At 42.6% G+C, this 1,153,433-nt stretch overlaps 9 protein-coding genes and 3 long non-coding RNA genes across 39 annotated transcripts; 5 read left to right on the top strand and 7 right to left on the bottom strand.

The window, feature by feature from the left end:
- The first annotated feature begins 49,925 nt into the window (after positions 1-49,925).
- On the top strand, positions 49,926-187,865 carry TRPM1 (transient receptor potential cation channel subfamily M member 1). Of its 11 annotated transcripts, none has more exons than XM_045448877.1 (28): positions 91,024-91,230; positions 94,805-94,857; positions 117,687-117,766; positions 122,184-122,379; positions 123,641-123,854; positions 124,504-124,628; positions 125,501-125,672; positions 127,523-127,697; positions 128,133-128,256; positions 129,259-129,331; positions 130,228-130,328; positions 138,651-138,824; positions 140,084-140,218; positions 140,434-140,484; positions 143,558-143,698; positions 144,622-144,651; positions 146,381-146,673; positions 149,197-149,425; positions 154,267-154,389; positions 154,589-154,720; positions 156,996-157,124; positions 158,811-159,062; positions 160,196-160,388; positions 161,894-161,914; positions 162,657-162,801; positions 164,086-164,288; positions 164,915-165,047; positions 185,922-187,865. In XM_045448877.1, the coding sequence occupies exons 1-28, from the start codon at positions 91,086-91,088 to the stop codon at positions 187,186-187,188; spliced, it is 5,109 nt and encodes a 1,702-aa protein (XP_045304833.1). In that variant the 5' UTR covers positions 91,024-91,085; the 3' UTR covers positions 187,189-187,865. The 11 variants fall into 11 exon arrangements, with proteins under 11 accessions (XP_045304839.1, XP_045304838.1, XP_045304833.1 ...); XM_045448878.1 differs by having other exon boundaries at positions 91,025-91,230; positions 160,196-160,370; XM_045448883.1 differs by lacking the exons at positions 91,024-91,230; positions 94,805-94,857 and adding an exon at positions 49,926-50,171 and having other exon boundaries at positions 160,196-160,370.
- A 9,226-nt stretch (positions 187,866-197,091) lies between these two features.
- Positions 197,092-199,140, bottom strand: LOC123582603. The gene is made up of 2 exons (XR_006704477.1): positions 198,943-199,140; positions 197,092-198,194 (listed from the first exon to the last, which is right to left on the bottom strand). It is a non-coding gene; the product is annotated as an uncharacterized LOC123582603 (long non-coding RNA).
- MTMR10 (myotubularin related protein 10) lies at positions 198,318-254,298 on the top strand. Of its 2 annotated transcripts, none has more exons than XM_045448875.1 (16): positions 198,318-198,803; positions 199,383-199,443; positions 219,433-219,569; positions 221,366-221,438; positions 222,110-222,252; positions 229,112-229,202; positions 235,597-235,768; positions 236,778-236,865; positions 236,947-237,035; positions 239,369-239,499; positions 240,964-241,033; positions 241,689-241,759; positions 244,018-244,187; positions 245,941-246,111; positions 250,341-250,523; positions 251,126-254,298. In XM_045448875.1, exons 1-16 carry the CDS (start codon positions 198,744-198,746, stop codon positions 251,717-251,719), a joined length of 2,304 nt encoding a protein of 767 aa, XP_045304831.1. In that variant the 5' UTR covers positions 198,318-198,743; the 3' UTR covers positions 251,720-254,298. The 2 variants fall into 2 exon arrangements, with proteins under 2 accessions (XP_045304831.1, XP_045304832.1); XM_045448876.1 differs by lacking the exon at positions 198,318-198,803 and adding an exon at positions 218,891-218,933.
- Positions 254,299-255,617: 1,319 nt separating this feature from the next.
- FAN1 (FANCD2 and FANCI associated nuclease 1) lies at positions 255,618-289,757 on the bottom strand. 8 transcript variants are annotated; one of them, XM_045448867.1, is made up of 15 exons: positions 289,555-289,736; positions 287,685-289,100; positions 285,600-285,740; positions 283,356-283,557; positions 277,179-277,412; positions 271,929-272,060; positions 269,159-269,267; positions 267,903-268,022; positions 264,731-264,895; positions 264,067-264,217; positions 260,397-260,500; positions 259,628-259,822; positions 258,894-259,022; positions 257,099-257,179; positions 255,764-255,876 (listed from the first exon to the last, which is right to left on the bottom strand). In XM_045448867.1, the coding sequence occupies exons 2-14, from the start codon at positions 288,946-288,948 to the stop codon at positions 257,114-257,116; spliced, it is 3,012 nt and encodes a 1,003-aa protein (XP_045304823.1). In that variant the 5' UTR covers positions 288,949-289,100; positions 289,555-289,736; the 3' UTR covers positions 255,764-255,876; positions 257,099-257,113. The 8 variants fall into 8 exon arrangements, 7 of the variants coding, with proteins under 7 accessions (XP_045304825.1, XP_045304827.1, XP_045304828.1 ...); XM_045448868.1 differs by having other exon boundaries at positions 255,774-255,876; positions 257,107-257,179; XM_045448869.1 differs by lacking the exon at positions 257,099-257,179 and having other exon boundaries at positions 255,618-255,876; positions 289,555-289,757.
- Positions 289,758-298,845: 9,088 nt separating this feature from the next.
- Positions 298,846-300,277, bottom strand: LOC123582599 (40S ribosomal protein S29-like). Its single transcript, XM_045448866.1, has one exon. It carries the CDS (start codon positions 299,163-299,165, stop codon positions 298,989-298,991), a length of 177 nt encoding a protein of 58 aa, XP_045304822.1. The 5' UTR covers positions 299,166-300,277; the 3' UTR covers positions 298,846-298,988.
- A 120-nt stretch (positions 300,278-300,397) lies between these two features.
- MPHOSPH10 (M-phase phosphoprotein 10) lies at positions 300,398-320,166 on the bottom strand. 2 transcript variants are annotated; one of them, XM_045448863.1, is made up of 11 exons: positions 319,745-320,166; positions 317,438-318,110; positions 316,406-316,566; positions 315,528-315,699; positions 312,417-312,558; positions 311,488-311,555; positions 310,427-310,564; positions 308,027-308,137; positions 302,277-302,384; positions 301,055-301,285; positions 300,398-300,642 (listed from the first exon to the last, which is right to left on the bottom strand). In XM_045448863.1, exons 1-11 carry the CDS (start codon positions 320,074-320,076, stop codon positions 300,493-300,495), a joined length of 2,286 nt encoding a protein of 761 aa, XP_045304819.1. In that variant the 5' UTR covers positions 320,077-320,166; the 3' UTR covers positions 300,398-300,492. The 2 variants fall into 2 exon arrangements, with proteins under 2 accessions (XP_045304819.1, XP_045304820.1); XM_045448864.1 differs by lacking the exon at positions 300,398-300,642 and having other exon boundaries at positions 301,179-301,283; positions 302,276-302,384; positions 319,745-320,115.
- Positions 320,167-320,192: 26 nt separating this feature from the next.
- Positions 320,193-349,975, top strand: MCEE (methylmalonyl-CoA epimerase). Its single transcript, XM_045448865.1, has 3 exons — positions 320,193-320,324; positions 329,987-330,324; positions 349,676-349,975. Exons 1-3 carry the CDS (start codon positions 320,279-320,281, stop codon positions 349,826-349,828), a joined length of 537 nt encoding a protein of 178 aa, XP_045304821.1. The 5' UTR covers positions 320,193-320,278; the 3' UTR covers positions 349,829-349,975.
- Positions 349,976-406,215: 56,240 nt separating this feature from the next.
- On the top strand, positions 406,216-678,396 carry APBA2 (amyloid beta precursor protein binding family A member 2). 5 transcript variants are annotated; one of them, XM_045448855.1, is made up of 14 exons: positions 406,216-406,302; positions 453,597-453,703; positions 609,268-610,273; positions 632,060-632,140; positions 633,255-633,291; positions 652,740-652,885; positions 653,857-653,901; positions 656,953-657,039; positions 659,733-659,918; positions 664,035-664,214; positions 665,262-665,474; positions 667,046-667,165; positions 674,559-674,699; positions 677,106-678,396. In XM_045448855.1, exons 3-14 carry the CDS (start codon positions 609,308-609,310, stop codon positions 677,175-677,177), a joined length of 2,274 nt encoding a protein of 757 aa, XP_045304811.1. In that variant the 5' UTR covers positions 406,216-406,302; positions 453,597-453,703; positions 609,268-609,307; the 3' UTR covers positions 677,178-678,396. The 5 variants fall into 5 exon arrangements, with proteins under 5 accessions (XP_045304811.1, XP_045304810.1, XP_045304809.1 ...); XM_045448854.1 differs by lacking the exon at positions 453,597-453,703 and adding an exon at positions 550,526-550,579 and having other exon boundaries at positions 406,284-406,302; XM_045448853.1 differs by lacking the exons at positions 406,216-406,302; positions 453,597-453,703 and adding exons at positions 406,812-406,897; positions 550,526-550,579.
- LOC123582595 lies at positions 664,487-665,339 on the bottom strand. Its single transcript, XR_006704475.1, has 2 exons — positions 665,238-665,339; positions 664,487-664,555 (listed from the first exon to the last, which is right to left on the bottom strand). It is a non-coding gene; the product is annotated as an uncharacterized LOC123582595 (long non-coding RNA).
- Positions 678,397-679,432: 1,036 nt separating the features above from the next.
- On the bottom strand, positions 679,433-1,146,371 carry FAM189A1 (family with sequence similarity 189 member A1). Of its 4 annotated transcripts, none has more exons than XM_045448858.1 (12): positions 1,145,944-1,146,371; positions 953,563-953,619; positions 813,523-813,633; positions 759,188-759,322; positions 735,533-735,619; positions 710,494-710,601; positions 701,020-701,180; positions 700,276-700,411; positions 691,755-691,830; positions 685,735-685,941; positions 683,912-683,986; positions 679,433-682,808 (listed from the first exon to the last, which is right to left on the bottom strand). In XM_045448858.1, the coding sequence occupies exons 1-12, from the start codon at positions 1,146,160-1,146,162 to the stop codon at positions 682,486-682,488; spliced, it is 1,695 nt and encodes a 564-aa protein (XP_045304814.1). In that variant the 5' UTR covers positions 1,146,163-1,146,371; the 3' UTR covers positions 679,433-682,485. The 4 variants fall into 4 exon arrangements, with proteins under 4 accessions (XP_045304814.1, XP_045304815.1, XP_045304816.1 ...); XM_045448861.1 differs by having other exon boundaries at positions 682,691-682,834; XM_045448859.1 differs by lacking the exon at positions 735,533-735,619.
- On the bottom strand, positions 831,305-834,003 carry NSMCE3 (NSE3 homolog, SMC5-SMC6 complex component). Its single transcript, XM_045448862.1, has one exon. It carries the CDS (start codon positions 833,889-833,891, stop codon positions 833,031-833,033), a length of 861 nt encoding a protein of 286 aa, XP_045304818.1. The 5' UTR covers positions 833,892-834,003; the 3' UTR covers positions 831,305-833,030.
- Positions 834,012-845,256, top strand: LOC123582594. 2 transcript variants are annotated; one of them, XR_006704473.1, is made up of 6 exons: positions 834,012-834,376; positions 837,446-837,529; positions 837,608-837,677; positions 838,887-839,020; positions 843,138-843,297; positions 843,643-845,256. It is a non-coding gene; the product is annotated as an uncharacterized LOC123582594 (long non-coding RNA). The 2 variants fall into 2 exon arrangements; XR_006704472.1 differs by lacking the exon at positions 837,608-837,677 and having other exon boundaries at positions 834,017-834,376.
- Positions 1,146,372-1,153,433: the final 7,062 nt, after the last annotated feature.

Below are 1,153,433 nucleotides of genomic sequence, written 5' to 3'. Positions count from 1 at the left end.
CAAGCTGTAGCTTTAATATTGACAGCAGGGGCCCTGGGGTGGCTCAGTCAGTTAAGTGGTTAAGCATCCAACTCTTGATCTCAGCTCAGGTCATGATCTCATGGTTTGTGAGTTCGAGCCCCTCGTCAGGCTCCTGGCCTGCTTGGGATTCTTTCTCTCTCCCTTTCTCTCTCTGTCCCTCCCTTACTTGTGCTCTGCCTCTCTCTCTCAAAATAAAATTAAAATAATAAAATAAAATAAAATAAAATAAACTTTAAAAATTAAGGCAGATTGTTGCAAGGGGCGCCTCCAGAGAGAGAAGCAGGACCCTGCCCAGGTAACTGCAGCCACAGTGAGAGAGTGTCCCCTATGAAGGCACTTTGTCCTTGCATTCCCCTGCCTGCCTCCATGACCCCAAGTGCCCAGGGGTGCCAGGGTTGCTGTGACCAGAGTGGACAGTCCCTTACAGGAGGGAGGTTTTCTTGTGTTCAAGATATATTCCACACAGCAAGAATGATACATCAAGACCAGCAGTTCCCACACAGGCTGCACTTAGGATCCTTTACCCTCTTAAAAATGCTTGAGAGGGGTGCCTAGGTGGCTCAGTCGGTTAAGCGTCTGACTTCAGCTCAGGTCATGATCTCGCGGTCCGTGAGTTCAAGCCCTGCGTAGGGCTCTGTGCTGACTGCTCAGAGCCTGGAGCCTGTTTCGGATTCTGTGTCTCCCTCTCTCTCTGACCCTTCCCCATTCATGCTCTGTCTCTCTCTGTCTCAAAAATAAATAAATGTTAAAAAAAAATGCTTGAGGGCCCCAGAGAGGACTACTCTATGAGGAAAACCTACTGATACCTACTGTAAGAAATCAGAATGCAGAAAATTTTTAAATCTTTATTTTTAAATGATAAAGCCAATACATGTTAGCACAAATAACATAACATTTATGAAAATAGATATATTTGTCTAAAAATAATTTATTTAGTAAGATGAGTGACATTATTTTATATTTTTGAAAATCTCACCAATGTCTGGCTTAATAGACAGCTAGATTTTCACACCTGCTTCTGACTTCAATCTGTTATGATATCACACATTATCTAGACTCTGAAAAACGCCACTGAACACTCATGAGAGAAGAAAATGTCTTGGTATTCCTATTAGGTTTTTGCTTTGTGGACCCCCTGAAAGATTCCCAGGAACCCCCATGGGTCCACAGACCACACTTTAAGAACCATCATCCTGGCACTCATTTACAAATGAGACCAGACAACCAGGAATCCCCATATATTTGAAGGAAAACCACAACTCTCCAAGGAAGAACCAGACAGAACCCTGGAGAAAACAGGGTAACACAGGAATCAGAAAAGAACATTAAAATAAGTATAACTACTATCATCAGTAATAGGTTCAATAAGACATAAGAACCGGTCAGATGGCAAGTGGGCACAGAGTAAACACGTAAAATCAGTGCTTTTCCTATAAACCATTAATAACCAGATAGGAGATAGCATTTGCAATAGCACCAAAAATATCTAGGCACATATCTAAGCACCACAAATAATCTAGGAACAGATCTAATCAAAACTTTGGAGGACGTGCATGAAGGAGATTTTAAATCATATAAAAGAACATAAATTGAGAGGTGTACAGTTTCGTGTGGGAATCCTCAGTATTAAAAGGTGGCAGATATAGGAGCAGCTCAACAAGCACCCCTCTGTATTATACTGGATTGAGTTGGATTTCTATCACAAGTATCAAGAGGCGTAACCAATATATTCTCTAAGATGAAAGCCACCCCAAACAAAATGATGAGACAAGTGATTGAGACAATATTTGCAGGGCACCTGAGTGTCTCAGTCAGTTTATTACAGAACCAGGCTGGAACACTGGTGGAAAAACCAAGAGGCACTCGGAGATCTTGGTGGATCAGAGATTTATTTAACACCGGAGGGCTCAGAGGAGACTGTTTCCCCAAAGGTCTGAGCCCCGAATGCAAGTAGGGAGGGTAATTTATAGCCCTCAGCTTCCATATACATGGGGGTTTTCACGTATCCGCAGCAAAGGAAGAAGAACCCAGAGGAGGGGTCTCTAAGCTAGAAACCAGAGTCTGTTTTAGCCCCGCCGGCCATCTTTGGCATACTTTACTTCTCCAACATTCCCCCTTTGATGCCTTTTAAAAAAACTTTTAGTAGGCATCACCTTTCAGTTTTACAGGTTGATGCTCTCGGAGGGCTAAGATACATGCAGTAGTTTGGCGAGCAACAGTGTTTTCAATAAAATGTACCACGGCATTCAGTATACAGGGGCCGATGGTTACACGTAAAATTATGGAGAGGAGGGGCCGCACCAGGGCAGGAAGCCAGGATGCCCAATCTGTGAGATCCCATCCTCTCCATTGATTGATAATTTCCTGTTGTCTATGTTGAATTCCTTCCTTGAGTTCCTTAACCTTAGTTGTAATTATTCCCGACTGGTTTACGAAATAGCAACTTTCCTCCCCCAGAAAGATGCAAGTCCCTCCTTTTTCTGAAGTGAGGAGGTCGAGGGCTCACCTATTTTGGGGGGTCACTGCTGTCAGAGAGTTTATTTGGTTTTGTAAGGTTACCAGAGAATCTGCCACCAGTTCCATGTCTTCACTTAGCTCTTGAGATAGTCAATGATATAGTCCTACGGATGAACCTATGCCCCCTATTCTGGTTCCTATTCTTGTGACAATTCCTGCGCCTATCAGAACAGGTAGCAGGACTGCCCGTTTAGCCTGAGACTTGGGGCTAAAGGCTGTTAGGAGCTGATCTTCATTGTATACAGATATCTCTGGGTTAGGAAGATGGAATAACATATCTGAGTCCAGTTGGCCTCTAAGCATCGGTAGGCCGAATTAGAACACAGATAGAACACCCCAGGGATTGAACATAGGATTGTATTCCTCTTTTAAGGTTATATTTCTTCCGCATAGAGAGGTACTGTTCATACCTTCAGGGACTGTACAGATTAGATTGTTGTCATTTGTGAGATGCCATTGTGAGATGCCATTTGTGAGACGCCATTGTGAGATGTCCATTGTGAGATGGACCCCAGTGGCCAGGAGTCCAATTAAGACAGATGTGTTGGTTTTGAGATTTTCAGGAGCTTCCCAGGTCAAAGGGATGGGAGTGGCTAAGTAAGCCCTCCAGCTTAGGGACAAAGCACACCCAGCAGGTTTGGGTGTGATTATCTATTTTATGGAGGACTTGTAGAGTAGTGTTGGCCCAACGCTGGAGTGGGGAATTGGTAAACATCTGATTGAGGGCTGAAAGTTTCAAACCTTGGTAGGCTGCCGGGGGAGTGGTTGCCTTTATGGCTTGTATTACCCTATCCTGGGTATCCTTTATAACTTTTGGAAGGACCCTGTCTTGCACCTCTCCCCCATCAGAGATCCCCCATTGAGGGAGGTAAGTGTAGCAAGCTTGCTTCCCTCTCTGGAGGCCCTTGTTGTCACATGGGTTTCTGACATTTTGGGTTATCTCTATGGTCCAATACTTAGCCTTTGGGGCACCGGGTGACTGACAGAGAGTGGGTGTTTTTCCCTTGTAGCAGTCTTTGTGGAGGGAGGTGAAGGCGCTGAATGCACTTAACACCCTTATTGTCATCTAACAATGCTGGGGGCAAAGTGGGTAAGCGGCCTTTGTGAGGGTGAGAGAGGTTATCATAATATACAGGCAATACTTAATAATCCTCCCACCCAGAGGAGGTATGTATAGAGACCTAGCATACATCTTTTGTCCCATGTCCAGCTTCTTGGTGCAGTCTCTATCAGCCCAACAGTAAGAAGTAAGATCAGGGCTATGACACCAGTAAGGGGCGAGGGCTGGCAGAGTTGCATCCAAACCCCTGGGCTAGGTTCATGCGTTGATTCCTCAGGCTTCTGCCATGCACAGGTCAGCCAGCTTCCAGGGTGTGGCTGGAGCAGGGCTGGAGGTCTCAGGGGCCAGTTTCCCTTTTGAGGATTAGTTTAAGCAGGTTGACTGGATCTGGATCACTTCGCCAGGTTGTGGGTTCTTCCGAGTTGGCCTTCTTAACTCTGGAGTGATGGACCCATGGGGTGATACCTGAAACTTTAAGGGCTGTAGGAGTTGTTAGAATAACAGTATGAGGCCCAGTCCACCGTGGCCTAAGAGGTTCCCTCTTCTGATCCTTCACCCACACAGAGTTTCCTGGCTGAAAGGAGTGAACAGGGGTCCCTAAGGAAATTGGGGTCCTCTCTATGTATCTCTGTAACTTATTTAGGACTGCCCCCAAGGTCTGCAGCTGTTCTCTTATTCCCTTGTCTCCAATCTGGTGTAGGTCTCCTGGGAGTTTTCCTAAACATGGGGGGGGGGGCGATTATAACTCAAAAGAGGAGAATCCCAGTGCCCAGGCATCCATCGAGCATGCAGGAGGGCCAGTGGTAGTAAATCTGGCCATGGGAGATTAGTTTCTTGGTGGAACTTAGCCAGGGTTTCCTTGAGGGTATGATTCATCCACTCTACTTTCCCTGAGCTCTGGGGTCAGTAAGCAGTGTGCAGTTTCCAGGTAATATTGAGGGACTTTGTCAGGGTTTGTGTAATGTCTGCCACAAATGCAGGTCCGCTATCACTGTGTATGGTTAAGGGTAGACCAAACCGAGGCACAATCTCCCATAGAAGGGCTTTGGCCACCTCGTGACTTCGTTTCGTTCTGGTTAGGAATGCTTCGACCCATCCCAAATATGTGCAGATTATTACAAGAAGGTACCTGAGCCCTTTATTTGGTTGTATGTCAGTGAAGTCCACCTCTAAGTCTTCGAAAAAGGCAGCCCCCATCCTTTGCATGCCAGGTGGGGGCCGTGGGGCAGACCAAGCATTGTTTTTGGCATATGTTATACATGGTTCACTGACAGCTCGGTATAATGCCAGCAGCTGGCTGATATAGTAGTTCTTTTTGAGGAGGGCCTCCAGTGCAGTTTTCCCTAGGTGCAGGAGTTGGTGATACTCCTTCACTAGGTGTTTTCCTATAGAGGATGGGACAAAGATGTGTCCATTTGGCATCACCCACCATCCCTCTTTGCTTAGTGTTCCCCCTTCTGTCAAGGCCCAACTTCTTTCTTCTATTGTATATAGGGGCGGGGAGACTTCCCTCTGGGGTGCAAGAGACATCGTGTAGGTAGGAGCTTCGTCTGGGTCACCACAGGTGGCCACTCTGGCTGTTTTGTCAGCCAGGCAATTTCCTTGAGTTGTGGGGTCATCTCCTTTCTGATGTCCCTTACAGGGTAGGATAGCTACCTTGTCTGGCAGCCATACAGCCTCAAGAAGCTTTAGTATTTCTTCCTTGTTTTTGATAGTTTTCCCTGTAGCAGTACTGAGGCCTCTTTCTTTATAGATGGCCCCGTGTACTTGCACAGTAGTGAAGACATACCGGGAATCAGTGTAGATGTTAACTCGTTTACCTTTGCTAAGGATGAGGGCTCGGGTTAAGGCATACAGTTCAGCCCATTGTGCCGACCATCCTTTCGGCAAGGCCTTGGCTTCCAGAACTTTGGTGGTTGTGGTTGCTGCATATCCTGCTCTTTGGCTGCCCTCTTGTAAATAGCTGCTCCCATCGCTGAACGGGGTGATCTCCGGGCTTGTTATAGCCTGGTCTTGGAGGTCCAGGCAGCTGGTGTAGACTTCATCCTCTCGGGTGCTCATGAAGGACATAACCATGTGTGGGACCTTAACATTAAGTGTTTGTCCCAAGGTGAGTTTGTCTGCCTCCTTGACGAGCAAGACTGTGGCTGTCAGCACTCTAAGGCACAGTGGCCATCCTGCAGCCACAGGATCAAGTTTTTTTGACAGGTAGACCACTGGTTGTTGCCAAGGCCCCATGTTCTGAGTGAGCACACCAAGGGCTATTTTGTCCTTTTCATGTATGAAGAGGTTAAAGGGCCTTTCTATGTCAGGCAAATCCAGGGCCGGGGCTCATCCCAGAGCCAACTTTATTTCTGTGAAAGTGTCCTTTGCCTCCTCAGTCCATGCGAAGGGCTCCTGGTCTGGCCCTCCCAACAGGTCATAGAAGGGCCTCGCTATGGCTGAGAATCCGGGAATCCAAATGCAACAGAACCCTGTAGCCCCTAAAAATTCATGCAAGTCTCATTTTGTTTGGGGCTTGGTGATAACTTTCTTCCTTTCCGGTCCTAGTTCTCTTTTTCTTTTTGTGAGGAGTATTGGACCTGCTGCTAACAAATCTGTGCCTTTTTCCAAGAGGCCTGGTACCCCGAATAGGATAGGAGCTGCAGGAGTAGGAGGAGCTGCAGCTTGGTACCTTTCATACAGTCTTCTTGGGTGTCACTGGCAAGGAGGAGGTCATCTACATATTGGAGGAGGACACACCTTGTGGTTTCCTTCAGAAAGTCGGCGAGGTCTGCAGAAAGTACTTCCCCAAAAAGAGTGGGTGAGTTCTTGAAACCTTGGGGAAGTGGTGTCCAGGTCAGCTGCATCTGGCGCCCTGTAACGGGCTCAGTCCATTCAAAGGCAAACAGAGGTTGACTTTGAGGAGCCAGGCAGAGGCAGAAGAAAGCATCCTTTAGGTTGAGGCATGTACACCATCTGGCTGACCCCAGAATTTGGCTGAGGAGAGTATATGGGTTCGGAACCATTGGGTTTAAGGAAAAAGTCACTTTGTTAATGGCCCTCAAATCCTGTACTGGTCGGTATCCTCCTCCTGGCTTCTTGACTGGCAAGAGCAGGGTATTCCAAGCCAATTGGCACTCAATTAGAATACCTGCTTCTCTAAGCCTGGTCAGGTGGTCTTGTATACCCATTCTAGCCTCGAGTGGAAGGGGGTACTGCTTTTGTCTCTGAAGTTGGGCTCCAGGGATCAGGTCAACAATGATGGGGGCCTGACTCCAAGCTAGTCCAGGTGGGTTATCTTCAGCCCATACGGAGGGGAATGTAAGCCTGAATTCTGAGGGGCTACAGGTAAGGCCTGGGTGCAAAATAGTCTCCATTCTTCTTCTCTTGGCAGGGTAATCGCCAAGACCAGGGTTTCTTTCTGCCTTGGGTTTAATTGGAGGCTAATGTGTCCAGTGGGTTCAAAAGTTTTCTGGGCCCCAAGTTTGGAGAGCAGATCCTGGCCCAGGAGAGGAATCAGGCAGTCAGGTAAGTAGAGGAACTCATGCCGGACCTTGTGACCCCCCAAGTTCACATTGTTGAGCTTGACAGAAGGGCTGTTGCATCGCCCGTGTCCCAGTAGCCCCAAGTATGGTTGCTGTCTTTTGGCTTAAGGGTGCCACCGGGGGAGTAACAGCAGAGTATTCAGCCACAGTGTCAACCATGAAAGTTATTGTTTGGCCCCCTACCTTCATTTTGACTGTGGACTCATGGGGGCCAAGAGAGAAAGAGCCTGGTCCTCCTCAGTCCGATTCTACCCCAGCCAGACCAACGAGATTCTTGCCTTGAGGTTCCTCCCCATATCGGCTGGGTTTTGAGGGCCCCTTCAGATTTGGACATTCATTCTTCCAGTGTCCCCTCTCTGCAGTAGGCACATTGACACCTTGCTAAGGAGGCTCTGGACTTCCCCCCTTCTGATGGTTGGGGTCATCCTGTCTTCACAGTGTCTGTTTCTTTTAGTGCTGCTGAGAGAAGGGTGGCCTTCTTTTTTTAGTCTTCTCTCCCCTTCTCTTTCTGTTGCGACTTCTCTGTTCATGAAAACTTTATTGGCAACCTCTATCAGCTGAGTGATATTCATCCCGGCAAAGCCTCCAACTTCTGGAGTTTTCTTCTGATATCTGGGGCAGCCTGTGCCACAAAAGAGGTATTTACCATCTGTCGACTTTCTGGTGCCTCAGGGTCAAACGGGGTATATACACAGTATGCTTCACATAATCTTTCATAGTAGTCTCTGGGAGACTCCCCAGGGTGCTGTGTGACTGATGATATTTTAGTCATGTTCATAGGCTTTTTGGCTCCAGCTCGGACTCCCCGGAGGAGAGTTTCCTGGTATCATCAGGTGTGGGCCTGTCCTTCTTCTGTGGTGAAATCCTATGTTAGGCATTCTTCAGGTGGGGCAGCTTGAGCCTAGATAGCAGGGTCATTAATCCCCGGAGGTGAGTGATCTTCTAGGTACTGTTGTGTTACTCTCATTCTTCTTCTTCTTTCTTCTGTATTAAACAGAGTCAGTTGGTGGGTCTGGAAGAGGGACTCCATCAAGTCGACCATTGCTTGTGGCTTTTCAGAGTATGTGGAGTGTTGTTTCCAATTGAGAAGGTCAGTTGTAGAGAAAGGTTGGGCTGGACTGTTCCGTCCTCATTCTGTCTTTCAGGCTCTCTTGTCTCCCTTACAGGGATTTGGAGAGCATTAGGTTTGGGTCTGGGGCACAGTCTGGCTGCTGGCCCCCATGGGGGAGGGTTCTCCAGGTCCAAGAGGGGCAGGGAGATGGGCAGCGCCCCCTGCTGTGGCGGCAGGCAGCGTTGTCCCAGCGACTGAGGCTATGGCAAAGAGACAGATGGGGGGAGAGTTTCAAGCTCAGGGCGAGAGGGGAGGGAGCTTGGCGAGTCATAAGGAGGTGGAAATACAATATCTTCCTCCCCATCTCCTTTAAATATTAGGGGAGTGGTGGGTCGCTTCTTTGGCTCCCTGGTAAGCCTCCGGATAAAGTGGCTAAAACCTTTGCCTGGGATCTGCTTGCTAGTGATGAATCGCACACAAGGCAGGGGATTTGGGGCAATTTCAAGCCAGGAGTCGAGATATGGAAATTGATCAGGGTGGCCTGGGTTCCCAATGACTATCAGCCAAACCCAATGCACTATTTGAGCATCTAATGTCCCTTCTGGAAGCCATCCTACATTGAATATGGGCCACTCTAGTTCACAAAAGGTCCTTAACTTCCTGGGTGTCATGTTCACCCTGTAATCGCCTGAAAATCCCTTTTTAAAATTTTTAAGCGTGACCTCTAAAATCATAGGCTTACTCTGTTTTGATCCCATTATTAATTTCTTTCTTGTGTTCGGTGTCGCAAAGAAATACAAAAGAAGGGTATCCCCTCGGATGAGAGGACCAATCAGATACTCCTCCTGTCACGTTCCCAAGGGAAACTTTAGGTAAGGTTTGGCCGTAACAGACTCAGCTTTGTGACTTGCGATCAGAACCTGATCCAATACTGCCCTAGACCTTATATACTCACCACGACACAGGAGAGCCCATTCAGACTCCATAGACTTTTGGGAACCTTCAGGGTGCCCGTCCATGGAGCCACAAACTTGAATTCAACTGGCAAGCCTGGCCGAGCCGCAGATTCTCTCTCTCTCTCTCTCTCTCACACACACATACACACACACACACACACACACACACACACTCCAGGGTCTATTACATTCCCTCCCGCAAAATTCTCCACCTGTGAGACCTATTAAGGCCTCTGGGGATTGATCAGGTCCCCCTTTTGGGTGGGCCTGATTTCTTTGGGGCCCCGGCCTTACTAGTTCCAATGTCGGGTTCAGGTCCTCACCAGGTTCAGGTCTGAGTCCGGCAGGAACAACAGAGCAGGGCCAGCCCGAGACAACCGAGAAGGAGACTGCCAAAATTCAGGCAGGGCGTGCCTTCTCCCTTGCAATCCCTCCATCACTGCCTCACTGTTCTCCCAAACCGGTGGCAACAATGGGCCACCGAGGTTGGGTTTCCCGGTCAGGGAACCAAGTATGTTATGGAACCAGGCTGGAACGCTGGCGGAAAAACCAAGCGGTGCTCGGAGATCTTGGTGGATTGGAGATTTATTTAACACCGGCAGGCTCAGAGGAGACTGTTTCTCCAAAGGTCTGAGCCCCGGATGCAAGTAATTTACAGCCATCAGCTTCCCTATCTGTGGGGATTTTCGCACATGCAGCAAAGGAAGAAGAACCCGGAGGAGGTCTCTAAGCTAGAGACCAGAGTCTGTTTTAGCCCTGTAGGCCTTCTTTGGCGTACTTTATTTACTTCTCCAACAGGTCAAGTGCTTGACTCTTGATTTCGGTTCAGGTCATGATCTCACAGTTGTGAGATGGAACCCCGAGACTGGCTCTACACTGGCTGCTTGAGATTCTCTCACTCCCTCTCCCTCTGCCCCTCCTCTGCTTGCATGTGCATGCTCTCTCTCTCAAATAAAAAAAAATTAAATTAAATTTTTAAAAAGGCTTTTTTTGTTAAAAAAAAATATTTGCAACATGAATAACAGTCTAAAGGCTAAAATTCTTGAGAAGTCATATTAAGAAGTCAAAGAACCTGAAGGTATAGGGGTGTGTGTGTGTGTGTGTGTGTGTGTGTGTTTTCAGGGAGAGATTTTAAAGAATTGACTCATGTGATTGTAGAGGTTGGCAATCCAATCCTCAGGGAAGGCTGCCAGGGATCCCAGGGAAGGGTGGATGTTGCCATTTGAGTCTGAAGGCAGTCCACTGGCAGAGCTCCTTCTGCTCAGAAGATGTCTTGCCTTTTTTTCCCTGGAGGCCTTCAGTTGAAAAGATATGGCCCACTCACATTATCTTGGATAATCTGCTTTACTCAAAGACTACTAACTTAAATGTTAATCAATCTTACAAAATGCCTTCACCCACAACATCTAGAATAATGTTTAACCAAATATCCGGGCTTCAGTGGCCCCGCTAAGTTGACATAAAAAAACTGACATCTCAGTTTCTTTCTCAGATTACAGTTCTGAGCTGAATAGCAGCTCTGCTCCTCAGGGTCCCCCAGGGCCCCAGGCTCCTTTCCTCAAGTTGTCACCCTCCCGTTGGGCACTGCTCTGTCATAGCTGAGCTGTTGCACAGCCAGATTCTAGGCAGCTTGAAGAGGACACATCCACTCTTTGCAGAGCTCAGCAGATGCAGAAGACCTTCTATCCCAGGTCTATTGATGGGAATTACATCATAAGGACATACCTAACTGCAAGGCAGCCTGGGAAATGTAGTCCAGCTCAGCACCTGGCCCAGCTACATCCAGGAGAGAATGGATTTTAATTGAAGTGAGCAGTTTCCACTACTACCTCCCTATAATAAGGAAATACAGGGTGCTTGCTTGGGGGCTCATTCAGTTAAGCATCCGACTCTTGATTTCAGCTCAGGTCATGAACCAGGGTCATGGGATCAAGCCCTATGTTGGGCTCCACATTGGGTGTGGAGCCTGCTGAAGATTCTCTCTCTCACTCCTTCTATCCTTGCAGTTCCTATACTCATGCTCGCTACTTCTCTCTTTCTCTGTCTCTAAAATTTAAAAAAAAAAATTTTTTTTTTAATGAAATATCAATCAAGCCCATGAAACACTTTTCCTTATTTTCTTTTTCCTATCAGATTGGCAAAAATGTTTAAGTTTACCAATAGCCAGTTGTATGTATCAATCAAGAGGGTTCTCACTGTACAGCAACAGCCACTTTAAATAAAAATGGATTTTTAAAGATTCTTTTTCCTTTTTTAAAAAAATGTTTATTTACTTATTTTTGAGAGAAAGCAAAGGGGGGCTGAGAAAGAGGGAGCAGGGAACATGAAGTATGATCTGCACTGTTAGTGCAAAGCCCAATGTGGAGCTTGAATTCATGAACTGAGAGATCATGACCTGAGCCAAAGTCAGTCACTTAACCAACTGAGCCACCCAGGTGCCCCTAAATAAAAATGGATTTTATTTTGAAGAGCACTCCTAGAATCTTAAGGATGCTAGAGGAACAGGCTGGGAAAATGGCAGGGGTCAAGAGGCCTCTGCAGACTAGTGGTAATAGAGGCAGGCTTATTCAGACACTACAGCCACCATGGGACACTGGTCCATAGGACACTGATGCCACAACTGGACCAGGCCACAGCCAGGCAATGCCACCAGCACCATCACGGCATACCCTCTTCTAGACCTGGCTTTGGATACCCACCCTGGAATGCTCTGCCCAAGTGTCACCACACCCACTTCCAGGGCCTGTGTGAACCTGTCCCCTGATCTGGGGGCATCCCTCTTCCCTGCCCACTGGCCCGAGGGGGACCAAGTGTGCTTGTTTGTGTGCTGGGGTTGGGGAGGTTAAGTGTGGACCTTGGACCTGCAGGCTGGGTATACGGCAGCCTGCATTTCAGAGCATTTTGCTAGTTTCTATCAAAATTTCAAATGCACAGAGCCAGCAGTTCCTCTGCTAGGAATCTTCCATTTGTTGCAGAAAAGAACATAGTCTTAGTGGAAAAACAACTGGTGAAACTGTATGCATAGGAAAGTAGGAAAGCCTAGTTGTTAACATGCAGGTGCTGGAGGTAGGCTTAAACCCTGACTCTGTCATTAGCAGCTGTGTGATTCTGGGCAAGCGACTTAACCTCTGTGCCTCAGACTCCTCACCTGAAAAATGGAGATGGTAGCAATAAACCTCACAGAGTTTCAGGAGGACGAAATTGAGTTCATATATGTAAAGTGCTGAGCCCAGTGTTCGGTATTTGGTAAACATTCATCATCCATTAGCTTTTCTTATGATATCCTGACCTCGAATCTGTAAAGAGCAAATTACTATGCACCCATGCATGTTGGTGTGTGTTCAACCACTACCAGTGGTTACTTAGAAGTGGGGGGGTATGTAGGGAGGACGGGGGTCAACACAGATGTTCTCCTGTGTTGGGTCCATTCATGGATTCTTTTCCTTTTCTCTAACAAGTATTAACACACATCAGTAGGTAAGTTATAGGTAGCAGGTATACAGATGGTCAACAAGAACTAAGAAGGCAGAGGTGGCCCTGGGACAGGAGGACTCTGGGCGGGGGGGGGGGGGGGGGGGGGGGGGGGGGAGGGGGGGGGGAAGCACCCAGCAAGGGGCACCCAGGAGTAGGGCCAGGCATGGTCTAGGGGTGCCTCCCAGCGCAGACCACCACAGCTAGTATTCGCCACTCTCCTTCTTTCCCTCTGCTTGAAGTTGGAGGCCAGAAGTCCCCCAAGTAGATAGAATCATTCAGCGAACAGTGGTCTCATCCAAAAATGCACGGCCTTGGGCAAGGGCCAGGGTCCATTAACCCGGCTCGGTGTGAACTGAAGCCCAGGAGCTGTGCAGGCACCGTGGGAATGTGAAAAGAAGACAAGGGATGGAAGTTAGGCACAGGGACACAGGAAACCGGGGTGGGGGTGGGGGTGGGGGTGGGGGTGGGGGTGGGGGTGGGGGTGGGGAGGGCTGGTGGAGCCTACGCCCCAGACCCCTTAGGCCTGGGAGGCAGATGCACGCTTCACATTTCAACATTTCCTCTGGGGCTAGGCTGGGCCCAGGAAACACGCAGGGACGCGATCCTCCTTCCCCCCCCCCCCCCCCACGTCCTCTTGCCCCTCCGGCTCCCTCTTCTTCCCCTTCACCCTCCTTGCTTGCTCTTCTTGCCTCCCCCCTCCCCTTTCTTCCTTTCCTCTCCCCCAACCCGAGCTCCGCACTTTCCCTCTCTCCTCTCTCGCTCTGCCTTGTTCCCCCTCCCTTCCCTGGGCGCCCCGCTCCCCTGCCCCGGAAGCCCGGTCCGCGGCCGAGGGCAGAGCGGGGTGGGGCTGCGGCGCGCACCTGCCCCGCGGCGGCCTCCTGGGTCCGGGAAAGGGCGGGCGGGCGGGTAAGCGGGCCGCCGGCTGGCTGCTGTCGTGCCGGGAAAGGGGCCTGAGCTCCCGCGGCGGGAGGCGCCCTGCGCGGGCCACGCCGGGGACCTGGGGGCCAGGTCCTCCCGCCTGCCTGGCTGGAGGGGTGGGGCACCACGGGGTGCAGGCGTGCGTCTCTTCCTGCCCCGAGTCTCCGCGAAGGGGTTCCGCAGCCGGCCGATGCGGGGGGCGGGGGGGGGGGGGAGGAGGCGGCGGAGCCGGGACCGCCTTGCCTCGGAGGCCGAGCGCTCGGCGCCCTCCAAGTCCGCACTTCTTCAGATTGGGCAGCTCCCTGCTCCGGGACGTCGTCCTCGCCACCCCTCCCTGCCCCCTAGTGTCAGCCGCCTGCCTCCGCATCCTGGAGTCCCCGCCTTTGAGTCTGCCTTCTGGCCTGACATTTCTTTGACACCTGGCCCATCCCGACCCCCAGACCCCTGCCAAGACCAGCTGCCTTGGTGTGGGATCCCTGGCTCAGCTCGGGGGGAGCCTTGAGGGACTGATGCCCGGACGCCCCTTAGCCTCTCTGCTTCTGTGGCAGTCTGCCTGCCAGTGGCCCTGCCGAGGGCTACCCTGCTGCCCACCTTGCACCCTAGCAGTCCCTGCATGGCCGCTTCTGTGGGCTGCGCACAGGTCACTGGCAAGGGAGCATGGAGATGACAGGGCCTTCCAGATGTCAGCCCTTAGGTCTCCCCACAGCAGTCTCCCCACACATGGGCAGATAATGTCAGGGGGCCCTGCTTGCATTCTTGCACTACCAGGCCTTGTCCTGTGCACTCCACTAGCGACACAGGTGGGCATCACACTCTGCTGTCCCCTAACACTGTGAACTCTCTTGCTTTGGAGCTCCTGCTGGTGCTGGCTACCCCTTGGTCACCTAACCAAGTGTTTCACCTTATCCCAGAAGCTTTCGGAGTTGCTCACTGAAACACTTGGTTCCCATTGCACAGTGTGCATCCTTCAGTGACCATGTTGGGCCCTGGCCTGTCTGCTGCCCTTGGGAGGCCGGCCTCTGTGAACGCTGGGGCTAAGGGGAGCTTCTCATCTGGGAAACAGGGGGCTTGGAGGTGGCTCAGAGACTGTAGCACCAGCTGCCACCAGGTTTGAGATTTTACAGTGGGAAGCTGCATTAACTACATCATTGCTCATGCACGGCTGCGTGTGTGTCCAGCAGCAGCACACCAGCACAGTGAGGTCTGGGGCCACCCCATCCATTAGGCTGAATCCAGATCCGTGGGGCTCAACTGACCAGCCAGAGTTTGCTTCTCACCCCAGGCTTGTAGAAGGACTGCCATTAGCTCATGAGCCCTCCACACTGAAAAGGACAGTTAGTGGCTTGGAAGCCTCTCACAGTGGGAGGACATGGTGGCAGGTCATGGGCAAGAAGGGAGAGCTAGGGGAGGTCACTGGTTTAAAAGCAACATTTTTCAGCACCTGGGGAGGAAGAAGCTCTGGGCACTGCTCTCGGGCATCCAGGTTTCAGGTCAGCCAGAGTTACAGACAAGGGGGCCATCCTTCCTCTGTCATAGCTCTCTCCAGAGCAGGTAGGAACAAGAGGGTCCCACCAGGCGACTCAGCCAATCAGCACGCAGGTCAATCAAGCATTGGTGCTCCAGAGTAAAACGAACCTTTTTTTTTTTTTTTTTTTTTTTTTTTAAGTAGGCTTCATGCCCAGCACAGAACCTAACACAGGGCTTGAGCTCACAACCCTGAGATCAAGACCTGAGCTGAGATCAAGAGTCAGATGCTTAACCGACTGACCCAGCTGGGTGTCCCCCAGAGTGAAAAGAATCTTAAACCCGTTTGGCACAGGACTCCCGCTCTCCTCACTATCCCACCTGCAGACCCCTTGTTTTGAAAACTTTTACATATTAAATGAATGGCAATTAAATAGGAAAAATCAACTTGACTTCTGAGTATGACCTTTACGGAGTTGAGTAGGAAGTTCTAGAGGCCCCTCGGAGAAGGGAGAACTGGGCCCCCTTCCGTTGCCCTCCAGGATACTTCCCATATATTGTGCACCTGCCAGGGTGCATTCTGACATCCTGTTTGCCAATAAACAAAGGGCTGCTAGTTCCTGCCAATTCTTACCCTCAGTGACAATGCAGGCCACACAAAGGTCTACCAGCTGGCTCTAAGTCTCAAGGACTTCAGACAACTTCTCAAACACAAAACCCTGTGCCTCTCTCAGTACACTCAAGGTATCAAGGAAAGCAGGGTGGACAGAGGCCCTGCTCGTTTGGTTATGAGAAAGATTTCAACTTAGTTTCACTTGGTTTTTATTTGACTCTTTGGTCCCAGGCCATGTTATCGTCTTTTAGAATCTTCCTTCCTCCCTGTACACTCCAGCTGAGGTTCAGAAGTTCTCAGAGAAACCGACATTGGATAATAAGACCTGGAAGGGCCTTTTTCAAGAAGAAATTTTTCTTTAATGTCTGTTTATGGCTGGGCGCTGTCTGTGGGTTTATGTAGCAACATCTGATTAAAAGATGCCCCAGCATATCCTGGGGCAATAGACAAATAATTGCAGTGCTTAATTTTCCCATGTGATGATTAATGAAAGAATTGCTCATTTTGTATGTGTGGGAAAGAGGCAACGTTAATATACTTGGACTCGAAAACTTTTCAATATTGCTGTCCTGACAATGTGACACAGCGCTGGTTGTCCTCGCCATGGTTACTCCAGGCGTTTGAAAACAGAACAAGCTTTTGGTGCCAAACAGCTCCATGGGGCGTGGAGGCAGGTATTGCCGGCCTGTTATGTAACCTAACACACATACATGGCAGAACAAATATTTCTTCCCCAAACATTAGATAAACAATACACCCCATAGTTGAAGATCATTTGTCATTAAAGCTATCACCTTAACTAATGCCTTAGACCTGCCGCAAGGCTTTTCTCAAATAAGAGAAGAAAATATTCCTAACTCTACTGGTTCTCATGTGGAACTTTTCCTGCCTCTGACCATGTGGGGGGATCAAAAGGGCCTAACCCAGGAGACAGGAGAATGTTTAGTAGTGAATTTGGCTATGACTTGGCTATGTTACATTGCAGAACTCACTGTCCGTCTCTGAGTCTCAGTTGCTTTATATGTTAATAGGGAGAAGAATAATTTTCCTTCCTTCCCTCTTTCCTTCCCTCCTTTCTTCCTTCCTTTCTTCCTTCTTCCCCTTCTCTGTCTTTCTTTTCCTTTTCCTTCCCTTTCTTCTTTTTCCTTTCATTTTTTATTATGAAAAACATTGACTCCAGACATAAATGTAGAGAAAATAGGAAAATAAGCCTTCATATACTCCTCTCCAGCTTCAACAATGATCACCTCCACCCACTCCACTCTCAGCTTATTTTGAAGCTAGTCCCTAAACATCAGTGATTTCATCTGTAAATATTTAAGAATTACATTGCTTATCTATTGCCGTTGTCTAGTTGCTGAAGCAGCAAGAATCTATCAGATTATGATTCTGTGGGTTGTCGATTTGGGCTGGGACCAGCCAAATGGTTCTTCTGTTGGACTTGTTTGGGTCTCTTGTGCAGATGAAGTTAGCTTGTGACTTGGTTGGGCTTGGACAGCCTTTGATGCGCTCACTCACATGTCTGGCAGTTGGCCAAGGTTCCTCAGTTGTCTGCATGGCCTCTCCAGCAGACTAGCTTGGGCTTGCCCCCGTGGTGGCAGCATTCCGAGAGTTTCCAATGGCAAAAGAGAGCAAGCCCCAATGTGCAAGTACTTTTCAAGCCTCTGCTTGTGTCATGTTTGCTAATGTCCTATTTTCCAAAACAAGTCATGTAGCCAAGCCTGCAATCAAAGTGGGAGAGGGGGTAGAAATGTACAAGGACATAGAAATGAGAGGAGTAACTCACTGGGGACCATCATACAACAGGAATATATTCCTAAAACAGAAACCCCCCTTTTTAACATAGACACAATCCCATTGTCACACCCTACAAAATCAACTACCTGTTTTAATATTGACAATATCCACTCAATTTCTCAAGTTCTCCAATTGTCAAATAATTATTTCTGTTTTTGTTGTTGTTACTTGTTTACAGTTGGTTTGTTTGAATCCAGATCCAAATAAGCCCATGCTCTGCATTTAGAAAAGTTTAAGTCTGTTTAAATCTGTAGATTCTCTGTTTTCTCTCTCTCTCTCTCTCTCTCTCTCTCTCTCTCTCTTTTTAATGTTACCATACTTTATTGAAGAACTTGGTTTGATTTTCCTTTTTCTGAAGAATTTCACATATTCTGGATTATGTTGTTTGCTTCCCCTGGTGCCATTTAACATGTTCTTCTGTCCCCTGTACTTCCTGTTAGATCCAGGTAGTTAGATCAAGAGAACCCATCAGACTCAAACGTAAGTTGTTTTAGCAATGTGTCATAGGTGATGTGATGCATTTCCACCAGCAGATACACAATGTCTGGCTATATCTCTCTTAGTGATGTTAAGATTAACTAGGGGATTCAACATGTGTTTTCAACATGACCCATCAGATTTCATTCAATGATTGTAGTCTGTGATAGTCATGGCCTTCATCCATTATTTCATTGGGGATTACAATGTGAGATATTCTAATTCTATCATTATATTATACCTCTGCATGTATGAATAAGGATGATAACAGTTCCATTTGTGAGGGGTTTTTTTTCCAGTAGTGTTGACATACAATATAAATTTAAGGTATATGCATTAATGACTTGACTTACACATATCATTAAATTATTACCACTGTAAATTTAGTTATCCATCATCTCATATCAATACAAAAAAAATTTTTTAGAAATGTTTTTCTTGTGATAAGAACTCTTAGGATCTACTGTCTTCACAAATTTTATATACATCATTTAGCAGTGTTTGTTATAGTTGTATAGTACATTACATCTCTCTTTCATGAGTTTTAAAATCATTTTAGTAGGGCTTAAAAAACCAAAATGTGACACCAAAAGCATAGGAAACAAATGAAAAAGTAGATAAATTGAACTTAAAATTAAAACTTAAAATTTTTTTTAAAAATTAAAAAAAAATTTTTTTTAATTTTTTAAAAACTTAAAATTAAAACAAACTTAAAATTTTTCATGCATCAAAAGACACAATCAACAGAGTGAAAAAGTAACCCACAGAATGGAAAAAAAATATTTGCAAATCACATATCTGATAAAGGGGTAATATCCAGAATACATAAAGCGCTCCTATAATTCAACAACAAAAAACCAAACAACCTGATTAAAAAATGGGCAGAAGACTTGAATACACATTTCTTCAAAGCAGATTAACAAATGGCCCATAAGCATGTGAAAGGTGCTCAGTATCACTAAACCTTAGGGAAATGCAAATGAAAGCCAATTGAGATGCCACCTCACACCCCTTGAGATGGTTACTCTCAACAAAACAGAATATAACAAGTGTTAACAAGAATGTGCAGAAACTGGGACCTTTATACAGTGTTGGGGGGAGTGCAAAGTGGTGCAGCTTCTGTAGAAAACAGAATAAAAAAGTAAGTGTTGTTTGTAACCATTGTTTAGCTTGATGTGTGTAAATGTACTCTTTTACAGTGTGAAATATATTTATCATCAAAAAAGTTTGACAAGCCCCGGATTGATTAATACCAACTGTTCCTTTGAGCACCAAATTCTGTAATCCTGTGTGCTGTTTAGAGAAACATGCCTTTGGCTTTGAGGTCAAGCCCACCTCTTCCAATGGTGAAGTTCTCAGGCATCAGTGGCTCACCTTCCTTGATATTCATCTGTCTCTAAGGCAGGTGACAGTGGAAGCAACAAGACCTAAAAAGCCTCACTCTCTGGCAGGCCCTTTCTGGTCAGTGGTTTTATGTTAGTATCTACGTTTATCTGCTTCCAGAAGCTCCCTCACCTCTGCTGGTTCATAAATACTGCTGGAGCTACATTCTAAGCATACCCAGAGAGCCCTGGATGGCCAGCAGTGTTCACCCTCCGAAACCCCACTCAGAGCTCAGTTGGTGGCCACAATGTCCTACTGACTAATCTGAAGTATTTTCAAGATTCTTCAGGGTTATACTGGCTTCACCAAGCCTTTTATGGAGGCTTAGTCACCCCCATGGAAATAGTTTCCATGTGGAGCCTGCAAAATTCTTATAACACTGAGGGTTGCCTGTCCCCACATGATTGCCTTTCTGGCACCAGATCCATTGGGAGAGCAGGGCTCCCAAGGAGGACTCAAAAGGGGCTCAGTTGTGCTTTCCTGTGATTGGTTCAGGGTAGACACTTTACCCCAAGACCCAGAAAAGTAGCATTTCAGGGAAGTGTTTCCCTTAGTAATGAGAAAAGTATACCATTTCCTTCCCATGAGGGTCCTGTGGAGTGTGACATGTTGAGGGTACAGCCCCCAGGATCCCCAGAGGAGAATTTGGAATGTGCTGAGGGGGCCTAGCAGATGATGGGAGAGACCTGCTCTCAGATGGCAGATTGCATGGCTGAGCCCTGGCAATCACCTGCAGCTGCTCCCTCAAGTTTCTCATGGAGGGGTGTCCCTTCACCAACACCACCCATAACCAGATGTTCTGAGGCTTACAGCCAAAGGCATCTGGCTGAGAGTGTCCTTCTCTTTGTTTGTAGAAGGACACAGGCAGGGACCAAGTTGGAGACCTCTGGTAGCCCCCACACTGTTCCCACTTTGGGAGCTCCGAAGTGGGATTTGGTGACTGTCAGACACATGTGGGGAGGGAGGATGCCCCATCCATTGCAGTGTCCATAACAGTGGGGATGAGAGACAGTGGTGTGGGCTGCTTATTTTGTAATTACCAAAGGGGAAGAGGCTCTCCAAAAACTAGGGAAGTTGTAATACTTCCAGCCAATCCGTTGCTTTGGCCTGAGCACCCACACTCCATCATGATTTTGTTGACATTCATGCTGTCACCTGATCAGCTCCATTAAGGCTTCACTGACTTTCATTCTCTCAGGTGCATCATTCATGCAGTAGTAAAATTCTGAAGTCCTTGCAAGTAAATTCAGTTGAAGTACACAATTTTCCTGTACACAATGTAGGAATTATTCTCTAGAATATAACTGCACCATCTTGGGTCTTAATGATCATTTAGCTAGGGTGGTTCCAGGTTTTGTAAGGTCTGAAGTTTATACAGTTGTAAGATCCTTTTAAGAATTAAATGTAGGGGCACCTAGGTGGCTCAGTCGGTGAAGCGTCCAAGTTTGGTTTAGGTCATGATCTCGTGGTGTGTGAGTTTGAGCCCCGCGTAGGGCTCTGTGCTGACAACTCGGAGCCTGAAGCCTGCTTCAGATTCTGTGTCTCCCTCTCTCTCTGCCCCTCCCCCCACTCGTACTCTGTTTCTCTTTCTCTCTAAAAAATAAATAAACATTAAAAAATTAGAAAAAAAGAATTAAATGTAAATACAAAATTAGGTAAATAGTGAATATTTAGAATGAGAAAATAAATCACAACAAATTACAAACTTTAAAGTGTTGAGAAATACCATAAACATCATAAATCCAGAAATATAACATAGAGTTTTTTACTAATTAACTGCCTGACATAATTACATATACTTGTTTTCTTACCTTTTTGGTTGGACTCTTTGATCATTTTTTTATGCGGCAGGTTTTTTTGTCATAGTTTACACAAAATGTGTAAAAAGGCAATTCAATCTTTTTTTTATGTTTATTTTGAGAAAGAGTGTGTGTACACAAGTGGGGGAGGGACAGAGAAAAGGAGAGACAGAATCCCAAGCATGCTTCACCCTGTCAGCACACAGCCATCATGGGGCTCATTCTCACAAACTATGAGATCATGACCTGAGCCCAAATCAGGAGTTGGATGCTTAACTGACTGAGGAACCCAGGCACTCCGACAATTCAATCTTTTATCTGGCACTGACGTCAGCAACTTTTTCTGAAAGAACCAAACAGTAAATGTATCAGACTTTATGGGTGGAAGGATCTTTGTCACAACTACTCAACTCTGCCATTGTATCATGAAAGCAACTCTAGATGATATGTAAACCAATGAGCATGGTTGGATTTTAATAAGACTTTCTTTACAAAAATGAGCACCAACCTGGAGAGTGACATTAGCAAGATGGTGAAATAAGAAACCCTAGACTTGGTTCTCCTACAGACACAATGTCTTAGTAACAATATATAGCCCAAGAAGTCTTTATTAGAACTCTAGAAACCAGCTAGGAAGTCATGTGCCTAGCACTCTAGGCAAGCTGAAAGTTAAGAACAGTTGCACTGAAACAGGCAAGAAAAGCCACTTCACTTAAACCACATCAACTCCTCCCCCAAACCAACACAGCTCGCTATCAAGAGAAAGTTCCCAACTTGAAGGTTCTTCCCTGAGAGGGAAAAAGAATGGGACATATATCCAATATTCTGGCTTTTCAGAGGGTTTATGTTTCACCTGACATGGAGAACTGAGATACCTTGAGTGCCTGGGGGCTCCTGAGAACAAAAAAGAACTCAGTGGCTTGTGGCAGTGCCAGAGTACCTCTCCTACCACAGATGGATACAGACACAGCTTGTTGTGATCAGGAAAAAATGCCTAGCATGTGGCTTCTCCCTTGGAAGGGAAAGAAAAAAGTGAAACAACATTTCAGTTATGGCAGGAGGAAGGGAGGAGGCTTTCCAAGGAACTAGTTTCTGTCTTGCCTGACTCAGAACACTGATGGAACCAGCATATTTTAGATGTCTGGGGGTCACAGAGAACAAAACAAAGATGAGCAACTTGGTGCAACTCCAGAAAACCTGCAGTGCTATAGCCAGACACCAGAGGGAGCAAAAGACAACAAGCTTCTGAAAAAGAAACCAGTAAACCAGAAAATTACACACACAAACCTAGAGAAGGCACATCCCCACAAAATGTTTAAGAGGTTCTCAAAATGTCTAGCCAGGCTGATTAGCAAAGATCTTCCCCTCTACAAAGCCAGTCCATAAAGACTAGGAGAGGTGACTGTTCTTTCAACTGCACAAAACACAACAAAATATGCTAAGGCACATGAAGAAACTGGGAAGCATGATCTAATCAAAGGGGAAAACAAATCTCCAGAAACCAACCCTAAAGAAACAGAGATCCATGAATTATCTAACAAAATCAAAGTAATTATCTTTTTAAAACCTCGATACAATGCAAGATAATACAGATAGGCAACTAAAAAAAATCAGGAAAATAATGCATGAATGAAATGAGAATATCAACAAAGAGAAGTTATTAAAAGGAACCAACAGGGGCACCTGGGTGGCTCAGTCATAGCTGGTGGCTCAGTTTCTGTCTTGCCTGACAGGGGCACCTGGGTGGCTCAGTTGTAGCTGGGTTAAGCATCCAGCTTCAGCTCAGGTTATGATCACAGTTTATGAGTTCAAGCCCCACCAGGCTCTGTGCTGACAGTTCAGAGCCTGGAACCTGCCTCCCACTCTCTCTGCCTCTCTCCCGCTTGTGCTCTGGCTCTCTCCCTCTCAAAAATAAACATTAAAAAAAAGGAACCAACAGAAATTCTAGCACTAGTGGACATCAACAGCAGACTTGATCAAATAGAAGGAAGAGTCAGCAAACTTGAAGACAAGTCGTTTGAAATGATCAAGTCAGAGGAACAAAAAGAAAAAAAAGAATGAAAAAAGTGAGCAAAACCTAAGGGACACATGGGACACCATCAAGTGGCCCAATATTCATATTATGGAAATTCTAAAAGGAGAAGAGGAAGAGAAAGCGTCAGAAAGCTTATTTGAAAAAATAATGGTTGAACACTTCCCAGATCTGAGGAACGGAATGAACGTCCAAATTCAAGAATTTTAAGACTCCAACCAAGATAAATCCAGAGAAGTATACACCATGACACAATATAATCAAACTGTCAAAAGTCAAATCCAAAGAAAGAGTCAATAGAAAAGAGACTCATCACAAACAAGGGAGCTCCCAAAAAATTATCAGCAGATTTCTTAGCATAAATATTACAAGCCAGAAAAGAGATAGATGACATATTCAAAGTGTTGGAAGAAAAAAAACTGCTAACCAAAAAGCTACTGATCAAAAATCCTAATGATATTTTTTTTTCAGAAATAGAAAAAAAAAACACTCTGAAATTCACATGGAATCTCAAAATACTCCAAAAATCTTGAGAAAAAATGAATAAAGATAGAGTCCTCACTCTTCCAAGTTTCAAAATATATTAGAAAGCAGTAGTAATCAAAACAGAATGGTACTGGCATAAAAACAGACCTATAGATCAATGGAAGAGAATAAACAGCCCATAGCTAAATCCTTACACATATGGTCAAATAATATTTTAAAAGGACACCAAGACTACAAAATGGGGAAAGGATAGTGTCCTCAACAAATTCTGTTCAGAAAACTGGACATCCAAAGGAATGAAGTTGGTCTTTATCTTACACCATATACAAAAATCAACTCAAAATGGATTAAAGACCTAAATGTAAGACCTCTAACTGTAGAAACACTAGAATAAAACATATCAGAGAAGCCTCATGACTTTGGATTTGGTAATGATTTCTTGGATATGATACCAAAAGCATCAACAACAAAAGCAAAGTGAACAAATGTGACTGGAGCAAGCTTAAAAACTTCTGCAGAGCTAAAAAAAAACAATCACCAGAGTTAAAAAATGACCCATTTAATGGGAGAAAATATTTGCAAACTCATATGTCTGATAAAGGCTTAATACCCAGAATATATAAGGAAATCCTACAGTTCAACAACAACAAAGCCAAATAACCCAGTTTAAAAATGGGCAAAGGACTTGAATAAATATGTCTCCAAAGAAGACATACAAATGGCCAAGAAGATTATGAAAAGATACTCAACGTCACTAAGCAGAGAAAAGCAAATGAAAACCACAATGAGATTGTGAACCTCATGCTCATTAGAATGGCCACCATCAAAATAAATAAATAAATAAATAAATAAATAACCAAAAAAAAAAAAAAAAAAAAAAAAGACAGAACATAACAATTGCTGGTGAGGATGTGGAGAAATTGGAACCTTTATGTACTGTTGGTGGGAATATATAATGGTGGACCTGCTACAGAAAACAGAATAACATTTCCTCAAAAAATTAAAAATAGAATTACCATATGGTCCAATAATCCCAATTTGATATACAGCCAAAATATTTAAAAACAAGATCTTGAAGAGATATGTGCACTCTCATGTTCATTGCTATTCACGATAGCAAAGAGGTAAAAGCAGCCTAAATACCCACTGATGGAAGAATAGCTAAAGAAAATGAGGTCTATACATACAATGGAAAACTACTCAGCCTTGAAAAGGAAGAAAATCCTGCCATATGCTGCAACATGGATGAAACTTGAGGACATTGTGCTCAGAGAAGGAAGCCAGTCACAAAAGGACAACTATTGCATGATTTCACCTAGAGGAAGGATCTAAAGCAGTCAGCCTTATAGAAACAGAAAGTATGTGGTTACCAGGGGTTCAGGGTAGGTGGGAATGGAGGGTTCTTGTTCAATGGGTATAGAGTTTCAGTTCTGCAATGTGTAAAAGTTCTCAAAATTTGTTGCACAACAATATGCACATAGTTAACCCTAGCAGACTGTACAGTTAAAAATGGTTATGATGGTAAATTTTATCTTATGGATTTTACCACAATAAAAAAAAAATAGGTGATAGTCTGCAGGCCACAGTTTGCTAGATAGTCTAAGCATCAAAAATAGTTCGGTGTTTTTTGTTTTTTTTTTTTTAAGTAGGCTTCACGCCCAGTGCAGAGCCCAACGCTGCGCTTGAACTTATGACCCTGAGATCAAGACCTGAGCTGAGATCAAGAGTCAGATGTTTAAATGACTGAGCCACCCAAGCACCTCAAAAAAATGTTTTTTTTTTCTTATTGAAAGTTTAAAATCTTCATCTTCATAATCCGTTGTTATTAATACGTACATTTTCATTAAAATCTTTTTTAATGTTTATTTATTTTTGAAAGAGAAAGAGAGTGAGAATGGGGAAGGGGCAGAGAGGGAGAGAGACACAGATTCCAAAGCAGGCTCCAGGCTCTGAGCTGTCAGCAGAGAGCCCCAAGCAGGGCTGGAACTCACCAACCACAAGATCATGACCTAAGCCAAAGTCAGACGCTTAACCGACTGAGCCACCCAGGCACCCCAATATGTACATTTTTTAGACTCAACTTTGACAACTCCTGGACAGCTTTCTTCCCTATATAAACTGTAAGATTTCTGGGCATTTCAAGTTTTCTTGTGCAGAGATTCATCTTAAACACTCTTTGAAATGTGAACTCCTATTTATCAATTTGTCACTATTATTGGCATTTCACTGCCTTGGTGGCAATTTTACATGCTGTTTCAACTGGAGCTATCCAACATTGTCAGGACAAGATCCATGTAAGACACTAAAACATATTCTGATGTGATGTGATGTAAAAATAATGTAACTGAACACACAGATGTCCCCATAGTTTGTAGTTATGCTACAAGGGTGCCCTATGAACACAGCCATTCCAATAAATGCAGTTCTTTCAACTCCTGATGATAAGCCCAGCTTTCAGAGAGGCGGTGTCTCGGTGGATACTACCCAGCGTGACTGTGATTCCTTGCCTTTTCCATGAGCCTGGGACCTCACTAGAGGCCCAGAGGGCCACTGCTTCAACCCAATGATCCAGCCCTGAGCCTCCTACGTGCCTGAAGGTAGTCTTTCCCTGGGCCAGACTGGGCAGCCCTTCCCCCCTGCTCATGAGGAAAGAGCCACTGAGGCTCATCAGGGGTTGGAAGAGCCTAGGTTAACAACAGCGGGAGGAAAACCAGATAGTGCCAAGCCCCAGCATGAACAGCACAGCTCATGCCACCGTTTTGGCTTGACAACGAACCCCCGGAGTGAACTAGCAATCCCTTTCAACAAGTCTGGTTCCCACGAACACCTTTCTGATCCATACATTAGGATGATTTACCCTTCTTAATGGACTCACAGAGAGGAGACAGGATCAAGGGCAAGCCTCCAGGGCACTGACTGTAGATGAGCCACTTGACCTCACAGAGCTTTGGTTCTCTGGAGATAGTGAGTGCCTGCTCTGTGGTGTTAGATAATGGACAGGGAAGTCTGTGCCCTTCCCTGGGCTCTGGCCCAGGTTTGCACAGCACCTTATAGGTGGGCTTCGTGCCCCCTGCTCCCTGGATCCAAGTCTCCTGCATCCTTGCAGAAACCTACCAGCTCTCTACAGAAATCCACCCACGGAAAAGAGCCCTGGGCCTTTGGCCCATGATGTTCCATCCCTTTGGTGGAGTGGAGGGCTGGAGTTTCCCCCACTTATGCCCAGCGCATCTTTTGGGGTACCACACAAGAGGAAGGTGGGGCCATGTGTTCCTGCTGTCCATGTCAGCATTCAAAGCACAGGGTTCCCAGCATGTGGCCTTAGTCTGCAATGGCCCCTGACAATTGCAGGGCTTTCTGTCTCTCACTCCCTCTGACTGCCCTGCTGCAGGGAGCTGGAGAACACATATTCAGCAAGCCTCACCTGGTGCAAAGGGAGCACAGATTTCATCACACCAGCGTGGTTATTTTTGAAAAGGAGGCTTGGTGACAGCAGCAGGGTCAGCAGGGAGAATATTGCACTTTATATTTTTATTCAGTAATAAACCACGCCATTTATGAATAATGGCCATGGTTCTGTGATACAAGGAGGCCATGGTGGTGCTGGCTGAAAAGCCATTGGGAGATTCCAGGCACCCCCAAGCAGGGTCTGATGTGCTTCTTGCTTACCTTTGTTTCTCCAGTGCCCTGAGAGCTGGTAAGAAGCATGTGTTGACTAACAATATGTTGTTCTGGACATGATAGAATTTGTTGCATGTGATAGACTAAGTTCAGGGGCATCTGGATGGCTCAGTCGGTTACGCCTCTGACTCTTGATTTTGGCTTAGGTCATGATCTCATGGTCCTGAGATCTAGTCCCACATCAGGCTCCACTCAGAGCAGGGAGCCTGCTTGGGATTTTCTCTCTTTTTCTCCCTCTGCCCCTGTCGCCCACTTGTGTTCTCACTCTCTTAAAAAAAATTTTTTAAATAAAATTTAAAAAGATTAGATTAAGTTCAAACATTTGATTCCAACATGGCCAGGCTCAACATAATTTTGTGTGTGCAGTTGAAAAGAAAAATCTAAGCCTTGTAACCCACAGTTTTTAGGTGGCCAGCTCCTCCTGAGGGTCAAAATGTCTCAAGGGACATCTCCATCCTTGGCCAGGTGACATGTCTTCCAGGCTACCTCCCTTCTCCTGTCCCAAAGGAGAAGCCAGGCAAGGTGTTGACCAGGTGCCCAGGGAGTAAGCGTTCCCAGGGGATGCTGGGTATAATGGAAGGTCCAAGAGCCGAGCAGGGTCTCCATGGGTGGACCTATGACAAACAGGCTGACAAATGTCCCTTTCCAGGTTTTTGTGAAAGTTGTATGGTTGGGGCTCAGTGGCCATCCTGAGAGGCAGAGAGGAGAAAAGATTCAGGTCAGGATCTCTGGCCACCCAGCTCTGCTGCTCTCTGGATAGGTAACCCTGGGAAGCGAGCCAGTTGCCCTGGGCATTTGTTTCCTCACCTATAGAATGGGGGTAATAATAGCATCTACTTCCCAGCATTATGGCATGGTTTGAATGAATCAGTACATGTAAAGCACTTACATGTATTAATTTCATGTTAGTATCATGCATGCTTTATGCGTAGTAAGCACGATGTTACTGCTAGCGCTGATATCTGGGGGGAAAGAGGCTGTCAGCTAGAAGCCCTACATCTTTCATGGACAGCAGTAGCCCCTGTCACACTGCTCATGGCCGGGAGCCTGGAGTAACTTGGAGGGACGGATGGGTGGGAACCAGACACCTACTCCCAGACTGACATGGCCAATACTTTGGGGTATCATCTCTGACTTTAGGGTGAGTCCCAGAGACCTTGGAGTGTTGGGGGAAGTGGGAGAGACCAAGAGAGGCAGCAGGCACATCTCCTAGCCAGCCTTCCAGAAGGTTCCACTGTGCCCTAGTGAAGAGGTCACACTACAGCATCAGCTGCCATTATTTCTAAGTCCGTATATTCATGCTCCAGTAAACTGTGCAGAGAGTGAACAAAGTTTACTACTAAGTGGATTTGGTTCTTCTCAATGATTCTTGATTGGATAACCTGTCTCCTCTGATGTTGAAAGACCAAGTGGGGCTCTGGTTAAGAGATGGCTGTCTGGGGGTTCCAGCCAGCACTCAGCCTGTGCATGTGAGGGAGTGTGGGGGGTGAGGGGTGGGAGGAGAGCTGAGAGTAAGGGAAGCCCAAGCTGGACTGGGGTGCAAGCCAGAAGAAATGGGGGTGGGGCAGGAATGACATCAGTGGGCCTTGCTGCTAGTCCGGAACCCCTCCACCCCCGCTCCAGTTCACCACATCCACTTCTCAGACCCTCACAGAGACGCGGCAGCACTGGTCCTGAAGGACATGAGGTCTCAGGTGGCCAGGAGAGCACTGCCGAGTTGAGCCCATCTGAGACATGCCTGGGGAAATGCACTCAGGCAGCACAGGCGTGGTGACGGGCCAGCCAGATCTGAGACCTGGGCTCTTGCCTGGTTCTGAAATGTTCGCGTCATATGACACAGAGCAAGCCATCTAATCCCGTCAGATCAAGGCTGACTAATTTATGAAGTGAGAAGGCCCAACCCGGGGCTCCAGTCAACAGAAGCAGAGATCCAAGCGAAAGCCCGGCCTGGATGGCATCTCCTGGCTGAGTATGAGGTCTCTTCTGTGCTGTGTAAAGTTGATTTCTAGGCTCTTTGCTCCCCCAGCAAGCTCTGGATTAACTGTTTCCACTTGAAATGCTGGCTGATTCCCTCAGGCTTCCTTCCAGCGCTGACTTGCCAAGAGACTTTTGTCAGAAAGTGGCTGACAGGCCCCACCTGCTGGTGATGGGGTGTGGGGATGGGAGGCCATGGCAATGTGGGAGCACCAGCAGGGTGGACTCCTCATGAACAAGACACCGCACATTGCGGGGGCCTCTTCATCCAGAGCTCCAGTGTGCTCATACTTTTTGCCCTTTGAATTCTTTTATTTAACTGATTACAAAAGTCACACACACACACACACACACACACACCTTAAAAAGAAACCAAGGCCAATTTTTGTTCAGTTTTTACTGCTGGTAAGTTATGAGTTTCCTTAATGGAAAGAAAATTCTGAGAAGCCATGACCTTATGTTTTGCTTCTGAATGTTTCTAGGTGAGCATGACATGGTGGAAGAGGCCCAGAGGGCAGGGTGACCTGCTCTGTGTCTCAGCCACAGGCAAGAGGCAAGGAGTAGCTGCCTTGCCTCATCCTCAGGGTCTTGGCCAGCAAAATAAGGAGGCTGCTGGCAGTGGATGATATACCCTCCGCACCGTTTCTCCCCTGGGACCCTCCACCCACCTCCTGAGGGACAGGAGCCCAATGAGGCCATGAGTTCTGTGGCTTCTGTCTGCACCCAGGACAGGGCATCCAAGGATTGAGACTAGGATGTCACAGGTGTAGATCTGGAGTGGGTGGAGAGGAGACAGGATGGAGAAGGCATTGGAATGAATGTCCCCTAGTAGACCTACCTCAGGGGAGGCTGAGTCCCGGGCTCACTCTCCCACCCCCCCAGCTCCAAACCCACTTCACTCAGAGATGCTTTGTAAAGAAGCTTCTGGGGCCACCTGGGTGGCTCAGTCAGTTGAGTGTCTGACTTCGGCTCAGGTCATGATCTCACAGCTTGTGGGTTTAGGCCCCGCATTGGGCTCTGTGCTGACAGCTCAGAGCCAGGAGCCTGCTTTGGATTCTGTGTCTCCCTCTCTCTCTCTACCCCACCCCTGCTCATTCTCTCTCTCTCTCTCTCTCTCTCTCTCTCTCTCCCTCTCTGTCTCTCTCTCTCAAAAATAAATAAACACTTTAAAATTTAAAGAAAAAAAAGGAGCTTCTGAGCAAGGCCCTCAGAGCACAGATCCCCAGGTTCTCTCCTCTTGTGACCTTAAGAAAGTCAGAGCAGGAACTGGAGAGAATCTCCCATCCAGGGAAAGTAGGTGTGCAGTGGGGTTTCCCCCAGCTACTTCCTGAGGATGTCAGTCAGACTCGGTCTTCACTTTGCAGAAGGAGATTTTATACCTGAGAGCCAGAGTTAATGGCCTGGCCCAAGGAATTGAGTTATAGAGGAAAAGATGAAAGAAAGGTGTAAGGAAATTGGAAGGCAGAGATCTTTGAGAGTCACATCTAATGGGGTCTTCATTACGGGTTTCTGTGAGATGTGATACCAGCTTCACCCACCATCCATGAAGAAGTCAGGAAAATCTGCCCACCTGCACTTTTCCCAGTATCAGCATGTAGCTGGATGTTGGGGAGATGTGATAAGGTGCCGAGAAAAATTCAAAGGATGCAGAGTGAGCTCGGAGGTCACCCATCAGTGGCTCCTCACATCAAGATTGTTTTATAAAAAGTTCATGATAAGTGTGTAAATTCCTGAATGCCACTTTCGTGCATACCAGAAGCAGGTGCACCCTTCCAGGCTAACAAGAAGTGAGTTCAATGTGGGGATATGTATAGCAACAGTGAGTCTTGAGGGTGCCACTTGGTACACAGTTGGTGACATAGGAACATGTAAAGGATCCCAAGGACCGTGTTCATCTAGATGGGGTAGGCTCGCTGCAGGAACAAATAACTGACATCTGGGGCCAGGGTTCAGTACGGTTGGTGGTTGGGTGAGTGACAGGGGGTAAGAAGCTTCCTTGAGCCCACAGTGGAGACTACCCCTCCCATTAGACTTCCCTCCTTCATCTCCATTTTCAGAGTCACACCTCTTGGATTTGGCCCCTTTAATTTTTACAAAGAGCTCTCTCTGGGGAGAGATGAACTTAGAATTTTTGGTGAATATTTTTAATCAATATGAACTGCTCCACAAACTCAAAATGCACAATGGTTTTTAAACATCATTTGCTCTGGGGCACCTAGGTGGCTCAGTTGGGTAAGCATCCGACTCTTGATTTTGGCTGAGGTTATGATTTCAAGATTCATGAGTTTGAGCCCCTTGTTGGGCTCCACACTGACATTGTGGAGCCTGCTTGAGATTCTCTGCCCCCTTTCTGCCCCTTTTCTGCTCTCTCTCTCTCTCTCTCTCAAAATAAATAAACTTAAAAAAATTGATTGCTCTTGTATCCACTTTAGAGAGCCTCACATCTTCCCCTGGAAGTTCCCTCTCCCCTTCAGTTCTCAAAAAACATCTCTGGCTTATTGTAGAACTGTTTATTTCTCCCTTCAATTCTTCCAATGTTTGCTTCATTTATTTGGTGGCTCTAACAGTTGATCCATATATGTTTACAATTATTATATCCTCTTACTGAATTGACTTTTACTATTGTATAATGTCCTTTGTTTCTTTTTTTTAAAGTTGTATTTATCTATTTATTTTGAAAGGGGAAGGAGAGGGAGAGAGAAAGAGAGAGAGAGAGAGAGAGAGAATCCCAAGAAAGCTCCATTCTGTCAACATGGAACCTTACATGATGCTTGATCTCACAAACTATGAGATCATAACTTGAACTAAAACCAAGAGTCAGACACTTAACCAACTGAGCCACCCAGGTGCCCCTGTTTCTTATAATTAAAAAAAATATTTTTTAACTTGGGGCACCTGAGTGGCTCAGTAAGTTAAGCATCTGACCCATTATTTTAGCTCAAGTGATGATCTCATGGTTAGTGAGTTCAAGCCCCACATCAGGCTCTGCACTAATAGTGCAGAGACTGCTTGGGATTCTCTCTCTCTCTCTCTCTCTCTCTCTCTTTCTCTGCCCCTCCCCTGCTTGTGCTCTCTCTCTCTCTCTCTCTCAAAGTTAACAAATATTTAAAAATTTTAAAAAATTGTTTATTTCTCTTTATTATTTTTTTAATAATAATTTTTTGAGAGAGAAAGAGACAGAATGCAAGTGAGTTGGGGAAGAGAGAGAGGGAGACACAGAAGCAGAAGCAGGCTCCAGGCTCTGAGCTGTCAGCACAGAGCCCGACGCAGGGCTTGGACTCACAAGCTGTGAGATCATGACCTGGGCCAAAGTCGGACACTCAATTGACTGAGGCACCCAGGTGCCCCTAAAAAAATTGTTTAAATTTTTTTAAATTTAATCTCTATTTTTTTGGATAGTAGCATAGCAACCCAACTCTCTTTTTGTTACTATTTGCATGGGATATCTTTTTCCATTTTTTCATTTCCAACCTGTTTGTGTCTTTGGATATAAAGTCAGTCTCTTGTAGCCAGTGTATAGTTGGATGATGTTTCTGTTTTAAATCTATTCTGCCTATTCATTGGATATTTTATCCATTTACATTTAAAGTGATTACTGACAAGACTTACTTCTGCTATTTTGCTATTTGTTTTTTAGATGTCTTATAGCTTTTGTTGCCCTCATTCCCTCCAATATTGACTTCCTTTTTTGTTTAGTTGATTTTTTGTAGTGAAAATTTTTTATTCCTTCTCCCTTCCCTTTGTGTGCATGCCATAGATATTTTCTTTGTAGTTACCAAAGGAATGACATTTAACATGCTATAGTTATAACAACCTAATTTAAATATATACCAACTTCAATAGCATATAAAAACTTTACTTCTCTACTCTTTTGTCACCTCTTTGTGTTATTGATATCACAAATTACATATTTATACATTGTGTATCAAGAATAATTAATAATTATTTTTATGCATTTTGCTTTAAAGCATATAAAAATAGTGAGTATAAATCAAAAATTATAATAATACTATGTTTCATAACTGCCTATATATTTACTTCTATCAAAATCTTATTTCTTCATGGGGCGCCTGGGTGGCGCAGTCGGTTAAGCGTCCGACTTCAGCCAGGTCACGATCTCGCGGTCCGTGAGTTCGAGCCCCGCGTCAGGCTCTGGGCTGTTGGCTCAGAGCCTGGAGCCTGTTTCCGATTCTGTGTCCCCCTCTCTCTCTGCCCCTCCCCCGTTCATGCTCTGTCTCTCTCTGTCCCAAAAATAAATAAACGTTGAAAAAAAATTTTTTTTAATCTTATTTCTTCATAAGGCTTCAACTGATTTACTGATTAAGTTCACTTTACTCTCTTTAACTCCCTTTAACATTCTTGAAGGTCTACTGGTAACAAATTCTGTCAGTTTCTGTTTACCTGGGAATGTCTTAATTTCTCCCTCATTTCTTTTTTTTTTTTTTTTAACATTTATTCCTTTTTTGAGAAACAGAGAGAGACAGAGCATGACTGGGAGAAGGCAGAGAGAGAGACACAGAATCTGAAGCAGGATTCAGGCTCTGAGTTGTCAGCACAGAGCCCGATGCAGGGCTCAAACCACAAACCATGAGATCATGATCTGAGCCAAAGTCATCCACTTACCCGACTGAGCCACCGAAGCACCCTGATTTCTCCCTCATTTCTAAAGGGAAGTTTTGGTGGGTTTAGAATTCTCAGTTGACATATTTTTTTTTTTCTTTTTAAGCACTTGAATGTATCAACTATTGCCTTCTGATCTCCCAGGTTTCTGGTGAGAAACTGGCTGATGATCTTACTGGGCATCACTTGTATGTGTCAAGACATTTCTTGCTTATTTCAGGATTCTCTCTTCGTCTTTGTCTTTTGAAAGTTTGATTGTAATGTGTCTTGGGGTGTGGGTTTCCTTGAGTTTATCCTCTTGGAGTTTGCTGAGTTTCTTGAATTTATAGATTCATATCTTTCATCAAATTTGGGACGTTTTCAGCCATTATTTTCTCAAATATTCTCTCTCTCTCTCCTTCTGGGACTCCAACAATGTGTGCATTGGTCCTCTTGAAGATACCCAATAGGTGCTTTATGTTTTATTAATTTTTATTCATTCTTTCTTCTTTCTCTTCCTCAGACCTGAGCATTTCAGTTGTCCCATCTTCTTGTTTGCTGATACTTTCTTCTGCTTGCTCAAAAACTGATTTTGTACCCCCCTAGTGAATTTTCATTTCAGTTATTGTATTTTTCAGCTCTTGGAATTTCTTTTTGGTTCTTTTTTTATAATTTCTATCTCTTGGTTGATATTCTCATTTTGTTCATATTTTTTCCCTGTCTTTGTGCCTTTCTTCTTTTAGTTCTTTGAGCAATTTTAAGATAGTTGTTTTAAAGTCTTTGTGTAATAAACTCCACCATCTGGGCTTCTTCAGGGGCAATCTTTGTCAATTTGTTTTGTTCTTTTGGATTCACCATACTTTCTTGCTTCTTCATATGCCTTTTTTTTAATTAATATTATTTTTTCTGCTCAGTGGGCCCCTGAGTGGCTCAGTTGGTTACACATCTGACTCTTTATTTGGGCTCAGGTCATGATCTCACAGTTCTTGGGATTGAACCCTGCCTTGGGCTCTGCATTGACAGCATGGAGTCGGCTTGAGATTCTCTTCTCTCTCTCTCTCTCTCAAAATAAATAAATAAACTTTAAAAAGATATGATTTTTCTTCTCAAAACTAGACATTTGAATCTTATAATATGATAAATTCTAGAAATCAGATTCTCTCCCTTCTCCAGGGCTTTCTGTTTGTGTGTCTGCACTTTATGTTGTAGGGTATCTCTTTGCTGGGTATCAACCTTAGATGAAAGCTTAAGATTTTCTCAGGTCTTTTCTGAGCCTGTGCCTTTTCTTGAGCATGCAAAGTGACTTTCTAACCCCCACTCCCCATATAGTGATTGCTTTTAAATGTTCTGAGCCTTAAATGTCTGGATCTTCAATGGGAGAAAAAGAGGAAAAAAATCAAGTTCTTTTCCTTTAAATCCCCTGAAACCCACATCTGGTGGGTATTGAAACAATCTTGGTCAGCCTCTGTGCCCACACTTCAGCGATCAAATGCATTAGCAATCAGAACACACAAGTCTAATATATGGAGGACAAAATCCTTATTGTCCACCTTGGCTCTAGCAGGCCACACTAGGAATGCAGGCTGGGGTGAGGAATGGGTAACTGATATGCATACTAAATGCTGCAATTGACCCAAGTTGACCACAATTTACCAGCCAAGATTCCCCCTGGAAGCTATACATTTTCAAATAGTCTCCAGAATTCCAGAAAAGTTATTTCATAAGGCTGCTGCTAGTATAATTACTGGGTAGGTGAATAAATGGGTTATTGGTATCTGTTACTCCAGCATCTTCCCTTAATCTTTTTAATTCTTTTTTGTAACTTTTATATCTTTGCTGACATATTTTACTTTCTCATTTGTTTCAAGAAATTTGTAATTAATTATTGAGTCATTTTTATGATGGCTGTTTTAAAATCTTTGTCAAATAAATCCAATATCTGATGCATCTCAGCATGGATATCGGTTGACTGGTTATTCTTATGTTAGATGCAATTTTTCTGGCTTTTAACATGATAGATATTTTCTATATTCTGGTGTTTTCAACATTTTGGCTATTATGTTAGGAAGCCCTGGGTCTTATTTCCAATTTTCATTTTAGTAGGCAGTCACCCTGTTTGGCAATGTAAGTGTGACCTACTTTTGTGGGCTGTGGTTCCCATGACAATCTAATTTTCAGAGCCTTTGTCATGCTTTTCTAGTCTTCTTGGTTTATCTCATATGACTGGGGCTCTTACTGGTTCCCACTGGTGCTACTGGAGAAGGCAGAAGGAATTTCCTCAGACCAGACCATCTGGTGCCTCTAGGTGAGGGAAGGGAGTCTCCAGTGGTATGGCAAAGAGTGTTACTTGGTTACCTGGTTTAGACATTTGTGGTGACAGGACAGCACTTTCCTTATGGCTGGATTCCCCTTCAATAATGCTGCCTACTGCCAAATACATATACACATCTCAGTTTGGGGAGACTCAGAGGCTTCCCTAGCTGAGTACTTGTTATGGTAACATCCTCTTTGATAATCCTCTAGGTTGCGTGATCTCTAGGTGTGGGAGGAGAGTCTTAGATCTAGTTAGAAAAAAGAGTGTTTCTCCTGACTGCTTACTATCAGCCAAGCTTCTGATCAGCTCCCTTCCAGTTTTGCTAGACTTGCCTTGTATTGGCTACTGGAACTCCTGTTCAGACCAGGAAGGAAGGAACCTACCTGGGCCACTTTCTGCTGTTGTTAGATTGGTGGTCAGAAAACACTGGGCATATGTCATCGTTTTTTGTTGAGAGAAGGGGTCATAAGATGCTTCACCCCTATGTTATTTGTCCAATCCTGGAGCCTCTGACCAGTTTGCTTTCATCTCACAGCCATTGAGAATTCTTCTTTTGTTTTTGTTTGTTTGTTTGTTTGTTTTTAGTGTTACTTCCAGGGTTTATGATTGTACTTGGTAGGGAGAAGGAAAGAGACACAAGTATAAAGCATCTTGTCTAGACAGGAAGTCTGGGTCTGATTATTGTTTTAAGCCACTAAGTTTTGAGGCAATTTGTTGCATAGCCTAGTAACTGGAATGCTCTTTAAGAAAAAAAGTTCAAAATATCTCACTTAAGTAGATTTAGTAAGCAAACCATATGAACATGTGGCTAGAGCCCTTCCCAGGGCCTTGGGAGGGTCATGGGCAGGTGAAGGCCCATGAAGCAGAAGATCCATCTGCTTGGCAACTTACTGCCCTCTCTTTTGCTCCAAGCAGTTTTTTTAGGTTACATTTGTAATTAGGTATTTTATCCATGAAGCAGAAGATCCATCATGCTTGGCAACTTACTGCCCTCTCTTTTGCTCCAAGCAGTTTTTTTAGGTTACATTTGTAATTAGGTATTTTATCCATGAAGTACCTTTTACAACTTTCACGTAATTCTCCATTTTCGTTAAGTCTCATTTTAAGCTGAGATCATTATCTCTAAGTAAGAAAGATCAGGGCCTCATTACAGTCAATGTTATGTGCTTCTAGTACACTTTATGTCCCTATTGGGGTAAGCTCTTTTGTGAAGAAATTTTCCTCATATTTGGTCAAGCAAATCTCAGAGAGGGATTACTGGCTAGAATTACATTTAATAGCATGCATATAAAAAAAACTGCAACATAATAGTGACATGGAAAGTTGGGGGTACTTTTTTGAGGTAAGCAGAATCCTAGAGGTACGTGGTCCAGGATGGAAATAGTGGCTCTGTGACACCCTCAGGAACCCACTGGCTCCCACTGACTCTTTGCTCCCACCATGTTCAGTGAGTGGCTTTCATCCTCACACTTGAAAATTAACTTTCCTACCTGTAGGTATCAGTTTGAGTGTGTGCTCTAGTCAGACAAAAGGGGAGAAGAAGAGGAAGAATAGAATCTTATCAGAAAGGCAAGAGTCCCTGCCTTCCCCCATCCCCACCAGACTTCTCTTTACTTTATATCTCATTGCCCAGAAAGGATTCTCCCACATAAAACCCAGCATGGGAAGTGGGCACATGCTGTTTCAAACATTAACTCCATTCTGTGATAACAATAAAAAGGGGAGCAATGCCGGAGAGGTAATTAGCAGTGCTTGTGTAGCTGGCATTGACAGTTTCCCTTAAGGCCTATTGATTCGGCCAGTCCTGAATCCTCCAGGCCAAAGAGTCATGTATCTCCTTGCCACTCAAATCTGGTCCAAGGACCAGCAGCACTGACATCCCCAGGAGTTTATTAGAAACTGAATGTGGGGCTGCCTGGCTGGCTCAGTCAGAAAGCATGTGACTCTTGATCTCAGGGTCTTGAATTTGAGCCCAACATTGGGTGTAGAGAGTACTAAAAATACATGAACTTAAAAAAAATGAAAAGAGGCTGAATATGAAGATCCCCAGGAGACTCATATGCACAGTACTGATTGGCATGCACTGATTGGTCCACCTTACTTCTTCTCTTGCAAAGGATATTATGGTGACATTGGGGGCAGGGGGGGTCCCTGAAATCACAGATCAGAAGCCTCCTGCTCTGGCTGCCCTGACCTCCTGGAGTCCACACTGGTTCTACTGATCCCTATCTGAATCCTCCTTGTTGAAGCAATAGAATATAGATGTAATGGTGTAGGCAGTAGGTGTAGACAGTAAGGTGTAGAAGGAAGAGCCATGGTAGGTGTAGATGGCATAATACAGGAAGTAGGTACAGGTGTAGGATATAGATGGTGGGATACAGGCAGTCAGTGTAGATAGTAGGGAATAGATGTTAAGGTACAGGCAGTAGGTATAGATAATAGGGTATGTGTGATGGGACACAGGCAGTCAGTGTAGACAGTAGAGTGTTGATGGTAGAGTGCAGGCAGTGGATATAAATAGTAGGTGTAGATAGTGAGTGCAGGCAGTAGGTGTAAAGAGTGGGGTGTCATTGTAGGTGTCACTGTGGGAGCCAATAAGAATGGAATGAATGCTGAGAACAAGATAAGGTGCCAAAACTGGGCTGTATGTTTTACTGCCATTTTATTTATTTATTTATTTATTTATTTTAAAGTTTACTTATTTATTTTGAGAGAGAGAGCAAGAGAAGAGGAGGAACAGAGAAAGAGGGAGAGAGAGAATTCCAAGCAGGCTCTGCACTGCCAGCACAAAGCCCAAGGGAGGCTCAATCTCATGAATTGTGAGTCCATGACCTGAGCCAAAACCAAGTGTCATTTGCTTAACCAACTGAGCCACCCAGGCACCCCTGCCATTACATTTTAAATTCATAATTATCAATATGATTAACAAATTGAGTCTACATACTCTTATATTTGCCTTCATTCCCTTTTATGTAACCAGCTGGAATGCTATGTAATTGGATAGCTGGTTAATTATCTGTGCTAAGATCACAACCAAATACTGCTTCCTGGAATTGTACAAGGACCTTCTTTTTGTTCTCAATGCTATCTGGTCAAATCTGTGGGTCTAACTGATGAACATAAAGATTTCAGACCCACATCTCCCTCTTCCTTTTCCTCAAAGTCACCCCCGATAGCACCCAGGTACCCTGAAGTTGGGACCCAGCTTGGGAACAGAAACCCATCAACATTTCTGCTAGCTGTGATTCAGGGACCCACTGAAGAGCCTAGGTTGATTGTGAACAAGACCAGTCCAGAGCATCAGATTTGACTCTACTGCCAATACCTACAGCTGTGTCCCTGGACTTCAAGCCTCTCCACATGGGGGATATTACCTCACTGGCTACCTCGAGCCAGGAGGCATCAGTGGGGCAAGGGAGGCGGGGTTCTCAGGACCAGTCCATGATGGATGCCCCCAGTTTAAGGCTCACTTGCTGCTGCTGTGGAGGGGAGATTATGGTTCCTCTTAGGTCATTTGCTCAGGAAACAACCACCTTGATCACTCCCTGCAATAGATACCCAAGAAGCAGCCCTGCCCCTGTCACACTTGGAGTTGGGTTTCTGTCCACTCCTTTCTGGGTTTCTATGCTTTCAAAAACATGATGCTACTTCTAAAGTTCCAAGTTTTGGAGGTTTGGAATATTCATGCAGGAGTTCTTCATTGCATTCGAAGAAGAGTTTGTTGGTATGGTTTCTTCTGTAAAATGCCCACTTCAAGAAACTTCCAGGCTTTTATTTTCTCAGCTGATGAAGAACAATGGGCAACGTGTCAACAATCAGATTTCACTTCAATTCTGCCGTGTCTTTAAAATGAGCTTTAGGGGCACCTGGGTGGCTCAGTGGGTTAAGAGTCTGTTGGTTTCGGCTCAAGTCATGATCTCGTGGTTTTGTGAGTTCAAGCCCTAAGTGGGGCTCTGCACTGACAGCACAGAGCCTGCTTGGGATTCTCTGTCTCCGCCTCTCTCTCTGACCCTCCCCCACTTGTGCTGTCTCTGTTTCTCTCAAAATAAATAAATAAGCTTAAAAAAATTTAATAAATAAAATAAAACAAAATGAGCTTTCTCACTTCTTAACTGACAGAACATAATTACTAGGATCTGTCAAACTCAAAAGGAGGGTGTTTTTCATGGATTTAGCATAGAAAAAATGTGTTTTTAACCATGTAAACCTCAGGAAGGAACAGGTGCAGGGAGAGATAACTGAGCCACTCTTACTTGCTGCAAGTGTCACCAGGCAGCTTGATGACCCTGTACTTCCTAATTTGGTGGGACCCCCCCAGCTCCCTCTTGCCAGGCAACAGAGAAGCCCTTCAGGGACATAGACCACCTCTCAGATTCTTGGGTCCATTTCCCAGCACTAAGTGTGTAGGCATACAGCAGGCGCTCACTGAATGCTCACTGATGGGTGGAGATAAACAGAGAGGTTGCTTGCTATTTGCCAAAACAAATTCAGGCGGAAGTACATCCACTGTGGCAAATTCATCTTGCACTAGGAGCCATGCCCACAAAGGTGGGTTTTCTCTGGGACAAATGAAGTTCTAACTTGGGCCCCTCTGTGGTATGGCCCCTACTAAGGCCCTGCACTTAATTATGCCTTTGTAAGTTTATAGTAGTTTCTTTCCTTCAAGAGAGTTCACCCAATGTACAAGACTTGGGCCCCTCTAAACCTGGATCCGTCCTTATAGACGCACCTAGAAACACAGGGAAGGGAGGCTGAGTGGTTATCCTGCTAGCGTCCAATCCATTGCAGACCTGGATTTCATTGAAAGTGTCCTTGGGACTGCATTGGCCCTGGCACTCTCAGAATGGGCAGGAAGGAGGGCACACTGACAGGTAGAGGACTATGACAAATGTGCCTTGCAGAATTCCCAGCTGTGGGCGAGAAAGTAAGAAGAGAGAGTGAGGGGGGTGGCTTGGAATGACTGCACTGCAGCAAACCAAATACCAAAGCCCCTGCCCAGGGCTTTTCCACGGCACCACACATCCACCTGAGTGGCAGCCAAAGGGTCCTGGCAGAGGGCCTAGAAGGGACATCTCAGTGGCAGCTGGTCTTATTTTATTGTTGCCTATGAGAATAAGGAGAGGTTTGTCCACAATCCTTTCTGTGCTCCATGGCAACAGATGATAAAGTAAAACAGCAGCCTTGTGGGTTATTATGAGCAGGAAAATATTATATGTTATGATATGATATGATTTGGTATATGATATGATATATATGATATGATGTGATGTGATACATGATACAACATATGGTATGATGTGATATGATACATGATATGATGTGATGTAATATGATATGTGGTATGATATATATGATGTGATATGACACAATATGATATGCTATTCTTGAACCAAATATGTTTAGGACAATGGCAATGTCAGTCCCACACGGCTCTTTCCTTTGGGATTACCTCTGGTGCTAATCAACCCACAAACAGACCTGAATCCAGGGTGAAAGGGGGGCTTGCCTACACTCCCTACTGTGTACCTGGGTCTTCTGTTAGATCGTGTGATGGGTTGAATGGTGTCCCCTCCAAAATTCCTATATGGAAGTCCTAACCTCCAGTGTCTCAAAATGTAACCTTATTTGGTGATAGCGCTTACAGAAGTAATCAAGTTAAAATGAGGTCACTGGAGTGGGCCCCAATCCAATATGACCAGAGTCCTTACAAGAAGGGGAAATTTGAACACACACACACACACACACACACACATACACACACACAGAGAGAGAGAGAGAGAGAGAGAGAGAGAGAGAGAGAGAATGCTGTGTGAACATGAGGCACAGACTGGGGTAATGCTCCTACAAGTTAAGGAATAACAAAGATGTCCAGCAAACCACAGAAGCTAGGAGAGGCCCAGAACAGATTCTCCCTCCCAGTCCCCAGGAGAAATTAATCCAGCTGGCACCTTGGTCTCGGACTTCAGCCTCCAGAACTGTTGCAACAACATATTTGTTGTTTAAGCTGCTGAGATTGTGGTGCTTTGTTATGGTTGCCCAGGAAACTGCACAAGATGGGAACAAGGTATACCAGGTGTCGGCCCTGTTGTCTCTGGTGAGGAGAACATGGGGTCTAGTGCCCCTGCTGGCCCTGCCGCCCACCCTGCTGAATCCATGAGCAGTTATGAGTCATGTAAATACCTTCCATCCCATCCACACCTGCATGGGGCCAGGAGCAGCCTCTAGGATGCACTAATTTCTCCTGACATCTGTTGAATGCTTCTTCCTCTCCAAGCCCCTGGATTGCAAGTTGCAGGTACAAGGTCCATCTCCTCTTGGGGGCAGGGAGAGAGGTTAATGCCTGGATCGGTGGATGCCAGGCATGGCCTGGGGAGTGCGTATTACGTGTGGGACTGCGAATGAGGACCACACAGACAACAACTTGGAGCCAGAGCACATGCTGCTGAGCCAGGGCAGCCTTTGAGCCAATGGAGCCTCGGCCCCCACCCCCACCATGGGTGACTACACGACAGAGCAGGCCCAGACTTTGTGCCTGGTGTGTTCGGGCACAGGCCTGCGGGCATGGGGTAATAAAACATCCCTGATTACACTTGGCCGGCTGGAAACAGACTGGGGGCAGGGCCTGCCCTGCGTTTTGAACACCCACTTTCATTTTGTTGCTCTCCTTTGCAAAAGAAGGACCATCAACACCAAACTACACATTCTCTGCTTTCAAAGCTACACGGAGTGGCCTTGTTCCTATTCATTTTCCACGTTCGTGCATCCTAGAGGCCAGCATTTCCATTTTCCTCCTCACATTTTAAAAGCTCAACTACAACATGGAATTGCATGTGTACCATTTTGCCCACAAAGGAGGTGGTCTTCCCAAAGCTGGGGTGACCGGCAGGCAGGCCTCCTCGCCTGCCACTGTGCTGGCCAGCCAGCCTTCACTTGTGACTTCCCAGCCACTAACGCATTCACCTGCTCACTCTTAAGCCAACACTGGTTCTGAGATCCCCTTGACCAGACTACAGCCCCCCGGAGCTGACTACATGGGGCCAGTGCACATCCCTCTAAGAACATGGGGGACAGAGTGTCATGTGGGGAGCATGACAAACCTGGGGTGGGGGGATTGCAGGACACTGTGGAGACAAGGAAACACACACAGGTGGCTAAGGAGTGAGGAAGGATCTCCTTCGGGGTGTTATGGATTGAACTGTGTCCCCTTAAAATTCATATGTTGAAGCCCTAATATCCAGTGTCTCAGAATTCGACTGTATTTGGAGACTAGGCCTTTAAAGAAGGGATTGAGTTAAGATGAGACCCATAAGGTGGGCCCTGATCCAATCTGACAAGTGTCCTTGTAAGAAGAGGAGATTCAAACACACAAAAGACACGGGGGGGCACATGCACAGAAGGACAACCATGTGAGGACACAGCAATGAGAAGGCAACTGTTCACAAGCCAGGGAAAGAGGCCTCAGGAGAAGCCAGCCCCGCCGACCCCCTGATCTGGGATGTCTGGCCTCCTGGACTATGAGAACCACATTTCTGTTGTTTAAGCCCCTTGGTCTGTGGTATCTGTTATGGTAGCCCAAGCTGATGGACACCGGGGGTGATTCTGGAAGGGTCTTGTGCTTCCAGGGAAGGCATGTTTGGGGGCATGTTCTGGTGGAAGGAAAAGGTGTGGGAGTGAAGCTAACCCCCACCTCCATGTCCACATGGACAGATACAACACCCACCCCCTCTTGATGCCGAATGAACCAATGTTCCCTAAGAACTGACCGCCTCTCCTCACTCTGGACTTGGTAACCAGCCTCTGTGCCCTCAGGAGCCAGCAATGCCATCTGAAGCCCCCTCTTGGTCACCCCCTGCTCATGCCACCCTGGACACTCCCTGGAGGTCGCTGGGAAAAAAGACTATTTAAATATTTGCAGGTGTTTGGCATGGTTACAGTTACTTAGTGGATGTCTCCATCTAAACACGACCCGCCAGCACTGCACACTGAAACCCATCTTGCCCTTGCCCTTTGCTTTGAGGGAGCCGTGCCTCTCTGGGGCAATTCCATACACTCTTAGGAATGAGACTCGGTCACATGGGGGCTCTGTCGGTGCACCAGGAGCTTGGCCATCCTCAGACAGCACCCCGAAGGGTGGGTTGGTGGAAGCCCCCCAAAACATCCCGCTTGGGTCTGGGGTAAGATGGCTAGATCAGGATGCTAGCCCCAGAAAATATGCACGTGGCATGCTGTCGACCAAAGCTCGAGAAGGTGGTCCCAGTCTCTGGGCCGTCCCTGGGCTGTCCCTGGGGCTGGGGCCCAGGAGGGACAGTGACCCAGGGCAAGAGATACCAGACATTACCCAGAGCTACCAGACTCTGGAGGAAGCTTGAGGACAGAAGCTTCTTCAAGCTTTACTAAATACAACAGGGTACTTATGTGTTTAGAAAAGAATACTCCTTCACTGTCATATGAACTAGTAAAATCTTTTGAAGAGCAATGTGGAAATATCTATCAAAATGCTAAATGACACGCCCTTTAATCCAGCAACTATAGTGCATATCCTGCAAAAATATCATCATGCATATAATCAAAGAGTTGTACGCTTACATTGATTAACAGTAGAAAGATGTCAGAGATATATGATTAAGTGGGAAAAGCTGGTTTCATCTAGTAGTTCACAATCCTATTTGGGTGAATCTATGAATAAAAACCATGAAGATGCAGAAAACATTCCTTGAAGGATTCACAGAAAACTAGTCAATGCCTGATATATCTCTGGGAAGGGGTCCTTTCTATTTGAAATTCTTTCTTGCTGTTGGATTGTTTTTTATTTTTTTATTTTTATTTTTTTGATGTTTATTTTTGAGAGAGAGAGAGAGACAGAGTCAGAGTGCAAGTGGGTGAGGGGCAAAGAGAGAGGGGGACACAGAATCCAAAGCAGGCTCCAGGCTCTGTGAGCACAGAGCCTGACGTGGGGCTTGAACTCACAAACCTCAAGATCATGACCTGAGCTGAAGTTGGATGCTTAACTGACTGAGCCACCCAGGCACCTCTGTTTGTTTGTGGGTTTTTTTTAATGTTTATTTATTTTTGAGAGAGAGAAAGAGAGCACAAGCTGGGAAGGGACAGAGAGAGAGGGAGAGAGAGAGAATCCCAAGCAGGCTCGGGGCTGTTAGCACAGAACCCAACATGGAGTTCAATCTCACGAGTCGCGAGATCATGACCTGAGCCCAAATCAAGAGTCAGACGCTTAGCCAACCCTGTTGGATTGTTTACTGTGTTCATGAGTCACTTTCATTTTTTAAAAAACTCCACATTTATTGTAAAAATTCAGAAACAGAAAGATACAAAAGAAAAAGTGCCACCAGCAACTCCACCACCCATAGATTACCACTGTCATTTTGGAATTTATCAATTAATTAATTGACAAATTAATATATGTTAATTAACTAATTAACCAGTTTTTAAAAGTTAGAAACCTGAACCTTGACCACTCCCCAGGCCAATAACTCATGTGCAGCCACAGCAGAGTGCTCTTATTCATGACCTCGATCAATGAGCCTGCCCTTCCATTACTGAGGTACAGGGGCCTTGTCTATTTTGAATAGACCTGCTGTCAGGCCTCAGCTTGGCTCTGTACCACCTACCCCACAGGCCCAGGAGTGGACAAGGGGGTCGTTCTGCTCAAGCTTTGCCTCTGCTGCTCCCACAGTACACTCCCACCCACCAGGTCCCTCTGCTTTCTCATCTCATCTTATTCATAAAAGTCAGCACTGCCCACAGTATATTGTCTGTCTTTGGCTCCAGGGACACAGTTACATTCACTTTGCCTTTCTCCATTCCTTTCCCCTTCATGTACCCACCAACACACCCTGTTCTTCACAAATATCACACTCAACAAACTGTCGAAAACATTAGGATAAAGTGGCTGTGTCTTTCTGTAGATAAGTGTCCAAATTTGTCACAACAGAAACAGCCACCTGCCAGCTTCAAAGCCTTGATTGTAGCAGTGATACTTAGGCCTTAAGCTATGGAGTTGCCCACAGTTTACAAGAGACTTCCACACATATTTTTAGGACCTTTTACCCAAACTGGGGGCTACATAGGCTTTTCCAGCTATGGGAAATACACATGCCCAGAGTCCCCCAGCTACCACATGGCAGGGCCTGCATGGGGCCCAGGTCAGCTGGCACAGAGCAGGCAGGCTCCTAGAGTAGGGGCACCTGTCTCTTGTCCTGTGACAGGGGCAGGTGGGAGGCCAGATGGGCCAGTGGGATGACAATAGTCCCTCCTGCCCCCTCAGGCCACTCTCCTGATACAGGTGATGATCCCCAGCTTCCATTTAGGGGCTCAGCTCTGACCTGGTCCCACACGCTTGCCTCTAATCCTGATTTAGGACGCTCCGAAATGCAGGACGCTTAAGCCTGGGGAATGGGGCAGAAGTAATAACATTTGGGCTTAGTGTGAAGTTAAGTCTTTCCACTCTTTGGGGTCTGGAGATCCTCAGTGAATGCAGGTTTCTAATGGCACATTTAATGGCATGATCCCTTGTGCTGTCTGTACTTGCACTATGTTCCCAGACCATGCACTTTCACATGCAGCCTGCTCTTGGCCCCAGGAAGAACCTTCCTGCCAAATTCTCCCAGCCTCGATCTTTCTCTGGGTGATTCTGCAATGACACCTTTTCCTCATCGGTCCCAAGCCAGCAAAGACTTTCTGCAACCTGAAAAACCAATGTGCATGCTTTTAAGGAGCAAACTAAAAACCTGTGGAAGGAGGGAGGAAGAAGGAAAGGCAGAGAAGCCTAGAAAACAATACAGGGAGAGACAGAGAGAGAGGGATTTAGGCACACGCATCAGCTGGCAAAAATGAGGTCATTAGTGAAAATGAGGGGCTCATGCTCACACCAGACACCCAGGCATGATGAACAGGTGATATGTGGCAGACATTACCAATCAATTTCACAGTTCCTTACCCCAGTCCCTGGTTTCAGGTGTCTTTCCAACATAGAGAACAGGTGCTCATGACCATCTATTTGGCAGAGAACTCCATCAGAGCAGTGATTTTATTCCGCCTGGTAACCCTTTATGTCTACCTCCCTGCTGGCAAAAGGCAAGCCCCTTGAGGGCAGGGATCATGTCTTTAGGAATGAAATTGAGCTAGCCATTTCTAAAATTGGAAGACATCGATCCTGAAGGCTCTTTCTTTATGAACCAACTCCTCCTGCCCCCATTCCAACCCAGGTTTAGAAGCTCAACCCACAGATTCCTGGAGCCGAAAGGTGAGAACTGGGGCCGAGAGTGAACAGGGGGGCAGGCAGAGGCAGCCCCTTACAGGCCTGTGAGGATTTGGATCAGTCCTAAGCCCTAAGGGGCTTTAAGCAGAAATAGTACATCACCAGATCTGCGATTTTTAAAAAATTACTCTTTTTTGCATAGGTGTAGATAGAAGTGGGGCCAGGAGTGTTCTGAGAGACCCCACAGGAGCTGTTCACCCAGTTATTCCAGTGAGACTTCATGGAGTTTGGACCTGGTGTGGGGTGGAGGTGAGTGGAAGGCCATGTGAGTCCAGGACACCATAGATCCCAGGACTCTGGCTTTGTATCTTGCTGATGAGGTACCATTGCAGAGACTGGGAACCTGGAGGAAGAGAGAGACCTGAGAGCCATGGGAGAAATGCTGGGCTGAGGTGCATGTCCTGGAGCTATGCTGATGGGGAGTCATCCAGGAAGCTGGACACAGGTGCAGAGACCAGAGGAGTGGTCTGCGCCTGAGGGTGCCCTTTGGGGATTATCAGACACGTAAGGGAGCCGAGGGCCAGGATGAGCCTTCCTAGGGTGGGAGTGAGACTGGAGGAGGGCTCAGCACAGCTCTGAGGAATGTAACGACTTGGTTGCAAGAGCCTAGACCACCAGGGCATTGAGGATTTGCTTAAAGACGAGCACGAAGTAGGACAGTGTGGTGACGCAGCATCCAATCCTTCCATGAGGACTGAAACCGCCATTACGTTTAGCAGCACGGAGGCCTAGATGCTCTCCCCCAGTCAGCTCCACCTTCGGCTTTTCCACCTCACTGGCCGCAGCTCTATTCTTCCAGTGGCCCTGGCCCAAAGCCTTGCACAGCCCTGACTTCTCTCTCCTTTCCCCACGTCCAGACATTCAGCATATCCTGTTGGTTTTACCTTCATGGTCTCTTCATGGTCGGCACATCCACCTCTCTGCTGCTGCCCCCCTGTTCCGAGTTGCTATGGTCCCTCTGGCTGGGCTCCTGCTTCTGCCCCAGCACCCCAGGCTAGTGCACCCCAAGGGCCACAGTGGTCCTTCAAAACTGCATATCAGATCATGCGCTGTATAAAATCTTAGATTCTCAGAATGGCTTCCAAGGCCTGCTCCCACCTCCCCCCATCTCCTGACTCATGTGTGACCTTCCTTCCAGCCACCTGTGCCGTCCTGCTTTTCCTCAAACATTCAGGCACACTCCCACATCAAGGCCCACAAGGCCCACATCAAGACCTGGCCCATGCCTCTGCCTGGAGCCTCCTCTCAAATTCCTACATGCTTATTCCTTCACCTCCTCCAGGTCTCTGTTCAAATCTCATCTTCTCAGAGATCTTTCCTATTCAAAAGTGTAGTCCTCCACCCCACCCCACCACCTCTCCCTGCTTTATTTTGCTCCCTGACATTTGAGGTGTCTGCCTCCCCTACCTTAAGGACAGCTCCAGGAAGGAAAGGACTCTCCCCTGCTTATTCACTGCTGTGTCCCCAGCATCTGATGTACACAACACATAGCCCACACAAGAGGCTCATAAAACAGCAGTTGAGTGATAGAAAGGGGGGCCTAAGAGGGGGAGGGTGGGAGCAGAGGGCTGGTCTGGCTGTGCAAGGAGCAAGGGATATGTCCCCAAGCTCCCCAAGCCATACCTCAAGAGGTGGAGGTGGTGCCTCTGGGGTCAACCGGCCTCGTGGGGGCAAGAAGCCAGAAGGCTGTGAGGACTCCAGTTGCTTGTCTTTTATTTTATCGATTGGGAGCCTGTGTGTCCTTAAAACAATTCCCACGTGACCTTAGGAATGCATCACTCTCCTCTCCGAGACGCCATCTTTGGATGCAAGGGGCCAGACCACCCAGGGGTGCAGGTTGCTGGTGACGCATGCCCAACGAAGGAGAGGGGTGGGTTGGTGACAACAATGACATGCTTAGGGCCAGGCTCAGCATAGACTTGTGGGAACGAGACCACAGCAGCACAGAGCAGCTCTTCAGGGAGCTCCCGTCCTGTGCCCACAACAGAGCAGGATGCGGAGACCTATGACCCCGCCTCCCTTAAGGAACCAAATCTTTCTGTAGTGGGGGAGAGGTAGACATTCCTGAAATAGAAATGACAGTGCTGTACACGCAGAACAATCAGAGAATGCCAGCACAGAATGGACAGGATGCACATGAAAAGCAAATTCACAGGGGAGAAAGCATACACCGATGGCCTGGAGGAAGGAGCCATGTGACCCAAGGGGCTGAGGCTTTGGTTCCAATTTTGCTCCCAGACTCAGGCAAGTGCCAAGTGGACACACGGTCTCTGAGAGTCTAGATCCTGTTCTCCCGGGGGGCTCAGACACCAGCTGTGAGGCTCTCTGCTCTCGAGAGGTATCTTTTTGGACACCCAAATCCTTCCCATTTGACCACCCTTTACAGCCGCCACTTTCTCAAAGGAGATTTACTTTCAATCGCCATTTGCTAAATCTGCCCCCTGTAAACCTGTGGGGGATGGAGGGATTAAGCCTGATTACAGATGTTATAGAAGGGCCTGTGAGTGCCCAGTGGTGTGAGTAGAGCAAGGAGAGGAGGCTGGAACCAGCAAGTGCTCCTCCTCGTCTGGCCCAGCCAACAGCCGGCCGTGCCCCAGACTCAGATCCCCTTGCCGGGGCCCGTGGGGCTGCCGCTGTGGGGGCTTTGCCTCTGCCCATTCAGGGACACAGGAGGCAGGCTCATGGGCTCCCTGAGGAAGATGAGCAGCTCCTTCAAGAGGGGCTCCCTCAAGAGCTCCACATCGGGGTCACAGAAGGTGAGTGAGTTTTGCCTGGCAGCTTGCGGGCAGATGGACAGAAGGACAGAGGGACACTGGTCTCCAGCTCTACCGACTGGAAGGCTGGACAGTGGGCTCCTATTCTCTGCAGACTGTGGCAGGGATGGGGTGTTAGGTGTTCGGAACTCCTGTATCAGGACTGCTTCTGGGGAGGTGACTTTCCTTTCCTGCTAATGTACTCGATGTCTGTCCCCTCCTGGCTGTTCCCTCCCATGGATGTAGCCAGAGGCACACATGAGGCCTGTGGGGGTGTGAGCTGTGCCCCAGCAGCTGTGCAGTTTCAAAATCACTTCCCCCACGATGATGCCACCCACTTTTAGCTCTCTGCATCTGGACTCTAAGCTCATCTCTTGTTCTTCATCATGTTTGTGGGAGCACCGGTGGCCTGTGGGGGACCCTGAGTAGGGATCAGAAGCACCTCGGAAGACCTAGGGAGCACCAGGTGGTTCCCAAGACTCTTGGCAGACTTCGAGGAAGGTGTTGTGAGGCCTGACCCCACCCTAACCCCTTCTCCCCACTCCTGTTGATGGCCCCCTTCGAAGCCTTGCAAAGTATGTGCTGATTTGAACATGTGTTTTTTCCAGATGGGTAGAATGGTGGCTCTGAACACCCAGGACTGCCTTAGTTGACCCTCTGAGCACAGGTATCTTGGACAGGTCACAACCTCACCCCTCTGCCCTGACTGCCACTCAGAGGGCTGGGGAAGGCCAGCCAGGAGCCTAGCCTGGGCCACACTGGAGTCCTCTGGACAGCCCCTTGCTGAGCTCACAGGAGTCAGAGGAGACCTCTGCTTTTCCCGGGTTTGTCCACTGGGCACAGGCTGGAGGAGAAGCAGGAGCAGGCCCTGAGTGGGAAGAGAGGACGAATTTCTCCCTCAAGCACTCACTGAGCACCTGCTAAGTGCCAGGCAGTGCTCCAGGAGCTGGGGATGGAGGCAGGTGAACGCCCCCAGAAAGATCATTGACCTGGGCTAGAAACAGAGGGGATACCATGCGGCAACTGCTTGCCACCTGCCGGCACACAGCTCACCAGGCTTGGTCTCCCCGTCTATAAACTGTGGCGGGGGTTGGGGTGGAGCTGTTGGGCCACATACTCTGCAAGTCTCCTGACATCCCAGAGCCTGAAAATGCAAATGGAAAAAATAAAAGTCTTTCTTTTTTAATAAAGAGTTAAAACTCATCTCTGTTTCAAGAGGAAAGACTCACCCTTTGGGGGCTCAGTAGGGTATCTATCTATTTGCTCATCTATGTGCACATGTGAGAGTCAGCATTGTTTTAAGAGAAAGGACACACTCCAGTCTTGTGTAAATTAACATTTGCAAATCCTCTGCAGCTCTTGGCAGGAACCAGAGACTCAAATGCAGCCTGGGGCCACAGGGCTCCACGTGACCCCTCCTCCCCAAACAAAGCCAGCCCACACAGTTCTTGCTGCTAAACTCTGAAAACGAACAGGCTTTTGTTGTTCTTGAACTTAAAGTCTCCTATTGACCCGTGCCTGGTATCCTGCCTTATATGTAGGGGTGGGGGAGCAGAGTTTGCAATTGGCAGGGTCTGGGAGCAGAGAATTCACCCAGAGAGGAGGGCAGAAGCACTTAAACTTTGGGCAAGACTGAAAAATAGCACCCCAGGGACACCTGGATGGCTCAGTCAGTTGAGCCTCCTCCTCTTGATTTAGGCTCAGGTCATGATTCTAGGGTCGTGGGATGGAGCCCTGAGTTGGTCTCCGCACTGAGCATGGAACCTGCTTAAGATTCTCTCTCTTTCTTCCTCTGCCTCACCTGGACCCACTCCCAGTCTCCCTCCCCCGCCCCCCCCCCCCAAAGAAAAACAGCACCTTATTTATACACACACTCACAACTATTCCTTCAGGACTGCTTGCTGTAAATGACTTTGAGTCTAAAAACAAGGATGATGCCTGACCCACTGACCATGCCAAATTCCTACAAAAGCTTCACATAGTTAAAACTCTTAATGACATAGTTTGCCCTGAGGTCTATTTATAATAGCCCTCAAGCTAAGAAGTAAACTGCTAATGCAAGAAGGAAAGACAATAACCATGGCTTTTAAGGAAGTTATGCCTTAAGGAGATGCTAGGAAGTGTCCACAAAATCACAGGGGCAGAAAGCAGACTGTTTTCATTCTGTTTTCTCACATACTTGACTCTCCTTTGACACCACTGACTTGGTGCCAGTTCCCTGTTTCCTAACCAAAAGCCACATCTCTCTGCCTAGTGCTTGCTGAAACACACCAGCTGCCCCCGTGGGGAAAAAAAAAACAACACAAGCTACCTTTTATATAAGCCTTCCAAGGGTCATCTTCTCTGGACCTTTAGTTGTCAAAGGTAGATTTGGCCCTTCTCCACCATTGGTTGGCTCTTTCCACCTCCAACGGTCTTCCTTTGGTCTTAGACGGAAATGCCCAGCATGGAGTCCTGAACCAATGAAGCCAGTGGACTTTGAGTATTGTCCTCAGCCTGCTGGCAAAAATAGTCCCTTTCAGGAAAAGCCTCAAGTATCCTCGCAGGAGGTGGAAAATGTGATTGTGATTCTTTGTATAGCACTTTCATCCCTGTCGACATCTTATTTTGCTATAAGATACAGATAAAGTTTGGAGTCTGTGATCAAGTTCCTAAGCAAAATGAAATTATAGTACAGCCCAGCAATTATACCCTAAAGTCTACCTTGAAAAATTCTCGTGCATGTACACAATGAAATGTACACAAATGCTCATGTCAACATTGTGTGTGATAGAAAACCAGAAAGAATCAAATAGTTCATGTATGAAGATATAGACAAGCTTTTGTTTATTCAAGCAATGGAATACAACACAGCACTAAACCATGAATGAACCAAGCCATTTGTATCAACATGGATGCCTTGTTGAAGAAAAACACAAGCCCACAAAATGCACTATTTATAGAAAATTTAAAACACACAAGAAAATCCAACATAAATGCATATATATTCCTTCAGAGTGGAGGTATTTAACCATATGTGCAATATGTTTGCACTCTCTCTTGCTCTCTTTGTCTCCCTCCCTCACTGCCTTCCTTCTTTCCTTTCAAAGAGAAAAAATATGAAGCACATATGGAAAGTTATAACATCTGTAACAACAGAATTGTGGGTCTTCACTTCCCCATCATATAGTCTTGTTTCTGATTGTGAAATCAAGAGAATGTTTTCATAACTTAAAAATGTTTTAATACTCTTAAAGTAAGCCACTGGGAGAGTGAGGGCAAACCCAAGTGTCCTGATGTGGGGGCTGCCTCAGCTGCTCCTACAGAGGGTGAATTCTTACTAAGCTAAAAGCATATTATAAAGTCATGCAGGGGCACCTGAGTGGCTCAGTCAGTTAAGCTTCTGACTCTTGACCTCAGCTCAGATCATGATCTCATGGTTCATGAGTTCAAGCCCCATGTTGGGCTCTGTGCTGACAGTGTGGAGGCTGCTTGGGATACTCTCTCCCTCCCCCTCTCTCAAAATAAATAAATAAACAGAAAAAAATCAAAGTCATGCAGAGAAACACCTTGGTGAGCTCACCTTGGGTTATCTGAGTTTCCATCTCTCAGTTCATCTGCTTGCCCTAGACCTGTAGATGGGGGTCAGTCCACCAAGCTCACCCTCTGCAGCCCTGCTGCCCTTCAGAGCAGGGGCCTACCTCAGGGGTCGGGGCTGGGGGGAGGGGAGGGCATCTCACTTCAGTAACCTTCCTCATTAGGACCAGATCCAGCTCTCCATGAGGCAGAGGTAGTGTCATCCTCACTTCTCAGAGGGTGTTGCCCGCAGCCAGGGCAGTTCTGTGTTACTCATGTAGCCTGTATATGGAAGCCACTGGAATGCGGGATTCCACCTGTAAACCCAAGACAGTCTTCATTCCGAAGAAGGAGTGGAACCAGGCAGCCTCATCATTTGCCTGTTCTTTAGGAAATGTCCCAAAGGTAACAGATCCCACTACATCCTCACCTGTCTGGCTTTGCTGTCACACATGAAATAGTCTCAGCTCTGCTTGTGGTGCCAAGCCAGTTGTCTTGTTAAACTGTTAGTCGATCAAAGACCAATACTTTTCTTTTCTTTTTATTTTTTTTTAATGTTTATTTATTTTTTGAGAAAGAGAGAGACAGAGCGCAAGTGGGGGAGGGCAGAGAGAGAGGGAGACACAGAAATTGAAGCAGGCTCCAGGCTCTGAGCTGTCATTACAGAGCCCGACATGGGGCTCAGACTCATGAACCACGGGATCATAACCTGAGCCAAGGTCAGACGCTTAACCAACTGGGCCACCCAAGAGCCCCAAAGACCAATACTTTTCATGGAATGCAATAAAAAGGATTTTTATTGCAAGAAATTTTCAAACATGAAATTTTCAAAAGACCTGCAAAATCCAAGCTCTAGTCTTGTCTTTTTATTTATTAAATTCAACAGATATCCCTTGATGCCTTCAAATTACTACAGTCGTGTCTGAACATGTGCCTGTGCTTTCTGCACTCTCTGGTTACAGACCTAGAGACCTGCAGCCTCTGTACTCAGAACACGCTTTGAGTACAGGAGTGTAGGAGATCCTGAATGTCCCATTTAACCCTCCTCCCAACCCCATAGGACAGGGGCTCTGGTCCACTTACAAGCTGAGGAAGATTCTCGGGGGGAAAGGCTTGCCTGAAGAGCCCCAGTCTGGGCTCCACTTTCCCCAAGGTGCTGTAGTTGGCCTCTTGGAAAGGAGCCTCTTCCAGAGAAGCTGCAGAGAACTCTGTACCAAGTCCTGGGAGAGTTCCTGCAGCCAGGTGGGGCCTGCCCACCAACTGTGTGAATACAGGGCTCTAGGGGGCACCCAGGCCCAGGAACTGGCCACAGATTCCATACTCATATCTTAGAAGAGTTCTCTAGGCAACTACCCTTGAGTGATGTAGTCAAGGAACCTTGAGTTGAGTTGGGGGTGTGCCACAGTGGGTCCCCAGCTTAAGGACAGTCCACTGGCCAGCAAATACTCCTTTCACCCACATGACAACTGGTCTTCCTTGGGCCTGTGCATCTAGCCCCATTCTGGGGCTCAGTGTGCCTTCCTCACCTATGAATAGGCACCAGCATCTCATTCTTCCTGGGTTCCTTGCTGTGTCCAAATCCACCACTTTTAGCCCACTGACAGAAAGTGTATTTGCCTGGTTCCTTTGCTCTGAGGAGTAAAGGCCTCAGACTAGGCCAGCAGGTGGAAATGAGGACAGGAAATGGGTCAGTGTTATTTGCCCAAAGACCCTGCCCCTTGAAGCACTAGGGAAGAGGGCAAGGGAAAAACAGCAAGGAAGGTGTGAGGTCAGATGTGAGGGGCTGCCTGTGGGGTCTGTATGAGGAAGTTGGATGTGGGAAAGGGCAGCCAACTGGGAAGAGTGAGCAGGTTGAAGGAGCTTGCCAGCAGTAGGGGCCCACAGGCTGATGGTTGGGTCTGGCCAGAGCTGAGGCACCACTGGGATGGTCTGTGCTGGTTGCTGGCCCAGGCAAAGAGCTGGCTGGAGCTCCCATGCCTCTGAAATGCCAACACAGCCTGCAGATCTTCCTTAGGGTAAATGTTCAGGAGAAGGGCTGTATTAAGGAGCTGCATGACCTTGGACAGGCCATCCACCAGGCTGAAGGATGCAAGGGGAAACTCTTAGAAAGAGACCATGCTGGACAGAAAGCAGCCCTGTGAATTCTGGGGAGGACTCTGGCCAAGAGAGTTGTGAAACATTTGGTTGCTTTGTTCAGTCAGCCTGAGAGTGAGGGAGAGGGGTCATAGGCTTGAGTAGAAATCTCTAACTAGTTGGGTGGGAGTAGCTGTAAACAACTGAGATATCCTCCTGCTTCTGGACCTCCAAAACCTGACCCCAAGTGCATCCTGGAAACACCAGCATCACCCTCCTCCCCACCCCAGGCATGCTGAGTCTCAAACCAGGGGGACCACAGAGTCCTCTTTCAGAGATTCACAACAGACATCGGCCTATTAAAGAATCTGATAAGTCCTTCAGGAAAGAAACCTCCATTTAACCCAGAGTTCCCTACAGAAACCCTTTCCAGGTAAAAATGGGTCACCATTTCTGGAGCCCAGGCCTGAAATGCCACATTAGGCAACAGGAAAATCAGTGTTGTGAGCTAGCGCCTAGGGATGACACGGAAAATCTACCTCATTCCTGACTTTCTGTATAACCTTCAGCCACCCAGGCCCTGGCGATGCTGCCATCATGGAATATTGAAATGTTTATTAAAGAAAGAAGGAAATGTAAAGATTTTGCTGCTTAAAGTCACTATAGTATCATTGACATCCACCAACAGAATATTTTCAAGTTTCAGAATTTGATGAACTTGACAGAACCTTGTCAGGAGGGAAGAGAGATTTTAAAGATGCACATGACCAGGGGCACGTGGGTGGCTCAGTCGGTTGAGCAACTGACTTCGGCTCAGGTCATGATCTCACAGTTTGTGAGTTCAAGCCCTGCGTCAGGCTCTGTGCTGACAGCTCAGAGCCTGGAGCCTGCTTTGGATTCTGTGTCTCCCTCTCTCTCTGCTCCACCCCTGCTCACACTCTGTCTCTCTCTCTCTCAAAAATAAACATTAAATTTTGTTTTTAAAAATACACATGACCAGCCATAGTGGCCAGTGGACCCAGAGGGCTCCTTGCAGCTCCCAATTTATTCTTAAAGGCTCACCAGTATGGTGTTTGGTTCTTATGTATGCATGCATGCTACAGTACACAGAACCAGGGAGTGATTGCTGAAATGCTTACAAGAATGTGGAATACCTCTCCACTTAATCTGAGCTGAGATGCTATTTTCTTGGGAATATACATGATATAGCTTGGGAATATAGCTAGACGTGGCTCTTTGGAGACCAAGATATACTTTCATGGTTGGTAGAGATTTCTAAAAGCCACCTTCTCGCCCCACCCGTCTCCACCCTAAAATGAGCAGGGACCTCTGTGTCCCTCTGTCCATTTATGCACTTTCCAATGCAGCCCAGAGGTCCTTGAGGGGTACAGTTGCACCCCAGGCAGCCAGCAACCTGGAAGCTTTTGTGTCCCCCAAGGTGGACCAGAGCCCGTGGGGGGAGGGTCTTTCCTCTAGCCTCTCTCTGGCCCCTCCCTTTGCTCTCCTCTTCCCTCTTCTTGCTCCTTTCAGGAGCAAACATAGCAAATTTGGGGATTTGCTTCCTGCCTGGTTTCTCCAGCTCTCACCCAGGTGCTGGCCCCATCCTACTTCTATGGTAATTCCCTCCCAGAACTTTGATGTTGGCCTAACTCAGTGCTTTCCCAGCATCCCCAAATACATACCATTTTCACATAAAGGGTCTATATCTCAGCCCCCGGGAGTTGCCCTCCCACTCAGGGGATAAGTGTGATAGGGGGACTTGTGTCATTTCTAGGTGTGGTATGTAGGGTGCCTGCAGGTTGTCCCCAGGGCTGCAAGGAGGGAAAGCCAGAGACCTTGGGGTGCTTGTCCTGGGTGCCCAGCTCAGAAAGCTTCGGGTATCATCAGGCTACCCAGCTATTTTATAGCTGAGGACCGAGACCACGCCGGGGCAGTGTGTGCATACTGATGACCCATACAGCCACCTCCCTGCTCCTCAGAGGTTTCTGGGGAGGATTATTACCTTTGCTCCTAGGGGTGACATGATTAGCATCCTGTAGCAGCATCAAGCTGGGGAGGACTCTCCTCCCCTGGGCTGGATGACAGATGATGGCTTCTGAAATTTACGCAAGGACAGCACTCACTAGCTGCTCTTTTGTCTTTTTCTTCTCTTGTGGGGGGCCTAGGAGCCTTCTATGAGAATTTACTTACCCCTCCTTCACAGAAAAAAACCCAACCCTCCATGGCAAAGGCCCAGAAGCACCTAAAAGCCTCCTTCTCACAGAAATCCACACCCTTACGGCTGAGTTTGTTTCTTGCAGGATTTGGATTTCTATCATGGAGAAAGAAGAGCCTTCTCTCCTACACCACACAGGGTGCAGCCCAGTCAGAGAGGCCTCGCCCAGGTCCACAGCTGCTGGCTACAGCTGGAGGGTTAGCCTAGGACCCCTTGCTCACTAGGGCTTATTAACAGGGTTTCATTCTTTTTTTTTTTTTTATTTTTTTTAACGTTTATTTATTTTTGAGACAGAGAGAGACAGAGCATGAACGGGGGAGGGGCAGAGAGAGAGGGAGACACAGAATCGGAAGCAGGCTCCAGGCTCTGAGCCATCAGCCCAGAGCTCGACGCGGGGCTCGAACTCACGGACCGTGAGATCATGACCTGAGCTGAAGTCGGAGGCTTAACCGACTGAGCCACCCAGGCGCCCCTAACAGGGTTTCATTCTTTAACCTGCATTTTGCAAGATCCAGAGGCCAGGGCCCCGCTGTCCTTGCAAGTACTGTCAGACCCATTTCATTTGACAATCTTTACATGGAAAGTATCTTGTGGCTTTATACTTTGTTAGACCCTTGGCTTGACCTGGGCTGTCCCCCTTCCACCCGAGGACATGCTGTAAAGCTCTTGGGGAAAAGACAACACAATATACAGCCTTAGTGATGTCTGACCCTCCTCTCGTTTCTGGCCACTGCTGATATTTCGTTCATGTGTCCTAGCCAGTCTGCCAGCACCCTAGCCCAGAGCAAGCCTCCAGCACCCAGCAGACCAGACACCATAAACCTAGGCCATTAACCAAGCCCTGTATCCCTAGAAGGCAGTTCAGCAGTCAGTCACCTCCTGGGATCTCGGCCCCTCTCCCCTGCCCCTTTTCAAAGAAGCTCCCTCCCCAGGAGTATTTCAGCGTCTAAGGAAAGTTATCCCTGTTTTCTATATCAGTCCCTTGGTGTCCTCAGAGCGTGAATGCAGGTAAGTATCTAGCGAAGGTCTGTGTGACACTGGGCAGCATCAGACAGTCTGATGGTGGACTACATGCCACCATGCGTGGGCCTCGCTGGCACCCTTGATTCTCAGCACACCAGCAGCTAATCTGAGAGCAGATTAGAAAAAAGTCGAGAAGGAATCTTCAATCCAAATCCCGGCTCAGCTGTGTGGCCACAGGGAAGCCATTCAACCTCTCTTGGCCTCAGTTTCCTCATCAGTAAAATGAGTTGGCTTTGCATGTGCCTTACTTTCTATATACTTTATGCCATAAAAATAAAAACCTTGTAATAGGTCACAGTTTTAGTTTTTAGAACACTGACTAAAAGGCAAACAAAATCCTGTCATCGGCTAGTAAGTTGTTGGCGGGAAATGCGGCATGGCTCTGTGTTGTTTTTCTCTACGAACTCACCGTGGTGTTTTAGTAAAAACAAATGCATACCATCATTCACCTGACAAGCACATTGAGTGCTGCTGTGTACTGGGCAGTGTTCTTGGAGCTGGGGATCTGGGTGATAACAAATCAGAAAACAACACTGTCCTCACAGGTTGACATCACAGCAGAGTCAATCAGACAGTGGGCCACTGCTAAGGAGAATAACAGAGCAGCAGAGGGGCCAAAACATCAAGGAGGGGGTTGTGATTGGACTTTGGTCCCAGGGAAGGAGGCATTGACAAAGACCTGAAGGAGGAGGGGTAGGGAGCCACCCAGGTGCCTGTGGATGAACATGGAGGCTGAGGGAACAGCCAACACAGCAGGAGCATTTCCTGTGAGTAGGAGGAGAATTGAGAGGGACAGAAGCAGAGTGGAGGGAGGGGAGAATAGAGATGCGTGGGCAGGGCCAGTTGGAAAAGGAGAAAGTACCACAGACCCTCAACTCTGTAGGCCACTGTGCAAACTTTTACTGCAATTGGCTTTGACCTATTATGAAGTTTATTGATTCAAACATAAAAGGGAGATTGTCCAGGAAGGCCAAGATTTGAGATTTGGAGGAGGAGGTTGAGCTAATTGTTACTGGATTCAACTGGGTTTAGTATTCCATGGGCCTGTTTGAACAGTACAGTGCTTCAAATGCCTTGTTATTTTATTTTATTTTATTTTATTTTATTTATTTTTAAGTTTATTTATTTATTTTGAGAGAGAGAGAGAGAGAGAGAGAGAGAGAGAGAGAGAGAGAGAACATGAGCAGGGTAGGGACACAGAGAGAGGGAGAGAGAGGATCCCAAGCAGCATGGAGCCCCAATATGGGGCTCGAACTCACAAACAGTGAGATCATGACCTGAGCCGAGATCAAGAGTCAGATGCTTAACCGACTGAGCCACCCAGGTGCCCCAGCCTTGTAATTTTAAATAGTGCTGTAACATGTATTCCATAGTGGAAGACAGTCCCTGTGTTCAGATGGCAAGCATGACAGGGGTTGGAAGGAAAGGAAATGCACATGGAAACACAGTCAATGCTGCAGACGCTTGGCATCTATCTCCTGCTGCCTTAGACAGCCCACGGAGTCCATGCCAGTGCTCCTCTTCTGGCTCCCTGCTGCCCCTCCCCTCTCAGTCCACATCCAGAGGAAGTGCCACAAGCCTCTGGTCCCCTCCTGCCCTCCCTGAGATAACTGGGAGATGGCCAATGCCCCGCCAGGTCACACTTTGCTTATGGCTGCTGCACACAGACTGGAGAGTATGTACACAGAGGGGGGTGGAGAAGGGTGTGGTGGCGGAATTGTCTTTACTAAAATAGAATTACATAATTCTCATCACTCTGCACCTTAAGTGTCTCACTCTTTCAGGGGGATCCCTAAAAATCAGAAGATTTAGAGCTAACCCTATCTTGCATTTCTGGGTATTTCATCCATAAGTATGTATGTATAATGGGCTTTTTCCTTTTCCTCCCTGCCCCTCCTCTCCCCCGCCCATTTAGCTATGTGCTGTGTAACCTGCCATCATTCTCTCTATGCTCAAGTGAATGTGTACTGATGTGTGTGTACATAGGATATGTATGCATATTTAGGGCATTTGTCAGTGTTTGCTTCTAAAGATGGGATCATAAGTAACGTGCTTCTCTGTGTTCTTGGACATGAATGATTTTAAGATTCTCAGAACCAGCCCAATCTCTTCATTTGAGGAAACCAAAGTCCAAAAGGGTTGACCTGCTGAACTTGGCTGGGCTCACCCTGTCCAGCAAGGCCCTGCCCCATTCCTCCACACGCCCGCCCAACCCCCACACCCCCTTTCCACCTCCCACACCCCCCCACATGGCTGCATTCCAGCCACATAACAGGCCTGCTCCTAGCCACTTGTTCTGCTACCTGAGGGCCTTTGCACTAGCCTCTCTTTCTCTCCTGGGCATGCCCTGACCAGATAGCCACAGGGCTCACTGGCGCCCTTACTGGGAACCACTCACATTTGAGTCTGCCCCAACCACCAGCCCCCTTTCCCCCTTTACTTTTACTCACAGCCCTTCTCAGCACTTACTATGATGGATGTGTGTGTTTGTCCATTCTCAGTCTAGGGCATCAGCCCTAGGGAGCAGGGTTTTTCCCACCTTGTGTTCCAGCTCAGCAAACACTACAGAATGAGGGAGACGGTTTCCCTGGTCATCCAGGGCCCTTCTAACGGAAATGAAGCCCTCTGCGGGGTCGGCCTTTGCGTGGTACTCATTGGTGTTCTTTTCCTTCAGTTTCCCGATTGCAGCCCAATCATCAGCTTTCTAAATCTCTCCTGGTTAAGGAGACTGGGTAGCACTGAAAAGCAAAACGAGCAAAATGCACCTGCACTTGAACTCACTGGCGCACTGCAAGAATCTGGGAGTCAGTCAAAGTAAAGATGGCGGCAGTCTCCACCTGGAAAGAGATTCTGTAGACAGCAGCCACCCCACACCCCCTGGGCCCTCTGAAGCAAACTGCTTTATAATAGCGGTAGTCGGGTTCATAGCAAAAGGAGCATGGGCTGCAGGTGTAGAGGTATGAATTTGGCTGGGAAGCCAGTGGCCACTCCATTACAAAATTAGTTAGGGCTTACTGGATAGTAAGTCAAAGAAATCATGCCTGGCTATTTACCAACTGGGACTTGGCCGGACCCACCCGCTACAGATGTGCTGAATCAGCTAGTCCAGTCCGCAAGATGCCATCGGGAGTCGCCAGAGGCTGGGCTGAGAAGCCCCCCGCCCCTCCCCCGCCAAGGCTGCTTAGAGCCCAGGGTCGCCCTGCGGAGTAGGGCCTGGGGCTGAGCTCGCTGCCTGCGGCCCTGCCCGCTTTGCCCACGGAGCAGCCACCTGCTCACGTTCCTCCTCTGGGCTTGCGAAGTGTGAAGTGCGCCTTTCTGCTCAAGAGGCGGCCGGTGCGCCTGCTTGTTTGGCCCTGCCCGCAGAGCCCCTGGCACACTTCCCCTGTGGTTGCCAGACTGGTTCCAGTAACTCACTGGAGTGAGCCTGAAGGTCAGGGGGGCCCAGAGAGGGCAGGGGAGGAAGAGCGTGTGTGTAGCCAGGGGGCTCAGGCCGACTTGCGGGTCTTGGATTTGCCTGCACCCCTCCCCCAACCTCCTGCACCCCATCTCCGCTTTGGGGCTGCTCGATGTCCTGCAACCCAGGCATGGGGGGCGGGGAGAGGGCGCTGTCCAAGGGTAATCCCTGTAATGGCCCAGGAGGTGGTGCGGCAGCTGGCCTGGCTAATGCTCCTTTAATATCTGCTTTCATGTGATTAATGGCTGTGGATAAAACCTTGAACCCTGGAAAGCAGGCCTGGCTGCTAAGCCTGGCCAAGAGCATCGCTTTGGGTTCTGTTGATAACAGGGAGTCATTTCAGCGATTTACATTTTAACACAACTGTTTGAGGCCAGCTGCCAAGCCATCGTTTTAGAATGTAAGGAAAATTATAAAAGAAATAGGAACTAAACTCATAGAAAGCCCAGACAGGAGGGCAAGAGGGAGTTGGGCTGAGCCTGTTGTGGGGGTATGACAGCAGCTGGGGGACCCAAATGTCTTCTCACTGCCCCCACCACCTGCCCATTCTCACCTTCCCTGGGCTCACAGTATCTCCCTGGCCCCCTCCTCGACCCCTCCAGGCTACACTAGTAATGATACAATGAATATTCTGCCAAACTGTATAGTCTCCACATCTTTTCTCTGCATTTGGTCTCATTTGCTTCTCAGCAGAGCCCTGTAAAGAGCAGTGTTAGTGCAGAAAGGCCAGATACCAGGCAGGGCACTGGGGGGAGGTTCTAGAGGCCCCAGACGTGTCCAGCATTAACTCTTCAGTTGCCAGGTCATGGTGATGTGCCCAGGATCCCAGGGAGAGGGCTGGGACACTCAGTGGCTACTTCCTGACCTACATGGAAGCATCCTGATATCTGGAAATGCATCCCTGCTACCTGTGATGTAGGAAGAGGTAGATGTTTTGGTGCCCAAGTCACAGATGGGAAAACCAAGGCTCAGAAAGCTATAGAACCTGCAAATGTCTGGGGCCACTGGCTGAATTGCACATGTTTTCCCTCCTGCCAGGTTGGCCCGCCAGAATCTAGGGCATTGCCCCATGGCAGGGTCTGTCCCACAGCAGGCTTCCACTCCTTCTCCAATATTCTGTGACCCCTGGGCTCCCCACACAGGTATCAGATGCCTCTGCTCAACTATCCTCACAGGAGGAGATGGCCTCTCTCTCACAAGAACAGTAGGCTGCATGGGGATGACAGAGATCTCCCCTCCCTTCCCTGGACCACCTAGCCTGTCTCTGCCCAGGGCCTGGTCCTGCTGCCTGCCCTCCCTGAGTGTACTCTGTGCACACCTCTAGTACTAGGTTGAACCATTTAAAAACTGCCATTTGTGTAGGTCAAAAACAGCCAAATACCAACAATTTCATACATATTTTTTTAGGAAGTTGGCAAGCTAGAGCAAACTCTAAGAGGGCAGGTTGGTTCTGGAGGTGGCCAGGTGGGGGCAGCAGAGAGCTGCCAGGATCATAGGTGAGGCTGTGGACAGAGCCAGGTCCAGAAAATGGCAGGATCTTGACAGATAAGCCAAAGTGGAGAGAGCCACCCAAACTGGGATCTCTTAGCTGGACAGAGCTGAAGGGTGAGCAGAAATATAGGCACTGTGACAGTGGCACCAATAGCTCTTGGGATAGGCTCTCCTGCCCAGTCCAGTCTGACTACCCTCAAGGCCGAGCCTCTGGTCAGGGGACCTGCCAAGTCCCTGGGGCTTTCCCTGACGGCAGTCCACGGTGGAGAGATGACCCGGCCAAAAGCAACAGCACACAAAGCTGGAACGGCTGATCTACACACCCTTCTCTGTGACTGAAGTGCACCTCAGCTTGGTGTTGACCCATGTACCTCTTGCAGCATTGCTTCCCACTCCTGCAATCTGCCGAAGAGGCCACCACACAAGCAGCGTGGGGCCATCGGCTGGCATTAGATGCAGACTCTCTTGATCTGAAGCTGGGTGGGGGGCTTTTGTCAGGATTGCTATTGAGATTTGCTGGGTCCCAGTGCACAATTAAAATGGCTAGCTGGCCCTTTGCTCAAACATTATTAAGAATTTTAAATTGTCAGTGCTCCTGCGGCTCAGTCAATTGAGCACTTGACTCAGGTCATGATCTCGCGGTTCATGGGATCCAGCCCCATGTTGGGCTCTGTACTGACAGCCCAGAGCCTGCTTGGAATTCTCTCTCCCTCTCTCTCTGCCCCTCCCCTACTTGTTCATGTGCACACATACACTCTCTCTCTCTCTCCCAAAATAAATAAGTAAACTTAAAAAAAAAAAAAGAATTTTAAGTCAGCAAAGCAGAGCATAAGATCAAGCACAGAGCCCCTTTGAGAGCAGGGCCCATTTGTCAGCATGGATTGCATGCCTGTGAAGACAGCCCTGGCTTTCTTCTTGAGCCTAGATCCTGTCTGGAGTGCAGTGCAGGGAGAGAGAGATTGCCTTCTGCACATCTACCTGTGCCTGTAATGTTCAGATTCCATGGCTCAGGAAGCAGGGAAACCCTGGAACAGGCCACTCGTCATTGTCTAGCACTGCCCTGCCCCAGCTGTGAGCAGGAAGGGAGCTGAGGCACCTGCAATAAGAATGACACCAAACTCCTGAGGCTCCAAGGTGGTATAGTACACCTTCCTGGTGAAATGGGGGTGTGCTGCAGGTATCCACGTGTGCAGTCCAGCCAGCATCCTTTACAGTTCATCCCCAAGGAGCAAGGCTCAGACAGAAGAATTTAGAACAAAGACAAGCCATGCAGTTCCACAAGAGAAAGAGGAGAGGGGTAGAGGAGGAGAGAGGCCAGATTCTATAGCAGCCGCCGGGGGCAGCCCAGGACAATGAGATGGTGATACTGTTAGCCATTTCAGTGCCACAACTGTTGCACTGTTGAGTATTGGTTAATGTTGATGTGGATTGTTGAATACTGTAAACATCACCCCTGGATGGTGACAGGCTTAGTCCCTCCAATGATGGATTCCATTCCCAATGGACACATTCTGGAGTTCATGGGGAAGAAGGAAGCCCTCCATTCTGACAGCCTTGGATGAAACAATGATCAGCAGAATAGAGAGGGGAGGCACAGGTCAGGGAGTCTACAGAGCAAACGCCTGGCTGATCAAGATCCTGTTTGTTTCAGTCCTGGCTCTGTCATGGACCAGCTGTGTGATGTGGGCCAAGCCACCACCTCCCTGGGCTTGAGGTCCTTATTTGCAAGACAGAGGAAAGAATGCCACTTTTCCTTCCTCACAGGATAGAGACAGATGCCAGGCATAGACTATGCTAGCCAAGGGGCCCCAACCTCCAGCCCTCCAGGCATTACTTTAACACAGACCACATTGCTTCATTTCCCATATCCAGGGAGGACAGTGTCTACCCCCAGATGTCTGAGAATCCCTGGCAATGTTGAGATCCCATTCCACAGCCACTGCTGATTCCTGTAAATTCCCAATGCCTACCTCTTCCCCCAGAAGTTCCTGCATTTCTTCTTGTCACCATCCTATCCCAAGCATGGATCTGAACCCTTTGTGACACATCCCCCCTCTCCAAACAATCACTTAGCCGAGGCAGTTATATGAGGTCAAGTTGTAGTAAAGGTTTGGGAACCACTGTGAGACCAAAATGGAATGGTAATATTGCCATCTCCCTGTCCTGGGCTGCCCTAGCTGGCTGCTATAGAGGTCTGGCCTCTCTCCCACCTTCCTTTCCTGATTCCTATTCATCTCCTTTCTTTTGTGGAACTGTATTGTTTGTCTTTGCTCCAAATTCTTCTACATGAGCCCTCCTCTTCAGAATTCTACCTTATACAGAAAATCAGCCAGTACGATGATTTTCTGGTAAACTAAATGCCATCTGACTCCCAGGACTGGTAGGCCTTTGGCAAACCTAAATTGCATCCAGATGCCATTTGCCCACAGGAGGCCTGGAGTAGCAGAGACTCAGAAACATATCTAACTGACTGGTCATCTAAGGGGAATCTGTGAAATATGCTTATAAATGGCCGCTTCTCCACTGTCTAAGTCAGGAATCACCTAGAAACCCAGGAGAGGTTCCCAGGAGTGGGAAAACCCAGGGATTTAGCCTTGCAGCCTCACACATCTGTTAAGTGGGCAAATCACTTAACACCTTAATTCAAGATTAATGCATTTGTAAAGTGCCTTGAAAATCAAACCATTTCTTCTCTGGTCAGCACTTGATAAAAACCTTCCAACAATTCATCTTGCCCACACAGCCAGCATCAGCTCCCTCCTCCCAACTCCTGGCCCCCACTGCCTGGAACCTAGACCTACAGTAGAGGACCGTAGGTATGTGTAATTCTTCCAATGGTAGGAGAGTTCTAAAGGCAAAATGGGTAAGGAGAGGGAGAAGGGAACATTTACTGAAACCTGGGGCCTAAGTGCACATGTGCTGATCACAGGAGTTATCTCTAAGAGAGAGCCACCCACTCATACATGCATTTTGCAATAGCCTCCTATTATTGTTAAATGAAACATATGAATGTCTCTTCAATCATTTTTTAAAATTGTGTTGTTCAAATTTGTATCATTCTTGATTTTGGTTTGTTTTATTACCAATCATTAAGAAAAATGTGTTTAAATCTCTATTTCTTCTTCTTGTGATTCTGCCAATTTTTGCTTTGTGAATTTTGAAGCTATGTTATTAGATATATATATATATATATATATATATATATATATATATATATATTTAGAATTCTTTTAATCCCTAGTGAACTGAACCTTTTCTCATTCTCTCTCTCTGTATCTTGGTCATTCTTTTTGACTTGACATCTGCTTTGCCTGAGATTATGTTGTTTTCTATCCTTTTGATTTCAAGCTTGTTATATCCTTATATTTTAGGTGAGTCTCCTGCAAATAGAATATGATAGGGTTTTTAAATATATAATATATATAATATATAAAATATATTTATTTATATACAAAATTTATAAAATATAAATATAGAATATATATATATATATATATACATAAAACATGAAAATTTTGGCCTTTTGTCTATAGCACTTATTCCATTTATATATAATATAGAGTCTGACATGGTTATTTAAACCTACCATCTTACTATGTGCTTTCTATTTCTCACCTGTTGTATGTCCCTTTTCTCTCTCATTTTCTGCCTTCTTTTAGATTGATTGATTCTTTTTATTGTTATCTTTTTCTCCCTACTGGAATGGAAATCACATTCTTTTTCTACACTTTTATTTTTTGCCTGGGATTACAGCATGCATCCTTGATTTGTCAAAGTGTGGTGTTAATTAGTCAATGCAAAGTCCTCAGAATTCTAACTCCATTTAATACCCTCAACTTACTTGCTATTAATGTCATGTTTTTTAAATTACTAGCATGTATTTTTTAGAGCAGTTTTAGGTTTATAGAAAATTGAGCATGAAGTACAGAGACTTCTCATATACTTCCTCTCTCCCCCTCACAATTTTCCAAATTACTAACATCTTGCAATACATGGTACATTTGTTATAATTGATGAACCAATATTGATACATTATTTTTTGATAAATGATTAGTAACCAAAATCCATAGATTACATTAAGTTTCATTCTTTGTGTTGCACATTCTGTGAGTATTGGCAAATACGTAATGTCATGTATCCACCACCACAGTATCATACAAAATAGTTTTCCTGCTCTACAAATCCCCTGTGCTCCGTGTATATATCCCTCTTATGCCACTGAACCTCTGGTGTCAACTGTTCTTTTTAATGTCTTCATACTCTTGCCTTTTCCAGAATGCCATATAGATAATGGAATCATACAGTGTGTAGCCTTTTCAAATTGGCTTCTTTCATTTAGCAATATACATTTAAGTTTCCTCCTTGTCTTTTTGTGGAGTGATAGTTTGTTTTTAGTGCTGAATAATATTCCATTGTTTGGCTGTACCACAGTTTGTTTATTCATTTATCAATTGAAAGACAGATTGTTTGCTTCAAGTTTCATCAATTGTGAATAAAGTTGCTATAAATATTTGTGTGCAGATTTTTGTGTGAATATAAGTTTAAATTCATTTGGATACAATTGCTGGATCACATAAAACAATGTTTAGCTCTGTAAGAAAGGCCAAACTGTATTCCAAAGTGACATTCTGACCAGCAGTAATTAAAGGTTTCTGTTGTTTCACATCCTTCCTAACATTTGATATTGTCATTTTTAAAGTTTTAACCATTCTAATATATATGTGTGTTGGTATTCTTTGTTGTTTTAATTTGCAGTTCTTGCTATTTCTGATAACAAATGATGTTGAACATCTTTTCATATGTTTATTTGCCATCTGTATATCTTCTTTAGTGAGGTTCCCAGATCTTTTGTCCCATTTTTAGTTGGATTGTTGTATTCTTATTGGTGAGTTTTAAAAGTTCTATGTATGTTTCTGATATAAGTCATTTATCAAAAATTTTTTGCAAATATTTTCTCCCAGGCTCTGGTTTGTTTTTCATTCTCTTAGTGTCTTTCACAGAGTAGATATTTTTTATTTTAATAAAGTTTGACTTAGCAAATTTTTCTTTCATGGAACATTCTTTTGGTACTATATCTGTAGTCATCTTCAAACCCAAGGTCACCTCTCTTTGATTTCTTTCATTAGAATTTTGTAGTTTTTCTAATGTTGATTATGTACATATTTTGTTAGATTTACTACTAAGTACTTCTATTTCTCCTCCTCCTCTTCCTCCTCCTCCTCCTGCTCCTCCTCCTCCTCCCCCCCACCCCTTCTTCTTCTTCTCCTTCTTCTTCTTCTTTTTCTTCTTCTTCTTCTTCTTTTTGGTGCTAACATAAATGGTATTGTATTTTTAATTCCAAGTTCTAATGGTTCATTGCTGGTATATAGGAAAGTAATAGGTTTTTATCTATTAACCTTATATTCTATAGCTTTGCTGTTATTGTGTATTAGTTCCTTTTAAAAAAAAAAATTATGGGATTTTCTACATAGACCATCAATGTCATTTGGGAACAAAGGCAGTTTTATTTCTTCATTTCAAATCTGCATGCCTTTTATTTCATTTTATTATCTATGGCATAAGCTATAATTTCTGTATGATTTTGAAAAGCATAGTGAGAGGAGGTATACTGGCTTTATGCCTGATCTTAGTGGAAAAACTTCAAGTTTCCCACCCTTAAGTATGATACTAGCTCTAGGGTTTTTGTATATGTTTTTTATCAAGTTGAGGAATTTCTTATCTATTCCTGGTTTGTTAAGAGTTTTTATGATTTATGGATATTGAACTTTGTCAAATATTTTTTTCTGCATCTATTGATATGATTACATGATTTTTCTTCTTTAGTTTATCAATATCATGGATTACATTAGTTGATTTTTGAATGTTGGACAAGCCTTGCATACTTGGAATAAATCCCACTTAGCCATAATATAGAACTTTTTAAATACATTATTGGATTTGATTTGTTAATATTTTGTTGAGGAACTTTTGCATCTATGTTCATGAGATATAGTGGTCTGTAGTTTTCTATAGTTTGTAGTTTGTAATGCCTTTGTCTGGTTTTGGTATTATAATAATGCTGGACTTGTACAATAAGTTAGGAAGTGCTCCTCCTGCTTCTATTTTCTGGAAGAGACTGTACAGAACTGACATATTTTCATCCTTTAAAAAAAATATTTAATTATTTTGAGAGAGAGAGCAGGAGCAGGGGAGGGGCGGAGAGAAAGGGAGAGAAAGAATCCTAAGCAGGCGCCATGACTGTTAGTGCAGAGCCCAATGTGGGGCTTGATCCCACAAACTGTGAGATCATGCCCTGAACTGAAACCAAGAGTTGGATACCCAACCGACTGAGCCACTCAGGTGCCCCAGCATATTTTCTTCCTTACATGTATTGTATAATTCACCAGGGAACACATCTAGTTTCCTGATGCTTTCGGTTTTGTTGGTTTATTAATTATTAACTCAGTTTTTTTTAATAGATACGAGACTATTCAGACTATCTATTTCTCCTGTGTGAGTTTTGGTAGAATGTCTTTCAAGAATTGGTTAATTTCGGGGCGCCTGGGTGGCGCAGTCGGTTAAGCGTCCGACTTCAGCCAGGTCACGATCTCGCGGTCCGTGAGTTCGAGCCCCGCTCGGGCTCTGGGCTGATGGCTCAGAGCCTGGAGCCTGCTTCCGATTCTGTGTCTCCCTCTCTCTCTGACCCTCCCCCGTTCATGCTCTGTCTCTCTCTGTCTCAAAAATAAATAAAAACATTAAAAAAAAATAAAAAAAAAAGAATTGGTTAATTTCATCTAAGTCATCAAATCTGTGGTCATAGAGTTGTTCATAATATTTCTTTGCTACCCTTTTAATGTCCATGGGGTCAGTAGTGATGGCTTCTCTTTGATAACTGATATTAGTAACTGTGTCTTCTCTCTTTTTTCCTGGTTAGCCTGATTAGAGATTTTTCAATTTTATTAATCTTTCCAAAGAACAAGTTTTTGGGTTAACTTATATTCTCTACTGATTCTGTTTTTTAATTTCATTGATTTCTTCTCTAATGTTTATTTTCTTTTCTTGTACTTGCATTAGACTTGATTTGTTCTTTTTCTCTAGTTTCCTAAGGTGAAAGTTTAGATATTAATTTTAGATATTCTTTTTGTAAATATATGCATCAAGGCTATAAATTTCCCTTAAACACTGCTTTTACTGCATCCCACAAATTTTGATTAAATGTATTTTCATTTTTTCTTAGCTCAAAATATTTTTAAGTTTCTCGAGATTTCTTCTTTGACCCATGTGTTATTTAGAAATATGTTGTTTAATCTCCACATATGGGGGATTTTTCAGCTATGTTTCCATTATTGATTTTAGTTTAATTGCGTTGTGATCTGAAAAATATATTTTGTCTGATTTCCATTTTTTAAAAATTAATTGCAGTGTGTTTTATGTTCTGAAATGTGACCTGTCTTGACCACATTTGAAAATAATGTATATCCTGATGTTGTTGGGTGAAATATTCTATACTATAAAGGATGATTAGATCCAGTTTATTGATGATGCTGTTCAGCTTATTGATTTTCTGACTGTTGGAACTATAAATTACTTACAGTTTTTTTTAAGTCTCCAGCTCAGTAGTGGATTTGTCTATTTCTCCTTGAAGTTTTGTCAGTTTTGCCTCACATATTTTGATGCTCTATTCTTAGGTGTGTACATACTGTTGCAGGATTTTTATACCTCAATACCTGGGGTTCGTTGTCCCAGCGCTTTGAGGAATAAAGAGGTGAGGGGCACTTGGGTGGCTCAGTCAGTTAAGTGTCCAACTATTGGTTTCAGCTCAGGTCATGATCTCACAGTTTTGTAGGTTGGAGCCTTGCATCAGGTTCTCTGCTGTCAATGTGGAGCCTGGTTGGGATTCTCTGTCTCCCTCTGTCTCTACCCCTCCCTCATTTGCACTGTCTCTGTCTCTCTCAAAATAAATAAATAAACTTAGAAAAACATTTTTAAAGGAATGAAGAGGTAGACACAAAATAAAACGAGCAGCAGGCAAAAGTTTATTAGAGTATAAGATCAGAAAGTAAGAATAGTATGAAAGCTCTCTTTACAGAGAGGGGGCATTCAAAAGTGAATGCCTGCGACAACAGGCAAGAGTCTTTGTTTTATAACGTTCTGGTTAGCCCTCCCTTCCCTTGCCCCTTGTTCTTTCTCAGGTCCTATCCTTATTGACTTGATAACTCTAGGTGCTGTGTTGTCCATTCCTGATTGGCTCATTTCCATTGTATAGGGGGTGGTCTATGGCCATATCATTCCTTGTGGGTCATCCATTTTATGGTCTACTACTTATTTTTAGTTAGATCTTTTGTCAAATTCCTGAGGGAAACGTAGGTTGTGTCTGTTACATTCGTAAGAGGAACCTTACATCCAAGGGGTTTGCTGTGGTCAATCACTCCCACCATTGTTCCAAAATATGTGTTTTTTCCCCACCTCAGGTCCTATCTTTTTCCTCTCTCCCTATTTTATCCTATCTTTTCCCTATCATAATTCTTAGAATTATGTCTTCTTGGAGGATTATTCTCTTTACATTATTTCATTCTCTTCTTTACCCTTTTTAGTTTCCTTTCCCTGAAATCTCCTTTGTCAGGATTAAAAACATAGCTACTCCACCTTTGTTCTGATTAGTGTTAGTATAATTTTCTTCATATTTTTACTTTTAATCTGTACCTTTATATTTAAAATGGGTCTCTGGTAAACAGAAATGGGTATATGTAGACATGTAGTTGGGTCCTATTTTTATTATCCACTCTGACAATCTCTATTTTTTAATTGGTGTATTTAGACCATCCACATTTAAAGGGATTATATAATTGGGTTAATCTACCATATTACTATTTTCTATACATTGTATTTTTTCTTTGTTTCTTTCCTTTCCCTAGTTTTCTGCCTTCTCTGGTTATAATTGAGCATCTTATACATTTTTTATCTCCTCTTAGCTTATCGATTATACTTTTTAAAAAAATTGTTGGTTGCCCTAAAATTTACAGTATATATTTACAACTTACCTAAGTCCACTTTTATTAACACTATACCACTTCATGGGTAGGACAGATATCTTATAATGAAGTATTCCCACTTTCTTCTTCCCATTTCTTGTAGCATTCTGTCATTGATTTCACTTATCTGTAAGCTATAATCACCCAATACATTGCTGCTATTATTATTTTAAACAGTTTTAAATATCTATTAGATTGATTGATAATAAAAATAAAAGGTTTGTTTTACTTTTATTTTTACCCTCTCTAACACTCTTTCTTTATGTAGATCTGAACTTCTGACCTATATCTTTTCCTCTCTTGAGGAACTTCTTTTAGCATTTTTTTGCAAGGCAAATCTACCAGTGACAAATTCCTTTGAATTTGTACTTCATTCTTCTTATTTGCATGATTTCTGATAATAATTCCAATGTAATTTTTGTCCTTGTTCCTCTATGGATAAGGCGACGTGTATTCTATTGCCTCTTTCAAGATTTTTTTTCTTTGGTTTTCTGCAGTTTGAATATGATATGTGTTGTTGCTGATATGGGGGTATTCATCCTGCTTGGCATTCTCCAAGCTTCCTGGATCTGTGGTTTGATGTATGCCATTAATTTTGGAAAATACTCAGCCATTACTACTTCAAATATTTCTTCTGTCCCTTTCTTTCTTCTCCCTCTGGTATTCTTATTACACATATGTTATAATTTCCCCACGGTTCCTGGGCATTATGCTCCTTTTTTTCCACTCCTTTTTCACTTTGCATTTCAGTTTTGGAAATTTCTATTGACATCATCAAACTCAGAATCTTTTGTCAGCTATTTCAAGTCTACTGGTAAGCCCATTAAAGGCACTGTTCATTGCAGTTACGGTGCTTTTTATTTGATTTGATTTTGATTTTTTTCTAGAGTTTCCATCTCCATTTACATTACCCATCTAATTTTGCATGTTGCCCATTTTTTCCATTAGATATCTTAGTATTTCAATTGTAATTATTTTAATTATTTTTTTTTTAAATATTTTTTTTTCAACGTTTATTTTATTTTTGGGACAGAGAGAGACAGAGCATGAACGGGGGAGGGGCAGAGAGAGAGGGAGACACAGAATCGGAAACAGGCTCCAGGCTCTGAGCCATCAGCCCAGAGCCTGACGCGGGGCTCGAACTCACGGACCGCGAGATCGTGACCTGGCTGAAGTCGGACGCTTAACCGACTGCGCCACCCAGGCGCCCCTCAATTGTAATTATTTTAAATTTCTTGTCTAATGATTCCAGAATCATTCCTGTATCTCAGTCTGGTCCTGTTGCTTGCTTTGTCTCTTCTGGTTTGTTTGTTTTTAATTTTTTAATTTTTTTTTTTGTTTTTTTTTTTGGCTTTGGGGTTTTGGGTTTAGGGTTTATTTTTGTTTTACATTTAGCATTACTGGTAATTGTTTGGTGAAAGCCAGGCATAATGTGTTGGATAATAAGAACTGAAGTAAATAGGATTTTATTTGAGGGTTTATATTTACCTGGCTAGGAGTTACACTGTGTTTACGGTTTACTGTACTGTAGATGTCTGAAGTTTTACTCTCCTCTAGTAACTTTTTTTTTTGTTTGTTTCCTCCTTATCTTTGAGATCCCTTGAAACTCCTTAAATAGAGTCTGAGGCTTACAGTTCTTTCAGCTGTATTCCCATTATTATATAGGAGCAGTGGCAGTGATAAGGTACTAGGGAGTAGAGAAACATTCTATACTACTATCAGGGTGCAGTATTCTAGTGAGTGTCTGCCCCTGGGCTCTGACCTTCACAAATGCTTATCAGCTTTTCCCCCCACTTACCTGAGAAAGGGAAACTAGGGGGAGAAGAATTGCATAGTTCCCTACTCCAACATTCATTAGGCTTTGATAGTTTCCCTTGAGGGCAGATGGAGAACAGAAGCCTCTAGGCATATTTCAAAATGGATACTTTACGCCTCCTCCTTCCAGAAGCATGAGGGGACTTTTCTCTGACCTTCACTGTGAGAACCTGGTTGAGCTCTTGGAAGTAATACTCAAAAAAATGAGGTGGCCTCTATAAGACTGGGCCCCCTGAAGTTTTTACTCTCAACCTAGTCTACAGTCAGCGTCCAGCAATTTGTCGATTACAGTTTAGCTTTTCCTACCCATTCCTGGTTCTTGGGAACTGTGGATCTCTGTATTTGCCTCTCTCTCCAGTTTTCTGGGTGTCAGTTCCCATGACCTTGATCTTCTGACAGATTTAAGAAGATTTCTCTTGTTGTAAGAATGGAGTTGATGAATTCCAAAATCTTCACCTGTTCAAGCAGAAACCACAAGTTATTGTCAAGTATTTAAATTTTGCATCTGCTTTAAATCCCACAAGGTATTATTGCTATTACTTTATATATTTGGTAACCATGTATATGTACACACACATTTACTATATTCATTTTTCTTTATTTCTTTCTGTTCCATACTTCTATGTGTGATATTTTTATTTCCATCTGAAGGAAGCCCTTTGTAATTCTTTTAACATGTGCCTATTATAAATGAATTCTTTGTTATTGTTTGTCTGAAAATGTCTCTTTTTTCCTTTTGTTAGTGACAAATATTTTTGCTTGGCATAAAATTCTAGGTTGGCACTTGTTTCCCTTCAGCACTCTGAATACATCATTTTATTATCTACTAACTTTAATTATTTCTGTTGAGAAATCAGCTGCTTTTTTGTAGTCATCTGGTCTATTCAAGGTAATCTGGGTTTTTCTCTTCAAGCTCTTAAGTTTTTCTTTTGTCTTTGTTTTCCGCAACTTCACTATTGTATTTTGAGATGTGTACTTTTTTTAGAACTTTTTTTTAATGTTTATTCATTTTTTGAGAGACAGAGAGAGACACAGTGTGAGTGGGGGAGGAGAAGAGAGAGAGGGAGACACAGAATCTGAAGCAGGCTCCAGGCTCTGAACTGACAGCACAGAGCCTGACACAAGGCTTGAACTCACAAACCGTGAGATCATGACCCGAGCCAAAGTAGATGCTCAACTGACTGAGCCACCCAGGCGCCCCTCAAGATGTGTACTTTTTAAATTTATTCTGCCTGGAATTGATTGGAATTTGTAAATTGTGGGCTAATATCTTTCATCAGTTTGGGAAATTCTCAGGCACTATCTTTTTAGTTGTTGTTTCTACTCTATTTTCTCTCTACTCCTTCTGGGATTCCATGTAAACAATTAGACCTTTTCCCTGAATGCTCTTTTATCCTCTCTTCTATGTTTTCTTTACTTTTCTCACTCCTACTCCATTCTGAATAATTTCTTCTAATTTGGCTTCCAATTCATCAATTCTCTTTTTAATTGGTCTAGTATATTATTAACCTAATCCATTGGATTCTTAACTTTAGTTACCAGATTTTTCAGTTCTACAGTTCCTAGTTGGCTGTTTGTAAAAAATGTTAAGATACTTTTTAAAGCTTCTTGCAAATGTTTTCAACATTGTCTTCTATCTTCTTGGTCACATAAGTATTATTGCATTAAAGTCTCTGTCTTATAACTCCAATATATGGAAGCCCTGAAGGTCTTTTTCTATTGTCTGTTGTTTCTGTTGGTTCTTTTTCATATTGTTTTATATCTCAAAGTGTCTGGTTATCTTTAATTGTTTGCATAAATTGCATGTAAAATAAATTTTTTGTAGAAATACATTGAGGCTTAGGATGATATTATCTTCCTTCAAAGAAGATTATTACTCTTTTTCTCTCAAGTACCTTGAAGCATTAACAATCTAGGATCACCTTAATTCAGTTGTAAGAATTGAGATTTTTTTACATATAAGCCTAAGCTGAGTTACAGTTCTTGTATAAGCTTTTTCCCCAGAGAGTAGCTCTTCAAGAACCCAAGCCAAAGCAACACAGGGAATTTACCAAGGTCTCAGAGTCTGGATCTGAAGATTCTGCTTAGCATTAAGGAGAAAAAAAAAAAGAATCTATCCAGTCCTCTTTCTCTGAAATTTTAATACTCAAATAATAATAATAATAATAAAATTTTAATACCAACAGGAAAATTAAGTCTAAGTATCTACCAAGGAAGCTATGAAGGGACAGAGCAAGAGTAAATCCCGGAAGGATGCTGGTATGCCCAGCAGAGAGGCAGTGTGGCAGATTGGCTGACAGCATAGCTCTAGAGACTGACTGCTCTGGTATCTATTCTGTATCTCCCATTTACTAGCTGTGTGATGCTGTAAACAAATTATTTAATCTCACAATGACTCATTGTCTATGTGTAAAATGGAGATACTTATATCTCCCTCATAATGTTGTTGTATTATGAGTTAATTTCCTCTTCACATCCATTAGTATGGCTATTACTTAAAAACAACAAAAAAATAGAAAACAACAAATGTTGGCATGAATGTGGAGAAATTAGAACATTTATGCATTGTTGGTGTAATTATAAAATTGTGCAGCTGCTATGGAAAATAGTATGGTTGTTCCTCAAAAAATTTAACATAGTATCACCATTTCACTCATCAATTCTACTTACTTCTGGGTACATATGCAAAAGAATTGAAAGCAGAGACTCAGATTATTTGCATACATATATTGATAGCAGTATATTCACTGTAACAAAAAGGTGGAAACAACCCAAATGCCCATTAACAGATGAGTGGATAAAGGTGATCTACATATACAATGGAATATTACTCACCCTTAAAAAGTGTTGTGACACTTGTCACAACATGGATGAACCTTGGAGATACTATGCTCAGGGAAAGAAACCAATCACAAAAGGAAAAATATATGATTCTGTCTATATGAGGTCCCTAGAGCAATTTCATACAGACAGAAAGTATAATGGTGGCTTCCAGGGACTTGGGTTAGGGGAGGGCATAAGTAGAGTCTCAGACTGAGATGATAAAAAAGTTCTAGAGATAGATGGTGGTGATGGTCACACAACAATATGAATGTGCTTAATGCCACTGAACTGTACACTTTAAAATGGGTAAAATTATAAATTTTATGTCACATATAGTTTTCCATAATAAAAAAATTTTAAGCTATTTAATTTATACTGTTTTATAGGAGTGTAAAAAATGTGGTTCTTATTAGGTATTTTGAGATGGGGATAAACAGGAGGGGATTTCGATTATTATAAAGGAGTCTTGGGGCTATTCGAACATATTATGGAGAAAGCCACTTGCTTCTCTTCATCCTTCCTCTTTTCTGTTTCCAGTTTAGAGTGTAGCTCATCCCCAACTTTTTCCAAAATCACGGGGTTGGGCAACTTCATGCTTCACTGTGCTCAAGAATGACCTGATACTAGGGCAGTGGTTTCCAGAGTGGCAGCGTAGACCCGTTCAGAAACATTTCCATTTCTGATCCTGTGCTCATATTTGTCTGCGCACACTATCTTCAGATGGGAACAAAATAAACCAAAACAAATGTTATCAATTTGGAGATGTGGAAAATATAGATAGCTGCCAGGTGTGGGTGGGAGACTTCCCCATAAACCTGCCTATGCTTTTAAAACACTTGGACCATATGGATATATAAACTATTGAAAAGTTAAATTAATTAAAAATAAAAATGACTCATACTTGCATTCCTTACAAACAAAAGAAAGACATTAATTTGATGACATTGAATCTGCAGATTGGGGCTGGTGTCTTCACATGGTCTGTGTGTCTTAGGTTACCCTGCGAGAAGAATGAAGCACAGGCAGGGGAAAGGTATTGACTTTCCAACAGTGAGTGGGGAAAACTCCAGTCCTTCTGAAGTTCCCAGAAGGGGCAGAGCTGGGGACCTGGAGGCAAGTGAGGGTGGCCAAGAGAGCCAAGTGGTTCACCATGGAGCAGAGGCAAGGCAGCCAGGTGGGGGTGGAAACCCCACAAGTACAGCCAGAGAAGAGCTTCCTGGGGCCCTCCAAGATGGGCTGCAACAAATGCAGAGCCTCCAGCACACAAGATAGAAAGTCTGGAGCTATCTAGCAAAGCACAGAATGTTCGCCCATGGAGAGCTGTGCACATCATTTAACATAGGCACATGGGGTCTCCTGCATTATGATGATGCCTTTGGCAGAGGGGTCTATATGGCAGGGAACACAGAGCTGTGCACAATTGCTCCCATGCACAGCAGCAGTTGCTAGGACAGAAGATGCTATGATAACCAAAGAAGGTGACAGTCCCCAAGCTGGGCCAACTGGGAAGGGCTCCTGTTGGAAATGCTGCCTCCGTGTGGAGCATGAGTTGGGCACAGAAAGAAAGGCCCAAGTTTAGCAAATTTGCTGGATAAAATGTCAAAGACCAAGAAAGAGAAAGGGAGAAGAAAGGCATGTTTAAAAACCTCTGCATGGGAAAGGCAGTCAGCTGGTTTGGTGGATGTTGTAGAACCACAGAACCAGGAGAACCAGTAGAACCACAGAAGCCAGGTTTGCACAGAAGGCTGAGCACAATCAGCCCTTCAGAGAGCTCTCCCCTCTGTCCAGTGGCCACAGTACAGTCTTGCCTAGTGAGCTCAGGAGGAAGATGCTCTCCCTGGAGTCTGAAAAGAAAGGGGCAGGGGCAGGGCTACTGTTGTCCCCCTCCTCTTCCTGCTGATTTATCTGGGAGATTCACTCCTGTCAGGTACCATTCCCCAACCAGAACAGTTGGGCCACAGTGAGTCACAGTGGGAGCTATTTAGATAGAATCCATATCGGGACATGATCCCATCTCACCAAAGCCAAGGGAGGCCTCAATAGTGACCACCAAGAACCATTCTCCAGACATTTGAGTGGAAACCTGGGGAGGCAGTTTCCTCCAACGCAGAACAGTTATGGGCCCCTCAGATGGTTAAGTTCATGGTTACCTGAGTTTGGGGCTTCCCAAATCCTTCTTTAGGCTCTGAGATATTTAGAGGTATTTTAGAAGAAAAGGAGGATTTCAGGGTCAATGAGTTTAGGAAATGCTGGGCTCTGTAAAAGTTAAGAGGTTTCTTAACTGCATAACTTTTCAGAGCCTTTAATATCCTAAAATGCACTGTGACTCTAAGAGGAAAATAGAGTATGCAGAGCTGCCCCAATTTAATTCACCTGGGGTCGTTTTTGTTTTTCAGAATGTCCAAGCTCCTAAGAGCTCAGTTTGAAAGTTTAAAGAATGTTTCTCCAGGGCAGATGCAATACTGTAAGAGGCAGCATCTCTGAGGTGGTGACTTCTTAGACACCACTCCTCTTCATCCCAGTGGCTTAAAAAAAAAAGTTTAATTGCCCCCTTGAGAGGAAGGAACTGGGTATGATGAGAAGGGAAAACCTCAGCCAAGCAGTTTCCCAGGACAATGGAAAATTTGGGACTAATTACTAACGATCTCTTTAACCAAAGTGTTTGTTGTTTGCTTGCTTTCTGAGTCAACTGAGAAAGAAGTACTTATATTTAAAATATAGAATGATTCAGCCATGAGACAAAAGGAAATCCTGCCATTTGCAACAACACGGTTGGATCCTGAGGGCATTATATTAGGTGAGATAAGTCAGAGACAAATACAATACGATCTCACTTACATGTGGGATCTAAAAAAGTTAAACTTATTTAGATTTTCAGAGAAACAGAGCATAGAGTGATGGTTAGCAGGGGCTCTGGGGTAGGGGGAAATGGGGAGATGTTGGTCACTACGTACAAACTTCCAGTTATAAGATTAACAAGTTTGAGGATCTAATGTACAACATGGTGATGATAGTAATAACTCTATATCATATACTTGAATGTTGCCAAAAGAATGGATCTTAAATGTTCTCACCATAAAAAAGAAATGGTAACTACGTGCAAAGACGGGATGGTAGCTAACACTATGGCAGTGATCATTTTGCAATCAACACGCTGTATACCTTAAACTTACAAATGTTATGTGACAATTATATCTCAATAAAACTGAAAACAACACAAATGTAGTTAATCTGTGGCCCTTTAGTTAATCTGGATATAGTCTTTAGTTAATGATACTATATTGGGATGCCTGGGTAGCTCAGTCGGTTGAGTGTCCAACTCTTGATTTGAGTTCAGGTCATGATCCCAGGGTTGTGGGATCGAGCCCTGCATCGGGTTCCACTCTGAGTGTGGAGCCTACTTGGGATTCCCTCTCACTTTCTTTTTCTCTCTCTATCTCTGTCTTCTGCCCCTCTCCCCTGAACTCTCTCTCTCTCTCTCTCTAAAAGTAAAAAAATATATATCAATATTAGCTCATTAATTACAATATACCACAGTATATATGCTACTGTAGTAATATATACCTCATACATGTATCTATTTCATAGTATGAATGTGCCATAATAACATAAGATGTTAATAATAGAAGAATACAGGGTATATGAGAACTCTCTATACTATCTCTCCAATTTGTCTGTAAAGGCTAAAACTGTTTTAAAAAATAAAGTCTATTAAAATTAAAAAAAATAGAATGCCAGAATCTCTCCTGATGTTTCCACACTCTGTAGAACTCCTTAGCAGCCTGCCTTGGTCTATTTTTCAGAGTCTTTTCAAAGGATTTTTATTAAAAGATTAAAATTCAGTCTTTCTGCTATTTGAAACAAAGATTCATGTAACAAGGGCACTCTATTCCCAGAACTTTTGGCTTAAAGCTTTACTGAGATTTACTGGATGCACCTAAATTTTTGTTTTGAGTGCATTTTTTTGCTTTATGGGTTATTGAAACCAGATTGGGTAAAATCCAAATTTTAGTAGCTATGAAGCATTACTCAAAAGAGATGAGACTTGTCAGAGATTATGTTGAAGACCATTAAGAGCTCTCCCTTTCCAGTGAGGCATGATGCATGAAATAATAAATAACTTCTGTGCCAGGTGTCAGGGGAGGGGAGCGCAGCCTATAGGACCTTTACACATTCCAAGGGAGCTTTCAGGACTGATCTGTGAGAAGGCTCATGCACATCCTTGTATCTCCCAGAGATCTGCTCTTCTCATGCAGTCAGCTGCTATAAACCAAGTCAGACAGAGGTGAAATAACTTCTTGCCATGGTTGCTGCCCAAGTTTCTTCTCAGGAACACAGATGTCTTAAAGAAAGAAAAGGTCAGAGTGACTTTCATATAACTGGACTCACATTTTGGGAGATTTGCCATTGCTCCACAGGGAAGATTGAAGAAGCATCAGCCACAATGTATGTTTGGAATTTGGAAGTGCACCGTGAAGTCCCACCAGAGGGCAGAACATTACATTCAGACTTATAGAGACTCCAGCACTGTGATCCACTGGGCCTCCTTGCATGTGGTTGGTGGACCGGTGGATGAACAAGATGTCAGGAATTTTGTGAGAAGGAAAACCAGCTCAGATAATGCTTGTGTGTGTGTGTGTGTGTGTGTGTGTGTGTGTGTAACTTCCAGAAGTTCCAGCCGTGACCAGGCCACCCCGCAGCAACTCCAAGCAGACTGCCTTTCTGTGTCCAGACTGGCCATACCAGTTCTTGACATTTATGCCATTTTAAGACTTCTACAAAGCTTTGACAGAATTGGTTATTTCCACTGCAAAGTCACTAGTTTTATTTTCATTGTGGAGATTATTCTGGAAACTAAAAACTAACGTTTGGCAGGTTTTTCACCCATGTGCTTGGTATCTTACCTCACGTCATCTGCCAACATTGGGATATAATCTACTGCCAAAAATAAATAAATAAATAAATAAATAAGAAGGGAAAAGAGAAAAAAAATAAAAGAAAGCTGTCATGATCAGACAGGAAGCCATTGTCCAGTTGGGATACTCCAATTGATACCTCCATGGTAGGCTCTCCAGAGCCTGTGTTCTCCATTGCAGAATGACCAGCAATGAAGGCATGTTAAGAACTCCAGCTCCCACAAGCCTGGAGCCGTGTGGAATGGAGAAGGGTTGTGTGAAAAGGCTGCTGCCAATATTCAACTGCCAATAGGGCCAGGAATCCTTTGGAGAGTGACCAGCATATTTTGGCCAACTCAGCTCCTGAGACGCACCAGGAAGGACCTCTCTGCCTTTCAGGAAGTGGAGCTTCCACAGCCCGTGTTACAAATGTTTGAGGATCTTAGCTCCCCTAAGTGGAAAAAAACTACTTTGTTTATCTGTCAGTCAGTGGAGAACTGACAGAGAAGTGGAGGCAGAGTTTATGGTGATAAAAGGCATTGATAGACTTATAGGTCTCAGACTAATCTAGTTATTCATTGATTTATTTTTGTGATTATCTTTGATAACAACATCAAAGATTTAAAATACCTCTCTAGTGCTCACTTTGGCAGCACATATACTAAAATTAAATTCCTCTCTAACCTTCTTCATTTGCAGAGGCATTGTTCGATGAAATACGAGTTTCATTTACAAAGCAAATGTATCTTTTTAATCTACCACCTCAGCTTCTTTATGTCAGAGATTTTGCCAATTAAGTCATTCAAAAGTCAGCACTCTCTTGTTTTAAAATGTAGGTAAATAATCCAGAAGTATGGAAAGTGGAAACTCAGCTGTGCAGCCAATCCCAGCAGCAATATATTTTGTTACATGGATATAAGTCCTACCTCAAATAAAACTTTGATAAGCAAGGTATCTGGAACAAGACTTCCAGGTCAGGATTTATAAATCTTCTGTTTGGCCGGTACTAGCCTGAGCCTTTAGAATCCCCAGGTATCTCCCACTTTGCCTTCTATTCCCAGCCTGGTCAGTCATCCCTCTTCTCCTCCTATCACTCGTCCTTGTCTGGGAACTATGCTCCAATTCACAGGGTCTGCCAGCCTGCCTGAGGTTCTGCTTATCCCTCCTCCAGCTCTTTGCCTAAAGTGCCTCCTTTCCTCAAATTTTCCACCTAAACTTCCGCTCAAACATGTCTAGTTGAAGCACTCCTCCTTCTCCTAATAAGTCCTCTCCCTTTATATTTTCTTACCACTTGGCAAATCTGATTAGAATGCTTCCTATAATCTGCCTTGTATTTCAAATGTGTTTGTACAGACACCATCTCCCTCACTAGTCCGTGAACCTTGGAAGTCATATCTGTCATTCTCACACCTCTGCACAGTATAAAAATGGTGATATCATACTTGATAAAGGGTTAGTATCCAAAATATATAAAGAACTTACACAAATCAACACCAAAAAAAACAAATAATCCAATTTAAAAATGGGCAGAAGACATGAACAGACATTTCTCAAAATAAGACATCCAGGTGGCCAACAGACACATGAAAAGATGTTCATCATCACTTACCATCAGGAAAATGCAAATCAAAATTACAGTGAGATATCACCTCACAATCAACAACACAAGAAACAGGTGTTAGCAAGGATGTGGAGAAAACGTAACCCCCTTATACTGTTGGTGAGAATGCAAACTGGTGCAGCCACTGTAGAATACACTATGGAGTTTCCTCAAAAATTTAAAAATAGAACTACCTGATGATCCAGCAATCACACTGCTGGATGTTTATCCAAAGAATTATCCACTAATTCAAAGGGATATGTGTACATCTATTTAATAGCAGCATTATTTACAATAATAGCCAAGACATGGAAGCAGCCCAAGTGTCCACCAATTGATGAATGGGTAAAGAAGATTTGGTATATATATGCAATGGAATATTATTTAGCCATAAAAAAAGAATGAAATCTTGCCATTTGCAATGATGTGGATAGAGCTAGAGAAAATAGTGCTAAGCAAAATAAGTCAATCAGAGAAAGACAAATACCACATAATTTCATTCATATGTGGAATTTAAGAAACAAAACAAACAAGCAAAAAGAATAAAAGAGAGCATGAAATCAAGAAACAGACTCTTTTTTTGAGAGAGAGAGAGAAAGAGCACACATGCAAGGAGGGGAGAAGGGGAGAAGGGCAGAGAGAGAGAGAGAGAGAGAATCTTAAGCAGCCTCCATGCCAGGTGTGGAACCTGACTCAGGGCTTGATCTCAAGAGCCTGACACTCAACCCAGTGAGCCACCCAGGTGCCCCCAGACTCTTAATTATAGAGAAAAAACTGATGGATGCCAGAGGGGAGGTGGGAAATAAGTGATGAGGAATAAGGAATGTACTTGTTGTGTTGAGCACTGGGTGAGGTATGGAATGGTTGAATCACTATATTGTACACTTGAAACTAATACAACACTGTATCCTAACTAACTAAAATTAAAATAAAAACTTTAAAAAAAGAGAGAGAGAGAAGAGGTCAGGGTGCCTGTGTGGCTCACTCAGTTAAGCATCTGACTCTTGATTTTGGCTCAGGTCATGATCTCACATTTTGTGAGTTCAAGCCCCATGTTGGGCTCTGTGCTGACAGCATGGAGCTAGCTTGGGATTCTCTCTCTCTCTCTCTCTCTCTCTGCCCCTCCCCTGCTCGCAATGTCTTTCTCTCTCAAAATAAATAAATAAACTTTATAAAAAGAAAAGAAAAGATGATGTCAGTGGTGAAGTAAATTGATGAACTGTGACTAGCAAGGAAGCAAGAGGCCAAGACATGTAAGTAAAATTGAATGACAAATAACAAATGACAAACTGGGGGAAAAGATTTGCCACTTTATTACAGTCACAAGTTCACCATCTTTAATTTACATGACCAAGCTTTAAATATGAAGAAAAAGACTCTATTAAAAAATGAGTAGGAGATGTGGAAAGTTCACAGAAGTAAAAATTCAGAAAGCACTTAGATGCCCAAGAAAAGATGCCCAACTTCACTCATAGTAACATAAATGCAAATTAAAACTACATTGACTTCTAGACATGGAATAGAACACTCCACCCAATAGCAGAATACATATTTCTATCAAGTTTACATGGAACATTGTCCAGGATAGACTATATGCTAGTCCATGAAACAAGACTAAATAAGTTTAAAAGGATTTAAATCATACTAAATATATCCTCCAATCACAGTGGAATTGAATTTGAAATCAACAATAGAAAGAAATTTGAGAAATTCACAACTATACACAGGCTTAAACAAACAATGGGTTAAAGAAGTCACACCAAAATATTTGAAATTACTTTCAGATGAACAAAAATGAAAACACAACATACCACAACTTATAGAATTCAGCTAAAGCAGTGCACAGAGGTAAACTGATAGCTTTAGATGCCTACATTAATAATGAAAGACTTCAAATCAATAATCTAACCTTCAACTACAGAAAACTAAAAAAAGAAGAGCAAACTAAACTTGGACCAAGCAGAAGGAAATAAATAAGACTAGAAAGGAATGAAATAAAAAAGAGAATAGAAAAACAACAGAAGAAATCAATGCAACCAAAGTTTGGTTCTCTAAAAAGATCAACAAACTTGACAGATCCTTAACTAGATTGACAGTGAGAGAAAGAGAAAGAGAGAACTCAAGCTACCAAAATCAAGAATGAAACAAGGATGCTACTACTGATCTCTAGAAATAAAAACAATTATAATTGAAGACCATGCCAACAAATAGAAAACCCAGATGTAACGGACAAATTCCTGGAAAGACACAAATTATTAAAACTGACTCAAGAAGAAATAGAAAAATCTGAATAAATCTATAAAAAAAAGTAAAGAGATTGAACTATTAATTTTAAAAATTCTCACAAAGAATTCCCTAGGCCAAGATGGTTTCTATGGTAAATTCTATGAAACTTGTAAAGAAGAATGAGTTCCAATCCTTCACCAACTCTTACAGGAAACAGAAGAGGGCGAACATTTCCCAAATCATTTTATGAGGCCAGTGTTACCCTGATCCAAAACCCATACAAAGGCATCCCAAGAAAAGAAACCTACAGACCAAAACTATATTGAGACACCATTTCTTAATAAGATGGGCAAACATCCAAAGTTTAACAATATATTCTATAGATGAGGCTGTGGGAAAACCAGAACTCTCTTAAAATCATGGTGGAAACGCATAATGGTAACCTGCATGGAGGGGAATTTTGCAATATTTGCAAAATTACGTGTGCATTTACCATTAATTACAGCAATCTCTCTTCTAGGAATCTAGACTCAAGATTACTGGCAAAACGCAAAAGAATGTGTTGCATGGCTTTTTGTTGCTGTGAGACCTGTAAAGACTGAAAAACACCCACATGTCCATCCAGTTGAATCAACTTACATGTATTCACCCAAAGATTTGGGCTATACAGCTACAAAAAGAAATGAGGAGTGGCTAATTCCCAGAAAAAGTGAAGACAGAAAGTACTCTTCCATTTATGTGAAAAAAAGAAGGAAGGATATATATATATGGAATTAATATCATACACTAATATTTAAAAGTGGAAAGATTAAAAAAATTTTTTTTCAGTTTACTTGTCCGGAGGGAAAGATAAGGGGAAGAGATAGATAAAGTAGCCAGATACTTCTGGATAAATCTTGTTTGCAGTTTTTGTTTTGCAATAATATAAATGTTTCATATAATTATAAAACAAAATTAAATTGCAAACCAATTTGTAAAAATCCAAAGGAAAATTAAAGAAGTGAATCCAACCATGTATCAAGTTTGCAGAATAACCACCCTGAGAAGAATCATTTTAAGAGATTTAAAAACTCTAATAGTATATACCTACAGTCAAAAAGAACAACAAACAGTGTTTTAAACTGCATTTAGTAATTGTGTCATTAACATTAATATTGGCATTATAGGTCTGAAACTATATCTAGGATAAAACAAATGTCATTAGGAATAAGATTCAGCATAAGCACAAAGAGACACATATAAGTAAATTAGTAATTAGTATTAGGGCAAAGTAAGTAAATTAGCTGTGTTTCTAAATTGGAATTAGAACTATCAGTATGAACTCATGATGCATATCTTACATATAAATATAATCTATGTGTTGTATACAATATGTATATTATACGAATGTGCACATACAAATATCACCATTCTGCCACTGCAAGGACTACAAACAATTCAATTCGGAAGGAGGATACTGATTTCTAAGTACCATTTCCCACTAAAATGGCATTTAGAAATAGTCTTTGGAAAAATGGCCACATCCAGGTCTAGGGTAAGAAATGCACAAGGTAAGCCTGAAACACCTTTTCATCCCAGACAGCAACAGCACTCTCAGAGACTCCTGGTGTTGTGCCAGAAGGACTCAAGAGCCAATGTGACATTGGGACCATTTGAGCAACAATAAGGAAAGTTACTGCTGTGAACTGAAATGCATCAAATATGTTTCCATCCATGAATTCATACTGACACTCTGAGAAAAGAAACACATTAGTCACCTTGAGATGATGCCAGGGAACTAACTCATTACTCTGAAAACCAAAACCTTTTGCCTTTCCTGTGTGAACCACAATAACCAATTTGGTCAGGGGAAGTTTCTCTTTCTAAGTGAATTCCAGCGAATAAATGAAGAAGGAATGGTAGAATTAAAGATCACCATTTTGCAAGTTCTAGTGATATAAAGGCTCTAGGTGATCATCACCATGATCCCCTAACCTGACAAAAAATGGACAAGCAGACAAACAGGTGCCTCCTGATGGAAAGACACGTGGCACCAGTGAGTCTTGTCCAAAACCTCTTTCTGAATCTGAACAGCTCTTGAGATCTTACTACTTACTCATCAGGAAATGCAGGGCACAGAGCAGCACGAGAAACATCATGGGCTTGTCTCAGAGTCTCCTTTGAGGGGAACCCAAACCAAGACCCCAGAGACAGAGTGCAATTGCTGGCTCCACGCCGTGCTCCCCCTGCCTGATTGCTGCTGCCTTCTCAGGGGTCCACACAGGTCACCACACAGGTCACTGTCCCAGATCCTCTCCCCAACTGTGATCACAGGCAAGCTGCTTGTTCCCTAGGAGCTTCAGTGTCCTTATTCTTTACCCGAGATAAGAAATGCGCCACCTCTGAGGCTGGGTGACCAATTGGGTAGGTCACTACACAAACAGACAGCCCTGGCACCAGTTAACTGGCCTGTGTGTCTTCCTCGTCACTAGTATCAGTACGATTATCATTGGTTCAGACTGCTCTCTGGACGAGTAACAATCCTCACATGCTAATGGCATGTCTACAGTTCTCGTGCATGGTTTCCTAGTGCTGGATCCTTCCAGATGCCGTGCACAGAGGACGAGACCTTCTGGAAAGGAGAATTCTGCTTGGGATCCCCTCCCTCCCTCAGCTCTGGCTCAGCGCCAGCCAACAAAAATATAATGTGAGCCACATATATCATTTTAAAGTTTGTAGTAGTCACTTTGGGGTGCCGGGGTGGCTCAGTCAGTTAAGCATCTGACTCTTGGTTTCAGCTCATGATCTAAGGGTTTGTGAGTTCAAGCCCCCTTCAGGCTCTGCACTGACACATGGAGCCTACTTGAGATACTCTCCCTCCCTCTCTCTCTGTCCCTCCCCTGCTCTTTCTCTTTCTCTAAGTAAATAAAAACATTCAAAAGTATTTTAAATAAGTAAAAATAAAGTTTCTAGCAGTCACTTAAAAAATAAATAGAAGTGGGTGAAAAAAATTAATACTACATTTCATTCAACCCAAAACATCCAAACTTTCATTTCAATGTGCGATTAGTATGAAATCATTATCACCGGTCTTGTCTTGGCCACCTTATGTGTTGTGTGCTCTGAGCACACTGCATTTTGAACTGGGTGAATTTCAGGTTGTCGATGGGCAGCCACATGTGGCTCAGGCCACCACATTGCATATGGCAATTCCAGGTTGCTTGCCTCACTGTGCCAGCTCTGGGGAGGAGGCATGTTCACTTTGGGAAGGCTCGAATCTCATTCTCTCCATGTTATCTGACCCCAGAAAGGGCCCATTTGGCCCATTGTCTGGAGAGGCACTAACTGGCCGGCTGGGATGGGGGTGCTCACTGGCACTGAACACCAAGTTTCTCTACCTTGTAGCCACGATGGGGCATGAGTATGCCGCTAGGGAAGGCGAGACCCTCACCTGCCATGGGGGGCCTCCCAGCTCCTCCCAGTTTGATTCTTGACACCCCAGGAACACCCTGCCTCCATAATTCTGTCTTAATCTGTGCCATCCGAAATACCGCCATTGCAGAGCCCCTCTGGCCCCTGGAGGAACTCCGGCTAAAAGCCCATTGAGTCTATCTAGAGCCAACCACAAGTTTACAAGGAAAACAACCCTGCCGCTGGGTGAGCACTGCCCTGCCCCCAGGCTGCATGCATCAGCAATACATGGGCGAAGTCATGCTTCACCCCCACTCTCATGGGACACAGTTGTCCACCTCTGGTAGGCACATACCTGAGGGAAGCTGATGGAAAGCAAAGGACAGACCCCCTCCGCAGAAAATGGCCTCATCCACCTTCACAATCCAGCATCACCTCTGGAAGTCAGAGGCTCCTTGAGCCCCTGGGTGTCTTCCAGGTGTGGGAGTGGGCTCCTGCAGCTTAAGGGTGGGTACATGGCCCCAGGCTCAGGCTGCACCCCAGCCAGGGCTCTGGGGGGCTAACTTACGTTCCTGCTCCACCTCACACACTCACTCGGAGGCCTCAGTGTCCTCATCTACGAAATGGAAACCGCCCTAACTGCCGCTGCATCCAGTCTGTCTGCACTTCTGTGCACTCTTCTTGGAAATGAGAGAGGCGCCCCGGGAGACCCACAAGTGTGTAGGGAGACCCAAGCCCCTGCCTAGGGGGTTGAATGGAGGAGAATTTCAGGGTTTGGCTGATCTCTTTTCCTGCTAGGCTGAGAAAGCTCACTGAAAGCTGGAATAACCATGCCCATTCTTACAGTACACCCCCCGTGGTGGTTTTAGGGTGACTGTGGATACGGGTCATGCAGGCTGCTGGTAGGATGGGGACAGTGGGGGTTAGGAACGCCCGGATGGGGACGGGAGTCATGTGGGACTCACACTGCATGCATACTGGAATTCACCTCGAGCTCTGGCTCAGCCTCAGATGATTTGAGAAAGGATTACGGATGATTAGTGCCATGTGCTGCCTTCTCCCAGCTCCTCAGGGCCCGGGCACTGCCCGCCTGATGAGGGGCTTCTGAAAGAACGATTATGTCCAATTGTCTCAATTATGCAAACCATGCTGACATTTCTAGCAGGGGAAGGACTGGCGGGGGGGAGGAGGGTCACTTCAAAGGGAAAGTTCTGGCTCCCCCCACCTCTCTCAGATCCCAAGGCTGTTTTCATGGGATCCCACACTGAGCAGCCTGGCAACATGGGGCCCTGGTTTCCTTTTCTGGCCTGGGAGCGAGGTCATGGGGCCATTGCCTCACCAGGATCATGAGGGGCCCGGCACGGGCACTCACATGCTCCTCATGTGGACTTCTCCTCTTAAAGCGTGGGCCCTCCTCAGCCAGCTTCCTGTCTGGCCAGAGGAGGAAGCTGGAGGCCAGGCTGGGCCCTCCCCGCTCTGCCACTGTAGCAGGTAAGCTCAGGTGGGGCTAAGCGCGGGTGCAGGGAAGCTCAGGTTGGGGGCTTTGCTTCCTGGGGCCTGTTGCTCCTCTGCTGCTGAGACTGGCTGGATAAGGGTGTATCTGTTCTCAGCTGACAAGGCCGCCAGGATGATTCCCTGAGGGAACGAGCCCTGTGTCAGCCGGCCAACACCAGGCTCCAGTGTGATGAGGCTTCCTCAGAGCTGGCTTCTAAATGTAGGTGCCAGGGATCCGCAGAGAAGCCCCAGCTCCAGGGCTCAGCCTCCTTGCTGCTTACTGTTACTTCTTAGCATCTTACCTCTGTCCCTGTGCTTCCTGGAGAGCGTGCCTCTTCCCGTGAGCCCTTGCTATCGCTAAAGTTCTTCCGGGGCAGGGGGCAGGGGTTATATCTATAAGCCTTCATCAGCTGATATTTCATCTACTAGTTAAAACCTCAGGGTCAGGGGAAGCTCAGGGAAAAGATAGGTTCTACTACACAGGACTGTGAAGGGAGGTGGGAATTCCCTCTCACTACCAGTGGGAAGTAAGAACCAGTTTCTGAAAGGCAGTTGACTAGTATGCACCCAAGTACAATTCTACGTCTAGGGATCCATTCTGAGGAAAGAATCCTGAAGGTAGGCCAGGATTTACATAGCATTGTTTACTACAGTGAGACACATGACAACCCAAATGTCCAAAACTGAGGATTGGGCACGTAAACCATGGTCTATCCACAGGATGAAATATAATGTGGCTACTTGCAAAAGGACAGAGAAGAATGTATAATGATAATGTGCAGAATGAACATGCTTTTCATGACAGACGCGCACACACACGTCTAATCTGTTCCCAGAAAAAAAAAAAACAAAAACCTAGAAATATACTGAAAGTCTATCTGTTGTTATTCTAGGATGAAAGCCATATGGGTGATGTTTATTTATTCCTCGGTAGATTTGTATATTTCCTCTTCTTCTTTTACTTTAATCATTTTCTATAACAAATACATTTTCCTTTTGTTACCAGAAATTATACCTTTTTTTTTTTTTAAGTTTAGCAAAAAGTAGCAGAAATAATGAGGAGCAGGCAGGGGCAGAGGTGGGGAAGAATGGAAATGTTTACAAGAGTCATTCCTGGGTTGATGAGGAATAGGAACTGAAAATGAAGGAGGGCAGAGAGGTAGGGAGGAAAAATATATGATATATTTGCTCTGTCTGAATTAAATATTTAGGGAGGAATTAAAAAGGACACCAGCCTCTCTAGGAGCGGACTTCAGACAGGTTTGAATTTCGCAAAGGATTGTCTTTGGCAATTTTCGCCAAATATCTTTCTGCACGCTACCCAGCAGCAGTTTTAATTCATGGCATTTGCGATGGTATTTATAGCATAAATTGGCCACTGTCTGCAGTGTATTTCAGGCTCCAGAAAATGTAATTGGAAACGTCAACTAATGTTGAAAGCGTTTGCTGTAATTGTTTGTGTTTTATTGGTTATTTTCTAGGAGAAGTCTGGAATTTTGTTTGGTTTGGCTCTCTGCAACCCCACTTATTTGCTTTGCAAAGTTGATAAGTACAAGAAACAGAATGATATTCAGGCATTTTAAGTGGCTAGTCATCTTCGTAGTGAACTAAGTGAAAACAAAACACACTTTCCATTAACTTAAAATCCTCTTACTTGGAGCATTTGATATTTTTAGAAATCTCCCTTTTGCTTTGATTGGAAATGTTTTCAAGATGTCCTCTAATTTGTGTGTGTGTGTGTGTGTGTGTGTGTGCACGTGTGTGCGCACATCACGCACACAAAACCTGGGCCTGGGAAAATAGAGGCGGCCATCCAGGGGAATAATGGGATCCAATCCCGGATCCTCTTCCACAACCTAGAAGTTAATGAGGTTCAACATCTTAATGCCTCCATTAAAAAGGTAGTAGCCAGAGACACACTGATATGCAAAGGGACCCGGGCAGTCGGTGGCTGCTATGCCCCTCATTTTCTAGCTCTATTAGACTCTGCAATCGGTGAATGAATTACAGAATCCACTGGGAGCAACCAGGGTCCAGGAAATGGTTGGTTCATTGCCCCAGACACACATCACAAACAGGAGCAATTTTCCCAGGCTCCCACAGAAAACACCACAATTTATCTTGCTATTTTCCAGAAACTGTGCCTTCAATTGCTATCTATGTCAGGGGGAAGAATACATTTCCAATGCTAGAGATAGCTTAAAGAAAACAAGCTAATGACAGCCCACAGCTCTCCCCTTCCCAGCTGCCAGGTCTTCTTGTTGCTATGTGCCTGCCCATTCCCCCCACTGCTTCTGGCTCTCACCCCATCTGGTCTGCTCTCCCCGTAAACGTGGCAGGGAGACAGGAAGTCCTGTGTTCATTCCTTAAGGGTTGGTCACACTTGCTATGACCCAAGGTAAAATTAATGCTGAATTGGCAGGTGGCCTCTCTCCATGGGCCATGGGCCCTCCCTAGAGATTGGGTATTAGGGAGGGCAAATGTGTCAGGCATGATGAGGTGGAAAGCATGTTGGCCAGGAGTCACAGCAACAGCGTCTTTTTTCTGTTAATCATTGGAGAGGTAATACACAAATATATAAAGTTGTACAACAGTGCAGAAGAGCCAGATGAAGGTCCTAACACCCCTAGCCCCACTGCTGAGCACGCTTGATGGTTTGATGTGTATTGTTCTAAACTAGTGCCTCCCAGTCAACTGTGCCACAGACATAACTTTAAATTGTACAGTAGCCGTGTTAAAAAAGGAAAGCCATGTTAAAATAAGTGAAACTAATTTTAGAATTTATTTAACTCAACATATCCCAACTATTATCATTTCAACATGTAGTTATTACTAAAAAAAAAAAACTTATTAATGATATGTCATTTGTTTTGTACTTCAAAATTTGGCCAAATACTACTCCCCCACTTTTTTTGAGCTCTAATATCAGACATAAAAAATGGTAGTTTGCTGTCTTATACTTGAACTCACAGCATATCTCAGTTAAGATGGGCCAAATTTCAGGTGCTTAATAGCTGCATATAACCAGTGGCTACTATGTTGAGCAACATAGCTCTAGACCTTTGCATATCAAGGTTTGTTCTTGTACAACTGGATCATACCAGAAAGATCTTAGTACAACTTTTTTTTTCCAATTAATAAAGACATTTACACTTTAGAACTTAAAGTTCTACTTTAGAGTATCTGATACTTGCACAGCCCATGGTTGGATCTATCATCAATGGTTTAACAATTTCCTAATTGAGATAAAAAAAAAATTGGAGGCTTCTAATTTTTCACTTGGTTCAAAATATATTGGAATAAACATCCATATATTGCCTCTGTATGTGTAAAAATGTTTCCAGATAATAAACCCCTAGAAGTGGATGTGCTGGGTCAAAGTGTATGTTCGCTTGACCCCGTGACAGGTACTGCCCAGATCCCCTCCAAAAACATGCTGCCAGGAGTCTGTGAGAGAGAAGCAGATCCTTAGCCACCAGGCAGCCTTGGGGTTTGGACCTGAGTTCTCTTAGATGTAAAAACAAGGAGTTGTGCTAACCCTTCCTTGTCTCTTAAATGTCCACTTTTACAGCTCAAATGTTGACGGTTCCAGCCCATGTCTCCGGTGAGCGGGGCTGTGCATGGGTGAGAGCTCCCTGTTCCTCAGTTGGCAGGGCAGGACCAGAAAGGCCAATGAGCAAACAAACTCCTCATGCATCTTGCCTGAGGTCAGCAGAAAACTCTCAATGAAGACCCGAACTCCTATTTTTTGTACAATTACTATTACACTGTCTTTTATTAATATGGTGTTGTCTACTAAGTGCTGTCACAGCAAATGAGCAGAGGAGCAAGGACCAGCCCCAGCAGCCTGGCTCTTGAGCTGGCTGCCACAGGCATCATGTTGAGCTACATCAACTTCACTCCCACTGGTGTGCCACCCAGGGTCCCTCCCCACCCCTGTGGCCTCAGCAACATCACAGCCCCTGAAGGACACAGTCCTTGTTCACACACACCGCCAATAGTGTGGCGCACCCTCCCAGGTCCTGGGAGTCCTAGGAGAGGAAGTCCACCTAAAGAGTGGCAAAAGACCACTGAAAAGGAGAGGGTGCTCCCCATGGAAGCTAGGTGGGTACTGGGAGGTCAGCCTTGGTCTTCCAATCCTCTCTCCCATGGGTGCTGGTCTGAGCCCTCCCAGCCAGGGAAGACCAGACTGAGCTCTCAGGTAACGTCAAGGAGGCCCTATACACACTGGCTTTCCAACTAGTTTGCCCTCCTGAGCAAGCCAGTCAGGAGGGGGAGCTGCAGAGGGGGCCCCTGAGACCCTTGTGGCAATTCCCAGGTTCCCAATCAGGGAGGAGCTGGTGATGGGGGCAAGGGAAGTTTCATCCATCCATCCCTATCCATCCCCAGCTGTGTGGGATTGAGTCTTCCAACCAGGGGCATGGGGTGTCTTTGCATTTGTTCAGACCCTCTTTCCTTTCTTCAGCAAAAGGTCTTCTAGTTTTCAGTGTGTTGGTCTTTCACCTCCTTGTTTAAGCGTTTTCCCAGATATTTTATTCTTTTTGATGTTATCATCAACGAGATTGTTTTCTTAATTTCCTTTTTGGATTCTTCACTGCTGGTGTTTGGAAACACAACTGATTTTGGGTTAATGATCTTGCACCCCACGACTTTGTTAACTTTGCTTATTAGCTGTAGCAGGGTTTTTTGTGTTTTTTTTTTTTTTTTTTTTTTTTTTTTGTGGATTCTTTCAGAGTTTTGCTTTGTTTTATTTTGGGCTTCATCTGTATTCCTAAGCAATATATTGTTTAGCTTTTTCTGCTTTTGAACTTTATATAAACAGACTCACACTGTGTGTCCCCTCGGGGATTTGCTTCTTTTGCTCTGGGTTATGTTTTGAGAGCCATTCATATGATGTGGTTTGTCTGTTTCTGTTGCCATGTAATATTCCCTCATGTGAATATGTGGGGATGGACTTACAGGTCCTACTGCAACTGGGCATCTGGGTTGCTATTTGTTGGGGATCTCATGAATGGGAACATGCATGTGGGGTCTCCTGGTACACACGAGCATGAGCATATTTTGGGAGTAAACCCCAGTATAGAATTGATAGACTCAAGCATGTGGCTGCTCTGCTTCTCCAGATGATGCCAAAAGGCCTTCTATCCTCCTTAAAAGGAGGAGCTCAGAAGCATCTGCCCATTTTGGAGAAAGCATTTGGAATCAGCCAGAGGAGACAGATGTGTGATGAGGGACAGGGCTGTGCACAGGAGTCAAGTACAGCTGCCTGGCATGAGGCCAGCCAGGACTGGTGGCTTCACCATGACCCAGTCTCTTCTCCTAGTGCCCATTCACCTCCCAGAGTCCCTACCAAAGCCCTAACCCCTCCACTGCCTCAGTTTCCTCATATTTAAAACCACAGTGAGGGGAGCACGTGTTCTCTGTAGACCTCTGCCCCCCAACAGCCACTGCATCTCAATTCAGTGTGGCAGTCATCGTGACCACAGTGAGAAATGGGATCAGGGGCTCTGCCTTTTTTCTGCTGTTCCCTCTTCTGAGAGCGCCTTTCCCCTTTGCTCCTGCACCCAGCTGAATTCTCCTCAGGCTTCAAGGATGAGCTCCCTCCCTGTTTTCCCCACCTGGCAAGTCCCTCCCCAGGGAGAAGCCCTGTCCCCCCACACCATGCACAACTTTACAATGCCAGTGTATCCGCCTGGGAGCTCCCGAGGGCCGAGTGCACTCAGTACACCTGGAACCAGCAGAGCCTACCAGGTGAGGGGGCTTCATAAGCTACTAGTGTGAAATACACAAATGCTGGCTTTCTCTCATGTCACACAAGGTGGTCTGGGGCTACAGAGGTCCCAGTGAACTTCTGAAGACATATTTCCTCTGATGTAACCCTCCCAAGTTTTCAATGCTGAGCTGTGCTGTAGGAACACTTATCTATAAATACATGATCAGCCCAGACACTGGCCATGAGTCACAGGTCACTACAGACCACAATGGTCACATAGATCTAGAAGAACACAGCAAATGAGAACCCCATTTGGGATGCTCAGCCATGCCCCCTCCTTCACACCCAGCCCCCCACCCAAATCTACACAGCTGCTCCCACCCCAGTCCTCACCTCCCAGAGTGGCCCCTGCAGGAGCGCCTATCATTGCCAGACCCCTCGCCCCTTCCTCAAATTGTAACAGGACTCAAGGGGTTTGCCACTTGGGGTGCAGCATATTGAACACAAGCCAAGGAACCGTTGAAAGCAAAGAACTTTTTATTATTTGTTGCAGGTGAGAAGACAGGGAGATGGCTCTCAAAGCACCATCTCCCTGTGGAGTTAGTATAGAAACCTTTTTTTCAGTGTATCAGGGGGAGGGTAGGGGAGCTTGCATATACGTTAAGGAATGTATACATATCCTATTACTTAGGCACTTTGGTTCAATTCTGCAAGACTGTCAATTCCTAGACTGTCAACATGCTAGTGTATACATTGTATGTTTGAAAAATGGTGGAAAACTCCACCCACAAGAGGAGATCTTAGTATTATAATGAGCTAAAGGTAACTTCAGGACAACTCAGGGGTGAGGAGGAAGGGTGAGGTACTTCTATGCAGTCCTCAACTCCAATCTGGCTCAAACTGTCTCATGTAAGGGGCTGTCAGGGGAGACCCATCTAGCAAGGGGCTCTCAGGTGAGTGAAACACCTTGGCTGGTGTTTCCTTGGTGTCTCCTTGGCTGTAACTGTTGGTTCTGCCAAACAAAACCCATGTTTTCTCTGCTTATGCCCCTTCCCCACCTCCCTTCTGCTAGTAGCGCTTAGGCCTCTTATTTGAGTAACTTCCCTTTGCATTTTAGCTAACAAAATCTGTCCCATCCTGGCTCTCAGTCTCTGGGAGTTGACTATTGCAAACTAGCCAATCTGCTGCACAGGCACTACTGAAATATGAGAGGTGCTTGCCGATTAATGCGTGCACACTGGTCCCCAGGAGCCGCAGGAAACCGACTTAGCATGACTTAGATAATATTGTCGGCACAGAGCTGCTATGAGGCCAGGGAGGAAGAACACTGGTAAAAGAAAACCTTGGAAAAACACAAACCAAGATTTGTGTCTGACATTCTTAAGGGCTGGTGAGTGAGCCGTGAGTTTGGAAGGGAATGATCCCTGTCTCATCAAAGTGTCCCTGACATTGGGGACAGCTGGCCAGGCCTGGGCTTGACTCTTAGTCCTGCCTTCCCACAGGCTTCCTGCTTCCTCTGCCATTGACAGGGGAATTAAGAACAATGTATTCCAACGCCCACCGACCCTACCTGAAAGACCCTGGGCATTTAAACGGAAGCTAAAATCTTACCCTTGTTATACTTCATTCAGTTTATGCTTACTTAAGACACTCAAAAACTATTTACTGAATACCAATCTCTGCCAGACAATGGGCTTGAGGTTTTTCACACTAAACTGTGTTTAATCTTTACAACAATCCCACTTAACAGGCAAGATAATCGAGGCTTAGGAAAGTTAAATAAATTGGCCATGGTCATAAAGATAGGAAACAGTGAGTCCAGGGGTGCCTGGGTGGCTCAGTTGGTTAAGCGTCCCACTCTTGATTTTGGTTCAGGTCATGATCTCATGGTTCACAGGTTTAAAGCTCTGCATCGGGTTCTGTGCTGACAGTGCAGAACCTGCTTGGAGGTCTCTCTCTTTCCCTCTCTCTCTGCTCCTCCTGCGCTCGCTCTCTCTCTCTCTGTGTGTCTCTCTCTCAAAATAAATAAATAAACTTAAAAAAAAAAAGGAAAAGGGACAGTGAATCTGGGAGCTGACTCAAGTATGACAGAATCCAGAGTCGTTTTCTCACCACCACACCTTTTATTGTATTTTTACTTTAGGGACCACCTTCAAAGCCTTAACCCAAAGAAAAGACTTTAATAGTAAAGCCCACTGGGAAGATTCTTTCCAGGGTGTGACTCCACGAGGAATATGCCAGGGAGGCGTTGCCTCCTAGTGGTGCCACAGGGTAGAATCCCATGCACCTGGGTAAAGCCTGAGGAAGCTCTCTGTACAACTGATGCAGGCTGGCCGGGTCCAAGGACCAGCCAAGAGGGCCCGTGGCTTCCCACAGGAGAGAAATCAAGCGCAAGCCTAGAGGAAGTGAGAGCAGAGTTTACTGAAAACATAGAGCAAATACAGACAGAGTGTCTGGAAGACTCAGGAAAGGAGAGTAAGTCTTGTCTTTGCTTGGGGTCTGGGGTATTTATTAAGGATGGTGATGGTGTATGTGTTCTCTCAGGCATCCAGGAACTGGTCAAAGCAGGGACAAGTGCTCAGGAGCCAGGAGTCTTGGTGTCATGGTGTCTGGAGTCAGTGGTCTTGGAAAATGTACAGGACAACCTCACCGGTCACTCCTTAGATGTTATCCATCATGCTGGAAGTCTCCAAAGAAATCATTAACTCCTTGACTTTACGAGGAGGACTTACATTAAGTCATGTGTAGGGTGGGGGTGCAGGTCCTAACATGAATAGAAGAGCAGGCCTTCCCAGAATCCCTTCAATTTCCCTAGTTCACAAGGGCTCAAGAAGATGCCCACAAATATCACTGAACTGTCATTTTTAAAAAGTTCTTTACAAGAGTATGTGTGTTGGAATAAACAAGAGAGAATGTCCGAAGGGCACACAGCAACCGTTAGTGGGGGTCACTGCTGGAGGCTAGGGGTTAGAGGGAGAAGGAGGGAGAATCACTTTCAATTTAGACACTCCTTTTTTTAAATGTTTATTTATTTTTGAGAGAGAGAGAGAGAGAGAGAAGAGGGGAGGTGCAGAGAGAGGGAGACACAGAATCTGAAACAGGCTCCAGGCTCGGAGCTGTCAGCACAGAGCCGAACACGGGGCTCAAACTCAAGAACCATGAGATCATGACCTGACCCAAAGTCGGATGCTTAACCAACTGAGCCACCCAGGCGCCCCTCAATTTAGACACTTCTAAATCTTTGTCATTGTTCCATTGAGCATATATTAGTTGAGGGATGCTTGTGGGGTTTGTTGTTTTTTTAAGTTCTAAGCAAAGGAAAAAACCCCACATCATCCCCCCATGCCATCAGCCCATCCCCACCCTGTGCCCCAGGCATGAAGCTTTTGAGGCCATCTCTAAAAGGAAAAGAATAGGAAAATGTGAGCTCCAAATCAAGATTCAGGTCTTAGAGAGGTGGGTGTGGGGCCCTATAGCTGAAGCTTCTCTGTCCTTGTGGTGGATCATCGCCCAGGCCAGTGGCCTCTGCACCTCTTCATGTTATAGGGTGACCATGTTACAGGGTGACTCCCAGGGCTGCTCCCACCCATATCCACCGGGCCCCCTACAGTGTGTTTTCTCATTTTGATGCCAGGTCCACTTGTAACCAGGGCACTGGGGTGCAAGAGCACCTGGTCCAAATAGACCAGTTTTGGCCATTTCCCGTTGGCAAAATCCAAAGGCAGAGAGGCAGGTGGTGGGTGAAACAAGAAAGGAATTTATTTCAGCAAGGCCAACCCCAGGAAGACAGCGGACTAGAGTCTCCAAGACTGTCTCCTAAGTGCGGAAAATACTTCCAGGTATTAGAGAACGTGGACATATAAGGAGAATAGGGAGAATGTGGGACAAAAGCCAGTGGGAATGTGTAAGTGGGCAGTGAACGTCAATTCATCATTGTCTTGGGGTCAAATACACGGGGGCTCGTTGGCATCAGAACAGAACTTACTTCTCTTCCCATCACGGGATGATTTGCCCAGCAGGTCTTTTGCCTGAGTTAAGAGACAAGCTGGAAAGGAGAACTTAATCAGTTAGAAAGTACCAGCTAAGGTCAAAATGGAGGTAGTTGAAGTCCTCTGTCACACTCTTCACGGGCCTCCCCACTGTCCTCCAGCCACTGTGTGGGCCAGCGAGGGCCAACCTGCCATGGTTACCAGTGACCTGTTGTGGGCACCATGCTGAGCCATATTGGAGTCTGTGGGAGAAAGAACAATGAGTGTCCTATATACACTTACCAAAATATCCCCTCATGTTTAAACCGTGTGGGAAAAGTAAGAACTCTACAGTCAAAAAACATGACTATATAAAAAGCCTCACGCTGCCCAACGTGCTGGCCTGTCACACAGTAAACCCTCGTACACTGCCCAGTGGGGACATGCTGGCTGCACAGCCCAAGAGCTGTGAGCTGATCGGAAACAACCCTCGCACAACAAGGCAAGATCATAAAGTGAGCAACAACCTGTCCTTAAAATGTTGATATCGTGATCACAAGGGATTCTTGGCATTGAATTTATCTTTTTTAAATTTTGTATAAAATGGGGCACCTGGGTGGCTCAGGAGGTTGAGCGTCCGACTCTTGACTTCGGCTCAGGTCATGATCTCATGGTTCAAGGGTTTGAGCCCTGCATCAGGCTCTGCGCTGATAGTGTGGAGCCTGCTTGGGATTCTCCCTCTCTTTCTTTCTTTTTTTCTTTCTTTCTCTCTCTCTCTCAAAACAAACTTTAAAAAAACGAATCAAAAAATAAAATTTTGTATGAGATGCTATTTATCTTAGGTACTGAATTTTTGACACCCTGCCCATCACCCAAGAAAGGCACAGCAGGCCCAATAGTGCTATGCCTTCTGAGCACTGATTCCTTCCCTGGATGTCCAGATGCCAGCACTGACATCAGAGACATCTCCTCTGACTTATCTCCCTTACAGCATGAACTTGCAGTTCCTTGAGAGGACTGGCTTGGGAGGACCCAAATAGAGCAGTGGGAAGCTGAGGACCACATGGGCAATGGATCTCAAAAGCTTGTTAAAATACAGGTTCTCACACCCTGATTCTGATTCCAGGGCCTGGAGTGAAACCTAGATATCTTTTTTTTTTTTTTAATTTATATTTAGTTGTGGTAAGATACGCACGATGTAAAATTTACCATCTGAATCATTTTTAAGAGTATGGTTCACTGGCATTGAGTCCATTGACACTGCTGTCCAGCCATCATCACCATCTACTCCAGAACGTTTTCATCCTCCCAAACTGAAACGCTACCAATTGAACACTAAGTCCTCATTTCCCCTCCTCAGCCCTTGGCACCCACCACTCTTAGTGCCTGTCTCAACAAATTTATTTTAGGCACCTCATATAAGTATTTGTCCTTTGTGACTGGCATATTTCACTTAGTGTACTGTCCTCAAGGTTCATCCACATTGTAGCAGGTGTCAGGATTTCCTTCCTTTTGAATACTGATAATATTGCTTCATATAGGTAAACCACATTTTATTTTGAATAATGCTGCTATGAACACAGGTGTATAAATATCTCCCTGAGACTCTGTTTTCAATTCTTTGGGGCATATGCTCCACAGTGGAATTACTGGATCATATGGTAATTCTAAGTTTCATTTTTGAGGAGGTACCATAACTGTTTTCCATAGCATCTGCTTCATTTTATTTTTTTATTCTTAATTTAAAAAATCTTTTTAATGTTTATTTTTGAGAGAGAGAGAGAGAGAGAGAGAGAGAGACTGGGGGAGGTGCAGAGAGAGAGGGAGACACAGAGCCTGTAACAGGCTCCAGGCTCTGAGCTGTCAGCACAGAGCCTGACGTGGGGCTCGAACCACCAACTGTGGGATCATGACCTGAGCCAAAGTCGGACGCTTAACCAACTGAGCCGCACAGGCGCTCCAACATCTGCTTCATTTTAAAAGGATTATTAATTTATTTATTTTGAGAGAGAGAGAGTGGGGGAGAGGCAGAGAGAGAGGAGGAGAGCGAGAATTCCAAGCAGGCTCCATGTTGTCAGTGCAGAGCCCGATGTGGGGCTCGAACTCATGAACCATGGGATCATGACCTGAGCTGAAATTAAGAATCAGACGCTTAACCGACTGGGCCACCCAGGTGCCCCTGCTCCATTTTAAAATTCCACCCATAGTGCACAACTGTTCCAATATCTCCACGTCCTCACCAACACTTGTTATTTTCTGTTATGTGTGTGTGCTTTCAATCGTAGCCATCCTAATGGTGTGAGCTGATATCTCTCTGGTTTTGACTTACCTTCCCTAATGATTAGTGACACCGAGCATCTTTTCATGTGTTTGTTGGCCATCTGTATGTCTTTTTTGGAAAATGGCTAGTCCAGTCCTCTGCCCATCTTGAATCGGGATGTTTACTGTTGTTGTTATTGTTAAGTTGTAGGTTTGTGTGTGTGTGTGTGTGTGTGTGTGTGTGTTTTACATATTCTGGATGTTGATTCTCTATCAGATATATGATTTGCAAATATTTCCTCCTGTTCCAGAATTGCCAGATACTTACATTTTTAACCACTTCCCCTGCACCATCTTTGAAGAACACAGGCACAGACCCTGTGGACCCCTTTCTAGAAGCAAGTTTCTGGGCCAGGTTCTATCAAAGAGCAGGGATAGAGGGGAAAAGATAGGGAGGAGACCTGGCTCCACTCAGGACCCAGTGGCCCATTCTAGGACAGGTAGCAACCCTCACCTGAACACCTACCAGGCATAGGTCTCCAGCACCTGAAAGAGAAGAGGCAAGGAGAGTGGTGCAGGCCCTGGCACCCATAAACTGTGGCTTCCCCCATCCACAGAGTAAGGCAACCTCCTTCAAAAGTATGATCCAAAAAAAAGCACGGCCCACCCCTGAGTCCTGTCCTCTCACATCTGTGAGGCCACTCACATCTGTGAAGCGCACCTTGTGTTTAGAAGTGCCCATCTGGCTTACCTGTATGTGATCCTGAAAATGGGGAGCAGAGAGAGCTGACATCATATGGACATGTGACTTTCAGGAGCTCTCCCCTCAAATGGTTCTGCCTGGGGCTGGGGCTAGAAGCTGACCTTGGCCACCTTCCCTTCTCTCCCTTCATTTCCCCCTGCCAACCCATCATCTTACCTGAGGTCCTGATCACCCCTTTTTTTCTAGGCTCAGCGGAGAGCCCTCAGCTGGAATACAAACTGCCCATGTACCTTGTGCATTAGTCCTCATTGGTGACCAGCACAGCTGTCTGGAGGGTGGGAGAATTCGATATCCCAACAAAGGGCCCATTTTTATTTCCTCTCCTCCTTCAAATGGTCCAAGATAAGTGGATGTGGGAGTGGGTCCCACAGGCCTTCATTCCAGGACATTGAAATATCCTTCTGCACCTGGGGTCTTTTGTTGCATCTGTATGACCTGAAGGTCTTTCCTGTCAATGGTAAAAATGAGGAGCCCATATCAGTCTCAGTACCCTAAGCCCAGCTGCTGCCTGTGTGGCTGGCCTAGCTGCATAATTAAGTATCTGGATTGCTGGTTTTTCCTCCTAATTGACTATTTGCACTTTGAATTAAGGCCTTGTCTTACGTGGTTTGACTGCATCAAAAATGATCATTCCAAAAGCAAATGGGTGTCTGCTCACATTTTAACAGGAAAACCCAATTTTGATGAAATCCATACACCAAATTCTGGCAAGGCTTTTGTCTTTGTCCATTCAGGTTACTATAATAGAATGTCATAGACTAGGTGGCTCATAAACTTACTTTCTCACAGGAACGCTGGCAAGTCCAAGATCAAGGCACCTGCAGATTTGATGTCAGGCGACCCCTTCCTGGTTCACAGATAGCTGTCTCACATGGTGGAAGGAGCAAGGGAACACTCTGGGGTCTATTCTGTAAAGGCACTAATCCAAGTCATTAGGGCTCCAACCTCCTGACCTAATCACCTCCCAGAGGCCTCACCTCCTAATACCCTCACACTGGGGTTAGTATTTCAGCATGTGAATTTGGGGGGAACACCAACATTCAGTCAGTCCATTGCAACTTTTTCTACAAGTGTAGAAAAACAGATAACCTTTTTAAATTCTGAATTAAACTACTAGTTACCATTCAAGATATGTCCTAGATCTCCATTATTTGCAATCACAGCTTAAAATGTGCATAAATCCAAGATGATGGAATGGGAATCTGCTGCGTTATTGGAAGATTACAAAATTAGTGATGCCGCTGAAATATCAAAGGTGTTACCATGAGGCTGACCCCTTGGAGCCCACTACAGTTGGGAGACCCTGGGCTCAGAGACTCTGAACACCGGCCAGGTACCATGGGCACAGTCTCATTTTCTTTTTTTCTTTTTGTTTTTAATTTCTTTTAATGTTTACTCATTTTTGAGAGAGAGAGAGAGAGAGAGAGAGAGCGAGCAGGGAAGGGGAAGAGAGAAAGGAAGACACAGAATCTGAAGCAGGGTCTCAGCTGTGAGCTGTGAGCACAGAGCCTTCATGTGGGGCTTGAACCCACGAATCATGAGATCATGACTTGAGCCAAAGTCAGACACTGAACCAACCTTGCCACCCAGGTGCCACTTTTCTTATTTTCTTTTTAAAATCAGTTATATTTTTCCTTAGAAAATTAAAAACCTGATGGGGCGCCTGGGTGGCGCAGTCGGTTAAGCGTCCGACTTCAGCCAGGTCACGATCTCGCGGTCCGTGAGTTCGAGCCCCGCGTCGGGCTCTGGGCTGATGGCTCAGAGCCTGGAGCCTGTTTCCAATTCTGTGTCTCCCTCTCTCTCTGCCCCTCCCCCGTTCATGCTCTGTCTCTCTCTGTCCCAAAAATAAATAAACGTTGAAAAAAAAATTAAAAAAAAAAAAGAAAATTAAAAACATGATATAAATGATGAAGCAATTAGAGGAAAAAATTCTGATTCCCCTACCACAAACACAAGCTGACAAGTTAATACATTTGCTTCTTTTTTTCCTGGCTTTATTTAGTATTCCCTCTAAAAAGAGAAATGTCTTTAGAGCAGTGCTCTTTCCGATAGCCAGGGAGTGACAACAACCCAAATGTCCATAAATTGATGAATTCCTGCAATGGAATATTACTGAGGCATAAAAAGGAATGAAGCCCAGACACCTGCTACAACATGATGAACCTTGCAAACATTCTGCTAAATGAAAGAAACCAGCCATAAAAGGCTCCGTATTGTATGATTCCATTTATATAAAATGCCCAGAAGAGGCAAATCCATAGAGACAAAAAGCAGATTCGTGGTTGTCAGGAACTGAGGGGCTGTGGGGGCTGGAGAATGACTGCTAATAAGTAAAGGACTTTTCTTTAGGGATGGCAGATGCTCTGGTGTTAGTGCAGTTTCACAACCTTGGGGATATACAAAAAAACAAAAACAAAAACAAAAACAAAAACAAAACAAAAAAACCCTGCACATTTTTAAAATTTATTTGTTTATTGAAGTTTATTTATTCGTCATGAGAGAGAGATGGAGAGAGTGCGCAAGTGAGGAAGGAGCGGGGGGGGGGGGGTCTGAAGCAGGCTCTGTGCTGACAGCAGAAAGCCTGATGTGGGGCTCGAACTCATGAACCGTGAGATCATGACCTAAGCCGAAGTCAGATGCTTAACCGACTGAGCCATGCACTGCACATTTTAAAAGATGAATTTTAGGGTATGTGAATTATAGTAAAAAGGGGGGGTGCCTGGGTGGCTCAGTCGGTTGAACATCCGACTTCGGCTCAGGTCATGATCTTGAGGTTCATGAGTTCAAGCCCAACATCAGGCTCTGTGCTGACAGCTCAGAGCCTGGAGCCTGCCTCAGATTCTGTGTCTCCCTCCCTCTCTCTCTCTCTCTCTCTCTCTGTCCCTCCCCCGCTTGTGCTTTCTCTCTCTCTCTCTCTCTCTCTCTCTCTCTCAAAAATAATTTTAAAAAAACTTAAAAAAAAAAAAAAAAGAAAGGAAAGGAAAAGGGAAAAGGTCACTTCCTATGGCCTAAAGACCCAGCTCTGCTCCCGGGCTCCAGTCTGGAGGATCGCATTACATTGTCCCAGGAAGGGCCCCTGGATAGAAGAGGGTTGGAGGTCTGGGGAAGAGGGAACACTGGCCAAGGAGAGGCGGGGGCTCTGATGAACCCCGCCCCCCAGCGTTTCCTCCAGGCCAGCCTTGTCACCTCCAAGGGATGGTGATGATAAAGCACAGGAAATCAGATCTTGAGGTTCTCCCAAGCACTATCACTCAAGTCTCATGTTATCATCCCCACTCTACAGATGTGAAAACTGAGGCCCAGCACCTGAGGGGCAGCCTCAGCATGGGCCCTTACCTGGGGCTCCTACTGGTTCTCTTTGTTGTAAGGGGCCATGAGGCGCGGTCTGTCCGGCTCAAGAGTCTCTCCTTGTCTGGCCAAAGCAGGAGCATCAGCCAAACCACACAGAAATGGCCTGTGGGTTGGAGCCCAAGGCCTCCTTCTTGCTGGGGTGAATGGGTGGCAGGTGGAGTAGGAACAATTGTGGAGTTTTAATCTTTGTGCGCCTGAAGATGGGTGGCCTGTGCCAGTGTTTGGCGGGGAAGTTGTCTGGTTCTCTGGGATGGAGTTTCCAGGCATGCAGGTGCTGCCCCAGGTGAGGCCCACAGGTGCTCCTGGCAGCCAGGCAAGGGCAGGTCGGGGCCCTGTGTGGGGACCCACAGCCACCTACCACTGTGCGAGAACATCCACCAGCATTCCTACACACAACAGCATTCCAGAGAAGCCAGAAATCCAGATTTTCACATGTAATCCCCCTCTGGGTTAATAATAGCAGAGAATTCTCTTTATACAAGGGTCAAATCAAGTCCACGTGTGGGTCACATGCAGCTCTGGGATGAGCATTTTGAGGCGTTGGCTCTAAATACATACAGGAGATAGGCAGTTTCCTTTGGCTAAATGGGTCCACAAATCAGTCATTTCACTGTAGGGTTTGCTGTTAATTTTGGCCCAAGAAACAGGGCCATTGAGTAAACAGAGACTCGCCTAACAGTAAACCAGCTCTTATGTTTGGAAGCCACTTCCCAGGATCAGTTGCAGCTGGCCCAGGCCAAACGCCACTCCCTGCGGTCCTGGCCCTGTCTCCTGCCTCCCTCTCCTCCCACAGGCCCCACTCCCCCACCCCTCAGCCCTCTCACCCTTCCCAGCCCCCACCCCATCACCCCACCCCAGCCTCAGTCTTCTCAAAGGTGTCCCCCTGCAGACTCCTCCTTCCTCTTGCATATCTCCTAGAGGGTCATCCCCCTGGTGTGGGCCACACTCCAGTCTTCCTACTGGTATCCTGGCTCCCCTTTGCTCCCCTATAACCCAGCCCCATAAGTTCATGCTGCCCCTCTGCCCACCACTTATTGTGACCTAAAGTCTGTGCAGAACACGCCCCACCTGCATCTTCGGTTCCAAAGTCTGCCACATATCCAATCCATGCTCCTCAGCAAGCACCTGCAGCTCTGTCTGCCACAGGGCCTTTGCACATGCTGTTCCAGCACCCTAGAATTCCCTTCTGGTCTTTCACTTCACAGTTTAAATGTATAGCCTGTTCAGCCAAGACTTCCCAACCTAACAAGCCTCCTACCCCACCCCACGTGCACACCACCATACTCTACAACACCCTCTTCTTTATTCCCTTCATGTTCTTATCACAATCAGCAATGCTCTGGTTTATCTGCTGCCTTGTTTGCTATTCTTTGCTACTTGACCACAATGGAAGCCCCCTGAGGGTAGGGCCATGACTACCTGGCTCACCTCCACCCCCAGCTCAGAGCCCTGAACCCAGCCAGCCCCACACTGGCCACATGATGGCACTCACAAAACACCTGGAACATGAAGACGTGGAAGCCTAGTTTCTGCCTTCACTTCACTACTACGAGAAACACCCACTAAACACTCATCTCCTGGGGGGGCCTCCCCCTGCCCCTCCATGGCCCATCCCCATCTCACTGAGGTGGGAAACCCACCCCCTTCCCTCCATGTCCTCACCCACCTACTGCTCAGCACCACCTCTTGCCCTCAGTCACCCTGTTCCCGTCCCTCCCCCTATTCTCCACATGCATCCTCACTCCCTCTGCTGTACACATGCTGTTCCACCCACCCCACCATTCCCTGTCCCCAAATGTCTTCAGCCCACCTGTCCAAATCTTGCCCATACTATGAAGTTTCCTCCCCATACTTACCCACTCTGAACTCCTGGCACCTGGTGGTTTTTGAACCACCAGGTGAAGGCTTGACTGCATACCGCCTCTATTTCCATCATGCAACTGACTATCCTGTGATAAAACTAATGACCAGGATTTCCATTTATATCTAGTACCTCCCAGATACTGTACAGGTGTTATCCCAGCTGAGGCTGAAAGTATGCAAAGCAGTTCCCATTTCAGAGATGAAATGGGGGCGGGGGGGGGGGCTGCATGTGACCCACACATGGACTCGGGCAGCTCAAGGGGGCTTGGGGAGCATGATGGTGGTACCACCTCTGTGTCTCCTCACTGGGCCTCACAGACAGACTTTCCAGTAAGTGAGCACTCCTGCAGGTGGGATTTTAATCTTCAGTGCTAGTGTTCCTCTTATCTGGCCCTAAAGCACTTAAATAACCATTTGAGGGGCACCTGTGTGGCTCAGTCGATTAAGTGTCTGGCTTCAGCTCAGGTCATGATCCCTTGATTTTGTGAGTTCAAGCCCCACGTTGGGCTCCATGCTGACAGCTCAGAGCCTGGAGCCTGCTCAGATTCTGTCTCCCTCTCTCTACACCCCTCCCCCACTTGCACTCTCTCTTTCTCTCAAAAATAAATCTTAAAAAAATAATAATAACCATTTGTGATGGGCAGGAATATTTTGGATGAGTGGGCACCATCTCTGACCCAACAGGGGGATCTGAAGGGTCTATAAATGAACCACAGGAGGCTCTGCTCTTCTTTCATTTCACAAGGATGCCCTTTGTAAGATTCCATGGCTCTTTGTTGTTATCTTGGCGGTACTCAGCCCTGGTAGCAGAGGCGGGAGGGGAAGGAGGAATGTTTGACTCAGGGGTCCTCCACCCATTGCCTTTCACCTGCATCAGTGACTCCCAGCCATTCAGGAGGCTGAACCCCTCCCCACCATGAGCAGAGAGTCTCCTCAGGTGACCTGAGTTACCTCCCTTCTGCTCTGTGTGCACCCCACTGGGGTGTGTGGGCCCAGGGGGCCAGACTGGGGTAGGCCAGGTTGATAAGAGTTGGGCCGCCCTGGAAATGCTCCACCCGAGAGATTTATTGATTTATTTAGTCATTACAGGGTAATGAGCAACTCCTCTTTGCCAGGCACTCCTGGAGGCACTGGGGATAAAGCAGAGAACTGAACAGGGCTTCGCCTTCCATGGCTTTTGTAGGAGGAGAGAGGGAAGGGAAGAGAGGGAGGAGGTTAGTGGGATGGAATGTATGAAGGACAGAGAGCAGGGGGTGGGGGTGTGATGGGGAGCCAGAGAGCCTCCCTGAAGAGGGGACATTTGAGTACAGGCCAAAACACTGTGAGAGATTGCAGGCAAAGAGTGGCTATTGTATCTTTTGTTTATCCTCAGAAGATTCTAGAATATTTCTGGAGACTCAACAGTAACTTGGAATTTTGAACTGAGGATGCTCTTCAGGACTAAACTTTTTTTTTAAAAAATCAGTAGTTGATATTTAAAGTAAAGCACTTTTTTCCCCAAGGGAAAGTATGTTAGTCACATGCTAGCATATTCATTAGGAAAAAAAAGAAAAGATTTTTGGTGAAGCAGAGAGAAATGGGGCCATTTTGTGGATGCCAGCTGCTGTTCTTGCCCAGGGCTCCAAGGACTGGGGTTTGGCACTCTGAAAAGGCCCCCTCCCAAGTTTGGGGGTAAGGTGTGGGCCAATACTCCCTCAGGGCAACAGATGCCCTGCACCTGCATGTAAAGGAGATGGGGGAGGGGGGCACTCCTTGATGGAGGCATTTAAATGCTGCCTGAGACAGAACAGACATTAATAAAAACAAGAAGCACATTGCTGCTTTCCAAGTTCTTCATCCACCTCAGCATATTAAATCCTGTAGGGCAGGTGGTATTTCCCCCTTTTGATGATGTGGGACCTAAGCCTAGTTGCTCAGGAGCTGGACCTTGGTTTTCTGATTGCCCACACTGCATTGCCCCTGGGTTTCCTAGGAAGTGCCCACTGACTGGTTTGTTGTGCTAGGGGGCGCTGAGAGGGAGGGCCTAGGGGACAGGCAGAGGGGGCGGGGCCTAGCAGGGGCAGGGGCGGGGCCTAAAGACGGGGCAGGGGGAGGAGCTGAGAGGGAGTGAGGTCTAGAGGGCAGGGCACAGAGGTGGAAGGGCATTTCACCGTCGTGTCTTTCCATAACGGCTAGAACCATTCCCCAGTCTTTCCTGGTCACCTTGACATTTTTGCAGAGTATGGGTCAGTTATTTTGTAGGATGCCCCTCAGTTTGGGTTATCTGAGGTTGCTCCTGCTTAGATTCAAGTTACGCATTTTTGGCATTTTTATCTCTCATGCATTTTATTGGGAGGCTCATGGTGAATCTTTGTTCCATTACTGGTGATGTTCACTTGGCTTTAGGTGGTGTTCCCCAAATTTCTCCACTGTCAAGCCACTAATTTCCTCTTTATGATTAGTAAATACCTGTGGGAGATACTATGAGATTATGTAAGTGTACTGTTACTCTTCAAACTTTTACCCACTACTTTTAGCATTCATAAAACATGCATGATAGTTGCCACATGGAGATTTTCTACGTCCATCGTTCCTTCTGTATTTATTAAATGACTTACTACTGGAGGAAAGAGCGTTCCCGTCACCCCTATGTATTGAATTATGTATGGATTTATACCAGTGTGGGTCCATGGGCTCTTATTTCAGTCAAAAGGTTGTACTTCATTATTGTAAGTACTTATTTTCATGCTCAATTATCCCAGATAAAGCCAGTGAGAGTCCCTTCAAAGTGGCTTCAGTGTTCTTTTGGCAAGTTCCCACGTCAGAAGTAAACACTTACTGGCTAAACAAGATGTTCCAGGTCCTTCTTGTACTCTCCCTGCTCCAGTCTTGGATACAGTCATTTCTCCAAGAAGCCCCAGTTCGCTTCAGTGGAGGACAATATTTAGAAGCCAATATTTGAGCACTAAATATACTCATTGGTGGTACGCCCTTTCAGTGGATAGAGCCAGGAAATACATGAATGTGTACACATACAGACATACGTGTACATATGTGGTAGGCATATGACCCCAAAGACCCTAGCCTCCTGGTATCTATGCCTTTGTAGTTGTTGTGTTGGTCCCAGCCTACTGTTAGTGATGCTCTTGGCTAGGAATGACCGAGGCATTCACCAGAACCTGTGTTATTCACAGTGAACCTCCACAGAGACTCCCCCTGTGGAACTAATGTTGTGTCTGGACCAGCCCTGTAATTCTTATTATGACTGCAAGATGCACTTCAGCAAAAACTAGCAGGAAACTCTGAGGAACAAGATTTATTACTCACAAGCCTTGAGTGTACGTGGCATACCCAATGGGCCACATAGCAAGGACACAAGTAGAGATAGAGATAGCAGATCCAGAACTCTGCCTTTATTAGTGTCCAAGGGTGGGATGTCTAGGGTTTAGAGGGTTCACTCTTTATGGTGAATTTCAGACATGAGAGCAGGTATTAGGGCACAGGAAGGGCAAGGGTCAGTTCTCTAGGTTAACCAGCACTTTCTGAAAGAGGGAGCTTGGTGAGCGGGGGCAGCCTAGTTCTTTATTTGGCTGTTTTGTTAGTAGCTGTGTTGTATATCTGGCAGTATATTTACTCGAGATGGATGTCTTTGACATGAATGCCTCAACAGTCAAAAGCTGAATGTCAGGCACTCACATTACAAGAGAAAAAGCTTAATGTTCACTTACACTATAGTAGTCCTCTCCACCTGATTGTGGGCAGCCAGAATGGGAGACTCTTCTAATGCATGAATACAGCTAAAGAGATATCACTTCAGATACATGGTTGTAAAGAGACCATGGCTTCTCTTGTGTGACTCTTGCACTCCGCACTCTGATGGAGGTCACCCACCATGTTGTGAGGTTCCTTGTGGAGAGGCTCACATGACAAGGAACTGACTGAGGTGCTGGGCCCAAAACCCTTGAGAGGACCTAGATCTTGGCAACAGCCACATAAGGGAGCTAGGACTGGGTGCTCCCCAGTGGATTCCCTTTGGATGAGACCATGGCCCCACCCACAGCTTGGCTGAATCCCTGGGAGAGACAGAGTCAGAAGTACCCAGATATGCTACATTCAATTTCTGGTCCACAGAAACTGTGAGGTAATAAATTTTATTGTTTTAAGCACCGAGTTTGGGGACATTTGTTATATTAAGCAATAGATAACTAATACAATATGTTATGTATACTTGTGTGTGTGTGTGTGTGTGTGTGTGTGTGTGTGTGTGTGTAGAGAGAGAGGGAGAGAAGGAGGACCACACCTGCCTCTATCTGGTCTTATATCTATCTCTCTACATGTTACAAATCATGGGTACACACTGATCATTTCAATTTCAGTCCACTGCTCCAGGGATTTGTTCTAATCTTCCCCACTCTCCATGCTTGTAACCCTTCTCCAACAATGAGAAACCTAGCCCCCATTATCCACAATATATTGATTTCTTTGTTCTGTCCTAGAATACACAGAAAGTAATTTCAGAATCGCTATCCTATGTCTCTGTGAAAACCTAGCCTACTCATGGGAGTTCAGTATTTGTTAGAGCTCTTATTGTCTTTAATTGAAGGCATATAGTTCAAACAATATGAACTCTATTTTAAAAAAGGGGGGCGAGTATGCTCTCCCAGCTTCTCTGGGAAGTGAGGAGTGATGTGCAAGAGGGGAAACATATTTTCTTTCCAGACAGCAAATGCTCTGCTTGGCCATTTTGCCCTGGATTGTTCTAACACTCCACAGGATAAGGGCTGGGACCTGGGCTTCAAGGGCTCACCACTCTGAGGTTTTTCCTCTGAGTGGATGCAGCCACTTTCCTCTCATTAGTGATGTGGTTTTCAAGCAGTCATTAAATTACTTGGAGACAAAGGTGTAGTGTTGCTTTCTGAAGGTCCTTCGGGAAGGTTTTGAATTATAATCATTCCTGTTATTCAAAAAGAAGCCAAGTAACCAGCTGACTCTTAAGACCTTCCCAGAAAGGCTCGGGGAACCATAGGTCCTTCCAGAAGGATGAAAACCCTGATCAGACTGTCTCAGCATGACTAAGACCGGGGCCAGGACTATCTGTGGAGCAACGAAAGTGGCATTGGGGCCTTGACATGACCTTATCAAGAAGGGCGTGTGTGACATGTGGTCATTGCCGGCACGCTCTGAGGAGACAGCATCCATGGACACAAGGGAACCCCTAAATTGGAATTGCTGCCCAGATGGGTGAGGGCCACAACACCCTCAGGTCACAGGTCACACTGTGACGCTCACTCTAGAGACTGTGGGAGAGTGGCCACGAGCATGAGGCTCTGTCCTCTGCAGTTTCTCCAAGATCTGATTCAGGATTCTCCAGGTTTCACAAGCTAGGCCGCTCCATTTCCCTGCGTCTGCCCCCCTCCCTCAGAGATACACACATTATATACACACCACATTTTACATAGCACACATGCCACATGCATAGCACACACCACACATATTACACACATCACACACATAATCATACCCACTCACATGCACACCATCACACATGTGCACACATCAGACCACACACACACACACACACACACACACACACACACCATACACTCTACACCCACACACCACACATACATTGCACACACGCACAAATACATCACACAAGCACACACATCACACGTACACAAATATCACAATACATATTGAGCCAGGCCTCAAGGAGACACAGGGAAGGATGTTGGCACCCTGGTAAGGTGGACAGGTTTCCTTCCTGCCTCGCTCAGCTCCACAAAGCCACCCCGTACTGCCAACCTCCTTCAGCACATGTGCGGGCATCACATCCTCTGACACTTCCAGGGAGTGGTGACCCAGCTTGCCCTGGAAGTCCCCAAGCACCCCAAATGCTTCTCCTCTGAAGTCCCCAAGCACTCAGCACAGCACCTTGCACAAAAAAAAATCTTCAACAAATGGATGTAGGTGAATGAGAGGTCAGGAAATGAAAAATGACAACAGCTAATTATTAGAGTGGCAGAGGTTTTTTTTCCCTTTTTAAAAACTTGTTTTATTTTAGATTTTCATTTCAGGCAAACTTTTTATATTTTTAAATAGGTAATACCTTTATATAATTCAAAATTTTAAAGGAAGAAAAACCCAAAGTTTTAATTTTTTTAATATTTATTTATTTTTGAGAGAGAGCGAGCATATGAGCAGGGACAGACAGAGAGAGGGAGACACAGAATCCAAAGTAGGCTCCAGACTCTGAGCTGTCAGCACAGAATCTGACATGGGTCCGGAACTCATGAACCATGAGATCATGACCTGAGCTGAAGTCAGACGCTTAACCAACTGAGCCACCCAGGCACTCCAAAAAACCCAAAATTTTAAAGAGAAAAATATAAGTTCCTGCACGTGGGCATTTATTGCATCTTTATTCATGTTTGCCAAAACTTGGAAGCCACCAACTTCAGTGGGTAAGTGGATAAATAAACTGTGGCTCATCCAGACAATGAAATATTACTCAGCACTAAAAAGAAATGAGCTGTCAGGCCATGGAAAGGCATAGAGCAATCTTAAGTGCATATTAGTAAGGGAAAGAGGCCAGTCTGAAAAGGCTGCATATGTATGATTCCAACTATAGGACATTCTGGAGAGGGCAAAACTATGGAGACAATAAAAAGATGAGTGGTTGCCAGGAGGTGGGGTAAGATAGGGGTAAATAGGCAGAACACAGAGGATTTTTAGGGCAATAAAACTATTCTGCATGATACTATAGTGGTGAACACATGTCATTATACATTTGTCAAATCCGTAAAATATTCAACATTAAGAGTGAACCCTAAGTAAACTGTGGACTTTAGGTGATTATGAAGAGTCAATATAGGTTCAACTTTGGTAACAAGGGTACCACTTTGGTAGACAATGCTGATAATTATGGAGTCTGGGCATGTGTATATGGGAACTCTCTCTACCTCCGTTTCAGTTTTGTTATAAACTAAAACTGCTCTTAAAAAATAAAGTCTTTTTCGGGGTACCTGGGTGGCTCAGTCGATTGGGTGTCTGCCTCCAGCTCAGGTCATGATCTCACAGCTCGTGAGTTTGAGACCCACATCAAGCTCTGTGCTGACAGCTCAGAACCTGGAGCCTGCTTCAGATTCTGTGTCTCCCTCTTCCTCCCCCTGTGTTTGCCCCTCCCCTGCTTGTGCTCTGTCTCTTTGTCAAAAATAGATAAACACCAAAAAATTTTAAAAATAATAAAGTCTTTCTCAAGAATTTAAAAGGTGTGTCCTCTTCACCCATCACCCATGTTCCCCAGGCCTCCAGATCCCATCTCTTGGAGGGAACCATGTTAGCTGCTCCTTGTGAGCCCTTCCCAGTATATTATGTCTATTGTCAAGCAAGTGTGTTTTCATATTAATATTTCTTCTCTGTAACTTTAATGACAATACCCGAGAGATTATTCCATGTCTTACTTTTTTACTTACTATAGCTTGGTGATCATTCCCTATTGATACAGAGAGAAAGTCTTATTTTTTTAATAGCCACAGAGAATTCTATTGATGATTGTTCCATAACACAGGTACAATCCCCTACTGATAAACAGTAGGTGATGTCCAGTCTTTTTTTTTTTTTTAATTTTTTTTTCAACGTTTTTATTTATTTTTGGGACAGAGAGAGACACAGCATGAACGGGGGAGGGGCAGAGAGAGAGGGAGACACAGAATCGGAAACAGGCTCCAGGCTCCGAGCCATCAGCCCAGAGCCTGACGCGGGGCTCGAACTCACAGACCGCGAGATCGTGACCTGGCTGAAGTCGGACGCTTAACCGACTGCGCCACCCAGGCGCCCCTGTCCAGTCTTTTGATATCATGAACAGTGGTTGCAATAAATAAATGAATATGTGTCATTTTGCATGTATGTGTCATTTTGCAGGGATACTGATAGAGTAAAATACTAAATGGTCAAAAGGTATATGCTTTGTAATTTTGATATTATTGCCAAATTGCCCTTGTTAGAGGTTGTACCAACTTCTAGCTCCAGCAGCCATGTTATATAAGTACCCATTTCTTCACAACCTTCAATATTTTTAAAGATAAAAATAACATTCAGTGAATCTGAGCACCAGTTAGAGTCCACTTGTAAAATTACTATGGTGTATGGGTGCCTGGAAGTCCAAAGAAGATGAGGTTCTTGATAGCAGACAAAGTCCTAATCGGACGCTTGCAGACTTTGTTGGCTTTTCCAGTAACTCACATTTATACCAGGGCTTGTCTGGGCACTGGCTTGCTCCAGGACAGCATAATGCCCCCTTTGCAGACTTTGACTTGCATGCAAAGCCTACGTTTTGTAGCCCTATGGAAACCATGAATACCTACTTCCAAGCCATTTCTCTGAAAAAGATTCTTAAAGAGTTGCATCCACCATTATTGAAGGTGTGCATCCACCATTATTGAATACAGATGTTTTGGTCAGACTTCCTGTTAATGATTTTTTTTTAAGTAAAATAATGAACTCTGGTGATTGTGTGGGACTATATTGATCTAGTTTTCACTTCTTTCTCTTCCAGGGACAGAAAGCTTGGATAGAAAAAACCTTCTGTAAGAGAGAATGTGTCTTTGTAATTCCCAGCACTAAAGACCCTAACAGGTAAATTGGAAGTCACACCTAAGACATTATCCAAACCAGCACTTGTTCACCAGTTGCCAGCAACTATTCTTGTACTTGCAGGAGGGGGAAGAGGAGGGAAGAAGAATGGCTAGAATCCATTCCCTATGGGAGGCATTAATCAGGGAATACTTCAGCTAAGAAGCTTCTCTGTCAAGATGCAGGAAAGATTGTTGTCTGACACTCATCCTAATCTAATGTGAACTCTCATAACTAGATGGGCCCTCAGTGTTCTTCCTAGTCTTAGGGAGATCAAGATTTCCAGGGTAGCTTCATGGCTTCCTGTTAGAGTTTCATAATGCTATTTAGGTAAATAGGTACCTCCAACACAGTTAAGATCTGAATGGTTAAGTGAACTAGATGTAACTCTATGAAAAGGTGTAGTTTGTACACAAAATGTCAATTTCATTCACCTAAATAAAAATGAATCTGTTGGGGCATGTGAGTGGCTCAGTCAGTTGAGCGTCTGACTCTTAATTTCAGCTCAGGTCATGATCCCTGGGTCATGGGATGGGGCCCCATGATGGTCTCAATGCTGAGCTGAGCATGGAGCCTGCTTAAGATTCTCTCTCTCTCTCTCTCTCTCTCTCTCTGACCCTCCCCTGCTTCTGTGCCCTCTATTTCTCTCTGTATCTCTCTCTCTTAAAGTAAAAAAAAAAAATTAAGGGCAGCTGGGTGGCTCAGTTGGTTGAGAGTCTGACTTCCGCTCAGGTCATGATCTCACAGTTGGTGAGTTCAAGCCCTGTGTCGGGCTCTGTGCTAACAGCTCAGAGCCTGAAGCCTGCTTCAGATTCTGTGTCTCCCTCTCTCTGTGTTCTGTCTTTCTCTCTCTCTCAAAAATAAATAAACATTAAAAAGATTATTTTAAAAAATTAAAATAAAAAAATTTTTAAAGAAAATGAATGTTATAAACTAAACAGAAGGTCTTCTAAATCCATGAAAGTGATCAGAAATGAATTTAGCTAAACCTTACCATCTCTGAGGACAACAGCTATGGGCTGAGTTTGGAGAGCCACTGAGAGGATTCACCCAATATGAAATCCATGCAGATAGGATCACTGACATTGAGCACACAGACTCTCAGACATCACCTAGGTCAGATATGACACATGCAACGTCAGCCCCACCATGTCCCCATGTTCGCCCCCTCCACTACCCCCCTGTAGATTCCTCTCCCTGCTTAAATGCCAGTGATTATCCCCCAAGTCAAGAAATATGCATTAGGGATAATGTCAAAGATCACGAAAGTCTTTCTTATGTTGAACCTAAATGTCCCTCCTTATTTCAGTGGCACCCAGACCCTCCTTGATGGAAACTACCTATGCCAGCCCTCCTTAGCATCTGCTGTACTGCAGTGCCCCACATAGCCAAGTGGCTGGGCAGCAGAAGGAGCAGAAAAAGCTTCAGGGACTCACACATGAGACTCTTCTGTGAGCTGCATGGATTCTCTAGCATGGGGTTAAAAAAAATCCTGGAATGAAAAAATAACCATTTAAAGTCCCTGAAAATGATCCCAAGGGCCAATAGGAAATAGAGAAATATCTATACAAAAACACCTACAAAAATTCAATAGAAAGGCTAGAGTTTGTGGTATTTGAAGCATGAGAGCTCTGTCCCTTCCCCTTCCTGGCTCAGTAACATCAAACTACATCTAAAGGAAGCAGAAGGAAATATTAAATAAAATGGAATAAAATAGAAAATTTTGAAACAATAGAGAAAAATCAATGTAACCAAAAGCTATTTCTTGGAAAAGATCAACAAAATTGACAAACCTTTAGGTAGACTGGTGAAGAATTCAAATTACTAGAATCAGAAATGAAAAGATATTACTACCAATCTTACAGAAACAGAAAGGAATACTAATTTATACACTAATCACAATAAATTAAATAACTTAGGTGAAATGGACAAATTCCTAGGAAGGCACAAATTACTAGACCAATTCAAGAAGAAATATGCAATCTAAATAGACCTATATGAAATTAAGACATAGGATTAGTATCAAAAATGACCCACAAAGAAAAGCTTAGGTCCAGATGACTTCACTGCTGAATTGTACTAAATATTTTTCAAAGAATTACACAAATAATCACAAAAATGTCAAAAAAATAGAAGATGAGAAAACATTCCTTAACTCAGTTCCTGGTTTCATGAGGCCAGTACTACCTGTATATTAAAACCAAAGACACCACAAAAAAGGAAAACTACATAACAATATCTTTTGTGAGTATGGATGCAGAAATCCTGAACAAATACTATCAAACCAAATATAGCAACATATAAAAACATAATCAACTGGGATTTATCCCAGGGATGCAAACTTGGTTTCACATCAGAAAATCAACTAATGCAATACATCACATAAATAGAATAAAAACAAAAATAACATAATCATCTCAACTGACAAAAAAGCATTTGGTAAAATTCAACACCTTTTATGATTAAAAATTGAGGAATTTCTTCAATCTAATAAAGGACATCTATGAAAATCCACAGTTATCATCATACTTAATGGTGAATGATTGGATGCTTTGCCTCTAATATCAGAGATAAGGATGTCCACTCTCACCACTTCTATCCAAAACTGTACTAGAGGTCTTAGCCAAGGAAATTAGGATAAAGAAATAAAAGGCACCCATAGTGGAAAAGAAAAAGTAGCTATCTTTATTAGCAGATGGCATAATGTTGTATATGGAAAATCCTAAGGATTCACTAAAAAAAACTCTTGTAACTAGTAAGCAAGTTCAGCAAGGTTGAAGTGTAAAATAAAAATCAGTAAACAAAAATTATGTTTATATCTATCTACTTGCAATGAACAATGAAATAAAATGAAACTAACAAAACAATTCCATGTACAATATCATCAAAAAGAAAAAGATACTGTGGAATAAACTTAGAAAAGAAGTGCAAAACCTATACTCTGAAAAGTGCAAAACACTGTTGAAAGAAATTAACAAAGATCCAAATAATCGGAAAAACAGCCCATGTTCATGGATCAGAAGAGTTAACATTGTTAACAATATTCACAAATTGATCTACAGATTCAATGCAGTCCATATCAGAATCCCAGCTTGCTTCTTTGCAAAAATTGACAAGCAGACTGATATGGAATTGCAAGGGATACAGAATAGCCAAAGCAATATCATTTAAAAAAAAAAAAAAAAAGAACAAAGTAGGAAGACTCACACACTACTTGATTTCAAAACTTACTACAAAGCTACAGTAATCAAAGTGGTATGGTACTCGCATAAGGATAGACATACAGACCAATGGAATAGAATCAGGAGTCCATAAATAACCATACATTTGTAGACAATTGATGTTTCAGCAAGGTTACCAAAACAGAGGAAGAATAGTCTCTTCATCAAATGGTGTGGAAACAACTGCGTATCATGATGCAAAGAATGTATTTAGAACCCCACCTCACACCATATATAAAAATTAGCTCAAAGTGTATCAAAAACCTAGGGGCGCCAGGTTGGCTCAGTCTCTTAAGCATCTGACTCCTGATTTCAGCTCAGGTCATGATTTCACAGTCGGGATGGAGGCTCACTTTGGGCTCTGCTCTGGGAATGGAGCCTGCTTAAGATTCTCTCCCTCACCGTCTGTCCCTCCCCAGCTCAGGCTCTCTCTAAAATTTAAAAAAAAACTGGGGCACCTGTGTGGCTCAGTCGGTTGGGAATTCAACTTCAGCACAGGTCATGATCTCACAGTGAGTTCAAGCCCTACATCGGGCCCTGTGCTGACAGCTCAGAGCCTGGAGCCTGCTTCGGATTCTGTGTCTCCCTCTCTCTCTGCTCCTCCCCTGCTAGCACTCTGTCTCTCAAAAATGAATAAAATGTAAAAAAAAAAAACTATCAAAAACATAAATGTAGGGGCTTAAACTATAAAACTCTTAGACAAAAACATAGGAGCAAATCTTCATGACTTTGGATTTAGCAAGAGATTCTTAAATTTGACAATAAAAGTATAAGCAGAAAAAGGACTATATTTTCAAGGTTACTAATGTAGAGAAATGTTTTATTAAGCAACAGAAGAATTCAACAATTTGAAAATTCCTGGAAGATCAATTCTGTCTGTATCAGGAGGGCATGATTACACTTTGTCACAGCATGTTTGATAATTGATGCCCATGTTGATGTTTTCAAGACATCAAAAAAGAGTTAAAATATATGCAGTACAGAAGGGCAACTATCCAATGTGTTTTAAATGGACTGGTATGTAAATAGATATAAGTTGATTATCTGGAAAAGGCCATCATAAGGGACATTTCTATCCTTAACAGAGCCATATAAGGAAAGTGTTAGTCTGCCCCTGTTCAGGTGCTACCCTCCTGTTGAGTTTAACTCCTCTTAAGGAGGAAAATGTTATAGAAAGACTGTTTCGTCCTTGTTTTCAGGTGTTGTTGTGGCCAGCTTACCAACCAGCATATCCCCCCTCTGCCAAGTGTAACATCCAGCAAAAATGAAGAGGAAAATAAACAGGTGGAGACTCAGCCTGAAAAATGGTCTGTCAGCAAACACACCCAGACCTACCCAACAGATTCCTATGGAACTCTTGAATTCCAGGGTGGTGGATACTCCAATAAAGCCATGGTAAGACAGGCTTTAAAAAGGGATGCCACTATGTAAGCTCACAGTCTCTGTCAGAGGCCCAGTCTCCCAGCTCCCCAGACTGCAGACACCTGGGTCTTCTTTCAGGGTGTGACTCAGTCTTCCTAGATATTTCATTGCAAAGGGAAGAAATATAACTGCACACTCAACTTTTTAGCCATGAGATTTGGAAACTGAGCAATCTTATAAAGAGCACGTAGTGTCACTAAGTTCATACCAGAATTGTGAATCTACAAATCATGCAACCATACTCATCACTGAGTGATGAGTGAGAAATTACGCTATTTGTTTTTTGAGGTTGTTTGGGGTTTGCTTTTGTTTTTTATAACTGTGAACCTTCCACTCCCCCTTGAATGGGTTAGGAGTGTCTGGAAATATTTCCCTCTGAAGTTCATCCACAGCCTCCCTGGGCCTGCATTCAGCTGGCCCAAGAAGACTAAGGTCTTTCACATTTTCACGTAAACAGGGAGTGTCCTCTGCCTTTCAGATGAGCCCTGCCAGAGAGGGGAGGCGTCAGCACTGTGATCCCTTTCAGCTAATTCTGAATAATACTCCCACATGTCCAGTCAGATCGTTTTTGCAATTTCATTTTATTCCACTGGCCCAATGTCATTGTACAAATAAAATTCAGTTGCGTTCCAAATAGTACAACAGAGTCTTCTGGAATGGCACTCTACATATCGGCATGGACACAAAGAGGCTGTTCATAGGGGCAAAGGCATCTGACCATTCATTTCTTCTTCACCTTGGGGGGTGGTCAAATCCAGAGATTAACCCAGGATCCCCATTGTCAGCACCAACACAATGTGGCCAGTGAGCACTCCCTCAACAATGCCCTGTCTAACCTCTGGAGACATAGTTCTAGCTGGGCCCCTTTGGAATTGATTTTTTTCAAGATTGAGGGTTGCCAGGTAAAACACAGGACACCCAGCTGTATTTGGATTTCAGATAAACAAGAGATAATTTTTTAGTATAAGCATGTGCCAAATATTGCATAGGTCATACTTACGATAAAACATTTTTCAATGTTCACATAAAATTCAAATTTAACTGGGTGTCCTATATTTTTATTTGCTAAATCTGGCAACTCTTCCAAAGTTCCTTTCCCTCACTTAGCCACAGACTCACACAGAAGGACAGAAAGCCAAAACCAAAAGTGGTTGGACACGAACAGTAACCCTGTTCCCCTGTGATACAAGAGGAAAACCAAGAACAGGTACAAGCAACACATACTCTTTTGCAGTATATCCGTGTATCCTATGACACCAAGCCAGATTCGCTGCTTCATCTCATGGTTAAAGACTGGCAGCTGGAACTCCCCAAGCTCTTAATATCTGTGCACGGAGGCCTCCAGAACTTTGAGATGCAACCCAAGCTGAAACAGGTCTTTGGAAAAGGTCTGATCAAAGCCGCCATGACCACTGGGGCCTGGATTTTCACTGGGGGCGTCAGTACCGGTAAGTGCAGGCCCCTCCCCTTCCTGTAAACATACAAACCCAGAGCTCAGTATAGTTCCCAAAGAGTTGTTGAATAATTAAGATCAAAAAAACAAAACATATTGCAACCTGACAATATTTATGACAGAAGTGAAATCTTTGTCCAGTAGCTTATTTTTTTATTTTTATATTTTAGTGACAATGGTCAACATTTCCAGCACCCATGATGTGCCATTCCTCGAACTGAGTCCTGTACAAGCCTTGTTCTCACTGAGGCCCTTGACAATCCTTTTTGCCCTCCTATGGGAGAGGAAACAGAGGAAGGGAAGGGTTAGGGCCATGCCAAGCAGTCTGACTCTTGACTTTGGCTGAATGTAGCCAAGGAGCCCCACTCACTTCCATCTTTAGGTCTTAGAAATTTGTAAAGGAAATCCCTGTATCATTGCTTTGGTTTTTGGTTTTTGTTTTCCCTTTTCTAGGAGCTAATGCAGGGTGACCAGTTATCATGAGCTCAGACTTCCGGTGTACTTTCTTTTAATGATGAAGATCATTATGCTTCAACCCTATTCCATAGGGAATGGACTGGTTCAGAGAAGGGGTCCCTAAAGTTCATAAGTAATGGTATGATGGGAGGAAAGGGCCTAAAAATATGATCCATGGCTATTTGTAGGTGTTATCAGCCACGTAGGGGATGCCTTAAAAGACCACTCCTCCAAATCCAGAGGTCGGGTTTGTGCTATAGGAATTGCTCCGTGGGGCATCGTGGAAAACAAGGAAGACCTGGTTGGAAAGGATGTAAGTGTTTTCTCCCCAGATATTGGCAATTTTTCAAATCAAAGTCTTTATATTGAGATAACTGTGAATTTCCTTGCAGTTGTAAGAATAATAAAGAGAGGTCCCATATGTCCTTCCTCCTTTTCCCAATGATAACATGTTGCCAAATGTGGAATAGTATCACAACCAGGATATTCATATCAATATAGTCAAGATACAGAGTATTTCCATCACCATTAGCATCACTCATGTTGTCCTTTAATATCCATGCCTAATTCTCTCTGACCTCTACCATCTCTTTAACCTCTGGCAGCCACTAATCTTCCCCTTATCTCTATAATTTTATTATTTCAAGAATGTTCTATAAATGGGATCATGCACTATGTAACCTTGAAGACTGCTGTTTTGTGATTTTTTTTTTATTGTTGTTGCTTTATTCCACATTCCTAGAGATCCATCCAGGTTGTCGTGTGTATCAATGGTTCGTTCCCTCTTATTTCTGAGTGGTTTTCCACGGTATGGGTGTATACCACAGTTAGTTTACCTGTGTATCTGTTGAAGCGCATCTGGTTTGGCTATCACAAATGAAGTAACCATTAATGTTCATGCACAGGATATTGTGTTACTGTCAGTTTTCATTTCTCTGCAGTAAATGCCCAGAAGTGTGATTGCTGGGTTGTCATTATCTAAAATGATTTATTTGTTTTTTTCTAATTTAATATAGAAATTTGCAAACAGAAATTTTCAACAGAGAGAGGACAGGGAAGCAAGAGTAGGTTTAAGTGCACAGTTAGATGAAGTTGCCACTACATACGTATGTATACTGCCTGCTTTCCCTGATAGTCTTAATGTCTACATTCTGCAGCGCTGATCTATGTTGTGCATTTTGCCAGGTAACGAGAGTGTACCAGACTATGTCCAACCCCCTAAGCAAGCTCTCTTTGCTCAACAACTCACACACTCACTTCATCCTGGCAGACAATGGCACCCTGGGCAAATACGGTGCCGAGGTGAAGCTGCGGAGGCAGCTGGAGAAGCACATCTCTCTGCAGAAAATTAACACAAGTAAGTTCTGGCAAAGCCAATGGGTGCTGGGCTGCCACCCCTGCCATGAAACCCAGGCTTAAATGGAAACTTCTCAAGTGTGTTTAGAGTTTCCACTTTGATTCTCATCAGATCCATAGAACAACAGATCAACAGACTTGTCTAGAGCCCTTAGGCTGGCCAGGTACCAAATCACACTTGCTGAGCTGTGTGGTGATACTCTGCCCCAGGTTTACAGGGAGGGGCCATGTGAGAAACAGCCCTACAGCAGTTGTCATGGTGACAGCATTGCCCACCATGTTGCCCAGTGTAATTACTGTAGTTATTTTTGTAATGTTTGAACAAGAAGAAAGTTCCTCACTCAAAGACATAGTAGGATTTCTCCTGTCAACTAAGTGTTAGTTGATCAGTAAATTAAATATCTCTGTAGCTCTGGGTCTCTCACCCAGACTAAGGTGGGCTGGATGGGGAGACTTGTGGAGACAGCCACAGGAAACATCTGCTCCCCATGGCCCCACCTGTCCTGGTTCAGGTGGCACAGCCCTACAGCAGGGCTGTCTCCAGGGGGTGGGTGGTGAGGTCAAGCTCAAGAGAAAGGAACAAACCACAACCAGATGAAATGATAATGACTGGTTAGGATGAAAATAACTGTTGTTATCTCTTGAAATGTGCTCCCACTCTGGCAATACTTATTGCCAAAATATTATTAAAAGATTTTAAAGACTATTTTGTTTTCACCATCCCTGATAAGGTTTTTGTGAAAGCCAGTCTAAGGCCTGGAAATGGCCATTGTCAAGCCCAATTAAGGACCTGTGAGCACAAGTGGTTAGAATGGTTGCCTGCAAAGGGGACTGTGGATAAACTACTTGGTGACTGACTTTTTTGTTCTCACATTTTTAATTGTCTTGGACTCATAACTTTTCACACTGCCCAACTTCATCTGGCCATGTGACTTGTGGGCTTCCCTTTGTCATCCTTTGCCTAGGGCTCTGAGTGAGGCAGGGACAGCAAAGGGGTGCTCAGTCGTCACCTCTCACAGCTTGGAGCTTCGGGGGATCCAGCCTATACCAAGAAGAACCAATTTTGCCCTGTTTCTAGAAAATGAAGCGATTTGGCCACCATATTCCTGAAGATTTAGAATGTCAAGCCTTGCTTGGCTTGGAAATCTCAAAGGCAGGGTCCGCCTCATCTTTACCTGTTTTTCCGGTATCTGTTGGCTGGGACCTGGCACAAAGCAGACCCTCCATGCATATTCGCTGAAATGAACTTCACTGAGATAATCTTGGTAGGAGAAGAGAAAGTTGTTCAAAATTTTTTAGAGTTCCTGACTATAGAAATGCATCATGGAAGCAAACCAGAAACTCTGAATTTGGCCACTTGAAATGTTTAGATTTCCTCCTAATGTATGCTAGCAGATTTTATCTGAAGGCCTTCAGAACTATGAGACCAAGGACATTTCTCCTACTTGCCATTTGTTAATGTTGATCAAGTAACTCCCATCACAACTAATGGACGCCTGGGGAAACACGCTTAGAATATAACTTGTCCTGGCCAATCTGGGGTAAAATTGTCAAGTAGACAAATTTGTCTCTGTGGCTCTTCCACTCCCACTGTCCTCCCTCTCCAGAATCTCAGATTCTTGGACTCCTCCTGCTTCCTCCTGCTTCTCAGAGTTCACCCTGCTTGTTCTGCCTCCAGAAGTTAGCCTGTCCCTACCACATTCCCAAAGATTCCTACTATCTGATGGAGACAGGGGAGGACTCAGGGAATAAGTTACTAACTGATGGGTTAATAATGGTGGTCCAAGTTGCCCTTTCAGGTAATTTGTGCCATGTCGTTGGTGTGTATGATAAATGTGTTTTATGTTGCAGGGCTGGGACAGGGTGTGCCTGTCGTGGGCCTGGTGGTGGAAGGAGGCCCTAATGTGGTTTCCATTGTCTTGGAATATCTCCGAGAAGACCCTCCAGTCCCCGTGGTGATTTGTGATGGCAGTGGGCGAGCCTCGGACATTCTGTCTTTTGCACACAAGTACTGTGAAGAAGGAGGGTAGGATTTCTGACATGTTACAAAGGGTGGGTTTTTAACTGCCTTCTTGTTAGGCCAAGAAGAAAACCCTAAGTGATACATTTAGCCATTCCAAAAATGCTAAATAATGAAGATTTACTAGATCTCTCCCATTTTCTGAGGTCAGCATGTGAGGGCGCTGTCAAGAGCATGATGTTTCTTACAGAATTCTTTCTCTGGGGGAATATACTCTCTTCCAACTTCATTTTCCCTTATAAGGTTTTCAACCAGCCTGGAATTTAGGACACGTGTGAATGCAGTTTTTGACTGTGGTCCCTTTTTGTCTCCTAGCCTGGGATACCCTCCAATGGTAAAGTTTCAAATCAAAGACACCAGACGGACATAGAGTTGTCTGATTTATTCATGTACAGATTTAACTCATATTGTTTCCTTCTCTTTTGCATTTCCTTTGAACAGGATAATAAATGAATCCCTCAAGGATCAGCTTCTAGTTACCATTCAGAAAACATTTAATTACAACAAGACACAATCTCATCAGCTGTTTGCAATTATAATGGAGTGCATGAAAAAGAAAGAACTCGTAAGTGTCTTGAGTTTATTTCCAAACCAGCTCCACAGAGAGAATTATGTTTCCTTTCTAATTCTGCCCATATGTGCATGATGGACTTGTTCATATTTTAATTTCAGACTTTTCCAAGGGGCAGTTTACAAATCCCTACCAAATTGGCTGTTATGCCCACGTGATAGAAACAGACTAAGCATGCACAGGGAAGGGACCCAAGTGCTTTCAGAGCTTAGCACACATTAGGTGACACCATGCTACTTTGTACCAGTTCTGAGGTTTATGATATTAATCATATGTAAAGCCATGAGGAGCGACAGACACACCCTTTTAGGTGCACTTACAAAATTCTATCACTTCACTCTCCAAATACAGTAATTATTTCCCACTCCTTGCCTCCCTAATTATGCTTGTAAGGAATACACACAAGGTAGCCCCTTCAAAATTTTAAATCTAGAGGGATGCCTGGTTGGCTCAGTTGGTTGAGCATCCAACTTCAGCTGAGGTCATGGTGTCATGGTTCATAGGTTCAAGCCCTGCATCGGGCTCTGTGCTGACAGCTCAGAGCCTGGAGCCTGCTTCAGATTCTGTGTCTCCCTCTCTCTCTCTGCCCCTCCCCCACTCATGCTCTGTCTCTCAAAAATGAGTAAATATTTAAAAAAATTTTTTTAATTCTAAATCTACAAATTTCCTACAACTGTAGCAGTTTTCTGAGTAGAAATTATTTTGTCAACTTGGTAGCAATTTAGATATTGGAGTATGTAGATACTGAATGGGCTCTTTCCTCTTGAGAGTAGTGGAGTAGATTGGGTAAATAATAAAATAGGTATCCAGGCAAAGACTCAGAGTCAGGACGATCAAAGTTATCACTTGTGGAAATGAAAGACACCTGGCTTAAAATCATTCCACTTCCAGAATCATTGAATCGCATATCAGTCTCTATGGTCCTTTAAAAAAAAAATCCAATTCTCCCTTTCAACTTTGCTTTACTTGGTCTTTTCATGATTAACTTGTTTTCAGGTCACCGTGTTTAGAATGGGTTCCGAGGGTCAGCAAGACATCGAGATGGCAATTTTAACGGCCTTGTTGAAAGGTGAGCTCTCAGGAAACAGTGACTCCTGGCCTCTCAGTGCTGGCCTAGGCCAGGGCTTTGCTCATGGCCAAGAAACCACACTCCCTCTTCTCCTGCCAGGAACAATGTCTACTGGTGATCGAATCCAGAGCCAGTCAGGCTGCCTGGAGTTATCTCACTGTGAAGCTATGGCAGAACAACAAAGCTCACGATGGGTGTCTTGGGAAGGGGTATTTTCTGCGGGTGCCAATGGACCATGTGGGCGGAAGTCAGACCAGTTTCTATTCATAACTAGTTCATTAAGGGTTTCCTCATAGAGGGGGAACATGGGTGGTTTTTCATTTGCCATCACTGCAATGATTTGTTCAATTTCCCCATCCTGCTCCTAATGATAGGCTATGACCTGGCCACTCACAGGGTCACTCTAGGACACACATTTCTTCTCTGCCTCTTGGCTACTCTAGGACAATGAGAGGGCAGGGATGAGAGAGGAGAGTGTCACCATCGGACCAGGTGCCTGGCAGTGCTGTGCTGGTCTCCCCACGGCTGGGGGCTGGTGCTCTTGGCCTGTGCCCACCTTTGGCCTGAAAGGGCTGATGTCAAGGCAGTTCCAGGGCTTCTGCCCTCCTGCAGATGAGGGTCCTGGAATCACCAGGTTCCTCCTCTGTCCCTTCAGGGACACCAAGCCAAGCAGACATGGAAAGAGGTGGCCTCCAACCTCCTCCCAGGCAGCTCTTTGGGAATATGGAGTTCTTAGCTTTGGGGCCTGAGTAGTCACTCAGGAACAAGAGAAAAAGCAGGAGTGCTTAGTTCCAGGCTGGCGTGAGCCAGCCCAGGGAAGCCCGTGCTCACCTCCCAGCACCTGCTGGGGCAATCCAGGCATGGAGTGAGAAAAGCTTTGTTTCTTGCCTTTCCAGGGACAAATGCATCAGCCCCGGACCAGCTGAGCTTGGCACTGGCTTGGAACCGCGTCGACATAGCACGAAGCCAGATCTTTGTCTTTGGGCCCCACTGGCCGGTGAAACTAAGTGTTTTTCATCTCATACTAGCATGACCTTGTATAGATGATATATTAGTATGTTCTCCCTCATTACACAGATCTCAAGAAATTATCTGGGGTTTCTGATGATCCAACGTTAAATGCATTAGGGTCATTAGATGTTGCTATTTAACTTCCAAGAACCAGAAAGAAGAGCCACTAGCACTAATTATAGATTCAAAACAGTACTCTTGAAGAAATAACCACTAAATATTTTATCTTTGCTGGTGAAGTGGGTTTTACCCTTTTAAAGAAAAAGAAGAAAGAAAATAGCCCATTAAAATTAAATACAACAGTTGCATTGAGAGCATCGTCTTTTTAAATTATGTTCCATGGTACCCTGGAGGCCTAGAGAATTCTAGGGTGGGGGGGTCTTTGGGGTGTGGTATGTATGTGTCTGTGTGTAGCATGTGTGTGGTGTGTGTTATGTGTGTGGTGTGGTGTGTGATGCCTGTGTATGGTTTAGTGTGTGTGTGGTATATATCTGTGGTATCTGTGTGTGTATAATAATGATTAATGTGTGACAGGATGTTTGTGGGTGTGATACAGCTAGGTGTGTGTGTGTGTGCAGAATGAGCATGTGTGGTAATCACCTCTAGGCTTTCTTATTTCCTGATGGTTTCATTTTCACGCCAGCCTGTTTTCATCTCATGAATGCCATACCTGAGGATACAAATTGGATGTTTTAAAGTCCTCTTCTGTTCCCTAAATTATCTCTATTTTTCTCCCTGGTCAGCTGCTCCCATTTGTCCACTTTGTCTTTTTCTGTTGCAGATCCTGACTTGTCCATCCCCATTTCCAGGATGGGACCAATTAATTATAGGAATCTTACTTTGCCATTAAACAGCTCTGCTTTGCCATGTGCAGATTGGAACAGACTAGTGAGGCTCTGGACCTCTCTATACAGGTCCTTCCAATGATTTAGCGACCATTCTTCCAGTTTCTGCCTGGGGGTGAAGCCCAGGAATGCAGTTACTCTTCACCTGCCCAAGGGGGTGTTGGCAGGGCACACAAGAGGGGATGGGGGATGAATGGCCTCCTGTCCTGTAGACAGTCCTGCCACTGATCACCATGCTTTCTACCCATCATTAGCTCTCATTCTCTGAAAATCTGGTCCTACCTCTACTGCTACCTTCACATTACTCCTGGTTTACTCCTTCATGGTTTTAACTACCCATTAGTATTTCCGCAAATTTGTTAATAGCTCTTGTCTGCCTCTTCTCCTTGAAATAGATTTTTCTTTATCATAGTCTTCTGTTATCATTTCCATGAGGAGGAAGGGCAAGCAGGAGACATGTGATCAAGACTGCAACCTGGAACCAAAATCCTTCTCAGTCTCGCCATAATGCAGTATATGGTCTCCAAAAGCTTCCTTTAATGGTTGAAGCACATGATTAACTATGTGCTGTGAATCTATAGTCTTTCTAGAATTCTTGACATAATAGAGAACTTGTGGTAGGGAGTATTTGATAATTACTACACAATAAATCAATCCTAGGTCTGATTGGTTATATTTTATTAGTCAATATTCTTCTATTTTTTTTTATTAAGTACAAAAATAAAAACTGTCCCCAAAAAACTCTTTGTTAAGGGTTTTGTTAAAAACATAACAAAAACTGAGGCACGTGGGTGGCTCAGTTGGTTAAGTGTCTGACTCTTGGTTTTGGCTCAGGTCATGATCTTGCTGTTCGAGCCCCACGTAGGTGTCTGAGCTGACAGTGTGGAGCCTTCTTGGGATTCTCTCTCACTCTCTCCTGCCTTTCCTAGCTCTCTCTCTCAAAATAAATAAACTTTAAACCAATAATAACAACACAGAGAGAGGTAGTAGTGTTTGATATATACATATAACAAAGTAATTGATTTATATTGAGTCATAAAAACTTGGACTAACAATTTTTTAAGGGAATAGGCTAAACTCCACCTGAGCATGTAGGAGCAAGGTTTAGGGACATCTAGACCACTGCCCATTTTAAAGGCCAAAATCTATAAACCTTGGCCAGCTTCACTGAGATTTCTGAAACAGAAAGAAATATCTGCATATTTTTTATGATGAGAACCATTTATTTGGCTTCCATCTGTGGACAAGGGCTTATCCTTTGGCAAAACCATGAACTAGAACCTTAAATTCAAAGAAATTGGTAACAATACCTGATATTTGGGTCACACACCCATGTTTTACCCCATGTGTTCACATATATGAGCATTACTGGACCAGCCTTCACAACTCTGAAATAGATCTGATTGCCCTCATTTTATAGTTTGGAAAAATAAATTGATATCCCAAGAGGTTAAACAATTTTTCCCAAGTTTATTCATGACACTTCTAAACAGCATGTAGATCAAAGAAGTCTCAACAGAAATTTTAAAATATTTTCAACCAAATGAAAATGAAAATACAACTTAAAATTTGTGGGATACAGCAAAAGCTGTAGGGAAATTTCTAGCATTGAATGCATATATTACAATATATTAGAATAAAAATTAAAGCACAAATCAATAACATTGAAAACAGGGGTTCCTGGGTGGTTCAGTCAGTTAAGCGCCAGACTTTGGCTCAGGTCATGATCTCACGGTTCATGGGTTTGAGCCCCGTGTTGGGCTCTGTGCTGACAGCTCAGAGCCTGGAGCCTGTTTCAGATTCTGTGTCTCCCTCTCTTTTTCTGCCCCTTCTTGGTTCACACTCTGTCTCTCTCTCTCAAAAATAAACATTTTTAAAAAATTTAAAAAAAAATAATAATGAAAACAGGAAATCAATGGAGAAAATCAACAGAAACCAAAATCTAAATCTTTGGAAAGATCAATGAAATTAATAAGCCTCTAACTAGGCTAAGAATACTAATATCAGGAACGAAAGAGAAAACATCACTACAGACTCCATGGACATTATAAGGATAATAAAGGAGTATTATGAACATTATCCCCAGCAAGTGATTGTTTAATCCATATTTGAGGTTGCAAATAGGAATTTCCTCTCTCCAGATGTGGTCCATGCCATCCCTTATCCTTCTAAAAGAGCAGTGCCCACAAGTTAACATCTTGTGCAGCCCCAAACGGGACTGTCATCTGCCTTAAGCTGGATCTACATGTCTAGCAATACAACAAATATAATCTTTCACTCATATTAAGTTTTCATCTGCAGCAATTCCCAAGGGTTTTGTCATGCTTACACCTGATAAACCACATCTTTCTGTTCTGAGGTTAGCTGTTCTGGGGCCCAGATGGACCCAGGTGGAAGATATCTTCCTTGTTACACGTCACCTTGCTAGATTCAGTCCATTATGTCAGCTTATCAAAATTTTTAAATTTCAATTATGTCACCCAATCTACTTACCATCTCGTTTTCCTTTCAGCCGACTCAAATGCTAAAGTACCCAACCCTCTCTCCAGCCTGTCACACCTCTCTTATTATTTGTGATTCTTCCAGAATAGTTGTCTCTAAGGTATTTTAATCGAAAGAGCCCTTTCTACACATGGCATCTTGAGTAGAGCAGCAACATATAAAGCAAATAAGAGCTGAGCCCACCCCATTGGCCACCTTTCCCCAGGCAGCCCCTGAAGCCCCTCTTCAGAGTAAAGGGCTCTAGTGGCCCTGGCTAAAAGCTACCACTGTAACATTACCAACCACCCTCTTAGAATCCTAAAGTGTGACCCTTGAAGGAAGAATGGGTGAGTTGTTTGACCATCTAGGAATATTCTTATGATGCCTGACCATATCTACTCCATCTTTAATTCTCTTCAATGACAAAGACAGACGTTAAAAAAGAAGAGGAAGGATTCTACTCCTTCTCATTCACTCAGCAGCAGCAAATGGTGGAAATAATCTCTTCTTTGGCTTTCTTGAACCAAACCATTTTTTTAAAAATCCCTATTTTTACTCATTCATTCACTTAACAAATGTTGGTCAACCACTTCCTATGATAGGTTCTAAGGACAGAGGGGTGAATAAAACAGACCTTTCACAGCCCTTCTAGAACTCTCTGTGTAGTGTTGGTGTGGACATGGTGTGACGGGGTGGGCAGGGAAAACGAGGCAGACAAGAAACAGATAATCAGATGAATAAATATTGAATTGTAAATTGTAATAATTGTTAAGAAGGAAAAACGCACATTTCCATGAGACAGAATGTGGGGAATGGGAGGGCTACTTTTTATTGAGACACCAGGGAAGACCTTGCTGAAAAAGTGGAATTAATGCTGAGACCAAATAGGTGAATAGATGCTGGCTGGTGAAGACTGAAGGGAAAGCACCTTCCATCCAGAGAGAAGAGCATGTAAGGAGCCTGAAGCAAGAAAGAACTGGACATTTTCAAATAACTTACCGAAGAAGAAAAAAAGGCCAGTGTGGCTAGAATGCTGAGAAGGGAGTGACTCAGGAGGAGGTTGCAAGCCAACCAGGAGCTGTGCATTATGAGCACTGCAGACCTGGTATAGGAGAGAAGGCTGGGTCCGAGAGCTTGGGGAACCACTTAAGGACTTTTCTTTTCCTGAACAACAATAAATATTATCTCACACAGTGTCTGTGGGTCAGGAATTTGGGTGTGGTTCAGCTGCGCAGTTCAGGCTCAGGCACTCCCATGAGATTATCCTTAAGCCATATGCTTGGGCTGCAGTCATTTGAAGGCTTGACTGGGGCCGGATGATCCACTTCAGGATGGCTCACTAAATAGTTGGCAAGTTGGTTGTTGGCCTCAGTTTCTCCCCACATGAATGCTCCATAGGACTGCTTGAAGCTCCTCATAATAAGATGGCTGGCAACTTTTGCTCTTCCATCAGGTCTTTCCCCTTTTGTTTCCTCAACTGCTGTATCATCTTGTTTTTGCTTTTTTCCCCCCAATTTTTTAAAAGTCTTATTTATTTATTTTGAGAGAGACAGAGCATGAGTGGGAGAAGGACAGAGAGAAAGGGACACAGAGAATCCCAAGCAGGATGGAGCCCAACGTGGGGACTGAACTCACGAAACCATGAAATCATGACCTAAGTCACAACCAAGAGTTGGACACTTAACCAACTGAACCACCCAGGTGCCCCACCCCCGATTTTTTTGTTGTTGTTGTGGTAAAAGTCATTTAAGGAAAATTTACGAGGATGCCTGGGTGGGTCAGTCGGTTAAGCAATTGACTCTTGATTTTGGCCCAGGTCATGATTTCGTGAATTAGAGCCCCGCAGCTGGCTCCGAGCTGACAGTGCAGAACCTCCTTGGGATTCTCTCTCTCCTTCTCTCTCTGCCTCTCTCTCTCAAAATAAATAAACTTTAAAAATATAAATGAATAAATAAATAAATTTACCATCTTAAACATTTTTAAGAGTATAGTTCAATTGAACTAAGTACATTCACATTGTAGTGCAACCATCACCATCACCCATCCATAAGACTCTTCATCTTATAAAACTAAAATTCCATATCCATGAAACAATAACTCCCCATTTCCTACTTCCCCCAGCCCCTGGCACTCCCATGTTACTTTCTGTCACTATGAATTTGACCACTTTAAATACGTCATACAAGTGAAACCATACAGTATTTATCCTTTGATTGGCTTATTTCACTTTGCATAATGTACTCAAGGTTCATTTCTGTGTGGCATATGTTAGAATTTCCTTCCTTTTTAAGGCTTAATCTATTCTGTTGTATGCATAGACCACATTTTCTTATCTGTTTATCCATCAATGGACACTTGGGTTGCTTCCACCTTTTGGCTATTTTGAGTAATGCTGCTATGAATATGGGTATACAAATACCTACTTGAGACCATGTTTTCAATTCTTTTGGATATATACCCAAAAATAGAATTGCTGGATCATAAGGTAAATCTATTTTTAATTTTTTGAGGGGCTGCCAAACATTTCCATGGCAGCGCACCATTTTACATTTCCTCCAACGGTGCATGAGGGTTCCAATTTGTCCACATTCCTGCCAACACTTGGTTTTGATATGGGTCACCTCATTGTGGTTTTGATTTGCATTTCTTTAATGATTAATGATGTTGAGCATCTTTGCATGTACTTGGACATTTGCAGATCTTATTCTGAGAAATGCTTATTCAAGTTCTTTGCTTGTTTTTGAATCAGTTTGGTTTTTGTTGTTGTTGAGCTTGAGCTTTAGGAATACTCGATAAATTCTGGATATTAATCTCATCAGATATGTGATTTGCAAATATTTTCTTCATTAAGTGTGTTGCCTTTACTCTGTTGATACTGTCTTTTGATGCACAAGTTTTTAATTTTTGACGAAGTCCCATTTGCCTATTTTTTCTTTTGTTGCCTGTGCTTTGGTGACATATCCAAGAAGTCATTGCCAAATCCAATGTCATGCCTTGAATCTGTTGATACTCTTTTGATGCACAAGTTTTTAATCTTTGATGAAGTCCCAATTGCCTATTTTTTCCTTTGTTGCTTATGATTTTTGGTGACATGTTCAAAAAGTCATTGCCAAATCCAATGTCATGAATTTGACCTAGGTTTTCTTCCACAAGTTTTATTGTTTTAGCTTTTACATTTAGGTTTTTGATCCATTTTGGGTTAAATTTTGTACATGATGTTAGATGAGGGTCCAACTTCCTTCTTTTTCAGGTGAATATCCAGTTTTCCCAGCACCAGTTGTTGAATGCTGTGTCAAGTTTTCACTGAGGATTATAATTGTCTTGTCTACATGAGGAGTCAGCCAGGACACTCTTTCATCCATATCTCTGCGTTGACCAGGGACCACACAAACTCTCATGGTGCCCTCAATGAAATCTCTACCCTGTCCCACTTAAGTGTTTTAAGCAGGAGAGTTACATGGTTTTATTTACATATTTAGGATCATTCTGGATTTAACATAGAAAATGTGTTGGGTGGGTACAATGGCAGGTAGGAGGAATCCTGTTAAAAGGTTATTGAAGTAATTCAGGGAAGAGACATCACCTGGGGCTAGAGCAGAGGCAGAGGAGAAATAAGAATTGGACATAGTAAAGCAATATTTAGCATTAAACATGATGTGCCTCAAGACAGATTAATCGTGGAAGAGGACAGTGCAGGCAGCAAGATGTCAGCAATCTCCCCCCGTTCTCTGGCTTGCTACTGAGTTCAGGGACACTGGAAGAGGAAAGGTTGGAGGGAGTGGTTTTGAGTGTGGTTTTGGACATCATGAGCTGTAAAAGCCTTTGAGATATCCAAATGGAGGTGCCAAGTTGGGAATAGGAACTCTAGGGAGAGACATGGACCGAAGCTAGAAACGACAAGTCAATTGCAAACACATGGGGACTGGCAGTATGGGCCTCAATACAGTTGCTGAAGGAGAGTAAAGAAGGAAGGAAGGGGCTGTGGATAGAGCCCCAAAGAGCCTCAACATTTATAGCCAGTGCTGAGAAGCAGTGGCCAGATAGGAAAACCAGATTGTACATTACCAGAGAAGCAGGAAGAGGCTTGAGGGGGAAGCAGGCAGCAGAGTCAGATGCGTTAAGAGCCCAGCATGAGAAGGACTGGGAAATGCCCATGAGGTGGTACCAGAACACTCAGCCCCTGCCACAGCCAGAACCATGGACAGATGGGAAGAAGCAGCATGGAATACATGGAGCAGGGCGCGGGAAGGGAGGGATGGACACTGTGCATGCAGACAGTTCACCAGAAGAGTTTGGCCAGAGGACAGGGCAAGTCCGGCAAGATAGGACTTGGCAAGATAGTAACTGAAGGGGTCAACTTTGTCTCAACGTTGGTATCACTGTGTCTGCACCAGGACCATATACCCCCAGGCCCTCCATGTGACTGGAAGACAGGCCCAGCAGCCAGGTCCCACTTCTGCACTGCCTCCTGTTCTCTGAGTGGAACGCATTCTTCCCTCAATACATTCAGTCTGTCACCCCATGGGTGCATCTCGGTAACACCCAGCAGGCCTTCTCAAGCCACCAATAAGCTCAGTCATGATTCTATCCAAACAGGCATCCTCAGGTTTACAGGGTGTACTTTGTCTCTGACCCCTTCACGATCATTTTCTCCTTTCTGCATTAGCAACTATCGGCACCTCCCCTTTGGTGCCTCTCAGCATCCCTTCCTTTGGGCAAAAACACATCAATCAAAATATCAGCCACTTTAAGCACACAAGTAGAAGTGGTTCGTAGCATCAGGGCCTCCTCCAATAGGCAGTAGGCCTGCAATGATTGTGTGAGCATGTGTGTGTATGTGTGTGCATGTTTGTGCGTGGGTGTGCTTACATGTGCATGTACACACACATGTGCACGCAGAGATGAGGGGGATCCGTGCACCTGTCTTGGGACAAGGGACAGCTTTAACACTGTTCCCCAACTCTGTTTGCTGTGGACTGCAGCCCCTGGGAAGCCTGGCGCCCCCCACCGATAACAAAGTGACGGAGAAGGAAAAGAAGCCACCTACAGCAACCACCAAGGGGGGAAGAGGGAAAGGAAAAGGCAAGAAGAAGGGGAAAGTGAAAGAGGAAGTGGAGGAAGAAACTGACCCCCGGAAGATCGAGCTGCTGAACTGGGTATGTCTTCACCCCTCTTTCCCAAGATCACGAGTCGGTCACCCTCTTTCTCCAGGGGAAGGGGCAGTTGTCTTTGCTTCAGCCCCACCTGGGCCCTGAGTCCCGGGAGGCAGTGGCAGAGCATCCACAGGATAGTGCCAATATTTCAAAAGGCAACAGCAGGCTTCACAAACACCAGACATTCCGGCTTTGTGGGAGAATGAAGCTACTCAGAGAGGTTGCCCAACAGTGGCTCTTTCTGCCTGATGCACACATAGATGCTTCATGCCTGAAAATATGGGAAACAAACCAATTATCATGAAATAAACACAGTTCAGGGAACAGAAGAAGGAGCCTGTGGTTGAGATGTGCAGGTAACAGCACTTGTCTGGGCTGGGAGTCTGAGCCACACGCCGCACAGTATTCCTGGCCTTGCTGCTCTGAGGACACAGGCAAGGAGGGCGCTGAGCCTCTGCAGCGACGTGTGACTGGCATTATCACAGCCACTAACCCTGGTGGCATGCTGTGAGTCCACAAGTTCCACCCAGCTACCACATGGTCATCCTCAGTCAAGAACACAAACTCTCCCCCACTGCTGTCTCCGGAAGTCTTCGCATTATACTGAGTGCTGAAGGACAGAGGAACAAACAATAGATAATACCATATAAAATATTACAACCGACCGCCTCAAAACATTGTTTACCAAGTCCGGAGCTTGGAGATTCAAGTACTGATTATAGTACTTATAAGAAAGAATGCTACAGCTTATGTGGTGTTTCTTTCCCATCTTTATATTAAAAGAAAAGAGAATAGGGGCACCTCGGTGGCTCAGTGATTTAAGTGGCGGACTTCAGCTCAGGTCATGATCTCACAGTTCATGAGTTCAAGCTCCATGTCAGGCTCTGTGCTGACAGCTCAGAGCCTGGTGCCTGCTTCAGATTCTGTGTCTCCCTCTCTCTGCCTCTCCCCCATTTGCACTCTGTCTCTCTCTCTTTCAAGAATAAATTTAAAAAAAAAAACATTTTTTTAAAGGAGAGAAGCATCTACTTTTCTCCTTTTATCAAGCTTTGATACATTGACAGGACAGGAAGGGGCCAAATTGAGAAAAACGATGGGAAGTGGGGTGTGTTTACTCAAGACAAAGAGCAAAGAGAACCAGGTTCAACTTGCTCGAGGGTCTGGGGGGTCAGAATGCACTTTCCCAGATGCTTCCCGTCTGCCTCTCACCTGGCACCCCTCTGAGAGGCCACTCACAGGGTCCCTGGTGTTGGTTTGCACAGGTGAATGCTCTGGAGCAAGCCATGCTGGACGCTTTAGTCTTAGATCGGGTCGACTTCGTGAAGCTCTTGATTGAAAACGGAGTGAACATGCAGCACTTTCTCACCATTCCGAGGCTGGAAGAGCTTTACAACACAGTAAGTGTTCTAGAAGGGGGGAGGGCAGAGAGGAGCTAGCTGTTTGAATAGGTTTATCACCGGTGCATATTTTGCATAAATGCTCTTAGATGAACACGGGATCACTGGAACACTGGTTTCAGCTGGGACATTAATTCTATGGAGTAGGGTAGGATTTAGCCCTGAGAGTTCAAGAGAAAAACGTACTTAATATGACTGAATGCTTCTCTTTTCAGAGGCTGGGTCCACCAAACACGCTTCATTTGCTGGTGAGGGATGTAAAAAAGGTCAGTCTGTCATTTTATAATTCTTACCTATTGGCATCTTTCCATAAGACATTTTATAAAGCAATTTTTTAAATTTCTAAAATGTGTTGTCATATTATTAGAGGCATAAGAAAGAATGAATTCCTTTCTCCATAAAAGAGTTTACTAGAGTGTATTATGGTAAGCGAAATAAATCAGAGAAAGACAAATATCATATGATTTCATGCATATGTGGAATTTAAGAAACACAACAGATGAACACAGGGGGAGGGAAGGAAAAATAAGATAAAAACTGAGAGGGAGGCAAACCATGAGACACTCTTAAATACAGAGAACAAACTGAGGGCCGCTGGAGGGGAGGTGGGGGGATGGGCATTAAGGAGGGTACTTGTTGGGAAGAGCACCAGGTGTTGTATGGAAGTGATGAATAACTGGGCTCTGCTCCTGAAACAGATACTACACTGTATGCCAACTAACTTGAATTTAAATAAATAAAATTTTTAAAAAAGAGTTAAAACTAAAAAAAAAAAATTATCATTTTCACATTCATCCCTACACATGCCAGGCTCATGTTGAATGACTGATTATGGCACCCTGGCACCATTACCAAGGCCCTGGCCAACAGCCAGGGAGGTGCCATCTTACCACTGGCCTGAGCCTCCATCTTCCAGTGGAACTCCATGTTCTGTATCTACTTTTAAGATCTGGGGCTCACTCCTTCACTGAGCCAGTCTCCAGAAGGAACATGCCTCATGTCATTGTATGTGTTCCGTGGACTATTCCCTCATTAGTGAGTGATAGATGTTTTCACCCCTTTCCACTGCTGCTGACTACTTACAGTCTGTGTTCTTGTAGGAGCTCGTTCGTTCATTGTTGTGCCATGTCGCCACAGGCTAGAGGATTAGATTGGGTTAATGTGTGAGTGATTCATTTTGCTAGGATGCAGTCCCTGGCTTGCCAAGTGTGGAACATGTATTCATACTCTGAGCAAGAAAAAATAACTCAAATGAGAGAATAGAGTTTTCAGTCAGAGTCCCAGATAGTCTGGCCATCCTTTGCACAAATGTCTCCTAATAATATAGTAATTCAGCTTCTATAGACACTCATTGGATCAGCACAGGATCAATGTATCCAGGAACCAAGAGGGACCAGCGCCCTTACTTAGCCCATAAGGAATCTGATTTCCTGGAATTCTTAGATTAGGATATAAACATTCAAAAGCCACAGCTACCCAAGTTCGGACCCAACCATTTCTCACCTAAATGGCTTCAATAGTCCTCTTCCCACCTCTAGCCCCACGCCCCCTGATCATCCCAGTCACAGGACTCCCCAACTTAAAATCCTCCAAAGTCTCATGAAGTTTAAGGTCCTTCTAAGAAACTTATACTCCACTGGGCCTAGTTCCATCAACATCCCCTACTCTCTCCCCTCACATCCCCACCACAGGGTACACATGCCAGGCTCTCTTGCTCATGTGTATTGTGCCCTTCCTCTTGTCCCCCAAAGTTTCTTCTCCACCTGCTCCTAGCTACCTGGGGTGTGCCTTCTGCAGGAAGACATTGCCTACCCTCTCACCCTCCCATCCAGGCAGAGTTCAAGAGTTCAGGGCCAAACTCACTGTCTGTACCTTTGCCACCTCCTCCAAAACATCGAACTCCCCAAGGGCAGGGCTATATCTCTTTATCTCTGCATATGGAGTCCTGAATGAGGTGAAGGATCAGGATAGGGGCTGAACAAACTCATTAATGCCCGAGTGAAGTATTTGGTAAGTGTGGCTAGTTCTAATGTAAAGTGAGGACATTTGGGGGGCACTTGGGTGGCTCAGTCGGTTAAGCATCCAACTCTTGATTTCGGCTCAGGTCAGGATCTCACAGTTCATGTGATTGAGCCCCACATCAGTCTCCTCACTGGACATGGAGACTGCTTGGGATTATCTCTCTCCCTCTCTTTCTGCCCCTCCTCCACTCACTCTCTGTCTCCAAATAAGTAAATAAATAAATAAATATATTTTTTTTAAATAAATAAAGGGAGGACATTTGGGATGTGTAATTTCCATGCAATGAACCCAGGTTCCCACCATAACTTCAGTCATGTGAAATTAAACAAGCAGCATATGGTACATAGCAAAAAAAAAAAAAAAAAAAAAAAAAGTCCTTATAATTGACTGGTCATCTCTGCCTCCTAGATGAGTCAGCTGTCCAAGGATATGAATGACTGGCCAAGCTGGTCTCAACATACCCCGTTGTATTTTGTTGCAACAGTCTGCCCCTTCCCCGACTCCCACACACACCAGATGCTTTTGTAGTGCTTATGTTCTTTTTTTTTAAGTTTATTTATTTATTTTGAGAGAGAAAGGGAGTGAGCAGAAGAGGGGCAGAAAGAGAAGGAGAAAGAGTATCCCAAACAGGTTCCTCACTGTCAGCACAGAGCCCCAAGTGGGGCTTGAAGTCCCGGAACCGTGAGATCATGACCTGATCCAAAATCAAGAGTTGGACATTTAACTAAGAGAGCCATCCAAGCCCCAATGGGGCATGTGTTCTTACCGAAATGTGAGGAGTCCCCCAGAAAGTCACAAGGCACTGTGTGGAGCTTTCTCCAAGAAGTTTCCAGCCCCAGGGATACTCTGTCTTTCTGCTGCCTCCCCACGAGGCCTCCTTCGGGTCATGTGGGCCACTTCCTCCTTCACCATGAAATCTGGATTCCAGGCCCCTGAAGCCAGCTGCTCCCCTGCAAGCAGCTAGCAAAGCTCTTCAACACAGTTCATCTGCTCTCACAAAGGAGGTCCCACACCAGCTGCACCGTATCTCCCCTATGTCTGCACGTGCGCACTGCAGGCCATTTTGAACCAGCCCATGGACAAGCCTAGGGCTCTACCCTGCAGCCTCATGGCTTTCTAATTCTTCTCACTGGGAAAGCTTTATCCTTTTTCTCCCTCAGTCATATGGTAATAGACTGAATATTGTTTAATGCCCCATTCCTCACATCAACACCCAAGTTTGGGCCAGAGAAGGCCACTTAAGCCACGGGTATGTGATGCAGACCACACATGGAGTGCATCCTTGCAGGGCCTGACACACAGCTTCTTTTCTTCCAGGGCAACCTGCCACCAGATTACCACATCAGCCTCATTGACATAGGTCTTGTGCTGGAGTACCTCATGGGCGGGGCTTACCGCTGCAACTACACTCGGAAGAGCTTTCGGACCCTTTACAACAACTTATTTGGACCTAAGAGGGTAGAACTAAGTGAACGTGTGGTGTTCTGTGGTTCCTAGAGTCACATGTGGTCCCTTGCTGTCCTTTGCAATAGAACAGCCTGTTCAAAGACAAGTTCATTACCTCATCCCCAAGCACACCTGCCCCTCTTCCTTTAGCAATTCAGGTGGGTGTATGCACAGTCCCTAGAGATGCCCCAGTTTCACCTGGAGCCTTTTTACCCCCTTAGCAAGGCAGGCCCTCGGCCCATCAATTACGTCTGCCCTCTGTCCTTTATCTACAATAGCCTTCTTCCCGGGACCCCTTGTCTCTGCCCTCTCCAATCCATCCTACCCCTATAGCAACCTTCATCTTCCAAAGCAAGGGGCATGGCCGTGCACTCCCTGCTCAAATATTTCCAGTGTTCCCCACCACCTGAGAAATCACCACCAAGCTCATTATCATAGCATCCAAGGCTCTCTGACCGTCTGAGAGCTGTCCCACGCTGTCATGGGGGTTGGCGGGGGTCCACAAACCTCCACCAAAATCAAATTGTACTACTGTACTGGCCATGTCTTTCCTCTAATCAAAATTCCACACATTCACAAGCCCAACTCAAATGTCAGATCTTCCATGAAGCCCTCCCCTCGCCTCACCCTGCCGCCCCCCATGTAGAGCTTTTAAGCTCTATGTCTGCATTTCTATTAGTGAAATTCTCTGGTTCTACCTGGAATAAGGGTCATGTATTGTCTGCACATCTTTCTCCTTAACTGACTTTGGCTGTCAGAAGCAGTTTCCATACTAAAGGGTTTCTTTTCCTTGAGTATTATTCTTAATTGTTAATGATACAAAGTACTTTTTAACCTAGGATTATGTCCCCTTCTAACCACACTGCTAACGTACTACTAATGTTACTGCTACTAATATTAGTTATCTGATTAAATTTTCCTCTTCTATTATGCAGCCTAAAGCTCTTAAACTTCTAGGAATGGAAGTAAGTAAGATTTGTTTTCATCGATTTTATATCTTTCTCAAATATATATAGGCTTCTTTGTGTTGCATTTGTTTAAAATAAAATTGAGGTTTTTTTTCAATGGATCAGTCTACCACCCTACACACCAACATTTATTTAGATGGTGTAGTCAAATCATAAAATAGGATAATAGACATTCCCCCCAAAAAGGTTAAAAACTACTTAATTCATTTTATAGAGTTAATGAAACCATAATTTCAAAAGGAAACAGAGAGTAAACAAACAAAAGAGCCCCACACAATCATAAATAATAGCTCAAGAAATTCAGTGGCATATTTTAAAAATTCTAAACAAGTCATTAAAATCTTCTAAGAATGCAAGTATAATTTAATGTTAGTGAATTTTTTAGTATATTACATCACATCAAGAAGTCAAAGAAGGAAAACAGTATAATAGCATTTTTATTTTTTTAATTTTTTTATTATTTTTTATTTTTAAAAAACTTTGTGTTTTATTATTTATATTTGAGAGACAGACAGACAGAGTGTGAGCACAGATGGGGCAGAGAAATGGAGACAGAATCTGAAACAGGCTCCAGGCTCCTAGCTGTCAGTACAGAGCCCAACATGGGGCTTGAACTCACGTGCAGTGAGATCATGACCTAAGCTGAAGTCGGATGCCTAACTGACTAAGCCACACAGGAACCCCTGATTTTTTTTTTTATTTATATCTTCTTTCTTTTTTTCTTAACCAAACTGACCTACATATTTGATCTTTCTGCTTTATCAAGCAACTTTCTTTTTTCTGCTTTTGTTCTTATTAATATCTGCTTCATTTTTATTCATTCCCTCCATATACTTTCTATAGAGTACTGTTTTGTTCTATTAACTCCATTTGAAAGTGAAGTTCACTCATTTTCAATCTTCCCTTTATTCTAAAAAATGCATGAAAGGTATAAATTTTTCTCTGCACATTGTTTGCATGGTATCTCAAGGTTTGAGTAAATAGAAACTTGATTACCATTTATTTCTAATCATTTATAATTTCCTCTTTAATCCAACAGCATTTAAAATCCATAAGTATATTTAAATTTTTACAGATGCAGTCTTTGTTGTTGTTATCCTACTGTTGTTTATTTCTAGTTTTATTCCTTGATATGTAGACTACATGATTTCTGATACCTGAAATCTGTTGAAATAGAAAATCTCAAAGGAATTGGGGAATAATGTCTAGTGGAGTTTTGTTAATGATCTATGAGTGCTGAAATAAACGTGTATTCTCAGTTTATTGGAAACAGTTCTTAACATTTAGCTGTCAGATCAAACTTGACAATTAGGTAATTTAATTTTAATTTTTAATTTAATTAATTTTCATTTAAAATTTTTTTTAATGTTTATTTATTTATTTTAAGAGAGAGAGATCTAGGGAGGGGCAGAGAGAGAGAGGGAGAGAGAGAATCCCAAGCAGGCTTCTTGCTGTCAGCACAGAGCCTGATGTGGGCCTCGAACCCATGAACTGTGAGATCATGACCTGAGCTGAAATCAAGAGTCAGATGCTTAACTAACTAAGCCACCCTGGCACCACTGCACATCTTTTCAGAAGAATTAATATACTGAGTGAGAACCACAGATGTACTTATGAAATCTCTTTATTACCACAGACAAAGGGGTTTTCCTTTTTCCAGTAATCTTGAAATCCATTGTTGCACACTTAAGGCAGAACCAGGAAAAATGTGCTTGTCTCCCCTCAGGATGATGAGCCTCCAGCCAAAGGGAAGAAAAAGAAAAAGAAGAAGAAGGAGGAAGAGATCGACATTGATGTGGATGACCCTGCTGTGAGTCGGTTCCAGTACCCCTTCCACGAGCTGATGGTGTGGGCCGTGCTGATGAAACGCCAGAAAATGGCGGTCTTCCTCTGGCAGCGAGGCGAGGAGAGCATGGCCAAGGCCCTGGTAGCCTGTAAGCTCTACAAGTCCATGGCCCACGAGTCCTCTGAGAGCGAGCTGGTAGATGACATCTCCCAGGATTTGGACAACAATTCAAAGTTAGTGTCTGAAGGGAGTTTAAGAACCAGGAAAAACTATTGTCCTGAGTACTTGTCCCTTTGGGGGAGGGTTGGCAAATGTATTTTTCACTTGGGTACAATTATCTTTTTTTTTTTTTTTTTCATTTTCTTTAATGTTTATTTTTGAGAGAGAGAGATAGAGCGCAAGTGGGGGAGGGACAAAGAGAGGGAGAGACACAGAATCCGAAGCAGTCTCCAGGCTCTGAGCTGCCAGCCAGAGCCTGATAAGGGGCTCAAACCCATGAACCACAAGATCATGACCTGAGCTGACGTCAGACGCTTAACCAACTGAGCCACCCAGGCACCCCAAGTACAATTATCCTTAAAGCTTGTTCATAAATCATTTTGTCTATCATTTCATATTTTTTCTTCTCTCTGTGGTATTTCTAGACTGTCATTGTTTTTTTATTTATACTTTCCAAGTGCTTCTCAGTTTTTCTCCAACTTAGATGGGACAGGACAGCCTGAGGGGCCTGCAGTTGGGCACCTCCCTTCCCACAGGCCATTAGGCTCTAATAATACCCCAATAGGGTAGGCTCTGGCTAACTCGTTTCTCCTTCAGGCAGGCCTAGTTAAGGAGACCAGAGTACGCCAACATATTTCAGAATGGTTCCTTTTCCCCTCCCTGTGCTGGCAGCATGAGGGGATTTCTCTCTCATCTCTGTGAGAACTTGGTGGAGCTCTTGGAGGTAAAACTCACAAAAATGGGGGCACCTGGGTGGCTCAGTCAGTCGGGCGTCCGACTTTGGCTCAGGTCACGATCTCACAGTCCATGAGTTCGAGCCCAGCATCCGGCTCTGTGCTGACTGCTCAGAGCCTGGAGCCTGTTTCAGATTCTGTGTCTTCCTCTCTCTCTGACCCTCCCCCATTCATGCTCTGTCTCTCTCTGTCTCAAAAATAAATAAACGTTAAAAAAAAATTAAAAAAAAAAAACTCACAAAAATGTGAGCACACTTCCCTAAGACTGGGCCCCTCCCCTGGAGTTATTAAGTCTCAGACTTGTCCTCACAGAGCCTCCAACAATTTATCAGTTACAGTTTTAGTTTTCCTGCCCCAGCTCTGGTTCCAGAGGTTTCTGCTCTGGTATGTCATGAGTCTCTATATCTGCTGGTCTATCTCTACAGTTATGGGAGCAGCAGTTTGCCCTGTGACCTCAATTCTCTGATGAATTTAGAAGAGTTGTTGATTTTCAGTTTGTCTAACTTTGTGCTTAATGTTAGCACAGAATGGTGACTTCCAAGCCCCTACCATGCAGAACTAAAAAACCAGAAGTCCCAGCACAACTTTATAGACTCATGAGCTTGGGGCGTAACCAAGCAATTCTGCCAACATCCAGCATCTTTGTTTTCTGAAGCACACTGCTTTTATTTTGGACTCAATGATTTCTAAAGTCACTAGTTGACTTCTAAACATTGGGAATTCAAGCCTATCTAAAAAATGGGAGATGTTCCCATCTCAGTGGGTTGGTAAATACCATCCCTCTGCTTCTTGGAGGATTGTCATGGTAATGTGTCACCTCACAGCCTGTGGGACCTGAGGCCAGAGAGCATTCCTCTTCAGGTAACATACAAGGCCATTCCTCCACACAGAATTCCTCCTTTCTACATCCCTCAGCTCATAGCTGGAATAAAATATTACAGAAAATGGAGAAACAAAAACAGAGAGGGGCAATCACTCTGGGACTTCATCTTAACCACATTCCATGAAAAATGTTGAAGGTACAGGGAATGTTTACAACAGTCATTGAATGTTTGAATGAGGGCCATGTAGAAAATGGAATAAAGTTTATGTTTATAATTCAACTTGCCATCCTCTCCTCCTCTCCCCCAACTTGGCTCCCATTACTTCCCCTTCCTCCACCTCCAACCACTAGGCCCTCACTGCTCTAGGCCCCCATGACAACTAGAACTTGTCTCTATCATAGCCCTAGGAACGTTGAATTTTCTTGTGACCATTGTGTTATTGAAGTATTGCACACAGGCAGGGAAAGGCACACGTACAAATATATGGCTTGATGACCGTTCACAAACAGAACACACCAGGATGACCAGAACCTAGATGAAGAAACAGGACCTTACCCAGACCTGCCAGTATTCCTGGTGTGCCTTTCCTGTACCCTCCACAAAGGGTAGTCCTTATTCTGACCTCTATTGCCATAGAGCTTTGCTGTCCTTTCTGTCTGCATCCCTGTTCTGTGAAGACTTGAGGGAAGAGAACTTTGTCTTCTCATCTCTGAGTGCCTGAGGCCTGAGAGGCAGATTTGGGGTCAATCTAAACTCCATTTGCAGCAAGAGCAGTCAGCCCCCCAACACAACTGAGCACAGAGCCCCGGCCCCAGCCATTCCCACCTGGCAACATACCCTGGGAGCTTCTGGGGTATGCAGAGGATTGGAAATCAAGGATTCTGTGTCCCGGGCTCCATGATGTGTCTGTGGATATGTCTCTCTCACAGTGTGTGTAGCCACTGCAGCGTCAGCTCTGACTGTGCTCCCTTCCCTTCAGAGACTTCGGCCAGCTTGCCGTGGAGTTGTTAGACCAGTCCTATAAGCACGATGAGCAGATCGCCATGAAACTGCTGACCTATGAGCTGAAGAACTGGAGCAACTCCACCTGCCTCAAGCTGGCAGTGGCGGCCAAACACCGGGACTTCATCGCTCACACCTGCAGCCAGATGCTGCTGACAGACATGTGGATGGGAAGGCTGCGAATGAGGAAAAACCCCGGCCTAAAAGTACGTATGGCTTATTGTCATAATGGTAACAAGTGACACCTGTGTGAGCTCTTACTCTGCGCCTTGCAGAGCCAGGCATTCCTGTGGATTATTTCATTTATTCCTCTGAACAGCCCCATGAGGGAGATGCTTGCCTTACAGATGAAAAACCTGAAGCTTCAAGGTTGACTTGCCTAGGATCTGAACTGGTAAGGTGTGGGTCCAGGCCCTGAACCCAGGTGGCCTAATGCCAGACCTAACTGGTGTGCCTGGCTCACAGAGATTGGAGTTCACCCTAACTAACCACATCCCAGGACAGGCCATCTTCCTGCCATTAAATCAGGCACCTGAACTCTGTTTCTATAGATCCTGTTACAACTCTGAAACTGTGTGATTATATATATATTTTAATGTTTATTTTTATTTTTGAGAGAGACAGAACATTAGAAGGGGAGGGGCAGAGAGAGAGGGAGACACAGAATCTTAAGCAGGCTCCAGACTCTGAGCTATCAGCACAGAGCCCGATGTGGGGCTCAAACTCACGAACCGTGAGATCATGACCTGAGCCAAAATCGGACACTTAACTAACTAAGCCACCCAGGCGCCCCTGAAATTATGTGATATTATTTTAATTGGCAACATTTCATTATATGGGGTTTATAAGAGAATATGAAGTTATAGTAGGGTTTGAAAGGCTGTAGTCAGTACAAATTGTATTGTGATCAAATCTTAGCTCTGCTGTTTAGTACTGTTAACTAGTAGGTAAGAAAAGATTCTAATCTTCAAATAATCCAGCTCCCTCACGGCAATATTATGCCAATCTCATGGGATTGCCATGAGAGTAAAGAAAAGACATCTTATGTTATATTGTGTAGTGTGGTTCTGGCAAATAGAAGGCATTTCATTTCTTAATAATATGAATGTTATGCCTTGCCCTCATATGAAAACTGAGCAGTGGGATTAAAAGTCTGTCAGATTAAATGAGTATAAGGAGACAGTGAGATCCAAGAAGGAAGGAATCAAGAAGAACAGAAATGAGTCCAATAAATAGATGGAATGACCAAGAGGCTACAAGTGTCAGGGATAAAGGTCAAGGAAACAAGAACAGTTTCTTAACAAGAAAATCTTTAACGAGAACATAGAAGGGGGATCAGATTTCAAGTAAAACAAAAATGCACACAAAAGTTAAGGCTCAGTTACGATTCAAATTAAAACTCAGAATGATTTTGAGCAACTGGTAGTGTGTAAAAAAAGACCATTTGACCTCTGATATCAAGAGCATGATCCTTTAGTGGTACCAGAATTCTGCATTAAAATTGCCATATGGCCACACAATAAACAATATTTATATAGTAATAAAAATGGAAATGCTTTTTATTGGTTTTTCAGTTTTTGGAATAGTCCCATAGACAAAGCACTGAAGACTCGAATATGATTCCTTAAATAGAATACAAATGCCACCAAGTATAAAATACAAAAAGCAGACACCTACCTAGGTGGCTCAGTCAGTTGAGCGTCTAACTCTTGGTTTCAGTTCAGGTCATGATCTCGTGGTTTGTGGGATCAAGCCCAGCATCAGGCTCTGGGCTGACAGTGCAGAGCCTGCTGGGGATTCTCTCTCTCCCCCTCTCTTTGCCCCTTCCCCACTCGCTCTCTCTCAGAATAAATAAACATTTTTTAAAAAAGAAAATACAGGGGCACCTGGGTGGTTCGGTCAGTTAGGCATCTGACTTCGGTTCAGGTCATGATCTCGCAGTCTATGACCCCACATGGGGCTCTGTGCTGACAGCTTGGAGCCTGGAGCCTGCTTCAGATTCTGTGTCTCCCCTCTCTCTCTGCCCCTCCCCCACTTGTGCTGTGTCTCGCTCTCTCAAAAATAAATGTTAAAAAATTTTTTTAAAAAAGAAAATACAAGAATCAAAGGCACAGCTGGGAAAAACTGGGTGGTAGAAGGAGGAAGGGAGGGTGGTGAGAAGGATAATATCCCATATTATAATGTGGGGAATCGAGACTATCAAAAGTTGTTGAAACAAGAGAAAAAGATTTCAGTTCATGATATAAAGTTACAAAGGTAACCTTGTAGGAACTGAAAACATTCATGTGGCTATTAAAAATGGGAGCAGAGGAATAGATGAAACAAGATCAAGTCTTGTCTAAAATAATAGGATGTCAGGGCACCTAAGTGGCTCAGTTAGTTAAGCATCCAACTTGGGCTCAAGTTACGATCTTGCAGTTCCCAAGTTCAAGCCCCGCATTGGGATTTCTGCTGTCAGTGCGGAACCCACTTCAGATCTTCTGTCCCCCTCTCTTTCTGCCCCTCCCCTGCTTGTGCACTCTCTCTCTCTCTCTCAGAAATAAATAAACATTAAAAAAAACAGGATGTTAATAGGTAGTACTTAAACTACCAAAGAAATAGCAATATAAAACGTCACTCATGTTGTTAAAAATATGAAGTTATTAAAAAAACTAAAATCACAAATAGTTAAAAGTGATTATCTCAAAATATGATTCAAAAATACTTCTTGAAGACAAATGATATGAAATTACATATTGAAAAAAAACACTTTCTAGACACATATATCAACCCAGAACAACCAACATCAACACACATTTTTAAATTATTGGATCTTAATGAAAAAGAAAAAACTCCTTGGGCATCCAGGCAAACACAACAATAACCAAAGTGAAAGTTACTTATAAGGGAAAGAAAATTAGATTATAATCAGACTTCCAGCAGCAACCACTTGTGTTAGAGAAAAAATTGGAGTGTGTCATATAAAGATACTCCCAGAAGGAAAATGACAGACCAGGATTTTATATCCAACAAAAGTGACTGTTAAATATATAAGGTATACACAAACCATTACCAACAGGCAAGGACCCCAGGAAATATTGTTCTCATGAGCCCTTTCTAAAGACTCTATTAGGTAATGAGCTTCCAAGAACCACAGTAACCAAAGAGGCATCAGTATAAGGACTAATGGTAAGCCTCAGATATATATTTACATATAGTGCTGAGACTAGGGGAGGGTTAAGAGGGAAAGAGTATAGTATGCAATGGCTATGTGTTCTGATAATATAGATATAATACAACCTTTTTAAAAAAGAGGAGAGAATTGAAACACCTATGCAAAAAAAAAAAGTAACTCTTCAGTAATCATAATCAATAGCAGTAGTATTAACATTGTTATTCTGAAACTATAAAGCAACTGAATAACGAGGGGTATTTTAATTCTATCATGTCTGTCCTTTAAAACTAGGATTCAGTGTGTAGCAAAAGGAAACACAGCTATGGTCTAGAAAGGGGTAAATGAAAAGCCTATAGTGTTTAAATGGAAGCATCAGTACAAACTCATTCCATCTCTGAACAATGAAAAGCCTGGACACAATGACCTACTGAAAAGCAATGAACATCTCCAATGCCCAGATTGTGGTCTTGCAATACCATTTCCCACTAACTGGGGCCAGAACTTCTTGGAGAAATGATTCGTTCCAGATCTGGAGCAAGAAAATTCCAAGATAAGCCTAGAACATCTTGACATACCAGATGGCAAAGAAGCTATCAAAAATCAGTAGGGTAAGAACGGGGGACAGAGGAGCCCACTCGAAGAGGCTTCCACTGGCCAAAAGATGCATTCTATTCTATTTCTTTGTTTGGTCTATTCATGCACCTACACCCTACTATCTTAATTACTGATTTTTTATAATATAACTTTTAATGTACGGTAGACGTAGCCCTTTTGTGGTATCCTTAACAATGTATCACTGAGGGGGCACCTGGGTGGCTCAGTTGGTTAAGTATTCGACTTCAGCTGAGGTCATGATCTCGCGGTTAATGAGTTTGAGACCCACATTGGGCTCTGTGCTGACAGGCTCAGAGCCTGGAGCCTGCTTCAGATTCTGTGTCTCCCTCTCTCTCTCACTCTCTGTCTCTCTCTCTCTCTAAAATAAACATTTTTTAAAATTAAAAAATGTATTATTTAATATAACATTAATTTTCATATATAAATATATATTTAATAAATATATAATATATAAATATAAATAATAGTTATTGTTTAATATTACAATATTATAATAGTTAATTGTTTAATGATATACTATAATATTTTATTATTTAATCATATAATAGTTTATTTAATAATATAATGATAATATACTATTATAATAATTTTTATTATTTAAAAATAATATTGGAGATACACATCATTTATTTCTACATAAAATATTTTTTATCTACTTCACTATCAGTATTACTATATTTTGTTTATTTGTTCTCATTTATTATATTTTAATTTAAAGATTTACCCGCTTTGAAACTCAATATAAGCTCTTTGCTTTTAAGACACAATTCCAGGGGCGCCTGGGTGACGCAGTCGGTTAAGTGTCCGACTTCAGCCAGGTCACGATCTCTCGGTCCGTGAGTTGGAGCCCCGCGTCAGGCTCTGGGCTGATGGCTCAGAGCCTGGAGCCTGTTTCCGGTTCTGGTCTCCCTCCCTCTCTGCCCCTCCCCCGTTCATGCTCTGTCTCTCTCTGTCCCAAAAATAAATAAACGTTGAAAAAAAAAAAAAGTTTTTAAGACACAATTCCACACAATACTGCTTGCTGTCTATCTAAAATAATGTGATGAAAGTACTTACAGTTTTCAGTTGCAACTCTACCAACTCTTATTCAGTGTATCAAACAGAATAAGCCACAGAACATCAGAGCAGAGATAAACCTGTTTTAGGACAAATCAATTTGTTGCGTGGTGCTGAAGGTCATAATTTAAAATTTTTATGTATACTAGGAAAATGTTCTAGAATTGCCATAGCTTAGAAATCTAAAAATTAAAAAAAAATCTTTTTTATCATCCTATATAGGTTATAATGGGGATTCTTCTTCCCCCTACCATCTTGTTTTTGGAATTTCGCACATATGATGACTTCTCATATCAGACATCCAAGGAAAATGAAGATGGCAAAGAAAAAGAAGAGGAAAATGTGGTCAGTGATACCCTTGACCATAACAGTATCAATAGACTTTCATTCTCAAAATTGTTGAGATTTCTCTTACCATGAATTTAGAAACCATAGTAATTGGGGAAATTTGTATACTTCTTTATTTTTTTAAAAAATATCTGTTAAATACTGTGCATTTCCCATTTAGCAACCTGCTTGCTGTGTGCTGTTCTCTGTTTTCCAGGATGCCAATGCAGACGCTGGTTCAAGAAAGGGCGATGAGGAGAATGAGCACAAAAAGCAAAGAAGCATTCCCATTGGAACAAAAATCTGTGAATTCTATAACGCTCCCATTGTCAAGTTCTGGTTTTACACAGTAAGGCTTCCTCTTTCGCATTGGCCATCTAACATGTTTTGAATATGCAGGATTGTTAGAATCAAGAAACACGTCAAAGGCTTTTAAAAATGTTTTAAAATTCACCAAATTAAAATGAATTATGAAAACAAAACTGGGACTAATTCAGATCTTCATCTAAAATTGTATCTGGATATCTTGTTCTATATTTTACATGCATGTAGGAATGTGGCCATTGTAGCCCCAAATACACCATTTCATAAAGCAAAATAGTCTTATTTGCTTAAGATGAAGGATTTTTTTTAATGCTCTCAGTAATACAAACTTAGGGAACTATAGCTTTATTTTTAAACGGACACAGATGACTGGTGATTTAAAGAGCAAACTCACAGTTAACCATTTTTTTTCATAAAACTAGAGGGGCCACTAAAGGAATGTTGTTGAACCCAGGTCATAAACTCCTAGACCAGGGGAACAAATCAAGGCCTCTACACTCTGAAATGCACACCAAATTGACCAGTCTGGCTTCACACTCTCCTCCAGCTGCCTTTGGTGGCCACTGTCTTGGCATCTCCAATAGTGTGGCCATCTATAACCAGAGAAGACTCAGTCTTACACATTCATGCTGGGACATCCGCAGATGGGCAGATGGGAAGGCTCTGGGGGAATCTGCCCCAGCTGCGGGAGGTCCCAGGAGGCACACAAAGGCTTCCACAACCTTGCAGTCTGGGGAGGTTGGGACAAGACTACTCATGAAACCCTAAGCACCAAGCTTCAGCCTCTGCCAGGCAGGCCCTGGCACTGTGGCTCCATTTGAGACTAGGCAGGGACAGGCGATGGGAGGTGAGGAGCTGGGTCCAAAGCTATGAATGAGGCAATCGGCAGGGGGGTAAGCAGTGGGCAAGAGGAAGGCTGCATGTGGATCCAGATCAACTATGCACCTGGACACCCAACCTTTTGGTAGCCACACCTGGTGTGGTGGCAGAGCCACTGCTGCCCATCTGCTCTGGTAAGAACCAGCTGAGCACTGGCCTGGACTTCAGGGGAGCTCAGCATAGAGTGGGGCCACACCCTATGTAGAAGACCCCCAGTGTCACCCTGCCCCTCGGACTGCTAGCTCTGGCCCGGTGGGAGGGTGTGACATGTTTTATAGCTTCCCAGGGGATTCCGACATGGCCCAATTTGGAGAATTCTGATTCCTCTGCAAGGAATAAATCATGAATTCGAGGGATTTTACTGTATTACTGGTAAAGCTTATGCAATTGGGAGGGGTGGGGGGTGAATCTTAAAAAATAAAAACTGCTGGGGCGCCTGGGTGGCGCAGTCGGTTAAGCGTCCGACTTCAGCCAGGTCACGATCTCGCGGTCCGTGAGTTCGAGCCCCGCTTCGGGCTCTGGGCTGATGGCTCAGAGCCTGGAGCCTGCTTCCGATTCTGTGTCTCCCTCTCTCTCTGACCCTCCCCCGTTCATGCTCTGTCTCTCTCTGTCCCAAAAATAAATAAACATTGAAAAAAAAATTAAAAAAAAAATAAAAATAAAAATAAAAAAAAATAAAAAATAAAAACTGCCGAATCACAGATACACAATTGCTAGAACACTCCCCCCTTACCCCCATAACTCCTGAAGAGGCCTGTGCCAATGAGGCTCCAGAGGTGAAGATTCATCAGCTCCACAGTGAATCAACCTCAGACCACCTCCTTCCCACCTGATACCTCACTCTCATATACCTCCAAACTCGGCATCTTTTCTTGCCACAAAGATAGGAAGCTTGCCGTGGCCACAGCAAACCACAGATATGTGAGTCCTAATTGTGGGGACTCGAGGCAGCTCTGTGCATCAGGGCAGACAGCTCTCACCCCCTCCCTTCTAACCTCCCACATCCACTAACAGTGAAAAGATTCAAGAGGGAAATTTGCAAGGCAGGGAGAGAAAGTAACATTTTCCAATTTCCAGGAATGTAGAAGTCACATGAGTGAAATATTAAAATTTTCCTGTTTCTCATAATTTTGAGCACCTCCGGAATTCTCCCATGAGGGTGATAGTAGCCACAAATACATCTTCATTTAGAAGATGAAATGCCAGTGCCCATACGATCCTAAAGTATAAAATGCCTCCCGACCTGCCTCAAAGTTTATCTGCACTGGTGATGTGAACAGAAAGTTCCTCTAGGTGAGTCAGTCCAGCTGGAAACGAAAATTTGTTCTTGAAGACCTGTCAACCTGAAAACAGGATTTCAAAGTGTGTTTCCAGCATGTATTATCTCCCCAAACACAGCTAACTGTTGTTCTGCCCTTCAGATATCGTACTTGGGTTACCTCCTGCTATTCAACTATGTCATCCTGGTGCGGATGGACCGCTGGCCTTGTCTCCAGGAGTGGATTGTCATCTCCTACATCGTGAGCCTGGCATTAGAGAAAATACGAGAGGTGATTACTCCAAAGGCCCGTCCCAGCCCCACTAACCACTGACTTTAATTCCGATATAGCTTCTTATTGCAAAAGCACTTCATGAAAATCACAAGTGCCATGGGACCTTTTTCCTCTCTTGAGGTATCACAATCCCAAATGTATTCTATTCTTTTGCTTAAGATTTTTATGTCTTCTGCTTCCAACTGAATCTGAATTTGCAAATCAAAACACAAGGCAAAATAAATGTTTAGTAGCAAAAAACATAGTCTCAGTGCCTATAAAAGCAACAGTAAATGCTGCCAGATACCTGAGATAAACCAATTTCCATAACTGATGTTTTCTGGGAACTGAACCTAGAAACAGAGAGAGACACAAGATGACATTTTTCCTACAATTTAGGACTCAGAATCATGCCCGGGCTCCCTCTACCACCTCCAATGGGAATTCTTCCTTCTTATTAAGGAAGGGGTCTCAGGAGGGGAAATAGGGCCAGGTAATTTTCTAACATCATCCACAAGTTTTAACTCACTACATTAGCTTGTAAAGGGAAAGCTAATATCCAAGAAAATATGAATTTGAACTGAAAAAGCACAAAGAAGGATTCACATTCTTTTTCCACCTGATGTAAAACCAGTACTATTGTTTTGCAATTATTACTAACCCTTTCTCACTGAAAACAATATTACTGGCAACTTCACCCCAACAGAGAGAGTTTGATGCTATCAGTCTAACAAGAGCCTGAGAAAGAAAAAAGTGCCAAATCCAACATTTTACAGCCCATCTCCTTTGCTACTGCGCTTTCTTTTCTAGCTGGGCTTCATCAAACTCTGAAGATGTTACAAGTGGGATTTCCCAAGTGGCCTGCGATACCATCCCTAGTGCCACCATGATCTTGCTGAGTATCAGCCATGTGCTAAGATTTCCTCCAGTTACAGAAAGAGGGTAGCCCTCAGCCAGTATGGATGAGCTGTTAAATTAGTGAATCCCTTCTGTGTTGGCCAAAAAATAGCCACCACCCCATCCCACTCATGGGGTCCCCAGGACCTACCCAGTCTCCATAACTAAAGGGGTACCACATGGCACAGCACCCCACCTCCCACTGCAGGGTCCATGGGGCTCACTGTGTGTGCACCTGTGCATACTGGTTTTTCAATATTTTCAGTTTTACTCTGAGGAAATAGTGATTTTTTAATCAGTGGTGATTTTTAAAGGGTAATATCTGAAGCAGGAAAATCATTTAATTTCCTCCCGACTTCTCTTATCTACATTGCAAAGGAATTGTGGCAAACATCTCCTAGCCCGATTCTGCCATCTCCACCAGGTGGATTACCCTTTTGTGAGCCCACACGGGTGTGTCTCCCCTCTAGACTTTTCCTCCTGGACTAACTCAGGAACGTGGGCTGATGGGCACATATCCAGGGTATTAAAAAAAATCAAGAGGCAGCTGTTTTAATTACAGCCAGAAGAACATAATTTAGAAGGCATTTCCTGAGAGTTTGTGAAACACTGCATCTAGGAATATAGAGGATTCCATGGAATTTCCCTTTCGAGATATCTTTCAATGCCTGAGAAGATTAGTGTGTAGAGGTCTTCACCAGGAAATGGGACCAGATGCCCTGGAATGTTCCACCAGTCCTATCTTTCCAAGATTCTGAGATGTGGCTTCCAACACAGCATTCCTTGTTCATTGTTCTTTGTTTTCAGATCCTCATGTCAGAACCAGGAAAACTCAGCCAGAAAATAAAAGTTTGGCTTCAAGAGTACTGGAACATCACGGATCTTGTGGCCATTTCCATGTTCATGATTGGAGCAATCCTTCGCCTACAAAAGCAGCCATACATGGGCTATGGTCGAGTGATCTACTGTGTGGATATCATCTTCTGGTACATCCGTGTCCTGGACATCTTTGGTGTCAACAAGTATCTGGGGCCTTATGTGATGATGATTGGAAAGATGGTTAGTACTGACATCCCGTTAGTAACTAGAGATGCTGTGGTTGTGGTTAGAACCTGAGACCAAGCCTTGGGTGTGGCTTTGTCAGATTTCATTTGGTCTTTCCTTTGCAATTAGTTTCTTACAGGAAATGTTTTTTGCTTTAAGATACATAGTTTTCCTACACATTAATATGGTATATACATACAGTACATACTGCTTTATACAGAGGTATATATATATATATATATATATATATATATATACTGTATCTATGTACATACTAATACTGCATGTGTGTGTGTATATATATATATATATATATATGTTTATATATATAGCAATAATCCAGTTGATAACATGTGGTAAAAGCCAGAGACAAATAGGGCCCAGGGTCACTCCACAACCTGTATTCCAATCTTCAGCCCATGTACTCTGGCCTGAGGTAATTCATGTGATTAGGCCAAGTCCATGGCAACATTTCTTCCAGAATAGGCCATACTATATGGAAAAAAAATGAGTCAGCATATCATCCTTACATCACCTAAAACAGCTTCAGTGTTAGGACCGGACCCAGAAGAAAGGAAGTATCTTAAATTTACAAATAACACTTTATAGCGCACGTGGCTTTGAGTAAAAGGATATATGATTTAGCTTATCCTGGCAAGGGCCCTCATCTTCAGAGATGTCCAAAATTAGGAATTATACCAGTTCAGTATCCACAGTAAACAGAGCACTGCTCACTGTAACCACTCAGCATTTGTGTAATGAATGAATAAATATCATTCTGTATTCTCAATTCATTATCTTGTTTTCTTAGATATCTTCTCCTCTGACTCCTTAGTTTCCCTTACAAATTCCCATGTTTCCCCCATAATTCTTCCCTTTCTTCTTTTGCACTCGTAGTTATGAGAGGACTATTTGTTTATGGGCAACAGTAGAGGAGAAGAAAGAGAACAAATGAGGGAGTCAATGTTCTAGAATAAGATGTATGTATTGCATGGTGTATAAAAACTAGGAGCCCATGGCTCAGATGGAGAGAAGAGAAAGAGACTCTCTTCTTCCTAATTAAGCACTCATGAAGTCTTTGGGGAGAGCATTACAATGAACCAGGTGAACCCGGCCCATGAGTCAAGACACATGTTTTCTCTACTCAGATGATTGACATGCTGTATTTTGTGGTCATCATGCTGGTTGTGCTGATGAGTTTTGGAGTAGCCCGTCAAGCCATTTTGCACCCAGATGAGGAGCCTTCTTGGAGACTGGCCCGAAACATCTTCTACATGCCCTACTGGATGATCTATGGAGAGGTGTTTGCAGACCAGATAGACCGTAAGAATAGAATTCATAGTAAGATTCTCTTCCCTGCTTCTGAGGCAGATGATCAGTTCCAAATTAATGGAAGAGCATGTGTTAATTTGGAAATAAATTACTTTTTATTCTGCCATGAGCATCAAATCATTTTATGAAGGAGTAAGTGCAGAATATGAAATGTAGATTTTTGAGACATTAGTCATTTCTTCTCTTCTAAAAACCGTTAACCAGAATTTTGAGTCCGATCACTTTAGCTGGACCTGGTGAATATCTTATCACATGAATGCAGCACCAGTGCCAATATCCTAATATTTCTTCAACGTAAATTTTTTTCTACTCCAAGGCAGAGCTAGTAGTGTTGTTCCAAGAGAATGAGATAGCGAGCATGACAAGGTGACTGGTGTCTTGGGTCATCCTCTTCTTCAAGCCTCTTCTCCAAAGGCCATTTTCCATGTGGCTATCAATTTCCTCTTCACTTATGCAGTTCAAATTTTGTTGTTAATTGTTATTGTTATTATTATGATTAAAAATAATCAGGATGTTAGCAGAGGAAATAAGCCATAATCCTGTATGGATTTCTGGTGGTGCAGGCCCCAGCCCCTCCCCAGGCTGAGTTGATAGGTCATGGTGTCTCTTGTGTGGTAGGTTCTTCAGATCTGTTCTTGTGTTTGCCCCCATATTTTCATTTGCATGTTGTACTCTGTCACAAAGCATCAGACTGCTATTTCCAGTGTTTTGCTTCTTGGGGATAGGTTTTGAATATCCTCCACTTGTATGAAACACACAGTTGTCAAAGCATTGTCTGCCACTGGGTTAGACTGATAACTAGTTCATACAATGCCTTCTACCTAGCTTTCAGAACATAACTCCAAACACATTATCATGACAAGTATCTCAAAGTGAATGCGAGATATTGAATGTGTCTGTACCTTGGTAAACCAGAATGTAAAAATCTAATTTGGTTTCCAAAGAATATTTACTTAGGTAAACATATGATCCAGACATAAATTGTAATATTTTTAATTTTTTATTATTAAATTTGCTAATGAGAAGATAAAGAGGCAAATGAGTATATTTTCATTAAATGTAGGTTTTTGACTCTTGATCTGATTATTGCATAATAATTTTGCATTTCTTTGTGCTTATGAGGTATGTGAATTGGGATATAGAGAACGCCTGATTGGTTAACCAGTTGATTAAAATGATCATCTGCCAGTAGCCTCATATCTTTTTCACAGTATTTTTTAACTAGTGAGCTTCTTATCGCTTTATAGCATATGGTAAAATCAATGTTCATGAAATATATATATATATATTTCCTAGTATTAATAATGTGTATAATTTCCTCTAAATAGACCACTGTTTCCAAGCATGAATCTATAATTCCCAAGCTTGAATACTTTGCATTTGTTGACACCAAAACCATTCTTAAGTTGCTAATCATGTGTTTTACTTTTCTCTCAATTGCCGTCTCATTTTCTTTCCTCCCTTCCTGTCACAACTAAAAAATAAATAAAATCCTGCTTCCAATCGCTATATAGTCTACGCCATGGAAATTAATCGTAAGTTTACACAGAATTGATGACTCTAGTTCATGAAATGTGTGTATTCATCAGTCTCTTCCTAAGCTAATTACTGATAGCCTTACGCTGGTCTTAAATATTCCTCTTGTTTTCTGATGTTAATACTCTTTTAAACTGTAAGTAAGTAAAAAGTAGGTAGATGATATATTTATGGCAATTACTTCACTGATCACTTTTGCAATCATTCTATTTTTTAGTTCAGGACATAGGTCCCATAGGATCAAAGTGGCATTTTGAATGAGCAGAGAAAGGATGATTTTCCAAAATGATACCAGAACTGTTGATTAACAAATTTGAGGGTAGAGGGCATCATACCTCCTTCCTCATAACAAAATTATTTCCAAAGTTCATGTACAAGTGAAATTAAGGAGACAACATAAGCTGATCTTAAGTAATCAGAAGACACAATAACTTTCTAATGGATAACAGTACAGAAAAAAAGATCTATCTGCTTAGAAATTAAGAACTTCTGTATATGAAAAACACAAAGAAAGAAATGGGAAAACGTTTACAAATATAAGTCAAGAATGACTATCTCTGAGTGCAGAAATGAGTTTCTTATTTTCTTTGTAGGAGATATTTTCACATGAAAAATTATTGCTTATGAAATCAGGGGAAAATCGTGTTAAAAAAGAAATAGGTCATTTAACGGCATAAGTAAGTTATTTATTCCATTCATTCTATGTAAAAAGCAAGTACAACAAGACAAATTTTGTTGCAGCTCCTTGTGGTGACAACCAGTATGATGAGGAAGGCAAGCGGCTCCCTCCCTGTATCCCAGGCGCCTGGCTCACACCGGCCATCATGGCGTGCTACCTACTGGTAGCCAACATCCTGCTGGTGAACTTGCTCATTGCAGTTTTCAAGTATGTGTCATGGCTGGGTGCCTATTAGTAATTACAGTACAAATTTCCAATCTGGGGCCACGGATTTACACAGAATTTCAGGAGGGCTTTTAAAGGTGTAAAATCTTTACAACCTCTTTTGTTCAAATTTAAGCAGCCTTAGTGTATTCATGAGTCAAAAGTTGACACTTAAACACACTAAATTTTTCTCAATGGTTCAATATTTTTTGTTGTTGAAATATAATTAATATACAGTGTTGTATCAGTTTCAGGTGTACAATATAATGATTCAACAATTCTAAACATTACTTAGTGCTCATCATGATAAGTGTACTCTTAATCCCCTTCACCAATTTCACCCATCCCCCCCCCCCCACCTCCACTCTGGCAACCACTAGTTCTTTGCATTTAATAGTCTGTTTCTTGTTTTGTCTCATTTTTCTTCACTTGTTTTGTTTCTTAAATTCCACAAATGAATGAAATCATATGGTATTTGTCTTTCTCTTAAATACATTTTAATTTTAATTTTGTTTAGTATTTTAACACTTTGATGTGTATTTTAATCTAATGAAATATTTCCTTAGATAAAAGTCTCCGGAGGTAGGGAAGATCTGAGCATTATCAGAGGCTCAGAAAGCAATGTCGATTTCATAAGCTATGACAATTACTGCAATATTATATAAAATACTTTCCTTATCATTTACAGAATAGAAGACAAAATGGCCTAGGAAAGAAATGGCTTACAGTATCAAGTTTCTTATAAAACTTACCCATTTTGGCAAATGGGCAAATGTGTTGTGTGTGTGACCATACTTAACACATGTTGAAAAAAATATTTTCTAGCTTCTAAGATGAAAAATATGAGGGAAAAAAATCCTTCACAGAAATATAGAATCTTAGAACTGACCAAGGCTTTGGAAAGAATCTGGTTCAAACTCTTTTTCAACTGTATTAAAGGTTTAAATACTTCAAAATTCTTAGTTGAATAGCTCCTACCTTTAAAAATATGAAATAAAAATTTCCTGAGTGTATGAGTCAATAGACTGCAGTGTGATGTTTTAAGAGGGCAGTAGGTGGCAGTTACAATACACTTGATTCTTAATTATTTATATGAGAAAAATGTCCTTGAGTGTAGATAATCCACATTGATAGTTAAACCAAAAAACAGGGTAGTCTAGGAGTCAGTACTAGCAGGCATTAAACGGTCATTTCAATGTTTATTTTCATTTCAATGTGAGCAACTGATTGCCCTGGGAAATCAAAATGAAAAGGAAAATACTAATTAAACATTTACTCTTTTTAAAGCAATACCTTCTTTGAGGTAAAGTCAATATCCAACCAGGTGTGGAAATTCCAACGATATCAGCTGATAATGACATTTCATGACCGACCAGTCCTACCTCCACCAATGATCATTTTAAGCCACATCTATATAATCATTATGCGTCTTAGCGGTCGCTGTAGGAAGAAAAGAGAAGGGGACCAAGATGAACAGGATCGTGGATTGAGTATGTACAGGACTCTCTCATTTCTATCTTGGGCTAATTCAAGGGTGTTCCAACTGGACACTACATACTACTTTAAATTGTGTGAAAACAGAACACCCTAGTCCAACTGTTGTTCTTTGTAGAATGCTTCCCATTTTATGTTGGTTTTATTCCAGTTCTGTTAGTTTATGAGTAATTAGTGTTACCAAAAGCCTGCTCGTGAAAGAAATCAGAAATTGACAGAGTTCTTGAAAATGACTCTTCTATGTGGATTCAGAGTTCCTTTCAGAATGTTGTAATTTGTGGCATCTAAAGAGGATGGGAAAATTATGCTGTCCACCTGACTCTATCCATAAAACACACACAAAATTTCTCCAGAAAATAATACTTGGTTTCACTCTGCGAATAGCTTTAATAGTGGTGTTTTGTGTTTAAAAAGTGAGCCATTTTGCTCCAGGATAAGAATGATTGCTGCATATGACAACCTATTTGTGTAACAAACAATTGGAATAGTCAGAGAACTGCCTACAAGTGAAGGACAAGGGCGCTTAATTCAGGTTGGGCTGGGAAATTCCTAATGATGCAACGAAATTGATTCTTCACGCACCGGGTTCGTTTCTCACTCAGCAAACATTTCTTTCCCGCAGAACTATTTCTCAGTGACGAGGAGCTGAAGAGGCTGCATGAGTTCGAGGAACAGTGTGTTCAGGAGCACTTCCAGGAGAAGGAAGACGAGCAGCAGTCATCCAGCGACGAGCGCATCCGTGTCACGTGCGAGAGGTGTGCCCAGCGCGGGGCCAGCAATGGGTCCTCGGGCCAAGGGTTTGCGGGCTCCTCCACCCTATTTTAAGGGCAATGGAGACGTTCATTTAAACCTTCACTCGGAGTTCTCTTGTTTGTTCAGACTAGCTTTTTTACGTGTTTGCCTCCAAAATAGTGTGAAAATCTCTAGTTGTGAAACGGTGATTGTAAATTCTTTATAGAAGTGAATGATGACAGGGGCGCCTAGGTGGTTCAGTAGGTTGAGCTTCTGACTTCAGTTCAGGTCATGATTTCATGGTTTGTGTGTTCAAGCCAGCGTGGGGCTCTATGCTGACAGCTCATAGCCTGGAGCCTGCTTGGGATTCTGTGTCTCCCTTTCTCTGCCCCTCCACCACTCGTGTTCTCTCTCAAAAACAAATAAACATTAAAAAAAATTTTTTAAAGAAGTGAATGATGACAGGTATTGCAAATATTCCAGGCCCAAACTAAACCAAACCGAACAAAAAAGCCCTGACGGTTCTTGCCCACTCCTGAAGTGGGAGCTTTTACTCTGATACCCTGCATCAATGGAGAGAACAGGTGCAGAGCTGTGTAAATGCTAGGGAGGCCATTGTTCTCCCTGCCCTTGACTTGTCCTTGACTTTATCAAGGATGGTATTCCCTAGGAACTGACCTCCTCATCCTGCCTTAATGCTTTGGTTGCTCCTTGCCCAACCTGGCAGAGCAGAGGTAGACTCCCTCCTCTGTTCTCTGAGACTGGGAACTAAGGGAGGGGCAGCAGTGTCTGTCCCCCACAAAGGTGGAAGTGTCTAAACTAGGGCAGGGTGTGTTTCACACCTGGGTCCCAACAATATCAGCATCATCCATATGGTAGTGCTTAATAAATGCAGAATGAATGAGCAAATGAAGTCAGGTCAGGGAGAGCCAGAAAGAATGACATTTTCCAAATTTTATAGTATTGCTTTTCCTGAAGCTGGAAAGAGTAACCAGCAAAGGGTAGACAGGAACCATAAAACTTCACTACCTATATTTTTTTAATCGTATAATTTTAAGAACATTTATCACTTAATAAAAGCAATTTAAGATTTTTTATTATTATTTAAAGATTGTGATAATTGACAAAACATTGGTGCAAAGTGTTTAACCACCAATGAAGGTAGAAGGATGATGCCTAGGGTGATTCTAGCTTATCATTCTGTCCTTCAATACTCAGAATTAAAGTTCCCTGGTACAGTTACGTGTGTATATCAGCAGACCATCCAGTGGAAGGCCTCAACAATTAGGACAGAATTCATAATACACTTTGAAGTCTTGCTGGTGCACATTCAAGGCCAGTGACTCTGCCTCAGCCCACAGAAAAGACAATGCCCCTGGCAGCTGCAGGTCTCTGACCGCTCTCCCCTCGTAGACCTAGTCACCTTGTAATCCAACCTGCCAAATTCAAGGGTTATCTGCACCAACTTTTGGCCTTAATAAGGTACATTTTCAATCCAACTTTTAAATACTCCTTTGCTGTTTTAATAGTAATGACTAAGTATTCAAAATATAACAATTATTTCTTCCTGAGAAAGATAAGTTACCCCAATCTTAATAATCTAAAATTTCCACTTTCTAGTTAGACATTAACTTGGATTTAATCACAGCCTGTAATTTACAATGGAAATTGTGTTTTGTTTCACTCCCTTTCTTCCTCTTCTCCCCTCCCCCAACATTGTTTGGATTGTTACCATTCTTGGAGCAACCTTCCAAGAATGTGGTTATCAGGTCACTACCAAACTGCATTTTCCTCTTGGGGCTCTGTGCACACGTAATAGGAATGAAAGTGTGTTGGGCAGTAAAAACATCTACTTCCCGTTTCCCTTGGCTGAGATCTGCAAGGGTGATGGGAGTGCATTCCTGCCCCTCCGGTTCCCTTATTGACCCTTTCTAAGCTGAACCACAGGTGAATATCAGAGACAAAAGGAGGAGGAGGTTTGGGGAGAAGATACCTTTCCTTCACTCTTAACCAGGACAGCTGAGGAGCAATTTGAGCAATTTGACACCAGTGATTACTTTTAAAATCACATTTTTGAGCACTCAGATGTCTCTGCCATTTTAAAAAATCTTCTTCACATTTCAGATTGTTTTTATTTTCTGCATCACTGTTTGCCATTTGATGATTCTCCAGGTCTTCTCTCAGCTGTCATCCCCCAGCTCCATTCGCTCTGCAAGGTCCAGTTAGGAGTGAACCTCTGTGGAAGGTGCTGTTGGCATCAGTCCCTTCCGGACCTCCCTGTTGTCTGGTATCTTTCACAACCTGGGCCAGCAATTTGCATGACTCAGTCTTACAAACGTGTGCACACAGGAAGTTTAGACACTTGTGCTCCTCCCTCCATGCAGGGTGTTTTGAGGGCTCATGTGCAAGAACCAAATGCATGGCGTTCCCTTACTGTTGGAAAGTTATATATAAAGTTCTAGCAAGTTCATCATTTTGTAAGATAAAACATTTAGTCCCTCAATCAGAGATTTACGATATGATTCAGTTTTTAGTTAGGACAACACTGCCGCAGGATATTTAACCCAAAGCCCCATCCAGCGTGTCCACTTTGCTGACTTAGGGCACTGTGCTCATGGTTTTTCTCCCAAACTTGGACATCCTCTTCTGTGCTCTGGGCTCTGACAGTGGCACCACTAGCCATCTCATTCAGCAAGACAGACACTATCAAATCATCCAATTGTGTTTTCTTCCCCTTCTGAACAAATCATGCCCCCCTCCTACTTCTTTCCTTCTCTGCCACCAGCAGTCTAGCACAAGCTACCATCATCTTTTTTTCACTTGAATTTCTGCACTCTGAAACCATTGGAGCTCTGAGAGCATCTGAGCTCTCTATAATCATTTCTCCTCTTCCAATTCACTCTGCACTCACTACACTCTAATCTGGTTGCACCCCTCCCCATCAGCTCTTTTTTTTTTTTTTTTTTTTTTTTTTTTTTTTTTTTAATTTTTTTTTCAATGTTTATTTATTTTTGGGACAGAGAGAGACAGGGCATGAACGGGGGAGGGGCAGAGAGAGAGGGAGACACAGAATCGGAAACAGGCTCCAGGCTCTGGAGCCATCAGCCCAGAGCCCGACGCGGGGCTCGAACTCACGGACCGCGAGATCGTGACCTGGCTGAAGTCGGACGCTTAACCGACTGCGCCACCCAGGCGCCCCACCCCATCAGCTCTTTAAAAGCCTTTCAGTGGTTTCTATTGCTCCCAGGTCCAGCCTCACCCTGGACTGTTGGCCCTTCATGCTTGGTATTCCAGTCTCGCTGGCCTTCCTTCATCTCCTCAAAGCCACCACTCCCTTCCTGCCACAGGGGCTTTGCACATGTTGTTCCCTCTGCCTACTCACCTTTTAGATCTCTGCTCAAATGCCAATTACTTATGGAAAACTTCCCTGACCATCTCATACCTTAGACTAGGCCAAGAAGCCTGCATGTCTCTGCATAGCAGGAGCTTGATATTTTTTAATGAATCGATGACTAAAAATTTTGTCTCCTTACTTGAATGCAAGTTTCCATCCTATTCTCAATGAATGTCAAACAGGGTATCAACTGTTCTCCCTCTATGTTCAAAACTTTGATTTTACTATTGGCAACTAGGAAGTCTAAATACACAAATGTTTCTGCTACCCATAATTGTCAGGAAGGATCTCTAATATCAGTAACACCAAAACTGTCGATGCTATCAGGTGTTGTTTCTTTGCTTGAAGGTATGGACAATGTCAGATAACCAAGAGGGCTGCTGGAAGAATATTTTATAAATAACTTCTATCAGTACAACCACGGTGGAATTTGTCAACCAAAATGTTCTATCTCATCATACTGGGTTAATACCAAGTAACATGTATCTTTATCAACTGGAACTTGAAGGCCATCTCTGTGTTTCTTGGAAATCCGCTGTTGAACACATCATTCCTTTTGTGGTTTGGCATCCCTTGGTGGACAGGTTCCAGAGCAATTGAGTAGGAAAGCATCTTTCCTGAAAAAACTTTGTCAGAGATTCAGCTTCCTTTTCTCGAACAATGAGAATCATGTAAGCCAGTATCTCTCCCTTTTTCCCATAGCTTCAGGGAAACTTAGCACCAAACTTAATATTTAATTATAACGAGTATATTATTATAGGTTTGGGAATACGTGGTGTACAATGCCTCCTTATTATCTCTTCTTTACTCTTTCATATCTTCTATTTATATAAATTTTATTTTGCATGTCTGATATGTTCAAATATGCAGGCTGTAATTCACAAATTATACATTTTAATAGTTACTGGTCTTGTACTTAAGCATCTATGGGTCTTAAACTAGACAAAACTATAATAGAAGGTTTGGATTCCCCCAAAATCTCTGGGTCAAGTGGGTTTCTTGTCATATTTGTGGATCTGGGTTAAGGTGTTGGGTTTCCTCTAAGCTTGATTAGGAAAGGAGCAATTTGTGGACTTGAGATTTTATTTAGCATCCTCTTCCCAAGTGATCAGAAAGAGAAAATGCTGATAACAGAGACCCTAACAAGAAAGACAAGAAGGAGAGAAATGAGATCGTAAGTAGAAGATGGCATGAAAGAGAGAGGAGTCTTAGAAGGGAGGTGGGTGATTCTTCTGACATAGACAAGATAATAGAAAGACAAACATGTAGTGATGGGGGAGAAGTTTGGGGAAGATTTGATCCAAATGTCTTAATCTTATAAATTAATAGGAGTCAAAGTTGCTTGGATTATGGGGAAAAGGTGGGATTAAATGTTGGAGTTTTAATGTGTCTAGTAAATGACAATTTTGTTCCTTACCTGACTTTGAGAGCCAGTTCAGGGAGACATGGAGATAAAGATAAAAATAGTATCAGCTTTATCAGTAATACAAGTTGTGCTAGAGGATGTGGTTCGGTTCTTGCCAAATACACAGAATTAGTCAGAATTAGCCACACCCGCTCAGTCACAGGCACCTGCAAGCTTCCCTTCTCACAAGCAGAATCAGCTTTCCCCACTAAGCTTAACATATTAACAAAAACAAACAAACAAACAAACAAACAAAAAAGCAAAGAAAAAAGTGAGAACCAATGCTCTTTGCAAGCAGGTGGCTCCCAAAGAGAGAGAAAAAAAAGCAAGCTGGTGTCCTGATCCCCTAACACCAATCAGAAAATCAGTCCTCCTTGAGAATAAATAGAAGACTGGAGAGAGGCCAAGAGTTTTACACTAATGGCAAGTTCAGATACATAGGAAGGAATGATAGGAATGGGGAAAGAGTATCCCCTAGCCACATTACAGACTTGAAGCCACTAGGGAGGACTCGAGTTCACCTTTAGGGGAAATATGATAGGAAAGGAGCTAGCCAAGCAATTTCTCAGCAGGAGTATTGAGGACCTAAATGAAACTAGCCAATATGACTTTATTGGACCACATCCAAGGTGACTCCCATGACCTTCATCAGTGACTCTCTACAGCCCAAAGACAAGGATGCAGTTAGTGAATGAAGCATGGGGCATAGCTAAAGGGAGGCTAAAAGGGACCTAGAACTAGTCAGTGGGGACACCACAATGATGTTAGTGTTTGCAAATGGTAGCATAAACGTGCTACAATGCCTCCATTTCTCTCTGCCCAGCTGTGGAGTCCTAGTGGCAATAGAGGAAGGGTTAGAGCTGACACTATTATGTTGGAAGTAAGGGAGAGATAACCTAGGATATTAGTAAGGGCTTCAGTGAGTGACCAGAGTCTTACTTCAACAGAAAGTGGAATATAGACAGGAAAGGCTAATGATTTAGATGGCTTGAATTCTAGAAATCAAGGAGGTCTGAAGTGTGCCCATATATATAAATGATGTGACCTAGAGCTAAAATCCTAGAGAGCTTAATAGTCTTTTGGTAAGTCTTCACTATTTTGCTTATTAAAAAGTAATGAGAAAGCCAGAAGACTTAAGACTTAAGTCTTGTTCTTTGTTTAGTCTTTCACATAAAATAAAAACTCTGTAAGTAAAGCGTAACGAACCAGGTTCTACCCTGGGTGTTCTCACTATAATTACGAAACTTAAAAGACAGCCTCATATGAAGAAGTAGATGGAAATTAAAATAGCTGGATATAAATTTTGGACTGGATTAGACAAGTTTATGATCTGTAGACTGGGAATAAAATTACAGGGTAAGAATCATCTTAGAACTCAATATAGAATACCATGGAACCTTGAAACACGGGTTTCTTCAAGTATAAACTGGACCTTGTTGTTCCACTAACATTATGTTTTTAGGTTAACATTGAACTCTATCATTAAGTAAATGTTTCCGTATAATTTATAAGCTGCCTTGCAGGTGAAGGTTGCACACACAAAAAAGATGAATGCACATAAAACAAGTTCTAGTAACTAGCTTCCTACAGAATTCCAAATGTCTAAGTTCTTTCCTTAGGAAACACACACAACTGTTACTATGAGAACATAAGTTTGGACCTTATATTTATTAGGTAAGAGTCAATGACACTCCAAGAAAGTTATGCCATCTATGGGTATTCTCTCAGAGGTTACTACAAAAGTGCCACAAATTCGTGTATTGTTGTACCTATTATTTGAATGAAATTGAAAACATTATTTACAAGACCTTAACAACAACCAAAAAAATGTGTTTTAATTAAGCTGCTTTCAGGTTTAGTAGTATAATGTCCAAACCAAATATCCTAAATAATAGATATAGTAAGACACAGATGAAAGCATCTGGAGATTTATAATCATACCTACTTCACATAGTCACATTATTTTACACTTGCATAGCATTTATAGCTCACAGAGTACTTTCATCTACACAATTTCTCTTAATTCTCACAACATTATCATGCTACTACTGTTGTTCTTATTGCTGTTCTTGTTGATGTTGTTTATTGTCACTTGTGACGGATGCATAATAAAGACAGAGCTGATGGAGCCCTTCATCCCTAACATAAATATGGGCACATCTCAAGGAGAATACTGAAGTTGACAAAATGTTAATCATAAAGAGCCTTTTATTTTTCTTGAAAACAAACTAAAACAAGAAGAGCCATGATATGCAATGCCAGTTGCTAATCTGGTAACATTATCTCTCATTTTATTAATTTACAGAACAAGTAGAATTATATTTTTATATATAAATAAATATAAATATAAATATATATAAATAATATAAAATATACATATATTTATATATATATATAAACAAATAGAATTGGAGACTGATTAGGGCATTAGGATGTGGCCTTTTAACAGACAACCCTGTAGAACAATCTATAGTAATCTCTGAAATGTGAGAGGGACAAACACAGCTATAATTAACTAGGACTGATAAAACAAATTAGGTTCTGAACTCCCAGCAATTTTAGTAGGAGATACACATAAAGTAGTAAAAGGAAGGGCATATATTGTCATAAATCAAGTACAGCTTAAATTCTATTCAAAGACAGGAGAATGATTACTTTGGGCCCAGCCAGTTTATAGGTTTCACTTGGTTCTAGTTTCCTCTGATATAAAAGGCTAGCCCTCAGGAATTGTTCTTCTGGCCCGCCAGTTGAAACTCATATATTAGAAAAATGGTCTCAGTGCTCTTTTCAAAAGCGTCCTAAATTGGAAGAATTTTTGCTCTGAAGTAAATACTACCACAATGTGTGAAATAAAAACCTAGTTAAGCCACTTATGTGATCTGTAAGTAAATCCAAACACAGAAATAATTACAGAAGCCATGAATTCAAATTGGTGAAAATGGATAGCAGTAGAGCTAGGAAATCAGTATTTCAGTCTAAGAAAGTGCATTTGTATCACAAAAGTACTTATCATCCAAAGAAATAATCCCTTTGAGCCAAATACTAGGTATACTAGAATAACAGTAATAAGTGGTTTGACCCAATGATTTGAAATACTTGAAAGAGAATATTGACATATTTTATAAAATGAATATTGTTTTGAAAAATAATAAACAGTAGCAACATATTGGTATATACAATGGCTGGGGCCCCTGGCATCAACAAAGCAGCTTTCATTCATCTGGTTCTACAAATATCCATGGTAGAAAGTTTCTAGAACAAACTTTCTCAAACTGAGGTCATCAGATGCTCTGGCACTTAAGGGTTTGTCAAGTTCTAGGAGATTTTATTTTTCCATTTTGATGTTGATGGAATGATTATGAAGTAAATTTGAGGTTGAAGAAGAAAATGAGGCAGGAAGGGAAGATGGGGGCCAGATTCTGAAAAGGTTTGAATGTATATAAGTAACAGAAATCCTTGAGGAGGAGGTTAAGGGCTGCTGTCGAATTAGAAGGGAAAACCTGAAGCTGCATTTACGTGGCTCTTTACATAATACTGAGAAAGCACCAACTGTTTGTATCATAGAAACATTACCAATGGAGATTATAAGGTTTCCTTTTAACACACTCCTTGGTACCTAACATTGCAATAAACTTTGGCTTTTAAGTGTTATGACAAGCTAGTACCATTTTTAAGCAAGGAGTGACATGATTGTGTACTGTGTTATTGTCTTATTGTTTTGGATTGGAAGGAGAGGACATTGGAGGCAAAGAGGGTATTCCCAACAACTAACATTTTTTGCTTTTTCAGCGTGGGGTATAAAATGAGGTCGTATATCTTTCAATATTAAAGGAAATTATTCTGAGACCTTATCCTGCTTATTCCAAGAGTGCCTTCTTTCCCTTCCTATTGTTCCCCTCAGTCATTCGTAGGAGATCCAGTGGTCCAGTGAAATCCCTACCTATTGCATCAAGAACCAAGAAGGTGGGGCCAATTATTGCATTTTGCTCTCTCTGTATCCTCCTGCCACTTGGCCCTGGAAGTAGGTATAGTTGTGAAAGTGCAGGGCAGAGTGGATTAATTAAACCCCAGGTTTCTGATTGGAGGTTGGAAAGGGGGAGCTTCAGAGTACTGGAAACACCAAGGAGACTGTAGAGAGGGATGGACTTGGGAAAGTAATCCCATGAAGTTGCTAATGAACTTTGGAGCTCGCTACCAAACTGTGTGTCTTTGTATGTGTGTGTATGTGTGTCTGTGTGTCTGTGTGTGGTTCTGCGCCTTATTAGCATACCAAAAGTATTGAGGGAGACAAAGTTCACCAAAAAAAAGGTAGAGTAAGGAACTCTTGGAATCCATCTGTCCATAAAAGTAACAACAAAACTGGCAAAACTTTCAGAATCAACCTTTTTAGAAAGATGAAAATGAACAAATGGCTTGCAACAATTTGTGGAGTGCTTATTCAAGAAACATTACTGAATCCTTTTTTTTTTAGTGAGCTTTGTGGCATTTCAATTACCTAGTTCCATCCCCCACTCCTCAGTTCAGTGGCAGTCATGAAAATAACAGCCTGAATTCCTGGTACCAGTGGAAGCAGAAAGGACCTCATCCACAAAGAATTGTAATTACCTGTTTTAACCTGTCTGGTGGCTTCCTGAAAGACTGGCTCAAAAGACTTGTCTTAATTTCCCCTGACTTGGAACTACCTCAGGGCTAAAACTAGTAGCCAGGGGTGAGGATGGGGAGAGGGCATTTGTCAAAAATATTTACAGACAAGTATTTTAGTCCCTATTCCCCAAAGGTGATAAATAACAGAATTGAGACAAATGAGCCTAACCAAAAATCTCCAGAGAAAAGGCTGAGAAATGAGATGTCCATAGGGCTTTCAAAAGCTCTGACATATTCCTGGGAATCTAGAAAGCCATATGCATGCATAGGGCTATGCACATGCTCAGAGAATACCTGACAAGGGAGAAAGATTCCAATTCTAGCTGACCTAAAGTCTCTGTGAAAACCAGAAGCTAAGAGAAAGATGTAAATCTGGCTGGGTGTTGAAGATGTGCATGCATAGAGCCCCTAAGCAAAGACTAGGAGGTCTTTTTAGCCCAGAATCTAAGGAGATCTCTGTTCAGTCATTAGCTGACCACTGAGCTAACAGGGGAGGATTTCAGTGGCCACACACAACAAAGAATATAGGCTTTGCAGAATCATTTCAGAAAAATCACTAAATAAGCAACAACTACTACAATACGAAGCAATAATAACAAACTCTGTGGGGAAGAGAATCTGACTTCCAGAGCTGCTACACTATATTACTCAAAATTCCCAGTTTTAAATAGACATGCAACGAAACAAGAAAGCATGGTCCACCTAGGTCCACCTAGGGAAAAGACAATCAAAGAAACTGGCCTCAAGGAATCCCAGATGTTGGACTTTCTAACAAAGACTTTAAATCAGTTATTGTAAACACATTCAAAGAGCTGAAGAAAAACATTTCTAAAGATCTACAGGAAACTATGAGAATGCTGTCTCACCATATACAGAATAGGAATAAAGTGATAGAAATTATATTTTAAAAAGAAGAAGAAAAACCAAACAGAAATTCTGGACTTATAAAGTACAACTTAAATGAAAATTTTACTTTAGGGGCTCAAAATCAGATTTGAACAGGCAGAAGAAAGAATCAGTAAACTTGAAGATAAGTCAATTGAGACTATCCATTCCAAGGAACAGAAATATATAAGAATGAACAGTCTTGGAGATCTGTGAAAGGCCATCAGCACAACAGCATACACACAATGAGAGCTGCAGGAGACAAAAGGGAAAGTAGCAGAAAATATCTGAAGAAATAAAGGGCAAAAACTTCCCAAATTTAATGAAAAATCTGAATCTACACCTCCATGAAGTTCAATGAACTCCAAGTAAAATTAACTCAAAAACATTTACATTTATTCAAATCATAGTTAAATTGTCATAAGCCAAAGGAAAAAAAATCCTGAAATTAGCAAGAGGGAAGCAACTCATCATGCACAAAGCATGCTCAATAAAATAAAAGGCTGACCTCTCATCAGAAATCAGGGAGCCAGTAGGCAGTGGGGTGACATATTCAAAATGCTGAAAGAAAGACTATCAACTGAGAATACTGTATCCAACACAACAGTCTTTCAAAAACTGAAGGAGAAATTAAGATATTCCAAGATAGCAAAAACTGAAAGAATCTGTTACTACTAGACTTTCCCTGAGTGAGATACTAAAGAAGTCCTTTGGGCAGAAATGAAAGGACAACAGACAGTAACTAAAATCTACATGAAGAAATAAAGAGCACCAGGAGAGGTAACTACATACATGAGTATAAAAGACATTATAAATGTATTTTTTGTTTGTAACTACTTTTTGTTTTCTTTATAATTTAAAAGATAGCTGCATAAAGCAATAATTATAAGTCTTTGTTGATGGACACACAACATATAAAGATATAAATCTGTGACAACAACATAAAGTAGAGGAGGAAGGAATGAACTTTGAAAGAGCAAATTTTTATATACTATTGAAATTAAATTGATCTTCATCTGAATTAGATTGACATGTAATCTCTAGGACAACCACTAAGAAAACTGAAAAATATATAATAAAAGAAATGACAAGGGAATTGAAATGGTACACTAGAAAAGTCTATTTAATACAGACGAAGATAGTAATGGAGGAATTGAGGAACAAAAAAAAAAAGACAAAAGACATGTAGAAAACAAATAGTAAAATGGTAGAAGTAAATTCTTCCTTATCAATAACCATATTAAATATAAATGGATTAAACTCTCCAATTAAAACACAAAGGCTGTCAGACTGTATATTTCCAAAAATATAATCTAACCACATTCTCTCTACAGAGATTCACTCCAGATTCAAAGACACAAAGAGTTTGGAAATAAAAAGATGGGAAAAGATACTTCACATGAACAGTAATCAAAAGAGAACTGTGGTTGCTATACCTGTGGTTAATATCAGAGAAAATAGATTTTAGGACAAAAATTATTAGAGGAGAGCCTGTCAGGCGGTTAAGCGTCCAACTCTTGATTTTTGTCTCAGGTCAGGATCCCAGGGTTGTGGATCTCAGCTCAGGATCCCATGCCGGGCTCTGTGCTGAGAGTATGGAGCCTGCTTGTGATTCTCTCTTTCCCTCTCTCTCTCTCTGCCCCTCCCCTATTTACACTCTCTCTCAAAATAAACAAACATTTTTAAAAATTGTTATTAGAGAAAAAGAAGGACATTGTAGTATGATAAAATAGTCCATCTATCAAGATATAATTATAAACATTTATGCATGTAATAGCACAGCCTCATAATATATGAAGCAAAAACTTACAGAATTGAAGGGAGAAATAAGCAGTTCTACAATAATAGTTGGGGACTCTAATATCTCACTTACATTAATAATAGAACAAGTAGATAGAAAGTATCAAAAAATAAAAGACTTGAATAATACTACATGCCAACTCAACCCAGCAGAACACTTAACAATAGCAGGATACACATTCTTCTCAAGAGCACATGGAACATTGTGCAGGAGAGACCATATGTTAGGCCATATAACAAATCTCAACAAATCTTTAAAAAATTGAAATTATACAAAGTGTGTACTCTGACCACAATGAAATAAAATGATAATAACAAAAGGAAATTTTGAAATATGTGAAATTTTTGAAAATTAAACAATACACTTTTAAAGAACTGGTAAGTCAGAGAAGAAATTACGAGAGAAATTAGAAAGTACTTTGAGGATGCACAACAGTCTGAGTGTACTAAATGCCACTGAACTATACACCTAAAAATCATTAAGATGGTAAATTTTACATTATGCATTTTACCACAATTCGAAAATTTTTTTTTTAATGTTTATTTATTTTTGAGACAGAGAGAGACAGAACGTGAGCAGGGGAAGAACAGAGAGAGAGAGGGAGACACAGAATCCCAAGCAGGCTCCAGGCTCCAAGCTGTCAGCACACAGCCCAATAAGGGGCTTGAACTCATGAACCATGAGATCATGATCCGAGCCGAAGTCGGATGCCTAACTGACTGAGCCACCCAGGTGCCCCCAAAAATGTTTTAAAGAGAAAGAAAATACTTCAAAGTGAATTAAAATGAAAGCACAAAATGAATTAAAATGAAAGCATAACCAAAACATATAGGATGCAGCAAAAGTGGTGCTCAGAACAGTGAATAACAGCGAATGCCTATATTAAAAAAGAAGAAAGATCTCAAAGGCATTGAGTACTGAACTAATAATGAATAGACCACTACAAAGGTCCCAAACTGATCACTGGGCTGCACACACACAGTACAGATGCCAAAAGCACTGCAAAAGCTTTGCAAATCGAACTGAAATTGGAATCACAGTCCACAAAAATCATGTTGGAACTTGCAGCTTAAGCCTAATGAGGTCACTCATTTACTAAAAGAAAAATATCAACACTCTCCATGGGATTTAAACAAGACTGTCACATGATGTAGTATTCAAAATGTCCACTGGGGGTGCCTGGGTGGCCCAGTTGGTTAAGTGTCCGACCTCAGCTCAGGTCATGATCTCACCATTTAGTTTGAGCCCCACGTCTGGCTCTCTGCTATCAGTGCAGAGCCCTCTTCAGATCCTCTGTCTCTCATTCTCTCTGCCCCCCCCCACCCCTCAAAAAAATATATTAAAATTTAAAAATGTTCACAATATCAACTAAAATAATTTAGAGTATGAAGAAATATGAGGGAAAAATCAGTAAATGTCGGGACATTTGACATACTTTAAAGCAACTATTATAAAAATGCTTGAAGAAAATTGCAAAGAAAGTTGAAACTAATGGAAAAATAGAAAGTCTTAGAAAATAGAAGATATAAAGAAAAACCAATGAAAGATTTAGAACTGAAAACTGTAATAAATGATATTAAAATTTCACTGGATAGGCTCAATAGCATAACAGAGATACAGAGGAAGGAATCTGTAAACATGAAGATATATATAGGTAGTAATTACCTAATTTGAGCAACAGCTCAAAAGTGTAACACTGTGCCATCAGAACCTGAGTAGGAGAAGAGAAAAAATGTAATGCAGAAAACAATATTTAAAGAAATATTAACTGAAAAATTCCCAAATTGAGCAAAGGACATAAACCTACAGATTAAAGAAATTTAGCAAACACCAAACAGGAATAACTGAAAGAAATCCACACCCAGGTACATATGTTGAAGACAAAAGACAAAAAAAAAAAAAATTTATAGCAGTCAGAGAAAAACAACACATTACTTATAGGGGAACAGGTATTTAAATAACAGCAGATTTCTCACAAGAAACCAAGAAGGCCAGGAGAAAGTAGTATCGTGTTTTTAAAGCTGACAAGAAGAATAGTCAACCTCCAAATTCTATATCCAACAAAAATTCTTCAGGAATGAATATGTAACAAAGACCTTCTTAGAAAATTCATTGTTAGCAGTTGGGCTCTAAAAAAATTACTGCAAGAAACTCTTCAGAGTGGTGCCTGGGTGACCCAGTCAGTTAAGTGTCCAACTTCGGCCTAGGTCATGATCTCGCAGTTCATGAGTCCAAGCCCCATATCGGGTTCTCTGCTGACAGCCTGTTTCAGATTCCGTGTCTCCCTCTCTCTCTGCCCCTCTCCCACTCACACTCTGCCTCTCTCTCTCAAAAATAACTAAACATTTAAAAAATTTAATAAAAAAATAAAATAATAACAATTTTTAAAGAACCCCTTCAGACAGAAGAACATATACCAGAAGTAAACTTGGAACATCAGGAATGAAGGAATGTTGGGGTTTTCAATATATGTCTGTGTAATATCTAAGACAACCAAAGCATAAAAGGGTAGGCAGAAAATGGACCTATACTGTGGTAATGTTTTTAAGTCCAATTGAAGTGGTAAAATATTGATGCTAAGTAGACTGTGAAATGTTACTATCTACTTTGTAGTCCCTAGAACAACCAATATAACATCTATAGTAAATGATATAGTCATTTCCCAACTTATTTCTGAGGCCAGCATGACCCTGATACAAAAATCAAAGACAGAACCAAAGAAGAAAACTATAGGTCAATAGCCCTTATGATTATAGATACAAAACTTCACAACAAATATTAGCAAGTTGAGTCTAGTCACAACCAAGTAGAGTTTGTCCTAGGAATGAAAGGCTGTTCAACACTTGGAAATCCATGTAATCCACTGTACTAACAGTTTAAAGAAAACCTATGATAATATCAACTGGTGAAGAAAAAAACATTTCCACAAATTTCAACATCCATTCATGATTTTAAAAAAAAAGAAAGAATAAAAGTTTAAAAAATGAAAAACTCTCAGCAAACTAGGAACAGGGAGGAACTTCCTCAATCTAATAAATGGCATTTATCAAAAACAAAACAAAAAAAAAAACCCACAGCTGACATGGTGGAAGACTGAATGGTTTCTCCTTAAAATTGAGAACAAAGGATGTCCACTCTACCACTGTTATTGAACAACATACTTAGAAGTCTTAAACTTCTGGAACTTCAACTTCTATAACTCTTCTAAACTTCAAAACTCAGTAATATGGGAGAAAGCGACCCAATTATTAAAATGGACAAAATATGAGAATAGGTATACCAGAGAGGACTTAAGTTTGGCAAATAAGTGCATAAAAAGATGCTCAATATTATTATCTATTAGTGAAATGCAAATTAAATGAGGAGTGATGGTGATGAGGGGTGCCTGGGTGGCTCAGTCAGTTGAGCATACGACTCCTGATTTCGGCTCAGGTCATGATCCCAGGGTCATGGGATCAAGCCCCAAGTTGGGCTTTGCACAGAGAGGGGAGCCTGTTTAAGATTCTCTCTCTCTCTGCCTCTCTCCCCAACTCTATCTCTCTCCCTCTCAAATAAAAAAAAATTTTTTTAATTTTTAAAAAAACATGATGAGATAATTGTACACACATATTACAATAGTTAAAACAGAAACATACTGACAATACCAAGTTCTAGCAAAGACACCGAGCTTCTGGAACTCTCCTACATGGCTGCTGGGATTATAAAATGGTGCAGCCACTCTAAACAATGGTTTGGCAGCTTCTTATAAAGTTAAACATGCATTCACTGTATGAACCAGAAATTCCACTCCTATTTATCCTAGAGAGACGAAAACTTATTGGTATAGCCACTATGAAATACAATATGCAGGCTCCTCAAAAATTTAAAAATAAAACAACCAGATGGTCTGGGAATTCTATTCCTGGATATATATCTGAAAGAAATGAAAACAGAATATCCAAGAGATATATGCACTTCCGTGTTTATTGCAGCATGATTTGAAATACCCAAGATATGGAAACAACCCAAGTGTCTACCAACAGATGAATGGATAAAGAAGACATGGTTTACACACACAACGGATATTATGTAACCATGAGAAAGAAGGAAACCCTGACATTTGTGACAACATGGATGGACCTTGAGGGCATTATGCCTAAGTGCAATAAGTCAGACAGAGAAAGAGAAATTCTGTATGATTGCATATATGTGGGATCTGAAAAAGCCAAACTCATAAAAACAGAAAGTAGAAAAGTGGCTACCAGGGGTTACCACGGGAATTGAGGACGTGTTGTTTAAGGGCACAAACTTGTAACCAGTAAGTCCCGGAGATCTAAAGTACCACACAGTGGTTATAGTCAACGATACTGTATTATAAATTTAAGCATTGCAAAAACAACTAGATCTTGATTGTTCCCACCACAAAAAATAAATGATAATTATGTGACATTAGAAAGGTGTCAGATAACACTACAGTGGCAATCACGTTGTCATATGTAAATGTATCAAATCAACACATTTTACATCCTAAAGTCACACAACGGGTGATTCATACAACTGAATACCAGAAGAAAAAAATAGTTTATTGCCTGAAAATTTCTAAAAGAAAAAAATTTTTAGATATGAAATTAGAAATATGTCAGGTGAGAAATATGTCTTTAAGAGCAAATCATGGGTGCCTGGGTGGCTTAAATGGTTTGGTTTCATGTCAGGTCAAGATCTTGGAGTTTCATTAAGTTCGAGCCCCACATCGGGCTCTGCATTGGAAGCACCAAGCCTGTTTAGGAGTCTCTCTCTCTCTCTCTCTCTCTCTCACTCGCTCACTCGCTCGCTCCTCCTCTACCTCTCCCCCATTCACACTGTCTCTGTCTCTCTCAAAATAAATAAACTTAAAAAAAAAAAAAGATCAGAGAAATACAAATATCATATGACTTCACTCATATGAGGACTTTAAGATACAAAACAGATGAACATTAAGGGAAGCAAAAATGTAAAAACAGGGAAGGGGACAAAACATAAGAGACTCTGAAATATGGAGAACAAACAGGGTTACTGGAGGGGTTGTGGGAGGGGAGATGGGCTAAATGGGTAAGGGGCATTAAGGAATCTACTCCTGAAATCATTATTGCACTATATGCTAACTAACTTGGATGTAAATTAAAAAAATAAATTAAAAAAAAAAAAGCAAATCACTTAGCCTCAGAATACCTTTGTATTCTGTGCTGTGCTGAAAAATATTTCGCTCTGCGCAGAAAGGAAAGCAAAATTAAGACTTAAGACAGTAAGAAAGTTCATATCTTGCTACGAGCTCTATCAGAAATGACAGACTTCTCTCGTTTGTTTTTCTGCTACTCAGCGTGTCAACAGATATGGGACTCTTATCAAAGTGTTTCCTAGCTAGCCTGTCTTTCCCCATCTGAAATGGAAATCACTCTTTATAGGGATGCTAAGGTCTGGAAAAGTCTTAAGTAACTGTGGGAAGTCACAAAGTATAGCTAACACAGGAGATAGTTTATTATCCGCCCTTTTTGTTTATCATTTCAGATACAAGTGAACTTAAACTCATTTCTTTTCTTTCTCCTTTTCAGACATACTATAAAAACTCAATACAGCACACCTTGATTTGGTATAGCTGCCCCTTGATGTGGGATAGCTGTTTAAACTGTTGTCTCCAAAACCCTGCAGTTGTTTACAAGCCTGAAATAAGTATCTGTTAATTTTTCCTTAATCGGAGCCACATCGTGAAACGTTGTTTCTTCCACAGTTTGAACTAAGGGAATGGCAGTAGGGATGCCAGGATATTTAAAGACACCTACAGGGGAGTCCTACCCCAGAGCTTGGTAATTTATTCAGTACAGGGGGCAAGGGGTTAGAGAAGTAGGAACACAGAGTTACTGTAAGGGAGACTAAATACTCAGAGGCCTCCTTTATATTTTTTTGTTGAAGTGTAGTTGACACACAATGTTACATTAGTGGTAGGTGCACAACGGTGATTTGACAACTCTGTAGCTCACCACAGTGTAGTTACCATCTGTCATTACACAACACTAGTATACTACCACTGACTATATTCCTATGCGGTACCTTTCATCTCCTTGACTTATTCACTCTTTACCTCCTCCTGTCCTTCACCCATTTTGCCCATCCTCCTTCCTCCTCCCCTCTGGTAACACCACAGTTTGTTCTCTCTATGTAGGGGTCTGTTTCTGCTTTATTGTTTGTTCACATGTTTTGTTTTTAGATTCTATATATAAGTGAAATCATATGATATTTATCTTTCTCCGTCCGACTTACTTCATTTAGCATAACACCCTCTAGGTCCATCCATGTTGTCTCAAACAGCAAGTTTCCCTTTTATGTATGAGTGGCTGGCAATGGTGTTATCTGAATTAGGTAATACAAGCAAAACATAGGCAGAGAATTAAAAAGATTTGAGAGGAAAGATACGTGTCTATATTTTGCCAGTGCGTATTTTTCAAAGTTTGCGCAGCTGTATTAGCTCTTAATGTAGTATTTGTTAAAGGATCTCAAGTTTGACTTTACAGAGGAGATTGTGGATTTTAACACAAAAGCATTCATCAATGGTAACAGATTTGAAGTGAGCAAGGAGACATACATTTAACAGAGAAAACCAAGTCTTACTTGAAGTAACGTAAATAGCAAAAGTTCTGTCAGTGGCCAAAATGCAAGAGGAGTGAGAACCTTTAGAACCTGCAGTGTCTGTGGTACGAGAGTCAGGACTTCTCACACACAGTGAATTTGGTCCTCCTAGTGGCAAATTTCCAGGAAGCCAGACCCTTCCTGCTCAAATGATGTGGTTTCCTAGGGGACATATAAATAGTCTTTTCCCCACCAAAAGAAGTCCAGAATAGCCAAGGACCCTCCCACACATCAGAGCGCAGCTGTCAAAGTGGCCAACGGAAGTACAGCGTTAACAAAAGCAGTTCTGGCAGAATGTAGGGAGGGTAACTGCAGAGGTAGCTGGGAGTGAGGAAAGCACAGGAGATGTAGTCAGAGAGCAGAAACTCAGTGCAGAGAAGAGCAGCAGGCACTCAGCAAGTGGGTAAGAGCAAAGTAAGGAGAACAGTGAGAGGATTTATGAGGATATGTACAGAAGGTAGCAAGGACCTGCTAGAAACAGACTCGGTGCAAACTCAGTGACCCTGGAGACTGCCTGTGTGTTTCTAAGAAAAGATCAGAGGGTGGGAAAAATCCAAAGCATGACAGAATCAGACCAAAGTGTTGATCTCCACCCAGGGATGAACTTGCTGGAACAGATCACCATATTGCTGGTTCAGAGGGCCCAGAGGCTTCCAACTGGGAGCCACAATCCCTACTGCCCACCCTCACCATGTCCTGGGGGCAAATTCAACTTTTAGAAGACAGTGCTAGGTCCTGGGCATGACCCACTGCCCTTAGAATTAATTTCATGAACCAGTTGAAAAAATTCATACTGTACATATTATTTTTTTAAGTTTTTATTTTAAGAGAGAGAGAGAGAGCAAGCACACAAGTGGGGGAGGGGCAGACAGAGAGGGAGAGAGAATCTTAAGCAGGCTCCAACCTGTCAGCACAGAGCCTAATGTGGGGCTCGAACTCACGAACTGTCAGATCATGACCTGAGCGAAATCAAAAGTCAAACACTTAACTGACTGAGCCACCCAGGCACCCCCATGCTGTACATATTCTTGAAATATAAAACATAGTCTATACCAGCAGGTTTTATGATTTCATAAGTTGTTGCCTGATCTTCTACGAGTTAAAAATCTGGCAGCAGGTATTTGTAATCTACCACAATCTTTTTTAAAAAACCCATTAAGGGAACACTAACTGTTAAATATAATAAGCAATTTAAAGTTAGTGGTATTCTTCAGATAATTAAATGACCTCTTGTCCCTTGAATAAACTATCTGATAATCTGTACCTAATTATGAACAATTCATCTTCTGAATCCCCTGAACTTCAAATAAGGATTTCAATTAATTTTGTCAACATAACCATTAATTGCTGACAGCTATAATCAAACCTCAAAAACCTAAGTGCTAGTATCTTCTTTTATTCTCGGAGGCAATGTGATATGCCCACTAAGAGACCAAAGCTGAAGCAGATGCTAGAGATACACCGTGTGCAGCTCCACAGCTCACCTTGGACAAATTATTTACACTATGACTCGATTTCCTCATTTGTACAATGGGGATGCTGATAATAGTGCCTATCTCCAGGCTGTTGTGAGGATTAAACCAGCCTAGAATAGTACCTCAGTAAGCACTTACTAATGAAGACACAACCATGAATGCTAAGTAGTATATACACTATGTGTTAACTGTATTTCTATTACTTTCTGAGGCTCTCACAGTCATTTTTATTTTTATTCTTTTTAATATAATTTATTGTCAAATTGGCTTCCATATAACACCCAGCGCTCTCTCAGCAAGTGCCCTTCTCAATGCCCATCACCCATTTGCCCCTCTCCCCCACCCACATCAACCCTCAGTTTGTTCTCTGTATTTAAGAGTCTCGTATGGTTTACCTCCCTCCCTCTGTGTAACTTTTTTTCCCCCCATTCTTTCCCCCATGGTCTTCTGTTAAGTTTCTCAAGATCCATATATGAGCTCACAGTCATTTTTAGTAGTTTGAAGTATGAAGCAGTATGAAGTTTGAAAATATGCCCAGGGAGCTCCATGATTCTTAAAAGCCTGGAAAATCATACGACACTAATCACATTGTATTTTTCTTTTTAATTTTTAGTTAATCTCAGCTTAACTTTTATGTTCCTTTATGTTCACCAGAGTTGAAAATATGTCAATGAGATTGGAAGAAATCAACGAAAGAGAAAATTTTATGAAAACTTCCCTACAGACTGTGGACCTTCGCCTTTCTCAACTGGAAGAACTGTCGAACAGGATGGTGAATGCTCTTGAAAATCTCGCAGGAATTGACAAGTCTGACCTGATCCAGACGCGGTCCCGAGCTTCTTCTGAATGTGATGCAACTTACCTTCTAAGACAAAGCAGTATCAATAGCGCCGATGGTTATAGCATGTATAGATATCATTTTAACGGAGAGGAGTTGCTGTACGAGGATCTCTCAATGCCACCAGGGACAGGATTCAGGAGGAAAGCCTGCTCCTTCCGGATGAAGGAAGACAAGGAGTCAAAAATGCATCTAGTACCAGAGCGTCAAGATAGCCTTCACCTTTTATCCAGCACAAGCCCACCAGCAACACCTGACTGCAGTCAACTTGCAGTAGACAACATAAAGAACTCTTCAGAGCTGAAATTAGGTCCAGATATTGGGATCTCAGTCGAAGATGATGGAAAGCAGGCAGACTCTAAAAGGGAAGAAACCATTCCCCTAAGTGTAAATCAAACAGATGTTATGCATGGACAGAACAAATCAGATTTTCAGAACCGTCAGCTAACAGTGGAGACAACACAGATAGAGGGCACAATTTCCTATCCCCTACAAGAAGCAAAATTGACACGCTATCGCCCTGATGAAACGTTCAGTGCTTATAAAACAATGAAGTCCAGAAGCTTTGTATATTCCCGTGGACGAAAACTGGTCAGTGGGGTTAACAACAGGAGTACAGAATACAGTTCAATCATGGACCCAGCAGGACCCTCTACAGTTCAACACTGGACGACAGAATGGAAATATCAAGTTCAAAAGATCACACGTTCTCGAAGTACAGATATCCCTTACATTGTGTCAGAAGCTGCAATGCAAGCCGAGCATAAAGAGCAACTTACAGACACTGAAGATGAAAACTGTGTTTCTGAAATAGTCCCTCAAATCTCTCATTTATCTCTAACTGTAACTGACAGAACTGAAAAGGAAAATTTACTGTCTGTGAAGCCAGACCAAACTATGGGATTTCCATCCTTAAGGTCAAAAAGTTTACATGGCCATCCTAGGAAAGCTAAAGCCATTCAGGGCACACTAGACACATCTGGACACGCCAGCAGTGTAAGTAACTTAGTGGTTGTGTCTGGAATTACAACAGAAGAGCAGAAGGCTAACCAAGAGAAAACTTCCACAGAAACTCAATGCTAACATGTTTTGTCTCTTTGATTTTTAAATCAAAACCACTGATGAATACCACCTTGGTCATCTAACATTATCAATTTCTGAAAACGTTTTCATCATAAATGTTTGGCAGTTTGGACTTAAGATTTAAAATTTAATTCAGTAAACGTAAAGTATTATTTTGCTAGCATATGTTAGTAAACTTAAGTTGTTTTTAGTTGGAGTAGCATCAGATGAAAGTGACAATATTCCAGTCAAGATAAATGGCTTAATCAGTAAAAGTTTCTCCAATCTCTTTTATTTCTGAGGGTCACTAAGTAGCCTAAGAAATGCCTTTGGGTGCCACCAATAGGTGACTAAAGCAGTGAGCCACTAGGTAAGAAAGAAAAATGAAACGAGAAAGCAAATATGAAAAAAGAAAAAAAGGAGTGGGAGAGAAGAAAAAATTGTGAGGTACAAGAACTGGAAATGAGTCATTAGCATCATTTTTTTATGGGTTTTTGTTTTCTGTATTAACGTTTTATGTTTTACAATAACACAGTGAAGACAAAAAGTACACAATTATATCAAATACCACATTGTAATAGTTTAGGGTGACCAAGAGTTTTGTTAATGTGTAAAAATAAAGTATCCAATGTGCATTTTCCTGTTGTCATGGAGTCCTTGAGAGCAAAAACAAATAAACTGTACCTCTGTCTATTCAATGGTTTGTGCAAAGCTATGTCTAAAATCTAAAAGATACATTATCAAGGTGGGAATTGTTGAGAACCACAGAGACCATTCATGGCTGAGAATATAAGGTGTTGTGCTTCAACTTGTTAAGTTCAAAGACCTACCATACTCCTGTGCTCCCCATGGTGTCAGGTCAGGGGCCACTCTCTAGGAACCCTCAAGGCTACCCTATCACCACCACTTTTCTTTTTTTTTTTTTTTTTATTTTATTTTATTTTATTTTATTTTATTTTATTTTATTTTTGATTTAACTTTATTTTTTATTTTTTAAAATTTACATGCCAATTAGTTAGTATCTAGTGAAGCAATGATTTCAGTAGATTCCTTAATGCCCCTTACACATTTAGCCCATCCCCCCTCCCACAACCCCTCCAGCAACCCTCAGTTTGTTCTCCATATTTATGAGTCTCCTTTGTTTTGTCCCCCTCCCTGTTTTTATATTATTTTTGTTTCCCTTCCCTTATGTTCAACGGTTTTATCTCTTAAAGTCCTCATATGAGTGAAGTCGTATGATTTTTGTCTTTCTCTGACCGACTAATTTCACTTAGCATAATGCACTCCAGTTCCATCCATGTAGTTGCAAATGGCAAGATTTCATTCTTTTTGATTGCTGAGTAATACTCCATTGTATATATATATATATACCACATTTTCTTTATCCACTCATCCATCAATGGACATTTGGGCTCTTTCCATATTTTGGCTATTGTCTATCACCACCACTCTTGATTAAACAAACAGGGGCAGAGAGAAACAGAAAAGGATCTTCTCTGGCTAGTGCAGAGGCCAGTAACATTCACAGAAGTTAAGAGTTGGATCCTGGGCCGTCACCATCTTGCAACAGCATCTCTTGGGAGGTCTCAGGGAGTCTCTGGAGCACACATATCAGGCCAGCCTCATGCCTGGAGTTACATGCCTACTGTTACTTTAGTGAAGTGCCTCATGGGAGTAGGCGGATCAGACAGAAATGGGGATAATCACAAAATTACCACTATATCCATTCTCATATGAGACTCAGACTGTCACATGGTCATAAACCAGCAAGGGAAGAGAGAAAGAGAGAGAGAGATTCACTGTAGTTACGCAAAGGTAGGGATCAGAGATAATTAACACCTAAATGAGACTGAAATTGTAATCATCAGATCAGAATCCCTGAACTGGGCTGAATTTGTCAAAAAGTACTGGTATACCATTGCATGGGTGATGGGGCTTTGAAATCTAAGAAATGATAACAATTATTTAATAAATAAAGCCACTGCTACATCAAGACTATTTAATCCATCCTACTGCATGTGTTACTTAACCCAGTGCTTAACCCATTACAATTTACTTCATTCCTTAACCGTGTGTGTGTGTGTGTGTGTGTGTGTGTGTGTGTGTGTCTATGCCAAGAAAACTTTCAGCCCTTTGCCACATTCTAGAAAAAAAAAAGTCTTCTCACAGTAAGCTGGAGAACCTATGACAGCTCAACAGAGTGGGTCTGAAGAAGGCAAAGCTTATGTTTGGAATTCTCCACCTCTCCATTCGTTACAAATCCCCCACCCCTGCCTTTCTGAGGTCTCTCCTACCTTGCCTCAGGTATGGGGCCAAATCCAGGCCCATAAATCTCATGATATTTGTGACTCTGACTCCTGTAGAGGTGTTGGCTGAAAGGGATGTGATATTTGTCTTTAAATATTTGTCTTACAGACACATGGAAGTACATTCTTCTTTTTTTATTATTAACATTTATTTATTTTTTGAGAGACAGAGAAGGACAGAGCATGAGCAGGGGAGGTGCAGAATCGGAAGAAGGCTCCAGGCTCTGAGCTGTCAGCACAGAGCCCGATGTAGGGCTCAAACCCACGAACCGTGAGATCGTGACCCAAGCTGAACTCGGTTGCTTAATCGACTGAGCCATCGAGGCGCCCCCAAGGAAGTACATTTTAATGGTGAAATCTCACTACCTGTGTCAGGCACCTTTCTCAAACACCTGAAATCAAACCATATTGCTATTTACATGTTCTACCAACTCAGTACAGCTCAAATATTGAGGGCCCCTTATGTAGGGCACTTTATTATTACACAGTCATTCTAATTTTGCTAAATACAGGGAACTGGATGTTAGGAACTAATTTCCAATCTGATCAAATCTAGCAATATCTGTGGGTGATGGGCATTGAGGACGGCATCTGTTGGGATGAGCACTGGGTGTTGTATGGAAACCAATTTGACAATAAATTATATTTAATAAAAAATCTAGCAATATCTAAGGCAATTAAAATAGGAACATGTGTATGTTCAAAACATTTAGTATAAAACTGTCTTAGTAAATAAATTAGGAGTGTATTTCTGCTCTATGTAAAACACAGTAAGAAACGTACTAAGGAGGCTTTATTTCTATATCCTGTAAATTCTGGCACACTCATAAAAGTTATATTTGTATAAGCTTAAAGTAAGCTCATTTTTTACTTTGATCAAGAGGAGTAAAGAATTGAACTCATATAAGGGGTTCTCTCCTTTGAGACTGTACAATTGCTTATTTTCTGAATATATATATTTATTACCAGGAAGCTCCTATAGGTTTACACAATTTAGATTTCAAAATTTTTAAATTTAACTCTTAGCATTGTCTTAGAGTTATTCCATATCAAAAATGCATTTTAGGGTTGCCTGGCTGGCTTAGTCAATAGAGCATGTAACTCTTGACCCCAGGATCATGAATTCAAGCCCCATGTCGGGCATAGAGCTTACACACACACAGAGAGAGCTAGAAAAATGCATTTTGCTGAATATATATTGGAAATAAAGACAAATGAAGTCATCACCCTACTATCTCCAACATAAAAAGGACTATTTTATAGAAATTTTTATTATAAAATAAAAGACACAGGAAATCACACATAACAAATATATGACTTAATTATTTTAAATGAGCATCTTTATTTTTTTAATTTTTTAATGTTTATTTATTTTTGAGAGAGACAGAGTGTGAGCGGGGTGGGGCAGAGAGAGAGAGAGGGAAACACAGAATCTGAAGCAGGATCCAGGCTCCAAGCTGCCAACACAGAGCCCGACGCAGGTCTTGAACTCATGAGCTGCAAGATCAGGACCTGAGCCGAAGTCGGATGCTCAACCAACTGAGCCACCTAGGCGCCCCAAGATGAGCATTTTTATAATCACACCCATATTAATAGAATTTCCAGCTGCTCCAAAGTTTCACAAGTTGCAATCTCAACCACCTTCTTCCCCACAAAAGTGACTACTCTCTATTTACAGTAGCCTCTTCCTTGTAAAAAAACAAACAAACAAACAAACAAAAGATGATTCTGAAACTAGGTGGCTTAAAACACCTGTTTTGTTATGCTCACAGATGTTGTAGGTCAGGAATTCAGATAAGGCATAGATGAATGCCCCGATTTGTAGAATTTGCTCCTTCTGTGGGGCAAATATTCCTACCATGACTAACTTCAAGCTACCCATGTGACATCACTGAATGTGGAGTTGGGAAAAGATACTAACAATTGGCTCTGCAAACTAGTGCAAACGGGCTACAGCATTCCGGTTTCTATTTCACAGTGTTTGAGCTGGGAAGACTCAGTGCCTGGAGGTGATTCAACCTCTTAAGGCTGACGTCATCTAGAAGCATCCTCCCTCATGTGTCTGGGGGTGGATCCTGTTTGTCAGCTGGGATCTGAAGCTCAGCTTGAACTGTCCACCAGAGGACCTATGTATGGCCTCTCCATGTGGCCTGGGCTTTCTCACAGCATGGCAGCCTCATAAAAATCATGTTTCTTACAAAGTAGTTCAGGGCTCCCAAAGTGAGTGTCCCCATGAGCAAGGAGGAAATGTCATTGTTTTTTATAACCTAGCCTCAGAAGTCATGCAGAGTCACTTCCATTGCCTTTTTTTTTTTTTTTTTTTGGTTACAGGTGAGTCACTAAGGCCAGTCCAGATTCAAAGGGAGGGCTCCCAAATGGGAGGAGTGTTTAAAATTTTGTAGGCATGCTTTAAAATCACCACACTTGCATTTCATTATAGCTTCATCACCTGAATGTCCTTTAGCGCTATAGTTGAGTCTTGCTCTCTTTTTTTTTTTTTTCACTTGCCAAATCTCCCCCATCCCTTTCTCTTCTTTACAATCTACCTGTTGAAGAACATGGGCCATTTGTCTTGCAAAGTTTCCTGCAATCTGAATTTTACTGGTTGAATATTCATATGCAGTTTGACACGTTTCATTGCTTCTGCAAGTTGGCAGAATTCAGAGGCTTACTCAGGTTCAGGTTCAATTCTTTTAGCAAGGCTATTTGGGCGGTGTCGCTTCCTTCCTCATGAAGCACGTAAGTCTATTTGCCTCTCTTTTGGAGATGTCTGTGGCTGTTGATGCTGCCTAGATCCCTAATTCATAGCAAGCTGAAAATCATAATAATCTACCCTATATCTTTTTCTTTTATTAGTTAGAATACTTCATGAAGAAATGATTCCTTTCACCTGCTATTTGGTCTCACGGTAGTATGGTCCATACCATACAGCAAGGACAATGATTAATTTTTCCCATTTATATGTCAGTTATTAGGATATTGAATTGATTCCCTATCATCCTCTAATGGTGACCAGTAGATTGAAATATGTGTATATACATATATATATATATATATATATATATATGTGTGTGTGTGTGTGTGTGTGTGTGTGTATAACCACATCATTACCTCATGGATTTTAACATGTCTATGTGTTTCAATCCCTTGCAATTATCATATTCTCACATTTTCTTTCCTTGAGTACATTAAATACGTTGCTCCATTTTCTTCTGGAATAAAGCATTGCTGCCAAGAAGTCTAAGGATTATCTAATTCTTTTTCATTTAAAAATCACTTGCTCTTTTTGTCCAGACACCCAAGGAAATTTGCATTGTTTTTCCTTTAAAGTCCACTAGTTTTACAAGAACGTGTCTTAGTTTTGATAATTCTAAGTCAGTTTTCTCAGGTGCAGTGTGTTCTCTCAGTGCATAGTTTCAAATACATATATTTTTTTTAATTTCAAGGAGGTTTTCTTAAAGCCTAGTTTGTAGTATTTGTTCTGTTTCCTAATCCCTGACTCCTTTCCCCCAACCCCCCCAGGTACTCCTATTACCTGTATGCTGGATCTCCTTTGCTTATCTTCAATGTTTGCCACCTTATCTCTGATCTTTTTAAATTCCATCTTCATTGATTTTTAAAATCTTCCTCCTGGGGCGCCTGGGTGGCTCAGTCGGTTAAGCGTCCAACTCTTGATTTTGGCTCAGGTCATGATCTCACAGTTCATGAGATCAGGCCACCACATGGGGCTCTGTGCTGACAGTGCAGAGCCTGCTTGGGATTCCCTCTCTCCCACTCTCTCTGCCCCTCCCCTGCTCACATGCATACATGCTATCATTGTCTCTTTCTCTCAAAATAAACACTTAAAAAATAAAATAAAATGTTCCTCCATTTCATCTTCCACTTCTCTTAATGTACTTACTCCTTTGTACTTACTCTCTTAATGTACTTACTGTAATCAAATGTACTTACTCTTTATTTTTTTAATTTTTTTTCAATATATGAAATGTATTGTCAAATTGGTTTCCATACAACACCCAGTGCTCATCCCAAAAGGTGCCCTCCTCAATACCCATCACCCACCCTCCCCTCCCTCCCACCTCCCACCAACCCTCAGTTTGTTCTCAGTTTGTACTTACTAACTCTTGAGTGTATTTTAGTTTAGTCTTCATTTCCAAAGTAAGTTTTTTATTTCTAATTCATTCTGAGTTTGTTCATTTCATTTTGATTGTTTCTAACTCCAATTTATATGGTTCGTTCATGTCTCATATCATTTTCTTAGCATCTTTTAAGGGGGGTGCTTAAAAGTTGATCTTTCCAGTGGGTATATCTTTCTGGTCTGCTTTTATTGTGTATAGAAGTGCTATTCTGTTCTTATTCTCTTTTTCACTACAGTAGTCTTCTATAGGATTTGACTTCCTTACTTTCCTATTGCTTATTTTTACGTGAAATGGGTTTTCTTGAACTTTTTGAACAAAGCAGTTTCCAGGATAGCTTGTCTTGCTTCACAGAGAATCTTTTCTGTTTTCACAGTGTGGTGTTAAAATTTTTAAAGTCAGCTTACTTTTGGAGACTTTCTGGTCCTCCATTTTTTTCAGACCTTCTCTTCTCTTTGTCTCTATCTGGTTCACTTTTGTTTCCATGCCCAGCAGTTTGTCCTCAGTGTGGGTCCTTCCCTAAGGAAGTGCTGGTAGGTCAGTTTCAAGAGTTCCTACAGCTATATTGTTCCAATCTCTTCAGACCTTACCATGAGACCCCTGCACTCTCATGATGTTGGAGAGAACAAACACCCCTTCATTCTCAACTTGACTGGCTGGGCCTTCCAGTGAATACCTTTTAGCTATTTTGGAATTCTCCAGATGCCTCACTGATTCCCTTTGCTGATACCATAAAGATCTTGTGACTGCTATTGCTTTGTTCTCACTTACCTGCATACTGGAGATCATGAGAATATTGTTTCATTTAGATTGGTTGTAGATGTCATCCATGGGTTTGTTTTTGTTTTAGAGTTTCTTTGTCTTTTTTTATGTGGAGACCAAGCAATAATGCCGCTATCATTTCCCCCAGAATCTCCCCTCAAGAAACGGATTGTTTAAACCACTTAATAGTCATCTTAAAGGCCCACGTACCCAGGCAATGGGAGAGTTTTGTAGACATTATGCATAACCATGTCTTCCCTTTTTCCACTGCTACCACCATCACCTTCTTTTATCTGAACTATTCTAATAGTTGCCAACTAGTCTCTCAGTTTCTACCATGCTGTACTCCCACAGCAATGGGAGTGATTATTTTTAAAATGTCAGCCAGAATTATGTCATTCTTAGCTTAAAATATTGCAAAAGGTTTTCTCAGCTTTCAGAGATCTGGCCTGTTCTTTTTCTCTGCCTTTCCTCTCCCAGTGGAGTAGGGCTGCCTCAGCTGCTCTGGCCTCAAACATACCAGGCACCCTCTCACCTCAGGACATTTGCGCTGCTCTCCCCTCTGTCCCCCCAAGCTCTTCCTCCTGATTTCTACCTGGCTTACTCCTTCACTTCTTTGGTCACTCTCTGCTCAAGTGTCATCTTGCCCATGACCACACCTCACCTACCATCACAAACTAGAATTCTCGTCCTCTTCCCATGTTTTATGGCTCTTATTACCACCAAACATACTATATATCCATTTTTGTATATATCTTTCTACTCATAATGCCATGAAAGTAGGAACTTTGTCTTCTTGGTGACCTGAATAGTTATTTTGTTTTGTTTTAGCACAAAGGTAGCACTCATACAAATTTGGTAACTGAATATATAAAATTCCTAGCACCTAATAGGTATTCAAGAAATGTTAGCTTTCTTTTTTTTTTTTTTTCCTCTCTTCATAGGGGAAAGGAAATGATCTGTAGGGAATACCACTATCCCCCATGATAGGACCAATCATGGAAACAGAGTCATAAAAATAGGACAAAAGAGTGGCATTAGAGTCAAAAGAAGGTTGTAGTCAAAGTATCAAGGAGGTCACGGCTGAATAGAAGCCTTAAGACTAGTGCTATGGACTGCACTGTATCCTCCCCAAATTCATATGTTGAAGCCCTGACCCCTAAATGTGACTACATTTGGAGATAGGGCCTGTAGGAAGTAATTAAGCTTAATGAGATCATAAAGGGTGGAATTCTGATCCAACAGGATTAGTGCCCTTAAAAGAAGAGACACCAGAGTGCACATCCTCTCTCTCTTTCTTTCTTTTCTCCACCTTGGGCATATGAAAACACAACCACTGTTGGCAAACAAGTCAAAGAACTCTTAGGAGAAACCTATCTTGTCTATGCCTTGATCTTGGACTTTCCACCCTCTAGAACCGTGAGAAATAAAATTCTGTTGTTTCAGCATACAGTCTGTAATATTTTATTATGGTGGCGCAAGCAGAACAATATAATTAGGTATCTGAAAATGACATAAAATTTAGGGTTAGGTCAATAAAAAAATCTGGAAACCAAAAGTTTTTCTATTTTTCTATTGTAGGGTCACATATTAGAGTTGTAGTTTCTAAGAAAACCAATATGGCAAAACCCAAATCACAGAGTAAGTCACTGAACTTTAAAGAAAAAGTCACATATTACTTGGGAGAATATTCATTGGAAAAAAAAAATCCACTCCCCCCCACCTTTTTTTCCTTCCAAGATTTTGTTTAAATTTAAGTTAGTTAACATATGGCATAGTATTGGTTTCAGGGGCAGAATTTAGTGATTCATCACTTACATATAACACCTGGTGCTTATCACAAGTGCTCTCCTTAATACCCATCAATTATTTAGCTCATTTCTCTACCCACCTCCCCTCCAGCAACCCTGTTTGTTCTCTATATTTAAGAGTCTCTTATGGTTTGCCTCCCTCTCTGCTTTTATCTTATTTTGTTTTCCCTTTCCTTCCCATAAGTTCATCATTTGTTTCTTAAATTCCACATGAGTGAAATCATATGATATTTGTCTTTCTCTTACTGATTTATTTCGCTTAGCATAATACACTTTAGTTCCATCCACATCACGGCAAATAGCAAGATTTCATTCTTTTGATGGCTGAGTAATATTCCGTATTTTCATAATTTGGTTATTGTTGATAGTGCTGCTATAAAATTGGGGTGCATGTGCCCCCTTTGAATCAGTAATCTTGTATCTTTTGGATGAATGCCTGATAGTACAATTGCTGGGTCACAGGGCAGTGATATTTTCAACTTTTTGAGGAACCTCCATACTGTTTTCCAGAATGGCTGTACCAGTTTGCTCTGGTTTTGAGATATAACTGACCTACGAGTTTAAAGCATATAGCATAATGTTTGACTTACATATATTGTGAAGTGATTACTGCATTAAGTTTAGGAGTATTTCATCATCTCATACAGACACAGTAAAGAGAAAGCAAAGAAAAATTTTTTTTCTTGTGATGAGAACTCATAGAATTTACTGTCTTAACAGCTTTCTTATATATCATACAGTTGTATTAACTATAGGCATCATGCTATACATTACATCCTTAGTACTTATTTATCTTGTAACTGGAAGTGTGCACCTTTTGACCACCTTTCTTCAATTCCCCTCCCCTATCCCTTGCCTCTGGTAACCCCAAATCTGATCTTTATTGCATGAGTTTGGTTTTTTTTTTTAAATCCATTTATGGTAGAAAAATCAGACTATTCATAAAGATTTTTAAATGTGTATGCACAGTGTTAACACCCATAATAACTCAAAGAACTTAACATTTTAAAGTACAATTGTGGTTCCTGAGCAAATGAAATCATGTGTTACCCAAACAAACTAACAGGAAAAATCAGTAGTGTTCTAAATCCAGGATAAATTATTTTCAGAGAAAAAGCAAACTTTTGAATCTCAATTTTTTTTTAATGTTTCAATTAGCAACACTTGTCAGTATGATTATGATTCATATGGTCATACTGGAGCTTCCTTGTGACATTAGTTATAAAATGCTGGATTAGGGGTTTACTCTTCAGAGCAAAAGAAGGATCAACTCTCAACTAACAGATTCACCAAAGTGATACATCACTAGCCCCCCTCCACCAAAGGCTGCTTCAGTTCGGAAATATGTTTCGAGTTAGGAAATGCCCTGTGCTCGATATGCTTAAATTCATCTGCTAATTGTTAACTGCAAAATTAACAGGCGGATTTTTTGTTCCTTTGCCTAATGAAGGCCCCACACTGCTAGTGCCTCACTCTTGCTGGGTTTTTGATCATTTATCTGCTCACTAGGTATCTTTACCTGTGAGGATGGGTGAGAAAAGAAAGGACGTTAACTTGTTTAATATCTTTTATCCACATTAAATTTTAATGAGGAGGGTCAAAGTTAATAAACTAAGTTGAGGAGTCTGAGTTGCCTGCCAATGTCATGTCAGTCCCTAGGCCCACGCTGGTCTCAACATCCCATGGAAATCAGCAGTCAGCTCAGCTTGGTAGGATATCCCAGTCTCAAAGCTTTGCGCAAAGACAACAGACGGGATGATGGAAGACAATCTTCCCAAACTGTAGGACCTTTAAGGGAGCTTTATCCAGACTGCGCTAGACGTTTAATCCTGGTCGCTGCTGGCACCACTGGTCCACTTTTCCAGTGCGGTTCCTTCACATGCCGGACGCACAGTGTGACTGGCTGAGTCCGGGGCACCAGAATCCCTTTCCCCATGCCTGGGCTCCTCCCGACAACTTAAAACCACAATGCTCGCGCGAGCTGGGTGTCTAATGAGCCGCCGTCAAGGGAGCTGTGCCGGGAAACGAGACAGCCCTGAGCCAAGGTCGCCGGCCCCTCCGGCTACAGCCATGACCCCCGCGGGCCGCCGTAGGTCCCTGTGGGCCCCAGTGAGCCCTGCGGGCCGCCGTAGGAGCGCCCTCCCCAGCTGTCCTCTCAAGATGGCTGCCGAGCCTCGCTCCCCCCGGCGCGCTCCCTGAAGGTCCCGGCAGCAGGCGGGCGGCGCGAGTCTTGCGTTCCGGGACCAGCGCTGCCTAGAGGCCGGGAGCGGCCGGCCGCCGACCCCGCGCGCACCGTCTCTCGGGGCGGGGCGCCGGGCCCCTTCCGGGGATGGGCCCAGGCGCCCGAGTCGACCCAACTCTGCCCCGGCTCCTCCCCGCTCGGGCGGGCGCTCCGCCGTGTCCCCGCCCGTCAGTCCGCCCGGGCCGGCTGGCCGCAGACGGGGCCTGGGCGGCCGCACGGGGAGCTCTGAGCCCGCGGGCGTCGGGAGGCGTCGGCGCTACCGCTGGCCCGCGGCGGGTCCCGGGTTGCGACCCGGCGGGGGCGAAAAGGCGGCGGCACCATGTTCTCCCTCAAGCCGCCTAGACCCACCTTCAGGTCCTACCTCCTGCCGCCGCCCCAGGTAAACAACCCCCTCCTCGAGAGCGCTCCTCTCCTTGGCGCTTCCGGGGAGCCGCTGGGGCCGACCCCCCCGGGAGGCTCCCCGTGTCTCCCTATCCCCAGCCGTGCGATTGCCAGAGCCCCGGCGCGGGGAAACGCACCTTCTCCGGAGCCCCCACTGGATCGGTGGAAACTTGTAAAACTTCGCCACAGCCTTTCTCTGCCCGGAGACCTGTGATCCGTAGTTTTGCCGTGTGTGGGGAGTGTTTGGAGTCGGACTTATTTAGCTCTTCGCCTGGCGATTGTCCGCGCGGTGGCCGCCAGCATGAGTGCATCGTTTGTGGGCACCTGGTGAAGAGGTTACCTGTTATAAATGTGAACACCTGGAAACGGCATCGGCCGTTTTCATATTTTTGTCAGGCTCCCCAATCGATAATGAACAGATCTTGAAAAGATCTGGTAGAACATGTGAAAGATTTTAAGGGGGCGGGAGCAATATGTGTCTGTTGCATGTGTCATCACTTAGAAAACAAAATTTGCTTTGGTATCTCACGGGGGAGGAAAAGTTTTGATCTTGATTTATTTTGCTAATGTATTTCAGACTGACGATAAGATTAATTCGGAACCGAAGATTAAAAAACTGGAACCAGTCCTTTTGCCAGGTAAACATCAGAGTTTCAGCGGACACTTTAGTAATGTGTTTTGGTCCAGGATTATTCTACCAACTAGTACCATGTGGTTAACTTGTTTCTTCTATTTCATTTTAAACTTTATCCGGTTAAAAATCTAACGACGGAGGGCAGAAAAACTTGATGTTTGTCTTTGAAAATATAAGCACCCTAGGAAACTGTCAAGAATATCACTGTCTTCTTTCTTCCTTTCTTTGTCTCCTGAAATGGTCATTTTTTAAGCAATCATTAATTGCTTAGGTAGGGAAAGTACTCTTTGCCCTTCTTGCCTGCAACTTCATGCATTAATGATTAATAGATCATCATTTTAATGGTATGAAAAGCAATTTTTATTATGTCTGGATCTCTATACCAATAACAAAGCTTAGTGAACTTTGAATTACTTACTTGACAATTGTTTTTTTGAAGGTGTCAGCTGTGTTTGCAAATTTACTTGTTTCAGTTTAGAATGGGGTTTCCCAACAGAGGCACTGTTGACATTTTGGGCCTGAGTATTCTTTGTTATAGGGGCTGCCCTGTGCATTGTAGGGTGTGTATAACAGCATCCCTGGCCTTTGCCCACCAGATGCCAGCAGCACCCCCGCTCCTCCACCTCCTAGTTACAACAACCAAAACGTCTCCAGACGTTGCCAAAACTTATTGTTTTTTTTGTTTTTTGCCTGTGGGAGCAAAATTTCCTCCCAGTGAAGAAGCACTGGTTTAAAGCAAAATTTACCTTAGAAGACCCTAAGAGGTAGAGGTAGGAATTGTGGTAGATAGGAGCTTAGTTTTAAAACATATAAAATATTTAATTGGTATTTTGAATTGTATAACAAGGTACAATAATTAGGAAAGTCAGTTGTTTAATGTGACTATTGAGGGAAGTACCCAGATACTTAGGGAAGCCTGTTTTAAGCCTGAAATCTAATCACATACCAATTTGTGTGGCTACCATCAGCATTTAAGAATCTTACTCGTTACTTAATGCTAAATCTAATAAAATGATTGGAACTTTATGGGTAGTAATTGAGCAAATATGGAAACTTTAAATTTTGTGCTTTAAAATTTTAAGTGTTAGGTAGGAACAAACACATTAAAAACGTCAACCTCTTAAAAATTATAGATGCAAACTCTTAAAAACTGTTTTTAACTTTATTATGGGAGTTAGTTATAAATATTTTGCCTTTATTTTGTTAATGCTTTTTATCCTACCAGGGCGTACTAAATAATCCTTTGTACTTTTCCTTAGTATTAACAATAGAATTAATAAGTAACCTTTGCTCCCTGTGCATGCTCTGTTTTGGCCTTAGTCACTCCAGGCGTTTCAAAGTCAGCTGTGGGAAACAGTACTCATCTTGAATGAGTGCCTGTGAGCTATTGAACTTTGGCTTCCTTTACTTTGTCTGAATAGGCCCTGTTCTTCGGCCTTGATGTCCCTCTTCCGACATTATGATTTGACTCTAATAAACAACACGTCTTACATACAAATGATAGTGCTTGATTTTTTTTAAGATTGAGTTTTATATTTAAAATAATGCTTATGAAAGTGTTACTAAGTATCAATGAGCTTGAAGGACTTCACACTGAAGGATTATGGTTCTGTAGAATTAGCTAAAACCTTACCTCTCTACTAAAAAGTCACAGTTTTCTGGGGAAGACATAAACTTATTTCCTGTCTGTAAGTGGTTTACTTGTCCCAGAAAGGGCAGTTAAATCTGGATAGTCTGATTCGTGTTACATTTTCTTGCATTGGCTCTGGGTACACATATGTGATGGCTCTGGTACCCTGGGTTCTGTTTGCAGCTAACTTATTTCTTACAAAACATTTAGCCAATCCTAGATTAGTGTGTCTTTTGCCTGCCTTCCTCGCCCCTTCTGTTCTTACTTTCTCCTCTTGGACTTCCCACACACTTCCAGTTTCTATCTGACCACCCTGTTGTGGTCTCTCTTTCTTGCTTTTCCTCTTGAGTGACATGTCTGACCACCACTAGAACCTCTGTTGCTCCTTCTTTGGCCTGCATCCTACTACTCCACCTGTGAAATCTGGGAAGGCAGTTGAAAAGTAACTGAGGCATTGGTGATCTAAAGACATGGGCTAGGTTAAGGCTTTTACTATAAGGGCTTAATAATATAGTTCTTGCCTTCATTACAGTCAGCAACCAAGGGAAAACTTGGCCACGTCACCTGTGGCTTTACATAGGCACACAGAACAAGAAGGAATTGTTCAGATACAGTATTGCATGTTATGCTTGGGCATAGTGCCTTGGATTCAAGGATATCCTACTTTAGATGCCTGAAGTTTGAACTTTTATAAGCAGATGAAAATTAGACACAAAATCAGCTGTTTGTGTGCAGTTACTGTGTGCTCTGTTGGAACTTAAGGCTAAATTTAAAACGATCTTCATCTTTTGTTAAATGAAGAAAAGAGAAGACACTGGTCACTTAATTTAGATTGTGCTTTATGCTTTATGTTAGTAATTTTCAGTTTGCCTGGTTCATGAACTTCCTTGAGATGGAGGTTGTACTTAATTCAACTTTGTGGCTGTGTTGCCTATTGTAGTGCATTGAGATGTTGATTGAGTGAATGACTAAATGAAAGAACCCCTCAGGGGCACCTGGCTGGCTCAGTTGGTTCTGCCTGTGACTCTTGAATTCAGCTAGGGTTATGATCTCACGGTTCCTGAGATCAAGCCCTGCATGGGGCTCTGTGCTGACAATGAGGAGCCTGGTTGGGATTCTGTCTCTCTCCCTCTCTCTCCGCCCCTCTGCTGCTCACATGCCACTCTTTCTCTCTCAAAATGAGTAAACTTTAGAAAAGAAAAAAAGAACCCCTTAGAACACCATCTTGAATGGTTACCATAGACATGCACACCCGCAGACAGACCAACTCTCAGATTCAGCAGTCAGAGGAAGACTTATTTTATGTCATGTGTCTCTGCTGTCTCCCAGAGCCACACTTCTTAAGAGAATTATTATCTAAGCCTGGAATTGAAATACAGTCCCTTATCAAAGCAGCTGGCTTTGTCTAGGCTTTCTCTTCATCTTCCAAGCATTATGGGAATCTTGGTCTTTTAATGATTGTATATGTATAAAATCACCGCAATCCTTTTGAAAATAGAGAGAGTTTGAATTTTTAAATGAATGTGTGTGTATCTATGTTCCTGCATATATTTGTTAAGACCAAGTACTGTCAGACTATGCTCATATCTTTGGATAGCTGCTGGACTGGTGAGGCAGTTCACTGAGCATCTGAGTGTAGCTCAGTGCTAGATGGGGAAAGTGCTGGGAGTAGTGCGCCTGGATCACAGCAAGACCTGTGGACAAGGTGGAAGAGTGTGACCCATATCACTGTCTTCCAAGGTCTGGCTGGCATCAGACCTGGATGAAGTTTTTACCAGCCCTTGGTCAAATTAAGAAAATGCAGCTTTTTTCCATAGAACTAAATTGATTTTTTTTTTTAAGTTTATTTTTGAGAGAGAGAGAACACAAGTGGGAGAGGGGCAGAGAGAGAGGAGACAGAGAATCCCAAGCAGGCTCTGCACTGCCACTGCAGAACCCAAAGCTGGACTCAAACTCACCAACCGTGAGATCATGACCTGAGCCAGTCAAGAGTTAGTCACTTAACCCACTGAGCCACCCAAGCGCCGCTGAGCTAAATTGATTTAAAGAATTGTCCTATGTTCTGGGATTTTGTCCTTCCAGCTTCTGGTGTAGATATATTCTGTTAAAGGATGGTGACAATAGCTGTGTTTTTAAAGGAGTTTTTAAATTAACAAAATAAAGAAGGTTAGGAATTCTGTGTTGGTTGCCTGAATTGTTTTCGTAGTATACCTAATTTGTGGAATCTGCATTTGATGAGGTTTTCATAATATCAGAGGTGAAATTAATGAGCACTTACACAGAGATCATCATTAATCTTGTCTGCCTGGGAGTCTTTTCACTGTCTTCTGAAAACTTCACCCTCTCTCTTTTGACACATTGGTCTTCCAAATCCCCACACAGCCTTGGGTTCTAGTGTCCCCAGCAAGGATAACAACCCATCCCAGACTGCAAGAATGGGCACAGTTCTGCCTCTGGGTATTTTCAGATTGGTACTAAGCAAAGAGATACTTTTTGGTAATTCTTCCAGTGATCGTAGTTCAGAAAACCTGCCCCGAAGAGTGAAATCACATGTTGGAGAGAGGCAGAGTCACACCACTGGGGGAGACTTCCAAAGGTGTTAAAGCTCCTCGGCTTCGTTTTCCTTGAAGTCCAGCTAACACAAAAGCCACAGAATTCTTTTTGCTTAGCTAGCTCCAGGCACATTTCTGACACTTCAGCTAAGATCCTTAACTAATATATAGTTTCCAGGTTATTCCTCATAAAAGCTATTATCCAGGAAGCACCAGTTTATTGTCTTCATGTGACAGATGAGAAGACTATAGTTGCACATGTTGTTACATATAAGTAACTTGCCCAGTATTGCACAGCTAGCAAGGGCAGAGCCAGAATTCTGAGCCCAACTCCCAGCCTGAGCCTTTAACCACTACGCAGCAGGGCCTGCCTGACCTCCCTGGTGACATTAGGGTAGATTTATGCTTTGGAACTGGAGGGAGGGCGGATTGGATGTCCACCTAGAAGTTCTCTAGTAAGGTGAAAAGAGCTCTGTCCTTGGCTGTGCCCTTTCCACAACAGTGACAGATTTTGACCTAACTTGAGCAACTTTGCGACTCAGCTGCCAGAAAATGGACCGTCTTGGGAGGCAGTGGACTTCCTGTCGCAGCTGTGCCAAAGCAGAGGCTGATGGAATGCCAGCAGCTTTGTCATGAAGTTGTGAGATTTGTAATAAGTAGGCTTAATGGCCTTTTGTCTCTTCTAACTCTGCAACAGGATCTTTTTAAGGATCTGTGATGTGGGAGGGAAGATTTGAGGCTTGGAACACTATGGCTAAGAGTAATGAGTTAATTGTTCAGGTATTGGATGCATGTTCCACACTGTTTGGCAGAGGAGTAAAAAGCTAAAAAAGTTGGGGTCCTGTCGTGAGACAGTTTCTGTTTATTGGGGGAAATGCTTCAGGAGAGCAGAGGTTAAGAGAGCTCAGAGGAGGGTCACCTAAGTGAGATTTTTGGGGGGAGGGTGTCAGGAAATGACTTCTGCTCTGCATCTTGAGTGCCTGCTAAGCCTCAGCCACTGTGCTAAGGCTGTGTCTGCTCAGCTCTTTCCCCTTCCCATCTATAATGCCAACAGGGCTTTTCAGCATTGAGATTAACTGTTAGATCGATAATGAATGCACTCATTGTCTGAGTCTTTTGTAATCGGATCAGAAAAGCATACGACCATGGGCCATCTGGAAAATGAAAATAGCCTTTGTTGAGTAGATGTCTTGTTTATATATTTTTTTTACGCATTCACTGTTTAGACCTGTTTTATCTACTGCTTTTGTTTTCTGCCTCACTGTAGTTCTTATGTCTTCACTTGCATTGTAAATCCCTTAATGGTCCCCTTTCTCTTTCAAGTGTTTTATGTTTTGTGTTGTTTTTATTTTTATTTTTTAGTTTGTTTATTTTGAGAGAGAGAGCGAGAGAGAGAGAGAGAGAGAGAGAGCATGTGTATGAGCTAGCACGAGCTGGGGAGGGGTAGAGAGAGAGAGAAAGAGAGAGAATCCCAAGCAGGCTCCACACTGCCAGCGCAGAGCCCGACTTAGAGCTCAGTCCCACAAACTGAGATCATGACCTGAGCCGGTATCAAGAGTCAGATGCTTATCCAGCTGAGCCACCCAGGTGCCCCTTTGTGTTGTTTTTTAATACCCTTTTGTAGATAGGCTTTAGAGATGATTGTAGGCTGATTTTCTGTAGTATTTTAATTCATACCTACGTTACTTTTGAAAGCCCCGAAGGACTTATAACTCCATTTGGTGCAGTGTACCGTGTAACCATTGTGTTTGTCCCTCACCTATAGAGCCTTCAGGGCTGTTGTCCTTAGGCTGCTGCTGCGGTACCATAAGCCAGCATTTTGTTACTCATTTCCTCACTTCTGACCACCAGTCTCTTTGTACCTTAGCTCCTGCTCAGAAACTCTTCGTGAACCTGCAGAGGTAAAATCCTGCTTACCCAGGATAAAAATCCAAATTCTGTAACCTCTATAATTTGCTAACACTCCACCTTGCTGACCTCTGCACCGTTTCCCAGTGTTGATACTTGCTTCAGTCAGGCTGCTTCCTTTCTCCCTTCCAAATGCCTGTTTGTGTAGGCCTTTGTTACTATTTTATCACATGTTCTCTCTGTCTCAGTCCTCTTCTGCCTGCAAGATTTCCTTCTGGTTTCTTCCCAGAGTCTGCACTTCTAACCGTCCTTCAGCCCACATTGTGGGTGGCACCTGCTGGAGGTGCTGCTTGATTACATGCTTTTTTGTATTGTGTGACCTGCAAAATTGGACTCTTTAGTATCCACGAGGGCATCAGAGTTGCACATGTTGTTACATATAAGTAACAATGTGTTTGTCTTCTGTATAGTTTCAACCTCCATTAGTAATTTTTAGGCCACTTAAATTCCTGAATTTATCTATAGCTAAGGTTAACAACTGGTCCCACTTTGCTCATGACTGTCCTGTATTAGTCCTGAAAGTGCCGTATGCCGAGCCTCCCCTCAGTTCCAGACAGCCAGTCACCATATGTAAAGCCATATATTGAATTCTGCTTTGGGCCTAAATACATTCTATAGGTTAATTAGCCACTCTACACAGTAAAGTTTTGTCTTAAACTATTTTCCAAGATAAAATGTATGAGAAAATTAAATTTTATTCATCAAAAATGGATTGATTTTCTAAATGTGTAAGGTATCATGAAAGAAAATATGAAATTCTTTGGTTCTCCAGAAGTTAAAAACTTAGCTATACCATTTTTGGAGATTTATTAATTTTATTTCCTTTCTTATTTATTTTTACACATGGAAGGGTCTTAAGAAAGCAAATTTTTTGATGATTTCTTGATTCCTTCCCAGGTGGTAGTAGAAACTCTTGACCTATCATCTTCTGATTTAGATAGCTTTTTCTGTGGTGCCTTCTGCTTACCCCACAGTGAAGCCAGTTTCCTACTTTGTCTTCTATGAGGCCTCCCTGTGGCTTCCCTTCAGTGGTGTGCTGGAAAGTGCTTGGTGGTGAACACCCTCCCACCAGAGCTGATTGCAGGCTGTCAACTTGGGAGCACAGAGCTGGGGGTGGAGGGTGTGGGGGGAGGAGGAACTCGATGGTTCTCATGAGCCAGTGCAAGCCTTCCAGCACAGCACTGCTCTGCCGCCTGAGAAGCGCAGGAGTGCGGTCTCTGGGAAAACTTCATGGTCTCCTGGAGTTTTGAAGCTTTTGTTAGGTGTTTTTTTTCCTCATGGGTCACTAATTCAAGACACACCAAGGACAGTCCAGGACTCTTCTATTTATTTATCTGTGCTCTCTAGGAAAGGGCCATTTTGTATCTTTTTCTTTCTTGTTTGTAAGCTAGTGTTGTGGCCCACAGGACTGCAGTACATAGTAGCTTTAACAACTCCTACCCAGTGTTTCTTCTTTCTTACTAAGTATAAGCAGAAAATTATTGTGAGAGCAGACAGCCGTGTTACATGACCCAACCATTTTAAAGACTGATTCCATGTGAATGAACATAATTTAGCGTCATCAAGTAAAACTCAAGCCAGGTTAACTTGACACTTAATTATACGTTTATAATAATAAGACCCAAATAGAGCATCTCCCCAGAAGTGCCCTCCTTTTCTTCCCCTGCCCCATCCCGCCCTACTGCTCTTTCTCTCCCAAGGGCTTATTCCCATTTTCTGCTCTCAGAGCTGTGTGACACTTAAGTTTCCTTAAGAGACCATAGCATAGAGTCCCCCTGTTCCACTTTTGTTGTCGCTACTTTTCTATTTCTTGTCCAGTTTTTTCTCAGTTTTACTCTTAAATAAACTGGGATTTATAAAAGAGTTGTATAAGAGTGCAGATAGTTAACATATACTGTTCACCTAACTTTTCCTAATGTTAACATCTTACATAACCTTGTTAAATTGAGCTAAATTAAAAAATGAGTATTGTTATTAACTAAATCGCAAGTTTTATTCACATTTCCATAGTCTTTCCACTGATGTCTGTTACTTGTTCCAAGATGACGTCTGGGATACTGTATTGCATTTAGTCATTATGTCTCCTTAGTGTCTTTAGTCTGACAGTTTCTCCATTTTTACTGATAGTTTGATGAATTCTTTTGTGTTGGTGTATCGTTTTGAAATGTCTTCCCTCACCCCCTATTCTCCTTCCTTACTTTCTGGCATTCTGGAACTACCAAAGACTCCCAACTCCTCTTTTTGTTTTCTCTGCCCTGGCCCTGGAATTAGCTGTTTTTGCAAGGAGCTCTAGTTCCTTCTGTTGGAGAATGGTCTTAAATACCAAGATCTGTGTGCTGAATGTGCTTTTAGGCCTGAAGGGGACAGAGTAGAAAATATGCAAGTGTACTAGTAACCCAAGTATATACCCATCTCTTTATGTCTGCATCCATCTGTGTATATGTGAAAGTTCTCACTTAAGTAACCATGTCTAGCACAGGGGAAGGCGGACTTTCTGTAAAGTATCAGACAATAAATGCTTTTAACTTTGCAGGCCATAAATTCTCTTTTGCAAGCACCCAGTGCTGCCTTTGTCCAATGAAAGGAGTCATAGATAATACACAAACAAATAAGCATGGATATGTTTCAGTAAAGTGTTACTTACAAAAACCAGGTCTGGACACATTAAGTGTATTCTCTTTTTATCTTTGTCTCATTCTCAACTGCATTCATGGACTTGACATTTTACATTTGTGCCATCAGTAAGAGAATCATGTTGCTAGAGAAGAAGGGCTGTTCTAGAACGTGTACATCATAAATACAATTGACTGATAGTACTAATGAAGTTGCTATGTCCTGTCCAACAAGACCTCCCATCTCTTTCTGTCCAATATTACATTCTCTTCCCTTCTCAGAAACCTAAAATCTTGTGGCATAGCTATTTTTTAAGTAAACTTTTGAATATAACATTCATAAGAAATATATATGAATCTTTAGCGTTACAAATGAATGGGTTTTTGTAGCACTGTTTGAAGTCTTTGGGCAAGTGAGTTGGCTAGTTAAGAAGAGTGGCACAGGGGTGCCTGGGTGGCTCAGTTGGTTGAGTGTCTGACTTCGGCTCAAGTCATGACCTTGCAGTTCGTGAGTTCAAGCCCCGCGTCGGGCTCTGTGCTGACAGCTCAGAACCTGGAGCCTGCTTCCGATTCTGTGTCTCCCTCTCTCACTACCCCTCTCCCACTCTCTCTGTCTCTTTCAAAAATAAATAAACATTAAAAAATTAAAAAAAAAAAAAAGAGTGGCACAGCATGAAGTGATTGATGTAGGTTATACTTTGTGAGCCACTAGTCTTACTTTGAAGAAGTCAGTGTTGTAGGAGTAACATCTAACTCTGAGAACTGAGAACTGTGAATAATTAATGCAGGGTTGTTTTTTGTTTTGTTTTGTTTTTCAAGTTAAGGGTTCTCTATAATTGGTAACAAAGATTTCTTGGTGGGAAGAAAGGTTGAGTATTCACTAGTTCACATTCTGTTATTGGAAAGCATTGGGTTCAAGGAGCTATGGAAGATTTAAATTTTATGTATTTGAACTATTTAATGAGTTTCAGTGTATATTTTTGTCTTTTCAAATTTTTTTTCTCGTTAGAATCCAGTTAAGAGTAGTACTTTGAATCTTCAGTTCTGTTTTTATGCTTCCTGTATTTAGATACAGTACATTTCATTTTATGTAAGCATAGTGAAATAAGTACTGAAAATTTTCTTACTAGTTTAGAAAAAAAATTTTTTTTTAGAGAGAGCACAAGTGAGCAGCAAGAGGGACACACACGCACACACAGAGGGGAGAGAGAGAGAGAGAGAATGAGAATATCTTAAGTAGGCTCCATGCTCAATGCAGAGCCCAACCCGGGGCTGGATCTCATGACTGAGATCATGCCTTGTCCTAGGCATTTGTCTAGGAACTGAAATTTCAGCATTGAAGAAAAATCAGTCCATCTTCTACTCTCATGAAGTATATGATCCTGAGGGTGGGACAGGCAGTGATTTTAATATATATATATACACACACACACACACACACACATATATAAACAGTGGCTGTGTAAATGCTAGGAATTACAAGTGTATGATGCTAGGATAGAAGGATTTAATCTAGTCAGGGAGATTAAAACAAGGCGTGGGGGGGGGGGGCATTCCTGAGAAAGTGATTAGGCTAAAGGAGAAGAAAAGAATATTCCAGGAAATGGGAACAAGACGTGCAAAGACTCCATGTGATGGAAGAAGTAGGATCCCTAGAAGGATTAAAAGGGCACTGTCGCATGATAGTGAGGAGGACAGTGGTAGAGGGCGAGAGGCACAGGGCCTCACAGGCTATGTGAAGGAGGCTTGGTTTCAGGATGGACAACTACTCAAATGGTATAAGCTGAGAACTTGACATGAGTAAATTTCAATTAAATCCTCAAGTGAATGTTAGGTTGCTGTTCTTATAATAGGCTTATACTATGCATTTTTAAGTATAAAAGTTATTGCAATTCAAATTTACTATAACATTAGTTTTGTTGAGAGAAAGATCGTTTTGAGACTATAGTTGCATTCTTGAATTGGTAAGTATTTGGGGCCTGTCCGCAAACAGGTTCTACCACCACTGTTAAGGTTTTCATAATGATAGTGTAGATGAAGTAGATCAGTACCCTCACTTGTCTACCATTGACTCTGGAGGTGAATTGCTTAAAGGTGTCCTTGGGTCTATTTATTAGATCTTGAAATTAAGGTTTATTTTAATGATGACCACACTTTAAATTCCTGTCAAAGCACATTATAAATTTTGTTTTGACCTCTTATGTTTCTTTCTTTAATCTTCGCTTTTAACTCTAAAACTATATTTTAAAGTTTTATTGCCGGGTAAGTTCAAATTTGGGTGCAGAGAGAAACTCACTTTAGCTTTGTGGAATATACCTTATTTAAAAAAAATTTTTTTTAATTCAATTTATTTAAAAAACGAAAAACTGTTCTCACCCATTTCTCCCATCCTCCACCTCTGGCAAACTAATTCCCTGTACCTAAGACCTTGGATTGTTCTTGTTTGTTTGTTTGTTTGTTTGTTTTCTAGATTCCATATATAAGACAGATTATGCAATATTTGTCTTTGACTTATTTCTCTTAGCATAATGCCCCCAAGGTGCAAGCATGTTGTTGCAAATGGCAAGATTTCATTTTCTTTTTTGACTGAATAATAATCCTGTGTGTGTATGTGTCTGTGTGTGTGTGTATCACATCTTCTGTATCCATTCGTCCATTGATGGACACTTAACATTGTTTCCATATTTTGGCTATTGTAAATAATGCTGCAGCTACATGTGGGTGCAAATATCTTTTCAAGTTATGTTTTCATTTTCTCTGGATGAATACACAAAGGTGGAACTGCTGGATCATAGGGTAGTTCTATTTTTAGTTTTTGAGGAACCTTTATACTGTTTTCCACAGTATCTGCACCAGTTTACATTCTCACCAGTAGTGTACAAGGATTACCTTTTCTCTACATCCTCGCCAACACTTGTTATTTTTAATCTCTTTGATAATAGCCATTTCAACAGGTGCAAGGTGATACCTCATTGTTCTTTTGATTTGCACTTCCCTGATGATTAATGATGTAGAGCATCTTTTCATTTTCCTGTTGGCTATCTGTATGTCTTTGGAGAAATATTTATTCAGATCTTCTGCCCATTTTTTAAATCAGGTTTGGTTTTGTTTTGCTGTTGAATTATATGAGTTCTTTATATATTTTGGGTGTTAGCCTCATATATATAATTTGAAGGTATTTTCTTTCATTCATTAGGCTGCCTTTTATTCTATTGATAGTTTCTTTTGCTGTGCAGAAGCTTTTTAGTTTGATGTAGTCCTACTTGTTTGTTTTTGCTTTTTGTTGCCCTTTTGGTGTCAGATTAAAAAAAATTATCACCAAGGCCTATGTTAAAGAGATTACAGCCTATGTTTTCTTCTAGGAGTTTTATGGTTTCAGGTCTTATATTCAAGTCTTTTTTTTTTTTTTTAATTTATTGTCAAATTGGCTTCCATACAACATCCAGTGCTCATCCCAACAAGTGCCCTCCTCAATGCCCATCACCCACTTTTCCCTCTCCCCCACCTCCCATCAACCCTCAGTTTGTTCTCTGTATTTAAGAGTCTCTTAGAGTTTGCCTCCCTCCCTCCCTCTGTGTAACTTTTTATTCCCCTTCCCTCCCCCCATGGTTTTCTGTTAAGTTTCTCAAGATCCACATATGAGTGAAAACATATGATATCTGTCTTTCTCTGTCAAGTCTTTAATCCATTTTAGGTTAATTTTTGTGTATGATGTAAGATAGTGGTTCAGTTTCATTCCCTTGCATGTCACTATCTAATTTTTTTTTTTTAATTTTTAATGTTTATTTATTTTTGAGAGACAGAGACAGCATGAGTGGGGGAGGGGCAGAGAGAGAGGGAGACATAGAACATGAAGCAGGCTCCAGGCTCTGAGCTGTGAGCACAGAGCCCAACATGGGGCTTGAACTCACGAACTGTGAGATCATGACCTGAGCCGAAGTCGGACCCTTAACCAACTGAGCCACCCAGGCGCCCCTAATTTTCTTCCTTTTTAAAATTTTTTTGTTTTACAACAGGTGAGTGTGGAAGAGGGGCAGAGGGAGTGAGTATCTTAAGCAGCTTCACACTCAGTGTGGAGCCCGATGTGGGGCTTCATCCCACGACCCTGGGATTGTGACCTGAGCCAAAATCAAGAGTCAGACGCTCAACTGACTGAGCCATCCAGGTGACCTGGCTATCTAATTTTCTAAACACCATTTACGAAAGAGACTGTGCTTTCCCCAGTATATATTCTTGGCTCCTTTGTTATAAATTAATTGATCACGTATGCGTGGGTTTATTTCTGGGTTGTCTATTCTGTTCCACTGATTTATGTGTCTGTTTACCAGTGCCGTATTACTTTAATTACTATAGCTTTGTTATATAGGTTGACATCAGGGAGCATCACACCTTCAGCTTTGTGCTTTTACAGGATTGCTTTGGCTTTTTGGGGTCTTTAATGGCTCCATACAGATTTTAAGATTGCTTGTTCTGTTTCCATGATAAATGCCACTGGAATTTTGATAGAGATTGCATTGAATTTGTATATTTCTTTGGGTAGACTGGACCTTTTAAAAATATTAATTCTTCCAATTGTGGACATGAGATATCTTTCCATTTATTTGTGTCATTTTCAGTTTTTTTCCATTAATATCTTATAGTCTTCAATATACAAATTTTTTACTTCTTTGGTTACATTTATTCCTGGGTATTTTATTCTTTATGATGTAATTGTAAATAAGATTGTTTCCTTAATTTCTCTTTCTGATAGTTCATTATTAATATATGGAAATATAACAGGTTTTTGTGTATTGATTTTGGATCCCACAACCTTACTGAATTCATTTATTACAGTTAGCAGTTTTCTGATGAAATCTTTAAGGTGTTCTTCTGTATATATGTATATATATCATGTCATCTGCAAATAGTGACACTTTTACTTCATTTTCAGTTTAGATGACTTTTTTTTTTCTTACCTAGTTTCTGTGGCTTGGAGTTCCAGTACTACATTGAATAAAAATGGCAAGAGTGTGCATCCTTGTTTTGTTACTGATTTTAGAGGAAAAGCTTTCAGTTTTTCACTATTGAGTATGATGTTAGCTGTGGGCTTGTCATATATGGCCTTTATTATGTAAAGGTATGTTTGCCTCTGTATCTGCTTTGTTGAGAGTTTTTATTGTAAATGGATGTTGAACTTCGTCAGATTCTTTTCCTGCATCTATTGAGATAATTACACGATTTTTATCCTTCGGTTTGTTAATGTGTATCACATTGACTGATTTGCAGGTGTTGAACCATCCTTGGATCCCTAGAATAAATCCCACTTGATCATGGTATATGGTTCTTTTAATGTATTATTGTTGAATTTTTCAGTTTGCAAGTATTTTGTTGAGGATTTTTACATATGTGCTCATCAGGGATATTGACCTATAATTTTCTTTTCTTGTGGCATTCTCGTCTCATTTTGGTAATTGATCCAATTTATTGGCAATAATAGAGTCCCCAGCTATTACTATATTGCTGTCTTATTTTTCCCCTATAGGTCTGTTAATATTTTCTTTATATATTTCGGTGCTCCTATGTTGGATGCATAAGTATTTATAAATATTATATCTTCTGGTTGATCTTTGTATCATTGTGTAAAACTCTTATTTGTCTGTTATCACAGTCTGTTTTAAAGTCTGTTTTGCCTAAGATAAGTAGAGCTACCCCACCTTTGGTTTACATTTGTATGGAAAATCCCTTGTTCCATCCTTCTTTTTCAGTCTGTGAGTCTATGATAGTTAGTGTATAGATGGTTCTTGTTTTTTTTAATCCATTCATCCACTCTATATCTTTTGATTGGAGCATTTAGCCCATTTACATTTAAAGTAATTACAGAGAGGTATATGTTTATTGCCATTTTGTTAAATTGTTTTCTGGCAGTTTTTATAAGTTCCTCTCTGTTCCTTTCTTCTCTTGCTCTTTTCCTTTGTGGTTTGATGACTTTCTTTAATGGTAAGCTTATATTCCTTTCTCTGTATCTTTTGTGTATTTAGTATAGGTTTTTGATTAGTGGTTACCATGAGGCTTGCATATAATAACTTCTGTCTATAAACAGTCTGTTTTAAGTTGATAACAACTTAAGTCTGATCCCATTGTAGAGCTCAACATTATTACTGTTCCCACCCACATTTTGTTTTCGAAGTCACGTTTTACATTTCTTTATCTTCTGTATCCCATAACTAAATATTGCAGTTTTAGTTCCTTTTATTACTTTTGTCTTTTAACCTTCTTAGTAGCTTTAGAAGTAATTAATCCACTACCAAAAAAGAAGTAACTAATCCCCTACCTTTACTATGTGTTTATTTTTTCAGTGAGATGTATTCTTTCATATGTGTTCTTGTTATTAATTAGTGCCCTTTTCAGCTTAAAGAAGCCCCTTTAACATTTCTTGTAAAGCCAGTTTAGTGATTATAAACTTCTTTAGCTTTTGTTTGTCTGGAAAATTTTTTATCCACTTCTAAACAGTAACTTTGCTGTGTGGAGTATTCTAAGTCAAAAGAATTTTTCAGCACTTTGAATATGTGGTGTCCTCTCTTCTGGCCTGTGCAGTTTCTGCTGAAAGGTCTGATGGCCTTATGGGGTTTCCCTTGTAATAGCAAATTGTTTTCTCTTGTCAGAGAGAGAGAGTCAGAGACAGAGAGGGAGACAGAGGATGCAAAGCACGCTCCACGCTGACAGCTTAGAGCCTGATGCAGGGCTTGAACTCAGGAACTGTGAGATCATGACCTGAGCCAAAGTCAGATGCTCAACCAACTGAGCCACCCCTTCCCTTGTTGCTTTTAATATTCTATACTTGTTTTTATCTTTTGACATTGTAATTGTAATTGGCATGGGTCTCTTTGGGTTTCTCTCTCTTTTTTTTTTTAAATATAATTTATTGTCAAATTGGCTAACATACAGTGTGTAAAGTGTGCTCTTGGTGTTGGGGGTAGATTTCCGTGGTTCATTGCTTACATACAACACCCAGTGCTCATCCCAACAAGTGCCCTCCTCGATGCCCATCACCCATTTACCCCTTTCCCCACCCCCCATCCACCCTCAGTTTGTTCTCTGTATTTAAGAGTCTCTTATGGTTTTCCTCCCTCTCTCTCTGTTTGTAACTATTTTTTTCCCCTTCCCTTCCCCCATGGTCTTCTGTTAAGTTTCTCAAGATCTGCATGAGTGAAAACATATGATATCTCTCCTTCTCTGACTGACTTATTTCACTCAGCATGCCTTTCAGTTCCATCCACATTACTGCAAATGGCATGATTTCATTCTTTCTCATTGCCAAGTAGTATTCCATCATATATATATATGTGTGATATATATATATATATATATAAACCACATCTTTCAGCACAGAGCCCTTTGCAGGGCTTGAACTCCTGAACTGTAGGAGCATGACCTGAGCCTAAGAGCCACTCAGGCACCTTATAAACCACATCTTCTTTATCCATTCATCAGTTCATGGGCATTTAGGCTCTTTCCATAATTTGGCTATTGTTGAAAGCACTGCTGTAAACATTGGGGTACATGTGCCCCTATGAATCAGCACTCCTGTATTCCTTGGATAAATTACTGGTGCAATTGCTGGGTCGTAGGATAGTTTTATTTTTAATTTTTTGAGGAACCTCCACACTGTTTTCCAGAGTGGCTGCACCAGTTTGCATTCCCACCAACAGTGCACAAGGGTTCCCATTTCTCCACATCCTCTTCAGCATCTGTTGTTTCCTGAGTTGTTGATATTAGCCACTCTGACGGTGTGAGGTGGTATCTCAGTATGGTTTTGATTTCTGTTTCCCTGACGATAAGTGACATTGAGCATCTTTTCATGTGTCTGTTGGCCATCTGGATGTCTTCTTTGGAAAAGTGTCTATTCATGTCTTCTGCCGGTTTCTTCATTGGATTGTTTGTTTTTCAGGTATTAAGTTTGGTAAGTTCCTTATAGATTTTGGATACTAACCCTTTATCTGAAATGTCATTTGCAAATATCTTTTCCCATTATGCCGGTTGCCTTTTGGTTTTGTTGATCGTTTCCTTTGCAGTGCAGAAGATTTTTATCTTGATGAGGTCCCAGTAGTTCATTTTTGCTTTTAATTATTTGGGTTCCTCTTATTGGGAACTTTCTGAGCTTCCTGGATGTGGATGTTCATTTTCTTTTCCGAGTTAGGGAAATTTTCAGCCATTATTTCTTCCAATAAAATTTCTGCCCCCTTTCTCTTCTTCTAGGAGCCCTGTGATGTAAATGCTAGCTATTTGATGTTATCCAGTGAGTCCTTTAAGCTGTCCTCACTTTTTCCATTCTTTTTTCTTTTTGCTATTCTGATTTGGGTGGGTTCTACTGCCTTGCCTTTGAGTTGACTGATTTGTTCTTCTTTTTTATCTAGTCTCTTGTTGAACCCCTGGGGGTATTTTTGGTTCAGTTATTGTGTTCAACAGTTCTGTGACTTCTATTTGGTACTTATAACTTCCATCTTTTTGTTGAAGTTCTCATTGTGTTCGTGTGTTCTTCTCCCCAGTTTGGTGAGCATCTTTATGACCATTACTTTGAACTCTTTATCAGGTAAATTACTTACCTCTATTTAACTAAGTTTTTTCTCTGAGATTTTATCTCGTTCTTTCATTTGGAATATTCCCCCGTTTCTTCATTTTTCCTCGACTCTCTGTGTTGGTTTCTATACAGTAGATGAAACAACTACGTCTCCCAGTCTTGAAGGAGGGTCCTTGTATAGGAGGTGAACCTTATTGTTCTCCCCTACCCCAGTTCTTTGTTGTCTCTCAAACTGTCATGCTTGTCCAAACGGCCTATTATATTTTTAATAGCTTCCAGTAGTTTAGGATGTGCCAAATCTGTCAGTGTTCCAAAGGGGGATTCTCAGCACCTAGATTCTGGCTGACTGGAAGCCAACCCTCTGGCATCAACTTTTTAAGATACGCAAATGTATATAGTCTTGTGGGACCACAAGTGTAAGCCCTGCTGGCCACCAGAGTCGGAAGATCTGCAGATGTTCCCTGAGTAGCAGTCACAAAAATCAGGGCTCTAGACAAGTGAATAAACACTTTTCTGGATGACACTGGCAGGCTGAAGAAAGGCAGAGGGAGAACATCAAGATGGCCCCCACAAGGCTGCTTTCTTCGAGGGCAGTTCTATAGACCACTAACTGTATGCCAACCTGAAACCTGCCCCTCAGGCCAAGGCTCTAGCACAAGCAGAGAGGTCTCCTTCATAGAAAGACTGAGGGTTTGTGCCTGTCTCCTGGCTGCACAGCGTCCTAGGGCTGGTAGCCTGCCAAAAGCCGTCTCCAATTGCCACAGTTTCATGGGACCCAGGAATGTAAGCCCTCCCTGGCCACCAGAGCCAGGTGATCAAGGGATGTCCTCGGGCAGCAGCTGCAAAACCTGGGGCTCCAGACATAAAAACCAGGGCACCAGAGACATGTAAAGCTCCCCACTAGGAGACACTGATGCTGTGGAGTGCTGCAGAGGATGACCACAAAGACAGCGCCCACCCTCCGCAGTCGCTGGAAAGAATTACAGTCAGATCCTGGATGTGTCTGTAATTAGAAACCTGCCTCTCAGGCCGTAGTTGTGATGATTAGCTAACAGTCCTCCTTCACAGAAAGACTGTGCTTCTGGGTCTGTTGCCTCTTGCTATGCTCTGAAGGTGGCAGCTGTTCAAGAACTCTTTCTCTTGGTTACAGTCCTGTGACTGTAAAAGACCCAAAAGTGCAAATCCCACTGGCTGCCAGAGCCACATGATGGAGACATGTCCACTGGCAGCAGTCACAAAAATCAGGGCTCCAGGCAGGGGCATGTGCTCCTTTCTGGGTAACATTGATCATTATAGTCCTGCGGGACCAAGAATGCAAGCTCCCCTGGCCTCCAGAGCCAGGCAGTCAAGAGGCATTCCCTAGTTGGCAGCCACAAAAATTGCGGCACCAGATGCATGTAAAAAGCTCCCTTCTTGGAGATACTGGTGATATGGAGCACAGCAAAGGGAGTGTACAAAAATGGTGCCCACCAGTCTGTGTTTTGGGAGAATGTTCCAGCAGGCTCCTAGATAAGCATGTTAGAGTAGATGCCTGCCCTTCGGGCCAACGCTTTAATATAAGCAGGTGATCCTCCTTTACTTTAAGTCTGGGTACCATTGGCTGCCTCTGACCTGGGCCCTCGGGTGGGTGAGTCTTAAGTGTCTGAGCCTTTTAAGGGCAGTTTCTCAGATCTCTATGGTCTTATGGGTCTTATTGGGGCACAAGCCTCATTGGTTTTCAGAGTTTCTTGTTTTGGGGTCTTGTCTCTTTAAGGATTGCCTTAAAACTTGGGATGCCTGATGTGTAACATTTGAACTCTTTACTCTTCAGAGAGAGCCTCTGGGTTTTGAGTTCCATCCTCATCATGGGTCACCATGCAGGGATGCCCCACCCTCTCTTACCTGCTTCGATACGGTTTCGTTCTCATTTGCCCAATGTATAGCCATCACTCAGCCTTCAGGTGTTGTTGGGTTTTTAAAAAATATTTTAAAATGTTTATTAATTTTTGAGAGTGTGTGCATGTGCGCAGGGGTAGGGCAGAGAGAAAGGAAGACAGAGGATACCAAGCAGGCTCTGCACTGACAGCAGAGAACCCATTGTGGGCTTGAACTCATGAACCATGAGATGGTGACCTGAGCCAAAGTTGGACGTTTAACCACCTGAACCACCCAGGTGCCCTCTCTTTACTTTTTTGTTTTTTTGTTTTTAACAGGAAATTATCTACATGTAGCTATAAACTCTGTTCGTGAGAGGAGGTGAGTTCAGGATCTTCCTACCTTGCCATCCTGAACCCTATTTACCAATAATAGATTACATTATTAATTTTTGGATTAAACCCAAAGGAGTCAAAGACATTGGTTTGGGATGTAACATCACATGTTAATAAAACACAAATATTCCATCCAGTAATACTCTGAAGGAGTATAGTTTATTTCTTCTCCAGAATGCCTTTCAGTAAATGATAGTGGAAGGCAGTATCACATAGTATTAAAGAATGCAGGCTCAGTTTCAGCTTTTCTGGTTGAACCATCTCAGACCCCTAAGCTCTTTGTGCCTCAATTTCTGTACTTATAAATGGGGGGCAGTCTCTTGCTGTTACTGGTACTGTTGTGAGGATGGAAACACCCATGGTGCCTGGCACCTGTAAGCGTCCCTTCTTACTGTCATCATCTGGAAGTAGTCCTTGTAGACCACACAGTGACTAGACATTTTATGGTATAGTTGTAGCTCACACAATATTTTTTTTTTTTAAAGGAGAAATTGTCGTAAATGAAGTCAACTTTGTGAGAAAATGTATTGCAACAGACACAAGTCAGTACGATCTGTGGGGAAAGCTGATCTGCAGTAACTTCAAAATTTCCTTTATTACGGATGACCCAATGCCATTACAGGTGTGTTTCATTTGTGTGTTAATTGTATCAAGGATTTGACTCTAAGGAGTACATACAATTCCATAAAACACAGGTGTGGAAAACTATAATAAAATCATTAAGGGATTAACAGTGTTGAGAATTTATTATATTAAAATTCAAAATAAAGTTTAAGAGGAATGTTGGGACTTGAGGAACAGAATTAGTGAGATGTGAGTCACCTTGGTTTTTATCCCCTGTGATTATTGCTTATGTATCCCTTTCAATAAGGGAGTTCTTATTTTCTTTCTTCCACATCTTAAACTGCTTTTAAAAATAAGATGTCCATTTTTTACTAGTCATAAAGAAAAAAGTTTATTTAGCAAAAAATTGTGTAAGTGCAACACATTTTATAGATTTCATAGTATTTTTAACTAATTCCTTTTCTGAAACATCAATTCTAGTTTGAAATTTCAAAATTTCTAGTACAGTTAGAATGAAGAAAAATATGAGTAAATTTTTTCCTTAATCACCCTCTTGCCATTTTATGGTCTCACTGGAAAACAGTAGTTCCATGTAATTTCGGTTTTTAAAAGTTCAGATGTTCATTTGATTAACTTTAAAATTCTGGACTTTTCCTCAGCTTTTCTATTTTGATGTGTAAAGTGTTAAATACTTTTAACCCCTGGATTTTTATTTATAATAGTAATTATTCTCTACTCAAATATTTGGATTATTAATTATAAACTTTTGACTGAAGTCTTACTCGAGGTAAGTATATGTCATACAGTCATTCATTAATTTATCAAAATATTTACTATATATTTGTGTGTTTATTGCAAGATTTTATAGGTATATTTAGACTAAAGGCATTTACAGATACCTAGTATGTAGATACACTTGCTTATTTGGCTGTAGACTAGGTTTTCCCCTTTGTTTTTAGCTTCATTTTTATCTCTGGCCCAGACTTCACTGTAAATGAGATGCATATACTTGAAATAGCATACATCTGATACCACTAATAGGCAAATAAGCCAGTGCTCTACTGACAGCAGGTTAATAGTGTCAACTATGTTCAGAATTTTAAAATGAGTATAAAACATTTGTTCACAGGTTTAAAAAAAAAAAAAAAAAAGGCTATAATTTGCCTAAAGATTATTTCCAGTAGAATTACTGCTCTCAAAAGAGTTACTTTCTTTTTTTTTTTTAATGTTTATTATTTTTGAGAGAGAGAGAGAGAGAGAGACAGAGTGTAAGCAGGGGAGGGGCAGAGAGAGAGAGGGAGAGCGGTCAGCACAGAGCCCAATGCGGGGCTTGAACTCACAAACCATGAAATCATGACCTGAGCTGAAGTTGGACACTTAGCTGATTGAGCCATCCAGGCACCCCAAAAAGAGTTACTTTCTAAAGAGTGATTTTCTGAAATCTCCTTTGTAAAATCAAAATCTGATGACTTAAGAGTCCCTTTTTCTTTAATATTTAATGACAGTTTAACCAGAACTAGACATGTAAATGGTTGCCTATGAAGTGATTGACAATATTATATATCTGAGGTATTATAATGATATTGTAGTGTACAGTTTAACCTCATATATAAAAGTTTGAAGAGAAAGGTGGAGACAACATGAACACAGCATGCGTTTCTTTCTTTTTACGACTGAAGTGTGTTCTAAGATACTCTATCGATAATTAGAATTGTCATAGTGCTGCAAGCAAAAACTTTTTATTCTTTTTAGGGATAGACATCACAGTTTCTCATCACATTTGAAAGTATGGCTCTTACTACTATTTGAGGTTATTGGGAAAAGACTTAACATGAACATAATTTTTTATTTCAGAAATTCCATTACAGAAATCTTCTTCTTGGTGAGCATGATGTCCCTTTAACATGTATTGAGCAAATTGTCACAGGTATGTAGTCTTTACTCAGTCCATGAAAACTGATTCTTCTTAGAAAGTATTGCTTAAAGAATCAGATACTTGGGTTGGAATTTATTTCTATAGGTTTACTTCCCCCTCCCCTTTTTCTTCAGTCCTAAGAACATTAATGAAAGAGAAGTCAATAAATTATTATATATTTTTTAACATTTATTTATTTTTGAGAGAGCACTAGCAGGGGAGGGGCAGAGAGAGAGAGAGGGAGACACAGTATCTGAAGCGGGCTCCAGTCTCTGAGCTGTCAGCACAGCTGACACACTCACGAACTGTGAGATCATGACCTGAGCCAAGGTCAGACACTTAACCCACTGAGCCACCCAGGCACCCCATATTTTTAAGTGGAAATATAGCATATATAGCTTTTTATGTTTTCTGAATATTTGTCCTCTCTTAATTAAAATTTTAAGCATTAAATGTGTCTTAAGTGGTTTGTGCAAAGATCATTTAAAATCTAGTCAAAAGCAAAGTTAACACCAATCTCCCAAAGCTCTAGAAGTTGTAGACAGATATGACAGATTCCAGAGAAGCCGTGCTCAAATGGTGGGTAACTTAATTATTTTCAGTAATAATTTGTTCAAGTGTATGAAAGACCGGGTAACAAGAAAGAATTTTTACACATTTTTTCTTTATTTTTTCATTTTTAGTAAATGACCACAAGAGGAAGCAGAAAGTCCTAGGTCCCAACCAGAAACTGAAATTTAATCCAACAGAGTTAATTATTTACTGTAAAGATTTCAGAATTGTCAGATTTCGCTTTGATGAATCGGGTCCTGAAAGTGCCAAAAAGGTAATATTATTAAGCTTTATCAAGTTCTGTGTTTCACACTGTATTTACCAATATCAGTTCTGTATGGAAATTCTCTTAGTTGCTCAGACTTTTTTTTAGGGGAAGTTATCAGATATCTCCTTAAGTAAAGTCAAAACCAAGAATGTCAATAGAACTATTTCCTTGAACTAATTTATGACTGTTTTAAAGTATTCTGTATAGTTGTGGGGTTTTTTTGTCATCAGCTCCTAATATACCAAAAACTATGATGTGAAAATTAGTGTATCTTTTGCATTAAGACCAGTACCAGCTGGTTTCTTTCTTGGTTAGAACTTTAGAAAATACCTCAGAACTTTATCAATGAACTAAAGGCTAGACTTAAGTTACCTAAGGGTTAAGTAAATATATAGTTATGGGAGAGACCTAATAATTATTAGTGCTGTAAAGAAATCATAGTGAATTAATTTGAGTGCTATTCACAGGAACAGCTAAAAACTAGGAACTTTTTCATTGGCTTTGTTTTTCTCTTGCCTTCTGGGGAATGTTTATTGCCTACTCATGGAATAAGGTTCATGACAGAAATTCCTACTTCCTTCATCCCACATTTGGCTTTGGCCAACAAGTGAAGCTGGTGGACCTAATGCCCTACCAGCCCATCTATATGGTGCAGCAAATGCAGAGAATAATAGAATTTTCAGGAGAACCTGCTCCTACACATTGGGAATAAAGGAACAGTTTTCTTAGTGAAGTGGAACCTTCTTGCAGAAATGAGACAGCTTTTACACCACCAAAAAATGGGTGCATTTGTTTTCCATGGTTAGTAGACTTACTGCAGTGAATTTTCTGATGATTTCAAAATGAGGCTGTCAAAAATTCTCAAGGCAGCTGTCTTCATACACTTTGGTAGTTTCTTCACAGGAAGGCAAGCATAATAAGATAAATGTCTGAAAGTGCTGGACCACTGGGACTAGATAATCGAGCAGGGTGATGGTGGACTCTGTGGCTAAAAGTTTTCAGAGGGAGTCTGTGAAACCATCTTCCAGCATGCTGCATTTTTGAAAAGTCAACTAGATTGCCTTTTTTTTTTTTTTAAATGTTTGTTTTATTTTTGAGAGAGCGTGAGCAGGGGAAGGGCAGCCAGACGGAGAGAGAGAATCCTAAGCAGGCTCTGTGCTGACTGCGCAGAGCCTAATGCAAGGCCCAATCCCACAAACCATGAGATCATGACCTGTGCCGAAATCAAGGGTCGGATGCACAACTGACTGAGCCACCCAGGTGCCCCTAGATAGCTTTTTTTTTGTTGTTGTTTAATTTTTTTAATGTTTATTTCTGAGACAGAGACAGATCATGGATGGGGGAGGGGCAGAGAAAGAGGGAGACACAGAAACAGAAGCAGGCTCTGAGTTGTCAGCACAGAGCCCAACGAGGGGCTCGAACTCACAAACCGTGAAATCATGACCTGAGCCGAAGTCAGTCGCTCAACTGACTGAGCCACCCAGGTTCCCCAGCCCCTAGATAGCTTTTAAAACCCCTTTCAGCTGTTCATTTCTGCAGGTTGTGATTTTGGCATTTTACTAATTTGAGATGCCCATTCATATATAGAAAGATTTCAGGCGTAATTAGGCAATAGACTGTATATAAAACATTTTAGCTGAGTTACTTTCTTGAGCTTAAATATATATGTGTAATTTAATCAAAGCATCAAGAATCTGCTTATGCAAACCTTAACTTCAGGATGTATAGCATTTCAAGAATAGGGACACCATAGAACTTAGGAGATTTAGTTAGGACAGGATTTTTTTTTTTTTAAGAAATTGATACAGTGGCCCAATATTCTTTCAGAAAGTTTCCTTTTCTCCCACTCTCAACTGTATTTTTCAGTTGACTCTATTTCAGTAATTGGAAATCATAATTATTTGGCTTTATTCTTGAGCCTTCTAGTATATACTTGCTGGTCATTTTTGATGTGTGAGGCAGAGTGCTTAGTTGAGAAGATAGAGTGTGAACAGCTGAAAATTAAATAGTGGTACAAAGTAGTGACATAAAAGATGTTTCCACATAAGTGAGTAGTTGCCAAATGAATGAAACAGATGGGTGTTCTGGAAATTCAGGATATCCCTTGTGCTGCTGGTAAGTGATGGAGGGGGCCGCATTGAACAGTCTACAAAAACAGCCTAGTCCAACTGTTTATGCCTTTTCCCAAGACCAAGTTTCTGGCAAAAATCCTTTTCCCCACTATCTTAAAATATTAAAAGGATGTAACCTCAGGCCTGAAGGAAATGCTCTTTTTGTCTTTTGTACAGTCGTGTTGGGGGGAAGGGAGGCACAGGAAAAAAATTAGAGGCAGTAGGAATATAAATAAAGAATTTTTTCCCTAATTTACACATTTTCAAACACAGAGAGGTTAAGGCTTGTGCTGTTAAAGCTTACTGGCTTCATGAGTTAAAAATGAGAATTCTAGCATAATTCTTTTATTTGAAGTGAACAAGTTTTCATCTAAAATTAGGTAACAGTTGGAAAGTTACAGCTTGACTATATCTCCCAGAAACTTTGCTAAATTTTCTCTGGAAATGCTCTGATTTTTTAAGTTGTTTTAGGATGCACGTTTTAAAATGCACTGTTTCAAGATGCATGTTCAGAGTTCTTTGGTGGGTAAACCACTGATTAGCTTTGAAATACTAAAAGCATTTATATTTCTGTTTGAAATACAAGATCTCAGAATGCTAAATTGGTTCACATTTTGTTAAATGTTGCTCTATAGCCTTCTGGTAGTCTAGTTACTGTTGCCTAAATTATGTTATGACAAAATTAGATGACATTGTGCTACTGCATCCATTAGCATTCTTCATTATCCTTGGTCTGTCACAGGTAAATAAGGATATTTGGGACAGATCTGTATAAAGAGAAAAGGAATTTGATAATGCAGAATTTGGACACCTAGCCTCAAAGCAACTTGAAATCACCATTTCCTTTTGTAGAACCTCTGCTCAAAACTGAGGGACAAAAAATATATATCTTTTTCAATGATTTATCACTTATAAAAAAAATATATATATATATATAAAGATGGCAAGTGAAATATTTGTCCTTTGTCTCCACTTTATTCTCAGAATACTTGGTGGTGAACTACTTGTTCAGGCATACTTTCTAGAAGTGAAAATTCAACCCATCTATAGATTTAAACAATAAGTTGGCCTTTCCTGAACTTTTTTTTTTTTTTTTTTTTGCCTTGAATATGAGACTTAACTTCTTGGTGGCTTTTAGACCACAAAAATATAGGAAACCAGTTTTGTGTGCCAGTGTGCTAGAACTTGATAAGGTTTGAGCTTCCCTAGGGCTGCACCCCCGGCTGGTCTAAGAGGAGAAGCCAGCTGTGGGGACTTCTGGCTTCTGTCCACAAGAATCAGTCTTGGTCCAAAAATCACTTTAGAAGTAGTTTACTTTTTTCCTCCAATAAAATATTTACCATAATTCACTGTCTTTAATACCAAGATACTCTCATTCTTTATAATAACCAGTGCAAATGAACTATTTTCAGGAGCAGTTTTTAAAGATGTAGAGATTTTCTAAAAATTTGTAATGCTTATGGAGTACATTACAAAATTAGAATAATTTTACATGAAAATGAGACCTACTTTTTTAAGTCTTTGAAACTCTCAGTGGCAGAAGCTAGGAATGTGGACATAAGCTTTTTAAAGAGCGTGTATGAAAACGCTTGAGGGAGAGCAATGTTGGCTTTATTTCTCTTCTCAAAGTGTCCTACATAACAGCATGAATGTAACCCAGATAACGCAGGTGGTATGTGCCTATATCTGGGTTCTCAAAGATGACCCTCACTTAGGTTACATAGAAATACATTTTGCATCTTTTAATGACACTGCTGAGCACAAGCTTTAGTTCAAGTTGTGCCCCCTCCCTGCCAAAATCCAGCATTGTGCAGGTGATTAAACAATATTAGTTTCACAAGATTGTTCATAGTCTTCTTTAAGTGAAGATGCTATTACACATACCCATTTGCTTTCCTAACCTTAAAAATGTGATGTTTTGTTATTCTTAAGGGCTTTTTAGAATTGGGCTATGTTGGGTTTTGCCTAGCAGATAGGCTTTGTTTGTTTTTGCTTTGTGGCCATAAACAGCGTATTCCATAATCAGTGATCTGTGAATTTCTTTTGTGTAAACAAGGCCTGTGGCTGCTTTCTAAATGTCTTAGAGAACATGATATGATCGTTTCATTGGCTTAGAGCACTTTTCCTTACTATGTTGTAAGTAATTTTGTCCACTAGTATTTTTAGTGCAGCTACTGTTATGCTCAAAGCAACCTCAGAAAGCTACTAAAGAGAGCAAAAATGCTTAGAAGTCTTTAGGTCTTCGCTCAGCTCTGTGCAGAGAGGTCTTTCCTGGTCTCCTCTAAATTATTAACCTATTTCCTTCTCGCCTCACCATAACATTTCATATCCCTTCCCTGCTGGACTTTTTTTTTTTCCTTTAGCACTTAAAATTATCTCACTTACTATAGTTTTTGTTTATCTTGTTTCGTGTCTGTTTTCCCCCCTAGAATGTAAGCTTAGTGAGGCCAGGGATCTGTGTCTCTGTTGTTCGCTGCTGCTGCCCCAGGGCTTTGGACATGGTGGATGTGCAGGAAGTATCTGTTGAATGAATGAGAGACGCAGCATCTACCCTTGAGGAATGGAATTTAAAACAAAGAACGCCTGTGCCCTTTTTATCTATACTTAAGTAAAACGATTTCATGAATACTTTGTATTTTATCTATACTTAAAACTATTTCATGAATACTTTATACAAAAGCATAGCTAACTGAAGAGACACTTTATATCACAGTGGCTGTTATTCAGAGAGAACAGAAGCATTTCTGCAGTTAATACTGGGAAATCAGCTCTGTCATGGGAAGGCCTGTGAAGAGATTCGAGTTGAACAGAGATGGTAGTTTCAGAGACAGTGTGGTTGGCTGAGCTGTGGAGAAGGATTTCCCTAGCAGTGTGTGGCAGAGGAGGTGACTGTGAGTGAGGCAGACACAGTATTGTGCAGGCACGTCATTCTCTGACAGGAGACCACTGAAGAAATATTGGGATGGGAAGGGATGTCTGGTGGAGGAGAACCAGTTTGGGGAAGAGTCAAGAATGAGAAGATTGCATTTATTAGGCAGGTATCTGGGCACTGTGGCAGGTTATCCCGGGAGCAAAGTTGTTGGTCAGAATTTTATCTTCAGAAGAGAAATGTTAGGCATTGTGGATTTTTTTCAGAATGTGGGGAAGCCCACAGACATGCTGAAAGGTGAGTATGGCTTAAGAACATGGCTGTGATCGTGCAGAGAAATGGAACAAAAATGAAAGATAATCTTGAAAAAAGTGCTATAAAACTCATAAAGTCGATATGGTGCCCGGAGGAATAGGAAGTGGTGATTCGAGGTACGGATTGCAGTAGTCTTGCTGCTAGAAGAGGCTCTTTCAGGAAGACTGTTGTACAGATCAGGGATGGAAATGTAGCTTACTCTCTCTAATTGCATTAAATGGGACTGTCATAGAAAGCTCTCCTTGTAGCCATTGAGAATATCGAGCTATTATATAAAGGTTTCAGGAACCTTTGGTAATTGTTGTTTTTAGTCAGAACTAAAACTAATGATAAACTCTGTCCTCTTATTTGTATATATATTCTAATTTAGTAAGACAGGAAACATTTATTCTATAGAAGACTTTTAAAATGTATTTTAAACTAGAACTGGTTACAGTTAGAACCTGCATCAACACATCCAAACACTGCTAATGGACATGGACTAACAACTGAACTTTTCCTGCTTGCTCACTGTTGGACATATGTCATGTGGCTTAACGCTTTTCCTTCTAAATGATATGTAATCTTTTCAAATAAGATCTCCTCTTCTCTCCTTGCATATGTCTTATAGTTCTTCTTTCCGCTCTGTTCATTTAAGAGTGTTTTCTTCTACAAATTAGTTTAGGGCCTTGCAAACATAGAGCACTGTCTGTCTTTCCTTCTATCCAGCAGCAGTTGGGAATAATACCAACCATATTTCCATGTATGGAGCTTCTCCAGAAGCCAGGCATGCATTAAGATTGTTAATCCTTATTTCAGCCATAGGTATTGTCTTCATTTCACAGATGCACAAACCGAAGCTCAGAGAGGTGAACTGATTTTGCATCACTTACATGGCAGGTGTTTGGTAGACCTATGATGTAAGCCCTGATCTGTTTGATTCCAAAGCCCACACTTTCTCCACCATAGGCATAGTCTCAAACCATTTCCTTAAACACATGTTTTTGTTTGTTTTTTTGTTTTTTTTTTTGATGTACCTCTTTGAGCCATCCTGTACGTTAGGGTTTCTTGCTAATTTTTATTTTTTTGTCATTGTAGCTTTTCTGTTAAGTTTAGGTTTTTTTTTTTTAATCCATGGGGTATGAACATTAAAATTTCATACCTTACATTAAACCTTCCAGATTGCTGGTATTAAGTCATTATAGTCCACCAAAAATGAAACTATTTCAATCCTTTCCTTAGGACTGTATATATATGTCACTGCCTTTTTAGAGAATGCTTCTCTAGGTTTTGAGTTTCATTTATTTGAATAAAATTACTTTCCTGTTAAAATTCAACTCCGTAAACACTTCATACTTAACCATGTACTCACTAAAGATTATAAACAGTGTCCTGGGGGCACAACAGTGAATGAGATACCTGGCCTTAAGGAGCTCTTTCACATTCTAGGTCAACAGAAAAAAACATGTAAATAAATATCTGTAATCACTGCCCCATCCAAGATGATGCTCCCAGTAATCAAGGCCTTATTGTACATTTTCATTTAAATAAGTGTGTTAAAATCAAATTCTAAATGTAGAATTTTTCCTAGGTATGCCTTGCAATAGCTCATTATTCCCAGCCAACAGACCTCCAGCTACTCTTTGCATTTGAATATGTTGGGAAAAAATACCACAATTCAGGTAAATATGAAAATATTAAATATTGTGACTAACTTTACTTTGTGTAAGTTTTATTCTTATGTTTGTCAGAGGCTTCCAATTACATGGGCTTTAATGACTGTAGAATTATGAACTTCATAACTTAGAGAAGTGAGCACTATATACTAAAAGAGACAATATTTGTTAGATTATTTCTTAAAAAGTGAGCAGGGAGAATCTGCAAGCAGCTATAAACATAGGCTTATAAAAATCATGTCAGGTATTTTATCTACAGTCCCTGGCTTGTATTTTATGGTGAAGAAAGATGTCCCTCCTCCCCACTTTTAATTGGTAGCTTGAGTTAAAGTAATCTTATCGTTTAAGAAAACTGGCAGAAAAGTAAAAGATATTTGAAATGCATGATCTTTTCTGGCATGGTGTGGTTTCATGCAAAAGCTAGAGTGGTTAGACTTTTCAGTGGACTTCATTAAGATCATCAAAATACTGACTTTATATTTCTGAGTAAGATTGATGAAAGGAAGAGGAGCATCTGTCCAAAGGACAAGTCTATTCTAGGCAGTTTCTGTACAAGTAAAATAGTACTCTTCGTATGCTGAACTTGTAATTACATCACTCAATGTGATGGCATTGCCAGGGAGAATTCCAGTTGACCATGTAATTCTGTACATTTTTAATATGCAAAGATAATTTTAATCAACCATTTTTTAAAAATCTCATAAAAGGATAGAGGAAGAACAAAGAGGTCACATCTCATATCAGCCCTTTGTGGATTAGTGACCTGCTGAGGCACATGCTCTCCTACCATTAAGGAAGAAAAAGAAATCAGTTACATATTTGTAATGAAAGATCAATTCACCCCAGCATGGTCTGGAGAGGGATCTTACAAATTAGTAGTTGTACTGGTCTTTCATTTTGTTACCTCAAAACATGGTAGTAATTTAAATCTATATAATAAAAGCATATTCCAGTATCACTAGACTGTAAATACATTAAGATGTAGGAACAGTACACAGTATCTGCAGATGCATATGGTAAAACTGTATTTTCACTCTTTTAAAAGATACTTGTAAGCACCATAGAAATGGTAGCTTTTATCATATGGTGCTATATTTATAGAAATTGGATGAAAAACTATTTGTTGCTTAATTTTTCTTATCAAAATGTAACTAATCATAACTTAGGTTTTAGCAGTACAATTGACTTTTTAAGTGTATCTCTTAACATAAACTATAAAATTCACTTACAACCTAAACATAAAGTGTCGTAGACCCTGCACTACTTGTTAGGTGACTGTTTCTTTGGATCATCATCAAGCTACAGACCATCACCATCAAGGTTATTTTCAATAAGATCCTCACCCAAAGTTGCAAGAAAGTAACTGAAATGCAGGTTTCAAGAAGTCCAAGAATTGTAGGAGAGAGCCTTTGATTCCCACTTAAATTTGTTTATGATATAGATCAATTCTTGATGCTATTTTTTTTCTAGTAGAAATGATTCAGTCCAGGGTTTTATTTTTTTTTTTTTTAATTTTTTTTTTCAACGTTTATTTATTTTTGGGACAGAGAGAGACAGAGCATGAACGGGGGAGGGGCAGAGAGAGAGAGGGAGACGCAGAATCGGAAACAGGCTCCAGGCTCCGAGCCATCAGCCCAGAGCCTGACGCAGGGCTCGAACTCCCGGACCGCGAGATCGTGACCTGGCTGAAGTCGGACGCTCAACCGACTGCGCCACCCAGGCGCCCCAAAGTCCAGGGTTTTAGATGCATGACTTCTGCAGTAAAATGTAATGACTTGAGCTCAGCAAATACAGTGAACTTCATTATGGGTTTGGGAACCTGATGCCTGCTTCAGTTACTTTTCAGTTTTCTTCATCCATTCCTTGTGGGCATCTCTGGGTTAATTATACTTTAAATAGTTACTCAACCCCTAGCTCTTCTTCTACTGGGTTTTCTTATTTACATCAATCAGATCTATAGGTCTTCTTACATATAGTCTGTTGATAAAATTTGATAATTCATACTTAAAATATTCAGGACCACTTTTCATATTACATCCTTCAGTCACCTCCTCCTTTGACAGGTACTTCATAAACATAACACTTGACCAGAGTTTTGTTAAGATTCCTCATAGGGTAACATCCTTTAATATCCTTCCGTGCTGTTGCAGAAGCATAAACTGCATCTTTAAGATCAAAAGAAGCCTGAAATTTCCACACACTGCAGTCAGAATTCATTAATTTGTGAGTGAAAGATGCCCACTAATCCACTCTTGAACTTCTGGATGCCACCTTGATTCATTGGCTGGATTAAAGAATAAAGAAGTCCTTTTTGCAGGCAGGTAGGTGACAAAGCTGTTTCCACAAATAAGATCTGAAGTTAGAGGATGTCCCCTGCAGTTACCTAAAGACAGAATCTTGTGGAGGAACTTAGGCACTCTGAGGTTTTCTTTCACATTGGGCATCACTTGCATAAAAAAAAAAAAAAAAAAAAACACATCTCTGAAAAGCTTAGCAGTCACCCAAGTACTTCTGAGAGGATCCCAAAGGGATGATGCATAGCACCCACAGGCCTGGAACATTCCTGCACGATGACGCCACAGGACGCGCTGGCACAAACAAAAACAGTGGCTCTATTTTTTTCTTTTTTAACTTGAAAGCACCCTGCTTTCATCAGTCAGATTATTATTGGGCAAATAATGTCCTCGAAGTACAGATTCATCTTTGTGATAAAATTGATAAGATGTCAGATTATGCTTCTGGTCTGAAGAAGTGCAAACCTCATGAAGTTATCTGTAGCCTCAGTGTTGGCAGCTCTACTCCGTGGCAGAGCTTGCAAATGCTGGGATGTAACCTCAAGCTGTGATTAGACTCACGGCAGAAAGTAAACGTTTTCAGTGAGGTTGATTTTATTTTGTAATTTTGTCCTTTTTATGAACTTAGGTCTTAGTGTTAGATTTTCCATAACATGCTTATTTGAAAACCACTTACAGAGTACGTAGTCCATTTGAAACAGTGTAGGAATTTTTAAAGTTTGTTGCTTGTCAGTTCTTTTAAGATTCTTAGTGTAGCTATACAGGGCTGTGACTGATCTTCCTGTCTCTTGATTACTAGTGGTTCCGGGCCAGCCTCCTACATCTTTTAGAAATGCAGCCATCCTGGCCATACCCCAGGCCCAAAGTCCAAATCTCGCTACCCACTTCATTGACTCACTCTGTTGAACTTAACATCACAGCTCTGTTTTTACCCTTTTCACCCTATGGCTTCTAATTCCTGTAGTATCATCAGAGTGATAGTCTTTCTTCTCATATGGTGACCACTTTTATTGTCTTTGCTGTTGCTTGGGACCATTCTAAATATGGATGAGGCTAATTTAGTGGAAACTGTTGTCGATAATTTCAACACAGCCTGGGATTAGAGTTCTGAGTTTCACAGAAGATAGCCAAGGTCAGGAATGCCCACTATATAGTTTCACTTTTAGTTGGCTAATGAGCTATCCTCAAACCTCACTCAGGTAACTCTCAGGGGAGCTGGATCTCCCTAAGATGACTGATTTTTGCCAGTCTGTTGCTGCACCCCTATTAGTAATCCACTGGTAGAGCAGGCTGCAGGCATCAGGCCTTTGGGATTTCTGGAAAGCATTCAAATTTCCTGACTCTTTAATACCAGATTGAGTATCTGCTACACATTCTCTAATAAGCTCTCCTTGAAGAAGATGCAGAGCATACAGCCTAGTGCTGGTTGTTAAGAAACAGGCAGGTTTTCAGCAACTCAAGCCTATAAAATAGTGAACAATGCATTGTCTTACAGTTTCTGTCATTTGATGTTCAGAAAATTGGTCTTAGTTAGATCTTGAGACTAAATCTTGCCAGAGAAACAATCTCATTATGTTTCTCAGCCTGGCTTACTAAAGTCTGTAACTTCAAAACACTCCAAAGTATTTGGTCCTAGACTCCTAGGTGAGGGTATCCTGCCAAACTATTTATGTCACTCTTTGAAAATTGTGAGTGTGTTCTTTATACTTCTTTTTCCGTGGCGGTTATCTCATTGTGTGGCGAGGACCTCTGGTACAGTGTTGAATGGTAATCATGATAGCGGGCATCATTTCTGTTCTGGTTTTGATGAAGATGATGTTTACTGTGTGTTTGCTGGTAATTACCCTTTATCAAGTAAGGAAATTCCTTTTTATTCCCAATTTGCCAAAGTTTGTTTTTGTTTTTTTAAATTATGAGTAGGTGTTGAACTCTATCAAATATTCTCCTGCACTTTGAACTGATCATATGGGTTTTTTTTTCCCCTTTAATTTGATCATATGATGAATTACTTAGATTTTCTAATATTGTATAGCTTTCTGTGGTTATTAGTGTTCTGGAACAGTGTGTAAAGTGAGAATTGCCTGGAAATTCCATGAAGGTTCTGTGTCCTGCAGAGGTTACAACTCCCAAGTTCTTCCGCATACATTCTTGTACCTACCCCAGAGAAGGCTCTAGATGGGGTGGCTCCAGGCTGTGCGCTTAGCTTTAGCATTTGGATTTTAAACAAGCCCTGCTAAAATCAGAATCACTGGGTAATCACACAGGATCCTTTCTAATCTAGAGTAGTACTGTCCAGGGATGGAAATATTCTCTCCTCTGCATTGACCAGTATAGGAGCCACTAGCCACATGTGGCTCTTGAGCACTAGAAATGTGGCTGGTACAACCGAGGAATTGCATTTTTAATTTAATTTTGTTTCAACTTAAATAGCACATGTGGCTAGTGGCTAGTGGCTACTGTTTGGGGCAGCACAGACCAAGAGTCTTGGCCCCATCTAATTTTCCAGCCTCTCTTCCCCCATCCTTTGCATCCCTAAAGCTCTAGCTGTATTTCATTACTTGATGTTTTACAATTACACCATGTGTTTTGTGTTCTGCTCTGCCCAGCATGCCTGCCTCCTTCTCACTAGCCACCTGGCAATGTTTGGCTCATTCCTTAGGACTCTGTTCAGTTGTGGTCAAGTCCTGAGGCCTCTCCTGTCCCGGCCTTTGTCTCCAGCGAGCACTAGGGTCATTTTCCTCTGTGCTGTCACTGCACTCATGCATTTGCCTCACTGTGACTAGTGCTGAGCTCACCCTCCTCTGTCTCGTTAGCGCTTTCAAGACAGAGAGACAACCTTACTTTTAAATTTTCGGGCCTTAGTACATGGTAGGTTCTCAGAAAATACCTGTCTCACACCAGGTGTTAAATAGTCAACAGGAATGGGCATGGCGTGTTCATGGGATGATGGAAGGGTTTCTTTGGCTACAAGAGAGAATGGGGTTAGGCAGTAATGAGACATAAAGATCAGGTCAATTAAGGGCTTTTTAAGCAAAACCATGTAGGTTTGCTTAAGGAAGTTGGAAAATGAGCATGAGGGAAAGTCGAGGCAAGAGTATAGCATCATGAAAGCATGGTTTTGGGGGGAATGTGTCTCGTGGCAGGCTGCAGGCCAATTTGAGTGCATCACATGCCAGGGATGTCAGCAGCCTTCAGGGGTGAGACACAGGACCAGTAAAGATCATGCCGTCTGTCACCCTGGATCGCCAGGGTAGATGAGGCTGATTGCTGAGATGTCCTCTTTCTCTCTGGTCATTCTGCAGGCTCCTGAGGCTGTGGGCTTCTCCCAGAGGGTAGCAGCTCTCCTTGATGACAGAGGGCTCCTTGCTAAGGAAGTTCAAGTACACTTGCGCTCAGCTGAGATCCCCAGATGGGAGTAGCCCTCTGGTGGAGAACAAGGAGCACTTGTGAGCTTATCAAAGGAAAACTGAGTAGATCTAGAAGACCCAAAAATTTTATAGTGAGCCATAGAAAGGATTGAGACATCGGTATCAGAAGGATGAAAGATCTAGACCAGAACAAAGATGATTGGATGCATTCATTGTTCCAGGCAAAATGTAGAGAAAATGAGCAGTTGAGGGCAGGGGACTGAGGGAGGCTCGTGAGTGGTTTCTGTGGAACGGTAGGGATGGAAGACCATTGAAAAGGAGAAAATAAATGGGGAGGAAATGTGCGCAGCAGGCATTGTTCATCATTTGGGAAGGTGGTCAGTAACAGGGAGGAGGGAAAATGTATAGCCTGGGCAGCTGGAGTGGTGCAGTGTGGTCAGATGAAAGTCTTTTCAAAGTCAAGGTGACTTGTGTTTGAAGGCAAAAGGGATGGAGCCAGTAGAAGGACAGAAAAACCAGCGGTGCTAAAGGAGTCAGGAGGGAGCTGGATAAGCAAAATGAGTTCTTTTGACAAGAGGAGGGCTGCCTCTTTCTCAGGACTGCTGGGAGCAGTAGGAACATCTAGGAGAGGTGCCCCATCCGCGCGTGTTTCTGATAGGAGGCGCCCAGAGAGGAGAGGAAATGTGGGATGAAATGTGACCATTGAAACAAAATTAATAGTATTGCTTTTTCTTGTAGCCAATAATATTAATGGAATACCCTCAGGAGGCGGCAGCGGGGCCGGTGGTGGCAGCAGCCAAAAGACTCCACTCTTCGAGACGTACTCAGACTGGGACCGAGAAATCAAGAGGACGGGGGCTTCCGCATGGAGAGTTTGTTCTATTAATGAGGGTTACATGATATCCACTTGGTAAGTCCCATTTTTACAGCCTTATTTATAGCTGGAGGTGACTTCTTCTGAATAATAATCACTCTGCTCTCTGATAACTTACAAGTTATGGTGAATGGAATATTTGTTTTTAATAATGCTTTCATGAGGGGCACCTGGGTGGCTCAGTTAGTTAATCATCCAACTCTTGATTTTGGCTCCCCTACTTGCTCTCTAATCTCTCTCTTTCAAAAATAAATAAATAAGCTTTAAAAAAAAAAACAATAAACTGCTTTCATGGATATTTTATCTTAAAGATGAGAAAAGAGAGAAAGGAGGATGTCTTACGGTGCAGTGAGCACTAGTAATTGCTGCCCAGTCAGTGAGTCTGCATGTCTTTGGAAACAGGAAAGGTTAGAAGGGGGAGATAAGGAGCTGAAGCTTTTTTTTTTTTTTTTTAAGTTTCTTTATTTATTTTTAGAGAGAAAGAGTGTGAGTAGAGGAGAGGCAGAGAGAGAGGGAGAGAGAATCCCAATCCCTCTGCCACTGTCAGTTCAGAGCTGAACACAGGGCTTGATTTCATGAACCATGAGATCATGACCTGAGCTGAAACCAAGAGTCAGATGCTTAACTGACTGAGCCACCCAGGCACCCCAGAAGCTAAAGCTTCTTGGTAGATTTGTGGGTTTGGTTTGGTCTTGTGTTATGTGCCTTGGATTCTTACCCATAGAGAACAAAGGTGGGCATGTTTTTCAGAAACCGAATACATGTTTGATTAATAATCATTTTGGAGAATATTTTAGACATCTCCTTTGGATGTTTCCCCCTGCTTTAAATATAAGTTTTGTGATAATTGACAACATCACACATGTTTTAGACAAGAGATGTCTAGGGTCAGCCTTGTCTTCCATGGTACCTACCATGTGGGCACCAAGTGCAATGGTGCACATTAAATGGGGATACGTGTTTAATTATATATGGAGTCTTCAGAGCACACTTACCTGCCTAGAGCACAGGATTCTTATGTTATGGTTTGCTTTTTCCTCTCCAGCCTTCCAGAATACTTTGTAGTGCCAAGTTCTTTAGCCGACCAAGATCTAAAGATCTTTTCCCATTCTTTTGTTGGAAGAAGGATGCCCGTAAGTGCTGTCTGTTGGATTTCATTCATACCGATGTCTTTTTCTCTACCCAGTTACATAAAGGCTCTGCTTCTCTCCTAGTTCTGGTGCTGGAGCCACTCAAATGGCAGTGCCCTCGTGCGAATGGCCCTCATAAAAGATGTGCTGCAGCAGAGGAAAATCGACCAGAGGTATCAAGAATTGGTCATTGTTGCTGTAGACATTTTTAGTTGTCAGAAATAATATATTAAACTCCTGACTACTTGAAAATAGTTAGAAAGTGGCATAGTTTTATTAATTAGTTAGCAACATATAGTCTATACAAGAATCACCATTTTGGAAAAAAATGTGAATATATTAAAATTAACATTTAAGTTATACTAAATAGAATTAATTCTTTGGCTTATAAGACACTGGGGAATCTTTCCTTGCTGACGTCTTGGTATAACAGTGTTGCCTTTAACGTATTTGCAACGTGTGGTGATTTCCAGCTGAGATACTTCAGGGTAAATCAGACCTTTCTTGTAGTTTGGTGTGTCTTAGGTCTACAGAGTCACAGTAGCTTAAATGGTGGTTTTAATTAGCTACCACAAACAAGTTTGGCATCATCTGCTATAAAGTCGCCAGTAATCTCCATGTCATTAAAGCAGAAGGCATTTCTCAGTCAGTGAGCATCACTATTGTTTAGTCTCTCCCTAAAGCCCTCTGAGTCCTGCTTCTTTCCACTCTCCTGAAGCCCCTCTTCCTCACCAGTACTCTGCCCTCTGCAGACATTACCTAGAATCTGTTTCGGGCCACTGCTTCTTCCCATTCTGCGTTTCTTTTCCTAAACAAGTTTACCTATGGCTGTGGCTTTAGTGACCATCAGATTTTATCTCTAATGGGACATCTTCCACGTGCAAGTCTCAGAGGCCCTTTAAACTCAATATGGTCCAAAACCAGCCTCCAGCATACAAGCACCGTGCACTCTCCCAGCCTGCCCTCAGAAATCCAGGAGTCATCCTGGATGTGTTTTCTTTCACTTCCTTCCCCATGTTGAGCCCATCATCAAATCTGTCACTTCACTTTTTAGAAACCTTACAAACTGTGTCCACCCCAGCTACACCCCTAGCATGAGTGCCCTCATTTCTTCCCTCCACGTCTCATCCACTATCACACCCGTGGCTCCTGGCCCTGGCCACCATGGACTTTGCCTTTGCCTGTGCTTTCCCATCTCCCAATATTCACCAGTGCTGTTCCCTTCTGGGCTGTCTTTCTTGATGCTTATCCTCCAGCACTCTCCACCCCACCCACTCAGTACTCCCTCGTTCTTTATCTCTCATGGCAAATACCACTTCCTGAAGATAAGCTTTCCCTCACCTCCTAAATTAGATCAGGCCTCAAGTTATACATTCTCTATGGCTCTCTAAATTTTCTTCGTAACACTTACTTCAGTCTTTAATTGCATGTATGTGTTACAGTTTGATTACTGCCTATATTTGCTACTAGGCTATAAGCTTCTTGAGCTGAAGGGACTATGTTTTGCATACCATTGTACGTTCAGCACCCAGGAAACACCTGTGATGTTGAATATTTATTCAATACTTGTTAAATAAATGAGGAACAAAGGAACAGATCTTAGAAAACCGGCTCAGAGAGCCTCAAATTGTATATCACAGTCTGTGACTGTTACAGCCAGATCTTAGTTTTTTTTCCCCAGGGCCATACCGAAGAAAGGCACCTTTGCTGAAGCAAATAACTGACAAGTGACCCTCAAATGATCCTTCAGGAAAGGAAAAGGAGTATTATTCAAATAATCCCTGATGGGTGTTTTTTACCTTGGTCACATTTGAAATGACCTGTCATGTCACAGTCCAAGCCCAGTATTCACTGCCATGTCTGCTGGTTAGATGCACAGGAAGGGTGGGGGCTGGGGGAAGGCTGCTATTAGAGGGAAGCCAGCAGCACTGCTGGGTGGGAGTTCGTCCTGAACCCTCACAGCCAGTGGCACTTGTAATGTTTTAATTTTATTAAGCTGAGAATTGTTTTGATTCTTTCTATTTTTTCAGCTATCCTGTTCTTCATAAGTAGGACAGGCTCTCTTTGTTGTCAAATCTCTCTCTGCCCCTTTCTCCTTAGACATACCATCTCAGGCCCTCTCTGTGTTTCTCCACAGCCAAGCTTGTGTCCACCACAGGACCTTTGCCCTTACCTTCCCTCTGCCTAGAACACTTTCTCTCAGATCTTTCATGCCTTCTAGTTATTTGGGTTTTGGCTTCAGTATTACCTTCACAGAAGAGCCTTTCTGACCACATGACTTGAACTAGCCTGCATTCACTCGATTATGCCACCCACGGCATTCACCACAGCCTGTTACTTTATCATTTACCCAACCACCACCAGAAATAGAAGCCCTGTGAGAGCAGAGGCCCAGCCTGTCTTGTTTATCTATCTCCAGCTCTGAGAATAGTGCCTTGGCTCATAATAGGTCTTCAAAAAATATGTGTGGCATGAATGAATGACTCAAGGATTTTGTCTTTATTAGGATTTGTAATGCAATAACTAAAAGTCATCCACAGAGAAGTGATGTTTACAAATCAGACTTGGATAAGACCTTGCCCAATATCCAAGAAATACAGGCGGCTTTTGTAAAACTTAAACACCTATGCGTTGATGGTAATTTCATTTTTATTATATATGTATATATATATGTATACAGTGAATGGGTGATAACACCATTGCATGAGGCATGTCAGAAAAAATGATAGCCCTTGAAAATATAGAAATAGATATATTTAAGTAGAGGCACATTGAAATACTTTTGCATGACAGTTTCAGAAGCTCTTAGAAAATGGAGTTTAAACTGCTTTTTTGTTTTGGAGGGAAAAAAAAAACAATTATACCACTTTGAAATAAATAATAAATGGTGTGGTAGGATACTTCTGTAAAGTGCCAAGGAGAACAGTGAGCTACCCATACAAACTTCCTAAGATTTTTTTTTTTTTTTCAACGTTTATTTATTTTTGGGACAGAGAGAGACAGAGCATGAATGGGGGAGGGGCAGAGAGAGAGGGAGACACGGAAACAGGCTCCAGGCTCTGAGCCATCAGCCCAGAGCCTGAAGCGGGGTTTGAACTCCCGGACCGCGAGATCGTGACCTGGCTGAAGTCAGACGCTTAACCGACTGCGCCACCCAGGCGCCCCAAACTTCCTAAGATTTTAATGCACACAGTTATGTTTTAAGATAAGGGACTTGACATGAATTTCAAACAGAGCCATGTTGTAATCTGCGTGGCCTCAGATTTCTAATACATGTATTAGAACAAGTGCTTCTCAGGCACTTTCATTGTGCCCCAGGGGGATGACTCCCGTGAAAGCATCTCTGGCATAAGTGAGGCCTCCTTGAAGTATACACAGAGTCCTACTTACCTGGGAGCCAGGAGAGGCAGCCATTGTGGCAGTTCTGCAGGGATGAGCGGGTGCTTGCCTGGAAGGAGAACTGGGGCGGGACATGGTGTGTTAAAAAAGCACAGTGACATGAATTCTTATCAACCATCTGGTAATTGGAACATTACTAAAGCCTGGAGTTTGTGAGGTGAGCGACATCTTGAGACAGGCCACGCAGGACTGAGTCAGGACAGTGCAAGCCCTGCCAGGAAGATGCCCTCATTCCTGCTGTCACAGAAACCGTGCACTGAGAGGCAGCGCTGGCAGCAGGAGCAGGGGAGAGAAGCAAGGAGGGTGAGGTTTGCAGTCAGGAAGCTGTGAGTAGGGGGCATCAGAATCCAGGGGTGGGCTGACCAGGAAGGTGGGAACCACTGGCTCTTAGGAGGCAGAGGTGGTTAGACTCTCCAGGACTTCCCTGAAAGCCTCCAGGGGAGTGCTTTTTTGTTTTTTATAGAATTGTAACATGTCTTCTTAAATGACTGTATTATTAAGTGAAAATGCATACTTCCTTAAAGCCAAATAATATTAAAAACTGTGACATATCACTTAACTCTGATATTGATCATGTAAAATTAAGTTTAAAAAGCCTAAAAAAGGTGTGTTGCATACATTTTATATATATATACAAAATATATGCATCCTATATATTACATATATATGTTTTTTAGATAAATATTACCATATTTATTGCAGAGCCTTTTGAAGAAACTGAAGAGAAATGGTTGTCTTCACTGGAAAATACTCGGTGGTTAGAATATGTAAGGTTTGTACAACCACTTTCCTTTTTCTTCTTTAACTTTTTATTTTGAAATAATTATAGACTCATAGGAGATGCAAGCAGTCCAGCGCTCCACATACTCCTCACCTCGCTTCCCCCGGTGGTTACGTCTTCCATAACTAGAATGTGGTATCAAAACCAAGAAACTGACAGTGGTATAATATATAAGCCTTATTCAGATTTCACCAATTTATATGTGTTTTCATGTGTGTGTGCGCATGTGCATGTGTGTGGTATTATGTGCATTTTTATTGCATGTGTGGATCCGTGCAGCCCCCACCACAGTCACTATACAGAACTGCTCCATCACTGCAAGGCCCTTCATGCTGCCCCTGCAGAGTTGCATCCCCATCGCTGTGCCCTGGCAACCACTCCTCTCTTCTCCGTCTCTGTGTTTTGAGATTTCAAGAATGTCCTGTACATCAGCCCCCTTTTTATAAAAGGATTAATGAATTTCCCTGATAGAAAAATCGAAACATACTCTGTTGAAGAGTCACTTAAATGCTGATGAAATTTGCAAAGGTTATTGAGAACACAGTACAGTGCGAGATTAGATGTGCTCGATTTCAAGTACTTTTAAAGAAATATTTATAGTGGAAATTTTATTTTCTTAACAGTATTTTTCCCTTTCTCTTTTCAGGGCATTCCTTAAACATGCAGCAGAACTCGTGTATGTGCTAGAAAGCAAGCGTCTCTCTGTAGTCCTGCAAGGTAATTCATTACTGAAAACAATGGTCACCATGCCAGCCAGCGTGGTGACTGCCCGCATTCAAGTAGATGACACTACTGCTAACCCATCAGGGACACTACAGATTCTGCCACAAAGACCGCAGGTAGAAAGGAGTCCGGTTTTCTGCCCTGTGTTAAACCTTCTTCCCGTATTATGGGAAGGGTTGGGTTGCAGCTCCTGACAGAGTCAGACAGAGTGTTAGTCTTGGCAGAGCATCCTTTCTGTCTAATCTTGCTACGTTTCGAATTCATAAAAATTTCAACTTAAATGCCTCTGGATCACGCTAGATTGGACTCTACAGAAATAGATGGGTATCAAGAAATTGACTGAATTGACACTATGTGTTAACTAACTTGGATTTAAATAAAGTTTAAAAATTAAAAAAAAAAAAAGAATAGCCAATATTCTGAATTTTGTCTAATGTTTAGTAGGAGTAAAGTACAATATAATAATGTTTCAGTTAAGTGAAGGATGATTGTATGTTAGGTAAATTTAACAGCTAACAGAATTTCTAAGCTTACTGATGTAGTTTAATAAACCATGAACTTCCTACCTTATCCTATAGTATATTTCACATTACATAGTTTGTGAATATGCTACACTACTGAAGCTTACAAAAGTATTTTTACCAACTGTCAAATTTAACAGACTTTAGCAAAGTAAAGATATTTAAAACCTTTAAAGGGGAAAAAAGAATAGTAATGCACTATTTCAAGTAATCCCTAACTGTGATGCCATCAGAGTTATTTAATTCACACATAAATGCAGACTATCACAATCCAGTAATCTCTCCTCTCAACCAGTGGGTATTCTAATCCTATTGCAAAAATCCTACTTAGCACATGTCTTGATGGATTTGTATAATACAAAAAGGTTAGAAGAGATACTGAGCCTACATCTTAGTAACACTTTTTTTTAGAACGTGGTTTTGAAATCGTTTATTGAGGTATAACTTGCATATTATAAAATACACCCATTCTGAATGTGTATTTTTAGTACACATACAGAGTGTAGAGTTCAGAGTCCAGTTTTAGAAATTATTTATCTCACCAAAAAGATTACTTGTGTCCCAGCCCCAGACAACCACTAATGTGCTTTCTGTTTCTCCACATTTGCTCTTTCTGAGATGTCCTGTGTAAACGAAATCATACAAAATGTGATCTGTTGCCTCTTGCTTTTTTTATTTTACCTACATGCTTTTGAGGTTCATTCACGTAGCATGTATTAGCAGTTTGTTCCTTTTTATTTCTGAATAGTATTCCTTTGTAAATACCACATTTTATTTATACATTTGCCCACTGGCAGACATTGAGTTGTTTCCATTTTATGGCTATTATGAATATGCTGCTGTGAACATTTATATAAAAGTCACCATGGGGACATATTTTTTTTATTTCTTGTGGGTAGGTAGTTAGAAGTGAGGAATTGCTCAGTTATAGGAGTTGCTATCGTTAAAAATTGATGTTGGTGACAGGTTTTCATGGACTCTTATCAGGTTGAAGTACCCTTCTGTTCCTAGTTTGCTGAGAGTTTATCCAGAATGAACTTTGGATTTTTATCACATAAATGCTTTTTATGCATCTAATGAGATGATTATGTTATTTTTATCACTTATGTCTATGAAGTGTTACTTTTTGTCAGATGTTAAGCCAACCTTGTTTTCCTGGAATAAATTCTTGAATTCATGAGATAATATGATTTGCTTGTATTTTGTTGATGACTTCTACAATCTAATCATAAGGGATACTTGGTATAGTTTTTGTCTGATTTCTTTGGCTGGCTTTCATATCCGGTATTACTGGCATTACTGAAAAAGACACCAGCTATAAAAGATAGGAGGAAAATGTTTGCCACCTTTTCACATGGTGGTGGACAATCCCATTCCCCTTGTTCACTTCTGAGTCACCATGTGGAATTGCCAGTAGTAAAATTAATGTTCTTAGGAAGCAGAATGGACTCTTGAAAGATTTCCACCCCAAACTACTGAAATGTAAAAAGTGTGAGGAATATGCTCTGTTATTTGGAAAATATTCATATATAAAAGATTATTTCCCATTAAACACTGATTGAGCTAAAGTCTATAATATTTTAGAGTTGCTGGAATCCATTGAACCCTCCTAACATGGATTATTTTGAAGGTAGCTCGGGCAGAGAATAATGTAGTATCCACTTGACCTTCCCTTTCTCGCTCAGCATTTTTCTATGTAGTAGTTATTTTCTTTTCCATTTTTCTTAACAGAGGAGGAGGGAAGAGACTTGAGCTGTATGGTAGCTTCTCTTGTTCAGGTGATGCTGGATCCCCATTTTAGGACAATTACTGGATTTCAGAGTCTCATCCAGAAGGAGTGGGTCATGGCCGGATATCAGTTCCTGGACAGATGCAACCACTTAAAGCGATCGGAGAAAGAGGTAACAGAATCTCGGTGCTTGTTGTGAGTCTGTAAGTGTACACAAGGCAAAATTCACGTTGTCATGTGAAGAGCTATTCTGTCTGTAAAGAGACCAGGAGGCTTTTTAAATATTGCATTTAGCAACTCTTTGCTTCCTTAGTCTAAGACTACCAATGGATTAGCATCCAAATTGATGTACTTACAAAGATTATTGTAATTATATAGGTAAAATTCCAAAAAAAATTGTTAAATTTCTCCACGTTGAGAACTACTTGATAAAATGCTGTATTATCTCTGAAAAGCAAATAATGAGCACATCAGGTATTTTGAAAAATCAGTTTTGGAGTATCACATTTTCTTAAAATGGGGCACATGTGTTAAGAATGGGATGTTTGTGGGGCGCCTGGGTGGCGCAGTCGGTTAAGCGTCCGACTTCAGCCAGGTCACGATCTCGCGGTCCGTGAGTTCGAGCCCCGTGTCGGGCTCTGGGCTGATGGCTCAGAGCCTGGAGCCTGTTTCCGATTCTGTGTCTCCCTCTCTCTCTGCCCCTCCCCCGTTCATGCTCTGTCTCTCTCTGTCCCAAAAATAAATAAAGGTTGAAAAAAAAAATTAAAAAAAAAAAAAAAAAAAGAATGGGATGTTTGAGAGGGACATCTTTGTAACAGCTCTGGGCACAGGGGCTGCCATGGGTGCAAAGGTAGGAGAGCCTGTGAAAGGCCCTGCAGGCATCTCACAGAATGGTGGTTTCAGAAGCATAGGCTGACTGAGCAGTACAAACTACCATCTGAGGAAATCTCGACAGCGAATACTTCACTTAAAAGATGCTGGGGGCGTGGGACACCTGGGTGGCTCAGTCGGTTGAGTGTCTGACTTCGGCTCCGGTCATGATCTCACGGTTCTTGAGTTTGAGCCCCACATTGGGGTCTGTGCTGACAGCTCAGAGCCTGGAGCCTGCTTCGGATTCTGTGCCCCACTCTCCCTCCGCCCCACCCCTGCTTGTGCTCTGTCTCTGTCTTTCAAAAATGAATAAACATAAAAAAAAAAGATGCTAGGGGCGCCTGGGTGACGTCCAACTCTTGATTTCTGCTCAGGTCATGATCTCAGTGGTTGGTGAGTTTGGGCCCCACAGTGGGCTCTGTACTGCCAGGGCGGAGCCTACTTGGGATTCTCTCTCTCTCTGCCCCTCCCCTGCCTGCTTTCACACACTCTCTCTTTCTCATAAATAAATAAACTTAAAAAAATAAAAAGATGCTGGGACTCCAGGATACAATAGCTGTCATCAGCTGTTACACTTGGGGCTCCACCATGTGACCTAGAGGCTAATGCCAACTGTTTTCTGAAACTCTGGGAAGTTTTCCGGATGCTGAGCCTACACGGTGCACCAAAAGCTAATTACAGAAGTTGTTTTTTGGTTTGGAGTTGTTGGTTTTTTGTTTTTATTTTTCAGCATTCTAAAGAATTATTTCCAGATAAGCTTAATCACATATTTTAGTATCCCCCATTCATACAGTGACACTTGCCTGTTTACTTTGCCATTTCAATGATACTACACAAGTAAGGGCTGTGATGTTTATCACAGTTGAACTTCTTAAATTTGACATAAGCTGGTTTCACCTATTTGCATATCCTTGGCTTAGCTTTGGAGCCAAGTGTTTTAGGCTTAGCTGTTCTCTTATTAATCTCTTCCTTACTGTAAGCAGTAAGTTTGGAAATAAATGTGAACAAGTGAAGGACAACATTAAATCATCCCATTTTCTGTTTGTATATGCCAGTCTCCCTTATTTTTGCTGTTCTTGGATGCCACGTGGCAGCTGTTAGAACAATACCCAGCGGCCTTCGAGTTCTCAGAGACCTACTTGGCTATACTGTACGACAGCACCCACATCTCCCTGTTTGGCACCTTCCTGTTCAACTCTCCTCACCAGCGGGTGAAACAAAGCACGGTAAGAGATACTGTGGCGATAGCTACTTCTCTTTTTTGCTTTTACAACTTTATTGATATAGAATTGAAGTACAGTTAGCCACATATTAAATTATGTAAATTAAAACAGTCTTAAGCTACCATTTTAAGCTGTAATTTCTGAATGAATTCTATAAAAGCCTACAAAAATCTAGGAAACTGTTTCATTTTTATGACTGAGCATTTTAGGTATTTTTCTCTGATGTACATTGTTCATAATAAAGCAGTTTTTAGGGCTCCTGGATGGCTTACTCTGTAGAGCATGCGACTCTTAATCTCAAGGTTGTGAGTTCAAGCCCCACTTTGGTCATGGAGCCTACTTAGAAGAAAAGAGGGGCACCTAGGTGGCTCAGTCGGTGAAGCATCTGACTTTGGCTCAGGTCATGATCTCACAGTTCATGAGTTCGAGCCCCGAGTCAGGCTCTTGCTGACAGCTCAGAGCCTGGAACCTGCTTCAGGTTCTGTCTCCCTCTCTCTCCACCCCTCCCTGGTTGGTTTCTCTCCCTCTCTCTCTCTCTCTCTCCCTCTCTCTCTCTCTCTCTCTCAAATAAATTTAAAAAAAAAATTTTAATGTGATATGTAACAATTAAAAAAAACAGATTTCAAAGATGTAAATTATTACACCCACCTTAAATGTTGTGCTTTTATATTTATATTTTGACATTCAGTCTCTCCAGATGAGTAATTTAAAAGGTCCTCTTTGAGGACTTTTGTTTCCTAGAATAAAAGATGTACAAAGCAAGATCATTTTCTTCAAGAGTTCTGTGGAGAAGGAATTTCAGAGATGAAGCATAGGCATGGTGCTAGACTCAAATTCTTGGCAGGCGCTGGCTGACCAAGTAGCCTCAGAACCAGTCCCATATGCCACACAGCAGTCCTGTTGGGTAGGATGTTCAGTTTCTAGTAACAGTTCATTGACCTAGAGGAAGAATCATGACTAAGGAGGGTCTCAAGCCAAACTTGAAACTAACTTCTGATTGCCGCTGGTAGAACCTTCTAGAACCCTGGGTTCTGACTCACCCACATTGGAACTGACATTGGGAATAGCTGATAAATGTTGCAGTAACCATTGAGAGAAACAGAAAGGAGAGTTCTTGCAGTCCTCAGCCTCAGCACTAAGGCCCTGGTCCAGGTGATGTGGCCTGGTATAATGTGAGTCCCTCCTAGGGTCAGAAAACCTGAATCCTGGCCCTGGTCTGGGAGAATGGTGAGCCCAGGTTCCTCATCTGTAAACTGTGAAGCATAATGCTTCACTATTTGCTAAAGAAATGAATTAGTCTAGATTGCGGATGTGAAAGACAAAGTGCACTAGACATTTAAGGAGATGATTTTTATTCAGGCTATTGTAATAGAGAGACCTTTATTAATGAGGAACATCCCAAAGAAAAGGAAGGGGCCTGGGGCTTGTTACAAGAGGAGGGAGATGGGAGGGAGGGGGAGCTGGTCTTACCTCAGAGTAGGGGAGCCGTGTCTCAGTGGGGCTGTTGTCCGGGGGCTCAGGGTCAGAGAAACTTAGCACTGCCATAGGGTATTTATTTTAGATCGGGGAGTTTGTGAAGGAAGTTTTTATAAACTATATTCTGTGCTTCCCTAATAGAATGTAACCTCTCCCAGTACTGCGCTCAGACCGGTGGTAGGCTGGGGCCCTGAGGTGTGGGAGACTATTTGTTCCTAAACTAAATGGTCTCCGATGCGCTCCTTTTCATTCCTCGTTCACTGGGCATCATCCAGTTTGTGCCCCTTGAGCTTCGCTGTGGGCTGTGCATCTGGTGGTGTTGCCTGCCCATCATACTCCTCTCCCTTCACTGCCCCGTGTACACGCCCATGCACGCCCCTAGTACATGCATGCATGCATGCACACACACACCTTGTGGGCCTTCAAAATGTACACAAAGCTAGGAAATCAGCCTTGTTAGACGTAGAACATTCGATGTAAAATGCCAGTACATCGGCCCTAAGGTCCCAGTGACTGCAGTGCCTCCAGCAGGCACTGAGCAGAGGACTCTACAGAGCTCAGGTTGGACCCCAGAGACACTCACTCCTCACCCTGCTACTAGGCTGGATTCTGGATGTGCCCAGATAAGTTTACAAATAGCTTTCGATGTGGAAATAAATATTTTTTAAAAGTATATCATCTGAGGGTGCCTGGGTGGCTCAGTCAGTTAAGCAGCTGACTCTTGATTTGGCTTAGGTCATGATCTCATGGTTCATGAGTTCAAGCCCCGAATCATCGAGGAGCCTGCTTGTGGTTCTTTTTCTCCCTCTCTGCACCTTGCCCCTCCCATCTACACTGTCTTTCTTGCTCGCTCTCTCAAAATAAATAAATAAACTTAAAAAAAAGTAGATCATCTACTTTCCCTGGTCCATGCTCTAATACTGTATTGTTTTTTTAGCCTGGCCTTTTTCAAAAGCTTTTCCTGGCGAGTACTAGCATGGATCCCTCCTTGTCTCAGCACTTCATACTGATGATTTGATGTAACAGCCAGATTGAAGGCCGTCAGTGCCACCTCTGCCCTCCCTGGGAAAATGGCTTTTGATGTAAGGTCCTGATTAGCACAACCGCTGTTCTCAGCTTAGTCTCTTCCATAAAGACGTTTCCTTCTTTTCTGAGGCCACCTTAGATGCTCATGGTCAGGTACTCTTTGTGGAAAATCTGATCTTTGGAGATAAACATTTTTAGTTTTCACATAAAAAAAGATGACTGTTTTCTGTTTATTTTTCTAGAAGGGCCATTAAAACAGCTCTTAATACTATCTTTTTAAAGGAAATGGGTTGTTTCTACATGCATATATATTTTGAAATTTCAAGTAACTAAAAAGGTTTTTTTTGTTTTTTTTTTTCCAACGTTTATTTATTTTTGGGACAGAGAGAGACAGAGCATGAATGGGGGAGGGGCAGAGAGAGAGGGAGACACAGAATCGGAAACAGGCTCCAGGCTCTGAGCCATCAGCCCAGAGCCCGACACGGGGCTCGAACTCATGAACCGCGAGATCATGACCTGGCTGAAGTCGGACGCTTAACCGACTGCGCCACCCAGGCGCCCCAAAGGTTTTTTTTTTTAATATATTTGGTACTTAATGAGTTAAGTTTTACTCGTTTGCAATAGGACATTTTGTAAAATGCCCTATACTGTTAGATAGCTTATCTGTTTCCTGCTGGCCCTGAGTCAACACTACGACATGGGTCACACCTGGTCATACCTGTGGTGTGGAGCTGGTGTCCTGACCACAGTGCTTATTTAGTAATAACAATGAGTTTTTGCCTTTTTCCTAATTTCCAAACAAGTTCTTGGTTGTTTGGAGAATACTGAAAAGTACGGAGCAGAAAATAAGAATCAGTCCTCTCCCACCATCCAGGGACTCGGTATCTTGAGAAATTTCCTCCAGAGAACTAACCTACATAAACCGATGTGCCAGCCTGCTTTGGCCCTCAGCCAGGATGACGGCCCCTTTCTCCATGCCACTAAGTGCAGCTGCATGGTTTGGTGCTCCTCACCTTCTCCACACAGAGGCAGTGGGCTGTCTCCCTGCAGCATTGTGCCCTGCATCAGTAGGCCGCGTGAGCTACAGTGGGCTGGAGGCAGGCTCCTGGGAGCAAGAGGCCCGGCCTCAGTGCGTGGTCTTCGTGGTCATGGCCAGATGCCGGGACTGTGTGCACAGGGTCTGGATTCCCTCCTCCCTGCTCCTGGGGTGTGGTTCAGAAACTGAAGGTCACTGGATAAGTGACGTGTGAGCGTGGACTTAGAAAATGGGATAAAATAGATGGCAGTGATCACCATGCACAGACTGTCTTACACATCCACTCACCAAGTTCTGTGCCTAGCTGGTAGTTGCGTAAATGTATCACGTACTCAGAAAGTAAAGTGCTACAATTACAAAAGTAACTGGGACACCTTGAAGACTTTATAGTATGGCTTTCCTGAAATTTTACTTGTTGTAATAATATATTCCTTGCTCAGAGGGTCCAGCTTCATTGATGGCTTCCAGAAGAAAAGGTGCTCTCCTTGCTCATATAGGGTGTGAGGTGTCCCTCTGATCCAAGGTGCCAAGAATGTCTCTTCTCTCAGAGCAAAACATGCTGCTCCCGGGGAGCTAGAGTTGCTCTAGTCCAGAAAATTCCCCATAGTGAGGGAATGATTTTGGCTCATCAAAAAAAATATATGAGAAAATCATTTGGCATCTTCTCATAAATGTTCAAATATTTATCTTGCAGGAATTTGCTATAAGCAAAAATATCCAGCTGGGTGACGAAAAGGGTTTAAAATTCCCCTCAGTTTGGGACTGGTCTCTTCAGTTTACAGCAAAGGATCGTACCCTATTCCATAACCCCTTGTACATCGGAAAGAGCACACCCTGTGTACAGAACGGTTCTGTGAAGGCTTTCAAACGGACAAAGGTAAATTACAAAAACGCACCAACAATAAAAACACAGTGTTTGCTTACACCTAACAAAGGTCATATTTTCAGAACACAGAGTATTAAGATCCAGATCACTTCCCTTGACACTGCCAATGCAGATTTTGAGGAATCATTTGGTTTGTAACTGAAATGACCATGCCCTGACTTTTCTTCTTGGTGACTGAGGCCCACAGAGCTTGCTCAGCATGTAGGATTCAGCGGATAGCAGCTCTGAGCCTGAGAGGCCCCATTCCTGAAGCCTATCCACTTGCCTTTTTTTCTAGAATCAGCCAGATCCTAGATTTCTCCCTAACCCAGAGGTCTTAGAAATTTGCGCTTTAGCAGAATGATGAACAGGAGGTATCCCCTCCCCGCCAGGTCGCAGGCCAGTGCTAATGCCCTAGGCAGAGCCCATTGCTAGCTAATGGGACTCAGGTTGAAGAGGATCAGGAGGAGGGTTGCAAGGGAAGGGACAGAATGTTATGACCGTCATTCCCCCATTTTGTCCCCACACCCAGTGAATATTTGCCACTGGGCCTTTCCTGTCTATGCAAAGGGGGAGGCTCCAGGGAGGTAATGCTGAGGTCGCTCTCCTTCCAGAAAGGCTACAGCTCCACACTGAGGGGAATGCCAGCTTCCTTGAAGAACGGGATCGTCACCGACCAGGACCTGGTCCCGAGGCGAAACTCCCTGATCCTGAAAGGAAAGCCGGAGCCGCTTCCGCAGCCCGGCGGCCAGGCCCGCAGCGCGGAGCAGTATCTCCGAGAGTGGTTCTCCCGGCCGGTGGACCTGCACGGCGCCCTTCTGCCGCACGTCTCCGGGACGCACGTCAAACTCTGGAAGCTGTGCTACTTCCGCTGGGTCCCCGAAGCCCAGATCAGCCTCGGGGGCTTCATCACCGCCTTCCACAGGCTGTCCTTGCTGGCCGACGAGGTGGATGTGCTCCGCAGGACGCTGCGGCAGCACCGGGCCGGCCCTCCGGAGGCCCGCTGCCCGGAGCCTGACCAGAGCCGGATGTACTTCCGGGTGGGCGGCCCACAGGCGGCGGGGACGCCGGAGTTCCTGTCTTCATCGTTCCCCTTCTCTCCCGTGGGCAACCTTTGCCGGCGGAGCATTTCGGGAACGCCGCTGAGCAAGTTCTTGAGTGGGGCCAAAATCTGGTTGTCTACCGAGACGCTAGCAAACGAAGACTAACACGCCCGTTTTCTGAACGTTTTGAGGGGAGCCATAAACCGGCTTTCTCTGAATCAGAATTGCTAACCTAGGCATCAGAGGCTCTAAAAATTTTACGTGTCAGAATAATAGTTTAAATTTGCACTAATATTTAAAAACAAGTCGAGTTAACACTTCCTCACAATTCTTTTTTAAAAGACCTTTTCTGTTTTATGTCCTCTTTCTGTCATTTTCAGTCTGGCCCAGTTTCGGGTGATCTGTAGGCAGACATTCTCCTATTTTTACTACTGTGAGCAAACAAATCAGGTTTTGTCTGTGACGTTTATTTTGTCTGCATCCACTTTCTCCCACCAGCCACTAAAGGTTGCCTGATCCTCAGCCTGGCACCCCAAAGAAACAGAGGTCAGGAAAGTTAAGAAATTAACATTTAGTCTATTTTCAAGAGCATCCGGTCAGCTCTAATAGGTATTAATGTATTTTTCTGGTCACTTTCTATTCTAATTGAACTCACCTGAGGGTTCAGTGTTCCAAGGCTATTATTTATTTTAGATCACCTTGTTTGGGACCGTAGATCACTGTGTTTTAAAATCATGAGTTTGCTGTTAAATTCCCAGGACTAACTTTAAAATGATATGCACTGCTGACTTTAAAAGCATTTGCTGTAGATAATATAAACTTAGAAGTGCCTTTGACATTGAGGTATGCATAACACAAAGTAAAACACAGTTTTCAGTTTTTAAAATCAGGGTGTTAACCTACATATTGGAAATGGGCTTGTCACTGCTGAGCTTCATACCAATAGCCAGGAGTCCCCCAAACCACATTTCCTTCCCTCTGAAAGTCAGCGAGGACACAGCGGGCCTGTGGGGTGGTCGGTGTGGGTGTGACAGCGGCAAGAGCCGGTGCTGTCGGCCCCGAAGCCCACCCTCCAAAACAGAGGGCTGTTGAGAGGGATTTGGGCGTTTGCTGCCTGTATTTCCAGTCTGGTAAACTGTTGTTGGCACTTTACCTTGGAAATAACTAATGAGTCAGGTCACCTGCACAGAGGTCCCTCCTCCCGCCCACACAGTTCTTAGTGGTTAGGTTTAGCCAACAGGAGAAATAAAGTGTACTACTCTCAAAATACTGCCATTTTAATATTGAGGGAAGACCCCCCCCTCCTCCCTGCACCCCCGACCTCTGACAGCGGAGAAGCACGCAAAGGTGTGTTCTGCGTCAGACTGTGGCGGGAACCCAGCCAAAGCTGTGGGGTCAGAGCTGAAGCTTGTTAGGGGGACTGGCGGTCAGCACCATCCCCCTCCTCCCCACCCCCCCACTCCTCTGCCCACCCTGTTCCCTGTTTACAGGATGGATGTTTTCAAATTGGGCTGTTAGTTTCTTAAACTGCCATCTTAAGCTTTAGAAAAGTTTTATAGTGAAGTGGCTAGCTTCTAAAACAAGTTTTTTCAAAGCGTGTTTTACCTTTATGTGTAATGAATAGCTGTTTCAAAATGTCTGAATTATTTTCCTTTTTAAAGTTGATGTCTCTGGACCTAAAGGGACAGAAGTTCTTACACAGTGTCTTAGGAAATTTGTCTTCTGGATCAACCCAGTTTTTTCAGCTTGTTGCCTAGAAAATAAGGGCTTTTTTCACCTTACATAAATAAATAGCACTATTGCCATTAAACATTTTATACTACTTGATTGGAAACCAGTCTCAATCCCCTTAAAGTCCCACAGCATATCCTGCCATTGAAAGTGTGATAATTCTCCCTTTTTGATTAAACTGCCTTTTTATTACAAATAATTCTAAATTGGCGGGGGGGGGGGGGGGTCTGGGAGTGGTTGTTGAGCATTTATTTCTAATTCTCTTCCCTCACACATTTATTTTGACTCCTTTAGTGATTTTTTTTTTTTAATTTACAAGTTTAAAAAAGATTAGGTACTATTAACATACTGTCTTAAAATAGAAAATGTGCATATTTTTGTATGATAATCAAATGTAGTAAAATATGGTTTTTAGTTTTATTTTTGCTGGATGGTTGTTCTATCATGATTATTGTGCCACAACTTATGCATAATATGAAAAACAACTATAACAGCTTTAAGTCCTGGCCATTCTAAAGCTGCCTGGCACCTCTGCTAGCAAAAAGGATGTGGTGGTGACCGAAGTCCTCCGTGTGGTTACGGACGCTGCACCAAAGAGCGCTTCACACTCTCCAGCCCCACAGCCCCGCGAGCGAAGTCTGTGCTGATGGAGCACCGCACGGGCTCCAGACAGCTTGGGACTTTCTAGTACTGAACTTAAAGATGTACAATGTCTTACTGTTATTTTATGATGGAAACCAGTTTTAAAACCAAAAATGTCTTAACTTTATTTAAGAAAAGTATATTAATGTGTGCTAACAGAGGGTGAAAACTAGTCAACATACCTTCAACAAAATCTGCTTGCTATAGCAGTAACCTCAAGTAGAACTTGATTTTGAGAGAAAACTAAAACCTTTGTGCCTAAAATTACGACCTGAGTTAAAGTAGGATGAGCAGGAAGATGAGAGCTCTTGTTCAACAGTGATGAATGTGAAGGAAATTTTGACTGCTAAATAAAATTTCCACAGAAATTGCTTGTTGTAGTTATCGATGTGAAATCTACAAGAACATAGTGATTGAAGAAGCGAAGGCATTTTCTTCCAGCCACACTTGTGGGGGTGTCATCCAACCTCTTTGCTCTCAAGCAAGGTTGTGATCAGTTAACATTTTCAGCATTGATTAGAACTGGCTGTGGTTAAGGTCATCTGGGTATTAATGGACTATGCCCTAACTTGTCCTTCCGCTCAATAAATTACCAAGCTTGGGGCATCTGGGTGGCTCAGCCTAAGTGTCTCTTAATATTGGCTCAGGTCATGATCTCAGGTTCATGAGTTACAGCCCTGTGTCAAGCTCTGTGCTGACCGTGGGGAGCCTGCTTGAGATTCTCTCTCCCTCTCTCCCTGCCCCTCCCCTGCTTGCGCTGCCTCTCAAATAAAAGTTTTAAAAAATTGCCAAACTCGAGGAGGTAACATTTCCCTAAGAAGATCTCAAAATTAATCTGTGGGGAGACTGGGATCTCCGTCCCTGACTCCTGGTCTTACTGTTCTGGTAAGCTGTCTTCCTACCATACACTTTCCTCCACCTAAGGCTCTCCCAACAGTGATAAACAGCCCTGTTCCAATGATACTGTATATAGAAAATTGCCCCTCACCTAGTCATTAGGGATGTTTCCAAGGAGAAAGATGAAAAAGGACAACTGTCTTTGATAGACTGTTAATACCTTTGGTGATCTAGGCCCAATTAGTAAGAGTAGGCCTTGACAGATGTTTTAAGTTAAGGAATTTAATGAGAATTTTTTTTTAATTCCCAGAGAAATCAGAATTTCAATTGTTTGTACCCTTTTTAGATAATCCTAAAACAAGAATGTTAAATAGCTGTGTCTGGGCATTATAGGAAACCTTAAATTCAGTTTGCCCACATACTTACTAGGAACACTATAGTCTACTTTTATAAAAGACCAAAAGCTGTGAAACATCCCATTGTTTGAATCTTTTCCAGCATTTTTGCAAGTCTAGTGTAACGACATAAATGCATCTATTTCCTGAAATGGCCACCACGAAGGTTCTGTATTTTTCCTATTTTTTTATTTTATTTTTTATTTTTTTATCATTTATTTTTTATTTTGAGAGGGGAGGGGTAGAAGGAGTGAGAGAAAGAGCCCTGTGGAGCCTGAGGGAAGGCTAAAATCCCACGACCCTGGGATCATGACCTGAAATGGAATCAAGAGTCAGACGCTCAATCAACTGAGCCACCAGGCATGCTGGTTCTGACCTTTTAGAAAGTTCATTACCTGCTATGTGTAATCAGTGAGTACATTCAGACCAAGACCAAATACACAGATACTGTACAATGATGAGTCTTAAACTCTCAGGTTTATTATTGACAAAATCAAAGTTAAATAAAATGTAAGAATGCTTTACGCTTTTGAAAATCTTCAATCCAGGTATAACCAGATATTCCCAATTCCATAGCTCTTAGTTCAGGCCTTTGCTCTTAGCTCCAACTGCAACCACGTGGCAGACTTCTACTTCAGCCCCCAACTTCTGCAGTTCGTGCAACCAGACCATTTGCTTATGTGAAAGACGATCGTTGGGGCCTTTAACTTCCACCAGCTGGAAGATAAGATTTAAAAAAATTATTAGTATCTTACTGAAACGGAAGAGCCAAGTAAGCTATAATAGTTTTCACTAACAACTACTTCAATGGCTTCTACTATATTACTGTACTTACATATATAAAACAAATATACATATGTGAATTTCACTGAGAATTATTCAGTACAAAGTAGGCAGTTCCCGATAGAGAATTAGTAAGTTGATTCTGAATACATAGTTGAAAATTTTTAATGTTTATTTTTGAGACAGAGAGAGAGAGAGAGAGAGAGAACATGAGTGGGGGAAGGGCAGAGAGAGAGGGAGACATGGTCTGAAGCAGACTCCAGGCTCTCAGCTGTCAGCACAAAGCCCGACATGGGGCCCAAACTCCTGAAACGTGAGCTCATGACCTGAGCCAAAGTTGTATGCTTAACCCACTGAGCCACCCAGGCGCCCCCAAAAACAATTTTTAAAGCATGTACTAGACTGTTGCTCCCCTGCTTAAAACCCTTCAATTACTTCTTGTTATGTCTGCAATTAAGTCCACTTTTGCCATGACCCACAAAACCGTATGAGCTGGCCCCCGCCAACCACTCCAAGGGCGCTTCAGTTTCCAAGAAAAGACCAGCCTCTTACCAACTGAAGGGCCCTTCCATACGCTTGCTGTTCTGCTGCCTAGGACATTTCTTCTGGTTTTTCACATGTCTGACATGTTACCCTTCAATGCTCAGCCTAATTCATCTCAAAGAGGTCAGTACATCTCTATGCAGGGTCCTTCCTATGCACTTCTTTCATGGCATTTATCAGAAGATAAAACTGTTCATTATATATCCACTCCATGAAGCCAGGAACTGTGTCAGTTTTATTCACTCAACTTCAAAACAGTGATAAAAACTATCCAGATTTTTCAAATTTGATGGAAATAATAAACTCAAAGATCCAAGCAGCTCAATGAGCCCCAAGTACAGAAACATTAAGAATACTACATACAGAAACATAATTAAGTTGCATAATCAGTGATAAAGGGAATATTTTAAAAGCAGCTAGAATTTTTTGAAGCCTAAAGGAAAGGATTACAGATTGATCATTATATAGGACAGTGGAGTGGACCAATATTTTAAAGTACTGGAAGAAAAAAAAAAAAACTATTACCATAGAATTCTTGCCTCAGAAAAAATATCTTTCAAAAACAAAGATGAAATAAAGACTTAAGACATATAAAACCTAAAACATCCGTTACCAGCTGACCTCCAGTTCAAGAAGGGTTAAAGTTCTTTAAGCAGAGGTGAGGTGGAATGATAGCACATGGAAGTCTGGATCTCTATAAAGGGAATAACAAGCATTAAGAAATTGTATCTATGTGAATAAATATAAAGATTCTTTTTTTTTTTTAATGTTTATTTTTGAGAGAGAGACAGAGCGGAAGTGAGGGAGGGACAGAGAGAATGGGAGACACAGAATCCGAAGCAGACTCCAGGCCCTGAGCTATCAGCCCAGAGCCTGATGCAGGGCTTGAACCCATGAACTGCAAAATCACGACCTAAGCCAAAGTCAGACGCTTAACTGACTGAGCCACCCAGGCACCCCTAAAGGTTCTTAACAATCAACTGTAGAAAGCAAAAAAAATGCAGAGTTTATAACATGTAGAAATATAATGTATGAACATCACAAAGGCTGGGAGAGGAGATACAAAAATGTACTCTTGTAAGTTTCTCTATACTATATATGGGATGATAAGATCACTTGAAAGTAGATAATAAGTTTAAGATGTACACTGTTAACACTGGAACAACCACTTATATGTACAACAAGGTTACAGTTAATAAGCCAATAAAGGGTTAAAACGCAATCTGTAAAAAAAAAAGGGGGAGGTAGAAAAAGGAGAGGAAAGGAGAACAAGAGAGCTGAGACAAAAAACAAATATCAAAATGGCAGCTTTAAAGCCAAATGTCAATAATCACATCAAATGTAAATGGTCCAAACACCCAATTAAAAGGCAAAGGAAATCCACCTATAAGAAATTTATTAACTATAAAGACAAAATAAGTTAAAAATAAAAGACTAGAAAAAGATACGTTAATACTAATCCAAAGAAAGCTGGAGTGGCTGTATATTAATAGTCAATTTCTGAGTGAAAAACGTGACCAGGAATAGAGAAGGGTCATTTCACAATGATGAAGGGATCAGTTCACCAAGAGGACATGAGAGTCCTTCAAGTTTGTACATCTGATCACAGAGCTTGAGGATATATGAAGCAAACTGGACAGAACTGCAAGGAGAGACACACGAATCCTCAGTTCCAGTCAGAGATGTCCTAGGACCCCAAAAGCACAATCCGTTAAAGAACAGAGAAGTGGGACTTGGCCAAAATGTAAAGTTTCTGCTCTTCAAATGACACTATTACAAGAATGAAAAGACAAGGCACAGACTGGGATGAACTATAGCTGATAAAGGACTTGATTCCAGAATTTTAAATCTCAAAACTCAATAATAAGAAAAACAACCTGGGATAGGCAGCAGGATAAGACCAAGGTGAGACAAGGGGAGGTGGGGGCGGAAATGAGCCTACAACACGTGATGAGGCGCTCGCCCTAAGCTCACTTAGAAGACAGTTCCCAGTCATCTCATCCTCATGGTGTTCACACCCTGTGGAACCCCCTCCCTTTGAGCATGGGCTGGACCCTGGAACTTGCTTCTAAAGGAAGAATACAGCACAAGGGAGGGATTGTCCCTTGCACAATCAGGTTACAAGAGACAGACTTCCATCTTGCCCACACTGGCTCTTCCCGCTCGCCTGCTCTGATGACCAGAGCTGCCAAGGTGAGCACTGCATGGTGGACAGGGGAGGCCCACATGTGAGGGGCTGAGGAGGCCCTGGCCGACCGCCACTGAGGTACCATGGCCCTCAGTCCAAGAGCTTTTGAGGGATTCAATCTTGCCAACAACCATGCAAGGAATGCCTACATTGTAGCCTCTCTTTAAATTGCTAATAAAATTATCACAGAAATAGGACTTTCCATTCTGGCCCAACTGACCTTAAAGCGATGACTCTGGGAGTCCCACACCACCAGGTCAGGGAGGCCCCCTCGGCAGTGCCGGAAGTCCACAGCCAGCCGCCTGCACACACCACTGAGGACAGGGCCGCCCAAGCAGGAAACAAGATCCTGCACACAAAATATGTGGACGGTTAGCCGTTCCCTGTGACAGGGATCCTGAAATACTTTCACTGATCACAAGATAGGAGAAAACTGTGTAATTCGACACAGGTGAATTCCAAGGCCTTCAGGTGGTGTTCTGCTTGTGCCAGGGCTCCAGAGCCACTGGCTGAAATGCCCACTGGCACAGTCTGGGGAGTCAGTTACACTTCTGTCCAGCCGGGAAAACCCTGGGGAACAGGTGAGGAAGAGGGAATGTGGTGTAAATACTCAGGAATAGGACAGTGATGGCTTGCAAAGGCCAGCAGTTGCAGGGACAGCAACGGTGCCCTCCCTGCTGAGGGTCACAGGAGGCTGTCAACTAAGGGGAAGAAGGCATAACGGGGCTTATTTTGTGCCCTGCCACGTTCCCATCAAGAACAGTGGCATCTGGACTAGGGTATTATCATATACATAAATGTATGCACGGGCACAGTCACATACACACACACACACACGTGCATATAAACATACATACACACGCACACGTATGCATATACATGTGTACACACACGTATACACACAGGTACATGTATATACAGGATTTCTGACCAAATCCCGCTGCAGATTCTCACCTGAGCTTGCTGAAGAGAAGCAAAGCGATCCCAGCTGACAATGGAAGCCACTCGGCCTTCCTGGGCCTGCCACGCGGCTGCCACCCAGGCCCGCAGGCTCTCTGCGGGGGCGCTGTGAATCAGCTGCAGCCTGGCCTCGATGGCCGGCCCCCTGCTCGTGAAGAAGCTGTCTGTACACAAGTCCAGTGGGCATGCCTATGTCGCAGGGAAAAGAAGCTCTCATACTGTGCCTGGAGAGACCCTGATTCATCAGAACCTTCAGTACCTGTAAAATTTGGAAGCTGGCCAATCTGATTAAATGGACACATTCTTTTTTTTAAAAGATAGGCAAAAAACAATCTAAGTAATCTAACATAAAAGCAACTTATTGTACTGGTTTGCTATCACAACAATCTGTGAAAAGAGCTTTTAGTTGACGTTGGTGGCACTCTTAGCAGGTGCGTGTAATGGAGCACGTGATGGTGCAGGCCCGGACAGGAGCCCAGTGAGGGCCGAAGCCGAAGAAACACAGGAATGGTCTCAAGGGGAATGAAGAAGGTAAATAAAGCAGGTTAAAGTTTAAAACGTAGCAGACTTAACATTTTAAATTCTAGGAGCCTGACTTTAAAATAAAAACTCTTACAGAGAATCAGCACCATCCAGAAGATTGTACTTGACAGATTTCTGATGGCAGCAGGCACATGGCACACGGGTGGGCAGGAACCACAAGGGGCAGGATCGTCTGCTAGCCTACAAAGCACATGCGCCTGGCGCTGCCTAACCTGAGTACCTGGTAGGCATTTCTGAAGACGTCTGGTATCCCGTCCATGAAGATTACATCCCACAGGAGGAGGCCATACAACGTGCTAAAGGTGGACCCTTCCCCATGAATCCCTAAGACAAAGTCATACACACACAGAGGAAGGTCAGTTTTTTCTGTTTTTTAAAAACTACCACCTTAACCTACTGCTTACTCAATCTGAAGGAAATAATAGATTTTAGGTTCAAAATCAAATGCTGTTTTCTTGCCATTCCTAGCTCATTTGTTTACATCACATTGCTTTTCTACAGAAGGCTCATAGGAGAGCAAAAATCTGAGAAATCATGGAAAAATTCAAATACACATTTCAGAGCCATAAAGTAGCTGGCAGTTCTCAAACTTTAATGAGAAACCCAGGGAAAGTTCTTAAAGCTAAATAAAAACAAATTTCCGCCTCAGGCTGCAGGGATTCAATACAGTAAGTGTGGGTGGGCCAAGAACCCCACAGAGGGCTCTGGTGTAGGGACCCTTGGCCACACTTGCAGAAAGGCCCCCCAAAAGAGATCGGAGAAAGATGAGGACCCAGGAGTCCGTGCCCTCTGACCTAGCAGGTGCCATCTCCATTCACCTCACTGGACCTACCATTCCACTGCTCTGGCCTGGACAAGCATGCCCAGTGTTTCTGAGATTCAGAGCTCTTATGGAAACTTTCTACCTCAGAGACCACCTAGCTCAGACCCCTTCCTCACACCACATACAAACTGTACTGATTGGGTGACGACCTCAGACGATCTACCATGTGCCTAGGCCATGTACGTGTCATAGCAAAGTCAGGGGGACCAGGGGCTCAGCCTTGGCACAGCACGCAGACCTGTCTCCCAGGGCGAGTCCTCTACACTTTGCCACACCTGACCAGGGACAGTGGCTGGGCGGGCCCCTCTCTCCCCCCACATTACAACCTTGACCAAAGCGGGTGCTGCCCGCCCCCCCCCCCCCCCCAACCGACCCTGTCCCAATATGCAGGCAGAAGGGCACTTCTGGCTGGCAGGCCCTGCTCTGTCATGTGCCAGGTCACGGTGCAGCACAAGACACAGAGAGCAGAGACCAGGCCGTGCCTGCACGTGCGTCCTGTGTGGAAGTGCAGAGACCAGAACTTCTGCCGGAAGTGGCATGGCCAGGCCCCCTCTGTCCCGCCTTGCTGAGGCTGCGCTGTGCCTTCTGTCCCTCTCTCAGTTCTAGCCCCTGGGCCATGCAGCCTGTCTCGGAGACGCGAAAGGACAGCCACAGGAACAACATGAAGTGTCTCAGGCCTCCGGGCTGGAGCTGAGCCCTTTTCTTCAGCAAGCTGCACACTGGGATCCTGGGCTCCTGCCCGGCCGAGACTGAAACTGTGTGAAACTTGATTTCCAGCCTGCTTTCTGTCTGGGAGTATGCACTATCCGCCGGCCAGGCAGGAATGCTGGAGGTCAGGATCCCTGAACTCCTAAGCCGTCTATGCCATGCATTTGTATTGTAAGTGAAATCATTTTTGGTGAGCTCCTTCTGAGTTAAGTCAGAAATAAATTTCCCTGAAGAGAGCCTGACATTGCCCTTACCCTCTAATCTTCTCTCGAACAGACTGACAGCAAGGGTTTGCTCATTTTCACTGCATCAATTTTAATAAATGAAGAAAATATTTTATATTCTGGAATTGGAATCATCCGTCCGTTTTTCAGGCTCGTGGCTAAACGGAAAGCATTTCACTGGGTCTGGCTCACAGCCCACCCACCACAGGCCCTGATATACATGCCCTCCTCCCCCAACTGCCCAGTTCATGCATCTCCTACAGTTCATCTGGGGACGGCTGCTCATTCTATTCTTTCATTTCTAACCTTTCAGGTCTGTTTATCTCTGTCTTCACTGGGGTTCACACTTCTTCTCTATAGCGTCTCTCTTCCCTGTAAGCAATAAAGATGCCACACAGATATTCTTAACTTCCAACACTCAGTGTCGCTTCATGATCCTCATTAATCCATGAATCCTCATCCTTATTATGTAAATGCTTACATAATACTCAAGAGAAATAATGTCCCGATTTTCACATATTTGAAGGTATCAGAGTATTTTTAAGCCTCATGCATGGGCACAGGGGAGTCCTGTCTGGACAGAGGAAGGGCTTGGTGGGTACCCCGGGAGTGTCTGGGGTCAGCCTCCACCATCCGAGGGCAGGGGCATGGACAGAAGACTGGAAGAAGCTGGCAGTACCTGGGGCTCACTGCACCACTCCACTTTTGTACAAAGGCATGTTCAACACCTTCCATAATAAAAAGTTTAAAAAAGAAAACAAGACGGGAGCGGGCCTCTCCGGGAGAGCTGTGCTGCCTCCCCCTTGTCCCTGGTGGGGCAGATGGGTGCCTTCTCTGCAATCCTGTCTCACAGTTTGACTTGACGTATTCTAGTCACTACCACCTTTCACTAAGGACAGAGTGACAAGCGCACTGTACCAATCAGAAGGGAAATTCTCAGTGTCTCCTCTTACACCGGGCGTCAGATAAAGCACTAATTCTCTGAGACCAGAATCAAAAAAGAGAATAAGAGGGAAGAGGGGCTGATGTGGATAAATACACAAACACAAGCAATTCCAGAAAACACAAGAGATAAGTAAATTAGTTAAAAACAAAACAAAACACTTGGCTGCTGCTATGTAACAAGGCTCACCACAGGGTGACGAGAGACACCCAGAGCAGCTCCCACTAACAAGTGCAGGGTCGCCCCATGGCACGTTGGACACAGACCGGGGGGGGCACCCCAAAGGCTAACGGACCCTCCCAGAGAGGGAGGGGCTCACTCTCCACCGTTCTGTGCATAGGGAGTACCTAAGAAGCGTGCTAACACCTCCAGTCAAAGATGGCTCCTGACTGGGCACAAAGGCCCCGTGACAAACTGTGCCACCAAGATACTGGAGGCTCACCTCTGTATTTTACTCTGTCTTTTCTTGCTCACACCAGTCCCAACTCCCAAACAGGGACTTCCCACTTTCACTGTGCATTTCCTCTTGAGCCCCATTTGGTCACGCATAGCATGGTGATGAGCTGTCAGCAGGTACAGGTGCCCTTCTACAGAGGAGAAGCCAGACCTCAGGAGCCTGTGTGTGTGTGTATTGTACTCTGACTTACAGACTTTTATTCTCCTCCCTCACGTGATCAAGAGAGCTCATTCTACAAGAAATTCAAAGCACTGCTCTTTCAGCAACTTCTCTGGTTTCCCGGGAGCTATGCCATTTCAGGACTTGGTCCTTCAATCCCCTTAAAGTCATTAGCTAACTATGAGGCCTGCTCACTCTTTCCAGAAGCTCACTCTTTCGTGGCCCAGCTCCACAGCTCCTACATCCTCTAAAGGGCTCTGTTACCACGCAGCACTCCTGGTAGTCCTCTGCCCTTTCTTATCCTCTGCTGCCCAACACAAGCTCTCTGAGAGCAAAACAGGCCCCACTTGCTTCTAACGTCCTACCAGAAAGCGCTATTCCTCACAGGCCTTGGGTGGTGGATGCTGGTTACGTGGAAGATGGCCTTTAACAACTATAGTTAGTAAAATTCTTTTCCACATCCTCCCTGGTCAGCAGCATCTTCCACCGGGGACAGGACAGAGAGACGGTAGCCACCCACTGCTGACAAACCATCACCCAGCAACAGGGCAGGCTGGGAGAAGGGCCGTGCATTACCCTGGTCGAAGCCGCTGCGTCTATAATAGGCCAATGCCACCTCCTCCACAGAGCACAGGACCGTGGCAGGGGCGGTGGGCCCCCCAGCCTCCATCACGAACACAGACTTGCCCATCCCACGCTGCGGGCACAGCCGGCCCGTGATGGTCACCTGAGACAGCAGCAGGAGAACACCCATTAGCCTCACTTGAGCTCCAGTCCCCACAAACCTGACTTCCGTGTCCTAAGGACGCACCTTCCTATACTCCCCTCAAGCCACGGATTCTCAGCAGAGTGTGAGGCCATGTGACCCACACTCTGGTGCCTGTGAGGGTGTAGACAGGTCACCGCCCCAGCCTCGGGGAAGTCATGGACCCCAAAGCTACTCTCCAGGCACCCTGACCAAGCAGGAGACACTGGAAAAGGCTGTGAGCTTCTGACTCAGGGGTTTTACAGAAAGTCACTCAACCCCAGGCATGAGCAAACCAACCCACCAGGCTGGGCTGAGCCTTCCAATGTAGGAGGCACAGGTATGAAAACAAGGAGTCACTGTCTAAAACGAGCATTAGAATTTTCTAAGTCTAAAAGAAAATGCACATTGAAACCAGTCCTTAGGCTGTTTCCATTCAGGAAAAAACCCAGTACATGCTTTTAAGTCCAAAGCACCCAAAGGATATTTACTTACATGTTTAACATCTTCCACAGTTATTTCTGGTAGCCGATGGAAGAGGTGCCTGTACTTCTGACAGCTCGGAGACTCTCTCAGGCGCACGGCTCTCTGATACAGTGAAAGACGATGCCCTGTTCTTACTTCTGGATCTGCCAGCCCTTCTGCGATGCACTTAATAGCCTAACAAAGAACACAGTCCCACATTAGGATCCTGAAAGACCTCATGGCAGCATCTGCTAATTCAACGTGACAGGAAACCCCACTGTTAATTAATTATTCAATTTTGCTAATTAGCAAGTGGCCAAAGCAATAGTTCCAGAGATAAAGGTTATTATTTCCTTAGATCTCATTCTGCTTTTAATGCACAGATGAATCATAATCCCTGACTATAAATGTCTGAGACTATTTCCCAGTTGTATCTGCAGACAGGGCAAATCTCAGCTACCACACCCTCAGGGAGACTGAGAAAGTTAGAGATGCCCGTGGGTAACGGGCTGGAGAAGACTGACAGAAAGACTTGACTCAGTGGTTCTCAGAGCACCACCTGGGGAGCTCTGAAAACATACATGTGTTCTCCACCTCTGATCTGCATAAATTGGCATCTCTGAGCAGGAGTGGGAGTGGGGGACAGGCATCTGACCACTTCAGAGCTGCCAGTTAAGTTTCATGTGCACTCAGGAACCACAGAGCTGGTCTAGACCCCTCATTTACAGGGAGAAGAATCTTGGGTTTGGAGGACTTAAATGCATTTCCTAAGGTTATTCAGAGTTGCACAAATAAACAAAAATACTGAAAACCACAACAGGATACCACTTCACACCTAACAGGATGACTAAATCATAAAAAAGGAAAATAGTAAGTGTTGACAAGGATGTGGGAGAAACTAGAACCCGCATGCATTGCTGGCAGGAACGTAAAAATGACTCAATACTGAAAATCGGTAAGCAGTTCCTCAAAAAGCTAAACACAGAATTACCACATGACCCAGCAATTCCACTGCTGGGTTTTAGCCAAAAGAACTGAAAGCAGAGTTTTGAACAGATATTTATACACCCGTAATCACAGCAGTGTTATTCTTAACAACCAAAAGGTGGAAACAACCCCAATGTCCATCAACAGAAGAATAAATGAACACAATGTGGTCTCCATGTACAATGCAGTATTATTCAGCCTTAAAAAGGAAGGAAATTCTGACACCTGCTACAACATGGATGAACCTGGAGGACAGGCTGCTCAGTGAAATAAGCTGAGCCACGAAAGATCAAATTTTATACTATTTCACTTCCATGAAATATCTAGAAGAGGCAAATTCATAGAAACAGACAGAAGACTGGAGATCAGTGGGGGCTGTGGGGGAAGAGGGAACAAGGAGCCACTACTCAATGGCCACACAGTTTCTATTTGGAGTGATGACAAGTTTTGGAAATAGTGGTGATGTTTGCACAAACACTACGATTATAATTAATGCAGCTGAATGTACCCCAATTAATGCCACTAATGTACCCCAAAGATTATTCAAATGGCAAGTTTTATGTGTTATATTATTTAGTACAATAAGAATAAAAAGTAAAAACAGGGGTGCCTGGATGGCTCAGTAGGTTGAGCATCCATCCGACTTTGGCTCAGGTCATGATCTCGTGACCCATGAGTTCGAGCCCCATGTCGGGCTCTGTGCTGACAGCTTGGAGCCTGGATCCTGCTTCAGATTCTGTGTCTTCCTCTCTCTCCGCCCCTCCCCTGTTCATGCTCTGTCTCTTTTTCTCTCTCTCAAAAATAATTAAACATTAAAAAAATTAAATAGAAAAGAATAAATGTCTTATCGCTTAAAAAAAAAAAAAAAAGTAAAAAACAATACTACAACAACAAAAACAGCCACCCTGAACATTAGTGAAAGATCAGGCCATCAGGAGTGGAGCGGTCAAAGGAATCAAGAAGAGTGAAGGAGACACTGACTTGGCTCCACCACAGGGAGGGGATGGCCAGCTACCCCCCTCGGCCCAGCCCAGCTTCTGAGCACTTTGCAAGAATAAGAACTCTGCCGATGAATTCCTTCACTGGAAACTGGGGTAAAGAAATGAGCAACATGGTAACAAAATGATGAAGACTGTGAGTGTGGCCAGTACGATCTCTGAGAAAGGGCTAAAAGGAACTAGGATTTTCTAGAGGTCTCAAAAGTAAGCTCAACTCGTCTCCCTCTGTGCACCTAAGTGAATGCTCCTCTTGGTGGAGCTGTGAACAGGGGGGAGATCCAAGCCCTTTCAGCGAAAGAAAGAGGCAACAGAAACAGCCTTTTTCTGCCTTTGGCTGTGGGCTAACGGATACAGTCTCTTGCTATTTCAGCCTGAGCAAACAGCGAGAGGTAAGGAAGCACACCCGCCTCCGAGGAAGAAAACAGGCTTCATGGGCTTGAAGCACTTTAGGTAACAAGGCACTTTTTCAGTTTAAGGCAGTAAAAATAGTATGTCCTACTTCCACACCCTTGGTCAACTTTTCCACCCCCACATCACCCTGATTCACTTAAAGTTGCTGCAGAAAAAAACAAAAGCTTCTCAAGGCACAGTCCCCTCCATTCAACACAAATGCAGGGCTGCCAGGCAGGAACCTCAGGCGGCCACACAAAGAGCCACTGTCGCCACTGGGCTCGGCAGAAGCTGCCTGTGGAGGCTCCACCCCGCTCAGCCCTGGCAGTAACCGGGATCCTGGACTCCCAAGGTCCCTGCCACAGAGAATACCAGCACCCAGAAGAGAAGGTGGCCTGCTGCATTAGTCAGACAATACATTTCCCCATGGAAAGAAACCTCTTTCGTCAGACTTTCTACCTGGAGGCCCCATGCAACAAATGAGTGACATCACCATTTCCAAAATGAGGACGGGGACCTCTAAGTCTCCTGCTCCCTTAATTCCTAGATCTCGAATTCCTAAATCCCAACACACAGCCCCACTACCAACCCACATTCCAAATCAGTGAAGACAACAAGAAAGTGTCCGGTCTTCATTGTAACACTTCTGTTAGCATCCCTTTTAGTTTTGGGGGAAGGGGGTTGGAAGAACACAGACAAAAGAAGAAATGTTAAAAAAAATACATATTCTAATTACACTTAGAATTCTAAGGTATTAACAGTTTGCTATGTATTTTAATTTATGCAAAAGTTTAAAAAGGCTCAGGGTGTATCTAGTTACTGAATACCGGTTCAAGGCGTTTCAAGTGCTGGTGTAAGTTGAGAGCCAATCTATCCCACCACCGGCCTCTGCTGTCAGGACAATACACTTTCTGCGACAAGAGGTTTTCAAGTTCCTTGACTGCTTCCTGTTGCAACAACAAAGGAAGTTTATTAGGCTCATACATATCCGAGAAAGTAACTACAGTTAGTGGCCAAGAAGATTGGCAAAGTATATTTATAACACACGTGTTCCACTCTAAAAGGCCGAGGACCCCGGAATGCGAAGACTGAGACGTCCCCTCTGGAGCAGGCCCGAGCCCCTGAGGCATCCCCACTTTTCACCCAGGTCTCCTGCCAACTGATGAGTGAGCAAACAGAGTTCTGTCAACACTGCTTGATATTCTCTACAAACCAAGTCAACTGGTGCAGGGCTGCACACAGTCAAGTTCCAGCGGCCGAGCACTGGTCAGGGGCTATACGGCCGCATGCTTCTGGGAATACAGTAGGTCACAGGGCCAAGGGTGTGAGGAATGAATGGGGGGCAGGACTGGAATGAGCAGGCTTCATCCAAACACCCCAAACACCCCACCCCACCTCAACAGGGACACTTTCCGGTCTAGATCTATACACACACTGTTCAGTTTTTGTGGTTCATGGATCTCTTAGAAACATCTAATGATTCCCTTTAGAAAAGTACGCACAAACCCCCAGATAACTCACTTGTGGGGTTCACATACTTCCCACAGCCAACCCCATGATCCTCTTGGGTTTCATGGACCCGTGACAAGAGCCCTGGGTTCTGTGTATCCTCTTTGTAAAATAGCATTTTCCATACAGAAATGTTAACATAACAATAGTTAACTCTAGCCATTTCGTTCAGTTTCGTACAGGGAAGGATATGACTGATTTTCCGATTTGTGACTTTAAATTATTTCCCAGTGGTCCATGCTGGTCATCAGGGCAAGCAGATAGGAGGTTTCCACCTCAGAGATTTCTGGAGACCTCGCAAGTCACACATGGAATTGTGACAGAGACTCAGGTTGAGGCTTCCTGCACAGCTCCGTCCATGATCCCCAGGCCGTCCTGGTGCACACGCAGCCAGTCACAAGCAGATGAAGCGATTGGTCCTCCTCGGCCCTCTTCCTATTAACCCTGAAGACAGCAGGCTGGCCACATCACGTCTGCTTTCATGACATTACTGTGTGCGGACTAAGCAGGCTCCCCCGCACAGCTCATCACTGGCACAGCAGTAAAAGCCAGGGGTCGGGGCTTGTGCTCTAACCTCATACAAGTGAAGTCGCTGCAATATTTCAACAGTACGGGACAGAATCCTTGTGTAAATCCACCCGACAGTAAAGCAGCGCAGAAAGAGTGGTAAACTCTCATGGTATCTAAAATGAAGATGGACACCAACAGTTCAGCCATCTGATTTATTTGTTGCAAGACAGTCATGAGAAATGACAAAGATAGATTCTAAATACTGGCAGCTGTACACAAAGTTCTACACCACAAACCTACATTCTTATAGCCAGCCACCATCTCCTTGGTCACTCAGCGGAGTAAAATAAGAACAAGCGGAAATATCCTAAGCTGGAGGTCAGCAAAATGAAGGCCAAGTCCTGCGCCCGCTAGCTGATTTTGTATGTCCTGCAAACTTAGAATGCTTTTCGCATTTTTAAATGAGTAAAATAAATCAAAAGGACAATAACAGTCTGTGGCATGTGAAAATTATATGAAACTCAAATCTCAGTCCCTAAATAGTGTTGGCACACCGCCCCGCTCATTCATTCACAGCCCGCCCGTGGCCGCTTCAGTGCTGCAGCAGCAGAGGTCAGCAGCAGTAGCAGCTGCCGCCCGGCCTGCAGAGCCCTAAACACCAGCCGACGCTTCACAAGTCATCCATCAACCTCTGCTCTACAGTAATCTAACACCTTGGCTATGATTTTTCTTTTTTTAATGAAGAAAATCATCTACTAATTTGTTTTAATGGTTTGTCTTGCTGTCTGGTGTGAGAAATGTTACCAAATTTACCTAACTTGTCCTAAGAAAATCTTCCAATGTATATGCACATCACAGGAGTAACAACTCTACACTGGTTACCTCATTTCTAGAAACTAGAAAGGCCATTAAGTGAATGGCTCAACTTTGTGTCTGAAGTACAGAATACTTCCAAATGAAATATGGGCAAAATATTCAGTTCTTCTTTTTAGCTTTAAAGGCCATTTTCCTGGCAATGGTTTTTAAGTCATTAGTATTTCTGTATGAAGTTTATTGTCGTAGACTCTGGGTCTAGAGTTCTCTCTTATCGAGCAAGAAAGCGGGACACAGGATTAAAATGTGAGAGAGAGCTAATGGGAAGCCATTAGGGTCCTTGCTCCGTTTTTATTAGGATCAGAAGGCTTACAAACATGGTGATGGATGTGCACAAAGGGACAATGAAACTGTGAACATTAACTCATGGACGTGAGGGAAAGGGGGTTTTCAAGATATACGGGGTTAGGCGTTTGGGTTAATATAAAACAAAATCCTGGTGCCTAGTGGAAGGTTGTTTACAGCAGATGTGAGTCACCACCTCTGTTTACCTAAACTGGTCTAGGGGACAAGAAAGACAGAGTATGTAACCTCTGAGTCTTTCGTTAGCACCTCTCTGGGCAACTTTATAGCCCTATTTACCTGTTAACCTAATTTGGTCCTTCCTTCCTGCGAAAGCAGCTTTCTGCTATAGTACTAAATTGGGGGGCATTTCAGCCCTGAATACCTAATCTTGTTTATCTCATAGATCTTTGTTCTATACTGGGGCCTTTGCCCCGCCCCCTCTATACCACTTACCTAATCTTGTTTACCCAGACTTGGGTGTGAGCATCCTATGGCTTTGTAATTCTTTATGCCTTGTTAACTCATCAGTGCAGGCTCAGGGAATTCCTAAGCTTATTCCCCACAGTTAATGTCCTAGATGTTTTTTTGAAAGAGGTATTTAATAATATAAATTTGTCTCACCCCTATGTAAAAATAAAGGAATAAAATCTCCTTTTTTAAAAAAATGTTTGAGAGAGAGAGAGAGAGAGAGAGAGAGAGAGAGAATGTGTGTGGGGGAGGGGCAGCCAGAGGGGGACAGAGGATCTGAAGCAGGCTCTGTGCTGACAGCAGAAAGCCTAATGTGGGGCCCGAACTCATGAACCTGACCCGAGCTGAAGTCGGTTAAGTGACTGAGCCACCCAGGTGCCCCAAAGGAATAAAATTTCTTAACAAATACAGAGTATGCTTAACAGTTATCAAGGGAAAAAAATAATCATGTGCTATATACTTGAACTTTTGAAGAAAATATGCAATTCAGTTTTCCTTTTCAGATTAACATCTACTTGAATTTCTATTGGAAGAACACATCTAGCATGGCTCACTCCACCTCTGTCCTGCTGCTGGGTTTCCCCCACATCTCAGTTCAGCTGACCAATACTCAGAGAAGCCAACATGCCAAAAGATGGTTAAGTTACGGGGGTGGGAGAGTGCACAAAAAGGGTGAAGGTAATTAAAAGGTATGAACTTTCAGTTGTAAAGTAAGTAAGCCATTGGGATGTAATGTACAGCATGGGGACTATAGTTAATGAGACTGTACTACATAATTCAAAGTTGTTAAGAGAGTAGAAAAAAACTTTTGTAACTATGGTGATGGATGTTAACTAGACTTACTGTGATGATCATTTTGCAATATTTATCTAAATATCAAATCATCATACTGTACACCTGAAACAAATACTATGTTATATGTCAATTATATCTCAATTTAAAAAAAAGATGGCAAATGGAAAGCCGTTTGTTCACTCCAATGCCTGGTGCAAGCGATCTGAGTTATCTAAAATTCACTTCAGACTTTCAGACATTTCCTTCTATTTCACACAACACTGTGGGTATGCAAAGCAAGAGGGGAATTCAACTGCACAGCTGCTTTGACCACAGAACAAAAGGAGTAAGTTCTTCCTGAAGAGAATTACCTCAAGTGGTTGAAACAACTTGATCCTAAGTAAATTTTGACAGGCACCTAGAAAAGATCTCACCTCAGGGAAGGGTGGTTTTTCAGTTTGTTCCAATCACTTTTTGCACATTGAGAGAGCTCTTTAGCTTCTTTCCAGTTCCCATTGGCCATTGCAGTAGAAATGTCACTCAGCATGTGCGCGGCCGCTGCGTATCTGGGGGAAAAGCCCCACACCATCCAAGTTTCAAATGTGAATGAACATTTACATAAAAAATACCACATCCTATCCCCAGGATCTAATTCTGAAGGGTAAGAGTGTGTTTCTGAAAATATAGGGGTTATTTAAATTTGATTCTAGGGGCACCTGGGTGGCTCAGTCAGTTGAGCGTCTGACTTTGGCTCAGGTCATGATCTCGCAGTTCGTGGGTTCGAGCCCCGTGTCGGGCTCTGTGCTGACAGCTCAGAGCCTGGCACCTGCTTCGGATTCTGTGTCTTCCTCTCTCTCTGTTCCTCCCCTGCTCACACTCTGTCTCCCTCTCTCTCTCAAAAATAAATAAAGATTAATTTAAATAAATAAATAAATAAATAAATAAATAAATTTGATTCTAATAACAGCATATTACTGCCCTAAAGTAACCTAAAAGAATACAGGCTACCCAGCTAGGAGGAGAAAAACAGTCACACTGTATTATACGTTAACATGTTCCATAGATAAATGTAATATTCATCAGCTCATCATTTCTGATTCTTGGTACTCATTCATTCAGCAATCTGGCAGCAACCATGTAAACAGTAAGTGACTTCAAAGTCACATTAAAGTGTGGATCTGGTAACCTAATCATTTAGGCAGATGTAGCCAGACTTTGGGTGATACCACCCAAAGATGCATTCTTTGGGAGACAGCAATGCTGACAGGTTATAAAACCACTTAGCTGAAGAAAGACAACTTCTCATTGCATCTTTAGATACACCCAAAACAGAGACATTTCCCCAAGTGACACTGTGCATACATGGTCACTGTATTTTGGGCTCACACCTAAAAGAAAAGCACGCACTATCATTGTGTGCAAATGCACTCACCTAAAAATAAAAACAAATTGGCTCTAAATGGAAAAATTTGCTCACAAATTTGTAGATCTAATTCTCTTATAAAATGCTATGGGACATTCCCGAGGTCTATAAGAAAGGAGAACACAACAGAGAGAACTGTCTGGAGGCTGGCCCAGCCTGGCAGGAGCACCTCCATGGCCAGGAGTGTCAGGAGCAGGCCCCATACTCCCAGCCTCGTGGCCTCAACAAGCCCCACATTCGAGAGGCCACAGAGGCCAACCAACCCCCTCATGCCTCATCCCCCTCACTGCCACTGGAAAGGGTCATCAGCCCTCCTCTCGTCCACACCTCCCTGGTGCTGCCGGAACCACCCACTGGCAGCACCTCTCCCATCTCAACCCCTCCCCCCCACCCAGGTGTCTCCTGCCACCTCAGGAGAACAAGGCTCCTTCCCAGCTCCCCCTGCAGCCCTCTCCAGCAGGGGAGGGCTCTTCTCTCAGCCCTCCCCACCCAGAGACAAATGGAGGAGTCCACCTTTCTTCCCAGCTGCTTCCCAATCACTCTCCCCTCCTTGAAAGCCCCCCATTCCTTGGAAGCCCGTGCTTCTCCTCGAGGGCACCTGCTGGCCTCCTGTCTTCTGTCTTGCTCTGCCTCAGGTCTCCAGCCACAATGGCATGTGACTTCAATGTCTGTGAGGATACACAGCACGCTCAGTTTCGAGACCTCCTGGCCAATAACCCTTTACTCACCTCCCTTCTGCTACCCACACACCACAGCTGTTCTGAACCTCTGTCTCTGATGCACTCTGATGCATCACCTTCAATATCTTCATTTTGAGCATCTCATTCACTGACCTCCACCTCCAATCCTTCCAGCTCTTATGATGGCAACAATTCCCCAACTTTGCCAAGACCCACCATGACCCCTTCCCCAGCCATAACCGTGTCCTGTCCTGCAGGCCTCCATGCCCCACCTGGAGTCAACCAGCCACCACTCACTGGTGAATTCACATTGTTCATCAGGCCCACCCTCATCACAGTGTCCAGGCTGACCACTCTGAGCCTGTGCCCAGGTCCCTGAATGGTGCTGAAGAAAACCACAGAGCCAGGCTCATTGGCCCCTGCCCACCCTGCAGGACTGCTCCTTCCTACCTTTGCCTTCCCAGCCACATTCGCCATGCAAGCTTCCCCATCAGACCTCTCCAGCAGGGACAGAGGCCACTCGAGGGGCCCTCTTGGGTTCTCATCACTGCAGCCTCACCCCTGCCCACACATCTACCCTCCCTCCGGCCCTCTGGACCCCAGACCGTCCCATCTCCCCACAGCTTTCTGCCCTCTGGCTATCCCCTCTTTCCTTCTGGCCAGCCTCTCCTTTTCCATCGGTTATCAGAGCTTGAGTGCACAGGCACCCTTGTATCTGCCACCCTTAAAACGGCAGAACAAAACTGCTTGCCCTCATACCCCACTGCAGCAGTGGCTGTTTCAGAGCCATCCTCTGCCTCCCCTTCTTCCCAGAATGGCTGCTGGCATCCCCATCACCCTCCACACATTCCGCTAAAGCGGCTCTTGCGCGGGCCACCAACTACGCACATCTCGCCAAATCCGACAGTTCTACCTCCGGCTCCACATCTACTCAGTCCCCTAGTGACTGCAGACACAAGACGGCCCCTCCTTGACACACTCTTCTCTAGGCTTCCATGCCACACGTGCTCCTGATCTTCCCCCCACTTTCCTGGACACTCCTCCACTCCACCTGACAAACGCTGGCTGCCACGGCCCCTTCCTTCTCTTCCCCCTGAGGGGTCTATCCAGCTCCATGGCTTCCAACACCGTCCACATGTGGTGACTCCAAATGCTCACAGCCTCACCTGAACGGCTAGCGGGCATCCCGAACACCGCTCCCCTCCCAGCACTGCCATCCTTCCCACCGCCTCTCTCCCAATCCCCGGCTCATCGAGGGTACCACCAGCAGAGTCAGAACACTAGAGCCCTCCGTGATTCTCCCACCGTATCTAGTCATAACCATTATCAAGGCTTGTCTTTTATCCTTCCAAAATATCTCACCCATTCACCTCACTGCCGCTGCCACCAGTCAAGACCTTTGCCTAGGCCACCAAGTTAGTCAGCCTTCTCGTGGCTTCCCTGGCTTCCTTCCACCCGCTACTCCACAGGATGCTTTCAGAAAATATGAAACAGATCACTCCCCTGCCATAACCTCTTCAATGGCTGCCCACTGCTCAGAGAGCATGACTGAGTCTGTCCAAAGGCCTTTGAGGCTGAGCATCCCCAGCTCTGGGGCTTGCACTACTGCCCCTGAGGCTGTGGCCACAGACGTCTTCTGAGTTTCTCTGACTCAGCAAGTTGGCTCCTGCCTCAGGGCCTGTTGCACATGCTCCCTGCATGGCTGGCTCCCCCTCAATCTTGAGTCTCAATCCAAATGTTACCTCTCCAGGGGCACTTTCTCTGCAAAGCAGAACTTCCCCGGCCAACCCCTCAATCATCAAAGCACTTTTCACATGCTACAATTATTCTTATTTTCTATCTCCCCTAGGAAAACATAACCCCATGGAGGCAAAACCCCATCTGATCATGTTGTAACCCCACCACCGAGGCACATAATAGGTACTCAACAATCAACTCATATATGTTGAATAAAAGAGAAAAAAGAAAAGACAGGATAAATTATTTTAAGTACCAAGGTGGCCAAAAAGATTTCTCAGACTAGGTATCATATCACCAGGTATTATATAATTACCATTCCTGAAGTCAGTTAAATCCAATTTCATTAACATGCTAATGTCCTCTGCATAACAAAAGAAGTTTTAATTATTTTTTTTATTTACAGGATACCTACTTTCTCACAAGAATCTAGGATGGTTTAGTTTTTCACCCTAGCTCCCCCACTTTTGAACTTGTCAACCATGGTTATGTCAATCACAGAACTAAAAAGTAATCTCCCTTAGATATACCAGTAATAAGGACAATAATAATACTAGGACATACTAAGCAATCCCCAGGGACCAAGGACTAAGCACTTTACATGTATTAACACAGATCTGGAGGAATACACTATTATTCTCCCTGTTCACAGATGAAGAAACTGAGGCAAAGAATGGTCTTATAGGTCATTAGTACAGAGAGACTGGAACTTAGTTTCAGCATACACAGTCTCATGAAAGAGAACAGCAGCAAGTCACTAAAAATGAAAAGGTAAAAGACATGGGACAACTCAAACCAGAGTAAGGAAATACTCTTATTAGAAGATTTTATTCCAATCAAACACCAACAAGACAGTGAGCTTCCTGAGAGCTAAGCAAACTGGGCTGGAATCAGTTTACACTGATGCTGCTTTGATTCAATAATTTCAGTAAATTATTTTTTTAATTTTTTTTAAATGTTTATTTGAGAGAGAGAAAGCACAAGCAGGGGAGGGGCAGAGAAAGAGGCAGAAAGAGTACCAAGTAGGCTTCGCATTGTCTGCGCAGACCGTGAGATCATGACCTGAGCATAAATCAAGAGTCAGATGCTAAACCAACTGAACCACCCAGCTGCCCCCTCAATAAGTTATCTTTTAAAGCACACATTAGACAACACATAACCAACTCTCCTGCAATCAGAGATCAGAATCTATTTCAGTTACATTTGAGTCATAAATCTTAAGTCAAGAATCAAAAGTGCCATTTTAGGAATTCGAATTAATTTTTCTTATTAAGTGATGGTTTTTTTTTTTAAGGAAATCTAAGTATTTTTTTTTCCTCTAAGACCTATACCACTCTTTACCAAAACCTTCTATGGCCAGTCAAACCAAACATTCACTGAGTCCATGTACCAAAATACATCAGTGATAATTTCTAAACTATCATGTGTGTGATTCAAGTATACAGCACACAAGTTAGTATTCACTTTATCTAAGTCATTATTACATGAAAACATTCATCTTCAGCCTTGTTCGAACCAACAAGATATTCACAAGGCAGGTTTGTTCAAATATCTGTATTTACAAAATGTGTCCGCCAAAGCTATTTGGGAATATAAGCCAGGGAAAAGTTTCTAACTCAAAGCTCATTGGTTTTGGCAACCTTAATCTAGGTATGTTTTTACATTCTTCTTATAGTCTTAGAAACGTATACAAGTGGGACAGAAGGATAGCAAAAAACAAAAAAACTTCAAAAACTGTTTTGGCTATTGACTTCTGTTTCTATTGTAACTGGTAAATAATAATAATAAAATCTTTTACATACATTCAGTCACACAGCTATTATAATGAATTAATATCATCTTACCTGATGAGATCATCTCTATCTTGGAAGATTTGGGTTTTCCGATTGATGGTGTACCTAGGAAACTCCATTCGGCCAAGATTGACCAAAAGCACAGTAGAAAGCTGTCCCTGACCACCACAGGCAGCTTCCTCGTCTTCCATGGAGTCCGTCAATGAAAATAGCAGCAAGACCCGGGAAAACACAGCCCGAGGGCCTTTACAGACTCTCAGTGACTCTCCTGCCAAATCTTTAGCTCTGAAAAAGGTACAACATAGAAATAAATTTCTGGTATTTTTAAAAGCATTTGGATGTTAGATTTTACAAATTATTCTCATCTATTAACATTCATTTTTTATACTTTTTTTTTTTAAGTTTATTTATTTTGTGAGAGAGGGAGCACGCATGTGTGGGACGGGCAGAGAGAGAGAATCACAGAGAGAGGATCCACACTGACAGTATGGAGCCTGACACATGGCTCAAACTCATGAACATTGAGATCATGACCTGAACTGAAATCCAGAGTCGGATGCCTAACCAATTGAGCCACCAAGGCGCCCCTACAAATTACTTTTAGATAAAATAAAGATAAGTTGCATTCATTATTCTAAGCTAAAACAAATCTACCACTCCCAGCTGTGTGACTTTGGAGCATAACTTAACCTCTCTTGGCTCAGAGCCTACCTAGGGACATGGTGAAGATTAAATGAAATGTTATCTCCAAATAGTTTCACACATGGTTTGGCTCAATAAAAGGGCAAGACAGGGTTTTTACACTGGTCATCAATGTGTGAAATACCAGGAAAACTCATAAAAGTATTACCTATCTGACATGAGCAATTTTCACTTCTTGACAAGTGACAATTCAGACTAAATAATATTTTTTTAAAATGTCATTATTGGAGTACTTGGCTAGCTTAGTTAGTAGAGCATGCAACTCTTGATTTTGGGGTTGTGAGCTTGAGCCCCATGTTAGACACAAAGATTACTTTTTTAAAAATTTGAAAAAATAAAACAAAATGTCATTATCAAAGGCTATTGGTTAGGCAGCATATTTTCATGCACCAAGAAGTGGTACCAAGATTTGGTGCTGTTCTGTGTGTGCAAAGTGGTCCAGAGGCATCTCCACTCCAGGGTAACCTCTGTAAATCCTGGTTTGATTCTGGATGCCTTCAAGGTAGGTTTGGAGGTCTGAATTAAATTCAGGGCCACATGGACCCTCTAGCTCTCACAACTTGGATACCATCTAAAACAGTGTTTCTCAGGGCACCTGGGTGGCTCAGTTGGCTCAGTTGGTTGAGCATCTGACTTTTGATTTCAGCTCAGATCATGATCTCATGGTTCATGGAATCGAGCCTTACATCAGGCTCTGTGCTGATAGTACTGAACCTGCTTGGGATTCTCTCTCTCCTTTCTCTCTGCCCCTCCCACATGCACACTCACGCTCTCTCTCACAATAAATAAATAAACATTTTTTTTTTTTAATTTTTTTTTTTTCAACGTTTATTTATTTTTGGAACAGAGAGAGACAGAGCATGAACGGGGGAGGGGCAGAGAGAGAGGGAGACACAGAATCGGAAACAGGCTCCAGGCTCTGAGCCATCAGCCCAGAGCCCGACGCGGGGCTCGAACTCACGGACGGCGAGATCGTGACCTGGCTGAAGTCGGACGCTTAACCGACTGCGCCACCCAGGCGCCCCTAAATAAATAAACATTAAAAAAAATAGATCAACGTTTCTCAAACTTGGCACTATCGAGATCTGGGCACAGCAATTCTTTGCTGGGGAGGAGGGCGCTGTTACAGGAGGAGGGTATTCATTACAGGATACTCAGCAGCATCACTGGCCTCACTAAATGCTAGCAGCACCCACTTCCCTCTTCATCACGACAATCAAAAATACCTCCAGATGTTCCCTGGAGAGCAAAGTCACCCCCCAGAAGCTATTAACCTAAAAGAAGTGCTGCATCTCTAGGGGTGTTGTAGGAATCAATGCCACCACCAGAGGCATGAGGGGACAGGGGTGAGATTCTTATCACACCACCATTTAATTGAGAACCACTCATCCACAGAGACTGATAAAAAGAGTCCAATTCCTCCATCTTCATTCAGAGCCCCAGCAATGCAGTCAGCCAAGTCTCCGAGTTCAGAAGGAACCATAAAACATGGTAAAATGAACAGTGATTATCTACTGGGATGAAGAAAGTGTAAATGATGCGCCTTTTTCTGTTTCTTCATGATAACAGCAGAGTAAGATAACAAGACACTGCCCTCACATGGGGCTGTGTCAGAGACAGATCCCAGTGCAAGGCTCTAAAACAAAATGAAGAAATAAAGTACAGTCTTGAAGGACAGTGATTTTAGTACAACTAAAATAGCCTTGAGAATCTTATGCTCCTTCCTACAAGTCCAAAGTTAGGAATAAAAAAAAAAAAGTTAACCTTATTTCTTTTATTTCTGTTCATATGCTTAGTGCTTATACTGAGAGTGTTGCTTGCTAATTTTAATGTTCACTTACTTATAAAATGTTATATAAGGTTAACAAAAAATATGTAATGAATGCAATTATAGAAAGGATTTAGAATGCAGGATACAAAATCAATGTACAGAAATCTGCTGCATTTCTATATAACAATTATGAAGCAACAGAAAGAAATTAAGAAAACAACCTCATTTACAATGGCACCAAAAATAATAAGGTACCTAGGAATAAACCTAACCAAAGAGGTGAAAGACCTGTACTCTGAAAACTATAAAACACTGATAAAAGAAACTGAAGAGACAGTCCATGCCCATGGATTGGAAGAACAAATATTGTTAAAAGTCTGTAGAACCCGGGGCGCCTGGGTGGCTCAGTCAGTTGAGCATCTGACTTCGGCTCGGGTCATGATCTCACAGCTTGTGAGTTCCAGCCCCGCATTGGGCTCTGTGCTGACAGCTTGGAGCCTGGAGCCTGCTACAGATTCTGTGTCTCCTTGTCTCTCTCTGCCCCTCCCCTGCTCACACTCTGTCTCTCTCCCTCTCAAAAAATAAACGTTAAAAAAATAAAAAAAATAAAAAAAATAAAAGTCTGTAGAACCCAAAGCAATCTACACATTAAATGCCATTCCTGTCAAAGTACCAACAGCATTTTTCACAGAACTAGAACAAACAAGCTTAAAATTTGTATGGAACCACAGAAAACCCAAATAGCCAAAGCAATCTTGAAAAAGAAAAGCAAAGCTGGAGGCATCACAAGTGCAGAGCTCAAGTTATACTACAAAGCTGTAGTAATCCATAATCCTTACACCCAATGTGGGTCTTGAACTCACAGCCCCGAGATCAAGAGTCCCATGCTCTACCAACTGAGCCAGCCAGGCACCGACAAAGTCGTAGTAATCCAAACAGTATGGTACTGGCACAAAAATAGACACGTAGATCAATAGAACAGAAAATCCAGAAATAAACCTACAGTGATATGGTCAATTAATCTTGACAAAGCAGGAAAGAATATCCAATGGAAAACAGTCTCTTCAACAAATGGTGTTGGGAAAACTGGACAGCAACACGCAGAAGAATAAAAAATGAAACCACTTCCTTACACCATATATGAAAATAAATTCAAAATGGATTAAAGACCTAAATGTGAGTCAGGAAATCATAAAAACCTTAGAGGAGACAGGCAGTAACCCCTTTGACATTGGCTGTAGCAACTTCTTACTAGTTATGTCTCCTGAGGCAAGGAAAACAAAAGCAAAAATAAACTACTGGGACTACATCAAAATAAAAAACTTCTGCACAGCAAAAGAAATAATCAACAAAACTAAAAGACAATCTATGGGATGGGAGAAGATATTTGCAAATGTCATATCAAATAGTATCCAAAATCCATAAATAACATACAAAACTCAATACCCAAAAAATAAATAATCCAATTTAAAAATGAACAGAAGATATGAACAGACATTTCTCCAAAGAAAACATTCAGATGGCCAACAGACACATGAAAAGATGCTCATCATCACTTACCATCAGGGAAATGCAAATCAAAACTACAAGGAGAGGGCACTGGGGTGGCTTAGTCAGTTAAGCGTCTGACTCTTGGTTTCAGCTCAGGTCATGATACCATGGTTTTGTGAGTTCAAGCCCTACATCGGGCTCTGCGCGGGCAGTGCGGAGCCTGCTTGGTATTCTTTCTCTCTCCCTCTCTCTGCCCCTTTCCTACTTGCTCTCTTCTCTAAGTAAGTAAATAAACTTAAAAAAAAAGAAAACTACAATGAGCTATCACCTCACACCTGTCAGAACAGCTGAACTCAACAACACAAGAAACAACAGGTGTTGGCGAGGATGTGGAGAAAGGTAAATTCTCCTGCACTGCTGGTGGGAATGCAAAGTAGTGCAGCCACTCTGGAACAGAGTATGGAAGTTTCTCAAAAAGTTAAAAATAGAACTAGAGGAGGATCCAGCAACTGCACTACTAGGTATCTACCCAAAGAATACAAAAATACTAATTTGAAGGGACATATGTGCCCCAGTGATTATTGAAGCATCATTTACAACAGCCAACTTATGGAAGCAGTCCAAGTGTCCATCAACTAATGAATGAATAAAGATGTGGTATATGTATACAATGGAATATTATTCAGCCATAAAAAAGAATGAAATTGTGCCATTTGCAACAATGTGGATACAGCCAGAGAGTATAATGATAAGTGAAATAATTCAGCCAGAAAAGACAAATACCATGTCATTTCACACATACATGAAATTTAAGAAATAAAAGCAACAGCGAGCAAAGGGAAAAAAATAAGAGGGAGGAGAAATCAAGAAACAGACTCTTAATTACAGAGAACAAACTGATGGTTACCAGAGAGAAGGGAAGTGTGGGGATAGGTTAAATATGTGATGGGGATTAAACAGGGCACTTGTGATGAGCACCAGAGGGTGTTGTATAGAAGTACTGAATCACTCTATTGTACACCTGAAACTTATATAATACTGTGTTAACTAGAAGTAAAATAAAAACTTTAAAAACAACTTAAAAAGAAAGGACTTTGAAGAGATTTAACATACTACAACCATGTGGATCTTAAAGCCAATTAACTCTAAATACATAATTAAAATATTTTTTTAAAAAGATACAGTATAAACTTTTTGAAGTGTTAGTAGTGACAATTTTCTTAATAATTTTTTATACCTATGTTTTATAAAAGAGTAGTATTTATAATATCTTCCCAACAAAGATGGGCTCTTGGCAAGTAACAGCTGAAAGTTACCTGTGCACAAGCACATGTATATCTTTGTGTGTATTCAGATACACACAACATATATATTATACAAAACAAATAACACTGACACTGTTTTAAAGTATTTTCAAAAGCATCACTCACTTCATCCTCAACAATTCCAGAACAGTGGACTCCCAGACTAAAGTTATTATAGTTGTATTTTATAGATCATGTGAGCAGAAGAAATAAATTCTTAAAGTTTTCACATTTTTCCCAAACTGAAACAGTTCAAGGTTGTCACAAAAGCTAAAGAGGGGTGTCTGGGTGGCTCAGTCAGTTAAGCATCAAACCCTTGATTTCAGCTCAGGTCATAGACTCATAGTTCATGACATCAAGCCTCACGTTGAGTTCTGTGCTGGTAGTACGGAGCCTGCTTGGGATTCTCTCTCCCTTTCTCTCTGTCTCTGCCCCTCTGTAACTCATGCCCACCCATGCTCTCCTTTTCTCTCTCTCTCTCTCAAAATAAAAAAAAATTAAAAAAAAAAAAAGCAAAAGAAACAAACCACAGTTTTTAGTAAATTTTATGTCTAAACTCAAAAATAGTTGCATATTAAGACTGACAGATTACACTTCAATAAAAAGTTGACTAAAATAAATATTTGACTGAATAGTTTACCCTTAAATCCTGTAGAACAGTAGCCAAAACTGCATTTTTCTTGAATAATAAAATACTAGAATTTACTAAAGGCCTATTGCCTCCTAATTTTTCTTGGTCCTAGAAATTTCTTGTTCCAAATATAGTACTACAAGAATTATAAATAATAAACCAAGAAAGAATCCAGGCTATTGTAATAAGCCTTGTAATACTCTTTTGACTTCTTAATCTAACTGCAACTGAAACAAGTAATTATATTTTGAAAAAATGTACTGTTATAATAAGTTAATATGTGCTATCAACATTTTAAATGCTTTTATTGTTATGACGGTCAACAAAACCTTTTTAAAATCACGGCACCGATTCCAGACTGATTTTTTCCCCAAGTGCAGACTGAAGGCTGTTTGGCCAATTTGAGAAAGGTGTCCACGAGTTGCTGTTTCTGTCCATTGGGATTCACCAAGTGGAAGGTCTTGGCCAGGGTTTTCAGTTCAGGAGCAGAAAGCAGTTCAAGCACTTCAGAGAGTTCTTGCAACTCAGACTCTGAAATGGATTTTAAAAAAAGAAAAAAAGTTAAACATAGTTTTAAGGAATTTTACTATTTTTATTTTCTAGCTCTATTTACTTTAAGAAGAACGAAGCTTAGTTATATGCAAATATAATGGAATTCTACTGCAGAAATTGTAATTAGTTTGCCAAAGCAATTATTAAAGAATATAGAGGGGCACTTGGGTGGCTCAGTTGGTTAAGCGTCTGGCTCTTGATTTCAGCTCAGGTCATGATCTCATGGTTTGTGAGGTTCTGTGCTGACAGCCTGGAGCCTGCTTGGGATTCTCTCTCCCTACCTCTCAGCCCCTCCTCCTGCCACCCCTTGCACGTATGCACACATGCTCTCTCTCAAAATAAATAAACACACAAAAAAAGAATATGGAAAATAGATACCTCATAACAGTTATAAACTAATAGAATTTCTCACTAAAAAAACAAAGGAAAATAAAATAAAGACACATATGGATAGCCATTATAGCTGACCATCAGCTCTCCTCCCTCCCCACAGGCCTCTTCATGGATTCACTCACTCAACATACATGGATATGTCTGCTATTATAGGCCCCAGACATCACCCTAGACCCAGGATGCAGCTGAATCAGACTTGGCTGGTATCTGCCTTCTAGGCATTTACAGCTTAGGGCAGTGCCTTTTTCCTCCACTCAGCAAGTACTTAGTGGGTGCACACTGCATGCCAAGTAATCTTCTATGGCCCAGGGCACACTACAATGACCAAAACAAGTCCTGGTCCACAAGAAGCTCAGCTCCTAGCATAACAAGCAAGTATGTATGTCAGGTGGGGATAACGGTTATAATGAAAATAAAACTGGCTATGGCAAAGCAAACATGGCAGGGAGCAAGTGGTCAGGCAAATGTCTGATGACGTGACACAGAGCACAGCTGGATGAAATGAGCTGTGTGGCAGCAAGTACAAGGCTCTGAAAGAGGAGTGCATTCAGCATGCTGAAGAACACCGAGGAGCGCTCTGTGGCCATGACAGAGCAGGAGGGGCAGTCAGAGCCAGGTTCCACAGGGTTGTGCAGATCGAGGGCAAAACTCGGACTTGACTGTGTGCAACAGTGAGCCACGGGGGTTCTGGTTTTGTTGCCTAAAGGTCATTTAAAGGTAAGTCAAGGCTCACCTGCAGCGGTCACCTGGCATGCCTGTTAAACTTGTGGATTTATGAATCTGCATCAAATCCTCCAGGTGGGGACAGGAGCTCCCAGGTGACACTATGGCACTGACGGGTGGGAAGCAGTGCTCCAAGCAGGGGTCCGAGTCCCACTGCCTAATCCTTCACGTTCAAGCCTCTTCACTGAGCATCTATGCCTTCCCCCAGGCCCGCCACATCACCTAACCTCACTTTACTAACTGCTCTCCACTACAAACCACCACACAGAAACCACCTGGCTTTGGCTTGATTTGCTTATTTCAGTCTACACTGTCAGCAACTACAGAAGACTCACATTCTTCCTCCACCTACGTTTCCAGTACAACACTGCATTCAGTACAGGTAGGTGCTTAATGAATCTACTGACAAGACTATAGTTATCTAATAGTCTCATAGGCCTAAGTCAATGAACTTCTGAGGCAATCAACTTATAAACTATAAGAGCTGTATATGCGTGCGTGTAGGAGTAGATGAAGCTTTTAGAGGCAATATTAACTTCAAGCAAACCAGCTTTATTCTATCACAAAGATAAGGCATCTGAATGAGTCAGATTCTTGCTGGAAGGTGAGAGCTGAGAAGGGATGAGTTTCTTCAGCGGCCCACGGACACCTATCTATCCAGAGAGGACTTTATCGTCCTAAATACGAAACAGTTGTGAAGAAAACAACAGTGGTCTTCACACAGGCTAAGAATGGCTTTAACATGAATAATCTGTTGTCCTAAGGTTAAAAATTCAATAAAAAAAAAATTACTATTTACCAGGCACCAACCAGGAGATGACACCATCCTGGTATCACCATCATTCTGCAGAAACTTAGTTATTCGTGTCATATTTTCATTTTACATTTCCTTTGACTAATCATACCTGTCTGCAGAAAGCCTGCTTGCTGCAATTCTCCAATCACAGGTGTTAAGTCAGGAGCAATCTCTTCATATTCCAATTTATTCATCTTAATCCAGCCAAATTTACGTTGAAAAAGTCTTACGTATAACTTCTGACCACTAGCTGCAAGAAAAGTCGTGAAAATTATCTCTCTTCTCAAAACAACATACAAACATTCACTTTTAAAACTGAATACAACATATTCTATTAGAAATACACTTATGCTTACTCAACTGATCACCCAAGAACATCTTTTTCTTCCTTTGGAAGATACAATTTATTTCATATAGAAGTCCCCATGGAGATGTCTCCTTGTCCTGTGTGCCTGCCACCATAGGACAATAAGAATATCCAGGATGGGACCAGCCCTGCCACTTCTGAATTATACAAATCTATGAACCTTACCAAGACTCCATTTTCTCTTCTGTTAAAAAAGTGGGGGTGGGATGGGGCAATAACACCATCTTCCCAATGTTGCTGAAAAGATTAAACAAGATGAGGCATTCGATGATTGGTGTATAAACAACAAAAAATCTCCAAAGTTGGTCATAGTTATTGGCCATTTTAAAACTTCTAAGTACCAGGTTTCCCATTGTCTAGCCACCAACATTTTTACTCCATCAGAGAAGCCCTACCCAGAATTCCAGTTATTTTATTCTCCGCTTTCAGCTTAATATGAACGATTCTATCATTGGCTGAAAATAATCTGAAAAGATTTTCAAAATTCGTCTAGCATTGGTAGGGCAGCCATCTCTAACTTGGTGATCTTGGCCAAGTTATTTAATTAACCTGGTCAGTTTTCCTGTTATCTGGATTATCTTCAAATTTCTGCCAATTCTAAAATGGTGTAACTGTATTTCTTAAATCTTCAACTCCCCACCCCCTTTTTTTCTTTAAAGAGGAAAATTCAATTAGCAGTACTTATTTTCACACAGAGACACTGCAGATTATTCTCTGTGGGGAGCCATACACAAGAATCTGCAGAAATTCCATTCAGGGAACTATTCATACTTCTCAGTTATACAGAAGCACAGAGCCATGGACTACTCAAATGCTCACATGAATACAACCAGCACCCAACTAAAGATCTGTAACTTCCATGGACAGAAGAGTCAATGTGGTGTCATTTATGTCCATGTTCTGGTGAGGACAGCATAAGTAGAGACGGAGGCTGTGAGGATAATTAATGCCAACTGTGCCTAGAGAAGTATTACTCGCATGTCAAAGCAATACTAAGAATACCGTAATTCCATTGTGTGCATTTAAAACAAAAACCCTTCTCTTGAACATTCCTGGCAATGTTTAAGATTTTTTTTTTTAACTCTACTGAAGAGTCAAACCTGACTACAAATTATGGGAGGTCAGTGTAGCTCCCAAGTAAGCGTTTCCTACCTCAGAAGGGACTCAGTTCCATAAAGCCATCATGGCCCTTTGGATTAGCAATGCAACAAGGGTGGCTTTTGCTCCAAATGTGCACTATCGGCTCAGAGCCACCACTGGCTGCCAAGGAACTGAGGCATAGACCATTATTTTTAAATGCACCAATTTAGCCTGAAAGTTTCCAATTCCTCCACACCCTGACCTTAAAAGGCAGAGTCAAAAAACCTAAAATTGAAGGAAAAAATAAGCCTTAATATACTTTGGTTTGTTCTTTCCTGTATTTTACTTCAGTTTTGAGAAAATGGTGTGTAAAAATAATAAAACAACCTAAATTAAGCTTGATTACATGCTCAAAAGCAAAGTATACTTTTCTGAGTCACAAAGGTATTTTTTTTAACCTGGAAAAGGCTGTTTTATTACCATCAAATATACATATAAAGGAAAAACAGATGCTTCCATTATAACCAAATTACAGCTTGTAAGGATGATACTGCAGAAGCAGACATCACCGGACACAAAATCTCTTTTTCATGCATGTTCTTCTCAAACCTTGTGGCTGACTGATTCCCAGGAGCATTCCCAGAGGACTCACAGAACCACACTGACTCCTTGTGGTCATTAGGTTACTGCCCAAATCAGGCCAGCAAATGGAAAACAAAAACTTGAAAGCACACGAGCTTGAGATACCTGATAATTGATAAAATTTAGTTACAATTCCCCTCTCATGTTCATCAAAGAGCATCCTATCTTCTTCATTCTCAAATACAGCTCTCAGCACCACGAGGAAACTCCGAAGGTAGTAAGGATGACTTGGTGGTACTGTAATTGTTTTACCAGGAACATCACAGCTTGACCCCAGCTCCAAAGGAATTCCGCAAGTGATTTCATTCTTTAAGTCACTGTCACCTTCCGGAGAAAGGTCCTGGATGTTATGCCCTTTAGAATCATCATGTGTAGAACTATCAGACTTTGCCTCCCAATTTGACAACTGTGTTTTAGTTTCTGAAGCAACAGTCACTTTCACTTCTTCACAACTACCTGCCTCACATTTTTCAACACCTTGATTATCTACTCCTTTGATGCTCTCCCACTTTGCAAGACTGTGCTCTGAAGTAGACTTCAATGTATTCCCAAGAGTTAAATCTGGTGAAAATAACATAGCAGCATTATCTGAGAAGGCAGGGCCAAGGGGTGATCTCTCATATTCCTGGGTAGCCTTTTGGCTTTCAGCTTCCATTATTTTTGTGCATTCTACAGCACGTTCAGGTGTACTCTGCTCCTTAAGAGAATCACAGGCAAACACATTTTCCTTTTGAGAACTGTTCTCCAAAATTTGATCCTTGTCCTCAGTCTCTGAACAGTTATCAACCAGGGTCCTAACCATTGTGGATGAGGAACTCTGTGGACTCTTATTGGCAAATTCCTCATTCTTATCTATTGCTCTTTTAGCCTCTGTGTATCTTCTGGACAATTTAGATGACAGGCTTCCCAAAGTAATGACTTTCACATTATGATGTCTCAGCTTATCTTGATTTTTGCACCCCAAATCATCATTATTTTTAAAGTAGGGGCTGGTCTGCTGTTTTATGCCCATTTTTGCTGAATCACTTTGGTCAGGGGTTAAACTTATCTTTGATGGTGACAACTTTCCTGGCGTTACATCTTCTAAGACAATATTGGTTAAATCTACTGTAGGCACATGTGAATTTGTTAAGTCAACATGCCTCTGATCAACTGGAGTGATGTCATCATTGTTAGCACACTTTTCATCAAGATGCCGGTTTAAGTCATATCTCTGCACCATTTTACTACAAACAGGGCAGGCAAGCTTAGCAGGTGGTGCATTGTTAAAAAATGAAATAATAGAGTTACATTCTTTTGTTTTAGTTTTACTGGCTGATAAACTTCTACGAGGTCTTTTCTTCGCAGGAGCTTTCCCTTCTGACATCATGAGTATTAGAAAAACTGGGTGTGTCCAGTAATAAAACCCAGGATATCACTGGAAAAAGACAACAATGGTTTACTTTTACTTCCCTGTCGTGAAACAAAACAAAGGGGGATTCTATATGGCTTCATGTTTTTCATTTAGTCAATTTCTTCTTCCTACAAAATAAAACACATGTGGATTAAAAACACTTTAATGATTCAACAACAGAGTGGAAAACAGTAAAACGTGCAATGGCAGTATCCCTTGAGATAAGGAAAATCCTGGGCTTGGGACAGAAGACCCAAGGCTCTACTCCCAGCTCTACACGCAATCTCCGTGTGACCCTTACCCATAAAATGACGGCAGTAGGCTCCGCAGGGATATTTTCTCAGACTTAAGATCTAAAATTACCCATTTTTTAAAAGGGAAAATTTGACTATTCCAGATCCCCCTTTGAAAACTACAGCATCAGTGGCTTTTTCCGGGCCAGAGAATGCCTGTCTGCCCGATCCCCGGAGTCATTCCGGCCTCACTGCCCTACACGGAGAAACTCCACCCCCCCCCCCCACCTCCAAGTCACAGACATCTGTCAACACGCATGGGTCCCCCGTGCAGCTATGGCCACCGCACCTCTGAGGCTCGGGGGAGGACGATCCCACAGGGGCCACGTGCGCGCACGTGGGACGCGCACCTGGGCTCCGCCAAGGTGCCCGCCCTGTCGCCCTCTTTCGCCCTCCCTCCCCGCCACCCCTAGCCACCTCCCGCGCGCCGGCCTGCCGGCGACCCCGGCCGGCCACCCCACTCCTCCCACCGGGCTCCGCGCGCCCAGGCATTCCCAGCCGATCCCCGCATCTCGGTTCGCCATAGGCTCGGCAAGTGGAGGACCGAGTGATCGATCCCTCTTTCCTTCCAGGTTAAAGGCTCCTTCCATCCAGAGTGACCGAGTCTAGCCGAGCGGTGCAGGGAGGTCCGGGAACCTCCACTCTCCACGCCTGGAGACCCCTGCACGTGCACTCGGAGGGAGCCCCTGGCCTCAGTCGTTGGGAAGGTTGCCCGTGGGGGCCGCGCTCAGCGTCAGAAGGGGCTTGCTGGGAGCAGATGCACACGGGGGCTCCACCGACCGGGCGCCCGCGAGTTCGCGCTGTGGGCTCAGTAGCTGGGCATTCCCAGAGATGAGCTGCTCGCCGCCTTGCTAGATGTGAATAACCTCCAGAGCAAAGGAACAATAAAACGAAGTCAAGTCGTTAGGGAGCAGTGAATTGGGGGTGTTCATTACTTCCGTTTTTCATATGGTTTAATTGTGAAGCCATGCAGTTAAATGTATAATAACAGATATTTAACGGGGCGCCTGAGTGGCTCAGTCGGTTAAGCATCCGACTTCGGCTCAGGCCATGATCTCGAGGCTCGTGGGTTTGAGCCCCGTGTTGGACTCTGTGCTGACAGCTCTGAGCCTGGAGCCTGCTTCGGATTCTGTGTCTCCCCCTCTCTTTGCCCCTCCCATGCTCATGCTCTGTCTCTATCTCTTAATAATAAATAAATGTTAAAATTTTTTGAAAAAAAATTAGATATTTAACAACAGAAATTGGTAACTGAAAGATAAAGTGTATCACTCAGCTCTTCAGCACGGTTACCAGCTGGTTCCAGCATCCCCATGAATGACCCAGAATGTAAGCAGAAATTTCTGAGTACAGGGGCCACTTTACCAGTGTGGTCCTTTACCAGTGCTCTCCACAGTGGTCAGCACTGTGTAATTACTCTGTAAATACATATCGAATGAATATGGATAAATGAACAAGTCAAAGAGAAAAGGAACATGAATAGGGAATTCACCAACAAATATGTATTAAGTGCCTACCTCATGTTCTTGATGCTCAAAATATGGCAGCGAACAGAAATGAGGAATAGGGGGTGGGGGGAATCCCCTGCCTTCATGGAGAATATATTCTGGTGAAGAAAGACAAAACAATAAATAATGTAGAGAATTAAGGAGGAGAACTTCGAAGAAAAAACTGGGAACATCAGGGTGAGGACGGAGATGAGAATTACAGTATGAAAGAGTGGTAAGGAAAGGCTCCACAGAAAAGGTAATCTTTGAGCAGACTTGAAGGAAGTAAGGCAGTGAATACTTGAGAGAAGAGAATTGTAGGCAGATGAAACAGCAACAGCCTCTCCCTGAGGTAGAAGCTTGCCTAACAAAAACACCAAGAAGGCCAAGACAACTCACTGGAGCAGAAGTGAAGTGAGATAGGTAGCAGAGAGAGGGCAGATCATGTAGGGTAACAAACATTTTCTGTAAAGGGCCAGGTAGTAAATATTTTAGGCTTTGTTGGCCATAGGATCACTGCTGTTGTAGTGTGAAAGCAGGCATAGACAATATGTAACATAAGAGTGTGTGGCTGTGTTCCAATAAAACTTTATTTATAAGTAGCTGACCAGATTTGGCCTCTGGCTATAGTCTGCTGACCTTTAATAAAAGGGCTTGCTGGACATATGGATATTAGCATTTACTTTGAGTAATATAGAGGAACCATTCTGCATGTTGTGTTAAGCAAAGATGTTGGGGAGCAGGGACTGAAAGCAGGAGTAGAAGCAGGGAACACAGAAAGCTAATGAAGTAATCCCAGGAGAGATGATAGTGGCTTGGGTCAGAGTGCTAGTGTTGCAGTTGATAAGAAATAGCAAGATTCTGGATACATTTAGTAGGTATAACCAATGAACAATTTGTTCATGGTACAGGATGTGAAGGTATGAGGGAAGGAAAAAACTGTTCTATCAACTAGAAGGATGGAAGGGAATAAATCAAGAGTTTAGATTCAGACATGTGTCTTAGTCCATTCAGGCCACTTACAGACTGGATGGCTTATAAATAATAGAAATTTATTATTCACATTTCTATTGGCTAGAAGTCCAAGATCACGGTGCCAACACAATCAAGTGCTTCTTCTGGATCCCAGGCTTCTTGTTTTATCCTCACATGGTGTAAGGGGCTAGGGAGCCCTGTAGAGCCTGTTTTATAAGATCACTAATCCCATACATGAGGTTTCTACTCTCATGACACAATCACTTCCCAAAGGCCCCATATCTTAACACCATTACACTGGGGTTTGGCATTTCAACATGAATTTGGGGTAGAAGAGGCTTCCTCTTCACCCCAGGCAGGGGTGCCTGGGTGGCTCAATCAGTTAAGTGTCTGACTTCGGCTTGGGTCGTGATCTCATGGTTCGTGGGTTTGAGCCCCGCATCCAGCTCTGTGCTGACAGCTCAGATCCTGGAGCCTGCTTCGGATTCTGTGTCTGTCTCTCTCTTTGCCCCTCCCCCGCTCACGTTCTCTGTCTCTCTCAAAAATAAACATTAAAAAAAAAAAAAAAAAGAGGAAGGGCAGACACAAATGTTCAGACCATGGCAACATGTAAATTTGAAATGCCAGTTAGACATTGTTGTGGATGAAAAGACACATGAATTTATTAATGAAATAAGATCAGGAAATAAAAATTTGGGAGTCATCAGGATTTATACAGTATTAATATATGGCACCAAGGAGTGACTACAAATAGAGAATTAAAAGGTCAGGAAGACTTGGGGCGCCTGGATGACGCAGTTGGTTAAGCTGTTGACTCTTTGTTTCTGCTCAGGTCATGATCTCACAGTTCGTGAGTTTGAGCCCTGCATTGGGCTCCTCAATGACAGCACGGAGCCTGCTTGGGAGTCTCTCTCTCTCCCTCTCTCTCTCTCTACCCCTCCCTCTCTCTCACAAAATAAATAAATAAGCTTTTTTTAAAAATCTATAAAAGTTCAGGAAGACATAACACTACAATAAAAAGAGGGGAGATTAGAGTGAGCCAGCAAAGGAGTCTGATAAGTTACCAGTGAGGAAGAAGGAAAACACTTGGCATCCAGAAAACCAAGTGAATCATGTGTGTTGAGGATTGGGGGATATCAGATGCACCTAGAGTGGAAGTAAGATGAATGTTGAGAACAACCATTACATCTAGCAATGTGGAAGTCATTTGGTAACTTTGACAAAAGCTATTGTGGAACAGTGAAATGACTGAATAGGATTCAGGAAAGAAAGGGGAGACAGGAATTGGAGACAATGCAGGAACCCATTCAGAACCCCAGAGCTGGTATGAAGATTATTTTAAGCTGAAGGCATCAGCAGATACAGAAAGAAGCCTTCTTGGAGCTTCCCTTATCTGACTACAAGAGACTTCTAGGAAGTAAGGCTGCCATAAATTCCCTCTTTGAGGGGTAGACGAGGGTGGACTTTCATTACCAAGAAGGAGACCTAGAATATATTTACCATAAATTCTCTCTCCAGGGGAATCTTATGGCCATGGAGATGGAAAAAACCCCACACCTGCATGAACAAGCATTATCACAAACTTTCTTATCTCCCATTTGTTCTTCTAGAAACCCAGGTGCTCTTCCCCCAAAGGCTTTTTCTACCCCTCTTTTTTTCCCCTACTAACTTTAACCATTTATCAAGCTACTTCTTTTGTAAGCTCCCATAATTTCTCTTTCCAATCTTCTTCTGTCAGGTGAATTCACAGGCCCCCAGACAATAAACCTAAGAGGGCAGAGGAAACGTTTTTCCTCTCCAACAACAGTAAATGTAGAGGTTTCATACCGAAGGAGAGCAGCGAGGTATAGCCAAAGCTAAGGGGGGAAGTGAGGTTGAGTTTTGTTTATTTAATTTGGAAAAATAACAATGTGCTTATATGCTGATAGGAATACTCAGGTAGAGTAAAATATGAAGCAGGAGAGAGAAGACTTGCTGGAGGAATATTCTTAGGTAAGTGAGGGGATAGGATACAGGCTGCAAGTGAAGGGGTTGGCCAAGTAATGAAATAGCACAGCACAACAAAATCCCAAAGTATTTATGGGAATGCAATAAATCCAGTACTCAACACAGTAAGTGTTGTAGGGTACTGAGGAAAATCTGACTAGTCAATAAATGGTTTTTGAGAACAGGTTACCTACATGGAAAAATGAAATTGGATCCCTACCTCACACCAAATAAATACACAGATTAAGGTTAAATAGATTAAAGTAACAATTGTGAAAAGCAAAGCTTCAAAACTTTTGGAATACAGGCATTTTTCAGAGATATGGGTTGGGTTCCAGACCACCAAAATAAAGTGAATATCACAATAAAGCAAATGAAATGAATTTTTTGGTTCCTTGATGCATATAAAAATTATGTTTACACTACACTGCAGTCCATTAACTGTGAAAGAACATTATGTATTAAAAAAAAAAACATGTAATACCTTAATTTAAAAATACTTTACTGCTGGGGCATGGGTGGCTCAGTCGGTTAAGCATCTGATTCTTCATTTCGGGTTCAGGTCATGATCTCACGGTTCATGAGATCGAGCCCTGTGTCAGGCTTTGTGTTGACAGTGTGGAGTCTGTTCAGATTCTCTCTGTCCCTCTCTCTGCCTCTTCCTCACTTGCACTCTCTCTCTCTCAAAATAAATAAACATTAAAAAATATTTTTAAAAAATGCTAACCATCATCTGATCTTTCAGGGAGTCATAATCACTGATCAGAGATCACCATAACAAATACAATAATGAAAAAGTTTGAAATATTGTGAAAGTTACCAAAATGTGATCCAGAGACGAGAAATGAGCAAATGCTATAGACTTGCTCGACACAAGGCTGCCACAAACCTTGAATTTGTAAAAAAAAAAAACACAGTATCTGCGAAGTACAATAAAGTGAAGGGCAGTTAACATGAGATATGCCTGAAGAGGAGATCATTTTATTATCTTGAAGGTATTATAGGATTCCTTAAATAAGAGAAAAACTGCTCCTGTAAAGTAAGAGATTGATAAATATGGCTATAGTTAAATTAAGAACTTTCTAATAATGGCCATTTCTATTTCTAGCAATGGCTGTGTAGCTTATATTTTACTGGGCTAAAATATTGCATATCACAAGTATGAACAATGTAAAAATTATAAACAATACAAAAATTACAGAAACACATGTTTGGTGACAATTTTAAACAAATTATAGGCAATTGCAAAGTGTAAAACACCAAAGCCTATTTGAAAACATTGGAGAATGACCAAAAGTAGTCTGAAATTGGAGGGCCAGTAGCAAAAACAATAACAATCCATTGTAGGATTTTGACATACCTAGATGAATTATAGATTACAACAATAGCAAAAAGGATGAGAGTGCAAATGTAACTATATTGCTGCAATAGTCTTACATTTTATATGAAGCGGTAAAATATTAACTCTAAGTAGACTGTTTCTAAACTTTTTTAAATTTTTATTTATTTTTGAGAGACAGAGAGAGATGGAGTGCAAGTAGGGGAGGGGCAGAGAGAGAGGGAGACGCAGAATCTGAAGCAGGCTCCAGGCTCCAAGCTGTCAGCACAGAGTTCGACTCAGGGCTCGAACTTACTAGCTGTAAGATTATAACCTGAGCCAAAGTCGGCTCCCCAATCAAAGGAGCCCCTCTAAGTAGACTGTTTAAAGTCAAGGATGCATACTGTAATTCCTAAACAACTGAAATTAATGCAATGTAGAGTTAATACATTAAGGGAGAAATTCAAATAGAATATTAACATATTTGATTTAAAAAGTAGAAAAAGAGGAAGAGACAATAAAATTAGAAGAGACAAAGAGAGGGGTGCCTAGGTGGTTCAGCCGGTGAAGAGTCCAACTTTGGCTCAGGTCACGATCTTGTGGTTCCTGAGTTCAAGCCCCATTTCAGGTTCTGTGCTGACAGCTCAGAGCCTGGAGCCTGCTTCAGATTCTGTGTCTCCCTCTCTCTGCCCTTCCCCTGCTCATGCTCTCTCTCTTTCTCACTCTCTCAAAAATAAATAAACATTAAAAAAAAAGTTTAAAAAAAACCTTAAAAAAAAAAAAAAAAAAGACAGGAGTATTACCAGAAAAAAAGAGGTCATTTTATAGTCAAAAGGGTCAACTCATGGGGTGCCTCAGCTGACGTCATGATCCCACGGTTTGTGAGTTTGAACCCGATGATGGGCTCTGTACTGACAGCTCAGAACCTGAAGCCTGCTTTGGATTCTGTGTCTCACTCTCTCTCTCTCTGCTCCTCCCCCACTTATACTCTGTCTCTCTCTCTTTCAAAAATAAGTAAACATAAAAAAAAAAAAAAAAAAAAAAAAAAAAAAAGATGGGGCACCTGGGTGGCTCAGTCAGTAAAGCAGCCGACTTCGGCTCAGGTCATGATCTTGTGGTTTGTGGGTTCAAGCCCTGCTTCGGGCTGTGTGCTGACAGCTCAGAGCCTGGAGCCTGCTTTGGATTCTGTGTCTCTCTCTCACTCTGCCCCTCCCCTGCTTGTACTCTGTCTCCTTCTCTCAAAAATAAACATTAAAAACAAAATTTTTTTTAATAAAAAAAGAAAAGTTGCTTTAAAAAAAAAAAGGTCAACACTCATGAGAAAGACATAAAAATCATAAATGAGTATGTACCTGATGATAGGGCTTCAAAATACATGAAGCAAAAAATGACACAATTAAAGGAAGAAATAGAAAATCCACAATCATAGAGATTTTATATGCTTTTTAAAAATGTTTCTCTAATTTTATAACTAGACAAAAAAAATCGGTAAGGATAACTGAACAAAAATATTAAAGCTTTGGACTAATTGAAATACAGAACACTATAGTTAACGACTGTAGAACACATGTTTTTTCCTCTTCTCGGTGGTATAAATTCACTAATTCTGAAACCACTTGCATATTCTAGCCTTGAGTAAATGAATACATATAATGAAGACAATGGGAGCAAGATTTCTCACTGTTGGAAAAGGCATTACAGATGTGGAAAGAGTGAACACTAGAATATAATCTGCAGGGGCATTCTATTAGAATGAGAGGTTTGGGCATGCATTCATGTGCGGAATCCACACACACACAACCATAATTTCCTAGCTCTGGTGAGTGGGCCTAGTAGCAATAGTAGCAATGAGCACGCTTATTTTGCTCATCTTTGTTTTAAAATACCAGTCTCCACTAAAAGGAACCAGCATTCTGTGGGAAAATGACCAATTCCAGGGAAAAGACAGGATATGCCTGGAGCATTCAGTAGCACCAGAAAATGAGGAAGTGCTCAGAGAATAATGGGAACCTATCAGAACTCAGAACCTGGTGGCCCTCACTGTAACAAAGTCAAAATGTTTTCATCTCCGGCTTCAAAGCGACAAACCGATTATCTCGAACCTCTGTATATGAGGTACTAAAGACACACCTCTGCTATGGCCTTCCTGCCAAAAGTGCATAACCTGAAATCTAATCCTGAGAAAACAGACAAATTCAATTTTGAGGGACAGTCTATATAACTGGCTTGTATACCTCAAAAACGTCATTCAAGAAGGGCAAAGAAAGCTCAGGAACTGGAAACTAAACAGACATGACAGCTACATGCAGTGAGGAATCTTGGTTACCTGATCCTGGACCGGGGGGAAAGAGTTAGAATGTACATTATTGGGACAAGTGATAAAATCTGAATATGGACTGTGGATTACTAGCATTGTATTGATGTTAAATTTCCCGACTTTGATAATTATAGTGTGGTTATACATTAGTGAATATTCTTTTTAATTATTATTTAAAATGTTTATTTTTGAGAGAGAGCACATGTGCACGTGCATGAGCTAGAGACGGTCAGAGAGAAAGGGGGCAGAGGATCCTAAGCAGACTCCACGCTGATGCAGCGAGCCCAGTGCAGGGCTCTAACTCACATACTGTGAGATCATGACCTGAGCCAAAGTCGGATGTTCAACTGACTGAGCCACCCACGATCCCCTAAATTATGATCTTTAAGTATGCTCTGTGCCCATTGTTGGGCCTGATCTCATGACCATGAGATTGAGTCACGAGTTCTACTGACTGACCCAGCCAGGCACCCCGGTTATTGAATATTCTTAGGAAATGCATACTGAGGCATTTAGGTGAAAGGGCCATGATGTCTCTAACTTCCTCTCAAACTGTTCAGAAAAAAACAAAATAGTAAAGCAAATGAAACTAAATTTACTAGAATTTTGCTGTAACTTTAAAACATAAAAATAAACAAGTTAAAAATGATACAGAGAACAACAAAAATGCTCCCTCTCATTAGCAGGAAAACATAAATGAAGACCAGGGAGGTGTACACAGCAGAAAGGCAAAATATTTTTTAAACTCTGCCTATACAACCTCTGACAAAGATACAAGTAAGTCCAAGTTTGTACAACTACTTTCAAAAGCAACTTTCAAAAGCAAATCTTTTGCACTTTCTACCCTGCGATTCTATTCTAAAAGACACTAGAGGCTAGAGCATAAGAGTAACATTGTGTGGGAACAGAAGGTTCAAAACAGCATTGTTCCTAACAGCATAAAATGAAACAATGTCTTCATGTGACTGGGTAAATAAAATTGTGGTAGATGCATATACTGTGCAGTGCTGTAAATGAATGGATGAATGAGGGAAATCAACAGTGAAAAAGCAAGCCATAGATAAGTACATAGTGTCTTATTTTCATAAAATTCAAGTACTAGTGAAGTAAACAATGCATGAAGAGATATATGGTCAAACACATACAAATGTAAAGGAACAATGAACACAACTCAGAACCATGGTTTAACTTTCATTTTAGAGAGAGTAGAAGGGAAAGAGAATCTTCAGCAGGCTCCACACTCAGCACAGAGCCCAACACAGGGTTCAATTCCATGACCCTGGGATCATGTCCTGAGCCAAAATCGAGTTGGATGCTCAATGGACTGAGCCACCAGGCACCCTGGTTTTCTCACTTCTTTAACATACGTGAAGTAGATGAAGAGCACCACTGAGTACTGTTTTGTGTTTTTAAAGAATTTATTTTTTTAAAGTAATCTACACCCAATATGGGGCTCAAATTTACAAACTTGAGATCAAGAGTCCCAGGCTCTGAGCCAGCCAGTGCCCCCGTTTTGTGTTTTTAGAGAAAGAGTGGTTTCTCCAACGTGTTGTTTTTCATAATTGAAGTATTTTTATTTTATGTACAATGAGTTGGCATTAAGGTAGGTAGGTAACTTGGATGACCCATTCAAGGAGATTCACTTAGTCCAACTTAATGTAGCCTATATCCTTTGAGAACTGATGGAAACACTGGCGGCACATACTGAGGCCATATTGCCAGATCACACAGTACTGGTGTGAGCAGATGTGGCAAGGTGAGAACCCTGGCCAAATTTCCTCTTTCCTCAGATGGCTCTGGTAGAGCTGTCGGTGACCCATCTTGCTCTCTCAGATGCAACAAGGCAAAAAAAAAAAAAAAAAAAAAAGTTTACGTTATATTATGTTTCTAATTTATATAGAAAAAGTACGTAAATATTCCACCAGAATGTACACTTCATAGGTGTAAGAATCCTTTTGTTCAGTTATCTCGCTGGTACCTAGGATATTGCCTGGCACAAAGTAGGTATATAAAATGAACATAATCTTTAGAATGTGTCAAATATTGCATAAAAAAAGCAAATGAACAGATATGCCTCACCTAGAGGAAGGGTGAGAAATGAAGATAAAAATGATTCTAACTATGCAAAACATCAAACTGCCCTTGGACAGGTAAGGTGAACCATTTTGGGATCAAACATTCTTGACTAATCATTATGAAAGAAAGACTCAAGGGAAAGAGAACTAAGCCAGCAGTTGGATGGGGACTGGCAAACTGAATTTAAAAAGAAAGCAGGAACTCTTAGAGCCATAGAATACTCCAATTACCACTAAAACCAAATGACACTTTCACTAAGGCTGGACTGAGACCTGGAGACCTAAAGACACAACCCTCCACAGGCTCTTCCTGCCCATTGTTCCCTGTGGATGAAAAACCGAAACAGCTTCGGGAAAAGCTGCTCTCATTTTCTTCCCGTCGGAGGTAAAGCTTACAGCATTTCCATCAAAGCATAATATGAGGTCCTGTCGGACAAAAGGCAGTTTTCCCTGGATGGGGAGGTGAGCGCCTGGTGGTAACGGAAGATTCGCCACACCTGCCAGTCTACCTTCCTTGCGTGTTCACCTTCTATCACATCTAGGTTGCATCTGCCCTCTCTGCATCTGACTGTGGACACTACTCTATAGGCTACATGAAGTCTTTGTCCGTGTGACGTGAGATCACCTCCCAAAGGGAAAGATGTAAGACACGAGCATGGCAATGTCACTGTGTTGTAAAAGGATGACCAAGCAGTGGGAGAAGAAAGTCAGGACCCCAAAGAGTGAGGACCCCTGCTGTAGACAGCTGCCTGTGACAGGGGTGGCTGGCTCCTGTGCCCTTGTCAGCCTGCAGATCAGCTCCTGCTCACCAGCTGGTGGGCCCATGTTGGCCTTCACCTGGGCCACAGCAAGGACACAGTGTGTAAAGGGGCTTGGCAGCTACATCCAGCTTCACGCCCAGAAGAAGCAATTCAGGGTTTTCCAATGACAGTTGGGAGTTTGTCTTTTCAAACTGTGGAATTCTCAAATATCTGCCATTCATGAAAAGAAAAGTTCTCAAATTTTATTATAAAACAGAACAATGACAGAATATAAGCTTACACATTAATATTTACATCATATTCAAAATATATTACAGCTTTAATTTATGAACAGAAATATCCTGCTTTTTCTTCTTTTTCTTTTCTGTTTTCTTTGCATCACTGATTTGCATTTTTACTTGATCTTGTAATTTAGAAAAGAATGCTTGAGATGACTTCAAGGCTTTGTCTTTACCTTCATCCTGCAATTAAAGACAGTAACACACTCACACTATAAAATGCGCTTGTAAGTTAAAAAAAAAAAAAGCCAAATGATTACAACAATGTATATGGAAATATAAATATCCATAAATGGACAAGGAATTATGAAAACTCACATCAGTTTGCACAGAGGTTTTATATACATTTTATGCTGCTGTGATATTCTTGTGACTTAAAGGAGGAGTGAGTAGGAAGAAAAACTCCTGCCAGGCCCCACGTCTGGGAGGGCCATGTGCTTTGGGCTGTTATTCCAGCCAGGCACCCACGGCCTCTCACTAGGCAGGTGGGTAGCGTCAGCTGGGTCTGACCCTCCGTGGATCGATGTCACCTACCACTTGCCACCAGTTTCCTCACACAGGCCCCGTTCTGCGGTTTTCCTTCCTGCATCCTTACCTTTAATAGCGAAGCTTTGCCCGCTTTGGTCAGCTGTTTTAATTTCTCTGAAGCTGCTGCCTTCGTGTATTTCCCGGCTTGATCTGGGTTGTTCTTTTCAAGCAGTTTTCTCCGCTTTTCCTTCTCCTTTAGTTTCATACGCTTCTGATACTTCTTTTTCCTCCGTTCTCGTTTCTTGTCTGTAGCTGTTTTCTCAGCAGCTGTTTTTACATCTCCAGCTTTATTTTTTTCCTATTAAAATAATCACCAGTTGATCTAACTTAACACAACTCAGGAAATTAGAAGGGAAGCAAGTCCACAGAACGTGGCCAATAGGCTGTGTATCTACAGTCAAGAGTGAGTACGCAGTACCTATCTGCACCCCAAAGAGCTTTGGTAGCTCAGTTCTTTAGGCCTGGAACTCATTCTTTGATGAAGCAGACTCTCACAGTGACAGTTTGGCTACATCAGCACATCACAAAGGCAGCCTGGAGAGCTAGGTTAGCAAGCTGACAGTCCCAGAAGCAAGCCCCCTTACAGCACTTAAGACTCCAGGGACAACCTCAGCGCCAAGCTGCTGATGACAGCCACTGGCGGCAGGAGGGGCTCCCCAAAATGGAAGGGAAATATCTATATACTGACAATCGATTTCCTCTCTTTTCTCCCCAGCTGCCAGCCTATCCTGCCAGGGCTGTCAACTGTAGAGGTGGCAAAGGTGCTAAAAGGGATGGGTGTGGGTGCAGCAAAGTGAGGAGGGACAAAGAGCCATGTGCCAGGCCAGCTGGGAAGATGAGACCTGTTAGAAACCATCATTTCTTTTTATTGCATGAGCTTCAGTGTTCATGAGGCAGGGACTGCCTACACTTGGTATGTCCCACGTCTTCTAATAACTCAAATGTTCTATTCTAGAAACTGATTCTATTATTGATAAGCATTAAATGGACAAAATAATGGGGGAAATGCTGATATTAAAGGACTACTAGTATATGAGCAACATTAACAATTTATTTTAAACCTAGTATCACTGATAGTATTCAAATTGGATTATAACAAGATATAGATATGGGATATTTACAAACAGCTTTTCTAATAATTCTATCTGTACCTCATAATATCTGATTACAGAAAACTGAACACTATTATTTGATTATACTTAAAACTCTAGGAAAATGACATTGAGTAGAGATCTAGCTATATACCAACTTATAAAAAAAACCTTAATGTTTCCACACTGGCTTTTTACCTTGACTTCCTCTGGGGCCAGGAGAGCTGCGTCACTAACGCTCACTGGGGCTACCTCCTCCATGGTTATGGCTGGCAGATTTGACACAACCTTAATCTCTGGAACAGGCTAGAAAAGAGACAACACGTTTAATAGGAAGTCAGAAATGGTCCTAACACAAAATATTTGTATCGTGAACCTATTAAAGCATACTATACAAAATACCCTATGGAGATTATTTAAAATATGAGATGTGTTGACAGCAAAAATCTTAAGATAACTGGAATGACAGCAGTGTCAGTGGGCAACATGGGCTACCTGAGGAATTAATAATCTGCATATTTTAGGAACTATTCTTTCTCATTACTACACCAAGAACCCTTATTTCTACACTTTTGCGGAACATTTCTGCCATATTCCACACCAGTTCTTTCACCTAATTTTACTAAATTATTCCCATCAGTAACAGATGTGGACATTTTCAAACATTCCTATCTAGTGTTAAATAAATCTATTGATATTTGTGAATATTACCTTGCCTTCAGTTATGGAAAAAAGGCCAGCAATAAGAAATATATACAAAAAGATGCAAGGAAAAATGCTTATAGGAATGAGTCAAAATAGACTACCTGATAAACAAATTTTGTCATCTTCCAGCTACTGAAAACATAACTTTATAAACAGAAATATGAAATGATACAGAACTCCTTTGGAAAACTAAAACAGTATCAAAATAAATCAAACCTATTAATTATAAAAAGGAGAAATGAATGCAATGTTCACTAGTCTTTTTTTTTTTTTAATGTTTATTTTTCAGAGAGAGAGCGAGCGAGAGTGAGCACATGCGCACACTAGCAAGGGAGGGGCAGAGAGAGGGAGACACAGAATCCGAAGCAGGCTCCAGGCTCTGAGCTGTCAGCACAGAGCCCGACGCGGGGCTCGAACTCACACACCGTGAGATCACGACCTGAGTTTAACCAACTGAGGAACCCAGGTGCCTTTTTTTTTTTTTTGAAAGAACTTCCCAGGAAATTCAGAAATTACAACAGGTTTCATACTGATCAGAACACTACTGATTATTTACCTAATGCTTACACTAATGCTCTTTATATCTAATTCTTGCACATCTCTGAGGGGCACCAGGGCACAGGGACAGGGACTCTGTTGGCTACAAGAGAGTAAGAGATGGAAGTGTGGGGCACAGCAGGTGCCCTGGAGAGAACATGGCACTGAGACTCAGGAGAAAGGGGGCTCTACTGCAGAGTGTGTCACTGATCCCTTTGCACACTCCTTTTTCTTACCACAGTCCTGTCCCTACCCCAGTTAACTGGACAGATGTGTGTCCCGGGAAATTTCAGAAAGAATAAAAAGGACATTTCATACAATGTCAGAGTGTTAAAGAAAAAATTTCTTCCACTGGACTGACTGTTCACTTACTTATTAGTAACGTTGTGTTCCATTCTGTAATTTAAAGAGAAACAGAGAAAACGGAGACAGCCCAGAAAAGAAAAAAAAATGATGACTGGTCAATAGGGTTTATGGAGATTGTGAAATACCAAACTGAGTATGAAAAAAAGTTCTTATTAAAAGGAACCTGTACCAAAAATTCTACATTTCTGAAGAGGAAAAAAGAAAGGCTTCTATATTGGGGCACGTAGCCCCAAATACATTCTCTCCTTTTTCAATTCCCAAGATTCCACGGAATGTCTAATTCCCCATATCAGGCTCTGTGTTAGTGTGATGAACACAGCAGGGAAACAGCAGTGAACAAAACACATTTGTGCTGGCTTGGAAACGAGTAGGGAACAATTAGCCATCAAGCAACGACGGTGATGGTGCTATGAGGGAAATGCGCAGAGCAGTGACGAATGCGGGAAGGAGATGGCACTCAGCCTGAGACCCCAGAGACAGGAAGGAGCCAACCATGGAAAGAAAGAAGTGCAGCCTAACAGGCGGAGGAAAGTCCAGCAGGAAGATGTGAGGAAGGAGGCACTCTGCTCACTGAAGGCACTGGAAGACTAGTGTGGCTGGGGGATAGCAAGCTATGGAGACTAGAGGGGTGAGAGGGAGCCAGATCACGTAGGGTCTTGTAAGGCACAGGAAGGGATCATGTTCTTCATATTAGTAACTTTTTCACAGTAAGACCTGCTGGCCAAGAGGGGATGAAAATTCCTCTCTTCATTTATTCCACAGCTATACTTGGCACTTTGGTATCCAAAAATGGCTCCTGCCACTACAAAGTTACTGTCATACAAATTATACCTTGATTAACCCAAAACAAAAAAGCCAGGTGATAAAAGCAGACTGTCTTAAAAGACAAGATACTCATACAGGAAAAATCTCCTAACCATCAAAGAATCCGAAGGATTTTAGCGATTACCTCTTCTATACAGAGGAAAGGTGAAGCAATTTGTCTAATTCACAAAGCTAGTCAGGGGCAGATTCAGACTCAGGTTTCTGACTTCTAGACTAGTCTCTGAGATTCATGACATCTCATTTCTAGGCAACACAAAGGGGCAATAGGTTGGCAAGTACTAAAAGGAAGGCATAGAACATTTTATGGGTTCACAGAGTGTAGTGAGTGGGAGAGGCAGCTCCAAAGAGTAAAGAGGCACTGAGTCAAGTGTGGTGAGAATCAGACAGACAGAGGTCGCTGGATGTCTGGGCCTGGCACAGGGGGGCATGAGGCAATGGGGACAGCATGGACCCAGAGTTAGATCCAACCCTTCCAACCCTTTTTTTTTTTTTTTTAAATGTTTACTTTTGAAACAGAGAAAGAGAGAATGGGCGAGGAGCAGAGAGAGGGAGACACAGAATCCAAAGCTGGCTCCAGGCTCTGAGCTGTTGCCACAGAGCTGGATACAGGGCTTGAACCCACTAACCATAATATCATGACCTGAAGTGAAATCAGATGCATAACCGACTGAGCCCCCAGGCACCACCCCCCCCACCCCAACCTCTTGAGCCTTGGTTTCCTGATCTGCAAAACAGAAAGAATAGCATCTACCTTAATGTTGTGTGGATTGAGTTAATGTGCAGAGACACTGACATCATCAAGATGGCAACACAAGTTGATCCCAACCTTAGTTGTCCTCACAAGACCAACTAGCAACTATCCATGGATGAGATAGCATTGTGAAAATCCCAGAACCCAAGGGTGAGGCTGAAGCAACCCCCTGGACCACACAGACTGAGAAGGACCGCATTAGAAAGGTAGGACAGGCTACACTCTGACCATATCCCTCCCCCCAGCCGGCACAGCACCCCATTGTGAGAGACCATCTGGACCTAGGGTTTCTCCAGTGGGAAGAGAGCCTAAGTAGACCTGTAACTCCCCAGCATCGTAGGACACTTCTAGACAGGCCCAATCATGTCGGTGTCATAGGGATCACCAAAGTCTGTGGGGATTGACCACTGGGGATCAGACTAGGATGCAGAACAAGGGCAGGGCTTATAGCAATTAGTGCTTGGATCTTGGCAGACCAGGTTCCTCCTTGCAGCAGTGTCCAAGTAGAGATCCCAGCCAGCGTCCTTGACCATTTGTAGAGCCAAGCTAGTGCCCCTGTCTGGCTCCACGAAGTATCTGCACCCCCGTGTTCACTGCAGCATTATTTACAATAGCAGGCCATGAAAACAACAGAAATGTTCATCAACAGATGAATGAATAAAGACAACATGGTATACACACACACACGCACCCACAACACACACACACACTGGAATACTATTTAGACATAAAGAGAAGGAAATACTGCCATTTGTGACAACACTGACGGACCCTGAGGGCATTATGCCAAGTGAGATAAGTCAAATGGAGAAAAGACAAATACTGTATGATCTTGTTAGGCAGGAAACTAGGCATAAGCAGCAGGAGGATGGACCTTCGACATCCAGATGGAGAGCTCTACTGGAGACCACCCAGGGACCACCACAACCCACCCCTCTAGCAGTGGGTCTGTGGTTACAACGTCCTGGCAGAGGAAGAGTTAAGTGTGTTGTGCATGTGGCACTTGTGCACAGAGCAGCCCCTTGTCCTTATTTGACCTATGTCTCCAGAATAGAAATAATGTTGTGGCTTCCTACCCTTGCAGGCATTTCAAATACATCTTGGGAAAAGACATGAGAATTTGGGTAATTATTATATAATCCTGGTCTGTCATTCAAATGTTGTGACCCTAGGGCCCACCCAAAAGAAAAAAAAGATCAAAGTCCACACTCACGAGTTTCTGGGCCCTGTGTCTCTCTTGACTGGCAGGCTCCTCCTGTGGAGTATACTTGAATACAATTTTTCTATGCTTTACTTTTGTTTCACTGTAATTATTTACCATGGCAGCCAAGAGAACTGAGGCTTCTTCTTTCCTTTCCCATTTAACTTTGGGTAACAATCTCACTTAGATTTCTCTAAAAAAATCCCCCAACTGATAGAGAACAGATTAGTGGCCACCAGGTGGTGGGGGAAATGGGTGTAGGTAGTCAAAAGGTACAAACTTCCAGTTATAAGAGAAGTTCTAGACAGAGTTAACAGTATTGTATATTTGAAAGTTGCTATGAAAGTACATTATAAAAGCTCTCATCGTAAGAAATAAAACTGCCACTACACTGGGTGATGGATAACTAAACTTACCATGGCAATCATTTCACAATACACATATGCGGGTATCCTGTGCCCTTCCAAAGTTCGTTAGGCCACTCTGTTTTTACAAAAGACCTAGATTAGTACCTGTTTTTGCTAACTGAAAGAAATCTGAAAAGAATTTTTACTTTTGTGAAAGCAAAAGTAGTGTTCAGCATCTGTTTTGCAGTGAGCTCCCCTGCCCAGCTCCTTCTGCAGGAACCACACTCGGCATCTCAGCATCAGGCCACCAGAGCTTTAAACTGTGTCTGTGAGCATTTGTGTGCATCTCCACGTGTTTGTGCATCCGTTACAAGACTGGTTCTGAAGTAACAGAAAAGCCTAGGAGAGGTTCTTTTTTGGGGTCTGAAAAGCTCAAAAACTTTTCCATTTAGTTAATGGTAATTGCTTCTTTGGTTTATCCATTTAGGCTTACGAAACGGAACATTCTACTTTCTGATGATGGGGGAACCTCTATATCAAACCACTGTTGTACATCTTAAATGTATACAATGTTATTTTATCTTTTAAGTTCATCTTTTTTTTTTTTTTTTTTCTTTTTGAGAGAGAGTGCAAGCAGGGTAGGGGCAGAGAGAGGGGGTGACAGAATCCCAAGCAGGCTTCTCGATGTCACTGCAGAGCCCGACATGGGGGCTCACGAACTGTGAAATTATGACCTGGGCTGAGATAAAGAGTTGGACATTCAACCGACTGAGCCACCCAGGTACCACTATGTCTATTTTATCTTAATAAAATTGGGGAAAAGGGGTTCACATACATAAAGAACCTAATATGGTACATAGCAGGTATTCAGAAAATATTCAGCAGGTACAGACATCACAGGTCTCCAGACACACCACAGGATGAAAATACAACCCAAGACTGAACAAGAAGAAAGAGTGAGTAATGAAGAGATCCTGTGGCTAAGATTTTAGGTCTGGCAAAGGCCCATCTGGTGATGAGGCTGGATCAGCAGAAGAAGCCAGAACTGTCCAGGACTAGATGTAAGCCTTCCTCAAGACAGGCCCTGCCTGTAATTTACAGGGAATGCCTATAGATTTGTATCTAAAACCAAATAAAGTGCTAGCCTCACAAAAGCTCAAAGAGGAATTAAAGGCACATCTGTTCTGACTGCACACTGAAATGTTAACACACTTACTGGTTTAGGGATGAAGTGAAAGTTCGAGAGGGCATCCAATTTTAAGAAGAGGGAATCCATCATCTTCTGAATTTCTTTGTGCTCTGGATTTTCTTCTTCTGCTGTTTTATGCTTAGGAAATGAATTCAACAACATCAGATTAAGCAGCCTAATACACATCACAGGGCAAAACCCTGAAGGTCAATAAGGGTGCTCCCCATTTCTCATCATCAAGGCTCCAAAAAAAACCATTACAAGGCAGAATTCAAGTTCTCAACACCATGACGGTGCCAGCACTAGCCAAAGAAGAATGTGCTCTGCACTTCAGGAGCCGCAGCAATCACTACCTCTAAGATTCAGAACATACAATTTAATTCCCTTGGTATTTATTTGTCAAGAACTAAGCCATTCCCACTAGGATGGCTATCATTAGGAAAAGGGAGGAGCAGATAACAAGTGGTGGTGAGGATGTCGAGCAACTGGAACCCTTGTGTGTGGCTGGTGACAATGTAAAATGGTGCCATCACAATGGAAACGAATCAGGCAGTTCCTCAAGAAGTTAAACAGAGAATTACCGTATGACCTAGCAACTCCCCACTTAAGTAAATACCCCAGAGAATTAAAAAAGAGGTTCTCAGGGGCACCTGGGTGGCTCAGTCCGTTAAGCGTCCGACTTCAGCTCAGGTCATGATCTCATGGTTTGTGAGTTCAAGCCCCATGTCGGGCTCTGTGCTGACAGCTGGGAGCCTGCAGCCTGCTTTAGATTCTGTGTCTCCCTCTCTTTTTCTGCCCCTCCTCTGCTTGCACTCTGACTCTCTCTCTCTCAAAAATAAATAAACATTAAAAAAAAAAGGAATTAAAAAAAAAAAGACGTTCTCAAACAAATACATGTAGCCATATGTTCAGAGCAGCACTATTCCCAACAGCCAAAAGGTAGAAACAGCACAAATGCTCACAATCCCCTTTTCCTTCTGCCCATAATGCTTACTCTAAAAGGCTAAGACTCTTTATTTTTTTATTAAAGCATAACAGAACAAAACAAAACCACACACACCAGAACAGGGAAGCCACTGGCTCTTTGCCTGCACCACCTTGATACCAGAGATGCATCCAGGTCTGTTTCTAATTCTGTCACTAGAGCCCACTTTCCAGCCACGTCCAGGCATTTGTCACTGCTTTAGTTTAACTTAACTCATTTTTTATCCTCCACGTGTCATTTGCCTTATCCCAGATAATAATGGCTGTGAAATCATCTTTAAAAAAAAAATTTTTTTAAACATTTATTCATTATTGAGACCCAGAGAGAGACAGCACGAGCATGGGAGGGGCAGAGAGAGGGGGAGACACAGAATCCGAAGCAGGCTCCAGGCTCTGAGCAGTCAGCACAGAGCCCGACGTGGGGCTGGCTGTGAAATCATCTATATACAACTAGAAGTTCATTCATGTGCTATTTATTATCACGTTGCCTATTACCTCTAGGACAGATACCAAACTTCAGGAAATATTTATCATCATCCCCAGACTAACTCTTAATTGAATGGGTCTAGAATTAGCCTAAATTAAATCCATACTCAAAAACTTATGATTGACTACTGACTTCTGAGACCTCAATAAAACTGGTATTTACAGAGCTGGTACAGCTGTCCCATTACATATTTAATTTTTAACTCTCATGGTTACAAAATACTTTCTGTATTTACTGAATCCTCTCAAAGTAGCCAGGCAATGTTTAATAATATGTTCCTTCAACTACCACTTTGGGTTGCAAAGCAGCCAGGAAGAATTTTAATTCAAATCTTTCTAGATCTTCAACTTAACAGCAGCATCAAGGGCACGGTTTGCTATTGCTGCGAAAGTGGCATTAATTAATCAAATGGCTTTTGCAAATAAAAAATGCCATTTTACCCCCAAGTACATACTGCCCACATTCTGAATAAATCGAATGTGGAAAAATAATCCAATCAATAACTGGTAATATAATATTACTGGAAATTACTGTGTCCTACTTAACCAGATAGTTTAAGAATCTAAGTGAAAACAAAACCAAAACCACATAACCCACCAGACCTAAACACGTGAATGAATTCACAGATAATGTTATACTGGTAACTTCTAAAGAATGAAAGAGAAGTGATTTTAAAATTGTGGGACTACTATAATAATTTCTAGTAAGTTAATAATTACCTTTGGAACAATCGGGTGAACAATGACTGACTACAAAACAAGTTCCCCTACCCCCTCACATTCAGGGGCCATATTGTAACCTCTCTATTTCTAACACACTGTCTCACACTTCAATGAGGTGAACCAAGAGCATAAGATTTATTTCCTGACTTTCAGCCATCACAGTAGAACCAGAAGAGCCAGCTGTCTGCTTCTCTTACTTTAATAACAATGCCTTTGCCTTTGGGGAGTCCTCACCTGGTTGAGTTTGATGTATTCCTGTTCATAAATTTCAGCAAGACTCAATTTGCTCTTCTCATGGTCTAACGTTAAACGTTTTTTATATTCATATGCATCCTCCTTAGGTTTTTCTTTACGTACTACATCATCCCAAGCCTGAAATATGAAAGGCACAAGGACGATAAATTAACAAAATCTATCATTTCTTTCTAAGCTCACTTAAGACTCTTCCTCTGGAATATTTATTATCATTCCAGAGTAAGCAAATTGTAGCAAAAAGTAATTAATTTCAACCTGTAAAATGACTATTCAAGTCACCAAACATAGGTATTATGAAAAATAAAGAGGGCATTACTTAAGTATTCTTTTTTGTTCTTGTTTTAAATGCACCTTTCTCCTCGTTACCACCTTTAATTCCACATTTCCCCATCAACGTTTGTTTACAAGTCAATACTTGAGTTTCTCATTTCATTTCAAATTTAAGGATACTCTGCATACAGTACCCACCCTTCAAACTCTTCGTATTTTGAGCAAACACTATACACATTTTAAAGCCGTCTCTTATTGTACGTGTCATATGCCCAATTTTATTCTAAGTTTACAAAATAAAATCAATTCTTAAACAAAAACTTTGCTAGGTTTTTAACATTTGAAAAAAATAAACCCTTTGTCACACTGTGCCCAGATACTGTGTGCCAGATGAAAGGTCCCAAGTATGACCCTATCAAGTCAGAATCAGTCACCACGCCTGTCATCCTCTACCAGTTTCACCGGGCGCCACCAGGCAGATGAGCAAGGCACAGGAAAGACTGGCAGTGGCTCTGGCTCCCCCTTCTCCTCAAGCACAAGGCTTTCCAGAGCTCTAGTGAAAGGCAGTGCCTCACACAACAAAAGAAAGATAGTGCAGACTTAAGCAGTAGTAGCCTTCAGTGTAGATTTAAGCTTTAAATAAGGAACTGATATAAACAAAATTTCTACGAAAACAATGAAGAGTGTTGGTCCTGCTCCCAAAATACTCATATATTATTCCTAAAAATTCCAGTGAATTTTAAGTTCAGTTAAATTTCATTCTTACTGACCTGATCTCTTATCCTCTGCTTAATGATATCTTCCAGTTGAAGAGTGGTTTCCTCTGTAATCACAGGAGCTAAAGGAAACAGAACATGTACTCACGAGGTAGGTATACACTAGACCAGAGGTTCTCAAAGGGTAGTCCTTGAACCAGCAGCATCAACACCTGGGAACTTGTTAGAAATGTGAATTCTTAGGCTCTACTCCACACCACCTGAATCAGAAGGTGGGGGGAAAGGACCACCTATCTGTGTTTAACTAGCCCTCTCATGCTCCCTCTAGTTTGAGAACCACAAAAGTAGAGTATATCCAGTAATCAGTGCTAACACTTTTAGTCCATGCACCTGGGTACTCACCCTCTTTTCCAATCTCTCTAGAACTGAATAAAATGGAAATTCATTTTGATTTCACAGGTACAGGAAAGAGTTTGATGAGATGACCAGGGTTCCTGGCTAGAGTTCACAATTTCGTCAGTAGAAAATGATACCAGTCATTGTATACAGATCACTAGCAGAAATGATTATGGATTTAGGCATGAATTAGCATAACAGTAATTCCTGGGTAAATTAATAGTACTGTGACTGTATAAGAGAATGTCTTATTTCTTAGAAGATACATGTAAACGTACTTAGACATGAAGTGTCATAATATTGGTAAATTACTTTTAGATAATTCAGGGGAAAAAAGTACACACAGATAATCACATACATACATAGGGGAAGGAAAACAAATATGGCAAAATGTTAACGATTGGTGAATCCAGCTGAATAGCATATATGTGTTTGTTGTACTATTTTGTCAACTTTTCTATATGTTTGCAACTTTTTAAAATAAAAAGTTGGGGGAAAAGAAATATCATTTCAAATCTTCCTATGAAATAAAGTCATAGAAAACACATGGAAACGAACATCTGCAGGAGCCCCATGGGCTCACGTACCCATGCGGACTGCATGGTCAAAGTGCAGAGTCTCTTCTAGAAGGCTGTTCTCTGGTCGCTTTTGAGCTGTCACTTCCCCTTGAAGCTGCCAAGGTTTTTTTTCCAACAGCTCTTTTTCTAAAGATGCAATTTTTTCATTCATCTAAGAAAGAAACAAAAAGTTATTACACATTTAGGAAATAAATCAGGCTTATAGCTGAATAAAAGCAACTACTTTAAAAGCACAAAAGCGGGGCGCCTGGGTGGCTCAGTCGGTTAAGCATCCGACTTCGGCTCAGGTCATGATCTCGTGGTCCATGAGTTCGAGCCCCGTGTCGGACTCTGTGCTGACAGCTTAGAGCCTGGAGCCTGTTTCGGATTCTGTGTCTCCCTCTCTCTCTGACCCTCCCCCGTTCATGCTGTCTCTCCCTGTCTCAAAAATAAATAAACGTTATAAAAAAAAAAAAAGCACAAAAGCAAGAAATGTATTATTTCTCAATACATTTTTGTTTTTTCTTGCCACCATTTTATTATTAAGCCAACAGTAACTTCCTATTCTTAACACCTGAGGTGGGGTGACGCACTGCAGATGACTTCTTTCCCTCATTGATTTGAAATGCCATGTTTATAACATACTAAATTCCCCCAGAAGATTCTGGACAGATTTCTGGGCTCTGTTCTAGTCAAATGATCTATCCATTCCCAAGCCACTATCAATTTTAACTATTAGAGCATTCCAAAATTAATTTTTATTTGAACATTAGACTTCACACCCCCAATCCAAATTATTTCTAACTTTTAGAAGACATCTATAACTTTTTATCTTTTTAATTTTCATTTCTTAAAAAATTTTTTTTCTGTTTTATTTTTTATATTTGAGAGAGACAGTAGGGGAAGGGTAGAGAGAGAGACAGAATCTGAAGTAGGCTCCAGGCTCTAAGCCGCCAGAACAGAGACCAATGCGGGGCTTGAACTCACGAACCATAAGATCATGACCTGAGCTGAAGTCAGACACTCAACTGACTGAGCCACCCAGGCGCCCCTGTTTTTTTTAAGTTTATTTGAAAAAGAAGAGCATGTGCAAGCACGAATGGGGGAGGGGCAGAGAGAGGGAGGGAGAGAATCCCAAGCAGACTCCGTGCTGTCAGGGCAGAGCCCAACACAGGGAACAATCTCACAAACCATGAGATCATTACCTGAGCCAAATGCTCAACCGACTAAGCCACCCAGGCAGCCCTATAATGACTTTACAGTGTAGAAAATGCCAGCCTGAAAGCTACCTTACTGAATTCCCTTGTTTTTTCTAATAGCTTTCAGTTTATCTACTTAGGTTTTTCTAGTATCCTTTGCAAACATTAATGCTCATTTCAGTTTTCCTTACCTCCTATCTCTTTCTACTGTAGTTGCACTAACACTTCCACAACGATGTTAAATAACAGTGGTAAAGGTAATAGTGGACATTTTGTCTTACTCTTCATTTTAAAGGGCTATTTCTAGAATTTTACCACGGAGCATGATGGCACCTTTTGGTTAAATGCATTTGTATTTCACTGCAGGTGAAAAAAAAATTAAGGATGGATACTAAATTTCATCAAATGTCTTTTTTTAAGTTTATGTATTTTTGAGAGACAGAGAAAGAGCACATGTATGTGGGGGAGGGGGAGGGAGAGAATCCCAAGCAGGCTCCACAATGACCAATGACAGTGTAGAACTGGACGTGGGGCTCAATCCCATGAACCTGGAGATCATGACCTGAGCTGAAATCAAGTCAGATGCTTAACTGACTGAGCCAGCCAGGTGCCCACATCAAATGTCTTTTTGACATATATGGAGAGAACCATACAGTTTTCTCCTTATCCTGTTACAACCTAGAATTACATTAATAGATTTCTTATTCCTAAATCAAGAAAATGAGGCCCATGTGGCTGTGGTGTTGTCAGTCTTTCATTATGCTATTTGGAATATTCACATCACTATTCATAAATGAAACTGTGTGTGTGCATGTGTTTTAATGTCAGGTTTGGGTATCACGTTATTAATAGCTTCACAAGAAAAAAAGTCTGGAAGCTTTACTTTTTATACATGGAAATTGATTAAACAACATTACTTCTACTTCTTGAAAGTTTGATATAATTCCCCAATAAAACTAAACCTGCTTGTCTTTATCTTAGGGAGGATATAGGGAGGGAAAGACACTAACTCAATGAAATTTCTTATTTTGTTTCCTAGTGCTTCCCCACCTCCTCCTTTTTTTTTTAAAAAAATATTTATTTATTTTTGGGAGAGTGTAAGTGGGGGAGGGGCAGAGAGAGGGGGACAGAGGATCCAAAGCAGGCTCTACGCTGACAAGCTGACAGCACCAAGCCCAACGTGGGGTGTGAACCCATGAACAGCGAGATCATGATCATGATCTGAGCTAAAGTCAAACGCTCAACCAACTGAGCCACGAGGTACCGGGCCCCACCCCCTCCTTTAAATCTATCTCTTTGGGGACAATCTGACAATCATAGATTTAACTCAGATTCTCTTTTGCTAATAATTCTTTTGATATCCTTGGTATATTTATTTGCCTATTCTCATTTCTAATTGCGTGATATAATTTTAAGGTGGTTAAATGACACAAATAACTGGAGCCAGGCTGTTATCTATTATTTGCAAATGATACTTCATTTGCCTGAAATCATGTCACAAGGAGATAATTTTTATCAACTTTAGAAAATGTATTTGAGATGGCATTAATTAAAATTCAGGTATGTGGAGCCATCCACAGAGCATCTGAAAGAAGCAGTATCCTTAAGAGCAGCTGAAAGAGCTACAAAGAGAGGTTCACAAGACAGCTAATTAGGAAAAACATGCCACTAGGTATAAAGAAACCAGGGACAAAGGGGAAAAAAACAGCTTCTAACACAAACTGAAAGTCAAAGGGTGGAAAATGCACTGATTTTTACAAATTAGCTACCTTCTACGTGGGCATCTGGATATGGTGTGCTGTAGGGAATAGCAGCAAGATTTTTGTTTTGTTTTTAAAAGATAATTAAGCATTCAGCCAAGAAAAACAGTGTACATTAGTTATCTGGGAGTCCCATAGTCCTGGTAAGTATATACAAAATTCCTTCAATTCTTAATCATTACCTTTTCCTGTCTTTTCTCAAAAGAGGATTTAACTTCATCAGAATCCTTCTGTACATTTAAGATATTTGTATCCTTATTTTCCTCATCATCTGGCAAAGCAAAGGTCACTCTTTTTGAGGTTTCTTTATGTTGTTTACTGTCTTCACTTTCTTCAAAGTCATCATCTTCATCCCTATAAATACCAAAACACTTATGAAAAACAATAATATACCACTTTTCATTAGGAAAACAAAACTTATTTTCTAGTAATTTAAATTCTTTTGTATACCTAATGCAAATAAATATTCAGAATTCCAAAGTCATTCAGTTATTAAGGACCAGAAGGTATTATTTCAGTGAAATAGAAAAAGTGTACAATATATAGAAAATATTCCTCAATCTATAGTACAAACTTATCTCACAAAAGTAACAATAAGGTATTTTTTTTTTTTTTCAACGTTTATTTATTTTTGGGACAGAGAGAGACAGAGCATGAACGGGGGAGGGGCAGAGAGAGAGGGAGACACAGAATCGGAAACAGGCTCCAGGCTCTGAGCCATCAGCCTAGAGCCTGACGCGGGGCTCGAACTCCCGGACCGGGAGATCGTGACCTGGCTGAAGTCGGACACCTAACCGACTGCGCCACCCAGGCGCCCCAACAATAAGGTATTTTTATTGGCACAAAAAGCAAATAAAGAAAGATCTGATTGCTAGTGATATTTATCTTCATTAGATGATCTCTAATGACTCTTTAAATTCAGAGACTTTCTTCTGGCTACCCTGAGACTATCTGACGTTAGAGAATATAGCTTCTTAGGATAAACATATTTGACAACTATGAGTACACACATATAATTGGACAGTTCTAGTTTACAATGTAAGGGACTCAAACTACTCACATTTCAGAAATGCTTTCTTCTTCTTCTTCTTCTTCTTCAGCAATTTCTTCGTCTTCTTCCTTTGGATCCAGTTCATCATCATGAACACTTGCTAGATCTTCATCACTTTCAACTGGATCAAAGAAGTCTTTGTATTTCAGGTTTCTGGAACTTTTACCTGACTAAAATGAAAAGACTTTTCAAACTTCTGACTAAGAAGAGAAAAACACATTAAATCACGCAAATATGTGTATGCATATTTTTTTTAAAGACTTTTTTTTTTTAACGTTTATTTTCGAGACTGGGGGGGGAGGGAGGGAGGGAGGGAGAGAGAGGGAGGGAGGGGGAGAGAGAGTGGGAGAGAGAGGGAGAGGGAGAGGGAGGGAGGGGGGGGAGAGAGAGAGAGAGAGAGAGAGAGAGAGAGAGAGAGAGGGAAGGGGGGTGGGGGGAGACACAGAATCCAAAGCAGACTCCAGGCTCTGAGCTGTCAGCACAGAGCCTGATGTGGGGCTCAAACTCACAAACCGTGAGATCGTGACCTGAGCCGAAGTCGGATGCTTAACCGACTGAGCTACCCAAGGGCCCCTGTGTATGCATGTTTTATAAGGAAAACTGGCAACTACAACACTACTATAAAACTGTAAGAACTACTAGACTGTAACAAACTGGAAGGAAGTATTGATTCATTGTAACTGAAGACAGAGCACAATATTCCTATCTCTAAATCTTCTAACTATAATTATTTCCAAGATATCTCAGCTTAAAGTAAACAGATGCCTTCCTTTCACTTATTATCATTTTTAGTGTTTGGTGAAAATATGTTTAAGGGAAATTCTGAATACCTCTAACATGTGTGGTTATGGTTGTTAAGCTACATAAGAAATATTTTGTGATAAGCTTTGGTTTAATTTTTCCAGTCCAGTTTTCAACAGATCTAAATACTTCACTCGTGCCCTGATGAATTTTGAGGTATTTGAAACCTCTTCTCAAGAAACAGAACAAAATCTCATATGAGGTAGAAAGTCCTCTTTCTCTCCTCTCCTAAGACTTTACCTTAGGTTTTTGACTTCCAAGCAGTTCTCCTTCATCTTCATCAGAATTGACGTCTTCAAAAAAATCAATATCTTCCTCCTCATCACCTTTTTGTTCCTCTTCTTTTTCCATGTTTTCTAAAAAGGTCTCCATTTCAGATAGTTTGAAAAATTTATCATCTACTATGGACTTCTCTCTTGGTTTCCTAGGCACTTTGTCCTGCACCTTGCTTTGCTCCTCCAATTTGCTGATATCAAAATCAAGATCAGAATCTTCATCACTGAAAACTGGACTTTTCCTCAGATCAATTGTGCTTGAGTTTTTCATTTTCTCATCCCCTGTAGGATCATCACCACTCAGGTCGGCCACTTCCTCCTCCTCCAAATCTTGTTCGAGGGCCTCCTGGCCATCAGCCTCCACCTCTGAGCCATCCTCTTCACACTCCTGCTCTTCATTCTCTGGAAAAAGACTGATGTCTTCGTCTTCAATGGTTTTACTAACTGCATCCTGGAAGTATTGTAAAATTGGTTCATTTTGCAATTCTAGTTGTTGCCAAATCTGCTCATCATCAAAATTCTCTATCACCAGTTTTTTTAAAGGACTTCCGTGGATTCTGCCATTCTCTAGTGTTTTGTTAAAATCATAAAGTACTTTTGTTAATGAAGTGAACTTTGATGCCAATTCATCTTGAATCCTATTAAGGGGGCATGGGGAGGAAGTTTAAAGAGATTTATAATTATAGATAATAATTTCACAGCACTGTGAATTAGACAAAAAAAGCCCAACTCTTGTGCAAAACCAAACTTGAATGAAATATCAATTTTAAGTATAGATCCTGGCTCCCAAGAGTGTATTATCTTGCAGATGAGCCACATTAACATACAAAAAAGAGTCAGCTAAGTGTCTGTGAATCTGCTGTATGGATTTTAGACAGGGAAACTACTACACACCTCTTTGCCTCAAGATATATAGCGAATCTTAGTCTTAAAAAGCTCAACTCTGCTGTTATATGCCACTCCATCATTCAGTCAGCCAATGGTCAAAACTTGCTTTGGCAAGAGTGTCAGAGACTACCTCTCTGAAGATGTGACGTCTGAGATGACACCTGTACATAAGGAGATAGTCTTTCAAAGCTCTGGAAACATTATCTTCTAAGTAGAGGAAAAAGTGAGAATAAATTTCCTAAGATGGAAATGAGCGTGGTGAGTCTGAGGAACAAAAATGCCAGCATAGCTGGAGTGTGATGAAGGAGGCAGAAGGTTAGGGAGGTAGATGGGAGGTGAATCGGAGGTGAATCGTTCAGGGCTTAGAGGTAAGAGTTTGCCATTTTAAGTATAAAGAGAAGCCATCAGAAGATTTTTAAGCAGAGGAGCAAAATGATAGAATTTACACTCTGGAAAGATGGCCAGTAGAGGAAACGTTACAAAAGTACAGTGATTAGGTTGATGAAGAACTGTGCAGGGGTTAGGGGAGCAGATTCTGTGAGAAGCAGTCGAATTCAGAATACAGTCTGGAGACAGCACCGACAGAATTGGCTGATGAACTATATGTAGAAATGAGAAAAAAGGAAGATATCAAAGAAGTAGCTTAGTTATATGTCTGAACAACAGAAAAAATAGAGCTGCCGTTTGCTGAGATAGGGGAGGCAGGGGTGGAGCATGGGGAAAAAGTATCACGGAGGGCACTGTACAGGAAATTAAATAGAAACAACAGCTCATTTTGCACATATTAAATTTGAAATGCTGAAAGAATATGTGGCTGTGAGTTGCTGTGAGCCTGAAGCTGAAGGGAAAGGTGGGTTTGAAATACAAATCTGAGCCATACTTTCATACAACGCATTTTAAGTCCTTCAACACAATACAAAGAGCTTATGCTGGCAAGAGATATGAAAGACAGTCCTAATTCTCAAGAAGCTCATCGTGGAGGTGGACAGCCAAGCGACAAACTTAATACTTCCAATGAAGGATATGGATAAGTAAGCACTGGGTGGACTGAGAGCATATTGGAGAAAAGAGCAACCAACCTAGGGTGCACGCGCCTGTGTGTAAAGAGTCGGGGGGGGGGGGTGCGTTAAGACTCAATGGAAGCCTCTGGGTATTAATAACTGAGCTTAGTTTGGTTAGCACACGACTCGGAAATCTGCACTGTACAGCTTTCAACAACTTTAAAATTTTTGATAGGCTAAGGGTGCGTCAAGTAAATGAAATTTGGGAAAAAGAGGTGTACGCTTCCCTTTATCTTCCCCCTACTCCAGAATTCGCTGGGGGCCATGGTCCGCACCCACGCTGAGACCCGGGCTTCACCCAGAGTCCGGCTCTGCTCACTTACGTGAGGAAGCACTCTGGCCGGCCGGTGGCTTTACCAACCTCCTGCAGACACCGCTCCAGGGTTCGCCGACGCCAGACCCGCGGGGCCATTGCCGTCTGCAACTCCCCACACAGCGCCGCATGTAAAGGAAAAGCGCTGCCCGGAAACCGCGCCACAAAGACGCGCCTCGCGCAGCCTAGACCCTGGAGGCAAAGGTTCCGTCGCTCAGAAGTTCCGGACCCACTCCCTGCCAGAGTCAATGGCAGTGCAAGAACTTTCACTGGGCCATTGATCAGTTCTAGCGCTTTTGAACTTTCTCCAAACTTTCTGTTTCGTAGTCCTGAGGGGCTCATAGGGGTGACGCCTCCTCCGTTTAAGTTTCCTCTTTAGATGCACTGGGGAGCTCGTCCGCCGCACCACAAGAACACAGCGACGCTTGCCACGCCCCGCCCCCCCATCATCGTATGCCCCGCCCCCGGTCGGGTTGCCCTGCCCCTCGCCCGAGCTCCTCTCCCACTCTGACGCACCTCGGGAAAGAGTGGGTAGCTTCCCAAGATGGCGAGCCTACTGAAGGCGGTGGCGGTTGCTTCGGGCGCAGTAGGTGAATACCTCGTGCAGCCGGGGTTCGCCGGGGGGTGGGGCGCGCGGGACGCGAGGCCGGGGGCTGGAGGAGGCGGCGGGTAGCCAGAGCAAACACATCCTCTGCACTCTGTCTCCCCCACCCCCCCAGGAGGCGCGTTCCGTGGTCTCTGTCTGCACCTGTGGGCAGGAGGTATATCCAAGGAACGTCTTCGGTTAGCGTGGGGTTTCCATATAGTATTTGATTCTCACCGCCACCCTGGGAAGTGTGTGCAGTTGACGTTGCCCCTCTTTATAGGTGGCTCCCAAAGAGGCGAGGGAACCTGCCCAAGGGGACTGACAGCAAGGCCGGGACAGAAGTAGATGCAGTAAATGCAATAGGGACAGTGAGTTTTAGCTTTACAGTGCACCATAAGAGATTGGGGAGAAACTAGAAAGAAGGGCAAGTAGTTTAAAAAAACGTAAACTGAACTCCCACGTACTTCCAGTATCCTGCTGGGAACACTTGGAGGTCAGTTGTGTAAATACCAAAGGAGTGTTTTTCCTTTCGTGAAGTAATATATTTACCATCTTGTATGTAAACAGGAAAGATAAAGGCAGACGGATCTGGAAGGTTGCTTGAGTCCTCTACACCTCCATTAAAAAAAAAAAAAAGCTGGATAGAATCAGTAATGACAGAAACTCAAGTTTTCTGACTCCCAGGCCACCCACTTTCTTCTCTTTCTCTCTTTTTCTTTTTTCTCCTTCATCAGAGGGCCACTATTTCCCTTAATCTGAAATTCCCTGTTAGGAAGAATGCCAAGTGGTAATGTTTCAGAGTTACTCCTGGACATTTGTCCTGAAGCCTTCAGCTTAGCAACCTTCAAAAAGTGTTCAAGGGGACGAATCTTTAATAATGTTAGGCCTCTCTGCTAGATAGTGCTCTCTGTGTCCAAACTTACAGTTCTAGTCTTCCTTTGAAGTCCCGTCTCAAACTGAAGCAGTTATTTATCGATCACTGTAGTCTTTCTTACCAGTCACAACGTTTCTTTTGCATTTATCATGGCAAGTCACCAGGGCTAAGTGATGAGCCACATACAAAGAAGTGCACCTTAATAGTTTTAATTGTCTCAGCACTTAGCAGTTTAAAGAGGTGATGTGTATACATGAAAAAATATTGTAACAGGCTGAGCCCACGTTGTTGAAATGAATCTAATTAATAGGTGATTCTCAGGTTCTTACAATAACACTCCTTCCTAGCCTGTCCTTCCTCTCCTTGGTAAAATACAAACAGTATCTTAGCTCACACACAATTGCAAGTAACCCTTTGCAAAAAAAAAATTCATAAGACAAAGAGTCATCTCTCATTATCTCTGAGAAAGCCATCTGGGGGCACTTGGGTGGCTGGATCAGTTGGTTGGGCGTCATAGTCTTGATTTCAGCTGAGGTCATGATCCAGGCTTGTGAGATCCAGCTCCCACACCCTGGACTCTGTCATGGTCTGGAGGGTTGTGTACTGCACTGTCATCCCCTCTGCACGCCCTGCACACTCTCAAGGCTTTCTGCCCCTGCCAGTGCCTGAATTCCCACTGCACACCATCAGTTGCCAATCGCCTGCTCCCTGCCTGCACTCTGGAGGGTAACAACCCTCAACCAGCTCTGGCCTGCCTAAACCCACCAACTTCTCTGCTATTTGCTGGCTGAATCATACCTTCTCCCATAAAGTCTGAACCCCTTCCAAGATTGTCCCTCAAGTATTCTTGCTCAGCTCTAAGGTATCACACAGAGTTTCCTTATATCTCACAGTTACTATTTTGTCATAGTTAGTCATTCCTTTTACCAGATTTTCCTTGTTTAACAATGTGTCATTTCTACCTCTTGATTAAACCTAGACTATGACAGAATTGGTCTTGGGAGTGGTCCTAGGAGGTAGACCCCTAAAGACCGGATTTGGGGATTGGTTTGCTCATGCTCTTAACCTTGAGTGCAGTGCTGAACTTGCCAAAGGTGGGTGGTAGGATGCTAGTAACCCATGGAATACAGTTGCATCACAATTAATCAAGGTATGAACTATGGTTGACAGATGAAGTGGCAACAGAAACATGTAATTTGTGAACCCAAGTAGCTGCCATGCTTGACTCTTATGGCAGTAGTGACAACTGTAAGGCCTGTGATGTGGCCTGGATCCTTCTGAGTGCACTTGAGTGCTTACAGGCAGGAAATGACAAACTGATGGGGCGCCTGGGTGGCTCAGTCAATTAAGTGTCCGACTTCAGCTCAGGTCATGATATGGTTTGTGAGTTCGAGCCCCGCATTAGGCCCTGTGCTGACAGCTCAGAGCCTGGAGCCTGCTTTAGATTCTGTGTTTTCCTCTCTCTGCGCCTCCCCTACTCATACTCTGTCTCTCTTTCTCTCAAAAGTAAAGAAACATTAAAAAAAATTTTTTTTTAAAAAGAGGAAGGGAATGTAACTTCCAACAAGTCATACATTTATTGCAAGAACTGAGTACTAATATACATTTTTTTAAAAAAAAAATTATATAGACATCTTGTCATAGAGAAAAGTAAAATGAAAACAGTGTTCTGCAAAGGCTGGCTTTGATTTATCCTCCTATTTCAGATGCTTCAGCCGTAAATAACCCCACTTTTTCATTTATCATAGTTAAATATACATAACAAAATTTGCCATCTTAACCATATTTAGGTGTACAGTTCAGTGACATTAAATACAGTTGACCCTTGAACAACACAGGTTTGAACTGCATGGTCCAATTACACTCACAATTTTACAATATAGTACTGTAAGTATATTTTCTCTCCCTTGGTTTTCTTAATAACATTTTCTTTTTTTCTAGCTTACTTTATTGTAAGAATATATAGATATACATTACATACAATGTACAAAACATGTGTTAATCAACTGTTTATGTTATCAGTAAGACTTCCAGTCAACAGTTACGTTTTGGGGTAGTCGAAAGTTACATGTGGATTTTCAACTGTGTTGGGGTTGGCACTCTTAACCCCCCCATTTTGTTCAAGAGTCAACTGTATTTCCGTATTGTGCAACCATCACCACTATCCGTCTCCAGAACTTTTTCATCATCCCAAACTGAACCTCTATACCCATTCAACAATAACTCCCCCATTATCCTCTTCCCCTAGCCCTGGCAGCCACTGTAAAACTTTCTCTCTATGAATTTGACTACTCCAGATGCTGTATATACAGTATTACACCTTTGCATATCTTGTTTGAGGAAACGTAACACATTTAGAAAGCCAGTCGTCAGAAGTGCCTTCAAGATGGTTGGTAAGAAGACCATATATTTTGAGCATTCAACAAGTGGATTTCACAGCATCGTATAATATTTTTGAATTATACAATATTCATCCTTTTGTGACTGGCTTATTTCACTTAGCGTGTTTTTAAAGCATGACACTTATGTGTCAGAACTTCATTCCTTTTTAAGGTTGACAAATATTCCATTGTAAGTGTACACCACATTTTATAATTTTCATCTGTCAGTGGACATGGGTTATTTCCATTATTCTGGCCATTGTGAATAATACATATATGAACATGGATATATAAATATCTCTTCAAAAGCCGGTTTTTAGTAGTGGGATTGCTGGATCATGTGGTAATTTTATGTTATGACTCCATCTTTAAGGAACATAATACTTCACAGAAAAATAGGAGAAGCTCAGAAAAATGAATGCTGTTAAGCACACACAGTAAATTCCAGTTTGGCTTGCAAAGGATTGGCTTCGTGAAAAGGTTAGTTTTAAAAATGGAAGTTGAATCAATTAGACAACAGTGGGCAAGTTATAGGACTGTGAGGAGACATTTACTTTTATTATGGAGTCATGTGTAAGTGGGGTAACAGAAACATGGTCTGTTTGCTGACTGTGATGAATAAAAAGTTATTCCTGACCATAGTTTTAAATAGGTCGAAAATATTATATGATGCTGTGAAATCCACTTGTTGAATGCTCAAAATATGTGGTCTTCTTACCAACCATCTTGAAGGCACTTCTGATGATTGGCTTTCTAAGTGTGTTACATTTCCTTGAACAAGATATGCAAAGGTTCAGACTTAACAACTTATTACATGTTCTAAATTAGATTATGTAAAGTTTGTACAACTTTGAAAATATGTAAGAAGACATTGAATTGTACACTTCAAATGGGTGATCCTTATAGTGTATAAATTATATCTCAATAAGATGTTAGTAAGACCTTATTACAAGTGATTGTCACAATTCTGTGAAACTTTATGTACAAATTTAACATACAGTGTCTTTAAACAGTAAGAACCATTAATGCATTTGAGTATAGACAAACTAAACCTTTACTTATTTGGAGCCAATGTTTGGAAAGCCTGGTGTCTGAAATAAATGGATGGAAGGAAATGCAATGTTATTTTTAAGTCACGGCACTAACAGTATTTAGCAAGAGCCAGTATTGAGGGACAGATAGGAATCAGAGTTAACACACACACCAGATTTGGTAACATATCTATTTCTTGCATATCAGATTTCTTGATATGTGGACGTCATTTGTTTTATAAATCTGTAGATACTCATCTTTGCAATCCTATTGGATTTTAACGCTCCTGTTTTTAAATATCTGATGTATTTATTCATATATTTGTACATTGTAGTTTATTGTGAAACTATGTGGAATAGTCACAAATTACATATTATAGAGTTCAAGGTAATGCAGTTGTACCTTTCTGAGATGGAAGACAGAAAAACGTAAAGCTACACTTGTAAATTCCAACCAGTCAGAGGTCAACCTTAAATAAAAATATCTTTTCAAAGTTGCCAAGGACTTGGGGCACCTGGGTGGCTTAATCAGTTAAGCGTCCAACTTCAGCTCAGGTCTTAATCTTGTAGTTCATGAGTTTGAGCCCTGTGTCAGGCTCTGTGCTGACCGCTTGGAGCCTGGAGCCTGCTTCAGAGTCTCTCTCTCTCTCTCTCTCTCTCTCTCTCTCTCTCTCTCTTTCTCTCTCTCTCTCTTTCTCTCTCCCTCTCCCTCTCCCTCTCTCTCTCTCTCTCTCTCTTTCTCTGTCCCTCCCCTGCTTGTTCTCTGTCTCTCTCAAAAATAAACAGTAAATATTTTTTTAAAAGGAAACCTTTTAAAATAAAATAAAAGTTGCCAAAGGCAAAGGAGAAAGTAAAACTTTTTAAAGGTTCACAGACTTTTCAGAAATCATTTTTTATTAAGTGTCTACAAGGGTCTATATCACGGTACCCCTTTATTCCATGTTTCCTGCTCCAGTTTGCTTGTTCTACAAGATTTCACATTTTGCCCATAGCATCATCCCGTTGTTGTTGTTTTAAGGTAATTCACATAACACAAAATTCTTGAATGTACAATTTAGCAGCATTTATTACATTTATCATGTTGTGCAACCTTCACCTTTATTTATTCCAAGACATTTTGCCCACCCCAAAAGGAAATCTCATGCCAGTTCAGCCAATCCCCATTCCCTTCTCCCTCTAGCCCTTGACAACCACTATCCTGCTTCTTGTCTCTGTGGACTTCCCCATTCTGGATATTTTATATAAATGGAGTCATACAGTGTATGACCTTTTATGTCTGACTCTGTCACTTCACATAATGTTTTCAGGGTTCATCCATGTTGTATCATTGCTTCATATCCATTGTATGGATAATATTTCGTTGTATGGCTATGAATCATCTCCCATTGCTTGGCTGTTGGGGAATAGTGCTGTTGTGAACATTTGTGTCCAAGTTTCTGTTTAAGTCGTGTTTTCAATTATTTTAGGTACCTAGGAGTGGAATTTCTGAGTCATATACTAATTGTATATTTAACTTTTTGAGTTTTCCAAACTGTTCCATGGCAGCTCTGTCATTTTACATTCTTACCAGCAATGTAAAAAGCAGATTCCAATTTCTCCATATCCTCATCAACAGGTTTTATTATGGGTATGAAATGGTATCCTGTTGTGTTTTTGATTTGCTTTTCCCTAATGGCTATGATATTGAGGATCTTATGTGCTTTTTTGGCTATTTTTATGTTTTTAACCCTTCATTTTTAAAAAATTTACTTAAGTAATCTCTATGCCAATGTGGCATAGAATTATTGAATTCTTACCAGCATCCCTGTGTTTATTTTTACTCTATTCCTAAGGCTCAAATAAAACCAATATAGTGATATTTCTTTTTTCAAACTAGTTTACATTTCTAGAGATAAGATAAGCCTGTAGAGCCACAAAGTCTTGACTGTTACATTATATAAAGATGTTGTTATCTATTTTTCCTAACATAGAGTGAAGATTCATTTTATGTTCTGTTAAAAAGAAACAGAACCAGTCATTCCAATAAACTTTTTCCTTTTCTCCCATTTTCAAATGGTAAGGTGGTTATGGAGAAAGACAGGCTATACTGAGGCTTCTAATGACATGACTTGCTTGGACTTCCTTTTCAGTGCCAGAGGTTTAGAAATGTCCCCCAAAAAACTGGTACAGTATGTAAAACTTTACCTTTGCTTGGACATTTTGTTTGTTCCTTTGATATTTCTTTATGTCCCATTGCTAAGTAATAGGATGCCTGCCAAGGAAATACCAGTTGCCCCATCTCTTGTAGAGATAATACTGGTAAGGACAATTCAGAAATACCTAGACTCCGTATTTGACATACTCTTAAAATTTCACAGAGCAAAGGACTTATCCATTTTATTCTAAAGCTCATTGGCCCTACCTACTGTGTTTTTTTTTTTTTATAATACAAATACATTCTGTATCGAACTTTTGTTGTAAAATGCACAGATAGTAGAGATGCAAAGAAAGAAGGAAAGAGCAGTTTGACCAATGATTTTTTAATTCTCATTTTTTTAATTTTAATTTTATATAGAACACAAGCAGGGGAGAGGGGCAGAGGCAGAGAGAGAGAGAATCCCAAGCAGGCTCCATGCCCAATGCAGTGCCTAGTGTGAGGCTCAAGTCCACGACCCGGGGATCATGACCTGAGCCAAAATCAAGAGTCAGCCACTCAACTGACTGAATCACCCAGGTGTCCCGGTTGTTAGCATTTTAAAAATTCACTACCACTGTGCCCTTGAGATAGTTTCTGCATGCCACTCAGCAAACAATTACTGTATGTCAGTAACAATAAGAATGGCTGAATTTGTTGTGTACCTGTTATATATGTATGGCACTGTATTATATTTTTTACATCAAATATCTATACAACAAACTTAACAAGGTAGATGTTTGGTAGGTAGTACCAGAATTTTTTAAAAACTGAAATAAAATACAACAGAGTAGAAAATATCAGAGCACATCACATCTATTGAGGATTAGGTATGCCTTTCATGAAATTTACTTTCAATTGTACATTTATGTATGTGCTTACTAAGTTGGCATATGCTTGAATTTCATAATACAATGAGTCCATAGAACTGGGCTGTGTCAACCTATTGATAATGACAACCTTTGGATATTTCAGTAACCAATAATACAGGCTTGAGCATACCAGAAGACTATCTTAGGTGGAATTTTGCCTTCTGCTGACCTATGATGCATCACATTTGTCAAGCAGAGTACCATGCACTGGTTACCAGTCCCAGAGGAGGAATCTAAACACTTCGGCCCATTGCATCTTGGTATCAGAGTCGCCAAAGAAAACACAAGCACTGGATGGAACAATGCTTTACTTACATAGAAATGAGATAGGGCAAGATTATCTTTAATGGTGGGTTTGGTCCACCATCACCAATGGGTCTCTCCCAGTGGTCAGTGCAGGACAGTTTGCTCACGCCCCTCTTGTGTCACAGTACAAAGAACCCTGTTCTCTCTCTGCAGAGGACCGCTATAACAGGTTTGCCGTATGATGCACACACGTTAAGCTGAGACAAAAGAGCACTCACTGAGTCTGGAGGAAGGAAAGATATTCCCAGCACAGTGTGATACACAGGCTGTGTGGGCTCTTTATCTCTTGCCAAAGAACTTTTCATCCTTCTGTGGTTAAGCGGGGGTTAACATATGAGACTGCCTTTCCCCACAAGGTCTATGGTCTATAGTAGTGTTACTTTAATTTCCTTGTTATCAAAAATTTCAGTAAAAAGGAATTAACTATTTTTTAGTTCTGTGATACTAAGTACTATTTAAAGTATTTTCCATTAAGAGCTAAACCTAATTGTTTAGAATATGTGTTCTTCAATATGCTATTTTGTACTTTTTTTTAATTAAGTGATGTAGTTTTACAAGATTATTCTTAGACCTCATATATGTATACAGTTTTCATCTTGGGGAGAATCCGGCTCTTAAAGTCCAGTGTTTTGGGAACTGGGGAAACAGTAATCCACAGGGAGGACACATTATAGGTCTCTTCAGTTTCTTTTTTTTTTTTTTTTTTATTATATGAAATTTATTGTCAAATTGGTTTCCATACAACACCCAGTGCTCATCCCAAAATGTGCCCTCCTCAATACCCATCACCCACCCTCCCCTCCCTCCCACCCCCCATCAACCCTCAGTTTGTTCTCAGTTTTTAACAGTCTCTTATGCTTTGGCTCTCTCCCACTCTAACCTCTTTTTTTTTCTTTTTCTTTTTTTTTTTTTTTTTCTTTTTTCCTCCCCCTCCCCCATGGGTTCCTGTTAAGTTTCTCAGGATCCACATAAGAGTGAAACTATATGGTATCTGTCTTTCTCTGTATGGCTTATTTCACTTAGCATCACACTCTCCAGTTCCATCCACGTTGCTACAAAAGGCCATATTTCATTTTTTCTCATTGCCACGTAGTATTCCATTGTGTATATAAACCACAATTTCTTTATCCATTCATCAGTTGATGGACATCTCTTCAGTTTCTTAATGAAAGAAGTTTCTTCACATTCAGAAGCAATTCTTCTCGTCTTCAAAATTATAAAAAGAAACCATAAGAAAAAACTGGTCTCAGAGGGAATTCTCATAAGTTTAAGGATCCTCTTAATGTTTGCTTGTCTTTCTTTTCTTTAGTAATCATTAAAATAAAATCTTATTAAAGAGCACTGTAATAGGCATGGCTTTAATACATATTGCAGAATATAAGACAAAAAACTGGTTATAGGTAGAGGAGAAAATTGCTTGTTCTCATCATTAAATGAGTATTGTGTCCCTGTCAACTTCAAACTTACCCCTTGTGAAATACAGAGAATAGCAAGTTACTCTTTTTTTAAAAAATTTTAATGCTTATTTTTGAGAGAGAGAGAGAGAGAGAGAGAGAACGAACGTGAGTGGGGGAGGGGCAGAGAGAGAGGGAGACACAGAATCCAAAGCAGGCTACAGGCTCTGAGCTGTCAGCACAGCCCAACAAGGGGCTCAAACTCAAGAACGTGAGATCATGACCTGAGTTGAAATCACACACTTAACCCACGGAGCCACTGCAAGTCATTCTTAATGCTGTGTAGCTGTCCTTGAAGTATTATCAATAAATAGAAATTGTTATGAAAAATGCCATCTTTGTTTTATATCTAAAAAGCTCACAATTAGTTTTTTAATTCCAGACAGTTGTTTCATGGCAGAGTAATTTTGACGTCTTTTTTCCGTTAAACTCCCCAATTTAATTTCAGTAATTAAAACCAGAATATGTATATAAATAATGTTTATATGTATTAGTCATTTAGTTTTTTTTTTTTAATTAATTTTATAAATCCATCAATTCTCAAGAAGGCTATCAATGGCTGTTCAATTTTTCAGGGTTTTTTTCCAGACTTCAGACTTCACCTCCAAAAGTAAAAGCTCTTTCCACATCACAGTCCTTGCATCAAGTGGCAGGTCCTGTGTGGAACCTGGGTCGACTCAATCATGTAGCAATTGCAGTGCCAGACTTGGAAAAAGCCAAGGTATTTTATGAGAATGTTCTGGGGGCCCAGGTAAGCGAGGTGGTCCCTGTTCCTGAGCATGGTGTATCTGTTGTTTTTGTCAACCTGGGAAATACCAAGATGGAACTGCTTCATCCACTGGGAAATGACAGCCCAATTGCAGGTTTTCTGCAGAGAAACAAGGCTGGAGGAATGCATCATGTCTGCATTGAGGTATTTTATTTTAATGTTTGGTGTTTCCAATTTCTCTTACAAAGTGTCTTTTACTTTTTAAGACCATGTATTGTCACTGTCATCAGAAACTGGTAGTAAGTTATTTAAAGGGAATGGTAATTCTGGTCTTACTCAAAGGTAGATCTATCAGTATATTCTCTTGCCCTATAGAAAATTATAAACAATAATAATAACATCTTTTATTGAAGTCTGGATTTAATGGCCACAATAAAGGCCACCAAAGCTGCCAAAACAGATTTACATCTTTGCTGTAGTGTTTATTGATTATACATGACCTTCCATATAATAGGAATACAGCTGCTTTCACTATCACAAGGTGATTAGAAGAAGCAGGTGAAAAGACTTTATACAGTAAGAATTTCCGTATATATGCTAAATATTCTTATGATTATTTTCTATCCTTAAAATTCTTATACCTTGTTCCTTATTACAAAAGCAGTGCATTTTCAATTACTGACCGTGATTTTTAAGACCTTTCAATCGCATCTGCTTACAATTCCCAAGAAAAACTTGAAATGTTAGATAAGAATATTCTCATTAGAGAGCCTGTATCTGTAGATATTCATGTTCAGATAACTGCCTTTTGTAATATCATCAATACTAATTATGCTTTGGTTTAAATTATTTTGATAGGACAATTCTTTTGATAAAAAAGAATGGCATAATTAATAAGTAGGCCTCGTTCCTAATGTAGAAAACAAAGGGGTTGACTGTAGAGGGAACTCAAAGGTTTATTCAGTTCATATTACAAACATATTTGAGAACCTACAATGTGTACTGTACTGAGAGTGGGATTTAGCGAAGAAGAAATGGACTGTGCTCACAGTGAGGAGGGGCAGCTGTTTAAACAAGCAATTACAGTATCCTTTGATAAGGAGAATTAACATACATGTCTTCTCAGTAACACAAATGAGGGAAAGGTTGATTGCCCCTGACAGGTGGAAGAGGTGAGAACACACCACAGGGCATGAGTTATAATGAATGTGAAGGAATTCCCGAGGTCCACAAGAGGAGGAGGTATTCCAGGCAGAGGGAATAGCATATGGAAAGGAATAGAGTTACCGTAACAACTGGCATTGAATCCTTTGGCTGTGTACGAAGTACTCAATGTGTATTATTTTCTTTAATTTTCATCGCTATTCTGTGAGCTACTCTACTCACCTTCCTCAGGTGAGGAAACAGAGACTTGAGCAGTTAACTTTTTTATTTTTTATTTTTTATTTTTTAAAATGAAAACATTTTTTAAATGTTTATTTTTGAGAGAGAGAGAGAGCCAGCGAGCACAAGTGGGGGGAGGGGCAGAGAGAGAGGGAGACACAGAATCTGAAGCAGGCTCCAAGCTCTGAGCTGTCAGCACAGAGCCCAGCGCGGGGCTCGAACCCACCAACCATGAGATCATGACCTGAGCTGAAGTCAGACACTTAACTGACTTAGCCACCCAGGCACCCCTGAGCAGTTAACTTACCATAGACAAGTTAGTAGTAAGTGGCAAGGCTGAGGTTCAAACCCAGATTTGTTCTGATTCCAGGATCTGCACTGTTGGCCATGGTGCCAGATTGCCTTCATTGTATTGGTTGAGTTTAAAATTTGAGGTAAGGGAGCCATAAAATGGTATTATTTATTGTTAATATTTAACCTTTACCCCCTTTTTTAGGAGTTTAATTTTGGCTGCCGGTCTTTATTTTAGTAGATATGAGGGTTTGTTTAAGACCTCTCCAGGATGAGGGGCGCCTGGGTGGCTCGGTCGGTTAAGTGTCCGACTTCGGCTCGGGTCGTGATCACACAGTCAGTGAGTTTGAGCCCCACGTTGGGCTCTGTGCTGACAGCTCAGAGCCTGGAGCCTGCTTTGGATTCTCTGTCTCTCTCTCTCTGCTCCTCCCCCACTCATGCGTGCTCTCTCTCTCTCTCTCTCACTCTTTCTCAAAAATAAATAAAGCATGAAAAAAATTAAAAGAAAAAGACCTCTCCAGGATGAGAGGCAGGATCATAAACCTTTGAATTCACTCTTCCCTCTCCCACACTACAGTGTCTGTGTCCTACATCAGAGAGCCCATGTCTTCAAAGGAAGCTGCTATGTGAGTTAGTTCAGTTTAAGTAAGAATAGTGGAAGTTCAGTAATGTAACGGCAAATTCAAAAGTACAGATTAAAAGGGGGAAATAAAAATGTATAGCAGTATAAAATGAAGGTGTGTAATAGGAGAAGGTGTAAAAAGTTAGTTGTTGCTATGTTAGCATGACACCCCTCCCCCTGCCATTGCTCTCTGTTCTTTGTAAAAATTAAAGTGGCTTAACTAGATCGATCGATCAATCAATAGATAGATAGGAAATAGGTAGATAGGTAGGTAAGTAGATAGAATGATTTTATTTTTTCTGTTCTCAGTCTAAAAGCTAAGTGTCCTAGAGGCGAGTCCTGTAAGGAAAGGATCTGGAAATTACACATATCACTCCTGTTCGTGTCCTGTTGGCCCAAGCTTAGTCACATGGTATGGTTGGCTGAAAGTGCAGTCTGAGTCAAGCAGTTATGTGCCCTGCTAAAACTTGGGCTGTTGCTATAATTAAAAGGAGGAAAAGGTGGGGCACCTGGGTGGCTCAGTCAGTTAAGCATCGGACTTCGGCTCAGGTCTGATCTCACCGTTTGTGAGCTCGAGCCCCATATCAAGCTCTATATTGACAGCTCAGAGCCTAGAGCCCGCTTCAAATTCTGTGTCTCCCTCTCTCTCTGCCCCTCCCCTATTCACACTCTGTGTGTGTGTCTCTCTCTCAAAAATAAATACACATTAAAAAAATTTTTTAAAAAGGAGCAAGAGGAGAATGCATGTTGGAGACCACCAATCTATGCTGCACTTGGTAATTTTAAAAAAATGGTATTGCCGAGATAGCATGACCCTTTTTCCGAATGAAGATATGCTATAGGATGTTAACATTAGAGAGTTAGTGTTACCTGCTGCAGCAGTATGTGAGATCAAGTTGTCATCACATGCAGGGGTTTGATTCCCTGACTCACCAAATGGAACAAAATTCCCTGCCTATACTTGAACAGGACACATTTTTGCTGAATAAAGCCACTGAGATTTCAGGGTAAATTATTTTAGCACAGTGTAACCTAGTCTATTCTGGCTAATACAACTTGGGTCTGAAATTGCCTTCTACTGAAAGTACAAAAAGGGATCGAATTGGTCAGAAAATACTTCCTTGGTCATTAGAGTTACTGTTGCCATTGATACGCATTATCCCACAACTTTGGGGTGGCAAACAGCAACTATTTGATTTTGGTTAGGATTTTGTGGGTTAGGAGTTTGGGGGAAGGCTCTGCCTGGCAGTTCTAACTTGGGCTCTCTCATGTGCTTGCAGTCAAATACTGGCTGGGGCTGCAGTCATATGAAGGCTCAACTGGGCTGGGCATCCCACATGCCTCACTTGAGGTGGCGGTTGATTCCAGCCAGCAGCTGGTTGCTCAGCCCAGCTTTCCAGTAGGAGCACCTGCGTGTAACCTATTCATCTTCACCTGCTGACAGTAGTTTAAGGATAGTCGGACTTCTTTTTGTTTAAGATTTATTTATTTTTGAGAGAGGGAGAGCATGAGTGCAGGAGGGGCAGAGAGAGAGGGAGACAGGATCTAAAGCACGCTCTGTGCTGACAGCAGAGAGCCTGATGCAGGACTCAAACTCACGAACCGTGTGATTATTACCTGAGTCCAAATAGGATGCTTAACCAACTGAGCCACCCAGGCACCCTGGGATCATTGGACTTCTTACTGCACAGTTGGTTTCCCCCAGAGTGAGTGTCCCAGGAGAGCCAGGCAGGACCATATGGCCATTTCTGTCCTAGTCTCAAAAGGCCCACAGCAGTCTTGGTCATAAACAAACTTTTCAGGCAGATCAACTATGTGGGAAGAGGACAAAGACCCTACCTCTTGATGGGAGGAGCAGCAAAGAGTCCATGGACAAGTTTTAAAAGTGTATAGCCATCAACATACTAATGTGCTCTAAACAAAAGGACAATGTGGAAAACTTTTAAATGCTGTAGAATGATTTTATTTTCAACTAGCCAGAGGTGGGAACCAACAACATTCTCATATGCATGAGGAAGTGACCTATTTAGCCTTTGTAAATGTAAAGAGACTTGAGCTTGGTGCTTGATAAGGTAGAAGATGATAAATATCACATAAACAAAAACCAGAGACTTCAGCTTTTCCTGTTTTGGGAATAGACAGCATTCAGAAATGTGTCTTCTGAAAATGCTCGTAATCTTCTATTTTATGGCCCATAGCCATTTATTTCTTAACGCCATTCCTTCTTTTAAAATGTTAAATCTACCCCTTCAGAGAAGTGACTTTCTTTGTAATTATCACAAGGATACTTTATGTTCTTTTTCACTGAGACCTCACATAAAACCTCTGGTTTAGCAGGTTGTCTCTTATGGGTGTGCATCATAGCTCTTAGTTGACTTAACAGAGACTTTATTTTTTCATTTTTTTTTTTAAATATAATTTATTGTCAAGATGGCTAACATACAGTGTATACAGTGTGCTCTTGGTTTTGGGGGTAGATTCCCGTGAGACTTAACAGATTTTAGACAAAAATGTACTTTTTCTCGTACGTAGATTAGTATCTCACCCACTACCAACATTTTTCTGGCAAAGTTGGCTTTTGGTTTCCATTTTTTCTTGTAAGGTTTGCCCACATTTCTTACACTTGTGTGGTTTGTCTTTCACTAGAGGAAGTTTGGAAGTCTTCTCTTGCTTATGTGTGGACCAGGTAGCCAGCTGTTTCCTGGCACAACTTGTATTGATGGTGCCCATGTGCACTTCCTGCCTTCTGCAGGCCCCTCCCTGAGGAGATGGCTCTGGTATTGAGGAGAATAGGCTGTGCTTTCACTAAAGAACTTCACTAAAGAACTTGCCCAGACAGCAAGATGTATCACGGCGCAAGCCTTTCTTGTTCAGCAAATTTGTATTAAGGTTTCAAAATGTTTTTTAATGCTTCCATGCTAGTTGGTTAAACAGCTCCTGCTCTAAACCTCCTGAGTAACATCCCTCTTCCAGAAGGACCCTTCCCTGAGACCCCTACACTCCACACACACACACACACACACACACACACACACGCACGCACAGACACACACGCACAATTCATCTCCTAAAGGGTTAACACGTTCAGCAGGGGTCTTCCAGGACTCCCATCCTCAGTGAGGTCCCCCCATTCTATTTGGTTGGTGTCTTTGTCTATATTATATTGCTGGTTGTTGAGTATTTTCGGTTTCACTCTGATCTTCACTGTATTAGCTGCTGGGGACGCGTAGCTGAGTGGCCCACTTGCTTCAGGTGTTCACAACATGCCCTGCATTTTCCACAGAGGATTAGTGGTGACTGACCAAAATGCAGCTTATAAGAAATAAAAAAAGGACAGTAGTAATAGTGCAAGTTAGAACAAAAAGGAAATGTAAGGCAAGATAAAACTAAAGGTAAGATTAGTGTACCTATTTGCTTTGCCAAATAATGCTTTGTAGTGGCCAAAACAAATGAGAAAATGAACAGTATTCAAAATAATTATGGCTCCTTCTCCCTTCCTTCCCTTCCTGTACAATTCAATCTTGAAAACGTTAGGTAGGGCACTCCCTTGTTTGGGGGGAGAGCTGAAGTAGCCCAAATCAAGGTGTGTTGTGGCCAGAGTAGGGTAAATAGAGCATCTTTAGGTGGGAGATGCCTGCCATGGGAAAGCCAGAGACCAAGTAGGATGCCCATGCCTGGGGAGATCCAGCTCAGGGTGCAGTATTTGAGCAGAGTGGGGTGGGGGTCGTACCTGCAGGGAGGCAGCTCAGCTTCAGGTGTCAGAGTGAGAAGGTCATCAGCATGGAAGGCTAACCTAGTGTAGGCCTGTGGAGGATGACATTCATGGGAGTGGGGGGAGCATCATGGAGTGTAAGAGCCTGAATAGGGTGAAGGAGGCATTAACACCGTGTGTGTGTGTGTGTGTGTGCGCGCGTGCGCGTGTGTGTAGGGGGTACCCAGCATGGGGAATCAGGGCCTGGCTCCTATGAGGAGTGCATCAGTACAGGGGGAAATGGTGACTCAGTGTGGGGAGCTGAAGCCAAGTGGGATAGTGCATGTTGTCACATGGGGTGGCCTGATATGGGGAGCAAGGGCCTGACCAGGGTGAGGTAGACATCCACATGGGTTGGCAGCAGATATAGGGAGTCAGAGCTCAAACAAGGAGTGAAGGGTATGCATACATCGGGACAGTTCTGTGCAGGAAGTTGGGGCCCAGGCATGGTGAGGAGGGCTTAAAGTAGGAGTGCCCGAACCCAAGTGGGTCAGGAGGCTTCCACATGGGGCCTGGTAACATGGCATGGTAACTGGGAGCTCAGGGGGAGTGGGAGGTGCAGCCAGGTGAGGAGTCAGGGGACACACCTGCGGTGAAGAGTGCATTGCTGAGGGAGGTACAGCAGCAGGGATAGGGGCTGATTTCTTAGAGGGTTTAATGAAATAAGTAAGTACAGTGAAAATCATGGGAGTCAGGTTTCCCAGTCAAGAAATGACATTACAAGCACAGAAAGGATATTGAATTTCATCTGGAGATAATCCTCACTGCACCAGACTGATGGGGAAAAGCACATGATAAAAATGTTACTTAAAAAATAAGACAGGGGGCGCCTGGGTGGCGCAGTCGGTTAAGCGTCCGACTTCAGCCAGGTCACGATCTCGCGGTCCGTGGGCTCGAGCCCCGCGTCGGGCTCTGGGCTGATGGCTCAGAGCCTGGAGCCTGTTTCCGATTCTGTGTCTCCCTCTCTCTCTGCCCCTCCCCCGTTCATGCTCTGTCTCTCTCCCAAAAATAAATAAACGTTGAAAAAAAAAATTAAAAAAATAAGACAGGATTAGGGTGCCTGAGTGGCTCAGTTGGTTAAGCATCCAACTTCAGTTCAAGTCATGCTTTCACGGTTCATGAGTTCGAGCCCCACATCAGGCACTGTGCTGGCAGCTCAGAGCCTGGAGCCTGCTTTAGATTCTGTGTCTCCCTCTCTCTGTACCCCTCCCCTGCTCATGCTCTGTCTTTCTCTTAAAATAAATAAACATTAAAAAATTTTGGGGGGGTGGTGCCTAGGTGGCTCAGTTGGTTAAGTGCCTGACTTCGGCTCAGGTTATGATTTTACAGTTTAATATTTAATAAACATTAAAAAAAAATTTTTTTTTAATTTTTTAAATAAGACAGGGGCACCTGGGTGGCTTAGTCAGTTAAGTGTCTGACTCTTTTTATTTTTTCATTTTTTTTAATGTTTATTTATTTTTGAGAGAGAGAAAGAGCAGGAGCAGGGGAGGGGTAGAGAGAGAGGGAGTCACAGAATCTAAAGCAGGCTCCAGGCCTTGAGCTGTCAGCACAGAGCCTGACATGGGGCTTGAACTCACGAACCACAAGACCATGACCTGAACTGAAGTTGGTCACTTAACCAACTGAGCCACCCAGGAGCCCCAGTGTCTGACTCTTAATTTCAGCTCAGGTCATGATCCTCATGGTTTGTGAGATCGAGCACTGACCTTGCAGGGCCTGCTTGTGATTCTCTCCCTCTTTCTCTGTTCGTCTCCTGTGGGTTTTCTCTCTCTCTCTCTCTCTCTCTCTCTCTCTCTCTCTCTCAATAAACATTAAAAAAAAAAAAATAAGATACAGGGGTGCCTGGTTGACTCAGTTGGTTAAGTGTCTGAATTTGGCTCAGGTCGTGATCTCGCCGTTCCTGAGTTCCAGACCCATGTCAAGCTCTATGCTGACAGCTCAGAGCCTGGAGCCTGTTTCAGATTCTGTGTCTCCCTCTCTCTCTCTGCCCCTCCCCTACTTGTGCTCTGTCTCTCTCTCAAAAATAAATAAACATTTAAAAAAATAATAAAAAAAAGATACAGCGTAAAGAAATGTAGCAGTTTTATTTTCTGAGTGGTCCCATAATGGATGACTTATTTTTTTATTTGTTTTTATAGATCTTTTGCCATTGAGCATATATTATTTATGAAAGAAAAATTGTAAGGCTAGTAAGACAACTTATTTTTTGCATGCTGAGGAGTGTCTGTTCTTCAACCAAGAAGGCAGAAAATTCTGTTTTTTAAAAATTTCCATTCTCTTTTTGGCTTTATGATAAGCCCTAGGGAATAGCTAAGCTCCGCCAGTGAATTGTATGTCGCCAGTTCCCAGATGTGGGAGTTTCATTTGAAGATAACATTTCCAGAGACCAAACAAAAAAAGGGGGCGGTGTGATGAGGTTTTAAACTTTCTGTGTTATTAAGTAAGGAAAAAATTTTAAATTCCAACTACAGCTAAAATCATTTTGTAAAACTAAGAGCAATATATTACCAAGAAAAATAAAGAAGGAAAAGGAGAGATCCTCTTGAAATAAGAGAGTCCTATCAATTAAACAAATGTGAAAGCCGAGGTGACATATGCGCTTCTAAAATAATTCTCAAGAATACACAGGAACCCTCTGAACTCCATGCGAAGTGAGAACATTGTGAAGTTTGCATAATTTAGTTAGTTAGTTTTTAATTTGGGGGGAAAAGACAGTTGAAACAAATATTTTATCCAGGCTTTTAATTTTAACTGTCATGGATTTATATCAATTTGAAGATTAAATTTCATTCATTATTGATATCATTTAGCATCATAATTTTATATAAAATAAAAAGCCTATATTTTTGAAATTAGTCAAAACATGCATCCTTGGGGGCGCCTGGGTGGCGCAGTCGGTTAAGCGTCTGACTTCAGCCAGGTCACGATCTCGCGGTCCGTGAGTTCGAGCCCCGCGTCGGGCTCTGGGCTGATGGCTCAGAGCCTGGAGCCTGTTTCTGATTCTATGTCTCCCTCTCTCTCTGCCCCTCCCCCGTTCATGCTCTGTCTCTCTCTGTCCCAAAAATAAATAAACGTTGAAAAAAAAATTAAAAAAAAAAAAACATGCATCCTTGAAAGTAGCACATTACTCTGTGCATTACTCAAAGTAGAATTATTGAATTAGTATTGTTGTATACCTGACTTTAATGTGACATTGTATGTTAATTATACTTCAATAAACACTTTTTTTTAAGCAGAACATTATTGTTCATAAAATTTGGTCACTGAGAATTATAGACCTTAAGATTTTTTTTAAATTTCTTTTTGTCTTTTTTTAAGTAGGCCCATGCCCAACATGAGATTTGAACTCCCACCCCTGAGATCAAGGGTTGCATGCTCTACCAACTGAGCCAGTCAGGGACCCCCCATATCTTAAGATTAAAAAAAAAATGTCATTTAGTTCAACTCCTTGCCTTCAAGCAAGTAAGATTGCATTGACATTTTCAGATGAGGCAGTTAAGGACCAGAGTATAAGATTTACGTAGAGATTCTGAATTCTAATTGTGACAGTCTGAACATCTTTTATTTGGAGTATTGTCACTCTTAATTTACAAATGACAGGAGAAAATCAAAATAAATTTCCAGATACCAGGTACAATCCCATGACCACTACCACTAAAAGGAAAAGAAAAGAAAAGAAAAGAAAAGGGAGGGGGGAGGAAAGGAAGGAAGGAAGAAGGAAAGAAAAGGAAAGAAAGAAGAAAGAAAGAAAAGAAAAAAGCCAATAAGTTGAAATCAATAGCCCAGATTTTCACCAGTGGTATTTAAGGTCTTATGGAATTATAAGATGCACAACTGTAATTGTACAAAGGACTGTAAAAGGAAAAATTTGTAGATGGCTTATTATTGACTGTCATTTTTATTACTTAGGGGGAAAGACTTAATTTCCCAATTCAAGTTGCTTTGCATTTATTATAACCTTAAAGTAGATAATGCATCTACTTTCAATTCAGAAAATTAAAACATTTTCATTTCATTCTTTTTATAACTGCCAAGCAAAACATTAGGAGTACTTCTAAAGAATTGTAAAGTTTATAGCAACACTGTAGCAGAAGGATAAAGGTGGTAGAGGTCTTTAAAATCAAAATCAGTAATAGAAACAGTAACAGAAATAGAAATTGATGCTAGTGCAATGTTAATTCGGCATTTTTCAAAACATAAATCTAACTTATTAAATCTTTTATACACACACACACACACACACACACTGTCAATTTGGTTTCCATACAACACCCAGTGCTCATCCCAACAGGTGCCCTCCTCAATGCCCATCACCCACTTTCCCCTCTCCCCCACCCCCCATCAACCCTCAATTTGTTCCCAGTATTTGAGAGTCTCTTATGGTTTGCCTCCTTCCCTCTCTGTAACTTTTTCCCCCCTTCCCCTCCCCCCTGGTCTTCTGTTAAGTTTCTTAGGATCCACATAGGAGTGAAAACATAGTATCTGTCTTTCTCTGCCTGACTTATTTCACTTAGCATAATACTCTCCAGTTCCATCCATGTTGCTACAAATGGCCAGATTTCATTCTTTCTCATTGCCAAGTAGTATTCCATTATATATGTAAACCACATCTTTTTTTATTTATTTGTCAGTTGATGGACATTAACTTATTAAATCTTAGACGTATTTATTGGATTAAGGGATATTGAAGAAGCAGTATACTAAAAACTGAGATGCAATATCAGAATTGTAGATATTTGTACTTGGGTAGAATGTTCTTTAATGAAAATATCCATGATCATATTTAGCGTAGAAGTTATCAAAAGGACACTGAAAAAAGTCATGATTCTGTTATGAAATATTTCAAACATACAAGAAGTAGAAAAAAAATGTAATGCACTCCCATATTCCCATCACCCAGATTCAACAGTTTTCAATATCTTGGCACATTTGCTTTATTATTTTTTTCCTTAAACTAAAAGTCCTTCACAACATGTCATTTCACCTTTATGTAGTTTGTGTCTCTAAAAAATTAACCATGATGACATTATCATATTGATCAAAATTAAAAATAAGTCTTTTGTCACCATCATAAATAATAGTCCATAAATCAGATTTATCAGATTAATTCACAGATGTCTCTAGAGTTGACTTGTTCTAATCAAGACTTAAACAGTGTCCATTTATTACAAATGGTTGTTAATCACTTTAGGTCCTTTTTTAAAAAAAATTATTAACATCTTACTAGTATAGTACATTTGTCATTATTAATGAACCAAATTGATAACATTATTATTACCTAAAATCTATGCTTAGATTTTCTTAGTTTTTACCCAGTGTCCTTTTTCTGTTCTGGGATCCCATCCAGGATCTCACAGTACATTTAATTATCATGTCTCCTCATGCTCCTCTTGCCCGTGACAGTTTCTCAGAGTTTCCTTGTTTTTGATGACCTTGATATTTTTGAGGATTACCAGTTACTTTGTAGAGTCCCTCAACTCTCATGAGATTTTTTTCTCATGATTAGATAGACTTGGGTTATTGATTTTTGGGAGGAAGACCACAGAGATAAAGTGTCATTCTCATCACATCACATCAAGGGTATATATTATCAACATGACTTACTACTGTTGATACTGCCCTTCATCCCCTACCTGAGGCGATGTCATCATGTTTCTCTACTGTAAAGTTACTCCCCCCCCCCCATTCTCCATAATATAAACTTTGGGAGGAAGTTACTATGTGAGGCCAGTGCTGAAGGCATGGAGAATTATGCTCCATCTTTTTGATAATTCCATAAATTACTTGAAATTTTTGTGAATGGAAGATTTGTCTGTTCTTCCCCATTTATTTACTCAATTATTCATTATTCAGCAATTTACTTAGTGATTCAGACATTTATTTGCATCAGTGAGGATGTATAGGTATTTATACTTCAGATTATAATCCAAAACTACTTTGTTTTGTTGCTCAAATTGTTCCAGTTTATCAGAGGGGCACTTTGGGTTGGCTCCTGTGTCTCTGATATACCCCGTCTTTTTTGTTTGTTTTCCTCCCACACCTGCTTACTTTCTGGTACTATAAGATGTTCCAGACTCATCATCTGTATTCCCTGCCCTAGCCTAGAACTAGACATTTCTCCAAGGAGCCCTGCTTCATTTTACTAGAGAATGGTATTAGAAACCAAGATCTGAGCTCTGTTTGTGCTTGTTGCTACTAGAGTGTCACTGTTTCTTGGCCTTGTGAGCTAACAGCAAGGGTATATATGTGTATATATACATATATCTATAGATATTTCTCTATATAACCAGATAGAACTTACAAGATTTATATATAGCATACTCATGAACTCATGAGTTTATACTGATGTTTCCAACTCTAACCCATTACTACATGGATCACTGTAGCCTTCTTTGTTCATAACTGCCCATTCCAACAGTGAGAAACTTGGCTCCCACCATCTGCTATCCATTTATTTAATTGTTCAATTTCAGTATGGATATATAATGGCTGCATTTGTTTCCTAGGGATGCTATAATAAATCACCATAAACTTGGTGGCTTAGAACCGCAGAAATTTATCTTCTTAGAAAGTTCTAGAGCCTAGAGTCCAAAATCAATAGGAAGAAATATGGAAGAAGAAAAAGAAGAAAACAGTGTAGATCATAAGAGAGAGATGTAGAACATGGTCAAAGGTTTTATCAGAGTATAGTTGGAATCCCGGAAAAAGAGGAGAAGAAAACATAAGTAATAATTGAAGAAATAGTCTACAAGTGCATTACCAATCTGAAGTAAGACATCAACCCACAAATTCAGGAAGCTCAGCAACCCCAAGTAGGGCAAATTCAAAAAACAGTACCTAAGCACACTATGATCAAGCTGAAAGCCAAAATGAAGAGAAAAATCTTAAAAGCAATCAGAGGGGAAAAAAAAAAAGACAACAGAAATGATGAAATAACATAATATGTAATGACATTTTTTTAACATACAAAACCCCCTGCCAATGTAGAATTCTAATTGTAGCTGAGTTAACAGAGGCCAGGTTTATCCCTTTGCCTCAAACAAACAAAAAATCTGACATTAGACAGCACAACTCATTGATTCATGAAAGAAGGGAAACAAGATGAGCCCTGCAGTTTTCCAGCTTACTGGCTGGAGAGAGTTTCCAGGCTGCAGTATACGAAGGGGGAATCCAAGTGAAGGTTAGCAGTCTCCCTGAGTTGAGGAGATAGAAGTTGAAGTCTGGGGAGGCCACGGGGATTGAGTTTGCAGTATAAAGTACAGGAAGAGAGAGCTCCAGAGAGTTTTCCAGAGATCTGCAGTACTTCTCAAGTCTTCATCTGAGTATTGAACAGTGCATGATACATGTGAGGAAGCTACCTGAGCCTGGGAGTAGAACCCTTTGAAAGCATCAGAATAATCCTTATGCCAGTTGGACCAGTTTGTGTTCTTACCCACCATAGTGGAAGTTCTTGTAATTTACGGGGTAAATTACACTTACTGAAGGAGTGAATGGGTAAATAAGTTGGTACATCCAAACAGTGGATTATTTTCAACACTGAAAAAAAGTAAGCTATCAAGCCATGAAAAGTCATGGAGGAATCTTAAGTACATATTACTAGTGAAAGAAACCAGTCTGAGAAGGCTACGTACTGTGTGTGACATTCTGGAAAAGGCAAAACTGGAGACAGTAAAAAGATCAGCGGTTCAAAGCGCGGGTTGGGGGGAGAGGAGAGAAAGGATGAATAAGCAGAGCACAGAGGATTTTTAGGGCAGTGAAAGTACCTTGTGTGATACCGCAATGATGGGTACATGTCATACATTTGTCCAAACCTGTAGAATGTACAATACCAAAAGTGACCCTATGGTGAACTGCACTTTGGGTGATAATGCTGTCAGTATAGGTTCATCAGTTGTAACAAATGTACCACTCTGGTGGGGTGTGTTGATAATGATGGGAGCTATGCATGCATGTGGTCAGAGGTTATATGAATAGGAAATCTCTGTACCTTTGCTCACTTTCGTGAACGTAAAACTGCTTTTAAAAAGATAGTTTAAGACAAAACAAAAACACTGTCATTCTAGAATTCTGAACTTGATGAAAATATCCTTCAACAATGAAAGTGAAATGGAAACATCTTAAACGAAAATGAGAGGATTCCTGTCCAGTAGACCTGCGCTATAAGAAATACTAAGGAAGTATTCAGGATGTATATTTAGTATTCATCCCTTCAGGATGAAGGGAAATAATACCAGATGAAAATTCAGATCTTTACAAGGATCGAAGAGTACTAGACATGGTAAATTTGTAGGTTAAAATAACAACTTTTTTCTTACCTTAAATTATTTAAGAGACAATTGACTTGAAGTTTTTTAAATGTAGAGTTTATAACAGAATAAATAAGTGTAAAGGACGGGAACTGGGCAAATGGAAGTATCCTGTTGTAAGTTTCTTATATGTGCATTGGTGGACTAATAAGATTAAGATATGAATTATAAACTCTAGAACAATCATTAAGAAAATTAAACAAGGGAAAACTAAAATATAACATAAAATAAAAAGTACGAAAATACATGTTTTTTTTCCAAGTTTTATTTAAATTACAGTTAACATACAGTGTAATCTTACTTTCAGGTGTAGAATTTAGTGATGTAGCACTTAGAACACCCAGTGCTCATCACAACAAGGGCCCTCCTAATCCCCATCACCTATTTAACCCATCCCCCTCCCCTATTTAACCCATCCCCCTCCCCCTCCCCTTTGGTAGCCATCAGTTTGTGTTCTGTAGCTATGAATTTGTTTCTTGGGGTCGCCTGGGTGGCTCATTCCATTGAGTGACTGACTCTTGATTTCTGCTTAGGTCATGATCCCAGGGTTGTGGGATTGAGCCCAGCGTCTGGCTCCGTACTGAATGTGGAACCTGTTTAAGATTCTTTCTCCCTCTTTCCTCTCCCCCACATGCACTCTCTCTCTCTCTCTCTCTCTCTCTCTCTCTGTCTCAAATAAAATTTTTTTAAAAATTGGGGGGACGGCACTTGGATGGCTCAGTTGATTGAGCGTCATGATCTCACACGGCTCAGGTCATGATTTCACACGGTTCATGATTTCTAGCCCCGTGCTGGGCTGTCTGCTGTCAATGAAGAGCCCGCTCTGCCCCCCTCTCTCTCTGCACTTCCCCCACTCATGCTCTCTCTGTCAAAAAATAAATAAACATTAAAAAAATTTTTTTGTAAGAGTCTGTTTCTTGGTTTTCCTCCCCCGCCCCAAAATGCATGTTCAACCAATAGAAGTCAAGAAAGAGAGAATGAAGTATTAATGAGACAAAAAAATAAGATGGTAAACAAATTCAACTGTATGAATGTTAATTAAATGTAAATGGATTAAACATTAATTAAAATGCAAAGTTTATATATCTGGATTTTTAAAAACCCCATACATTTAAAAAAAATCTATACATCTGCAGGTGAAATTAAGAAAACCGTTCCATTTATAATAGCATCAAAAGAGGAAAATACTTAGGAATCAATTGAACAAGGGAACTGCAGAAATTGTACTGGAGCCTGTTTCAGATTCTGTGTCTCCCTCGCTCTCTACCCCTCCCCCACTCACTCTCTGTCTCTTTCTTCTTCAAAAATAAATAAACATTAAAAATTTTTTTTTAATCTTAAAAAAAGTATTGTCATGCATCAGATGACTATTGTTAGGGAGGCAACATTCTCTAAATTGATACATGGAGTTAATGTAAGCCCTATCAGATTCTGGCTGGCATTTTTGCAGAAATGAACAAACTAATCTTAAAATTCACATGGAAACGCAAGGGATCCCAAATAGCCAAAGCATCTTGAAAGAGAAGAACAAAGTTGGAGGATTCACACTTGCTGATTTCAAAACTTTATACAATGCTATAGTAATCAAAATGGTGTGGTACAAGGATAAGGATAGACATACAGATCAATAGAATAGAATTGAGAGTCAGACATAAATCCTCATATTTACAGTAAGTTTTCAACAAAGGTACAAAGACCATCCAATGGGGAAAGACCAGTCTTTTCAACAGATGGCATTTAGGACAGCTGGATAGCCACATGGTCACACCATATGTTTGATAAGATTTATAAGATTCTTTTGATGGTGGGGACACAATCATTGACACTCCGGTAGATGAAAGGCAAAACTGTTCTTTAGAGCTCCAAATGACAACGCTGCCATGTAGGCCACATGGGATTGCACCTGGAACAGAGTAACAGCAAGCTGCAGTTGTAGGGGGCAGCTTAATGAAGCAAATGTGTTGGGGTTAGCTTTCATAGGCTCCCTTCAGCCTGGTTAATTTGAATAATTCTGTGGGCTCTGGGGCATATGGACTGTACCTGGTTGTTTGGTACTGTCTCTGGAGCAATTAAAGTGGCCACATAATGGCCCTAGAGTGTGAGAGCCTGATAAGGGAGATGGTTGAGAGGTGGCCTTTTATCAGTTGCTCAAGAACTGACCAGCCTCTAGCCAGGGACTCAGAACTGGGTCAAGACAGCATTTCAAAAAAGCTTAAAGCTATATTACACCATATATACAACTTAACTCCAAATGAGTCAAAGACCTAAATGTAAAAGCTAAAAGTATAAAGGTCTTAGAAAAAAAAAAATAGGCATAAGTTTTCATGACCTTAGCTCGGCGATGGTTTCTTAGATATAACACCAAAAACATAACCAATAACATTGGCTTCATCAAAATTAAAACGTTTTGTGTAAAGACAATTCACAGAATGGGAGAGAATATTTGCAAATCACATATCTGATAAGGGACTTATATCCAGACTTATATTCAAAGAACTTATGACTTGTCTTTATCCTTAATCTTTTGTCTGTTTGATAGATATATCAGATACTGAGAGCTGTGGATGTTTGTTTACTTTTTATTTTTCAAGGTAGTATCATTAGGTACACACAGAGTTGATATTGTTTTGTCATCTTGGTGGATTGTTCATTTTATTTATAAGTTTTATCTGTCTTTAGTGTATTTCACTTTAAATTTTGTTTAGCTGATACTAATATTGTATCAACTTTCTTTTGGTTAATATTTGCCTGGTATATCTTTTTTCCATCCTTTTACTCATCTTTTATGGTTTTGTGTAGGTAAGTCTCTTCTAGGGAGCGTATAATTGCAGTTTTTTATTGTTGGGTGCATATATCTCTTTCAGTAAACATTTTTTAAATTTTATATTCATTCTGACAATCTCATAATTCATTTAATTTTATAATTCATTTAATCTGTTTTCCATATTGGAACTTATTTTCTACTGTATCATATAGTATTTTCTTTTTACCTTTTTTTGGTTTTTGTTATTTTTCCCTTCTGCCTTTCTTTGGATTGACTAGCTTTTTTTCTTTTTTACATTCCTTCTGCTATTTTATGTAAAAAAATTTTTTTAATGTTTATATATTTAATGTTTATTTTAATGTTTAAATTTTTTTTAATTTTATTTATTTGACAGAGAGACTGAGCATGAGTGGGAGAGGAGCAGAGACAGAGGGAGACACAGAATCCAAAGCAGGTTCCAGGCTCTGAGCTGTCAGCACAGAGCCGGACATGGGGCTTGAACTCATGGACTGTGAGATCATGGCCTGAGCCGAAGTCAGATGCTTAACCAACTGAGCCACCTAAGCACCCTTTCTCTTTTTGATTTAGCTCAGTTTTGGTAGAATATGTCAATCTGTTCTCTTAATTTTGTTTTAATTTTTCTTAAATATCTCCACCAGTTCCTGCCATGTGCTTATATCTTCAAATGTCAATGGAATCTTGCCCATAAACTCAATCACCAAGCTCTCTTGTGTTCTATTGGCAATTTAGCATCTAACCATTGAAAAGGGTCTAGGTTTCCCTTCTAGCCTAAATGTTTATTAGTAGGGGAATGATTAGGTAACGTTTTTATTTTTATAAAGTAGTTATTTTTTTTTAAGTTCATTTATTCCCATTGGGGCGCCTGGGTGGCTCAGTTGGTTAAGCATTTGACTTCAGCTCAGGTCATGATCTCACAGTTCGTTAGTTCAAGTCCTGCATCAGGCTTTCTGCTGTCAGTGCAGAGCTTGCTTCAGATCCTGTCTCTCTCTCTCTCTCTCTCTCTCTCTCTCTCTCTCTCTGCCTCTGCTCACTCTGTCTCTCAAAATAAATAAATAAACTTTAAAAGTTGTTTTTTTTTTTCAACGTTTATTTATTTTTGGGACAGAGAGAGACAGAGCATGAACGGGGGAGGGGCAGAGAGAGAGGGAGACACAGAATCGGAAACAGGCTCCAGGCTCTGAGCCATCAGCCCAGAGCCCGACGCGGGGCTCGAACTCACGGACCGCAAGATCGTGACCTGGCTGAAGTTGGACGCTTAACCGACTGCGCCACCCAGGCGCCCCAAACTTTAAAAGTTTTTTAAAAAATCTATATTTTGAAAGAGACAGAGTGTGAGTGGGGGAGGGGTGGAGAGAGAGGATCCCAAGCAGGCTCCACACTCTCAGCCCAGAGCCAGATGCGGGGCTCAAACTCACAAACGGTGAGATCATGACCTGAGCTGAAATCAAGAGTTGGACACTTAACCAACTGAGCCAGTCTAAGGAGGATGACTTTCCAAAATAGAGGAGAATCATTCTTTCATGAAGTATATAGAAACACATTTGCTCCTTTCTTAGCCTGCCAGTATATATGAAGAAAATAGAAATGATTGAGAAGAGAGTTATACAACTATAAATGTTTGGATTTTTCAGAATGGAGAAAAACATTTTGGTGGCAATTTAATAGTCATTTTCATATGTATGAAGTTTTATTTTTTTTAATTTAATGTTTATTTTTAAGAGAGAGAGTGTGTGCAGGAGAGGGGCAGAGAGAGAGAGAGAGGGAGACACAGAATCCGAAGTGGGCTCCAGGCTCTGAGCTGTTAGCACAAAGCCAGACGTGGGGCTAGAACCCATAAGCCGTGAGATCATGACCTGGGCTGAAGTCAGACATTTAACCGACTGAGCCACCCAGGCACCCCATGTATACCAAGTTTTAATCTCAAAAGTCATAACCTGGTGGTTTTTCAGGTGGGAGGTTTGGGGATCCAGGGAAGCACTCCTACCTTTTGAGTACCTACCACAATCTGTCATAAACTCTTATCTGTTAACATTTTAATCTCTTGCTCATTTATATGGTAGGCCTCTTCTCTCTATTAAGAACCCAGGGCTCTTAAGAAAAAACAATATGTGCAGTATCACCAAGAGTACTTCTAGAAGAAAATATTATAAATTATAACATACATTTTTTAGGTTACAAGGAGAAATGGTTAATAATGGTGAAAATTCTTAAGCATTGTGGTTGCTCACCTATGGAAATCTAGCAACTTTTACTTTTCTGGAAGCATTAAGCTGAAATTTTTTGAAAGTTTAAGGATGATTCTGCCTAAAGCTACTGGAGGAGATATTTTCTTCTTCAAAGTCTTGAGATACGTAAGATGCTATAATTTGGTATTTTTGTGATCTCAAATGTGTTATTTATTTCCTTTTCTCAAGGTGGATGATATAAATGCAGCTGTGATGGATTTGAAAGAGAAGAAGATTCGTATTCTAAGTGAAGATCCCAAAATAGGAGCACATGGAAAACCAGTGATTTTTCTCCATCCTAAAGACTGTGGTGGTGTTCTTGTGGAATTGGAGCAAGCTTGATTTATATTTGCAAGAAACTTAAAAAATTCCCATCAACATATACTGAAAAACCCCATCAAATTATACTCCAGCATTGAATTCTTCACTCCTTCTATCAATGAAAAGTTCAAAATTAAAAGCCAAATTAAAGAGATTTTTTAAATTATATATACACATAATATATATTTGACATATTTGTTAATTTGGGTTTTTTCTGATTTGGAGGAATCCTTGGTTATTAAGTACTTAGGGAATATTATTAAAATCATATTCATAGAAAAATTTTTCCTGTTCAAAATGGGGTAACTGATTACGATATGTTACTGTATGACTGTGTGTGTGCATGCGTGTGTGTGTGCATGCACATGCACATGTGTGTGAGGTGGGATGGAGTTATGAAATGATGCCTGACAGTTGCATAGCTACATATTTGGGACAAAGTGCTTTCTGAGGATGTTATGGAGAGTTTTTTTAATTTAATTTAATTTAATTTTTTTAAATTTGTTTAATTTATTTTTGAGAGAAAAAGAGAGCATCAGAGGAGGAGGGGCAGAGAGAGGGGGAGACAGAATCTGAAGCAGGCTCCAGGCTCCCAGCTATCAGCACAGAGCCGGATGCAGGGCTTGAATTCACAGACCACAAGATCATGACCTGAGCCAAGGTTGGATGCTTAACTAACTGAGCCACCCAGGTGCCCCAGGGAAAGTTTTTTAGAGCAAACTTTTCAACTTACGGAATTTTGACAAAATTTGTGCTCCTCTGGAATAATTCATGTTCACAGGTTCCGTATGGGCAGGTATTTTGGGTGCTAGTGATAGGTATATGAATAAGTTTTGCAGAAAACTTCATGCATGATCTAGTGAGTGCATAGGTAGCTGATTTTTTTTTTTTTTCTAATCAGTAGGCCTGCAGAGGGCAGTGAATTTGTAGGGTTATCTATCACTTCAGGTGATGGAATACCCCACGTCCTAGAGGAAAATATAAAATAAATAGAAACCCATTGCCAAGAAACTTATGGTCCAGTTGGGAAAACTACTTCATGAAGTAAATGTAAATACGCACAAAGCAATATGAAGGAGTTGAAAAGAAAAGGAAAGGGAAAGGAATATCAATCTCAGAGGATGAACTTAGGGGTATATCAGATTATAATATAGTAGAAGTATCAAGATGAATTTCAAGAATCTTGGATGGATGGATAAAATGCATAATGTATGGGAAAGTGGTTAATGTCTCAGATTCATGGATGATTGGATGTTGAGTAAATGAGTAGTGGGGTACACACTGAACTTGTTATAAAAGACAAGTACACATCTAGTTATACTTGTCACTTAAAAGTTAAAAGCAAAAATAGCATCTGATGTGGTTCTCAATGTATGTAGAGGTAATACTCAAGACAACTGTAACATAAGGGAGGGGGAAGGATAATGGAACCTAAATGGTGATTAAGTATCTACATTCCACTTGAAGAGGTAACTTGATACTAGTAGACTGTGATAAACTGTGTATGTATATTATAATCCCTAGAGTAACCACTGAAAATACTATACAGAGTTAACACTAAAATATGTAGACAAATAAAAATGGAATAGTAGATAATGTATTAAAATATTATAAATATTTTATATGTAAAATATAAAAACAAGTATATATAAATATAAAAATATTTAATATAAAAAATTCACTTGAATTTCTCTTCAAGCCCACTTGAAGACAGATAAGGGGAAACGGAAAAAAACCAGAAAACAATAAAATGACCTACATCCTAATGCATCAATGATTACATTAAATGTAAATGGTCTAAACACAACAATTTAGAGATATTCAGTGAATGGATAAAAAACAAGCCCCAGCCACATGCTATGTACAAGAAATTCACTTCAGGTTCTCCTGGATGGCTCAATTTGTTGAACATTTAACTGTTGATTTTGGCTCAGGTCATGATCCAGGGTGTGCAATTGAGCCCTGCATTAGGTTCCACACTGAACACGGAGCCTGCTTAAGATTCTCTCTCTCCCTATCTCCCATTCATTTGCTCTCTCTCCCACTCTAAAAATAAAAGTAAAAAATAAATTCACTTCAAATATAATGGTATTAGTAGATAAAAGAGTGAAAAAATATATATATACTTTGCAAACACTAAAGAAAACTAGGGTGGTTGTAGGCTTTAGAACTAAAGAAAATTGCCAGGAACAAAGAGGTACATTGCATCTGATAAAAGTACCACGTCATGAAAAAACATAACAATATATGTACATTCACCAAACAACAGAGCTACAAAATAGTACAAAGTGAGAATTGACAGAATTGAAAGAAAAATAGGTCAATTCACAGTTAAAATTGGGGACTTTAACACCTCTTTTGGCATTGTATAGAACTGCTAAACAAAAGTCAACAACCATACAGAAGAACTGAACAGTACCATTAACTAATACAGGATACACATTTTTTCCAAAATTTATGGGGACCTTCACCAAGATAGACCATATCTTAGGTCATAACGCAAGCATTAGCATATTTTTAAAAGGTAAAGCCATAAAAAAGTGCCTTGTGGTCATAACTGAATTAAACTAGAAACCACAAATAATAGGAAAAGTCTCCAGAATCTTCTAAATTACACAGCAAACTTCTAAATAATGTGTCAAAGACAAAAGAAATCTCAGGGAAATAAAAAACATTTAAACTAAATGAAAATCCATAATCTTTTAAATAAAATTAACTGTGAATTTAATTCATCAATTAATAATACAATTCTGTTTTCATAAGCAGAATAAAATTTGGTAGCAATATATACACAATAGTATGTGTTATAGTGTTGATAGCCTCTTAGCATCCATTCATTTTCTCCCTAATAAAATTCTGACTTTGTTAGGTATCGATACTTATTCATGCTCCCTCCCTACCTTCCCCCCAACAACACACACACATAAACCTCAGGTAAAGTCTCACATTTGGCCTTAAATTCCATCTACCTTGCCAATGATGGATTCATAACATGTAATCTATATTTCTATTTTCATTGGTATTTTAAAAGTGTTCATTATTGAATAACAAGTTGAGTTCATTTTATCAGTGGTTTTTTTTAATTAAAAGAAAACTATTTTCACTGAAAAATTATTTCTAAAAAATAAAAATAATTATCTAGTACATCTACATAATTATTTTAAAAGCTTGATGTGGCTTTATGAACATTAAAAAACAAGCAAAATAATTATTCTTGTTACTCATATACTTTAATAACTGCCTTAGTCATATGTATCTGTAATACCTCATTAACATTTTTTCAAAAAAATTTTTCTATTATGATAATATTTTAAAATACAAAATGCTTATATTTTCATCAAAATTATAATTGAGAATTTATATATTGGAAATTATGGATATGTCCAATTATTCTGTGTGGAACATATATGTTTTTTTCTTTTAAATAAGCTTAATTTTTTAGAGCAGTTTTAGGTTCACAGCAGTATTGAACAGAAAGCACAGAGTACTCATATAACCCCTTCCCCATAAATGCACAGCCTCCCCCAGTATCAACTTCTACATAAGAATGGTACATTTGTTAAAATTAACCTAGATTAACACATCATTATTACTCAAAGCTCATAGATTACCTTGGGCTTCACTCTTGGTGTTAAACCTTATATGGGTTTTGATAAATGTATAACAACATGTATCCACCATTATGGTATTATACAGATTAGTTTCACTGCCCTAAAACACCTCTGCTCTCTATTCATCCCACCCTCCCGTCTTTCCCTTGGCAACCACCGGATATTTTTAGCCTCTACATAGTTTTGCATTTTTCAGAATGTCCTATAATTGGAATCATACAGTACTCAGTCTTTTTTTATTGTCTTTTTTATTTGACAGCTCATTTCTTTACAGTGCTGAATAATATTCCATCATCTAGATATAATACAGTGTATTTATCCATTCATCTAGTGAAGGACATCTTGGGTGCTTCCACATTTTGGCAGTTATGAATAAAACTGCAATAAACATCTATGTTTTGGTGTGGATGTATTTTTCAGCTTATTTGAGTAAATACAACGAACATAAATACAGGATCTTACAGTAAGAGTACACTTACTTGAGTTGCCTGGGTGTCTCAGTCAGTTAAGCATATGACTCAATTTCAGATCAGGTCATGATCTCACAGTTGTGAGATTGAGCCCCACATCAGGCTCCACACTGGTCATGGAGCCTGCTTAAAATTCTCCCTCTCTTTCTGCTCCCCACCAAAAAAGAGGATGTTTACTTTTAAGAAACACCAAAATGTCTTCTAAAGTAGCTGTACCATTCTAAATTCCCATCAGGAATGAAGGAGAGTTCCTATCCTTGCCAGCGTTTGTTGTTGCCAATGTTCTGGATTTTGGCTATTCTAATAGATATGTCATGACATCTTGTTGTTTTAATTTCCATTGCCCTGAGAACATATAACGTGGAGTACCTTTTCATATGCTTATTTCTCATTTAGATATTCTTTTATTTTTAATGTTTATTTATATACTTTTGAGTGAAAGAGAAAGAGAGCACAAGCAGGGGAGGGACAGAGAGAAAGGAGACACAGAATCTAAAGCAGGCTCCAGGTTCTGAGCCATCAGCACAGAGCCTGATGTGGCACTCAAACCCATGAACTGCCAGATCATGACCTGAGCTGAAGTTGGATAGTCAACCAACTGAGGCACCCAGGCATCCCTATCTTTCCATTTATTCACATTTTCTTTAATTTCTATTATCTATTCTGTTTCATTAATTTGTTTATTCTTTTACCAATACCACACTGCTTGAGTACTACAGGTTTACAGTACATATTAAAATCAGGTAATATCAGTCTCTGATTTTGTTCTTCAATATTGAGTTCTCTGTACTTACTCTTTTGTCTTGTCATATAAACTTTAGAATATCTTTGTTGACTTCTACAAAATAACCTGCTTGAATTTTGATTGGCATTGTATTTAATCTGTAGATCAAGTTGGGAAGAATTGACATCGTGACAATACTGAGTTTCCCAACCATTAATATGGACTATCTCTCCATTTATTTAAGTCATCTTTAATTTCTTTCATCAGAGCTTTATGGTTCCTTCATATAGATCTTGTACATTTTGCTAGATTTTTACCAAAGTATTTCATTTTTTGTGAAGTGCTAATGGAAATGATAGTGTGTTTTTAATTTCAAATTCCACTTTTTCATTGTTGCTATATAGTAAGGCAATTGATTTTTGCATATTAACCTTGTATCTTGCAACCTTGCTGTAATTACTTAGTATTTCCTGGAGGGATTCTTTGGATTTTCTACTTGGATGATGACATCATCTGTGAACAAAGAGTTTTATTTCTTCCTTCTCAATCTGTATACATTTCTTTTTCTTATCTAATTGCATTAGCTAGAATTTCCAATACAATATTGAAAAGGAGTGGTGAGAGAGGACATTTTTGCCATGTGCCTGATCTTAGCAGGAAAGCTTCAAGTTTCTAATCACTAAGTATGATGTTAGTGGTAGGGTTTTTGTAAATTTTTAAAAATCAATCAATTCTGCTCTATTCCTAGTTTACTGAGATTGTTTTTCTATCATGGATAGGTGTATTAGGGTTATGCAGAGAAACAGAACTAATAGAATATATATACATTTAGATAGATAGGCAGATAGATAGATGATAGATAGATAGATAGATAGATAGATAGATACATTTTATTGCAGGAATTAATTCACATGGTTATAGAAGCCAACAAGTACCAAGATATGCTACCTGCGTGGTGGAGAAGCTGGAAAGACTGGTGTAGTTCAGTCCAAGTCCAAGGCCTGAGAATCAGGAAGTTAATGGTGTAAATTCCAATCTGATTCTGAAAGTCTGAAACCCAAGAGAGCTAATGTCTGAGGGTATGAGAAGATGGATGCCTCATCTGAAGCAGAGAGTGAATTTGTTCTTCCTACACTTTTTTGTTCTATTTGGGTCCTCAGAGGATTGAATAATGTCCACTTACATTGGGGAGAGCCATCCATCTGCTTTATTCAGTTTACCAACCAACACAAATGCTAATCTCTTTCAAAAACACCCTCACAGACACACCCAGAAATAATGTTTACCAGCTATCTCAGCTGCCCTTAGTCCATTCAATTGACACATAAAACTAACCATCATAATGGGTGTTGGATTTTGTCAAATGGTTTTTTCTACATCTATTGATAGGATCATCTGATTTTTCTTCTTTTGCGTGTTGGTGTGATGGAATACATTAATTGATGTTTGAAGGTTGAATCAGCCTTGAATACTTGGGATAAATCCCACTTGGCCTTAGTGTATAATTGTTTTTATGCATTGTTAGAGTAGATTTGCTAATATATTAATGTTTTTTACATATATGTTCATGAACTATATCAGTCTGTAGTTTTCTTGTAATGCCTTTGGTTTTGGGATTAAGGTAATCCTCCCCTCATAGCATGAGTTAGGAGGTATTCTCTCTGCTTTATCTTCTGAAAGATTGTAGAGAATTGGTATAAGTTTTTCCTTAAATGTTTGGTAGAATGTACCAGTGAACCTATCTAGGTCTGGTACATTCTGGTTTTTTTTTTTTTTTAATATTTGTTTATTTTTGAGTGACAGAGAGACAGAGAACTAGCAAAGGAAGAGCAGAGAGAGAGAGGGAGACACAGAATCCAAAGCAGGCTCCAGGCTCTGAGCTATCAGCACAGAGCCCAATGCAGGGCTCGAACACAGGAACCGTGAGATCATGACCTGAGCTGATGTCAGACACTCAACCGACTGAGCCACCCAGGCACCCCATGGTACATTCTATTTTGTAAAGTTATTAATTATTGATTCAATTTATTTAATAGATATAGGCTTATTCAGATTGACTTATTTCTTTTATGAGTTTTGGTAGATTGTGTTTTCAAGAAGTTGGTCCATTACATCTAGGGTATCAATTTTGTGGGCATACATTTGTTCATAGCATTCCTTTACTATGCTTTTAATGTCCATGTGATCTGTAGTGATGTCTCCTCTTTGATTTCTAATATTAGTAATTTCTAAATTAGTAATTTTTCTTAGTTAGCCTGGCTAGTGGCTTATCAATTCTACTGATCTTTTTTAAAAAACACATTTTGGTTTTATTTTCTCTGTTGATTTGCTATTTTCAATTGCATTGATTTCTGCTCTAATTTTTATTATTTATTTTCTTGTGTTATTTTTTTATTTAATTGCACTTTTTCTAGTTTCCTAAGGTTGAAGCTTAGATTATTGATTTTAGGTATTTTCTAATGTATTAATTCCTTGCTATAAATTTCCTTTTAATCACTGATTTTGCTACATCCCACAAATTTTGATAAGTTATATTTTCATTTTCATTTAGTTCAGAATATTTTTACATTTATCCTGAGGTTTCTTCTTTAACCCATGTTTAAAAAGTGCATTGTTTAATCTCTATATGGTTTCTATTTTAATTCCATTGTGGTCAGAATGAATGCACTGTATTATTTTTATTTTTTAAATTTGTTAAGATGCGTTTTATAGCTCAGAATGTGATCTTTCTTGGTGTATGTTCTTTGCGAGTTTATGACGGATGTTTTCTGCTGCTGTTGGATAAAGTTGCCTATATATTTCAATGATACCTCGTTGATTGGTGGTGCTGTTAAGCTCAGCTGTGTCCTCACAAATTTTTTTGTCCATATCTGATAGGGGGATGTTGAAGTCTCTAACTATAGTAATGGATTCATCTATTTCTCCTTATAGTTCTATCAGTTTTTGCCTTGTGTATTTTGATCGTCTTTTGTTAGGCATACACACATTATGGATTGCTATATCTTCTTGGAGTATTGACCTCTTTATCAGTATGTAATATTCCTACTTATCCCTGTAATTTTCCTTGCTCTGAAGTCTACCCTGTCTGAAATTAATATAGCAACTCCAGCTTTCTTTTGACTGAGTTTGCATGGTACATCTATCACTTTACTTTTCATCTATATGTGTCCTTATATTTAAAGCAGATTTCCTGTAGACAACATATACTTAGGTCTTGTTTTCTTTTTTATTCATTGTGACTTTTAAAATATGTCTTAAATTTTTAAATCTGTCTTGGCATATTTAGACCATTAACATTTAAAGTTATTATTTATACGGTTAAGTTAATATCTACCATGTCAGTTACTTTTTTCTATTTATTGCCTTTTTTTCTCCCTATTTTTCTCTTCTATAATTTTCTGCCACTTTTAGTTTTCATTAAGCATTTTATATAATTCCATTTTCTCTCCTTTCTTAGCACATAAATTATACTTCCATTTTTTAAAACTTTTTCTTAGTGATTGCTTTAGAGTTTACCATATACATTTACAACCAATCCAAGTCCACTTTCAAATAACGGTATTCCATTTAGCAGGTAGTGCGGTTATCTTATAGTCACAAAATATTTTTAATTCCTTCCTCCCATCCCTTGTAACATTGCTGCCATTTGTTTCACTTATGTATAAGCTATAATCATCAAATATATCATTGTTATTATTTTGAATAAACTGTTGTCTTGTTAGATCAATTGATAATAAGAAAAATAAATGTCTTTATTCTTACTTCTTTTATTCCTTCTGGAATACTCTTTCTTTCTTTATGTGGGTCTGAGTTTCGACCTATACCATTTTCCTTCTCTCTAAAGAACTTGTTTTATTGTTTCTTGCAAAGCAGGTCTACTGGCTACCAGTTCCCTCAATTTTTGTTTGTCTGAGGAAGTCTTTATTTCTCCTTCACTTTTGCAGGATAATTTTGCAAGTTACAGGATTCTAGATTGGTAGTTTTTATTTCCTCTCAACAGTAAATATTTTATTTCACTCTCTTCTTGCTTGCATGGTTTCTGAGGAGAAGTCAGATGTAATTTTTGTCTTTGGTCCTCTATAGCTGTTTTTCCCTCTGGCTTCTTTCAAGATTTTTTTTAATTTTTAATTTTCTGTAGTTTGAAAATGATATGCCTTGGTGTAGTTTTTGTTGTTGTTTTTAATGTATTTTACCTATTGTTCTCTGAGTTTCTTGGATCTGTGGTTTGGTGTTTGACATTAATTTAGGGAAATTCTTATTATTATCACTTCCAGTATTGCTTCTATTCCTTTCTATCTTTCTTTCTGTTATTCCAATTACATTCATATTCTGTTCTTTTTTTTTTCAGACTTTTCCTTTGCTTTTCAGTTTTAAAAGTTTATACTGACACATCCTCAGAGATTATTTCCTCTGCCATGTGCAGTCTACTAGTGAGCCCATCAAAGGCATTCTTTATTTCTGTTACAGTGTCTCTTTTTTATATCAAACATTTCTTTTTGATTCTTACAATTTCCATCTCTCTTCTTACATTGCCCATCTGTTCTTTCATGCTGTCTACTTTATCCATTAGAGCTCTTAGCATATCAACCGCAGTTGTTTTAAATTCTCAGTCTGATAATTCCCATATCCCTGTTGTACCTGAGTCTGGTTCTCATGCTCGCAGTTTCTTCAAACTGTGCTTTAACTTCTAGTATGCCTTGTAATTTGTTTTTGTGGTTGTTGAAAGCCATTTATGATGCAGTGGGTAAAAGAAATTCCAATAAACAGGACTTGTATTAATGTGGTGGTAATGTCTGGAAGGAGGGGAAACATTTGGTAGTCCTATGATTATGTCTTTTAGTGAACCTGTACCCTGGGCTGTGAATTTCACTAGTGCCTCTGAATTCCTCCCTCTTCCCCCTTAAGTGAGACAGAATGGCTGGAGTTGGATATTTTCTTTCCCCCATGTTGGTTAGACTTTAATAAAATACCAATAAGTTAGGATCTGGAAAAATTGTTTTTCTTGTTAAAAAGAATAAAATGCTCTGGCACATTTCAAAATGGGTGCTTTCACCCTACCCAGGGGAAATTTTCTTTTTCTTATATTCACTGAGGGAACATGGTAAAATTTCTGGGGGTAAAACTCACAAAAGCGTGGGGTCCCCACTGGAATTTTTAACTCATAGACATGTCCACAATGAATCTCCAGCAATTCATCACTTATAATATACATTTTCCACTATGGCACTGGTCCCCACAGTGTTTTCTGCCTGTGAGTTCTGCTCTGGTAAGGTGTGGTTCTCTGTATCTGCCTTTCTGTGTCTCCAATCTTGGGGGCTGCAGTTTGCTCTGTGACCTCACTTCTCTGATGGCTATAAAATGAGTTATTAATTTTTTAGTTTGCTTAGCTTTTCACTTGTTGTTAGGATGGAATGATGAGGTCCACCATCCTTATATTCCAGATCAGAAACTGGAAGTCTACAGTTTTCAATGATATTTTTAATTGCTGGATTGTTCAGTTCTGAAATCACTCTCCCTCTGAACTGCCTTTTATATGAGCTAATTAATAGCCTTAGTTTTTAAGCCACTTTGATTAGAGTTTTTTGCTATCTCTATGTAGCTGAAAGCATCCTAGTAAAGTACAATTAACCACAAAAATGAAACAAACAAAAATCCCCACAACTACATGGAAAAGTTCTAATTAGTTTCAAGTACAGAAAAAAAAAATAATGAAGTGTTCATAATTCATGTCAAGAATAACTCAATAGTATATCATTGAGAAAAAAGCTAATGGCCACTTGTAGTTTTTTTTCAAATAGATTTTAAAATATTACATTTTAAATTGTTTAACTATTTTATCAAGTTAGTAATGGTTGTAGTTGACATGTGAGAATGACTTAGGGTGTAAGCTGTTTTGTTCACTGCTATATTCCAGTGCTCATACAACACTTTGCATTTAGTCAATGCTCAGTAAATTGTTGAATACATTACTTTTGTTGGTTTAACCTTTTTAGAAATCAGTTTAATAAAATGTAAAATTGTGGATTCTTAATCCTGATAAGTTTCCTTACAGCAGATAGGGGCAACTAAACCATATCTTTGACCTGTTCGAGCTTTGAATTAGCATGTTGCAGGTGCACACCTTATTGCTGTAAATGAGGTTGATGACACTAATCTCAGGGTGTTAGGGCTGCTGAATTTAGATCAAATAAGGTCCCCAGAAAAGACAAATACTTGTAAGCCATTCCATTTGACACTTGCTTGATGGCTAGCAGACACTTCACTCTCTAGGGAATACATAAAGGCATCAGCTTTTTAATACTGGTTTTTTTCAAAGCAGTTTCAAAATATCTTCTTCCAGAATTTCTAAAACTATTACCTTGTGTTTCTTGTCTTTCTATGTTGAGACTTCAGAGAAAGTCAGCTAAATTAAAGATTCTAAAAACCAAAATTAAGGACAAATTAATTAACTAAAGTGGCTCAGGAATAGTGGCATGTGAAGAAACACAAGGTGGGGAATGCCTTCACATTGCTTTCATAATGGATATAAACCAATACCTATTGGTTTTACCAAATCTAGATACTCATATATTGGAGCTTTCTAATTATACAAAAATTTGATCACCAACATCTAAAGAATCTGTGGTGAAGCTGGAGAAACATTTTTTCCCTGAATATTTTAGTTTTTAAGTAATCTCTGCATCCAACGTGGGTCTTGAACCTACAATTCTGAGATCAAGGGTTGCTCACTCCACCAACTGAACCAGCCAGGCACCCCCGGAGAAGCATTTTAAAAACATGTAGAATGGCTCTTTGGTGGAAAGACTAGACTTGAGTTTCAAAGCCCAATTCAGGTTTTCTTAAAATTCCCATTACTGTGACTTTTTCTTAATCTGTAGTTAGTCGGGCAGGGGATAGGGAATCCCCATGGTTTTAAATTGTGCATGAGACAATCTATTGGAATACAGAAAGAAAATACTAAAATTTCCATTTCCATTTCTCTTTTATGTCATTGCAAATTTTGCTTTTATGTTCCATAATGTACATAATAATATTTATATATATTTATAATAATTAAGTACACCTATATAGGGAGACATACACAATATGTTTTTACTGAAAATGTTATTAGGAAAGTCTAAAGACCATTATACTTGCTCCTCTCTGTGTCTCTTGAGGACAAAAGGGAAAGGTGAAGGAACAAGGGTTGCTTGCAGTTGGCCCACTTACCATTGGTCTCCTTAGTATTGGCAAAGGAAGGAGACCACTAGGATCATAGAGATCCAGGAAGCTTCATGCCACTGGGCAGTTAAGCCAACAAATTGAGGTTTTTCTTACTGAACTCTGAGGAGAACACCATCCTGAAATCTGCTCCACCTTGCAGTGGCTTGCTGAGTGTTCTCTACTCTATTTAGTATAGGCATTATTACAGGTGTCAGTCCCAGCTGTCAGAACCTTCAGTCTGTGGGAGTTTGGGGGGGAATTTTATCCCTCCTGTGTCCCAAGGGTTTGTCCCACCTACCTTCTCTCTGAGTCACCTCCCTAGGTAGATAATTCTCACCTCAGCTTAAAGATAATTTTTACATGGGCACAATCACCATCCCTCAACTTATGCTAAATGCTTTAAATTCACAACAGTTCTATCAGATTGAGCTCTAATATTAACCCCCATTTACAAATGAGAAAAGAGCTGGGGTAAAAACCCACTTCTGCCTGATGTCTCTAAATCATGCTACTTCCAGTATTTCTGTCTCTAAGAAATAAACAACTAAATGTCTTAGGGGAATATATACCTGTTTGGAGGCCTGAATATGGACCTGCATATCTCTAGATATTCCATCTAAATCCACTGTTCCTTGCTCTCTTTACATTGACAATGGGCACAGAGTGGATGTGGGTACTTGTGCAATAAGCACGCTTCTAGAAAAGAACAGGACCAGAGTGATGATCTAGTGAATGAGAAGATCTAGTCTTGAAAATTATTCTTGGAGTCTGGGGTAGGAGAGTAAACTTTTTTTTCTGTATCTCTCAACCAAAATATTTTAATTTACTTTTCTCAGAGCTGTTGAATGGACTGAGAGTATTGTGGGCTTGTATGTACCTTTTGGTCAGACAACCATGTTCAGCTTGCAGCTACAAAAACAGTATCCTATATCTCAGGGTGACTTACAAAGAGTTCCCCAGCATCCACAGGGTGTGGGTGTGGATGGTGTGACCCTGCTGAGTTTAAAGCAATAGTAGGTGTTATTTCTGTTTCTTTCACCAGTAAGACAAGTAATTTATTTTTGAATGCTTATTGTATATAGAAAGCTACCTCTGTTTGCATCCAAATCTTAGTTGTTTAAAAGAAAAAATAAAGTCTTTGCTTTTATAAATCAAAAGAATTGTTTTTTGTAAGTGAAGAAGGCTGCCGTGTTTTTACTAAGAGAAGTGTCAAGTAACTCCTCCTGAGAATGCAGAGATGAGAAAAAAGGGGTTGCCCTTCACCAGGCACACAAGTAAAATCCACAAGTAGTGGATATGATTAGCAATTTTTTCCAGAAAACAAACTAAGATATTGTTTTCAAATGCATAACTAAGCAGTTATCCCCAAAACTCCTATCAAGGTGATCAGAATACAAATTTAAGTTCAGAGTGGAAAACAGGAATGCAAACATAATTTACTAACTAAAATATTAATTTTTTGCAACAAGACTATGGACATAGCAAGGAAGATTGAGAACAGGGAAAAGGGATGGCCAATGAGCTGAAGATTAGCAGAACCTTTCTAATCACCATCCCAGAGCACACCATCCCCGCTGATGCTAGATGTTCGGGTTTGTTTATTATTATTTTGGGGCATAAAATTAACTCTCTTGGTTGGCATTCCAAGTTCATCAAACAAGTCAATGCAACATCCAAGGACTACATGATGAATTTATTTTTCATCCAAAATTAATAATATGAAATTCTGCCTCGTATATCAGTCTCTGTTGGTTTGGTTAATGCATGTCTGCCCCTATAAGACAGGCTCACTTGGGTTATGCCCAAATCAATCTTTTGATCTGGGCAGGCTGGGAGATAGACCAAAGTAAATGTCACTTCTAGGCCTCTTGGGAAACAGCTGGGTTTTTTGAAATTAGTCTCCATTGTTGCAAGATAGCCTGATATAAACTGCAGCAAAAGACAATGGAAAAGTCAACATTTTACTTATTTTTGGCTTTGAATTCGTTTTATGCAATACTGCCTCATGTGAGGGCAATGTACACATATATACATGTTACAAAGGTATATATAATACAACAGAATTAAATAGATTTTAAAAGTCACAGTAATTGGAATTAGATATTAGTGAAATAGTGAAGTAATTGCACTCCTGTGCAATTTCCAGAGGTCAACCACACATTTGTCTCTGATCTTTTTTTTTTTTAATTTTTTTTTCAACGTTTATTTATTTTTGGGACAGAGAGAGACAGAGCATGAACGGGGGAGGGGCAGAGAGAGAGGGAGACACAGAATCGGAAACAGGCTCCAGGCTCTGAGCCATCAGCCCAGAGCCCGACGCGGGGCTCGAACTCACGGACCGCGAGATCGTGACCTGGCTGAAGTCGGGCGCTTAACCTACTGCGCCACCCAGGCGCCCCAATGTCTCTGCTCTTCTTAATAGTCAGACAACATAAGAAAACAATTGGTTGTAAATTGCAGAGGTTCCAGAAGATAAAACTTTGCCCATAACCTAAAACAATCAGGATTTTCTAGTAGTGACACCTGAGAGAATTTTTTCTCATAGAGAAGACACTTTGAGCTTATGGAAAATGTTCCATCACATCCCTGTGATAAATAAGGAGAAAATTTCAAACAGCTATTTCCCATAGGGTCTCTCTATGAAGGTTAATGCCAATCACCCATTTAGCCCATCCCCCCACCCAACACCCCTCCAGCAAACTTCAGTTTGTTCCCTGTATTTAAACCTTATGGTTTGCCTCCTTCTCTGTTTTTCTTATTTTTCTTTCCCTTCCCCTATGTTCATCTGTTGTGTTTCTTAAATTCTACACATAAGTAAAAACATATGATATTTGTCTTTCTCTGCCTGGCTTATTTCGTTTAGCATATTAACTCTAGTTACATCCATTTTGTTGCAAATGGCAAGGTTTCATTCTTTTTGGTCATTAAGTAATATTCCATTATATAAAATATATTATATATATTATAATATATATTATTATATAATAATAAATTGTATAATAATAATATAATAATAAAGTGTATTTATTATATATAATACATTATATACATATTCCATTGTATAATATATACAATAAAGTATATGTATTATATATAATACATTATATACATATTCCATTGTATAATATATACATATATATAATGGAATATTACTCAATGGAATATATATATATATACCACATTTTCTTTATTCATTCATCAGTTGATGGACATTTGGGGTCTTTCCATAATTTGGCTATTGCTAATAGCGCTAATATAAACATTGGGGTGCACATGCCCCTTTGAATCAACATTTTTGTATCATTTGGATAGATACCTAATAGTGCAATTCCTTGGTCACAGGATAGCTCTATTTTTAACTTTTTGAGGAACTTCCATACTGTTTTCCAGAGTGGCTGCACCAATTTGCATTCCCAACAGTGCAAATAGGTTCCTCTTTGAATACATCCTCGCCAACATCTGTTGTTTCCTGAGTTGTTCATTTTAGCTATTCTGACATGTGTGAGGTGTTATTTCATTGTGGTTTTAATTTGTATTTCCCTGATGATTAGTGATGCTGAGCATTTTTTCATGTGTCTGTTAGCCATCTGGATGTCTTCTTTGGAAAAGTGTCTGTTCATATGTTTTGCCCATTTCTTCACTGGATTATTTGTTTTCTCTTTTCTTTCTTCCTTCCTTTCTTTCTTTCTTTCTTTCTCTCTCTCTCTCTCTCTCTCTCTCTCTCTCTCTTTCTTTCTTTCTTTTTTTTTTGGTGTTGAGTTTGGTAAGTTCTTTATAGATTTTGGATACTAGCTTCTTATCCAATATGTCATTTGCAAATATCTACTCCCATTACGCCAGTTGCTTTTGAACTTTGTTGATTGTTTCCTTCATTGTGCAGAAGGTTTTTATTGTGATGAGGTCCCAATAGTTCATTTTTGCTTTTGTTTCCCTTGCCTCCGGAGACATATCTAGTAAGCAGTTGCTGCAGCCAAGGTCAAAGAGGTTGTTTCCTGTTTTCTCCTCTACAATTTTTATGGTTTCCTGTCTCACATCTAGGTCTTTCATCCATTTTTAGTTTATTTTTGTGTATGGTATAATAAAGTTGTCCACATTCAGTCTTCTGCATGTTGGTGTCCAGTGTTTCCAATAGCATTTGTTGAAGAGACTGTCCTTTCCCTTGGATATTTATTCCTGCTTTGTCGAAGATTATTTGGCCACACATTTGTGTGTTCATTTCGGGGTTCTCTATTCTGTTCTGATGATCTACGTGTTTGTTTTTGTGTCAGTACCATACTGTCTTGATGATTACACCTTTGCAATACAGCTTGAAATCCAGAATTGTGATGCCTCCAGCTTTTTGTTTTGTTTTGTTTGTTTTCAAAATTACTTTGGCTATTCAGGGTATTTTCTGATTCTATACAAATTGTAGAATTATTTGTTCTAGCTCTGTGAAGAATCCTGGTGTTATTTTCATAGAGATTGCATTGTATAGATTGCTTTGGGTTGTGTAGACATTTTAACAATATTGAGCATGAATGTTTTTTCCATGAGCATGGAATGTTTTTTCATTTCTTTGTGTCTTCTTCAATTTCTTTCATAAGCTTTCTATAATTTTCAGTGTACTTAACCTTTGGTTAGGTTTTTTCCAAGGTATTTTATGATTTTTGGTGTAAATGAGATTGTAAACGGGATTGAGTCCTTGATTTGTCTTTCTGCTGCTTCATTATTGGTGTATAGAAATACAACCAATTTCTGCACATCTATTTTATATCTTGTGACTTTGCTTAATTCATGTATCAGTTCTGCAGTTTTTTGGTGGAGTCTTGGGTTTTTCACATAGAGTATCATGTCATCTGTAAAGAGTGAATATTTGACTTCTTACTTGCTGATTTGAATGTTTTTATTTCTTTTTGTTGTCTGATTGCTCCAACACTATGTTGAACAACAGTGGTGAGAGTGGACATTCATCTAGTGTTCCGGATCTCGGGGGGGAAACTTTCTGTTTTTCCCCATTGAGAATGATATTAGCTGTGGGTCTTTCATATACAGCCTTTACGATGTTGAGGTAAGTTTCTTTTATCCATACTTTCTTGAGGGGTTTTATCAAGAAAGGATGGCTTTATTTTGTCAAATGCTTTTCCTGCATCTATTCAGAGGATCATGTGGTTCATACCCTTTCTTTTATTAATGTGATGTATCATTTTGATTGATTTGTAGATATTGAGCCACCCCTGCAGCCCAGGAATAAATCCCACTTGATCATGGTGAATAATTCTTTTAATGTATTGTTGGATTCAATTTGCTAGTATCTTGTTAAGAATTTTCATATTCATGATGGTCATCAGGGAAATTTGTCTGTAATTCTTTTTAGTGGGGTCTTTGTCTGGTTTTGGAATCAAGGTAATGCTGGCCTCATAGAATGAGTTTGGAAATTTCTCTTCCATTTCTATTTTTTCAAACAGCTTCAAAAGAATGCGTATTAACTCTTCTTTAAATGTTTGGTAGAATTCCTTACCAAAAAAAAAAAAAAAAAAAAAAAAAAAAAGGTTTGGTAGAATTCCTTTGGGAAGCCATCTGGCCCTGGACTTGTTTGTTGGGAGATTTTTATTACTGATTCAATTTATTTACTCTTTATGGGTCTGTTTCAATTTTCTATTTCTTCCTGTTTGAGTTTTGGTACAGTGTGGGTGTCTAGGAATTTGTTCATTTCTTCCAGGTTGTCCAGTTTGTTGGCATATAATTGCTCATAATATTCTCTTATCATTGTTTATATTTCTGTGGTGTTGGTTGTGATCTCTCCTCTTTCATTTGTAATTTTATTTATTTGAGTACTTTCCTTTTTCTTTTTGATAAATATGGGTAGGGGGTTATCAGTTTTGTTAATTCTTTCAAAGAACCCCATCCTAGTTTCATAGATCTGTTCTACTGTGTGTGTGTGTGTGTTGTGTGTGTGTGTGTGTGTGTGTGTTGATATCATTGATTTCTGCTCTAATTTTTATTATTTCCCTTCTCCTGGTTTTGGGCTTTTTTTGCTGTTCTTTTTTTCTAGCTCCTTTAAATGTAAGGTTAGGTTGTATATTTGACATCTTTATTCCTTCTTTAGGAAGGCCTGGATTGCTATATACTTTCCTCTTATGACCACCTTGGCTGCATCCCAGAATGGGATGTTTTGGACTGTTGTATTTTCATTTTCACTGGCTTCCATGTACTTTTTAATTTTCTCTGTAATTTTTTGGTTAACCATTTCATTCTTTACTAGGATGTTCTTTAAGCTCCAAGTATTTGTGGTCTTTCCAAATTTTTTCTTGTGATTGATTTCAAATTTCATAGCATTATGTTCTGAAAACATGCATGGTACAATACCAATCTTTTTGTACTTGTTAAGGTCTGATCTGTGGACCAGTATGTGATCTATTCTGGAGAATTTTCCATGTGCACTTGAGAAGAATGTGCATTCTGCTGCTTTAGAATGAAATGTTGTGTACATTTCTGTTAAGGCTATCTGGTCCAGTGTATCATTCAAAGCCATTGTTTCCTTGATGATTTTCTGCTTGGATGATCTGCCCATTGTTGTAAGTGGGGTATTAGAGTCCCCTACTATTAAGGTATTATTATCAATGAGCTTCTTCATGTTTGTGATTAACTGATTTATATATTTGGGTGTTTCAAGTTGGGGGCATAAATATTTACAATTGTTAAATCTTCTTAACGGATAGAATCCTTAATTATGATATCATGTCCTTCTTCATCTCTTGTTGTAGTTTTTCTTTTAAAATCTATTTTGCCTGAAAAAAAAAAATAAAATCTATTTTGCCTGATATGAATGTGGCTACTCTGGCTTTCTTTTACCTCCATTAACATGATAGATGATTCTCCATCCCCTCACTTTCTTTTTTTTTTAATTTTTTTTAACGTTTATTTATTTTTGAGACAGAGAGAGACAGAGCATGAATGGGGGAGGGGTAGAGAGAGAGGGAGACACAGAATCGGAAGCAGGCTCCAGGTTCTGAGCTGTCAGCCCAGAGCCCGACGCGAGGCTCGAACTCACGGACTGCGAGATCATGACCTGAGCTGAAGTCGGACGCTTAACCGACTGAGCCACCCAGGCGTCCCTCCATCCCCTCACTTTCAATCTGCAGGTGTCTTCAGGCCTAAAATGTGTCTCTTGTAGGCAGCATTTAGATGGATCTTTGTTGTTTTGTTGTTGTTGTTGTTGTTTTACCTATTCTGATACCCCATGTCTTTTGATTGAGGCATTTAGTCCATTTACATTTAGAGTATGAATTTTGTGCCATTGTGTTGCCTGTTTCTGGTGATGTTCTTGTTTTTTCTCCACTCAAAGTGCTCCCCTTAAAATTTCTTGCAAGGCTGGTTTAGTGGTAATGAACTCCTTTAGTTTTTGTTTTTCTGGTAAATGCTTTTATCTCTCCTATTTTAATTTTTTTTTTCAACATTTATTTATTTTTGGGACAGAGAGAGACAGAGCATGAACAGGGGAGGGGCAGAGAGAGAGGGAGACACAGAATCGGAAACAGGCTCCAGGCTCTGAGCCATCAGCCCATAGCCCGACGCGGGGCTCGAACTCACGGACCGCAAGATCGTGACCTGGCTGAAGTCGGATGCTTAATCGACTGCACCACCCAGGCGCCCCTATCTCTCCTATTTTAATGACAGCCGTGCTAGATAAAGAATTTGTGGTTGCATATTTTTCTAATTTGACACGTTGATTATATCCTGCCACTCCTTTCTGGCTTGCCGAGTTTCTGTGGACAGATCGTCTGTGAACCTGATCTGTCTTCCCTGAGAGGTTAAGGACTTTTTTCCCCTTGCTACTTTCATGATTCTTTCCTTGTCTGTGTACTTTGTGAATTTGACTATGATAAACGTTGGTGATTGCCAGCTTTTGTTGAATCTAATGGGAGTTCTCTGTGCCTCTTGGATTTTGATGTCTGTGTCCTCCCCCAAATTAGGAAAGTTTTCAGCTATAATTTACTCACATAAACATTGTCCCCCCTTTTAACTCTCTTCCTCTTCTGGAACTCCTATTATATGAATGTTCTTCCTCTTTAATAAGTCACTGAGTTATCTAAACCTTGTATTGTCATCTTTTGCCTTTGTTTGCCTCTTTTTTTTCTGCTTTATTATTTTCCATAATTTTATCTTCTATGTCACTGGTTCACTGCTCTGCTTCATCCATCCTTGGCATCATGGCAGTATTCAAGATTGCATATCAACTATAGCATCTTTAATTTTGACCTGACTAGATTTTAGTTCTTTTACCTCTGCAGAAAAGAATTCTCTGGTGTCTTCTTTGCTTTTTTCAACCCCAGCTCATATTCTTATAATTGTGGTTTTAAATCCTAGTTCAGACATTTTACTTATATCTGTGTTGATTAAATCCCTGGCCATCATTTCTTCCCGTTCTTTCTTTTGGGGTGAATTCCTTTATCTCATTTTGGAGGAAGAAAAAAATTCAATAAAATAAAAAATTTTAAATTTAAAAATTAAAAACAGAACAAAACAAAATCAAATAAATGAAGCTAGATCCTAGGTGTGTTTTGGTCTGCTTGTTGAAAGAAGCTTGATGGAAGAGAGAGAGAGAGAGAGAGAGAGAATGAGAGAGAAAAAAAAAAGTTAAAAAATTTTAAATTAAAAACAAAATTATATAATAAAATAGAATAAAATAAAGAAAATAGAATAGAATAAAAACGTAACAAAACTTTTAAAAATTGCCCTTTCTGTATCCAAGAAAGAGAAAGAAAAGAGAAGAAAAAAGAAAACAACATAAGCAAAAACAGAAACAAAGAAAATGAACAAACAAACAAACAAACAAACAAGCAAACAGAATGGGACCTGAATGAATTTACATGCAGTTTCACCTAGAATTGAAACTGCAGCACACCAAAGTCCATACTAAGCAGGTGGAAGGGATTTGTGCTGGTCTTCTGGGGGATGTGACTTGAGGACTTGAGGACTTGAGTGGGTGGGGTTTGGTGTATCAACTTCACTCTCCACTTGGTGGTGCTGCTTAGCACCACTTGGGTGGATCAGTGTGTGAGCACACACAATAGGAGTGAAAATGGCTTCACCCAGCTCTCTAATCTCTGGTACAGGAATTTTGTGCCCTCACAGACATGAAATAAGTACCCCTCCTTAGTCTCAAGCTTCCATCCACTTCCGCCTTTACTCTGTCTGTGTTTGAGCTATCTGCCTGCCAGGTGGTGCCTCCCTCCAGAGTTTTGTCTCAGATGGGGCTGTGTTTCAAAACCGCACATTTCAGAGACCTTCACAGCTTGGACCCATGCTGATTCTCTGGGGGAAGTTCTCACCAAGCAATGCCGGGTGCCAGCTTGTCCTAAAAAATGTTTGCACAATTGTGCAGTGGCAGAGGCTCAGAGTTAATGTTAAATCACAAGACACAGACAGCACCAGGTTTTGCTGTACTCTGGTGTCTTTGTTCACATATTGGTAAATGTGGCTGGTCTCCAGGGTTGGCCAGAACTTTCGCCCACAGGGATGCCATATAGCTTCTACCAAATGCACTCCCATCAAGGAAACCTCTTCTCCCCGTGTGGCATATGGACCCCTCAGACCCTCCTGCCTGTTCCTGCGGATTAGCCTACTTCCTCACCAGAGCACTGCCAGGCACTGAGCTCCCAGCCTTCAGACTCTGTGATCCACTGTTTGTAGAATCCTGGTGGTACCGAAACCCTCTCCTTTCTCCCTGTCAATGGTTTTGGGGAGCAGATTTCTTGTTCAGTGACCTGCAAGTGTTTTCACTCTTTCTCTCTTTTTTCTCTCCAGCTACTTTTGGGGGGAATGCCTTTCTTGTACGATCCTGATGCACTCCAGTCTCACCCTTTCTCTTTCTCTCTCTGTCCTCTCTCTGTGAAAACAGCTCCCTGACCTCCATGGCCCTGCAGCTTTTCTGTCCCCCAATTCACTTCTCCACACCGCATTCTTGCCAAGTTCTCTGGCTCCAATTATACAGATTGTTGTGTTAATCCCCAGATCAATTTCTAGGTGTTCAAAATTGTGTGATGCTGATCTAACTGCCTTTCAGGGACGAGACAAGCTAAGGGTCCCCACACTATTCTGCCACCTTAACTCTACTCCATATGTCTTTTGATTTTCTTAATAGCGTTTTCCACTTCCAGAACAGAAGTTTAAAATTTTATGAAGTCAAATTTATCAGTTCTTTCATTTATGACTTATGATTTTGTGTCTTACCAAAAATATTTGCCTAACCAAAGGTCACAAAGATTTTCTCATATGATTTAGAATTTCTATAGTTTTAAGTTTTATACTTAGATCTTTGACTCACTTGAGTCAGTTTTTGTATATGGTAAAGATATGAAGTTCATTTTTTTAAATATTGATTTGTGTTTATTCCAGTATCCTATCCTTTCTTCACTGAATTACCTTTGTGCCTTTTTGAAAATTAATTATCCATATATATGTGGGTCTATTTTTGCATCCTGTATTCAGTTCTATTATGTTTTTGTCTACTTTTATGTCTATATGTTTAAATGTCTTTATGTCTATCTTTTGTCTATAAAACCTCTCTTGATTGTTGCTTTGTACTAAGTCTTCAAATGAGGTAATATAAGCCTCCAACTTTGTTTTTCTTTTTAAAAGTTGTATTGGCTCTTGTAATACCTTTCCCTAAAATTTTAGAATCAGTTTATTAATTCCTCCAAAAAGCAGGGCTTTGATTAGGTTCACACTGACTCTATATATTAATTTGGGGAGAATTAATATGTCAACAATGTCAAATCTTTTGGTCCATGAATGCAGTATATCTCTCTGTTTAGGTCTTCTTTAATCTTTCTCAGCAATGTTTGGTTTGTTAGTGTACATATCTTGCATATCTTTTATTTGATTTATCCCTAAATATTTAATATTTTTGATGTTATGGTAGAGGTTTACTTTATTTCAATTTCTCATTTGTAACAGGGTAATGTTTGCCTCACAGAGTGTGTTGGTAACCATTATCTCCTCTTCCACTTTCTAGAAGAGTTCATGCTGACTAGGAATTATTTCTTCCTTAAATTTTGAAAGTATTCCTTAGTAAATCTATATGGTTCTGGAGTTTTCTTTGTGGAAAGGTTTTTAATTAAGATTCAGTACCTTTAATAGATAGAGGGTCATTTACATTGTTTGTCTTTCTTCAGTGAGCTTTGGCAATTTATGTCTTTCAGGATTTTGTTTATTTCATCAAAGTTGTTGAATTTATTGAATAATATTGTTCATAATATTTCCTTATTATCATTTTAATATCTGTAGGACCTGTAATGATGTCACCTCTATCATCCTTGATATTTGTAAGATGTGTTTTCTGTCTTTGTTCCTCATCAGTCTAATGGTTTATCAATTTTATTGATCTTCTCAAAGAACCATCTTTAGATTTTATTGATTATATTCTTTTTCTGTTTTCTATTTCACTGATTTTCACTCAGATCTTTATTATTTCCTTGCCTCTTCTTACTTTGAGCTTAATTTGGTCTCCTTTTTCTAATTTCTTAAGGCGGACACTGAATTCATTGATTTGACTTTTCTTTTCTAATATAGGCATTTAGTAAGGTACTGCTTTAGTTGTATCTCACGAGGGAAAATTATAAGCTATCTAGAAACAATGAAGAGTCAGACATTCCATGCCCAAACATATGGGACACAGTGAAAGGTTTATGTAAAAGAAATATTATAAACTTAAATGCCTTAATACTTAAAGATGTTTAAAAATAAAGTATGTATTCTCCTTTAAAATGGAGGAGAGAGAGGACATAATAAAAATCCAGGGAGAATTATTTTTGGCCTAGCAAAGTATGAATTACCATAACTAAGAAGAAGTGGAAAACATTAATAGACCAATTTCAAATACAAGAGATTTAAATTGTGATTAAAATTCTACCATTGAAAAGTCACTAGGAACAGATGGGTTTATAACTGAATTTTATGTAAACTTTAAAGAACAGCTAATTAGCTGGAAAAGTCCAGGAGAAAGAAAATGATGTAAGGCTCTTCTAGCTCATTATACAATATCCTATAACTTTAATTCAAAACCTAAGAACACTGACAAAGGAAAACTATAAATGCATGAATTCTAAATACAAGATTAACACATAAAATTCAGGAATACATCAAAGAAAAACCAGGTGCTCTGTCCCCCAAAGCATACTGTGAGACAGAGTTGTTAAAACTCTAGTGTGATCATTGAGGAGTGAAATTCTTTTGTTTTATGATTTTATCATTCTAGAAAACAGAAACCCAAATTCTCCTTATCGTTACTGGTTCCCTGATCTTACTTTAGTGCGAATTGTCAAAAATATGTGTCCCCAAATTAGAAATGGTCAGTTTGACCCTCCAACTTTATTAGTAGCATGTGTATTCACTGTGCAGTCAGCTCTCCTCCATGATCTGTTTCTAACAGATGGGACACAGTGAAAGGTTTATGTAAAATAAATATTATAAACTTAAATGCTTTTCTGTTAAATGGGCCATCTGGGAGGCAAACCTTTCTTATTCACTTAATGACCACAGATGTTCCCTTATCATCTGTTCTTTTTTTCTTAGGCTTTCTGTTCCTGATTTTGTTTCTCAGAAATGATACAAATATGGTGTTTCTATGACCATGTGACATAAAACTGCACTATTTACTTAAGGAGTTGGTTTTTAAAAATGTATTTATTTCTTTTGAGAGATAGTGAGAGAGAGCAGAGAAAGAGGGAGAGAGAGAGAGAATCCCAAGCAGGCTCTGCACTAATAGTGCAGATCCTGATGCAAGGCTTGAGCTCACAGTCTGTGAGATCATGACCTGAGCTGAAATCAAGAGTCAGATGCTTAACTGACTGAGCCAGCCAGATGCCCCACTTAATTAGATGTTTATTTTTTAAAACTAGCTGTTTATGTATGCATTCTGTCCATAACCTCTTGGGCCTGGCACCAGGGTCTCTTTCACCCCCTGACTGATTCCCTTGTTAGCAAGTTAATGAACTTTGCCATGTGCTCAAGATCAATTTCTCTAAGAAAGTTTGTGGCAGAAGATGTGGTAAAAATGGATAAAAAATAATTAGACCACAAAATCCAGTCTGGATGCAACTCAGTCTCAGGATATGAATGACAGTTTTCTGTCTTACAAGTTTTAAAATTTAAAAAAAATTGTTAAACATTTTTAAGCACATAGTTTAAATCAAACACTTCTCAAGAGTTTTAATGAAAAACATAAGTCCTCCAATATTAACACACCATTATACCATTTCTCTCTCTCCAGACACAATCCCTTGAAAATATTTAGCTGATTCTTTTAATATTTACCTTCATATCACTAAATAACATACTTTCATTACTATTTTGTAATTTTTCTTAACATTTTTTATGGAAGATTAAAAATTAATCTCTTAAATATCTCCCTTGGCATCTAGTGTGCTTTCACACATACATACCCCATTCTCTTCCCATGATGCAAACATAATAATTTTGGTTAGATTAGTATTAGGTAATTATATTATTACACTTCATTATTATGGTCATGTATGATTATGGCAGAGTTATGTAGTGTCTGGAATTTCCTTCCTTGCAGAATGCTTTCCTTTTTTCTTGAGTAAATGATTGAATTTTGTCTCTTTGCCTGATCAGTTATAAATGACCCAAACCCTTCAATTGCCTTCTCCTATATCAACATGTTGAAACAGCTTTAAAATGTTTCTTAAAGGGTGGTGTAATTTTCATCTTATTTAATAGGCCTTTCCTAAAACTCTTTGACCTGCTCCAGTAAGGTTGAGTTGTCCTCTGCACTCAGCTGGAAGAACTCAGCCAAAATTCTTTCCTATCCCAGTACTAAACATTACTGGGACATGGCAAAATAAGTTATTACTTACTTCAGGAAACACTTGCTCTAAGGAGTGAATCAACTAAAATACTTTACTTATCAGGACTCAAAACATACTCATCAAGGCTCTCCAAGAACCCTGCTTCATTGTGCCCAATGATCCAAAACCATCAGGTCATAAACATTATCCATCCAACCACTTTCCCATCTTGTGAGACCCTCCTGAAAATCACCCAGCTTGGACCCTAAAACCTGATAAATAACTTTCACTGATTCCCCACTGTTGAGACATTACTAAGATCTGTCAACATGATTTTCTTCCCTACTGCAGTTGGCCTAATAGATTTAGGTATGTTTAATCAAAAGGATCTTCTGGTGGTAGTTTGGGAGGCCAACAGTCAACAGCTTTACTATGAGATTTTCATCATCATTTTCAGGGCTTCTTTTGGCTCTCTTTTGTGATAGTCATACTTGAAAAATATGCTAAATCAGGGGTACCTGCCTGGCTCAGTTGGTAGAGCATATGACTTGTAATCTCAGGGTCTTGAGTTCAAGCTCCACATTGGGTGTGGAGCCGACAATAAAAAAATTTTTTTAATTAAAAAAATGTAAATCAATTGGAAATTATTTGAGCTGCAAGTAAGAGAAAACCTAACTACAGTGGCTTAAATAAATGGAGTTAATTTTTCTTATGTAATTTGAGGTAGGCATTTGCAGGCTCCATATTGTCAGGGTCAACCATCTCTGATTCTTTCAACCTATCCTTCATGATTAGAAGATGTCTGTGTAGCCATTATATCTGCATTTAGAACAGGAAGACAGAAAAAGAGGACACATAAGCAATGTCTTTCTGTTTATCAGGAAAGCAGCTGCACACCCCCTGGAGCAGACCTCCTCTTTTGTCTCATTGACCACATCTGCATCCCATGTGTCCCCCTAGAAGGAAGAAAGTCTTGGAAAGGGTGAATTCAGCTATTCAGTCTCTATTATGGTGACTCATAGTGTTATGTATTTCCTGAACATTGTTCTAAACCTTTATGTCTTACACACTTGTTTTCTCTTCCTAGAATACCCTTCATCCCATTTTCCTGCCCATAGGCATCTCCAACTGTCTTCAAGTATTTGCTCAAATTGTGTCTCTTCATGAAGCCTCTCCTGACTACTCATAGTTAGACTTCATTTCTCCTTCCAATGTGCTCACAGCTTACCTCATAAACAAAAGCACTTGGCACACTATGCTTACTGGTCCACCATGTCTTAGGAGTTTCCCTACTAAGCAGTTATGTGATTGCCAGTGTTTCACTATTACATATAATGCTGCAGAAAACATTTACAAATCTCCTTAGCGACATGTGTCTTTTTCTAGACACTTAGAGATGGAATTGTTGGTCATAGTATTTCACATTAAAAACATTTTGGTGGGGAGGGCGGGGCACCTGAGTGGCTCAGTTGGTTAAGTGTCTGACTTCAGCTCAGGTCATGAACTCATGGTTCATGAGTTCAAGCCCCACAGTGGGCTCTGCACAGAAAGTGTGGATCCTATTTGGGATTCTCTCTCTCCCTCCCTCTCTCTGCCCCTCCCCTTGTGCTCTCTTTCCCTCTCAAAATAAATAAATAAAAGTTTATTTATTTTGAGAGAGAGAGGGAGTGTGTGTGAGAGAGTGGGCAAGGGGCAGAGAGAGAAAGGGAGAGAAACCCAAGCAGGCTCTGCACTGTCAGCCCACAGCCTGATGGGGGCTTTACCCCACAAATCCTGAGATCATGACCAGAGCTGAAATCAAGAGTTGGATGCTTAACTGACTGAGCCAGCCAGGCACACCTAATTTTTTTTTAATTGAGTATAATTGACACACAATGTTACATTATTTTTAGGTGTACAAGATACTGATTCAACTACTCTATGCATTATACTATGCTCACCACAAGTGTAGCTACCATCTATCACCATACAATGCTATTACAATATTGTTGACTATATTCCCTATGCTGTGCCTTTTATTCTTGTGACTTACTCTTCCCATGACGGGAAGCCTGTATCTCCCACTCCTCTTCACCCATTTTGTCCATTCCCACACCTTCATCCTCTCTGGCGATCATCAGTTTGTTCTCTGTATTTATAGGTCTGATTCTGCTTTTTGTTTGTTTGTTTTTTAGATTCTATTCATAAGTGGTACTTGTCTTGCTTGGTCTGACTTATTTCACTTAGCATAATGCCCTCTAGATCCATCCATGTTGTCTCAAATGGCACAATCTCATTCTTTTTTATGGCTGCATAGTAAATATATATTTTTTCTTTTTCTTCTTTAAAGTTTATTTATTTTGAGAGAGAAAGAGAGAGAGGCAGAGAGAGGGGGAGAGAGGGAATCCCAAGAAGGCTCCACACTCAGCAGGGAGTCCCATGTGGGGCTCAATCCCACGACTGTGAGATCATGACCTGAGCCAAAGTCAAGAGTCAGGCACTCAACTGACTGAAACACCCAGGCACCCTTACACCACATTTTTCTTATCCATTTGTCTTTTGATGGATACTTAGGTTGCTTCCATGTCTTGGCTATTATAAATAATGCTCCAATAAACATAAGGGTGAACATATCATTTCAAATTAGTGTTTTCATTTTCTTTGGATAAATACCCAATAGTGGAATTATTGGATCATATGGTATTTTTATTTTTAATTTTTTGAGGAACCTCCATACTGTAGCTGTACCATTTACATTCCCACCAAAAATGCATGAGAGTTTCTTTTTCTCCACGTCCTTGCCATGACTTGTTATTTCTTGCCATTTTGAATTCAGATATTCTAACTGCTGTAAGGTGATATCTCATTGTAGTTTTGATTTGCATTTCTCTGATGACTAGTAATGTTGAACATTTTTTTCGTGTGTCTATTGGCCATCTGTATGTCTTCTTTGGAAAAATGTCTATTCAGATGTACTTTGGATATTAACCCCTTATCAGCTATATCATTGGCAAATAACTTTTCCCATTCAGTAGGTTTTATTTTTGTTTTGTTGGTAGTTTCCTTTACTGTACAAGGGCTTTTTATTTTGATGTAGTCCCAATAGTTTATTTTTGCTTTTGTTTTCTTTGTCTTAGTAGACATATCTAGAAAAACGTTTCTATGGCCAATGTCAGAGAAATTACTGCCTGTACTCTACTCTAGGACTTTTATGGTTTCATGTGTCAAATTTAGGTCTTTCATTCAATTTGAGTTTATTTTTGTGTATGGTATTAGACAGTGGTCTACATTCTTTTTTTACATGGAGCTGTGCAGTTTTTCCAGCACCATTTATTGAAGTCTTTTCTCCATTATATATTCTTGCCTTCTTTGTCATAATTTAATTGACCATGTAAATGTGGTTTATTTCTGGGGTCTCTGTTCTGTTCTATAGATCTATGTGTCTATTTTTTGTGCCAGTACCATACAGTTTTCATTACTACAAATTTGTAGTATATCTTGAAGTCTAGTATTGTGATACCTCCAGCTTTGTTCTTATTTCTCAGGATTGCTTTGTCTATTCAGTCTTTCTTTTATGTCCTTCAATTAAATTTTACGTTCTATTATTTATATCACCATCTTTCTTTTTAAATTTTTTGATTAATTATAGATGAAGTATATGAGAACTTTTGAATTTTATATGTTTGGTATTGTATCTCATCACCTTGCTGAATTATTTTAATAGGTTAATAGATTATTAGTTGGTTTTCCTAGGATTGCCAGGGAGGCAATCATATGGTCTGCAAATAATAATTGTTATTCAACTGCCTTTCTAATATTTATATATTAGGTATTTTTCTTGTCTGATCTTATCAGAGAGAACAGTTATACAATGTTACTTAGCAGTAGTGAAAAGAGGCATCATTGTATTATTTTTAAATTTAATGCTTTTATTATTTGTTTATTAAGCATGGTGCTTGCTGTAGATTTTTGGTAGATATATCAGTTAGGACTGCATTTAGCTGCATAAAAAAGAAACCTGATTCAATGACTTAAAGAAATATAGGTTTAATTTTTGTCACCTAAAATATGCAGAGGAAGGCAGGCCAGGTCTCTTTCCAACTTCCTGATATCATCTTTACTGTGTGGTTTTTGTTCTTATAGTCACAATATGGCTGCTATTCCTCCAGGCTTGGGTTGCTTTCCAGGTAGAAGGAGTGGGTAGAGTAAAAGGCCAAGTCTATCTCCTTTTATCTGAAAAACATAGATTTTTCCAAAGTTTAAGGATTAGACTTCCATTTTCATCTTTTTTGGCTGCAACTAGGCTATGTCACAATCCTCAACTGTAAGCAGTAAGTATTTATAACTGGGCATGTTGCCACCTCTTCCATTAATAAGAAGGGGATAACAAGTAAGCAACAAGTAGTATCTTTCATGTTGTCCTCACCAGGTTATAAATTTCACTTATTCTTATTGGATTAACACATGTGAAATCCTACTTGATATTATTTAAGAGGGGCATCAACTGAATAGCTCATGTTGTGTTCATCTTTTACTATAATTTTAGATTATCCTTAAATATATGGAATAAAATCTATTCTGTCATCTTATAGTAGTTTTACTTTTAATAAACATTTTATTGAAATAAAATGAAAGAAACATGCATAAATCATAAGTTTACACTTTGAGGAACTTGACAAAGTGAACTTGCCTTGTAACCATTATCCAAATTTCAAAAAAGAACTTTATATAAACACCCAGCAGTCCCTCTCATATTCTCTTTAAAATTTTTTAAAAGTTTATTTATTTATTTTGAGAGAGAGAGAGAGAGAGAGCTCAAGTGGGGGCAGAGCAGAGAGAGAAAGAGAATTCCAAGCAGTGTCTGCACTGTCGGCATGAAGCCTGATGCAGGGCTTGAACTCACAAACCACAAATACACGACCAAAGCTGAAATCAAGAGTCAGATGCTCGACTGAACCACCCCGGCACCCCCTTCCCATATTCTCTCCCAATCCTTTTCCTCTTTCTCCATGGCAGAGGTAACCAATACCTTAGTTTCTGATATGGATAGACTTCCTAATTTTGAACATTATATGACTAAAATTATACGAGATGTATTAGTTTGGGTCTGGCTTCTTTTGGTCATAAATATATTCACGGGTTTTACCTATATTGTATGAAGCTATAGTTTGTTTCTTTTCATGGTTTAATTGCTTTCACTGTATACATATATCAAAATTTATTTCTGCATGCTTTGCATGTTCAATGTGTACCACAGATTTTAATTAGATCAAGTTTGCTAAGTGTGTTGCTCAAAGATTCTATTACTGATATTTTTGTCAGTTTTATCAAGTACTGAGAGAGATATATTAAAATTCCCCGCAATGATTGTTAATTTCTTTTAGGTTTGTGAATGTTTGCTCTCTGTGTTTTAAGGCCATGTAATTAAGTATAAACAAATTTAAAATTCCTGTTTCTTACTAGTGGCTTCTGTTTTATCATTATGAAATACCCTCTTTATCTCAGATACTGCTCTTTCATTAATGACTATTTTGATAATTTAGCTACACCTGTTTTCATTAGTTAGTCTTTGCTTGGTCAGTCCAGTTTTTCTGTATCTGCATTCTAAAATAGGCTTTGTTTTTTTTTTTAAGTTTATTTATTTTTTCGAGAGAGAGAGAGCACACACGGAGGAGGGGCAGAGAGAGAAGAAAGAGGGAATCCTAAGCAAGCTCTGCACTGTCAGCACAGAGCTCAATGTGGGGCTTGATCTCATGAACCATGAAATCATGACTGAGCTGAAATCAAGAGTTGGATGCTTAACTGACTGAGTCACCCAGGTGCCCCAATATCTGCATTTTTTAAATACATGTCTTTCATAAGCAAGAAATAACTAAATTTGCTTTTTTTTTCTTGAAGTCCAATCTGACAATAATTTTTTAATTTGGAATATTAAATATATATATTCAGATATATATCACATTTATTATTAAATTATCATTTATATATGATATGTGATATATTTATTCATATATATTCCTATACTGTGACTGAAGATTAGAGATGTCTACTTTAGTTGAAATAGATTTCATACATCTGTTTCATAATGTTTTAACTTTTCAGAGTGATTTATAATAGGAGAAGGAGGCACATAAATCTTAACTCTGTCCTCTTAAAACCAGCAATATGCCTTTTATGTATTATGATTTTGAAAAGTAACTCTGCAGCCATGATCTCTCATCTCTTTTTGGCCCTAATGTTGATTTTTCTTATCACACTTGTGAAAGGTTTTGTTTTATTGTTTCTTTAAAGTGACTAGTATTAATAAACTCTTTTCAAATTACCCAGTTTGAGTGGGTCATCAAGCTCCTGTCAAATATATAATAATTATATAAATGAATTCTATTGTTAAATTATTTTTGAAAACATTCAGTATGGGAGTCTCTGTCTTGTAATAGGTGAATTTAACTCACTTATATTTATTGTGATTAAAGAAATATTTGGACTCTTTTCTGATATCTTATTTTGTGTTTTTTATTTATTATGCTTTATCTATGTTTCTCTTTTTTAAAATTCTCTTTTCTTGCTCATAGCAGAAAATTGTCATGCTTTTGGGGGCTACTCAACCTCTTCATAAATTTCTAAGTTTGGAGGAATTTCTTATCTTTTGAGCTTATGTCTCCCCAAGGCAGGAACCAGAAACTGACATCTCAGCCTCCATAGCATACAGGGTGCAAACATGCCATTAGTGAGGCTCCATAAGATTTTATTCAAGAGAGAAAGAATAAGAAGTAAGTATTATGCAGAATCCATTCTGGCCTCAGTAGTGGTAGACATCTAGCCTCCCAGGGCTGCAGTGGTAGTAGCATGAACTATGGAGAGACAACTTACCTGTGACTCGTAGAGGTGTCAATAGGAACAGCAGGAATTCACCTGTAGTGTCCTGCAGTGTAATCTGAGCACCATTTCTACCATCTAGCTCCTGCCAAGAGTCTCTGGCCCACCTACAGATTCATTAATTTATCTAATTTCGTTTAATAGGTTCCTTTTCTACTTCAAGTAGCCAAGAGAGGTTCTTTTGTTCCCATCCAATGAATTTTACTCCCAGCCTGCTGTTCAAAAGCACTCTCCCAATTCCACCAAATCAAAATTCACTTAAATTTACTAAAGTGTTTTACTGACTTATATGCTCATTAATGTTTCTGGAATTTTATTACTTCCTCCTGGGTTCACTTTTCTTCATGCATTATCCTTTAGTAGTTCTTTGTGCAAAGATACCTGGGTGGAAATTTTTCTAAATGTGCCTGAAAGTTTGTTTCATTCTCACTCTTGAAAGATAATTTTCCTAGGTATGGTACTCTGGGCTCCAAGTTATGCCAGTATTTTCCCTCAGCATGTTGAAACTCTTATTCATCATCTTTGTGCTTCAAAGTTTGCTAATAAGAAATCTGATTAGTCCAATTTTTATTTCTCTGTAACTAGCTTATAATCTATTTTTTTCTCTCTAGAAGCTTATCTCTTTTTTCATTATCCTTGATGTGTTGAAGTTTCATGGTGTGTGTCTGTGCGTGTGTGTGTGTGTGTGTGTGTGTGCGTGCATGCACGTGGCCACACATTCACATGATTCTTTGCAAGTTCTGTTCAGCACCTTGCCTGCCCAGCCCCTGTATTGAATTGTTAATTTTAGTAATTGCTTTTTTTTTTAATTTTGAAAGATCAAAATTGCTTCTAGTATGAGTTCTTCCTTTATTTCTCTAAGGTATATGTATTTTAAAGATTTTTTTTTCAGATGCTCTACTATCACTATACCCTTGGTTCTTCCATCAATTGTATTGTTTTGCATTTATAGTATAAAACTTCCTTGGGTATTTGTTAATATTTGGTTCTGCACTTATCTTCTAGGAGAAAACTCTCCCCAGTGTGTTCTGAACTGTGAACTGCTCCTTGTAGGCAGCCAGCTGGAGGCATCTCTGCACAGCCAGTATCAGTTTTGGCCTCCAGGCTACATACAGATGGCTACAGCCTCTCTTATTTCCCATATGCATTTTCCTCTCTCTCTCTCTCTCTCTCTCTTTTTTTTTTTTTAAAGAAAAGCTTTACCATTTCAAATCCAAAGAAGTTCCCTTTCTTGACTTCAGTCTTAGCTATGAATTTATTATTCTGCTTTTACATGTGTTTTCTACCACATCTAAAGATGTTATGTAGAAGGAAGAAATTTTAGCATGTGGTCAAGCTGCTGTCTTGACAGTAGATGTTTATATCTAGCCAAATCTGGCACCAGACTGGAGTGGCAGAGCAATATCTGGGCCTCATCAGGGGTCCTCTGTCTCCTGCTGGCAATGGTGTATGGTCTTCTCTTGTGCCTACTCAGTGCTCCTGCTGGTGTTGGCTGAAGTGTCTGTGATTCCCTTTTGGGCTGGGGACTTCTGGTCAGGTTCCACATCTCAGCTCAATTTGTCATGGGTCAGGGCACCAAGTGGGGTGTGGACCATCTACATCCAACAAGCCTCCAGGCCTCATGGCGAAGCATTTGGCTGTTCTCCAGGGAGTTCTGTGCGGCTGATGCTTCAGTTCCCACTGCTCAGCTAGCACTTCAACTGTTTTTACTGTTCCACATTGGGACCTGGTAACTCTCTCAGCTTGTGGTCCCCAAACTTCACTGTGCATCAGAATCACCCCAAGGGTGTTAAAAATATAGATTTCTGGGGCGCCTGGGTGGCGCAGTCGGTTAAGCGTCCGACTTCAGCCAGGTCATGATCTCACGGTCCGTGAGTTCGAGCCCCGCGTCAGAGCCTGGAGCCTGTTTCCGATTCTGTGTCTCCCTCTCTCTCTGCCCCTCCCCCGTTCATGCTCTGTCTCTCTCTGTCCCAAAAATAAACGTTGAAAAAAAAATTAAAAAAAAATATAGATTTCTGGGCCCTACACATGAGAGCTTCTGATTTTGTAGGTCTGGGGCGAAACCTGAGAATTTTCATTTCTAACTAGGTGCCAGATGATGCTAATCCTTCTGATTAGGAGACCACAATTTGAAAATCACTGTCCTGGACAGAGGAGCAGGAACTGTTCTTTCTTTCTTATCCCCAGACCTTAGCTTCAGAAGTAGAAGAGCCAGGAATTTGACTGACATAGTCTCTGATTTTGGTGGCTTGGGGACAATATTTACAGGTAGGAGCTTGAGCTGGAAGGTTAGGAGAAGGGTGGTAAAAAAATAACATGGATTATCACAGTATCATCTGTCCAGTTTAGTTGGTATTTTAAGGTGATAGTCTTTTTTTTCCCTCCAAGAAGATATATACACGTCACTGTAAACAATACTTTCTTTTTTTTTTTTTTTTTTTGGTAGTTACTTCCTCCTCCACCTGGAATGACAGACTCTAGGAACTGAATGGGATCCAGCACAGCCACCGGGAGAACATTAATGTTATACACTCTGAATCAGAAGGCTCCTGGGAAGTGAAAAGTTGAAGAGCTTCAGATGCCTCAAGTGGCTTCACAGGCCACAGGCGGGAGAAAACCAATTTCAGGGAAGCCTGTTCACCTGCATCATTTGCTTGAGTTTATATTTGAGCCGCCACGTCCTGCTCTGAACACAGCTCCAGGCGACTCCCAGCCTCCGCCACTTTCTCCCGCACCCGATTCCCCAGCACATTGCAGAAGACCAGGGAAAGAATTAACATTTTATAGATGGACTGACATACCTCTTTGCACATGTGATTTACTAGCTTGGTATTTTAAATCCAAGATACGTGTTGCTGTTTAAAACTTCACTAAGGTGTAGGAGTAATGCGCAGCATTCAATAAAGGCAAGAAGTTAGTGGTTCTCATAGCAACAGTGGAAAACATATTCGATCTTCCCCAACAAACCTGGCCCTTCTTCAGCATTGCCTGTCTCAGGGAAGGGTACCATCTTTGTTCAAGTTGCGCAAGCCAGAGACTGAAAATAAATCCTGGCACAGCCTCTCCCCAACCAATGGCTCCCAAAGTGCGCATGCGCGCCTGCACACACACAGCGCTCACAAAGTCCTCTTTATTTAGTCTTTGAAAGACCCCAGGGTCCATCTGCTGCAGTCCCTCCTCCTTTGTCTGGGCTCCTTGCATCAGCTCTGGTCCCCATAGTCTTTCTACACTCTGGCAGCAAGAGTGTTTTTTGTTTGATTCTATTATTATCATTAATGATATTTATTGTTACTATTATTTACAAAACACCCGTAATCGTGCAGCAGCTATTAAACATGTCAAAGAGGTCAACTTCACACATAATACAGAAAGGATAACTTCAGGCCTCACTAAGATACCATTTCCTACTGATCAGATGGGCAAAGATGAAAACGTTTGATAACACTGTTGACAATCGTGGGGAAGCAGAAACTCTTACTGTTGCTGATGGCCGCGTACCTTAGGAAGCTTCTATCCAGCTGTACCACGGCCATGGTACTTTGGCAATATTTATCAAAGTTATGCTTTTGCATAGTTTTGGATACATTTTTACAAATTTATCCTATAGGGAAAAATGTTGTATGGTGATGATTATTTGTTGCACCATTGTTTGTAATAGCAAATGATTGGAAACTAGCAAAGGGTTTATCAATAGGGGACAGGCTAAGGGGTTACATTCATATAATGGAATTCTATATGGCTATGAAAAACAATGAGGCAACTCCCCATGTATAGTCATAGAATGTTCCTTTTAATTTTTTAAGTTTATTTATCTTGAGACAGAGAGAGAGAGAGAGAGAGTGTGCGTTGTGTGTGCAGGTGGGGGAGGGACAGAAAGAGACAGAGAATCACAAGAAGGCTCTAAGCTGTCAGTGCAGAGCCTGGGTTCAATCCCATGAACCATGAGATGGCAACCTGAGCCCAAATCAAGAGTCTGATGCTTAACCAACTGAACCACCCAAATGCCCCTGTGTCTAACTTTTGACTCCCCAAAAACTTAATTGCTAGTAGCCTACTATTGACCAGAAGCCTCACCAATAATGCAAATAGTTGATTAACACATATTTTGTATGTTGTATGTATTATATACTGTATTCTGACAATAGAGTAAGCTAGAGAAAAGAAAATGTTATTGAGAAAATCATAAGAGAAAATACATTTACAGTACTGTACTAGAAAAATCCACACATAAGTGGATACACTCGGGGCGCCTGGGTGGCTCAGTTGGTTAAGCATCTGACTTCAGCTCAGGTCATGATCTCACAGTTCGTGAGTTCGAGTCCCGCGTAGGTCTCTGGGCTGACAGCTCAGAGCCTGGAGCCCTCTTCAGATTCTGTGTCTCCCTCTGTCTGTCCCTCCACTGCTTGCACTCTGTCTCTGGCATTGTCTCAAAAATAAATAAACATTAAAAAAATTAAAAAAAAATAAGTGGATACACTCAATTCAAACCCATGTTGTACAAGAGTTAACTGTATATTTGTTTGTATGTGCATAAAATCTTTCTAGAAGAGTATACTAGAAGTATCCAGAAGACACTAGTATTCTAGAAGAGTACCAGTATTCTAGAAGAGTTTTAGAAGTATCCAGAAATGGATAACATTAAGTAAGCCATGGCAAAGGAGATGAGTGCCTGTAGGGAGAGATTTTTCCTTCTGTCCCCTATCATTACTTTGGAATTTTAAACCGTGTTAACAATGTTGTTACCCACTCCAAAAAGTGCATAGAAATTTATAAAATGTATCATGTCAGCGCTTAAAACAGGCCTGGCACATGGTAGCTCCCCAGTATTTGTTAAATGATGGAAATATGCCAGCCCCTTAAGGAATATGCTCTGTATAAATGATCTTTTGCTATGTAACAAATTACCCCAAAACTTGCTGGCATAAAACAACCAACATTTATTATTCCCTGGTTTCTGTAAGTCAGGAATCTGGGCATGGCTTAGCTGGGTGACCCTGGTCGCTGCCTCTTGTGAAGCTATGGTTGAGCTACAGTTACCTGAAGGCTTAGCTGGAGCTGGGGAATCTGCTTGCCGGCTCACGTATGTGTATGTTGACAATGACCACACCACATGGGTCACCCATAAGCTGCCTGAGTGTCCTCACAACATGGCAGCTGGTAAACCAAGAGAGAGAGAAAAAGAGAAAGCATCCAAAATAGAAGCCCCAGTCTTTTTATAATTTAGTCCCAGAAGTGATCTCCCATCACTTCTGCGTTCTGTTCATTAGAAACAAGCCAATGCGTCAAGCCCACACTCAAAGGGAGAGGAATCTTAAGGGCGTGAATCTCAGGAGGTGTGGATCATTGAGCCTGTCTAAAAGGCCACATATCACATGTTCTGATGGTTTTACTTGTTCTTGATTAAGACAAAGACTTTGATAAGGCCTAGTAAGCCTGGCCTGCCATCTGCATGCCGCCCCCCCACCCCCAAACCCCTTCAGTCTCCTATACATAAAGCTTTCTTAAATTCCTCAAACATGCTGTGCTCCTGCCAGTCCTGAGGCCTTCGCACATGCTGTTTTCACTACCTGAAATGTTGACTCAAATATAAGGGGAAAACACTACCCTCTCTCACTATGAGCTTTTGTAGGACCATGTGCCCATCCTTTCCTCTGTTTAATTTACCTTCCCCTTTGTGTCTGTTGGATTAATGCCTGTCTCTCTCAGAAAGCTCTGGAAGGGCAGAGAATGTGTCTGGTTTTGTTTCAATGGTTTCCCCAAGGCCTACCCCTAAATCACATGGTAACTACTCAATAAATATTAGGTGAATGAATTAAGTCTTTTCCTTGAATTGGTCAGTGTCCTAGTAGGAAATAGATGGTATCTTCATAAGAAATAAATGAGGAGAGTTTAGGGAAAGAACTGTCTCAAAGATGGGGCAGGGTTAAGAGAAATCAATAATCTAGTACTCTGGGGCTGGCAACACTGGGGAGCCGTTAGTACCCCAGGAGCAAGTTGAGGGAGCAATTATGGCAATCCAGTGAGACATGCAGTTGTGGGAAAGGGTTGTGAGGTAGGAGCTGTAGTCTTTGCTAGAAGAACATGGCCAGTTCATGGTGCTCTGGAAGGAAGAGAGCTGGGGGAAATCCACCAACATCACCCTTTTTACTCTCTCCAATTTCCTGCCAGTATCTCCCATCAGAGGTAAGCCCAACTAGAAGCTAGAGGGCCAGGGACCCCATGGACACAGTTTACAGAGGTCAGCTTCCTAGGCACAGAGCAGGGCAGGAAGGGTACAGAGTGAGTCTGGAGGGGCAGGCAAGGAGATATCCCTTGCAGCCCGCTGTTTTACCCTCCTGTTCTTTGCCTGGATGAAGATGTCTCATTGGCCACAATATTATTGTAGGATCATGTCAGCTTAGGCAAATTCTCAGTTGGAACCTAAAACGTTAACCAGTTTGTTCATTTGGGGAAGTGGGAGCGGGGGAGGGGAAAAGAAACAGCCAGTTAACTTAAAGCATACCAGGTGCCAGGCACTCTGTTTTGCTCCAGTCTAGATGTACATCTGGAATATTTCCAAACCCCATCTAGAATAGCAGCAGTGGTTGGAGTCATTGCCAGATTAAGTTTTATGACAATCCATTGTCATTTTCCAAGATCCATATGCCATCTACACAGACAAAAAGGCAAATCAAATGGGGCTGTGAGAGACATCTGCCCCCCCACCCCTTCCAGTCTCTGATTATGACTGTGATATTTTCAGCTTCCCAGGATGCAGTGCTGCTTCTGGTTTGCTATCCCAGGAGGGAAGAGCAGTTTCTTACCATTTCTTCCTACAATGGCCCTCATCCCATGGGTCAGGGGAGCCGATCTGGGGACTCCGCAATGTCTCTTCTAATGATACATTCTGGAAGTGGGAAAATAACTACATAGTAGGTCTGCAGGCTGTTAGGCCCATTATGAGTCAGATTTGGGCCCAAGCTCCATTTACTCAAGCCTCCACAAGCCTCCACTTTGACTGGTAGAGTGTGTGGCATTCTGATTTCTGAAAAACTTTCATAGCAGTACCTAAGAATTAATGTCACTTTGGGGCCAATGTCCAGAAATCTCCAAAAGGTCTTGGCCATTTCCAATTTTCCACCCTATACATGACCATAAGTCCGAACAGGGAAGAATTGGAGGAAGATTTACAGCCCATATTTGTGGCAATTGCAGGGTCTTTTCTCAGGATGCTAGGTCTCCCCTTTAATCAAAGAACTCTGGGTCTGGGAACTGGCTTCAGTCTGAAAATGTGGCTGCTATTAACTTCATTCTCAAGGGTCCATTAGCCATTGCCAAAGGTCATGTGGGTCGAAGCATTCTGCTGACTTCTGTCTTACTGCTCATTACAACAAATATACTCCCTTGTCTTTGGTTATTAAGCACGTGCCACTTGGTTTTGGCTGTTGTGCAGTCCCACCAACACAAAGGAGAACAGTAGTGACATTTCCCACCATCAGACCTGGTCTACAGGAGACCAAGCCCAGAGTCTTTAAGCCAGAGAAGGCTAGTATCCTTAGACACAGTAGAGCAGGCCATTTCCACTAGTTGGACCCAGACTCAGATTCAGACAGACTCATGGTTCAAGATTCTCACCTTCATCTGAGTCTCCTAACATGTTGCATTCCAAACCTCAAGGCCATGTTCCTTTCCATGTTCACTTAGATATCTGTCAAGTCTTTGAATTCAACCGACATTGTAATTCTGCAATATTCACAAAGTTAGGCAAAGTTAACCCTATGGCTATAACACAGAGGATGACAGAACTTCTCTGGTTTCCTGACTGTGATTTGAGCTCTAAGTTTAAACTCCAAATTTGTCATTTTCTTTCTGTAGGATCTCTGGTATAGTTAGAAAACCCAGCCAGTTCCATAGCCCTTGAAGTCACCATTACTGTATGTAAGGGTGGCAGTTACTTAGTCCCCCAGGGCTCTGGCTTTAGTAAGGACTTCACCCAAAGCAACCACGGGCAATAATTTGACGAATTGTAATGCCCAGCATGGCATGGATTACCAGCACCATGTTTCCCACTGTCAAGGAGCTGTGCTCCTTCCCACTGTGCTCAAGCCTTGGGACATGACCAGACCAATTCCAGAATCTGTCTTAGAGGGTCTGTTTCTAGGGAACATGACAAGTGTTGCCACTGTGTTTGTCAGGGTCTAGGCTTGGAAACAAAACCCACTCTGGCTATTTTAAAAGAGAGATTTTAACATAGAATTGCTTAAACAGGTATTGGAGGACTCAGCCAACTCAGCTGACTATTATGTCACTTGAAGCTACTATTGCCAAATCTCGGATGAGTGCATCAATGCCAGCACATCCTGCATGGCCAAACCTCCTGATCCATCTTTCTCAGTCTGAGCATCCATGCCCAAGGAGGCCACCCTGCTGTCTGCTCCCAGTCAGGCCTTTATTATCAGTGTGCCAGTGACAGGGCTCAAGCCAGTTTGCTATTGCTACATTCCAGGCCTCAGGTCACATTCCAGGTCAGTGTGTGGCGCAGGAATATTTTTTTTTAATGTTTTATTTTATTTTTGAGAGAGAGAGAGACAGAGAGTGAGCAGGGGACATACAGAGAGAGAGAGAGAGAGAGAGAGAGAGAGACAGAATCTGAAGCAGGGCTCCAGGCTCCAAGCTGTTGGCACAGAGCCCGATGCAGGGCTTGAACCCGTGAACTGTAAGATCATGACCTGAGCCAAAGTCGGACGCTTAACCAATTGAGCCACCCAGGTGCCCCACAGGAGTATTTTTAACACATACGATTAATGATGAAATAAATTCTTACAACTACTTTCTAAAGAAGAAACGACGATCCCATTTTGCATTTGAGGAATCCCAGCCCTACCTGGAACCCCATGGACCTGAAGTTTCAGGTGGAGGTTAAAAAAATGTCAAGAAGGCAACAAGCCATCATAGATGGACATGTGCATTTTACAGCAATGATGATTAAAATAATTGACCAACCTGAATTGACTCTTTTTATATGCTCGGCTCTGGGTTAAGAGACATGTGCTACCTAATTCAACTCTTACGACAAACCTCTAAGGCAGGTAATGATATTCCCCCCATTCTACAGCTGAGAAAACTGAGGCTGTGTAGAGGAGGACCACTTACCTGGGGTCATAGCCCAGAATTTTGGCTTGACTGTCTGGTTGCTTCATCATGATGCACACTGCTTCCTTTGAACAGACATTTCTAAGCAGCTGTGTGCCATGGTAGGCAGAACAATAGCCCCCCAAAGATGCCCACATCCTAATCTCTGAAACCTGTGAATAATTACCCTCCAGGAAAAAGAGAGTTTGCAGATGTTGTTAAGGACCCTGAGATGGGGAGATTATCTGGGTGGGCAGAATCTAATCACTTCAGTCCTTGAAGACAGAGAACCTCTCCCACCTGTGGTCAGAGAGAGACATGCAAAGACAGAAGCAAGGCCAGAGAAATACAATTTTCTTGGCTGTGAAGATGGAGGAAGGATGTGATGAGTCAAGGTGTGTGAGTGGTCTCTAGAAGCTGCAAGAAGCAAGGCATAGATTTTCCTCTGGAACCTCCAGGAGGAACCAGCCCTGTGAACACCTTGAACGTTAGCCTAGTGAGATCACTGTAGGACTTCTAACCTACAGATATGTTAAAATTAACAACTGTGGGGGCGCCTGGATGGCTCAGTCGGTTAAGCGTCCGACTTCAGCTCAGGTCATGAACTCGAAGTTCTTGAGTTCAAGCCCTGTGTCAGGCTCTGTGCTGACAGCTCAGAGCCTAGAGCCTGCTCCGGATTCTGTGTCTCCCTCTCTCTCTGTTCCTCCCCTACTTGCACTCTCTCTCTCTCTCTCTCTCTCTCTCTCTCTCTCAAAAATAAATAAAGATTAAAAAAAATCAACGTGTTGTTTTAAGCTACTACTTTTGTGGTGATTTGTTATGGCAGCAATACCAACTAATACATGCACCCTCCCCTGAAGCCAAGTAGATGGCTCCTTGCTTCAACTGCTGGATAGGAATCTGCCTCATACCCAGAAACAGCACACTGGGTATGAGCCTTTGAGCAGCCTTTCTCTAGAAATGGCTCAGTCATTTTGCCAAATTAGCTCAGACGTTCAGTGACATACATAGATGTCCAGTGATTAAGCAGAGAAGACACCCATCCTTACCAATGTTTACTGTTGCAATTATCATTTTTCTACCATTATACACAATAGTCATTGTCTTCAGGCTGCTCTGAGGGTCTACAAAGTGACAGACATGTCCAGCTCTCAACCCACAGCAACTTCAGTCACCCAATGTCAGGTCTCTAGAGAGAAGTGTGTTGCAAGCTGTAGCCAGGAGCACACAATGATGAAAAGAATACTAGTGATCCGACAGGAACTCCCACAGTGTCTGCTAAGCCCAGCCCTTATACCTCTCTGGCGCTGCTTCCTTCTCCTAGTAAATTTACTAATCCTGTCCTGGCTTCTTGGGGATCCTGCTTGGTCATATTATCTGAGGGAGATCTTGCCAGGGAGAGTCAGGGGATGAGCTTCAGACCCACAGCTGCAGTTGGTCCTGAGGCCATAAATGATATTCAGTATCTTCCTCTGTGTTATGGGCTGTATTGTGTCCCCCACCAAATTCCCCCTCATCCCCCACTTCAAATTCATATATTATATCATAGCCCTCAATATCTCTGAATGTGGCTGTTTGGAGAGAAGGTCTTTACAGAGGTGATTGAGTTAAAATGAGGCTGTCAGGGTGGCCCTAATCCACTAGGGGTGGTGTCCTTGTGAAAAAGGGGCAACTTGGACAGAGAGACAGATGTGAACATGTGGAAGACAATGTGAGGACACAGGGAGAAGATGGCTACGTACGAGCCAAGAAGGGAGAGGCCTGGCATGGATTCTCCTTCACGGCCCTACTGACACCTTGATTTTGGGATTTTGGCCTCCAGGGCTGTGAGGCATTTCTGTTGTTTATGTAAGTGTCTATGATAGTTTGCTATGAGCTCCCCAGGAAACTAATACACACTGCTACCATCTGTCCTAAACTCTTGTCATGCTTGGCCAGCACTACTGTCTGGGTGGTATGCCCAGCGGGATCACCTCCATCTCTGGGGATCTGAGCCCCTGGTTACCATGCACTTACCAGGTCATGGCTGCAGTGCTGTCTGGTCAGGGTTAAAACTGGACTTGAGAGCATCCAGAGATGCCACAACGGAGCCCTGATTCGAGGACAGTTCTCCTGTTCCTCTCTCTACATGATGAATAGGGCTATCCCCTTACAGGATGGCAACTCTTTTCTTTACCCACTTGTCTCCTGGCACAGGGAACCCTGAATTACCAGGTAGTAACTGTACATGTAAGTCCAGTGTGACTCCTACTGGATCTCCAGTGGAAGATCCCTCCCCCTCTGGCAACGAGGACACCTAGACCCTCAGTCGACCAACAGAACTTACAATTGTGGTGGTGGGAAGCACCAGTTCCCTGTGTGGGTTGCTTGGAACGATAATGAGCAGGATGATTCCCACAAGGGACCCCTGCTTTTTCCTCGTCTTGTGCATCCAGTCATCATAAACCTCTAGTTGAAGGCATGTGCCAGCCTGAGGAGCAGTGCCCAACCTTGCAGGATGTATCTCTATGTTGGCAACTTAGCTGCAACTTTAGGAGGCTAAACTTTAGGAGGCTGTTCCCATGCCCCACTAGGCCAAAACCTTCTGGCTGGTGTAGAATCTTGTAGGAACCTGGATCTTAGGACCATGTGCTCATTGCTACCTATGCCTCCTTTTCCATAAAGTAAGTCTCTTGGTCCAAGGTAATGTGCAGGACCTCGTATCAGACAATATAAGTACTCAAATAGTGGTTCTTACAGGAAATGCTAATCCATCCCTGGAATATGCAACATTCCCAATCAGGATGAATTGTTGGAATTTGCAGAACAGAAGGGGTAATTCATTGGCCACCAAGTGGCTGTTTGGTCTCTGTTAGGGGTGGTGGCATATCTGGGGGGGAGTCAGCATGGTCTCTGTTGCTGACAGGTGGGACATTCAGCAGTGGCTGTAGCTAGAGATCAGTCTTGCTGAGAGGAAGTCCATGCTGTTGGGACATGCATAGCCTTCTCTGCCACCATGGTTACTTTTCACAGGCCCCTCGTGCAAACCCTGGGCTGGCTGAGGACAGACATTGGTGGACTTCTCTCAGATGAGTCCCTTTGTTTACCTGGTTATGTCATACTTCCTTTGCACTGGGTGTTGTCAGGTGGGCATTAATGTGCAATGCCAAGATCCCTCCACGGGGTGCTTACTCCCATAGGTCCATCCACATGTGGTCACCATGACATAGAGCTTCCAGTCTTGCTCCTTAGGTACTCACCAACCAGCCAAGACATTTACTACTACTCATAAGTATGTTCAATTTATGTAAATATGGGTCATTTCTCTCACCATTCAGAGTGGCTGACCAGGTACACTGCTTGAAGTCTGACTATGCGAGGATTCCCCCTCAGCACTGTCTTTCAGGGACCTCCTTGAGTGGGGCTTCACTCCTTTGCTAATAGGGCCTTGCCTCTGCTCCAGGAGAATTGCTGAGGCCCTGAATGCAGCCATCTCCCCTAAGGTGACCTGACCAATTCTTCTCTGATGCAGGAGAGGAGGGTTTGCTCAAATGCTGCCATGTGCCTTGAAATGGTAATTGATCAGCCTGAGCCGGTGGTTTCTTGTCATTTCCCACTTACTTGGGTCACCAGGAACCACACAATCAGTGCATCCCCTTCCTCTTGGTTTCTAGTCTTATTCAACACAGGTGAGAGTCTTAGAACTGCAGTGCTCTAGAAGGGGAGCCTGTGGGCTTCTTGGCATTCCACTCACCTCTGCCTGGTAAGGCATCTGTCTCCAGAGTCCCAGCCCCAGGGGCGGCACCCTAGGGCTACTCTGCACCCTTGTTCTTAGGTCTGGGGGCCTGAGATGGATGTGCCTGTGGAAGTGGCTTCTAGGAAACCGCTCCCAGGAGAGCCCGGCAAGGGGGTTGGGAGAAGCAGGACAAGGCCCTGGAAGAAGCTGAGGAAGGGTGAATTTTCAGGTGAATTCTCAGATCAGGTCCATCCCATGTGGGGCTGGGAAGGGTCAATATACCCCTCTGGGTTTGTTCCACTCCATGGTAAGAGAACTTCCAACTTCTGTACCACTTGCTGTCCTGGGGGATGTTTACTCCCAGAAAGTTCCAGCCCTCCAGTGGTGTGAAGGTGGTTCTCCAAGGACAGCAGAGGAGGGACCAGCCTAGACGGAAAGCCCATCAAAGCTGGCGGAAGGGTGCTCATGGGATCAGGTGGGCACAGTTGGTGTCAGTTGCAATGTGTCGCTGAAGCATCCTAATTTCAAAGATGTATTAGTTCTCTGGGGCTGCTGTAACAAAGTACCACGACCTGGGTGGCTTACATACCCGAAATGTATTATCTCCAGGCTAGAAGTCTGAAATGAAGGTGTTGGTAGGGCTGGTTACCTTTGAGGGCCATGAGGGAGAATCTTTTCCAGGCCCCTGTTCTTGCTACTGGTGGCCTCAGGCATTCCTTGGTTTATAGATGGTCGTCTCTCTGTGTCTTCACATTATCTTCCCTCTGTGCATGTCTGTCTCTGTCCAAATATCCCCGTTCTTTTTTTGGTAAAGATTTTATTTTTTAAAGTAATTTCTACACCCAATGTGGGGCTGAAACTCACAACCCTGAAATCAGGAGTCACATGCTCTGTGGGCTGAGCCAGCCAGGCACCCCCAAATACCTCCCCCCCTTTCTTAAAGATTTTATTTATTTAAAGTTTATTTATTTGAGAGAGAAAGAGAGAGAGCATGAGCAGAGGAGGGGCAGAGAGAGAGAGAGAGAGAGAGAGAGAATCCCAAGCAGGCTCTGTACTTTCAGTGCAGAGCCCAATGAGGGGCCTGAACTGTGACATCATGACCTGAGCTGAAGTCAGACACTTAGCCAACTGAGCCACCCAGACGCCCCAAGATTTTATTAAGTAATCTCTACACCAATGTGGGGCTCGAACTCGCAACCCGGAGATCAAGAGTCACATGCTTTGCTGGCTGAGCCAGCCAGGCACCCCCAAATACGCTCTTTCTATATGGACATCAGTCATATTGGATTAGGGTCCACCCTAATGATCTCATCTTAACTTGGTCATCTGCCAAGACCTTATTTCCAGATAAGTCACATTCACAGGTGATGAGGGAGTATGGGGCAGGCTGAGGACAAAGTGCAAGCTAGCCACCCTCCCCCATCCCCCCCCCCCCCCCAAGTGGGATATGTGTGATATTCCCCAGGCACTCCTGGCTGCCCAAGGACAAAGGAAAGGAAAGAAAACAAATGGTTAACTAATAGAGAGCACAGTCATACAGGACATGAATCTCCATCAGTTTGCAAATGTCTTGGTAAATTACAAGAAAAAGGCAATCTTATCAATAGCCTAATCTCCAAAAACCTAAAGCCTCAGTTTCCTGGAGCCCCTAATATTACCCCTCCATAGTGATGTGAGGAACAAAGGCAAGAAGGAAATTGCAGGTAAAATTAAATTTCCTTACAACCTGCAGCCCATTGACAAATACTTGAGGTAAATACAGACTATAACATTTCTCCAGGAACCCCCTACCGTCCTAATGCTTTAATAGAGGGAAAACAACCTTAGCTTGACAATAGCAAGGCCTTAGGTGTGTTAGGACTCCTCTTTAGCATATCAAAGTCCTTCTGGTGGTCTCCCTTTTGACTACTTCTCCAACTTCATAGTAAAGAAGGAGCCACTCTTCACAACCCCAGTGCAGCTCTTCCTGTCCGCAGGTCCCATCCCATGCTTTAGTAAAATCACCTTTTTGCTCCAAAGACATCTTCAAGAATGCTTTCTTGGCCATCGGCTCCAGACCCCATGAACCCCACCATCACTCCAAAACTTCATCAATAGGTACTAAACGTTAAGACCTTAACATTGTTGGGGGTCACAACTCAGCCCATCACGGATGCTAAAATATGAAATGCTTAAGTTGATGCAATGTGGCATGCTCTGGGCTCTCTTGAGCTGGATAGCTGTGGGCATGTATCTTTATCTGCCTTACTGGCCAAGACGTGGCCTCCTAAACCCACGAAATACTCCCAAATAGGATAGAGCCCCATGATTATCCATTAGATAGAGATGGCAACAATTCAAGTGCAAAAGCTGATCTGAGCGGCCTCATTGCATCAGTAGCATGTACAGCCTCCAGTATCAGCGATCATACAAAGAAATGGCGAGAGCAGACTCTCCTGGAGAGCGAAGGGGCCCTGTAAGAAGGGCCCTCAAGGGGGGCACCCACATTGCCAAGGCCCCTGTGGGGAGAGAAGGCAGCTGAGAAAATGGAACAGTTGTCAGGCAGGGGTGTGGGGGAAGCTGCCAGTCCGCTGGAGCCCTGCACTGCCAGGAAGGCTGGGCTTTCTGCCTGGGGTGTCTTTAACAAGAGCTTCTCTGAGAAAGCATCAAAGAGCCCACTCCAGAGAGAAAGGAACCCTGCTGCAAAGGAACAATATCTCAAAGTCCTTTCTGGAAGTTATGAGGAGGCTTCTTGGGGTCACTGCATTCTGTGTAAAGGGTTCTAAGACTGACCCAAAGAAACAAAGGGGATCTAGCCCAGTGATTGGGGCAGGGTACCGGTGGGGAAATGGGGAATTAGAGGGCTGTGGCAGGGAGGGAACCAAGGTACAAGGCAGCCCCTTGTGGGCTTGATGCACTCCTTCCAGGAAGCCCTCCCCACAGCCCTTCTCCTCACCAGGGAACCATCTATCTGTTACCTTGCCCCTAATGTAGGGGTCAAGGTTGTCATCAGGCCTTGCCAGACCGAGGCCCCGGGACCTCCACCAGCAGAGCAGGAGCTCAATCATGCTTGTGGAAGAGGAGCCAATGAACATGCCAGGAACCAGTCCCTTCCTCTGGTGCTGGGCCTACATTTTTTAAAAAAAAAATGTTTATTTTGAGAGGTGAGGGAGGAGCAGAGAGAGAGAGGGAGAGAAAGAGAGAATCCCAAGCAGGCTCTGTGCTGTCAGCGCAAAGCCCGATGTGAAGCTCAAACCCATAAACTGTGAGATCATGACCTGAGCTGAAGCCAAGAGTCAGACGCTCAATTGACTGAGCCATCGAGGTGCCCCATGCATTCATTTGTACCTAGATGTGGGATGGTGGGCTCTAGCCCTCTGTCTGGGTGTGGGGGCAGCTCTTCACAAGGGTCACTGTTCAGGTCTGGAGCGGCCAGTCACGACGACTCAACAGGCTATGAAGAGGACCCTGCCCTAACCATGGGTCAGGCTTCTTTCAGACCAGGACTTAAGTCTGGGGCCACAGCCCTGCCACTGTCTGGTTCTGCATCTTCCCATGCCATGGAAATATAGTAATGGCTTTTTGTTATTTTAAGTAATTCCCTGCATGTGATTAACTTTTAGGTATTCATAAGATTTTCTTCATGTAGATAAATGGGCACATTAGAAGATAATATGGCAGGGTTTCTCAGTCTCAGCACTACTGACATCTGGGCTTGGACCAAATTGCTTTTTGTGTGAGGAGCTGTCCTGAGCATTGTGGCTGTTTAGCTGCACTCCTGGCCTCTAGCCACTGGATGCCAGTAACTTTGGCCCCATCTGTGACAACTCAGAATGTCTCCAGACACTGCCAGGGTTAGGCTCCAAGTTCTGATGTGTGACTGGGAAATGTGGTTCATCTTGTGTAAACCAAGGACAGCAGGTTTGGAGACAAGGTGGACTCTGAACCTGGAGTGAAGTCATTCAGCTGGGGGTCCTGCCCCTGGAAAAGCCACATTGTACAGCTGTGCTTGGAGCCCTCATTTGAGCACCACGTGAGCCCATGCAAATGTTGAAGGTCCCTGCAGAGCCCAGCACCAGTGACTGCAAAGCTGCTCTGTACAGCAACACCCCCACCGTGGACCCCATTGTGATCCAGCATGGGTCTGTGCTTCCCCGTACGATAACTGGTCCAGCTACAGAAGTGGTTCTCTGAAGACCTCCCTGAAGCTCTCCTTCTGCAAGCTTTATGCACCCAGTTTTCAAAGTTCCTTTTAAGACATGGTTCCAAGGTTCTCCGGGTGCTCAAGTGAGACTGTTTTTGGAACTGAAATAAGGGGGCGCCTGGGTGGCGCAGTCGGTTAAGCGTCCGACTTCAGCCAGGTCACGATCTCACGGTCCGTGAGTTCGAGCCCCGCGTCGGGCTCTGGGCTGATGGCTCAGAGCCTGGAGCCTGTTTCCGATTCTGTGTCTCCCTCTCTCTCTGCCCCTCCCCCGTTCATGCTCTGTCTCTCTCTGTCCCAAAAATAAATAAACGTTGGAACTGAAATAGGCCCTGTGACAGTAAATGCTGCTGCTTTTTCTGGAATCTCTTGGTTCTCTTTCTTCCTAGTACTTGGTGGAAGCTACCATGAATAACCCTCATGATTCTCATTGTATCAGACAAGACGATTAAAGTCACAGGAGACAGAAACTCAGCTTAAACTGACTTACATAACTGAAAAGTCTAGCAACAGGGAGATCAGGCATGGCTGGATCCAGAGCTTCAAATGAGGTCATCATGGCCTACTCCTCCCTTCAGCCCTGCTTTCCTCTGTCTTAGCTTTAGTCTGTAGCAGGCCCCATTCACGTGGGGGCCCTGACAGCTCTAGGCTTGCATTATCCTTACTGTGTACAATCTCAGTGGAAAGTGTGTCTCTTTCACAGTACTTTCAGCAAAAGTCCTCAGACTAAATCTTTCTGTTTTTTATTTAAAAAAATTTTTTAAAGTTTATTTATTTACTTTGAAAGAGACAGAGACAGCATGAGTGGGGGAAGGGGTAGAGAGAGAGGGAAAGAGAGAGACAGAGAAAGAGAGAGGGAGAATTCCAAGCAGGCTCCACACTGCACAGAGCCTGATGTGGGGCCGAAACTCACGAAACCGAGAGATCATGACCTGAGCCAAAATAAGAGTTGGACTCTTAACTGACTGAGCCACCCAGGTGCCCCAGGACTAAATCTTAAGGGACTTACTTGGGTCACATACCTACCCCTGAGCAAAGCCCTGAAGTCAGGGGGAAAGAACATACAGATTTGGGTTGACCCAACTCATGTGCCCGTTCCAGGTACCCATTCCATGGGAGGGGTGAGTGGGCCGGAGGGGCCCCTTCTCCTAAACTACAGGGACTGAGGATAAGGGAAGTGCAGTTCCTCAGAGGAACATCTGTGTGGCCATTACCAGAAGAAGGGCAACTCATTGCTACACAAACTATCTGATGGTCTTGGTGCTTAGGGAAAAGCAAAAAGATGAACCCCATAGCCCAGAGCCAAGGATGTGTTACCCTATCATACCACCCGCCTCACAAATACCAGTTACAAAATTTACCTTTTCTTGTTAATTGTTAATGCTCAGTCTGTGATCAGCATCTTGTTTGAAACTGTTCTTGCTGAAGGGGTGCAGATCCCTTCCAAATGCTTAGCAGATCCAGAACAGGTGCAGTCAGACCTTGAAGGCAGAAGCTTCTCGATACCAACAAGAGCCCTCAAGATGGGCCCTGCCGGTCCTCTTGGCCCTGCTTGGTCCCCCTCTGATGAAGTTGCGCAGTGGGCTCTGCCCCCAGTCTATGGCCATGCCTGGCCACTGATCCCCAAACACATGCCCTCTGGACACGCCCAAAGCAGACCTCTCTAGAACTGTCAGGGTGGGTCCTGGAGTCCTGTCGCAGATGCCCCTCCAGGTTTCAATCTGGGTTATCCTGTCCCCCTGAGGCTTCCTTCCTGTTGCATCTTAGAAAACAGCAGTTGGAGTCACAGTCCTTTCCAACCAAGAGGCCCCACCTCCTTGGGAAGACTGACCTACCTCCAACAACCTTCCCCCTTGATCAAGATCACGTAATAAAGGGTTTCAGAGAAGCCTCGTGCCTGTCATGATCTGGCCCATCCTCTGTACCCCACTGAGATTGTTGGTGGTGACATGTCCCATTCCTTGTAAGTAGGCATGCTCAAGTGACTGTCCAGACTGTATCACACTTGGTCCACTCTGCTCTCTCTGCTGCACGATCCACCTCCCATCTGCACCAACATACTACCCACATTCATACCTCACGGTCTCTACTATCTCCCCTCCATTATCTACACTAGAGAGTCTGTACGATAAAGAAGGTCTGCACTGTGGTGATTTCTTGCCCTGTGCTGTTATCAAAACGCAATGGGCATCTTCTCTCATAGAAACAACAGACCTCTGCTTTTCCCAGACTCATGCCAGCACCCACACGATGGGTCCCTCTTCAAAGGTCCAATGCAAGGGTAAGCGCTGTGCTCCAATGTTCCCGGATCCTTTTCTCTGTAGCTCCCAAGGCCAGGATCTGGATGGTCAGGAGGCAGAGGTTTCATTGTTTATAATAATCCATTTATTGCTATAAAAGTCTGGAATTTGGTGCAGAATCTGTGTCCTGAAATCGGTAAAAAAAAAAAATCAATGGTATTTCCTTTTTAGGAAGATATTTTGCTTCCACGGTTGTCAAGGCATTTTCATGCTGTGTGTCTCTGTGTCTTCTAAATTTTTGTTTAATGTTTATTTATTTTTGAGAGAGAAAGAGACAGAGTGCAAGTGGGGGAGGGGCAGACACAGAATCTGAAATAGGCTCCAGGCTCCGAGCTGTCAGCACAGAGTCTGATGAGGGGCTTGAGCTCACCAATGGTGAGATCTTGACCTGAGCTGAAGCTGACGCTTAACTGACTGAGCCACCCAGGCAACTCTATCTCTGTGTTTTCTAAAGTAAAGCACTGGGTCTTGGAAGAACCAGAGTGTGTTGTGGTTGGTGAATTTTCCCAGTGACTTAAATCCTGAAAAAAAAAGAATGAAGAGATTCTCCAGGGGTAGTTTAGATGACATTTCTTCTGATACATCAGGAACCTTGGGGATTTGGGGGGCCAACTTCCTCACCTGAACAGAGGAGGAAACTATACCACTGAGGCTCCAGGCGATCTACCTGAGGCCTTGTCCTGGCTGGTGCCTTAGCTGGTGTCAGAACTGAGGACCCTTGGCTGCCAGTGCAAGGTATTTTGACCACACGAGGATGAAGAGTTGAAAGGGTAAGGAAGAAAAGCTCAAGTGTGCAGAATTACAAGAGAGGGGAGACCCAACGTGGCCTAGTGGTAGCTTTATGGAAGATGAATTGTTCTACCCTCCCCAAAGACAGAGGACATGTCTTTATCAGTCTACCCTCCCCACAGACAGAGGACATGTCTTTATCAGTCAAACCCATTTATACACTCAGCTTAGGAAGAAAAATTAATATTCTGTCATGCAGGAGTTTTATAAGGGAAGGTCCTCCCCAGCCAACAAGGCAGAGCATTAATCTTCTGCCCTATATAAGGAAGGCGTGTGTTGTTTTTTACAACTAAGTTATGGTGAGTGCTGAGGAATTGACAAGTTTTTGGCTCCACTTTATAAATGCCCTGTAGGAAATCTGTCCTGGCGAGGAGATCCTCTCGTCTGAATGGTATTGGCACCAAGCTTGCAATTCATGAATGGTGCCACCAAGTGGCGGTAGGTGGCATGGCCCTGTGGTCCAATCTTGGAGTCATGGCAGTGTATGTACTTTAGTTTCTGGATCAGAGTGTCTTATTTTTTTTCCCCCCCTTTGGGAAAGGACCAGAGATTTCAAAAATCTGTTACCCTTTAAAGGGTTAAGAATCAGGGCACCTGGGTGGCTTAGCTGGTTGAGTGTCAGACTTCAGCTCAGGTCATGATCTCCAGCCCTGCAAGGGGCTCTGTGCTGACAGCTCAGAACCTGGAGGCTGCTTCGGATTCTGTGTCTTCCTCTCTCTCTGCCCTCCCCAGCTCATGCTCTGTCTCTCCCCCTCTCTTTCGAAAATAAAGCATTAAAAAAACAAAGGGTTAAGAATCATGGTTATGAGAGATAATTTAAATTTTTGTTTTAAGATAAATAATATTATATACTTCAAAAAATATAATCAGTAAAAGGTCATTCTGTCATTTCTGCTCTAGCTACCAGTTTCCTTTCCATAGATGACCAACATTTATTAGTTTCTTATGATCCTTCAACAGAGGCTTTATGATTGCTTACACACATGCATATGCTCTCTTTTTTCTTGTCTGTTTTACACACACGGGCATGTCACATACACCTTCTTCTCTTTGTTCTTTTTTTCTCAAACAATATATCTTGAATGTTCCATGTTAATTCATCATATTTCCTTGTTCCCTCCTTTTATGGCTGCATATAATTTGAGTAGATGTGCCCTCACGGTTTGAAGAGTCCCCTATTCATGGGTATCAAGGCTATTTGCAGGCATTTACCACACAAACAACACAACTCTGCTCATGGCTATCTTCCATGTGTGTAGTATATGTGTATAAAAATTCCTAGGAACCGAATTTTTAGGTCAAAGGGTTTGTGCACTTGTAATTTCAATAGAAATTTTCCTCTATTGAAGTTGTACCAATTTTTACTCCCAGGAGCAGTGCAGGCTTCCAAAATTTCCCCTCGCCCTCAGGATATATTGTGTTGATGCACTCCTGGGTCTCTGATAGGTAAAAATTATGGTGTTTAGGTGTATGTGTGTGTGTGTGTGTGTGTGTGTGTGTGTGTGTGTGTTTAATGTTTATTTTTGAGAGAGAGAGGGGGTGGGGGAGACTCAGAATCTGAAGCAGACTCCAGGCTCTGAGCTGTTAGCACAGAGCCCGACGCAGGGCTCGAACTCACAAGCCTTGAGGTCACGACCTGAGCCAACTCTGATGCTCAACCCACTGAGACACCCAGGTGCCCCAGGTGTATTTTTAAATTCACATTTCTAATTATGAATAAGAAGGATACCTTTTCAGATGTTTAAAAGTCATTTGTATTTCTTTTCCTGTGAACTGTTTGCTCCATATCTTTGTCTGTTTCTTTTCTATTGAATTGTTCTTTTTTCTTATCTATTTTTGATGCTATGTATATATTAGGGAAATGAACTGTTAGCGATCTGAGTTGCAAATACAGTATTTTGTTCCTTATTTGTGTTGACTTTGCTTACGGTGATGATTGCTATGTAGGAAGTTTTCTGAAGTCAAATTTAGCATCTTTTATGTTATGGCTTTTTAGTTTTGTGGAAGACACAGAGGCCTTTTCTCCTCCAAAATTCTTTCAAAATTCTCTCAATAGTGACGGTTGGCTACGGCTCACCAGATTTAGGAGTCCTGAGTTAGGTGGAGGCAGGCCTGTGCCTTTGACCCTGTGGAATGTGGACATCAGCCACTACTGCTCCTGCGTGAAGGGATGGGGTCCAACACCAGGGTTAGCCCAGAGGCTGCCCATGGGAAGAGTTTCAGGAGAGTTGTTGAAGGGAACAGGTCAGAATTAGCCACCCACCCCTATCCACAGATGCACAAGGCTGTGCAGATCATCTCTAGGCATAGGTGTCTGGTTTCCTACAGGATTTGACCACATGGGAGAAAGGCAAGAAGATGAAAGCATTTGTATTCCATACTTGACATTTAAGGCTATGGAATCATTTCTTCCCAGATTTGACCACATGGGAGAAAGGCAAGAAGATGAAAGCATTTGTATTCCATACTTGACATTTAAGGCTATGGAATCATTTCTTCCCAATTGTTGCTATCCAGTGATTGACATTCAGGGTGGGGGGTGGGGTGGGAAGCTGGGCCCCTAGAAGGCTAGATGAAGCTGAACTTTTTGTTGGCTAGATGAACAGCATATTTAAGTAGGTGGAACACAAACAGTGGAGACAAGCCCACCTCAAGCGGCAAGGGGTGGTAGGTCAGGAATCTGCCCCTGGCCTGCTTTTGGGCTCTGCCGTTTCTGCTTTTGTTTGGCACTTGGGCTACAAAGCTGCCCTGCCAGGACCAGCTTCTCCTCTAAGGGGAGGCTCTGGCCCTCTGGGTCATTGTGAGTGTTTATTGGGCTGGGAGAGAGGTTTGGGGAGTGGAAGGTTGCCCAAGGCTACAGGAAGACCACACCAAGTCTGCTGTTAGTGCCAGTCAGGCTCAGGATTTAGCTTTACCCAGCTCTTTCTCCTCAGGGTCTCAGCTCTGGCCCTCAGAGCTGCAGGAGCCCCTCCCCCCACCCAGGCCTCCTCTTCCTTTTGCGGCCCTCCTCGTTTTCACCCTAATCAAGCCAAAGGAGAAAAGAAAACAGAAGGCAAATAAGCAGGATATGGGGGAGGAGGTACCTGAGCCTCTGCCCTGAGCATACAAGGCACCCTGTGCACAAGGCATCCAGGTATAGCCCACAGCTTACATCTGCCCCAGGACTGAATGAAAAGGCCAGAGGGGTCAAAGGTGACACTAGCGTCTCCAGCACAACCTTCAAGGACTTCAGGGGGGATTATTCACATTCTGGGCGGGGGGCGGGGGGGGGCATCACCGACGCTGTTTGGGATGTGTGTGGGTATCTGGAAATGGACGAGGTTAGGGCCCTTTGCATTCAGGACAGCGAGGAGAGAGGAGGCTCCGCGAGGCTCCAGGTAGGGGAGGTCAGCAGTGGAGGGCTCAGGTCGCACTGGGCATTAGAAACAAGGGTGATGGGTGGTTACAAGAGAGTGGACACCTGGAATGCAGCCCACGACTGGGGGGTCTGCGGTGGGGGAGCCTCCCCTCCCAGATGGGGCTTTCCCGAGAGGCTGTGACCCCCGAGGACTTCTCGCCTGGGGCCTCCCCACGCGGCCGCGCGGGGCTGAGCAGGGCGCGGTCGCCTCGGCCCCACCACGCTGCACGAGCTCCCGAGCCCGCCAGGGGGCAGCGCGGCGCCGGGGGCAGAGTGCGGGCGCGGTGGAGCTCGCCGTCACCTGTTCGACCTGCCAGAGGACCAGACCACTACGGCTCCCGATCCGGCAGGTCCGGGGCGCTCCCGGGAATCTGTGTGCTCCCCAGGGTCCCGTGGGGGGGGGGGTGTCGGGGCGCCGCGGCTTCCAGAGCCCGGGCTCCGGTCCCGGTCCCCGAGCTCAGCCCCGAAGAGCCCGGGGCCCCAGGTGCGCCCGCCCGCCCCGCCGACTGTCCCGGCGCCGGGCTCGGGGAGGGGGCTGGGCATCAACGCATCTTTGTCCTCCCTTTCTTCCCGCCGCACGGTCTCGCCCGCGGGCGTTTTCCGACTCGCGCGGCTCGCCGGCGCTGTGGGTGGGGGGCGGCGGGCGAGGCCGGGTGGGGCGGTGGTGCGGGCGCCGGACGGCCGCCGCAGGCCGGTGCGGGGAGCGCCGGGCGGCCGCGCCGCGTGCGCCCGGCAGAGGCGGCCCTGCGTGCCGTACGCCGCGTCCGGGGCGCGCCCGCTGCTATTCAGCTTCCCGGGCTCATTAGCAGTCTCGGTGTGCGGCTCGGCGCGGGCTCACAAAGAGCTGCGGCGGCGGCCGGGCGCTCGGCCTCGCGGACGGAGCCGGAGCCGGAGGCGGCGGGGCGGGGGCTGCCGTGGACCCGCGCAGCCCGGCGCCCGGCCCAGGTAAGCTGGGGGCCGCGGCCGCAGCCTGGGGGCTCCCGGGTCGGAGCGGCGCGGGGGTGGGGGGACCCGGGACGCGGGGCGGGGCGCGGATGCCGCGGCCCGAGCGCTGCCCCCCGGACCTGGCGGCACTGCGGCGCCGCCGGGCGCCGCTGGAGTCTGGGGGTGCGGACCGGCGCCCCTTCCGACCGGCGGGCGGGCGCGGCGAGGCCGAGCCGGAGGCTAGCGCATGCCCGGCGGGGGGCGCCGCGGCGAGGGGCGACCCTGCGCGGACAAGGGGCGCTGGCCGGCGGTGGCTGCCCGTTCCGGTCCCGCCGGGCTGGCCGGGCCGCTGGTGCGTACCGTGGCCCCGCTTGGCGCTGGCACCAAGTCCCCGTGCAGAGCAAGTCCTGAGTTTGGGGCTGCTTATGGGTTCCCTGCCTCCCGGGAAGGCCAGCCCCGATCTTCGCCCCCCTCCCCCCCCCCCCACTTTCCCTTTATAATGAGGCCCAGAGGGAAAAACTCCTCAATTAAAAATTCCACCCCCTGGTTCCCCTGGGCCACCGGCACGGGGCTGGGGGTGCGGCGCAACCCGCCACTCGCGTCGGCCCCTGCCTCACGGAGGGCACAGCCTGGCCAGGTTGCTGTTGGGGCATCGGGCCACCGACGATCCGGGCGGACATCGAGCCCCCGGCCCCCAAGCCGGGCTTTGCGCGGCGCGGGTCGGGTCGGGCGGCGGGCCTTGGTGTGCCGAGGCTGGAGGGGAACTTGCCCGGGGCCGGGCGCCGAGGAAAGGTCCGGAGGGCGCCCGCGAGGGGCCCGCCCTATCTGAGCCTCCCGGTGCTCGGAGGCTGAGATTGAGCCTGCTGGTCTTAACTTCGTATTTACTTGCAGGAGGAGGACTTAATTCTTTCAGATCAGTTCGTTCACTGCCTGACAGGGACCGGACTCAAATCTGCGGTTAAAACAAACTCACAAATGGCCATGCAGACAGTGAAGTACCCCCAATCAGGAATCCCATCCCAGCACTTCTTCCTGTGGGTGGGGTGGTCCCTGGCCTCTTCAGCCTCTGCCCTCTTTTCTGGGACTGCCCCCTCACCCAATGTCGGTTTAAGAAACAACAGTGGTTTTAGAAATGATGACCCGCAAGCTTCCGGAGAAGAAGCGGGACTTTTCCTGAAGTACACATATGAGGTGCTCCGTGGGTACCCGGCCTCCGGGTTAGACCTCCTCCTGCTGAGGTGATAGTGGGGGCTTCTCCTCCTGTGGGCAGCCGCCACCATGCAAGGCACACAGTCCTGTTTCTTAGTCCAGAGCTGCCAGGATGTCCTGCCCTGTGTCCTCACTCCAGGGTGGCGATCTCCACTGCTTGCGTCTACAGCCTGGGCTGGAGTGGGTCTCCTGGATGAAGGACCACATCAGCTTGGGAGCTGCTGGGACTCTGGGCGGCGTCCAGGGAGTTAGTGGACCAGTTGGAGCTTGCTGGAGGTCAGCTCCCTGAGCTGGCAGCCTCTCCAGGGGGTGCCCCCAGCACTGGCCAGGAGACCCTTGGAGTGGTGTCCAGAGCGGGGCTTGCGTCTGGTGATGGCAGTAGTGATGGGGCACTGCCAGGGTCTTCTGTGGGTGGCTCTCTCTCCAGACCTCTTGTCGTTTGTTAGGGGGCACTGTGGTGCCCCTCCCCCCACTGCCTGCCTTTCCACCTCCAGCCAGTACTGGGCTTCTGCGCCTGGGAGATGTGCAGGCTGAACCAGATGGGGTGTGTGTGTGTGTGTGTGTGTATGTGTGTGTGTGTGAGAGAGAGAGAGAGAGAGGTGGGGTAGGCCTGTCAGGAGAGTGAAGCTTGTGGTGGTCAACTTCTTACTCTCTTCCCCGGTATGTGCTTCCTCGGACACCCAAGGCCGAGTGTGGCTCGTTAACTTGTTTGCATGATCATCCTCTGAGTGGTTGTCTCCCTCCCTGCCGCCTTTTTAAATATAAAATATTAGTTTCACAGGAATAATTGGTGGGGATGGATTGTGAAATGGAGGTGCATAAATAATTCAATTTGCCAACTGAGCTAAGAAATGCTGGATAAAAATAAAAGATAATTGTAAAAGACACCAGTCGCACCCCTGGAAGCTGAGAGGGAGCGCTAAAACACCTTGATGTTTCCTAGACACAACTGAGGAATTCAGAGGAAAGACACATTGGATGGGGAGGTTGGCATCAGGCTGGACTTTGTTTGGATTGGGTGACTGTGTGGCTTGTGTCGGGGGAGAGATACACGGGGGACCCCCTAGGCCTCGGCTTCTCCCTATCTTGGCTCGGCTTGCTTGACCTGGTGACTCAACAGGTGAGGGCCTCTGGTGACACCACAGTTGGAACTCTTGGAGAAACCTTTGTTGTCAGGGGAGGGCAGGTGGGCACAGAGGCCCTGAACACATCAGCTGCTGACCTTAAGGGCTTTCTGGAACAAGTGGCAGAAACGAGCATGCCTGCCTTGCAACTCGGCCTTAGAGAAATGGAGAGAGGCAGAGCCCAGGTGCCAATACTTCTGACCTTGCCAGGTGGCCGTGATGAATGGGCAGGTGTAGGCATGGACTGTCATGCAGCTCAGTCCCTAACGTAAGTCCCATCTGATGATTGCTCACCAAAAGGCGGCCCAGGTGCCTGTTGGTGGTTGGACCATGTGCCCACAGGGAGGATTCTGTGGCTCCATCCCCCTCTCTGTGTCCCCCGCCCACCACCTGGGTTGGGTCCAGTTTGTGTCTCTGAGGAGCCTGCTGGCATAGGCTGAGTCAGCTGGCGTGGGCTGTCTTCCCTCGCCTTTCCTGAAGTCAGTTCATTCTCTCCCTGTCCTCTCTCGGACACACGAGGGAGCCCAGGGAGGACAGTAACCTCAAGGTCACAAAGCCAGGCTGTCTCCATGGGGCTTATGGTTCCCCAGTCTGCTTGGGAGCCCTCCATATTGGTGGGGTGCCATTGCTCTGTGAATTAGGATTTCTTGGCTGGCTCTGGGGTTTTTAAGTTGGGCTGCAGGGTTGCCTCTCAGCAGATGGGGCCTAGGCCAGGTCTGGTGTTTCTTGCTCAAGTCCTCAGTGGCTTCCCAGTGCCTACTCCACATGCACCTCCCTTGGTCTGGTTCCTCTAGGCAGACAGGATCATTGCCCAGGCTTGTCCTGGGTTGTTCCCACCCTGTCCTTGCCTGCCACCTTGGCCTGGGGCCCTTGTGTCCATCCTTGATGATCCCAGCTAAATGTGGACTGCTTTCCTCTTATCCCCTGGTTCTCAAATTTGCCAAGATCATACTTGCCTCAGGGCATTTGCACCTGCTTTTCCCCCTCCTTGGCATGGCCTCCAGGTGTCCACTTTGCTTTCTCCCTCACAGATCTCTGTCTCTGTGCCAGTTCCCTCCATCACCTCCCCCTTTCTTCTTAACCTTGCTTTGTGTTTCTTCTTAGTACTTAACCTTTGATTTGTTATTTCCATACTGTTTTTTTTAAAGTTTATTTATTTATTTATTTTTGAGAGAGAGAAAGAGAGAGGGAGAGAGAGAGAGAGAGAAAGCATGAGTGGGGGAGGGGCAGACAGGGAGAGAGAATCCCAAGCAGGCTCCCCCCTGTCAGCATGGAGCCTGATGTGGGGCTCGAACTCACAATGACCTGAGCTGAAGTCAGACACTTAACTGACTGAACCACCCAGGCACCCCTTGCTGCTGCTTTTTTTTTTTAATTGCTTCTTACCACTCCAATGTAAAGACCTTGTTCTCCTCTGTATTCCTGGCAGCTAGAACAGTACCAGGCACCTCATAGACCCTCAGTGCTACGTGGTGGATGAATGAATGAGTGAGACCCCCGGGAATGGGGTCTTCTTCCCTTCAGCCTGGCTCCCTGCTCATCCTTTTTCTAAGACCCAGGGCTGGAACTGAGCTGTAGTCACATTAGTCACATTTGTATTCACGGTTGGTGGATCCTTCCTAGAGCTCTGCACAGAACCTTGTGCTCAGTGGGCAGACAGGAAAGAGCTGGGGAATTATACAGTGCAGGCGTGTTTTCACATAGGCCAGGAGACAACACGGTTGGAAAGGCAAGCCGGCCCAAGGAGTGGGTGTTCTGATTCTTCACAGAAACTCCTTTTTGGATTCTTGGTTGTTTGGTGTGCACTAGGGCTGTTCCTACTGCCAGAGCCAGCCCTGCGTTATCCCTACAGTCACCTGGGAGATAGAGGCGCTGGGAATGAGGCATCCTCTTGCCCAGGTTCCCTTCTTCCTCCATCTGGATATTTCTAAGCTTGTCTTGTACCTTACGTCAGACCCGACATCTCAGGGCTCCCAGCAGCCCTGCCTGCCCGTTTGCCAGCCTTCCATTCCAGAAGCCTCCCCCAACCTGATTCTATGTGCCTGTGCCGTGGCCTTGCCTGGGAAGGTGCGTTGGTTTTATAAGGAGGAAGGCAGCATGAGATTGGGAAAGAGGATGGGGTTTGGAGTACTGAGAACTGGATTCAGAGAACCTGCCTCTGCCACTAACCCTTGGGGCCTTGCACAGGTCACCGGCCTTGGGAGTCTTTCTCCTCATCTGTCATACTTACATTATAGCTCTTGCCTGTGGTTGTTTTGGGGGCATAGGTGAGCCCCAGGATTGAACTGATGCGAGGTATCTTTACCACGGCTAGGGCTTCGTGGAGTCCCTATGTGGCCTGCAGGCCTGTTGTGGTTTTTCCTATTTTACTGGGGAGTTTGAAGGGTCAGGTTTTGGTAGTTTCAACTACAGCCTTGTAAGAGAATGTAGCGTAGGTGTTTTGTAAACTCCAAAGTGCTGTTCTCAGGTTAAGTGCTACATCTGTTGTTTTGTGTCTGAAAGATCAAAATGAAGAAGGAAAAAAACATGCGGTTGAGTTTCCTGCATCTACCGACTGAGAAAATGTTTTCGTCTGGTGGGGTTCTGAAAACTGAAGCAGTCCATCTGAAGATGGTTTTTGATGGAGAAACCAACCCAATTAAACACCCAGTTGGTGGGCACTTCTGTGTGTTGAGTTCTGTTCCTCGGTGTTTGCTATTTTTAATAATTTCCCATTTAATCCCAAATCTGCCTGAGAGGCAGATCTGTTGTCTCATCTTGGCAGCAAGAAGGCTGAAGACCAGGCGACTGTGACTGGCCCGAGAGCACCTTCAGGGCAGTTAGAGCTGGGATTCTGGCCTCAGTTGGAGAGAGCACAAGGCCCGTGTTCTCCCCCAAACTTCCCATCCCACTGCAGCTTAGTTCTTATCATACTAAGTTTTTAAACTGGGTGGGTGTGAGTAGGGTTTATGACCACTCATGTGATACATACAAGGGTTAATTTTCAACATGTGCTTAGAGACTCTGATAGCTTGTGACCAGTGGGACGTGAGTGCTGGTTGGTGTTTGGAGAGTCATGGACATGTCACAGATGCCCGGGGGCCCTTCATGGGGACAGAGAGAGGGTTGGGAGCTTGCCACCCAGCAAAATAGCTAACACTGTTGGCGGGTCTGTAAGGTGTTTTCCTTTTTGCACTTGGAGCTAACATGGATTCTTTGCACTTCCTGCCCCAAGAATTAACTGTGCGGAGAGTCACTTGGCTCTGAAATGCTCAGGCCCTTGTTCTGAAAATTCTAATAAGTGAATAGTGAGGAGAACGATATTTGCATTTAGAATTCTCGGTTGCGATATATCTATATATAATACACGTTTATATATATATATATATATATATATTATATATATGTATGTATACATTGTATCTATCTATTTTAAAATTGATTTAAAATTTATATTCCTGGAATTGATTCCCCAGAAAGCAGCCCTAAATATGAATTTCTCTGAATTGTTGTATGCGTCGTTAATTTAATAAAAAATATATAATGTATTGTTTTTCCCTGTTGGCTTGATTATCACTTGTCTTGGAAAAATCCATTGTTTCAATAACAGGAGCCCCATTAACTGAGTGAGTGCATGCATTTAGTGATGATGGATTTCTCAGGTCCTCCGGCAGCAAGTGTGTGCATTGTTCAAATAAAACACACTTTACGTTTCTCGGTCTTTTGGTGCAATAAGTGAGCCATGTGCTCTAACATCTGTCCGTATTATCCAGAGCTGGTGACAGCTGTCATGGGTGGGGTAGAGTAGGAGCGGGGCCTGTGTTAGGAATTGGAAGCTCTAGAAAGCCCTGGTCTGCCTCCCAACAGCCAGCGATCGCCGCTCCTCAGACTTAAATCCTTCTTAAAAGGGCACACGTAGGTCTGCGCTTCCTTCCGCACCAGCCGTTGAGTTACACTGAGTTATGCAGATGAAGTGAGGTAAGATGTGGGCGAGCGTTTTGTTACAGTAAAGTGCTTGCTTGATCAGTGCCAGTCATCAGGGTTAGAGAGAGAGAGAGAGAGAGAGAGAGAGAGAGAGAGTGTGTGTGTGTGTGTTTCTCCCCAGCCTGCCCGATGGGCCTCAGACACCAGGAACTCCTTGGGTCCCTAACTGGTGCTGGCTGGTAACAGTGAAAGCGGGCAGCTGACCAGTGGATGGGAAATTGATGCTGCCCACCCGGCCTGTTAGATCGCACCCCTGAGGCAGCCTGCTCGTGTGGATGGCTGTTTCTCCAGGGAGCGGTGGTGGGCTAAGCCTGACCCACAGCCCCTACCAGCTGCGCCTTTCTTTGTGTATGTACTGTGAAGATTCTGCTTGTGGCCTTTCTCTGCCCTTTGGGTGCTGGAGAGGAGCATGCCAACGTATGGCAGCATGGATGTGCCATCTGCGTTTGGTTCTTGTGGGGACGTCTCTGAGGTGTTTCTTGGGTCGGAAACTCTGAGAGCAGAAGCCCCTCCAGACCCAGAACTCCTGACTGTGTCTGTCCTTTGGGCTTTAACAGATTTCGGCTTCTAAGTTAATTGCATTTCATTAAGTAATGGTTTTCTTCTTGATCACAGGCTGGTCTGTGCTTAATCAGCGATGAGCTGGTGCCTCTAGACTTGATGTGATGCCTGCAGAGGCACCTCTGACTTGCATCGGCTTCGTGTCGGTGCCTGCCTTGGGGGGACCCCTGGATGTGGCAGTGTTCTCCCCCTGCTAGCTATGGGAACCCTGTCTTAACTCTCTGTATGTGTTATTCTTTTTATCCATTCTTTTTATCCAGCCTGTATCCATGGTTTACTACTGATGGAAACAGTGGGGTGCTGGGCACTTGAATGGCAGCCCCTCACCCTGCCCTGCCATTCACCTGTCTTTCACCCCCCTTTGATAAGTGGGGCCTCTGCAGTGCAGGCATTGGGGACAGGTGCCTCCATGTTAGATACCTCTGAACTCTTTGCTGGGAGCTCTATCCATCCATCCATCCATCCATCCATCAATCCACTCAACAGGTATTTTCTGAACAACTGCTCTGTCCTGTCTTTCCCAAGTCCTGTCTAGAGCTAGGTGAAGTCAGGAGAGAAGGATCAAAGAGGGGTTGCTGGAGAATGTGGGATGGCATCAGAGGCCTCAATTCTGGCTCTGGGTCCAAAGCACAGATTGGAGGGTGAGAGCCCCAGTATGGGTAGGAGTGGTCACGGACCCCATCCTGGAAGACTGTGTGGGATTGCCTCTCCAGAGTTCAGGCCAGAAGAACCCTCCAGACAGAAGGGGGGCAGCCTGGAGTGGGGCATACGGCGGGCGGGATGGGGGGAGGGATGGACTGTGTAGTTGGCACCAGGCATTTGTGGTTTGTGCCAATCAGAGCTGGAGATGGGGGAAGGGATGTCCTGACCACCAGGGCCTCGAGCTGCCCTTTGAGGCCCTGGGGTGTCCTTGCTGTGGGTTGGGGGCAGAGGAGGTGGGATAAAAATGACATGCACTTTGCCGAGAGATCTTTAGGACAGTGTTTTCTATCAGCAGACTTCACAACTAGTTGGAACATGGGAGAGGGGCTCATTGAGAGCATGTGGAGGGCCCATGCAGGGGTTTCAGAAGGGGCGCCAAGAGGATGCTGGGAGGGGCGCGTGGGGAGGCATGTGCGGAGGGTTTGGGAGCCCATGCGTGGCTGAAGAAGGCCGAGGCTGCATCCTGGCACCTCTCAGAGCCATGTGGCTCCAGGGCCTTCACTCCCTACCGTCTTATGTAGGAGGAGGCCGCTGCTGCTGCCAAGTCCCAGCCTTGCTGGCGCGGATGTTTAATTTTACCCTTTAGAGATTTACAGGCTTTCTAGATTAAATTGCCACTGTTCTTCTACAAAAACGACAAAATCCATGACAAACCATAAATCACATTATTAATTTGCTCACATAGAGTTAACCTCTGCAGCTCTGCTGACTTACTGGAAGGATGGTCGTGAAAACAGAGGATCCTAGTTTCCAGGTGTCAGCGAGCACTGAAAGACCAGAGGGACACAGGTCACGGTGGCAGGTGCTGCCTCAGCCTGATCGCAGTGGCCGCCCTGCCCGCCACATGGCCATCTTTGCCCTGTCCGGGCAGCCTGGTGGTCATTGCAAGAGCTTCTGGTGGCTTTCTTGCCTTCTGTAGGGAGGGGGACTGACCCCTGTTGCAGAGGGCAGAGGGAATGGGGAAGGAAGGAGGAGGTGCAGTTGCTGGACAGATGTGCTGAGGCACACAGGGGGCTGGCTTCCAGACGCCTCCTGTCAGTGGTCCTGACTCCCCAGGGCACCCACACCCCGTGCCCTTGATTCCCTTTTCAGGCTCTAATAGGCTGCAGTGGCTCTTCTTCCTCTGGGTTGTGATGGCTCCAAAACATCTGTTACAGTTGCTTTCCTCTTTGGAGAGTGGTCAGCCTGTTTTCTGCTTTGGCACAGCATGGGGGTGAGCGCCGTTCTCCCCGCTGAGGCCTGTAGCATGGCCCTTGTCACTGCCTGCCAGACCAGGCTTGGGCGCTAGCTGACGTCTTCTCCTTTACTTACTGTCAAACAGTGTCTGGAAGTGGCTTGCTGGTTGTTGGGCTATTTAGGAATTGTGATTTGTTGAGAGAAAGCTTTGTTTGATGGGGGGGTGGTACCTGTGTGTTGACCTTTATCCTGCCCATGGGCCACGAGGTTGCACTAGGCAAGGAAGAGTGTGGTGCAGCACTGAGCATTGTGCTGGAGAGGGGGTCTCAGGGCTCACTCTCCTGACGATTTTATCAAGCACCTGATACCACACTGCAGTTCACTTTGACTGATTCCCAAAGCTGCTTTCTTCCTTTACCGTGGTAGAGAAACCAACCCATGGCATATTTAATGTCTGCTGTTACACAGCAGAAATCAAATAATTATGTTGGTGGCATGGCAGCCTGTCCATGCTTATGCATGACATCCACAGCAGGGAACCAATGAATGTCTTTGTTGAGGGACTGGCCATCACTGTCTCCTGAGCCAGAAGAGTCCTGTAAAATCCACACATATTTGTAGAAGTACAAATAGAGTTTACTTTCTTTTTTTTTTTTTTTAATAAAGTATATTTATTTATTTTGAGAGAGCGAGAGGAGGGGGCGCAGAAGCAGGGGGCAGGGGAAGAATCCCAAGCAGGCTCCACACCAACAGTGCTGAACCCCATGTGGGGCCTGAACTTATGAACTGCAAGATCATGACCTGAGCCGAAATCAAGATTTGGAAGCTTAACCAACTGAGCCACCCAGGTACCCTAGAGTTTACTTTCTTAATGACCATCCTTGCAGTGAAAATAGCTTTTGTTTCAGGAGGTAAATAGAGAAGTCATGAATTCGGGGCTGATTATTTTTAACTCACCCACCCCAGTTCCCAGGCTCTCCTGCATATTCCTTCTAGAAACTGCAAGCTCACAGAGGCCTGGAGTCCATGATGGGTGTTCGTTTGTCCAGAATTCATGTCAGCTAATCATGTGGACACAGGTGGACCTCACATCTCAGGCCCTGACACCAAAAATGTTTTTTTCCCTTCAGACACATGTGCTTCGTGGAATGTAGTCTAACAAATTACTCACCTTAAAGTAATGCACTACATAATTAATAAGAAAAAGGCAGACAACTGAGTAGAAACAGGGGATAAAAGACACTTCACCTGAAAAAGATCCCAGTAAGCATATGGCAAGATACTTGACTCCATTAGTCATCAGGGAGATGCAAAATAAATTATAAACATGTGCATTAGTCAGGGTTCTCCAAAGAAACAGAATCAATAGGATACGGGTGTGTGTGTGTGTGTGTGTGTGTGTGTGTGTGTGTGTGTGTGTGTGTGTGTGTTTATTATAAGGACTGGGTTCATGTGATTGTGGAGGCAGAGAAGCCCCATGCATTAGTCAGGGTTCTCCAAAGAAACAGAATCAATAGGATACGGGTGTGTGTGTGTGTGTGTGTGTGTGTGTGTGTGTGTGTGTTTATTATAAGGACTGGGTTCATGTGATTGTGGAGGCAGAGAAGCCCCATGATCTGGAAGCTGGAGCCCCAGCAAAGCTGGTAGTGTAGTTTAGTCTGAGTCTGAAAGCCTGAGAACCAGGAGAGCCAGGGGTATAAACCCCAATCCAAGGGCAGGAGAAGAAATGAGATCTACCAGGAGGCAGGACAAAGGGGTGAATTCTACCTCCCTCTACCTTTTGTTTTTGTTCAGTTCCTCAGTGGATTGGATGGTGCCCACCCACATTGGGGAGGACCATCTACTATATTGAGTCCACTGATTCAGATGCTGATCTCATCCAGCAACACCCTCACAGACACTCCCAGAGACACTACACTGATCAATCTGGGCACCCTGTGGCCTAGTCAATTTGATGCATCAAATTAACCATCACAATGTGATATCATTATATACCCACCAGAGTGGCTAAAGTTAAAAGAAAATAGGTGTTGGGCAGCAACGGGAACTCTCGCTGTTGACTGGGGTATATATTTCTACAACTAGTTTGGGAGGCTGTTTTATAGTACCTACTAAAGTTAAAAATACATAATCTCTCTGATCAGCAACCCCCCTCTGAATGAAGCTGCATGAAATATGCGTATGGCCCCTGGGCTGTTTGCTGGCCCCTAAAGATAATCAGGTTCTAATCCCAGGAGCCCATAAACATTAACTTATATGGTAAAGCTTTTGCAGTTGTGTTAAGGATTTTGAGATGAGATAATTTTGGATCTTTTTGGTGGGCCCTAAATGCAGACATAGGGGTCCTTCTAAGAGGCAGGGGGAGATTTGAGGAGAGAAGGAGCCTATGTAACCACAGAGGCAGGGATTGGAGTGATGTGGCCACACGTCAAAGAATGCTGATGGCCCCCAGAAAGTGGAAGAAGAGAGGAATGAGTTCTCCCCTTGAGCCCCTGGAGAGAGCATGGCCCTGCTGAGGCCTTGGTTTTTGCCCAGTGGAACTGCTTTCAGCCTTCTAGTTTCTACAGCTGTGAGAGAATACATGTGTGTTGTTCTAAGCCACTCAGTTTTGTGGTGATTTGTTATGGCAGCCATCAAGAGGCATGCGCGAGAGTGTTCACTGCAGCATGGCTGTCATTGCCAAACTGCACACAATCCAGATGCCATTGGCAGCAGACTCACCCAGCACACCGAGACTCACCCAACACACCGAGGTTTACTCACAGGTGGAACGCCATCAAGCAAGCTGAGAGTGCATATTCTATAAGTGTGTGCAACAGTATGGATGAGTCTTACCACCTACTGTTGAGTGAAAAAAACCCACAGCTCGGAGTCCCTTACTGCATGTTTCCATTGATAGGCAGGTCAACAGACAACTCCCATCTGTGGGGCTGGAAGTCAGGTTGCCCTTGGGAGATGGTGATCAGAGAAGGAAGGCATGGTGAGGCCAGGCAGAGCTTCTGGAGGTACTGGAAACATGCCATGTGGTGGTTTGCATGGGTGAGTTCCAATTTATGATACGAAACTTTTCAGTACATATTCTTCAATAAAAGCTGGAAAAAAAAAAGAGCAGTGCATCATCTTGAGATTTTCAAGAAGAACTTTCAATTGACTGACTCATGGCTTATTTCACTGCTGGAACAATAATATCAAAATCAAGATTACATTTAATGTGAGATAATGAAGTTTTGCTATTCCAACAAGTGCTTATTAATATTTAGATTCCAACTGTACTTTCTAAATGAAATCAGAGAAAAACCCAAGTAAGATGTTAAGATCTATATGCATGTAATTATCATGGGTAAATTATCTAGATGGAATGAGTTTTAATCCCTGCATGTGAAGGCAGCTGTGCTCTTAAAACCAGACACAAACAATCCAGGTGTTGGGGCGTCTGGGTGGCTCAGTTGGTTATGCGTCTGACTCTTGGTTTCAGCACAGGTCACAATCCCACGGTTTATGGGATTGAGCCCTGTGTTGGGCTACATGCTGTCAATTTGGGATTCTCTTTCTCCCTCTCTCTGCCCCTCTCCTGCTTGCGCACACGCTCTCTCTCAAAATAAATGAAGTTTAAGAAACAAGCAAATACACAACCCAGGTTTGTGAGCGTCAGATGCTGTGTGCTTTCAGGTGGGCATGAAGGAAATCCAAGAGTGTTAAGAAGACAGAGTAGAAGGAAATGGTGTGTATGAGCTCTGGGTTAGCCCAGAAATCCAGGTAGAGGTTCCCATCATGCACCCCATGCACCCTTCAGGCCACCTTGCCCATCACACAGAGGTCCCCAGAGGTCCCTGCTCTCTTTGCCTGTGTGTCTCCCTGGTCTGTTTTTCCTACCCCTTCTGCCTGTGAATTCCTTCTCATCCCTCTCTGCCTTGTATGGGTGGTACCCCTGCTGTGCTGGGAAACTCTGTCCCTGAGACTGCATTACATAACCAGCCTGCTCCAGTGGTCTTTTCCACGGTTTCTCTCCAGAGATGGCAAAGGAGGAGGCAGAGTGGTGACATGTGACAGAGTCACTGTGCAGGCTTGGAGGTTCCTTGTGTGTCCCTGGCTTCACTCTGGTGAACTGTCAGCCTTGACTTGGCACAGGGACATCATGGTGGCTTCTTCCACATGGCCAGAGGGCCGGAAGGGATGCCTGAGGGGTGTTCCCAGGCAGGCAGAGGCTGGGGGATCTGTGGGGCCTGGGCCCATCAGGAGCCAGCCTGGTGCAGTGGGGCCCTGCGGCCCTGGTTCTGGCTGGTATTTGTGATGTGGGGAGCACTTCTGCTTGTTGTGGGGGGCGTCACTGTGATTTTAGGAACGTGTTTAGTGTGTATGGTGGTGTACATCAGACATCTAGAAGCGTGGATTCTCCGAGTCCCTGACGGGTGCTCTCTAGCTGTATCTCCATCCCAGCGTGTGTGTGGAAGCTTTGTTTATGAGGCTGGGGAGAGAGTTGGGTGGCCCAGAACCCAGCTCCTCCTCACCTCCCTCACCTCCTCATGCCCCCTGTCCCCTTTCTCCTGGACCAGACATAGCTTCCTAACTCTTCCCTCCTTTCTCTCGGTGCTGCATCTGAGACCTGTTCCCAGTGAAGACACGTCCCTGGTATCCCTGTCTGAAATGCATTTCCCCTTCCCTCCTCTTACTTGATGTTGTTTTCCCTCTTGGCACTTACCATTCACCTGGCATCATACTATGAGTTTCTCATCCTACTGCATGGAGAGCCCGCTGAGGATGGGGGTGCTCCATTGTGGGGGGAGGGTGGGAGGAGTTGGGGGCGGGCCTGGGCCGGTAGCAGTTTTGGCCCTGGACGATTAGCTATGGAGCTGGACTCTTGCCAGAAGCATGCCCTGCCTGTGTTGGCCCAAGGACTACTCCTGGTGGCCTGGCCACCCTGGGGACATTGGCACAGCTCAGGGGCGAGTATTTCCATGTGTGTGGTATGCAAAGCATCATGCTGGGTTCTGATACACACAGGAAACAGTGTGGTGAGGACTGGATGCTGCCCTTGGGGCTTTTGATTTGGTGAGTTTGTTGTTGAGGGGGGGATGTCATCATCAATGGATATAAGAATAAAGGGTCAGGGGCGCCTGGGTGGCTCAGTCATTTGAGCATCCGACTTTGGCTAAGGTCATGATCTCATGGTTTGTGAGTTTGAACCCACATTGATCTTGCTGCTGACAATGTGGAGGCCACTTTGGATCCTCTGTCTCCTTCTCTCTCTCTGCCCCTCCCCTCGCTTGTGCTCTCCCTCTCTCTCAAAAATAAATAAACATTAAAAAAATAAAGGGTCAAAAGGGGTCCTGCAAGGAGGCATCAGGGAGGAAGATGCATACTTGAATGAGGTAGTCATTCTGATGGTGGCTAATAAAAATCAGAAGGTGATAAGGGGGTGTGTATACCAAGACGAGACTGTACTGGGTTATATCCTTCCAGAGAGCACAGATGGAAAGGGAAACAGTAACTTGGCAGTGGAGAAACCTGACAATCACTGCCTTGGCTAGGTGGTTGAGGTCAACACCAGTGGTGATGAGTCATGTTGACAGTATGCACCCTTGATAGGATGCGATGGAAATGGCACTTTACCTCTGTGGTCTGTCTCCCCCAAACCCATAACTTCCATCTGATTGTAAGGAAAATGGCAGTTGAATTTCAACAGAGGAGCAGTCTGTAAAATACCTGCCTGGGACTCCTTAACACTGATGAATCAAAAACGGAGACTCTGTCACAGCCAGGAGGAGCCTAAGGAAGCATGATGATGAACTGTGATGTGTCCTCGTTAGGAACCTGGAACGGAACAAGGACAATGGGTAAAGACTAAGGAAATATCAATAAAGTGTGAACTTTAGTTAACAGCAATGCATTGATACTGGTTCCTTAACTGTAACAAATGTAGAACATTAATGTAGGGTGTTAGTGATCTTACATTAATGGGAAATGGGATGTTGGGGTATCTGGAAACTCTGCTCCCCGCTCAGTTTTCCTGGAGGCCTCACACTGTTCTAAAAAGTAAAGTCTGAGCCTCGCTGTTGCTCCTTATCCAGCTCAGACCCTCTTGGCTTTGTCGTCCTTGCTGGTCCTCTTTCTTTACTTTCTGCAGGAAAACTGGGGGGAAAGTTCAGTGTAGAACTTGGAATATATATTTTTGTATGCCCCTGCATTTCTGGGTGCTTGAAAATAACAGTGTCTCAGATGTGGTCTGCCTGGGTGCTGGGGACCTCCCCCATGTGAGCCAAGCCCAGCCAGGAAACTCACGAGCACGTGGGCCAGCTTCCCTCGGTCCGATGACTGGACGGCAGAGTTTCCTTCTGGTTCCTTCTTATGTGTGCTGGAAAAGGAAAGCATTCCAAGTGTAAATTTCCTGAGCTGCCACCCTCCCCTGATGTGTCCCTGGGTCACCTACAGTTAGTGACCAGAGGCCATTTTTCAGGGGTAACATTGGTCACAGAAGGCAATGTGGACCAAAGCTGATGTATGTGTGGTTGATGGTCCAGTAAGGAGGCAAAAGGAGCCGGGTGTCTCTGGGCTGGGCTGGTGCTGAGGATTCATGGCCAACACCAAGTAGGTGGTAGGAATGGCTTTTTTCCCATAGGAAGGGCTGGCCGGCAGGGATGCTGGAGAACAGGTCTGCCTTGCAGCTGATCCCCTGGTTTTGGGTAATTTCATCTTCTCTAATGTACTTAAGCATCACTTCCTATATGTTTGGAGGAGGCATAGGAGACAGGGAAAGGAGGAGTCCCCAGGGGGAGGGAAAAGCCTGGTTAGGATCCCTGCTGTCCTGTAAATGGGCACAGCCAGCCAGGATGGCTGTGGTTTATGGAGAATTGTAAGGGCCTCCCTGGGGCTTAGTCTGCTCTCTGAAGCCCAGCTGGGCAGTGGTGGGTGCATCTTCCAGCTCCTCCACTTGTAGCCAGAGGCAAAGCCAGCCTGCTTTGCAAGATGGCACGAGTCATGAGAGAGATGATGTGTGCAGCACGTCACTGTGGGATCTGGCACACGGGAGGTGCTTGGGGTGGGGTGGGTGAGGCTGTGTGCTGTGGCTTGTGGAAAGGGTACCTACACCTCTGAGGACCTTGTGCAAGTCAGGTCCCCTCACGTGTCCCGGAGCCAGAGGAAATGATTCCCAAGTGAGTCTTACAACTCACCTGGATTTTATGACAACATCAAGTTGAACTGTGTGAACCTGCTATTTTTGTTAAGTCAGAAGTGGTCAAATATAAACAATTTCCTATGGTTCAATTCAATAGTTTAGTGTTAAAGCAGTTTTTGGCAAGAGAGAATACTTTTATCTTAAAAAGTTTATTTTTAGTTATTCCATACCTGCAAATTCATTGTGTTAGAAAGTAGAGATAAGCTGGGGTGCCTGGTGGCTCAGTTGGTTAAGCGTCTGGCTCTGAATTTCGGCTCAGGTCATGATCTTGCAGTTTGTGGGATCGAGCACCCGTGTGGGGCTTTGTGCTAGGAGCCTGGAGCCTGCTTGGGATTCTCTCTATCTCTCTCTCTGTCCCTCCCCCTGCCAAAATAAATACATAAACTTAAAGAAAATAGAGGTAAGCAAGCAGAAGAAACTTTGTAACACCCAGGTCTCCCTGCCAGAGGACTGTTGTTCACACTAGGTTCCTCCCGTCGAGTTGGGCACTTGCCTGGCTGCTGACTTGATTCTCCCTGTCAGGATCCCTGGCTATGGTGTTTCTTTCTACACCTGGCTGTGATAGCTGTTGCACATCATTCACTGACCCAGCCCCCAGGCTTGGACGTCGGAGCTATTTTGAATGTTCTTCTTCTATGAATGATGCTGTTTATAAATATTCGTGCAGTTCCTTTTTTCTTTTTTTTTGCAGATAACTCTGTTTCTTTCCTGGTGATAAATTTCTAGTACAATTTCTGGACCAAATGTGAAAGCTTCAGACTGATCTCAAGAAAGGTTCTTTGCTCGCTGATGGTGTGAGAGGGAGGGGGCTGCCTTCCCTCCCTCTCTCTTCCTTCTCCTCCATCCCTTCTCCCCCATCTCTCCTTTCCCCTCCTCCACATTGGATGGGACCCCATTGAACAGCAGTCCAGTGGATAGCACTCCAGCCACCCCCTGGTGCCTCATGGCACACTGGCTCCCTGTGGCCCGTCTTCCAGGATTTCCTTGTGGTGCTTCAAGAGGAAACCAATAACTTGTGGGGGAGCCTCTGGAGAGTTGCAGAGACTTCCCAATGACACACAGGTGGCCAGTCAGCGTGGGGCTGATGACTCAGGTGTGGTACCATTTCTTCCAGGGAGACATTCCTTTCCTGATTGCCCCCACCCCCCACCGTGTGGGGGGCACTGGGTGTTGGCCTCGTGGGCTAGACCCAAACCCTGAGCTCACGAGCCATTATTATTTAAAAAAAACATCTTATTTTTTCTGGTAATTTGGCAAGTGGAGTGATGCCAAGCCTTCTCCTCCTGAACTGCCTGAGACTGCTCAGACTACATGTGAGTCAGGTGGCTGGTTGCCATTGTGGGACACTTGGCCTGGTGTCCTGTCCTGGAGCCATTGGCTGCCCTGAGAATCCAAGGAAAATCTGCTGAATTCTGCGGCCCCAGGAGGATCTTTGTCCTCCTTTTGCAGAAGCAATAGACTCATGGATTCTCTCTGCTGAGCTGGAAGGAAGAATTTTGAAATTTCCTCTGGTTGAAGAACCTCATATGGGACAATCTGTATCAATTCCCCAAAATTGGACTTTTAAGCATGTTATTGGAAAAATGAGCTGTTTTCTATGTGTGGAAGCACATTTGGTGGGAGCCTTCTGGTAACGAATTTTAAAGTGCTTGTCTATTAGTCCCATTCTCAAATACTGGGAGTCTTGAATACCAGAAGCTGCCCCATCAAGGCCTGCAAGGCAGTACTCCCCCACCCTGAGTAGGGGACAGCTGGGGAAACCTACCTTCCTCTGCCCTAGTTCCCCTCTCCCCAGGTCAGCAGCATTGTTTGTAACCAGGGGTAAATATTCCTTCCACCCCCTCCTAAAGATCTTGGAAGAAGTCAGAAGGGTGAGATGCAACACTGGAGTGACCCTGAACTTGTTTTGGGTATATACTGCCTGGCGATACTCAGAGATTGCGTGCAGTGGCATTAGCTAATGGTGAAAGAGCTAATAATTAAAATGAATAGATACCTCTCTGTTTTTAAAACAGTGCCTTCTAACAAGTATCTTGTATCTCTAGAGGATGAAAGAGCCATTTTTCTGGCAGCAGAGTTTGAAATTGAGAAGGACCCTGGCCTTATTGACGAGGAAGATGTCTGACATACTGTAGATCTGGGATTCTTTTGGTCTCGGTTTTGCAGAAACAGGTGTATATATATGTGTGTATATAGGTATGTATATACTTGTATGTATATACCTATATATGTATGTATATACCTATATAGGTACATGTACCTATAGGTACATACATATAATATATATTATATAGGTGTATATATATATATATATTTTTTAACTTAATTTTATTTCTGGTTATAAAGCTAATATCCATTCATTATAAAGATTCAAACTTTACAGGGATCCATAATGTAGAAAATGAAAGCCCTGTAAAGACAACCATTGTCGAGGTTTGGTACAGATTCCTCCTTTTTGTTTGTTTGTCTGTTTATAGAAATGTTTTTATTTAGATTTTACACAAATACATATTTGTTTATTATTTTTAATATTTTTCAAAGAACTGAGATTAGATTATCAATGTGATTTGTATCTAGACTTCCCCCCACCCCCTAGCAATGTGTCTTAGATGTTCCTTGTCAGCTGTGCATAATAATGTTATCCTTCCTAAAACATTGCACGATACTTGACTGTTTCCTTACTGATGGACTTTTGGGTCATTCCCATTGTCCACACATTGGTCATGCTGAAATGTGGCGTCTCACACGTATATCCTTGCACATGCCTTGGGACGTCTTTGTAGCAAGGGTTACGGGGGCAAACTTGTGGGGCCGAATGGTTTGAGCATTTCCAGCACGAATAGATCTCACCAAAGTTCTGACCATTTTAAAGTATGTTGATTGTGTAGGACAGCTGTTTCTCCATGTCCTCCCCAACAGATGATGACGATCTTTGTAGTTTCACTCAGTTGTATTGGTATAAAGTTATCACTTATTTAAAATTATGAATTTTAACAATAAGCTTCCCTTCAGGTGCTTAATAGGAATCTAAATTGCTTCATACCCTTGCCTGTTTTTCTGTTGACCTGTTCATCTTTTCCTTGTTGATTAAAAGGCGTTCTTCGTACCTGAATAATGAGCATTATTTCTCCTTTGCTATATACATTGTAGATTATTTTTCCCCATTGTCTTCTATTCTTCAACTTCATTTTAAAGTCATCTTTGATGGTAGAAAAATGTGGAAGTTTTATGTTGTCAGATCTATGAAGCTAAGTTAGAGCTCCTGAATTTTGTATTTTACTTAGAGAAAGGAATTTTCTGCCCTAAGTCTATATAAGTATCTTCCGTACAGGTGTATTTTCTTTTAATATTGACAGTTCAGATTTTTTGACATTTACATCTTTTATTCATCTGGAATTTAGTTTTAGGTATGGTGTAAGCTGGAGATGGAGGTTTTTCACACAGTTTTCTTGCATTATTTATTAATAGCCCATCTCTGTCTCTGTTTTGTGATGCATGTTTGTCATGTGTGAAGTTGTTGTTGTGTCCCGGGCTGTGGGACTGTCCTGTGTGTCTGGACTGTCTGTTTAAAAAAAATTTTTTTTTAATGTATATTTATTTTTGAAAGAGGTAGAGCATGAGTGGGGGAGGGGCTGAGAGAGAGGGAGACACAGAATCTGAAACAGGCTCCAGGCTCTGAGCTGTCAGCCCAGAGCCTGACACGGGGCTTGAACTTGGGAATGGTGAGATCATGAACTAGGCTGAAGTCGGATGCTTAACTGACTGAGCCACCCAGGTGCCCCTGGTGTATTTTTCTGCCAACATCTCCTGTTTAAGTTACTGTGGCTTTTGTTATACTCTGTGACCTTAAAGGGCCACTGCCTCTTCATTATTTTCCTTTTCCCGTGTTTTTCTAACCTTTCTCGTACATTTCCTTGACCAGACAAACTTTAGAATAAACTAAATTCATCCCAAAATCTGATTGGGATTTCAGTTGGGATTGCATTAGAGGTTTATTTGAGGGAGAAGAGACATCTGTATATTTTCTTATCTGGATATTTTGACTTATTCAGAAGGCCTTTTATATCTGTTGCTAGTGTTTCATTTCTTTGTTAGTGTACATTTGAAGCATTTCCTGTTGCATTTATTCATAGGCATTTTGTGGCTCCTGTTGCTGCTGTCTGCGGGGCCATCCCCTCCTCCGGCCTCCTTTCCTAACTGATTGTGGCTGGTATACAGGAAAGCTGTTGACTTCTGAAGAGCTGGCCTCTTTGCCCACCTGGCTTAAATCTCTCCTTTGGCTTACCTGGTTGGTTAGTTGTTCCTCTTGGATTTCTAATTGGGGGATCATTTGCCAATGTTGACCTTTCCTTCCTGATCTGTGCCTTTTTGTTACTGGCTCATTGTTGTAGGCAGTGTTGATTACTCAGCTCTGTGAGCACCTGGGCTGTCATGGCCCCTTCAGGATGCCTGTCTGCTTCACGTCACTGGGGTTGGCCCTTTCATGGGACCCGAGTGGGTTCACAGCCCCTCAGGCCACATGCTCGGTCCTGAAGTAGGGGCAGGCTAATGGGGGATGTTGTGGGCTCCCATGCCAGCCTGGCATCTGCTCCTCCCCTGAATTGGTAAGGCCCTCCCGGTCAATAGTGGTGGCCCTGCGGGTGCACAAGTTGGGGGTGAGGTGGGGTGAAGAGTGTAGGATATAGCCCGGGTTCTTGAAGCTCCCCTTTTCAGATGGTGGGCCAGCATATGGAAGTCAGAGGCTGGGGGAGCCCAGTGAGGTGGCTCCCAGCAGGGGAGTGTGGGCCTTGGCCAAGACTGCCCAAAGAATGCCCCGTCACAACTTCGCCAAGAGTGTGTTGCTAAGGTTACAAAACTCCTACCTGGATCCTTGGGGCAGGCCCTAGAATCTGTGGTGATAGTCACTCAGGGTCACCCTTAGGAAGTGAGTCCAGGCAGCAGTGGCGGGGGGGAGGGGTCGGGGTTGGAGGGGGAGGAGGAGATGAGTTGAATATGGGATCCCCTTTCTCGAATCCCTTTGTTCAATCCATTAACAAAAACATTGATTCCTCTCGTTTATGCTGTAGCCTTGGCCCTGGTGCATCACTTTGTCCAGTTCTTGGTGCTTCTTTCTGACAAATGGCAGAGAACTGCTCTTGCAAGTTAGGTCTCCTAATTTTTTTTGCACGCCATGGAATTTTTGCATTATTTTTCACCAGTTTCATGTAGAATGTTTGTTGAGCATATTATAGCTATCAATACTTGTTAATAACATGTTTGGGATAATGGACACTATTTCCTCCTTTTACGAGGTTAACCAGCCACCTAGTGCCTTTAGGAGGTGGTGTTGATGCTTGGCACTTTGGGGTATGATGGGCACTGACTGCAGGTTAAGCCTCCAGAGGGGACTGAGCTGTGCCGTGGCATGACCCACGCCTTCCTTTGGTGGCAGGCCGGGGTGGGGGGTCTGGGACTTCCCGGATGGGAGATCCAGGCCCAGGAGGGTGGAAGTCTGATGGAGAGGAGAGGCAGCCTGCCTGGAAGTGTGGCCTCGAGACCTGGTGTTTTTGTTTTTTAGCATCCCGTCAGGCAGGAAGTCATTTCTCCTTCAGGCCCCTTGACACCCCATTTCCAGCCTCATTCAGGCTCATTTCCTCTGCTCACAGGAGGGTGCACAGCGGGAGGAGGCTGCATGGTTTTCTATGCTGTCTTCAGAGCTGATGGAGGCAAAACTAGGCCAGCCATGTCACAACCCACTGGAAGAGAAACTAGCAAGAAAATCCACTCTGCCTGTGGCTCAAGAAACTCTGGTGAGAGGAATGGCCGGGAGTAAGGACAGGAAGTCCCCTGTGGAGAGCAGGTAGCCCCCAGGACGTGGGATATGGAGACAGGAAGGTAGATGGCAAATCTGAGGGTCTTGGGTCAGTGGGTCTCCATTATTTGAGAAGGACGGATATGGAGACAGGAAGATAGAGGGTCTTGGGTCAGTGGGTCTCCATTATTTGAGAAGGACTTATTCCCTGGTTAGCTAGACACGGTTTCTCTTTTGTTTGAGTCCTTCCCTGCAGTTTGGGATGGGTTCTGGAATTCTAAGTGATGAAAAAGGCACAGGCAGCCTTTCATGATAGTGGGATTAGCTTTGTCAGGTGCTCCTGAACTGGAGAGGTGGTGTTGTTAAAATCCAGTAACTCAGCTTGTGCACCATTAGTAAGGACTTACATACCTAATTATGTCTTGCTTGAAAGTTGGAAATCTGTAAGGTAACTTTTAGGAACCTTGGTCAGGGGCTGCTGTGTGTGGGGACAGGTTTAATATCTGCTCATGTGCACCTCATTTCCTGGGAACCACTGAGGAATAGCTCTTTGATATGCAGTTTTAAACCTGATCTTCCGACAGTCGGCCTCATAGAGCAGAATGTGGAAATGGGCTGTAATTACGGTGTTCCCAATCGGGTGGGTTTTATTTCAAATGAGTGGACTGTGACAGAATTTCATTGCATTCATATGCCTGCTCACAATAGCCCATTTTTCTTTCTTTTAATGGGAAATGTGTAGCCAAATCCTGCTTCACAGTTCTGTTCCCCACAGTGGCCTGGGCAGATCCCAGCTCATCTCTGAGGCCACCTGCGTGTGTGGTCACACAGGCCAGCCACAGCCAGAAGGGGAGGGGAAGGCAGCGGAAGAGGGGCCCCAGATCCAACTCAGGGACCCATGTGGCTTTTATTTCACTGTGTTTTGCCTAGAAACATTTGTATTCAGGGCAGAGTTGTGCTGCTGTCAGCCCTCAGCAGGAGCAAGGCAGAGCAGTAGTACACGGGCTTGCGTGAAGACCAGAGACAGTGGCCCGATGAGGAGGCGGGCATGCACCCAGGTGGGATGGAAGCTCAGGTCCCTAAGAGCTTGGCAGGGCCTGGCCATTCTCTGCACCAAAACTGTTTGCTGTTGTAGACATCGGGTCATGCTCTAAGTCCCCCTGCCCTGTCATTCACATGACTGCCTACTACCTCTCCCTGTAGCTGTCCCTTGACATGTTCTGGAGAGAGTGAGTGTCTTTGGGCCACAAAGTCTGCCTTATCCCAGATGCCGAAGGTGTGTTTTCACTTTGAACCGACCCTGACGAGGCCTGCTGAAGTGTCAGAAAGAAAATGTCATTCTTGACACATGCAGAGGGGAGCCCTTTCATTTCGAAAGTCTGTTAAAAACTCTTAGGGTTCTTAACAAAAATTAACTTTACCTTCGGTAAAAAAAAAAAAAAAAAATACCTCTTATGTAGTTTGCAAATTACACCTCCGGCCTCTCTCTGGTCCCCCCTGAGCACATGATGGTGCCCGTGCGTGGCCAGACCCCCTGGATTTTCCATATTTTCACTGGCCTGGTGACTTGCTGTGAACTGCTTGTACTGTAGAAAAGGCACTTCTCCCTGATTTTGAGAAGGTCCTCTGAGTTCCTCATGGGAGTAGAGTATCTTCTGTAGCCCCTGCCTCCCCTCCTGTGCTGTCTTGCTGCTGTGTGCTTCCTGCCCAGAGCCACTCCACCAAGGCTTTTATTGTTTCTTAGACTGAGGCATCCCTTTGGGTGACCTCAGACCTGGGGCTACTCTGTGGGCAGAGGAAATGCTCTGGGAGCATCACCCCTCTTCTGTCTTCCAATATCTAGGATATTATAATTATTTTTTTTAGTTTTCTAAATTGTGGCAAAATATATGTAACCTAATATACCATTTTAACCATTTTTAATTGTAGACTTCATTGCCATTAAATACATCCACATTGCTGTGCACCCATCACCACCATCCACCTCTAGAATATTTTCAACCTCCCACAATGAAACTTGGCCCCCATCAGACTCTGTTTTCTCCTCTTCCCAGTCCCCCTGGCAACCCCCATTCTACTTTCTGTCTCTATGAATTTGACAGCACTAGGAACCTCATAGAAGTGGAATCATACAGTGTTTGTCCTTTCGGGACTGGTTTTTTCACACTGCATAATGTCCTCAAGGTTCATCCATGCTGTAGCAGGTGTCAGGATTTCCTTCCCTTTTTTCCCCAGGTTTATCAAAATAATATTAATATATAAAAATTCTCTATATTTGGGTTGTACAGTGTGATGTGTTTTCATGAAGTGTACAACATGATGATAGTGTGTAGGTATGCACTGTGAAATGATCGCCTCAGTCAAAATAGCACTTCTATCACCTTATATAGTAGCTTTCTTAAGATCTACTTTCTTAGCAAATTTCAAGTATTTAATACAGTGTTATTAACTATAGTCACTATGAGGTCCCCAGAATTTATTCATCTTGTAACTAAAAGTCTGTATCATTTGACCACCATCTTCCCATTTCCTCACCGCCCACCCCAGTAACCACCATTCTGTTCTCTGGTTCTGTTTCAACTTTTTAAGATTCTTTGTGTGAGATCACATAGTATTTGTCTTTATCTGTGTGGCTTATTTCACTTAGGATAGTGTCCTCAAGATTTGTCGAGGTTGTTGCAAATGGCAGGATTTCCTTTTTTTGTATGGCTGAATATTTCATTTGTATGTGTGTGTGTGTGTGTATGTCTCTGTGTGTTCAGTCATCCATTGATGGACATGTAGGTTGTTTCTATACCTTAGTTACTGTGAATAGTGCTGTAATGGACATGTGAGTGCAGATATCTCCTTGAGTTACTGATTTCATTTCCTTTGGATATTTGCCCAGAAGTGGGACTGTTGGATCATATGGTAGTCCTATTTTAAATACTTTGAGGAACTTCTATACAGTTTTCCATAGTGGTTGCACCAATTTACATCCCCACCAATAGTGCACACGAGTTCTCTTTTCTCCATACCATTGCCAACACTTACCTCTCATCTTTTTGGCAGTAGCCATTCTGACACTGTAATATCTGTACAGTGTAATATCACACTGTAGTTTTGATTTGCATTTCCCTGATGATAAGTGATGTTGAGCACCTTTTCTTGTGTCTGTTGGTCATCTGTAGGTCTTCATTGGAAAAATGTCTGTTCAGGTCCTCTGCCCATTTTTAAATCAGTTTATTATTTTTTTTTGCTGAGTTGTGTGAGTTCCTTATATGCTTAGGATTTCATTCCTTTTTAAGGCTGAGTGATATTCCTTTGTAAGTATACATCGCATTTTGTTTATCCATTTTTCCATCAGCCATCAACGGTATCTCACATAGTAGAAAGAATGAAGCAACAAGCGAGGACTAGGTAATTGGTCTCAGCTACTCACACCCTCTGCTGTCAAAGAGTCAGGAGGCACTGGCTTGGCTGAAGTGGTATTTGCTCACTTCTGCCCCCTAGCAGACAAACACGGTATCCCTGTAGGCATCTGAGCCTGGTTCTGAGTGCAGGCAATGCACATGTGATAGGAGTCCGTTCCTGTTCACAATGATCAGCAGGGACATACCAACTAATGCCAGCTCCTATCTAGGGCTTTTAAAGGTTTTGGGGTTTTTTGTTTGTTTGTTGGTTTGTTTGTTTGTTTTGGTTTTTGAAAAGAGCCTGTATTCATCCTGAAGGCTGCAGGATGCTTATCTGTTCCCAGAATTGGGTGGGAGCTTCTTGGAAGGATGTGTTTCTCCCAGAGCTCCCACCACAGATGGGAACTCCCATTGTGTGTTCTATAGTAGGTACTATGATCATGGTCAGTTGCACCAGAGTGTGGGAGGTCCTTCAAATGTCAGCTCTCATATAAGGATGTCAATACATCTTATCTAAAGTCAATAATATATTCAGAATATATATTATTGTATCTATTTTATTTCATTTTTAAAAAGTATTTATTTTGTGAGAGAGAGAGTGAGTAGGGGAAGGGCAGAGAGAGAGGGAGACAGAGAATCCCAAGCAGGCTCCACACTGTCAGTGCAGAGCCTGTGAGATCATGACCTGAGCTGAAATCAGGAGTTGGATGCTCGACCAGCTGAACCACCCAGGGGCCCCTTATTGTGTCTGTTTTATTTTTTTAATGTTTATTTATTTAGTTTTTGAGAGGGAAGGACACTGGAAGAGAGAGAGAGAGAGAGAGAGAGAGAGAGAGAGAGAGAGAGAGAGAGAGAGAATCTTAAGCAGGCTCCATGTTCAGCACAGAGCCAAATGTGGGGCTCAATCCCACAAACTGTGAGATTGTGACCTGAGCCAAAATCAAGAGTCAGATGCTCAACCTATTAAGCCACCCACGTGCCTCTTGTGTCTATTTTAAAACAGAGTTTAAAACCATTATCTGGAGGGGTGGAAACAGCAACCAGGAGAATTAGAATCAGAAATGATGAAAAAGATTGGCCATGGAGTGGGGAAGTCTGGGTCAGGGAATGTGGCTTTTCTTTATAAGCCCTTTCCTCATTTGATTATTTAGTCCGAGTGAAAGAATCATGTCATTTCTTTAGAGCCTTGCAGCAGCCTGCGACTGACGGATCTGCCTGCTTACCTGGTAAGGCTGAGACAGAGGTGTCTGTCTGCAGGTGGGTAGGGCGGGGACGGCGGCCATGGCATAACGTGCCCAACAGCAGAAGGCAGGAAATGAGAAGTGCTCAGTGATTGGTGGGGTAATAGTATCTGGCACAGTAATTCCTGATGAAGTTAATGGTGAGCAATAAATTAACGTCCTGCCCTAGCTGGATGTTACTTGCATCTTGACAGCAACCTTTATTGTCCTGTGTCAGAGGAATGAGGATTGGAGCATTTCTAGTCCATGAAGGGGGTTGGTGAAGGAGTTTTCAATCTGTGGCACCTAGACTGTGCTTAAAGCCTCCATGTCATGCCCAACAGGGTTAGTTGGGAAAGAAAGTTTCTACTGTCTTCTTTTTTTAGTAGACTATTTTTAGAGAAGTTGTAAGTTCACAGCAAAATTGAGGGCAAAGTAAAGAGATTTCCCATATCCCTTCTGTCCCCACATATGCACAGCCTCCCCATTATCAACATCCCCACCGAAGTGGTACATTAGTTATAATTGGTGAACCTACACTGTCACATCATTATCACCCACAGCCCATAGATCACATTAGGAGTCACTTGGTTGTATATTCTGTGGGTTTGGATAAATGTATAATGATGTGTGTCTGCCATTAGAGTATCGTACAGCCCAACAGACTTAGTTTCATCACCCTAAAAGTCTCCTGTGTTCTTATTCATTCATCCTCATACCCCAGAGACTCGTGGCGACCCCTGATCTTTCTACTGTCTCTATAGTTTTGCCTTTTACGCAATGTCACGTAATTGGAATCATCCAGTAAGTAGCCTTTTCAGCTTGGCTTCTTTCACTTAGTAGTATGCATTTAAAGTTCCTCCATGTCTGTGCATGGCTTGATCACTCATTTCTTTTTAGTGCTGAATAATATTCCATAGCCTGGGTGTACCACAGTTTCTCTGTTCATGTACCAAAGGACATCAGGTTGCTTCCAAATTTAGCAGTTATGAAGAAAACTTCTATAAATATTCATGTGTAGGTTTTTGTGTGGTCATGCATTTTCAACTCTTTTGGGTTAAAATACCAAAGATTGCAATTGCTGGACCGTATGGTAAGAGTAGTATGCTTATTTTTGTTAAGAAACTGTCACACACACAAAAAAAGAAACTGTCAAACTGTCTTCCAAATTGGCTGTCCCATTTTGCGGTCCCATTTTGTGGTCCCACCAGCAACGAATGAGAGTTCCATTCTTGCCAGCATTTGGTGTTGTCAGTGTTCCACATTTTGGCTATTCTAATAGTTGTATAGTGGTGTCTCACTGTTTTTTTGTTTTTTGTTTTTAATGTTGATTTATTTTTGAGAGAGAAAGAGAGACAGAGCATGAGCGGGAGAGGAGCAGAGAGAGAGGGAGACACAGAATCCAAAGCAGGCTCCAGGCTCTAAGCTGTCAGCACAGAGCCCAACACGGGACTCGAACTCATGAGCTGTGAGATGATGACCTGAGCCAAAGTCAGACGCCTAACCAACTGAGCCCCCCAGGTGCCCCTCACTGTTGTTTTAATATATTTCTCTGATGACATATGATGTGGAGGATTTTTTAATATGCATATTGACCATCTTTATATCTCCTTTGGTGAGGTGTCTGTTCACACGTTTGGCCCATTTTATAGTTGGAGTGTTTGTTTTCTTATTGTTTAATTTTAAGTGTTCTTTTATATTTTGGATAAGAGGCTTTTATCAGATATGTCTTTTGTAAATATTTTTTCTCAGTCTTTGGCTGGTCTTTCATTCTTTTGACAGTGTCTTTCACGGAGCAGAAACTTTCAATTTGAATGGAGTTCAGCTTATTAATTCTTTCTTTTATGGCTTTTGCCTTTGGTGTTGTATGTAAAAGAAGTCATTGCCAAACACAAGGTCATCTAGATCTAGATTTTCTCCTATGTTCTCTTCTTAGAGTCTTGTAGTTTTGTGTTTGTCATTTAGGGCTGTGACCCATTTTGAATTAATTTTTATGAAAGATCTGAAGTCTGTGTTTGGATTCATATTTTTGCAAGTGGATGTCCAGTTCTAGTGCCATTTGTAGAAATGACTCTATTGTATTTGCCTTTGACTTTTTTGTCGAAAATCAATTGATAATTATTATGTAGACCTACTTCTGGTCTTCCTAGTCTATTCTATTGATCTTTTTGTCTATTCTTTTCACCAATACTATACTGCCTTGATTACTGTAGCTTTATAGTAAGTCATGAAGTCTGGAAATATCAGCCCTCCAACTTTGTTCTTTTTAATAATGTGTGTGCCCACCATTTTCTCTTAGAACACTTGTCCCATCGCACTGCAGTGATTTGCTTTTATAGATGTCAAAACCATGGCTGGTTTCAAGAACATCAAAACCATGACTGGTTTCAATAACATCATCTTTGGAAATCCTACATAGCAATGAACCGGTTTTTATCTTTTCATTTTTGTTATGTAGCTGTATCTATTTGAAATTTTAGTTTTGTATCAGTTCTGTTTAGTAGTGTATCTGCTTTAGAGATAGTTTGCATTCTATTCCCTGGGCTTGATATGAAATTATTTAAAAATTAGGATATTTTGAGTTTCTAGGATCATAAAGTCGTGATTTTTGGGGCATGTCCCAATTTCTTAAATGTGATTCTTTTCCAAAAACAAGGATCACTATATGAATAACTTACATTGTCTGGTTTTCCGATAACAATGCTTCTGGTTATAAATGTTAAATTTCTTCTAGGCTTTGCAGTAAGAAACGTTGATTAATTGTATTAAAAGAAAAAACAACCATAGGAAGATGTGATTTTGATTTTGACTTCATATAAATACCTTCTGGAACAGAAGGTTCTCTGTTCATGGGTTCTGCATTTTTGATTTGGAAACTATGGTGCGCTGAGGTCTGGTTACGAGGGAAGAGCCTGTGAGTGAATGGTTTGAATTCTGCTGGCTGCTTTCCTGCTCTTTATCTAGGGAGACTGGATCCCAGAGAAGGACAATAGCAATTAGGCCTTGTCGGGAAAAAAGAACACAGCCACCAGCGCTGGACCATTTTGCTTCCCCTGAACAAATAAGATAGTGTTATGCTGGCGTTTGGGGCTTTCACAGGACTGTGTGGCTGTGGCTTGTCTGCTGGCCTGCTTGGTGGAGATAAGATGCCCGGACCTATGCTGGGGTCAGGGAGGGGGTTTCATTCAGTGCACTTCCCTGCATTTCATTTACAGTTTTGGGGCTGATGATATTCACTCATTCTGTCAGGGGCTGTGTATGGGTTCTCTCTCTTCAATTTAGTAGAGCTTTTAAATCAAAATACATTGTGCTTAAGCTATCCAGAAACGTTTCACATTAAAAAACAAACAAAAGGTAGCTGTCGTGGTGACCCCCTCACCCACCCCCACACCGTAGCCCTGTGGACAGTCCCCTGGACTCTTCCCAGCCCAGCTGAAAGTGTTTCTGATTCTCCTCAGAAAGGGAGCTGTAACAGTGCAGATTATAGATGCATGTTAGCTTTAGTGATGGCAGGATGGAAATAGATGCTTCCTTGTTATTGCCATTCCAAGTACAATAATGAAGCTGCATATTTGCAGCTAGCGCTGAAGCCAGACGTCACTAGAGTAATTTGGATTAGTAGGAAGTTGGAACATATTGTTTTAAAAGAGATTTCAAGAGCGTCATCTTTGGAAATCCTATATAGCTATGAAGTGATTTTTTTTTCTTTTTTCAATCCTACTTTACATAGCTGTATCTGTTGGAATTTGTCATTCCATATCCGTTCTAATAGTGTATTTGCTGAAGCTATTTTGAATTCTGTTAAATGGGCTTGTTATTAAATTATGTTAAATACTTTTTTTGCCACTCGGAAGACATGGGGGTATTTCTAGCATTTGTATTTGGGTCATGGAGATGCCACTTTGCATCATTTTGTCACATGTAAGAGCCAGGCTATTTCAAGGAAAGGCCAGAAGAGAGACTTTTTATTTCTGAGGATATACTATGGACTAGGAAGCATGGGTTATTCAAAGATTTGTCCTCTTATGCTTTGAAATCTGAAATGGAGAAACTGGGGCCTCAGTGACATGGAGATTTAGAATATGTGATTAGGCTTTTGCCTTCATTCAGGACTGGCTTTTTTTTTTTTTTTTTTTCCGGGAACCACATGGAGCTCTAGACAGGCTGTTAAGATGATGCATGCCCTGAATGCAAAGCCCCGAATTCCAGGCTGCTGGTCACTTAACTGGGCAGGAGCGGAGTGAGGAGGCTGGATGGCTGGTTGGTGGGAGGCTAAAACTCGGCACCCTCCGGGGCTGTCCCTCTTTACTCTTCAGATTCTCTGGAAACAAAAGAAGAGCTGGCCTCATTTCTTCTAGGCACTCTTATGCAGTTATCGGGAAATCCTTTCAAGCTGCAAGGATGTCAGAGGGCAGGCCCCTGGCCCTAATGCTTCCTGATTTTTATCCTTTGTTCCCTGGGCCTTTTACTTGAAGATATCTTGTGTGTGTATTTACTTTAAAAATACACCTTTAAAAACTTGCAAGGAAAAGATTTCAAAGACGCATCACATCCATCCATTTATCCACTCATTCATCATTCGGCAAATACTTATTGAACATCTACTGCCAAGCACCGCGGTGGGCCAGCCAAGGGCTTCCTTGTTGCATGGAGCCTTGCATTTTAATATTTCCCACATCAGCACTGTCTGGGGCAAGGACTTTTGAGTTTTTTCACATATAAAGCAGAGCACCTCCGCACCACAGTGTGCGTGTGTTAACATACAAGGCCTGAGTGCAAGAACTTCTGGACAGTTGGAGGCGGGCTTGGGGCAGCCTGCTCAGTGACTGACTTTAAAACAGGTGGGTCCACCCCTCCTAATACTGCCATCCCTGCCATTTGTGTGTGAAACCAACACCTTCACATCTGTTAGTTGCTTTGTCTTCACAGTAGCCCACGGGGTTGGCAGGAGAGCAGGTTGAGGCTGGGGTCTCAGCAGTGGCCCTTGCCCAGTGTGCGCTGGGTCAGGTGACGGAGTTACAGAAGCAGATGGGAGAGGGCATCTCCCACCACGTGTGGCTCGCGGTCTTTACAACTTTAGCAGTTATCAAAAGTTTGGAAGAAGTTCCATTAGTTGTGGCATAAAATCACTTTGTCTTGGATAACTATGCTAGCTAGCCACGTGGTATTCCTTTCGCCTTTGTGGAAGTCCTTGAGGAGAGAAACTTTATTTATTTATTTTTAAAGTTTATTTATTTATTTTGAGAGAGAGAGAGGCGGGGGGGAGAGAGAGAGAGAGAGAGAGAGAGAGAGAGAGAGAGAGCAAGAGCAGGGGGGAGGGGCAGAGAGAGAGAAGCCCAAGCAGGCTCAATTCTGTCCGAGTAGAGCCCGATGTGGGGCTCCATCCCATGAACCGTGAGATCATGACCTGAACCAAAATCCAGAGTCAGATGCTTCACTGACTGAGCCACCCAAGTGCCCTGAGGAGAGAAACTTTAGAAGAAACTTGGTTTTTAGAAAATATTCTAGGTTTCCATTGTGTCTGGTCTGAGAATTACTTCTTGGCTTTTTAATGATGTGAGAGTACCTCCTAACAGCGGGGTTGGAAGAGAGTCTCCTTGCTGCCCTTCTGGGTATCAGTGCCTGGGATGGTGCAGATGAGATGGGGTGAATCTGGCAGTCTGCCCACAGCATCCAGGGCCTCCGCACCCTGGGAAATTGGCTCTCTTCCACTCATGGTCTGTATGAGAATTTAATTAAAAAAAATTTTTTTTAACATTTATTTATTTTTGAGACAGAGAGAGACAGAGCATGAACGGGGGAGGGTCAGAGAGAGGGAGACACAGAATCTGAAACAGGCTCCAGGCTCTGAGCGGTCAGCACAGAGCCCGACGCGGGGCTCGAACTCACGGACCGCGAGATCATGCCCTGAGCCGAAGTCGGACGCTCAACCGACTGAGCCACCCAGGCGCCCCGAGAATTTAATTTTTATTAGGTGGCTTTAAAAGGGAAGATCTGTACACAGGAAGATATGTATGTTTGCTTTTGAGCCTAGGAAGGATTCGACATTGCAGCAGAAGTTTGAAGCAGGTTGGGGTTTTGGGGCCATCTTGCAGCAAAGTCTCTTTTTTGGATGCTTTTGTTGTGCCGTGGACGCCCGCGAGGCCCGCACTGCACCGTGGGAGCAGATATGCTGCCCAGATTTCAGAAGGGTGGCTGTTTTGACAAGCTGCTCGTGTTCCCCGGGGCACTTTCAGGGACTCTGCGTGTCTGCCACCTGCTCCTCCTCGTGGCGCAGTCCCCCTCACGGGGCTCTCCCTTTGAGCTTATCCCCGACCTCGCCCTTCCCAGAGAAGGTTAAAGAAAACAAGCATCCAGAGCACTTGGGGTCTGCCCTTCGTGAGTGCTGTTTTGGGAGAAGGAGATGCTTCTCGTTCTCTCCACCTAGAGGCTCAGCACCACAACCTAAGCCCGAGCTGTTGGGGTTGTCACGGTGTGGGGTAGGGGAGGGGCTGCTGCTCTGCACCCCCTGGCCCTGAACCCTGCCCAGGCACAGCAGGTCACTGTGGTGTGTCCCAGGCTGCCGGCCTGCCTGTCTTCCCCAGTCCTCCACACACAGCAGCTGCACCACCCAGCACATATGTATAAGCCCACACCATCCGTGCACACCACAGACACCACACATACACATTGCACACACACCTGGCACACACAACATACACATTCCTAGACACACACACACCACCCATGCTTGTGCACACTCCCATGTCCACCCCCTCATACGCACACGCACCACCCACCACACACATGCACACACCCCTGACACACTTGTGCCTAAACCGCTCAGTGAATGGAACTGAATTCCTTACCTTTCCGCACCCAGATTAATACTCCAGCATCACCCACTGTTCTGGCCTAGAACATCTTAGTCCCCAGGGTCCCCCAGCCCTTGTTTTATTTCTCTCTTGGGCCATGGCCTCCTCGTGTGTTTTTGTCATCTCTGGGCTCACCCTGTGGTGTGTGTGGATGTTCTGATCAATTGGGAGGGTTGCATCTCTGTGCCAGGGGTTGCCTTCCTGAAGAGACTCCAACTCCCCTCCACCCTTTCCTGATGTTCAGGAGCAGTGGCTCCTGCGTGGGAAACTCCACTTGCTCTCTTCCCGTCGATCCTTCCCCTTCCCCTTGGGCATTTTTCTTACTGCAGACAGCTCCCCGACTATAATATGAAATCCTGGAAGGCGTGGGCTGTGGGTGTCATTACAGTGCTGGGGAATAATACATGTATTTGGGCAAAAGACCCAACAAGTACACACATATTTAATAAATTAAAAGTGAACACCCCCTTAGCCTCCCTCCCGTACTTCTACTCCCTTCCCCAGAGGAAACTGCTGACAAGCGTTCTGCCCTTTCTGGTCTGTTCTGGATGCCATTGCACCCATACATGAACTTGCAAATACGTATACATTTTCTAGCTGGTTTGATGGATCTCTAACTGGGATCTGTACACAGACGCTCAGCCTCCAGCTATCTTTCCGCTTTTCACTCAACAGTAGGCCTTAAGATTTCTCCCTGTCAGTACGTACTGGTCTGTACTCTTGTAGAAAAGTGCCTCAGAGTATTCCAGTGTGTGGACTCTGCCATAATTTATTTAACTGCTCTCCTATTTATGGGCACTTAGGTTGTTTCCTAAGTTTTTTAAAAAGATGCCTGCAATGAAAAACCCTCATACAGACATCATTTCAGATCTGTGTGAGTCCTCCTGGAAATGGCATTGTTGCATGAAAGGATGTGCATATTTAAGTTTCTGAAAAGAGAGTGATGAAATGCTTTTCTGAAAGACTTCATTGGGACTCCTAAAGAAATAATTTTTTTTTTAAAAAGAGAAAGCCCGCAAAAAAGGTCATTCACCACCAACAGCCAAATAAAGAGAGAATACTCCCTCAGGCCATGAACTCCGAAATGCAGCAGCTTGGGAGAGGCCAAGGACGCAGGCTAAGGTTTTGCGTGTTTTCTAAGGCTCCTTTGCTGTCTCCACACTTGCTGCCCACCACCCCTCCCCCCACCCTACAAAAACCAGTCTGGGGGTGGGGAAGAAGGTGAATAACTGAAACCCTGAGAACTTACTAACATTCCTCAATTTGGGGAGCAGGAGGCTGTGGTGGCTGGCTTTGGGGAGGATGTTCCTGGAGCCTAATGGCTCTCAGCAAAGTCAGGGGAAACCTGGCCTCCTGTAGGGCTGCTTCCTAGGGTCTGTTTGCATTGCATTCTGGGAGAATCCCTAAACCTCATTTTCCAGTTTACCCATTAGCTCCTCAGTGGTATCTATTCTTACATTTAGCTCTCAATCAGCCATTATATTTAAAAAAGTTAGCAGGATTAATGCTTTTCAGCAGTTTTAGGCTTTACAGAAAAACTGAGCAGAAAGTTCACAGTTTCCTTTTGCCTCCTCACTCTCAAATGCCTGCTTTCCCCTATTATTCACATACAGTCTTAATATGGCATATTAATTAACAATAGATGAGCCAATACTGATATATTATTGTTACTATAAATTAGGGGAAGGCTCACTCTTTGTGTTGTGCATTCATGGGTTTTGACAAATGTTTTGACTCAACTAGTTGTGTACTTGTTTTGGGACTAGCCTTTTGTGATAGCCTTTTTAAATTTTTTAAGTTTATTTATTTTGAGAAAGAGACTGAGAGAATGTGTGTGAGTTGAGGGAAGGGCAGAGAGAGAATCTTAAGCAGGTTCTGTGTTGTCAGCATGGAGCCTGAAGTGGGGCTTGAACTCATGAACTGTCAGTTCATGACCTGAGCTGAAATCAAGAGTCAGAAGCTTACCCGACTGAGCCAACCAGGCGCCCCTTGTGATAACCCATTGAGTATTTGCTTTCTGTGGTGTGGGGGAGGGCCGGGGTGCTGCGGGGCTGGCTTGTGTCTGAGGACTGGTGCTCCTGTGGTGGCCTGGTCCCCTGACTCCTCAGTTCTTATCCTATGTCCACTTGCATCCACCTGTCCCAGCACAGCTGCCCGCCGCTTATGGGCCATTGTGGGGCAAAGAGGGGCTGGCGACTTGGCTGCTCTAATTGGTCCCCAACTACTCAGCCTAAATAACAATAATAATCACTGGGAGCCTCTGTGAGATTCTGAACTGGCAGCAAGGTGAGGCAAGGTGGCCTTGCAAGGAAGCACTCCTCCCGCCCCCCCCCCCCCTCCCCCCCCCGCAATGCTCCTCTTCATCAGTTTTTGTTCCTTATTCCCTCTTGGATTCTGTATTCCCTCTTGGATTCTGTGTTGTTTGTCTTGTAATGTTCTGGCAAGATGTAGGATTTTAAAGGAATATCGGGGTGGGGATGGGTGTGCGTGGGGGCTGGGGATGCGGGGCCTGTGCAGGAGCCAGGCTTTGGAGGCAGGAATCAGGGTGGCTGCTGCCCGGCCTTGTTGTCCCTATAGTGGGTGGAGAGTGGGCAGCAGTGTGGTGTACTGTGGGGGCTGATGCCATGGCACAGCCAGGAGACACACAGGCCACTGTTCTGCTGCTGTGGCCTCATGTGTGCCCAGGGAAGTCCGTGTTCCTGTCCCCGCTGGTTCATGGGGAGGATGTGAATATAGAGGGAGGTGGGATGGGATTTGAGGTCTCTTCCATATGAGAACTGATACCTTTCTTTGTTAGAACAGGAAATAGCCTGGATGTGGGTGTCTCAATTGGAACAGGCTGTTTTCCCACAGTCCTACAGGGGAGGTTTCCCTAACGGCATCCTTCCAACTGTGACCATTCATAAGGCAGAGCCTGTGTCCCCCTCTGTGTGCTTGGTGGGGATGTGGCCCTCCTCCCCAGCAGGCCTGGCTCTATAGGCCTCACAAGCCCTTGTAGCTGGAGGCTTGAGTGGGGAATGCAGTTTCCCCTCAAGTCACAGATGGGAGCTGTGTTTCCAGGTCCTACCTCTGGGGCCTTTGCTCACCCCCAGCCTGTGCCTGGCACATAGGAAGTATTGATGAGTGAGCTGGTCCCAAACGTGTGGGGCTGGTAGGCAAGCTATAGCTGAAGTCCTCAGACCCTGGTTGAAGTAGCCACTCTGCCCACCTGGCCATGGGTCTCCCTGAGCATCAGTCTGTGTGTCCTGGGGACAGTCCTGTCATTGAATCAAAATCCAAGGGGCTGCCATTGAGCACTTCTGTAGGTGCTGTAGGTAGGGGAGTATTTCATAGACCACAGCAGGTGGGAATTGAGGGGTGTCCACCCCAGCAGATGAGGTGGATCAGGATGGGTGCAGGACAGGACAAGGGATGCAGCCTCGGGGTGAGTGGGACACCATGGAGGTCAGGCCGGATGTGTCTGAGGAACAGCAGACAGCCTGTGAGGCAGGGGCAGAGCAAGTGACTGGGTGGAAAGCCAGAGGGTGTGGATGCGGGAGAGGAAGTTTTCTCTGCCATCGTGAGAGCTTTTACTCTGAGTGGCAGTGGGCTGTTGGAGGAAGAAAGAGGTTGAGAAGAGGAACATGTGATTTGACTTATGATTTAAAAAGCTTTATAACAGCTTTATTGAGATATAATTCCCATACTGTAAAATTCACTCCTTTAAAACAGTGCAGAGTTTTTTTAATATGCTCACAGCGTTATGCAACCACCACCACCCTGTAATCCTGGAACATTCCCATCACCCATACCCTTCAGGCACCCCCCATTTCCCCTTCCCTATTACAATGCCTTTGATTTCTTTTTGTTTTAATTTTTATTTAAAAACATTTTTTTAATGTTTATTTTTGAGAGAGACAGAGACAGTGTGAGTGGCGGGAGGGCAGAGAGAGAGCAAGACATAGAATCTGAAGCAGGCTCCAGGCTCTGAGCTGTCAACACAGAGCCCGATGAGGGGCTCAAACTCACAAACTGTGAGATCGTGACCTGAGCCAAAGTTGGACGCTTAACTGCCTGAGCTACCCAGGCACCCCTCTACCCCCCCTTTTTTGATTTCTTTAAGTGAACATTTTATTGAGGTGTACCCACCATAAGGGCATGCGCACACATCCTGGATTGAATGTTTGTGTCCCCCCAAATTCATTATGGAAATAAATACCCAGTCCCCATATCAGGAGGGAGGCCTTTGTGGGTGATTCGGTCACGAGGGTGGGGTCCTCATGATGGGATTGGTGCCCTTATAAGAAGAGGCCAGACAGCTCTGTAAGGATATCCACTATGTGAGGACATAGCAAAAACTTGGTGCCCTACAGCCCAGAAGGGGACTCTCACTAGAATCTGACCATGCTGGCACCTTGATCTTAGGCTTCCAGCCTCCAAAACTGTGAGAAATAAATTTGTGTGGCTAAGCCACCCAGTCCGTAGTACTTTGTTTTAGCAGCCCAAGCTTAACTGAGACACTATGTAGTTCCTCTGTGTTGTGTTTCAGGACCACCCTGGCCGCTAAGGTAGGGTGCTATATAGAGTGAGGGTTGCAGCAGGCAGCCCTGTTAGGAGGCACAAGATCATGGAGGCCATGGCTGGGGAGGGTGGTGGGGAGGACCAGAGGAGGTAGCGCTCTGGAGGCACCTGAAGCTCAAGCCAGTACTGGGCACTGGTGAGAGAGGAGTCAAGGGTGTCCCCAACTGGGCAATGAGTTGTAATCACCTGGGAGTGGGGGAGGCTGTGGGTGGAGCTGGATCTTTTGCAGGGGAAGTTTGGCCCACCTTGGACATGCTGAGGTCAAGATGCCTGTTAGACACGCATTGGAGGTCCTGAGAGGTGGATGGCCGGTGTGGACTTCCAGAGAACTCAGCTGGAGTTACACACGAGGGAGTGCTTAGCTTAGATGGGTCTCAGTCCATGGTCCTGTACTTGGTGTCTGCACATCCATCAAAGGACAGCCCACCCAGCCACAGCTGTAGACTATTGAAGTCATGGCAGGCCTGGGGTGCAGTTCAGGGGCATCAGCTTCCTGTGGCAGGTGTGGTGGCCCAACCAGAAGTCGAGGGAGCTGTTTGGGGGCTTAGCACCTATTTCTAGTTTTTGCTTATCTGGGGATCCAGTCAGGTGCCAGATTCCCCTCAAATTTCCTCCCAGTTCAGATCCATCAAATTAAGAATACCTCATATAGTAGGCAAAAAATTTAGTCCATTTGGAGAATTTTTACACAATTAGTGGGATTTCCATCATCTTACTTACCCTGTTTGATCATATTGAGATTTTTGTGACAGTCAAAGAGAAGTGTCCTTTTGGCATAAAACAAAATGATAACACTCTCAAAAGTTGGCAAAGTACAACAGTATACCAACAAGTGCTTCAGTGCGGCCACATCATCATGTCTTGCATTGGATGCTACGTGTCTGATGCCCAGATGGAAGGCAGCACAGTGGGCATAAGAAAAGAGAGGGTTTCAGAATGTGGTCACCCCAGGGTTGGGCCCCGAGAAGTCAGTGGGCCCCGACTTCTCCTGGAACTTAGCCCTACCACCCTGAGCAAGTGACTTACTTGCCCTTCCTTAGCTTCTGCTGGCCTGGTCGTGCTGGATAAGAATAGAATTCCCTCAGGGCTATTGTGCTGACTCCCTGGGGGTGAGGCTCCAGACTCACTGGCTTCCTTCCTGCTGGGCAGATGGACCTGGAGTCTTTCCTGGAAGGCGGGCCTTCCCTGGTGTATTTTGCAGGACAAGGGGCTCCCTGACAAGGACCAGGACCCTCCACTCTGGGCCAGTGGGTTGGATTTGTGTTGATCCTTCTGCCCTAAACCACTGTGTGCCCCTCTGCTCTCTCTGCTGGGGCCTGTGTCTTGCTATCCCTCTCACCCCCGGCACCACTCTGTGAGATACATGGAGCCTGTGGTCACTGCTTTGCAAAGTCACCATTTTAGGGGCACCTGGGTGGCTCAGTCGGTTAAGCGTCTGACTTCGGCTCAGGTCATGATCTCATGGTTTGTGGGTTCGAGCCCCGTGTCGAACTCTGTGCTGACAGCTCGGAGCCTGGAGCCTGCTTTGGATTCTGTGTCTCCCTCTCTTTCCCTCTCCTGCTCATGCTTTCTCTCTCTCTCTCAAAATAAATAAACATTAAAAACAAAAACAAAGTCACCATTTTGGGTCTTTCACAGTCGATCCTGATTTTTTTTTTTTTTTTTTTTGATCCCACTCACTTGACCGGGTGGCCCTGCTGCCTTAGGAGTCTGCATATGGGAGACCTATATGGCCTTATATGGCCATTGTCACATGTAACAGAGCAGAGACCTTTCCAGGCACAGATGTTTTTAGAACACACCTTGACTCCTAGTGTGGCACCATTGAGGTGGGGTGTACCTGTGGGTTTGAAATTTTGTGAAGGGGAGTGGACCCCCTTTACCTTTGTCCTGGGCCTGGACTCCACCTGAGAGCACAGCCCTACGCCCCCATGGCTAGTCTTGCAGAAGTGGCCACCCTAGACTTTCCCTGAAGCCAGTGCCCAGCATGGTCCCCCAAAGCTAGGGAGCACCCCTCTGCCTGCCAGCTGTTGGCTGGGGTGGACTCAAGTCCCGTTTACTTATCTGTGCTCTGGGAGACCAGGGCTCTGCAGAGGATTGGAGCATGAGGGCACAGGGTGGTGTCATTTCTCTACCCAGCTTGCCCTTCCTGGGAAAGCAGGATATGGAGGTGCCTGTCTTTGTCTGGGTTTATCTGTTGTGGGTTGTGTCTGGGAGCCCAGCAACAGGGAGTAGGCTCTTGTCATCCAGCCATGGACTCGTGCCAGGACTACTGTTCCAGACCCCCTACTCCACACCATCATAGGAAGAACTTTTTTTTTTTTCAGGAAAATTATGGTGAATCTTGGTGTTTCCTGTCTGCAAAGTGTTCTCTAGAAGACCTTGTGGAGCATGCTCACGTTAGATCAGTAAGGAGAATTCTGGGAGGGTATTGAGGACAGAGCCATTAGATATGTGGACCATTTAATTCTATTTCCTCTCATTATTTTGCTTAAAGTTCTAGTTCCTCTCCATCTTTTCAGGGTGCTTTTCTCGTTTCTCATTTCCCCATGCCCCAGGGCAGCCTCATATTGAAGGTGTTGCTTTAGAGTGTCACAGTGCTTACTTATCCCTGGCTGATCTTGCTCTGGGCAGTTTGGTGCATGTTAATGTTCTTTCTGAGTTGTCTGAGGTCCCCCATGTTCTAGATGGGACAGGAGGGGCCAGGGGAGTTAAATAGTTTGCTGGGATTCTCAGGAAGTAAGCCCAGGGAGTCTGGCTCCAGATGGGCTCTTCACCACTCTGCAACTGCCTCTGGGGGTGCTTGTGGCCAGCCTTGGGTCTGGGCCCTGTGCTCACTGCTACCGGGGTCAAGGCGCAGACTACAGCAAAGCTTGGGATGGGGTGCGGAGGGTCTGTGTTGGCCTCTGAGCCTCGGCTCCTCACCTGCAAAAGGAAAGGGCGGAGCTGGTGCTTCCAGCTCTAGGCTCTAGGTAGCATCCTTTTGGGGCTTATCTGGACCCAAGAAGGGCTTTCTCTTCTTCCTTTTGGGCCGCTTGGCGGTGCTGGAGTCATGTCATTGTCACTGAAGTGGGCAGCAGTGCTGTGTCCCCATCAGCTCCCTGGGCCACTTGGTGCTGGCTGTGGCATATGCATGTCCTGCTTTCTTCCTAGGTGGAGGATGTACTCATTCATTCATTCCATGTGTTTTTATTGAATGTTGGTTAAAAAAATCTGCTTTCATAGAGCTGGCTTTCCAGGGAGGGCAGGCAGGCAATAACCAAGATAAATAAAAGACACATATCAGGTATTAGATGGTGGCAATAGCTATGGAGAAACATAGAGCAGGGGAGGAGGCCGGGGAAGGCTGGTGGATGGTATCGTGGTTTTAAGTAGGGTGGTTAGGGAGAGTAAGGTATGAGCAGTGGCATGGAGGGAGCCATGTGGATAGCCAGGGGCATGGCCCCTGTAAAGGCCCTGGGGTACCATCTGTCTGTTATCTTCGAGGGAAGAGCAAGGAGGCCAGGTGGCTGGTGCTGAATGAATGAGGGCACAGGTATAGAGGGAGAGGTCACAAGGGGTGGTGGAAGGGATGCATGCCAGATTGTGTAAGGTCTCAGAGACTGTGGTGAGGACTTACCACTGGGGATGATCATTTGGTCTGGTGCACCAGGGCTAGATTTGCAGGGGCCAGCATAGAGGCAATGAGATGTTAGGTGCCATACAGCCATACAGGGCATGGGGGCTCAGCCCAGGCATCAGTGGTCATGGGGGAGCAGTGCTGGGAGTCTGTGTTGACTTCAGAGGTAGAGCCAGCATGATTTCCCTGATTACTGTGAGGGCGAGGGAAGGTGAAGGGCCCAGGATGGCTCTGAGGCTTCAGCCTAAGCAATTTGAAGGAAGTAGCCATCAGCTGAGATGGGAAGGCTTTGGGAGATGTTGAGAACAAGTTCTCCATGTTCTGTCTATCAGCGGGCCCATGTTTGGCTTCCCAGACAGACACCTACAGCAGCCCCTGATTTTCTGGTTCTTGGAGGTAGAGGAAATATGAAGGGCTTCTTGGACACTGACTGGGCTGTGTCAGGATACCTGCCAGGGCTGTGTGCCATTTGCTTGAGGGCTGTGAGGAGGATATGGCTGCCCCGGCTGCTGTTTGCCACCTGGAGGCTGGGCCCTGTCTGTGCAGGGCAGAGCCTCAGGGCAGAACCTTCTGGCTTGCATATCTGGGTCCCTGTCCCTGGTCTGTACATTCTCATTTCTGTCTTCTCAGACCTAGGTTTGATCTTTTTTCCTTCTCAGATTTTTTTTTTTGAAGTTGAGGTATAATTAACATATAACATTATATTAGTTTCAGGTATACAGAGCAATGATTTGATGTTTGTATATATTGTGGAATGATCAGCACATTAAGTCTAGTTAACAGCCATCACCACACATGATTACAAAATTATTTTCCTTGTGATGGGAGCTTTTAAGGTTTACTCTCTAAGCAACTTTCAAATATGCAATACAATATTATTAACTACGGTCATCATGGTCTCTATCATATTCCCAGGACTTATTTTATAGCTGGGGGTTTGTATCTTTTGACCCACTTCACGCATTTCACCAACCCCCATCCCTCGCTTCTGGCATTCTGTTCTCTGCCAATCTGTTCTCTGCATCTATGAATTCAGGGTTTTTGTTTGTTAGTTTCTGTTTTTTTTAGATTCCACATATAAGCGAGATCATATGGTGTTTGTTTTTCTCTGTCTGACTTATTTCACTTAGCATAATGCTGGTAAGGTCCATCCATATTGTTGCAAATGTCAGGATTTCCTGTTTTTAAATGCTTAATTTAATTTAATTTTAATTTTAATTTTTTTGAGACAGAGGGGAGCGAGGGGAAGGGGGGGGAGGGAGAGAATCTTAAGCATGCTCCATGAGCAGCATGGAGCCCAACATGGGACTCAATCTCACAACAGTGAGATCATGACCTGAGCCAAAATCAAGAGTCGGATGCTCAACCATCTGAGTCACCCAGGCACCCCCTTTTTAATGGCTCAATAATATTCTACTGTGTGTATATATACACTTTTTTTACTATGTTTTCTTTATCCATTCATCTGTCAGTGGGCACTTAGGTTGCTTCCATATCTTGGCTATTGTAAATAATGTTGCAATGAACATAAGAGTGCAGGGGCGCCTGGGTGGCGCAGTCGGTTAAGCGTCCGACTTCAGCCAGGTCACGATCTCGCGGTCCGTGAGTTCGAGCCCCGCGTCGGGCTCTGGGCCGATGGCTCAGAGCCTGGAGCCTGTTTCCGATTCTGTGTCTCCCTCTCTCTCTGCCCCTCCCCCGTTCATGCTCTGTCTCTCTCTGTCCCAAAAATAAATAAATGTTGAAAAAAAAAATTAAAAAAAAAAAAAAAAAAGAGTGCAGATATCTTTTGGGGTTAGTCTTTCATTTTCATCAGATAAATACCCGCCGGTGGAATTGCTGGGTCAAATGGGAGTTTTATTTTTAATTTTTTGAAGAACTTTCACACTGTTTTTCACAGTGGCTCCACCAACAGTGCACAAGGGTTCTCTTTTCTCCACATTTTCATCAACACTTGTTATTTCCTGTCTTTTTGATACTAGCCATTTTGACAGGTGTCAGGTGATATCTCATTCTAGTTTCGAGTTACATTTCTCTGATGATCAGCAATGTGAAGCATTTCATGTACCTCTTGGTCATCTGGGTGTTTTCAGTCTCAGATTCTTTAGGGACTGGGTGGAGAAAGGCCTCACCAAGCTCACTTGTGCTGTTGGCCTGGGGGAGGGGACATGGTGGGACCTTCCTCTGACTGAGAGAAGACAATATGCTCTATGCACAGTGGTCTGTTGAAGTGTGAGCAGGGGCGGGCCAGGAATGGGCAGTCCAGCCACTGCACATAGAGGGCCATAGGCAAGAAGTGACTCTAGCAGGCTACAAAGGTTAGGGCTGCCCTTGACCCTGGGGACAGGTCTGACCCTGTGAGCTCTGCCTTCCTGAGTTTGGTCATTTTTCTGCTGTCCAGGGGCCCAGTGTCAGGGTGGACCTGGTGGAGCTGGGTGTGACATTGCCAGCATCGTGTCCCTCCCAACAGGCCAGGCAGCTTCCCTGTGCCGGCCCAGCCCTAGCTTGTCTGTTCACAGCAGGGTCACTTCATCCCACCAGTCACCATTCGTTGTGAGGTGGACCAGGCTGGCTGGTTGTTAGGAGCAGAGCACTAGCATTGGCCTGGCATGCCTGTCTACCCCCGTGTCTTCCCATATTCTTTCTGGGGTTGAAGAGGAGTCATGGAGGGCACCGCTGAACTTTACTCCCAGTCAGTTCGCGACTGGGGGGATATATGAGTTTCTGGAGTGTTTACCATTTCCTTGTGAACCTTTTTTCTGGGTGAGCCTTGTGAGCCGCTGAGTGTAGGGCAGGGGGGAGTGGGGAGGGGCACAGTGTCACCAGCTTCTTACCAGGGAGGGTCGTCTGCCAGACATTGCAGAAGGCAGAGAGCTGAGGACCCAACCTGGGCACATAGTAGGTTGGCTCCACAGTTGGCTTTTGAATGGAGGGAGATAAGCAACCAAGAAAGACTCTTTGGTTCCCAGGCAGCCTCACCTCCACCTCTGTGGATGGCCTCTGGAGGAGGAGTGTCCCTGAGAAGGTCGTTGTATTTTTAGCCTCAGGGACATGCTGCACATGGCAGCCTATGGCTCATGGCGGTTAGCAGGTTGGTGAAAGGCAGTTTTGTGCAGCGTGGTAATTATGCAGCTCTGGGGGCTGGCAGGAGGCTTTCCATACAGAATGCAGGGCCTGGAGTCATGGAGAGCAGGGGGAAGTCATGAAGGAGCTTTTCTGTGCAGCCTCTTCTGAATGGCTCCATAAACATACCCTTTGGGGGACTTCTCTCCAAGGGACTTTGCAAGTCTGACCCCTACAGGGACTTCTGCATTTCTTCCGGGGACTCGTGGATGAGCCCTTTTCTTCCCAGGTCATCCTGCACCAAACTGACCTGATAACCCCCTCCACAGTCAGAAACTTCTGGTGGCCTCAGAGCTTGGTGTTGAGTGCTCAGTATGGTTTCAGTGGCATGTTTCACCGCTTCTGCTGTGGCTGGTGTCTGTGACCCCAACCCAGTGCTCCCGTTCAGAGCCCTTTCCCGGTCTTTGTAGCTCCTTGCATTGACCCTCCCCTTTCTTGAAGGCTATGTTTGAGGCCCATGTCCTTGGTTTGCTGGCTGCTGTGGCATCTGTAGTCTGGAGTGCTGCCTTCATGAGGCCAGGTAGGCTCCTAGAGGGAGCAGGGGATATGGTTGAGAATGAAAACTGCAGAAACCGGACAGACTGAGAAGAGTGTGCTTACTACTGAAGTTCAGGGATGCCTTTCCCAGTTGGGTTTTGAAGAGTGAATAGGAGTTTGTCAATAAGATTCTGGAGGAACAAAAAAAGGAATGACTCGAACACTGGCAGGAAAGGGGTGAAGCCCCAGTGGCATGGGGCCTTGGGGAATGATGAGGGGAGACTGAAGCAGTGATCAAGGCTGAGGCCTGGGAGTTGGCTGCTTTGCATGCTGTGGTCAAGTCAATGACCATGTCATGTAGTATCATGCCTCCATGCACCCCATTAGTGTCCCTGGCTTTGGTTGGGGCAGGCACAGGTGTGGTTTGGCCTGGTTGTTACCTGCATGGACAGTGATGCCCTCGTCCATCGGTATTAGAGTGGGCCCATGGTTGGGGGTGGGCTCCATGTTTGGATTAGGAGGCCTTCAGCTGGATGGCCTGTTCTGTGGACAGGGAACATGGCACCAGCCATCGACATTGAAGCTCAAGGAACCTAGGGTGCCTGAGTTGGTTGAGTGTCCAACTCTTGATTTCAGCTCAGGTCATGATCTCACGGTTCGTGAGTTCGAGCCCTGCATCTGACTCTGTGCTGACAGTGCAGAGCCTAATTAGCATCCTCTCTCCCTCTCTTTCTGCCCCTTTCCTGCTCTCTCTTTCTCTCTCTCAAATAACGGATAAACTAAAAAAAAAATAAAAATAAAAAAAAAAAAGCTTAAGGAACCTTGTAAGTCATGGGGGTTGGTGCCTTCATTTGACATGATAGGGAGACCAAGGTCTTGGAGCTGGAGGTGAGGCCTGATCCCCAATATCTTAGTGCTCCCATCCTCCTCTGAAGTAGGGAAACTGAGGGAAACTGAGGCATGGGTAGGTTCCTTAGTCCTCCCAGGCTGTAAGAGGCAGAGTTAGGATGTCAACCAAGGTGCCTCCGTAGTCCAGCTCCTTGCACAGATCCAGGCAATGGCCCATGCCAGGGTGGCCCTGGTCTGCAGGCTGGACGCTGCGCCCCCATGTGTCAGGGAGGAAATGATGTCACTTGCACAGGGGATGACTCGCACTGTGCCCCTACATGTGCATATATGATCACTCTGTCTTTGAAAAGGCTTTGTTCAGTGTATTTTGTAGAACTCCTAGCCATGTATGTCACATACGATTTTAAGATAATGCAGGTGACACGAAGCTCTGTATTCTGTGTAGTGTTTTGCTTCTTTGGAAAACAAATTGGGAACAGAACTTTGAAGAATGTGCTTCATTTCCTATTAGAGCAAGTGAAACCTGAAATATTAATGCTATAGGGTTTCCTGTGTCTTCTTCCAAAAGGGTTAGAGAAATACATTCCCCACTCTTTCCTACCAAGGCCCGGCCGCTGGTGGCCTCAAAATCGTTAGCTGTCTGTGTGTGCTGACCTTTGGGAATGAGCAGGAGGGCTCACTTGAAAACTTGGAGAGACTCACGATCTATTTGCAGCTCTTTGATTTTCAAAATGTTCAGCTGTTCTGCAGAACCTTGGAGTTCTGATCCCGCAGTTCCGAGCCGCCTTTGACGTTTCGGTGCAGGGAGCTGTTAGCCTCTTTTTTTTAAACGTGTGGTCCGTCGCTCAGATAAGAGAGTTGCCATTTGTTCATACATAAGCAGCTTGCTTGCAGCCCATTGATACCCTATTTGTGTTCTCTTGTTTCAGTCTCTGGAAGATTTAAGCTTTGCTGAATCCTGTGTGGGCAAACCAGCCTCTGAGGCCAGGACCGTCCTGCGGATGGCTGAGAGTCCTCTTGGGCCTGGCGACTGCGAGTGAGTAGGACCTCACCACTCACTGGGTGATAGTCACCACTGTGCTGGGCCCCACCTGCCGTTTCGTATACACCTCGGCTCCCGTGCTGAATGGGAGCTGAGAGAAAAGCGTTGTGTCCTGTGGCCCCCACCTCTCTCTAAGAAAAGCTTAAATGCACCTATACTAAAATTTTTCATTGCTTTCTGTTTTTACAAATTTACCTTTATTTTGCAGAAAAAGGCAAGAAGGAGTGCAGGGTGTCCCTAGAGAACCAATGGCCACACAGTAGACTGTTTCCTATGACCCCGCCTGTGTCCCCTATCAGACTCACCAGAGTGCTTTCTGCTGCACTGTGTTCTGCATGGCACTGTGTTGCCTCCCCAGGCAGCCCCCCTTCCAGTTAGGTGCACATGGGCCAGGGACATCCAAGTGAGTGGCTCTCCCTGGGAGTGCAACAGAGCCAGCAGGATGTGGGTAGGGTCTCCCCGCCCAACCCTGCCCAACTCCAGGCTACTCATCGACCCAGGTGGTTGACCTGAGGTCCTGCCATTAGGGGCTCTCTCCAGGGTCGCCAGGTGGGGGCAGGGCAGCTTGGGGACTGGGGGCCACTGTGGAAAGTCTCCCCAAGTGGATGGAGCCGGGCACTCAGGCTGTGACTGAGGCATTAGATAAGGCTGTGTCTGAGGGTGTCACCTGTTGGCAGTGAGAGCCGCAAGCCTGTGTTAGCTATCTAGGGCTGCTGTGACAAAGTACCACAGACTGGGTGGCTTAAACAAAAGAAGCTTATTTTCTCACGGTTCTGGAGTCCAAAATCAAGGTGTTGGCAGGGATGGCTCCTTCTGGGGACTGCGAGGGGGAATCTGTTGCAGGCCTCTCTCCAGCTCTCGTAGTTTGCTGACAGTCTCTGGCCTTCCTTGACTTGTGCTGCTATAATTGTAACCCCCACATAGCTTTCTCCTTGCATCGTTATCACTGTGTCCAAAATTCCCCTTTTTATTATTTTTTTAGTTTATTTATTTATTTTGAGAGAGAGTGAGCAAGTGGGGGAAGGGAAGAGAGAGAGAGAAAGGGAGACGGAGGGAGAGAATACCAAGCAGGCTCCACACTGTCAGTGCAGAGCCTGACGCAGGACTCGACCTCACGAACCGTGGGATCATGACCTGAGCTGAGACCACAAGTCAGACACTTAACCCACCGAGCACCTAAGTGCCCCCCAATTTCCCCCTTTTAAAAGGACACCACTCAAAATGGATTAGGGCCCACTCCAATGACCTCATCTTCGTGATCACCTGCAGAGACCTTGTTTCCAATTAGGGTTACATGCACAGCTACTGAGGGTTAGGACTTGAATATTGCCTCAGGGGCCATAATTCAACCCATAGCAAGTCCCCTCCCAGGACAGGACCCATCTTCCAGGTGTCTGTGGGGTCTGGTCAGTGGAGCGGCCCAGCTTGTCCTGCAAAGGGGAGGGGACATCAACAGCTGTGTAATCATCCCACATGAGACCTTTTCCTAGCAGGGTCCCCAAGTGCAGCATACAGCCAGCCACAGCTTCCAGCCCACGTTCCGTCCTTCAGTGGCCAGTCAGCCTGGCCTTCCGGCTCCCTGTTTTTATACAGCCCCTTCGTTGGCTCCCATTCTGCCCTCCCCCCAAAGCCTTGCTGTGCTTCACTCTCCACCATCTGGTCCCTAATCCAGACCCCACTGAGCAGCTCAGTGCCAACCCCACTTTATACTGTCTTTCGGGAAACATCCTGACCCACCCCATTATGTCTCCCTCCTGCCTCTCAACCTGGCAGCATGGCAGCTCCTTCAAGTATACGTTGAGAACTTAAAAGCAGTAAGAGCGCTATTTGTTCTGTACATAGTGGGCCAGGCACTGTGCTGGGGGAGCCACACAGAGTGACTCCCTGAATGCTCGCTGAAGGCCAGGGAGGAAAGTGAGGTTCTTGCTCACATGCACAGACCTGGAAAGTGCCAGAGCTGGGATTTAAAATCACGGCTGCAGTTCCAAAGCCTCAGCCACACCTCCAACACTATGCTGGGTCCTGTTCTGGGTGCTGTGGAAACTGAGGCAGCTAGGACCCAGCCCTGTGCACAGGTGTGCTTACACAGCATTCTTGGCCAGGTCCTTTCAGGCTGTGACATGACATGCCCCACCTGCCCTTAGCCCCCCTGACAGCCCTGGGTTCGCTTTTTCAAATATTATTTTTATTTTATCGATATCCTATACATATACATGTTTTAAGAAGTCAGGAGTTCTGTAAGGTTTGTGAAAAAACAGCAGATTCTTGGCTATCGCTCCTACTATCCCCATGCGACCCCTGCCCTATCCTGCTCCCTGTGGACCACCATTTCCAGCTTTCAGCTGTTTCTTCTGCGATTTATCACACATTTGTAAAGATTATGCATGCACTCTTATTTCTGAACTCCCTATGGTGGTGAAAATGATTTTAACTCACAGTTTTCATTTCGTAGGGATGTTCTATTTAACCAGTATAGTTATTTCATAATTTTGGGTTAAATCCCTATAAAACATGTATCAGTCAGGATAGACTAAATCAGGAGACAGTTAACACACATCCCCTAGATCTGAAAAAATTCAGTTTCTGATTAGCAGGTATAGTGTTTATTTACGTTTCTGGCTCTCCTTTTGTTTTTGAGCAGTTTCAAGAGAAGATGAAGAAAGGTTTCTAACCCTGTTTCCTAAACACCAGAAGTCAGTCCAATTGTTCTTTAGCTTACTCTGGTTGGCTTCCCACTCTCTCATCCCACTGAGAATTCTCATCCAGGTCACCAACACCCAGTGTTGACAAATCCAACACATGATTTTCTGTCAACATCCTGAGTGCCCTGCAGTGTTTGGATGTTGTTGTTGTTGTTGTTGTTGTTGTTGTTGTTGTTGTTGTTTTTTCCTCTCTCTCTTTCTGCCTTGGTCTCCATCTTAGGGGGAAAGTCTCTGGTTTCTCACCATTAAATATGATGTTATCTACATTGTTAAAAAACTGAGGTAAAATTCACATAACAGAAATTAACCAGTAACCAGCTTCACGTGTGTGGTTTAGTAACATTTAATGCCTCTCCTGTGTCGTGGGGGATCCATCCCTTCGATTGTGTTCCAAGACATTTTCATCATCTCAGAAGGAAATGCTCATGTTTGTTAAGTGTTCTGTCCCCATTCCCTCTCCCCCACCCCCCAACCTCATCACTCAGCTTTCAGTCTCTGTGGATTTACCTATAATGGATGTTTCCTATACAGTTAGAAATAATACAGTATGTGACCTTTTGTGTCACAGCCTCTAGAACTGTGAGAATTATTGTTATAAGCCACATAATCTCTGGTACTTTGTTACAGCAGCCCAAATGGACTTTGATTTGGCATAATGTTTATGCGGTTCATCCAAGTTGTAGCAGGTATCAGAACTTCATTCCTTTTACGACTGAGTACTGTTCCATTGTATATTTATATACCACGTCCTGTTTATCCGTTCATCTGTTGATGGACATTTGGGTGGTTTCAACCTTTTGCCTGTTATGAATAATGCTATTATGAACGTGTGTGTACAGGTATTTGAATACATGTTTTCAGTTCTTTTGTGTATATACCTAGGAGTGGAATTGCTCCATCACATGGTAATTTTTGAGGAACCACCAATGTGTTTTCCACTACTGCTTTATTACATTCTCACCAGCGGGATGTGAGGGTTCCTGTTTTCCTCAACCTTACCTACTCTTATTGTTTTCTTTTTTTTTTTTTTAAAGTGATGGCCAACCATCCGGGTGTAAAGTGGTATCTTGTTGTGGTTTTGATTTGTATTTCCTCTTGTCAAGCTAAGGATGGTCTCCTCAATGACTAATTTGGTGAATTTTTTTTTTTTTAAACCAGGAATTGGTGTTGTCTTTTGTCTAATGCTTTTTCTGCATCAATTAATATGATCATATATTTTTTCTTCTTTTGTCTTTGTGGTGATGGCTTATATCAGTTTATTTTCTCATGTTGATCCAACATTGCATCCCTGGAATACATCTCACTTGGTTGTGATATATAATTCTTCTCAGATATTGTTGGATTCTATTTGCTAATATTTTGTTGAAGATTTTTAGGTGTGTATTCATGAGAGATACTGGTCTCTAGTTTTCTTTCTTGTAATTATCTTGTAATTATCTGTTTTTGATATTAGGGTCATACTGGATTTATGATATAAGTCAGGAAGGGTTCCTTCCTTTTCTAATTACTGAAGTAGATTGTAGAGAATTGGTATCCTATCTAACTTAAACATTTGGTAGAATTCCTAAGAGGAGTCATCTGGGCCTCGTGATTTTGGGGGGAAGATTATTAATTATTGATTCAATTTCCTTAACACAGATAGCTGGTTTGTCTTTCTCCTTGCATGAGTCTGGTAGTGTGTATCATTTAAGAAATTGGCCCATTTTATCTAAATTATCAAATTTGGGGGTATAGAGTTCTTTGTAGTATTCTTTTATTATGCCTTTAATGTCTGTGGGATCAGTATTTCTTTCATTTCTGATGTTAGTAATTTGTGTCTTCTCTCCTTTTTCTTGGTTAGCTTGGTCAAAAAACCTGATTTTTAGTGTGTTGATTTTTTTCCTATCATATTCCTGATTTCATTGATTTATACTCTTTCACTATATTTCTTTTGCTTGATTTAGACTTACAATTGTTCTTTATCTTGGGGTGCATGGGTGACTGAGTTGGTAAAGTGTCCAACTCTTGAGTTTGGCTCAGGTCATGATCTCGCTGTCATGAGACATGAGATCGAGCTCTGTGTTGGGCTCTGCACTAAGCATGGAGCCTGCTTGGGATTCTCTTTCTCCCCCTCTCTCCGCCCCTTCCCTGCACATGTGCATGCATGCTCTCTTTCTCAAAATAAATAAACATTAAAAAAATTGTCATCTTATTTCCTGAGGTAGAAGCTTAGGTTATTGATTTTAGATCTTTCTTCTTTTCTAATGTATACATTTAGTGCTATAAATTTTTCTCTAAATACGCTTTTGCTGCCTTCTGCAAATTCTGACAACTGGTATTTTCATTTTCGTTTAGTTAAAAATTTGTAATTCCTCATTGACCCATGTGTTATTTAGAATTGTGTTGTTAAATTGTCAGGTATTTGGAGATTTCACCTGTCTTCCTGTTAATTGCTTTTTGGTTTAATTCCATTCTAGTCTAAGAAAATACTTTGTATGATACCTGTTTTGTAAAAAACTTGTTAAGGTGTGTCTTATGGTCCCAAATGTGGTCTTTTTTTGTGCTATGATCATAATATTGGTATCTCCCCAGCCCCTACAAGTTCTTATGTTGAAGTCATACCCCCCCAAAGTGATTGTATTAGAAGATGGCATCTTTGGGAGGTGATCAGGTGATTAGGCAGCGCCCTTGGGATGGGGTTACTATTCTTATGAAGAAGGCTCCACAGAGCTCCCTATCCCCTTCTGCCGTATGAGGACACAGTGAGAAGTCTGAAACCCAGAAGGGGACCCACACCTGACCATGCTAGCATCCTGATCTCGGACTTCTAGTCCCTAGAACTATGAGAAATAAATGTTTGTTGTTTATAAGCCACCCAGTCTGTTGTATTTTGTTATAGCAGTCCAGTGGGCTAAGACACTTAGGTGAATGTTCCATGCAAGCTTGAGAAGAATGTGTGTTTTGCTGTTGTTGGATAGAATATTCTATAAATGTCATTTAGAAGCAGTTGATTGATAGGGCTGTTTGAGTGAACTATGTTTGTTGATTTTCTGCCTGCTTGTTATATCGGTTACTGACAGAGGATGGTGAAGCCTCCAATTATAATAATGAATTTGTCTCTCTTTTCAATTCTATCAATTTTTGCCTCATATATTTTAATACTCTGATGTTAGGTGCATAGCTGTTTAGGATTGTAATATCTTCTTGAATAATTGAATAGAATTACATATCATTATGTAATGCTCCCTCTTTATCCATGATGATTTTCCTTGTTCTAAAGTCTGCTGTGTCTGAAATTAATATTGGTACTCTAATTTTCTTTTGATTGGAGTTAGCATGGTTTATCTTTCTCCATTCCTTTTAACCTATCAGAGTCTTTATATTTATTTTTTTTTAATTCCTTTTTTAAATGTTTATTTATTTTGGGGAGAGAGAGCATGAGCAGGGGAGGGGCAGAGAGAGGGAGACAGATAATTTGAAGTAGGCTCCATGCTGACAGTAGAGACCCGATGTGGGCTCAAACTCAAGAACTGTGAGATCATGACCTGAGCCAAAGTTGGATGTTTAACTGACTGAACTACCCAGGTACCCCAGAATCTTTATAGTTAAAATGGATTTCTTGTAGCCCAACTATGGAAAGAGCCCAGATGTCTATTTACTGATGAATGGATAAAGAAGATGTGATATATATATATATATATATATATATATATATATATATATATATATCTGTGTGTGTGTATGTTTGTGTATGTGATATATGTATACGTGATATATACACACATGTATACATATATACATATACGTATATGATGTATATGATATATATATCATGTATATGCACACACACATATACACACAATGGAATATTACTCAGCCATCGAAAAGAATGAAATTTTGCCATTTGCAACAATGTGGATGGAGCTAGAGTGAATTATGCTAAGGGAAATAAGTCAGAGAAAGACAAATACCGTATGATTTCACTCATGTGGAATTTAAGAAACAAAACAGATGAACATATGGGAGGTGGAAAAAAAAGAAAAAAAGACCGGGAAACAAACCATAAGAGACTCTTAAAGATAGAGAACAAACTGAGGGTTGAAGGAGAGAGGTGGGTGGGGGATGGGATGGGTGATGGGTATTAAGGAGGGCACTTGTGATGAGCACTGGGTGTTGTATGTAGGGGATGAATTTCTGAATTCTACTCCTGAAACCAATATTGCACTGTATGTTAACGAACTGGAATTTAAATAAAAATTTGAAAAGAAAAAAATGGGTTTCTTATAGACAGCATATGGTTGGATCTTGTGTTTTTATTTACTCTGATAACCTCTGTCTTTTACTTGATGTATTTTTAAACCGTTCACATTTAAAGTTATTGTTGGAGTATTTAGATTAATATCGAACTTTTTAATAGCTTTTATTTTTGCAACAGGCTCTTTTTTCTTCTTTGGTTTTCATGGACCATTTTATATGATTCCATAATGTTCTCTTAGTTTATCATTTATATTTCTTTTTAAAAATTTTTAGTTCTGACCTCAGAGTTTACGATATACATTCTAAAATAATTGAAGTCTATCTTCAAATAATACTAAGAATACTTTTTCATATCAGTGCAAGTAACAGAGTAAAAACAGAGTATTAGTAATTCCCATTCCTCATGACATTGCTATTATTCATTCCACTTACCCATAAGCTATAATTACACAACATGTTGTAACTATTATTGCTTTAAATAAAAAATTATTTTTTTAGATCAAATAACAGTAACAAAAATAAGAGATTTTATTTTACCTTCATTCATTTCTTCTCAGATATTCTTCTTTCTTTATGTAGATTCAAGTTTCCAACTATATATTTTTCCTTCTGTGTGAAGAGTTTTTGAACATTTCTCTCGATCTGGCTGCTGGTGACAAATTCCCTTGGTTTTTGTTTGTCTGAGATAATATTTATTTCTTCTTCACTTTTGAAAGATAACTGTGCTTGGACATAGACTTGTAGGTTGGTGGTTTTATCTTTTAAAACTTTTAAAGATTTTCCTTTACTCTTTTCTTGCTGACATGGTTTCTGAGGAGAAATCTGCTGTTAACTCTTTTCTTTGTTCTTCTCTAGATAAAATGTTTCCACACCTCCTTCTGGCTTCTTTCATGATTTTCTCTGTTTGGTTTTCTGCAGTTTGAGTAGGTATTTTTGTTTTTGTTTTTGTTCGTTTTCTTTTTTTTAAAGTATTTATTCTGTTTGGTGTTTTTTGAGCCTCGTGTGGAAAATTTTTGGCCATTGTTACCGCAAATATTTTTCCTTCTCCATTATTTCTTTTGTTTCCTTTTGATGTTCCAGTTACATGTATGTTACATCTCTTGATATTGTCCCACCGTTCTTGGATACTCGTTTGGCCCACCCTGAACCCATTCTTTTTTCTGTTTGTGTTTCAGTTGGGGAAATTTCTGTTGACTTGTCTTTAAGCTCACTGATTTGTTCCTCAGCCATCTCAAATCTACTGATGGGTATTCTTCATTTTCAAAGGTAGTCTTCATTTCTATTATAGATTATTTTTAAAAAAATTTTTCTAGCATTTCTTTTTGATTCTCAGACTTTCTATCCTTGTGTTTATATTACCAATCTGTTCTTCTGTGTTGTCTACTTTTCCCATTAGAACCCTTAGCACATTAGTCATAGTTACTTTAATTTCCCAGTATGATAATTCCAAAAACTATCATATGAATCTGGTTATAATGCTTGCTTTACTTCTTTTAAACATGGGTTTAAAAATTTATTTATTTATTTATTTACTTATTTTGCCTTTGATATGCCTTATATTTTGTTAAAAGCCAGGCATATTATGTTGGAAACCTTTAGTGTGAGTGTTTGTAAATCTCATTAGGGATTGGGCTATATGTCATTTCTTCCTTGGTTTTGTCTGTCCCACCTCGACTGTGGCCTTCCCTTGGCGCTCCTGGTTAGAGAATCTGGGGTAGCTCTTTTAGCTTAATCCACTGGTGTCATACTGGAGCCCTGTAGTGTGGTGGAAGCTGTGGGGGAGCAGAAGTATTCTGTAATCTTATGATGAAATCTCCATCTTTAGGTGGGCCTGTGCTCCCAGTCTGTGACTTTCGCCAGAGTTTCTTCTCACATGGCTCTTCCAGCCCCCTTAGAGTGCCTGGCACACTCTAGAGAGAGAGGCTAGAGTGGCTTCAGTGAGCAAAATGCCCTCTCCACCCTTCCCTGGTGGCTTTGAGACAAGATTCTGGCTAAGTCTTTCCCCCTGGGCAGCAGACCTTTGTTACGGAGAAGTTTCTGGGTGTTTCACAATGGTTATTTCCTCCTCCCTCTTCCAGAATCAAGAGATGTTTCTTGGTTCTTCAGATTTCAGGGGGCCATCTGCAAACTTAGTTCATTGATGGGTCCAAGAAAAGTCACTGACGTTCGCTTTGTCCAGCTCTTTCTTATTGTAAGGGCTCAAGTGGCAACTTCAAGCTCTTTTCGTGTTCGAGCTGAAACAGAGTACTTCCCCGGGCTTCAGTTTTCCTCATGACTCTTGTCACCACCTAGAATTACATACAGTAAAACCTTGGTTTGCGAGCATAATTCATTCTGGAAACATGCTTGTAATCCAAAACACTTGTATATCAAAGCGAATTTCAAGAACCTTTGGCTCAGTTGTGATCATGTGACATTTGGTGTCATGTACTACTTGTATTGCAAGACATCACTCCTTTATCAAGTTAAAATTAAAATTTATTAGAAATGTTTGCTCGTCTTGTGGAGCACTCACAGAACAAGTTACTTGCAATCCAGGGTTTTACTGTACTTTATTTGATGGTTCAGTCATTTTTTGCCTGGCTTCCTCCTTAGAACATAAAACCCAGAAGACTGGAACATCGTCCGTCTATTCCCTGCCATCCCCACACCCAAAAGAGTGCCTGGCACATTCTGAATGAATAAAAGTGATAAAGTATGTTGCCAGGCCACCTGGGCATGGGTGGCTGCTAATTTGTACATTTTCTCCTGTGCATTGTGGTTTTGGTAGATTTGAAGCAGAGATGAATGTGACTACGTAGAGGAGGTGTCCAGTTGTCCTCACCAGACAGAGGAAAAAGCCTAGGAGGCTATTGTTTGCCTCTCACAGGTTCTGATGGTCTATCAGGGTGGCTCTGGAAGCTGAGCTCCCTGGGAGGCAGGGTCGGCCCAGCCAGTGCAGAAGCAGGTGACTTTTCTGTGGTCGATTCTAAATGGCCCAGCTGTTTTGCCCTCTTATTGTGGATGAATCTTGCATCCCACCCTTTCCCCTCCATTCCCAGGACCTTGTTTTTGGGATTACAGTGGTAGGCCTTCTGCACATCAAGAAAAACAAAATCGCCCCCGTGCTCCCCATCTTGCTGATGATCCTGCTGCCAGCATCACTTCTCATGAACAGATTTTTCAACCATTGCCATCTGTTCTGCTCTTAATTACGAGTGTAAGAAATATTGTTATCCCGATTTCATCAGGGGAATGGGGAAGGGGGAGGGATATGTATTCTTAAAGACCACAGTTCTCGTGGAGGAAGTGTGGATCTGGCACCCACTCACTAAAGATAAGGTTGCCTCTGCCCCAAATTGAGGCATTCACAACAGTTATTTTACTGAAAGGACAATATTGGCCCACTTACTTCTGTATAAAATGAACTTTTGGAGAAAGGTAGAAGTAGCCAAGTTGATGCCGTTAAAGAACAAAAATCCAACTGAGGATATTTGAAAATCTTATTGGCTTCATTAAATGATTCTTGAATCAGGCAGCACCCCATCTAGCAAGTAGAGGGGAGCTCTGAGGAGTTGTACAAAATTGATGGTTTTTATAGGAAGGAGGGTGAAGCAAGGAAGTTGTTAGCAAAAGAAAAGAAAGGATTGTCTCAGGCAGGGTCACTTTCCCTTTGGGGTAAGAGTTAGGTGGCCCATATCATGGAGATTATATAATTTTCTTTTGGGGAATGGAGAGGGCCCTGTGACAGATGACCTCACTGATGCTGATCAGAAAATTCTACACCAACTGAGCAAGACTACATTTCTGGGGGAGGCTGAAACTGTAATTGGGTTAGATATTAAGCCCCTGTTTGGTGACTTTGCCTAAGTGACGCCATTTTGGGCCTGGGGTTTTCTTTTTAACAATGCAAAGGCCCAAAGACCATGTCTCTTCACCTCTCTGAGGCCTCAGCCCTCTAGGATACAGGGTGAGAATGGGCTGGCAGTGATACATGGCGCCAGCTGCTGCTGGGGATGTTTCTGGAAGAAGGCCAAGTTTGGGGGCTGTTTTCTGCCCTCAGAAGCTCTTGTGAGTTTGTGCCAGGCCCGTGCCCAGCTGGTAGTGCTAACCACCAAGCTGTGGCACTGGGTGGGGAGCCCCTGTGTCAGTGGCAGACCTGTGCCTCCCATTCTGTTGCATGACTTTTTACCTCAATACCCAGGGTTCGTTGTCTTGTGGCTTCGAAGACTGAAGAGGTAGATACAAAGCAAAATGGGCAGCAGGCAAAAGTTTAGTAGAGCGTGAGATCAGAAAGTAAGAATAGTTTGAAAGCTCTCTTTACAGAGAGGGGGCATTTGAAAGTGAATGCCCGCAACTATAGGCAAGGGACTTTGATTTACAGGTTCCTTCACAGGTCCTACCCTTATTGTCTAGGGAACTCTAAATGCCTAGTCGTGCCTTTTTGATTGGCTTGTTTCTGTTGTACGAGGGGTGTTCTATGGCCATACTGTTCCTTGTGGGTCATACATTTTATGGTCTACTTGTTTTTAGTCAGGTCTTTTGTGAAATTCCTGGGGGAAGCCTGAGGGAGAGTAGGTAGTGTCTGTCACATTCTCAGGAGGAACTTTCCACCTGAGGGAGTTTGCTCAAGGTCAGACATTCCCAGAAGAAATGTTTTATTTTATTTTTTTTTCAATATATGAAGTTTATTGTCAAATTGGTTTCCATACAACACCCAGTGCTCATCCCAAAAGGTGCCCTCCTCAATACCCATCACCCACCCTCCCCTCCCTTCCACCCCCCATCAACCCTCAGTTTGTTCTTAGTTTTTTTTTTTTTTTTTCAACGTTTATTTATTTATTTTTTGGGACAGAGAGAGAGAGACAGAGCATGAACGGGGGAGGGGCAGAGAGAGAGGGAGACACAGAATCGGAAACAGGCTCCAGGCTCCGAGCCATCAGCCCAGAGCCTGACGCGGGGCTCGAACTCCCGGACCGCGAGATCGTGACCTGGCTGAAGTCGGACGCTTAACCGACTGCGCCACCCAGGCACCCCTGTTCTTAGTTTTTAAGAGTCTTTTCTGCTTTGGCTCTCTTCCACTCTAACCTCCTTTTTTTTTTTCCTTCCCCTCCCCCATGGGTTTCTGTTAAGTTTCTCAGGATCCACATAAGAGTGAAACCATATGGTGTCTGTCTTTCTCTGTATGGCTTATTTCACTTAGCATCACACTCTCCAGTTCCATCCATGTTGCTACAAAGGGCCATATTTCATTCTTTCTCATTGCCACGTAGTACTCCATTGTGTATATAAACCACAATTTCTTTATCCATTCATCAGTTGATGGACATTTAGGCTCTTTCCATAATTTGGCTATTGTTGAGAGTGCTGCTATAAACATTGGGGTACAAGTGCCCCTATGCATCAGTACTCCTGTATCCCTTGGGTAAATTCCTAGCAGTGCTATTGCTGGGTCATAGGGTAGGTCTATTTTTAATTTTTTGAGGAACCTCCACACTGTTTTCCAGAGCGGCTGTACCAATTTGCATTCCCACCAACAGTGCAAGAGGGTTCCCGTTTCTCCACATCCTCTCCAGCATCTATAGTCTCCTGATTGGTTCATTTTGGCCACTCTGACTGGCGTGAGGTGATATCTGAGTGTGATTTTGATTTGTATTTCCCTGATGAGGAGCGACGTTGAGGATCTTTTCATGTGCCTGTTGGCCATCCGGATGTCTTCTTTAGAGAAGTGTCTATTCATGTTTTCTGCCCATTTCTTCACTGGGTTATTTGTTTTTCGGGTGTGGAGTTTGGTGAGCTCTTTATAGATTTTGGATACTAGCCCTTTGTCCGATATGTCATTTGCAAATATCTTTTCCCATTCCGTTGGTTGCCTTTTAGTTTTGTTGGTTGTTTCCTTTGCTGTGCCGAAGCTTTTTATCTTCATAAGGTCCCAGTAGTTCATTTTTGCTTTTAATTCCCTTGCCTTTGGGGATGTGTCGAGTAAGAGATTGCTATGGCTGAGGTCAGAGAGGTCTTTTCCTGCTTTCTCCTCTAGGGTTTTGATGGTTTTCTGTTTCACATTCAGGTCCTTTATCCATTTTGAGTTTATTTTTGTGAATGGTGTGAGAAAGTGGTCTAGTTTCAACCTTCTGCATGTTGCTGTCCAGTTCTCCCAGCACCATTTGTTAAAGAGACTGTCTTTTTTCCATTGGATGTTCTTTCCTGCTTTGTCAAAGATTAGTTGGCCATACGTTTGTGGGTCTAGTTCTGGGGTTTCTATTCTATTCCATTGGTCTATGTGTCTGTTTTTGTGCCAATACCATGCTGTCGTGATGGTTACAGCTTTGTAGTAGAGGCTAAAGTCTGGGATTGTGATGCCTCCTGCTTTGGTCTTCTTCTTCAAAATTACTTTGGCTATTTGGGGCCTTTTGTGGTTCCATATGAATTTTAGAATTGCTTGTTCTAGTTTCAAGAAGAATGCTGGTGCAATTTTGATTGGGATTGCATTGAATGTGTAGATAGCTTTGGGTAGTATTGACATTTTGACAATATTTATTCTTCCAATCCATGAGCACGGAATGTTTTTCCATTTCTTTATATCTTCTTCAATTTCCTTCATAAGCTTTCTATAGTTTTCAGCATACAGATCTTTTACATCTTTGGTTAGATTTATTCCTAGGTATTTTATGCTTCTTGGTGCAATTGTGAATGGGATCAGTTTCTTTATTTGCCTTTCTGTTGCTTCATTATTAGTGTATAAGAATGCAACTGATTTCTGTACATTGATTTTGTATCCTGCAACTTTGCTGAATTCATGTATCAGTTCTAGCAGACTTTTGGTGGAGTTTATCGGATTTTCCATGTATAATATCATGTCATCTGCAAAAAGTGAAAGCTTAATTTCATCTTTGCCAATTTTGATGCCTTTGATTTCCTTTTGTTGTCTGATTGCTGATGCTAGCACTTTCAACACTATGTTAAACAACAGCGGTGAGAGTGGACATCCCTGTCGTGTTCCTACAGTTTTTCCCCATTGAGGATGATGTTAGCTGTGGGCTTTGCATAAATGGCTTTTATGATGTTTAAGTATGTTCCTTCTGTCCTGACTTTCTTGAGGGTTTTTATTAAGAAAGGTTCCTGAATTTTGTCAAATGCCTTTTCTGCATTGATTGACAGGATCATATGGTTCTTATCTTTTCTTTTACTAATGTGATGTATCACGTTGATTGATTTGCGAATGTTGAACCAGCCCTGCATCCCAGGAATGAATCCCACTTGATCATGGTGAATAATTCTTTTTATATGCTGTTGAATTTGATTTGCTAGTATCTTATTGAGAATTTTTGCATCCATATTCATCAGGGATATTGGCCTGTAGTTCTCTTTTTTTACTGGGTCTCTGTCTGGTTTAGGAATCAAAGTAATACTGGCTTCATAAAATGAGTCTGGGAGTTTTCCTTCCCTTTCTATTTTTTGGAATAGCTTGAGAAGGATAGGTATTATCTCTGCTTTAAATGTCTGGTAGAACTCCCCTGGGAAGCCATCTGGTCCTGGACTCTTATTTGTTGGGAGATTTTTGATGACTGATTCAATTTCTTTGCTGGTTATGGGTCTGTTCAAGCTTTCTATTTCCTCCTGATTGAGTTTTGGAAGAGTGTGGGTGTTTAGGAATTTGTCCATTTCTTCCAGGTTGTCCAGTTTGTTGCCATATGATTTTTCATAGTATTCCCTGATAATTGCTTGTATCTCTGAGGGATTGGTTGTAATAATTCCATTTTCATTCATGATTTTATCTATTTGGGTCATCTCCCTTTTCTTTTTGAGAAGCCTGGCTAGAGGTTTATCAATTTTGTTTATTTTTTCAAAAAACCAACTCTTGGTTTCGTTGATCTGCTCTACAGTTTTTTTAGATTCTATATTGTTTATTTCTGCTCTGATCTTTATTATTTCTCTTCTTCTGCTGGATTTAGGCTGTCTTTGCTGTTCTGCTTCTATTTCCTTTAGGTGTGCTGTTAGATTTTGTATTTGGGATTTTTCTTGTTTCTTGAGATAGGCCTGGATTGCAATGTATTTTCCTCTCAGGACTGCCTTCGCTGCATCCCAAAGCGTTTGGATTGTTGTATCTTCATTTTCATTTGTTTGCATATATTTTTTAATTTCTTCTCTAATTGCCTGGTTGACCCATTCATTCTTTAGTAGGGCGTTCTTTAACCTCCATGCTTTTGGGGGTTTTCCAGACATTTTCCTGTGGTTGATTTCAAGCTTCATAGCATTGTGGTCTGAAAGTATGCATGGTATGGTTTCAATTCTTGTATACTTATGAAGGGCTGTTTTGTGACCCAGTATGTGATCTATCTTGGAGAATGTTCCATGTGCACTCGAGAAGAAAGTATATTCTGTTGCTTTGGGATGCAGAGTTCTAAATATATCTGTCAAGTCCATCTGATCCAATGTATCATTCAGGGCCCTTGTTTCTTTATTGACCATGTGTCTAGATGATCTATCCATTTCTGTAAGTGGAGTGTTAAAGTCCTCTGCAATTACCACATTCTTATCAATAAGGTTGCTTATGTTTGTGAGTAATTGTTTTATATATTTGGGGGCTCCCGTATTCGGTACATAGACATTTATAATTGTTAGCTCTTCCTGATGGATAGACCCTGTGATTATTATATAATGCCCTTCTTCATCTCTTGTTACAGCCTTTAATTTAAAGTCTAGTTTGTCTGATATAAGTATGGCTACTCCAGCTTTTTTTTGGCTTCCAGTAGCATGATAAATAGTTCTCCATCCCCTCAATCTGAATGTGTCCTCAGGTCTAAAATGAGTCTCTTGTAGACAGCAAATAGATGGGTCTTGTTTTTTTATCCATTCTGATACCCTATGTCTTTTGGTTGGCGCATTTAGTCCGTTTACATTCAGTGTTACTATAGAAAGATACGGGTTTAGAGTCATTGTGATGTCTGTAGGTTTCATGCTTGTAGCAATGTCTCTGGTACTTTGTCTCACAGGATCCCCCTTAGGATCTCTTGTAGGGCTGGTTTAGTGGTGACGAATTCCTTCAGTTTTTGTTTGTTTGGGAAGACCTTTATCTCTCCTTCTATTCTAAATGACAGACTTGCTGGATAAAGGATTCTCGGCTGCATAATTTTTCTGTTCATCACATTGAAGATCTCCTGCCATTCCTTTCTGGCCTGCCAAGTTTCAGTAGAGAGATCGGTCACGAGTCTTATAGGTCTCCCTTTATTTGTTAGAGCACGTTTATCCCTAGCTGCTTTCAGAATTTTCTCTTTATGCTTGTATTTTGCCAGTTTCACTATGGTATGTCGTGCAGAAGATCGATTCAAGTTCCGTCTGAAGGGAGTTCTCTGTGCCTCTTGGATTTTAATGCCTTTTTCGTTCCCCAGTTCAGGGAAGTTCTCAGCTATTATTTCTTCAAGTACACCTTCAGCATCTTTCCCTCTCTCTTCCTCCTGTGGAATACCAGTTATGCGTAGATTATTTCTCTTTAGTGCATCACTTAGTTCTCTAATTTTCCCCTCATACTCCTGGATTTTTTTAATCTTTTTCTCAGCTTCTTCTTTTTCCATAATTTTATCTTCTAGTTCACCTATTCTCTTCTCTGCATCTTTAATCAGAGCTGTAGTTGTCTCCATTTTATTTTGCAACTTGTTGATAGCATTTTTTTTTTTTAATTTTTTTTTTCAACGTTTTTATTTATTTTTGGGACAGAGAGAGACAGAGCATGAACGGGGGAGGGGCAGAGAGAGAGGGAGACACAGAATCGGAAACAGGCTCCAGGCTCTGAGCCATCAGCCCAGAGCCCGACGCGGGGCTCGAACTCACAGACCGCGAGATCGTGACCTGGCTGAAGTCGGACGCTTAACCGACTGCGCCACCCAGGCGCCCCTTGATAGCATTTTTTTAGCTCCTCCTGGCTGTTCCTTAGTCCCTTGATCTCTCTAGGAAGAGATTCTTTGCTGTCCTTTATACTGTTTTCAAGCCCAGCGATTAATTTTATGACTATTACTCTAAATTCACTTTCTGTTATATTGTTTAAATCATTTTTGATCAGTTGATTAGCTGTTGTTATTTCCTGGACGTTTTTCTGAGGGGAATTCTTCCATTTTGTCATTTTGGATAGTCCCTGGAGTGGTGCGGGACTGCAGGGCACTTCTCCTGTGCTGTCTTGAATAACTTGCGTTGGTGGGCGGGGCCACAGTCAGACCTGATGTCTGCCCCCAGCCCACCGCTGGGGCCACGGTCAGACTGGTATGTGCCTTCTCTTCCCCTCTCCTAGGGGCAGGATTCACTGTGGGGTGGCGTGGCCCGTCTGGGCTACTTGCACACTGCCAGGCTTGTGGTGCTGGGGATCTGGGGTATTACCTGGGGTGAATCCGGAAGGGGCACAGGGCAGGAGGGGCAGGCTCAGCTCGCTTTTCCTTCGGAGAACCACTTCGGGAGGGGCCCTGCGGCACCGGGAGGGAGTCAGACCCGCCGCCGGAGGGAGGGATGGATCCGCAGAAGCACAGCGTTGGGTGTTTGTGCGTTGCCAGCAAGTTCCCTGGCAGGAACCGGTTCCCTTTGGGATTTTGGCTAGGGGATGGGTGAGGGAGATGGCGCTGGTGAGTGCCTTTGTTCCCCGCCAAGCTGAGCTCAACAACTCTCTTTCCCGTTGTCCTCCGGCCCTCCCATTCTCCGAGCAGAGCTGTTAACTTATAACCTCCCAGATGTCAAATCCCGCTTGCTGTCGGAACACACTCTGTCCGGCCTCTCCGCTTTTGCCAGCCAGACTCGAGGGCTCTGCTTGGCCAGCGGGCCGCCCCTCTGCCCCGGCTCCCTCCCGCTAGTCCGTGGAGCGCGCACTGCCTCTCTGCCCTTCCTACCCTCTTCCGTGGGCCTCTCGTCTGTGCTTGGCTCTGGAGACTCCATTCTGCTAGTCTTCTGGCGGTTTTCTGGGTTATTTAGGCAGGTGTAGGTGGAATCTAAGTGATCAGCAGGACGCGCGGTGAGCCCAGCGTCCTCCTACACCACCATCTTCCCCAGAAGAAATATTTTAAAATATGTGTCCCCCCCGCCCCTCCAGGGAGGGACCTTCAAATCCCAGCCTCTCCCTTTCTGTCTACAGAATCCTGTCTTTCCCTATCATAACCCCACATGTGGATGTGGGCAACATATTCTGTGGTTCTGAATCAGGTTTGGGCCAAACACTTGGAACAAAATGCACATACATACAGCACATGTGGAGTTTTGCAGCTGGAGGACACCAGGAGAATGTTATTGGAGAAGTGTGTCCAGTCTCATACCCAACGTGTGGTAATGCTGCTGTCCACCGAGATATCAGAGCCTGATGCTACTATATCCACTACGTTGAATGACTTGGGGTGTGGAAGAAATGAGTGAAAGATAGCTTTTTCTTTTTTTTTCTTTCTACCACTGCTGTCACTTCGAACCTGCCCAACTGAACATTCAGAGAAGTCTTGGAACTTTCCGTTGGTTTAAGGCAATAGAATGTTCCTCTGGTTACTTTCAGTCCTAGGAATCTCATTTCAGTAACAAAATGAGTAATCATAGAATCTTTGGAGCTTCTTCCAGGTGGTTGGAGCCTGACCTGTCTTGGAAGGGGCGGTGGAAAGAGGGCTGTGTGTGTCCCCTGCTCTCTTCTCTCACCTCTGTCCCTGCTGGCCAGGGTTGGCCTCTGCCTTTCTCCTGGTCTCCTGTGGGCCAGAACACTGGGAAAACTGGCTTGGGGATGTGATCAGGGGGCCTCTGTCAATGCAGGACATGGGCATGATTGCCACCTCTGCCGGTGCCCAGGGGCAGCTGGACTGCTCTCACAGTGTGTTGTCCCACAGCTGGTAGCCTCCCAAGAGAGACAGCCCAGAGTCAGTCACTCTGGAGCTCCTGGACTTTCAAGGGGGCCCCCAAAGTTTAAGTTACAGTGAGGACAGAGAGCTAAAGGGCACTGTGATTCAGAGGGAGTTCTGTGCCTCCACCCAGTAAATGAGGATTGGCGAGGAGTACTCTTGCGTCCTTGTCCCCTGCCTGCAGAGACCTGGTGCTGGAGACCTGAGATCAAGCCATTGCCACCTTTTCAACAGGGCAGTGCTTCTCCTCTAGTTGCTGGCTGGAGACACACTCTCATTTTGCAAAGCTGAAAAAAATGACTATTTCCAGGGTTTGTAGGGATGGGGGTCCACATGGTTTAGGAGTGGTTTCTCCCTGGGAGGGTTCCAGAGTGGTTGTTTTCGGGAGTTTGGTTGTGTCTAAGGGTTAATTGGGATGTTGTTGTCTGCATTTGGTTTGGAGATGGGAAAGCTTTATGTTTATTCAAATTAGCAGTTAATTTAAAATTACAATTTTAGTCTTAATTGTATGTATTTGGGGATCCCATTTAAGTCCCTGGAAATAATTGCAGAGTAATATTTTGGGAAGTTATATTAAAATGCACAGATGTTCGAGGAAAGAAAGGTCCCTGTGGGTGAGCCTCAGCCCTGGCGGGGAGAGGGTGTGCAAGACGGCTTCCGCGGCAGGGAAACAGGTGACTTCCACCTCCGCCTTGGTCTGCCTCTGGGCAAGGCTGCAGGTGAAGCCCCTTTAAACACAGCATTGGCTGGATCCAGCCCTCCTTTTGGCTGCTGTCAGGTGCCAGGAATTGTCACTGTGGCACGGCCTGAACTTGGGTCAGTCGATGTCTCTGCTTCTGGTGAGGCATCTGTGAGAAGGGAGGGGAGAAACCAAGGTGGGGAGAGCATGAGGGGTAAAAGGGTGAGGTATACCCTTAAAACTCTGAGGTAGTATATGAGGGCAGGCGTCAGAGGTGGTGCTGGTAGAGGGGCTTCGGGTTCACCAGGACCTTGTTTCTGGAGTCCCCAGGTGGGCCTGCACCCTGCACTGTGTGGGGTTATTGGCTCCTGTGCCCAGGAGTCATGGGCATGGTGAATAGCTGATCCAGCATAGAGGGGTTTAAAATCTGAGGACAGCTCACCCCACAGGATGTCCCCGAGGAGCTCCGAGGGTCTCTCCCCTGCTCGTGTATAGGATGTGGGTGCTTGCTGGCCACTGGGCAGTCATGAGAGGGAGCTGCTCCTGTGACCAGAGCGCTGGGGGCTGCTGACCTAGGGGGAGTGTCTCAGGAGGCCTTGGCAGCCACCCAGTGGTCCTCTTCCCTTTGTCTTTGTTGACTTCTAAGTGTCGGTCCTGGGACAGTCCCCGAATGCCCCCTTCCTTCCTGCTGTCCTACAGAGCAGCTGGGCAGGGGTAGATGAGGGACAAGAGAGCCCCTCACCATGCTCTCCAGGCAGGACCTGCTGGGTACTTCCACCATGTCTTCCATGCCCCAGAGGCATCTTGTATGAGAGCTCTGGGCATGACTCACAGTGACACTTGCAAATGCGTTTGTGGCACTTCCTGGCACAGAGGATTTTACTCAGCACCTTAATACACCTTACCCCTGAGGTCCCATTCAGAGCACTCCGTTCGGGGCACACAAGTTTCTCCAGCCCCTCAGGAATTTCTAGGCCCCAGGTTAGGCTGGGTTAGGCCCTGGCACAGAGGTGTTGTCCAGACAATGGAGCCCAGTGAGCCTAGCAGGATGTGCGGATGAGCAGTGACGGCATCTGGACAGGAGGCCACACTTTGTGCAGGGATGGGCGTGGAGAGACCCTACCTCCCTGCCTCAGGCAGTTTTAAGAGCAGGAAACCTCTTGAACAGCAGAGAGCCAGTCTGTGAGGTGAGACCAGTGGGTGGACCGTGCAACCATGAGGGAAGCGTGCCCACACGCAATGTTGAGGGTCTTTGGGCCAGCGTGTGCTCTCTGCAGTTCACCTGCCTTCGCGGCCACGAAGGTGCACGTGAGTTTTACCACACTCTCATTATCCCCCTGGACAGTAAAAGAAATGCCTCAGCTTCTTGCAGGGGCCGTTAGCCGGATGACTATCGCTTTCTAATGGTCGGTGGATGGCCCCCCCCCCCCTCCCCGAAGCAGGTTAGTCCTGTCTCGCCAGCAGAAGGGACCACAACCTCAATGGCCAGCCTATGAATTTCAGCACTGGGCAGATTAAAGCCAGCTCTGTCTCAACCTGCAGTGGGAATGAACATCAAGGCCCTTCAGACAAGTGTACTATGTCCTGCTCCTTGAAAGAGACGTGGGGAATGCCAGGTGAGGCCCTGTCTGGTGGTTAGCAGTCACTAAAGCCAAGTGCAAGCCCTGAATGCAACCTCAGGTGTTAAGATCTTACCTTTGAGTTGGAAGCAGAGTCTGTGAGCCCACAGCTTGCTGGCCTGAAGTGAGGGGCCATTGCGGGTGCTGACAGGCTACACAGTCAGCCTGTGGAGACATTTTCTCAGGTGCACCCTGTCCTCTGTGCTGTGTGCCAGTTTGGCTCTCTGTGGAAGGGGGAAGCGTGACAGACACACTTCCTGCCCCAAGGAGCCCATGGTCTGGGGTATGATGCTGGAGCTCAAGGAGGGTCAGCCCATGGTGAGCTGGAGCAAAGGGCACTGGGGAAGTTTCCAGGAAGATGTGATTACTAGCTGAGGTTGGTAGGAGACGATCAGCCCAGGAGAAAGGGAGATGGGGGGTGGCTTCCAGGCAGAGAGAGTTGCCCGTGTGTGGGGACAAGGTGGGGAGTGCAGGGCTATTTACTACTGGCCTATAAATTGAAGGAAAGGAAGTTCTGGGTAGAAGAGACTGGAGCAGAGGTGAGTTGAGCAGGCGGGTGGCCAGACCCCTGCAGCCTCGAGAACAAAGTTAAAGAGCTTGGACTATGTCCTGGGGCAGTGGGACCTTTGTAGGGTTTTGAGCAGGGGTTGGGGGAGACCGGACAGAACTTGCTGTTTGTGATTCTGAATGTGGGAATGGATGTGGGGGATGGCAGATGCCTCTAATGACTGTGCACACCTTTCCACAGGGGAGGACCAGGGATCAGTAATTGGCCCCAATTTTGCAAAAGCAGGTGCCTGTCTGCTTGGGGTTCAGTCATCTTTGTCTGCTGTGTAGACCTTGTTGAGACCTGGCAGCTAAAATGCTTGTCTTTGTGAGATAACAAAGAGGGAAACACATTGGAGGCAGAGTGCAGGTCGTGCAGCGACCAGTGAGATTCCCGGGGCCCAGGCAGGCGTGGTTTCTTGGGCGCTTGTGTGAGCTCTGCCTTGGCTGTGGGTTTTTGGGGCTCGTGGTGGCTCTGGGCTGTCGCTTGTTAGCCTCAGTGCTTTATCCTCAGGGGCATCCCCAGAGCCAGAGAGGATTTTCATAGTCCTAGAAAGAAAGATTCCCCATGCTGCTCCTGGTAGCTTGGCTGTCTAGGGCTGTTGGGTCGTAGCTTTACTGTCAGAGAGTGAGGTCAGGAAAAGGAAAAAAAATGTTTAAGCAAAGGACCTGCTCTATGAAGTAGTAGCTTCATCCTGTAATGTCAGCTAGGACTAAGTTTGGCTACATAAAGCAGAAATGGCAAAGTAACAGTATCTTTAACAAGAAAGAGGTTAATGTTTTTTTCACTTGAAAGAAGCCTAGATGTAGGCAGCTCCATGGGATCTTCAGAGACAAGGACCCTTAGGCCTTTTTGCTCCACTGTCTTAACACATGGCTTGCATTGCACAGCATCTTATGGTCCTACGTGGTTGCTGGAGCTCCAGCCATCAGGTTTGCATTCCAAGCAGCAGAAGGAGGAAGGGTGAGGAAATGGGGCCTGCCTCCGTGCTGAGTAAGCTGCCTTTAAGGATCTTTCCTGGGAGTCCCTGTTGCATTTTTTAAAAAGTCTTTTTGGCCAGAAGCTAGTTACATGGCCCCAATTAGCTAAATGGGGGAGGCTGTACAGTTCAGATTAAAGTATGAGTTTTATTTTCCAGAGTACCAGCCCTCCTGGAAACATCTGCCCAGTGGCATTGTTCTGCTCCAAAGCAAGCCAGCCTATTCGCCTGCCTTCTTTCTGCCTCTCCTTTCTCTGCCACCTCTTTCCCAAGCATTTGCTGGTGCTCACCATGTGCTAGGCACTGGTGGTCAAAGATGAATAAGATGAAGAGGAGTCATGGACCTCACAGGCTCAGCTGTTGCCCGCTCTGCTGCTTGGATACTGCTGTGGTTGGTTCTGCAACGTGTCCTTAAAAGACAAGCGGGTGGCAGGGGAGGCAGGCTGCTGAACTGGACAGAGTCTGAAGATCTAGACTGTAATCCAGTCTGTAGAACTGACTAGCCGTGTGCTCATAAAGTGAGGGTTTCTTGGTCCTCCCAGGGCATGGTGAGCATTGAGTGGATAACAGTAAACTGTGCCCCACATAGGTCCCGGTACACTTGGTATAGCCACTATTGTTCTCATAAAAGATAAAAGCAGGGATTTTCCATTTGTTCCCCCTGCAGGGAACTGGGAGTGGGAGAGGCAGTTCTCCTATACCATATTTCTTTGAATTTTTGTGTTGGTTGAAACTTCCCTAAATCACAGGTCTCCCAGAACAGAGCAAGAGCCCTGCACAGTGGCCTGAGCCCTCAGGACCCCTTGCCATCTGACACGCCTTCCTTTAGCTTCCTGCTCTGCTGTGAGGATGGTGTAGAGCATGAGGATGGAGTGGAGGCAGCAGCCAGAGAGCGTGTCCCTGGTTAGCGTGACCCCTACTTATCCAAGAGAAGAAAACAGTTAATTTCTCTTTAGCTTAGTGTCATGCTGTGTCCCATTCCTTAACCATCAGTTATAGAGGCAGGGCACATCGCTATGAACCAGGATACATGACCAGGCAGAGCTGCCATTCCCAAACCAGAATGTGAAATGGACAATGTGCATTTGGATGAGTTTTTGAGACCCTCGTTTTGTCTTGTTGCCTGTTGATTCGATTGCCTGTGGAGGAAGGAAGGCTTTTGGCTTGCTGGAATTTCTCTCCCCTCCCCCCCGCCCTCCCACCCCCCAGAGGTATTTCAATCTAGTTGAAAGTAGATACTGAATTTGGTTCTGCAGTGATCCTGGCATCTCCAATAACTGCAGCAGTGGGTCTGTTGGAGGTGTTGGGAGCCTCCCATGTGTGTGATGTTTGGTGGTTTTGCATTTGCTCCTCCAGCTTTGAGATGTGGCTCCCTTTCTGCCAGCCCTCTTGCACATTTTCGTTTTTGAGGAAGATGTTTTGGTGGAAGCTGTGGGCTGTCAGTCTCCCGTCTGCTGCCCTGTGACCTTCCAGACCAGCTCTATGCTGGGAGTTGTGGGCCCCTTGCTCCCCAGGATGCAAAGCCGTTGGCAGGAAAAGCATCCTTGGAGAGCTGGGAGTGGAGCATCCTGGCAGAGCGTGTGTGGACATGGTGAGTGGCCAGCTCACCCCCCAGGAGTCACTGATGGCTCCAGCTGAAAGATGATACCCATGCATGAGATGAGAACTTGGGTGCCTGATGTCTATGTGTTCCTCTCTGTGGCTGAGCTCCCCACAGAGGAGAGAGGGGGCTCAGAGAGTGGGCTGGCAATGGCCAGAGTTCACCTGGCCATTTCCAGCCCATCAAATGGAGGTCCTGGGCTCTCCCAGCAGACTGTGCCACCCAAGGACGGGCAGATGGACCCTAAGGAAAGCAAAAGGGAAGCAGCAGGGCCTGGACAGGGTGCACATTGGGGGATTTGGTGAAGATGGGTGAGAGCATGTGGGGTGGGGAGGCAAGAGTCCCCAAGAGAGCAGAGAGAGGACAATGGGACCAGAGGCAGAAACGGGCCCTGACTCATCCTCTCGCTGACTGGGGTGCCCAGTGGGAGCCCCAGGCCTCTTTGAGACTCTTTGAGTTTCTCCTCCTCCCAGGCTCTGAAATGAGCGTAATGGAAATCTGTTTATGCAGAAAGAGAAAGCAGTTGACAGACAGCAAAGCACTATTCAGGTCTTCCTGGCTCTACCTCCATGAGAGTTACCCCTGTTGTTGCAGAAGATGCATGCCTGCCTTGGCCATAGAGGCAGAGTATGGCCAGCAGGTCCAGCAGAGGCATTGTTGCAGTGAAGGTGTGTGGGGCTGGGCTGGGAGGCAGGGCATTTCCCATCTCGTCTCCTTCCCCATCTGTGCGGGCTTGGCCATGACCAAGGATATGTTGAGAAGGTCATTCTTAGGTGGGAAGTCATGCTCTCCTCCATGGGAGAGAAGCCCCTCCTGGCGATTTTTTGCCGTGGCTGAATTCACACATCACTGAATGTGTTTGGTGTGTGGCCATGACCACAGTTGGCGGGGTCAGATGGAGCATGGCTGCTATGAGAGGGCAGGGCTGGGGGTCAGAGGCCGGGGGAGAAATGGCCTCGTATGGGCTGCTTACTCTCTGACCCTGCTTTGTCTTGGCAGTGTGAAATATCCCATCATTGAATCCCTTTTGCCCCTTCCTACAGCACAGGCAGCTGACTGCTGTCATTTCTAGTATTTTGTATCTCAGATCTTTTATTGTAAACTTACCGTTAAATCTGTTTGTTGTCTTTTTTTTATAACTTTAAAAAAAATTATTTATTTTTGGCAGAGAGAGAGAGAGAGCATGAGTGGGGGAGGAGCAGAGAGAGGGAGACACAGAATCCAAAGCAGGCTCCAGGGTCCAAGCTGTCAGCACAGAGCCCGATGCGGGGCTCAAACTCACAGAGTGTGAGATCATGACCTGAGCTGCAGTTGGACGCTTAACCGACTGAGCCACCCAGGCGTCCCTGTTTGTTGTCTTTGGTTCTGTGCTTTACAAAGGGTGTTTTGGATGTTGTTTCTGTGATTTTTATTCCATTTTATTTCTTGTAAGGAGCTGTGTTAGGGGCCGGCCCTCTGCGAAGCGGACACCAAGGCAGGATTAGATATGTATGGGTTTTATTGGGAGAACTGCCTGAGGGTGGGCAGGGGGAGCCATCAGACATGAAGGAGAGGTGGGTGGGTGGAAGCTTCCAGGCATCAGTCCGAGGAAGGCACAGATACCTATATACCCTTTGGACCAGAAGTGCTGATGGGGGAGTCCTGTGTTTCCTAGGGAGGGGTCTGCATTAGTGTCCCCTCTGTGCTCAGTCCCTGGGATGTGGGGCCTGTGCAGACACTGCTGTGTGGCATCTGCTGTGTGGCATCTCAAGGTGACTGAGTGAATCACTGAAACCCGGATTCTGGCAGATTGCCATTTGGCTTCGCCTCGGGACTTTACAAGAATTCCCTGTGGATGGCAGTGTGGTGTGGTGGTTAGGAGCAGGGCTTTGAAGCCACATGGCCAGGGTTCAAATGCTGGCGGCGCCCCCTACTGGTGTATGACCCCCCCCCCCCCTCCGCCAAGTTATGTGACCGTGCGGTGCCTCAGTTTCCTTATCTGTGGAATAGAGGTGGTGGTGGGAGCTGCCCCACAGGACAGGAGGAATGCATGACTGATTGCACAGAGCTACAGCGATGTGAGTTCCAGAGCTGGGCCCAGCCAGCCAGCTTCCTGGAGAGCTCAGGAGACATTCATCTGATGATTTGGTTACAGTGCCTCTTGGCCTTCCTTATGAGGATTTGTGGGAGGAGCATGTGTAAGCTTTTGCTGTTACTTTTGGTATTTCCTGGGGGTTCCTTGGTGCAGTGTTTTGCCAGCAAACCCAGCCTTGAAGTTGGACACTCTGGCGCCAGTCCAGGATTTCCCCGCTGTCTTTGTCTCTTTCCCACCAGCACCCTGACATATGGGCGGCTCCCCCTGCAATAGGTGACCCATGAGGTGCCCTCACCCCCAGGACCGGAGTGACCTGCTGTTGAACAGACCCAGGTGTGCAGACCAGAAGGACACATCCACATGGGTGGCTGCTTCGTCTTACCCCTTGGATTTCCCTCTGAGGAGAGAGTGAATGTCAGGCTAGGGTCCTCCTCGGCCCAGCCTTCCCCATCGCACGGCCGTGGAGCTGTGGGGCAGCCCGTGAGTGTGCTCACTGCCAAGTGGGGCTTCTGTTGGAGCATCTCTGTGATGGTTTCAACTGTCTAATTTGTAAATACCGTGACTCACTCAAGATTATAGAGCCAAGCTAATATGGAATTGAGAATTTATAGGTTTCCTTTTCCTCATGCGGTTCCTTGAGTTTGGGGAAAATCCAGTTCAGAATGAGACAGTCCTCTAACCAAGGCCTCGGATGTGTCTGGAGCCTTGCTGATGTCTGCCTGGTTGTGTGGGTGAACTCTTGAGGCCTTGCACTGAACACCTGTTTCCTGCCCCTGTGCCTAGGTTCTGGGCCAGGCAGCCCTTCCGTCTCCTAGGTGGACCCATGGAAGCTTCTGGAGCTTACTTGCCTTGGTCTGGGAGTGACACAGGCCCCCTCTGCTTATCCTCATGGGCCAGAACTGGCCCAACCCCAGGAGGCTGGGAAACACCTGTGGGGGACGCACAGCCTATTTGATGAGCAGCAGCTGTCCATGCCAGCCCCGGTGTGTGCACAGCACCTTCAGGCTTCCAGAGAGCACTGGTCATGTGGGCCCTCACAACAAGGCCTTCTTGGCTCAGGTGGCCTAATTTGATGGGCTGGGAAACCGAGGCTCAGAGGTGGGTGTGCTTTCGGTGCTACCTTTGGGAGGTAAGAGCTCAGAGCTGTAGACATCCCAAGAATGTCCATCTGGACGGAGGTAAACTTGTCCCTTGGCACTCGTGTGAGACCTTCTCCCACCTGAGTCTGAGTCAAGGGCTCCTGCTCTGCAGGGCTCTCATTTACTGCCTTGCCTCCTTCATCCCCACCTTGGGTGGTAGCTGCACCTGAGCTCCAGCCACCCCTCACTTCTCATTCTAGACCCAAACGCCCATAGGTTCTTTATGGATCCCAGAGAGCCCCCTTCTGCCGGCCTCACATGCCTGCTTGGGGAGGCTGGAGTGGCCCCTCATGGTGCTCTGCTGGCCCCAATGCACACTCCCTCAGCTGCCTCCATCTGCAGCCAGGGCTCCCCCTCTTCCTAACCCCCACTGCTTCTCCCGGATGTCCAGACCAGCCTCCTATCCTTTTTTTTTTTTTTTCCATTTAGTTTCCTTTATTTTTTATTGTGGTAAGAACACTTAACATGAGCTCTAGCTCTCCAACAATTTTATTTATTTATTTTAAAAGAGAGAGACAGAGAGAGAGAGAGAGAGAGAGAGAGAGAGGGAGAGAGAGAATGAATCCCAAGCAGGCTCCATGCTGTCAGCACAGAGCCCGAAGCAGGGCTTGAGCCCATGAACCTTGAGATCATGACCTGAGCCAAAATCAAGAATTGGACCCTTAACTGACTGAGCCACCCAGGTGCCCCCCCAACACATTTTTAAGCACGTAATTCGGTATTGTTGACTGTATTCTTTTTTTTTTTTTTTTTTTTTAATTTTTTTTTTTCAACATTTATTTATTTTGGGGACAGAGAGAGACAGAGCATGAACAGGGGAGGGGCAGAGAGAGAGGGAGACACAGAATCGGAAACAGGCTCCAGGCTCTGAGCCATCAGCCCAGAGCCTGACGCGGGGCTCGAACTCACGGACCGCGAGATCGTGACCTGGCTGAAGTCGGACGCTTAACCGACTGCGCCACCCAGGCGCCCCTTGTTGACTGTATTCTTAACTGTAGGCACAGTATTGCATAGCAGATATCTAGAACTTGTTCATCTTGCATAATTAAAACTATATGCCTGTAGATATATAGTTATATACCACATTCATAGCAATACCCCAATTCCCCCTCCCCCAGCCCCTGGCAACTACCATTCTACCAACTACCAACATGGGGCTTGAACTCATGAACCATGAGAGATCATGACTTGAGCCAAAGTTGGGCGCTTAACCAACTGAACCGCCCACGCACCGTGGCCTGTGCCTTTGGCCTTGGAAGCCTCCCCATGTCCTCCTCTTCCAAGTGGTCTTTCTCTTCTGCATGTGGCAGCTACTCTTCTTCCCAGGAGGCCTTCCCAGGCTGGGTGAGGGACCACCCTGTGTACCACTGTTCACGCTACTGATCACACACCTTCCAGCCTGTCTGTTCCCTGGATTTGATGTCCCCCGGGGGGTGAAAGCTCCTGGCAGGAACGACCTGTGCCTTTTGTAACCTAATGTAGTACTTAGCATGCAGAAGGCGCTTAGTGGATATTTGAGGAATGAATGCCAAAGCTCTAAGGTATGTAGACATGTGCAGAGATGGGGCAGGAAAGAGCCACTGCTTCATGCCTCAGTTGTGAATATGGGGAAGAATGTGAGAGGTGGTCATCAGGAGCCCCTTCCTGCTTTGGGATGGTGCCACGGAGAAAAGTAGACAGAGGCTGCCGTCCTGCCAGGCTACTTGCCTTGTGGAGGTTCTGGAGTTTTGTGGACTCTGGAAGAGCAGCCCGGAGGCCGGCAGGAAGGTTGGAGTGTGAGGCCCCTGGGCTGGGGCGGAGAACCCCTCCCACCTCTTGTAGGGAAGCATCTTTCTTTCACACTTTGCCCTGAAGGATACAGCGTTGTTCTTAGAGGCATCTTGGGGAGCATCATGCTTTCCAAGCACACCACAGCCACGCAGGCAGGGAACGTACGGGCCCATGTGGTACCTTGTTGTCTTGCCATGGTATGATTGTCGGGACTTCATGAAAAATGAAGTTTTCGGGCTCCTGGGGGTCTCAGTCGGTTAGGCGTCCAGCTTTGGCTCAGGTCATGATCTTGCAGCTCAGGAATTCGAGCCCCTCATCAGGCTCTATGCTGATAGCTCAGAGCCTGGAGCCTGCTTCGGGTTCTGTGTCTCCCTCTTTCTCTGCTCCTCCCCTGCTCATGCTGTGTGTGTGTGTGTCTCTCTCAAAAATAAATAAACATATATAAAAAATGAAGTTTTGTTTGGGGTGGGGAGGGCCTGAGGCAAGGAGACTAGCAGAGCATAAGTACTTATCTCAATAATTAAAAAGTTAACGTGGGAAGCAACATAAGTAATAATGCAGAAGGTGATCTCGGGGTGGTTTTGGCCTCTGACCGTTAATGTTTATGAGCGTGTCGATTCTGGCATCTTCCCAAGGTGCCTGAAACAGCCACGCCAGGTGGTGCTGTTAGGGTTGTTTTGTCAGCGTTGAGGATTTGGGGGTTTGATAATGAAAATTTCACATTGCAAAATAAAGGGGGAAGTGAGATTCTCAGTGTGTGTTTAGTGTTGCCAGTGGCTAGCTGTCTTAAAGTAATGATCCATACTCATTGATTTTTGTTGTGTTGCTTTCCCAAGAAGGCAAGACGGTTGGAGGCAGAAAGTGTGGTCAAGAGGGTGGCACTTTATTTACAGGCCATCTTGAATAGAGTCATGATAGAGAGGGATTCTGGGCCTGCGGTATAAAAGGTTTTCACCGAACAAGGCTGTTTGGCTGTTTTGGCCACACCTGCTGTGAAGTAGATGGGTAATGAGCTTATTACCATTATGCAGATGAGGAGAAGCCGAGCACACCCTTGTCATGTGTTTCTGCCTCATGAGCCTAGCTTGTTTAAAAAAAGCCACTTATGATCTTGGTTTTGTTGTAGATAGGATTCCTATTTATTTACTTATTTATTCGTTCACTCATTCATTCATTTATTTATTTTAAAGTTTATATATTTTGAGAGAGAGAGAGGAAGGGGTAGAGAAAGAGGGAGAGAGAGAATCCCAGGGAATCTCTGCACTGTCGGTGTAGAGCCAGACATGGGGCTCGAACGCACAAACTGTGAGATCATGACCTGAGCCGAAATCAAGTCAGACACTTAATTGACTGAGCCGCCCGGGTGGCCCGATAGGATTCCAGTTTAAGGAGATGGTCCCCCAAAGATGTCTACACCCTAGTCCCTGGATCCTGTCTGTTACTTTGCAGATGTGACTGAGTGAATGGAACGAAGATGGAGAGATATCCTGGGTTATCTAGGGATAACCATGCAATCATCGGGTCCTTCTAAGAGAGGCTGGAAGAGTCAGAGGAGAGGTGGTGGGATGATGGGAGTATGGGAACAGAGGTTGGGGTGATGTGCTGTGGAGATGGAGGAAGGGGCCACAAGCCAAGGAAAGTGGATGGCTTCTAGTAGCTGGAAAAGTCAAGGAAACAGATTCTCCCCTAGAGCTTTTAGAAGGAACCAGCTCAGTCAACAACTGGGCTTTCACCTGGTGAGACCCATGTGAGGCAGTAGATTTGTGTTGCTTTCAGTCACTAACTTTGTGATACTTTGTTACAAGAGCCATAGGAAACTAAGACAGACACACGGGCTGAGTTTTGAAGGGGGTGGCAAGGTTGACCAGTTGTCCTGGTCATTTTGCTAAGTCCTTGCAGCACTGGCCTGCCTTTCGTAAGTAATGGGAGCTTATTTTGGGCACCAAACCTTCTTTGCCCTGCCTGGATGTACTTGTACCTTTTGGGAGGTGGATGTTCTGCCTGCTGCTCTTCTGGAATGATATACGCTGGGCCATTAGTGGGAAACATCTGGTGAAATGAAAGTCAGCTCCCTGGGGTGGGGGGATGATGAACAGAGACCTGCAGGGTGTCCCTGAGAGCTAGCACCTGAGCTGTGCTCCCCTCTGGGTATTTTAGGCTTATGTGTTGGCTGCATGCCAACTGCACCAACTGTCCATCCTCGTGGCATGGCCAGGTGTGTGTGCAGGTGGACAAAGAGAACCAAGTTATTTTTGTTAACGTTTATTTTATTTTTGAGAGAGAGACAGAGTGTGAATGGGGGAGGGGCAGAGAGAGAGAGAGGGAGACACAGAATCCGAAACAGGCTCCAGACTCTTAAGTTGTCAGCACAGAGGCAGACATGGGGCTCGAACCCATGAACCTCGAGATTATGACCTGAGCCGCATTCGGATGCTCACCTGACTGAGCCACCTAGACGCCCCAAGAACTGAGATGCTCTTGAGGGACAGTGCCTTCTCCCTGCTTATTCCAGAGCCAGAGCTGTCAGGAAGTGGTCCTCACGGTCCTGTCCTGTCCTGCTACCAGCACTGGGTCCCTTGAGCTGCCTGCCTCTCAGTCTTGGGGATGAGATGGCTGCCCTCAGCCTGGGCTTTGTAGGCTTCTTCATTTCTTCTGACCAACTCCACAACTGCGGCTGGGAGCTCGGAGCCTGGCAGCCTGGCCCCTGCCATGAAGGATAGAAAGGCTTGTCTGTGTAGCTGCTGTGGGACCAGACCTCCCCGTCCTGTGTCATCATAAAATGAGCCTTAAAATCAGAGCTGCTTTAGCCTCAAAAATGCGCCTCCCGAGATTAAGAAAGCTCAATCGTAAATAGTGCTCAGAGCTAATGATGGATTTATTATTCAGTACTCGGATTATACTCTAGTCTGTTTATGGGTTTTTCCTCTAAATTGCTGATGTTTGAAGTGGAAACGTTCGATGCTGATTAATGCTTCTGGTTCAAGATTTGCTTTCAGGCAACTTATTTGTAAATAACATAGCTTTTCAAGGAACACCGCAAATTTCAACAATAATTAGTACGATGAGATGCAGAGACACCCCAGGGTTCTAGAGAGCCCAGTTCTCCATGTGGGGGCATGGAAATCTGGGTCCTTACACCATTGGGAAAATGGGACATTTGCATATGTGGATTCATTTGCTTTTCAGAACAGCCCAGTGGGGATTAATTTGTACAGAGGAGGACCCCAAGACTCAAAACAGTTCAGGGTTTTGCCGGGGGACCCCACTCCTAAGAGGGGGTGCTGGCATTTGTGCCGAGGCTGGTGCCCCCTCTGTGTTGCCGGCTCTTCCAGGGTGTACGTTTTGTTTCTTTGCCATCATGGCTATTTATCCTTCCTCTTTCTCCCCAATATTCTTGTTCCCTTTGACCCGAGGGGACCCTGATTAGTTTTGGAAAAAAGCATTAAAATTTTTGGACCCTGAGATTGAAGAAAAGTCTGCTATTGATTGATTGATTGATTGATTGTTTTGGTTTGACTTTTGAGCTTCCTGCCCTGTGTACCTTCAGAATTGGGCAGGTGAGGGGGGAAGCTGTGAGTCTGAGGGCAAGGGCGGCCCCAGTTTTCTCCTTCCAGCCTCATAATGGTCAGCAGCCCTGCTTAATTCTGTTTACCAGCAGTGGTGCCTGCCTACACCTGTGCCCAGTGAAAGTTAATAAGGATGTTTCTGTTCTTGTCTTTGTCCTGTGTCCCTGTGTTGTGGGCTTACTGCACCTGTTCTCTTGTAAGAGGTGGGACGTTGTAAACGTGGATACAAACTGTGGCGTGTGATCTTTGTTCTTAAGGGGGCTCACGGCACGTTTGGTGATGCTCACTTCAAACTGGCAGAGGATGGAACTATAGGGGAATGACCCAAATTATGGGGAAAATCTCGAGTCCCTTATGTGTTGTGCAGTGCCAGGCACACAGTAGGTGCTTAGTGAATACTGCTGGAGGAGAGGCTGGGTGGTCTGTGAGGTTGGCATGGGCAGGGGGGTGATAGGGTTCCAGGCGGCAGAGAGCAAGCATCACCTGGGGGTAGTCAGCAAGTCCACTTTTTAATACGGTTGCCCAAAGGCTCTGCCTGAGAAACAGCACTGATTTGGCTGTTGTCTGTCTTACCTGTTTGGTTTCTTGTTCAAGTGCGGAGAAGGGAGGGAGAAGGGCGGAGAGGGATTGGAGGCTCAGCAGCATGCGGTAGTGGTAAAGCTGCTGTCTTTGCATGTCTGTGTACAGACTGCTGTGCCCTGGAACCCTCAGTAAGACTGCCACACCCACAGAGTAGCGTGTGTGTGTGTGTGTGTGCGCGTGCAAGTGTGTACATCAGGCAGAGAAGAGAGGAAGGAATGCTTACAAGGAGTAGAACTTTTAGAAGACTGGGATTTGGTGGAGGCAGCAAGTCGCGGCAGCTTCAGGAATGGAAGCCGCCTGAGTTTCTGCAGAAGTCTTGGGGGCTTTGCGCGGTTTGTGGAAAGGTGTGTAAACCAGAAGTTTCTCTGGATTGTTCAGGAGTGGTGCCTGCCGTCATTGAGGAGGGATGCCTTTCCTGTTGGCTTTTTGTGGTGGTTGTTGTTTTAGTTTGTTTTATTTATTTATTTTTAAAGAATTTAATGTTTATTTTTGAGAGAGACAGAGTGTGGGTGGGGGAGGGGCAGAGAGAGGGAGACACAGAACTCAAAGTAGACTCCAGGCTCTGTGCCTACAGCACAGAGCCTGATGCACGGCTCGAACTTACAAACTGTGAGATCATGACCCGAGCTGAAGTCAGACTCTTAATCAACTGAGCCACCCAGGTGCCCCAAGTTTATTTATTTATTTATTTTGAGAGAGAGAGGGAGAGAGAGCGAGAGAGAGAGAGAGAGCGTGTGTGCATGAGCAGGGGAGGGGCAGAGAGAGAGGAAGAGAGAGAATCCCAAGCAGGCTCTGCATTGTCAGTACGGAGCCCAATGCGGGGCTCAAACTCACAAACTGTGAGATCATGACCTGAGCTAAAACAAAGAGTCAAACGGTTAACTGACTGAGCCACCCAGGCGCCCCTGTTGTTGTTGTTAACAAGCTTTGAGTTTTAGAACTGTTTTCAGTTTTAGTTTTATAGAAAAGTTGTGCAGATAGTATAGAGAGTACCTAAGTACCCCTTGCCCAGCTTTCTTTTTAAAAAAAAATTTCTTTCTTCTTTCTTTCTTTCTTTCTTTCTTTTCTTTCTTTCTTTCTTTCTTTCTTTCTCTCTTTCTTTCTCTTTCTTTTCCTTTCCTTTCCTTTCCTTTCCTTTCCTTTCCTTTCCTTTCCTTTCCTTTCCTTTCCTTTCCTTTCCTTTCCTTTCCTTTCCTTTCCTTTCTTTCCTTTTCTTTTCTTTTCTTTTCTTTTCTTTTCTTTTCTTTTCTTTTCTTTTTCTTTTCTTTTCTTTTCTTTTCTTTCGTGAGCTCCATGCCCAACTGGGGCTTAAACTCACCACCTGAGATCAACAGTCACACGCTCTAGTGACTGAACCAACCAGGCACCCCACAGCTTCCCTTCTTGTTAACATCTTGCATCCACATGATACATTTGGTACATCATTACTAACTAAACTCCACAGTGTTTTCTGATTTCCTTAGTTCTTATCCAGTGTCCTCTTTTTATTCCAGGAGCCCATGCAGGATACCACACTATATTTAGTTATCATGTTTCCTTAGCCTTTTCTGGTCTGTGGCAGTTTTTGGACAGTTTTGAGATGTACTGGTCTGGTGTTTTGTAGAATGTCTCAATTTGTGTTTATCTGATCATTTTTCTCATGGTTAGACTATGTTATAGGTCTTTGGAAGGAGGACCACAGAGGTCAGGTACCATTCTCAACATATCATCTCAGATGTGCATCCGTCAACATGATTTATCGCCATCGCCATTGGTTGACCTTGTTCACCCAGCTGAGGTGGTCTTTGCTGGGTTTCTCCACTGTAAAGTTACCCTAACCCCCTTTCTGTATTCCACTTTGGAAGGAAGTCACAATGCATAGTTCACATTTATGGAGTGGGGAGTTATGTTCCACTTCCTTGATGGGAGAGTATCTACATAAATTATTTGCAATTTTTCTGTATCAGAGACTTGTCTATTCTTTCCCATTTATTTAAACCTTTCTTTATATCAGTATGGACTCACGGGTATTTATAATATCGTCCTACACTATTTTTTTGTTCAGATTATTCCAGCTTTGACCAATGGAAGCTTTTCCAGGTTGGCACCTGTCTCTTTGACATGCCCCTATTTTTTTTAATTTTATTTTTTAAGTACTTCCTTACTGTCCCAGAAAGATGCTCCAGGCTTGTCTTGCATTTTCCATACCCCAGCCTTAGAATCAGCTGTTTCTCTAAGGGTCCCTGGTTCCTTTTATTAATTCCTTTTATTGGAGAATGGTATTTAGGGACCAAGGTCTGAGTGTTGAGAGGGCTTGTTGCTACTGAGGTGACATTGTTTCTAGCTCCTCTCATTGGACAGAGATAGGAAATTGAGTGTGTATACTGACCTGCGTACATCCAACATACCTCCCCTTGCTTTTTGAATGCATGGCCCTATCTAATAGCCAAGCCCTGGACCCAGTGTCCTGATCACTCATGGGTGCCATGCCGACACATCCCAGAGTGGAAAGGAAATGTTAGACAGGTGGCTGAATACAGCAGGAAAAAACAAAAGATCATTTTCAAGGTATAGAAAAAATATAGAGAATGATAAGGTGAACATCTGGGTACTTACTATGCAGTTTAAGAAATAAAGTATGTGCAGTTCAAGCTGCTGTGAATGCCTCTCCACAATCACCCTTTTGAAGCCTACTAAAACGAAGCTACTGTTTAGTATTTTGGGGCACATTTTTATTTTTTTACTCTGTGCATATACATAAATGATATCTCTTATTATGTAGGTCATAAAACTATAATGATGTTTTATTGTGTTCCTGCAACTTGAATTTTCATTAACTGAGAACTTTTATTTATCTTCTTGTATTTATCTTCTCAGCAATCCTGAGAAACATGAGAGTAACTGTCTCCATGGTTCTGACAGAGAAGCAGAACTTCCAGTAATGATACGATTTTTTGCCAACCTCAAGCGGCTAATAAAAATGGGCTCAAATGTGTATCTTCAGAAACCAAGTCTGTGCTCGTTGTACTACATATATGTTGAAGTTCATCAGGGAAGGGAAGATGAAACTAGTCTCCATGGTCCCTTCATGACCTGGTTGCGCCCTGTGGCCTAGAGGACCTAACATCTCCCTTCACCTGGAATCCCAGCCTCCCTTGGGGTTTTGCAGGCTCCAGAAGTTTTGGTGAAACAAGGACTTGTATGGTTGGTTCAGACCCCCACCCCCTCATCACATCCTTCCCTGCCAGCATCTGTGCCCATATCCTTTGCACTCCTCCTGAGACTGGAAATAATGTATCCGGCTCGAAGCCACCCCCTCTTTATGTTAGCGCCAGATGCCGCGCCTGGAACTTCTCTCTGCACCCCCCCCCCCCCCCCAGCACCATTCCCTTGTCTCTGTTGGATCCTTTTCTGCACATTCACACATGCCGCTTTTCTCTCCCATCTGAGAAAGGAGAAAAAAGTCTCTTGCTCCCACCTCCTCCTCCTGCTACTGTCCTATTTTTCTGCTTTGTTTTGCTATAGAACTTCTGGAAAGAGTTGTCTCTACTGGCTTTCTGCAGTTCCTCCCCTCCCATTCTCTGTTAAACCCGCGCTGGTCAGCTGTTTGCCCCTTCTGCTGACACATGTACCAACCCTGCCCACACTGTGCCCATCAAGCTCACTAAGCACCTCCAAGACTCCACATCCAGCGGTCACTTCTCTGTCCTCTTCTTACTTGACCTGTCGTGGCATTTATCCTCTCCCTTCCCCAGGAGATGCTTCTTGCCTTGCCTTTCAGGCAGCCATATGCCTGGGATTTTCTTCTCACTTCTCTCAGTGCCCTTACTGACCTCTGGGTGTTGGAGTGTCCTCGGGATCAACCCGTGTACCTCTTCCCTGCTTGATCCATACTCACACCCTGGTTAGTCTCATCCAGTTTTGTCACACTAAGTCCATCCATATGCTGAAGAACTTCGAATTTATATCTTAGCTCAGACTTTTCTCCTGAGCACCAGACTCGTGTACCCAAGCCCACACAACGCTTCCCCCTGGAGGTCTAGCGGACATCCTGCAGAAACAGGTGCCATCTGTCCCCCATTGTCCCTCCCAACACGAGTTTTGCATTGCAGTAGATGGCACTTCCATCCTTCCAGATGTCTGGACCATAGACTCTGAGTCAGCCTTGACTCTCATCTTTCTCTCAAGTCCTACATCTAAGCTGTTCCAGAATTCCATCCCTGGTCACCACCTGCACTGCCCCAGTTATCTCCCTGCCAGATTATTGTACTAGTCTCCAGTTTCCTATTTCTACCCTGGCCACATATCTGCCTAGCTAGGTCTGTCTCTCCTGCAGCTTTAAGACCTAAATCAGGGTTATTGGCTTTACATCTGAAATCAGATCATGGCACTCCTCAATCCAAAACCCTCACTCACAGTAATTGCTGGTGGCTCCCCTCAACTGTTTTCTCTCTGACTTATTTACTAAAACTCTTCCCTGCAAAAATCTAGCTGGTTAAGTTTATCGCCTTCTTTACATGCTGGGTCAACATTTTCTTCTCCTTGAGGCCTCTGCAGACCACCCTATTTAATCCTGGTATCCCCCTCACCAGGCATGAGCACCTTTCATGTCAACTCTGTAACATATTGATTATTGCCTGCACCCCCTCCAGAGTGGAAGCCTAGAAGCTCAGGGGCTTGGCTGGCTTCATTCAGCCCTGGGTCCCCAGGGCCTGACACATGACATAAGGAGGCACTTGCTGGCAGGCCGGTATGGTGACAGTCTTCACTCAGCAGCAAGGGCCTCCTTAAATTTTGTAGTCTGGGCCCCTCACTTGGCTCACCCTAGTCCTGATCCTACTTGGAGCAAAGTCAGGTAACTTCTTGCCCCAGTCTGCCCCCAATGTCCTCAGAACCCCAGAACCAACCTTTCTTGGTGGCTTGGCCTCTGTGGGTGTCCATCTGGGGGGAGGGGTCCCTCACTCTGGGCACCATGGTGGCATACAAGTAGACACTGACTGCTGGGCTTGGTTTCCTCCAGAGAGGGCTGGGCCAGAGGCACAACCACCCCACCCTTCATGCCTGTCACCCACAGGGTGACTCAGTCCCTGGGCCTTCCCAACAATACTTCTCTGTGAGTATTTGTTGCATTGAACAGAGCTAGGATTGTAGGTCTTTTTCAGACATTTTTATTTTAAATCACAATAAAAAACACCTTATTTCACCGTGTAGGACATCCATACATTATAGATCTCAAACAGAAATTTCAGGAAACAATTTTTTGCACTCATGAGAGGTGATGCATTCTATGTAGTGTTCTTTGTTTTGAAAATTCTGGTTGCTTCCCAGTAAATGGACTTTATGATCTGCCTGTGGGTTCCCAGCAGTCTATAAGCCATGGCTCTTTCCACCAAGCTTATCATCTTATAGATGAGACTTCTGAGCCCTAAAGAGCTATGAGTCTAGCTAAGGTCACATCAGTTAATTTGCCAAAGAACCAAGACTAGAACCCCATCCTTAGATTCCCATCCTGTGGCTTTTTTAGACCCTTATAATTAATTTTAATGATTGTGCCATTGTGGCTTATTTAAATTACTCCAGGAGGAACATCAGCTCTATTAAAGAAATTTTATTGTAGCTGCCCACCTGCTCTATTCAGGGAAATGGCATCTATTGTGGGATTTCTTCTTGGTAATTAAGAGAGTTTAAGAAGCTGGTTTTATAGTCATTGATTTAACTGTAGACAACAATGAAGTTAAGTAAGAAAGTTGGTTTCATCTATATCAACATATGAGTGATTTGAATTAGAAAGGTGTTCACTTTGGGAGGTATGCCAGCCCTTGTAGGACTCTGGACCAGCTCCCACATAGTGCCCCAGGTGCAGGGCTGTGGGTAGGGATCACAACCCCATATTGCTAGGTGTCCTTGGGACAAAAACTGGGCCCTGGGTGTAAGTGTTACTTTTGACTTTTGGCTGTTTTTGGCTGTTGGGCCCAGCCAGGAGCTACGAGAAATACAATCTTAGGCCCCACTCCAGCTTTGCTGACTCAGAATCTCCATGTTAACAAGGCCCAGGATTTATATGCACATCATGGTTGGAGCAAATCTGAGGATTTGGGTTTTTGGTTTGTAGATTTTAATCATCTAATTGGTCATCCTCAAAAAATCAGCATTATTATTATTATTATTATTATTATTTATTAAAAATTTTTTTTAATGTGTATTTTTGAGAGAGAGAGACAGAGCATGAGCAGGGGAGGGGCAGAGAGAGAGGGAGACACAGAATCCAAAGTAGGCTCCAGGCTCTGAGCTGTCAGCACAGAGTCTGATGCAGGGCTTGAACCCACCTATGCTGAAGTCAGACATTCAACCGACTGAGCCTCCCAGGTGCCTCCAAAACTCAGAGTTATTAGGGTTTGGCTACCTGTTTGGGACACCATGCTAGGTGCTAGGATAAGAAGGAGTTTGGCAGGGGCACCTGGGTGACTCAATTGGTTGACTGTTAGACTTTGGCTTAGGTCACGATCTCGTGGTTCATGAGTTTGAGCCCCACATCAGGCTTGCTGCTGTCAGTGCAAAGCCTGCTTGGGATCCTCTATCCCACTTTCCCTGCCCCTCCCCGACTTGTGCTCTCTCAAAAATAAACATTTAAAAAAAAAGAAAGAGTTATGGCAGAGCTCTCCCTGCATTGCTGTTTAGTGGGAATGAAGGGCGAGCTACACAGTCATAAATCATGGTGTTTTAGAAAGCAGGAGTGCTGTGGGCGCCCAGAGGCAGGCAGGATGTGGATGCATGAGGGAGAACAGGAGGGGAGGGTGTCCCCAGCAGGGGGAGCTGCATGAAGAATGATAGGCAGGACTGCTCCGGGTGCAGAGGAGACAGGTGATAGCCAGATTTTGGAAGGCTTTAAATCTATGTTTATGTTTATTTATTTATTTTTTCCTCTCTTTTGTTTTATTGTGTGTGTGTGTGTGTGTGTGTGTGTATTTATTTATTTATATTTATATAATTAATTGATTGTCAAGTTGGCTAACATGCAGTGTATACAGTGTGCTCTTGGTTTTGGGGGTAGATTCCCGTGATTCATCACTTACATACAACACTCAGTGCTCATCCCAACAAGTGCCTTCCTCAGTACCCATCACCCATTTCCTCCCTCCCCTGCCCTCCCTTCAACCCTCAGTTTGTTTGTATTTAAGAGTCTCTTATGGTTTGCCGCCCCCTCTGTTTGAAACTATATTTTCCCCTTTCCTTCCCCCATGGTCTTCTGTTAAGCTTCTCAAGTGAAAACATATATCAGTCTTTCTTTGATTTATTTCACTTAGGACATTACCCTCCAGTTCCATCCATGTTGTCGCAAATGGCAGAATTTCATTCTTTCTCATTGCTAAGTAATATTCCATTGTATATATAAACCACATCTTCTTTATCCATTCATCAGTTGATGGACATTTGGGCTCTTTCCATAATTTGGCTATTGTTGAAAGAACTGCTATAATATGTTTATTTTTTTAATTTAAATTCAAGTTAGTTAACATACAGTGTAGTCTTGGCTTCAGGAGTAGAACCCTGTGATTCATCTCTTACATATGACACCCAGTGCTCATCCCAACAAGTGCCTTCCTCAATGCCCATCACCCATTTAGCCCATCCTTCCATGTACCTCTCCTCCAGCAACTCTCAGATTTTTGTTTGTATTTAAGAGTCTTATGGTTTGCCTCCCTGTTATTTTTCCTTCCTTTCCCCTGTGTTCATCTGTTGTGTTTCTCAAATTCCACATATAAGTGAAATCATAAGATATTTGTCTTTCTCTGACTTATTTTGCTTAGTGTAATACACTCTAGTTCTGTCCATGTTGTTGCAAATGGCAAGATTTCATTCTTTTTCATTGCCAAGTAGCATTCCATTGTGTGTGTGTGTGTGTGTGTGTGTGTGTGTGTGTGTATGTATATATACGTATATATATATATATATATATATATGTATATATACCACATGTTCTTTAAATCTTAATTCAAGATATTTGGACTTTATCCAATAGGTCATGGGAGCCACTGTAAAAATTTTTTTTAATTTAAAAAAAATTCAAATTTTTAAAAATTATGGTGTATCTTAGTCATTTGGGCTGCTGTAACAAAATAACGCAGATTGAGTGACTTAGGAAAAACAAACATTTATTTCTTATGCTTGTGGAGGTTAGAAATCAGGATGAGAAATGAGGAATTAGGATCATGGTACCAGAAGATTTGGAGTTTAGTGAAGGCTTCCTGGTTCATAGACACTGCCTTCTCCCTGTGTCCTCATATCATGGAATGGGTGAGGGAACTCCCTGGGGTCTCTTTTATCAGGACTCAAATCCTATTCATGAGAGCTCTACACTCATGACCTAATCGCCTCTCAAAAGTTCCCTACTTCCTGTTACTATCCCATTGAAGATTAGATTTTCAACTTATAAAGTTTGCGGGACACAAACCTTCAGACCATATCATATAGTAAACTATACAAAACATAAAATTTACCGTTTTCATCACTTTCAAGCATATCGTTAGTTCAGCAGCATTAAGCATGGTCACGTTGTTGTGCTATCATCCCCACCATCCATCTCCAGAATTCTTTTCCTCTTGCAAAACTGAAACTCTGTACCCATTACAAAATAACTCCCCATTCCCCTCCTCCCCCAGTGGCAGCCTCTATTGTTCCCCTTGTCTCTATGAATTTCACTATTTTAGGTATTTCATTTAAGTGGAATCACATAACTATGTTTTGTGACTTTATTTGGTATGATGTCCTCAAAGTTCATCCATGTTGTAGCAGGTGTCAGATTTTTCCTCCTTTTTAAGGCTGAATAATATGAATACACCACATTTTGTTTATCTGTTCAACTGTCAGTGGAAACTTGGGTTATTTCCACCTTTTGGCTATTGTGAATAATCCTACTGCGAATGTGAGTGAACAAACATCCAAATTCCTGCTTTAAAAAAATTTTTTTAATGTTTATTATTTTTTTTTGAGAGAGAGAATCAGAGTGTGAGTGGGGGAGGGTCAGAGAGAGAGGGGATCACAGAATCCGAAGCAGGCTCCAGGTCTGAGCTGCCAGCACAGATCCCGATGCAGGGCTCAAACTCATGACCTGTGAGATCATGACCTGAGCCAAAGTCAGAGGTTTAACTGACTGAGCCACCCAGGCACCCCAAGTTCTTGCTTTTAATTCCTTTGGGCGAATACCTAGAAGTGGACTTGTTGGATCATATGCTAATTCTAGTTTTAGTTTTTTGAGGAATTTTCATACTGTTTTCCATTGGTTGTACTTTTATATTTCCAAAATGCATAAGGGTTCCAGTGTCTCCACGTTCTTTCCAACACTTGTTGTTTTCTGTTGTTTGTTTTTTGATAGTATCCATTCTAATGGGAGTGAAGTGGTATTTCATTGTGGCTTTGATCACATTTCCCTGATGGTCAGTGGTGCGGGGCGTCTTCCCTCATGTGGGAGCACCGTGGGAACTTTGAGCAGTTCTGTGGTGGGGGGTGTAGAGTGGAGGTGATACTGCTTCCTTGCACCTGCAGATCAAGCCTCCTACATGCTGCTTTGGTGGCTTCTGTGGGAACATGGTGTGTCCAGGATACTGCCCCCAAACCGGGAAGGAGCATTGTTTATTTTGACAGGTGGCCTGTCCGCACTCAACCCACTACGATTGCTCCAAGACTCTGTTCCTGCTATTACTGGAGGAGGAGCTGAGACAGTTGGGAGAGCATTTGAAGGCCATGGCTGTTGCTGTGGGTGCCTTTGTGAGAGTGGTGGGCATTAGTGCTGCCATCTGGTATTTTCACTGTTCCTCATCCTGGGTACATGGGAGGATTTTGCTTCTCCATTTCCTCAGAGTTAGAGATGGCTATGTGACTTGTTTTGGCCAATGAAATTGGAGCAGAAGTGGTGGGCAGGTAGGAGCTTTAAGAGCCTTTCCATGCTTTGTCTTCCTCAGTCACATCAATCCTAGAAGCATATAGTAAGTTCTTGCCATAATATCCAAGTGGCTGGTGTCTGCCCTCGAGAGTAAACCAGACCCACAGTAGACGTTGAGTGAGCAAGACAGAAACGATTACTAAGCTATGGCACTGTGATTTAGGAGTTGTTTCTTACTGCAGCACAACCTAGCCTATCCTGACTGATCTAGGAGGAACCTGCAAAGTGTTTTACATACAGAGAGGTAGGTTAAGATGAAGATGTAGCATTGGGGGTAACTCCATATCTTTCTGCATACCTGGAGGTAATGAACCCCTCAGATGTAGCAGAACATCTAGTGGGCTGCGGTTTCCTGTAGGTAAGTCTCTGGCTAAAGCATTAATTATCGGATGTTAATGGTTTCGTTTTGCCAGCAGCACACAGCCCTGGCTTGCCGTGGCCCGCAGCCCGCCCCAGGTGGGGCTGGGAGCTGATGGGGGCTCACACGGGAGCAGCTCCACCTGCGTTTAATGACTTCTGTGTTTTCTGGGGCTTGGCAAATCCAGAGCCAATTTAGATTTTTGGGAGACAACCCCAAACTCTGTGGACCTCCTTATACTTCCAAAGCAGGAGGGTCATTCTTTTTAGTAATTATTGCCAGCTTGTTTTGAAAGTGGAAATGCCTTTTTAACATCAAAACATTTCCCAGACCTTCCTTACTTGACTGTAGTCACATTTTTAATACTGTTTTGGTCATTCAGTAACTATTCATTGAACAAATCTTGTAAAGTTTAACTTTCCATGATAGAATTTTCCATATACCCACAAAAGCAGAGAGAATTACATCATTAGTTCCTGTTATGGGATGAATTGTGTCTTCCCACTCCATCATCCCACCCCACCTCCAAATTCATATGCTGAAGTCCCAGGACCTCAGAATGTGACTATATTTGGAGACCGGGTATTTTATTTATTTATTTATTTATTAAAAATGTTTATTCATTTTTGAGAGAGAGAGTATGAGCAGGAGAGGGGCAGAGAGAGAGAGAGAGAGAGAGAGAGAGAGAGAGAGAGACCGAGCATCTGAAGCAGGCTCTGTACTGACAGCAGCAAGCCTGATGTGGGGCTCTAACTCATGAACTGTGAGATCATGACCTGAGCTAAAGTTGGATGCTGAACTGACTGAGCTGCCCAATCATCCCTTTTATTTATTTTTTTTTAAGTTGATGTATTTATTTTGAGAAAGAGAGAGCGAGTGAGAGAGGGAAGGGCAGAGAGAGAGAGAGAGAGAGAGAGAGAGAGAGAGAGAGAGGGAGAGAGAGAGGGAGAATCCCAAGCAGACTCCGTGCTGTCAGTGCAGAGCCTGATGTGGGGCTCAATCCCAAGAACTGTGAGATCATAATCGTGATCCAAAATCAAGAGTCATGGATGCTCAACCAACCGAGCCCCCCAGGTACCCCTGGAGATAGGGTCTTTAAAGAGGTAAGTTAGTTAATATGAGTTTATTATAATGGGTCCCAATCCAGTTTGACTGATATCTTTATCAGAAGAGGAGATAAGGGCACAGACACACACAGAGGAAAGATGATGTCAGGACACAGAGAGAAGGTGGCCATCCACAAGCTAAGGAGAAAGGCCTCAGAAGAGACAAGACTTGCTGACACCTTGGTCTTGGAGTTCTAGCCTCCAGAATTGTGAGAAAATAAATTGCTGTTGTCTAAACCATCCAGACTTTTACTTTGTTATGCCAGCCTTAGCAGATTCATAAGTTCCCTATATAATATCCTCCAACTTCTGCATTTTCAATATTTAAATAATTTTCATGGGCTGCCTCTGATGTGCCAGGAGCATGGGGCATACAGCAGAGAGTTAGAGATAGCACCTGCTCTTGTGAAGCTTGCCATCTATAGGAACTGGAAAAATTCATGAGGCAAAGTTGTAATTAATAGCACTTAGAATTTTTGTAATTCCACAACATCTGTATACCTCAGAAACCATTGCCAAAACACAGAATGCAGTCTGTCTTCCAGCAGTGCTGGGGATACAGATGAATTCTCAGAGCCCTTCAACACTTAATGCTCTCCTGGCATCAATGTTTAGGGACCAAGGCTTCAGATATTAGATGGGTTTATGGTGTAAATTGGATGAAAATGGAGTAAGTATGGCCCAAGCAGCTTTGCCTCTGTCAAGCCAAACCTGTCATGTGGATGGGGACTCAGGCTACCTCTGGGAGCCAGCTGACCTCAAGAGGAGCCAGGATGCAAACACCATTCTTATACAATAAAGACGGGGATGAGGAGTCACACTGAGAAGTGATTCATTTGCTTACAGATGGATTCATCCAGCATTCCTTTAAATACCAAAGTCCCATGTTACATTTAAAAATACCCAAGTTCACTCAAAAACATTATGCTGAGTGAAAGATGCCAGACACAAAAGTCTACGTATTGCATGGTTCCATTTATATGATGCCTCTAGAAGAGGCCTAATTATAGGTAGAGAAAGAAGATTAGTGGTTGCTTAAGCCTGGGGATGTAGGTGGGGATTGGCTGCAATCAGACATGGAGGTGATGGGAACATTCTAAAACTGCATTGTGGTAATTGTTGAGCAACTGAATACATTCACTAAAATTGTCACCACTTACAATAGGTGGATTGTATGGTGTATAAATTATACCTCCATGAAGCTGTAAAAAACACTCAGTTCAGCTCCATGGAAAATCAAGGGAGTCTTCTTGGAGGAAGTAGGCTCCCTTCCTCCAAGGAGGAAGTAGGCTGGATGTGAAGGACTGAGTGTCTTTGGGTAAGGAAGGATGGCTAGAGGGGATTCCAGATGGAGGAACACCATCCTAGGGGAGATTATGGGTAGATGATTGAGGTGAAAGGAAGAAGCTTGTCGCAGGTGAGAGCATCAGGGAATTGAAGGGATACTCTGAAATCTCAACCCTGGTTGCACATTCCGGCCACATTCCAGCCACCTGGAAAGCACAGATGCCTGGGCCCTCTTCCTGGGGATTTGGATTTCATTGGTCTGGGATAGATATTAGACACTGGTTTTTTGTTTTTGTCTTTTTTTTTTCAGACGTTAGTATTAAAAATTTTTTTTTGAATGAAATAATATCCTAATTATATTTCTTTTTCACATATCAGCCAGAATGATTCTGTAGATACCTTTCTCCCACCTCTGTGTTTACCCAGGGGGACAATTCATGGAGACAAGGCAGGGTGCACACATGATTCTTTCAGTTCATTCACCAGTTTCAAAAATGATGATTGTGTTTCCCATAATCTTCCAAAGTTGATCAGTTAGTTTTTTTAAACTATCATTATGAACTCATGGACTTGAACATATTTGTAGGTTTCAAACCATTGCTCTCATTAAACCTTATTGAAATTTAAATTGTTCTACCTTTGGCCAACGGAGTGTCTTCAACTTGGCCCTTGAGACCTTTTGATATAATCCTAGTTCTCTTTGATAGCTTCCTTGCCTTTTTTTTAAATGAAGTAATTTTATTTTTCCATCCCTTCCCACCAGCTTCTTAGTTACACATTCCTTTATCATTCTTTTAGTGGTTATCCTAGACATTATGACTTGCAGCCTTACTTCTAAGCTCTAGTGATTATTGAGTCTTCTATAAATCACTTCCTGGTCAATACAAAGAATTTACATGAGTATTTTTTTGAGAGTTGTGCAGGAGAGTTTTGTGGCATCCAGGGTTGAATGGGTGGGGTTTACCAAAAGTCTTCAGTGAATAAGGACCAGTGTGAATTTCTTAGTTGGTTATCAAGTTCATATATTAAGAATTTTTGTTTTGTTTTGTTTGTTTGGTGTGATCTGATATAATGATGTGGCATTTTCAGTGTATAGATCCTTTAAGGGTTGGGAAAGAGGAATGCCCTTTTGTCAGAGATGCTCCTGTCATTCAGGTGCAATGGAATTGAAATGAAAATTATACAACCCCGGGCTGGCAGGGGGATTCATTTAAGAATCTCAGCATGAGAGTTTGAATGCTCATAGGCACCAACTTTTCCCTAGGTGGGAGGCCTTCCCCTGCATCTGACCTTTTATTGAGGGTCTTACCTGTGTGGTGAGTTAGTTCTTCAAGTATCTGAGAGATGAGAAAGTGGAGGCTTCACGAGAGCCTTCTGGACACATTCTCAAAGCCACACAGCTGGCAGGTAGTAGAGTTGGGATTTGAACTTAAGTCTGTCTGACTTCTGTTTCCAGCCAAAAGAAAGGGTCTGGCTGAGATCAGTTCTCATTGACAACATATTCTGACCAAATAGGCTTGTTTTATTTTGTAATTTTATTTTATTTTTTTAAAGCTTATTTATTTATTTTGAGAGAGAGAGAGAGAGGGAGGGAGGGAGAGAGAGAGACAGATTGTAAGTGGGGCAGGGACAGAGAGAGAGAGGGAGAGAGAGAATCTCAAGCAGGCTTTGGGCTGTCAGCACAGAGCCTGATGCTGGGCTCAAACCCACCAACTGTGAGATCATGACCCGAGCTGAAATCAAGAATCGGATGCTTAACGAACTGAGCCAACCAGTGCCCCCCCTTTTAAGTTTATTTATTAAACTGGGCTTCTAATTGATTTAGAATATAAATTAGAAGGAAGCATTGTCTTAACTGTTATCATATTTTTGGGGTGAATTGATATACTCTTTTCAATTTACTTTTTTATTTTGAAATAACTTTAGATTTACAGGAAGGTGTAAAGAAATGTTCAGGGAGATCCCATACACCCTTCACCTAATCTTCCACAGTGTTAGCATCTTGCATAACTATAGCACAATAATAGCAAAGCCAGGAAATTGACATTGTTGTAAACAATAGAACTTATTCAGATTTCACTAGTTATACATGTACAAATGTATGTGTGAATGTGTGTGTACGTGTGGAGTTTGATGCGATCACATGTGTAGCTAGCTTCTGGGTTCAACACCACAATCAGGATATTTAATTGTGTCATCATACAAAAACTTAATCCTGCTACTCCTTTGTAGCCACACACACACACACACACACACATACACACACACACACGTATACCCCTCTTGCATCATTCCTAACCTCTTGCAACCACTAATCTGTTTTGTCCTTCATATCTGTATTATTTCATCAAGGTCGTGTAAAAGGAGTCTTAAGAGTCTTAAGGAGTCTTTTTGAGATTTGGTTTTAGCCCTCAGCATAATTTCTTTGAGGTTTATCCATGTTGTTGGATGTGTCAATAGTTCATTCCTTTTTATTGCTGAATAATATTCTGTGGTGTGCATGTACCCTATTTTAACCTATCATCCATCAAAGGACATTTGGGTAGTTTCTAGTGTTGGGGTATTATGAATAAGGCAGCTATGAGCATTCATGTACAAGTTTCTATGTGAAAATAAGTTTTCTTTCTGAGACAGATGCCCAAGTATCTGCAGTTTCTAAGTCATATGGTAAATCTACTTTTATTTTTAAAGGAGCGGCCAACCTATTTCCCAGAGTGATTGCATCACTTTGTATTTCCAACAGCAATGTATGAGTGGTCCAATTTCTCAGCGTCCTTGCCAGGTGTTGTTACTGTTTTTTAGTTTAGCCATTCGGATAGGTGTGTAGTGATATCTCATTGTGTTTTACTTTACATTTTTCTAATGGCTAATAATATTGGACAGTTTTTCATGTGATTCTTTTGACACCTGTGTATCTTCTTAGGTGAAATGTCTTTTGTGTCATTTGCCCATTTTCTAATTATATTTTTTTCTGTTGAGTTCTGAGGGTTCTTTATATATTCTAGATTCAAGTCCTTTGTTGGATAGATGATTTGCATATATTTTCTCCCAGTCTGTAATTTGTCTTTTCATTCACTTAACATGACCTTTGGCAGGGAAAAGTTTTAAATTTTGATGAGGCCCAATTGTTCAACTTTCCTTTTATGGATACTGTCTTTAGTGTCAAATCTAAGAACTCTGCCAAATCCTAGGTCTCACAGTTGTCTCCTATGGTATTCTTTCTAGAGGTTTTATGTTTTTTTGTTTTACATTTAAGTCCATGACATACTTTGAGTTGAATTTTGTATAATCTATGAGATATAGGACAAAAAAATTTTTTTTGGCCTATATATGTCCAAATGTTCCAGTGCCATCTATTGAAAAGGCTATCTCTCATCTATTGAATTGCTTTTGCTCTTTTTTTCAAAAATTAAATGGGCATATTTGAGTAGATCATTTTTTTCTGGGTTCTGTATTTAGTTCCATTGATCTGTCTATCCCTCTGCCAATACCAAACAGTCTTGATTGCTATAGCTCTACCATAAGCCTTAATATAGAGTAGAGTGATTTCTCTCACTTTATTCTTCTTTTTCAAAAATATTTAGCTATTCAAGGGCTCTTTTTTTTTTTCTAAATAAGGTGTAGAATAAGTTTATCTGTGTCAACAACAAAAAAAAAACATGCTGAGATTTTGATAGGACTTTTGTTAAACCTGTAGATCTCTTTAGGGCAGAGTTGACATTTTTTTATGTTGAGTTTTCCAATTCATGAACATAGTATATCTCTCCACGTATTTGATCTTCCTTGATTTATTTCACCAGCACTTTATAACTTTCATCATACATATCCTGTACATTTAAAAATATTCATAGATACCTCATTATCTTTGAAGCAATTGTAAATGGTATTTCTTTTTAAAATCATGATTTCTATTATTGTCATCATATAGAAATGCATTTGAGGGCATCTGGGTGGCTCAGTTCGTTGAGAATGGCTCAGGTTATGATCTCATGATTTGTGAAATTGAGCCCTCCATTCCAGGTCCGTGCTGACAGCACAGAGGCATGGAGGCTGCTTAGGATTCTCTCCACTGCCACCCCACCCCCACCCCCTACCCCTCCCCAGCCCCAGCTCATATTCTCTGTCTCTCTCTCTCAAAATAAATAAATAAACATTTAAAAAAGAAAAAAAAGAAATACAATTGATTTTTGTGTATTGATCTTATATCTTGAAGCCTTGTTCTGAACTATATATTTTCCTCTAAGCACTAGGGGCAGTATCCCACAAATTTGGTAGGTTGTGGTTTTTGATTTTTTATTTACTTTTATTATTTTTAATTTTTTAAAGTTTATTTGTTGAGAGAGAGAGAGAGAGAGAGAGAGAGAGAGAGAGAGAGAGAGAGAAAGGGAAGGAAGGGAAGGGCAGAGAGAGGGAGAGGGAGAATCTTCAGAGTCCAATGTGGTGCTCAAACTCACGGACCATGAGACCATGACCTGAGCCTAAATCAAGAGTCGGCCACTTAGCCTAGTGAGCCACCCAGGCGTCCCTGTTGTGGTTTTTAAAAATCCATTTCTGTGTATTTAAAATTTTCCTCTGAGAAGTCCACTTTGGCCCATGGATTATTTAGAACTGTGTCATTTAGTTTTCATGTATTTGGAAATTTTTCTGTAGTCTTTCTGCTACCGATTTCTAATTTGATTCCATTTTGGTCAAAGAAGTTATTCTGCTTAATTTCAATTCTTTTGAATTGATTAAGGTTTATTTTGTGACTAGGATATGATCTGTCTTACTGCATGTTTCATGATTCTTGAAAAGAATGTGTCTTACTGCATGTTTCATGATTCTTGAAAAGAATGTGTCTTACTGCATGTTTCATGATTCTTGAAAAGAATGTGTACCATGCTGTTGTTGGGGGGAGTGCTCTATACATGTCAATTAATTGTAATGGTTGATGGTGTTGTTCAGTTCTTCAGCATCCTTGATTTTCTGCCTAGTAGTTCCTTCTGTTTCTGAGAGCTAGGATACTGAAGTTCCCAAATATTATTGTGAGTTTGTCTTTTTTTCCCTTTTGGCTAGATCAGTTTTTTCTTAATGTATTTTGATGCTCTGCTGTTTGGTAAGTATACATTTAGGATTGCTTTATGTTCTTGATAGGTTGATAATTTTATAATTATGTAATATACTGTTTTGTCTTTATTAATTTTCTTTACTCTGAAGTCTAATTTTATCTGATATTACTGTAGCCACTTTGCTTTCTCTTTTTTATTTTTATTTTTTGACAGAGAGAGAGTGCAAGTGCAAGCAGGGGGAGGGGCAGAGAAAGAGGGGGAGAGAGAGAATCCCAAGCAGAATCTGCACTTTCAGCACAGAGCCCAATGCAGGGTTCAAATTCATGAACCATGAGATCATAACCTGAGCCAAAGTCAAGAATCCGATGCTTAAATGACTGAGCCACCCAGGTGCCCCATTTTTGCTTTCTCATGATTAATGTTTGCATGGCAAAACTTTTTTTCCATCTCTTTACTTTCAGTCTATCAATGTCATATGTTTGAAGTGAATTTCTTATTGATAGCGTATAAGTGGGTTATAGTTTTTTAAGTGACCCTGCCAATGACTTTCTTATGTTGGAAGTAACTATTGATATGTTACAGCTTATGTCTGCATTTTATAATTTGTTTTTTTTTTTGTTCCCTCTTTTTACTACTGTTTAATTTTCCTTACATTCCTGTGGGTTACTTAAACATATTTTAGCATCCCATTTTCCATATTTATGACATGTCTGAGCATACCACTATGTATGGTTTTCTTTGTGACTACTGTAGATATTGTCACAGAATTCTGGTATCAGAGTTTTACAATTTTGAGCACAGTAGTCCCTTTACCCTCACCATTTTCTAATATAACTGTCTTAAGTATTTCCTCCACATTCACTGTGTATCATACCAGATGAAGCTGTGACTTTTGCTTCAGCTTTAAAATAAGATTAAAGTGGGGCATCTGTGTGGTCAGTCGGTGAAGCATCTGACTTCGGCTCAGGTCATGATCTCATGGTCAGCGAGTTCAAGCCCTGTGTTGGTCTCCATGCTGAGAGCTTAGAGCTTGGAGCCTGCTTTGGATTCTGTCTCTTTCTCTCTGTGCCCCTCCCTCACTCACACTCTGTCTCTGTCTCTCAAAAATGAATAAACGTTAAAAAAAAATTAAAAATAAGATTAAAGTAACTCATGAGGGCTTAGGATATTTTTAGTCTTCTTCTGTTATTATTTTCTATTTGGAGAGTTTCCTTTAACCATTCTCTAAAGGTAGGTCTGCTAATAACAAATTCTCATAGTTTTATTTTTTTGAGTATGTCTGTTTTTTCCCCTTCCTTTCCTCGGGTAATGGCTTTATGGAGATATAAATCACATACCATGTAATTCATCCTTTTAAAATGTACAACTCAATGGTTTTCAGTATATTCACAGAATTGTGATCCATCACCACAATCTAATTTTAGAACATGTAATAAATTTTTAAGTTTGAATTTTTGCATATCATGGAAAGGAGGAGAAGGAAAGTAATTTACATGATCTTGTTTCTTTCTTTAAAAAATTTTTTTTAATGCTTGTTTATTTTTGAGAGAGAGAGAAAATGAGACAGAACGTGAGTGGGGGAGGGGCAGAGAGAGAGGGAGACACAGAATCTGAAGCAGGCTTCAGGCTCTGAGCTGTGAGCACAGAGCTCGAACTCATGAGCCATGAGATCATGACCTGAGCTGAAGTTGGACTCTTAACCAACTGAGCCACCTAGGCACCCCCTTTTTTAAAAAATCTTTCTTTTATTTATTTTGAGAGAGAGAGAGAGAGAGAGAGAGAGAGAGGTAGGGAGGGAGAGAGAACTCCAAGCAGGCTTTGTGCTGACATGGGGCTCGATCTTAGTAACCACGTGATCGTATCCTGAGTGGAAATTAAGAGTTGGACGCTCAACCAACTGAGCCACCCAGTTGTCCCTATGTGATCTTGTTTCTGAGCCAGAAGTTAATGTATCTTTTCACATCTTTTGTAAAAAGAGGTTCTTCGTCTTTTTATTTTTTTCTTTAATTAAAAATTGAAAAATTGTTATAAAATATTTATAACTTAGACGTTATTATCTTAACCATTAAGTGTACAGTCGAGTAGTGCCAAGTACACTTACACTGTTATGCAACCAATTTCCAGAACTCTTTTCTCCTGCAAGACGAAACTCTCTACCTATTAGCAACTCTGCATTCCCTGCCTCCACAGTCTTTGGCAACCACTAGTCTACTTTATGACTGTGAATTTGACTACTCCAGGTACCTCATATAAGTAGAATCATTAGACTATTTGTTCTTTTGTAACTGGCTTATTTTACTTAGCTTAATGTCTTTATAATGTTACAGCATATGTCAGAATTTCCTTCCTTTTTAAAGCTGAATAATATTTCATCATATGGATACATCACTGCCATTAATGGCTTTGTTAATGGACATGTGGTTATTTCCATCTTCTGGCTATTGCCCATAATGCTGCTATGAACATGCTATGGACAAATATCTCTTTGAGACTCTCTGCTTTCAGTTCTTTTAGATATGTACTCAGAAGTGAGCTTGCTGGATCATGTGGTAATTCTATTTTTAACATTTTGAGGAATTGCCATGCTTCTTTTCCTTAGAAAATATCTATTGAAGATTCTGGGATATTTGACCTGTAGAATGTCCTACAGTCTTATTTTGGATGGTTATACCTATGAGGCAATTCACTATGTGCCTTCATCTTCTGTCTTGTGCACATTGGCAGCTGGATCCAGTACCTTTGTCAGACTTAGATTTTATCTCTCTCTCTTTTCTTAAAGTTTATTTATTTACTTTGAGAGAGAGGGAAAGTGCAAGTGGGGGAGGGTCAGAGAGAGAGGACAGAGCAAGAATCCCAAGCAGGCTCTGCACCGACAGCACGGAACCTGACGAGGGACTCAAACTCACCGACTGTGAGCTGAAGTCAGACGCTCAACTGACTGAGCCACCCAGGTGCTCCAGATTTTTGACAAGTTTAGAGGAAGCACATCATCTCTGTGAGTGTAGCAATTGTTAGTGCTCAGCACCACTGCTATAGGTTGATTTATGTCCTCCTCAAGTCCATATTTTGAAGTCCTAGGCCCCGGTCTCTCGGAATGTTGCCTTACTTGGATAGGCAGTCTTTACAGAGGTAATCAAGGTAAAATGAGGTCAGTAGGGTGGGCCCAAATCCAATACAACCGTGTCCTTAGGAGAAGACGAAATATGGATACAGACATATGTAGAAGGAAGATGATGTAAACAAGAATGCCATATGAAGATGAGGATGGTTGTCTTCAAGCCAAGGACAGAGGCCTGGGCTAGATCCTTCCCTCATGGCCTTCAGAAGGAACCAGAGCTGCCAGCACCTTGATCTCAGACTTTTAGCCTCCAGAACTGTGAGACAATACATTTCTGTTGTTTAAGCCACCTAGTTTTTGGAACTTTGTTATGGCAGCTCTAGCAAACTCATATGGTCACTAGTTCTTACGTTGGTGGCTTGCTGGTCATTTCGGTTTTCTGATGCTTGCCTCCCAATAGGTCAGGAAGACCTCATGGGATGGAAATCCTCATGTCCTTGCATCTTGGTATCAGTCTGCTTATGCCCTTCATACTTGAAAATCAGTTTTTCTGGATAGTAGATCCTTGAGTGTCTTAAATATGCTACTCTATTTTATTCTGGAGGTAATCATAGTTATCAAAGAGTCTGATGATTATCTAATTTTCTTTCTGTTATGTGTGATGGTGTCCTCTTTTATTTTATATGCTTAGTGGATATTGTTTCCATGTGTGTGTGCACACGTGTATAGTAATTTTACTGGAGTATGTCTTGATGTTGATCATGTTGGGTCAGCATTCTCATGTATATGGTGACCCTTTGCTTTTTCAATATGTAATGACACTTTTATGTTTTAAATTTTAAGAAAATTTCTTGAAGTTTTCAGTATTTGTTTTTTCCCCTTATTTTGGTTTTTCTCTTTATGAACTCTGGTTACGGATGTGCTGCATCTTCTTGGCCCATCCTCAGTAGCTGTCACTTTCTCTTGAATTCATTTTTAAATCTTATTTATTATTTGAGAAAGAGAGCAAGAGAGAATCCCAAGCAGGCTCTGTATCTGTGCTGTCAGAGAAGACCCCAGCTTGGGGCTTGATCTCAAGACTGTGAGATCATGACCTGAGCTGAAATCAAGAGTTGGATGCTTAACTGATTGAGCCACTCAGGTGCTCCTCTAGGATTCATTTTTACCTTCCTTTTGGCTTTTAACACTTTCCTCCTCTTCATCTTCTATTTTTTTTTTAACGTTTATTTATTTTTGAGACAGAGAGAGACAGAGCATGAATGGGGGAGGGTCAGAGAGAGAGGGAGACACAGAATCTGAAACAGGCTCCAGGCTCTGAGCAGTCAGCACAGAACCCGACACGGGGCTCGAACTCCCGGACCGCGAGATCGTGACCTGAGCTGAAGTCGGACGCTTAACCGACTGAGCCACCCAGGCGCCCCTCATCTTCTATTTTTTAATGGAATTTTCTATTCTGTTTATTTGCTCTTGCATTCTTTCTAGTTTAGTCTTAATTTATGAAATAATTATTTTCTTTTTTTTTTTTTTTTTTTTTAAATTTTTTTTTTTTTTTCAACGTTTATTTATTTTTGGGACAGAGAGAGACAGAGCATGAACGGGGGAGGGGCAGAGAGAGAGGGAGACACAGAATCGGAAACAGGCTCCAGGCTCTGAGCCATCAGCCCAGAGCCCGACGCGGGGCTCGAACTCACAGACCGCGAGATCGTGACCTGGCTGAAGTCGGACGCTTAACCAACTGCGCCACCCAGGCGCCCCAATAATTATTTTCTTTTAATGAAAACACTTCTGATTCTCTCCTGAGTCCTGTCATCTGATTTCTAAGTATTTTTAAAAAAATGTCTGCTTATTTATTTTGAGGGAGAGAGAGAGAGTGGGAGGAGGGGAGGGGCAGAGAGAGGGAAAGAGAGAATCCCAAGCAGGCTCTGCACTGTCTGCCCAGAGCCTGACGCAGGGCTCAGTCTTGTGAACTGTGAGGTCATGACTTGAGCTGAAATCAGGAGTCAGACGCTTAACCAACTGAGCCACCCAGGTGCCCCTGAGTATTTCTAAATTTGATTCATGTTGTTTCATGTTTTTTAAAGATTTCTTTTAGCTCAATTTGGAACAAAGTTGATGTTGTTGATCTGCGTGGGCATATATTGTTGGCATGCTTTTATTTTCTGGAAGGGTGTTATTTTGCTCCTTATTCTCTGACCCCCCCTCGTTTTTTTTCCTTTTCATGGTCTCATGTCATGGCATTTGATCTTGATTTGTTGTTGTTATTCTTTTTTAATGTGAAATTAGTTTTCCTGAACTTTTGGAGGGTACATGGTTTAGCAGAGCTTTTCTGTGCGATACAGTTTTGTTATTTCTTCTGTTATTTATATGCAGTGCTACATAATGAGAGTCAATATCTCTCTTCCCCACTTGTACCTGGACCTTCTCATTCCTTCATCTCTGTAGTCTCCATCCTGTTTAACTTTTTTTTTCAATGTTTATTTTTGAGAGAGAGAGACAGACTGTGAGCAGGGGACGGGTAGAGAGAGTGGGAGACGCAGAATCTGAAGCAGGCTCCAGGCCCTGAGCTGTCAGCACAGAGTCTGATGTAGGGCTCGAACCCACAAACCATGAGATCATGACCTGAGCCAAAGTTGGATGCTTAACTGACTGAGCCACTCAGGTGCCCCAGTCCTATTTAACTTTGATGCCACTCCCAGTGGGTGTCCTCCGTGTGGGCCCTGAGTTGAAAGGGAGCTCTGGTTTCCTTTTGGAGCACTCAGAACACCTTGTTATCTACTATGCACTCTTTATCCCACTACTGTTGTGGACAGCATTCTTCCCAGATTATCTGTTGGGTTTTTCTGTTAATGTCTACTGGCTATTCTGGGGCTTCCCCGTTGTCAGGTTTCTTAGACACCCTGCTGCTTTCCCAGTTTCTTCTGCAGATGTCAAGACCACACAGGTCTTGAGGCTGTTGGAAGTCTCTTCCCACCTGCTTGTATTTTTGGGTTTGTGGGAAAACACTGACACCTAGTTTTGTTATAAATGTTGTCTGTGGTTTTTGGGTTTGAATCTACAGTTGCTATATTTGTTTTATGTGGGCATTTCAGGAGATTTCAAAACCATACCACTAACAACACTGAAATCTCCCCACACCCTGCCTCTAGGTTTTGCTTATTGCCTGTGCTGTCAATATGATACTGCTGAATATCAGCATTGGAGCACACATGTTCTTTTTTGTGGTTCTGCGAAGTCACTAGTTCATATCCAGATGGCACTAGAAGGTAGATTTGGAAGGGAAGAGATGCCTCTGTGCATTGCTGGTGGGAGAACACCTTGTGGAGGGCAAGATCCTGCAACTTTCCCTTATTTGTATCACAGAGAAATATGATTTAGGCAAAAAGAACAAAGTAAGCAACATTTACGTCTACGTGGAATGTACTCTACAGATGCCAAGTGGCAGGTTTAGAAACCATAACAAAGGAGAGGCTGTGATGGGCTGCTGGGGTGCACAGACCCTGGGAATTTGGTCTACCGTTGTTCTAGCCAATTCCATGACTTGGTGAGTGGTGGTATGGATTCCCCTGTCACCAGGCAGTGCCATGTGGCTTTGGGCTGAGTGTCTTCTTCAGCAGGTTGGTTAGAATGACCCACCTAAGACCTTACCCACTCTTCTGGTGGCGGCCATCCTAAGGACTGTTACTGGCTGGTTGGCCTTTTCATTAGGTCTTTTTCTCCAACAGACTTTCACATATGAGACAAACACAGAGAGCTGCAGAATGGCACCGTGTTAGTCTGCCAGGGCTGCTGTAATAGACTGGGGGCTTAAACAACAGAAATGTCTTGTTGCACAGTTCTGGAGGCTGGAAGTCTAAGAACTTCACACAGGAATGGAGCATAGGATATGCAGAAGGTCTGCATGGGAAGGGGTTTTGTCAACATGGCTGCTGTGGGGTGAAATCCTGACAGTTCCTCATAGACCTAGGGGGTAATTATAGTCCGTCATGAGTCACAAATTAGACTGGATCTGAAGCATGAACGGAGAGTCATCAGTGGGACCAAGGAGTGTCTGCTGGTAGAGGACATGGGCAGCTGTCACCTGTGTGGGTCTGAGCCAAGCTGTTGGTGACTCCATGTTGGCCATGGAACACTGATGGCCTAGTATGGCAGTGACCAAGGATGAGTGTGTGTGTGTGCGCGCATGCATGTGGACACATGTATTCACACACATGTGTAATGATGAGAGGCAAAAGAAGTAAGAGAAGGTCATTTAAGTTTGGGTTCTGTCCTTGTAGGGAATGAGAAAAGTTGGAAGGTTTGTGTACCTGGGCCTAGCATGGAAAGATTGATTTTAGGACAGTATCTGGACAGCTGTGGTATTCATATTGAATCTACTTATGTTCTGATTAGTTATGACAAGGTCTGACTGTATAGATAGACACGTGATGCTCCCTTAGATGGTTCTGATTTTACCAAGTCAGTTCTGACTAGCAAACTGGACCAGACAGAACTGAAGCAGATTTTTAGGTAATAAAGCAATTTTGACTTCATGTATTATATTTTATTAAAAGTTTATTATTATTGTTGTTATTTTTTATTTTGAGAGAGAGAGGATAGGGGGAAGGGAAGAGAGAGAGGGAGACACAGAATCCGAAGCAGGCTCCAGGCTCTGAACTGTCAGCACAGAGGTCGACATGGGGCTTGAACTCATGGACCACAGGATCATGACCTGAAGTTGGATTTTAACTGTTTGAGTCACCCAGGTGCCCCTTGACTTTATTAAAATAAATAAAAACGAAACAACTGAATATTCTGTCTGGGCCCTGAGTGTAGAGATAGAAGGAAACAGAGAGGATGGTTTGAAAACATTTACCTCCCAAATCAACCTGCATTCTGGCAAGTAAAGTACCAGTCATTAGTTTTCTGACCCCTGGGTTGTCCAGGAGAGGGTTTGTGGGGGAGAAGTCCAGAGAAGGAAGGTGACATCATCCAGTGTGTAGATTTCCCATGTGATGGAAATGAAGAGGCTAAAAATGGAGAGGAATGAAGGGGCCAAAGCTTACAAAATTCCAGATGGGGATGGTGACAAACTTGTCTGAATCATTTTGTAGTTCCTGGAATGTTCCCACTTAGGTATCTAAGCCAGACCTGGAGAGAGTACAGCACTTCCTCACGAAGCCTGTCTGAGGTGTTGCGTCTGCCAAGGAAACACCAGCATCTCTCAAGTGAGGCAAGAGTTGAGGAACGTCCTAAAGGCCTGCCTGGCTTTGTAAATTTATGTGTCTCAGAAACGCGCTAGAGCTTTTCACTGCTTGTTCAAGTTGAAATGTGATTTTTGAGGCCGGGTGACTTTGCATCTTTTCTCTTCTCATGTTTTCCTTTATGCAGCAGAGTAATATTAAACCCTTCTCATTATTCTGCAGAACCAAAATCATACAGTGTACACAACACAGCCTAGTATGCAGCAACCACAAACATACATGCCACTGGTTTTGAAAGTAATACACAGAGACATATATTTTCTGATCTCTATTAGCATCAGTACTACTTACTATTTTTAAAGGAACATTTCGGACATGTACTTCACTGTCTCGGTGTAGCAAAGTCCAGGTTTACCGCTTGTCATATTTAAAGTGTCCTGTAAAATCCATCCTAATGTCTTGTAATTCTAAGTCATCAGGAAGCCTACTTTCAGAAAACTTCCTATAGTATGAGGGAGAGAGAGAAGGCCTGCCATCAGTGGGGAAATGCCAAGAGTAGGTCTGAGATGTGATAACTGTTGAGGGAGTGAAAAAGAGGGGCTTGGAAAGTGCATGGAATCAGAGGTTCTGCTTCTGGGAGAGGGATGCAGCTTGGGAAGCAGAGTGCATCCTGGAGGCAAGGTGTAAAAGAAGGAATGAATCAGCTGGAGGTAAGGAATTTAGTGAAACAACAAAGCATCAAGGAATGAGAATGAGAAAAACCAAAAAGTGGGGGAAGGAGGAGGAAGTGGAGGGGGAGAGGATCCAGGAAGGGGGAGAAGGAGGAGGAAAAGGGTAAGGGGGAGAAGAGTAAGAGGGACGATGGGAAGGAGAGGAGGGGGAGGGGAGGAGGAGAAGAAGGAGGAAGAAGGGGAGGGAGGAGAGAAGGAAAATCCTATTATTTATTAAAGAAACTATACTTGAGAGTTGTAAGAAAGGAGGCTATAACTGAGCCAAGTGCCTAAGCAAGCCACACAGATGTCTCTTACTGGACCTTCCCCCCAACTCCTCCCCCCACCCCCATCTCCTGCTATTGCTGGTCCAGGCAAACTGGAGAGGCTAACTAAAATAAATATAAATTTAAACAAACATAGAGTCCATACAATGTTACTGTAAGAGAAAAAAAAGAACTGAGTCACAAAATAGGCATATGAAGAGTCAAGAAGTAAAGAGACATGTATAATTAACAAGCAATTGCAAATGGAAAAAAACATGATGAGTGTAGAAATTAAAAAAATTAGACTGAAAATGGATAAACACCAGGGGATACAAAATGGGAGTTTATTAGTTTTATTATTTTTTAAATTTATCTATTTAAATTCAAGTTAGTCAACATACAGGTTGGTTTGGTTTGGGTTTCAGGAGTAGAACCCAGTGATTCATCAGTTACATATATAACACCCAGTGCTCATCCCAATAAGTGTCCTCCTTAATGCCCATCACCACTTAGCCCATCCCCCACTGACCTCCCCTCCAGAGACCCTCAGTTTATTCTCTGTATTTAATAGTCTCTTATGGTTTGCCTCCCTCTCTGTTTTTATCTTGATTTTCCTTCTCTTCCCATATGTTCGTCTGTTGTGTTTCTTAAATTCCACATATGAGTGAAATCATATCATATTTGTCTTTCTCTGCCTGACTTATTTTGCTTAGCATAATACAATCTAGTTCTATCCATGTTGTTCCAAATGGCAAGATTTCATTCTTTTTGATTGCAGGGTAGTATTACATTGTATGTATATACCACTTCTTCTTTGTCCATCATCAGTCGGTGGACATTTGGGCTCTTTCCATAATTTGGCTATTGTTGATAGCACTGCTATAAACATTGGGGTGCTTGTGTCCCTTTGGATCAGCATTTTTGTATCCTTGGGATAAATACCTGTACAGTATTGCAGTTGCTGGGTCGTAGGGTAGTTCTATCTGTAACATTTGGAGGAAACTCCATACTGTTTTCCAGAGTGGCTGCACCAGTTTGCTTTCCCACCAGTAGTGCAAAGTGTTCCAAGTTCTCTGCATCCTCACCAACATCTGTTGTTTTCTGAGTTGTTCATTTTAGCCATTCTAACAGGTGTGAGGTTGTATCTCATTGTGGTTTTTACATGCATTTCCCTGATGGTGAGTGATATTGAGCGACTTTTCGTGTGTCTGTTGGCCATATGGATGTCTTCTTTGGAAAAGTGTCTATTCATGCCTTGTGCCCATTTCTTCACTTGATTATTTGTTTTTTGAGTGTTGAGTTTGATAAATTCTTTTTTTAAAAAATATATACAGGGTTTTTTAAAGTTTATTTATTTTGAGACAGAGAGAGACAGCACGAGTGCAGGAGGGGCAAAGAGAGGAAGGGAGAGAGAATCCCAAGCAGGCTCCGCATTGTCGGCATAGAGCATGATATGGGGCTCAAACTCACAAACTGTGAGATCATGACCTGAGCTGAAGTCAAGAGTCAGATGCTTAGCCAACTGAGCCACCTGGGTGCCCCAATAAGTTCTTTATAGATTTTGGATACTAACCCTGTATCCAATATGTCATTGGCAAATATCTTTTCCCATTCCATCGGTTGCCTTTTGGTTTTGTTGATTGTTTCCTCTGTGCAGAAGCTATTTATCTTGATGAAGTTCTGATAGTTCATTTTTGCTTTAATTTCCCTTGCCTCTGGAGACATGTCAAATAAGAAGTTGCTGTGGTCGAGGTCACAGAGGTTGCTGCTTGTTTTCTCCTGTAGAATTTTGATGGTTTCCTGTTTCATTTAGGTCTTTCATCCAATTCGAATTTATTTTTGTGTATGGTATAAGAAAGTGGTCCAGTTTCCTTCTTCTGCATGTCACTGTGCAGTTTTCCCAGCACCATTTGCTAAAGATACTGTCTTTATTCCATTGGATACTCTGTCGAAGATTACTTGGCTATATATTTGTGGGTCCATTTCTGGGTTCTCTATTCTGTTCTGTTGTTCTGTTCTGTTTTTTTTTGTACCATACTGTCTTGATGATTATAGCTTTGACTCCAGCTTTGGTTTACTTTTTCAACATTACTCTGACTATTCAGGGTCTTTTGTAGTTCCATACAAATTTTAGGATTGTTTGTTCTAGCTCTGTGAAAAATGCTGTTGTTATTCTGATAGAGGTTGCATTGAATGTGTAGGTTGCTTTGGGTAGTATCACTATGTTAACAATATTTGTTCTTCCAATCCATGATCATGGAATATTTTTCCATTTTTTGTGTGTTTTCTTCAATTTATTTCATAAGTTTTCTATAGTTTTCAGCATACAGATCTTTTGCCTCTTTAGTTAGGTTTATTCCTAGGTATTTTATGGTTTTTGCTTCAGTTGTAAATTGGATTGATTCCTTAATTTCTCTTTCTGCTGCTTCATTATTGGTGTATAGAAATGCAACTGGGGCGCCTGGGTGGCGCAGTCGGTTAAGCGTCCGACTTCAGCCAGGTCACGATCTCGCGGTCCATGAGTTCGAGCCCCGCGTCAGGCTCTGGGCTGATGGCTCAGAGCCTGGAGCCTGTTTCCGATTCTGTGTCTCCCTCTCTCTCTGCCCCTCCCCCGTTCATGCTCTGTCTCTCTCTGTCCCAAAAATAAATAAACGTTGAAAAAAAAAAGAAATGCAACTGATTTCTGTATGTTGATTTTATATCCTGTGACTTTGTTGAATTCATGTATCTATTCCAGCAGTGTTTTGGTGGAGTCTTTCGAGTTTTCCATATAGAGTATCATGTCACCTGTGAAGAATGAAAGTTTGACTTCTTCTTTGCCAATTTGTATGTCATTTATTTCTTTTTGTTGTCGGATTGCTGATGCTAGGATTTCCAGTATTATGTTAATAACAGTGGTGAGAATGGACATTCCTGTTGTGTTCCTGACCTTAGCAGGAAAGCTCTCAGTTTTTCCCCATTGAGGATGATATCAGCTGTGGGCCTTTCATATATGGCTTTTATGATGTTGAGGAATGTTCCTGTTATCCCTATACTTGAGAGTTTTTATTAAGAAAAAAATGCTGTATTTCATCAAATGCTTTTTCCGCATCTATTGAAAAGATCATATGGTTCTTATCCTTTCTTTTATTAATGTGGTGCATCAAATTGATTGATTTGTGAATATTGAACTAGCCCTGCAGCCCAGGCATAAATCCCACTTGACCATAGTGAATAATTCTTTTAGTGTACTGTTTAATTTGGTTTGCTAGTATCTTGTTGAGAATTTTTGCATCCATGTTCATCAGAGATATTGGCCTATAATTCTCCTTTTTAGTGGGGTCTTTGTCTGGTTTTTGAATGAAGGTAATGCTGGTTTCATAGAATGAGTTTGGAAGCTTTCCTTCCATTTCTATTAAAAAAAATTTTTTTAATGTTTATTTATATTTGAGCGAGAGAGAGAGAGAGAGAGAGACAGACAGACAAAGGATGAGCAGGGGAGAGGCAGAGGGAGAGAGAGACAGAGACAGAATCTGAAGCAGGTTCCAGGCTCTGAGCTGTCAGCACAGAGCCTGACATGGGGCTTGAACCTGCAAGCCATGAGATCATGACCTGAGCCGAAGTCAGACGCTCAACCGATTGAGCCACCCAGGCGCCCCATCCTTCCATTTCTATTTTGGAACAGTTTGAGAAGAATAGGTATTCATTCTTCTTTAAAATTGGTAGAATTCCCCTGGGAAGCTGTCTGGCTTACGACTCTTATTTGATGGGAGGTTTTTGGTAACTGATACAGTTTCTTTGTTGGTTATGGGCCTATTCAAATTTTCTATTTCTTTCTGTTTAAGTTTTGGTAGCGTGTGGGTGTCTAGGATTTTGTCTATTTCTTCCAGATTGTCCTGTTTGTTGGCATATCATTTTTCATAGTATTCTCTTATAATTTGTTTGTATTTCCGTGGTGTTGGTTGTGATCTCTCCTCTTTTCATTTGTGATTTTATGTAGTTGGGCCCTTTCTCTTCTTTTTGAGAAGTCTGGCTAGGCATTTATCAATTTTGTGTATTCTTTAAAAAAAAAACACAGCTTTTAGTTTTATTGATCTTTTCTACTGTTTTTTGTTTGTTTCTATATCATTTATTTCTGCTCTAATCTTTATTATTTCCCTTCTTCTGCTGGCTTTTGCCTTTGTTTGCTGCTCCCTTGCTAGCTCCTTTAGGTGTAAGGTTACGTAGTGTATTTGGGACCTTTTTTCCTTCTTGAGATAGGTGTGAATTGCAACGTAATTTCCTCCTAGGTCTGCCTTTGCTGCATCCCAAAAGGTTTGGATGGTCGTGTTTTCATTTTCATTGCCTTCCATGTATTTTTTCATTTCTTTAATTTTCTGGTTAATCCATTCATTCTTTAATAGGATGTTTTTTAACCTCCATGTATTTGAGGACTTTCCAAATTTTTTCTTGTGGTTGATTTCAAGTTTTATAATGTGATCTGAAAATATGCATGGTGTGATCTCAATTTTTTTGTACCCGTAGAGGGCTGATCTGTGACCCAGTATGTGATCTCTTCTGGAGAGTGTTGCAAGTGTGCTCAAGAAGAATGTGTATTCTGCTGCTTTATAAAGGATGAAATATTCTGAATATATGTTGTCTATCCAGTCCGGTGTGTCCTTCAATGCCATTGTTTCCTTATTGATTTTCTGCTTAGATGATCTATCCGTTGTTGTAAGTGGGGTATTAAAGTCTCTATTATTATGGTATTATCAATAAGTTTCTTTATGTTCGTGATTAATTGATTTATATATTTGGCTGTTCCAAGTTCGGGGTATAAATATTTACAATTGTTAGATCTTCTTGATGGATAGACCCTTTGATTATGATATGATGCCATTCTTCATCTCATGTTACAGTCTTTATTTTAAAATATAGTCTGATATAAGTATGGCTACTCTGGCTTTCTTCTGACCTCCATTAGCATGATAGATGGTTCTCCATCCCCGACTTTCAATCTGCAGGTGTCCTTAGGTCTAAAATGAGTCTCTTGTAGGTAGTATATAGATGGATCTTGTTCTTTTATCCATTCTGATGCCCTGTGTCTTTTGATTGGAGCATTTAGTCCATTTATGTTCAGAGTGATTATGGAAAGATATGAATTTAGTGCCATTGTGTCATCTGTAGATTTGATGTTTCTTCTGATGTTCTCTGATCCTTTGTAGTCTATGCTGTTTTTTTTTTTTTCCTTCACTCAGTCCCCCCTTAAAATTTCTTGCAGGGCTGTTTTAGTGATCATGAACTCTTTTAGTTTTTGTTTGTCTGGGAAAGCCTTTATCTCCCCTTCTATTCTGAATGCAGCCTTGCTGGATAAAGGATCCTTGGCTGCATATTTTTCCTGTTCAGCAAAATGAATATTTCCTGCCACTCCGTTCTGGCCTGCCAAATTTCAGCGGACAGGTCTGTCACTAACCTTATGTGTCTACCCTTGTAGGTTGAGGACCTTTTGTCCCTAGCTGCTTTCAGAATTCTCTCTTTAACCTTGTATTTTGGAAGTTTCACTATATGTCATGGTGTTGATCTGTTTTTGTTGATTTTAAAGGGAGTCACCTGTGCCTCTTCGTCTTGGGTGCCTGTTTCCTTCTCCAGACTAGAGTAGTTCTCAGCTATAATTTGTTCAAATAAACCTTCAGCTCCTTTTTTTCATTCTTCTTCTGGGACTCCTACGATACCGATCTTGTTTTGCTTCATAGAATCACTTAGTTCTCTGAGTCTGCCCTCATGAACTAGTAACTTCCTTTCCCTCTTTTTTTCAGCTTCATTATTTTCCATAACTTTATCTTATATTTCACCGATTCTCTCCTCTACTTCTTTAATCTTCGCTGTTACTGTATCTAGTTTATTTTGCATCTCTGTTATAGCATTTTTAAATTCATCCTGACTAGTTCTTAGGTCTGTGATTTCTGCAGCAAGGGTTTCTATGGTGTCTTCTATGCTTTTTTCAAGCCCAGCTAGTAGTCTTACGATTCTTGTTCAGATATATTGTTCTATTGTTTTGAGCAAGTCCCTGGCTGTGATTTCTTCCTGACCTTTGTTTTAGGGAGAATTTCTCCATCTTGTCATTTTAGCTAAGTTTCTGTCTTCTGTGTGTTAAAAACACATTTTTTTTAATGTTTACTTTTTTTGAGAGAGAGAGAGAGAGACAGAGTGTGAGCAGGGAAGGGGCAGAGATTGAGAGAGAGAAAGAGAGAGAGAGAGAGACAGAATCTGAAGCAGGCTCAAGGCTCTGAGCTGTCAGCACAGAGCCCAATGTGGGGCTCGAATTCACAGACTGCGAGATCATGACCTGAGATGAAGTCAGACACTTAACCAACCGAGCCACCCAGGAGCCCCATATCTTTTGCATGTTTTAAAAGCTTATTATGTGTCCTGACCTAAGAGTACTACTTTATTAAAAATGGTCATACACTGTCTATGGGCTGGTACTCCAGGAAGTGTTTCTGGTGTATGCTGTGTGCACTCTGCTGTTGCATTTTAGCTGCCCTTAGCCTAAGGTCAGTCCTCTGCAGGGCTCCCCCTTCCTTGCAGTGATGGAGTGTTTGAACCTTTAACTGGGTGTGCTTTGATTTGTCTGTTGACGTAATCCTGGAAAAAATGGGGGGAGTGGCTGATCCCATAAAAAGAGAAAAGGAAAGGGAACACACAAAAAACAAAACAGAGAATCAAAAAACTATAAGGCTGATTCTAAGGACAAAGGAAGAAAAAAGAAAAATTAGAAGAAAAGAGAAAAGAAGGAAAAGAAATGAATAAAAAGAAAGCCTGATCCAAGGGGAAAAAAAGATAAAATTACAAAAACCCCCAAACCAGTCAGAAACTATGAGCCTGATTACAAAAGAAAAGAAAGAGGAAGAAAAAAAAAACAGTTGTTCATTGGTGCCTGGGGGGTGGTGTCTATGCTGGTGTGGAACAGAGGCTGGCTGCATTGGCTCAGAGTCCTTTGTGCCCCAGTAAATAAGCAGTTGCAGGGCACGGAGGGGCGGGGTTTGGTGTAAGTGTGTCTTGCCTCCACTGGGGGTCACTGTGCTGCTCTCTGAAGTACCACCCTGAGTGGTGTTGGGAGAAAAAATGTTGCTACCCCAATCTCTCATCCCTGTATTAAGGATCTCAGCCCCTGCTGTTCAGGCAGCCCTCAAAGAATAGTGAGGGCAGTCAGGTGGCCCTGTGCCACAACTATCCTGCGACTTCTCCTTGGCTTGTGGCTAGGATTCAAAACCCAAAGTCTTGGGGCATTTGGGTGGCTCAGTTGGTTAAGTATCCAACTTTGGCTCAGGCCGTGATCTCGCAGTTTGTGGGTTTAAGCCCCACGCTGGGCTCTGTGCTGACAGCTCAGAGCCTGGAGCCTGCTTCAGATTCTGTGTCTCCTTCTCTTTCTGCCTCTCTCTCTCTCTCTCTCTCTCTCTCTCTCTCTTAAAAATAAACATTAAAAAAACCCAAAATCTTAAAGGACTGGCATGGTGCAGATCCACTCCCCTCCTCTGTGGTAGAGCCTCTCCAACCTCTGATGAAAAGCCTTTGGGTGGCACCTGCAGGGTCTTTTGTCCTTGGAGAGCTAATAAACCTTCTTCCAAAAGTACTCCAGGAAGGGGACTGTTCTCTCCCAGTGTACCCTGGTGATTGCTACACCATGCTATGCACTCTGGGGACAGCTCCCTCCTTCCCAGGAGCACATGCTGCAACTCTACTCAGGAGAAAGTTGGACATTTCCAAAACCTCAGGGTTTGAGCTCTACACGCTGATTGCAAAAAAGAACTGGTGCACTCATTGCTTCTCACTCCCCAGTTCGTGGTCCAGAGAGGTTTTCCTCTTGTGCTAACTCGATGCCGCACTATCTCAGCCCCTTTCTATTTCTCTCTTTTGTCTCTCCACAGAAGGGGTTATCTCCCCTTCATGGCTCCACCATTTTTCTCTCCCCCAACTCACATCCATGTACCTTGCACCTGCTAAGCTGTCTCCTTCCAGCTGTGGGGATCTTTCTGCCTCTCTGCACATTGATTTCCTGAGTGTTCCAAGGAATCTGACCTCAATACAGCCGTGTTTGAGGGATGTGGGAAGCCCAGCGTCCCCCTAAATCTCCACCATCTTAACTCCTCCAAACAAATGAAGATGAGGCTAGCATTGGATCTTGCTGAGCACATAGGCTCTGAAGTAAGACTACCTGGCTTATAATCTTGGTGTCAACCTGGGCAAATTACTTAACTTCTTTGTGCTTCCCAACCCCCTGCACAGAGCCTGGCCCAGCGCTGCTGATCACTAGACGGGGACAAGCTGGGTCCAAGATGCCTTCCAAAATGGGAGTTTATTAAACTAAGGGAAGGAATTGAAGTATCTCTGAAAAAAAAAGTATTTCTGAAATTACTAGAATATTATAAGGTGTCCAGGGGGACAGTAATTGCAACTCAAAGTACAGTCAGTTAAGCGTCTGACTCTGGATTTTGGCTCAGATCATGATCCCAGGGTTCTGCGATTGAGCCCCACGTTGGGCTCTGCACTGAGCCTAGAGCCTCCTTGGCATTCATCCTCTCTCTCTCTCTCTCTCTCTCTCTCTCTCCCTCTCCCTCTCCCCCCCTCTCTCTCTTTCTCTCTCCCCCTTCTCTCTTCCTCTGCCCCTCTCCCCCAGTCATGTGTGCTCTTCTCTTTCTCAAAACAAAAATACAGTAAGGTTAGAAGTGGACAGCTGCAAGAAAATGAAACAGAAATAAAGAGATAGAAAGGCCTCAAACATACTGATAGAAGAAGATCCAACATACCTATAGCTGGAGACCTTGATGTAGAAAAGAGAAGCAATGAACAGAACTAAAATTTAAAAAGAATTCAAGAGCAAATTCCTGAAACAAAATATCTGAATCTACATGGAAATACTGTTGGCCCTGAACAATGTGGGTTTGAACTGAGTGGGTCCACTTCTGTGTGGATTTTTAAAAGAATAATACAGTACTATATAACTATGTTTTTTCTTTCATAGGATTTTCTTAATAAGATTTTCTTTTCTCTAGCTTGCTTTACTGTAAGAATACAGTATATAATTGATATACAGAATATGTGTTAATTGAAACTGTTTATGTTATCAGTAAGGCTTCTGGTCAGCGGCAGGCTATTGGTAGTTTAATTTTGGGGGAGTCAGAAGTTAGATGTGGATTTTCAACTGTGTGGGGATGGGCCCCCCTAATCTTCACATTGTTCAAGGGCCAACTGTAATCTACTGTCATTCTGGGAATGATCCACTCAAACTTCTGCTCTATAGCTATTGGACATTAAAGGTAAATGTACCATCAGCTGGGCCTCCAGGCAAAATGACCAAGTTATTTACAAAGGAAAGAAAGCCAAGTAACGATCAGACTTTGTGACCATGACATCCAAAGAAAGGTAGCAGTGGCACAACATTTTCAAGAAACTCAAGAAAAGAAAATGTAAACTAAGGATTTTATATTCAGCCAACTGGCCTTTCAGTATCAAGGTTTTAGTAAAATAGTAAAAAAAAAATGCAAGAAGTGAAAGAATATTGTACCCACCAGTCCTATTTTAAGAATCTACCAGAATCTGTTGTAGGCTGGGGTGGCAGAAGTGGTCTGCCCTGGATGCAGGCAATTAGAAGTTGCTTCATCTGCAGATAATTTAAAAACAATAGTAAAAATTACTAAAAAGTTGCTTTATATTATCACTGTGCTCCAGCACTGTTAAAGAATATCAGTTGTGAAAATGAAAATCTCCTGGAAAAAAAAAATCTCTTTTTGGTCTACTTTCTAAGCAATTTTTCCTTTTAGTACCATGCATCAGCTTCAAATTAGCACAACTGTAAATAAACATTGCATTCTGCATGGCACTTAATTTGAAGAATTCCCCATTAGTCATCCTCTGACATACATAGGCTCAGGTACACATGGATTATTTTGAGAGTTAAGTTCGTAACTGTTCAGAATCACCCAAGCTCCCTTCATGTAGAGGCTTCTTCTGTGGGACTACATATTTCTGCACTTAAATAGTAGACTTAGAAATAAATAATGCTAGCACAGTAACTGTGAAGACAAAGAAACAGAATTTTCATTTCTTTAATTCCATCATTTTGTGTGACTGCTTGGCAGTTTCATTTGTGTTTAAAATTGAAACAGTAGAACAGCGTAAACTATAAAGTGTAGTATTTTTGTTTGATAACAAAATAATCAACATAGGAAATACTGTGTTGAATTGGAATTGTATCTTTAAAATGGAAATTTCTTTGTGTGTGTGTGTGTATCTTTTTTAGAAAGAGCACGAATGGGGAGGGGCAAAATTGGGGGCGGGGAGAGAGAGAGAGAGAGGGAGAGAATCTTAAGCAGACTCTATACCCAGTGCAGAGCCTGATGCGGGGCTTGATCTCACAACTGTGAGATCATGACCTGAGCTGAAATCAAGAGTTGGATGCTTAACTGAGTAAGCCACCCAGATGCCCCAAAAATGTAAATGTCATTTTTAAAAATATTTATTTATTTTGAGAGAGAGATCACGAGTAGCGGAGGGGCAGAGAAAGGGAGAGAGAGTTAGAGAATCCCAGGTAGGCTCCACACTGTCAGTGCAGAATCCAATGTGGGGTTCGAACCTGTGAACCGTGAGATCATGACCTGAGCCAAAACCAAGAGTTGGATGCTTAACCAACTGAGCTACCTGGGTACCCCAGAGATTTTTCTTTTAAATTGTTTTTTAAGTTACAGATCATGTTAAGGAAATAATGACAATTGCTGGTTATTATTATGATGACTACTGAAAATATTTTTGTCATATAGATGGTGGAGGTATTAAAATGATCCACTATGGGTGTTGAATATATACATATGCCATGTGGTAGAGGACAGATTTCATTCAGTTAAAAGATAGTTGGGGAAACGTTGGGAAAGGGACTGGTAGTGAGTATTATATATGTAGGAACTAAAATAAAGGTAGGGGTAGATGTGGGAGAATAGATATAAATGTATGTAAACTGAAAAAAATGGAAATAATCAATAACAATAATAGGTGGTATAAGGAGAAAGAAAGAGGAAAGTAGAAAAAGCTCATTGATTGTCCTGCAGGTAGGAAAGCGAGGTGAAGGATAACACTGAAAGCTGACAGATGGAATAGTAAGAAGTGTTGGTAGAAAAAATAATGCCCAAAACAAATAATGACCTTCCTAAATACTCAAAGGGGGGAAAAATAAATAAGGGAATGAAGAAAACAGACTACATATTTTTTTATGGTTTTTGGTACAGTTGTAAATGGGATTGATTCCTTGATATCTCTTTCTGTTGCTTCATTATTGGTGTATAGAAATGTAACTGATTTCTGTACATTGATTTACCTAACCAAAGAGATAAAAGATATGTATGCTGAAAACTATAGAAAACTTATGAAAGAATTGAAGACGACACAAAGAAATGGAAAAACATTCCATGCTAATGGATTGGAAGAACAAATATTGTTAAAACGTTGATACTACCCAAAGCATTCTACACATTCAATGCAATCGCAATCAAAATAGCACCAGTATTTTTCTCAGAGCTAGAAAAAACAATCCTAAAACTTGTATGGAACTGCAAAAGAGGCCAAATGGCCAAAGTAATGTTGAAATAGAAAACCAAAGCAGGAGGCATCATAAACCCGGATTTTAGCCTGTACTACAAAGCTGTAATCATCAAGACAATATGGTATTGGCACAAAAACAGACATATAGATCAGTGGAATAGAATAGAGAACCCAGAATTGGATCCATAGATGTATGACCAACTGATCTTTGACAAAGCTGGAAAGAGTATCCAATGGAAAAAAGACAGTCTCTTTAGCAAATGCTGCTAGGAGAACTGGGCAGCAACATGCAGAAGAATGAAACTGGGCTACTTTCTCACATATACACCAAAATAAAATGGAGAAATACCTAAACCATTAAAATTCTAGAGGAGAAAACAGGCAACAACCTCTTTGACCTCAGCTGCATCAGTTTCTCACTTGACACATCTCTGAAGGCAAGGGGACTAAAAGAAAAAATGAACTATTGGGACCTCATGAAGATAAAAAGCTTCTGCACTGCAGAGGAAACAGTCAACAAAACTAAAAGGCAGCCAAAGGAATGGGAGAAGATATTTGCAAATGACATATTGGATAAAGGGTTAGTATCCAAAATCTATAAAGAACTTACCAAACTCAACACTCAAAAAAAAAAAAAAAATCCAGTGAAGAAATGGGCAGAAGACATGAATAGACACTTTATCAAAGAAGGCATCCAGATGGTCAACAGACAAAGATGCTCAACATCGCTCATCATCAGGGAAATACAAATCAAAACCACATTGAGATACCACCTCACACTGGTCAGAGTGGCTAAAATTAACTCAGGAGACAATAGAAAGTGAAGAAAGGGGAACCTCTTGTGCTGTTGGTGGGAATGCAAACTGGTGCAGCCACTCAGGAAAACAGTATGGAGGTTCCTCAAAAAATTAAAAACAGAATTACCCTATGACCCAGCAAAAGCAATACTAGAAATGTATCCAAAGTTTATAGGAGTGCTGATTCATAGGGGCACATGTACCCCAATGTTTATAGCAGCACTATCAACAATAGCCAAGTTGTGGAAAGAGCCCAAATGTCTATCAACTGATGAATGGATTAAGAAAATGTGGTATACAAGGGATACAGGAGTGCTGATGCATAGGGGCACTTGTACCCCAATGTTTATAGCAGCACTTTCAACAATAGCCAAATTATGGAAAGAGCCTAAATGTCCATCAACTGATGAATGGATAAAGCAATTGTGGTTTATATACACAATGGAGTACTACGTGGCAATGAGAAAGAATGACATATGGCCCTTTGTAGCAGCATGGATGGAACTGGAGAGTGTTATGCTAAGTGAAACAAGCCATACAGAGAAAGACAGATACCATATGGTTTCACTCTTATGTGGATCCTGAGAAACTTAACAGAAACCCATGGGGGAGGGGAAGGAAAAAAAAAAGAGGTTAGAGTGGAAGAGAGCCAAAGCAGAAGAGACTCTTAAAAACTGAGAACAGGGGCGCCTGGGTGGCGCAGTCGGTTAAGCGTCCGACTTCAGCCAGGTCACGATCTCGCGATCCGTGAGTTCGAGCCCCGCATCAGGCTCTGGGCTGATGGCTCAGGGCCTGGAGCCTGTTTCTGGTTCTGTGTCTCCCTCTCTCTCTCTGCCCCTCCCCCGTTCATGCTCTGTCTCTCTCTGTCCCAAAAATAAATAAAATGTCGAAAAAAAAAAAATTAAAAAAAAAAAAAAACAAAAAAAAAAACTGAGAACAAATTGAGGGTTGATGGGGGGTGGGAGGGAGGGGAGGGTGGGTGATGGGTATTGAGGAGGGCACCTTTTGGGATGAACACTGGGTGTTATATGGAAACCAATCTGACAATAAACTTCATATATTGAAAAAATAAATAAATAAATAAAATGCCATTCCCTGCCAAAAAAAAAAAAAAAAAAGGAAAAGTGGTATATATATTCAATGGAATACTACTTGGCAATGAAAGAGAATGAAATTTTGTCATTTGCAACAATGTGGATCAAACTGGAGGGTATTAATGCTAAGTGAAATAAGTAAGAGAAAGACAGATATCATATGTTTTCACTCATGTGGTTTGAGAAGCTTAACAAAAGATCATTGGGGAAGGGAAGGGGAAAAATAGTTACAAACAGAGAGGGAGACAAACCATAAGAGACTCTTAAATACAGAGAACAAACTTCGGGTTGAGGAGGGGAAAACGGGTGATGGGCATTGAGGAGGGCACTTGTTGGGATGAGCACTGGGTGTGGTGTGTAAGTGATGAATCATGGGAATCTACTCCCAAAGCCAAGAGCACACTGTATACACTATATGTTAGCGAATAAATTATATTTAAGCAAAAGAAAATAGACTACAGTGTGAAATACAGTAGCTACAACACAAAATAATGTGACAGCTGAAATCAAACACACCAGCCAACACTGATAAAATTTAAGTGGATTTATTTCTTTTAATTCTCTTTATTTTTAAATTCTATTTAAAGAGTATGTATTTATTTTTCCTTCTACTTATGAGTTGATTAATACATCTTTTTTATTTTTTATATCTAATTTAAATTACAGTTAATGTACAGTCTAGTATTAGTTTCAGGTGTAAAACACTTCCATACTACACCTGATGCTCATCACAAGTGCACTCTTTAACTCCCATCATCTGTTTAACTCACTGTCCCATCCACCTCTCCTCTGGTAACCATCGATTTGTTCTCTATTGTTAAGAGTCTCTTATGGTTTGCTTCCCTCTCTGTGTTTCTTTCTCCCCCTTCCCCTATGTTCATCTCTTTTGTTTCTTAAATGCCACATATGAGTGAAGTCATATAGTATTTGTCTTTCTCTGACTTCTTTTGCTTAGCATAATACTCTCTAGCTCCATCCACATCATTGCAAATGGTAAGATTTCATTCCTTTTTATGTTTGAGTAATATTCCATTGTGTGTGTATGTATGTGTGTGTATATATACATATATACCACCTCTTATTTATCCATTCATGAGTTGATGGACATTTGGGCCCTTTTCGTAATTTGGCTATTGTTAATAATACTGCTATAAACATCAGGGTGCATATATCCCTTTGAATTAGTATTTTTGCATCCTTTGGGTAAATACCTTGTAGTGCAATTGCTGGATCATAGGGTAGTTCTATTTTTAACTTTTTGAGGAACCTCCATACTGTTCCCATAGTGGCTGCACCATGTTGCATTCCCACCAACAGTGCAGGAGGATTCCCCTTTCTTCACATCCTCACCAACACCTGTTGTTTCCTGTGTTGTTAATTTTAACCTTTCTGATTGGTGTGAAGTGATAGTTCATTGTTGTTTTGATTTGTGTTTCTCTGATGGTGAGTGATGTTGAGTATCTTTTCATGTATCTGTTGGCCATCTGGATGTCTTCTTTGGAAAAAAAAATTTCTATTCATGTCTTCTGCCCATTTCTTCACTGGATTGTTTTTTGGTTGTTGAGTTTTATAAGTTCTTTGTTTATTTTGGATACAAACTCTTTATCAGATATGTCATTTGCAAATATCTTTTCCCATTCCATTGCTTGCCTTTTAGTTTTGCTGATTTTTTCCTTCTCTGTGTACATGTATTTAATCCACTGATTAAATGACTTTCAGATTGGTTCATGCAATGGCACCCAGCTCTACTGTTTAAGAGAGTCATACCTAAAACAAAGTAATTAGAAAAGCTGGAAAGGATGGGAGGGTGTATAGAAATGAAGCCAGTGGGAAGAGAAAGAAATTAGGGGTTTTAATCCTGATTTCAACTGTGAAAATAAAGGAAACCTCATTAAAAACAAAGTCAGGAAGTCCTGAAGAGGAACTCTCAAATACTGCTGTCCATATCCCTGCAGGAGGAGGCTTACTTTCCACACAGGAAGAATGAAGAATTTCTCCCTTGCCCAGCAACAGCCCTGCCAATGAGAAACTGCCACATGTAGCCAATGAGAAACCAGTTACCACCCTCGACTTTATGAAACAGCCCCTCCCACCTTCCTCCTTTCCTCCTAAATGCAAGCCCTGCTCTGCTAGTCTCTGGACTTGCCTATGGTTTGCCCTGGTTTGCTTCTTCTGCACTGTAATTCCTCTGCTGTTCCCGAATAAACTCATTTTGCAGGTAAAATGGCTGGCTCTTTTTTTGGTTTTTGTTTTTAAGGTCAACATCCCCAAGGTAGAATTCAGACCAAAAACATGCAATGAAACAAAAAGGGATACTGTATAACACAAAAGGCTGCAATTTGCAGAGGAAGTATGATAATTGTGGTTATGAATGCTACACTGAACATTGATAGAACCTCCATCAAGCAGAGACCACGTGTGAGGCAGGAGATGTGGAAAGAAGTGTACTAATTCTGGAGACCATGATAGCCACTCTGTATCCAAGACATGTGAAGTAGACAAAGAAGTATGCCCCGACATACCAGACTTTGTACCATGATAATAGACAATACAACTTTGCTTCCAGAATACATGGAACATTTATGAAAGTTGACATCTATTAGGTTACAAAGAAAACTTCAATAAGTTCTTGCAACATAGAAATGATATAAACAATGTTATGTCATCACAATGCAATAAAACTAGAAGTTAATCATAAGATAAAAAACAAAAAGGCCTTTCAACTTGGAAAATCACAAGATTAAACTCTATAAATACATCAATCTATGGGATGCACATAAAACTGTCTCAAAAAAATGAATTAAACATCCAACTGAAAATCTTAGATAAAACAACCAAATAAACTGAGTGAGCAGAATGGCAAATAAGAGTCAGTTGGAAACCAATGAATTAGAACAGAGAAAAACAAAGAAGTAATAACAAAATGCTGACTCTTAGGAAAAAAATTCAAATGAATAAACCACTATCTAACCTAATTATGAGAGAGATAGGGTACAAATACACACAATAAGAAATTATAATAGGAAAATAATCAACAAAATGCAGCATGTTAAAAAAATCATTAGAAGTTACTTTTTACTATGCTGTGCAAATAAATGTGAAGACCTGGATAAAAAGCGTACTTCTCTAGGAAAATGGAATTACCCAAATGGACCCCAGTAGATACATAACGTTTAAACAACCCAATTTCCACTGGAAAAAAAACCAGAAAAGTCTCCAGACCTATATAGCTTCTCACAGGAGAGTTCTGTCAAATCTTCAAATAATGGATAATCTCGATGCTACTTATTCTACTGCCTAGAAAAAAAATGGAAGCCTCAAGATTATTTGATAAAAGAAGCTTCCACACCAATCTCATTTAGGAATATTGATGTAAAATTCCTAAATAAAATGTCAGCAGAGAGAACCTTTTAAAAATTGGTTTTGGGACGACTGGATCACCAAATGGGAGAAACGCAATCTTTCCTCCTGAGTAGGAAAACACCCAGCCCGCATCCCTGTCCTCCTCCCTGTGTTTCTCCTTTACACACACTGCTACCACATTCACAACACTTCTGACACCGGATGTGTGAGGTTTTTCCTACACCAAGCAGTTCTTTAGCACGCCAGCTGTGTATCCTGCACTTTAACTCAGTTCTGACACTGTCTTCCTGGAGGTAGCGTCACATCCCACATCAAGTCCAGGTTGTTACCTGTCCTTCTGACAGATTGGCTATAAATCTGAGGTTTCCCTGATCTCCTCCTAGAATTAATCAATTAATTTGCTAGAGCAGCTCACAGAACTCAGGAGAATAGTCACTTATATTTATCAGTTTATTACAAAGTATGATAAAGAATACAGATGAATAGCCAGATGAAGAAATACATAGGACGAGGTCTGCCAGGGTCCCAATCCCAGGAACCTCTGTCCTCGCAGAGTTGGGGCACGCCACCCTACCAGTATAGATGTGTTTACTAACATGGGTGCTCTTTGAACCCCATACTTTTGGGATTTTAAAGCTTCCTCATGTGGCCATGATGAATCGTGAATTCTATTTCTAGCCCCTCTCCCTTTTCAAGAGAATGAGAATTACACTTTGTACTTTTTGATGACCAGCCTCCCATCTAACAGCTATCTGGGAGCCCACCACGAGTTCCCCCATTAGAACAAAGACACTCTTGGGGCGCCTGGGTGGCTCGGTCGGTTAAGCGTCCGACTTCGGCTCAGGTCATGATCTCACAGTCCGTGGGTTTGAGCCCCGCGTTGGGCTCTGTGCTGACAGCTCAGAGCCTGGAGCCTGTTTCGGATTCTGTGTCTCCCTCTCTCTGTGACCCTCCCCCGTTCATGCTCTGTCTCTCTCTGTCTCAAAAATAAACGTTAAAAAAAAAAATTAAAAAAGAACAAAGACACTTTTTTAATGTTTATTTATTTTTGAGAGAGAGAGAGAGCATGAGAGCCAGGGAGGGGAAGAGAGAGAAGGAGACACAGAATCTGAAGCAGGCTTCGGGTTCTGAGCTGTCAGCACAGAGCCTGATGCGGGGCTCAAACCTGCGAACCATGACATCATGACCTGAGACAAAGTCAGAAGCTTAACTACCTGAGCCACTCAGGCACTCTCAGAACAAAGACACTCCAATCACTCAGGGAATTCCAAGGTTTTCAGGAGCCCTGTGTCAGGAATAGAGGTCAGAGATCAAATTAGCAAAAGAGGTCCCTAGTGCTCCTATCATTTAAGAAATTATAAGGGGTTTTGGAGCCCTGTGCCAGGAATCTGGGCAGAGGCTAACATATAGTTTCATTATCTCAGAATAGCTATTTGGATAAAGATAAAATTTATCTACAGGCATGTATTTCAAATGGCTCTAGGTGCTAGTTACCACAAGTAGTGGAAGAAAATGCACATGAATTCTTTTATACATGCAGGTAAGGGAAATTATGATTCACAATCCAAAAACATCATTGAAAAAGATTGATAAATTCAAGTGCATTAGGAAAAAAAATCCCTTTTAGATGGGGGGTGGGGAACACCATAAGCAAAGGGAAAAACCAAATAATTAGCCAGGAAAAAGTAATTGCAACTTACATCATGAACAAAGCTTATTTTTCCTAAAATATAAGGAATTAATAAAAATTGAAAGGAATAATAGGCACAAAATCTAAATAGAAAATAGGTAAAAGATGTGAACAGAGGGTTTACAGAGAAATACATGCAAATGGTCTTTTAAGTGTATGAAAAGATGTAAAAGATATGTAAATTAAAACTAGCCTGAGATACCATTTCTCACTGCCAAGAATGGCATAAATCCAAGGTTGACAGCACTCTTTGTTGGTGAGGTTGTGGAGAACAACAACATGCTCCAAGCCCCTGAGGGGATGGACAGCCTGGACCCCAGTGGATCTGCCTTGACCCTGCCCCAGCCATCTACTTCCCTGAATTTACTTGGAAGACAGCACCTAAACACACACACACACACACACACACACACACACACACACATTTTTTTTTTTTCATAGCATATAGAGACCTGATTTTAATAGGTTTTCTTTTATATCCTTCAATAAGTTAATAGGTCTTTTTCAGGGGCGCCTGGGTGGCTCAGTCGGTTAAGCGGCCGACTTCGGCTCAGGTCATGATCTTGCGGTCTGTGAGTTCGAGCCCCGCTCAGAGCCTGGAGCCCGTTTCAGATTCTGTGTCTCCCTCTCTCTGACCCTCCCCTGCTCTGTCTCTCCCTGTCTCAAAAATAAATAAAACGTTAAAAAAATTAAAAAAAAAGTTAATAGGTCTTTTTCTATAAAGGTCTTGTATTTTTACATTAGGTTGATTCCTAGGTATCTAGTTTTGGCGACTGTCCAAGTGGCATTTCTTTGGAAATGACCTTTTGTGATAGTTGTTGAGTTGGTGTATTGCTGTTCAGCAACCTTCCTGAGTCGTTTATAGACTCTTAGATTTTCCCCATGGACAGCATGTCCCCTGTAAATAATTCCAGGTGGATCTCATCCAATTCAATCCTCACTCTTTGATTTGTTGTGTTTTCTTATTTCTTTGGTTAGGAGTGACAGGACGGTGTTAGGCAGAAGCAGTGAGGCTGTGAATTCTTGTCTTGTTCCTTCCTGTGGGGCCATATCTAATGATCCAACATTATGATATTTTCTGTGGACACACTCTTCTGTTCACTAACACCTTTTCTGCTCATTTCCTTAGAGTTTTCCCCCCTCTTTAATTATGAATGAGTACTGAATTTTCTGAAATGTTTTTTCTGCACAATTGAGATGATCTTTTCATGTGGTGACTTATGTGATAGCATTAACAGCTTTTCTCATAGTAACCAATTTGACATTGTTGGGATGAATCAGTATTTCATCATGAGGTGTTTGCTTGGAAATTACTGGGTGCACTCAGCTACTGTTTCATTTAGGATTTTTGCATCTATGTTTATAAGTGAGTTTGGCCAAAATTTACCATTCTCATTCTTATTTTTTATTTTTTATTTTTTGGCTTTAGTAGAGAGGTTATTTTGGACCCGTAATATTCAGTTTTTTGGACACATGAGACAGATGATCTGTTCCTTGATGGTCTCGTTAAAGCTCACCTGTAACACCTTGGAGCCCTGGTGGGTTACTTGGTGGGCAGTTTCTGACTTTAATAAAGTCTATTCAGAATGCAGAAATAAACCTTGCCTCACTGGTGGGTTTCCTTCAACACTACCATTTTTCTTATTTGTGACTGTGTGAGCCCCACCCCAGGATTCTCCTAAGTGAATAAATAATAAATAGCCCTCTGGCCTTGCTCCCTGTGTTGGATGCTCAAAGTGGGAGCATGATTCCATCCCCTGGGATTCAGCCTTTCCACTATCCTGTGAAGGTGGTGAATGCCGTGTGTGAGAGACACTGGTTCATTAAGAAAACAAGCATAGGGCATGCTTAGCTTCCAGGATGCTGGGAGCTACCTCCAGGTTCTGTCCAGCACATCAAGTCCCTGGAACATTCTGGAATTGGGGAAAGTGAGCTATCTTCCAGACATGGGCATGTTTTGCCTTCCTTTCTGTTCTTGTGCATGTCAGGCACATACCTTTTCTAGAAAATGCCTTGATGCCTAGCACAGAAATGCTGAGAAGCACACAGAAAGGAGAATGTTACTGACTGGCTGCCATGTATCTCTTAAACAGTGGAAAGTTGGGGTGGTTGGACCCACTTACCAGTCTGCCCCATCCTCAGTCTGCCACATCCATAGCTTGGGCTGTGGTCTCAGGCAGACCTCAGTTCAGTTGCCAGCTCTGACACTTAAGGGCTATGTGACTGCTCTGAGCCACATCATCTGAAGCTGACAAACTAGGAAAACGAAACAAAATAGATCTGTCTCAAAGGGTCTGGTGAGGCCAAGCTGTGGAGGCTTTTGTGAAAGGCTGCTGTGCCCTGGCTTGGTGGGTTAGCATCTTTCTCCCTTCTTTGGCCCCCTTTCCATCTCACTCAAAGGTGAGAGCCTTGTCCCTCTTGAATGTTTGCCAAGGGAAGGTTCAGGTATGCCACCAGCTTGGTCATGTCGCTTACCCAGCTTATCTTTGCCTTGCTGCAGGGTGGGAGTTGTAAGCATCATTCACCCTCACCATCACAGAGAGCAAGAAGATACCTGTGGCCACCTTTATTCAGGGTGGCCTACCATTCTGAGCTCTGGAGTTTTCTGAAACACAGCTGAGTGTTGTGAACTGTTGGGAAGGGAATGCCACCCAAAGTTCATGGGGCCAGGGACAGCTACAGGGCTTCCTACACCCTCTGGGCACATGGTACACCCTGGAAGGGTGCTTGGAGTATTTTAATGATGGGACCCTCAAGTCCAGCTGTTGGGCCATGAAGCCCATTCTGAGCCCACACAGTGAGCCATGACTGCTAATGTTCTGTAACATTCTAAGATTCTTTCTTCCCACCTTCCTTTAAATCACGAAAGCTATTTTGGCAGCTTGTGAGATGTAACAGCATCAACTGTGAGGATCTTTGTGGTCTGGATGTGAGGTTCGTGTCCCTTTGTGATAACCAGCAGGTCTGTCCTGTGGAATGGAGCAGCATGTGGTGTCCTTTTCTACAACCTGAAATGTAGCAGGCGGTCGAGAGGCTTCTGCTCCCACCGGGAGTTTGGGATACATCTTCCCAAACACTTGAACTGCTTAATGGTGCAAAGCATTTGATCAGGGCAAAGGCTCTTCACTTGCCAAATCAGGGGATGTTAAGATCTTAAAATCCTGTGGCCCTGACCCCCTCCAGCCACTGTGGCTTCACTGTGCCTGGGGTTGAGCAAGAGCTGTAGTCTGCTCAACTTTCCAGAAATTCGAGAGGAGAGCTCTGAGCGCCTGCCAGGGTGCACTGCCCATATCTCCTTATCCATACTTCCCGCCTGGCCCTGGGACTTCTGGCCTCTTACTCCTCTAACCCATCCCCTCTCCTCTCCTGATCTCTCCTTAGCTCTTCTTTTGTGGGTCCTGCCTGTGCCCCAGTTTTCCTTTCACTAGCCCTCTTCTGTCATTGGCCATTCTGCTCTGCCCCCCACCCCCTGTCCCTCAGCATCAAGTGGCCCTCCTGAGCCCTGGTCCATTTCTCTCAACGTTGAGAACGTCTAATGGAATTTCCTTTGGGCCTTTGTCTGTTTTGAGTCAGACAGCCCCTACCTGGCCAGGCGTGTATCATTTGATTTTCCCGCCAAGTGTTTTTGACACCTGCCTGTGGCAGGGGTTACAGGGCCCTTCAGCTTTGCAGGACCACCGGCCGTTGTCAGGGTAGCATGGCTTCTCTGGGAGTGCAGGGTGGGGAAGTTGGGGGGAACTCTTCTCCTGAGGGGGAGCCCTGTGTTTCTTCTTGTCAAATCCTCCTGATACCCCCTCCCATCTCTGTGGGCAGATGGCTGTGTGGGTCCAGTGTGGGTCCTCACTTGGCGGTCTTGGGCTCACTCCTGCCTTACCATGCGAGCCCTCCCCAGATGTCAGTTCCTGGAGCAAGTCTTGTGCTGGTTGGTCTATCCATTTGTCCATCAAGCTCTAGTGGGTGAGCATATGCTGTCTGTGTCAGGAGGGCCGACCCCACCCTCAGTACCTGCTGCCCAGCCCCCACAGCTGTGCCACCTGAGGGTCACACTTGAACAAAAGTGGCTGCTAATAGTGTCAGTGTGTGGGAGGCCTGGGCTGGGCTCAGGTGCTGGCACAAAGTGGGGGAGGTCTTGGCAGGGCCCACCTTCTCTCCTCGGGGGTGAGATGTTTGCTCTTCATTTTGGGGAGACCACCTTCAGCATCACTTTCCAATGCAGCTAAGAAGGATGGAAAGTGAGTTGCCTGTTTGTATCAGAAACAGGACGAGCATCTCCCCAAGGCCTCACCAGGGAAGAGCTGGGACATGGAAGGGGGAGACATACCGTCTCCTTGTGTTACCCACCCCAGGGTTTGGGGGGGCTACACACAGCTCTATCATATGCTACAGAGCTGTGGGAGGAGTAGGTGTCAGTCCTGGGTGGCTCAGGAGAGGTGAGGCTAAGGTGGCAGGGTGGGCAGGGATGTGGCCAGGAGTGGGCCAGACTCAAACCAGCCAGTTTGAGCCCGTGGAAAGGCTAGTGAGGTACTGGATGGGGGAGAGAGCAGGACGGACACTCTGTGATGGAGGACAGGCAGACTCAAGAGACTTCAGGGCACAGTTGCCCAAGGTTGCTTATGACTCCTTGTGGGTTTCCAGAACCTTCATCATTGCTGCTTGTGGACTTTTCCTGTGGGGCCATTGTGAAGCAGAAAACTCTTCTGGAACCTTCCTCCTCTCCTGCATGTGTCCCAAGTGTGGTGGGCTCCTCTCAGTGTGGATGACTGCTCTGTGGAGACCTGGAGAGGCCATGGGCAACTGGGAGCTCCTGCTTCCCTGACGTCACCCAGGTCCTGGGCAGAGGCCAGACTTGCGTCTGGTCACCAGGCTTGGGTGAGCAGATGGTGTTCTCTGTGGCACGGTTTCTTGGGAGGGAGGCTCAGTGTAGGGTGAAATGAACCAGGGTTCTCTGACTTTGTAGGCTTGGCTCAGGCTGTGACTCTGAGAAAGTCACCTACCTATGGATTGTCAGGTCTAAAGCAGACAGGGGTGTTAAGACATGGTTTTGCTAATACTTCCTTGGGCCTTTGCATCAGAAAAAGAAAAAAGAGAGAGAGAGAAAAGAAGATGGAGGAGGAGGAGGTGGAGAGAGAGGGAAAGAAGAAAGGAAAGACAGGAAAGAGAAAGAAAAGGCAAGCCAACACAACCATAGCCAGCCGATCACCAGAGCAGTGCCTATTAATGAGGTCAATTAAGAGAACACTTCTGTCTGAGAGCTGCCTTGAGGTTTTCTGTAAGCACAAAAGTGTGAGCCATGGTCAGAGCTGTCTGAGAGAGGGAGGTGGTACAGAAATGTTAGATGTAAATTATGCTATTTATCTTGCATGCTTGGTAGAATCCCACTGACCATTTAGGCCTGCCCTGTTGGTTTTGGAAAAGTAAAAAAGATCTGGTTGAGTTAAATGTAGTTTCTGCTAGATTTGGATTATGTAAGGCTTGACTAGCTGACCTGTCTTCACACTTGTAAAGAATTAAGGATTTTGTGTAAATCACAATGAACACAGTCTAGGATTTTGACACAAGGCAAGACTTACTGCAACATACCTGAGTTTTCATTCTGTTGCTCTGTGGGCTGGGCAAAGTCATGTTACCCCCCTGGGCCTCAGTTTCCTTATCCGTTAAGACACTTGATGTAACAGAAAACCCATCTCATGGTAACATAAACTTTTGTTGTGTAATTGGAAAGTCTGGACGCATGGTTTTAGGCAAGGCTTGATCTAGCAGCTTGACCTTGGTATCCTGGGTCCAGTTTCCTTCTCTCAGCCCTCTCTTCTTTTACATCAGCTTCATCCCAAGGCTGGTGTAGTAAGACTATTCTGATTGTGTCTATTTCTGCTTTGACAATAGAGGACTTATATTAGGTTCCCGTAGTACTCCTGTCTTATTTACAGACTAGCCTTTGGAAAATAAATTGATAAGGTGGGACCAAAACAAAACAGCAAATTACTATGATAAAGTGAGAATAGCAAGAGGTGTTTGACAACCACCACCATCTGAAGGACACTTTGCTGATGTATTGAGAGCAAGCTTTCTCACCAGGCTGTCTGGGAACATTTCATGCCCACCTGTAGGGCCAGCATCCAGTCTGCTCCATAGAAGCACAATTAGAGACCTCAGTAATCGATCAGCCTTGATGATGAGTCCAGGTTGTAGTGTTCTTTAGGTAAGAATGAAAATGATAATGAAAGACATCATTAAACCAAAGGCAGCCTTGCATGTGGGTTAAAGTCCTGGCACCTAAAGGGCATGGGTTTATCAGGGTCGGGGAGAAGTTTATGAAACTGAAGTCATTGCCCATTGCCTACTCGTGTCCTCACTCTGCAAGCTGGTTGTGGGATTCCCTTGTACAGACCCTGTAGTGACCACACTGTTCCCGTCTTTTGGTGGGCTTGGATTACCTGCCAGAAGTCTGAGGTTTGGTAGAACATGTCTGCAGACAGCTCCAGCCCAGCGCCCATCTCCCTGTGTGTTTTGCTCAGCTGTTGTGTGGGGAGGGAAACGCAGGATGATCCTTGCTTGAGTAGAGCCCTATTTTGAAATTGAAATTCATTTCTTTGCGTTTGTTTTCTAGATGAGAGGCTGGTTGTTGGTGGTGTATGTGTGGTGAGTCATTGGTTTTAGTGTTGACATTGCTAAGGATCCTGTTCTGATGTGCAGTTTGGGGGCCAGTTTTGTTTCCTTTCAGCTTCTGTTGATATATTATTTTCTAGAATCTCTTCTAGCATACTTAAAAACCCAGACTCGACTTTAACTTTTCTCATAGAGGCTGCTGTGGGGTGCGGAAGCCCCCAGGGTATGTGGTACAGAGAACAGGTGACCTCCATGAGGACTCAGTCCTCACCAGTAGCATGTGAGGGAGCAACCCAGGGTGGGTTGGAGGGGCCTGGTCTGGGGACAGCTCTGAGGCAGCTGAGCTCCTTCACTCACGAGGTGGAGGACCTCTCTCCAGTGCCACCACAACAGAATCCTGTCTTTTGGGAAACCCATGACTGGGGAGGGATGTGCACAAGGGAGTTTCAGAGTAGTAATGTGGGACTCTGTGACCCAGAGCACCCAGGCCACTCTGCAGCCTCTACCCCTGGGCCAGGGTCCTGCTGAGGTATAAGGGGTCCTGGGAGCCCCCTGACCTGCCCCAGGAACTTGCCTCTCTCTGAGTTACTGAGCTTTCTCTCTGAAAAATGCCACATCCTGGGAGAGCACCCTGACTTTGGTGCTCTGCTGTGAGGCATGCTGCCAGCTCATTAGAGAAGGGCCTCCAAGGGCTGCAGAGGAGGCATGGGTGGGGGTTCTGGAACCTTTCCTACATACTGGAACCTTTCCTACGTACCCAGGTGCTGTGCTGGGTGCCGTGAAGGCAGACCTGGGTCTGGGGTCCTCCCTCTAAGGGGCTCACAGTGGGTGGTAAACACGTACCTGATACATTCCTTCTGGGGGCACTGGGGGATGGGTGAGAGAGGGAGTGGGGCTGGCTCCAGGGCAGCAGGGCTCTAATGGCTTTATAACAAGAGCCAGCATGAATTTCTCACTGAGTACCTGCTGGCACCTCCTGTAAGCCACACAGCAATCCCACCATGCAGGTTTACAAGCAGTTCTTATTATCCCTATTTCATGGCCGAGGACACTGAGGCTTAAGATTACAGAGCTACTGAGTCCTGCTCCAGCACGCACCCCCGGGCCCCGAGTTGGCCTCTGTCTTGATTTCCTCCCAGGGAGGGCTGCTTTCTGTCCTGAAGGCTGAGGAGGGACTGAGGGAGCTATAGGATCCTGTGTGGCCTTTTCTGTTTCTCATGTGGCCTCTGAGGCTCAGAGCAGTGGGGGGGAAACACTGTGGTCACAGCTCGTAAGCAGAGGCAGGATCTGAAGTTGGGCCTCAGACTCAGAAGCCTGGCCGTCTCACTGTCCCCTGCCATCTCTGGGGCATGGGAGAATGGCTGGGGATGCTGTGTAGCTCGGTGCTCTGATACCTCTTTAGTGGGGTTCAGGGCCGAGCTTGAGGTGGCCATGGCAGGGAAACCTGGGGGGTATCACGCCATGTGGGCTCCTGTCTGAGCCAGGCCTTAACTGGCTGGGGGAAGATGGAGGCCCTGGGGTGTCCTGGTCCTGAGTGGCCGAGCCTGGCCTGTCCATTCTGCCCGCCCTGCAAGGTGACAGCTGACACACGGGGGCGTCTGCCTGTCCTGCACCATCTCTGATGCTTTCACCGGCACCTCCAACACCACGCACGTTTCCCTCGTTCCTTCCAGTTCTCACCACGTCGTCTCCCTCCCTTTGTCCACAAGGGCCAGGCAGAGAGTGGTGAGTATTGAGGCCAAGCGCAGCAGACCCAGATTCCCAGTGGCCATTTTCCCAACAAGTCAAGGTCGAAAGGAGAGCGCTACCCCCTTCTGTCATCTTGACAGTGGTTTTTGTTGTTGTTGTTGTTGCTTTTTTTAAGAAGGAAAGCAAGCGTGGAATATATATTAAGCATTATTGTTGCTTCAGCTGTCACTTCATAGCAAGAAAAGTGGTTGTTTCAATTAGAATGGATTTTGGACAGACTTCTTTGAATGAGTAAATTGCAGAAAACAGCACAAGTTGTGAGATGGGGGATTTAGGCTCTTAAAGAGGATTGAAAATAAGTGGTCTGAAGTACTTATGGTGGTTCCTGGGGATTGATATGCTTTGGTTCTGCCAGATGTAACTGGTTCTGACTGCTTTTACTGGATCAGTTGACTCTGACCAGCCCAACTGCTTGTAAGGAATGCACGTTTGTTTTTTCTGGAAGCTGAAGTCAGAGAGAGGAAGAGAGACGTGATGGGGCCCAGATCCTGGCTTCTGGGCAACCCTGCCCTTCTCTGGTGGCATCAAGACCTGGGAGGAGCAGTTGAGGAGGTGGACCACCCTGGGTGTTGCTCCCACATCCCCCTTATCCCTGCTGGCCTGCCTCTCAGGCTCAGGCATATTTTTAAAAATTATTTTAAAAATTTTTCTTTTTAATGTTCATTCATTTCTGAGAGAGAGAGAGAGAGAGAGAGAGAGAGAGCACGAGCGAGGGCGAGGGGCCAGAGAGAGGGAGACACAGAATCTGAAGCAGGCTCCAGGCTCTGAGCTGTCAGCACAGAGCCTGACACAGGGCTTGAACCCACAAACCGTGAGATCATGACCTGAGCTAAAGTTGGGTGCCTAACCCAGGCCTGAGCCACCCAAGGGCCCCAGGGCATATTCTCCCTTAACCTAACAAGACTCCCTATTTTAATGTGAATAGAGCAAATCCTGCCTCCTCTCCCTACCTCTGACAACGTCCCATTACTTTCCACCTTAGATGGCACTTTTCTATGTTCCTTATGCTCCTGAGGAGAGAAGCTATTCCTTGGTCACCCAGGAGGGTGATGTGCCTTCCTATCATCTTCCCTGTCTTTTACCATCCACTGTTTCTGCCTGTTAGCCAGTGTTGACCTAACTCAGCAATTTGGGATTAAATTTTCATTATAAAATATTTGACATACAGAAAGGTAAAAAGAATTATGTACCTGAACACCTGTGTATCCACAACCCAGTTAAAGTAAAGAATATTGTTATATTGGTTGTACTTCTGTGTAACCAATTATACCAAAACTTACGGCGTAAAACAGTGAGCATTTGATTACCTCACACATAGAGTCCATCTGGGAGCAACTTGGCTGGATGATTCTGTCTCAGGGTCAAGGTGTGGGCCAGGGCCATAGTCATCTTGAGGTATGAGATGACTTTTTTTTTTTATTTTATTTAAAGATTTTTTTAACGTTTATTTATTTTTGAGGGGTGAGGGACAGAGGGAGAGGGAGACACAGAATCCAAAGCAGGCTCCAGGCCCTGAGCTGTTGGCACAGAGCCCAGTGCGGGGCTCGAACTCACAAACCATGAGATCACGACCTGAGCTGAAGTTGGAAGCTTAACTGACTGAGCCACCCAGGCGCTCGTGGAGGATCCACTTTTGAGATTACTTCACATGGCTGTGGGCGGGAGGCTTCTGTTCTTTTCCATGGGGTCTCTCCACAGTGCTCTCTCGCAACATGGCGGGCAGCTTGCCTCAGAGCGAGTGATCCAAGAGTCTCGAGAACCCTGCCGTACCTTTATGACCTAGACTCCTTAGCCACACATCATCATCTCTGCCTTGTTCTGTTCTCTAGACCCAAGTTATTAAGCCCGGTCCACACTCAAAGAGAGGGGAATTAGGCTCCACCTTTTGAAGGGAGTGAAAAAGAATTAATGGACATACTTTAAACCGTCATAATTACCAGTATACCTGGAGCCCCTTCCTGATTGCGTTTCTTTGTCTCCCATGCAGAGGTATTAGAGTTATTAGAGTTTTGGTGCATGTTTTATCTTACTGCATTAGTCAGTGTCACTATGCAAATTATTTTTGCATGTTTTTAAGCATTGTGTAAATCATATCAAATTGTGTGTGTGTGTGTGTGTGTGTGTGTGTGTGTGTTTGTAGCTTGCCTTTTTTTTTTTTTTTTTTTTTTGCCTCACATTATATCTGTGAGTTTCATCCACGTGAAAATGTAGCTGGACCTTATCCCTTTTCACTGCTGTGTGGCATTTCATTGTAGGAACATAATACACTCTATTCTTTCTCCATTGGTGGATGTTCAGATGGTTTCCAGTTTCTTGCTGCTGCAAACAAGGCTGCTAGGAATACTCATGTGTGTGTCTCTATGTGGCCATGAGCTGGATTTGTCTAGAATATGTAGCAAGGATTGGAATTGCCACAGGATAGAACGTATGAATCTTTACATTTTCTGGAAGTGGCCACGTTGTTTTCCCAAGTGGGCCTACTAATGAATGTTCCCACCAGTGGTGTGTGGGCTCCCCTTTCCCTCGTCCTTGATACCTCTTGGTATTATCAGATGTTTTTTAAATTTTTGTCAGTCTGATGGGTGAAAGTGGCCTCTGCAGGGGGTCTTAATTTGCATTTCTCTGCCTATCAGTGAGGTTGCACCTCTTTTCATGGATTTATTTTCTTATATTGATGTATATTTATTTCATGTATTTTTTATTCTGTGAATTACTGGTTCATACCTTTTGTCCCTTTTTTGAATTTTCTTATCCATCATTTCATCCTTCACCTGATTTATGTATTGTAAACATCTTTTCCCATTTCTTCCTACCAACAAAATGTGGGAGCTAAGAGCATGGGTTCTTGGGCCACGCTGCCAGGATGAAGTCCCAGCTGCAGAATTTCTTGTGTGGCCTTAGGCACACCACTTAATAACTTTTGTGTGCCTTTTGTGTACAGATGAGTTTCCTCATCTGTAAAATGGGGGTGATTAAAAGATTCACATCTGTGAAACACTTAGTGCCTGTTTCAGTAAGCATGGTATGGGCCAAATAAACCCGGATGTGCCCTGCATGATCATGCCAGACCACGTACATGCATCATCACCTTGCCCAGAGCTTTCTCAAGCACTGTGTCCTCATTTGATAAGATTGGCAGGCAGTGCTTCTCTCTGGCTCTCAGCCTTCTGGATGACCCTCCCTTCAGCATCCCTGAGCTGCTTGAATAGAACACGAAATCCCAGCCTCCCTCCAGGGGACGTGGGGGAATTGGAAGGCAGCAGACTCCTTGCAGCAAAAATAGAAGCCTCATTTGCCTAGGAGAGAATAATAATGAGGAGAGCCCGGCAGATGCAGGCTTGGAAGGCGCCTCTGAACCCTCCCCTGCATCTCTTGGGTCTGTGCAGACCTGCCTGAACCCTCCCTGCCAGCCCTCCCTTTGCCCTTCACCCTTGTCTCTTACGGCACCACTTTTGGCTGTCACATGGACAGCCTTGGCACTGCGTTCTGGTTTTCATACCTCAGTGTTGCACTTTTCTCTCATTCCACAAAGCCAGACAAGAACTCCAAACACAGGACTCTGTTTAATACCAAGAATCATCAGAGAAACAGGTCAGATGTTACAGGGTAAATCTGGGAGCCCTGGGAGCTATGTGTCTGTCCACGGAATGCCGTCAGCTGCTCAAGGGCAGATCTATTGAGATTAAAACACGGTTGGATCTGGTCACCTTTAGTTTCAACCCCAACATGAATAAATTAGATCAATACTGATGTAAGGAACTCTCAGGTTTATTTGGTAGAGCCTCAGAGGATTTTACATAAAAGCAAATGTGGGAAAATTAAGTTAGCGATATTGGATGTTAGAGCCAGTTTTAGTTTAGAGCAAATTTCTAGTTTTGAAATGGATCGAAATAATCCATGTCTGTACCCCCAACTCTACCGTTGGGGTGGCCTCACGGGCCCCATGGAGAGGAAACAAATAATCACCTTGAAAGAACAGTCCCTATTGTGGAAACTAATCACGTATAGAGAGTCTCTGTGTTGGAATCGAGCAGGGAATGAGGATCTTCCCAAACCAAGGAATCTGGTGGTAGAATGTGGCTCATTCTCCATAGCCTGTCACCTCCAGACTGAAAGATAAGCTTACATGAATGGAGAGTTTTGGCCATTTCGTTGGCAGCAATTTGTAGGTGACTCCTTATAATTAATTCTTTTTAATAGCATTTTTAGAAGCCACCTTCTCAGATGAAACCATTGTTGTTTAAAACTTCAAGACCTTTGAAGACAGAGTTTTAAATCCAGTTTGTTCCCAAAACATTTGCTCAAACGAGAATCTCAAGGTTTGAGCTCTTTATTCTAAAGATGCAGCTTCCTGCCCAGGAGAAAAATAATACATGCTGGTGTTTATAAATGGAGTTAGTAGCATTTGAAGACTTTACCTTGCAGCTAGTAGGGGGCTCAGTTATTCAGAATTTTGAGATTTTTATTTGTAAACAGTCTATTCATGTCCACTCAAGCTGGAAAATCCTCCAACCTTACCATCACTGCCCTCCCCTTCCCCGGCCCATACCCTCCCCTTCCCCGGCCCCCTTCCCACCATAACCTGGGCTACATCCTTTTGTTATCTGGCTCTGAGGACCTGGAGCCCCTCTCTGAGCCCAGCTCCTGTTTTCTCACTGTAATTGGTCTGGGGCCAGTACTTGAAATGGTTCCTTAGGGACCTCTTGCTTTCCCTTGGAAGGACTCTGCTGTGCCCAACTGAGCACTGTCCCTGTGTGTCCTTCTCATCAGGAAGTGGCAGACCCCCCTTGCCCCAGCCTCACATTAAACCTGGGGAGCATCCTCACCCCCACAAAGTCCTATCCTGTGGTTCCAGCCATACCTGTGGGGATGCTGGGCTGTCTCATGCTGCATCCCCCTCAGGGCAGCTTGGGGGAGCTACAGTCCCAGGTCCCAGGAGGCCTCCTCACTCAGCAGCTTATCTCCCAGATGCTGACCTCTGCCAGCTGCCTGTTCCGCTCTGTGAGACAGCCCAGTGCAGATGAGCCCCATGGTCACCTGGGCTGGCCCATGAAGGCCACGTGCTCTCTGTTATGCAGAGATGTTGACAGTCCCATAGAATACCTGGCTTTGCAGCCACTGGGCTGGCACTAGAAAGAGCTACACTCAAGCTGGCTACAGTGTGCAGCTGGTGCACTCTGCCTGTGATACACCCTGACCCTTCCCCTATCATTCTGGCCACTGTGCTCTGTGCAGACCCTTCCCAGCCCTCTCCCAGGTCCTCTGCTCACTGTGACCACAGTCTTCCATCAGCATGTATTTCGTTGAATCTGGGTTATTATTGCTCATCAAATTCTACTTGTTCTACAACCCAACCCCAACATACCATAAGATCCCCAAACCCGCGTACCCAGGGCCCAGCCTCTTGCAAAGCGCTGGGTTGCCTCTTTGGTTCAAGGAACTGTAGGTGTAGCTCTCAGGTCTGCTGGAGGAAGAAATGCTAGTATGACAGTGGGGTGGTGATACTGCTGTGCAGGTCCCTGGCCAGTTTGTAAGACTCTAAGATCAGCCTTCCTGCCTCTGTGCTGGACACATCCACCTCTGTCCGCCTCTGAGCCAGGCATCCTCCCAGGACACCTTCCAAGTCTGAGAGTCCACGAAACTGTGAGTGTTGCCTTAACTTTGCCAAGAAAGTGCTTATACAGATTGGTTGTGACACCTGCTTCCCCCATCACAGCATCAGCCTGTGTGTTCCAGGGCTCGCATCTCCTGCTTTGGGTGGAGGCTAGCACGTGCTGCTCCATCCAGGCTCATCGAGGTTCTCTTAAGTAGCTTCCTGTCTCGGGCCTCCTTCCCAACCACCTGAGTCACTAAGGAGCCCTGAGGATGGTTTGTGGATTTGGGGCCTCCCATCGCCTCCCCTGACATAATATCAAAGGCAATCATCAAATTTATGAACCGTCCACTCTAGGCAATATTTAGGATTTCTGTTTACCTCCTGAGTGTCTGAAAACGTGGCATTTCAAAGGCTCTGTTTGATCAGAGATCCAATTGATTGCCAGGAATGTGCATGCTGCATAATAGAGAACCCACAATGGCAGGTTGCAGTGGGCATCCTGGGAGAAAGTTAATTAATCCTGAAACCAAATACCAACTGCCTCAGCAACAGCAGTCATAAGAGAGCCGAGCCTTGTGGTATTTGAAGTCAGGCTGCTGGAGGGCTCTTTATTGGAAGTATTCTCTGTGCCTGAATTCTGCTGTGGATTCAGTGCTTCAGGCCAGGGCCTGCCTTTCCTTCTGTACTTGGTTCCAAGGTCTGGGGTCTCTGGACCCTGGAGAATCCAGTTGTCAGCATGCAGACAGAAAGAGCCTTCATGGCATCTCCCAGGCTCCTGTGGCTTTGTATTTCACATCTCCCCTGGGAAGCTGGAATACATGATAACCTCCCCCTCTCCTACTCCCCCCACCCACCCGAAATAACTTGTGGGTGGGCCAACAACTTGGAAAGTGGAGTGTTTAAATCTTACAGGGAGACCTGTGTACTTCATTTCCACCCTGAGGCTTGCTAAGAAGTAGGAGATGATTCCAAAAATGATTGTGCATTGCCTGAAGAAGAGCAGACTCTCAGATTTCTGTCTAATCACAAACGGCCAAGATGAACAGGGGAAGTAACCTGGCCCTCAATGCCTCCAGAGAGGCTAGAAAAGAGGATGGGATGTGTGTTTGGCCAAACATGGCTGAGAAGAAAAGCGTGGGTGTTCCGAACTTGTAGGTGACCCTTTGTGTTCATTCCAGCTGCTGGAATGGAGCAGGCCCTCCCTGGATGTGCCTGGCCAGGTGAGGGAGTCAGAGCCAGCAGGGACCAGCTGACCCCCAAGGACCTTCCCAGGTCTTGGTGCTCGTGACTTTGTTGGTTTTTTTAAGGTAAACTGTCTGTCCAGAGACACAGTTCACCAAAATAACACAACCCTGCTTCAGCCAATGCAGGCAAGGGGCCCTGAGAGGACAGGGAGAGGGCACTGCTGCACGGAAGAGAAAATTCATATTTTTCTTCGGAAAAAATGGAAAGTGGTGCTGGGTCCAAGTGGTAGGTGACCTTGCTATTGAGTTAAAAAGCTGCTGGGGAAATTAGAGAAGACAGACATGAAAAGAATGCTAATGAATAGTGGTGGACCAGAGCCCGGAGCCCTGATTCCTCCACCATCCACAAGGGGTACTTGTGTGATGCCTATAAATAGACATTTAAAAACCGATTCTAAATTGAATTAAGATGTGGGCCTGTTTCCTCCTATGGAAAAGCATTATGTAAAGTGCAGAGCTCTGCCTTTTTTCCAAGGCAGTTTGGTGATTCTGTGCCTCTGTTGGGAATCTGTGTGGAGCATGTGGGGGATGCTTGGGCTACCTATGAATGAGACTCTGTCCTCTTGGGAGACTTGCAGACTGAGGGCAGGCAGAGAGAGAGAAAAAGAGCGAGCGAGCGAGCAAGTGAGCTGGGGCTCCTTCCTCCAGGTGGAGCAGGGAAGCCCAGCTGAGCCTGAAGGCAGGCTCCGAGTTTCCCTGAGCTGCTTCTGGGCTGGGAGTGGCAGAAGCTGGACTTGTGGGCAGAAGGACACTTCCATAGGCCCACGGTGGCTCTGGACAATGCAGGTAGCTGTAGACCTCTGAGAGGGGAGGGGAGGACACCGTGGACATGTGGGGAGAATTCCAGCCTGTGCTAGTAGACCAAGGCTTCTAGGCTCTTCCATGCAGCCCTCTTGATCAAAACTGCTAGAGTGGGGGATTCTAGGAGAGGACCAAGGTCTTTCTCACTGACCTGCTTGAGTTCACAGAGCCAACTTGTAGCAGAGTGCAGAATGGAGGCCCTGTCTTACGGCCACCAGTGAAGTGTTCTTGCCTCTGGACATAGCATTTAGTATGTGCTCTGACCCTGAAATCACCTCTTTTTGGAAGTCCTGGGATGGTGGGATTTGGGGGTAAAAAAGGAAATACTGTTTGATGGTAATATGTTCCTAGGCAGCGTTTTGGGGGCTTTGTTGTGCTTTCCCAGCCACGTTTAAGATCGAACTTATTGTCTACTTTTGCACATGATGAAGCTGAGGCTGACAATGTAAGGGGATTTGAAAGGCGACCAAAGAGGCGCCTGGGTGGCTCCGTCAGTTGAGCATCTGACTCTTGGTTTCTCCTCAGGTCATGGTCTCACACTTCTTGGGATGCAGCCATGCTGTCAGCGCAGAGCCTGCTTGGGATTCTCTCTGCCTTTCTCTCTGTCCCTTCCCTGCTTTCACTCATGCTCTCTCTCTCTCTGTCAAAAGAAATAAATAAACTTAAAAAAAAAAAAAAAGGCAGCAGAAAGCACCATACCCTTTGGAAGAATTTGAACAACTGTGTGAATGTCAAGTTCCCTCTGAGCAGAGACCAGCAGATTACAGATATACAAATGGCTTGGCCAAAAGGGAGGTACCTGCAGCCTTCTAAGGGATAGCTAGTCATTTTTAAAAATGTCTGAACTAGAGGCATCTGCAGTGGGCCAGTTTGGGGTGGCAGGGAACTCCCCCAAATTCCCTAATTAAAACCCACTTCTAGAAATGTCTGTCTAGGGAAATGAGAATGACTGTCAGTTTTCATTAAAAAAGTGTCAACCCTGGTTCCAGGTTAGACCTTTGTGATAAAGTAGAAGCCAGTGTCTGCCTGTGCCAATAGCAAGACGATATTACCTTCCCCCCTAGGAATGATGTCATCCCCTGTGACTTCAGGACCAGACTGAAGGTGAACTGTCCAGCCAGCACAGCTATTCATGAAATGCTATGCTCTTAGACCTTCTGTTCCCAGCAGACAAGGACCTGGGGAAGAGGCTGCCATTGCTGTGGTTTTGAAAGGAACAAAGACGTTCCTTTATAACGCATTCTGTCTTTAGCCAAATTGGAGGGAGAAGAGGAATTAAAAAAAAAATTAATTCCAGTATGGTTAACATACAGTATTGGGAAAAGAGGAATTTTGATTGGATATATAAGACCAATAAATCCCCCTCCTCTTGCACCATCCTGGGCTTCCAGCTTCTCTGGGTTGTCTGCTGCCCCTACCTTGAATTCCTGATCTAACCCAGGACCTTGCCTTGAGCCCTTGAACCTATTAGACTTTCTCTTCAGCTTTCATTTGCAAAGCTGTCTCTCTGTCCAAGAGGAGTGTGAAACCTGATGGCCTGTTTTCTGTTCTCTTTTTGACACCCCGTTGCCCATGAGGAGGGGTGGGCTGTGAATCTGGGCAGAGGAAATGAGCAGTGGCCCGCTTTCCTTTCTCTTTCTTTTAATCTGTCTTCATCTCCCCAGCCCCCACAGGCACACCTACCTCCCTCTGAAAGTGTCCCAGAATACCGGTTCTGCACACTAGTGGGGTCAAGCTTTGTTGTGGGGAAATGCATATTCATGAGGGCTTTGAGGAGCTTCATTAAAATGCAGAGGCCTCTTCTTCCAGAGTGATACACAAGCCATTGCTTTATTTGCCCAACATGATGTTCTTAAGGCAATAATTATGTGAGGAATGGCTAAAGAAACATTTTAATTATTTGTTTCTGGTCATTTGTGATGGTCTCATTAGAATGAGAACCGGTTCACTTTTACAGGTAATTCAAAACCTCTCACTCGTTCAGATGTCTATACTTGCAGGAGCGCTATGTGATCACCCGTATCTTTTCTGAAACCCAAGTAATTTCCTCTATTTCCTTCTGTTTTATTCCAGAAAGATTTCATCACCAGGAGGTTTTGGGGGACATTACCAACCCACTTGTTTTCGGTAAGAAATATGAGGTCGCCTTGCATGGAGTGCGGTTTTGCTTCTGACATGTGTGAAATGGAATTATTTTCCTCGAGGGATGCCACACTTCAGGTGGATCTGGGCATCTGCCACGGTTCTTTATTTCCTGGGATGCTGGGATGTGTAATTCAGTGCGAGCCTCCACACAGGGAGTCTGAGGCTGGGGCTTGATTCACAGCCAAGGAGCCCGTGAGCACTGGGCTCACTGCAGAGTGCTTATATTGCCTAGAATGGACGTCTTTCCCTGTCACCCCTGAGACAGCAGTATCACAACCGCCCCCCCCCCCATCCTCTCCTCACTATACTAGTGCTTCTGAAAACTGTAGTCCAAACCAGCTTCAGTCATTTATTTGTGAAACTCTTATCTAGATTCCTATTTATGTCAAAAATCAATGTATATCACCAACAATAAACGCCATTTGCAACCTTTCACTATCAAACTTGGGCGACATTGTGTCTAATTAGAAGTGCACCACTGTGAAATATCAGGACGCCGAGAGGAAGACTCTAACTTTGATCCGAAAGAGCCCTCCTAATCTTCTCAGGGATGAGGGATGGCTCCGTGTTGCTGTTGCCCTGTGGGTGAAGCTATTCTGCGGCCCTGATCCCCCTGACCCACGGTCAGCCCTTGGCTTGCTCTTGTCCTGTAGGACCTGTAGCACCAGATTTGCATAGGTCTTTGTAGCCCCAGTGCCAGCTGGCTGCCTGGTAGAGGGGACACTTGTAGGAGATTTGTTCTGACTAAAGATGAGTAGGTGTTCTTTTTCCTGGACCAAAGATACCCTAGTGGCTGGGTTGTGGAGAAGCTGGTGTATGGGTTGGGGTATGTTTGGAGAGCAGGGTGGAGAGGAGACTGTTGTTGGAGGTTAGGCAGCTGGGGACCAGGAATTGTCTCTGTGTCTTGATGCCAGAGGAGGTCTGAGCTTCTGATGGATTCCGTGGGTTCTTATGCATCCATAGGCTTGGATAGGGCAGCACTGGTCAGCAGTCCAGAGTGTCATATGGAGGGAAGTAGTGGCTTGGGGACTTCCAAATGAGAGAAGTAATTTGGGATTTCCCAGTGGGGAAGTTCTGTGCCAATCTGAGGATAAAGACGAAGATCAGAGGGGGCAGAGTTGGGATACCAGAGCCTCAAGACCGGGTCCCAAACCACCGTTTTGCCTCTGGGGCAGTAGGAAGACATAAGGCCTGCTGTTTGGAGCTACTGAAAGAGCCTTCTTTTGTAAGTCAAGGCAGCTGCCTTTATTTTACTTGCTAATCCAGCCTCTATCCTACATTAGGTAACTCCCCATAAGCACTGTGCTGTTCATGGGCAGGAATTCACCTCACATTGTATTGGGGATTTTTCTTGTCACGCATGTCCTGGCTGGATTGTGTGGTCACTTTGGGGGTAGGGAGGGTGGCACATTCATAAGGCATTTAAGAGTTAGAATAATCAGCCCCTCTCCAGGGAAGTAGAGGGGGAAATGTTGCAGGAACTGCATGACTTGTAACGCATTTGGGCATAAGAATAAATGAGTATTTTTCTAACTTTTCCTTAATTGTCAGTCTTTAATGTTTATGAATTTACTTCTGTGCTCTCAACGAGGCCTTGTAGATCTCGTTTGCTTTTTTTAAAAATGTTTATTTGTTTTATTTTGAGAGGGAGGGAGGGAGGGAGGGAGGGAGGGAGAGAGAGAGAGAGAGAGAGAGAATGTGAGCAGGGGAGGGGTAGAGAGAGGGAGGGAGAGAGAGGGAGTCCTAAGCAGGCCCTGCCACTAGCACAGAGTCTGATGAAGGGCTCGAACTAATGAACCACAAGATCATGACCTGATCCAAAATCAAGAGTCAGATGCTTAACCGACTAAGCCACCCAGGCACCCCCTGTTTGATTTTCTGTTTAGACTCATTTTTTTGGTTATTTATTTATTTTTGAGAGAGAGGGAGGGGGAGAGAGAACGAGCAGGGGAGGGACGGAGAGAGGAGAGAATCCCAAGCAGGCTCCACACTGCCAGCACAGAGCCAGATGCAGGGCTCTAACCCACAAACCGTCAGATCATGACCTGAGCCCAAATCAAGAGTCAGCCCAAATCAAGAGTCAGATGCTTAACTGACTGAGCCATCCCATATAGTAGATTTCTCAGCTACCCTTAGCTATGAAAATACTGAAGAATTTTAGGGGATACTGGGAAGGGAGGAGATTTTTTTGCAATTGGCAGCAAGGGTAGCTTGTGAAGAGAGATGTTCTTATGGGGAATGGGTCTCACAAATTGTGGTGACATTCCAATCTTCTGGGAGCCCAGGGTCAACCAGCCAGTGCAGTCCATCCAGCCTCTCAGAACTGTCCAGTGTGAAATTGGCCTCTTGAAGTTTTATCTAAATGAAACTGGGGCTGTCGTTGCTTTTTGATGGAACCGCAGGGCAATTCTGTTTGTGCCTCTAAGGTATAAGGTATTTTTTTCTTTTGAGCCCAGAAAAGACCTAGTGGGATTTTTACGTATCCTGAAAGACTATTAGAGTATCAAAGTCAGCTGCAATAGACAAGACGTCTCGCTCTCTTTCTGATTGTGCTCGCTCATCTGCAGTGTAATGGGACTGCCATTTAAGTGAATACACTCGTCATGATTCTCTGCAGCTTCCCTGCAGAAAAGCGTATTTCTTCTGTGAGAGAAAAGTGGCAATGAGATGGATATTTTTAAATGTCAATTATTGCTGGAATGAATCTCTGTGAGGAGAGCTGCAGAGAGAAGAGACTGGGGTTTATTTATTTTTCTACTGCAAATGAACCACTCTGTAGCATCAGAATACTAATACCCAGAGTCTATGCCTGACATCTCCTTCTAAAATAATTTGGTGAATATGCTTCCGCTTATGGTAAAAGTTGGGGGCTGTGTTCCATTTTTTTTCCCCTGGAGGGGATTAAATCCTAGGCCTCAGTATTCTATGATATCAATCCTACGGGCTGTTGATCTCTATAGTGTTTGGATTGTAATTACAGTTGACCCTTGAACAACATGGGTTAGGGATGCTGACCCTCATATAGTTGAAAATCTGCATATAACTCTTGACTCCCCAGAAACAACCACTAATCACCTATTGTTGATTGAAAGTCTTACCGGTAACTTAAACATTCAATTAACACGTATGTAAAAATTTTTTATGTTGTATGTATTATATACTGTATTCTTATAATAAGCTAGATAAAAGAAAATGTTAAGAAAATCATGAGAGAAAGTACACTTACAGTACTGTCGTATTTATGAAAAAAATAATCTGCCTAAAAGTAGAACTGTGCAGTTCAAACTCATGTTGTTCAAGGGCCAATTGTATATAAATTTAGTGATTTCCTGAAGGAATGGTGGAAAGATTAATAAGGTGTGTTTAAATCATGGGCAGTCTCAGAAAATAAGTTAGAAGATGTTGCATTCGCAAAAATTTTTACGATTTTTGGTAATGTCAGCATGCTCTTGCCCAAGTGTAAACACATAAAATGCTGTGAAAAAGCTGACCAAGAATTATTTTAAAATACAAGATCCAGGGGGGAGCCTGGATGGCTCAATCGATTAAGGATCTGACTCTTGATCTTGGCTCAGATCATGATCTTATTGTTTGTGGGTTCGAGCCCTGCATCAGGCACTGCACTGACAGTGCAGAGCCTACTTGGGATTCTCTCTCCCTCTCTCTCTCTGCCCCTCTCCTGCTTGTGCTTGCTTGCTTGCTTGCTATGTCTTTCTCTTAAATAAACAAACACACATTAAAAAAAATTATAAGATCCCAAGAAAGGCAGTGAAATTCCCAGCTACTAGACATTAAAAGAAAACACAAAACTGGAATGTTAAGGGGAAGCTGGCATAAAGGTGGGGCAGTGAGGTTCCTGATAGAAGGTTGCAGTTAAGATTGTGTGATATTTGTGGGATGAGTGGGACCGGATGGTGAGCCTAATAACAAACTCTCACATGTACAGGAACACAGGAGGTGGCAGAGATATATTATTGACAAGGTGGGAAGTGATGCAGGACAACTGGTTGTCCACATGGGAGAAGCTAAAATGGTATCCCTACCTCACAGCATACACACAAATAAATGCCAGTAGAATTAAGGGCAAGATGTTAAATTGTATACAAGAGATTTTTTATATGTCCCTGAGGTAGGAAAAGGTAAGACATACACACAGGCACAGAAAAGATCAGTTAATTAAACAGCAATGTTAGCAGCTTCTTTAAGAGCAGGGACACCATATAAAGGTTTAGGGGGGACTGGGTGGCTCAGTCAGTTGAGTGTCTGACTTTGGCTCAGGTCATGATCTTGTGGTTCGTGGGTTTGAGCCCTGTATCGAGCTCTATGCTGACAGCTCGGAGCCTGAAGCCTGCTTCGGATTCTGTTTCTCCCTCTCTCTCTGCCCCTCCCCTGCTCTTTGTCTGTCTCTCTCTCTCAAGAATAAAAAACATTAATTTTTTTTTTAAAGGCTTAAAACAAACTATCACCTGGAATAAATATCTGAGATGTATTTACTGTAAGGGATTAGCATTCTGTCTGTATAATAAGGAACTCTTCCAAATCAATTAGAAAAAGACAATGTAATTGAAAAAAATGAGCAACTGATATGAAGAAGAAGGAGGTGGGATGATAACGTTGGGGATGCCTAAATGGTGTGTTCATGGATGTTTGTCACGTTACTCTGTGCACTCACTTTTGTGTATTTGAGAAAGTTGATAAAAGAATAGGTTCTAGTGCACAACTCACTGTAGACCCACACAAACCTCTCTGCTCTTGTGTCTGTCTGGCAGGGCAATCTTGCTCCTATGTACTAGCTAATCACTCTGACTCGACTGGAACTGCTGACTTCTTAGGCTCCCCTTCTTATGGGTAGTTCTGCATCCATCTTGTCATTGAAATGGTTAGGGTTTCTTTCTTTCTTTTTTTTTCTTCCCAGCTTTATTGAAGTGTAACTGGTAAACAAAGTGCACATATTTCATGCATACAGTTTAGGGAGTTTGGACATATACATACATTCATGTGGTGATTGGACATATACATACATTCATGTTACTATCACCACGACTTATCATTACCTCCAAAAATTTCCTTGTGTCCCTTTGTGTTTTGTTTGTTTTATAGGAAGAACACCTAACATGAGATGTACCTTCTTAAAAAATTTTTTTTGAGTACATAATACCTCGCTTAACTATAGGCATTATGTTGCATGGCAGTTCTCTAGAACTTACTCGTCTTGCGTAACTGAAACTTTCTACCCATTGAACAACTTCCCATTTCTCCCTCCCCTCTGCCCCTGGCAACCACCCTTCTAGTGTCTACTTCTATACCTTTGAGGACTTTACATGTAAGAGGAATCACGCAATATTTGTTCTTCCGTGACTGCCTTATTTCACTTAGCATAATGTCCTCCAGGTCCACCTGCGTTGTTGCAAATGGCAGGATTTCCTTTGTTTTAAAACCTGGATAATATTCCACTGTACGTATATACCTCACTTTCTTTATCTGTTCATCTGTTGATGAACATTTGGTTTGTTTCTATGTCTTGGCTGAATGAGCCAGGCTTTGCACACTGATCTGCCCTGTTGTTTCAACAGCAATGTCCCCATAGGTTTTTTGTTTTTGTTTTTCTCTGTGTGGCTGATCCCTCTTCCATGGGCTTCTCCCCATCTTGATAGACAAGGCTCAAGGGCCTCCTTTTTGGGGTCATTGGACACTTAAGCCCCAGGTGAGCCTGTTCTGTGCTCTCCTGCCTCACTGCCGATCTCTCCATGGACTTGCATGCCTGCTTCTTCTGCATCCTTCAAATGTCCGTCCCAGTTACCTCATGGATAGTAGATGCTCCAGAAGGCTGTGCTCACTGTGTAGCTCTAGTTTCTTAAACTTCCAGAGGCTCATTGGCCTCATCTGTAAGTGGGGACTTGTGGTTTTTGGGACTACTTGTGAGAATGAACCACATCGTGGATGGAGAGTGCATGGCATGTAATTGCTGCCCAATATTATTGGTGTCCTTCCCCGGAGGAAGCAAGGAGAGCATCTGAGGCTGGCCATTATGATTTGCTTTCAGGCTTGGTATGTGTGTTTTCAAATACTTGAAAATATCTGCTCTGACACCTAACTTTCTTTTTCTTAAAGTTGCAACGTGTTAAGAGAGAAAACATTTCATCAACACCTTTTATAAAGGATGAAAAACGTGTTAAGAAAATAGCAGTATGAGCTGCTACTAGGTTGAGCTCCACATAATTAGTGTGATTAAATTGAAGGAAGTTAGCCATTACTGTGTGTAACTTTTTATTCATGATATTCAGATCTAATTAATTATACCAAGTTCTAATTAATTACATGAGTGTGTAAGCTGGCATTCTCAAACTGTGTTCTGTGGAGTCCCAGGAGATGTTCCTGAAAATAGTAATCCGCATTCAGATTAGGCTGGGACACGCTGTCTGTACTGCCCCCTCTTGGAGAGTCCCAGAGCACCATATTAAAGACCTTTTGAAGTCCTGCAAGAAAGCTGCTTATTTAATTCTATTTAACTCCTCATTTTCCAAACTGATTTTGACCACAGGTGCTTCTAGATATATAAGAAAATGCTAACTGAAGTCAGAACAGTTCTTATGCCACAGCTTGTGCTCGGACTGGTTGATAAGCAACATATATGTTGATGGGGACATTCATTAAGTATTCCAGGGTAGCACTGCTGGGGTCTGTATTGTGGCAGACCATACTGCCAAGAGTTTTTCTTTCAGAGTCCAGGGCTGGTACAGATTAATCTCTTTTCATGGGTGTATCACTTAATCTCCTTTGGTCAATCTGCAGGGGAAAATGGTGGTGACTTGCTGGCCCTTCAGGGTGGCTGTCAAGGTGAGAGTACTTAGAAGTGGCCTCCTTCACTCCTGGCCTGTGAAGGGCTCCTGTAGTGGTTCCAGTTTTGGCAGAGACCCTCATTTACAAAGGAGGTCATGTTACTGAGCATGTCCTGGCCTCAGGGGTCAGAGAGAGAGAACCACTCACCTCCTGGCAAGGTCTTTGTCGGAGGTTTGAAAGGGGACAACTGCCCTCCATTTTGTTTCCCAGCCACTTCAGGGAAGTGTAGAATGTTGTGATGTAGAATGTAGAGTGTTAGAGGAGATGATTTTGGGGAGAGGTGACTCATCAGTCCTGTAGGTTATGCAGGAGGAGTGAGGTTTAACCTTTCATCTTGAGGGGGGAGTATACATTTCTCCAGGGTGGGGGGTGGGGAGAGACAGACAGACAGACAGACAGACACAGAGAAAGGTGGAGCATTCCAGGCAAACAGAAGTATGTGTATGATTCAACCATGGAGACATGAAGTGGCATGACAGGCCCTAGGGGATGTAGTTGACCTTGAACAACGTGGGGGTTAGGGGCACTGACCCCCCACTCCCCCCACACCATGCAGTCAAAAATCTGTGTATAGCTTTTGACTCACCAAAAACTTAACTACTAATAAATAGCCTACTGTTGACGGGAAGCCTTACTAATAACATACACAGCTGATGAACACATTCTGTATGTTATATGTATTGTGTACGGCACTCTTACAGTAAAGTAAGCTAGAGAAAAGAAACTGTTATTAAGAAAAGCATAAGGAAGAAGTACATTTATAGTATTGCACTGCATTTGCTGAAGTAATCTAACACCTCAGTGGACCCTAGCAGTTCAAACCCATGTTGTTCAATGGCCAGCCGCAGTTGGCTTGACAGAATAGACAGAAGATGCAGTAGCAGGGGCCAGACTGTCCTGTTCACATGGCCACAGAGAAGCCTGACAGGGCTGATGCCGTAGGTGACTGTGGAAGGCAGGCAGAGGGGGCGAAGGCCCAGGTGCTGGAGGCTCCTCACATGGTTCCTGGGGAAAGATGCTGTGTCCTGAGTAAAGGCTGGTAGAGTGTGGAGGCAAGGACTGAGGTGACAGACACCAAGGAGGAAGAGGTAGCAGAGCCATGTGGAGGGAGCAGGAGTTGGGAACTCGGAGAGAAGACCATATTTGAGGTGGAAATAGAATTATTGAATTCCTACTTCCTGAAGGGCCAAGGAGCTTTTGACGGGGTGGGGGTGGGGCTGGGGAGTCAGTCTCTTAGGCCAGGCTGGCTGAGGCTGTGGGTGGGGGTGACCTCCACAGGGAGTGAAGGAGCCTGAGGAGAATGGCCAGAAAGTGGGTGGAAACCAGGAAGGAAGGGGGCTGAGGATTTTCATAGGCTGGGTGGGGGTTGCTGGAAGACCAAATAGGATTTTTAAAAGGCAGAGAATGTGGCTGTGGGATTTTTCTTTTTCATGAGCACAGACTAAGAAGGGGAGAAGAGAAGGGGGTGGGAACAGAAGGGAACAAGGTATTTTTCTGTGGAGGTGGAAAATTGATTGTTCAGTGTAGTTTACGGACGAGGAAAGAAGCGGTGCGTGTAACACACGCAGCGAGGAGGGAGGATGGAGTGGGGCCTGGGTGCCAATGAAGAGAGCTTCTTGTTTCCTGGAGGGAGTGTTGGAGGAGAAGACTCTGGGGCCTTTCTAGCTGTGACCTCTGTTCTCTCTGGGAGGCGGGAGTCAAGTCTGTGAAGAGCAGAAAGGAGTCACCAGGATGGAAATACATTCAGCACCTGCATTAATCTTTTGAGCAAATATCTCCAGTAGTGGCAAGTGTACTTCGGGAGGGTGGATTTGACTCATCCTGATTTTGAAAGTCATTCCCAAAGACAACCGGCCTCCACTGTTATTTTTAGCCATGAGAACACTGGAGTATCTGTGTGGTCTCCCCAGGTCCTGAGGAAAATGACACTCATTGGAGTGTTTGGCTTTTTGTCTATACGCAGTTTTGACAGTCCTGTTTACGGTCCTGCAGCAAAGACAGGAGAGCGAGGGTGTTGTTCCAGGCTGAGACCTGTCAGTTGCCAAAGAAAATTAGCTCCTGTGTGTGATAACTTGAGACTTCATATCAGAAAATCCCATCAGCTTTGGGGAGCAATTAGCTTTGAGATAAATCATAACTTCCTCTCCTTTCTCAGGGATCTGGGGGGATGGGGTCGGGTGCAAGCCGGAGTTCACAGCACCCTAGCTGCGCCCACATTCATTGCTCCCTGGGTGACTTCTTTTAGTCACCAAGTCATGAAGCCAAGGATTCCTTTAGGCTCTGAGAGGCCCTGGTTGCCTCCGTTTCTTGGTGAGGTCCTATACTTGTGCAGGGGCAGTCCCTGGATGGAAGGCACCTTGCAGATGATTTCACTTCTACCAGTGCACTCCTTTTCCCTACGCCTCAGATCCAGAGGTATGAAACAGTAGCATTCTTTTATTGAGCACAGTTGTGCACCAGACAAAGGTAGAATCGGGCTTAATCAGAGCTCCTTAAACTCTGTAAGTGGATGTCATGATTTCTGTTTTACAGAGAAGATAGGTTTAAAACAGGATATCTTAGGCATGGCCAGACAGTATACAACTGAGCTGGGTGCTGTGGGGCACAACATTGTGAATGAAGCATGTAGCACACCTCTCCCCACCTCCCCTGCAGACTTAGAGACGCCTGCTTACCTCCTGCAGTTACTGCCTCTGGGCAGGGGGAGAACCCCCAGTGGCCCTGAGCCCAGCCCTGCTCTGAGGGGAAAGTTGCTTTGTGACCTGATGCCTCTTTGTTTTCTCATCCAACAAAGGACTTGGGGAGGAGGAATGGGGAGTTTAATGGGTAGAGAGTTCGGTTTTGTCAAAGAAAAGAGTTCTGGGGATGGATGGGCATACAACAGTGTGAATGTGCTTAATGCCACTGAATTGTACACCTAAAAATGGTCTAGATGGTAAATTTTGTTATGTTTATTTTAGCACATTTTAATTTTTTTATGTTTATTTTTGAGGGGGGGGAGGGGCAGAGACAGATGGAGATACAGAATCTGAAGCAGGCTCCAGGCTCTGAGCTGTCAGCACAGAGCCCGACGTGGGGCTTGAACCCGCCAACTATGAGATCATCACCTGAGCTGAGGTCAGACGCTTAACCAACTGAGCCACCCTATATTTTAGCACATTGTGAAAAACAGAAGGAACACAGCACCATATTCTTTTTTTAAAAAAAAAAATTTTTTTTTTTCCAACGTTTATTTATTTCTGGGACAGAGAGAGACAGAGCATGAACGGGGGAGGGGCAGAGAGAGAGGGAGACACAGAATCGGAAACAAGCTCCAGGCTCCGAGCCATCAGCCCAGAGCCTGACGCGGGGCTCGAACTCAGGGACCGCGAGATCGTGACCTGGCTGAAGTCGGACGCTTAACCGACTGCGCCACCCAGGCGCCCCAGCACCATATTCTTGAATGGTGTTATTAAAAGCACAGGGCCCATCACCGAGACACTTAACATATATAGATTCTACCTGCAATCATTCTTCACACCCCTGAGTTTGTGCCTTCCCATCATTCAGGGACTTGGTTTCCAGTCTCTCCTCTCTCCTGTTACTCTGTTCCAGATGTCATCGTGATCACGTCTCTGTCCTTCTTCTAGTCTGGCTCAGATGGGAAGCTGTTCTCTACGGTGGTTTTGTCAGGACAAAGCGTGTGAATGTGTGTGAGAGAGTGTGAGTGAGTGGATATGAGTCTATGTGTGAGTGTCTGTGAGTGTGTATGAGTGTGTGTGTATGTGTCTATGTGTTTGAGATGTGCGAATCTGTGTGTATGTATAAGTCTGTGTCTATGTCTGTGTGTGTGTGTGTGTGTGTGTGTGTATGAGTCTTTGTGTTTGAAGAGTGTGTGAATCTGTGAGTGTGAGTGTCTCAGTCTATGTGAGTGTGTCTGTATCAGTCTGTGTGTCTGTGGGTGAGAGTGATGTGAGTGAGTCTCTGAGTGTGTGGGGGGGTGTAGGTGTATGTGTAGGGGAAGCAGGCTGGATCCTCCTTTTAGATGCTGGACTAGTTAAAGAGAACCTAGCCTGGGGATCGTCCCCAGGTGCCCTTAACTCCGTAGCGCACCAGGGCATCATAGAGGAGGCTCCAGGAAGCCTGACTCACAGAAATGAGGGCAGTGTTTACAGTGCCATGACAGCAGGCGGAGCCCCTGGCTCAGAATAAAATCTGAAAGAAAACTTTAAAAAGTGAGCCTTTGCCCACGATATAGTGGCTTCTCTAGTCTCATCTGAGTTGTGTTCTCCTTCCTTCCCTGTCACAGTCCACACCGCATAACAACCACTTGGACTTACAAAGTGATAGAAAGCAGAAGGAGGCTCTGGAGACTCACCTTTTCAAGGCCTCTGTTGTTAATTGCATAGTGTGCAAGATCAGCAATATAGACCATACTATGTTTTTTTCAAATAAGCTTTTTATTTTTTGATTCTTTTAAATTAAAAAATTTTTTAATGTTTATTTTTGAGAGAGAGAGACAGAGCACGAGCTGGAGAGGGGCAGAGAGGGAGGGAGACACTGAATCTGAAGCAGGCTTCAGGCTCTGAGCTATTAGCACAGAGTCTGACCCGAGGCTCGATCCCACGGACCCTGAGATCATGACCTAAGCTGAAGTCAGATGCTTAACCAACTGAGTCACCCAGGAAACCCTTAAATTGTTTTTTTTTTTTTTTTTGAGAGGGAGAAAGGGAGAGCGTGAGCAGGGGGTGGGGAGGAGAGGGAGAAGGAGAGAGAATCTTAAGCAGGCTCCACGCCAAGTGCAGAGCCTGATGCAGGGCTCGATCCCATGACCCTGGCATTATGACCTGAGATGAAATCAAAAGTTGGACACTCAACCCCTCTGAGCTACCCAGGTGCCCCCAGATAAGCTTTTTAAATTGAGGTGTACTTTTCTGCTTGTGCAAATTATTGCCATGAATTTTCTCAAAGTGAGCACATCCATGTAAACTATTACCCAGATGAAGAAATAAAGCATCACTAGAACCCAAGAATGCCATCAATACCACAATATCTTAATTAGTGTGATTTTATAGTAAGTATTTACTTCTGCTAGTTTTAAGTCCTTCAGCTTTGCTCTTCAATATTATCTTGCTATATTTGGCCTTTTGCATTTTCATATAAAACTTAGAATCATTCTGTCAATTTCTGTATAAACACTTGCTTGTGAAATACTACTGAGGTTTTGATGAGAGTCCTTCAAATTATAGCTCCAGTAAGAGGGAGACTTTATGCTATTGTCTTCTAACCCATGAACATGTAATTTCTTTCTCTTTGAACTTAATGCAAGTTTTCTTGATATATTTTATAGTTTTGTATGTATAACATCTTCTGTTAGATTTCTTCCAAGGTATTTGGGTATTGTTTTGTTTTCTATTGTTATTGCTATCATAAGTGTTTTTCTTTAATTCTATATTATAATTCCTTTTCATGGGTATTTATAAATGTGATTGTTTCTTAAATGTTTCCCTTATATTTAGCAACCTTGTTAAATTCATTTATTAGTTGTGGTAGTTTATTTGTAAGATCTTTTAGATTTTCTACATGCATAATCATGCTGTCTATGAATACTGAGAGTTGTTTTTTTCCTTTTTGTGCTGATTGCAAACCCCAGTTCAATAATTTCCCTCTTGGGGGAAAATCTTTCAGTATTTCACTTTGAATTAAGCTGGTTGCTCTCATTTTTTTGTGTGTGTGCATACTATTATAAGAACAAAAAATTTCCTTTTATTCTAGTTAGCTACAGCTTTATCATGAGTGGGGGTTGAATTTTATCAAATACTTTTTCTGCCTCTAATTAATCAAAGACTATTTTCCCTTTAATTAATGTGAATTATATGATTGATTTCCGAATATTAAACCAACCTTGCATTTCTGGACTACAACTGATTTGAGATATGATATAGTTTTTATGTTGATTTAATAATTTTTTTTTTTAATTTTTTTTTTTCAACGTTTATTTATTTTTGGGACAGAGAGAGACAGAGCATGAACGGGGGAGGGGCAGAGAGAGAGGGAAACACAGAATCAGAAACAGGCTCCAGGCTCTGAGCCATCAGCCCAGAGCCCGACACGGGGCTCGAACTCACGGGCCGCGAGATCGTGACCTGGCTGAAGTCAGACGCTTAACCGACTGTGCCACCCAGGCGCCCCAGATTTAATAATTTTTAATAGCTCTTTTTACAGCTGTCTTTAACAGTGATTTGCCTATACTTTTATTTTCATATAATGTCAAGGTCAGGTTTTGGCATCAAAGTAGTGATGATTTTATAAAGTGTACCTCTTTTTATGTTCCCTGGAAGATTTTGGGCAATATTGGTGTTTCCCTTTCCCTCTCTTCCTCTCTCCTTCCTTCCTCCCTCCCTCCCTCCCTCCCTGCCTCCCTCCCTTTCTTCCCTGCCTCCCTCTCTTCCTTCCTTCCTTCCTTCCTTCCTTCCTTCCTTCCTTCCTTCCTTCCTTCCTTCCTTCATGTTTGGAAGAGTTGGGAAGCCACTGAGGTTGGAAATTATTTGAGAAGTTTAGGTACAGATTCAGTGTCTTTAATAGATACAGGACCATTGGATGTTTTTTCTTCTGGTGTCAGTTTCACTAAGTTGTGTTTCAGGAAGCTGTGCATTTCATAAAAACTGTGACAGTTATTTGTGTTAAGTCATTTATTATGTCTATTATTATCTTTTACAAATGATATCTACCTGTTCATTTCTGATGTTGTAATTTGTGCATGCTCCCCCTTCCTACCTCCTACTCCCACTTTTATCATGCTAGGGATTTACAAATTTAATATTCTTCCTAAGAACCAACATTGGGTTTATTGCTTTTCCCCTATTATACATTTGTTTCCTCTTTCAATTTTTTCCTGCCCCCATATTGACATTTCCTTCAACTTTATTTGGGTTTAATTTGCTGTTATTTTCAAAATAATTGAAAATAAATAGATATCTAGGTTATTTTTGTAGCCTTTTTAAATTTTCTAATAAAGAAATTTAAAGTTATAAATTTCCCCGTAAGCCTGCTTTAGCTGTAATCTACTACTTTTAATTATTATGGTTAGAAACACATAAAATATGCCCTTTTTAAGTGTATAGCTCAGTGGTGTTAACTATATTCACATTGTTGTGAAACTTATCCCCAGGACCTTTTCATCCTGCAAATGTGAAACTCTGTACCCATTAAACAGTAACTTCTCTTTTTCCCCTACCCCCAGCCCCTGGCAACTGCTGTTCTTTCTGTCTCCATGAATGTGACTACTCTAGGTGCCTTATATAAATGGAATCATATAGTATTTGTCTTTACAACTGGCTTTTTTAGGTTAGTGTATTGTCTTCAAGTTTCATCCATGCTGTAGCATATGTTTGAATTTCCTTCCACTTCTATAATATTCCATTGTATGTTTATATCATGTTTTCTTTATCCATTCATCCATTGATGGACATTTGGGTTGCTTTCACCTTTGGGCTGTTGTGAATAGTGCAGCTATGAATATGAGTATGCAACACTATTTTTAAAAAGTATTTTTATTTTTATTTATTCATTTTTTATTTTTTATTTTTTTGAAAGAGTACACATGCATGAGAGTGGGGGAGGGGCAGGGAAATCTTCAGCAGGTTCCATGCCTCCCTTGGAGCTGGATGTGGCGCTCCATCTCACGACTGTGAGATCATGACCTGAGCCGGAATCAAGAGTCAGACACTTAACCGACTGAGTCACCCAGGGCACCCCACTATTTTTTGATATGTTGTAGTTTCATTATTAATCTCTTCAAATGTTTTTAAATTTTATGATTATTTTCTTCTTTGATATGCGAGTTATTTCAAAGTGGTCAATTTCCAAATGTCTGCATATTTTCTAGTCATATTTTTGTTGTTTATTTCTTGCTTAATTATACTATAGTCAGAAATACATCCTTTATGGTTTTTAACATTTCAAAATTTTTTAGACTCATTTTAGATTTGCCTACCATATGATTAATTTTGATAAATTTTCTGTGTGCATTTGTATGTGGTTTCTTGGTACAGTAATTTACATATATCAATGAGGAAAATTTTGGTAATTATGGTGTTCATGTCTATTTCCATTCTGATTCTTTTCTGCTTGTTATATCATTTACTGGGAGAAGTATGTTAAAATATTCCACCGTGATGTTAGATTTGTCTTTTTATAGTTCTGTCAGTTTTCCCCTTTATACATTCTGAGAGCATATAACTAAATACATATAAATTTAGAATTTAAATTTAGACTTTAAATTTGGAATTTAAATTTAGACTTTATTCCTAGCAGATTGCCCTATGTTTTATTATGAATTATTTCTTTTTCTCTTTTAGAAATGCCTCTTTTCCTAAAGTGTACTTTGTCTGACTATCAATGTAACTACACCAACAACTTTCTTTAAAATATTTTTTACTGTTTAGATTTACAGGGAAGTCAAATAGATAGTAGAAGAGTTCTCATGTATCCTACACCCATTTTTCCCTATTAACATCTTACATTAGCATGGTACATTTCTTGCATGTAATAAACCAGTCTGAATACTTCATAATTAACTACAGTGCATCCTTCATTTTTTTTATTTTTTATTTTTTACTTCACATCCTTTTTCTGTTCCAGGCATCCACATTACATTCAACCTTCATGTCTCTTTAGACACTTTTAGATTGTGATAGCTTCTTAGGCTTTCCTTGTTTCTGATGACCTTGACAGCTTTGAGGAATATTGCTCAGGTATTTTATAGAATATGCTACAGTTGGGGCGCCTGGGTGGCGCAGTCGGTTAAGCGGCCGACTTCAGCCAGGTCACGATCTCGCGGTCATGGAGTTCGAGCCCCGCGTCAGGCCCTGGGCTGATGGCTCAGAGCCTGGAGCCTGTTTCCAATTCTGTGTCTCCCTCTCTCTCTGCCCCTCCCCCGTTCATGCTCTGTCTCTCTCTGTCCCAAAAATAAATAAACGTTGAAAAAAAAAATTAAAAAAAAAAAAAAAAAAGAATATGCTACAGTTTAGGTTTGTCCGATTTTTTTCTGATGGTTATACAGGAGTTACAGGCTCTGGGTCAAAAGACTGCATAGGGAAGAGCACCGTTCCCATCATATCAAATCAAGGGTACATAACACATCCCTTGATACTCACCTACATCACCTGTAAGTTATCTTTCATCTCCATGAGGGGGCGGTAGCTTACAGATTATATGGAATTCTTAACCCACAGATTTGTCCCTTCTCTTTCATTTATTGATACACTCATTCATTTATTTACATCCATGTGGATTTGTGGATCTTTTTTTTGTACTTTTGGCTGTAACTCAGTACTGTGTTATTTATGCTGTCGTTCAAATTGTTTCACCTTTCACTGTTTCTTAACATATCCGAATATCAGCCTCACTTTTCTGTTCCCTTTTCTCTCCAGGAGTTTGGCTTCTCAGGTTCTCACTGCGTTAGGAGCTTGAAACTACAATTTCTTATATCCCTTATAAAACTGCCAAGAGTTCTGCTTAGCCCTGTTGTTTCTTGACCACCACTTTCTGCTTGTTTTTTTTTTTTTTTTTAATTTTTTTAAACGTTTATTTTTTATTTTATTTTTTTTTTAATTTTTTTTTTCAACGTTTTATTTTTTATTTTTGGGACAGAGAGAGACAGAGCATCAACGGGGGAGGGGCAGAGAGAGAGGGAGACACAGAATCGGAAACAGGCTCCAGGCTCTGAGCCATCAGCCCAGAGCCCGACGCGGGGCTCGAACTCATGGACCGTGAGATCGTGACCTGGCTGAAGTCGGACGCTTAACCGACTGCGCCACCCAGGTGCCCCTAAACGTTTATTTTTGAGACAGAGAGAGATAGAGCATGAACGGGAGAGGGTCAGAGAGAGGGAGACACAGAATCTGAAACAGGTTCCAGGTTCTGAGCTGTCAGCACAGAGCCCGTGGCAGGGCTCGAACTCACGGACCGCGAGATCACGACCTGAGCCGAAGTCGGACGCTTAACCGACTGAGCTACCCAGAAGCCCCTCTTTTTTTTTTTTTTTTTTTTTTTAATTTTTTTTAACTTTTATTTTCTGCTTGGTTTTTAAACCTCTTGGCTCCTACCAGTTATGGATCCACTAATGCCTTAGAGAAGCCACACAAAATGCTCGGCTTATTTCAGTTATAGTTTCTTGGTTGTCAGGATCTCAGCCCCTCAAGTCCTAGTTGCCTTGGCAGATCTCTGATGCTTCCATAGAGATTTTTCAAAAAGTCATCAAGAGCTGCTGGTTGTTCTTGGTGGAAGGCTTAGTCTGCCACAAGCTGGTGTGTCATAGCCTAAAGTAGGATTCATCGGGCATAATAACATTGTTTGTTTTCTCCATCCACTATGTCATGGTTAATGGTGCCTCATATTATTTGAAGACCTAATACTTTGCTCCCAGTCATCCAGTATCCTCTGTAATACATATTTTATATGTTATGTAGGAGAATGAATCATTCTTTACATATCCTTATCTATACCCTTAGCCACAGGGCTATGAAAAAGGATTCTCTGCTGACTTCTTTTCAAGGTAAGGGAAAAAATAATGATCTTGGAAGAAGATAGCCTTCATCATAAAGCTTCTGATGAAAGGAACAGATGGAGAGGGCTCTGTGGAATAGGCTCTTTGATCTTGGGGACCTAGCAACAGTACAATTACTGATGCAATTTTTTGGTTAGACCTTAAAGAAATTAAGTCTCTCTATATGGTTAAGGATGGATTTGTGTACGAACATCACTCAGAGGTGAAGTCTGTGACTCACATTAGGGTGTCTGGCAGTGAAAGCGTCCCTTTAACTAGATTGAACAGGGTATATAACAGGTCTTCCAAGCATGCTCTGGCTAAGCTTGCCTCTGCCATCCCTACACTTGGGGAAAACACATTTGTATTTCCCTACCTCTCCAGTTTTGTGTATTCTGCAGTTCTGAAGAGCAGCTGTCTTCCTTGTTCATCACCCATGATGGAACACAGCCAAATCATTGGGAAAGTCCCCACAGATTGAGTTATCCACAAATTGATGCCATTTTAGTATGATCATTCAATTAGGCACAAATCCATCTCATTGTATCACATCCATTTCAACATAATTCACAAGAATGTTGGGAAGGACCTGGCATGTATCTTGTTGAAATCCAGGTGCATTCTTATTTCAGGATCTCTTTCGTGTACCTCTCTGTACATACTCTATCAGAGAGAGAATGGGAGTAATTTTGCAAACTCATGGTTAGCTCTTGCAGTGGCTACTTTTCTTAAAGGTGATCATAACCCAACCCATTAAAAAGTGCATTTTAGAACTTCGCTGTCCAGTATGGCCGCCACTAGCCACACATGGCGATTTATATTTAATTTAAATTAATTAAAATTAAGCAAGTTAAAACTTCAGCTTCTCAGCCAAACTAGCCATATTTCAAGTGCTCTAAGCCTACTGTCTTGGGCAGGGCAGATAAAACACTTCTAACATTGCAGAAAGTTTTATTGAACAGCTGTCCTAAAATCTTGATTCTAGAATCAGATTTGAGCCCACTGGTGTGCAGATTGCCCTGTCATCATTTGACTCTTACACACATTGACATGGTGTTTTCCTGTAGTCAATCTTTCTCACTTGTCTTTTTTCCCACATTTCCTCCAAAATCAGCATCAAAAGGAACTCCGTTCCTCTGTTGCCCAGCTCAGTCTATAAGGAGGATCTTGGATAGGGACTACCTTTTTGGCTTTCAAGGAGGTTGCATAAGAAATGAAACTAAGTCACATCTGCTACTGAGGATTTATACCTGAGGAAGAGCACCGTCCATCTTGCTGGTGTTCATGTGACTGCTATGGTTGCTAAGGGAAAAGAATGTGATCTGTATTGCTTGGCCAGAATGTCTGTTTCTAATCAGAGAGAGAATAGAGGCATGCACTCGGAGAATCAGCCAGGTTGTCTTATTCCTTCAGTAGATGCCATTGAGGGCAATTATGGTGTATGCGGACCCTGTAAAATGAGTGTCTGGGGTCCTTCATTTATGCCTTGTACAACATCTTTAATAGAAGAATTTTTCCTGTTTTGTTTAAACGTTTACTTATTTTTGAGAGAGAGAGAGCACGAGCATGAGCTGGAGAAGGGCAGGGAGAGGGGGACAGAGGATCCAGAGTGGTCTCTGTGCTGACAGCACAGAGCCTGATGCAGGGCTTGAACTCATGAACTGTGAGATCGTGACCTAAGCTGAAGTTGAACGCTTAACCAACTGAACATCGAGGGGCCCCAGAAGAAATTTTCCTGTTTTTTAAAAGATAGAAGATGCCCCCAGCTGTCCTGGGGTGACAGTGTCAACTGCTAGTGGGTAGCACCTCTGTCCTGTGCCTGGCTGCCACCCCAGGATCTACACCCACCAGTTTGGTTTGCTGGTGGATGGTAAGGAGGAGACGGGCAGATGGAAATCTCTCAGGACCCAGGTCCTGCACAGCATTGTTAGTGGTGGAGTTTATTGTCATGTCAGGAAGAAGAAAATCCTTTCTTAGTTGAGAGAATACCTTTTTTTTTTTTTTTTTTTTTTTTTTTTAAAAAAGGAGTCATCAGGCAAGCTTAGGAAGATCCACCCACTGTTTGGAATACTTGCTTGCTCTGTTATGTCTGCACCCAAGGAGCAGATCGTGAGTCAGGTATGTGAGGGGACAAGGGTGTAGCAAGAATGGAAGGAGGAGCTGTGGGCTGGGAGACAGGGACACCAGCGGTGTGACTTTAGGGCAGGTTATTTGCAGAGTCTCGATTTCCTCCCTTGCCCCTTCTACTTGCACAGACTTATTGTGATGACCAGAAGCATTTATGTGCCAGGAGCTGTATACAGAGTTTTTGAGGAAGGAGGGTTGGGTCCTGGGGCAAACTGTTTCAGTGATGTGTTTGCGCAGCACGGTGCCTTGCTGTGTACAAATGAGAAACTTCAGAGTCTGATGCTTTGCTCCCCAAGCTGGTGCATCTCAGTGGTTGTGCTGGAGAGAGAATCAGAACCCAGAGCAGATTCACCCAGCACTCTGTTCTGCTCTGAGAAACTTCCTTTTATTTTCTCACTGATAATTTCCTTCTCTCTTTTTCTTTTTCTGGGATTCCCACTTATCTGACATTGGACCTCTGGATTTCATCCTATATGCTTCTCTTGTCTTGTGTATTTTTGTATTTTTCCAACTCCTTTCTATTGTGCTTTTTAGAATATTTCTGACTTTATCTTTGAGTTCCCATAATAAATGTTTATACTTTCTTCTACTTTTAATTTCCAAGAGCTCTTTTTAGTCTGTCATCTTTTTTTTTTTTTTTTTTTGGTAGCTCTGCTTTCCTGTTTGGGGAGCAGTAACTTCTTACATTTGTTGAAGGTATTAATTACTACTTTTTTTGTTTTTGACAGTGTCTCCTGTCTCCTTTGGTTTCCTTGCACTCATTTAATCTGGATTTTCCTTTTCCTGTGTGAGGCTTTCCTCCCCAGTCTATGATCCTTGATTGTTTAGTCACATTTAGGAGGAAAGCCCCAAAAGTGGATTGGAGTCTGTGTTTGCAACTGTCACTGCCCATTCGTCACCTGGGGAGTGTTAAAAAGTATCAGTCCTGGGGGTCAGTTCCAGGCCAGTTGGACCAAGATCTTTCAGAGTGTGGTCTGGGTATTGACCAGATTGATAGATAGAGATATAGAGATGGAGACATAGATTTAAATTCACCAGTAATTCTATTGTTCAGCCAGAGGCAGGATCCACTCCTTAGCCGGATGCCATCTGGGTGATGATGCTGGTTCTTTCTAGAGTTGGCATAATAACCACGTGTTGAAACCACTTTAGGGCCTTTTAATGCACTGGGTACCTAGGAGACTCTGATTACCTCCATATGATATTCTGTCTTTCTACACCTTTGGCAGATTGCAGAGTGGGACTTTTCAGTGCCTTAAGTTTCAGGAACCCATGGGGAAGGATAAGCTCATATCTGCCAAAGGCGTCTGTCTATGCAGCTACAATAAGAAATGTGGGAAGAAAGCAGATCAGCCCAGCTGTGAAGAGTGGGATCCAGGAGGGGCCAATCTGAGGCAGACATGGCCAGGGAGCAGCCCTGGCTGGGGGATGGGATGGGACCTGTGAGGGAAGCTTCAACTGAGTCCAGAGAGTTTGGCCCTTGGGCTCTGGTGAGGTCAGTCCTCCCTCTCCTTACCACTGGGAGAACAGTAGAGGCCAGGTGTGGCAGGTTATGGTATATCAGTGTCAATACATCTACATCAGTAATAACAAGAAGCTAGGTGCCTGGGTGGCTCATTTGGTTGAGCGTCTGACTCTTGATTTTGGCTCAGGTCATGATGTCATGGTTTGTGGGATTGAGCCCCATGTTGGGCTCTGCACTGACAGTGTGGAGCCTGTTTGGGATTCTCTCTCTCTCTCTCTCTCTCTCTCTCTCTCTCTCTCTCTTTCTCTCTCTCTCTCTCTCTCTCTCTCTCTCTCTCTCATCTTCTCTCTCTCTCTCTCTCTCTGAAAATAAATAAAAATAAACTTTACAAAATAATAAAAAGAAGCTGTGGTTTGAGAGTGAAGAGGCAGCATGGGAAGGACTGGACAGCACAGGAGTGTTGAGACAGGTGGTCAGGCCTGGGCCACGATCCCTCATTGCCTTGTGACCTCACCTTAGCCATACCTCCTCTTGGAGCCTTGGCTTGTCCCACTGGGAAGGAAGGAAGGATCATGATGGTCCCTGCCTAGCAAGAGAGTAAATGTGCTGGTGTGTGTTGGGGGATGGGCTACGGAGGCTGCAGCACAAGAGGCCAGTTTGGTGTTTATGGTATAACCTTCTCCCATGCAGCAGAGATCAAGTTTGCTCTTGAACTTTTAGACTGGATATGGCATGAAGATGGAGGGGAGAAGGAATAAGCAGAAGACCAGGACACTCCCTAGGCTGTCCTCTTACTTGCAGTGCATTGGGCAGAGAGGTGCTGGCCTCTGGGTGGGAGGGCCCCAGGGAACCCCGTTCCTTAGCCTCATGTCTCCCATTTACCCGTCCTGTTCCCCTGGGGTGGGGCTGTGTCTAACACTGCCCTTCTCCAAGGAGGAAGGTGGCCTTCTGCATTCTCTGTTGGCTCGGGACAATTTATTTTTGATTAAGGATATTTTAGAAAGGCCAAAATTGTATTTTCTTTGTAAAACATTTGACGATCTGTGCAACACAGATGTACATTCTTTTTTTTATTACTTAAAATTTTTTTTTTAATGTTCATTTATTTTTGAGAGAGAGAGAGAGACTGCGAGCAGGGGAGTGGCAGAGAGAGAGGGAAACACAGAATCCAGAGCAGGCTCCAGGCTCTGAGGTGTCAGCACAGAGCCTGATGCGGGGCTCAAAAGAGATCATGACCTGAACCGAAGTCGGACGCACAACTGACTGAGCCACCCAGGTGCCCCACAGATGTGCATTCTTTAACAAAACTGAGAGATCACAGATAAAGCTAGATGCTCCCTTGACCACCTAGAGTATTCTTCTTCTCCCTGGAGAGAACTATGCTAAGGGGTTTAGAATGTGTCCCTCTGGATCTGTTATCACACACTTACACAAGTGTATATGTATTTGTACAAGCATGTGGTTACACTTTGTTTCTACACAAATGGAGCGTATCTCAGAGTCTGTGCATCGTTCTGCCCCTTGAGTGTCTCATGGCACATTTCAGAGAACTTACATACAGTACTTACTGCCTAGGAGAGCTACCACCTCCGTTTTAACCGCTACGTAGGCTTCCAGTGACTGCGTGTACTATGTATTGTATGAACACTCTCCTGTGATGAACTTTTGGGTCGTTCCTGACATTTGGTGTATAAACAATGATGTTTGTGGGCTCATGTTTCTCTAGAGTGCATAGCAAGGAGTGGGATTACTATAGTAATAGTATATTCTACTGTTCTTTCCTGAGTGGCTACAGAGTGGTTTTGTCCCTACAGTGTAATCAGTTCTGGATATTATAATTTTGCTGATATAATGGAAGGAAGATTACGGTATTACTTTGTCATTTTCCCTGATTATTTGTGAGGTTAAGAACATCTGTGTTTTCTCTTGGCTCAGTTCCCCTTTGTTATTTTTGCTCTTTGTTTCCCACTGGAAAATTTGTCTTTTTCCTATCGATATATAGGACGTGTTTTGGCGTTGGTGTGAATGTTTGGGTCTGTGGTGCATAGGCAAACAATGCAACACATCCTATATATGAATCGTTTATCTCATATACTCCCATTATTTTCTTCCGGTCTGTAAATTTGTCTTTTTTGTTTTAGGTGGATTTTTTCTTCTCTCATGCAGGTTTAAAATTTTAATGTGGGAAATTTATAAGTCTTAATGATTTTTCATTACGTCTTATTTAAGAAGGCCTTCTTCCCTACCTGGACTCTTTAATATTGAAGAGTCATCTCTTTTTTACTGAGATCACCAGTCCATCTAGAATTTACTTTCATGAGTAGTATGAAGCAGGCATATCTTTTTTCCTCAGTGGGTTGCAATGATTATACCCATTCCCCCCCTCAACCCAGTGTTTTGCGATGTTACCTTCATTGTGTGTGTGTGTGTGTGTGTGTGTGTGTGTGTGTTTGTGTTTTAATGTTTATTTATATTTTGAGAGAGAAAGACAGAATGTGAGTTGGGGGTGGACAGAGAGAGAGGGAGACACAGAATCTGAAGCAGGCTTCAGCCTCTGAGATTTCAGCCCAGAGCCCAACACAGGGCTTGAACTCACGAGCTATGAAATCATGACCTGAGCCGAAGTTGGATGCTCAACTGACTGAGCCGCCCAAGCTCAGTCCTGCCTTCATTGTGTTTTAAGTTATCATAGATGTTGGGCTGTTCTGGACACTCATCACTCCTACTGGTTCATTTGTGTATTCCTATTCTGGTAAAAAATTGCTATTTTTAAATTTTTATATCTTTCATTGTTCTGCAGTGTCTCCACAGTTGATTTCTCTGCCTTCTGTGTTTTATTATTTGTACTCATGTTCTGTTGGAGTTGTGTAGATTTTATAAATTGATTTGGACCAAATCAAAATATTTGTAACATTGGTATAATAATTATATAATAACTATATTATAATATATCTTGTGCATATATGTATGTATATTTATACATTTATATTACATATATATAAATATATATTGTTATCTTATTATTACATTTACAATATTATCTGTTGTCTCCATCCAGGAATATGATTTATGTTTTTCATAAAAGCTTTGTACATTTTTGTTATGCTCTTTTCCTAGATGCTTCATAGTTTTGTTGATGTTGTATCTGAAATCTTTTTCTTATTACATTTTCTCAGTGGTTATTGCTAATGTTTAGGAAAGCCGTTGAGTTTTAGATGTTGAACTTGCACACAGTCACCTCACTAATCTTCTTAGTTCTAGTAATTGGTCAGTAGATTCTCTTGCTTTTCTCCAAAGATAGCCATACTGTTGGCAAAAATGCCCCTTCTCAGCTTCCCCCCTCTCAAGACTTTTCCTTGTGTTTGCAGCCCTGTCTGGGGTTACCAGCACACAATCGAATCATGCTAGCCATAGCAGGCATCCTAACCTTGTTCCTCAGGTGAAAGGGAGGACTCTTGTTGTTCTGTCTTAAAATATTTGCTGCATTTTGCTGCAAATAAGATACTAGATATCTTTTATCAAGTTAAGAAATTTGCTTCTTGATCTACTTCTTAAGGTTGATTTTCAATCAAGAATGATTCATGGATGTCATTAAGCTCCTTTTTATTTTTTTTGTCATGATCAAATGGCATTGTCTGGCATTGATAGCTTTGGGGAGGAGGTGATGGTAGTGGTGATAAGTTTTAACTGTCATAATACTTTTTTTTTTCACTGAACTAAAGATTTTCTAATTTATAGGAAAAGAGAGAAAGCCATAATACACAGGCATATCCATTGCCATATTCACTTGGTTTTTGTTGCTGATTATTTCTCACATTTGTTCCCTCTGCCTTTTCTGCTGAAGTTTTTAAAGTAAATTAAAGCTGTCATTGTTTGCCCATGAAAAGTCAGTATGCACTTTATTTATTTATTTTTTTTCAACGTTTATTTTATTTTTGGGACAGAGAGAGACAGAGCATGAATGGGGGAGGGGCAGAGAGACAGGGAGACACAGAATCGGAAACAGGCTCCAGGCTCTGAGCCATCAGCCCAGAGCCTGACGCGGGGCTCGAACTCACGGACAGCGAGATCGTGACCTGGCTGAAGTCGGACGCTTAACCGACTGCGCCACCCAGGCGCCCCCAGTATGCACTTTAAAAAGAAGCACATCTTCCTAACTTATCTGATACCGTTATCATACTAACAAAGTCAACATTAATTCCTTAATATGACTTAATACCCTGTCTGTATTAAATATTCAGTCATCCCCAGAATGTCTTCTATCGCTGATCTCTTTACCAGGACCCAGTCAAGGACCAGATAGCCCTTTGGGTTGTAAAGTCTCTTAAGTCTTCTCTTTTAACTAGGATGCTTCCCTGCTTTTTAAGTTTTTTTTTTTCATTTTAATTAAAATTTTTTTAATGTTTATTTTTGAGAGAGAGAGAGACAGAGCACAAGCAGGGGAGGAGCAGAGAGAGAGGGAAACACAGAATCTGAAACAGGTTCCAGTCTCTGAGGTGTCAGCACAGAGCCCGACGTGGGGCTCGAACTCACAAACTGTGAGATCATAACTTGAGCCGAAGCTGGATCCTCAACCGACTGAGCCACCCAGGTGCCCCTTTAATTTTCATTTTTTAAAATTTACACCCAAGTTAGTTAGCATATAGTGCAACAATGATTTCAAGAGTAGATTCCTTAGTGCCTCTTACTCATTTAGCCCATCCCCCCCCCACAACCCCTCCAGTAACCCTCAGTTTGTTCTCCGTATTTATGAGTCTCTTATGTTTTGCCCCCTGTATGTTTTTATATTATTTTTGTTTCCCTTCCCTTATATTCATCTGTTTTGTCTCTTAAAGTCCTCATATGAGTGAAGTCATATGATATTTGTCTTTCTCTGACTAATTTCACTTAGCATAATACCCTCCAGTACCATCCACGTAGTTGTAAATGGCAAGATTTCATTGTTTTTGATTTCAGAGTAATACTCCATTTTGTGGGTGTGTGTACATTCATCGATGGACATTTGGGCTCTTTCCATACTTTGACTAATGTTGATAGTGCTGCTATAAACATTGGGGTGCATGTGTCCCTTCGAAACAGCACACCTGTATCCCTTGGATAAATACCTAGTAGTGCAATTGCTGGGTTGTAGGGTAGTTCTATTTTAGTTTTTTGAGGAACCTCCATACTGTTTCCCAGAGTGGCTGCACCAGTTTGCATTCCACCAGCAGTGCAAAAGAGATCCTCTTCCTCAGCATCCTTGCCAACATCTGTTGTTGCCTGATTTGTTAATGTTAGCCATTCTGACAGGTGTCAGGTGGTATCTCATTGTGGTTTTGATTTGTATTTCCCTGATGATGAGTGATGTGGGGCATTTTTTCATGTGTCAGTTGGCCATCTGGATGTCTTCTTTGGAGAAGTGTCTATTCATGTCTTTTGCCCATTTCTTCACTGGATTATTTGTTTTTTGGGTGTTGAGTTTGATAAGTTCTTTATAGATTTTGGATACTAACCCTTTATCTGATATGTCATTTGCAAATGTATTCTCCCATTCTTTGGTTGCCTTTTAGTTTTGCTGATTATTCCCCTCTCTGTGTAGAACCTTTTTATTTTGATGAGGTCCCAGTAGTTCATTTTTACTTTTGTTTCCCTTGCCTCCGGAGATGTGTTGAGTAAGAAGTTGCTGCAGCCAAGATCAAAGTCTGCTTTCTCCTCAAGGATTTTGATGGCTTCCCATCTTACAGTTAGGTCTTTCATCCATTTTGAGTTTATTTTTGTGTATGGTGTAAGAAAGTGGCCCAGGTTCATTCTTCTGCATGTTGCTGTCCAGTTTTCCCAGCACCACTTGCAGAAGAGACTGCCTTTATTCCATTGGATATTGTTTCCTGCTTTGTCAAAGATTAGTTGGCTATACGTTTGTGGGTCCATGTCTGGGTTCTCTATTATGTTGCATTGATCTGAGTGTCTGTTCTTGTGCCAGCACCATAATGTCTTGATGATAACAGCTTTGTAGTATAGCTTGAAGTCCAGGGTTGTGATGCCTCCTGCTTTGGTTTTCTTTTTCAAGATTGCTTGGCTATTTGGGGTCCTTTCTGATTCCATACAAATTTGAGAATTATTTGTTCTAGCTCTATGAAGAATGCTGGTGCTATTTTGATAGGGATTGCATTGAATATGTAGATTGCTTTGGGTAGTATCGACATTTTAACAATATTTGTTCTTCCTATCCAGGAGCATGGAATCTTTTTCCATTTTTTTTTTTTTTTTTTGTGTGTGTGTCTTCTTCAATTTCTTTCATAAGCTTTCTTTAGTTTTCAGTGTGTAGATTTTTCACCTCCTTGGTTAGATTTATTCCTAGGTATTTTATGGTTTTTTGTGTAACTGTAAATGGGATTGATTCCTTGATTTCTCTTTCTGTCGCTTCATTGTTGGTGTATAGGAATGCAACCGATTTCTGTGCATTGATTTTATATCCTGCAATTTTGCTGAATTCATGAATCAATTCTAGCAGTTTTTTGGTGGAATCTTTTGGGTTTTCCATATAGAGTATCATGTCATCTGTGAAGAGTGCAAGTTTGACCTCCTCCTGGCTGATTTGGATGCTTTTTATTTCTTTGTGTTGTCTGATTGCAGAAGCTAAGACTTCCAATGCTATGTTGAATAACAGTGGCGAGAGTGGACATCCCTGTCTTGTTCCTAACCTTAGTGGGAAAGCTCTCAGTTTTTTTCCCGTTGAGGATGATATTAGTGTTGGGTCGTTCATATATGGCTTTTATGATCTCGAGGTATGCTCCTTCTATCCCTACTATCTTGAGGGTTTTTATCAAGAAATGATGCTGTATTTTGTCAAATGCTTTCTCTGAATCTATTGAGAGGATCATATGGTTCTTGTCCTTTCTTTTACTGATGTGATGAACCACGTTAATTGTTTTGCAGATGTTGAACCAGCCCTGCATCCCAGCTATAAATCCCACTTGGTCGTGGTGAATAATTTTTTTAATGTATTGTTGGATCCGGTTGGCTAATATCTTGTTGAGGATTTTTGCATCCGTGTTCATCAGGGAAATTGGTCTATAGTTCTCCTTTTTAGTGGGGTCTCTGTCTGGTTTTGGAATCAAGGTAATGCTGGCTTCATAGAAAGAGTTTGGAAGTTTTCCTTTCATTTCTATTTTTTGGAACAGCTTCAAGAGAATAGGTGTTAACTCTTCCTTAAATGTTTGGTAGAATTCCCCTGGAAAGCCATCTGGCCCTGGACTCTTGTTTTTTGGGAGATTTTTGATTACTACTTTGATTTCCTTACTGGTTATGGGTCTATTCATATTTTCTATTTCTTCCTGTTTCAGTTTTGGTAGTGTATATGTTTTAGGAATTTGTCCATTTCTTCCATATTGCCCGTTTTATTGGTGTATAATTGCTGATAATATTCTCTTATTATTGTTTTTATTTCTGCTGTGTTGGTTGTGATCTCTCCTCTTTCATTCTTGATTTTACTTATTTGGGCCCTTTCCTTTTTCTTTTTGATCAAACTGGCTAGTGGTTTATCAATTTTGTTAATTATTTCAAAGAACCAGCTTCTGGTTTCACTGATCTGTTATACTGTTTTTTGTTTTTTTTTTTTTTTGTTGTTTTTTTTGTTTTTTTTTGGTTTCAATAGCATTAATTTCTGCTCTAATCTTTATTATTTCCTGTCTCCTGCTGGTTCGGGGTTTTATTTGCTGTTATTTTTCCAGCTCTTTAAGGCGTAAAGTTAGGCTATGTATCTGAGAGCTTTCTTCCTTCTTTAGGAAGGCCTGGATTGCTATATACTTCTTCTTATGACTGCCTTTGCTGCGTCCCAGAGGTTTGGGTTGTGGTGTTATCATTTTCATTGGCTTCCATATACTTTTTAATTTCCTCTTTAAGTTCTTGGTTAGCGCATTCTTTGTTTAGTAGGATGTTCTTCAGTCTCCAAGTATTTGTTACCTTTCCAATTTTTTTCTTGTGGTTGATTTTGAGTTTCATAGCATTGTGGTCTGAAAATATGCACGGTATGATCTTGATCTTTTTGTACTTGCTTAGATTTGGTTTGTGTCCTTGTACATGGCCTATTCTGGAGTACGTTCCATGTGTACTGGAGAAGAATGTATATTCTGCTGCTTTTGGATGAAATGTTCTGAATATATCTGTTAAGTCCATCTGGTTCAGTGTGTCATTCAAAGCCATTGTTTCCTTGTTGATTTTTTGATTAGATGATCTGTCCATTGGTGTGAGTGCGGTGTTGAAGTCTCCTACTATTATGGTATTACTATTGATGAGTTACTTTCTTTATGCTTGTGATTAATTGATTTATATATTTGGGTGCCTGCACATTTGGCACATAAATGTTTACAATTGTTAGGTCTTCTTGGTGGACAGACCCCTTGATTATGATATAATGCCCTTCTTCATCTCTTGTTACAGTCTTCATTTTAAAGTCTACATTGTCTGATATAAGTATGGCTACTCCGGCTTTCTTTTGTTGACCATTAGCATGATAGATGGTTCTCCATCCCCATATTTTCAACCTGAAGGTGTCTTTAGGGCTAATGTGTGTCTCTTGTAAACAGCATATAGATGGATCTTGTTTTCTTATCCATTATGTTACTGTATGTTTTTTGTTTGGAGCATTGAGTCCATTGATGTTTAGAGTGAGTACTGAAAGATATGAATTTATTGCCATTATGATGCTTGTAGAGTTGGAGTTTCTGGTGGTGTTCTCTGGTCCTTTCTAATATTTGTTGCTTTTGTTATGTATGCATGTATATATTTATGTATGTATGTATGTATGTATGTATGTATGTATGTATGTATATTTTCATCTTTTCTCCCCTCAGAGAGTCCCCCTTAAAATTTCTTGAAGGGCTGGTTTAATGGTTTGTTCGTCTGGGAAACTTTTAATCTCTCCTCATATTTTGAATGACAGCCTTGCTAGATAAAGAATTCTTGGTTGCATATTTTTCTGATTCAGCACATTGAATATATCCTGCCACTCCTTTCTGGCCTGCCAAGTTTCTGTGGTAGGTCTGCTGCAAACCAGATCTGTCTTCCCTTGTAGGTTAAGGACTTTTTTTCCCTTGCTGCTTTCATGATTCTCTCCTTGCCTGAGTATTTTGTGAATTTGACTATGATATGGCTTGTTGATGGTTGTTTTTTGTTGAATCTAATGGGGTCTTCTGTGCTTCCTGGAATTTGATGTCTGTGTCTTTCCCCAGGTTAGGAAAGTTTTCCACTATGATTTGCTCACATAACCCTTCTACCCCTATCTCTCTCTCTTTCTCTTCTGGGACCCCTATGATTCTGATGTTGTTTCTTTTTAATGAGTCACTGATTTCTCTAATTCTTAAATCATGCTCTTTTGCCTTAATCTCCCTCTTTTTTTCTGCTTCATTCTCCATAAGTTTGTCCTCTATATCACTGATTCTCTGTTCTGCCTCATCCATCCTTGCTGCCACTGCATCCATCCGTGATTGCAGCTCCGTTGTAGCATTTTTTATTCCATCCTGACCAGTTTTTACTTCTTTTATCTCCACAGAAAGGGATTGTAATCTGTTTTTGACTCCAGATAGTATTCTTACTATCGTGATTCTAAATTCTGGTTCAGACATCTTGCTTGTTTCTGTGATGGTTAAGTCCCTGGCTGTCGTTTTTTTCCTACTTTTTCTTTTGGGTTGAATTCCTGCTGAATTCTGTGGTTCAGGTTGTGCAGATTGTTGTGTTAATCCTCCAATCAGGTTTCTAGGTGTGCAGGATGGTTTAGTGTTCGTCTGGCTGTATTTCATGGATGTGTGACACACAAAAAATTTCCATGCTGTTCTGCCATCTTGGCTCTTCCAGTTTTGTTTTTTTTTTTAAGTTTTTAAGTTTACTTATTTTTAGAGAGAGCAAGAGTGAGTGCAAGTGAGGGAGGGGAGAGAGAGAGGGAGAGAATGAATCCTGATGTGGGGCTCCATCCCATGAACCACCAGATCATAACCTGAGCAGAAATCAATAGTCGGACACTCAACCAACTGAGCAACGTAGGCGCACCACCCCTGACCCCTGCTTTCTTTTCCATTATATTTACTGATTGTAAAGACTGAACCAGACCAATTGTTGTGTATCAAGTCCCATCTTTGATTGTTTTCTTGTGGTATCGTTTAACTTTCTCTTCATCTCTTGTGGTTCTTGTAAACTGGAATTTAGATCCATACACTTGTGTGTTAGTTTTTGCTGCATCACAACAACAGAATCTAACTGACATGTAACAATGAGGATTTTTCTTTATATTCACAGTCTATGGGGCAGTTACTGCAGGTTTGTTCAGATTGCAGATGTGCCGAAGTGGCCCTGCCTTACACATGTTTAATCTGAGACCCAGGCTGGTCTGAGACAGCCTGGTTATTCTGAGACTCAGCCCCAGGGACTGCCTAGGGCATTCACGGCTCATGGCGGATCCTAGGAAAACGAGAGCAGTGAGTGGAAATACGAGATGGCCCCCCACGGCATAATCTTGGAACTTGCATATTGTCACTTTGTCCACATTCCATTGGCAAGTCACATTGCCAAGCTCAATATCAATGGAGTGGGTGGGGGTGGGGGGTTGGGATCCTTCTCCCATGGAAGAAGGGGTATGTATTCAGTGATAAATCTAATCTACTAAATCATGTTTGGATTCAGATGAAAATTTCTTGGCAAGAATATTTTATAAGTGATGCTGTGTGTTTCATATTGTAACATATCACAACTCACACATGGTGTATGGTTGTCTCACTTTTACTATTTGATCTGACCGGTTATGATTAACCACTGGCTTAAGATGATGACAGCTTGGTCATCTGTTGTAAAGTTGTTTATTCCTCTTGAGATTCGTTGGTACCATATATATTGGGTGTTCATTTAGCCTTGCATTATCCATTGATGATCCTGGCCTGAACCAATTAACTTGTTAATGGTTATAAATTGTATTTAATAATTCTCTCATACCACTTGCATTTATGGCATTTATGGCATTCTTCATTAAAAAGTAGATTTCTCCCATCAACTGGACCATACTGAAATATAATTTCTGTTGTTAAAACAGAATAAATGCTTGGCTGTTTTCCTTCAATTATTAATTTTCAAAATATGAAGTTGGTATAATAGCCAATTTTAATGGCATGGTAGATTTTCTGAGGTCAAACCATGTTCCCGTTTATGATATAACCATTTTTTGTCATAGTGTATTAATCTTTTAATAGTTACACTGAGTATTCAACCTATTTGTTGAAGTTTTATTTAGAGTTTTTGCACCTGTGTCCACATAGGAGACTGGATTGGTCTTGTTTTCATAAAACAAGTTGCTTTAGTTTTCCATCTTTTTCTGGGATCTGACATGATGATGTTCCTTGAAAATTTGATGAATCTCACTTTATAAATTTATCTGGATCTGGTGCCTTTATGAAGTTACACCTGTTATTTATTTTAAAATATCTTCTATGGTTATTCATGTGTTCTACTTATTGAGCAAGTTGTGGTAATTTTTATTTTTAAGAAAATATTTCTTTTTCTTCAGTTAGATTTGTAAGTTTATGAGTATAAAGTTTTAAAAAGCATACACTTATAATTTTAAAACTTTTGTTCACTTATAATTATGGCCACTTTTCCAAATACATTTGTTCATTTTTTTTCTTGATCATGTTTGCCTTAGTGTATGTTCTTTTCACATTAAGCCAACTTTTGATGGACTTTGTCTTTTAAAATTTTTTACCTAACATTCTTCTGATTTCTGCTTTTTATCTTAAATATTCACTTTTCCTTTCTTTAAGCTCGTTTTATACCTTTGACCATCTTTTCTACTTAAAAAAAAAAACAAAAAAACTCTCTAGTAAATGTGTGTATTTCCTACTGAGTGCTAATTTGGCCATATCCCATAGCTGTGATATCCAACATTTTGTTCATTTCTAAAAATTTATAATTTACATTTTGCATACTTTTTAAACCTAAGGTATGTAGTAGTTGTTGTTTTTTACTATCCATGTAGCATTTTGAGTCCATCCAGGTGACAGAAATCATGCAGTAGGTTAAATGGGGAGAGCTTTCTTTAAAGAATTAATAAGGGGCACTTGGGTGGCTCAGTCAGTTAAGTGTCCAACTCTTAGTTTCGGCTCAGGTCATGATCTCACAGTCTGTGTGTTTGAGCCCCACATAGGGCTCTTGTGCTGACAGCAAAGAGCCTGTCTGTTGTTCTCTCTCTCCCTCTCTCTCTCTGCCCTTCCCCTGCTTGCTCACTCTCTCTTTCAAAATAAATAAACTTGAAAAAAAAGAATTATTAAATGTTTTTTTCAAGTTTATTTATTTTAAGAGAGAGAGAGAGATAGGCAGGGAGGAGCAGAGAAAGAGGGAGAGAGAATCCCAAGGAGGCTCTGCACTGTCAGCACAGGGCCCGATGCAGGGCTTGAACCCCATGAACTGTGAGATCATCACCTAAGCAGAAACCAGGGGTCAGGCGCTTAACCAACTGAGCCACCCAGGTACCGCAAGAATTATTAAATCTTTTAGAAGAATAATTAGAAGATATAGGAAATCCTCTATGGTACCCTAGGAATGATGGAGAGTACCCAAAGAAGGATAAACCTGGGAGAGATCTAAGGAAGGACATGCTCTCCTTGGAGAAGGTATAGATTAGTCACCTGGGAGCAGGGAAGTTTGTGTTGTAACAGTAGGCCACCCTGAGGGTGCAGGTAGGGGCAGGTGATCAGCAGTTGGTGGTTTGGGCTCTCTGGGAGCTCAGATGCTGGCCAGGGCAGAAGACACATGGGGGCATGCGGAAGTAATGACTGCTTGGTGTGTGACTATCCTTGCTGCATGCAGGCTGTCAGGGGCTTGCCAGCCAAGCCCAGACAGGTAGCTGTGTGTAGACTCTGCAGGGGTGCTTGCTGAGGGACACACATAGGCAGGCAGTTGTATGCACCAGACTGCACCCTGCACTAGGACTTGCTGGGGTTGTCAGCAGGCTGTGTGGGGTTCTGGGTTCTGCATTGAAAGAATGGCCAGACCAAGGAAGGTTTATAGCACATGGAGTTCCTCATCACGAGGGTTCAGCCTCTTCTTCAGTCAAGGGGCCCTGGGTGTGTGAATTGACTTACTCTGGAAACTTGAATGAGAAATTATGATTTTCTACTTTGGCAACTCAAGTCATGTATTTTGAGATTTTCCTATCATGGAGATGAAGCCATACTCTAGAAGGCTGCCCATTTATTTCATTCCTTAGGGATACCATGACCAGTCAACCACCACCAAAGATCTTTGAAGGCCAAAGCGTTTGGATTACTGACACACTCCTGCTTTTCTCTATGGCTAACATGCCCACCATTTGGCCTTTGATATTCTGGGATCCTATCTTTCCCTTTGCATCATGGATTTCATCTTGGTGGTGGCATCCCCTACTGTCATGCTGGCCTAGAAAAGTGAGCAACCACATTACTTTTCAGGGGTACAAGTGCTCCTTTCACTAATGTATTTATCAAAACCATGGTGAATAGAGTATTTTTTGGGCTTTCTCTTGGAGCATAGTGGAAGAATCATTGAATATGTAGGTCACACATGATAAATTCAGTCCAACATTCGTGTCCCTCTGAGGCTTTGGATTACCTCCTCCAGGTCATGCTAGGGAAGCTCTGATATTTCAAGTTCAGTAAATACAGGCCACCTGTATTTACACACACCAAGACCAGGGGAGGAGCCACACATGGTGTGTGTGTGTGTGTGTGTGTGTGTGTGTGTGTGTGTGTGTGTACATATATATATTTAACTCTGCTTTCTTTGTTGGGTACAAAATTGTAAGTAAATCTCTTTGTCATACTTGTTAATTTTGATTTAAATCTTTATATACTTAATTTCATCTAGTTATATTTACTTCTGTTACAGACTTCCAATATGATCATGAGTACTAATTTTACCTTTTATTGTAATTATTCACTTTGTTTATATTTTGAAGGAATGCTGTTAAACTGATACAGGAGCATGATGTTTTTGGTGTAGTATTCCTTTTTTTTTAATTTATTTATTTATTTTGAGAGAGACAGAGACAGTGCAAGAGGGGGAGGGGCGTGGGGGGTGGAGAGAGAGAACCCTGAGCAGGCTCTGCACTGTCAGCACAGAGCATGGTGTGAGGCTGGAACTCATGAAACCTTGAGATCATGACCTGAGCTGAAATCAAGAGTTGGATGCTTAACCGACTGAACCACCAGACGCCCCTATTTCCTCATATTAATAGAAATTTTTCTTTTTGTCCCTTTCCATACTTGGCTGTTCATATTTATTTTGTCTGATTAATATTGCCATACCTACTTTATTCTTGTTGACATTTGTCTGGTATATCTTTTTAACCACTTTTATCTTTAGAAGTCTCATATCATTTTGTTTTAGGTGTAATGATGCAAGAGACCATAAATAACTCGATGCTACGGTCTGAATGTTTGTTCTCCCCAGAGATTCAGATGTTGAAATCCCCCAATGTGATGGTATGAGGAGCTGGGGCATTGGCAGGTGGTTAGGTCCTGAGGGTGGAGCCCTCATGAGTGGGATTAGTGCCCTTGTAAGAGACCCCAGAGAGCTCCCTCACCCCTTCTGTCATGTGAGGACACAGTGAGAAGGTACAGCCGTCTGTGAATCAGGTAGAGGGTTCTCATCAGACACCAGATCTGCAGGTGTCTTGATCTTTGACTTTCCAGCCTCCAGAACTGTTAGAAATTAGTGTTTGTCATTTATAAGCCACCTACGTTATTGTATTTATGTTATAGCAGGCTGGATGGACTAAGACAGCATGGTTGGATTTTCTAAAACAATCTGAAAATCTATCTTTTTCAAAGAGACAGACTAAAAGAGAGTGTAAAGAACAGTGTATTAATTTCCTAGGGCTGTCATAATAAAACATCACAGACTTGGGGGCTTAAAAAACAGGAATTTATTTTCTCACAGTTTGGAGCCTGAAAGGCCCACTGCATTGGTTTCTTCTGAGAGCTCTTTCTGTGGTTTTCAGGTGGCTACTCCCTTCTGCCTCATCACGTGGCTGTCCCTCTGTGCCTGTGCACCCCTGGTGTCTCTCTGTATGTCCAGAGAGATATACAGTTAAGCGTCTGACTCTTGATCTCAACTCGGGTCTTGATCTCAGGGTTGTGAGTTCAAGCCCCATATCAGGCTCCACATCCATCTTAAGTGGGCATGAAGCCTACTTAAAAAAATACAAAAATGAGATCATGCCATTTGAAACATGGATTGACCTAGAGGGTATTATGCTAAGTGAAGTAAGTCAGACTGAGAAAGTCAAATACCATGTGATAGTTTCACTAATATGTGGAATCTATAAAAACAGAACACCAAATGAATAAAACAAAAAGCAGAATCAGACCTATAAATAAAAAGAATAAACTGGTAGTTGCTTCTTATGAGGACAACACCAGTCACATTGGATTAGGCCTCATTTTGACCTAATTTCCTTTTTTTTTTTTAAGGTAACTTTTTAAAAAAATTTTTTAATGTTTATTTATTTTGTGAGAGAGAGACTGGGGGAGGGGTAGAGAGAGAGAGAGAGGAGAGAGAGAATCCCAAGTACGCTCCAGGCTGTCAGTGCAGAGCCTGATGAGAGGGCCTTGAACTCACAAACTGTGAGATCATGACCTGAGTTGAAATCAAGGGTCAGATGCTTAACTGACTGAGCCACCCAGGTGCCCTGAGTTAATTACCTCTTTAAAGGTAATTATCTCCAAATAAAATCATATTCTGAGGTGCCAAGGGTTGGAACTTTAATATAGGAATTTGGGGGGCACATGATTCAGCCCAACCAAGCACATAACTGAATTTTGTGTTGCTTTTTCAGACTAATCTGAAAATCTCTTTTATTAAGTGAATTTAATCAGATGATGCTGACATGTTCAGACTATTTTTGACACTGTAGTTTGTTGATACTTTCTTATTGTTTCTGTTTTGACTCTCTTCTACCTTTTGTTGAGTGGATTGAGTTTTCTGAGTTCCATTTGTTTTAGAAATTCTGCATTCAGTCTTTCTTCCAGAGATCAAAGAGAAACTTGCAATCTTGTGTTGCCATTCAGAGAAAAGGAATATGTCCTCCTCTCTTACAAAACAAAAATATTGGCATACTCCTACTTCCCTCCACTTTCCCCCTGCCCTTTCCTCCGTGTTGATATAATTTCTGATCTTCCTTTTAGAATGCCAGATTACTGAACCATTTCATGCTCATCAGTTATTTATGATTAGTAATGTTTCACCTTCCCTCTCCCCATCATTGTTGTTCCTCTTGTATTTGTGCTTCCTCTTAGTGACAGGACTGTCATTATGAATTCATATTCTGTTTACATGGCTGGAAACGTCTGCATCTTAACCTCTCACGTGAATGATAGTTTGGCCGGATATAAATTCTGACCAATTTTCTTTTGCTCTTATTTTCTTTTAAGTTTATTTATTTATTTTGAGAGAGACAGAGACAGTACATATGGGGGAAGGGCAGAGAGAGGGAGAGAGAGAAAATCCCAAACAGGCTCCATACTGCCAGTGTGGAGCCCGATGTAGGGCTCAATCCAGGAAACCATGAGATCATGACAAAAATCAAGGGTTGAAATGCTTAACTCACTGAGCCACCCAGGTGCCCCTACTCATACCTTTAGAGCTATGTTCCCATTGTCTTCTTGCATTCAGTGTTGCTGATGAAAAGTCTGCTATCAATCCAATACTCTGGTTTTTGCTTCTTTGTAATCCCCACTGCTGCCTTTCAAAGCTTTTAGGATTTTTTCTCGTCCTTGCCACCCGGAAAATTCACCATGAATGTGTGCAGCACAACTGTTGGTCAGTCTCTTAACATTCATTCTCTTCACTCTTTTTCTTCCTTGCTGACAAAACCCCAATACTATATGGCGGTCTGGCACGGGTAGAGTTGATTGCCTCTACCTGTAAGGGGTAAGGATTGGTGATTCTTACTCTAGTAACTCTACCTAGTCACCCTTGTTTGCTCAAGGCCCCTGCTGCCCTTCAATCTGCTATATTAGAGCAACCTTGGAGTCTTGTTCACTTTCCCCAAAACTCCCTCTGTTATGCATACATTTTGGCACACATTTCTATCTACTAATGAGTTATTTTAAGAAAAAGTAGCTTTAGTTGCTGTGAGAAGGTGGGGAATTCCAAAGGTCTTGGGATAAGTGGAAAAGACTCTGAGATATGTGTGAAAGTCAATATATGATACATATTACCATTTTATAATGGTACATTACATAGAAATTACATAGAAGGTGGTCCTTTGGAGTTTCTGGTGAATGAGTCATAGTGTCTGGATGGCAAAAATTTCTGAATATACTTGAATATAGGATGAGAAAATTGATTTCTGATAAAGTCCTCTAGTTTGGTGGAGGGAAGGTCTGATACCTCCAAAAAATCTCTGAAGGAAGGACCCTGTTCCTCAGTTAGCAGGTGAGCCTGACAACTGAGCTTGGAATTGTAAAGATCTCATTTCCACAGCATAGCTGCCTAGGACTCTGCCAGCCAGGCCACATTATACCTAAGTTCTGAATCCCAGGGTGTCCACAGCTACCCCAGGGAGGTTGTGGGTAGAGAGGAAGCCATGGACAGGATGCTGTCTTGATACTGAGAAAAAGAAGTGGTGTTAACAGGAGAAGATCATGGGTAGGAACCATAAGTATGTGGCAAAGAGGACTGTCCTTGGAAGGGCCATAGAGAGGAAGAATGTCCAACTGTTGACAGAACAGGAAGAGGTGACACCTCCGTGAGAAAAAAGACATTGTCTTGTTTGCCTCTGTTTCCCCGGTACTGGTGGCTGGTGTGTGTTGAAGGAACAGAATAATACTTGTGTAGTTGTGATGGTTAATTTTATGTGTCATCTTGGCTAGGCTATGGTACCCAGTTGCTTAGTCAAGTGCCAATCTAGATGTTGCTGTGAAAGTTTTTTTTTTTTTTTTTTTTTTTTTTTTTTAGCTTGTGATTAACATTTAAATCAGTAGAATTTGAAAACAGATTACTCTCCATAATGTGGGTGGGCCACATCCAATCAGTGGAAAGCCTTAAGGGAAAAAACTGACATCCCCTGAAGAGGATATAATTCTGCCTCCAAATCACCTTCAGACCCAGGACTGCAACATCAGCTCTTGTCAGAATTTCTAGTCTGCTGGCCTGCCCTATAAATTTCAGACTTGCCAGAATTCTCTGAGCCAATTACTTGAAATAAATCTGCCTCTCTCTATATATCCTATTGGTTCTTTCTTTCTGGAGAACCCTGACTGATGCAGCAGGTTTTTTGTTTTTGTTTGTTTGTTTGTTTTTAATCTTTAGGTGATCCATCTGGCTATCTTACTAACTTCTGACATGGGACAGCCTTAGATTCAGAGATAAGCCATCTGTCTCTTAGACTCTTCATCCCCAGTATCAGTGCTATATCACCCATCCCCAAATTCTGCCTTCTGTTTAGTAGCACTGAGTAGCCCTGTTCTGTTCTTTGTGCCCAGTTCACACAAGACTAGAGTTTCACACTTGGCCTCATGTGGTGCTGGGCGGTGTTCTGTTTCATTTCTGTTAATCTTCCCTCTGACACCACATCCCGAGCCCTGAGGTCAGGGAGCCTTTCTTTCCAGCCTGCTCCACCCTGCAGTGGGAATCACACAGGGGGTGGACAATACATGCAGACCAGTCAGAAAGACAAATGCACTGAATGTCCAGTCACAGCGTGGACAGTGTCACTCCATGGGCTGTTCTGATACGATGGGTCAACAAGGAGGCTGGCTTTCCTGTCCACTGTGTATTGGGGGCATCTTCTGTCTTTATCCAAGCAGTGCTGCTTGGGGCCGGCCCCTCCGAGATTGTGCCGTGGGTCCACTCCAATCTCTCCGAGTTGGCATAGCAGCATGGTGCCCAGGTAGTTGGTGCACTTGACACATTGAGAGGCTGTGTGCCGGAAAGGCTGCAGAAGGGTGATCTGTGACCCAGGGCTTGACAAGACCTGCATCCGCTGCTTGGGGCCTGCTCCTATTTTATAGCTTTCCTGGCCTGATGTTGCCTCTTGATGTCCTCTTTCCTTGGTTTATGTGGTAACACCTCTCTCCTGGCAGCAGGAATGGTCTTACAGTCTTCTTCACCAATCACATCTTTCCCTGTCCCTAAATCCATGGTTCTCAACCTGGATGAGCTTTGGGTAATTGGGAATGCTGAAATTTTCTAATGAATCAGAGTGTTTAGGGCCAGTGATATAGAGCCCAACTGGATATATGATCTCAGTGCCTAGCCCCGATGCAGAACCACCCTTTCCATTGTTGGTGTCACTGGTGATCCATCCCGGCCTTCTTTCCTCTTGCTGTCTGCACTCCCCTGCAAAGTCTTATGCACTCTCCTTCAAGTTCCATTTCTGTTGGGAGGGCCCCCACATCTGTAGTGCTGTGTGGCTGGGACACCCGCCTTTCTAGGAACCCCAGTGCCAGTGGGGTTTGTTTCAGACCCTTATTGCCCACGCACCCCTCACAGTGGGTATTTTGAAGGGCAAGGACTCCATCCCCAGAGCAGTTGACCTGGGTGCCTGGTACAGGAAGTGCTAAATCTGAATTAGCAAAAGAATCAATGAATGGTTCAAGACACCCTTTCTTTTTTTTTTTTCAATATACAAAATTTATTGTCAAATTGGTTTCCATACAACACCCAGTGCTCATCCCAAAAGGTGCCCTCCTCAATACCCATCACCCACCCTCCCCTCCCTCCCACCCCCCATCAACCCTCAGTTTGTTCTCAGTTTTTAAGAGTCTCTTATGCTTTGGCTCTTTCCCACTCTAACCTCTTTTTTTTTTTTTTCCTTCCCCTCCCCCATGGGATTCTGTTAAGTTTCTCAGGATCCACATAAGAGTGAAAACATATGGTATCTGTCTTTCTCTGTATGGCTTATTTCACTTAGCATCACACTCTCCAGTTCCATCCACGTTGCTACAAAGGGCCATATTTCATTCTTTCTCATTGCCATGTTGTACTCCATTGTGTATATAAACCACAATTTCTTTATCCATTCATCAGTTGATAGACATTTAGGCTCTTTCCATAATTTGGCTATTGTTGAGAGTGCTGCTATAAACATAGGGGTACAAGTGCCCCTATGCATCAGTACTCCTGTATCCCTTGGGTAAATTCCTAGCAGTGCTATTGCTGGGTCATAGGGTAGGTCTATTTTTAATTTTCTGAGGAAACTCCACACTGTTTTCCAGAGTGGCTGCACCAGTTTGCATTCCCACCAACAGTGCAAGAGGGTTCCCGTTTCTCCACATCCTCTCCAGCATCTATAGTCTCCTGATTGGTTCATTTTGGCCACTCTGACTGGCGTGAGGTGATATCTGAGTGTGGTTTTGATTTGTATTTCCCTGATAAGGAGTGACGTTGAGCATCTTTTCATGTGCCTGTTGGCCATCCGGATGTCTTCTTTAGAGAAGTGTCTATTCATGTTTTCTGCCCATTTCTTCACTGGGTTATTTGTTTTTCGGGTGTGGAGTTTGGTGAGCTCTTTATAGATTTTGGATACTAGCCCTTTGTCTGATATGTCATTTGCAAATATCTTTTCCCATTCCATTGGTTGCCTTTTAGTTTTGTTGGTTGTTTCATTTGCTGTGCAGAAGCATTTTATCTTCATAAGGTCCCAGTAGTTCATTTTTGCTCTTAATTCCCTTGCCTTTGGGGATGTGTCGAGTAAGAGATTGCTATGGCTGAGGTCAGAGAGGTCTTTTCCTGCTTTCTCCTCTAGGGTTTTGATGGTTTCCTGTCTCACATTCAGGTCCTTTATCCATTTTGAGTTTATTTTTGTGAATGGTGTGAGAAAGTGGTCTAGTTTCAACCTTCTGCATGTTGCTGTCCAGTTCTCCCAGCACCATTTGTTAAAGAGACTGTCTTTTTTCCATTGGATGTTCTTTCCTGCTTTGTCAAAGATTAGTTGGCCATACATTTGTGGGTCTAGTTCTAGGGTTTCTATTCTATTCCATTGGTCTATGTGTCTGTTTTTGTGCCAATTCCATGCTGTCTTGATGATGACAGCTTTGTAGTAGAGGCTAAAGTCTGGGATTGTGATGCCTCCTGCTTTGGTCTTCTTCTTCAAAATTACTTTGGCTATTCGGGGCCTTTTGTGGTTCCATATGAATTTTAGGATTGCTTGTTCTAGTTTCGAGAAGAATGCTGGTGCAATTTTGATTGGGATTGCATTGAATGTGTAGATAGCTTTGGGTAGTATTGACATTTTGACAATATTTATTCTTCCAATCCATGAGCAGGGAATGTCTTTCCATTTCTTTATATCTTCTTCAATTTCCTTCATAAGCTTTCTATAGTTTTCAGCATACAGGTCTTTTACATCTTTGGTTAGATTTATTCCTAGGTATTTAATGCTTCTTGGTGCAATTGTGAATGGGATCAGTTTCTTTATTTGTCTTTCTGTTGCTTCATTGTTAGTGTATAAGAATGCAACTGATTTCTGTACATTGATTTTGTATCCTGCAACTTTGCTGAATTCATGTATCAGTTCTAGCAGACTTTTGGTGGAGTCTATCGGATTTTCCATGTATAATATCATGTCATCTGCAAAAAGTGAAAGCTTGACTTCATCTCTGCCAATTTTGATGCCTTTGATTTCTCTTTGTTGTCTGATTGCTGATGTTAGAACTTCCAACACTATGTTAAACAACAGCGGTGAGAGTGGGCATCCCTGTCGTGTTCCTGATCTCAGGGAAAAAGCTCTCAGTTTTTCCCCATTGAGGATGATGTTAGCTGTGGGCTTTTCATAAATGGCTTTTATGATGTTTAAGTATGTTCCTTCTATCCCAATTTTCTCAAGGGTTTTTATTAAGAAAGGGTGCTGAATTTTGGCAAAACACCCTTTCTATCACTGCCTTAGGAGATTCATTTTGTTCTGATTACATAAGTATGAGTCAGGGTTCTCCAGAGAAACAGGACATACACACATGCTGAGAAGTTCTGTGATCCTCCGTCTGTAAGCTAGAGACCCAGGAAAGCCAGTAAGTAGAGTAACTTAAAGATCTAAGAGCCAGAGACACAATGGTAGAGATTCTATCCCAAGTCTGAAGGTGTGGAGGCTTGAGGGTCAGGAGCACTGAAGGCAGAAAAAGATCACTCAGGCAGAAAGCCAGTCCATCCTTCCTCTGCTTTTTTGTTCTATTCAGACCGTCAACGAGTTGAATGATGCCCACCCATGTTGGGGCACCAGTTCACCAGTTCAGATGCTAATCTCTTCTGGAAACATCCTCATAGACACACTCAGAGATAATGCTTAACCATATATCTGGGTGTCCCATGGCCCAGTCAAGTTGACACTTATAAAATTAACCATCACAGGGGCGCCTGGGTGGCTCAGTCAGTTAAGCGTCCGACTTCGGCTCAGGTCATGATCTCACGGTCCGTGAGTTCCAGCCCCGCGTCAGGCTCTGTGCTGACCGCTCAGAGCCTGCAGCCTGTTTCAGATTCTGTGTCTCCCTCTCTCTCTGCCCCTCCCCTGTTCATGCTCTGTCTCTCTCTGTCTCAAAAATAAATAAACATTAAAAAAAAATTTTTTTTAAAAATAAAAATAAAATTAACCATCACAGCGTGTTTATCGCCAAATATGTGGAAGATGCAGAAAAACACGAAGAAGAGAATAGACTCAGTGAGCATCTGAAACTTCTTTGGAGGAAGGCGGAATAGTAAGAGAGAGAGAGAGAGATATCATATATAGTGTTCCTCCCCCTTCCCACCCTTTTTTTTTCCTTGTTGACAATTAAATCAGATGCTTTGACTGTGGGGCATTGGCATTTTAAAAACACTGTCCAGAGAACGCTAATGTGCACATGGGTCTGAGACCTTCTACCACCTTAAATGGCTGCAAGTGATCCATTGTATGGGTGTAACTGTTTACTTAACCATTTTGCAAATGTTTAGCATTTTGGGATGTTGTTTTGTTTTTTTGTTTGTTTTGCCTCCTACTCATGTCCTATCACCCCCAGCTAGGCTGGAAGCTCCTTGGGGGCCATGGCCTTTCCTAAAGGTTGTTTTTGTTTCTGCACATGCTTTGTACATAGGGAGCTGTTTAAGCAGCCACCCAAGGTTAGCCACATTCTATTGTCCTCAGGTCCCCAGGACTATCTCACTTCTTACCAGCTGACTACAATTTTGGGGGATTCCCAAGACCACTCTTAGGTTTGGTAAGTTGCTAGAATGACTCATATAACTCAGGAAGCACTATACTTCGCAATGACAGTTTTATTATAGCAAAAGGATACAAGTCCAAACCAGCCAAGAGACACACAGGACAAAGACTGGGAGGGTTCCAAAACAGGAAGCTTCTGTAGTCCTCAGGGATATGTTCTCCTCCCAGCATGGAAGTGTGACAGGAATCAGATAAAGGGAAGCTCACCTGATAAGACATTCCTACCACTCAGGAATCCCAAGTGTTTGGAGGCTCCTTCCCAGGAACCAGGGATGTGGGCCAGCCAAGTTCTTTATTACACACCCACGGATTGCTATCATGTTTAGTAGCTAACAAAGAATGGCTTGGAGTTCCTTTAAGTTTCAGGCCAGATTCCAACCACTCTGATGAAGGCTATACGAAAAAAGAAGTGTTAAGAAGGATGTATGTATGTCATTTGTTTGCCTTGAAGAGCGAAGCATGATTAGAACTAGTGCACATTTTCTTCGGCTGCCCTATAAATTCTTGGGGCACAGCTGCTCTAAATCCAAATTCACAGTAATGAGGGGTAGTGGCTCTCAGACCTGAGCGTGCATCAGAAAACACAGATTGCTGGGCCACACCCTGAGTTTCAGTCTGTCTGGGGCCAAGAGTTTTCATCTGTGACAAGCTCCCCAGGTGATGCCGACAATGCTGGTCCAGGAGCCACGATTCGAGAACCACCAAAGTGGATCCTCTTGCTGTGTTGTCACTTTGGATTCTTGGCCATCGTTTTTCAACTGCAGTGACAGGATGGAAAACTTGGCTGGAACAGAGATCACTTTATACACACAGGCTCCCAAGGAGGTTCTTCCTGCCGTGGTGCCTCTGCCCGGCTGCCAGCTGCATTCAGACACTGGATCTTATGACTGGGTTGACTTTCATGGAAATTGCTGGACTCATGTAGAAGTTCCTGTATGGACTGTAGCCTCAGATAGCTGAGGGTTGCAGTGAGTGTTCAGCTCTGGATAGAGGTGTCAGTAAAGCTTGGTTCTGGAGCCCCGACTTCCAGGAGGGCATGCGATCTCCATTCTGCTCTTGAAGCTTGTTATGAGGCCATAGGCTGACTCCGCGTTGGTTGTTGGACCTTGTCACCTGGGGACACTGACCTTCCCTCACTGCTAGGAGCCCATGAGCCAGAGGAGCTGAGCAGTGAGGATTTGCCAGTGAAGTAGTGAATGAACATTTAATGGATTACAGTTGAGGGATAATTAGAATAATTGTAATAAATAGCCATCAGGTGTTGAAAAATAGGTTCATCAACAGCCTGAGAGAGCAATTAGGTGTATTTACTCAGATTTTGGCAGGAAAGGGTGAATCGGCTGTTATCTCCAGCAGGGGCTCCTGTGAGCTCAGGAATCCGCAGGCCTGTTAAATGGGTGAGTGTGGCCTTGAAATCCTGTTTTCTCTTTCATGCTTAGGGTGCTGGGACTGGGGGCCGTACCTTGAGAAGAGAGGCCTCAGGGGCATACTGTGATGATGGCATTTTAGCCCCTCTCAGATCTGGAACCTGCTACGCTACTTTTCCTGGGGTTTTTATTATAGATTCCAGAGATGCAGGTGCTGAAGGCGAGACAGGGGGGCCTGGCGTCTCACCAAATGTGGTGCCTCACATTTGGCCCCAGACCAGCAGCATCACCCTTACCTGGCACCTGCTAAAAATGCACATTCTCAGTCCTACCCCAGACCTCCTGTATCAGAAGCACTGAGAGTGAGGTGTGGCACTCTGGATTTTACTAATCTCTCCATTAACCCCAGTGACTTAAAGTGTGAGGGCCACTTTGTGAAGGGGCTGTCAGGAAGCAAAGCAGCCCAGAGATGCCATGTGGGGACAAAGGAGGCAGGGCTCTGGAGCCCCCAAACCCAGGGCAGCTCTGGGGTATTTGTCCCCAGTTGGAGGCCAAGGCCCAGAAGCTTCTGGGGGCCCCTGCCAGCTTGCCCTGGCTACACCATCTGGGACACCCCAGGGGCCCTAGGAGGCTGGAGAAGTGCTCGGGGCCATTGCCAGGGGCCATGCTGCCACTTACTCAGGAGTCCTGACAGCTGTGAGCCTCTGCCCCCAGACTTCTCCATTACCTGCCAGCCACACTTGGCTGCTTTGCTTCAGACTCGCGACGACCAGATACTGTTTTTTATTTTTGTCTTTAAAAGCTACAGCCAGGGCCCTAATTTGAAAATACCCACCATCTCTCTGTTTACCACACTTTTCTAGGGAAAGAAAATGTTACTTAGGAGAAAAAGGTATCCTGGGTATCTTGTGGAAAGGATCAAAATGTTCGCTAGGAGGGTGGATTAACAGCTCAACCCAGGAGGTGGCTGGGAGCAGCTCTGGAGAAATCTGGTGAGCTGCTTGTCAGCAGACCCCCAAAACTGGGGAATGGGGTGGAGCTGGCTTTTCCCCAGCAAAGGATGAGGGGCTTTCTCACTCCGAGCTCCGGAACCTGTGTGGGGGGCTCGGGGACATGGAGACCACGGTGCACCCCTGAGGAGGGGTGGCCACAGGCCCACAGGCGACTGTGCATCTTCTCTTTTGCAACACCTCCCTAGCTTCTGCTAAGTACCCAAGTTCCCTGCTTCCCACAGTGGAAACATTTGTAAAAGAGTTATACATAAATAAAGTTAAGTCATTTTAAATGAGCCAGGAGAAGCTGGCTATTTAAAGAAATTCCTGTGGGAGATCTTTTATTCAGAAGATAATCATTTGACAAAGTGATTGAGTAGCCGACAATTTATATCCATTTCTGGAGCTTCATCTCCGCATCGAGTTTCGTTTACACCCTTTCAGCCGCTCTCATTGAGCCCCTTTTCCTAGGCACTGGAGGACCCCCAAATACAAGACCCAGCCCCTGCCTCCATTGACTTATGAACGAGGTGGGTGTGTCGGCACCATCTGCAGAGAGTTAAAGAATGTTCCAGAAGGCCAACCAGATGGCTTGGGGGGGCTTGCCAGAAGGGTGAAGTGAATGAAAAATTGTGTGAGATCACAGGTGGGCCATCACTAGTGAGCTGGTGCCTCACTAGTTTTCTGGAACTGGGGTGGGAGCCTCACAGGAGAGGAGGGTCTATAGGCACCCCTTGTGGGTGAGGGCCCAAGGCAGGCAGGGATGGTACCTCTCTGGCCTGGTTATTTCCTGTTTGAATGAGCTAGGACTGGGGAGAAATCAGTGCCAGAGTGAGTGGGACTTTTGTCTCTCCCTGTTGGAATGGCTGTCCTTCCCCATGGATCCTGGGCTCCTACGTCTTGCGCTGGATCTGTGCTCCAACTACCGTCTCTGGGCCAGCTGCTGGCACTCTGCTCTGGCCAGGGCTGCTGGCACTGTGATGGCTGGCCCTGTGCTTTGACAGCCTCTGCCCAGTACTTTCTGAATTCTAAGACCCCCTTGGTTTTGGTAGTAGTGAAATGTGGCTTCCCACAGAGCTGTTCTCCAGGCACTGCCCTCTCCAACAGCCCTGGGGAACCCCCTTTTCCAGCTCCAAGTGACCAAAGCTTCAGAGGGATACTTGAGAACTAAGAGGACCCCAGCTGGGGAGGAGGTCAGAGGTACAGAAATCTAAATTGCAGGTTATCCTTGGATGGTTAGCTTTGGAAACTGACATCTTTCCATGATAGAGGTTGGTTTCATATCCTGTTTATACAATGCTGAGCCAAATCAGCAAAGCTTTACTTTGAAAATTTGACAGTCCAGCATCTCAGTCCTGTAATTGGAGCCCCCAGGCCAGTGCTAAAGCATTGTGTTAAGGGAAGGAAGCCCTAGACGCCTGTCTGCTTTGGGGACCCTAGGGGCCTCATGCACACTTCCCTCCTAGCCCCTTTCCTGCCTGTGTGCATTTTCTAGAAGGAGTTGGAGCTGATTGAACCTTATTGGCAAAAGTAGGAGGTAGAAGCAGGGAGATCCCCAGTCTTAAAAATGTCCTCTAAACATATCACTTTATTTCCGCTTCATGCCAGGGCGTAAAAGAGAAAGCCACTTTGTGTGTGTCAGGGCCTGTGCTGAAGAGCAGCATTGCTTCCCTGAGGACCAAGGGGAAGATGGCTATGAAGGGCCAGGGTCAGGAGAGCCCTAGAGATTGTATGTGTTATTATACAAAGGCCCCAAAGACTCAGATGCCTGCAGCAGTGGGTGGTAGAGGAGAGGCTATGGCCAACCCTTCAGCAACATGAAGCTCCCTTTCCCTACACGGTTGCCCCTTATTCTCCTGGCCCAGAGCTTCTTATCTGGAGACTGTGAACCTTGAGGATTATAGGGTCTTCCTGGAAGGGCCATCCACCATACTTTCAATATTTCCAATTCAGTTCTCTCAGCCTTGGCCATATTTCAGTCACTGGGATAGTCAAAATACTGATATCAGGGCCTCACCCCAAAATTCTGACTTCATGGGACTGGGACAGGTCCAGGAATGATGGTTTTTAATTTTTATTTATTCTTGAGAGAGTGCAAGTGGGGGAGGGGTGCGGGGGGGGGGGGACACAGAATCTGAAGCACAGTCCAGGCTCCAAGGTGTCAGCACAGAGCCTGATGTGGGCTTGAACTCATGAACCATGAGATCATTATTGTCCTGATATTATATGAGGATATATGAGATGAGATATTATATGTCCTGAGCGGAAGTCAGATGCTTAACCGACTGAGCCACCCAGGCGCCCCCAGGAATGATAGTTTTTAAAAGCTCCCCAGGGTGATTCTAACATGCAGCTGGGACTGAGGACCCTGGGACTGGTACAAGTTGTCTGTTTGCCTCCAGCCTGGCTTCTCTGCTGCTGATGGTGCTGATGATAGCAGGCTGAGCCAGTATCATTGATTGCAGTTGTACGTTTGATGAATTGAACAAAATAAAAATAAGTAGGTTTTTACTTAATGTACCTTTCAAAATCTATGAGCAGATCAATGGAGGAAATATGGTGCTGGCCAAGATTAAGCCCACTGAAGCCTGTCTCTCTCATTCGTTAGAACTAAAAACTCTGGACAGAATAAAAAGCAACACCATTGGCATGGAGGTCAAAGCTTGAATGCACAGTAATTTGACATAATTCTGAATGTAGAGGTAGAAAAAGCTTCAATAATATATGAGCAAGGTAAATCCAGCAATACTTAACAATAATACATTATGGCCAAGTGGGGTTAGCTCAGGAATGCAAGACTGCTTCGAAAGTCAAACCTAAGCCAGTGTGTTATGCAGAATAGAGAATAAAAACCACAAGGGCATCTCAGTAGGGGTAGAAAAAAACATTTAACAAAATTCAACATTCATTAATGATTTAAAAAACACTCAGCACATAGGAATGGAGACCTCTTCAATCTGAAAGAGGACATCTACAGAATATTTACAGCTAAGATCATACAAGTGGTGAAAGATCGAATGTTTTCCACCAAGATCAGGGACAAGGCAAGGTCTGGTGGCTGTCATCTCTCCTATTTAGTGTCATACTGGATGTCCTCACCAGTGTGGTAAGGCAAAGAAAAGAAATAAAAGGGAGGTAGATTGCAAAAGAATACATAAAACCAATTCTTACTTGCAGACTTCATCATTGTCTGCAAAGTCCAATGGCATCTACAGAAAGCTAAAATAAATAGATGAATTGAGCAAGTTCACTATATAACAGTTAAATTTCTATACTATATAAATAAAGCAATTGTGAGTAAAAAAGGACATTTACAATGCACCAAAAAAAACCCAAAAGAAATGTATATAATTCCAACAAAGCATGTACAAAAACTATAGGCCAAAAGCTATAAATACTGATAAGAGAAATCAAAGAGGACCTAAATAACGGAAAGATATATTTATGCATTGGAAAGTTCAGTATAGTTTAGATATTAATTGTACCCAAGCTGATCTATAGATTTAATGCACTCCCAATTAAATTCTCAGCAAGATTTTTAAAAATACAGGTATTGGGGCGCCTGGCTGGCTCAGTCGGTTGAGCGTCCGACTTCGGCTCAGGTCACGATCTCACGGTCCGTGAGTTCGAGCCCTGCGTCAGGCTCTGGGCTGATGGCTCAGAGCCTGGAGCCTGCTTCCGATTCTGTGTCTCCCTCTCTCTCTGCCCCTCCCCCATTCATGCTCTGTCTCTCTCTGTCCCAAAAATAAATAAATGTTAAAAAAAAAAAAAATTTAAAAATACAGGTATTAGAGGCACCTGGGTGGCTCAGTTGGTTAAACGTCCAACTTTGGCTCAGCTCATGATCTCACAGTTTATGGGTTCGAGCCCTGAATCGGGCTACACACTGAGAGTGCTGAACCTGCTTGGGATTCTCTCTCTGCCCGTCCCCCGCCCCGACTTGTGCACACATGCACATTCTCTCTCTCTCTCTTAAAATAAATAAATAAACTTAAAGGTATTGATAAGATGATTCTAAAATGCATATGGTGGAAAGGCAAGGAAGGACACTTGAATAATTGACACAATGGTCGGACTCAAGGTGGAAACACATCCCTGATTACATGCTGGAGAATTCTCCAGAAGATAAAAAAACAAAGGAGTTCCTTTGAGTAATGTACACATAATCTTTATGGATCATATTGGTTTGCTAGGGCTGTTGTAACAAAGTAGCCCAAACTGGGTGGCATTAAACAACAGGAATTTATTATTCCACAGTTTCAGAGGCCAGGAGCCTGAGATGGAGGTGCTTGTGGTATTGGTTCCTGTGAGGGAGAATCTGTTCCCTGCTTCTCTCAGAGCTTCTGGTGGTGTTCACATGATGTAGGTCTGTGTAGGTCTGTCTCCAAATTTCCTCTTTATATAAGGACATCAGTCATATTGGATTAGGACCCACCCTAATGACCTCCTTTTAATTAATTACATCTGCAATGACCATTTCCAAACAAGGCCACATTCTGAGCCACTGGGAGTTAGGACATGAAGGTATAAATTTGGAGGTGGAGGGGACACAGTTCAGCCCATAATGGCTTATTTTAAATCTGCACAGTGAGTGATGCATGTGTTTGGAAGTGATTAGGAAAATACAAAAATAGCTGGACAGCCAGCACAAACGACTCTGGTTTTCTCTCTGGTCTTGTGGCTGCTTTCTCTGGGGGTACTGAGTCCTTTGTCTCTGAGGATGGATTTGGTAAAGGATGTGTTTAGAATGTCCTTCCTGGCACAAGGCCTTGGCCAATGCAGACATTATGTGTTTTTCTCAACATTCTCAAGCATATTGCCGATAATTTTCGTGTTGTTTCATTGCCTTTTTATCCAGACCCTTGATTTCCTCCTGAATGCAAATAAGAACAGGCGCTGACTTGGGTAAGCCAAACACTTCCGGGAGTTCTTGTGGGAGCAAGTTCACTTCTTACAATTAGGGGTAACTAACAAGAGCGGTGTCTGCTGGCCCACACATACACATGGGTACCATACTGCCATGCATTATGGTGTGAAGGCTGGTTTCAGGTGTAGATTACATTGTGGGATACAAATACCAGCTCCTGGGGACTTGCCATTGGTGAAGGGCATGACAGCATTTTTAAATTGTATTTCAGGGTTAGATCATCCCCTTTTGCTCATTCTGAGCTGAAGGACGCAGTGGGGCAGATATCCTGGCATACTGAAAGGCCCAGATGGAACAAATCAGTCCTCACCCACATCCCAGGATTCTTTCAAGGGATGCTGAGACCTACGCCCTTCCTATGCAGAAGTATCACTTGGCAGCTGTGGCTGTAGAGGGCTGTACTCCATGGTACTTGTCTTTTTATATGTTACTAGTCTATAGAAGTACCATACTCAGAAATGAAGAAGGAAAGGAAGTAAATACAATTTTTGTACCATTGCTCAAAGGAAACCCTTGCTGGTGTTTGAATGTATTTCTTCACAGTTTATTCTATGTTTATTTGGTTGTGAATAAATTATAATAACGCATTTTATATGATAAACTCTTTGTAAATACTCTAATCGCTGCATAATTGTCTTGTGGATGTGCTAACATTGGCTTAACTAAGAGCCTATTATTGAAGGTTCGACATTTTTGCCCTTTATTTCCTGCCAGTTTTCAAAGAGAAGCATATCCCTGTGTGAGCTGACCTAGGTTGCAGTGTCTTGTGTGACAGTGTTAGAACTCAGCCTGGTTTTGGGGAAATTATTGATGACTTTTGCCTGGGTTGCTTGAACTGATTATACAGGTGTACTCTAGGGCTGTGTAAACTCAGATTGTGTGTGGTCAAAACAACTAAATTCTTGAAAGGGAAGAAAAGGCTATTATGTTTACAACCTGTGAGACCGAACTGAGGAACAAGATTGTGGGCAGTAGCCATTTGGTTGAGTAAATATCTCATTTGTATGATAACATTTTTACCTGGTCTGTAGTGTGACCACCGAATCACTCTTTTTCATCTTGGTCTGCTGTATTAGTGCTTCTAAGAACTGGCTAATGTTGTTTTCCCATGCACAAGAAAAATGTGGTTTAGAATAAGGACACTGGGGCTCTTGATTGTTGACAATAAGCCTTTATTTCCCACATCTCATTAGCATGTTTCAGAAGGAGAGTGGTAAGCACTGAATCAGGGTCTGCATTTTCTACTGATTTATGTGCTTGCTGTTCTAGAATTAATTGAGTCTGGATACAGGGCCTCATTTTCATTTTCTTGGATGCATAGCAGGTAATCGTGTTTCTTCTGTACATTTGAATTGCTTTCCAGATGGTCTGTTGTGAAGGATTTATCTTTAATATGATTAATCAGAAGCAGAGGACCTCAATATGTTTGTTCACATGTTCCCATGCGAAACCACCCAGCCCCTGGTAGGGGTGGTTAACTCTCTCCTGGCCACAGTCCTCCTGGAGCTTTTCTGAGAACCTGGACCTCGGATTGGAGGAAAGTTTAAAGGATTCTGGATAAAAGGGGGTAAAAGGCCTAGAGTATATCCTCGGGGGACCATCAGGACATTATTTATCATATAAAAATAGGACACCATCCATGTATCAATAGAGAATAGTTAGATTCTGTCTATTCAGCCAGGAAATACTATGTAGCCATTAAAATCATAATTATAGAGAGTTCCCACTGCTTATATATTATCTTAGGAGAGGAGAACATGGCAGTGTTTACAGCAAGTCTTCAGCCACACAAAAGAGATGTATAGAAAAGAGAATGGAAGGCAATACAGGACAAAATCAACGGTGGCTGTCTGTGGATGGAACAGCTATGAGAGAGTATCTCTTCTCTATATTCCCTATTTAAATACGCCACAGAACAAATTGTGATCCTTATCTCTGGGAAGTATCATGCCCCAAGAAGCTGTCACCTCTGGGTACAAAAATCTGCCCGTGTTCGTTTAACAAATGATGTGCTAAGATTAGTCACGTGTCCTCCCCTCTCCCAAGGGGAGTGAAGCTCCTCATAGCCTCCTACAGGGCAGCTGTCCCCTTGAAACAGTTGCACCCCCAGAAGGAGAATGCACTGAAGTGACTGCAGATCTTTCCATGAGATGTTGCCTATGAGCTTGGGGCCCAGGAAGGTGAGGTTTGGCAGCTGTGTGGGACCTCCCTGTAGACATGAAGGGTGCTGAAAAAGCTGCTTGTCACTGAGGTGTTATAACTGGAATCCTTTGTCATCAAGCTGCAAGCCCTCCCATGCAAAGGCAGTGTGTTAGTGCCTTGTGCTTTCAAACACACCTTTATTGGACTACACTGGATATTATAAACTCAGAACTCCTTTTTTTTTAGGAACCACTTTGCTTCACGGATATTTTCACCCCACCTTTCCTACTCCCATCCCTTTGACTTTACCACACCTTCCTGGTCTGGGAGGTGTCTGCTGTTCTCTGAATAGCCCTTGTGGAACCAGGCCGCCCACCTTTGTCATACTGGCAGGGAGTATAGGTGACCCAGGAGTTGGATCTTGAAAAGGAATAGAGAATGCATGGAGCATGATGGCCTGGGCATCTAGGGAAGGGCCTTGTATTTTATTGGCAAGGAGGTCATATCCATTCTGGAAAGTCCCCGGGGTGCAGTCCTAGAGCCCCAGACATCAGAACCACCTGCAGCTCTAGGCCTGGCTTTTGGCTCACCGGCTCAGAATCTCGAACCCATGAACCTGCATACTCCCCAGGTGGGCCTTCTACCCAACAAAGTGACTGAACCACTGCTTTGGGGAGCAGCTCTTGGCTTTCCCCAATACCTCCTCCTTTCCTGCAGTCCTGCCTTTATGTACCCATATCCTGTTGCAGACATGCACATTATGTCCTTGGCCAGGGTAACTGTCACTTGACAACAGCCATTTCCAGCTAGCTGTGTCGGCAGAGTTCCCATCACCCACCCAAGACACACACCTTGTCAGGCATTCTCTCCGTTCACATTTCATTTAAAATTTTCCTTAGTTCCCTGTATATAGTAGGAAAAAACAAACGTTAAGGAGTTGAGGCCTCCGCTGGTTATTTTCCTATTTAACCCGCTTCAAGCCCTGAAGGCAGGTGCTATCATTTCCAATTTACCAAGGGCAGAAGACCATCGCTCTGTTAAATATCTTGCCCAAGGCCTGACAGCAAATGGAGGTCTGAATTTAAACACAGACCTTCTGTCTTCATCTTTAATAGGAGGGTTCTTTGTCTTATACCAAAAGTGCCCCGGTAGGTTAAGTGTAATTCTGCAGACCTTCAAAGACGCGGCTGCTGCCATCCAGGATTCTGTTGTGGGTCCCTTTCCATTTGTATCCATGGAAAAGAGAACCGGATCAGAAGGTCCACTCTATCAAACTCTAGAGAAGCCAACAACTAGCATGGTATTTCACGGTGAAAACTTTTGAAAAACTGGATCATTCACAGTGTCCAGCCAGAGCCCTATGGGAACCTGAGGCAAAGAGAAAAATCAATACTGATCTTGTCTTTATTTAACATGTTGGTATTTTTTATCATCTATTTTTGCATAGTTTTTTTTTAAAGTATTGTATTAAACTAGTCTCTTTTTTGTTGCCCTGTTAAATTTTGTTCTTTTTTTTTAAAGTTTATTTATTTATTTGAGAGAAAGAGAAACATGGGGTAGGGGGGCAGAGAGCCTGACATGGGGCTTGAACTCACAAACTGGGAGATCATGACCTGAGCTGAAACCAAGAGTCGTACACTTAACTGACTGAGACACCCAGGGGCCCCTTCCCTGTTAAATTTCATGACTGAGGTGAGTGCCATATGTGCTTTATCCTGGACTGGCCCTGGTAAGAAGTAAAGAAAGACATTTTCATTGCAATTAAGAATAAGTCAAGGCTGTCTTTTAGTAGCTCCGCCATTTAACTGTGTAGTAGCACTCCAGGGCAGTGCATCCAGACAAGGTGATAAAATTCTGGAAATGAGAGAAACAAAATTACCAACTAAAAATTATTAGAATTTGAACATGGACTTTTGCAAGATCAATTTAGATATTTTTCTATGTACCAACAATAGCCAGGTAAATATATAATGGCAGACACTACAGCCACCAGAAAATAATAAAATCTAAGAACAAACTTGCTATGAAGAATCCTGTAATGCTGTTGAAAGACCTTTTAAGTCTTGAATAAATGGGGGTGCCCGCGTGGCTCAGTTGGTTAAGCATCTGACTCTTGATCTCGACTCAGGTCTTGATCTCAGGGTCATGGGTTCAGGCCCCAAACTTCAGAGTATATTTACATACTTGATAAGGCAAGTTCTTAATTACTCTCATTTTTAGAACTTGCTGAGCTATTTTCATGAATTTATTCTTCCAAATGAACCTAAGAATTATTGGGTCACAGTTTCCCCAATATTCTGTTGAAATTTTGGCTGAAGTAGCCTCACATTGTAGATTGCTTGGGTAAATTATTTATGGGATTAGGGACTGTCCCACATTACTGTAATATATGTACTTTCATCTTTGAGTCTTATATTGGCCTAGATGGTGTCATATGTAGATGTGGGCATACACACGTCTGTATTTGCATACAGATTTTATCCCTCAAATGACATACAATTTGAGGTTAAGATGGAATCTGAAGTTAAGAGGTACGGTGTACCTTAGTTTGTTTGTTAACAAGGATGTGGATGTGTATGACCTGGGGAGATATAGAGATAGAGTTACTCCCAAGGAATAGGAACTGAGTGTTCAGGGGCAACTGACCACCAGCTCCATTTGCCTTTGACCATCCTGACTCTCAAAGTGTAGGAATCTGGCCATCTCTTAGCCACTGCATTCACTGCATGCTTTAGGAACCATTTTGGGGGTTGTTTCTAGAGATTGTGTCCACAAAAAGGTGGTTGCCAAGTTCCTTCTGTCAGTCCTACAGCATATGCATGTCCCTGGTGGTTAGCTATCCTTTGTGCAGGTAAGAGGTCTGTTGTAAAATGATAAATGGCTGTGAGGCAGGTCAGTGCTTTTGATGCATCCTCTGGTCACCTGTATTTTAGTGAACACCGAGCACCTCGATCCCTACCTGGGAATAAATATCTGGGATTATCCTGTCAGTTTTGGGGCTTGGGGATGGGGTAACTTGTGAGGACATTCATACCCTACAGCGTCCATCTCAGTGATAATATTCCTGGTGGGGTATCTTTCTAGTCCGTGGGCTGCTCTGGAGAAGGCTCTGTGAATCTTTCAGTATCTAGTGATGCTACCAAGACATTCATGAACCTCTTGTAATAGGAAATTTTCTTGGAGTGAATTCACATGTCAGAAGCATGTGGCTCAATCAGTAATGATGCTCGGACTCTGAGTGTCTGGACAGATGAAATAATTACCTCTTCTGTTCTTTGGGGAATATTCATAATGCTGTGACTGTGGCCATCTGGTAAACCCAGTCTCATAGAAAAATGTGTTTTAGGCACCACTATAAGCAAAATGCTCTATGGGTGCTCTGGGGAATACAGAATGCAAAGGGTCTTTAGTTTAGGACTTTTAGGGGGAGATAAGGTAGAAGAAAGAAGATGTATAGCCAGGGAAGCTCAGAGCCTGGGCAAGAACTGGCATGAGAGTCTCTGTCTCTCCTCTCTAATCCTGCTGAGCCCATTGCTTCCACAGATCCTCTCTCATTTCCACTGCCTTAAGCTCTCACTTACTTAAAAATAATTTTTTTAATTGTGGTAAAATATACATAACATGAAATTTACCATTGTAACTATTTTCGTGTGTACAGGCTCTCATTTCTTCTCTGGACACTGGAAGAAGTTTCTAAAAATAAATGAACTATGATGCAAACAAAAACAAGGCATAAGTAATGTCAAAGTACCATTTAAAGAATAAAGCAAACATCTGGGTCACCACTCAGCTGAAGAGATAAAACATTAATGATCCCTTTGAATATCCCCTATGGCTTTTCCCTGATGCTGGCCCCTCACATTCCCTAGAGCTGGAATAGACTTTTCACTGGTCTCCCTCCCTGCAGCTCTCTGTCCTCCAGCATCTCTTCCACCCTGGGCTCAGAGAGATGAGACTAAAACAGGAATCCTGCGTGTCATGCACCTGCTGAAAGTTGCCTGATGACTCTGCGTGGTTTGTGGGATAAAATGCAGAGTCCTGGGGGATGGGGTAAGGTCCTTCTCCATTTTTAAAAAGTTTATTTATTTCTTTTGAGAGAGAGACAGAGCGAGTGGGGTAGGGGCAGAGAGAGAGAGAGAGGGAGAGAGAGAGAGAGCAGGATGTACACAGTGCGAAGCCCGTTGGGGGAGTTGAACTCACAAACCTTGAGATCATGACCCGAGCTGAAATCAAGAGTCGGTCGCTTAACAGACTGAGCTACCCAGGCACCCCAGGACCTCCCCCATTTGGACTTACAGGATCTTCGCAGTGCCCCGTGATGCCATGATCCACATCCTGCAAGCTGTGGCCACACCCTCTGCCCTCTCTCCATGGCCAGGCAGTGCTGTCCTCCCCCTGGCGTCCCCCTCTCCTGTACCCTCACCCTGCTAAGCCTGTGAGGCTAGGGCTCAGGTTCAGCTTCTCTGTATGGGGCTCAGCCTGGACAGTTCCTGGCAAGTCTGGTCACTTGGGGAATCCTCTTGGTTTGGAGCGAGGAGGAAGGAGAGGCTTCTATGCACTGGGGAGGGCGAGACAGCTGGTAGGGGAGGGGACTTGAGGCCTTTGAGGAGCAGTGGATTTAGACTTGGAAGGTAGTGTTACCTCCTCATTAGACCTCCTCATGTCTTCTGAATAAAAGCTTCTCTTTTGCTTTTTGAGACAAAATAACATGATCTGATGACTCCTTGTCTTGTCACCTTGGCTACCCAAACGGGGTGAGCATTCTTAAGAAGTCATGAATGAGCCGGTGAGGTTCTGGGAAAGAGGCAGTCATCCTGGTGAATGGCAGGTGCCTCGCCTCACCCCTGCCTCCTTTCCCCTCAGCTCTGCGTGTCCCCCTTCTCTGTGGCATGGGCATGCGTTGCTCTCCACAAATGAGTCAGCTGCAGTGGGGACATCACATTATTTGAACAGATGTGCATTAACTTTGCTCTGAGACAACATGGTGGTGGAACACTCCCGTGGGTCCTGCTGCTGGCAGCCTGGCGGGAGCCTTGGGTCGGCCATGTTTTGTGGGGTTCTGACTGTCCTCTTCAACGTTCCTCCCCACAGTGGCTGCCTGCAGGTGATGATGGCTGCGTGAGCATCCGTCATGGCCAACCGGAAGCGTCAGAGCACGGCGAGCAGCATGCTGGACCACAGGGCGAGGCCTGGCCCCGTCCCCCATGGCCAGGAGCCTGAGAGCGAGGACGCAGAGCTGCCCCTGGCAGAGTATGTGCCCAAGGGCCTGGAGCTGTCCACCTTGCAACCCGAGAGCCCCACACCCCCAGACCAGGGGTGCCACGACCACAGCCCCGATGGGGACTCCAGCTCCGACTATGTGAACAACACCTCTGAGGAGGAGGATTATGATGAGGGCCTCCCCGAGGAGGAGGAGGGCATCACCTACTATATCCGCTACTGCCCCGAGGATGACAGCTACCTGGAGGGCATGGACTGCAACGGGGAGGGGTACCTGGCCCATGGCACACGCCACCTGGAGACGGATGAGTGCCAGGAGGCCGTGGAGGAGTGGACGGACTCGGCAGGCCCCCATCCGCATGGCCACGGGGACGAAGGCAGCCCGGACTACCGGGACGGCCACCTCCCCATCCCGGAGGACGAGGCCTCCGTCCTGGAGGCCCAGGACCAGGAAGAAGGTGTCCACTACTGTCCCAGTGAAGAGGGCTACCAGGACTACTACCCCGCGGAGACCAATGGGAACACGGGCACTGCCTCCCCCTATCACCCGAGGCGTGGGGACGGGGACCTGGAGGACCAGGAGGAGGACATCGACCAGATCGTGGCTGAGATCAAGATGAGTCTGAGCATGACCAGCATCACCAGCGCCGGTGAGGCCAGCCCTGAACACGCGCTGGTGCGGGGACCCGAGCCGGGGCCCGGGGACTCCACAGAGGCCTGCCCACCCAGTGAGGCCAGCCACGGCCCTAGCAGACATGAGGGAAGGCCCAAATCGCTGAACCTCCCTCCTGAGGCCAAGCACTCCGGAGACCCCCAGAGAGGCTTCAAGACCAAGTCCAGGACTCCAGAGGAGAGGCCAAAGTGGCCCCAAGAGCAGGTAGGACTCTGGCTGTCCCCAGAGGGAAGGGGGTGGAGGGGCCCAGAGAGCAAAGGATACTCTGGTATTGCCCACACAGGTGCCAAAGCCCATAGTTCAAGGGCATGTTTAGTTCTGCATTAATTCAGTTATGTAGCAGGTATGTGGACATTCTAGTGCCTTCCAGAAGGTACCGCCCTCCCACCTAAAAGAGATTGAGTCTCTAGCCTCTTTGTGCTGGATTTGTTCATGGTTGGGGGTGGCCCCGTGTGACTACCATCCCCCTACCAGGTTTTTTTCCTCAGGCTGATGGGACATTGACAAGGCTGTGAGGTTGCTGGGGAGTGCATACTGTGGCAGGCAGTGGTTGGATGCCCCAGTGACAAGGGGTAGTGACCTGCGTACATTTCACAGGGACCATTGTATCCCAGTGACACTTTTCTGAAAGCTCAGGGGCTTGGCATTATGGGCCATTAGCTGTAAATAACTATTTTGAAAATAATTATTTGAAGGTTTGACGAAGTCTTGGAGAAGAAATGCATATTAATGAGGCCAATGGATTTAAGCATAACTTTATTTTCTTTTAACTGTATCAAAGTGAGCATATATTTTGATAGCTACATCTGAAAAGCTGCTTTTCAAAAACAAAAGAAAAACAACACTCCTCTGTGAATATATAAAGAAGATGTGACTATTACACTTGTGTAAAGGAACTTCTGTTTGGCCAATTCTGTGGGCAAATGACAATGAAATGCTTTTATATTTTTTAAAGCCTTAATTAGTATTTTTTTCCCCCAGAGGAGTCCATGAGTTTATACACTAAGGACGTGTGTTTGGGATATAAGTCATATGACTTGCTGCTGGTTTCTGTTACTGGCATGTTGATGTCTTTTGTTCTTTTTAAAGATCATTAAATATAGGTTGACTTCACTTTTGGGGTGTTCTTGTCATTCACAGCAGTTGTGCCTGCACCGAGGGCTCTGGGATGTAGAGAAACTGCTGTTGCACGAGTGGATGTGGGGAGCTCCCCCCAAAGGCAGGTGGCTCGGGGCCCAAGGTCTGGGCTTTAAGCCCAAGCACTGCCGGCCTTCTTCACTTTGGCAGAGTTGGACTCATTGCCAAACAGTGGCTATGGCGCCACAGGGACTAACGTGGGCTACACAGGGCATACTGCGCCTTGTAACAAATGACTTCCCTGACAAAGTTCTCGTAAAGAGAACATTATCTTTAGAGTATGACGGGGAGTGGGCAAGACCTGACGTTTTGCTGTTTTTGTGCTGTACCAGATGCTAATTTGAGCAAAAATGCAGACTTTGGGTTGGAGAGCCTGAGGGATGGATGAATAGGATGGAACGAATGGGGGTGGTGGTGGTGGTTTCAAAGGGCAGGTGGAGGTGGGAGACATCCTGAGCCATTGTTGGAGACCCAGTAGGAGCTCTGTTCCTCAGAGTCATGGCATTGAGTGAAAGAGCAGGTAACTTCTCTCCCTAAATAGAGTGTCTCCTCAAAGCGAATCTGAGACACTCTAGAGAAGCTCATTTAAAGGGTTATTTATTTGCATAGCTTTTTTGGTTTACTCACTCATTCATTCACAAATTAACTCCATCAAAGAGAGTACCTGATGATGCCAAGCTCAGTGCTGACAAGGGTTCCTGATGAAAATGGGGCCTAAGTATTCCTTTGGGGGACTCTGCCATGCCTGGGTGAATGTGACCTGGGTCTTCCCATCCTGTAGACACAGGTGACCCATTCTCCAGATGAGGACCCTTTTGAAATTGGACCAAAAAGAGCCACTGTGATAGAATCATCTTGAAAGCAAGAGTGTGTGAAGGAGGTCCAGTGGGAAATGTGGTGACTCCTTGCTTCAGATCACAGCCTGCTTCCTAAAAGGAATCCCTTACTCCCCGCAGGACAGCCAGACTGTGTGGCAGGAGCCAACAAAAGAGTAGCCTCAAATAGGTGGACAGGGTGCCTGAGTCCCATGCTGGCCTTTCCCTGGGCCTTCTACAGTTAGTGTGTCATAGCCTGGGATTAAGGCTATAGTAAAACAAAACAAAGCAAAACAAAATAGCTAACGGCCAAAGGGCAATGGTGGCTACCTGGAGTCTGCTTTCTGAAGTGTGATCCATGGCCCAGCAGTGTTGCCCCACTGGAGGGCCCCACCGCAGAACCACTGAATCCACATGTGACAAGAGGCCACATTCAAGTTCGAGAGGCAATACTGTGGAAGGCTTCTGCTGGAGGAAGAATTGCATAGCATCCCTCACCTCTCTGATCCTCATTTTAAAGCTTGAAAAGTTACATCATGGACACTTTGAAGAGTATTGCATAGCCTTTTATTTCGTCCTTGTGTGGACAACAGTATTACAATGGAATTAGAAATGGGAAGACAGAAAAAATATCCTCTATGATTCCCGCTGCCTTAGCAGATGAGCTCTTTTGGTTTTTCTGTGTTACTTTTCAGACTCTAGCATTGAATCTGAATAATGCATGTGGTTGTCTTTGCAGTCCAGATGTAATTTTGCCATCCACCTTTTAAAATCTGACATGTTACAAGTGTTTCTCTGTGTTGCCTTATAATTTTCATGATCATTTTTACTGACCTTTGAATGTTCCATTTAGGCCACATGCCATCTAATTCATTCATCTGCACATACCCTGCCACCAAGCATACAGGTTACAGATGGGATTGTTTCTTACACATTGGACTGGCACAGACATCTATGTACAAGTTTTCTTTTGGTTTATTGCCTGAAAATAAATTCCCATACTGGGTATGAACTTTAATCATCTCCTCATGTTATCTTGCTACTTCTCTTTTTCTTTTTTTTTTTTTTTTTTTTTTGATGTTTATTTTTCAGAGAGAGAGAACAGAGCATGAGCAGGGGGAGGTGCAGAGAGAGAGGGAGACACAGAATCCGAAGCAGGCTCCAGGCTCTGAGCTGTCAGCACAGAGCCTGGTGTGGGGCTTGAACCCACAAACTGAGAGATCATGACCTGAGCTGAAGTCAGATGCTTAACGGACTGAGCCACCCAGGCACCCTTTGCTACTCTTTTTCTATGAATGTTTGATTTGTGCTCTTTATCATGTGGAGTCTGAGTGCTTTTCTATATCTTAGGAGAACTTTATATGCTCTAGATGTTGCTTGTTGTTACAGATGTTTCCTTCAGTGTGTTTGCTTTTGAAAAGGCTCCACTTTGCAGGTAGACCTCTCTCCTGTGTAATGCTGATGAGACCAAGAGTTCTGCGATGGGGGTGGGGGAGGGAGGGCAGGATGTGAGAGAAACCAAAGGAAATAAACTCAAATTGCAGGAAGACACATATGATTGGGGGAACAGAGATCTGTGCATGAGTATTTCTAGAGAAGAAAGAGCTATTTCAAAGCAATCCATGTTTATTGAGGAAGATTTGGAAAATATAAGCAAAAAACATATTTTGTCACATGGCATGGCCAAATTCTGTTGCTCAGTGTTTCAAATCAAAGAGGCAAACTAGCATCCTGTTAGATGTGTAAACAAAGCATGGGTGATCCTTGTTCTTTTTTTTTTTTAAGTTGATTTATTTATTTTGAGAGAGAGAGAGAGAGAGACAGGCAGAGAGAATTCCAAGCAGGTTCTGCACTGCCAGTGTAGAGCCCAAGATCATGACCTGAGCCGAAATCAAAAGTCGGTTGCTTAACCGACTGAGCCACCCAGGTAATCCTGACTGATCCTTATTGTTCATGTATTCCATATTTGTGAATTGGCCTACTTCCTAAAATTTATGTGTAAGCTTAAAATCAGTACTCATGGTGCTTTTGCAAGCATTTGTGGACACTCACAGAGAGGCAGAGGCACGTGAGTCAGTCAGCGTGCATGATCCCAGCTGAGTTTGAACAAGGAGACACTCTGCCTTCTTGTTTCAGCTCTCATACTACAAACAGGTGTCCTTTTCATGGGCCTTTTAGCGCCATGTTTTTTGCATTTTTGCGCTTTCTGTTTGGTGATAAAATGACCCCCACTTGCAGTGCTGGAGTGCAGTCTGATGTTTCTAAGTCTGAGAAGGCTATGATGTGCCTTATGGAGAAAAATACGTTGTGGTAGATATTTCATGTAGGTGTGAATGATAGAGCTGTTGGCCATGAGTCAACAATATGGTACAGCCAGAAAGAGGGAGAGGAAATTCGCCAATCTGTACATGAGGTTGATCTGGAAAGTGCTAAAGTAACATCTATAGTGTGTGAGGAAGCATTGGAAAAGGGGGTTACTTTGTGGATTCATGAGGTGACCATTAATAAAAAGAGCATGGTGAAGGCACTGTGATGAGGCTGGGAGCCAAAGAAATTTACGGTCTTCTTATCCAGAGTCAGGAAAATGTTAGACTCTTCTTAGCTAGTTTTATTATAAGGAAATACAGGATGTAATCATCTGTGAGGAATACACATTAAATAAGGTGTCTTTAGGGAGAAACACACATAAGACAAAAATAAAAAAGAAACAGATGGAAAACAAGGTTATGTATTGATTAGTTGACAAAAATGGTGAGCAGAGGCTTTGCAGGAACCTCATCCTGTATTTCTCCTAGGAGGTAAGAGGGTCAGTATTCATACATGCAGAGTTCACAGCAGGTTTAGAGAATGTAACTGCCCTGAACAAGGAGAACTGACTGTATCTGATTGGCAGATGAGCTTGAGAAACTTTACGGCAAAGATTTCCCATCTCAGAGATTCACTCCTTTGGTTGTACATGTGCTGTGTGAAGTCCCAGACTTAACTGCAACAAAGATACCCCTGGCCCTGCTTGGCCAATGTTTCCCCCAAAATCTTGGTTATTAGTCCCTTTTCTCCCCAGGCAGGGCCTATCAGGAAGCTACTGACCACAGTTGCATATCCTAGGGGACAGAAAGCTGGATCACACAACTTCCCGAGGTCTCCCTGCTTCATGTCTCAATCCCAGGATGATTCAACATCAACCCAGAAAGTTGATGGGGGACAAGTAGTCATCTGTTTCACCACTGGGACCCTTGGCTTCTGAGGAGTTAATGTTTCTTGTTTTGCTGTTTGTGGGGAGTCCCTGGGTGATGGTGGAACTGACCCTGGTGTTGGTGGTCATGGCCAACATTATGTGAAGGACTTCATGTGTATGATCTAAGTGAATCCTAGAATGATTAGAAGAGATAGGGACTAGGCTTGCTCCTGTTTTACAGATGAGGCAGTTAAGACCTACATTGGATAACTACCACACCCATGGTCACACAGCTCAAGGGGTAAGCAGTCTGTGTTGCACCAAAATTCATGCCTTTGACTGCTGCACTGTGCAATTCTTTTTTTTTTTTAATTTTTAAAAATTTTATTTATTTATTTTGAGAGAGAGAGAGCATACGCATGAGCAGGGTAGGGGCACAAAGAGAGGGAAGAGAGAGAGAACCCAACCAGGTTTGGGGCTGCCAGCGCAGAGCCAGATGCGGGGCTCGGACTCATGAACCATGAGATCATGACCTGAGCCAAAATCAAGAGTTGGACAGTTAACGAACGGAGCCACCTAGGTGCCCTTGCACTGTGCAGTTCTAGAAGGGCCTCTAGAAGAGGTAAAGCTGACTTCTGTGGCAGGATGTGTTTGAACCTGCCTGCTGGTGAGTGAGTCCACGTAGGTGAATTGGGCAGTATTCCTCCCAGAGAGTGGCCATCTCTTCTATTTTGTCCTTATTTAGTTGGTATTATGAGGGCTTGATGTGGTCCGTTGTTCGTAGCCCATGTGTCATGACACCAGTGGGGTGACCAGTGGACACAAAACCTCCAGTCTGTAAAATCATCCCAACATCCTGAGTTCATGAGGGCTCAGGCCCTAGAGTAGTCAAGTAGAGATCATTCATGCACCACTTCCCTTACTTTTTTTTTTTTAATTTTTTTTTTTAACATTTATTTATTTTTGAGACAGAGAGAGAGCATGAACAGGGGGAGGGCCAGAGAGAGAGGGAGACACAGAATCTGAAGCAGGCTCCAGGCTCTGAGCTGTCAGCACAGAGCCTGATGCGGAGCTCGAACCCACGGACCGTGAGATGGTGACCTGAGCGAAGTCGGACGCTCAACCGACTGAGCCACCCAGGCGCCCCCACTTTCCTTACTTTTATGGAGCTTTGTTGATATGTTTTGTTGTTTACATACAGTGACTGAAGACTATGTGAGTTGCGTCCAGCCTAGTTTGTATTGAATATCCAGATTGAATCGCCATTTCTGCACCTACTTCTGCTGTGTGTGTAGAGAGAGGACCTCAGTGGGACTCTGGTCTCACAGCTCAGGAGTGAGCTTTGGGGACTTGGCGGGTCATCAGTATACCTCCTAGGAGCAGGGACTTGCTGATCAGTGCTCCCCTGGGGGCTGCTTCTCCATGCTTCTGTAAGAACATGTTTGTTTAGCACCAAAGATCATAGTTCCATAGGTCTGGCGGCGGCCTGGGATAGCAGGTTCTTGTAGTCTCTGTGCATCTGGGTTCAGCAAGGACTGGATTTGGTTTGGACTGACTCTTTTGGAATCCCCCTCTTTCTCATGTGTTAGCCTGTGACATATATCTTGAGAAAGAGTACTCTGAAAATATCTTCTCTGTGCCTGAAATTCTTCCTTAGTAGATTTATTCCTTTCCTTTGGGCTCTGGAGATTTCTCAAGCGGCCAGGCATGCCTTGTCCTGTTCCATGCACTCTGTGGGCTGGGCGCACGTCAGCACTTCAACGGCCATCTAGTTCAAGGTGTTTGATTTATGCGGCAACTGCACGGAATAGTGCTGTGTGCTAGGATGGCACACCAAATGCATTTTTTGATTATTGGGGGTTTTCATGATTTCCGTTTATCATCGGTCCAGCCAGCACTTTCTAAAAAGGGCCCTCTGACAATAGAAAAAAAGGAAAGTCAATACATCACAGTCAACTTAATACAACAGTTAAATGGAGGCATGATACAGGGCCCTGAGACCACATCAAACATACAAGTGTTTATCCTTGCTCCTTGTGGAGATGGCTTTGCTGTGATTTCGCATTCAGTCGAGGCTTGCTTTGTGAAGGACCTTTTGAGATTGTGATAGGAATGCTGGCACCAGATGAGGAGGGACGATGCTAAGTGTATGGGTGACCTCGGCCTTCCCGGGGGGTGGGGTGGGCAGTGGCATTGTGAGTGCTTCCTATGGGCTGGTGCCTCTCCTACATGCCCTGTTCAGTGTCATAGGAAGTAAATATGGGCACCTGCTTTACAGTAAAGGGTACCATGTCTTAAGAGGCCCCGAGGGGCTGAGAGAGGAGTACCCTGGGATCATTGGCACTCAGGTAAGCTCCATTGGCATGTCATAGGGCAGCAGGTATGCAAAGGTATCTGGTGCTCGCACTGTGCCCAGGAGGGAGCGGTCTATCCAAACCTGGCTATAGGTAGGGCAGGGCTGGAGAAAGACCTCATGGGTAGGCGCTGAGGACAGGAGTTTCTGGGAGACACAGAGCATGGCCCAGTCGGGGGAAGAGGAAGGTCCTCACCCCCCACCCCCATGCCTCTCTTGAGTGTAGGTGGCCTCTTTCTTCCCACAGCCCTGACCCTGATTCTGCAGGTGCTCCGGCTCTTCTGGCATCAGGTCCTGCCTTTTTTTTGTGCACATGAGGAGGTAGCACAGGAGAGTTCCCAGGGGTCCTGTGCTCTTCCCCAGCTTCCTCTGCTCCCAGTGCTGAGTAGCTGTAGCACCTGCCATAACTAATTCCTGGGGCCACCCTGAGAAACAAAATCCAGGAGGGTACTGCCTTGGCATTGTCAGCCCCTCACTTGATGTGTTCAGGCTTCCAAACTTGATTTCTCTGGGCCTATTTGTCAAGTCAGCACAATGGCCTTATTTGATTTTTATGAGGCCTCTTGAAGACCTGTGACCAGAGGTGGCTGTTGCTGTCACAGAGCAGCTTATTTAGCAGGAATCTGGGATGGGTTCAGTGCTTTTAAAATCTAGTTAAAGCCAGGGTCTCTAAAACACTGTTTTATTGTCCAAGAAAATCACGGAGAGCCCTTCCACTAACAATAATCTAGAAAGAAACTTCCCCACCTCTAGCCCTTGAAGAGAGAGCAAGGTGCAGTGGTTAGGAAAGCAAATGGCAGTGGCAAGAAGCCTGCACCCCATCTGGCTCCCAGTTCTGGAACATTCTGGACACATTATCTGCGCCAACAACTGTCTATCTCCTGGCGTGGCAGGGAGCAGAGTTGATATGGATCTGAGTCTGCAGTGGATGTAAGGGGTGTGGAGCCCTTGCCCTGATGGTGACAATGATGATTTCAAATCCATAGGAGCCTCTTTCAGGATATGGGGGAGGCAGCTGGCTGAGGCTCTGCAAACAGTTTAGGTCCAGGGCCACACTGTGCAGGGCTGAGGACACCAATGAGCAAGTTGTTATCACTGCCTTCTGGAGTGCCATTAAGGGAGGGACAAAGCCACCACTATAAGGCAGGTTGGGAGGAGGACCAACTGGCCAGGGACGCACTGGAGACAGAGGAAGTGTGTGTGCAGCCTGAAACCTGAGGGAGCAGAGGTGACAAGTGAGGTGGGGGCAGCTCCCACATGTCCTCAGTCTCTCCTCTCTCTGCAGGCCTTCCTCAGGTGGGCTCTTGCTCCTGCAGGGACTTCCAGGAGGGATAGTTCTCACATGCCCTCCTGGGGACATCCTTAGTCCCTTTCTTCACTGGGGTCTCTAATTTTGGGCAACAAGGTGATACCTATGCACCTCCAAGGGCTGCCCTGATTTTCTCACACTCTGTTCCCAATAGGAAATTAACCGAGAACCCCACCCAGATGAGCTGGGCTCTGGCGCACTGATCTCTCACTAATACCAAATCACCGTCCTAGGGTCTCTCCTTAACCTCGAGTTTCTGCACATAACTCCCACTCTCCTTCAAAGCCAACTGGCCCCAGCCAGGCTTCTCAGATTCCCGGGGCTGCTGGCCCCTGTGTTCCTTTCTGCACAGCCCATGCGATGTACCAGGCACCAGAGGTGCAAAGATTAAAAATGGCATAAGTCTGTATTGCGAACCTCCTTCTAGAGGGAGATAGACCACAGATGCTTCCCAGTCCAGATGGGGCTGGGTGCTCAGGAGAGGGGCTGGCTGCAGCAAGGATGATAAGCCGAGAGGCTCTGGGACTTTGAGGGCAGCTTCGGGAAGTGAGCCAACCAGGTGAGGCTGAACGTGGAGGTGCGTGGGGGCTGGGATTGTGATGGGGGCTGAGAGCCCTGAGAGAGGTCACGTGGGATTCTGATGGTAATAGGAGAGGAGAGAGGGAGAAAGGCCCTTGGTTGGGAGGGGGAAGCCAGGAGGGAGCTTAGGGGCAGGGACATCTGGAAGGCCAGCCCCAGCAGGGCAGTTCGGGGAGATGTTTCTGGGGAGCCCCTGAGCAGCTTGGATGGATTGCGAGGGCAGAGGTTCACATGTGGGAACTGAAGGAGTGTTTATAAGGATGAGAGGCAAGGGGCCTGACGAGGTGCCCAGTACACATGGAGCTTGAACTGAATTGCACTAATCTGAGTAGTACCAGTTTGCCAGTGACGTGTCTAGGGCAGATTTTGGGAATGGGAAGGGTGGGCATGGGACTGAGGCAGGGGGTTGGCCCACATGCAGTTCCCGACCTCAGGCCCCTGCAGTACCTCCCATGGTCCTTCACATGTTCCAGGGGCTGGAGACGCATCCAGCTGACAAAACTGTCACGTGACAACCCCGAGGAAGCACAAGACTCCATGGAAGAATTTTTAGAAACATCTGCTGTTCAGGAAGAAAGACCACATTGCTGAACATGAGACTCAGAGATGTGTAATGTAATACATGGTGCCCGCTCCTGAGATGTGACAGCATGGCAATGGAGGGCATGGGGTTTTCAACCCAAAGCATTCAGATTGCGACCAATGCTAATCAGTTACTAAAAATGTCGTGGGACTATGATCACAGGAGGCAAACAAAGAATGCCCCCTAACTCTGTATCAATAAGACCATGGGCAACTGGAGAAGACTAAGCACATCTCAGGAACTTTGAGAAAGGAGGTATGGGACAGAATGGTGCCCCCAGGGCTGCTGGTGCATTCTAGAACCTGCCAGGTCTGGGTCTGTTAGCCGATTCCACAGCCAGCCTTTACACTAGAGAAGCTGGTCTCTTTCCACCTGAGACCAAGCCAAGGCCCAAACTGTTGGAGCTGAAGGATTTATAGAACTGGACTTACAGAATCTATTTGTTTGGCTCCTCTGGTTTTAGCAGGGGGCACATGGTCCAGACCTGCATCTGGTTCCTGTCTCCATTTAAGAGACATTTCCAGAGATGGCCTTATGCTGTCTTCAGTGCCATTGTGCTGCTGGGTCTGCCCCCATGGTTGGCCATTGTGTCCTGCTGTGGGTGCAGTCAGGTGTTATAGGTCAGGTGCCTGAACTAGACTCTGGATGTGGCGTTGCTGCCCAGGAGAGCAACTTGGGCATGACATAAGGTTGGAGGGATGTTGCTGTTTAGGGAAGTTTCCCATTCACCCTCTTTGGTCAGTCTCCCTCTCCATTGGCCCATACCATTTGCAGGTGGCCTCTGATTCTGCCTCTGAGATCTGTTTGCCCACTCTGATTTCCGATGCAGCCCCCTCACTACCCCAACACTTCCCACCCAGCCTTGGGTCTCTTGCTTCCCCTCACACCAGCTCTTGGTGCCAGCTGGGAGACATCTGTTCCTTTCACTCCCACTGCCTCTGAGTCTGCTGGCTTTGACCATGATGCACCATGATGCAGACTCACCTGTCCACGTGTCTTCTTCAAACAGGCTTAGGCCTGGACCATACCACACCCACGCCAGGTATCTCAGAGGTTTTTGGGTTCTTTTGACCACTGCTGCTGCTGTTTCCTTTGTTTCTAGTCATGAAAATAGAAGCTCTTCCTCACTGTGATCTATCCTCTGCTTTGTTCATTCATTCATTTATTCACTCATTCGGGCCCAAGTATGTAAAAATAGCACATTAGTCACTTTGAGAAATATGAATGTTAATCTTCAAGAGAGAAGGGATAATCTAGCCACCACCAGTCCTCAAAACCTGCTCCAGAAACCAGACCAATGGCAGGTCAGGGCTCTTTTTGCTGCATCGAATTTGCTAATTATGAGAGATGTTAGGAAGTGAAATTGCTGTCCCAGGTTTTTCTTGCCTAATATTTCATTAATATTTAATCTCCAACCCTCTTTTAAATGCCAAGAAGAATGAAACATAATGAATTAACCCAAAGAATCCCAAGTCATCTAAACTATGGGCATTTCGGCCTATATTCAGAAATCATGGCATGGTACTTTTTTCAGTATTTATGGGAGGACTGTGCCACAGTCATAGTGATAAAGTACAAAAGAAAAGATGTTGGCATGCAGTGGAATATTATTAAGCCTGTAAAAGGAAGGAAATCCTGACACTTGCCACAATATGCATGCACCCCAAGGACACTACAGTTAGTGAAGTAAGCCAGTGCCAAAAAGACAAATCCTGTATGATTCCACTTCTGTGAGATTCCTAGAGTAATAAGATTCATAGAGACAGAAAGTAGAATGGGGACTGCCAGGGGCTGGGAGAAGGGGGAATGGGGAGTTAGTATTTAATGGGGACAGAGTTTCTGTTGGGGAGGATGAGAAGGTCTGTGGGTGGATGGTGGTAACAGTTGCCCAACTATGTGGATGCATTTCATGCCACTGAATTGTCCACTTAAAAATGGTTAAAATGATAAATTTTATATTATGTGTATTTACCACAGTAAAAAGAAGGAAGGGAGGGAGGGAGGAAGGAAGGAAGGAAGGAAGGAAGGAAGGAAGGAAGGAAGGAAGGAAGGAAGGAAAGAAGGAAGGGTGAGAGAGAAAGAGAGAAAGGAAGTAAGGAAGAAAGAAAAGAAACAAAAGAAGGAAGGAAAAGCCTCTTGGCCCATTTACTCACCTGAGCCAGCTTGAATCATCTAAAACCAAGTTGAGCCAATCTGAACCTGCGTAACCAGTATCAGATGAACACAGACACACGTTTTGGCCAATCACCACCTGTTTGGTGTTGTCACAGTAGAGGTGAGCTGACCACACTCATTTGAGCCTGCGGACACTGGTGCATGTGGTCACAAGGCAGTGGGTCTGCACATCATTAAGTAGAATAGTTGAAGTCCTACATTGTTGGTATCATTCAAATAAAAATGTATTGTCAAATATATTACTAAAACAACAGCTAATTCTACTCTCTCTCCTTATTCTCAGTGTTAGGAAAACCAAATATTCTACATTGTATAATCATAGAAATTGAACAGGTGGATTTAATAAAAGCTAACTGGGTCGCTGGTATCTTCATTATGTATTATTAGCTGGTTAAACTTAGTTTTAAAATTATGAATCATAGCACTTTGTATTAGTGTTTGCCGCCTTAGGCAGTTCCATTGAGTTGTTTATTACTTCGGACTAATAATATTGACTGAAACAGAGAAGTCCTTATGTTAGGAGAACAGAAAGCGGGTCATAGCAGTTCCATGCTGGGAACGGTGGCCTGTATAGATGTGTAGAAGTCAAATCTAGAAAATGCCCCTGGAAAACAGCAGATGTTAGTGAAGATATGGAGAAAGGGGAGCCCTCTTACTCTGTTGGTGGGAATGCAGACTGGTGCAGCCACTCTGGAAAACAGTATGGAGGTTCCTCAAAAAGTTAAAAATAGAACTACCCCATGATCCAATAATTGCACTACTGAATATTTACCAAGGATACAAAAAACACTGATTCAAAGGGGTATGTGTACCCTGATGTTTATAGCAGCATTATCAACAACAGCCAACTATGGAGAGAGCCCAAATGTCCATTGACTGATGAATAAAGGAGATGTGGCACATACACACACACACACACACACACTGGATTATTACTCAGCCATCAAAAAGAATGAAATCTTGCCATATGCAACAATGTGGATGGAGCTAGAGTGTATTATGCTAAGCAAAATAAGTCAGAGAAAGACAAATACCATATGATTTCATTCATATGTGGAATTTAAGAAACAAAACGGATGAGCATAGGGGAAGAGGGAAAGAAAAGAAAGGGAAGCGAACCATAAGAGATTCTTAACAAAAAGAACAAACTGAGGGCTGATGGCAGGAGGTGGGTGGGGGATGGGCCGATGGGTGATGGGCATTAAGGAGGGCATTTGTTGTGGTGAGCACTGGGTTTGGTATGTAAGTGCTGAATCACTAAATTCTACTCCTGAAGCCAATTTTACCATACGTGTTAACTAACTAAAATTTAAATAAAAACTTGAAATAAAAGAAAGAAATGCCCTGGGAATGGGTTTCTAACATTGACTTAGTATTGGTCATTTGATTTCCTTTCAATTTATGGACCTTCATTTTCTTCATTTTTCAGCTGTCAAGCTAGCTTTCTCAGAATGTGAGTGCAGGACTCTAGGCTGGGTGTAGGAGAGGCCTCAGGTCTCCTGAGCAAATGCAGGAGCCTGCCAGAAATCCAAGAGACTGTTCTTCTGCCTTGGAGGGCTGCTGCCATGAAACTCTGCTCACACAGGGCTTCTCATCTCTAAAGCAGAAGGATGGGAAAATGTGCCAATGTCTGCAGCAAACTTATAGACCCTATGGGAGAAGCAACCATGATGGTGGCCAGCCACAGTTTTAGAAAGGGGTGGTTGTAGGTTTTCTCCTTTGATAATTGATCACAACCAAATGGAAGACTCCCTAGTCTTCCACACTCTGCTTTAAGAGGTAGATTTACCTCCTTTTCCAGAAATGAATCCAAGGGTGACATCCTGGTGCGTGAGGCAGGCAACTGGGAGAGAAGAACGTCTGTGCCATCTGGATCGCCCACCTTCTTCCCTGGGCCCACCCTCCTTTCTCTTGGCTTTTGTGCCCAAGGAGAGGGTTAGTCCTGCACAAGCTGGCAGGTGACCTTCAGGTTATTCTTTCCACATTATTTTTATTTTTGTTTTTATTTATTTATTTTTTTAATGTTTTCAATGTTTATTTATTCTTGAGAGACAGAGACAGAGTGTGAGTCGGGGAGGGACAGAGAGATTGGGAGACACAGAATCAGAAGCAGGCTCCAGGGTCCGAGCTGTCAGCACATAGCCTGATGTGGGGCTTGAACTCATGAACCGTGATATCATGACCTGAGCTGAAGTTGGATGCTTAACCGACTGAGCCACCCAGGCGCCCCTCCACATTGTTTTCAAATTGTAGTGGTATACCCATGAAATAAAATATACTGTTTTGACTATCTTAAAATGTACAGTTTGGTGGCATTTAGTACAGCATTGTACAACCATCACTATTTAGCCCCAGAACATTTTCATCACCCTAAAAGGAGAGCCCATACTTACTAATCAGTCACTCCCCATCCTCCCCTCCCCCCAGCCCCTGCCAATGCGAAGTCTGCTTTCTCTGTGTACAGATGTGCCTGTTTCTGGACATTTTCATCCGAATGGAATCATACAGTATGTGACCTTTTGTGTCTGGCTTCTTTCACTTAGCATAATATTTTCAGGGTTCACCTGTGTTATGGCACGCATCAGGACTTCGTTCCTTTTCATGGCTGAGTGATATTCTGTTCAAGGGATATACCATACTTTATCCATTCACCAGTTGATAGACATGTGGGTTGTTTCTGCCTTTTGACTATTGTCCGTAATACTGCCGTGAGCATTTGGGTACAAGGCTTTGTGCAGATAGCTGTTCTCGCTCCTTTTTTGGGGTGCAATTCCTGGATCACATGGGTGGTGTTTAACTTTTTCAGGATTCACAAACTGTTTTTCACCTTGGTGAGCATTTTATGTTTCCACCAGCAATGCCCTGGGTTCTCGGCTGCTCTCAAATGGCAGAGATTTAATAGCCCCCAAACCTTAATGGCTCAGCCCTTGGGCTCACCTCTTGAGCCCCTCAGGCCTGGTCATGCAGGAACTGCCCTTGATTGCCCGTGTGTTTTCTCATTCTCTGGCTTGCAGAGGTACCCCAGGCACCACCTACCCTTTATGAAGCTTCAGTGAAGAGAGTGAATGATAAAGTCAGAGACGTGCCAGGTGGTCCTGTGGTCAGCGGTAGGGGATGTTTTAGCAGACCAGACACAGAGAACATGACCAGGCCCTGAGTGTGCAACGTAGGGCTCGGTGGAAATGGCAGCTCATCAGCCTACCCCTAGGTAGGGCTGCCAGATTTAGTAAATAACAAGAGGATACCCAGTTAAGCTTGAACTTCAGACAAATGGTGAATAATTTTTTAGTATTGGTATGTTCCATGAAATATGGATGGGGGCAGGGTGGAGGGAGTGTAAGGAGGGAACTCTCCTTCCCCCTCCCATTCACAGGCCCAGCCAGGAGATGTTAAAAGATAGACCTACTGGCTGGTTTCCCTAATGGATCTTGTCATGATTCTTTTAAGCCACAGATTGGCTTTAGAAAGATATGATCACCCTCATGGGGATGACCATTGTAAGAATAAATACTTCATCCAAGCTTTCATTCTCCTCCAGACAAATACCATGGGAGTGATCGGAATTGTAAGAGGAGCAGAAGAAGAACAATATTGTCATTTTTCTGAGTCACCTGAATGTCAGGGGACAGATAAAGGGGCTTGTGAGGTATGTTTAGTGTGCTAAGTCAGATCTTCAGTTGGACCATGGTGGCTTATGCTCTCAGCCCGGCCATGGAGCACCCAACATGCAGCAAATTCTGGCTGACCCCTGTTGAGTGGGGACAGAGGAACATCGGACCAGTAGGGGTGACTGATGCCTTTGGAAACAGGGAGCATGAGGTGCTGTCACCAGAGAAGGCTGTCACCTAATTTATTTTTGAGGGGGTGGGGGAGGGGCAGAGAGAGAGGGAGACACAGAATCTGAAGCAGGCTCCAGGTTCTGAGCTGTCAGCATAGAGCCCGATGCAGGGCTTGAACTCACGAACCGTGAGATCATAACCTGAGCTGAAGTCAGAAGCTTAATTGACTGAGCCACCCAGGTACCCCCTGAGTTATTTGCAAGCCTGGAATTTCTCTGACAAGAAGTCATGTGTAAGGGGAGATAGGACAGGTCAGTGGGAATGTTGTGGCTTGCCTGGCTTTGAGCTGATGTTGTGTCCCTCCACGTGTCACTAACATGCTTGTCACTGAGGAGAATGCTTGTATTTGATTTTTATTACAGATGGCATGAGTGTGTGTGCACTTGTTTGCTATTGTTTCATCTCAAGTAATGTGGGTTATATTGCTTATTTTCCATTTAATCAAGCAGACGAAATCAGAATTGACACTTTTAAAAAATCCTAGCTTTAGTTTCACCAACTGGAGCCAAGATACTTATTAGAGCAATTTATTCAAATTAGTATACTTTTATTGCAGACAAATCATCTCTGCCCTGAGCAGCAGTCTCTCGTCCTGACATGTTAGGACCAGTCTGTGCCACAGGTCCGTGTTCTGTTCTCAGGACTCTGGGGAGGGTGTCCCACCACCTATGCCAGATTTCATTTAACTTGTCTCACTCACCATCTTCTCTTAGTGGATGGTTGATGTGGCTTCCAGCCCATGGCAGCGGGAACACTCCATGGCAATTACTTGGTGAGGGACATGGCCCTCATGTCCCTGTTGGCTGGAAAGAACTGAGGTAACCCTGGCTGGCATCTTTTTTTGAGGTGTGGCTGGCTGCTGTACCTTGGGGAGTTCACAAAAGGATTTAAATAGCATCTTCATCTAAGATGCTGGGAGCCCCAAATCCACCTGGGCCTCTATGATGTTAATTTCAGATGCTGCTCCCCATGCTGCCAAGCACGCCCCCGCCTTGCCCTCAAGATGGAAATTAGAGCACCAGATGGCCTTTCCCAAGCCCACCTCTCTGAAAACAACCCCAGCTGTTTATTATGAACTGTGGTTGTCATGGTGATGAGTGGAGAGAATGTTGACATGGAGGATAGGGTCGAGCCTGTAGAAGCTTTGGGGAGAAGTTGCCTCTATGAGTGGATCTGAGACCCTGTATTGCCTGTTGTCACCACATGCCGTGGCTCTGTGCCAGGTGTCCCCTGGACAGGTGTAGGCAGCCAGCTTATGCCCACCTGGCCAAGCTGTAACCCCATGGGGGCTGCATCCCCCAGAGGGGCACCTCTTCCATTTGCCAAAGGCACCCAGTATAAGACAAGACAAGCAGCAGTCTTTTCTTCACAATGGATTTGGCACTGGGACGAGAGACTGTCGCCCTACATCTGTGGCAGAAAACTTAGATTCCACCCCAAGCTGTAACATTTGTAGATGTGGTGTTATCTTAGTCCGTTTGGGCTGCTATCACAAAAACACCATAGACTGGGTGGCTTATAAACAACAGACATTCATTTCTCGCAGTTGTGGAAGCAGGAAGTCCAAGATCAAGGCGGCAGCAGATCTGGTGTCTGGTGAGGGGCCACTTCCTGGTTCATAGCCAGCGCCTTCCCACTGTGTCTGCACATGGTGGAAGAGGCGAGGGAGCTCTCTGGAGTCTCTTTTATAAGGACAGTGATCCTACTCATGAGGGTGGCATCCTTATGAGCTCGTCTAATCCTAATTATATCCCAAAGGCCCCATCTCCTTGGGGGTTAGGTTTCAATATATGAAATTGGTGGGGGCACAGACATTCAGTCTACAATAGGTGTGGTTGACCCATTTTCATTTGCCAGTGGTTGGTTTGTTTCTTTAGGGATTTTGGAGATGACTAGTGTCCATTCAGCTCCTAGTAAGGTAGTGCGGGCCTTCAGGAAATGAAGTCGGTGAACTCAGCCTAGGGAAAGTCACCAGGTTAGAGACCTTACAAACAAGAGGGAAAACACAGATATGCTCTAAGTGGACCTTGAAATAACCACGCGTGAAAGACGACAGAAGGTTTTCTGGGAGGATGTCGCAAATTTGAGTTTTACATAAAGCGGATGGGAATAGCATTTCCAGTGAGAGTTCCCATTATCCCCTTTGGGAGATTTTGCCTGGCATACCTTGGCCACAGTGGGTGGTGTAGAGCCAGTAGGGCAGAGGGAAGACCTAAACTAGGAGTTTGGGAAACAAGCCTGACTCCAGTAGGACCCTGGTGGCAGTGGTCCCCAAGCCAGGGTCAGCCCTACAAGAAGGAACATTGTCAGCTTGGCTTGGTCAGCATAGGGTCCACTCATCACAGCCCTCTCATCTGGGGAAGGATGGGTTCAGGTCCCAGAAGGAGGGCAGAGGAGCATGCCAGTGGTCCCAGGCAGGCCTGAGCCCCAGAGCCCCCCAACTTGGGGACATACTAGGGCAGCAGAGGGAGGCCAGCACCCATGTGCATGGTCTGATTGTTCACAGGGCTTGGGATAGGGACAGTGTTTTGGGCTTCCAGCCAAGGATGCAGGGACCTACCAGACATCTGACCCTCCTGGCCCTAGTTGCACCTCTGCATCCCCTCTATTCCAGGAAAGTCTCATTTCTTCCTGTAGCTTGAGTTCTGATTTCTCTCAGGATATGGCAACACCTTCCTTTTCCCCTTTGTGTGCAATCTTCCCAATGCTTAAGGCCCAGTCCCACTTTTTCCACCTCCCATCTGAACCATCCCTGTCCTCCCCACCTCCCAATGCCTCTGAAACGCGGTGGTGTTTGTAGTCACAGAGGGGATGCTCAGCTAGGAATCTTTGGTCTGCTTGGTGCCATCAGTGCCAGGATGGTGGGCCCATGTCTCTTGAGCTTTCTCTAACCCTCCCAGAGAGATTGAATGACATCAAAGAACACAGCAGTGACAATCTAGATAGAGAAGACTGGCAACAGCCTCTTACTGTGCCACCTGGACCTGTGGGAACTAGCCATTTGTGCCAACACCTGGAGCCTCAGTCGTCTCAGCTGTAAACAAGGAGAGGGAATAATGTCAGTTATAAATAACTTTATAAATAAAGTGAAAATAAATTTATAAATAAACACAAGTGTAGTGTATATTTATAATATAATATAAACTTATTTCCTTATAACTTATTAATGTCATCGTTATCATCATCCTCATCCTTATATTGTTACTGCTTGAATCTTTATTTCTAGAAAGTTCTGAAACTTCACATGATGGCTTACACCTCCTTTGGGATTTGGACAGTGATTTTAGTGCTGTGGATCTGGCCTTTATCTTCTGGATGGTACAAGGCACTAAATAGAGATACCTAGACTTTAAATTTTCTTAATTGAAGTAAAAGAAATTTTGGTTTGATGTCCTCTTTAAGAGAATACCTGTGACTTGTCCTTGGGGCATTTTGTTTTTTCTAGTAGTAGATTGACCAATTTGCATTAACTAAAGAATTTAGATCCTAGAGTTTAGAATTTGCATTAAACTAATAATTTATATTTTTTAGAAATATGGTGTCAACTCTTGGACACTGTTGTTGGGAATGCAAAATGGTACAGTTGCTATGGAAAAAAGTATGGTGGTTCATCAAAAATTAAAAATAAAATTATAGTGTAATCCTGCAATTCCACGTAAGGGTATATACCCAAAGAATTGAAAGCAGGAACTTTAAGAGATATTTGTACCCATGTTCAGAGCAGTGTTATTCACAGTAGCCCAAAGGAGGAAGCAACCCAAGTGTCCATTGACAGATGAATGGATAAATAAAATGTAATATATACAAACAGTGAAATATTATTCAGCCTCAAAAAGTCAGGAAATTATGACACATGTTACAACATAGATGAACCTTGAGGACATTATGCTGAGTGAAATAAGCCAGTCACAAAAAGACAAATCCTGTAAGATTCCACTTATATGAGGTACCTAGAGTAGTTAAATTGATAGAGATGACCAGTGACTGGAGTGAGACAGTAATGGGAAATTAATGTTTAATGCATGCATATTTTCAGTTGTGCAAGATGAAAAGAATTCTGGAGATGGATGGTGGTGATAGTTGCACAATGTTAATGTACTTCATGACTCTGAACTACACAGTTAAAAGTGGCAAATTTTATGTATGTTTTACCACAATTAAAAAATGATAATAAAATTAGAAAATTGGATTCAAAACATGAAGATGACACAAATAAGTGGAAAGATATATCATGCTCATAGAATGATAATTCATATTTTTAAAATGCCCATCCTACACAAGGCAGTCTACAGATTCAGTGCAATCCCTATCAAAATACCAATAACATTTTTCATAGAACTAGAACAGATAATCATAAAACTTGTAAGTAAACACAAAGACCCCAAATAGCCAAAGCAATCTTGAGGAAGAAGAACAAAGCTGAAGGTATCACAATCCCAGGTTTCAAGATACACTACAAAGCAGTAGTAATCAAAACAGTATGGTACTGGCACAAAAATAGACATAGTGATCAATGAAACACAATAGAGTCCAGAAATAAATCCATGCTTACATGGTCAAATAATCTACAACGTGGAAGCCAAGAATATATGATTGAGAGAAAATCTCTTCAGTAATGGTGCTGGGAAAACTGGACCACTTTCTTATACCACACACAAAAATAAACTCAAAATGAATTAAAGACCTGAATGTGAGATCTGAAACCAAAAAAATCCTAGAAGAGAACACAGGCAGTAATTTCTCTCTGACATTGGTCATAGCAACATTTTTTCTAGCTATGTCTCCTGAGGCAAGGGCAACAAAAGCAAAAATAAATGATTGGGGCTATACCAAACTAAAAAGCTTTTGCACAGCAAAGGAAGACACCAACAAAGCAAAGAGACAACCTACGTAATGGGAGAAGATATTTGCAAATGATATATCCAATAAGAAGTTAATATCCAAAATATATTAAAAACTTATGCAACTCAACACCAAAAAAACGGATTAAAAAATGGGCAGAAGACATGAACAGACATTTTTCCAAAGATGACATACAGATGGCCAACAGACACATGAAAAGATGTTCAACATCACTTATCATCAAGGAAATGCAAATCAAAAGCACAATGAGATATCACCTTATACCTGCCAGAATGGCTAGAATCAAAAAAACAAGAAATAAGCATTGGTGAGGATGTGGAGAAAAAGGAATTCTTGTGCACTCTTGGTGGGAATGTAAATTGGTGCAACCACTGTGGAAAACAATATGGAGGTTCCTCAAAAAATTAAAAATAGAACTACCATACAATTCAGTAATTCCATTGCTGGGTCTTTACCCAAAGAAAACAAAAACACTAATTTGAAAAGATATGTACATCCACTGTTTATTACAGCATTATTTACAATAGCCAAGATATGGAAGTAACCCAAGTATCCATCAAGAGATAAATGGATAAAGAAGGTGTGGTATATGTATGCAATGAAATATTGCTCAACCATAAAATGAATGAGATCTTGCCATTTACAACATGGGTGGACCTAGAGAGTATTATTCTAAGTGAAATAAGCCAGACAGACAAATACTATATGGTTTCACTTATATGTGGAATCTAAAAGAACAAATGAGCAAACAAAAAATAGAAATAGGCTTATAAATACAGGGAACAAACTGGTGGTTTTGAGAGTAATGAGGAGGGGGAAATGGGCAAAATAAATTAAGAGGATTAAAGGGTACAAACATCCAGTTATAAAATAAGTCACAGAGATGAAAAGTACAGCGTAGGAATATAGTCAATAATATTGTAATAAAGGTGACAGTTGGTAAAAAAAAAAAAGAGAAAATATGATTCAAAAACATTTTATAAATATAAAAGAATACATGTTAATTGCGGAAGAGTTTAAATTTTGTCCATATGTGTACACACACATACATGTACACACACATGCCTACCTACGCATTTCCCAAAATTGTATCATACTGTATCTTGGTTTATTTCTCTAATGTGTAAAAGCACCATCTCATCTTTCGCTTCCCGGTTTCCAGGTTTGCAATGGCTTGGAGCAGCCAAGGAAGCAGCAGCGTTCTGATCTCAATGGACCCGTGGACAATAACAACATCCCAGAGGTGATTTTCTCTAAGGATAAGAGTTGTGGCTTAGGATTCTGATGTTGGACCTGCATACCCCCTCATGGTCTTCTCGGCCTCTCCATGATGTTCTCATCCCACCCAGTGCCTGGGAAGGTGGGGGGTTCAAGTCAAACAAAGTTGGGTGTCTCTGTAGGAGGAGGAAGGAAAGGTTCTTTCCTGTTGAGGCTCATACCACTGTGTGTTCATGTGTTGCTAATGGTGTATTTGTTGGCGGGGGGTGGGGGGTCATTTTTGCTCCCTGGTTTGACAGAAACTCATTATACTCCACTATCAGACAGTTATGTTCTAAGCCAGCGTTACTCAACTGTGGCACCATTGTCATTTGGACCAGAACATTCTTTGTTGTGAAGGGCTGTCCTTTTCACTGTAGGATGGTTAGAAGTATCTCTGGCTTCTACTCACTATATGCCAGTAGCTCACAACCCCCTCCCCAAGCTGTGACAACCAAAAATGTCTACAGACATTGCCAAATGTCCCCTTGGGGACAAAAATCATCCCAGTTGAGAGCCACAGTTCTAAACCAACAACATGATTTTGAAAAACAATCCTGTATAAACAAACACTGCCTTGATGGAGGTTTTTAAAATGAGGCCTTAATAAATAATTTATTTCCCTTTTCTGTAGAACATAGTTTGGATGGGATTTTCCAGCTTTGGTGAAATAACTGTGGCCACCCCATAGAGTGGTGTCCAATCTCCTTTATCTTACTTTTAAAGACAAGCTCTGGTAATTCTCATGCCTACCAGTTGGAGAACCATTGGTTGTATGGTCTCTAGGCTCTCTTTTAGCAGTGGCAGGCTAATCTGGGGGTCCCTAAGTTTTAGATGATGGCCTTTGTACCCCATGTTTTCTCATGGGAATTGATTCCATATGTCCTGCCTAAACACCATGGTGCCTAAATGACATTGGTTTGCTTTATGGAGCAAGGACCATTAGTTTTAAGGAACATCAGTTACTCAGTGGGGTTTAACTTTTCACATATGGTACTCAGCCTAGATCTTATGGGCCATCTATTTAAAACTGTCATGTGTTTGTTTTCTTTTTTGTTTTTCTTTTCTTCTTTTTTTTTTTTTTTCATATTTCCTAACAGACAAAGAAGGTGGCATCATTTCCAAGTTTTGTGGCTGGTAAGTGACTTTGAATTTAATGTTTGGAAACAGTTGCATTTTTTTCTCCAAGCAAACGGTATTTTTACTTTTGTTTTCTCCTGCAAAGCTTGTTTAAAAAGCACACCTTCAAGATGAAAACAATATTATAATAAGAAAAGGTGCTTAGGCATTTTGTTTGAGCACTTTGTAAGCCCATATTGTTATAGAGGGAGGGGGATTCAGTTGATTAGGGAATGGTAGACCATCCCATTTAATTACACCCTCAGTAATGGCCTCACACATGACACTGATGATTGAATTAATAGATTGAAATGTGTCTGTATAAGCAGCTAATTATGATCTAACACTTTTGATTACAGTGGATATAATTGCATCCAAATTCAGGCTGTTACTCCTTTTTTAGACTCTTCATTCCCCTCCGCTCTCCTGTCTTTTTTTTGAGGGGGTTAATACTGCATTTCGGCATTCGATCAAAAAACCAGAACCAATCTGTTCTGTACCACTTGTTGGTGTGGGGAGAATGCCTGCTTGCCTTTTGGCATAACCAACTTTGCATTGTCTGAAGGGCTTCAGGAAACCTTGGGCCCTCCCTTTCAAAGGTCCTCCAACACCACTATAAGGAGTCTTTTATTTTTTAAAAAATTTTTTAATGTTTATTTTTGAAGGAGAGAGAGATAGTGTGAGCGAGGGAGGAGCAGAGAGAGAGAGAGACAGAATCGGAAGCAGGCTCCAGGCTCTGAGCTGTCAGCACAGAGGCCGACGTGGGGCTCGAACTCACAGACCGCGAGATCATGACCTGAGCCAAAGTCAGACATTCAACCGACTGAGCCACCCAGGCACCCCTTTAAGGAGCCTTTTAAATAGGATCTTTCTTCAGCCAGGAGGGTGTTTCCTGCTCTTGCTAGTGTTACAATAAACAGTGTGAATTTTATTAATTCTTTCAATAAACTGGTAATTAATTTTTATGAAAATTTAAAAGTGCAAGGTAAATCAATCTCCAGAGATAAGTAACTTTAAAACCTTTCCTACCCTGGTTTTCTTTTTTAGTAAAGAAGTGACACCTGGGAAACTGAGGCCCCTCCAGTTCCCTTTCAAGGGACTAATTTGAACCAGGCTAACACAATTCAAACTGGCTGAAAACGAATTTATTGGCTCAACCCAATTCCAACTGGTTCAACATTGTATTGGCTCAGTGTGGCTCAAACTGGATATTAAAAACAGTTTTGAACTGTTGGAATCAATGTTATACTGTTCAAATAGACTTGGTTCCATTTCGACCAATTGAGGTAGGCTCAAATGGGTTTTGCCCAGCTGTTTACATGTGGTTCTAGGTAAGTTTTAGCAAGTTAAAACTGGATCAAACTGGTTTTCTTCAGGGCACAATAGGTTATGATAATTCTGGTCCAGCTGGCTAGTTGTGGTTTTTTCAGGACCCAATGACTGGCACGAAGAGACAACACCCATTCCATGCCCCCACTGTAGGGTTGATTGGGTTCCTGATTCAGAGGACTCGACATCTCATAAATAGGGAAAGATGTACACTTTCCTCGGTGGTCAGAATGCCGCAACGGGGTGTACCAGTCACAGTGTTTCAGTGAGGTGGGCTCTTGTGGGTCCAAGAAGCTCGCTTTTCAAAGTATCATGGTGTCATCTGGGCAGAGCTCCCTCAAACTGCTTAGGGGAATGATTCGGATGTTAGATTCCCCTGGCTCTTGAGTCAGCCCCCTAGGTACAGAGGAGGCAGATGGAGAAGGATCAGGAAGCAGTATCAATGCCCAGGTGCTCTGAGAAGTACCTCTCACTTCTAGCATTCCAGAAAACTCACTTCTCTGTACCAGCTTATATATAAAATCAAAACAATGTTGGATGCCCCAAACCAATTCAGTGTGGCTAAAGCTGCTTGTGACCAGCTCAAACCAGTGTGGATAGCCTTAATTTAGAATTTCCTGTTAGCTATGCCCATGCAATGGTTGTCAGAGATATTGGCCCATGAGAATATGAGGGTCTGAATTCAACTGGGAAGGCTCCCCACATCTTCCTTGATGGGTGTTTCACACCCTTGGGCTCCTGCCTAGCTCCTATACAGCTGTGTGTACACTCACAGAAGAATGCCACTGGCAAACTGTGGCTCCTGCCTTATTCTTTTTGAGGAAGAAGCCCCATGTCTACTTGTACTTAGGAGACCTTGTGAATCTGTATGTTTAGTTGAACCTTAAAAGACCTTGAAGACCTACTCAACAGACTCCTCCTTGTCTCTCATTGGCCAGAGCTGTACCATATGACCAGTGCCCTGGTCAACTTCAGTGTTGACTGGAGGGTCAAGTATTTGGCTTTCCAGGAGGGCAGGGGAGAAGGTCTAGAAATGAGTATTGGGGTAACAAGCCCCCAGTGCCTACCCCAGTGCTACACCCAATCCAGCCCACAAGCATTTCAAGTGTGGGGGAACCTCCAGGGCTTGTTCAGTCTTCTGGTTGAAAGTCTGATTAGCTGAGAGGACCCAGTATAACTATGACAGGAAAACAGATCTCCCACCTCCTCTGGGTCTGAGAAATCACACTGGAAGAAAAGCTTCTTGGAGTTTTTATGAGGGATGGCCTTCAGTCCTACCTTATTTCACACCTAGTAATTGTTAATAGTAATGAAAAATAATAACAGTTACTATACAACGACAACAGACACCATCTTAACATCGACTGGGGGCTTAGTGTGCACCAGTGCCAGGGATGTGTGCTGTGCACCTGCTTCAGGTCAGCCACCACAGGAAGGGCAGATGCTTCCCCTCATTCTATAGGGTAGGAAAAATGAGGTTCAAGTAACTCATTTGAGGTCATTTGGTTGCTGATATTAGACCCATATCTGGGTACTTAGCAGCATAAATTCCTCACCAGGCTGGTTTCCTGCCTTCTTGACATGCCTTCATATACCACTACCATCAATAATGAGGCCGGGGAATTCTTTTTTTTTAATGTTTATTTATTTATTTTGAGACAGAGAGCAAGTGGGAAAGGGGCAGAGAGAGAGGGAGAGAGGGAATCTCAAGCAGGCTCCATACTGTCAAAGCAGAGCCAATGTGGGACTTGATATCACGGACCACGAATCATGACCTGAGCTGCTATCAAGAGTTGGATGCTTAACCAGCTGAGCTACCCAGGTGCTCTTGAGGCCAGGGAATTCTTATTGGGGGCTTACTTTGAGCCAGGCACAGCTCTTAAATATACTGACTCAGTAGTCCTCCTGATAACACTAAGAGGTAGGTGCTGTCACTGATGAGTAAACTGAGGCTCAGAGGGGGTAAGTCATTCACTCAAGATCACCAGGTAGTATGTGGCAGAGCAGGATTGGAACCCAGGTGGGAGTCTGAGCTCATTGTCCCCAAACTGTACTGCTTGAGCAACCCTTAGCATGCAGCAGGTGAGGAAAAAGAATAGAAAAAGAATGGAGAAGACACGTGGTTCATACTCCAGGGAGTCCACAGGAGAACCTTCCAGAGGTCAGAGCCATTGGCCCCGCTCAGGCTCAGAGTCACAGCCCTCTCTCATCAGAGGCACCTGAGTGAAGAGGCCCCCATGACCACCATCTGCAGGAAAATACCCCAGGATCTGTTGATCCTCTTGGCTCCTCTCAGACCAGAAAGGTTGATGCTGCAGGGTGAATCTTGTGCAAGGGCCCATTGGACGGAAGACCCACTGCCTTCCCTGTGGGAGGAATCCTGGAGTGGCGAGGAATGGCGGGACCCCCAGGATATCCCCTTCTGAGGGACATGGAGGCTGGCAGTGGCATAAGTCCAAGTGGATTAGGTGGTTGCCCACCTCTAAATGAGTATACATAAAAGGCTTTTCCATAAAACCAAAAAGTTGGTGCTGGCCCCAAAGCAATGGAGTCTGACAGTGGTAGCTTCAGGACAAAACAACAGAGGCTGATAGATTGTATTCTGTTCCTTACACTGTTCTCCTAATCCAACAGCCAAAGCTTATGCAAGATGTCCTAAGACACACCCCACCCCACCCCACCAACAGCTCTAGGCTTATGCTAGAACGTTGCTTGTCCTCAGGTGCCAGGGCCCTGGGGTCCCTTACAACCTGTCTCTACCATGTCAACTTCCCCCTTGTGCACTGGTCACTCATAGAACATGGGGGCCCCTGGCCCTGCTGAGCTTGCCCCTCACACCTTTTAGGGGTCCTCACCATGATAACGCCCCTTGGTTATTTTCATGTAGTGGGAACTTATGATCTGACCTTTTAAAATGAGCACTTGCGGTGAACCTGTTCAGATTAAGACTCCTAAAATGAAGACAGCTCACATCTCTTCTTCTCCAGACTGTCAGAGGGGCCAGGCTCCTGAATCACAGAGCGGGCAGGCCTGGGGGACTGGTGGGCATGTGTCTGGGATGCTGTTGGTGGGAGGATGGGAGTAAGGTAAACCTGGGCTGTAGGGGCCCAGAGCATTCCAAAGGGAAGTTGTGAAAGCCAAAAATACTTTCCTTTTTGGGGGGCATCTGGGTGGCTTGGTCAGTTGAGTGTCTGACTCTTGATGTCAGCTCAGGTCACGATCTCACAGTCCATGAGATGGACAGTGAGGAGCCTTCTTAGAATTCTCTTTCTCCCTTTCTCTTTACCTCTCTCTCTCTCTCAAAATAAATAAAGTTAAAAAAAAAATGACTTTCCTTTTTTACAAACATTATTTGATCTTGTCTCCAGTTTTCCAAATGGAGTCGTGAATAGGGATTAGACAGATTTTAAAATAGGAACTTCTATTCACTGGAGGTTTGTTAAGATATTTCTGAGTAGTGCTTAGATCAAGCCAAAATCCCTAAGAATTAAAAATGCATTCTACCCTGGAAATCCTTATTTCCCTTCTCTATCTGCACATCCCTGTACTTTTCCCTTTTCCATCTGCCCATCCCAGACCCTCGATCCCTTTCTGGAATAGAAGTTACTGTTAAGTCTCTTGTGAATCCTTCCAGAAATTTCTTGGACATATATAAAACTATAGACCCTTTTCTTAAAAATAGATATTACACTGGGACAAATGGGTCTGTACTTTGCTTTTTCATTTCTTGCTATATCTTGGAGATAACAGCTCTAGAACCACCTAATTGTTAAGTGACTGCCCAGGATTCAGGTTCATGGACATATGATGGGTATTAATGAGTCCCCCGTGGATTGTTTGGTTGTATTTAGTCAGTGCAGCAGTGAGCAGCTTCATGGATATGTCTCTGTGTCCATGTATGAGTTCTCTTACAGAAGCCATTCCTAGATAGAGCAGGGTTACAGCCTGCCACATGCCAATTTGGGTAGAAATGGCCCAAGAGGAAGACAGGGTTGTGTGTGAGAATGCTGGTTTACCAACACTGCATGCCATCCAACCGTTTGGTCTTAGCCAGGCCAACGGATGAAAAGTGATATATTCTTGATGTTATGTGCACGTCTTCCATTGGAAGTGAAGCCAAATGCCGTTTCATGTGTTTACAAGCTGTTTGTGTTGATTTTCCTGCGTGATGTCTGTTTGTCTCCTTTGCCCACTCCTCTGTTGGATTTTTGGTGTTTATTATTGATTTGCACTGTTCTTTACATATAAAGGATATTTGCCCTTTGATTTATATTGTAAAAGTTTTCATTAAGCTACTGTCATCTTTTGCTTTTTTGCATTTTTTAAAGTTTTTATTTGGGGCACTTGGGTGGCTCAGTTGGTTAAGCATCCAACTTTGGCTCAGGCCATGATCTCACGGTTGGTGGGTTCAAGTCCTGCGTTGGTCTCTGTGCTGACAGCTCAGAGCCTGGAGCCTGCTTCAGATTCTGTGTCTCCCTCTCTCTCTCTGCCCCTCTCCTGTTCACACTCTCTTTGTCTCCTTCAAAAATAAACATTAAAAAATATTTTTAAAAGTAGAGTTTTTATTTACATTCCAGTTAGTTAACACACAGTGTTAGCTTCGGGTGTACATTATAGTGATTCAGAACTTGCGTACAACACTCAGTGTTCATCACAAATGTACTCCTGATCCCCGTCACCTTTTAACCCATCCTCCCCACCTCCCCTCTGGTAACCATCAGTTTGTTCCCTGTAGTTAAGAGTCTTTTCTTGATTTAATTCTCTCTTTTTTTCCCTTTGCTCCTTTTTTTCCCTTAAATTCCACATATGAGTGAAATCATATGGTATTTGTCTTTGTTTGTCTTATTTCACTTAGCATAATACCCTCTAGCTTATCCATCTATATCACTGCAAATGGCAAGATTTCATTCTTTTTATGGTTAAGTAATATTCCTTACACACACACACACACACACCACATCTTCTTAATCTGTTCATCAAGTCAGTAGACACTTGGGCTCTTTCCATAATTTGGCCATGGTAGATAATACTGCCATAAACATTTGGGTGCCAGCAGGTACCCCCTTTCAATTTGTACTTTTGTATTTTGGGGGTAAATACCTAGTAGAGCAATTGCTGGATCATAGGGTAGTTCTATTTTTAACTTTTTGAGGAACCTCCATATTTTTACTTTGTTGAACATTTTATTAGGCAACTGTATGCATCTTTTTCCTTTGAAGTTACCAGGTTTTTGGGATTAGTATGACCTTTACACTCTTACCATTATTTTTTTTCCTTATAGAACTTTTATGATTTTAATGAATTACATATTTGATTTGTCCAGAATTTATTTTGGTATATGGATCCAGAAGGAGTTACATTTTAAGCATTTTCTTCCCAACAGCTATTTGGGAAAAACTATTTGTGCCAAAACTATTTGTGCCAAAACTATTCCATGAATTTCATTCCTCACTGAAACGAAATGCTGCCTTTGTCATATAATAAATTGTCATATACATCTAGGTCTGTTTCTGGATCTCCACTGAGGTCCCAGAACCAGGCTGCTTTATTTGACTGGGGATTTACCTACCATGCATTTTATTACCTGGAAGGCTGATGTCTGTCTTCTGTCACTGTCATCCCCGTTCAGAACTTCCCTAGATCCTCTTGCGTATTTATTTTTCCATAGAAACTTTAGAATTAGCTTATATAGTTACAAAAATTCCCATTGGCATTTTTATTTGGCACGTATTACATTTATATTAGTATATGAAATGGCAGAAGCCTCCCTTTGAAACACTGGTTGGGAAATCTAGATCCTGCTGATGTCTCTCTCTGGCTAACAGCCTCATCAGTGAACTTGGAAGTGGAGCCTTCTCTGTTCTAAACAGCTGTAGTCTTGGGGGAGCCCCTGAGTCAGAAGTGCTCAGCTGCCCCTCGATTCCCCACCCTCAGAAACTAAGATAATAAATATTTGTTGTTTTCAGGCTAAGTTTTGGGATCATTTGTTACATGTATATAGATAACTAATATACTGTATGTTTTAAAATAAAGTGCATCATGATTCTTACTGATTTTCAGATAAAATGCATCATGATTCATATTATCAGGACTGTAGTGTTTTTACATTTGCACCTTCTTTTTCCTATGCCCCAAATCCCTGTTCTAAAGGACATCAACATAATTCTGCATCTGTTTTATTTCTTCAATCATACAATAGTCTCAGAATAACAAGACCAACATTGCCAAGGACATGTGATTATAGATACAATTCAAGATCATTTGCATTGACTTTGGTCTTTAGAGGATAGCCCAAGAGGGATGTGCCATCAATTTACTGTGTTTTAAAATCATTCAGAATAGTTCTTCTTTCCATTATTATGTCACAAATGCATACTGCATACATATTTAGATTCATTTTTCATTTAATTCTTAGGAGTTTGCTTTTTTTCACTGAATTTTGTTTTATAATTATATAAAATAATTACATGGTTCTAAAGTCAAGTATGCAAAACAGGGTGTGTGCAAAGATGTCTAGTTTCTTACTCTTTTATCGTACACCCCAAATCTTTTCCTTCCAGTAGAGATAACCAGTTTTTTTTTTAAATTTTTTTTTCAACGTTTATTTATTTTTGGGACAGAGAGAGACAGAGCATGAACGGGGGAGGGGCAGAGAGAGAGGGAGACACAGAATCGGAAACAGGCTCCAGGCTCTGAGCCATCAGCCCAGAGCCTGATGCGGGGCTCGAACTCACGGACCGCGAGATCGTGACCTGGCTGAAGTCGGACGCTTAACCGACTGCGCCACCCAGGCGCCCCAGATAACCAGTTTTAACATTCCAAGATTTATCTTAGGTAAATCTTCCCCTTTCTTAGGTAAAAGGTAATGAGTTAGAGATACCCTTTTCTCCATCTTGTTCTTTATGCTTAACACTAAACCCTGGGGATTTTGCCAAAGTTCCACACAGTGCAGACCAGTAAGTAGAGGTATTCTGTGCTGTTCTGTAGACCTGTACTGTGTGGATGGATATCCCCTATGTGGGAATGTTAGGATGGTTTCCAGGGCTTTGCTCTTATAAATACTGCTGCAGAGAGCTGCTTTGTCTATGCCTTTCCCCATTTTTGCCAGTTTTTGTATTCACTTTCCTTTTCCTGCGCTATAATTCTCCTCAGGTACAAGCTTATGCTTAGGACCTGCCTTGGGCAGATCTGTGTACTATTTTGAGCTTGGCTTTGGCCTTCCTTGACTCTTTCTCTTCCTCCTGGCAGCCAGTGACTTCATCTCGCTTATTGGGTGTCCAATGTTCCACACTGTGGAACTTTCAAATCCTTTCCTTCAGTGATGACCCAACCTGTCCTGCAGCCCCAGGCATGTCGTCTCCCCATTGAATGTTCCAGGGCTCTGGTTTCTCAGCGTCTTCTTGTTTATATCAGCCTTCTTACAGGGTCACCTTTAACAGAGGCTTCATAGAGGCACAGCTCAGCCCATGGCAGTGCAGGGGTGTCTGGCTCTGGGACACGCTGGTGTGGTGGCGGGGCTGGGGGTGGTATTCAGGGCAGGAAGAACCCTTCCGGAGCCTGGAGACCATGCCCCAGGTCTGCGGGGAGAAGGTCTAACCTGAGGTTCAATTTCACAGCTCTGAGGTTCATCCCCTCTTGCCTCCTCTCCTATTCTTGACACCTTCCCTGGGCCAGCTCTTGTGCTTATCTCCCTGGCTTGCCTGGCATGTGGCTTTGGCACTCTGCCTACTCCTAGCCTCTCCTCAGAGGGCTGTGGCCCCTCACCCCAGCTGAGACTGTTGAACATCCTGTATGTGCTGTTGAAACTCACTGAATCTGACGTGTTTTCTCTCCTGTGTCTTCCATTCTCCCCTCTGCTGGCTTCTGAGTGCATCTGTCCCAACCTGCATGTGTCTGTAGCCAGCAATCCGCCTTCCTCTTCTTCTACACCAGACTTTGGGAATGGTTGTCTCATTCTGCACACCTCTCCTACACTCCACAACCCCCTGGCTGGCTCCTGCCCTGCCCTGGTGTTCTCCAAAGCAGCTCTCTAAGGTCACCGCTGGCTTCCTGGTCACTATGCACCAGAAGCATGAGGGATCCTTTCTCCTCCTGCCAGCTTGGGCACAGCTGGGGATGCCCCTCTGGGCACAGAGTGCCAGAGCTTGATAGAGCTGGGTCCTGGGCCCTTTCCCCACCCACCCCACCCCTTCTCCCAAGGATTCTTCTGTGTCTGCAGCTTCACCTGCCACCAGGAGTTCAGTAGGACTCCTGAGTCCAGCTGTCTCCTGAGCTTCTTTGGAAGAAGCTCAGGTTCCTGCATCTAGACATGCCCAGAATCCCCAAGCCCAGCCCCCTCCCAGGGTCCCCTCCTCAGTGAGATGAGCTTTGTCCATCTAGTCACACAACCTGCTTTCCAGAACTCCTCATCTTCACCTCATATTCCAGACTGTGAATTGAACCTCCAGAATGGACTCAGTCTATCACTGTCTCTCTGCACCATCACTACCCTCATCCACACCATCATCACCACTATCATCATCATCACCATCATCATCATCATCATCACCATCATCACCACCATCATCATCACCATCACCATCATCTCCACCGTAATCATCACCACCACCATCATCATCATCACCATCATCACCACCATCATCATCACCACCACCATCATCATCATCACCATCATCACCACCATCATCATCACCACCACCGTCACCATCACTCACTTGCTAGGACAGCTATAGTAGCCTCCCAGCTGCTCTCCCTTCTTCCCTTCTGTGGTTTGCCTCTATGCAGCCAGAGTTGCTTTCTAAAAACAGTGGTCAGGCCACTGACCAATACTCTTTAGTGACAGTCCTTGGTGTAGCTCCAGGACCCTCAGGCCTGGCTGGCACTCTCTATGCAGCCTCAACTTGTTTTGACTGCTGGCCTACCCCATGTACCTGGGCAGTTTGAACATTTTGTAGTTCTTGTAAGATGCTGTACTTGGCCACCCCAGGGGTTTTGCACTGCTCTTGCCTGAGCCTGGAAAGCTCTCTTCTCCTTTCTGTCTCTGGCTTTTTTGATTGCTTTGCATCCTTCAGACCTGAGTGCAAAGAGCAGCTGCCCCAAATTCCTCTAGAGGGCAGGCTTCCCTGTTGTTTCTTCCCTGGCACAGTGTCCTTCCTCCATGGCGTTCATCATGGGTCATCCTGATGCATTTATTTGCTGACTGTGGGAGTGATGTCAGCCTGTGAGCTCCATGTTTTCTATCCTCACGCTCAAAAATGCGTAGTACCTGAATCAATGGCAGTGGTCTTGTGCAAAGCCATTTGACCCTGTGCGTACTGTCCTTATTTGTAAAATTGGGACATTGAGATCTGCTTCATGAGTTGTTGAGCACCGAATGGATCTATACCTTTGTGACACACAGAGGTGCGATGTATCAGGGGTTGGGGGCTCTACTCGGTGACCTTTCAGATGCACACCCACACTCCCATCCTTGGCTGTGCTCTGGCTCTACCCAGCTGCCCCCTGGATCCAAGACAGAAAAAGGCACAGGCCTTGGAGTTCATGTGATCACCTGGGCCAGGCTACTGGTTCGAAGCCTCTGTCCACCACCCGCCTCATGATCATTTCCCCCAAAGGTGTCAGGGACAGGGGCCTCCAAGGCCTGACTCTATGGGACCCCCCCCCCCTTCCCTGTTTAGAGAGGTTGGCAGAGCTTAGGTTTTCCAACAGATGTTTTCATATGGAGGCTTCCCCCAGCAGGAAGGAGCCTGCTGCCCCCTATTCTTCTTTGTCTAAACTTGGCAGATACATTCTACATACACTTATGTTTGTATAATATATGTCATAATAAGAAAATTAAAAAGGAGAAATCACTCTCTGGGGAGATGGGATCTCCTTTAAACCTCTCTTTATTCTTTTGTTGTTCTGTCTCCCTCTGGTGGTCTTGGCATAGAGTTAGTTCAAGAGTTAGGCCAAATTAGAGCAATTTGTGCTCAAACATGTAGGGCCAGCTGCTTTAGTATTGTAATGAAGCTGTTTGATTTTTGGTTCTGCATTTCATGATTGGAGTTGAGAGCAGTGTCTGTGAACTGAAATACACCCCCTCCCCACACCGGCTGCTCTTCTCGGCTTCCTAATAAATAAATTCCACATTTATTAGGAGTGGGTCTGACAGTCAGGATGCTGGAGGCACCGTTTTGTTTTGTATTGTTTCCTTTTTAAAAAAAAAAAGAACAGGCAGGAATGACAAGAGCCTCCCGCAGAGGGAGGCAGCGGAGGTGGGCATCTGTCGGAGTTGTAACAAAGACCTGAATTTTTCACTGGCTTCTTCCCAGGGAGCAGGCGTCCATAGGTGCTGGTGGTAGACCCCATTGCCCGGATGGGGTGTCCTCACAACACAGGAGTCTGTGCCCCCTGATCCAGCAGGGCTTATTCGAGTGGTGGGAGAGACGGGGCCAGCTTTTAATATATCTATTTAGGGACATAGATTTAAACAGGAAATGAGCTTCAGAAAGGTCTGGCGAGCTGCCCATGTTCACCCCGGGAACTGGTAAAAGTGGCCTCAGAGGGTGGGAGTCAATTCAAAAGGCAAGGCCTACCTCCCTGCCCCAGGGATGGGCTCCACAGAGTGCCATTCGACTCCCACCCCACAGATAGGGCATGAAGACCCTTGCCCAGGCCCAGATCCCTCCCTGAGTGCTGGCTGAGGGTGTGGGTGGGTGGTTACCCCAGGCTGCAAGGACCACTCAGACTTTCCCACAGAACGCAGAGGCACCATCTAGTGGTCAGTAATGGTCATTGCAGGGAGGACGGGTGGCTTGGGCCCAGCTATGGGGTGACCTTGGGCAAACGATGGGCACTTGGAACCACACTCACTGGAGAGAATGAGGCCTGAAGGGAAGATAGGGTGAGATAGTAGAAATGCACATACTTCAGTCAGAAGCCCTGACGGTCAGGGTGGAAGGTGCTGCCATGTGATTGGCAGTCCCCTTGCCCTCTGTGGGGGTGACATCTGTCTTCCCCTAGCTGGTGACAGGTGCCTGTGTGCCTGCAGTGCACACCAGGGCTGCTGATGGATGGACAGGGAGGGGTTCCTCCCTCCATGCCCCTCCCCATTCGGCAGCCACCCCTCTCCTGTCCCCTCTTCCCCTCCCTTGGTGCCCCCAGCCCTGGCCAGCTGGAGAAAATTTGTCATATCCAGAGTGAGGACCAAGGCACCTGAGATGGAAGGAGCAGGTGGGAGTCTCGCCCTTGGGACCTGGGGCTGCGTGAGAAAGCTGACACTGGCCTGGCCTCCCAGAGGGCTTTGCTTCTAAGATGGCGGGGAGGGTGAGTTCTTGTGTGCTGGAGGTCAGGTATCCCCACACTGACTGCTCTTCAGTGTGACCTGGGGGGCAGGGGTGTAGTGCAGATTCCCAGGCCCCACTCCGGGTCCACCGAGGCAGAATTTCTCAGATGGGGCTGGGGACTCTGCAGGCCCCTTGGTCTCTGAGCATGATTCCAGACACAGAAGGAGCTGCTTGGGATCTTCTTCTCTCCCTCTTTCTGTCCTCATGTGCTGCAGCTTCAGGTGTTTTAAATGACCTGCCACATCCCCCTACCCCATCCGGTACAGGGTTTGGAAAAGGTTTGCACCACTTTGTATCTGCAGCTGGGAGGTTCCTCATGTTGATGATGGTGGAGGCCACCGTTTGGGATGTGGCTGCCTTTGGGTCTGGTCCCCACTTTGTCACTTAATATCAGCCTGGTCACAGCATCCCTTTGTCCTGTGAGCCTCGGTGCACTGTCCTGCAGCCTGCCCACAAGGCCATGTGAGCGCGTTAGCTGGCCTTGAACACTGCCTGCTGTCATCACTGCTGCCTCCCTCGTCTGGTGCTCGAGGCCCTGCCTCAGCTAAGTGCCATCTATGACTTGTGTTTTGAGTTAGGTGCAAATAAAAGCTATGAATTCAGCAATTAATGTGTTGTACTTTATATGCTTTTAGTGTTTATGAAGCTTATCCTATTAATCTTAATTTTGTGAAAACCCTAAGGAGATAGAAATCAGGAATTCCCCCTCAGCCCATTTTGCTGGTGAGAAAATAGAGGCAAACAAAAAGAGAGGAAGTGAGAGAGAGGAGAGAGGGAGAGGAAGAGGACTGTCCAAAGGGCACAAAGGAGGGTGTCAGTTTCCCAGAACACCCCAGAAAACACTCCTTTTCAAGTATCTCCCTTCCCATCATTCGGGTCCTGTGCCCCTTAGCTTCTGCGAGCAGCCTTTCCCCTTCTCATCAGATCCGGACTGAGTCCCTGTCACCTCACACCAGGTTTTGCTTCCTGCCTTCTACTTCTTGTCTGAAAAAAACCTTACTTTTTCCTTTGCTTTGTTTACCCAACCATCTGAGAGAGGGCACCTCCCAGCCTTGTCCCAGTCATTGCCATGGCTATCCCAGCCCTGGCGACGCAGCCTGGCCCTCAACACTGACAGGCAGGAGGGGGAGAGGCAGGTGCCTTCCCTCTCTGCCGAATCAGGAGGACCAGCCAGTTCCCCGCCCCACCCAGCACAGATCCCCCAGGCCTTGTTGCAATATTAAAACAGTCATGACGGTGACGTAACTTGGTGAGCCCTTCTCTGTGCCTGGTGGGTTGCTAAGCCCTGGCTGGCGCTGCCTCACTGCACCATGCATGGGCCCTGGAGTGAGTGGTCCTGGGGTCACAGGCCTGGGGAGTTGCGGGTTCAGAGGTGTGGCCCTCTCCTGGGTGGCCCTTCTGGTCTTCAGTTCTCTGAGAGGCCTCAGCCATGGGTCTCCCCGTCACTCTCCGCACAAGAGTGAAGACGCTGGTCATGGAGCAGGGCCACGCTCCAGGGGATGCGGGGTGCCAGGCCCCTTGCTGCCAGGATTACCTTCCTCTCGGGTCTCGACTCCTCTTTCTCTTGTGTTTGGGCTTGTGGTAATATAGGTGCTTTATTACCTTGATAACTTAAAGTGCCTGCCCACAGAAAGCACCGCATTGTATCTGCAGGCCCAGGTGCTGTGGTGGCCACTTCATCTCGACTCCCCACTGGGTGCACAGGCCCAGTTATGAGGTGTGGCCCTGGGGGGTCAGAGCCGCAAGTGCTGCTTGTGTGGCGTTCATGTGTGTGTGTGTGTGTGTGTGTGTGTGTGTGTGTACGTGCGTGGGTGGGTGTGTGCATACCTGTGTGTTGTGTGTGTGTGTGGGGGGGGGGTGAGGGCTTGTTGATCTGTGCTGGACTTTCGGTGAGGAGAGTCTGGGAGGAGCCCTCAGAGGTCCTACCACCCAGGTACCTGTGATGGGCTGGTTCTCTCCCACCAGAGCCAGTGCCGACTGGACTGAAGGCCAGAGTGGGTGGCCTGGGAGGAATGTGGGTCAGCTGGGCTGGAGGAGAAGTCACCATCCCACAACAGAGGACCGCCACTGGCACTGACCTTTGGGGAAGGTGGTGGTAACAGTGGCATGAAAAACGTTTGATCTATACATGCATCAGGGGTCGGTATGCTTTTCTTCGGTGTCTTTTAAGCACTAAAAGAGGGAGCTTATAGACCTACCAGAAGCTAGGATAACCCCCGGACCCTCCCACCCATCTTCCCTCAGCTCCCAGCCTCCACCCCAGTTCCTCCTACCAACAGGCCCTCATGCCCCCCCACCCCATCAAGACCCCCTGCACCCATTCCCATTCTGCCCTCACTGACCCCCTGAACGCTTTGGCTACCCACCTTCGCTGTCACAGGCAGCCTCCTCCAGACCCAGCAATGTCACCTGTGTGGAAAGAACTTTTCCAGATACACGGATGTGGTGGGGAGGCCATCCCAAAGGGCCCAGACCCACAGTGTGGACATTGGAGGAAAGGGGACCCCCTTTGTCATGTCTCCCCCTACCCAGCCCCCAGACCAAGTCTCCTGAAGGGACCCCTTCTCTTGGTTCTGTAGCAGGCGATGCTTCTTTCCTCCAGACATGGACGACAGAGCTGGGGCCGGGTGAGGGGCTTCAGGCTTGCTGAGAGGTGTTGCCAGCAGCCTGTGGAAGTTTCCAGAGTGTCATCTATGGGGAGAGCCAGGGAGGTCCTGAGGCATCAGTGGCTTCTGCAGATAGTGCTGGGGGGCTGAGAGCTGGAGCCTTGGGATTGGTTCCCTGAGGGTTTGCTAGAGGCTTCCACAAGTGTTATCAAAGATCCCTGGAGTAAACCACTGAGCACCCAAGAGGAAGGGGTACATCATCTGGGGGCTCTGCGGAGGCTGTCAAGGTCAGTGGGGAGAAGGGGCGGGGTCCCCAGGACAGTGGGGTCAGGATGGGAGGGCCCCCACCGTTCCATGGGGCATGACCTGGGGCATTCCTAAGTTGGAACCTGCCAGGGCCTGGTATTACTAATAGGTTTCTTTCAAACTTCAGAACACTTCACCTTGTTCTAAAGCACTTTATAAGGGGCATCTGGGTGGCTCAGTCGGTTAAGCATCTGACTTCAGCTCAGGTCATGATCTCACAGTTCATGGGTTTGAGCTCTGCATTGGGCTCTGTGCTGACAGATCAGAGCCTGGAGCGTGCTTCGGATTCTGTGTCTCCTTCTCTCTCTGCCGCTCCCCCGCTCATGCTCTGTCTCTCTCTGTCTCTGTCTGTCTCTCAGACAGACAGACGTTAAAAAAATAATAGACGTTAAAAAAAAATAAAGCATCTTATAAAATTGGCTTTAGTGCAGGAGCCGTGGCACTGCTGTGGAAGAGATGACAGCGGTTCTGTATCTGTGGTTTTCCCACATGTGTGTGAGTCTGATGTGTGTGCCCCTGGGTATGGATCTTCAGGCAGACAGTGTAGACTAATGCACACATGCTATGACCCGCTTTGGAGCTTTAATTTCATGTCCACAGAACTGAGGTTTGTTCCAGTGAAAGCATGATGTACGCTCCCCCTCCTGGGGCATCTCAGCTTTGTGTGCCCTTTTCTCCTGTGGATTAAAGAGAACTAAAGTTTCAGAATCATTTAGAAAACTTGCCCTGAACCCACGGTGGGCCTGGTTTCAGGGAAGTTGCACGATCACTTCTCAGGGTGAAAGCCTGCTCACTACAGGCCACACACTGGGCTCCTGGCACCTGAGCGGCCTGGTGGGCGTGTGGGCTGGAGCCGGGGCCCCAGACTCTGGGGTCTGCTGACGTCGGGATGAGGCCAGTGAAATTCTCCTTGTCCCCTCACGGGCACGTACCTCTGAATGGGAACACTGTGTTTTGGGGGCTCAGGGACTTCTGTCTGTATCCTGAGAGCAATCAGAGGCCCCGTGAAGTTTATAGCAGGGGAGGATAAAAGATCAGATCTCCCATCTAGAAGGACCTCTGGTGGCAGCATGGTCTGTGTGGAAGATTCATGTTTTAGTCCTGCCACTGTAACAAAACACCAGAGGCTGTGGCGGTTTATAAACAACAGACATTGATTTCTCACAGTTGTGGAGGATGGAACTCCAAGGTCAGGGTGCCTGCATGGTCGAGTTCTTGTGGGAGCCCCCTTCCAGGCTGCAGATGGTATTTTTCTATGTCCTCCTGTGGCCGAAAGAGGGCAAGGTGTTCTCTGGGGTCCCTCTTATAAGGGCATGGACCCCATTCATGAGGGCTCTACTCTCCTGACCTAATCACCTCCCAGACGTCATATTTCTAATAGCATCACATTGGGGCTTAGGGCTTCAACACAGGAAATGAAGGGACACAAATGGGCAACTGGAGAAAGACTCAGGATAGGTGTGGTGGCAAAGTGGACAGCACTCAGGGGATGGGTTGGATATGGATGTAAAGGCCATGCAGCTGGGAGGGTGGTGGTGTCCAAGAGGAAGAACCAGGCTCAGTGCCCGGATGGCGGTGGGATATTGGGACTTTGCTTTGGACGTGTTGAGATGGGGCCATCCCAGGAGAGCCAGCAAGCAGGCTGCTGAGTACATGGGGTTGGGGTTTGGAGAACTACAGTACCCCTCATCAGCAAGCAAGTGGTCATGGAAGCCCGAGGCACTAAGTCCCCAGGATGTCAGCATTCTGTGGCCTCGTGGAGGAAGGGGTACCTGCAGAGAGCCAAGAAAGAACAGCCAGAGACGGAGGAGGATACTGAGTGACAGGCAAGTGAGGAAGACATGTCTCAAGAAAGAGGCAGGTGACACAATGACCAGAAGGCCCACTGAATGTGAGGGCACTGAGGTCGTGTGCAGCTTTAGTGTGGGGGACATTGGAGCAGGGACACAGCGGCTAGGTTGGGATGTGCTGAGGCAGTTCTTTCCAGATATTTGCCTTCGAGAGGGAGGAGGGAGGGGGCCCACTGGAGGCGGGGATGGGTGAAGGAGGCTTTGGAACCCGCCAGGGGACACTGGAGGGTGTTTAAAAGCCCTGAGAAGACCCAACTCATAGGACTTGACTCTGAGAGGGATGGGGTCACAGGTGATCCTCAGCCCCCAGTGGGACCCACTGCCTCACAGAACCCTGGGAAGGAAGACTGCTTAGATTGCCTGTCCCTCAGGGAGCACAGGTGACACTCTGTCAGGTACAGTGAAGGGGGAGGGGCAACTGGAAGTTCCAGAACATGGGGGAAGCTATGAAATGGTGCTTGCACAGTGGGAGAGGAGGCACTTCTCAGAGGAACCTCTCAGGGTTGCCAACAACTTTTGAGGGCATTTTGGTCCATGAATTTGTAATGGAACCAACTTGCCTTGTTGGGCGGCTCTCTTTCCAGCTTCAGGCCTCCCAGAGAATGGGTGTTTGGAGTTCTGTTGAGTCCTTGGGGCAGGGGCAGAGGTTCAAGGGCATGGGCAGATGTTATGGGACTGGTGAACGGTGGCATCTGGGCTAGGCGAGTGGATGCTTTGAGAAGCAGAGTGGGTCAGAGGTGAGAACATGAAACAGCTGGCGGAGGGGACTGCTGGCCCTGGGGCCTGGGGAGCCACAGCATAGCCAGCCCTGGGGACACTGGAGCGAGGGGGAGCCTGAGAACCAGAGCCAAGGGCCCTCACAAGGAGGGATCTGGCCAGAGGCAGGCAGGGAGAGGGAAGAAGGCCGTGTGACCTGGAAAGGAAGGTGGGTGGGTCTCAGAGGCAAGCTGAGTGATGGTTACAGACTACGGACTCAGGACTGTGCTTACTCATTAGACATATTGCCTGTGCCTGCTTTTGTCCTACAGGAGCAGAGGTGACTAGGACAGACAGACCTCAAAGCCCAAGATATTTTGCATCTAGCCCCTTAGAAGAGGTTTGCTGATCTTACCTTCAGCTGCCTGTCCAGGACAGGAGCCACTAGCCATATGTGGCTATTTCTATGTAAATTAGTTGGGTTGTATAAAATTAAAAAATTCAGTTCCTCTGGGGCTCCTGAATGGCTCAGTTGGCTAAGCGTTCAACTCTTGGTTTTGACTCAGGTCATGATCTCACAGTTTGTGGGTTCGAGCCCCGCATCAGGCTCTGTGCTGACAGTGTGGAGTATGCTTGGGATTCTCTCTCTCTTCCTCTCTGTCTCTGCTTCTCCCCTGCTCACACTCTCTGTCTCTAAATAAATAAATAAAGTTAAAAAAATACTCAGTTCCTCTTGCAGTAGCCACAGTTCAAGTGCCCCAAAGCCATACATGGCTAGCAGTTCCTGTACTGAACCGCACGAAGATGGAACATTCAATATCATGGCAGGAAATTCTGTTGACAGCGCTGGCCTAGAGGCAGCAGGTGGAGCAGGCACCATGTCACCCAGCCTGGACCTGAGGTGTATGGGATGGGGGTGCCCACCCAGGCATGTGACAGGGCCAGAATCCTACAGTGCAGAAGTGGAGGAGAAAGCCCCAGAAGAACTGTAGGGTAGCAGGCAGTGTCTGCTCACTGTCCTGAGTTCCAGAGGGCTCTGGGGCAGGCATGGAAATGCTGCCCACTTGGGGACAGGGCATCTCTGGGATTGTAGCAAGTGGCTGTCACCATGGAGGCTGAGGTGCCTTGAGTGACCTGGAATTGTCCTCCTGTATCATGCATGCAGAGTTTTCTGACCGGGGTGTTGATTTTGTGAAACTACTTATACCATGCACTGTGTAGTGAGGAGGGAAGCAGACTGGCCTCCCTCTGCTGGCTGCAGATGGGCAATGGTTCAGCCCTTCTCCTTTGTCCCCTGTCCCTGCTGCCTTGTTCTTTGTCCTCTGGGAAGATGCTAACTGTGCCCTCTTCAGTTCCAGGGCCCTGCGAACCAGAAGACCTCATTGATGGGATCATCTTTGCTGCCAACTACCTGGGGTCCACCCAGCTGCTCTCAGAACGTAACCCTTCCAAAAACATCAGAATGATGCAGGCACAGGAGGCCGTCAGCCGGGTCAAGGTACTGGTGGGCTCAGCAGAGCCCTGGTTCACTGTGGGGAGGCACTGGAGTTGGGAAGGGGGACGCAACCACCCTCAGCAGGGAGAGCGGGAATGCCTGAGGCACCTGGAGAGGCCAAGGGAGACTTTGGCCTGTCTAGAAGAATGCTGGGCTAGGGACAGAGGCTGCTGGCTCCTTAATGAGGAGCCACCACCGGGCCACTGGAGACACAATTTTTAAAGGTTCCACCACATTCCATTCATAAAACACATTTGTGTGGAGGCTCAAATCCCATTTTGATGGTCTGTATATCTTTGGCACCAAAGTGCTTGCAGAAGGGGAAACAAAGGAATCACATTTTTTGTTTAAATAGAAATTTCTGACGTATTTGCTGCTCTGGGTACCCATTGAATCGCCTGGTTTTGAACAGTGGGTGCAGACGGGCAGGAGAAAGATGAGGCCAAGTCAGCAAAACTAAGGGGGTCAGGAGAGAAGGGCGTGGTGGCTTGAGGAGGTGCCCCTCTGGGCAGTTCAGGGTCTGTGGATGCTGCTGGCCTCTATGGGGTGAGAAATCGTGTCAGACCCCTCCCCACCTCTTTTATAGAGGCAAAGGGGTCTGTGGTGTGAGCCCATGGTGGTCAGGGGAGGAGATGCACAGAGCCCCGGGCCCTCCTGCCCAGACCCCAGTCCTGCTCCCCTGCCTAGAGCCTGACGCTTTTCTGCCAGTTCTGCATCTCTCTGTCCTTAGTCTTACCCTCGTAGATCTGGGTGGCTGTTGGTAATTTCCAGCGCTTGGGGGACATGTGTGGGCTTTTCTTGGTCAGTGTGTATGCTCCCCGAAGTGATGGCTATGCACCCATCCTGCCCCTGCCCCTTTCCTCTGAGCACAAGGTCTGAGTCCCAGGGTGTTAACCATAAGTCTAAAATAACTTTGCTGCCCTTCCTTCTCTTCCTTTCTTTCTTCCTTTGTCTGTTTTTCTTTTCTCTTACATGCTGCTCAGAGGATGCAAAAGGCTGCTAAAATCAAGAAAAAAGCGGTGTGTAGGACCAAGGGGTTTGCTGGTGTTTCTGGGCTTTGTCCTATGCAGTTTGGGGGGCGGTCCTATTTGTAGGAACACAAATCATGTGGCAAACAGCTTTTTCCTCCTCTTCCCTTGGTAGATAAATAGATTTTTGAACAAAACCACAGTCACTTTTTTTTTTAACCACCCACTTATAGAAGAACCTCATCATTGCCCTTGTTACGTTTTTGTTCAGTCTCTCATGCCAGAACATGGTTAATGCTGTGACGTTACTGTTTCCCATCAACGGCTTTCACATGTAGCATTTCACATGACCATGTGACGCATTGAGTGCTTCGGCCTCCTGTACAGAATTAATTAAATTGTTCTGATATTTAAAGACTCATTAAGTTTAATTTACTAAATCAGGATGATGAGAAGGTCAGCTTGTCCATGAGTTGCGTTCTCCACTGGTAAGAGTTTCTGGAGCATGAGAAAACTTTAAAAAAAAAAATTGAGGTGACCCCCTGGTCATTTGTTTGTAAAACTGGTCATTTAGTAAATGCTGGGTCCTCCCGATACAGGAAATCTCAAATGCTTGGCATCGGAAGACGCTCATTTGGTGCAGGTGCAGGCTTGGTGCTTTGACAGCAAGAGATTTAGTCCTCCACCCTCACCTAGAACACCTGTTTTCTGTCTGTGTGGCCAGAGGAGCCTGTCTGGTGGCTCCCTTCCTCCTGCGGTGAGACTTCTCTCCCCGTGACATTTGCTCTTTGTCCCTCAGTGTTTCCTTGGATTCCCTGATCTGTAGGAGAGGAAGGAACTCAGCCATCTCCCTCTGCCCAAGCCGGCTTTCTGCTGGGAGCCTCCAGGCGGTGCAGATGGGTTGGCTTTGCAGACCTGTAATTGGGGTGTGCTCTCCCGCCCCACCAAGGAGGAGGTGTCCCTTGCCTGCAGTTGCCCAGTGCACCCCTACACCCCTGTGCCCAAATACCAGGCAGCTGGAACAGGGCTCTGTTGTGCCTGGTCCTCAGATCTGTAGTCCAGAGAGCCCGAATGGGTGGGAGCAGGCAGACCCAGCTCAGAAGAGCCTCTGCGGCTGGCTCACCTGATTATATCCATGGAGAGTTGTTCTTCCCTTCGGGCAAGGGGATGTTCAGGATCGTGGCTGAGGGCTCCTTTTCTGGTGTGCTCACATCTAGCCAGGCAAGTGCTGATAGGAGCCCAGGACCAGGAGTAAGCAGCATCCCCACACAGCTGACGTGCTGCTGACTGTGGGGTCATGGTGCCCCTATCCACAGACATGCCCACCTGATTGCTGGCTCTCTGTTGGATGCACGGTGCACTCCCCCTTTCTTCCAGCAGAGAGTACAATGGGGCGAGCTTTGCTGTTCACCATTAGTGATCAAGTTTTGGCTTAATCCATTCACCCCCCCCCCCCCCCGATCCCGTCTGAGCTCATTCAGCTCTATGTGTGTGTCCCTGTTCTCTGATCAAGTACATCATAGCGCTCAAACTTCCTGCAAACTTTTTTTTTTTTTTTTTTTTTGCTTCTGGCCCAACCTGTTTGTTTGTTTTTTTTTTTTTTTTTTTTTAGCAAAAAGATTTTGAGGAACAGCCCCACACTATAATGTTTAGAAGCATGTGGATGTAGGATATAACCCGGTTTTTCAAATCAGAGAAAAAGTAGTTCTTCTACATTCCTGCAAAGTATTTTCACCTGGATTATTTTGAACTGTGTTTTTTTTTATTATTATTTTTTTAATGTTTTTATTTATTTTTGAGACAGAGAGAGACCAAGCATGAGCAGGGGAGGGGCAGAGAGAGAGAGAGGGAGACACAGAATCCAAAGCAGGCCCCAGGCCCCGAGCTGTCAGCACAGAGCCCGACGTGGGGCTCGAACCCACATACTGTGAGATCATGACCTGAGCTGAAGTTGGACGCCCAACCGACTGAGCCACCCAGGCGCCCCAGAACTGTGTTCTCTTTAAAATCAGTTAAAAGCAGTGTCATTTCGTGGTGGGCTGAAAGCCCCAAAGACTGCTTCCCTTGAAAACAGAGCTAAAATACGAATTTATCAATATTATACAGGGCCCCTCTGTGACTCTGAATTCTTGAGGAATCGTCAGCAGGGGGTTTCTGATTTCAGATTTTTTAGTGAGGAATTAAATCACACTTTCTGCTCATTTGAAGTGGAAGATATGCCACTGTGGGCTCCTAGTGATCACAAAGAATTACTTACCTCAGTGGGTACACCGGAAGAATTTGTATTTCATTGCCACTGTGCAGCAGCAGTTAGGATTCCCATGGATGTAAAACCCAATGACAAGCTATCTTGGTTGAGGGCAGACCCTAAATAAATAGTGCACTCAGCTTCTAGAACATTCCATGTACACATAAGAATTGACCATATGATGAAGGTATTCCAGGAGCTGACAAAGCAGGGGCATTTGTGTGACAGATTCTTCTGGTTTCTCTGATGTTGCTGGGAGGGCAGCACTGAGTCCGGCTGGAGTCTTAGTTCCCTTAGGGTTTTTGGAAGACCAGCATTAAGCCTGCTGGGGCGATTGACATGACTAGGATTATTTAAATCAGAAGAAGATGCTGACAATCTAATCCAACTTCTTTGAAAATTTCTTCCCCATTTCCTGGGGATATTTGGAATCTCAAATCCAGGAAACGCATGTAGCCTGAGTACAGAGACCCTGTACCTTCACCGGGCTTGATAAGGGTCGGCAGGCAGGCCTACTTTTTAGGGAGTGGAAGGGCTGCGCTTTGGATGCTGGGACATAAGACCCCAGGCGTCCAGCCCCCCTCCATGCTCAGGCTTCCGGAAGCTGTCTCCTCCCTCCTCCTTCACGCCCTGTGCAAACTGCCTTTAGAACTCACTTCGCTACAGATTGCGCTGGAAGGCGGTGTGCAATTTAGATTTCCCATGGCTGCTCCAAGCTGGGGCAGCATTTCCCTCTAGGGGCGCTCAGGGTCATTAGTAAAATTGTCAGGCTTTTGTTCAAGTTAGTTGTTTCTTTTTTCTTTCTTTCTTTCTTTTTTTTTAAATTTGTAACAGTATCCACTGTCCTTTCTTAGAATTCGGAGGGGGATGCCCAGACTCTGACCGAAGTGGATCTCTTCATCTCCACCCAGAGGATCAAGGTGTTAAATGCGGACACACAGGTAAGGTTTTAAAGACCATTGTTTAAAATCCTGTCATTAAACCCCTAACGTCCCACCTCTAATCGCAGGAGAACTTTCCCTCTGGGATGAGCTGAATGGCTGTCCCCAAGGACCATTGCTCCTCCGGACCTTGGGTCTTGAATGGGTTGTGGATTCTAGAGTAAGCTGCAGGGGACCGAGGAGCATCAGGCCGGGAAGATAAAGACGCCGGGGATGTAGGTGTGCTGGCTGCAGCTGAATTAAATAGACAAAATGAAGGGGAAGGAAAGCGGGATTCGGAAGCTGTGTGTGCTGACCGTCAGGATTCTAGAATGGCCTTCCTGAAACCTCCGTATGCCGGGTCCGGGGAATGGAGCTGGAGGGTGGAAATCCTGTGGCAGCCCTCTGCCCTCTGAATGGGTGGTCCTCCATCAGGGAGCCAGAGTCGGGGGCGGGGGGCGCTGTCTTAAGATTTTCTACCTGTAAACCATGTGTTGTGGCCAGCGTCTTCTCATTTTTCCTGTGCTTTACACTGCTGTTGGTGGAAAAGACAGATCCATGAGGAGGAAGTGAGCCATGCAGGATATAAACGCCTATGAGCTGAGAAGGAGAAAGAGGGAAGGAGGCCAAGGGCAAGGGGTAGATGGAGGGAGGGGTCGGGAAGGCCTCAGGCAATGCTGTGTGCTTGAGGTTTGCTGAGAGGGAGGCCCCATTCACTCTGGGGCCAGATCTCCATTACTGGGCCTTTTTGAGGACGGCCAGATGCCGGGGTAATGACCCCTTTGCTTCTTTGTCATCAGCGAGTAATCTGTGTGGTGTCACTGGATGTGTGGGTACCCCGTTCCCTCACACCCTTTTTCGCCTAAAGGTTTTAGCATCCAGTGATCATCTTGCTTGTGTTGGTTCGAACATTGGAAGTGCAAAATGGTGATTTTCTAATCATGTCACGCTCTCCACTTGTATTATCAGACCTCTCTCTATCTGTGCAGAAGACCTTTTGTTTCTTTCTCTCTCTCTTCACTGTGGACTGATGTTTATTTTTTAACTTGTGTTACCTCTGTTAACTTCCTTATTCTTTTTGGTGCTCCAGTGATCCCAAATTCAGCCGGCCAGAGACCTTTAAACTGGGTCCTGTGTGGTTTTAACATCTTCCCTCTAGTCTTTGCTCATGTCGTTGCTTTCTGAGACAGTGAGGTATTCTGAGCTCCCCTTACACTTGCCCTGCGCCAGACCTGGAATCAGCCATTTCTTCAGGGAGCCACACACAGTTCTTTTTAGTGTGGGGAATGACATACAGCAACAAAGACCTGCGTGCTGGCCGTGCTCAGCATTGTGGGCGCGTCGTTGCTCCTGGGCCCTTGCAGCGAGCAGAGCTAGACAATACATGTGTTTTAGAAGGCTGTGAGTTCCTAGGTGCCCCTCCGTCTGGGAGGACAATGGCTCTACCCTGGACATGCGGGCAGAAATCAGGAAATGCTGAGGAGCCACCACCACTGTCCCCTCTCCAGTCCCCCTTTCTGAAAAGTGGCCCTTGTGGTTTTAAACCTAGCCTTGGCCAGAAAACAGCTCAGCTCCCAGAAGACAGACGTGGGGCAATACCTGCTGTAAAATGGATTCGTGAGGAAGAAAAGGGGCTTCAGAGGCTGCCGAAGCACCCAGTTTTCTTTTGTGCAAAAAGCACAAATGCATAAAAGAACAACTGATTAGTTTCTCCGAGCCTTCCTGTGCAGCCTGTTAGGCAGGGGTCACGAGCAAGACGCTCAGTGGAGAGTCCTGTCAGACAACAAAAGCCATCAAGAGTAATGGACCTGCCAGGAGCCCAGGGAATTGAATGGCTACTGAGACCCATCCATCAGTCAGGGGAGCTGCCTCAGTGTCCCCTGACCGGGGCCTGGGCTCTCTGGGAAGAACTTATCTGTGGAAAATGTTGGCCTTGGAGCCTTCCTTATCTGCTAGGGAGAAACACATGTCTTCCAGGGAAGGAACCCTTCTCCAGAGCCACAGACTACCTGTGAGCAGGTGGGGACAGGCTTCACTGCCGGCAGCCTCCCTGCTCTCCCTCCAGCAGGGACCATGAGCTCCACCCCAACATCGTGCCTCCAAGAAGCAGTGGAAGAGTGCTGTAGGCTGAAGGTGAAGGCAGATTCACCTTGACTGTGAATCGCTCACCTGAAATTCTGTGTTCACTGGAGCAGTGTATTCTCAACCAGGGGATACTTGGCAAAGGCTGGAAATATCTTTGGTTGTCACAGCTTAGGAAGGGGGAGATGCTACTGGCATCTAGTGGGTAGAGGCCAGGGATGCTGCTGAACATCCTACAGTGTATGGGACAGCCCTTCACAATGAATGACCCACCCCAAACATCATCAGTGTCAAGTTTGAGAAGTTCTGAACCTGAGTGTTTTTTATTTTTATTTTTATTTATTATTATTATTATTAACATTTATTCATTTTTGAGAGTGAGAGAGAGAGAGACAGAGCATGAGTCAGGGAGGGGCAGAGAGAGGGACAGTATCCGAAGCAGGCTTCAGGCTCCAAGTTGTCAGCACAGAGCCTGACGCGGGGCTCAAACTCACAAACTGCGAGATCATGACCTGAGCCAAAGTTGGACACTTAACCGACTGAGCCACCCAGATGTTTCATTTGAGTGTTTTTTAATGGCTTGTTCTCCCTGACGTTTCCTGACATGGACCCCTTCCTCTCTCTCCTGACAGGAAACCATGATGGACCATGCCTTGCGCACCATCTCCTATATCGCAGACATTGGGAACATCGTGGTGCTGATGGCCAGGCGCCGCATGCCCCGGTCGGCCTCTCAGGACTGCATTGAGACCACCCCCGGGGCCCAGGAGGGGAAGAAGCAGTACAAGATGATTTGCCACGTGTTCGAGTCTGAGGATGTAAGTAACCGCACAGGCGTGCCGCACCCCTCTCCCAACAGCCCAGACTTCACCAGGGCTCCGGCATCCCAGGCTCTTTGGAAGCCAAGTCTCAGGTAGAAATCCCATGCACTGTCATTGATGTATTTTCTAACACTCAGAGTTTGCAGAGATGGTGAACACAGTTCTACTTCACTTCAGGGCTGTTTATAAATTGAACCATAGTTAAATAGGCTGGGGGCGGGGGGATTGGTGGCTAGCTATCTGAAGATATCCTTTAACAAAACCTTATCCTCCTAAAAGAGAATACTCCTTGACTTTTTTCTGTTGTTAAGATGCACATTTTCACATGTGGGGCTTGCACACAAGGAAGGCAGCATCCGCGTCTGGGGAGTAGCTCTGCTTTCACTCGTGACCACTTCACATCATGATAAGTTGAAAAATAATTCTGAAGCTTAAATACTGCAGGCTCGCTAGGAGACCATGAACCCTTTCACTCTTTCCTTCAATGGGATGAGAGCATCTTTCTGAGCCTGGAATTGGATAATAGGGATGGGAGAAGGGAGCCCAGGGCCAGGAGGTGAGAACAGGAGAGAATGGGCCCGGGTCTCTCTGCTGCCCCCTGGCGGGAAGATCTTGTTGTGGCTGTTGCCAAAGTAGAATTTTTGTTTTTTTTTAACTTTTTTTTAATGTTTATTTATGAGAGATGGGGGGCGGGGGGGGGGGCTTGAGTGGGGGAGGGGCAGAGAGAGACATACACACAGAATCCGAAGTAGGTTCCAGGCTCTGAGCGGTCAGCACAGAACCCGATGCGGGACTTGAACTTGTGAACTGTGAGATCATAATCTGAGCCGAAGTCAGACGCTTAACCAACGGAACCACCCAGGCACCCCCAAAGTAGAATTTTTAAAAAGCAATCTCTTCTCCGTGGACACTTGGCAAGGATCATTCTTGTTCACATATGGACTTGCAGGTCAGAAACCTGAAGCAGAGGGGAACGCCCCCCCCAGTTTTTACATTTGGAGACTGTAGGGATGGAGGCAGCCATCTTTATTAAGAAGTTGAAGACAGCTAGAAGTGCTTTGCAGTAATGGCATACTGATTGGAGAAGAAATTTAAACACACCCACTGGTGCACACACATATTCTTTTCGCCACAATACAGGTATCCGTGGACACCTAATTGGGCACTTCTGTGTGACTCAGGGCTTGAGGATGTCATAGAGACTTGGGGGGGTGGTTGGTGAAGATGGGCCCTTGGGAAGGGCTATGAGTGAAAGGAAGGGTAAGACAAGGAACAGGCCAGCAGTGGAGGGTGAATGGTCTGCTGCCACAGAAGTCATGAGGAGCAGGCACAAAGGGGAGGTGGCCACCCCTGTGGATGGCTGTGGGCTAAGGGGTAGAGAAGGGATACTGCTGTCGGGGGGTGCTGCTGTGGCCCAGTGTTTTCAGTGCAAGGAGAGAAGGCTGAGGGCCAATAAAGGTGGGCATGAATAGGATTCCCAAGTGGTCCTTGAAGGAGGGAGGGGAAGGACCCACCCCCTGGGGTGTGTCCAGGGACGCTGAGCAGCTGCCCAGAGCATATGACCTGGATGGTGGCTCCGTCCAGGGGGGCTGCTGGGGATGAGTAAGGGATCTCTGAGGGTCTGGTGACAGTGGTGTGGGACACCTGCAGAAAACAGGAGTGGTAGTAAGGATACCAGGGCTCTTTCTGAGCCTCAGTTTCCCTCTAGAAACAGTTGCTCCTGGGCTGAGGCCAGTGTAGATGAGCCACACAAAGGAGTGCTGGGGGTATGGCAGCTCCCTTTTCCCTTCCTCACCTCCTGCAGGAGGTCGGTCACCTCTGGGCACCACCCTGCCAATGCCAGCCCCTGGCTGAGGCCCCCTGCACTCCCCACCTTCCTGGGTGGGACTCCTGGCCTCATAGCATTGAGCACCCACAGGCCCAGGCTGTGAACTGGGGGGCAGGTGAGCCCCTTGTCTGAAGGGCTCCAAGCATGTCCCCCAGTCCAGCTGGGAGAGAGACACCAGGACACAGGGTGGATGGGGAAATAGGAGACTGCCACCAGCAGCTGGCGGGGAGATGCCAAGGGCTCCTGGATGGCACCCCAGGGAACCCACTGTCCCTAGGAGCTCCTATGGGTTGGGCTGGGGCACCCAGGAAGAACCCTAGGTGGATCCCAGGGCACTGGGCAGCCCTGCCAGACTATAAGTGCAGCTGTGAAGGGAGTGTTGCTCTCAGACTCCCACCCTGTCAGGACCTCAGTCAGCTGGGGACAGACCTGGAGGCCTCAGGGCAACCAGCAGCAAGTCCTGAGACCCCAGGGGGGGCAGGACAGTTCCCAGGCTCCCTGTCCCCCCTACCCTCACCTTCTACCCTCTGGCCTTGGCTGCTGCTCTGCTGTTCTCGGATGTGCCTCTCCTGGGCTCCCCACCCTCCGATCCACGCATGTCCAGGCTGGGGTGTCACTTAGTGGTCCCCAGGACACAGCATCTCTGCCTGGTCCACCCAAACAGCACTGCCAAAATACCAAAATACTGATCTTGGGAGTGGGCAGGGCTTACTCCAGTGAACACTGGCTTGTCCTTCCTGTAAACTGTTGAGGGCCCAGTGTAGGAGGGCAGTTCAATCTAGAATCTGCACCTATTTCAGGAAAGCCTTCCACGCTCTGCCATTATTACCTAGACCAGCCCACTTCGTTACAGAGACATAGTCATTTGTGGCACTTAAATCATGCAGTGTGTAGAAGGAGGAAGGGATTTAGGCATTTAGGTAAAATCCTTTGTTTCCCAGTCCTGAGGTTTGCTGAGGGCATCCATGCAGAAGGCCCCCTTGATGGCTGTTGGGGAGGCAGGTGGTGGCAGGGGGTAGACCAGCACTGGGGTCCCCTCACTCCAGGGCTGGGGGGAGGAGGCCCTGTGGTGGGCCAAGCCGCTGGGAGCCCTGTTGCTCTCCAGGGCCACACAGCTGTTAGTGTGCTTGGCATCCTTCTGGGAGCTCGGGGTTTAGCTCTTGCCACCCACCTGTCCCCCATCTGCACACTGGCTGGTGACAGGGAATGCCTGACAATGACTTTTCAATGTCCAGGGCTCTGCAGTGTCAGAGATTCAGTAATGTCCACACAAGTGGTTCTCTGAAGTGGAAAGAAGTGATTTTCTCTGTGGGGTCTGTGCTGGTGTCCCTAGGTCTGGTGCTTCTTATCGACCTCAGCCTGGAACAGCCACACCCCCCACCAGAACAGCTGAACACACACCTGCCTCCCCAGTTGCCATTGGGTTCAGTTGTTGAGGAGACATAAATGTTGGGGAGACAACTGACAGTCTCTGTGACACTCCCTAAAGAACACACCTCTGGTCTATTTTGGAAATAAGAGGGGTGGAAAGAAAATATAGGACAGTCACCAATGGAAGCAACAAAAATATGATATTTAGCAAACAATTCATAATTTTCTCAGACTTTTTGAAATTGTGCTTTGTTCTGGATGGTCTGGGACTTTAACAGCTCAGGTGGGAGCAGTCAGGATTGGTCCCTGATGGCAGATAGTCAGCTGACCAGGGGGCGTTAGTGGGAAGACAGCTATCACCAGAAGAGAGCCTACAATTTAAAAAAATTCTTTTTAATGTTTAGTTTTGCGAGAGAGACAGAGTGCAAGTCGGGGAAGGGCAGAGAGAGAGGGTGAGACACAGAATCTGAAGCAGGCTCCAGGCTCTGACCTGTCAGCACAGAGCCCAGCGCAGGGCTTAAATCCTCGAACCATGAGATCATGACCTGAGCCAAACCAACTGAGCCACGAGGCACCCCTCTTTTTGTTGTTGTTGTTTATTTATTTATTCTGAGAGAAAAAGCAAGGGAGGAGCTGAGAGAGAGAGTCCCAAGCAGGCTTCACACTGTCAACACAGCTCAATGCGGGGCTCTAACTCCAGAAGAGCAAGATTATGACTTGAGCTGAAACTGAGAGTCGGATGCCTTACCCACGGGGACGCTCGGACGCCACCCCCCACTTGTTCCTTTAAGCCCGGACAGGGGTCCTTTGTAGGCTTCTGTGTACACTCTGCCCCCAGCCCTGCCGCGGCCACTCTGCTCCAGGCAGCATGGAGCCTGTGCTGGTGTCTCCAGTGGGCTTCTCCCTGCCCACAGGCCCAGCTGATCGCACAGTCCATTGGCCAGGCCTTTAGCGTGGCCTACCAGGAGTTCCTGCGGGCTAACGGCATCAACCCAGAAGACCTGAGCCAGAAAGAGTACAGCGACATCATCAATACCCAGGAGATGTACAACGATGATCTCATCCACTTCTCAAACTCAGAGAACCGCAAGGAGGTGAGCCGCATGCACCCTTGGCAGGCCCCGGGCACCACGCTGCACTGGCCTCTGCCACCCATGTTGGGTCCCTGAAGAGCTGGGGCCAGCCGGCACTGCCCCACACCAGCTCACTGCCAGAGGACTGGAGCCCTAAAAGGGCTCCTCAAATCTCTGTCCTCACTGCAGAATGAAGTGTTGCCCAGAATGCTTGCTTCTGCCTTCAGAGCTGAGTGCTTGTGTGTGAAATGAGGTGTTGTTGTAACAAAGGAGCTGATTACAATCAGTCTTAATGACCTTGAAAATGTGCCTTTTAATGCTGCTATTATCATCTACTGGAGCTCAGCACCCAGGAGGTGTTTCTGAAAAGCATATGAGAAGCATCTTTAAAACAGGGAACTTGGGTGCTTTGCCCAGGGGAGTTTCAAAGCTGCCAGGAGTGGAGGCCTCAGCAGGTTCCTGTGTGTGCTGTTGGGGGGCAGGGGCGGAGGGGGGGGCAGGGGGAGGGCCTTAGAAAGTTATCCTAAGACACAAGAGCAAATACCCTGGGGATGACCCATACCCTGACTGCTTGCAAATGAGTGGATGAATGACCCTTACTGTTTGTTGAATGAATAAATGACCCTGGCTGCTTGTTGAATGAGTGAATGAATGAATAATCAGACTGCTTATTGAATGATTGAATGAATGAATGATCCTGGCTTCTTGCGGAATGCATGACGGGCAGCTTTCTGAGAAAGTGACCCTTGGGATGGATGGGACGTAGGACTTTTCTAGACAAGAGCAAAAGCCAGGGCAGATATGAGGCCTGGAGTCTGAGAACATTCTTCTTGCCTCCTCCATGGGTATGTGGGAGGTGAGGAGAATGGGAGGCAGGACACTGGAGCCATGCTTGGGCCTGGGGGAGTCCATGCTGGGCATGGGCGGGAGGGAGTCTGCTCCTGGTTTCCAGGATTGTTGGGGGCACCCCAGGAGGGCTTGGGAGCCAGAGCTGGGTGAGGCTGGAGGGTAGGCGGGCAGGTCCCCGGCCCCCATCACGGGCACCTCTCACTGCTGATTTCCTTGCAGCTGCAGCTGGAGAAGCACAAGGGGGAGATCCTGGGCGTGGTGGTGGTGGAGTCAGGCTGGGGCTCCATCCTGCCTACAGTGATCCTGGCGAACATGATGAATGGCGGCCCAGCTGCCCGCTCAGGGAAGCTGAGCATCGGGGACCAGATCATGTCCATCAACGGCACCAGTCTGGTGGGGCTGCCCCTCGCCACCTGCCAGGGCATCATCAAGGTGCGCACACAGGGCCCCTGCCTTGTTTTATTCTCACTGCATTGTAATCCCCCCTTGACACATGAGGAGACAGGTGCAGACAGACCCACCCAGTGATGTTGACCCCAAGACTACACCATATCACTGAAATCAGAGAAGGACCTGGGCTGCCCTTGGGGGTGAAAAGGGGATGTTTGGTTTCACTTATGCCAGTTCTGAGGGACACGGACCCCCGGCAAGGGCCAAGGACCCACAGATGCAAGGTGACCTGGTTTGCATGGGACTTTCTCAGGTTAACTCCAAGAGTCCCGTTTCCGGGGCATACTGAGAGGGATGGTCACCCTGCATGGGTGTGAGAGCCGGGAGGCTGCTCCTACCGTCTGACCCGTGAAGATGGGTCTGACCCGTGAAGATGCTGAGCTGCTGGCCCCTGCAGGGACTGAGGGGGGGGTCTTCACACCTAAACCAGGTCTCCAAGAGCCCCAGGACAGAAAGAACAGAGAGACCAGGAGGTCTGGCACAGCATTGCCTTTGCTCTGTCCAGGGTCTCCAGATGGTTCTGCCTGCTTGGGGGCCATCCTGTGGCCTTCTGTTTGTGGTCTGCCCCCAGCCCCTGTGGCTTGTTCCCTCCTCATCTGCTATGCTCTTGGTGCTGGAGGACACCCCTCTGCCCTCCCTTGTCAACCTGGGAGATAAAGGGCATTCTCAAGGCCCGAGCATCCCATGAGCCGGCTCTCAAAGCCAGCCCAGCAGAGCATGTGCCTGATGAGTGACCACCTAGGAAGACAGATGATAGACACAGGAAAGGCTTCAGTCTGCAGTACCAGAGGTTTTGTCTGCCTGGAGCTTCTCTCTGAGGGCTGCAGTTCCTGGGGTACCTGGTCACCCAGGCTCTGATGGGGCTGTGCAGGGAGCAGGGTGCCCACTATATCCAGGCAGCTCTGAGCAGCATCCAAGGCTCATGACTGGCCAGAGGAACAAGCTAAAACTGCAGCCACATTGAGGCCTGCCCCCCCCATCCTCACCTCACCCCCGCATTTAACCTCACAATAGGGGCCTGGGGTGCATCCTCTCTGGGGCCTGAGGTCACCCTTGGCTGCAGCTGGCCCAGTCTCTGTGTGGATGCTAGATCCCCCGGCTTACAGATTTTCACTGAGCTTGTCACTTCCTGACCCATCAGCAGTTTTGTCTGGAGGAAGGCTTCCCCATGGTCCTTCCAGACAGAAAATGCTCCTCTGCATGCAGTGTGGGGAGGGCCCCTCCCGCGATCCTCGGAGGGTGACCCTGGTGCTGTCTCTTCGGTTGTGTTCAGTGGTTCTCAGGGCCTAGCCTCCGGCTCCAGGAGCAGCTTGTCTTCACATGGGTCAGAGGGCACAGCAGAACACGGTGGGCCACAGCACCCATTGCCACGTGGGAAAGCCAGTGGCCCTGTGTACAGGTAGCACAGAGGGACGTAGAGGCTGAGAGGTGACTGACCCACCGGATCCAGGGGCCACCCCCCTGCCAGCCGACTCCTCCTCGGTCTAGGCCTGTGAGAGTGTGCTGGTAGGTGGCATCTAAGGCTCCCTCATGACCCCTTCCCCGCTCTGCAGGGTCTAAAGAACCAGACGCAGGTGAAACTCAACATCGTCAGCTGTCCGCCGGTCACCACGGTCCTCATCAAGCGGCCTGACCTCAAGTACCAGCTGGGCTTCAGTGTGCAGAACGGGATCGTGAGTCTGCCCTCTCCACCTTGGCCACCTCCGTTGTGCACATGTGGGCCCAGATTCAGGGGGTTGGGGGGTGGCTGCTCTCTACCCATTCTGTCCCTGGGACTGCTCCCATCTGATGGGATGGGCCCCGGCTGGTGGGCACAGTGGCCAGCAGCCAGGCCACACAGGGCAGGAGTTTTCAGCAGCTCCCAGGGCAGGCCTGAGCCGGGAGGGAGGGCTGGCGTGTGGCCTAGGAATGGGTCCTCAAGCCCTACGTGAAGCATCCTTGTCGCTGTCATGGCCATTCTCGGCAAACACCTGCTTTGGAGGAGAGGCAGGAGTTTTTTCCCCAGTGCAGTCTGGACACATACAGCCAATGGCAACATCTGACTCCCTGTGTTCAACAAACAGATATTCAATCGTTTGCTCATTCATTCACCCACCCAGAGCCATTTGTGAGGTGTCTGCACCATGTCAGGCACTGAGGAAGCAGGAGGGTTTCCAGGAGGAGGTGATTCTGGGCTTGAGTGAGTGTTGGTCTGCCCAAACATTGCGTGTTCCTTAGGCCAAAGCTCTGGATTCAGAGTTCCCGCCTTTTGTTCAACCTGCGTTTGGCTGGTGTGAATCCATTTCCTTGGATATTCTTCCTGCAAAGGTCCTGGTGGGCAAAGACATGGCTGCAGATGGAGGATAGAAGAGGGGAGGCCAGTCATTTCCAGATTGCTTAAGGCAGCCCTGGTATTAAAGACCTGAGGAAGAGATTGTGCAGTAGGTGGTAGCAGTGTCAGGTGGTGGGGAGGATGTGTGTGCCCACCCGTGGTCACAGAGGAAACACCATGGGAGAACATTCTAGAAAGGCAACTGTAAATGAGTCACAGTTTTCCCTGTTGCTGTCTGGTGCAGAAATGTGGAGAGGTGCACAGGGCTGGGGAGAGTTACAGGGGTTGGGCGTAAGGCCCATTTCTGTCCCTTCCATGTTAGCACACACTTGCCACTATAACAAAGAGTCCCCAAATCTCGACACACTAAGAGCCAATTTCTCATTCAGCACATAGTCCACTGTGGGAGGGGTCTTCGTTCGACAGAGCCACTCAGGGGCCCAGGCTTTCCCTCACCTGGGTTTCGGTGGCCCCCACTAGCTGCTGTGCGTCTGCTTGGCACCTGCAGGAAGACAGGGACATGGGTGTGGACCTTGCCATTTCTGACCACCCTCCCCGGCCAGACAGAACTCAGTCACTCACACCACAAAACACAGGGCAGGCTGGGAAGGTGGCCAACAGTGCCTATGACAAAGAAGGGAAGGGTGTGGGGCCATCTGGCCAATGTTGGCTGCACCTTCCTAGCTGTGTGGCCCCGGGTGAGTCACTTAACTTCTCTGGGCTTTCCTCAAAATGTGGTTGTGAAAGTAACTAAGAAAACCTATAAAGCACACTGAGACATTTTTTCTGCAGAGAAGGGCCCCTTGGCACTTGCACCCAGGCATAGGTGCCCATATCTGCATCCCCTTTGAGACTTCTGTCCAGGACAGTGTGTCTGCCCCAGAAGCAGGCCAGTTGGTGGTCTGGCCTGGCCCTTCCCTGCCAACACCCTGCATACATAGGTGCCCTGGGCACAAATGGCTACCCCAGAGCCTCTGCAAAAAGTTGACTGGGGTCTCTGCCTGTGGCTGCTGTGAACATTATGTGGGTGGCATGGGCTCTGTGCTCAGGGAGGGGCTGAGAGTGGCCTTCTAGGGCCTACCTGAGTACCATTCTCCTGAGGAGCCTCCCTTCTGGGTTCCTGTCTGGTGGCTGAGGGAGCTGCCCGTTCTTGGGGACTATGAGCCCAGAACAAGCCTGATGCCCCTCCTCCCCACAAACACTTTTCCTTTCTTCAGCTTGTTTAATCAACAGCCTGGGGCACCTGGGTGGCTCAGTTGGTTGAGCCTCCGACTTCAGCTCAGGTTGTGATCTCACAGTTCATGGGTTTGAGCCCCGCATCAGCCTCTGTGCTGACAGCTCGGAGTCTGGAGCCTGCTTTGGATTCTGTGTCTCCCTCTCTCTCTGCCCCTCTCCTCCTTGTGCTCTCTCTCTCTCTCTCTCTCTCTCTCTCAAAAATAAATAAACATTTAAAAAATCACAACAGCCCGAGGAGGAGCATGGGTATTGGTGAGGAGGTGGCTGCCTCACAGAGAGGTTTAGTAACTTGCCCTGGTCACACAGCTAGTGAGGCCATCTGGGACCATAGTGGAGGAGGCTGGGGATAGGGGGTTGGAAGGGGAGGGCCTCTTGTTTGCATTTGGTCAGTGGTGAATTAAGGCAAGCAGGAAAGTAAAGGGACACGTCCTTGGGGAAGTAGTGGTGAGGACAGATACGGGGGTTTGAGGTGAAGCATGAGCCTTCTTTCTCAGAGACAGGGGAGAGGAGTAGCTGGGAAGAAGGCAGGTGACTGAGGAGGGATGAAGGGGGGTCTCTGCAGGTGGGGTTGGCCATGCCAGCTCCACATAAGTGGCTGGGAGGCTGAGGGCAGTGAGGAGAGCAGGGGGGCTTCTTGGAAGGTTTGGGAGGTGTGAGGCCCATCTACCAGGCAGCTGCCACCACAGCCACGGCTCAGCCACGTCAGTCATCTGTGGGGGCTGATGAGTGCCACAGGCTCCATCGCTCAGCAGGGGCCTTGTGGGAGGAGAGTGTTTGGGAGAACATTCTGGAGGCCTGAGGGTGCTGGCTATTCCTGACCAACGGCCTCCTCTGAGGACAGGAGAACTATCCTTTACCCCTCACAGCATGCTCAGGTTGGAGTGGCTTCACCCAGCCTCCCCACAGGGGCCTGGCCTGGTAACTTTTCCCTCCATGTAGTGTCCTGCTGCCTTGCAGTGCTGGAGCTCTCCCCTGGGTGGCGCCTCTCTCATGACCACCAGCCTCCTGTCCCCAGGGCCAGTGAGGCTCTCAGATGTGCCCTTCTCCCCTCACTAAGCCCCACCAGGAGACCTGGCTCCAGCTGGCCTGGGGCAGCCACAAGGCAGCCGGTGTCCTCCAAGCAGGCCAGCTGTGACCAGGGAGGCCCTCAGCCTCCACAGCACCTGACCACAGCTGGGTGGATGGTGGCAGGATGCCTGGCTTGGGACCGGCATCAGTCAGCTCCTGCGCAGACCCATTGTGGTTTCCTGCCTTGATCACTACAGAAGTACTTCCTGCACCAGGTGGCAGTGGTTAATGTCAGGGTAAGCAGTTAGCTGAAGGATGCCCCAGCACTGGGGCGTTTCAGTAAATCTCGGTGCTGTCCCATGAGAGGTGAGAGGGAGGGGTCCTCTGCATGGCTGTCAGTGTGAATGTGCACATATGTGTATGTGCATATGTGTGTGCTTGTACATGTGTGCACACGTGTGTTTGGGGGACGTGCTATCCTGGGCTCTGGCCTCCTCCTGGAGCTTAGTGACCCTGTCTTTCTTCCAGAACGAGAGGCCCCATGTGGCTAAGAAGCTACATTATGTTGTAGAATCGGCCTCTCTCACCCCCTTTTCTTTAGCCCCAGCTGTCTCCTAGGACATCCGTTTTTTGTTTTAATTGTGATAAAACTGATTATCACCTTTTAAAACACTGTTTATTTATTTTGAGAGAGAAAGAGAGAGGGAGGGAGAGAATCCCAAGCACACTCTGCCCTGTTAGCGCAGAGCCTAGAGGGGTTCGATCCCATCATGACGTGAGCTGAAATCAAGAGTTGGACACTTAAGCAACTGAGCCCCCCAGGAGCCCCTCGATTATAATCTTACCCATTTTCAAGTGCTCAGTACATTCACACTGTTGGGCAGCCAATCTCAAGAACTCTTCATCATGCAAAAGTGGAACTCTGCACCCACCAAACACTGACTTCTCATTCCTGCGCCCCACCCCCGCGCCCCTGGCTTCTGGCAGCCACCATTTTATCTTCTGCTTCTGTGAACTTGACTACTCCAGGTGCTTTATGGAAATAAGTGGGATCAGACAGCACTTGCCCTTTTGCAACTGGCCTATTTGACCCCCAGCATAATGTCCTCAGGGTTCATCCACCTCGTAGCATGTGTCAGAATTTCATTCCTTTTTAGGACTGAATGATACTCCATTGTAGGAATAGACCCCATGTGGTCTTCCACTCATCCATCAATGGACATTGATGGGTTTGGGTTGCCTCCACCTTTTGACTGTAGTGACTCATGCTGCTCTAAACATGGGTGTGCAGGACTTCCATTTTTCCAGTCTGTCTAGTTTCATTGTTGCCAGTACTCGGAGGCCCCCTGATCCATCTGTCTGGGGTGTCAGTCCATCTGTCTGTCAGTTCTAGGAACCAGGAAATGGAGCCACAACCACAGGGCATCCCTGTGGAGCTGGTGTCTGCAAGGCTGGTCCAGTTAGGGAATGGCATTTTCTGTCACCATTTCACAGAGGACTAAGGGACAGGGAGGTGAAGTAACTTGCCCTCCACACTCCCAGCTGGAGCAGAGCAGGGATTGGGCCTGAGGCCAGCTGTTGGGAAGAGCAGACCCACACTCCCACTGCCCACCTTCAGATGCTTGTATGCAGTGGGAGGGTGTCAGGGGGAGCGTGTGCATGGATTTGACACCATTTACGAGCAGTGCAGGGGCCAATAAGTTTGTATCTAGGGCCCAGGGCATTAGTAACCAATGTAAGTGCTCCTGAAGCCTTGATTAGGGCTTCGGTGGTGGGCCAGCCAGTCTCTCCTCTGACTAGGACTGCAGGGACCATTGTGCCCGCTGACAGTGGTGTGCCACGCAGCCAAGTTCCCCTGAATCCTCTGGAAAAGTTTGCTGACATCTGAGTTAGTCTTGCACAAGTGCTTTTTCCATTTTCAGCTTCATTACACCCAGAGTACAGTGCATTAGTTTGCAGACAGGCCACGGATGACCCACTTAGCACTGTTTCTAAACGGATCCTTCCTCTCTCTTTCCACACCACCATTCAAGAAATCAAGATGTCTCCCGCTGGGAGACACCAGCCTTCTCCCCCACGGAAGTGCACCCCGTGAAGTTGGAATGCCCCACACCCTGGTTCCTGTGGGCACCTCGTTTGGGAAGGCTGGGACCAGTGTGTGTGTGTGTGTGCATGTGTGTGCTTGTGTGTGCACACGGCCTTCTCCTCAACACTTCCTGCTCCCCTTCTGTCCTCTCCATCTGCCTGACCCCCAGATTCCAGCCGGGGTCACCTGCCAGGGTGGGGATCCATCCTCCCGGCAACTCCCTCTGAGGGTGCAGAGCTGTTTTCTCCTCCCTCTTCACCTTCTGTCCTGAATCTTCGTGACTATGGAGGAAGCTGCCACCAGGGATTGAAGATTGCACCTTCTCTGGTGTGTCTCCTTCCCTGCTGTGGCCGGGAGCAAACTGGGTTCTTCTTGGTAAGGCTGGGAAGTGAACCAGGTCACCCCGAAGCACCTTCTTCAGGATCTTCAGAGAAACAGTTACAGTGGGGACAAAATGCCCTTAAATCATTTGGGAGGGGGGAGGAAAAGAATAGAAGTTACTCCTTAATTCTTGTATGGAGAATTTGGGCAGTCAGGCAGGCAAGGAGCTCCCCGTTTCTGCAAAATGGGTGGCCACGGCTCACCCTGCTTCTCTCCTTCTGCCTACCCCCTGGTTGAGCTTGGACTATACCGAGTGCTTAGGTTCCAGTACTGTGACCAGCTCTGGGCAGGAGTCCAGTTGCCTGGGCAGTGGTGGCCTGGGACTGTGACATCAGTCTGTATATATGTCCTCTACCAGAAAGACAGGGACCCTGAAGGTTGGGAGGGACCCACTTTTTAAGTTGGTTTAGAAAGGCCTGTGGCATTAGTGACAAGACAGGATCCACAAAACAAATGACAGATGGGAATCCTGCATGTGGTGCCAGGGCCAGCCTGTGGTCAGTGGCCTTGTAAGCCTATGGTGGCCTTAAAAAGTTGCCATGCCAGGTCCTAAGGGAGGGAAGGGGAGGCAGGCAAGTGGGGGAGAGCTGTCCTGTTTAAGGGGATGGTCATCCCCCCAGCAACCTTGGAAATCAGAGGCCTCAGCTGAATGAGCAGGACTGGCAAGGGATTGGATGAGGAGTTGGCCTAACAAAGGCAGGGGTCCTTGGGATGAGGGCAGTGGGTGTGTACCACAAGGCATGGAGGAGAGTCTTGGGTCATGTAGAGCCTTGCTATGGAATGAAAAGAACAGTGAGTCAGGAAGAAGGGCTTGGCTGTCCCCCTGCATCTTCCACCACCTGTGGTTATGCCTCCTGCTGGCAGGTTGGCCCTTGACCTCTTAGGGTGCTGACCAGAATGACCCTTCCTGACTCTGGGTTGGGGTTCCCTGCCTTTTCAAGTCTAAAGATGCCCAAAAATGTCACAAAATCTTCAATGAGATGAAAGCTGTTTTGGTAGTGTTTCCTGATTAAGGAAAGCAGACCGTGAGGATAAAGGGCCACCGTGAATTCCATGAGGCCTTTAGATGACATGGGTGGCCCCTGGGCACTCTGGGGACAGGGTCCTGGCAGCCTAGGCCTCTGCTGCCTGGCTCATTCTCCAGCACGGGTGGTGGGGTGCAGCCTTCCAGGGCTTCTGAGATAATGCTGAGGAAGGGGCAGCCGGGGTCTAGGCAGTGCCAGCCGCAGTGCCTGTGGTCAGGTGCCAGGGTGGGGCAGGCAGGAGAGACCTCCAATGGCCAGCAGACTCTCAGGAAGCCTCAGCTCCAGGGTCCCTGCTGTTGGACCCCTGCGTTGGGTCCTTGGAAAGTGTGGTAGAGAGGCATCTGGAGTCCTCTCTGCCCCCGCCTGCCTCCGCATCTCCAGGACTTGGGCACTGCTCCTGTGGAGCCATCAGGGTGCAGCTGGCCCCCCTCCTCTCCCTGAGCCAGCAGCTCCCATCTGGGACCTGCTGCCCTCTCTGTGTTGTCTGGGCGGGCGTCCGCCTTTCTGATGCCACCATCTTTAGTGAATCCCCAAGTGGGTGGATTTCACAAAACTTAGGGCCCTCATCATTTCCCCCAGCTCTTTCTGTTTGTTGGCTCGTGAATTCATCACCTCCTCTTGAGGTGGGAACAGTGATTTCTTCAGTTCAAAGAGGAGCAGAGTGTGGCTGGTGGAGAATCTTGTAGGATGTGCTTCAACTGCACACACTACCAGTACTCTACACTCCCCTGACCCAGGAACAGAGGCTCTGGGATGGCTGAGGGGGCAGAGTCACTGTAGGGAATCTGAGGGCCTGCAAGGGTCTCCCACAGGCCAAGCTGTTGACTTTATTGTTTTTAGCCTATTCCAAATCATAAATGTGCCCATTGGTGAGTCAGCAGATTGCATACATAAGCAGTTGTCCTGTGGGTTTCTCTTTCTATGTGATTAATTTCCCTGCTTCCGTGTTTGGGGACAGCAGTGAGCTCCTTGTGGGCATGGTGAGGACTTGCATGCTGACCTGATGCGTGTCTGCTTAGATCTGCAGCCTCATGAGAGGGGGCATCGCAGAGCGAGGAGGCGTCCGAGTCGGCCACCGCATCATTGAGATCAACGGGCAGAGTGTGGTGGCCACAGCCCATGAGAAGATAGTCCAGGCTCTTTCTAACTCAGTTGGAGAGGTAAGGCCATGCCTGTCACTTTGCTGGAGTCAGAACCTGAGTCCAAGGCCATCTGGGCCCTACATTTCCATGACTGACATCTGTGCCCCGAGTGGGGTATGTGAGGTGCTCAGGAAAGCCACTGGTTCCCCCCGCCCACCCCCTCCCGCCCAGGAATACCTGCCTTCTTAGGAGAGCCATCCTTGCTGGAATCTTGGAGCGTGTCTGTGCTAGTCATGTGCTTCCACCTTGACCTGTGTGACCCACCCCCTTTCTAGGGAGCCCTGGGCACCCACTGAGCTGCTGGGCTGGGCCTCTCACCCAGGGAGTACCTGTGACGAGGCTGAACGGCTGCATTTGGCTGTTCACTCTGGCTCTGTTTGTGCAGCCAACAGGAGGGCAAAGGTGGCTGACGCCTTTTCTAGAACTGGATGTGCATGCTCAGTCTGGGAGCTCTTCCTTCTGCAGGACCCCTGCCATTCCAGGGCACGAGGCTCTGGCCACCCCGGAAGTGGGGTCACTGCTCCGCCTGCTTCCTGCCATCTTCCCATCCACAGAGCAGGCCAGCCGTGGCTGATGCACCCTTTCCTGCTTCTCTGGCTTTAACCTTCCTCCTCTTCTACTTCTTTCTGGCATCGGAGCAATGCCAGCCTGAGGTGGACGGGGGTAGGAGGAGAGGGGCACAGTTTTCCTCAAGGAGTTCACAGGTGAACAGGGTAATTTGGGGTGAGAAGTAAGGTGCTCAGAGTATGTGAAATGGAAGGAGGCCTCACCCAGCACGAGTGTGTCTGGTGGGTCAGAAGAGGGGTCTGTTGCAAAGGGGCCCGTGCTGGGTGGGAGTTTGCATTTAATTCTGAGGGCTGTTGGGCCTCTCAGGCTCTGTGGCCATGTGGGTAAGAGTGTGGCTTCCATTTTGGTAGCCACTGGGGGTAAAGCTTAGTCCCTGGGTGGATGCTGTTTCTGAGGGGGTTTCTGACCACAATTCCTGAGGTCTACTCTGTTTTTTGTGAAACTACCAGGCTGGGGGAGGAATCCTATTTTCCCATAGATTGATGGTGGCTGATGGCTGGCTCTCAAAAGGGCGAGGGGGCCAGGTTGGCACCATTAGTGTCCTTTTTTACAAAGGGCTTCCCAGGAAGGAAAATCTGATGTTTGAAATGGCCACCCCACTGGGGCGATCAGCCTCAACACCTATGAAGAAGCCAGTGGAGTGAAGGAGACATGTTTTCAGCTCTTCAGACCTGAGATGAATTGATACTCAAAGAGGCACAAAAGCGGCCAAGGGTGTGGCTAGGAGACTGAAGTATCGGCCTGTGTTTTCCACCATCCCTGAGCACATTTGGAAAATTAGTTCCTCGATAACAAGACTTGAGGTTTGGGGTGGGTTTCAGATTGAGGAATTACACAGAATATTCTTCTGGTGGAAAAAGCCATGCTGGGGGTGGTGGGTGCACTAAAATCTAAATTGATCAAACATATCCTGGGGGCAGGGACAGGCAGGGGGCAGGTGACATTGTAAAAGCCATCTGCACAACTGGCTTCTTTGGGTTGGTCACCCAAGGGCCTGAGACCTGGTTGCTTGAGGAAGGGTGGCCCCCAGGAAGGCCACACCATGCGCCGTCCCCCCCTGCCCTAGGTCACCTCTTGCTGGGCACCCAGGAGGGTGAAGCCAGTGGCACCCGTGCCAGCCACACCTCCCAGAGCCCCAAGGCCTGAGCCTGGCACAGCCCTGGGCTGGCCCTGCTGGAGCAGAAACCACCTTTTCTGTGCATCCACTGGTCTCATTCTTCTTCCCAGTGCCCTCACAGGATTTGGGGGGATGTGCCCCACAAGGGCAGTCTCCCTGGGGGGCCATCTTGTGCCTTGCTTGTGCCCCCCGGACCCCCTTGGATCCAGGGAGGGAGGCCAGGCCCCCAAAGGCTCATTTGCTAACTGAACCCCAAAGGATGGAGGGGCCCGAGGTCCCTGGCCCTCCATATATTCTCAGACCCCGGAACCCTCACTTTTCCCTGGCTGCATGGGAAGGGCTTCAGAGGCCTGGGAACCCCCCAGCCTGCCTCCAGCTGAGTGGGCAAATCATAGTCACAATTAAAAATCTGATTTTTTGCCCCTCTGCTGTCAGCTTGAGCTGCAGAAAAAACTAGCACTTGAGCTTGTGTGAAACCCTCTGAAGACCCGGATGGGGAGGTCCAGTAAGAGTATACAGTGTCAGGAAATGCTTTCTAAACCTTCATTGACGATGTCATTTTGCCTGCACTCTGAAAGCTGGTACTTTGCACAGAAAACCCTCAGGGGGTTTCTGCAGCCAGCCAGTTGCTGGAGTGTTTGTTCTCACTTGATTGCATCAGGGGGAGGAGAGAGGCCTTCAAGGGGAGGGGAGAGCTGGGAGCAGGGAGAGTCTGTTCAGCCCCTGTCTCTCATTGACAGATCCACATGAAGACCATGCCTGCGGCCATGTTCAGGCTCCTCACGGGCCAGGAGACCCCGTTGTACATCTAGGCCCACCCAGCCTGCGCTGCCCAGTCCACCTGGGTTCAGAGGAGCTGGAAGGCTGGACCCAGGACTTGACCCCTGACCCCACAGCCCACCCAAGGACACTGGCTTCTCTGAAGGGTGTGCCCTCACGACCCACTGTTTTTTTTTTTTGTTTTTTTTTTTGGACAAAAAGGGGTATCTTTTCATCCGAGGAGAGTCACAGGAACCAATCTGTGTAGAACAGTCAAGTGTTTTGCCGCATTCTGACCCGTTTCCTCACTGCGACGGACAAGGGTGTTTGTAGCTCTGTGTGGTGTGGAGTGTGTCTTTCCTCCCTGAAGCTGTGGAGAGTGGACGTGGGCGCTTGCGGACACGGCCCTGGAGGGGCCCCGCGAGGACAGCAAGCTCTGGGGGGCCAGTGGCCGTCCCTTCTGCCCCCCCCCCCATCTGGGGGCCCGGGGTGCCTCGGGGGAGGGCACCCTGACAGTCCCAAACAGCCCCGAATGGGCCGATTCTGCCACTGCGGCCGGCTCTTGGGGGTGTGACTTGTGACGTCTGGGAACATGTGATTGTATTTAAAGAGGAGGGAGACGTTCCTGAGTTAAATAAAAGATGATGGCTACAACACAGAAACTCCATATTTATTTAGATAATCTCACGGTTTTGACTTTTACTTTGACAAGCCATTCTTCAGACTCCAGGGTTTTCAGATGACCTGTCGCCATGCCTGCCGCTCCTGTCCTCCCCTCGAGGCCACCCCTTCCCCCCCAGACCCCACCTGCCGGGACACACTGGCTCCTTCTCCCAGGGATGGGGGGCACAGCTTCTGCCCTCTATTTAAAAATCTCTGTCTACACACACGCATTCACACACGAGCTCCCTCCCCCACCCCCCAAAACCAAAACCACCCTGGGAATCTCGGCCATTCCAGGGGCAGCCAGCGGTGAGCGCAGATCACTGGGCGAGCCAGGCGTCACCGCGAGAAGTATTACAGCGTGTGTAAATACGGTGAAACGTAGTCTAGTTCAGTTCCTTCGAGGTCAATGTTAACCGACGTCATTTTGTCTGGAAGTCTCTTTTTTTGGCCCAGGCCTTGAAGAATACACTGTGACTTAAGAAGCCTTACCATGCAGTAACTAAAGCTTTAGGATTACTGTATTCAAGGAGTGACCTGTGTGTTGCATGCAGCCGACCTTAGGAAGACTCGCTAATATCACTAATAAACTGAAGTCATAATAAAAAAGCTGTGTGCGTGGCTGGTTTGTCAACTGAGAAATGGATGCCCAGCTTCCCTCAACCTCAACACCTCACAGCACGGCTCTACAACGGTGCCGTGTGCTGACGGCATCCCCTTCCAGTCCGGGGCCTCCGGGGGCCCTTTCCAGTGAGGTTGGAGAGGTAGGTGCTCCAGGCACCAGGTGTCAGGCCGGGCTGGCCGTGCAGTGGCTACAGGGTCAGTGACAGAGACAGGTCACCAGGTCTGCCGGCCCATCCCATCCCAGGGAGGACACGGGCTGCTAATTTAATAAGGGAGAGAAACCTTTTGCTTCTCTTGGTTTAAATTTCAGTGATCTCCAGAAGAGGTGAGTTGTGAGTCCATGTGTGTATGGACCACACATCCCAGTGGTGTCTGCTTACCTCTAGGCTCTTTTGTGGCCTGTCCCCTGGCATGGGGAGGCAGGGGTCAACATAGGCTTTGGTCAGAAGGCCTGGTGATGGGTGTTCCCCTGTTGATCTGGGGAACCTGGCCTGGTAGGACCCACCTCTCTCTGCTGACAAGTGATCTGCTCTCCATGCTGTGAGCTACTGATGAGGCTCTTCACATCTAGCCAGAAATGGCCCATGCCCTTGGAGCTGGAGGGAAAGGGCGTCAGCTCAGGAGAGCCAGGGGTATGTGGTTGTGTTGTCCAAGACAAGGCAGGGGAACAGACTCTGGAGAGGAAATCTGTGGGCAGATGACACGGGGGGTGGGGGTCCCACCAAATGATACACATAAAAAGTTAAGATTGAAAGAGATCTCTGAGCCAGTGGCATGCATTCCTCCTGGAACCCTCGGATGTCACATGCACAGACAGAGGGGCAGCTCTGGGCCAGCACTGGCGGTACCTACATGTGTGCAGTCACCTGCCCTCTGCCCCCTCACCCCTGCCCTTCTCTGGAAGGATATTGGGAGACACGGGCGGCCACGGATGCCTCACGCTCCCTGCTGCCTCCTCAAGATCCTTCAGAGGCACACATGGGCTCTCTGCCTCTGTCCCAATTAGATCCAGAGACACAGAGGCCAGAAATAGTTTTTATTAAAACACTGATCATTATGAAAACACCTTGAGGTACATTAAATAAATACAACCTTCAAGTTGTACAAACAGGTCTCCTGTGGCTTGAAAACAATTTCCTATAAATTCTGCCTAATAGCAGCATCTGTGAATCAATACAGCTGAGGGGGGGAGGGGAAACACATCCATCTGAAATAAGCTTTCTGTTACACGGTTTGTTACAAGCATTTAATTTGCATTGTCACCAGCTGAAGGAGACTAAGTCCTTGTGAAGGATGAGTCCCCGCTTGTTTGCCACAGAGATGGGGTCCAGAGCTTCCCCCACCTCGGTGTTCTTTTGGCCCCCAGGCAAATGGCAGTGTCTGGACAGGCTGTGGCCCCACGCCAAGCTGACCTCCTTTGGGTGGTGGGGAAAAGGCAAGGAGAGTGCCCAGGACCCAGGCCTTTGCAGGTGGGGGTCCCATGCCTTAGCTTTCTGGCACAGCCCGTCAAGCTCTTCCCTGGCCTGCTGATGCTTTAACAAGAGGGGTAGGAGAGGGTGCACCAGTGAGGGAAGGAAAACAGCTTTCCCCCTGGCCATGCACCCACATGGTCTGGGCTTGGGGCACTTGCTGCTGGGGCTCTTGGCTCCCACATGCTGCTGAGCAGAGCAGGGTCTTGGGTACTGGAACTGGCGAGTAGGGTCCCTGGCTCATTCCTGGTGGCTCTGGTACTCCTCTCTTCCCGGGACCTTTGCTGGAAGCCAGGACCCAGGGCCCCGCCAGAGCCCATGTGGGCCAGCTGGGGCCCTGAACGAATGGGCAGAAGGTTCTAGCTGAGTGGTATAAAATTGGGTACAGTTTCCTCAATCGCAAGATAGAGTTACTATGAGAGCAAATGCAAAACTGAGCATGAAAGGATGAGAGAAGGGCAGAGCCCTTGAGAATGTCCAGGCCTCTGGACTTCGGGCCAGAGCGCCCACATGTACCCACATGGAGACAGAGGCTGCAGCAAGAGACCCAGATGGCAGGGAAAGTGTCCTGCCGCAGGGAGGAGAAGCAAAAGCCACAGAACAGCAGGGCAGGCTCCCAGTGGCCGCTCACAATGGCTGCATAATACTAATGCCCCAGCTCCAGCCCAGAGGTGGGAGCGGGAAGGAAAGGGGCTGGCCTCAGACTGCAGGCTTAGGACTCAGTCCAGGGACACTGCTGTGTGCAGGCCCCCAGGCTCAAGTGTGGGCCCCCCACATGCAGGTGGAAACCCCTGCAGCTTGCTAGGCTCTGGCTCCCCACCCCAGAGACACTGAAAATGCCCTGAATTCAGAGGCCAGGGCATCGACAGCCATGGACGCTTTGCTGGCAGGCTCAGGGGAGACTATTTGGAAAAACCATCAATTAACTGTACCTGTGAAGGGATTTGCTTTGAGGGACTTCAAGAGCCCTCAGCTGAGAAAAATTAGAGAAGGGATTTCCCATTTTATAGTCTGAATAAAGTGCTCATAATTCATCTCTGGGGTTTTCCGATGGAAACGTTCCGGTTGGCATCAAAAGGCCTTGATGGGTATTTTTTCAGCTCTCTCGCCTCACCCAGAGGTGAGGGAGGCAATGGCCAAGACCATCACTGAAGCAGAATGTTCGAAGATGACTGTCCCTGCAGGCTTCCTGCACCTCAGTTCCTGGGGGCTCCAGGCGTCTGGGCTGCAGACCCTCCCTGCCCCTCCCTCCCCAGCTTCCAATCACAAGGACGTGCCCTCCGCACATTGGCTACAGTGGGGTGCAAGGCAGAGGACAGCACGCAGACCCCAGACTGCTGAACACCAAGCAGCAGTGGCAGTTGTCAGGTCCTCCCCCTGTGCTCCACATGCCAGGCCCTTGGGCTCTTGGTTCAGACATGTCAGCTCTGGGCTGCCTTGTTCAATGCAGGCCACAGCTCAGGTGCTAGTGGCCACTGTTGTAGACGGCACAGATACAGGCATTCCCACTGCCGCAGAAAGTTCTTGAAGACAGTGCTGCTCCAGGGCCATTTTTGAGAAGTGGCAGCTGGTAATGTTGCCAGAACATGAGGGGCAGGGGGACCAAGAAAGTCAGAGATGCCCAAGCTGCCATTGCAGAGAGGCTGGGCCTGCCTGCCCCACGTCCCCAGCTCAGTGTGTGTTTTATAGAAAGACATGACTTACAACCCGCAAGCTCCAATAAAGATGTGGCCACTGCCTGGCTGGGAAGGGACTGCTCTGGGTCATCAGAGACTTGCTTTCTCAAGAGGTGCACAGATCCTGGGACACAGGCCTCTTTCCCCAGACCTTCACCCATCCAGGCCATCCTGGGGAGGGCAGACACAGGGAAAACCCCCAAAGGGGGTCCCCAAAAGTATCTACAGAATAGGAGACCATGGACAGAGAGCCAAAGTGGGGAGGGCACCCCATGGAGGGAGGGTAGAGAGGGGAGGCCCAGGAGACTAGATGATGGTGGGGCAGAGGTGGCGGGGGGCAGGGGGGAACGCGTCCAGGAAAGCTTCCTGTCATACCGGCTTGCTGCCTGGAGGTGGCCCGAGGCCCCCTATAATGATTTGTTCCCACAACAGCCCTGCTTCCTGCGGGCAGAGAGCTGGGCCTGGGCTGCCATCCGTGCTAGAATTACCCATTTTCTTTCCAGTCAGCACATGATAAAGGGTTGACTAGTGAGTGATACAAACCATAGAAGAAAATGGTCTCATTACTTGTCCTCCTCTATCCACTAAACACTCAACTAAATCAGAAGTGAGGGAGAATTTTGCTTTTTGATGGCCATGATTTTGAAGATGCTTAGTGTCTCCAGTTCCAGGTGCTACATGCCTGATAAAAACCCAAAGAGTTCACAATGGCCACGAGAGTCATTTTTCTGCATCACTGGAATAGGTAGGAAGTGTCATCCCCAAGAAAACAATGGACTGGATCCTCTGCAAGAGAGGGACAGCAGTTCCCCATCTGAGCCACCCAGAGATACTCCTGGGCTTCAGCCCCTCCCTGCACGCACAGTGGCCTCCAGCAAGGACACTCTGGCCCAGGCCTGTCTGTGTCCATGTCAAGACCTGTGACTGGTTCACACCTGGTCCAGAACATTGGCACTGAAGATGGCCTCATCCACGTGGTGCTCATCGGACGTGACAGCTGGGCGAAAGGTGCCCACCACATGCCGTACCTCGGGAGGGAGGGCACAGTTCGAGTGTTCCAAAAATTTAGCCACCAAAACCCTGGTGTCTGCATGGGCCTTGCCGTCCATTAATGAGTGTGGCTGCTCTTTGAAGACCGTCTGTAAGGCCTCTGGCTTTAACCGGTGGTCCATTTTCCGGGGATCTAGCTGCCCAGGTGGCAAGAGCCGGTGCTGACAAGCACAGGAGGCCGTGGAGGAGTGAGATAGGGAAACTAAAAATCAAGGGAAAAGATAAAATCTGAAAACAACCAAAACAAAATAGAAGGCAGCTGTTAAATGAATTTTTTACAAAGCAAACACAAGGCTATTTGAGACAAGCTTTTTGGTGGGATTTCCATGGTCCTGGGCTGGCGCCCTGGGAGTGTCCTGTGTCCCTTCATCCCTGGTGTGGCCTGGCCCTTCTCAGCCCTGAGTTGAGCTGCTGTCAACCTAGAAGGCCCACAGCCCCCCTGGAGCTGAAGGACTGGGGATGGGACAGCAAAATGGGAAGTGGGTGGGGAGAGAAGGACAGGTGCAGGGTAGGGATTCCCCTTCCTTTTGTCTCTGCCAGAATTCCTGAGCTCACAGGGCACTGACCCTTTTCAGCCTTCCCTCCCTCAATGACCTTTGCCCCTGTGGGTCCAATGGCATTAGAGACAGGTCTGCCTCAAGATCAGAGCTGGGGGTGCCAGAGGGGCAATGAGAGCACCCCCCACCAGGTCAAGGGTGGACAGGAGCCACTTCAGATGCATCAGGGCCCTGCTCCTACTACCCACAGGCCCAAGGCCAGGGGACCTGGAAGTAGCTCCCAACAGGGCCCATGGCTGCTCTGGATAACCCAAGGAGCAGGCCCTGGTCTGATGGTGCCTCCAGAGAAAGCCAGCCCTGGCCTGTCTCCTGTGACCAACTCACCAAGGACCAGATTAAGGCCTGACTTGCCCACAGCATGTGTCTGGTCACACAGAGGAAACACATTCTGGGTGGTCTGGCCTATTTTTGATAGCAATGGAGCAAGCCTGATAATTAAGCATGAGAAACTGTAAAAAAAAAACAAAAACAAAAAAACCCCTCACATGTGAGGCCAATTTCCCCTCAAAATAGCATCTCATAAATACAGTGAAACAAATGGCTGCATGCATGTTAAGTCAGTTATAGGCTCTAACATGTCCTCTTGAGAGAGAAGGGAGGGGAAGGCCGTCCTTTCAAAGCCCACAGGGCTGCAGAGCCTGTGCTCACGGGTGACAACGGGAGGGCTGGGCTCAGACAAAGCCCACCAGTCACTCCCCAGCCCCCCATCTCGCAGCAGGTGTCAAAGCGTTTTAGAAGAGTATCTCACCGGTCCCCAGAGCAGCCCTGGCCAGTCCTGCTTCAAGGTCCTGGCTGCAGGAGGGCGGATGCGAAGAGGTGTTGCCTTAATCAGAGAGAGAACTCTGGTAACACATGAAACGGAAAAAGGCATTCCCGGTAACACTATAATCACCCTCCCTCAGGTAAGAGATAGATTTTAGATGCTGGATAAGCAGAGGAAAACTCGTGAACTTACACAAACCCGTGCATGGATCACACAGGAGCAGCCCCACAGCCGGCATCTGCCACAGGGCAGGCGGTGTCCCCCGGCTGGGTACAGCACAGCAGCCAATGCCACAAGCAAACCCAGTGTATTTCATCAGAATGCCTCCCCTCCGCCCCATCCCAAGTCTGAAGGTCCCCAGAGACCCTGGGAAGGCACATGCTTTTGACACGTAGAACAGTAACTGTCCTGTGCAGCTGCAAAGAGGCTGTGCCAACAGGGTGGTGTGGGGACGCAGAGAAGGCACTGTGACTCGTCTTCTCTCCATCCTCACCCCTAAAATGTAATGGTTTGTGGAGTCCAAATTTCCCTGAGGGGAGGATAGGCCAAAGGAAGCCATCAGGGGGCCACAGAGTAGACACTCCCCTAAACATGCACGTGTAATAGCCCTAGCAGGGAGAAGGCTGAGCCTGGGTTCAGAGGAGCCCAGCACAGGGGAAGGAGGTGTCTGTGTGTGTGTGTGGGGGGGGGGGGCTTCAGGAGAAGAGTCTTATGGGATCTTGTCTAGTGAGCTGGTAACTGAATGTGGGAGGGGAGGTAGCGAGATAGAGGACTGCAGGCCAAAGAGCTTCCAGGTGCAAACTCTGACGTCTCCACCAGCAGGGCCCTGGTAGGCAATGACCTCCGTGGGTTCCTGGTTCCTTCCAGGGATACACTTCTCCTGGGGCATGGGTCTTGTCTATTTGGAGGTCAGCTGGCCCAAAACCACTGAGTCCAGGCAGCCAGGGGGCCTCTTCAGGGTTCTTACAGTTTCACTGGACGAAGTGTGCAGTCCAATGGCCCTGCAGCCATGATACCCACTAGTCTCTACTGGCAAAGACACATCTGTCCTCCCCCCTCAAAACCTAGCATCATGGGAGGAAGCGCGGGTTCTCCAACCTCAGGATGCACAAGACCACCTGGGGAGCTGGTGTGAAGTGCAAATCCAGGAACTCTGATGCCATGTCCTGCAGCCCAGGGAAGGCACCGCCCAACTCAAGAGTCATGTGGGTGATTCTGACCCCAGCTCCAAGCCACACACATGGAGTGCTGCCAAGGGTGCCCAGGAAATGCTACTGGAGACACACCCCTTCTGCTGGGGGCAGCTCCAGTTAGAGGGCACCCCACCCACCTAGAGCCATCACTGAGACACAGACATACCTTATGTGGTCCTGGGTCCCACCAGACCACTCAGCAGGCACTGGGACTTCCAAAAGGGTGGAGCCCAGGCTAGTCCTGGCTGATGGATGGATACAGCCTGTGGTCATCTGCCTGACCTGAGTGCCCACCTGGGTCCCAGAGCTGGGGTACAACCAGCAGGCTAATATCAGGGGCTGGCTGACCCCGAGTGGGCTCTCATCACCCCAAGCCTTCCATCCTTTCTCTCCTTACTCCCCAGCCAGAAAGTGGAAAGCCTGGTGGGTATACAACAGGGGCCCCTGACTGTCTCTCCCTCCCTAGAGCCCTAGGGCATTAAGACCACATTCCCAAAGTGGCCCCTAAGCCGAGGTCCCAAGGCCTGGCCTTGACTCTCAGCTCACTGAGGCCTGCAGTGTCCAGGGCAGAGTAGGGCACATGCTGGGGGCACAAGGGGGCTGGGCCAGTCGTACCTGCCACACTGGATGCACACGAAGTGGGGTCGCTGGTGGAGCGGGCCACACGCCCGGGACCTGGCAGTGCCTGCGTGCCCTGGTCAGGGCCCTCAGGGGACTCGAGGTCAGGTGGCAGGGGCTGCGAGGCACCCACAGGGCCCTCAGGGCTTAGGCCTGGTGCGGTGGCACCCTCGGATACCAGGAGGCTCGAGCTATCTGCAGGCTCTGCAAGGCAAGGGACCTAGTGTTAGAACTGGCAATGGGCCACCACAGAGCCACCCGAGACAGGCACAGTGACTGCTCACACCCTTGATGGAGCTGAGAGTGAAAATCTCAGCCTCCTGGATCTCCCCCACAGGGGGCCTGAGCAGTCTGCCCTTCAATGCCAAATCTAGACAAACCTGTAATCCTGGGGGCATGTGAACACCGAACAGGTCTACAGATGCTCTGTGGTGTTAGAAAGGTTTTGGGGGACACCAGATGATCTCTCAAGAATCATTCCCAGGAGGGATATAGGGTGGGGGCATGTACACCCTTCACACTCCACAAGAGACTAAAAGTTGGAAACCAGCCCCATCTCCTATCCAGGGTATCCCTCGGGGGATCTGAAGTACAGGAAGGTGGAGGTCAGAGGGTGCTCGATGAACAGGGTCCACGTAGAGAAGGGCAGGGCTCAGAGGGACATCAGGGCATCCTAGCCAGGTCCTCATGGGCCTGAGAACCTGCTTGCCCCACACAGAAGGGTACAGCCTGGGGCCTCAAGTGCAAGCCGTGCACTGGTCAGGCAGGTGCAGGAACCAGCCCGGTGATGCCCACCTGATTCTCAAAGTGTGGGCTAGGCCAGCAGCATCAGCATTGCCTGGGGATATGGCAGAATTCTGACCCAATGAATGAGAAACTCGGGGGTGGGCCCAGCCATGGGGGTTCAAACAAGCCTCTAGGGGATTCTGATGCCCCTTAAGTGTGCGACCCACTGTTATATCCCTGTGATGCTGGTCAGATCGGGCTCTAGCCCCTCACTACTCCAAGGGCCTTCCTTACCCGGGGGTACTGGATCAAAATCTGTCTTAAAATCTCAGGGGACCTGTGTGCACATTTTTTAAAGCTTGAGAAGCATTGCTCCCTCTGCTCTTTGATCCCATCACCAGGCAACGTCACAGCTGCTTGCTGTGAGGCAAATCACTCCACAGGGGTAGATTTTTGAGGTGAGCAGCTCACCTGGGGGATGCTTTGTAAGACTCACAGGAGCCTGAACAACTCCAGGGTGGGAAGCTTTGGGGTCTGTCCCATCCATCCCTTTCTGTGGGTCCTGTGGGAGGCCTCTCTGTTTCTAGTGCACTCTGTTTCTGGGAGCTTCCCCACTGCCACGAGGTTTACAGGTGACTTCCCACGTAATCCTCATGGCCCACCAGCTAACCACTCTGGAAACACGGTCAAGCGACCTCAGGGGAAGAGGGTTGTGAGGCCGCCAAGTGGTGGAGCCAGTTGGAAGCAGCCCACTTCTAGAGTGCTCTTGCTTCCCCAGCCCTGCACTGTCTACCCTTGCCCTCTCAATAGATGCTGTTTCTGGAAAACAGAAAGATGAACCGAACCTCACAAATCATATGCAAAAAAAAAAAAAAAAAATCTTCAGGGGTGCCTGGGTGGCTCAGTCAGTTAAGAGTCCGACTCTTGATTTCCGCTCAGGTGTTGATCTCACGGTTCATGGGTTCGATCCCTGCATTGGGCTCTGCACTGATGGTGTGAGGCCTGCTTGAGATTCTCTCTTGCTCGCCCTCTCTCTGCCCTTCCCCTGCACATGCTCTCTCTCTCAAAATAAACTTTAAATAAACATTCTTCAGAATGATTAATCCTTTTCTTTTTTAAAATACTAGAAGTATAGTAGTAGAAAATAGGAGAATAAGTCTACACTTAGGGTGGAGAAAGACGTTGTCACCATGATGGAAACCAGAATGGAAAAGTTTGATAAATGTGGCAAGAAAAATTCTAAAACTGTGTATAGCAACAGGCATCATTAACAGGGAAAGCATCCCTACAGTGAATAGGAAAAGTGAGAAAATGTCTCTATTTAAGTGATAGTTTTCTTATAAATCTACCAAAAAAGAAAGAAAGAAATAACCCCACAAAACACTGCAAAAAAGTGGACCCTAAACTGACCTACACTTAGGTACTAAATGTGTAAAAAGCTGTTCACACTCAATCTTGTGTGTGTCCTACAGTCACCTGCAAGAGTGACAAAGATCACCAGGAATGACGATGTTTGGGGTGTCATAAACATTGCTGGTGGGTGTGCAAAACAGCAAGAAAACCTTCCCAGAATGCAATGTGGCCAACACATCAAAACCTAAAATACACATTTCCTTGGCCTCAGCAATTTCACTTTTAGGAATTTATTCTAAGGAATTGATTGGGCAAACACTCAAAGGTGAATGTATAAATGTAGAGAAGAAATACTCCCCTGTATCATTAGAACACTTCAAACCAGAAAGCATAATTATTAATTCTATCAACATTACGCAGAAGTATATTAAAACTATTTTGAAGAATATTTATTTCCTGCTGATCCTCCTTGAACTCAGCTTTCATGCTTTTTTACAGCTTTATTGAGGTATAATTGACATACAAAAACCTGTATGTATTTAATATATACCATTTGATGAGACTGGACATAATAATATACCCTTGGTCCCAATTTTTTTTCAATAATGTTTGTTTGTTTGTTTAGAGAGAAAGGGGCAGAGGGAGAAAGAGAATCCCAAGCAGGCTCCTTAGTCAACGTGGAGTCTAACACGGGGTTTGATCCCATGACTGTGAGATCATGACCTGAGCCAATATCAAAAGTTAGACATTCAGTCAATTGACTGAGCCACCCAGGTGCCTCAGTCCCAATTTTCTTAAAGTCTGTGATAATCCAATGGCTGAGTTCATCAGGAAAACAGAGTCACAGAGAGAGAAATGTGACTTAGCTCTGAATATCTATAAGAAATGGAAAGATAAGATTAGGGTAACATTACAGGGAAAGCTCATAGGCCAAGGCTTGTGCTATGAGACTGTATGGTAGTAATAATCCCAGTGGACTTGCAGTTTTTCACCTAAATAGATCACAATTTCTCCTAATTAATGTATGATGATATATTTAGCATACGTAACATATTTTCCTTAACTCTTACCAATGGACTTCATTGTCCCTGTAAGTTTTTATTCTTATGAAAAACAAAAGTTATCTTCATGCTTATGGTTTTCTTCTTCTTTTTTTTTTTTTTTTTTTTTTTTTTTTGCATTATTCCCCTCGGGCAGTTCTAGAAGTGTGATCACCACATCTAATGGCATAAACATTTTATGGCTCTTTATCAAGATGCTCTGTCAAAAGGGTTGAGTTCCAAGCTGCCAGTCAGGGCTGGGTAAAGCACCTGCCTGTGGCCTTGCCAGCATCCATATCCCCATTACTATTTTATTTCAATAGGTGAAAAATAATACTAGAATTTATCTCCCTCCCACCCCCCCTCAAAAAATTTTAGAGCTAAATTTGTGAGTCCGACAAGGTTGTAGGATGCAAGAGAAATCACACAAGAATGAATCACATCTGTCCCATGGTTGGGCACATGTACTAACAATGAGCAGGCAGAAACCAAAAGTAAAAACAGAATATCATTTACAGCTGCTCCACAGAAAATGAAATTCCTAAGTTTGCCCTTAACAAAACATACTCAGGATCTGTATTCTGAAAATGATAAAATACTGATGAAAGAAATCAAAGAAGATCCAGATAAACAGAGAGACATATGTACTATGTTCCTACACAAGAATGTTCAGCTTTGCAGGGATAGCAATTCTACCCAAATTGCTCTACAGGTTGAATGCAATTCCAGGGCACCTGGGTGGCTCACTCTGTTGAGCGTTCAACTTCAGCTCAGGTCATGATCTCATGATTGGTGAGTTCAAGCCACCTGTTGGGCTCTGTGGTGACAGCTGGGAGCCTGGAGCCTGCTTTGGATTCTGTGTTTCCTCCTCTTTCTATCCCTCCCCTGCTCATGCTCTGTCGTCTGTCTCTCTCTCAAACAATAAATACCGCCCCCCCCAATTGAATGAAATTCCTATTAAATTCCCAGCTAGAGTTTTTTTTTTTTTTTAATTTTTTTTTTCAACGTTTATTTATTTTTGGGACAGAGAGAGACAGAGCATGAACGGGGGAGGGGCAGAGAGAGAGGGAGACACAGAATCGGAAACAGGCTCCAGGCTCTGAGCCATCAGCCCAGAGCCTGATGCGGGGCTCGAACTCACGGACCGCGAGATCGTGACCTGGCTGAAGTCGGACGCTTAACCGACTGCGCCACCCAGGCGCCCCCCAGCTAGAGTTTTTATAGACACAGACAAGTGGATTCTAAAATTGACATGGAAATACATAGACCCTAGAGTACCTAGAACAATCCTGACAAAGAAAAGCAAAGCAGAGGTCGGGCTTGCCTGATATTAAGGCTCACCACAGAGCAACAGTCATCAGGAGAGGGTTCTAGTGGCAGAGGGACAGACACACAGATTAATGGAACAGGATAAGAGGGCCCAGAAATAGACCCATGCTATTATGTCCAGCTGGGTTTTGACAAAGATACAAAAGCAATAAATGATCTGGGACAGTTGGATATACACAGCCCCAAACATGACACTGACCTCAACCTCAGCCCATACAGAAATTACCCAGTCGGGGGGGGGGGGGGCATCTTTTCTACAGTGAATCCTGCTTGGCCTGCCATCCCTTGAGCCTCTGTCAGTACTTCTCCATATATTCCTGCCCACTTCTAGGCCTGGCCCCTCTGCCAGGAGTGGGTGCTGGAAGCAGCCCCGAGCTTCTCAGTCAAGCCCAGTTAACTGTCTGGAGCCTGAGCAGTGAGGAAGGCCTAGCCCGGATGAATTCCTGAGTCCTCTGTCCATCACTATCTGCCCTGGACTCCAGGAGCCACCAGGCTGCTCGGCCTTTCCAACCATGCTTTCCTCCAGAACTTGTGTTTTCAGGAGTGATGGGGCTGGAATGGAGAAGGGGGAGCCCCCTCAGGCCAAAGTCTAGAATGCACTGGGGGACTGAGACACACTGTGCCCTGAAGTAGTCTCTAGGAAGGTCACAGGACACCACCTCTTAGACACAGCTTTTGATAACTACTTGGAGCCACCAGGTAAAGGGCAAGGTCACTTCCAAATCCCACAACTGCAGAGACCAGGCTTCCTACAACCCAGAGGCGTCCTCACAGAAGGATGGCCCCTTCATATTTCTCAGATGTTAACTAAGAGTTGGGGTCAAGGGCAGACAGCCCCGGGACTATAATGGGTGTCCTTTCTGAGACTCTTAGTCCTCTCACGAATTAGCTGAGTTCTGTCTCTGAACAAATCTGCCCCCATGAGCCCACCTGGGGACCCAAAGAAGATGGAAACACCCAACCCTCATCCATGTGTCCCTCTGCTACTCAGGCTTGTCTGCTCTCCTGACACCTCAACTACCTCCTCACCTCTGGCTTTGCCTTGTGGCTCCCACCCCACATCTGAGATCGGACCTTCCACATTTTTCCTTCAATGCCTTCCAGGACACAACTGGTAGTGTCCTTTCCCCAGTGTCCTCAAAGCCAATGGGCCCAGAGGCCCAGGGGCCCAGGCCTGGCCCCTTCCTGAGGGAGGAGCCCAGTGGATGTGAGCTTGGTACAGTTTTTGCTCAGGGAAGGGTCCATCCCAGACTGAGTCAAGCGCTCCTTCAAACCCATATCCCTCAAGTCGAGGAGAAAGGCGCTGGAGTAGAGGGGGGCAAATCCCGCCAGAGAAAGCATGAGATCCCCCAGGTGTACTGACTTACTACCGCTGCCGGTAAGGGAGGAACTGTGGAGAACTAATATGGTACTAAACAGCACAAGCTGTAGCAAATTCTATCCCCTTAAAGAGTAAGAAATGGTGGGAAGGCAGTCGCAGGAAGGAGGAGAGAAGGAAGTAGGAGGAGGGAAGGAAACATGCTTTGAGAAGTATAAACTTATTTCAAATGATCAAAAGGGTAAGATTACCTTGTGTGCTGAAGCCAGCAGTGGCATCTGGGTCCCCGGGGCTGGGCTCAGTCGCCGGCTGATCTACACTGGTAAGCTACAGCAAGAAACAGGTCATCAGGTAGTTTGAAGGGCACAGCACAACATACTCCAGAAATTAAGGCTGACTTCAGAGCTCATCTTCTAGAAAGAAGTACTAAGTGACATGTACTTACACGTCTGCCATTCTCCCCTAAATTTATGCAGTCAGGCTGTGAGGATGCCAAGGCCAGAGGGTTGCTGCCAAGGCCAAAGCCTGTTTCTCTTTCTGAAATCAGAGTGCCAAGCAGTCCCCACGAGCCCACCAGGGCCAGGTACCAGCCACCCTCAGCCCACTCACCTTCCACTTCTAGGGAGCACTCTTTGGGACTGAAAGAGGCCACATAGGATCCTCCAGAGTCACTGCAGGAGGTAGGAGAGCCCCTGGCCTCACTTCTAAGCCCTTCCTCCCAACAACTCTTTTCCCTGCTTCCACACCAGGAAGAATAAAGCCATAGGGGGACAGTCAAGAGACCTGTAATGCTCTGGGCCAGCACGGCTTGGGCACAGGGTGGGCATTTAGTAGACAGTTTTGGCCTCGGTGAGCTCTCACACTCCCCCATAGCGTGTACTTGCCCCATTTCCCTCCTGCCTTCTGCAGATGGAATCAAGAGGTTACTCAGAAGGCTTTCCTCCCTGTCCAAGCTTGGGTTCAAGGTCCAGATCCACTCAGGCCATGTGCCGGGTTGAGCGCAGACCCCGTGGCCCTGGGCACACTGTCCTGTCCTGTCGTGTTGAGTGGCTGTGAAGCTTGCATCATGTTGGAAGTTATCATGCTCTTGCAGATTTCTTCTCAAATAGATCATTCAGCCCAGAGAGGCCATCGGGAGGACAAGCAGGGGAAGACCAGGCCTCCTTGGCTGGGTGAGGGTAGGGCACATCTGCCCTCTTGCCCTGTCTTCACTTGCCCATCTTCTGCTCACACACTCGGTTCCCACTGTGACCACATCTGTTTCACCCCTACTGTTGGGCACAATGGTCCCACATGGCCATGTGTCTGGGTGTCACAAATACCACATACATGTGCCCCTGTGCTATCTCAGAAAATGATTTCTGAATCCTTGTATTATTTCACAATTGCTTTGGGGACTTGCTTGCAAATAATGAGCTCAGGGGGAGGCCTGGGAAGTTCAGGGGTCCCCTGCGGCTTGGTCCCATTCCAGCTCAGGTAATTACGTCTCTGCCTCCCTTGTCTCCTGCTACTTCAATCAGATAGCTGATCACCTTCGGCTCTTTCAACCAGGCTGCAGGCCTCTCACCAACACAAAACAGGTGAACCGTGCCCCCGGGGGCGGGGAATGTGAGACAGGGTTTGGGGGGCAAGAACCGCACTTGCGGGGAAGAACCAGAGCTGCCTAAATGTTCCCTTTGGTCCCACCTATGTGTAATACTGCATGCACTATTTTCCTTCCTCAGCAAAATCCTGTTCTGCTGGGGAGGGAATCAGGGGAGGGAGACTCACACGGCCACCAACACTCACCTTCCTTTTCACTGAAATCACTCTATGCCTACAACCAATGTTGGAAATCTCTGTTGAGAATATTCTGCGAAATCACACAAAAAGGAACAATATCCTCAAGGTGCGTTTCCTTCCATACTCCTCCTGACCCTTAACATTTTTTTTTTTTTAATTTTGCAGGGATGGGTGGCAACTTGGAGGCCTGATGCCTGAAGAAAAGCTTCTGGTAATAAAGAAATATAAATAAAACAAGAGGAATAAAATGCGCCGTGGGACAAGGTCAGGAGGAAATTGGATTCATTTCATATTTCATAGAAGCATCACTGGCTTCCCTCTGGCTCCCGGTCAAATCTGGTTTTGAGAGGAGACAGCTCCTGGCAGTGTATCTATCACATCTGGTAAGCAGGGTGTCAAGGGTTTAATTTGAATTTGGCCTTCCCTCATGGCCAACGCCACCTTGCCACACGAAAGCTGTGGAGGAAATAGCTGTGAGGTTCACACGGCATTTTCGATTAAATATAAGGACGGCGGAAAAGGGTGGAGAAGAAACATACTTGTGGCACAGAATTTAAAGTGAAACTCTAGTTTAGCAATAAAAGTTTATAACACAGCTCTTGCAGGAGAGGGCCACTGAGAGGAGATGCTGTGTGTATGGCCTCACATGGGACACTCAGAGGCTGCATTTATTTGTTCCCAGACACGTTATATTGACCAGTTGTTATTAAAAAGTCAGTTGGCATTTATGCAAATAAGCCGCATCTCTTCATCTCCCTTTCTTTTGGGAAGCTCTGTGGCTAAGACACACCACGTGAAAACTCTCCCCTATTTCTGGTAGCAAATTTCCCACTCCTGGGTCAGGTCAACCAGCTAGTATCAGAACTATAAAAGAGCTGTTCTTTGGGGGCAATTGGCTGTAATCACAGAAAATGTGAATTAAGATTTTAGCCTAGTGTCCCAAGGCAATCTTTGAAGCTACTTTGCTTACAGATTTTTAAATGCAAAGGTGATTTTGTTTGAAAATATAAATACTGACTTTTAGGACTTGTGGTTGGCTGCGCTTCTCCTGTGTCCATTGCCTCACCATTTCTAGCCTCGTACCTCAGGCTGCCCTCCTATTCGCCAGACTGCCACCAAATTCAAATTCCCAAGGTGCCGCTGGATCGCGTCAACTCCAAATGTCAAACTCGTCAAAGGCACTGCTATAGTTTGACACGCAGGGTCATGAAATCTGTACCCAAATGATGTCAATGAACCTCCTTCATTACCCTAAGCTCCCCAGCCGGGTCCCAGGCTGTCGCAGCACTGTTTGTCTACACTGCACCTTGGAGACCTTTTCCATTGTTCACACGCCAATCCCACTCTACCTTTTTCCCCTGAAGTCCCAGCAAAGTTCATTGGAGGCCGTCCTGTTACCATGCCAGCCTGTGAGTCCCACAAGGAAGGGATTCTGTTCAGTTCATGGCTCTGTGTTCTATAGAATACAGCACAGTTTTCCATGGTCCTTGGAAATGTAAGCTTGTCATCCACAGGAATAGCACACTGGCAAATTCTCAGTAACTTTCTGGCTATAGAAAGAAATGCACTCCTTCTGATCTTGCCCTCGAGGTACAGTCTTAAGCCATGGGAAAGAGAAGGACATTGCAAACAGAGAACAGAACGTACCTGTGGCCGATCCAGGAGAGTGAATGGGTCAGAATGAATGTGCTCAGTCAAGGGAGCTTTTCCTTCCCGCATCAAAAAGTTCTCCCAAAGGAGCGGCCTCCTGCCGCCTGTCCAGAGCCCACACAATGCCTGCTTTGCTCCTCTGTCAGTCTGTCTTCCTCTCTTTATCCAAACGAGTACTGATAGACAATTTACGTGCTGTTTGTCCATAAGGGGAAGTAATTAACCTCTGCCTTGCCCTGTGACAAAGGATTGTGCCGTAAAGGGGGGGGCAGCTCCTTGCTGTCCTCAGGTGGGGGGACTGCCCCAGGGGAGGGGGGCAGCTGGCTGGCACAGCCTTCCCTCTGTGGATGGGAACGAGTTTCATTGGCTTCTAGACTCCTAGAGGTGTCTGTGGAATTGAAAAGTGCTGCCAGACCACGGGGTCAAAGGGAATGGGCCCAGCAAGGCGCAGGCTTCCCCTTGAGGGGGGCATTGCAGTGGCCCCGTAATCACCAGATGCTGCCCGCCTCCCCGAAGAGCCAGCGCAGAGAAAGGCCATTCAGACACGTACTTCTTGCACACATAATGTTTGTGCAGGCACTTGTAAGCTGGTGGGTTCTGAGCCAACGCAATAGGAGACAGGCCTTCCTTTGCCCTTAAGGATTTTCTCACCAAAATCATGTGAAAGAAATCTCCATTTAGAGAATTCTCAATAGTTTCGGAGAATGGTGTCATATTAGAACCAGTATTATCCTCCCCCATACAAACGGTCTCCAATTTATGATGGTTTGACTTAGGATTTTTTGGCTTTACGATGGTACAGAAGTGATACACGTTCAGTTAGAAAGAAATTGTACTTTGAGTTTTGACTTTGGATTTTTTTCCCCCAGGTTAGTGACATGCAGTATGGTACTCTCTCATGATGCTGGGCAGAGGTGGGTGGCCACAGCTCCCAGGCAGCCACTCGACTGGGTAAACAACGGACACCCTCACAAAACAATTCTGCACCCACAAAACCATTCTGTTCTTTGCTTTCAGTACAGTGTTCCATAAATTACACGAGATAGTCAACACTTTATTATAATATAGGCTTTGTGGGGTGCCTGGTTGGCTCAGTCAGTTAAGCATCCAACTCTTGGTTTTGGCTCAAGTCATGATCTCATGGTTCATGGGTTCAAGCCCCATGTTGGGCTCTGTGCTAACAGTGCAGATTCTCTCTCTGGGATTCTCTCTCTCCCTCTCTCTGTGCCCCTCCTTGCTCTAAATAAATGAATAAATAAATAAATAAATAAATAAATAAATAAATAAATATTTTTAAAAATACAGGCTTTGTATTAGATGCTTTTGCCCCACTGCAGGCTAATGGAAGTGTTGTGAGCACACTTAAGTTGGGCTGGGCTCAGCTACGATGTTCGGTAGGTTAGGGGTATTAAGGATATTTTCAAAGCACTTGGGTTTCTTGGATTGAAAATCCCACTGTAAGTCAAGGAAGATCTGTATTCTATATGCTTCAGAAAAAAGAGTAAATCAGCCATAAAACACTCCTCAGTAGCCTTCTGGTATGCCAGTATGGTGTGCATTGAATGTCACACCCAAATGCAGAGGCCACTTTCCAGCATCCAGGGTCCCTGACAGATTTGGACGTGGGCATTCCACACTCATCATGAGGAGTGTTGTTGGGGGTGGGTGTTCCCTGTCATCAGGATTGAGAAGCAAAGGGCTCTGAGAAGTCCTGCTGCTCTCTACAGGGCAGTGTGCACAGTCACTCACCCTTCTGTGGCATTTTCTCTTCTAGAAATGGGAGTAACCGTTCACAAATGGGAGGACAGATGGGCAGGCCAAAGTTCGGCCCCAGGACGGAGCTCAAATTCTGTGATGGCAACTGGCAGCAGCTGGGGGGTGGTGGCAGAGTAACTCCTTCTCCCCAAGGCAGCCATGGAGAAATCACACACCCCTGTGGGCTTGCTGGGGTTTCCAGGCCCATCTGCTGCCCTGCCTGGTGCCCCTGCTGGTTACAGGGCAGAGCAGACCATCTGAGGCTGGCTCAGCATCCCCCTTCCGCCTTTGAGGGACTTCCCTCCCCAACCCCGGCTCAGGTGCTCCCACTGTCTGGACCCTTCCACGTCCCTTTGGTAACATCCTCATGCCCTATGCCCACAGTCTCCCTAACTATCTCCTATCTTCTCTCCTCTTTGCCAAGCATCTCACAAGAGTGATCCACTCCAGTTACCAAAGCATGTCCCTAGAGGAATACAGCAGCAGGAGCTGGAACTTAGGGAATTCAGATTCTTTTTTTTTTTTTTTTAAGTTTATTGATTTACTTTGAGAGAGGGAGAGAGTGAGAGCAGGGGAGGAGCAGAGAGAGAGACAGAGACAGAGACAGAGACAGAGACAGACAGAGAGAGAGAAAGACAGAGAGAGAGACAGAGACAGAGACAGAGAATCCCAACCAGGCTCTGTGTTATCAGCACAGAGCCCAACATGGGGCTTGAGCTCACAACCCTGAGATCCTGACCTGAGCTGAAATCAAGAGTCAGACGCTTAACCGACTGAGCCACCCAGAAACCCCTGGAATGCAAATTCTTGGCAGGTTCCCCTTCCCCAACTATGGACTCAGAAACTCTGGGGTGGGCTCAGCCATCTGTATTTGATCGACAAGCCTGGGATGCCCACTGGAATCCAAAAACCACGGGGACAGACCACTGCTACACCTCCCCACGTCCCATCCCTGCCTCTAGCCAATGCTGGCACCTGCCCCACTGCCCCATTGCAGCTGCTCCTGCCACAGTCACCAGTAATCTCTGGATGGTGAGCCAGCGGGGGACCAGGGTCAGCCCTTCACTGCCTCTGGGCAGCACTTGGCCCCTCTCTCCCTTCCTGAACCATGTGTCTGTGAGTCCAGGCCCTCTTTCTACTCTGCAGCCTGTGCTGGGGGAGCCTCTTTCTCTAGCACCCCAAAGTATTGTTATTCCATAGAGCTCTCCCCACTTGGTTCCCTGACTTGGTGACCACCTCTGTGGCTAACTCTGATCTCTCCAAGGCTCCAAGCCATAGACCCTATCATCTCGTGGACACTTGCTTGGATGTCCTGATGGCCCCAGAATCCAACCAGCCTCGCTGAGGTCACCCTCCACCCATGTTGCACTCATTTCAGACTCATCCTGAGTGGCTTTGTGTTTTGAGGATACGCATGCTGCGTGGTCCCTCCTTGTGAGCCTAGCCACCTGCCACCCCACTCAGCCTGAGCCTTCAGCTCACAGAGGCTCCCCGGGTCCCCCAAAAATGGATTGGATGCCCCTTTTCAGCACCCTCCAGCAGTGCACGGGGGCTCCCCTCAGAGTACTTCTGACTCTCTTCACAGGACACAGTTGCCACTGATAACATTGATTTGAGTTATTTTTATCATCAAGAAGAAAAGAAATCATTTCAGAAAGGTAGAATTCTCCACTCAGATTTTTAAAAAATTCAAGAGGATTTCAATCATTGTAAGTTTAGAAATGAGATTTCAGTCACACTTTGCCCCCTCACTAATGAATCCCCTCCCCTCCGCCTCTGCACCCGGACCTCAGGCGGTTCCTACACATCTGTGGACAGAAAAAAGGCCAAGAGTCCTTGGCCGAGTCCCTGTTTGCTGTCTGCAGCCTGGTGAGCTGGGCCAGGACATTTCAGGGCGAGAGTAGGCAGAGATGGGAGACTCAGAGGCTCAGCTGGCCAGGCTGTCACCTCTGCAAGGGTGGGCTGGGGATGGGCTAAGCAGACCCGCGCAAGTGACCCTCGCGGAGAATCCTTCTTGCAAAAACTGTGTAGCCGAGGTCCCGCTGGACACAGAGGTAGACAGGTCTTACCTTCCCTTTCTGTCCCACAACACCCAGCCTGCAGAATGTGGTCTCCCCTGTGGGTGCAATTATCTCTGGAAGCTTGTGGAAGCTGAGTCTGAACAGCCATTTTAGGTTTGCACCCCCAGAGGTCCCTGAGGGCCAGAAGCTCCCCAGGGGGTGGCCCAGAAGAGAACAGGCACTGCCTCCTGGCCTTCTCACCATGTGGGCTCCAGATCTCAAAGGGGCTGTGGGGACACAGAAGATCTGGGCCAGGTCTGAGGCTGGCACCACTTCCTGGCAGGTGACTTGGGATGCCAGGGGAGAAGCCCAAAGGTGCGTGCATCTGGACGGGCCCAGGACTGTGTCTTGATGCCCTGTGGTTGCTCCTGGTCATGGTTTTGCCCACTCTCCTCTGCCTGGGGCTCGGGGCCCAGAACAGGCTGCAGCCCCCATTCTTGGCAGGATTTCTCAGCTCCCCTGCATGTGCCCGTTCTCTGCTGGACTGCTGTGCTCCCCATGTGCACCCCTAAACCTGTGGCCTCCCCACAGCCTGTCCCACACACGGGTGCTGTGTGAGCTTCTGAGTGTTCACATCTCTCCTCCCTGGCTAGGGGCCTTGGATATTCAGGAGCGACACATGTGATGATAACCATGATGAGGATGATGCCATTGAAAAGGGCAACTGGCTTTTGCGAATCAGAGCCCACTCTGTGTCAAACGCTGTGCTGGGTCCATTACAAGCATCCCGTTCCACCCCATGTGCTTGGTACTGTTATGATCTCCATTTTACAGATGAAGCAACTGAGGCTCCACCAACACATCCCCAGTGTGTGCCTGTTGTGGGTCAGACACCGGGAGGTTGTGGGAGCACCTGGCTTGCCCAGCTCAGAGAAAGCCAGCTACTCCTACCTGCGGCTCTGGCACTTCCCTGGCCTGTAGCTGCCAGGCCTCAGACAGGACCAGGGATCCAGCACGGCTTTCTCACCTCTCAGGAGACAGCGACAGAGGCATGCAGCTGGAACAGGCCAGAGTCCCCTGGGTTCTCGGTTCACGGCCTGAGCTCTGTCCCTGCTCATGCGTTTGAATCTCTACCAGCTCCTTCGCCACTGTGTCCCCAGACACGCTAGCTCGCATGCATCTGACAAGAGCCAAGGGGGCAATACATAAATATTGGGGTGGCATCTCCAGGCCTGGGGTGGGGCCTCTGCAGGTTCTACTCCCTGAGGCTGCTGCCTGCTCTTCACGAGTGTTGATAAGACTACAGGTTTGCTCTAAGGCTTAGAGAGAAATACAAATGCAAGAAGCAGGGGTACCTGGGTGGCTCGGTCAGTTGAGTGTCTGACCTCGGCTTGTGGTTCATGAGTTTGAGCCCCACATCGGGCCCGCTGCTGTCAGTGCCAGAACCCGCTTCAGATCCTCTATCCCCCTCTCTCTGCCCCTCCTCGACTTGTGCCCTCTTAAAAATAAATAGAACATTAGAAAACCAAATGCAAGGAGCAGGCCTTAGTACAGGAAACTGGCTTGTCTGGGGCCTGGGCCTCACCTGGCTGGTGGCAGTCGGGCCTACCACGGCCTCGTAGGGTGGGGGGAGCTCGGCGGGGTACAGCATGCCGGGGCTGTTGATGGCAACATCATACAAAGTGCTGAATGGAGAGGGAGCAAAGTCCAAGTGGAGGCCCCTGAAAAGACAGAACCATTGCACTGTCACTCCTGGGGGAAGGAGCCTGGATGGCTGACATTTTCCTCAAGGCAATCAGCACGTCACTTGTCAGGGTTTCCTCTGGTCAATTACCCATCGTGCTTGTGAAATAAAAGTCTAATTTGCTAGGCAGTTTTAACTCTTGTGTTTTCTTTCTTTCTTTTTTTTTTTTTTTTCTGGAAAGATATCGACATTTTCAATAAACTCTATGGCCCTGTCCATTAAAATGAAAATAATCACAGAGCCGATTAAATCTTTAATTACATTTTACATGTTATGTTAATGGCCACTACTCAATAGCAGTTTTGCGTTTCATGAGAACATAATAGAGCCGCTCACGTCGGGCTAGGTTCTCTTTCGTTGCACGGCAGCGATACCCAGTAGACATGTTCTATCTAAGCCAGGGTTCCAGCTCTTTCCCTGCTCGCGCTCTGCCCTCTAATCAAACATGCTTTCGTACGGTTGCTCTCCTTGGCTCAACTGCCCCACTGAAAATGAGCGTGGCTCCTGCCAGTCCCACCTCCCAGACTGCCTCCTATCTCCCTGGTGTCAAAACAAGTCACCACCACCATCTCCGGAAAGACCCACCTGTGGGCCTCGGCTGTGGGAGTACAGGTGTACTCTGGAGGGTAATAAGGTGGAGGTGGGAGAGGGGGGATGAACTCATCGAAGTCCAGGGTCTGGTGGAGAACGGTGCCATGGGGGGTCACGCAGGCAGGGCTGGCGGAATGCGCCCTTTGTGGAAAGAACTGGAAAACAGAGAGATTCACAGTTATTTGGGACATCTTGTGTGGCTTGTGTCTAATTAAGCTAATTACACATAAGCTTTAATGATCCGTTTGGAATTTATGTAATTTAAACCGTCGGGCTGTGACGGCGAAACACACACTTTAAAATGATGGCTCCGTGAGGAACGCCTCGCCTCCAAAGCTTCATTAGGCTTTGTTTCTTACACTGCTATGCAGAATGCCTCTGTTCTAAGGAAAAACACAGTCTGGGAAGTCTTTTTTTTTTTAACATTTATTTATTTTTGAGAGACAGAGAGAGAGAGAGGGAAAGAGAATGTGAACAGGGGAGGGGCAGAAAGAGAGGGAGACACAGAATCTGAAGCAGTCTCTAGGCTCTGAGTTGTCAGCACAAAGCCCAATGCAGGGCTGGAACCCAGGAACCTCAAGACTATGACCTCAGGTGAAGTCAGATGCTCAACCAACTGAACCACCCAGATGTCCCCAGGGGAGTCTTTTTGTTTTGTTTTGTTTTTTGTTTTTCTCTTACATATGTTTATTTATTTATTTTAAGAGAGAGGAAGAGAGAGAATCCCAAGCAGTCTCTGTGTTATCAGTGCAGAGACTGACACAGGGCTCAAACCTACACACTGAGATTATGGCCTGAGCTAAAATTAAGAATCAGACACTTAACTGACTGAGCCACCCTGGCACCTCCAATCTAGGAAGTCTTTAATTCTATCCCCACCACTAACTCTTCCTCTTCAGATTATACTAACTAAAACCTGTAGTCAAAAATGGTGCCTAAGGTCCACGATTTAAGACAGTACTTCCCGAAGTTCATTCATGAGAAAACACCAAACTCTCAAGACGTTCTTCTCCACCCCCTCCCAAATTCCTGCAGCAAAAAAAAAGTACTGGGAAATGCCACATATTGTACTCCCTTCTTGGGCCCTATAATGTATATTACAGTGTTAAAGGCCCTGAGAAGGTCTGCACCAGTGTGCCCCCTCCCCTTTAAAGTTTATTTATTTTGAGAGAGAGACAGTGCAAGTGCAGGGAGGGCCAGAAAAAGAGAGAGAGAGAGAGAGAGAGAGAATCCCAAACATGCTCTGTGCCATCAGTGCAGAGCCTGACATGGGGCTTGAACTCATGAAACTGTGAGATCATGACCTGAGCCAAAACCAAGAGTTGGACACTTAACTGACTGAGCCACACAGGCGCCCCCAAATCATTAGTGGAACATTTCTCAAATATTTCATTATGGATCCCTTTGGACACAGAGTATCGATGAGTGTTTTGCAGTCCTAGGGAACTCATAAACTTTGTAAAAACACTGCTTTGAGGGAAAATAATCCTTGATGAGCTCCAGAACATTCTGTGAGGCAACCTTAAAACTGAGATGCTGCTTGAGCAAACTGAGGTAAAATCTCTTAAACAAAAAGAACTCTGCCTCTGCCTAGCTTTCCATTTATGCCCATGGGAAGCAATGGCCAATAACATCCCACCCTCTGGTCACTGCTCCCAAGAGGTTACCTGTGGCATGGAGATGCCTGGGCCATTGCTGCAGTGCCAGTCAACACCTCACTGTGAGCTCCTGTAGGGCCAATAAGACTCTGTGTTATGTGAATGATAGGCTCTGGGACCTCCCACTGCATAGGGGGTGAGGGACACGTGAGACAGTCAAGTGTACACGGCCAAGCAAGGACAGTTCCACTAGTCAGTGAGCTCTCCAAGCACTGTGTGGAGACCTGGAGTCTACAAAGGGTTAATGAAGATGACATTTGAATGGGTCTGCAGATTGGTAGGATGTCAACCAGGTAGGCCTGCAAGAAGGTAACAGGTGAGCTAGTGAAAGATGTGTATAAGAAAAGCAAACTTATATAAGGCTCTAGAAATTAATTCTTAATTCTTGGCGCACTGGGGAGCCAGTGATGGTGCTAGAGCTAGGGAGCAGTGCTATTAAAGCTGTGTGGTAGGAAGTGCCTTCTGGCAGCCGTGGGTAGGGTGGTCTGGACTTGAAAAAAAGGCTGGGATGATAGGACATTTTTGCCCAAGTGTGGGTCAGGTCACAATTTTGAATATGGTCAAATTCCATGAAACTAGCCTGCTCCAGACTAACAGCAGAAGCATAGTGACCATGTCTACACATGCAACATCACAGACTGAAATTGTCTCGTGTGGGTTTTCTTAACACACAGAGCACGTTCCTTGCCTTTCCAAGGGGTCTGAGCCGTGGCTTTAGTTGTCTGAAATAGAGATGAGTCATTGGCTATGAGCAGGTCGAATGTGTGTCTGTCATCCTCCACCTTGGACAGCTGTCAGCCCTGATGCTTCTAGCACAAAGCCGAGCAGTTAGGATAAGGCCAAATGTCCTTGAGGTCTAATTGAGACATACTCTGATTTGGTGTGTATCAGAAATTAGAAAAATCAATAAAACACTGAAGCAGGAAATGCAAAAGCCAAAATGCTTTCCTGCTGAAGGTACAAATCCCCCAGGAATGAGGACAAGGAGCATTTTCAATGAGAGGCAAGGCACCCCAGATGACCCTATTAGGAGGTTTAAATGCTGCCATACACCCGAGGCTTTTTAAAGGTTAAACAACAGGTTTAACCACTTCTGCTCTAAACTCTACGTTGCCTTTCCAGTAGTGTGTTGGCTCCACCTTTATGGAACCAACTCAGACTGAGTCCATTGCAAACTGAGCTTGTTCCCCTAGGTTTCTCAGCCTCCCCAAGGGGAGGCTGCAAGTGACATTTGACATATTCCCCCTGCCCCCACCAGTATCCGTTTAATGAGGCAGGGGCTGTCTCCAAGGCCAAGGTCACCTGCTCTGGACTCTGCTCTGAGATGCTGGGGCTAGACCTCTGCAAACCACATTTCCCAGACTCCCTTGCCAGCTGGCTAACTGTTGTGTTCTGCCAACAGGGGGTGCTGGGGGGGGGGAGTCTGGAAGAAGGGAACTACATTATCCTGCTCCTTTCCCACTCCTACCCTTGTGTTCCTCTAGCCCAAGGGGTTCACACACCTGATGGGAGTTTCATTATTGCCCAGCCTTCATCATTCACAAAAGAGGAGTGTGTATTTTAGACCCTGTTGGAGGGAAGTCTCTTCTCATATGTCTGCTCTGGAGAGGGAATGCCAACTTAGGCATGTGCTGTCCTTACACGTGCCTGGGAACCAGGGTGGAGGGCTGGGCTTCCCGAGGCCCACTTAGCAGAGACCCTAAAATTTGGCTCCGTGAGAACAGCGCATAGTCTGTTGTCTGAGATGAAGGGTGAAGAGGTCGGCAGGCCTCAGGTGATCCTGCTTGACCACTGAGGGCCCACAAGACTATAAGCATATTACTGACTCCTTTGAGTTTTGGTCTCCTTTCCTCATCCCAACTGGCCTGACAGGGTCACACTGGGAAACACCATTTCTAGGTCACAGACCCAGACAGTAGTGTTGTGGGGCTTAAACAAGACCACATCACAAATATTAGCTCTTCAGTCCCTATGCCTCTATCTCTGGCCACGGGGGGAGGGGGAGAAGTAAGGAATGGACCCCCTGCAGGGGTCTGGAGACAAGGGGCTGGAATTTCCACAAACTCCTCTGAGTTCTGAGCAGACTCGTCTCCTCCAGGCCCCAGGACAAGCCTACCAGCCTCCTTTTACACCCTCCCCAGGCTCCTGACCAGCAGCTGCCTCTCTAGTTCGCTGGAAACAGCACCCTTTCCCAGTTTCCCTGCCACATTCTGGCTCCTGAATGGGTCACACACACCTTTGAGACTTCCCTCAGGGACTAAGAAATACAGAGGAATAGGCCTCTTCCTCTACCCTTCCTGAGACTTGGTACAAATACTCTAGTATTACTATGATAGAAGTTTTCTTAATCCACCTCTCCTGGCCAACCGATCTGATGAGCTGGGGTTTCCCTCCATGCTCCAGACCCTGGAGTGACGCCTGCCTGAGGCACCTTGCTGCTCTCCAGTCCTGCCACCATGCCAGGTGTACCATGTGTGTTTCCTGCCTACCCAGGACACAAGGGCGCATTCCCGAACAGCTAAAGGCCAGTTTTAGTTACTACTGTAATTCATAATGAAATATGAATGTAGGCAGGAAAACACGCTCATTCTATGAGAACCAAGTTGAACGCTTTGGAAAGACTTGACAAAGGAGAGCAGCTGAGCAGAAACCACTGCCAAAATGGGAACTGGCAAGACAGCTAGCTGTAAGGGAGGGAGAGGAGTCAGAAGATATCCAGGGGAGTTCGTGCATCTCATTTTGCCTGGCTCATGCCAACTTCAAGGATCTGGAAATTACAGATAGTGATATTTTTATGAAGTTTATACAGGATATGCAATTTGGGGGCACCTGGGCAGCTCACTTGGTTGAGTGTCCTACTTCAGCTCAGGTCATGATCTTGCAGTTCGTGAGTTTGAGGCCCACATCAGGCTTGCTGCTGTCAGCCTGTCAACATAGAGCCCGCTTTGGATCCTCTGTCCCCCTCTCTCTGCCCCTTCCCCACTCACGTTCTCTCAAAAATAAATCAATATTCAGAAAAAAAAAAAAAAAGAAATGCAACTCAGTACAGCAATGTGTAGACCCATAATTGAACAGAAGATCTTGGCCCCAAATCAAAACCCTGATGGATAAATGCTCATCTGCATATTTAAAGTCAAAATAAAATGTTTGTAGCTTGTATGTATCACTTTTAGGATTGTCTGCTGTAACTAGATTTTAAGATTAACCAGACACCCTTTGGTCCTAGTCCCCTAGTCCTACATAAGTAGCACCTACTACCTAGAGACGTTTCTGGTAAACCCAAACCTCAAGGAAGGCCACTGTGGGTCCAAAGAGGGCCAGCCTCCGTGGGGTGCTGAACCAGCAGTGGAGTGAGCCAGAGAGGTGAAGATACTGGTGAACTTGAGCGATTCTGGGGCTTCCAGGAGGTGGTGTCCCAACCGTCACTGGCTGCGACACCCCTTGCTAGCTCTGTGGGCAACGATGCTCTGTCTGCACTTTCTGGAGGTGTTCTGCTTTACAGGGCACATGACTAGTGTTGAGAACATAAATGACAATAATAAAAGATGAAGTTCACAGGCAAGTTCCTAATGGAGATGCATGCAATAGCAGATGATGTCTCTTGGGCTAAAGTGGCTGGCAATAAAGTACGTGGGGAGGAAAAGAACTGAATGGAAAAATGGAAAAATGAGATTATGCTCAAGAAATAAAACTAAAAATGTGAGATTAGAGACACTTTGGAGGTAAAAGCTTTCTCCATAAAACCATATCTATAAACTGAATTTTATACTCAGATCGCCTTTTGCCACTATTTCCAAACATATTAGAGTACTTCAGCTTTCTAAATTCTGACGCTAGGCATCTCATGTATACATGCATTCATTATATGAGTTCCCCAAATGGTTATTTATCCCAAAATGCTGATCCCCAGAAATAAGAAAGGAACTGCGGGTTCCTTCCATGCCAGGCTAAGGCTCTTGCTGTTAGTCTCAGTCTGTTGTCTAGAGCGCCCCGTGGTCTTCTTTGTTGTATAAACTACACCTATGAGAATTAACTCACTTCCCATTTTTGTGCTTTTGGAGCAGGGCTGGAGCTTAAAGGTACTTGTGAAACAGTGTGTGTGCAGATGCCTCCTAGATTTTTAAAATTCTGTATCTCAACCTCTTATAATTATCTCACCCACACCAAAAATTGAGAGCAGTATATCCAGGGACCCCTTTTTTTTTCTGAATCTTCCCAAAGAACTCCATCCTTTTTTGTAAAATAAACAATTCTCTTTTTTGCACTCATATTTCATCGGCTTATATAGCACTAGAACATGCACTTAACAATCCAAATACCACTGACATAGACTGGTTTGGGGACAGATACAACTGTCCCTTGGAAAGCTTGTGACCCAACTACTGGGAGCAGAGGAGGCACATGGGTGAACCACAGAGGCTGCTGGTGAACAAATGTGTTGTGGGGAGCAGGCAGTGCATCATCGGTGGGATGGAGACCATGGCTACCCGGCCAGTGGGGTCAGCACAGGTGGGCTAAGGGAGCTATGACTCTATGTGCTTACTGAAGCACCATCTGCACAGGCATAAACAAAACCACAACGCAGAGTACTAACCACTATATGATCACAGTGACATAAACAAAACCAAAATCAAAAATAAGAAAGGGGCGCCATGGAGCACCTGGGTGGCTCAGTCAGTTAAGTGTCCAATTTCAGCTCCTGTCATGATCTCACAGTTCGTGAGTTTGAGCCCTGCATTGGACTCTGTGCTGACAGCTCAGAGCCTGTAGCCTGCTTCGGATTCTGTGTCTTCCTCTCTCTGCCCCTCCTCCGCTTGTGCTCTGTCCCTCTCTTTTTCCCTCTCAAAAATAAATAAACATTAATAAAAATTTTTTTTTTGAAAAGAAAAGGGCGCTTGGGTGGCTCAGTCAGTTAAGCATCTGACTTAGGCTCAGTTCATGATCTCGTAGTTCTATCCCCACTTTGGGTGAGCATGAGCCCTGCTTCTCTCTCTCTCTCCCTCTCTCTCTTTTTCCCTCTCTCTGCCCCTTGCTCACTCATGCCCTCTCTCAAAAAAAGAAAGAAAGAACTCAAGCATTCATGGATCGAATAGATAAATAGCCAACTGACTGACATTACATCCATATTATGGATCAATGTAGACAGGAATACATTTCTGTATAGATTAACCTAGAGGGATGTCCATGAGAGTTTCAGGCTATTAAAATCACACTGCAGAGTGATAATGAATGGTACGATCCTATTTGGCTAAAAGGAAGAAATAATGGAAGGAAGAAGAGAGGGAAGGATGGAGGGAAGAAGGGAAGGAGGAACAAGGAAAATAGATTATATATATGTTAATATAAACACTAAGAAGTCAATAAAGAAATGGAAGGATTTAATGCAAAGTTTCCTCAAGAGAATAAGATGGGAGAAGGTAGATTATTAACTATGCCTTTATCTATCTCTATGTTTTACTTGTTTCAGTGATCATACATTACTTCTTTAATTAAACAGTCTAATGAAATGAAGTAAGAAAATTAAAGTCAATTGCAATGGAGTAGAGCTGGAGAAAAAGGAGAAGACTTTTCTAAAAAAGTAAAAAGAGCCTGAGGCATTTTCATGAATAAATAGTACCAGGTTCCATCCTGCAGGGCGTACCCATGAGCCCCTGGGCTTCCCACTTCTCCTTTCTCACGGGTGCAGCCTATGTGGCCAGCTTCACCCAGCTTCTGACCCATGTGGTAAAAGCCCACCTCCTTCACATGGCCACCAGGGTTTTTCAAAGTCCACACACATGCATTATGTGATTCCTCTGTCAGCGGACCCAAGAGGAAGCAGAACATGAACAGTCTTACATAGAGCAGAGGAAACTGGGACCAATAGGCAGGGATGTGCCCAAGATCATGCACTGGTTCCACAATGCACCATGGTCATATACCACCTGTTCCCCTTGAGCCTTGTCTGGTCCCATAGCCCATAGACACAAAGGGAAAAGGACTCACCTGCAGGAATTTAACTGATTTCTACTTCTAAGCCAGGGGTAAGAAGCAAACTTACCCGCAAACAGCTATGAAACAACCAGAGGTTGTGATGGTGGCTGTGGTAATTGTAAAAACACCTTATTTCCCTTTGGTGTTTTACAGTTGGCAAAGTACATCAAGGGCCATGGCATTCATAGTCGTGGCTGAGATAGCCCAGTAACTAATATTCTGCCCACATTTATGGATCGACTAGGTCATGTTTCTTGAATGTTCACCAGGTATACCATTAGGTTCATTTGAGTTGAGGAAATTGAGGCTCTGGCGGGTTCAGTGACATGTCCGGAGTCCCCAGCCTCATATGCAGAAGAGGTGGGACTCCGACCCAGTCATGGCTGTCGTCAGGCCCAGGATTCCAGGCCCGCTCAGGTTCCCTGTGGCAGAATGATAGAATGACCCTGCTCTTGGTGTTACAGTTGTATATCTATCACAGCTTCCATAGGCCTGATGCTTGTTTAGTTGGTGGGTTTCATTCTAACACTTCAAACCAGGAAATGCAAATGTTTACATTTATAGCCCTTTGGTTCTGTTAGTTTGGTCAAATTGGTGTGATATTTACAGATCAATAGTAAAATATGCAGAGGTGAGTAGAACCCCATGGTACTTAACCTTTCCTTTACACAACATGCTGGAGAAAATCACCAACATGAGGCCTCGGTGAGCAGGGCCAAAAGTTCATCGCTGCTGAATAACTGCTTAATTAGATACCTTTCGGAGAACTGCCACTTCTCAGAAAGGTCAGCCCTGGCTGTGACAGCTGTGTAGATATACACTGGGACAAAGAGGCGGATGTTGCATATGATTAGAACCAATGAATTTTTAACATCTTGGTAATGATGCTCTCTGGCCCTGTATCTTGATGAACTGATGTATTGCCATGGGGTGGATAAGAAAGAGCAAATAAAACAGCCTACTACAAGAATAACTTGCTTTTCTTTTCGTGAGATGCATAAAACACTGAGGGGGAGGCAGATGGATCTTGAAGAAGCAACACAAGAGACAGAGACACAGAGACAGACAGATGCACGCACACACAGATGATTCCTACCCTGAGCACTAGAGAACAGTATCTTCCCATTAGTTTCTCTTTATCGTACTGACTTTAGTGGTGACACAGCAAACAGTGGGCTGTGTTTCATTTACACTGAATAATAAAGAGCCTTCATTATTTATTAAGCATGTACTTATAAACGTGTATTAATATGTGTATGACCCTTGCTCCTGTTCTTATCTCTCTCCCTTAGGAGCAGCAGTTCTTCGACTGTAAGACCCTGGCCAGGGTGGTCATGAGGGCCAGCCAGTGACCTGCCAGTAGATTATGAGCTCAGGGTTAATTAGGAAGTCTAAAAAGCACAGATGAGCAGTTTTTCAATTTGAAAAGAACTCATCTTCTAAAACCTCCCTTTATTAAAAGAGAACATTAAAGCTTGAAGAAGCCACCTCGCTCTGGAGGTGCTGGGCCCAGAGGATGTCTAGGGCTACAGGATTGTCACTAAAATTATTCAGGGGACACAGTAGAGGCCATCTAGAGGGGCATGAGGGTGGCCGGACTCTGTTAACATGCATTCAATGCCTAAAATAAATATGTTAGTGGCACCAAATGTACAGGTTCTCTGTCTTCCAGAGGGCAGCACGAGGTGGCCTCCATGGACCCTCAGGGCCTATCATCCTTGGGGTTTCTGGTTGGAAGCTAGAAGTGTCCACTCTATGTTGGTTTCAAACTGGCTGGAGGAGAAGGGGGTCAGGCTAGCCATCTTGAGCATGCATGGGAAGGAAGGGGGCCACTCACCATCTGCAGGACATCAGAAGAGACCATCTGCATGCAGCACATGGCTGTGGCCAACGCACACACGATGGTGGAGAGGACATTGAGGGCACACACGCTGAAGAGGAGATCCTGTGAGAGAGAAAAAGGCAGAAGAAAGTCAGTCTCATCCTGACAACCCAGAAGGCAGATCCTTAGCATTTCCATCAAGGTCCAGAAAAAGTGTGGCCAATTATCCACTTCATGGAGGTTTTGTTTTGTAGCTTTTTGTTTGCTTCATAATCAAAACTGGACTTTAATAGAGACACATCTGTTTATTCTCCTACAATGCTGATAGAATTATTAGATACTAAGTGATATATTTCACAATTTTGATCATGATTAGGCAGTCACTGTCTAAGAAAATCTTGGAATCACCAGCATTTAAGTGGGTGGGCAATCTTTATTAATTATAAAATGTATCTCAAAATTTTTAAGTATTTAATAAAATGCCAAGCTTGCTTGCTTGCTTTCTTCCTTCCTTTCTTTCTTTCTTCCTTTCTTCTTTTTTACTGTTTATTCATTTTTGAGAGACAGAGAGAGACAGAGCATGAAGAGGGGAGGGGCAGAGAGGGAGAGACACAGAATCTGAAGCAGGCTCCAGGGTCTGAGCTGCCAGCACAGAACCCTACGTGGGGCTCGAACTCATGAACCATGAGATCATGATCTGAGCCGAAGTCAGACACTTAACTGAGGAAGCCACCCAGGCACCCCTAAAATGCCAAGTTTTTAAATTAAGCTTTTTACCTTGGGGTAATGATAGAATCACATGCAGGTATATAAGAAATAATACAGAGACATCCTGCATACTCTTTACTCAGTTTCCCCCATGGTAGCATCTTACAAAACTATAGTGAAATATCATAGCCAGGATTGATGTGGATGCAGTCAAGAAGAACATTTCCATCATCACAGGGCTCCCTGCCCCATGTTGCCCTTTCATTGACCAACATACGTCCTTCCCCCTGTTCCAGCTCAACCCTTGTCAACCATTAATCTGATCTCAATTTTTATAATTTTGTCCTTTCAAGAACCATATACAAGTGGAATCATATAGCATGTAACCTTACTTTTTTCACTCAGCATAATCCCCTGAAGAGTCATCCACGCTGTTGCACGTATTGTAGTTCATTCCTTTTTACTGTTGAACAGTATTCCATGGCTTGGATGTACCCAGTTTGCTCAATCAGGCACCAGATGAGAAATATCTGGGTTGTTTTCAGTTTGTTGGCTTATACAAATAAAGTTGCCATTAACATTTGTGTACAGGTCTTTGTGTGACCATAGGTTTTTATTTCTCTGGGAAAAATGTCCAAGAGTACAGTTGTTGAGTCACATGGTAATTGAATGTTTAGTTTTATGAGAAACTGCCAAATTGTTTTCCACAGTGGATGAACCATTTTATGTTCCTACCAGCAGTGTATGAATGATCCAGCTTCTCTGTTTCCTTGCCCACACTTGGTATCACCATTTTTATTTTAGCCATTCTGATAGGGAGTGTAGTGATATACCAATATGGTTTTAATTTGTATTTCCTTGATGGCTAATGCTGCTAAACATCTTCATGTGTGCTCAGTTTTTTAAGTTTATTTATTTGAGAGAGAGAGAGAGAGAGAGAGAGAGAGAGAGAGAGAACGACACGGGAGGGGCAGAGAGATAGAGGGAGAAAGAATCCCACACGGGCTCTGCACTGTCAGCTCAGACCCCATGTGGGGTACAAACTCATGAACCGTGAGATCATGACCTGAGCTAAGTGAAAACAAGAGTCAGACGCTTAACCAGCTGAGCCACCCAGGCAACCCTATGTGTGCTCATTGGATATCTATGCCCTCTTAGGTAAAGTGTCTGTTCATACCTTTTGCCCATTCCCCAACTGCACTGGATGCATTTTTATTGAGTTTTGAGACTTCTTTTTGCATTTAAGATCCTGCTCTTTTGTCAGATATGTGGTTTGCAAACATTTTTTCCTAGTCAATAGTTTTTCTTTTAATCCTCTTCACACAAGTTTTCACTGAACACAAGTTTTGTAAGTTTCATGTTCACAAGATCCAGCTTACCAATTTTACTTTATGGATCATGCTTTTGGTGTCAAGTTTAAGAACTTATGTCTAATCCAAGATTGTGAAGATTTCTGGGTTTTCTATTCTGTTCCATTGATATATATGTATGTTTTTGTGCCAGTACCATAATGTTTTGATGACTATAGCTTTGTAACACAGCTTGAAGTCTGAAATTGTGATGCCCCCAGCTTTGCTTTGCTTTGTCAAGATTGCTTTGGCTATTCAGGGTCTTTTGTCCTTCAATGCAAAATTTAGGATTGTTTTTTAAGTGCTGGTGGCATTTTGATAGGGATTGCACTGAATGTGTAGATTGCTTTGGGTGGTATAGACATTTTAACAGTATCTGTTATTCCAATCCATAAGCATGGAATGTTTTTCCATTTCTTTGTGTCCTCTTCACTTTCTTTCATAAGTGTCCTATAGTTTTCAGAGTATAGATCTTTTACCTCTTTGGTTAGGTTTATTCCTAGGTATCTTAGGGTTTTTGGTATAATTGTAAAATGGGATTGACTCCTTGATTTCTTTTTCTGATGCTTCATTATTGGTGTATAGAAATGCAACAGATTTCTGTACCTTGATTTTATATCCTGTGAGTTTGCTGAATTCATGTATTAGTTCTAGCAAATTTTTTGGTGGAGTCTTTCGGGTTTTCTACATAGAGTATCATGTCATCTTTGAATAGTGAAATTTTGACTTTTTCCTTCCCAGTTTGGATGTCTTTTATTTCTTTTTGTTGTCTGATTGCTGAGGCTAAGACTTCCAGTACTATGTTAAATAGTAATGGTGAGAGTGGACATCCCTGTCTTGTTCCTGACCATTGAGTAAAAGCTCTCATTTTTTCCCAATTGGGTATATTAGTTGTGGATATTTCATATATGGCCTTTATGATGTTGGGGTTCATTCCATCTATCCCTACTTAAGAATTTTTATCAAGAAAGGATGCTGTATTTTGTCAAATGCTTTTTCTGCATCTATTGAGAGAATCATGTGGTTCTTAGCCTTTCTTTTATCAATGTGGTATATCACATTGATTGATTTGTGAGTATTGAACCATCAATGAAGCCCAGGAATAAATACCACTTGTGGTGACTAATTATTTTAATACTGATGAATTAAATTTGCTGGTACCTTGTTGAGAATTTTTGCATCCATGTTCAGGGATACTGGCCTATACTTCTGCTTTTTAGTGGGGTCTTTTTCTGGTTTTGGAGTCAATGTAATCGTGGCCTCCTAGAAGAAATTTGGGAGTTTTCCTTCCATTTTTTGGGGGGGGGGAGGACAGTGTGAGAAGAACACGTATTAATTCTTCTTTAAATGTCTTGTAGAATTCCCCTGGGAAGCCATCTGGCGACTTTTGTTTGTTGGGAAATTTTTGATTGCTTATTCAATTTCTTTTCTGGTTATGGGTCTATTCAAACTTTCTATTTCTTCCTGTGTCAATTTTGGTAGTTTGTATGTTTCTAGGAATTTGTCTATTTCTTCCAGCTTGTGCAGTTTATTGGCATATATTTTTTCATAATCTCTTATAATTTTTGGTATTTCTGTGGTGTTAGTTGTGATCTCTCCTCTCTGATTAATGACTTTATTTATTTGAGTTCTTTCTCTTTTCTTTCTGACAAGTCTGGCTAGGGGTTTATCAATTAATTTTATTAATCTTTTCAAGGAATCAGCTCTTGGTTTCATTGATCTGTTCTGTTTTTGTTTGTTTCTCTTTCGTTTATTTCTGCTCTAGCTTTTATTAGTTCCCTTCTGCTAGATTTAGGTTTTTATACTGCTCCTTTTCTAGCTCCTTTAGGCATATAGTTAGGTTGTGTATTTGAGACTATTCTTGCTTCTTGATACAGGCCTGTATTGCAATATACTTCTCTCTTGGACTGCCTTTGCTGCATCCAAAGGGCTTGGACTTTTATGTTTTAATTTTCCTTTGCTTCCATATATTTTCTAATTTCTTCTTTAATTTCCAGGTTAACCCATTCATTCTGTAGTAGGATGTTTTAAACCTTCCATGTATTTGTGGGATTTCCAAATTTTTTCCTGTGGTTGATTTCCAGTTTCATAGTGTTGTGGTCTGCAAATATGCATGGTATGATCTCCATCATTTTGTACTTGCTGAGGACTGATTTATAACCCAATATGTGATCTATTCCAAAGAATGTTCCATGTGCACTTGAAAAGAATGTGTATTCTGCTGCTTTAGGATGGCATGTTCTGAATATAAATGGTAAGTCCAACTGGTCCAGTGTGTCATTCAAAGCCATTGTTTCCTTGTTGATTTTCTGCTTAGATGATATGTCCATTGTTGTAAGTGGGGTATTAAGGTCTCCTACTATTATCTATTATTAATTATCTATTATTATCAATGAGTTTATGTTTGTTATTAATTGATTTATATACTTGGGTTCTCTCAAGGTGGGGGCATAAATGTTTACAATTGTTAGATCTTCTTGATGGACAGACCCCTTAATTGTGGTATAATGCTCTTCTTCGTCTCTTGTTACAGATTTTGGTTTAAAATCCAGTTTTCTGGATATAAGTATGGCTACTCTGGCTTTTTTTTTTTTTTACATCCATTAGAATGATAGATGGTTCTCCATCCCTTCACTTTCAATCTGCAGGTATCATTAGGTCTTTATAAAATAAGTCTCTTGTAGGCAGCATATAAATGTGTCTTGTTTTTATTTTTATATATTCTGATACCCTATGTCTTTTGATTGGAGCATTTAGCCCATTTACATTCAGGGTGATTATTGATAGATATGAATTTAGTGCCATTGTGTTACCTCTAAAGTAAGTGTTTCTGGTGATGTTCTGTATTCCTTTCTAGTCTTTGTTGGTTTTGTTCCCCTTTTCCCCAAAGAGTTCCCTTTAATATTTCTTGCAGGGCTGGCTTAGTGGTTACAAACTCTTTAGTTTTTGATTCTCTGGGGAACTCTTCATCTCTCCTTCTATTCTGAGTGACAGGCTTGCTGGATAAAGCATTCTTGGCTGCATATTTCATATTTTCCCATTCAGCACATTGAATATATCATGCCACTCCCTTCTGGCCTGCCAAGTTTCTGTGGACAGATCTGCTGTGAATCTGATCTGTCTTCCCTTGTAGTTTAAGGACTTTTTCCCCTTGCTGCTTTGAGGATTTTTTCCTTGTCTGTGTATTTTGTGAATTTGACTATGATATGTCTTGGTGATGGCCAGCTTTTATTGAATTTATTGGGAGTTCTCTTGCTCCCATGTGCTTCTTGGATTTTCACATCTGTTTCCCTCCTCAGATTAGGGAAGTTTTCAGCTATAATTTGCTGAAATAAACCTTCTGCCCCTCTTTTTCTCTCTTCATCTTCTGAGACTCCTATGATATGAATGTTATTATGCCTTAAGGAGTAACTGAGTTCCCTAAGTCTACATTCATGATATAATACCTTTATTTTCCTCCTCTTTTCAGCTTCATTATTTTCTATAATTTTATCTTCTATATCACTGATTTGTTCCTCTGATTCGTCCATCCTCCTTGTCTTGGCATCATTCAGGCTTGCATCTTGGTTAGTGCATTTTTAACGTTTATTTATTTTGGGGACAGAGAGAGACAGAGCATGAACGGGGGAGGGGCAGAGAGAGAGGGAGACACAGAATCGGAAACAGGCTCCAGGCTCTGAGCCATCAGCCCAGAGCCTGACGCGGGGCTCGAACTCACGGACCGCGAGATTGTGACCTGGCTGAAGTCGGACGCTTAACCGACTGTGCCACCCAGGCGCCCCGGTTAGTGCATTTTTAAACCATGCTGCCTGCTCCCGGGATTCTGCTCTCCTTCCCCACCAGAGCACTGCTAAACCAACCAGGCACAACCCCAGCAGCAGTGTGGATCTCTAAAACTTTAGTCTGTTGCGTATGAAGACTTGAAGTATTCAGCACCTCTCCTTTTCCCATCAATGGTTTTTGGGAAGGGTTTTCTTGTGCAGTACCCTCTGCATTTTCACTCTTTTTTCACTCCTTCTCTCTCACTCTTCTCGCAATGATCAGGGTTTCCTCCCCTCCACAGCACCCACAGTTCTTTTCTCCTTCATATCAACTTCCACAGTTCCTACCTTCCATGAGGTGGTCATTTTTCTACCTGTAGACATTCAGCCTTGTTTTCTCAGTCCTCAGATCAATTCCTTGGGTGTTAAGAATGATTTGATATTTATCTAGCTGTGTTTGAGGGATGAGGCAAGCTTAGGGTCACCTTACTCCTCCACCATCTTAACCACTCTCCCCTGGATTACTGTTATGGTAATTTTGGGGTAAATATCCAGTAATGTGATTACTGGATCATAGGGTAGTTCTACTTTTAATTTTTTGAGGAACCTCCATACTGTTTTCCAGAGTGGCTTCACAACGTTGCAATCTCACCAAAAGTGCAAGAGGGTTCCTTTTTCTCCACATCCTTGCCAACACTTGTCATTTCTTGTGCTTTTGATTTTAGCCATTCTTACAGGTGTGAGGTGATATCTCACTTCAGTTTTGGCTTGAATGAAATGTATTTCTTACATAAGAAGACTTGAAAGTTGAAAATTACTCCTTGATCGTTAGGCTGCAAAACAGATGTTGTATTAGCAGGCATGAAAACGACATTACTTCCATTGTGCATCTTCATCAGAGTCGATCTGTCTTTTGAATCTTTGAGGCCAGGCATTGACTTTTCCTCTCTAGCTATAAAAGTCCTAAATTGCATCTTCTTCCTATAGGCAACTGTTTCTTCTCCATTGAAATTCTACTATTGAATGTAGCCACCTTCATCAATGATCTTACCTAGATCTTCTGAATAACTTAGTGCAACTTCTACATCCACACTTGTTGCTTCACCTTGTACTTTTATGCTATAGAGACAGCTTCTTTCCCTAAACCTCATGAAGCAACCTCTTCTAGCTTCAAACTTTCTGCGTCTTCCTCACCTCTCTCAGTCCTTGTAGAACTGAAGAGAGTGAGGGCCTTGCTCTGGATTAGGCTTTTGCTTAAAGGAATGTGTGGCTGTTTGATCATCTATCCAGCCCACTAAAACTTTCTCCACGTCAGCATTAAGGCTGTTTTTCTTTCTTAACATTCATGTGTTCACTGGAGTAGCACTTCCAATTTCCTTCAAGAACGTTTTCTTTGTATTCACTAATTGGATGACTGGTACCAGAGCTCTAGCTTTTAGCCTATCTCAGCTTTCAACATGCCTTTTTCACTAAGCCTAATCATTTCTAGCCTTTGGTTTAAAGGGAGAGACATTCAACTCTTCCTTTCACTTGAACACTTAGAGGCTGTTGTAGGGTTATTAATTATCCTACTTTCAATATTGTTATGTCTCCGGAAACAGGTAGACCCAAAGAGAGAGAGAGAGAGAGAGAGAGAAAGAGAGACAGCACACACCAGAGAATGGCTGGTCAGTGGAGCAGTCAGAACACATACATTTATCAATTCAGTCTGCCATTTTATATATGGGCATGGTTTATGGTGCCCCAAAACAATCTTAACAGTAAAACATCAGAGATCGCTGCTCACAGCTCACCATAAAAAATATAATAATGAAAGTCAAAATATTGTGAGAATTGCCAAAAGGTGACAAAGACATGAAGTGAACAAGTTCTGTGGGAAAAATGTTGCCAGTAGACTTGCTTGATGCAAACAAACCTTCAATACAGTATCTAAGAAGTGCAGTAAAATGAAGCACAATAAAACAAGGTCTACCTGTAAGGATATGGCCTCAAATTCAATTTTACTCATTCAAAAATGTACAAAATACTGTACATACTCAAAAAGCTATCAGGAAAATTGGATCTTTCACCTGAAAGACCATGGCACTAATGAGGTTAGTTTCAATGATCTAATCAAGGGATTGACAAATCCTCAAGAGGAGGTGGGAAGTATTGCATTTCCTGACATGCATCATACATGCATGAGGTATGTGTCCACATGACTTTCTATTCTGGGAGCATTCCCAGAATGTAATTCCCATTACACATGAACCCACGTGTTATCTATCTCATCCTTTAAGAAAGTTCCCCACTCTCCTGTAAGTCATTATGATCACAAAGTCTTTCTGCAATCCCTTTCCCACTCATTTGTTCTCAAAGCTGACTTGTAAAATAGCCAAAAAGGAGGGTGATTATGATAGTATAGGGGACAAAGTTAACATACCATGTTTAAACAAATCCCCAAGGTTAAACTGTTCAATGACAATGTGAAGACAGAGAACTGAGTCTCGTTTTTCAGATTTGTTAGGCAGAAATGAGCAGGGCTCAGGCTAGGGCTAATTATTCCTCACTCCTGAGGGAAAGCTGTGCTGATTACTCTGTAATGTGGGAACAAGTGTTACTCTCAGACCTGTGTGAGCACATCTGAGAATAGACACTGTTCTCTAAACCTTTTCTGTGGTTCTTTCCCTAGACTCCAATAGTTTCTTTATGTGCATGGGCTAATCATTATCCAACTGAATACTCCAGAGGGAACCTCTAAAGACTCCAGAGTTCTCTCCCCTCCACTATCCTGTCCTGGGAACTCTAGTCCCTAGGCTTTAGTCTCCCTAAGACTTTCAGCTTTGTGTCCCCAACTCAGGGAGTCTGTAGAGATCCTCCTGAGTCCCCCTTCCCTGATCTGTGACCTGGAGTCTTTTGAGGCTGTAAGCTGGGACATTTACTGACCATATCGCAGGGATCACTGTCCTTCACTGCCTGATGTTCAATGTCTTCATATTTTGTCTGTTTTTTTTTTTGTGGGTGGGGGGCGGGGAGTGGGTGTGGGGAATTGTTTCAGGTGGGAGACTAAATCCAGTTCCTGTAATTCTGTCTTGGCCAAAAGCTCTTGGTGGCTTTTTTTTTTGTTTGTTTCAGTTTTCTCAGCAGCTGTAGCAGGGCTTAGACATCTGCCTTAAGTCTTCTGTGCAACATTACTATGGCTATCTCAAGTGTCCTCCCTGCTCCTGCAGCCACTAAGGATGGAGCAGGATGGGAGCTCAGTTGTGGAAAAGAGCACACAACGATGTGGTTGGAAAAAGGCTAAGGAGGTTTTTTTTAATTTCCTAAGTGATGAGATACCTCTGAAAACGTGTGATGTTGGGAAAAAGATAATGTAAGCTATTTTCACAAACAATGGAGAGAAACACCTTTTGCAGGGCCTACTACCATAGAAACTGGGATGTAGCAGGTGCTCAATAAATATGTGTTGAAATGAGAGACTGGAAACATGGGGGTAACCATTTTGTCACTGCTGCAGAGGAATGAAACCAAAGTGCATGGAGGAAGCACGGAGACCGGGAGTCTGAGAGTGACTCTGAAGCTAAAACCAACAGGGCATGGCCATTGGTTGGGGGCAGACTGGAATGTGGGAGAAGAATGGGTAGGAGATGATTCTGAGGCATACATTGTGAGTGGGAGCATGAGATGCCAGCAGTTGTGCCAGGGACCTGTGAGAAAGCAGCAATCTTCAAAGGAGAATAACCAATGTGGTCTGGGACATGTAAAGCTGAGCTACCAGGAGCCTGCCCACAGAGACGTTAGTGATCAGTTGGAAAGGCGGGTCTGGAGCACATGATGGAGGTCAGGACTGAAGATGTGGACTAGGTGTCATCCCTACAGAATCAAGATGCGCCTTCACCTGTGGGTGCCCTTGATGTATCTGATGGCCTGGGGTTCACTCTTTCCCATCTCCAGACCTACCAGACCACAGGGGATTAGGTTGCTCCAGACTCCCTGGAGAAGAGGGCATTCTTGGATGAAATTACCATCCTCCCCTTAAAGACACACCAGAGAATAACCTCAGATAGTATGTATAAATCTTTTTTTTTTAATTTTTTTTCAACGTTTTTTTATTTATTTTTGGGACAGAGAGAGACAGAGCATGAACGGGGGAGGGGCAGAGAGAGAGGGAGACACAGAATCGGAAACAGGCTCCAGGCCCTGAGCCATCAGCCCAGAGCCCGACGCGGGGCTCGAACTCACAGACCGCGAGATCGTGACCTGGCTGGAGTCGGACGCTTAACCGACTGCGCCACCCAGGCGCCCCTATAAATCTTAATTATATATTTTTTTATCTCTCAGGGGGAAATTCAAAATTAGAACCAATATAGTGACATCTCTTAATGTACCATAACCAAAAATATAAACAGTACCTGAATTTTGTCCTCAATCTAAAAATTTCAACTTTATTGACCACATATTCCACTGTCATTAAAATGAATGCCCTTTTAAAAAGAACACTAATTTTGTATATACTCTCATTTGCAACCAAATAAATATATTTGGTTAAATATAAATATAAATAAATATATTTATTTGCAACCAAATAAAACCACTCACACACACACACAAAAAAACACAAATCACAACCTTTTTTGAATATTCATCAGGAGGCAAATGCCACTTTATGTCTCATGGCGTATATTCATTTGAAACACACACCAGAAAGACGTCGTCGTCTTCTTCTTCTTCTTCTTCTTCTTCTTCTTCTTCTTCCAGCTGTTAAAATGTTTGGCTTTTTTTTCTTTTTTCTTTTTTTTTAGATAACTGTACATCACCTGGAATTACGTTTATGTGTTTCTTTGGAATTCTCTCTCTGGCTTAAGTAATGCCTTTACTTCTGCTCTTTGACAGCTTTATCAAGAATCCTCTATAAGTACTGAAAGCTGTGCTCTATAAAATATTTTTATAAGGTCATTCAAAATGGCAAGTGTTAAAACAGGGTGCGTCTTTCACTGTGGATACTAAGTTTGCTGTCAGCCATTGTGCATACTTCCTCTAATAAAACTAGGAAATCATGTATATAACAAATCATGTATAAAACAAAACAAAGAGGAAATACTTAGGTAAACTTACATGTGATGAAGTCTTTTAAAATTCTCTCCAATCCAAGTAAATTCTGAATATTAATAACATGATTAACAGAGGAAGGTGACAGACATGATAAATTATGCATTAAAAAACATTAAAAATCCAGGAGTTCGATTCCTTTGGTTGTTTGAAATACCATTGTCCAGAGGTCAAATGATCTTACATTCATTTCTATTAGCTCCTTGACCAGTTGTTTTCAACATTTTTTAAATTTGAATAAAGAAAGAGATCCCATTATCAGCCAAAGTGTAATGACAAAAGGTAAGGAAAGGCTCATGGTATAAAAACTATACCACAGCCAATGAGACCACAGCCAATAGTAACTGTAAGTGTGTTATAATTGGGAGTTGGGTTTTATCAGAATTATCCTATTGAAGCTTCCTAATTACTCGATGCAGGGATAACTATATCAGCGGGTCTTTCATGGAAGGAAAGGGATTCAAATGGGAAAAAAAGGATGTTAGAAAAGCTGGGTGGGAGTGATGGAGAGCATGACCAGAAACTACACGTGTTGCCATCCCGTTCTGTGTTCCAGGTGGGGACGGCTAAGCTCAGTGTCTTCCAGAGCTTAGAACCTCCTGCATTAAAGCACAAGGTACACTCATTACTGGGCTGCTCTGCTCTGAGAACAAAGCAAATATGTGAAGATTTCAAAACTCTCAACACCATTCTCACGTCACCAGCTTGAACTTACGTATCCTCCGTAGGTCCTTCCCATCTGTCCCTCCCCTCCCAAATCCAGTGCCTATCCAGTTCAGACCTTCATTAACACCTATGTCCCTGGACAACTTACCCCATTTTGACAACCACTCTCTTCCTCTTCTGACCCACCTTGCCCAGGAGGAGTATTTAAAGGGCTTCTCTCATTACAGTTCTTTCTTATGTTTCTTTGTCTCTTGGATCCAAATGTGATTCTGTTTTCAAGGGCCAGGTTGAATCTCATTTCCTTCAGTATCTTCTTCTCCAACAGCTGATATCACAGAAAATCTTTCCTCTTTTGAACCCACAGGGCAACCTGCACCATATATTTTCTATTGCACTGTGATGTTAGACACTGGCCACAGACTGTTACCTGACATGTAATGTGATCTGTGTTGGAAGAGCCAGTCTGCTCTGGGTCCTGAGCATGCCTGCAAGTTCCTGCTGGGCATGCCAAGAAGATAAACCTTGACAGCTCTTTACCCTGCCTATTTCCCAGGGTTGTGTTTGCAACAAGCAAGCTTGAGGAAGGAGGTAACACTGCCCCTAGACAAAGGATGGGTTTATTACAAATGCATCAAATTCCCCAGGCTGAGTGCTTCTCTGCCTAATGTAGCTCACTGCATGTGCAGGCATCCATGATGGATCCTTTGTATCATCCCTGAAGACTTGGGCACAGGGAACTCACACAAACCAACATGAAGCTCAGGCTACTGCTTTCACCATGAATAGAAAGTCCTTTGTCTCTGAACCATGAGTCTCATGTCTTCTGCCAGAGAAGTAACAGTTAACTCTAACAGGCTACTTTGTTAGCTTGAAAGCAAGTAAAATCTCAGACTCTGCACAGTTCCTGACAGTATATTTCCATCTTCATTTTGAGAGGGCATCATGAACAGAGAACAGGTCTTCTGCTGTTCTCTATAGTAGAATATCTCATTCAAAACAAATGACTGGTAAACATTGTTTGATAATGTATGGGATATTTCATTATTCTATTCTGAATTTAAAGTTCAGACTGGAAGGAAATGTTATGCTTAATTTCCAAATTTCCAACCGCACAAAGAGAAAAATTCATCATCACCAAAATAAATTAATGGATGTGCAAGACTCTATCTGTACAAACACTTTTGTTGGTAGTATGATCCTTGTGTGTGTGTGTGTGTGTGTGTGTAAAATTTGTGACTTCTATTTTCCATAAAATTTCTCAAGTGACGAGTTACATCCTGGAACAGATCCCAGGCCATTTAATTTGTCTCTGTAGAAAGCAGTTCTTGCAGACAGAGGTTTTCGTGGCTGGCTTGAATACTGGTCTTAGAAAAGGAGCTAAAATTAGGCTGTCATATGGAGAAGGTAAGTGATTCATGGAGGAATCTGCAAAACTTGTAATTTCAAGATGCAAACATTCTACTTAGGATCCCTACAAATTTAAGTGAATTTTGGCCTTGCTTTAGTCTCTCAGGCACCATCAATAACACAAATGCTACCAGGAGAGGACAGGTTTGCTTCTCATACAATATATGCTGTTTGTTCAATGACACTTTTAACTTTGAGCAAGGACTCATGAGGAGATTTACACTCTCCACAATGGTGCAGAACTGCACCTTATTTGGCAATTCAAAACCTGTTCTCTGCCCTCTGAAGCAATAGCTTTTAGTTTTTAGTTGGTGGGTGTAAATTGCCTACATAACTATATAAATAATTGTAATTTATAGACTAATTATTTTCTTATAATTCTATCAAGTTTTAAGATCAAGAAAACTGTTTGCCATGTTTCTGAAATTAAGGAAGGATAATCAGGTAAAAAATAAATTTCTCTCTTTGTGTGTGTTGCATGCACCATATGTGTATCTCTCTCTCTCTCTCTCTCTCTCTCTCTCTCTCTCTCTCTATATATATATATATATATATAATGAATTTTCCTGTTTTCTTGCTGTTATTGATTTCTAGTTTCATTTTATTGTGGTCAGAAAAGATACCTTGCATGATTTCAATCTTCTTAAGACTTGTTTTGACTTAAGACTTGTTTTATGACCTAACTTGTAATCTATCCTGGAGAATGTTCCATGTATTCTTGTACTGTTGGATGCAAAGCTCTGTATGTATCTGTTAGGTCTATTTTGTTCAAGTCCACTTCTTCTTTATTGATTTTCTGTCTGGATGTTCTATTATTGAAAGTAGCATATTGAAGTCTGCTATTATTGTTTTGCTGATTTCTCCTTTCAAAGCTGTCAATATCAATTTATATACATAGGTGCTCTGATGTTGAGTGCATATATATTTACAACTGCTTTATCTTTCGTTGAATTGACTTTTTACTGATGACGTTCATTGTCTATAAACAGTTTTGGACTTAAAGTCTACTTTGTCTGATATAAGTATAGCCACACTGCTTTCTTTTGGTTACCGTTTGCATGGAATACCTTTTGCATCCCTTAACTTTTAGCCTATGTGTGTTCTTGAATCTAAAGTGAGTTTCTTGTAGGCAGCTTACAGTTAGATACTGCTTTTTTTTTTTTTTTTTTGTACATCCAGCCATTCTGTATTTTTTTTAACTGGGGATTTAGTCTATTTAGTAATTATTGATAGGGAAAGATTTACTATTGCCATTTTGTTAACTGTGTTCTGTTTGTCTTGAAGGTCTCTGGTCCTTTTTCCCTCTCTCACCACTGTCTTCTTTTGTGTTCCAGTTTGTTTGTTTCTTTTGTAGTGATAGGTCTTGAATCCTTTCTCTTTTACTTTTGTTTAACTTTTATAGGTATTTTCTTTGTGGTTACCAAGAGGCTTACATAAAATATAGTTATTAACAGTCTATATATTTTATAAAATATAACTTTCTTTATATTCCTTTATAACATATATTTTTCCTATAAATTCTGAATTTCTAAAAACTCACTGTGATTCTAATTAGCCTTTAGCTCTAAAACAATGTCAAACAAAACATTACCATATATTTATATTAAAGAAAAAATAAACAAGTGTTGTCAAGAAATCTTTGGACAAGAAGAAGGTCTTTGCACACATCAAAATGTACCATACATCTACGTTCACAGAATAATGTGACACTGACAAGGAACAGAAGAGTACAGATGCAGATCCTTGTAATAATGATGGTGCATTATATAACCCATGTTGGAATAATTGGCTATTTAAAAAAACAAATAATACAAATCTAGATATGAAAAGGACGAGAGAGGAAAATTCATTCTTGTGAACATAAAGGCAAAAATGCTAAGCAAATTACTGGAAACTTAAATCCAATGGCATATTAAAAAATGCATTATGACCCAGTTTGGTATATTCCTGTATTTTTAAATTATTTTTTATTTTGTAGAGAGAGAATGAGAGACCACATGAGTGGGAGAGAGGGGCAGAGGGGGAGAGAGAGAGAAAGACAGACAGACAGAGGGAGAGAGAGAGAGAGAGAGAGAGAGAATCTCAAGTTGACTCCATGCTCAGTGTGGAGCCCAAAATGGGGCTTGATTCCATGTTGTGATCCCATGACCCTGGGATCATGACATGAGCTGAAATCAAGAGTTGCATGCCCAATCAACTGAGCCACCCAGGCACCCTATTCCTGTATTATAAGGATGTTTTAACATAAGATAATATATTAATGGAATTTACCACATTAAATGAGAAAATCATATTTAATCTCAATAGATGCAGAATAGCAGTTGCTATTTTATTTACTTCAACACAAGTTTAAAAGCTCCTAATAAACTAGAAATAGATGAATGCTCCTTTAGGTTAAGAAGCCCTATAGCAAATATCAGGAAGGAGATGGGGATGGCTAGCATTATCACTTCTATTCAACACCATATAGCAGATCTCAACCATTAGAATAAGTCATTAAAAAGAAGTAAACTGTATACAATAAGAAGAAAAATTTCCATTATTCCCAAATGATTATTTACATATAAAACCCAAGAACATGTTCAAATATTTAAATTAAATAAGACTATTGAGAAATATTGCTGGATAGAAGAGCAAAGTGCAAAATTAATTGCATTCTCATACACCAGCAACAAACAGCAAGTATGATTTTTAAAAAATATATGACTGGGGTGCCTGGGTGGCTCAGTCAGTTAAGCGTCCGACTTTGGCTCAGGTCACGATCTCACGGTCGGTGGGTTCGAGCCCCGCATCTGGCTCTGGGCTGATGGCTCAGAACCTGGAGCCTGCTTCCGATTCTGTGTCTCCCTCGCTCTCTGCCCCTCCCCCATTCATGCTCTGTCTCTCTCTGTCTCAAAAATAAATAAACCTTAAAAAAATATATATATATATGACTTATAATAGCAACAAAATATACTCAAGAATATAGAAAAAAGGAATAAATGATAAATAGCATATTGATAACTAAAAAACAATGAGATACAGCTTGAGAAGGATAGGTATTAACACTGCTTTAAATGTCTGATAGACTTCTTCAGGGAAGTCATCTGGTCCAGGACTCTTATTTGTTGGGAGATTTTTGGTAACTGATTCAATTTCTTCACTACTTATGGGTCTGTTCAAATTTTCTATTTCTTCCCATTTGAGTTTTGGTAATGTGTGGGTGTTTAGGAATTTGTCCATTTCTTCCAGGTTGTTCAATTTGTTGGCATATAATTTTTCATAGTATTCCCTGATAATTGCTTGTATTTCTGGGGGATTGGTTGTAATAAATCCATTTTCATTCATGATTTTATCTATTTGGGTCCTCTCTCTTTTCTTTTTGAGAAGCCTGGCTAGAGGTTTATCAATTTTGTTTATTTTTTTCAAAAAATCAACTCTTAGTTTCATTGATCTGTTCTACTGTTTGAGTTGAGGTGCTGTGGGGGAGAGGGAAAGTGGGTGATGGGCATTGAGGAGTGCACTTGTTGGGATGAGCACTGGGTGTTGTATGGAAGCCAATCTGACAATAAATTATATTTAATATAAAAAATAAACATTCTGTCTGATCACAAAAAAAGCAAAACAAAAAAGACTCACTTTCAGTAATATGTTAATTCTATGCAAATTAATTTATATATCTAATGGAATCCCAATAAAGATCACAACAAGGTTCTGTGTATGTGTGTGCAGACTAAGAAGATGATACTAAAATCTAGATAGCAGAGCATAAGACCAAGAATCGCCATGGCAGACTTCCACTTCAGGTAGTACTGCTGGAAGATTTCCTGAGATGGTCCCTCCTGCTACAGAACAGATTCTGAACAATGCATTGTTCTTGATACATTGCTGACCTTGAAGAAAACAGAGGCGATCTCCAAAGGTCTCCTCATTTTCACTCCTCCTTGCAAATTAAAGGACCAACTTGTGAACCAAACCTGGAGCTACAAAATGTGAGCAGAGAGCAAGTGTAGAAACAAGATTGTCCTAAGAGTAACTGCTAACAGCAACATCGAGATTTGGTTCCTTGGGCTAGCAGTAAGAAGTGTCAGTTGAATAGAGACTTCAGAATGAAGTTCAGACATTCAAAAGAAACTAAAGTGCTCAGCAGTTCCTGGCCTCCAAGAGAGGAAAGATGAAATTCTTAATCAGAAATCATCCTGTATATGAGGGTATGAGCCATCTACCAGTGGGAGGCATAGAAAGAATAAATTACAGATTTAGATTCTAAAGGACTTCAAATACCAGGATTATTAGACATGGAGTACATGGAATAGCTATGTATAAAATGTTTAAGAAAATATTAACAAATGGAACCACAATGATGAATAATGAATAGAGATGATCTAGAATGGACAGGTAGATTTTTTTCAGCTGGAGGTCATGAGTACCAACTCTTATCCAGATACAACTGAAATAAATTTGGACTTTATTTCTTTTATCTCCACTTGCATGGAATAATAGTTCTATCATTGATTGGAGTATGCTGATACTTTATTAGTTTATTAAGAGTCATTATCCAGTATGCTATTGGCTTGTGAAATTCACGAAGCAAACCTGTGTTAAATAAATTATGAAAAAACAAAAAAATGAACAGGTAGATTTAAAAACTATTTTAAAAGTTTCAACAGAGGGTCACCCGGGTGGCTCAGTTGGTTAATCGTCTGGCTTTTGGTATCGGCTCAAGTCATGATCTCACGGTGGTAAGATGGAGCCCCACGTCAGGCTCCAAGCTGAGTGTGGAGCCTGCTCAGGATTCTCTCTCTGCTCCTCCCCTGCCCACTCCTCTCTTTCTCTCCTCAAAATAAACATTTTTTTTAAGTTTCAACAGATTTGCTTAGTTTTGATGGCTAAGGGCAGAAGTAAGATTTCAAAGATTTAACCTCTGGTACAGCTTGAGCACCAGCCAACCAGACAGAGCCCAGCACTAACACCAGTGGCCCCAGGGTGCCAGCCATAATGCCCTAGTGGTCCTGGGATTCAGGGAAAGGCTCAGGGCAGAGGGAGTGATAAATATCAAATGTAAGGACTACATATTAACAATCAAGGGAGGAAACAACAGCTTCACTTTGGGGTAAGTTTATAAGCCTAAATTCTTACCACCTATCAAGACTTATCATGAAACTATAGCCACTAAGACAGTGTGGTACCAAAAGAGGAAAAATAAAAGATTTGTTTAACTAAACAGAGTAGAAAGCCTAGAAAAAGATGCAAATAAATATTAAAATGAAGCATAACAGATGAAGCAAAGATTTTTGTGAAAAGAATGGACTATTCAATAGCCAATGCTAAAATAATTGGCTATTCGTACATCATACTCAAAAATCATTGCCATATGGATGAAGGACATAAATGTGAAAGGGAAAATTAAGTAAAATACATATATGAGAATAGCTTTATGGCCTCAAAATAGGGATGGGTTTCTATGATGAAACAAAAAAACAAATCTCATACAAATCAATTAGAGACAAATAACCATAAAAATACAGGCGATAGACATGAAACTCAATTCTTAGAAGAGGAAACATAAATGATAACTATCTAAAAAGATTATCTATTTCAGTAATAACTGAGAAATCCAAATTGAGGTCATAAAGTACCTTTCCTACAACTGCTAGACTGACAAAATATATTTAAAAATGCTAAATGCTGGAGATGTGGATTGATAAGGACTCAAATTTCTGATGGTAAACAAATTTCTGATGAGGAAACAAATTTCTGATGTGAGTAAAAATTTCTACAATCACTTTGGCAAATAACTGGGCATCATCTTCTTAAGTTGAATATTTGCAACAATCATATTCCTGAGACTGTTGCCATCAGAAGCTCTTGCCATATGTACCATGAGACATATGCACAGGTGTTCATTCAGACAAGTATGGTTACTAAGAATAAACAACTAGACCCACCCAATGTCATTCCACAGGGGAAGTGAGGAATACATGGACATTCACAGACAGAATGTTCCACAGCCATGAAAATGAATGAAGTACAACTATATACAACAACATGGATAAATAAGTAGTAAATGCTTATACAACATTATGTCACTTATAAAGCAAAGCACAGAACTATAAACAGTATTATATGTAGGCATATGTACCTATGTGATTATAAAAAAATCAACAAAGGAGTAAAAAGCACAAAATTCAAGATGGTAGTTCCCTTTGCTGGAGAAGCACACAGGTAGATGCCAAGGATTGGTGACATTCTAGTGAGTCCCAGATGTTTATTATTATGCATTATAATCTACATAATACTCTATTGTTGTATCCATTATTGCATTAAAAGATATTAAATGGAAATTAAAGAAAACAAGGTGAAAGGATATGCCCTCATAAGATATCAAGATCTATTATAAAAGCAGAGTGATAAAATGCCGAAAAACAAACTAAGGGAACAGAGGAGTTAACAAAAAGAACTACGTGTATATAGAAAATTTACATATGGCAAATCAGTAGAAAAAGGATAGAGCGATAAATGGTACTAGGATATTTGTTTATCCATACAGAATCATCATTAATTTCACAACCATTCACAAATGGGAATTAAAAAAAATCTAAATCTGAAAAACAGAACTCTACAACTATTAGAAGAAAAAATAAGAGATTATTGTTATATCTTTGGGAAAGGAAAGTGTAGTCAATACTCATTTTTTAAAGTTTATTTATTTATTTTGAGAGAGAGTGACAGTGTGAAAGTGGAGTAGGGGCAGAGAGAGAGGAAGAAAGAATCCCAAGCAGGCTCTGAACTTGAACTCATGAACCTTGAGATCATGACCTGAGCTGAAACCAAGAGCCAAACGCTTAACTGACTGAGCCACCCAGGTGCCCCGGTCAATTCTCATTATTTGCAAATTCCATATTTACAAATTCATGTACTTACTAAAATTTATTTATAACCCCAAAAATCATCTGCAGGGCTTTTCTGGTCATTTGAGGACATGCACAAAATTTGAGTTGCCTGCCATGCATATTTCTCAGCTGAAGTTGACCAAGGAGACATTCCATCTTCTTGTTTCAGTTATCACACTGTAAACAAGTATTCTTTTTGTGGCCTAAATAGTGCCACATTTTTTTGTTTCTGCTTCATGTTGGTGATTTTGCTATTTAAAATGTACCCCCAAGCAAGGTGCTAAAGTGCTGTCTGGTATTCCTAAAGTGCGGGAAGGCTGTGATGTGCCTTATGGAGAAAATATGAGTGCTGGATGAGCTTTATTCAGGCATGAGTTATAGTGCTGTTAGCCTTGAGTTCAATGTTAGTGAATCCACAGTATGTATTAAATAAGATGTCTTTAAACAGAAACACACATGAAACAAGGATCTGTACTGATGGGTTGATCAAAATGTCTTGACCAGAGGCTCATGGGAACTCCATATTTCCTCTAGGAACAATGGTTCGGTATTCACTCATTCAGTGTTTGCAATGACTTTATAGAACATCAGCACTATGAATAGCGAGAATCAAGTGTATTTGCTAAACAAGACATAAAAGGCACAATCCATAAGGAAAAGATTGATAAATTCAGCTACATTGAAATGTTAAAACTTCTCTATGACAAATGACATCATAAAAAGGTTAAAAAAAATCTGTCTACCTACCTACCTACCTATCTCTATAGAATGAGAATACATGCATACTTACAAACACACAAATAAGAAAGGATCAGTGTTCAAGATGTTTAAAAAACTTTTAAAAATGAAAAGACAACCCAATATAAAAACAACAAAAGATATGAACACATATGAGGCAACACAATGGCCCTTAGCATGTGAATGTTTCACTTCTCTGTGGTCAGAAAAATGCACATGACATACTTAATGAGATACTCTGTTCCTCTTCGTGATGGCAAAAATAGAAGGCTTGGCAAGGACATAGAGAAATGGGGATCCTGAAAGAGCACTGGCGGGAGTGCACATTAGCACAACCACTCTGGAGAATGACTCAGCAATACCTAGCAAAGTGGAAGATGCCCGAAGCCCAGGACCCAGCAATGCCACCCCTAGGAACATTTTCTAGAGAAATGCTCATACAGGAGCCCAGGGACACATGTTCAAGGGTGTGTAGAGCAATACTGTCTGTAATGAAAACATCTCTGAAAGAGTCCAGATTTCCTTCAACAAGAGGAAAGGTAAATAAGTGTTGGTATATCCACACAATAGAAGACTGAACAGTAGCAAAATAGAGCCCTACGCAACGACATAGATGACTTCCACAAACCATATTCCACATAAGTTAAAGGTGACTACAGATATATTAAACACCATGTATGGAAATCTCAAAACATGCAAAAACTGAAACCATCATTTAGGGATACAAATACATGCAGAAAAACTGTGATGAACAAAAGGATGGGGGACACAAGATGTAATTGTGGAGAGGTGCTTTTACTGAACTGAGAGTCCCTTCTTTTCTAATACATATGACTGCCACATGGGAATTAACTGTATCATTTTCTAAACCATTCTGTGTATCTTAAGCATTGCCTAGTAAATAAAAATGTCAGTAAGGAGCCCATACAGTGGAACCCTCTACAGCACTATAAGAATGAGGCCCACCTGCACACATTATATATGCAGGCATCCATCCATCTCTGTCGGTCTGGGTCCTGGCAGTACACAGCTGGCATACTTGAGTACTAAGTATTGAGACTGACTGGAGAAAATTTAATGAATAATCTCTGTGGACAGGATTGATTAAATTGATGAAGAAAGGCACATCATCCAGCAATGAGCAACAATAGGGAGCTGTTAGTACCCCAGGCTACGAAGGAAGGAAGCCATGTTAGCTGGACCCAGCAAAAGTGTAGCCAAGAGAGGGAGCCCCTGAACAAGACCTGGGGCTACAGGTAAAAGCCCACAGTTTCTCTCTGAGCAGGGGAGGATGGAAATAGATGTCCTGACTTCTCTTCCCACCTTCCAATATCTTGCTGGTGCTTCTCACTGGGCAAACCCAACCAGATGTCAGAGGAACGGAGTCTGAAGGACATAGGGGGTCATCCTTGAGGGGCCAATGCAAGGCTGAGGGAGAGCGGATAATGGATGAAGGGGCTGGGGTAAAGAGAAATAACCAATAATCAGTAACTAGCATATCTGTTATCTATTTATGTGATATATTAATTGAAAAAAGCCAAGTTGCTAATATACTATTAATACAGCTCCTGCTATGTGTTAAAATATTTACATATATAAACGAGTGTTGTGCAGAATAAAGTCTAGAAGACAATGTATCCATTGTAGTATTATCTATCATCTATCAATCACCTATCTGTCTAGTTTTTAAAACTCTCACAATGGTGAGGTATTGCTTTTACAATGAAAAACATTCAGTGAAGTTCTTTTTTAAATCAACGGAAGATTGAGGAAAAGCCCTAAAATTTACTGTATAAAATTCCTCTTGGAATAATTTTGGGAACTGTCATAACTCTCTACATTCTGGAGACTACATTCAGTCAGTCCTAATGCTATAAGTTTTCTTGAATAAATGCCAAGATAATATAAAAATAGTTGACGTGGAAAAGAAAAACCAATGGATTACAAATTATTTAAACCAGCCTTCCAGGCAAGAGAAGTTTTATTGGCAATGATCCGTTTTAGATGTTTTGTCCACCAATAATAACTTCACAACAAATGCTTTGAGAAGAAAAGCACTGATAACTGATGGTTTGTCACTGGCTACTCAAGGCGAAGCTGGGACAAGAAAGCCAATGCAGAGCAAAGCTGCCTTCCTCAGACACAGGGCTTCAGGCTGAGCTGAAGTTCAAAGAATGAGCGTCTGTCAAATCTATTTGGTGGTGGTAGAAGTTTGGCATCTTCCTGACACCATGTCCAGTTCTGAAAACAATTCCACTGGTAACATGAGGGTGCTAAGCCAGTGTCCAGAGGCTGGCAAATTCTTCCTCACCAGTAAAGGACACAGCCACTCTGGGGTCACATCCTGGCTATTGGAACTTAGCGTCCTCATGGCTCCTGAGCCACAGAGCCACAGAGCAATGGGGGGGGGGTGATGAATTTAGGGGCATGGACTGCTGTCAAGATGAGAGGAAGCATGGATGACCCTCCGAATAAGGGAGAGGACAGGGTAACACTGATGCCATGGGAAACCAACCCCACCATGTACACAGAGGTGACCACAAAAGCTGAGGAATCAGCCTCGTCAAGGCCAGGCAGAGCAGGCCCAGCCCTGACAGAAGAAGAAGAACAAGGCTACTTCCCTCATCCCTTCACCTGCCAATACCCGAGAGAGACCAGCTCCCAGAAGGAGGGGACGGAGCCGGTCTCGCTCCACAGCTGCTAGGGTGGAGAGAGTCGAGAGGGACCATGGAGAAGGGGGCACTAAATTGTATGTGAAGATTTGAAGGGGACCAAACTCAATGTCAAAAGCTGAAAGTGACCAGAGGTTAGAGAAACTGCCCAAGCAGTGTCATTTAAGAAAGGAGAGTCCACAAGGCACTGCTGGAGGCAGTGATGGACACCCAAACACTCAAGTCACATGAAAGAGCTCTGTAAGTCATGTGACCCAATGCCTAAGGAGGCAGCGTGAGGGGTAGCTCAGAGGGGGTGATTAGGTTCTTACAAAACGTCTCAAGGACTCCAACTCAATCAGTCATTTCTTGAAACAATGCCCCATGAGGTGTTTTCATGTAAAGTGATTTGCAAGTGAAAGTTTTTTAAGTTTACTTATTTAATTTTTTAAATGTTTATTATTTATTTTTGAGAGAGAGACAGTGTGAGCAGGGGAGGGGAGTAGAGAGAGGGAGACACAGAATCTGAAGCAGGCTCCAGGCTCAGAGTGTGATGCAGGGCTTGAACTCACCAACGGCGAGATCATGACCTGAGCTGAAGTCGGACGCTTAAGCAACTGAGCCACCCAGGTGGCCCAAGTTTATTTATTTATTTTGAGTGGAGGAGGGGCAGAGAGAGAGGGAGAGAGAGAATCCCAAGCAGGCTCTGCACTGACAGTGCAGAGCCCAACATGGGGCTCAGTCTCACAAAACCGTGAGATCATGACCTGAGCCGAAATGAAGAGTCAGATGCTCAAATGACTGAGCCACTCAGGCGCCCCTGGAGGAAAATTTTAAAAAAGAAAAAGACACTGGGTCCAGGGCTTGGCTATTAGATGGGGCCATGTATTCAAAAAGCAAGGGGAGGTATGTTGGGTGCACACAGGTTAGTATACACACTCGATTTCCTATCTCTGTCCAATGAGAGGAGCTAGAAACAATGTCACCTCAGTAGCAACAAGCCCTCTCAACACTCAGACTTTGGTTTCTAAATACCATTCTCCAATAAAAGGAATTAGTAAAAGGAACCAGCAGGGGTGCCTGGGTGGCTCGGTCGGTTAAGCATCTGACTTTGGCTCAGGTCATGATCTCAGGTTTGTGAGTTTGAGCCCAGCATTGGGCTCTGTGCTGACAGCTTGGAGCCTGGAGCCTGCTTTGGATTCTGTGTCTCCCTCTCTCTCTGCTCCTCCCCTGTTCATGGTCTGTCCCTCTCTCTCCTTCAAAAATAAATAAAAACATTTTTAAAACAATTTTAAAAAAATAAAAGAAAGAAAAAAGAACAGAAAAAGACTAACAACATAGTAGCTTTAGACACTCCATTGTGCACTTCTTGGAAAGCCATTTAGAATCTTGTGTTGAACCACTCTTGTCATATAACCCTGATTGTGAAGGTCTAGAAACCAATGCTGACCAAGTGTACAAAAGGCCCCTCATGCGGTGCTGCCGGGCACATTTTGGTTAACTTTATTTGGCTTCAATTAGTGTGGTTCATCTCCTCCCACAAAACAATTCTCCAAGGAGACCAAGAGCAGTGGAGTGTTTTCAACTCATGAAAGTACTCTTAATGTACCTCTTTTGCTTAGGAATTGAAGACCAATTAGATTCGAGCCTGCTTAAAAGGAAATCTTTTAGGAATCAATTAGTTGGCCCTATAAATCTACACAGTCATGAGGCCTGGACTATGGGGATCAGATCAAAGCAGTAAATTGTTACTCCATCATTATTTATTGAATTCATTTTGATTATGAAGGACAGTAACCGATTGAGTCATTTACCTGGGTAGGCACCATATTAATCCACTTGGTGCCTCTCTTGTTATATTCCATGGAGAGTGGCTGCAGAGCCATCTGGAGGGGGTCCAGCTGAAGAGGGAGGTCAGAAGATGAGGGGCTCTGGACACATAAGGTCTTACATCACGGTAAGTACACAGAGGGCCACATCCCCAGGGAAGGGCAGTGAGGTCTCAACAGGTGCAGGGCAGTGGGGAGGAGAGAGGAAACAAGTAGGCACCCCATTACCAAGGCACCACAGAGTCTGTGGGGGGAGAAGGAATAGGGGGAGTGGAGAGGATAAGAGGAACACAGGCCCCCTTGCCTTTCTACAACGTCCCTTATTCTCGCTTAACCAAAATGCTATCTGTGCTGTTGGTGGAGCTAAAATCCTAGAGTCATCCTTGATTCCACTTGTCCTGCACCCCCACGTCCAAATCTTCCATGGTGTCTAGCAAGGTCCCCAGAATCTGTCCTCTGCCTGTCCCTCAGCAGAGCCTTTATCCTGTCCTCAGACTGTTGGGGGCCTCCCAATTACCCAGGGTCCTCTCCCACCATCTGCAGTGCCCCCTCTGAGAGCCTCCTTGGCACCAGTTCCTGTCCCTCCAAGAGCCTCCTGGGTACCTTTTCCTGTCCCTCCCAGCTTAAAGTCTGCAAAGGATGCCTGCAGGCAGCTGAACAAAATCTATGCTGCTTCCCTGTCCTGCTGCTCTCTCCATCCTCCTCTCTGCCTCATCGCCATGGGGACATCCTTGGAGAGACCAAAATCTCCACAGGCCAACTCTTAGGTAGCTGTGAACTCACCTATGAACATTATGAAGCATTTCCAGGTATTTAACACTTATAATAATGATTCACATTTGCATTACTTTCTAATGCTAATTAAATTTTTAGTTGCTTTAAAATGTCTTGGAATCTCTTATCAAGTACAAAAAAAATTGATTACAAGTATTTATAAATGAAAGCTCTATAGTTAAAGTTAATCTCTTGATAGCCAGGGTGCCTGGGTGGCTTAGTCAGTTAAGTGTCTGACCACTTCAGGTCGTGATCTCACAGTTTCTGAATTCAAGCCCCACATTGGGCTCCATGCTGGTAGGATTGGATTCTCTCTCTGCCCCTCCCCCACTCATGCTCACTGTCTCTCTCAAAATAAATACAGAAACTATAAAAAAATATTTTAATCTCTTGACAGCCGAAGGAAGGAAGGAAGGAAGGAAGGAAAAGAAGGAAAGAAAGAAAGAAAGAAAGAAAGAAAGAAAGAAAGAAAGAAGAAAAGAAAGGAAGAAAATGCCACTCATTTAGATGAATGGGGAAATATTCAGGATTCAGAAAATGTAGCAGACCTTATTTCAGGCATTATTTTCAATGGAAAAATAAGACAGTCATAACCCTTTAAGAAAAATCTGCAAATGAGAACTTGTTAACATTGCGATTTCCTGAATGAAGACATCTGCAGATACGACTTGGTTATAGGCACTGGCCCTGAGATCTGGGATGTGTCCTCACTCCCTAGGAGATCCCCATGAGTCATTCATCACTTGCGTGTCACTGTTGATTTCGTGGAGGATCATTTTTTCCCCGTGTACCAAAATGACAGTTTATTCCTTGCATGACAGGAGAATGGAACTGCAGGGTAACTTCACTGACATGTTACTCAGCTGGCAAGGAAGGGATACACTGACTTCACCAGGAGTCTGTCAAAACTAGAGACACCTTATACTGGGAGCCCTAATGCTTTGCTTTGTAAAGCAAGAACTTCTCTTCACAGAGTAGTTCAGAGGCAGAATATACAACATGCTAAGGCCTTTCACCTGGCCTGCTTGGGAGAGGGAACTTATGCATCACAAAAAATTCTGTTCCAAGAGTATTATCACTCATGTAGTACATGAATTTGTGGTTTATCAATTTTCAAAGGATTTTTTTAAGGCACTGACCATAAAGCAGAGTGAGCATAATTTAATTTTTTGGTAATTTACAAAGCAATTGTTTTTTTTTTTTTTCCCACTGGGCCTCAGCTTGTTCTGAGCATGTGTGCTCACTGTCCCATGGCCATGGTCCTGGGTAGCAGGTCTACTTGTCCCCTGCAGATGGCAGTGAGAGCTGGGTGTCCAGAGCTGACTGCCTGGCCAGGAATCCTGGCTCCACCTTTATGATCTGCATGACCTTGGGAAGTTGTTTCATTTCACTGTGCCTCAGTGTCCTCATCTGTAAAATGGGAATAACGATATCTACACCTCACAGGGCTGTTGTGAAGGTTAAATTAGCTCATAAATGTGAAGTGCTTGGAGCAATGCCTGCCACACGGCAAGGTTCAATCAACTCTGGTTGTGATTATTTTACATGGCTGGCCATGTGAGTGCCTCCATCTGACTGAAAACACAGGTCCGAGACATAATTTCAGCAGAGGACCTTTACGCCTCATCCATGAAAGCTTCAGGAAAAAATAGCACCAAAAATTATTGGGTGCCCACCCAATACCACACTTCGGTATTCTAAACTGCTCCTATATTGTTGCACTTTTTGTTCGACTGATGGGAAAAAAAATTTTATGTCTGTCCACTTTTCATTGTTCTGCAAGTTTTCTGTGTCCCTAAAGCTCTGCCCCATGGCTGCTTCTTTGCCGCCCTTTCCCCAACCCTCAACTTCAAGGTTAAGGGTGAGAGAATGTAGTTTGATTAGAGGCCCAGGGAGATCAAGATGAAGTTAAAAGGAATGGAGGGACTCGTGGGAAATACAAATCATATGCAAAAGTAATTGAAATGATCTCATTAACCTTTGCCTCTTGTGTACTTGGAACTATTTATAACCAGAAGTAACATTTCTGATCTGTACTTCACTGATCTTCTAGCATTTCTTTTTTTTTTTTTTTTTTTTTTTTAAATTTTTTTTTTAGCCTTTATTTATTGCTTTGGCACAGGCAACGGACGGGAGAGAGTCAGACAGAGCAGTAGGCGAAACAGGCTCCGAGTGATGGGCACGGAGCCTGACGTGGGGCTTGAACTCACAGATCGCGAGATTCGACCTGAGATACAGTCAGACGCGCAACCAACTGAGCCACCCAGGGGCCCCTTCTAGCATTTCTTTAAACGTATAGGCATGTCTCTTTTCCTATCTGGCCAGAGGAGACACTTCTCCTTAAATGCCAGAAGCACATTTGTATTAGAACCCAGAATCAGGTCATGATTCTGGAGGGAGAAGAGGAGCCTCTCAAGATGCGAACGAGCAGAGAGAAGACAGAAACCAAGAGCAGCTGGGAGTAGACGTGGACAAATCCACCACTGCTGTGGAGGTTTTAACACCACCTGTGTCAACATGTCCAACAGACAATTAGTAAGGACGAAGAGCTGAACATGCCAGATCTAATACACACATACCAGAACCTGTACCCGACATGATATGTGGGGCTTTTACAAAGACTTGACACAAACTTGGGCACAAAGTGAAGTTCAGCAAACTAACATCAAAAACATAGGCACATTAGTTACCTGACTGCAGAGCAATTACATTTGCTATTAATAACAGAAGCAAGAAAACCCTCCATATATCTGCACAATTCAGAATATATTGCTAAGAAACTCAAGGATTGAAAAATAAATCATAATGAAAATTAGAGAATCCTTGGAACTGAAAAAAAAAAAAAATGACAAGACAGCAAATTTTGGAGTATGCAGGTAGGACACTAAAATCTTACATACTTATATGAGAAATGAAGAAGGATTGAAATTTATTAACAAAACACACAATACAAGAAGGGAAAAAAAGGAAAAGGAATTTAGAAGGAAGGAATCAATGGAGATGGGAGCAGAAATTATGGAAATTTGAAGAAAGTAACAGTAGACAGGATCAATAAACCTAAAGTTTGTTCTCTGAGGAAAAAAAAAATAATAAAATGGGTTAGTCTCTGGCAAGGCTGAATAACAAAAGAAAGAGAATGAATAAATTACAAAGATGAGAAATTAATAGAGACATAATTATAAGCACAGTACTCACATATCAGTGAATTTAAAATCTAATCAAAATGGACAATTCTTCCAGAAAAATAAAATATATTAAGATTATCTCAAGAAGGAGGAATATGACATGAGTAATAATGAAAAATCCTTAATAAAATGTAAGCAAAGTGGATTTTCATAATCATATGAAAACAGTGTGACTGAGTTTTACCCCAGAAATGCAAGAATGGTTCCACTTTAGAAATTCATTAATGTGATTAACTATATCAACAGAATCAAGTTATATATATATGAGTGATATACATTCACATTTATTTATGTAATATATTAAATACATATTAGAGTTTTAAGTCTTAGCAAATGCTGTGTCTGAGCATTGTATCTTATTGAGATCAGTATATATATATATGTGTGTGTGTGCTTGTATATTCAAATGTATATGTATATGTATGTATATGAAAACACATGCATACATACTCATCTCAAGAGATGTAGCATTTGCTAAATTTTTTAAAACTCTTTTTTTAATAAATCTTTTAAAATTTATTCTGAGAGAAAGAGAGGCAAAGAAAGAGGGAGAGAGAGAGAATCCCAAGCTCAAACTCATGAACTGTAGAATCATGACCTGAGCCAAAACGAAGAGTCAGATACTTAACCAACTGAAACACCCAGGTGCCCTGAAACTCTATAGTGGTAAACTCTTAGCAAACTGATAATAAACTTAACCTGGCAAATACTATTTAGTACCAGAAATTTTCAACAAATGTTATTGAATATATTATTCTTAATTATTGGGTTCATTTCCTTTAAAATCAGGAAGAAGACAAGGATGCCTGCTGCCTCAATCTCCACTCAACAACATGCAAGAATACATCACATTAATAAGAGGAAGTTTAAGAACCACACAATCATTTCAACAGATGCAGAAAAAAACATCTGACAAAGTACAACATCCATTCATGATAAAAAGCCCTCAACAAAGCAGGTCAAGAGAGAACATACTTCAACATAATTAAGCCCATATATGAAAAACTCACAGCTAACATCATACTCAATGGGGAAAAACTAAGAGCCTTTCCCCTAAGGTCAGGAACAAGGCAAGGATGTCCAATCTTACCACTTTTATTCAGCACAGTACTGGAAGTCTTAGTCTCAACAAGCAGACAACAAAAAGAAAGAATAGGCATCCAAATTGGTAAGGAAGAAGTTAAATTTTCACTATTTGCAGATTACATGATATTATAAATAGAAAACCTGACAGATTCCACGAAAAAACTGCTAGAACTGATAAATAAATTCAGTAAAGTCACAGGATACAACATCACTGTACAGAAATCTATTGCATTTCTATACACCAATAATGAAGCATCAGAAAAAGAAATTAAGAAAACAATCCCATTTACCATTGCACCAAAAATAATAAGATACCTAGGAATAAACCTAATGAAAGAGGTGTGTACTCTGAAAACTATAAAACACTGATGAAAGAAATTAAAGACGACATAAAGAAATGGAAAGACATACCATGCTCATGGACTGAAAGAACAAATATTGTTAAAATGTCTATACTACCCAAAGCAATCTATCCGTTTAATGGAATCCTTATCAAAACACCAATAGCATTTTTCACAGAACTAGAAAAAAATTATAAAATTTGTATGGAAGCATAAGACTGCAAATAGCTAAAGCAATCTTTAAAAAGCAAAGATGGAGGCATCACAATTTCAGACTTCTTCAAGTTATATTACAAAGCTGTAGTAATCAAAACAGTATGGTACTGGCGCAAAAATAGACACATAGATAAAGAGAATAAAATAGAAAACCCAGAAATAAACCCATAATTAAATGGTCAATTAATCTTCAACAAAGCAGGAAAGGATATCCAATGGAAAAGAGACAGTCTCTTCAACACACAGTGTTGGGAAAACTAGACAGCAACACGCAAAAGAATGAAACTGGACCGCTTGCTTACACCATACACAAAAATAAATTCAAAATGAAGTAAAGACCTAAATGTGACACAGAAAACCATCAAAATCCTAGAGGAGAACACAGGCAGCAACCTATTTGACATGGGCCATAGTAACTTCTTACTAGACATTTTTCCAGAGGCAAGGGAAACAAAAGCAAAAATAAACTACTGGGACTACATCAAAGTAAAAAGCTTCTGCACAATGAAGGAAACAGTCAACAAAACTAAAAGACAACCTATAGGATAGGAGAAAAATTTTGCAAATGACATAGCTGATAAAGGGTTATTATCCAAAATAAATAAAGAACTTACAAAACTCAATACCCAATAAACAAATAATCCAATTAAGAAATGGGCAGAAGACATGAATAGACATTTTTCCAAAGAAGACACACAGATGGCCAACAGACACATGAAAAGATGCTCTACATCATTCATCATCAGGGAAATGCAAATCAAAACTACAATGATATATCATCTTACACCTGTCAGAATAGCTAAAATCAACAACACAGGAAACAACAGGTGTTGGTGAGGGTGTGGAGAAAGGGGAACCCTCTTGCATTGTTGGTAGGAATGCCATGTGGTGCAGCCACTCTGGAAAACTATAGAGGTTCCTCAAAAAGTGAAAAATAGAACTAACTACCCTATAAACCAGCAATTGCACCACTGAATATTTGCCCAAAGAATACAAAAACACTAATTCAAAGGGATAAATACACCTCATTTACAGAAGCATTATTTACAATAGCCAAAATATGGAAGCAGCCACATGTCCATCAGCTGATGAATGGATATAGAAGACATAGTATATACATACAATGGAATATTATTCAGCCATAAAAAATGAAATATTGCCATTTGCAATGACATGGATGGAGCTACAGCGTATAATGCTAAGTGAAATAAGTCAGTGAGAGAAAGACAAATACCATTTGATTTCACCCACATGTGGAATTTAAGAAACAAAACAAATTAGCAAAGGGGAAAAAAGAGAGAGAGGCAAACCAAGAAACAGACTCAATTCTAGAGACCAAACTGATAATTACCAGAGGAGGTATCAGTGAAACAAGGGATGGAGATTAAGGAGTGCACATGTCAGGATGAGCACCAGGTGATTAAAATAAAAACTTTAAAACAATGTACCAGAAGTCCTTGCCAGTTCAGGAAGACAAGAAAAAATAAGAAAAATCAGTAATAAATGTAAAGATTGGAAAGGAAGAAGCAAAGTTATTCCCAAACAATATAACCTTCTAAATAGAAAATACCAAACAATACCAAACAGGCAAACTTCTGGAGCAAATGGAGTGAGAAGTAACTGGATGTGAGATCAATGAACAAAAGCACATGGATTTCTCTATATAAAAATCTAAAAATCAGAGGGGCTCATGGGTGGCTCAGTCAGTTAAGCGAACGACTTTGGCTCGGGCCATGATCTTGCAGCTGGTGAGCTGGAGCCTTGAGTGTGGCTCTTTGCTGACAGCTCAGAGCCTGGATGTGTTTCAGATTCTGTCTCCGTTTCTTTCTGCCCCACCCCTGCTTGCATATGTCTCTCTCTCTCTCAAATATAAATAAGCATTACATTTTTTAATCTAAAAATCAGAAAATGTAATTTAAAAATTTTCTCCTTTTCCAACAGCAACAAAACTATATGACATCTAGGAACATATGTAACAATAGATGATCAAGACTGTATACTGAAATTTATATAATTTTTATTGAAAAACATAACAGAAAGCTAAATAAATGGAGAAATATGTAAAAATGACCATTCTGACCTAATTAACCTAAAAATGCAATGCAGTTATGAACCTTTTTTTTTTTTTTTTTTTGTATCGGGGGGTGGTGAGAGGAAAGGGAAGGCAGACAAAGGACCAAAAATAGCCCAGACAATTTTGAAAAACAAAGTGGGGGCTTATTCTACCAGATATAAGACTAATAAAGAGCACTTAATACGATGTGGTATTGACAAAGAGGCAAGCCATACACCAATGAAAAAGAAAAGAAACCTCAGAAATAGATGTCTTTGAATATAGAAATTTGACATATGACCATACAAATAAATGGCACAGGCTGGTGCTGTAGTAACCGATGATTATATGTAAAAAATAAAATTAGATCCATATCTTATAACAAATGCATCATTAAACCCCAGTGGATTAATAAATTAAATAAATGTGAAAAGCCAAGTTTCAAATCTTACAGGAAAAAAAAATAGGATATTTATATGACCTCCAGAGGGGAAAATAATTCTATTTTTTAAAGTTTGTTTATTTATTTATTTATTTATTTATTTATTGCATTTATTTATTTTTGAGAGACACAGAGAGAGACAGGGAGCAAGGTGGGGGGGGGGGGGCAGAGAGAATGAGACAGAATCCGAAGCAGGCCCCAGGCTCTGAGCCATCAACACAGAGCCTGACACGGGCCTCAAACCCACAAACCATGAGATCATGGCCTGAGTCAAAGTCGCACGTTTAACCAACTGAGCCACCCAGGCACCCCAAGTTTATTTATTTTGAGAGAGAGAAAGAGGAGAGACAGTGCGAATGGGGGAGGGGCAGAGAGAGAGGATGAGAGAGAGAATCCCAAGGAGGTTTCGCACCATCTGACAGGAGCCTAAAGCAGGGCTCGAACACCCTAATCATGAGATCATGACCTGAGCCAAGATCAGGAGTTGGATGCTTAGCCAACTAAGCCACCAGGGCACCCAAGTTTCATTGATTTTATTTATTTATTTATTTATTTATTTATTTATTTATTTATTTATAATGTTTATTTGTTTTTGAGAGACAGAGAGAGCACAAGTAAGGGAGGGGTAGAGAGGGAGGGAGACACAGAATCTGAAGCAGGCTCTAGGCTGTCAGCACAGAGTGCAACATAGGGCTTGAACTCACAAACCGTGAGATCATGACCTGAGCCGAAGTCAGATGCTTAACCCACTGAGCCACCCAGGCACCCCCAAATTTCACTGATTTTAAACTGATACTTTAAATATTCAAATAAGTACTTACAATGACACAATATATACAATATATAATACAGTTGTATTATACATTTTTAAAAATTTTTAATATTTATTTAGTTTTGAGAGAAAGACTCAGTGCAAACAGGGAGGAATGGAGAGAGAGAGGGACAGATGATCCAAAGCAGGCTCTGCAGTGAGAGAAGCAAACGCCAATGTGGGGCCCAAATTCATGAACCGCAAGATCATGACCGGAGCCGAAGTCAGACGCTCAACCGACTCAGTCACCCAGGCATCCCTGAACTGTATTATATTTTATCCTGGGAGAATCAGAGTTTTTCTGTGCCAGAGGGGAAAATAATTCTTAAATGCAACACAAAAAGGACACATCATTTAGAAAAGAATTTGACTGCATTCAAACTGAAAACTTCTGACAAATGCCATCCAAAACATAACGAAATGCCAAGTCACAGACTGCATGCAAGGTTTTTATGACTAAGGGTATCATTTGGAACAAAAGACAAATAACCCAACAGGCAAACAGACAAAACAGGCAGTTCACTGGTGAAAAATACAAATAGGAAATGATCATATAAAAAGTCTGAATGTCAAGAATTCTTGGCAAGGACATGGACCGAGCAAAGACATCTCCTCCGTCGGACGTAAGAGCAGGCAGGTGCAATTTCTTTGCAAGGAAATAGGAAATGTCCTGTAAAAGCGCAGGTGCACATCACTGCACCCTTACAGTATGCATGCTAGAGGAAATCTAGCCCATGAGTGCACGTTGATGAGTGCGTGACTTCCATTCTATTACTGTTGTGACAGCGAAAACCTGAAAACATATTAATGTCCGTTAACATGAACTGGATAAGTGAGTTGCAGAATATTAGGGTTTTACAAACCTATGCAGAAGTTGACAAGACAGAATTAAAGCTACATATATCCACATGGATAAACATCATGATGGTGGGTGAAGACAGAAAACTGCTTATGGTACTGATTATGTCACATTTTGGCTACAATGTTTGTGAAGTATGGAACGTGTATGGGAATGGCAAAACTAACCCTGGACACCTTCTAATTTCAGACAGAGAGAGCGGGGAGCCATAGCTGGGGTGGGGTCACTCAGCTGGGTTTGTAATAATATATAATAACATATGTCTTATTTTTAGAAATATTAGAAGCAAATTTTGTAAATCTAATAAGATTGGGCCCGTCTGAATGGTATTCGCTACATTATTCTCAGATGTTCCAATATGTTGAACTTGCTCCTAATGTTTGCATGGCAGAGGGGTCAGTTCCTGTGCCTGCAGAAGAACAGTGCAGGGTCTGCCTAGGGCATCTCTGTTTGAACAGAAATGACCCTGTGCCTGTTGCTGCTCTGTGTCCGCCTCCTCCTGAGCAGATCATGGTGGTGGGGGGGGGGGGGGAGGAAGCACCAGACTGGGCATGAAAGACAGAAATCTGGATCCACCACCAGTTAGGAGACCACAGCTCAGTCCCTGCATACTCTGGAGCCATTTTCTCGTCTCTGAAATGTAAATGATAAAGTCTGCCTTTTAAGACCTCACTGGAGCTGGGACAATGTGTAGAAAAAAAAACAACAGTGTGGTAGATCTAAACAGACTGGCAAACTAGTTCACAGAGGATGACCACCCAGAAAAGCCCTACTGGGGCCCAATGTAAACTATTATACATTATTCCTCTGCTAAGCGGTTTCCTTCTCCTCCCTTCTGCTCCTAAGTCAAATGCACTCTGTCCTGTGACCTCTGTCAACTCGCCCATTTCCACTGTGGCTCAAAAACATTTTTGTTCAGCCCTGCCAGGATTATGTCATTTCTTCCCCAAGTTTCGGCAACCAGTTGCTTATTGATTTCTGGATCAAGTCAAATGCCCTGAACTCATCTTTGAATTCCTGCATCATCCCGTCTCTACCTTCCTTGTCTTTGCTTTAATCCTTTTCGTCTCCCCCTACTCGCTTAACCTGTCACAAAGACATTTAACAGATGCATTAAGGTGTAACTGACATACGATAAAGTGCACATATTTTTAAATGGACAATGTGATGAGTTTCGACATACACATACACCTGTGTAGCCAGAACCACAATTGAGACAGTGAACTTACGTCCTGAACTCAAAAGTTGCATCTGGTTCCTTCCTTCGTTATAAGTACTTTTGTGCATTCATGTTCCCTTTTGCCATTTTTGTGCATTCCTTCAAATGGCCTCATCATTGAATTATATTGAAAAATTTCCCATACTGCTTATTTTCCTCTTCACACCCTCCTCCTCCGAGCATCCCTATATTAATTTAGAGCCCTGGAAATAACTAAAGGCGTTAGAAATAGCCTCTCATCTCCAACAGTGGTCCCCACGCTGTCTCCTCCCGTTCATTTATATCAATCCTTAGCATTTCCACCAGTCTGTTTGCCCCCAGACAAAGCAATAGTGCTCCTCCTGTAGTCCTTGATTTTGTTTGGACACCAGAGTGACTGGGACACTCTTGCGAGTGAAAAGGTTGTCTATTATTACTTGTGCTGCGACTGTCCCAGACAGTGTGTTGCTCGCCCTTGTCAGAATGCTCCCCTCAGATCTTTAAATCCAGGCTGTGCTGGCACTGAAGCAATCCTGTAGCAGACAGAGGAAGGAATTGGGCCAATAACTCTTTGTGGTTCCTTATCTGAATGTGCCAAGGACTCTGGGTCCCAGTGTGGGGGGTGGAGAGGTATCCACCTGTGTGGCATAGGACCCCAGTCCTGGTGTCTCCCTAAGAAGCTGCCTGTAATCCTGCTTTCACCACAACAGCCAAAGGACTCCAAAGGCAGCACATCCCTTGGTGGTGACTCCAGAATGTCTACATGATGGAGGCTCAAGGGCAGTAATCTAGGTGGAATTGGGTGGTGGTGGGATCCTGAAGCTGTGTTTACAAAGCACATTGCATCAGACCTTAAAAATGTCTGTTGTCCATTTCAAACAATGGGAGTGCAGCCTATGGAGATGGTGAGGGTCTAAAATACCCCTTGTCACCACTGTTGCTTCCACATCTGCCCCACCAACCACCTCACCTATCAGTCCTGGCTCTTCAAAATTAGGGCACATTCTGGGGCTCCTGGGTGTTCAGTTGGTTAAGCATCTGACTCTTGGTTTTGGCTTAGGTTATGATCTCATGGTTCGTGAGTTTGAGCCCCACATTTGGCTCCATGCTGAAAGTGCAAAGCCTGCTTGGGATTCTCTCCCTCTCTCTCTCTGCCCCTCCCCTGCTCTCTCTCTCTCTCTCTCTCTCTCTCTCTCTCTCTCTCTCAAAATAAATAAATAAATAAATATTAAAAAAAAATTAGGGCACATTCCTAAAGTGTGGAAGATGGCTTCCAGTGACCTCCAGGAAGATCACACAGAGATGAGTTTGTAAGCTCAGTTGTGAGCTGTGCCCCCCTATCTGTCTTTGTTTTGGTCTTGCACGCAATATACCTGGCAAAAAATTCTGGAACTCTCTAAAAAGGATGGGTTGATACCCTTAATGTCCACTGTGATGCAGGCTTTTCCCTATTGTGATGGTAAATTTTATGTGCCCACTTGACTGGGTTAAGGGATGCCCAGAAAGCTGGTAAAACATTATTTCTGGTGTCTGTGAGGGTGTCTCCAGAAGACAGAAGCATTTGAATCAGTAGACTCAGTAGAGAAGATAATCCTTACCTATGTGGATGGGCATCATCGAATCCACTGATGGCCCGCATAGAACAAATATGGGGAGAAAGGAGGAATTCTCTCTCTCCATTCCTCCTGCTCTTGGATTCTGGTGCACCTGCTTCTTGAGCTTTCAGACTCAGCCCACAGCTTACACCATTGCCATCCCCCCTCCCCACTGATTCTTAGGCCGTTGGACTTGGACTGAATTTTACCAGGGGCTTTCCTGGTATTTCAACTGGCAGATGACAGACCATGGGACATCTTGGTCTCCATTTCTTATAATAAATCTCCATATATCTGTATTTATGTCTATACCTATAACTGTAGCTATCCTGCTGGTTCTGTCTTTCTGGAGAACGAATACATCTATTTTTATAGACATTCAGTTATTTCAGTTAGGGTTAGGTGGGGCCTGTGGTCACATTATCACTGCACCTAGAGCTGGGTGTGCTTGGGATCATTCAGTGACAGAATCCAAAATATTTTTCCTATCTTCCTACTCCCTCAGTTTCCCAGGTGCCACCAATTCTGTCCTTATAGCTAACCCACCTCCATCTCCTGTGTATACCTAACACTTTATCCATCAGTCCACTCAGCAAAATAATGGCCCTCCCTTAGGACAGAGTGGAGGATTGAAAATTCTTTTATAATTTAATATTTTTATTTCCTCTCACAGTGGAAATAAGATAGTGCACTGAAATTGCTATTGTGCTTGTGACTTTTTCCCCATTAGACCTGGTGGGAAGAGTCTGCCTTTTATTTATTTCTGCACATCTGATGTCCAACTCAGGCATGAAAAAAATGATGCTTAAAAAACTCCCTGAATGAGGGGGTGCCTGGGTGGCTCAGTTGGTTAAGCCATGGCATGATCTCAGGGCAGTTGGTTCAGCTCAGGGCATGATCTCACGGTTCGTGGGTTTGAGCCCTGTATCAATCAGGCTCTCTGCTGTCAGCACAGAGCCCACTTTGGATCCTCTGTTCCCCTCTCCCTCCAAAATAAATAAATGTCAAAAAAAAAAAACCACTTCGGGGCACCTGGGTGGCTCAGTTGGTTGGGTGTCTGACTTTGGCTCAGGTCATGATCTCGCTGTTCCCGAGTTCAAGCCCCATGTTGGGCTCTGTGCTCATAGCTTGGAGCCTGAAGCCTGCTCAGATTCTCTGTCTCCCTCTCTTTCTGCCCCTCCCCCACCTCTCTCTCTCTCAAAAAAAAAATTAAAAAAATAAAATATTTAAACACACCTTCCTGAATGAATGAATGAAAAACTCATAGATTTCAGAAACATTTACAGAGTGCTGGTCATGCCATGTCCTTCTCTGGAAGCCACAGTAAGGCAAAGATACCATTCTGCCTTCACTGAGCTTATAGTCTGGAGAGGGGGCAGGTATTAATAAAGAAATTACACAAATGCATAGCTACAATCTGTGATAGCTTCATGGGAAAATAAAGTACAAGGAATTATGAGAATTTAGCACAAGGATGGCCAGGGCTAGTCTGAGGGGGAAGGTGAAAGATGAAGGGTGGGGAGGAATAAGCTCACCAAAATGAGGAGAAGGAATGTTCTGGACCAGAGAGCATTGTGTGCCAAGACTATGGTGCAGAGACCCCTGAGGGGTGTCCTGGAGGCTAAAGGAAGCCAGTGTGACTGCAGGGAAGGGGAGAGGCAAGAATGTCACAAAAACTGAAGCCAGAGAGGAGATAATGACTCTGTAAGACACGCTCAAGATTTAGAGCTTTGCCCTAAAAGCAAGTGGTGACGCAATCAGTTGTGCAATTTTAACATCGATGTATGATGGTGTGATGCAGGGGACAGAAAATGTACTTGGACCAGGGTGGAGGAGGATGTGATAGTTAATTTTATGTGTGAACTTGGTTGGAGTGGTGTTTGGATACGAGATCAAACCTTCTGGATTTTTTTACGAGGGTGTTCTTAGAGGAAAGTAACATTTACATCAGCGGACTCAGAGTAGAGCAGACTGCCTTCCAATATGTTGGTGGGCCTCATCTAATTGGTTGAAGGCATAAAGAGAATGAAAGACTGACCTCTCCAGAGCAAGAAGAAATTCCACAGACTGATGGCCTACAGACCTGAACTGCAGTGATGGCCCTTCCCTGGGTCTCCAGGCTGCTGGCTCACCCTGCAATTTTGGACTTGTCAGCCTCCATAATCACATGAGCCAATTCCTTAAGGTATCTCTCTGTCTCTGTGTTTATATATGTGTGTCTATATATACATATATAAATATACATATAGTGTGTATATGTGTGTCTGTGTGTATAGTATATGTGTGCATGCGTGCGTGCATGTGTGTGTACTGCTTCACACATCTCACTGGTTCTGTTACTTTGGCGAACCCTGACTAATACTGAGGAGATTTCAGAGCTGAGCAATGAGATGGCCAGAGGAGGAAGGCGGGAGAAGTGCTGAGCAGCACAGACTGCTGGATGAGGCTGGTGACCATGAGTTTAAGGCATAAGGCACAGGGTTCGTGGCAAGGTCTGCGGGTCTTGCTGGTCAGGGTGCAGTCAGGGAGAGAGCACACACCATCCAGGGAGTATGGGCCAACCAGCCAGAGAGGAGCTAGGAAAAGTGAGTGCAGGAGGCCTGAGCACTGGTCCCTGTGTCCTTGAGATGGTGAATATGTCTCAAGGACAGGGAGAAGGGTGGTGTTGCACAGTGGAGTCCAACTGAGGCCATACAGCAGGCTTGGTGGCAGTAGAAGCTGGACAAGCAAGCCCAAGGTGACAATGCCTGGGCTGGAGAACTGGGGTGCCCTGCCAAGCCTCCCTGAGGGGTGGCTGGGTTCAGGGAAAATATCAGGTTGTGTAGTGACCTTGGAGAGGGCTGTTGGGCTTGTGCAGAAGGTGGGTTCTGGAGCAGGGAGGTTAAGAGCATGAGATGCCAGGGCTCTGCATGAGGCATCTCCCTGAAATGCCATGTACTTTCCCCAGAAAGAGGAGACTTTGGGGGAAAACCACTGAAGGGAGGGACAAAGGCAAGGGACTGGCACCACTGAAAGTGTCTTGCTCCCCAGCAGTGAGCGAGCCCCTCTGGGGCCTGAATTCTCCATGCCTGGGCCTTCATTTAACTGACTGCATGAGGAGGTATGGGTGCACCTGCAAGCCCATCCACCAGTCCTGAGTGGGGCTACAAGTGCCAAGAGACACTGGGAGGGAACCAGTCCAGCAAGGCCACCTGCCTGGGAGGGGACTTCTGTGAATATCACTCAAAATATTTCTACCTCAAATGCTGAGTATCCTGGACCTTGTTTTAACTCAGCAGGTACAGATCAGTCACAGCCCTCTTGGGTGGAACCTCTGATCCATAGGATTATTCCAAAGGGCGTTTAATTGTACTGATGCTAAATGGATCTGTAACTGCAGATGTCCCACCAGACTCGGTATTACAGCCGTGCACAGAAAGTGATGCCACCAGATCGGAGGGTGGCAAGGCAGGCTTCCAGTGGTGTTGGAGGGGACAGAACATGCCACTCAGGGACATCATGACATGAGTTGTGTTCAGTGGCCAGGAGAACTCACTATTTCTAGACATTCCCTTGCATGGGTCCCATGGTTGCTAGTTTAAGTGTGATAGTACCTCATCTCTGAGAGGATCCCACCTGGCCAGAGGGACTCATTAGTGTTTCCCTTAAGAATCCAGAGGTGAGAGGAGCACCTGGGTGCCTCAGTCAGTTAAGCGTCTGACTCTTCATCTTGGCTCAGGTCAGGATTTCATGGTTCATGAGTTTGAGCCCCACAATGGGCTCTGCCCTGATGGCATGGAGCCTGCTTGGGATTCTGTCTCCTTTCTCTGTCCCTCCCCAGCTTGTACTCTCTCTCTCTCTCTCCCTCTGCTCTCAAAATAAATAAGTAAACAAACTTTAAAAAAGTCCAGAGGTGAGAAGAAAGCTATACAGAGATATGATACATCTGCCTTACTCTATGTAGCTGTCCAGTTCCAAAATGGAAACATCACATTTAGCAGGTGTGTGTGTGTGTGTGTGTGTGTGTGTGTGTGTGTGGTGTTGCACAATGCCAGTCCATGCTGTGACTTTTGTCACAAAATGTTGACCATTCACTTATCCTCAGAATCATTTTTATTTCTTTAGCATGGTTAAGAACTTACTGAAGATTAGATACTAAATGATGAGTCCATTTTCCAAGTCCCTAGGTTTTTTTTTTTTAAATTATCTTGTCACCCTCTCCACCCCCCATTTTTTTTTACGTTTTTAGAGACAAAGATAAACCATCTGTAAGATAAGACAAGAAAGCACATAAATTCAATAACTGATTTCTTGGGAAACTTTTATCTCCTTGTCCATTGATAATGTTTCTTTGGGTAATTTGGTTTCCTATGGCTCAATAAATTAAATCCAGATAGATGAAGCAAGAAATAGATTTTTAACTCTGTTCTGAATTAGAATTATATCATTATAATAAAACCATAATGACATTCTGGGATCTAGGAAAGAATTAAAGCTGGGATGGATATCATATCAGCATATGATGAAGCATATTCTACCAGTTAACAATTCTGATTTTTGTAACCTTTTAAAAATTCTGTTAATACTGATCAGGAAATATGTCACAATCTTGTGCTGGGTTTGGCTTGGCAAAGGCAAACATTACACTACTAAAACATCCTTTATCATTTATTTTATCATCTTATCTTACAAAAGCCTTGATATTATTTTATCAGGAGAGGGGATCTATGTAGACTTCATCTTTAGGTAAAATTGCCCACCATTGTCTAATGCTTTGGAAAAATAGCTTCTGAAATCCTAAATTTCAGGCCCTTTTTACAGATTATTCATAATGTGATGTCCACAGCCAGGTCCTGTCATCAGGGAGCCGAAACTTGAGTCTTGGAGAACTAGACCCTCTGAGGAGTGCTGCCCAACACTGGACTTGTTCAGGGATCCCTGCAGAGCCATCTGACCTCACTCTACCCACACAATAGGCTGCTGGACAACAGGACGGTCCATGACTCTGGTTCTGCAATCCTGGGATCCCTGCATGGCACAATGGAGTTCTAGATCTCCTCTGTGCCTCTGTCCTTTGCCCTGCCCTCACTCCTATAAGGGTGGAGCAGTAAACTTTGGTAGGACATGAGGTATTACCTGTTAAGAGGCAATCAATACCCTAACCGAGAGGCTTGTGTGCCCCCGGGGGTTCTCTGCTGAAGAACAAGAGAATCCAGGAGTAGGGGTGGTCAGGAAGGGCAGGAAAGAGACCAAGGGACAGAGGGCTTCCAGGCCTCCAAGCCATAGAAAACAATCTTAGGGGTGAATGAAGCAGTGTCTGCGTCATTTTCTGGATTCCAAATATATTCTTCATTAGCCAGGAAGAAGACTGGTTTCTGTTCATTTTCCCTGATGACAGATTGTGCCTGTACAACTTTCTGGTATTGGTGGGTAGTAGCGGGGGAGGGGGAAGGAGGGTGGCATAATGGTAAGTGAGTAGTTAGACCAATCTCATTAAGTACCTATCAGCTAACTCAAACACAACTAAAATCAAAGGCGATTTGATTCCTAAACCAATTACATGAGATTTCCCCAGCACAAACTGAATTCATTAGATACAAAGTATGGATAATCCATAATTTAATATGGAAATTTAGGCATGAAGTATTACTAATCAGATAGCTAGAACCTCAAATCAGACTATTAAGAGACCAGTGAACCTGCTCTAATTGCTGGCCAAAAAAATACGAGCAAGAGAAACTAATGAAAATAATATCCCCCTTTTGCATTTCCTTTGGCTAAGGGTTAAGAACATCTGTAGGCTACAGGAAGGGGCTCCCACAGAAATTTGTTCCTTGTTACAAGAGTGCCTTTCTTTCCTACCACCCTTGTGTGTTCTGAGAGTTTTAATGTGGAGAAGAAACACCAGGTGCCTGCCGCAAAGCCTTTTACTGCAGGGGTGTCATCCAACACAGCGTGGCTTGAATGACTTTAAGAGTAATGATCACATTAAAAATGACTGCACCAGCAATTATAAGAAAACTAGAGAACGGGGCACTTAGATCTATAAGAATCTCAGAGGAAGGAGTACCTATATTTATGAGAAGGAAGTATAAAATCTTCATTATGCTAAAGCCTATTTAAATAGAGCACAATGCTTGATATAGGTTAGGAATAGGCTTTTGTGCTTTGAAGTATCCATACACATCAGAAAAGATCTAAGAAAGATATGAAACACATTGAAAATTCCACTGTAATTAACCAGCTAGAGACATCTGTGGTGACAACTGGGAGCAAACAGAGAAGGTTGCTGTAATCCAAGGGCTAAAAGCAAAGACACTAGTGCTCACGGAATAAGTAAGGAAAAAGTGATAGAGAAGCAAAGGCTTGAGAAGTGGCCTGCCCAGAGCTCAAGATCGCATCAAAAGCAGAGCACAAAGATAATATTCACTGTAGAAAACAAGGTGGGAAGAGAGCCTTAAGAGAAACTGAGCAAAACGAGATGGGAAAGGAAGAATGAAAACAATTGGGGGGGGGGATGATAGGAAGGATGGATAAAAGCAGTCCAAGAGATTCAGCTATCCTAAAACAAAGACAACAGAGAAAAATTCAGATTTATACTTTAAGAAAACTTTGCTGAAATAAAGCAAGATGAAAACTCACTGTGCAAAGGGTACATGGTACCATAAGAAATTTGAGAAAGGTTGATCAATATCAAGATGTATCACAGTGAAGCGAATGGACTTGATAATTTAAAAGTATTACTGACACCTATACCAAAAAAGAAAAGAAAAGAAAAAGAAAACCAAGAAAAAACAAAAGACAAAAACAAAAAACAAAAAATGATGCCTTACATCAGCTAGGATGGGCTAGGTTATGCTGTGGTAACAAGTATCACCCAAATCTCAGTGGGTTAAAACAACAAGTTTAGTTCTCACTCATGCTAAAATGTCCAATGTGAGTAAATGTGGGTGATTTATGGGGGCTCTACCCATTGTAGTACCTAGACTAATGGTGCAGCCCCCATCTATAACTTGCCTATTACCATGCCAGAAGGAAAGAGAGCGCTGGATACTCAGGCTTGGAAGTGATACATAGAAGTTTTGCTCACATGGCACTGAACAACCACAAGGAGACTAGGAAGTACGATCTTACCACATTGAGGGAAGTTGGAGAGCTAGAAGTATTTTTAAACAGAATTAATGACCACCACATGACCAAAAGGGAGAAAGCATTAGGCTGACTTTAAGGTCTTTCTCTGTAGCAATATTCAATATTCAATTATGGATAATGATGCAGAAAGCTAAAAAGAGCATTGCCCCTACCATTTAAATGACCAAATGCTGGACACTCTGCAAATTCACAACTTAATTGGAACCCATCAGACAGCTGAGGTCACACGGCAACCAACCAACCCAAATTCTAAGGACATGGGAATCTCCATGTTGAGAAACATGAGCATGTGTTTACTTGGGACAGATGCTTTAGTGAAAAGGTGAGCAGTGTGCAGGGTCATGTAGGTAATTCAGCATAGAGACAGAGGCTATATGGAAGAATCAAATGGAAAGGCACAATCACAGACATGAAGGATGTCTCTGAGGCATCAACAGACTCAGCAGAGCTGAGGGGAAAATGGCCCAGTGTGGTTTATGTTGGGGATGCAAGGCTGGTTCACTGTCAAAAGTCAATCAGTGTTATTCACCATGTTAGCAGACCAAAAAAGAAAAAGTACATGAACATTTAAGTCGATGCAGAAAAAGACGGATAAATCCAATGTCCAACCATGATAAGAAGAACTCTCAGGAAACTAGGAAAACCAGGGATAACTTCTACAACCTGATAATGGGCATCTATAGAAAAACTTAGAGCTAACACTATATTTAGTTCCTAAAATCAGGAAAGCAAGGATGTATGCTCTCACCATGTCTATCCAATACTGCAATGAGGTGAAAGAAAGAAAGAAAGAAAGAAAGAAAGAAAGAAAGAAAGAAAGGAGGGAGGAAGAAAGGAAGAAGGAAGGAAGGGAGGAGGGAGGGAGGGAGGGAGGGAGGGAAGGAAGGAAGGAAGGAAGGAAAGGAGGAGGGAGGGAGGAAGGAAGAGGTATTCAGACTGGAAAGGAAGATGTAAAATTGCCTCTCATTGCATTTTACATGACTGCCTACAGAGAAGATCCAAAAGAATCTATAAAGGAGCTACCAGAACTATTAAGTGAGTTTAACAAGATCACAGGATACAAGATCAGTAACAAAAATCAAATTTCTATATACTAGCAATGAACAAGAGATGGTTAAAAAAACTTTTAAGTACCATTAAAATAGCACTAACAAACATGAAATACCATAAGCAAAAATACTAAAGAAAATATGTTAAGATCGATATCTCAAACACTGCATAACACTAGTAGAATATAAAAAGAACTGGGGCGCCTGGGTGGCTCAGCTGGTTAAGCGTCCAACTTCAGCTCAGGTCATGAGTTCATGGTTTGAGGGTTTGAGCCCCATGTTGGGATCTGTGCTGACAGCTCAGAACCTGGAGTCTGCTTTGGATTCTGTGTGTCCCTCTCTCTCTGCCTCTCCCTGGTTCACACTCTGTCTCTCTTTGTCTCTCAAAAAATAAAAAATAAACATTAAAAAAAATGTTTAAAGACCTAAGTAAATGGAGAGCTATATCACGAATATGTCGATTCTCTCCAAACTGAGATACAGAGTGAATGCCACCCCAATCAAAACCCCAGCAGGATTTCTGGAGAAACTGATAAGCTGATTCCAAAATTTACATGGAAATGCAGAGGAACTAGGATAGCCAAAATGATTTGGGAAAATAACAAAGCTAGAGGACGGCAGTAAACAGACCCTCCCTTCCAAGTGTCTTTCATCTACCAGATTCCAGATGAAACTCAGCTCCCCACCCTATACACTCAAGGCCATTGCTCTCATTACTGGCCCTCAGCTGGGGGGCAGGCTGCTCACTGCTCCCTCTTTTTCAATCATAAATCCTCCTTATTCTGAGCCTCATGCCACCAGCTCTGACAGTTCCTACATCCGGAGAAGTTTTTTTTAAAACAAATTTATTCAGAAGTTTGGTGTAGTCTTTCTCAGGCCTTCAGCTCTCACCATTGTCTTGGGCAATTTGAACACCCATGGGGATGAGCCGTTTGAGAAGACTCCCCTGCACTGACTTGAACTGTTTAGGTCTCCTTCACTTTGTTTCATTGTAGTTATCCCCCCTCAAGTGGTTTCCTCATCAGGGCACCAGAGCCAGGGGCACTAGGAAAGGGTGGGTGGGACTGCAGGCTTATCAGCCCAGCCTGGGCCTTCTTAGAGGGAGCACTGTGGTTCCAGCACCATCTTTCAGGCCACAGCCACTCCTCAGGGGATAGACAGTCAAGAAGACAGGTCCTGGGAGGGTCCCACTGAGTACAGGTGTCATAAAGGAATCCAAGGTCTTGGGACTTCAGACCAAATACCTCTAGCCCATCAACTGAGTGGGACATGACATAGCTATTTAACTGCATGCACGCACCCATGTGGCCTCCAGACTGCGAGATTCCCTGGGGGATTTGTCCACTCTTCCAGGGGGCAGTGACTGCACTGTAATTTAATTATAATTACCTATTGTCTTGTTATAGGCAGCAAGAAATACCCTTTAAAAATTTATTTTAATTAAAAAAATTTTTTTTAAGTTAAAAAAAATGTTTATTTAGTTTGAGGGACAGAGAGTGCCAGCCAGGGAAGGGCAGAGAGAGAGAGGGAGACAGAATCCCAAGGAGGCCCTGCATGGTCAGCACACAGCCTGAAGCAGGGCTTCATCCCATGAACTGTGAGATCGTGATCTGAGCTGAAATCAAGAGTCAGATGCTCAACCCACTGAGCCACCCAGGCGCCCCGGTTTTTTTTTTTTTTTTTTTTTTTAATACGGAAAGAAAAAGTCAGGAGGTGACTTAGGAGTTGTCAGAATGAGATCTCAGGGTGAGCACTAGCTGCCCATGTCCCCATTCCAGGAGGGCTGTGAAAGGCCACGGTGGGCCTCAGACACTGACCCTGTGCAAGCCCATAGTGAGAGAAACCATGGTTGTATGCAACGTGAGGTGGCAAGAACCACCTTGCACATAAGAGGACAGGCCCTTGAGTGCTGCAGTCCGGGTTCCTCTGAGCCTCCTGGATCTGTTACTCTGGAGGGCTGCTGGAACCACTCTGCGAGAGGAAGTCAGTCCCATCCTGTACTTTAGGCACATTTCCTATCTCTCTTACATCACTGCCCATTTGCCACATGTTTTCACAGTGCCCTGGACTAATAGGGAGCTCGCCCAAACCAACAGGTCATTGTTGCCAGCATTTGGAATGACACCCAGGTACTCAATTCCAGAGGGCAACACTTTGCTCCTTTCTCCCCCGATTCCAGGATGACTCTTCGAGTCTCCAGTTCCCCACATACTGTGTTCCCTATGGACATACTCTAGAGCTCCCTACATACTGTAAATACAATTTTATCACCATAAAGCATTCCTTTGACCTTGCTGCATCCTTTTAGAAAAGTTTTAGCACATTTTCACCCAGGGAAAAGAGAAGAACTGGGTTCATTGTTCATATGCATTTTTAAGCAGCCAATTTTGGTTTTCAGGAGAAAAAAAAACTTGCAGGAAGAAAAAGAAAGGAATAATATAAACAATTTTCCATGTCATTTAAAAAAATCAGATGCTGTACACAAGAATAGATTGCTGTGGGAAATTGTAAAATGTCTTTCTCCAAATATCTTTTAAAAAGGCAAAATAAATGCCCATCTGTTCCCTGATGGTGTACCAGCAAAAATGTTAGAAAAGCAGTAGAATGCATCACATCCACATTTGTAAAGACCTGTTTCAACCATTCATATCCTACTCCACATATGTCAGAGGCAGGAAAGTGAAATGGTAAAAATGGAAAACGAGATCCAGAAAGCAACACCTTTAAAGTGAAAATCTATAATCCTATAAAATGTTCTCCGGAAAGATATTCCCTCTTGCATTTCAGCTACAGAGATGAATTAAGAAGTGGAAGGAATAGATACATGAGTAAAGCTCTCCTAAAATGTCTGTAAATGCATGGGATGGAATGCATGAATAAACAGTGCCCTTGGCCATCACCTTCAACGTCAGCCTCACGGCGTTGCAGTCCTCCTGCAGCGGATTCAGCTTCAGCGTCTCCCCAAGGTTGCTGCAGCCGGATGACTGGTGCTGCATTTCACAGCAGACACACACCCCGACACTGTCAAACTTAATCTAGACAGAGGAACACAGACAGATCTCACAATTAAAACGGCATTCTGCCCTGGCGGGTACACTTGAGCTACACAATTAAGATCACATGAAAATGCCTCAGTTCAGAGCATCCTGGTTCAGTTTTCTTTAAGTAATAAAGCCAAATGATTTATCTTGACAAAAGCCATGGAAACACACACACACACACACACACACACACACACACCAGGAGGAATAACTTCAAATTCCGATTTTCAAAGCAATTAATGAAAAAGAAAAAAAATAAGCTTGAAGAAACCTAAGTGATAGTAACAGACAGTTACAGAGGAGTCACAGAAAGACATTAAAGTAAATGAACAGAAGGGCTCCTGGGTGGCTCAGTCAGTTGAGTGTCCGACTCCTCTTGATTTTGGCTCAGGTTATGATCTCATGGTTTGTGAGTTCGAGCCCTGCATCGGGCTGTGTGCTGACATTGCGGAGCCTGCTTGGGATTCTGTCACTCTTTCTCTCTCTGCCTCTCTCCTGCTCTCTCTCAAAAATAAATTAAAAATAAACACTAAAAACAAAAGGAAATGAACAGAATGCTACTCCTATTGAGTTATGTATGGAGACATGTTATCATAGCTCTGTGTCTTGGCATGTTCTGCTCCCAGGGTCAGCAATTTCCTGACTATAATGTCATGGCCTATCAAACTCCTACTCATTTGTCAAGACCCAACTCCCATGTCATCCTTGAGGCCTTGTCTGGTTTTCCCTCTCCGGAGCTGCTTGCTTCTTCTCTGGGCAGCGCACTCTGCCCCCAGATCTGCTGGAGACTTATTTTATCTAGCTGTAGTTATTTATGTCCTGTGTGCTCCCCGAGGGCAACCACCACATGTTACAGTCACAGGATTCACAATGTGTAAGGTGTGGCATTTCAATAAATGCTGTGTAAATAAACATGTCTTGGAAAATTAAAAACCAGGGAAGGAAAAAATGCAATTCAAGTGTTTTGAAAGCTTGGAGCCCAGGAGGAAACCCTCAGAGCATGCCTGCCCCCCCACCCCCCTGCAGCCTGAAGTGGACCGGGCATCGCCAGCCTGCAGAAATGAGAAGTCACTGCCTTCTGCAACTCACAGCCCTAGGCACCCACCCTCACTGACTTGTTCCCATTGCTGGCTGAGTCCTCCACGCCTAGCTGCTGTCACCTACACACCCAACTGCTCACTAACACAGACTTCCAGGGAAGTGAAATAAAAAGGGACAGCCATAGGTCAAGGGTATTGTCCAGGGCCAAATTTTCATCTTTTAAACCTCAAGTTAATTTATCCTTTACCTACTTTATGCTTCAATTTCTGCTCTTCTAATTTGATCTAAAATGATGACTGACAGACTGGAGGAGGAGAACTGAGGGCGGAGGCCAGCAGGAGGAGAGCCATACCTGCACCAACCACTGCCAAGAGCCTCCGCCACCTCACCTACGGGCCGGGGGCCGGGAAGGTTGCTTTTGCTTTTAATGCTTTTAGTGATATCTCCAGTCTCCAGAGTTGAAGTCCACCCTGAGCATGGAGTCCAGCTGAGGGAGCCCTAACAACACTGTCACCCATAACAACATTCCACAGTGGAGGTGCACAGGAGGTGTGCAGGGCCAGGTCGTTCAGTACAAGTCCCCCCTTTGTATGAGGCAGCCTGTCCTGCTGACCCACAGAACACACAGAACTCAGGGACAGCTGGGATTGGGCCCCTCAATCCTGCACACCAGAACTCAGGGACAGCTGGGATTGGGCCCCTCAATCCTGCAAGGCCCTTTCCTGCTGGCTGGCCAGGGCTGGGCTGAGGCTGTGGGGACTTTGTTCCCTAACAGACCCCTCAGACAGGTTCTCCTCCAACTAGAGATGCCATGAAATGAAGAAGGACTGAGAAGTCAGTCATTGCTCTTGCAATGGGAACTGTTTTGTGGTGGTCTCAGCCTATTGATAGTGATGCTATTGATCAGGAATGCCTGGAGGCACTCACCTGGGCCCATGTTACCTGTGATGAGCTCCCCACAGACACTTGTGGCTAGACCAGCCCCGTGGTTCTTGAAATGATTGCAAAACACTCCTCAGCAACAACTGTCAGGGAACTTTGACAAAACAAAGCTTATTGGCTGCAGTTCCTGGAGGGGACACAGCATACCCAGGGCCATGTAGTGATGTCATGATAGGGGGTGAAGGTAGAGGGGGCCTGGGGCTCTGCCTTTACTGTGGTCCAGGGTGGGGTGTTTAGGGCTTCACGGGTTTGTTCTTTATTGGTGAGTTTAAACCCTAAGAGCAGGAATTAGGGCATGGGAAGGGAAAAGCAGGACAACTCAAGAGGTCAGTTATCTGGGTCGCCCAGCAGGGAGGGAAACTTCATGGCTGGGGCAGCCTGGCTCCTTATTTGTTGTGTGACTTGTAACTCTGGGCAATGTGTTTATTTGAGATGGAGGTCTTTGAAATGAATACCTTGACAATCAAAAGCTTAATGTCAGGCACTTAAACTGTAGAAACTCTTTCCCCAGAGATCCACTCTATTCCCCCTGATGTCCCACTTTTGCCTTTCCCTATTCCCTCCCTCCCTCCGCCCCACCCTGGATCCCCCTCACTCTCCTCTGCTCTCTCTCCTGACCATAGAATTTACCACCTTCTCACATGCCCTGAGATGGACTCATTCTGTTTATCTTCTGTTCCGCCCATCAGAGTGTAAGCGAAGGATCTGGGTCTGTCTTATTCACAGATGCACGCAGAACTTACAACAGTGCTGGCTGGGAACGGCTCTCTCTCCCAATCTCTCCATTGCTGCCTGCCACCCTGGCTGAACAACATGAGGTGCAGCCTGTTTGGCATGAACAGATCCCTGGAAAGAGGCAGCACATCGCATGGTCCACTAGCTACACTCATGTAAATAGCTTATCACATCGCACTCTGTGGGGATAAAACAACATAACGCTGGAAGAGGAAGGAGGAGATAATTTGCGGGGAGCAGACAGGTCTAGGTAAGTCTCCTTCAATGGAACAGAAAGGCCTGAAACAAGATTCTCAAGGCACCCACCGCCAAGTCTGCATAATAAATTTGAAATGGTGTCTCACGCTAGATACTTGTTAAAGTATGCCTGCTCTGAATTCAAAGCCACAGCCCAGTACTTGCTACAGAGCACACAACGATTTTTTCCAACTGAAGAACTAAGATTCTATAATCAGGGAAAATCTATTTAAGCTACAGTAAGTACCTAGTGCCTCAGGTAGTGCCCAAGACCAATCATCACCCACATGAGTAAATGCACATCCCAGCAATTTACTGTGACCAACTCTGTTGTGCTGTGGCTGGGGTTTAATTTAATTTTAATGTATTTTAATTTTAATTTAATTTAAATGTAAAAAAAACCCCACTTATACGATCTTTAGAAAAAAAAACACTGGAGAAAATCTTTAGGATCTAAGGCTAGGCAAAGAGTTCTTGGAGTAACACCAAAAATATAATGAGCAAAAATTGACTTTTGTGCTACAAATGACCCGTTACAAGAATGAAAGACAAACTATCGACCGTGAGAAAATATGTGCAAACCACATAGTCAAATAAACCATGTACTATATATGATCTTTGTCTTTTATTCTAAAGTCTTAACTGTTTTTGTTTTATTGCTTGTTTAGTGTCCTATGTGCTTGTCTCTAATTCACCCCCAATCTCCCCAAGAGAACTGAAAATATACCCTGAGTGTAATCCTACTCATCAGATGTTCTGTCAGCTTTATTTTCTTCTTAGAGACAGTTCCATGGAGCCTCTCTGTCCTGCTTTAATCTGGACTCGTCAATCTATAAGTGGTCTGTCTACACTAGTCATGTACATGCTGGGACATTTTTCTTTTATCACCTCGAATTTTCTTTCCTTTGTTAGATCCCCTCTTGTGTCTTGGCTTACGATCTCATTTTGGGGGAAGTAAGTTCCTTTAGTACTTTCCTGTCTAAAATTACAAAGACTGAAACTCCCAAGAATATGCCAGGATGTGGAGCACTGGGGACCCTCAGGCAGGTCTAGTGGGCGTGTAAATTGGCACAGCCACTTCGAAGAATGGTTAGACCTTGTCTACTTTTTACTATGGCACATAGGATGAAGTTGTTATTTTTACCCATAGATATCTAATTGTTCCAACACCATCTGTTGAAAAGGCTATCTTTTCTCCATTGCTTTTGACCTTTGTCAAAAATCAGTTGGGCATATTTCTGGGTTCTCTGTTGTGTTCCATTTATCTACTTATCTCTCTTCCTTGACTACTGTGGCTATAAGTCTTGAAATAAAATTGATTCCTCCCCTTTCGTTCTTTTTCAAAATTGTTTCTTTGCCTTTCTGTATACATTTTAGTATAAAATTGTCTACGTCTACAAAAAAAAACTTGCTGGGGTTTTGATAGGAATTGCATTATGTTTGCATATCAATTTGAGGAGAATTTATAACATTGTTATGCTGATTCTTCCAATTCACGAGGACACTATGTCTCTCCACTTACTTAGAATTCTTTGATTTACTTCATCATCGTTATGTAGTTTTTCAGTGTACATGTGCTGTACATATTTTGTTAGATTTACCCCTGCGCACTTTCTGAGTGATTATAAATAGGACTGTGTTTTCAATTTCGGTGCCCATACACTTATTGCTAATATAGAGAAATACAATTGAATTCTGTACGTTTATCTTGTATCCTGTGAGCTTGTATCCTGTGAGCTAGTTCTAAGGGATTATTTCTGGAGATTCCTTGGGATTTTCTATGTATACACTCATGTCATCTACAAATAAGGTTAGTTTTATTTCTTCCTTTCTGATTTGTATGCTTTAATTTGCTTTTCTTACCTTGTTGCATTAACTAGAACTTCTAGCACTATATATACTACATTGAACGATAGTGGTGAGGACAGGCATGCTTGCTTTGTTTCTGATCTTAGGGGGAAAGTTTTCAGTCTTTTCCCATTAAGTATTGTGTTCACTATAGGGTTTTTGTAGATGCTCTTTTTCAGGTTCAGGAAGTTCTCCTTTAAGTCTATTTTTCTAAGGATTTATTTATCATGGAAGGATATTCAATTTTGTTCGTGCTTTTTCTGTATCAGTTGATCTGACCATGTGATTTTCTTCTTTCATCTATTAATATCATAGATTACATTGATTGACTTTTGAATATTGAACCAGCCTTGCATCCCTGGAATAAACCCCTCTTGGAGATGATATGTAATTTTATTTATATATGCTGAATTCTACTTCCTAATGTTTTGTTAAGGATCTTTGCATCTATGTGAATTAGGGATATTGGTCTCTAGTGTTCTTTTACTGTATTCTCTCTCTGGTTGTGGTAGAACATAATACTGGATTCATAAAATCAACTTGGAAGTATTCACTCCTATTCTATTTTCTGGGAAAGAGTATGTGAAAATGGTGTTAATTCCTTTAAATATTTGGTAGACTTATCCAGTGAAAACTATCTGGGCCTAGAGATTTTGTTTTGGGGAGTTTTTAAATTAAAAGTTTAATTTCCTTAATAGTTATAGTGTAATTGAAACTGTTTAATATTGTGTGAGTTATGGTAGTTTTGTGTTCTTTAAGAAGTTGATCCATTTATTTTTTTTTTTAATTTTTTTTTCAACGTTTTTATTTATTTTTGGGACAGAGAGAGACAGAGCATGAACGGGGGAGGGGCAGAGAGAGAGGGAGACACAGAATCGGAAACAGGCTCCAGGCTCCGAGCCATCAGCCCAGAGCCCGACGCGGGGCTCGAACTCTCGGACCGCGAGATCGCGACCTGGCTGAAGTCGGACGCTTAACCGACTGCGCCACCCAGGCGCCCCAGAAGTTGATCCATTTAATCTATGTTGTTAAATTTATGTGTGTAAAAATGTTCATATTATTCCCTTATTATCTTTTGATGTCTGCAGAGTCTGAAGTTACGTTCCCAATTCATTCCAGACATGGTAATTTGTGTCCTTTATCTTTTTTTTCTTAGGGGAGCTTTGTCAATTGTGTTGATGTTGTCAAAGTATCAGCTCCTTGTTTCATTGGTTTTCTCAATTATTTTCTTGTTTGTGATTTCACTGATTTGTGCTCTTATCTTCTTTGTTTCCTTCTTGCTCTGGGTTGATTTTCTTTCTTCTCTAGTATCTTGAGGTAGGAAGTTAGGTTATTGATTTGAGACCTTTCCTTGTTTCTTATGAAAGCAACTAGTACTACAAATTTCCCTAGTATTACTTTAGCTGCATCCCACATATTTTGATATGTCATGCTTTATTTTCATTCCTTTCTAAATATATTTGGATTCCCTTTGAGGCTTCTTTTTGATTCATGGATTATTTGTAAGTGTGCTGTTTAACTTCCACATGTTTAGAAATATTCCCCATAATAGCAAAGGAAACTTACACTGTAAGATGAGTAAGATGAAACAGTAAATTATGGCAACCATGTAAATACCCTAGGGCAAGAATAGAGACAGGAAATAAAGCATTTATATAAATAAAGAATTCTAAGGAGGAAATAAGGAATTATAAACTATAAACAGGACACTTACTATTATAATGGTTTTAGAAAACAGAGAATCTTTTCTTCCTAATTGTTTTTTTTCCCCCTATGGGTAAATTATCATTATTTTAATGGCTTACTTCAAGATTTTTCTTTGTCTTTAGTTTTCTTAAGTTTGACTATGGTGTGTGTTGGTGCAGATTTCTTTGGGAGCATCCTGTTTGGATTTGCTCAGCTTCTTGAATTTTTAGGTTAATGTCTTTTGCCAAATTTGGGGCATTGTCAGCCATTATTTCTTCAAGTATTTTTCAGCCTTACTTTTTAAAAAAAGTTTATTAATTTATTTTTTAGAGGGGGGGAGAGAGAGAGAGAGAGCGCAAGCATGGGTGGGGGAGGGGCAGAGAAAGAGGGAGAGAGAGACTCAAGCTGGCAGCGTGAAGTCTAATGCAGGACTCAAACTCATGAACTGTGAGATCATGACTTGACCTGAAATCAAGAGCCCACGCTTAACTGAGCCACCCAGGTGCCCCAGCCTTGCTTTTTTAATCCTTTCTTTCAGTAACTCCAGTGACATGAATGTTAGACCATAAACCACTGAGGCTCTCTTCATTTTTGTTTCTATTCAATTTTCTCTCTGGTGTTCAGTTTGGGTACTTTCTACCTACTGTTCCATTTTTCTGTTCACTGATTCTTTTCTCATTCCCCTTCATTCTGACATTGAGCCCAGCTATGGAGCTTTTTATTTCATTCATTTTTGAGTTTTAAAATTTTCATTTGGCTCTTTAGATCTTCTATTTTTTTACTGAGACTTTTTATTAATTCATTTATTTCAGGAATGTTCATAATTGTTCATGGAGGCATTTTTATCATGGACTATATATGAACATATGAAAGTCAAAGCAATAAAACTGTGAGAGGATGATAAGAATACCTTCATGTCCTTGGAGTAGGAAAACACTTCTTAAGCATGACTCAAAATGTATTAATCATAAACAAATGACAAATGTATTTGAAATGAAAAACTTTTCATAAAATAATACCCAAATGAGAGTAAAATAGAAGATTTTGCGTTACATGCAAGTACAGAAAACATATCCAAAACAAACAAAAAACCCCTCACTTAAACATTAAGGAAATGACAACCCAATGTGAAATGTGATAAGGAGCCCACCACAACAGTAATCTGAAAAATAGAAATCAAAATTACAATATGATGTTGGTTGCACTCTTACCAGAATGGCTAAAATTGAAAAATAATTACAATAGACAATACCAAGTGATGATAAGGATGTGAAGCAACAGGAACTCTTATACATTGCTGATGGGGTTGTGAACTGGGACAACAACTTTGGAATACAGTTTGGCATTATCCATTTATATTAAAGATTTCTACCCAATCTAATGTAATATCCTAATTGTAATATCCTAGTGACTATCCTCACTGGGAACAGAGAGGCAATGAATTGGGAGTGCATAAGGAGGGTCTTGGGTTTCTGGAGATGCTCTATTTGTAGATTTTAGTGGAGGTCACATGCATATTTGCCTCATGATAAACTGCTGAGCTTTATATTTTTGTTTTGCAGACTTTCTTAAATATGTTTTATATTCTCAAGGAAAAAGGTTAAAAATGAATGGCTTGCTTGAAAATAAAATGTAAAACTTAAATCAGGAAAAGAACAAAACCAAGTTTACAGAAAATAGCAAAGAAGAATTTAACATAAAAAGCGAGAGTAATGGAATAGAGGATAGGATTAAAGATATTAGGATAATAAAGCCCAAAGATAATTCTTGAATAGACAAACCCCAGGTAGGACTAAACAAACGAAAACAAAACAAAAGCCAAAGCAAACATGATTAGAAATGAGAAAGGAGCTTTAAATATAGAATGTTGGAGATTTAGAGAATGCAGGCAGGTCTAAGGCCATAAATCCAAAAATCTAGAGAACCCGGATAATTTCATAGCAAAATATAAACTACTGTACTGAATCCAAAAGATGCAGTAAACCCAAAGTCCAATGACCATAAAAGATACTGGGAAGTCCAAAATGGTATTTCAAGCTGAGTTGCTTGTGACCTTTAATGGAAAGATAATTCCTATGTTTTAGCTAATGCAGTAAGAAAATATTGTAAGTTGTGTAAATATTGGAAAAGACAGAATTGTCTTTCTTTCCAAATTATATGATTGATTATCTAAAATAACCTAAGAGAATATACTAAAAAAACTGGAATTAAGATTATTTGTTATACTGATTATTAAAAATATGATACTAGTAACAACCAAATAAAAATAAAAATGGCAGGGGGCCTGGCTGGCTCAGTCAGAGGAGCATGAGACTCTTGATCTTGGAGTCATGAGTTTGAGCCCCATGCTGGGTGAAGAGATTACTAAAAAAAATAAAGAAAACTTAAAAAAAATTAAAAAATAAAAATGACAAACGTATTGTACTCAGTTAATAGTAACAAATACAAAATACCTAAAAATACATTAACATAAAATAAATTAAATATGAAAATAAAATGACCAATGGGAAGCTATATATAAAATCTTATTATGTAGCAATAACTCAGGTATAACAGATATGGGTCATTCTACCTGGCCGCCCAATGCCATTAAGCCTTCCTCCTCAGTTTGGGGAATACTAACCTTATGAGTCGGTCTACCTTCTCCAGAAATGCTTTCCAGGCCTGCCTAATTGGGAGGGAGCCCTTATAGGAGGGCTCCACTATGAGACACTCCTGCACAGGACTTAGGTGGGAGCTTGGGACACAGGTATGTACTGCACGGACTTCATTCTGAAATAGGGGGCAGCAGACACAGCCAGTTTCCAGAGGAGGCAGGAAGTGAGGTTCTGGAGACAGTATCCAAAGCCTAGGGTCAGCAGGGTCACACTACTGGCCCCGTGACGATGGGGTCTTCCTCAAAGCAGTTCCTGAGTATAATTTGAAGCATCTTTCCTTTCCTGGCCTTATAGCCTCCAAACTTGGTTTCTGGCTGTCCTGGAGACTCTGTGAACTCTTTGGGTCCCTTCTAGGTGAAAACTAGCTTGAGTTGGCTTCTTCACTATGTGTCCTGACTGACACCTACTGCCTGAATCAATGAAGGTGCACAGCCTATTCCTAAATGGAAAGATGTAATATCCTACAAACTGCCGATCCTTCCCAAGAAATGCACACTTGTGCTGGCATTCCAATCAGAATCCCAATGGAGTGGATAGAACTGGAAAAAATAATTTTTTGATGTTTATTCATTTATTTTGAGAGAAAGAGAGAGAGAGAGAGAGAGAGAAAGCATGAGTGGGGAAGAGGCAGAGAGAGAGGGAGAGAAAATCCCAATCAGGCTCCACACTCAGCATGGAGCTCAGAGTGGGGCTCCATCTCACAGCCATGAGATCATGACCTGAGGCAAAGTCAAGAGTCAGACGCTTAACCAACTGAGCCACCCAGGCACCCCAGACAAAATCATTTTAAAGATTTATAAAATAACAAACATGTAAGAATTATCCAAAAAATTTTTGAAAACCAAAAGAGATAATGGGAGAGCAGTGGATGTCTTAACAGATATTAACGTTGTAATCAAAACACTAAAGTCATGGCTTAAAAATAAATAAAGAGTTCAATGGGATAGAAAAATTTCAGAAATCAGACTGATAATCTATAGGAAATTAGTAAATGAAAAACATGGCATTTCAATTCAGTAGGAAAAAGACAGTTTGCTTAATAATAGTGCTGGCATAGTAAGCTATTCATCTATAATTGTCTCAAAACATAAAAATAAAATATATTTGACTAAGAATCGAAATTAAAACAATAAAAACTCAGGAAAATGTAAAAGGATGGTTGCACAAACATGGGGTGCAGAGTCCTTTTAACGGCAAACCAAGAATCTCAGAAAGCTAGAAAAGTCTCAAAATAAAAGATAAGAACAAAGGCTCTGGCCAGCCAGGCCTGGAGTACAAAGCAATCACAATACACACAATGTCCACCAAAGCTACTAACCTTCTAGGTTATGGGTCTAGAGCTCCTAGATATGTTTTCAGGAGATGAGCAAAGACTTAATATCCCTAATAGCTTTAGGAATGAGAAAGGGAACATAAATACAAATGCAGAGGGGATTAAAAAGGAGAAGAAAAAGCTAGGGATAACTTTGCACCAACACATTTGAAAATCTAGAAAAAAATAGATGATTTTCTATGCAAACATCAATTGATAAAATTGGCAATGCGAAAAACAAAACAGACTGGAACAGCCAGGTTTGCAAAAACATGAACAGACTATGAACCATAGAAGGAATCTTACAAGGCGGCAGCTAAGGACATCTAAGTGGCCTAAAACATGTGCCATCTTCTTTGGATGCACAGCTGGGATAAGGTCCCTCATTTCCCTCACTTATTGGTGACTTTCCTAAAGATCCCAAATTCTGGAGAAGAACTCCAGTTGGAGCAGCTTGGTTCACAGGCCTGCCTCATGGCTGAGTAGGTGCTGGGCACCAGAAATGCACATAACAGGGAGACATGTTGCCCAAAAGCAAGTGGGCCAAATGGTCCTCCAGAAAGTTGCATCTGGTTTAGAGTCTAATCAACTCATAAAAAGAAACTATAAGAAATGAATCAAATGCTTGTTTTCCTTTTCTTCTACCCATGTAACTATATTAATACACGAGAGTCAAATTACAGTCTGGCAAGTTCACATCATGCCATGACCACTGGCTAACAGGCACCACTGGGGATTCACAACCTTGGGATCTGGGAGCATGGCCTTTGGCTCTGATGTGTCCTTCCACTTTGATCAACTGGACAAAGTGTCCAGAGTTCTGATATAGTCTGCCTTCTCACATCTCAAAAACATGCAAGGAATTATTTCACATGATCATGCCTCTACCTTGGTATGAAGACTGAAGGAGCTCATGTAAAGGGCAAGACTGCTTCCTCGGGGGGTGGAAAAAGGAAGGGAGAGGCCTGGCTTGGCTGGGAAGCAGCGATTATCACGTCAAATAACCCTTCAGTGACCCCGGGGAATAGACATCAAAATAAATCTTTTCCATCAGTTGTTTCACTGAGTTTGTGATTAATTGTAAGAAAAATTCTGGAAACCTCCCGATCAGTTCTCTGACCTCAACATCTTGGGTGTGCGGAAGGCTGACAGATTTATTTCAGGAGTGCCCCCACAGTGTTCGGGTCACTGGGAACAACACAGCAGAGCTTTGCAAATGAAGCTGCAGTAATTTTTCATGAATCTCTTTGGAGCATTTAACAGCCAGCCTGCCCCCCCCCCTTATTTATGGTCCATCAGCCTGTCTGGGAGTACAAAGGGCTTAGACAACAGAGAAGGATACCCCTGGATTCTTTTAAGAAGCACAAACGAGACAGATATGTGACCTTCAGACACTCCTAAAAGGAACGCAGTGGGGAAGGCTGAACCTTGGGGGCAGCCCACGGACCCTGGGGACGCTCACTGGGCAGACTGTCCTTGAGGGTGACAAGCCTGCTGAGCCACAGAGAAAAGCAAAGCATGAGGGACAGAGTCAGATCCATTCAGGATCCTGTCTGCTAAAGAATGACCCAGGACAAGTCACAGAAGTTCTCTGAGCTTCGTGCTCTTGGGGTAAAAGTGCAAAGTGCAAATATTGTTAGTTGTTAGTGTTTTCATTTTATTACTTTAATTGGAGAATAGGTTTGCAAAAATTCACCACTACTTTTGAATACTTTTATCATTACATCAGTTTTGCAGACATTCTCATTAATCTGTCAAATCTGCCAAACTCAATAACTCGGCTCAGCCAATCCCAGTCCTGCTTATTCTGAGTGACCCCTCTGTTGTCCTGTGGACACCCTGCTGTTGACAGTGGAGGGCTCCTAAAACACAGGCCCTATTGATGTAGGACTAGGTAACTCTCATACTGGTGGACACTCAGGACACTGAATGACACTGACAAGACCCCAGAAACTCCAGTAATGATGCTACAACCTGACAAATCCTGAGAACATTATGCTGAGTGAAAGAAGTCAGACACAAAAGGCCACAAAGTATAGGATTCCACTCATATGAAATGTCCAGCACAGTAAAATCAATAGACAGAAAGTAGATTAGTGGTTGTTTGGGGCTGGGGGTGGAGGTGGGAATAAGGACATAGGGGGATGATGCTTAGGATATGGGGTTTCTTTTTGAGGTAATGAAAATGTTCTAAAATTGTGGTAATGGTTACACATATTGGTGGATACACTAGAAACTACTGAATTGTACACTTTAAATGAGTAACTAGTGTGATATATGAATTATATCACAATAAAGGTGTTTGAAAAAAAGAAACAATAACTATCACATTGTGATAATTACTGACTTAGCTTCAATGTTCTGCCATAATGTTTAATATTCACAAGAGTGCCATGAACACAGAAAGTTTAAGACCAACGAACTCTACCTTCTCCATCACAGTCTCCCTCCCGAGTGTGACATTGCTGGGAGTTCAGCATTAGCGGGACTCTCTGGGCTGGTGACAGCAGGACTACCCCCTTCCTTCCCAAGCATCTGAATCTATTTGCCACAGGAGCCCCTGCAGCTGGCACCCTTTCCTGGCCTTTTAGGCTCTTCCTTGCTCCGGAGGCGGTAGGGACTGGAGCGTCTGTTCCCGTGAGAGGCAGAGGGTTCCCGCCAGGCTTGGGGATCCAGCCAGCCCATCACGATCACTCCAGCTTCCCTGCCAAGCCAGTGACACAGCCCCACATGCTACCCCTCCTGACCTGGTTCTCCTTCAGGGGTTTAGTAAGTTGTTCCTAGGCAGGGATGGGATTGAGATGGGTTAGGGTAGCCTGTCCTTACAATAATGGCTTGTAACCTGTTATTCTGACTTTGAAAATACAGAAATAGGGGCACCGGGGTGGCTCAGTCAGTTAAGCATCCTACTTCAGCTCAGGTCATGATCTCACCAATCATGGGTTCAAGCCCCGCATCAGGCTCAGCACTGTCATAGCACAGACTGCTTTGGATTCTCTGTCTCCCTCTCTTTCTGCCCCCACCTCCCAATATAAACATTAAAAGAAAATACAGAAACACCTAAGTCTCAGCTGTATTTCTTCAAATTGAAATACCTCCAACATCTAACCTTGTGTAAATTTAAGGTGTACCACATCTCAGCAGTAGTTCTGGTATATCCATGACTCTGCCTCCGCTGGTCACCTACCCTGGGGAAGAGAGATGTAATAGCTTCTGCAGAACCAGCCTGCTGGCCAAGCAGGAGCAAGGACAACAGCTTCATGAGAAAGTTACTACACAACTGACCCACGCAGAGAAGCCAGGAAGGAACCCAAGTCCAACCTGCAGACCATGGCTTGTGTGGGAGTTTAAAAAGCCAGTATCTTCAATTCCCATCAGCTTATAAGGTCTCAGACAAAAAAATAATAAATAAATAAATAAATAAACAAATAACTCTCTGAGACCATAACTAACTAACTAACTAACTTTCTGAGACCATAAGCCAAGTCAACATCTAATGGCCCAGAAGAGATGCCACAGCATATAGAACTGTGTCCCCCTCTACAGCCCCCTGACCACATTCCAGATGTGGATGGCTTCTGCTTTCTTGTGATTTGGGTTTCACATAGGTGGGCCTTGGCTGATATTTTTTTCTTAAAGAGAAAATGATCCTTTTAAAATGTAACCATGTAATCAAACAATTTATTTTAGAACATTTTCGCCAAGAGAGCAGTAAGTAATGACAAAAACTATTAATAATTAGTTATAGATTTCCTACCACTTTTTATTTCTTGGGAAATGTTTGGGATTTTAAAAAACTCACAGCCTGAATCTTGAATATTTTGAAAGAAAAATGCAAAGAATGTCAAGTAAATAGGCATATACATATAGGATACACTGATTCTACCTCACCTTAAGACTTTGAAATGGGAACACCTTTTTCATTAGCGAAGTTGATTTTTTTAAAGTTTATTTATTTTTGAGAGAGAGACAGAGCATGAGCAAGGGAGGAGCAGAGAGAGAGGGAGACACAGAATCCGAAGCAGGCTCCAGGCTCCGAGCTGTCAGCAGAGAGCCTGATGCAGGGTTTGAACCCATGAACCGTGAGATCATGACCTGAGCCGAAGTCAGATGCTTAACTGACTGAGCCACCAGGCACCCTGCAAAGTTAATTCTTAAACCAATTCAGTTACCGTGATACATTATAAAGATGGATTTACCCTTAGAAAACCTTTTCAAATACATTTTTCAAATAATCTAAAAATATGACAAAGTTAGAAATTTCTACATTCTTAAGAAATATGAAGTGAAATTTCCTATGTTCCTACAGGGTTTAAAAGGGTAAATATAGGGGCACATGGGTGCTCAGTCAGTTAAGTGTCCAACTTCACCTCAGGTCATGATCTCGCAGTTCGTGAGTTCGAACCCTGTGTTGGGCTCTGTGCTGACAGCTCAGAACCTGGAGCCTGCTTCAGATTCTGTCTCCCTCTCTCTGTCCCTTCTGGCTCATGCTCTCTCTCTCTAAAAAATAAACATTAAAAAAAAAAGTATTAAAAAGAAAAGGGAGGGGCACCTGGGTGGCTCAGTCGGTTAAGCATCTGACATCAGCGCAGGTCATGATCTCACAGTTCATGGATTCAAGCCCTGCGTTGGGCTCTATGCTGACAGCTCCGAGCCTGGAGCCTGCTTCGGGTTGTGTCTCCCTCTCTCTGCCCCTCCCTCACTTGCATTCTGTCTCTCTCAAAGATAAATAGACATTAAAAATTTTTAAAAGAAAAAGAAAAAGAAAACAAAAGGGAGAATACAGGGGCACGTGGGTAGCTTAGTCAGTTGAGTGTCTGACTCTTCTTGATTTTGACTCAGGGTTGGGGGATCCTAGGGTTGTGGGATCATGCCCCACACTGGGCTCTGTGTTGAGCATGGAGCCTACTTAAGATTCTCTCTTTCTCTCCCTCTGCCCCCCTCCCCTGCTTGTGCTCTGTCTCCAAAATAATAATAATAGGTAAAATAAGACAAAAAGGATTGAAAAAAAAATGACTTTTGTTCAGCACTAAAATAAACATAAATATTTTGAAGTGAAATTTTCCAGCTGTCATATATGTTGATATATACACATGCATATTTACATTTAACTATACATGGACACAAAACCACTGTGTTGTGATGAATAATTGGTGTCTATGATGTGACAGTTACTGAAATCTGTGTGAGCCAGGAACTGTGTTAAGAACTTTGTATCTCTACTATCTTTACAAATGAGGAAAATGGGGCTCAGAAAGTGGCTTGCCTGAGGTCACAGAACTGGTCAGCAACGGAGGAGGACTGAATCCAGAACTTGTGCTCTAAGTACACATCATCCTTTCTCCACTTTTCCTGTGTTTCAGACACACCAAATTGCTTACGTTCCCAGGACAAGCTGAGACATTTTCTTTTTTTTTATTATTAAAAAAAAACTTTTAACGTTTATTAATTTTTGAGAGACAAAACAGAGCATGAGCAGGGGAGGGACAGAGAGAGAGGGAGACAGAATCCAAAGAAGGCTCTAAGCTCTGAGCTGTCAGCACAGAGCCCGACATGGGGCTTGAACTCACTGACTGCGAGATCGTGACCTGAGCCCAAGTCAGACACTTAACTGACTGAGCCACCCAGGCACCCCATAGCTGAGACATTTTCATTCTCATTCTGCCCCTTATTACTAGTGTTTCTTCCCTGGACTGCTCCCTTGAACCAACTCCCTCCAGGAAACACATCCCTCAAGGCCCAGCTCAGCTGCCCTCCTTTGTGTAAACTTTCCTGATCTCCACAGTATGTCTAAAACCTTTGTCTTCTCTTCTCCCAGATTTGGCAGCTCATTTTTTTTTAATGTTTATTTATTTTTGAGAGAGAGAGAGACAGACTGAGAGCAGGGGACAGGCAGAGAGAGAGGGAGACACAGAACCTGAAGCAGGCTCCAGGCTCTGACCTGTCAGCACAGAGCCCAATGAGGAGGAGCTTGAACTCATGAACCATGAGATCATGACCTGAGCCAAAGTCGGACACCCAACCGACTGAGCCACCTAGGCACCCCATGGCAGCTCATTTCTTAATGATAGCACTCACTTTAATTTGCTTTATGATGATTTTTTAACTCTACCTGTTTTTTTTCTTCCTAAAACACTGTTAGAATTCTTGAGAGCTGGGACTTACTTGGTGCGTCCTCCTCAGAAGGGATGGTGAACACAAGACACACATCCCATCCTTTCCCCCTTTGGCTGGTGGTAAAAACAGCTTTCATGCTTGCTCCCCATGGAGCCCAGACACAGCCTCAGATTCCTACTTAACACACTGCTCTTGGCACTTAGTGCCAGATGATGAAAACTAGCACATGGGTGAAACCCACATGCCATAGTAGATAGTGGCTACAAAAAATAAAAACCTGTTTCCAACTGAAGTACATAAGGATAAAACATTGATGCTCAGCTAAGGGAGAATCAGCCTATTCCTTAAACATGGATAGTCTACTCTGAAATGGCTAAGAAATGTTGGCACATAACGAGGCTCCCAAGTGCTCTCCTTGCCTCTCTGCCCGGCAGCTGGGAGAAGTGATTCTGCCCCCAGTGTTTCCGCCCCAAGTTACAGCCCGGGTTTGGGGGAGGCACCAGCACACAATAGACGTGAGATTCCTCAGCAAATGGATGCATGTACACTCCTGGTGGAAGTGAAGACAGCGCAAACCACTCTGGAAAACTTGTTCGTCACCATCTGCCAAAGCCAAACACATGTGTACCCCAGGACCCAGAGACCGCACTTGTAGGCATGACCAGCAGAAAGGCATGGGGATGGGATGTTCATCATAAGATGCATGTTGGAATATTCACAGCAGCACCCTCCTCCACAGCGTCTCTGGAAATACCTTGATGTCTATCAAGAGAAGGATGGGAAAATGAACTGTGGTATGTCCATACAGTGAGAAACCAGAGCTACTTGCAATGAGATGATGGACTTCAACGGACACATAGCATGAAAAAAGCAGGAAACAATATTCTGACGTAGGATACTATTTATAAAACGTTGAAAGTTAGGAAAGCTGACAGAGGTTAAGATAGGGCTGCTGTTGCGGAGGGTGAGCCCCTAGGAGAAGGAAAGACGGGGCCTCCTAGGGATGTTGGCCATGTTATCTCTGCACCTGGTACTGCTTCCATGGGTTTATGCAAAGTCACGGAGCTGGACACTTGCAATATGTCAGGGGGACACCTTCAAGTGATGATGGGAACCAGTTAGAAAGTTGCATTTTGATTCTGGTTCCTCCCACACATTCTGTTTCCCACCTCACACTGTTGCCGTCACCCAAGGCGAAGAATACAAAGACAGGATTGTATTTTCTAAGACTTGGCAAAAGCATCCCCCACTCTGGAAGCTGCCTCTGCTTGCCCCAGTGGGACCCAGTACCCTAAGGCTCGAGTTCCCCTGCACCCCATGTGCGAGTGTCTCTCAGGGCACTGTGCACACTGCCCACTGACACGCCATCAGAGTGTATGTAAACTGCCCCAGTGTTGCAGGATTTTTTAACCTCAATACCTGGGGTTCATTGTCTTGCTGCTTTGAAGAATGAGGAGTTGGACACAAAACAAGCAGCAAGTAAAAGTTTATTAGACTTTTCCCCCTTGTCCCTTCTTAACTCCTACCCTTATTGGCTTGATAACTCTAGGTGCTGGGTTGTCCGTTCCTGATTGCCTCCTTTCCGTTGTATGAGGGGTGGTCTATGGCCATACTGTTCCTTGTGGGTCATCTGTTTTATGGTCTACTTATTTTTAGTCAGGTCTTTGGTCAAATTCCTGAGGAGAACCTGAGGGGGAGTAGGCGGTGTCTGTTACAATTTTAAGAGGAACCTTACACCTGAGGGGGTTTTGCTGTGGTCAGACACTCTCAGCATTGTTCCAAAATATGTGTTTCCCCCACCTAGGGACCTCAGGTCCTAGGCCTTTCCCTCTCCGCCTATTTGATCCCATCCTTTCCCTATCATACTAGGATAAGCACTGCCTTCTCCACCCCAGTGCTGGGGTCTGGCAGGAACGACTGACATAAATGCATGCGTGAAGAGTTAGTATACAAAAAAGATGGACGCAAAGTGTCGATTGGGTTAATTAAGTCAGATTTTAGAAGCTTCAAAGAGGTTCTGTATTAATTATGTTTGTTTATGTTTTGCACTATCTGATGCTCTGACATCCTGGGGCCTTGTAGATCCTGGAGGGACTGCTGTTCCCAGGGCTAGTTAATACCAAAATAGTAAACAACTTGTCTGTGAATCTAATCTGCCTTTCATATGCAAACCAGCCACAGTGGAGCACACCTCCCAACCACCCAGCATCTACATCTCACACTCCAGGGCAATATTCCTCCTGCCCTAAACCACCCCCAGAGATCACCCCCAGGGCACCTGGGCCTGCTGGTGAGCCCCATAGCTGGTGCTTGACCAGGTTAATCTAGCACCATGACGGTTCCATTAGGTTTATCTCTCCAAACTCATTAGAATTTAAATCTCCATCTTTACACTGACAGAGTTTTTTTAGTCCCTACACCTTTCGTTATGACATTTTACACCATCAAAGAAGCTTGGCAGTTACCACGGGTCTCTGTTTTCAAATTCCACTTTTCGTATAATGAAAGTACATGACAACACAGACAGGTGGTACAGGAAGTGCGCTCATGATGCTGATGAAAGCAAAGAGCTGTAACATTCTTTAATTGTGCTTTGGAACAAGCATCAAAGGGACAGTATAGAAAGTATTCTTTTAAAACCCCAAAGCTGATGAGAATCTAGGTGGTTTGTTTTTTAACATTTTGTTTATTTTTGAGAGAGACAGAGTGTGAGAGGGGGAGGAGCAAAGAGAGAGGGAGACACAGAATCCGAAACTCCAGGCTCTGAGCTGTCAGCACAGAGCCTGACGCCGGGCTTGAACTCATGAACCCTGAGATCATGACCTGAGCCAAAGTCGGTCGCTCAACTGACTGAGCCACCCAGGGGCCCCTAGTTTTTGTTTTTTTGTTTCCATATGTGTGTGCACATGTGTATGTGAATACAAAACAATTAAGGACAAAGTTATCTAATTCCACAAGATAGGACTTTTATTGCAGCTTATGTTGTTAAAAAAGAAAACCACAAGCCCCAAATGGCATTACTTAGGTTAAAGCCCCAAGTCAGTAAACCAGGGCTTACTATCTAACCTAACTGCAGTTGAAGAAATGTAGTTTTACCCAGTCAGTCAGCAATTTTCTGGTCAGTACCAAGGAGCTCATCTGTCACGGGGCCCTCTCCATCCCCCAAAGGAAGATGAGGTCATCTGCAGGAGAGGACCCCCTGCTGTTCCCCCTAAGAAGGAGAAAGTGACCACACCTGGAACAGTCCTTTCTCTTCTTTTCCTATTGATTCTTTGCCTCACCCTCCTTCCTTTGGAAAACTTCCCAAGTTTTGCACAACTCCTCAGGGCTCCCTCTACTTGCCAGAAGGGGTGCAGCCTGATTCAAGCATCATGTAATAACACCAATTAGATCTTCATATGCACTCAGTGGACTTTGTTTTTTAACAATATAAACCAGGGGCGCCCAGGTGGCTCAGTGGATTAAGCATCGGACTTCATCTCAGGTCATGAGCCCACGGTCTGTGAGTTTGAACCCTGTGTCGGGCTCTGTGCAAACAGCTCAGAGCCTGGAGACTGCTTCCAATTCTGCGTCTCCCTCTCTCTCTGCCCCTCCCCCACTTGTGCTCTGTCTTTCTCTGTCTCTCTCTCAAAATAAGAAGCATTAAAAAAATTTTAAAAAGAAAGTTTCTGCTTTCTTTGTTAAAAAACTATATATATATATATATGTATATATATATATATATAACTATATACTATATATATGCCATATATATGTATAACTATATGTGTGTGTGTGTGTGTGTGTGTGTGTGTGTGTGTGTATATATATATATATATATATATAAAATCATGGAATTAAGACTTATAACTTTCCCTGATCTTTTAGGAGAAAAAAAATACCTCCTTGTCATCAGCTGTTTTATTTTTATTTGTCTTTGTGTAGTTATACTCTGCCTATTCAAAATTTTCATCATGTGTTTGCCATCCTGATAAGAGAGAGAATCTTGGGAGTGTGGAAATTTGAAGGTGCCATTTGCAACATTCCTGCCAGACAGCAGTGGTCAAATGAGAACACTAACCCAGACTCCCAGCCCTCTTTGAAGGTTATCTTCACAGGACATGGCAATGATTTCCACAGTCTTGGGAATTTTTACAAGACCTGTTTGTTCAAATGATACTTTCAAGGACAGCGTAAGTTGGAAAGCTATGAATATTTCACACCAGCCTCCCTATGCACATGAAAACGAGACCGCTCTTCCTGAGATGTTCTCATCACTGGAGAAGCGTGGAACTAGTTGAACACAGAGATTTCTCTTCTGGACCCGCAGGGGAGGGGCCATGCCTTCATCTCCGTCTGAGACGCCTTTGGTTAATTACATACATAGACTTGCATTTTCAGTCCAGACTGAAATTTCATTAGTTAGCACTGTAATCAAAGCAGAGCTCCACGTGGCTGGCAGAAAGGGAGAAAAGGCTGGAACAATGGTGCTGGTTAACAGGAAAATGAGAAGCATTTAATGCTTTTCTTCCAGAAAGGCCCAAACAAGTATTTGCAGCAGCCGTGTTTGGAATAACAGAAAAATTGGAAAGAAGCTAAATGAGGTTCTGTGGTCAAATTAACTTGCAGAATAGTGTGTTAAAGAATTAAAGGGGGCTCCCTCTATGCATGGCTTCTCAGAGTTTTACTAATCTAGGGCGTGTAGTCCCTCTTGGTCGTTCTTTTTAAAAGAGCATCCATTCAGGGGTGGCTGGGTGGCTCAGTTGGTTAAGCATCTGACTCTGGATTTCGGCTCAGGTCATGATCTCACGGTTGGTGGGATAGAGGCTCGGGATGGGCTCTGGACTAACAGCATGGAGCCTGCTTGGGATTCTCTCTCTCTGTCTCTCTCTGCCTTTCCCCATGCTGGCGTGCTCTCTCTCTCAAAATAAATAACTAAACATAAATAAGAAAAAAGAACATCCATTCACATCTCAGCAACTCATGCTCAGGGGCAGCTGGGGGCCTCCTTTACCCTCCATACCCCTTGCTTTAGCGGGGCAAATTCAGGGCTGACAACTCCTTCCTGCTCTTCCCACTTGGAATCAGGATTTAGAGACGCAAATGCCTGTCAACTAGTATCTGTTCATTCCTAGAACATAACATACATATTAACCAGTAAAGAAGAGCATTTTTATTAGTTTTAAATTCCTTCTGGTCTCTCACCTAATAGGATGTGATATTCTCACAACTTTTAGAGTCATACACAAAAATGCACTGCTCACAGTGTTGTGGTATGTTTCTAGGTAAAACCAAAACTGCTACTACTACAGAACTAGACCTCTAATTGGCCCTTAACAAATGACGATCTGCTCATCAATTCAGTGGTGTGAGCATATCCAGTAAGGGGGGAGGGCATTATGATAGGGAAATATAGGATAAAATAGGCAGAGAGGGAAAGGTTAGGACCTGAGATCCCTGAGTGGGGAAAACATATTCTAAAACAATGCTGGGAGCATCCAACCATTAGCAAACTCCCTCAGGCATAAAGTTCCTCTTAAAAAATGTAACAGACACCACCTACTCCCCCTCAGGTGTCCCTTAGGAAATTGACAAAAACCTGACTAAAAATAGTTAGACCATAAAACTTATGACCCACAAGGAACTGTATGGCCATAGACCACCCCTTATCCAATGGAAAGGAGGGAATCAAAAAGGCATGACCAGGCATTTAGAGTTACCTACACAAAAATAAGGGTAGGACCTGAGAAGGAACAAGGCGGGGGAGGGAAGGGCCAACCAAAACCCTGTAAAATAAAGTTCCTTGCCTATAGTCATGGGCATTCATTTTCGAATGTCCCCTCTCTGTAAAGAGACTTTTCAAACTATTCTTCCTTTATGATCTTATACTCTAATAAACTTTTGCCTGCTGCTTATTTTATTCTGTGTCCACCTCTTTAGTCTTTGAAGCAGTGAGATGATGAATCCTGGGTATTGATGAGGTAAAAAAAAATCTTCCAACATTATTGTGGAAGAACCAAGAGAGGAAGAATGTAGGCAAGGCTGTGGACTAGTCACCCTCAGGGCACTGGACAGTGATTTTTTTTAACTTTCTTTTATTCTTGGGGGAACTCACCTAGCGTTTGAGAGAAAAACTGGGGAACTTCACATAAAAAATTTTGAGAGTAAAACTGAGGAACTTCACATAAAATTTCTAGCTTTTCTTGAAAAGTTTCCATTTTCAGGCTCACTAGGTCTTTGGTGGGAGCTGCTTCCTCAAGGCAAGGCTGCAGGCTGGATTGAGTCTGTATCTGGCTTCTCCCTCAGCAGTCCGTGAGTCAGCTACCTTGAGAATGAGCTGGTTTTAATTACTATTTTTTTCCCTGTAGAGACCACGCTTCAAGCAGATATTAAAGGCCTGATAAATACAACGCTAGACCCATGGGCCAGGAGGCGGAGGGGACAGAAAAGTCACCTGAGAAGCTGGTCCTGGAGCACCCAGACCTCCGGCTCCATTTCCAGCCCCTGCAAGGTGGCCTCATCCCTCCATACCCTGGACATCTCAGGAGAATGAAGACCCTCCTCCAGAGAAGCCACAGCTGACAGAGGGCTGGGAGGCTGGAAAAGTCCCAAAAAGGATTAAGTCAAGTCTGAAGCTGCCCATTCCGAGCTCCCTTCCTGCTTTGTCCTCAAACACAGGTAGCCCCACTGTATGCTCAGAGAACCAGAGGGGGCCATGCCCAAGAGGAAACACCTACACATGTTGACATTTGGGGGTCTCCTAAAAAGTGCTAGATGTTCTATTGGAGTCCACATTGTTGGGACAGACACCTTCAAGTTCTTCTCACATTTCCATGAACTGTAGGAGTCAGGGCAATGAAACAGTCCCACCCACAGCTTACACATATCTCCATACAGGGACGAGGAAGCATCACCTAGCAGGTGGCAGGACACTGGAAAGACAGAGTGAAAAGGTCACAAAGTGCCCCAGCCAAGAAGTCACAAACCACCAGTGATCTCAGTGGATAGAAGTCTTAGGGCCTGAGTACATGGGACACACAGAAGGACATAGAGCAAGGGCTAAGGTGTAAGTTCTGGGAGCCTCAGTCCCTGTGCCTCTCTCCACCTACAGGGCTCCAGTTGCATGGCCTCCTTCCTGTTCTTCAAACTCATCCAGTTAGCCTCAAGGCCTCCTCCATGCTGCGCCCACTCCTGAAATCCTCCTCTCTGCTCCTCAGTTGCTCAGGCCCCAGGTCACAAGTAACATGCTCAGAGAAGCACAGGGCTTCCTTCTAACACTTCCCTGCCTCTTTCTCTTAAAAAAATTTTTTTTGATGTTTATTTCTTTTTGAGAGAGAGAGAGAAAGAGCACAAACAGGGGATAGGCAGAAAGAAAGGAAGACACAGACTCTGAAGCAGGTGCCAGGCTCTGAGCTGTCAGCACAGAGCCAATGCAGGGCTCAAACTCACAAACTGTGAGATCATGACCTGAGCCGAAGTCTGATGCTTAACCGACTGAGCCACTCAGGTGCCCCTTCCCTGCCTCTTTCCTTGTAGTGCTTCCAGTTGTTGGAAATGGTCTCCTTTGTTTGTCATTCACTCCTCATCTTAGAAGGAGAGCTGCACGCATGGAGGGCACAGAGCCAGGACCTGTCTGTCCAGATACACGGCTCTGCCTCTGTAAAACTGTACTGACCCAATGAATTAAAGAGTAAAGGAATGTACCCAGGGCAGATAAATATTTGTATGGAACTGCACTGTTGGCCTACTTTAAACATATCAGTTTTTATTTTGCCGAGAATGTGTTCTTTGCTAGTAAACTTTGGGGTTTGGAATCAACTTACAAATTGCAGCTTTAGCCAGGATAATGGCACACTCACATGAAGATGAGTTAAAACAGAATTACATTGCTACATGGGGAAAGATCCTGTGTCATCATGACAAACCACAAAGAGCAGTCAAATGCTAAATTTCTTGTGAAGCCAAGAGAGGCCACAACACCATGACTCTTCTTGACCCCTGATTAGTAGAATAAAAGCTACGCCCCTTGGCAATAGGGTAAATTATGAAGGAGCTCAGGCCCACAAGACCTCGTGAGGCGCTGTGTACTTTCTGCCAACTTTCCCTTCATCTTTAAAGCCAGGCATTTCCAACAGCCCCAGCCTATGGCCCTGTCCTCTCGTAATTTATTATTCATCACAATGAAGCTAAATCAGGGTTGCCCTGGTTACTGTGGGGCTCTTCTGAGGGCTGTGGCTACATAATTGGTGTTGGCTTGGTTACTGGATGCTTTCAATTCTGAGATTGGAGTGGTGGTAATAAATGCAGCTAGGAGCCTCAAGAAAAAATTCTAACAGGCTTTGGAAAGAATGAGATTGTCACAAAATTAAGGGCCTCCTCCAAAATGTGCCATTGAGGGTCTCAACCTAGGGTCCTGAGAAATCCCAGTGATAGAAAAAAACTGGTTCATAAAAATTATAGACGACTTTTTAAAAACAGTAACAGATTGAATCAAGAAACTATTAATTTGATTATTTTGGCTAAGTGAATTGGATTGTCACACACAGGATGTGAGATTTCCTGTGAAGATCCTGCTCAGACCAACACTCAGCAAATGTTTCCTGAGCTCCTGTCACAGCCTGTGCTGGATCCCAAGAGAAGGAGGAGTTTCGGGGAGCAGCAGTGTGGAGGACCGGCTAGAGGAAAGATGACCAAGGATGTGGCCTAAGGGTAGAGTTTCCAAAAAGAAAGACAGCAATGCCTTGACCAGCCAGGAAAAGAACTGGAAGGTCAGAATTCACCCAGGGTCCCTTCTTAGAGGCCCAGAACGCTCATGCCTCTGACATCAGGCTGAGAATAAGGGAGAAGGGTTATGAGCCTGCAGAAACCCTAAACATGTTGGTGTGCATCTGTGGGTCAGTGTCCTTTGTTTGGAGCTAACCTGGGACAGCTGCAAGGAAGTAAAAGTAAAGAAGTCACATATTTAGGGTGAGAGGGTCTGAGATGTTGCCCTCGTATCTACATTCATAAGGGACATGTAGGACGTGAGGGGGTCCCAGAATTCCTTTGTGCCCTAGGCGGTCCTAAGGAGAGACAGGAGAATCCCAAGCAGATAGGTCTTGCATTGAGACCCTGCTAAGGGCCTCAAACATCCCTAGAAGATGCCAGGACAGACCATCCAGCTGGGTGGGCCATAGGTCATCATCCGCGCAGGCCAGAAAGGGCTCGGAGGACAGACAGAACAGGTGACATGTTGCCCACCCCCACTGCTGTGATGCTAAATCAGCGTCTCCCAAACCCAGATTAACACCAGGGACAGAAAAGAAGAAGATGAAGAGGGAAGAAGTGCTGAAGGGCTAAATACCTTCTGAAGAGAGATAGAGTTAATTTTGGAGGAGAGACTGTTTTAAACTGATAGAGACTAAATCACCGGGAAGTGATAAGAATCAAATTTATTTTTCCCAAATCAGTGGACACATGCCAAGTCAAGGTGCATTACAGAAAACGAGGATTGCATTTCTGCAGTTCTGAGGCATATTGTGAAAATTTAAACACATCACATATAAGTCAATAGGAATTACGCCCAAACTCTCATAAATAGGCTAAACTTACCAGTTAAAAGAAAAAAAAAAAGCAACCTTGAAAATATTATGCTAAGTGAAATAAGCCAGAAACAAAAAGAGAAATATTGTATGATTTAATATGAGGTACCTAGAGTAGACAAAATTACAGAGACAGAAAAAATTGTGGCTGCCAGAGGCTGCGGGGAGGAGGGAACAGGAAGTTACTATTTAATGGGCACAGAGTTTCAGTTCAGGAGGATGAAAAAGTTCTGGAAATGGCTAGTGGTGATGGTTACACAGCAATGTGAATGCACTTAATGCCACTGAATTATATAATTAAAAATGGTTAAAATGGTAAATTTTATGTTATGTGTATTTTATCATAATGAAAAAAAAGGAGAAAAAAGACTCTTGCCTTTATAAGCAGATTAATATACCATTTAATTATTAACACTTAAACACAATGAAGAAGAAAAAAAGAAAGATGCATAAATTAGCAATGATATGATAAAATCTTGCATACAGAGGAACACTAGATATAAAAATATACAAAAAATTATAAAATATTTATAAAAGAATATTATAAACTTTGTATTCATGACTTAAAAAATGACTCAAAGCCAAAATTAATCACAAATATGAAAAAATACAAAAATTGACAAATGATTATCTTTAATACCACCATTTTTAGTTTGATGAACTAGTTCTTTGACAAGAGCAAGAAAACTGAAAAATCTCTAACAAGGAAAAAAATAAAAGGCACATACACATGACAATATCAGAAATGAAAATGGAGATATCGCTATACTCTGAAGACATTACAATAATGATAATAGAGTAATATGAACTCTACATATATAAATTTCACTATTTAAATGAAATGAATCAACTCCTTTGAAAAACACAAACTACCACAACTCAACCAATATGAAATAGATAATTTTAATAGTTTTATAACTATTAAGGGAGTTAAATTAATAATTTTAAACCTTCCAAAAAGAAACCTCTAGGTCTAGATGGACTCATTAAAAAATTCTATCAAACACTTCAAGAAAAATTAACACCAATTCTACACAATCTCTTCCAAAAAAGAGAAGGGAAAACTTTGTAATTCATTTTATGAGGGCCTTATTACCCTGATACCAAAACCAGACAAAGACAATTAAAAAAACAAAACAAAACAAAACAAAACACATCTCTCATGAACTTAGATGCAAAATATCCTCAACAAAACCCTAGCAGACTAAGTCCAAAAAATGTATGAGAATGATTGTACACCATGCCCAAGAAATATTTATTCTAGATATATATAACTTGTTACCAATAGATATCAATCCATATAATCCACCACATTGGTAAACCAAATAAGAAAAAATAATGTGATCATATTAATAACAAAAGACATTTGACAAAACTTATTCATTTAAAAATCTCTCAGCAAGTTAGGAATAGAAGGAAATGATCTCATTCTGAAACACGTACACACACACACACACACACACACACACACACACACACAATGTATAAAAAAATCCTGTAGCTAACATTACATTAATGGTGGAAGGTTGGATGCTTTCCCTTTAAGATTACAAACAAAGCAAACATGTCCATTCTCACCACATTTATACAACATAATACTAGAAATTCTAGTCATTACAAACAGGAAAGAAAGAAAAATAAAATGCACACATATTGGAAGCAAATCCCAGGAAATCTATCAAAAAAATTCCTAGAACTAAAAAATGAATTCAGCAAGGTCACAGAATACAAAATCAACACATAAAAATCATTCACATTTCCATATAGTAACAATAAACACAGAGAACTAAAATTAAAAACAAATGTCATTTACCATCAATCCAAAGAGAACAAAATATTTAAATATACATTTAAGAAATATGTAGAGGATCTGTATGCTAAAAATTATGAAATGCTGTTGAAAAAATTAAAAAGATGTAAATAAATGGAGAGATATACCATATTCATGGATTGGAAGATTCAACGCAGGAAGATGGCAATTCTCTCCAAACTGCTATATAAAATTAATATAATTCCTATTAAAATCTCAGCAATACTTTCTGAAGACAGAGATAGCACATTCTAAAATTTACATGTAAGTCACAGCCTGTACAATAGCTAAAACAATCTTGAAAAAAAGAATAAAGGAGGAAGAATCACTCTACCAAGACAATGTAGTATTGGCAGACAGTGCTCCCAGTTTCACATAGATCAATGAAACAGAACAGAAAACAGAGAAATAAACCCAGACAAATATTCTCAACTGGTATTTTCACATAGGTGCAAAAGCAATTTGGTGGAGGAAGGATAGCCTTTTCAATAAATGGTCTGGAGCAATCAGATAATCACAGGCAAAATAATGAACCTTGACCTAAACATCATACCCTACACAAAAACTGATTCAATTGGGACTTAAATTTAAAATGCAACACTAAAAATCCTTTAGGAAAGACATCAGAGAAAAATTGTCAGACTAGTTCTTAGTCTTGACACTAAAATCATCATTTAGGAAAGGAAAAAATTAACAAATTGGGCCTTATTAAAATCAAAACATTTTGTTCTCAGAAGAGTTTGAAGAGTCAAATTATGGACTTGGAGAAAATATTTGCAAGCCATATATTTGACACAAGACATTTCTAGATTATGTGAGGAACTCTCAAAATTCAATGGTAAAATACAAATTTTAATAAAAATAATAAGTAAATTAGAAAATGGACAAGACATGTGAACATTTATTTCACTAAACCATATACAGAGATGTCAGTGAAGCACATAAAAAGATGTTCAACATTATTAGCCACCAAGGAAATGAAAAATAAGACCACAATCATATCACTACATGCTTAAAAACAAAAAAAATATTGACAACACTAAGTGCTGATGAAGATATGGAGAAACTGGATCACTCATACATTTTTGATAGAAATGTAAAATGATACAGCCATACTGAAAACAGTTTGGTAGTTTCTTATAAAACTGAACAGATAATTATTATATGATACAGCAATTGCATTCTCAGATATTCATGCCCAAGAAATAAAAACTTATGATAACACAAAAACCAGTACATGAAAGTTCATTGCACCTATTCATAATTGCCAAAAACTGGAGTTGGCCCAGATGTCCTTCAACAGATAAATGGTTCAATAGTCATATATGTGTACTATGGAATACTACACAAAAATTAAAAGAAACAGACTACTGAGATACACAACAACTTAGATGTATCTCCATGGAATTGTGCTGAATGAAAAAAGCCAATTCCACATAGTTACATACTGTATTATTTCATTTATGTAACATTTTGGAAGTGACATTATTTTCAAAATGGTGGACAGATTAGTGGTTCCTAGGATGAGGTGGAAAGGATGTGGGTATCATTATAAAAAGACTAGTATGAGGAATACTTGTATTGTGGTATTGAAATATGTGGTTCAGTATCTCGACTGTGGTGTGGATATATGAACGTCCACAGGTGACAAAATTGCATGAAACTTCATACACATACTCTATAACACCCATACAGACAGAAAAATGAATACAAGCAAAAATGGGGAAGTGTGAATAAGATGAATTGACTGTATCAATGTCAATACTGTGGTTGTGATATTGTTGCCATTGGGGGAAACTGGAAAAGGAATACAGTTGATCTCTGTTATTTTTAACAACTTCATGTGAATCTACAAATTTCTTAGTAAAAATTTCAATGGAAAAAATTTAAATTATATATTAACAATCCTAACCCTCCTCTGTTTCCATTCTAGAAACAAAGCATTTGTAGGTGACAATTCTATAGATGCTCATTGTAGAGTAGCATTAAATACAAAACAAGTCTTTGTACCTATTTTCACAGGGTTCTTGAGATTTTTCAGATCCAGTATCTATAGGGAGTAAAAACAGGGGGATTTATAGTTATTCTAATTTTACATAAGTTATCTGATCAATATATATAGAACTATTCACCTTGCTCATTTCTAACATGAGAGGATTAACCATAAATAATTTCTAAATTTCACTCTTGCTCTATATCTGTGTTCATTCTCTTCCAATTTCCAATTTACTTGTTTATATGAAAAGTATTAATTTAGAAAAATAAAAAAGAGGAAGTTGATTTGTAATTTGCTTCTTTCTCCACACTAGCATGTATTATTTTGCTCTAAGTCTGAATGCATTTTTTAAAATTTATTTATTTAAATTTAAGTTAGTTCCCATACAGTGTACTATTGGTTTCAGAAATAGAACCCAGTGATTCATCAGCAGCATAAAACACCCAGTGCTCATCCCAACAAGTGCCCTCCTTAATGCCCATCACTGATTTAGCCCATCCCCCCACCTACCTCCCCTCCAGCAACTCTCAGTTTGTTCTCTGTATTTAAGAGTCACTTATGGTTTACCTCTGTTTTTATCTTATTTTTCCTTTCCTTCCCCTATGTTCACCTGTTGTGTTTCTTAAATTCCACATATGAATGAAATCATATTACATTTGTCTTTCTCTGACTTGTTTTACTTAGCATAATATTCTCTAGTTCCATCTATGTTGTTGCCAATGGCAAGATTTCATTGTTTTTGATCGCCGAGTATCATATATATATATATATATATGTATATATATATATATATATATATATATATATATGTGTGTGTGTGTGTGTGTGTGTGTGTGTGTGTGTGTGTGTATACCACATCTTCTTTATCCATTCATGCATTGATGGACATTGGACTCTTTCCATACTTTGGCTATTGTCGATAGTGCTGCTATAAACATTGGGGTACATGTGTCCCTTCGAATCACCACACCTGTATCCCGTGGATAAATGCCTAGTAGTGCAATTGCTGGGTCGTAGGGTAGTTCTGTTTTTAGTTTTTGAGGAACCTCCATACTGTTTTTCAGAGTGGCTGCACCAGCTTGCATTCCCACCAACAATGCAAAAGAGATCCTCTTTCTCTACATCCTTGCCAACATCTGTTGTTGCCTGAGTTGTTAATGTTAGCCATTCTGACAGGTGTGAGGTGGTATCTCATTGTGGTTTTGATTTGTATTTCCCTGATGATGAGTGATGTTGAGCATTTTTTCATGTGTCAGTTGGCCGTCTGGATGTCTTCTTTGGAGAAGTGCCTATTCATGTCTTTTGCCCATTTCTTCACTGGATTATTTGTTTTTTGGGTGTTGAGTTTGATGAGTTCTTTATAGATTTTAGATACAAACTCTTTATCTTATATGTCATTTGCAAATATCTTTTCCCATTCCATCAGTTGCCTTTTAGTTTTGCTGATTGTTTCCTTCTCTGTGCAGAAGCTTTTTATACTGATGAGATCCCAATAGTTCATTTTTGTTTTTATTTCCCTTGCCTCTGGAGACATGTCTGGTAAGAAGTTTCTGCAGCCCAGGTCAAAGAGGTTGCTGCCTGTTTTCTCCTGGTTTCCTGTCTCACATTTAGGTCTTTCAACTATTTTGAGTTTATTTTTGTATGTGGTGTAAGAAAGTGGTCCAGGTTCATTCTTCTGCATGTCACTATCCAGTTTTCCCAGCACCATTTGCTGAAGAGACTCTTTTTTCCATTGGATATTCTTTCCTACTTTTTCAAAGATTAGTTGGCCATACATTTGTGGGTCCATTTCTGGATTCTCTATTCTGTTCCATTGATCTATAAGTCTGTTTTTGTACCAGTACCATACTGTCTTGATGAATACACCTTTGTAATACATCTTGAAATCCAGGATTGTGATGCCTCCAGCTTTGGTTTTCTTTTTCAACAATACTTTGGTTATTCAGGGTCTTTTCTGGTTCCAAGAAAATTCTAGGATTGTTTGTTCTAGCTCTGTGAAGAATGCTGGTATTATTTTGATAGGGATTGTATTGAATATGTAGATTGCTTTGGGTAGTATACACATTTTAACAATACTTGTTCTTCCAATCCATGAGCATGGAATGTTTTTCCACTTATTTATGTTTTCTTCAATTTCTTTCATAAGCTTTCTATAGTTTTCAGTGTACAGATATTTTACCTTTTTGGTTGGGTTTATTCCTAGGTATCTTATGGTTTTTTATGCAATTATAAATGGAATAAAATTCTTGATTTCTCTTTCTGCTGCTTCATTATTGGTGTATAGAAATATAACTGTTTCTGTACATTGATATTATATCCTGAGACTTTGCTGAATTCATGTATCAGTTCTAGCAGGTTTTTTTTTTTTTTTGGTGGAATCTTCAGGTTTTCAATATAGAGTTATCGTGTCATCTGTGAAGAGTAAAAGTTTGACTTCTTTGCCAATCTGTATGCCTTTTCTTTCTTTCTTTCTTTCTTTTTTTCTTTCTTTCTTTCTTTCTTTCCTTCTTTCTTTCTCTCTTTCTGATTGCTGAGGTTGGGACTTCCAGTACTACGTTGAATAACAGTGATGAGAGTGGACATCCCTGTGGTATTGCTGACCTTAGGGGGAAAGCTCTCAGTTTTTCCCCATTGAGGGTGATATTAGCTGGGGGCCTTTCATATATGGCCTTTATGATGTTCAGGTATGTTCCTTCTATTCTTACTTTTTTGAGCATTTTTATCATGAAAGGATGCTGTATTTTGTCAAATGCTTTTTCTGTATCTATTGAAATGATCATATGGTTCTTATCCTTTCTTTTATTAATGTGGTGTATCCCGTTGACTGATTTGTGAATACTGAACCAGCCCTGCAGCCCAGGAATAAATCCCACTTGACCATGGTTAGTAATTCTTTTCATGTCCTGTTGGATTCAATTTGCTAGTATCTTGGTGAGAATTTTTGCTTCCAGGTTCATCAGGGATATTTTCCTGTAACTCTCCTTTGTTGTGTAGAACACCAAAGTGGTCTTTGTCTGGTTTTAGAATCAAGGTAATTCTGGCTTCACAGAATAAGTTGGGAAGCATTCCTTCTATTTCTATTTTTTGGAACAGTTTGAGAAGAATAGGTACTAACTCTTCTTTAAATGTCTGGATGCATTTTAAAGTCCTTAACAACCAGATTTAGCCACACTTTAAACTAAAACATTTCATTTCTTTTCTTATCTCTGAAAAACTGCTTTGTAACAACTTATGAGATGATTGGGGTCAAGAATGGAATGAAATATGAATAACTGCATGATCCTTTTTGAATTAAAAATTCCTACAAAAACAGTGGATGCCACACTCAATTATAAACTGTAAAACTGATTTGTTGTCCAAAGTAAGTAAACTTGGGACTGACATATTGTATTGAATTAACTACATCGCTGCTTCCTTAAGTTAGCCACTAACAGTTAAAAGCTGAGAGAATAACTAAAGAGCTTAAATAAAGGGTCTAGATGATTTTACCAAGTGCCCTAAAATACATGAGCAATAACAACATAGAGGCAGATGCATATACAAAGAAAGGCAGAACCACTGTGATAACACTCATTGTCAAGTAGCATCAAATACAAAACAAGTCTATGATATAACATCCTAGGAATAGTGGATGATGAAGCTCTTGCCTAATACTTTTGTCCTGACTCCAGAGATGATGTCTGAGTAAGGTGTAGTACACTTTGGTATTTATACATGGAAGACAAGATGTGCTTTATTTTCATCATTAATTCATTAACTATTTTTTTTCCTCCTTCCCTCCCTTCTTTCCTCTTTCTTTTCTTTCTCTTTTCAGTGCCAGAATTTGGAACAAAGGAAACATGAACAAAAGGGTAAATAAAACATCCAGGTTGGAATGGAATGTAGTAAGCAAGGTGGGGAAAAGAAAAAAAAAGTTGTTCAGGTAAAGAAGAAATTATGTATTAATGAAAGGAGCAAGAAGAAAATGAATCAAAGGAGAAAACTCCAGTACAGAGATGTGCTAATAAATGTTTAACAATGGATTCTTCTGAACAAAACTGTATACATATATGAACTAATTATAAATTTTAATAGCACAAAGGATTTGTAACAAGCAATTTATAATAAAAATACAAAAATCTATATACCATACATAAGTATATTCTACATACATAATTATGATTTATACAACCATAACTTCAATTTGACTTGCTATTTCTTGACTATTTCACTGTAGTCAGTGAACTCTATGGTCTAACATATGGTCTATCCTGGAAAATATTTCATGTGCAAATGAACAGAATATAGAGTGCATTGTTGTTAGGTGGAGTGTACTCTAAATGTTTGTCAGGTCTATAGTGTGGTTCAAATCTTCTACTTTCTTTTTGATCTTCTGTCCAGTTGTCCTATCCATCACTGAAATGGCAGTATTGAAGCTTCCAACTATTACTGTGGAATCAACTGTTTCTCCCTTCATTGTGTCAGATATTTCATTTGTTTGTTTGTTTGTTTTAGAGACAGAGCACAAGCAGGGGAGACAGGCGGGGAAGGGAGAGAGAGAAAGAAAAGGAGAAAGAGAGAATCCCAAGCAGGCTCCATGCTCATCACGGAGCCTGACACGGTGCTCCGTGCTCAATCCTATGACCCTGGGATCATGACCTGAGCTGAACTCCAGAGTCGGATGCTCACTCAACTGAGCCACCCCTCAACTGAGCCACCCAGGTGACTCTATCAGTTTTTGCTTCATATATTTTAGTGTTCTCTTATTTGGAACATATATGTTTACAGTTGCCATATCTTCCTGTTGTCTAGACATTTTAATCATTATGATTTGGCCCTCTTATCTGTAGCAACTTTTTGACTTGCTGTTTCTTATAAAATTCATTATCCATTTTGATTATTCAAATAAATCAGTTTATGAATAAATGCTTGATGGGTAATTTTTTTTTGTATACGTTAACCAAAATGGTAAAAGTGAAATAAAAAAGACTTTTGGAAATTTACCTGAAATAAGAAACTTCTTTGCTGAATCATATCACTTTTGGATAGTGGAAGAGTATGCCCTCAACTTTTTGTGCTATATTCAGTGTAATGCCTATAGACACAACACACTTAAATGTTTAATCTGCATTATTAATATTTTTTCCACTACTTTCTTAAATCTATACCCAGAGTTGGCAAACTGTCATCCATGGGCCAAATCCAGTCCATTGCCTGGTTTAATAAAGTTTTATCAAAACACAGCCATGCCCATTCATTGAATTATAGTCTGTGACTGATTTTGTGCTACAATGTTAGAGTTGAATAGTTGCAGTAGACACCACCTGTCCTGCAGTCTGAAATATTTACTACTTGGCCTTTCCAAAAAAAGAAGGAGAGGAAGGAGGAGGAGGGGGAGGAGGGGGAGGGCGAGAAGAAAATCTATACCTGACATGGACAATGAGCAAGATAATAAATAAACCCCTGATTTTTAGTCTTTGCTGATTTCCAAGATGCATCTTAGTCAAATTAACACTGAAGTGCTAATAAGTTAGCAAGAACTGAGATAGACTGATATTCTTTCTGTATCTGATAAACTATAAACAATTATGACTTTAAAACTATAATAAAAAATGTTTAAACACATGGATGTTTAACATTCTAAATAAGAGTTCTAAGAAAGAGAATCCAATGTCTTAGTAAAAGCAACATGATTAAAAAATATATCTACTCCCACCATGGCCAGTTTTAAGCTACCAGCAGGACATTGGTGAAAGTGTTGTGAGGAGAAGCAGGAGAAGCCCACATGTGATGATGAATTTCACACGTCAACTCCAGGTGCCCAGATTAAACATTGTTTCTGGGTGTGTCTGTAGGGTATTTCTGGATAAGAGTAGCATTTGAATCGGTGACTCAGTAGACTGCTCTCCCCAAAGTGTATAGGCATGATCCAATTCACTGAAGGCCTGAATGGAACAGAAGGTGGAATAAGGAGGAATTCACTCCCTGTTTTCCTACCTCATTTTTGAGCTGGTACATCTCACCTCACCTTCTCTGGCCCTTCACCTGGGATTTACACTGTAGGCTCCCCTGCTTCTCAGGATTTTGGACTCAGACTGAATTATGCCATTGGCTTTCCTTCGTCTCCGGCTTACAGACAGCAGATCATGGGACCTCTCAGCCTCCACAATCATGTGAGCCAATTCTTCATAACAGACCTCTTTGTATATAATAAATTTCACATATGACTGAATGAATCTATGTTTACATATGCAGGTATATATGTGTTGACCCTTGAACAATGCAGGGGTTACAGGTGCCAGCCCCCTGCACAGTTGGAAATCTGCATGTAACTTCTGACTCCCCAAAAGCTTTACTACTAATAGCCTACTGTTGAGTAAAAACCTTACTAATGACATGAGTAGTCAATTAACACATATTTTGTATGTCATATGTATTATATTCATGACACTGAATTCTCTTTCTTAGAATTCTTATTTTGAATATTAAACACCCATGTGTTTTAACTTTTTCTATTATAGTTTTAAAGTCATAATTATTTATAGTTTATCAGATACAGAAAGAATATCAGTCTAAGTTCTTGCTAATTTTTTTAATGTTTATCTTTGAGAAAGAGAGAGAGAGAGCACGCGAGGGGCAGAGAGAGAGGGAGACACAGAATCTGAAGCAGGCTCCAGGCTCTGGGCTGTCAGCACAAAGCCCAATGCGGGGCTCAAACTCACAAACTGTGAGATCATGACCTGAGCTGAAGTTGGATGCTTAACCAACTGAGCCACCCACGAGCCCCTCAGTTCTTGCTAATTTTATTATTTCTTGTAATAAAGTAAGACAGAGAAAAGAAAATGTTACTATGAAAGTTTTAAGGAAGAGAAAATACATTTACAGTACTGTACTGTATGAAAAAAAATCTACATATAAGTAGACTCAAGCAGTTCAAACCTGTATTGTTTGAGGGTCAGCTGCATATCTCCTACTGGTTCTGTTTCTCTGGAGAACCTTATTAATATAATACATTCAACAGTATTTCTAGCATAAGGATATAATAGATGTAAATAACCTTAAGATCATGAATGCAGAAAAGTGTATTTATTAAAAAAATGGTGAATTTTGAATATACCTATATATTATCTTTGTTTTTAATAGAAAGCAATTAATTGTAATTTATGTAATATAATTTTTAATAATGGCTATAAGCAGATCACAAAATCTGGTAATTTAATAAGCCATTCTCCCAAGTCAATACAAGCCTACTCCAGCACATCCTTTCTGCACACAAATGCAGGAAACAGTCTCTTAACAAAATCATAATCCCTTCCACATCTCTTAGGTGGACTTGGAAATAAGGATAAGATGGAAATTATAATTCCCAAGTATATCATGACTTCTTCCTTCATTATCAAATGCTTTTTCTTTTATCACCTGTTCTCCTGGGTTCTATGAAATATTCTTTGCTCATTACTTTTAGGAACAGAGGATGTACTCTGGCTTCACCTACCAGAAATCATTCATCATACCTGGGAGGCATTCACAGGGGAGAGGCTGAAATCAAGCTCTCCACACAGAAATGCAAACAAACAAGAAAGAAGAAGGTAGAGATCTGCTTCCTATCAAAACACTTGCCCAGGTGTCATATCTCCTGAGGCCACCTTTTATTTTGTTCTTGGCGTTACAGGTACATAACAGGGCAGAGATGAGAGATGTCCAATTAGTGTGCAGATAACACGCACAGCAGGATCAGGGATAGCCAGGCTTTCCAGCTGACAAGAATATATCCCACTGTCCCTGCAGTGTGATGGATCTAATTAAAAAGGACCTAGGGTCAGAAAAACAGTGGTGTGATCATGGATAAGCACAACATAACTCATGTTACTGTTTACTTACAGGGAAAGATACTTCTCCCAGTTACATGCTTGATGTGGCTGGAGGAGAGCTCACAGTTCTTATAAAACTGTGCAGTTTTCACTTCTCTTTCTTGTGACATATAAACTATGCTTTAGGTTCCTTGAAATTCTTCTCTATATAGGAAAGTATTTCCCATGTAGTCAATGATTTACTTGACCAAAAATAAATAAGACATAAGCTTTACCTCCACTTTCTGGTGCTTCTCATCCTCTCCTCCTTTTTTAGCTGTTAGTATCAGTCTAAAGTAAAAATGTTATGTAAAACCGAAATGTAATGATTTGCCAATGGTTATGGGCATAGGATGACTGAAGCCAGCACCGGCTACCTCTATGATCTAACTCCCAAGGTCTCAATATCCCTACCTGTAAAGTGGAGATAAAATAGTACCTGTCCCCTATTCCTAGTTGTCAGGAATAAGTGAATGAAACATATATAATGTGCTCAGAGCAGTGCCTTCAACATAACAAGTGCTCAAGAAACTCAGTGATCACCTCCATTGCTATCATCACATAGCAATCAGTACTCGTTTTTTTTTTTTATTTTATTTTTCAACGTTTATTTATTTTTGGGACAGAGAGAGACAGAGCATGAACGGGGGAGGGGCAGAGAGAGAGGGAGACACAGAATCGGAAACAGGCTCCAGGTTCCGAGCCATCAGCCCAGAGCCTGACGCGGGGCTCGAACTCACGGACCGCGACATCGTGACCTGGCTGAAGTCGGACGCTCAACCGACTACGCCACCCAGGCGCCCCAGTACTCGTTTTGTATAAAAATAACAAAGAGCACATTTTAAGATTATATCTAAACATCTATTAAAATGAGTTAAATATAGATCTTTTATGAAATTTTCCACTTAAATGTCTAGTTCCTGTGGCAATTCTAAGTAGGAAAAATATTTTAATCCACTGTACTACAGTGATGGAGATTACGTTTGTTTTCTTTTTTAAAACAATTTTTAATGTTTAGTTTTGAGAGAGAGAGAGAGAGAGAGAGAGCACAAGCGGGGGAGGGGCAGAGAAGCCAGAGATACAGGATTCGAAGTAGGTTCTAGGCTCTGAGCTGTCAGCACAGAGCCCAACACAGGGCTTGAATTCATGAGCTGAGCTGAAGTCTGACATTTAACCGACTGAGCCACCTAACACTCCTATTTTCTTCTTAATAAAGTTAGTACCTGACTATATTTAAATTTATCAAAAACAAGGACAAAAATGCATGTTTACTCTGGTCATGTCTGTGATAGCAAAACAGTGGGCATGAATTAACTGCCTCTCAGCACAGGTAAATATGGTACATTATGGGAAGTGCACACAGCTGCCTTTAAAAGAATGAGGAACTCCCTTTATACAGTTGGCCCTTGACCAACAGGGGGGTTGGGGTGCCAACACCCACCCTTCATGGTCCAAAATTCACATGAAACTTTTAAGTTTGCCAAAACTTTACCAGTAGCCTGCTGTTGACCAGAAGCCTTACCAATAATAGAAACCATTGATTAACACATATTTTGTATGTTACATGAATTATATATTGTATTCTTATACTAAAGTAAGCTAGAGAAAAGAAAATGTTAAGAAAATCATGAGGAAGAGGAAGAGTACATTTACAGTACTGTACTGTATCTATTGAATAAAACCCTTGTATAAATGAACCCATGCTGTTCAAGGGTCAATTATGTACTTCCACCCAAATGTCTGAAATAATATCATTGAGCAGGGAAAATGTCTAAATATTACCAAGGAGGGAAATGAGGCAAAAGTATATAAGTTTAGGGGCTCTCAGGTGGTTCAGTCAGTTAAGTGTCCGACTTTGGCTCAGGTCATGATCTCACGGTTCCTGAGTTTGAGTCCCGTTTCAGGCTCTGTGCTGACAGCTCAGAGCCTTGAGCCTGCTTTGGATTCTGTGTCTCCCTCTCCCTCTGCCCCTCCCTTGCTCACACTCTGTCTCCCTCTCTCAAAAATAAATAAACATTAAAAAAAATTTTAAGTATGTAAGTTTATTTTTAAAAACTCTGTGAGGGGCGCCTGGGTGGCTCAGTCGGTTGGGCGGCCGACTTCGGCTCAGGTCATGATCTTGTGGTCCGTGAGTTCGAGCCCCGCGTCGGGCTCTGTGCTGACAGCTCAGAGCCTGGAACCTGTTTCAGATTCTGTGTCTCCCTCTCTCTGACCCTCCCCCATTCATGCTCTGTCTCTCTCTGTCTCAAAAATAAATAAACGTTAAAAAAAAAATAAAAAAAAAAATAAAAACTCTGTGAAAAAACTGGGGCACCTGGGTGGCTCAATCAGTTAAGCGTCCGACTTCGGCTCAGGTCACGATCTTGCGGTCCATGAGTTCGAGCCCCACGTCGGGCTCTGTGCTAACCGCTCAGAGCCTGGAGCCTGTTTCAGATTCTGTGTCTCCCTCTCTCTCTGACCCTTCCCTGTTCATGCTCTGTCTCTCTCTGTCTCTCTCTGTCTCAAAAATAAATAAACGTTAAAAAAAAAACTGTATGTTTGTGCACGTACATGTACACACAGATGCACATAAATATGAATGCACAAAAAGAGAGTTAGATGCCTCATAAAGTAATTACCCAGTGTGGCAGGGAGTGGGAGGCAGAGAGTGAGGAAGGAACTTTCATTTTTATTCTAATTTATGTATTGCTTGCATCTTTTATAACAAGAATCTATTAATGTTTTATTTCATATTAAAAAGGCAAACAGTGTCTTCTCATTTAAGACGAAATACTTACCAACACACATAATGCATTATGTTGTACTGATCTGCATTTGAAGAGCATTCTGTTATGCTTTCATTTAAAAGCAATGTAAGAACTAACACACAGGGCTGTCAATCACTGTTTTACACTTGAAACTAATGCAACATTGTGTGTCAACTATACTTCAATGAAAAATACATTTTTATTTATTTTTTTAAATGTTTATTTATTTTTGAGAGAGAGAGAGAAACAGAGTGGGAGAGGGGGAGGGGCAGAGAGAGAAGGAGACACAGAATCTGAAGCAGGCTCCAGGCTCTGAGCTGACAGCACGGAGACTGACACGGGGCTTGAACTCGTGAACTGTGAGATCATGGCCTGAGCCTAAGTCGAATGCTTAACTGACTGAGCCACCCAGAGGCCCCAAAAATACATTTTTAAAAAGAGCAAGAAAAGTGTGAAACTAAATCCAAAACTTTTGCAGAATGAACAAAAAAAAAAAAAAGGCCTAGAAAAAGATCTTTAAGCAAATGTTTGATTCTGTAATATTTCATTGTATGAGCAGCCTCCAATGAAACAAAACGTGATGAGGCATTTACAAGGCTTTTGAAACCAACAATGCTTTTTCTTGTAATTAACCTAAAACAGCATGTTTACTTAAAATCCCAAAATGATTTTTTATCTTCCCCCCGGGCTCTTAGGAAAATAGCAGCCGGGAGACATTCACTGATTGACTCACTCACAGGCGCTCTGGGCCAGGCACGGCACCAGGCCCTGGATGTAGGACAAGGCACAACACAGCTGTGGCTGTTTCCCCTCTGTTGCTTTGCCAAGTAGGAAATGATGGGGGGGGGGGGGGAGAGAAGGCCAGTCTCTAGAGGAAAACGGAATGCCCTAGGGAAAGAATAACACAGGTGGGGAACCTCTGGGATAGGGTGGTCCAGGAAGGCCCTTCAGGGGATATACTGCTTATTCTGGAATCTAGAGCATGAAAAGGATCCTCCCACTGGCCACTTTAGAGGAAGAACAGCCCATGCAGAGAGTGCAGCACTAAGAGCAGCCCAGGTGAGCAAGAGCCCAGGACTCCCTCTGCTGGGCCCGGGGTGCAGTGGGGGGACCGAAGGGCACCCTGGGAAAGCTGGGGTGAGGAGTGGGGGAAGCCCAGGGACAGCATGGGAAGTTTGGGGGGAAATATAGTGAGGGGGGGTTGTATCAGGGTAAGCTGTAAGGGAGGGTGAGGGGATGTTAAGGACCACCACAGGAGGCTGTAGGAGTATGGAGAAATGCGGGAGGCCTAGGGGAAGAGTGGGAAGCTGGGGAGTTGGCATCACAAGAGGCTCCATGGAGGAGGAGTGGGGCAGGAGGGCTCCAAAGGAATAGGAAGCAGGAGGGGTCACATCAAAGAGCTCACAGGCCACAAGGAGGGCTCTCTGCACAGCATCCTATGTGTGATGGAAAGCACATGATTGAATTTATATCTTAAGAGGCTCTCCACACAAAAATGTGTGAATGAATTTTGAATCCTACACACTGAGAAAATACATACATACATATATATGTTCAGAAAACACATGTTCTCATGCAATAGTATTGGAAATCAACAGTAAAAAGAAAAAAACAGCAAAAAAAGAAAAAAAAGAAAGAAAGAAACTCTAGCTACCTAGAACTTAAGAACATAAATTTAAGTAATGCTTAAATAGCAAAGCAAAGATGAAATTACAATTTCACTGTAATTCAGTGAAACTCAGAGAGAGCACTGGGTTATCAGTAGTACCCCTGGCACTTAAGTATAAAAGGTAGAAAATAAACATAATATTCCTTGGGAAAGCAGAAGGGGGTTAACAAAATAAAGATGGTAGGGACACCTGGTGGCTCAGTCAACTGAGAGTCCAAGTCGTGATTTTGGCTAATGTCATGATCCCAGCATCATGGGATAGAGCCCACATCAGGCTCTGTGCTGAGTGTGGAGTGTGCCTGGGATTCTCTTTCTCCCTCCGTCTTGCTCCCCCCTGCTCTCTCTCTCTCTCTCTCTCTCTCAAGAAAAAAAAATGCTAATACTTAAAAAAAAGCACAGTCAACAAAACAACACATCTTGATTAACAAAACGAGCAGCTGGGTCTTTGAGGAAAAACAACTGAAAAAAAAAAAAAAGATAAACTTGGGGCAACTGGATGGCTCAGTTGGTTAAGCTTTGACTATTGGTTTTGTCTCAGGTCATGATCTTACAGTTTGTGGGTTTGATCCCCATTTCAGGCTCTGTGCTGGAAGTGTGGACTGGAGCCTGCTTGGAATTCTCTCTCTGTCCCACGCTGGGGTGTGCACATGCATGCTCTCAAAATAGATAAATAAGCATTAAAAAAAAACTTTAAATCAAGGGAGAGGAAATATAATTTGGCATTAGAAATCAGAGAAAATAGGAGTCCCTGGGTGGCTCAGTCAGTTAAGTGTCTGACTCTTGATTTTGGCTCAGGTCATAATCTCAAGGTGGTGAGATCGAGCCCCACATTGGGCTCTGCACTGAACATGGAGCCTGCTTAGGAATCTCTCTCTCTCTCTGCTCCTCCCCTGCTCATTCTCTCTCTCTCTCTCTCTCTCTCTCTCTCTCTCAATAAATAAACATTATAAAAAAAAGAAATCAGAGAAAACATATCAACCAAAAGACTTTTAGAATTATAACAGCCTTATTGAGGGACAAATCACATACAATTCAAGAAAAGTTTACAATTCATTGGTGTTTAATATCTTGACAGAGTTGTGCAACCACAATCCATTCTAGGACATTTTTATCTCTCCAAAAATAAACCTTAAGCTCTGCCCAAACTCCCTACTTTCCTTTAAGGCCCCAGCCCTAGGCAACTATCATTCTACTTTCTATATCTACAGATTTGCTAAACAGTTCTGTTTTAATTATAAAAGAACATTACCCATAGTTTTATAAGAATACATCAGAAAACAGATGGAATACACAATTTTAGAAAGATATGTATTAACAAAAATTACCAAGAAAATGTAAATAACACAATGACCCTATTAAAAAATTTAAAAGCAGCCAAATCAACTCCCCAAGATGTAACAAATTTGAATAATTCCTTGGTTATTTAAACCATTTCAGAACACAGATCGAACCAAATGCCTCCAAGTACAGCATTCCAATCCAATACTTAATTCCAATACAAAAACTGGACAAGTCTATGACCAAAGGTAAACCGTAAGTCATCCCATGTATGAATTTAGGCATACAGCTCTTAAATAAAATATTAGCAATTTGAATGCAGAATAATATGTATGCCTTAAAAGCACCTGGACCAAGGAGGGCCTATTTCCATAATGGGAAGCTGGTTCAGCATTAGAAAACCTATTAATTCAAATCACTACATTAATAAGCTAAAAGAGGAAAGTCGTATGATCAGCTTCACAGATGTTGAAAGATGGTGATAAAATTTACATGAATTCTTGATTAAAATAAAAATCTTAGCCAGCCAGGCTAGACAGAAGTGCCGTTAAGTTATCAAGGGCACCTTTCTCGTAAGCTGACAGCAAACATTACACTAAAGGGTGACCTCTCAGGTCAACCCTTTTCACTTTCAAACCTGTGAAAGTCAGGAATAAAACATGGTATAAAAAAGGTCTCTTATTAGTCAAACTTTTTCCCTTGTAAATCCTCATCATGAGTAGGAGGTGACATAGGGTTTGGGCTGATCCAGACTAACTTGGGGTAAAGTGACCTGAAAGTTCTGACTTCTGGTGTCACGGCTTTCTTGGACACCACAGACCAATGTGGAAATGCTCTGTCTGCCTCATTTGCCCTTCGGGAGACACCTGATCAGGAGAACTCTGGCAGGCAGGCCTTGGGACTCTGTGACTACAAACGTGTGATTAAAAACAACTGCTGGAGGGGCACCTGGGTGGCTCAGTCAGTTAAGCTTCTGACCTTGACTTAGGTCAGGATCTCATGGTTTGTGGGTTCAAGTCCCGCATTGGGTTCTGCGTTGATAGCTCAGAGCCTGGAGCCTGCTTTGGATTCTGTGTCTCCCTCTCTCTGTCCCTCCTGCTCTTATGCTCTGTCTCTGGCTGTCAAAAAAGAATAAATGTTAGACAAAACAAACAAACAAAAAATCAATTGCTGGAAAGAGGCTGTGGCTTCTCTGAGTCAAGTAGCTTGTGCATACTTGAACCTCTTCTGTGAGAGCAGTAAACAGTTTTGTAGCTAATGAACAAGTTAAGCTGTTGGACCTCCTAATGGTGTGAAGATGCTCTCTCCCTTCTTTCTGCCATGTCTCCTACCCTGTGTCTATGATGCTCAGTGGTTAGATTAAAAGCATATTATGTTGCAGGGTACTGAATGCCAACTTAAACCCATGTCAATCAATGTGAAAAGCCAAGAAAAAATATATGGACATAAATATTCATAATAAATGGACAACACCCTTCCCTTATTTTCACAGAAATATGGTAGTCCACCTGGAAATGAAAAAGATATATTGGAAAAACTATTAGAGTGAATAAAAAAGTTGTATAAAAGAAAAATCAATAGCATTTCTACTTCTGGAAAATAAGAGATATACCTTTTCTTATTTCTGTAAACACAACCCAAAACCCCTATATTATATATAAAATGTATATTAAAACACTCTGAAAAGCATAGACTGGTTAGGGACCTCAGGACCCAGGGAAGGGAACAGCGATGAGTTTCCTGGGTTTTCTTTTTGCCTCATATATCCCATATTTGGAGATGAAGGCTAAGCTCCCCTCCACCCACAGTGTTGAGGGAAACGACACAGAGAGCTTGTGCTTCTACCCCACAGTAATAATGAGGCCCTCTCCCACCCCCTGTCAGTATAAGCCATCTGGGGAGCAGTCGTGAGGCACCCCCACTCTTCCCAGCCAGGCAGGTATAATTAGAGGCCTACCAGGGAAATGCAGTTCCTGCCCCTGCTTATGAGAAAATTAGTAAGATCTAGGGGTAAGTCAAGAATTCTTACACTTGACACCCAAAGCATGCTCCATAAAAGCAAAAATAGATAAATCAGACTTCATCAAAATCAAAAACTTTTGCTCTGTCAAAGACCCTATTAAGAGGATGAAATAGGGATAAACAACTCACAAAGCACATCTTTGACAAATGACTAGATCTAGAATACAAAGAATTCTCAAAACTCAATAGTATTAAAAAAATTGGGGAAAAGATATGAAATATGACCAGATGCTACACCAAAGAGGATATACAGATGGTAGTGAAACACAGGAAGAGCTGTTTATCATCATTATTCATCAGGGAAATACAAATTAAAAGCACCATGAGACATCACTCCATACCATGGCTCAAGTTAAAAAAAAAATGACAACACCAATGCTAGCAAGGATGCAGAGAAACTAGATCTCTTCTTGTACGCTGCTGGTGGGAATGTAAAATGATATTGGCAATCTGGAAAACAGCTTGGCAGTGTCTCAAAAAAAAAAAAAAAAAAAAAAAAAAAAAAAAGAAGCATGCTCCTGCCATACACAACCCAGCAATTCCTGGGTATCTATCTCAGAGAAATGAAAAATTATGTTCACGCAAAAAACTTTACATGAATGTTCATAGCAGCTTTATTTGTAATAGAGTGGAATTAGTCCAGATGTCCTTCCACAGGTAAATGGTCAAACAAACGATGGCATATCCATGTAGTGGAATACTGCTCTATGGAGTAAACTGGAAAAAACTATTAGTCTGTGCAGGAACCTGAGTGAATCTCCAGAGGATTATGCTGAATAAAAAAAGCCAATTCTAAAGGTTAAATATTGTATGATTCCACTTACATAACATTTTGAAAAAAAAAAAAAAAAACAACAGAGGGGCACCTGGGTGGCTCAGTCAGTTAAGTGACTGACTCTTGATTTCGGCTCAGATCATGATCCCAGGGTCGTGGGATCACGCCCCAAGTTGGGCTCTGTGCTGAGAATGCAGCTTACTTGAGATTCTCTCTCTCTCTCTCTCTCTCTCTCTCTCTCTCTCTCTCTCTCCCACCCTCTACCTCACTCATGCACTCTCTCTCTAAAATAAAGAAAGAAAGAAATGGAGTATTCTAGTGGACTAGTGGCTGCCAAGGGTTAAGGAGGGAGAAGGGGTAGAAGGGAAGTGAGTATATCTATAAAAAAGCAACATGAGGGAATTTCATAGTGGTAGAAATGTTCTGAATCTTGACTATATCAATGTCAGTAACCCTGTAAGATGCTACCAATGCAGGAAGCTGGGAAAACCTACAAGATTTTCTGCATAATTTCTTGCAACTTTTCACAAATCCATTATTATCTCAAAATGAAAGTTTTAATTTAAAAAAATCAATAGCTTTCCTATATTACAGCAATAATCATTTATTTAAAAAATGATGAAAAATACCCTTGACATTAGCTAAAAAAACGCAAACCAGGAATAAAGTTAATACAAAATGTTTAAGCACTTGGCAAAGGTGTAAGACTTTCCCCAAGGCATGAAAGACCTGAAAACAAGAGAGAATCTTTCCCAATGTACATTCAATTCTGCTTCTGAAAAAAAAAAAAAAAAAAAAGCTCAACCTCCCTAATGACCAGGGTATGCAAATTAAATAAGGAGATCTCTTTCTTCATCCTTCAGACTGGAAAACGTTTTCATCATTGGTAGTATGTAACTTTGGCACAGGAGTGGGGCACACTTATTCCCACAGACTGCAGATGGAAGTGTGTATGAATGTAACCCTTCTGGAAGGCATTACCAGTCAAAAATTTTAATACATTTACCTTTCGGGCCATCAATCCAACTTTTAGGAAATGTCCTACATAAATACATACAGACTTGTCCACAGAGTTATTTATAAGACAATGAGCTCCAGGATTATCTATGACATTAGAAGTTAGAGACCATTTAAGTGCCTTGTAGGTTGGGGCCTGGTACAACTTGCATCCATTGAACCTAATGCAGGAGTCAAAAAGAAGGACTAGATCTGAGGCTATTTCTCGATTTTACATATAGAAACTTCCATAAGGGTACATGCCCTTATGGAGGGCATTAAAGAGGTATTAAAGAGGACTTTTTATACTTCTGTAGTTTTGAAATTTTTCAAAATTTCATTTCTTTGGTAGTTTGAATCATCAAATAAATAAAATAGATATATTTCTGGAAAAATATAACAAGAAAGGAAGAGAAATAGAAAATTTAAAGCAGAATGAATACACATAAAAGGAATAAGAACATAATGTTACAAGAGATATTTTTGAGACAATTCGCTGCATTACTTCATATTAATAAATGTGGAAAGGCCAATACAATGAAAAAATGTTAATAATACAGACATTGTCAAAAGCTTAGAAAGAAATAGAAAAAAAGGTGAAATAGAAAATTACATTAAATAACTATTTTATGAAACAGTGCTGGACCCAGAGAATTATACATTTGAGTATCAATATTCATCAAGGAACAGAAAATTCCTTAGATTTCATTTATTCAACTAATTTTTATAAAAAATTACTTATAATCATGAAACAAAGTATGGAAGGGTAGGAGACAAATGAAAACTACAAATTAATTACATTTATGAATACAAATGAAAAATCATAAATAAAATATCAGCAGACAGAATCCAATAATATTTTAAAAGACTATGGGGATTTCATTCCAATTATGTTCCATGTAGCTTAATCTTGAGAGTATTAATGTAATCTACCACACCAATGGATCAAAATAAAAAATATATAATCTTAACAGATGTCAAAAGAACTTTATAAAATTTAACCTCCATTTTTATTTTTAAAAGACTCTCAGTAAAATATGAATAGAATTTTATCACCTTAACATTACAAAAAAGCTATCTGAAACTATAGCTCAGTACCATGTTTGACAGTGAATCATTATATTCAGGAACAAAAAGTAAATGATGAATCACCATTAATATCTAATGTTATTTTGATAATTTTAAACAAAATAAGTAGACAGGATAAAAAAACAACTAAAACGCTGGAAAGCAGAGACAATATTATAATTATTTCTTCTGACAAACTATGGATCAAAGACTCAATTGTACATTCAGTGTCACATACCATTAAATGTAAATAATAAAAAAATCACTGAAAGTCTTATACACCACTAGGGTCTTCTTTTAATATGAAACAATAAATTTTAAAAATGCACCCACCAGAGCAACAAGGTATTTAAAATATCTAGCACTAAAATTTTAAGGAAATATGGAACGTCCACATGTGTTTTTTTAATGATATTATTTTTAAAAAATATTTTATAATGATATTTATAGCAAAATAAATCTAAGATTAATGAAACAGACAAATATTTAAAAAACGAAACCCTAAAATTCTGGAAGGAAAATGGAAAAACTATTTATAATTTTGGAGCAGGAAAAGCTTTTCTAGGCAAAACATATAAACCAGAAATCATTAAGGGTAAATATATAAACGAATAAAAGAAATTTGAGTGTATGAAATTTCCACACAAGAATACCAAAAAAATTCAAGAAATGAATAAAAAACTATGAAAAATATATACCTGCAACACATATAAAAATGGGCAGTTTCCTTAATATAGAAAGTACACTTACAATTCAATTGTGAACAGCAACAACATGACAGTAGAATAGACAATAAAAATTAACTGGCAGGTAGCAAATAAAGAAATAACTTTTTAAAAAAGTCTATTTATTTGAGAGAGAGAGAGTAGGAGCGGAGCAGAGAGAGAGGGAGAGAATCCCAAGCAGGCTCCACACTGTCAGCACAGAGCCCAATATGGGGCTTGATCTCACCAACTGTGAGATCATGACCTGAGTCAAAATCAAGAGTGGACACTTAACTGAGCCACCCAGGTGCCCCTAAAGAAATAACTTCTAAACAAACGTAAAAGATGCTCAACTTTGCTTTTAATTACAGAGATCCAAATTACAGATTAAGATCTTACATTTTTATCAGATTGGCAAAGACTAAAAAATCTCTGATGACATACAGAAGTTTGCATGCATCTGGATGATCGGGCACAGTCATATACTGTTGGCAAGAGTCCAGTGTCCCATCTTCGGAGGTTAAAGTAGGAATAACATTCTAAATTTAAAGTGAGTTCTTATAACTTTGTCTGAAAGTTCTTATACTTTGTCTGTTAGTAATTTCTTCTCGAGATCTACTTGCATATTCCTCTCTGGTTGGCCACGGTACCTTTTACTCTAGTCTGGTCCCCACAGCAGCGATAATAACCACTCTCTATTTGTTGAGTAAGGAATGTGCACAAAGGGTGCTCTCTGCCATGTTTGTTTTAGCAAAACATTAGAAACACCCCTAACCTGTCCTTCATTAAGTGGCGGTTGAATAAGTCATCCTGCATCCATCTATCCAGTGGAATTCTCTGCTGCTCTCTATTTAACAGCTGGGAAGATCTCCAAGTGCTGTTATACAATGTGTTGCCAAGTTACATGGCTGGCTGACAAAAGCAGTGTGAATAATGATTTATAGAATAGACTTTGCATGTGTGTAAAAATGATAATATACAAAATAAGCATACAAAATGTCTGGCTACCAAAAACTTTCTGGAAGGAGGTGGGAGTTTGGAATAGAAAAGAAATTTAGAATATATAAATATATATATTTATATTCTATATTTATATTTTACTATATGTATGCAGAGAAAATAGTTAATTTTTAATTATGCAGAGGAAAAAGACAAACATACATACAGATATGGAAATATACTAGATATCCTAAAGGAAAACAAAAACTGCGGTAGAGGATTTTTAAAACAATTTGGATAAACCAAAACACACACAATGTTCCTGAATGGGAAAACATGGTATGTTAACATGTCAATTCTACCCCAAGACAATCTATGATTTTAATGTGATTCCAATTCAACTCTTAAATATATTCCTTTTGAGTCTTGACCAAAAAAAATTTAAACTCATCTGGAAGACTAAACTTTTAAGAATAGGTAAGAATATTTTTTAAGAAGCAGGTTAAAGTCTGGAAGGCCAGTGGGGGTAGGGCTTGCCCTACAAGTTCTTGTGTGTGTGTGTGTGTGTGTGTGTGTGTGTGTGTGTGTGTGTGTGTAATTAAAGTAATATTGTTTGGAATATAAATAAACGGACATAGGAGGAGATTAGAATGAAAAATTCTATTATACGCAAATAGACACTAGTATCTACGTGTATGTGTACATATATATGATAATGCTGGTAGAGTAGATATTGGCTGTTTTTTGACCACCTACCATACATTTCTTGCCTCCTCCTACTCCCTACCCTTCCTAATAGCACCTAAATTCATTTTTGGGAATTACCTCTTAAATTGCCTTGGATTCAGTTTAGTGGAACAGTTTCATAGATTTCTGTCTTGACAGAAATGCCTATCAAATGCTTTCTCTCTCTGGGTTCTGACTCTAGAGTAAATGGGACAGAGATTATAAAGCACTGGAATTGTTCACTTGTGCAGAACAAAACCCCGGTGAGTTCAGGGTGTCTGTAGCCGGTCTGGGACGGGCTTCTGCATCCACAGAAGCTTCCCTGGAACCAGCCAGTTCCCAAGCCTAATCTTTAATTCTCTTGGTTATAGGTTCTATCGTCTTTGCAATAAGTAGCCTATGGCTTTGTCAGTTTTTGTAGCTTGCCACCAAAGGACTCTTAGAATTTAGGTTGCATTTCAAATAATCAGGAAATTATTAGATTACTCAGGGAATCATTTTAGGAAAGTTAGCTACTCATTTGGGGAAAATAGCTAAATTCATTAAACAAATTCCAGAATATAAAAGAGGTAACTATATTTAAAAAGGGGGGGGGGGTAGTACATGATATTGGGAAGAATGTCTTTTTATTGGTTCCAAGATAAGATCACAAAGGAAAACATTCATAGATTTAAATACACTAAACATAAAAGGCAACTAACAATCCAGGAAATACATTTGACCAATACAAGCTGTAGGACTCAAAATGTAAGACTCTCTTAAAAATCAATAAGATAGTTAAATCTAAAAATGGGTAAAGGCCCCAGTCAATTCATAGAGGAAATATAAATTATATACATATAAAATTACATGTATGTACATGCACACATATATATATGTATGTACAGTTATAAAATAAATGAATTATACAATTACATATATAAAGAGTTCTTACAAATCACTAATATAAATACTTCTAAAAATGGGTAAAGGTCACAGTCGACTCACTGAACAAGAAATATAAATGGTGTGTATACACACATATATAATTGCATATATGCATGTACATATATAAACTTACATATATACAATTATAAATAAACGTCAATCTTATTAAAGGAATTCAAATTAAAGCAATGATGTCATTTCAAATTAGCATAAATTTTAAAAAGTAACAATTTTCAGGGCTGGGAAGGGTGTGGGAAGAAAAGCATTCTCATAAATTGGGATTATAAATTGGTAAACTCTTTTAGAAGGCAGTAGGTCAATATGTAACAAAAGCTTTAAAGATAATGGCAAACTTCATACATGAGAAAAGCAGAGAGAGACTGGTTAAATAAATAATGCTATATTCATTCATACCGAGCAGCCACTAGAAGTAAAGTTGTAGAAAAAATTTAAAGCATGAAATAATGTTCACAATCAATAAAAAACCAAATCACGAAGCTCCATGAAGAGTATAGCACATTTAAATGTACATTAAATACACACACATATGTATACAAGTACATATGCACAATACATACACATACACACATATACACAGAAAAGACTGGAAAGACTGGATTTAGGGTGACAAGTGTATTTTGTTTTTCTAAGTTTTCTATAGTTATTATTAATTTTCTATAGTAATTATATATTATAATTATATATTTTATATATAGTAATTATATATTATAATTATACATTTTTAATAAGAAGTATACTTTTTATGTGTTTTATACATTCTATTTTATTAAATATCTCATGAAAAGCTCAGGGAAGGTAATACCCACACATAACAGGAAAGAGAAGCTGATACAGGGAAAGTGATTTGTCCTAAGTCATATAAGTAGTCAGTTATGAAGCCATGACTTTGATCCTGGTTTGCTGATTCCAAATCCACTACTCTCTCCACTATACACACTGCATTTCAGTAAGCAGGTACACTGATCTCATTCAGGAATTACCTGCCATGTATGAGCCAGGGCAGAGCGATGCTTAGGATTAAGCTCTAAAGTCAGATAAATATTGATGATTCCACAGTGCTATATAACCAAGATGTATGTGAAAGTGCATGAGTGTACATGATGTCCATTAAATTTATTCAGGGGGGTACTGAAGACAGAAAGGAATAAAGGAAACCAAATCTACCTGTTCTATCCTTTCATGCTGCTTGTGATGTAGGAAAATGGGGTCTGGGATTAAGACCCACAGGAGTCAGCCTTTTGAGATGGGACACTAGGTGTGGGCCTTCTGCTTGATATAGACTTCCATGCACGTCTCATCACCCCAAACACTGTCTCCCAAACACAAGACCTTGCATTGAAAAATGGGGATCAGAGGAAAAATGGGCAGTCTCTTGTCAGTTGCCAGATGTTATCATATTCACAGCACCCTATATTTAGGAATAAAGAGGCTGACCCAGTTATGGATGCAAGCTGGCAAGAGACCCTTTCTGATGGTGGAGGCACTCCACGTTTTATCATTTCTTAGTCACAAGCAACACTGCATCATACCAAGGGATACTCTGTACATCATATTGGGGTGAAACCTGATCAAGGTGGTCTAGGCCATACTGAACAGAAAATAGCAAGATGAAGCTCTCACAGTTAGTTTTGGAAACTCAGTAGGTGCCTCTGTATCGAAACTGTGCCAACTTACACTAGTCCTTCTAGTATTGCTGCTAAGAACTGTAGAGAGCAGCACTTTGCAACAGCTGTTCCTTCCAACACAAACAGCATGGCCACAGGAAAAGTAAGCACGGCCTTGCTACAGAAAAGCTTTAGGTAATTCAGTATAGCCCCTGACCTCCCAGAAATAATCACCATGGGCCCAGCACGTACACAGGCAGCTGTGGAGGAGAATGGCTCTAAAAGGTAGACCTGTGTTGTCTCCAAGGTAAGTAAACAAATACCAATGGTTCGCATCCAGCAGCCATGGTCACATCGGGAGTCAAACTATACCCTTACTGAATGTGACTGGATACACTTCGATTTCTGCCCCACCCAGAAGCACATATTACCGTACCAGGAGCTAACTCATGATACAGAATGAAGGTTCTAGCTAACAAACCATCTATTGATCCCCTACAATGTACACAGCACACTGTCTACAAGTTTCCTAGATCTATTCCTAAAAGATAATCCACTTTTTTAATTGAAAAAACTGTGAACTAGCACCCATTATCAAGCTTACATGTATCTTAGCACTTAAGATTGACTTGTAAAATTGATTTTTTAAAAATTCAGTGGAAATAAAAATCAATGCAACAAATGCCAAAATATAATCATTACTAAAGACACTTGTTCTAAAACAGCATTACACTGTGATCCTTAAAAATATCCTATTCGTAACTGATTTACAAGGAGGACAGCTTTTAATTTAAGGTAGTTTTTAGAAATGAGTCAACTTAAATTCCTTACACAATTATAAAATATCACAATAAATCCAAGGATATAACAAAATTTATCTTTAAAATTACTTTCAGGTAAAATCAAAGCCTATGACCTTTATCAAAAGTTTTGCATTTCATTACTCACCAACTGACAGCCTTCTAGGGAGTTGACTAGCTGAGCATTCTGACAGGAGAGAATTGAACCAGCCAAATTCAGCATTACGCACACTGCAGAGAGCAGCATGAAAAAGGTTATCTGGAAACAAACCAAACAAAAAATTGATTATTCACTTGGAGAAGTTTGAAGGAAAAGTGATTTGGCTTTAAAAAAGCTTTCAGTTGATCAAAAAACTGTATGAATAACAGTTATATTTTTTAAAGGGCAGTATTATTTTTTAATTTGAATTACATTGTAAAATATCTTAGAGCCTGAACTTGAAAATACTATAAAACTACAAAATAGTTTTATACAGTCTTGAAAATAACAAGTTAGAAATTACTAAAGAAAACCAATGGAAGAAGTTTGTTTATAAGGCCTTTAAATTTATTTCTTTTAACTTCTTTGTGGAAAACTTCCCACTGATGCAAAACCAGAGAAGACAGTTTAATCAAGTCCCACATACCTATCACCCAGACTCAACAACTAACCAAATGGTCTGTTGCATTTCATTTATACCCTCTCCACTCTAGATTACTTTGCAGTAAATATCAGACACTGTATGATTTCATCCTTAAATATGGCAGTGAATATTTCTAAAATAAGATTGGTTTTGAAAACATAACCAAAATAATGTCATCACCTCTAGAAAAATTAATCATTCATTAATATCAAATGTTCACAGTTCAAGTTTCCTTAATTATCTTATTTTGAATCAGTTTACACAGGATACAAAGGAGTTCCATATAGTGAAACTAATTGTTCTAAATCTTAAGATATTTTTTTTTAATTTATGGGTTTTCCCCTCCATTGTATTTTTTTCTTCCAAGAAAGTTATTGAAGAAACCAGTTGATTTGTCCCATAGAGTTTTCTACAGCCTAACTTTGCTGATTGTCTCCTCCTATTAGTTAAAATTTCCATATCCTCTGGATATCTTGTAATTTGGTGGTTACACACAGAGATTTGATAACATTCAGACTAATAGAAGGCAAATAATGTGTCTATGATGTTGGCAGCCATTCTTAATGATTGCTTAGATCATTAAATTGTTAGTGTTTCCAAAACGCTATCTATAATGCCATCATTTCTTCTTTCTTTATTCCCAGGGATCAGTATATAGAATACTTTTCCTCATCAATTGTTTTGTCACTCTAGAGTACAGTTCATATAGGAAAACCAGGATGCATGTTCAATTCTTTATTTTCCAGATTTCAAAATAATTAGTTGATATGGTGCTATATTTACTAAATAAACTTGGGCCTATAATGGTTAGTTAATATTCTTGCTGCACCTATGTAAATAATCAGGCTAACTCTAATGAAACAAAACTTTAAACACAATTTTTCTTGTAATCAAGAATAATCTTTAATATTAATATGATCAAAAGGGGAGAGAGTGTCACGAAAACTTGTTAAAGACTTTGAAATGGGAAAAAAATACTGGATATCCCGTCTAGTACACTCTTTTGAGTTATTTGTGCCTTTCATTGTCTTTAAGCTATTTTACAACTCTAAATTACAGAATAAGACTAGTAATGTAAATTATTTTTGATAATATAAATATAAATGAATTTCGTCTGGTAGAATGCAATGATCACCATCCCATGGGTGCTGACCACTTTCACATCTATTTGTAAATTTATTTCAGCATTGCTGATGGCCTATGTGTGCACATAGCTTGAATTCTCCTTGGAACTGGTTGTTAGTTTTACTGGTTCCCTCATTAAATAACGAGTCAAATATAATCTTTGATATATGTTTATTAAAAAAATTAGTCGGTCCTTGGCATCCTCCAAAGGTACTGTTTGTTTAGGGGTTGTGTGTGTTTGATTTGTTATGAGCCCAAAACAAACAAATTTGATATATTTCATTCGCTGGAGTCATTAACAAGATAGAGTCAAATCAAGTTGACACAATTCTAGTAGACTTTGAAAGTTTTCCTGCTTTCAAGAAAGCTATGACAATATGTTCCAGAATCATCATACGTATCCCCTGCCCCAGACCTGGAATCAACAATTTCTACAGTACGTCTTGGTTCCTTTCATTGAGAATGGTATTTAGATACCACACTCTTCATGCCAGAAGTGTCCTTGCCACTTGGTCATAGTTTTAAATATTTTCAGTTGTTAGATACAATATATTATAAGATCATACTAATGTCTCTGATTCAAATTCAAAACTACGGGGTTTTTTCTTAATTCTATCAACCTGATATCTCTATTTCCTTTCAGCCATGACAAAAACCTTATTTCTCATTACAATTATCCATCTGATTTAATCTCGTGATATCCACACAACAGTCTCAAAATAACAATGCTAATACTAGCACCAAAAACATGATTATTGAAAACAGTTTAAGATTTTTCTTTCTATCCTTAGAGTAGATTGTACCCAGAAAAAATAGTCAAATTATGGTGTGATAGAGTCACCATGGTTCCTTTATGTGTGGTTATGCTACTGACTGGGAACCCAGATTCATTGGTTTCATTTTTTATTGTTAGGGATTTTTTTAAGTTTAGCTTTGTTTGGAATTGTATAAAAGGATTCCGAAGTCATATCCATAAAAGAAGTCTCAAAAAAGTCTAGTTTTTATTCTATCATCTCCATTATGTTCCCCCTCTTTTCTTCTATAGGTAACCGTTTATTTTTAAATTTAATCCTTCCATTATTTGGTTTTCAGTAAAGGTAAATAAATAATAGCATACTATAAATATTTTCTCTATCTACTTTTTTTTTTTGACCCAGTACAGTGAAGAACACTTAATAGGCATACATAGAGGGGCGCCTGGGTGGCGCAGTCGGTTGAGCGTCCGACTTCAGCCAGGTCACGATCTCGCGGTCCGTGAGTTCGAGCCCCGCGTCGGGCTCTGGGCTGATGGCTCAGAGCCTGGAGCCTGTTTCTGATTCTGTGTCTCCCTCTCTCTCTGCCCCTCCCCCGTTCATGCCCTGTCTCTCTCTGTCCCAAAAATAAATAAACGTTGAAAAAAAAATTTAAAAAAAATAGGCATACATAGAAATACTTATTCCTTCTTATAGTTGTTTAGTACTTCATTGCTCAGATATACCACGGTTTATTCAACCAGGTTCCTATTGATGGACATTTGAGTTGTTTTGGTCTTTTATTTTTTACTATAGTGTTGCAATAAACAGCCATATTCATACGTCTTTTTTTTTTTTTTTAATAATATATGAAATTTATTGTCAAATTGGTTTCCATAAAACACCCAGTGCTCATCCCAAAAGGTGCCCTCCTCAATACCCATCACCCACCCTCTCCTCCCTCCCACCCCCCATCAACCCTCAGTTTGTTCTCAGTTTTTAACAGTCTCTTATGCTTTGGCTCTCTCCCACTCTAACCTCTTTTTTTTTTTTTTTTTTCTTTTTTCCTCCCCCTCCCCCATGGGTTCCTGTTAAGTTTCTCAGGATCCACATAAGAGTGAAACCATATGGTATCTGTCTTTCTCTGTATGGCTTATTTCACTTAGCATCACACTCTCCAGTTCCATCCACGTTGCTACAAAAGGCCATATTTCATTTTTTCTCATTGCCACGTAGTATTCCATTGTGTATATAAACCACAATTTCTTTATCCATTCATCAGTTGATGGACATTTAGGCTCTTTCCATAATTTGGCTATTGTTGAGAGTGCTGCTATGAACATTGGGGTACAAGTGCCCCTATGCATCAGTACTCCTGTATCCCTTGGATAAATTCCTAGCAGTGCTATTGCTGGGTCATAGGGTAGGTCTATTTTTAATTTTCTGAGGAACCTCCACACTGCTTTCCAGAGCGGCTGCACCAATTTGCATTCCCACCAACAGTGCAAGAGGGTTCCCGTTTCTCCACATCCTCGCCAGCATCTAGAGTCTCCTGATTTGTTCATTTTGGCCACTCTGACTGGCGTGAGGTGATACCTGAGTGTGGTTTTGATTTGTATTTCCCTGATAAGGAGCGACACTGAACATCTTTTCATGTGCCTGTTGGCCATCCGGATGTCTTCTTTAGAGAAGTGTCTATTCATGTTTTCTGCCCATTTCTTCACTGGGTTATTTGTTTTTCGGGTGTGGAGTTTGGTGAGCTCTTTATAGATTTTGGATACTAGCCCTTTGTCCGATATGTCATTTGCAAATATCTTTTCCCATTCCATTGGTTGCCTTTTAGTTTTGTTGGTTGTTTCCTTTGCTGTGCCGAAGCTTTTTATCTTCATAAGGTCCCAGTAATTCACTTTTGCTTTTAATTCCCTTGCCTTTGGGGATGTGTCGAGTAAGAGATTGCTACGGCTGAGGTCAGAGAGGTCTTTTCCTGCTTTCTCCTCTAAGGTTTTGATGGTTTCCTGTCTCACATTCAGGTCCTTTATCCATTTTGAGTTTATTTTTGTGAATGGTGTGAGAAAGTGGTCTAGTTTCAACCTTCTGCATGTTGCTGTCCAATTCTCCCAGCACCATTTGTTAAAGAGGCTGTCTTTTTTCCATTGGATGTTCTTTCCTGCTTTGTCAAAGATGAGTTGACCATACGTTTGTGGGTCTAGTTCTGGGGTTTCTATTCTATTCCATTGGTCTATGTGTCTGTTTTTGCGCCAATACCATGCTGTCTTGATGATGACAGCTTTGTAGTAGAGGCTAAAGTCTGGGATTGTGATGCCTCCTGCTTTGGTCTTCTTCTTCAAAATTCCTTTGGCTATTCGGGGCCTTTTGTGGTTCCATATGAATTTTAGGATTGCTTGTTCTAGCTTCGAGAAGAATGCTGGTGCCATTTTGATTGGGATTGCATTGAATGTGTAGATAGCTTTGGGTAGTATTGACATTTTGACAATATTTATTTTTCCAATCCATGAGCAGGGAATGTCTTTCCTCATACGTCTTTTAAATGATTGCAGTATGACTTTGGGATATATTCTTAGAAGTAGGGTTGTTGCATCAAAAGATAAATATTTAATTTTGCTAGACACTGCCAAACTCTCCAACACAGAAGTGGTACCATTTTTCATCCCTACCAGCAATATATAAAAGTGAAAAATTCTTAATATTTTATTAGTACCTAAAAAGTTTTGGCTAAATTAAATATAAAAAAAAATCATTATTGCCATTCATTACCCATAAATGTAGTATATATATTTCCATCAAATGTAGCAAAATTTATTTTTCCTTAAAAATTTTTTTTAATATTTATTTATTTTTGATAGAACACAAGGTGGGAGAAGGAGAGGAGAGAGAGGAAGACACAGAATCTGAAGCAGGCTCCAGGCTCTGACCTGTCAGCACAGAGCCCGACACGGGGCTTGAACTCACAAGTCATGAGATCATGACCTGAGCCGAAGTCGGTCGCCGAACCGACTGAGCCATCCAGGCACCCCTATTTTTCCTTTAAAATACACATACAGGATAGAAAAAAAAGAGGATGTTTTGTTAATTTAGGAAATATTTCAAGTTCATGTTAATAATATTTCTGCAATGATTCTAGTAGCTATGGACTCTTACAGCATCCCCTGGGAAGGTTTAACTTCACAGAATGGGTCAGCATTAATTTTCTATATTAGATGTCACAACAGTACCATAATATCATTCAAATCATTTATAGATAAACTGGCCTGAAAAGTTTCAAAATTGAGCTCAAAAATTATTATTGAAAACATTGGGACAGCAATCTACACAGAAGCCAAGAAAAGAGGCTATTTTGAGACACAGGAAGTGCTCAACTATATAGATGATGCTAGGAAGGTAAAAAAAAAAAAAAAACAAAACAGATTTTTTTTCATGTTTACTCTTTTAAAAAATGGCAGTAAAACACATACCAAAAAAATTTACCATGCTTTAATTATTTATTTTATTGTGATTAAGTGTACATAACATGAAATGTACCATTTTAATGATTTTTTGGCATACAGTTCAGTGGCATTAAGTTCATATCGTTGTGCAGCCATCACCACCGTCCATCTCCAGATCTTTTTCATCTTCCCAGACTGAAACTCCATACTCGTTAAACAATAACTCCTCATTCACTCTTCCTCTCAGAACCTGGCAACCATTGTTTTGCATTCTATCTTTATGAATGTGACCACTCTAGGGATCTCATATAAGTGGGATCATACAGAATTTTTTCTTTTGTGTTTTGCTTATTTCACTTAGCATAACGTCTTCAAGTTTCATCCACATGGTAGCACATGTCAGAATTTCCTTTTTTGTTTTTAATGTTTATTTATTTTTGAAAGAGAGAGAGCAGAGCACCTGCCCATGAGTAGGGGAGGGGCAGAGAGAGAGAGGGAGACAAGATCTGACGCAGGTTTCACGCTGACGGCAGAGAGCCTGATGCAGGGCTCGAGCTCACAAATGGTGAGATCATGATGAGCTGCAATCGGTCACTCAACCAACTGAGCCACCCAGGCACCCCTCCTTCTATTTTTAAGGCTGAGCAACACTGTATTCTATGCATATACCACATTTCCTTTACCTTTTCATCTGCCATAGGACAATTGGGTTACTTCCACTTTTGGCTATTGTAAATGATGCTACTATAAATATAGGTGTACAAATATCTGTTCAAGTGACTGCTTTCAGTTCTTTTGGATATATACCCAGATGTGGAAGTGCTAGATCATATATGGTAATTATATGTTTAATTTTTTGAGAGAACACCATACTGTTTTCCAGAATGGCTACAACCATTTTACATTCCAATGCACAATGTGCAAAGGTTCTGCTTTTCCCCCACATTCTCATCAACACTTGTATTTTCTGTTTTTTTTAATAAAAGTCATTCAAATAGATGTGAAATGGTACCTTATGTGGTTTGGTTTACATCTTCCTAATTGATTAGTGATATTGAGCATCTTTTCAGGTGCTTGTCATTTGCATATCTTCTTTGGAAGTCTTTGGAGGTATACATTCAGGTCCTTTGTCCATTGTTGCAACTGGGTTACTTGGGGTGATTTATGTGGGGTTATTGAGTTGTGAGAGTTCTTTATATATTCTGAATACTAATTTTATACATTTTAGATATTAATCCTCTATCATATATGTGATTTTCAAAAATTTTCTCTCATTCTGAGGGCTTTTTCACTCTGTTGATTTTCCTTTGATGCACAAAAGTTTTAAATTTTGATAAAGTCCCATTTATTTATTTTTGCTTTGTTGCTTGCCATATCCAAAAAATCATTGCCAAATCCAATGTCATAAAGATTTCTATGTTTTATTCTAAGAGTTATATATTATTAGTGCTTATGTTTGGGTCTCTAATCCACTGTAAGCTATTTTTTATATACAGTGTAAGGTAAGGATCCAACTTCATTCTTTTCCATGTGGATATACAGTTTTCTGGCACCATTTGTTGCAAAGGCTGTCTTTTTCCCATTGAATGGTTGGCACCATTGTCCAAAATCATTTGACCAAAATCATTTGACCAAAATCATTGTCCAAAATCATATATGTGAGGGTTTATTTCTTGGCTTTGTATTCTATTCCATTGGTCTACATGTCTTTCATTAATGCCAGTACCATGCAGTTTTGATTAACATTGCTTCAAAAGCTTTGAAATCAAGAAGGGTGAATCCTCCACCTTTGCTCTTTTTAAGGATGTTTTGGTTATTGGGGGGATTGCTTAAGATTCCATATGAATATTAGGATGAGTTTTTCTATTTCTGAAAAACATGTTGGGATTTTGATATGGGTGACATAGGATCCACAGATTACTTCTGGCACCACTGACATCTCAAAATATTTAGTCTTCTAATCCATGAACATGGGATGTCTTTCCATGTATTTATGTATCCCTTAATTTCTTTCAACAATAAATTTATCATCTTTAGTCTGCAGTCTTCATGCACTTGGTTAAAGTACTTTTTTGTGTGTTATTGTAAATGAAATTGTTATTCTAACTCTCCTTTTAGATTGTTAACTGTCGTATAAAATTGCAACCAATTGTTGCACTTTGATTTTGCATCCTGCAACTGTGCTGAATTCATTTATTCAAAGAGTTTTTTAGTGGAACCTTTACAATTCTACATATAAGATACATCTACGTCTGTAACAGAGATGATTTTACTTATTCCTTCTCAGTGTGAATATATTTTATTTCATTTTCTTGCCTAACTGGCTAGAATTTCCAATACTGTGCTCAATCATAGTGGTGAATGTGGTCATCCTTGTCTTATTACTGATCTTGGAAAGTTTTCAGTGTTTCACCATTAAGCGTGAGGTCACCTGTGGGTGTTTTTTTTTTTTTTTTTTTTTTATACTGGCTTTATTATGCTAAAAAGGTTTTCTTCTATTTCTAGTTTTTTAAGTGTTTTTATAGTGAAAGGTTGTTGAATTTTCAAATGTTTTTTCTCTATCAACTAAGATGATCAATCTTTGTTTTTTGTTTCACTTTTTTCCCATTTTTTTAATGTTTATTTTTGAGACAGAGAGAGACAGAGTGTGAATGAGGGAGGGCCAGAGAGAGAGAGGGAGACACAGAATCTGAAGCAGGCTCCAGTCTCTGAGCCGTCAGCACAGAGCCCGACGCAGGATTCAAACTCACAAAATGCGAGATCATGACCTGAGCCAAAGTTGGACGCTTAACTGACTGAGCTACCCAGGCGTCCCCAAGCTTTGGTTTTCTTCAAATCATTCTGTTAATGTGGCATATTACACTGCTTTTCATGTGTTTAATCATCCTTGCATTTTAGGAATAAATCCCACTTGACCATGGTGAAAAAAATAAGATTTTAATCATTTTTATGTAAATAAAGTAATGACATTTATTTTGAAACTGTATACCTTGACTCCACTCTGGGGTTCTATCTTTTCCAGTACCCTTCTGGGCCACATGGACTATAGGCGTTGGCTCACAAAAGGTGGGGATCTAAGGGTTATTTTAAGTCACAAACAGTCATCAACTTTTGCAAATTCAGGCCAGGGTTTCTTTGACAGGTCAAATCTCTAAATACAATTTGATTTTATTTGGTCCCATGTGCCAATAGCCATACCTGTATACTTCTTTTCTAGGCATTAGGCATACATTTTAGATTTGCATGCATATGTGTGTGTGTGTGTGTGTGTATAATGTATTGCTATATTTTTGATATATATATCAAAATATATGAAATATTATTTGATACACACACACATATATGTGTGTGTGTGTGTATATATATATATATATATATATATATATATATATATATGTGTGTGTATGTATATATATACACTCCCATCATGTTCCTCTTTCTCTCTCTACTTGATTGTGTACTTCCGGTCTTCATGCTTTTGGTGGACAGACCACATTTAAATTATTTTCTCTCATCTTGTTCTTTTTAAAATATTGGACATCCAACTCATAGTTAAGCCTTTATCCTAAACCACTTTAATACATTCCCATATTTTGACAATGGGAAGGACAACTATACCATGTATTTGATCTTTGCCTCAAGAATGTGGTTTAATTTGCCATTGTCTCTCATTTTTATTTTTTATTGGTTGGGGATTCAGAAGCACTTGCATATCTATACACTTCTGGATTCTCTCTATTCTATTTATCACTGAATACATACCAACCAAGTGTTTTCCAATTTCATCTCTTTCCTGACAGTTCTAGATGCAGTCACAGGCACCAACGTTCACACTTCCAGGGTTCTGTTCTCTAATTTTAGAGGTATATGTTCATTCCAGGGTTCTCTTCTTTTTTTTTTTTTTTTAATTTTTTTTTTTTCAACGTTTATTTATTTTTGGGACAGAGAGAGACAGAGCATGAACGGGGGAGGGGCAGAGAGAGAGGGAGACACAGAATCGGAAACAGGCTCCAGGCTCTGAGCCATCAGCCCAGAGCCTGACGCGGGGCTCAAACTCATGGACCGCGAGATCGTGACCTGGCTGAAGTCGGACGCTTAACCGACTGCGCCACCCAGGCGCCCCCAGGGTTCTCTTACTTTAACTTTAGAGTTATATGTTCATTAGGTGCATGGCCTGCTTCTTCAAGTTGCCACAAAAGTCACTTTTATCAAATGCTTTTCCATTATATAATGTGTATGGTCATTTTCCAATCTCCTCTGTATCAGGGTGGGATTTCTGGATCAATTTCTGGATCAATCAGGATAGGACAGGTTAAAAATAACTCTAAAATCTCAGTGGCCTAACACAACAGAAGTGTATTTTTTGCTCGCATTATATGGCCAAAACAGGTCAAGTGGGTTTTGCCCCAAATTCACCCAGGCACTCAAGTCAGTGAAGGCTTCAGTTCAGTGATGCTCCTACAATCATTTCAGCTATAGAACTTAAAGTTCTTGCCTGGAGGTGTCACATGCAAGATCTGTTCACATTTCAGTGGCCAAAAAAGCCACATGGCCACATTCAACATCCAATGGGATGGAGAAATACAGTCCTACCAAATGCCCTGAAAGGAAATAACTTATTTGTGAACATCCCCAATAACCACAATATCCATATATTGTTCTTATACTGCAAATCCCTTCTGTTACTTTATCTAAGAACATGATGTATGGTTCTTATTTTTGTCTCCCTCCCAGACCTATTGTACAATTATATACATAATTGTCTGTTCAACATTCTACCTGTGTACCTCAGAGGCTCCTCATACTCACTTAGCATAGAAAATCAAACCCAGGAAGATCTTCCTGAAATGCTGTTCAACTACTAGCATCACCATCCTCCTTAATTTCCCACATTAGAGCCATGAGACATTTTCCACTCACCCTCCCTTACTCTGACCACATCTAATAAATCAGCAAGTCCTACTAATTCTACATAAGAAATTTCTCTCCACCCCTACTGGAGCCACTCTATAATTTCAATGATCACCATCTTCTCCATGGATGGCTTTTCTTTGTTCTTCCTGCCTCCAGTCTTGACTTCCTTGAGTCTGGGACTGGCATTATCTTACTAAAATATAAATGGATTATCAAGAGCAGGGATGTCTTTTATTTACTGTTTAGCCCAAGAGCCCAGCTAGACATTTAATATATATTTGTTGGATAAGTGAATGAATGAATGAATGAATGAATGAATGAATGCCATCACTCCTCTGCTTAAAACTCTTCAGTAGCATCTCTTTGCCTTAATAAAACTCCTTGGCTTGGATTTCCAAAACTTGACAAACCTTATAAATGGCTGACCTGGCCTTTGGCTATTTCCTCAGCCTGTCTCCAGCTGTCCCTGCCACATTCTCTACCATCTAGCCATAGTGAGGGTCTTTTAATTCCAGGAATTCTTTAAGTTTCTGTTCATGTTATTTTCTTTTCCCAAAACATGTGGCTTTACCCTTTTGGTTCCTTCACTTGATTCTTACTCATCCCTCAGCCATCATATGACATTGACCTCTTCTGAGAAGCCTTCATTGATCCCTGTAGATGAGGCTGGATTTACAGAAGCAGAGATCGTGTGTATCCTGCCCACAACTGCATTCTCAGTGACTGATACACAGGAGGTGTTGAAAAATATTTACCGAATAAGTACAAGAAAGGTTATGGTGAGGAAATACATAAGCAGCTCCTGCACAATGATCAAAATGAAAACAAGTATCTGCAAGAAGTAAGGAGGAGAAAACAATGTCAATGAGGATCAGCTTGACAGTTCATCAAACACTTATTGCGTAAGTGCCAAGCAGAGAACAAGATTACTAAATGTCAGATGTTATTAATACGACTACGCACGTAAGGACTAACGGACCATTCATTCATTAACTGATTCAGCATATTTTGAGCCTCCACTAGGGGCCAGAAGCTGTAAAAAGTGGTGTGGATGCCAAAATGGATAGATGAACATTCTCCTCTCTAGTCAAGATCCAATTAAATCACCCAGACTCTGCCCACAATCTGGAATTTTTTAGGGAATGTCTTTGACCTGGGAAAGGTTCTTTGTCTTTACCTTTACATGTTCAAAGATCAGTACTGCTGCAGTGGCTCTCCTAGACCCAATTCCAAGCATTAGTACAGAACCAAATTAGTTTTTAAACATGGATATCAAGATATAATTCCAGTCCATATAAAACTCTTCTACTTAGATTTTCAAAACTTTCAGTCCAATCTCAAGCAAGCAATGAACACACATTTTCGTGACCACAGAGCTATGGATACTTTGTGGCAGAATAATTTAAAATTCCACTTTGATTCCATGAACTTTGGCCCTAGAATAGGAAAACAATTTTGAATATCTGAGACCAAGACAGAAAAATTAAGTTGTTAACAGGGATCTGAGTATTCAGGAAGATTATTGATTTAACAATGAAAATTTTTTTGAAACTATAAGAGCTAATTAGTCCTTTAAAGCATAACTTATGAAACAAAATGCATCACGTATTAGTAAACGAGATAGGTAAGTGGGTCTGAGTATGTAATGGGCTAAATGCAAATGCAGGGCAGCACATGGGGAAAAATCCAACAAATGATGACTACAGTTGTCATAAACTCAGTAATTTCTCTTCAGAATTACAGCCCAGTAATTAGGAATCAGTGTTACCTCCACAAAGCCCATAACATGGCTGATTACTTTATAACATCTCCTATATAAGGGCAAGAAACAATGACACATTTGTTACTTTAAAAAAAATGGCTAAAATGAGAATCTAATTTGCCAAATAAGGAAAATGCATTTTTAAGTTTTATAGGGTACTTGTGTAAGCTTGCTATTTCCCAGTGAGAAAACAAGAAAAGCTCACAAATGTACAAAATGAAGTAACCACCATGAAAAGTGATTTGCCAATGAAGTCACTGTGCTGTTCTGTTACCCTAAAAGACCATCTTTTTCCTTTAAATTTCACTTCCAATTCATCTTTAGATATCAGCTGTGTCATTACAGTAACTCTATAGAAGTTTCTATGTCATTTCTTCATATGGTATAACACTTAAACTTTTTCAAATCTGCTTCCTCCCATATAAATCAGAAAAAAGAAAACAAATGTGTATGGAAGCCCACTGTATTCCCCCTGACTACCCTTAGGACTTGTCAATTTATAACCAGAGAACATGATTTTGACATTCAGGAACTCTGGAGTATCCCGAGGCTGGATAAACTACAATGGAGCCACAAGATGGCCAATTCAATACATGTTCTGTTCACTAAATGGAAAGGAAATAATTAAAAATCCTATTTTAATAATAGGATCCTTAGAACACTTGACAATTCTCTATATAGTTATGGAATAAATGAAAATGTTTTATTTACATGCTAAAAGTAAAGCCATGTGCTGACATAAACCAAAAATTTATGTTCTTTCAAAAACACTAAAATTGGGGCACCTGAGTGGCTCAGTTGGTTAAGCATCTGACCCTTGGTTTCGGCTCAGGTCATGATCTCATGGTTTGTGAGTTCAAGCCCCCATGTCGGGCTCCGCACTCACAGTGTGGAGCCTGCTTGGGATTCTCTACCTCTCTCTCTGCCTCTCCCACACTCATGCTCACGCACCCATTCTCTCTCTCTCTCTCTCTCAAAAATAAATCAACATAAAAAACCCTTACTAGAATTCATATGAAATCTCAATGGACCCCAGATAACCAAAACTCCTGGCAAAACTGGCTTTGGCCAGGGGGGGGAGGGGGGGAGAAAAGAAGAGTGAAAGCAAAAATAATTCTGAGAATGCAAAAGTGGATATTAAGTGAAGATGTAATAAAATTATTTTTAAATGAAAGGAAAATACTAAGAACAACTCTATATTAATACATCAGAAAACTGATGAAAACACTTTTTAGAAAATACAAGTGACCAGAAGTAATCTGAAGAGAAAACTTGAACATCCTATTAATGAAATAAAAGCAGTAGTTAAAAATCTACCCAGCAAAAACACCAGGCCCAGAGAATTTTACAGGTGGATTTCTTCAAAACCTTAAAAAACATGAAATCCTTATATAATATGGCAAAAGAAAAGCAGAATAATATTTCTTATTTCCTGGGCAATTCAGTGCTAAAGCCATGAAGCGTAACAGAGCAAGATACATATATGGGAGGAGAAAGGCAAAAGCCCCAGGAGGGAGCCAGAGCTCAAACATCGTGAGGAGGGTGCATGCCCAGAAGGGTAGTTCCTGCAGGATGTCAGCTCAGCACTGGGGGGCAAAGGGCATCCCCATGTGGGAGGGTAGGGCAGCCACAACAGGAGACTTGTTATTTATAGGGGGATTGATCAAATAAGCATTATGAGAATAACAGGATCTAAGTTGCTCATTGTTGGAGAAGATAAATACAAAGACAGAGAGGGGAAAAGCTAGAATAAACACTGTGGTGTTAGAGTGGAAATGATATTATTAATGTAATCCCACAGTTTTCAGTAGATAGTGGACAGATCCAGAAAGTTAGGAAGTCTCAGAATGATGGGGGTGGGCTGAAGACACATAAGCCAGCTGAAAAAGGTTATTACTGGCCAAATCAGAGATGATTTGTGTATCAAATAATGATAGTACAAGATTATCACCCATGAGTCTACACAGATACAGATAAACATAGACAACGAATAAACTGAAAATTTGGTGAGGAATACAATTTTACAAAGTCTCAAAGTATCTCCACACAACTTACTGATTTATTATAGAGAGAAACAAAACAATTTCACAGTAGAGAGGAATGATGAAAAAACAACAAACAAAAACAAAAACCCCAAAAAACAAAATCTCTTCAACCAAAGTGATCAAGATTATAATAGGACAAATTAATATTTTGTGCCACTGATAGGATCCGAAAAGAAAAACACTGCCATCACTTCTGTGGTATTCCTGCCAAAGATGCATAACTTGAATCTGATCACAAAGCAATAGCAGACAAACCCTAACTGCAGATGTTCCACAAAATAACGGCCTGTAGTCCTCAAATGTCAAGATCATGGAAGTCAAGGAAGGATTAAGGAACTGTTTGCAAATTGAAAGAGACTAAAGAAACATGATAACTAATGCATTCAAATAGTTGGGGGGTGGGGTGGGGTGGTGGAATTCCTTGCACTGTACTTGCAACTTTTCTGTAAGTTATGGGCATTAAAAAATTAAAATAAATAAGTGTAATCTCAAAGCCAATAATGACAATAAAATATAGGAAAATTACAGGCTAATTCCCCTTACGACCAAAGACATAAAATTCAGAAATTTTTAGCAAATAAAAAAACTATCTTTTATATGTATCACTCACAAGAAGATTTGCAGGATGGTCAGATATCACAAAAACCTATCAGTGTTGTTACACTAAACTGTATCAAAAAGTATACTGAACTTAGAGAGTAAAAATAAAAATTTAATCACATTAGCAGATTAATAAAGAGCATGATACAAATTTAAAAAGTTATGCATCAGTTTTTTAAACATCTCTAGGCAAGCTAGAAAGGGGGAATATAAAAACACAATTAAAGATATTTGTTGGGGAAAAAATTAAAAGCAAACCTAGTTAATGTACAACTTTAAATATGATTCCCTTTAAAATCAGGAACAAGGAATCAGGAACATTCTTGAAGTCTACGTTGCCACTTCTTTTCAAAAACATATTGCAGTTCCATGGGGCATCTGGGTGGCTCAATTGGTTAAACATCCAACTTCCTTCCGCTCAGGTTGATCTCACTGTCCGGAAGTTCAAGCCCTGCTTCGGGCTTTGCGCTTACAGCTCAGAGCCTGGAGCCTGCTTCAGATTCTGTGTCTCCCTCTCTCTGCCCCTCCCCCGACTTGCACTGTCTCTCTAAAATAAAATAAAAACATTAAAAAATTTTTTAAATAACATATTGCAGTTCCAGCCAGTGCAAAAAAGACTAAAATAAAAGGTATAAGAAGTGGAAAAGGAGAAAAAAAACCCTTGTTATGATGCTATAGAATTATAATAGCATGGCATTGGCAAAGAGATAGCAAATAAATCAATTTGGTCCTAGACATAAATTTATTTATATGAGTTATGGCTTTATAATAAGAGAGCATGTTATAAATCAGTGTGGAAAGGATAAACTATGAGAAATTGATGCTAGGCAATCTGTATAGGAAAAAATATGAAAATTATATCCATACTTCAAATCATTATACAAAAAAAGATTAAAAACATAAATGTGAGGTGACTGGGTGACTCTGTTGAGCCTCTGACTCCTGATTTCAGCCCAGGCCAGGATCTCACAGTTCATGAAATCAAGCCCCACAAAGGGCTCTGCACTGACACCACAGAGCCTGCTTACGATTCTCTCTCCTCTCTGCCCCTTCCTGACTCAGTGTGTGCACTCTATCTCTCGCTCAAAATAAATAAACTTTAAAAAAAAATGTGTATGTAAGTCAAAAATTTTAACACTTACTAATTTTAACTTATTAATTTTAACACTTATCAGGATTAGGAAGACTTTTTTTTAAAGCACTACATTGATGATTTCGACACATTAAAATGAAATCATCTGCATGACAAAAGAAAAAATGAAACGTGACATGCTATTTGCAGGATATGACAATGGAGTAATATACACAGAACATATAAAGAAATCTTACAAATCATTAAAAAGCAGGTCTAACAGATAAAAACCAAAATAATATGGCAAAAAAAACCCAAACAAAAGATACTTAACGTCACTAGTAAACAAGAGGTGCAAGTTAATAGTACAATAAACTATCACTACATACCCACTATACAGCTGGAAGGGACAGATTTTCATATGAAGTAGGAGGGTGGGTCAGTGAAAAAGAACTATAAAATGTTAGTGGATTGTAACTTAATACAAGTTCAAGAGCAATTTGGCAATGCCCCATGATTGCTCAATTTATTTCTGGCTAGAGAAACTCACATGTACAAGGAAGCACTATATACTGCAGGCAAATAGCAAAAAATTGGACTGGTCTAACCATTAGGAAATGAGTAAACAGTTACTTTTTTTCCACATGAAAGAACAACTAAAATGAATAACTCAGATCTTTGTAGCTAAATGTCAAAAACAGGGTAAGTTGTAACACCAAGTTGCACCCCATATATAAGTCATCAAAGCTTACAAAATACTACTATATATTGTTCATGTATATACACATACATGGTAAAAGTGTTAAATCATACAATGGAATGATACCCACAAACTTTAGACACCTCCGGGAAGGGTAGAACCTCTAAGGGCTTGATCTGGTCTGTAATGTTTTATATTTTACAATGGGGGTGTCTGGCTGACTCAGTTGGAAGCATTCAACTCTTGATCCCATGATTGAGAGTTTGAGCCCCATGTTGGCTGTAGAGATTGCTTAAAATAAATAAATAAATAAAAACTTTAAAAAATAAAATCTGAAACAAAACGGTAACTCATTAAAGGTAAATGGCTAACATCTCTATAGAAAAGTGTTGGGAGAAGATATCTGCCTCAGACATAACCGACAGTGGGTGCTGGGTAATGATAATTTTCACATACGGAGGAAAATGCCAGTGTTAAAACACTCCAGAGGGGAAAGCAGTCAGTGAGGTGAGGGACCAGTAAGCAGGATGCTTAGTCGCGAGGTAATTTATACACTGAAATAAAATGCAAACCAAGGAGAAATGCCTTCAAGCACCAATTATATTCTAACTGATGAAATAAATGCAAATTCCAATTTAACAGAATGAAAAAAAAACCAAAAAAACAATTAGCCTATCACATTCTGTCATACCACTACAAACCCACCATAGACGCTTCTAGATGGCAGTTAGTCCAGTGTTGATCAAATCCACATTTTTTTGAACTGAACTACTTATCTCATTTTGGGGTTAATTTGTAGTACCTTCCCCCCAAACAATTAAATTTACTCACTCACTGAGTAATTATTTGTTGAATCTCTGAATATAAACAACATTTTGCCAGAAGCTATGGAGGAATGAGAGGAGACTGAGCTCTTTTCTTCATATTCCTTTAATACATATAACAAACTATAATATAGTTACTGTTTTTCTGATCTTACAGATAAACTGAGATTCAGAAAACTTAAAATCGACCCCAAGTCACCATGCTGACATAGTATGAGCCAGAATTCAAATTCCATTTGTCAGACAACCTCAAAACCCATATCCTTTCCACTAAAAAATTAGCTCTCAAGCCCAGGGGAGATCTTAGGTCTAACTGTCCTGTTTTACTTTATGTGGGCTATACTCACAATATACCATGAGTTATGTTTTCCCATGAAACCACACAATAGAATCAGGCTAGAAGAATATTGTCGTAACTTTTGAACCAGTAACTCCTATTCTATGATTTAGAAGATAATGAAAGAAAACCTGAAAAAAAAATTTAACTGCTCCAAACCAAGAAGATTAAAATATTAGGGTCCCTGGGTGGCTCAGTCAGGTTAAGCCTCTGACTCTTGGTTTCGGGTCAGGTCATGATCTCAAGGTTCATGAGTTCGAGCCCTGCCCTTGTCAGGCTCTGCGCTGACAGTGCAGAGACTAATTGGGATTCTCTCTCTCTCTCTCTCTCTCTGCCTCACCCCTGCTCTCTCTCAAAATAAATAAATAAGCAACAAAAAACAAATTTAAAAAATTAAGGAACAAAGTTAACAACTAAAATCCTCCACACCGGGCATTGTGCCAAGAACTTGACATACACTTCCAATATCAAATTACCACATTACCACACATAACATGGGCATCGTGAGCTTGTTTTACAGGTGAGAAAACATCTGTATATAAGTAACATGCTCATATAGCTAGTTATGTGAAACCAGTATCTAAACCCAGGTAGTCAGATTCCCAAGTATGGTTAATCACTAACAGTTTTATCAACTTTTTTATATCCAGTAGGAAATGTATTTTAGATTGTGATGCAATATGCACATACACACACAAAAGTAAAGCAACTTCTACAAAACGCTTTTACCTTAATAATCTGTAGCAAGAAAAAAACCTGTTTTTAAGATGCTGGTTTTGAGTCAAGAAATTAATCTCATGAATCACGATTGAAAAATGCACACTGCTTAACTGCTTCAAAGATACTGTATTTATTACAACTATAGCAGGAAAAAAAACCTAAATGGAACTAAATGGTTGGCCACAGGGGTAAGAATTATGAATATAAAAAATTGTTATTCGGAGAAAATACAGTATGCACATTGCTTAGATGATGCGTAATGCTTATATACATAGAAAATATATAAATATATAATAGCTGTCTTAAGGTAAAAAAAAGTATAAGCAATTACATTTTTATTTTTAATTTATAAAGGCTTTTATTTTAACTTACAAACTGGGTAGTTAATACACCAGATAGTAGTCACTTTGCTTTTACTTTCTTGGCGCCAAAGCAATTGACCAATGTGTTCTTTCTTAAACGCCTGTTCCAGATCATGGTGCAATGTTTTCCAATTACTTGCATAAAGCTAGAAAAATTTTTATGCCAAAATACACAGACAATAACACAAGTTAAAACAAAAAATCCTCTCCTAATATTTTTATAAGTGAAAAGCTGGAACCAAATAACTTACAATATTAAAAGAGAACAGAAGTTTGCAAACACATCCTAAAGTCACACACATTTGAGTGTTACAGAAATATGCTTCCTCCCACCCCCCTACCCCATCACCCAGTGCCTTTGACACCTCCTCTGGAGCTCAAATCTCTCTCAGACTTCAAGAGGAGGGAGTGGGGCCACCTGTCTCAGGTCTGGCCCTGGCCTCCTCATCTGCCAAAGCCTCACAGTACTGTGCTGGCCAGTCCTTGGGATCTTGATTATGGACTTTGGCCACAAACTTAAGAACTTTCATCTTGCTGGTTTCCAGGTTGGTTCGGGGACCCCACTGGAATTCATAGTCTACAGGATCAGTGTGGGGTATCCGCCGGTACTCCAGGTAACGCTGTCGCACAAATTCTTCGGTAATAAGTTTCTTTGGGTCCCCAAAAACTAAATGCTTCTTTGTGGGGTACACCCCCAAGCGACGCAGGAAGTCCCAGACCTCCGTTTCCTTGATGGTATTGCCCTTCATAAAGATGAGACCTAAAACAATCATCAGGAGGCCGGTGGTGGGCGTGCCCTGATCGCCTCTCACCTCAGCATCCTCCTCCACCGGTTCCAGAGTGTTGATCAGGATGTACGTATTGCTTTTGGGTTCCAGTTCCACCAGCTTGTACCCGAAGACATACTCGAGGCGCTCGGCAGCCAGTTTAAGGAGATCAGGGAAGATGTCCTTGTAGTCCCCGATAACATGCTTCAGTATGTCAGTGCGCTTGATCGGGATCTTCTTCTGGTCCTTAATCAGCAAGAACTGCACCAGCTCGGCCACCTTCAGCTCCAGCTGCTGCTGGGACCTGGGCCCCACCTCGGGGGAGGCCTCGGCCCGGCGGCCGCCCTGCGACGACGTACCCCGGGCCTCCTGGGAGCCTCCCGCCCCGCGGGAGGTGCTCGGGACCTCCTCCGCGGCGCCGCGGGCCCAGTCCCTCTCCCTCTCGGCCTGGGTGTTAGGGCGGCTCCGGTTCCTCGGTTTCTGCAACATGTCCCCAGCGGCGGGAGCCGTAACGGGCGGCGGCACAGGCGGCGGCGGGACAGCAGCACGCAGCGGGAATTGTGGGTCGGCGTACGGCACGTCTGGGCGACCTTGGGCGGGGCCGGGGGGGGGCGCGTTGCATCACGGAGACTGCGCTTGCGTCGGCGGAGACTGCGTGTTGCGTCACAAGGGCTGCGCGTTGCGTCAGGGGCGTTTGCCTTGCCGCTGCGCGTCGGCCGAAGGAAGCGGGTGGTGTCGGTGCTTCACCTCGAGTCACAGCAGTGGCTTTTGTTGTAATTAAAAGTGTTGTCCTCACCAAGCCCCCCAAATAGAGGACAGGAACCAAAACTCCTAAGCAAGTGTGCGGCTCGTTTTAGGACCACACGGACTCCGGCAAATACTGCAGAAGTATTACGAGTTTTAAAATCGCGAGTATTTTCAGATGGAGGGAACTCAAAGAACGAATGTGGGAGAAAAGTAAGGGGAGGTGGAAGGTAAGAGTGTGAAAGTGAAGTAAAAGCATTTCTTTCTACATACAGCGACGTTGAAAAAATAAAAGACCCAGATGACTCTTAATTTGCCTTTGCCACCCCCACCCCTCGGTGCAGGTTCAAACCGGCCTAAACATTTACCACCAGTTACTTTTCTCTAATGCCCTGAAGAGTTTATTAAAAACGAATGTTTGATAAAGACAGGCTTGCCTTGTAAACAGGACTCTTAACCATGTTTTTGCTATTGCAGTATTTATAATTATGCATTAAACTCCCCCTGCTAGACAACCAGGACAAACCAGCACATAAAGCACGTTACAATCAAGTGTTCTTGCTTCTTTCTCTTGGAAAGCACTTGCTCACGTAAATTGCGTTGGGTCCACAACCACAATTTTAGCAGAAATGAATAAGAATGCTACAAACAGAAACGTGCTCTCTCAAGAGATTCTCAGTTATTTTTGGGCATCACTGATCAAGAACTGCAATAATGCGAATCTCTTAAATTTCTTAATTTTTAATATATTAGCCTTAGGGCTCAAAGAAAAGAGAACCCAGGGGTATCATGTGCAACCCTAATAGCCAACATGAGTCATTTCATTAGCTCAAACCATCTGCAGTCTGCTGCCATTACTTCTACAGATCTTAGCAAATGTGTTCCTTTTCTATTTACTGACTTGCAGAGAAGAAACTGAATTTCCTGCTTTATCTTATTGAAAGCAGCGCCCAGAAAGTGGGAAAACTCTTCAAAGAACCAAATCAAACTGAGTTCCTCTTTAATGCAAATATATTCAAAGGAAAGCAATTCAAAACACATTATTTGAATAATAGCATCAAAACACAACCTTATTAAAATTTCATTAAGTGTTAGTAACATAAAATTTTTGTTTGTAATTCAATATGAAAATGCAATCTGATAATGGCATTGGAACTGCAATACTAAATGTAAAATGATACTCCATGTTGTGATGCAAGTATGCTAAAATCTAGTGAGCTATGAGTAATAACTCTGTTCCACGCAAGATCTAACAATATATCCTCAAGCATCTGTCTTAATGACAGAAGCCTACTAAGAAAAACAAATATATCATCAAGGCACTCATTTTTTTTTTTTTTTACAATGAGAAAATTCATCTCCATTTTCCTTACAAATTTGGGCTTCATGTTAAACCTCCTGCAATAAAAAATTCTGCAAAAGTCCCTTCCAATAGAATCAGCTATAACGTGAATTAAAAAAAAAAAAAAAAAAGATGAAAGAGAGAAAGAAGGGAGGAAGAATCAGCAACCAACAGATAACAGAGAAGTGCAAAATGAGATGAAAGCCACTGTCAACAATTAGGCTGCATTTTCATTGTAAATCTGCAGTGTCCTTCAGCAGCATCTGTACTCAGCAGATTGTCATACTCAAAGTCAGAAAAGATTTCAGTTAAAACACCTCCCTACACTGTGTCCAGGAGAATGCACATGAGAAAAGACAGACATATAATAATACTAGAATGAAGTTTAGGTGTCACATGGAGAAGTCACCCAGACCCACACTCCATTTTAGATTGACATGGGAAGCCATGGATGTTTGAGGAAAAACTTGTGATGATAATGACACAAACATTAATAATAATACATACAAACAACAGCTAATGATTATTGCAAAGGGTCAGACTATTCCAGGGGTGTACATATATTACTTCAGTCACTACAACAACCCTGTGAGGCCTGTGTGTTTATTATGTTTCTCTTCTCACAAAGGAAGAAACAGGCACAGAGAAAATATTAACTGTCCTATAGCAAGTAAGTGGCGGTACTGAATTAAGACAGTGCACCTTCAGAGACTCCTCTTAACCATATGTTAAAGCAGACAGAACATAAACATAGTGTCCTTAAAAAAGCAAAGTTATGGAGCCATATGGACCTAGATTAGGAACCTGTGTGATATCAAGGCAGCTACTGACCTCCTTTCTGTTTCCAAATCAGTGAAATGAGATTACTGTAGTCTCCCCTGATCCACGCGGAACACATTCCAAGACCCTCAAAGGATGCCTAAAACTGCAGATAGTACTGAATCTTATATATACTATGTTTTCTCCTATACATACATATATATACCTATGACAAAGTTGATAAATTAGTCACAGTAGGAGATTGAAAATAATAATAAAATAGCACAATTACAACAATATACTGTAATTAAAGTTATGTAAATGTAGTCTCCCTCAAAATGTCACCCTTCTGATATGGGATGATAAAATGCCTACGTGATAAGATGAAGTGAGGCGGATAACGCAGGCATCATGATGTAGCATTAGGCTATTGACCTGAGATTATGTCAGAAAGAGGATCATCTGCTTGCAGACCACAGTTGACCAAGAGTAATTGAAACAGTGGGAAGTGAAACCACAGATAAGGGGGGGACTACTATAATAATCCAGGCATTAGGGAACTGATGAGAGGTTTGCCAAGTACCTCGCATAAGGTGGGACAGGGTAGTTGATAATAGATTGCTTCTTTCCAGAGGCTGTATGTTAAGGAAAGTGTCTGAGGACTTTACAAAGCTGTATATAGAAAGATGTTTACTGCAGTGAAACACAAGTACATACAAAAATCAGAAAAAAGTATGGAAAAAACATATTAAGGTGCTATTAAAATTATTTTAAAAAGGAAATTAATGTTGATTGTGTTGCTTGGGAGATAAATGAGAAATACATTCTCAATGATTTTGACTTCATGGTGACACCATGCCGTAGCAGTTATACACATTCAAATTTTCAGCAAATTCAGTGTGACTTGAATACGACATTTATGACTTTTTGTTAAGCCAGTGAAGTAATAAAGACAAGTGGTTTAAAAAGAAGAACATTTTCAAATGGTTTATGGTAATGATCTTAATATTTTTATTACTAGACAAAAAAGTAAAAATTCTTTGAGGCAAAAAATTAAGCTAGCTGAGATTTCAAATGCATTGAACAAAGAAATGCCTACTATCACTTGCTCTTTAGATGTCTGAGTAATTAATTGCTTTATTTCATCTCCTTGGTAGCAAATGACTGCCAGCAATCTCTAATCATCTTTATTTACTAGGTTCTCCTCTTCACTCCCTGGTATTTCTTGCAGAAACAGACAAAGATTTAAAATTTTCTGCCAGCAACCTAGTGCAAAAAGCAGGTAAGGGCTTTTGGGGGAGAAAAGCAATGATAAAAGCATGCAGCCATCATATATGAGCAGCTTCACTGCCTTTTCCAGTGAAAGAAAGTGGGACCGTATGCAGTATGTGAGCAAAGGAGTTGGAGCGGGGGAGGCAGATACTATTTTGGTGAGTAGACAGGAGGAAAACGATTCCAGATATTTTAATGGTTGTAATAAAATCCCTTGTGTCCATTCATAACAAAGATCCATAGGGGTTAAATCACACAGCAGGACTACATGAAAACACTTTATCTCTCTTGAAAGGATACTTTTAAGTGGCAAGAGAGCTTTCCTTGACTGGTGGAAGAGGCGGGGGTGGGGGGTGGTGGTGGAGAGGTGCAGTTTGATGAGATAGCTCTTTCCAAGCATTGCAGCCATTTGGCCCAGAAGCACCTTCTCAGACTCTTTTCAAGAAATATAAACCTTCCAGTTACCTGGAGCCTTTTACTTATGAAAATCATTAAGGTCTGTTAAGTTATAAAATTACAAATACACAAGGTCTCTCAGTGGTGGCCAAAAATTTTTTGTTTGTTTTTGCTACTTGTTCTGCATCTTTTCCCTTTAGGAACTGCTTCCCATCTCTAGGAGACCTTAGTAAGGCTCTACCTTTCTTTCCTGAGTGCACATGACTCAGGGCAGCCACAGAGACTGGTTCGGAAGTCTATCCAGCATCCTTTCAGAGGCTCACATAGGTTCTCTTTCCCTGAGCTAACAAGCTAAACAGTGATGGAAGCCTAGCCTCCTTTGCCTTTGCTTGGGCATAACCTGCTTCATGGTGAAGCCAGCTCAAAGGAGATCCAAGAGATGGAGAAATCCTAATGCTGCCAACTCCTGGATCCTGAGTGCAAGGTCAAACTAGGGATAACCACTTACTGAAGCAAGTCAGATGTCCTTTCGCTTTATCTGCTTCCAGTTGGTTCTCCTCACTTGGAACTGAAAAAATTCTGGCCAAGCAATATCCAAACCCAATGAAGCAGGAGAAAAGAGGGTATTAAGGAATGAGACTTTGTTTCAAAAGGAGGGGGCTAGACAAAGTTAATATTACCTGTAAGGTTACTGAATGTAATCAGATGTTATCTGAATATAAGTTGATATTTTTATTGTTTCTTGGCATATTCTGGGGTTGAGGAAAGCACTTATGATTTTAATTGCTGGCAATAAGGCCAAAGTAAAAATCAGGAAAGACTGTTTTTCCATATAGAATGTACATGTGAGCTAATCTGGTGATTTACCTCTGCAGAAAGAAGTTTCAGATGACTTAGAACATATTTGAAAACATTTGCTATTCTAGAGTAGCTGTGTTCTCTCCTATTTAACCCAAAGCATTTCCCTACAGGCCACACTGTTCAAGATGACAGAAGCCTCATTCTTTTCTTCTAGATTTCACTTTAGCCTGTAACAGAGGTAACTCACAGGGCAAGGGAACCAAGGAGAATGGACAAAACTAATACCCAGAGACGGATAAGACAGGTAAGTGTTGAGAAAACTGAGCAAATTGAAATGGGTTAAGAATAAAAGAAGGGAATTGGAACGAAATACAGAAATAATGAAGGCAGACAAGAAAGATCCCACCTATGCATAACTGGTGGTCCTGAAGGAGACAACAATTACAAACAGAAAACCAGAAATAATATTCCGAGGTACTTTAGAGGTGGCTGTAGGAATCCTGGAGAAATGATAATTTTGCACAGGTCCTCTGTTTCTCATTCCCTCTTCTTCCTGGTTCCCTCCTTTGAGTTAAATTAACAACTGAAGCAGGCATGCTTTCAAGGCTGGAGAGTACACAAAGACCATGGGTTCTTCAAAGTCTGCAGAGAAGAGAGTTAGTACAGGGCTTCTTCCTCCCTGAGATGAAAATGAGAACTTAGGTACCTGATAAGGAGAAGGCTTGCCCCTTTCCAAGGCCTGGGAAGACCCAGGATCATTTACTTGTGGATATTCAGCCTTCAGAAACCCATGTCTCCCTTCTGAGAGCCTGTAGCTGTCTTCTTTCTGAGGCTAGTTCTCCAAAAACCTGCCCCAGGCTGCTGACTAATTGCCCACAGTAGAAGCCTTACAGGCAGGTCAAATGCTATGAGGCCTTGAGCAGTTTTGCTCCCTTTTAAGCCTGGGCTCCTAGAGGCTGCTTCATGGTGCCTCAGGAGACATGTAAACAGTGTATTCTTTGATTCACAATGGCTTATAAAAGCAAAGTCAGCTGTGCCAGAAACTTCTGGGCTTCTCACCACTTGTTCCAGCCTAACACCTTACCAGCAACTCCCAAAAGCATGATCTGCAGAGGAAAGAAATAAGTGCAAACCTGGCACAGGTGAAATAAGAAAACTCATCAACAATGATCCAAGAATTTGAAGAAGTAATAAAATTGACAGCTACACTGACCAAGAAAGAACACCCACATTGATTAAAAAAAATGAGGAATGTAGGCACCTGGGTGTCTCAGTAGGTTAAGCATCTGACTATTTTGGTTCAGGTCATGAACTCACAGTTTGTGAGATTGAGCCCCATGTCGGGCTCTGTGCTGAAAGTGCGGAGCATGCTTGGGATTCTCTCTCTCTCTTCTCTCTCTCTCTGCCCCACTTGCATGCTCTCTCTCTCAAAATAAATACAATTCAAAAAAATCAGGAATGAAGAGGGGGTACATCACTACCAAACTTAAAAAGGAAAAAAAAAGTTTATAAGGGGATGCTATGAGCAATAAACAACTGTATACCAACAAATGAGGTAAATTTGGTGAAATGGAAAAGTTCCTAGAAACACACATTTCAAGAAGAAATAGAAAATATAAAGAAACAAAGATTGACTTAGTTTAAAAACTTCTCATAAAGAAAATCCAGGTCCAGATGGTTTCATTGGTGAATTCTACCAAAATTCTTTACAAAAGAATTAAGACTCTTTACAAACTTTTCCAGAAAATGAAGAACCGATTCCCAGCTCATTCTGAGTCCAGTACTGTCTTGATACCAAAACCAGCCAAAGACATTATTAGAAAACTACAAATCAACATTTCTTACAAATACAGATGCAAAAATCCTTATCAAAACAGTAGCAAACCAAATGTGTATACATATATAATATATATTATATATATAATATGTATATATAATACATATTATATATGTAATATGTATATAATATATATATATATAAATATATATATAAAAGATTGAAGACACTACCTATCAAAATCGCAGCTGCATTTTTTTAAATAGAAATTGACATGCTGATCCTAAAATTCATAAGGATATTCGAGGGACCCAGAATAGCCAAAACACTCTTTAAAAATTACAAAGTTGAAGGACTCCCACTTCCTCATACTTCCACAATAATGTCAGAACAACACTATTGTAATCAAAGCTGTGAGGTACTGGCACAAACATAAGACATATTGTTAGGGGCTGAATTGTGTCTCCCTCCTCCTCAAATTCATAAGTTTAAGTCCCAATTCCTTCTACCTCAGAATGTGACTGATTTTGGAAATAAGGTCTTTAAATGGATTAAGTTAAAATGAGACCATTAGGGTGGGTTGCTAATCCAGTAAGACTAATGCCCTCATAAGGACATCATCCTTCTTCATCCCTGGAGGAAACACCAGGGATATGTGCACACAGAAAGAAGGCCATTTGAGGGCACAGTGGAAAGGCAGCTGTCTGCAAGTCAAGAAGAGAGGCTCAGGGGAAACTACACTATTGCTAATACTTTGGTCTTGGATTTCTAGCCTCCAGATTGTGAGGAAATTTCTGTTGTTTAAGCCACCCAGTCTGTGTATTTTGTTATGGCAACTCTAGTAAACTGATACACATACAGAGCAGGAGAGTAGAAGTGAGAGTGCAAAAGCAAATCCATGCATCTATGGTTAACAGATTTTCAAAAAAGGGACCAAGATAATTCAGCAGAATAACAACAAATGGTGTTGGGATAATGGATATCCTCATTCAAACGAATGAACTGAACCCTGACCTTACACCACATACAAAATTAACTCAAAGTGGATCATAGACCCAAATGTAAGAATTAAAATTCAAAAACTCTTAGAATGAAACATTGGAGCAAATTTTCATGACCTTCCATTTGTCAATGATTTCTTAGATAAGACACTAAAATCCCAGGTGATAAACAAGAAGGTTGAGAAGTTGGATTTCATAAAAATTAAAAATTTGTGTGTGTTCAAGGAGACTCAAGAAAGTGAAAAGGCAATCTATGCAGTCTGGGGGAAATTATTTGCAAATAATCATGTATCTTATAAGGGACATATATACAACATATAAACAACTCTTGCAACTCAATAAGAAGACACAAATCCAATTGTAAAGCTGGGCAAGGGATTTAAGTAGACATGTCTCCAAGGATGTAAGAATGGCTAATCACATGAAAAGATGTTCATCACAATTGGTCATTAGGGAAATGCAAAATCAAAACCATATATACTAACTTCACATTCACCAGAATAGCTTTAAACAAAAAGGCAGATAATATCAAGTTTGGCAAGGATGCAGAGAAACCTCATATGTTGCTGGTGGGACCATAACACGCTACAGCTTCTGTGGAACACAGTTTTGTTGTGGGGAAGGTGGGGTATGGGGAGTGACTGCTAAAGGGTATATGATTTCTTTTTGGGGTGATTAAATGTGATAAAATTAGATAATGATGGCTGCATAACTCTGAAGTATGCTAAGAAGACACTGTATACTTTAAACAAGTGAATTTTATGATATGTTAATTATGTCTTTATAAACCTGTTTAAAAAAGAACCTGAAGAAGGTCAAGCTGAAGAATCTTTAATAAGATGTTCCTTCTGAAGTGTAATGAGATGAAATCAGAAAAGAAGACTAAGAAAACAGTAATGAGAACCCTCAAGTAGATGCAGTTAGGGCACCCAGACTTTCTGGATCAATAGCAACAGAAAGAATTAAAAAAAAATTTTTTAATGTTTATTTTTGAAAGAGAGAGAGAGAGAGCGTGAGCAGGGAGGGGCAGAGAGAGAGGGAGACACAGAAACCAAAGCAGGTTCCAAGCTCTGAGCTGTCAGCACAGTGCCTGACATGGGGCTTACACACAAACCGTGAGATCATGACCTGAGCCAAAGTTGGACACTTAACCGACTGAGCCACCCAGGCGCCCCAACAGAAAGATTTTTTTTAATTAAAAAGTTAAACTAAAGTGGAGGAGAGTCTACTGTTGAAATAATGATTTCTCCACTGTCACAAAGATTTTTATTTATGTTTTAGGTGATTAATGAACATCCTTATGCTATATGGTTTATGGAACACAATTTCATCCTTCCTCTGCCACCAATGGGTCCTGGAAGACTTCTCACTGGTTAGTTCTCAGCCTCTTCACCTGCAGAAAGGCAGGGCTGAGTTAGGCAAACTTTCAGCTATAAAATATGATTAATATATGAAAGAATTCTAAATCATAAATCATACACACATATTGGAAGGAAAATAGAAAGCCCATCCTGAAAGTAACATGTAAAGAAATACCTGGTTCCTCATTTATTAGATGTCCATATACTGGAGCATCCTGAGTTTCCCAGAGCATCTGCTCATAAGACAATAAATTTCCTAACTTGGCTCTCTTTTTCTTTAAGTGACACAATTCTGTGACTTCTAGGACAAGTGGAGGTCTCCATTTAAAAACCACTCTAATGTTGAATGAATCTTTAACAGCAGCAAAATATCTTGAGGAAATGGGGGCTTTGGTTGTTCCTGCTGCTTCCTGGCTTCCTGTACCAGAGACATCAGACAAAGGTAGGCTTTGGGGGCTGCAAAATAGCCTTGACCCTCAAATATTTTTGAGAGAAGGGGAAAATCAAAAATAGGTAATAAAGTCAATTGTGCATGCATTGTGATCCAGTGGTTTCAAAACTGTATCTTCCCACTCACGAGCAAGAACAAGTACCTGTTCTCTCAAAGAGATCTACCATATCAAAACATATCAACCTATACTGTGAAAATTGCCTCTGAGTTAATCATAGTGCAGTATGTATAACTCAATGCAGGATATTCACAAAAAAATGCAAAATAAGTTAACATCTACAAAAGTATAAGTATTTTATGGTATGTGATTTTAAGTTCTTCTCCCTTGCTTCACAGGCTCATTTTTCATTTCCATATACAACACTGAAGACAAGATCTACAATAAAAAATAAGGCAACACCCACCCCCATCCCCAAAATAGCCTTTCAGACACATGCAATGGATTAATAAGGAAGACATACATAACTTGTTTATTGATCTAGCTCAAACTTTGACATAGTCTCCCTTACCCTGATGTCATATCTTTACTACACTATACTGAATTGAATTTAGCTCCTACAGTTTCTTAAATACGACAACTGGGAACAATGAGATTATATACAAGAACTATACAAGGATCGTGAAACTTAATAAAATTTAGAGAAAAAAAATCTAGAAATGTGAGAGTGATTCAGGTGAGATATGTCACCTCATTGACCATGGGGTTCGGTTCACTCACTAATTTGGCTGACCAGATTTCCATGTGTACCTTCTGGAAGCTGCCCATCTGGTAGAAAAAAGAAAATCTTAACTGTAAAAGAAGAAGGAGAAGAACAGCAACAATAGTTTTTTTCAGTTCATATAGTCCAGTAAATGTGATACTTCCCCCCAAAAATATTTTCAGAAATTAAGAATTGATGTAAAGTATCTTTCTCCCTGGAGGGAATAAGAAAGTCAGATGCTCTGTCCTTTGTACATGGGCAACGCTTTCTCTTACCTGGACTTTCTCTCTCTCACCTGGACAAAAAGGTATGATGATCATTGCCTTAGTATGAAAACCATTCAAATAAGTAAAACCTATGCTCAACCAGAACTCTCACTTCTATCCACTTGTCTTAGAGCATTAAAAGACCAATTGCTACTCTAATTCCATGAAAACTTGTAAATCATATAGGGCATATGTGACGACCCTGATAAGAAGAGAATTTGACCAACTCGTCCCTAGTTCTCTCAGAAGATACCCTCAGAAGCTCAATACTAAAGGAAACTTCAGTCCCGGATCCTCTAAGTGCTTTCCTTGCATGTGCATGAGATGTTTTGGCAGCTCTGTGGAGCTTTCAGAAGCCTTGAACAGAGAAAATAAGAAAGAATGGCATTCCAGGGAATAAACAAGTTTGACCTCAATTGGACAAAAGGAGGCACAAAGCCTGGAGAAGGAAGAAACAGAATAGGTAAAACAGAACACACCCTGTAACACCAGGGGAAAGTAGCAACCTTATAAATACAAACATGTTGGACAGCAAACGTACCAGTGCTGTGCGTGAGAAAGTGATTCAAGGAAGAGCGAAAGCCCTGCACATCGGGTGAGAATCACATGCATCAGGGAAGGAAGAAAGCGCAGAGGGGAACCTGCTGCCTACTTATGTGCCCGCCCAGCTGGCTTGGCCTCAGTGCTGCATCCAGCAACCAGGAAGCCACTGTGGGAAAGCCAGCCCTAAATGCACAAGAGGCCAAGGAGCTCGGTTTCCTGAAGGATCCCTGCCTCCTGAAGCTGGCAACAACATCCCTTCATCTGGCTGGATAAAGCAGGGCATCTTTCTTTCACGAGAAACAAGAGGTATTTGTTTTTTTTTAATTCAGATTTTATTAATCCCACAGGTTTGAGAGAGGTGGCATGGGAAAAGCAAATGTTAGCTAATTAACTGCTTCCTAGGATCCAATCAGTCATTAAAAATGTGCTTATGAAATTTTCTTGAGCTGTTCAGTTGTTTGTAATTATCCAAGTGGTTCATACTACTCATGCATGTTTTCTTTTCCTTTCACATGCACCTCTAAGCAAATTACCTAATTCAGTGTGGTTATTACTTTGGACCTTTAAAAACTGTATATTGAGAAATTTCACACAATGATTAATGTGGATATATCTGTTATGCTTATGGCTAATTCTTTGTGTCCAGGTGTGATTATTAGGTGCAAATTACAGAAATTTAGCCCAACTTATTGCCACTTAATATCAACATCCATTCACATGTTCACTTGATTAATCTTATTCAAGGGCAGTATTTTTTAAATTTATAAATAAATTATACAACCAAAATAACAAGTGACTGGTTTAAGAGTTGACATGTGGCCCAGTTCTGGCCAGTGAGATGTGAGGAATATTTTGGTAGTGTGTGTGTGTGGGGTGGGGGTGGGGGGGTGGGGGAGAGTCTGAGAAATGTCTACTTGCTCTCAAAAAGAGGTTCACAGGAAAAAAAATCCTCTTCTACACATTTTACATCTGTGTGTAATGCCTCAAGCAGTGGCAGTCATCTTGTGACCATGAGTAGAGCTAAGCCAACACATCAAAATATTGAAACTGGCAGAATGAAGAGCTGGAAAGAATCTGAATCCCGGATGACTTCTCTAGGCTGCTGAACCAACTAACTCTGGAGCAGCCCACCTCTGAACTTGTTATTTGAGATAATTTACTTCCTTTGGCATTGAAGCTTTTGTGAGTTGGGCTTTATATCACTTGTAGCCCAAAGCATCCCAACTGATTTCTGTGGATGAGAGAATCCCAACAAAGGGAATATATCAGTTGGTTGTTCAGATTTCGCCTAGTGAAGCCATGGCTCCCAGTCACTAGCCATGTGCCAACCCCTCCACCTAGCTCTGAGATCTATAGACATTTGAACATCAGCTTGAAGCACTGCTGAAGGTAGTGGTACAAGCCCACAAGTTGGCTGTCGGCCTCCCTCTCTGTGCAAAAAGACATTTAGATGTTATCTGGGAACAGGGAGGATCTATGGTTTGCCCAGATATTTACAGTCTGTAAGTTGGAAAGGCAGAATTTGCTTGGAAGTACTGAAGATGCATCCTCATTTTCAGGAACTTCACCCTAGCCTGAGTGATTCCCATCCTCAGCCAGTGGTTCCCTGTGAGTACCTACTGAGGAGTTTACTCCGGCCATACACTAGAACAAGGGGATACTGCAAACTCCCCACAGCTCTTACTTTCCAGCAAAGTCATCATTTCTCTATCCACCTGATGGACTTGGAATTTTAGCTTCTCCAGGCCATCCTGCAGGGGACTGAGTCTTTCGTTCACTGCCATTTGGCCTATAGCTGTTCCCTGACCCCTAAGACCTTACTCTATGCTACAAACTTGGTCCCCAGTTTTCTTGGAAAGAGAAGACAGGAAGTTATAACCTGAGGCTCTGGAGATTTTCAGGAGTTCCAGTGTGTCCTTGCAGCACCCCCAAGTGACTCATGCAGCACCCCCAAGTCTAGCCCTGTTTCCTGCCTAGAAGTGTTCCTAATATGATGACCAGGGTACAGTTGACCTCTGACAGCCCCAGGCTGGCCAGCTAGCCACATGTTCTCCTATATCCTGTGGCTACTGATGATGCGTAGCATGTGCCCACCGGCTGACTCACAGTTGCACCCCATGGCTGGCCTATGGTAGAGGTGCGTGCTCAGCACAGGAAGCCCAAATCAGTAAAACTCTATAGGCCAAAGGTCAGGCAGTATGGAGAAAGGCTGCATCTTCTGGAAGAGCTCAGAGTGAGAAACTGCCCTTCCAAGCCACAGTGGAATGATCCAGGGGGTCTTCTGAGCAGAGAGGGAGCCTGTAAGGCTTGCCTGAGGTGTCACTCCACTGTCCTGTTGAAAGACAAGTTGCAGGGTACCTGGGTGGCTCAGTGGGTTAAGGATATGACTTTGGCTCAGGTCATGATCTCGTTGTTCGTGGGTTTGGGCCCCCCATCAGGCTCTGTGCTGGCAGCTCAGAGCCTGGAGCCTGCTTCAGATTCTGTGTCTCCCTCTCTCTCTGTCTTTCCCCTGCTCACGCTCTTTCTCTGTCTCTCAACAATAAATGTTTACAAAAAAAAAAAAAAAAAAAAAAGTTGCAAGGTGGGCCTGAAGATAAGCTAACCCTATTTGATTCTGAAAACAGACACTATCCCTTTCCTCCCCCTTCCCCCTGCCATATCTAAAGCAAGACAATGTAGTTTGCCAGGCCCAGTTACCCCTTCCCCACAGAGGGAAAATACTTCCGCTATCTGCTTCCATCTCTTCCTATTTACCATGGCCTTAAGGGGATCCTGTCATGGCCACCTGCTGAGCCCAAACCAGCATTGGGGAAACTCCAAGCAAAATGATCAGGCAAAGTAAACTCATACATACACCTAAGTACAGTGGTTTTAAGGAAGGAGACAGCCAAATTCCAGAACAGATGGCTACTATGGAGCGCAACCAATAGAAGAAACAGAATAAGACTATCAAAAACATAATGAGGACATACAAGGAGATATTATTAGAGCACAATAAGATACTTCTGGAACAGAGTAATCCTTGATTTTTAAATGTAAAATTCTAGTAGAGGTACTGTAAAAGAGAATGGTCCCTGCTGAAAGCCAAATTACTATTTTAGAAGGCTCAAATGAAAGATACACGACAAAAGTTAGTGAAATAAAAATAATAAGTGAAATATCAAGATATGAAGGGCAGAAACAGAAGGCATAATACGTAAATCACAGAAGTTGGGGGAGAAAACAAAACATATGACAGAGAATGAGCAAAGAAACTATATCAAAGGAAAAACAACTCAAGGCTTTGGATTTGATAGGGTTCTGAAAAGGCAGAATTTAGATCCATCCTGCTAAAATTTCAAGAACAATCCTATCAGCTTCCAGAGAAAACAAGTAAGTTGTTTCTAGAAACAATCAGTTTAACATCACATTTTTCACTTGTAATCCAAAAATTCTCAGCCCAGGCAACATATTATTATGTGAGTACCAAGGAGCAGATTATGGGAGGTGCACAGTGGGAAGCAGTGGTCTCAGGTGTCCTCTCTGAGAACACTCCAGTATAGTCTTGCCAAAGAACCAAATCAAACAAGCACCCATGGGAGGTGAAGACAGAGTTTAGTAAGCAATAGTGAGAACAAATCTTGTAATACTTATTTTAAAATCTTAATGGACAATGATAATGTGAATGTAAATTGTACTACAGTTGCTCATAAGGATTCTTGAAATAGAAGAAGGAAGATTTTGGTAAGAACCCGGACCCAAACGATCTCTGAATACCCCAGGAAAAAGGAGAAGAGTGGGGAGATGGAACAGAAAGAAAAATGACTCTAAGAGTCTTCCCCAGGTGGGGTGAGGTCAAGAGGGTACTGAAAATATTTTAGTGTGAGAGTGTGCTGTTTATTAAGCTATGATCTCTCAGTTCCAAATCCACTGCTCTCTTTTTTTTAAATTTTTTATTAGTTTTCTTTATTTTTGAGAGGCAGAGAGAGACAGAGCGCATGTTGGGGAGGGGCAGAGAGAGCGAGAGAGAGAGACACACAGAATCTGAAGCAGGCTCCAGGCTCTGAGCTGTCAGCACAGAGCCCGATGCGGGGCCACAACTCACGAACCGTGGGATCATAACCTAAGCTGAAGTTGGACGCTCAGCCAACTGAGCCACCCAGGCGCCCCTCCACTGCTCTCTAATACTGGGGTTGGATCTCTGTAAGCTATGTTTTTCTTCTGTTAGGTGGTTTCATGTTGCAGTCTTCTAACAGGGGGCAATGGAGTAGCCTGAAAAGTGGGGTAAGGTGTAGGACTTCTTCCTGTTTGCTTGTTCTTCCTGCCAGTAAGGTCCTAGCAATACCTCTGTCCTGACAGCAGCAATTGGTTCCAACTTCTTTCAACACTCCCAGAAACAGCTTTCTTGTGCTCTCACACAGGTATGAACAACAGCAAGGGACGTCCCTATATATATTAGAAGGATAACAGAATATTAATTACAATGTTTGCCAATACATTTGAAAACAGATGAAATGGGCAAATTCCTAGAAAAACATAACCAAATAAAACGTATACAAGACCCTGACAAGGACATTTTGAAAAGTGTGGATAAAAGGCCAGTCTCCCTCACAAACACATAATCAAAAGCCCTGAACAAAACATTGACAAAATCAAGAGATTCAGCATGAGAAAGCAGAGTTCAATCTAGGAAAGCGAACATTCAAAAATCAAGGTGATTCGTGATTCACTATATTACAGAATAAAGAACTTTCCTATGGTCATCTCAAAAAAGAAAGAAAAGTCATAGGAGAAAATTCAGTATCCACTCATGATCTTAAAAAAAACAGGGGTGGAGGAAGGAAGATGGCGGCGTAGGAGGACGCTGGGCTCACTGCGCGTCCTGCTGATCACTTAGATTCCACTTACACCTGCCTAAATAACCCAGAAAACCGCCAGAGGATTAGCAGAACAGAGTCCGGAGCCAAGCGCAGACGAGAGGCCCACAGAAGAGGGTAGGAAGGGCGGCAAGGCGGTGCGCGCTCCACGGACTGGCGGGAGGGAGCCGGGGCGGAGGGGCGGCTCGCAGGCCAAGCAGAGCCCCCGAGTCTGGCTGGCAAAAGCGGAGGGGCCTGACGGACTGTGTTCCGACAGCAAGCGCGACTTAGCGTCTGAGAGGTCATAAGTTAACAGCTCTGCTCAGAAAGCGGGAAGGCTGGAGGACAAAGGGAGGGAGAGCTGCTGAGCCCCCGGACAACAGAGCTCAGTTTGGTGGGGAACAAAGGCAATCGCCAGCGCCATCTCCCCCGCCCATCCCCCAGCCAAAATCCCAAAGAGAACCAGTTCCTGCCAGGGAACTTCCTCGCTCCGCGCAAACACCCAACTCTGTGCTTCTGCGGAGCCAAACCTCCGGCAGCGGATCTGACTCCCTCCCGCTGCCACAGGGCCCCTCCTGAAGTGGATCGCCTAAGGAGAAGCGAGCTAAGCCTGCCCCTCCTGCCCCTGTGCACCTTGCCTACCCACCCCAGCTAATACGCCAGATCCCCAGCATCACAAGCCTGGCAGTGTGCAAGTAGCCCAGATGGGCCACGCCACCCCACAGTGAATCCCGCCCCTAGGAGAGGGGAAGAGAAGGCACACACCAGTCTGACTGTGGCCCCAGCGGTGGGCCGGGGGCAGACATCAGGTCTGACTGTGACTCCGCCCACCAACTCCAGTTATACACCACAGCCCTGCAGGTGTAGTGCCCTGCAGGTCCTCACCACGCCAGGGACTATCCAAAATGACCAAGCGGAAGAATTCCCCTCAGAAGAATCTCCAGGAAATAACAACAGCTAATGAGCTGATCAAAAAGGATTTAAATAATATAACAGAAAGTGAATTTAGAATAATAGTCATAAAATTAATCGCTGGGCTTGAAAACAGTATAGAGGACAGCAGAGAATCTCTTGCTACAGAGATCAAGGGACTAAGGAACAGTCACGAGGAGCTGAAAAACGCTTTAAATGAAATGCAAAACAAAATGGAAACCACCACGGCTCGGATTGAAGAGGCAGAGGAGAGAATAGGTGAACTAGAAGATAAAGTTATGGAAAAAGAGGAAGCTGAGAAAAAGAGAGATAAAAAAATCCAGGAGTATGAGGGGAAAATTAGAGAACTAAGTGATACGCTAAAAAGAAATAATATACGCATAATTGGTATCCCAGAGGAGGAAGAGAGAGGGAAAGGTGCTGAAGGGGTACTTGAAGAAATAATAGCTGAGAACTTCCCTGAACTGGGGAAGGAAAAAGGCATTGAAATCCAAGAGGCACAGAGAACTCCCTTCAGACGTAACTTGAATCGATCTTCTGCACGACATATCATAGTGAAACTGGCAAAATACAAGGATAAAGAGAAAATTCTGAAAGCAGCAAGGGGTAAACGCGCCCTCACATATAAAGGGAGACCTATAAGACTCGTGACTGATCTCTCTTTTGAAACTTGGCAGGCCAGAAAGAATTGGCACGAGATTTTCAGTGTGCTAGACAGAAAAAATATGCAGCCGAGAATCCTTTATCCAGCAAGTCTGTCATTTAGAATAGAAGGAGAGATAAAGGTCTTCCCAAACAAACAAAAACTGAAGGAATTTGTCACCACTAAACCAGCCCTAGAAGAGATCCTAAGGGGGACCCTGTGAGACAAAGTACCAGAGACAACACTACAAGCATAAAACATACAGACATCACAATGACTCTAAACCCGTATCTTTCTATAATAACACTGAATGTAAATGGATTAAATGCGCCAACCAAAAGACATAGGGTATCAGAATGGATAAAAAAACAAGACCCATCTATTTGCTGTCTACAAGAGACTCATTTTAGACCTGAGGACACCTTTAGATTGAGAGTGAGGGGATGGAGAACTATTTATCATGCTACTGGAAGCCAAACGAAAGCTGGAGTAGCCATACTTATATCAGACAAACTAGACTTTAAATTAAAGGCTGTAACAAGAGATGAAGAAGGACATTATATAATAGTTACAGGGTCTATCCATCAGGAAGAGCTAACAATTATAAATGTCTATGCGCCGAATACCGGAGCCCCCAAATATATAAAACAACTACTCATAAACATAAGCAACCTTATTGATAAGAATGTGGTAATTGCAGGGGACTTTAACACCCCACTTACAGAAATGGATAGATCATCTAGACACACGGTCAATAAAGAAACAAGGGCCCTGAATGAGACATTGGATCAGATGGACTTGACAGATATATTTAGAACTCTGCATCCCAAAGCAACTGAATATACTTTCTTCTCAAGTGCACATGGAACATTCTCCAAGATAGATCATATACTGGGTCACAAAACAGCCCTTCATAAGTTTACCAGAATTGAAATTATACCATGCATACTTTCAGACCACAATGCTATGAAGCTTGAAATCAACCACAGGAAAAAGTCTGGAAAACCTCCAAAAGCATGGAGGTTAAAGAACACCCTACTAACGAATGAGTGGGTCAACCAGGCAATTAGAGAAGAAATTAAAAAATATATGGAAACAAACGAAAATGAAAATACAACAATCCAAATGCTTTGGGACGCAGCGAAGGCAGTCCTGAGAGGAAAATACATTGCAATCCAGGCCTATCTCAAGAAACAAGAAAAATCCCAAATACAAAATCTAACAGCACACCTAAAGGAAATAGAAGCAGAGCAGCAAAGACACCCCAAACCCAGCAGAAGAAGAGAAATAATAAAGATCAGAGCAGAAATAAACAATATAGAGTCTAAAAAAACTGTAGAGCAGATCAACGAAACCAAGAGTTGGTTTTTTGAAAAAATAAACAAAATTGACAAACCTCTAGCCAGGCTTCTCAAAAAGAAAAGGGAGATGACCCAAATAGATAAAATCATGAATGAAAATGGAATTATTACAACCAATCCCTCAGAGATACAAACAATTATCAGGGAATACTATGAAAAATTATATGCCAACAAATTGGACAACCTGGAAGAAATGGACAAATTCCTGAACACCCACACTCTTCCAAAACTCAATCAGGAGGAAATAGAAAGCTTGAACAGACCCATAACCAGCGAAGAAATTGAATCGGTTATCAAAAATCTCCCAACAAATAAGAGTCCAGGACCAGATGGCTTCCCAGGGGAGTTCTACCAGACGTTGAAAGCAGAGATAATACCTATCCTTCTCAAGCTATTCCAAGAAATAGAAAGGGAAGGAAAACTTCCAGACTCATTCTATGAAGCCAGTATTACTTTGATTCCTAAACCAGACAGAGACCCAGTAAAAAAAGAGAACTACCGGCCAATATCCCTGATGAATATGGATGCAAAAATTCTCAATAAGATACTAGCAAATCGAATTCAACGGCATATAAAAAGAATTATTCACCATGACCAAGTGGGATTCATTCCTGGGATGCAGGGCTGGTTCAACATTCGCAAATCAATCAACGTGATACATCACATTAACAAAAAAAAAGAGAAGAACCATATGATCCTGTCAATCGATGCAGAAAAGGCCTTTGACAAAATCCAGCACCCTTTCTTAATAAAAACCCTTGAGAAAGTCGGGATAGAAGGAACATACTTAAAGATCATAAAAGCCATTTATGAAACGCCCACAGCTAACATCATCCTCAATGGGGAAAAACTGAGAGCTTTTTCCCTAAGATCAGGAACACGACAGGGATGCCCACTCTCACCGCTGTTGTTTAATATAGTGCTGGAAGTTCTAGCATCGGCAATCAGACAACAAGAGGAAATCAAAGGCATCAAAATTGGCAAAGATGAAATCAAGCTTTCACTTTTTGCAGATGACATGATATTATACATGGAAAATCCGATAGACTCCACCAAAAGTCTGCTAGAATTGATACATGAATTCAGCAAAGTTGCAGGATACAAAATCAATGTACAGAAATCAGTTGCATTCTTATACACTAACAATGAAGCAACAGAAAGACAAATAAAGAAACTGATCCCATTCACAATTGCACCAAGAAGCATAAAATACCTAGGAATAAATCTAACCAAAGATGTAAAGGATCTGTATGCTGAAAACTATAGAAAGCTTATGAAGGTAATTGAAGAAGATTTAAAGAAATGGAAAGACATTCCCTGCTCATGGATTGGAAAAATAAATATTGTCAAAATGTCAATACTACCCAAAGCTATCTACACATTCAATGCAATCCCAATCAAAATTGCACCAGCATTCTTCTCGAAACTAGAACAAGCAATCCTAAAATTCATATGGAACCGCAAAAGGCCCCGAATAGCCAAAGGAATTTTGAAGAAGAAGACCAAAGCAGGAGGCATCACAATCCCAGACTTTAGCCTCTACTACAAAGCTGTCATCATCAAGACAGCATGGTATTGGCACAAAAACAGACACATAGACCAATGGAATAGAATAGAAACCCCAGAACTAGACCCACAAACGTATGGCCAACTCATCTTTGACAAAGCAGGAAAGAACATCCAATGGAAAAAAGACAGCCTCTTTAACAAATGGTGCTGGGAGAACTGGACAGCAACATGCAGAAGGTTGAAACTAGACCACTTTCTCACACCATTCACAAAAATAAACTCAAAATGGATAAAGGACCTGAATGTGAGACAGGAAACCATCAAAACCTTAGAGGAGAAAGCAGGAAAAGACCTCTCTGACCTCAGCCGTAGCAATCTCTTACTCGACACATCCCCAAAGGCAAGGGAATTAAAAGCAAAAGTGAATTACTGGGACCTTATGAAGATAAAAAGCTTCGGCACAGCAAAGGAAACAACCAACAAAACTAAAAGGCAACCAATGGAATGGGAAAAGATATTTGCAAATGACATATCGGACAAAGGGCTAGTATCCAAAATCTATAAAGAGCTCACCAAACTCCACACCCGAAAAACAAATAACCCAGTGAAGAAATGGGCAGAAAACATGAATAGACACTTCTCTAAAGAAGACATCCGGATGGCCAACAGGCACATGAAAAGATGTTCAGTGTCGCTCCTTATCAGGGAAATACAAATCAAAACCACACTCAGGTATCACCTCACGCCAGTCAGAGTGGCCAAAATGAACACATCAGGAGACTATAGATGCTGGAGAGGATGTGGAGAAACGGGAACCCTCTTGCACTGTTGGTGGGAATGCAAATTGGTGCAGCCGCTCTGGAAAGCAGTGTGGAGGTTCCTCAGAAAATTAAAAATAGACCTACCCTATGACCCAGCAATAGCACTGCTAGGAATTTATCCAAGGGATACAGGAGTACTGATGCATAGGGGCACTTGTACCCCAATGTTCATAGCAGCACTCTCAACAATAGCCAAATTATGGAAAGAGCCTAAATGTCCATCAACTGATGAATGGATAAAGAAATTGTGGTTTATATACACAATGGAATACTACGTGGCAATGAGAAAAAATGAAATATGGCCTTTTGTAGCAACGTGGATGGAACTGGAGAGTGTGATGCTAAGTGAAATAAGCCGTACAGAGAAAGACAGATACCATATGGTTTCACTCTTATGTGGATCCTGAGAAACTTAACAGGAACCCATGGGGGAGGGGGAGGAAAAAAGAAAAAAAAAAAAAAGAGGTTAGAGTGGGAGAGAGCCAAAGCATAAGAGACTGTTAAAAACTGAGAACAAACTGAGGGTTGATGGGGGGTGGGAGGGAAGAGAGGGTGGGTGATGGGTATTGAGGAGGGCACCTTTTGGGATGAGCACTGGGTGTTGTATGGAAACCAATTTGACAATAAATTTCATATAATAAAAAAATAAAAAAAAGAAACCAATTTGACAATAAATTTCATGTATATAAAAAAAAAAAAAAACAGGGGTAACTTGGTGGCTCAGTTGGTTAAGTGAATGACTTCAGCTCAGGTCATGATCTCATAGTTTGTGAGTTCGAGCCCTGCATGGGGCTCTGTCCTGACAACTCAGAGCCCAGAGCCTGCTTCAGATTCTGTGTCTCCCTCTCTTTACCCCTCACCCTCCCCTGCTCATGCTCTGTTTCTCTGTCTCAAAAATAAATAAACATTAAAAATAAGTTTTTTAAATACTAACAAAATAAGAAACTTAACAATCTTGAAATAGAAGGGAACTTAACTGATCACTACAAACAATATGCAGTAAACATTTCTCTTTATTGTGAAATGTTGAAAATGTTCCCTCTGAGATAAGGAATAAAAATTATGAAGATTGGGGTGCCTGGGTGGCTCAGTTCGTTAAGCAGCCGACTTCGGCTCAGGTCATGATCTGGCAGTCTGTGAGTTCAAGCCCTGCGTCCAGCTCCGTGCTGACAGCTTGAAGCCTGGAGCCTGCTTCTGTTTCTGTGTCTCCCTCTCTCTCTGCCCCTTCCCCATTCACTCTCTGTCTCTCTCTGCCTTTCAAAAATGAATAAATGCTAAAAAAATTTTTTTAATTATGAAGATTGGAAAGAAACAAAATTGTCTTTTCTTTTTCCAATGACATGATTCTATATGTAGAAAATTGAAAAGAATATACAGATCAGCCATTAGAACTAGTAAGTTATCAAAGTAGTTGGGTATAAGGTCAATAAGCATCAATCAGTTTCATTTCCATTTTTCAATGGCAAACAGAAAATGGAATAAAAAATATATGCCATATGTGATACATTTTCCCAGAGATGGATCCCACATGTGCTTTTGTACTGTAATGTGAGTGGCTGCTTCTCCCATCAAGAGGTGGGGAAAATCGTTTCACCCCTTCACGTGTGGACTGACTTCATGGCTTGCCCTGAACAACAGAGTGTGGCAGAAGTTACATCATGTGAATTTTGGAGCCCAGGACTGAAGAGGCCTGTATCTTCTGCTTTTGACCTCTTGGGACACTCCCGTTCACAGAGCTCTCTTTGTCATGGACAGATGCCCCACCTAGATTACTGAATGGTGACAGGAGAGGCCCAGCTTCAGTGGCATCAAAGTTCCAAATACATATAAGTGAGGCCATTGGGACCATCAGGCATCTTCCAGCCATAATTTGAACACCATCACAGGAGGGACTCCAGGCAAGACAAGCAGACGTAATACCCATAGAACCATCAGGGATAATAAACTATAGATATCTAAGCTGTGATATTTTGAGGTGGCTTGTGGCATAGCAATAGATAACTGAACACTACACACAACATCGCCAAAACTAAATAAATAAATAAATAAATAAATAAATAAATAAATAAATAAATAAATAAATAAAAGACAGGATTTATAGCTCTTGAAAGCTATGCAATGTCTCTACTCAGAAAATTATAAAACAAAATATTGAGAGAAATTAAAGATGATCTAAATAAATGCTCATAGGATGGAAAACACACTATGGTAAAGATGTCACTGTCTTTATATTGATTTACAGATCCACTATAACCCATCAAAAATTCTAGCAAAGTTTCTTTGTAGAATTTGACAAGCTGACTACAAAATTTATACAAGAATGCAAAGGACATGAATAACCAAACAACACTGAACAAAAAAAGTGCTTACTTTATTGGATACCAAGATTTACTTATAACGTTTCAGTTACTTAAGACAATGTATGGTATGGACAAATAGATCAAAAGATCAGAGAATCCAGGAGGTGACCCATGGATATAAGAACACTTCCATATCACAAAGACGATATTTCATAGCAGTGAGGAAAAGGGCTGTCTTTTGAATAAATGGACCTAGGTCAACTGGATATTCATATGGAAAAATGAAACTATATTTTTTTATTATAAAAAAAATCAAATCAACTCTCAGTAAATTATAGTTTCCAATGCAAAAGGAAAAGTAATAAAACTATTTAAAGATAACACAAGACAAAAATCTTTTTAACCTTGAGGTAGGAAATCTTTATTTCAATCAAGACACCAAAAAGATCATTGTGAGATGAAAAGGCAAGCCCCTGAATGCAAGAAGATAATCCATATATGTGTGTATATAGACACAGCTGACAAATTACAAATAACTGAACAAAGGGCTTATCTCCAGCATATATAAAGAGCTCTTTAAAACAAATAAGTACATACAACACAATGGAAAATGGGCAAGAGCTTTTATAGGTACTTCACAAACGAGGGGATCCAAATGTCAAACGTGTGAAAAGGCATTCAGCGTAATTAATAATCAAGGAGATGCAGAATAAAACTATAGTGAGTTACCATGACTCACCCACCATATGGCTCAAAGGAAAATAAGTGGCAATACCAAGTATTGGTGATAATGGAGATAATGTAAATGGAACAACCACTTTAGAAAATTATTTGGCATTATCTACTAAAATTGAATCCATGCACCCAGAATTTCACTCCTAAGTGGTGCACAAAATGATATGTAAGTCAGTGTTCATAGCAGCATTATTTGCAATAGTCACCAAATTGAAATAATCCAACTGTCCATCCACAATAAAATACATAAATAAAATATGGGACATACACACAATGGAATACAACACAGCAGGGAGAATTAAGGCACCACATCTAAATGTAACATGAATTAATCTCATTCCTTCTTCATTGCTTTTGTGGATTCTGCCCTGCGCTGCCAAGACAAAGATACCAGAGGGACCCTCTTAAAAGCCCCTCCTCTCCTCACCATTACAGTGGTCCTAGCCTTACTTGGAGTAAAAAGGCGAAGTCCTTTAAATCATCCACCAGTCTCCACACAAGGTAGCCCTTGGTGTGCCTCTAACTTTCCCTTCACACACCCCCCTCCAGCCACACCTCTCCTTGCTATTCCTGGAGTGTGCCAAGCATGCCCACATGTGGAGGCCTCTACACTGGCTAGTCCCTCTGCCTGGAAAGTTCTCCCCACCCCCCCCTCACTTCCTTAGGTCTCCAGCAACAGGAGAGCACCTCTCATCACTCTATTAAATAGCTCCCCAGTCCTCACACTCCCTATCTGCTTCCTGGTTTTCCTTCTTCACTCTAACACCTGCATGTGACATAGGATTTATCTATGTTTTTCCATATCCTCTACCTAAAATAAAGCTTCATAAGAATGGGAATTTTGTCTATTTTTTTTTCATCACTATATCGTCAGCATCCAGAACATTGCTTGGCACACAGAAGGTGTTCAATAAAATCCTGTTTAAGAGCGACCACATAAAAGGTCCTAAAATGACTGATGCTCTCTATCCTTAGGAGGAGCTTATCTACCAGTGCAGGCCTCACTGGGGGGTCCCCTACCTCTCTCAACCTGTGACTGTTTCTCCCCTTGGACAGTGGATTTCTATGGAAGGGAAGTCTCGTGCTTCAGCTTGAGGATGGTTCAGACCAGCAGTCAGCACTCTGGGAGTTGCAAAGAGGGAGGCTGAGATGGCAGATGAAGATGCAGCCTCACCCTTCTCCAGACCCTCACTTAATACCAAGTAGTTCAATGTCCATTTAAAATGTCAAGCTAAAAGAACAAAAGGAAATGTTATTGCTATCTTTTTAAAACTACACAGAGTGAAGCCCTGTGAGAGCTTAGAAACTGCCACCTAAACAGTGGGACACAATCTAAGCTCCCATCTCATGTTTTTCTGATTTTCTACTACTAGACACTGCCTTGAGTGCCATATTTTATATCCCATTTTCCCACCTTCAATAAAATTCACCTGTATCACTCAAAGGATACCTAGCTGAGGCCTGATTGTAATTTTTGCCAATAATTTCAGGACCTTAACAAGTTATTTCACCAATATATGAATACCAACCATCACAGGCTTTGGTTCCATAATTTCATATATGAATTTTAATAGGATTAGGTCACAAAACACAAAAATGTACAATAATATAATGGGGAGATATATTTTGGGATTGGAAAATACAGAGGTTCACCACTGCATATCTTGGTTTAAAAAGGAACAGAGCAGGGGAGGATAATGCTTCTTTCATTTCTCACTTCTTTTCTAGTCTTAGGTATTTTCTAGAATATGTGATTCTAAAAAATGCCGATGCAGGTCAAATAAATTTGCCATGGAAAACAAGATAAAAAGCAAAGCTTCCTGCTTCTCAATACTACTTAGTATTAAAATACAGTGATGACCCTCTCTCTTCTGCAGCAATGCACACAGAATCTGTTTGACAGACCCTGTGTCAATGATGCTGTCACAGAAACACACCAGCAGGATGGATCTGTATGATTCACAGCATGACAGCCATTGCTTATCATGACATCCTGTCTGGATTAAAATCCTCCTGGGGGGCAAACATTATTGCAGAGGACAGAACGCGGAGGTGGGCATATGTACTAGGTACGTAGGTTTGGGTTGTGACAGAAATCCATCTCTCTGTCCTTGGCTTTGCTCTCTCCCTGGAGCACGGCTTTTGTCACACACAGGGAGCACAAAAGTAGGTGGCACTGAGCAGCACATTTCAAACTCTGCCAATGGAGACACACTGACTGTGGGACACCCTGATTTAAGTCCAGATACCCTGAGGAGCAGAACTCTTTAGCCTACCGTGCGCTAGTTGCTATATCCAAATCAATACACTCATCTTGTCCTCACAGGGGGCCTTGCAGCAACTGCAAAACAGCAAAGAGATGCTGGGCCTATGATCCTACTGTTCCTTGTAGCCTGACCTCCACTCCTCACCCCCCTCATGTGGTCACCAGGGAGTCCTGCAGCCTAAGGCCGGCAGCAAAAGCCTCTAACCTATAGGCCAGGTGCCCAGAGCCAAAGAGGACATACTGAATCACATCAGAATGAGAGCCCTCTGGTGGGACAGTCCACCCAAGGAAACCAGAGCTCAGAGCCTAGGAAGCGAGGATGGAAGACCAGGAATGAAGAAACAGGTGGAATCAGGAAGGGCAAAGCAGGACTGGCAAATCCTGGAAACACGTTATCGCCAGGGTTCTGGAAGTTCAACGCATGTGGAATGTAGGAGCAGAGCCTAACATTTAGAGGCTAGCGCCAAGAATGAACCAACTCTGCCTTCAGCCACACCCCCACCCTGCTAGTAAACTACAAGTACACTGAGGTGGCGGGGGGTGGGGGTGGGGTGGGGGGTGGGACGGAAGCCCAGGCACGTGACTGCACCTGTCCTGCTGCAGCTATACAGGTCAGTGGTGGGGAAGGAATCTGCCCTCAGCACCCTTGGTGAGGAAATGAGAACATGTGCCTCTTCTGATATGTAGACCAAGTTCACAGTACCTTAAAGGTTTGGTTGACAAATACGGAGACTTTCACAGAACATTTCCTAGACGCAGATCCAGTCACTGTTATTTATTACCCGGGAAACTGAACAAGCACGTATAAATGATAAGGGCCAGATCTCAGTAATAAAAGTTCCATAAGTACAAAATGATATTAAAATAATATATTTATTTTAATTATAATTATATGTGACTTTTTAATATATAATATATATACACTTTTTATATATAATTATATAATGTGAGTTTTTGAAGAGTTCCAATGAAGTGATTGATGTAAAACATCATGCTTTTTTCCCCCAAGGAGACTGAATGTGTCTTATTTACAATTATTCAGGAAACAACAAAAGTGGCAGGACCTTCCTGTTCTTGGGGCACAGGTCACAGTTGGCTGAGGGATGATTTCTCATCTGTGGGAGAGGAAGTCCTTAGCAATGCTGCAGCCAGCCTTCCTGCAGCTCTGGAACCTAGAAGCTCCTCCACTAGAAGTGGAGGAATGCATGATCCCTGCCACGTTGGAGGGGGTGGTGCACTGGCCCCCCAGGCACTGAGAACCAAACTACCAGAAGGGAAAGAAGAGGGACAAGATGACAAGGCCAGTACATGAAGATCCTCAGATTTAGATCTCATTCCCAAAGCACTGGAAAACCAAGAACAGTCCAGCCTCTACCTTGCCTGAAATGTCAGATCCTCAGAGTGCTGAACTGGAGTCTCACAAGGACAATAGGGAGCAAGGGCTGCTGGGACGGCACAGGGAAAAGTTGCATGGCCCCATGGAGAGCTGCATTCCCCAAGACTGGGAAGAGGTCAGGGGGGTGAGGTCCCCCTGAAGTGGCAGAAGCCTGCAACCCTCTCTCACCCGGTGTCCTTGGAAGGTGCTGAGTACAAGGGTAAAGAATTGGACCACCAAGGGCCATAGCCCTGAGAGAGGAGAGGGGCTCCCTGCAGCCCACCCAGAGCCACTTAGGCAGCAGTGGAACAGCTAGCAGCCACGGCATCTCCAGGTGGGAGAAACAAAGGCTGATGGGGAGGTCCACTGTGCAGGAAGAGGTACAGAACCAGAAATCACCTGAGTTTAAAAAATGTAAGAAGATGGGGCGCCTGGGTGGCGCAGTCGGTTAAGCGTCCGACTTCAGCCAGGTCACGATCTCGCGGTCCATGAGTTCGAGCCCCACGTCAGGCTCTGGGCTGATGGCTCAGAGCCTGGAGCCTGTTTCCGATTCTGTGTCTCCCTCTCTCTCTGCCCCTCCCCCGTTCATGCTCTGTCTCTCTCTGTCCCAAAAATAAATAAAGGTTGAAAAAAAAAAATTTAAAAAAAATGTAAGAAGAGACATATATCCAAAGGAAACAAAGTCACTATCTTGAAAAGATATCTGCCCTCCTGCACTCACTGCAGTTTATATATTTTTATTTTCTAAATATATTTTCTTAATATCTAAATAAATATAGAATATTTATATATTCTAAATAGCCAAGATAAGTGAACCTAAGTGCCCACTGAGGAATGAATGGATAAAGAAATTGCATATGTATGAATGTATATGTAATATACGTATGTATATATAGTGGAATATTATTCAGGTATAAAACAGGAGGAAACTCTGCCATTTGGAACAACATGGACAGACCCCTAGAGTATTATGCCAAGTAAGTCAGAAAAAGACAACTCTTTGTAGAATCTAAAAGAAACCCCACAAATATATGTGGAATCTAAAAAGTACAAATTCATACATATGGAGAACATACTGATGGTTATCAGAGGTGGGCAAAATGGGTAAAGGTGGTCAAAAGGTACAAACTTCCAATTATAAGAGAAGTCCCAGGGATGTAACGTACAGCATGGTGACTCTAGTTAACAATACGGTGATGTATATTTGCAATTTGCTAAGAGAGTAAATCTTAAAAGTTCTCATCATAAGAAAAAAATATTTTTAATGGTGTGAGGTGATGGATGTTAACTAAACTGTGGGAGTCGTCTTGTGATAATATACATACATCAAATCATCACGCTGTACACCTGGGAATAACACAATGTTATAGGTCAATTATATCTCAATAAAATTGGAGGAAGTTGTTTTTTATTTTTTATTTATTTTTTTTTAATTTTTTTAAATGTTTTACTTATTTTTGAGACAGAGAGAGACAGAGCATGAACAGGGGAGGGGCAGAGAGAGAGGGAGACACAGAATCCGAAGCAGGCTCCAGGCTCTGAGCTGTTAGCACAGAGCCCGACGCGGGGCTCGAACTCACGGACTGTGAGATCATGACCTGAGCCGAAGTCGGACGCTCAACCGACTGAGCCACCCAGGCGCCCCTGGAAGTTGTTTTTTAATTAACAACTGCATTATTTCTTTGATGACTGTAATGGTGTAATCTGTACTCAATGCAAGAGGTTTTGAATAAGGAAATATCATGAGAAGAATATATATCTCTCAAATATGAAGGATACACTGTTTCTTCTATAGCAACAAATGGGCCAACGAATGGGTCTAAAGCTAGAGCTCCTTCTGGTTTTTTTTTGCAACAGTAATCTGGTTTTATTAAAATTATACTTCAAAATTTGTGTCCCTAATGTATGTAATTATACTTAGAAAACAAAATGCAGATATATATTGTTTGTTCCAGGTTGTATATAATCATTTTTCTAAGTGATATCATGATTCATATTCTCTAATTTCCCTGGCTCGATCACCATGCTAGGAAATCATAACTTTCTTAAAAGGAATTTACATACAAAGCATAAAATTCATCTCTTCTCTGTGCTCTGTCCAGTGATCCCTGCCTCTGTTCTGCCCATTCTCACTTTTTACTTTTATGATTACTTAACATTTTTTTCTAAAAAGGGTAGTTCATTTTTTTAATTAATTCTAACTTTATTAATTCAACTCTCATTTTAAAGCTATGTTCACTTAGACATATTTTCTTAATTTAAGAATGCCCAAGATCCACCTGAAAAAACTCTCTAAGACTCTAGAGTCAAAATAAAAACTGTTTTGATCATACATTACACATTTCTGTAAATTTGATGGCACTGACCAAAAAAAAAAAAAAAAAAAAAAAGAAACAAGCATAACTTGTTCAGAGTGTATAATACAAATCTAAAAAGTGAAATAAATGCACCCAGCTATGAACTAAAGGTGCAGCGATAATACTAAAACATATAATGTTAAAAAATGGATCCTTTTGTCTCCTTTTCAGTGGCTTCCCCCCCAGGACTGAGAAGGAAATATCAGGTGCCAAAGGCTCATATTCCAAGAGGTAGACAAGACTGTGCAGCCCCCCTGGGAAGAGGGCTGGGTGGGTTAGGAAATCCCTCAGAGGCTTAGGGTGGAGTGGGGACAAGATGGGTCTAAGTAGAAGCAAGTCCCCCCTTCTCCCTCTCTCCCCACCAAGTCTGGTCAGACTGGTGTGCTCCTCCCTGGGGTAACCCAGAATCAGGTCAGCTGGGGTCACTGAGCTCAGCCTCAGCTCCTAAAACACATCCAGGATCCTCAGCAGACAATTGATGCACCATAAGAAGCAACTTCTATTGTGGTGCCAGACTTTCATAATTATGGAATTTGGAAACAAATGATGTGTAATTGACTTGAAGGATAAATGATATGTAAACAAATAAACATAAATATAGGAAACATTCCAAAACAGAGTGTTCCAGAATTGAAAAGACTTACAAGTTGCTCAAAGATTCCAAAACCTTTCTTCTTTCTTGTAGGAAACACCCTACTTGCAGCAAATCCCTTTTCCCATTTTCTGTGAAAGGCGTTAAAGTGGTTGGCAGGAAAAAAATGGGATATAATTATTTTTGGCAAGCAGGATAAGGTTATAAATATGCCCATTATTAAGCTATTGTGAGAGCTCTTCATTAATTTTTCATTCATTTGAAAATCTAATATAAAGTAGTGTGGCTGCTGATGGACTTAAACTTTATCAAGTTCCAGTAGAATTAATTCTTATCTGCTGTCAGTGTAAGTGAGCTGCACAGGCCCGTTAAAACACTGGAGTCTGCACTTCTCTGAGCCAGCATCACCCTACTTAAAAAAAGTCAGTAAATGGGGACCTTACATTTCACATCCTATGATGAAAAGATAGATGAAAAGGTAATCATGATAAATGAAATCGTTTTTGCGGGTCATGGTAATCATATACATTTCTTAAAATGACTTTCTTTAATTTTCCAAAAAACATATTTGTCTTTCATTCTCCTCATGGGATTTTACCAGAAAAGGAGCCTCCAGAAAATGCTGTATTACATCAGATATTTGTAGTGAGGATGAACAATGAAAACATGCTACAAACTGAGCAAACATCAAAAGTGAAAAAGCACAGAGAAAATGGACATCGGTTTATAGCTTAACTACACAAAGTTGGACAAAGATCCCAGGGCTTCAAAAGTCCTGCTTTCCTGGAGAACTCCAGGGAGCTATAATTTAATTGATAACCATGGAGTCAAGGGCAACATCCGGAGCCACAGACTCAGACATAAAACTTAGTATAAAAATTTTAAAACTTTGCCCATATGCTAATAGCCTGTCAATCTACTATGAATTAGAATAAAATTACAGAAGAGCAGACAGTATAGGGAACAGAGCACTCTGATGACCTGAAATTTTTGTTGAAGAATACCTTAAGGACACAACTAAAAGTTTTCAGCCTTAGCAAAGAGAAAATACTGAGTGCCAACTGATGTTTATTTGATGCATCAAGACCTCTCCGTACTTCAAGGAAGTCCCTAAAGATTAGCAATGCTTTTCATGAATTTTGTTAAATGAAATTACGTTTATTTTTTTATTTTATAGCAATTATTATTTTAGCAAGGAGCACTGCAAAGAAAAACTCCTTTGCCACCAAGAAAACCCCTTCTGATGTTTTGAAGCAAAAATATGAATAGCATGGTTAGAAAATTCAAACTGTGAAGAGAAAGACTAAATGAGAAGGTAAGATCTCCAGTATCACCTGAATTCCAGTCTTGATACTTCCATTGGTATCTTTTGACTCCTTCCAGAAAACACCGCCAATTTTATGTCCATACATATTTCCTTTGATTTTTCCCCTTCATTTTAGAGTCACGTTTATTAAAAATTTTAAAGGAATTTTGGATCTATATTCAAGATAGATATGGCCCTATAATTTCCCTTTATCATAAGGCCCTTGTTAGCTTTGGTACTAAAGTTATGCTGCCGTCATAAATGCAATGGGAGGGGCATGTGGGTGGCTCAGCTGGTTAAGCATCAGACTCTTGATTTCAGCTCAAGTCATGATCTCGTGGTTTGTGAGTTCGAATCCCATGTTGGGCTCCATGCTGACCCTGCTTATGTTCTCTCACTTCCTCTCTCTCCACCCCTTCCTTTGCCTCCCCTCTCTTTCTCTCTCAAAAAAAGTAAATAATAAGACATAAAATAAAATAAAATAAAATAAAATAAAATAAAATAAAATAAAATAAAATAAAATAAAATAAAAAACAATGGAAAATAATCCCTCTTTTTCTATTCTCTGGAAGAATTCATGTACAATGTACACAATTTCATCCTTAAGTGTTTAGTAGAATTTGCCAGTGAAGTCCTCTAGGCCTGAGGTATTTAATTATGGGGAAGGAATTTAATTATGAATTCAATTTCTTTAACTGTTAATTCAAATTTTTTATTTCTTCTTGTGTCAGTTTTGGTAGCTTGTGTTTTTCTATGCATTCCTCATCTTATGTAAATTTTCAAATGCATTGTCATGAATTTGTTGACAATATCTTTCATTGTCTTTGTAATGTCTGCAGGATCTTAAGTGATATTTCCTTTTCATTTCCGATATTAGTAATTTATCCCTTTGGTTTGGTTTCTTCAACAGTCTTGCCATGGATTTATCAATTTTACGAGTTAGCAACAAACCTTCTTTGGCCTTTATTCATCCTTTTTATTGTATGTTGAAATTTTATTTGGTTACTTTCTGTACTTATCTTTACTCTTTATTATTTCTTCCTTATTAAATTTCCATTTAATTTTAAGTTCTTTTCCTAAATTCTTGAGAGGAATAGGTCATTAATTTTCAGCTTTGTTTCTTCTCTCATATATACTTCCAAGGCTATAAATTCCCTCTAAACACAGCATTACTTGTATCTCACTAGTTTTGATATGATCATTCAGTTCAAAATATTTTCTAATATTGATTATTATTTCTTCTTTGATCCATAGGCTATTTAGAAGTATAGTACTTAATTTCCAAGCATATACAGCTTTCCTTTTTTTAATGTTTATTTATTTTTGAGAAAGAGAGAGATAGAGTATGATGGGGAGGGACAGACAGACAGGGAGACACAGAATCTGAAGCAGATTCCAGGCTCCAAGCTGTCAGCACAGAGCCCAACACAGGGCTCGAACCCACGAACTGCAAGATCATGACCTAAGCCAAAGTCGGACACCCAACTGAGTCACCCAGGTGCCCCATACACAGCTTTCCTAGTTAGCTTTTGGTTATGTAGTTCTAGCTCAATTATACTGTTCTCAGAGACCACGCTCTCTTCTGTTTCAAACCTTTGACATTTGGTGAAGCTTGCTTTATCGCCCTGCATATGGCCAATTTTTATAAATGTTCTAGGAACCATGTGCATTCTGTTGCTGCATTGTTTTATTGTTTCAACACTAAATGTGCATCCCAAGACACTGAAGTTTCATCTGTTCATTTTAAAAATTGTTATGACTTTTTGTCTTTTACTCTCAATCCTTCCCTCTTCCTTATACTTTATCTGTTGAAGGACTTCAGGCATTTCATCTGTAGCCTCCTGTATGGATTCACTGATTGTCTACTTTTGGTGCAGTTCAAAATGTGTATTTCTCAGATGAATTTCTTATAAATAAGCAATAACAACAACAAAAAATAAGCGTCAGGATTTAGAGGCCTGATTGGACTCAGGTTCTTTCTCTTTGGTAAGATGACAGGTCATACTGTATTCAATCACAAGAAATCTTGTCAAATTTGGCTGCCAATGCCCAGATTCATTAATATACTGGAGGTTGCAAAGTAATGATACTCTAATTATATTATTTCTTCCTCATTTATTAGTCTGAATTCTTTCATATGGAGATGGAACTATTTATCTACTGTGATTAAATCTTTCTCTTTATTTAGTCTTCAAGAGAATAAATTGGTTCTCTAGCATCATCTAGGAGTAGAAATCCACTTTTTGTAAAGATCATTACGAACTCATAGATCAAAATACATTTAATATGTTTCACTCCTCTGCAATTTTATTCCTTTTGATGAACATATTGTCCCAATTTTGGCCAGTAAAAGCTTTCCAATTGTCTTTTGTCAATGTCTCAGGTCATTTTGGTTGTTTGAAATTTGTTCTCTAATGAATTCATCTAGTAAGTTTTGATTGCATGCTGGAAATTGTGGATATGATACTGTTAGAATCTGGATTTTAGTTTCTTCCTTCAGAGAGTGAATTTAATTCTAGCAAGTAGTTGATTTAGTGGTGGATAAGCTCAATCCTTTTGAGCCTTTTTTTTTAAGATTTATTATGATGGGTCTAGAGCAGGGATTGGCAAACTTTTCCTCTACAGTAAATATTTTACATGTTGTGGGTCATGTATTTTCTCTGTTGAATATTTTTCTTCATTATTATTTTAAAAAATATAACACTTTAAAAATGTAAAAATAATTCTTAGCTCATGGGTTGAACAACAGGCAAACATACTATATTTGGCCCATGAACCATAGATTGCCAAACCACGGTCTAGAGTAATCCTTACTCTAGAGCTAAGGTAGATCTACTCTGAAGCCATGATCTTTCTGGGCTGTGAGCTCAGTGCTCAGGCTGTTCAGTGATGTCTGCTCATGGTTGGAACTCCTTGCCTTATTGTGCAACTTCTGGAATCTCTTCGGCTCATTGCCCTCTAGCTGTTCTTCTCTGTCAGGCCCTGCAGAATCTCACCCTGCATATGTACAGCTAAATTATTTGGCTAAATAACTGGGGACTCTTATGAAGACTTCGGGAGCTCCTTCTATGTACAGCTCTCTTCTCTCCAATATGCTTCCCTACAAACTCCTTTTACTTTAGCAGCTCAATACTCTGGTCTCAGTCCCCCAACCTCAGTGAGACAACTGTGCTCTGCTTAGGCTCCATTTCCTTCCATTGTAGCATGGAAAGTGCCTTAAGGCAGAAAACTAGGATGACTATAGAACTCACTTATGAATTTCTCCTTTCTGAAGGATTGTAGTTTTGCACCACTTATTATGTAATATCAGAAAACAATCACCTCATTTATTTTGTTCAGTGTTATAACTGTTCATAGTGGGAGGATGAATTCAATTCCAGTTACCTCACCATGGTCGGCAGCAGAAGTCTCTGAGAAGGCTTTTAAAATAACGAGTTCTTTAAATTTTTTATAGTCTTATTTGTTTGTTTTTATAAAATTTTTTTTACATTTATTTATTTTTGATACAGAGAGACAGAGCACAAGTGGGGGAGGGACAGAGAGAGAAGGAGACACAGAATCGGAAGCAGGCTCCAGGCTCCGAGCTGTCAGCACAGAGTCTGACGCAGGGCTCGAATTCACAAACTGTGAGATCATGACCTGAGCCAAAGTCGGGCGCTTAACCAACTGAGCCACCCAGGCGCCCCTTGATAGTCTTATTTGTGAGATATATACAGGTAGATGATAAAATTTTAAAAACAGTGTTTCCAGCCACACACCTTTACAAATGAAATTATACTTACAGAATAGAAAACTGCTTTTGTTTTTGCTTTTCTTGATAAATGTAATAGTGAAATGTCTTTTAATAATGCAAATGGATTTCAAATCTGTTCATAATTATTCATATTTCCACAGGATCATGGTACTGTAATTTGCAGAATCTGCTTGCCCTGTGGGATTATTTGCCCTGTGGTTAGTAGAGACAGCACTGAAAGGACACATTAACTCAGACAACCAGAAGTATCTGATACAGATGAAGACAGAATTTTGATGCCACCAACTATAGCTACACCCTCCAGGAACTTGGCCTTTCTGAAACCCCAACCACCCACAACCTTGGGACAGCTGGAATACAAACTCCTTCATCAGCTCCATGGGCCCTGAGCCCTCCATGAGCAGCACAGTTTCAGAGTATCGTGATGGTAGAGGGAGTGCTCGATGTTGTTCCCTGCAGAGACCATGGCATGTCCTTTCAGAACCAGCTTCTTTTGGGGCACCCTTCAAGGAATCTGAGATATGGGAATCCACCAAGCCACCCGAAAACACCTATAACAGGTTCATTTACGGGACATCAGTGTTCCAAAGCATACCAGCCGGTAAATTCTTATTTGGCCAATTCTCTACTAATGAATGCTGTAGTGTTAAGCCACCCAATTTGCGGTACTTTGTTACAGCAGCCCTAGGAAACCAATACCTATTCCAATGCAGTTGTTACTTTAAATGGGATTCATTACATCTATATGTCATCTCAGTGAACACTTCATCTCAGTGAACATCTTCATAGTATTGAATACATTGAGTATTTATCTATTATTTATGTTTTAAAAAATACGTTTTATGATTTTCTGTAGATTTCCAGAGTTTTTATTCCTATAGGTTATTAATATTTCTTGTTAATTTTAGGACTAGGTATTTTACAGTTTTGCAAATATTTTTTAAAAGGATCTCCTTTTCAGGGCACCTGGTGGCTCAGTCAGTTAAGCTTCCGACTCTTGATTTCAGCTCAGGTCGTGATCTCACAGTTTATGAGATTGAGCCCTGTGTCAAGTTCTGTGCTGATGGTGTGGAACCTATTTCGGATTCTTCTCTTTTCCTCTCTATGACCCTCTCCTGCTCATTCTCTCTCTCTCTCTTTCTCAAAATAAATAAATAAAACTTAAAAAAAGATCTCCTTTTCCAGTATATGTTCTTAGGAGTTTTGTTTTCTTTTTTTAAGTTTATTTTTTTATTTTGAGAGAGAGACAGAGAAAGAGAGAGGGAGAGCACAAGTAGGGGAGGGGCAGAGAGAGACAGAATCCCAAGCAGGCTCTGCACTCATAGTGGGAGTTAAGGTAGATCACCCCCCCATGTGGGGCTCGAACCCACAAACTGTGAGATCATGACCTGAGCTGAAGTTGGATGCTTAACCAACTGAGCCACCCAGGTACCTAAAGGAGTTTGCTTTTTAAATTAAGTATCACCCTGATTTCTAGCATTCTCACATTTGTCATTCTGTTGAAATTGTACAAAACCTCTGAATCATCTTTAACCTTTCTCTTTTTCTGAATCCCATATCCAAACCTTCAGGAAGTTATGCAGATTACCTTAAATGAAATCATTTCTTATTAGCCCCACTGCTACCCCCCATGTGATTCAAGCTACCACCATCTCTTATCTGGGTTACTATTTGTATTAATCAGTTATCCAGAAAAACTGAACCAACAGGATGTGTGTGTGTGTGTGTGTGTGTGTGTGTGTGTACACAGAGAGAGACATTTGTGTGTACACACACACACACACAAACACACACAGGGTGGGGGTGGGGGGGGAGAGAGAGAGGAGGGGAGCAGGGGGATACTGTCTTGAAGAACAGGATCACATGATCATTGAGGCTTGGCAAGTCCAAAATCGGACAGGCCAGCAGGCTGGAGACCTGAGAAAGAGTTGCAGTTCAAGTCCAAAGGCAGTCTGCTGACAGAACTCTTTACTGCTCAAGGGAGGTCAATCTTTGTTCTATTAAGGCCATCAACTGATTGGATGAGTCCCACCACATTATGGAGGGGAATTTGCTTTAGTCAAAGTCCATCAATTTAAATGTTACTCTCATCCAAAAATCTTTCACAGAAACATTCAGAAAAATGTTTGACCAAACATCTGGATACCTTTGGCCGAGCCAAGTTGACACATAAATTAGCCATCACACCGTTATGGCCTCCTCACTGGTTTTCCTCCTTGCATGGCACCCCTGCATTTCATCTCTACTCAGCAGTCAGATGATCCTTTGAAAAGTTAAATCAGACCATGTCACTACCTGCTTAACATTATCCAGTGGCTCCCTGTTTTACACAAAGTCAAAGTCCTTCAGGTTACCTAAAAGGAGCTACATTTTCTTTTCCGCTCCTTTCCCCTACAGCCTCATCTTCTACTTCCTCCCATGCTCACTTGCCTCTCACCACAATGGACTCCTGGATGTTTTTAGAACCCGTCACTCCCACTCAAGGCCTTTGCACTGACTATTCCTTCTGTCTCAGATATCCACATGGCTAATTCTTTTACTTCCTCATTCCTTCGCTTGGTCCAAGTATAGCCTGCTCAATGAGTCCTGCTGTCACCACCATATTTAAAATAGCAACCTCTCCCCTAATCACTCTCTCTGAGTATAGTATATCTCTCAGAGAGTATAGTATATCTGTACTATATTCCACCTGTTCCTTTCTCCCTAGCACATATCACTTTCAAACATACAACATTCTTCTTTTAATTTTATTACTCAACACCATCATTAAGATATCAGCTCTCTGTCTGATCTGTTCACTGATATATCTTACGTGCTCAGAATAGTGCGAGTAGAAGGTGATAATAGCTGTTGAATGAATGAATAATGAATAATGAATGAATGAATGAATGAATGAACGAATGACTTATAAAATACAAAGATACATTTCTCACTAGATTTCTTGGTCAGAGTTTTTGGTTCCAGTTAAGATGGGACAAGCACATTCCACCCTCTCTCGCCAACTGTTTACAACTCAAAACCCTGGGCAGAGTGTACAAAACAATGATCTTAAGAGTCTGAAAAGTTAATAAGAGTAGGTAGACTGAGTAAGGAAACTGAACCTCAAAGAATCATATGATGATGGATTCCCTACTTTTTGTTTGTTTTTAGTTTTGTTTTCTCCCACCAGTATCCTCTGGCTTAGATTCTTAGACGTTCATACAGACATAAAAGTTCCAAGAAAAAACTCATTCTATTTGTTCAGAGTCCTCTGGAAAGGGACAAGGAGGGGCAACTGTTAGACCGAGTTATTTGGATTCTCCTGGCCCTCCTGAGGAGAGCCTGCAGTGGAAGCTACAGTGACAGGAGCTGGTGCTGGGGTGGTGGGAGGTGGGCTGGGGTGGGAGGAGGGTGGCCACACTGACCCCCCAACCAGGTTCTTTCCTCTCACACTCTGCTCTGAGGCAAATGCAGTAATGGGAAGTACATGAGAGTGGGGGAATGCAAAACCCTACATTTTATAGTCAGATCACTGATAAAAGGTGCCTCTTGGAAGCAGGAGAAAACTCAAACAGCTTTTGAAAAAGAACAGTGTTGTAGAGGTCACAGTACATGATCTAAAGTCTTACCATTAAGCTACAGTAATTGATATAGTATGGGACTGGCGAAGGGTAGATACACAGATCACCAGAGCAGAACAGAGAGCCCAGAACATCTTTTCACACAACTGTGGTCAAATGTACTCTGAAAAAGGTGCAATGGCAATTTAGTGGAGAAGGGGTAGTCTTTTCCAAAAGTGGTGCTGGGACAATTTGGTACCTGGATGCCAAAAGATATAAACTTCAAGGTACACTCACATCATATACAAAAACTAACTCAAAATGTATGGTAGACTTAAAGGTAATGTATCAAACTAAAAAAAAGTCTTAGAAGAAAACATAGAAGGAAATCATCAGAACCTTGGCTTAGGCAGAGATCCTTAGCTATAACACCAAATGCATGATCCCTAAGAGAAAAAATATATTGATTAACTGGAAGAGAAATAATTGATGAAAAGCTTTTACTTGGAGGAAGACACTGTTAAGAAAATGAAAGAGAAGCCGCAGATTTGGAGGAAACACTTTCAAATCACATGGCTGACAAACAACATCTAGAATATGTAAAGAATCTCCAAACAAACACCTCCTATAAAAATGGAAAAAGAGCTGACAGATATTCCTATGTGAAAAGATACACGGAGGGCAAATAAGCATATGGAAAGACACTGGACATCACTGGTTGTTGGGAAATGCAAATGAAAACCACAGTAACATACTACTATGTGCACACCTATTAAATGGCAGAGCAAAGGAAACAAACTAGGTTGGTGACAACGCACAGCAACCAGACTGTCATACAAGCTCGAGGAAATGAAAATGGTACCGCCACCCTGATAAAACAGTGTGGCTATGTCTTACAAAGTTGAGGGTCCCTCTATATATGACCCAGCCATCCTGACTCCACCTATTTTTATTGAAAACAAAAATGTATGTCCATATAGAAACCTATAAACAAATGTTTATGGAAGCTTTGTTCACTACTACCAAAAAGTAGAAATAATGTGGTGTTCTAATGGGTTAAGGGATAAAGAAGCTGTATTACATCGATATGAATGAATAGTGCCTAATAATAAAAAGAAACAAAATTATTTATGTATGCAAAGGCACGGATGAGCCTCAAATGTAAATGAAGCCAGTTTCTTAGGGCACATATTGCATGAGTGCACTTAGATGATATCCTGGAAGCAGAAAAACCTTAGGGATGGATGGAGAACACATCATTTGTTTCCAAGGATTAATAGTAGGGTCAAAGTTTGACTGTGAAGGGGCAATATAAGAGAATATTTCGGGGGGGTTGTGATGAAGGTGGTTATACTGATCTGTATATATGTTAAAACTCATGGAACTGCATGTCAAAAAGAAGTGAATTTTACTGTATGTAAATTTTTAAAATATTTAAAATTCACTGCCATAAATATGAAAATCCCTGCTAACCCTGAGATACAGGACCCACAATATCTGACAAGCATTCTAGAACTGTGTATTATCTGGATAGCACAGTAGGAATACCAATATAACAATATTTCTTTCCATTTGTTATGTAGCCAGAAGGAAAAAAAATCTAAATTTTTAATATTTTAGCTTTTAAAATTTAGCTTTATAATTTCAGCTGTCCTCGGGTATTAGGGAAGCTAATCTCAAGGAATTGGTTCCTTGTTTAAGAAAATCAATGGTTTTATCTAGTGTTCAACACTAGAAAACAGAGTCCCTCCATTCCTAATTCTCCTCTCCATTTCCACTCATCAACTGTACTCATTTTGGAAGAAGGAAGCAAAGGAGAGTGAGAACCAGAGTTTGTTGCATAAAAATTATATGGGTCAAGGACAGTATTTTAGGTAGTGTGGTCAGGGATGGCCTTTGTGTAGAGCTGTCACTTGGGTAGTAGCCTGACAGAAGCGAAGGAGAAAGCCAGAGTAAGAGCTCATGGAAGAGCATGGCAGGGGAAAGAACAGAATGCACATGGACCCTAAGAAAGGCAGGCATGTGGGTGCCCAAGGAAAAGCAGGAAGGTGAAGGTGGCTGGTGCAGAAGAGGAGGGTCCAGGAGGTGGGCAAGGGTCAAATCATACAGGGCCTTGCAGGGAATGATGAGGAGTTCAGATTAATATTCTGGGTGAGACTAGCATCCATGAGGATTTTGAAGTAGGGAGTGACGTCATGTGACTTAAGTTTTTAAATGACCGCCAAGGCACCTGTGTGGCTCACAGACTTAGAGGCCAGAATGGAATTAGGTAGATAGTACTGAGGCTGCATTAGTGCAGCAAGGGGTTATAGTGGCTTCGACTAGGGAAGTCATGGCGGAGGTAGTGAGAAGGAGTCAGATTCTGGGTATATCACGGAGGGAGAGCTAATGGGTCTTGCTGATGGATTTGCAGAGAAAGAGAAAGCAGTCAAGGAAGACTGCTAAATGCTTGGTCTGGGCAACAGGGTAAATGGAAGTATCAGTTACTTGTGTGGAAAAGGGCTAAGAGGAACAAACTTGAGCGGGAAATGAAGACTTCTGCTTTGGATGTATTCCATTTGGGATGCCTACCAGACATCCATATAAAGATGGTGACTGGGCAGTGGGACACATGAGTCTGCGGGAGTCCAAGAAAGAAGTTGAACTAGAGCTAGTATTTCAGGCCATGGGTCTAGCTGAAGCCACCATAGCAAGAGAGCATGGACTTGGCTCTCCCTTTTCTCCTTTCAGGAGAAAGAGGCACCAGAGAGGCTGAGAGGGGGCAGCCTGTGATATAGGGGAGACTGGTGAGACTCTACTGCTCTAGAAAGCACATGGAAAAATAGATGAGCCAAAGATAACCACTGGATTCAAAACATGAATGCAGGAAGTGTTCCAGAACTGCCAGGCAGTATGGCTGGTACCCCATGGTTGCTGTCATCTGTGTTAGGTCCTTTGAGATGGGGAGCAGTGCCCAGCCTGAAGCATGTGGAATAGGTACAGGCTGGTCGTGGGAGACCCAGTGCTCAGGGGAGCCTGAACATTCAGCAGAGGCAGGAAACTGTAGCCAGGGTGACCAGGAAAATTTCCACGGCCAGGTAGAGCCATCCTTGGGGAAGGAGGAGAGGGACAGAGCATGCTGGGTTTCCCAAATGCAGGACACTGGGGTGTGAACAGGTTCACTTGAATCTTAAGGGACATGGTGATCCTTTATAGCTGGAAGATTTAAGACACCAGGATAGTTACATTTACAGAGAAGAAAGAGGTATCTCTTTTCAAGGGAAAAGCTAAGTACAAGTTTAGAATATCATGTGACAATGTCTGAGTTTTAATTAAAACTTTCAGAGTTCAACACATTTCTAAAAAGATAGACTTTCCTTTCTAATCACACTGAGCCACATTTTATACTTGCCTCATATATTTTTTTCCCCTAAGAGCTAGCTATATCAAGGCACCTACGACCCACAGGGAAAAAAAAACTGGCAATATTCTTTTGTAAGTTCATCTGCCAAGAACCCAACTGTTTAAAGCAGCGGTTCTCTCTAGTTTTCTGTAACTAAATGAGAGCATTAAATTCCAAATGTATCTCTCCACTAAAACCATACAGAGCACCCTATACTTTCTCTTATATAAAACATACAGGATGTCTACCTGATCCGGCAGAATGAAAATATGCACAGCCACCTGTGGAAGGAGTTTCAAGATAAAATAAGCATTGTGAAGAGAGTCACTCAAAATAGAGTTGAAAAGAGATTGGGGAAGTAGACCCCATGCACCTCTCCTGTTTCAGTTTCCGGAACACCATGAACTTTTCCCTTGAATCAGTTGCAACTCCATCACTTCTTGGAACACATCTTTCTACTTTGGACCGAACTAGAGATAATGTACCACCTGTTAGTTTAAACTCTGCCAACACCAATCTTAACTCTTTCAAAACAAGTTATGTAACCTGGGTTTTGCCTTTGCAAATCTACCCTTCCTGCTAGCAAATTTGGAGCAAACTTTCCATGTCACTAGACTTTGTGTCTCTGGGACTGTAATCACAAATAAATACTTTAGTTGCTTTACAGCCTCTTCTGGATGGACACACCTTTTAAAAGTTGATTGAATGTTATTTTTCAACTACCATATAAAATATTCAAAGTTTTACTCAAACACTGATCACCCTCATTACCTTCTATGATAATTATCACCTGACAGGAAGAAATTAAGAACAGAGGCGCCTGGGTGGTGCAGTCGGTTAAGTATCCGACTCTTGATCTCAGCTCAGGTCATGATCTCATGGTTTGTGAGTTCGAGCCCCTCATCCAGCTCTGTGCTGATGGTATGGAGCCTCTTGGGATTCTGTCTCTCCTTCTCTCTGCCCCTCCCCCACTAGTGCACATGCTCTCTCTCTCTCTCTCTGTCTCAAAGTATATAAATAAACAACGAAATTTTTAAAAAAAGAACAATATGCTGGGTGGTTTGTAAATCAGACATTTAGAGACACATCCTTCCCACTGGTGTTTATAATCCAGCTGAAAAATTGGATAAAATATAAATACAGCAAAAAAAATAAATAAAAGAGAGAAATGAAAACATCTTCTCTATTGTGTCTATTGCTATAGACTGAATCATGTCCTCCCAAAACTCATATGCTGAAGTTCTAACCCCTAATGTGACTGCTTCTGGAGGGAGGCTTTTAAGGAGATCATTAAGGTTTGATGAGCCACAAGGGCAGGGTTCTAATCTGATACGACTGGTAGCCTTTATAGGAAAAAAGACAGATCACTCTTTTTCCCCATGTATACACCAAGGAATAGGCATGTAGGGACACAGCAAGAAGGCAGCCATCTACAAGTCAGGATGCAGAATCTCATCAGAACCCAATCAGGGCTTAGAGATAATAGATTTCAGGTTTTAAGCTACCCAGTCTATGGTATTTTGTTATGGTAGCCCAAGCTAAGATACCTATGAAGAAGATTTTACTTCTATTTTTTACTTTAGAAGAGAAAACAATATGTTGGATTAAATGTTAACTAATAAGTAATAATGTTTTCATATACTTCTATTATTTTTTTCTGGGAGACAGTTGAAAATTAAGTCAATATCTTCCCCCAAGATTCCTGCCTACAGATCACTTCTTTCATACACTGCTGCCCCAACAATTTCCCTTCTGATGCTTGTTTAAAAGGGTGAGGACTCTCTTTGACACTTTCGTTAAAGATGGTAAAAATTAGGGGCCCCTGGGTGGTGCAGTTCACTGGGCATCCAACTATTGATTTCAGCTCAGGTCATGACGCCAGGATTGTGGGATCGAACCCCACATTGGGCTCCATGCTGAGCACAGAGCCTGCTTGAGATTCTCTCTCTCTTCCCCTCTGTCCCCCACTCCCATTCGTGCATGTGCATGCTCTCTCTCTCACTCTCTTGAAAAAAAAGATGGTAAAGATTGGTCACAGGCAAAGCAGAGAGCTCTTCAAAACTCACTGACAAAAGTTCGATGACCAAACCCCCGGCAGGAGAGCATCATTCAAAGAGCTTCACTTCAGGGACCATATGAACCTGGACTTGAATCCAGCTACTACGCCCCTCACTAGCCAGGTGACCTGGGGAATCCCCTCATTTCACTCTGACCTCCACCTTCTCCGTCAGTAACACAAAAATCAGAGCCTCCTGCAGGTCAGTGGGAAGGGGGAAGGGTGAAAGATTCATATTCATAAAGCACCCTAGGCAGTTCCTGGCACCTAACAGGAAGCTATTTGTAGAATGACTGAATTATGACAGAAGAAATACACTCAGAAGTCATTAATCTGAGAGTGGTAATACTGACAGCTCCCAGGGTAGTTTCCTTAAAAAACATTTTCAGTTCTTATGATACCAACGCCTGCTCGCACGTTGGGGGACTGCCATCACTGTGTCAGTAACTGGCTTCCACGAGATTCCTTCATGTGTTTTCACCCAGAGGCAACATCGCACAAAACATTTCAGGTTCTACATCAGGGTTCTCTGGGTTCAAATCAAGTCAATGTTGCTTGACTTCTCTGTGCTTCAGTTTCCTTGTCTATAAACACGTTTAATAGTAATGCCTATCCCAAAACACAATTGGAAAGATTAAAACAGTGATACATGCTGAGCCCATCAGAACTCCCAGCACTCAGTGTCCCTCAAAAATTGTCCACACTGGCCTCAGTATGTAACGGAATGTGGGAAGGAAACACAGGGCCTGGGAGTTCACCTAAATACCTGTATGAGGCAAGACCACAGGGCCCTCTTCCGGCTCTTCATGAAAAACACAGGACAAACATTTTAAGAAATTCACCAGCACAATAAAAAAAAAAAGAAAAGAAAAGAAAAAGGAAGAGAAAGGCACAATATCTGAACTGAAGAGGGACACTGGGTACAGAAATAAGTGAAGAAAGAGGAGGTTCCAACAGCATATGATTCCTTACCTATCCTCCCCTTCGAAAGTCACTGTGAGCACAGAAGGTAAATAGAGTCCTGAGAGTTCCCAGTAATACCTGCAAGTCTGAAGTGACCTTGTAACAGCATTCCAGCTGGTCTGAAGGGTGAACTTGCTTCAAACTTATGCACTCTTTCTGGCTGACCTAAGTCCCTCGATCTGTAGCAGAACTAAGTTGCTTTCCTGGAGATTTGCAGACCACTGGCCTTGAGGAGCGAAGGACCACACTTTCCAGAAGATAAGGCCCTGACTACATTTGAAAACAGCTGCCACCGATGCCAGCAAATCTGCTCAGGGTTGTGTCAACAGAGGACTAACTGCCAGGGCACCTGTTTCTCCTGCCTACAGCTCCCCAACCCTCTGTTCTCCCATGCCTTCACCTTTAAAAACCTGCAGCTTCCCCCATATGAGGAAGATGGTCTTTGAGACGTTAATCCACCATCTTCCCAGGTTGCCGGCCTCCCTGAATAAAGCAACCTTTCCTTTCCCAACATCCTTGTCTCTCAGAGGGAGCGGTCAAACCTGAGTTCAGAATCAGTTCTCTGTCAGGTAACAATGTGAGCAGAGTTGGGGGTAGCTGGCTCTAGGAAATTTTGTTTTAAAATCCCTTTGGAATAGAAGCCCATACATACAGTGTTCATGGCTCAACAGAGGAAGAAAGGGCCAAGATTGAAGGGATGAGCCAGTACTCACAGGAGTGAGACCCACCAGGGCTCCACCAAGGGGTCATTTTGTGGGGTTTCCAAAGGAAAAGCAAGACCCCAGGGCCTTTGCAAGGGCAGTGCTCAGCCTGCATGGCTATCCCCATCCTCTCCTGGAGGCTAGAAAAAAAAGGCTGACAGGTAACATCTGTCCCTGACAGGGGATAATAAGCCGGGTAAGGGCTATAGGAGAGGAGTCACACAGATGGGAGCCAAGGAACACAAGGACAGAGCCAGTGGCACTGCACATGAGTGAGACAGAGTGTTGGCAGGTGCGTGTACAAACATCCACTGCTACAGCAAGCAAGTAAACAGAGGCAGAAGGGCTGTGAAAACAGAGCTTGACAACGAGGAAGAAAACATAAACCAAGAAACAGAAGCTCCCCACAAGTGCTTCATGGAACCTAAGATCCTAATAAGAATTTAAATCCAACACCAGAAGCACTCAAGGTGATAAACGGAGACAGTGCTCTTACAGGACACTAGGGACAGAACTCAGGAAACCAATTACAAAGTGAGAATTAAACCCTCACCATTGCACATCTAATAAATAATTTGAAAACAGTGAAGAACATAGTAGACAAGAGTGAAAATCACAGTACTGGCATGGGGGAAAGTGTGAGATCGCCACAGTAATTTCGTGGAGGAGGAAAGTGATATGTGATTAATTACAATGAAGGGGATCTGAATGGCAGCTGGGAGGTATTTTTTTTTCCATTAACTCTAGAAACGAATGTGTCTTACCATAAAGGAACACCAATCTGAAGTTTAGAATTAACTTTAATTTCACCTCAGTGCTTCTTCTGTTAATTTCAAATAAAAATGATTGTTTAAAACACACACAGTGTTATTCCCTTGTATTCTCTTCTTTTATCATTATACCCATTTAGAGACTTCTGAATTTATGGCCACCTATATGAAAAAATAGATTGGGGCAACTGAGTGGCTCAGTTGGTTAAGTGTCTGACTCTGGCTCAGGTCATGATCTGAGTTCGTGGGTTCGTGAGTTGCAAGCCCCACGTCAGGCTCTGTGCTGACAGTTCAGAGCCTGGAGCCTGCTTCGGATTCTGTGCCTCCCTCTCTCTCTGCCCCTCCCCTGCTCACACTCTGTCTCTCTCTGTCTTGAAAATAAACAAACATTAAAAAAAAATTAAAAAAAATAGATCATTTCTGGATGGTGTAATTCCGTTAATTTTTTGCTTCTGCTGTTGTTACTTTTCTATGTTGCTTATTTTAGTAGAAATATGCATTGTTTTTGTTTTTAAAAATATAATCATTACTGGAGTGCCTAGGTGACTTAGTCAGTTAAGCATCTGACTCTTGAGTTTGGTCATGATTCCAGGGTCATGGGATCGAGCCCCGCCTTAGGGCTAAGCTAAGCGTGGAGGCTTAAAATTCTTAAAATTCTCTCTTCCTCTCCCTCTGCCCCTCTATGCCTCTCTCTCTCTCTCTCTCTCTCTCTCTCTAAAATATATATATATATACATATATATATATGTATATATATATATATTTACACACACATATAATCATTATTATAAAAGGAAAAAATCCATTCAACATTCCTTAGATAAACACACACACACACACACACAGCATTTTTAGACATTGAAGATACAAACCAGACTAAGATCTTGTCCAGCTGCAGATACAATCAAGGAAGGCTGCAGATTCAGGAAGACAAAGATTAATCCAAATGCATTTCATTCCAGAAATGCAAGAGTGATTTAACATTAGGAAATACATTCCTCATATTAACAGAGCTAAGGAGAAAATCATATGATCATCTCTAGGATACAGCAAAGATATGTAAACAACTCAGCATCCGTTCATATGAAAAGCACTAAAAAAACAGGAATTAAGGGAGATAATAAAGTCACAACACAACATAATAGAAAATATATACATATACAACTTATATATCACCGCAAAAGCCAACAGATAATTAGAGGCTTTTCTGCTAAAGTGTGTAACAAGAAAAGGGTACCCACAATGTGCACTACTTTTAAACACAGAGTTCAAGTGATTCACCCATCAGGTGGACAAGAAAAATAAACTGGACCCATAAATTTTGTGAAAGAAGAGGTAAAAATATCTTTATTTGCAGAGCATGTGATTATATATTTGTAAAACAAAAGAATACATGCAAAACTAGTACACCCAAACACAAAAAGAAAACTTAGTTTAAAAAAGATTGTAAAATAAATATACAAAACAATGTTCATTCACAGCAAATAGAAAATGTAATAGAGAAAAAGACCACATTTACAATAATAAAACAGATAAATAAGTACCATTACTTTCAACGTGAGAAGAAATCTGAAGCCTACATAAAGAAAACTGAAAAACACTCAAAAAAGAAAAAAGTGGTTTAAATAAATGAAACGATACATCATGTTCTTAGACATGAGTCAACATTAGAGATACCATTCTTCCCAAAGGTAATCTATAAATTTAATACCGTATCAATAAAAACATCCCATCACTGTTTCCTAAAAGCCAGGCAAATTGATTATGCAGTTCATTTAGAAGAAAACCGAAGCAAGAATCACTAAGAAATCTTAGAAATGAGTAACAACAAAGAAGGCTAACCTACCAGATATTAAAGTATATTATAAAGCCTTTATTATCAAAACAGCATAGTATTGGTGTACAAATTGACTGACCAGTTGAATAGAACTGAAATATCCAGAAATAGACATATTTGTCTATGGGACTCTAGAATATGAAAACAGTGTTGTTTAAAACCACTGGGGGGAAAATGGACTTTCTAATAAGTGGTATTGATAGAACCAGATAGTCATGTGGAAAAGGGAAAAGATAGATTTGTTTCATGCAAATTATATCAGGATTATTCTAAATTGAATAGAAATGTAAGTGGAAAAGTAAAGAGAGAGAGAAGATGGAGAGAGATTCCATTTAAGTATTAGAAGAAAATAGGGAGTTCTTCTATAACCTATAATTTGAGAAATACTTCCAATTACTCAAAATCCAAAGCAACAAGGAAAAAGAATAGGAAACTTATGTATGTAAAAATTAGAATCTTTACATATTAAAAAAACCCACCGGAAGTAAATAAAAAAGGCAATGATAAATTAGGGCAGAGTGTGTGACTTGTATCATAGACAAGGATTAATACCCCTCACATGTGCAGCTGTAAAAAGCAGGAGAAATATCTTTATATAATGCTATAGACTCGTCCCCAGGATAGATCATTAAGTTACAAACCAAGAGCAAAGACGGTGTGTCTAGTATGCAAATGTGCATGCAATATGTATAGAGTACACACATAGATTTATAATTTTTAGATGAAAGTATAAAGCAAAAACCCATAAGACTGGTTGCTATGGGGGTGGAGGTGAGGTGGTGGGGACAGGAGGAAGACAGAAATAGAAACAGGATAAAGGGGACAGGATGACAACCAGAAGCCTCCAAAAATCCTTTCTTGTATAGATCTGACTTTGTAACAGTAAATGTTCTAAATGATCATGACACAAAATTAAATCAAAACTTGAAAAATAAATCCCTAAAATCAAAAGCAAAATGACATATTAGTATCTAGGTTGGTGGCTCAACCACAGAGAGTAGTTTTAAGGTAACCTTAAAATAAGTAATTTCACTCTATCTCTCTAGTGGTATATGTCCAAAGGGATAACAAGGGCTGTGTGGGCTCTAGCAGCCCCTCATCAGGTCCAGGAAAAACAAAACAAAACAAACAAAAGAGAAAGAGACTTAAGAGACACAGATAGATATAGTTTGAGAAATCTGAACATGGGATATTTTATGATAAAACAAGTTTACTGGTATTCATTAGGTGTGGTAATGGCTTTGTGACCTTATCATTTTGTAAAAGGAATCCTTTTCCTTTACAGATAGCATACTCAGGATTTTGAAATGAAATGTAAAGATGTCTCAGACTTGCTTTAATAATCCAGGGGAGGAGCGCCTGGGTGGCTCAGGGGGTTAAGCGACCGACTTTGGCTCAGGTCATGATCTCACGGTTCGTGGGTTTAAGCCCTGCATCGGGCTCTGTGCTGACAGCTCAGAGCCTGGAGCCTGCTTCAGATTCTGTGTCTCCCTCTCTCTCTGCCCCTCCCCACTCGCATTCTGTCTCTCTCTCAAAAATAATATAAACATTAAAACAAACAAACATTAAAAAAAAAAAACTAAGTGGGACAAATGGTATCAGTGAAACAAGAATGGCCAAGGGGTGTTACAGCTGATTGACAGGTGCTTGAAGCCCAATATACTGCATTCTTTACCTTTGTATATATTTGAAATTACCCACAGTTAAAAGAAAAATAAAGATGAGAAATGGAAAGATATCGGTTCAGACCCTAGCTCCTTGTCATGTAGCCAGATTTTAAAATCTCCCTATGTTTGGGAAACCTCAGTTCCTACATTTTGAAAAGAGGACACATAAACCTAAGTCATAAGGCAAATTAATGATATAACAAAGGGTCAGTTGTGTAGCAAAACTGAACAAAGTCTAGTTGTTTTTTTATATTTACCTAAATATAAAACAAATAAATATATAACTCTGCCAAATTTTTAAAGTATTTTGAAAAAAAAAAAAAGAGGTTAGAGTGGGAGAGAGCCAAAGCATAAGAGACTGTTAAAAACTGAGAACAAACTGAGGGTTGATGGGGGGTGGGAGGGAGGGGAGGGTGGGTGGTGGGTATTGAGGAGGGCACCTTTTGGGATGAGCACTGGGTGTTGTATGGAAACCAATTTGACAATAAATTTCATATATTGAAAAAAAATAAAAAAATAAAGTATCTTGTTAAACACAAAAATCAAATTGGTTTTGCAAAAGAACCTTTGAAAAAGAAATAAAGAATTAAGCTGTTTCAGTTTGATAATTATGCAAAAAAAAAAACAGCCTTGTTTTTTAGAATAGAACCAAACTGGTGTCTGAATGTATAGCTCAATATTGCAAAACTCAAATCCCAGGTATGTGCAATGAAGTTATTCTAAGTAACTAGTCCATAAAACTACATAGACTATTGCCATAAATAATATATAATGTGTGGGACCACAGATGCTATGCTAAGCCTACTGTTCCTAAAACCTCGCTGACATAGTATGCCTACTGTCCCATTAAAACACACACACACACACACACACACACACACACACACACACACACACACAGTAATCAGATTAGGTTAATTATAAAGCCACAGGCAAAATACTGCTCCTTTTAAAATACTCTAGTAAATACAATAATTTAAAATGAGGAAATATTTTAATAAAAATAGGCAGGGACAGACCTCAAAGCATTAAGGAACTAGATCTGTGTACTCTAGGGACTTACATTCAAAGACTCAATCAAATTTAAATTCATCACGTATGCAAAATGGAACACGAATCTCCCATTAAAATGATCATAACCGCTGGTTTGTTAAAACACTCAAGCGTATTAGATATGCCAGAGGAAAATTCAGTATTGTGTAATTCCAGTAATGCCTCTGTACTAACCCAGAAAACATGGGGTTTGACCATAAAGCAATGAGAAATGCTACAGACTCCGACAATATTCGTCTTACTGCTTTAGAGGCCAACCCACTCAAAAAAGACAGAAAGTGTTACCAAAGCAAAGTCCAGAAAAGCTACACAGAAGCCCAGAAAAGACATATGTGGGATGGAGAGAATTTTCAGCACAGATCCACAGAAAATAAGTGGGGCTGAGGTCAAAGGAATAAACCAGTGACCAAACCAGACAGACTCTAATGATGATGCCTTGGGTGTGGCTTCTTCACTGGTAGGTGCAAAGCCATAATGAAACCGTGTGAATTCACTTCGCAGCTGGCTTCCTTTGAAAAAGAGTGCTGGCTGGGTTTACTGAAGGCCCACCCAAACTTAGCCCTCAAAGTTAACAAACAACTCCTGATTTGAGGTATAAGTGCTCCTTGTTTCCAGACAGTTGTTCGTACGTTGATGGCAAATTCTCAACCACACACAAGCTTGTTTTCCTATCAATTGGCTTAGTAAAATGGAGGCCAAGTGGTAAAGAGTTGGTGGAAACCACTGTCTGCATGTGGAATGCTCTCGTTTGCCAGGAACATCTACCGTCACACAGCCTTTTCCTCTATAAAGCTGTTACCAAAGAGAAGCCAACTTGCTAAAAACCACACATAAAGCTAAATCCTAAAATTTAACTGTATGCCACCTAACATACCTATTCAATTAAAAAAAAAAGCTATGGAAAGTAAGACTACCTCCTTTCCACATCTGTGTTATATTCTCAAGCCAAGCGGTAGCTCTGCGAGGAGGTGCCAGAAAGCATGGCATTGCTTCCATGGATACCCAAGGCATTAGAATACAGTAAGAGCAGCCTACCTGTTCTTTCATTTCAATATGAATGGAAACATGAGGTGGTGTGAGGTTTTCTGCAATTCTCAGACACCAACAGGGTGTTCAAGTCAATTCTGACACTAGCCACAATACAGGCCCTACAGATTAAGGACTCGGTCCCACACCACTGCCCCCACTTCAGAAGCTAGTCACAAGTCCTGGGACCACCTGCACTTCTGGCCAGCTGGCTACAAATCAGAGGTTCCCCAAATCCCCTCTACAGATTCAATAATTTTTTAGGATGGCTCACAGAACCAGGAAGACACTTTAGTTATGTTTACCTCTTTATTATAAAGGATGAAACTCAGGACAGCTAAATGGAAGAAATACATAGGGCAAAGTTTGGGGAGAGTGCCAGCGGGAGTGTCCATGCCTTCTCCAGGCATACCACCTTCCCAGAACTTCAATGTGTCCACCAACCTAGAAGCTTTCCAAACCTCATTATTTAGGGGTTTCTAATGAAGTCACACTTGATTCAATCATTGGTCACTGGTGATCAAACCTAACCTCCCTAACCCTTCTGCTGCCCCAGGAGGATGGCGGGGTTGCAGAAAGTTTCAATCCTCTAATAAAAAGTTGGTCTTTCTGGAGACCTTCCACTCCTGAAACTATCTACAGGCTCTGGGCCAAGAGTCATCCCAGCAGGATACAGCTACTCTTGTCACTCAGGAGATTGAAAAGGTCTTAGGCACTTAGTGCCAGGAATCAGAAACAAAGAACAAATGCATGTATTTATTATATTACACAGATCTTATAAGTTCCATTAAGTTGCGGGTTTTTTTCATTACAGACTAGTAAAAGAGAGTCAGAGAAAGCCTGAGCCAGACCAGTAATTTAAAGACTAACTAGTTATTTTGAACAAGAAGCTCAGACAGCCTGAGTTTCTGAGCCTCTGCAGTAACATGAGGACGTTTAGATCGAATGAACTATTAAGATTGCCAATTATGGAAAAACTCTCTGAATCCCCAACTATCCAAACTAATTACTGCCATCCATTTGACAGCCAAACATGAATATTTCTGCAGTAATTCACGTGTATCTACAAACAAGGAATTCATAAGGAGTAACAAAGTTCTCTTTAATTATCTAAACAGAGATATCCAATTTCAGCTCTGACATGGAAAAAGCCTGAAAGTCATCACTCCCATTCTCACAACCAGAAAAAAACACATAACAAAATGAAGATCAACAACTTTTCTCAGGATCCTTGGGGAACAAAGTTTTCAGAACAAACTGCAACCTAGAAATCTGAAGGTAAAGTTGGAACTAGAGAGTCACAGAGGAGGTCTGCTCACCTGGAGAAGCTGCTGGAGCCACAAAGGGGTAGAAACAGTTACTATGTCAAGTATGACAAACTGCTGGAAACTGAGTATGAACTAGCCTGAGCATGGGGCCACAGTCTCTGGGAGATCCTCATATTATAGTGTGTTTTACCTTTAAGAACACCACCAGATTCTCATGGTAAAGAGCCTAGAAAGATCGCTTGATGGCAGTGGCAGGGGGAGGGAGAGTAATCATAGTGGGATGTGAACAAAAGCTTCTCTGCAACAAAGGCCTACTTTTGCGGGTAAAAATCCCTTACCAAGTCTTGTTCCACTTGTGGAAAGGGCATTTCCTGACTCTGTGTCCCTCTAGCTCTCACCTAAAGAATGATTAAAAGTCTAAGAAACACTTAGGAAGGACACAGTACAGGGAAACTGGCCTCCGAGGACACTGCAATTACTGAATGGTTTCCTCACACATAAAACTTCCCACCATATGAACAGGGCCCCAGTATAATGGCAGCAGATTACAGCTAAAAGAGCTGCAAGACACAAAGAGCAGCTTTTAGGAAAGTCTAAAGAAAGCAGATGAGACAAACAAAGGAAAATAAGTGAATCTGAGGCCTCTGGGACCTCCAGGAAGAGCAAACATTAACAGGGCCCAAGTCCCAGCCATAGAAAGATAAAACTTCACACTTAAGGGCAATTCACTTCAGTTTTTATTATCCAATATGATATGCTGAGCTTCCAACAAAAAATTACACAGCATGTTTAAAAGGTAAGGAAAAACACAGTCTGAAGAGACAGAGAAAATAATAGAACTAGACCCAGAAATGGAAGATATTTTGGAATTATTACATGAGCTATTTAAAATAACTATGATTAATATACTAAGGGGCTCTGGTGGAAAAATTGGACAACATGCAAGAATGGATGGGTAATGTAAGCAGAGAGATGAAAACTCTGAGAAGGAATCAAAGAAAGTACTAGAAACCAAGAACACTGCAACAGGAATGGAGAAGGCCTTTGATGAACTTGTTAGTAGTCTGGACCCAGCTGAGGAAAAAATTAGTGAGCTTGAAGACAGGTCAATAGAAATGACCCAAACTGAAGTGAAAAAACAAAACAACCCCTGCCCCCCACCCCAAACAACAAACAACAACAAAACAGAAAACAGAAAATCCAAGAACCATGGGACAATTTCAAAGGGTATAATAAATGCAGAATATCAAAGGGAGAAGAGAGAAAGAAACATCAAAATTGCCTAAAGTAATAATGACTGAGAACTTTCAAATTTAATGACAGACCCCAAACCACAAATAAAGCTCAGAGAACACTAAAGCAGGGTAAGTATGAAAAAAAATCTATACTTAGGCATATCATAGTGAAACTTCAGAAAACCACAAACTAAGAGAAAAATTTGAAAGCAGTCAGAGAAAAAAATAACACTATACTTAATGAGGAACAAAGCTAAGAATTTCAGCGCTTTCCCATCAAGACATCAAGCATAAACAGAATGAATATTTACAGTGGTTTAAAAAAGAAGGAGGGGGGCACCTGGGTGGCTCAGTCGAGCATCAGTTGAGTTCGTGAGTTTGAGCCCCACGTCAGGTTCTGTGCTGATAGCTCATAGCCTGCAGGCTGCTTCAGATTCTGTGTCTCCCTCTCTCTCTTCCCCTCCCCCACTCGCATTCTGTCTCTCTCCCCAAAATAACGCAAACATTAAAACAAACAAACACTAAAAAGAATTAAGTGGTAAAAAAAAAAAACCCAAAAAGCCAAAACCAAATTCTACAACCAACAAAATTATCCTTCATAATTGAAGAAGAAATAAAGACTTTCTCTGAGAAACAAAAATGGAGAAAATTTAACCTGCAGACCTGCCCTAAAAAACGTTTAAAGAAGTTCTTTGGGGAGAATGAAAATGAAATAGGTCAGAAACTCAAATTTACATAAAGAACAGACGAACACTAAAGAAGGGATAAAGGAGGTAAAATAAATTCTTTTATTTTTCATTGATCAAAAAGGTAAATGCTTAAATAATAGTAACAATCTGTTGGGTGATTATAGTACATGCATAAATGCAATGGCTGACAGCAATGTCCTAAAGGACAGGAGGGAGAAATTGGGAACACTCTTACAAGATACTTGTACTACATGTGAATCAGTACAGTGTTATTTGGAGGTAGGTATAGATTAGTTAAAAATATATATTGAAAACCCTAGGACAATCATCACAACAAAACTGTAAAAGAAGTATAAACGATGTGCTAAAAGAGGAGATAAAATAGAACCATAAAAACATACTCAACTGAAACCAGAGAATGCATGAAAAGATAAGAAAAAAAAACAAAGAGCAAACAAAACTAGAAAAATCTACCAACGTGCTAGATATGTCTCGTGTCAGATATGTATTTAACTATATTAATCCAATTATATCAGTAATCACTTTAAATGTGAATGACTCAAATGTCCCAATTAAAAGACAAAAACCATCAGAGTGAATAAAAAAGAGTCAGCTATATGTTGTCTACAAGAAACTCACTTTATTTTTTTATTAATATAATTTATTGTCAAATTGGCTTACATACAACACCCAGTGCTCATCCCAACAAGTGCCCTCCTCAATACCCATCACCCATTTTCCCTCTCCCCCGCCCTCCCATCCACCCTTAGAAGAAACTCACTTTAAATGTAAAGACTTAGGTTACAAGAAAGGTTAAAAGATAGGTTAAAAGAAAAAGGATGGAGAAAGTTATATCATGCTATGGTAATTAAAAAGGAAGCTAGAGTGTCAATAACAATTTCTAACAAAAAAGACTTTGGAACAAGGAAGATTATCAGGGAAAAGGAGGGGCATTACATAATGAACTAAAGGTGGATTCTCTAAGAAGACTTTGCCATCTTTAATGTGTCTTCACCTAACAACACAGTGTCACAATATATGAGGCAAAACTAATAGAACTGAGAGGAAAAATAGACAAACCCACTACTGTAGTTGAAGACATCAGTACTTTCTTTTAGTAACTGATAAATCAAGCCAGCAGAAAATCAGTAAGGGTACAGTTGAACTGAACAGCACTAACAATCAATTGATCTAATTGACCTCTACAGACTACTTCACCCAATGACAGCAAAATACACATTCTTTTTAAGCTCACACGGAATATTCATCAAGAAAACCACACTCTTGGCTAAACAACACACCTTGATGAGGCGCCTGGGTGGCTCAGTGTGTTAAGCATCCGACTTCAGCCCAGGTCATGATCTCATGATTCGTGAGTTCGAGCCCCACATTGGGCTCTGTGCTGACAGCTCGGAGCCTGGAGCCTGCTTCAGATTCTGTGTCTCCCTCTCTCTCTGCCCCTCCCCAGCTCATGCTAGCTCTCTCTCTCTCTCTGTCAAAAATAAATAAAAACTTTAAAAAAATTTTTTAAAAAAGGACACACCTTGACAAATTTAATTAAGTATAGAAATCATATAAAGTCTGTTCCCAGATCACAATGGAATTGAACTAGAAATCAATAACAATAAAAATCTGAAAATGTATCAAATATACAGATATTTAAAAACATAATTCTAAATATTATATGGTTTAAAGAAGTCTCAAATCCTGTCATTTGTAACAACATAGAAGAATCTAGAGGGTATTATGCTTAGTGAAATACATCAGACAGAAAAAGACAAACACCACATGGTTTCACTTACATGTAGAAATGTAAAATGTAAATTGTAAATTTAAATGTAAATGTAAAATGTAAAATGTAAATCTAAAAAAAATGAACAAATAAAACAATAGAAACCGACTCATAAATACAAAGAACAGACTGGTAGTTGCCAGAAGAGAGGGGCATGGAGGAATAAGTGAAACAAGTGAAGGGGATTAAGAGCTACAAACTTCCAGGTATAAAATAAACAAGTCACAGGGATGAACAGCATAGGGAACATAGTCAATAATATTGTAATAACATTATATGGTGACAGATGGTAACTACAATTTCCATGGTGAGCATTTTGTAATGTTCAGAACTATTGAATCAGTATGGTGTATACCTGAAACTAAGAAGACATTCTATGTTATCTACAATAAAAAGTCTCAATTGAAATGAAAGTGTATTTTGAAACAAACAAAAATGAAAATACAACATACCAAAATCTGTCATGTGCAGTTAAAGCAGTGTTTAAGGGTAATTTATAGTATTAAGTGACTACATCAGAAAAGAAGTAAGATCTAGGGGCGCCTGGGTGGCGCAGCCGGTTAAGCGTCCGACTTCAGCCAGGTCACGATCTCGCTGTCTGTGAGTTCGAGCCCCGCATCAGGCTCTGGGCTGATGGCTCAGAGCCTGGAGCCTGTTTCCGATTCTGTGTCTCCCTCTCTCTCTGCCCCTCCCCCGTTCATGCTCTGTCTCTCTCTGTCCCAAAAATAAATAAACGTTGAAAAAAAAAATTAAAAAAAAAAAAAGAAGATCTAAAATCAATACTCTAAGCTTGCACCTTAAGAAACTGGAGAAAAGAGGGGTGCCTGGGTGGCTTAGTTGGTTGAGTGTCTGACTCCGGCTCAGGTCATGATCTCACGGTTTGTGAGTTTAAGCCCCATGTTGGGCTCTGTGCTGACAGCTCAGAGCCTGAAGCCTGCTTCAGATTCTGTGTCTCTCCATCTCTTGGCTCCTCCCCTGCTCATGCTCTGTGTCTCTCTGTCTCTCAATAATAAATAAATGTTAAAAAAAATTAAAAAAAGAAACTGTAGAAAAGAGCAATTTAAGCCTAAAGCACACAGAAGAAAAGAAATAATAAAAATTAGGGTATAAATCAATAAAATCGAAACAGGAAAACAATAGAGAAAATAGGCTGACTGAGAAAAAGAGGGAAGACAAAAATTACTAATATCAGAAAATTAGGATCATCATTATTGATCCCAAGAACATTAAAACAATAATTAAAGGAACACTATGAATAATTGTATACTTACAAATTTGACAACATAGATGAAATTGACCAATTACTTTAAAAACACAAATTACCAAAACTCACACAAGAAGATATACACCAATCTGATTAGGCCTGTATCTACTAAAGAAATTGAATCAATAATCTTATCAAAAAAAACAAAGAAAAAAAAAAAGCACCAGACTCAGATGACTGCACTGGTGAATCCCACCAAACATTTAAGAAAGAAATTACATCAATTTTCCATAATCACTTCTACAAAACAGAAGCAGAGAAAACACTTCCTTTCAGATTCTCTGAGAATTCTAGAGACCACCATTATCCTAATGACAACATCATATAAACAGTAAAGAAAGAAAAAGGTCACTCTCCCATCTCTTATGAACCTCAGTGCAAAAATTCTCAACACAATATTAGCAAATTGAATTCAACAATGTATAAAAAGAATTTTATATTTTAACTAGGGGTATTTATTTCAGGTATAGGATGCTGGTACAATATTTGAACATCAATGTAATGTTTCACATCAATAGACTAATGATGAAAAGTCATATCATCATATCAATTGATGCAGAAAATGCATTTGACAAAATTTAACACCTACTCATTAAAAAAAATTCTGTACAAACTAGGAACAGAGATAAACTTCCTGAACTTGATAAATAGCATCTACAAAAAATCTACAGCTAACATCATGAGAGTGATGAGTCTAGTGAGGAGACTAGACACTCTCCCCCTAAGAATAAACACAGCTAGGATGTCTTCTTTCACCACTCCTATTCAACATTATACACAGGCTAGTGCAATAATGCAAAACAAAGATTAGGAAGGAAGGTCTTTATTCATAGACAATGTGATTATCTCTGCAGAAAATCCCAAAGAATTAACAAAAAAGTTCCTGAACTAATAAGTGAATATAGCAAGGTTGCAGGATGCAATGTTAATATACAAATCATCTGCTTTCCTGTGTACGAACAATGAACAACTAGAATTTGAAAATTTAAAAACTATCATTTACTATAGCACCAAAAATGAAACACTTCAGTATAAATCTAACAGAAGATGTATATGAACTAAAAGCAGAAAACTAGAAAACTCTGATGAAGGAAGTTCATAGATGCTCTACAAAGATGTTTTGTGTTCACAGACTTGAAGACAATATTAAGATGTCAATTCTTTCCAACTATATATATAAATTCAATGCAATCTCGATTAAAATCCCAGAAAACTATTTTTTTAGATATTGACAAACTGATACTAAAGTTTATTTTGAGGCAAAAGACCTAGAATAGCCAACATAATACTGAGGAGGATAAAAGAAAGAAGTTGGAGGACTCACATTGCCCAAGTTACAGACTTACAGTAAAGATACTATAATCAAGTCACATGGCATTGGCATTGGCAAGAGAACAGACAAATAAATGAATTTAATGTAACTGAGAACCCAGAAATAGACCCACACAAATATGGTCAACTGATTTTTTAAAACAAGCAAAATCAATTCAATAGAAAAAGAACAGTTTTTTTAGCAAATGGTGTTGGAAAAGCTGGACATCCATATGCAGAACAAAGAACCTAGACACAGAACTTACACCTTACACAAAAATTAAATCAAAATGGATTATAGACCTAAATGAGAAATGCAAAACTACAAGACTCCTTTAAGAATACATAGGACAATATCAAGGAAATCCTGGTTTTGAGGATGAGTTTTTAGATAGAACATCCAAAAGCATGATCTTCATAAAAAAATGCTAAGTTGAACTTTAGTAAAATTAAAAGATTCTGCTCTGCAAAAGACACTGTTAAGAGAAGGAAAAGACAAGCCACAGACTGAAAGAAAAATATTTACAAAACACATGTCTCACAAAAGGCTCGTGTCCAAAATGTATAAAGAAATTTAAAATGTAACAATGAGAAAACAAAAAACTACCCCAAGTTTTAAAATGGGCAAATATCTGAACAAATACATCACCAAAGAAGATGCAGAGATAGCAGATAATCATTTGAAATAATGCTTAACATCATTTGTCATTAGGGAATTGCAAATTAAAATAACAATAAGATAGCACCACCCACCTATAACAATGGTTAAAATCCAAAAACTGACAATATGAATTGCTACTGAAGATGCAGACCAACAGAAGCTTCCTCTCATCCATTACTGGTGGGAATGCAAAATGGTATGGCCACTTGGGAGGGCAGTTTTGAAGCTTCTCACAAGCCTAGACATAGTCTTACCATATGATCAGCAATCACACTCCTAGATACATACCCCACTTATTTGAAAATATCTTCACATGTATGTTGATAGCAGCTTTATTCATAATTGCCCCAAACTGGCAGCAACCAAGATATCTTCCAATAGGTGAATGGATAAAGAATCTATGGTACCTCTACACAATGGAATATTATTTGGCAACAAAATAAATGAACACTTGAACCACAAAAAAGAATATGAGTGAATCTTAGATGCATATTGCTAAGTGAAAGAAGCCGGTGTGAAAAAGTTACTTACTATACACTATGGTCTGAATGTTTGTTTCCCTGCAAATTCCTATGTTGAAATCCTAACCCTTAAAAGTGATGGTATCGGTAGGTGGGGCCTCTCGGAGGCGCTTACATCATGAAAGTGGAGCCCTCATGAATGGGATTGGTATCTCATGAAAGAGGCTGTAGACAGATCCCTGGCATTTTGGCCAGGTGAGAATATAAGAAGTCTGTGACCTAGAGAGCCTCCACCAGATTATCCCCACACCAAGATCTCAGACTTCTGGCCTGTGAGAAATAAATTAAACTACCCGGTCTGTGATATTTTGTTATAGCGGCTTGAAAATACTAAGACACTGTATGGTTCAAATTACATGACATTCTGGAAAAGGCAAAGCTATAGCAACAGTGAAAAAATGAGCAATTGTCAGGAGTTAGAAGGAGCAGAGAGGATTGAATACGTGAAGCATAGGGAGTTTTTTAGGGTAGTGAAACTATTCTTATGATACTATAATTACAGATACAATCATACACACTTGTCAGAGTCCATGGAATCATACAGTACAATGTATACAATTTTAGATTTTTTTAAAGTAATCTCTACACCCTCTGTGGGGCTCAAACCCACAACCCTCAGATCAAGAGCTGCACACTGTATCAACTGAGCCAGTCAGGCTTAAGTTTTTCTTCTTCTTCTTTTTTTTTTTTTAAGTTATGTTTGCAATTTAAAAAGTAGTCTTTAGGAAGCTGGAAAATTCAAAGACGGAAGGCAGAATGTAGCAAAACAATCTGTTTTACAAAAACATGAAACAATCTCACTGAAAGGGGTGGGGGGAAGGGGACTAGCCCAATTAACTCTGGAAATGACTAGAGTCTGTAAAACTAAAGGCAAAAGAAACTGTACATCAGCATTGAACTCTAGCTGACAGAACTGTTTTTCATGGGGGTACTGGTTAACAGTTCTGATACCACTAGGCAAGTATAGTGGAAGTAAACAAATAAGTAAATAAATGGTAGATAGCGAGTGGCAAGCTTCTCACTGCTGGAGTGGGGGCAAAGGGGAGACTAGAAGTGAAACCACCATATTAAGTTAACAAATGTATGACTGGTGTACCCTAAGAAAACTCTGCTAACCTGACTTATTTATAAATCTGTTTTGCAAAAGTGGACCAACCACCAATAAGACCAGCTTCAAGACAGGAGCAAACTGGGAAGAATTCTTGCAGTCGTGCAAAAGGGACCAAAAGTGAAAGAAAGTAAGTTCTGTGATGACACCCCTAACATCTACCTCCCTCCCCCATATTCATCATGCCAATGCTGCCAATTTTTGTGTACATATGACATATGTACAAGTATGTCACTGGATGGCGCCTGCAGAGAAGCAGTGATCCCTTACCCCTTACCTCACTTTTTTCCAACTTTCAATCACTACAACCACCTTAAGAACCACCCTTCCCAGTGGAGTCCCATAAATATTCAGCTCCCATTTCCTCTAGGAGGAGGATACGAGAAATGCCCTTCTGTCTCCTTGCTTGGCACCCTGCAATAAAAACCATTTTCTCTGCAAAAGCCTGTGTCTGTGTTAAGTTCACTGCACACTGGGCAATGGACACTTATCCAGTAACAGAAGGATCCACTGGTACTGGATTAAAGTTGGAGACATCACTATGCCCTCACATTTAGTTTAATATAGACACCAATGGTTACACATTATAATATAGTAATATATATTATATCTACATCTGGTTCCTGGCACAGAGCGCCTAGGACCCTTGTAATTTCCTAAGTGATTAGAGTGACAGGAGCATCTTTTGATGTAACATTTGGTTTCTGTCCCCAGTTCCCGAAATAGCTGTACAACATAAGGGTGAATGTGGCATTTTTTACTATTCATACCAATCCTCTTGCAACACACCTGAGTTGTTGTCAATGAGGTAATTTTTGGAAAGCCCCTAAGTATAGGGGCTGGCTGCCAGGGCAAGAGACCTTGTGATTAAAGGGTTGGAACTTTCAGCCCCACCCCATGACCTCTAGGGAATGGAGAGGGGCCTGGAGGTCTAATTAATCACCAATAGCCAATGATTTAATCAGTCATATTTAAGTAATGAAGCCTTCATAAAAATTCTTAACCAAAAAGGTTTAGAGGGCTTCCAGGTTGATGGATATACAGAAGCGCTGGGAGGGTGGTGTGCCTGGAGAGGACACAGAGTGCCCTTATCACCTCGCCCCATGCATCATCTTGCCCTATGCATCAGATGGAATAGAGTTCCTGAGTTATATCTTTTTATATTAAACTAGTAAACTAATAGGTAAAACTATTTTCCAGAGTTTTGTAGGGCATTCTAGCAAATTACCAAACCTGAGGAGGGGGTCACAGAAGCCCTGGTTTGTAGCCCAATCAGGCATAAGTTGTGGGTAACCTTAAGACTCATTACTTGCAATTGGCATCTTAAGTGGGGTGAGCTGTGGGTGGGGCAGTCTTGTGGGACTGACTTACCCTGTAAGGTCTGCACTAACCTCAGATAACGTTAGAATTGAACTGAAGTATAGGATACCCAGTGGTGCCTGGACTGCCAGAGAATTGGTTGGTATGGGAACACCCCACACACATTTAGTGACCAGAAGTGAAGTATTGAGAGTGGAGTGGAGAGAAACAGAAGAGTATTCCTTCACATACAGAAATATTTATAGTATGAATATACACAGGTGTTAGTATATGTATGTATATTTTGGGTTTTGTTGGCTGAGAGGACCTAGACACAAAGACTCTCAGGAGCAGTGAGCACACTTTACACCCTAATTTTGGTTTCTAAGACCATCCTCCAATAAAAGGAACCAGGTCTCCTTGGAGAAATAGCTGATTCTAGGACTGGGGCAAGAAATATGTAAGATAAGCCTGGAGGATTTTTGTAGTGCCAGGAAGTAAGAATATACATACACACAGAATATGTACACATACATACACACACATATACATATAGTGTGTGTACCAATGGAACAGTTTTAGGAACAGAATAAACTACCATTGGTCTATATCTCAAAGCATAAAATAAAATCTCTGAGTTCACACTGATACAAGTAAAAAATCAAATAAATAAATACATGGGAGAAAAAAGACAAATCTCTGTGGAAGAATTCCAAATAATGTATGTAGACAGCCTGCCCTCAAAGAAGAAGAATAAAACTACCCCCTCCTCCAATGTGGGCTATGCATTCTGATGTCCTTCCAAAAAGAACAAAAATGGATCACTTTATGGTGGAGAAACCTGACAATCATTCCCTCAGCCAGGTGATCAAGGTCAACACCAACAATGATGAGTCACGTTGACAGAATGTGCCCTTGAGAGGATGCACTGAGCATGGTTCTCTCCCTCTGCGGGCTTCCTCTCCAAAACCCATAACCCCAGTCTAATCATGAGAAAAAACATCAGACAAATCCCAATGGAAGGTCATCCTACAAAATACCTGACCTGTACACCTCAAAACTGTCAAGACCATTAAAAACCAGGCAAGACTGAGAAGCTGTCAGAGCCAAGAGGCATCTAAGGAGACACAATGACAATGTTATATGGTGTCCTGAATGGGATCCTGGAGAAGAAAAAAGACATTATATAAAAAGGAAGGAAATCTGAATAAACTGTGGGCTTTCATAATAATACGGTAATATTGGCTCATTAATCATAAAAAAAAATGTGTGCTACTAATGTCAGATGTTACTAATGGAAAACTATGGGAATTCTTTATACAACCTTTGCAATTTTTCTATAAATCTAAGCCTGTTCTAAAAGATGAAGTTTATTCTAAAAAATCCAAACAGCAATCATGCAGCGCAAAGATCTGAGATCTCAGTCAGCCACATCCACTTCACTGCAGGTTGCTTTTGCAAACAAACAGAGGCTGGTTGCTGCAGAATCCCCAAGGGCTGGGCTCAGGGACTGTGTCCTCACAACACACAGGGCCCGCCAGTGAGCTATTGGCCCTGGAGTCCATCCCCAAATCAAATTAATTTACATGTGGTTTAGACTGTTTTAGACTCTTGAAAGGGGGGGGGTTAACTCTTGCTTGTTTGATGTAGACACAAACAATCTTAGAGCATGATTTTCAGAAAGGCCAGAGAGAGCTTTTCAATTAGCAGCAGGTAGCAGCCCACCCCTATGTGCCAGAAAACAGGGACTCCGGGAGCAGAGAAAATCACATGGATACACAGGAGAGAGATGTCTGAAGACAGCCAGATGGGCTGGTATTGTCCCTCATGCTGCCTTGTCATGAAGGCCACAGCGCAATGTAGCAGGAGCCTGGGATTTGAGCCAGGAAAGCTGCCTGGGTGCCTGTCAAGAGTCACTAGGAAGCACAGGTGTCACTGGTGCCAGGGCTCAAGATGAGGTTCTTCTATGCCATTTCATTCACATTTCTGGAAGCAGACTCTCCAAATGCAGCTTAACAAGGGAGAGTCTCGGGGCTTCTGGGTGGCTCTGTCAATTAAGCTGCTGACTCTTGATTTTGGCTCAGGTCATGATCTCACAGTTTGTGAGTTCGAGCCCCACATTGAACACTGCACTGACAGTGTGGAGCCTGCTTGTGCTCTCTCTCTGTCTCTCTCTCTCTCTTAAATAAATAAACTTAAAAAAAATTTTTTTTAAAGGGAGAGTCTCATCTCCTTGCATACAACTGCCATAGTCAGAGGGTTCCCTTGTGACATTTCAGGATGTCCCATGAAGCAAGAACACTTAATGGAAACCCTGGGGTACCTACATTGAGCAATTGCATGACTGCTAATGTGGCAAGAATGTAAGCTGATCCACCAGACAATCCAGACAAGCTTTATAAGCTCCACCCTCCCTCACAAGTAACTCTACACAAGCAAAGAAAACAAAAGCACTAAAACTTTGAGGCCCCCATGGCTGACAGTTCAGGATCCTCAGGAGATAGGTAGGGGCCCACCCAAGAATCTGGCTTCCCCAGGCATCACACCAGTGGCATTCATTTACCTGTGCCACTGAGGTCTTTTCCCTGGGGAAAGTCTAAGACTAGAGGCTCTGTTCAACCCCTAAAACCACAATCAAATGTTCTTGAAGAACTTCTCCAACACTGTCATCTCTGTTCTTCTGTAATGATTAAGTTAATATAAAAACCTAAATTGCATTTTGGAACTATCTACTATAAAACATAAATATATACCATTCATATCTGATCATGAAAGCATCAATCATATATGTCAATAACTTAGATATACAATGAGATGAAGTGCACTTCTCATGAGGGCAAAACTTCTGACTGAAAAAAAAAAGTGCCTAATAAAATTTGTACTACTACCGGCAAATGTAAGAGGTCATAGAAAGCTTTCAGATTTCTCACACCATCCTTGAAGAAATTACTGAAAGTTAACAGGAGATGGTAAAAGGAAGGTGGCATAAAAATTCAGAGAACGAAACATGAAATCAGGACTCTGATGTAATTCTATTGCCATAATTTTACATGTAAATGCTGAATTTAAAGTGCAAAATCTGTGGTAACCTCTAGATCACTGACACTCAATTATTTATACTGGTTATTTATGGGTAGCTTCTAATGGAAGTCAATATTGAATATTTTTAAGTAGGAAAAAAAAACAAGGAATAAATTCTCATTTGGCTGAAGAGCTTTGAGAGAGTTTTTCCTTAAGGGAGGACAGTGTTAGGTGGTCTCTCACGTTCCCTTTCCGCCTGTGAATGTTGTGATAAATAAATAGCGGTGACAAGAAGCGAGACTGCCAGCAGCCGAAATGCACATGATAATACTGCCCTCACCTTCCATCTTCAGGAAACTAAGTGTGCCACATTTTTCTAAACACTTAATAATTGGATTTTAAGCATGAGTCTTCGCAAAATGCATTCTAATAGTGCACACGGGGAGGTAGGTTTCACTGCTGGAAATGGGGAAGAAGTTCCAAAAATGCCCCTCTCAAAAATGACCCCAATACGCAGTCAGCCTGATGAGATATGCAAGGGGCCTCTCAGGGTGAACTGCCTCCTTAAAGGACATCTCACTCCACATATGAAAGAAGTCCTATGGTGATTGCCTTTCTCTGTCTGACTTATTTCACTCAGCATAATACCCTTTAGGTCCTACGTGGAATCTAACGACAACAACAACAACAAAACCAGGGGCGCCTGGGTGGCTTAGTTGGTTAAGTGTCCGAATTTGGCTCAGGCCAGGTCAGTGGCTCAGGTCACTGTGACTTTGGCTCACAGTTTGTGAGTTCGAGCCCCACGTCGGGCTCTGTGCTGACAGCTCAGAGCCTGGAGCCTGCTTTGGATTCTGTGCCTCCTTCTTTCTCTGCCCCTCCCCATTCACGCTCTTTTTCTCTCTCTCTGCCTCTCAAAAATAAACATTAAAAATTTTCAAAACAAACAAAGAAAGAAAAACAGAAATACACTCCAAGACACAGAGAATAATCTATGTTTTCCAGAACACAGGGGGATGGGGAATGTGTGAAATAGGTGAAGGGCACTAAGAGGTACAACCTTCCAATTATAAAATAAGTAAGTGGTAGGGATGAAAAGTACAGCCCAGGGAACATAGTCAATAATATTGTAATAATGTTGTATGGTGACATATGGTGACCACACTCACTGTGGTCCAGAGCACTAATATGTATAATTATCAAATCAGTATGTTGTATACCTGAAACTAACATTGTATGTCAATTATACTGCGGTAATAAATTGAAAGAAAAGAAAGAACACGTCACTTTCTGTGCTGACACCATGTGGACATTCAGGGCACCAGTGTTGGGGGGGTGGGGGCAGGGCCAAGGCACAGGTGCAGCCAACAGGCACATATGTCCCACTCCTAGCAGTGATGTCTATTACTGATTTCTATTACTTGTTAGTGATAACATTTTCCCCAAAGCTTCAACTTTTTTCTCTTATTCCCAAGGACATATAATCAAAATTATTAGTTTTCGAGGTTGTCTTATGTTACAGGTTGAATTGCATCCCCCTGAAATTCTTGTTGATATCCTAACCCTCAGTCCCTCAGAATGTGACCTTGTTTGGAAGTAGGGTCTTTGCATATGTTGTGAACTAAGATGAGCGACACTAAAGTAGGGTGGGCCCTAACCCAGTAGAAATGCTGTTCTTATGAAAAGGGGAGATTTGGAAACACGGAGACACAGGGACAATGTCATGTGAACACGCAAGCAGACATCACGGTGATGTGTCTGCAAACTGAGGAATGCCAAAGACGGTCAGGAAACCACCAGCAGTTAGGAGAGAGGCCTGGAACACATTTTCCCTCAGGGCCCTCAGAAGACATCAACCCTGCTGACATCCTGATGTGGGCTTCTGGCCTCTGGAGCTATGAGACACTAAATTTCTGCTAAGCCTTGTGGGACTTTGCTACGGGAGCCCTACCCAGCAAACCAAAACAGCCTGTCACAAAAGCTTACACAGATGTTCCCACAACTTCCCTGGGATATGATAACCCAGAAAACAAGGGAAGAAGGCCCTGGGGAGATGCTGTCATTGTCACACTTCAAGGGGCTTGCACATGACTCATGGGAGGCCTTCAGGCCTTCAACCGGAAGCTTAATGACCCTACTAACAAGCTCAGAGATGTGCACTGCCCACTGCAGACACAATGCTTGATCTTGAATGCACAGCTGAGTTTTTCAAGAAGATAAGAACTTTACAGCAGTTTCTTTCTCACATCAATCAATTCTAAGAGGCATGTTTTCACCATCAGAGGAATCCTCTGATCATATAGTTTCTGCTATTATGGTTAAGCGTTTGAATAAAATATTAGATATTAAAATAGGACTTTAAGTTGAATCTCAACTTAATTTGTTAAAATGCTTCAATATTTCGGCACCTGGGTGGCTTAGTCAGTTAAGAACCCAACTCCTGATTTCAGCTCAGGTCATGGTCTCATGGTTCATGACTTCGAGCCCTGTATCAGGCTCTGTGCTGACAGTGTGGAGCCTGCTTGGGATTCTCTCTCTCTCTTTCTCTCCTCTCTCTGTTCCTCCCCTGATCATACTCTCTCTCTGTCTCTCAAAAGTAAATAACTAAAATTTTAAAAAATAATAAAGTGCTTTAACGTTGAAATTTAGATGGCTTCTTCTTCCACTGAAAAGTAGAGTGTAATTCTGGTCTGCTTGCATATGGGCCAGACTTGGTGACTTCCTTGATCAAGAAATGTGACAAAAGCAACACTCTGGGACACAGGAGCCTGAGTCATAAGAAGCCTGGCAGTTTCCAACTGAGTCTCCTAGAATGCTTACTCTGGGAAAAGCCAGCCACCATGTAATCAGTACTTTTACCATAAGATCACCATGCTCTAAAAAAGCCCAAAAAGCCACACAGAGACATGAAAAGACAGGGTGTCAGGCTAGCCCCTGATGCTCCAGCCATCCCAGCCCAGGCACCGCACATTCATGTGAGTAAAGGAGCCTTTTAGATATTCCAGTTCCAGCAGACAGGGCATGAAAAAGAACCAGGCAAGCTGGCTGATAGCCAGAACCTAGTCCCCAGACATATGGCCCCAGTACAGACATCCCAGCCACGGTAAGGTTCTAGTCATTGGTAAGACAGTTCCACTGTGCCCTGCCTAAATTCCTCACTCCCCAAATCATGAACATAATAAAAGGATGGTTGTTTAATGCTGCTAAGTTTCAAGGTGGTTTCTCACGCAGCAATATGGATAACTGGAACAGACTTTCTATGAAGTATTTTTTTTCTTTCTAGTTCTGAGTTAGGTGGGTTTGTCTGGAGGCTACAGCGTAATTGAAATTCCATTAAAGATGCTCTTTAACAAACTAGCGAGACAAATACATCTTCCCATTATAAAGGAGTGCACTGTCTTTGTCAAACCATAGCTTACACAGTGAACTTACCCAGTAAAATATGTATCACAGGTTTATACTCTCTAATAGCTGCCCAACTAAAATGGAGACCAAGACAGGATATTAGAAGAGTGTTACCACAATGCTTAGAAGCAAAGTGTGATTCAACTCAGTAAAAGTGAACTTAACTGGCCATTTATGGGCTTCACAGCTCTCATTTCAAGAAGGCATCAGACATTCCAAAGATAATGTGGCGGACGATTATAGAGACATGGGCTCCTCTTACTCAACAGGGCCACAGGTCATGCATCTGGCCAGAGGTCACACACCCAGGCATCACCTCCAGACAGATAGCCCCACATGACTGGAGAGATGTCTCTTCATTGTGTCTCTTCAGAGACATAACCCCAACCTTTGCTGGTGGCCCTGGCTTTAGAGGCAAAACAACTTCCTCAGGTCTCATAAAAATATTCCTTGCTGGTACAATGTAAATCCTATTGCCACATTTTTCTAAACTTGACTTTACAACCAATGATAATTGGATGTGTAGTATCTGCTTTATAGACAATCTGCACCAAATGATTTTCAAGTGGACAACGAAAACATTGTTTTGAAATGAAAAGTAAGGGGCAGCTGGGTGGTTCAGTCAGTTAAACACCCAACTCTTGATTTTGGCTCAAGGTTCGTGAGATCAAGTCCTGTGTCAGGCTCTGCGTTGTCGGTGCAGAACCTGCTTAGGATTCTCTCTCCCTCTGTGCCTCCCCTACTCATGCTTGTGCGCACGCTCTCTCTCTCTCTCTCTCCTTCTCTTTAAAATAAAAATAAATAATAAAAACATTAAAATATTAAAAATAAAATGAAAAGCAAACAATCCAATGTTAATAGCAACCGGAATCTGCCTGCACTTTGAGGAGTACTGTTCTCATAGACACAGCTACACCATCTCCTCGGGCCTCAGGTCAAGCCTGTGCCAGCCCCGTTTTCACAGAGATGTTATATGCAGCTCTCCCAGGTTCCATAGCCAGTCCCGAGTGGAGCATTATTCAAATCCAGGTCTACCAGATGCCAGAGCCTTCAAGGAAAAGGTCTGGGTCACGCCAACCTAATGCCACCCCCTCCAGCAATGCTCAGGTCCTCCCGTCTATGCACTACATACATCTAAACATTTCCCATCCCAACTCCGCCCCCAGCATCTGGTTGGGCATCCTAGAGATCTCTTCCGCAGATCCCAGGGCAAAATGGCCAGAATTCTCAGGTCTGAGGTTTTTTGTTTAAAGGGCTGTTAGCTTTCAGTTACCCTGTTGTTAGGTGTTTTAAATTACGTGAGGCAAGCAAAATTAATTTTAGATTACAAATTTCCTGCAGCCTTCCAAGAGGGTATTGAGTAGCTGGTGAAAGCAAATTGGCTAGGTCTGATTTATTGACCTGAAGGAATGTGCAAATGCTAAGTGAAAAGTATAAAGCTGATGGAGACTGTGTATCATGTAAGTCCATTTCCTATTCAAATAAAATCAAGGAACAGAAAACCCTCTGTGTATATCTGTGTGTAGGAAGGAGCAGAATGGTGTGGGTGGAGACTCACAAACATCCAACTTAGGTTAGCAAGGGAGAGTGGGTCAGAGCAAGGGGGTGTGCCTCCCTCCTTCTATAGACATTCCTCTACTGTTTGGCTGGTCACAATGAGACTATATTGTGCTTGTAATTCTGGGGCGTAAGGCAGAAACTGAAGAGAAATAAATATCTATGTACAGCATGCAGCTAAAGAGGACAGATAGCATCACATTACCTGTGGCTGAACATGCAGATTTTGAGATCGACCCAAGGGGAGAGTAATTTAAAATCAGAAGCCAGTAATAGTTTATATCATTGAGGGCCTTGGTTGCACTCTTTACATGCACTGCCATTCTGTGTTTTTCTTCTAAAATTTACTGCCTTGGCCATTTTTAAGTGTACAGTTAAGTGGTATAAATACATTCACATTGTTGTGCAACCATCTCTACCATCCATCCCCATAACTCTTTTTAAATCTTCTAAAACTGAATTCTGTACCTGTTAACACGAACTCTCCATTTTGCCTCCCCCAGTCCCTAGAAACCATCATTTTGCTTTCTATCTTTATGTTTTTGACTACTCTAGGTACCTTACATAAGTGGAATCATATGGTATTTGAAATTTTGTGACCAGTTTATTTTACTCAGCATAATGTTCTTCAGGTTCATCCATGTTGTAGCAAGTGTCAGAATTTCCTTCCTTTTTAGGGCTGAATAGTATTCCATTGTATGTATAGACCAGATTTTGCTTCCCCATTCATCCATAGACAGACGTTTGGATTGCTTCCATGTTTTAGCTTTTATGAATAATGCTGCTGTGAACACAGGTGTATAAATACCTCTTTCAGACACCACTTTCAATTCTTTTGTGTATATACCCAGAAGTGAGATTGTCAGGTCCTGTGGTAATTCTATGTTTAATTTTGTTGCAGAGCCTCTGTACTGTTTTCTGTAAGAGTTGCACCATTTTACATTCCCACCAACAGTGTACAAGGGTTCCAATGTCTCCATGTCCTGAACAAACACTTACTGTTTTCTGGTGTTTTTTTTTTTTTTTTTTTTTTTTTTTTTTTTTTTTTTTTTATAGTAGCCATCCTAATGGGTCTGAGGTAGTATCTCACTGCAGTTTTGATTTGCTTTCCCAAATGATTAATGATATTCAGCATCTTTTCATGTGCTTATTGGCCATTTGCATATCTTCTTTGAAGAAATGTCTATTCGACTATTTTGCCTATTTTTGAATCAGATTGCTTGTTTTGTTGTTGTTGTTGAGTTGTAAGAGTTCTCTATATATTCTTTCTATCAACCCATTCTCAGATATATTATTTGCAAATATTTTCTTCCATCCTGTTGCCTTTTCACTGTGTGGGTAGTATCTTTGATGTACAAAATTTTAAAATTTTCTTGGAGTCCAATTTGTCTATTTTTCTTTTGTTACCTGTGTTATATCTAAGAAATCATTGTCACATCCAATGCGGTAAAGCCTTTGTCATATGCTTTCTTCTAAGAGTTTTACATTGTTTTAGGTCTTACATTTAGGTCCTTCAACGATTTTAAATTAAGTTCTGTATTTGGTATAAATTCATTCTGTTGCATATGGATATGCAGTTTTCCCAGAACTGTTTGTTGTGAGTTGTCATTCAATTTTCGCAAACACCCCATGAGTAAACCCTAATGCTATCCCATGTTATAGATGAGAAACTGAGGCACAGAGAGTAATTGTCCTTAGATCCTAAGTCAATGGTAGAGCTGGGATTCTGACCCAGGCAGCCCACCCTGCACTTCCAATAATATGTTGTGGTACTTAATGGTTGTGTTGACTTGTAGTAAATCATCCAATGCCTTTGAGGGTCATTTTCCTTATCTGTCAAGTGAGGATGTTAATACCCACCTCTCTGAAGGACACACTAACGTGTTATATATACAAAAGTAAAGCATCTTGCCAGGTGCTTGAACAGGGTGCTTGAACAGGTACAGAACCGGTGACACTGTTGCTGCCATGTTTGTGGCCCTTACTACCCTCAGTGCAGCTTGAATCCCACAGGGATGGGGCCAGCACTGCTGGCTGTGACAAAGAGACACCAAAGCCAATGGCATGGAGCTGTTCAGAGAGACAGAAGCCTGACTGTCACAGCCCCTGTGGATCTAAAGAGTGCAGAAGAGGGGGTTATGAGGTGGGATGGTGCTTAGAACGAGAAACAAGGCCAAGAAACTTGGCTGGCAGAAATTGACCAGGGACATGGCCACCTGGCTCCCAGTCAGGACAAAGAGCACAAATAGGGACTGTTTCTTCGTGTAGCTTCGGCAGGAAGATATTCCTCTGTCTCATTAGCCATCCATGAGACCTGGCTGACTCATAGCCCAGCTCCCTATTGAGCATTTGTCCCAAATGCTCCAACTGATGACATCCTTTAATACCTGTTCAACACTTATGCAGAGCAACAGGATTAAATTGCTTTTAAGAAAAAATGTTATGCCCTTGTCTATAATTGTCAAATAGGTTTTTTTTAAATGCCCCTTCCCAAATAACTGTGTGAGGCATCATAAATGCTTAAAACATACATCATAAAATGAATTACTGATTCCCAGCAAATAATGCTCTCCCACTCAGTTTCAAATTTTTAGCTCTCACTGCGCCTCGGACCCCGTGTCTGGCCCTGTCCTCCACATTTGGGACTGCAGGAACACAGCCTTCTGTGTCCTCAAGAATACTGCCAATCTCAGCAGGACTGGGCCAATTCCTGATTCACCGGCTCTAACGTGAGTCCAGCACCTGCAGAAATCTGTGACCAGTGCTGCATTTCCAAATTATTCCATTGATGTTCTGAGCCTGGTGAGGGCAAAGGGGAAAAGTAAAGGGAAAACCAGAAGGAAAAATAAGAATGGTTTCTAATGCCTAAGGAAGTGGAGATGAAAAAAGTAAACAGGACTTAATGGGGACAGACTGGGAGTGACAGGAGCCCCTCCAAGGATAGGTGCTGTGCTGGGACAGGTCTGCCTGTGGCTTTGTGATGTGGGACAATCTCTGAAGTGAAGGCATAAAGGGGATTTGCACACTGTAACATGCTTGGCTCTTCCTCTACCATATGTCATAATAATATTTCAATCATTAGATCTGAACTAAATACAGATTTAATTTACCAAATAATGTTTTAATGACAACAGCAGCAGCACCCAGCAGTGCTCCAATTTATGCATAACTTCAAGATAAATTACATCTTTTGACTTGCAGAGAAAGATGCCTAATTAGGAAGATTTTCAAATATAAAGAACTGTCACTGTAAGGCATGTAATCTCATCACTACAAAGTCATTCATTAACATACGAAAATGTTACCGTTTAATAAAGTGGCTATGTAAAACATGGTCCTGGTATTCCCCCCAAAGTGGGACGTGACAGAAAAGGTTATGCACAATGTCTGCTAGTGCTCCCCAATGTCATTGACCATGGGCATCCCTTACCTTTAGATATAGCCAGACAATGAGTATTTTTGCCATAAGAGATTCTTTTTTATTTCATGTTATTATATCCTGGTTTTCTAGCTTGGTCTAGGTCTGAATTAGAATTTGTATTAGGGTAGGAGATTTAAGATTCTCTTTAAGCACTGGTGTTTAACAGTTTTTCTTAAGGGTTGTTTCAAAGTTATTGCAAGATGAAATTATTATGAAGTCTGTCAGTCAGATGCAATCATGGTGGCCAGAAAAAGACGGTAAAATATCCATAATTCTTCAACCTTGCCCCAAATTAAGGTAGACTCATGCTGCATCCAATTCAGTTCATACACCAGATTTTGTGGTAGCATGAAGAAATACTCCATGAAGTCAGCCTGGAGGGTCAGGAACGAGGCTTCAGGTGGGTTCTGTGGGATAAACAGGAGTTTTCCAGCTGCACCGGCTCTAAGAAAGCATTTCAGGAGGACATTAGCATGTACAATGCATGGAACTTTGAGACAAAAACATCACAGGAGACTGTCAGGTGTCTGGTCAGGTGTCTGTTTGCTAATAAATTTGGCATTTTCCTCTACAGACAGGGTGTGGAGTGGAGCACAGGAGGCCACCGAGCAGGGTAGCAAATAACTAGATCTTCGATAGTGAGCAGGATGGATCTGGAGCCAGGCAGGGGTGGTCAGAAGGCCAGTGATGGGGAGAGATACTTAGAAGAACACTATGTTTTCTGGTTAAATGTGTTTGCATCCTCACTGGGAAAGCGGAGTCAGATCAGTTCACCCAAAACCAACTGGGACAAGAGTCATTCCAATAAAGCTAAGCATAACTGGGACTGTGAAGGCAACACCACACACAGACATCTTTACAATTTCTGACAGTTCTAAAATTCTTCTTTTTAACAGAAAACTAGTTATTACCCTGGGAAGCTTCTACTGTTTCCCAACCCACGTTTGTTGACTAGAATGTTGCTAATTTGATTTAAAAAATAGAAATATGAAAGTAACAATGACAATCTGGCAGTATGGCTGAGGAAATCACATGTGTGAGGGATCGGGTGATAGAAAAGTCTAAAACCCCTGCAAGAATCATCAGCCCCATTCCAAGATTTCCACGGTGTCAGAGCCATGGACTGTCTACTCCTATTTCTCTACATGCCCCTGAGTTTTGTTTCCACTCTATTTTTTCCTTTCCAATTTAATGCTTCATTTATTCATTACTCAAACATGCCAGGCACCGTGCTGGTGTGGTGCAGGTACACAGCAATGAACTAGCCAGAACCAGCTTCCGCACCTGGGGCTGCAGTTCCCGTGAAGCAGACAGTCAAGCGCCCGCACATCTGGTTTTCAAGTACAGTTGTGAGGAACACTCCCAAGGAGAGGTCAAGGTGCCTTTCGAGGCCCAGGTGGTAGACATATCTCGCTCAAGCACACCTCCCTAGCTGTGGGGCTGCAACTAAAATCTAGAATTCCTCATTTCCAGCCTAGCACTTTTTCTACCACATTCACTGTGCTCATTCATTTTTTTGTGTATTCCTTTGTTCATTCATTTGTACGTTTGTTCCCTTGTCCATTCATCTTTTCAACGTTCAGCCAGTTATTCATCCATCAAATATACACAGAGCAGGCACTGAAGATGTGGGCCTCCTGTCCAGCTGAGAGGTACTGGGGTATGAGGAATCATACCAGGCTTATGGGGGCTGCACTGAGTCGAACATGGGTGCACCTGCTGGTGAAGGAAGGCTGAATGAGGCTGGAGGGCTCAGTGAAGGCTTCTCAGAAGTGACCCCGGAAGAACCAGAGAATGAGCAGGAGTTCTCACTTCCACAATATGCAATGCAAGCTGACATGCACCAGGCACTACACAGACCCTACGCCTGACCTCTTAGAGGTCACGGTCAGGAGGCAGAGAGGCAGGAAGCAAAGACACTGCATCTTGTGATGAGTGTTCGGGAAGAAATTAAGCAGGTGACATGCTGGGAGTCCTGGGGGCTTTCTGTGGAGTAGGTGGTGACGTGTTGGCCCAGAGCCTACACGAAAGGAGCCAGGAGAAGGATATTCCAAACATAAAGAAAAAGCTGGGGTGCTCTAGAAACTGTCAGGAGGCCAGAAGGGCTGGTGCACAGGGCATCATTGGATACAGTCAGCAGCTTGGGCAGAGCACTTCAGGCCAAGGGGAAAAGTTTGATTTTTTTTTTCCTACATGTGATAAGAGGCCACTGGAGAGTTTTAGAAGAGCCACTGACTGGTTCCTATGTGTATCTTTAAAGAAGCATACTGATCAGACCCCCGAGCCCATAGGGGTGTTTTCTAAGTAGAAAAAGCTGCCCCACTCCCTCTAGGTGATGTAGCAGATTCCAGCCTTCACCTCTTGGCCAGGGCCGTTGTGTAGAGCAGAAGGTTCCTTGATTCTGGCTGCTGCATAAATTAGGGGATTGGTGACAGGAGATGGTAACTGGAACAAAAGAGGTGGCTATAAAGACCAAGATTAGAGAACGGATGGCAGATAGCTTTTGAAGGAAAACCTGGCAGGACTGAATATGCATTTGTGTAGGACAGTGAGAGAAACAGATTGTTAGGTATGCCTCGTATCTTTTATATACTATTTTTAAGGCCCCAATGCAAGCTTTCAGTTCTGTAGAAATGCTTCACGCTGCAGGTTTTTCATTGTGCATGTGCCATAGTTTATCAACCTGCTCCCCTGTGGATGGACTCCTGGTTGTTTTCAGTCTTTTGCATCACAGACAATGTTGCCCTGAGGCATCACTTCAGGGATGTGCAAGTCTACCCACAGGATCAAATCCCTGGGATTTGCTGGGATTCCTGACACAGTTAATTCACCTCTAGTTGGTTTAATACAGCCAAGTAATCCTTCCGGGGGCCGTACCATTGTACACTCCTCTTGGCAAAGGAGGAGAGGACCAATTTCCCCACAGCCTCATCAGAAGATTCTGTCATCCAAATTGTGGGTTTCTGTCCAATCTGAAAGGTGAAACATGTATCTCCATGTTGTTTTAATTAGATTTTCTGTTACCACCAGTGACAGTCACAGTATTTTCATGAGGTTAAGTCCATTTGATTCTCTTTTTCTATGAACTCTCTCTCCATGTCCATTTTTCTCTTGGATATGTCTGGTCTTTATCTTATCAACTTCCACAAAGTGGGAACTGTTTGTGATTGAAGTTGGAAATATTTTTCTCCCAGCTTGATATTTTGCTTTTGAATGTAGTTGCTTTTTAATTTTAATTTATTTATTTTTAATACAGTTGACAAGCAATATTATATTAGTTTCATGCGTACAACTTAGTGATTTGACAAGTTGATACATTATGCTTTGTTCACTTTGGGTAAATACCCAAGAGTGAAACTGTTGAATCATGTGGTATTTATATTTTTAATTTTTAGAGAAATCTCCATACTGTTTTACACAGTGGCTGTACGAGTTTACATTCCCACCAACAGTACTTTTTCTCTACATCCTCACCAACATTTGTTATTTCTTGTCTTCTTGATTTCAGCCATTCTAAGAGGTATGAGGTGATATTCATTGTGGTTTTGATTTGGATTTTCCTGATGGTTAGTGATGTTGAGCATCTTTTCATGTGTCTGTTGGCCAACTATGTATCTAAGAATAAACTTGATTAAATAAGTGAAAGACCTATACTCTGAAAACTATAAAACATTATTGAAAGAAATGGGAGATGACACAAAAAACGGAAATTTAGGGGTGCCTGGGTGGCTCAGTCGGTTGAGCGTCCGACTTCAGCTCAAGTCACGATCTTGCAGTCCGTGAGTTCGAGCCCCGCATCGGGCTCTGGGCTGATGGCTCAGAGCCTGGAGCCTGCTTCTGATTCTGCGTCTCCCTCTCTCTCTGCCCCTCCCCTGTTCACGCTCTGTCTTTCTCTATCTCAAAAATAAATAAACGTTAAAAAAAATTTAAAAAAAAAACAACGGAAATTTATTCCATGTTCTTGGATTGGAAGAACAAATATTGTTAAAATATGAATAGTGCCCACTCTCAACAATAGCCAAATTATGGAAAGAGCCTAAATGTCCATCAACTGATGAATGGATAAAGAAATTGTGGTTTATATACACAATGGAATACTACGTGGCAATGAGAAAGAATGAAATATGGCCTTTTGTAGCAACGTGGATGGAACTGGAGAGTGTGATGCTAAGTGAAATAAGCCATACAGAGAAAGACAGATACCATATGGTTTCACTCTTATGTGGATCCTAAGAAACTTAACAGAAACCCATGGGGGAAGGGAAGGAAAAAAAAAAAAGAGGTTAGAGTGGGAGAGAGCCAAAACATAAGAGACTGTTAAAAACTGAGAACAAACTGAGGGTTGATGGGGGGTGGGAGGGAGGAGAGGGTGGGTGATGGGTATTGAGGAGGGCACCTTTTGGGATGAGCACTGGGTGTTGTATGGAAACCAATTTGACAATAAATTTCATATATTAAAAAAAATATATCAATAGTGCCCAAAGCAGTCTACAGATTTATGCAATCCCTATCAAAATACCAACAGCATTTGTCACAGAGCTAGAACGAATAATCCTAAAATTTGTATTGAACCACAAAAGACCCCTCTAGCCAAAGGATTCCTGAGAAAGAAGAACAGAGCTCGAGGTATGACAATTCTGAACTTCAAGTTATATTGCAAAGCTGTAGTAATCAAAACAGTATGGTGCTGGCACAAAAAGAGACACACAGATCAACAGAGAATAGAGAATAGAGAGCCCAGAAATAAATGCACGATTATATAGTCAATGAATCTTTGACAAAGGAGGCAAAAATTTGCAAATGGGAAAAACATAGTTTTTTAAATAAATGGTGTTGGGAAAACTAGACAGCTACATGCAAAAGAATGAAACTAGACTGCTTTCTCACACCACACACAAAAATAAACTCAAAATGGATTACAGACCAAACTGGGAGACTTGAAACCATAAATATCCATCGAAGTGAGCATAGTCAGTAACTTCTCTGATGTCGGCCATAAGAACATTTTTCTAGATATTTCTCCTGAGGCAAGAAAAACAAACTCAAAAACAAACTATTGAGACTACATCAAAAAAAAAAAAAAAAAAAGCTTCTGCTCAGCAAAGGAAACCATCAACAAAACAAAAGGACAACCTACCCAAGGGCAGAAGTCATTTGCAAATGACATACCTGGTAACAGGTTAATATCCAAAATATATAAGATTTATACAACTCAACACCAAAAAGCAAACAATCTGTTTTAAAAATGGGCAGAGGACCTGAACAGACATTTTTCCAATTGCTTTTTTAACTCATTAATTATTTTGCCATGCGAAAGCTTTGTGCTTTTATGTAGTCACATTTACATTTTAAATTTACAACAGTCACATTTACAAAATTTTATAGCTGCAAAGAACACTATTTGGAGCTGGTAAAAAAGGAATGGGGAAGCTATTTGGCCCAGATTTAGAAAGATCTAAATGTAACGTTAATCTAAATGTAATGCTAAATGGGAATAGCAAATGAGTATAGAGCATGCTTCTTTTTGTGTCAGAAAGAAGAGAAAATGGGAATCTATGTTTCTACTTGCTTATATTTTCATCAAGGGAATTGTGATGATTAATTTTATGTGTCAGCTTGGTTAGGCTATGGTGCCCCATCGTTTGGCCAAACACCAGTCTAACTGGTGCTGTGAAGGTATTATTTAGATGTGATTAACATTTAAAAAATTTTTTTAATGTTTGTTCATTTTTGAGAGAGAGAGGGAGTGACAGAGACAGAGACAGAGCACAAGCCGGGGGAAGGGGCGGGTGGGGGAGACACAGAATCCGAAACAGGCTCCAGGCTTGGAGCTGTCAGCACAAAACCCAACATGGGGCTCGAACTCACTAACCACGAGATCATGACCTGAGCCAAAGTTGGACACTTAACAGATAGCCACCCAAGAGCCCTGATGTGGTTAACATTTAAATCAGCAGTCTTTGAGTAAAGCTAATGTGGTTGGGCCCCATCCAATCAGTTGAAGGCCTTCCACACAAAGACAGAGGTTTGTTGAAGTAAAAAGAAATCCTCTTAAGACTGTAACATGGAAACCCTGACTCAGTTTCCAGCCTGTTGCCCTAACTGATTTGGTCTCAAGACTGCAACATCATCATTTAGCTGAATCTCTAGACTGCTGGCTTGTCTTACAGATTTCAGACTTGCCAGCCCCTATAATTGCATAAACCAACTTCTTTTTTCTTTTAATTTTTTCTTAATGTTTATTCATCTTCGAGAGAAAGACAGACACAGAGTGTAAGCAGGGGAGGGGCAGAGAAAGAGGGAGACACAGAATCTGAAACAGGCTTCAGGCTCCAAACTGTCAGTGCAGAACATGATGCAGGGCTTGAACCCATGAACCATGAGATCATGACCTGAGCCAAAGTTGGATGCTCAACCTACTGAGCCACCCAGACGCTCCTGCATAAGCCAATTTCTTAAAATAAATCTCTCTCCCTCCCTCTTTCTACACACACACACACACACACACACACACACACACACACATATGCATATGTGCACACACACACACATACACACACACACACACACACACACACACACACACACACTGGATTGTTTTTCCAGAGAACCCTGACTCATACAGGAACACAGGCAGGTTTCCACAAGGAATGAAATAACTGGGCATAGGAGAGATAAGAGAAAGGTGGCTAGAATAGGATGGAAATAGGGATGCTCAACTTAGACTTTGTTATGTTGAGAAATTCTAAACTCTATAAATTTACCTATTCAAAATAGAAAGTGAAGTTTAGGACAAAATCAACTTTTAGATACAAACTAAAACAAATGCCGTATAAATGAAGGGATACATGTTATTTGCTTTGTATTCATTTAAGACACAAAAAAGGGAATTGTCCAGTTTTATTCAGAAGATATATTCCTGAGGAAGAAGGCACTTTTAAAATTTTTTTTTTCAACGTTTATTTATTTTTGGGACAGAGAGAGACAGAGCATGAACGGGGGAGGGGCAGAGAGAGAGGGAGACACAGAATCGGAAACAGGCTCCAGGCTCTGAGCCATCAGCCCAGAGCCTGACGTGGGACTCGAACTCACGGACCGCGAGATCGTAACCTGGCTGAAGTCGGACGCTTAACTGACTGCGCCACCCAGGCGCCCCTAGAAGGCACTTTTTAAAAGCACCAAGATATGATTTTTTTAACATAATACTATATATTTTATTTAAAAATATGTAATATTCTAAAATCTGAGAGAATAACATGAGGTTGGGAAAGAACTGCATTTGGGGTAGGGTAGACAGGGTTGCCCAGAGTGACAGCAGCCCATCTCAGGTCACCACAGTGTGTCTCTGCTTTCTGCAACAGGACCCCCCTCAACCATGGAAGCACATGTGTCCTCCTCAAATACAGGAGAGTCAACACTCCCAGGCATAACACTCAGTGGTGTCAGTTCTGGGGTCATCCTGGGCAATCCAGTCCCAACTGCCCACAGTGACAACCTTGCTGCTGCATCCTGATAGAGATCCTTCCTCCCATCCACTCACTCTCCCAGCTCCTCAGGCCTGCTTCCTTGCTTGGGCTCTGCTTTAGGGTAACCTAAAAACAACTCCAGTGTGGAGAGTTCTTTGCGATCCAAGAAGATACCAAGGACTTGAGGCCTCAGTCACACCTATGCCCAGGTATGCGTGGTTAGTATGCCCACCTCCTGTCCAAATCCTTCAGTTGATACCATGGCCTATAAAACACATTCCCTAGTAAGGCAAATTAACGATGATAATTGACACTGATTACTTGCCAGACATTGATCCAAGCACCTTATTAACCATTTTAATTCTCAAATGGGGAAATGGAGGCACAGAGAAAGTAACTCAGTTTCCATGGTTACCCAGCTCATAAGCAGCCAAGCCTAGGATCGAATTTGGACAAGTAAACTCCCAGGGTTTGTGTTCTTTAGCAGAAGCTATCCCACATGAGGAATACCAAGAGGAGAGCTTTGGGGGACCCAGGCACATAGAAATCGAGAGGGAAAAGAACAGCCAGCAAAGGGAGGGAAGAAGCCCAAAGCGGAAAACAAAACCAGTCCAAAGACCAGGAAAGAAGTTGGCAGAAGACAGAGAATGGTCACCAATTCCTGATGAGACACTCCAAGTGAGAGGGTCTCAGAACGTCACCTGCTGGGCCCCGTGAGGGATTAGGAAGGTGCGTGGAGCCAAAGTCCAGACTGGGCTCTGCTGCCTAAGCCATTTGTCTTTCTCTCCTAGGTGCCTCACAGAGCAGACAGATAGAGGGACAGAAGTCAGTGGGTGGGGTCTTTGGTTTCCATTTTCTCCATGAATTAATCCCATTAAAGTCAAATATTTGCATTGAGAAAAGTCTTTGTTATTTTACAGAACAGCTCCACAAAAGGCAGTTTTCTTCAGCTTCAAACAGTCCTTTCCAGCTGACTTCCAAATTCACCATTTCACTTTCCTATTATATTCAGTGAAAGCCTATCGTCTTCTGTGTAAACCGAGATTTATGTTGCCATTATTATTTAGTAGGGTTTGTTTTTCCTTAAAAGATGATGTAAATTTCATAAGAATGTTCCAATTTGGTGGTTTTCATGTTAAGGATTCTTGGTCACAAATGAAAGCTAAGGTCAGACTCAAAAGGGACCAGTCACATCTTAAAGGCAAGTTCTGATGAAATCTAGTCTTTTCCAGCTTATTTGGGCATAACTCAAAATTTTAAGTCATAGGCCAAGAATTAAAACTATAGCTTCTGATTTGCTTACAATCTGATCTCTAGTTATTTACAGTCCACAGAAAAGTCTGGATGCATCTCAGAATGGCTTCACACACACAACCATCTGAAATGCTCTTGAGATGCCCCATTTAAATATGACCTGGACCAGACCTTCCTTTGTTCTCAGAATTCTAAAGAAAGAATCATTTCTCATCTTTTTTATGGTTTCTTAATTTTGAAATTTAGATCTGGGGCACCTGGGTGGCTCAGTCGGTTGAGCATCCGACTTCAGCTCAGGTCATGATCTCGCAACTCGAGATTCAAACCCTGCATGGTGTTCGCTGATGTCAGCCCGTTGGTGCAGAGTTGGCTTTGAATCTTCTGTACCCCTCTCTCTGCCCACCACCCCCCACTTGTGCTCTCCAAAAAAATATATAAATATTTTTTTCAAAATTTAGATGTTTATCAATTTTTTTTCCTATGTGAGGACATCACTTTATTTTACACACATACAAGGAAACACAGAGACTAAGGGCTTCATCTTAAACTGAATCAGAAACAGAAAACATCCCTGCTACAACAGAGTAGTCTTCACCTGAAAAATCATAGAGAAAGGAGAGTGCCAGAAGATGGACAAGTATCATGGTGACTGAAAAAAAAAAAAGGCAAGGGATAATTAGAACAAGGCTTTCACGTGAAGTTGGTCAGCACCTAGAGGTGCTCATGAGGAGTTCATAAGAACAGCCTAGACTTCACTGTTTGGACCAAGGTGGTGCAGACACAGTGTATGTGGGTGGCACAGATCAGCTGCATTTTGTATTCTCCCTTGCAGTACAGAGACTTAACAAAAGAATTCTACCTGGGGACCAACCTTCCTGTTCGCCATCACCAGTGTTCAATGGGAGGCACGGGGAGTCTGGTTTAACAAATTTACAGAGAACTCAACTGGAGACAAATGAAGAATATCATTATATTGCTGAATCAGGGTCTGGGAGGTTCATAGGCTCTAAATGAGTGCAAAGGAATTTACAGGGATAAACAGCCTATCTTGTACTTGGGTTCCAAAAAAATCAACTTTAAGTTTCTGAATTCTGACTTCACTGATTCAGTTCAAAAGCACTGTGGTGTGTCTTCACCATGCCAGCCACTACTGTCAGCATGGAGCTACAACAGTGAATAAAACTAATCAGTAAACTTCATGGAGGGAGGAGACAAGGAATTAAATAAATCATATAGGGTATTAAAAGGTGGTAAAGGGGGGGGGACCTGAAACAAGGGAGGGGGCAAGAAGGTAGGGCAGCAATTTTGAATGGGACTGGGCACATTGAATAGTGACATCTGTGCAAATACCTGAAACACTGCAGGGTCAGAATGTTCTAGACTCGGGAAATAGTGAGAAAGGGTGTGGCCAGAGCTGAATGAGCAAGGGGAGTCCAGAAGACGGGCACCAGAGTGAGAGAGGAAGGTGGTCACAGACATGGGGAGCTCTGACTTTTATTCTGAGGAATTGGAGAGTCCTTAGAAAGTTTCCAATATGGGTGTGACAGGCTTGACAGAGGATTTGAAAGAATCCTTGTGGCCACAAGAGTAGGTCAGTGAACAGGCTTCTGTAACATGACCTGTGACTTTATGCAATCTTGATAAAAATCCAGCCCCAATAGAAAATGGCAGAATCCACATAAGAAGACTTCACACAACTACCAGAAACTGGGGGAGAGGCAAGGAAGGATCCTCACTCAGAGCCTCCTGAAGGACCCAGTTCTGCTCTTGGACTTCTGGCCTCCACAACTGCGAGAGAATAAATTTCAGTTATTTTAGTCACCAAGTTTGTGGTAATTTGTTATGGCCACCTTGAGAAACAAATACAGCTTTAGTGTGAGAAAAGCAGCTTCCTGCATTATGGTTTTCCTTCCACATTAAATCTGATTTCAGGTTCTGCTTCCTGACCCAACTTTTGCAGCTCAGATGCAAATATTAAATTTTATTTGAAATTTTTTTCTCCATAGAGCACCTGGGTGGCTCAGTCAGTTATGCATCCGACCTTTGATTTTGGCTCAGGTCATGACCACAGGGGTGTGAGATTGAGCCCTGTGTTGGGCTCCATGCTGGGTGTGGAGCCTGCCTGCTTAAGATTCTATCTCCCCCCACCCCTCTCTGCCCTTCCCCTGCTCATGAAAGGGAGAAAGAGAGAGAGAGAGAGAGAGAGAGAAGGAGGGGGAAAAGAAAGAGAAAGAAAGAGAGAAAATAAGAGAAAAGAAAAGAAGAGAAAAGAAAAGAAAAGAAAAGAAAAGAAGAGAAAAGAAGAGAAACGAAAAGAAACGAAAAGAAACGAAAAGAAACGAAAAGAAAGAAAAGAAAAGAAAAGAAAAGAAAAGAAAAGAAAAGAAAAGAAAAGAAAATTTTCCTTGAGGATTTCACAGAAAAAAAGCAGTCAGAGTGAGAGAAAATATATAACTCCCTGGGGACCCACACCTGCTTTCAGAAGGAGGGAGAATGAGGTGACACCATGCCCTCTGGCCTGGAGAGTGTGGCATGGGGTGAGGACAGGTATAAGGAAAAGAGAGAAAGAGGCATGAGGTGGTCAGCTAGTAGGTGTAGAGGTCAGATGAAAGAAACGATGTCAGCCGCTTACAATTAGCATAAAATTTTGGGAAAGAGACCCAAACTGGATTTTTATGATACTCTTTATGTGATGGGCTGCCACTTTAAGGAGATTCATAGTTATGATCTAATTCTATAGTTTTCATCAAGGTTCCTGCAGGAGCCACCCTAAGGCTGGGCCACAAGGCGCCCCAGTTATGACACAGTGACATTTTGGAAGCTATTAACTGCAAGTGTAGGAACCTCAGTCTAAACCCATCACCCCAGGTCTGAGCAAAGAGTACATTTTGACAAGCCTACCTAATAAATTTATGTTGCAAAAGAGCAACAGCCCCTCACACCCCAGCCATCCTAGTTCTTATAACCACATGGCAAAGTCAGAGACATCACTGGAAACACATCAGTTCTGCAACTGTTAAGAGGATATTTTCAAGTGGACAAAGAAATTTTCATGGCACTCTATAAGAACAGTTAGTTGAGGACATCCATAAAGGCCCCGGTGAAGTTTCAAACTAGGGTTATTTTTATACTCTCCTGCATGGAAACCCATTTTGATGTAATTTATGACTTCTGATTAGAATTACACTTGTCTGTCTGTCTGATCCTTCCTCACAGACTGTAAGCTGCTTGATGCTGGGACTTAACTCATCTTGGAACCTAAGGGCTGGGGTAGTGACACACATCTGCCAGAAGGTAACTGCCTGCCAATCAGTAGATGAAGTCTAGGTTACAGGCCAGGAACAGAAATATGAGAATTAGCACTGGGAGTCAGAGTAATAGAAAACCAGGTCTGAAACCCAGAACATCAGAAAGACGTAGTATTGACAAAGGAATACAAGAACCAGAGAAATGAGCCAAGATCTGGAGGCTGGGAGGAAGGATATGTCGGGGGTGGCGGTAACACGAAATTCTAATTGTCACCTGGAACAGCTCAGGGCAGAGAGCAGCCAGAAAACACCAAAGTTCACAGAGGCACCTTTCGCAATTTTTTAAAAAACACAACCAGCTGTTGTCATCTCAGGGCTTTTTTGCCTCTGCCCCTGGGCATTCTTGGAGTCATGATGCTCCACTTGGCTGCCTCAAAGGCCTCTTGACACCTGGATTATTTCCCTGTTGGTGTTCTTGTTTTCTAACTCTCCCAGCAGACCACTAGCTCCAAACCCTCATTTGTCCTTAACATCCTTAACATCTGAGTCTCACTCAGAGGCGCCTCCAAGTGAAAACACTGGTTGGGTGAATGAATAACACAGGCAAACCCCTGCATGCCTATCTTGTCTCACCTGAAACATAAACCCACTTCTTGGTGATACGGAATACAACCGGGGAGGGAAAATAATACAATTACATATAAAACTAAGGAAGAGCTGGGGTGCCTGGGTGGCTCAGTCGGTTAAGCATCCAACTTCAGCTCAGGTGGTGATCTCATGGTTCATAAGTTCGAGCCCTGTGTCAGACTCTGTGCTGGCAGGTCAGAGCCTGGAGCCTGCTTCAGATTCTGTGTCTCCCTCTCTCTCTGCCCCTCCCCCTCCCATGCTCGGACTCTCTCTCTCTCTCTCTCAAAAATAAATAAACATTAAAAAAATTAAAAACATATATAAAATAAAATAAGGATGAGCTAGAAAAAATGCCTCCTGGAATTTAAATGGTGTAAATGAAAGTAGTCAATTTTTTTCTTTCCATATAATTGTGAACTAATATCTATTTCCAATCAAATATTTATTTATTTTTTATTAAAAAGTTTTTTACATTTATTTATTTTTGAGAGACAGAGAGAGACAGAGTACAAGTGGGGGAGGGGCAGAGAGAGAATAAGACACAGAATTTGAAGCAGGCTCCAGGCTCTGAGCTGTCAGCATAGAGCCCAATGTGGGGCTCAAACTCACAAACCATGGGATCATGACCTGAGCTGAAGTTGGATGTTTAACCGACTGAGCCACCCAGGCACCCCCTGATCAAATATTTTAACATTAGCTAACAAGATCATTCAGCATCTTAGACATAATTTGAGAGCTTATGTTGGAGTAGCAGGGCCCATGTGATGGGACAATTCACAGCAGATCTGGCTGCTCAAAGTTCTTCCCATTTTGTCACATGCACAGCTGATGTTCCCCATCCTGGAGCCAGGCCTACTGGCTGGGGCTGCTACCCTGACCGCACTGTCTGCTTTCCCAGACCCTCCTGAACATGTATCAGGTTTTCACATTTGGTCAGCGTCACTTCCTCTGCGCTGCAAAACCTGCTTCCACCAGGAAATGCCAGAGGGTGTGCTCCTTCCCACAGGGTACACAAAACCCAAATTCCTAACATGCATCCCCACAGTAAATGAAGTCAACTCACTTTTATGTCCACACAATTGCGAAGACAAAATGCAAGCCGGACTGTGAAACCCAGATTAACACATCCATTGAAATACACAGAACAGTTTAATCAGGGAAGTATACAAGCTTATATTGCATACAAATCGGCATCAATCATGAATACATGAATTTTGGCTTTTCACATTTCGTGCATGGGATTTATTTACATGCATGCTGGCAAACCGGAATGTAAACTAACAATACAAAAGATAACACAAATTAGAAACATCCCAAGCTGCCAGATACAGGAAGAAGGCAGTGTTTTTAGCTTCCTATAGTATGAAAAACTTAACAGTGATGACACAATTAATTCACAGCAAGGCACAGAGGAAATAGCATACCAACCTAGAATAAATTACTATGAACTGTTTCCATTTTCTGAAGATGCTCAAAAGCATCTTATTCCTGACCAGAGACATCTCTGTTTAATACCTCCTTTCATCTGGGGATACAAACACTACCAACCAAGTGATAAATTATTTACTATTTTACACAAGTTTTCAAATTAAGACACCAAGCTAACTTACTCATTTTACAAGATTAGATGTAAACATGTAGTGTCTGTGGTTGATGGATTAATAAGTTGAGATTTAAGGACAGTATTCATGTTATGGATGTCACCAACAGTGAGAGTAAAGACAGCATACAGCTACATTAGAAGACAGTCTATCATCTGGCAAATAAAAGCCAAGGATAAATGAGCAAGAGGTAAGTCAAGCAATGGTAATACAGTCATATTATTTGGTGACATGGATGTAACATCCAGAAAAATTAACATCAAATCATTAAAACTGCACTCTCAACAATAGCTAAATTATGGAAAGAGCCTAAATGTCCATCAACTGACGAACGGATAAAGAAATTGTGGTTTATATACACAATGGAATACTACGTGGCAATGAGAAAGAATGAGATATGGCCTTTTGTAGCAACATGGATGGAACTGGAGAGTGTTATGCTAAGTGAAATATGTCATACAGAGAAGGACAGATTCCATATGTTTTCACTCCTATGTGGATCCTGAGAAACTTAACAGAAGACCATGGGGGAGGGGAAGGAAAAAAATGGTTAGAGAGGGAGGGAGCCAAAGCATAAGAGACTCTTAAAAACAGAATAAACTGAGGGTTGATGGGGGATGGGAGGGAAGGGAGGGTGGGTATTGAGGGGTATTGAGGAGGGCACCTGTTGGGATGAGCACTAGATGTTGTATGGAAACCAATTTGACAATAAATTTCATTAAAAAAAAAAAAAACAACTTCAGCCACTGAGAAATGGAGGTAGTGGAGGCAGGGAAAAAAGAGGCAGAAGAAAGTGACCTCACTGTTAGCACCCCTATACCAGATTCTTCACCCATTTTCCTAGTGAGTTCTTTGCCTCTTACTATTCTGTGGCTCTTCATAACATTCTGTACACTAACCCTTGCTTGATCACACATTTGGAACGCATCTTCACCCAACCAGTGGCTCACCTTTTACATTTATGGTATTTTTCTGATACACACAATTTTTTAGTTTTAATATTTTCCTTCATGGTATATCTTTTCTTTATGCTTTTGTCTTGATTTGCTTTTCAAATTTAAGTCTCTAATCCATAGGGAATTTATTTTCAGACAAGGCAAGGTCTCCTACCATTCCCCATCTTTTTTCACGTGGATGTCCAGTGGTACAGACAGCTTTCATTGAACAGTTGTCCACCCTTGTCCAGTCAATTTAAATAACATCATTTCTGTGATAAATCAAATTCCAATATTCACAGGTCTGTTTCTGGGTTTATTATTGTGTTCCACTGATCTATTCAATTATCCCTATACCAGTGCCACACAATTTTAATTATTATGGTTTTATAAAAAAAATATCTGGTAGAGTGAGTCCCACTTGTTAGATCTACTTCAAAATTGACTTGGCTATTTTTGGATCTTTACTGTTCTATATAAATTATGGGATCAGTTTATTTAGTTTCACACAAAAAAAAATCTGAGATTTTGATAAGAATTGCACTTAATTTATGGGTTGATTTTAGAAGGTCTGTCATCTTTAGGACACCAAACTTCCCTGTCTACAATACGCCCTTTCCTCATTTAAATCAGGAATTCTGTGTCCCTCAAGAACAGTCTTCTGTATCATTCATTAAATTTAATCATGGCTTTTAATTAAATTATTGAATTACAATTTTCATATTGGTTTATGCTATTATATATAAATGCTATTTATTTTTGTAATTTGAATCAATCTTCTTATTGGTTCTAATAGTTTATAGATTTTCTATGTAGATAATCAGTCTGTAAAGATAATTATGTTTTTTCCATTCTTATTCCTATACTTATGATTTATTCTTTTCTTATCTAATTGCATTGGCTAGAATTCCCAGGACAAAACTGAGTAACAGTGATGACAGTAAGCTTCCTGTATTGCTCCCAATTTAATTTCAAACATTTAAAAAATTTAATATGGTATATTCTATGAGTTATATAGCATATAGGTAGATATATGCTTTATTAAAGGAGTCTATCCTAGTTTTCTGTTTTTACATTAAGATTTTGATTAAACACTCTTGCAACTTTTACTGAGAAAAATAATATGGTTGTCATATTTAATTTTTTAATTATGTAAGTTGGTGGATTTTAAAAGTTATTCCACTCGTTCTTCCCTAAAATAAGCTGTTTAAGTTATACCGCATTTCAATATAAATTCCTAGAATTGATTTACGATGTTTTCTCTTTTACTTATGCTCATTAGTGAAACTGGCTTATAATTTTCTTTTCCTCTACCTTCCTTGTCTAAGTTTTGCTATTGTTTTAAAACAGATTAATAAAATAAGCTGAGTAATTTCCCCTCATTTTTCTACCACTGTTTCTTAAAAGTTTGCTAAAATTCACCTGTATAACCATCAAAGCCTGGTGTCCATCAAGGTGTCCATCAGTTGAACAAGTTCATTCAAGTTCTTTAATGGCTATTGCTCTGCTTGGGTTTTTTATTCTTCTCACATTAATTGTGGCTCTTGATATTATTTCTGAAGACCAGCCATTTAGTTTAAAATTTTCAAATATATGTGCATAATGTTTCTAATTATAATATAAAGTCTAAAATCCCTTCTTTACATTGCTATGTTCCTTTCTTGGTTCTCTATTCATGTTTCTTCTCTGTTTTTATCTTAAACTATAATAAGAGATTTGTGTACTTATAACTCTTTTCAAAGAATTTTGGTTTTTTTTTTTTGACTGCCTTTATTATTCCTTGGATTTCAATTTCATCACTTTCCTTCTAGTCTTCTTAAATTATTCTTTTTGTGGATTTATGCATTTACTTCGATTAATTACAAACAGGAGTTTAAATTTATCTCTGGTGTTTATACAGTTTGAAAACTAAACTCTGAAAAAAAAAACCTAGAAGCCTTTCCTTCTCAAAAAAATTTTGCAATATTTATTAATAAGAGATAAGGGAACTCATCAGTATTTTATTTATTCGACTGATGTGGGAGTCTTTAGGGAGATCCATATGCTAAATTAGGCACCAAGGATGTGTAAGATGGAAATTTACACTCCAAGAAGAAAACAAAAATAAAAAATTAATAGTAGTAATAATAATATGATTAATAATATCAATGGCAACTAACAATAGTTTCTTCATTATTTATTATGTTCAAGGTACTGTTCTAAGTATTTCATATGAAATGAACCCTCAAATGTCTGCATATGAAAGGATGAAAGGTACTATAATTATTATTATTCCATTTCACAGATGAAAATCCCCAGGAATGGATAGGGTAACAACTAGCAAGTGACAGGTAGATAATGTAAATAATTATTAATAGCCATGAGCACATTATATAGAGTCTTAGTGTCTTCAATGGAAGTTTTGTTATGTTTTTAACAGTCGTCAAAACAGATCAGGTACTGTGATTAATTGCACCACTTTTTTTCCTGCTTATGATATTAAATGTGAAAGTTTTTTGGTTTTAGGAATGCAGCCTTCCTCCTTCCCTTAATGTCTCTGCTGACTGCCTTTTTCACATGGCCTCTCCTCCGTCATCCGTCCAATGTGTACTGTCAGCTCATTCATCATCTGACAGATTTACTAACTCACTCATCATTTTGCCGTTTATGAGCCTGTCCTTTGGCGCATTCATCCTCCACACCCCGGCTGCCGCTCATTCTGACAAGCCGACCGCCTGTCACCGTCCACCAGCCAAGCCAGTACTTTTTCTCCTAACTGCTATTATCTCATTTGTCAGATTATTTTATTCCTTTTTTCATATTAACTTGACTTTGAATATTTCCTAGATTTTTTTCTTCCTGAACCATTCAGTTCATTTGCTTATTATCCTATGATATTATCCATCCCTTGTCATTTGACAGCTTTTTAGATTCCATTAGTCAAGATAGATAAACATTTACATTCTCTTATTTCTATTAGATGAAATGCATACAGGTTTTGCTCTGTGTAAAATGACTTAGAATTTGCATGAGAATAACATTTAAATTAGCATGTATTCACTATGGCATCTGAAATCTGGACTAAAATGCCCATTTTCCTTCCATAGGAAGGAAAATCTGATTTTTCAGTAGCATTTTACAGAATACCACGCAGCAGCATCTTAAAAAATGTATTAAAAATATATAATTTATTCCCTTCATTATATAAAAATGGCAATATGTTCTCTCCTGAGAATTGAAAAAGATTCTCTATTTAGTCTCCTTCAAACTGGTGCATTTGTTAGTACATTCTTCAGAAAAAAAGATGGGACTAAGGACTGCCTACGAAAAAGAACTAGTCTACAAAAGAGAAGAACACAGGTGCATTCGACATGAGCTCCAAATACCTGAAAAATCATGAAAGGAGCTCCTGAAGGGTCCTGCCTGGACAGACTGTTTACGTTTGTATGTATTTATGCATGCATGGATATATATATATATATATATATATATATATATATACATACATATGTGTACATATATACATATGTACATATATAGAGATATGAATATGTATGTACATGTGTGTGTATATATACACACACAGTATATGTAACTATCTACTGTACATGCATGTGTATATAAGAACGTATGGGAATGTGTGTATTGTGTATATGTATGAAAGTATCTGGGGGGGTAGGTATGTATGTATGTAAGCAAGTGAATGCCAGCTGTGCTTCCCACAGGGAAGCCTCCGTAACCAGTACCACCTCCATAACCAGCACCCAGATACAGTACTTAACTGGTCATTCCCACAAACCTTGCAATCTAAATACCAATGTTCACCACATACGTACTGGTTACTGTGTGCCCTGAGCTCACCATGAGGCAGGTTCTATCATTTTCCCCATTTGTACACTTGAGTAAGCTGAGCCTGCATGGAGATGGGAGTCATTCAACCAAGACAAAAAATCCTACTATTCCAATAGTATCAGTGGGGAGACTGAAACATAGAGGTTCAGAAACTTGCTGAAAAGTCATACAGTAACTAAGAAATGAAATCTGTGCTCTTTACCATGTAATACTGCTATCCCTTGAAGAAAAGATCACCTTCCTTTCGAGAATGTATAAACAGACATGCATATGTATATGCACACAAATATACAACTTAAATAAGGCCTTCCTATCAGGAAAGAATGAGGGCATTTTCCAAGACACCAGGGGCAAAAGGACTAATTTTTAAATAAATATTTTAATAAAGCCAAAGAAATTCTTAGACATTGTCTATAAGTTTCCCAACAATAAAAAGGCATTACTTCTATGAAACACGAACAGGCTTCATTGACAAAAAAGGAAGAGATAAGAATAGCTGGTGACCAGAAGGAAGGTGACAAGAAGAAGGTGAACAACAAAAACAATAAAAAAAAACATAAAAAGAGAAATGCCAAATTAAACTCTGCATTGGAAACAGTAAAGAGCAGGCTATAAACACTGCAAAAATTAACAATAAAATAAAAATGGTTAAAAAAATATTTGCCATATAGTAGCATTTAAATGTTTTTCCAAATTTTGCTAGATTTTCTACTTGTCTCCAAATCCACTGTGCACCTTCTACTGCAACCTGTAGGCTGACCTTGATGGGCCACATGAACTGGGCTCTCCTGTTCTCCCAGGAATTCAGATATGTGAGGCACTGGGGGAAAACTATAGTGAGAAGGGGAGAAAGGTTGGGGTATTTGTTCCCTCTCTGCAGGACCATTGTATAAGAGCCTGCATTCTTCTACCAAAGGCCACATCTCTTCCCAGGTGGTACTCTCCAATGAATTTGCTCTTTCCAGGCTCTGGTGCCACTTCTTCCCTCTGCCCTTCAGGCCTACACAGCTACACAGCTCTCAGCATCCCCTGCTGGCTTCCCTTAGCTCTCCCCGGCCTTTGTAAATAGTCTCTCATTAAACTCTACATTACCAAACTGAGTATGTCGTCTATTTCCTGCTAGACCCTAAAGAATACTGAGTACGCAGAGCTCCAGGCAACCCCTAAGACAGCCTCTTTATCTCTTTAATAAATTTTGGTTCTAGACAATAATTTGAGTTTTTAAGCATTCTAACTGCTTTTTTAAAAAGTAGTTCCAAAACAACTGCTGATAAAAAAAAAACGTTGAGAAGCACTCATGAGGATGCCAAAAAAGAAAAAGAGAGATAAAAATAAAGAGAGAAAAATCTCTCACTTAGAGTAAATTAAAATGACCAATAACATAAAATTCCAGAAAAGAATCCCAAACAAATAATTATGTTCTCACTACAGAATGAAACTTACATTGGTTTCAGAACTTTCCTTCAAATTACTAGTGCCAGAAAAAATGATTACTCAAGAATACTGAATCTAACCCAACTGCTCTTGTGTTAAAATAACAGATGGCTACTTTGGTTTATACATGGCCTGGGGAACATATATCCTCATGTACCTAATCCAAAGAGATGAATGAAAACTCAGAATACAGTAGTACTTAAGTCAGTCACTGGACATCTAACATGGGAGTGAAACCACTACGTTAAATAAAGGGGGTCCCACAAAGAGAAAGATTTATAACCTGAGGTCTAAATTTAAAATGAAAATGTGAAGGGTGTTTTATATGCACAAAATAAAAAATGCTAACATGCATTTTCCAAAAGGAGAAGATTTTAAAATACAACTTCTTTTCAGGTATAATTTCTCTATGATGAAATGTTCTCTAGTTCCACAATGGTGATGGTCATCCAGGTATTTACTTTTCTTGAAATGCAATGAACTTTATACTTAAAACAAATGCAAACTGTTCTATGTGAGGAAGAGAGGATTGTATCTTTGATTTTGGTAATTTGGTAAATGTAGGATTGAGGACACTTTCACAAAATCAAAAAGTAGTCCAGAAATGAAAAGGTGAAATGCATTTTTTTAAACGATATCATTTACATAGACATTAAAGTAAGGTATCAAGGATAAGTCCATCAAAGTATCAGGGGCGCCTGGGTGGTTCACTCCATTAAGCATCTGACTTCAGCTCAGGTTATGAGGTCACAGTACATGAGTTCAAGCCTGCATTGGGCTCTTACTGACAGCTCAAAGTCTGGAGCCTGCTTTGGATTCTGTGTCTCTTTCTCTCTCTCTCTGCCCCTCTCCCAACATACTCTGTCTCTCTCTCTCAAAAAATAAACATAAAAAAAAAAGATATCAAAGTCCTCTACAGAGAAAATCACAAAACCCAGTTCAAAATACTTTGTAAAAGGCCTAAACAAATAGAAGGATATAGTATTATATGGTCAGGACCATTCAATATGTAAAGATGTCAATTCTCCCAAGATAATACACAGATACAATAAAATTCCAATAAATATCCCAACAAAGATTTTCAGGAAACTTCATGAGCTGATTCTAAAATCTCCATGGAAGAACAAGGGCCAACAACAGTCAATATGCTCCTGGAGAAAAGAAGATAGAGGATCTTTCCTTCTTAAAGGAATGTTATAACACAGGAACAAACAAAATGAACCAAAGGAATAGCATTGACTTCCCAGAGGTGCGCGCGCACACACACACACACACACACACACACACACACACACAGAGATACGGAAACATTTATGACAAAATGGGCATTACAGATCCCTGGGTAAAGAATAAGCTATGATGCTGATACAATCAGTTATCCACATTAAAAAGACAAAGAAAAGAGAACTCCTACCTCAGAGCATACACAACATTTAATTGCAAGTGGAATAAATGCTTACATGTGAAAAGTAAAACTTCAGATTTTTAAGAAAAAAAAAAGAATACTTATACGACCTTAAAGGTCGGAAAAGGTTTTTTTCCCCTCCAACCTTGAGATATAATTGACATAAAATTGTGTAAGTTTAAGGTATACAACATGATGATTTGATGCATGAATGTACTTCAAAATGATTGCCACAATAATGTTAGTTAACACATCCATCATCCCACATAATTACTTTTTTTGTAGTGTGTGTTGAGAACATTTAAGATCCACTCTCTTAACAACTTTCAAATATGCAATACAGTATTGCTGACTATGGTAATAATGCTATACATGAATTCCCCAAAACATATTCATCTCCTAACTGGAAGTTCGCGAAGTTCATACTCTTTAACCAGCATCTCTGCATTTACCCCACATCCCAGCCCTTGGTAACTATCAACCTATTGTTTCTGTGAGTTTGGCTTTTGTAGATTCCACACATAAGTGAGATCATGCAGTGTTTGTCTCTCTCTGTATGACTTATTTCACTTACCACAATGCCCTCAAGATTCAGCCATGTTGTCACAAATGCAGGATTTCCTTCTTTTTATGGCTGCATAATGTTCCAGTGTGTGTGTGCGTGTGTGTACATACACACGCACACACACACACACACACACACATACACATGCACACACACACTATCTCTATGCTATCATCCATTCACAGACACTTAGATTGTTTCCATGTCTTGGTTATTGTGAATAATGCTGCAATGAAACTGGAAATACAGAAAAATCTCTTCAAGAGAGTGATTTTATTTCCTTTGGATATATACCCAGAAGTAGTACTGCTGGATCATATGGTAGTTCCATTTTTAACTTTTTGAGGAACTTTCATATTGTTTTCTATAGTGGCTACAACAATTTACATCCCCACTGATAGTGCACAATGGTCCCCATTTCTCCACATCCTTAACAATATTTATCTCTTGTCTTTTTGCTAATAGCCATTCTAACAGGTATGAGGTGGTATCTCATTATGGTTTTGGTTTGCATTTGCCTGATTAGTGATGTTGACAACATTTTCATGTCCCTGTTAGCCATTTGTGTATCTTCTTTGAAAAATATGTGTTCAGGTACTTTGCCCGTTTTTAATTATATTATTGGCTTTGATATTGAGCTATATGGGTTGCTTCTATGTTTTGAATATTAACTCTGTATAAGATATATGGCTTGCTAATTTTTCCCCCATTCTGTAGGTTATCTTTTCATTTTTAATTTTTTTAAAACTGTGCATAAGCTTTTTAGTTGGATGTTGTCACTGGTTTCTTTTTTTTTCTTGTGATGTTGGTGTCATATCCAAAAATTCATTGCCAAGACCAATAATCTTTCTTCCTAACTATTCTAGGAGTTTTAAAGTTTCAGGTCTTATTTACACTTTAATCCATTTTGAGTTAATTTTTTTCTTTTTTTATTGAAGTATAGTTAGCATACAGTGTTATATTAGTTTCAGGTGTACAATATAATGATTCAACAATTCTATACATTACTCAGTGCTCATCAAGATAAGTGTACTCTCCTTTGATTGCCAGGTAATATTCCATTGTGTGTGTGTGTGTGTGTGTGTGTGTGTGTGTGTATGTGTGTGTGTGTGTGTGTGTATATATATATATATACACACACACACACATACATATATATATCACAACTTCCAATGGAATGGGAAAGGATACTTGCAATTGACATATCGGGCAAAGGATTAGTATCCAAAATCTATAAAGAACTTACCAAACTCAACACCCAAAAAGCAAATAACCCAGAGAAAAACTGGGCAGGGGACATGAATAGATACTTTTCCAAAGAAGACATCCAGATGGCTAACAGACACATAAAAAGATGCTCAACATCACTCATCATCAGAGAATACAAATCAAAACCACAATGAGATACCACCTCACACCTGTCAGAGTGGCTAAAATGAACAACTGAGGAAACAACAGATGTTAGTGAGGATGCAGAGAAAGGGGAACACTTTTGCGCTGTTAGTAGGAATGCAAACTGGTGCCTCCACTCTGTAGAACAATATGGAGGTTCCTCAAAAATTAGAAATAGAAGTACCCTACAACCCAGCAATTCTACTACTAGGTATTTATCCAAAGGATAAAAAAATCCTGATTCGAAGGGGCACATGTACCCCAATGTTTATAGCAGTACATCAACAATAGCCGAATTATGGAAAGAGCCCAAATGTCCACTGGCTGATGAATGGATAAAGAATCTTGCCATTTGCAACAATGTGGATGGAGCTAGAGTGTGTTACGCTAAGTGACATAAATCAGTCAGAGAAAGACAAATATGATTTTACTCAAATATGGAATTTAAGAAACAAAACAGATGAACATAGGGGAAGGGAAGGAAAGATAAATAAAAACAGAGAAGGAAGAAAACCATAAGAGACTCTTAAATATAGAGAACAAACTGAAGGTTGCTGAAGGGGGTGGGGGGAACGGGCTAAATGTGTGATAGGCATTAAGGAGGGCACTTTTTATGATGAACACTGGGCATTATATGGAAGTGATAAATTACTGGGTTCTACTTCTGAAACCAATACTACACTGTATGTTAACTAACTAGAATTTAAATTAAGAAAATTAGGTGTGCCAGGGTGGCTTAGTTGGTTAAGAGTCCGACTTTGGCTGATGAGGATCATGATCTCATGGTTCATGTGTTTGAACCCCGCATCAGGCTCTGTGCTGACAGGTCAAAGCCTGGCGCCTGCTTCAGATTCTATATCTCCCTCTCTCTCTGCCCCTCCTCCACTTGCACTCTCTCTCTCTCTCTCAAAAAAAATTAAAAATTTTAACTTAAAAAAATTAAATTAAATTATAAAAAAAAGATAAGTGTACCCTTTATTTCACCCATACACCCATACCCCTCCCCTCTGGCAATGACCAGTTTTTATCTGTATTTAAGAGTCTGGTTTTTTGTTTGTCTCCTTTTTTCTTTATTTGTTCCTTTGTTTTGTTTCTTAAATTCCACATACAATTGAAATTATAAGTTACTGTCTTTCTCAGTCTGACTTATTTCACTTAGCATAATACCTTCTAGGTCCATCCATGTTGTTGCAAATGGCAAGATCATTCATTTTTATGGCGAGTAATATTCCTTTGTGTGTGTGTGTGTGTGTGTGTGTGTGTGTGTGTGTGTGTATACACTGCTGCTTCCATATCTTGCCTATTATAAATAATGCCTCAATAAACATAGGATGTATATATCTTTTTGAGTTAGTCTTCTCACTTTCTCTAGGTAAATACACAACAGTGAAATTATTGGATCATATGGTAATCCTATTTTTAATTTTTTGAGAAACCTCCATACTGTTTTCCACAGTAGTCACACCAATTTGCATTCCCACCAGCAACGCATGAGACTTCCTTTTTCTCCACATCCTTACTTATTATCTCTTGTCTGTTTGATTCTAGCCATTCTGACAGGTGTAAAGTGATATCTCATTGTAGTTTTGATTTGCATTTCCCTGATGATTAGTGATGTTAAGCATGTTTCCAAGTGTCTGTTGGCCATTCATATGTCTTCTTTGAAGAAATATGTGCTCAGGTCCTCTGCCCATTTCTAAATCAGATTGTTTGTTTTTTGGTGTTGACATTTTGAGTTAATTTTCTGAGAGGTATAAGATAAAGGTCCAATATATTTCTTCTACATGTAAATATCCAGTTCTTCCAAACCATTTATTAAAGAGACTGTCCTTTCCTTATTGAATATTTTTGGTTCTTCTGTCAGATATTAGTTGCCCATTTATTCATGGGTTATTTCCAGGCTCTTAATTCTGTTCAATTGGTCTATGTGTCTATTTTTATGATAATACCATACTTTTATGATTACTATAGTTTTGTAATATAGTTTGAAATCAGGAAGTATGAGGCCTCCAGCTTTGTTCTTTCTCAGGATTACTTTGGTTATTCAGGGTCTTTTGTGGTTCCATACAAGTTTTAGGATTGCTTTTTCTCTCTGTGAAACAAGCCATTGGAATTTCGTAGGGATTTCAATGAATCTACAGATGGCTTTGGGTAGTATGGCCATTTTAATGATATCTATTCTTCTAATGAACATGGGATATCTTTCCACTTCAATTTTTCATCAATATCTTATGGTTCAAAGTGTACATATCTTTCACCTCCTTAAATATACTACTAAATATGTTATTATTTTTTGTTACCGTAAATGAGATTGTCTTTATTTCTTTTTCAAATAGGTCATCATTAGTGTATACAAACACAACTGACTTTTATATGTTGATTTTGTATCCTGAAACTTTACTGGATTCACTTATTAGTTCTAACAGTATTTTGGTGGAGTCATTTGAACTTTCTATATATGAACATCATCTACAAACAGATACAATTTTACTTCTTCCTTTTTGATTTGGTTGCCCTTTATTTCTTTTTCTTATGTAATTGCTCTAACACAAGTGGTGAGAAATGGTGAGAGTAGGTACTCTTGCCTTGTTCCTGTTTGTAGAGGAAAAGTTTTCAACCTTTTACCATTGAGTATGATGTTAATTGTGGGCTTGTCATATAAGGTGTTTATTATGTTGAGATACAGTCTTCTATACCAAATTGGCTGAGAGGTTTTGTCATGAAAAGACATTGATTTTCTCAAATGTTTTTTCTGCATCTATTGGGATGATCATATGATATTTATCTTGCATTCTGTTAATGTGGTATATCACATTTATTGATCTTTTTATGTTGAACCACCTTGTATCTCAGGGATAAATCCCACTTGCTCATAGTGTACGATCCTTTTAATGTGCTATTGAATTTGGTTTGCTAGATTTTGTTGAGAATTTTTACATCTGTATTCACCAGTAAAGTATGAGTAAAGCACAAACTCACCTAACACAGAAGAGGAAACACATTGGCCAATAAAGACATAAAAGTTGGCCAACTTCATCAGGAATAAAATAAATGCAAACTGAGGCCATGAAATACTACATAACATGTACCAGATTGGCAAACTTTTCAAGTCAAACCCTATGAAGTTCTAAAAAAAATGTGGGACACTGTTAGGTGTCTATGTTGGCCTTGGAAAAACGATTTGACATTATTCCATGAAAGTGAAGATAAGCTTTCCCCATGATCCAGCAATTCCACATCTAGGTGCATATACTGGAAAAGCTTTCATGTATATGAAGAGATGGGTATTAAAATATTCATAGTAGCTTAGTTCCTAGTGGCAAAAAAGTTATATAAATGGCCCATGTGTCCACTAAAGGAGAATAGACAAATATGTTGTGGTATCTTCATATAATGAAATACTATACCAGCAATAAAATGGATGAGCTACACACACAAAATGGATGAATCCACAAATATTATGATGAAATGAAAAAAAAGCCAGTCATAGAAGAATAGAAAACCATTCTGTTTATATAAAGCTCAAAAACAAATAAAAATACTGTATTATTCAGGGAGATGTACCCATGTGGTAAATGAATGATGTACCTCAAACCCCTGCTCTGCACAGAAGCAGGAGATGAGATGGGGAGGGGCCCATAATGCAGGTCCCAGTGTGGGTACTTTACATTTCTTATGTTGACTGGTGGGGGGTATCCATTGTTTGCTTCAAGGTTATGCTTCATAGTTTACATGTATTCCATTGTATGTATCATATATTTTGTTTTATTAATAAATACTTCACAATTTAAAACTGAAAAGATGAACTATATTTTAAAATGTAACTGCCAGCAGAATAAGAAGCTAGCTGCTTACCTTTTAAATGTTTGAATGGAAACCAATTTGGCAATAAATTTCATATTTAAAAAAATAAAATAAAAATACACATTTGTATAGTGTAAAGCACACTGAATGGAATGCTTTTAGAAAAAAAAACAATACAAATCACAAGTACCAATGAAAACCATGTAAAAGCAGAAAGCTGAAAGAACAACTTGAAATAATTCACACATACAGAGGAGATTTAACAATAAATAGTTAAAATAAATAGGTTTAAGCAAATTGATATGTACTAAGAGACACACTGAAATCAAATATCACAGAGAAATAAAATAAAAATGCTAGGCAAAGATAGGCAAATCTGAACAAAAGAGAAATGAGGGTGATGCTCTAATTTTCGACAAAGCAGAATTCAAAGGCAATAAAACATTAAATTGTGCAAGACCACTTTATATTAGCAGATGACATAATCCACAAATAATGAACACTAATATCCTTAAGAACAAAAGATCCAAAGAGAGCAAACAGTGACAGAAGTGATAAATTGGCAAAAACAGAGCTGCAAGATACTAATATGGATCATAGAGCAAATAGCGGTAGGAAAAGACTAGGTGAGGCTAACAGTGGCTGTGGGTGGGGGTGGGGGGTATGGGGGGCAGAACCCTGCAGGTGTTTCCTCAGTTATGTCCCTGCATCTTCCAGGTTTTCTAGAATATATATCCAATACTCACATAGGGTGGGGGGAAAATTGCATCAAGACCTGTTTTTAGTAATACCACACATATAAGAAAGAATTTCTTTCTTCTTCCTAAAGTCAACCTGCAAATAATCAGTGTGACTGATTTTAGAAACTTCTGCTAGTCATTAGATAACACTGCCTATATATGTATAGTGCTATTTTAAATCAATTTCAATCAATTTTTTTTTATCAATAGCTGAACCACGCAAAGTGAATAGCAGAATGATCAAATTTGAAACCTTGGAGTTTCCTTTTCATTCTTAACCAGAATTTTTGTATTTTAATAAAAATTGGAACCTATAGAAATTTGACCCAATACACATAAAAACCAGGGTAAAATATGGATGTTCCAATATTACCATTACTTATTGTACAGCAAAAAATTATTCAGGAATCAAAGATAAAGTCTGTGAGTAATATTCTTCATTAAAAGAGGTTGGACATTTGAAAGAAAATCTGATAACTAATAGCCTATAAGTTACAATTTTTTTAAAGCTGGATAAGTAGAGACAGTTCTTCGAATTGCATATTAAATTCACTTTCAATTAATATGGTTCAGCATTTCAGTCTTATGATTTGTATGCTTGGTAATACTTTTAAAATTAACTGTGCCACAGATAGACATACCACATACTTCTCAGCTGCAATAATTTTTCTAATGCTATATCTTTATAACAGTAATTGCCTTCTTTCTGAAAGAATATGCAGTTTGAATCTAGTGACACTTCATTTATTACTTTTCTTATATTAGAGCTACCTCAGCATATTAGACTTTTTTTCCTTAATGACTTTTTTCTATTAGGAGACCATGAAGACCCCAGGGCAAAGGAAGTGCATTAGGAAAGAGAGGCATTTTAGAGGCAGCAAGAATTTCTAAGGTGGACATCTGACAATTCTTGTCAAAAACAGACTGTACAGGAGATCCCCCACTTCCTTTAACTATAGACACTTTTGATGAATGTCTATAAACAAAGGCTATGAAATCTGCAAGACTCATCATTAATACAGTGAATTAAATTGCCAGCACAGCAAAACACACATTAAGTATGTCACTGCCCGTGCCACTGCTACTCAGTTGAGGGATCACCCCTCACCTCCTCCCTGGTCAGCTATGACCCACCAGAACACCCTGCTTAAACCACTCAGATCAGGAGACAGAACTCCTCTTGCCCTGACAGCTGACTCTGTCTTTACCATACCTTTAAGTCCATACCATAAGCACTGGGGGATTAGGTCAGTGCTGCAGTAAAATGAGTCCATATGGCCCTGTGAGGTCAGGAGCCAGTTAGTAAAGTATCACCAGGAAGCACTTCTAAGAAACAACTCCACAGATTGGCAGGTATAGGGCAGTCACCTATGTCTTATTGCCGGAAGTGTTCAAACACAGGCTGAGGACAGCTTTGAAAGCTAGAAAGAAGATTCAAGAACCAGTTGGTGGCTCAACCATTGTCATCCCTTTCTTCCCAAAGTTTCTGCAGTTGAATTTCTCCTGGACCCTCGGCCCTGTGCTTTTCTTGCTTCTTGGATTTTGTTGATGTTTTTCTGATGGCTGGTAAGGATTGCACTGTGCAATCCACTTGCCCAAATTCCAGCCATCCAATATATAGACTGAATCCCATTCTTCCTGTAAGATGTAGTCTGAATCAGTCTTTCCCCACTCCAACCCTCATGGAAGCAGCAAGGCCTAATGAAAAGAGCAGACCCTTTAGAAGCAGATGGACCTAGGTTTCTCTATCCAAACTTTGGCAATTACCATCCCTGTGACCTTGGCCAGTTATATATTGCTTTTGGAAGAAATGTGTTCTTCACATGTAATAGTGAACACTTGTCTTGTAGGGCTGTTATGAGCTGATACACAAAAAGCACCAGCAAGGCATCATATCCTTTCATCTTTCTAAATAAAAATTATGTACATTTCTTGATTTGTTAAGTTCTAACTTGCAACTGTTTCCTATTATCTTATATTAACTGTTTTAATACATTTATTGCTATTTAAATTTTCCCAAATCATAATTTCCTCACCTAGAATCCAAACTTTTGAAGGCAAGACCGTATCTTATGCTGGTTTCCAACTTATCTTGCAGCTCAGTGCCTTGCACAGTGCATTTTGTTATCTGGAGGACTACTGTGGTACCACAGACTCTGAGCCTCATTACATGATAATTCTGAGCATTACTGCTTGTTGACCATGTCCTTTATGTGTACAGAACACACAGAATAAAGAATTGGCTATAAGTCAGAGTCAACCCAGGGTTATACATGTGAAGGTCATCTACTGAAGCATACCAGGAAACATATAACCAAGCCTCAGTAACCAGCAGTGGGGCAAACTCTGCTCTTCTGGAAACATCGTAAATTTTGGTGATGCCCACAACTGGGGATACTACATACTGGGTTTATCAAAATCAAGAAACGTATCAAGGTCTGGAGGTTCAGCTACATGCAATTCATCTCCCAGCACATTAACCAATGGATATGAATTACAAGTAAACCACTCAACCCATAGACAGACAGATACAGAGAGAGAAAGAGCCCAGGACTCCATGCAGAGGCACATACTTGAACATCTGTAGCACAGAGGTATGTATGCTCCATAAGGCTCCTTAGCTCCCAAAGACCACCGCCTGCCTGTCCTCGGTGCTATTCCTATGGACCTCATCACTCATCACTCTCTGCCCTCGGTGGGAGAAAGCAAAATTCTCCAGACTGGCCTATGGAAATAATTACCGGTCTCTAAAAAGATTCTCAACAGCAATTCAGAAACAACAACCAGGGGAAGGCTTATTATAGTTCTTTCCAGGTACAGTTCAAAATAATACATTTAATTCATTATGCTTTTAGGCATATGACTACCTTACTAGATAGATGTCTTTGTCTACCTTGTTTGTAATTTTCTTATCCAAGCTCATTGTCTCTTGTAAAAAGTTTTATTACATTTTCTATTAAAAATGTACCTGATGGATCAAAATAAAAGAATTTTCATTGAGAAATAAATGACTCAAGCAAATATAAAAATAAAGCTGTCATGTTTTAATAAAAATGGGTATTTTACCATTGACCATTTTTAATTTCACTTGGCCTTGAGTGATTTTCTTATGCTCTACTTTAATTAGTCTGTTTCTGTCTTGGTTTTCTAGTGAGACTATGTTTCCCTAATGAAATTTTATACTGTTAGTAAATTTAAAGACAAGTGTATTAGTCTATTTTCATAAACAAGATAGAGGGTTTTAGGTACTTAAGCTGCTTTATTAGCAGAGTAAGAGTCTGCATTGTTTCAAGAACCTGTACAAATATGTGCACATCTTTCTTCCTTCTCCTCTTCAGCACTTAAGGAATGAAGGAGGGCTTCATCTTTAATGTAATCAAGCAAAATACATTCTCTCAAAGAGAGGTCATGATCTTGACTGTAAGAAACCCCCAAAGTGGATTTATAACGAATTTTCTGAATAAATAATGACTCCAAATACATTTACATTAAATATATTAACCTTTTAGCTCACTTATATTTTTAAATCGCGTATTAAAGTTATATTTGAGCTCAATTCATGGGCTTGAAAGAAAGCCCTACAGGCTTTCTATAACTCATATTAAAGGTTAAAGTGATTCATACATTTTTTTCCACAAAATATGGCCAAACACGTGACTCTGTAGTAAAATTAAAACTGAATTTCTGATAGGCACAGCAGGAAACATTTCTGTTAGTACAAAAATTCAAAGATACTTTTAAAAAGAAGTGAATATATATATGCCACATGAGATGCCGCATAAGATTTTAAGATTTCTTATATTAGAAAATGATCGCCATAGCAATGAGAAGAGAGAAAAAAACACCCTAATCCAGGTTGAAGTTCATTCATCATACACTTCCAATTCCTTGGCATTTGCACATTTCATTAAATATGGCAGTTGAGATAAAACAAAAATAACACAATCCAAGCTGGATGGAAGGGTGGTGAAAGCTATCTTTTTTCATCATTTGTGTATAGGTTTCCAATAAAACTGACGCTATAAAAACCAGTCATTTATACTTAGGTATAAATATATGGGGCTGGTTTCTCTAAACCTGGGAGTGATTATTCAACACCTATTGGTACCACTCCTGGGACAGTTCTAATGAACGAAGCTCCAAAGGGCTGGAGATGTTGTGGCCAGTGCCCAGCATAGTGCGGGAGCTAATCACAGCTCTTGGTGCCACACACTTGGGCTCATCAGGGCTGGAATGCCCCCTGCAGTGTAACAACCATCCAAACACCTGCTGGAATGAATGCAAAACTATGGAAGCTGCCTTTTTTTGAGAAAAGAAAATATGAAAGAAACAACAACAACAAAACCTTCCTCTATCTGGCAGCTTCTAATGAAAAGGGAATCATGAAATAATGAATTGGACATAAAAGCATTTTATTTAGTCTGATGTTGTGCTGCAGTAAGTCTTAGCCTGACATGCTAAGGAAGCTGAATTTATGCCTCAGTAAGCTAAAGAAAGAGGTTTTTTTTTGTTGTTGCTAAATTTAAAGATCTCAAGTAAGGCAGCAATCATTAGGAGCAGAACCCACAGGGACCCATCGTCCTGATCTGGTACCCAGCCCACTGTTTACTGACCCCTCCTTTTGTCCTGTGTCTCAGTTCCTCCTTTGGGTGGGATGGTAATGGAGGTGCCCCACCAGGGTATCGTAAGAATCAAGTGGTAAGAATACTTGAAAAGGGTCTGGTACATAGTATGTTTTACATCCATGCTTGTTAGTAAAGAAGCTAAATGGAAATGATGCCCTGTGTCTAAACTAGTATTTTTCTTTTTAAGTGCCTCAGGTGGTTCTGATGTGCAGGCAGGATGAAGGCTGGCCTAGAGGTTAAGAGCATGGGTTCTGAAACATATTACCCAGGTTTAAACCTGAGCTCTGCCACTGATGAGCTGGGCACGACTAAACTTTGTTGTACTCACTTCATAGAATGGTCTTTAGAAGAGTGTCTGGAACATGGAGAATGATTGATAAATATTAGTAATTACCGTTGTCATCATCATCGTCGTCATCATCATCAGCCCCAGACAAGCATGGCTTGAGGAACCTCTGAAATTTCACCATGGACACTGAGGTTGGAGAGGGAGATTGGAAAGGCAGCTCTGCCTGGTGGAAAATAAACTCTAGTGCTCCTTGCTGAGCTGGGCGCCTCTCCCAGGAGGCCTAAAGTAGATCCTGCCAGTTGATGTGGGCCTCTACTTTCACAGATCCCAAAGACAGCCTTCCCATCCCGGGGCAGGTCCTGCTACATGCTGCCCCAAAAAAGAAAACACAAGACCCCAAGCGACCAACGACACCAACAACCTCCCCTCATCAACACAGTCCTTCTTCTGTAAATAGGAGCAAGATAACCAAGGAGGGGCTGACATATGAGGAAAACAAATTTCCTAAAACCCTAGATGAGTAAAGAGACCAACTGACGTATGGGGGGAGGTGAGAACACAGGGGAGCGAGGAAACCTGATAAATAAAATTCTAATTAATTTCCCTGAAGGAGACTGCACCCGTACAATGAATGCTTCATGAACTGTGAGCATATTGCTATGAAAAAGAAGCAATTAGATAACAAGAGAGTTCTCTGAAAATAATGCACCATCAAAATGAAACATTCAGCAGAAGAGTCAAACGGTAGAACAGAGATGGCTGGGGCCCAAATTAGTGATCCAGAAAATCAAACAGAAGAAATATCCCAAAAAGTAAGAAAAAAGAGGAAAATATTAAAAATGTTAAGAATTATTTGGCATCAATTTATCAGATAGGATATCCTCCTGCCTACTCCAAGTGGGATAAATTCAAGAAGGCAGAGAAATATGAGAAGAGATATAATCAAAAACTTAATGGAAGACATTTCCCGAGAAAATTTCTCTTGAAATATCCAACAGACAACTAATGAGATCCAGAACAACAGCTGACTATGGGGTATTACAGCCAGACAGATGAACACACAATATCTTTCAGAAATTATCACATAAAATCTATTCCCATCTCTCAATTATATAGACATTATTTGTCCAGAAGCTAATATGTAAAATCAAGGTAATCACAACCAAAATCAAACCATTATCAGTGTAAAACCTGACAAACTGATTCAAAAATTTACTAGAGAAAACACACAGAAGTAGCAAAGAAAATTATGAAAAAATAAAAGAGTGACTTAATATAAAGCTGGACTAATTAAAACATTATTGTATTGGCTTAAACATGGGTGCCTGGGTAACTCAGTTGGTTAAGTATCCGACTCCTAATTTTGGCTTGGGTCATGATCTCATGGTGCATGAGCTCAAGCCCAGTGTCAGGCTCTGCGCTGACAGCAAGTAGCCTGTTGGGATTCTCCCCACCCCCCTCTCTCTCTCGCACGCGCTCTTGTTCTCTCGCTCTCTCTCCCCCTCGCTCTCTGTCCCTCCTCTGCTCTCTCTTTCTCTCTCTCCCTCAAAATAAACTTAAAAAAATGGGCCAACAGACTCATGAAACAGAACAGAGATTCATTAACAGACCCATGTCCACAGCAGTGGGAGGACGATGACACTTCACATGTGAGGAGAAATATTGAACATTCAACAATTGCTGCTGGAGGAATGATTATCCATTTGGAAAAGATAAAGTTAGAGCTTTACTTCGTACTATATATAAAAGTAAGTTTGGGATCTATTACCTAAACATAAAAAAGTGAAACTATAAGTGTTTTAGAAATACACAGGAAAATAATTTCAGAATTGTGGGGCAAGAGAGATCTTTGAAAGTAAGCAAGCGTAAACACTGCATAAGAAAACAAAAACAACACAGTTTGGGAGATAAAAAGCTAAAAATTCTATATTTTTTTAAAAGACACTTCATTAAAACTAAAAAGACAAAGACAAACCACAGGCCAGAATAAAATATTAGCCACTTAAAGCAGAAAAGAATTACTGTGTGAAGAAATTCTGAATACCAAGCAAACTAGTCTTACAGACAATAGAAAAAACAAATGAACAAGCAATTCAAAGAAATTCAAATGGGTAATAAAATCTTGCTATTTGTTTTATTTCTGTCTCATCTATTCTCTATTCTTTTTTCTTTTTTTTTTTCTGGTTTCTTTGGGATAATTAGATATTTTGCATGACTCCATTTTATTTCCATGTTTGGTGGATTAGCCAACTCTTTATTTTTTTATTTCAGTGGTTGCTTTAGAGTTTATAGTATACATTTTAGCTTATAGCAGTTTGCCTTCAAGTGACATACTTCTGCACATATCTTTTAGGAGTCTTACACTGTATACCCCCCTCCTCACCTTTATACTCTTTTTTTTCACAAATTTTCTTCTACATATGTTAAAAATCCCACAATATGCTGATATGTTTTTCTTCATATTTCCTGTTCTATGTGTACATTGAGCTTCTTAGATCTGTGAGTTTATAGTTTTTATCCAATTTTGGGGAAAAAAACATGGCTATTATTTCTTTTTTTAAAGTAAGATACAACTGACATATAACATTATATTAGTTTCATACATACAACATACTGATTCGATATATGTATGTTAGGAAATGATCACCACAGTAAGTCTAGTTAACATTCATCACCACACCTTGTCACAAAATATTTTTTCTTATGATAAGAACTTTTAAGATCTACTCTCTTATTTTTGAATATTTTTTATGTCCATCCCCACTCCTTTAGGGACACCCATTTCACATATATTAGGCTTCTTAAAATTGTCCCATATAGCTCACTAATACTCCTTTCATTTTTCACAAATTCTTTTTTTTCCATGTTCTACATTTGTATAATTTCTATTGCAATGTCTTGAGTTCACTAAACTCTTCTTCTCTCTTATTGAATCTTCCATTAATTTCATCCAGGGAATCTTTTCTCTCTTACCTTGTAATTTTGATCACTCAGAGTCCAAATGGGTATTTTTTATACCTTCCTGTCTCTACTTTTTGAACATCTGGAAAACAGTTACAATAACTGTTTTAATGTCCTGGTCTGCTATTTTTAACATGTGGGTAAGTTTTTTTTATCAGTTTAAATTGGTTTATTTTTCTCCTCATTTCAGGTTGTATTTTCCTGTTTCTTGGCATGTGTAGTAATCTTTGATTGGATGCCAGACATTGTGATTATTATCTTGTTGGTGCTGGATGTTTTGTACTGAACATTCTTGAACTTTGTTCTGGGACACAGTTAAATTACTTGGAAATGGTTTGATTATTTTGGATCTTGCTTTTAAGATTTGTCAGAAAGGACTGGAGCAACATGTACTCTGGAGCTAATTAATCCCCATACCGAGGCAAGATTCTTCTGAGTATTCTACTCACTGCCCCAGTGAATCATGAGGTATTCCAGGCTGCCTGGTAGGAAAACCCTGCTTTTATGCCTGCTCTGTTCCCTCTAATCTGCTCAGATGATTCTTTCCTAGCCTCAGGTAGTTTCCTCCCATGCAAGAGCTGATGAATGTCAGCTAAATACCCATTGGAGACCCTCTGCAGACCTACAAAACTCTCTGTCTATGGAAGTCTCTCCTCTGTGGTAATTTGTTCTGTGAACTCTAGCCATCTTGGGATCCCTAGACCTTCACCTTCTTCTCCTTAACTCAGCAAGTGTACCAGGTTCTGCCCAAGTGTCCCCTACCTGTGCAGCAGTCTGGAAACTGTCTCACAGCTAGGGACAATGTTAGGACTTACTCTTAATGGTGGAGGATCAAGATAGAAGAAATATACAGTAGAATCAGGCCAGATTTATTGCTACCAGCTAAGCAGAGATTCTGGCATTCAATGTTTAGCTGCGGCAGTTAAGAAAATCTCAGTTTGTTTGGTTAGCTGACATATGAATCCAAAGGTGGGCTACACTAAATGAAGCTGAAAAGCCAGACTTCCATAGTATACCACAAGAGGAAGAGATCTAAAGGCTTAGGGAGACTGGAATGATAAGAGTGCATTGATCCTGGGGTGCCTGGGTGGCGCAGTCGGTTAAGCGTCCAACTTCAGCCAGGTCACGATCTCGCGGTCCGTGAGTTCGAGCCCTGCGTCGGGCTCTGGGCTGATGGCTCAGAGCCTGGAGCCTGTTTCTGATTCTGTGTCTCCCTCTCTCTCTGCCCCTCCCCCATTCATGCTCTGCCTCTCTCTGTCCCAAAAATAAAATAAAAACGTTAAAAAAAAAAAAAAAAGAGTGCATTGATCCTATAAGACTTGCTCACCCACCCTGGAAGATCCAGAGAATACATATTTCACCACAACTATAAGAAATCTGTGAGAGGAACTCCAGCATCCTTGAAGAACTTTGTGGTGACTCTTCTCTGTAAGTCAGAAATCCGAGTGTCAATGTCAGTACCATCAAACTGGGTTCCCTAAATGCAATAAGGATTATTGGATTCTAGGGTGTCAGGGACCAAGTGGCAGCACTTTATCACCAAAGACCAGGTGAGTGTGGTTACTGTAATGGACAGTGGGGCCAAAGAAGTGATTAGAAGAGTATGACTCATAGAGATGCTAGGTGTTGGCTCCTAGAAGTTCTATTTCTTTAATTAAACCTTCACTGATACACATTCCCATCTTGGTTGATAAAACTTCACAAAAGTAAACCACTATCAAAAAGCTAGACTCCTCAAAAACTATAATACAAAATTCAAACAGCACTAAATACATCAATGGATCCATATGATACTCATAGTCCTACAAATCAGTGCTTTTAAAAATAGATTTACTTTGCTTTAAAAAAAACTGAACAAAATAAATGGAATTTTTTATTTATAAAAATGAATTCTAAAAAATGTTTTTAGCCTCATGCTTATTACTCTCCCAACAGTATTAGTTGTTACAAATAATCTAATGGCCATCTCAGTACTACTTCACTCAAAAATTAAAAAAAAATATATACTGCCTGTGATTATGTGTGAAACTAGTTCCATTACTAATATATAAGCAATCACAAGATATTTCACTGAATCTTTCAAAAATTACTTAAATCAGAGCTATATAATCTGATTCCTAATTGCAATCTAGCATAATGTAGAACCTTTCATAGTTTAATGTAAGAAAGACGATTATCTCAATCATAGGAGACACTCCTCAAACTATTATAAAAAATAGAAAAGGAAGAAAAGCCTCCAAATTTATTCTACAAGGCCAGCATTACCTGATACCAAAACCAGACAAAGAGACTACAAAAAGAAAGCAAGAAAGCAAGAAAGAAAGAAAGAAAGAAAACTACAGGCCAAGACCACTGATGAACAAAAATGCAAAATCCTCAACAAAATATTAGCAAACTGAAGCCAACAATACATTTAAAAATTATTCATCATGATAAAGTGAGATTTATTCCAGGAATGCAAAAATCAATATTCACAAATCAATTGATACGATACATCACATTAGTAAGGGAAAGGATAAAAATCATATGGGCACCTCAATAGATGCAGAAAAAGTATTTGACAAAGTACAACACTCATTCATGTTAAAAACTCTCAATACAGTAGGTTTAGAGGGAACATACCTCAACGTAATAAAGGCCTTAAATGAAAAACCCATAGCTAACATCATACTCAATGGTGAAAAACTGAAAGCTTTCCTTCTAAGATCGGAAACAAGACAAGGATGTCTACTGTCACCATTTTCATTCAGCATAGTACTAGAAGTCCTAGCTGCAATGATCAGACAAGAAAAAGAAATAAATGATATCTAAATTAGTAAGGAAGAAGTAAAAATCTCACTATTTGCAGATGACATGATACTATATATAGAAAACTAAAGACTCCATCAAAAAACTACTAGAACTAAAAACTGAATTCAGCAAAGTCACAGAATACAAAATCAATATACAGAAATCTGTTGTATTTCTATACACCAATAACTAAGCAGCAGAAAGAGAAATTAAGAAAACAATCCCATTTACAACTGCACCAAAAAATAAATAAAATAAAATACCTAGGAATTAATGTAACCAAGGAGGTGAAAGAATGGTACTCTGAAAACTAAAAAACACTGATGAAAGAAATTGAAGATGACACAAACGAATGGAAAGATATTCCCTGCTTATGGACTGGAAAAACCAATATTGTCAAAATGTCCATACTACCCAAAGCAATCTATAGATTTAATGCAATCCCTACCAGAATACCAACAACAATTTCACAGAACCAGAACAAATAATCCTAGAATTTGTATAGAACCACAAAAGACCCCTACTAGCCAAAGCAATCCTGAGAATGAAGAAGAAAGCTGAGGTATCACAATCCCAGATTTCAAGATATACTACAAAGGCTGTAGTAATCAAAAGTAAAAGTATGGTACTGACATAAAAACAGACACACAGATCAATAGAACAGAATACAGAGCCCAGAAATGAACCTATGATTATATGGTCAATTAACCTATGACAACGGAGGCAAGAACATACAATGGGGAAAGATAGTCTCTTCAACAAATAATGCTAGGAAAACTGAACAGCTACATACAAAAGAATGAAACTATACCACTTTCTTACCCATACAGAAAAATAAACTCAAAATGGATTAAAGACCTAAATGTGAAAACTGAAACCATAAAACTCCTAAAAGAAATCTTAGGTAGTAATATCTTTGACATCAGCCACAGAAACATTTTTCTAGATATGTGTCCTCAGGCAACAGAAATAAAAGCAAAATTAAACTATTGGGACTACATCAAAATGAAAACCTTTGCAGAGTGAAGGGAATCATCAACAAAATGACAAGGCAACCTAGTGAATGGGAGAAGATATTTACAAATGGTATATCTGGTAAGGGGTTAATATTAACAAAATATAAAGAACTTATATATACAATGCCAAAAAAAAAATCTGATTGAAAAATGGGCAAAGGACCTGAATAGAATTTTTCAAAAGAAGACATATAGATGGCCAACTGCCACATTAAAAGATTCTCAACATCAGTAACCATCAGGGAAACACAAATCAAAACCACAATGAGATATCACCCTACACCTGTCAGAATGACTAGACTAAAAAAGACAGGTGAAAACAAGTGTTGGTGAGGATGTGTAGAAAAAGGAATTCTTGTGCACTGCTGGTAGGAATGTAAATTGGTGCAGCCACTGTGGAAAACAGTATGGATGTTCCTTAAAAAATTAAAAATATAGGGGCGCCTGAGTGGCGCAGTCGGTTAAGCGTCCGACTTCAGCCAGGTCACCATCTCGCAGTCCGTGAGTTCGAGCCCCGCGTCAGGCTCTGGGCTGATGGCTCAGAGCCTGGAGCCTGTTTCTGATTCTGTGTCTCCCTCTCTCTCTGCCCCTCCCCCGTTCATGCTCTGTCTCTCTCTGTCCCCCAAAAAAATAAATAAACGTTGAAAAAAATATGTGAAATCCTTCAAAAAAAAAATTAAAAATAGAAATACATATGATCCAGTAATTCCACTACTGGGTATTTACTCAAAGAAAATGAAAAGACTGAATTAGAAAAACATATGCATCTCTATGTTTTTTGCAGTATTATTTACAATAGCCAAGATATGGAAGCAACCCAAATGTCCATCAAAAGATGAACAAATAAAGAAAAAGTGGTATACACACACACAAAGAACTATTACTCAGCCACCAAAAAAGGATGAGATCTTGCCATTTGCAATAATACGGATGGACTTAAAGCATATAATGCTAAGTGAAATGAGTCAGACTGAGAAAGACAAATATCATATGATTTCACTCATGCATGGAATTTAAGAAACAAATGAACACAGAAAAAAAAGAGACAAAAAACAAGACTCTTAAAAACAGAGAACGGGTGGTTGCAGACGGGAAGTTGGGGGGGGGGGATAGGTGAAATTGGTGAAGGGGATTCAGAGTACATTTATCATGATGAGCATTGAGTAACGTACAGAATTGTTGAATCATTATATTGTACATTTGAAACTAGTATTAACACTGTACGTTGGGGTGCCTGGGTGGCTCAGTCAGTTAAGCATCTGACTCTTGATTTCAGTCAGCTCAGCTCACGATCTCACAGATTCATGAGTTCAAGCCACACATCAGCCTCCATGCTGGCACTGCAGAGCCTGCTTGGGATTCTCTCCCTCTATTTCTCTGCCCCACCCTGCTTGCACGCACACATGCTCTCTCTTACTCTCTGTCAAAATAAACAAACTTTAAAAAAAGGCTGTATGTTAATTATGCTTCAATAAAAAAAGAAAAAAGAACCACAGTAATGGAAAAATACATATTCTCTACTGAGATAGCTATCACTAGTTTTCGGCATATGAAAAGCTCTTATAAAATACCAGGCAGAAATTTTCATCCTCTTCTCTCTGGCATCACATTCACCAGCCTGGAAGGGGCAGTCTCCTGCCCCTTGCTCTCAGACAGCCTGCTGCCTCTCTCCCTTCCCTTTTCCTAACTGAGGCTTCCCTCCAGCACATCAGTCACTCTGGGCAAGAAGTAAACCCTTCTTCATCCCATTCTGTCATGTAAGATCGTATTGAAAAAGAAAGGAGATGCAGCAGAGATTAGGTTGGGCACACATGCACCAGCCCTTCACAGGAAAAGATATTGCCAGCAAACCAATGACAGCACCAAAATCCCGCCATCAGCATGGCCCACGCATTGCTGTCCTCACCCAGCAACCCCTGCAAGGTGTCAGGCATTGGCTACGCAGGCCCTGGAGCAGTAGGGCCCAGCACTGCCTCTTCCAACCACCCCATGGAAGACAGCCTCTTTCAGAGAGGTTGTTAGTGGAGGCAGAGGGTGATGCATCCCCTGGAAATGAACCAGAATACTCATGGTAGCTTCTTCAGCTTTATACCCCCAGAAGGAAGGAAACACTATGATTAGGGTACAAGACAGAAGCAGGAGCTTGGGATAAAAGAATTATTTAAATCAAGACTTCAAGCCATTCTAGCTGAGTCTAGAGAATGAGATTTACTAATGAATCAAGACTAGATTGTCCTGGTAAACACAAGTAGAAGAACGTTCTTATGGTAGAGACAACCAACCGTCTACCAAAATCACTGCCCTCCTCTTCATAGTAGGGAGCTGCCTCTGGGAAGTGCCTGCCCGGGAAGGAACTAATTTTCCAGCTTCCTTCCCAGCCAGACAGGGCCATGTGACAGGCTCTGTGTTGAGTGATGGTCATCTTCAGAGCCTCCTCCACTATTTCTCTTCCACTGAAATGCAGCTGACTCCACAGGCCTAGGAAATTGTAGAGCCCCAGATGGAAGCAACCAGGGTCTCTGGATCACCCGTGATGGGGAATGGCCACTGCCTGGAATGCCCACTCGAGAAGCAAAGTTGTGTCATGTTAAGCCACTGAAAGTCTGGGATTTATTATAGCACCTAGTGTTATCCTAAGCCACCCCCTTACAAACCTAAGTAAGGAAAGTGGACAGTGAAACTAGGGGAACCCCTTCTCTTCTATCTGGGGCTTGGGCAGAAATAAATCAATGGGAGGAAACGCTGACCATTGCCCAGAGAGCAGCTGGTTCTACACCAATGGACAGGGATTAGTGGACAGGCATTTTGAAAGTTCTGCTGTGGTATCCCAGTCTGGTGTTTTATCCTGTTTCCTAGGGTGAGTCCCTAACACCCCACCCTACTGCTCTGGCTTCCCCAGGACACACCTGAGCCACATCCATAAGGAGTCCTGACTTCTTGTCAGCTATAAACTGCACAGCATCCTTCAGAATAAAATGCACAACCTCATGAGAATCTCCATCCTGGGGCAGGTGTGGGGGCAGGTGTGAAGGGTGGCTGAGTGATGGGTGCCATTCCTCTTGTCTTTTTACCCACACACCCACCCAAAGGATTTGTGGCTTCTTCTTGTTTGGCATCTAGTGTCAGAAGCCTTCCTCTGCCTGCACTGTGAGGACAGGTGAGGAGGAATGGAGCAAGCTGTCCCTCCATGTCCCTAAAGGACACCCAAAAGCACAGCCAAAGGACATCAGGCCCCACAGCTGGTGTGTCCACCACCATTTCCCTCTGCATAAGAGTCAGCTTGTTGATACATTAGGTGGCATTAGCTTTAAAATACTCCAGCAAGGGGCTTGGATGAAACAAGACAGGCCAGTGTTGATCTTTATGGAAGACCAGATGGGGGCTACATGGGGATTTATTATACTGGCCTCTCTTACTTTTATGCATGTTTGAAACTTTTTACATAAAAAAATAACACATTTTTTTGCAAAGAAAATTTCTCGATGGGTCATAGGAGAAGAGGCTCACTGAATTAATGCCACTCCTTCTCTTCCCCATGCCTCTTCAGGACGCCCTGGTAACTCTCATGAGGAGGAGGTGTTTACAACAGGCAGACTTGTGGGTTTTTTCTATTTCCATTAATATTTAGTACATGTCATTATCTCCAAATCTAATCACTTAAAGAAGGGATTTTAAATAATTGATTACTACAAAAGACAAAGAGGCCACACCATGTTTTTTCATTATCCATCAAAACCTAGAAAACCTCTTCGTCTGGTCCTGACACGGATGCATAAATATATTAATGCATACACTGAGAAAAACACGCATACAAATCAATAGACATGAATTTGCTTGGGGTACTTTTCAGAGAGAAAAACCATCATTTCCTTTCCATCCCCCATGAGGCCTGCCCCTCCTCCCCAACACAGTGACATAGCAATGAGAGAAAGGGTTCAAGTGGTACCCCTGCACTCTTCTACTCAAATAAATGTCTCCTCTTACACTCCCAAGTTTCAGTCTCCAAAACATACAAACAGCCAACATGTCTTGAACTCTGATAAAATATGTGCTGCCTTTGTGGTCATATGCATGCATATGTATATGCACGAACGTGTTCACACACCTAGAGAAAACGCTTGCATCTACACTTCTTACAACGTCTTTGTTCCCGGCATGTCCTTGGAGGAGGGTACCCAAAGAGAACCATCGCGAAGATGGCACATGAGCATCTCAGACAGACACCTGAGGGCTACCCTCAGATGTACGGAGGGAAGATGCACAGTGGCTGTTAACTACGTGCCCATCTGCATTGACAAGTGACAGTTTCATGAAGGTCTGCATCCTGTTTTCTGCACAGAGCCAGAATTCTTTGCCATTGCCCTTAAAGCACTCACATCTCCACAGGGAGGGCCCTGCTCCAAGGCCACCATGGAGACTGCGTGTGGACTTACCACGAGGGAGAGAGGCCTCTTCCAGGAGACGACGCCAATGAGTCCTGACAGCAGCACCTGGAAGGACAGACAGTGCAGGAAGGTAAGACTCTTTGGAATCCGTTAACAGATGATCAAAACACAGTATTAGCTGATCAACCCAAAGAAGGATGACTTCTAGAATATGGCCCACATACATGAGCTGGGTGACCATGAGGCGTGTGGTCCATCCAGACGTTCAGAGCCTGCAGCACACGGGCCTCTAAGACCACCAGGAGGTCCTGACAGGTCACTTATGTCCTTTATGGACAGGCCCAAGAACAAATGTGCTTTCTGAAAGTGTCTCCATCGGGCACTTATTCCCCTCTGGTCCTGTGAGTCATTTAGCCCTGTGACTTAAAAATCACAGAGAGGACTGAAAACACTACTTTGGGAAAAGGCAGAGCCACCCCCCTTGCATGTCACCTGAGTGCGTGCCGTCTGTGCATGGGTGCTGGATACAGCAGACCTACCAGGCCCCCCTCTACCCTTTCACACGCTTGGTCCCCAGCCAGCTTCCCACCTCACCAGGAAGGGGTGCCACCAGATGAGGTCCCGGCTTTCCACATGCTGACTCTGAGCTGCTCGCTTCTTTCCCAGGTCAGCCCCCCAGGCTTTGCTGCCCCAGGTCCCACAGAGCTGTCTCCTCCAGAACATCTTCTGGCAGCCACTCCCCTCTGTTGGCCCCTCCCCTCTGGGTAGCCCTAGCCACAGGAACACCCTCCTGTCTTCTGTTCTCAGGAGAACCACCCCTCAACTCCTGGCCAACCTTTTCCTCAGGCTGCTCCAAGCCCACATTCCCTGAGGCAGTCACTGGATGCTGATCCTGAAATTCCCAGTCTCCTTGGGTCCAGGCAGGGCAGACAGATCAGAGAGACACAGCCGCTCTCTCCCCACTACAGTGTGGCTTCAGCCCTTGCCACTGGCAGACACACTTCCCAAGGTCACCTAAGGGCTCCCTGAGTGCAACACACAAGTACAGCGATCTCAGCTTGAAGACAGGAGGCTGACCACATCTACCTATGGGTGGCACACTGTCCTCTAGGCTCTGTGTCACTCCCCTGACACTCTCCCTTCTTTGGCTGCCATCCTCTGCTCCATGCTGTCCTTCCACATCTCCCTCCTCTTCCCACTTCCCAAGACCTCTACTTGGGCTCCGGCTCTGCCTGAGCCATCTGTCATTGGGGATCCTCTAACACTATCCACCAACACCTCCTGCAGGTCAGTCCCTGACTGCGGAATCACACTGCCTGCCGGGCACTGATCCTGGTGTCACTCTCCACCTCAACATGTCCAAAAATGCACCTGCAATTTCTACCTCCCCAACCCAGTCTCCCTCTTATCGTCTCTACCTCCCACAATGGCACCCCTCCTCCTGGTCGCTCAGATGCAAATTCCAGAGACAGGCCAACATCCAACCACACACAATAAAGAGGAGAGGGCTGCAGCTCCCCCTTTGACAGGGAAATATGCTGGGAGGCCCCACTACAAGTAAGGGATTTTCTTACAAGGTCTTTTGTAAAGATAAATCACCCCAACTTTCTGCTGTGGGTATGGACCAGGCAGTTGGGCCCTGGGATGGAGGGCTTTGGTGCATTTCCCCCTGGAATTCCAAAAGGACTGAATCAGTCCCTAGAAGAGAGTATCTAGCTGAATAGACCCCCAAAGTCCCCTTGGCAAACACTTCTGCAGTGGGTGAGGCCAAGTCTTAGACCCAACAGTCTCTCTCACACCCTCCACCAGCCTCAGGTGGGTTTCCAAACACATCTGGACATCTGGTCTTTCATAGGAACACATCTGGTCTTTCATAGGAAAGACTTGTGAACTTTACTCTCTCTCTCTCTCTCTCTCTCTCTCTCTCTCTCTCTCACACACACACACACACACATACAAATGAATCAGAGAGAGCTCAACAGGGCACTCTGCTCCCAAGCATGTCATATATATATTTTTTCTTCAATGCATGCATCCTGCAAATAAGTCAATATTGACAATATTATTTACAAACATTTTCCCATCTCCCAAATCTCTCTTCATGATGCCCCCCAGCTGCAACCTGTACAGAAACCCTTGACTACTGTTATCCTGTGTCTTGTTGAGCCCAGTCCCTCGTTCTTCTTCCACAATGCCTATGACCTCTCTCTTTCCCATCTGTATCCAACACAGTCTCCCTCTTGTCATCTCTCCTGACACTGTGGCATCCCTCCTCCTGGTCACTAAAACCCAAATCCTGGAGGTGGTTTGGCCCAGCTGGCTCTGACCCTGCCATCTCCTTAGGATGTGATTCCAAAGAGTGTCCTCTGTTTTCCCTTCACACCAACACCAGCCTCATCCAGACAAAACCTGGATAGAGGATGGGAAAGCATGCCTCCCAGAAAATGTCCTTTTATACTCTGCCTTCTACTTCTCACTTCCACCATATAAAATTTTACCTATTCTTTAAGACATGGCCCAATGCCTCCTCACTCAGGAAGGGCCTCTGAATTCATGAGTACATGGGGCCCCACTAAATCCCTAAACTATGACCAGATCTCTCAAGGCATGTTTAATAAGCTCAGACAGAACTCTTTGATCTCTCTTAAGCTGAAGTTTATAAAAGTATCAAATGTCTATAGTGACCAAGTGACTCGTAACAGAAATATTATTGGAAACCCACAAACCTCCAAAGAGCAGGCATTTATAAACACAAAGGAAGTGAATATCACTTAACTAAGGCCACAGTATAAATTCCTGACTTTCCTTACTTCCATCATAAAGTTATCATTCTATGAATTCCCTCAAATATTTCCAACAAATATGGACAATTTGCTTTACTGGGGAAAACTACATTTCTAAGAATCATTAATAACTGTAATTGAGGGTGGATTCAATTCCCCTATACAAAGGAAAAAAATAAAATCATCAGACTCAGTGGGGCATGGAAATCCTGAGATGATCCCTGATGACCTGTAGCCTTGATTATCAATATGATAATCAATGATCAATTATGGTAATTATCAATATAATTTACACTCCTGCGATCCTATCTAGCACCTCTTAAAATGATGCTACCTTGGCAACACCTTGACAGCAGCCTTGTAAGACCCTGACCAGTTGACTCAGCTAAGCCATGTCCAGACTCCTGACCTAAGAAACTAAATGGTGTTGTGTTAAGCTATAAAGTTTGTGGAAGTTTGCTACACAACATAGAAAACTACTTACTATGGACTAAATGTTTGTGTCCTCCCCAAATCCACATGAAGTCCTAACCCCTAATCTGATGGTATTTGGAGATAGGACTTTTAGCAGGGAATTAGGGTTAGATTAGGTTGTAAGGGTAGGGCCCTCATGATGGGATGGTGGTCTTACAGGACGAGAAGGATCTCTCTCCCTCTCTCTCTCTCCCCATATGCACACACCATGGAAAGGCCATGTGAGGACACAGTGAAGTTTTTTTTTTTAATGTTTATTTTTGAGAGAGAGAGGTAGAAAGCGAGCAGGGGAGGGGTAGAGAGAGACAGGGAGACAGAATCCAAGACAGGCTCCCCGCCATCAGCACAGAGCCCAAGGCAGGGCTTGAACTCACAAACCGTGAGATCATGACCTGGGCCAAAAGCAAGAGTCGGGTGCCCAACCAACTGAGACACCCAAGCTCCCCCACAGTGAGGTTTTGACAGTCTGCAAGACAGGAAGGGGGTCCTCACCAGAACTCAACCCTGATCTCAGACTTCTAGCCTCCAGAATGTGAGGTTAACTTAACTGTTGGTTAATCTGCCCAATCTATGGTACTTTGTTATGGCAGCCCAAGCTTATTAATACACTAATACAACCAGAGTGCAATATTGGATTCTTGTTTTCAAATGTCCACTCTTTCCCTGTGTCTCCCCCCCACCAGAAGCTGACTTCCCTGCTCCTCTGACCTAGAAGCATCGGTACCCGATCTAACAAGGGAGGGAGACACAGGAGAATGGAGAATGGCTTGGAGGAGAGTCTTCATTTTATTTTATTTTTTTTTAACGTTTATTTACTTTTGAGACAGAGAGAGACAGAGGATGAACGGGGGAGGGTCAGAGAGAGAGAGGGAGACACAGAATCTGAAAGAGGCTCCAGGCTCTGAGCTGTCAGCACAGAGCCCGACGCGGGGCTCGAACTCATGAGCCGTGAGATCATGACCTGAGCCGAAGTCGGATGCTTAACCGACTGAGCCACCCAGGCGCCCCTGGAGGAGAGTCTTCAAAGCCTAGGTGCCACAGTGCCTCCTCCCTGAGGATGCCTCCTGGTCCACTTGGCAACAGAGAAGAATGGAGTGTACCTCTGCTCAGAAATGATCAGGTCTGAGTTTGAACTATTTTTTTGCTCAATTCCAGCTACTGGTGAGAATTACGTTGCATGTTCCGCCAGCTCAGTAATTCCTCAGGTTTATTTTGTACCACTCTGGTGAGGAACGGGGTCATGGAGCTAGTTAGGCGTGAAATTACTGCAGCTCGTGAAACCTTTGTCCCATTTAATTTGCCAATATCGTTATTCAAAGTCCACAGTTTACACAGAATATGAAGAAATTTAAGAGGGTCAGAGAAGAGTAACATATGATTAAGTGGCTGTGAAAGACAAGACCAAAAAAAAAAAAAAATGGGAAAGGCATGATACTGTTCAGAGAGAGGGGGACTTAACTTTTCAAGCACCTGCAAGTTGTTAAAAGGACACCAACCCACTTTTTTCTCCACTTCCCACCCAGCCTAATAGAGGCAAGAGATAATATTAAAAATGAGACAGAATTTCCTGCTGTTGAGGGTGATGAAAGGGGATAATAGACTGCCAGGAAGTAATGGCATCTTTAGAGCCAAAGGTCTTCCTGTTTGATTGGTATTGCTGCCTGAATACAGAGGCCTGGAATAAATTAGCTCTTTAAATCCTGTCCTCTTTCATTGCCCCAAATCAAGAATTTTCTTTGGAGCTTCATTCCTGGTTCAAAGGCAAATGGTAATGCAACATTTTAGGTAGGGAAGCAAGTCCTTCTAGAATGCAGACTTGAAAGTCAATTAAATTCTTTCATGAAACATATGGCAGGTGTGCCTAATAGCTACAGTGGTATCAATTTACCACTAAGAAGCCAGGGTTCACAGCGTTAGCAAAAGAACTGTTGTTGTAAAAAAATGGAGCAAATAATATTCTGAGTTGCCCCGAATGAAAAAAGTCTACTGACCCCGTCTCTCAAAGCTTTTCAGACATCAGACCTGTGCTATGCAAAAGTCTTCTGATTCATGGAGTGGCTGAACCTCCTACTTTATTCTACTTACATTTTCTTTTCTGAGTGGTTTTGTGTGTCTGAGTCTCCCTAGGGCCACATGGCATGGCTCACTCCAGCATGCAAACCCTCAGCCTTCGATGTCCATCTCAACTCCCTTCTGGGAAACATACATCTTCATATCCACCCCATATCCATGGCTTCTTCCTCCTTCCTTCAGAACAATTCCCAACCCACCATTCTCTCTCCTAACCATCACGCTCACCTGTGGTTCTGATGTTCTCCACACCACTTCCCACTGGAGCCTGCATCAGTACATCAAACTCAAAATGTCAACAAGGAAAGCCACTCTCCTTCTCAGCCTACTTCCTCCATAATAGAAAAGAATTCTATAGCTTTCATTCTCTCACTGTATAGTAGCAAAACTATAAATGATTAGAAAGATAGCCCCATGAAAGAAAAAAAGAAAAAAGTTAAATGTTTTAAGATATTCTAAATAACCCAGGAGTCAAAAGGAAATCCAAGTGAAATGCAACATAGTCTGTTCTGCAGTGAATGTTTCTTTGATGCAAATTACTTCATATACTGGTTGGTACCAAACTCATTTGTCCTGGCTATGCCTTGTGAGATGCAGCCTTTCACCAGGGCTCTTTACTCTGAAATTAGGGTAGTTACTACACCTGCAACTGGATTTTGTTATTTAATGAGTTAATAAAGTAGCAAATGTATTATTACAACACATTTTTTAAAATAGTCCAAACAGGCTCTGTGCTGTCAGCACAGAGCTCAATGCAGGGTTCGAACCACAAACTGTGAGATTGTGACCTGAGCTGAAATCAAAGAGTTAGACACTTACAGACTGAGCCACCCAGGTCCCCCTAAAATATTTTGATTTTAAAAAACTTCAAAATAATTGGTTTCCTTTGTAATCCTATTTCATTGTACACATTTAAAAACCTTAATCTGAGATGGGGTCCCCAGGCTTCCCTAGACTGCAATTCCACAAGGTATGAACCCTTGACTCAGAAGTTCCTTTAGTGCAGACCTTTTGGTGGTAAACTCCAGTTTTTTGTTTATCTGGAAATGTCTTACTTCACCTGCATGCTTGGAAAGTAGTTTGACTGGGTATATACGGTTCTAAGTTGACAGTTTCTTCTCTCAACAGTCTGAAGATACTATTGCACCATCATCTGGCCTCCACAGTTTTTTTTCTTTTAAATTTATTTATTTATTTTGAGAGAGAGATAGAGAGAGTGCACAAGCAGGAGAGAAACAGAGAGAGAGAGAGGGGGAGAGAGCAAGAATCCCAAGCAGGCTCTGCACTGTCTACACACAGCCCAATGCAGGGCTCAAACTCACAAACCATGAGATCATGACCTGAGCTGAAATAAAGAGTTGGACGCTTAACCAACCAAGCCACTCAGGTGACCCCAGCCTCCACTGTTGCCATCAGGAAGCTAGCAGTCCTTTTAACTGTTGTTCCTTGAAATGTGAAGCTGTCCTTACTCTTTGAAGATTTTTAAGACTATCTTTCTGCCTTTAGTGTTCTGAGATTTTTGCATATGTGTAGGTGCAGATTTCTTTTTATTTATGCTTTTTGGGATGTACTGTGCTTCTGAAACTATGTTTTTTTTTTTATTATTGTTATTTTAGACAGAGAGCACGAGCCAGGGAGGGACACAGGGAGAGAGAGAATTTTAAGCAGGATCCATGCTTAGCGCAGAACCCAACATGGGACTCGATCCCATGACCCTGGGATCATGATCGGAGCTAAAATCAAGAGACGCTCAACTAAGTGAGCCACCCAGGTGCCCCTGAAACTGACTTTATATTTTTCATTAGTTATGGAAGCTATATAGCCAATATATCTTCAAATATTACCTCTCCTACAGTCTCTCTGTCAGGGACTCCAACAGCCGCATGCACATTCCATCCTCCAAATCTCCTAGTTCTCCCTTCACATATTCCATACCCATGTCATTCAGTATTTTGTTCTGAATAAGTTCCTTAAGTTTGCCTTCCAGATGACCAATTTTCCCTGAAGGACGTTTCATCAGCTGTTGAACATTTGCATTTCTTTAGAGAATGTTAACGTTTATATTTTATGTATTTACAAGTTCTGCTTTTATCTTTCCCCAGATATGACTATTTGCTTCAGATAGTTTCTGGCTGCATGCTCATCTGTATGATTCTGCCCATAACTGCTTTAAATATTTCATATGCAGATGTCTAGAGTCCAAGATGTATAGTGAAAGAAGGCATCTAAGTCTGTCTGTCACTTGTTGTTTCTGTTGACTCTCACTTATTGCAGTTTGCCTTCTTTGATGCTTGCAGGCTTGGAAGTCTTTTGTTGTCAACACATTGCTTGCTCTTAATCAGTGACGTTCTGTGGACCCAAAATGGAGAAATTTTCCCCAAGAGAGGTATGCTTCGGCCAGTAACCGAGAAGCATCCAGCATCTAGAAACACTGATCTCCAAGGGGCTCAACTCATGGCTCAGCATGGAAATTGTCTGAGCCCTCCCCACTCCACCTCACCTTAGAGTGCAGATTCATGCTCAGGGCACATGCCTGCTCCAGCCACATACTGCTCTGACCCTGCTCCCTGCCTCTCAGACTCCAGCCACCTGCCCCTCTGGCCTTGATTCATTGTGTGCTGTTTGTTTGAGGGTGGGGTAGTGGACCCCAGAGATCTGCAATGCCTCCAGGATCCTGTCCTTTGTCCAGTGTCAGAGTGCCAGTGGATTCAACATCTGGTGAGGGCTCACTTTCTGGATTATAGATAGCCATCTTCTCATATGGCCTCACATGGTAGAAGGGACAAGGGAGCTCTCTGGAGTTTCTCTTATAAGGGCAATAATCCCATTCATGAGGATTCCACTCTTGTGACATAATCACCTCTCAATGACTCCACCTCCAAATACCATCACACTGGGGATAAGGATTTGACATGTGAATTTTAGGGGGACATAAACATTCAATCAATAGCACCTAGGATGTCATAGATGATCACAATTCTAGGAAAATATAAATTACTACAATTAAGTCCCCCCAAAATCAAAACACCAAATGTACCTATAAACACCAAGAAATTGGGAAAGTGGTCAAACAGCCACAGGCAAATTCTTCAAAAGCTTTAAAGTATAGAGATTTCCAACACTATTTAATTTTTTTCTGAGCACAGAGGGAAAAAACAAGGTAATTTTCCAAATTCTTTTTACAAAGGTCAGCATAATAGTTACAAACTTGTAAAACATCACAAGAATAGAAACAGACCAATTTTACTTATAAATAGAGGTATACGATTTTTAAATAAAATGTTGTAAAACAGAAGTCAGCAATACAGTTAGAAGAATAAAGAACAAGGCGAGGGGTTCATGCCAGGAATGAAAAGATAGTTCAGTAAGAGGAAACACAGTAGTAAAATTAATCATATTAATATGACAAAACTGAAAATTATCATTCCAAAGAGGTATAAATAGCATTTGATAAAATTCAATCACTGTTTTTTTATGAAAAAAAAAAAAACATACCTTAGTTTAATAGGACAAATAAAAATGCCCACAATTGCCACCTATATTTAAAATTAATATGAAAATACCAGCATGGTGTGCAGAATTATGAGGCGGTCCCCAAGATCCCTAACTTCTGGTGTACACCTCCTATAGAATCCCCTATTTTTGAGTCTGTGGGGTGGATTGTGAATATGTTGAATTTCAGTCCTGTGGTTAGGTTACAGTATTTGACAAAGGTGAAAGGATTTTTCTGCACACTTAGGTCCAAAATAAGTTTGGTTTTGAGTTAATCAAAAGGAAGATTCTCCTGGGTGGGCCTGACCTCATCAGGCAAACCCTCTGAGTCTGGGCCCTTCGTGAAATCAAAGATTTGAAACACGAGGGAGATTCTGCTGCTGCCTGAAGAAGTAAGCTGCTGTGTCTTGAGAGCAGCTCTTAACAGCTGGATCTTTTCCAGCTCACACTTGGCAAGAAAATAGGAACTCAGTCATACAGCCACACAATAACCTGAGGACTGTGCAAACAGATCTTTCCCTCATCAAGCCTCTGGATGAAAATGCATCTGGTCTTACTTTGATTTCAGCCTTCAGACCCTGAACAGAAACCCAAATATTCCAGACTCTGGGCCCATGGAAACTCCAGACTCACTAAACCTGTGCTGTTTTAAGCCACTGTGCTTGTGGTAATTTGTTCTATAGCAATAGAAAACTAATACAACCAGCTAATAAAACAAAACAAACAAACAAAAAGTTATAAATATGGAAAGAGGGGGCATAATTATTACCACTTGAAAATGACACGCTTCTCCATGTAGAACACTGAAGCAAACTGATCAAAAAGAATAAGAGGCCAATCAGAAGAATTCAGTAAATCATATGGCTAGAAAATTAATATATTTAAAAATTATGACACTGCTTATATTTAGTGAACACTGACTGTATGACATACACTTACTAAGGCTTTATACTTTAATTCTTTGTGTCCTGACAACCCTAAAAGGCATGTGTGATTTTTGTGCCCCACTGCACTGATGAGAAAATTAAAGTACTCGCCCACATTACAGTGTCAGGATATAAGCTCATGAACTACAGAAAAAATAGCTTTCCTATATGCATGCAAAGACTGATTAGAAAAGAGAATGAAATTAAATATTCCATTTATAACAGCAAGGAAAAAGGCAGAATGACTTAGAACACAAAGACTAACATGAAATGAGGAAGAACAATATCAAAATCTTAAATATCTACTGAGAATATAAAAGTCCTCATATTTGATACAAAAAATCATTTTTTAATTTTTTTAAAGTTTATTTATTATGAAAGAGAGAGACAGAATATGAAGGGGAAGGGGCAGACAGAGAAGGAAAGAAAGAATCCCAAGCAGGCTCTGCACTGTCAATGCAGAGTCCTACATGGGACATGAACTCATGAACCTTGAGATCATGATCTGAGCCAAAATCAAGAGTCAAATGCTTAACCAACTGAGCCACCCAGGCTCAGGCACCGCCCCCCAAAATCATTTTTTAAAATAGAAAGACCAAAGATTGCACAAAGTCCATGAAATTCTAATTAAAATACTATAAAGGGAAAAAGGAAATCTATTCAATAAAAAGCATTGGAACAATGGGTTAGTCACTTGGAAAGAAATAAAACTTATTTTCTACCTTACTCTTTATACCAAAATAAATTCCAGAGTAATCAAAGAGTAAATCATAAATTAAAACCTGAAAGACCTAGAAGAACATGGAAGCATTTTTAAAAACAATCTTGAAAGGAATTTAGTGTTTTGAGGCATGACACAGAATCAAGAGTCCTCACAGAAAAGATTAGTAAATTTCAAATGTTTATATTAAAAGAATCCATATGTAATAGTAGACTGGATCTTTGCTCTCAATCCCAGGGCCTCACCATATTAGAAGCATAAGTCCATGCTTCTTACGGGTAACATGGAAGCCTCCCAAGAGAGTGCATACAGTACTCATCCTCTCCCAATGCTGGGCTTGGCCATGGAACTTGCTTGGCCACACAGGGTGGAGGTGGCCATCACTCCCAGGACTTCCGGGGCATCTCATGTTGCCTGCCACCCAACATCAAATGCAGCCTAGGCCACAGAATGGACATATAGCACACACTGGGGCCACCCCAATGACCTGCAAACCAGAGCAGAAAACAAAGACTGGATACTGCCAACCACTGAGTTTTGGGGTGCTTCTTCATTCAGCCTTATCATGGCAAGAGCTGGCGAACGTTAGTGGTTTAAAAAGAACATAAAATGGAAGACCAGTTCCAAATGGGAAAAATACTTAAAATACATACAACAGACAAAAGGTTGATTGTCTTAATTTATAGAGTTCATATAAATTAATAAGAAAGGGAACACCTGGGTGGCTAAGTTGGTTAAGCACTGCCTCTTGATTTCAGCTCAGGTCATGGTTCTCAAGCCCTGAATTGGGCTCTGTGCTGACAGCATGGAGCCTGCTTGGGATTCTCTCTCTTCCTCTCTCTCTCTCTCTGCCCCTCCCCTGCTGGCATGCGTGCATGTGTGCTCTCTCTCTCTCTCTCTCTCTAAATAAATGAACATTACAAAAGGGGAACCACTCAATAGAAAATATGGCCAAATATGTTCACATTTTTAATGGAGGATAAACATATAAAGGGATGCTTAAACCTACTCTAATTTTTTAAAAGCAAGCCAAAACAATACGACAAATACTTTTTATCAGGCTGCCAACTTTTTGGTGAAGTATGATAAAATCCAGTGGTGGCAAGAACAGAGGAAAAAGAAGTTCCTCTTTAATATTATTGGTGTTGGTATAAAATGATGTAGTCTTATTTCATGGCAATTTCATAAATCTCTCAAAATAGGAAATGCATATACTTATATTGAATGATTTCACTACTGGGAACACAGCCTATGGATACAGTACCAGAGGTATGGCAAGTCACTTACACAAGGATGTTTAGAGCAAAAACCTGTAACAAGTGGGTAACAATAAAGGGCTAGTTAAATAAACTTTGATATTTACATAGAGCGTGAATATATGCATTATGAAATTGGAAGTAGATCTGTTTATGCTACTGCGGAAAATCTCAAGCATAAATAATTGACAAACAAGATATAGCCCAGTGTGCATAGAATCATCCTATTTGTATAAACAGAGAAATGGATGGATGCTAGTACATACATAAACGTTTCTCTCTGGAAGTATTCACAAGGAACTTAACAATGGGAAACTGGAAGAGAGAGGAAGGGAAGAAACACTTGCTATTAAATGTGTAACTTTCTGAAATACTAACCTTTGATCTGTGCACGCATTATATCATGAATATTTTAAACTATGCATACCACTGGAACCTGTAATTCCACTTCTAAGAATTCCAGGTATTAATCAAAGTGTTCTTTATAATTTTGAAAATGGGAAATGACCTGGGTGTTTAGCAAGAGAGAACTGCTTATATTTATTAGGTCTTTTCCAATTGCTGCCACTAAATCATGTTGTAGAAGAATATTTAGTGCTGTGTGGAAATGTTCACACCACATAAAAGAAAAAGAAGAAAAGAAAGAGCAGGCTACAAAATGGTATGGAGGGAGGATAATTTCCCTTGCATTAAGTAAATAAATACAAATGCAAACACACAAAATACATAAAGAAATCAGCACTAGATCCCAAAGACAGCCATGATCATCTCTGTAGAGTGGGACTTTGGCTTCCTCCTTGTACTTTTTAGGTTCCCATGTTTTATAAATAATAGAAAAAAATACTTTACTGAAACACAAGCTAACAACAGCCGATTCTACCTTCTAAGGGGATGGGTATACCCAGGTAAGAGGGACATAATTCCCTCTAATGCTCCCTTCCACAGGTGGGAGAGGTGGATGGGGCCAAATTCCAACTTGCACTGAGGGCCCCTTACTTCAGAACAAATGTTGAGGGTCTCTGAAGACTTATGGCCTTACTAAGAAGACAAGAAACCAGAATCACAAGCACTGTGATGAGGGTCCAGAAGGTGGTAGGGATCCAAGGTGTGTGGGGGGAGGTCTGGTCCGCCAGGTAAGATGCCATAGGCAGGTGGCCATAGGCAATTCCATATGGCTGCTATTCTTTGATGGAGAATAGGAAGAATTTAAGAACAGTAAGAACTGAAGACATAAATGCAAGTTTCAAAGATGAATTCCAACTAGTACCCAAACGTGTGTAAAAGCCTCCTGCCCTTCTACTTCCCTCAACCAACACAGGGAAGAAAATATGAAGTGGGCAGGTATACTGCCCAGTTTGGAAAAGAATACTATAGAAACCATGTGCAAATCATTTTGGTTCTCTCCTTTTAAAAGTCTCCTCTTTGCACAATAAAAACAATGTATTTGTTGATACAGAACATTAATTCCATTAAAATCACATCAAGTATAATGAAAAGCTATCAGAGTATAATTATGTAAGCAAATTCACGGACCCGCATCAACTTTTAAATCCACTGGAATTACAACAGGAAGTGAACATGCCTCGTAGACAAATTGCTCCTTCATCTCCAAATGATTATGAATAAAGGCCCACTGTACTAATGTTAGAAACCACACACTTCATGCAAACTCCAAAATCTAGGACTTTTCCTTAAAGGTGCCTTTGCCTGGGTTTTCCTAGAGGCAGCCTATTCTCAGGGCCAGAGGCTATGCTCCTAAACCCCTGAGTCTTCTGAGTTAAACTTGTCCCAAGTCACACTCCCTTCTCAGAATCCCTTGAGCCTATAGACTGGATCCTGCAGGGTCCCCTGAATTCCTGTACATTCACAGTTGCCCCTTGGAGGATTTCTTTGCAGTCCAGGGGGACAGGTGCTACCCCCCCCCCAGGCATCCCTATGTCCTTGCACCAACCCTGGTCCTCTTCAGCCGTCCAAGCCATACACAGAGACTTGGGTGCAGAGCGAATCTTCTTTCTGGAACTTAGTGAGGTGCCCAGAGGAGGTAGAGGGTTGGGATAACAGGGGAAGGGGGTAGGGGGACTTGATTTCTATGAGAGGGCATAGGAGCACTTCTATACTGCTGACCATCCCATGGGAGTGAGGACCATGCCTGCTGATGACCGTCCAATTGAAGGGACTCATGCTGGGACACCTCGGCCCCCACCCCTCACTCATGGTCTATATCTACCCACAGGCTTAGATACTTCTAGGACTCCCAAACAGAGGCTGGGGAACCTGCACAACTGTGTCATGCTGGCAGCATGTAGGGGATCTCCCCCTAATGGCCCTGGATAGATGTAGTGGCCTCCCCAAGGGCTGGGTAGCAGGGGTCAGGACCACTGCTATTTTCCAGTCCTGTTCCCCTTTCCTTGCCACTGGTCCCTGCAGCCACCCCTCCCTGAAACATCCCCTGCCCATCTCCTAAACCCTTCTCCTTCCCTCTATAGGTGATCTGTCTTGGGACAGCTTATTCTCACTGCTGCTGCATCCTTCATTGACTGTCTCCAACCTCTTCCCCCAGCCTCTCTGCCTTCCAGGCCCCTGTGCACATCCCCAAGCCTATGGAAACCTGCTGGATGCCTTATCAGCAGGTCTGACTCAATAGTGCCAACCATGCCATCACACCTCCACCCCAGCCAGGACATTTCCTACCTCAGTCTGAGGCCTTTCAGAAATCTGAAGTTACGCCACTTCCCTCCCTGACACCCCCCTCATGCTCACATCCTATCCAAAGCAGGTACATCACACTGTCCAACTCATACTAGATACACCTCTTCTGCCCATGCCTCTACCCTCCATCCACACTGGCTACCTGGCTGTCACCTCACCACCAGAACTACAGTAACAGCTCTACAACATGTCTCCCTGCCCCCACTTCTGACTGCATCTCGAACCTATTCTCCATTCTGCAGAATCACATGCCCATTCAGATATGACCACGCCCTCTCCTCTTCTGAGACTCTTCCCTTCTTCTGCCTTTGGGGTAAGTCCCAAATCTTTAGGCTCAGAGAGTTCCTGCCTATCTGTGCTGCCTCATCCAGGTCCCTCCACCACAATGAATTGCTTGGGCCTCCCCCTTCCTGCACCAGAATGTGCAGTCCCCCAGGAGAAAGCTACGGAACCATGGTAACAGGGCACCAGTGCCCCCACCCCATCCATGTGCCCATTTTCCTGGCATGCAACAAATCCTGGGGGCAGAGGACATACCTTTTTCATGTGGGCAGTCCCCAAACTGAGCAAAGGGCCTGGGCATAAGTGATGTTCCTGAAGGCTCTTGGTGTGCAGACACTCAGTCTCCCAAGACTACCCATCCCCCTCACCTGCACACCTGTCCACTTCTGTAGCCACAATGAGGCAGCACAGCCTAAGCAGTGGTGTTCTTACTTTTACTCTGTATTTTATAACAAAGGTAATGCAAGTTCAACATATAAAAATATATGGGGCTTTCTGGAAAGCCCTACAAGCTAAAGGAAGAAAAGGAAACAATTTATTTCTCACCACTTCTATAACTTCTATTATAGATTGGACCCTATTGTATTCTACTTAACTAGATTTTTTAAAAAATGGCTCATAGTCTTGTCAATAATCATTACCATATAATGTATCATGATCATGACATCACATCCTGTAAGTATTCATTTACATCACCTTAATGGCTGAATGATATTCCACTGTATGAAAATATCATCACTTATATATGTATGTATATATGTATATATGTATGTGTGTATGTATTTTAGAGAGAGAGAAAGAGTGAGAGCAGGGAAGGGGCAGAGAGAGAGAGAGAGAGAAAGAAAGAACCTTAAGCAGGCTCCACATTCAGCAAGGAGCCTGGCATAGGGCTCAATCCCATGATCCTGGGATCATGACCTGAAGTGAAATAAACAGTTGGACGCTCAACTGACTGAGCCACCCAGGCATCCTTACAGCTTTTAAACCTTTGCCTGGATGCCTAAAATGGTGGTTCAGGGAAACATGGAAAGGTGGAGAGATGGAGAGCATTTGGTTAGCTTCAAAGAGTAGAACCCAAGGAACAACTCTCACCAAGGACTATCACAACGAGTACCTCATTATGCATCAACTCAGGAGGGGCTCATTGTCTCCCTTCTTACAGACAAAGAAACCAAGTCTCCAAGATGTGAAATAATCTGTTGAAGGAAACAGATCTAGTAAGTTTCAAAGTCAACACTGAGAAGCCTAACCAATTCCATGAAAGAGTCAACACTCGTGAACAGCAAAGACATACTACAGAAGAAATTTCATGCTTAGGAAAGACTGTTTTAGGTCCCCAGTCCCATGTGCAATAATCTGAGTACAAAAAGAAACTTTCTTATAGTTAAAATATGTATTATATTACAAATATAATTCATGGCTATTTTCCATATAAATAATCTCAAATCAAGATTTGATTTTCTCTAATGGCTCTAGTCTGAAAAGAATAGTTATGAACAGGAGTGGAAAGACACACACATTCACTGCTTCTTTAATTGTATTTTCTGCAAAACTCTGCAATACTATTTTTAATATCTGATTACACCATCAATAGAGCTATATTCCACAAAAGCAATTATGTTTTGCTCAGCAAAAAATCAGAATGGAATAATATGTGGCATACTAACAACTGTAAGAATAGAAGCAATTTAGAACATTTTAGAATAATGATTGGGATCATTTATTCAGGATTTACAGCAAACACATTTTAAAGACATGCTATCATGAAGTCTACTGCAAAGTTTAAGTTATGCACGACACAAACAAAAAATGCACAGGGAGCACAGTATTTTATCAAAACATTAATAACAGCACTCTAAAAACCTGAGCTTTTATCAAACACTTCCTGCTCACCAGCTCTCTCCAGTGTAAAAGCAGCATTTAACTTAATGTGCTTTCGTTTTCTTTAAGAGCTCTGTCCAAATGTCTGTCAAGTACTGAAGTGGAATCCTTCAACAGGAAAGGCAAACAGGGGGCAACCTCCTCCCACAACCAAAAGAGACAAAACTCCTCCATCACAGCACCACTCCTGGCCAAGTGCAGAGGGGACACCATGCAGAATCCTCCCTGACAGTGTTCCAGGTACCATTACTTAAAATTTATATTGCTATGTTTTACCTACATAAAGGTCCTACTGAATAAGTCAGAGCAGTTAGAGGGATGCAATTATTTATGCATAAGGGAAGCTTGACTTATGCTTCTTAAAGGCAGTTCACAGTCATTAAGGTCTTCTACTTCTAAGTAGGCTGGAGTAGTTAACAGCACATCAATGTTCCCATCAAGAACAACTGGAAAAATTAGATAAAATCCGGAAACTAACTCTTTGCAAGAAGCTGAGAGCAATGAAATTCAGAGCAGTTGCACTGAGGAGAAAACTTTCCTCCTAGAGTGGAGCTAACCTCTGCAACTTCCTTACCCTGGAGGCATTGGCCAATTTGTGGCAGAAGCAGAAGCCAGAGAACCCTGTATTGGCTTCACACGGAGACTTGGGATGCAAGCACAGGTTTGGCTTACCCCTTGGGATATTTTCCAAATTCTGAGGGTAAAGCACATAAATCTTTAACTAATAGCCACTGAAAAGCAGAGTGAAGATAAAGATTGTAATTCAGAAACCCCAGAGGGAGGGTCTATGAAGAATACAAAAGAGTACCATTTGAAAACCCCACAAGGCCAGGACTTACCAAAACAAGACTGCAGCTCACCTGGACTACACACTACTTCTGACACATCAGTCCCCACCTGCCATAAGGGGATGGCTGTCAAACAATCCAGATAATGAAGTTAGCTGGGCACCTTCAGAATCATTATGTCCAAGAAAACAAAAGATGGACAAAACAAATGAAAGGAAGAATTTCACTTGATAATTAAAAGCTTTAAAAATCAAAGAGAAAAAGTGTAGGACTAAAAAAAGAAATACCCAAAATTTATAATTCAGTGGATGGGTTTAATATCAGATTAGATACAGAAGAAAGCAGGACTAGTAAACTACAAGACAGGTCAATTAAAACAAGTACCCAAACTAAAAGATAAAGAGAAAAAAGTAAAAAATAATATTAGAGCAATATAAGACATAATGAAAAGACCGGACATGTGTAATTTGAGTCCCAGAGAGAAAAAAAACAAAAAACAAAAACAAACAAACAAAAAAACAAAACACCCCCAGAAGAGTGTGGAAGACATATGGCTAAGAATTTTCCAAAACAAATAAAATAACAAACCACAAATTATTCAATAATTCCAGCAAAGGGGTGAATTGGACACACACACATTACCTTTAAAGAAGCAACAAAAAAACTGAAAGTCAATTTCTAAGCAAAGTCATGGAGACCACCTATAATTTCCTGAAAGGAAATAACTACGAACCTAGAATTCTATAACCAAGAAAACAACCTTCAAAAAACAAATGTGAAATAAAGACTGTTTCAGACAATCAAAGCAGGATTTGTCACCAGCAAAGCTGCACTAAGAAAAGCTAAAGGACACTGACCCAGAGAGAAGCCCAGGTAAACAGGAAGGAATAAAGACTGATGGAAGGGATAAACAAATATTGATGGCAAACAAACTTTGGAAGCTAGGAAAAAGATAGACAGATGGCACTGATTTGGCAGAATTGAGAAAGATGAATTCCAAAGCAGCAGAAAATAGAACCAGGTGTACAACCAGTTGGGAATTCTCAGAATTCCCAGAAGGTTCAGGCACGGGCCTCTCTGGACATCCCTGGAGCCAGAGCTGAGTTAATGTAGATTTGAGGAGCTGATCAAGGAAAAAGGCCAAAAAAGGCAGTAATCCACAATGCGCTTTATCAGGTGATGCCTGGTTTCATAAGAATGGAAATGCCTTATAACATGACACTGTCCAGGGGCCTAAGGCCAGCTGGCCAACATCCAGAGGGAAGGAGGGCAAGGGAACTCCTAGAGTAGAGGTAGAGGGGCATCAGAGAGGGGCGCATACATCTAGGTGATGTCACTCAGCAGCACAGTGAGAAGCCTCTGGGTCAGACAGCTTAAGGGGCAGCAGCAGCATGGGGCCTTTAACTACAAGGTTGGATCTTATCAACAGCCACCAGATGCTGAGGGAGGTCTTTCAGATTATGCAAAGCAAGGAGTCTCTAAATGCTAAAAAAAATTTTAATGAAATAAAAATCTTTTAAAGATCTGTTTACTCATGCTATTCTTTAAAATGATTGTATGTGTTAAAACTTCAAGTTTGGCACCAGCAAGCTTTTTTTTTTTAAGTGTATTTATTTTGAGAGAGACAGAGAGCATGAGCAAGCAGGGGAAGGGCAGAGAGAGAGGGAAGGAGAAAATCCCAAGCAGGCTCTGTGCTGTCAGTGCAGAGCCCAACATAGGACTCAATCACATGAACCATGAAATTATAACATAAACTGAAACCAAGAGTCGGAGGCTTAACTGACTGAGCCACCCAGGTGCCCAAGCACCAGCAAGCTTTTAAGTTAATAGGTTTCAATATGTGGTGAGGAAATAAACCACCTAGGGGCCAATACACAAGAGAGTGAGAGCATCTTTGCCATTTATATAGCAATTGGGAAGGAGGAGCTAAAACAAGGAAAAAGAATTGGGAAGGCCAATTGAAAACAGATCCATAAATTCCTCCTAGCAGAATTCTGCAGGCCTATTCCCTGAAAAGAAAAAAACAAAAGATCTGTGGTGTAGGGACTGACCAGCACTAGCTCACATTACAGAAGAGTGAGCTAAGAGAAGGTATGTTGAAACCATGCGGCATCTTTTTAGATGAAATTAATATAGGATGTACTCCACCAAAACAAGGGAGCAAGGCCAGAATGAAGAAGACTTGAGATCCAGAAAATGGGTAAAGAGAATTCCAAAAATCACAGCATATTCCAAGATGACAGCTGTACAGCAGGCCCGGAAAGCCATCAACCCAAGATAAGCAAATGAGGTATCCAAGAAGAAAAAGGGAACAGGAAGATTACTTGCTGGAACTGACTGTATAAAATTGCATGAGAAGCTACAGCAAGGGGAGGTACTGAATGATAAAGCAAATGAAAAAGGAAGGCAAGTATCAACTTGAGGGGAAAAAAGGTAAGTTAGTCAATAATTCATAATTCACTATATGGCTCTGGAATAAATAATATTTACATATGCAGTAATTTAAACCCAAATACTGACTTAACTTATACACCCACTATGGGGAGTAAGATAAGGAAAGCAGAAGGGACAGTGAGGTTAAAAAGCTAAATACTGGTTACCATAATAAGAAGTCTAAAATGGTGTCTAAAACTGATTAATCAAAGAAAACAGGATCTTACTATAGAAATGTTGTAAGTGCTCGGAAAAAAACTAAGAATCAAAAGTAATTGTCTCTGGACAAGTTAGGGCAGAGAACTACTAAGTATTCCTATTTGCTATTTGACTTTTTAAACTATGTCCTTATTTTGTTAGATGACATAAAAATTAATTTTAAAAAGAGGTAAACATGAATATATTTCTTTTTACTAACATAAAATTTGACATGCTCAAGCCACCTGAATAACGCCAACATCTATCATACCTGTGAAAAAACAGCTGATCGTTTTACATTTAATTTTTTTTAGTTTAAGAGTTGAAACTCTCCTAAATTGTACCAAAGCTCCCAAATTGCCCTATTTTTCATGGTACTGTGGGGAAAAGTAAATCTGGCATTTCTGCCCACAAAGCACCAAAAGGATTAAGATCAGTTAATTTCTTCAATTATTATTTCATGAGCAATGGGCTCTAAGTACTGGACAGCAGCCAACATCATTCCAGATGCTGAAGATGGCATGGGGGAGCCCTGAAAAACACATGAGAAACACAAGAAGACATGCCAGCTCAATGGCACTGAGCAAGTGACCTCTCACCTACGTAAGAGCCCCACAGACATATTATCTCCTCTCCTGACTCTTGGTAAGTTTTAACAACCCTGGGACAGTTTCAGAGAGGCTGCCAGGGCTAAGTAAAAAGCCCTTCAGTTATAGCAGGAAAAGAAATGTTTAATTCTTGGATTTGAAAAGAAGGGACAACAAGATAAACTCCAGGAGTTTGGAAGAGAATGGCCAGCATCTGTACATTAAATGAGAGAAGAATAACAGAGAAAGATCCTTTTTGGCTGTTAAGACCAAAGAATTCTTGATATCTATACATGTTGAAAGTTGTTGGCACTCAACTGTGCAAGAGAAATCTGCTACCCTCTACCACCTCCCCTACAAAATCATCAATCTTTTTTTAATGCTTCAGAAAAAAATGCCTTTGTATGGGTAGACCAGGGTAGAGGGAAGCTGACAAAAACTCACAAAGGTTTTTTGACTGTCAAATTTGAATAAGACAGGGCAGTGCCGAAGTAGTCCCTGAGCATGGAGATTCCAGAGAATGGAGCACATAATCTGTGGGAATTAGAAGAAAGTATGGGGACTGCCTGGGACATCCTGAACAGAACAACCAGGCAGGTCCCAGTCAATAATGCCAGATCTTGAAGGCCAAGGAGTGCCTGCATGGAGTCTGAGATACATGATCAAATGAATAATTTTGGGATAAATGAGTGTGTCTTGGAGTGTTTCCCACAGAGTACTAGTTTCTCAAGGGACACATATCAAAAAAAGGTTCCATAGTCAATGAGGTCTGAAAACATGATACAGTAGTATATCCCTTTCATGAAGAGTGACAGTGCACATCAGAATAACAAACACTCTGCAAGTTCTAATACATAGTACAGAAAGAAAACATTTCAACCTTGAATAACTAGGCCTTCCCCAAATGTGACCTTGGAATCTCTTTTTCATTCAAAATACATATTTAACATCTTGTATAAGCAATCTTTCACTGCACCCTTAGAGGAAATGTTGGCATAGGAAATTATAGTGGGAATTCAGAGAAAGATAAGGTAGAGTACCTTTTTTTTCAAGATGGAAATAGCTTTTCCTGACTAGATAAATAATGTATACTCAAGTTGCCAAATTTAGAGAATATGAAAAATTATAGAGAAGAAAGTAAAAATTACCTATACTACTGCATGCAGAGATAAACCAATGGCAATATTTGAGTGTATTTATATCTAGCTTTTTTTTCTATTAAGTTCATTTGATTTTTTTTATAAAGGCTAGGCTCACAGTACAGTTTTTCATTTAAAAAGGTATTGTGGACATCTGTGGACACCAATCCTCCTATAATAGACACTTAAACTGTCTCAAGAATTTGTCTGTTATGAAAAAAGATGAGATTAATGTCACTGTTGGCCCCCTACTACCCTTTCTGGACAGGCTCTATGCTCTCAGGTAAAGGGAATGAAACAGAGGCTATAGGCTGCCTGCACCACTTGTAGCCCAACATGAGAACACTGATAGCAGGAAGAAGAAGAAGGATAGTGGTTCTGTGAACTCTCAGTTTCTTTATTCTGGTCATGACCATGAAGCCTAAACGTCAGGCAGTCCCCCACCCCCAGGTATTCTCAAGCTCACAGTTTCAATACATGTCCTTTTACTTATAACTCAAGTCTTTCTGAAAGCAGTATTCTGAAAAAATTCCTGCCACATCCCTCCCAGTTCCTCACTCACTGGTAGCCACAAAAATAAGTCTTTATCATGTCTGTGTCTATCAGTATCTTGCTCTTATCAACAAGGTCATGTTCTATTAATTCTACTGACTTAGTACATTTTATTTCTGTCATCAAAACCCATCAGACAATGTATTCCCAAACATCTTTGATGATGATTACACTTTACTAATAGTTCTAAAGCCTCTTTACTGTTTATTTTTTGTATTACATTCTATTTGATCTTATATTGTTGATAGTCCTACTCTCTCTCTCTCTTTTCTTTTTTTGTCCCTTGCCAGGTATCTCCTTGTATATGCCTTGGGTCTTTTCATTCAACACGTTTTTTGCTCAATAGCATCCATCTGATTGTTGCTTTTGGTCTCAATCCAAAGCACTGTCTCTTAATAGATGAATTTAAGCAACTTACATTTGTTGTGATAGCTGACATATCTGATTTTTTTTCCTGCTCTTATGTTTATGCTTGTTTATTGTATTTTCTGATCTTTTGTTTTTCTAATTTTCCATCTTTTTTTATTTTGGTCAACTTTTCTATTTGCTATTTTCTTTTTCTGGTCATTTGGAATTTATACACAGCTTTTCTATTTAAATTTTAATATCTTTAAAATTACATATCTAACATTTATATATCAATGGAATATATACCTACAGGCTCTATGCAAGAAGGCAAGATTTTCCACTCCACTCTACCTCCCAGATTTTACTGAAGCAACCACATTAGATCAACTACTCCTACTTTATATTTTATGGGTTCAATGGCTCACTGCTGAATCATTTACACCAATGCTTCTCATTTCTTGCCTTATCTTTATTCATAAATTCTTTCATTTGGCTTATGCACTTCAAGAATTTTTTTTCTTTCAGAAATGGGATGCAGACACTAAATCCATTGTATTTCTGAAGATAACTATTATTTGCCCATTTACATGAATGAGCTTAGAAATCTTGCATATAGAAAGCCTACAAAATCTTACTTAACAACCTTATTCTTTATGAAATATAAATGCTGCTGCATTATCTTCTAGCACTTACTTTTGAGGATTAAAATCTAGTATCAGTCAGGTTCTCTTTCCCTTGAATATAGGCCTACTTTTTCCTATTCAATGCTTATTGTTGATTTGTTTCACCATTGAGATTCAGAAAAATTTCCAGAATATATATATATATATATATATATATATATATATATATATAAACATACACACAGTACATATATGTATGTGTGCATTATATAAAGAAGCAGAAAAGAACTGTGCCATCAGGATTAAACATGAAGGCTTTGACTTATCATTGTGTATTTGAGTAAATGATGAGGGAAGGCCAAAGAAACATGTAGGCATGTGGGTTTCCAAGAAAATGTCAGAATGGACTCTTATACCTTAGTAGTACTTTCTTTTTGTTCTTTAACCCTAGGTTACATGTTTATAGGTGCCTAGATTTAAAGCAAACTAGACATTTTTGTTGTAATCTATGTGTCTTTATAAACATTATGTGTAATATTGTTGTTCTGATGGTTCTATTTTCAAAGCTTCCAAGGCCTAAATCATTACCCTGCAGCTACTTTCAAATTAATATGAGTAAATAACTTCCCCTGATCCACAATTCATAAGAATCCTGCAGTGTGTATGGGGGTGGGGGGGGGAGGACAGAAGGGCAAACCACCTCAGTCTCAACTCCCAGACCGTTCAACTTGGGAAGGTCTATGGCTGATGTAACCAATTACTATAAATTTAGTGGCTTAAAACACATAAACGTACTGTCTTCCAATTATGGAGGTTTGAAGTCCAAAATGGATTGGTAGAGCTGCATTCCTTCTGGTTCCAAGGGGAAGAATCTGTTCTCTTATCTCTACCAGCTTCTAGAGACTTCCTGAATTCCCTGGCCTGTGGTCCAGCATCACTCTTGAGCTCTCCTCCCATCCTCATACCTCCTTCTCTGACCCCCTTGTCCCTCTCTTTCCCTTCTGAAGGCCCCTATGATGACATTGGGCCCTCCCAGATAATCTAGGATAATCTCCCACTTCAAAATTCTTAAATTAATCACATCAACAAAGTCCTTTTTGCCATATAAAGTAACACATTTACAGGTTCGGGGGATTAGGACATGGACATCTTGGAGGCAGAGGCATTATTCTGTCTACACACCCAGGAATCTGCACTTTTAATCAGAACTAACAGAATATGTGTTGAGAATACCAAACTAGAGGTCATCACATAGTCATTGGAATTAGGACCTTCTCTAAGTCCTTTTTACTTTAAAAAAATTTTTTTAATGTTTGTATTTATTTTTGAGACATAGAGAGACAGAGCATGAGCCAGGGAGGGGCAGAGAGAGAGGGAGACACAGAATCTGAAACAGGCTCCAGGCTCTGAGCTGTCAGCACAGAGCCCGAAGTGGGGCTCGAACTCACTGACTGTGAGATCATGACCTGAGCTGAAGTCGGACAATTAACTGACTGAGCTACCCAGGTGCCCCAGTCCTTTTTACTTTAAAAGTGCAAAACTGACACAGAGATAAAGAAATTGATCATAATATAAACAGAATACTCCCTGGCTATTTATTAAGATTAAATATTGTGACCTATAGCCAACCTACTTATTATAAGAATTAATTTTTAAATGGGATATCAAATGAGACAACAGACATGTTGAAGAGTCAGTAGAGTAAAATAACAGTCAGATCAAAAACCTGGTATGGAACATTCGTGGAATCACTAGAAGTCTGCTTTCCACAACTAAATCAAGAAGAGCCCCTGTGGCTAGCCTTATAAATTCCTTATCAGTTCTTTCATACCAAGCTTTTGGACAGCTAGACTCTCATACACTCAAAAAATATACTTTCATTTTTTAAAGCTTCATTTTTCCAATTTTTCTTTAGCTATTTTACCAAAAGAAAATAAAAATTTCTGAATTGTTGAAATACATTATTAGAAAACAGAATTTAAAATGACCAATGTTCTTAGTACATGCCCACCCAGATTTCCAAATGTGTCACTATTTTTATTATAAATAGCATCCAGAATTGACAGATTTTATAAAGTGGGAGTTTCCTGAGCTTACACTCACCAGCTGATATAAAAGTATAATGAAAATGTCAAGAAACAGCATCACATTTAGAAACCGTGAAATACAAAAATAGAGCTATCAGTCATCCCTAATGCTTGCCAAATAAAAAGGTTTAAATATAGTCATGGGTCATCAGAATTATAAGCAACAACTTTCACTGCACAGAGATGTACCAGGATTATTGAAAGACTCTAGGATTTGTCAGGTAGCTTATCACATTGGCTCACACTAAACTTGCTCTCAACGGAGACACCCAGATCTGTTTTCACATTAACTGCCAAAATGATAGGTCTTCTCTATCTTATGCCGGCACTGTTAATATTTACTTTGCTGGATTTGGGTATCCTATGTTAAAGCTGGGATTTTATATTTATGTGTATACTCTGTCACATATACCCATTAAAAATGTCACCTTCGGGGCGCCTGGGTGGCGCAGTCGGTTAAGCGTCCGACTTCAGCCAGGTCACGATCTCGCGGTCCGTGAGTTCGAGCCCCGCGTCAGGCTCTGGGCTGATGGCTCAGAGCCTGGAGCCTGTTTCCGATTCTGTGTTTCCCTCTCTCTCTGCCCCTCCCCCGTTCATGCTCTGTCTCTCTCTGTCCCGAAAATAAATAAACGTTGAAAAAAAAAATGTCACCTTCTTTGCTGGTTTCAGTCCTTCCTCACCTCTGTCCTGATTCTGACAAGATCTGGTGGGAGGAACAAGTAAGTTTGTGGTTGAAACCTACAGATGGCAATGATCTGAAACTGTATTTCTCAGGACTCTCAGAGAAGTAACCAGGTAATCAGCTTTAGAATGCCAACTGGATGAAGCAATACCCAATCCTATAGCTAGAGTGAGGACACCTCCATGATTGGAGGTGACAGGTGAAGGAAGGAGCTCCAATTAAAGAAGTCAAAATGACAAGTCCACCCTAACCAGCTGGACTGCTTTAGTCATCCATGCCTGATGTAAGGCCATGAACCCTTACCTGCACAGGAGAAGCTGGACAGACTTTCCAATTCTATTTAACCTATACCTTCTCTGATGCCCAGAAGCCGTTGTTACAGACCCCAACCATCATGGACACACTGTCTCTAAGGAGAAATCAACTCTGAGGGAAAGGACTGGGAAATAGAAAGTGCAAACTTCTGCTGACCACTCTACCCAAGCCCCAAGCCTGCTCAGGAGTTGGCAAGGAGCCCATGGAAATTCGCAGATATGGATGTGTCACCCCAGGCTAAGGTGGGAGGAGACAAAGGTCAAGGCCAGGCAACAAGGCCCTTGATGTCCCTAGATCCAAGAGATGATGAGGCAAAACCAATAGTAATGTGGAACTAAATTTGCATATGATTTCAGCAACATACAAAGTAGGAAGAGGCAGGAAGTTTTTTCTCTTTCAGAGGGTAAGTTAGAGATAATGACTGCCTCTCTGCATTGAGATAGAAGGCTCTTCCCATGACTGGCTCTATCCATCACAGAGGTGTCAGTTCAAATGTCACCTGCTTAGAGAAAGGCCTTCCCTGAGTTCCCCATCCATAGCAGAGACCTGACCCTGTCTATTGCATTGCAGTTTTATTTCTTTTTCAACACATGTATCTATATGAAATGGTTTACTTATTTATTGCCTGTCCCCCTGCTCCAGAATGTAAGCTCACCAGGCAAAGCCCTTGTGTGTCCTATCCAAACTATATCTCCATCTCTTAGCATGGGACCTGGCACACAGCAGGAACTCAGACTATTATGGGTGGGTAGATGGCTGGATGGCTGAATGAATGGGTGGATGGAAAAGGGAGGAAGAGAGGGAGAGAAGAAGAAGGAAAGGCAGTGAAGGAGGAAGGAAGGGGAGAAGGATCACCCTGCACAAGGCCTGATCTAATCTAGCTTTAATTTTCCTAGAGACAACCACCTCCCTCAAAATGGCCAAGGACCCACTCTGAGTATTGGATGAACTGACAAAAGAGCAGAAGAAAACAAAATGGGCAGTATCTGATGAAACTGAGCTAGACAGCATCAGGGTTGTCCCATTCTTCGTCTTACTGACTGACCCTGCTCTGTGAGCTCCCGCCTCCCCAACCACCTTCTGCTAGTCTCCTTTTTGCTTGTTAGCCAAAACTGGCTTCTGCTGCTGGCCCACAATACACTCCATTCCAGAAGCGTAAATTATAGTTAAGGGTTATTGATGCATTCTATGTGCCAAAACGGTTCTTCACACTTTATGTGCATCTATGTTTGCACACTCCACTTGTTTAATGCTCACAAAGATCTGTTAAGATCTGATATTCTAAAGAAGAAAAACAGGTCAAGTGGCCAGGAACCTCGTGCAAGGCCACACTGGTGGCAATAGAGGAGCTAGGGCGTGAACCTAGGCCATCCAGCTTTAGTACCTGTGTTCTGGACCACCACATACAGTTGACCTTTGAACAGCGCAAGTTTGAACTGCACGGGTCCGTACACATGCAGACATTTTTCAATAACTACGGTACAGTACTGCAAATCTATTTTCTTTTCCTTATTTTTTCAATACAATTTTCTTTTCTCCAGCTTAGTTTATTGTAACAATGCAGCATACAATACATATACAATACAGAATGTGTTCATCAACTATTTCTGTTATCAGTAAGGCTTCCAGTCAACAGTAGGCTAAAAGTAGTTCAGTTTCTGTTAAGTAGTTAAGTTTCAGAAGTTATACACGGATTTTCAACTGCACAGGGGATTGGTTCCCCAACCTAAGTATTGTTCAAACGTTAGTTGTACTTACCTTCCTGCTGTGCCACTCCGGGCCCCTGCAGGTATGGTTTTATTGTGATGGAACTAGTGGTCCATACTTAAAGAATTCCACATTACTTATCTTTTTTATGAATCTAAATTTTTATGAAACAGGTCTACAGGGGTGGGGAGGGGTCCACCTATGTGTCATTCTGAATCTTTTACAACTGCTAGACAATACTTGGAATCACTCTCCTGACAATATCATTTTAGTCCTGACTATCATTTTAGAACTTGCCCCCAGAGACATCTTACAGGCATGCTTTTAACAAAAATGGAAACCACAGGGGCGCCTGGGTGGCGCAGTCGGTTGAGCGTCCGACTTCAGCCAGGTCACGATCTCGCGGTCTGTGAGTTCGAGCCCCGCATCGGGCTCTGGGCTGATGGCTCGGAGCCTGGAGCCTGTTTCTGATTCTGTGTCTCCCTCTCTCTCTGCCCCTCCCCCGTTCATGCTCTGTCTCTCTCTGTCCCAAAAATAAATAAACGTTGAAAAAAAAAATTAAAAAAAAAAAAAGGAAACCACAAAGTAAAATTTATCTTGTGGAAGCCTCTCCCCAAATTTATATAATATATATAACCATTTTTGTTACAGTTATTTTTAAACCCAAGCAGTGGTAAACTCATTAGCCTGATTGTAATCTTATAATCCATGGCATCTCTAGACACAGAACATAGACAGCATAGCCTGGGAAAAATCAGTAAATAAATTAAAAAGTAAAATAAATCTTATAAGCCTATTTTCCTACAAAAAAAAATTTTTAATACCATTTTTATGAGGACAAGGGGTGGGAGGTGGAAGCAACGAGATCAATCCATTTTCCTCTTACTCCAGGTCTAAAAATCCTCATTTTCTATTCTTCAAATTAATGAAATGAACACAAGACCGCTATGATTAGGAAGTCTGAAAATAATGGAATGCCAACACATTTGCATTTTCTTTCAATGTGAACAGGCTATTTTGATAGTTAGAAAAGCCATGACAAATTGCAGAAGATTTCATCCTTTGTTGCTCTAAAATGGCTCTCTGGCCATAATATGCCATATCATTGCAAAACGCACTTACCTTCAAATGAGGAGGCAAAGTGTATCGTGTTAAATATGAAATTAGTGACATGTTTTCTCAACGCATCAACTCTAATTCTAAATTAAAGACTTCTGTAAGCTCAAGGTAACTCCGGTATGTTCCTGTTTATAACCTCAATTGGAATGCTTTGCAATTAAAATAAAACCTGCCTCCAGCCCTAGGCTTTGGCTCTCTCCACCGCTCCCCCCATGCATTTAGCCCCGCCATACCAGTCCTCTGTCCTATGAGCACACCAATCATTCAGGACTCCCTGTATGTTTTTGGTTTGCATTTTGGTTTATCTGTCCTGCCTAGAATGGTCTTCACTGCTCTGGTCTCCGTTCAAACCTCACCTCCTCCAGACAATCCGCCCCGAAGAACTGCTCTAGTGTTACTGTCTTTGCATATGCATTATGTTACATTATCTCCCTCAAACCTTTATGAGGTGTCTCCAGTCTGACCATCTCAGCCCAGCCCCAACTGTAAAATCCACTGAAGCCAGGACTCTTGAGTCCTCAGTACACACAGGAGGCCTCCAGGGACAGCTAATGACCAAGACTGTGGGGGTCACACACAGGATGGCACCTCTGTAGATGGGCTAGAAGCAACACAGCAGCTCACACCTACGGGGGTGTGGTGGGCCCTGCTCCATCCTGGCCTTGCTTTCAGCCCTTCCCTCTACCCCAAGCTGCAGCCTCAGACTCTGGGATCCACACTGATGGGACAAGCCCCTGCTATCCCTGCAGGCCTGAAATCAGGCCAACTCGACTGCTGGTCCAGCACTGACCTCCTGCCTCCTGCATCATCCCTGTCCCACCCCCACCCTCCCAGGGTAACCCAAGTATATTCACCTGGTCTCCACCCATTCATTGTACTCCCAGGCAGGCCTCTATCATGGTGTGGGAACATCTATCCTTCAGCACTGACTGAAGTTCCATAAGAATGGAGATCATGTCCTATTTATGACTGAATTCCCGGCATAAACAAAGCTCAGCCACACCCACAGCTCCCCATGTTGGTCCTCTCAGAACCTGAGGTGCCCACATGGGCCTTCTGGGATGCTCCCTTTTCAGGGTTCTGACACTGTGCACTGGAACTGTCAGAACCACTCCCAGCTCCAGTATCTGGGACAGTACCTTCCCTCATATCATTTGGGTGGGTTTCTAGCCCAATAGGGTAGGTTCCAACCTACCCCAGTGAACTGAGCCTTTGGGATGCATTTTCATCACAGTGAGTAACCAGAATCTAGTCACAAAATTAAAAGCTGTGCCTGCCTTGAAAGAATCACAAATGTGATTTTCTTTCCCTTTCTGATGCACCTTTCTTTGTTGAACTAATGGTCAAAAATCTCCTTGGCTGTTAGAAATCCTAAACTTCCAATGGCAATTTACCTACATTTTTTTCTTTTTTTTTTTTTTAATTTTTTTTAATGTTTATTTATTTTTGAGACAGAGAGAGAGACAGAGCATGAATGGGGGAGAGGCAGAGAGAGAGGGAGACACAGAATCGGAAGCAGGCTCCAGGCTCTGAGCCATCAGCCCAGAGCCTGACGCGGGGCTCGAACTCACCGACCGCGAGATCGTGACCTGAGCCAAAGTCGGTCGCTTAACCGACTGAGCCACCCAGGCGCCCCTTTTTAATTTTTTAGTGTTTATTCATTTTTGAGAGAGAGAGAGAGAGAGCACAAGCAGGGGAGGGGGATGAGAGAGAGGGAGACACAGAATCCGAAGCAGCTCCAGGCTCTGAGCTGTCAGCACAGAGCCCAACATAGGGCTTACACCCACAAACTATAAGACCATGACCTGAGCCAAAGTTGGATGCTTAACCAACTAAGCCACCCAGACTCCCTGTTTACATTTACATTTTAAGGCTGCTGATATTAATTCACATATCCACAAAAGAAAGGCCAATTTATCTAATAGTATAAATCTTACTTCCCATCACATAACATAGCTAGTTCAAAATGCATTCTTTTGAATCAAGATAAAAATAATTCCAAGAAAGTTCCTTTTCTCCCAATTTGGCTCTTGATGAACTCAAGAGGAAATCCCCCAATCACAGGTCTCAAAGGCTGGCCCCACAGTCCATGGGTGGCTGGTGGAGATTCCCAGGAGGGAAGCCTGCCCCAGAGCCCTTGTCTTCCAGTGTCTGCTTCTCATGGGGAGACCTCAAAGACACCACAGGAAGTTCTTAATAAGCAAATCTGGGGACCTTGACACAGAAGAAGCTATAGCTACCTTTTGATCCTAAGGCCTTTATATCCTTCTTACCTAAACTGTACCACCATCACCTTTTCATAAAGAATCCAAAGGCAGGGGTGCCTGGGTGGCTCAGTCGGTTGAGCGTCCGATTTCAGCTCGGGTCACGATCTCACAGTCTGTGAGTTCGAGCCCCGCGTCGGGCTCTGGGCTGACAGCTCAGAGCCCGGGGCCTGTTTCAGATTCTGTGTCTCCCTCTCTCTCTGACCCTCCCCCATTCATGCTCTCTCTCTGTCTCAAAAATAAAAAATAAAATGTTAAAAAAAAAAAAGAATCCAAAGGCAATCCATTTACCTAATGATTGATTGAGAACCACCAACCTATCACTCTAGCCCCACATCCTACTGTATTTGTCATCATAAGACTTACTATGGCCAGGCTTTCCATTGCAGATTTATGTGTTTGTCTGTTTACTCTGTCTCTCCTAGAGCCTATAAGCTTTGTACATCTGAACCTAGAAACAGATGACCAACAAAATGTGCTGAATGAGCTAATGATTGTATGATTGCTGTAGTTCCAGCTAGCATGCCATTTTAGCATATGTCCTGATTTTCAGGCATTCAAGAATTCCCTGCAATCTTTCAAAGCAATCATTTGGGCTTCCCTGATCACAGAATTCAGCAATCCATGAGTGAAGGTCCATGGACTTCATTATTTCTGCTTTGGAGGAGACTGGTGATCTGCGATAGGTCTGGTATTCAGGAAGGCTTTTTTTTTTTTTTTAATGATTATTTATTTTGAGAGAGAGGGAGGGAGAAAGAGAGAATCTCAAGCAGACTCCATGCTTTCAGGGCAGAGTCCAAAGTGGGGCTTAATCTCACAACCTGCAAGATTGTGACCTGAGTTGAAATCCAGAGTCAGATGCTTAACTGACTGAGCCACCCAGGCACCCCTTCATGAAGGCTTTAAAAAAGATGTGTTTCCCTGGGGCACCTGGGTGGCTCTGTCAGTTAAGTGTCTGACTTCGGCTCAGGTCATGATCTCACCGCTCGTGAGTTTGAGCCCCACATCAGGCTCTGAGCTGACAGCTCGGAGCCTGGAGCCTGCTTCAGATTCTGTGTCTCCCTCTCTCTGCCGCTCCCCTGCTCTCGCTCTGTCTCTCTCTCTCTCTCTCTCTCTCTCTCTCTCTCTCAAAAATAAATAAACATTAACAATAATAACAACAAAAAGATGTGTTTCTCTGGTGCAGAGGGCCCCACTGTATATTGTTTCCTTGGTCTTCCAAAACAAGATTTGTGTAAAAAGTTTTATGATTACTTGTGGGATTAAAAGCACATTCTTGCCTTTCATCAACATTCCTTCACCTGTGTCTCATGCTAATCCACAGCTATACAGTAGAGTATAAGATCTGGTGTCCCTGAAAGGCTAGTGTGCTACAAATCACAGAATGCCCAAATGAACACAAGATATATCCATATATTGCCAAAGAGCTAAAGAGAAAAAAGTCTTGCTCTGATGGGTTCAACCTAAAGCATAAGTGACCCTAGTTCCACAGGAAGGAAATGTTACAGCTCATCCCATGATTGTCAAGCTGAGGTCTGAGAAAGGATGTCTCACACTGTGAAAAAGGCTTGTGTGCCAATGGATATTCCAAAGTAGAATTCTGGTAAAAGAATCAGCAAGAGAGCACAGCAGACATAAGCCAACCGTTATGCGAGTCCAACACCACGTTTCTCAAATGGAGCTTGTGGCTCCCAGGGAATCTCGGATGTGAGCAAGGTTGAGAAACTGCTCTCATTTCAGTGAGGCTTGTTTCCTGCGGCCATTTTGCTGTGGCCTGTGTCAAGGGGCTGGAATGGCTTGGTTGTTTTCTTCCCCATTTTCTCCCTCTTCCAGACACTCTCCAGTATTCTTCCACTTACTGTGCCTTACTTGACAAACAGGTGTTTCCTTGTAGTGTTTCCCCCCATTTTCCTTTCTGGGGAGTTTGCCTTTGTTTGGAATTTACATTTTGCTTGTTTGTTTGTTGTAATATATACTTATCAGCAATCTCACTCCTAAGTACGCAGCCTAGATAAATAGGAACATATTCACAGAAAAATGTATACACTACAGGATATGGCAATTCCATTCATAGTTGCCCAAAAGCCTGGAAATAACCCAAATGTCCTTCAATAAATGAGTGGACAAACAGTGGTACATTCATATAATGGAATGCCACTCAGTAATGAAAAGAAGTATTTATGCAATAACAATTTGGATAGATGTCTAAAGCATTAATTATGCCGAGCAAAAGAATCCAGTCTGAAAAGGCTACCTGCTATATGACTCCATTTACATGACTATATGTAACAGATGAAATTATAGTGATAGAAAGCAGATCAATGGTTGCCAGCAGTCAGGGGTAGGGGGTGGGTTTGTCTATACAGGGCCAGCTTGAGGGAGTTTTCTGGGGTGACAGAACTATTCTGTATTCTGAAGCATATAAGATGTACATGTGTTAAAATTCACAGAACTGTACAGCCAAAAAGGCAATTTTACTGTACCGTAATTTAAAAAATAAAAGTAACTTAAAAATCAAAGATTTCTTCCTTCTTCAGGGAAAAAAAGATCTCTGAACACAACCTTTTAAAAGAGTATATGGAATCTAATTAAGCAAGGAGCCATAATCCCATTAGCATTTGTGTTAATAAGCCTGCAAAACCGTGAGCTCAGAGATCTGTAGCTTCTCAAATTGTTCCAAGGTGGAAATGGACTTTCCAGTCTGCAAAGAGAAAGAAATAATGCCAATTTCAGAGGAGGAAAGCCCCTGGCTCTTCAACAACTTGCAGATGGAACCAGACCCAGATTTGGGTACATGCCCTGATACCCTCCGGGAATGAGGAAATATTTTACCAAGATAATGCATCCTGGATGGTGCTTGGGACAAAGTTTTCATTACTGCTTATTTAACTTTTAACATTCATTGATATTATCTCTCTCTTATTGGATGATAAAAACGACCCAAGTCTTCAAAGCATTCTTTGTGGTGTAATTTTAAAAGCTGTCCTTTGCTTCTGGTCAAGCTGCCTTGTGGGAAAAAAGGAAAAGCAGACATAAAAATAAGAGCCCTCAGCTTCTTTCAAAATAATGTTGCCAAAAGAAAATACAAAAATGTAAATGTCACTACAAAAATGTCATGTCCCAGTTTGCCTGGCACTTCCTGGATTTTAGAACTGGAAGTCCTACATCCTGGGCACCTCCTCAGTTCTAGTTGGTCAGCCTAATTATATCCAACATTACAGCAGAGTACAGTATATGTACCTACTGGGAGAACAATAAAACCCTTTGCTCTTGACTAGGCAACCAATATACTAGAGAGGCCAATGGCGACAAAGCTAGATAGGGAATCTGGGCTAGGAAGAACCCGTGTGCCCATGGATCCAATCCATGTCACTCACAGGGTGAGAGCATGTGAAATTCCCACCACTCGGTCCAGTAGGCATTCAGACGTCACATATTTTGCCATTTGTCACTTTCTGTTCATGCATAGGAATTACATTGTAAAACACCTGACATTCACCTAGAGAGAAAATGTACTTGTTTGATTCTTTTACAACATACTCAAATTATCTTTTATATGTCAGCAATATTCCATAGATCTTATCTAAGTGCACTTACATGTGCAAAGAGCCATGGACTTTATTCCTGAGGAAATGCCTGTAATATAGCCTACAGGGAACATGAACTTAGGGTCAATAGTTTTTAAACTTTAAGAGAACTTTTATTCCCCCCCAAAAATTCCTAAATTAACAGACAAAAGTGGTGTTGTTATCAGAGATTTATCTTATAAGTTCACATTTAAAATATTTATTACAGATTCAGCCAAAAGGACATTAAAGCTGGAAATTGGCACTATAAAGGGTACCCGAAGTCACGATACTGCCTATGAAGATGATTTACTTCTGAATTTAATTTCGGTTGTCCAGTCTAGAGAAAATTTTGAATACAGATGAGTTTGATTTTACAATTTTAGTAGACTCTTAAATTAAATGAATCCAGAAGCTTCAAGCAAAATTCAAGAGAATGGATGAATTCAGTGTTCAATCATTAAAATGAACTAATGCATAGCTTATCCACCAGTTTAAATATTAATTACTCAGTAGAAAATATTTTTCAAATATATCTGTAACATTATGGAATTTCCAACAGTGTTATATTTTAAAACATGCTATTTTGGTACGTATCTAATCTTTTTTTTAAATTTTTTTTTAACATTTATTTACTTTTGAGAGACTGAGAGACAGAGCATGAGTGGGGGAAGGGCAGAAAGAGACACACACACACACAGAATCTGAAGCAGGCTCCAGGCTCTGAGCTGTCAGCACAGAGCCCAACGAGGGGCTCAAACCCATGAACTGCCAGATCATGACTTGAGCTGAATACAGACGCTTAGCCAACTGAGCCACCCAGGTGCCCTCGTACACACCTAATCTTTAGACAAAATTTCAGTTCAATTTACTTTGTTTTCCCTGATGACTACAAACCTTTCCAAGGACTCATAAGGCCCAAAGAAAGCGAACTGACAGGAGCTGGGGCCAGACAAACAAAATGTTACTAAAACCTTACTGTAATTTTAACTTGTCTTTTACATCTACTTCACTAATTATCCAAAACTGAAGCCCAGGAAGACATCCCTGGCTTATACTGCAACTTCCCAGCATCTCCATTGTCATGTTTTTGCAACTAACTATAAAATATGAAATTAAGTAAATGTTTAATTACTAACTTAAGCTGATTATTTGGATTCTAAGAGGAGATTAGTATCCAGTTCTAAGTACAAAAATAAATAAATAAATGCCACAGGATGAACCTAAAAACAGTCTTCTGTTTCAAATGGCCTGTTTTCAAAGCGACTGAACACTTTATATAATATTCCAGCTCTAATTTCTATTATTATTCACAATTCTGAAACTAGATTTAGAGTTTGGATAATTAATAAACTCACTCCTTCTACTCACTCTTGATTATAATTCATCAGGGTCATGTTTATACTTCTCTTGCCAATTGTAATCATTTATTTGAACCAGCGTCTCTGTGGTTCATCAGCTCTTCATTAGTGCTTGTAGGTTGGATAAAATGTGCTTGAATTTCCAAAGTAAATGCAAATCGCATTGGTATTTGCAGCAAAGAATTGAATTCCTAGAATGTTTTCAAGTAAGACAGTTCCCCTGAAAATGCTGTTTCTTTATAGTAGGAAAAAAAAAAAAAAAAAAAGCAGTGTCTTCCTGAATGGCAGAACTCACACTCCCATCCAGGCCTGAACATCAATCCTAAAAGCCAGTGACCATAACATTAGGCTTCCTCTTAGATCTGGCCTCAACATGTAGGAAAATGTGTTGTTACTTAAGTAGGAACAAGGAGTAAGAGTCCAAAGAATTCAATACAAATTTTAAAAGCCAAAGAATCACCTAGCCAGCAAACTAAAAATACAGTTGCCTGAGCCCCGTCCTGGAAAGCCAAGTTCCCCAGTCCTGGGACCAGCACAGCCTTGACTGAACACAACAGACCTGGATCCAAATCCTGGCTCTAGCCCTGGGCAGCTGCATAGATTTGCACATCACAAGCTGAGTTTGGTGTTTTCATCTTTAAAAGAAGATGGTAACCCAGAGTCCCTGCCAACGGCAGTGGAGAGATTACAAATATAATTAAGGAGCAGTGCCTCACATATTCCCTGGAACAAGGTCTCCACCAATGGCCACTTTTACCAGGATCAGAGAGGCAATTTCCCTGGTAAGGGAAAGTGGAATCAGAGGATTGAAATGCATGCCAGGAGATAGAGAAACAGGTCAGACAAGCACCATGAGGAAGCCATAGGACACACCCAGAATGTGGGACAATTCTACAGGACAAATGACCTCTTCAATGAGTCATTACCATCAAAATAAAAATAAATAAATAAAATGGGTGAGGGGTGCCTGAGTGGCTCAGTCGGTTAAGCATCTGACTCTTGGTTTGCCTCAGGTCATGATCTCTGGGTTCCTTAGATTGAGCACCACTTTGGGCTCTGTGCTGAGAGTGCGGAGCATGCTTGAGGTTCTTTCTCTTCCTCTCTCTCTCTCTCTCTTTCCCCACTCTCTGTCTCTCTCTCTCTCTCAAAATAGATTACATAAATAAATAAATAAATAAATAAATAAATAAATAAATAAAATGGGAATTTTACTAGATTAAAAAGGATTTAATAAAGCCAGAGAAAGAAGTTACAATAAGCAAGGTGGTGGGGGTGGGGGGATTGAACCCTTGACTGAACCCAGTGGTGCTGGGTTAGAGCTGGAGATACCAATACAAACTCAGGGTTAGCTTGAGTGAAGGAGAGAGAAACACAGAAATACAGACATGTGTGTTTCCCTGCGTTTGTATACATACAGACCATCCTCGTTATTCACAGCTTCTACATCTGCAAATTCATCCACTCGCGAAAACGTATGCATACCCCAGAATGAATGCTCCTGGTGCTTTTGCAGTCATTCACAGACATACCCATGTGCAGGATGGCAAATGATTTGAGGCACACGTTCCCAGGTGAGGTTTCCAGCTGAAGTCAAACAAGGCAACTGTCTCTTGTTTCAGTTCTCATACTTTAAACAAATATACTTTTAACAGTCTATTTAGTGCCACATTTTTCACACAATTCAGTCCATAATACCACATAATGCCATATATGTGTGCTTTTTATTATTGCACATGGGATAACCACATAAGTACGTTGATTTTTATATATATACATAAAACACCCTTTCCCATTTCACCTCAGAAATTAGTTTCCAAGGCCCTGTTTGATGCCATAGGTTACTAACCTCAAAGTTTCCAAGGCCCTGTTTGATGCCATAGGTTACTAACCTCAAAGTCAGGAGATTTCCAGACAATTTTTACCTTGCAGACAGTTTAGGTTTTGTGACTATACAGTTTTTAAACATCATTATTCTCATTTCTGTGGATGTGTGTCAATCCCTAGAATGTACCATAACTCTACAAGATTATTTTATGCACATTTATTTATTTGTGGTAAAATGTACACACAGTGAAATTCATAGGCTGTAATGTGCAGTTCTATGAGTTTTAACAAATGCATACACCTTATCTAACATCCCAGTCAAGATATGGGACATTTCCACCATCCCAAAAAGTTCTCCTGTACCTCTTCCAGTGAATCCCCACCTCTATAGGCAACCTATTAGAATTTCCATCACCATTGATGAATTTTACCTGTTTTTGAACTTCCTGTTAATGGACTCATAAAACACTATAGTTCTTTAAAAGTGATTTCTGAACAAATCCCCCCCCAAAGGAGTCAAATAATTATTACAGCAGTGATCTAATTTCCCTTTCTTTTTTTAATGCCTAGCACCAGCTAATACACATGTCATTTTGCATAAAACACTATATGTAGAGAAAACATTTTTTATTCTGCCTATAATGGAACCATATGCATTAATTATAAAAATTTTCAGCAGTAACCTTGAGTTAACACCACATGTGTAAAATTAAACAACCTCCCCTCATTTCCAACATTAACATGTAGAAAAAGTTCACTCTCAAGTTTCCACGTCTTGCTGGAGAAAAACAGTGACACTGATGTTGCCCTAAGTATCTAGTTTTCAACTTTAGCTCAGCTGCCATTTTGTGAGTCCCCATTTCCCAACCATAAGGTTCAGCCAGACCTGCTGCCAGGCCTCTCACTAGGGGGTTATGCCAGCCCTGGATGATAAGCAGTTCTCCCCTGCCACCTCCCCTCCACCTGCCTCTGCCTCAGAACCACTATCACTGTTCTCCCTTCTCTCTTCCCATGCCCCCTCCATTCAGACTCAGCTCTGCAGGTTGTCCCTGCAGTCTCTCCACCTAGTCCTTCCACCATCAGCAAACAGTTTGTCTTCCCTTCCTAAAAACAAAGCTTCCCTTTGGTACTCAAAAAAAAAAATAACTATAAAATTACCCTAGGACCTAGAAATTCCACTCCTAGGTATGTACCCAAAAGAACTGAAAGCACAGACTTGAACTAAATTACACCAGTCTTCATAGCAGCATTATTCACAACAGCCAAAAGGTGAAGTGATCCAAGTGTCCATTGGACAAATGAATGGAAAGCAAAATGTGGTCTATACATACAGAGGAATCAGCCTTAAAATGGAAGGAAATCCTGACACCTGCTACAACATGGATGAACCTTGAGGTCATTTTCTAAGTAAATAAGCTGGTCATAAAAAAGACAAATACTGTAGGATTCCACCTATATGAGATTCCCCAGAGCAGTCAAATTCATAGCCACAGACAGAATGGTAGTTGCTAGGTGCTGCAGGGTGGGGGACTGAAGAATTAGTGTTTAATGTATACACAGTTTCAGTTTGGGAAGATGGAAAGAGTTCCATGGATGGATGGTGGTATCTTATATACTAAAGTGACTCATAACCATCCCCCCAGTTGCCCAGTCCAATAGCCCATTTGTCAGTGCACTCCAACCAACTCCTTTTTTTAATGTTTGTTTATTTTTGAGAGAGAGAGAGAGTGCAAGCAGTGTGGGGGCGGGGAAATTCAGGGGGACAGAGGATCTGAAGTGGGCTCCATGCTGACAGCAGTAACTGGATGCGGGGCCTGAACACAAGAACCATGAGATTATGACCTGAGCCGAAGCCAGATGCTCAACTGACTGAGCCACCCAGGTGCCCCCAACCCACTCCTTTAAGGGCTAACTTGTTTCAAGCTTATGCACTCCTTGCTTGCTGATCTAAACTCCATAGTTTATAGCAGAATTAACCTACTTTCCTTGAGATCCTGCAGATTGCTGGTCTTGAGGAATAAAGGACCATACTTTCTGGAAGATAAGTCCTTATTGCACTTGAGAAGAGCCGCCACTGACCATGGTGTCCTCGTTAAGAGTCACATGGGAGCCCTGATTCTTGCAGGGGGAGGAGTATGGACTGCCTTACCAAGATGCAGCTTGTGGTGCTGCAGGGGTATCCTTTACTGAGAGACACCTGGGAGCCTTGATAATTGGCCTAGTGGAGGAATCTGTAAGCCTTGCAAGGATGAATGATTAACTGCTGAACACCAGCTTCTCTGGCACGTAGTCCCCTCAACATTTCTTGCATCTTTTCCTTTGAAAACCTCCTGCATAGCCTGGAAGGGGGAGTATGGTCTTTGGGGTATTAATATTCCATCTTCCCAGGCTGCCAGTTTCCTAAATAAAGCAACCTTTCCTTTCCCACCAATGTTTGTCTCTTGAGTATTGGCTTTCGAATGGCAAGCAGTCAAACCCCCATCTCAACCAGTCCTTTGTCAGGTAACACAGTGTCAGAAATCTGTAGGATTTGATGCTGCCAACATGTTCTACAGCTATGAGCCCACTGCTGTCCTGGATCTTACCTTATCCTCCAAGGGACAGTTGTATGCGCAGATGGGTGCGACTATACATTGTAAATAATGCTGGATATGGGGTGCTTGGGTGGCTCAGTCGGTTGAGCGTCTCACTTCAGCTCAGATCATGATCTCACAGTTCATGAGTTCGAGTCCCGCATCAGGCTGGCTACTGTCAGTATAGAGCATGCTTTGGATCCTCTGTCCCCCTCTCTCTCCACTCCTCCCATTTTGTGCTCTCTCAAAAATAAATAAGCATTAAAAAATAATGATGGGTATGCATTTATTTACACATATGCATGAATCCTATGTTTGTATAGTTCTATTTATTGAAGATTTACTATTACTACTAGGCACCATGCAGGTATTCACATATATCATTTCACAGAATTCCCTCAAATTATCTTAGTTGCTTCCTGACTCTCCACCAACACCTCCAATGATTCCTCCTTGGTTTCTCTTCTGGCATTTTCATATGATGGATTCTTTGGGATTCTTTCCTTGTCATGTGAGCAGGTGAGCTCATGCACTCTGATGACTCTCTGCCCAGTTCCACATCAATGGCTCCAAGTCTCCTCCAGACCAGGCCTCACTGCTGAGCTTGACAATGACACCATGTGCTCACCCAACATCTGCATCTGGACACCCAACAGCCTCTCAAATGCAACAAAGCCTGCACCAGCCCCATCCTCTCAGATCCACCCTAAGATCCATGTTCCTTGTTTTAGAACCTCTACTGTCTCACAGTTGCTTCTGTGACTCAGTCACAAATGACCCCAAAATCTTAGCACTTTATAACAATAACATTTTATTTCCCATCCATCTAATTAGTCCATGGGGGTCTGCTTTGGCTCAGGTCACGCTATCCACCCTCCAGAACAGGCTGATGGAGTAGCCACTCCTGCAACGTGGCGGATCATGAGGCAAAGGGCAAGACAGGGTGAGCCAGGAGCTGGCTCTCAGGACTTCTGCTCAGAAATGATGTACATTCATCCTCAGAGACCCAGCCCACCATTGCCCTGGGAAGCATCCTCAGCTCCTCCAGGCATACGGTGCTCCACGTTTTGCCCAGAGTAAAGCCTTCTTGCATGTCTATGGAAAGATCTCACTGGTGTGAAATCATTCATTCATTCATATTTATTGAGAGGCAACCAGCAGCATTCCAAGTACTCGGAACACATGAATGAAAATTACAAAAATCCCTTCCTATACAGAGCTTATGTCTGAGCAAGAAGAGGCAAAGTGAAAAATGTAATAAACTCTAAGGTATGTTAGAAGGTAACAGGTGCTACAGGAAACAAGGGTAAAAGGGAAAAAGGTAAGAGGGGTCAGAACACCTGTGGCATGGGGAGGGCAGTATTAACAGGTGGTCAGGGTAAGCCTCCACAAGAAGCTAGCAGAAGAGCAAAGACTTGGAGGACAGGAAGGAGAAGCTAGGTGGGTGGTGTTAAGAAGAAAACTACAGGCCCCAAATGCAGTCACTTCTGTTAAGGCTCCATGTCAACAAACCAAGACTTACTACCTAACCTAATCACAGTTTCAACACCTCCCCACCCCCAGGTATGTAACCTTTAACCAGTCAACATAGAATTTCCTGGTCAGCATTAAGAAATTTACTGAGAGGCCCCTTCCATTCCCCTTGGGAGGGTAACCTGTGCTAAAACAATGGCTTCTGTGCTAATAATTTCCTTTTTTCCACTTCCTGTCTACCTTTAAAAATCTTTCTTTTTCTGCAACTCAATGGAGCTCTTTCTATTTGCTACATGGATTGTTTAAGAAAGCCAATTCGATCTTCAAATTTACTCACTTGAATTCTGTTGTTTAACAGATTTGGTGGCAGGGATAGAATTCAAAGTGAACTTCCAGTGGCATTTGGAGATGAGAAGTAGAGCTGTGGCACCCCATGAATCCTCTCATTTCATTTTCTTGCCATTTCCGTGGGCTGTAGGTAAGTTCCTTTCAATTCTGAACTCTGCTGTCTTTGCATTGAGCTGCAGATCTAATTGGCTTCGCACAGTTCCCTATTTTGAGTGGAAAACCCCAATCCTTTCCTGAATCCCCAGATTCCCCATAGGGAACTTTGGTAGACACTGGCTAGAGTCAGGCTGGGTCTGACTTGAAAATGAGACTGGGTCCAGAATCGGACTGGGTCTGGGATCAAGCTATTCCAATTTAAGCTGTACTGGGTCCAGTGCAAAGCCTTGAGTGAATAAAACTTTATTTTAGATAAAGGCCAGTGCTAATTGGAATCTCAAAAGTTAAAAAAAAAAAAGGCTATAAACATTAGTGGGCACGGGTCAAGCATTTAAATGTTATTTGAGCTCACCACCTGAAGACTCCGGTTGATAAAATAAGTTGGTCACAGAATGGGTTAGATTGACACCAACCTCAAGAAAACTTCTGTGCCAACAAGGTACACTGTAAAACCTCCCACAATTCCCAAACCCCATGGCACATCCCTCTTAGATGTTAGTGTCGTTCTGAAAACCTGACGGCCTAGTAGCTAAAAGAAATGGGATCCTTTAGGGGTGCATGGGTGGCTCAGTCGATTAAACGTCTGACTCTTGATTTCAGCCCAGGTCATGATCAAGTTCGCGGGCTTTAGCCCCGCATCTGGCTCTGTGCATCACTCTCTCACTTTGCCCCTTCCCCCAGCTTGTTCTCCCTTCCTCTCTCTCTCTCTCTTTCTCTCAAAATAAATAAATAAACTTTAAAAAGATTAAAAAGATAACTTAAAAAAGAAATGGAATCCTTTAAATCCAAAGAGTTGATCCCCTCACCTTCCAGCACACCTGCTTGTTTTATGTCTAAAAACTGTAGTCCTGGAAGCTGCAGATAGCTAGCAAAGATGGCAAAATTTTACTAAGCTTGTTTTGTGTTCTGAAGAATCTGGCTTGGTAACTATCAGTTTGGGGGCCGCAAAATAAGGTCAGACAGAAATGTGAGTTGCATCCCATGTGCCGCTAGATATGGCCACTGGATGTGGGTTAAACTCCATTTGTGGCTAGGATCCTACCAAACTGTGGCCAGCCCTCAGGGGAATTACAACCGGGAATTACAATAGCCATTATGAGGAATGTTCCAATTAGATAAGACTATTTCAGAAGTGCACTGAAAGGGGCGCCTGGGTGGCGCAGTCGGTTAAGCGTCCGACTTCAGCCAGGTCACGATCTCGCGGTCCGTGAGTTCGAGCCCCGCGTCGGGCTCTGGGCTGATGGCTCAGAGCCTGGAGCCTGTTTCCGATTCTGTGTCTCCCTCTCTCTCTCTGCCCCTCCCCCGTTCATGCTCTGTCTCTCTCTGTCCCAAAAATAAATAAACGTTGAAAAAAAAAATTAAAAAAGAAGTGCACTGAAAAACAAAGGCTTCAAAATTCCAAAAAGAGCTTCACTGAAAGTTTTGTTACAAAAATCTGATAAAAAAATCAAAAAGACACAAGAGGTCCCTAAGACAAAAACTGTAGGAATGATGTAATTCTTACTGTTTCCCTCATCTTCCTTTATTCAAATACTCATTCTAGTTATTCTCTTTCTGAACTGTCTATACATGACCGGCAACAAAGTCCACCAAGTTAATGACGTTACAGATACCCCCATATCCACCTTCAAAGAAGGGCGGCTTATGCACTCCTCCAGAACTGACAAGACTCTGAGGGATTTTCTGATACACTGCTACCCAATTCCCTTAAACAGCCAAGGGAAAACAAACAAAAAAATGTAATTCCAACATAGGTGGGTACATATGTCAGTTCTTTAACATCCAGGCTATGACCCAATTCTTTGAAAAATTAAAAGCCACTGTCCTTATCTTACCAATTCAGAGTTCACCTATTATTTTTAACAATTCTAAAATCTCCCCTATTTATCTCAAAAGGTTTGTAAGTTATTGGTCTTAGGAAACCAAAGTTCTTGGAGAAACTTGCATTCTTTTCCCTGTGCCTTTCAAGATGAAAATCCTAAAAATGCCAGCCTCAGAGAGGTAATTCTTACCAGGAGTAGAACAAAAGGGGGAATGGTCATTTGAAAGGGAGATTAATGACAAATCTTAAATGTCTTCTCCACAAGTATTAGTAGAAAACACATTAGCCATCTGAGCAGGTAACTTTAACTTATTCCATTTGCCAGAAAAACAATCTGCATCCCACTGTTCTTTTATGTACTAGTGAATTTTGTGTTATCAAACCTGTCTCATGGCTAGAAAATTTAAAACAATACCTATAAGGTCTCTGTTTATACATTTATGCATGTCTGTTGAAGATGTGTGACATTTCCTACTGCCAGATGGTATTGCTAAAATTAGTTTGTAAAGAGCTCTATTTAATTGGCTTAAAATGAACATTTATAAATTACGTATCCCTAAATCTCAGAAATATAATAGAAATGAACCCAAATGCTTTTCAGGTTCACATGATTTGGAAAGATAGTATTAAAGCTAATGTAAGATTGTTGTTTTAATTAAAACAGATGTATCTTTAGAGTTATCAATATTAAATATACTTTTTATTCTCCCTAAGTTTGCCAATCAAATCATTTCATGTTTTATCACTTACAAAATTCATTAACAAGATAAATGATGGCTAATCTTGCCTAATGTCTCATGAAGTCTTTGTGGTAATCTAAACATAATTGTTGGGAGCAAATGACTTAGAACAGATATGAGATAAGCTTTTAGGTGAACTTTTTTGCAAAAATGATGTTTTATGGTAATGTGTACTAAAAAATAAGTTTCCAAAATCTTTTTGGTAACCTGAAACTTTAGAGTTTTGTCAAAGTATGTTAAATAAATTTTAAAAATCACTGAATATCCACATCATTTCCAAATTAAGATAAAATACTGAAACATTCATTGCTAACCAAGTCTAAGTTTACCTACTTTTGTTTTCATATTACAGTGAAACTAAAGTGTTTGGATCTCTCAGTAAACATGTTTTATGCCACACTGAGAAATTCCAAGAAATCACTTAAGAAAAATGTTAAGTTTGCCAACTGACAGTTCACAACTAAGTCAACTTCTTAGTTAAGATTCCTAAGGGTTAAGATTTCTAATATATATGGTTAAAGCAACTAGAATAAGGGAAACATCTCCATATCCCAAAAAAAAAAAAAAAAAAAAAGGAGACTGTGTGTTTGGGTAAAAGAAGGTATGGAGAATGGAAGTATATTTTTGTTAAGGGAAAAGAAAGTAACTTTGTCCTAAAGTAAGGCTGGTTATTTAAAGAGGAAAAATATAGGCCAAAATCTGAATGTAAAAAAGAAAGTTATAGGAGGTCTGTGGAAAAGGAATCTGGCTAAGATTAAAATGAATTTTTTTAAATGAGTTTTAATATAAAAAGTACACTGGTATAAAATTAGACTTTAGTTTTTCTCTCTGTTAAAAGGACAAAGGTTTTTCAGATTATTGGTCTGCTATTAATAAGAAATTGTAAACAGGGGTGCCTGGGCAGCTCAATTGTTTAAGCGTCGGACTTCTGCTCAGGTCATGATCTCACGGTTTGTGGGTTTGAGGCCCACATTGGGCTCTGTGCTGACAGCTCAGAGCCTGGAGCCCCCTTTGGATTCTGTGTTTCCCTCTCTCTGACCTCCCCCACTGCACGCGCTCTCTCTCTCACAAATAACAAACATTAAAAAATTGAAAAAAAACCCAAATTGTAAACACAAAAGGTTTTTAACTTTAACATAATCCGCTTAGAAAAACAAAGATTCTCATTTTACCTTTTATCATTTTATCATTGTCTCTTAAAGTCCTCATATGAGTGAAGTCATATGATATTTGTCTTTCTCTGACTAATTTCACTTAGCATAATACCCTCTAGTTCCATCCACGTAGCTGCAAATGGCAAGATTTCATTCCTTTTGATTGCCAAGTAATACTCCATTGTATATACATACCACATCATCTTTATTCATCCATTGATGGACATCTGGGCTCGTTCCATACTTTGGCTATTGTTGATAGTCCTGCTATAAACATGGGGGTGCATAGTCCCTCCAAAACAGCACACCTGTATCCCTTGGATAAATACCTAGTAGTGCAATTGCCAGGTCGTAGGGTAGTTCTAGTTTTAATTTTTTGAGGAACCTCGATCCTGTTTTCCAGAGTGGCTGCACTTGCTTGCATTCCCACCAACAGTGAAAAAGAGATCCTCTTTCTCCGCATCCTCTCCAACATCTGTTGTTGCCTGAGTTGTTAATGTTAGCCATTCTGACAGATGTAAGGTGGTATCTCATTGCGGTTTTGATTTGTATTTCCCTGATGATGAGTGATGTTAAGCATTTTTTCATGTTGTCAGCTGGATGTCTTCTTTGGAGAAGTGTCTGTTCATGTCTTTTGCCTATTTCTTCACTGGATTATTTGTTTTTTGGGTGTTGAGTTTGATAAGTTCTTTATAGATTTTGGATACTAACCCTTTATCCGATATGTCATTTGCAAATATCTTCTCCCATCCTGTCAGCTGCCTTTTAGTTTTGCTGATTGTTTCCTTCGCTGTGCAGAAGCTTTTCATTTTCATGAGGACCCAGTAGTTCAGTTTTGCTTTTGTTTCCCTTGCCTCTGGAGACGTCTTGAATAAGAAGTTGCTGCAGCCAAGATCAAAGAGGTTTTTGCCTGCTTTCTCCTCAAGGATTTTGATGGCTTCCTGTCTTACATTTAGGTCTTTCATCCATTTTGAGTTTATTTTTGTGTATCGTGTAAGAAGCGGTCCAGGTTCATTCTTCTGCATGTTGCAGTCCAGTTTTCCCAGAACCACTTGCTGAAGAGACTGTCTTTATTCCATTGGATATTCTTTCCTGCTTTGTCAAAGATTAGCTGGCCATACATTTGTGGGTCCATTTTCTGGGTTCTCTATTCCATTCCATTAATCTGAGTGTCTGTTCTTGTGCCAGTACCATACTGTCTTGATGATTACAGCTTTGTAGTACAGCTTGAAGTCTGGGATTGTGATGCCTGCTGCTTTGATTTTCTTTTTCAAGATTGCTTTGGCTATTCGGGGTCTTTTCTGGTTCCATACAAATTTTAGGATAGTTTGTTCAAGCTCTGTGAAGAATGCTGGTGTTATTTTGATAGGGATTGCATTGAATACGTAGATTGCTTTGGAAAGTATCAACATTTTTTTTTTAAGTTTTTTTTTTTTTAACGTTTATTTATTTTTGGGACAGAGAGAGACAGAGCATGAACGGGGGAGGGGCAGAGACAGAGAGAGGGAGACACAGAATCGGAAGCAGGCTCCAGGCTCTGAGCCATCAGCCCAGAGCCAGATGTGGGGCTCGAACTCACAAACCGTGAGATCGTGACCTGAGCCGAAGTCGGACACTCAATCGACTGAGCCACCCAGGCGCCCCTGGAAAGTATCAACATTTTAACAATATTTGTTCTTCCTATCCAGAAGCATGGAATCTCCTTCCATTTTTTGCATCTTCTTCAATTCCTTTCATAAGCTTTCTATAGTTTTCAGTGTATAGATTTTTCACCTCTTTGGTTAGATTTATTCCTAGATATTATATGGGTTTTGGTGCAGTTGTAAATGGGATCGATTCCTTGATTCCTCTGTTGCTTCATTGTTGGTGTATAGGAATGCAACACATTTCTGTGCATTGATTTTATATCATGCAACTTTGCTGAATTCATGAATCAGTTCTTGCAGTTTTTTGGTGGAATCTTGGGTTTTCCATATAGAGTATCATGTCATCTACAAAGAGTGAAAGTTTGACCTCTTTCTGGCCAATTTGGATGCCTTTTATTTCTTTGTGTTGTCTGATTGCTGAGACTAAGACTTCCAATACTATGTTGAGTAACAGTGGTGAGAATGGACATCCCTGTCTTGTTCCTGACCTTAGAGGGAAAGCTCTCAGTTTTTCTCCATTGAGGATGATATTAGTGTTGGGTCTTTCCTATATGGCTTTCATGATCTTGAGGTATGATCTTTCTATCCCTACTTTCTTGAGGATTTTTATCAAGAAAGGATGCTGTATTTTGTCAAAGACTTTCTCTCCATCTATTGAGAGGATCATATGGTTCTTGTCCTTTCTTTTATAGATATGATGAATCACATTAACTGTTTGGTGGATATTGAACCAGCCCTTCATCCCAGGTATAAATCCCACTTGGTCATGGTGAATAATTTTTTTAATGTATTTTGGATCCAGTTGGCTAATACCTTGTTGAGGATTTCCGCATCCATGTTCATCAGGGAAATAGTTCTATAGTTCTCCTTCTTAGTGGGGTCTCTGTCTGGTTTTGGAATCAAGGTAATTCTGGCCTCATAGAAAGAGTTTGGAAGTTTTCCTTCCATTTCTATTTTTTTGGAACAGCTTCAAGAGAATAGGTGCTAACTCTTCCATAAATGTTTGGTAGAATTCCCCTGGAAAGCCATCTGTCCCTGGACTCTTTTTTTTTTTTGGGAGATTTTTTATTACTAATTCAATTTCTTTACTGTTTATGGGTCTGTTCAAATTTTCCATTTCTTCCTGTTTCAGTTTTGGTAGTGTATATGTTTCTAGGAATTTATCCATTTCTTCCAGATTGTCCATTTTATTGGTGTATAATTGCTCATAATATTCTCTTATTATTTTTTTCATTTCTGCTGTGTTGGTTGTGATCTCTTCTCTTTCATTCTTGATTTTATTTATTTGGGCCCTTTCCTTTTTCTTTTTGATCAAGCTGGCTAGTGGTTTATCAATTTTGTTAATTCTTTCAAAGAATCAGCTTCTGGTTTCATTGATCTGTTCTACTGTTTTTTTGGTTTCGATACCATTAATTTCTGCTCTAGTCTTGATTATTTCCAGTCTTCTGCTGGTTTTGGGTTTTATTTGTTGTTCTTTTTCAGAGCTGTAAGGAGTAAGGTTAGGTTGTGTATCTGAGATCTCTCTTCCTTCTTTAGGAAGGCCTGGATTGCTATATGCTTTCCTCTTATGATGACCTTTGCTGTGTCACAGAGGTTTTGGTTTGTGGTGTTATCATTTTCATTGGCTTCCATGCACTTTTTAATTTCCTCTTTAACTTCTTGGTGAGCCCACTCATTCTTAGTAGGATGTTCTTTAGTCTCCAAGTATTTGTTACCTTTCCAATTTTTTTCTTGTGGTTGATTTCAAGTTTCATAGCATTGTGGTCTGAAAATATGCACGGTATGATCTCGATCTTTTTGTACTTATTGAGGCTGATTTGTGTCCCAGTATGTGGTGTGTTCTGGAGAACATTCCATGTGCAGTGGAGAAGAATGCATATTCTGCTGCCTTAGGATGAAATGCTCTGAATATATCTGTTAAGTCCATCTGGTCCAGTGTGTCATTCAAAGCCATTGTTTCTTGTTGATTTTCTAATTAGATGATCTTTCCATGGTTGTAAGTGGGGTATTATTATCGATGAGTTTCTTTATGATTGTGATTAAGTGATTTAAATATTTGGGTTCCTCCACATTTGGAGCATATATGTTTACAATTGTTAGGTCTTCTTGGTGGATAGACCCCTTAATTATGATATAATGCCCTTCTTCATCTCTTGTTACAGTCTTTATTTTAAAACCCAGTTTGTCTGATATAACTATGGCTACTCCAGCTTTCTTTTGGCGACGATTAGCATGATAGATGGGTCTCCATTCCCTTACTTGCAACCTGCAGGTGTCTTTAGATCTAAAATGGGTCTCTTGTAAACAGCATATGGATGGATCTTGTTTTCTTATCCATTCTGTTACCCTATGTCTTTTGATTGGAGCATTTAGTCCACTGACACTTGGAGTGAGTACTGAAAGATATGAACTTATTGCCATTATGTTGCTTGTAGAGTTGGTTTCTGGTGGTGTTCTCTGGTCCTTTCTAGCCTTTGTTGCTTTTGGTATGTATGTATGTATGTATGTATGTATGTATGTATGTATTTTCATCTTTTCTCCCCTCAAAGAGTCCCCCTTAAAATTTCTTGTAGGGATGGTTTACTGGTCACGAACTCCTTTAATTTTTGCTTGTCTGGGAAGCTTTTTACCTCTCCTTCTATTTTGAATGACAGCCTTGCTGGATAAAGAAGTCTTGGCTGCATATTTTTCTGATTCAGCACATTGAATATATCCTGCCACTCCTTTCTGGCCTGCCAAGTTTCTGTGGACAGGTCTGCTGCAAACCTGATCTGTCTTCCCTTGTAGGTTAAGGACTTTTTTTTCCCTTGCTGCTTTCATGATTCTCCCCTTGCTTGAGTAATTTGTGAATTTGACTATGATACACCTTGTCGGCAGTTGGTTTTTGTTGAATCTAATGGGGGTCCTCTGTGCTCCCTGGATTTTGATGTCTGTGTCTTTCCCCAGGTTAGGAAAGTTTTCTGCTATGATTTGCTCACATAACCCTTCTACCCATATTTCTCTATCTTCCTCTTCTGGGACCCCTATGATTCTGATGTTGTTCCTTTTTGAAGAGTCACTGATTTCTCTAATTCTTAAATCATGCTCTTTTGCCTTAATCTCCCTCTTTTTTTCTGCTTCATTATTCTCCATAATTTGTACTCTATATTGCTGATTCTCTGTTCTGCCTCATCCATCCTTGCCGTCACGGCATCCATTCAAGATTGCAGCTCAGTTATAGCATTTTTTTATTTCATCCTGACTAGCTTTTACTTCTTTTATCTCCGCAGAAAGGGATTCTAATCTATTTTCGACTCTAGCTAGTATTCTTATTATCGTGATTCCAAATTCTGGTTCAGACATCTTGCTTGTATCTGTGTTGGTTAAGTCCCTCGCTGTCATTTCTTCCTGCTCTTTCTCTTGGGGTGAATTCCTGCTGAATTCTGTGGTTCAGGTTGTACAGATTGTTGTGTTAATCCTCAGATCAGTTTTCTAGGTGTGCAGGATTGGTTTAGTGTTGGTCTGGCTGTATTTAATGGACATGAGACACACAAAAAACTTTCATGCTGTTCTGCCATCTTGGCTCCTCCCCAAATCTTTTGATATTTTTGACAAACTTCCCCCAAATCAAATTCTAAATGCAGTCTTTTGACCTTGAATTGACTTTGAGGTGTTTCAGAGGGACCCTGGGACATCTCAAAGGATTTGTTGTCTCTCCTTATAAAAAGGGAGATGCTAAACTAATAGGCTTATTTGCTATGTTAAATTACATATGAAGCATTATCAAGTAAAAAGTAATATTAAGCCTTCTTTATGTTGTGTGGCTATATAAGTGTTCCAGAAAATTATGTGAAATTCCTGGAAATCCAATATGTCCTGGTTTAATGTTATCAGTCAAAATTCCAGTTATTATCTTAAAATTTGTTATGTCACAGAAATAACCAAATTTCATTGTCAATTGCACTGTAATGAACTCTAGTCAGGCCTTTAACAATGCCATTTCACGTCTCTTGTCATTTACAGACAGTTATTGCTTTACTCAGATGCTATTACAAAGCTTCCTGCCAATGTGTTTCATCTTCAGAGAAATTCATGGAAGAGAATCTGACAAGTACTCTAGGATGTAGGTTTCTGATAACTTTCAGATCATACAACTCAACTGGGTAAGAATTTCTGGAACTAGAAGGAAAATTGGACTCAAGCATAATAAGAATCAGTAACAGGAATACATGAACCTTGGGAAGGATGATTATATTTATGACTCTTATTTAAAACATCACTAGGGGTGCCTGGGTGGCTCAGTCAGTTAAGCATCTGACTTCAGCTCAGGTCATGACCTCACGGTTTGTGAGTTCGAGCCCCACGTCGGGATCTGTGCTGACAGCTCAGAGCCTGGAGCCTGTTTCAGATTCTGCCTCTCCTCTGCTTGCACTCTGTGTCTCTCACTCTCAAAAAAATAAACATTAAAAAAAATTTTTTTAATTAAAAAATTTTAAAAAATAATAAAACATCACTAATGTTTTGCTTTTTTTCAATTTTAAGAAATCTTTTTCTCTTTTCTCTTAAGCTATTAAAAATTTGGTACGATATACCTTTGTGAACAAAGATGAAATGTGTACTTTTTCTTCCTACTTGATCCCTCCAAAATTCAGAAACTCTTGAGTATTCTTTTCATGGAAAAATAGTTATTTACATAAGTTCGGTGAGAATCTGTTCTGCTGGTAACAGGACACAATTAGAAATACAGGCCATAATACAAAGGCTTTGACTGGATTGTCATGTTTGAGAGAGATGTAAAAATTGGCTTGGTAACTTGCTTACAAAGCAAAGCATTCTTTAAAAGAGCTTATATGGTCAATCACTTTTCTTGCTAGACTTATATAAATAATCAGGCAAAGTTTAATGCATTGTACTATATAAAGTTGGGATAACTGTAGAAAGAAGAAATTATATTTAGAGCTTTGTCTATATTAGATTCTAATCCTATTGATTGTCTTTATATCTCTTGTATATACCTATAAATTGGACTGAATCCTGAATTCTTCTAGTTTGCTCAAAAATCTGGCTATGACCCTCCAAACTAATATTTCCAGTTTCCTCCTACCCTTCAAATTTGGTATCAGTAAAAACAGACTTCCCTTGAATCTCCTTGGAAAGGACTATACCAGGTCCTTCTTACTACCCAGATGGGAGCCAACTGTCAGGGACTTGAACGTTGAATATGCATCTCATAACTAAAGAAGGCTTCACCTGACATCTAATCCCATACAGATGATGGAAGCAGTCCAAATCAAATTGTCAAGGAAGAGAAGTAGTCAACATTGAGGTGGACTGCTTCCTCCCAAGACGCCAGATCAAGACCTTAAACATGAGACCCTCTCTTCTTCCCTTTCTTTCCTTTACTCTGGCACTGGTCTGGGAAAATAATGCCAACATCCCTATATCCCAGGCCACTGCTGGGGCAGTAGGCAGGAGGCGAGGGGCAAAGTTAGGGTTAAGCTTTGTCTTTCAGATAGCTGGACCTGTCATCAAAAAGTCCTATCTGTTAACAGTGCCACCTTAATGAAAGTGGCCTGTGCCCTGACAGAATTGATCTTTGTCTACAGTTCTTACTATTCTCCTTGGGCCCATGAAAACCTAGATGGCTGGTGTATAACCAGGAAATGATTCCTAGATTACCTAGCTGTGCCCCTAACTGTTGGACCTCATTGGTTGACTCCCTGGATTTATGTCAGTGAGCTAGAAAGGAATTACCAAGAGGCATTCACAACTCAAGATTCACTTCCTTTGACAAGGATTATTCTCTCCCAGTTAGGAGTAAATATACATAAGAATGTGATCAGAAACCTCTCCTTAACTCTTGTAGATACTGTGGAATCTGTTGCTAAGACAACAGCTGCCCAACAGAGATCCTTATATCCTCTGGCCAAGTTGTCCTTGATAATAGGACACCCCTGATTATCTTCTAGCTGAGCAGAGAGTTGCCTGTGCTGTGACCAACACCAGCTGCTGCACCTGGGGAAGTTGAAACTCAATTATATAAAATCACTGAGCAGGCCACTTGGCTTAGAAAGGTGACTCCTTCAGCAGGGTCTTTCTCTGACTTCTTTTATGGTTGGTTTGGGTCTTGGGAACCATAGCTCTGAAATGTACTCCAAACATGGGGAATTGTCTTGCTTATAAAATCATAATAATCTCCCTGATGCACTGTATTCTCTCAACAGCTTTGAATGTGTGTTCTTAGCTGCTAACCACCAAACAAATGATCTCCCTAAGACTTGAACATCAGAAAAGGAACAAAGAAAATGGCCAACATAAAAACTGTGAACAGAAGGTTATAACCCATGAATATCACAAAGATTAAGCAAAAACGTCATGACCTATGAACGCCACCATGAGGACCAACAATGGCTGTGAGGACCACAGAGTGGTAGCTGGAAGTGGCACTGAAGCCTTGAATTCTGATCACATCTTTCAGTTAAATTGAAAGTCCAATCAAAAGGAGAGACTTGTTTAAAAACACATACACACACACAAGCCCAAAATAGAGTCTCTTATGTTAAGGGCTCCACATCAACAAACCCAGATTTAACACCTAACCTGACTGCAGTTTCAATCCCTCCTTCCGCCACTCTGGAAGGTAAGTTTTAACAGTCAACATGGAATTTTCTGGTCAGCACTAGAAAACTGATTGATAGACCCCCCTGCATTCGCCTTAGGAGAGTCACCTTGCCTAAAACAATGGATTCTTTGCCAATAATTTCCTTTTTTCCACTCCCTCTCTCCCTTTAAAAGCAAACACCAGAAATCCAGGGAAAAGAATATGCTTTGGGAATGAGTGAGTTAGGAATAATCAAGTAGCAGGATTAACTATGCATATGTTAGCCCATCAAAACAGACTGGGGCAATGATTATGCTGAAAATAATGTGATGATCACAATTCTGATGGGTGTTTCTTGCACAATGAAGGCTGGATAACCAGCCTTGAATACAAGATATAATAGGCACACCCTTTAGGTAAATACAGCTGGAGAGCCAACAGTCTCTAAAATGGGAACTCATGTGGTTGTGGTTGCCCACTGACCACTCTGAGACCCTGACTCTAGAAGAGGGAGAAATTGTAGGTACCGGTAAGGTTGAAGCATGGATATATCAGACTTTGGACAAAGACTACAAAAGACAGAATTGTGGATCAATGTCAATATCTTCCATCTTCACAAAAGAACCCATCTGCAGGGGTGCCAATGTACCCAACTAACACTGCTTTCCCAGACTGCTTTCACTGAGGAGCAGCCATGTGATGCAATTCTGCCTAATGAGATGTATGTGGAAGTCTCCTTGGGGGTTCTTGGAAGACTTTGTCTTTCCTGAGACAGGTGCTACCCCTTTATGTTTCCAATACTTGCTTGGAAGATAAACATGTTACCTGGAGAGGCAGTATTCCCATTTTAACCCTGAGACAAGAAACATGGGGCAGAGTCGACATGCTGAAGATGGCAAGCAGAGAGGAAAAGGAGCCTGGATCCCCAGTAGCACCATGGGGTGGGGAATGGGGTAGGATTGGCTTTTTCTTTAGAGTTCATGTTGTTCTGCTTCTGTATTTGTTCTCTATGGCTGTTGTAACAAATTACCACATAGCTAGCAGCTTGACACAACACAAATCTGTCATCTTAAAGTTCTGTAGAAGTACAGCACAGGTCTTACTAGACTAAAATCAAGGTGTCAGTAGAGCTATGTTCCTTTCTGGAGGCTCTAGGGGTAAATCTATTTACTTGCTTTTTCCAGCTTCTGGAGGCCACTCATGTGCCATTCTTCCACAGCTATGCGTCTTTCTAACCCTCCTCCTTCTGCATTTCTCTTCTACTTGTAAGGACCATGGGTTCATCCAGATGATCCAGGATAATCTCCCTTTTCCAGGTCAGCATATATAGCAACTTTAATTCCTTCCATACCCCATCTGCCATGTAACCTAGCAGGTTCCCTGCCTGGATTAAAACTCACCAAATGCAGAGTAAGGGGGAGTTTTACACAGCACATCCCTTCACAGTCTTTACCAAGCTGAGGCCCCTTGCTCCCTACCCCCTGTATGTCTGTCTGAGATAATGCTTCATATCCCATCCAAAAAGCATGCAGGTTCTTGAATACTTTTTTTAGTTTACTTAAAAATAAATAAGTCCTATGCAACATCTAGTTACTTAGGTTTTTAATGTAATACACTTAATGAGATCCTTCTCCTTTCTAATTAAAGCTATCAGGTGTGCTTAAAACAAAAACAAAACCAAAAACAAAAACACTGGCCTGCAGGTGGATTGTTTTTCTGTCCAGACATAAGCTCTCTCTGAAACAGCACAAAGGGAGGGAACAACATCCTTCTGGATAGTGGGGTTTTGTGGATTGAAACAAAGACATACAGTGGTTGTTCAAGATTCCCTATGGCTGGCACCTGTTGATCATTCATCCCTCATAGACATCTTCCCAAGATGGATTTTTCCTACTTCTGGAACTTCAGGATGGGTACACAGGCACCAAGCTGGACAGGTCTGACTGCCTGCTATGTGCAATTTAGCCCAGATCACAAAATCCACTCTGTACTGTATCCTAAATGCGTTTAATGACTCCATCCTCCATTATCCTGGCACTGAGTGTTCACATCAACCTATGTAATTGTACGTGTGATACTCAATCAACAATGATGATGTTCGTTTCAAGAACAAATCAGGATGAACAAAGACTGCAGAGTGTTTTTTTTAATCAGTAATGAAATAGTTCACATGCAATCTTTTGTAAACTCTCCCACATGATAAACGCTGCATGACATCAGTAAAGATGAAAAGGAGACTGCTCAACCAGGTGAATCAAATTTATTCTAGCTTTTTTCCATCCTATTTTCCAGATATCTTGCCTTATTCGAAATCAGCTTTGGAAAAAGTAATGTGAAAACAACTTTGAAAATATAAAATACACAAATACAAGCTGAGTTTTCCAGAGAAGATGGTCCAGGGACACTTACCTCCAAGAGCACAGTTCTCTTGATGCTCTTCCCCACCCCAGTGGCCCTCAAGGCCCCCAGAAGTCCACATTCTCCATCCTGGCCACTAAAGGTGAGGCTGGCAAGGACACAGGCTGCCCCCCTTCCTGCACTGCCCCCTAATCTTGTCCAGTTAGTCTTCAATTTTAAACATCACTAGATTAGGGGCACCTGGGTGGCTCAGTCAGTTAAGTATCTGGCTTCAGCTCAGGTCATGGTCTTGTGGTTTGTGAGTTCTAGGCTGACAGTTCCAGTTCTAGGCTGACAGTTCAGAGCCTGAAGCCTGCTTTGGATTTGATGTCTCTCCCTCTGCCCCTTCCCTTCATTCTCTCTCTCACTGAAAAAAACAAAAACAAAAAAACATTTTTTTAATCTTTAAAAAAAATCACTAAATTGAACAAGACTTGATGGAAACTAGAATACAGCTCTCCTTCATGGGGGGAGGGGAACACTGTTCATGGATGAAACTGTTCAGCTGCAGAATGAACCAGAAGAAAAAGAGCACCGGCCATTAAAACTGTAATTGCCAACTTGGCTTTTCCCTTTATCTAGGAAACCAACCTGAGAGAAGCAGAGGGGTCAGACTGAAGAGGAGAAAGACAGGAAGTCTGGGATGGAATGAGGGAGGGCAGTGTTCACAGACATCTGAGTCAGGGCTGAGGTAGGGGGTGGGCAGCCAGAGTCAGGATCCAGCAGTGGTGCTGTGATGGGGACGCCCAGGGAAGATGGAACATTCATCAGGAAGATGAAGGACTTCATTACCAACTGAACAAGGGAGAAGAGAAAGAGGAAGGAGCTTGGCAGATGAAATGTAAACACAAATAACTATCATTCTCTACATTCATAATGTGCCGAATATGAATAATTACCCTTTATTTCTTCTGTAGGAAAGAAATTCAGCAGAATAAATCAGCACTGCCATCAGCCATGCTCAAGTACCACCCGAAAGCAGAGAAGACTATGCACAGTTAAGATAACAGGTGATAAAAATTTTAATAATAAAGAAGAAAATGGATCTTATAATATCAACAGTTACACTTCAAACCACTAACCAAAACAATATGCTGACTTAAGACTCAAGACTTTTATTTATTATTTTTACCATCCTCAAAGACCCTAGATCACTTTATGGTTTTAATTAGCCATGCATTTTCTAGAGTATTACAAATAAGGAAGATGATTCTTTGTCTTTTAAATATACTTCCAATTATGGTGAAATCATTTGTACTAATAAGGAGTATTAACAGCTCCAAATAAATAAGAAAAACTGTCAGCACATGCCCAAATGCCCACTCCCCCCGGCCATTCCCATTGAGACCCCAGTGGCCCTGCCCCAATCTCCACAGGACCTGGAAAGAGCCCAAGGGTCTCGCAGATGCCGGACTGAAGTGCACATGATATGAAGGCCGCAGCTCCCCCCATACCCCTCCAAATTCTTTGCCCTGTTAGGGACATGGGATTTCTCCACATTCCCTCTGACCCCTTGTGCCCCTTCCTCCAAAAGTCTACAGCACCAGGCCAGCAGCTGGCTCTATTTATTCATAGCTGAGCCTCCTGCAAACATAGCACACAGACTCAGGGAGGGTCAATAGGAGACCTCAATCACAGGAAGCTGATGCAGGGATCATAGAGGACCAAGGGAAGGGGGGGGGGGGGGACTGGTAAAAAGCCAGGCATGTCCAAACAAAGAGGCAAAGAAGGGGCCAGGACAGCTGTGGATGACTCAGAGCATGAATGAATAGAAAGGAAGGTTTAGAAACAACCCAGCAGTCCCCCTGCCCACGGTGGGAGGGTCCTTACCATCTGTGAAGAACAGAGACTGCTGACTGGCAAAGAACCCTCCCCACCCAGACTCTGCAGGGCTCCCTGAAGGGGCCACCCACTGCCCATCCCAGTGTCTAGATGAGGCCCTGCTCCCCAGGAGTCCTGCTCACCAGCAAGGATGGCTCAGAGGCAGTGCTCAAAAAGACAATCATGAAGTTTAGTCTTCCGTTAAAAGTTTCAAAAAATGCTTCCTGAAAGGAAGAGTTCAAATATAAAATTCCTGTTTTCTATATTGTTACCTTGGCTCCTTTAAAATGCATATTTTCTAGGGGCACCTGTGTGGCTCAGTCGGTTAAGCGTCCAACTTTGGCTCAGGTCATGATCTCGCGGTCCGTGGGTTCAAGCCCCGCGTCGGGCTCTGTGCTGACAGCTCAGAGCCTGGAGTCTGTTTCAGATTCTGTGTCTCCCTCTTTCTCTGACCCTCCCCTGTTCATGCTCTCTCTCTGTCTCAAAAATAAATAAATGTTAAAAAAATTTTTTTAAATAAATAAATAAATAAAATGCATATTTTCTAGCTTCACCTTGTAGACTTTCCTATAGGGACAACTCTCCATTAATTCCCCAAACCCAAACTAGAAATGTATAATGCATGCTTCATTCACACCAAGGCATAAACAATGAGTGGTTTACCTGGTTGCTGGCTTTTTAATTTATTTATTTATTTTTGAGAGAGAGCGCAAGCACACGCCAGGGAGGAAGATACAGAATCCGAAGCAGGCTCCAGATTCTGAGCCTGAGCTTGACACAGGGCTTGAACCCATGAACCGTGAGATCATGACCTAAGCCAGTTGGATGCTTAACAGGCTGAGCCACCCAGGCACCCCCACACACAACCCGGGTTGTTTGCTTTTTGCAGCAAAATCAGAAGCTCAGGAATCCATACACCCACCCACCCTGCTCAGCTCCCATCTCCATACAGGCAGTACAGAGGACTGATAATGGGAATCTCAGGGAGGAGAGATTTTGAGCAAGAAGTCATCAGAGAAGGTAACCCAAGGACCTTACCCGCCAGAAGCCTCAGAAATACCAAAAAGAGGTTTACCTGCCACACTCTGAGGAGTCGGGCTCAAGTAACTGTTAGACTAATAAGGAGACCATGGCCCCGAAACACAGGTGGCCATTACGTGTCACCTGTTTCATGTTTGTAGGTAGTATCGGGCTTATCAGCGATGCTTACATTACACCATCTAGCACTCCTACCTGCCTCTGATTCCAGAGAGATTTCCAAGAGGAAAGGAAAGAAACCACACTGTTGCTCAGGGAATGGTGTTACCGGATCCCTCCACACTTCAGTGATGTTCTCAAAAGAATGCTGTCCATCTCCACATGTCTTATTTTGTTCAATAGTTTTCTGCCTCACATCTTTAAGACACAGACTATATACTTCGATTTAAAGGAATATATTTAACTGGTGTCTCTAACAATACCCAAAAGCAAACCCCTAAAGCACTGGAGGCAGGGGATGTATGGAAAGGAAAGGGCAGTTATAGCCCAGTGGAAGCAGGGTCAGGTGGAAGGGTAGAGAAGGAAATGAACCCAGAGGTCTGGCCAGGCTGGAGGGGTAGTAGGAGGTGCAGGAAAGGTGGGCAGAAATGAATGGAAAAGCAGAGAAGGGCCGAGAGGAAATTAAACTAGAGGAGTAAGACACAAATAATGAGACAACATAAAAGGAAATGCCTCCCTGTTTCCTGTCCCTTCTAAAACTCACATGGAGATACTGACCACAAATGGCCTTTTATGACAATAGGATACCAACTTTTAAATGACATAGCAAGCTATCCCTGAGAAGACAGCCACAGTCACCAGCCATCACTGGACACACTGGTACAAGGAGAGAAAACTGAACAGCTTCCCCAAAAGGCAGAGATTCTGGTGAGTCTCAACACAATTTCATAACCATGTCCTCATAGGCCAGGAGAAGGTATGGTTCAACAAGCTGATTTACCAATCTCATCTTTTTGGGGAAGGGATGAAAAACACACACTTACCTAACTGAAATGTTACCCATGGCTTTTGGCCCTGATTTTAAAATACAGGGAAATACAGAAAATCATTACTGCTGAGCAGAATCTTTGTAGAGATCTATGGACTACCCCTCGTCACAGCCCACTGCTGAGGATGCCCAGGGACAGGACTGGCCAGCTTTGTCCCCAGGGAATACAGGGTGGGGGACACGCCTGCTGGCCCATGGATGCTTCAGGCTGGTCTGGATGCTTCAGGCTGCTTTTGTGTCCAGTTATGACAGTTAATATAAGACTGAGGAAGGAAGTGAAGAAAACAGAAAAGAATAAAAGAAATAATATACATGACCACCTGGTGATAACCACTATTCATATTGTGACCTGTTTCCATTTGGGATTTTTTACCCTGCACACATATTGTACAGAATTAGAATTCTACTGTACAGCAAGGATCTTGCTGTGTCTGTTTAACGTGAGAGGAGGATTTCAATAGGGCACTGAATATTCTTTGAAAATAGGGTTTTAATGATCATATAATCTAAGAATGGCATGATGTAACCATCCTGCTATCGCTTGAGATTCAGGAGGCTTCCAATTTCCAACTGAGATAAGCAAAGCCCTAGTGAATATCTTCACACATAAATTTATCTCTAATTTTAGTATAAACCCTTCATGATAAGATGATTGAATCAAAGGACATAAACATTTGTTTTCTGCAAGGTTACACCCACTGACATTTCCTCCAGTGGGGAGTGAGAGAATCTATCTGTCCTCATATATAATCACCTACACTGAGAATTAATATTTAAAAGACCAGTTTGGTGGACCAAAGAGAGAGAGAGAGAGAGAGAGAAAGAGAGAGAGAGAAAATTATTTTAATTTGCATGTCTCTGGTTAGTTCTGAGGTTCAGCAACTCTGTTTATTTGCCTTTCATATTTCTTCAGTGACTTGCCAGTGAGAGTCTGTGGCAGACTTTTTCCATGTGATGTTAATGTTTTCCTATTGATTTATGACTGCTTTTAGTATAATAGGGATGGATTGGCAGGCAGACAGCGTTATGTCCTGACTTGCCAATTCTGGTGATGGTGTTTGACACACAAGGGACACTAATGGATTTGTGGTCAATTGTATCAGTCCTTCTTTCCCCTTATTATACCTCCACTGCAAATAGAGTGTCAAGGTCCTTCAGCCTGGGATCCAACCCCAGCTTCCCCACTTGCTAACCAGGTGATGCTCTCTTTGCCTTGATTTCCTCATTTGAAAATGAAGGATAATTGAGTGTATTTACTACATAAGATTAGTAATTGGCAGACAGCCTCCCAGCTGGCCCCCAATAACCCCGTCTCCTGGTGTCCACATGTATCCCCCTCAGGGAGCCAGCAAGGACTAGGGACCTGTCCAAAGCCATGGAGTGAGCTTAGAATACAGTCCTCCCGTACTGACACCTTTACTTCACCTTGCAAGACCCTGACCAGGGGACCCACACAGGCTATGCCCAGATTCCTAGCTCATGGAAACTGTGAAGTAAGAGCCTTTGCTATTTTAAGCTGCTAAGTTTAAGGGTGATTTGTTATGCAGCAGGAGATAACTAATGCAAGATATATGTAAAGTACTTCAAATAGTGCCTATGGCAGATTGCAAAAAATAGTCGAATATGTTGCCACTCTTCCCATGAAAGGATGGAATCCTTTTTCATGTCCTGACTGTACTTGATTGTGTGACTTAATTTGACCAAGAGAGCAGAGGCAAACCCAATGCAGAAATCTGAAAGGCACCTGCTTGCTACTTACTCTTGGAGCCGTACTGCCACCATTTGAAGAAGCCCAGTCTGCTGGAGCCTGCTGTACCTGCTTTCCTTGTTGCACTCTGTGCATAATAGTTGGCCACTACAGATGTGTGAGGCCATCAACTGCAGACTCGTATATGAGCCCGGCTAAAAAAACCACCGGCCATACCCAACCTAAATTTCCAACACAACTCCTCTGCAAAATAAGTTGGTGTTGGGAAGTTCTGGGGTGTTTTGTCATACAGCCTGTGATAACAGACACAGCTGCCATTCTTATTACTACTGTCATCATCATCTGGGGATCAGTTAAATGGTCACACATATTTCCTAACACTGCATTTATGTTTTTACTTTTTACATTGAACCAATCTACTGAAAACTTATTTTGGTATATGATATTAGGTGAAGATCTAACTTACCATTTTGCCACATGGCCAATTTCCCCTTCTTCATAAAACTGTAATATCTTGTTTTTGTATATTAGAATCTAATGTGTGTCACTGATCACTTCTATTAGTATATTAGCAAGTCTTGAACCAACACCATAGCTGTTTTGTTTTAATTTGGGCCAGGATCTTATATGTTCTTCTACTGGGACATGCCAAGAGAAATATGCACTAATCTGACTGCATGGAGGAAGCAGTGAGGTTTCTCAGAAAGGTGCCAGAGAAGAGGGAAGAATGACAATAGCAATCTAGGACAAGCAGGTAGAAGAGGCAGAGAGAGTTACTGTTACCAAAAGGATGGTTCCAAGGCCAATTTTCCTCTGTAATTGAAACTAAACCTGTCCCAAGTCTTGAAGTCAGTCAGTGATAGAATTTCACAAGCTCTTTCTGAGTGTAGTACTAGGCACTGAGAAGGGATGGGCAGAGTGTAAACAGATATTATTCGGTGCCAGCTCTCTAAGTGTTCACAGCCTCAGTGGAGAGACAATCTCACGTACAAAATCTCTGCAAATCACATATACAAATCCACATATTTGTTATGTATGGATCCACAGTAACCCATCAGTTTACAAGCTGATAAAATATACAGAACATATAATGGCGAAGGGGAGCTTAGAAGCTCCTGTGGGCAATCACGGAAGACTTCCTGGAGGAAGTCAGAATTTGAGGAATAAGATTTAGCAAAGAGAGGGTGTGTGTAAAGGCAGGAAACAGGAATAAGTAACTCATGTACAGTAAGCAGATTTACTTGGTAAACATAGTAAGGCCAAATAGGTAACACTAAGAAGTAAGTTTGATGAAGGAGTAAGGATCGATCTGATGAAGAATCCCTCAGCGGTAGGTCATCAAAGAAAATGAGCAAACAATATTTTCTTAGGTAAGGAGAGTAAGAGACCACAGACCAAGGACGAATCCCTCTGCTCTTGAAACAGTTTTGTAACATCCCTGGCATGCAGGAGCTGCTCCAAGACCTGCCTATCCCAAGAACTCAGTAAATGGCAGGAGGAGCATGATTCCCAAAGACAAGGCGATGTCAAAAGCAGGACAATTCCTAGCAGAGGATGTCCAGGTGGCCAACCAGACTCCAGCTCTCTCACACATCCATCAAGATGTTCCTGCCCCCTCATTAATTGGTAGAGAGCAGGCATGAGTACACTAAGAAAATTATTTCTTTATTTTTAAATTATACTGAATATCAGTTTTGATCCTAAAAGTTTAGAAATGAAAATCTAAGAATGAACAGAACCCTGAGCTATAGGACCTGCTCATGGCCCTGAGGTCAGCAAGGGCACAAACCATTCCCTGGTCACTGGCAGACATCACACAGTGGGAAGCAGTGGGTACTCAAGGCAGAGGCTCAGCATAGATCAGAGTGAGTCCACAGCCTTGACTTGTACCCGTCCTGCTGGTGCTGACACCTGCTGTCAGGGCCCAGTTTGACTGCCATGTGCCTCCCTGCAGAAACTCCTATATACAACCCCAAACTCTGGGTAATGATGTTGCAGCCAGGTCATAACCTGTCACCTGTAACCTGCAGAAGAGGGTGTTGGGTCTCAGCCCCAAAGCCCAGGCCTGAGCCAGGAGTGGGGAGTCTTGGGCACCGTGGAGAAGGAAAGCAATCAGGAGCCCACCTGATCTCCCCTTCCCAACCTCGTATGTGTCCCACTTACAAGGACTGGCGCACTTGAGATGAGCCAAAGTCATGGTCATGCCTCCTCTGGATGCCGAGTCTGTCCAACTTCCCCCAGTACCATTATGTTTAAACAACCAAAGCTAGAAATACATTTTACCTATACATAAAAAGGGGAAATTCTCTACTCAGAGTAACAAACTGTTTAATGCAATTTTTTTTTTCTGGGTCACACTCTTGTTCACTTTCAGAGGAATATCTCTCCTCCAATTGTTCAGGAAAACATCCCCTTTCTTTTAAGCAGTAATACTTTCTTTTTTGGAGACCCAATAGTGCTTTTCCTCAGGTTGCTCTTCCTCAAATGAAGAAGACTGATCCAGACCCTGAGTCTGCTAATAGATGGACTATGTGGATTTCCAAAGGTGTCTGATACTGATTCTCACATTTTCTCAGGTGCAGAGCTAGTGGGGCCAGTCCCAAAACTACAGGAACTTCCCAGAATGAGGCAGCGTTCTCTCCAACCAGCTGCCATCCATAGCTGGGATGATTCTACACCCACTCCCTTTCTCTTTGATACTGTCAATCAACGGGGCTCTCAAGAAACTATGATTTCCCCTCCTGCACTACCATGGGACTCAGTCAGTCTCTCCATGTTTTCCCATCCAAAAATACCAGCCCTTGTCCTTCTGGTCAACCCAGTCATTTTCTAAGAATATAGTCTCAGAACAGACTAGAAAGTTGGGGTGAAAAGGAACAGGAAACCCAGTTCATGGGCTCTGGTGGGGTGGAATCCCTATACAATTGTTAGTATGACATTCTTCGGGGGAGGACAGTGGGTCTCATCGTTTTCCCTGAGGCCAGGTACTCTGATCTAGCGGGTGAAGGGAGTTGGGACAATTCCATGAGCTTTATAAAGTATCTTTCACTGTTACTGTAAGAGAGCCTCATATCTTGAAGTTTTTTATGTACACTATTTTAATCAAACTGGAAATCATCCAGTAGGTTATGTGAGGAATATCATGAAGAGAAAGGAGTTATCATTCCTAACCCCTAAGAGACTGGAATGCAGACTTGGGCAAGGCCAGGAGGTAGCAAAGCCAGGTGTTCCATGGTGACAGCTTTCTCCAATGAGTCCCCCATGCATCAAAGCCCTTGGACCAGGAAGCCCACTAGCCCCCAGCTCATGCTCTGTGCTGGGGAATCCGACCTGTATGTAGTGACTCTTCCATCAGCATTAGTCATAATTCATTACTTGACTGGGTAAGTCAGTTCCCTCTGTTAGTATAAATGCCATTACCTACAGCTATGCTAATATGCCCATACTTCATTAAAGGCTGTAAAGCAATCTACTTTCTAATCTTAAGGATAAACACCTAAAGACATTTTCAGACTAAAAGTTTAATTCCAAAAAGATGAAACAATCCATGGGTCAGTTGCAATTCTTAAATTTCATGTTGAACTAGGCTCAAGTCATAACATATTTGAGAAATTTAGCAATCACAAAAAGATTATTAGGATTCTTCTAAGCTAACAATTGAGATACAGGAAAACTAAAGACTCTGGCTGACACCACCAATCCAGGTCACCGTCCCTCTTTTCCAATTAATACGCAGTTGGTGGTGAATAAAACTTAGAAGTCAGTCTTCTATGAGCTCTAAATTGACATGAAAAAAAAGCCAGCCAGCTTTTCAGTTATTTTCTGATCTCTTTCTAGTTTTCATTAAATGGGAAACTTGTCAAGTTACAACTTTTGTATGTGCCTCGCTACAGAGCATTTATTTTCTACAAATGGGATTTTCTCAAGACAATAACTATCCTGACAACACTAGGCTGATTGCAAGAAATCTATTTTTACCTATTTTCATGGGTGTTGGACATGCCTGACACTACCCTATTTTGTAAATTTATTGCCTTGTTCTCGGTGATCTTTGTGATAAATGTATTGTCACAGAGCACCCTGCTGACTATCCTTTATTTCCCCTTATTTTATAAATGCCAAGTTTATTTAACTCCTACTATCACGGAAGTTTGTCAGCCAAATATAATAGTTAAGACTGTGTTCTAAACCAAGGCGTATGCCAATTTCAATAAGTCAGAAAATACAAGTTAGTTCTCAAATTGTTTAATGATCCAAAAGTATCCCAATATCTTACCCCAAAAGGAGCTAATTATTCATTTGGTACACTTTTTAAGTTGTGATAAAATACATACAATATAAAACTTACCATCTTCACCATTTTTTAGTATATGGTTCAATAACATTAAGCACATACATACTGTTGTACAGCCAATCTCCAGAACCTTTTTCATCTTGCAAAACTGAAAATCCATACCCATCAGACAACTCCCCTCCCCTCCTTCCATCAGCACCCACCCTGGCAACCAGCATTCTACTCTCTATATCTATAAACTTGACTGTCCTAGGTACCTCATAGAAGTGGAACCATACAGCATTTTTCCTTTTGCTGATTTCAGTTAGCATAGTGTTCTCATGTTGTAACATGTCAGAATTCCTTTCCTTTTCAAGGCTGAATAATATTCCATTGTTTGTATATGCCACATTTTGCTTATCCATTTATTTGTTGATGGGCACTTGGGTTGCTTCCTCCTTTTGGCTGCTGTGAATGTGGGCAGGCAAATTAAGATCTCTATGAGTCTCTGCTTTCAATTCTTGTGGATGCATACTCAGAATTGAAATTACTAGATCATATGATAATTCTGCTTAATGTTTTAAGAAATTCCCATGTCGTTTTTCATTTGGTGTTTTTTAATAATACAATTAGATAGTTCGAGAGGGCAAGTGATGGTGAACTCAGTAGCAAGTTCTTGGAACCATTAAGAATTCCATCATTATCGGGGCACCCAGGTGGCTCAGTCAGTTAAGTGTCTGACTTGTGATTTCAGTTCAGGTCAAAATCTCACGGTTTGTGGGTTTGAGCCCCACATCATCAGGCTCTGCTAGTGCAGAGCCTGCTTGGGATTCTCTCTCCCTCTCTGTCTGTCCCTCCCCATCTGTCTGTCTGTCTGTCTGTCTGTCTCTATCTCTCTCAAAATAAATAAACTTAAAAGAAAAGAATTCTATCACTATCTCTTTAGCAAAGCAATCCTTCTCTCTGGAGCATGACCTCTTGGTGTCCCCACTGCAGGCAAGCTTTGGGCAAATAGTGCCTGCAGCTTACCCTGGGAAAAAAGAAATTCCAATTAACTACAACACTTTACAATAAAACAGTAACAGAATTCTAATATACAGTTTCTTATCGTCTTGATAGTTTTGGAAAACAATGAAAACTAGGAAATTCTGGCTAAAAGTGATAACTTGAGGTGCACCTGGGTGGCTCAGTTGGGTTAAGCTCCCAACTCTTGATTTTGGCTCAGGTCATGATCTCATGGTTGTGAGATCAAGCCCTGCATCAGGCTCTGTGCTGAGCATGGAGCCTTCTTGGGATTCTCTCTTCTTCTCTCCCTGCTCCTCCCCAACTTGTTCTTTCTTTCTTTCTCTCTCTCACTCACTCTCTCTCTCCCCCCCTCCTCTCTCTCAGAATAAATAAATATTCAAAATGTGAAAAAAAGTGATAACCTTCTCCATCTCTCTTCTCCCTTGAAAGCTCACAGGTACAGATCCACAAGGACAAGGGGATGGGGAGGTGTGACCATGGGTAAGAGGGTCCAATGCATTTTTAGAAACCTAGACATGGACACAAAAGGGTGACCAAACTGGCAGATGCAGGGAGGAGGAGCTGAGGAGGTACAGGTGGATCCCCCTGCAGAACTTGGAAGGCTATGTGGGGTCAAAGCTACCAGGTGTCAGGAAGGTAGGCTTCAGGTGCACCAGGATGATACCAGGGCATGTGTAGAAAATAGGGATGTTTCATCAGGCCCTAGATCCCTACACTTGTCTCATGAAGCCACAAAACCACACACACACACACACACACACACACAGCCCAGGAGGATCCTGAAGACTAGTCCCACGTAAGGTCCAAAGACCCAGGGCTTCGAGGAGAGCTGGGTGCAGGGACTGACCTTCACCAGGCTGGAGGGAGCTGCTTAGGGGATGGGAGTGTTCTAAAAGTGGGTTGTGGTGCTGGTTCCACAACTACATAATTTATTAAAAATCATAAAATTGTATACTTACAATGAGTGAATAGTATGGTTTGTAAATAAACCTCAAGAAAACATACATAGATAGACAGATAGATAGACAGACAGACAGACAGACAGACATAACCAAAATACCAAGATATCATCAACTGACAAGTTTTCCATTTTTTTTCTCCTGCGACCTGGCAGAATATGAGTCTGAGCACAAGATAAGGTCAGTTATAAAACTTAAGGAATGATTACCATAGGTGACCCAGCAATTCCACTTCTGGGTGTAATACACCCAAGAGAATTGAAAGCAGGGAGTCGGACAGATATTTGTACACCCAAGGTCACAGCAGCATTGTTCAAAAAAGCTGAAATGTAGAACAACCCATGTGTCCATCAGCTGATGAATGGATAACCAACATGTAGGCTCTCCACACAACGGAATATTATTCCACGTTAAGAAGGAAGGAAATTCTGACACCTGTTACAGCACAGATGAACCTCGGGGACCTCATGCCGAGTGAAAGGAGCAAGTCACCAAAGGATTAATACTGTCTGCTTCTACTGAAATGAAGTTCCTATAATTGTAAAATTCACAGAGACCGACAGTAGAATGGTGGTTCCCAGGGGCTGGAGTGGGGGTGGGTCAGGGGGAGAATGAGGAGTTAGTGCTAAGTGGGTGCAGAGTGTCAGTTCTGCAAGATGAGAAAGTTCTGGAAATGAGTGGTCGTGATGATAGCTGCCCAATGGTGTGAAGGTACTTAAAACCACTGAACTGTACTCATAGAAATGGTTAAGATGGTAAATTTTATCTGATGGGTATTTTTACCAAAGTAAAACAAAATTAATAAATAATGTCATTTTTTCTCCTTTTTTAATATTTACTTATTTTTTTTAAATTTTTTTTTCAACGTTTATTTATTTTTGGGACAGAGAGAGACAGAGCATGAACGGGGGAGGGGCAGAGAGAGAGGGAGACACAGAATCGGAAACAGGCTCCAGGCTCTGAGCCATCAGCCCAGAGCCCGACGCGGGGCTCGAACTCACGGACCGCGAGATCGTGACCTGGCTGAAGTCGGACGCTTAACCGACTGTGCCACCCAGGTGCCCCAATATTTACTTATTTTTGAGAGAGAGAGAGAGCTCGAGCCAGGGAGGGGTAGAGAGAGGGGGGACAGAGTATCAAAAGCTGGCTCTGTGCTGACAGCAGAGAGCCCAATGTGGGGCTTGAGCTCATGAACCATGAGATCATGACCTGAGCTGAAGTTGGATGCTTAACCAACTGAGCCACCCAGGTACCCCAATAATGACATCTCTTCACCAAGAAAGGAAAGAATCAAAACAAGGCTAGCTAAGACACTTGGAAGTGGCTGTCCTGGGGCTGAGGCTGGGGGTGCATGTGCACAAGGGTGAAGCAGGGGTGGCTGTTTTCATTACCAGCTTCTCAACACTATTTGGTTTTAACTCTGTTGTGCACTGGGTGGATTTTTTAATATTAATTTTAAAACATAATGGGAAGCAGCGGAGATGAAAAGAAAAGCAAATCGAGGAAGCTGCACACCAATAAGCCCAATGTCAATCATGGGCCAGATCGTCGGGCGGGAGGTGGGGGGAGTGGATTATCTGAGCAGCAGGCTCGTGAATACTCAGGAAGGAAGTGCCAGGCAAATTCATCTCGTTTTCTCTTTTAATAAGGTTACGAGATTGGCATATTAGAGGAATGCTAAGCAGATGAGGACCTTTATTTCAGCAAGATGTTAACACACTGGGGCTGGCACAGCCACCCTCTGCATGGCCTTGAGAGACACAGGCGGGGGTCCAGGGCACAGAGCACCGGCCAGACCTGGATGAATGATGGGTACTTGTTTAACATCACAAGGATTACAACATTGAGCCTGTGTCCTCAGAAGTAGGACACAGGACATCAGTCGGTTGAGTGTATGACTCCTGATTTTGACTCAGGTCATGATCTCACAGTTCATGAGCTCAAGCCCCAGGTTGGGCTCTGCACTGACAGCACTGAGTCTGCTTGGGATTCTCTGTCTCTCTGTCTCTCTCTGACCTTCCCCTGCTCACTGTTTGTCTCCCTCTGTCTCTCAAAATAAATAAATAAACATTAAAAAAAAAAAAGTAGTAGGACACCAAACTAAGATCAGATTATCTCCCTAGGCTAGAATGCTAACTTTCAAAGTAAACAGATGCTACAAATGTTTTGCATTTTGGTGCCACACTTCATAAAATGCCATGAGTAGTAGACCACAGGGGAAAAAGGAAGAAAGCATGGGGTCTTAGGTGACCATCACTGTGACCTAAGGCAGTGGGCTATGTGGTCAGGAGCTGCCCAGATCGCAGTGGAAATGGTCCACCCCCTGTCCCCCCAGCTGGTCTAGAAGGACAAAATTCCCAGAAACCACCAGATGAAAGCTGGGTGACAAGCCTTTGAATGTATGAGTAGAACAAAAAGCTTTGTAGGGAACAGGGTGCAGATGTGGTCTCCCACTTGGAAGACATCACTATGGGAAGGGGAATAAGGACGTTTCCTAATTCTGCAGGAAGAACTGGAGAAGTAGAATTGGTGTGCAGAATAATTTGTTTCTTCCCATTGATGGAGCGTGTGATGTGGTGAGCTCCCCATCTCTGGCTCCAGGAGACCAAGAACCCATGAATACCACTGAAGGAAGCCTTCTGCAGAGAGGTGATTTAAAATGAACCAAAACACCTTCTAATACCATATGCCATCATAATTATAGCAGCAATGAAAAGACCATCTGACATTTACTAAGTTTTCACCAGAGCTGGGCAATGCTGGGTAAATGCATCTTTACCCTGCAATTCCGTGATTCCTGAACTTTGTGGTCCATTATACCTATAATCAGCAAACCAAAACAAATAAGTAAATAAAGATATTTGATGTAAATCATGAATTATTTAGGGTGACAGTCATATCTAAATGATTTTCAAAATTCTTTACATTTAAAAGAAAAATTTTGCCAGTTTAAATGAGAAACTAACTGCTTAATACTGACACCTAATTAATATTAATACCCACCAAGCTTCTTCTTTTAGAGACATCAGTGACCTACCTAACAATTTTCAGAGGCAGTAGGTTCCCCTGGAAGTAGACATTTCCTTTGTTTGTTCCATGGGATCTTGGATCACTGAAGATAGGTTAGGCCAGGCCTTGCTCCTCCCAATACTGATGAATTAAGTTCATTCATTTATCCAACATACATTTACTAAGTGCCAGGCATTGTTCTATGTGCTGGAGAGTCAGCCATAAACAAGACAGATGCCGTGTGGTCGCCAAGAAACTAGGAGAAACAGGTACTACAGGATACAGGAGGAAACAGACAAAGGGAACACAGGGAGCAGATGCTGAGGGCTCCTTTAGGCTGAGTGTGCAGGAAGGGGAGCTTTGAGAAGGAACAGGGCAGGGCCGGGGGCACCCCACCAGCTATGTGAGGTTCTGGAGCTGTAGGTGGAGAGGGCAATGACTCCTGGGGGAGGGAAAAATCTGGTTTGAGGATCAGGAAAAACAACATGAATCGGGGAAAGACATAGGAGGGCCAGATCCACCCAGATGGAAAGAAAAAGGGTGGTGAGGAAGGGAGAGAAAGCACTGAGAGAATCTACATGGGGGGATGATGAGGCCTGATTTATATTTTTGCAGTGATTACTCTGGATGGTGGACAGAAGTGGTCAGTGGACAGGCAGGGAAGACAGTGAAGGGACTAGCAAGGAAGATGTAGTGGTCCCCAGGGGAGCCACACATGCAGAGCTCCCAGGTGAGCCACAGATGCAGGGCCCACAAGTGAGCCACAGATGAGCCCCTAGGTGAGAAGCAGGGGCTCAGCCCAGAGAAGGAGCCCCAGGATGGGGAGAGGGAAGCAAACTTGGTTGTGTCCTACAGCAGAGGTGAGGAGTAAGCATGAAGGAAAAAGAGGAATCAAGAATGCCTCTTAGGCTTCTGACATGAATGACAGACAAGTGGAGAAGCCACTTTTTGGAGATGTGCCCAACCAGTGTCCCAGCCAAAGTTCAAATCCCAACAGTTGCCAAAACAGTAACTGCCAGACCTGTGGTCTGTTCATCTCCCACTAAACAAGGATGGACAAAGGCAGAACATCACTCACCATGGAGACTAAATGTCCAGAATAAAATATGATCCCATTTGCAGGGAAGCGCCTCCACTAAAATGCTAAGGAAAAAAAAACAAAACACCTGAGCATTCAATGGGAGCACAGTGTGACATGTAGGTTAACAAGGATGCTTTTGAAGGCTGTGATGCCTTTGTGGTTGGTCTGTCCCAGTTACAGGCACTTCCTGAGGCTGTGTCAGAGTGATTAAATGTGGGAACAACACAGTGAAATGACCAGTGTCCTGGTATCATGACATCACTCCTTATAGGACCACACACGTTACCCTTAAGGTTTGAAGTTGAACATCGGTTGCCCAGATTATGACCACCTATAGCTGGGCACAGAAGGAACTGTCCAGCCCTGCTCTACTTCCAGACTGCCCATTCTGCAGTGTGACTCATCAGCCCTCAAATACACTCTGCCTGGAAGCCTGGGTGGCTCAGTCAGTTGAGCATCTGACTTCTTGATTTTGGCTCGGGTCATGATCCCACAGTCATGGGATCCAGCCCTATGTCCGCCTCCATGTCAGGCTCCATGGATGGAGCCTGCTTAGGATTCTCTCTCTCTCTCCCTCAGTTCCTCCATCCTGCTCTATTTCTGACTCTCTCTCTCTAAAAAAAATACACTAAGTCTGTTTCTGCCCACCCACATCCCACTGCCCTTCTCCACTCTCCATCGGACAAACCCCATCTATCTACCATCCATAGGTCCGTCTCTCCTCCTCCCTGAAGCCTCTTCTGATTGTTCCTGCCTCCAAAACATTCACCTGCATCCAGATGCTGACTTAACCACCGCCTAGAGATCCCGCATCAGAGCGGACTATTCACTGCTCCTTCTCTTGAGTACAGATGGCATGTGCTGAACGGAATGCAAGGTGTATGAAAGCAGAGACCACCACTGCATTGCTTTTATTGTCCCCAAAGAACACAAAACAGTGCTTCTTAGCACAGAAAGCACCTGTGCTCTCCCCGCCCCCAGATACATACACACAATACTGATTAACTAGTGGAGATTTACAAAGTTATGAAGTCATAAATATTTCTAAGTATATATTGAACTTAACTGAGAAATTCCAATCTAGCAAATATTCATTTTACAAGGTGGTCCTTGAAGTGGGATCTAATCTGCAGTGCTGGACCACCAATCATACTCAAAAGTGAGTAATTAATAAAAAGGAACATGGATAAATAACCCAAATGGACATCTGAAGATTTGGCTAAACTAATTAGTAAAGCTCAATCATGTCTGAAGTTTTTTCCTCAATTATTTTTTGGATTCTTTTTTTTTAATTTTTTAAAGTTTATTTATTTATTTTGAAAGAGAGAGAAAGCATGAGCAGGGGAGGGGCAGAGAGAAAGAGGGAGAAAGAGAATCCCAAGTAGTATCCATGCTGTCAGCACAGAGCCCAACGCGGGCTCAATCTTACAAACCATAAGATCATGATCTGAGCTGAACTCAAGAGTCAGATGCTTAACCGACTGAGCCACCCAGGCGCCCCTGGACTCATTTTTATTAAGCTTCTGAATATTATGTTAAAATACAATCCTAATCATTAGCCCATAAATACATCATTTTTAAAATAATTTTATGATGAGTAAATATGTTTTTGAAGCTCTTGAATGTGTAAAGAGCTTCTTACATAACCCTAGTTTGGGGGGAGGGTGGCCACAGCAACTGTTAAGCTATGCAGAAAAAGTATAAATACCATTTTTTTTAAAGTTCTTCTAGTTTGGGGCGCCTGGGTGGCGCAGTCGGTTAAGCGTCCGACTTCAGCCAGGTCACGATCTCGCGGTCCGTCAGTTCGAGCCCTGCGTCGGGCTCTGGGCTGATGGCTCGGAGCCTGGAGCCTGTTTCCGATTCTGTGTCTCCCTCTCTCTCTGCCCCTCCCCCCGTTCATGCTCTGTCTCTCTCTGTCACAAAAATAAATAAACGTTGAAAAAAAAATTTTTTTTAAATAAAAAAAAAATAAATAAAGTTCTTCTAGTTTAATGTAATACCTTTCATAGAACCAGCACAAAGGCCATTTGAGAAATCCTTCATGGCCAAATATTGGGAGATAGTTTTCCCCCTCATTCTCAGGGATGAGGCTGGCCCTTGAGGTGGGTGAGGGAAGAGGGTCCAAGATGTCTACCTCCCAACCCATTGCAGCTGTCTCCCTTCCAGAAATTCCGACACCTGCTACAACATGCACAAACCTTGAGGACATCATGCTAAGTGAAATCAGACAGTCACAAAGTGGCAAATACTATATGCTTCCACTTATAGAAGGTTCTGAGAGTCGTCAGATTCTTAGAGACAGAAAGCAGAATGGTGGTTGCCAGGGGTTGGGGGTGGGGAGAACGCAGAGTTAATGTTTAATGGGGACAGAGTTTCAGTTTGGGAAAAATGAAAAGAATTCTGGAGATGGAGAGTGGAGATGGTTGGTTGTACAACAGCACGAATGTACTGGACTATATACTAAAAATGGTTAAGATGTAAATTTTATGTTATGTGTATTTAACACACACAATTAAAATGTTTTAAAAATTGAAAGAGGGGTCTCCCTTCCAGCCCCAATGGCTGCCTTCAACACATACCTCCCTTTACCACCATGGATGCACTTTGCTCTCCTTTTCCAAAATCAATGCTCATAGGTACTCACAAGTAAGAGCTAAAACCACAGATTTCCTGCAAGCAGCAGGGATTTAATATTATGTATGTTCAACACAGCTTTAAAAACCATAGAATGGATTTCTTTAAATCGCTAAAAAGAGCCTAAGACAAGATCAAAGAACGGATGCTGAATTAAATGAACCTCCACAAACATACCACAGAAAATTACAACATGCCCATGAACTCTGGAAGAACAGGGCAAGGCCCAGTGGGTGGGGGTTGAGGGTTGCCAGGGGACCACCACAATTGTCATGTTGGCTGCTTTCCGGTGCACTGAATTCACCGTGGGCACTGCCCATCTGGGTCTGTATGCCCTTTTCCCAGGGTGCACGTCACCTGTGAACAGATAAGCACGTTCTCAGGCTTCATCTCGGGACACCTGCCCACTAGCAACTTTGCAAACTTCATGTCAACTCACTGCCACCCTCTCACATACTCCCTCCCTCCTCCTGCAGGTCAATCCGGGGGTATCAAATACTTGTTTGATACAGGCCCCTCCCCTCAGCCATGGTTGACACTGCTAACAGGCCACGTGGAAGCCTGGATGCACCTCAAAATCCTTCTCCATCCTTCCAGAAGCTGCTGGAAGCCACAATCAAATGATGAGCATTAGCAGACAAAGTTACTGATGCTGAAAAATCCCTTCCTTTGACCCTCTTGTTAGATTAATTCATTGCTTGATTGCTAGTTAGTGTTCATTTCTTGGTAACAAGTCATCATTAAAAATCATTCTAGCTCACACAGTTATTTGACAAACATCATATCTTGTTTTACATTAGCCACCACTGTTGGGTGTGATCTTATAATGTTATAAAATACTGGCTGCTGTTCTTTGGCCCCCAGTGACTGCCTCTTGAAAGTAAGCCAAGGGGAGGATTGTGGAATTACTCTGCATTTTCCGGAATTCACCTGGCAGAGCTCAGCCCAGTGCAGTGGATCTCAACGGGTGCTGCACAGAGCCCAGAAGGATCTAGAAGGGGGATCAGGGTCTTCCCAGGTGGGGGTGTTGCCAAGGGGAGAGGGCATGAGCCCAGGCCCGCACCCTCATCCAGATCAACTCCATGTTCACATTTCACGAAAGCAAACTATTTTGAGCCTTTCAGGGGAAGAAAAGGCTCTGCTATCAACAGATTATTTCCCAACTGTTGGGTGGAGCATCGTACACAGAGGGCACACACTGATGTGAAAATCTCCACCAGGCATTTCTCCTGACAGCCCAGGGGCCTCTGCAGCTACAGGGGCAGCCAGAAGGATCAAGTGTGTGCTACTTGGATTCCAGGGTCTGAGCCATGCTGGGAACAAGTGGAAGGGACCAGAAGGTTGTGCTAAACAAAGAAGGCAAAGTCTCTGGGGGCAGAGCCTTCTTGACAGCACTGCTGAGGAGCCAGTCTTCTGCAAAAGGAAGGGAAACCACCAACCACGAATGAGAGTGGCTTTGGAAAACAGCAGTGACAGAATGATATACCTTGCAAGGGAAACAAGAAGGACAGAGGGAGCAGAGGCGGACAGTGAAGTGAAGGCACAGACTGGGGAGAGGGTGAGCACTGGGGAAGGCAGACAGAAAGGCAAGGGGCACAGAGCCTGGAGACACGGGGAGCACAGAAGCAGGAGCTTCGAAGAAACAGCTAGAAGGACTGGTGGTTTACTAGTAAGAAAGGAAGGACCAGACCTCTGCTGGTCAGTGCCTGGTTGCCCACCCAGCATAACCTGCATAGCAGAAAAGTGGCCAAGAGTCCCCAGGGTCAGCACAGATACAACAGAGCAAGACGGCAGGCTGTCCCAGAGGGACTGCACACAGTGTTTCCACCCAATGCCTTCTTCTGAGAAAAGAGCTACTACCCAGCTGTACACACACTTGTATATGCAGAGATTCAGAGGCACTGCTCCAGGCAGCAAGGTAGGAACCAGAGGGCCCAGGCCATGGGCACAGTATTCTGTCTGGTTGGGGGCAATTCCAGCAATTGATTGCTGAGGTTGAGAAGCCCTAGAGAGGCCACTTCTAAGCAGGAATAGAGCCGATACAGCACAAAGGGCAGCACAAGACGGGAGCCCTACAGGGTGGGGATGGTGAGCATGCTCTGTGAGCAGGAGAAATGGGGCACAGGCAAGCACAGGGCCAAGGAGCACCCCATAACAAAAGAAGAACCTCAGAAGGGGGGTAGCAGCCAGAGCCGAGTGGAGCAGCCGCTTTAATTGTGCTCTATCTTTTCCCCAAGAACTGCAAAACAGGGATCATAAGTGACCCTGGTATTTACATTTTATAGAACAACGCTCTTCTGATGGCACCAGCTGCATTACCTTGTCTCCATCTCTGGAGACAGCTCAACGGCTAAAGCCATACTCTGTTATCTAATTCTTCCAGGGTCAGCGGTGACAATTCAGCAGAGGATGTAAGAGGAGAACAGCCTCTGAAGGGCAGCTGTTGAATATCCAAACCCACCTTGAAAATGTCACAAATGATGACCGCTTTCAACAAGGAATCTCTGGCTTCAGAGTACACACACACATAGATATACACATATATATGTGCCCCAATACACACACAAATACACATGCATACATAAATATATATACACACATATACATGCCCAAACACACACATATACATATATACATGCAAATACATACATATACACAAATACAGATACACACACATATACATGCATTCATATGTACACATATACATATATAAATACACACATATATACACATATGCATGTATACGTTTATACACATATAAATACACACCTGTATATACACATATACACAGGCACACATATATACACATATACACGTTATATACAAATACATCCATATATCCACATACAAGTACACACTACACTCATAGACATATACACACATAAGAATCCCCTTTTTTCTTGGGACACCTGGGTGGCTCAGTCAGTTAAGTGTCCGACTACGACTCAAGTCATGATCTCACAGTTTACGGGTTCGAGCCCCACGTCGGGCTCTGTGCTGATGGCTCTGAGCCTAGAGCCTGCTTCGCATTGTGTGTCTCCTTCTCTCTCTGCCCCTCCCCCGCTCACACTCTGTCTCTCTCTCTCTCTCAAAAATAAAATGAAACAGAACAAAAAAAGAATCCCCTTTTCTCTATTTTTTAAAGGTTCCAGGGTTAAGCTTACAAGCACTTACACATGATTATTAGAAAGGAAATAAAAATGCATTATAGGGGCACCTGGGTGGCTCAGTCAGTTAAGTGTCCAACTCTTTGTTTCAGCTCAGGTCATGATCTCACAGTACACGAGTTCAAGCCCAGCACCAGGCTCTGTGCTGTCAGCTTGGTATTCTGTCTCCCTTGCTCTCTGCCCCTCCCCCACTTGCTCTCTTTCTCTCTCTCAAAATATATAAATTTTTAAAAACACATTACAAATATCTGTTGAAGGCGGTCTGCACTCTTCTGCAGCTGAATGTCAGCATCTCTTTCCCTGGAAAATCCGTACTACTTCAAGCAAATTAAGAAAGCCAACACTGGGGTGCCTGGGTGGCCCAGTCAGTTAAGCATCCAACTCTTGATTTTGGCTCAGGTCATGATCTCACGGTTCCTGAGTTCAAGGCCCACATCAGGATTCTGTCTCCCTCTCATTCGGCCCCTCCCCTGCTTGTTCTGTCTCTCTCAAAATAAATAAATGAACTTAATTTTTTTTTTAAAGCCAGCATCATCAGACTGGGAAGCATTCCTTTAGGTGAAATGCTAAAGCCGCTGTAATCCTGTGCTGCTCAGCATGTCCTACTCCATGCTCCCCACCACCTGCTAGAGAAGGGCACTGAAACAATGGCTGTGTGTACAAAGTAGAGGGCACACAGACAAGAAGTACACAGCACTGCACAAGGCATCCCCTCTCAGACACGAGGTTCCCAAGCCCTCGCTAGGAGGGACAAAGACGAGGCCAAAGACAAGGCCACAAAGGGGGCCCGTGGCTGCCAGAAAGCTTCCCTCACGGGAAGGCAGCTGCCCTGAGAGAATTCACACCCAGTGGGGCCAGATCTTCCAATTTTGCAAAAGAACTCAAAATCCATATTTTACTGTGAAGTCTCCCAAGTTCTAAGTATTAGGAAGTAATTAAACATTTTTAAACACTGCATGAGCTAATAAAACACATCTGGGAGTGGCAGATGAACACCTGCGGGTTGGGTTTTATGAACCAAAAGCTATCCTTCTGTGTTCAGGGTGAACAGGAAAATACATGTTAAAAATAATAATAATAATTGTCAGAAAGTCACCTATACTGATTGATGCTATGTCTGATTCAGCAAGGAAGCACAGGTTGGCTTCAGTTGAGAGCAGGAAATGTAAGTACCCACCTCAGGCTCACAGCAGATTGACCTCAGGGCGTCAGCTGAGCCCCCAGCTCTCGTCTCCCTGGGTGCGTGCTGGTGTTCCAGCATTCATTCATGACAATCTGACAATCTCAAGACCAGGAGGGCCCGACAGGCTCCCAGAAGCCCTAAGAACTGTGAGCCCATCTGTGATGGGCTCACAGCTTCCATCCGCTTCTGAAAGGGGCCCCAGACCTCGAGAGGGGTGTTACTGCCTTCATCAACACCCTCATCTAACAAATGGATGAGAAACCTGAGGTCCAAGGGCTTCTACACCTGGCTCAAGACCACCCAGCACATAGGATGGTCAGGACCAAGCACAGGGTTCCCATGTCAAGGCTGGGTCTCCTGGTTGACAGTACTGACAACCTTTTTTTTTTTTTTTAATGTTTATTTATTTTTGAGACACACACAGAGACAGAGACAGAGAAAGAGAGATAGATCATGAGTGGGAGAGTGGCAGAGAGATAGGGAGACAGAGAATCCCAAGCAGGCTCTGTACTGTCAGTGGGGCTCGACATGGGGCTTGAATTAATGAACCATGAGATCATGACCTGAGCCAAAATCAAGAGTCAGACCCTTAACCAACTGAGCCAGCCAGGCGTCTGGACAGTACTGACAACCTTTAAACACCCACCTGGAGCCTGGGCATCATTAGGACCTTAAAGAAAAATGCTGCGGTCCATGAAAACTCACTTCTCTCCCATCCGCCCTAATTAGGGGCATACTCCAGCTGTTAAAGAAATCGCAGCAAAGGCCCACATCATATAAAGACCAGTGTTAACTTCACTGAAACTTTCAGGGAAAGTCCAAATCACCAAGCTCAGAACTGGTGGGTAGAGAAGGAAGTTACCAAAGATTCCAGGAAGCTGGCAAAGAAAAACCATCTATAACTGTTTCCCTCGGTGTTGGATCCTTGTGTCATGGTCATCAGAGTTCTCAAGCAGCAAAACCAGGGTTGTATGTGGTTGAGGCTCCCACTCCCATCCCTGAAATATATCTCAGATGGAAAGGGCTGGCTGTGCATGGCCACCAGTGCTAAAGCCAGCCATGGTCCTTGTCCTCCAGGGCTCCCACCCCTCAGGAGCCCATAGAAGGTTGCGACCTTAGTGGCCAGGGGCTTTGGGAAAATGCCTAACTGCAAGTGTTGCCCGTGACCAGAGACAGATGGCCCAGCCTACAGGTCTAGGTCCACCACACCTGAGACCACCACCTTTGGTGGGCACCACCCTCGAAAACAAGTCAGCACCAAACTTGACCACCCGAGTGTGGTCAGCAGGCCATGGCCACCATCAGTATTCTCCATCTCCCTGTAATTCATCCACTCCTTCCTTGTAACCTGGCTTCTGCCCACTAGCCAGGACATCCCCCTTGTGGAAGGGACGGGATGTCACCTAGTCTCCAAGCTGTCCCTTCCCATCCAGTCACCACTTCCTGCTGGGTCTTCCTTCAAAATTCCACAAGGCGCTGATCTATCAGCCAGTATGCCAGCCAACCAGCTGGTTACCAGACGAGGAGAACCTCCCAGCAGCCTGGCCACTCAACACAACCCTACAGGAAAAGGCACATTAAAAGGTAGCCAGGAGGCTGCCTGGAAAGCACAGGACTGAGCACCACGACAAACCAGACTTTCCTAATGCTGCCAGCTCTGGCCTGGCAAGTGCCATCACTTCTGTCATCCAGAAAGGCTACGTCCAGCCGGCAGGGGCAACCCTCCTGGGCCAGGGCAGCAGAAACAGTCCACAGAGATGAGTCTTTCAGTAAGTGCAAACTTTTTCTCAAACAAAACACAAATGGTTACATTTCAGCTTCATAGTTAGGTCCAATCTTTTTGGCCATTCCCACCCCGACAATCTACACGTCATGGTACCAAATGTGGACTTGGGTGTCCCTAAACCTCCTTGACCACAGAGTTCAAAGTCATCTCTCAGGAGGATGATATCTGTAGACACCTGGTCCCATTCATTACATGCTGATTTTTCCTCATTTTACTTTGGAAGGAAACCCGTTTTCCCATTATAGAAGCATCTCCCTGTTATTATCCTAGAGAATCCTGTAAGTCCTAAATTATACAAACCAAAATAGAATCTGACCCTCCATAAAGAGCACAGATTCATGCCAAAATATGCCAACACACATGCAGCATTTGACAGAGAGGCAGGGTGGGGGTGAAAGCAACAAGTATGGTCTGGGGGCCAGCCTGTGCTTCCAGTGCTCACATGCATGATGCTGATAATAATTACTACTTCCAAGGACTGTGCTGGGGACTGATAAGAATGTTAGGCCAGCACCAGGCTCACAGCAGGCAAGCTCTATATATTGCTGTTATTACCACTGAGCTGAGCAGTAAAGTGCCCCCCACAATGGCTCTCCCATGCAGGGCTGGGGTCACAGGGCTGCTGGAAAACGTGCCACACTCCACCTGGCTCCCTTGGCAACCACCTGCAGTCCCAAACTCAGACCAGGATGTGGAGGGCCCATCCGCTCCAGGCTCTGTAGAGCATGATTAACTTTAAGGAGGTCTGAAGCTGACTCTCACTAAGGCCAACAGAAGGCACAGCCAGGGCAAAGAGAGGGGACTCCAAGGCAAGATGCAGCCCTAGATGTTCAAACAGAGAGAAGATGAAGAGAAGGCGGCTTCTTTGAAGGGTCCACACTGTCCCCCAGAGGAGGGGAATGAAGCCATCACAGAACAGAATGGGAGTCCTGAGAGACTCATTAGCACTCTGGATGCCTTCTCCTACTTTCTACCCACCCTAGCCAACCATCTAACCTCTACTGGCATGTCTTCCAGGCTCCAGGAAAACCAGATCCAACAGAAAGCTGGACTGACCCATGGTAACAAGTGTTCTATTTCACTTCTCAGTGATGTCCCTGACCAACAGTGGGCATCTGTCTCCTGTTCACATTAATATCCATCCATGAGATAATAGCCCATTAAGAAATACTTGCAGACATAGTAATCCTATTCAGGGAAAATGGGACAGATCTGTAAATGAAAACAAACTTATAAAATGTCAAGGGATGACTGTCTGAAATCTAGAGACATAATACTTACATAAAAATTTTAGACAGCAAATTATACTGTTCCAGATAAAACTCTGGCTCTGTAATTTTTACAGCTAAAATCTGCAATTCTTTTTATCCTAAAATAATGCTGTTTTAAAATGAAACTGGGGGTGCCTGGGTGGCTCAGTTGGTTGAGCATCTGACTCCTGACTTCAGCTCAGGTCACAATCTCACCGTTTGTGAGTTAGAGCCTTGTGTCGGGTTCTGCACTGACAGCATGGAGCCTGCTTGGGATTCTCTCTCCCTCTCTCTCTGCCCCTCCCCTGCTCATGCTGTCTCTCTCTCCTCAAAATAAATAAATAAATGTTTTAAAAAATAAAAGTAAAATGAAACTGGTTATTTACATAAGGGGTTAATATTTTGAAAAGCGTTTTGTGTATGATAGTATATGCTTACAGTTTCAGGAATCACTGTAAAGTTCACCTCCCACTACCCCCACCATCCCCTAAAAGGAAAAAGTCTATATTCACATCTGTTAGGAATTGCAGGGGAGCAGTTAAATAACCCTTCCTCATTTTCAGAAGGCTCTCTGAAGTAAAACACAAGAAGAAAATGACATCAGAACCTTCATTCACTAAACAGCTACTGAGTGCCTACTGTCCCCAGGCACCAAGGAAGTCAGCACAGGGTCTACAAAGAGGAAAGGCATGTCTGTCCTCGTGGCTTAGCCACGACAGCCATCCAGGCGGGTCTGCCGGACATGTGTCCCTATTCCCTTACCTCTGCCCCTGTCCACTCTCCAATTCCCCAGCCAGATTCCAGGCCTTGGATGTTTTCACCAGAAGCCACGGGGAGCATGCTTCTCACGTGGTCTGCCTCCTGCCGTTCCTCAGGCCTGTCCTTCTGCAGGCCCACCCTGAACTTGGCTGCTCGCAGCCTCCCCCAGAGGTCAGGCAGCCCCCATTCTATCAGGAACCAGCCCAGAAGCCCACTCAGGTCCAGCCACCTGGGGTTCAGCATAGCTATCTCAGCCTGCTGTCCTATCACCTCCCTCTGTGTCTTCAAGGCCAAGAGTGCTGTGTGATATCAGCTCCTTTCTGGGGCACTTTGCTGCTTCGTACCCTTCCTGTATGCTGTGGAGCAAGCCTTAAGGCATGTTCACTGTAGAAAATACAGAAAACACCAGGAAGAAAAACAAACCATCGTCACATGAGTGCCAGACTGCACTATTAATTTCTTGATGTACACACATTCTTAGAGACATGCATCTACATAAATGTGCATGAACCAAAAAGGGGGTCATTCTGTACATACTCTTTTGTGAACTTTTATGAATTGTTCATTCTTCTTTGATATGTCATAAACATTTTTCACATCAACAAATATGCTTTTACAAAATAATATGTAATGACCATATGTGATTTCACAGCATAGGTAAAGAGAATCCTTCAGTTGTCAGTGGGTTGTTACAGGACTGGGGAGTGTTACTGGTACTGATGGGGATGGGCCCAGGCATGTGTGGCTCTTGTGTGCACAGCTGCCCAAAATGCTAACAGCATCCTCTGTGAGAACACTGACTTAGCTAATCCCCTTGAGGAGGACATTTATGTTCTCATTTATATTGCTGTTATATGCATATTTTTGCATTAATGATGGGCCATTCTCTCGAGATAAATTTCAAAAAAATGGAACTGCTGAGTCAAATACGCACGTTTTTAAGGCTTTGGGATCATACTGCCAACAGCCCTCAAATACTTGCCAGCATTCAGTGCAACTCATTCAGAAAAAAACACTACCTGTGACAAGCCAGGTGCTGTGCCAGGTGCTGGGGATGTGACAATAAACAGGCCAGACATTGGCCCTGATCTCTGAGAGCATGTTCAGGGCAAGGGGGCGGTGTATAAGGGCCCGTTTCTTCATATCTTCACCAACAATGGGTTTTACCATTCTTTAAATCTTTTTTTTTATTTATTGACATAACATACCAGTAATAACAACAACTATTTATTAACTGCTTATCACGGTCTAGACATAGTAATAGTAAAAAGTTTTGCATAAATTATCCTATTTATTAACCTTTAAACAATCCAAAGACTCAGGAATTATTATGCCTACTTTTTCAACGTTTTTATTTATTTTTGGGACAGAGAGAGAGCATGAACGGGGGAGGGGCAGAGAGAGAGGGAGACACAGAATCGGAAGCAGGCTCCAGGCTCTGAGCCATCAGCCCAGAGCCCGACGCGGGGCTCGAACTCACGGGCCGCGAGATCGTGACCTGGCTGAAGTCGGACGCCCAACCGACTGCGCCACCCAGGCGCCCCCTTTTTTTTTTTTTTTTTTATTTTTTTTTTCAACGTTTTTATTTATTTTTGGGACAGAGAGAGAGCATGAACGGGGGAGGGGCAGAGAGAGGGAGACACAGAATCGGAAGCAGGCTCCAGGCTCTGAGCCATCAGCCCAGAGCCCGTATTATGCCTACTTTATTGTGGTTTTTGTTTTTTGTTTTTGTTTTAAATAATCTCTACGCTCAATGCATGGGGCTACAACTCAGGACCATGAGATCAAGAGTCACACGCTCTATAATACCCACTTTATAGGTAAGAAAACTGAGGCTTGGGAAATTAAAGCATCATGCCCCAAATCACATGCTAAAGACTGCCAGGGAGGCCATGAGCCTGAGTACCAAACTCCAAAGTCCAGGCTGCCTGCAAAACCAAAAAGCACCATGTTATCATCAATCTTACTGATTTAATTACTAGTGAGGTTTATCAGGGCTCCAATCATGCATCTTATATTGACTGGCCATTTATATGCTTTTCAATCATTATTTTTTTACTGATTTTCTACTGGACTTTTTTCTCATATTGATTTGTTAGATTCAACACGTTAAATATTTTAATACATTGGGGCACCTGGGTGGCTCAGTGGGTTGAGTGTCTGACCCTTGATTTCAGCTCAGGTCAGCCCTAGGGTCATGGGATCAATCCCCACGTTGGAGCCTGCTTAAGATTCTCTCTCCCCCTTGCCCCTCTCCACCCATGCTCTCTCTCTAAAAAATAAAAATAAAAATAAAGTCCAAATATTTTAATACATTTCCTACCACAGGCAAACTTTTTTCTGAGCTTTCTGTTTGCATTTAATTTTATTGAACCAGTAATAACGTTTTAATAGCTAGCTGGAAACATCTTTCATTCCTGTTCCTTTGTAAAAATGTCCTTGAATGTTGTTTTTCTATTTCTACCTTGGACACTAGCCCATTTGGGGTTTTGATTCTTCTTGAGAAAATGTGATGGTATCTTTTCCTCAAAGAACATTTATTTCAATAAAGTTTTCAAGTATATCAGAGTCACACACACTCTTATTACATTTAAATGCTTATCTCTGCATTACATGCTCATTTTGTTCAATATATTTTTTTTGTTTTTCTTCTTTTGGAAGATTATTCTTACCACACAATTTTTTAAAAAATCTTATTGGGCTTTTCCAAGAATGAACTCTTAGGCTTATCCATCAATTCTATTATTTTTCTGTTTCCCAATTTTTCATCTCCAATTTTATCTTTATTCCCTCCTCCTATTTTTACTTGGATGTGGATTATTGTGGGGTTTTTTCCTACTCTATTCAAGTGGTGTGTTCAGTTCAATTTTTTTAAATATGAAATTTATCATCAAATTGGTTTCCATACAACACCAGTGCTCATCCCAACAGGTGCCCTCCTCAATGCCCATCACCCACCTTCCCCTCCCTCTCACCACCCCCCATCAACCCTCAGTTTATTCTCAGTTTTTAAGAGTCTCTTATGGTTTGGCTCCCTCCCTCTCTAACTTTTTTTCCCTTCCCCTCCCCCATGGTCTTCTGTTAAGTTTCTTAGGATCCACATAAGAGTTAAAACATATGGTATCTGTCTTTCTCTGTATGGCTTATTTCACTTAGCATCACACTCTCCAGTTGCATCCACGCTGCTACAAAAGGCCATATTTCATTCTTTCTCATTGCCACGTAGTATTCCATTGTGTATATAAACCACAATTTCTTTATCCATTCGTCAGTTGATGGACATTTAGGCTCTTCCCATAATTTGGCTATTGTTCAAAGTGCTGCTATAAACATTGGGGTACAAGTGCCCCTATGCGTTCAGTTCAATTTAAAAATTTTTTTCTTAACAATAAAAGCACTGAAACTATAAATTTTCCTGTAAGAACATGTACAGAAGTTTGATTGAGAGTATTGCTGTTATTTTTAATTTTCATTCAGTATTTGGTGTCATTTCTATGCACTTTATACTTAAAATGCAAATGAAGCCTCCCTAAAATGATATTGTTTTGTGTATCTTAAAACTTTATATAAATGGTGTACTATTTAGGCTTTTTTAAAAGGGTCTGACATTTCATTTTTGATTTCCCCTTTGATTGAAAGGTTATGGGCCTAGTGGCTGTGTTTACTATTCATTTTTATTTGTTTGCCTTTTAAAAAATGACAACCAGCTATCTTATCTATCTTCTTTATTAAATTCTAAATTATAACCTGGTGGTCATAGATATATAATTCCTGTTTTGGATAAGCTGATGTTTTTCCTTGAGATCCAGAATATAATCAACTTTTTAAATGGTTCATCAATATTTGAAATAAATGGGTAGTTTCTTCTAGAAGAACAGAATATTGGGCAGAGCTACTAAATTGTTCCTTTATATTATTAAATCGTTTCATATCTTTACTCATTTTATCTTATCTGTCAAAGAAATCAGCAACTTACAGACTATAATTCTGTCAATTTCTCACTGCATTTTTAATAATTTTTATTTAATGTATTTTGAGGGTATATTTTTTTGTAAAGGATCAGAACAATTTCAATTCCACGGTGCAATCTACCTTTTGTGACTGTAAAACAACCTTACTCATTCTTTTTGATGCCTTTTGCTTTGATTTAATATCACTGCCTTTCATCTGTACCTGTCTTGTGTATCTTTGCCCACTATTTTTAACCTTTCTTGGTTTACCCATGTGACATTTTAGAAACTCACAGCTGAGTTTTATTCTCTGTCCACATCTATTTTAATAGAGGACTTTAAACCATTAACTGTAGGGACATCTATATGGATTTGTCTTCCTTCTGTCACCTTGATTATTTTTATTTCCCTAGATTTGCCATTTGCAACACATTACTGCCCCTTCCTGTGTTTACCTCTCCCTGCTCGCTGCAGTCTGTGTGTATACTGGGTCTGGTAGTCCTGAGGGCTGGTATATCATCCCCCCCACAGCACTCAATGGTCAAGGCACAGACCTGTGACCCAAGTCTGGTCACAGGGGCTTTCTCTGGACTTCCAATCTCAAGCAAAGTGACGTGAGGATGGAAAGAGTGGGAGGGATCCATGCATCCCAACAGCAACGCTTCTGCACAGTGGAGCAGTGCCTGGGTCCTGTCTGGGTTCCACGCCTGTGTCTCTAGCCTGGGTGGTCAGGATGGGGTGGAGAGCAGAGAGAATCTCTCTCCTCAGAGCTGGGAAGTCAGAGGCACAACCACTATTGCTTGGTCCCCTGTTTTATTCTGGGGCTCACCCATGAACTAAGAAGGCTGCAACATTTGGACACATGTAGGGTAAATTTTGTATGCTGGCCTTCATGGGCTATATTCTGTGACCCTCAAAGTATTTCAGGATGAAACTGCACCATCAGAATGAAGAGAAAGTAGAGAAAAGAGCTTCACTGAGAAAAGCCCATTCAGCCTGTAGCCTGAAATCCAATGTGCTTCAGAATCTAGCAATCTTAAATTTCCAAAAGTGGATAATCTGACTTCTCACACCAATCTAAAATTAGCACAAACCGTGGCAGTGAAGGGGACCCAGAGTTTGGGCCACAAGGAGGAACAGGATGCCTGAAGCCCCTCCCAAGCAAACCCTGTTACTTGGCCCCCTGCCTGAGTGGAGACATTTATGGCAAAGATGGAACAGAAATGCCACCTGGGGGTGGGGGAGGGGAGGGGAGGCAAGGGACGTGTGAGTGTCTCATTCCTCTCTGGGGCAGAAGCCATGCAAGGGTCACCAAAATGAGGGCCAAGAAATGCCAAGAAATGCCAGCAAGGAGCAAGCAGAAGTCTCACACACTGCTGGAGGGAGTGGACACCAGGACAACATCCTGGAAAGCTGGAGTAACTACTAGAGTTGAACATATGCCTGCCCTGTGCCCAGCAACCCTTTGCTTACCCACACCCGTCCGAATGGAGCATGTGTTCACCAAAGACCACATACAAGAATGCACCTGGCAGACCTGATCCCACTAGCCCAAATGAGAAACCACCCAAATGCACATCAACAGCCAAACTGATAAATAAACATGACATATTCCTCCTCTAGAGCATGCCACAGCAGTGAATACAAATGAACCACAACTACATTCAGCAGACACTAAACAATACTTAAGGTATGACTGCACTTACATGAAGTTCAAATAATAAGCAATATTGACATGCAATGCTAAAATTCAGAATTAGAGTAACCTTGGGGAGGCGAGCAATTGGAAGGGAGCCCAACAGGTTCTTGGGGCACAGGAGAGGTTCTGCGTCTTGATCTGGGTGCTGCTTACACAGAGATGCTCGTTTCGTAAAAGAATTTTTTTAATTAAATTAAATTTAAAAAACCACACTACACACACATTGAGCTGTGCACTCAACAATTTGTACAATTCTCTGCATGTATGTTAGACTTCAACAAAAAGTTCAAAAAAGGGGAGGGGGGGCTTGGGAGAGAATCTGTTGCTAGGAGACAAAGACACCAGAATTCTGGCTTTGGCTATTAGCCCTTAGAACTCACAGTACGGATACACGCTAAAGCCTATGACATGTTTCAGAGAATTTTAGCACCAGAGAAACACCAAGCCTGGCCAGCATCTGCCAATTTCTGGCCCCTGGACCACAGGATGTGGGGGTCAAAGAGCTGCAGCCCCATCTCAGACATAGTGGGGAACAGTGGTCTAGGGAGATCTCCTGGCTCACTGGACCAGGGTACCTGCGAATCATGCCCAGACCCTGAGCTGGGCAAGTCTCCAGGTACCAACCTCTTGGGGAGGAGGTGAATGCACTTAAGGGCATTCTATTTTTTCTTTTTTTTTCCTTTTTTCCTTTTTTTAATTTAAGCATAATCAACATAGTGTTTATTTCAGTTGTACAATATAGTGATTCAACACCCCCGTACATTACTCAGTATGCATCAGGATAAGGGCACTCAATCTCCTTTGTTTCACCCATCCCTCACCTACCTCCCCTCTGCCAACCATCAGTTTGTTCTCTGTATTTAAGAGTCTGTTTTTGTTAGCCTCTTTTTTTGTTCATTTGTTTCTTAAATTCCACATCTGAGTGAAATCATATGGTATTTGTCTTTCTCTGACTGACTCACTTCACTTAGCATTATATCCTCTAGATCTATCCATGCCATTACAAATGGCAAGATCTCATTCTTTTTATGGCTGAGGAATATTCCTGTGTGTGTGTGTGTGTGTGTGTGTGTGTGTGTGTGTCTTTATCCATGCATCTATGAATAGACACTTGGGTTTCTTCCACACCTTGGCTATTGCCAATAACACTGCAATAAACATACAGGTGCATATATCCTTTCAAATTAGTGTTTTCATTTTATTTGTGGAAAACAGTATGGAGGCTCCTTAAAAAATAAAAAATGGAATTACCATATGATTCACTAATTTTACTTCTAGGCATTCTTAAGGTACATGTCCAGAAGAAAGGTATGACCTGTTTTAAACATTGATTCTACTCCCCTGGACAATTACTCCTCTGTGGATCACATTCCACTTGCCTCCAGGCAGCACTGCCCAATAGAAACATAATCCCAGCCTTGGGTAGAATTTAAAATCTAATAGCCACATTAAAAAAATAAAAAGGAATTAATAACATATTTCTCCAAACCAATGCATCAAGATTATTATCATTTCAACACGTTAAAAATATAAAAAATTATTAATGTGAATGTTGTGCATACATTCTTTTATGTATACCATGTCTGTGAAATGTGATGGGTGTTTTCCACATACAGCACATATCTCAATTTGCACCACCTACAATTCACTTTTAAGCACTCATCCCAAGGAGATAACCAGACAAGTATCCAACAATGTATACACAAAAACATTCACTACAATAAAAAGGGAAACACATAAACACACCAAGAAGTAGCTGGGTGTCCAGCCCTAAGGGGAACATTGAGACCCCTACTCACAGTGTTCTTTCCTCTCAGAGTGGCCAGCTCCTTGGCTGGGGCAGGGAGACTGCAAGGCTTGATGATTTACAGTCAGAGGAGGACATGAGGCACAGAAGGGGATTTGGCGGATGGAGGAGGGTGTGCAGAGAGTTAGGGAAGACTTAGAGAAAAAGAATTGGTTCCCAGTCTCCCATATCCCAGCAGAGGAGATGAGTGTCCAGGAAGGAAGGGGCTTGAGGGCAGAGCTACATCGACCTGGACTGGACATGTGAGAGCAAACCTGCAAGGCAGGAGGCGGCACTAAATGTTCCATTTCCCAGGCCACTCTAACTTCCCAAGAAGGGTAAGTAGGACCCAGAAAATCCCACAGCCATGGTAGAGGGAAGGGGGGTGGCTAAGGTGGTGGCTGGGGAGCTTAGAAGGGAAACAAAGAGCCTGGGCCCAAAATGGCAAGATGAAGTGACCCTAAAGGTATGATGGGAACATGTCAAATGCTCAGGGGTTCCATGAGGAATCAGGGGGAACTGAGTCAGGTGGGGAAGGGGGAGGGCAGACTATACCCAGTCACAGGAACCAGAGGACACTGTGTTCCAGCCTAACTTGAGCCATGGACAGCAGGACAGCAGCAAGCAGGTGGAGAAGGGTTGCTGCCTTGGGATCCCAGAGCACCGAAGAACTCTGCACCCAGATCCCTGCTCCTCACCTCCAGGAGGTCATAGAGCCACAGCCTCCCTACAACCTGCTGCCACCCCAGAAAGGAGCCTGCAGGGAGGCAGAAGGCTGAGAACTGGGAGGTGCCCAGCAGTGCCTCTGGGGTGCTATTCAAAACTGAACAGTGCATAGGAATCCCCTGGGGACATGGTTAAAACGCACGTCCTGATTCATCTGGGGTGGGACCTGAGGTCCTGCATTTCTGGCAGGTTCCCACGAAATGCACACACTCCCAGCTATGGGCCACACTTCAAGTGATAAGGAAGGGCCTAAAGAATCTGTTTGAATTAAACAGAAATTAATTAATTTTAAAACACTGATACGGCATAAAGATTAAAATATTAAATCACATGGTTAATATACTCTGACTTTCAAGTAGATGCGAGATTCATACATAAAACAGACCAGTTATACAAAGAACCAGTTATACAAAGAAATCAGGAACTGACAGGCCCCCTCCACATCTGAGCTTAGTGTGAACCCATTCTGCAATTCCACCATACCTCCTTAGGATCTAATGAAAATTGCGAAGTAAACACTTACAGGGCATAAAGATTAAAAATTTTAAATTACAGGCCTAACATATCCTGGTTCAGCACACACAGGGCTGATGGCAAGGAGAAGCCCATAAATAAACAAGCAGCACCTTAATCTTCCTTTATGAATCACAGAGTTGGGCCCAGACACTTTCCTTGTTAGGAGTGCTCCACTGCTCCTCTGACTTGATGAATGGGCAGGTTCCACCTCTGGCCCCAAATACTGCTGAACACTGCATTTTTTTTAAGTTTATTTATTTATTTTGAGAGAGAGAGAGAGAGAGAGAGAGAGAGAGAAGGGGAGAAGCAGGAAGAGGAGTGAGAGAGAATCCCAAACAGACTCTATGCCAGTAGCACAGAGCCCAGCATGGGGCAAGGCTCCATCCTCTGAACCGTGAGATCATGACCTGAGCCAACATGAAGAGTCAGTCACTTAACCGACTGAACCAACCAGGCACCCCCAAACGTTGCATTTTAAAATTTTATTTCAGGGACGTGTGGGTGGCTCAGTCAGTTAAGCATCTGATTTCAGCTCAGGTCATGATCTCATGGTTGATGGGTTGGAGCCCCGTGTCAGACTCTGGGCTGATAGCTCAGAGCCTGGAGCCTGTTTCAGATTGTGTGTCTCCCTCTCTCTCTGCTCATCCTCCACTCACACTCTGTCTCTGTCTCTCAAAAATAAATAAAAATGTTTAAAAATTTTTTTAAGTTAAATTCTATTTCATTAGTGGATTCTTGTTATTTACAGCAGTTTGGGTTCACAACAAAAATCAAGCAAAAAGTACAGTTCCCACATATTCCCCACAGACACACACGCACTTGGTTTCCCCATCACTGATGCCCCCACCAGAATAAAACATTGCTACAATGCATGAACCTGCATCAACACATCAGGATCACTCAAAGACCACAGTCCACATTTGGGTTCTCTCTTGGTGTTCTACATTCCATGGGTTTCAAAAAATTACTGACATGTATCCACCATTATGGTATCATACAGAGTAGTTTCCCTGTGCTAAAAGCCCCCTGTACTGCACCTATTCATCCCTCCTTCCCTCCAAATCCCTGGCAACCACCAATGTTTTTTATTGTCTCTACAGTTTTGCTTTTTTTTGGAATCATACAGTATGTAACTTTTCAGGTTGCCTTCTACCATTTAGTAATACACACTTAAAATTCTTTATTTTTAAAAAAATTTTTAACATTTATTTTTGAGAGTCAGAGACACAGAGAGTGAGCAGGGAAGGGAGACACAGAACCCAAAGCAAGCTCCAGGTTCTGAGCTGTCAGCGCAGAGCCCGACACAGGGTTCGAACTCACAAACAGCAAGATCATGACCTGAGCCAAAGTCAGATGCTTCACCGACTGAGCCACCCAGGCGCCCTACACTTAAAGTTCTAAGTCTTTTCTTGCCTTGATAGCTTATTTCTTTCTAGTGATGAAAAATATTCCACTGCCTGGAGGTGCCTAAGTCGTTTACCCATTCACCTACTGGAGGGCATCTTGGTTGCTTCCGGGTTTTGGTAATTATGAGTAAAGCTGTCAAGAACATTCGTGTACAGGTTTTTGTGTGGACAAAAGTTTCTGGTTCATGTGGGTAATGCCAAGACACATGGCTGCTGGATCATGTGGTAAGAGAACGTTAGGTTTTGTAAGATACTGCCAATCTGTCTTCTAGACAGGCTCTCCTATCTTGCATTCCCACCAGCAACGAATGAGTGTTCCTGCTACTCCACATCCTCGTCAGCCTCTGATGGTGTTGGTATTTTGGATTTGGGCCATTCTGATAGGTGTGTAATAGCACATCACTGTTGTCTTCATGCAAAATTCCTTAACAACATATGATGTGGGAACATTTTTCATGTTCTTACTTGCCATCCGTATGTCTTCCTTGGCAAGGTGTTGGTGCAGATAGTTTGCCCATTTTTTAATCAGGTTGTTCATTTTCTTAGTGTTAAGAGTTCTTTGAATATTTTGCATAACAGTCCTTTATCAGATATGACTTTTGCAAATATTTTTCCGTCTGTGGCTTGCCTTCTCATATTCTTTAAAAAAATTTTTTTATCACATTTCTTTATTTTTGAGAGGCAGAGAGAGACAGAGTGTGAGTAGGGGAGGGGCAGAGAGAGAGGGAGACACAGAATCTGAAGCAGGTTTCGGGCTCTGAGCTGTCAACACAGAGCCCAACATGGGCCTTCAACTCACAGACTGAGAGATCATGACCTGAGCTGAAGTCGGATGCTTAACCGACTAAGCCACCCAGGCGCCCCTATGTTTATTTATTTTTGAGAGACAGAGAGAGACAGAGCATGAACATGGGAGGGGCAGAGAGAAGGGGAGACACAGAATCTGAAGCAGGCTCCAGGCTCTGAGCTGTCAGCACAGAGCCCAACTCAGGGCTTGAACCCACCAACCATGATGAGATCGTGACCTGAGCCGAAGTCGGACGCTTAACCAATTGAGCCACCCAGGCGCCCCTTGTCTTCTCATATTCTGGACAGCATCTCCTGCAGAGCAGAAGTTTTTTATTTTAATGAAGTCAATTCTCTCACGGATCACGTCTTTGGTGTTGTGTTTAGGGTCATAGCCAAACCCAAAGTCATTTAGGATTTCTCCTACGTGACCTACTACAAATTTTATAATTTTACATCTTACATTACATTTAGGTCCATAATCCATTTTTAGTTTACTTTCACAAAGAGTTTTTGCAAGTGGATATCCACTTGTTCCAGCCCCATTTGTTGAAAACACTATCCTTTCTCCACTGAACTGGCTTTGTTCCAGTGTCAAAGATCAGCTGACTACATTTGCATGAGTCTGTTTCTTGGACTTCTATTCTATTCCATCGATATATTAGTATATTATTCTGCCTCTACCCCAAGATCTTGACTCCTAGGGCTTTATATATGTCCTGAAGTCAGGCAGCATTGGTCCTCCAACTTGATTGTTCTCCTTTGTTATTACATTGGCTACCCCAGGTCTTTTGCCTCTCCATCTGTGCTTTAGAGTAAGTTTATCAATATCCACAAAACAATGTGCTGGGATTGCTGATCATTATCTACTTTTCAAGTAATTATAAAACAAGTGGTTTTATGAATTCATTGGAAATTTTAGATCTGGCTAGATCCTAAGTTTCAGCTTTTATAAAATCTGTGATTCCTCCTTGAAAGCATTCATGCTATGATTACTTCACTGCTAATTAGGTACTTGATGGTCCTAGAGTTCTTGCAGGACACACAGGCATAGACAGGTACACACACTACACAAACTGGAGGGGAACAGCCAGGGCTCTCCCAGGATGCCAATACTCAGAAGAAACAGATAAAATGTTTTCAAGATTTTTTTAATGTATTAATGTGCTACAGTGCAGGCTGACAGCAAGAATGCTCCTTCACAAACTAGAACAACTTGAGTTGTTCACACCTAGTAATACAAATGTTTAGTTAAAATGGAAAGCTACCCCATGGCCCTCCCTGTTCACAACATCTACCTGTGTACATGGATTACCTGTGGGGGTGGGGACCCCTTTCGAGATCATCACGTGAGCAACCAAAATTGTTCAGAAGGCAGCCCAGGGCTCCAAAGATTAGCTGACTATATTTGTGGGAGTCTATTTTGGCTTCAGAACACATCTCTGATCACAGCACCAACAGTACAGGCTCAGGAGGCCCGGGAGCATTCTTGCATGAAGGTTAAAATTTTATGCGTTTTAAGTATCAAACCACAAGCTATTAACAGTGTAAACATATACTGTAACAAATACAGATACAGCCAACAGAAAATAATGATTTGTCTATCAGATACACATACCCACAATGTTTATTTGCTTATCTTTCGCTAAGAAAAAGGCTTACCATACATGCAAACAAATCTAGGTTTGTAAGTGGTCATGCTAAAAGAAACACCACTAACTCAGAGAAAGACAAATACTGTATGATTTCACTTATATGTAAAATCTACAAAAGAACAAACAAACAGACTTTTAAATACAGAGAATAAACTGGTGGTTTCCAGAGAGTACGTGGATTAAGGGGATGGGTGAAATAGGTGAAGGGGATTAAGAGGTACAAACTTGCAGTTATAGAATAAATAAGTCATGTAGAGATGAAAAGTCCAGCGTAGGGAATACAGTCAATAATATTGTAATGACATTGCACAATGACTAGAATCACTGTGGTGAGCACAGAGTGATATATACAATTATTGAATCACTCTGATGAAACTAATATAACACTGTATCTTAACCATACTTAAATAATTTTTTTAATTGATTAAGAAAAGAAAGACTCCCCTAATATGCTGCCCCATTGATTTACAAATGTATTGCTTCCCAAGGGTCTGCCACAGCTTACACATATGGCTCACGTGAATAAATTCTTCACTGAATGAAATATGAAATGATGTAACAAAGTATCTATTGCTTACAATATGAAAGAAAAATCCTTTTAAAAGAATGCATCGTTACACCAAAAGTTACAAAAGAAGCTAAGGGTCATAGCAGGGGGAGAAACCATAAAGCTGTGAGTCAGAATTTCTATTGTTCTATTTCTTGTTGGGTTTCATTGAGCACTTAGCCTGTTTAAGGCCTTAAAGCTATAATCCTAAACCTCACTCTGCAAGGCCACAACATGCTTTGTTGCCAATAACTAAATATTTCTGGCTTCCGGCCTGGGATATCAGCAAAAATGCACAGTAGGCACCTCCAAGGTCCCATCCCTCCACAGAAACATTGAAAACTCAAGCAAAAATAGAATCAACTCTGTCAGAATTCTGGAAAGCAGTAAAAGGTTCACAGCAACCAAAGGAACACTGAAACAAAAGAAAGGCAACATAAAAATGGGAGGAGAGTTCTGTGCATTTTGACACCCTCCTCTCCAGCTTAATGGTGCAAACGGTTAAAGATACAGCCCATGTTCCCAGCGCAGGACTCGGGTTCCTTGTTCCAGAAGCAGCAGAGCAGACATGATTCACAAAAAAACCATGTCTGTTCTAACCTGTCCGGAGGTTGTCTGAAAAACTGACACAAGGGGCTCATCTAACATGGAACTAACTCTCTGAGGGTAGAAGATCAGCAAGCCCTCCTTAAAAACACGGTAAGGCAAATAAACTATTGGCAGCAATCCTGGACAGGTGATTACCACTGAAGCATACAACAGAGATCCAAAAGCCTAAAAGGAGAAGCTGGGGAGGGAGCTTCTTTGGGTAATTTGGGCATTCAAAACCACCCATGTATACTGGGAAGGTTAGACAGCCATGTGTATATTCACAGCAGGTCACATGCTCAGAAAAGACATGAGAAGACACTGATCTTTCACCTCTGGATGGTCTTCCCAGCAAGCGAAGGCTAGGGAAGAGTTTGAAATAGGCTGGCTAGGTAGTTAAGGAGGGCCCCAACACACAGCACTCTGCAAAGACTAGGAGAGATGTTCTCTCTCTCTCTCTCTCCCTCTCTCCCTCTCTCCTCCTGGAACTCAAGGAAATCTGTGTGGCAGCACTAGCTAAAGAAATATTTAACAGAACCTGCAGAGATTATATACAACAGGCCTCACAAAATAAATGTTCAATATTCACTAAACAAACAGAGCTGAGAGCAGGAAGCACCAAACCCCAAGGAGTCACCGGACCTCCCAAATTACGACTATGCAATATTCAAAATGTCCAGCTTTCAAAAAAGAATTACGAAGCACATCAAGAAACAAGACAGCATAGCCCATTCACAGAAATTAACAGAAACTGTCCCTGAGGAAACAGACACTGGACCTACCACATAAAAACTGAATCAACCTTCCTAAATATGCCAAAAGGCTTAAAGAAAATATGGACAAAGAGCCAAAGAAGCCAGGAGAATGATGTGTTAACAATTAGAAGACAGGGGCGCCTGGGTGGCGCAGTCGGTTAAGCGTCCGACTTCAGCCAGGTCACGATCTCGCGGTCCGTGGGTTCGAGCCCCGCGTCAGGCTCTGGGCTGATGGCTCAGAGCCTGGAGCCTGTTTCTGATTCTGTGTCTCCCTCTCTCTCTGCCCCTCCCCCGTTCATGCTGTGTCTCTCTCTGTCCCAAAAATAAATAAACGTTGAAAAAAAAAAACAATTAGAAGACAGTAATAGAAATTTTAAAAAAGCAGCCAAGTAAATGGAGGCTGAAAAGTACACTAACTGAAATTTTTAAAACTCACCAGAGGGCTTCAATTTGAGTAGGCAGAAGAAAGAATCAGTAAATATAAAGATAAGACAATGGAAAATATCTACTCTGAGAAGCAAAGAGAATTAAGAAAAATGAACAGAGCCTAAGAAATCTGCGAGATACCATCAGGAGGACCAAATCAACTGCGTAACAGGAATCTCAGAAGGAAAGGCAGGGAATAAAGCAGCATAAAGAACATCAGAATAAATGGCCAAAAACGTCCCAATTTGATAGAGGGTATAGATCTATTCACTCAAGAAGCTCAGTGAACGCCACAAAAAATAAACACAGGGGAATCTACACCGAAATACATTATAACCAAACTGTCAAAAGCCAAGGACAGCAAGAATCTTAAAAAGAACAAGGGAAAAGTGACTCCTTACATACTAATGATCCTCAAAAAAAAAAAAATAGCTAATTTATCATCAAAAACCATGCAGTCCAGAAGGTAATGGGATAACAATTTTTTAATGTTTATTTATTCATTTTGAGAGAGACAGCATGAGCAGGGAAGGGGCAGAGAAAGGAGGAGAGAGAAAAGCCAAAGCAGGCTCTGTGCTGTCAGTGCACAGCCCAAGGTGGGGCTCCAACTCATGAACCACGAGATCACGACCCCAGCTGAAATCAAGAGTCAGATGCTTAACCGACTGAGCCACCCAGGAGCCCCAGGATAACATTTTCAAATTGTTATAAGAGAGAGAGAGAGAAAAAAAAAAGCTGTCAACCAGGAATTGTGTATCCTATAAAGCTATCATTCAACAATAAAGGAGAAATTAAGAACCACAATGTATATGATTCCAATTATCTGAAGTATCCACAGTAGGTACACAGAAACAGAAAGCAGACAGGTGGTTTTCATGGGCTGGGGAACAGGGAAAGAAGATACACCTGTTAATACATATGGAGTTTCCTTTCAGAGTGATGAAAATGTTTTGGGCCTGAATAGAGTGGTGCTTGCCCAGCAATGTGAATGTCCTAAATGCCAGTGAACTGCTCACTTTAGAATGATTGATTTTATGTTATGTAAATTACACCTCAATAAACTAAAAATTGAAAATTGCACAAAATTCTGGCTTCTGTCAAACTGGCAGAAGTGCTGAATCAGCATTATCAGCAGAAGCAGCATTGATTGCCCCCTGCTCACTTTCCTCCTTAGTTACCGGACTGGCCCCAAGGGCATCTGAGAGGCAGTCCTTGGTTTAAGATAATATGCTAATCAAGCTTTTTTAGAAATACCAAAAAGCAACACAATATACATTATGCTTTATGGAGCTAAGAGCCATCTAGCATAATTAGTGAGTTGCTATTCCAAGTAAGACCTTACCCTTGGGCACGAACAGGCAACAGAGAGGGCAACTTTTTTTTTTTTTTTTTTTTTTTAAATTTTTTTTTTCAACGTTTATTTTTATTTTTGGGACAGAGAGAGAGCATGAACGGGGGAGGGGCAGAGAGAGAGGGAGACACAGAATTGGAAACAGGCTCCAGGCTCTGAGCCATCGCCCAGAGCCCGACGCGGGGCTCGAACTCACGGACCGCGAGATCGTGACCTGGCTGAAGTCGGACGCTTAACCGACTGCGCCACCCAGGCGCCCCGAGAGGGCAACTTTTATTGGCATCCAGCAACACAATAGAATCTCACATTCAAGGGCTGTCCTACATTTCACCGTTTCTTTGGTTTTGTGTGTGGATATTTCACAGAAATTAAAAAAAAAAAAAAAAACAGTTACAAACTGGTTTAACCAATTTTATGCTATAAATGCAGCCCCCATGCCAATTATTGGTATCAATTCTGATTCAGTTAACGAGAACATTAGTATTTCACACAGAGAACCTTGCATCTGTCTGGATATCCTGTATGCAGCCTAAAGGGTAACCCTCCATCAGTGTCTGCAGTTCTGTGGGAGAGAACTTCTATCACCGCTCCAGGTGGATCTGCCATTGCCTGATGCAGCCCACGAAGCCAGAAACATGTGCAGATTCTGGGACTCATCACTCAGCTCCACAATTAGAGCCTGTGATGGCATATTTCTTCCAACTACACCATGCCAAAAGAGTAGACAGCTGATGATTTAGACACTTCCTGAGGATTTTCCTCTAAAGAGCATCATAAAAAATGTTAACGCATGTCATACTCGTCAAAATATTTTAATTCTCTTGAAATTATGATGTCACTTTCTCTAAATAGCTCTACAGTACTAAAAAATTCAAAGATTCCACAGAGTCCAAAGAAGTTTAACAAATGAAAATGAGTATAGTCGAGTGCTGTCCATCTTGTCAGTGAACATGTCTGGGTCTGCTGAGTCTGACTATGTACACTTTCTAGAAAAAAATTCAATTAATTTGCTCCCTGGAACTTTAATTTCCAATCCTGTGAACCCTAAGGTCCCCCAGGTTTTTTCTTCTAGAGCCCTTTAAATGCATGTAGCCTCTGATTTAAAGGAAGAACAAAGTAAACTCAAAATGTTTCCCACACTAGCTATCTGACTGTTCGTTTCTTGCACTAGTTAACCAAAGAATCAAAAACTCAGGATTTCAAACTTATATTTTTTACAATCAAATAGCAAGGCCAAACCTGTTATAGTGTGCTAACCATCTGGCACAATACTTTTATTTCTACTGGTGGTTTGAATTTTGTTTAGTTTGTGGGTTTCTGGGTGGGCAGGGGCAGCTAAAATTCTCAGGCAGGAGAAAACAATCTCAAGTAGAGCCTACGCCAAACCCACATTCACCACATGTAACTTACTTAATTCCTCAAACTCTTCATTTAATCACCTGCAAAATTGGAGAAATAATACCCAGACTGCAAAGTTGTTGTGAAGACTAAAAGTATGATAAGTATTCACTGATTACTACCTGCTAATAATTAGATGCAGTATTCAGCTCACACCTGTTAGTGGGAAGCACCTTGTTCTAACATACTTTGGTTCTAGTTATGACTCTACAATTTCCATATGTTATGGGTGAGTCCCAATCTCCCTCTATGAGAAAGGAGAGGAGTATGTTCTAGATCAGGTTGTCAAAGTGTTTTATGGAACTCTAAGGACACGGAGAGGTACTTTGAAGGCCATGGGGGGCACGGAGAAAGGCTACTAAAAGTCTACAATCTGACTGCATTATGACTTCAAGTGTTGAAAATATTAATATAGGGGTATAGCTTCCTGCTGGGAAAGAAAAGGCAATGATAATTTTCTATGTGTTATCAAGCATACCACCCACTGTTAAAATAGTATTTCTAGTTTATGTAGAAATAAGTTATTTTAAATGACAACAAATTCAGTTGAAGTCAAAATTAATGAACTTACTAACAATTCAACAACAAGTGTTTCCCATGTTCTCAGACAACTTGTTTCAACTGATAAAGAGAACTTTGCAAATCCTGATGGAAGCAGCACACTTAATGCTGATTATTTAGAAGTATTCCTAGTAAAGACAAGGAATTAAAAAAAGAGAGAGAAACAAAAAGAAAGAGTAATAAGGATTAGAGAGAGATGTTATTATTATTTACTAACAGAATGATTGTCTACTTACAATATTCAAAGATTATACAAACCTAGTAAGAGTTCAGCAAGGAACTCAAGTAGATAAACTCACTCACCTAAAAACATACCGTAACCAAACTAGCAAAAACCAAAGACAGAATCTTGAAAGCAGCAAATGAGAAGCAACTCATCATGTGTAAGTTATCCTCAATAAGACTAAAGGCTAATATCTCATCGGAACCATGGAGACCATCAGGCAATGGGATGACATATTCAGAGTGCTGAAATTAAGAAGATAAGAACAGCTGCAAGGAGTAATTCTCTATCCATCAAAACCTGTCCTTCAAAAATGAAGAAGACACTAAGCCATTCCCAGACAAACAAAAACTGAGGGTTCATAGCTGCCCTACAAGAAATGCCAAAAGGAGTTCTTCAGGCAGAAGTGATGGGACACTAAATAGTAACCCGAATCCATGAGAAGAAATATAGAACATGAGTAAGGGTGCTACATGGCTAAGTATAAAACACAATATAAATGGATTTCTGTTTGTAACTCATTTCTTTCTACCTTACTTAATACACATCTGCATGAAGTGATGATTATAAGTCTATGCTGATGGACAATGTATAAAGATACAATTTGTGACAATAACAGCAGTAAGAGAGAGGAGAATGGAGCAAAGTTTTTGTACACAAATGAAATTAAGTAGGTATGAATAATAACTATTTTGTTACAACTTAAAATGTTAATTGTAATCTCCAGAGCAACCACTAAGTAAATAACTCAAAATATACAGCGAAATATGCAACAAAGGAATGAAAATGGTACCCTATAAAATATTTTAACACAAAAGAAGAAAATAACTGAGCAAATGCGAAACAAAAAAGACATAAAATGTACAGAAAATAAACAGCAAAATGGTAGAATTTCTTCCTTATTGGTAATTACACACTATATAAATGGATTAAATGCTCCCCCAAAAAGCAGGGATTGGCAGAACGGACTTAAAAACATGATCAAACTATATGCTGCCTACAAGACTCACTTTGGATTAAAAGACAGAAATAGGTTGAAACCAAAAGGATAGAAGTAGATATTCCATACAAACAGGAACCAAAGAACAGCTAAAGTATGAGACCAAATAGACTTCAAGACAAAATCTGCTACTAGAGACAAAGAAGAACATGATATAATAAGAAAAAGGTTAATCCATCATGAAAATATAACAGCTATAAATATACATATATCTAACAACATAACCTTAGGATATATAAAAAAATGACAGAATCAAAGGAAGAAATAAACAATTCAGCAATAGTTGGAGACTTCAATATCTCAGTTTCAGTGATAGAACAACTAGACAGAGCATCAGCAAGGAAAGAGAATATTTGAACAGCACTACAAACCAACTAGATTTAACAATCATCTATAGAATATTCAACCCCAAAACAGCAGAATATACATTCTTCTCAAATGCATATAGAACATTCTCCATGATAGAACATATGTTAAGGTACAAAACAAGTCTCTACAAATTTTTAAATATTCAAATCATGCAAAGTATGTTCTCTGACCACAATAAGTTAAAAAATAATAGAAGGAAATTTGGAAAAATCCAAAATATGTGTAAATAAACAACACACTCCTACATAACAAATGTGTCAAAGGAATTGCAGGGAAAATTAGAAAGTACTTTGAGATAAATAAAAAAATAAACGAAACATACCAAATTTAATCATTCATGAGAGTTTCCTCCCTCTAAATGAAATTAGTGTTCAGAATGAAATTATACCTAGAAAATCCTATGCTAAAAAAGAAAAAATATCTCAAATCAATAATCTTCTTCTTCTAATCTTCTACCATAACAAACTAGGGATAAAAAAAAAAAAACCTAAATCAAACAGAAGAAAAAGAGAATGGAAAAAAATGAAAGAGAGGAAAAACAAAAACAAAAGAGAAAATCAACAAAACCAAAAGTTGATTCTTTGAAAAGATCAACAAAATTGACAAACTTCAGCTAGACTGACCAAAAGAATAATAGCAAACACAATTAATACCAAACAAAAATTAGTAAGATTCTAAGCAAAAAGTATAAAAAATTGATAAAAATCAGATAACCCAGATGAAATAGACTAATTCCCAGAAATACACAAGCTATCAAAAGTGACTCAAGAAGAAATAGAAAACATGAATAGACTAGTAACAAATAAAGAGAATGAGTCAGTACTATGAACTGAATGTTTGTGTCTCTTCCAAATTCATATATTGAAGCCCCAATCCCAATGTGATGGTATGAAGAGGTAGGGCCTTAGGGGAGCCCACATGAATGACATTAGTGCCTTTATTAAAAGGGACATGAAAGAGATTATCTCCCTCTCAGCCATATGAGATCAATAGTAAGAATACAGCCATCTGCAAGACAGCTCTTATCAGAAACCAAATCAGCTAGCACCTTGATTTTCGACTTCCTAGCCTCCAGAACTGTGACAAATAAATGTTCATTGTTTAAGCCACCCAGTCTACAGTATTTGTTATAGCAGCCCAAACTGACTAAGACAGTCAGGAATTTAAAAACTTCCAACAAGAAAAGCCCAGGACCAGATAGATGGCTTGACTGGAACTTCTACAAAAACTTTAAAGAAGTACTAACAATAATTTTTCTCAAACTCTTCTAAAAATAGCAGAGTGAACACTTCCTAATTCATTCTGTGAAACCAGTAAAACTCTGATACCTAAGCCAGACAAAGACATCAGAAGAAAACTTCAGACCAATATCCCTTGTGAATATAGATGCAAAAATCCTCAACAAAATATTAGCAAATTGAATCCAATAGAAAAGGTTATTCACCATAACCAAGTGGGATTTGTCCCAGAAACATAAGGTTAGTCTAACATATCAAAATCAATAAAAAATAAGATACCATATTAATAGAATAAAGCACAAAGCCTACATTATCAATAGATGCAGAAAAAGTGCTAAATTCCAACATCGTTTCATGATAAAAACACTTAACAAACTAGAAATACAAAGGAACTTCCTCAATATGATAAAGGGCATCTTTGAAAAACTCACAGCTAACATCATACTCTTTCATTACTGAAGTATAATTAACATTATATTTTATTAGTTTCAGGTGTACAACATAGTGAATTCACAATTCTATACATTCTGCAACGCTCACCATAAGCATAGTTACCATCTGCCACCATACTATGTTATTATAATATTACTGACTATATTCCCTATGCTATACTTTTCATCTCCATGACTTATTGATTTTATAAATGAAAATTTGTACCTATTAATCTCCTTCACCTGTCATGTCCATCCCCCTACCTGCTCCCCTCTAGCAACCACCAGTTTATTCTCTGTATTTATAAGTCTACATCTGTTTCTGTTTCTTTGTTTGTTCATTTGTTTTCTTTTTTATATTCCCTATGCAAGTGAAATCACGTGATATTTGTCTTTCTCTGACTTATTTCGCTTAGATGATACCCTCTAGGTCCATCCATGTTGTCACAAATGACAAGATTTCATTCTTTTTTTATGACTAATATTCCATTGTATATATACACCATATCTTTTTTCAGTCATGCATCTATGGATGGGCACTTAGGTTGCTTCTATGTCACAGCTATTGTAAATAATGCTGCAACAAACATAGTGGTGCATGTATCTTTTTGAATTAGTGTTTTTCATCTTCTTTGGATAAATACTGAGTGGTGGAATTACTGGATTGTATGGTATTTCTATTTTTAATTTTTTGAGGGCCCTCTATATTGTTTTCCATAGTGGCTACAATCAATTTACATTCCCACCAACAGTGCACAAGGCTTCTCTTTTCTCCACATCCCTGTCAACACTTGTTACATCTTGTCTTTTTGATACTAGTCACTGTAACTGGTGTGACATGATATCTCATTGCAGTTTTAATTTGTATTTCCCTGATGATTAGTGATGCTGAGCATCTTTTTATGTCTGTTGACCATCTATATGTCTTTGGAAAAGTGTCTATTCAGGTCCTCTTCACTAACATCACACTTAATGAGGAAAGAATGAAACCTTTCCCCTACAATTAGGAAGAAGACAGAGATGTCCACTTCTATTCAACATCATACTGGGGATTATAGGCAGGGCAAAGAAGTTGTAAGCAATAAAACTATATAAAATGTATGCAGTTTGAAAGAAGTAAAAGTATCTCCATTGTCATGTAACATGATCTTATCTAGAGAACCTTAAAGAATATACAAAAACACCAAAAAAAAAAAAAACCTATTAAAGCTAGTAAACAAGTTCAGCAAGGTGACAGAATACAAGTTCAATATACAAAAGTCAGTTGTATTTCCATGCACTAACAATGAACAACTTGAAATGAAATCAATAAAACAATCCCATTACAATAGCAGCAACAAGAACAAATTTAACCAGTGATGCGCAAGACCTGTAGGCTGAAAACTATGACACATTGTTAAAGAAGACTTAAGTAAATGGGAAGACAGCGTGTGTTTGCTAATGGATTCAATGCAACCTGTATCTAAATACTAGCTAGATATTTTCCAAAAACTGACAAATGAATCCTACAATTGATATGGAAATGCTAGAGACCCAAACTAACTAAAACAATTCTGAAAAAGAACTACAAACTTGAAGGACTCACACTTTCTGATTTCAGAATTTACTGTGATGCTACAGTAATCAAAAGAGTGTAGTACTGACAGATGGACAGCTGAACAGATCAATGGAATAGAACTGAGAATCCAGAAATAAACCCATAGATCTATGGCTAATTGGTTTTCAACAAGGGGCCAAGACCATTCAATGGGGAAAGGAAAATCTTCTCATAAAATCTTTCCAACTAGATATCCACATGCAAAGGAATGAAGTTGGACCCTTATCTTACACCATACATAAAAATTAACTCCAGGAGTGCCTGACTGGCTCAGTTGGAAGAGTGACTCTTGATGTTGGGTTCATGAGTTGGGTGTAGAGATTACTAAAAAAAATAAACTTAAAAAAACCACAACATTAACTCCAAATGGATCAAAAGCCTAAATATAAGAGCTACAACTATAAAACTCCTAGAAGAAAACATAGGTATAAATCTGTATGACTTTGAGTTAAACAACGTTTCTTAGGACACCAAAAGCACAGAGAAGCGAAGAAAAAATAAATAAACTGGACCTCATCAAAACTTAAAAGTTCTGTGCATCAAAGGATACTATTTAGAAAGTTAAAAGGCAGGGTCACCTGGCTGGCTCAGTCAGTAGAGCATGTGATTCTGGATCTTGGGACTGTAAGTCTGAGCCCCATGTTGGGTGTAGAGATTGCTTAAAAATGACTTTAAAAAAAGAAAGTAAAAAGACAACACACAGAATTAAAGACATTTATAATACTTACAAGTTATATATCTGATGGGGGTTTAATATCCAGAATATATAAAAAGCTGCTACAACTCAACAATAAGATAAATAACCCAATTTAAAAATGAGCAAATAACTGGACTAGAAATTTCTCCAAAGAAGATAGACAGGTGGACAGTAAGCACATGAAATGATGTTCAATATCATTAGAGAAATGCAAATCAAAACTATAAGATACCAATTCACACAAACAGAAAGCAAACAAAGGAAAATAACAAGTGTTGGTGAGGCTACGGAGAACCTGGAACTCTCATACCTTCCTGGTGGGAATGCAAAATTGTGCAGATGCTTTGAAAAAAAGTCTGCAAAATTTTGAACACAGAATTACCATTGAACTCAGCAATTCTACTTCTAGATATACAGAAATAATTTGCCATTATAAGGAAGGAACTCTATTTCATGCTATAACAGGAATGGACCTCAAAAACATTATGCAAAGTAACAGAAGCCAGACACGGAAGATACACATTGCATGAATCCTGTTATATGAAATGTCTAGAAACAGAAAAAACCATAGAAACATAAGTAGATTAGTAGTCACCAGTGGCTGGGAGTAAGTGAAAAACCGGAGGTGACTGCTAACAGGTATGGAAGTTCTTCTGGAGTTCATGGCAATGTTCAGGAACTAGTGGTAATGACTGCACAACACTGGAATATACTGAAACTCACTAAATTGTACACTTTAGAATGGTGAATTTTGTTATGTGATTATTTCAGTAATAAAACATGAAAATAGCAAAATCATTTTAATCAGTGATGCTAGAGAGAAACAACTAAATATCTTTTGAGAATCTGGAGAAAAGGAAATTACAAAATCACTGTCATATGAATAGACAAATCAAAGGATATGTGGTCTCATAATACAGAAAACTATTACAGAGCTGTGCCATGCAAATTGTTTCAAATGTTATTTTTCTGGATCGTGTGATTTATTTGGTACATTTCAAACCATTTTTTTAAACTTGTAACTTGTGATTTATTGTCTCATTCTAAGTAAATACCCACTTTCATGACTAAATTTGTATTTATAACCTTGTTTTCTTTCTGTTTTTTTAAATGTTTACTCATTTATTTTGAGAGAGACAAAAATGTGCAAGTTGGGGAGGGACAGAGGAAGGAGAGAGAGAACCCCAAGCAGGCTGTGCACTGTCAGTGCAGAGCCCGATGTGGGGTTTGAACCTACGAACCGTGAGATCATGACTTGGGCTGAAATCAAGAGTTGCTTCTCAACCGACTGAGCCGCTCAGGTGCCCTATTTTCTTTCTGTTAAAAGAACTATAGAAGTCGGGTCCCACAACATCTACAGAGGAAGTGGGAAAACGTAACGCTTCTTGGCCTCTACCAGGAGTACAAATTGATCTGAACAACTGGAAGAGAAATTTGACAATTTCAGTAACATTAGGTGTCCATTCCCCATGACACAGAAATTCCACTTCTAAATATATGCTCTGTCAATATGTTTGTACCTCAGCACCGGGGACACAGGAGAGGACATTCTCCATAGCCATATCGTAAAGGCAGAACACGAGACACAAACTGAATGATCACCACAGCACAATGCAGATGACCAAGGACATATTCTCACAAAGGAATTCTAAAGAGGTGGTAAAGGAATCCAGAAAACCTGGATGGACAAAGAAAACAACACAAAATGCTGCTCGCAAGTTTCAGAATGATGCGTGCAGCTAATCCCACTTGTGTGCTTTTTTTAAGCACATGTATAGGCACTGCATGTTTGTTCTGCAGATAAAAATGAAATAAAAAAGCAATGCTCTCTTTGGTTTTTGAAAGGGACAGACAGGCTGGGGGAGGATACAAACAAGATTATAACTGGATCTGCAATGTTTTCATTCTTTAAGAATACTGTGATGAACGGACGCAAATATTTCAGAGTTTAGGCATCTAAATGCTGCATTGTGCATATATGCTTATAGTTAGGACCACTCTCTGGCCTTTCTTCTCTGAGGCGAGGCTAAGAACCTGAGTAGAAGAAATATTTGAATACTAAAAAAAAATACTTGCCAACAAGGGCGTAAAAACAGTCATGAGCAAATCAGGAAATGCTAATAATAATGTGTTAACAGCTTTCAGCTACTGAATTGGAAGCTTTGGCATCTGGCCCCACCCCTGGCCGATCCTGCCCCCCACAGCGGTACCCCAGGCTGACAAAGGTTTGGGGACAGCAGCACGGTCACATTTTGCCCTTTAAAAACCTTGAAAACATAGATCTCCTTAGGTGGGAGCAGTTCTAATCTGGCAATTTATCCTAATTAGATTGTCCTGAGGTTGTGCGAACACTTTAAAGACGTACAGTGTCCAGTCACCTTGTAGATAAAAAGGAAACAACCAAAATGCCCAACAACTTTGGGTAAATGGGGATTTATTAAATAAACCATGACTCTAAGGTAGATGTGCATGCAAACACGCAAAGTGATGTGTAGATGAATATTTCAGTATTTAGAGAGCACTTTCACGGGGCACCTTGGCTGGCTCAGTCAGTAAAGCATGCGACTCGATCTCAGGATCGTGAGCTGACATTGGGCATAGAGCTTGCATTTACCACTATACCACCAATGCACGCTAGAGCTTGCATTTAAAAACAATTTTTTTTCAGGTGTGTCCGGTGGGCTTTCTGAAGAAGTGGGGAGATGGGCTTATTTTGTCATAGGGACTCTAAGGGCAGCCTCCCCGGAGCGTCAAGAGTTTCCAAACTTCTCCCAAGTACCTAGCCATGGCCTGCAGCCTGGAACCTCACAGACCTCTTCCAAAAGATCTGTGAACTGACCTGTGCAAGCAAAATACCAAGCACAAGCACAGTCTAATGCCTGACAGTTTCATTTGATCCCCTAATAACCCTGTGAGGGTAAGCGCTCTCATTGCCACATCACAGGACTTTACCTCCATCCACAGGCACACGACAGTAAGCAGCGGGGCATGGTTCCCACTCAGTCATGCACACCGCTGATTCTGGTCCTCCATCACATCCAACCTGGGTGGATGCTCACAGAGGTTAGTGATGCCAGCATCATCGAAGATGCCAACAACAACCAGTCATGCCGCAGGAGAAAAGGCACGCACCGGCACGTGCTGACACATCGTGTATTTGTGCAGACCCATCCAGGCTCTGGAAGTGTTGAAAAGTGAAAATGTGCACATCCTGGAATCAAAATACCTTATGCATAATAAAATATGAGCAGCGATTATTTGAGAGTTATGAAATTAGGGCAGGTTTTTGGGCCCATCTGTATTTTCTAAATTTTCTACAATGAACGGTATTACGGCTAAGATTAGCAAAAATGACAAATAAACAATATTTTAAAAGGAAAAAAAATGAGACAATTGGATTTACTGTGAACCTAAAGAAGCTTAAGCTTCCGGGCCTCTCACACTCCAGGCTGGGAGAGGGCCCAGCTTGTCTGTATTTGGGGTTTTGCACTGTTTGTGATAAAGAGCCCTCCAAGCTGTATATGCTTCAGGCCCCATAAAACTATGATCTGCCTTCAGGGCACCTGGGTGGTTCAGTTGGTTAAGCATCCAACTCTTCATCTCGGCTCAGGTCACAATCTCACGGTTTTGTGAGCCCCACAATGGGCTCTGCGCTGACAACACAGAGTCTTCTTAGGATTCTGTCTCTCTCTCTCTGCCCCTACCCCCTTCACTTGTGTGAAGTGCTCTCTCTCGCGCGCTCTCTCTCTCTCTCTCTCTCAAAATAAATGAACATTAAAAATATTTTTTAATAAAAAATAAAAATAAATAAGACTATGACCTGCTTTAGAATAAACACATACGGAGTATCTAATAAGTCTGTGCTTACTGCTTTAAAAAAGAGATGGAAACATTTTCCACTTAGGTGAGGACAAAACCAAGCCTAGACCATCACATCCAGGTGATACAATCAGTATCCTCCCTCTCCTTTTCATAATTATCAATGCTGCTTCTCTGCCCACAAAATTCAAATGTTGAAGCCCTAAGCCTGTGAGGTCATGGTATTGGGAGGTGGAGCCTTTGGAAGGTGACTAGGGTAGATGAGGTCATGAGGGTAGAGCCCCTACAATGCGATTCAAGCCTTTATAAGAAGAGGAAGAGAGAGTGGTCTCTACCAAGTGAGCATAAAGCAAAATGGTGGCCATCTGAAAGCCAGGAAGCAAGTGTCACCAGGGAATGACACTGCTGGCACCTTGATCTTGGACTTTCAGCCTCCAGAAATGTGTGGTATTTTGTTTTGGCCATCCAAACTAATACACCTGCTGTCCCTCTAATGATCGTACCTGGTCATGCACCCACCCCACTGATGAACTCATCAATTTACACCACTGCCCTTCAAAAATGGTGAGCTCCAGCACTTTATACATGCTACAGAAATATGCACCCAAGGATTCTCTTTTCTCTGGAATCTGTCAGGTTCTTTAGAAAGTCAGCCTCTTTTCATCTGCAGTGAGATTTTCTTTTTAAATCCCTCTTTAAACATCCCCTTTTGTGTGATGTCTTAGCCTTAAGTACTGAACCTTAAAGAAAAGTTGTTTTCCATTCATTGCCTTCTTTTAGATATGCACTCCCTGCCCTTTGAAAATGGCAAAGAAAGAATCTCAGTGCCACCTGCTTTGAACTACCCAACAGTAGAGGGGCCAACTGACAAACCCAGTTAGAATACCTAGCCCCAAGGACCTTAAAGCCATATGCAACAGAACTCTCTGCCAAATAAGCCATTAGGTTGAGCACCAACACGTAAAGCCACTAAAAGTTAGTGCTCTCTTTGAAAAGGAATGACAAGGGGAGATTGGGTGGCTCAGTCAGTTGAGCACTGGATTTTGGCTCAGGTCATGATCTTGTGGTTCATGGGTTCAAGCTCCACATTGGGGTCTGTGCTGACACCTCAGAGCCTGGAGCCTGTTTCAGATTCTGTGTGTCCCTCTCTCTCTGCCCCTCCCTAACTTGCATTCAGCCTCTCTCTGTCTCAAAAATAAACATTAAAAAAAATTTTTAATTAAAAAAAATGAAAAGGAATGACAAACCCCTAAGGTTCCTTGGAACCTGGTTTGAAAACCATTGCTCTGCATTACCATCAAGCGAGAAGCAAACAGAATGCAGGATTCTTCCCTCTGCAAAAGCCAGGTCTCCTCTACCTTGTCCACAGAGGAGGGAGACCTATACCTGCTGTGATGCATATACCCCACCATACCACAAGGAAACCGCACGACACACAGCTTGAGGCATGCAGGATGAACAGGAAATTCTCATTTCAGCATTGGTAAATGCTAGAGATGGTAAATATTAGCTCCAACTTAAAAACACGCAGCATACCTTCTGGGGCGCCCGAATGGCTCAGTTGGTTAGACATTCGACTCCTGATTTCAGCTCAAGTCATGATGATGTCACAGTCGTGAGATGGATCCCCATGTCCACTTGGGATTCTCTCTCTCCTTCTCTCTGCCCCTCCCCGCCTCAAGACCCTGCCTCATCTATCCCTATTCTGCAAGGAGCATTCCTACCTGAACACAAATCCTCAGGTTAACAGGCACACAACTCATCACTGGGAGCACCCCCACGTCCATGTCCTGGTCCCTGAGGTCTGACTGTGCTGACATTTAGGGCACATTCATGTACTTGACACATATTTATGAAGTGTCTGTTTTTGTTTTAGACAATCAGTGAATAAAATCAATAACAATCTCAACTTTGTGTGGTTTATGTTCCAGAGGAGACATCCTAAGTAAGTTAAGTGCCTAAGAGAGTGGCAGGTGCTCCAGTGTGGGAAAAAAAAGGTACTAAATGGGGGGATGGGGAGTGACAGAGAAGGCCTAGTTTTTTCTTTATTTCTGCTTTTTTTACAGTGGTAAAGAACACATAATATAAAATTTACCATCTTAACCGTTTTTAAGGGTACAGTTCAGTGGTGTTAGCTCTATGCACTGTTGTGCAACAGAAACTCTACCCACAAAACAACTGCCCACTCCCTCCCCAGTACTAAGGATTTCATATAAATGTAAGTGTAATCATAGAGTATTCATCCTTTTGTGGCCATTTCTTTTACTTAATATCCCCAAGGTTCATCCACATTGTAGTATATAACAACATTTCCTTCCTCTTTAAGGCTGAATAGTATTCCGCTGTATGGGTATACCACATGTCTTTGTCTGTCAGTGGATACTTAGGTTGCTTCCATATCCTGGCTTTTGAGAATAATGCAATTAACATGGGAGTACAGTTATCTCTTCAAGATCCTATCAGGAAAAGCCTTGTTTTAAACAGAGTGGTCCAGGTAGTTCTCTATTAGAAGCTGGAATCTGAGGAAAATAGAAGGTGGCGAGAGAGAAGGAGCCATGAGGACATCTGGGGACAGGAGGAGTGGGACAGGCCAGAGCCAAGGTGCTGTGCTGGGAGCATCCTCTTGTAGCAGGAAGACCACCAGGGGCCTGAGATACTGCTGAGCAGGGGAGCAAGCCCAAGAGTGCCAGGGAAGACAGTGCTGAGGTCAGAGGGGGCAGATCATACAAAGGGGGCAGGATCTTGAGCGGGAGGGGGGGGGGATGACATGCCGATCTCCATATTAAAGGAGCTGAGTGGGGAGCCACAAGGAGGCACTGCAGTCACCAAAAGAGGATGGCAGTGGCTTGGGCCTGCATTGGCAGTGGAAGAAAGAGGCAAGGGGTGCCAGGGTGGCTCAGTCAGTTAAGCATCTGACTCCTGAGTTCAGCTCAGCTCATGATCTCACCGTTTGGGAGATAGAGCCCCACAATAGGCTCCACGCTGGGCATGAAGCCTGCTTGGGATTCTCTCTCTCCCACTGCCATGCACCTCACAGACCCTCCTTCCCTCCTGCCTCCATGGGAGCCACACTTCTGTCCTCTGCATGGTCTCTGTGGCTCTCTGTCCATCTTCCATGCAGGTGAAACTTCCCAATTTTAATCTATTTCCTGTCACTCTTTTATCAGTAACTACACAATGCATACCTGCATGGTCAGAACCCCCCCCCCCCCCAGACTTCACAATCACCTATTTTCTGAAGACAGATTTCGTCAAAGCATGGGGCCATTTGGGGCAAAGTGCATTAAAAGAGTAAAAATGGAGAATTAAAAATAAATTATGGATACAAGCAAGCACGTGGCACAACATCTTCACAGGCACCTGTCAGTTTGCCCAAAAGATATTCCCTCGCCATTTGCATCTACAAGGCTAAAGTGACAGCACAATGTTGCCCATGACCTCAGGGCCCCGCTGTCCTTATTTCCTATGAAAGAACAGCCCCCCAGTAAAACTGCAGAGTCAGCAGAAAAACCCACCTTAAAGGCTTCCTTCAGAATTTTTTTTAAAGTTTATTTATTTATTTTGAGACAGAGAGAGAGAGAGAGCATGAGTGGGGTAGGAATAGAGAGAGAGAGAGAGAGAGAGAGAGAGAGAGAATCCCAAGCAGGCTCTGCACTGTCAGCATAGTACCTGATGTGGGGCTCAATCCCACAAACCATGAGATCATGACCTGAGCTGAAACCAAGAGTCAGACGCTAAACCACTGAGCCACCCAAGTGCCCCTTCCTTCAGAATTTTGGAAAGAAACGTTCTGACACGTTTAAGGAACCCTAAGAATTCATAATTGAGAAGGGACTTCCTGAAGTCTTGAATAATCCAGACACAACCCACTCAACCACCCTACAAATCCTGACCATGTGGCAAGACAGCCAGCCACACAGTGCAGGGAACTTGGTCAGGACGGATCATACCTGAGTGCTGACCAGCAGCCCACACCTACTGGCAGTAGACAAGAGATCCTGTATACAAACAATAAGACTCACTATGGGGTACATTTATAATGAATTTTAATGATGAACACTTAAAATCATGTCCAGTACTAGGGCGCCTGGGTGGCTCAGTTGGTTAAGCATCCGACTTTGGTTCAGGTCATGATCTCACAGTCCATGAGTTCAAGCCCCGTGTTGGGCTCTGTGCTGACACCTCAGAGCCTGGAGCCTGCTTTGGATTCTGTGTCTCCCTCTCTCTCTGCCCCTCCCCTGCTCACACTCTGTCTCTCCCTCTCTCTCTCAAAAATAATAAAATAAATAAGCATTTAAAAATATATTGAAGAAAAAAAAATCGTGTCCAGTAGTACACTCATCAGCAAATATATAAGAGACAATGTCAATCAAGGGGAGTAATTAGCACACAGCAACTAAGAAACTGAATCCCTGTGACTGATGCTCAGGTCATGTGAATGAGGAATGTGATGTGTGTGTCCATGGTGCCAAGAAGGGCAGCAGAGCCGAGAAAGGACACCCCACAATTTCACAGAAGACTCATGCCCTGCGGGACAAGGGTGCACAGGTGAGCACAGGGAGACATCACAGAGCGATGTGAGTTCCTCACTCCACCAAAAGCAAACCCGTCCTGGCTGTCTGCCAACTGGTGACTTACTAAATCTATTACGAATGAAAAATATAGGAAGCAGAGAGGCCCAAGCCAGCTTCTTAGGCAGCATATGAAAATAAACACTTGCATGCTAAGAATTACCCTGATGCCACTGCTGATTAGCACTGACGCCTATCCAGTGGCTCCTCCAGCCCCTCATTTGGTTCGTGACAGCGTCCACAGAGAGAAGCAATTGGGATGAGTTAGCTGTCTGATCTGTGAAGGTGGCCGTGTGTGCCCGGGTGAAAGCTGAAATCAATAAACCCATCGAGGGTTTCAAACTCCAGAAGACCTCTTTCCTAAGGGCTCTCATTTCAAAAGTTTTATATATTTTTTATTTGATTCTAATATTAAAGTTTACCTTGAAGGCAACCTGCTTGAAGAAGGAGTTCATCAAAAGACAGTCTGACTTTCCTCATCTCCCTTCCCCTCCCATCTCCCTGTGAAGGGAAGGGACACACAGTGTGGCCTGCAGCTGTGACCACAGAACAGAGTTTTGGTGGGGCAGGTAAGTGAGTGTGTTGAGGGGTAGAAAGTTGCTAAAAACTCAGGGTGCCAAGCTATCGGGTCCAGTACCCCTTGGCCTTACAGATGGTATTATTACTGACTGTCATTCAAGCTATCTTTATATATTGTACTAGCAATCGAGAAGGAGAAACACAAAATACCTGGTTTAACTCTGGATATATTAATCAGAGAAAAAGGATCATTCTTGATTAATAAGCCTATATTGTAATACTAAATATGTTTCCCATTAAATGTGTCAGATTAAATCTCATAAGGTTTTATTTCAGCACAAAATCTTCTTTCACATATGCCTTCCTTTCTTTGCTATCGATTTACTGAGCACCTACCATGTGCCAGCCATGGGTCTAAGTGCTGCAGACAAGCAGACAAGAATTCCTGCCTTTGTAGAGGAGGGGTGGCCAATAAACATGAATAAAAACAATAAACAAATCAATACTCCAGTGTGCTAGACAGGGATGGGCAGTGGCAGGGAAACAGAGCAGGCTGTGGGGATAAGGGGTGGGGAAGGATATTCAAATGGAGTGGTCAAGGTAGTCTTCATGGAGAAGGTGACTCTTGAGAAAAGATCTGAACAAGGGGAGGCAGTGAGCAATGCCGATATCTGGGAGAAAAGCATTCCCAGCAGAAGGAGCAGCTCCTGTAAAGGCCCTGAGGCAGGATCATTCCTTGTGGGCTCCAGTGAACAGAGCCAGGGTCAGTGTGGCTGTAGAAAGCAAAGAGGTGAGAAGGAGGTGAGGCAGAGGGGCAGGGGGTGGCTGGGTAGGTCATCTAGGGCCCGGAAGCCACTGTGGGGCACTTAGACACAGAGAAAAGTGGGGAGCCCCTGGAAGGTACAAAGCAGGGAGGGATGTGATCTTATTCATGCTTTGATGGGGATCCCATGCTGAGAACAGCATGTTGGGGGACAAAGGTGGAAGCAGGAGCCCCGCAGTGAGGCTGCCCTGATAGCCCCTCAAGAAACAGTGGTGGCTGGAACCATGGTGACAAGTGTTGAGAAAGAGCTGCTTTCTGGATACATCCTGAAAGAGTCAACAGTATTTGCCAATGGGTTGGTCAGAGAGATAAAAGGAAGTCAAGGATACCTCCAAGATCTCTGGCCTGAAGGTCTGGAAGGACAAGGCTGCGGTGAGCTCAGGGGGGTGGGGGACACTGGGAGGAGCAGGTATGGGGAGCCTAGGAGTTCACTCTGCAGATGCTGAGTTTAAAATATCAAACTGAGGGCAGGTGGGGGAGAAGAGAAAATGGGTGATGGGCACTGAGGAGGCCACTTGTTGGGATGAGCACTGGGTGTTATATGGAAGCCAATTTGACAACAGATTATATTAAAATAAACAAATAAGTAAAATGTCAACTAGACAGCCAATCACATTGGTCAGGGAGGCAGCCAGATGCAGAAGGCTAGAGGCTCAGGTGAGGGATCCGAGCTGGACACAGAATTTGGGAGAGATCACTTAAACCTTATAGAACATGGCATCCACTGGAAAGTTAAAAAAGAAAGAATTAGAAAGAGTCCCATTTCACAAAGCAGGGCAAGATAATAGCTACATTCCTCTGAAATATCGGCGAAGAAGACAGAGAAAAAGGGGAGAACCAGAGCACCGCACTCAAGCGTCCAACTCAGGGCAGCAGGTAACTGAGGAGGCAGGAAACCCTGGCTGATGAGTACCTGGCCAGGCTGAACTCTGGAAAATGGCAGGAAGGAGGTGTCCTCTTTTCTGGTTTTCCTAAATGCTAGCCAGATGCTGACCCCAGCAGCCTCAGCACTGTCCCCTTCCTCCCTGCCCCTACCATTTCCCTATGCCTAAGATAGCACAGACCCTCTCCAAAGACAGTGAGACCCTAGCCCTGCAGCTGACGACCATGGAGTATTCATTCTCCAGAGTCAGGCCTCTGGGCCACCACAGAAGGGGTGTGCACTCTGGAAGAGAGCTTGCCAGAAGCTGAGAATTCACACCAAACCAAGTCACCCTCCCTCCACTACCCAATGCTGAGACGGCACTGCCATGGCCCATGTGAGCCCTTTCCAGTCCTGCTGACTGAGAAGTCCCTAGTCTAGCCTGAGCTTGCTCCTGGTCCAAAGAGAGAGACAGCACTTGAGTAACAAAGATGGTAATGGTGGGGTCACTTGTATCCAACTCCCAGTCCCAAACTCCACCCAAAAGAAAAGAGTGAAATGCAGAGAAGTGCAGGGTCAGGAAACGAAGCTATGATCAGGCCCAAAGCACGTGAGGCAGTATCCTTGCCAAACATGAGGAGATGCTGGGACACACGTATCCCCTCTTCTCGAAATGCCATCAGGCCCTGGGGGGGATGGGGTGGGGAGTGGTGGCAGCACAGGGCTGGGGGTGGGAGAGACCCGGATGTCAGTTCAGTCCAGCAGAGCAGGGAGCAGGAGGAGGTCAGAGGGTGTCAGCCATCACTTGAAACCCAGCCCTGAGCCAAGACTCTGGCCCAGGTGGGGGTGCAGAGTTGGAGGTGGAGAAGGACTAAAGCCCAAGACAGTGGAGCTCAGAGACAGGGATCTCAGGGATCACATGATGGCGAGGCAGATCCAGACACCACACTCAATGGACGCCATGCCCACCCCAGCGCTCTGCCTCTCACCTTCCCAGCACAGGCCCAGGTCACTCAGCAAGGAACTGGTCCATTCAAAAGAAAAGAACCAGCAAGGAATGGAAGCACAGAAATATCCACACAGCACAGAGAAGAGGGAGACGATACATCGCAGGTAGGTCAGTTTCCTAGAACTAAACATGTAGTGGTGTGTGGTAGCAGCAGTAAAAAACAAAGACAGCTGCTTTAAAAAGCAGCACATCTACAGCTAGCACGCAGGTGTCCCCTGGCGCCAAGTGCCTGACTAGGTATGCACCCTAGAGCAGTGCTCCCACAGAACTCTGTGCAACAGTGGGAATGCCCTACATCTGTGCTGTCCGATGCGCTAGCCACTTGGGGCTATTAGGCACTTGAAAGCTGCAAGTGATAAACTGTATTTTCAATATAGTTCATCTTAACTAACTTAAATTGGAATAGTCACACATGATCTGTGGCTCCTATACTGGACAGCAGTGTCTAAAGCAGAGGTTCTCAAACACTGCTACATTGTGAGAATTTTCCTGGAGAGATTTTTAAATGCTAATGCCCAGGCTACCTCTCAGACCAATTAAATCACAATACCTGGGGTGCAACCTAGACACGAGCATTCTTTTTGAACTCTCCAAAGGACTCCAAATGTGCAGGCAAGTTTGAAACCCAGTTTCCCAGGGAAATGGTCACACAAAAGCACACACAGTCAGATACACAAATAGTAGCTGAATTGCCCGCTTGTAATACTAAAAAGTGGAAAACTCTTGAGGTTTCCATTCATGCAATGAAACATTACATATGCAACTAAAGTAAACAACAAGGTCTACACATATCAACATGGGTAAGTATAGAAAACACAGCACTAATAGAAGACAGCACTGACAAGTGACAACACAATACCATTTATGTGAATTTTAAAATACACCAAACAGTGTTCTGTGTTGATTATAGACACGTGTATAATAGAAAGTATAAAAGTGTGGGCGGGAAGAACACACACCAACTGCAAGACGGTGGCGAACTGCCCAAAAGGGAGTGAAAAGGATGCCGTGGGGGTAGGGCGCTAGGGGATGGGTGCCAAGAGTTTCAATTGTACATAGCAACTTATTTCATTTAAAAAGCGATGAAGATGGGGCGCCTGGGTGGCGCAGTCGGTTAAGCGTCCGACTTCAGCCAGGTCACGATCTCACGGTCCGGGAGTTCGAGCCCCACGTCAGGCTCTGGGCTGATGGCTCAGAGCCTGGAGCCTGTTTCCGATTCTGTGTCTCCCTGTCTCTCTGCCCCTCCCCCGTTCATGCTCTGTCTCTCTCTGTCCCAAAAATAAATAAACGTTGAAAAAAAAATTTTTTTTTAAATAAAATAAAAAAAATAAAAAATAAAAATAAAAAGTGATGAAGCAATTATGGCGAAATGTAATTATTTGTTATACGTAGCTGTTATGACACAAGTGTACATTATATGTGTTTTTTCTATACTTTTCTGGGTGCATTAAATTTTTCATCATAACAAGGGCATCTGGGTGGCTCAATTGGTTGAGTGTCCAACTCTTGATTTCGGCTCAGGTCATGATCTCACGGTTTGTGGGATCAAGTCCCACATTGGGCTCTGTGCTGACAGTGCAGAGCCTGCTTGGGATTCTCTCTCCCTCTCTCTGCCCCTCCCCTGTTCATTCCCTCTCTCTCTCTCTCTCTCTCTCCTTCTCTCAAAATAAATAAATACACATTAAAAAAATTTTTTTACATCATAACAGAAGAGACCAACATATGAATCTCTAGGAAGACTAATAGATCCCACGGAGGGCAGCACCAGGGAGGGTGTCTCTCGGGGGATTGGCTGGACCATGTTGTCTTTAGTGAAAGAAACTTATTCCTAGGTAGGTTTTCCTTCAAGTGAAGAACCAATTATCTTCAAGAATTTAAGGGATGGGGCACCAGGCTGGCCCAGTCGGTACAGCCTGCAACTCCTGATCTCAGGGTTGTGAATTCAAGCCCCATGTTGGGTGCAGAGATCACTTTAGGGAAAAAAAAAAAGAATTTAACAGACAAAGTAATTATGAACCATTCTATAAAAGCAAAACACAAGGGCGCCTGGGTGGCTCAGTTGGTTGAACTTCCAACTTCGGCTCAGGTCATGATCTCAGAGTTCATGAGTTCAAGCCCTACACTGGGCTCACTGCTGTCAGCACAGAGCCTGCCTCAGTTCCTCTGTCCCCCTCTCTCTACCCTTCCTTGGTTTGTGCTCTCTCAAAAATAAATAAAACATTAAAAAAAAAACTAGCGGACAACAAAATCTGGCCACACATGAGCTGGCCAAAATGAGGAAGTTAGGCCTGCCCTCAGTAAAGAAAGGAGCTTAGAAGGAATAGAGGCTAAGATGCCGGGCTGCTGGTGTGCACCAAATGTACCTGAGTATGGGACAAAGGTGAAATATTGAAGGAAGTGGGAAGGAGAGAATACAAATGCTACTAACCCTGCCCTAGGAACTTACCACTCTAACTAAAGAAAAATCAGAGAGGGGAAATAATGATATTAATGTGCCAGACACTGCCCTAAGTGCCATAAATTATAAATTATGATAATAACTCACTTAATGTTCATGACAACCCTGTGAGAATGATACTGTTCTTAGTTCTATCATACCAACAAGGGAAACTAAATCATAGTGAGGCTCCACAATTTGCCCAAGGTCAAGTGGCAGAGCTGGGATGTGAACCCATGCTGTCTGAGTACCAAGTATTAACCCCCATCCTATACTGTTCTGTGAAATTAAGTATGTGTCTGCTAATTTCATCTGCACTTAAACAGGCAGTCAAGAGACACCATAAACTTGGAATTTCTGGTTCTTGAAAAGAATGACTCCAACCACTTAAAATTTTTCATAACATTTTCCACTGGACTGTGAAGCATATTTATATTCAGCTTCTTGTTAAATTATAACAAAAATAAATTTAAATTTCAGTGCTCATCCTTACAGTAAAATGTATATAAAACTCTTTATACACATATTCTCTATTTATATCCATAAACAGAGGGATGCCTGAAATGCTGTTCGCCAGATGGCACATTGATGGGCTATTTGTTGGAGGTGGCATTTTGTGTGTGGCTTTCTCCTTTATTTTTTTTACACCAATGTGTATTGCGTGAATGTTTGTATTGTATTTGTTATTTTTCACAACAAAATTATTCTAAATAAAATGTCCATGTAATATTTTGAAAAGGATAAGTAAAAAAGTGCCAATCAAAGTGCCTCCCATAGAAACAGGGAAAAGGGGGAGACTGTAGACATTAAGAGGGAGAGCATATCTGTAAAAATGATGTGTAGGATCAGAAACGTCTTTTGAAGATTGCATCCTGGGTGGACTGCAGGCAGACAGAGCCTCCGTGAGCCAAGGGCACGGAGCCCAGGAGAGAGCAGACTGTGCTCGGAAGGGACAGGATGAAAAGCAATGCGCTTGAAGCAAGAAGGAATGCCACAGAGACTAAAAATATAAGCACAGAAGAAGAGTTCATACTGAAGGAAGTAAAGATCAGAACTTATACCCTGGAAAACCAAACTAGTGATACAGGGGAAAGCTTCAGAAATTCTATCAGAATGCAAAAACATAAAAGAACACCACTTGACAAAGTCTAGTACAGTGAGAAAAAAGAGGAGAGGTCACAGAATAGGAGGACAACATATATAGATAAAAGGTGTTTGGGGATGAACTGCTTAACTATGTTCCAAAGAAATATGTGCACCACTGTGATACAAAAGCAGACATTTATTTTATCAAATAAAATATCTCTCCACCAGTAAGTACTCCAGATACTGCCTGAAATGCTTTCTGAGCTGTGCACAGTAAAGGGACAAATTTGCCTTACGATATCAGAGAACCAAGCCTGTATATTTATTTGGAGCACCAAATTCTTTGATATTCTAATATACACTTCCCTCTTTCTGCCTATCTGTCTCTTTGTCTCACATACACCTACTCTCACACTCATTAGATAACAAAGTTCTCTTTAAGGTAACTTAAACAGCTAAAGTATAACTTGAAGAGTATCAATAAATATAATTGTGTCACGTGAATAAAAATTAATATCTTTAAAAGAAGCAATAGTGGAGTGATGCCAGCAAGATGGTAAAACAGTTTTCTACTGTCATCTCCCACAGAATATCAATTTTGACCACCACCCATGGATGAAAGTATCTCTGTGGGAGTCCAGCAGAGAAGTTTCAACACAGTGTTGAAGCAAAAAAAATCCAAAAACAGACACAATGAAGACAGTAAGGGAAACAGTTTCACGTTGCCTGCATCAGCCCTCCCACAGGCAGCACAGCTCGGTGCCAAGAGAGACCCCTCAAACTGTGATGTCTCCCATGGGGAAAGTGAAAACATGGAAGAGCTTTGCCCAGCTTCCCTAGCTGTACAGGACACTACCCAAGAGGCTTACTTCTTTCTTGTTCCACCTGGAATAATGAGGGGATCTGTACAGCTCTCAGAACCTGCCCTGGCTTTGTGGGCTTGAGAAAAAGCATACAATCTTAAGAACTACCCCTCCATGAGCAAAACAGAAAACTATGCAGCAGGCATACCCATAGAGGGTTGGAAAAAGCATCAGAATCGCTACATGGACTGACTAAAGTCCAAAGTCAGTCAGTAAAGACTACAGGAGGTGACTGCTTCTCCAAATACAGGAACCAAAAAAGGTGCCCACTCTCACCACTTTTATTCAACATAGTACTGGAAGTCCTAGCCAGAGCAATCAGGCATGAAAAGACAAAAAAGGCATCCGTATCAGAAAGGAAGAAGTAACAGTATCTGTTTGGACATGATATGATCTTACATATAAAAATTTTGAAGATTCCACAAAAACAAGCTGTTGGAACTAATAACCAAATTCAGTAAAGTTGCAGAATACAAAATCAGCATACAAAAATCAGTTGTGTTTCTATACCGTAACAATGAATTATGGGAAAAAGAAATTAAGGCGATAATCATATTTTTAATAGCATCAAAAACAATATAATACTTAGGTGTAAATTTAACCAGGAGGTGAAAATTTTGCACAATGAAAACTAACACTGATGAAAGCCAACTGAAGAAGGCACACATAAATTCAAGGATATCCCATGTTCGTGGATTAGAAGAATTAATATTGTTAAATTGTCCATACTGCCCAAAGTGATTTACAAATTCAGTGCAATCCACATCAAAATCCCAATGGCGTTATTCACAAAAACAGATAAAACAATCCTAAAATTTGTATGGAATCACAAAAGACCCTGAATAGCCAAATAATCCTGACAAAAAACAACAAAGCTGGAGACATAACACTTCCTGATTTCAAACTGTTATAAAGCTATAGTAATCAAAACAGTATGGTACAGGCATAAAAACAGACACACAGACAAACAGAACAAACTTCAGAACCCAAAAACAAACTATATGTATGGTCAACTAACCTTGGACAAGGTGCCAGGAACACACAAGGGAGAAGGGGCAGTCACTTCAATAAATGGTGCTAGGAAAACTGAATATCCACAAGCAAAATAATGAAACTGGCACCTTATCTTACAACGCTCACACAAATTAACTTGAAATGGATTAAAGATGTAAATATAAGACAAACTGTAAAATTTCAAGAAGGAAACATAGGAAAAAAAACTCCTCGACACTCGCTTTGGCAATGACTTTTTAGTAATGACACTAAAAGCCCTGGAAAAGCAAAAACAGATAAGTGGAACTACATCAAGCTAAAAAGCTTCTAAACAAAAAAAGAAACAACAAAATGAAAAAGCAAACCATGGAATGGGAGAAAACATTTGCAAAACATCACGTAAGGGATTAGTGTCTAAACTATAGAAGGAACTCATACTTAACTCAATAGCAAAACAAACAAAAACAAAACAAAACAAAACCACCACAAATAATCTAATAAAAAATTAGCAAGTGGCTGAATAGACATTTTCCTAAAGAAGACATACAAATGGCCAAGAAGTATATGCTGCATATCACTAACCATCAGGGAAATTCAAACCAAAATCACAATGAGCTATCATCTCATACCATACAATGCAGCAATCCCACTGCTGGGTATTTATCCAAAGGAAACAAAATTAGTATCTCAAAAGGGGTATCTGTCCTCCCATGTTAATTGCAGCATTATCACAATAGACATAATATGGAAAAAACCTGTGTGTCCACTGACAAAGAAAATACGTGTGTGTGCATGCATGTGCATGCGTGCACACGTGTGCGCACACACACACACAGAGCAATATTATTCAACCATAAAAAAGAAGAAAATACTATCATGGCAACAATATAGATAAACCTGTGGGACATTATACTAAGTGAAATCTAAGTGAAATAAGCCAAACAGAGAAAGAAAATTGCACCATTATCACTCATATTATGTGGAATCTGTTTTTTTTTTTTTTAATTGCTCATAGAAACACAGAGAATGGTAATTATGAGGGGCTAGGATGTGGGAGAAATGAGATGTTGGTCAAAGTGTACAAACTTTCTGTTATAAGATAAATAAGTTCTGGAGATCTAATGTACAACATGGTAACTGTAGTTAATAATACTGTATATATACTTGAAATTTGCTCAGTAAATCTTGAGCATTCTCACCACAAAAAAAAAGTGTAACCATATAAGGTAAAGGTTGTGTTAATTTAATTGTGATAATCATTTTACAGTATACAGTTGACACTTGAACAATACAAGAGTCGGGACACCAACCCCCATGCAGTTAAGACACGCATGTAACTCTGAGTCCCCAAAAACTTAACTACTAATAGTCTGCTGTTGACAGGAAGCCTTACAGATAGCCTAACAGTTGATTAGCACATGTTGCATGTTATATGTATAATTTCCTATATTCTTACAATAAAGTGAGCTAGGGGAAAAAAAACGTTAAGAAAGTCATAAGGAAGAAAAAAGGTATTTGCAGTACTGTACTGTAAAAAATTCCACATAGAAGTGAACCTTCACAGTTACCCATGTTGTTCAAGGGTCAATTGAATAGGTATATCAAATTATCACATAATACAAATAATACAGCATTATTTATAATAGGCAAGATAAGAAAATAACATAAGTGTTCATTGATAAATGAACGGACATACACATACAATGGAATATTACTTGCCCATAAAAAGTATGAAATCTTGCCATTTTCAACAACATGGATGGACCTAGAGGATGTTATTCTAAATGCAATAAGTCACAAAAAGACAAATACCATAATATTTCATTTACATTTAGAATCTAAAAACAAACAAACAAAAGAAAACAGAAACAAAAAACAGACTCATAAATACAGAGAACAAACTGGTGGCTGCCAGAGGGTAAGGAGGGAGGTGACAGTATGGGCAAAACAGGTGAAAAATATTAAGAAATACAAGCTTCCAGTTATAAAATAAGTAAGTCACAGGGATATAAAGTACAGAATAAGGGATATAGTCAATAATATTTAAGGGTGCCTGGGTGGTTCAGTTGATGAGCATCCATCCAACTCTTGATTTTGGCTCAGGTCATGATCTCACAGTCATCAGATCAAGCCCTGCATCAGGCTCTGTGCTGACAGCATGGAGTCTGTTTGGGATTCTCTCTCTCCCTCTCTCTCTGCCCCTCCACCCAAAATAAATTACATAATCAATTAATTAATTTTAAAACTTTTAAAAACTAATATTATAATAACTTTGTTATGGTAACAGATGGTAACTAGACTTATTGTGATTATTTTATAACATTTATAAATATTAAATCACTATGTTATATTCCTGAAATCAATATAATAATGTATTTTAACTATACTTCAATTTTAAAAATACTACAGCATTCACCAAAAAAAAAAAAAAAAAAAAATGGAATTCCACATTTGGCAACCTGACCCTATATTAAGTTGTACTCACCAATTATACAGAACACCTCCCATGTTTCCTATGAAAAAAAGCAATTGGAAAACTAAAGGAGTAATCCACATACAACTTATACCTAAGAAATAGCATTGAAATTAAAAACAAAATTGAAAAGCCTTAGTGACAACCTACAAAAACTAATAAGAGAATTTACCACTGTTGCAGAATACAAGATTGATACCCAAGATGCAAATGAATTTCTAGATACTAATAACAAGTAATCAGAAACTTGAATTTTAAACAATACCATTTACAATAGCATTAAACATGAAAAAAAAAAACCACGAAATAGAGAAAGGTATGTCTGACAAAAGACGTGTAAGACCTCTACACTGAAAACTAAAAAACTAAAAAAACACTGCTGAAAAAATTAAAGACCTAAATAAACAGAGAAGTATAATTTGTTCACAGACCATAAAACTAAATATTGTTACAACATCAATTCTCTCCAAATTGATCTATATTAGTGATACTTTAATCAGGGATGACTTTGTTCCCCAGGTGATATTTGCAATGTCTAAAAGCATTATTAGTTGTAACTTGCGAGCAAGGAATAATTCTGCTATCTAGTGGTTAGAGGCCAAGGATGCTGCTAAGCATCCTACAGTTCAGAAAATAGCCCCCATAACATGGGATTATCCAGCCCAAAATGTCAAGAGTTCTAGTGTCAAGGTTGAGAAATACTGATCTATAAATTTAATGCAATTCCAATAAAAATCTCAGCATGCTTCATTGTAAAACTGAAACACTCATTCTAACATTCACATGAAAATTCAAAGGCCAAGACAACTTTGAAAAATAAGATCAAAGTTGGAAAACTAACATAACCTGATTTCAAGGTTTAATATAAAAGTTACAGTATGTTGAGAGAGAATTCTCCATGAATTTCTCCAAAGTCTGGGCTTGCTGGACAAGCAGCACTGGAATACACAGTTAAAGGGTGATTTGAATGCCTTGAAAGGTAGCAAGAATGTATTGCTCAGGAGAGATAAAGAGACTTACTTCCCCTACAGCTATTTGCTTATATTCCAGTGTAATGAACCTAGGAAATGGTCCTTTATTAGAAAGAATTTGTTTACATTGCAGAGTAAGGGTCTGTTCTCTCTCTGTAGAAGAGAAAAAGGGCAAACATGCCAACCATCCTATTTGAATTCAGTCCTTCCGCTATCGGGCAATGCCACTGTACCCACAGGTGAACAACTGGCATGCGCTATGTTTCTCCTAAGGAAACTGATGCACTATGAGTAATAAAATGTTTCTTCTCTGATACAGAGACCTCATTTCCTACCAGAAAACACACACAGACACACACACAGACACACTCACACACACATTCTTTTTAGCATATTAATCAAGCACTGTGGTACTGGCATCAAGATAAACAAATAGACCAACAGAGCATTGCAGAAATAGCCCTACACATATAGACAAAAAAAAAAAAAAAAACTTTTGAGAAATGTACAAAGGCAATTCCACAAAGAAAGGACAGCCTTTCAACAAATGGGGCTGGAAAAACTAGGTATTCATATGGATGTTTTTTTATTATTATTTAAAAAAAATTTTTTAATGTTTATTTATTTTTGAGAGAGACAGAGTTTGAGAGGGGGAGGGGCAGAGAGAGAGGGAGACAGAATCTGAAGCAGGCTCCTCTGAACTGTTAGCATAGAGTCCGGCACGCTGCTTGAACCCACACACTGCAAGATCATGACCTGAGCTGAAGTTGGAGGCTTAACTGATGGAACTACCCAGCACCCAAAAATAAATAACTTTTGATCCAGATCTCAAACTACACACAAGAGTTAATTTCAAATGAATCATAGACCTAAATATAAAACTGAAAACTGTAAAATTTGCAGGGAAAAAACAAAGAGAGAAAGCTTTGTGACCTTGGATCTGACAAAGATTTCTCAGACAAAACACTAAAAGCATGATCTCTATCTATAAAATAAAAAAACTGAAAAACTGGAATTCATAAAATTTTACATCTCTTTTTAAAAACACTAAAACATTGCTGAGAGAATGAAAAGACAAGCAACATAGTGGGATAAGATATTTGGAAAGCACATATTTCATACAGGATTTGTACTTAGAATATAAAAAGAACCCTCAAACTTTAATAAAAACAGGGATGTCAGCAAAAGAAAAAAAAGCAGACTAAGGACCAATGAAAATTCTCTCTGCCATAAAAGAAATGAGAAAATTGGCCAAAAAATGTCAAAATCAACTTTTTCAGAACTCTAGAAATAAACAAAAGGCTTGCAGCAATCTAATGAGTGTTTATTAAATAAAAATGGCTGTATCTGAGTAAGAACAATGAGCCTTATGACATTTGAGTTTGCCCTAGTCCCATGCCACTTCCCATTTTCTGCTACAGCCTTGAAAACCAACAGCCCACAATCATGATGCATACCAGCAACCTGACAAAACACAGTTGAAGTTCCTTCAAGGTCCCATTCCCAGAGAACTGCCATTATTTGAACTGTCTGGTTGTTGTCTTAAAGAATTCACTCAGAAGACTTCTTTTTACCTGACATGACTCAGAGTTTGCTCAGTATGAAGTCTTTTTCCTGGGGATATTTGTGGAAAACAATTGACAACAATTATTAACAATCACAGCTACTAGAAGCAATGGATAACAAAAGGGCAAAAAACAGGCTGACCAAAAAGCTTAAAGGAAAAAGCCATGAAATATGAGATATACACAGGGTCTTTGAAAAGCTCCAACATACTTCTGAATATCCAAAAAAGGCCATGAGCAGGCAAAATGCTATGAACATGCCAAGAATTGTGTGTATGCTCAGTAAAGGCCTGAGAAAGTCCTAAGCTCTCATCTTGGACTGACCCTGAGACTCTGTGCAAGCAGAAAGTAAAGGCTAAAGTGGAATTATAAACTAACTGGCTAAGTGTTGAACATATGTCCCCATATGCACACACAACTCTTCTGTAAAGACTTCCAAAAGTCTAAATGATGCTAGGCATTTAAGAAATTTCTGTCTGATCATTAGTTGATCTCTAAGCTAACTGTGAAGAGAATTAAGTAGCCACACATAACAAAAAATACAAACTTTACAAAATTAGTTTATGAGTCATTAAATAAGCAACAACGAATAGCAATAATAATAAACCCTTGGAAAGGGAATAATCAAATTTCCAGAGTGGCCACATTATATTATTTAAAGTGTCCAATTTTCAACAAAAGATTATGAGACATCCAAGGAAACAAGAAAATATGGCCCATATACAAAGGGGAAAGAAAGCTATTAACAGAAACTCCCTGAGGAAGCCTAGATGTTGGACGTACTAAAAAAAGACTTCAAATAAAATATCTGAAATAGACCAAGAATGTTGTCTCACCAAATAGAGGACCCAATAAAGAGATAGAAATTACGTTTCTAAAATGAAATGAAAATTCTGTAGTTAGAAAAAGTATAATAACTAAAATAAAACACTTACATAGGGGTTCAATTACAGATCTGAGCAGGTAGAAGAAAGAATGAGTGAACTTACAGAAAGATTAATGGATCATGCACTGTGAGGAACAGAAGAGAATGAAAAAAAAATCAACACAGCCTCAGCCTCAGCAATCTGTAAGACCCTACCAATCATACCAGGATACACATAATGGGAGCCTCAGAAGGAAAAGACAGAAAGAAACAGAAAGAATATTTGAATAACTAATGGTGAAAGCTTTCATGAAAAACATTAAATAGAGAAGTAGCATCAAAGAAGTTCAACAAACCCCAATTAGGATGAACTCAAACACATGTACACCTAGACAAAGCATAAAAAAATTATTGAAAGACAAGAAGATTCTTGAAAGCAGCAAGAGAGAAGCAACTCAACATGTACAAGGGATCCTCTATAAGACTAACAATTGATTTGTCATCAGAAGGCAGTGGGAGGGTGCCTGGGTGGCTTAGTCGGTTAAATGTCCAACTTCAGTTCAGGTCATGATCTCATGCTTCATGGGTTCAAGCCCTGAGTCAGGCTCTGTGCTGACAGCTCAGAGCCTGGGGCCTGCTGAGGATTCTGTTTCCCTCTCTCTTTGCCCTCCCCTAATCACACTCTGTCTCTCTCTCAAAAATAAATAAACATTAAAAAAAATTTTAATAAAGAAAGAAAGAAAAGAAGGCAGCAGGAAGAAATATTCAAAGTGTTGAAAGAAAAACTCTAAACTGAGAATTGCATATACAAAAATTATCCTTCAGGAAGGAGAAATTAAGACACTCCCAGGGAAACTAAAACTGAGATAATTCATCACTAGCCAACTTACCCTGCAAGATACACTGAAAGGAACCCATTGGGCTGAAATGAAAGAACACTAGATAACTAAAATCCACATGAAAGAAAAAAGAGCACCAGGAAGGTAAATACAAAAGATGATAAATGTATTTTTTTGTTTGAAATTCTTTTCTTCTAACATCTGATTTAAAAGACATTTATATAAGGGGTGCCTGGGTGATTCAGTCAGGTAAGCATCTGACTTCAGCTCAGGTCATATGATCTTGTAGTCTGTGAGTTTGAGCCCTGCATCAGGCTCTGTGCTGACAGCCCAGAGCCTGGAGCCTGCTTTGGATTTTGTGTCTCCTTCTCTCTCTGCCCCTACCCTACTCATGCTCTGTCTCTCTGTGTCTCTCAAAAATGAATAAATGTTAAAAAAAATAAATATCTGTGTTGATCAAGAACGTAATGTTTAAAAATGTAATTTGTATGATGAGTAAGGAATGGAGATACATATAAACAAAGTTTTTGTATACTGTTGTAATTAAGTTTTAATCTGAAGTATTCCTTATAAATTAATACATTAATTTTAATCTCCAGGGCAACCACTATTCAATAACTCAAAAATGTAGTAAAAGAAAAGACAAGGGAATAAAATGGTTTACTGGAATATATGTATTTAACACAAAAGAAGGCAGTAATGTATGAATAGAGGAAGATTAAGACATGCAGAAAACAAACAGAAAAATGGCAGACATAAATCCTACCTCATTGATAATTATATTAAATATCAATGGATTAAACATTGACATTTAGTGTTTACTCAAATTTTAAAAGGCAGATATTTACATAATAGATTTTTTAAAAATAACATGATCTGACTATATGCTGTCTATAAGGCAAATGCTTTACACTCAAACACATACAGACTGAAAGGAAAAGGATGGAAAAAGATACACCACACAGACAGTAACCAAAAGAGAGCTGGATGGCTACACTAATATCAGACAAAATAGACTTTGAGACAAAAAATATTACTGGAGACAAAGATTTAATAATGACAAAAATATCACTCTAATTAGAAAATATAACAATTATAAATACATGCACACCTAACGACAGAACCCCAAAATACTTGAAACAAAAGCAGGAAGAAATTAATGCAGAAATAGGCAACTCAACAATAATTGTTCCAGAGTTCAATAACCCACTTCCAAAATGGACAGACTATCTAGACAAAAGATCCATAAGGAAATTCAAAACTTGAACAACACTATAAACCAACTGAACCTAACAGACATCTATACAACACTCCACTCAACAGCGGCAGAATATGTATTATTCTGAAGAGCACATGGAACATTCTCCAGTGTAGATCATACGCAAGGCCATAAAACAATACATCTGAAACAAATGAAGCCATATAGAGTATGTTCTCTGACCACAATGAAAAGAAATTAGAAATCAATAATGGAAGGAAAACTGTAAGATTCCAAATACATGGATATGAAACAGCCCACTACTAAATAACCAATGTGTCACATAAGAAATCACAAGAGAGGGGCGCCTGGGTGGCGCAGTCGGTTAAGCGTCCGACTTCAGCCAGGTCACGATCTCGCGGTCCGGGAGTTCGAGCCCCACGTCAGGCTCTGGGCTGATGGCTCGGAGCCTGGAGCCTGTTTCCGACTCTGTGTCTCCCTCTCTCTCTGCCCCTCCCCCGTTCATGCTCTGTCTCTCTCTGTCCCAAAAATAAATAAACGTTGAAAAAAAAATTAAAAAAAAAAAAAAAAAAGAAATCACAAGAGAGGGGAGCCTGGGTGGTTCAGCTGGTTAAGAGTCTGACTTTGGCTCAGGTCATGATCTCACAGTTCGTGAGTTCAAGCCCCGCGTCGGGCTCTGTGCTGACAGCTCAGAGCATGGAGCCTGCTTCGGATTCTGTATCTCCCTCTCTTTCTGCCCCTCCCCTGCTCAAGCTCTGTCTCTCTCTGTCAAAAATAAATAAACGTTAAAAAAAATCGAGAAATTTTTAAAATAGAGAAAATCAATAAAACTAGAAGTTGGTTCTTTAAAAAGACCAAGTTTTAAAGTTGACAAACCTTGGGGTGCCTGGGTGGCTCAGTCAGTTAAGCATCCGACTTTGGCTCAGGTCATGATCTCACAGTCCATGGATTCAAGCTCAGCGCCGGGCGCTGTGCTGACAGTTCAGAGCCTGGAGCCTGCTTCAGATTCTCTATCTCCCTCTCTCTCTGCCTCTCCCCCACTCATACTCTGTCTCTCTCAAAAATAAATAAAAATTAAAAAAAATTAAAGTTGACAAACCTTTAGCTACACTGACTTAACAGAGAGGATGAGGGAGGGAGAGAAGAAGAGCAGGGAAAGACAGAAAAAGAGAAAGGGAAGGAGACAGAGGACTCAAATCGCAAATGTCAGGAATGAAAGTGAGGATATTACCACCAACATTACAGAAATGAGAGAATTACAAGGGACCACTACAAACGACTGAATGCCAACAAGTTAAACAACATAGATGAAATAGACAAATTCCTATGAAGAAAAATAGAAACCTTGAATAGACAAGAGGTTGAATTAGTAGTCAAAAAGCTTCGGAAGAAAGGAAAGAAGGAAGGAAGGAAGGAAGGGAGGAAGGAAGGGAGGGAGGAAGGGGAGAAGGGGGGGAAGGAAGAGGGGTGCCTGGGTAGCTCAGTTGATTAAGCGTAGGACTCTTGGTTTTGACTCAAGTCATGATCTCACAGGCCCCACTTTGGGCTCTGTGCTGACAGCACAGAGCTTGCTTGGTATTCTCTCTCCCTCTGTCTGCCCATCTCCCCCTCTCAAAATAAAAAACTAAAACATTTTGGAAGGGAAGGGAGGGGAAGGGCAGGGGAAGGGGAAGAGGAAGGGGAAGGGGAAGGGAAGGGGAAGGGGAAGGGGAAGGGGAAGGGGAAGAGAAGGGAGATAAAGGCCCCAGGACCAGATGTCTTCACTGGGGACTTCAACTAAACATTAAAGAGGAATTAACATCCATCCTTGACAAGCCTCCAAAAAAAGGAAAAGGAATAGTTTCCAACTCACTCTGTAAAAGTAGTATTACTCTGGTACCAAAATCCACAAAGATACCACAAGAAAACTACAGAATAACACTCCTTATGAATAAGACTGAAAACACACTTAACAAAATATCAGCACACCAAATCCAGCAACATATGAAAAAGATTGCACTGCATGAGCAAGTGGAATTTATCCCAGGAATGAAAAGTTGATTCCACATACAAAAATCAGCCAATATAACAGAAAATATCAATTAAGGGTTCCTGGGTGGCTCAGTAAGTTGAGCGTCCAACTCTTGATTTCGGCTCAGGTCATGATCCCAGGATTGTGGGATCAAATCCCACATCAGGCTCCACACTGAGCACGGAGCCTGCTTAAGATTCATTCTCTCTCTCTCTCTCTCCCCTTCCCTGCTCTCTCTCTCTCTCTCAAATACAACTTAGAAAAGAAAATATCAATTAAAAAGAGGGGGAGCAAATCATATGATCATCTCAACAGACACAGTAAAAGCATTTAAAAACTCCAACACCCAGAGGTGCCTGGGTGGCTCAGTCAGTTGATCTTCTGACTTCAGCTCAGGTCATGATCTCATGGTTTGTGAGTTCAAGCTCCACATCAGGCTCTGTGCTGACAGCTCAGAACCTGGAGCCTGCTTTGGATTCTGTGCCTACCTCTCTCTCTGCCCCCCCCCCTTTCTCTCTCTCTCTCTCTCAAAAATAAATAAATATTAAAAAAAAAACTTTAAACTCCAATACCCTTTCATGACTGGAAAAAAAAAACAAACTTCAAATAGAAAGGAATAGAAAAACCACTCATAAAAGAAAAGAAATATCCTCAACCTGATAAAGAACATCTACCAAGAACATACAGCTTACTGAAAGCTTTCCACCTTAACATCAAGAACAAAACAATAATATCTGCTATCATCACTTACTTCTTTTTAGTCAACATTATATTGGCAGTTCTGGCCAGGAAAATGAGGCATGAAAATGAAATAAAAGGCATCCAGATTGAAAAAGAAGAATTAAAACTCTACTTGCAGATGACATGATCTTCTAGATACAGAATCCTAAGGAATCCACAAAAATACTATTAGAGCTAATTAGTTCAGCAAGGCTTCAAGATACAAAATCAATATGAAAAATTGATAATATTTCTGTAAATGTGCATGAACAATTCAAAAATAAGTTCAAAAAACAATTCCATTTACAACAGCATAAAAAATAAAATAGAAATAAATTTAACAAAAGAGATATAAGACTTGCATGCTGAAAACTATAAAACGTCATTGAAACACTGAAATAAGCAAAAAGATATCCCAAGTTCCTGGACTAGAGGAATTAATATTGTTTAAAGGGCAATATTCCCCAAACCGATCTACAAATTCAATAAAATCTCAACTAGATTTTCTGCAAAAGTGGACAACATGGAGCCTACAATTTATATGGAAATGTTAGGCACCAGAATAGCAGATTTACATTTTCTGATTTCAAAACTTACTACAAAGCTACAGTAATCAACAGTGTAGTTCTGGCATAAAGGCAGATATACAGATCAATGGAAAAGACTAAGAGTCCAAAACTAAACCTATATATTTATGGTCAATTGATTTCCAACAGGAGTACCAAGAAAATTCAATGTGGAAAAATAGTCTTTTCAACAAACAGCGCTGATACAACTAGACAGTCACATGCAAAAGAATAAAACTGAACCTCTCTCTGATATCATATGCAAAACTTAAGTCAAAATGGATCTGGGGTGCCTGGGTGGCGCAGTCGGTTAAGCGTCCGACTTCAGCCAGGTCACGATCTCGCGGTCCGTGAGTTCGAGCCCCGCGTCGGGCTCTGGGCTGATGACTCAGAGCCTGGAGCCTGTTTCCGATTCTGTGTCTCCCTCTCTCTCTGCCCCTCCCCCGTTCATGCTCTGTCTCTCTCTGTCCCAAAAATAAATAAATGTTAAAAAAAAAAAAAATGGATCCAAGATCTAAATATAAGAGCTGAAATAGAAAACTCTTAGAATAAAGCAGAGATGGAAGTCTTCATGATCTTGGATTAAAAGCAATGGTTTCTTAGGTGTGATACCAAAAGTACAAGCAAAGAAAAACCAGATAAATTGGATCTCATCAAAATTAAAAACTTTTGTTCTTCAATGGATACTATCAAGAAAGTGATGGGGCGCCTGGGTGGCTCAGTCAGTTAAGCATCCAACTCGGTTTTGGCTCAGGTCACGAATGATTCGAGGGTCACGGGTTCAAGCCCTGCATCAGGCTCTGCGCTGACAGCATGGAGCCTGCTTGGGATTCATTCTCTCTCTCTCTCTCTCTCTCTCTCTCTCTCCCTCTCTCTCTCTCCCTCTTCTCCCCCCCATCTACCCCTCCCATGCTTACTCTCTCTCTCTCTCTCTCTCAAAATAAATAAAATTTTTTAAAAAGAAAGTGAAAAGACAGCAGAATTAGAGAAAAATTTGTGAAGTATGTATCTGATGGAGATCTAGTATCCAGAATATAAAGCAAATTCTTATAACTCAGTAATAAAAAGACAAATAACCCAACTGAAAAATGAGTAAAGTATTTGAATAGACATTTCCCCAAAGAAGATATTCAAAACCAATAAGCACACAAAAACATTTTCAAAACTTTTAGTTGTTAGGGAAAAGTAAATCAAAACCCCAACGAGATAGCACTTCACAACCACTAGGATAGCAACAATAAAAACAAAGAACTGAAAAATACAAGTGTTGAGGAGGATGTGGAGAAACTGGAGCCCAAAACACTGCTGGCAGGAATACAAAACAATGCAGCGGCTTTGGAAAACAGTTTAACAGTTCCTCAAAATATTAAACAGAATTGCACATGGCCCAGTAATTCCACTCCTGGGTTCATACCCAAGAGAACTGAAAACATACATTCATTCAAAAACTTGTACATGACTGTTCACATTAGTCACAGTAGCCACAAAGTAGAAACAATCCAAATGTCCACCAAGTGATGAATGGATACACAAAGGTGGCATATCTATACAATGGAATGTTATGCAGCTATGAAATGGAATGAAGTATTGTTACATGCCACAACCTTTTGCTAAGGGTAAGAGGCCAGACACAAAAGTCCAAAACTAAGATATCCTTTAACAGGTGAATAAATAACAAACTTTGGTGTATACACCCAATGGAATGCTACTAGATAATAATTAAAACATAAACAACGGACACATGCAACAATATGGATTCATCTCAAAGGCAACGTGCTGAGTAAAAGAAGCTAGTCTCAAAAGGTTACCTACTGTATGATTCCAGTTACATGACATTCTAAAAAAAACAAAACCTCTTACAATGATAGAAAACAGATTAGTAGTTGGACAGGGGTTGGGGGGGAGTGACTATAAAAGAGTAGTGTGAAATAAGGGAGTTTTTTTAAGGTAATGGAACTGTTCTCTATCTGATTTTGGCGGTGGTTACAGGAATCTACGCACATGTTAAAATTCATAGGAATGTACACCCACAAAACAGAAACAAAAACCTTACCACAAACAGAAAGTAAAGAAACAAAAATAAATCCCTCCTCTCCTAACGTGCACATTATTTTAGTAATTGGTTAGAAAAACTTTTTGCAACTCAAAAAAGAACAATTTAACAGAGACATTTCAAAACTGAGCTAATCAATCCTGTATTTATTAAATCCAAACGTTTCCAATGGGAAGATTTAATATGCTGTGCCAGGGAGAGAGGTGCATGCTATATACTGAAGTACAAGAATTAATTGTTCAAGCTTGGATGGAGAAAGGAAAATTAAAATTCCATGTTTATGATATAATATCAAGCTTGGAGGGAAAAAGCATTCCTGTAGATTGAATTGAAAGATGCTTGCAAACATTTCAATCACCTGGTAAAAGAAAAAATAAAAAGAGGAAAAAATAGGATCACAATTCCATTCTATCACAGTGAAAGTGTCCCTCTTTCAAAATCCAAATGCTCCCCTCAAGCTTCTAGAAGATGGTGTTTCTATCTTAGCCCCTCCGTATCATTCTCCCCAATCCCCACTGACAAACTTTGGTTTCAAGACAGAAGCCCCCAGTCTGCTACTTCTTAACTGACTCCTGAGCAGAAACTTGAGAACAGCCAGTTGGCAAGTACCCCCTCTCTCCTGGATGTTCCAGCATGTGAAACCCACACCCTTCCAGTGCCTCCCCATTTTTCTATCCTTGCCAGCCTAACACCTCCAGAGAACCACATGTGCTCCCACATTTCCACTCTCTCCTCCATCACCCCATCTGACTTTTTCACCTATTTTCCACAAAACCTGTCCTCCGATGGCCCCTGACAATCTCCATGTGGTGGAATCCAAAGGAGGCATTTCTGTTCTTTTGTTCAACTTCTCAGATGTCATCAACCCAGTTGGACACATGCTCCTTCTCATCATATTTTCCACTCTCAAACTCCTTAACTACATTCTCCTGGTTTCCCCTGATCCAGCCACATGCTGTTGGTTTCCTTTACTGGCTCTGCCTGCTCTTCTGGGCTTCTAAATCGAATTCCTCAGGGTCCAGGCAAAGCCCCTAATTTCTCCACACTGTCCCCATTTGTTGCCCATTACTCTTTCTGCTCCCAACGCCATATGTACGTACCTGCTCACCTTGTTTCACCAACCCAACCTCTTCTGGGCTTCAGGACGCTTAGTTCTAATTGGTTCATGAGATCTGAGTTAACACTGCATTAAAAAGAACATTCTGTGGGAAGACCAGCTTGAAAAACATGACCCTCTCCTCAACTTCTAAGCAGAAAAACAAGTATGTCTGAAACATTCTTAGGAAAAATAAACCAGTCAGCTAGTTCTCTTCCCTTTTTTCACCAGTTATTTCGCAAGACTTGTACCACCTTCTGTTCTTCCTCCCTTACTGAAATTTAGTCCTGGATGATATGAAACACAGAATTTACTGCTTTACTCCTAGGTAATTCCCAAGAATTCCTGCCTCATTTCCTTACCAGGCTGCAGAATCAGAGAAGCAAGAAGAGACAGGGTCTGCAGACTCGCTAGTCTTGCAACCTCAGTTTTTCACAGGCCGTGGAGACACTGATGAAAAATGGAATCCCCTCCTCAGAAAAATGAACACATACACAAGACCCAAGCTTCTGTGTAAAATTTCAAGGTCCAACCCCTCAAGCTCATTACCTAGCCCATGGACTCAAGCAAAACACCCCATACTGTGGACTGTTGGGGGGTCCTCCTGACTTACCGAGACCTCCTTTCTCTCCGGTTTCCCACATTCACCACTAGGATTACAACAAATTAGGCCCAATGATAATGAAAAGTGCACATCATAACTGATACCTCTCAGCCCACAGAGCAGCCCTGAAGAAGCCACAGATCCATTCACTGAACAAATATTTCCTGAACTCGTCCTACCTTCCAAGTGCTGTTCTGCTTGAAGAAGACAGAACTCCATGATCGCTTCCCTCAGGAAGTAGATACCCTACTGAAGGGATATCCTTGATATTGGGTGATCAGCAGTATCATTTTATAGCATTCGAGACTCCATTCCAAACATCAAGATTTTTACAACACCTCTACACCCTTTGAAACTAGAAGCTACATTGAGGGCTGACCAAAAAAAAAAAAAAAAAAAGAAAGAAAGAAAACAAAAAAAGAAGAAGAAGAGGAGGAGGACTTGAAAGAGAAGCCACATGTCCTCCTAAACGAATGAAGGGATGCTCATCCTCTTGGCTCACCACTCCCAGGAGAAATCTAGCCTCTATTACCCAAGTGAGAGTCACACATTCCTGCCCAGCATGCCTACAGTCACAGCCATCTGGTGTGATGGCCTTGTGCCCACTCAAAAGATAACAAGCCAGTTTCAAATGGTAAAGAAACCCAAAAATAAAGATATAAAAACAGAGCCCCTAAAAATGAGCCAAATTATACTTCCTCAGAAAACCCATCCTCTGATGGTAAATCAAGTCCAAAAGTCTCATTACAAAGAACTGTAATGCTAGATAGTAGGAGGATTAGTTCCACGATGAAAGGCTATATGCCAAAGCTGTTTTGTAATTCACTTAAGTACAGACCTCCACACTTGCAAACTACATTTTTGTGTTTCAAATAGCAAAAACAAAACAAAACAAAATTAAGGATCTAAGCTCTACCAATAGGAAAATGGTTACATATATTATATTCATTAAATAGAGTAATATGCAGCCATTAAAAACAACTGGGTAAACTATATTATATTAATGGGGTGCCTGGGTGGTTCAGTTGGTTAAACGTCTAACTTCAGCTCAGGTCATGATCTTGCAATTCATGAGTTTCAGCCCCAGGTCAGGCTCTGTGCTGACAGCTCAGAACCTGGAGCCTGCTCCACATTCTGTGTCTCCCTCTCTCTCTGTCCCTCCTCCACTCACACTCTGTCCATCTCTCTCTCCCTCTGTCTCTTTCTCTCTCTCCCTCTCTCAAAAATAAACATTAAAAACACTATATTATGTTACTCAAGTGATATGTGGTTGTTTTATCTGCCTAAAACTCCATTTTTCTTATAGATTCTCCTTCATCCCAGGTGATTCTACTTCAAACTTCCAATCATATTCTTTCTACATGCTCCCCCACCCCCAGCCACTGTGATTTTTTCAGGGATAGGAATCATAACATGAAATAAATCTATTAGAGTCTCCCCTAGGATTTTCCAACCTGCAATGCAAAGGCCTCTCATATGTCCAGTTAAATGGCTGTGAGCACATGAGCTCCCAAGAGCTTCCAGTAGCAAAACTCCACATAAAGGTAGGGTGTGTGTGTGTGTGTGTGTGTGTGTGTGTGTGTGTGCGCACGCATGAGCACACACCTAGTAATATAGACACACAAGGGCTATAGCTCACATAGTTTATAATAGGGTAGAAGGCAAAGGAAGAGGAGATTCTAGTTTATAAAATTCAAAGGAAGTTTTAGGATTATTGGTGATATTTTTCTTTCTCCTTAATATGTTTCAAATTGAAGGAAGGGTACCACAGTTTATCACTGACAATACCCCAAGTTGCATTCCATAATTTTGCTTATGAGTCAGTTATTTGGAACTAGGACATATTTTTCCAAAGAAACCATGCTATAAACAGCTGAGGTTAGATTCCAAGCCAAACCCATAAATGCCTATTTAAACCATAATTTACTTTTGGGAAACTACATTTTTTTAAAGTCCTTCCTAGGTGCCAGACAGTATGTCTTCCAAAAACATTAACTCATTTCTTTCTCAAAACAATCCCTGATGGGGTTTTATTTCCTGAAATAGGCAGCTGTAAGGCTTGTGATAACCTGCCCCCTAGAGTTTTAGGGTGGGTCTTCATTTGGTTTCTCCCATCACCATAAACATACCTACAACTATGACATTCTCAACTTAAGAGTCCCAAGGGGAAGAGAAAGCCGAGCTCCCTTCTGCTGGAGACGAGTCTCTCCATGTGCATTCTGGATCCTGGTTCTCCACTGGTTCATTATCTCTCTCTCTCTCTCTCTCTCTCTCTCTCTCTCTCTCCCTCTCTATTATCTGAACAAAACCACTCAACACCATTAAACCCCATCTTGCCTCTCCCTAAAGTCAGCCTCCACTCTCACCTACCTGTCTTCCACCTTCCCACCCATCTCCACCTCTTAATTCCTCCTCACACCATCCAGCTTCTGTCGCCACTGCTCTAGACAATTTACCCTTGATCCTTTCCTTGCCAAACCTAGTGGACACATTTTGGTCCCCAAATGCTCTGACCTCTGCACAACTAAAGATACTGCTGCCCACGCACTCCACTGACTCCTGTGACACTTTCCTCTTGTTCTCTTCCCACTTCTTGGACCACTCCTCCATCTATTCCCATTTTCTCTTCCGGTTTTCCTTACAACACCATGGTTGTCTGGAGTTCTGTCCTCAGCCACGAGTTACTCTCACCATACATGCATTTCTTGGGTAACTGTGTCTACTTCCATAGCCTTAACCATCACCACTGAGGCAAAGATTCCCACATCTTTACCGAGAACATACCAAGAAAGACCCACGTGTTCACCTCAGGAGTCTCTGGTGCCTCTGTTCTAAAAATCCCAAGATGAACTCAAGATTGATTCCCAACCTTTCCTCCTGGCTCTGTTCCTAACATGTTTTAGAAAGGCCACATGACCATCATCACACTAGTCTTCAGACTTCCAGGCCCTCTCGTGTGCACTCTCCTCTTTATGCCTCACTGAAAACCTGTGGACAGGCATGAACAGGCACCATGTTTTAAGAGCATCCAGGATTTGTTTTGATCAGGTGTGGTTAGACATGCAGACACAAAGTGCCTATCGTCAAGGAAGAAGTTTGACTCAGAGTTGCCTGGAAACAGAAGGCAGAGCACACCACAGAGCCATATGATGAAGCACCAGGGTCAGGCAGGGGGCAGTGGGAGAGAGGGAAGTGTGGGCATGAGCCTTTGTTGTGGTTTCCACAGGAAGGATCAGGTGAGGCAGAGTAAACAGACAGGAATAGCTAGTTCAAAGGATTTCAGTGGGCCCTAAGTGAAGGGGCTATCCCTAGCTGTCTGGTAACTGACCCTCAGTTGGACAAAGCAGGTGGATAGGTAGATAGTGGCCCACAGTATGAGAGCCCAATACACGGGGTGGTTGGGGATTTGCACTCTGGATTGGTTACTTTGTACTTGATAGGCACTTGCAGGTAAGTCATTTGCTAACTCTAGGAATTAGCTAGCACTGGGAGGGGCATCCCACCAGGGTCAGCAAGTCCCCAAATGTCAAAGCATCAGAATGTATAAAAGAAAAAGACACGATTAATACACACTGATTCCCTGTCTTACACAGAATGACATCCAGAGACATTCACTGATTTGACTACGTTCAGGTGGGCTAATAGAAATCCTACCTTAAAGTTTACACAACATTTACATACATCACCTCATTTTAAACCTTACAGGAACTCTGAAGCATGGCGGCTCTGTGCCCATTCCGCATCTGAGGAAAATGGAAGCTCAGAGAGGCTAAGGAGCTTTCCTTAAGTCACCTGACTAAATAGAGGCAGAGTAAAAGTAGGCCAGACCTTCTCTTCCAGCCCTTTGCCTGAGCTCTTTATCACACAGCCTCTGTAGACTTCAGTCCCCACCAGAAAAGTTCATATGATATATGAGGACCCAGGGTATATTAGGTCCCTCTCTGTTGTAAGAGTTCAGTCTGGCTGTCTTTCCTGCTCACATCTCCCACATCCAGATATGCTGAATATAGCTCAGTGGGGAGGAGGTGCTCCAGAACAAGGCTTCAGATTCAGTCTTGAGAGGTCTCCTCACACCAAGAAACAGGACCAGACAACCTTACAGTTCCCTGAACCTCACTCTATGGAAATTCTCAAGGCACCTGTGGGCACTCTGGGCTATCATATGACTGTGTTGTTCCTGGCATTTGGGGAATGATGGCCAGGCCAGGAATGGCAGCCATCTTCAACATAAGAGGTGCTAACCTTTAAATGTTAATGTGGTGAAATGTCTGTTTATATAATAATCTCAGTCTAAGACTCTCTTTCATGCTTAAACTCAAGATGTTTCTCCATTGTTCTAATACAACTGAGTTACCCAGGACCACAGCTACCAGGTCAACTGAGGGAACTTTAGTGTGTCCAGACCTTTATCCAGGGCTGGTCATCATCTTAGAAAATCATGCCATAATGACAAGGCCATTCCAACACAGTATCCCATCCTGGCCTCAAGGGGCAACTGTCACATCCATGGTGATGGTAGGTAGAGGTCCAAGTATCTGGTCATTATGTGTCTTAGTGGGAGACATGCCTTAGCACCAAAAAACATATTATTTTATTTAAAATTACTTTCATTTATTTTTTACACTATACTTAGGGCTTTATAAAGCTATTTGAAATCCTAACTGAAAGTAGTCGGATTTTCTAGGACTTTCATTTTGGGATACAATAAAAATATTGTTATAATCAAGTGCTGTGTTGTCCGATGGGTTTGGACCACAAGCCCAGAACTGGCTCTGGCCAAATGCCTCCTGCAGCCTTTCCTCTGGGCTCTACCCTAGATCCTGTCAGTATTTCAGAGTTCAAATGAAGACCCATCTCCAAAATGGCTCTCCCCCAACAAGCCTGGTATCAATGCTAGAGAAAGAACAAAGAAGAAAAGTGACAAGTGCATTTCTTTATTCTTCCTTTAGTGTCTCCAGCCACAGGTGGAGAAGTGGATGCCCCTATGCACATCCTCTGCCCCAGTTTGTTTGTGTCTTACATTCCTCTAAGTTTTCTTCTTACCTGCAGTGGCTCTTTATCACTCCTGCCTTTGCAAATTTTTTATGCATGGCTCTTCTTGAGATGGGGAGTTAGAGGGGGAATGAAACAATTTTAGCTACCAATGATTCATTTAATAAACATATTTCAAAAGCCTACTTTTTTCACCAGTACTCCTCAAAGACATTCCAAACTTTGAAACTAACCATGGAACTTAAATAAATTCAGAATTTCACATTAGAAGCATTTACTACATGGAAAGTAGGCCACTGTGGGGTAATAGCATCTTCCACATTGAGGAGAGACTGGGAGATCAAGGGTCTGGAACTTGAAAGAAAAAAAGCAAGGCCAATCTGAGGAGAGCCAAACATGGGAGTAGGAAGGGCCATGGGATCAAAAGGTTGTCTGAAATATCCCATTTTTAATGTTTATCCTATATTACAGAGAGGAGTCCTAAATTTATTTCACTACACTGGAATCTAGAGAAAATATTTTATTCAGAAAACATCACGGAACAAAAAGCTAAAGAAGTGATCTGCGTTTACGAAAACTTTCAAGTACACTTTAATATATTCTGCGAGGGGGCGCCTGGGTGGCGCAGTCGGTTGGGCGTCCGACTTCAGCCAGGTCACGATCTCGCGGTCCGTGAGTTCGAGCCCCGCGTCAGGCTCTGGGCTGATGGCTCGGAGCCTGGAGCCTGTTTCCGATTCTGTGTCTCCCTCTCTCTCTGCCCCTCCCCCGTTCATGCTCTGTCTCTCTCTGTCCCAAAAATAAATAAAAAACGTTGAAAAAAAAAATTTAAAAAAAAAAAAAAAATATATATTCTGCGAGGATAAAATGTAGTTATACAAGAAAGAGACAGTGGTTCCTAACTTGCGGTATTCACAGCCCAGATACACTACTAAAAAAATTTGCTTGATGATTTAGGCATCCATTCAGGATCGTAGGCAGGAAACATGGTCATACCTTCCTGCTGGCAGACACACAAAACTGATGCATCCCACACACTTGTTTTAGTAGCTCCAACACCGGCTGTTCTAGCAACTTCTAAGAGAAGCTGCAATCACGGACTGCCTGTTGGTCACTGATGTGCCAAACAGAATCACCTTCTAACCTAAAACTAAAATCTCACCTTGACAAATGGGCTGACCAATTAAGTTAGCCAAACCAATGCTTAAGCCTGAGTTTTGATTTTGAAAGCTTTCCATACATGCTGTAATAGCAAATAAGGATTTATGTTGTTTTAACAAAACTGGAGAGCCTGCCCATAGGATTTAACCCTACTAGATTTTAGAGCCTACAGAATCTAAGGTCTTCCCAAGAATTAAAAGCAATGCTCAGATTGAAATACTTATAAAATACATAAATTCCACTAGCATTTCACCAAAGGAAAAATAAATGAATAGAAGGCATTAAGCAGAAGGGCCAAAATTACAGCCAAGATTCTCAACTATACAATTGAAACTCGGTTACACATTTACCACCTAAAGACAGCAGACCCTTCCATACTACTCTGACATCTGTAGAAGCAAGCGGAGATTAACACGCACTGAGTACATGTTCAATGTACTGCCTACAGCCTATTTCAGTTAATTCTCTCTACCTGTGGATTTCCCACAGATAGGCTCCTTATCACCACTCCACAGATGCAGAAACGAAGGCTCGGAAACTCGCCCAAGGCTATGCAGGCAGGAAGTGCTAAGCGGGTCTAAAGAGGCCTCCACTCTTTTTGGGTGTATCATGTCTGTCAGCTCCCGAATCCACAGCACACCAAACGTCAATTCTCCAAAAATGTTTGAACCAACCTGTTTTTCTTGCATCATAAAAATTATGCATTTTGGTTGCAGTAAGCAGGAGTGACCTTAAATATATCAGAAGTCAGGACCATTAAAGAGATGCTCTAGACTGCTGATGTACTGGTAACCAGTGAGGAAGGAAGCAGTAGCTAGAGAAGTGACCAGGGACACAGCCGGACTAGACTCAGGGACAAGAAATACCTCTTCATTCCTTCCTAAATGAAATACGTACAACCCTCCCCCGTCCACCTGGCAAAAAATTCAATTTCGCCACACAGTACAAAAATCCCAAGCAGTTTATGCAGCCAGGAAATCTGGGGAAATGTCCATCATGGTCACCACTGAGTCTCTTGTATTCCAGGTCCAGATGGTCCATTCCAAAGGGACTGCGGCAGAAACTCCATCTTCACACACCTATGGTCATCCTCACCATGGAACCCACCCTTCTCAAATGAGCTGGTCTGACACCCAGTAAAAAAACAAGAGGCTGGCATTTCTCCCCTATAGAAAGAGAACCTCTCACTTGGGCAGACAGAGGCTCAGTGTTCTCTTTGAAAGGAAAAAGAAGGAAAACATCACTCCTACCTCAGCAATGAGCCACCAGCAGACCACAGTGGGCCCAAGCAATGAGAAACAGGACAGCATTTGGGCCTGTTTTATATCTCCTCAGTTGTGCTCTGTCAGGGCCCTAGGACTCTCCATAACTCAGGCACTTAAGATGCATTAGGCTGAACTGTATGCTATGCCCAAATTGGACCATATGTGACCGGCAAAAACGTCAACTTTGTACATTAACCCCAAGTCCACAGTAGCACAGGTGCCCCTGGGTTAAAAAAAAAAAAAAAAAGGTGCTTTCATGAGAATGTTTGAGCCAACTAAACTCTGGCTCCAATCCTCTTGTTATAATCCTAAATATCAGGAACTGATTTCTGCATCAGAGTCTTTAGGAGGATGGATTTTCACCTGACTAAAATGGATTTCATGGCAGTAACATGTTAGACTTTATAAATGTGGCTCATGAGTTCCAAAACCTAAAATGGAAAACTGAGCTTCCAGGATATTATGATTACTTGTTTATACTCCACTATTTTATTTATATTCCTTCTTGCTCTTAAAAATATTTAAGGGGTTTTATTTCACCATGAATAAAAGGGATGCTTTAGCAACAGAAGTAAAGGATAAAGAATTATACTTCTTAAATGTCTATAAATGACCCAGATTAGGTGTCCAAGTTTGGAAGATATTTAATCTCTTTCAGCAATGAAATGCCAAGACAGTAAGAATAAATCCCCCAAATTCTTTTAAGGGCTGAGGGCTTATTTATTTTTAGTAGGAGATGAGTTAAATCTCTGGCAGTCTTAGTCCATCAGAGATTCCCATACAAAAAAAAAAAAAAAAAAAAAAAAAAACATGGTAAGCATGTTGCAAGGCATCATGGAGAAGGAACCTTAACTGTACCTCAATGGTAGTTAAATTTTCTGAGGCATGGGTACCACACCAAGGCCAGAGTCAAAGTTTTCACTGGCTCAGACAAGATGAGAAAAATAAAAGCAATTCCCAGGGGGGGAGGGGGGAGCACCAGTAACTATCTGTAGCCTGATGGAATGATGGAACAAATGAATGAGTGAAAGTACACTGTCTACTTATCAAAAGTCAGGAGATGAACTTACTACATGTAAAGAACGATCCTTAAAAATAAAGCTAACCTTTAACCTAAGTGTCCTTTATAACTTCCTCCTATTAAAATAAACTTTTTTAATGTAATGAAATGATATGATAGAAGATCACAGTTTCATTCTGAAAAAAACAAAGTTAGCAGACTTATGTTGGACACCAAAATATTCTTGAACTTTTACTATACAACAAAATTTGACAGTGTGGGAGTCACTGCTTTGGAGCACTGGTTATAACACTTCTAAGAGGATTTGGAATCAGAGACGCATAGTCTCACCAGAAAAGAGCCCCTAAACACAGGGTTTCAGACCCGGTAGGCAACCTGCCCAACAACCATGTTTCCTTCTTCCTCATGGACAGATCCTCAGCTTTGTGTGGACTGTCCATCCCTTTCCCATGTGACTCAGGGTCAAGTAAATCTACCTCTAGATCCAGGGAAGGGTTACTAATTAGCCCAGTCCCCTTGCCTGTGATTGGTTTAGGGATGAGCATGTGACTCAAGTCTGACCATTGAGACATGAGGGGAAATCTGATAAAAGGCTCCTGGGAAAGATTTCTTTGCCATTAAGAAGAGAGACAGAAATGAGCACTCTCTCTCCTATTGGACACTGTCATCTCTGATTGCAATACCTAGAACTACAGCAGCCATCCAGCCTGAAAACAAGCCAAGCTGTTCTTTTTCCTTTTTTTTAATTTTTTTTTTTAGGTTTATTTATTTTTGACAGAGGCAGAGTGTGAGCATGAGCTGGGGAGGGGCAGAGAGAGAGGGAGACACAGAATCCGAAGCAGGCTCCAGGCTCCAAGCTGTCAGCACAGAGCCCAACGCAGGGCTCAAACCCACCAACCGTGAGATCGTGACCTGAGCCGAAGTCAGACAGTTAACCGACTGAGCCACCCAGGTGCCCCAAGCCAAGCTGTTCTTAACAGCAAAGCAGAAAGATGAGAAGCACTTGGGTCCCTGATGATGTCACTCAGGCACTACATTAACAAGCGGGAGGGGCGCCTGGGTGGCGCAGTCGGTTGAGCGTCCGACTTCAGCCAGGTCACGATCTCGCGGTCCGTGAGTTCGAGCCCCGCGTCGGGCTCTGGGCTGATGGCTCAGAGCCTGGAGCCTGCTTCCGATTCTGTGTCTCCCTCTCTCTCTGCCCCTCCCCCATTCATGCTCTGTCTCTCTCTGTCTCAAAAATAAATAAACGTTAAAAAAAAATTAAAAAAAAAAAAGCAGGAAATCTTCTGTTATGGGTTGGATTGTGTCCTCAAAAAAAAAAAAAAAAAAGATATGTTGAAGTCCTAGGACCTCAGAAAGTGACCTCATTTGGAAAGAGAACCTTAGCAGATTTAACCAAGTTAAAATGAGGTAATTAGGTTGGGCTCTAATCCAGGATGCCTGGTGTCCTTCTAAAAGGGGGAAATTTGGACACAGACACACACAAAGGGAAGATGATGTGAAGACACACAAGGAGAAGGCCATGTAAGGATGGATGCCGAGATTGGAGCAATGTAGCTGCAAATCCAGGAATACTAAGGACAGGCACCACTGGAAGTGGAGACGACACAAGGAAGGGTTCAACCCAGAGTCTCAGAAAGAGCATGGCCTCCTGACACCCTGATTTCAGACGTCTAGCCCCCAGGACTGTGAGAGAACAAACCTGTGTTAAGTCACCCAGTTGGTGGTACTGTGTTAGGGCAGCCCCAGGAAACGAATAGACCTTCTTCTGTCTAGACTTCTTACTCTGAAACAACATTTTCCTTCTGCTTCAGCCATTTGGAATTGAAGACGCCTGTATGTGCAACTGAAAGCAACTTGACCAATAAGAGTACTTAGCATTGGTACTGGTCCCAAAAAGGAGGGGGCCGCCAAACAGAGAAAGCATCCACCAGGAGCAAATGTCCTCTACACCCACCCATGTAACCACCCAGCATCAGCACCTTGTGCCCAACCTAACACTTGTGCCCTTGTGCCTAACGTAACACTTCCACACACAAACACAGACTACTGCCTCACACAGCATGCCATGATTCTTCTGCAACCAAAAGCACACCACATAAACTCTAGTCCAAGTTCAGGGTCTTGAATAATGTCTATTTCTCCTTCAGTTTCTTCCTGATTCCTCTTTTAAGGCTAATTTAGAGATTAACTCATAAACTGAGGACGAGCAATGCACCTTATATAAAATATATGCAAAATCCAATTACTTTTCCTCAAGCCCAAGACACAGTCATCTCTCTTTGGTTCAAGGCAATAGCCTCCTAACTGGTCTCCCTGCTCCCCCTCCTTCAAAGTATTCATAATAGAACCACTAGTATGATCCTGTTAGAACCTAGGTCAGGTCATTCTCCTCCTCTTCTCAGAAACTTCCAGTAGCTCCCATTTCTCCAAGAGAAAAAGCCAAAATCCTCTCAATGACTTTTAGGGCCCCAGATGACCAGGATTCCTAGTCCACCAATAATTTCCTACTGCTCTTCCTCTTGTTCACTCCACTGTGGTCATACTGTCCTTTGAACACACCAAGGAGGTTCTAGCCTCAGAGCCTTTACACTTGCTCTGCCCCTGTCTGAAATGCCCTTCTCCAGGTATCTGCCTAGCTCATTCCTTCACCTCTTCAGGTCTCTACTGAAAAATCACCTCATCAAGGAGGCCCTCCCACTGACCCTTCAGCCCCTCTCTCCTGGCTTTATTTCTTCTTCTTCTTAACACTTATCACTATGCATTTTACCTATTTTTCATGTTTATTATCTGTATCCTCCACTACCATGTATGTTCCATGAGGACAGGGATTTTTGCCTACCCTGCTACATCCCACAGAAGTGTCTAGGAGAGGGTCTCTCACATATGTGAATGAGGGAAAGAAGAGGTGGTCATGAATGTGGGTATTTAGACCACTAAACATGGTCTCCTGCTTTGTACCAGCCATACATAGGCTGGGCAGATTCACACATGGAGTAAGCAAAGAGTTGGACCCAACATGGTTGAGGTTTTGCCAAAAGAGTTTGATGAATAGAAGAGCAAGGAAGGTAAAGAGGCAAACAACAGAAGTATGATAATGACTGACTCTTCAAGCAAGTGGGAAGAAATGAGGTTGCCTAAGGAAGGAGATGAGGACATGAGAGAACAAAGGACATGGAAAGATAAAGAATCAATGGATTACAGATCAATGTGGGATTTAAGCTCTTTTTGGAGGAAGTACACCCACACTGATAAATTTGGTGTAATCTAAAATTATGTCTGTCTCTCCTTGGCTTAGCACCCTTGGAATCCACTCATGCATACATTAGCCAAACTTGCATCTATGTAGATCAGCAAAATCCAAGTTCAGTTGGTATGTAAGCTCTCTCCTTGTGGACTCTGTAACAGTGGCTACACTAACCTGCCCTTCCGGGGTCTGATTCAAGTCTGGATATGATAAGGGGAGGTGGGATATAAGCATGAGGAAACTGGCTTCCAAGGTGAGGTGTTTGAGTGAGAGCCACCGAGACCTGCTTGGGTTGGTGAAGACAACTGAGTGGGGATTGACTGTGGGGATCATCTTTCAAATCTTCCTCCCCATGCCAACACAGTCTTCCATAACCAAGAGCCAGGCAAGGCTGTGAACACACCTGCTAATGTGATCAGCAACCAGAGGGGTCACACTCTGAATCTCCCCACTCCTCTGTTTTAGCGTGCACACACACACACCCTTTCTCTCAGTGCAATCGTCAGAAATCTTCCGTGCTCAGGCTATGGTGAAAAGGGAAAGTTGAAGACTCTGGGATCACCCTCCTGGTTCTCCAAACTGACCTAGTCCTTGACTTCCTCAGGCACCTCTTACTCTTCCATCCCCCCACGGTTGCCTTCAGTGAGTGCCTTTAGGCTCACCTCTTGCTTTGGAAGATCAGAAGTAACAACCTGAATACCTGCCACCCCTCCACCTGCCACAGACTGCCAGAAACCCGTCACTCAGTCTTGGCTGAAGTTCCCAGCCTTCTGCCCTAACCTGGGTGAATTCCCAGATGCAGATGCCCTGCCCCCATTGACCAGACTGTGGACTCCCCGTGTCCACTTCTTACTCCCACCTGGTATTATTCTGGGCTTTTGTCTGCAAGCAACAGAATACAGGTTGGCTGAGCAAAGTGGAAAATGTAATTTGCCTAAATAATATTGGATGGCTTACAAAATCCCTAGGAAGGCAAAAGGAAATCCTGAGGACTAGAAAACCAAGAACAATGCCCACAGTCCTGCCCAGAGCAGGAGGGGGCTCCATGCTGACTCTGAGCAGCAGACTATAGATGGTACTCCTAGAGCTGGACACAGGCCCTCACACCACACCAGTACTTCCCGGGAAGCCCACCATGCCACAGATGCTTGCCGCCACCACTGTTCTTACTTTTCCCTGAGGCACAGACTCCCAAGAAAAGGTCTAGGCAAGTGTGGGCAAACACACCAGGGCCTCAAGGGTACTCCTTGGTCTGAGCCACACCTGCCAGCTGAAGCCCATGGCCCATTGGCTACCTGCACCCCACCCTTCCTGACACCCTAGCTTTTCTGGGAGCCATACCCACAGTCTTTAGATGAAAAGAGAGAGGGACCTCAAAGAGTCCACTGGAGAGCATTAAAATGCAAGCCTGTCAACTCTGTTTTCATTCACCAGGGCTGAATGAAACTGTTTCTAGGCACCAGCCAAGAGAGAGGGGAAACATCATGCTCAAAGGGGGGAACCAAGCCAATATAGGTAGATATGTTTCTACTTTTATGGTAATATGGCCATCTTAAAATAATATATCAAGAGACCTACAACATGTCAGGAGAGAAAGGCCTAAGACTTTGCTTGCTACCTATAATTACTTGACATCATAAAAGTAATTGCCAACTCTTCCATCATCTTGTTCTTAAGCATTTAAGATGCATTTATAAAGTGATGTAACCCTACAAACTGCACATGGGATCTCCCCTAAATAGTGTGATCAAGAAAGTGCCAAGGCCAACCAGGGCTCATAGAGATGATACCACTGGAATTTTTACCAGTCTTCTCTAAACAGAAACATAAAAAAAGCAACCTTTAAAATAAATGAAAGGTAGGGGTGCCTGGGTGGCTCAGTTGGTTGAGCATCTGACTTCAGCTCAAGTTATGATCTCACGGTGCCAGTGTTCGAGCTCCGTTTCGGGCTCTGTGCTGACAGCTCAGAGCCTGGAGCCTGCTTCAGATTCTGTGTCTCCCTGTCTCTCTCTGCCCCTCCCCCACTCACATTCTCTCTAAAAAATAAATTAAAAAACATTTGAAAAATAAGTGAAAGGTAGACAGCAAATTAGTCCTACAACCTTGAATAGTTACCTTAAATGATATTCTAGAGACCACTGGACTAGACATAGCATCTATCTGAAGATACAAGGAAAATATTTTTTTTTTAATAACAAAGCCCATTAAAAAGAATCCAGCTGGCATCTCAAAATGACATAGCCAGAGCAGTTCTTGGACATCAACATGACTCCTGGCCTGATGATCATAAACTACCAGGTATTCACAGACCTACATTGACTATAAAAGGCACCGCAAATTGGCAAAGGCCCACCAGACCCACTTCTGAAAACCAGTGGACACAGAGCTGTATGTCTTCAGGAATCGAGGCTCATTTCATCTGTTCACTGGTTTGTTCTGTAAATCCCTGCTGAGCACCTGCTGTGGGCCAGGTATGGTCCTAGAGGCAGGGTAGACACACCTACCTAGACCCCTGCCTCAGGCTGTCTGTGCTCCACGGGGAAAGACAAAGAATCAGTGAAATTGAATTTCAGATAGTGAAAACAGTTTAAACAGAAGATAAAGCAAGCAAGAAGAGAGGACGATGCAGGAGAACAGGGCTGGGTAGGCCAGGGCTGGGGGCTGGGATTCTTATAATAGCAAGAGGAGGGGTCAGAGGTCAAGGAGAGCCCTCTCTGAAAGCAACCAAAAGGTGAGACATGAAGCATAAAAAGGAGTTATGAGAACTTGGGAGTCCAGGTTCAGAGGAGAATTACATACCTCAGTCTTAGAAATGAGAAATCGGATGTTTTCTAGACAGAGGAAAGAAGAGGCATAAGTGTCCTGTAACTGGAGGGAACGGGCAAGGTTTGGGGGAGGGGGGTAGTCATTGGGAACCTACTGTGGCTGAGCACAGAAACCACCCAGGAGCTGCACAGGATGGTCTGAGGGGTGGGCCACAGGTCCCAACCAGAGGGGCCTCGGAGACCAACTAAAGAGCAAGTACTTTATCCAGGAACACCAGGAACTGAGAAAAGTAGGTGTTACCTTGTTGACTGGGGCAGACACAATCAGAATGATCACACATACTGAAAGCAAAATTCATCTTTTATTCTTTGCTTTCAATTGGTAAGGTGCACTATATTTTTATTTCATTCACATAATGTTCCTAACTTCTTGCTTTTTTAACTGTTAATTCTTCAAATTGTTTAAAATTTAATTTTTTTTAAAAAATTGTAAGTGTACAGTTCTGTGGCATTAAGTAGACATGGACAGTGTTGTGTATCCATCACCACCATCCATGCACAGAACCTTTTTCATCTTGAAAACCTGAAACTTAGAACCCCTCATACACTAATTCCCCAGTCCCCTCACACCCCAATCCCCAACTTGATGTCTCTATGAATGTGACGACTCTAGGAACCTCAAGTGGAATCATAACAGTATTTGTCCTTTTGTGACTGGCTTCTTTCACTCAGCATAATGTCCTCCAGGTTCACCCATGTTGCGTCAGGTGTCAGGATGTCCTTCCTTTTTTTTTTTTTTTTTTTTTTTTTTAAATTTTTTTTTCAACGTTTATTTATTTTTGGGACAGAGAGAGACACAGCGTGAATGGGGGAGGGGCAGAGAGAGAGGGAGACACAGAATCGGAAACAGGCTCCAGGCTCTGAGCCATCAGCCCAGAGCCTGACGCGGGGCTCGAACTCACAGACCGCGAGATCGTGACCTGGCTGAAGTCGGACGCTTAACCGACTGCGCCACCCAGGCGCCCCAGGATTTCCTTCCTTTTTAAGACTGAATAATATTCCATTGTGTGTATAGATCACATCTTGTTAGCCATTCATCCATCAGTGGAGAGCTGGGATGTTTCCACCTTTTGGCTATTGTAACTAATGCTTCTATGAACAGCAGGTACAAACGCCTCTTCTTAATGTTCCTGCTTTCAGTTCTTTGGGCTATAGACCCAAAAATATCTTCTTTTTTTAAGGTTATTTATTTTGAGGGGGGTGGTGGGCAGAGAGAGAGAGAGAGAGAGAGAGAGAGAGAGAGAATCCCAAGCATGCTCTGCAATGTCAACATGGAGCCTGGCGTCAACATGGAGCCTGGCGTAGGGCTCAAACTCTTGAACCATTAGATCATAACCCGAGCTAAAATCAGGAGTCGGATGCTTAACTGACTGAGCCACCCAGGCATCCCCCACCAAAGTAAATTCTTACTTTTAAAGATACTCTCTACACTTGGTCATATGCGTTTTACAATAAAATCTGAGTGCAGGTGGAGCAAATCATGACCATGTCCGTTAAAGCTGTATAAACCAGAGGACTCCCACCATGCCTCTGAACCAGAAGTAGACCCCTGCTCCCAGAGCACACTGCCAGAGGCTCACACTGCTAATGACATAGGTCATGGCCTTGATTCCAATACGTGACATACCTGGTCTTGGAAACTTGATGAGGAGATAGTTTTCGTTTCCTTTCAAGTCATCTAGTGGAGAAAATAAAATGCCATTTGACTTTTTCAAAGAATTTAAAATTTAGCTTTAGAAACCTATTACACATCTCAGAAAAGAGACCAAAAGAGACCAAAAATTCCCTCCTCCAATTTTTTTTTTCAAATCTGCAATCTGTCTAAATTTCATAATGAAAGTGACCAACAAGGCTGTCTTGATTCCAGTATCAAAATAGTCTCAAATTTCTATCCCTCTCTTTGTTCTTTATTTTTTATTACTACTCAGATTTTGTATAAATGGGGGTTAACTTCATTAGAGGTGTTTACAAGACACCTTCTATTAAACATAACTTTTAGGGGTGTCTGAGTGGCTCAGTTGGTTAAGTGTCTGACTCTTGATTTTGGTTCAGGTCATGGTCTTGCAGTTCATGGGATTGAGTCCTGTGTTGGGCTCCATGATAACAGTGTGGAGCCTGCTTGGGATTCTCTCTCTCCCTCCCTCTCTCCCTCTCTCTCTCTCTCTCTCATAATAAAAAGAAACTTTTAAATATTTATATTTCATATATTTTATATAAATTTGTATTTGCCTTATTAAAATGTTTTATTCTAAATAATTTGATTCAGTACAATTAAATATTAAAAATTGGTACATGGCCCTTTAAGGAACCTATTAATTTTGTAAAATACAGTAATACTGCAGAAGGAAGAATTAGAACATTCTCCAAGCCAGATAAACAGATATTAGAGAAAGGACATTTGCACATTAAGTATTAATTGACACATGGAACAAAATAACTCATGGTAAGTGAATGGTGGGTGCCAGGGGCTGGGGGAGGGAGGAATAATGGGTTGTTGTTTCATGGGTATGGAGTTTCGGTTTTGCAAGATGAGAAGAGTTCTGGTGGTTGGTTTCACACAGTGTGAATGTACTCAACACTACAAACTATACACTTAAATGGCTAAGATGGTAAATTTTATGTTATGTATATTTTACCATAATTTTTAAATTGCTTTTAATTTTTTCAAATTAAAAAATATACATTTTGTTTTGAATAAGTAATGCTAGCCAGGACTGGCCACTGATCAGCAGGAGAAGACTGTTCCAGGGTTGGCTCAGATTAAGGAAAACCTTCACTATAGTTACTCCTAATTCCCCAGGAAAATTAGCAGAAGAAACCTTTCTTGGAGCAAGGTGTTATGTCTGCTTTGGAGCAGAAGGGGCGCAGCAATGAATTTCCCTAAGTCTAACCCCAACATTTCTTCACATGTTAACAGTCCTGATGTTGAGGTGCCTCACACAATTCCTCTCCAAAGAAATCTGCTACCTGCCAAGCAGAAGTGTAAGCTGAGAAACAGCCATGACTGCCTGTGCAGGTATAAACTTAACCAGGCATAAAAGGTATCAGTTCCTAGTGACACATCTGCATTGGTGGTATCAGGTGGTTGAATTTGAACTTAAATTTGAATACCTACTGTCCCAACAATGTCTTCAAAAAGATTATACAATGATACAGGACTAAAACTAAGCATTATTGTGTGGGCAGAAGGTTGCCTCTCACATGGCTAAGCTGTACAATTAAAATAAGCTACAACTGCGAAATCTTTTGGGTACGTCATCAACTACCCAAAGTCAGGACAGGTTGGTGGGAGTGACTGATGCACTGTGACATTTCTCTGCCCAAAGTTCCAGCTGACTTTCCAGAACAGCTGTTTAATTTCCATAGACACATAAGGCAATTATGGAAAAAAGTAAAAATTCAGAGCTTAACCAAAGAGGAAATGCAGGCATCCTGTAATTTTCAATATGTCTTGACATTATGCTGTCAATCCCAAGGGGTACAACAGGTCAAGAACATGAGCATGGAAAAAGAAAAGCTTTTTGATGAAGGTTGCCAATACAATCATCAACGGCCAAAGAGATAAGAAAAAATTATACTATGAATGAGAAGAGAGCTTAAAACTCAAACTTTGTGATATTGAAGATGAAACAGTATGACACTGCGATAAATGTAACTACCAACTATGTAACCATAGTTACTATGATGGCATAGGTTAGATACCTTATGGAAACTACATTTAATACAGTATTTCTTTTTTCTAAAAAGATACTGTTTAATAAAGAATGGTCTTTGTAATAGAAGGAACAGCACAGGTTTTATGCTACAGTAACTTATTATGTGATGAACCAAGTCATTTTTTTCCACAATGAAGGTACTTGCTGAAGGCCACCTTGTCTCTCACTTTTTACTATAAACTCATTGCAAATTCTTCTGATGGATACAGAATACAGATTTTTTTTTAAGTTGTACACGGGTACTGTAAATTCAAACCTCCTACTAATAAACAACTGAAAATAGCTACCAATGGTAATCCTAAGTATACCCAACCATTGTTTAACATGTGTAAAATTGGGGTCATTGACTATGCTCATCCAAGAAGAAAATACGTTCAACCTAGGAAAACAATGAAAGTATATGTAATAAGTCTATATCATTACCAGACCTTGAAGTTTCACAAACAGAATCAACAACTTGATGAGGTTACTTCTGCCTTTACTGCTGACACATGTTATCTATGCCAACAATGGAATTTTAGACATTTCTGATAAGACAAGCTTTGGGATCATTTGATATTGGAAATTCAAACTAGAAAGCCTGAAATAGTACCAAAATTAACAACTCTAATACCAAAGGGAAAGCCCTAGCCCATGACACTGAAAAAGTAAAGGAACCATCTTAAGATAAAAGTAATGTAAGGTATAAGGCAGTGTGAGAAAAGCAATAAAACATCTATGGACAATGGAAGCCAGAGAACTCCAAAATCACCAACAGATAATACCTGGGAAGTACTAGTGCCCGTATAAGAACAACAATAACACTGCAGGGGTTCTTCAGTCTCCAATTTACAATACAAGACCACTGGGAGTAGAAACAAAATTGGAAGTAGAAATAATAGGGGCAAAGGAAGGAGAAGAGCCAGATACAAGTTGCATATTGGAGAAGAGGCAAATCTCACCAAATACATGGCCAAAGTGTTTGTCACTTTGTGAAAATACAAAAAATGCCAGAACTACAACTAGAAACATATCCTTTCTACAATCACAGATAATAATAAAATTAGAAAATGGAAAAGAGGAAAACACTTAATAGAAAATGAAAAAGAGATCAAGAACATTGAAAATAAAGCCACAGAGAAGATAGGCAAAGAGGGTCCAACGCGTGTATAATAAGAGTCCTGAGTAGAGGGGAAGAAAAGAAAAACTTCCAAAAATTATAATCCATGCAGACATTCCCAAAGATTAAAAATGAAAGAAAGAAAAATAAAATATTTAAAATTACATATTGATTCCACTTTTAAAATAAGAAAAGGACTTGAATAGGTATTTCTCCAATGAAGACATACAAATTGCCAACAAGCACACAAAAAGATGGTCAACATCCCCAACTATCAGAGAAATGCAAACTGAAGCCACTATGAGGTAACACCTCATTCCCATCAGAATGACTGCCATCAATCAATCAATCAATAACCAGTGTTGGCAAGAACATGGAGACTCAGGAACCCTGTGCCCTGCTGGTGGGGATATAAAATGGTGCAGCCACTGTGGAAAACACTAGGCTGTTACTCAAAAAGATAAAAACAGAATTACCATATGACCCAGCAATTTCACTTATGAGTAAATATACAATAGAAGTAAAAGCAGGAACTCAAACATACCTGTACACTCATGTTCACAGCAGCATTATTCTCAACAGCCAAAAGTGGAAACAATCCAGGTGCCATTGATGGATGAATGGATAAACACAATGTGGTACATCCATAGAATGGAATATTATTCAGGCTTAGAAACGAAGGAAATTCTGACACACGCTCAACATGGATGAACTTTGAGGCCACTACACTAAGGGAAATATGTCAGTCACAAAAGGCCAAATATGTATGATTCTGCTTATGTGAGGCACCTAGAGTAGTCAAATTCAGAGACAAAAAGTGGAATGGTGGTTGGTAGAGACTGAGAGGAGGGTAAAGAAGGAAGGAAGTTCTATAGAGTTGTATACCAAAAATGGTTAAAATGGTAAACTTCATATTATGGGTATCTAACAACAATTAAAAAAAATAAATTAAATTAACTACTATATTGAAAGGGCACACTATATTGCTGGAAAAAAAGGGGGGGGGGAATACCACAGCAGCCACACCAAGATATATTCTAGCAAAATCATTAAAGGAGAAAGGATAATAAATAGGACTACGTATCTCCCTCAACTTACAGTGGTGCTTGTCCCAATAAACTTATCGTAACTTGAAAATATTTTAAGTCAAAAATGCACTTAATAAAGCTAACCTACCAAACATCATAACATAGTCTAGCCTACCTTAAATGTGCTCAGAACCCTTTCATTAGCCTACAGTGGGGCAAAATTGTCTAACACAAAGCCTATTTTCTGTTAAATATCTCATGTAATTACTGAATACTGTACTGAAAGTGAAGAACATAATGGCTGTATGGAGCAGACTGGTGGTAGTGCTCCAGCTGTGTACCCCCATGATCACCTAGCTGACTGGGAGCTGTGGCCCCTGCCACTCTCAGAGAAGCATACCACATATGGCTAGCCCAGGAAAAGATGAAAATTCAAAGTAAGCTGTCTATTAAATGCAGATCACTTTTCCACCATCATAAAGCTGAAACCTGGTAATTCAAACATCATAAGTTGGGGGCTGTCTGTACAGAAGCAGCAGAAGGTACTTCCAACACTGTTTGTTATGCTTTAGTTCTCTGGGGGGGAGGGGGGGAGAACTGAACTTTGATACAAGCGAAAAAAGTTAGATTTTTCATTATAAAAGATGGGAATTTGTTATAATACCCTCTTCACTCGTCTGCACACTTGAAATACTTAATCACACATTCACACATAAAATAAAAAGAAACTACTGGCTCCCACAACTGAAAAATTTAAAGATGAGTGGTGTCTTCAGGGCATGCTTGAACCAGGAACTCAATGTCACTAGAGTCCCAACTCTTTTCTACCTTCTGCTCTGCCTCTGTGGCATCAGTTTCATCCTGGGGGTTCACATAGAAACCTTCAGACTTCCCTCTTATGATGATTAAATGTCTGTGGTAGTTTCCAGTCTAACTTCATATTAAAGGAAGCAAGAGCATTTCTTCTAGAAACTTCCATTCAGGTCCTGGAATTCACTCTTTCACACTGACTGAAATTGGGTGCACATTCCTTTAACTGCTGGTATAGTGGGATATAATGATTAGGTCTAACTGAGCAGGACCCTCTCATGGAGTTAGCGGTAGAGAACAGAAAAGGAAAATGGAAGCAACAAAGGAGAAACAGATTCTGTGAGGCATCTACAGCAGAGAACACAGTCCTGTAGTCACTTCTCAGCCTCACAGACACTATCTCTCTGCTAACCTGCATGAAACCATCAGACACATCCAGATTTGCCACGAGGACATATCTAGACCCTTGCCCTGCTATATATACCTAACAACTTTTATGTAAAAATCACACAGTCCATTAGAGATGGGACAACTTTTATAACACTCATCAGAGGAAGACAGAACAAATTAGAAATAATCATCCCTCACTTTCTCCTAATCTTAACCAAGAAAAACAAAATTAAGGAAGATCCGGCATATAATTAAAATAGAGTTCACACTCAATGAACACACCCTACCAAAGATGATGAAGAGGCTGAGAAGTTCCTCTGGGTACTCACTCGATAAATACCATTTATTCCATGTACTGCAAAAGCAAGTGTTATAAATAATTTAACTTGCTTAGGAAAAGATCTATCCTATTATTTTATCTGGATGTTATCATCTTGAAGTCTGACAGTTACCAAAGCAAATAAAAATTCTAACATTCTAAATGCTAAGATAATCATTAATAATTCATTTTCATTGAAGATTTCTTGATAACTTTTTTGCTTCCTTGTTCTTGCCATAAATTAACTTTAAAAAAAAAGCTTAAATCTGAAGAATTTCCAGAACTTTCAAACCACTCTAATTTAAAACAAAATTCGTAACCAAAAGTTAACCCACTTAACCATGATGTCTCTTTGCGCTCATTTATCTTCTCCAAGGCCATCCGATAACAAATTGATTCATGCATGCATGATGCAGCAAACATTTACTAAGTGTCTTACATATGCTGGAAGGGATGTGAAACACCACACTTCCTAAGCCCTTTTTTGTTTTAAGTTTATTTATTTTAGAGACATAGAAAAAGAGTGGGAGAGGAGCGAGAAAGAGAATCCCAAGCAGGCTCTGCACTGATGGTGTACCGTTGTGCAGAGCCTGGTGGGGGGCGTGAATTCACAAACCATGAGATCATAACCTGAGCAGGAAACAAGTGTCAGATGCTTAACCGAATGAGCCACCCAGGTACCATTCCTAAGCCCTTTTTTACAGATGAGGAACTTGAAGTCAAAGAGAGTAAGTGACCTGCCCATGGCCACAGAGCTAATCAATATGAGAAAACATGTGAGTGATCAAGTTTCCTCAACTCCAGCCTGATGCCTTCTCCTTCCTGGCACACTCCCTTCCCTAGGACTATACCATGCCTCCAACATGGTCCTTCCCCCAACAGAGAGCACTACCCTACTAGTTGTTTTGTTAAATTTGTTTCCACCCAGCATTTTCTGAACACCCTTCCTATGTCTGGAGAATATCCCCAAGGTAGAAGAAAGACCCCATCCAGCCCTCCTGGCAGCGAGCGCTTAGGCTCGTGCCTTGGCTTTGCTAATGGGTGAGCAGCGTGAGACAGTGCGCAGGAGTGGAGGAGGGAAGGAGGCAGCAGTGACAGCACTGCTGGCATTCAGTCCTGAGGGAGCTGGGGTATCTTTGCTGAGTGGTGGTTAGAGTTGTCTTCACTTGTCCAAGCCCAGTGCTTTGGTCTTGGCACTGGTCCTCACTACATGGAATTCTCTGAAACTGGCTAAAATGGACTCTCGTTTCTGCAAATAAGAATCCTGACTCATATCCCACTTAGGTACTTTATTATCCACATTCTCAGGAGATGTCCCTAGGGGCTACATTCAAAGTAAAGAGAGATTGTGCCTGAAACTTCACTATGAATCACTTCTCGGCCTTCTGGCTAACATCAAGTGAAACTTCACTATGAACCACAGGATACTAGTGCTTATCTATCTAAGTCTTAATTTTTTTTTAATCTAGATGGTTCTTTTCTATAAAAATACAATGATGGGGGGGGCACATGGGTGGCTGAGTCGGCTGAGGGTCCAACTTTGGCTCAGGTGATGATGTCATGGTTCATTAGTTTGAGCCCCACATGGGGCTCGCTGCTGTCAACGCGGACCCCACTTCAGATCTTCTGTCCCACTCTGTCTCTGCCCTTCCCCTGCTTGCTCTCTCTCTCAAAAATAAGTAAACATTAAAAAATAAAAACAAATAAATAAGTAAAAAGACAATGATGGGACTACTGCACTTATGGCAATATGTACTGAATTGTCACATGCCTCTTTACAGAAAAAAACATTAGGAAGATGGCACAGTGAAAAGCAATAATAAAATTATCTTTTCCCCTAAAATCTAACAACAGAACAGAGCTGCTGTCAAGCCTCTGCACCGCACCCCAGGTCCTTGCAGCCCCCAGCCCCACCCTTCTTGGAAGCAGAAAGCAAGGGAGAAGCAAGTCAAAACAGTCCTGAAGGTTCTCACTAACAGCCACCAACTTCGAGGAGAGCAGAAGGGAAGCAGCTGAAAGTAACTTCCAGAGACTAGACAGAATTTTCCCCAACACCTCACATCACCCCAGAGATGAAAATAATGCTGTGACTCCTGCAGAGAGGAAAGTAAGAAACTCTTTCCTATGGTTACAGATGGGAAATGTTTAAACATGACAATGTAAAAGCAGCAGTCTTCTGAATTGGATGGTATGAAGTGAGAAAGGGGAAGATGTAGAAATGCATTCATTTCCTCATCTGTCTTAGAGGGGAGTCGTTAAAATAGGGCCTCACATTGGCAAACCCAGACACAGAGATTTCCAGTTGGTCTGTAAAGGTGAAATATAACAACAACAAAAAACACCTAAAAATAAGAATATAAGAAATAAAACTCAGGAGATAAAAGGGAAAATGTGGGTTTTTTTTTTACATTTTCATAATATGTGAATAGTAGATATAATTTAAGAATTGCTAGGGGTACCTGAATGGCTCAGTCGGTTAAGCATCTGACTTTGGCTCAGGTCATAATCTCATAGTTCGTGAGTTCCAGCCCCATGTAGGGCTCTCTGCTGACAGCTTGGAGCCTGGAGCCTACTTCAGATTCTGAGTCTGGCTTTCTCTCTGTCCCTCTCCCGTTCATGCTCTCTCTCTCTCTCTCTCTCTCTCTCTCTCTCTCTCTCCCCTCCCCCCCCCAAAAGAATTGCTAAATCAAGAAGTAGAACATTATATATAACAAATACATAGGTTTAAGGGTGCTTGGGTAGCTCAGTGTATTGAGAGTTGAACTCTTGATTTTGGATCATGTCATGATCTCAGGGTCCTGGGCTGGGATTCAAGCCCTGATTCTGGGCTCCTTCCTGGCATGGAGCCTGCTTAGGATTCTCTCTCTTTCTGCCCCTTTCCCCTGTTCACACTCTCTTTCTAATAAAAAAAAATTGTTTTTAATGAAAAAAACCCACACAAATATATAGGATTAAATGAGTAATCACTGGAAAAACTAAAAGCAGACTCTAAACAATCCAATGCACCAGAAAGGAATACCACATAGACACACCCAAATTAAAAAAAAAAAAAAAAGGAAAAATGCATTACAAAGATAAACTATGCAGCAGCCAGGATAATAAAATTAGGACCAAATATATCTGTGATATCAACAAGTTTAGATAACACAAAATTAGTATTATTGGCAAATAACAAGATATGCCCATAAAGCACATGGAATCTAACTTTAAGAACTATTAGAAATAGAGTATTTAGCAAATTGACAGCATGCAAAATTTTTAAATATCTTCCCTTCCTATAAACAAACAAAAACAGAAAACACAGGCTTGCAAAGAGCTCATTCACAGTAACAGTGGGGAATTGACTTAAGCAGATACAGGCTAAACTTAAGCAGACAGCTCTCACATGGGGCACAAAAAAGAAAGTTAAAGGAAAGGAATAATGTGTCCTTGTACAGGACAAATTAAAACCACAATGAGATACCACCTCACATCAGTCAGATTGGCTAAAATTAACAACTCAAGCAACAACAGATGTTGGCAAGGATGCGGAGAAAGAGGAACACTTTTGCGCTGCTGGTGGGAATACAAACTGGTGCAGCCACTCTGGAAAACAATATGGAGGTTCCTCAAAAATTAAAAATAGAACTACCTTATGACTCAGTAATTGCACTACTAGGTATTTATCCAAGGGATACAGGTGTGCTGTTTTGAAGGGGCACATGCACCCCAATGTTTATAGCAGCACTATCGACAATGGCCAAAGTATGCAAAGAGCCCAAATGTCCATCAACAGATGAATGTATAAAGAAGATGTAGTGTGTATATATGTGTATATATGTATATATATATACACATATATATACATATATACATATATATACATATATACACATATATATACATATATACATATATATATACATATATACACAATGGAGTATTACTCAACAATCAAAAAGAATGAAATCTTGCCATTCGCAACTACTAAATGGAACTAGAGGGTATAATGTAAGCGAAATTAGAGAAAGACAAGTATCATATGATTTCACTTATATGAGGACTTTAAGATACAAAGCAGATGAACATAAGGGAAGGGAAGCAAAAATAATATAAAAACAGGGAGGGGGACAAAACATAAGAGGCTCTTAAATATAGAGAACAAACAGAGGGTAGCTGGAGAGGTTGTGACAGGGGGATGGGTTAAATGGGTAAGGGGCATTAAGGAAGACACTTGTTGGGATGAGCACTAGGTGACGTATAGGGATGAGTCACTGGAATCTGCTCCTGAAATCATTGTTGCACTATATGCTAAATTGGATGTAAATTTAAAAATTAATTAATTGATTAATTTTTAAAAATTAAAAAAAATGTCCTTGTATAGGAAGATCCAGTACTGTAAAGTTATTAATTAATTCCCCTTAAATTAATCCATAAATTCATAAAATTAATCCATAAACTCATAAATTCACTGCAAACCTATCAAACTACCAGGAGTATTTGGGACTTGTTTTGGAACTTGACAAAATGATAATCAATTGTAGATCTAAAAAAACAAACAGGTGATAATTACCAGGTGTGACAGTTTATGTTTTCTAATGATGGGCACTACAATATCACCCATCCCACATGCTTTTCTGTAGTGTGACCCGGCCTCACCTTCCATCAAGACTCGGGGGCTGTGTCCCTCCCCTTGAATGCAGGCAGGCTTGTGGCTGCTTTAACCAAGAGTGTGCAGAAGGAATCACATAGTGAGATTTCTGAGACTAGGCTAGAAAAAGCCATCTGCTTCCACCCAGTGCTCTTGGGACATATACTCTGAAGGGAGTAGCCGTAATTTGGGAAGCCCAACCACCCTGAGACCACAGGGCTGAAGAAGCCACAAGTAGGCACATGTCTCAGTTCCCCTCTAGCAGCCAGCCAGAGACAACTGCCAGCATGTGAGCAACCACATCCAGCCCAGTCAAGTCTTCAGATGATTCCAGCCCCAGCTGACATCTGACACAATCACAGAAGATAAGAATCTCCCCCACAGAGCCAGTCCAACTTTCTCACTGAAAAACTCATGAGCAAAATAAAATACCTGTTTTCAGCTGCTAACTATGGGGATAATTTGTTGTGTAGTAAAAGCAACTGGAATTGCTGGGAAATTCCGTGAAAAAGAAAAAGAAAAAAAAAAGAGCCCTATCACATTTGAAAACATAATGACTCAAAGTCCATTCATTAATTCATTTAACAAATATATAGTGAATATCCACAGCTCTACTGCAGGCCAGGCTCAACAGTGGTATATAAACAAAACAGTGGTATATATACCACACAGCGGTATATAAACAAAACCCTTACCTTTATGGGGTTTAGATTTTAGTTAGACAAATAAGCCAATTTAATTTCAGGTCATATTAGGTGCTTTGAAGGAAAATAAAAATCAAGATAACAGAGTAGTAATTGCTCTTAAAATAGTGGGGTCAGCACAGGCTCTCTGAGGAGATAATGATGGAGCAGAGAACACTGAAGGCTTTGGCGCTTTCTCACTGATGTTGGGTTTGTGAACCGTACAGCCTGTTTTGGAGGCAATTTGCAAAATCTACCTCAATCCAAAATGTAGGTACCCCTCGACCTAGAAACTTGTTGACTAGGAAACACCCTATGAAGATTCTTACACAAGCTAGCATTTCCTCTCAAGGATGTTTTAACAGAAATGAAAATCACCACAGGGTGGGATCAATAGAAGCTTATTAAATAAATTACGTTTTAGACATTCAATAGAGCACCGTGACGACTTCAGGAAAAGCAGATGAGCCGTATCAGCAAAGAGCTGCAAGATACATGGTTAAGTGACAATACGAAGAGTCAGAACAGTGCAAACAGCATCTATCCTTCTGACTCACCCCTGGTCTGAAAGAAAGCCTCTTTCCTTGGGGACACCTCTGGGGAGAGGAGGAAGACTGTGACTTCTCATCTTGCACTTCTCCGAACCACTTTTTCTAACAAGCTGCTGTACAAGTTTCACTTTTGTCTTATAATCGCCCACAGGGGTTCTCTGGGCTGTGACAGCTTCTCTCCAAAGAAGGAATCAAGGTTGCCAGGAAGGTTTGATTTCTCTTTTGGTAGTCTTTGTGTTTTCTAAAACTAACTCAATGGTAAGTTTTAAATTTAAAAAAAAATTTTTTAAGAAGAAATGTTCTAACAAGAAAATATGAAACTGGTTTAAAATACATTCTATTTATTGGTAAGTGTATGAAACCTACAGAATCCCACTGCAAACACCACCGTGATCAGTAATGCTTTATGTGAACCTAGCACGCCATTCCAAGGAACACCACTGTGATTATCTGGTACCACCCTGGTCATCTGGTTATTCACCTATTCTCAGATCACCCCCTCCAGCCAAGCTGGCACATGCCAAATCAGCTCAGAACCAGAGAAGAAAAGATGTACACTAAGCCCTCTTGAGGCCTGCATACTTCTCCAACATTTCTTCCTTCCAGAGCTCAGTACGACCTGGGTGGCCCTGAGTAAGTCAGACACACCCCAGGTCACAAACGGAACAATTCATTCTTCACCATTGCCTCTTCCCACACTCCTTACCACAGTCCCCTCCAAATCTCTTGCACGCATGTGATAGCTTTCCCCCAAAGAAAGAATCAATGTTCCTAAGGCACAGAGAAAATGCAAATTTCCTAAGTCCTTGGTTTATTCAGTATTTTCATCACTGGAAAATGTCAGGAAATACTTTTGCCAAGAGTAATAAAAATAAACATCTACTCTGAGTCTTTCCTGCAAGATCTTTCAGGGTACCCACCTGGCTGACTCCTGCACATTTCCGGCTCCCCTACCTTTTCCAATGTTCCTGTCTCTGTCACAATGTCTTCTTCCATTCAAGGCTCTGTCCTCTGAAGTTCTCTGTCCCCTGGCTTCAGGCCTACACAAGTGGCTCCCTAGTCCCACATCTAGATGTCAGTTCCCTACATGGAGTGCCTGTGAGTGTTAACTCTCATCAGCCACTCCCAGGCTGACTGGAGAGGCCGTGCCATCGTAGGGTACAAACTGGGACACCCGGCTCAGGCCCCGAAGTCCTCCATCCCACGGCCAAAGGGCTGGCCACTTGTTCCTGAACACCTGACAGTGGGGAGCACACAACGTATTCCTTCCTCTGGGCTTATAAGTTTGTCCTCCTGCAAATAACCCACTGGTTCCTCACCATGGGCAGGCCAGTACATCAAGAGCTAACCTCACTTATAAAGAACACACATGTAAAGGATTAGTCTTTCTACAACACGGCTTGTATTATGTCAGAAATCTGTCATAGGTCCTCATTACCACACCTGGCAGGCACCAGCCCCACACATGCCTACCCCCCACCCTCACCTTGGGTCTTCCTGTGAAGGAGGGGTCCCTGGCCCAGGTTCCCTATAGAGTGAGCTCCCACTGGGCTTCCCACAGCTCTCTAAGGCCAGCAGACTTAGATCAACACCACCCTAGGTGACCCTAACTTTGACTCTCAGGGGGCAGGGTTGGGGTTTGGGTTTTTTCTCTAAAAGCCCAAAGCCAGGGGTAGGGGCGCTTAGGTGGCTCCGTCAGTTAGCCATCTGACTTTGGCTCAGGTCATGATCTCGTGGTTTCATATTCTATGTCTCTCTCTCTCTGCCCCTCTCCTGCTCATGCTGTCTCTGTCGCTCAAAAATAAACATTTAAAACAATTTTTTTAGAAAACAAAAAATAAAAGCCCAAAGCAAGGTTACAAACTGATCTGCTCTATTCCCAGCAACCAGCTTCGAGGTCAAGGGTCACAAGGAACAGAGCAGCAATTGAGACACAAACAATTCCCATCACGGGCCCCTCTCCCACTGCCCCCCAAAGGCACCCACAGGCTTGCTCTAGGCAATTAAGGGAGTCCATTCAAGAGAATCCTGGTGGAATAAAGCTGTCCTTGGGCTCCAGCGTCCCCTTCTGACACACAGGACAGGAGGGGCTGGCAGGACTATTTTCAACCATACGCACTTAATGTTCACCTCGACAGGCAGTACATAGCAAACACTGGGGGCCACAAGGGAATAAATCCCAATTCATTTACAGGATCTGTGATGTAAGTACACCTGCAGTGACCTTTTCCATGTCTTGGACCATGAGAAAGGAGCCCACTCCCTCCTCAAGCTCAACCTAAACAACCAAGTTCCTACTGTTTCCCCCTTACCTGAGAACCCAGAAATCACAGCCCAGCCACAATGCCTAGAAATCTGTGCCAATCACTTTTATTTTAGAATGTTACACTATTATATACTTGGATAGTCTGAATGGGTAAAATGACAACTTTCTATATTTCTGCCTGTCCATGGCATAGTCTGGTTTGGAGAAAGAACTCAGGTTCCAGCCCCACTTTCCACAAATGATAAAGGTAAGTCTCAGAGAAGTCATTCTTCTGGTCATTGCACAAACTTTTCTTGAACAGCCACCTGTGCCAGGTGATGAAGGGCCCTTATAAATTCACCCATTCCCTGAAAGATGGAGGTGGGTGGGGAGGTTTCTGGTAAGAGGAGCAGAGGAGAAGGGGGGGGGTATACTCAGAGAATAGCAGGCTGCCACCTGTGTGATTACTGCTCTCACTGCTCAGCAGCCTGCTGAAGCCACCCCACAAGGAGAATGGTTCTACTGTTTCCCACCTGGGGTCTGATACTCCTCCCCCACACCCCCAGGCATCCAGGTCCACCAGGTCAAACAGGGAAAGCAATATGGATCTCCAAACACACTCAATCCATGCCAACTATGACCTTGTCACAGGAGATAACACAAGCCCATGGGACCAGAGCCAGTCCCCAGGGCCCTGGCTCACTATAGGCCCTCTCCATTACAGTACAAGACAAACCTCTCCCACCATCTCATTTCTATCCTCTGCACACATCCCTCCCAACCTTCTCAAATGCTTCCTCCCAGGAGGACTTCTCAGACAATTTTCAATCTACAAAATGGGAAAAGATACTTCCCCCTGCTCATGGGAGAGCTGCAGGTGTAAATGAGTTAATGTGTAAAACCTTAGGATAGTGTCTGGCCAAAAAGCAAGCACTCAACACACGTTACCTCTTGAGATTGTTCTGATTACAGTTAACATCACGCACATGCAGCCACACCCATTCTATTGGCACTCACCCGAGAAGGGGTCCTTGGAACTGGAAAGTAACACCCATTCCATTCTACCTGGGACAGGCCTGTGTTCTGTCTGGCTAAAGCCCAGCTGTATGTGTGGCTCATCATCCTTTGCCCATATCAGAATGTAAACAATCTTCATCCCTCTGTTTCTCCTGCTACCCCTACGCCCACCAGACTTCTCCACTGTATTCATTTCCTGTTGCTGTTGTCACAATCTACCAGAAACTGAGTGACTAAGAGCCAACACAAGTGTATTATCTTATAGTCCTGGAGATCAGAAGTGTAAAATTACCCTCTCTGAGCTGGGGGTCAAGGCATCGGCTGGCCTCATTCCTTCTGGAGACTCTAGAGGAGAATCCATTTCTTTGCCTCTTCCAGCTTCTAGAGGCCAACAGCATTCCTCAGCTTGTGGTCCTTTCCCACATCACTCCCAACATCTTGCTTCCATCACATCTCCTCATACTGACTCAGACTTCCTTCTCCCTCTGATAAGGATCCCTGCGATTACATCAGGCCCACCCAAATGATCTAGGATAAGGTCTTCATCTCAAGGCCCTTAACTAAATCACACCTGTAAAGCCCCTTTCAGCACATAAGGCACACATTCACAGGTTCCAGGGATTAAGACATGGACATCTTTGGGGACCATCTTTCAGCCAACCACACTGGCCTAACACATTTGACATATCCAGCTTTTCTCATTCTGAGAAGTTGGGTTGGTCCAAATTGACTAGTCCACCATTTTGGAACGCAGTATGACATTACATATTTGCATTTTTAAAAGAAATTTTAGTGTTTATTTTATTTTTGAGAGAGAGAGACAGAGTGTGAGCAGGGAGGGGCAGAGAGAGAGGGAGACACAGGATCCAAAGCAGGCTCCAGGCTCTGAGCTGTCAGCACAGAGCCCGATGCAGGCTTGAACCCACAAACTATGAGATCATGACCTGAACTGAAGTCGGCGCTTAACAGACTGAGCCACCCAGGCACCCCCATATTTGCATTTTTTTAATTTCTTTTTTGAGAGACAGAGAGAGACAGAGCATGAGCAGGGCAGAGAGGGAGGGAGACACAGAATCCGAAGCAGGCTCCAGGCTTTGAGCTGTCAGCACAGAGCCCGATGCACGGCTCGAACTCATGAAGCATGAGACCATGACCTGAGCTGAAGTTGGACGCTGAACCAGCTGAGCCACCCAGGCACCCCCCCATATCTGCATTTTTAAACACAACTCTGGCCAATGTGTGAAGGACAGACTGTTGTGGGGGGAGGGGGGATCCAAAGTAGAAGTGGAGAAGCCAATTAGGGGGCTACAGAAATATTCTGGGTAAGAGATACATATGGTAGGTAGAAGTAGATATGTTAGAGGAAGAATCAACAGGACTTTGTGACCAACAAGATACTGGGTCAACTGGTTTGAGAAATGGGTAACAACAGAAGAGAAGAAATGTGTATGCAGGGGAAGATGAGAAATTTCAGGTTGGGACATCCTGAAATTGAGGTATCTGTAACATGTCCAAGTGCAGATGGGAAGCTGGCAGTAGGGTGTTTGGGGAGGAGGGAGGTAACCGTCTCAAGTGTGAAGAACTCTGTGAGTCACACAAGTGCCCACTAGTGCAGGGAGAGAGTAGTCTGAGTCACATAATGACCCGCTGTGAAACGTAGCTCATTCTGCCCCTTCCATCTCTGTAGAGTCAGTCCAGCCCTTCGTGTGTCCCCTGCAGAGGTGCAGCTCACAGGGCAACGTGACATGATCACTCCCTGGGAGTATGACATTGCCTTTCACTGCCTCCGACCTACCTCACCTCAGTTTTGGGTGGTCCTGAAGATCTTGATACTGGGCTATGGTCTCCACAGGCCCCAGCTATGGATAGTCTACCCTAGATACTCATCTAGGGGAGTATCTTTCCTCACCATTGAGGAGACCTGACTCTTCTCTTCTGGCTCCCTTTAACATGTCTCACATCCACACAGAAACTTCCAGAAGTCTTTATTCCACACACAAACTGTGGGAAATCTCAAGCCTAATCGTTTACATCAGAGATCAGAAAACTATAACCCTTGGGCCAAATCTGGCCTGCTGTGTTTCTGTCAGTAAATTTTTGTCAGAACATGGCTATACCCACTCACTAAGGCTGTTTTCATGATATAATGACAGAGTTGAGTAGCTCCAACATGGACCATCTGGTCCACAAAGGCTAAAATACTACCCTGTAGAGAACAGGTTTTCCAACCCCCGCTCTAGACATTTCCTTCCCCTTCTCCATAAGTGCTACCTTAATGCTCCTGCACCAGGCTGGAGGGCATGAAGGGTAAGGGGACCACCAGCTTAAGTGGTCAGGTTCTTACTCACCCATCTGGCTTCTACCATGTGTAATGGGGTGCCATCATGCTATGCCCAGGGATCCAAGAAGCTTCTCCTCAGGAACTCCAACTCCTGAAAACTCTTCCTTCCAGCCCCAGTGGGCTTTCTGCTTCCCTTTCTTCCCTGATTCCTGTTGGATGAGAACTTCCCTCCCATCATATCCTCTGTCCTACCAACATGGAACATGAGGGTAAAAGAATTTTCAGGCCTTTAAGCTTTGTTCTCCGTGTATAAAGGAAGACTCCTAGAATTCAGAGATTCCTTTTTACTTGAAACAAAGCATGGTTTTCATGACTACAGTCTCTCTAGAGACTCAAGAAAGTGTTGTGACTCAAAGCTGAGTAATGAGTGCTTTGTTCTAGGGAGCACCTGCGCTTCCCCCAAAGCAACTCCTTGAGTTAATGGGTGGAAGAGCTGCAGAGTAACATGATTTACAGGAAGTTAAAAAAAAATGGGTCAATTTAAATGATCAAAAACATTATTCTTGCAATAACTAGAGTGAGGTCCAGAAAGTTGGCACCAAGTAGTAGAAAGAGGGGTATGGAACACAGCTTGGGAAACTGGGGCAGGACTCAAGGGAGAGCCATCAGGACATTGGCTCTGTTATCCAGTCTCAGACTATGTGAGCTGATCCGCTGGCATTCTCCCGCCAATGCACATATTTTGGGTGGAAGAAGAGAAAGAGAAAACCATTTAAAGGAACGCAAAACAAGTTAACAAGAGGAATCAGATGGAAGAGTCTCAGATCCGTGCATCCGGGAGAGAAGGCTTTAGAGAGATAAGCTAATCTGTATCAATGAGCCCCCAGACCACAGGTCACATGAGCAAAATGAAGAAATGAGACCTAAAGCGGGTGCCCAAAGGCTGACTGCAGGACTACAGATGGACCACAGGACCCAGGCCCCCAGGCACTCACCCCAACATGTACAACACTGGTATGTGTTTGCAGGAAAAAATCAAAAGAATGCTGTCTGCACCAAAGAAATGAGCTTTCTGCCTCGTCTGCTTCCACAGAGAGAAGTCATCCCTCATAGTAGACACTCTTCAGAGCAGCCCAAGATAAGGGGAAGAGGCAGCCAGCTGGGTCACAGCCCAAGCGCCTACAGGTGCCCACGTCCAGACAGAGTGAAGTTGGGCCTTCATTTGATGGGAGGAGAGGAATGTAAAGGAAAACATGCCAAGCACATCTTTTAATCGACTTTCATATTCCTTACATTATAAAAGGACAACCAAGAACCCCCAGACCAGTAAGAAAAATCAGACACACAAAACAGGCAGATTTAGGAAAATAAAAAGACTGACCCTAGAGCAAACAGAACTCAAGAATAAGAAGAAAACCTATTTAACTTATTTCTAATTAGTACTCTCAGGTAGGAAATGAAAAAGAAACGCAATCAGAAAGGAAGACAAATGCTGAGAAAAATCAGCTGAAAATATGAAAGAGATCATTGCAACTTTAATTATGATTGCTGGGTAAGTATAGAGTTAATCTCACCCGGTCTGTTGCAACCTATGCTAGTCTCCAGGGAGACTTGGAACCACCAGTGCAGACAGTTAGCCAAACCAGAATGAAATGCACCAACCAGCAATTAACATCAACCTCTGCTAGGGTCCCAGACAGACCAAGGCAACCAGCACCAACTCACCAGATCGTTTATAGAAAATGTTTAGATTGATGGTGTGCACTTGGTTACTCTAGATTTTCTTATTTTATTTTATTTTTTGAACCTGGCTGTGTAGCCTGGCTTTGGCTACATGACCAGGAAGGGAAGAAAAGATGCACTTTCAGATAAGACTGTCGCTCTCAAATATCATGACAGTTCACAATTTAGTCCAAGCATATCCTGTGTGACAGAGAAAGGATCCCGGGAGTTGGCCCTGGGTGGCCTGGACCTCTCTGATATTTGCTTGTGTTTCTTTCTGTTGCTGCACTGTATTCTCTCCCTTCATTAAAGCCTTACCCAAGTACACCCTGCAGTCTCCAGAATCCTTTCAATTGTCCATCCCTGTGTCACGGCTGTAATTATTTTTTTAAATTTCAATAGGTGATCCAGAAGACGAAGCTGAAGAAATCTTTCAGACGACAAAGCAAAAGACAAAGGCATGTAAAATAGGGAAGAAAAAGCTAAGGAGCCTAGGAGATCAACCCAGGTCAAACATCCAGTGAACAGGAGTTCCATAAAAGAACAGGAAAAAAAAAAATGAGATGCAGAGATAATCAAAGAACAAGATTTCCAACATTAAAGAAGGGGCACATTGAATGGCTAAGTCTCTTCACTAAACACTACAGAATATCAGAACACCAAGAACAAAGAGTAGACCTTAGAAGCTCCCACAAAGGAGAAACTGGCTGGGTTGCCAACAAAAGAAAATGAGCCAGATAGGAATCGGACCTTTCTTCAGTGACATATGAGACAGGAAGACAACAGGGTGCCTGCCACCAAAGAAATAACAACAGAAAGGTGGAAAATATTTAACTTTTTGAGGAATGGGGAAGGCAGAGGCTGAGGGATGATGGCTTTTGCATTTCAGTCTGTATCATTCCACACTATTTCAATTTAAATTTCCACAAAATTAAATAGCTAATGCTTTTTTGTCACCATCATCATAATCACCGTCACCATCCTAAACTATACAGAGACAAATATGTACTTTCTAGAGGACATGCACTCCCAGGGCTGTTTACCCAATGCAGAAACATTTTCTCTCTCTTTCTCCTAAACTCTGATTCTATTCCCCTCACCTGAGACGTGCCATCTGGACTACAGGTAACAGCCACTGGCATAACTCTTGAAGTCAGTGGGCAGTGCCTTGCTCAAGGGGTTCCTGGCTCTCTGTCTTCTTTTGTGTGTATGTGTGTGTGGTTTTTTTTTTTTGTTGTTGTTGTTATTTATTATATAGCAAAAAATAAAGTATCAGGGAATATATATACCATGATACATATATATATTACACATCCTCTTTTTTTTAATGTTTATTTATTTTTGAGAGAGAGAGAGAGAGAGAGAGAGAGAGAGAGAGAGACAGAGTGTGAGCAGGCGAGGGGCAGAGAGAGAGGGACAAACAGGATCCACTGTGGGATCCAGGCTCTGAGCTGTCAGCACAGAGCCCGATGCAAGGCTTGAACTCACAGAGGGCAAGATCAGGACCTGAGCCAAAGTCAGACACTTAACTGACTGAGCCACCCAGGTGTCCCCACACCCTCTTTTTTAAAAAGAAAGTCAATCTTGGGAGAAGTTATTTACCACCAGTTACAAGAGACTTAAGGCTCGATTTTTTCTTAAGTTTATTTATTTATTTTGAGAGAGACAGAGACAGTGCGAATGGGGGAGGGGCAGAGAGAGAGAGGAAAAAGAGACAGAATCCCAAGCAGGCTCTGTGCTGGCAGCACAGAGCTCAATGCAGGGCTTGAACTCACAAAACCACCAAGATCATGACCCGAGCTGAAACCAAGAGTTAGACACCCCAGCAACTAAGCCACCCAGGTGCCCTTTAAGGCTCTATTAATCCACTAGCACTTCTTAGGTGTTATTTCCTTTTAAGAGAAAAGAGTGGGTACTGAGCCTCACCCCCTTTTAGCGACACCAAAAGGCAACCAAGGACATGGAGAGTGGATATGGAGAACACCAATGCTCAATCAATAAACTGGCAGATGAAAAGAAGATGCCATGTTTTCTTTGCCTTTTTCTTTTTTTAATTAAAAAAAATTGTGAATGTTTATTTTATTTTATTCTTGAGAGACAGACAGACAGAGTGTGAGCAGGGTAGGGGCAGAAAGAGAGGGAGACACAGAGTCTGAGGCAGGCTCCAGGCTCTGAGCTGTCAGCACAGAGCCCGAGGCAGGGCTAGAACTCACTAACCTCGAGATCATGACCTGAGCCAAAGTCTGACACTTAACCGACTGAGCCACCCAGGAGCCCCTGCCTTTTTCAGAGACTGAGTCAAAAATTAGTTTCTAAAAAGGTAGTGTCCCTTTGTGAATAGCTGAAAAGAACTTTCTGTGTTTTTTTTTTTTAATCAGATGATTCTGATTAGTATATGCTCATTGTGGCTAAGTTGCTTATTAACATGTTAAGTAGGTGTCATTATCATAGTCCTTTCAAATTTTGCTGAGTGTTCCAAATATCTATTTCAAAATCACCATCCATGTTCACTATCAAAGCCATTATCTATAATTTCTCATCATGGATGACAAGCCAACACTTCACTTATAATTAGATAACCTTAGCATTTTTCAACTAAAAATTTACTTTCTCATCAATTTCAAATTTTCTACATTTTCTCCATAAAAGAATGTGCTTGAATCTTAAGAACTTATTTCACAACAATTCAACCTCATGCCTATGTGGTAGATAAGTACATAATAGGTTCTGTTAGCTGCTGATACAAAAGAAGTCGTTTTTTTACATTTGCCAGGCCCTGAATACTTGACTTGACACCTCCCTCTCTCCCCAAAATGCCAGTATCCCCAAATCCTGTAGGCTCCTTAAATCACTGTCCACTTCACTATGCTATACCCACTAAGTAAAATATGATGTTTTCGTCAACAGTAGAGGAGATAAAAGCAGGTCATGATAATAAATTGAAACTACAATTCCAAAACATGTTATTCACGTTAGGTCAGGTAAGTTTAAGTGCCTAAATGTAGAAACAGAATTCAGGTACCCTGAACCTAGGCATGGCAGGGATGGTGGACCTAAAAATCAGACCTTTACTAGAAATCACTCCTGGCTGGGGCGCCTGGGTGGCTCAATCGGTTAAGTGTCCTACTTCGGCTCAAGTGGTGATCTCATGGTTCGTGAGTTTGAGCCCCGCATCCCACTCCATGCTGACAGCTCAGAGCCTGGAGCCTGTTTCAGATTCTGTCTCCCTCTGTCTCTGCCCCTTCCCCACCCACACTGTGTGTGTGTGTGTCTCTCTCTCAAAGATAAATAAACATTCAAAAAAAAAAAAAAGAAAGAAATCACACCTGGTCTCTCAAAGAAAGGCCCCAGGGCTACCCCAGGTGGGCACATGGGTAGGAACCCCTATAGAGCCTCCAGAAAAGCTAACAGGAGCCATTACACAGACTACCCCAGTGAGAAAGACACATCAGGTTTCTCCAAGGACTGTGAAGGTCTTCCCTTCAACGGGTAGTGTTCTCAGCAGCAGGTGCCTGTGGAGAACAAAGAAGGGTAGGGTGCTGGGGGCTGAGAAGAAGCCCTATCCTAGCTTTTGCTGTGTCTATCAACATCTCTCCTGTTGCTGTCACCCTGACACCAGCTCTGGAAGGGCAAAGTGCCTCAGACATGGTTTGAATTCATCAGCAAATATGGCAACAATATCAAGTAGTCTAGGAAACCATCAAGGGCTTTATTACATTTTCTTTACTCTTCAATAAAACCATAGGATATGGTACTTTTTGACCTTTTCAAGATTCAAATTCCAAATTCCCCAGTAAAAGCCTGACATACGAAGCAAAAAATATTCTCCCTCACATGTTCAAAGTATGTATACTGTATAATGTTCAAAATCCATTTCCTTTTGAACTAGCCTTTAAAACTGAATCAGGGACAGAGAAAGGTTCCAGAGGCTTATTCTTGAGGGGCTGCCGGTCAGGGGGTAGGAGTTGGTGGAACTGGGAGGTGGGAAAGGGTGAAGAAACGGTTTGGCTTGAATGAAAAGGATAGTGATAATATCACTCACTTAATTTGGTGTGCTATTAGAAAACTCAGATTGAGGGGCGCCTGGGTGGCTCAGTGGGTTGGGCGTCCGACTTCGGCTCAGGTCAATCTCGCGGTCCATGAGTTCGAGCCCTGCGTCGGGCTCTGTACTGACAGCTCAGAGCCTGGAGCCTGTTTCAGATTCTGTGTCTCCCTCTCTCTCTGACCCTCCCCTGTTCATGCTCTGTCTCTCTCATCTCAAAAATAAATAAACGTTAAAAAAAATTTTTTTAACAAGAAAAAAGAAAATTCAGGTTGAAATAGATTGTCCAGGGGGCGCCTGGGTGGCTCAGTCGGTTAAGCATGTGACTTTGGCTCAAGTCATGATCTCATGGTTCCCGAGTTTGAGCCCCGCATCAGGCTCTGCACTGTGCACTGCTCTCTCCCTCTCTCTCTCTCTGCCCCTTCCCCAATTGCATGCTCTCTCTCTCAAAATAAATCAATAAACTTAACTTTAAAGAAAGGAAATGAAATAGATTGTCCAAGATGAAAATAAGAACCACCCAAAGAATGGAGAGGCAGAGGTGAGGAGTGTTGGAAAATGGAATAAAAATCAACTTGAGAACAGATATTTACACAGCCACACACAGCATTATTCACAGTGGCCAAAACACGGAAACAACCCAAGTGTCCACTGAAGGGTGAATGGATAAGTAGAATGTGGTACGTACACACAAGAGAATATTGTTCAGCCTTAAAAAGAAAGGAAATTCTGATACATGCTACCCCATGGATAAACCTTGTGGATGGTGAGTAGAATAAGCCAACAGGAAAAAGACAAATATCATATTATTCCACTTACATGAGGCACATGGAATAGCCAAATTCATAGAGACAGAAAGCAGAATGGTGGTTGCCAGAGGCTGGGGGAGAAGAGAATGAGGAGTTAGTGTTTCATGAATGTAGAGCTTCAGCTGGGCAGAAGCTCTGGACATGAATGGTGACAACTGTAGACAATGGGAATGTTCTTAACGCCACAGAAAAATACACTTTAAAATGCCTAAGATGTTAAATTTTGTTATGTACATTTTACAATTTTAAAAAATAAATATGTTTTTAAAAAAACCAACTTGCCCAGGCAAGCCAAAGGAAGAGAAAAAAAAAAAAAAAAAAAAAAAAAAAAAAACAGAAAATGACAATGTGTAATAATAAATTAAGTCAAAAAGAGTAAAACTAAATCCACTTATCTTAATAAATGGGAATGCCTTGAATTCCCTCTATCAGATCATAAGGATTTACAGGTTAGATTCAAAATCAAAGTCCAGCTATGTTCTATTCACAAGAGGCACACAGAAAACAAGTTTTAAAAAGAGATCAGCTTCCAATCCAGGCAAGATGGCAGCCTCTATTGAGACAGAGACCTTCCCACCTCTGAGAGCTAGAAGGACCGAACAGGCAGCAACAAAACATTTCATGTTGAGTGCAACTGGGTGGGGAGTCACAGATGCGATGGCCAGGGGCTTAGCTAATGCCTGAGCTGGAAGGAAAGTCAGGACCTCTGGTCCACAAGAGGTAGGGAAAACCAGAACTAAAACCAAAGCATAAAGCTCAAAGAATAAACACTCAATACATTTCTGGCAACCACATGAGGAAGGAACTCTCAAGCAAATAAATTAACAGAAATTGGTCCCAGGACGGTGATATCTGGAGCCTAACAGAAGTTCTGTAAAGCCTCTCTGAAGGAATGAATGCTCATTTTAGATCACGTGAGGTTTCCACAGCAAAAGGCCACTGAAGATGTGCTCAACCCCTCTGCCCCCTACAAAACACTATTACAAAATATACAAGAAACCACATCCCCTGCCCATGAGCAGATAACACACAGGAGTAGTCCACAGGACTTCTGGTAAGGGAAATACCAAAGGACAAGGCATATAAAACCATTTTTGCTTAAATTTATTAAAGACATAAAAGAGAGGATCAAGACCTTAAGAACAAAGTACTAAGACAGAAGAAAAGGCAGACTTAGAAAAGATAAAAATAGAAGGTTTGGAAATAAAAAACATAGTCATTGAGTTCAGAAACTCAAAGGACAGGTTCAAAAGCTGATAATAAACAGCTAAAAGGAGCTCATGAAATGGAAGAAACATGAGGAAGGTATTCAGAATGCAGCACAGAAAGACAGAGTCAGACAATCTGAACAAGAGGAAAACAGACTGGCAAGGTAGAAGGAAGTCCAGGATACATATGGAAAGACATGATCAATCCTCAAAAGGCTGAACTTGAGAACAGGATTCATGCTGTAAATCCACATTCACTGAAAGTGCAGACCATCCAGTCAAGAAGATAACTTAAAAAGCAACCCAAGAAAAGGAACATTTCTTACAAGCTGACTATAAGAACAGAATTTCTACAAAACCAGAGGCTAGAAGACATCCTCAAAATACTGAGGAAAAACAACTGTCAACCTAGAATTTTACAGCCAGATAAACAATCTTTCAAAAGATAGAGTGAAATAGAGAATTTTTTCAGACAAATTAACACTCACAAACTTTCACTGAAAGAATTGCTAAAGATGACTTTGACTAAAGAATAAATTAAAGCCCCAAGAAAGTAACAGAATATAAGAAGCAATGGTAAGCCAAAGAAACTGATAAATATGTGTTGACTACCAAAAGGTGTTGACTACAAAAATTACAGGGACAATAAAAGTCTCTAATGTTGTAGTAATTTTTTTAAGGCAGGAGTGGTGATATTAATATCAGATAAAGTGGAACCCAATACCAAAAGCTCACAACAAAGATGTATACTATGTTATGACAGAAGGTATCATCAATAAATAAGGCATAATCCTGAGAAACTTAACAGAAGTCCATGGGGGAGGGGAAGAAAAAAAAAAAAAAAGAGGTTAGAGAGGGAGAGAGCCACAGCATAAGAGACTCTTAAAAACCGAGAACAAACTGAGGGTTGATGGGGGGTGGGAGGGCGGGGAGGGTGGGTGATGGGTATTGAGGAGGGCACCTTTTGGGATGAGCACTGGGTGTTGTATGGAAACCAATTTGAGAATAATTTAATATTAAATAAATAAATAAATAAGGCATAGTCATAAACACATACACACAAAACAACATCAAGGTAAAAATAAATAAATAAAGCAATGCGGGCATCTGGGTGGCTCAGTCAGTTGAGCATCTGACTTCAGCTCAGGTCATGATCTTGTGGTTTGTGAGTTCAAGCCCCACACTGGGTGAAGATCCAGTGAAGATCCTCTTTCTCTCCCCACCCCCCCCTCCACTCCCCCACTCATGTGCATGTGGGCATGCACACATGCTCTCTCTCAAAAATAAATAAACATTTTAAATAAATAAATAAATAAATAAATAAATAAATAAATAACATAAAGCAAAGTCATAGAAATACAAGAATTCAAAACATAAAACAGGGGATGACTTTGATACACCTGTCAAACAATGTGACAAATCACACAGACCAAAAAAAAGTAAAATATTTAACTTTGAAAAAGTAACAATGTACTAATGATTTTAAAAACTACTAAATAACAAAAAGAAACTTGGCAAGCTGCATTGACTATCATTAAGTAAAACAAGAAATCAGTAACACAACAATGACACCCAACCTCCACCTCTCAAAAAAGACTATCTGCTAATTAAGAAAAGTTCTTTTACAGAACCCCAGAATCAAAATAAAAATCAAGACTAAAATTATAAACTTCTAAAAATGAATATAAGTGGAAGAACACTTTACTGAAATCTGTGAGCCACCTCAGGGGCTCAGTCAGTTAAGCATCCGACTCTTGATTTTGGCTCAGGTCATGATCTCACAGTTCATGAGATCAAACCCCATGCGGGGTTCTGCACTGACAGTGGAGAGCCTGCTTGGGATTCTCACACACACACTCTCTCTCTCTGTCTCTCTCTCTGCCCCTCCCCAACTTGTGCTGTCTCTCTCAAAATAAATAAATAAACATTAAAAAAATGAAAAAAATCTGTGTGCTACAAATATACCTATACACAGAATAAAATGGTAAATAATTGTTTTTATTATTTAAACAAGAATGAATATGTCAAATATGCAACCTAAAAATATACAAAACTAAGAAAATAAAACAAAACAGAGGAGGAATGTAATAAGGATAAAAAGTAGAACTTAATGAACTAGAAATGATTATAATAGACAGCAAGTGACAATTTTCAAGTAGAAAAAAATAAATAAAACCAAAAGCCAAAATTTGCTGAGATGACAACTTGAACAGACCAATATGTAAGACAATTAATGGTTATTAATCTAGCACTTAAAATAGGCAATAGGTTTTACAGATGAGCTAACTTTACAAAGAACAGCTCTTTCCCATGCTAATCCACAGACAAATATGGAAAACTCAACAATTTATTTTACAAAGCCAGCACAACTTAACAAAACTTAATAAAGATAGCGTGTGCCAGTGAACATGCATGGACACACAAACTACAGCCCACCTTTGTATGTAATCATAGAAGCAAACATCTTAATACATTAGCACATGAATTCCAATACTATGTTAAGAGAATAAGTGATAAGGATTATTTCAGAAATCCAAGGATAATTCAATGTTAGGAAATCTATCAACGTACTTCAGTTTATCGATTACTGAAGGAGAAAAACCAAGGGATTATATAAATACACAACTGAAAATACCTGAAAAATTAACTACCTACGTATGAATTTTAAACTCCTAGTGTGAATGCTAGACTAGAGAGCAGGCAGGAGAAATATTTATAAGGAACACTTTGGGGACATTGGCAAAACTTGAATATGGACTGTTGTGTCACTGTTCGTTTCCTGACTTTTATTAGTGCCCCATGTGTACATTATGCCCTTACAAGGAAAGACTGAAGTATTTAGGGGAAAGGAAGCATGAGGTCTGCAATGTACCTGCAAGTGGTTTAGAAAAAATATGTAGATAGATGCATTACTGATGGATCCGTTGGTCAATCAGACGTTTGGGCATCTGCAAATGATAAAGCTAATGAGGCAAAAAAAAAAAAAAAAATGTTAATAATTGGTGAATTATTAACATAACCTAGATTAAGGAGTCTTAGGGCTTTTCTTAGAACTTCTCCACAAGTTTGAAATTGTAGCAAAATTTAAGTATTCAAACTTACCTAGTTACTAAGAAATAAAATCAAACATCGGCTTAAAGCAATGAAATGAAAGCCATTCCTGCTAAAATGAAAAACAAGACGTCGGTGTTTCCTTTCAAACTATCCTTTGAAATTATTGAGGTTTCAATCAATGCAATGACTAAAAGAAATAAGCAGTAGAAAACAAATATTGAAATATGAGAAATACTGGACACGAAAACATAAAATTATTTATAGGTGACATGAATGTAGGTATCGAAAGACCAAAGTTACTTAAAAATAGAATAAGTAATGGGACACCTGGGTGGCTCAGTTGGTTAAGAGTCTGACTTCAGCTCAGGTCATGATCTCACAGTTCATGAGTTTGAGCCCTGCGTCGGGTTCTGTGTTGACAGCTAAGAGCCTGGAGCCTGCTGGGATTCTGTGTCTCCCTCTGTCTCTGCCCATTCCTGCTCACACTCTGTCTCTCTCAAAAATAAACATTAAAAAAAATTTTTTTTAATAGAATAGATAAAGGGTGCCTGGCTACCTCAGCTGGTTGAGCATCCAACTCTTAATTTCAGCTCAGGTCCTACTCTACGGTTGTGGGATCAAGCCCCACATTGGGCTCCTTGCTGAGTGAGCACGGAGCCTGTTTGGGATTCTCTCTCTCCCTCTCCCTCTGCCCCTCTCCTTGCTCATGCTCTGTCTCTTTAAAAAAAAAAGGGCATCTGGGGGGTTCAGTTGGTTAAGCATCCAGCTCTTGATTTCAGCTCAAGTCATGATCTCACGGTTCACGGGTTCACACCCCTGCTTGGGATTCTCTCTCTGCCTCTCTCTCTCTGCCCCTCCCCTACTTGTGCTCATGCACACGTATGTGCACACTCTCTCTCCAAATAAATAAACTTAAAAACAATGAGTTTAAGAAAATAAGTAAATAAAATAAACAGAATAAGAAAATTTCTTAAATAAAAGAAACAAACCATTTCTCTCTAAAGGAGCAGTAACTGTCAAATGCTCATCAGGAGAATAAAAATATGAAGACGGCATTATCTTGTATCATGAGTAAGCAAGAATAGGTGAACTGCACCTTGTCTGTCCACTTGCCCTCTCTTTATTTGAAATTGCCTGGTGTATCTTTTCCAGTTTTTTGTTTTATTTTCAGCCTTTCCAGCTTTTTTTTTAGGTATATCTCTGGATCTTGCTTTGTTAGTCACCTGAAAAGGTTTTTTAACTAGGTTAATTAAGCCCATTTACATATATTAATACAGTCTATATATTTGGCATCAGCTTTGGCAGATTTTTTTTAACCGTACATTTAAAACACCTACACGCATACACAAAGTCTTTAGGCATGTGGGCTTGCAGTTTCTGCTTGCTTTCTCTATCTCTCTCTGCATTTCTTTAGGTATGCAAGAAGGATGTGGGTTCTAGTTACTACTTTTATATTAGTACCTTGTATAACCCCCTCAGTAACCTCTTCTTTTAGATATTATGACCTCACTGCTACAAGCAATAATGCAAGTAGCCAGGAGATGCTTCTTCCTCCCTCACTCTTCTCAAAACATCAGCTTGAGTCTCTAGTATTAATTTGGTGCTAGTCTTTATAGTCTTAAATAAATTTAACTTTCTCCTACTTGCTTCGTTGGCCTCAAGAGACATTTTCTACTCCTAGTTAATTTAGCTAATGTGACAAGGAGTGTATGCTACTTTCTCTTTACTTTCCCCTCATCTCCTACCATTTATTTTTTTAACTGCACAATTCTATATAATCAAAGCACGTAACACTTATGCATTGATTTGCTCCCCTATTGTCATGTTTTAGGGGTTTTTTTTAATTTAAATTTATTTATTAATTTTTGAGAGAGACAAAGACAGTGTGAGCAGGGGAGGGGCAGAGAGAGAGGGAGAGAGAGAGAATCCCAAGCAGGCTCTGCACTGTCAGCGCAGAGCCAGAAGCAGGGCTAGAACTCATAAAACTGTGAGATCGTGGCCTGAGCAGAAACCGAGAGTCAGACACTTAACCGACTAAGCCACCCAGGTGCCCTGTCATGTTTTAGTTCTCCAGTTAAATATAGTCAACGTTCATCCCTATGATTTATGAAAATCTTTGACAGTCATCATACCGTTTTCTGAAGCTCATTATTTAGTAAACTCCTCCTGGGTTCAATATTACCAGTTATTGCAAATGGAAAACTCTGTGTCTGTGGACTTTTAAAAAGGACACTTATCTGAATATAGGATGTTTGGTTCAAGTAGTAAGTATATTAAAAACACTGAGATTCTCATTCCAGGTGAGTCAGCAAGCACACATTACCCTGTGTCTCCCACTGATTACACCTGTAAGACCTAACAGAATGCATAGAATAAACAGCTTGAAAACTCTGAAAAATAAGGTACCAGGTGGACTAGGGAAGAACAATACAATTCAAAGTACCACCAAATTGGCAGTACTTTATCATTTTTCCCTCTTCAGTACCCCCTAGCCAAAGCTCAGCACAGCCTGAAACCCAAAATTGAACACTCATGCAACCAGAGAGCCTGGAAGCCCTCTAGTTCTGGCTCAAGGATTTGGAAATATGCCTCCCAATGCCATAAAAGAGTAAGGCAATAGCCATTGTCTTCTCTTTTGGATTTCTCTTTCTTCTTACTCTCACACCCCCGCCCCCACACAATACCATAGCAGCAGCAAGAACAGGCAAGGCACGGAAGAATCTTCCTCTCTGAGTGTGGGAGCTTGGTCCCAAGAAGACAGGGAAAAGCCTTGTTGCTGATTCTCTGTCCTCCTACTGTATGTCCCCTAGCCAAATGCAGGCACAGGAATTATGCAGCAAAGTGAGGTAAAGCCCTAGCTTCCTTGGAGGACTGGATAAGGAAAGCCCCAGGAACATAGAAGACACCCATATCACAGAGAGGAAGGAGCCAGAGAAAGAGATCCCTGAAGTTTGTTTATGAACTCATGGGCTCATCTGCAAGGTATGCATGTGTACATACTACCTTAAACAGAAAACACAAACTTTGGGAACAGATCTACAGGACAGATCACCATCTAATCACCAGACTGGCCACTGAGTGGCACATGTGCAGGACAGATCTGAATAGGACTGCAGAGATTTTGAAAAATGAACTGACGTTAGAACCACAACCCACAGTAAGCTGGTCACAACTTGTGGTCTAAACTCAGGAGGAAAGAGAGCCTGCTAAAAACAAAACCATCAATAGTCTCCTTAGGGTTCAAACAATATCCAGAGACTCACAACATAATATTCAATATGTCTAGGACACAATCCAAAATTATTCAGCATGCACAGATTCAGGAAAAATGTCAACTTCCATGGGAAAACAATGATAGATTTTGGAATTCTCAAACAAAAAGACTTTAAAGCAACAATAAAAATGCTCCAATGAGTAAGGGTCACTATTTTGGAAATGAAAGAAAACTACACAAAAGTAAGGGGGAAAAAATAGGAGATATGAAGAAGAACCAAAGGGAAATTTTTTAAGTGAAAAGATAATAAGTAAAATAAAAACTCATTGGATGAGTTCAATGGCAGAATGGAAATGACAGGAGAAAATGTCTGTCACCTTCTTGGCAATGACAATTTATATCACCATGGATTTCTATCAGAAAACATGGAGGACAGCAGGAATGGGGATTTTTTTTAAGGGATTAGGATATTTTTATTATTATTATTATTGGAATTAGGATGTTTTTAAACCCTAAAAGGAAAGAATTGCCAACCCAGAATTCTATACCTAGTGAAAATGCCCTTCAGGAACAGAGATGAAATAAAGGCATCCTAAAGTAAAGAATAAGTGGACACAGATATTTTAAAGTTCATATGGAATAACAGCTAAGGCACTTTTGAAAAAGCAAAGAGTGTGGAGGCTCATGCTTTACCAGAGTGAAACATGCGGTTACTATAATCAAAATAATGATGCTGCATTGACTTTGTAATAGACAATTTAAAAAGTAAAACTGAATAGAGCCCCAAAACAGAACCACATAGGATATTTGTCTGAAAGCAAATAAAGTTATGCCCTTTTTTTTCATACCATATGCAAAAGCAATTCTGGATGAGTTAAAATCTGAAAACATCAGAAGGAAGTTGAAAAGAAGTATCTGTGTGACCTCTGTAATGACGACCCCTTTAACTCAGAGATAAGAACCCTGAAACTGTAAAAGAGAAAACAAATGAAACGGACTACATAAAAAGTCCTTAAATTTTCTATAGGGCAAAAGATGCCAAAAATTAAGCCAAATGAGAAGTGAAGATATTGCAAGAAAATACTTGCATATAATAAAGGAACCATGGAAATGCAGATCAAATGAAAACAGGAATGTCTTTTTTCTCCCATAGGGTAAATACAAATCCTGTATTTGTAACATCCTGTGCTGGGGAGAGGGTGGCAAAGGGCACACTTATAAAATGCTCCTGTGGTTAGGAATGACTACAATCTTCTGTGGAAGTTAATCTGGCAACGTCCAACAAAATTCTAAATTTGAATACCCTGTGGCAAATCCACTTTGGGGAATTTGCATTCAAAAACAAGGATTGGCCCCTAAGGTTAGATAAGCAGCAATGTTTGTAGAGACGGAGAACTGCTACAACCAGAATATCTCCAACAGGAGGAGAATGGAATACATTATGATAATTCATACTATGGACTCTAATACAGTCATTACAAATAATGGGGATAATGATAATAATGGGTTATGGCTGGGGATATTTAGTATATACTAGACTTAAAAAGTCACAGAGTAAGGTGTACGGTACAATCCTTTTGTAAATCTTTTTAAAAGAAAAGAAACATATTCCACACATATACATGAATTTTCACACTTTTGTGATTGTAAAGAAAAGCATGGAACATTACCAACACTGGTAATACAGGTTACCTCTAGGTATAGAATTGGGATAGAAGGAGGCACTGCTCTCATTTTTTCTTTGTTTCAGTTACTGCAACAAGTATATACTGCCTTTGGGCTATGAAAAAATCCAACTTGGTTGCTTTTACAGAAAAAAAAATATACATACACATACATACACAGTTACACAGTCGGTTCCCAATGACTATGTCTTTATCAACTATGTAACTGGTAATGTGGATAATTCACATTGTGAATTTGTCTCTGATGTCCTGGGCCTTACGAAATTTTCAAAGAAACATAATGAAGCTTCCCTGCTAAAGGGTAACTACTCAAGACCTAGCTCCGTGAGTCTTAGAAACTCTTCTTATAGATCACCAGCTCTCAAAATGGGCTGGACCTTCATCTATGAGGGAGTCAGTCTACCCCCCAACTCCCCGCTGGGTAGCAAGGACCCAGGGCAGGAATGCCATTTGAAGGTGGTCTGCAGGTGATTGATATACCAACTGCCCCGCTGCCTCTCTCCACCTTTGCCAAGGTACTCCCTAAACCTTACATATCCATCCTGAATGTGATGCCTCGCCAAATTTTTCTTGAATCTTCACCTTTCCATGCATGTTTTGTGTTTTTCCTAAGAAACAGGTGTGACCTCCTTGAGGCCTTTACCTTTGACTCTTTACTACTGTGCTTTTTTATTCCATCCCCTCTGCCTCTGCCTGGGGCGGGGGGGGGGGGGGGGGTGGTGAGGTGCACAGTTTAAGTCTAAGGGCTGGAAGTATGGCCTCTAACTTCAAAGCAACTAAGTTCAAACCCAACAGTGCCCACTTCTTAGCTGGGTAACCTTAAGCAGGTGTGATGGTTAATTTTATGTGTCCACATGACTGGGCTAGAGGATGCCCAGATAGCTGGTAAAAGGTTTCTGTGAGTGTGTGGGAGAGATTAGCATTTGCATCAGTCGACTGACTAATGGCCCTCACCAAGATGGGCAGGCATCATCCTATTCTTTGAGGGCCTGCAGAGAACAAAAAAGACAGAGGATGGGTGATTTCACATTCTCTGACTCAGCTGGGACATCCGTCTTCTCCTGCCCTTAGATACCAGCACTCCTGGTTCTCAGATGTTCAGACTTGCACCAGGAATTAAACCACTGACCCCTGGTTGTTGGCCCTTTGGACCCAGAGTGAATTATACCACCGGCTTTCCTGATGGCAAGATCACGGGCTTTCTATGCTTCCATGTCAGCCAGTTCAAGTGAATGAAGGAGCAAGCTATTGGTTCTTTATCTGCAGAACCTCGACTAATAAATACAGCAAGTGATTTAATCGCCCTTCATCTCAGTGTGCTCAGCAGAGGCTGCCAAGACTTCTTAGGGCTCAGGCCCAGCATTGAGACTGCCTCTGTTATCAGGATTCTACTGGCTAAGCAAGTCAGAAGCCGGGTCCAAATTCAAGTGGAGGGAACTGCACAAGAGCGTGAGCACCGAGGGCCACAGACGAAATGTGCTATCACACCATATAAGACACTAAGCTTTAACGTCTGGCATGCAGTACGGGCTCAAAAAATGTGAGCTCTTTTTCTGATGCATTACTTTTTCTTAAATAGAGGCAACTCATTTTTACAGTGAGTCTTCATTACGTGCAAAGCATAGAGAAGGCCTAGAAATCTAGAGATTTCTAGAGCCCTCATATTTCATTACAGAAGATGCAGAGGAACCAGAGTGTGACCCTAACCCCACAATCTGATTTCAGTATAAAGTCAGATACCCCAGTCACTGTTCTTAAATGAAAAATACCCTTTCAGGGAAGTTTCCAGGTCTCAGGGGATAGGCATACATAAGGTAAGGGGCCAATGTTAACCACTCACAGCCATGCTAACATGCAAACCTGTCCCAGCATAACTAGAATCAACCACCACTTCTACAAAGGACAGAAGCAATACGTGAAAAATGGAATACACTGTATTAAAAGAATTTCAATGGTGCTTGCAGCAGATTAAGTTTGAAGAAAGAAAACAAGGCAATGAGAAAGAGGATGTGAGGGGGTAGGGTAGGAGACAGATGGAGGGTGGAAGTTACTTTAAAACCTCAAAAATGTAGGCAGAGTTTGTGTTCATTGTTGTCCCCAGAACCCAGAGAAATGCCTGCACATAGACACAATTGCAGAACCACTCTGAATTGTGGGAAGTTAAAACGAATAGGTTGTAGTCGTTGAAAGGAATAACACCGGAAATGCAAAGTGAATTATTGTTTTACATACTTACTTGCCTCTTTAGACTAAACTGGAGTATGAATTTTTCACATGAATAGTTTTACCACCGTGTCCAGGTAATGTTTTCCCTTTTGGCTTTATTCTTAAAAGGCAGCTGTTTTTCATTGCCCTTTGGGAGTACCAAAATCATAGCTAAGGCTAAGTGGGAGAAAGGGAGGCTCAGGGAGGAGCCAGGAAGTGAAGCTAATTTACCAGTCTGCCACCTGTAGGCTGGTTGCAGCAGACATAAACATCAGTGCCCACAAAACAGACGACATGAAAATAATGCATATTAAATAATGCTAAAAACTGAGCAACAGATGTGTGAAAACTATATATAGTGGTCCGTTTGAATCATGGCTCCCCGGTTCCTGCCTCCAACCTCCTCTCTCTGATTTAAACACTCTGAGCTGTGGCCACACATACTGTTGTTCCTAATCAGCTCTCCAAGACTCAACCGTGGTCTGAAATAAGCTTTGAAAATTAATACCCCCATTAGGATGAAGGACCACACCTGTATCGATCAGGGTGTCTCACAGTCAGTTTTACTCAGATCCCATTTTAAAAACCATGCGTGAACTTGGGAGAACAGAGGCCATTACAAAAGAGCAACAACACGAAAAAAGCAAAGCTGGGTAGAATTGTTAAATTTCAACATTCAAGAACAAACAGCAAACGTTCATTACAAAGGCTTAGTTTGGATTTCTGGAGATGGAATTAAAACATACTGAGTTTGCAGCTTAAGCCTATAAAATGTACTCCAGCACCATAAACCAAATGTAGTTACAGATGTCAAGAGTTCTCAGAGCAAGTGCTTCTCTTCACAAATGCCCTGCGTGTATTTCTTCCATTTCCGTAAGTCCATTCTTTACTAATGTAAGGAAAACACAACTGTCATCAAAAGGCTATAAAATGCCCCCCCCCCCAATTAACTCTTGGGGACGGATGATCACTTCCTGAAAATAGAGCTCTCCTGGTGGCTTTCTCCTGTGGAGGATTCTTAGTCACTGGCTTCTCTAATTTGGGGGTCAACAGCCTGAAAATCGGGCACCGTGGAGGTCTGAAGCTCAGAAAACACGCCCCCGGACGCCGGCTTCGGGTCGCCTGCACAGTCCCGCCGCCCCCAGAGCACTGCGTTCCAGACGCACGCGGGAAACGCGAAATCCCCAACGCCAAGTCTCTGAATGGCCGCAGGGGGACCAGCCGTTCTCCGCGCCGGGACTGACCAGCACCCGGACGGGACGCGCCCAGCACGCCGCACCCCCCCCCCCGCCCCGCCCCAGGCCCCAGCTCCGGCCGCCGCGAAGGCGAGACGCGCGCAGAGTCGCAGCCCCGCACCTGGTTCGGACCCCGCCTCCCCGCTTCTGTCAGGGCCTCTTGGCTGCTGGGTCCGGCACCGAGTCCGGCCGGGGCGCGTCGCGAGTCGCGGGTCCCCAGAGCGCAGAGTCCCCGAGGCCCCAGTGGAGACCCCGCGGCCGGTCGCGCGCGCGCTGCCCACCCTCACCCGGAGGAGGGCGGGCGCCCGGCTTCGGTTCCCTCCAAGAAAAGTAACTCGGGGATCAGCTCTCCAGGAAAGGGAAAGCGATGCTCCGAGAGCGGTAAGGTCCCCGGAGTTATTCAGCCCGGAGTTTTCTGAACTGCACCCCGCGCTGCAGCAGCTCGGCCCCGGGTGTTCGCGCCCCGAACTTCGTGCCCTCGGTGCCGTCCCGGGCGGGCCACAGCCTCGGGGTCCGGAGCACACCTCCCCTGCCCGGCCGAAGACACTCACCGAGAAGCCAGCCCAGAAGGGACAGGAGTGGCGGACGCGGGCCGAGGTGGTGAGCGCCAGTGCGGCGAAGCTCACCGCCACGATGAGGCATCCGAGCGCCATCTGCGTGGCCCCGAGCGCCAGCACGATGCGGGAGCGGCCCGGGCACTCGCGCAGGCGGGACAGGCTGCGGGGCAGCGCGGCGGGGCGCGGCGCGCGGGGACCGCCGGCCCGAGGCATCGCGCCGGGCGCCCGCACGCCTCGCCCCGCTCCCGCCCGGCCTCGGCGCGCGCCGCCGCCGCCGCCGCCTCTCCTCACAGAGGGTCCGAGGCAAGTTGCGCCGGGCGAGGGGACGGCCTTCCCGCGGGCCGCGGGGGCTGCGGCGGCCGCGCTCCGGGAGCGGGCCGGGCCGGGCGGGGAGCCGGGCGCCCGCTGCCCCTGCCCGTGCCCGCGCCCATGCCGCCGCCGCCGCTCCGCAGGGCCGCCCGCCCGCCGGCCGCGCCGCGCTGCGCCCTCTCCCGCCCGCCCCGCGCGTTCTCTCGCCCGAGCGCGGGCGCGAGCCGCCGCCGCTGCCGCGTGCCGGGGGCGAGCCTCCGCCGTCCCCGGGCGCGAGCCCCGCCGCCGCGCGCCTGGCCGGGACTGGGGGCCGGAGCGCGAGCCGGCAGCGGGTGGGCGCAGGTGCGGTCCCCGCGGCCGGGCCTCGGCGCTCTCGCCTCCCGCGCGGGACGGGAGTGGGGACCGCAGGCGCTTCAAGGTCGAGGGCAGCAGCCTCCGCGACCGAACCCTGAGTCCGCGGGAGCCGGGCCCCGAGGGCCGGCCGGAGCCGCAGGGACCGAGCCGCGGGCCGAGCCCGGGGCCAGCCCGGGACCCGGGCTTTCCGCGGCGGCGGGGGCGGAAGGTGCAGGGGGAGACCGCGCGGCCAGTCGGGGAGAGGAGAGGAGAGGAGGTGAATTCCGAGCGCGCTGCCCCAGGTGTGGCGCGCAGCAGCGCCTACCAAATGCGGAATTCCAAGATCCAAGATGCCGCTTTTCTGCAGTTCCGCAATTTCCCAAGCCATCGTCTGAGAACTGGGCCCGGGAGGACTCGGCATTTAAAACATTCCCAGTTCACAAACGGACGTCTCTTACCCACCTTTAGTTTGCAGGGCTCTTGATGCAAATGAAAAGTTTGGGCTTAAAACAAATTGCACAAAACGAATTTCAATGAACAACGTCAGTAAGGGCCTATTAAATCGTCCCTACTCCCTTTAGCCAGTATAAGGTTTTAAATTGTCAGCTTCTTTGAGATGCCAAGAAAACTTGGAAGTTCTGATTGTCATAATTCACTTTGTGGCCCTGTTGATGTGACAACTTTAAGACCGCTGGTGTTGAAAAGGATGTGTTCACGTATTAAGAGACCCATGAGTGTTAGGAAGTCTGAAGGAATCAAGCTAAAAAGGCGAAGTTCATAGTAATAAAGGGCAATGGGAGGTCATTCCCCAGGCCATTTTTTCACAATTGTACTGTGGAACTGAAGGAGTCGCCTGCTGGACCCGAAACACTGGAGAGTCTCGCCCGGAACATCTCAGTTGCTGGTGCTTGAAATTTCACCGTTAGAGATATTGATTCCTTTGGGGCTTGACGAGGCTCTATTAAAATGCAAATTCCTCTTGAAGGGGCAATAGCTCAAGCCTTTATCAGCCAACACTTTAGCAGGAATGGGATTTATTTTCCAATTTAAAGGGATGGCCAAGGGATGAACTGGGGGTGGGGAATTCCACAGATAAAGTGGCTGACCTCAAAAAGCTGGACTGTGGCCAAACTCTGCCTTTTCCTCCAGTTTTTATCTATAACATGGCTGAGCCTCAGGCTGGCGTCATTTAGAGCACTGGAGTACAAATTCAAATTTCCTGGAGACATTCTCTATCTAGAAATTCTCAGGCAGCACTTTTTAAGGTCTTGGCACAATACCAAAGCAAGATCCTTGGACTGCCAGGATGTTAGGTTCTCACTGGAGTCACCTCCCTCCTTCATCCATTTCTCCACAATAGTTTACAAGGGATTCTTAGCACCAGGCCCTCTTAGGCTCCTAAAATACATAAGTGAACAAAACAGACAAAATCCATGTCTTCAGGGTAGGAGAGAAACAGACAGTAAACAGAATAAATAAGTAAATTACAGAGTTATTGAATTATGTAATATTCCAAAATTATGTTAAGCACCCACTATGTGCCAGACCCTGAGGATGTAAGGATTAGCAAAAGCCACCAAGGTAAGGAATGTTCAGTCTAGTGGTTAGATTGACAGTACACAGATCATTGTTCCAAGGCCTACTGCAGCTGGGTTCAGTGTGACGGAGAATTCTACATGGTGCCAAAAACCAGATAATAAGGAGCTTTGGAAAGAGCTTTCTGACCACAATATAGAAAATGTGGTGCCTAACTAGGGTATCTGTCCTATCCTTTGGGGGTCCCCAAATATGGGGTGATGGTCAGGTGGAAGCCCTTGGCAAGGGAGGTGCCTCTCACCTGAGGCAGAACAAAAGAGTTAGAAGGGAGCAGTGGACAGGACAGCTGAGGAGAGGTGGTGGGAGGGTGCTGCTTTTAAGGAGGGAAGGCAAGGAGGTAGGGCTACAAATGGAATTTTCTCTGTCTTGGTAACTGTGCCTAGTTGTAAGTAGCCCATTGGTCAGTTAAGGCCTATGGATATTTTGAGGTGAATTGCCTAATGGGCCTGTCTGTATCCAGCCAGGTGGTCACTGTGGGACCTTTCCATTACTCAAGTCTGTTTGCCTAAAAGCAACCTCTACAGAAAATGGATTGAGGGATGCCCAAGAGAATGTACAGTTTACATGTTATTGCTGTCATCTAGGCAGGAAATGACAGTATTTTGGATTAAGGTAGGGATGGTGGAGATACCCAGAACTGGATGGATTTGAGATACTTGGGAGGTATCAGTGATGAATTAAATATAGTGTGGTGCCAGTTGGCACATCATGGGGAGAGTACCGAATGTTAGAAACCTCCAGTGAATTCCCATTTATGTATTAGATGTGCTTCCAAAATATATGGAAATCAATACCTTCTATTTATAAATGACATGGAAAGAGAGCTCCAGGCAGCACAGCAGAAGATTTTGGTGTTGGTGGGTTAGGGGAGGGATCTACTTTCTCTGTGAAATGTGATTTGGGGGCAAAGGGAGAGACTGATCCAGAAATTAAAATAACTTCACCATTTTAAAAATGATTTCTGAATTGTAGAGAATTTTAAAATTCTGTTGTAATTAATGCAATAGCCAATGTTCTCTTGATAAACAATTGGAATTTGGAGATATAAACAGAGTCATTTTCATGGAAGTGAATCAGAAAGGAAGGATGGATGGAAGGAAGGAGGAAGGGAGGGAGATGGCTTAGCCCTAGCTCTGATCCTAACAACTCACTGGCCTTCTTTGCTCCTCAGTGTTTTTCTCTTACAAAAGGCTACAATAGTACATGTCCTAGTATTATGGAAGATTCTTGGAGATCCCTGAAACCAAGTATAGCAACTTTTTTTTCTCACTAGATCAGATGAGACTAACAGACTGAGACCATATCTCCTTTAAAGTATCAAAAAAAAGTATGGAGACAATGAGGAAAAACTAGGCAAAGGTTAAAGAGAAGGAATCCAGAAAGGTGTGTGCACCATCGGGGAATCTTCTGCCCTGGACACTTATATTTCTGGCTTTGGCAGACAGACAAACAGTGTTAGAAAGACGAATTTTGAGTCCAGGACCCTGAAAAATAAGGACCCAGTGCATCAGTCCCCTGCTTTGTGATAGAACCCTAGATGGCTGCACCCAGGGAGTAAAGGAATAAGCCACCCTTTGCTCTATTTGCAGATGCCCAGAAATCCCAAACCTGAATTTGACTTAAAGTAATCCTTCATTGCCTAGGCCACGAGGAGCTGGCAAAAGCAATAGCAAATCACCTCTGGAGAATGACAATCTCACCCCAGGCCTCAAATTATTTCTACAAATAGCATCTTAAAAATTCATTTTAACTCCCTCAACATGATAAAGGGAATTTATGAAAAACCCACAGATAGTACCATACTCCATGGTGAAAGACTGAAAGCTTTCCCCCAAGATCAGGAATGAGATAAGGATGTCTACAGTCAACATTGCTACTTAACATCATACTAGAAATTCTAGCCAGAGCAATTAGATAAGAAAAGAAATAAAAGGTATCCAAACTGGACAGGAAGAATTAAAACCATCTCTGTTTGCAGAATAATATGATCCTATATTTATAGAAAATCCCAAAGAATCCCCAAGAAAGCTACTAGCAGTAATTCAACAAAGTTGTAGGGTATAAGATCAACACACTAAAATCAGTTGTGTTTCTATGGACCAGCAATGAACAGTCTAAAAGAGAATAAAGCAATTCCATTTACAATAGCATCTAAGAGAATAAAACACCTGGGAAATTTAAGGACATGAAAGACTTGGATGCTGAAAAGCACAAGAAATTAATGAAAGAAATTAAAGACTTAAACAAATGGAAAGACACTGTGTTCATGGTCTTCTATAAGAAGACTTTATATTAAGATGTCAATACCCAAAGTGTTCTACAGATTCAAAGAAATCCGTATCAAAACTCCAATAGACTTTTTTTTTTTTTTTTTGCAGAAATGGGAAAACCAATCCTCAAATTCATATGGAATTGCAACGGCCCCAAATAGCCAAACAGTCTTGAAAAAGAGGAAACAGTTGGAAAGATTCATACTTCCAGATATAAAAACTTACTACAAAGCTATAGTAATCAGTATCCAGTGTGGTACAGATATACAGATAGACCATTAGAATAGTATTGAGGGTCCAGAAATAAATACATCTATCTTAGGCCAACTGAGTTTTCACAAGTTGCCAAGTCTGTTCAATGGGGAAAGAATAGTCTCTTCAACAGAGAGGGCTGAGACAACTGGATTTTCACATGCAAAAGAAAGAACTTGGACCCCAGCCTCACACTATATATAAAAATTAACGCAAAATGGATCAAAGAGCTAACTATAAGGGAAAAACCATAAAACTTTTAGAAAAAAAAAACATAGGTATATATCTTCATGATTTTGGATTTGGCTGTGGAGTCTTAGATATGACACCAAAACCATGAGCAACAAAAGAAAGAATAGACAATTTGTACTTCATCAAAATTAAAAACTTTGTGCATCAAATAATGCTATCATGTAAGTAAAAAGACAAGCTATAGAATTGAAAAGAAATATTTGCAAATTATATATCTGATAAAGTTTTACTATCAAGAATACATAAAGAACTCCTACAACTGAAAAACAGGCAAACAACCCAGCTTAAAATGAGTGAATGGTTTGAGTAGATATTTCTCCAAAGAAGATATATATGTATATAAAAGAAGATCTATAAATTGCCTAAAAGCACATGAAAAGATGCTCAACATTGCTGATTAGGAAAATGCAAATGAAAACCACAATGTGATACTACTTAACATCCATTGGGATGCCTATTATAAAAATTAATTAATTAATTAAAAATTAATTAAAAAACAGAAAATAGCCAAGTGTTGGAGAGAATATGGAGAGACTGGAACTCTTGTGCACTACTGGTGAGAATGTAAAATGGTGCAGCCATTATGGTACAGTATGGAAGTGCCTCAAAAAATTAAACAGAATTACCACTTAATCCAGCAGTTCTACTTCTGAGTATGTATACAGAAAGATTGAAAGCAAGGATTTAAAGAGCAATATGCACTGTAATGATTATAGCAGCATTATCCACAATAGCCAAAAGGCAGAAATAACTCAAGTGTACATCAACAAATGAATGGGTAAGCAATATATATATACATATATATGTATATATGTACATATATATGTATATATGTGCCACATTTATACACACACACACACACACACACACACACACACACAATGGAATATTATTCAGTCTTAAAAAGGAAGGAAATTCTGACACATGCTACAACATGGAAGATCCTTTGGGACATTATGTTGAGTGAAATAAGCCAGTCACAAAAGCACAAACACTGTATGATTCCACTTATATGAGGTACCTGGAGTAGTCATGTTCATAGAGACAGAAAGTAGAATGGTGGTTACCAGGGAGGAGAGGGGAATGGGGAATTAGTGTTTAATGGGTACAGAGTTTCAAGATGAAAAAGAGAAGATGAAAAACTTCTGGAGACAGATGGTGGCAATGGTTGCACAACAATGTGAATGTACTTAATGCCACCAAATTACACACTTAAATATAGTTAAAATAGTAAATTTTACATTATATGTATTTTACCACAATAAGAAAAAAACACAGTAAAATACCACTTCACATCCACTAGGATGACTATAATAATAATAAAACCCCTGCAAATAACAAGTGTTGGAAAGGATGTAGAGAAATTGGAACACTTGTTCGTTGCTAGTGGGAAGGCAAAATGTGCAGGTGGAAACAGTCTGGCAGTTTCTCAAAGGTAAACATAGAATTATCACATGACCAGTAATTCCAAGTCTAGGTATAAAATTGAAAAGCAGTAACTTGAACTTGTTTCCTCATATCCTCTAGTCATCACCACCAGCTCTGGAGCATATTTGTTCAGATAATTATAACTGCAGGGATAGAAGCAGTGTGTGCATCACTGGACTTTAATAGAGAATAATGCATGTATGAAAACTTTGACTTGTCTCTATTCGTTGGGTTATAAAATGTCTGGCTCATTGCTATCTAAGTATTTAACCAAGGAGGTGAAAGACTGGTACACTGAAAATTCTACAAAAATTTCAGCACAGACGTTGCTGAAAGAAATCAAAGAAAACCTAAATAAATGGAAAGGCACTGTGTTCATGGATAAGAAGACAACATTCAGATGTCTATACCCCAAGTGTTCTACATTTAAACTAATTAAAGTACAATTTAGTGCAGGAAGGAAAGAGATCTAATTTTGACAGGACTTGAAACACTTAGGATACCACATAGGTTCTGTGATGAGATTTAAATTAGATCGTGAATATATAAAAGTATTTTGCAAACATTAAAGCACTTTATGAATTCTAGGTGACATTATTTCATTAGTAATGAGTTCCTTACAGACAGAAACACAGTTTCATTCATGCTTGCAATCCCCTAATGCACCTGGCATAGTCCTTAGCAGATAGCGGTATTCGATTACTATTTATTCAATTGAATTCTATATCCTACACTCTATGTTGAAATTGAAGTTTTTAATACTTCTGAGCTACTGACTAGAATTTTGTGAGAAGCTTCTGAGAAATGAATGATGCTGGATTAGTCAGGTAGTATAATGAGGCTAAGAAGTAAGTTCCACTTAAATTAACTCAACTAGCGCTATTAAATCAGGTTATTAGAACATATATTGTAATGATTTCATTAGAATAAGCAGTTATTCATATTCATACACACTGACTCAAACAAAATTATACATGAAAGTAATGTTTTGCCTTTAGGGAAAATGTATAAAAATTATGAGTCAAGCCACATAAAACTTAAGAA

This window comes from Leopardus geoffroyi, chromosome B3 (assembly GCF_018350155.1).
Source record: "Leopardus geoffroyi isolate Oge1 chromosome B3, O.geoffroyi_Oge1_pat1.0, whole genome shotgun sequence".
NCBI lineage: Eukaryota > Metazoa > Chordata > Mammalia > Carnivora > Felidae > Leopardus > Leopardus geoffroyi.
Note: the sequence above shows the minus strand (reverse complement) of the source record. Positions and strands in the feature narration are given on the sequence as shown.

Bases quoted from the DNA above. Each gene is read 5' to 3' on its own strand.
- MPHOSPH10 (XM_045448863.1), bottom strand. From the start codon at position 320,076: ATGAGCCCCTCAGGACTACGAAACAGAAAGTTTGGAGAAAGTTCAAAA. The intron at 311,556-312,416 runs GTACGTGAGCCC...TGTTTCCTTTAG, and splicing joins TGACCATGCAGTCCGCATGG to CTCCTGTGATTACAGAGGAA. The intron at 308,138-310,426 runs GTGAGGACTCCC...TCATTTCCTAAG, and splicing joins AATACATCAAACTCAACCAG to CATAAAACAGCAGAAGAAGA.
- MTMR10 (XM_045448875.1), top strand. From the start codon at position 198,744: ATGTTCTCCCTCAAGCCGCCTAGACCCACCTTCAGGTCCTACCTCCTG. The intron at 236,866-236,946 runs GTAAGTGCTGTC...CTTCTCTCCTAG, and splicing joins TTGTTGGAAGAAGGATGCCC to TTCTGGTGCTGGAGCCACTC. The intron at 239,500-240,963 runs GTAATTTCATTT...TATTTATTGCAG, and splicing joins TAAACACCTATGCGTTGATG to AGCCTTTTGAAGAAACTGAA.
- TRPM1 (XM_045448877.1), top strand. From the start codon at position 91,086: ATGAGGGGCCCGGCACGGGCACTCACATGCTCCTCATGTGGACTTCTC. The intron at 143,699-144,621 runs GTAGAACTAAGT...TCTATTATGCAG, and splicing joins ACTTATTTGGACCTAAGAGG to CCTAAAGCTCTTAAACTTCT. The intron at 149,426-154,266 runs GTACGTATGGCT...CATCCTATATAG, and splicing joins GGAAAAACCCCGGCCTAAAA to GTTATAATGGGGATTCTTCT.
- FAN1 (XM_045448869.1), bottom strand. From the start codon at position 288,948: ATGATGTCAGAAGGGAAAGCTCCTGCGAAGAAAAGACCTCGTAGAAGT. The intron at 272,061-277,178 runs GTAAGATGATAT...CTTTTCCCCCAG, and splicing joins GATAGAGATGATCTCATCAG to ATACGCAGCGGCCGCGCACA. The intron at 259,023-259,627 runs GTGAGAATCTGC...TTTTGTGTGCAG, and splicing joins CTTCTCTTCAGCAAGCTCAG to GATCTTGTTTCCTGCTTGGG.
- LOC123582599 (XM_045448866.1), bottom strand. From the start codon at position 299,165: ATGGGTCACCGACAGCTCTACCAGAGCCATCTGAGGAAAGAGGAAATT.
- MCEE (XM_045448865.1), top strand. From the start codon at position 320,279: ATGGCGAGCCTACTGAAGGCGGTGGCGGTTGCTTCGGGCGCAGTAG. The intron at 320,325-329,986 runs GTGAATACCTCG...TCAATTTTTCAG, and splicing joins GGTTGCTTCGGGCGCAGTAG to GGTTTTTTTCCAGACTTCAG. The intron at 330,325-349,675 runs GTATTTTATTTT...CCTTTTCTCAAG, and splicing joins TGCATCATGTCTGCATTGAG to GTGGATGATATAAATGCAGC.
- NSMCE3 (XM_045448862.1), bottom strand. From the start codon at position 833,891: ATGTTGCAGAAACCGAGGAACCGGAGCCGCCCTAACACCCAGGCCGAG.
- FAM189A1 (XM_045448858.1), bottom strand. From the start codon at position 1,146,162: ATGCCTCGGGCCGGCGGTCCCCGCGCGCCGCGCCCCGCCGCGCTGCCC. The intron at 813,634-953,562 runs GTAAGTCCACAC...GTTTGTTTCCAG, and splicing joins AGAGGCCTCTCTCCCTCGTG to ATAACCTTTTTCATGCTGCT. The intron at 700,412-701,019 runs GTGGGTCTTTCC...CTGTCTTTTCAG, and splicing joins CCCACAGCCGAGGCCCACAG to GGGCCTCCACTTGGACTTTG.
- APBA2 (XM_045448855.1), top strand. From the start codon at position 609,308: ATGGCCAACCGGAAGCGTCAGAGCACGGCGAGCAGCATGCTGGACCAC. The intron at 653,902-656,952 runs GTGTGTAGGACC...GTCCTTTCTTAG, and splicing joins CTAAAATCAAGAAAAAAGCG to AATTCGGAGGGGGATGCCCA. The intron at 659,919-664,034 runs GTAAGTAACCGC...CCCTGCCCACAG, and splicing joins ACGTGTTCGAGTCTGAGGAT to GCCCAGCTGATCGCACAGTC.